The sequence below is a fragment of the Plodia interpunctella genome, chromosome 1 (genome assembly GCF_027563975.2).
Source record: "Plodia interpunctella isolate USDA-ARS_2022_Savannah chromosome 1, ilPloInte3.2, whole genome shotgun sequence".
Taxonomy (NCBI): Eukaryota; Metazoa; Arthropoda; class Insecta; order Lepidoptera; family Pyralidae; genus Plodia; species Plodia interpunctella.
Window position 1 is genome coordinate 11,728,471 of NC_071294.1, and position 866,530 is coordinate 12,595,000.

At 36.1% G+C, this 866,530-nt stretch overlaps 19 protein-coding genes, 4 long non-coding RNA genes and 5 other non-coding genes across 54 annotated transcripts in view; 17 read left to right on the forward strand and 11 right to left on the reverse strand.

Moving 5' to 3' along the window:
- Window positions 1-11,026: 11,026 nt before the first annotated feature.
- LOC128674846 (uncharacterized) lies at window positions 11,027-104,338 on the reverse strand. Its single transcript, XR_008405208.2, has 3 exons — window positions 104,283-104,338; window positions 12,899-13,006; window positions 11,027-11,282 (listed from the first exon to the last, which is right to left on the reverse strand). It is a non-coding gene; the product is annotated as an uncharacterized LOC128674846 (long non-coding RNA).
- Window positions 12,962-149,090, forward strand: Ca-beta (Ca2+-channel-protein-beta-subunit). Of its 17 annotated transcripts, XR_008405188.2 has the most exons (16): window positions 12,963-13,130; window positions 14,795-14,908; window positions 43,142-43,276; window positions 98,064-98,099; window positions 136,190-136,306; window positions 136,769-136,888; window positions 137,296-137,497; window positions 141,372-141,392; window positions 142,845-143,067; window positions 143,405-143,528; window positions 144,666-144,806; window positions 145,313-145,480; window positions 146,063-146,163; window positions 146,649-146,716; window positions 147,434-147,529; window positions 148,161-148,296. XR_008405188.2 is itself a non-coding variant. In XM_053752257.2 (15 exons), the coding sequence occupies exons 2-15, from the start codon at window positions 14,840-14,842 to the stop codon at window positions 148,505-148,507; spliced, it is 1,872 nt and encodes a 623-aa protein (XP_053608232.1). In that variant the 5' UTR covers window positions 12,962-13,130; window positions 14,795-14,839; the 3' UTR covers window positions 148,508-149,090. The 17 variants fall into 17 exon arrangements, 15 of the variants coding, with proteins under 15 accessions (XP_053608232.1, XP_053609375.1, XP_053608749.1 ...); XM_053752257.2 differs by lacking the exon at window positions 147,434-147,529 and having other exon boundaries at window positions 12,962-13,130; window positions 148,161-149,090; XM_053753400.2 differs by lacking the exons at window positions 146,649-146,716; window positions 147,434-147,529 and adding an exon at window positions 147,795-147,911 and having other exon boundaries at window positions 12,962-13,130; window positions 146,063-146,165; window positions 148,161-148,299.
- Window positions 149,091-149,201: 111 nt separating this feature from the next.
- rau lies at window positions 149,202-205,964 on the reverse strand. Of its 2 annotated transcripts, XM_053753625.2 has the most exons (5): window positions 205,755-205,964; window positions 188,923-189,065; window positions 153,930-154,186; window positions 151,374-151,551; window positions 149,202-150,753 (listed from the first exon to the last, which is right to left on the reverse strand). In XM_053753625.2, the coding sequence occupies exons 2-5, from the start codon at window positions 189,055-189,057 to the stop codon at window positions 150,451-150,453; spliced, it is 873 nt and encodes a 290-aa protein (XP_053609600.1). In that variant the 5' UTR covers window positions 189,058-189,065; window positions 205,755-205,964; the 3' UTR covers window positions 149,202-150,450. The 2 variants fall into 2 exon arrangements, with proteins under 2 accessions (XP_053609600.1, XP_053609679.1); XM_053753704.1 differs by lacking the exons at window positions 188,923-189,065; window positions 205,755-205,964 and adding an exon at window positions 155,909-156,037.
- A 22,166-nt stretch (window positions 205,965-228,130) lies between these two features.
- On the reverse strand, window positions 228,131-230,575 carry LOC128683621 (dTTP/UTP pyrophosphatase). Its single transcript, XM_053769431.2, has 4 exons — window positions 230,347-230,575; window positions 230,032-230,273; window positions 229,390-229,536; window positions 228,131-229,117 (listed from the first exon to the last, which is right to left on the reverse strand). Exons 1-4 carry the CDS (start codon window positions 230,434-230,436, stop codon window positions 228,937-228,939), a joined length of 660 nt encoding a protein of 219 aa, XP_053625406.1. The 5' UTR covers window positions 230,437-230,575; the 3' UTR covers window positions 228,131-228,936.
- Window positions 230,576-230,839: 264 nt separating this feature from the next.
- Window positions 230,840-239,102, forward strand: LOC128683613 (sentrin-specific protease 1-like). 2 transcript variants are annotated; one of them, XM_053769408.2, is made up of 9 exons: window positions 230,840-231,081; window positions 231,288-231,379; window positions 232,179-232,441; window positions 232,941-233,810; window positions 234,005-234,207; window positions 234,949-235,135; window positions 235,658-235,882; window positions 236,515-236,681; window positions 236,781-239,102. In XM_053769408.2, exons 1-8 carry the CDS (start codon window positions 230,993-230,995, stop codon window positions 236,674-236,676), a joined length of 2,091 nt encoding a protein of 696 aa, XP_053625383.1. In that variant the 5' UTR covers window positions 230,840-230,992; the 3' UTR covers window positions 236,677-236,681; window positions 236,781-239,102. The 2 variants fall into 2 exon arrangements, with proteins under 2 accessions (XP_053625383.1, XP_053625390.1); XM_053769415.1 differs by lacking the exon at window positions 230,840-231,081 and adding an exon at window positions 231,094-231,216.
- Window positions 237,750-252,429, reverse strand: LOC128683592 (uncharacterized). 2 transcript variants are annotated; one of them, XM_053769387.2, is made up of 19 exons: window positions 251,816-252,053; window positions 251,261-251,404; window positions 250,277-250,405; window positions 249,551-249,692; window positions 249,014-249,140; window positions 248,630-248,755; window positions 246,089-246,220; window positions 245,406-245,540; window positions 245,058-245,128; window positions 244,649-244,801; window positions 244,155-244,297; window positions 243,702-243,861; window positions 243,105-243,243; window positions 242,490-242,588; window positions 242,189-242,291; window positions 241,719-241,858; window positions 241,083-241,260; window positions 240,514-240,655; window positions 237,750-239,638 (listed from the first exon to the last, which is right to left on the reverse strand). In XM_053769387.2, the coding sequence occupies exons 1-18, from the start codon at window positions 251,981-251,983 to the stop codon at window positions 240,530-240,532; spliced, it is 2,415 nt and encodes an 804-aa protein (XP_053625362.1). In that variant the 5' UTR covers window positions 251,984-252,053; the 3' UTR covers window positions 237,750-239,638; window positions 240,514-240,529. The 2 variants fall into 2 exon arrangements, with proteins under 2 accessions (XP_053625362.1, XP_053625370.1); XM_053769395.2 differs by lacking the exon at window positions 237,750-239,638 and adding an exon at window positions 252,175-252,429 and having other exon boundaries at window positions 239,697-240,655; window positions 251,816-251,974.
- Window positions 252,430-253,558: 1,129 nt separating this feature from the next.
- Window positions 253,559-297,181, forward strand: Acsl (Acyl-CoA synthetase long-chain). 3 transcript variants are annotated; one of them, XM_053764452.1, is made up of 15 exons: window positions 253,559-253,678; window positions 273,320-273,359; window positions 285,117-285,252; window positions 285,755-285,970; window positions 286,593-286,770; window positions 287,052-287,303; window positions 287,956-288,174; window positions 288,357-288,472; window positions 288,687-288,830; window positions 289,442-289,620; window positions 289,830-289,929; window positions 290,632-290,785; window positions 292,436-292,566; window positions 293,533-293,683; window positions 294,428-297,181. In XM_053764452.1, the coding sequence occupies exons 2-15, from the start codon at window positions 273,337-273,339 to the stop codon at window positions 294,580-294,582; spliced, it is 2,154 nt and encodes a 717-aa protein (XP_053620427.1). In that variant the 5' UTR covers window positions 253,559-253,678; window positions 273,320-273,336; the 3' UTR covers window positions 294,583-297,181. The 3 variants fall into 3 exon arrangements, with proteins under 3 accessions (XP_053620427.1, XP_053620346.1, XP_053620499.1); XM_053764371.2 differs by lacking the exon at window positions 253,559-253,678 and adding an exon at window positions 262,326-262,517; XM_053764524.1 differs by lacking the exons at window positions 253,559-253,678; window positions 273,320-273,359 and adding an exon at window positions 274,387-274,506.
- Window positions 297,182-297,627: 446 nt separating this feature from the next.
- On the reverse strand, window positions 297,628-304,768 carry Spt5. Its single transcript, XM_053764249.2, has 4 exons — window positions 304,409-304,768; window positions 304,246-304,324; window positions 303,764-303,895; window positions 297,628-300,799 (listed from the first exon to the last, which is right to left on the reverse strand). The coding sequence occupies exons 1-4, from the start codon at window positions 304,636-304,638 to the stop codon at window positions 297,956-297,958; spliced, it is 3,285 nt and encodes a 1,094-aa protein (XP_053620224.1). The 5' UTR covers window positions 304,639-304,768; the 3' UTR covers window positions 297,628-297,955.
- Window positions 304,769-305,040: 272 nt separating this feature from the next.
- dock (dreadlocks) lies at window positions 305,041-312,627 on the forward strand. Of its 2 annotated transcripts, XM_053764850.2 has the most exons (9): window positions 305,041-305,585; window positions 307,541-307,734; window positions 308,136-308,399; window positions 309,098-309,185; window positions 309,664-309,854; window positions 309,942-310,122; window positions 310,928-311,086; window positions 311,408-311,464; window positions 311,495-312,627. In XM_053764850.2, exons 1-8 carry the CDS (start codon window positions 305,481-305,483, stop codon window positions 311,459-311,461), a joined length of 1,236 nt encoding a protein of 411 aa, XP_053620825.1. In that variant the 5' UTR covers window positions 305,041-305,480; the 3' UTR covers window positions 311,462-311,464; window positions 311,495-312,627. The 2 variants fall into 2 exon arrangements, with proteins under 2 accessions (XP_053620825.1, XP_053620738.1); XM_053764763.2 differs by having other exon boundaries at window positions 305,043-305,585; window positions 311,408-312,627.
- Window positions 312,628-318,098: 5,471 nt separating this feature from the next.
- On the forward strand, window positions 318,099-320,586 carry LOC128681265 (uncharacterized protein). Its single transcript, XM_053765092.2, has 4 exons — window positions 318,099-318,440; window positions 318,762-318,958; window positions 319,382-319,511; window positions 319,806-320,586. The coding sequence occupies exons 1-4, from the start codon at window positions 318,369-318,371 to the stop codon at window positions 319,875-319,877; spliced, it is 471 nt and encodes a 156-aa protein (XP_053621067.1). The 5' UTR covers window positions 318,099-318,368; the 3' UTR covers window positions 319,878-320,586.
- Kap-alpha3 (karyopherin alpha3) lies at window positions 319,896-326,604 on the reverse strand. Its single transcript, XM_053764632.1, has 8 exons — window positions 326,312-326,604; window positions 325,856-326,216; window positions 325,357-325,694; window positions 324,084-324,326; window positions 323,554-323,748; window positions 323,011-323,088; window positions 322,024-322,200; window positions 319,896-321,390 (listed from the first exon to the last, which is right to left on the reverse strand). Exons 1-8 carry the CDS (start codon window positions 326,372-326,374, stop codon window positions 321,301-321,303), a joined length of 1,545 nt encoding a protein of 514 aa, XP_053620607.1. The 5' UTR covers window positions 326,375-326,604; the 3' UTR covers window positions 319,896-321,300.
- Window positions 326,605-326,768: 164 nt separating this feature from the next.
- On the forward strand, window positions 326,769-337,219 carry LOC128681208 (integral membrane protein 2A-like). Its single transcript, XM_053764978.2, has 7 exons — window positions 326,769-326,989; window positions 328,548-328,745; window positions 330,626-330,720; window positions 331,897-331,988; window positions 332,475-332,714; window positions 333,530-333,645; window positions 334,821-337,219. The coding sequence occupies exons 1-7, from the start codon at window positions 326,903-326,905 to the stop codon at window positions 334,872-334,874; spliced, it is 882 nt and encodes a 293-aa protein (XP_053620953.1). The 5' UTR covers window positions 326,769-326,902; the 3' UTR covers window positions 334,875-337,219.
- A 6,187-nt stretch (window positions 337,220-343,406) lies between these two features.
- Window positions 343,407-802,373, forward strand: side-II (sidestep II). Of its 4 annotated transcripts, XM_053747702.1 has the most exons (20): window positions 343,407-343,557; window positions 425,571-425,776; window positions 455,806-455,851; window positions 530,809-530,846; window positions 560,276-560,416; window positions 616,447-616,582; window positions 704,259-704,467; window positions 714,551-714,664; window positions 720,392-720,595; window positions 722,929-723,089; window positions 757,933-758,077; window positions 758,486-758,616; window positions 771,473-771,632; window positions 779,755-779,944; window positions 780,592-780,695; window positions 780,950-781,088; window positions 782,180-782,334; window positions 790,954-791,166; window positions 796,569-796,639; window positions 800,074-802,373. In XM_053747702.1, the coding sequence occupies exons 5-20, from the start codon at window positions 560,338-560,340 to the stop codon at window positions 800,239-800,241; spliced, it is 2,379 nt and encodes a 792-aa protein (XP_053603677.1). In that variant the 5' UTR covers window positions 343,407-343,557; window positions 425,571-425,776; window positions 455,806-455,851; window positions 530,809-530,846; window positions 560,276-560,337; the 3' UTR covers window positions 800,242-802,373. The 4 variants fall into 4 exon arrangements, with proteins under 4 accessions (XP_053603677.1, XP_053603594.1, XP_053603831.1 ...); XM_053747619.1 differs by lacking the exons at window positions 343,407-343,557; window positions 425,571-425,776; window positions 455,806-455,851; window positions 530,809-530,846 and adding an exon at window positions 495,615-495,770; XM_053747784.2 differs by lacking the exons at window positions 343,407-343,557; window positions 425,571-425,776; window positions 455,806-455,851; window positions 530,809-530,846 and adding an exon at window positions 537,884-537,969.
- TRNAS-AGA (transfer RNA serine (anticodon AGA)) lies at window positions 442,334-442,415 on the reverse strand. Its single transcript has one exon. It is a non-coding gene; the product is annotated as a tRNA-Ser (tRNA).
- TRNAS-AGA (transfer RNA serine (anticodon AGA)) lies at window positions 446,496-446,577 on the forward strand. The gene has a single exon. It is a non-coding gene; the product is annotated as a tRNA-Ser (tRNA).
- TRNAS-AGA (transfer RNA serine (anticodon AGA)) lies at window positions 454,918-454,999 on the reverse strand. Its single transcript has one exon. It is a non-coding gene; the product is annotated as a tRNA-Ser (tRNA).
- Window positions 455,452-455,533, forward strand: TRNAS-AGA (transfer RNA serine (anticodon AGA)). The gene has a single exon. It is a non-coding gene; the product is annotated as a tRNA-Ser (tRNA).
- TRNAS-AGA (transfer RNA serine (anticodon AGA)) lies at window positions 456,125-456,206 on the forward strand. Its single transcript has one exon. It is a non-coding gene; the product is annotated as a tRNA-Ser (tRNA).
- LOC135309794 (uncharacterized) lies at window positions 472,200-473,258 on the forward strand. The gene is made up of 2 exons (XR_010370008.1): window positions 472,200-472,750; window positions 473,077-473,258. It is a non-coding gene; the product is annotated as an uncharacterized LOC135309794 (long non-coding RNA).
- On the forward strand, window positions 682,133-683,788 carry LOC128671574 (uncharacterized). The gene is made up of 2 exons (XM_053748226.2): window positions 682,133-682,226; window positions 682,321-683,788. Exon 2 carries the CDS (start codon window positions 682,321-682,323, stop codon window positions 683,182-683,184), a length of 864 nt encoding a protein of 287 aa, XP_053604201.1. The 5' UTR covers window positions 682,133-682,226; the 3' UTR covers window positions 683,185-683,788.
- LOC128671692 (uncharacterized) lies at window positions 782,201-786,534 on the reverse strand. Its single transcript, XR_008404873.1, has 3 exons — window positions 786,267-786,534; window positions 784,632-784,836; window positions 782,201-782,338 (listed from the first exon to the last, which is right to left on the reverse strand). It is a non-coding gene; the product is annotated as an uncharacterized LOC128671692 (long non-coding RNA).
- A 493-nt stretch (window positions 802,374-802,866) lies between the features above and the next one.
- On the forward strand, window positions 802,867-810,673 carry LOC128671644 (uncharacterized). The gene is made up of 2 exons (XR_008404869.1): window positions 802,867-803,123; window positions 810,563-810,673. It is a non-coding gene; the product is annotated as an uncharacterized LOC128671644 (long non-coding RNA).
- On the forward strand, window positions 803,130-810,515 carry LOC128671463 (uncharacterized). Its single transcript, XM_053747960.1, has 2 exons — window positions 803,130-803,571; window positions 808,540-810,515. Exons 1-2 carry the CDS (start codon window positions 803,564-803,566, stop codon window positions 810,302-810,304), a joined length of 1,773 nt encoding a protein of 590 aa, XP_053603935.1. The 5' UTR covers window positions 803,130-803,563; the 3' UTR covers window positions 810,305-810,515.
- Window positions 810,674-810,749: 76 nt separating the features above from the next.
- Window positions 810,750-821,907, reverse strand: Arr1 (Arrestin 1). Its single transcript, XM_053748091.2, has 8 exons — window positions 821,747-821,907; window positions 820,555-820,745; window positions 820,001-820,179; window positions 819,442-819,577; window positions 817,157-817,314; window positions 816,482-816,625; window positions 812,970-813,099; window positions 810,750-811,169 (listed from the first exon to the last, which is right to left on the reverse strand). Exons 1-8 carry the CDS (start codon window positions 821,853-821,855, stop codon window positions 811,071-811,073), a joined length of 1,146 nt encoding a protein of 381 aa, XP_053604066.1. The 5' UTR covers window positions 821,856-821,907; the 3' UTR covers window positions 810,750-811,070.
- A 2,279-nt stretch (window positions 821,908-824,186) lies between these two features.
- Window positions 824,187-832,840, forward strand: LOC128673540 (glutathione hydrolase 6-like). 2 transcript variants are annotated; one of them, XM_053751463.2, is made up of 10 exons: window positions 824,187-824,352; window positions 824,878-824,949; window positions 825,316-825,479; window positions 825,900-826,051; window positions 828,172-828,360; window positions 828,779-828,960; window positions 829,384-829,564; window positions 830,762-830,866; window positions 830,994-831,109; window positions 831,220-832,840. In XM_053751463.2, the coding sequence occupies exons 2-10, from the start codon at window positions 824,910-824,912 to the stop codon at window positions 831,516-831,518; spliced, it is 1,428 nt and encodes a 475-aa protein (XP_053607438.1). In that variant the 5' UTR covers window positions 824,187-824,352; window positions 824,878-824,909; the 3' UTR covers window positions 831,519-832,840. The 2 variants fall into 2 exon arrangements, with proteins under 2 accessions (XP_053607438.1, XP_053607446.1); XM_053751471.2 differs by having other exon boundaries at window positions 824,188-824,352; window positions 828,824-828,960.
- Window positions 832,841-843,807: 10,967 nt separating this feature from the next.
- On the reverse strand, window positions 843,808-846,058 carry LOC128683424 (uncharacterized; the record flags this gene model as incomplete). The annotated part of the gene is made up of 1 exon (XM_053769062.1): window positions 843,808-846,058. A coding segment is annotated over exon 1 (1,692 nt), but the record flags the coding sequence as incomplete, so codon positions are not given.
- Window positions 846,059-850,017: 3,959 nt separating this feature from the next.
- Window positions 850,018-858,791, forward strand: LOC128673532 (uncharacterized). The gene is made up of 9 exons (XM_053751452.2): window positions 850,018-850,389; window positions 851,579-851,643; window positions 852,107-852,539; window positions 852,928-854,008; window positions 854,223-854,501; window positions 854,813-855,045; window positions 855,152-856,339; window positions 856,437-856,611; window positions 857,448-858,791. The coding sequence occupies exons 1-9, from the start codon at window positions 850,382-850,384 to the stop codon at window positions 857,550-857,552; spliced, it is 3,567 nt and encodes a 1,188-aa protein (XP_053607427.1). The 5' UTR covers window positions 850,018-850,381; the 3' UTR covers window positions 857,553-858,791.
- Window positions 858,792-860,811: 2,020 nt separating this feature from the next.
- The window catches only part of Stam (Signal transducing adaptor molecule), a 6,208-nt gene continuing 489 nt past the window's right edge, over window positions 860,812-866,530 (forward strand). Inside the window, exons 1-4 of the mRNA XM_053751485.2 lie at window positions 860,812-861,042; window positions 862,591-863,253; window positions 863,627-863,903; window positions 864,443-866,530. The exon at window positions 864,443-866,530 is cut by the window's right edge and continues 489 nt beyond it. Coding sequence (XP_053607460.1) covers window positions 861,000-861,042; window positions 862,591-863,253; window positions 863,627-863,903; window positions 864,443-864,680 — 1,221 coding nt within the window. The 5' untranslated portion in view covers window positions 860,812-860,999 and the 3' untranslated portion in view covers window positions 864,681-866,530. The remainder of the gene's footprint in view (window positions 861,043-862,590; window positions 863,254-863,626; window positions 863,904-864,442) is intronic.

The following is an 866,530-nucleotide window of genomic DNA, read 5'->3' on the forward strand; positions in this document are numbered from 1 at the left end:
ACAGACATAGCCTATTTACTACCTTTATCAGATTCAATCAAGATTATATATCAATTGTGTGGAGTATTATATAGTTTTGTTTACGATAACGATACCGAATAGCCTTGTTTACGCGGTCACCGGCGGAGCCTACTGTAAACAAAAATAACGTCACCTTATTTATTGAAAACTTGATATTTTTATTGTTACGTTTTGTAATTTACTTTCTTGTCTTTGGGTATTTACTTTTAATGGACAATGTATTGACTAGCTGCAATACCCTGCTTGTGTAGAACTGTAATAAATTATACAATGAAAAATCTTCATCGGGAATCATACTATAAAAAAAATATATATAAAGACAAATCACACAGATTGAGCTAGCCCCAATGTAAGTCCGAGACTTGTGTTATGGGATATAAACTCAACGACACTACATTTTATGACCAATACATATATAGATAAACATCCAAGACCCGGGCCAATCAGAAAAAGATAATTTTCCATCATGACAGGTTCAGAGGCCAGCACTTTGCCACTGCGCCACCGAGGTCGTCAAAGACTATCTAGAATTAAAGATCTTTATTTAATCATAAAGAATTAAATTCACTTACAATGAGTCTTAACTAATAAAAATCATAGTAATTAAATAAATACACGTAATAAAACAGTGTTCAAAATAATTTCAAACTTGGTTGTAAACATGTTTCTTCAATATTGAAAAGAATGTAAATATCTGACATGAATCTCTCTGTCTTACAGAAGTAAACAAAGTAAGAGATTTACATTATTTCAATTGATTTGGTAGTTTGTTGTACATTTGCGCCCCTTCATACAATATACCTATCCCTCTTACCATAGTTAGTTCTATCTATAAGCGAAAAAAATCCTTCTAGTTTTTACTATATTAAATGCATGTTATATACACAGAAACCTTTTTCTGAAATCACTCTATTATTAAAAAAACCTGAATAAAATTCGTTGCCTAATTTTATAAATCTAAGCATACATAGAGACAGACAGACGGAAAATAGTGCTGCCTTGATCTCTTCAAAGACCAATAGGATGCATGCCTAATGTGCGTATGATCTGACTGCTTAAGTAACTATGCCGTTTGGGTGAAAAGAAAAAAAACATAAAATTAATGATAATTTGCAAATTATTTAATGAACCGAGCATTTCTGAGAAAATAATATCGACAATAGATCGGTATACGTGTAATGATTGTAATTAAATTATCGGGAAGAAAAGTTACCGCGAGTCAAGTCAAGTTAATTTCCACTAACTAAGTGCTATTTATCTTTTAAAAGTTTTAGTAAATACAAATAAATAAATACAGGATCTCGTTAACGAGTGGCAGTTCGTTAGCCGCCGAACATTAGGCCGGCGTTCGGGCTTCAATGTACTTTTTCAAGTGTACAATTTCGGCAAATAGCTAATCACAGTTTTAGCCTAACACATTGAACTCGGTATTGAAAATTTTCTGATATTTTACCATTCAGATAGATTGTGATTCCGACATTCTGCATGTGTCATTTTGTATAATTTCTTTGTAGAATAAGATATTTTCTTTCTTTCTTACTTTATGTGACATTATGGGAAACTGACAATATCAGTTTCTGGCTGGCATTTATCGATCCTAATCACGAATAGTTAATGCTAACATTAATCGACAATCAACTAAATCTCTGTTACAAATCAAATTCCTAACTCTAGTTAGCGTCTATTAAAGGTTACAGCGATTTCAATATTCAGGGAAATTCATCGATGTAATCAGCAAGATCTAAGCTTAAAAGCTAGACAATTTTTGTCAATAATAAATGAATTAGGTATATAAAATGACAAATCACACAAATTGAGTTAGCTCCAAAGTAAGTTTGAGACTTGTGTTATGGGATACTAACTCAATGATACTATGTTTTATAAGAAATACATATATAGATATGGCTAAAAGATCCATCAAGGTTAGCTTGTCATGTGGTCGACTGTACTATGAATGAAACTGTACTTTTCGAACAAATCCGATATTGGTCGAAACCATATAATTCCGTTCTAAACAGAGTACATTTGGTAGTGTAATTGCAAGCGTCACGCAGTAATCCCCGCGTGGAATGGAATGGCGTGTGTACTCGCTGGTACTGAGGGTAGTTGTGGGGGTCCGCATGTTCACGTAAAACCTTTTATCAAAAGGCTTTTGATAAAAGGTTTTCCGTGTGGCGTAAACAATAAAGTACATGGTCAAAAGGTATACTGAAACATATTATGATTGTGATCAAGTGCTTATGAAAGAAATATAATTAACCAAACAATTGACTGTGATTATCCAAACTTTTAATAAAAGATCGAGCTGACCAGTTCCCCCCCGGCAGCACCCGTTCACGTCAGCCATCGCGAAGCTCAACCTCAATAGAGGGAACCTCACGACCCGATCCACGACGCCTTGTTTGGTAGCATACACAAAGCGATGACATTCATATCCGATAAATAAATTTTATTGAGTTTATAAAGGTTTGGATTTAAATAATTGTTAATGATGCACATATGTAATCCATATGTGCATCATTAACAAATTGCAGTGTTAGTACATCTTGTTTAAACTTTTTTTAGCACTTTTAATATGTGAAGATCATCGTTCATTTATCTATACATTTAATTTGTTATAACAGTACTTTGTAGTTTTTATGTTAGCATTTTTATATCTCGACATTTGTATACAATTTGAGATTATTATAATTCGTCATATTTCATATGAGACTATATTATTTTAACTCATTGCGGACCTCTTAGCGCCATATGCAATACCAAGACTATACATTTTCAAAATATGCTATAACAATATGTAAAAGATTTAGAAATTTTTCTTTTAATATTGATTATATCTTACGGAACCCAATGCACGGCGGATAGGCCAAGTTCGCGTGCGTCGGTTACACGCGTTTCCTCGCCCGCCAGTTGCCCATAACATGACTTCTATTTACTTCCTCGAGTAAATTACCGCACGAACTTACTTTCCCGCGCAATTTGGATCGTGCCCTTACAAAACTAATTAGCGATTAGGAAACTTGTTTTGGGCTGTTGTGGTTTGGGAATTATGTTTTTCTACTTAAATATCGATTGGTAAATTGCTAAGGGATCGATTGGAATTCTTTATTTTTATTTAGAAATAAATATCTATTATTCATTTGTTGCCTAAGTAAACTAGCATGCAGCCCACCTGATGGTAAGTGGTCACCTCTGCCTGTAAACGCCCGTAACACTCGGGTGTCACACGCGCGACCGACCACAGAACCGACCCAGAATGAGAGCGTTACTTGTTGTTTTGACTTTTATTTTGTAATCTTTAGATGTATCTGTAACAATAGAAATCATCAACTTTGAATATAAGAAGGAAATATTATAATTATTTTCTAAACAAGTTTAGACAAATTAAAAAAACCCCCGACTTTCAATATTCATTTAGTTACAACTTTTGAATGGCTGCATCGATTTTCATGAAACATGGCTAAGAACACTCGGATAAAATTATTTATAACACAAAAAAAAAAACTTCATTCGTTTGGTCGTTTACGAAAAAGGTTCATTCGTTTGGGACCTACGATGCCACAGACAGATACACAGACAGACATGTTAAACTTATAACACCCCTCTTTTTGCGTCGGGGGTTAAAAATATGAGAACATCATTAAACCATGGATTGAGAGATAGCATATTCTAATTGAAAATATGACATATTATGATGATATAAGTAATTAATATCTGCGATTTTATTTGCATAAATCTGCACATTTATTGTACAGTCAATATCACATCGATCTAATGAAAGTAATGGCAAATTCACCTCTATTACTATCGCATAAAGATCAGTGTCAAACTTGGCATACCAGTTTACAGTGCAAGTGTGTCAAATCTTTCCGAAAGATCTTACGCGGAATTAGCTAGTTATATCCGGTATGGAGCGGTTATTATCAAAATTTAATTAATCAATATTAACGAATGATAATTAAGTATAATTATTTGTTGATTGGTGTGTGAACAGCAACGTAATTGATAATTGAATTTATGTTTACAATGTAAATGCTATTCAGACTGACAGCTTTTATGGCAGTTTCAGAATTTTACTTAAACTTTAGTTTCCATTTAAAAAAGTGATAAGAAAAATTAATATACACTAATTTCCCTCAAACACAATTGTATTGAGTTTTGTTTTATCTTTTTGTGGTATGGAAACCTAAACACGGAAACTAAACTAATTTTGTTCGCATTAATTTGTTAATTTTGAAATTTTAAAATACATATAATCTTACCTTCTATACTATTTAGCAGCCCATTTGGAGCTGTGTCTTCAATGTGAAGAACGCCAAAACGAAATCTTAAAAAAAAATTATTGTCGTTATGACTAAATAATAAATATTTACCGACTTGAAACATTCTTCATCTTCGTATTTATTCCTCCAAGAAACTCTAAAAAACTAAATTCTCCCTCTAACCACACTATAATCCTCATCCAACATTAAAGCAGTCCAAACGGCAACGCAAATGTTTACGTTACATTAAATTATCCTGATTGTATCTGTGTGCGTCACTCACACACTCAAACGCGCGAAATAAAGTGCGTACAATTACTCTAGGTGTCCGGATGAGCCCTGATTAGTGACGGTCAGGTGGGCGAAACGGTCGATAACTCACCCCCCGCCCCCTAACTAACCACCCTTTATTGCAGGGGGCGATCGCCTGAACTTAAGTATTGATTCGCGCGAAACGTGATTTGTACGCATTCATCTAGAGGTTGGCTTGCGGCTTCACTGAAACTTCATTGGCTGTTTTTCGTGTTTCCTCGCAATCCGTTGCGTGTTTTCTATTGCTGTTGTAAATTTTCTCGACATACATACAGAGCAATGTATGTTGAACGTTTTGGTTTGTTAGATTTAGTAGTTAGTTTATTGCATCCGGGTTAGGGGATGGTGTTTACGCGCGAACCGCGGTCAATAGGGCCGCACCTACCCCCGTTGTCTTCGGTAATGCTCGTCCGACACGACATCTGCCGACTTATTGCCGAAACTGCGATGTTTTATTTGCTAAGTGGTTGGGTATAGTTGGGTGTATCCTAATTGACGGGCCGGTATTAAAATGGCGTTGCGCTGCTTGATTTCACGATTTGCCGTATTTAGGTCGGCAATAAAGCGCGTATGAAAGTATTTTTTTGTTACTGATGTCGTGCGCCTGCTCAATCGTGGATTAAACTACTCTTATTTATCACCTTCCTATCCTTGGCCCCATTTTTATGAAGTCGATGCTTGTTTTATGGGGCAACTGGCATCCTTACAAATTATAAAACAAAGTCCTCTAAGCGATAAACTCAATAACTACTAAACGGATTTTCATGCGGTTTTCACTAATAGATAGTGTGATTCCTGAGGAAGGTTTATGTGTATAATTTACACCACAGCAGCATATAATATTCTCACCAATTAAAACATTTCTCAAAACAACAATGAGAAAACTATTCATTTCAAAATGGCAGTGTCATAGGAGATCGCATTACAAAAAAACATGTTACAAATAAGTAAATTCGTTGACCTCGCCGTTCACGAAATGATAATAAACTGTGAAATTAACTATTACCATAATTAGAACATCCCACGCGACGATTCTCTGAATAAATAAGCGATTTGCGCATTTTTTTTTCATTTCGTAAAATTAACAGGTTGTTCCACAAAACCAGTAAGTGTTATAAAACAAAGTGATTCGTTGTTTCTGTCTTTCTAAATATAACGTGATGAAATCGTACTGCAAGACAGATTGCTCAGGTATAGACCATCCCCTTTCTGATATATTATTCTCTATGTGTATTGATTTATTGGTATAAAAAAGCTGTTGCAGAAGGGGTAAACCCAAGAAATTCTGGCTTGATGTCATCAAGGATGATAAGCGCGCCAATGGTCGACAACAAAGGGACGCCGATGACCGTGCGAAGTGTAGAAAAAGTATGAAAGCGGTCCCTGGGCTGGGGAAGACGCTCAGATGAGAGAGAGAGAGAAAGAGAGAGAGATCATTGGTTATCAAACTTTTTCGAAGATGGATTCTTTTAACGGACCCCTAATTAAAACTTGTTACTGTACAGTCAACAGCACATCAAGTTACCCCACATGAATCGAGTTTGCAATAATAATAGCAATGAATTTGGGTAGGTTGATGTGCTGTTGACTGTACTTAAGTAACAGTTGATATTATTGTTAGACTTTCGATATATATTTTTTTGAATTTTTTTTTGAACATTTATGTAAATCATATTATAATAATAATAATAAATAAATAAATATTTTAGGACAGATCACACAGATTGAGCTAGCCCTAAAGTAAGTTCGAGACTTAGACGAGATACTAACTCAACGATACTATATTTTATAACAAATACATATATAGATAAACATCCAAGACTCGGGCCAATCAGAAAAAGATCATTTTCCATTATGACCCGACCGGGGATCGAACCCAAGACCTCTCGGTTCAGTGGCAAGAACTTTACCACTGCGCCACCGAGGTCGTCAAAGTATTATTAATAGTAATATAAAATAGCCTTATTGTTTACAATGCTATCTCGTTGGTACCATTTTTAACATTACCAATATTTTAACGAAGCTCTAACCGATGCTGTGCGGGCCTCCAGGGCTACGCGAACAAAATCTAGACAATAATAGCCTAGCTGATTATGGCTTAAAAATTTCGAAACAAACTGGCGTTTCCTGAGCATCGATATCAACTTTTGATACATGTCATTTACGTTTACGACAGCGAAGGTGAGTGCACGCATATATTACAGACGGTCACGGCTTAACCCAACAAAACTGTACTTCTGAACACTACTGGCCAAACTGGTCGCCAATTAAACTAGTATATATATATAAAAGAAGAGATATGTTTCCGGTGCGGTATGACGGTGGTCGGGTGAAATCTTCGTAATCACCGGCTAATTAGATTCGAGAGTAGGCCGTTTCATCGTCTGGCCATTGATTTATTGTTTGTCTAGAAAGTGGTGGCTTTATGATTTCGTGACTGTCTGTCTGTCCTGTAAATGATAGTGAATGAAAGAAAGAGGGAAAAGAGTATTTGAGTATATGAGTTTATTCAAAGAAAAAGCTAAACTTATTATTTTATCTATTACAGTAATTAATAAGTTTATTTGTTAGACAAATTAAAAAAAAAAAACTTGACTTCCAATATTCATTTCGCTAAAACTTTTGAACGGCTGAACCGATTTTCATGGCTAAGAACACTCTGGATAAAATTATCTATGACACAAAAAAAAAACTAAACGAAAATATTATAATTCATTTGGGAGCTGCGATGACACAGACAGACACGATAAACTTATAACACCCCTCTTTTTGCGTCGGGGATTAAAAAAACTGTCAAACTCTTTAAATTACAACAATGATTGATTTTATCGAAGTCTTTTAGAATTTTTAATAAATCATTTAAAGTATATCATGGCTTAATCTCTAATGAACCGATAGTGATGAAATTTGGAAGAACCGCGGTTAAGGTGGATTTACTTATTTAGTATATATACTATGTTTATGTCACAATGAGGGAATCAGCAAAGTTTTCATTCACTCATACCATGGGCGAAGCTGCGGGCTAAAGCTAGTATGACATTACGATGATGACGATGTGTTTATGAACCTAGAGTATAGCAAAGAATGATTTGATTTTACATAAAATAGTGGAATATGATTCATTTTGTATTTCTATATGCAACGAGTCGATTTTTAAAGACATATATATATATATATATATATATATATATATATATATATATATATATATATATCCATACGGATATATATATATATATATATATATATATATACATATATATATATATATATATATATATATATATATATATATATATATATATATATATATATATATGTATATATATATATATATATATATATATATATCCGTATGGATATATATATATATATATATATATATATATATATATATCCGTCTTTATTTGCCCACTTTTACATAACTAATTACGTCTGAATGCATTCTCAAAGTTTAGATTGCACGCAATATAAATACTATTTTAAAAACACATTTATTTACCCCGTTCTACACGCTAACATATTTGGCGTGTGTTATCTGTGCCATGCTTAATTTTAATCCAAATTGTCACAGATAACGGTGATTCCGGCAGATGCGTTTCTTTGTAGAAATTAGAGGAGCTATCGTGTTTATAGAGCGAGTAATCTATAACGTCACCAATCATTACTGCTGAATTAACAGAGATAGGAAAGCATTACACAGACCAAACTACAGTGAGTAAGATGAGATCGGCAAATAGTTGTGTTTTTTAATATTTGTGAAATTGTTTATTGATTTTTTTTATACACATGCCATCACATTCAAATTCAACTTTTTTTATTCAACTTAGAATGATATTGACGCCAAAAACTTACTCGAAATTAAGCTTTAGCTGTTTGTCCTTGTCTCTCTTTACGATATTTGCCACCACGAGAGCTCTACTACAGATTGATAAGGCACTCTACTGAAATCTTAATGTTGAATGTTAATCAGCGACTTGTTTTGACGAAATCCAAGTTATTACCATATCCGAGCATACGACAGTCTTCTAATGTGACAGGGAAATAAAGAGAGACGGACAAAAATTAGCATTTCTGTCTGCGTGAATTTTAAAATTACAAAGAAATTTCAATTTAGATTTGTCTGGTAATGTCTTGTTGCCTAACATACTGCTATTGACCAGGTTATATAACACATATATATTCATCTTCATAGTCGTATTCCTCATGGCTGAGGGTCGTGGTCATTACGTGGAATGAAACACATATAACGACTTTCCCGGCATTATTAATGGAGTGGTTTGCCATTGCCTTCTCCATTTCACACGCAAGTTAATAATCAACCAGTGTGCAGATTTCCTCACGATGTTTTCCTTCGCCGGAAGCAAGTGGTGGTCGATGAAAACTAATGGTATATAAACTCATGTGGGACGAGTAGGATTCAAACCTGGGACCTTTCGGTTAACAGGCGGACATCTTAACCATTACACCACCAACCGCACACCACACCCCACCTACATATCAAAGGGTGCTTTTATGGATAAAAGAAAAAAAAGGTAAAAGTATTAATGATATAATTAATTTCAATTTTTTCCGAAGGTTGACTGACGGTGAATGCTTTTAGCATCAAGTCCGCTTTTTACACCTTATTGTTGGTAGATAAAGTTTGAATATATAAATAACAGCTGTGTTGTACAAGCAGGGCAGAATGACTGAAGAGAGAGAGAGAGAAAGAGAGAAATGATACATCCTCTAAACCTTTTTTACATGTCTTGCAAATACAAATCTACTTTCTAATATTGAACAAATGGAAGTATTTTTATGACGATAAAAGTATGTACTTTTCAATAATTTTATATGGTCATCCTGCTATCATTCTCTTAATATTAATGAGTAATTATAAAAATATCTTAATTATGTCCAAATGTTCGGTTATTAATTTTAATATGTTCTCAGCCAAAATCTTAACTTGTAATGGTATTTTAATGAATCGTTACGAAATATTGTTTCAATAAACGTAAGATTAACATCAGTTCTACGGTTCTTCAGTTTACGATGTTGTCCAATTTGTTCCTTTTTGATTTGGAGAGATAGTAGACACGTGGAAATTTCACATCAGGTCAAGGACTTTTGAAATTTAACCACAAGATACCCCGTGTCCTCATTGCGACGTGATGCATTGTGATATGATAATAATTGTTAAAGACATTGTACAAAATACGGTATCCGTACTTCCATATTCTTCCGTTCGCTTTCACGGTTAAACGTTTTGACCGATTTTTATGAAATTTGGTGTGCATGTTTTAACCCTCGTCCAAACATAGGCTACGTTTTTTTCAAAAATTGACCTCCTAATAACTAAAATGGAGAGTGTACGTTTGAAATACATGTTAAAGAGATAACCAAAGACGACTTAATTGACTATCACACAAAAATATTAGTCTTAGAAATTAATCTGGCATCGGTAAACACATTAATCGCAAAAAATATTATTATGCTCTCAGAAGTTGCGGGAAACTATTTTACGCTGACGAAGTCGCGGATAAACAGCTAGTCACAAGAATTTATATCGTTTCGTAAAAGTTGATGGTAGGATGCTGGCTGCCAGTCAGTTGAGGCGGATGACATGGTGATCGTGGCGTAGACAATATCACCTAGTCTCTACGACCGTGCACTTTCCGTCCCCTCGTGCGTCAGTAATTAATGGTGTTTCTTCGTCGGTGGCATGATTAATTGATTAATTATATAGTTTGTAATTAATTTGCGTCTGGAAGTCTACCGTCGCACACTGATTGCTTTGGTTCGAACTCACATTCATGTTCAGTTACACACTGACGTTTAGGAGTCACTTTCATCTTAACGTAACCCGTCTGTGCATATAACGCTGGAACTCGGGGCCCGCTACGCTCCTTTTTCATCAATAATTGAACAGAGAGAGAAATTTCTATATACAAAATGCCTACGCTATTACGCTCAAATATATAAGGACAAATCACACAGATTGAGCTAGCCCCAAAGTAAGTTCGAGACTTGTGTTATGGGATACTAACTCAACGATACTATATTTTATAATAAATACATATATAGATAAAGGTCTAAGACCCGGGCCAATCAGTAAAAGATCATTTTCCATCATGACCCGATCAGGGATCGAACCCGGATCTCTCGTTTCAGAGGCAAGCACTTTACCACTGCGCCACCGAGATCGGTCGCTTGCTTCACTGAACTCAATTTTTGTAACTCATATTTCTGATTAATATCTATCAAATATATAGATGTAGTGAATTACCATAATTTAATTAATCAATGATTATTTTGAATCAAATTATGGCCAATTAAAAATATTAAGATGTCATGAGAAAAAGTTAGAAGGTGGATTAAAATCTTAATTTAAAACGACATTTTATTAGTTAATGATTTATTTAAAAAATTATTAAAAAAATTGTGTACAGATAGATACGGATAAAGCCAATAGGAGCCTATTTTTTACACAAAATTGTGACAGTAGTGACTATTTCATGCCAAAATGCAACGGTAAAGCCAACAGGAGCCTATTTTTTACATAAAATTGTGACAATAGTGACTATTTCACGCCAAAATATAACGGATTTCGATGAGGAGAATACTCTGGGTGCAGTACTTTCATACCAAAATCTCTAAATTCTGTTCATATTCATATCATAACCGTTGGGCCAATTTAAGTGAAACCTGGAATAGAAATAGATAATTATTTGAAATCATACATAGGCTACCGCGAGCGAAGCTGCGAGCACCAGCTAATCTTATAAAAATATTTTTTTTACCCAAAGAACCTCTGCTTTATACTATAATTTATTCCGTCTAAGACTGGCCAGAGGGGGTGCGGGGCGCCCGGGGCCGGCGATGAAAAATGTTGCAATTAGCTTCGCAGACAGTGAAAAACAAGTGCGCTCCATCTAGCGACGCCAGTCGATACTGATGGAAGGGGCCCTACCACTGGTTCATATAATTTATATTATTTTTTTTTTTTTAAAAATACCAACAGCTTGTGGAAAAGTCTCTTTTCTGAGCGTTTTCTCGGTATCTTCATTAGCATTTGAACGTCGAAGCCGTTCGTCAGAGACTGCTTGCGTGGAAAAGTAATTTTGTTAATACAACTACTTTATCACCTAAGTAATTTTGCCATTTTGCTATCAATTATTGAAATGGAGAAGTCCATTTCAGTAATTTATACATCATTGTGCAGGTTTCCTCACGATGTATCATGCAGCGGGAGCGGGTTGTTATGCCCGACCGCCATAATCGGAAGATCTTCTCGACAAACCAAGTATGTGCGTGGGGACGCCACATTTTACTTCAAGGGAAGCAAACGGTCTAACAACTGCAATAAATGAGTCAGATGAATATACAATCTCATGTCACACGAGTAGTATTTTTCGATCAGAGTCGTGCGTTTGACCACTGGCCATCACCGCATCATTATTTAGAAAACAATTTGTGAATTGGATTACTTACAGCGGACCCTGAGCACCGACGCTTAACATCTGAAAACTAACTAACCGGGAAAACGGTCAGATAAGAGAGTGCGGGTTAGATTATTTATAGACTAACTTTCTTTAAGTTGTTATTTAAACGCATTGTCAATTTAGTCCCCATCTCCCCTCAGTAAAAGCTTCTTAATACAGTAAGTACATTCACCTTACCCTAGTAATGACATGCTAATTTACCCCTCAACAATGTGGTGGTGCAATGTCCTGGCAGTCGAGCTAAGGGGCGCGGATTTGGTGTCCATATGTAAATTACGTGGACAAATTAAAAATATAGGGCATTTAGAAGATAGGATTTATTTCACTTCTTGTGAAATAAAGTCAGAGTTAGATAAACAATTTTGAGGATTTTTTTATTTGTTATTTATTTCTTTTTGATGACATCTTGATTGATCTTCGTGGGTTTCATTGGACAGTAGTCAGGAGTTGATAAAAAATGATTTTATGTCAGGAATCATAAAATCATTTTTTAAAAGACCCTACGAATGAGTTTGATTTTATATTTAAAGTAGAGTCTACCTTAAATATCAGTAAGAACATACATTTTATTTACAAGAAAAAGTAATAAACGTGATTGCTTCTTACATCTCCCTAACACAGGACACACAACTATCAGATAACGGTGGACCACTCCAATCAATCTTTAATTTCGCTAGTAATAAATCAATAAATTCGCCATTAATTTCGCGTACCGCTCCATCTTGGAGGTTGTTAAATAATGGACAGCCATCAGGTTTCATTAACGTGAGGGCGCCACAGGCGGCCGGCGGCCGGGCGCCTGCAAAAATCAATACTTACGACAACACCCGAACCGATCCGAAACGCTCCGGACTTAGCCGATCATTCCCGAACGCGCGCCGCACATGTCAAATGTCACCGTGATAGTCCCACAGCCTTCAGGCCTCCCTGAAAACCGTGAAAAATAAGATAAAAGTGCATTTCGATTCGGTAAAGTGATAAACTTTGCTGTAGTGTGCTTGTGTAGAGTGATTTTTGCCCGTGATAACTGTAAATTGGACTTGTGTGTTGTGTAAGTATTGCGCTTTGTGACAGAGATATTGATAGTTTTTTAACATTACATGAAACTTCTAAATTCTGTACTTGTAGATAACAATAAAATGACGTTATTTCTTCATGAAAATAGTTGGATAAAACGTTGATTCAGAACAAAATATTCGATTCAGTGGTCCATTGACAGCATCCAAGTGCTATCACTTTGCTTTGAAATTTTCTTTTTTGTGATAAAAATTTGACATTATTGATAAAGCTTTGTTTTATTGTGTATTTAATGTAGCTTATTTATAAAAAGGGAGAACTGTGAAAGATTTTAATAGAATTACAGGATAGCCTTCAGTGCGCATGTCCTGATAACGACCTGCTCTGCGTCATGTCATGTTTTCGTCTGTAATTTTCTATTTTGGGCATGTTTTTATCAATAAGTTCATTATGAAGAGATTTTACATGCTTGAGATGGCACTCTTTACTTATAATTCGGTATTATTTATTTTATTAGGTATTTACTATATTATTCGATTTGCATTTTTTTTACACTGAAAGGTATAATGGTGGTTTAATTTTAAACAGTTCTTTGAATTTTCCTCGTTAGATAAAGGTATGCATCAAATTCCAGAAATATATATGAGATCTGAAAAAGTGCATAAGATGTGACCTTGGCCTATCTGTGCATGTAACTACTGCAGTTGCGGCAACCATTTTCACTTGAACCCTACCTAATAGTAACTTACCTGTTAACACTTCATTTAGTAGTGAAAAGAGGGGGGCGGAGTAGGTCTCTGTTGGTTGGTCGGTCTAATGTCAAAGTGACAGATGAAGCGTGATGATTTGAAAATAGAATCTTGGGGATTCTTTATATAGAGTTTTCAATGACGTTGGTATTTTGCTTACGTGAGTGCTCTGAGCATGTAAGTACTTACCCTAGTGTATATGTAAAACCTACGTTTTATTATAAGTATCTTATCTTGTTAGATTACTTTTAGTATGTTTGAATATGATGAGTACTTGAGTGATTGCTTTTCTCAAGCTACAAATAACTATGGATAATTTTTGTTATTATTAAAATATTCAAGCCGGACCACTGTGCTTCCAAGTATTCCTTCACCGCTCCTCAAATTGTTAAACAAAACTTTCACGTTACTAGAAGTGAATGTTAAATTGATATTTATTATATTTAACAAATGGCTGACGACACTTACTGGTCATCGGACCGCGACCCCGAGGTTAACGGCGCGTTTGAAAGTTGTTTACTTGATCGTGTGTAGGTATGTTTGTGCGATATGATCTCAAAAAGCTCTTATTACAAATAGACATGTGAATTTATTGGACAAATAGCTGATTTATTATTTTTGTGACTAAATTTGTGTAGGTAATTTTGAGTTTAACTTAACAATAATTTCCATATTCCACCTTTTCATTTAATTTCAAATAACTAAATAAAATATTAGGTTTATCGTATCATATTTATTTATCTCTTTTTATTATCCAGCTAATGCTTCTTTTTTCCATTTTCTTTCGCGGGTCTACTAGAAGACATTTCTTAAGAAATAAATAACACCCTTGTACTTCGTTTTCTATATGTAAGTGTTATAATCACACTGTTATGTTGTGTGCACAAATTAATAAATAAAAATTGCTCAATAAAGATTTACCCCCAAAAATATAATGAAATTGTTCCAGCGCGGCGCGTGAGCCGTGCCTGGCATGCGCCGGCGGCGCTAAGTGATGAGCGCGGCGCGCGCGCCTGAGCCCCGCGACCCACCGCGCCAGCCGCGCCGCTCCCAACCGCACCAGGTAAGTAGGGGCGTAGTTAGGGAGGGGTAGACAGGGAAAACCCTCGATTATATTGTATTTGTCTACCCTGAACTTAGAACCTAAATATTAGTTTCTTCGACGCGTCTTAGAAGCTTGTGCTGTGGCGCTTTTTATATTAAAAGCGCCACAAGCTATGAAACTTATCAGAAATAGTTTAAGAGTAAACGACCGCTTTTCTAGGGGGGCAGATACCTCTTACCGCTACTAGCTTGATACGCGACAAGAGACAATCGGAGGTTACACGTGTTGTACTAATTTGTTAATTTGTTTGGAAATTAATATGGATTGTCAAGATATGATAGACAAGGTTGTGTCAGTTTAGGAACTGGCTCTATGCTAAGGCCGATGTTCAACTGATGGCGCCGGTTGTAGCACATGTGTGCCTGTCTGGGTAATAAACGAGCGCTGATACGTGTGCGGCGCCCCTATATATCTAGTGCATGGATGCCCTTAACGCCGGCATTGTATAAAATTTTAGTTTACACTGTCAGGAATGTCTTTCATGATAGAGCATAGATTTTATTGTATGAGTGATCTACCAGCCTAAACAACAGCAACAACAACAACCTAAACAAATTCGACTGTGAGAGGAAAATAAATTACCACAATGCAATCCTGTGTATCCTACTTATTCCCAGTGGAACCAGTAAAATTTTCTAACGTAACGTTAACGTTAGTATGTCTAGATACTTTTTCCCACGAACGAAAGGAAATACTTATACCTTTTGTGAGACAATACCAACATGGTAATTGATCATCTACCTAATAGCGACTATCTGCTACGAAAAGTCGTAGTAAATTCGTAGCAGATAAACGTGTCGTAGCAAAATCTCGTAGGTCGGTGAGAATGACATCACAAATTCGCTATTCGTATCATTTTTGTAGCTAAGTACATTAAGTGTTGCAATAACTATACATAGTTTTATGTAAAGTGGTAACTCATTTTAATAAATTTATATGAAAAAACCAAAACGTATCCAATTTAGTTATAATTACCCAGTTACATGAACTTGTTCTCATTTGTGTCAAGTGCAGTACCACAAAAATGTCAAAAAATAATTTGGTACTACGAAGTACCTGCTAATTCCATGGTCAAAACTTTATCCTTGTTGTCATTGATTATGAGACGTACCGATATTGTAATCAATTCTAATAAAATATATATAACTTAGCCACATATGACGTGGCTGGAAAAACCGTGATGTCTGTCTTTATATTAACCAGATCAATGTTGGTACATTGCGTTACTAATTCCACTTAGGTGTGAATATTATTTATCTTAATGATAGCACGGAGATTTCTGTGTCATCATAAAATCTACTTTATTAATAGATTAATTTATTTTTATAATTTTGCTTCATTTACTTATGCTTTTTTGGTAAACGTACAACAGGCGGACTTAATGCTAAAGGCATCAACGGTCAAGCTTATTTATCTTTAAGATAATCGTTATTTTTATAATAGTACTTGATTTTTTTAAATAATTGTTTTAAAATTTAAAAAAACTTAAAAACGGTTTATTAGATAATAATTTAGGGATTGTACTTCATACACAGAACAGACAGAAATCGAACATTGATCTCTATATTATATTATCAAAGCAAAATTTTGATATTCATAGCGCAAATAGTAAAAACTGGATGGACTTAAACTCTTTTTACGTCAAAATAAATTCACTATTAATTAACGTATTTGTTAAATCACAAAGAAAGTAACTATTTGAGTTGAAAACGTAGGGTTTTTTATATGTAATTTGTGACTCAGCAAGCGTTAATAATGAAATCGTCCGGCAATTATTCGATAATTCTCTATGATTTTGGACAGTACCGTGGTTGTTCAGTGAATGTACCTACATCGCCATTATCTTTTCGCGGTATTTATTTAATTGTTTGACATTCGCAAATTGCGGGCAAGCCTTCAAAGCAATTAATTTCCACCATTTGACAACAAAAACATATTATTACTTGATTTGATTTTATATAGAAAAAAGAAAAATAACAAAATTTTATAATTTTATTCAAATAAATATCGGAAAACGTAAATACCTCTAAATTAACATATGTTATAACATAATATTATATTTAATTTACGGAAATTTTAAGATTGGTGATTTTTGTACTGTATTACTTGTATTTTGTATAATTTATTTTTAGTTAATACATTTTTATATTTAAAAAAAACATGGGTAAAAGCTGAATTATCTTATTGTTATATTCTAAAACAAAAATACAAACATATGTTCATATATATGACTATTGTTAATCAAATTCCACTAATTAAAGAACACAGAGACTGGTGTCGCGTGCTTTTCTCAATTCTATTCGAGTGAGGTCATTCGATTCTTAGAAAGTCTATGGACATTAATTCCGCAAATGTAAAGAGGCTATTTTATTTATATCTCTATAACTGAGAATGTGGGTGTATAATAACAAGTAATAAACGTTTATCAAAGGTTGACATAAAAACCTTTCTACAGCGTGCCTACTACGAGGAGATAAGGTACTGCGCGACGAAACGAGTTCGTATCGTGTTTCGTGGGATATAAAAATGTGTTAAATTAAGTATTGATAAAAATGTTTGCGTATAAAGATTAGACTCCGCTCGTATTACTGTTTTCATTGCGCAAATGATGTGAGAGGGGATTTTCCCATATGGTTTGATTGAGGAGATTTACATAACTATTATGAGTGTGTGATTTGATCAAATATGTATGACTTTGGACATTATTTCAACTAAAAAAATATATTTACGAATTGAAATTATTTTCAAGAACTAGATTTGAATGCTTCCCTCGGGAAAAATATATTTGTTGCGAATACCGATTTTCTTGTAAGTTGTTATATTTTCAAATTGGATCTCTGAATCATTTTATGCCATTTTGATTGCTCTTCAAGAAGAAGAAAAACGGACGGCATAAACGTTATAAACGTGACGTCGCTCGACGTTTTCGTTTCGGAGTAATGCCCTGATATTAACATATTCGCGCCTTCTTATCAACGAAAGGTTGCCTCGCGTCGGATTAAGATTTGTGGTTCCATTTTTTATCACGTCTCATTCAGATGGCCCTATAATCAGTCTTGCTATAATTTCACTTTTTCTAATTAATTGGTTTATTTTTGTTGGGGAAAAGCTAAGTGTGATTTACGATAGAATTTCGCGAGATATTATCAAGACGTCCGCCGTCTTGAGGATATGCGAGTGATTTTAATTTATTTATCTAACAAGTTGTATGTTTTATGGAATTTTGTTGTGTTTCATTTCATGTTCTTATGATTTTGTTACTCTAGTGTGAATTGTAGTATTTTATTTTATACATTGAGGTAACAAACTGTAGAGCTCACAGACAATTGAGTTAAGGTGGGAGCATATCGATATTCGAATAGTGGATTCATGTGGTACAACTAAATGAACTCACTCTCTCATTACCGCGTGTTCCCGGTTTCATTCGGAGCTGTGAAGCCCCAAAGCCCAGAGTTAGCGTAAAAAAAATGCCATTGTAAATCCATATAAATGTGGAAGATTTGGCTATGATTTTACTGGCCGCTCGTGTGACGTGAACACTCTTAGGGAATTCTTTCGTTGCCTATCAGCTGTTAAGGCTTAGTCGCTTCGTACGACACCCACGGGAGGAGTCCTATTCCAGGGCGGAACCACACGCCACACACCAATTATGAACTATTGATTTTTTTTTACCACGGTTTCGTTTGCGTGTAAGTATTTCACACGGGAATATTGCTTTGATGTTGGATGGAAGATAGCTACATGCTACCTTCTCCGTACTTCTTACTATATGTATGCAAGATATCCAAAAAAAATTGTTCAGTAAATAGATATATTAGCGTGAAGAGGTAAAAAACCAACTTACTTTAATATTCATAATATTAATTAGGTGTGCTTAGGATAATCCAATTTAAAGAAAAAACAATACAGAAAAATGTAAGAAACAAGTATAAAAGTTTCACATGCTTTATGCGTAAGAGCAACGTGCTATACGAATAATTATGAGCTTATGTTTTATCCAAAAACGTAAAAAGTCCTGTTATAATTTACATACTAAAATTTCCATTCGGTTTTGCATATTCAAACGTTACAGTTCCAAAGAACAGTTCATTCATTATAATCCGATTTGTGGTTCGAACGTGATGATGAATGAATGATAAGTGGGTCCCCCCCCCCCTCCTTCGTGACGAATGATCATTTGGGGGCGTGGCCTGCGCCTGAGCATTGTTGAGCGCTAATATGAGTAGCTGTTATATTATGTGGCGATATATTTATGTACGAATGTGTGAAGCTGAATTCAACATAGTGTATATGTCAATATATTCAAGTCAATTAAGTATGTATAGTATAAATAAATATATAAAAATAATTATTGCAATAAAATGATGGCACATTTAGAAAAGTCGTACTCCGTTGCTTCGACGCCAGTCGATAGACAACGCAGAAATTGTATGAAGTTTCGACGTAGAACGTAACGGATCTTCAACGTGTTGTGTCATCTCAACGGCGCACCACTGAGCAATGGGGCATGGCTCTGAGTCTTAACGTATGAAAACATCCAACTGCGAACTGTGCTTACTAACCCCTACTTAATAAATAATTTCAAAGTTTACTTCTATTTAAAAATACGTATTACGTAGATATTTAGTTAGATATCAAGCAACAGCAGACAAAGCATAATAATCTGACAATTCTCGAGTTAGATTCCTGGAGTTATCGCGAAATCGTCGGCTTTTTGCGTGTGTTACGTAAGAATAGCGAACATAACTGTGCCGGGAACCGAACCTGCATACCGCGCCGCCGCATAATTCAGTAGCTTCGCAGAACCAAACATTGATCTTTGAAAATGTAGATTCACACGTGTGCCACGTGTGAATTCAAATTCAAATCATTTATTCAGAAATTAGTGGCACTTTTTCACGTCAATTTAAATAGTTATATTAAATAGTTTAATAGTCTCACAAGCTACAAACTACTGGAATTGAATATACCTAATATATAAGTGAAGTATCCTTTACGCGTATACGCGGCTGCATTCTTATACGTGACATAACATATACATACAGCCCTCGTCTTATGTAAACCAGCAAATTATGTAGGGAACAAATGTCTGTGGTGATTTTCTCGCTGCGGCCGCGATATCATTATAATTTTCCAAATCTTAACAAAGTTAAGAATTAAATTTTCTATCTGACTTTAAGATAATTATACTATACTGTGGTAAGTGTATTTTTATGAATGACTGGAAATGATTCCTTCCTTAAGAAAATTGACGGATCGTAATGACACCGCGGCCGCAGCGGTCGCAACGCTCTGCAAACCATCCTATGCCACTTCTATTTAGTCTGGTCTTAGTTTGATGTCGTCAAAGATGATATGCGTGCCAATGATCCGATAACTAGGGATGCCGAAGATCGTGCGAAGCGAAGGAGAAAAAGTAGAAAAGCGGCTCCAATGCTCAGGTGAGAGAGTGAGAGTGTAAAATAATTTGGAGAAAAATTTGCGATTGGGCGCGGCTCCGTCCGCGGCAATAAATAACCTATGTCACTGTCCACCCTTCCAACTATCTCCACAAAAAAAGTATGGATTTATATATGTTAATAAAATTGTATCTATATGGGCGACAGAAAAACCTCAGAGTGGGGTGTAATTTATATTTATTTTATTGGAATGTTATTTATTTATCATATAGTACCTAATAGTAATTTTATCCGTTTGCGCCAGATGAAACATGGCACATCGTAGAAAAGTCTGCGAATCTATAGACTGCGTAGAACACGGTCATAGACGATAGTAGTAGATCTATAGACGGTCTATTCCGTTGTCTGTGGTCTATTCATATAAGATCAGTGCCACCAAAACAGCCGCAATAAATTCGGGCGCTCATTATGCGGTACTGTCTACATTCTTGTACGGCTCTGACAAAAAGTTCTCTATTGTCTGAGATGAAGGGTGAATGTGGACGGTTACCTTTATTATAGTGTGGGTTGCACCAATCAACTTCGACGTTAACTTTAATCTGTGCAAAATAATGCAAAGTTCGCACATTTTCTCTGTTCGGCGACGGCGGCGTGCAGGTTAAATTTAAAATTTAATCAAATTCGTTTGCCGCAACCGACTCTTATCATTTTTCCGACTAGAGTTACGGCTGTTTTGTACAGTTCTGATGTTTGTGGTCTTTTCCTGTATCTAATTCTGGCGTTTGTAGCATAACATTTTGATGCGTAGTTTGAAACTCAGGCCACAGCAAAGCGCGTGGGCATTCATGATGTTACAGGCCTACGGACAAAGGCGGCGGTGACGAATTCCCATTATACAGCATCCCCCAAATATTATCCCAAACATTGTCAGCGATGAACTATAAATTGGAAACAGATACAGAATCACGCCTACATCATACGCGCGTTACCTAGGATCTTTTACCAAAGTACCCTGTAATGACACTGCCTCTCCCTTCAAACCGGAAAACAACAAGGCGAGCACTGCTTTTTGGTGGCTGAAATATGAGAGTATTTGGGTACCACATTCAGATGACCTTTGAATCAGTTAAGACATCCTTGTCAAGAGAGAAGACTGTTATTGTGTACCGTTAAATCTTCATTCTTTTTTGAACGTATTATTTTCCCATTATTTCAACACATATTATATTCTCAATACATCAATATCAATCACGTGTGGTCACCCGAAGACAATTAAATTCAACCGAAGATTGTGTTTTGACTCACCGGCATTTTTTTGGAGACCATTTAAATGTTTGGACGCTATTAGCAATGCTAGAAGGAAAATTACATTCGTTTCTTACCTCCACCTCGAGTTTTAATTCATTTGCCCATGTATAATTATTGGGTTTTTGTGTGACTAACGGTTACCGAATACTTTTTTGGGTATTGCGAAAACGTGATGTAAACTTCGACTTATTCACGGTTTGTTTAATTCGTGGTCTACATAACATACGTGTATGACTTCAGCTTGGAGAAGCGGCGGTGGTGTAATGGTCAAGACGCCTGCATGTGGACCGAAAGATCCCAGGTTCGAATCCTACTCGTGCCACATGAGTTTGTATACTAATCACATGAGTTTGTTTTCATAGCACCATTCACCACCACTTGCTTCCGGTGAAGGAAAACTTCGTGAGGAAACCTGCACACTGGTTGATTATTATTAACTTGTGTGTGAAATGGGGAAGGCAATGGCAAACCACTCCATTAATAATGCCAAGAAAGTTGTTGTGTGTGTTTCATTCCAAGCACAAAACACTTCACTTTGATCCAAGAATATACAGATCCAGAAGAAGATTATGCAATACCTTGACACATAACACTGCCTTCTTTAGACGTCATTACTGTTTCCTTGCTTCTTACATATAAAATAATATTAACGCCAATTGGATATTTTTCCAAAGTCCACTATTCAAACTTATTTACTTACATTGGACTACTGTGAGACGGAATCTTTGATTACTGTTTTAAACTAAGCAAGTATAGCTTTCATTCCACGTTAATTAAACTTAATTCTACATATAATATACCTACATAGAACATAAGTTTAGTTAAGAACATATCTAATGCAACAAAAGACTGTACTTCTCTTACTGCGGGTGGGTGTCCTGGAGGCCTGAAATACAGGTTTAACCTAGTTTAGGCTCCAGTCTAACTCCCAATACATACTTATGTATTGTGTTGTTGTGGAAAATAAATATTTTTTCATTTCATTTCATTCCACGTAATGACCACGACCCGCAGCCATGAGGAATACGACTATGAAGAAGAAGATGACTTCGGCATATTTTGTATTCGCTATGCTCTTTTTTCACAATACGATAACTTTGTCTCTATATTCTCTGTATGCATTTCTCGTCCGCGCGTGAAGGTTGCATTCTCGACGCCGAAGCCCAAAATTAGTCTATAAAACAAATTTTAAATCTTAAAGGGGCGGCTCGGCTCTGATTTTTGATTTTTGACTGCTGTCTTTGCTTATCGCTGTCAAGACTTTATTTATTTTATTTTATTTATGTATATCCCTTAATCGCCGGGCACGACAAGATAACGATTTCAGTGCATAGGTGAGATGATAATCGTTAGGCAGTATAGGGTTGATTCTATATAGTAATTACTATTACTTTAAAAATCATACTAGACTAGACTTTCCTAGAAGAAGTGTCCACACAAAGACCTTTTGTCTGCTATGACCCTATCAATATCAACAGACACCATTGATCTTTTCAAAGATGGCGGCGCAAGAACCTTTTAAGTTGCGACCATAAAGGTGCCCACACACTGGCTAATGAGCTGTGGAGATTTACGGGCTATAAATAATGTTAGTCGGTAATGACCTTATGCGTATGGTACACGACTTGTGAGTGGAATTGTTGTCATGTGGAGAATAGGAATGGGAGTTAATAGTTGTATGGGTGGAGGTACAGTCAACAGCAAATCTATTACTCGCCATAAAGGTTCATGCAGGGTAATTTAATGTACTGTTCACTGTACAATGCGCGATACCAAAGAGACATGATGACGTATCCATTTTCTTGCCCAGCGCTGTAGAATTATTTTGAATTGAATTTATTTACGTCAGGTCGACACTTTAGAGGTACAAGCATGGAACTTTTTTTAATGTGATGTAGATAACACTGATAATATTCATTCCTAGCGCCCAAACACTTTTATTCGGGCTGAATTCATGAAGCCATTCAGTTTTGGCAAAAAGGTATTTAGTATAGTCAGCCGTGTGGCGTTCGGTTCGTATTTGCCATTGACACAAAAAAGAAAAACACTTTTTTTATTTTAGTAAAATGTTAGTGAACATACCGGAAGCAGGTGGCGGTCGATGAAAATCATTGTACACAAACATACGTCAAAAATACGGAGGAAAATCTAGCACCTATTTATGTCCTGTTGTAACTTTCAGCTTTGATCACAAGTTGCCTAATTTAGAGCCATCGTTCTGTCTCTGAGCATTGTCCCAGCTACTTCCTCAGCTGTTAAACATCGCAGCCCAAAGTCTGCCTTACTGTTTTTTCTTCTCCTATGACATAGTAAGTAACCACCCCTTCATTTTTCAATTATATAAGATATTTGTTAAATGAACATTCGTGCAGCAGCTAGCTGACATACCTACCAACTGGATCTTGATACAATTTCACTAATTGTCCAACTATAAACATCATAGGGAGGTAGTTATAGGTCTCACCTGATTTACCGACCGTCAAGCTCTGATTTACAATTGTCGTAAAACTTATTTTTCTACGATACTCCCCGCAATTGGGTGTCGTAAACGCCTTGCTCGTCTCGTTAATGTGTTTGTTGATGCGATGTAAAAAATTTGATTACTTTCAGCCAATACACTTAATTAAAATTGAGGTTAAATTATTCTACGGCTTGATTTATTGGGATATTCCAAGAAAGACAAAACCTAACAGTGTGTAGACATACAAATTTCTTTCCAAAATGGTAGATATGATGAATGAAGCGGACCTCGAAATATAACCGAAGAATGCACTTAGGTGCTTTGTCTCATCCACACTTTACCTTTTGCAGACAATTGCCACACATCCTCGACAACATCAAGCCAGTGCATGGGTTTATCGATTAGATCGTTTAGAAAGTACTCTTCATAGTCTTATTTCTTCATGGCTGAGGGTCGTGGTAATTACGTGGAATGAAACACAACAAGTTTCTTGGCACTATTAATGGCGTGGTTTGCCATTGCCTTCTCCATTTCATACACAAGTTAATAATGATGTTTTCCTTCACCGGAAGCAAGTGGTGGTTGATGTAAGCTACTATACACGGGTCAGATTGGTATATTGGTACTCATGTGGCACGAGTAGGATTCGAACCTGGGACCATTCGATTCAGAGGCGTTCGTCTTAATCATTACACCACAATTGCTTCGAAAAGTTCATTAACTGGTAAACCAAACCAATGGTCTACATTGTTTGGACAAGTATACTGATCGAGAAAATTGATCGATCGTTCCGGACGGACCATTAACCATCTAGCAGCGGAGGTTTGTACTTTTTAAAAGCTATGGAGCATCACAGATTGTATACTTTTTCTGTCATCCTCTTTCAGCTAAAGGTTGACTGTAAGAGATTGCCATTGTTCCATTAAATATTTGTACTTTTGTTACATTTTATGGGCATAATTAAAATATTTTGTGTGGTACCATAGCGCGGGTTACACTCAGGTGTTCAAACATTTTTAGCAATTAAAGTATGTTTTATAGTGACCTTGAAAGGTGAATAAAATATAATCGAAATACAATTAACTGCACGGGCCGAGACGGTCGTCGAACCCGAGTACCTACAACTTTATGGCCGTATGTCCAAATTGATCGCCGAACCGAGTGCGAAAACACTGAGTCACTACATATCTCATACGAGTAATTTTCGTGATATATTTCCTCAATTCTAAATATTATCTTTAAGGTAAGTACGGTTAGGATTTTCTGAGAAGGTAATGAAAAACCCAGATGTGTGATATCTCGTCCAGCATGGTGACGCTTTGAGATTTAGGCTGAAATAACAGCCGTGCGACCGAGGTCCATATGCCACTAATATTATAAATGCAAAAGTTTTTATTTGAGTTATTTAATCACGTAAAATCTACCGGACGGTTTGCGATGAAATTTATTACACGGGTAGGTTTAGTTACTTTAGATTTTTATGCCGAATTTTAGTTTCCAGACTATAAACCAAATAGCTCATTTGTCTAATTGGGGTCCATTTGTGAACTATATACTAATATTTCTATTCTATGAAATAGATTACAAATGCAACATTATTTTGCAATGTTTGAATGAATTAATGAACATTTATTGCCAAAAATTGAACACCACAACACAAAATAATGATAACAAACATATAAGTAAAAAAAAAATCATACACAAGTAAAAACAAGTGTGTAAGCAGAGTTGTCACGTTGTGCTGTAGGTTCATTTCTGCAATACATACAGCATATGTTGCTGTCACGGGTCACGGGCGAGTGTGGCACATAAAATACATAAATATTATCAGGTCAGTCATGTGGTATATGTATATACATATAATAAACATGAATATGTAATTGACCGAGTGAGCGAAGCGAGCGAGATCCACAATTCCACACTTGGGGCAAAAATACATTTTTTATATGTTTGTCATTTAATAAAGACCTTTTAAGGAATTCAACAAAACTTAATTTAGGTGTTCAATTAAATAAATAAACCCGCGTAAAATGAAACATTACATGCCTATTTCGGGCAGATGCGTAAAAATAAAACCAAAATCAAGTCCACATAGGATTTTTTTGTTTCGCACTGCGGCGGTCAGCACTCCAATCATCTATTAACTTATAAATAACTATATCTCATTAAAATGGTCGGGACCGGTTTAATTAACTTCAAAGGGCCACGTTAAATGTGTCGTGGAGTAATTGCCGACAAATGTAATGCACAAGAGCTTAAAATAAAGTAGAAAAAACGACCAAAATCAACGTAGGTATACGACGGCGCGTCCTAATGTTTAAATTTTTGGGTTTTTGGTAATTTAGGTTGTATAAAATGAATCGTTTTTGCAATATTTAATGTTTTATCACTAAGTAGTGCTTAGGCATATAGCTTTATTTTAGGCACTTTTGACCAAATCGGTCGACAGTCATTAAATTAATATCATAAAATCGAGTAGCAACAAGTCCAAAGTATAAAAACGATGTAATAATAAAAAGGCAATTTCGAATTTTAAAACAAGAACGTCGTCAAGAAAAAACAGAAAAAACGTTGTGACGGGAGCTGACGGGATGCGTAGAATCCGGGAGCGGCGCGTGCGCAACGGGATTGTGCGTAAACGCAGGACTGGGCGAGGTTTTGAATGGGATATATCAGACAAATTGTTTTTTTTTTTTGTAGTGAAAACCTTGCTCGCGGCAATCTTTAGACGTTTGTGGATAGGTTAGTAATTCAAATACAATTTTTCTAATTCAAAGTTCTTTTTTCAACTTAGGATGATATAATACATCCCTAGCCTTGAGCTTAGTTCGCCATTTTCATTTTTTATAATAAAATTAAATACTTAAATAAAAATCACTTAATGACTTTTTTTACTTAAATAAAACAAATTTACTAAAAACAAAGTCTACTGCTACTTAGAAAAACAACATTCCTATATAAATAGCTATTGAATACAGCAATGGAATTAGCAATTTAATTTGAATATTTTTATGTACTTATTGTTGCAATAAACAAAATGGCGGCAGGTGTGGCGAATTTTTAGGATGTATAAATCTCTGTGAATATAATAATAAAAATAAATAAGAGGGCACACAACTGTTCAGTTTATAACTATGAATTATTCATAAGTATTGAAGCCACAGGTCGATATTGGTAACAAATGTTTGGCGATGTTCGAACCAACATCGTAATGTTTGATCTGATATTAATTTTAAGTAGGTAAGGTAAGGAAATCAACGTTTAAACTCTCATTATTGTAGCACGTTCTGCACGTGTGTGCTGAATTGTAATAGTATTTGTTTGAATATTTTCAGATTTTATTACATAAGCTTAGGACGTTAATAAGTTTTAAATAACAAAATCCTTACATTCTAAAGCAAAGTTCTCTACCGCCTATGTCTGTCTGTCTGTTGGCGACAAACTCAAGAGTTACTGCACGGATTTTCATGCCGTTTTCACCAATACATAGTGTGGTTCCCTAGGAAGGTTTAGGGGTATTATTTATTCTGTTTTTACTCGAGCGAAGACGCGACTTGCCGCTAGATATTATATAATATTTGTTATTTGCAGCTTTAGATTTTAGCCATTAAGATACATTGATTTCAACGTTAATTGCGTCTAGAAAGTAAATTTTAAATTATTTTCATGTTGGTTACCAATATTTGCGGCTTCTTACACCATGACAACAAAAGAAATTCCATACTCGACGCGACGATAGCCTATAAATATAAATGCAAAATACTTTTATCTAAACGTACTGTATTTTTATTCAAATGTTTAAAACTGTTTGGCTTTTATTGGCATCACCGTTACAAGATACTTGTCGTCAACAACCACCTTACTTTGGTACTAGCCAAATCACGTTTTCGAGTACCAAGATTGAATGGCAGATACGCTCATTACCATAAACGTGGACAATTTTCGAAGTTCATCTAAAATGTTGTTATTTGATAGAAATTTCTCTGTTGCCTAACGGTTTCTTTCTCAGAATAGACGCCCCGCTGGTTATTTTAATGTGTGTTACAATTCAGTGTCATGGAATATAAAAATAAGGAGAATGTTGTTCAAATGGCTATTGTCAATCCATGTCAAAAATTCATAATAGATAGTAACACAATTTTTAATTTTATTATCGGCAATCAGTTAAGAAAATTCTGTTCTCACTATTAAATCAGTATATTTTAATAACATTTTCGTTATGTCTGTGAGATTGTTCTTCTATTAAACAGGTTTTCCTCATGGATCAAGTTATAACACGGGATTTTTCGAATAAATAAATATTTTAGGACAAATCACACAGATTGAGCTAGCCCAAAAGTAAGTTCGAGACTTGTGTTATGGGATACTAACTCAACGATACTATATTTTATAATAAATACATATATAGATAAACATCCAAGACCCGGGCCAATCAGAAAAATATCATTTTCCATCATGACCCGACCGGGGATCGAATCCGGGACCTCTCGGTTCAGTGGAAAGAACCTTACCACTGCGCCACTGAGGTCATCAAGCCTTCGTTTAAGGTCGTCGAAGGGTCAAGCCTTGAATTCATAGATATTTTTTGAACATACGTAGATAACTAGCCATCGATATCAATTTGAATAATAAAGTCTTCTTAAAAAATATACGCGAAACTCCGCCAAAATAAAATCCCACCACATGCTCTGGACACGTGCTTATTCGCCAAAAACTGTTCTGGAAGTGGGTCAGATTGCCCTTGACTTTCAGGTTTTGTGTCCACGGGCAAACACATGATTGCAAGTGGACCTTTTTCAAAATGACCAGTTATTATAGCCTTTATTTTAGCCCTTTTTAAAAATGCCCATGTTGAGCTGTTGTTCTTGCTACTTCTACTTCGTACTAATATAAAAAATGCGAAAGTTTGTGAGGATGTATCGTGTGAACAGAGACAAACTTATATTACTATAACCTCTACGATATACTATTCCCTCTCTCACCCGCATACCCGGCTTAAATAGCATTTGAAGGTTCGGCTGTGATTTTACTACCGGTCACCGTCAATGGGAATGCTATTGTCGCCTATCAAGTACCTAAACTGTGTCCATTAATCGTACGATATACAAGAGATGATGTGAACTGGTGCTATTTTAGGGTAGAACCACACGCCAATCAATTTACTTATTTTAATGGGCTGAAACCGGGTGTGTAGTAAAAGTCCAGCTTTAGCTGTGCGCTTGCGCATGCCTGCAGGAGCAAAAAGAGTGCCCGCCGTCGCCGTGGCCTTGGGCAGTAACAAATGCAGTGTCTGGGTTGCCAGTGTTGTGAAATTTAAATAAGGAACATTTTTCAAGCTCTGAACATTTTGGCCAGATAACCGAATTTAATTTCAATAATTCTTTTTTTAGAGTTTATGTAGTGTGTTATGTTATACTCTTTTGTCGACTATTTCGTGACGTTTTGTCAGTGAAGACAGTATCTGTACACAAATTGCTTACAGCACATGGTCTTGCCATTATATATGATGGCATGTGCTCTTCATTTGAATGAATTTGATAGTCCGCCATGTTTTTATTACCTGAAAATTTTTCAAATTAAATATAGTTCATCCGGATCCTGGGCAAACCTTCGTCCTGGCCACACCGACACACAGAGGTCACCCTGGGCGGCACACGATAATTGTTATTATTACCGGCCTCATGCGCAGGCGCCGCCGGCAGGTGCGAGAGATTGCGCACGAGCCTTGAATACATACTTTTTTGTTGCCAATTTTTCCTGTGATTTACTAAATCTTGGGTTACGTACAGGATTTTGTAGTAGGTACTCAGAATACATACAGGTTTTAGATTCAGTTTCAGCACAGTATCACGTCTATGTCTCTTACGGGGTAGACAGAGCCGGGCGACTGATCGAGCTTCTTGATGGAATTGATATTAAATAGTGATAGGCTTAACGCATATGAGAGGATCTTCAGTTAATAGCCCTTTCTCGTACAATCTGCGCGGGAGTAGAAGCAGCTAGTGCGTTATATGTTTTTCTTTCGCTCTCTGACCAGCATGGAGCTCTGGAAGATTCACATTTTTATAATAACCTTGAAATACGATCTCATGGATGTTTCTATTAATATTGATTTTTTTGGTAAGTCAATGGAACTAGTAGCAGCTCTCTTGGCAGACCGAATGTGCAATCAGTACGTCAGTGCAGCGGTATTTGCGCGCGCTGGGAATCGAACTCAGGACCTCCAGATAGCGGACCGACGTGGGGACCATTACGCCACGGAGGTTATGATGATGCAATGATAATCTTCGTGTAATATGATTAACGTGGAAAATCGCAACTCTTTTGGACATGAGGAAGTAGGTGTTTAAGTTGCAAGATTTGATTACAGACAGACATACATCAGGACAGGTGAGACTAGAGATAAAAGCTTGTAAACTTATCCCTGTATACTTTAAAGACACTCGTATCTCATGTATAGTCAACAGCACATCAACCTACCCAAATTCATACGGGGTAACTTGATGTGCTGTTGACTGTACCACTCCCATTATAAAAAAAAGCTAGTGTCATATAGCGTTTCTATAGCAATAAAAGTTTTAACACGCTATAAGCTAAATACTGTAATGGTGCACTAAACATAATTCCTTTCATATGGTATTAGACGCGTCGTAAAATATACGTCTCATAGAAACGGTACACCGAACGGTAGCCATTCGGTTTTATAATTCGATATGTATTGTGAAATTATGGTTGGGTCATTAGAATTGCTTGAATAAATGAGTTGGTTTTGAGAACGTTTTTTTTATCATTGTCCAATCCTAATCGTAACTAATATTATAAATGCGAATGTAAGTTTGTTTGTTACATCTTGACGCTCTATCTACTCAACCAATCTTCTTTGATTTTGCATACAGTTTGAAGTATGGAGAAGGACATAGGGTACCTTTCATCCCGTAAAAATAACTGCTCGCGTGGGAAATCACGCGAGCGAAGGCGCGGACAAGCTAGTTTTTGTATAACGCGCTCTTGGACTAAAGTTATGTGATAAGTATATTTAGTAAAATATTTATGACGCCGACCACACATTGTCGCCGAACTCAAGTCAGATGTCGACGCGAATGCGTGATCATTGCGTAGTTTTTGTGAGACGTTTTTATGTACCGCGATGTAAAACCAGCGATGTATGCTGAATCAGCTATAATGTATAGTCGACATAAGATTCACAAATGCAAAATTAAGCTTAACTTTGGAATAATATGCGTTACGTTTTTTCCTTCTGTACTTAATAGTAAGGTCCGTTTTGCTACAGACGGATATTTAATTCATTTGGTGTTTGGAAAGTAAACAATCCCAAAGATGGGTCGATACGGAGTACCTGCAAGTGAGTGCATGCGTGGATGTCAGGTAGTAGAGTCTGTATTAAAATATAAAATGAACTGTTGTGTAAAAGTAGAATTGATTAAAATCAAAATCACAGCAGAGTATTCAAATTTAATTCGCTGACCTCGGGCTTCGCGGCTAAACAGCCCCGAAAACTGGTAACACGCGAAGGTGGAAGAGAGAGAGAGAAGGAGACAGTCGGCTTGTCCCTAAAACATTGTAGTTGACTGTCGTAATTTTTCATTGTTTTGTATCCTCTTTACGATCCACTCACTGGGCTATATCCACCCGTCTTATCCTTATGTGGTCGTCCAAATCAAAAGGGACCTTATGTCGCCCGGCACTTATGCCATTATTGCCATTGTTTTGTATTCGAACAACGGCAATAAAGACCGAAGTGCCTGCCGCCATAGGGTCCCTTTTGATTTGGACGGCTACATATGTTCTCTTCAGTATTAAAACATCGACACTTAAAAATCGTTTGTAGTTACACACCAAAAATTATGATTTCTGTGTGTTAAGTACTACTATGTATTGGGTTTCATAGGTTATGAGCGAGCACTGTCCCGGTAAGGCGTAGGTTCGATTATAGAATTGTTTCATCTCAATAAAAACTCTTAATGAAAAAGCGCACGCATGCACGCGTCTCCGTTTCGCCCGCCTCGGACCCACGCTGATATCCTTCCTTGATAAAAATGTTATTAAATTGTTTTATTCCTACTTCCTAATGTTGATTGAATTTTTTTTCAATTGTCATATTAAACGAAATTCAAATTTAAAACAAATTATTTCCTTACTATTAATAATTTCTAATTTACACAATATATAATGACATTGTGTAAGCGGGAGGCATTATAATTAACTCACGGAAGTATCAAAAATTTACTTAGGTAATTTACTAAATATGCCTAAGATATGTTTTTAAAGCTTCAAATATGAGTTGGGCTATATTGGACATGTAAAAATATTTCATCCCATAATCAACTAACATAACAAACTACCCAAAAAGTGACAAAACGTTATGAATCGTGAAAGAGTCACATTATGATCGCAAAGCGAAATTCTCACGTCCCAGCGACACCTCGATAAATTACCGATATGGCTATATTCCGCAGTTTGCAGTACAATGGAATCCACCTGACTGCGCCCCCCGCCCCGCTCACCGCCCCGCACGGTACGGTTCACAAAAAAATCATATCATATCTCGTTACGATCTACTTTTGTTGCAGTAAATTTCGAGGAGTTTCGAAGATTTGATACGGCATTTTGTGTGATTACTCTTCTTTGTCGAAATTATTTTTTATTATAAGTTTGTTTACGGCCAGTGCATTAATTGTACCCTTTATTGGACAAGAAGATCTCAAATTGAATAAATATTGGGCGCGGGTAAAATTTTCCCTTTTAAAATCTAGGAGTAAAGTTGTAGCCCGCAAGAACATAAAACTGAACGTTTCATTTTCGTATTCCGTATGTTTTATAAATTCATCTTCTAAACCTATAGTTTCCCAAATCTAATTAATAATATAATATGGATTTTAAAAGCGTTTGAAAATAACCTCTACATATTACTTTATGCCGGGCCATAAGACACTGTGTGTGTAATATAAATAAATAAATATAAATATATTAGGACAAATCACACAGATTGAGCTAGCCCCAAAGCAAGTTCGAGACTTGTGTTATGGGATACTAACTCAACGATACTATATTTTATAACAAATACATATATAGATAAACATCCAAGACCCGGGTCAATCAGAAAAAGATAATTTTCCATCATGACCCGACCGGGGGTCGAACCTAAGACCTCTCGGTTCAGTGGCAAGAACTTCACCACTGCGCCACTCGGTGGCGCAGTGGTGAAGTTCGTCATCAAATATGAACAGCTAATGTAGCTAATACATGTAATATTCCCAATTCCGGCCGTAGCATAGCCACGGCACGCAACACCACGTCCACGGTGTAATATAGACACCAAAATATGCCGCATCCATTTCGTATCACTGTTCATAGATCTAACAAGTAATACAGCTTTGGATGCACTTTCGTTTTTATGCAGTCCCCGCATCCACTTAAATCTGACATCACAGCCTACGACCATTTTTTTCTAACGCCATATTCCATTTATCTCTAAAGTCATGATTCCATGCATTGTGCTCGTCGTAAATGCGAAAAAAAAAAGATCACGATCGAGTCGGATCGGAATTAGTGGGTTCCGTATTTGAAACTAATTCATATTATATTTTTCAAACAAATTCTTCGTTGTTGTAAACATTTAGTTTCAATTTTACGAATAGATGGAAAAATGATGGTTTTTTTTTTTAAAAAAACTTGACTTCCGTGACCAAACCTCACCATTCTTGTACTTCTACATTTTACGATCATCCCTTTATTTACATAAAATTTTGTGAGGCGAATATGGTGAGTCAAAGCGACGGGAAACAAAACAATTCTGTTTTTACTAGTTACCACAAGAACCCTAAAACAACTTTGCTTCAAATGATATTGAACGAAAACGCTGGAAGTCATATGCTCAAAAAAGTGTAGATTTGAAAAAAAAAACTTTTTTACTCTTTATAATAGGATTTTGGGATCGGTCGCCCATTGTGCTGCGGTCCTGGTCATTATTGAAGGTTTTTGTTTCGAAATTTAAACTGCTTCTATTTTTCTAAAATATGCATGTGATAGAATATTTTATTTAAAATAAAAATGTTCTTTATTCTGCCAAATATTCAACTATACAAACCAAATATTCAAATATTAACATATGTATTATTTATATATTTTACACTACTAATTTTAATTTCTGCAGGTCGCCTCAGCGGCCAGCTTTCGTCATCCAATGTGCATCGCACCTTTTCGTAAATATATCAACCCATCGTGTCTTTGGTCCTCCTTCCTTTCTCTGGATGATAAATGAATGATGGACGAAGATATTTACAGAATAAATATTTACAGATGGTAAGAGAAAGCAAGGAAGACCAAAGACCATGGAATCTAACCCTCAAATGAAGATACTAAATAATGTTGTCTTTGTTTAAAAAATATGCTTTGTATATTTGCTAATATTTAACGCCCATTTACTGATTTTACGTATTCGTGGAAAATTATTAAGTACAATAGAAAATGTTTAGTATTTAAATTTTTTAACCTGACATTATTTAAAATAAAGCAAAATCCGGCAGCACTGTTGTTGTATCTGTAAATTAAATTGTCTGCAATTAAAATATTGATTTGAAAATCTAAATATAAATCTCAATTAAGATTATTCAAGATATTGCACATTTATTAATTTCTTCTCAAGCCCTGCTTTATCTAAACGCCTTATCTAAAATATACATAATGTATATTAATTTAGCTATTAAACTTAATTAAGTTTTTTTCGGAAACTTTTTATCTAACGCCGTTTTTTATGTGGTGACTTTCTTAGACGATTGATGAATTAACTTATATTCGTTAATTAAATGATTTACATTAAATGATTTTAAGATGTTCTCAATTATTTCAATTACATATAGACAAAAAGGAATTACAATAAGGTTTGACTGACATCGATGTTACAACAGAGCGTAAATGTAAATTAGTAGAAGAAAAATACTTGCTAGACATGTGAACTAGAATATTTCACATTGAGACGAATGTTTCAGGTTTGAAAATGTTTTCGTAATGTCGCGCCCAGAATAAATTTTTTTCGTTGCCTCAAAAATGATTACTTATGTCGCGTCCAGAACCCAGTAAATCGAATTCGTTCATATTTCATTATATCATATAGTGTCATATAAAATTCATATAGCAAATGTTGACTGATGGGGACAATATTGTTGAACGCGTTTCTTCTCAGAAGCAGTGATCGTTCCGAAACGCTAGTAGTTCGTTCGTTCTCACAAAAAAAATTAATACTTAATCTGAAGTAATATAAAATTGCCTATGCTAACGGTTAAGAAGATTTTAATGTCAACGGTCGTGCAGTAAAATGCTTAAAAAATGTCTGCTTTCTTTAAATTTATCGCCCTCATTGACCCCCCGATCTCCACCATCAAAACAGCAGATTAATAAGTCAATTATAATCGTGGAAACTTACCAGTACGTGAATTCAATAAAGAATAAAGCACACATCGGTGACACGGCCAAACCGGTATCAAATACATAAATTTGTCTAAAAAAACATGCCATGCCCACACAAGCGAATTGGTTATTATCTCATTCTATACGTACTCAGGCTATACTCGAAAGATTCATTACGCACTTATTGGCTAGAGAGGGAATGACCATTTTTGTTTAGACGACAGTGAGGTGCGCGTATCGATATAATATTATGTCGATACATCAGACATTCTTTCTTCCAGGCAATTATGTCCCACTAGTAGACGAAAGCTGTAATTTCATTCACTATTATTAAATAATTGTATAACCAAGATCTAATCATCAAACTATTCTAAAAGATCTAAAGCTAAGCTGACACGTGTCTTGATTATTATAATACTAAGCTACTGTTATCTTAGAAACACGACAGGAAAAAGAGCAGTTGAAAAACTCTATTATCTTAGCGCTTTCCGTGTGTCCCGCAGCCGTAAAACATTAGAGCCATCCACTAGTGAGCAGTTGATAAACATCAAATCTGATTTCGATTTCCGAAATCTGCAGAGATGGATATTTTACGTTTGCTATCGAATTTTCATACGACTTTCTCTGAGTTCCGATTATCCTAAAGTAGTGTACGATTGAAACTGTGCCAACTTTGTTTTGTTAGATAAGATTTTATTATCGATACCAACAGCCTATCACTAGCCACAAACCAGTTCGCGTGTTAATTGCGGTACCAAATTCGTATCGAAATAATTTGAATATCCGTAATTTATGGCAACTGCGGGCAAACTAAGTATCATCTTTACTTGAGCCAAGAAGGACTGACTCAAAGTTTAGGTATGATAGTCGATGGACCCCACACGGGGTCTTACACATGCAATTTCTGCATGTGTAAGACATCAACAAAATTGACTACCACACTGCGACTGCCATTGTAATGTAATCGTTTTGAAGCTAAAGAAAATTATAGAATTCGCCAGCTGCATCTCTCTCCGCGAAAATTGATAGTCGATCAAGGGAAATTACTATAAACTTACTATACAATTAAATGTGAAATTCTTATACAGCTAAATGTGGCTTTCGAGTTTTGCAATTCTTTGGCATTGTCTACTCCGTAATACGATATATGCTGCGACTTCGTATGACTGAAATTATCTTATGAGTAGGTTGCTCCAGTCAACACATAAACTTTAGCGTGCGTATAAAACAAATGCATGCCATTTTGTCTAAATACGGCGGCGCGCAGGTTAAAGTCAACTTCATAGTCATAGTGACGCGCGGCATCAATTTATTATGAATGCTCGTACCACGATATAAGTTTCAATATCGTATGAATTTGGTTCGAGAGTGAACCTTCTGTAGCTATTATTTTTATTCTATGACATATACAAGTATCGTCTTTACTCGAGTCAACAATCTGTGTTAACGCATACATTATAACAGCTGACATCCAAAATGGAAACACATTTTATTTTATATTTTTATTTTAATGTTAAACTTCAAACGGCCTGAATTAGATAATGCTACTGGCATTTCTGATTACCAGTCGGTAACTTTAGGTTATTTCTGGGAATAGAATTATTTTAATTAGGCGAAAATACAAGATATATATCTCGTAAATTCTTAACAACTTTATGTTGGAATATTAAGATTGTAAACGACGATAAAATTGTAAATATTTGTTTGAGTTAGTGGTACTTAAACCACCAACAGCGAATTAATATACAAATACATCTCATAGTTTGAAACAAACGTTGAACTATTACAACAAAACGCAGAAACGTAAATAGTGTGAAATTGAGAAGAAACAGTAGAGATATAAAAAGGAACGTGCGCCTTTAATACTTGCATATATTTAGTAGGCCAGTCGTCTAGGAAACTTCCTGGCTGAGGATGCAGTCGAGAAAGCGCTTATAAGACAGAGAGAGACAGAATGGTATTTAACAAGCACTCTTGCGTCTTGCATAATTATCTGCGATTTGCCATAGTAAGTTCATTATAGACTGTAATGATATAATTTATGCATATGTTAATGAGTTACGGTCGAATATTGTCCACGAGGCAGTCGTTATACGTAATTTGGTGTCACACAGAACGTTTCGCCAGACATTAGAACCGCACCTAGTGTAATAAAACCCATCATTTCGATATAAATCCGATTAGAAAACTCCAATATAGCCTAAATGATAATGATCTCAATACATACGTAAAAAGATTTCGTTTGATCATATAGCAACTAGCGTGTGAAATTTTGTAGCGTAAGTATGACACAGTAAGGTGTCTGATAATCAAATTTCAATTGCAATATTATATGTTAACTAGCTGCGCCCCGAGGATCCGCTCCCGTGGGAATTTCGGGATAAAAAGTATTCTATGTGCTATTCCAGGATATATTCTACTCGTGTACCAAGTTTTATCGAAATCCGTCGAGTACATTAAGCGTGATTGTGTAACAAACAACTTCACACGAATCTATACATTCGCATTTACAATATTAGTGGGTTACTAATGTTTATTATATATTTTTTGACATGTTTATTGCATATATTTTGACATTTACTTGTAAAACATATACGTGATTTGTGATCTTCAAGTGTCTGAAAGTAACATAGGTAACATATATATGTTAGATTATGGAAATCGAGTATGTCATGCACACTCAAATGGTCGGGAGGTTCCCTCTATTGTGGTTGAGCTTCGCGATGACTGACTCACGCATTTAGAACATGACTTGAAAATGTGCCTGTGAAGGCCTAATTTCTGAATAAAGATTTCATTTTGATTTTGATTTTGTGCAAAGCTTTGTATGCACGTAATACCACTGTCCATTACACTAGATCATAAATTATCGACTATGCACACGCCACGTAAGACGTTATCTGTAATATTTGTGAAAGTTAGTTGGTCTTCTTTAAATTTTGAATACATATAGTTTGAAGTATGGAGATGGAGATAAGATACTGTTCCCGTGGGAATATCACGCGGGCGAAGCCACGGGCAAAATCTAGTAGGTATATAAAACACAGATGACGCAATATCAGTACAATTACTTAACAAGCAGATGCCATAGTCGTATTACAGATTCATCACAAGAATTCGATTTGCATAAAGATCTCTATCGGATCACAAAAAGATGGTCTGTCTGTACGTAGGCGAGCTGCGTTTAATATTCGTGACATTTATGAACATTCCCTAACTGTACATACATACATATTTTTAATACAACATACAAAGCAGTTATTTCTGTGTATTCTGCTAAACGATCAAATTTATAGCTTCTTTTATGGAATGAGTGGGAATCTATTGTGGCTATTGTCTGTTTCTGTGACCTATTTGTTGGCAGATCAGTTTGAATACTTTATACCAATATGTTGAAATACGTCTGATTTAAAATTATATAATTACTAGCTGCGCCCTGGGGCTTTGATCCCGTGAGAATTTCGGGATAAAAATTACCCTATGTGTTATTCTAGTTTACATTCTACCCGAGTACTAAATTTTCGTAATAATCCGTCCATTACATTTTGCCTGAAAGAGTAACAAAGCTACACGCATACATTCTCACAAAATTTCGTATTTATAATACTAGATAAAAGATACCCTACGTGTTAATCCAGGTATAACCCGTATACCAAATTACATAAAATTCAATCCAGTAGATTTCGCGTGAACGAGTAACAAACTAACACACATACATCCTCACAAACATTCGTGTTTATGATATTAGTAGGATTATCATCCATTTCGTGAGGATTAATAGGGGGATGCCATAATATAATGATTTTTAGCAATATGATGACATTTATTAAGTGTGTTTGAATATGTCTAGTAGATTGGCAAATCATTTAATTCTTAAATGGTGTACTTACATTGTTATATTACTGATAAAAAATTATACGTAAATTTATATAAAAAAAAATGGTAAGCCCTTCTGGCACAATAGGGACCAACACTATTTGAATTAGTTTCTTTCGGCATTTCTTCTCAGCAATGGTCGTCCCGAAATGCTAGTAGTTTGTAGCTTTGGTAAACATCATTTAATTTAGAATATGACGTGAAAAAGTGCCTGTGAAGGCCTAATTTCTGAATAAATGATTTGATTTAAAAATCAATGCTAAAAAAGACTAAAACGGAATATCGGACGCCATCGGCGGTCACAATAAGTAGAGTGCGTATATCGGAACACATTTTATAGCCACTAAACAGAAGGGTAGAGTATTTAGAGATTTACAGCGCCGTTACCGATGAGAAACAAACGCTTAAGGGAATCTATGCCGGATAGAATTTACATTTACTAATAGATAGGTATTTTGTTCCTTACCTGTGGTTAAGGAGTATATAAAGTACCTATCTGTATAAATACTAGTTGTTCACTACTAACTTATAACCCCCCGAACACAATAAATCTTTACAAATTTGTGAACATTTCAAAAACTACTTAACCTATTTTATTGCCCCACGAACTTAAAAATCCTACTTAGCTTTTTAATATCATCAAATGAGAAAACAGACAAACATACTTACGTACAAAATTAAATGATATATTTTTGTCCCAACTTGGTGTTACGCGTTCAATCGCTCATTTAGGACGGTGGTGCGTGTATGAGTGACAGCAACTTCTTTTTATACCACTGGGCAAGCAAACAGGCGTGCGGTCCATCTGATGGGAAGTGGTCACCGCGGCCTATGGACGTCTGCAACACCAGGGGTATAACACGCGCGTTGGCTCAGAATAAATTTTTTCACGCCCTTTTTGTAAAACTTTACGTTATGTGGCCTCGTCTCGTTCAGCTTTAGATAAACAATGTTCACATTGATACACAAATTTATAGATACTGAAACGTTGTAATTTGTTGTTGTCTCTCTCTATATTTGCATCTTTGTTATCTGAAAATAAACGATTTTAATTTTTTTTTAGACGAATGCGATTATGCTATACTTCGTAGTATAAAAAAATCATCTTCAAAAAGTTTTAAGGTTGATACTTCGATTCCTGTTTTTTGTAGGTATCTACATAAAAATTATGGTTTTATAAATTATATTTGTTTGTTGATGAGTCGCTATGCTATGTCAACAGTAATTATGATAAAAAAATCTGACTATAAATTCGTATTTTAATTATAACTTCATCAATAGTATTTTTTTATTGTAATTCATTTATAAAGTTTAATCAAATTTAAAATGTCCTCATAATTTTAATATTTTTGTGTCTAATAAAGATATTATTCAACATTATTAATATTAAGGTGAATCTTGTATGCATTGAACATGTTTTTTTTTTCTAATGTAACTGTTAATGATTTTTAGCAGTCATGAATATTCATGACTGCTAAAATGTTAAATCTAGTTTTAGCTGCTTTTAGACGCTACACGATCACACGTTTCGTCTCTTCATTCTGGACAAACTTGATGGGTCATTTCATTTCTTCTATGCATGTTCTATATCTAAGACATTTCTTGAAATCTGCAAGGAGCTTATGGCCAAGTAGAGTTAGTAGTATGGTAACAGTGGTGACTATTAGATAAACTGTGATTGTTTAAGTCACTTCTGTTATATTTGTGACTTTGTTGCTTATTTTTTCCTTTCCCATTTGAAACTGAAGATTATCAAAGCATGATATGTAAATATTTAAAGATATATTCCCCACAATATAGTATCTATCTGGTTCTGAACTCCTTGAAACCCTATCTCAGCTTGTAGCATTGCAAACATAGCACGACACCGCGAGTTTGGTCAATATAATATCGATAAAAACGCCATTTCGTCCAATCATGATGTACATTTAAGTATCATAAGCAGAATTAACCCAGTTAAAGCCCTTAAAATAAGTACGGTTATATTGACACAAACTTGGTCCTTTGACGCCGCCATTCGATTGCAAAGAATATGAAATATCGAAATTCCGATTAAGTTTCGACAGTATCGATATTAAGCGGTAAAATTCAATTCGAAGTGCATTCGGATGGTGAATTGGAAATGTAATCCTATTGATTTTAGTTTAAGATCCGTCGAGCTTCCAAAGTCATCTTTCAATAGATAGGTATCGTATAAAAAATGCAATTATTTCATTCATCAAATAGCTGTCCTGTAGGGCTCCGATCTTTAGGAATTTTAGAAGAAAGCCTATTTCACTTTACATTCTACTCGTGTACGAAATTTCATGGAAATCCGTCCAGTACATTTTGCGTTATTGAGTATCAAACATACCACATGCACACCCAAACATTTGGCTTTTTAATGTTTCTAGGATATGGAAATAATTAGTTTATGGAATGTATTTTGTGAAAAAGAAAATATGATTAAATACAGATTATGTAAGTTTGAATATTCAACTTTAATATAGGTAGTGTCCATTACACATTTGACAAAACAAATGTAAACCTTTACATCCTATCAATTCCCAAAATAAACTTGTATTAGTGAAAAAATATACCTATGAATTGATTCGATGATCTCATAAATTAGGATAGGCGATGTTTTAGTCCACACCGCTGCATCTTATGAATGAATTAGTCATTTATTCATATTTATTCATATTTTTGACTCAAATAAAATTATAGATGATAATTCGACAGAAATGTGTACTGCTCGATATACAAAACTCAAAACAAAGGTAGACTTTTAAGTTTCCTGCACATAAAATGCGTATGCAGCACAAACGCACCTAGGCAGTGTGGTCCATATGATTTCAATCCACATGGAGCACAGACTTTGAGTGTGTTCGCGTCGCTTAGTCGCGCTGCGTCGTCCCCCGTCGACGGATTACCGCAGAAGAACGTAGAAATTGTATATATGCATCTATACATAACAACGGAGCATGTTTGAGTTGCAATGTACTCCGTCGGTAAGTCGCAACGGACATAAGCAATGGGAACATGCGCATATTCGTGCAATGTCGTGCTGCATATGCATTAGGTGTGCACAGGCCTTAAATTTATGTGAGGATTTTTGGGAACATTCTAGCAAATCTTTTGATACCAGCTGTAGAGGTAGTTCTTAGTTTCTAGATTAAAACATTTTATTAGTTAGTAATTAGCTATCAATTACATTTGTTTCCACATAGAATTAGATTAAAACATGATTCAGTAAGTGTGAGTTGTACCGTAAATTTGACGTCGATTTAAACTGGCGCTTCGCTGACGTTTAGACAAAATGAGCCTACTTTGAGTATTTCTGCGCACGTTAAAGTTAACATCAAAGTTGTCGGTGCAATCCACCCTGAGCACCTATTCATTTTTTATATACTATATTCTACTTACGTATACCTAGTATATTAAGTCTTCATGCTAGATTTAGAAAACCTTACCTTATGATTAAATTAACCATATGCTATACTAATAGTATCCCTATAAATAGACACGACACAACCTACCCAAATTGTGATGAACTCGCCATTACACCTAGTAGTCCGTGGTATCCTTGCAAAATTGATCTTTATTTCATAAGTTTTAATGCACAAAATAGCTTGTCGTCGTTAGTTCCTCTGTATTCTAAGGTTATAAGCTCGAAGTGTAGTCGTCTAGAGTTGTCAAAACGTGTGATCGTGGCGCGGTGTGACGTCACGTGGTGCGCAGGGCGCGGGCGGCGAGCGGCGCGGGCGCAGCAAGCGGCCGTCCGGGAGCTCCACCGCGTCCGGGCCCCTGGGCCGCGGGGCTCTGTCCGACCCTGACATCCAGGGCCGGCTCCAGCCTAACCTCGACGCGTTCTGGGTTCGTATCTGTGTGTGGTTGTCGATGTTGTTGGTGATTGGTGTTATTGCATGCTGTTTTGATCTTCTATGAGTGTTTACTTCTACTATGGTTATATTATGTATGGATTCACAGGTCGTTTTTAGGTAAGCATTAAATGAAATTAATAAACTAGTTGTTCGCTACGAACATAATAAATTTTTAGAAAATTGTGAATATTTCAAAAACGGCTTGACCGATTTTATTGCCCCACAAACTTAAAAATTTTATTGGTAGATCGGACCAACGGTTCCAAAGTTATCGCGTTACAAATATACATACATACAAAAAATGTATTTTTGCCTCAAGTTTTGCCCCAAGTAGAATGGTAGACTGGCTCGCTTTGCTCGCTCGGTCACAAAATTTCAATATTTCGACCTTTTTAGAATTTTTTTTCTCTGCGAAATGTGAAATTGTGAGTAGTTTTGAAATAAGCCGGCCCGAAAGTAATGGGTTTCTGGTTATTTTATTGTAAATTACAACGAAGAAACTAAATAGCTACATCTAAAACAGTATTCATCATATTTTTTTACAAGTTAAAGTTATTAAACTAAAATCTCGTACTCAATTCACAATATCTATCGGTTAATGCCACATTTAAAAACATTAAACGTTATAAGAATTTTAACTGTGACCGGTTTACAGACCTCCACACTGGCAAAAGACTCATTACCTCGAAACAACAAATAAACTTTCTCTATAAGCAAATCTAGCTCTTATTCTTGTAGTAATAAGTGCGTCGTATGGCCGTCGATTCGTATAATTTATTGCACATTGCGCGGATGGCCGTTCCCAGACGTTTTTTTAAAATTTAATTCCTATATCGGAATACCGAACGATTTTAATAGAAACCGTTGATATTGTTTATGTCCGAGTACCGACTTTAATGTGGCGCTCAAACTTTATGGAGATTTAAAAAAGAAATATAAAAAATAAAAACATTGAATTTTTTTTTATCTAGTGTTTTTTCTGTGGAAACTGAATTTTATGCTATGTTTTCTTACTTTCATTAAATTACAATTACAAAAGTCGATATCTAATTTTACAGTTATCATTTTCATACACAACGATTAGTTCGTTGTCGATATTCGATTCTGTCTCGACGAAACCTATCAATCAAAGTTCGTAGCATTGCTACGAGCATCTACGCGAGTGCTACGAGTCTCGTAGCACTCACAGTTTGGGAAGCTACGTTTATCGACGCTCGTGTTTTATGGCACATTATGTCATAATAATATTTTTTACTTAGCACATTTGTTTACGTTGTCCGTGTGGGTGCTACACACACATATAGATTTATGTTAGGCGAAACAGAACACATATTTGTGTGTGCATGATGGTCAGCTGTGGGCGTAGTTTTTTTTACATTATTTTCCGTGATTTCTAATAAAATATACCTGAAGATTTGTGTTTCGTTAGTTAACAAATAAATATACATATTATTATCAAAATCTTCGGGTGTTGATTAGTCAATTATTAAGCAGGGATATATATAAAGCCTGGCGCCATTGCTCCGTCGTGTTCCATCTGATCGACGCAGAGCGTTGGCGCTCGGCATCGATTCCCGACGTTGTTTCAACGACAGATGTCAACGCAACGGAGGATGAGCCACGGAGCAACGGGACAGGCATTTAGGCGCAATTAGAATATGTTTCTTATCACTTCAAATGATTTATAAAAGCCCCACTAGACTGTACGTCATGGCAGCTGCAATATTACCTCACGGTCTAAGGTCAAGTAAAACGTGAAACGCTTTATAATTCTTATGTCCTCGGGTCTACCAGATTATCAGTTTATGTGTTTTCACGGTACGATATTGTGTTACACGGTGGGCCAATTTTGGGGTTCGGTCCAGTTTTGGGGAAACCATAATTTATTTTTTCCTAGCTGTATATAGCCCACTATTTATTATTTTTTGCTCAGGCAAGGGACATGATCTATATACGAATGGTAAAATATATGGTATTGGTAGATAGTTGGTTATAATATGACTACATAGTATAGTATAAAACAATGTCGCTTTATCTGTCCCTATATCCCTATGTATGCTTAGTGGTAAGGTTCTTGCCACTGAACCGAGAGGTCCCGGGTTCGATCCCCGGTCGGGTCATGATGGAAAATGATCTTTTCCTGATTGGCCCGGGTCTTGGATGTTTATCTATATATGTATTTGTTATAAAATATAGTATCGTTGAGTTAGTATCCCATAACACAAGTCTCGAACTTACTTTGGGGCTAGCTCAATCTGTGTGATTTGTCCTAATATATTTATTTATATTTATTTATTTATCTTTAAAACTACGCAACGAATTTTGATGCGGGTTTTATTTATATATATAGTTTGATTCCTGAGGAAGGTTTAGGTGTATAATTTATTAAGGTTTTACCCGAGCGAAGCAGGGACGGGCCGCTAGTTATACATAAAAAATAAAATTATTGAATTGTTCAATATCAAAAATGTATAAGTTATGATATTTATATAAGTATATAACCTAAAAAGCTTGCCCGATTCACTCTTGACTAGTATTAAATTTTTTTAAAGTCTGTTCCTTTCGGTTATGGAGACGCCCAATTAGCGTTAGGTTCGCGTTCGGCTTTTGTTACGAGTGATTTATGACTGAATGTACTTGTTTATTTGTACCGCATAATTGTGAACTAAAATTAAACGACCAAGGGCCAACTAAAATTGGATTCGGTCTGATGAAACTAGTTGAGTTTTAGCGATGCGACTGTTTGTTTTCGAGAATCGATTTGAAACGTCTGTTTTGTGGTTTTAGGATTTAATTTATGTATGATGCAAACATATGACCGTGTTGGTTACTCGGTTGTCGTATTTTAGTTGGAATAAAACTAACACATAGAGCAACTAGCCTTAACACATAGTGTAAACTTGTATCATACACGATACAACTGTAGGTATCATGTATGTTGTATTCAAATTCAAAATTCTTTATTCAATTTAGTATGATATATAAAAATTTAGTATGAAAAAAAAATTCTTAAACTAAGTCTACTGCCGGCTTCCAAAGCGCAGGTGAAGAAGAAGCGGCGCAACAAACTTCACCGCAGCCTTTTCTCCAAGGACGTCAATTAACAAGTCTTATACATATATTAAAAATTAGGAGGACGAATTTACATCATTATTAAAAATGTCAAAATTTGAATGAATAAACCTTTGGTTATCCCGTATCCGAGACCATGACGCCGCGAAGCGTTAAAACATATATATTTTTTTAAAACAATGTGATTTTACACCGACCGCCTGCCTGAGCAAACGCTTCGAACGGCACCCTGGGAAGATATAGATTAATCCCATTCTAGGGCGGAACCACACGTCAATATTTACGAGAAACATTGTGCACGAATAAGAAATTTTCCAACTAAATGCATTTGTGTTCGTGATAATAAATACCAAGGAGAAAAACATTTGAGCAATCCCATATTACAGCAACTAGAAGTATTTTCTTTTAATTACAAATAAGCAATAAACTAATACATAACAGATTAATTACCAGATAAAAACGGGAGAGCTACACATAAATTAGAGGAGTATTTTAATTGGAGGACCACACGTGAGACGGATACATAGCATAAATAGTTTGGACCGTGAATGTAAAGTGAGGTTATAAAAATTGCGTTCGATACATACCACTATAGTAATAGTGACATACCGATTTTAATGTTTAATGTGGGATTAGAAAGTTGGATTCAAATTGTTCTAAAGATAATAGTATTAAAATGAAGAACAAACGCAGATAGTTTTGTAGTTTGTGGCCGTTGGTACAGATTTTGTATGATTTTGCCAATTGATACAATACGCAATACCCTAAACTGCTCTAGAATATATTCATCTGCTATGATGTCTTGTGAGGTGACTACGGCATACAAATAGACTGCTAGATATCAACAGCATTCCCAGACAGGGTCAAAAAAAGGCAGCTACACAGCCGAATCTTCAAGAAATTTTAAAGATTTTTTTTACCGATAAATTTTCTTTGTGGAGTCCCTGGTGGCTCATTGCCTAAACTCCTTATCCATCCGTAAGGAAGCCAGCGCCCCAGCAGTGGGGACGTTTAATTGGCTGTTAATGATTGATGATATTTTACGCGAATCCTGGACTTCGGGGCGACTAAGCATAAAACATTCGATGATAAAGGGAGAAACATTTTTTACAGTGCAAAGTTTTTATTCGCCGTGGATACAAACATGTTTTCCCCATTCAAATGTGTTAAGTTTTTACAGTCGATAAAAATGTAGACTATCGAAGTTTCGATATTAATAGCGATTTATGTGGAATTTACTGTTACACTCTTACATTTTATTGTACTGTTTAACAAGGCATTATAGATGCGTACGCGCCGGCCTAATAATGGGCTATAACTAGACGCCCAATAGTTTCGAATGGGGCTTAAACTCAGCGGTTTGAAAATGCCCAGGCTGTTTGCCCATCGAGGAGTTTTATTATAGAACTTTATACTATTCAGTTAATTAGCTGGACGATTAAACATCGATCTGTGTACGATATGAGGAATCTAAGGTGAACGCTGTTTTTAATAGAGTTTAAGATGCGAACTATTTCATGTTGTTGATGGTTCTGTACTTTTTATCTTTATAGTTTTATCGGTATCAAGTATTCCTGCTGGAGCGTATTCTATTTCGTTTTATATATCTCTCTGTGTCTCTTTGTTTCCCTGTATCATTTCCCCGAGTCCTAGGTTCGCTTTTGTACTCAACTCCTGGGTGAACCCAGGACTTTGCCCGTCCAAAGTGGACTTTGCACGACATCCTTAGGGACTACTGGCTCGCTTATCCTACCAGACGGCATCAAGACAGCACTTTTTCGCTTTGCCTCTCCTCATCACTTTCCAGGATCTTATATTCTTTTGCTTCTTATTTCTCTTTACATTCTTTTCTGTCTACTGCTAAATTTTGCTTAATCCTTTGTCATTTTTTAATGTAGTTTTATTTATTTATCACAATATATAATTTTATTACACATAATGACTACTTACACAACTGTTCTGACTTTGACATGATACAGAAATTGGGTTAGCAAGCCCTTAATTGCGCTTCCCAAAATTAGAGCGGTCACGGCACAGATAACGAAATTAGCCTGTCTGACCGAACCATTTCTACTCAACCCTAAAATACGGCACTTATTCAGTGGCCAGATATAAAAATTGTTTACCGAATTTTTATTAGAATGCTATTATCAGTGATTGTCTTGATCGTAAACGTCCAGATGTTTATTACAGTATAATAACCGATATAAAGTACTGTTTTATTCGGGTTTGATACGTGTTTATCTTTTGATCGGAATAGTTGGGTTTATGTTGGAGTGGCCTGGTGTTTGGTGTTTTGACGTCACTGTAATTGTTGTTCCGATTTCGTTTACTATTATGGTTTATACGAAGGTTCGACATGTCCTTTGTGGTTTTCATATAAAGGATAGTACTTATATGGAATGAAAGGAAGAATTGTGCTGTCAAATGAGATTCTTTCGGCAATTTTTCTCAGCAATGGTCGTTTATAAATATTGCAGCCTTGAGAATTATATTAAGGAAATAAAAAAATCACACCCGAAAGTTCATGTGAATTACAATTATAGATAAAATAAATATAGTGCAATGCATATATGCAATGTCTCCAACAGAGTGTTAACTCTAGTCGTCTCCGCCCACTAGCTACCAGTAACTTACCGTTTAATTGGTGTCCAATACTTAATTGCGGGTCAGTGACCCCGACTGGCACGAGAATGGGCGTGGATCTAGACGATGTGTTTGTCAAAACCGGTGTCTCGCAGGAAGTCTTCTGTCTTAATTTTCACTTTTAAGACGCAATAAATATAAATTACACTTAAGTCGCCGAATTCTGGTGGTCGTTGCCTGTGAGTGTAGTGATCGACAAGTCGGCTGGAGGTCTCGTGTTCGATTACGAGCCTCTCGTTTAAGTCGGAAAATGTCAACATCGGGAAATGTTGAGATATTTTTCAAAGAACAGATAATTGATATTATCAGAAGTTCTATCTCTGTTCAAGCTTGTTGTTATGTAGTGACTCGATGAGCAAGGAAAATATTCGATTAGAGATGGGTAAATTGACAAAATATATCTATCGAAAGGTAAAAAAAATCACTGTTCACGCATCATACAGATCTACTTCTACAAAGTTTACTTATTCGTACCTCGTGTTAAAATAGGCATTAAATAAAAGAAAATAATTTTCGATCCTATAACACAGGCAGAGTCAAAAAGGCTATCTTATATAGCGATGAATATTAAGCAATTAAAATATATATTTTTTCAAATTGAAGAATCCATATCGTCCACTACAGAACATGTTTGTCTATTTATGTCCGTGAACCACAGTCTCAGTGTCCGCTTTATTGTATGAATACGTAAATGATGTTGCGACACTGATTATTGCTAACACTGTGCTACGGTACAATTGTCAAAGATTAAATATCTACCCGTTTAGCAGACACGACACTTGTCCGGGAAAATCTATTCGTTGGAGAGCGTCTTAGAGCGTCGATACGCAAATAAGATTTATGAAGATTAGACACTAAAAAAAGGAAAAGTTTATTTGGCAAAAAACAAGTTATTACACAATACAATTTAGAACTAACTGGCGTCCCGTCCCGACTGCGCTCGTGTAAAAATATAATAAATTACATCTAAACATTCCTCAGGAATCACACTGGTGAAACCCGCATGAAAATCCGTGCAGTAGTTTTTTAGTTTATCGCGAATAGACAGACAGACAGACAGACAGACGCGGCAAAGGACTTTGTGTTAAATTATATAAAGATACTGCTGATGTACCTACATTAGTCCTTTGCCGCGTCTGTCTGTCTGTCTATGCGTTTAGGTTGTCAGCTCAGCTTTAGCATGCATGATGTGGAATGAGCCGTGGCGCTGATTTTCAGCTGGGCCATTAAATTTGAAATAAAATAAAACAAAAAAAAAAATCTACGTAGCCAGACGTATTACACATTCGGTGTACCGTGCACGATAAAATTATTTTATGTCTCGTCGAGTCCCGATAAAGTATTAGGTAGAGTATAAACTGTTTCTATCATCTTTGTATTTTCTTAATCTTTATCGCCATTAGAATTGAATTTGATAAGTATATGTGGCATATGCTAGTTTATGGCCATCCATATCTTTATTATTCAAATTTCTTGTCCCGACCGGTCCAAGTTAAACTTTATTGCGTACATACTTTTTCGAGTTAATGTACTTTTCTAATTAATTATTTTAGTTGGCTGGCGGCGACGACATATAATATAATAGACTTGACAAATTGAAACTATTATATACTTTCGATGCGACTGTGTGAAATGGAATGTAATCCCAATTCATATTACCAATGCGAAAGTATGTTTGTTTGTTACTTTTCACGGGTTATCTACTCGAACAATCTGCTTGATTTTCTTATACATATAGCTAAGAGTACAAAGAAGGACATGTACAGATAATTCACTCCGGGAGGAAGTACTGTTCCCGTGGGAAACTAATGCAATATTTTTTTCCTTTCAACATCACTTGATCACAATCATAATATGTTTCAGCACCTTTTGACCATGTACTTTATTGTGTACTTACATTGTTATATTACTGATAAGCCCTTCTGGCATAATAGGGACCAACACTGTTTGAATGAGTTTCTTTCGGCATTTCTTCTCAGCAGTGGTCGTTCCGAAATGCTAGTATTTTGTAGCTTTGGTAAATATCATTTAATTTAAGAATATGACGTGAAAAAGTGCCTGTGAAGGCCTAATTTCTGAATAAATGATTTGATTTTGATTTTGCAAATGAATGAATTTATATTAGAGTTTATATGTTGTGGCTATATAGTGGAATTTGCATTTCATGAAAAATGGCAATTTTTAGATATTGTATTGTTGTGATTAAATTATGTAAGTTCTACTGGACGTATTTCGATAAAATTTGATACACAGGTAGATTATAACCTGGAATAGCACATAAAATACATTTTATCCCGAATTTTCCACATGAGTGAATCCGTGACGCAGCTAGTATGCTAAAATTATATTTACGAAAGATTAGATGAGTGTGAGTATTTTTGATAATCACGAATTTTATTCATTCAATTAATAGTCTTTCCGTTTTTCCCGAAGGATGACTGGAAGAGAATGCTTTTAGCGTTAAGTCCTTCCATTATACCAATCTTGGAAAATAAAGTTTGAATAAATCAATAAATAAATAATATTGACGTCTACACAATCAAATGATGTTCAGTCCAGTATAAATCCGTAAATTCAAAGTCAACGGTTGGTGTACGTACGCCGTCGTATTGCGTAACCACCTTATGACATTTAATACTAATTTATAGTAATTGTTTGATTATCAGTTCCCACGGAGACTACACGCACTGGTTGGAGATGTTATAAATCTTATGGCGAATTTTATATTGCGTCAGTCATCCAACAGGCTGAGACTATAACATATAATCTAACGCGATTAGATATTATAGTATCTGTCTGTTGGATGTTAGCGTTAGATTGTTTAAAAATTTGATAAGCAAACAGGTATATATGAGTAAGCGAATTTTAAAATATGATTTATTAAAAGTAAATTCAGAAATAAGAGCTCCACAGGCTTTTTTCGCGTCTAAATTTGTATTATATAGTAATATGTCAGAAAACTACAAATTACAGGTGTTTCGCAACGATCACTGCTGAGAAAAAATAGCGAAAGAAACTCATTTAAACAGTATCGGTCCCTACCATGTCATTTATATTAGTCATTATGTTTTGAGGGCTTAGTGCGGGTTAGCAAGTGAGATGCAGCGAACCAATGACATTACACTGTGGTTGTCGTTACGTCATAATGGCGCAATGTGATTAGTTCGCTGTGTCTCACCATCGAATCGATGTGCGGGTCACGAAGTGTAACGAAAAAGTAGAAAGCAGACTCTGGACTCTGGCGCTCAGCGTCTGAAGAAGAGAAAATTGAAACGCTCACATGACAAAAGCGAGAGAGAAAGAGAAGGAGAGAGGTCTGAATACGAATCTAATTTGCAATTATATAAATAAATCTGCAATTTATAAAATCGGTCATTTGCGGAGTCTGACATCGAGATTTTGTGGAATCAGAATCAATTCCACAATTTGTCGCAGAAATTATAAACAAAAATCTATATAGATTACAGACAGACAGCCGGGACGTGTAAAACTTTATAAAAACTAGTTAAACACACATATATTTCAGGCATTAATGGGAAGATACCTCATTATTTATTTGTTTTTCTGGGCTTATTTACTGCAGAGTGATCTGTCTCACTAAGTGCGCATTCGTCAAGATAAGCTCCCTGATAGTGTACACGATCAACCATACACAATTAAATATGTAGGCTTTTTATGTTAGTATTTTGCTTGGACACATTGACAGACTGTTTTTTTTTAATGGATAGATGATTTCTTTCGCATTATCTATATTATCTGTACACATAATAAATCTGTACATTGGAGGTATTAAAGAAAAAAAATATATTGAAAAATTTTTTTTTAGAATTTTTGATTGTTTGTATGTTTGTTCGCGCATCACGCAAAAGAAAATATTTAATAAAAAAATCAAGTACATACGACTTCACATCATAAGGGTAGTTGCCAATGTCAGAAAATTGTAAAAAATATGTATGATCTAGATAAAATACACATATATATATAGGATCATTAAGATAACTCATAGACTGTAACAATGGAGCTGGATCTAAATACGAAGATTTAAAGTTGGTTGGAAAGTCCATTTTGAAAAATTGTATGAAATTATAAAAATAAATTTAACCATCACAAATAACAAAAAAATTGTAACAACTTTTATTAAGAAATCATCACCATAAACGCAATATTTAATGTAGCTGTCGAACAAACATATATTTCGTCGCGAACATTTTCGCACGTTGTGACGTCACTTGTTCGTGTCATTTAGTATGGAGCGTTTGGACGAGTCGAAAAATGGAAAAATGTGCGATTTTATTTTTGTCATATCTTTGAAGGTATTGTCATTATTACTGTATTTTTTTCACTGGTGTTTCTAATGATGTAAGAGCCTTCGAATAGTCATCAAAACAAAAATTGTTCAACTAGCCTATTGTTCATGTGATTTTATATTCACTCATAAACGATTTTAAATTCAGTAAAAAAATCACAGAATTATATAGTAAAAAAATACTTACTTATTATATATATAATATTTATAATATTTATTTCTGTATAATGCAATAATACGTGAATTTTAAATATGAATTATTAATAAAGTTACAAGTAAAGTACTATTACTAGTACTAGATATATTCTGCGTTCAGAAAAGAGTACTTGTAACTTAATTAATAATTCATGTTTAAAATTCACGTATTATTGCATTATACAGAAATAAATATTTATGTACAAAATTGAATACAAGTAATTTGAAACTGCTTCAAAATATTTTAAATTCATTTGATGAATCTAAGTTATTTTACAATGCATTTAGCGTTTAAATTATTGCTGAATAAAATGTACCGGAAATTCTAAAAGAAATCTAATATTATTCTGGCTCAAAACACGAACACAATTGGTTCGTCCGTGGGCACATTTATTGCTGGAATAATAATATTACGGAGGAGATGATGTAGAGTCCAAGCTTTGTACTGAAGTAGAGAGCGAAGAAAGCTTTTTAGATATCGGACTCTTAGAATTACTTAAACGTCAAACGTAACATCGGAGTAGCTCTGAAAAGGTCTCGGGATTCAGGATCATTTACTGTCATTTTCATCGACTACCACCTAGCTTGGACGAAACAAAAACATATCTTACCGTATAGATTTGCGTACTATCTGAATTTTCAATTTACTGGTGTGTATTTGACTGCAGTCGCTAGATGACAGTAGGCTTATAGGTACAGGCGTATAGGCGTATAGGACAGTTGTGTTGTGTGTTAAACAATAGGTAAAAAAGAATTGAATAAATTGGATTTATCTCAGTGGCGGTAGGTGATGAGAACACTCCCCAAATATTTGATATGTTAGTTTTTTTAACTTACTTATCTGTGTGATATACCTCATGAATTTAAGAAGTACAAACAATTACCAGTTTCAATAAGTCTTAAACTTCGAACTAAACACAAGATTCTTAACCATATTTAGACACAATATGAAAGAGTAGTCTCTGCATTCGCTTCCTCTGTGTTAACGCTCTCTTATTGCCGGTTTGTATAAATAACTTCATGTGTCATACACGGCTTTTAAAATCTTTATTGCGTCTGCGCATGATTTATATAGAACCGCATTTATTAGCTTATTGTCTAACAACGATATCCGACTACATTTTTCAAGATCTTATTACTTCATTTATATATTATTTTTTAATTTATTAGTTTATGTACACAGCACAAAAGTGGGAATGTAAAAGATACATAAGGGAAACTAAGTACAAAAGTTCTAAACATTTTATAGAAATTTCTTCCAAGTATAGAACTTACTTTGGGGCTAGCTCAATCTGATTTGTCCTAATATATTTATTTATTCTTCCAGTAACTCGCAAAAGAAAATTTGTTACCAAAAATATATAATAAAATAAAATAAAACAAAAATATATATTACGTAATGCATAAAAATATATGTCTGCTTGGAGTAAGAGAGTTTTTTTTTGTTGCGTCATTTTTATTATACTACCTTTTACCCGGGTCATTTCTGCATTTCCTATAGTTTAGCTGGGCCATCGTAGTTCTCCATCAGGTGTTCCAGTTGTCAAGATCGTTTACACCCTATATTTTAAAAGATATATAACAAAAAATGTTTCATTCGAATCCGTCCAATAGTTCCACGGATTAGGGTGTACAAACAGACATACAGACAAACAGACATAATATTATTTTCAAATTGTTACTTTATTATTATATTATATCACTCTATCGCCTAATTTTGTTTTTATGTAAATATATTTAATGTAAAGATTTTTTCTACTGTTTTAGTATATGTATGTCACAATAAGTTACCTTGTGGCTATAACATGAAATTATCGAAGTTGTTAACTAAATATTAGTGTATACCATTTTAACAAGAAATGGATTAGCGAGCCGTCATTTCACTCAGCATTATCATACTATTTTGGTTTACCCTGGTTTTGACGTCACTTGGTGATAACACGAGCATCGCCCTCCAACGCAAATGTATTGTGTTTATGTCCGGATAACACAGTTTGCGTCCTAGCTCATCTACAAAATTATGGCAGGCAGCGCGAACGCGAAGCCACTATATCAAATGAATCAATATAACTACAATTTTCGGTCGTTCCTGTAATCGCAATACTAACATTACCTATTTGCTCAATTACAAGATGTCACTTAATGTAAAAAATTATAGTGTAAGAGACATGTTTAGCTAAAAGTTGGCACACAAATATCTCTAAACAGACAAAATAATCGCTAAGACTATAAAAGATTTTGTCAATAAGGTATTTATTTTTTCCTTGTAAAAGCCCAATATTCTTTATTTTAGATTCTTCTTACAATTTGTTATTTACTTTATATCTACTATTATATATCCAGTGTTGTATATGTCATGTTTTTTATTATGCTAAATAAACGTTTTATCTTTCTTTCTTTCTTACTTTAAGGCGCATATATAAAAACTATATCTGTTTTTTGCTTTAGGAATATCGTTTAAAACTAGTCTAAATTCCTCGTGTTACTTGGTGGTGCATCTGATAGACCAGCTCTATGTAATTTTAACAAGTACCTAAGCATAGATTATGTGAGCTGCTGTGTCCATGCGATTACACAGATCACAGACGCATAGCGTCGCATCGCGTGGGATAGCGTTCCGCGGCTTAGTGAGGACGCAGTTTACATCTCGCACGTTTAGTGAATTTATTCACGTCCATTCACAAAACAATTTATTTTTCAGTGTGGGCTATGTTGAATGGACTGCGATACTTTTCCGTTCCATTCACAAAATACATTCACAAAATTAAAATTTTCCAGAATTGAAATCACATTATTTCAGATACAATCTGGAACACAATGTACTGTTATATATTTTATTCCACTAATTCAAAACTGTCCATATAATCTGTGCTATAGGTTTTTCATGAATTTAACTCTTTATATAGCTTTGTCTACATGATTTCCATTTTGTATAGTTTATACAAAATTAAGTTAATTATTGAAATTAAAGTTTAATAGATTCAAATTCAAAATTTGACTTGAATTTACCGACAAAGTCCAATGTTAGACAATTTCACAAGCTCAACTTTATTCAAGTATCAAATATTTTTAAAATCTAAATAAAATTAACGTTTAGGCACAGAGTAGATACAGATAAAATTGTAACTATAGCGCACAAGTTGATTGACCTCTATAACGAGAAGGTACTTGATTAGGTTCTAAAAAAACTAATGAGAATAAACGTGTGTGGTGTGTGTCGCTTTTTGTTACGTTTAATTTTAAACTTTTTAAAGAACAAACTCGATAACGTATCTAAGAATGCGTACTTTTTCACACATGACAGTTCGAAAAGCCGTACACACGCGGGTACAATATTGTACTATTGCTTCACTCAATCCGTGTAATTCACCCAAGGTAATTTATTGGTTTTTATCGGTTAAAACTACCTCAAACTAGTTTGGACTGGTTCTATTACAATTAATACGAGCTTGTCGTGTCTTCGTTGGTGTAATAAATTATATAAAGAACGGAAAATTAAATCAATTAAAGCTGTTTATTTATTTATTTATTTATTTATTCACATATCATTGAAATGTAACCTTAAAAATCAGGAAAATTAAGTCGAAAGGTAACTTTTCCTATGTGTTTTGTAAAACCATATTGCGATTACTTTTATATGCCTAATTATTGACAATACATTTCAAAATGTTTCTTGTATTTTCAATTTAAATTCAATATTTTAAAACAAAAATGTAGTAAAAATTCTCCAGAACATCTTAATAGAAATTCAAAGTCATAGGAAATCGTTTCTTTTCAAATATTCTAGTTGAAATTCTGTATTTTTTAAATTGCATTCTTGTTTTGTAAAAAGTGTCACATTTGTTCTATCGTTATTTTGTCTTACTGTTTCTCAATGTTTTATTTATTGTTATGTGTAATGAGATTTTATTATATTGCTTATGGTATTTATAAGTATATATATATATTGTCTGGTTTACATAATCAGTCAAATTATTTAGATAATATTTTGAAACTTATTTATCTATAACTAGCTGTTGCCGGCAACTCAATAATAATATCTACCTCTTTTACAAATTTCATCAAAATCAGTCCAATTTTTTAGCCCTGAAAGTGCATGTAGCAGAAAGGCAGAAAGAGAGTTACGCATTTATAATATTCATCATCATCATCATATCGAGTGTGTTATTGCTAACACTGGCGTCAAGTTTTATTCAAATCGCCTAAAGGCATCTGACATGACTTTTAGAACTTATTACCGCCAGTATTAGTCTGAAAGTATCGTTTAATAATTGAATGAACATTTAGAAATGTGTTACTTGGTTTAAATAATGTATGTCTTAAATACTAGAATTCAGTTGTTTTGTATACTCGATAAATTTTGTATAACTAAACAAGCTCCTTTCTATTTTAACATTCACAAGTACATAATTATTATAATCACACCAACAATATGTTAACAGCATCCGAAAAGAAAGATGGCCGATTAATATCATTTAGCTCTTGGCAATGTGGACCACGTCGATGTGTCAAAGACACGTCACGTTTTCCGAGGCCAATTTATTATTTAAATAAAACAATATATCTCAGAACCTTTCACTGACTTTCCTATTTTATTGTCGTGTACGGAACCCGTAACATGTCCATAAACCAACTTATAAAATATCGTAGCACCATCCTAAATTGACCCATAGAAATACACTAGCTACACGATAACGGACCTTATACCGTTGATTTAAAGGTTGAAGTGATTTTTTTAAATTATTTTTGGTCGACCTGTAAATTAATCATAGTGGTGTTAGTGATTTATCGGGTTTAACACTTCAATGGTCGCCGGTGACCGGTCACTCACATTAGTTAAGTGATGACATGAAAAACCTTCGTTTTGTTTTCGCATAACTCTTATTCCAAGTGAGCAAAGATCAAAATATAGTAGGATATTAGTAATGATCGATATTAATCTGTGTTGGAATGATTTCTTGTCCTTATCTAACTGACGTGCGTTTTTCACTGAATATTCAGATCGGATGTGAAATTGGACTGAGCGGGATATTTACGCATAAAAAATTTGCATTTATTAGTTAAATTCGATCATCGTTTTGATTTTAAAATCGCTCATGTTCTTAATTCTTAATTACAACATTTGTCAATCGTTACGAACACGTATTACTAAATATGCGCGACGAGAATGTATCGATGGATCGAGCATTTCATATCGATTACATAAGTCAACAATGAAATTAACTCTAAAACCCACGCATGGATAAATAAATATAATTTATTGGCCATTATAATATGTAAAATAGATTTAAATTATGTCTCATTTGCAATAAAAAAAATTTCCAACATGTCATTTAGCAAGCTCTCATTAATCGTTGCAGTATCATATTTTTAATGGCTTTCTAATGATTATATATAAGTATTTCTATTTATTATATACTAGTGGCCTGTTCCGGCTTCGCTCGGGTAAAAACATAATCATGTGCCTCCAGAAAGAGAGAGAGCGATATCAAGCATAGACAAAATGAGCCATAGACAATAAAGTAAACTAAAATGTTGCTATTTCCGACAACAATTTTAGGACGATTTCTGCGTAACTACATTGTAAACTAAGAAATAACAACAAAATACTAATTACACATTTTCACAAGTTGAAGTTTGATGTTTTATTGATCACAGTAGGTATCGTTATTTTCTATTTCTGCATTGCTTGAACAGTGTCACGTCTTTGGACTTAAATCAATTATATTCATGTAATACAGATAACTTGCTCGGTAGTTCATTCAGTTTTTGTGACAGACAGATGGACAGTTCACTAGGATGCAGTACCAAATGTGCGACACATGCTCTCGCAAGTGCGGGGTTTGCTATACGCATTCTCAGTTTTGGGGTTCCATGGTGATACGTTAAAATTATTTTATGGTTACAGATCTTGTGCTGTTTCTGCACTTCCCATAGGCGATTGGCTAGCCACCTATTAAACCCGCTGTACGGTACATAAAGTGAAGTCAAGCTGACGTCCTATTATTTATTAACAAGTAACAATTAATAGTTACTCAGTTCAGTACTTATTCTATTCTAAAAGTGGTGGTATATTTTAACATGCCATTTGAATTTAAGGCCAGGTCAAACCAAGGGCCTTCTTGTGGTAGTAAAGTACATACACAGCAGTATGACACGAAGGGTCAAGTGAATGAGAACCAGCACACGCCAAAGCTAAAAGTTATTTACGTGGGTTTTCAGCTGTTACTAAAGGCGTTTGAGGTTAATTAATTTATATTATTAATTTTAAAAACAATACTTCTAAAATCTTTTTAGTCTATATGAATCGTTGTACAATTTATATTAGATATTAGACGAAATACCTATCTGGAGAAAAATGGCGTTGTTGAATTTTATTGAAAGTTTTAATTTATTCAAAAATTGTACAATATCAAGTGCGGCGCACATATAGAAAAGTTTTACTGAAGAATATTTTGTAAATATTTGTTTCAAACAAAATTTTTAAAACAGACAATGTACGGAACTCCACGTGTGAAGAGACGCCATGCTTGTAAAGCGGTTCGGTACTATACGACCATTTTTTATTAATTTTCGGAAGTGCAGAACGTGCCATCTGTTGGATCATATTACTGGGATCGGTAAGCACTTGGTTGTTTTAAACAGTTTACAGACATTTGTTTATTTATTTAACTTTATTACATAAATGTAAAAGGCAGACTTGAAGTTAGTCTAGTTATTGTGTTAAATATCGAGCTCGATAGTCCAGTTGTGCGCGCTAATGACCTGCGGAATAGTGGCGGGTAAGCATAGCCGAAATATTCGGTCGCGAGATAGGTAACCAAATTTGTTTTTATTTTGAGTTCCTTCAGTATTGCTTAACGCTGTTTCACCGAGCAACACGTGGTTCCTGGGTGTTAAAATCCACCAATCCCTATTAGCCCGCGCTGTGGGTTACGACCCATTCTCCTTATTTATATATAAGCAAAGCAAGTACCCCAACAGTGGGGATATTAAAAATGGCTGTGATGATGAATCAATCAAACATGCGTTATCCTTTATTTTAGTCCATATGCCATTTTCATATTCGTTTCTTAGAATACATAAGAACACATTGAAAAAAACTTCTTCCTTAAAATAGCGTCAGAGATTTTTACATACACCAACATTTAATATAATCGACTTACATTGCTTGTTTTCGTTTCGTGTCAGCGCACAGGTCACATTAAAACTGAGCAATGTATTGCGTGTATAGTATAAATATCGTAAGATCAGATGACGTCATATATAAACGGTATTACTATAAACGGTATTCTAGCAATCAACGCTAGAACAATTACAACAATCAGATTTATTGAAATGAATCGTGTACAGTCTTTGACATTGGAGTTAGGAATTTAGGAATGCTATTTTACCGAAATATTGAGATATCCGGGAAGATATAGATTCACACGATTACACACACATTAGTAATTTTTTTCTTATTTTTACCTTTTGTCCATGGACTTTTTTTTAAGTATGACAATATTAAAAGTAAGGCAATATTGTGACCAATCTGCACTGACTCATTGTGTAAGTAACTAGATGTTGCCCGGGGCTTCGCTCCCGTAGCAATTTTGAGATGAAATATAGCAACCAGGATAATGTACCTTTCTAATGGTGAAAGAATTTTTTTAATCGCTCAGGTATTTCCGGAGATTACCCGCCTCAAACATACAAACTCACAGAAACTCACAAACGCTTACCTCTTTATAATAATTAGTAAAGATTAAAATCGTCACTTGTGATAATCTGTAATTAGAATATTCTTGATATTTCTTGATCAAAACATACAATTCTGCTGTAAAATACACGTATGAAGCTTATAATTATTTTTTGTCAAGGTAAGATTGGCGGATAGTATTTTTAACATTTTGTATAGCATACTGTGCAAACGAGCATGCTTTGTTTTTAGATTTTACAACACAAGTAAGTATTTTACGCTGACTATACTAACTAGGTATTGCAAATTTGGCATGGCCCGGACGGCACTAGAAAAAACGTTGGCATTTACGTTCAAAACTCACGACAATAAATAAAACTGTCAAGTGCAAGTCGGACTCGCGCGGGTTCCGTACCATCACTATATAGTATAAAACAAAATCGCCCTCTCATTCTGTCTGCTTCCAAGCTTTCTTCTTTTACCACGCAACGGATTTTGATGCAGTTTTCGCTGTTATTTAGATATTCTATACCCAAAGGTTTATACATACATAAAATTAGTTAGTTATCTATAAAATTACTTCTAAAGCACGTTTGTTGTATAAATATAAATATATTAGGACAAATCACACAGATTGAGCTAGCCCCAAAGTAAGTTCGAGACTTGTGTCATGGGATACTAACTTAATGATACTATATTTTATAACAAATACATATATACATAAACATCCAAGACCTGGGCCAATCAGAAAAAGATCATTTTCCATCATGACCCGACCGGGGATCGAACCCGGGACCTCTCGGTTCAGTGGCAAGAACCTTACCACTGCCCCACCGAGGTCGTCAAATGTATGTATGGGAGCCATGTCAAATATTTAATTTAGACCGATTTAGTATTAGTTGAGAGAGAACAGAAATACGTACGTCAGCTGTGAAAATTTCAACTATCTATTACAATTCATGAGCCTGATGATGTAGCCTGGTGACAGACGAACAGACAGAGGGACAACGAAGTCTTAGAGTGGGTTGTGCCGCTGGCAATTAAAAGAATGGCGTAGTCTGGAATTTACTGCGCAGGCTCAAGTTGACGTCAAAGTTAACTGGTGCAAGTTTAGCCTATGGGCAATGGGTACGGAACCCTAAAAAGCAATAAAACTCCGATGTACGTTTGTAACGAATACATGTTAATTACCGGTGTATACCAATAAGTTCGGATATACAATAAAATTTTACAATTGCCGTCTATCCACGCTTTGATTGTAAAATTTTACAATACCGGCAATGTAGACCGATTTTGAGATGTCCGTGTAGTTGCTGTCTCATTTTTTTTGTTCCGTATCTGAACGAGAGAGAGGACAAATGTATGAGTGTACAGCATATTTATTTATATTCTTGTATTATAGGCTTTTATTTGATATACGTTGAGTCTGGAGTCATTGGCAGTGATGCCAATGACTCCAGACAACAATATATCTTTTCACTAGTTCAATAAATCTTTGAACTAGTTATCTAGTAAAATGATACTTAACCAACTGGTTGTGCGAACTTAGACCTCGCGAACACAATAAATTTTTGATGAGTTTTTACAAAATTGTAAATATTTCAAACGCGACTTCACCGATTTTGTTGCCCCACGAACTACCACACGAATTAAATTGCATCCAATTCGGACCAACGGTTCGATAATTATCGCGTTACAAACATATATAAATACATTATATACTAAAAGTAGTTATAACATACACACACACACACACACACACACACACACACACACACACACACACACACACACACACACACACACACACACACACACACACACACACACACACATACAAAGTTTTAAAGTAGTTATAACTTATATAGATATAAAAAACAACATTTTTGCTCCTAGTTGATTTCTAAATTTGTAAATTAATCTAGATTTGTATAATATTTATAGAACTGGTGGTATAACAGGAAATATTATCTGTGTAATTATTCCCATTTCTGTGATATCTGAAGATAATAATTACCCATTAATAATTATATTATTAAAATACCTATGTATCTTAATAATACACTTATCATTGGATAGATTTTTTACAACACTCCTTTTGTATCTATAAGTTTGTAACTAAAATGTCCACTTCAAAAATATAAGTATGGATTTCAGATTAGATTCGTATTGTTTTATTCTCAAAATCATATATATTCTAAAGTTACCCGAATCATAAGTATATCAGACGCGACGTGTGTCTGGGTAACCCGATATTGTGCGCACGACCATCGACAAAAACCATAGACAATAAGATTCTTTTTTTTTATTAAAATCCTTACTGGTGGCCATAACTGTTTTAAAACATTATCTTATATATATTTTTTCAAGTCAGATACGTTAGAAAAAGGTTACAAGCAAACGCAATACGGTTGGGTACCTGACTTTCGTACAAAAAATATGATTAATGGAAGGTTGGAATTAAATAATATTAGCCAGGTACAGGTAAAATGGCGATTTTTTAACTATTGTCCCGGTGACGCGTATTGTGCACCACTGTGCAATTTCTGCCCATTAACATTCTGATAATTATACGTTCAATCTGTGTTTTTTTTTTGGTCTGCTAAAAATGTGTAGATTAATCTCGTTGAAAATTCAAGGCAGTTTATATAATATTTCAAATGTTTAATTATACGTATACAAACAACTATACTTACATCAGGATACAAAGTAACATTTAAAAATTTAGTTTGAATTTGCAACGATTATTATTTTATAAACACACTTTTATTTTTGTTTGTAATTGACATAATTTAACACGATTTGGACATTCCGAATATTCACATGACACCTCCAACTGTCGCACTTAAATTCCAAAATTACACCATTATTATTAAGTTACTTACTAAAACACATAGACATAAAAAAATATATGTAGTTCTGGGAAATAAAATTTTTAACATATCATGAATCCATACCCTGCCTACTCAAATAACGTGATGCTCGATTTTTTTTTTACATCTCAAGAGTTAAAGTCCCACAGGTACCTGTTTTTTTACGTTTGCGTATACAATACGCGGCCGTTATGACACTTCTATTATTGCCCTATTTTATACGCCACCACCTCGATTTGAATTCAAAAATGTTACGTAATTTTTGTGGGATCTAATATTTTTGTAGATTTTTTTCGGTTATTATGAATTCGATAACGTTTGCTTCTGTTTAATTTATACCTAGGCTGCTATTTATGTATCCGGAACTGGCCAATAATTCTAGAATATTTAAAAAGTAATTACAACATTTGAAAATAGAACTCTTCGGCTAGAGAATAAATATTTTTCATGTCCCTGTCATTTGTTTTTTTCAATTGGCGCCAATTTTGAAAATAGCTTGTCTTCATTGCCATGGATTTAACTCGTGAACATTTTCGCGCGATGATTTATTATGATTTTCGGCGTGGATTAACTCAAAAACAGTGCATCGAACAACTGATTTTAACTTTTGGAGATGAAGCACCATCGAAAACCACTGTGTATTATTGGTTTAAGGAATTTCAACGTGGACGGTCTATGCTCACGGATGAAATTAAGGAGGGTCGTCCTAAATCGGTAGTGGTACAACAAAATATTGATGCTGTGCGACAATTAGTAATGCAAGATCGTCATGTTACATACCGCGAGATAGAGGCGTCTCTGGGAATTAGTATGACGAGTATACACGCGATATTACACGAACATTTAATTGTTAAAAAAATTTGTTCGCGTTGGATTCCGCATAACTTGAGCGTAGATCAAAAACAGGCTCGTGTCGACTGGTGTAAGAAAATGATAAAAAAATTCAACCGTGGCACGTCAAAAGCTGTTTATAATATCTACACAGGTGACGAAACCTGGATCTATGCTTATGACCCTGAAACTAAACAGCAGTCAACGGTGTGGGTCTTTCAAGATGAACCGAATCCAACAAAAGTTGTTCGTGCGAAAAGCACTTTAAAGCAAATGGTCGCTTGTTTTTTTGGTATCAACGGACATGTAGCTACAGTGCCACTAGAGAATAGTAGGACGGTTAATTCTGAATGGTACACCACCATTTGTTTGCCAGAAGTCTTTGAAAAAATACGAAAGAACAACCCACAACGCAGAATCATACTTCATCACGACAATGCTAGCTGCCACAAGTCGGCTGAAACAAATAATTTTTTGGAGGGTCAAAAGATTGAATTGACGGGTCATCCGCCGTACAGCCCCGACCTGGCACCCAATGATTTTTATTTATTTCCAAACATTAAAAATAAATTACGTGGTCAACGTTTTTCGAGCCGCGAAGAGGCCGTTGATGCGTTCAAAACACACGTTTTGGACATACCTCAATCAGAATGGAAAAAGTGCTTTGAAAATTGGTTTCATCGTATGCAGAAGTGCATAGATCATCGCGGAGAATACTTCGAGAAACAATAAAACCATATGTAATAATATATGTTTGTTTAATTTTGTTATTCCGGATACATAAATAGCAGCCCTCGTAGGTACCTATTTATATTATAGGTTGGCACTTTTTAACTTTTAAAATTGTCTTATAAACTAGCGTCCCGTCTCTGTTTCGCTCGGGTAAGACCATTAGATAAACACCTAAACCTTCCTAAGGATTCACACTATCTATTAGTGAAAACATTAGGTACAAACATTAGGTCCAATGGTTTTTGAGTTTATCGCGAAATTATTATTATCATAGAGACAGACGCGACAAGGATCCTTTTTTTTAATGATATACATTATACAGGGTCACTGGTATCTAACGCATAACCTTCCAAAGACGCATAAGGTACATAGTAAGGTACTATACGCATAAGGTACTAACATCTTATGTTCTACGACTTTTGTCTAAACGTAATAAATACAAAAACTCCGCTACATGACGCTACTGTACTGTCTCGTGTTGCTTGGCTGTTACATAGAGTTAAGATGTGTAGAATCACAAATTAGATAGTTTTTTTTTTATATGAAAAATAAAAACTACGAATCACGAAAAGTAGTACAATAAACGTGGCTTGTTTTGATGTACCCAAGTAGACTTTAGAAGGTTTTGCGTTTGATACCAGTAACCCTGTGTAAGAATAATAATTCTACTCGAATATGGTTAAAGTTAACAACACAATGGCATTATTATACTATACATAATTTAAAAATAAATTTGTTTTTATATACATTTTCCCACGATATTCTAGAATAGTAAATAATTAAAAATATATCTCGCTTGAGGCAATACGCGAATGCATAGAAAGCTATGCAAATTTTACCTCAGTATAAATCTGTACATTCATAATTTATTATAAATAAATATATTAGGACAAATCACAAATCACACAGATTGAGCTAGCCCCAAAGTAAGTTCGAGACGACTTGTGTTATGCGATACAAGCTCAACGAAACTATATTTTACAAATACATATTATATAGATAAACATCCAAAACCCGGGCCAATCAGAAAAAGATCATTTTCCATCATGACTCGACCGGGGATCGAACCCAGGACCTCTCGGTTCAGGGGCAAGCACTTTACCACTGCGAGGTCGTCTTATGTATTTAGTATTTAAATTGCCATCTTACACGTTTAAAGCCACCATATAATCGTCTATTTGGGTTGTACACTTAAAATATGTACCTACCTACTTTTTATTGTGTGAAAAACGTAGCTCATCACAGAAATAGAATGAGATGTGAAGAACTAAATTGATTAAGTTATAAAGGTATGTTATTTATTCTAATTTGTCGTAAAGATTGCGAATCTCGTATAATTATTTTAGAGTAGGTATTAATTATCATATTATTAAGAAATTTTATCAGACAGCTTGAGTCTTTAGCCCTTTTTACATTAAAAAAGTATAAACAGAATGTAAATAAATTATTAGAATAATAGCTAATAGTAATTCATTCAATTCGTCCAGTAGATTTCGCGTGAATGTGTAACAAACATACACACAACAAACACACATGCATCCTCAAAGATTTTCGCATTTATAATATTAGAAGTATACTATAACTATATAACAGTGAAAAAGACAAAACTACTACTCATTTTATTTTTCAACATTTATGAAGTGTTAATTTTTTTGTCCAAAAAAACCTAAAGTTAAATATACGCGATGTGCGGGGGTGCAAATTCGCGACGGTGATAAATCATTGCATTTCGACCCTGCTTTTTTTTTTCTTTCAAATCTGTGCACGTGAGAATATACTGCGTACTAGTATCGCATGTATTGCACATGTGGACACGGTTTTTGTTATGGTTTTTTTTAAAAGGAAATACTCAATGTTGTCCAGTAGTTCAAATGGTTTGCAGATGCAAGATCGCCGTAGATCATTAAAAGTTTTAAGTTTATTTTTGGTATGGTTATAATTTTGTAAATGCTGGAACGACCGCGCCATTTAATACCATTTGTTTATAATAACGCTTTGTATTGTCATTGTCATTTGATTTTATTAATAGGTATTATATTAAAATAATAAAGTAAATTCTTTTTATTGAATTTTTTTAATTTAAGAAAATTGTTGCTCCGACTTTTTGTTTGGCGACAAACTTGTTGTAGATCGTATTTGGTCTCTTTTGGCAAAATTTTATGTCGTTCTTAGAAAATGACATATACGCAGTAATGTTGCGTGAAAATGACGGTTTTGCGAAAGCGACAATATGTTAAACAGATCAAATATTTCACGAAGTCATTTGCAAAAGTTACATAACGGCGGCGTCGTGCGTCATGATCGAAGATTACGTTACAGAAATATTTAGTAAATAATCACTTACGAAATTGAATATTTAAGGTTCTTAATTTAAAATAACTTATTATTTTTCATCCATACTAATATTATATAGATAAAAGATTTGTATTTTTGTTTGTAATGGATAAACTCAAAAACTAATGGGCGATTTTAATGAAATTTGGCACACAGACAGACGCAACCTTCAGGAGTTACATATGCTACTTCTTTTATATGGTTTTACCCGAGCAAAGCCGGGATGGGCCGCTAGTTAGTAGTCGTATTCCTCATGGCTGAGGGTCGTGGTCATTATGCAGAATGAAACACACACAACAACTTTCTTGGCATTATCAATGGCAGTGATTTGCCATTGCATTCTCCATTTCATACACAAGTTAATAATAATCAGCAATAGTGCAAGTTTCCTCACGATGTATTCCTTCACCGGAAGCAAGAGGTGGTCGATGAAAACTACTGTATAAGTAAATGAGTCAGATTGGTATACAAACTCATGTGGCACGAGTAGGATTCGAATCTGGGACCTTCCGATCCACAGGGCGTCTTAACCATTACACCACCATTTCATTTTAAGTTGTCAACTAGCTTGTTCTACTCAGATATAGTCTAGGAGCTCGGTGCCCCTTTTGTGGGAACTAGGTCGGAGCGTCCTCGAGCGCAGCTTGAGCACCATTGTATTGTTCAGCGTTCAGTTTAGCTTTAATTGGGTTATGCTCGAGTAGCTTTGATTGTAGGTTACAACTGCCGATAGGAGACGGAACAGAATTCATAGTTCTGCTAGAATAGGTATGCAAAGCGTGCTAGAAATAGTGTCAGTTTTGGGTCGTTGGGTGACTGGGACCGCACGAAATTAGGACCGCGGTCCCAGTCGCATTTATTAACAGTTTTCCTGAAATAAATTCATAATCACAAATTCATCTACAATTCGAGAAAACATTGCTATATTTAGTGATCAAAATAAACTTCAAACTGAGCTATTTTCGAAAATAGAATATGTAAGTGTCACCCGCGACTCGCGACTGTTTGCTTAGGACCATGCATTGCCGGTGCATAAGTATTATACCCCAATTATATCCCCTTGTGTTGCCAGCCCTAAAAAATAATGTACGCACAAAAAAAAATGTTTTTCCAGCCAGTAACGAAATAGCGACTCGGTGTTACATTGTATGGCAGGTAACTCTCGTATTTACATAATTTTATTGAGATTTAGAGGTAAATATCGAAGCGATAAGGGAACGCCGTCGGCGGATTTTTTGATTTGACAATGATTTTTGTATATTTAACAGGATACTGTTAAAACTCAGACCACGTATTCCAGTTTGCGTATGTTAAAATAAGAACGTGCGTGTTTAAACAGTGCGAGTTAAACACTGACGGAGAAAAAAAGATAAAAAAAGTTCATGCGAGTTTGAACTATCTCCCAGCTTCAAATAATTCTGTCATCCTGCAAGACCACGTGTTAGCATCCAAGGATTTGTTATACTTTTCCATATATTTTTTGTGACTGTTGAATGTCAATACTACATTATGAAATCAAACATCGTCATTTAACCCTTCATGCTTCAAAATTTCATGCACATTATTATCATTGGTCTGAATTTGATGCATTCATACTTTGACTGCGAATGAAAATATGGAAAATATATTTCCATAATCTGGCCATTTAACTTTGTAGTGAGGAATAATATGGCATATAATAACAACAACATCAAAAAAATCTGAAATACATGGTACTTTAAAAAAGTTCTGCAAACATTCGAATGAAAGAAATTTTACAGATGCAAGTTAAAATCAGGACCACATTTATCATCGCGAAAACTGAACGCGAAAAACAAGAATTTAAAATTCAAAATGGTCTCAAAAACTTTGTCCGTACATATTATTATTTTTGTACCAGAAGTTTCTGTAGCAAACACATAAATTCGCCGTTCGCATGTCTACGACCTCCGCTGCCCTCATACATGTCAAGTTCAACTCCCATCGGTGGCAAAATTGCGCATTTACTAGTATAATAACCCATACATATTCTCCGTTTCATAGAAATGCACATTTCATAAATACATTAGCTTTCTTATTCATGTATTCGTTCAATGACAGTATCACTTGATTTGAAAATAATTTCCTTTTCCTGTGCCTTTACATTAATTCTTTCTTGGTGTTTCATTTCTTCTGTTTATATAAATTTTCTTTCATCAATAAAATCAAATTTAAAATTCAGCAGATTTTTTTTAATATTTCATATTTTATTATTATTATTCAATATTAATATTTATAGTACAAGAGGATATATGAAAAACGTTGAACAAAATTATATCAGTAACTATATGTTTCGCCCAAAAAGTCCAATATACAATTTACGTCCAATTTACGTGGACATAGGAATTATATTTTGATACAGTCATTATTTTCCTATAGCTTTTGTTCCATCTCTAACATTTCAATTACTGCTTCGTTTCTTAGCTTCTTTAAATCCGTCATTACAAAATCAATCATATCATTGGTCTTCAACTGAACTGAATCTTCAACCTTTCTTTCTTTCATTCAGATCTGACGCTGACTTGATTCACATAAAGATCTGACAGTATTTTCGTCTTCAATTGTTGGTTTTTAATATACATTTAGTTCCTCATGATTGTTAGCTCCCAGATCAGTTCAGTAGTGTCCGTTGACCTCTGGCGCAGGCTAGGTCGTCATCCACGGGTTTCTTTGACTCGCAAATAAGATTGCCGGTTATCGCTCCCGTTTACAATAACAAAATTGTCCATTATGGGCCGTGCTGTATATTTTGCCAGCTGATCGCAATAAGCATTTCAAATTGCCGGACCCTGGGTTTGCGAAGGAATGTATGCTCCGTGAATTTAAAAAGAGCATCTAAATTTTTAAGGATTTGGGGGTTCATTGACCCTAAATTTTATAGATCATAATTTAAAAAGAAATCTTTTATTTATTTTGTAACACTTCGATCCTGGCTATAATAAAAATAATTGAAAAACAATAGTATTCAATCCGATCGAGCCGCGCGAGATACGAAAGGCTATTACCTATATAATATTACAATCACATTTAGAAATGGCTTTAAAGTACCTCCTTTTGATACTCCATTAATGAATAACATATTTTTAAACTACCATAAATATATTATTTATTTAGAAAACATATTTACAAAATGAATTCTTGATCTAATTAATAGTAATACATGAACTATCTGTACTGATAATTCAAGAGAATGGATCCTCAGGCGCAGACTAGTAAACAAATGTATCCGGATAACAACAAACTTCAAAGTCTATTCATGTAGAATGCAGCTAAAATTTAACAACAACAGTGCAGACTGCAAGTAAATGATAAAACGCACAAGTTGAGTAGATTAAGTAACAAGAGAGAGCAACTTTAGTGTCCTTACGGGAGACTGGATAGTAATTGCACTGACTTACTCCGATGTTAGTAGACGAGATAGGAGTAAACTAATTTGTATGTTTAAATTAGATTTCCTTATCTTACATGTGCAATTTGAAGATTTAGATACCGTTGCTGTTATTCTAATTTCTGTTTGTGAATTTGAAGATAAAGTACCAGCAGACGTAATTTATCATTAAGGAGGTCCATTTAATGACAAACATATCTGCGTAATACCTAATAAAATTGTTTATATCAATGAATAAAATGAAATGTTTATTCATGTGAAACAATTATTAATGTAGAAGGAAATTACAAGAATGATTATAGTAAGTAAAACTAATTTTTAAAACATTACATTCGTTGACAACCAAGATGGTTGAATACGAATGTGTAAAACACACTGACGTTGAATTTGGACTTACTGGTGTCCATTCCACCTAATGTAATAGAACCTAAAGAAATGTCGCTGGAAGACGCTGAATGTAATTTACTTTAGATATCTTCAAGTATAGAAAATATCGTGGTTGATATGTTGACGTCAATTCTGATGACCCGTGGTCAGCGAGCGACTGACCGCTCGGTGACCATGGGTCGTTGTAACATGACCCGAAATGTCCGAAGTGTAAAAAGCATTCAATACCCGTATTAATATTGAAACGCGAAAGTTTACAGTAAATCATAATTAAAGAAAATCCAAAATTTTAAGTAATTTCTTCTTCGTAAATTTAATATCTTATTTTTCCTTATCGAATGTGTTCTCGCTCTTTCTGGTTTCATAAGACGAAGTACGGGTTTGCATCTCACTTCTCACTATCGAGTCGATTCGAAATGAGACGCAGCGAACCGTTCACAATGCGGGGTGGTTGTCGTTGCGTCACAATGGCGCACTGTGATTGGTTAGCTGTGTCTCACTGCGAATCGACCCGGATGTAAAAAGCACAGATTTGATTCAATTAATTTACTATTTTATAATGCAAAAGATTTGTAATGCATAATGTCGTTTTGTTCGTTTCCGTCATTAGCATTATTAACATAAAACAAACAAGTTGTGGCAGCAACAGATGTTGCTGTAGTTTATGCTAATCATCTTATTAAGATTCTGTAATTATACGAATTGGTTTTGTGTTTTCTTTGTTCTTATTAAATTTTTAATGAATTGTTCTTATTAAATCATTAAGTATGTCATGGTAAAATACATTTCTTTCCAAAAACCAAAAAAGAAGTGAGTTTCGCGTAAAAAAATTAAAAAAAAAAAAAATTATCTAAAAAATGTAACCTGAAAGTGAATAAAGTTCACACAAATTATGAAATTATTTTCTTTACGTTTTCAAAAAAATGCTACAATAAGAATTATAAATGGTAGCTTGCAGACAAAAAGCTTAACAATTTCACATAATAACATTACGTGTATTGAATAAATCTAATCTATCGTAAGGGCAAAATGCACCTTAGAAGTAATGTATTTTTTTATACCATAATCGTGTTATAGACTGGCGTTTAACCGACTGTGAAGTTAAATGGTTAGGTAATGTGATTCGTGTTTTTATGTAAGTGATGTGGTTAGGTTAATCAATTGTATTATATTGCTTTTTTCATTTTACGGCGTAAATTCTTGCGCAAAGACGTTTTTTTTTTGCTACTATATAACTATCCAACGAATACGTCTTATATCTTCGAACATTTGGTTGTTTGAAGATATTTGTTATAAAATCACGCAAATTTTATCAAGCTTCAAACCTCAACACAAAAATGCAAGCACCGCTGTTTGGCGGCAGAAATAGACTATAGGCAGTACATTCTCAAAGTATGAAAAACTCATAGATTATCACGAAAATGTCTTCTAGTTCGAAGGTCTTAAGGAATGATAAAATCATATTGATGAAGGCAAAGCCGAGTGAAAAAGCATCCAACATTGCATCTCTAGATACAGCCAAAGAAACAACGATATGCACCGAGTACAATCACAAACACAGATGCACGATAGTGCACATTTGTGCATTCGTTCAAAGCGGTTCTACTCCACTGGATGACATGAAAGATGCTTTGATCGGGACTCTAGCGCTGCGGAAAATCTAGAAGCACTTTGTAGGCAAATCAATATAGTTCCAAAGCAAATATTACAGCTTATCTTGAGTATACATTGAAAATCGGTCTTGGTGAGGTTACCCCTTCTAGTAATTATGTTATGGGCCCCGAGGCTTCGCTCCTGTGAGAATTTCGGGATAAAAAGTACCCTATGTGTTATTCCAAGTTATATTCTACCCGTGTACCAAATTTCATCAAAATCCGTCCAGTAGATTTAGCGTGAAAGAGTAACAAATGTACACACATATACACACATCCTCACAAACTTTAGTAGGACATAATTATTTAGAGTGACTTGCATCAGTCAAATATTGCGCGCCGCGCTGTTTACGTTTAGCCAAAATGGCATACTTTAATTTTCGCTGTCCAAGTTAAAGTTAACGTCAAAGTTGACTGGCGCAATACACTCTTAACGTTACCAGTTGATAATCCAATCGATTAACATCAGACAATGAGAAGTGAAGGACACTAACCGGACCACACATAAAGTGAGATAAGGATAGGCGGTGGCGGTGTGGTTCCGCCCTAGTATAACACCACTGCATATCGCCCCGTTAATGTCGTACGTAGCGACTGAATTATAAAAGCCTTGCCAACTGACATGGAATATTATTTTTGATTTTGATTTAGCATTCTCAAAATGGGTTGACGTGAGGCAGGTCACCGTCAGCGAAACTTTGTCCAAATCAATAATGGATTGACTTGAATTTGTATTAAAGTAGTAAAGTTGACCCGGGCTCCTACGCTCTCCGGCTGAGGAATGAACCGGAAAAACGCTCAGATGACAAAAACACAGTAAAGGTTAAATAATACCAAAAACTGCACTACTTTATAAATCCTTTCGTTTTTACTTTCATCTTACTCATTCGACTGCATTTCCTGCGAATTACATGCATGTTAATTCATAAAGACACAATAACTATAAACAATTGTACAATAATCTACCTTATGTTATATTCTTAAAGTCCATTTTTTATTTACAAGGATACACATTTAGAATGTTCTCTATAAATTTAAATCAGGAGGAAAACCGTGTAAGAAACTTTTACGTCTTAAGATTTGTCTTAACTAAACGAGCAAGAGGCTAAACGTGACACATCTTTTCTCATGCCCAAACTGCATTCTTTTGCAACATAAAAAAGCAATGACAAGGAAAGTTGTAGTCATATACTTGTAATTAATATACATTGCCTTTAGATATAATTAACTTAACATTCTATCGGTGAGTAAACTACCAATAAAGTTTTATTCAGTCCGTGACAATTTAAGTAAATATTTTTTTATTTATATAGTATTAATATAATTCGTATTTATGTATAAGGTATTAGTACTATAATACTATAATAATTATGTTAAGGCAAGCCGAAAACGAGATGACCGACCGACGATGATGGTCTGCCTTCTATAAAATATGGTAAAAACTAGAGTAAAACAGAAGTGGTTGGAAATAGAAACTTGAGACTTTTGCCCGGCAATGGGACCTATTAGCTACTCGTATATAAAAGAATATAATGATAATTATGAATATATTAGTATATATATATATATATAATATATTAATATAATATATATTAATATATAATATATTAGGACAAATCACACAGATTGAGCTAGCCCCAAAGTAAGTTCGAGACTTGTGTTATGGGATACTAACTCAACGATACTATATTTTATAACAAATACATATATAGATAAACATCCAAGACCCGGGCCAATCAGAAAAAGATCATTTTCCATCATGACCCGACCGGGGATCGAACCCGGGACCTCTCGGTTCAGTGGCAAGAACTTTACCACTGTGCCACCGAGGTCATCAAATTCTCAACTAATTTAATATTGGCCTTATAAGACGCAATGTCTTACGATGTAACATCCAAATGTGATTGTTGAATGGCCAGCCCTGCAACTCCTTGGGGTAGGTGCAACCAGTTTTGCAGGAATGCACTACCGCGCGCGACCCACTGCCCGAGTGAGTCATGTGGGATGTTTGTCTGTTTATTTTTTAGATCACTCTCTTTAAATCAAATCATTTATCCAGAAATTAGACCTTCCCGGGCACTTTTTTACATTATTTAATATTATGTAGTAATTTCTCAGAAGCTACAAACTACTGGCATTCCGGAACGTCCTCTGCTAAGAAGAAATGCCAAAAGACACTAATTTAAATAGTGTTGGTATAAACAAATCAATTATAACCATATTTTATCTGAGCGTTTTATCGAATTGAATAAAATAGAGTATGAATATAGAATACTTGAAATAAAAATTATTCATTCATTCATAGAGTAATCCGGCTCCTAGAGAATCTTCAGCATGGTGGACTCTCTGAGCAAGACTACGTGTTTCTGCTGTCAGACGAGGTCCATAGATCAAAATCCCGGTTTTTGCAAGCGTGTCCAGAGTTTCTTCAGGTTTCCTTCTCCACTTCGCACGGTCGTCGGCATCCCTAGTTGTCAGACCATTCGCCTGCATCATCCTTGTCGACAGCACTTCTTGCCAATCTGCCAAGGAACGTCATAGCCAGATATTTGTTTCGTAATTTCCCGTTCTGTTAGAGTTTTAGATATATTTATCGGTGGCGCAGTGGCAAGGTTCTTGCCACTGAACCGAGAGGTCCCGGGTTCGATCCCCGGTCGGGTCATGATGGACAATGATCTTTTTCTGATTGGCCCGGGTCTTGGATGTTTATCTATATATGTATTTGTTATAAAATATAGTATCGTTGAGTTAGCATCCCATAACACAAGTCTCGAACTTACTTTGGGGCTAGCTCAATCTGTGTGATTTGTCCTAATATAAAAAAAAAAAATATTTAAGAAAATGGTACAGTCAAACTGTGGAAGAGTGAAGACATGTGATGTCTAGAGATGATCCTCGTCAATAGTAGTTGTACTATACTTGGTGGTAAGGTAAAAGTCCCACCGTACCCCTAATAAGCAGGGGTACGGGCTAGTGAGAAATCGCGTTTTATTTTCTCAACTAATATTATAAGTATAACTTTTTGTTTCATATCTCTTCATGGTTTATTTACTCAACCAATCTTCTTGATTTTTTACATACATGTAGTTCAAAGAATTGAAAAGGACGTAGGGTACTATTCGTCCCAGAAAAATTAACTATTCCCGTGGGAAGTTCACTTGGGCAGAGCCGCGGGCAAAACCTAACTAATGTCACGCACGTAGTAAAATAAAATACAGCGCACTTCCGCAATTTCCGGTTTCCTCTCTTCACGAATCCACTTCAACACACAATAAGCTACAGGTAAGACGTTACAAATACAAAAGTACAGAAATTCCAACCAACATAACAGCTTAATATCGGTGTCTTAAAACAAAGTCGGCATTTGGTCCACACTTACTTTAATCAAAGGGGATACCACCCGCGGCGTACCGTTAAGTTTCACTAGACCTTATATAGCTGGTATAAAGGCGAGTTTGCAATGATCCAACGCAGCTCTCAACTGTACTATTCGCCTTGCAATTACCGCGTCCTAACATGAATTTATGCGAACACTACGAGCAAATAATAGGGCGCCATCTTTGATTTACTGGCGCCCTGTTATTCTAAGAACACCAAAATAAAGGTTTAGAAACCATTGGGACTTTAAAGTTCGACCCAACAGCAATATCTTCCCAATGGACCTCATTTACACACATTCGTCCTATGAGAAAATATTACATGTACATAATACCCCCTTTTAACCCCTTTTTAACCCCCGACGCAAAAATAGGGGTGTTATAAGTTTGACTGCTAAGTGTGTCTGTCTGTGTGTCGGTTGAACCGATTTTAATGCGGTTTTCTTTGTTATAGCTAATTTTTTTTGCGGTGGTTCTGTTTGATTAAAATCGATGCAGACGTTCAAAAGTTGTACCGGAATAAATATTGAAAGTTAGGAGTTTTTTTATTTGTCTAACAAATAAACTTGTACTCTGGTAACTAGACGTTTAGATTAGGTCTAAAATGATAGGATAATTTTTGGTGGTCCTGTTTAAATTTATGATAGGTCGAAATATAATGGTCCAGAGGGCACTAGACCGAAATAAACGGATCAGGTAAAAAACATACTTGTTTTAATATCGCGTGCAGCCGACTTATTGCTTTGTGAGTCATTTATAGTGTAATCGACGTGATTCAGTGACTAGACACGAAAAAAAAACCTCAGTATCGAAGGCCGTATGTGCGCTTGCGGCAATTAAAAATAATTAGAGAACAAAGATGGCCGCTTCTCGGAAGGTCCTTACATTTACATATGGCTGTCTAAGTATAAACCAAATCGGCTACGATTAGGGGCAATAGTGATTGAAAAGGGTACAGTTTTTTTTTTTATAATCCTGAACACTTTTTGGTTCTGTGATTGCGGACTGCATGCAATAAATGTAACGTTTTTATCGATTGTATATATTCGGAAAATATTGTGGGAAAATATGTCGGTAGGGTAGTGGTAACAGTCATGTCAGATGCCTTAAGCGACTTGAATAAATTCTGACACCTAGCAACAGCACTCGATAAGAAATAAAATTTATCTAAGAAAATATTATTTATATTATTTAAGAAAATTCATCAACTTATAATACCGGTGATTATAAGTTGATGAATTTTCTTAACATTTATCTGTTACTCTGACCTGGGCTTCGGATCATCACAACCTATAAATAAAGAATAAAGCCGCGAAAACACACTAATATTAGATATTCGTAGAGTGAGATTATAAACCTGTTTTTATCTAGTATTTTTGAAAGATGACTTCGATCGTGTTTAGCCATGATTTGAAGCCGTAGGATTTTTTATATAATCAATTTTACCATGTTCCTTAAATAAATAGGATGTTTGCAATAAAAAATTTAATAGCTAACAGCTAATTCCATATTCGTGTCATGACTTACAGTGCAAGCGCAATAAAAAAATTGTCGGACCCAAACATAAATTCCGAATTCCATTAAACCACAGCGATTTATCTCGGACCCCTAAACCTGTACAGTCGACTGCATTATTAGGTATCCATGTCGCAAATCGGCTATATTATATCGACCGAGTGAGGCTACTAAGGCAGCTAGACTGAAGTGGGACTGGGCAAGTGACGTCTGCCGCATGCATCCGGAGCGATGGACATATATGTCCATCTCTCTTAAGGATACACTCTGTACAATCTGTAGATTGACCACATGGATTCCAACTGACGGATACAGGAAAAGGGGAAGGCCTAGGACGAGATGGAAGGACGACATCAAAAAGTTCCACAAAAAATGGCAAGAAAACACAAAGGATAGGAATGCGTGAAAGAAGTTAGGGGAGGCTTTTGCCCAGCGGTGGGACTCAAAACGCTAATAAAAAAAGGTAAAACTATAATAATATAAAACACCTAAAACTTCCTCAGGAATCACACATCTATTGATTAAAACCTTACAAACGTTCGGCGGAGTTTGGTTATAGACTTTATGGCGTTCGTACAGACAGAGACACACGCGACAGGGGGAATTCTTTTTATACTGTGAATGCGAAAATATGTATTTGGTAAAGCCATTCTCTACTCAGTGCCGTTAAATCTAGGACGGATTGCGTTGCTATATTCGCGTTCATGTGGGAAAAGGCTGGACAGAGGCATAAATTTTGTTTAGTTCAGACACCAGTCTCTCAGAACATAATTGATCCTGCATCATAAGTGTTCCATACGTCGTCATATAGATTTTGATTTTTATGTGTTTTTTTAAATGTTCAATTGAAATTATAATTCTTGATAAAGAATATAGTATACCTACTATATAAACCGAAATTCCAAAGCCCAGGGCGTTTATTTTTTTTTAAAGGAGTCTTAAATTTATTAAAATCTGTATAATAATACTGTGTCGCTGAATTAACATTGTACTTCCAAATTAATTTACACTTATATTAATAGGAAATTTCATTCATCCACCTAATTGTGTTGTCGACTGTACATAAAATCTTACACCCCCGGTTTGCGCAAGTGTTGCACGCACACAGTCGCGTATATGCGCGTACGCGCCACACATGCGCACGCGCAGGTACAGAAAGTTAATTGGCTTCGTATGTTCAATGTTCATAAAGTTTCTACCTGTGAGTTCAGAGTTAGGTCGGCGTGGAGAAGCGAATTTATTGTTACAAGTTCGCTTTGTTTTTCGGGTATTATTTTGGAGCATTTAATTCAATTCAAGGCCGCACGGAACACTTGATCGCTGCACCATTCTAGTAGGTAATAATTTTTAAGTCTTCGACCGTCCGAACGTTTTAAAACTATTAAAACAAAGCTTTACTTTAAAAACTTGACATTGTATAGGTTTAATTGCGATACATTGCTTAGAACCCGATAAGTATATTAACAATAATAAGTAATTTTGTGCGTCCACAAAATTAACGCGGGCGAAGCCGCGGGCAAAAGCTGGTTAAGCAATAAATATAGATAACAGTCTGCTTAAATTTCTATTGATTTTTATACCGCATCCAAATCTTCCAGTCAAATACTTAATTCCCAATCACAAAATCCTTACACGGATCTAATGAACGAGATTGAAATACTTGAACTCTCCTTTTCTAACAATAAAGAAGCGAACGAGACGGCGATATTGTCTTGTACGGTCAGCATTAAAGAGTACCTGCTCAGTCCCTTCGGTAATTTTTTAATTGACAAAAAAAGCCGGTCGATTTACATGTGGAATTTATTTTATTACACCTATAAGTCTCGTCCTATGTGTGCGTGGGATGAGTATTACTCTTTAAAATATTTGGGTAATAGATTTGTCTGACATGTTTTGTTCGATACGTTCCTGTAGTGTTGCAGAACTGATATTTTAAGATCGTAATCTGATTACTGTCATTTATAATAATAAGCCTTTGAGGCCTTTTGTTGTTTCATAGTCAAATCAGATACTTTTTTCAAATGTGAAAACAACACATTTTGTGTATTTTCCTTTATGTTCTACAAATTTTAGTAAACATATATTATACATAGTCTACTTATTTAAAGTTTCAATTCGTTCATTTGTGGTCTTTTAGTGTCGTTGCGCCAACTTCAACCTGGGGTCTGGCAGAATCATCAGCGTCACAGAACGACTAGCTCGTCTGTGATTTCTTGCTAAGTCTGGGCCTTTTTTCCATGTTTTGTACTTGTACTTTTGTTCCTGTTGAATAATCTATGATATTACTACAGCGCATCGTCTTGTATTTTTTTTGTCAACCATACTGTGTTTGCTTACATGTACAAAATGGTGGTAAATAAAGTTTATTATCTATCTATCATAAAACTAGTGATGTACAAGCTCAATTTAAACACAATTTAACCCCCGACGACAACAGGAGAGAGTCTGTGTGTATGTCTGTCCGTGGCATCGTAGCAGCCAAACGGCTAAACTGATTATGATCTAGTTTTTTACTTGAAATAAATTTTTAATCGAGAGTTTTCTTAGCTGTGTTTGGAAAATGTGCGTTCAGTCGTTTGGAAACCGTCAGCTCTGTTCTAGTTGATGTGATGATGCCAGCAACTTCGGAGTCCAGTTTCTTAAATATTGAATTTAGTTTTTATTTGTTTAAATATTGATATATCACGCTTTTATCGCATACGGGATAGACAGAATCAAGAGTTGCGATACTCGAAAGCCTGATTTAGTTTTATGGTAAGCTTTTATGTTTGGCATATATAAAATAATACATTCCAATGTTGGGTATAATTTTTTATTTTCACCAAATCAGTATATTATTATCATTCCTAAAAGAAAACATTTTCCTTTTCTTTGTAATACTATAAATAAAAAAGCTAGTTTTCTAATTAAAATTCACAGACAAGATCTAATTTTGAAAAATATTACTCTCGAGTCCTATTTCAATAATAAGACAACATCATCAAGCAGGTAGCAAACTCCATAAATTAAAACTTCAAAGCTCACACAAACACGACACGTCGGTCAAATACTTACGCTAATATTTTGCAATTCACCACCTCTATTTAAACCTAATCTAATGTAAATTTCGAACACAACAAAGTCCAAATTCATTTAAATGGGGCGCCTAAATGCTCATGCCATACATACTTTACAATGGATGAACAAAAAATGGCCAAGAGAAATGGCAAAAGAAATGGTAATGACAGAATGCTATAAAAACGGAAGCTGACCCTCGCCGCATGACAGCGTTGTCTGGCATGTGCATCGAAAACAATTGTCTCAACTATACATATTTCTGTTTTTTCTTTACTTCAAAGTTTGGGTAGATTTTGTGGTTCCTCTGATAGTCATTATATTGGTAACACTATGGTGTTTGATACAAATCATTTATGCTCGTATCAGAAATCGGAAGAGGCTGTTACTGAATTTCAAGGAAAAATCTATCACATCTATAACAATGTTATTATTAATCGTGTTTTGTATGTTTATTTTGATGAAATTTGGAATAGATACAGTAAATCAAGGTTGCTGGCGGCGGAGTTTGAGTGAATATTATTCATTTGACTATCCATCATGTTGTTGTCTATTATAACATCAAATATTATGTCATTCAATGTTGATGTGAGAATGAAACTCTCAGGTTTTGAATCAGTTTTGTCACCGTTCTTTCTGACAGAAGAATTTATATTTGTATTAGCACCAGCCATTGCTTATTGTAATTTTTCACGCTTGTTTTATCACGGAACCCTAACAACGAAGTTTCGATAGGTGCAGGTAGACAATACTTCAGCCAGTTCAAACCAGAAAAAGCCGGTAATGAGCGCACTGTCTCGGTAATGACCGCCATTGTCTATGCGCGCTTCTGGCGAGAAAATAACCCTATGGTTTTGTTTTTTTTTTCTCCAAGCTAGAGGTAATTCAAAATTGTTGATTATATACGCACGTGCAAAATAATTTGGGTTTAATATGTTACGTAATTATATATTTTTCGACATAATAGAATAGAATATATATCTAATAATTCCATTTTAATAATTAAATATACTTAGGGTGTTTTCAACTTCAACTTTGACGTTAACTTTAACATGGGCAGAAAAACGCAAAGTACGCCATTTTGTCTAAAAAAAAGTCAGCAGTGCGCCGGTAAAATCAACGTCAAATTTGACGGTGCAACTCACCCTTTACTCTGAGCTAATTCTGTCAAGATTGGTCTTCTGGTGATCTTTGTCACCCTATCTGAAAATTCTAGAAGCTTTCAGTTTTCATTAACATGACATTTCATTTTCTCCCAATATGCGCTCGCAATGTGCGATCATATTGGGAGCAATGGGGAGCCACGTTCTTGACATACAATACAATTAGACAATAGACAATATTACGCGAATGCTTAGTAAAGTTTTTCTCAAAAAGTGTCCAGGATTAATGTTTTACTGGCCACCGATAAAAAAAGTCAATATAATTTCATTTAACTTACCACTACATAGTTTTATTTATTGCTGACCAAAGGTTTTGGCCAAAAAGACTTTGGAATATTCGAGCGACAGCTTAATAGTATTTTTACTGTCTAAGTATTTATCTATATGTTTATATTATTAATGCTTGACCTCATAAAAATACAGCCTTAACTTTTACCAAAACGTAAAAACTAGAAGTATCGTCGCACACGAGAGAGTTCGTTGACCTTAATGCTATAAAATCCATATTTTTTTTAGGTGTAAGCATTACTATATCTCTATACATAGAGGTACCTCAATAATCCGTCCGAATTTAGAACTAGTCGACACCGTTTTTAATTTAAAGTAAATGTTTCGATAAATTTGTTTTTTGGAATTGCCACATTATGGTAATTGAGGTGTAATATCTGAGAATAAGAATGTTAATGAGGCAAGCGATACTGCGCCTCGAATCTAGGATGAGACAATAAAACACTGAACTGGTCCGTCTAGGAAGTCCCCTACCATCGGTCTTCATTTCGATGACGATTCATTTTGAAACTCATTTCATTTTCATTTAAGAAATTTGCTCCGGACCGGTACTCACTAAAAACGTTACACTTGTTTCTTAAATGGTGGAAAAGGTTGAGAGTTGACCATGTCCGTCTGTATGTCCGTCAGTCCGTGGTCTAGCTCAAACACTATTGGTACTAGAGTAGTGTAACTTGGTATGGATATTAACATTAATCACGCCTACAAAGTAGTCAAATAAAATCATTATTAAATATTTTTTTTAGGATGACACACATCTTCCCTCAAGTGCGGGTTGGTTTTGGACAGGTCTTTCAAAAATAGCATCGGTGTGGGAAGATTTCTTTTTGGATTTCGTAAACTGTTCGCAAGTTATTAAGCCTTCAAATGCCAATTTTCGTTAGACTCTAATGTCTCCCCTATATCGACGAAACGGTTGTTGTCAGGAAGTCAAACGTTACGGCATTAGTGCTTATTTAGATCAAAGTTATAAGGAAAACTATCACATCTAAATTGACTTTATAAGTTTTCGAGTAATAATCCACCAAAACTTGGAACAACTAGTAACATAGTACGAAATTCTCGTTTAGTGAATCCGACTCACTTTTGTATGGTTGTTGTGGTAAACTACGGAACTAGGGTTCCGTGCGTGCTGTGCGTGTCTCGACACGCACTTGACCGGTTATTGAATGAAAATATAACTTACTTTATGAATTATTTGAGAAGAAAACATGTAGTTGTTTGCGGAGCCGTTGACAGCGGGCTTTAAATAAATAAATAAAATTTATAGGACCAATAGTAGGGCCTCTGGCAGCTTACGTAAATGCACTCGATATTGTACTGACGGGTATGCTAATCATCACGAAGAAGACAGATTTAATTAGTAACAAATTCAATGAAGCTCCGGAAGTGAGACTTTTATGAAACACAAAATGGCGGGTGAAACGGTACCATTTGACACTTGACACGGGCGCAAATAAATTTTCTCTATCTCTATGTAATGATAAAATTATAGTTTATGTCTGTACGCTAGCTTTTACCCATGATTTCTTGCCACAATAGAATGACGTACTTTCCGCTGTTAATTATAAACTTCCAAAAACTAATGTTTTATTTATTGACTACTAGCTATTACCCGCGGCTTCGCTCGCGTGTATTTTCCACGGGAACAGTTATTTTTACGGGATGAAAGGTACCCAATGTCCTTTTCCGACGACCTCGGTGGCGAAGTGGTAAAGTGCTTGCCTCTGAACCGAGAGGTCCCGGGTTCGATCCCCGGTCGGGTCATGATGGAAAATGGTCTTTTCCTGATTGGCCCGGGCCAATTCTTGGATATTTATCTATATATGTATTTGTTATAAAATATAGTATCGTTGAATTAGTATCCCATAACACAAGTCTCGAACTTACTTTGGGGCTAGCTTAATCTGTGTGATTCGTTGTAATATATTTATTTATTTTTATTTATTTATTTATTTTCCGTATTTCAAACTATACGTATGTCAATTTTCTAGAAAATTGAGAACAAACAAACTGACTTTCGCATTGATAATATAGTAATATTCGAATACTTAGGATTAGAATTTTTTAAAGATATTGTGACTTAGTACCTAGATGCAATACAAGGTAAAATATATTTTTACAATTATTGCCTTTCTATACGGGGCACAAATTCACAGTTTTAATTTTAAATGCCTATTGAAAAATCTGCGGCAGGATTCATATACGCTTATAACTTTAGTCTTTACTGACAATATTAATTCTGTACAGACGAAGTCGCAGGCGAATACTAACATAACACAGATAATATAGACGTTGGTCCTCATTAAGATCGATATCGTGTGTGTGTGACTGATGGGCTAGGCTTTTTAAATTTAACGTTAGTTTCTTAACGGCATAATTAATAATATTCTTCCTCTTAGTCTACTTCAACAACTTGTCATCTTTCAGGAAGCAAGTAAAGTCTCATTATATTATTTATTTATTTATTTATTTATTTATTAACATTTCTTACATCTAACATTACAGGTTATTACCTAATGCGTCTATTAGTCTTCTTTAATCTTTTATATATTTATTCATTGTTCTATAACAACACTTGTCTGTATGTTTATATATTTCTTCTATATCTTTTTATTTTAATATTTTATTTTTTTGTCTAATTATTTAATTCTGAAGTTTACTGCACCCTCTTAGTTCACTTGTGTCTCTTTCCATCCAAAGGTTGGCCGGAAGAAATTGCATTAGCAATAAGTCCGCCTTTGCACTCATTATGTTTGAATATCTTGTTGTAACTTATAACTCCTTTGTAAATGGTGCAATAAAGAGTTTATCTATCTATCTATCTATCATGATGAAACATACTATCATATGAAATAAAAAAAATATAATGACTTGGTTGATTTTGATGAGATCTTATTTGAATGAGAAGTTGCATTAATGGATCACAATATTGTTCCAAATTTTATAGTGATGATGTATGAAAATGTGCGAAATCTGGGCTTTAAAATAACATAACTTTGCTAATATAATTCTAACTAGATCATTTGAATTTTTATCTAAATCGATATACCTACTTTAGATCAGACTAGATAACATGGGTACGGGTTGTGTTAATGCTAAATATTTCTTTAAATATGGAAATTGGTTAATAGCTAATCGGTAATTGTATCGGTAATCGGTAACTGTAAAAACTCAAAGCAAAATTTCTGCCTTTTAGAAAATTTAAAAAGAAAACTTTATGTTTTGCACGGAATAATTATTAAATAACCCATAGTGTTTCCTATTGCGAAGCTTTAGGACGAAATGGTTAGATTTGACTTCGGATAGAACGGATTGATGGGAGTTGGGCGGCTTTTACAGCAAATATACTTATATTACCAAATCGATGTTATTGTGAATATTCAAAATGTATTTCTCAAAACTTTTTCGCTTTCTATTTCTGAGCTTTTTTCATCAGTAATTACAATTAACAAACCAGTTTTTATAAATATAATTCTATGTAATTTAAATGCAGCAATTGGTAGTTCAGATGCAGTTTTAAATACTGGTTAGATGCTGGTACCACTAAAGATCTTAGAGAGAAAATAATTAATTAGCTACTTGGAACGATGCAAATGTATGTGTATGTTTCTCGCTTGTGTTTGAAATTTGTCTATAGCTTTGGTGGTTGCGAGTATTTGACTAATTAGTTGTTTGTCGCGGCTTCGCTCCCAGGAGCTAGTTCCCAGTACTAGTTCACTAGTTAGTGTTATAGTGTTAGTCTTCAGAACCATAGTCGCTGAAAATATACTTAGTATGTTCATTTTAAAGAGTTTCAAACAAGTAAAATATAAGTGAACGTTTTTGAAGTGAAAAGTTATTCGGCGGCGTTGTGCACTTTTTGTGATGGGTAAAAAAATGTTAAACTCTCATCAGGACACGTGACCTGATCGAAAATTCGTAGTTTTCACTTCTGCCGGCATTCCCGGAGGGCAACCAGTTTTTTTTTTTTTTACTATTTCTTTGAATTGTACTGTGAGTATTGTCGAAAAATAGCTATGCAATATGTTAGGAAAAAACACATAATATTTTCCACTGTATACGGCGTGGAAAATATTATGGGGGATTTCGCGTGATTCACGCCCATTGCGTCTAAACTTTATCGAGCTCTGTTCGAAAACCTTTGAATACGATACACCTGTGTTATCGTCGTAATGTATAGTATGTGTTAGATACATACAAATTCAGTTATAATATTTTTATTTATTTAAAATTTACTTACCAATACAAATAGTGGATATCCTAAAAGTATTCTCCATCAGTTTGACGACCTCGGTGGCGCAGTGGTAAAGTTCTTGCCACTGAAGCGAGAGGTCCCGGGTTCGATTCCCGGTCGGGTCATGATGGAAAATGATCTTTTTCTGATTGGCCCGGGTCTTGGATATTTATCATCATAGTATCGTTGTGTTAGTGTCCCATAACACAAGTCTCGAACTTACTTTGGGGCCAGCTCAATCTGTGTGATTTGTCCTAATATATTTATTATTTATTTATTTATAGTTACCTTCGCGATAAACTAAAACTATTATTCATAGCGACATATTATATTCATTGATCTAATATCATGTCGTTTGGATTTGTAAGGGGAAATCAAAGATAGTATTTTTATCTTAGTGTTTTATTATGCAATAAAGTTATATCAAACAATATTAAAGTTAGGTGCCCGTGACTCTGAACGTAGCAAGAATTATAAAAACTAAACTACTCAGGAATTAATAGTTTTTTTTTTCGATATTATACTTTAAATATATTAATTTAATAAATCTCCGAAGATTTAGCACATTTTAAGAAAACAAAATGTCGCTTGATGTCAATGAACGTTGGCGTGCTGTCTGCTCGTTAGTTACTGACATAAAAACTTGCATGTCGCAGACTCCAAAACTAGTAATGTTTAATATAGTACGTCTTATTATCTTTCTAATGGTCGCTGGCTGGATGTGGACAGTTCTAAGCATTACAGAGGAGATAATAAATAGAGACTACGCACTGATGTCCCACTGTAAAATGTTTAGTTGTGTGAGTTTCATTATTGTATCTTTAACGCTGTTTTAATTTTGCCATATCTGTATGTCTGTCTGTGACATAGTAGCTGCGAAAGAAGAATCTAGTTTTTTTTTTGTGAACTAATAGAGCGTTTTTTTGGCAAAAGCTAAAGAATATGTATTTAAAATCTAGGTAAACTACTACTATTGGTAGAACTATTGTTATTTTCTTTTTATTTTATAAGCTAGTAGTTTGTAGCTTTGGTAAATATTAATTAGTTTAGAATATGACTTGTAAAAGTGCCTGTGAAGGTCTAAATGATTTGATTTAATTTTTCAATAAAAATTTTGTGGAAATTCAACTTTATGTGAATATTAATTATATACTTTTTATCGTCATTTTCAATTTTCATATAATTATTTTCCAGTGTGACTAGAGTGATACTTCGATAAAATTGTAAATAAGTATGTATTGGATTTGTTTGATAAATTCTATAAGGGCTAATAAGCTTAGTATTTGCATTCATTTCTACTCTGTGTCATTTCTAAGCAACCATTTGATTGCGCTGTCGCCAGCAATTGCGACGTTATAGTTATTTTATGTAAATTCATACATTTCGGGCCATCAGGTGTAAATGATAGAGAGGAGATGCGCGGGCGCGGGTGATTTTTTTATATCTAAATGGTAACGGTAAAGATCTTACTCATAATTATTTCTAAGAAAATTCCAGTTTTTTATTAATCGGCATGTAATGTGACGCCTCAAAAACTGCGTTACAATAAACCTAAAAATTTTGAAGATACGGCTATAATTTTAAGACCAACCGCTTGCCTGGAGTCAACCCCTTGTGGGGATACTGTATTTGCCTATCAGCTGTCAAGGCTTCTTACCTTGTTACTTGCCTCGTACGACATCTAAGGAATGATAAGGAGTGATCATATTCTGGGGCACATTACCATTAATAAGCCGATATTTGTCAATTATCCAAAAGAAAGATGCTCGCACACACACATAACATACTTAATCGAAATCACTCGATTACAGTCGACGCAAATTTTCATCTGTCGAGAGTCGAAAAGTCTGTCGCGTCTTTCCCACCGTTTCTGATGTTCCGATTCATCCTACTAATCGTAGTTAATGCCATCATAAATATTTTAAATGTTTTGTTAATACTAAACTTGTTTTATTAAACGGCTTATCTGTTCATTAAATATTAGCCCAGACGTCTTATTGGTATAAAAAATATGTATATTGAATTGTTTGCTAAAATCTGTGAGCAAAAATAGATGGTCAGTTAATACGTACTTATTAAAAACAACGGAGAATCTTTTATGATGTTCCACGAAACATCATTTTAAATTATTCGACTACCATCATAATACGTCAATATAATTACGTACTAAATGCAGCCGAATATAATTTCCTAGAATGGAACAGCTCGGCTCATAAACACTAAACTTTAATTCCGTAAAACGGAGCGGAGTCAAAGACAACGAACCGCAGCATCATCTGTCAAAATCGTTCAATGTTTTTAAAAGGTCTTTTAACATCGACCGGGGCCCGACTTGTTATTGTTATTTATATTAAGACTGGCCGAATTGCCGGGCCCTTCGCACTTGGTGTTAGAAAAAAAAATAAAAACGCATTAGGACTGGCAACCGTATTCTTATTTTTAATTCGCGTAGGTTGATTTTCGAACGTGAGAGCAAGTTAATTTATTTTAGGTTATGGAATGTGGAGGATTGCGCGTCTTGTGTTAGGTACTTATTTTTTGTGGGTGTGCAAGTGAGAGACACGATTTGAGTAAGGGTCTTTTGCGATGTACACTAATGGGGATTATGTGGGATACGGTGACTTATATTTCTTGAGATCTGACGGCCGATATAAGGAGTATGGGTTGTGTGACCCCGACGAATCGTTTCATCTGTGTTTTTGTTGCGATTTGCGATTGAACGGTTGGAGGCGATATGGAATGTAATGATTTTAAATTATTTATGATCACGCACTGGCTTTATGGTTTTGTTTAGGGTATAAAATAATATTGCAAATGTTTTTTTGTACTCATACAAATGGGCATTGCGTCACTTTTTTTTAAATACTGAATGAAAGAAAAACGATAAATTTATTTATAAATTACGTTGAACAATGCTAGAGCCGTTGTTTAAATCAAGCAATAGTTCACCTTGCTGTCTCAAAAGAGATTTACAAGCAAATAAAACTACAATATATCTCTAATTACAATTCCTCAAAAGTCCGCAGACGCTGGTTTACAGCTAAAGGAGAAACAAAACGTAAAATCGTAGTAGGAGCAACAAAACGCAACATTCGAAAGGGAAATAAGGCACGGGACGCGGTACGTGGATGTGGCACATTGGGTCACATTGAGAACCCGCCGTCCTTGGCAACCAGGCTTTGGCCGGAGGCACACTGGGAGCTAATTCTCATTCAATTCCAATTCAAAATTCTTTATTATCTCCGCAATCTTTATGACAAGTTATGAAATAGTTTTTTTTAGCTAAATTGTGCTTTTTAGTATTATGTTTGTGCAATAATGATTAAACATACAAATAAATCTAAACCAAGTTAAGTTTTTATATAATAATATTGTTTTTATATAACATAATTGAAAACAAGAAGCTTTCCTCAAGAACTTTATCTTGTTGTTTTCTATTGGCATCTGCCAAAAGATTCGCACATAACAATTTCATTTAGAAATTAATAATGAAACGGAGGTAATGGACAGGACTCTAGCATAAATAACTCTTGCTATTTAAATACTGGAGGCTGGTTCGTCAACCTCAAAGATATTGAACACTTACAATATAACATGTAAAAGCAAATTTAATCCTGAGCCTTTTCCACAACCAAGAAGTGACGCAGCGAGATAATATTTGCGGTTTGAGTGCAAATGACAGATGGAAGAGGAAAAAAAAACGAACTAATTAATATTATGTCCTCAGTGTGCCCCGGCCTGAAGGTAGCCGTTAGTCGGCGCACTCCCGCGGGCGACTGTTATTGTTATAATGTTTCTTTGTTATAAATATTTTTACTTACTGCCTCTGTGGATTAGGCCTAGGTACTGACACCGGGGTGCACGGGTCGATTGGCTTAGTAGTGATTGCTTTTTGTCTATACGTAGCGGCTCGTCCCCGCTTCGCTTGGATATAACCATAATAAATTATACACCTGAAACTATATCTTGAAACACCTAATCTATTTAGAAAACACCGCGTCAAAAAACCATTAGGTAGTTTCAAAGATTTAAGCATACACAAGGACAGACAAACAGGAAAGCAACTTTGTTTTATACTATGCAGTGATAGCCAATGATTTATGGCTAAACGATATTGTTTGTTTTTTTTTCAAAATACGTCAGAAACTTTTATATACATACTTACAATTACTGATATAATTTCCATTAAATACATTTTTAAATGTCGTAATTTATCACTATAATAAGTAAATATATGTTTAAATATTATTTATTTTATTTACTAAAACATATTTAATATAACATTTAAGTACATAGTTTTTAAGTTACAAATGTTTACTAACACGATGGATGCAAATCTGAAATAAAAACATTTTATTTTTTTATTACTTTTATATATCGATTTTGTCGGTACTCTAGTCGGTTCGTAATTTATTACTCCACCAAAAACATATTTTTAATAATTAGCTTCTTCGCAAACCACACTTTTCACATAAGATCACTCTATAATTTTCCAATAAGAGTGTTAGATTGATTTAAACAAACACTTGAGAAATTCCAATCAGACAAACCATATAATTAAGGAGTCACAGTTATGATGTATATCTGTATATCATCGCGTCTATAACTCATAAACTGCATACAGTTAACGATAAATGCTCACACATAAATAACATTGTAATAAGTACTTGCATGTAGTAACAGTTTATAGAAATGTTAGTAGGAGGAGAATTTATTCCGTGTACAATATTTTTTGCGAATTGACCATGGATCTTGAGAATTGATTATCTTCGATTAAATCTAAGAAAAAGTAACCTTATCTGATTTCTATATGATTATATGTTAACATATCTCCACGACTTACCAATAAGCTATTATAGAACTAATTAAAAATATCTTATAAGGTTTTAGGTTATTAATTAGCTTCAATTAATATTTAAGTTACTTCAAGAGTGTAATAATAGACATTTCATTGCATTTCTTCTTTAATTTTTATGTATTTAAATGAATACTGCTTTCTCTCTCTCACCTAAGTGTTTTCCCGGTTCTTTCCTCACTCCTCAGCCGTTGAGTGCCGGAGCCCAGGGTCCGTTTTCCTTAATTTTAATCTTCACTTCGCACGGTAGTCGTCGACATGCCATCATTAGCACGCATCATCCTTTGTGATAAATTAACATTGCTTTATTTTCAAAGACAAGGATATTCTCGTATAAAATGCATGCATTCTTTATTTTTCTCGAAATATATAATAATTAGAAAGACGATGTAATTTCATAAATAATCAAAGTTACAGTCGACTTTTCGCGCATGAATAACGTTATTTCCAAAGTGTGGCAACACTAATTAGCCAATAAAAACAAGGGCTGGCAGTTGATAAATAAGTCGAATGTAGTTGGAAACACGTCGCATGTCTAAATGTCTGGAACTGAACGCGACCGCAACACGACTCGCTGGGAACTTTACAAAACGGCTGTTATTAACAACGACACGAACTAAGGTGTATTGTTTTTAGACGATGTGATTCGTATAAACATTTTACATTACGTATATTTTAATGGACACAAATCGACGATCTAAAAGGAATATTAGCCTTTCAGATCGATTCTTATAGCGTCGAATCCAACAGCAGTACTCTCATTTTCGTATAATCAAAAATGATCGTGAACAATTTCAAAAATATATTCGCATCGGTATCCTGAAATGATTATAACAACAGACAGGTTCAATAGAACATAAGTTAGGTTTTAGTTAGCTCGTTTTGTTTTTGTACTAATAGCGAAACAAATGAACACAGAGTTACTTGTAAATATGGAAGCAAGTGGTCTCTACTTATAGGGCAAAGACAATAATACAAATATATTTCGTATATTATTTTACGTTGTTTACCCCATTCGTACTATTTCGCCCCGTGTTTTATAAAGCAGTTTTATCGGCACTTCGACTTACGGCGTAAAGTTTTAGAACATTGTAAACATTTAATGGGGTAAGTTTTACGAGTGCCGGCGATGGGGTGAAATGGTAAAAATATTTGGTAGTTTATACCTTCGCGAGGCATTAAAATGCTCTATTGTTTGTTTGTATCGGCCAAATGGTGTTCTTGAAAAAAATATTTGTCAAGCTCCAAATAGACTCGGTCCACGTTCCGCGTGAACTCAACTCACATTAATATTTTAAGATTTTCATGCATTGAGAGTGCTTTAGATAATTGGTACCATGGGACTATGTGCCTCTCGATTCCAACCTCTTTCCTATTGCAAACTGCTGAGGTGTAGAATTTTCTCCCAGCTTCGATACATCCCGAATCCTACAATATAGGGATTTTCAAGGCAATAGTGAATGTACATTTTTCGCAAAAAAATCTTTTTTCCCCATCAGACTAGATTGAGGTCATAAGCATACATTACGTGAAGTAATTGCAAAAAACGAATTAACCTCACAAATTTTCCTATTTTTGCGACAATTTCATAACACACACTAAAATAACTCACATCACTCGCTAATCGCAAAGTACAGCAACGTAGCACAGGCAACCTGCAATCTGATGGGTGCGCAAAAAGTGAAATTTATTCCAGTGCACCTGTGCCCTTGGCATGTGCTGAATTAATAGTGCTATTTCGATGATAAAAAATGAACCAGCTGCCTTTATTCGGCTTTGTTTACGTTATGATAAACACATGTAGATAATCTCATATCCAGCTTTGTAGCGATCCACCCATGCGCCTTTGAGTAAACTTTAAATTGCAGTATTTATTCGAAATATAAACTTTGTAACTTTCTTAATTATTTAGTTTTATTGTTCACGTTAAAACTGCAATTGTATTAAAATTTATAGAAAGCTACCTTCCTACGGAAACAGTTATTTTTTTTCGTGATAAATTAGACCCTCTTTTCTGTACTTCAAGTTGCATACATGAAACATTCGAGGAGATTTATTTAAATTTATTATATAGCGTGAAGATGTAACAAACAGAAAAACATACTTTCGCATTTATAATCTTAGATAGGAAGCGAACATTTGAATGTCAGCGTGTTAGGATGTTTGTTACTAATACGCTAGACTGACTCAACGGATTTCGATGAAATTTGGTACATGCAGGTAGAAATGTAACCTGGAATTAGGACATAGAGTAATAATTTTATCTGGAAATTCACATAGAGCGAGGAGCTGGAGCCCAGCTATACGAGTATATAGGAACAAGAAATAGTCCTTATTCTTTAGACAAACTAAACTCTTAACTAACAAATACATTATCGAGTTCACACAAACTATACCAACTAAAATTGCAAAAGGATATAAATTAAATCCGAACCAATGAGTTCAGTTCAGAACAAGAAAACTATGCATTTTCAAAGGAGCCGATATAGAAACGGCTCGGAAAACTGAACTGGGTCACTGGCTGCCGACTCACCCCCCTTTCACCTCCCATTTCACACCCATTTCGACACTAGCATCTCCTGACACTCCCCGCTCGCCCCGGCATAGTTTTAATTTAAGCTGTTGAGGGTTCCAAAAAGAAACAAGTTGAGGAATAGAGTTTAGTAGCCAATTTTAGTTATATATTCAGTATTGGTTGCCTTTAAATGCAATATATTACGATGCGGAAGAGCGAGCGAAGTGAATTCCTGAGTTCAAATTAAATACCACAACAGAATGACGTACTTTCCGCTGTTAATTATAAACTTCAAAAAACGAATGTTTTATTTATTGACTACTAGCTATTACCCGCGGCTTCGCCCGCGTGTTTTTCCCACGGGAGCATTTCTTTTTCTGGGATGAAAGGTACCGTATGTCCTTTCCCGTACTTCAAACTATGCATATGCTAAATTTCAAGAAGATTGGTTGAGTAGATAAAGCGTGAAGAGGTAACAAACAATTTATTTTCGCATTTATGTCGGGACTGTATGTACTTACGTACATAACGCTTGTAATTAAGGCTAAAACTATTATGATCATTATTTTGGTACAGTCTGCATGTCAAGCTACATCGCACGGCGGTGTATGGTGAAGTAATAGCGCCGAAATCGCAAAATTAGGCTGGTTTGTGTGTTGTTGACTGTACTGCCCGTATTACCCGTTTTTGCTACAAATAATTACAGTTTTTAAGTTATGGCTCATGTTATTATAGATTCGACACGTTGCCGAAAAGGAATGGGTCATAAGTCACGTCACAGTCTTACGTCGTCACTATCTACGGGTAATGTACGAAAGCTTTAAGATTATGACGTCCATTTAATCCACTTCTGCATCTCTCTGGAATGATCGGTCAACTACACTTACATATTATAAAAATGATACCCCGTGTCGCGTCTGTCTGTCCGCGATAAACTCAAAACTACCGGACAGATTTTAGTTGACCTGTAGATAGTGTAATTTCGATTTGAAGCTGTGCCTGTGGATCAAAAGGTCCCAGGTTCGAATCCTACTCGTGCCACATGATTTTGTATACCAATCAGACTCATATATAGTAGTTTTCATCGGCCGCCACTTACTTCCGATGAAGGAATACATCGTGAGGAATCCTGAACACTGGTTGATTATTATTAACTTGTGTATGAAATGGAGAAGACAATGGCAAACCAATCCATTTCTAATGCCAAGAAAGTTGTTGTGTGTGTTTAACTACCACGCAATGACCACGACACTCAGACATGAGGAATACGACTATGAAGAGAGTGTGATTTCTGACAAAGGATTATAAGTACAATTTATTATGGTTTTACCCGAACGAAGCCGGGACGGGCCGCTAATTAATAAATAAATATCTAGTCTTTTTAACCTCGTATAATTAACTATTTACGGTTAAGTTTAAACGGTTAAGTATATAACGTTATATAAATATTCTATAAACTTTTGGTTGTATTTCTGTTAAGAATCAATTAGTTAGGTACCTACTCCAAAACCGAGCCGCACCTGTCGCTCGAAGCAGACGATTTCGCGATGTCTAACGAGTAGGCGCGAAAGTGTCGATAAATCTTATCGATAATTACGTAAAAGTGATCTCTGTGGCCGTAATCATTCGTTTCCGTGTTTAGTCTGATCGATATTTCGTTCAAATTTTATGCGATATTACATGTTCATTTTGAATTGATAAAAACTTGTTGTTCTTCATCATAAGATACTACTGAGGAAATCAGTTTTAGGGTGTTTCTCCGAGCGTTTCGACCGCTCTAACCGCGCAGTCATTACTATCTGTCAATTTTCTTAAGGAAGGAAACATTTTCCACAATCAATCATTCATTAAATTGACATTACCACAGCACATAATAATGATTTTAAAGTCAGAGAGTAAAACTAATTGTTGTCTTTGTTAAAATTTTAAAAATGGTAATGACAGCGCAGACGCAGCTGTCGAAACGCACGGAGAAACACCCTTTAATACTTTTTTAATTAAGTGTTCATGCATTATTTTCTCCATTTAGTGAAACTATAAAACAAGTCATAGATTTTGCGATTTATCCGGTTAATCCAATATTTATTTATATTAATTATTAAGCAACATAATCGATTATGCTTCATCGATATGACCGCGACTATAAATAAATTCGCAATTCTGTGATGGTCATTTCGGTAATGGCGTGTCGGACAATGCGATGTGAGACCCCGCGGGAGCATGCGCGGGGGACGGGGCTGCGGGGGGAGATAGGGTGCGCAAGGGCAGCCTCGTGCCCTTCACGATCGGGTCACCTTGCGCAGGTACATGCGCGTGCGCCTATTGTCCGCGCAACCTGACACCGAAACACATCTACTCCAAATAAAGCCTTCATATTTACACTCTAACTTATGGCATTACGAGCACAATTCGTTTGCCCCAAAACGCGCCATTGGATTCGTTGCTGTGGATATCTAACTTCCAATTTTGAATTTTCAAAACCAATTGCATTTTATAGGTGAGCGTGACAGGATAATTTAAGGAAGGAACATTTGGTTTGTTATATTTTTTGCAGGCGCGTCTTGCGTTCGCGCATGCTATAGTCTGACAAGTATCTTTTGGCATTTTAGTGGGGGCGCCACCTACGTTTGAAGTAAGAAATGTTTAATAGCTTAGACATGAGCTCGCTATTCTACCACTGTATTTCGGATTTACTGTTTTTGCGAGCTTTGTGATTTTTTTGCTTCACTTTGTTCATATAATAATTATTTTAATACGTCTAATAGTTATTGAGTGGAGTAATAACAGAAGTATTTAAGACAAGTTTTGTGCGCGGGCGTCATGTTTTGATCATGCGTTTTTATTTGTCGGTGTGAATAATTCGTGTCTGAGTCGGCCATTGCGCATTTTTCTCACGAACTTATTATGATTGGATCGCAAAAAGATAGAAATTGTTCTTGAGAAGCGATGACGTGTCTGGAAGGTAGACTGGATCTGTTTTCCTGCTACCCTTGTGCTGAGCTTTCTTCTGAGAAATTGGAATTTCTAAAGTATATTTCATTTCATATTGCATGTACTACAAAGTTTTCTTAGCAAGCTACAATACATTGTATAAAAATAGGTAGATACAATATAAAAACCCTATCGGGCGTTATGCAATATTGAAGAGAGGAACGGTGAGCGAATTTAAAAACAAATAAAAAAAACAATAATCATTATTTCAAGGTGTTTCAAGAAACGGTGTATTAGAAACATTGTATTAAAATAATCTGACTATTAATAGGTTTTTTTTTATTTCATTTTATTATTATCGTGTCAAGTGTTATTTAAAGTGTATTATAATTAAATCATTTCATTTTTTTTTTCACTTGACCAAGAGAATGCAAAAAAATAACATGTCACTTTTTTCATACTTAAGACAAAAATTAAAAACATATAGTTACGTCTTTATTAGTATGTCTGGAAGACTGTATCTTGATTATTTAGAATAAATCAGGGTCATTCAGGGCCCCGGTGCAGTAATTATTTTTTACCAAATATTTCATTGTCATTCCTTTGAATGGACTTTACTCAGATAACAATAAAAAAAATAAAAATTGGACACATTGGCATTAAAATATATTTAATTTATTTTGTAAAAAATGACAATTAAAGCAGGATATTTTTATGTTTGTCCCACAGGAGTCCTCCCCTACACTGACGCTTATATCCTCCAAGGTATGTAATAACGAGGCCTATCATTGCATCAGCCGTTGCTTGAAGCCCGCTCTATGATGTGCATTGCTTAGGTTTGCCTTTGTCACCGCATGGCTCTCAAAGAAACTCAGCAATGTACGTCGCGACGCTGGCGTAATATAATCTCCAATGTGTAAAGCAATCTGTATTGGAACAATTGATAAATATCCTGCGCTAATTGTATTTTTATCATTTTGTTCAATTAGTTCAATGTATTTGTATTGTGCATGGGTTTGAAAGAAACTAGATGAATAATTAACATAATATTTGCGGCCAGTCCTATGATTTCTTCCACCAATAAAAATGAAGTAATTAAGTCATTTTGTAAGTGCCTCTGTTTTGGGACGAAAGGATTAATAGTCTGTGGTGTAGCGATTTCAATTTTGACATTGACATCTGTCAAATATAGATAATAAAATGATTGTTTTAAGTGGAATGGGATGAATATAGTAGGTAGGTAGCGCCTTAGATGCCTTTATCATGCAACATAGCTGTGTTGTCTGTATGTTTGTGAGTGCGTAATTAGTTTATGTAAAGTAGAATGTATGTTTGGCTATATTTAAATTTGGCTAAAAAAAGAATGTTTCGATCGGATTTAGTTTTTTTAGAAACACGGGATTTTATGTTAACCTTTTCATCAATATACTGTGTAAGTGAAAATACGAATTTGGATATAAGTTTGATATTAGGTGCATTTATAATTATATCGATATTATAGCAAAATTTAGATCAATAACACTAATAGCTAAAATTAACGATTTTGACGACCTCGGTGGCGCAGTGGTAAAGTTCTTGCCACTGAACCGAGAGGTCCCGGGTTCGATCCCCGGTCGGGTCATGATGGAAAATTATGTTTTTCTGATTGGCCCGGGTCTTGGATGTTTGTCTATATATGTATTTGTTATAAAATATAGTATCGTTGAGTTAGTATCCCATAACACAAGTCTCGAACTTACTTTGGGGTTGCTCAACCTGTGTGATTTGTCCTAATATATTAAGAGAAAATAAATAAATAATCGTCGTTAGTCGACTGTATGTCAAGTTACCCTGCACTGCTATCCTTTATGCGGCGGTAATAGAGTAGAAATTGCAATGAATTTGGGCACGTTGATGTGCTGTTGACTGTACGATCGTGGCTCAACACTTCTATTTCGTGCTCGTATATATATAGATACACTAGCTTTTGCCCGCGACTTCGCCCACGTGAATTTCTCTGCGAAAGCGATTTTCATTCAAACTTTCAACCCCATTATAGTAATGTAGGGTTTTTTTGAAGAAAAAAAAATGTAGCCTATGTTTGAACATGGGTCTTTACTATCAGATTGTTTATGATAGCCATTAATATACTTATTTACATAAGATAAAGATAAATATACCTAAGTAATATCGAGAAAATATTATTGCCAAAAATGGAAACCTTTGACTCATGTGCAGTGTCGCATGACATCAATCGTTGTATTTAACGAAGACTTACTTTCCCGTCTCCTAAACTTTCATTCACTACCAGCTCATTAGAATTCCATGAGATAAATTTACATATTTAAACCATAATAACTGATGGTCCGATACGAATCTGTCTCATTATGTATCAAAAGTGGACGACATTTTCAGTTTTCGAAAGCAGTTTATTGAAAATAGTTGTTTTATCGGATTCTGTACATCTGTTCAAAAGCCCAGTTGGGTTGCTACTTAGTGGGATTCTCTCTCAACTTCTATATTAACAAATGTAAGATATTATAATAAAATTTAATTGATTAGCTGTTGATCTGTGTTGTCCCGCCCTGTGGCGTGTGGTCCGCTTTGTGTCGGCTCCACCATGTCATCGAACAGTTCGACAAACTTATATTAACATTACCGGTGTTTCGTTACGGTAAATGAAAGCACTCATACTAACTGCGCAATGTTCACGAATAATGTTACTGTACCTATATACTGTATATAATATATCGATAGTCACTTGCTATTATGATAGTATCTGCCTATATATGCTAGGGAAAAAGTTACGATACGATAGTTCGGCGGACGAATTATAGATCGCCATGCTGTCTGTTAAGAGAGAAGTTTAGAATATATTAATATGTATAGGATGATAGAATTCGTTTTATTTTATTTCCTATGACTATTATTGGTCGGGTGAGTCGAAAAAGTTAAGAAAACCATTTTTGTAGCAACCTAATTATAAATATATAGAGATACCCGTAATTCCCGATAATTCCCGTTAAATAAATAGATTGTTGATTTGATACTAACTCAGTGAAACAATATTTGATAACTAAAACACACGTAGATTTATACCCAAGACCCAAATCAATCTGAAAACGATCACCTACCATATAAACCTGACCGGGGATCGAACCAAAGACCACCGGTAACCAACCGGCAGAATGACCAGGACCACGTGGCTACAGTCTTATTTCAATTTTTATTTTATTTAATGAGGTACAGTAACAAACTCGTCTAATTACTGTTAGAATCTCTGAATTATCAACAAATCTAAGTGGCACGTGGTTTATAGCCAGTGAATACATTACGGCGAAATGTCCGGTCGCCCACAATCCCTCCGATCGCCATAAAGCATCGCCGGGGCACGCAACCAGTTCTATAAATTTGGAGCGATACTTGTGGATCCGTGATCTACGCGACATAACAGTACTGGTTGGTGTGGTTTACATATTCAGATTTTGTTTATTTTTTTTTTATTATCTTGTTTCTTCTACCTTTATCCATAAATTTCTGTCGGGGACAGCTTGTTTCTAAAAGACCCACATATTTATAAATATATTATCGATCTATTGTCTGACCCAAATCAATGTACTTATTCGTAATAAATAGGATTAACGATGACGGTCTAAATAATACACACAGCCTTCTCTCGGAGCTTACTTTGCTTCCATTATCGGCTGCTGGAAGCATGGCAGTGATATTACTATAGACCTGACGTCACGCCTCTTTGAGAACTCTGCTGTTCCCTATTAGAGAACTAAGGGATAAAGGCCTTGATGGAATAAGGTGCCTCGTAACATCCATATATGGAGTGGTCCTATTCTAGAACGGATACCAAACCACGGGAAAAGTATTTGTTTTTTTTTTATTTAACTTTGACTGGTAATATTCGGTCAATAATATACCTTTTTTGGCCGTGTGTTACATCGTGATGTCATGTCTAGATCTTTCACAGATAAACATATAGAGACAAGAAGGAAAGGCATTTTGCACTGACCCTATTTAAAGTGACAAATGTTCAAAGAAAAACAATACAGGTGAAAAAAAAAAAATATAAGTAAAAAAATATCGATTATTAAACCGGATCGAAATCGGTAAATGTAAAGCGCATGTTAGTAAATAAACTATACATTCTATCGGCCTGCGGTAAATAAAAATAAACCGGTTACTTGGATCTGTTGCCAGCCGATTGTAGAAATTCGTTTACGTATTAGGATGTTGGACTCATGAATTAATAGTAACAGTATGAGACGAGGAAAATATAAGGTTTACGTTTTTATCGACAAAAATATTAAGTTTAAGTTAGGTACTACATTTTCCTTTTAAAATCAATAATGATATTTGGTTAGTACATTTTAATAATGCATTTCATTGCATGCAACGTGTTTAGCCTTGTAAATGTTGTGGGTATGCCAAAATGGCGCGGCATAGAGTGCTTTTTCTACAATATTAAACACCATTATATTACCTTTATCTAATGAAACAAATTAATCATTGATCGATATATCAGAACTTTAAATTGTTTTCAAGGAAAACACATGTACCTAACTATTTCATAAACGAGCAATGACGTCACCAGAGAAAAATCCCAATCGCAATTAGTCACAGGCGGCCCGAGTCTCGATTTCACATCGAGTAAGTAAATGTTGATTCGACAATGTATCCGGATTAGTCATATCATTGCACGAGACTCACGGGTCGATAAATTGAGCGTGTCAGTGACGTTTTAAGTTTTATTTTTATTAGTGGTTTAAAGTTCCTTATTATTTGCGTAATCAATTACTTATTTTCTTGGCCACAGACAAAATATGGCAAAAGTAAATTATTAAGTTCTCTATGTCCTACCATTAGAGTTTACAAGGAACTTATTATAATCGAAATCAAATGTATTAAGAATTTTTGTACGTAAATTTTAAATTACATAATCTTGTTAAAATAAGCTACAAACTAACATCATTACGGTACGAGCATTGCTGAAAGAAACGCCGAAAAAACAACTTTAAAATTTATTCATAGACCGCATTTCCTGTTTGAATAGCCAAGGATATCCTTTGAACCAGGTACCAATCTTGCAATTGGTTTAGTTGAACAGAATACATCATGATTTGAAGCTCAAATGCCGTCAATTTATATTTTGTTTGAAAATATAGTATTGGGATACTATTTAGAGGAGAATGAGTTATCGGAAATAGACGCTAACTCCTATCGTTCAAAACGCACACGGACACAATATTTACCTGTATGTTTTCGTCGTAAGTAACCGGTAAGTAAGGTCTTACACGTCATCTTAGTAATTGCTTGCGGCAATCCGGAGAATTTATCTCAGTTTCATAAAGATACTGGAAATACCCTAATAATATTAATGGAAGCTGAGGGTTTCTCCAGCTCATTTGTATAGTGATAGACCTATGAAATACTATAAAAACTTTTTAAAAATATCACGTAACTATAAACAAATAGCTGTGTTAAATCAGAAGGTTAGGTTGAAATCGATTGTCGTGATAAAAACTTTAATGTAATGCCGAAATGTATACGAAGAACTGAGGCCGAAGTGCGGATTTGCATTTCACTTCTCACTATCGAATCGATTCGAAGTGAGACGCAGCGAACCAATCACATCGCGGTGTGATTGTCGTTGCGTCACAATTGTGCACTCGTCTCATCCTCGCGTGCTCCATTACAGCTGTGTCTGACGTCTCAAAGCCTAAGGACACAAAATATAAAAAAATAAAGACATAATGCAAGAATTAAGGACGCTTTGGTCGTGTCGCAAAATTCGCAGATCCCTAGATTCAGGTACGGGAGGAATGAAACTAACTGAGATCATTTAACAGTAGTCTGCTGCATGTATATTTGGACTAAAAAATATATATATATATATATAGCTGAATGACTAAGTAATAAAGCACACATGCAATACTTCCTTCTGAATTTGTCGAAATTAAATTCTTACGAATCAATGAGTCACTGCATCCACACGAGACGCGGCCCGTGTGACATTTTAGTTATATTAGTTAGTCTCAGACGGTTAAATAATTAATTTTTACAAAGAAATTTCCGCACGCCTGGTCGATGTCTCCGGGGGCCCAAGGGCTGGTGACTATTTTGGCCAACGTTTGAGTTTGGCCATACAATGAGGAAATCTCGCCAGCCTTCTGGGAACTTTACCGCACGACGACGGCGATTTAGTGTCAATTTTTTATTTAAATTATATTTATTATTTTAGTTTTAATTTTTAATATTAACAAATAGTAGTTAATTTTATATTCGATATTGGCATAATATATTTCGTTGTGTGTTATTATATATATAACATATAATATATTTAATGCACTCTATGGTAAATGTGAATGTAAATGACTAACTTTAAGTTTAATTTATTACATACCTGTGATTTCGATTTAAATAGAGAAAAAATAGTAATTTTATTATTATTTGCGAATGATATTTTTCCCATACAACACAAAATAGGATTAAAAATCGAGAGGCAAGCCATCAATCCATTTTTGGACAACATTGTCGGCTTCGTGGATCCTAAGTAATTTTATTATATACTGAATACATAAACGACAACTCGAAAAGAACGAACGTATTCAATCTGTTATGAAACGGTGCAAAAGTTAAAAGTTTTCTTCTTTATGTGAGTAATATCGGAATTTAGAAAAATCTTTATTAAGAATGTGACCATCTCTCTGATCTAGAATACAAAACGAATCGCTGTTTCTTAAGATTAAAACGGCTAAAGAAACAGTAAACGTGCCTAAAAGTAGTTTTTATCAAAACGCCGCCTTTGTCTGGATCTTTTTTTTACAGATTTTGTTGTATGAGTTTTCTTTATGCAATAAAAAGTTTACAAACAATATAAAGTTTATATATCTTTGCAAATCATATACGGTTGTCTCTATATGTGATATAAAAAAATAAATATAAAAGAGCACGTACCGCGTGGTTTGTCGCGTGCGATGCGCCCGCGACTCCGGATGCGCGCGCCGACACTCGCGCAAGCCAGATAGACTCGATCAGGTACTAGACACGGCCGTTTCTTTTATTAATTTTATTTTCTGCCTTCAATTTTTAAATATATCATTTTACATTTGCGAGGAACTAAGCAAATGGAATCCAAAATATTTTTGAATGATTGAATAACAAAGAGAACGTTTCTTCTCGATTTGTGGCGTCTGGTTCCGCCCTAGAATAGGACCACTCGTTATCCTCCCGCTGATGTTGTACGAAGCGTTGGACAAATAGCCTAGGCAGCTGATAGGTTATAACATCATTCCCAAGGAGGCTTGACGTAAGGCTGTCGGTTGTTTAATCGCAGCCGAAACTACTCAGAAGGCAACCAGGAACATGTAGAGATAAAATAATTGTGCTAATTGCCGTTATTTTAAATCCAATTTGAGATGAGATCGACAACACAGCATTTTAGTGAAGTCACACACGTAATGTCACATTTGTAAACTCATTTTGTCGTCTCCACATCTTTGCAAACTCTGTGGTACGGACAGTCATATCAAAACATCAGTAAAGTACAAGTGAAGTGTCACTGCTGTTGCTACTAGAAATAGCTGGTAGTAGAGCGGGGCGAGGGCGGGGGGGGGGGGGGTGTCGAGGGCGGTGGTGGAGGGGGGAGGATGCCATTATACGCTTCCGTCGGGATACACGTGGCATTGCGGTTTTTTTTGTTTCTCTTCGGTAATCTTCGCTGCGTTTTGAAATTGTAACAAGAAATAGGGATTGGATTTGCATCTCACTGGTTCCGACATTATTTTAACCTTTTATAACAGTTCGTTATTGTGTGCAATACGACCTGTTATGAAAGATATGTTGTAAAAGACACGAGATATTCATTATATCTCTTTAAAAATTTTGGTGCGTTGGGTAAATTGACGATTGGCGCAGTGGTAAAGTGCTTGCCTCTGAACCAAGAGGTCCCGGGTTCGATCCTCGGTCGGGTCATGATGGAAAATGATCTTTTTCTAAAATATAGTATCGTAGAGTTGGTATCCCATAACATAAGTCTCGAACTTACTTTGGGGCTAGCTCAATCTGTGTGATTTGTCCTAATATATTTATTTTTTATTTATTTAATTGGTTATTTGATGAAACATAAGGAAAAAACGAAGGAAATTAGAATGAAATTATATATTTTTTTCTGTCACAATAGAGCTCCTAGTTAGGAGAAATAAATTGTGGGTCTGTACGCCATTATTTCTTATAAATTTCTTTTCTCAGCTCAGTTCGAAGACCTTTCTGTAACATATGTAAATACCTATACAAAATGATATTCAACTTTGTATTTAGATATTTATCACAGTAACTAGAAAACGACAAACAAAATACAGTAACTACAATACTCACCACTACAATACAATATATATTATTAGAAAAAAAAAAACATTGTAAGAAACAATAATGGTAAGCCGATCTGGCATGATAGGGACCAACACTGTTCAAATGAGTTTCTTTCGGCATTTTTTCTCAGCAGTGGTCGTTCCGAAATGTCAGTAGTTTGTGAGAAATAACCATAAATATAAACATTGACGAGAAAAAGTGCATGTGAAGGTCTAATTTCTGAATAAATGATTTGAATTCAATAAATCTCAATTCACACCAACACCCACACAATACATAGCCACGTTGCGACACCAAGAAGTAAAAAAAAATAACAAGATACTATGTTGTAACAGTAATATATCCGTAATCTTAAATTCTTAGAGTAAGAGACGGCATATTTCACAGTGAGGCATCGAGTCAACGAAATAATATTAAATGTTCGTAGGTGGCATGCACTCGGGGTTCGGAGATGCGAATCATGGAGGAGGCATTGTAACTAGCGGAACTCAACGCGTTCCTGAACCAGGAACCTGAGTGTGATGTGTTCGCGGATGGATGGAGGACGCTTGTCAGGAATTGTTTGCAGTTTTGTGAGATTGACGAGTGCGAGTCAACGTGTTTAGGCTGATAATATTGTGTTTCTCTAAGAAATTTTTGTAAGTGCCTATTTTTTCTTACTAAATACTTTAAAAGGATACATATTGTGTAACGTTGTATTTAGCTAAATAAATAAATAAATCTTCCTTACATCTAACATGTCAATCTATATGCACATCTAATGGGGAGAAGAAAGCGGTGGTGGTGTAATGGTTAAGACGCCCGCCTGTGGATCGGATCAAGGGACTCAAAGGTCCCAGGTTCGAATCCTACTCGTGCCATATACAAATCTCATGTATAGCTTCATGCTTCCGGTGAAGGAAAACATCGTGAGGAAACCAGCACACTGGTTGATTATTATTAACTTGTGTATGAAATGGAGAAGGCAATGCCAAACCACTCCATTAATAATGCCACGTAATGACAACGACCCTCAGCCATGAGGAATACGACTATGAAGAAGAATGAGGAGAGAACATTAACATAAAGGTTAATGGTGAAAATAGCGGAAGACCAAAAAATATGGACTGTGTGGGTGGATATGAAAGAGTTGGAGCAGATAGAAAATAGAGACTTATGGATAGCAAAGGGGTATGTGGCCGTCCAAATCAAAAGGGACCTTATGGCGGCTGGCACTTAGATCTTTATTAACGTTGTTCGAATACAAAAGAATGGCAATAATAGGGTAAGCGCCGGGCGTCATAAGGTCCCTTTTGATTTGCACGACCACATATTGTAATGAATGCTGTATGTATGAATGTAAATTGGTAAGGAAGATGATGACACTTGCTGAAATAGCTCGCTGTGTGTTGTTATTCTTAGGCATTGACATGCGCCGCGAAGACTGTAATCAAATTATTTTTTTAAATGTATAAATCATATGCTTTTGATACATTTAGAAACAAATGCACAGCGATGGATTTTTTATAAACATTCTTGAGAGAAAAATAATTGCAAAAAGACAAGGGAGACCGAAAATGAGTAGTGATGTAAACTAACTGAAACAGTGCCTGTGTAGATATAATTTCTGAATAAATGTTTTTAACTATGATTTAAAAACTTACTAGCATTTGCCCGCGGCTTCGCCCGCGTGAATATGTCACGGGAAAATTTATTTTTCCGAGATGAAAAATACTCAATGTTTTTTCTCTGTACAACGTCAACATTTATGCAAAATTTCAAGAAGATTCGTTAAGCAGGTAAAACGTGAAGAAGTAAGAAACAAAAGAAACTGACGTTCGTATTTATAATATAGTTTAGATTAGGATGGCGCATCCACACCAGCCCTATTACATCGCATATCAATGTAAATTTCATATATCCACGTAGAACTTTTATCTCAGATTATTCACAGGACCGATGAACGATATATACAGAGTCTCTTTTCATTCCGATGGCTGCCTTCTATTACTCTGATTTATTTGCTCAAACGCCATCGCTATTTGTTCTTTCACTTTGTGAGGCGAGAGAGGTGTTGTTGTGGATTTGTTCAGACGTTAGCGGATCATTCAAATTCAAAATTCTTTATTCAATTTAGGATGATATACATCACTTATTGACGTCAAAAAAATTACTTAAACTAAATCTACTGCCGGCTTCCAAAGCGCAGGTGAAGAAGAAACGGCGCAACAAACTTCACCGCAGCCTTTTCTCCAAGGACGTCAATTAACAAATATAGGTCTCATTATTTTATTAGTTTGTTTAAATATTTTTATTATTCAAGATATTTTGTTCTTTTTGATAGTAAACATTTATCTTTCATAAACAAGAACTAAGACAAAGTACCTAAGTAAGATTAAAACTAGTGTAATTCTGTTCAAGTATCTTTCTCATCTGAGCGATTTTCCATTTTTTCCTGAACGTCAGAGTTGAACCCTGGCTTTCACATAATAAAACACTAGCTTTTGCACGCGGAAATTTGCCTTCCAAAAAAACAATCGAAGTTAAATCTCGAAGTACAACATGCAACCCAATTTCGCCCTATTAGGGGCTGGAATTTCCAAAAGTCTTTTCTAAGCGGACGTCTCCTAGTAACGATATACTTCCCTGCCAAATTTCATCTTTATTGGCTTAATAGTTTCCGAGATGAGTGAGTGAATGTTTTACGCTTTTTTCTGTATAGATAACATATAAAAAGTTGTGAGATCCATGTAATACCAAGTCGGTTAATTTATTTAGTCCCTACTTAAAGGACCTTCTGTCTTAAGTTATTACGCAAGTTATTATCACATCAATATTAAAAATCTTTTAGGTTTTAAATAAATAGATCGACTTGGCCATCGCATGAGAACACAATGTATCTTACAAGTAATACATATTATATTAGATTGTTTAGTTTACGGCGACCCACGGGATTGAAACTATCGTCTCCAAAACGAGTTTTTTGCTCGACTTGCGGGGTATGCATTTACTTCTTGACCCAGATATGTATTTACTTCATAAAGTTTACAAGACTCATTTACAGAATTTCTCGGCGGTTAGAAATAATCTAATAATTGTACAATTCCCTCACGACTGAGATAAAAAAACTAAATTGCCGTACATCAGATACTTACGTTTGCGTCAGCGCTGTTTATTTTTATTGCACAATTGCGTATGTCGCGGTGTTTGTAATAAACTCGGGGCTATTTCTGAATCGTAATCTATACGCCCCCTCGCCGATCACGTCCGAACATACCAGATTGCTATTTGTGAACGAGATGGAATAGAATGATCATAAAACCAGTCTTTGTCATCTTCATCTGTCTTAGACCTCGCGAACACAATACATTTTTACAAAATTGTGGATATTTCAAAAAACGACTGAACGACGATTTTGATTCCCCACGAACTTAAAAATTCCATTGGCATATCCTACATATCTTTTAAATTTCATCAAAATCGGACCCACGGTTCGATAATTATCGTGTTACATACATACATACATCCATACATACATACATACATACATTCATACATATATACTTACATACATCCAAAAAATGTATTTTTGCCACAAGTAGAATGTTAGGAGGTTTAGGTGTAAAAAATATTTATTTCAAGTTATCAGAAAACTCATACATTTACTTAGTATTTTTTTTTAAATCTATGTTGTGTACGTGCTGTCCAGTATGCTCGCGAACATGCTCAGGATGCTGTTGGGCACCCCCGCAACCTGCGTACCTGCGTATGTAAATACCCATTGTCCTTGTCAACGTAATAAGATTTTTTATGTCCTATTTTTACTCCTTACCAAACATTGTTCTGCCACGCGAAACAAGTCGCGGGCATCAGCTAGTTATTATACACTTAAACGTATTTACTAGAATTTAGGAGATGATATGGAGCGTGGAATAAAACACGCGCATCGTGATGGGGAGGGGGCGTCATAAAGATGTAGGAAAAATCCCCTTATATATTCCCTTATTAATTTTTTTAATGCTGTGTTCAATAGTCAAAGGTAAAGAAAAACACCACGTGGAAACCCTGGAAGAAAAGTGATGTTAGCGATATTCCAGCTAAAAGAAAAAGTTTTCGCGCTAACAGCATCACAAAATGTTACACTGCACGGTTCAATTCGCTAATTCAATATGTTCGCAACAATCGATATTTTTATCGATTGATGTGTCGTTATATTCGACATGTTATTGATATTTATTATATCCCGACTATTAGAACACTGCACAAGAACCGGCGAGGCAAATCAGAATTCATGTAACCAGTTTTGATAAAACAATCGGTAATTGTACCAATAAAAAGATATACTAGACTTGACCTCGGCTAAATGTTAAAATGTTTTTAAAGTTTACTTGTTGATTGTCCTCCAAACTGTAGACGTACAATTAAAGTATCAATTAAAATTTTGGATGAAAGCGGAAAAATATACCTACATTACAATTACTTTCATAATACTAGTTGTGTATAATAATGATAGATCTTTCTTATTCAAAAGGATTTATCCAAGATATTATCTCTCGCTCTCAACGCACGATCTTCGGCACACTTAGTTATCAGACCACCAGGGGCTCGATTCTCATGCAATCGAAATCCATTTCACCAAATTTCTCCAATTTTTTTAGAAGTTTTAACACGATTTGTTGACTTACGAAAAATCACAATTAAAAGAGTTTAATTCAATGCATCAGCCGATCGAAATTGATGATAGAACATCGATTGCGCGAGATTCGGGCCCTTGGAACACACATACCTACTCTTTGATGACATCAAGTCAAGATATGTCATTGCCAGGCATTTAGCCCCACATAAGACAAGGTTGCACCAGCGCTGAGCAGCTGGCTTGAGTGTATCTGCTATATCACGGACATTAGCTTTGGTAAATATAAATATTTAATTTAGAATATGACGTGAAAAAGTGTCTGTGAAGACTTAATTTCAGAATAAATTATGTGTTTCATCATCATCATCATCGACAGCCTTCATTTTCCCACCATTGGGAACAGTACCTATTGACATTGGTCAATATTAAATTCTCGGTCTTAAGTCTTACGAAACCAATTTCGACCCAAATTCAAATTCAAATCATTCAGAAATTAGACCTTCACAGGCACTTTTTCTCGTCATTTTTTATATTTATAGTTATTTCTCACAAGCTACAAACTAACCGCAACTTTTGTTATGCACATTTTTTTCATATTCATTTACATGAGGTTTATCCAAGAGTATTCATCTACCACATATGTACAAATATAATTGGATAAAGACAATAAGTGCATACCGTAAATAAATGTAATTGGCTGAACTTTTTGATCAATCTTACGGCCATGCTCAATCACCTACTATTACCACTCGGAAGGCAATGATAACTCGAAAACTGGCATTAAAATATCAATAAGTAATTTGGACACCTGAAGGGGGAGGCAGCGATGTCGGCGCCTCGCGTGCGAACTTAATTGTTCCGCTGCTACAATGTTTTACGCATAAGGAGCGTTTACACTACAAACAAGTCACTGTCACTTAACGACTAAGCATCTGCACTAATTTAGTTTGAACTTCTAAAAAGTTTTGTCGTATCGTATCATATATGTGGAAACGTACTATGGAAAGAAAGAAATTGTCTATCACAATAGAGAAATCTAATCATCACTGAATTCCCATAGCTACACGGCACAGTACTCTGTGTGTCATACACAGAGTACTGTGCCGTGTAGCTATGGGCCTAGATATATACCTGAATATTAGTACTAATTAAAGTTTTCCTTACTACTTCCCTTATCGACCAAAAATCCTGTATACAACCTAAGTTTACTTTATATAACTATTAGTTATATAAAGTAATATTATTAATTATTAACTAATACCTTTTTATCAGTTATTAATAAATATATTTATATAGCCCAAGTTTACATTACAAATAGGTTAATTTATTTTTGTTATAACCACCTGATTTTCGAATCGCCAGTCAGTCATCACACAATTTTACTTTTAGGAATCATGTCATTGAAAAATCACTTTCCCTTTAAGTTAATAACCTAGACTAATAAATACTCCTCACCTGCAACACACACACACACAACAGCGCTTGCAACATGTAAGACACCAGTTCAAACGAAGCACAGAAGTCAGTGCGTGCGCCTAATACTTAGCGACTTATTTGTATGAAGTCGGGGCCTCGCCGTGTGAAACAGGTAGCGTAGCACCTAATCTAGACACTTCGCTGATATATCCACAATAGACATCTAAGTTTATTACGAACGGTACTTCATACTTTCATTAACATTTCATAAATTAATGACACTAAGATTGACTGTTAGATGGTGCTTTTAGACCATCCCATTTGCTCAGTCGCGCTCCGTACTAGCATACCAGCTTCGACGGGCTGCATAGTAACGCACATCATCGCGCGTCAAAACTTAATACAATGTCTACGTTTTTCTCCGTTGATTCGACGACTGATGTCAACGTGACAGAGTGTGATTGAGCAATAGGGACGGGCTCTTAGCAGGCAAGTCTGCTGGCGAACGCCTATATATAGTACTTAAAAAAAAAAAATATTTTGTGCAAGAAAGTTTAAATAAATAAATAATGCGACTGACCCAAATTCACAAGTAGATCGTTAGGATAGTTATCGGTCCTTCATCTATGCTTTTGAATCGTACTGAAGATCATATTTTAGAGCAACGCTGACCACCACGTGCACGGGAGTGCCCCCGCCAAGACGAGCCAAGCGAAACGCAAGGGCACTACCTACCTTTTCTCGAAACGTTTCGTCGTATTTTTGAACCCTCGTAACTTTGGTTTGGATGATGCCAGATAGTTAAAATTTTCAAGATATAATACCATGAGTACATTAATTAAATATACAAAGTTTGAATATCGTAGCTAGTATACTTTAGATTTTATAGATGTCCAAAAACCCGTAATTTCGTCACTGATTCACTGATCATCAAAATTGTGGGAGTTCTTCCTGAGTCTTAGAAAGCTAACAAATAAGGTAACGAATGCGATATCTTATTTCTAGAGTAATGAAACGGTCCAGCTACACGTTTTAACTAGAATGTAGAGTATGTGAAGTTAGGTCTGGTAAAGTTAGGCCGCATATATCAAGAATCTTGGCTCTACATGAGATCTGACCACTTTTTCATACATTTTTTCATAGAGTTTGTGAAGCAAACTAGACTCGTCTTGGTAACATTTTTACATGAAAATGTTTTTAGTGGGATTTGTTGCTTCTCTAAGGAATGCCGTGGTGTCGTGATAAAATGTAGTATGGGCGGAATTTATCAAAATTATATTTATATATATTTGTTCATTTATTTAAAACTTTAATTTGCATAAAATAACAAATATAATATTCATAAAATAATAAATAAATAAAAATTTTCAGTAGAAACGGTGCACTGAATGCCATTTTGCATTCTCTACACTGATAGAGATCTAATCTCGTTTGGAGATAGAGTTTAGTCTAATCGATGACTAAATCAAATAACACCAAATAGAGGCAGTGCGATCAAGTGCAAATAAATAGTATATATTATATAATCAAACATAAGCATATAATCAAAAAATTTATATATTATATAATCTTTATCCCTAATTTCCCACGTGAGCATAGCCCTGGGTCGCTACTAGTATATATTTAAGTAATCGCCGCCATTAAAATGTTTGAAAGAAAACTATGAAGAACAATTTCAGGCGGCTTATCGCGGCCGAGCTGACGAGGCAATTATTCACAGGAACTAACTCGTGGAAACTTACAATTGCGTGCCAGTACCACGGAGTTGGTGAGGAATATACGTTTGCCGTACAGTGTACACTGCTGGGCAAGGACAGGGGTAAACTACTTTTGTTTGTAGCTGATTTTAGTAGGTATTTCAAGAGTGATTTTGGATTGAGTATCTACATAGTAGGTATTCAAAGACATACCTAATTTTTAACTTCCAACGCAAAAAGAGGGGTGTCATAAGTTTGACCGCTAAGAGTGTCTGTCTGTTTGTCTGTGTACGTGGCACCGTAGCTCATCAATGGGTAGACCGAGTTGGATGTAATTTTTTTTTATTTGATAGCTAATTTTTATGCGGTGGTTCTTAGATATGGTTGATCGAAACTTGTACCGAAATTAATATTGAAAGTCGAGGGTTTACACCTACGCTTGACAACTTTAGTTGCTACTTCTATCATCGTAAGTGATCGCAAACTACTAAGATTGTCTCTTTTACGTGTAATCTAATGATTTAACGGTTCATATATGGTATTCTTATAAATAAATATATAAGGACAAATTACACAGGTTGAGCTAGCCCCAAAGTAAATTCTAGACTTGTGTTATGGGATACTAACTCAACGATACTATATTTTATAATATATACATATATAGATAAACATCCAAGACCCGGGCCAGAAAAAGATAATTTAAGAACGTGGATCGAACCCGGGACCTCTCGGTGCAGAGGCAAGCACTTTACCACTGCGCCACCGAGGTCGTCAATTCTTATGTAATAGACAGCCCGAAAACCGATGGAAAAACTCTTATAGACAATAATGACAATATTTTTCAATACCTTATATTGTTTCTTTAATTTTATTATTGCTTTTAGTCACGTTTGACACTTTCAAGAAAAGAAAGAAACAATGTTTATTTGATTTTACCATTTTATATAGAATACAAGTACATAAATTAACAGTTACTAAAATGGTAAAGGCTGCGGTGAAGTTTGTTGCGCCGCCTCTTCTTCTCCACCTGCTCTTAGTCGGCAGTCTTGACGTGATGAATATTATCCTATTTTGAATCAAGAATTAAGAATTTTGAATTGGAAAACTTCCAGCAAGCAATGTACACTAAATAAAAAGTTGCCCCCGCGATTCCCAGCCAGTCCGGATAACTTTTGACACTACGACAGGTGTAAAATTTATATCATTCGGGGCGAAATAGTGCGTGTTTATATTTCACGCGATGGTATCTAAGCAGAGCTAAAGACTTACGACGCTCATAAATGTTAATTTTACGAAAACTCCCGTCCTGCTCACTTAATGCGTCCGGATCTTCGTGAAACAACGTGTTTATTATCTATGGAAAAGTTTACATGAAGTATGAGTCATTAGGGCTGTTTTTAAGGGTGGCCTAGGGCTGTAATGTTTGGGTGGGGGGTTAGCTAAATTTAATTTTAACTGCTTAGTTAGATAGTCAGATTGCTTGTTTCAAGTTTTTCTTTTATTTTCCTTCATTGTTTTTAGAAAGTTGTTTTTGCATAAAGGAAACTTTTACACTGTTTACTTTACGGTTACATTTATATTTAATTTGTGTAGTGAAAATGTTCAAAGCCTACACAAGAAAATCTACATTAATTCTTTCGTTTCTAATACAAACGTGTGCGGTAGACGGATAATCCTGAGACACTTACGGAAGCTGTGACACGTTCCGTCTAAGATATACCACCAGAGTTGAACGAACTCTCATTAAAGTGACGCCGATTTTAACCGAAACCCCTATACACTGCTCTTTAACTTCGAAAGCGTATTGTAAAATGTCAAATGTAGCGCGCAATGGTAAGTAGTTTTACATTTACGGGGTGTCGCGTTACGCGCGCGGCCCTTATTTTTATTTTGTCAAATTGTAACTGAAATAAAACGGGACTGCAATAAAAATACCGATGGTATTGCTATTGCGAGCGGCACGGAAATAGACGCGAGCGGCGCCGCGGAGACGGTTATGGGTGACACTATGAGGTGAGGGGGACCTGTACAGGTATGGTGTATTCATTGATTAATTTATGTATGAAATTGAGCAGGAAAACAAGTGGCAGATCGAAGAAGAGGTCGATGAATTCGGCAGGATAAGTCAAAGAATGTAACCGATCGGTTAACATCAGACAGGTCTCCCTGTCTGTTTTCCCGTCGCCCGGCTTAACGGCCCCCGGGTAGAAAGGCGCGCCCATGCCAAGCGCGCCTTTACCCAAGCGGGTAGAAGGCTGACGAGCCGTCCCGCTGGCCGCTCCGAGGAGAGCGGCCGAGCCGAGGCCGCCGTGGTAGCGGCCGCCGCGCCGGGGCTGTGGAGCGAGAGTAGCACATGGTCCCGGCACAAATGCGGTTGGCGTTGGCATCGTGTGGTTTTAGTGGGTTCAAGTCCCACACACCTGTCCGGCTTCCCGTGGCCGGATGGACGGGACGAGGGTCTTTCCACACGTTAAAAAAAAAAAAAAAAGGTCTCCCTGTCTGTTGTGTGAAGGTTGAGATGCTATACCGACCGCATATAAAGTGAGATAGATAGTCGTATGGTGAGTAATGAATAATTAGCCCTTAGGTTGTTTAGGCTGGAGCCCAGGCCGCGTGGATTAGAAAAGATCTGGTTAGCTATACAAATCGTACTTATATTTTCTCTTATTAATACTATTATTTGCTCATATTTTGATATAATATGATTTCGATAGCTTTACCTTTGACCAAGATAGACTATATTTCTTGCCAGATTTGGGAATCTAATATCTGTGTGTAACTTATAATAATTAAGTTTTTAAATTACACACAAAAGAAAGTTTCTCGTAACATTGTTGTGATACAAATACCGAATATTTGATAACCTGACATCGCATTAGAAGTGGGCCGAGGAATCCCTGGCTGTCGTCGTTGTGGAGGTTGGAATTCAGATCAACGGTGGTGTTGCAACCTCGTAGAGTTCGGGGACATACCACAAGTTACAAATGTTACATTAAAACATGTTATGATTAATAGGTAAGTACGTAGCTTTTAGGATCGTGATGAAAATAAAAGTTTTTTTTTTTAAGATATGTCTGTGATGTTAATTTAACGTTGCCTATCGCTTGCCGTTATTCTGAAAACGGTGTACTCAAACGATCGAACATTCCCACTCCCATTATTGCATTCCAAAATAAAATTTCCACGTCGTGACAGTTAAACTCGGCATCGTACGTATATGTGTCCACCGTAAGTGTCTTCGGGTTAAAGTTAGACGTTAACCAAATATGTCGCCGGGTCAACGAACCGTCTATTTCAGTGCTAATAATTACTGGTGCGTTCGTCCGGTGGATGCAACTGTCTTATGTGGCTTATTTGGACATACACATTATAAAGATTAGTCTCTAGTCTTTGAATCTTAGGGACTATAGCTCTGATACGGCTTGCCGATGAGGTGCCTTTTTGATTAATCCTTAGGCTAATTAGGGTGCAGACTAAGGCGCGAGGATCAGATGCTCTGAAACCGTACATTCAAATGAACAATTGATATTGTACATATGAACCTTAAATATTGTAAGTAGACAGACAAATAATATGTTTGGAAACCCCTCATTTAAAGGCGTATCATCTTATTTAACCTAGGGGCGGTCAGAACTCTTTTTCAGTCGCTGATGGAACACTTATTGTCTCGCCGTATGTGTCCTATCAAATGCACAGATAAATATAAATATAAAATATATTAGGACAAATAACACAGATTGAGCTAGCCCCACATAAGTTCGAGACTTGTGTTATGGGATACTAACTCAACGATACTATATTTTATAACAAATACAGATATAGATAAACATCCAAGACCTAGGCCAATCAGAAAAAGATCATTTTCTATCATCACCCAACCGGGGATCGAACCCGGCACCTCTCGGTTCAGAGGCAAGCTCTTTACCACTGCGCCACCGAGGCGCCTCGTCGTCGAGATAAGGCTGTTTAGGTGACGTTGGTAAAAGTCCTTAAAAATTTTGTCGAGTCGGCACTTTGTTTGAGGATAATAATTCTTTTCCTTCTATTTTATGACACTGACCGCGCCTTCAATAGTCTTAGTAGGTGCTCTTAAAATGTTTGTTTTAATCTGTTTTCCAAGCAGTCTGCGTAAACAGATTGGCCAATGTGGAAATATGCGTCCGCGCACATATTTACGTGGCAATCACGCTGTTCAGTCCCGTCCCGTATCCCATATGAATGGAGCATGTTACGAAATATTTCCGATACTTACCGAATTATTGGCTGCACTCCAATCAAACAATGCCGCAAGCCTGTTTAACCATTGCCACTGAATAATAAGAATTATTATATTAAATTACACATTACGTTGCTGTCACTAGTACATTTTAATGATATCTGACATGAATCTAACTGGCTATGCTATAAATTGGCAACGTTCGACGGTCCACGCTATTTACTGTTTGCTCTTAAAGTTTAACTGGCAAAAATCGCCTTAATTGCCATATATTGTTTTTTCAGGTATGCATTAAAGGTCAAATAAATAAACAAGAAATGCTTTTGAAGAAACTCGTTTATTCAACATTTTATGAATTAATAATTAATTAATAATCATTTATTTTTGTACAGTACATTTATTGATAAAGTACAGTTGTACTAAGTACAGTCATAATAACAAAGAGCTAACTGAGTACTGAGATTTCTGTGAGATTATTTGATATCGTCAATATTTATACATAGTATAAAACAAAGTTGCTACGCGCTGTCTGTGCTTATGTTTGTTTAGATCTTTAAAACTGCGCAACGGCGCTATTGCAATTTTAATGCAGGTTTTTTAAAATCAAATCATTTATTCAGAAATTAGACCTTCACAGGCACTTTTTCTCGTCAATTTTTATATTTATAGTTATTTTTCACAAGCTACAAACTACTGGCATTTCGGAACAACCACTGCTGAGAAGAAATGCCGAAAGAAACTAATTTGAACAGTGTTGGTCCCTATCATGCCAGATCGGCTTACCATTATTGTTTCTTACAATGTTTTTTTTTCTAATAATATATAAAAGTACATAATGTACATAGTCTAAAGGTACATCAAAACAGGTTATGATTGTGATCCGAGTGCTGATTATATTAGAGGGAACCTCACGACCCGGCCCGCGATACTTTATATAGGTAGTTTCTGTGGAAGCAATTTATTATGATTCGTCGTCGTCCGAGCGAAACCGGGGCGGGCTGCTAGTTTTAAATAAAATGTAAATAAAAAATCTGGGAGCCGACTTTAGGCCAATTGTTTATTAGAGTCAGAACCCAGAACCAGCGTGTCACTTGCTTGTTTTTTTACGTTGGTTTTACGCAATATAGATACACTCAGCGGTGTTTTAATAAACTGATGGCGCCTCGAAAATATGAATCTTGGACAATAATTGGCATGTTGCCCAGTGTTGCTTACCTACGATGTTGACAATTGATTTGTAATGCTGCCTATTCTTACTCCCTTTTATCTCTCATTGTCGTATATTACAAATTCCAATCTTGGTTGTGATATGACAGAGTGTACGTAAAAAAATGAAAACCGAGCGAACGGCCGCCTACCTGAAGTCAACCTCTTCTAGAAACTCTATTATTGCTTATCGACTGTCAGGGCCTCACCCCTTAATCGCCTCGTACGACTATCACGTGAGGATTTGGAGTGACACGCCATTTTTTTCTACTATGCATTTTTATATAATAAGTAGATAAATCCTTAATACCTCTCAAATCGTACAAATATTGATTTGAGATTTTCCTTTTTTTAATATTCTGTATTAAATTTTTCTTTTTTTCCGATGCCAGGCGCCATCTACATTGTAATGTTAAGACTACTCTTGACAGCGCCATCTGTTGGAATTTATTATGTTCCAAAATATGTGAAATATAAGCACTTTCCAATACCGAATCCGCCACCAGGCCGCCGTTCTTAATTTTATAAGAATGCGATAGATGGCGTTAGCTGCAAGCTATTTTGTGTGAAAATTGATAAATTCAAATAGTGCTTTTTCAGAAGGCTTCGCGAACCTTGACTCCGCAATCGGCCATCGAACTGATTCCAAAGCTATTTTTAATTAAATTACAAAGCATGTTGACTCATTTGAATATAAATTTGATGGATTTCTTCGAATACGAGTTTGAAAATGTGAATGAACATTTCGCCCACACCGCTGCAGCAGTCGGATAAATATATGTATGAAATACTTATTACGCCCTTAGTTTTTACAGGACCATACAAAATAGGAATATCATGTTTTCAGGCTACGTTTATATATGTGTGAGTTACTTAATTTCACTATCGATGTAGGTACTCGTTTTATGGCGTCATTTTATAATATCAATATGGCGGATTATATACTCTGTTGTTAATTGGCAAGCTAAAAAAGAAAATTTTTACCATTATAATCGAGCGGGATATCAAAATTAAGAGTTTTAAAAGGTGATCTCAAAAGTGTGTAAAATTTGTTTGTTTCCATATATCTCTATGAAAAATCCTTAAACGAATAAACAATTGTATAATAATTTTGTGTGACAATTTTCAATAATTTTATTGAAAAACTTTTATTTTATTTTATATATTCATTCAAATTTTTTCATTTTTAATAATGATGTAAATTCGTCCTTTTAATTTTTAATATATGTATAAGACCTATATTTGTTAATTGACGTCCTTGGAGAAAAGGCTGCGGTGAAGTTTGTTGTGCCGCTGCTTCTTCACCTGCGCTTTGGAAGCCGGCAGTAGACTTAGTTTAAGTAATATTTTACGTCAATAAGTGATGTATATCATCCAAAATTAAATAAAGAATTTTGAATTTGAATATCACAGTGTAATAATGATAGGATGTGCACAATTAGTATTAATAACAATAATTTGTAATGATTTAATAATCTTATAAAACAATCACACGCCAGACACATCAATGTCGCTCATGCGGAAATCTTTTTACAAAGTTATTTATTTGCAAAATATTCAAATATATCCCTAATTAGCCTGTAATAAGGTCAACATTGAGTGCACATTTATTTGGTCGGGAGGTGTTGTAATGGAGTGTGGTATGAGAATATCGCGATATAAATATTCATTGCTTGTCTAAAAAGATGTATATAATTTAATGCATATACCTAATTATACACCGAAATTATATAATAATGTGATAAGTTAAGAATTAGTTGACGATAAAATCTGACATAATACTTATAAAACATAAACGTAATTTAATTTAATTTTACATCTTTGTATTTAATTTAATTTGACAAATTTTACTGTCTGTTGTATGTCAGAAATGACTAATGTGTAAAAGCTAAATGTTATACAATACACATATTGCACCAGGTTTAAAGCAATAAAGTCATTCATTCATTCATAAAAAAAAAAAAATCGGGTCCATCCCTGCCTAAAGGAAAATATATGGATCAGCTGATTTCTTTCTTCGCGATTTCAGGGTCCCATACGAAAAGTAGTTCAGTATCATGGACTGAGCGAGCATGTAGACAAATGGATACCAATGTATAAAATTTTTCATAAAATATATGCAGTTGTTACAACGTGAATTTTAGGCGTTTTTGTAGTTTATGTAAAGGGCTTTAATTTTGAAAATATGTTAGTATATTAGCATCCATACGCACAAATCCATTCTGATATTAGCATAGGGAATATTTTTCAAATTCAGCGCAGATGGTAGCGGGGGCATATTATAACCTATTGCCATGGTGTCAAAGTGAAAAACTAAAGCTTATTCAGAAATTAGATCTTAACAAGCACTTTTTCGCGTTATAAGTATTCTAAATTAGATAATATTATATATATATTAGGACAAATCACACAGATTGAGCTAGCCCCAAATTAAGTTCGAGACTTGTGTTATGGGATACTAACTCAACGATACTATATTTTAAAACAAATACATATATAAATAAGACCCGGACCAATCAGAAAAAGATCATTTTCCATCATGACCCGACCGGGGATCGAACCCAGCACCAGGTTCAAAGGCTAGCACTTTACCACTGCGCCACCGAGATCGTCGTATTATTTATCAAAGTTAAAAACTGCAAATACTTTGAACGATCACTGCTGATAAGAAATACCGTTATTATTTTATAATTCAGTAACTTTCGCCCACAACTTCGTATGTGAGTAAAAATCCGTTTCCCGTGTGAATTTCAGGAAATCCCTTCTTAGTGCACCTAGTACACTGTCCTAGGAACCTACACACCAAATTTCAGCTTTCTACGCCCAGTAGTTTCGGCTGTGCGTTGTCTGTCAGTCAGTCACTCAGTAACGCAAGAGTTTTATATATAGTATATATATAGATTCCCAGTACCTAACTTAACAACACTATAAATTGAGTGCCGTCATAGTGCGTAGTATAGCATTCGCTCATTATATAATTGTAGCTATAAATATACGTATTGTAATTGTGGTTACATAAAAAAATTGTGTTTTTCCAACAACGACAGCTATAGCGTATATGACAAATTTTTATTTGCGGGTAGATTATTAAAATCGATCAGTCGAGCCGAATCGTTTCCACACACATTGCTTGATTTAATTTATTTGAAAGACAAAAGTAATTCAGTTTTAGGCTTAAAGGCTGAATGTAGAATTTATATTATGATCGATAAGAACATCGATGCCGTCCAAAACGATTCGTTCATCACTCGCATCCAACAGCATCTTGGTACAAACGTTATATTTTTAGCGCCGAGCATTCGCCCGCGAGACTCGCCCCCCGCTACAACGCTATACTACCAATGTACTAATAGTGAAGTTAATTTAGTGTTTAGTGTAAAATTAAGTGAAAAAGTGACATGAGTGTTTTATGACGAAGGCTTTAAACATGGATCGGTTCCGGCGCCCGAAGTTTAAGCCGCGCAGGAGGGTATGTAGGTTAACATGACAGATCATATGTTGTTTTGGTTAGGTTAACTAAAGTCTGTCAGATTTTCGTTTGTCTTGTCAACTGTTTTTATTTAGACCGTTGTTTCAAGGATGTTTCGTGCTGTAATGTATAGAATGGATTGGAGAATATTGATAGGGTTTAGTAATGGGTCTGAATCAAGAAATTGCTGTCAAGAACTGACGGAGCAGTTCTTTTGAATATAACCTTTAAATTTTGACACTTAAGATTTTAGTCCAATAAAAGCAAGTTTTGTGAACTATTTGGAAAACACGGATGATTTGCACTGGAAAATTATGGAATAGAATAGTATTTATTGTGAAACACACACACGCGAATATTCACATAAAGAAACCCTATAACCTCAAACGTTTAATTCTAGAATTGTACTTGATAAATGCCAAAGAACAGCTGTTATCCGAAATGCTAGCAACACAATACTAGTTTTTAACTTTAAGAGTCATAATCGTGTATGAATTAAGAAATTTGACGTGAGTTTTACATTTAATGTTATATTGCTTTTTACTACACCAACTGATAATGTGTTAGCTCTTTTTCGCTTCTTTTAAGGAGTTTATATTTTAAGCACATTTCACTGTGCATTTTCTGTTTTCTTTTTATTTAAAAAAAATCATACTATGGACCCCCGCCTGTGGATCTAAACGTCCCAGGTTCGAATCCTACTCGTGCCACATGAGTTTGTATACCAATCTGACTCATGTATAGTACGAGTAGCTTTCATCGTCCACAACTTGCTTCCGGTGAAGGAAAAACATCGTGAGGAAACCTGCACACCGGTTGGTTATACAACTTGTATGTAAAATAGAGAAGACAATGGCAAACCACTCCATTAATAATGCCAAGAAAGTTGTTACGTGTGTTTCATTCCATGTAATGACCTCAGTCATGAGGAATACGACTATGATACGAGATGCCCTATTAGTCTACGTGACCTACGATCTCGGTGTCAAGTAGTCGTGCTCATTTTGGTCTCAATCATGACCTAATTTAGGTCCCCCATAGCACAGGAAATAGGCAGTGATTTTCCTTGATGTATATCAAGGGGATCATTGAACAACTCATTTTTCAATGTCAAGAGCAATGTAGTTCTCTCGGTTTTCTTATTATTAAACTAGTTTAGGCCAGCGGCTTCGCCCGCACAATATCCCACGGGAGCAGTTATTTTTCCGGGATGAAAGGTGTCCTTTTCCGTACTTCAAACTATATGCATATATGTAAATTTTCTCTAGTTGAGTAGATAGAGCGTGAAGAGGTAACAAACAAACTTACTTTCGCATATATAATATTAGTTACGATTCTTCAGGTTCAAATATTACTTTGATTTTCGAAAATCTTTGTTATTTGTTTGTGTCTTCCCTGAAGTTCGCAGCTAGTGCATAACATTTTGTCCCTGTCTAAATATAGTATACCTGTATCACGTATACATACATGTTATACCTGCTATGTTTACCTGGCGAGTGCGTCAATGTATCTTGTACGTTGTGTTTTGACCTCACATCATCGCTCCATTTCAAACGGTTCTATGTGTGATCCAGCTTGATTTTTCTGTCTGTAGTCTTCAATCGACATTGTGGAAATGTGGTCTCTAATATTTGAGCGTTAGATGCGTTTCTTGCTCAACTGTTGAGCGTCGGAGTCCAGGGCCTGCTTTCCTACATTTTGGCCTTCACTGTCACACGCACGGTCGCTAGTATCCCTACTGTCAGACCATAGACCACGCATATAATCCTTGCAAGCTTGATTTAGCCCCTTCTTTGAAAATATATTCTTCAGTACGAAGAATAGATTTTCTTCTTCTTTTCGAGTCGTTATGGCTATTTATATCTTATGAGACCAGTAATGTGGCCACTATTTTATTGTTCTATCGTTAGCCTTGTAGAAGTCATCTAAGGGACAAGAAGTGAGACAGTAAGTATATATTTTCAAATTGCTAAAATGGATTAAATATAATATCGTGAGAATACATTATTATATCCTCTCATCAAGAATGTGTAAAAATTAATATTTAAATTAAATTTTTAACTTTTTGAGGGTGAACGCACTTGATTGATTGTACACACGTTAAATGGTTATGGGTTTAAAGATCTTTATTTCTCATAAAAGAATTACATGATTCACTTGGTATGAGAACTATAACTAAACTATATCTACAATTACATACAACACGCCCATACGGTAAATCCTTCATTCATAATTGCACTCGAACAAAAATTACTAAAGAATAGAGGAAACACGCTTTTAAATATAAATCATAGGTAGTTAAGCCGGTTCAGTAGGGTTTACATATTTGGGTACGGAATCCTAACAATATGGATAATACAGTGACAAATCCTTGTTTCGAAGCTCCAGGACTTATCGATATCTCAACAGGTAATGGAGTGAGGCTCGGGAGCTTTCTGAAGCTTCTCTGAAAGCTCTTGTGTATTAGCAGTTCCAGGCCTTGTGCAGTTAGCAGGTTCTTATATTATTGTCTTTATTTTTGTCAGAGATTTGTTAAATATTTAATTAGAATATGTTTTCTGGTAATTTTATGAATAACTTTAATAGTTATATAGGTACCTTAGATATAACGAATATATTTTATAACCCAAATAAGTTAAGTATATGTGTAACACAAGTCTCGGCAACACGGAAATACACATACATATTTTTATTTATTTTAAAACGTAAATGTTAGTGTTTTCTTTTTTTTTCTTTTAAATTGCCAATAACAATTTAGAATACCTAATGTAGTGAACGTTCCTTAAATAAATCATCTTAGATTGACTCAAAGAGAATTTGTACTTTAGAAATTCTAAGACTTGTGTTAATACACAAGTCCAGTTGGCGTTAAAAACTACACACACAGGTAAAACAGAGACGCAAAAATATGGATTCGTTAAAATTTGGTGCACAATTAGAAAATAAGCTGAAATAGAACGTATAAAGTTTATCCTGAAATTCCTACGGGTGAGCCTTACCTTAGTGAAAAATTATTAATAAATTATATATTTAAAGATGCAATAATTAATAGAAAACAATATCAGACATATCTGAATTTCGAACTCATTCACAAACAGTCTGACGTTAGCTTCAGATTCGAAGCTCTTGCAACTCTATCGCATGATATATATCCAATGCGTACAGTCTGAGAGTAGTACCAGTTGAGATTCTTACGGAGCGTGTAATGGATTGCGAACACGGCTGAAAGATGTCTGCTACTGGAAGGCTCGTACAACACACGCGACAGCGTTGGGTGCACTCTTTTGAAAAATGTTCGAAGGAAATATAGGAAAGATTCAGTATGTATCACATTTTTATCCATTGCAGGAATGAGAGCCACTGATTACAAAAAAAATTAATAAATAAACGTGTATTTACTGAAATTTATAATTCGATTTATGAATAGAGTCAGTGAAATAACATAAGCAACATTGGCGAAAAATATATATACCTTACCTACAGTCCCTAAATGTCACGTATATTTACATCCAATTTCCATAATTAAATATATTAAAATCCCTGCATTTTTAATGTGGGACACACGTTACATTACTTTATTAAATTGTGTAGATAAGTTCATAGATAAATAAATTGTTTATTCAACACAAAATAACAGAATAGCCAATTGATTTCTTATTATTAACTCAAAAGTTATTCAATAAGCCTTAACTTGAGACTTTGTTTTTTTAAAATGCTTTAAAAAAAGAATGAATCAAGTTGGGAAACACGCGGTGACACCACTGGTGTCGCAGGGTATGTCGACTTCAATGGTGCGCCATTTTTTAGAAATTCAAACGTAATTGCAAGACCGAATGATTAACAAAAATCTGAAAAATGAATACGGAAAAGCTTGCATCCTAGTTAGTCGAGCGTCGAACCCACTGCTGGTGGGTAAGTGGGTCACCGCCGTCGCCGGCGCGGCGACAATCGATCCAATCACACACGCATGCGCCTACCAACACAAACAACAAGAACCTTACCCGAGCACGCAATAAAACTCATTTCACATTGCTATCACAAACACGTCTGACGCGAAACCCAAACGAAAATTAACCTTCTTATCCGCGCAATAAAGTTTATAATGCCGTGGAATTTTATCAACTCTGCGTATACCGCATGGCTATTAGCTACTCGTTTGTTTTTTCATCATTTCGGATTTCAACCTTAACGATACACGATTAAAGTTGATAATTGGATTTCCGCGTCGAGTGATGTATTGAAATTTGCGCGTTTAGAATTTTAAAGCTTTCAAGAATGTATCAAAGCTTCATCTGGTATGTTGGAGATTTGAATGTTTCTCCATCTATTTGTGGACTTAAAATAAAACCATATGTAATGTAATAAACCACAATATGTTTTATTCGTACTGCAAGCAGTCGTTTATGATAACTAGGATTTTTACAAGATAAATCGTAGCTCTCTGATCGGCGCGTGTTCCCGGTTGCATTCGGGGCTGTGATTCCCCAAAACCCAGGGGTGGCTTAAAAAAATGTCATTAAATTTGAGAGATTTGGCTATGATTTTGCTACTGACCGATCGAGTGACATCAACCCTGTTCGGGAATACTATCGTTGCCTATCAGCTGTTAAGGCTTTGTGTCCCTTAGTCGCCTTGCACGACATCCACGGGAGGATATGGAATGGTCCTATTCTAGGGCGGAACCACACGCCACACAAGACAGCTATTATATATTCTATTGTACCCTGTAACAACTTCAATAGCAAGCAGTACGACACGTCATGTACAGACTAAAAAAAAATGGACTAAAATTATTTTTACATTAAAATTTACCTACAAAAATAACACGCCTTACCCACTTCACCAAATAAGGTGAAAATGATTACAGGAGCAAGAAAGACGAATTCGCTGTATAGTTGTTCCATTTCAGTTGTGGGTCGTAGTCGTGGCCTCGTAGAGGTCTACGCTCTACGAAATTTTGTAGCAGCGTAGCACTGCCACAGCGTAGCACTACTATCATATTATTTTTATAAATTTCATATTTTAGTTGAGTTTGCTCGAGGCTTCGTCCGCGTGAATTAAATTTTGATTTTGGCGAATTATAAGTGTATTAAATGTAAACGAAATCAGGTTTTTAAATTTTGTGGTACTTGTCCTGGAATATAAGCACTCCATAGCCTCCCGTGGAGGTCTTACTAGGTACCTTCCTACCTAGGTATAAACAGCGTCATCCGCAACAATGAACAACAGAACAGGCAACAACAGAATCTCCAAAGAGGGTTGACGTCAGGTAGACAGCCGGTCGTAAACCTTTATTTTATATGTAGACCCTTGTCTTCAGGGCGTTACGATTAAGAATGACACACGCTCAAATGATCTAAGACACCGGCAAAAAGATTTTTCCGTTTAAAAAATTCACATTAAAACATCAACCATATATCAATCTGTGTCTAAGAAAATTTTACATCACATTCTAACGTAGTGAGTCAGCGCCTCGCTAGCGTATAAACCCCGACCTTGCTCGACAAACTACCGGCCGCCGTATGTCAGCGACACAAGCGGCAATGCGATCAAATTGTTTGTTTGATAATTTAAATACATTAAAAAAAAACAAAAGTTACAATAACACTGACTTTAATTTACCAATTTAGATTTTTGCTTTTGTATAAAAATTATTATGTGGGAGCGAGAAATAAAATTAGCGAAATATAGTAATAACCGATGTTTATTTCGTTAAATATAACAAAAGCATGTGTAGGTACTTGCAACAAAAAATATGTAGGTACTTGCCTATTTCACACAAAAACTCATGTTAAAATAAATTAAAGTAAAGTTGTGATACACATATTTTACACAATTTAATCATAGATTTATTTATAAACAATAAATATAAGAATTATTATTTACCTGACACGGTGCGCAGACGAAATCAAAGTGTGTCTCGTCGGGCAGTGTACAGGCGACCATACAAACGACCGTAGTGGGGGGGGGGGGGGGGGGGCGTCATAACAATCAACATAAAGAAACCGTTTCAATTCAAAAAACAACAATATTAACGATTTAAAATATTTTTCTCCCACATATATGTGTAAAACCGTACAAAAATCTGTTAGGTAGTTTTTGAGTTTATCCCATCCATACAGAGAGGGACAACATAGGGACTTTTTATGTAGATATTGTTTCTTCCTTTGTGTCAATATAACTAATTATAACTTCATAACTGAATTATACATTCATTATTCATTATCATTATGAACTAAAGAAACAACATACCTACTAGAATATTTTATGTATAAATTGTTGTGTGGTTTCTTTAAGGTTCCGTATCAAAAGGTTAAAAAGGAACCCTGTTATTATGATTAAATTTTCATCAAAAAATAATTAATTACATTTTAGACCATTTTGTATTAAAATTTTCCCACGGGAGATAAATATAGTTAATTTAATAATCCTTAATCCACACTATATCATATCAAACCACGGGTACACTGACATCCCAGTTATATCGAATCCAATCATCGAATATATATGATAGCGTTCGTTGAATCGATTTATTTTTACGAGGGGAACGTTTGAGTCATTCGGCATAAAGATGTTTTGATTCATGAATATTCTCAGGGTAATCTACTTTACATGCGTACAAATTGCAGTAAATTTTATGGGAACTGGGGCTGACTCCGAAGGCACAAAGGGAATTGATATCATTCAAGGATTTTTACCATTTTTCAGTGTTTAATAACAGTTTTTTTCGGCGTTTAAAGGTTATGATTTTGGTCATTAAATATCACACACACATCCGTTTTGGTTTGGTGCTAATAAATGCATGTTCGTGCAACGGGAGGGAACTCCTCAACGGTTTACCGTTGAGGAGTTCCCTCGTTGGGAGACGATCTTGGTTCATCAGATCTTGCATATCATAGTAATGCATTATAATCCAAACAATCCTCGGCTCAATCGGACACTGAGAAGTGGGACTAAATTTGACACACACTAACAGGGTAAGTTAACTAAAAGCTTGTAAAAACCATATTTTAACTAAAATAAGTTTAAACTTGAGAAAATTTAAGTGATCAACACGTTTCCCGCTTTGATAGCATCTGATCAATCGGCACATCACAACAAACAAATTTCACGTGAGTCCTGAAACGCCCAAGCTGACCTAGTTGTAGTCCAACCTGCGCGCGCAACTCATTCACCCACCACGAGCGGGGCGGGGGGACCTGAACATCGAGGAACCTAGGGTTATTCGCCCGAGGAGTGTCGGTCGAGGTGCACGTGTCATGAGTGATCACCACGGCAGACCACGACAGCATACCACTGGTGGTCCGGAGCGGCCACTTACCACCATGTCGTAATATGATGGGATACAACAATGGAACAGGATATAACAAATTGTTTACACAGGTGCGAAGTGTTGTGCTTTCTTTGTCTAATCGGCGTGAGACTGCAGTTTTTGGTTCAGATTATTGTGATAAAGCTTACAAATACTTATCCCTCGTTTTTGGCTTCGCCGCAGTCCGACAAAATATATATGTACTTATATAATGTGCTATGTGTAAATTTCTGTTGTGAAACTGAGGAACACAAACGCTTTATCGAAACTTTGATTTCCCTGTAGAATATGTTGTCTATTTGACATATAATGTCGGTGTAACCGATAAAATCGTACAGTTTATCTTTATATATTGTTCAGTGGTAAAGTGCTTGCCTCTGAACCTAGAGGTCCCGGGTTTGATCCCCGGTCGGGTCATGATGGAAAATGATCTTTTTCTAATTGGCCCGGGTCTTGGATGTTTATCTATACTATATGTATTGGTTATAAAATATAGTATCGTTGAGTTAGTATCCCAAAACACAAGTCTCAAACTTACTTATTTTTTAGTTATTTATATTTTAATCGTGTTTTATTGTCAATGATGAGGAATATCATCATAATACGTTTGTTGTGCCCAGATACCTACCACCTTGGAGGTTGTAACAATTATTTTCGATATTAAGTTTTTAGTACCAGCCTTTGTCCCAAATTGAACACAAATTAGATTGAATGTTACTTACAATTTATAAAGTTTGTGGGACAGGACCTAGTGTGGTCATACCAGGTAACCATTAACTAAAGACTTGGTTCTTATTTTATGACCGGCCGCCTTGATTTCAACCCTCGTTGCGAATGTTCATATCAGCTATTAAGGTTTTATATCCCTTAGCCTCCTACGACATCCGGAGGTTATGTAGTGATCGCCTAGGGCGGAAACAGAAGCGGTGGTGGTGTCATGGTTAAGACGCCCTTCGCCTGTGGATCAAAAGGTCCCAGGTTCGAATCCTACTCGTGCTACATGAGTTTGTATACCAATCTGACTCATGTATAGTAGTTTTCATCGACCACCATTTGCTTTCGGTGAAGGAAAACATCGTGAGGAAACCTGCACACTGGTTGATTATTAACTTTTGTGTGAAATGGAGAAGGCAATGGCAAACCACTCCATTTTCTAATGCCAAGAAAGTTGTTGCGTGTGTTTCCTTCCACGTAATGACCACGACCCTCAGCCATGAGGAATACGAGTATGATTAGGCAGGACACTATACGCCTCGTATATAAATCTGTAAACTGGGAAATCAAACTCTTGCTTATTGCGTAGAAATTGAAAGTTTTATCCAAGCTATAAACGGAAAATTTTCCGCAACAAGCGAGGCTTGGTAAACAATTGCTGATGTGTGCTAAATTGCCACGTTTTGCACACAATATTTTTAATTTGAATTATGTCTATATTTTGAATACACATCTTTAAATAATAACCGGTCAAGTGCGTGTCTGGCCACGAACAGTTTAGCGATGCTACCAGTTTTATAGTAGTGATAACCTATCACACCTAATTTGACTTTATAAGTTTACAAGTTACTGTACTCTAATTTCGTTATATATGAGCACTAATGTTGTAACGTCTCAATTCCTATCAACAATAATTTCGTTGGTAGAGAGGGATTCACTTTAATCTAACGAAAATTGGCTCTTTGAAACTGAATAATTTATGAACGGTTAATATTTCAAAAAGACCTATCCAACAACACTCCTTACAGAGACAGTGAAGGTGAAGACCTTCACATGCACTTTTTCACGTCAAATTTTATCTTTCGTAGTCGTATTCCTCATGAGTGAGGGTCGTGGTCATTACGTGGAATGAAACACACACAACAACTTTATTTTCTTTGGCAATAATGATGTGGTTTGCCATTGCCTTCTCCATTTCACACACAAATTAATAATCAACAAGTGTGCAGGTTTTCTCACGATGTTTTCCTTTACCGGAAGCAGATGGTAGTCTATTAAAACATTTACATTAGTCAGACTGGTATACAAACTCATGTGGCACGAGTAAGATTCGAACCTAGGACCTTACGATCCACAAGCGGGCGTCTTAACCATTACACCAACATACTTAACTTCAATGTGAAGGTCTTAATTTCTGAATCTCATTTTCACCAACAAGACCATCGTATAGCCAAATACATGGCTCTGTCTACTCGTAAAGGATAAACACGTGTAACTGAATATACTTATTGTATATTGGTTCCTTTTCTCTTGAAGAAACTAACGTGATAAAATCCTTATAGAGGAAATACAGAGAACTATTACAGTTTTTTTTATGGTAACGTAATAAATACTAGATATACACAACCAGATGTGAGATAAGGACAGAAATAGTATGTTTGGTTTGTAGAAATCAATCGTTCTGAAATAGCAACGAGTTGTGCGCCATTGCTCAAACATTTGTACAATGTTTAAGAGCAGTTTGTAACGATGAATGAATATACATATGATTTAATTGTTATTGCTTAAACTTCCACATGTTGCACACTAAAATTAATTTAACACATTGGTCCGTCAGTTTTGTCGTAGAAGCATAACTAACAAAATTACGTTCGCTGTACATACCTTCATATACATGTTCAGACTGTTGAAGGCTGTCTACCATCACAGAATTTTTAATATTGAGCCAAATAATAAATAATTTGTCTTTTGTATGTGAAAATGTCTATTCTGTTGCTTTTTACTAGTTATGAACTATTATAGTATACGTATATTTATTTCTTTGTATAAACATGTGTGGTTTATGACTCCCTTAGAATACCTACTACCATTATTTTCATAACGTGGTTGACGTACAAGGCGTCTAACGGATATGAAGCGTTGGCAATTGACAGCCAATAATCAGACGAATCTTAAAAATTTAACATTTTATTTTTACGCGGTCCCTGGGTATTAGGGCGTCACAACCGGGAGCACCTTATGTTGTCAAGGATGTGCGTGCCAATGGTCTGACAACTAGGTATTTCGACGACCGTGCGAAGTGGAGACGAGAAAGTAGGAAAGCGGACCCTGGGCTCCGACGGTTAATGACTGGGAAAGCCACCGGGAAAATGCTCAGATGAGAAAGAGCGGAACCGGTAGCATCTTAGAGTGAGAGAGAAAGACAATCAATTTGTATTTTCTAAGGAGCAACCCTAAGACCGTAACCTTGAGCGAATTACAACTTCCACAAACTTTATTTAAAGTGTTTATATAACATTATTGGGTAGTACCCTGGTGACGTTTTGCCTGTAAAAAGTCGTAAAAATTAATTAAATTATTAATGTAAATAAAAAGCAACCAAACAGCTGAACGTTGAAACTTAAAGGTTAATGCTAGATTGCAAAACAGAAGCTAGATACATATTTCTATATACCTGTGCACATCAATTTTTATAGCCATTTGACCTTCCGTGTGACTATTTGAATTTACTAAATATCAATTTATCAAAAAAACGTGGCCGAGTTTTCATCTCTTGGCTTGGTCTACCCATTAAGGAGTAATGACGTGAAGTATCACAAATGTTGGATCTCTGCCCCTAAAATAAGGGCGTAAATTATGCAGCGGAGTGATATCGAGCGGGGTGGCAATGACGTCACTCCTTCGACCCGACAGCCCGCCAGGCTGCCGCCGAAACTTTGAAAGCCTCCAGACCTATTCAGACTTGATCAATCGCGCCTTGGAACCCGCCACGGAATCATCTTTGCCTCGGAAAAATTAAAAAGTTTTAACAATCCGTTCTACGTTCGAAATAGATAGATTTTCTGTGATAATGGTTGCCAGTGTTTATATAGTTTTGTTTTTTATTTTTTATAACTGCGGCTAAGGTGAGATGTGCTTGAAAGTTTTTAGTGATTGCTTTTTTAGATGAAGTTAGCTGATTTACATGGAAATAGCATAAATTGTTCTATATGAATTTATGAAGTTTATTTTTTGTATTATAATTCTTATTAATCCAGTTTTAAATATGATCTTGGGTAATCATAAAATGTATTTAAATAATCAAACACAACAGATTATCGTCTAAGTAATTGTTAAATTGTATTACTTGATTTTTATTTCTCATCAAATTACGATTATTCGAAGTCGTACTTTTTGATTCCGAAATAGTTTTTAAACTAAATAGTTGCAAACAATGAAGTTGCAATAAATTATGATTTTTGACATTAAAGAATTATGTGATTAGGGTTTTTGTAAAAAAAAAATCGATTATGAAAAATACAAAACAACATTTTATTTTATTTTCGGATCGATCTTTTATCAGCTTAGTTTTTTTTTTTTCAGTATACTTGTGTCTTGTATTTAGTGTATGAAAACTACTCATTTATTTAATGTATCCTTGTAAGAATTGCATGACATACTTGAATTGTAGAGCGTACCTGGACTATTAAAAAACCCATCCTAATTTAAAACTGTATTTCTGAAAAAAGTTAACAATTAGCATCGGTAAAGTGACTTTATAAGCTTCATAGATTTTTTCCAATTTTTTTATCAAATTTTTCAAAACTATTACATTTACTTGGAAATCAATAGCAACATTTTTCCCATCAAATCCATTAAGATTTGACTTTTAAAGCCGTTGACCATTTCGTAATGATCGTTCGTGATGAAATAGATTCCTTGATAGTCCATGTACGAGAACTAGCCACTAGCTGTTGCCCGCGGCTTCGCCCGCGTTTTTTTTTTCCACGGGAACAGTTATTTTTCCGGGATGAAACGTACCCTATGTCCATCTCCGGACTTCAAACTATATGTATGCAAAATTTCACCAGGATTGGTTGTGTAGATTGAGCGTGAAGAGGTAACAAACAAAACATACTTAATTTCGCATTTATAATATTAGTTAGGATCAAAATCGGCATGTCTGTCTGATTGCGTGTGTGTTGTGTATTGCATGCAGTCACGCCGCCAATGACCAGTTACAAGCCCTTGGTAAGCGCACTATTTTAATTCATTTTCTTTTTTTATTAGGCCCAAGATAGACCCACGCTGTATTGTTTCAGTGTCGTAGATTAATACCTTGAGATTACACTTAGCGAACTATCAATACTCGGGTTTGTGGTATTCGAGGACGTGCGCAGCGTGAATCTATCTATTAATTATTTTTTTTATTGTTTTGTTTGATTTCTTTTTACTAATTTAATTCTTTTTCTTATAATCATAACTGATGATATTTAGAAAGCTTGATTCGAGATCAGTTCGTTTTAAAATGACAACATACGCAGCAAATATATAAAAATGATACATTATGATATATAAATATATGGTTTTGGATTCCATAGCAGTTTCACTATATGGAACCTAATGTTAAGTACTTACGCACAAACAAAAAATAAATTACCATATATATTTGCGTTTTATGTGGCGATTCACCTAACGTTTTAAGCTAAGCGTAAGCGTAAGTTTTCGAGCTAAGCTTCGTAATTATATATCAACGAGAATTACTTGTAGTTATATACAAAACCACAGTATAAAATATAGTGGGCTGCATTATTGGTGCACTGCGGAAGTGCGCGCGCAGAGTGACTATACGTGCCAACATTGTGGCCATAAAAAACTTTGACTATAATTATTAGTTTAGTGCGTAATTTTCCAATTTTCAGTTTTGTAATCATATCAAATTATCCAAAGTTGTAAAAACTGCTTTAGGTTTTGCTGGCTTTTATTATTGCGATTCTATTTAATTGGGGATTCTACGTAAAATTTGAAAACAAACACATATGTGACTTACACACATACATAAGTTACAAAAATTTTTCTTCCTTTACCATTACCTGTTTGTAAAAATGCTGCTTCTATCACTACAAAATATCTGGTAACCTAAAGTAAAATAAAGGTCTAGACGTATCTGCAACGAAACTCTCTCTCCTCAGATGAGAGAGACTTTCGTACTTCCCAGTTACTTCTCCACTCCAATTCCTCTTTCTTATGTAAGTGTGTTCCCGGTTTCTTCTTCAGCTGCAAAGTGCATGAGCTCAGGGTACACCTGTTCTACTCCACTTCGCACAGTGTCCTTAGCTGTTAGACTATTAGCACGTATTCCTTGTCGACATCACGGCAGCACTTTTTGCCCCCTCTTGCTAATTCGAGGCAACGAAGTGGCCAGACGATTGATCTCTTCGTAATTTGCTAGATATCCCGGAAAGTAACAATCCTGCACAGATGATCCTGGCGCCTGGATAGCCCTAGGAGGGCAGACTCCAATTGAAATGGGAAAAGAAGAAGGTGGCTGGTGTTTATGTAGCCAGCCTGGACATTCTGTCATTCCAATTTCTATGTCATTGACTTAATCCCTAATTTCGACGACCTCGGTGGCGCAGTGGTAAAGTGCTTGCCTCTGAACCGAGAGGTCCCGGGTTCCATCCCCGATCCCCGGTCGCGTCATGATGGAAAAAGATCTTTTTCTGATTGGCCCGGGTCTTGGATGGATATGTACCTATATATTATGAAATACAGTATCGTTGAGTTAGTATCCCATAGCATAAGTACTTTGGTACAATCTGTGTGATTTGTCTTAATATATTTATTTATTAATCCTTGTCTCTTTCCAGGGCTCAGCAGATTCAAACTATTCCCAGCCATCCTCGGAGCTGTCGCTGGACGAGGACAAGGAGGCGCTGCGCCGCGAGAAAGAAGCGCAGGCACTCTTACAGCTCGACAAGGCTCGGGTAACATATCTTCTTCTTCTTCTCTTACATTCATTTGTGATTTTGTTACGATGGCAATCATAACAAAATCACAAATAGTTTTTTTAAACTTTTTGACCATGTACTATTAGAAAAAAAAAATAAAAAAAACAAAAACAATGATGAAGCTCTTCTGATAGATAGGAGTATAGGATATAATATATATATATATATATATATATATATATATATATATATATATATATATATATATATATATATATATATATATATATATATATATAGAGTATAGTAATAATAGAGAAGGAACATGAGTTATTCTTTCTTTCGGTATTTTCTCACACCGTTCACCGAAATGCCAGTAGTTTGTACCTTTTTGACGAATACAAAATAATTTGATATTTGACGCGAAAAAGTTTCTGTGAAGATATAATTTCAGAATAAATAAATTCCTCTAATTTAGAAATTTAATGTAATTTCCAGTCGAAGCCGGTGGCGTTCGCTGTGCGCACGAACGTAGCGTACGATGCCAATGTCGACGATGACTCGCCTGTACACGGCAGCGCGATATCCTTCGAGGCCAGGGAGTTCCTCCACATCAAGGTATACAATACAATATTCTTTATTACACCAAATAAAGATACAGAAAAAAAAATCAAACCTAATGCAACATAAACAAAAGGCATAAAGTACACTGACGGGTAACGATATCTTCCAGTTAACCGTAGGGTGGGAAGAAACAAAAATGGCGAGAGGCGTATTTGGTATATCACCAAATTTCTTTTTTCTCCTGTTTATGTGTCCTACTGCTGAGCAAGTCTATTTATGTGCTATGTATCCCCAAATCGCATTATACGCAAAACATTTCTAAGAGCAAATAATAATGTAAACCTTGCCTAAATATCTTGCTCATTAAAACCAAATTTATCGTGATATTATTGCTACTAATCAACTCGACAAGGCTTCTGATGTTCAGGTAATTAATTGTCAATCTTCCCAATGGATTGCAGGAGAAGTACGACAACAACTGGTGGATCGGGCGTCTCGTGAAAGAGGACGGGGACATCGGCTTCATCCCGTCCCCGGTGAAGCTGGAGACGGTACGCGCGGGACAGGCGTCCCGCGGCCGCTACCCGCGCCCCGCGTCCGCCGCCAACCTCACCGCCGGCCCGCAGCCGCTCCCCAGCCGAGGTAGCACCCCTCCCACGCCCGGTACGTCATCCACGTCACGCCACGTCATTTGAGGCTTGAGTATTGTCTTGAGAAGTTGTAGGAATGATCTCATGACGTTCTACGAGGAAAGATTATAGAGGGTGGTCGGTTGCTTCCCTTGCTAGTTTTTATTATAGATGCGCATAACACGTCGGCTGAGGATAGAGAAAGATGGAAGGAACCGACACCGACAAGAACGACGTTCTTAAATAATGAATGAATAACACGTCGGAATCGACTGCCCTCCATAAGGTCCTTGGAACGTCACACGTTTGAATTGGAACTCAGTAGTAATATGGTTCTTCAAGCTAGAGATTTCAATTTAATTGTGGTTAATAATGATGTTGCCAATTGGCTTTTTTATGGTCTTAAGTATGTGTTCAGATACCGCTTTCTGAGACATGCAGGCATTAATAATGCTGCTGATGTTCTGTTAAATTGGACCTTGCATTCTGCTCTCCAGAATTATGTTTAATCACACTACTAATATTTGAATAAACCTTGTCCAGGCTTGTTGTACGCCGACAAATCATATTTTATAATCTACTTAGGTATGTCTCTTTGCAGAAATAAAGAAATCACGAATCGTTCTTTCTTCTTTATAGTTCACGTTCTTAGAATAATAATTTCAGTTATATTTTCTTCTTCAATATTTGCTATTAATTGCTTAACCCATTTTTGTCAAATACCTAACATTCTTATAACTTCTTAACACAGTCCTCTCTATTAGACCTCGAATCAAAAACTATTTTTGCTTGGCGGTCGAATCGACTTACATCGCACTCCGAACACTAACATTCGCTCAATTTACATTGTCTGTAAGACTATAATTTTTCCTTTATTTTCTTAGATGGTTCATACATTTTGTACAAGTAAAATCTCAACTGATAGTTACAAATAGATTTACATTAACCGCACACGAAAGATATATTCACACGAATGTTGTGTAGCAATGTTGATACCAGTTATATAATTATATCCTGAAATACCTTATTAATTATTATATTTGTTAAAACATATTGACCTCTAGAACTTGAAGTCGTTCAAAGTTTTATAGTAGGAATACAGTTGTTTGACTATGACACGTAACTTATAAAAGTAAGTTACTTATAAAGCAAACCAAGGTATGATAGTTATTTTTTTCTAATTTCGTTAAGTATTGATATGAATATTAATACCGTTACGTTTGAATTCCTATCAACCGTGTCGTTGATAAAGGGGGAACATTTGACTCTCAAACAAAATTGGCACTTTAAAGATATAACTAAATTTTAAGCTAATTCACGAACAGTATACAAAATCCAAAAATGGTCTTCCACACCTTTGATACTTTTGAAATACCTATCCAACAACACGTGCCCTAAAAATTTGGTTTATTCAAGATTTTATTTGATCACTTTGTCGGCGTGATTAATGTGTATACCCATACCAAATTACTAGTAGTTTCTGAGCTAGATCGTGAACGGACGGACAGACAAACGGGCTGTAGGACTACGGAACCCTAAAAAATCAATTTAACAAAAAATAAGTAATTTTATTGTAAGATCCAGCGGCAGTTTAAGCTATATGCTTATAGTGTTTTCTAATAAGACTAAATACCCTGCGTCACCGCAAGTTTTTTTCATCTTATTAAGCATTTTAATGATACGCTAAAGCTATATTATTAACCGACTTCTAAAAAGGCAGATTCTCAATACGCTAATACTTTTATAACTCTCAGTTGAGATATTCCATTTCGATTCGACCGCCTATAAAAGCAATTAAATTCTAATCAAACGACTCGTTTTATAATCCGAAAGTATATTTTATCATATTTTATTAATGTAATATACTTATTTAGTACAAGAATAATATATATCTGGGGGCCCGGCACAGTCTCCGCAAGTCGAGCAATCTTTAATTATATAACAAGTCGTTTGACACTAAACGTACAACGCAGTTTCAGTTATGTTATGAGCGTCTTTCCCTCTCCTGCATCGTAAAACTAATAAAACTTACTTGTCCACATTTTTCTGGAATTAAATTATCCGTGATCTATTTAATGTGCCGACTAAATTATAATATAGGCACTTATCGCCTTTGAAGAGAAGATTGCGGTGAAAATTGTTGCGCCGCTTCTTCCTCTGCGCTTGGAAGTCCACAGCAGACTTAATTTTAAATATTTTTTGACGTCATTAAGTGATGTAAGTACATATTATCGACCTCGGTGGCGCAGTGGTAAAGTGCTTGCCTCTGAACCGAGAGGCCCGGGTTCGATCCCCGGTCGGGTCATGATGGAAAACGATCTTTTTTAATTGGCCCGGGTCTTGGATGTTTATCTATTATCTGTATTTGTCATAAAATATAGTATTGTTGAGTTAGTATCCCATAACACAAGTCTCGAACTTACTTTGGGGCTAGCTCAATCTGTGTGATTTGTCCTAATATATTTATTTATATCCGGATATTATCAGAAGATTAAAAATCTTTCATCAAGAGAAATTTGAATTTGAAAGTCTTGAAAGAAACTAAAGTATTGCTTTAGTATCTTGTAATGATAGCATAAGGTACACACAACGTACATATAGATGATCCAAATTATATTAACAATAATTAGGTACCTGTATCTCAACTTTTATTATAAAGTGTATCAATTTAAACAATGTTTAATGGTGTTAGAGAGGGATAGACGGTTTGTTTTTATTTATAACATTGAAAATTATTTGAGAAATATGGAATTTGTACAAGCTTTTATGAATGTAGCCTTTTCATTCGGTTCTAACACTTACTTGTACTACTATATTATATTCTATCAAATTTCGGCAAAATCTTTCGGTCTATTGTCAATATTTTCAGAACGCATAACTGCTTTGTGCTGACTGACACAACTCCGCATCGCGTAGCGATTGGTGAAACTTGCTACGATTTCCTGGATTGTTCGTTTTAAGCCTCACATCCACTGGGCAATGTTTACCCGCAACATATTACAGCCCGTGTATAGTTTTGACATTGACGTGCATTTAATAATATATTTTTTATTAATTTTGCTCCGTCGACGGACCTCAACGCAACGGAGGACGTCGGAGCGCATCGTAGCTATGGTGGTTTTATACCAAAAGAATGAATACTCTATCTCTGGTTGGTTCCCCAATACCTGACCATAGCCGATAGGCAGACATTGCAAGACAGCCAGACTAGAACATTGCCTGACTCTGAATGAGCAAAAGAACGAGCAATATGTTGCGTGTCAATTAAATGCTTGTTGGATATAGAGGCCTTAGTGCGAGGTTTTGTTAGTTAACGTTAACTTTACGGACGGCAGACGCTAACTCTCGTTTAGTTTAGTTTAAAAAGTAGATACTTGAAAATAGGGCTGTGAAAATGATTGGTGTGTCCAATATCCAACTTACTGTATTTTTTTAATTGTGTAAATTTGGTTCTGTTTTCAATTTGTTTCGAATGTCTGGAAAGATTTGCTTCTATAGTTTTTAAAATGTGTATCACAATAACAATTTAATGTAATAGTACATATTAATTAAAGAAAGATGTAACGAAAGAAAGTTGGTTTAACGCAGATGCCTATGTAATGGAAATAACGCTGCCTGGTGTCAAATAGGCGGAGTTACTTCGATACCACTAAAATATGCTTTAACTATAAATTAACGTTAACGTTTAACTAAACCTCGCACTACGGCCTCAATAGGTTCAAGGCATCTTTGTGCCCGGTTATGTGTGCGTTGCCTGTATGTAGACTGTGTAATACAGTCACGGCACAGCACACAAACACACAATCAATGTACACGTGTGTGTACGCACACGCACATTGAGCCGAGCTCAATGGTGACTTGGAATATAGGCTTTAATTCAACCAGCACTCATTTTTGGAAATTTACAGATGCCCCCTCCTTCGACCGAGGTAAGCCCTTCAGATCACCCATTTACCAGGAAATGTTGCCAACTTTCACCGAAACTTTTTGGCCTTTTTGTTTACGAATTTATATTTAAAAAAAATGTTTTGTCATGCCCGCTGCTCGGCTTCCCATTTCCATTGCATCTTTAGACATATCTGTGCATTTATTTCTTTAATTTTTTTTTTTAATTACATTGATATCTACTTTATTAATGATATCAATGTAAATTGGATGTTTATTTAATATTATTTTTATTTCAAGCAAGATTTTGACAACTTTAGTCATAATGAAACGCTTCTTTTTAATATGAATATCTAGAGAATCAAAATCTTGCGAATATTCTGTTTACTAATGTATTACTATTTTTATTCGAACAATGTGAATCTTTATGTCTTGTATCTTTTATCTGTAAAATGTAATTTCAATTTATCAACATTTCTTAGGCCAATTTTTAATTTTAATAAATCGTTTCTTCGAGATGTCTATCAAAACCATTGCTATAACCTATAACCCAAGATATTATAATGCTCTGATTGGTCTAAGGAACTTTCAGTGTTGTCATTTCAAATTTCTCCCCAAAATTATGCTGTCTTATTTATGCATGGCGATGTCAATGACGTAAAAATTTTACCAGACCTGCTTGCATTGTCGTCTTGTGAAAGAAGTAGGTACATATGCTTACGGTGTTGGTCTTCTATTGAGTATTCACCTATTTCTGGAAGGCAGATTAACCATAAGAAATCTAAAATCCAAAAATCAAAATCAAATCAGTTATTCAGAAATTAGGCCTTCACAGGCACTTTTTCACGTCATATTCTAAATTAAATGATGTTTACCAAAGCTACAAACTACTAGCATTTCGGAACGACCACTGCTGGGAAGAAATGCCGAAAGAAACTCATTCAAACAGTGTTGGTCCCTATTATGCCAGAAGGGCTTACCATTTTCTAAATATAAATTTATGTATAATTTTTTATCAGTAATATAACATGTAAGTACACAATAAAGTACATGGTCAAAAGGTATACTAAAACATATTATGATTGTGATCAAGTGCTGATGAAAGGAAAATATATATATACTTATATATATATATATATATACTTATATATATATATATATATATATATATATATATATATATATATATATATATATATATATATATATATATATATATATATATATAAATAACCATCTATGTGGTTATTAATAGTAAATTCAATTTTTAAAATACGTTGTATTATAATGGGCATGGCCACTTTCAGAATAGAGCTTAACCTGATGGGTGAATGGTAAACGCCAAAGAATTTTCACGGGTACTCTACGAAGAGAAATTGTAATAAAACATTGAAGTTACAGTAAACAATTTATCGAACAACAATGGCGAAAAAAACAAGCCGAAGAGTATCCGTGAAAGTAGAAAAGTAACTGTATAAGCTTGTATAACCCGTCAGGTGAGGACTCAGATTCGGGGCGAGGTCGGGGGGCGGGGGCGCTGCCGGCCAGCAAAGAGAAGCGCAAGCCCTTCTTCAAGAAGCAGGAAGCGTGCACCCCCTACGACGTGGTGCCGTCCATGAGGCCCGTGGTGCTGGTGGGGCCCTCGCTCAAGGGCTACGAGGTCACGGATATGATGCAGAAGGCGCTGTTCGACTTCTTGAAGAGGCGCTTTGAGGGCAGGTTTGTGACTTGGCTGTTGAGATTTATCGCAAGTAATTTGATTCGACAATGTCAACATTTGTCAAAATTGTTATTGATAGTCCACAGGTAGAAGAAGAGCCAGTAATGTGATGGGCTGATGATGTAATGTTATTTGTATAGAAAATAACACAATGTTATGAATGGCGTGTATTGGGAGACAGCTCAATTTTAAACTATGTGGGAAAAACTAACATGAAGATTTTCAACATTAAATTCTTAAATGACACAACACTTCCCACTAACTGTTATAACACCAAGACACACCTAACACTCCTTACTAACGAAACCTAACCAAAATTGACCAATCCCGTTCCAGGATAATAATAACCCGCGTGATGTCGGACATATCTCTAGCCAAGCGGTCTCTCCTCAACAACCCTTCGAAGAGGGCCATAATGGAACGTTCCAACTCGCGCTCGACCTGCTTACAAGAAGTCCAGGTAATGATTATTCTTAATTTTCCAGGATCATCATCACAAGGGTGTCCGCAGACATTTCGTTGGCCAAGCGATCCTTGCTCAATAACCCTAAGAAACCGATTATGGACAGGGCAAATTCGAGGTCGAATTGTATAGCAGAAGTGCAGGTCGGTCAAGTGTAGATAGTGCTTCGGTTGAGATGGTTGTGCTAACCTTTGATTGAGTGTATCTAAGTGAATGTTTTGTCTTCGCAACATGTGGGTGGAACTAAAATCACGGTAAACTTTTTCATAATGTAAAATAAAACTATCAAGGAATACAAAGAAATAAAAACCTCACATACTTTTAATATATGTGTATACATGTAATAATGTTCCGTGTAACTCTTTGTAATCTAGTCATATAAAACAGTTTGTTATTATTGTTTGATTGCATCGGTTCGCGCAATGACATATTACGTTACTGTCCCCCTCTAGTAGGTTAACTAGCTCAAAACGTTCGCGCTAGAACGGATTCATATGTTTTGTATTGTTATTATGCTTATGGCCACACACAGCGGCCACGGGGCAACCATAATAACTCATTTTTCACTTTGATACACTTGAATATCTGGGATTGCCATTGCCTGTTCACACGACTTAATTGCTTGACTCCGTAGATCTTTGGCATTAATACATTCCGCAGAACCATTTGTTTTTGTGAGTATCTACTTAATGTTACTGCAATGAATAAATTGTTTGATGTGACTCGAATGAAGTAGGTAACACGAATGTTTGTTTCGAATGAGAAAATATGTTCTGTTTAACGCATGATTTTGGATGTTTATGTATTTGGTACCTATTTAAAGTAAACTAGTTACGATGTGGGAATAGCTAACTATTTATTTTGCAATGTTGTACCAAATTATTTCACGATATTCCTTCTCGGAGGCCCGGAGAGCACATTCCTGTGTTCTACTACTATTGTCAAGTGCATTATTTTTCTTTTTGTATGTTCGAATCAATTGATTTGAAAACCATTGGAGTGAAAAGGAATTAAATATTTACAATAATCCTTTACTCTTTACAAAAATATTTTGTTTTGGGTCCACTAAGTCCTGTCACGAACTAAATCAAAGTTAATATAATGTGTTCCAACCTCAATGATTTGTTTCCACAGGCGGAAATAGAACGGATATTCGACCTGGCCCGCACGCTGCAGCTCGTGGTGCTGGACTGCGACACGATAAACCACCCCTCGCAGCTCGCCAAGACTTCACTAGCACCCACCATTGTATACCTCAAGATTTCTAGCCCTAAAGTAAGTTAAGCAAGAGGCACGAGGAAGCAAATCGTGTCTACATAATTCGAATTATTTACCCTTTTCAAAAGCAATAGTACTTAATTTGAATTCACAGTTATAAAAATAGACAGATTTGTCTTAACCACTTACCTTGGAAATTGATGCAAACGGATGCATTAAAACCTCATTGTCTAAACACAGCATGTGTTCAAGATCATAGATTACGGCATCTGGTCTTTCTAACATTATACCTTTGTTGCAATATACCGTCTGTCTTTCAAAATGAAGATTTTTCTTTCGCGGGTCTACTGGAAATAATTTCTATAAAAATAAGGAAATAATTTCTATAAAAATAAGGAAATAATTTCTATAAAAATAAGTAATATCCTAATTAATAATATTAATAATACAAAAAATAAAGATGCAATGTCATGTCACATCCTTATCCATCACGGGGTAGACAAATCGAAGCCTAAAGGCCACGTTACGCTAGATAAGCTTTCAAAATACTTGTATCGTTCCAGGTTCTCCAACGGCTAATAAAGTCCCGTGGCAAGGGGCAGAGCAAGAACCTCTCGGTGCAGATGGTGGCCGCGGAGAAGTTGTCCCAGTGTCCGCCGGAGATGTTCGACGTGACGCTGGACGAGAACCAGCTAGAGGACGCCTGCGAACACATCGCCGAGTACCTTGAGGTTAGGGGACTTATTTTTGTTTTTGCTTGTGTTATTTCACCTCACAGCGCAGAACTTTCATAAATATATTGGATATTCTTAATGTTTCTGGTGTATTACCCTTGATGCGAGGGATTTCGCAGATAGCTCTCAGGTTTCGCGAGACTGTTAGCAGAAAATGTCTCATCTTTTCGACTACCCGTCTTGTCAAAACTCATGAACTGATGTAGGTCGCACATATGCTTTGGCCGTGGCCAACTAAATTTTGTTATGTGCTCTTAAAAAACTTCCTATGCATGCGCCACGTTCAATTATGCATTTTACATATATTTTATGAACAAGTACAAAACTAAATATGTCAAAATTGTAGTTCAAGTAGCAGAGTCAATACGAAGAGGTTCAATCCTAACCTAATATTATAAATGCGAAAGTAAGTTTGTTTAGCTCTTCACGCTTTATCTACTCAACCAATCTTCTTGAAATTTTGCATACATGTAGTTTGAAGTGTGGAGAAGGATATCTACCTACCTTTCATCCGGGAAAAATAACTGTTCCCGTGGGAAATTTTGCTAGTAAATTATAGTAACGCGTCGCTGGTTGTAGGCGTACTGGCGCGCGACGCACCCGCCGGAGGCGGCGCCGCTGTCGCGGCCGCTGCCGCACCCCGCGCTCAACGCGCCGCCCAGCGCCCATCACACGCAGCCTGGTGAGTTTGCCACGCCTGCTGGTCTGGCCAGACTTATAATGCAGTTTTTTGTTCTAGACAATGAGGTTGTGAATTGAATTCAATTTTATGCAGAGTTTCTTCTAAAGTTGTAGAAAGTGTTTTCAACGAAGTCAAAAAGTGTGATAAAATCTTTTAGTGACTGATTGAAGTAAAACGTTCTTTTACTATCAGATTAGGTACTTGATTACTAAACTCCGAAGGCTTCCCACAAGAAAGCAGGTTGATCAGAACAAGCTAAAACTTATGACGCATTATGTTGTATCGTTACAGCACACTTATTAAATCTCATATCATACTATACGAATTCTTAACAAGGAACTAATAGGTACATACCTATTTCATCCATCCTAATGACCACTTCCATTGTAACTGCATGTCTTCGAGTCAAGTATTTTTGGTCCCCTAAAGGGAAATTTTATTTGTAATGTATGTATGTTTATATAATCGTGTATTTCAATCTGTTGATCCGCCCGCACTCCCCGGAGGGCACCGCGAGAGGTCCGACTCGTATAACTACGAGCGGGAACGAGGTAACTGACATTTTTTCGTTACGACATTGTACAAGTCCCGGTACGTTACCACTTTTGTAAATAGTCACGAAATATTTTTCAAACTGAGATTTTTTTTATTTTTTTTTTTACAATTTCTGTTTATATTCTTATAACACATACGAAGGTTACTGAAGTTTTCTTTGAAGTATTTAGTTATTTTTATGGAAAGTCCGTAGTTGAATGATTGTATGTTTTGATAATAAAGAGTAAAGTGACTTTTCTAGCAGTAAGTAGATTTTTTTTTTCATATTATAACTGATTGCGTCACAGAATTTCAACGTGCCTATGTTATGACACAAGGTGGTCATTTCACAATCACAATGCTTTTCTGTCTACATCGAGCAATATTCATATACCTTACCTACCATTTTCATTCTAACGTCTCATATAGCATTGTTGTTGTACTAATATCTTGACCCATCCATATTAATATTATACACAATGAAAGTATGTTTGTTTGTTGTGTTTCACGTCTAATTGTCGAAGTGAAGGTAGGTAGAGAGCTGAAGAGTAGCATAGGCTACTTTATTCCCCGGGCAACAGCTATGTAAAAATATCATAACACATCTTCAACACTATAGTAACTTAAATTGTTGTAGTAACATTGATGTTGTGTGTCCCTCCCTATGCGCTGAAGATTCGCGACCTCAAGGGACGTTTACCCAGAACGCACTGATCCCCGCCTGTTCATTTCAGTACCAGCCTCAGGACAAGCCTACTAACCGCCGAGTCGAAGACATTATTCCAGATTAGACATTCATAGCAGACACTCCGCCGAGGGCCCCCACCCAGGTTTCAACCAAGTTCTTGCGGCTCTCGTCCCTAACCGCTTCACTAGCTGAATGAGGGTGTCGCTTACTAACTGTTCTTTAATTTAGCCTAACCCAACGGTTCAAACACATTCAATCGCTTAACAATTATCCTGATCCATGGGTCACGAACACAACCCTTTCGATCGTTTCACGGCAATTCGCTTCACCATCATACAAACGCGCCAGCAGACACAGTTTCCACAGAAGGCGTGGCATTCTCTCGCTTCACTATATGCTTCTTCCAGCGACCCCCTCCCCGCCCCCCGCGGCGGAGGTCGTGCTGCCTTGCCCTGGCCGCGTGCGCAAGTCTGGCGAGGCTCTTATGCAGATGTCTCTCAGTCTAGTCTCGTAGCGACGTCGCCGTAAGTGAGGGTGGCCCCTGTCCCGACAGCGAACTGAGACTACCCTGTGTGCCGTTTGTCGTGTGCTGAGTTGGGCTATAGCTTTTTCCCCGTCAAAGTGGTGCTTTCTGGGAAAAGGCTAACTTTTGCCCCTGATTGAAACCTGGTTTGGAATTTCGTCCCCGGCTTTCCTTTGTTTATTTTTTCAAACCTATGAGACGAAAGAAATTCATGTAGTATAAAATGTTTAAGTCGTTAAAATATACCCAGGCGGCGGCAGATCGCGGGCAGCGCGGCCGGAGCGATTGGAGGAAGAGTACTACCCGCGCGAACGCTACCAGCAGCGCTACCCGCGCGACCATTACCCCCGGGACCACTACCACGAGGGCTACTCCCACGACTACCCGCCGCACGGGCAGGCGGAGCAGTACGAGCGGGAGGCGTACGGCCACGACTACACGAGAGACTCGTACGCCAGGGAGGAATACGGGCGGGAGTATGGGAGGGACTATAGCAGGGACGCGGGCTACGGGCGCTCTGAGCGGGCGGCGCGCGGGCGCGAGCGTGAGCCGGCGGACGACTACGGCCCGTCGCGGCGCGCGCTCAACGCCGTGTAGCGCTGCCGGCGCCGGCGCGGCGCGCGCTCGACGCCGTGTAGCGCTGCCGGCGCCGGCGCGGCGCGCGCTCGACGCCGTGTAGCGCTGCCGGCGCCGGCGCGGCGCGCGCTCGACGCCGTGTAGCGCTGCCGGCGCCGGCGCGGCGCGCGCTCGACGCCGTGTAGCGCTGCCGGCGCCGGCGCGGCGCGCGCTCGACGCCGTGTAGCGCTGCCGGCGCCGGCGCCGGAGCCCCCCTGCGCCGCGCCGCTCCCCGCCCCGCCGCTATCGCCGTGGTGCTTTTTTGAGACCGATTGTGTTGCGGTTTCGTGTATCCTTAATGTTTTGTACCGCACTCCTCGAGTGCCGGTTTTCGGATGCTGAGCTTTGTGTCGCTTGCCGGGCCCTTGCGAGCGCGGACGCGGGACTGGACCGCTCACGCTTGACGGTACGGAGCTCGCGTCGATTGTAAAAATTTTACATAAAATATAATTTTAGTACCGTTAGATATTATCCGTTTCCCATTTTTTGAACATACTCTGTAATTATATTGCATCGTCTGTACTTCATTGTTGCAATCATTTGTAAATAAAATACTTTATATCGACATGTTATCCTTTCTCAACACTACTTTCTCATCGTTCTTATGTTTGCGTATAATTCATAGCAAATTCGCTGCTATTACTGAACTGGTAACAGGGAAATTAAAATAGCCAAGTGTTATGAAAACGTATCGCACTTTATTACAGGCATAGTCTGAAGTAAATTCGATGAAATAACATTCCAAGCGATGGGGTCCACGCCCCACATATAAATAAGTTAAACATTACAATACATAACAGATAAATAAATCTAATTTATATAATTTCGCTCGCTTGCCTCTTTGGTGTCTACTAGCTAAATAACTAAATTTATATACAATTCGTTATAGGCGAGTTAGATTTGCAAAGGTAACAAGTATATATCTGATAAGAATAAGAAGTGAGGTGAAACACTGAGCAGACTAGAAAACTGAATACTCTACATTACTGGGTAGCTAAAATACATGAGAGATTTGAAATTCTAAAAACAGAAATTGAATTCTGCGGTGCAAAAATGTTACAATTGATACAATTTTTATATTCATTATTTATATAATAACATAAACCATCTTACTAGTACGATTGAGAATATCTGATGCATCTATTGGACAATTAATTACACGCTCTGATTGGTCAAGTCTGTCTGTATCGGATTGAACCAACCAGATGCCTCCACATAGTTGATTTTCTGTATGTAAAAGATCCACACCTAGTGAGATATCTTAGGTAAGTCTTAATGTAAATTCAGACAAATAGGTACTTAATGATAATACTTCAAAAATATTAACGTATTCCTAACATATCGTCTGAATAGGAACATAAACAATGTAGAATTAATACAATCACATCGATACTGAAACCAAATGTTTAAATGAAAAAAAATATGAATTCAGTGCTAATAATACTTAATTTTCTAATAAATTAAACAGGCAGCTTTACTGTCACTCTATAAGTCATAATCGTTATACATTTATCTGAGACAAAAGCACGCATTTTACCTACTTATGTATATAGTTACGACAATTTACAAAATTCAACAAAATTGCATACATCGGAAATTATTTACAAAATCAAACTGGGAGTTACCATGTTTTACACCTGACTTCCAACTGACCTCGAGTATTCCATTCAAAAATGAACCTTTGTCAATTACAATAAGTGTTAATTTCCATGTTACTGACGTACATTGCATTATCTCTTTGGTTTCGCACTTCGTAAGAGATTACCACTCAGTCTCGATTAGTCTTTGTTTTATTTACACTTTATACAACACTAAACTTTAGTTACAGCACAAGTAAGTCGCTTTTTCATTGTCCGGGCACTGCGTGACTTACAGCCTTTGAGGATTCTCATAATTTGCGCGCATCTGACTATATTGTCGGTTAGTCAAATATAGAGGTAATCATTCTTGGTTTCCCGGCAGTAAGTGAGGCTGGGAAACTTGTAGACTGGGCTGTATCGTTTCTTCTCGATGTCTTCGAGGGAGAGAGCTGAGAGGGCCCTGGAGGGTTCGTCGTCTTCGCTGGAAGGGGTTTCAGGTGGGGGTAGGGGGCGAGGGGGTAGAGGCGGCGCTCGTGGGTTCCTCCTTACTCGGAAGTGGCAGTTGGAGTCCGGGGGCCATGCTTGTTGAACCAGAAGCGGTAAGTCGTCAGGGTGCAGTTTTCTCTCGCTTTCTTGAGATGGACACACCTGGAAATGGGAAAAATATTTCTTTTATTTTTATGCTTTCAATAAAACATTGTGTAAAAAACTTTCGATATAGCTGTTTTTTTAATATAAAAAGTACCTTAAGAAATCTCTAGGTAACGCCAATCTAATTTACTGCGATTTCTTTATTGTGACTAACCTTTAAATATTATTTAAGCATAATTACATATTGGTATCTGCCAATAAGTAAACGACGAAGATCAACGACCACAGTCATATAAAATCTAACTACACATATCCATTAATATCCCTTCAGTCGCCTAAAATCCACAGTCTATAAGAAATCAATAAGAAGACATAAAAATTATGTTTCCCGTACCACAATTTTTTTTTGTTTCGTTCGGAAAGGCAAAGGTATCTAAGCCCATACAGCCGTTGTCTGTAGTTTCTTATTTACTTCATAATGTTGAATTATAAGACGTAAGCCAAGTCTTTTATATCTTTTAGTCTTATTCCGAATAGGTATCTTAATTTCTCTTTTTCATTTTCATTTTTGTCCATCGAAAGTCATTTTTCCTCATGTCAGAGAAGTAGATTTTCTTCGATGCAAATCAATGTCAATAGAAAACGACGTGAGGTGAACTATCACATGAATTACCAACCTCATAGAGTGAGAACCTCTCGACACCCTCAGCAGAATCATAGCAGTGCAGCAGGATAGCCAGCAGCTCGTCCACAGTGGTCCGTTCGCTGGTGAGCAAGCACTTGTATTGTGAAGAGGACATTAACGCTGAATCGTAGATCTTCACCAAACCGCCTGGTCGCATCCGTAGGGAGAACCTGGAACAAGAATTGTATTGTTAGCAAGGATGGAAAAGATTCCTGACTTACCTATATACACAGCAGACCGATGTGTATTGGTTACAATTGCTGTTTAGCCTGTGCATTATTTGCACGTGTACTGTCACAATGCTAGCGTATATCTACATACATTAATTGATAGGATATGAAGCAGGTACTAATATATAACCTATATTAGTTTTTCAAGTTAGTAACTTATTAAATAACTAGCGATCCGGCCCGGATCTATAATCCTTCAGTAATAAATTGTCTAAATGAAAATTGCATCAAAATCCGTTGCGTGGATCAAAAGTGGAAAGCTTAGGAACAGACGCGGTTGGCGACTGTGTTTTATACTAGATACATAGTCATAGGTAATAAATCAAACAACGTTATTACAAGTTTTTAACTTATTAAATGGGTAATAAATGGAAAATAGGTTAATACAAACAAGGCGTCGGAAAGTCCAATGTTTTAAACAATAATTTAGTAGGACACACGCAAATGTTTACATAATTAATCAAACAAATCAATTCTTGGAACGCGATAGCTGCCTCACAATTAGTTTTGATAAGGCGTCGTTAATCAAACAATAAACCGATAGGCCGCCTGGCCAAGTGTCGCTAACTATGACATAGTTACAAGTAAAATACTACTATGTATTTGATAACAATATACATTTATTTATTTTAGTAACTGCGCCTGTCTATTTAGGGCGTAGAAACCAGTCTTACATAAACATTATAACATTTGAAATTCCCCAAGCGTGCGAAGCCATTTGAATATAAATAATTATTTCGTTTCACAATAGGAAAGGAAAGCTGATAGATTATTAACAACAAATATCGCATTAATGATCATTGCTAATAAACTAGCCTAGGCGATTAACCCAATGGAGAATATACCGAAGAGCTAGCTAGACTGGACAGTGCCGTAAACCGTTGAGTATGGACCTCAAACCTTTTTTATTCTTCACATACACACTTCCATACTATTATTAAATTACAATACAAATGTGAAAGTGTGTGCCCTTCTGTTAAAACGGATTACCAATCGGATTGAGTTGATTTTTGATTTAGAAATATATTCTATGCTGCTTGGGCAATGGAACTTAAAAATAATCTAAATATACGGATATGTATGAACAATGATAACAAGCACATTTGCGTATCTTTTTGAAGATGATTCATTTTTATAACGGTAGTGTAGGGGAAATTATGTATTGCGCCTGGGTATTACTCTGAAATAGAAACCGCTTAGTGTCACGGTATGTTGCTGGACCCTCTATAATTAATTGTAAACTAAATTTAACTTCATGTCGTAAACATACACGTAATTTAACACAAGTCTAGAACTTACTTTGGGGCTAGCTCAATCTGTGTAATTTGTCCTAATATATTTATATTTTAAATTACTTACGAATGAATTTGAAACATATTTAACAAGGTAGATAACTCAAGTAGATACATGTACCAGATTCTAATCAATTAATTTAAATTAATTATACGGATAATAGAGCAAATCATACTAAAATTATAAATGGAAAAGTTCGTGTGATGTGTGTATGTATGTTACTCTTTCACGCAAAATCTACTGGACGGATTGTTATGAAATCTGGTACACGGGTAGAATATAACCTGGAATAACACATAGGGTATTTTTATCCCGAAATTCACACGGGAACGAAGCCCTGGGGCGCAACTAGTTATACATAAACAGAATAGTCTGTGGAAACCTATATAACTGGTTAAAGAAATTACACAACAGCACTAAATTCCAAGACATTTTTGCTAAAAACCCCGTCTTGAATTTTCAGCGTTTCCCAGTCTCGTAATCACCTCCAAAATGTGAAGGACCACCGGGCCTCGCTCTAAAAAAGACTTTGTACTTTTTTTTTGTCTTTTTCTGTCCCCTTCCGGCCTAATCTATTTCCATCACGTAAACACGCGCCGTAGACGTTACAACAACATTTATTGACCATATGGGACGTGTTACGGCTTAGTTTGTTATGGGTTATGGTGCTTGAGTGCGCATGATGGGCGTAAGTGCTTCGGTAACGACAATTTATATTGTTCTACATATTTTATGGTTTATTGTGTCTTCATAAATAATTATAAACTAAATACATTCTAGAAACAACTGTAACTTAAAATAACTTTAATTGGGTAAGTATGCGTGTAGTAACTAATATAAAAAATCCATGTGTCATTGGCTACTGCTTGGTTGCGGTGAAAGCATAATATTATCATGTATTGATGGTCAATCGTGTCAGAAATCTTAAGTCTAACCATTGTCAAAATAGAATCGAATAACATTATCTGCGAATTTATATCCCCTAACAGGCATTGTTAATAAAGTTACAAAAAAGGTAAACTTACTTGGAGTATCCCTTCGGATGGCAGGCCTGCAGCGCGGCTGGCCTCGCGTCGTCATCCAACACGAGCTCCGTCCTCAGCCCCGCGGCCCTCACCCTCACTTCCATGCTCAGGTAGAACAGTCTGGGGTCCCGGTGCTTCATCCGGAACTTGCCGAGCAAAGTGCCGACGACTTCGCGAGCGCTCGTGCCCCAAGTGACAGATAGCGTCTTGTATTCGATGTCCGGACGTAAGCAACGCGCGTACACTTTTATCGTCGTCTGGAAACATAAAAAAATAATTTTAACAACCAATCCGATCATTATTACAATTTAAGTTAGGTTCCTGTCAGTGGAGTTCCTACGATTTATTTATTTCCATTGTCAGTTTCCCTTCTTGATACTACACAACGAGTGATATATAACTTTTTCGAAAACCACTTTTCGATACAGTCAACTGCAAAGCTACTCTCATCTGAGCATATAGAGCACGCGAATAAATAAACAGTGCGTAGTTTGTATGATAGTTTATATTTGCCGTAATGACATACCAGCAATGTATGCCGACTCCACCAAAGTTAGGCGAACTATCAGTCAATTCATTGACAAGTCTATTATTCAAAGATTAACAAACAACTTTCAACAACATTATGGTTTCTAGTGACTGATCTTGAGCCCACACCACTATGTGGTCTTTCAAGTTTTACTTCACACACATAGGAGTTATAAGATTTAGCACTGAACCTGTACAGACTGCATTCTGCAGTGCAACAGGTAATGTCACAATAATCTAACGTAACAGAATACAAGGACTGCAGAAATTCTGGCTGCCGCAAACCACTACAGTTATACTCACAAATAAGTATTGTTTCTTATCGTGTTTTGTGTCATTAACTAGAAGAAAGTGGTTCATAAGTCTGATTGGTAAACAACTTCATGTGGCACGAGTAGGATCGAACCTGGGAGTTTACGACCACAGGTGTGCTTCTTAACTAGGCTTGTCACTGGTGTCAAGTTATATTGGATAATTGTACTCAAATACTTTATAAGAAAAATAAAGTACGCAACTATACTTCTTATTGCAGAATTAATCTTATTAAGAATATAGGCATATATTCTTTCTTTCTTATTCTATTACGTCGTCAGCGCCACTTAATTTATTGTTTTCTCGACAAAATTAATCGAAATATAGACTGTTTAAAAACTATGTGCAAAATTTACAACGTGCGAAAAGCAATAAAATATGTTCTTAACAATAATACACAATACTTACTATAGAATAATAATTGTCCTCATCATGAGACTATCTATTTTTTTCATGACTTATATGTATAGATAAACAATACTTTATTTGCAAAAAATAAGTTTCTTTCCCTTTGTTGACTTTTACTTTTTAGTATTTCGCGAACAAAATATTAAAAAAAAACAATTAAGTCATCATACCCAAAAGCTTATTGCCAATATGCATAATTATTTCACACGGGAACAATGAAAAAGATTTTAGAGAATTCTAACTGTACCGTGTTATTTGCGAACACTTTCGTAAAAGGTAAGGCTTGCAAACCACATATTTCTCACGAGACTAATATTCATTTCAACATTCGACGTTCTACGAATCAAAGTTAGTTTCTACAATAATTAAAACAATATATATAATAGAAAATTATACGATTCTTCACCGCAAGCTAGGTCCGTGCTTTCATATCCACTATGCTTCCACCGAAAAGTTCTATATTTCCGTGTGTTTATGTGCTTTACAGTTCAAAGGTTATTCAGCTCAGAAGAAAATAACTTTATATGTTTAAAATAAAAAGTAAAACATCTCACATTCCCAGAAACCAATTAAAAGAAATCGAATTACCGAAATATCCGGCGTCACACGGTACAGTTCCACGTTAAAAAAATGCTAAAGTTACAAATTCTTAAAAATCACACTGGTCACAAATAAAAAAATATATACAAAAAAAAAAAGAAAAAAAGACTGGTCGAAAATAGAGAACTCACGTGAATATTATGAGGATGAAGCGCTAAGCGCAACCGCGGCAAAGGAATAGGCACATTCATGACACTGTGTTCTCGTCGAAAGCACAGACACTACTGAGGCGTAGGGCGCCGGAAATCGCTACGAGAGCCCTACAAAGGGTAAGCCGATACGAACCCACCTGTCGCCTGCCAGGAAGTCCATGTGCATTGTATGGGATTGACTCCCGGCGCAATTAAAAAAAAATGTTTTCTGCGAGCAGGAAATTCGATTTTTGAATCACATTGTGAGAATTTTGTCAAGGACGTTGATCCGAGATTTGTAACAGGTTTGAAAAAATACAAGCTCTCAGATTGATGGGAACGATAGAATATTCATTGGGCTTAAACATGAATACCATGAATATGTAATTAATTTTGATTAATAGAGTCGAGGCTTTTATAGACAAGGCTTGATACTGATGTATTTTTCAACTGCGGCTCTACTTGATACAATAATATTGCAAATGCCATAAATCTTCAGTAAATGAAAGTAGATGTATTGCCCATGGAATTAGTAGGTATTCTGACGAAGTACTTTTATCCATGGTATTACCAGTGAGCACCTTTTATAATTTTTAGAGGTTATAGTTTGACTATCAGGATTTTCAATAGCCAATATAGGTCGGGCTCTATAGGTATATACTTTCAAGATATTTCAGACGAAGATTTCCCAATATACAATTTTTACAAGTAAAATTTACTAGCAACAATAAATTGTGATAGTCTGAAACTAACATAAAACAGAGATGGAAGATATAAAAGACGAGTTAGCAACGTCTAAGGAGACCAATCAGAAAGTGCCGGTAAAAGTAGGCTCTCAGTAGTAGCTGTGAACTTGAACAGACAGACAGCAAAAACAGGTGCCGGAAGATTTCGGAATGTGGTCCCGCGTGAGACGGTGATGCAATCGCACAATGGTGGAAAGAATTGAAGATAAACTGATGATAAAGAATGAAATGTCACACATAAATCTTTGGAACTGTAAATTTTATATCTAGAACGTCCATTGACCTATAAAAATGATGATGGCAATTTAATAGGGCAGTTTAGTTTTAGACCTAAATTTATTTTATAAAATTCGTTAGGATAATCTTTTTACTTCGACCCCGGGCTTCCCGGCTACACAGCTCCGAATGAAACCACGACACGAACATATACAATCTTTATAAAATTAATTTTATTTTACTTATTATTATTTCACAAAACCAAAAACTGGATTTACTTTATCCAAGGGACATAGTTACGGAACGTCAAGGAAGACATAAGTTTATAACGTGAACAAGAACTTTCTTCGTATCATAGCAACATTCGCGGCCCGGGAAAAATCTCGGCTAATATATTTTCCAATGTTTCATTTAGCTCACATCAAATTAACTCACTTTAAAACACAATTAGGTTCTTTCCCGCGATACCTATATAAATGTATTCCACTCCTAGATATCTCACAAGATGACATATTGTCCATTACCCTCCTGACCTGTATAGTCTGTGGTCTGTGATACATGTTTGCGTGTCTGTGGTCACATTATCGCAATATTTCTAACACCGCAGATTACCAAGCCAATCTTAACACATGACTCACTAAATATCTCATTAGTATTAAATCAACAACAATTAATTAAAAAAACCGTGAGTCACTGTGCGAACCCCTACTTAACAAATTGATTTAATAACCATATAATTAGGACTGGTAATCTGAGAGAGAAAGACAAATATAAAAGCGTCAACTGCCAGCACCTCTCACACAGATTGCAAGGAAAAGGACCTTACAATTATCTATCTTTTTGTGACATTTGATTCCACCCTAGTATAAGACACTCCATATCATCCCGTGGATGTCGTACGAGGCGACTATGCGACATTCTCGAGGAGGTTTGGCATAAGGCCCGTTATAAAATCACAGCCGAATCTTCAAAAAATTCAAGGTTTATTTTTAAGCTGACCCCGAGCACTACCTCGAATGCGGCAACTAGAAATTATAATAGCTACAAACTTATCACTATTTCAGATGATCGATTCCACGAATAAACTAGATTTCCAACTAAATCCTCGAGATACGCAACTTTTGGCGTTACTCGAAGGGTTATCCCTCCAATGAGTCGCGATATATTATCTGTACTTGTGGTACCCGGGGTAATAGGGAAATGAAGAACCGATTGTGCTCACCAGGTAGACGTACTCGTGCCTTAGTTTTTGTTGTAAACCCCTCAATTTGTACTGCTTCCTGCGTGCAATGGACCAGTGCAACTCCATCGAACCGCATCCAACGAGCGAGATTCGATTCGATGCATCCGACTAAATCGATTGATTTTTATCCAGTTTCTTTGAATGATAATTTACTAAATTAAAGTATCTATTATTCTTTATGCTTGGTGTCCATTGTTAATTATATTTTGGAACTGGAAGATTTTTCAAAGTCGGAAAGGCTACTTAGCACACACCACAGTATCAACCATACTACATCTTCTCCTTCCGTTCCATAAATTTATAACTAGCGATCATGAAATCATATAACAATATTAAATTAGCTCCTAGGGCTAACATATGGAGCAGATCGAATTGTTTACGTGAGGTCACGATGTAACAAAGTCGCCTGCGCAACACAATTTTGTGATCAAGATAAATCATGTTTTATTTCAAGGAGTTATAGCATGAAATTCCATAGCAGATCATCTCGTAAGAAGTTATGATGACGCAGTTATGGGGTTAAATGTCGGGTGATGGCATTGCAGCGTGTAATTTTAGAAAATCCAGTTATTAACGGTGATTACTGGTAGCTTCACGCATATGTAACTTTAGTAAGGTACTGAGAAAAATACACTGTAGAAGAAAATGTCAAAAGTGAAAAAGAAAACGCTTTAATAATCGACTTAGTTAAAAACCTCAAGTAACGTATAGAGATGACTAACTATCTATGACAGATTATAATAGGAAAATGATATAATTGACACTACACAAATAAACTAGACAAAACTACTAACTCAGAACTAGTTAATAGTTGCATTATGATGATGACCCTCACATAAATCCAACGCATATCAGCACGTCAACAAATTAAAATTAAAATATTACAGTAATTACTTCCTCTAATAGGAAGCATCCATTAAGGCGCTCAACATGTCCGGTGTTCAGCCGACGATGCTATGGTTTGCGAATTGTTACATTTTCACTTCCGTTCCACCAATATTCTGATTCAGTTCCGTTCCGGGAAGAAGAAAGTGGAACACGAAAATATATTGATATTCTTTACGGAACTGCCGTCACGCATCAAACAAAAGGAATGTAGGCAACTGGATCTTATAAGGAAATAAGTATACATTTATATTTTTATAAATGAACAAATGTATGACAAGTACAGCATATAAAAAAACAATTTATGTAGCAAATAATTACCGACATCTATACAGATATGGATTCAATACACGTAGAAAACAAATAAATATATTATTTCCACAGATCACCAAAGGACCAGATAACAACTCTATATTCGTAAGAGCAATTATAGCTTAAAACTTTCTTGCCACCAATTATAACTTTTGGTTTCAAGACCTTGTTTAACCCCATCCACTAATTTCTCTCAGCTGTTGATCTCCTAAATCTTTGATCCCCATCACCCCTCTCGCCACAAATTAGAACATTTTCACGGTACAAATGTACAGTGATACGTCGGCGGATGCTTAAATTAATTCGGCGCCCGGTCTATAGTTAGCGGCGACAAAAACTGCTTCCATTTCCTAATTTCCTGAACTCCCGTCACACCTCATTCACCCAATTTAGACGCGTCCTGTCCACGGGTTCGACCAGAAAGGGCTATGGTCCTAATGAAAAAGTCCAGAAACAAATACATTTAAAATGTTGGCTTACCTTGAAAGAGAAAATATCCTTGTATGTTGGTTTGAAGGACACACACATGTGTATCCTTCAAACCAACATACTAAAGAAAATTTGCCACAAAGCATAATATATACATCTACCTAAATCTAACTACTACTCGAAGTAAGACGTTACATACTAAAAGGCAGTCATAACATTCGAACGAATGTTCAGACTATCCCTAAATGGGGCTATATTAGGCCAAGTCACTAGGGATACGGATAAAAGGAAGAAAAGTTTAGAACCAAAAAGTGGACTGAAATCAGGTTTTGGACGATCCGATCTCCCATTCCAGTATTCAAACCAAAAGTCATTTGTGCATTAGTGTGCTTTACACCACAGTTCATTATGATTGATCACGGAATTCTTGTCTGGTGGTCTCATGGTTTTATGGATTTTGTACGGTTGGCTTTTGCAATGAGCTGTAACTTGGTACGTTGTAGACCTACCACAGATTACGACATTGATCTTAGCTTGCACTGTCTTCCAATGATTTTGAGTAGACTTTATTTTTGTGATTTGAGAGGAAAACTCTTAGCTAGCAAAGTAAATTGTGGGAATTATTTCATAACCTCCATTTAAAAGCCCAATTTTTTCCTTGCAAATTTTTGCCTTCGAGTATCTTATTTATATACATAGTCATCAAATCTAGATCTAATATCTATATTATAATTTAAATGGATGGGACCTATAAGATACCCCAAAGAAATTAATAAATAGACAATTTATTGCCAATTCTTTAAATGTGCATAATATATAATGATGTAAAGAAATAATAAAAAAAACACTTCGACTCTAATATTATACTAATTGTAATATTAGTACAGTATCTGCCATTCTGCGCGTGCTAAGTCAACCAAAATATCCAAACGGTACAAAACAACACAACAATATAACACATAAATTACCGGACATCACAAGTAATGGGCACTTGGCTCCACCATGACCCTCCATAACAGTAGCCCTACGATGGGAAAGAGTCCAGCTTATTTCAAAACGACCAGTTATAATAGCCCAATGAATTCAAATTCAAAATTCTTTATTCAATTTAGGATGATATACATCACTTATTGACGTCAAAAAATTACTTAAACTAAGTCTACTGCCGACTTCCAAAGCGCAGGTGAAAAAGAAGCGGCACAAAAACTTCACCGCTGCCTTTTCTCCAAGGACCACAATTAACAAATATAGGTCTTATACATATATTAAAAATTAGGAGAAGAATAGGTATTTTAAGTTATACACTATATAAACTTTTTCAAGTACACCAGTTTTCTGAGGGGTCTATTTCTAGTAGCATTGTAAATACATTCGACAAACAGTAAACATCCGTTTACGGAGAATCAACTGCATGACCCTGGATAGATGCTTATGCTGTGGTAATAAAGGCGAATTTGCAATAAATCTCGATCGATTTGCTTACACAGCCCTTATTGTCACTCAATTGGAACGTCGATAATTGAATGTTTGTTCAGAATGTCACCGAATTTCTGGGTTTATAAAAAAACAGGGTAAGGGTCAATTTGTTGAAGAATATCTCACGAAATTTGCCAAAATCGTAAAACCAATTTGTAGTGTTTATCTAGAACTACGATGTGGAAAGAACGATATTATATCCTCAGCAAAAGGAGAATGAGTATTGATATTTCTGCCGTTCAAATTCGACCTTATCACGTCGAGTAGTCTTATCACTTCGGTTTGCTCAAATTTATAACTTCGACTATCACAAAAATTAATCAGTCGTATCTATCATCAAAATAATCTCTGATGATCATATTTTGTGACGAAGATTTTTAATGTATGTAGGAGACTGACATACGTACCGACGCCACATAAAGTGGGTAGACGGACAGAGTAAGGGTAGACGGGGGGTTAGATAAAGTAACAACAAAAACCATAGCATCTCAATCCAAAACATCAGGGTTATCCAATCGATCTTTAATTACTGTTCCCGTTGCTGGTAATCTTGACCCTATCATTTAAGTATCCATTTGACAGACCCGTACCATTAACAGTAGTGTAAACTTCCGGCTGCGCCCGCGCGTGTCCCCTATTGTCGGGGGTCCAAGCTTCAAAAGCTTTTTTTACAGCTTCGTAAGTTGAAAGCACAGGAAGACTACTTTCTCTAATAATATACTGAGGCTTACATTTCCGATAACAATGCGTAAATGATCGACTTAAAATATTGTCGGAAATCAACAAAATTTGATTTGCTGTGAAAAGATAGCAAATTAACATCTTTTGATCGTTTTTTCAGTATCCTTATTAGTTATCAGATTCTTTGAGCTAGTGTTTGTTTGATGGTAGGTCAAGAAGATCATGATGATACAATTCGTGAAATATTTTGCATAGTATATTATTTGAGTCGCTAAGAAATCGAAGTCATGTTAAGTTAACGTTCGATATCGATAAACAAAATACATAATGCCAAAGAAAATGTCCCAATACGCACTCATTACTAGTACAATAATGATGGAATCAGGTGATCTCTTCAACAAAGCAAATTAATAAAGCTATTTAATAATGTTCCACATTGTCGATCTACAATCGAGTCGTCATCATCGTAATGGTCAGAAAAAAGATTAAATAGTTCCAGACAATATATTGGACCTCCCAGTAGCAACTAAGGACCAAATAACTCCGATTAATCAGCATGTCCACAATAATTAAGACTTAGGAATTAACGACTATTCCTCGGAATATCAACAAAACCAAACAACAGGCACACCATTAACGCCTCAATGTTGACGCAGTTGTGGATCGCCTATAAAATCACTAAGAATAGTTCTGTCTGTCTGTTGTATATTAGGTCAGGACTCAAGTGGGCGTTTGCTCCATTTCACTTTGTAGGTTGTTGAGATTTCTAAGTACGTAGGGCTGGCTATTTTGAGCCTTCATTAATACGTGTATGTTTAATAAGATAAACACGCAAGTCGAAAATAATTTATGCAAATATATTGATAATTGGCCGGCTGGGTGTCTGGTGAATTCAGGATAAAAAAATTTGCGATTCAGCAAAAATGGAACAGACGCAGACAGACTTTTGCATTTATAATATTAATAGTATGAGTAGCTGTAACTGGGATGGATATAATATCTAGTGAAATATAAAATTTCAAAGGTAAGTAATATAACTGAAATAAAACAAAGACGGATATCACCTGCGGATCGCCCGAGCGGCCATATGCTGGCAAAGAGTAAAAATAAAGCTGCCACTATAGGGTTAAGCAAAAACCGACAGCACGTGCTGCTCCAGGTGCACAGGAAACGGGGATGAGATTGGGGGTTTTTTGTACAATATCTGGAAGTCTGCTCTTTGAGAAGGCGTAAGACGACGCTTGAGATTTTTTTGGGTTCTTTCTGTCGTTTTGAGGAATATGTTGGATTTAAATTTTGATGTATTATTAGAAAAATAATAATTGCAAGAGACAATAATGGTAAGCCGTTCTGGCATGATAGGGACCAACACAGTTCAAATGAGTTTCTTTCGGCATTTCTTCTCAGCAGTGGTCGTTCCAAAATTTGCCAGTACTTTGTAGCTGAGAAATTACTATTTAATATCAAAATTGACGTGAAAAAGTGCACTGTGAAGGTCTAATTTCTGAATAAATGATTGGATTTTGAAAAAAGATTGTTCTTGATTGGTGAAGGAATAGATTATTGTTTTACACAGATGTATGTTGTTTGTTGATTTATGTGACTAATGTCCTAAACTGAATAATGGCTTTGTATATTGACTGTGACAAGGTCTGCTTTTAAACTGAATATGATAAAGCTTTCTTAGCAAACTGTCTTAGCAAATTTTGCAATATACATAACAATATGGAAACACATTAAGATTAATCTAGGTATTACATCAAAATCCTTCGTATTCGACAAATTTGAGGAAACACAAAGTACCTATAGTTAAATGCAAACAACAGAAAAACGTCACGGTTATCTGTGTGAGAATGTAACAATATATTTTGAGAACAACCACTAGTAATCGATTGGATGCAGCACCAAATATATTTCTGTTCATACTCATCGTAAATCAGGGCGAAGTGTGTGAAGCGAATCTCTTACGACCACATTCGTTACTCATTTGTAGCCGCAATCCATTAGTGTCTATTCAAATTACTTTGCGCTTTTAGCCCCCTTAAACTAAAATTGCAAGTTCGGCCTAAATAAGTCAATTTTTTGCCGACACCCATCGGCTTCGGCATAACGGCTACGAATACACACCACACACCACCTTCAGCTACAAATTTTCGGCTTGGGCCAGGAAAATAATTATAAATGTGAAAATGTGTGTGTGTGGTTGATCATCTTTCACGTCAAAATGGAGCAATGAGATGGTTGGACGGGTGGAGAGTAACAGATATTTTTGTCAGGGGCCACAATGCTGTTGTTATCATAATATATACTACTCAAATTAACGATTTATTAGATAATGTTACTGATAGTATTGTATTATCTGTGCTAATAATATCTAAATCGCCCCATTAAAATTTCCAAGGAATACAGTGGCATTTCAAATTTCAGGCAATCTGCTCTTTAGATAAATATATTTTATTTTAGGTACAGTCAACAGCACATCAAGTTACCCTGTATGAAACTATGGCGCGGAAATAGCGGCGAGACTGCAATGAATTTGGGTAGATTATTTGCGTAGGTATATTATGAGTAGGTACATTTGAAACACTGTGTAGTAATGAATTATATGTAATGCATGGCTTTTTTTGTCAGGGCTGGCATGGATCCAACAAGAGGCGGCGCGGAAATCCAATTGCAACAGCTAGTCTTATATTATTCATAAGAAATGTTCGATTACAAATTTATAACAAATAAACTTATGAAACTAGTACCCATTACTAATAGTTTTAACCACACGTCCAGTTCAAACCAGTTTAATTCAACAAGATCCAGTAACCAAGTCACGAACCCTATGGGTCCAAACACTACAATTACGTGTACATTGCCCGTTGGGACCACATGTACCAATTAACGACATCTGTCAAATTATACGACAAACACTGCAGCTGCATTGTGCCGCTTGATGGTACAAAGTTACAACTGCAGGTGACGAAAATCGGAACTAAAAAAAACATGTCAATTTTCAGCCAGTGTCTAAACCATGGAATTAGTAGACATACTTTGACGAAGCACTTATTAAATGGACCATGGTCTAAACACTGGGTGAAAATGTTTTTTTTTCTTTTTTCGAAATGAAATTAAGAATATTAAGGGCGTGTTTCATCGCTTGCTGATAAGATATCTGTATATGTATCATATAAAACAGGTAGCGTTAAAGTTGTATCACAAGCAATGGATGTTAACTGACAAATCACTTCGAAAGCAGAATTTTCTAACAGATATGATATTTCACCAGAAAGTGATGAAACAGGCCCTTGAACTTAAAAAAATAGAAGTAAGAAAACCTGGGGTCCGATCTAACTAACCTACAGAAGTGGTTAAATTGAAATTGACATCCATGTGAGTCGGAATTCATCAAAATTTGTGAAAAATTAGAAATTAACTTAACAACCGTTGCTTAGGAAACTTACTTGGTATTACTAATTATAGTTTCATTAATTCCCACACATTCATCACAGACTCAAAATTACATCATAACATTTTACATCACAGCGAAACTAGCGCCACCACAGCGAGCCGCATTGCTACAAGTTTGGGCGGAGATTGACGTGGGATCAATGACCATAATCGGACGCTATGGCCTGGTTCGAGTATATACAATTCGAAATCAAACAATGTAGTTATTTTGAAAGGTCACGATGCATCACTGCCGATATGCAATTATAATTTTAACTTAGGTACATACGTGTCCGTGGCTCAAGATATATGAAATTGAAAATTACCTGAAAAAGAGAATATAACATGTATTAATACGACGAATAATATAGTTTTATGATCGTGTTATATCTATCTAAATATGTAAGTGTTATTTTTAAAGAAATTATCCGGAAAATAGAAAAAAAACTTTATAATTATACACTACTAATTTATTTTGTTGCCCTTAATTATAAAAAAATCAGACATAGCCGTTGGCAGAAACCAGATTTTGAAAAAAGAATGTGTAACAGTACTTATACATATATTTTGTTTGTTTTTTTCGATAGTGGCGAATCTACTCTGCCCACAGATATAACAACATTAAATGTTGCTATATCTGTGACTTTGCCTCGCTTTCTACGGTCACGGTTAAACTTAACTATTATAGATTTATCAGTTAACCACCTATCGTCGATCGAGACGGAAAATCAATGTTTCCGTAACACTAAAGCATACAATTTTTACTTTACCTTTTGGACATGACAGTATAAACTTTTTGGTATGGTAATAAACAGCATTTAGTTTTATTGACGCAATTTAAAAAATAAAATTTAAAAAACGTGTTTTATTATTTATCATTATATTGTAGGCTGTAAGGATCGCCTTTTGCGTGTAGGTCAAAATTTAATATTGAATTATATGAAACGTAGGGAAGCGGTGATGGTGTCGGTTAAGACGCCCGTCTGTGGATCGAAAGTCCCGGGTTCGAATCCTACTCGTGCCACATGAGTTTGTATACCAATCTGACTCATGTATAGTAGTTTTCATAGACCACCACTTGCTTCCGGTGAAGGAAAACATCGCGAGGAAACCTGCACACTTGTTGATTATTAACTTGAGTGTGAAATGGAGAAGGCAATGGCAAACCACGCCATTAATAATGCCAAGAAAGTTGTTGTGTTTCATTCCACTTAACGACCACGACCCTCAGCCATGGGGAATACGACTATGAAGAGGGTACCACCACGCTAGACTATGAAAACTTCATATCCTCCGAGGATGTCGTACGAGGCGAGTAAGGGCGTTGGTAGCTGATAGACAACAGTAGTATTCCCAAGGAGAGTTCACATCAGGCCGGTCGTAAACTGACAAGCAAACCTTTATTTTCATTTTGTGTGAAATAATATTAGTTACATAAGATGATTGTCGTTGAAAATATAAACGCACCGCCGAACTCGGACAGATGCGACGCGAATGCACAAACATTGCGCAGTTTGTATGAGTACTTTTATTTATCGCAGTGAAAAACCAGCAATATATGACAAATCAAATAACCCCACACAACATTTACTACTAATACCGCAAAACATAGGTCGACAAAACACCTATTTAAATTGTACTAATACAAATTGATTTAGTATAGTTTTATTATCACCAAACTCCTCACAGGTCTATTGAGCAGATCTGGCGGCAGTCGTTTCAAATCAAAGTGCCATTCAATATCTATTTCAAACACAAACTCATCAAGTAATAGCCTCTTCCATCAACACATTCCATCTGCGAAGACCACAGTCTATAAAACCCGACTACAAAGGGCCGTGCCCCAACCCGTGCCATTTGCCCCAACCTTGTTTACCCAGAATTCTGTGTTGCTCCATTGCCTCTTATTTATCGGCCGTTTGATCTCCCGACTATTTTTGAGTTGATAAACTTCAAAAATGTCGTGTGTGTCAAGTTGCACGAGGTGGCGTTTTTTATAATATTCGAGTCATGTGAATATTTGAACCATAATTGTGTCCAATTTCTAATTATTCTTCTTTGTAATGAGCAAGTCAAACCTTTCATTTAATTTATTACAAATCAGAAACGAAATCAAGGTATTTTTTTTTTAGTAAGGGATTTTTGCTAAATCTTCAGTTATCAACGACAACTAACATGAAGATTCTCAAAGATTCCGGCACATACCAAATTAGCGTTGCGTTTGCACTGAACTTTATTATGTTTAACTTTATTACATAACTTGAAAGTTAACTATAGGTGGATTTAAGTCCAACTATGCCATAAGACTGACTGTCTGTCAAACCTTAGGACCAAACAGAAAAAGTTAAGACTTTAAGGTCTTTTTGAAAACATGAATATAAAATGTTATAGATAGACCGGCTACACACGCTTTGATTTAAGGGACTACCTACAGAAAGGGATGCAGGTATTTAAAAGAGAGAGATGTAGAACGACCTTCCTTTTCTATTAAAACGTGCATTTCCTTCTTTAGACCCTAGATTGCCCTAGCGGCATGTGTGTGAGTAGCCTGCCATACATAAATCAAAGTCGCTCCCGTCCGAGACTTACACCCCAGCTAATCCGGCGGAAGTTCGCACTATCATCGCGCTATCGTCCAGCAATACTGTAGTTCCATTGACGAGCAGTATATAGCACATTATATAGTACATAATCTGCGGCAGAACTCGGAACTACATTAAATAAATAAATATATTAGGACAAATCACACAGATTGAGCTAGCCCCAAAGTAAGTTCGAGACTTGTGTTATGGGATACTAACTCAACGATACTATATTTTATAACAAATACATATATAGATAAACATCCAAGACCCGGGCCAATCAGAAAAAGATCATTTTCCATCATGACCCGACCGGGGATCGAACCCGGGACCTCTCGGTTCAGTGGCAAGAACTTTACCACTGCGCCACCGAGGTCGTCAAACATTGCCTACATTTGGAGTTAAAACCATCGTTGTTGGACCGGACGCGGCGTGATAAACTTGGCGTATGTCAAGGTCTTTGTTAGTGAAATAATATTACATGTATCTATAATACTACTTATTATTATAAAGAGATAAGCGTTTGAGAGTTTGTGAGTTCGTTTGGCGGGTAATCTCCGAAACTACCGAACCGATTTCAACCATTCTTTCACCATTGCAAAGTTTCGTTATGTGCAAGATTGCTATAGGCTGTGTTTGATCTCAAAATTCCTACGGGAGCGAAGCCCCGGGCAACGTCTAGTGGTTAATATTTTAAAAGATGATTTGCATATAAATTGAATCACGATGGAGTGTTAAGGAAGACACCGACGATGTGATAATGAAGGCTGTGGAATCTCTGTAACGACCTTTGCTTTAATTTTGTGTGGTCTTTAGAAATTCGTTCACTATTATTAAAGTTACACTTACAATCCGTACTAATATTATAAATGCGAAAGACTGCCGGTCTGTCTTTTCCGCTTTCACGGCTTTTTTGTTAAAAAAATATTATAATGGCGGTCACGCCCCATTAATTAAGTAACAATTTGGGTAGTTTAAGTAATTTGGGAAGTGTGTCTGAAAATAATGTCTGTTCTGCTTTCGCAGAGGAATTCACGCGGGCGAAGCCGCGGGCGAAGGCTATATATGTTTTTGGTAACCTTGATGCAAGTAAAATCAGTGCGAAATCCTTGATTTTTTGCTAGAACCGTAAATCACAGCAAATTATTACTGCCCAAGTTTATGTTCTGAAGTTTAATACGTGACAAATAAAAAATTACATTAAAATCCATCATAAAATAAGTTTCGACGTCTAAAATTAATTCCCTGTTGCGTAAAGTTCCCATAAAATTTTTATTTACTGCATATTATTTTCGCGCGGCCTTCGTCTTCTTATTAATTTGCGAAATCATAAAATCATATAAGGTAGGATCAACAAAACAAAAAAGGCCCGGGAGGTCGTGCACAATAAGTAGCGTCAACAGAATCAAGGCACGAGAGCGAAAGGACGCCTGCTGGGTGCTAAAATGTTAATTTTAAATTGTTTATACTTTTTCACACTTATACCACAGATTAAATAATACCCCAGCTTATACGGAATACGAGTTGGCGGATAAATTATGCCGTCGATGACATTAATGCAAATATCTAATTACTTATTATGTATGATACGATATATTTACATAAATTGAAGCAGCATTGAAAATATAGTTATGCAAGTAAATAAATAAATACTTTTGTAATAAATATATTGACTTACGAAACACAATTGCCTAAATTTAGTTCAAAACGGACAATATGTCTACCTAAAAAAATAAACAACATTTTTTTCTGGAATTATAAATCACGAAGGTCTTCGAATGATGAATAACAGAGACTTTAAAAACACCCTCTAATAATATTAGCATAATGAACAATAGGGGATAAGTGAATACCGAGCAAATCAGGATCCAATATCACAACAAGGGTCTTTATGACCGCGAAATCTGAGAACCGTTGTGTCTAACATCGCATCCAAATGGAAATAGGGTTGATCATGAGTATAATTTTAAGCGGAATTTAAACTAAATAATAAAAAATAAAACTAAATTATTAATTTAAATTTATTTAGTATATATGTTTGGTAATGTTAGGTGATTATAATATTTTTATTTAAATAAATAAATAAAAAATTAACAGCAATAAATGAAATAAAATCCTACTTATATTATAAGTGCGAAAGTTTGTAATGACGTATATGTGTATGTTTGTTACTCTTTCACGCAAAATCTGCTGGACGGATTGTTTTGAAATTTGGTACACGTGTAGAATATAACCTGGAATAACACATAGGACACTTTTTATCCCAGTTTTTTGGATGGATGACATTTACCTCGGATGGATGACTTACGCATTGCGCATGCGCTGCAGCAACCAAAATGGTCAAAACTCAGCGCCACTTCTTGCAATAACGCTAATTTTCAGTATCACCATTACCTTAATCCATTTATTATCTAATTATATATTGGACACCCACGTCCAAACCCTAGACGCCTCTATCATCATCCATCATTTCTAACAAAGCAGAACACACAGCCGACAGCCCTGCCTCACAATGTAAACATTAGCGATGCAAACCATGCGAGCCTTCATTAGTAGGCCCTTCGCCTTTCAGAGAACCATCGGCTGGATGCGTTTAGTTACTACATTCTTCACATTTTTTAAGATTGTCGTTGTCTAGAGTACCTTGGCTACTACTCTTTATTACTATCTATGCAAGAGACGTTCAATTGACATATTGTATTGGTCGACATGGGGCGCATTGCCGCCGCGCATCTGGCTGCTGGATCTTCATTCTTGGATGTGACACTCGAAGCCCAAATTCAGAGAGCTGCTAGAATTTGGAGCTATTTATATATACACAAATTTTGTAATATGACTCATAATTGGAAAATACAAATTTTTGAATTATTCATGCTATACGATAAACTGATTTACTGAAAAAAAGACGATAAGCTACATTTTAAGCACTCGCTCGTCCGCAAACTGGAAAGTTAAGATCTCGATCTTAACAAGCTGCGCCTGCGTCGGCGTCAGCGCTGACTGTGGGCGGCAGTGTTCACTTAATGACCCAAATCGGGATGCGAAACATATGGCACACGTGGTCCACCATCTACTGTCTCGGATTGGCGTTTGTATAGGGAATTAATGGGATATTTAACTCTGTAAAAGACACACAATAAGTGCATTATTATTCCATTACATTTATCTTTACACGAACAGCGTCACGGAGTTTTGCTTTCATGGGAATACCGGCTTAAAAAGTACCCTATCCTTCGTGGTAGCTTTGACTATAATTCTTACTACCATTCTACTTAGGGCAAAAATACATTTTTTGTATGTTTGTAACGCGATAATTGTCTAAACGTTGGTCTGAATTTGATGAAATTTAAAAGATATGTAGGATGTGTCAATAGATTTTTTAAGTTCGTGGGGCATCAAAATTGGTTCAGTCGTATTTGAAATATTTACAATTTTGTAAAAAAATATTGTGTTCGCAAGGTCTAAGTTCGCGGCGAACAACTACTAATTTTAATTCTACATTTTTGCATATTATCAAACACAATATATAAAAGATAACAAACGTTGAAACCTTGCGACTGTATGTAGGCGGGTCGTGGGTTCAGTTTCACAGTTATACCATCGTCATACGATTCCGACACTAGCCTCTGCTCTCAGTTTTGTAATGTACCAGCTTTTGACCATGGATGTGCCGTGGATTTCATACGGGAGCAGCTATTCAGCTAATTTTCCGGGTTTGAAGGTCTTTCTCCGCACTTCAAACTATATGTATGCAAAATTTCAAGAAGATTGGTTGAATAGAGCGTGAAGAGGTAACAAACATACTATACTTTCATATTTATTCCATGATAAGAAGTAGATATATTACGAATCATGATGACATGGTTTTTCCCGTCAGCCATTTTGTATCAAGATGTTTTCCCCTAACCTTTCCTTTAATTTGTGTATCGCGAATAACCTTGTAATATGTATTTGCACACTGAAAACTATAGAAACCGCAAATTTTAATCTCTAGCACTTATTACACCATTAGGTACAGTCAACGGCACATCAAGTTACCCAGCGTGAACCTATATGGCGCGGTAATAGCGGCGAGTTTGCAATGAATTTGGGTAGGTTGATGTGCTATCGACTGCACTTACTTTGCTACCTATACACAATTTCACCAAAGTTATAATATAGACGCTACTCTCAAAAACCTAGCCAAAGTGGGAAAATGGACTTTGGGTACCAACATTTTGTCACTGGGAAGCCACAAAACTGCTCAGATGAGAGAGAAATATCTAAAACATGGACACTTGTTTAAATGTCCTCAGTAAATCACATTTCGAAAAACAAAAGACGCACGGCTCCATGGCACTACTCTATGTATTCACTTACACAATCTCATTAGATAGCCGTGCGCTCTCACGGTCCAGCGCGTTCCCATCCAGACAGGTGGAGTCGGGTGACATTCCTAGCGAGAGCCGGACCGTGACAGGACAACATCGGACAGAAACAAGAGAAAAAATTTTTAGTTGCGTTTGATTGCGACAATTGTCGGTCAAGTTGTTTTGGAACGAGATTCAAACTCGGGACTTCCCGATGGAATTTCGAAATTTGTACTACCCTATGCAAAATTTTATCGAAATCCGTCTAGTCGATTTTGCGTATTGCTTATTTTACAAAAATGTTTTATCAAGCGTCGATAGAAATGTTTAAGGTTTTGTTTTGGCTTAACTTTTTGATCATTACACGGTTGTCACAATTCTGAAGTTTATATTTATGTTGGACCTCACGTGCATTTTTGACAATCAGCTGATTGTTCAATCATCTATCCATTTAATAAAAAGCAAGCAAATTATAAAGAAACCAATACTGACGTTTATTATTAACTGCAACAGATCCGTTAACGACGAACTTAAGCAATAATCACGGCAAACAGACAATAGCTATATAAAATACAATAGAAATAGTATCGTGACTCAAATTAAATTAAAAAACAGTACTCCCAATATTGATTCTATAAATCTTAAAGACAAATAGAATTCCCGACGTCCCACATAGCGCAACCGGTTTTGAAGGTTGCACATTACGCTTTCAATAATTACTACACTAGTGGCGCCACCGGTATTCCGCTGTCACATATCGGAGAGTTCTCTTTATGGTCATGATCAGGACATAATTAGAGGCGGTATTATTGAAGATTTAATTTGGTATGGAAATCTAACTGTAGGGCTTTCTTTATGGACAGTGATGAATTTTTAACAAAATCTGCTCTTGTTTATTGGTTAGTTATATGTAAGGGATTTACTGAGCAATGATTCCGCTTTTGCGACTAATTTATTTTTATCCATCCATCACTAATATTTTGCTATTAATATTAATATGGATAATAACTTAAGACAGAAGATCCCTTAAATAGGGACTAAATAAATTAACCGACTTGGTATTACATGGATCTCACAACATTAAACGGTAGAAAAACTGAGCTGCGAGACTTAGTTTTTGAAGTGAAAACTTCTTTAGCGGCGTTGTACAGTTTTTGTGATGGGTAAAAAATGTAACTCGCGTCAGGTCACGTGACCCTGATCGAAAATTCGTAAGACGTCACAAATGCACAACGTTAATATTCAAGTTTTCACCTCTACCGGCACTCCCGGATTGCAACCCGTTTTTTTTTGTACAGCATGTTTTTGATAGCATTATTACTATCAAAAAGCAGTAGACGTCTCAGGGAGCTGGTGATCTCGCACGGGTAACTTCGGTGCACAACGAATTTCCACTGCGATTAAGCACTGGAATGCTGCCTGCGTGATGGGCACCTTATCCAGTGGGCCATCTTTAGATATTTTTAATTTAATAGATTATTTAAATTGTTAACGTCAGGAACTCAGGATGCGAAACCTTTATTACCTGTAAGAAATTCGGTACATAATCAAATTTCCTTTATTAACCATGTTAAGAATACGTATTATGATGACAGATCTTTCCCGTCAGCCATTTTGTTTTCGCATAATTTAATTTGTGTATCGTGAATAACCTTGGTAATATATTATTTAGAATTGTTAACGTCAAGAACTCAGGATGCAAAATATTTATTACCTATAAGAAATTCGGTTCATAATCAAATTTCATCAAATTGTGCTTGATAACTTTAGCTCAGAAATTATAAAGTTTCACGATCTTTCATGTAAGAAAAAATATATATGTACTATTATTATTTTGCTATACATTATGATTATATTGTAAATCTATCTTCTTCATTGCATTAAACCAGTATTAAATCGCGCAGAAAAGTCTAGAACTTTAACTAAAATATAGCCTTCACGCTGCTATAATTGATATTATCCCAGAACTGATCGGATTAACAAGAACATTGAGGAAACGTTCAACCTAAACTGTTATTTTTTCCGGATGGATTTCTCAAAACAAACGAGTTTTCCGTAATGTCATTAAAAACTGGTAAAATCAAGGTTGCTCTCGATCAGTATTTTATTTGAGCGTTAGATTAAGTAAAAAGTTCGTCGACGCCTTGGCATAGAAGCTCTCCTATCTGTGGATGTCGTACGAGGCGAGTAAGGGACACATAGCTAATAGGCTACGTTCCCAAGGACGATTGATTCCAAAACAGGCCAGTGGTCAGATGTGAAATCACAGCCGATTCGTCAAAATTATATGTTTTATTTTACGCTGACTCCGATCTTTGAGGCGTCTCAGCCCTAGATGCAACCAGATACACTAAAAGATGAGAGACATTAAGTAAAAACTTAGTTGTCGTAGGTCACTTTCGCGCCGTACCCTTATGTGGGTCTATTTTAGAAACTTTAACAACACCACACTCGACTTTCTTTAGTGCAATTAGTTCTTATTTTCCGGTGTGAAAACTCTCTAATGTCTTCATTATAGCGAGCTTGCTTAAGCATAATTATTTAAGAGCTTGTTTCGTAGTGAATCGTCAATGAAGATACATCTCATTTTTAAATTTTGATATCGTCCTAACTTCCAAGTGTTAAACTAAAAAAAAAATATATTAACAAAAAAACTGTTGTGTTTATAAGATTCATTAAAAATGACCATATAAGAATGTGAATTAGAGACATGAACCAAAGAGAACTAGACTTTACCCATAAATAAATATACCAAAAGAATTAGAGATTTATGTTTCAAATGTAATGCAGAAGAAATTATTTGTTTACAATTTGTATTAATAGATTTTGTTTTAATAGCAGTAGGAAGGAAGGGTGTATACAAATACAAGTGTGCAATTTTAAATTTTGCCTATTAAACAAGTTCTTATTTATTGTGAAACAGTTAAACATTGGTGAAACAACTATACTGCAATATCCGTTATCAATAGCCGTCGAAAAGATGTCATTTCGATGCAAATTTATTGCGTTATGATCTCGTTTAGGATTAATTTTAGCTGTTTGCACTTTTTTATTTAGTATTAGTGTGTGGCGACATCTACCACGCCACATGCACAGCAGCGCAGATGAAAAAAGCCTAATTTATTTTTGGTATTAATATTTGTGAATTATAACTGTTAATAAACTCAATTCTTCAGTTGGTGAAAGAGTGATAGGCAGACCACGCGCAGCCGAGATTAAAAATCACTCAGCGGACTGTCCCGACAGTCCAAAGTTAATAATTTCAGATTTGTAATCTTGGCCCAAGGTCCGCTGACCCTGGGATCCGATGCACAATCAGAACGTTCAGCTGAGAGAGTGTGTCGGAAATTAGTAGAAGATAGAGTTTCCCTAAGAAAGAATATTACATACATAACAAACTAGCACAAAATTTATTTCTGCAAAGCAATTATTTCAAAACGACCATATGTTATACGACCATACTTTTTTGAGTCCTTTGTGAGCCTCATCCATCACTTTCCCGTGACGTAAACAATGTCATCTGACCACCGGGACCGTTTTATAAAAATATCTAATGATTTATTTATAAAAATCTATTAAAGTATTCTTTTCGGTACTTATCCAACAAATCGTATTAGATTTAAAACTGTGATTTGTTCAAATCTAACATTAACAAATAATATCACCGGTAAGTATTTGTTTTTGATATCAATTTTTATATATATTTCAATTTTGTTGAAAAATGTTTTATTTTATTTTTTCAATACTGACGGCTGGGTCAAGTACCTACTTTGATAAATACGTCATCAATTTTGACAATACATAAGACAGTATGTCATCGATTGGTCACACCGCTCACCGTCTACTTGAAAGTAAAGGTGACCATAACTTCTCAGAACATAATGACTCACTATTAAGTTTCCTTATACGTCAAGTTATTTAACGTCACAAACATAATCTTACTGTTTATGGAATTTAACTAGGATACTGTTCTACATTGACTATATTTGGATTGCGTGACTGTACTTTGTTTGTTTTGTCTCGAATGACGATTAAACATGGCATTATTCATATATAGGACGGGACACATTGCAAAAACCATGATGGCACAATATGTAGGAAATGGTACGGGATATCTACTTTACATTACATAGCAGGAAGCGGGATTGGACAAGTTTGCGGGACGAGACACGCAGCGGGAAACAGGAAATTGAACTAATGATGAGAAAAAATGCGAATTTGAATCGTATATGTTTACCAGTATTACAGAGTACGCGATAAAAAAATTACTAAGATTTTGCTATGAAATTCACGCGGGCGAAGCCACGGGCAAAAGCTAGTTCATTACATAGGTATTGTATGATATTATATTATAGGACATAAGTTAGTTAAAATTCTCTTAGATATATTTAATACAGGATAAATGCAAATATTATGCATTTATTATATACTGAGTGGTGGTGTAATGGTTAAGACGCCCGTCTGTGGATCGAAAGGTCCCAGGTTCGATCCTAGCCGTGCCACAAGAGTTTGTATACCAATCTGACTCATGTATAGTAGTTTTCATCGACCACCACTTGCTTCCGGTGAAGGAAACCTGCACACTGGTTGATTCTTATTAACTTGTGTGTGAAATGGAGAAGGCAATGGCAAACCACTCCATTAATAATGCCAAGAAAGTTGTTGTGTGTGTTTCATTCCACGTAATAATCACGACCCTCAGCCATAAGGAATACGACTATGAAGAAAATTATATACCAGCGACCTGGCCAGGCGGCCATTTATGTGTATATAAACCTTTTTGAATAACCTACCTCAATAACCAACAAGAAATATAAATAAATAGACTTAAATCTCATAAAGATAGGATATCAGTCGTGTTTTCTTAAAGTATTTGCGTAGAATATGCGTCATCTTCTGTTCTTGTTTCTTTTCTGGTCCCCGGAACATGATGTTACACCATAGCCGAGTCATAATATCACGAGTTCTGAACAAAAGCACCGCAATTTGCATGTCATACGGACACAGAGGCGGACAGAAGCAAGGTCGCGGTTTAACGCTAGTCACTGCGTGCGCGCACGTGCCTCTCTACTGTCAACAGAATATAAACCTACACGAAATCATTGGAATTTCGCAGCTATTGGCGACGCCGTGTGCGCCGGACCCGGTCATATAATTGATTGCGTATATTCAAATTCAAATCATTATTCCATTTAGGACGGTATACATCACCTTTTAGTCGTCAAAAAAATTACTTACACTAAGTCTACTGGCGTCTTGCAAGTTGTTCTTTCAAGTTTTAGTAGCCGATGTTGCTCAATGTTGGTATTCCGACTTTCCATATTGCTGATGCAGATTCGAATTCCGAGAATTCCTGCGGCCTTAGTGCAGTTTGCAATTCGATTTACACTGTCGAAATATTTCGCATTGCGACGCATCCAACGAACAGCAAGCTACTCGCCTCGTACGACATCCATGGGAGGACATGGAGTGGTCCTATTCTAAGGCGGATCCACACGCCACAAGGATATATGTTATAGCTCATTTGGTTAAAATTTTGTATACTTGCCAAGTATAACCCAGCTATTCTGTTGAACCTCTAAAAAACTGATACCAAAGTTGATTTAAAACAAATCACCGAAATACACAATTGGCCATACATTTAACTCAATTCAAGCCCAGAATAAACTAATTGAAGCACCATTCGTCACCAATAACGAACATTAGCCATCAACCACAGACAATGTCGAGGTACTATTATAGTTCAATGAGCATAAAGTAATGACGGATAGTCACGGTGTTGCACTTCCGGCGCAGCTTCCGATGATTGGGATCAATTGGCGGGATAGTTCCTGTGGGCCCTTCGTCCGGGACAGGGCTGGGAGTATGACGATACGGATGCTAGGGACCTTTTCGACTACGGCACAGCAAAAAGGAAGGTGTTTGTGATTTTTAACCTTCATCACTATCACTATCCGTACCGTACATATTTTAAAACAAACCACTGACGCGTCGGTCTGTCTGTTGCTATAAACGCAAAACTTATGATTTTCGTGCGGTTTTCACCAATTGATAGTGTGATTCCAGAGGAAGGTTTAGATGTTTATTTTATTGTTACACATGCGAAGCCGGGACTGGCCGCTAGTAAAGTATAAAACGTTGCGTCCCGCTTTCTGTTTGCTGAATGTTCAAAATGTGCGCCGGGATTAGTGGCGTGATAGCCCCAAATGAAACCAAGAACTCGCGAAGAGAAAGAGAGAATGATATCATCCACTCAATTACTGCATTAATGACTCGAGTTAGTCACTCATTGAGCTCGTTGCAATGACCTGAATGAACATGCAACAAAATGCACAAACGACCCGCGGTCAGAGGCTATCAAAATAAACTACTATATAGATTATGGTTTTAAATTCAAATTCAAATTCAAATCATTTATTCTGAAATTAGACCTTCACAGGCACTTTTTCTCGTAAATTTTTATATTTATAGTTATTTCTCACAAGCTACAAACTACTGGCATTTCGGAACGACCACTGCTGAGAAGAAATGCCGAAAGAAACTCATTTGAACAGTGTTGGTCCCTATCATGCCAGATCGGCTTACCATTATTGTTTCTTACAATGTTTTTTTTTTCTAATAATATATAAAAGTACATAATGTACATAGTCAAAAGGTATATCAAAACAGGTTATGATTATGTTTTAGGGGAAATACATAGCTTACAGTATATAGACAATGTCCTTATATAAATAGATAAATTGATGATTAATGTTGTGTTGGGAGGGTGTGTCAGTAGTAGGTACCACAAATTCTACCTGTGTGGTAGGTAGGTATTCTATATCCGTTAGTCATTTTATTTAATACTGGATGTTGCCCGGGGCTTCGCTCCCGTGGGAATTTTGAGATAAAATATATTCTATAGCAATCTTGTATAATGCAATCTAATGGTAAAATATATTATTTTTAATCCGCAAACATACAAACTCTTACCTCTTTATAATAATATTAAATGCCGATTGTTGGCGCAACACGCTTGATCAAATGAAATTGACATTTTGTCCGAACATGTATTTTTACCGTGTTGGCCTGCAAATAAATGTATTTAATTTCATGTATGTATTGTGTGTATTTTTATAAGTACAAGAGTGCCCGAGTGTACAAGAGTACAAGTAGAGAGTACAAGACTTGGCCGTGGCTTCGCCCGCGTGATTCTCACTGGCAACAGTACTTTTTTCCAGTCCTATGTCCTTTTCCGTACTAGGTATTTATTTGTATGCGAAATTTCAAGGCGTTTGGTTGAATACGTAACACTAATCTTAACCAAAGAAATAAAGAAATCTACTTTCACTTTTATATTAAGTAGGATAGGATAAACTCTGATTCTTGAAGGTAAAATCCCTAGCAAAAGACCTCCAGGCCGCCCTCGACGAAAGTGGTTTGATGACATAAAGGATTGGACCGGACTTAGATACAACCAACTGAAAATAGCGGCCCAAAGCCGACCTCTAAACTTCAGTTCGAAGATGGCACCCCATGATGATGAGGGTAGGATAGAGAAAGGTAAAGTAAAAATATTTAAAACAATCCATACAATCACATAAAAAACAATACATACAAAACAATCCATAGACAAGTGATTGTTTTGTTTTATTGTTGCAACACCAATTAGTAATTTGCCTTTGTAAAGAGACCGGTAGAGGTTATCTCGGTTCAAAACATTTGATTTCGCATTTGTCGGCCATCATGCATCACTTATTTGTAATTACTGTTAAATTTAATTGGGTAGTTTTATTAAGGAAGTGTGTAGTCAAATTATTTATAGTTACACGAAATTTATTTAGTCAACTCGTCGCGGCAAAAGCATTTTTTAAAATAACTTCAGGTAAGTTTGTTTATTTATAACTATTTATTGCACGAAGAAAACACATACAGAAAAAGCAGTAAAATAAAGAAAGAGACGCGTACAAAGGCGGACTTATCCCACAAAAGGATTTCTTCCAGTGAATCAAGTTAAAAGGAAATTTAACGCACATAGTAACTAAGTTATATAGAAACTAAATGAAATACATTTTTTTAAGTAGCTTGATATATTTTTAAGCCCCGATGCAAAAAGAGAGGTGTTATAAGTTTGACCGCTAAGTTTGTCTGTCTGTGTACGTGTCACTGTAGCTCATCAACGGGTGAACCGATTTGGATGCGTTTTTTTTTATTTGATAGCTAATTTTTATTTAAATATGTTTGATCAAAATCTGTTCAGCCGTTCAAAAGATGTAGCGAAATGAATATTGAAAGTCGGGGGTTTTTTAATTTGTCTAATAAACTTGTTAATTATGTAATATTGGTATTATTATTATTGTGTTCGAATCTGCTAGAAGAGCACATTTTTCAAACATAGCTAAGAACACTCTCGATTAAATTCTCAAAGTAAAAAAAAAACTAGATCAAAATCTGTTCAGCCTGCTACCATACCACGGACAGACATACAGATACACAGACACGTTAAACTTATAATCTTAACTACTATCATCGGGAATTAAAATAAGATTAAGAAGTTAATTTGACAATTTTAAAAAGAATATAAAAATTGTAGCTACGTGCGTATAGTCGATACCCAATTTTAAATTCGCCGCTATTACTGTGGCATAAGCATGCGTGCAGAGTAAGGTAACATGCGGTTGACTGTACATAAATCACAATCGATAAAACGAAAAAAAAAAACAATTAAAAGAAAGTAACAAACAAGATAAATCACTATCTATCTACAGAAATGGTGTCAGGAAAAATTTCGTAACACTGATAACCATTATCAACGCTACAAGTTACTCTTGTACCGTTGACTTGTCCATTAACATCGATCAGTCATTTCAAGCTTATGCCCGCGGGTTCGCCCGCGTGAATTTCCCACATTTATTTTACATTTATATTTTGTATTGTGGTTGCTGGGGGTGGATTCAAATATAGCAAAAGCTAGAGAATTGTGGAGGGAACAGACTATTTGCGCCGACCCCAGATGATGGGACAAGGTAAAGTTAAGTGTTTCGTCTTTTACAAAATGAAGACAAGACAAAAATGTGACTACAGACATACAATATGACTTTTTTTCCATTTAAGTAATTATCTTTCGCGGTCTAACTGAAAACAGTTTTCCTGTTTTTTAAGGATTATATTATACTGATTGTGTGTTATTAATAAATAAATAGGAATACAATTTGTCATGTGTTTTATAGTTGATACATATACTCGGTAGTTCAAAAAATGTCTGTTATCGAATAAAATCAAGTTCCAATCCTAATAAGGATTCGAATCTGGGACTTCAGTGACCAGTGGAATATATATTTAAACTAACACAGCACAACTTGTTTCATGTCTAGAAAAGTGAACTATAGGTAATTGATGATTATATTATAATTTATTAGATTAATTATAAAATAACATTCTGGAAAAAGATTATTTTCCACATCATTTATTTAGAAAAATAGTTAATTATATAGCTTCAGTAATTACCTTTATCATTAAATCGAGTTATCTATTGTATGTTATATGAGAATAATATTATTAATTATTCTGTACGTAAAATCTGAAATAAATGTTCACAATTGCGATAAATAAGAGCACTTATATTTTTTCTTGTGCTGTGTCCAACAGCTGGGCCTTTGCCCAGCAGTGGGAGCTTTGAGTTTGCCTACTTATACTGAATATAATTTATAGATATTATTAATAAAACTGCTTAACAGAATTACCTGTTATGCATACTATATAATATTATAAAGATTTGTATTTTAGTTCTTTTGTTTGTAATGAATAAACTCAAAGGGTAAATTTTGATGAAATTTGACACATAGACAGGCGAAACCTTTAAGAGTGACGTAGGCGACTCTTTATTATGGTTTTACAAGAACGAAGCCGGGAAGAGACGCTAGTTCATAATAAAAAAAAAACACTTTAAGCTAAAATATATTTAGTCTCTTTCTATCAATGACTAATATTTTATAGTGTGATAGTAATAAAACTTATATTATAAAATGAAGTATTTAGAGCATACATATATTTCGCAGAGTTTGTCTGCGATTTTTCATTTTAAAGTGCGGACCTCAATAGCTCATTTTATGTATTTACCTTTTTCTCAAACGTCCTGTAATCAACATCATCACAATTAAGATTCCCCCTTGATTGCCGCCGCCATTGTCGCATTACGGAAGTGACGTCACGTCCGACCATCACCGGCTTTCTACACTTGCGCGTATCATAGCGCATGTTGTGACATTATACGAATTAGTTTCTCTGTGGCTAGGGTTGCCATGCGTCATATTATATTGCCAAGCGAGACTGTCATCATATTTTATCATCACGTTCCATTAGAAAAAAACGCTTCTAATAATTGTCCGACCTTCTGTATTAATATTAAATCCATACTTCCATACTAATATTAATGCGAAAATTTGTCTGTCCTCTGGACCGTTTTTGATGAAATTTGGTTCCGTTCAAACTCTTTTTGCGTCGAGGATTAAAAAAGGACAACTCTTTTATGCTAGTTATGTTTAGTATAGACTAAATTAAAGTTTATGCACTGAGGTTAATGTGCTGTAGACTGTACTATATGTCCAGTAAGGTCAAATTTCTCTGGTCATCATTACATGTAATAACAATAATTGTAACTTACGTAAGGTAACCCGATCGATTTTGTTCACTTTCTGTTGTTTATCGCCGTAGTTTCCGAGATGTCACGCTGCTCGCTACCATTCGCTCTAAAAATAGCTCCAATTGTGTAATTCGATAGCTAGGTACTGTTATTAGTAGATAAGTAATAGAAATAAATCATTAGATGTTCGTGTAATTTTGTTGAAACGAAATATCTCAACATAAATGCGAGGTTGGAAATTTTATTTGTAAATAAGTCACATTATGCTAATTGTCCAACTAAAACATAAAAAAAAAGACAACTGTCACTACGAATCACAATTTTTTTTATTTATCATGAGTACATTACCCATACCGACATTAAAGGAGACACAAATAAACTTTATGTCCAGATGAAAAGATCAGTTCAAAAGAGCGTAAGATTTATTTATTCACTAGATGTTGCCCGGAGCTTCGCTCCCGTGGGAATTTTGAGATAAAATATAGCCTATAACAATCTTGGATAATGTACCTTTTTAATAGTGAAAGAATTTTTGAAATCGGTTCGGTAGTTTTGGAGATTACCTCAAACATACAAACTCACAAACGCTTACCTCTTTATAATAATAGTATAGATTATAGTATTTTTTAAAGTCATAGATTCTTTCACATATATTCTCTCAATGTATTTTATATGACTTTTATAAAATACATTGATTTCATTGAAAATATAAAAGAATAAATAAACAATTTCATGTACAATATATATAGCGAGAATGAACTCTACGCCTCAATACAAAAGGATTTGCAATATAAATGCACTAGCGTTATATCCTGAATGTGTGTCGTCGCACATATAAAAGTTAACCTTAGGAATGTCACGGCTTTGATGCTTGGATACGTTCGATCTTTTATAATAAAATTAATTTTGTTTGTTTTTAACAAAATGTGCAGCATTGGCCATTCATTGTATGAGAATTAATTGAGACTAAAACAAAATCAAATATTATCAAGTAATTAAAATAAATCAGATTTGTCAAGTTTGTCAATAAGTCAATAAAAATCGAGACAATTGTATATAGTTGTAATTATTTTTTATTATTATATTTTAGCATGATACCTACTACATTTTATATAATTATACAATTTAAGTTCCAAGTTTTCAAATGAAAAATGTATCTCATTTAAATACTATATAATCGTGTCTACTTAAGGCGCTTCCCCTGAAAACAATAATTTATTTCGCCCAAAATATATTACCAACAATATAACAACCATCTTCAACCAATATAATATTTGGCGAGTATGTAGACTTGCCCTTAACAGTAACCACATCCGTAACCATTCATTATTCTGAACGTGTATTACCGAATGCCAAAACCACCTCTCACTAACACCTCTATTTCTATATCAATAAGGGCTAAATCTTTAATATTTTCTATAAATTTTTTATGAAGACTCCAATCTTTTCTTAATGAAGTACAAAAGGTATAAATCTTAATGAGGAGGTGATCAGTGATGTAAGTGGTCAATTGGTGTCCAGTGTCATTAGGTCATGGGATCTGAATGATTACGCAGTACTCGTATAAAGTGTACTGTCAAGTACATATCAACCTAAACAAATTAATGGCTAGTTCGCCTTTATCATAAGGTGTACTAAGCATGTCTTGATATGTTACATTGTAAGCATTAATGTTTGTAAAACAAAGCTAACAATTTTAATGATGTTTTAATGAGATCAAGATAGCACTGTGAATTAATTGTTGTTTTCACAATAAGTGAACATTGTAAGCAATTTATCATGTTTATGTAAAACAATAGGTAAGTCATTAGAATGTAGGTACCGAATCCACAAATGTTGCTGCAACCTCAGTAGTTGTTCTGAGGCTGCAACAGTTTTTGTATAAGATGTATGTAGTTTTGAGGTTCTTAACAACAGTTAATCGATTAAAAGATGTTAATAATAAATTAAAGTTTAACACTGAATTCATAAAAATGTTAAAGAATTTTTCAAGCTAAATTATGTTTTGTCAATATCGTACTTTACAATATTTGACTTACAATATTTATTTTTTAAGAATTTAGGATAATAAGGGTTTATTTTCACTAGTATCTCTCTCTCTCTCTCTCTCTCTGTCTCATCCTCGTGTGTTCCTGATTAAATTCAGGGCTGTGAAGTCTCGAAGCATGGGGTCAGCGTAAAAAATGTACTGTACAATATTGATCGTTTTGGCTTTGATATTACGACCGGCTGCGTCATTGACGTCAACCCTATTTGGAAAATTTATTGTTGCCTATGATCAAAATAATCGCTAAAAGTACTCGTATGTACTATTCAAAGTACCCAAAAAGGTGGCAAATTACATTAAAATTACCAGTAAATTTTGAAAGAAATACATCAAAACTAGTTTAATAGGAAAAAGGATAACAAACAATACGTTGCTACAAAATTTCGCATTTTTAATATGCTTTAATCCCATGGAATTATAATCGAGAACGACCTTAAAATAAATACCCACGTTAATCACATATTATCGATTTTACAACGTGACTGCACGCTAATTACCGCTAGATGGAGCTTTCTTCATGACAGAAACAATGGCGCCCACGCCCCCAATTCTTACTCTCATATTGTTTGAGATAAATAATGCTTTAGTTATAACGGCAATCATACTTTTTAATCATGTGACTGTTTGAAGTCTTCCTGTAATTATTATTTTCTTTGGCTCTACCATTTGAATTGTGAATGAAATCTCGCCTTCTAGAGACAGTTTCATAAAATGTAATTATTAGTAGGTATATAGTAATGTTCAAATGGACATTTTATCAGATAAAATTTAAATATTCTAAGTATCTCCGAATGTTAAATAAACATTAAAATAATTTTAAATAGCTTTCATTCATCAATTTAATTCTAAATGAAAATTTAACAACTATATTTTAATAAGTATGGATTACCTTATAAAGATAATAAACTATTAAAATTCAGAAATTGTTAAAGAAACACAGAAATTTAACAACGAATACAACAAAAATCAACTTCTTCACCAAGATACCAACTGAATGTAAATAACCAACTATTCGAGTCTCTCAAGACATTTCATATTTACCATCATTCCAGAATATTTAGACATTAATTGCTCGCATTCGTCTATTCGATCGTTAGGTTCAATTTCGCGAAGCTGTCATAACTTGTTATTCTTCAAGTGCATGTACAATTCTTATGCTTCGGTGTTGAAGTTTATTATTGCTTGCATTTGTTTTGTATTTGGCCCGACAATATGTGTGATCTGGTGCTTTCCCACGATCAACATGTGCTGCAGTTGCATCGACGCATTGTTCCTCGGAGAAGTTTTTACAAGTCTTTAGCGTTCATTCTCTCGTGTCCGTTATCCGGATTTCATTGGGAATCAATTACGAGCTATTGGGAACGAGGTTTGTTCGTTTATCGATTTAGATCATCTTCGTTTTTGTTTAAACAGGTAATGAGGTGAAGGATGCTTATTCTAATTTATGCTGCTTTATCTGGTGAGTTTTCATAGATCTTCAATCTAGATCTAGGTTCAATTTGTAAAATATTATAACACGCCTTATACAAAATGTGTAGGGCTTCATATACTAAAAACTAGAAGTTTTCTTTTTTTGTATTTTATTTGTTAACCTTTTCTTTGTTTATCTATTCAGATTTATATTATGATATTACGCAGTAAAAATCTATATGACCGCAATTGACGAAGCAATTACTGCATGTGCTTAAAAGGATTTAGTTGCACATGTTATAAATAAATTATGTATGTCGACAGTATCACGTAAACATGTGCTCGACCTGATATATTATAAATAAAACAGTAATTCTTTTAAACGAGCACAAATTAAAGTCGCTCATGAACTACATTTGTTAACAAAGAAAGGTAAATCTGAGAGAGTACCCTATGTACAAAACAATCAAACAAAAGTACTTATTTTTGAAATAATTTTGGAGTGCAAATATTTAGTTTCATCGTATGAAACAATGGAAATCGTCTTTATATTGCAAATTGCCCTGCATCAAGACTTTTGGACGAACAAAGGTGAGGTCAGCAGAAGGATCCTATATACCAGACAAAAAAATTGTCATCCAAGATATTGTCCAAGTGGAGTTTTTATCGAAATTGAAAGTTTGTACAATAAATGCCTAATCATAACGCATTTGCTCCGCAACACTCTCCCAGTGCTCACTTTCCATTGCTTCCACACAATACAGTCTTATCTAAGCAGTACAGTAGTTCACATCTTTGTGCTGAACAATCGAGAAATCTTCGGGTATCTCTCGCGGTCATCTAATGTCAGTGTCGTTTAATTAATATGCCACTGAAGGTAATGGCCCAAACAATACGGTTTCGAAACTGTCGCATTGTCGCTTGCTATTTCTCATACGCCTGAATATTTCATTAAGAGTTGCATGCTACTGCTATTGTGGTGTTTGTTAAAATTCTTGAGTCACTGCAATAATGTCATTAAAATTATTAAGTTTTTTCACAGAACATAAATCAGATTATTCAATTTGTTATCATTAGTCTCATTGAATTTGTAGTTTTTTAATGCAGACGAATTAATTTACAAATTTTAAACCGGTAAAAGTTATATATGTTCATTATCTTGCCAGGCAAATAGTAACTGTCCTAAATTTTCGTTTCGTCTGTTATCAATTTTTTTTTCGTTTGCCAAAACTTAAACTAATAAAGTGAGCAAATTCATATTATCCCAACGCTACCTTATTACACCAATCAGATAACGAAATTATATTACAATTTCTCAAACATATACCGTTAAACAAACACGTGATAAGATATCTGGCAGTTAAATCAGTCGTTTCCTGTCCATTCGTCAGGTAAGGTTTGTGGTTAGCTATGAGCAAAGGGCCCAAACTAGACTTTTTCAATACGACCAGATTTTATCCAATGGTATTTTTTTCTTTGTGTATTTGTCGTTCTAGAGTTATTATTTGATTTCTTCTGATAAAGATACAAAATAATCCCATTTTGTGTTTTGAATGTTTTCCATCAACTGAATGAAGCCTTTGGCGGTTATAATAGTCTGAACATTCAAAGATCGCATAAAATAAAATGTAGTCCTAAAGCTTCTAACGCAAAGAAACTTCACAGGCACTTAGTATCTAGCGCTTTGCTGTCACATTCGAACTTGTGTGTTTCAGACGCAAGTCCACCTGAAGCCTTCGAAGCCACAATAGCTGGTTAAATAAGACTGAATATATTAAAAAAGTCCACTTTATGTTGGCCGCTAAATGCATCTCAGCTTGTGGTCAATGTGTTGGTTCCCAGAGGTGATTTGATGAGACGAGGAAATTCCGCTATTAGCACGTAGAAAGTGAAATCTATGCGCGTTGGATTTTCTCACTGCATTGGAGTGAAAAACTGCAGCACTGTTCCGTTTTATATATTTATGTGAGCAGGATATATAAACGTAAAGACCATCGACAACGAGATATATGGTTATAAAAAAATATATCTAGTAGTAATAGGGCTAGAAAACAATCATTTTATAGATAACAATAAAGATGCGCATGTGTGTAATAATGCTATGATAATATTCGTATAAGTAGAAAATATACTTCAGTTTTTAATGTTTCTCAGAAAGACGTAAAACTGTTTTCTACCAACTATAAAATGATGAATGCTGGGAGAAAAGATTATAAAAAATTTATGGGTGATAAAACACATTATTATGATTTACATTAGCGCATTTATATTTTGCAACGGTCTCAAGGTCGGTACACGGTAACTAATACAAATTATTTTATATTTCTGGTTGATATAACATTAAAGGATGTGTAAATAATTTTTACATGAAGGATTCACCATTGAAGTTGAATGATCATGAGGGCTTTTGAAAACGAAATTTTGCTGTGATCTTAAACTACGAAGGCTGCAAAAGGCAAAAAACATGATCTTCAGGAACACAATTAACATGAGCTGTGATATAACATACACAGCTCCCCTGGAGGAGTCTCTATAATTGGCCCTAATTGACCAGTGAAGAAGACCTGCGCAGTGACACTTACCGTTCGCTGAGAAAGGTCTCCAACAGAGTCGTGGCGGTGGTCCAAACTACCAAGGCTGCAGCATGAGGCAGAGGACGCGAGACTCACGGAGTCGGCGCGCGCGCGATGAGGGGACACCGCGACGTGTTTCAACATGCCGACACCTGGGAGCAAAGGAAATAGAAAATTAATACATCTCTTTATTGTTAATCAAGACCTCTAGCTATGGTTTAGGGTAAAGGAAGAATAAAATAAGATCATCCTAGCGCTAGAAACACCTCTCGTGCTGATCTATTGGCAGCTTCAAAAGAAGTCATTAAGGTAGTTCATTTTTGGACAGACATAATATTCGTAAACCTGGTGCTGTTTGAAGAGAGTATGAAAAATACCCTAAAGGCTATATTTATTGTCTGAAATGAGCGAGTTGTGTCCAGATTGATCTCTAATGAAATGCCACTTCGGAATTTGAAGTAGTCCAAGGGGTAGTAAGACAAAAATGATTCCCCATTCTTCATTTTACCCATGTATTCTGTTTCAATGAGAGAAGATACAAAAGTAAACAAACAATTAAAAGCGTACGTGATCATTTTAATCGAATTATTATAATTATTATAGCTGAATCACGGCTGTTTTATTTTCCTTATAATGTCTGTAACTACAAGATTTTTGTTCTATGACACAGAGTTGTGTAATTGAACATACTTAATACCTACAATAAAATTCCTACTCACAGCTTTGTCAATCAATATCAGTACTCAACTTCTAACAACAGCAAAGCGATAAGTGCAATAATAGCTTTACATGTACGTAATATAATATGTGCAGGATATTTATATTGCCTTGAACTATCACGCACAGATTACCTAGAATAGAACATGATATTACCATACAGATATTTTTAGAATTAATTGCGCAAGCACATGAATACTACCTTCCACATTCGCAAGTGAAAAGCAATCTATGAAACTATTCCTGACATTGATTTAAACTGTTCAATATTTATTTTAGACCTAATATACACTTTTTCGAAGTAATATTATCTTACATGAAAATAATTAAAACCCATTCTTACTTACGGCATTTGCTTTTCTGGCCTTACTGGGACTAACTCAATCTGTGTGATTTGTCCATGTACTAACTCAATCTGTGTGATTTGTCCATGTATTATTTTATTATTATTATGAATTTAATGTTAACACAAACAATCAACCGGCTAAACAGTACCTATTCAGAAACTTGCCTATTTATCTGTAATTATTATGTAAATATAGTAAATACTTTAACTAGCTACTAGGTACTAACTAGCTACTAGGTACATGCAATATATATTTTCCCAATCAAAACAATTGTGTATAATATTATAAACAATATTCCCACGGAGGAAAAACAAAAATATAAAATTTTGTCGCTGGATTTTATGAATAAGTATTTGACAGTTCGGAATTTTATTGGCCATTATTAGGAAATTGCTCAAAAAGCTCCCTGATCTCACGGTCTTATGAAATTTCGTGAACAAAAAAATTACTTAGTACCTATTCAGAAAGCTGTACATGAAATCATGTTCACAGAACTTCTTGTAGCTGATCAAGATAACATTCCACTTTCTAAAGTAAGTAAGATGATTGAATTTAAAGAAATACAGTGCCATCATTAAATTCAATCAAAAACGCAACGTTTACAAGTACCTACCTAAGGATGATCATAAATTGATTTTTGATCATAAACTTTTTTTTATGTTCAAGTGATTGATAAATAACATAGTATATGTAAAAAAACCTACACAGATATTGAATACTAAAAAGTAATCTTACTTCAACTAATTTAGCACTCAAACAATTATGATCATTATTAAACTACTATTGTACCTATAACCAAGATCATCTGAAGATAAACAAAGACAATTTTGCAGCACAAAACCAAAACTAAACCGAGTAATGTCCGTATTGTCCGTATGTCCGTGCCATGTGACGTCTCGTGTTTGTGCGACATCCCTTCCGAGAAAGCCGTACCTGCGGAGATGAGACAACGGAAGGATATGAATAGATGCAACCAAATCAGGTTTCAAAGTCAACTTGCTGATATAGCTAAATATGGCAATGTTTTCGGTACTGTCGCTTGCAATAGTCCAATCTTACTTTTGAACCTTATTCCTAGGGAATAAAGTTCAAAAGTATTAAGTACTTACCGTAGTTATAAACAGAATACTAATGATCGAAATAATAAAAATCAGCAATGTTCGCGTATTAGTAGAGTCTTTTGTCTATTCTCACTTAAGTTGTAATCAAATCACTTTTTTAATACCTATAAAATAATAGGCAAACTAATCTGCAGCCGTAGCTTAAAGACCAAACATCACCAGAAGTGGCACAAGAGTTGAAGTTGACGATGCTGAATATTTTTTTTTTTAATTGGAACTCAGTCATTTCAAAACGATTCTCATTATACTCAAAGAAGACATACATTTGACCTTAGATGAACAAACAGCGCCTTGTGTTTTATATTTGCGAATGGTTTTTTCTCATACAACACAAACTAGGACTAAAAGTCGAGAGGCAAGCTATCAATCCATTTTTTGACAACATTGTCGGCTTCGTGGATCCTGACAATGCCGCCTTCCATAGAGTATAATGGGCAGAGGTCAGTGACGTGCCGCATACTTCGGACCTCCCCGCAGGAACACAGAGGACTGTCCGAGAAGTTCCATCTGCACAGCAATTCGGCGCAACTTCCTTGCAAAGTTCGGCATTGTTATTTGCGTGCGTCGTGTGTAATGATAAATCCAACCAGTTTTCTACTTAGATGACAAGGCTTGACAAGGATTTGGCTCCATTAAATTTAAGACTAATTCAGACATACCACAGATATTTTCATCTCACGGGGACAATACAAAGCAAAGTAATCAAGTGGTAGCGGAGATAATAGCCAACATGTGCGGTGCGCCAGCGCAAAGGGGCGGGCGCATCCGTCCGTCGCATCTGCTGCAATATTGTTCTAGCTTACTGTGTTTTTTTAACAATACAAAAGAATGTAGGATGTTGTTTAGCGTGTAGGAGTTTTTGTAGTGGATGGTGGAAATGGGCAGGTCATATCATCTAAAATCTATTTCACGAGTATTTTTTAAGTTGTATTCTTGGTAAAAATTTTATTTGATAGACTTAGCCTCAGTATCCTCACATTATTTGGGTATGGATAGGTATATAAATTTAAGTAGGTAGGTAAGCAAAATTTGAAAATTAGCAATCTCTTCCCCTTTGTCGGGAGTCGAATCAGAAACATCAAAGTGAACTTTTTCTAGAAATAAATTTTACAGCAAAAATTACAAAACCTATTTTAGCAATTAAACGTAATGAACTCTGATGTAGGCCGTATAAAGATCACGGTCGGTGGCTAATTGTTTTGACAACAATAATTATGAATAATCAATCAACATTAGGCGCATACGCGTAACATCCGTTGGCTCTAGATAGTACGGATATAGAATGAATGAACGCATCAATATTTCTCCAAATGATAAAAAAACTTATTCGAGTATTTTTAATTGATTTTTAGAAATTGAACTTTTGCCGTTTTTTGCTTGGTTCTAAGGTTTAGCTGGCAGATAATACTATATGACACGTAAGGACAACCTAAATTGAACAAAACATTTTGAACAAAATATACATGAAAGATCGAACAGAAAATAAATATAAGTAACTGTTGAGAAGGCATTCTAATGACAAAAATATAACTTATTAAACCAAACACGTTAGACTATCTAATAGTTAAATTTCTAATTAAACACAAAGGAAGTCATAACCACAGCAAGTAAATAAAATAAAAGTCAAGGTCCGAACTGGATGCACTTTCGATATAGAGATAGAATGGTGTAGTGGGTAGATGTATGCAACGTGTTGCTCATTGTCGACCTGGTTTTTGTTGTTGTGAAACAGATTAATTCCAATGATGATAATAATACAGTTGAAGGTGACCTATGTCGAATTTTAGTCAATTATAAATAAGGGCAAAGAATGACTATGGTTATGAGCTGTTGGTTCTTGTTGAGACGAAATGTTTGAGACAGAGAATGAGCGGTTTTGCGAAAGTGACGTGTGTAAAGGATTGAAATTTTTCACGATGAAAAACAACAAAAATGCACCAGATGAAAGTAAACAAAAACTTGTAAAAAAAATGCGGTTTTAATGGGAATTCCCTGCGGTGTGAAGTTCGGAAACGGATGCACCAATACTATTAATACATTCCAATCTGAAGAAATTGACCATCTTCAAGATACACAGTGGGAAACGGCGCAACCAGCAATAAAGATTTAGAATGTGGTTTAATTACAAGAGGCTTATTAATCTTAGCCCAGTCTAAACAAAATTATCACATCGTGTTAACTACTTTCGTCTAATTAGATACCTAAATGTTATACCTATCCATCCGTAGCATAAACAATTTTGATGTGAAATGATAATTAATCAAATAATATGAGTTATTGAAGATTTATAACTACTGTTTCAACATTTTTTTGCAGTTGTATTGCTTTCTACTAGGAATGGTATTTGTTGTGTGTTCACATCAAGCGTGAAAAGCACACCATTTTTCTTTTCTTTGCATTCCTCAAAACGTTGTCTTTCAAACATTCTCTGTTTGTTTGTTTTCGTGCATTAGCATTCCGTATATCGCACTAATGGTATAAAATGGGAATTCCTCTGGTGTTTGAACACGTCAAATTTCGAATCCCATTAGCTTACAGCAGCAGCTCCCGAATCATTAGAAATCTATTATGATTATTTGATTGGCTGCTTCAGATGTTAAAGATATTTCTTACAAAGGAACAGAATATACAATCAAAGTGAAGATTCTTGTGCTCTACCTTTTCGTTATTTTATAAACTTGACTTTGACACGGAAACATTAGTGAACAACATGTTTTCAAAATTTCACATTCACGAACTAAATTTTATCATCTTTAATTTTTTTTGCAAGTTATACATGTATCGATTTACATAATAACATAGTACTATTATTAATATTTAACTTGTCCATGTACCAAAATAATAATCAATTTCCTGAATGGCTCTTGCAATCAATGGCAGGTGTCATTCTGTCGTAATGTTTATCAGAGGATTAGACACAAATCCCTACTTACGAGTGTTTTCCGATCTGTCATAATCATTACTGTAACTTATTATTTAACATCCCGTATTTCGACCGAGTAATCTTGAAGTTAACATCTACTTACGGTCAATCTTTTTGTACCTTTATGTTGATATCAGATTGGTCCATGTTGAGCATCGTCTACTTTACAAGCTTCCATTTTGTTTTTCGGTGTCTGTATGTAATCTTCTTCCATATTAATTTGACCTAATTCCTTGGTTTCAAAGTTTACTTAAATCAGATTATAATGCAATATTATTATGCCATGATTAAGGTGATAAATATTATTTTGTTGATAACAAAAAAGATGTGGTTTCTATAAAAGTACAATTTCGATATATAATATTGAATTTAATATTAAACTTGATCAATCGCCAAAAGACACACTTGCAAATGATCTCCATATGAGAAACTTTAGTAACCTTTACTTATTTGGCCGCTAAGTGTATACTTTAATGGACCTTTAATTTAAAGTAACATTTGGCAGATCAATACCCGAAGTGGGCCAATGTTTGGTCTGCCATTGTTGAGTTACGTCGTTACTGTCGACGCGTGAGTGCCGTGGGCTGAGTGTGCCAAAACTAACGGGTTTGTAGTTATGTTACAGAATACCATGTAATATATCTACAGACATCAAGTTTATTAACTATTTTAGTGGCGGTATATATGGTGTATCATTAAATAGCTAAAATAGGTAATTATACTAACTTTGGAGGTCTAATAGAGGAGGTAGAACATCCGCCTATTATCCGCCGATATAACCTTGTCCTTTTTAGAATTGCATAAGTTATTGTTATTAACATCAAAGCTTGCGATACACATTGTAGAATAAAAAAAGCCATATAAACTATTTGATAAGTATCGCAAAAGTGGCCATCATGAACACGAAATATATCTGCATTTTTATGGAGTGCTTGCAATATTAATTGATGATGACAATTCGTGGTCCGGCGACCACGACTGATAAAAAGATAGCTTTGATCGATCGCCTGTTATGTGTACGGCATCAGTTAGGAATTGAAATCGGGAATTGGAAAATAATTGTACCTTTTATTGATTCGATATAATATGAAAACTGATAGCTATATATCAGTTTATAGGTTTTATAGATTACCTACATATGTAGAGGTATCTATAAAGTCGGAAACACTCAAAAGTTGTTAATTTTTTGACTCAACTGACGCTGCAGCAAACTCTCACGCAGCAGGAACATCACAGTTTTATCGATATTTATACGGAACGTCAATATTTTAAACTGTTATAATTTGTAATCAAGCTAAAAATATGAAAACCTCAGATTTTATTAAGTAACCAGCCACATCCTGAACACGCGCTTCAAAAGTGCACGCACGCCTGTGCGGAGCAAACCATAAATGGTGTTCGCCAGAGATGGGCAAACTGGCTGGTCAAAACTAAACTTATAAGTTTAGTTTTGACCGGCCAGTTTGCAACCGGCTAGTTTAAAACTATAGTTTTAGCCTATATGAGGCGAATACAAAAATTCCGTACCGCTTTAAATCCCCGTAGAGGATTTTATGATGAAGTTTCATCACCTAGTCTCGTTTTACGGTTCAACGTGCAGTATGTGGAATAATTTATATAATTGCATTAATAGTTCATTAAGATTTGAAGTTCGATTCAGAGGCCGACCGATTTTGGAGTGTTATCTGTAGTATTCTGTGCATTTAAAAATTGTGTATAAATGATGAAATTCAACCGATATCCGATTTTGGATTTAATCTCTCGTGAGCAATAGTTGAATTTTATTAGAAAGTTGTTTTATCATCTCTGTCCTGTGCATTCTTAGGTATTACCACTGATGATCTAGTTAGAATTAAGACCAAGGTCGCGTCACACAACGACAGAATGTTTATTCTCAGTGATGACAGCTGTAAAATTATGATATATATTTTGTAAAGTTGGAGAAAATATAATAAAAACACCATCGTACTTCACACACACGTGCTACTGGTTTTGCATCTAAAGTGCTTACTGACTTGTTCAAGTATATGAGAGTTTATTTATACAATCTAAATACATACAAATATGGCCAAGCTTGGTTAGAAACGTACTCTAAGTCCAGACCATTGCCCAACTGTGCTCCTAACAGCCTTGAGGCAGGGGTCGACAGCACCGACTCGTTGCGTATGCGCCGGTCGCGTACGTTCGCTGATAGCTGATAACTCGGTTTCCGCTTTGAATCCCGGGTTATAAAATCTTTAGGACGGAAATGTTTACTTTCAGATTATTGTAATAAAGTGGACTGAAACGGTAAGTTTTGATACACATATCATACAAATTTTAAGATTTATGTAAGAATTTACATTATTAAGTAGGCAAGCGTGCATGTTGTCGACAGCAATGTTAAAATTTAAAAGAAATGGAATGATAGCTAATAAAAACCGACTCCGATAATGCATTAAATACAAAATGCATTTAATGCTAAATTGCAAGCTAATGAAATACCGAAGGAACTACTTATAGCTCATGGTATTTATAATAAAACTAAAGACTAATTCCAACCATATTTAAAGTCTAACATAGCCGCTGGTTATAACCCTTTTTTGCAGAGGTCATTGTTCGCGTAATCCGATCTGCAAAGCCTTATACACACTATAGATTATACAGTTTATATAGACATGTGTTGGGACGGCGTTGTTACGCATTTGTTAGGAGATTTGCTGAAACCCTTGAAGTTGTTTGTAGGACGATGAAAAAACGGGAAAGGTATGTCGTGTAAAGAAAGTTTTGATTTCGACGACGTTTTAGTTATTTACATAACTAAAACTAGACAAATAGATCACATAGAATAGTGGAAAATCACATATACAAGTTGATTTGTCCTGTACTTTTAAGTAAATGCTTTACTGCACTTGATATTATTCAAATTACATACATAGATTTGATATAAGTCAAATGTCAATACGGAAATAAAAAATAAAAGACAAATATATAAAACAATGGTGAAATTCAAATTTAAATTGCATTTCAAATATCAACAAGCCAGGTAGAAGAATTGATTTCTATCGTTGATATGTGCTAAGCTTGAAGATCATTTTACTATAACAACGTGCTTAACGTACCAAATTAGCTATGGCAATGGTTTAAATTCGAATGAGTATGATAATTCGGGCCAAACGGAAGTCGTCTGCAAAAAAAAAGCTTGATCGTACAAATCCCGCCGAACGGGACCCGCATACCTGATTACCTGATTATTGTCTATGTTTTTTACTACCATTGCATGATCGCGTCATCTCTGACTCAAATAGAATCGTTTTGCATATTTCGTATACGATGTGTAACTATGAATATCTAGTACAATAAACATGTTTCCTTTGCTTTTATTTTACTTATAACTTTGATTCAATATAATTTATAATTTGGGATAATTCCGATGTTTCGTTTGGTCTGGTTGGCTGATTGGTTATTAACATAAAATACTTAGAGTTTATTTTACAGCAACGACCATGTTATAATTTTCTAATTTCTACGTAAAAGAAAACAAGTTTTGAAACAGAAATAAAAATATGAATAAGAAAGCGGACCTAATGTAGTCCCCTGAGAAACTCCTATGGATCCTATTGTTTATAAATGCGTGATGCGTTTCATCCACCATCCTACAATTATACCGATGGTGTCTTCACGATGTGAATTGGTTGCTAATGCCTTTCCAATATAGACAGCATTGCTAGTTCTTTCATCTACTCGTGGCTCATAATATCAAACGCATCTTAAGAATCAAAGCAGACACGCATTGTATTGTAAATAAAAAAATAATTTATTTATCACGTGCAACATCTTCAATCCGTTTATACGTTCTCTGATGCTTTCATCAAAATTCTTCACGGCTAAATTCTACCTTGTATCATTGAATTATTTGTACAGTTCTAAGGTGGTAACGGAAACTTGAAATGTAATAAATAATTGGTACATAATTTATTATCATGCCAATTTAATTTACTTAAATAACTTTGTAGATCACTGGCGTTACATAAATGAGTGCCCGTATGATTTCTACTCGAAAATTAAAACGACGATTTATAATGTCATATGACTTGCAGATTCATAGAAAGACCATATTCTGTGTACCAAATTGAATCCTCAATTATATTTCTATTATAAAACAACGCTCTTAAAACAAAAGAACAACGTTGTATAATTTACAATGTCATGTAAGACAAATATTGTCATTATCTAGACTTGTAAATCGTAATCTTGACGTGTTGGACCCACGGCTATGGTTTCCAAAACGGGACAATTTGGACGATTAACTTTCTATGAGCATGGTCTGCTGTGGCAACCTGTAATTGTACTCATCTCGGACATTTTTCAAATTTATCACGCGACGCTGTGAACTCGCAATACAAACGTTTTCTTAGAAAAAAAAAACAATGAAGAATTTTTAATTACACGATTCTTTTCTAAATTGCAATTTTCTATTCTTCTATGTAAAATATTTGCGTCTTATGAATTTTCATAAATTTTTCATATAGCCAATAAACCAACAGATACATTTCAGTGACGACAAAAAATTGTTATCACGTTCTCTGTCGAAATTAATTAACGTCGTGTCCAAGTTAACAACACAATTGATCTTTATAATTTATAAAGATCCAAGAACCATCCACAATACTGTATTTATTCAGTCGAGATGAGCTCCGATCAGCGACCGGAATCCAGTCAGTTAATTTCGTTCAATTAACTAACAATTAAACAACTAGCCTTGCTAGTATACCGTTTGGTTTTGGTCGTTGGTAGTGATGGAATGAGGTCGTACCAAAACATAATTGAAAATTCCAATGTTAAACCAACCACACCAAAATCCATAACTGCAACTAAATCTAAAAATCTAAAAATATTGCAAATCGAAGATAAAAAGTGACTATACATTTCGATATGATCATATATGCATCATAGTGGACTTTTTGTGGTTAATTATGAGGATAATACTTGAAACGCTTTGAAAAAGACCAGTTTTATTAACAATACCTCTGGCCACCATCAATGCAGTGAGCATTTACTGTTTGTTCAAAACGATAAAATGTCCATCCCGGCTCATTCTTTATTGCTCTTGACTTCCCGGGGCGTCAATTATAATCTTTCAAATTAGTTCTGAACACGAACCCAATGACAAACGGTTAACAATAGATAAATTTTCAGTTGTAGTAGTTAGTGAATGTACATAGTAAATGAGTATACTTTTAATAGCATAAGAAACGAAGACTGTAAACCTATGACATAGTAGAACGGGCGTGACTAAGAAGTACACTCTACTTTTTAAGTTCATTCACCTAACGTAACAAGAAACCAATATAAACGAATTGAAAATAAAACAAACTCATAATATTTAAGTATTCCAAACCACACTCGGAAAATTCGCATTCCAAAAGAACAATGGTTCATATCTCACTTACCTTCTAACATACAGGATGAAAGGTACAAGCAGTAATAGTCATGATGTAGACTAATAAGAGTAGAGAAGGATATATCATAATATTATCTCTTAACGTTAAACATCAAATTTAACACAACAATAAAGCATGTAGTTTTTATTTTTAACTAGGCTGTGATGACCCTTAATGCTTTGCAAAATAATGCGATTACACCGCAGCAGCTTTATTATTTACTAAGTGCTTTCATATCACTATTACTACAATACACACTATCAATACATAAAATTAAAACTCTTGGGGGTATAACTTATCTGGGACAGGTATTATTTTCAAAAGTCTCTTCTGTATGATCTCTATTCTGCCTCGCAGAAGTAGGAAACAATCGTTCAGAGTGTATTAGATGAGTAATAAATCCAGGGCGATGGTGCCAGCTGCCGCCAATTGAAACAAATGAAGACGGCGCCACGATCCTGTCCTGACTCTTAACTCGATGACTGATATGACGAAGGGAATCCTAATATGATGGGGAAAATTACTGCGATCCTACAAATCGGAGTTACTTTGAATGGTAATGCTGATGGACTAGCTATGGATGAATTACATAAATTTATATGACGATCCATTCATTATCGCCCTAAATATTCTATGGCATTGTTATGAAATTTGTTGAGGACTGTTCTTGTATTTCACTCAAACTTGGCATATGTACGACATCTAGAACACTCTTGATAAACAAAACGAAAGACCACACTTTAATTATCTACTGTTGGTAAATAAAACGAAAGACCATACTTTAATTATCGATTACTCTGTACTCATGTCTACATTATACATCTTACTATAAAATAAACTCATAGTTTAAAAAAAGAAACACGTGACCTTGCATGTTATTAACCACAAGAAACAAGATTTCGATCATTAAATAAATCACTAGAAAGGAGATTAATACAAAAGGTTAACGTTGATATTGATGACCTACAGTAGACCTATTTTTAAAATCTATGGACCTTCTAAATTCATTGTAGTTGCGGTCTTATGATTAACGGAAGCCAAAACCACAAGTTAAGATCTACACTGAACTAGCAAACGAGTGAAGATATAGTCGACACTTCATTTTTAACCAAAATTTGATTCCGATATATGATTATACACCACATTCCACTTACTAAACTTCCATTCCACTTACTAAACTTAGTAAAATATCCTCTACTAAATGTTATTAATCCTGTAGCTTATTATGTTGTTATTCAAAGTTAATACTTTTTGTTTATAGGTTAGTCAATACTAACCTTTTCATTTCTAAAACAGTAACACTAATCTGCTGTACAATTAAAGTTCCCGTTACCTGGCCAAAGCAAATAGGAACCGCTATAAAATCAAATACCTGTTATCAAATATTGCCATAACACAACCAAAGGGTTTAACCTCATTCGATGATGTTTGTCTAACAAGGCTTATTTATCTATGCAATAAGTAAACTTATAACAAAACCACTCTTATCTACCCGGCTGGTTCAACCTTGACTGTAAACGGATGCTGGTTGAACGATAATTTAAATATATTTTTATCAAGGACAAACTTGGCTGGCCCTTAGCGATATGGATTGTGTAAATCCAAAATTCTAAGAAAACGTTGAGCTGAATAATTGGTAGTAAAAATATTCACAAGGTTTTAACCTTTGTTGGTTCAGTTTTATCTTTGACTATCTCATAAAACCTTAATTAGTATCACAGTGTTGAATTATTCTTGAGAATTATAATTACATTTTAACTCAACCGATCACAGTAAAGTGGCTTTAATGCTCTTAAACTTGAACATAGTATACGCACAAACACTTAATCACTGACCAAATGTTAAATAAAACGAGCGCAAATATTTACTGGAAACAAACTTAGACCTCCTAAGCAGCAAATCGTCATTTTCAACCATGGCAACCATTTAATCTGGATTTCGAAAGCCAGACATAACTTTTTTCCTCCATTCGTGAAGGGCAACGTCCACTATCGGAATGCCAGCGGGAAGCCTCGCTCCAGTGGCGCCACATTCGTGAAATAAGTACCAAAAATATACAAGTCACTGTTACTGTCGATATATTATTGAATGACAATACTACATTATGCTCCCGAGTCGGAATGTTACGCACAGCCGCACAGGAATGCTGCTTTCTTTACAAATAAAATCCCCGATCGTCATCTGAAATTTAATAAGAAAAATTGAAAAATCTAGAGCATTGAATTTGATACAATAAAAAGATTCAAAACCAACAATTGAATAAATTTCAGCGCATTCCTGAATAAAATTTTCTATTCAACGTCACGCTACATTGCGTGGAGCGTGAAGCCGTGAACTATGCGAATAAGGATTAGTTACCAACACACTTTCCCTTGTCAGCCAGATGTTTTCGTGTCTGTAAGTAGATAATTGGTGTATTGTGCTAAATGAAAGTAGGTCTGCGACAGACGGTAACTCCGGTGGCTAAAATGCGAAAATTGACAAAGAAATCACTGAAGTCAATTTCTGAATCATTCATGATGCTTAATCATCTTTGACTGATTGTGATCTATTAAATGATCGGTCGTTTCCTAGAACTTTGACCTCTGTCAATAAAATGTTTGTGTACATTGTGAATCTACTGTAACTACTGTTAGCATAGTTAGTCATGCCGTTATGGAATAATTTGTCAACTGAATGTCGTAAGCCATTGTTGGCTTGTTGCAATTTTCAGACAAAAGATGCTGACAAATGAACCACGTGTTTGATTACAATGTGCATATTATGGACTATTGTACAGTAGTAACAATTGACTTAAATTACATAATTACAAACAATTTGGTTCTGATTGAGTTACGAATGCTTTTACAAAATGTTGAACATTGTTAGCAAATAGAAATGTTGTCTTACTAGAAAAAGTTCGTATTTTTTCATTTCCATCGTTTATCCTTCATGAGTATCCGTTTCAAACCATTGATTGAATTGTACAGTAAATTCAAAGCCGTTAATATCGGCTTCCTACCATTGACAAGCTCAAGACAAACCAAATGTCGCAAGAAACCCACAGAGAGCGTGGGACAGCATTGTGTTGTGTGCCAACTTGTTCTCACACAAAAATGTATGCAAGACCCATCTGTAATAGTGGAGCAAAATGCAGAAATCTCTAGAATTGTTCACTTTTGCGCAACCACGGGTAATTGATGGAAAATGAGCTAGCATCTGAGAAAAAGAATCTGATTGACATCTAAAAAATGACTGTTGTTCTTTAGCGTATCATCACGCAACTGCTATACGTAAGACCGTATCGCCTATTTCATTATATAAACATTTATATGAGGGTCTAAGATGTCAGCTTAGAAATGCGATAAGCAAACACACCCGAAGGCGCTCAGATTAAAAAAATCACTAGATGCTATTTTAAATGTAAACCAGTCCTATGCTAACACTGATATTATGAGAGAGGTGAAAATTGGATCTGTAAACAAAATTATTTGTTGAAGATTTAATTTTATCAATTCCATCCTAGGTAGTCTGTGTCGTTACTGCAATGACTAGGTAGACAAAGAACTTGTTATGAATCACCTTCAGTTCCAAGTAAATGTAATAAATAATACCTACCTACGTCATTACACCTATTACAAGCATCTAAGGATGCAATTAACTAAATAAATTTGAAACATTTTATGGTAAAGAAATTAAACATCTCGAAAAATTAGATACGTTAACGATTGACACAAAGAAAATTGTTCTAAATCATACAAATTAAAAACCAATAAAGACATTCTTTGACGCATACTCACAAACTCGAAAGAGGCTACAATCATTCTGCCTTAAGTGCTACAGAAACCGCTGCCTACTTAATAGGAGCTAAGAATAGCTACTGGTTTATGCACACTTAAGAGCAAAACAACATGACAACGTTAATAACCCAATTAGTCAAAGCTTTGCAATGTTGCTATAGATTGCCAATAAGACATTTTCAATGTGAAGTGCGGTAATATCTTCAAGCTCTAATTTAATGGTTTTAACCACTGTTGTTAGAGTTGCTATCTAGAAATTTTCCAATTTACCTAGATCTATGGTCGAAGTAACTGCCTTAAGATCTGTAGTAGCTTAAACTCCCATTGGAATAAAATTTATTTAAGTCAAGAATTCGTCACATAAAATCATAAGTTGACAACATTTTGATCCAAAATATACCATGCACGTAGCAAAATGACAATTTTTATAAGTTTTAATATTGTATTTGCTAATTTTTATCAACGAATGCTAGAAAGTCCCCCCCCCCCCAACTACTATCGGAAATATGTTTTGTTGTTTCTTCATCTTATCAGTTCCATATCGTAAGGGTTGTACCTTCATAAACTACACTTAAAATCATTGATTTCTACTCCCAGGCTAACTATTCTGCGTCTATATTAGTTTCTACAACGAACTTGTTAATAACATTATCGACACCTGTGTTTCAACACCTTAATCGCATCTTGTGATCGGATTTATTGGTACTTCGGACGTGATGAGACGCGAAATAGATAGACTTAATTCATGATCATTACGTATCACTAGAATTACTTCTAATTATCTAACAATGTAGCAAATGGTATACAAGCAATATGTACCCCTTACACTAATGGTCCAACAATATTATTTAATGTGGTCTACTATGATGTTCGCCGACATACCGAGTGAACTAAAAAGCGATACACATAAATAAATCACAAATAAAATCGTTTTTTTTTCTCATGCAATGCACAAATAGTCCAATCCAATTAAAAACAATACCCAAATGACTATTTCGAATAAGGCAAAGAAAAATAGAAAATTTTATTTGCAAAAAAGTATTTGCAAGAATTTTTTTTATTGAAGTCTTATTAAAGAATTTTCACATTGTGTCCCTAAGCTTATCTTTAGCAAACATAATAGTGATGCACTCAAAATATAAAACCGTCTCTCACAGTTTTAATCTACTTTAACACTTTTTTATTTATTTATTTTGTTCTAAAAGGACACCCAAACGTGCTGTGATAAATTATGCATTCTGCTACCTCCAATTCTGGATATTCACACCTCCCGCCCCCAACATTATCTGAACTGATTGTGATTCTGGCTTCTATGTCTGTAAACACGTTTGTGGGTCCCAGGCCCCGGTCCCAACGTCGGAAAACTTTAGCTCTCACTTGCGGACGTCGGAAAACATTTTTGATGACCTCGGTGGCGAAGTGCTAAAGTGCCTTTGAACCGAGAGGTCCCGGGTTCGATCCCCAGTCGGGTCATGATGGAAAATTATCTTTTTCTGAAATTAAATTATAATTTTCCATCATGACCCGACCGAGGTTTGATAATGAGGAACAAAACCTGGGCTAAAACGGGACTGGATCCTGGATTTATACACAAATAATATGGATGCTTGGCATTCATCTAGTTAACTTGGTTGAACAGTGCCAAGTTAGTCGATAACACGTTTGCACGCCCAAGCCAATTAGACGTAAAATATACTTCCATTGTTATGGTGCCTGTACAATGGAACAGTAAACATTTTGAAATCAAGTTGTTATTGTTATTTGAAACCGCTATTGCGTCCGCCGATGGAGTAACGTTATTTTGATCTTGAAAAAAAAAATGTATTTAAAACGAATCAGATGAAGACATGAGTCATGCGAAAAACTATTTTGCAGGCAGTTTTCTTGACATGACTCATTTTATCGTTTGGCATTAGCTTCAAAAGAAAACCTTGTCTTAGGAAAAAAAAATTGAAAAATAAACTTCAAGGATTTCATAAAAGCACGAATAAATTATACGGTCAATGAGACTGGATATAATTTATTGAGAGATTGTGATTGATTTATTTGAGACTAACTTTTGTCAACGGCTTCGCCCGCGTGCATTTCTCTGCAAAAGCGGAAACGATATTTTCATACAAACTTTTAACCTCCATGTTCAAACTGGGTTCTTATCATACATGCCAAATTTCATCAAAATCGGTTCAGCGGTTTAACTATGAAGGCGGAGTAGAGTAACAGACAGACTCACATTTTTAATGTCAGTATGGATTAAGGGATTGAAATATTGATATTTACAAAGAGTTTCATGAAAATCGTGTATCTGATAAACACAACACATGCTATAACTATGACACAGATTGTTGATAAATAATCAAATCAACTAAATTGATGAACATGTAATTTTAAAAAATATCATAATGCAACTGATAATATCAACAAGGCTGACTACATCAAACTCTGAAAAGAGACATGTCAACTCGTAAACGTAAACATTCCAATGCTTGTGCCCAATCAAAGCGGTAGATATACAATGGATAATAAAGTCTTACCTGATGAAAACTTCCTTAAACAGAAACTCACTCAACCCTGGTCATGGGCAATCACAACAGACCAAGCTCCATAGCACATCGCACAATGTTTGGGGGTAGTTAATTAAACTTGTAATGAAATAATCACAAACACAATCGATCGCGCGGGTACTGCGAGCGACGCGACACGACAGTCGCGAGCGGAGGTTTGGCGCGGAATGTCAAACGAATTAAACCTCGGTAGCGTCTGCGTCGACGCGCGCTGCGCTTACGCATGTATGGGGATTTTCATGGTGTTGTGAAGTTAGGACACTTGGTAATTTTGTTTTTCTTAAACATTTCAGTCCATATTTATTAAATTCAAATGAGTAAATTTATTGAATTGAGATAATAAAATTTATTAAATTCAAATAATATAATTTAATCAATTCATATAATAAATTTTATTAAATTCAAATAATTAAATTTATTCAATTCAAATAAAACAAATTATTAATTTCAAATACCTAATTAAATAATTAAATTGAAACAACTGAATCTTCTATTTTCAATGAACGGGACGGGACAGGACGACAGCATCAAGCAAGACAGTAATAAATACACATTTCTTTTGATATTTCAGTTGGAAATCCGTCTCAATAACTAATGACAAAAATCCCGGTTCCTTACAGCATGAACTAAGTAGGAAGTTATACAAAATACGCGGTAACAGTCTATGCAAATACACGCATTGTCGATGGTTACCCAACGATCACGTGCGGCGATAGCGGACACGAGACCTCAGCTATTGTTGAGGATGGAAGCGTTTCAAGGGTGGAAAGTATAGGAAACATAATATTGATTTCAAGGCTGATCGCACAAAAGTAATAAAAATTACCAGACTTACAAATAGTTATGACAATTTGAAATAGAATAGCGTGCGCACCGATCAATATAATAACCAACAAAAAAAAAAAGAAATACGCCTTAGATAATCATGGCATCAAGCATTTCGGATATTGTCCTGGTTCCCAGCAAGTGTGGTAGATGATATTTTGATTTTTTTTTCAAATCTTCTACTCTGAGTACCTGCGCAATACTATAATTAGTTTATTCGTTCATATATGAAGAACTCCCACTTGGTTTTGGCAGAAGAAGCAAACCCAAGATGTTAATGTTTCCAAGGTACTTTTGCATATATTTTACATGCCAATTTTCTGAGAATAAAAAGTTTGCAAAGATCACGCGATATGGAACGAAGCTATGTTTGAGAGGAAGCTATCTGGGATACAAGATGGTTAGAATGAGAGAAAAATCTAACATAAAAACCGCGAGGCAGTGAGTTAAAGTTGTCAGCCGCTCTAGCCTAGTAGGTTGGTAAGGTAATCGCCTTAATCAAGTCTGAATCACACAATTGCTTTGCAATCAAGGATGTAACAGTTTAGCACAAAGGGTCTCATGAACCGCACTCATTACTGAGATACACACTGCGTCATATGTTACTTTGTGGTATGTCCGACTATGAATGTATTCTTGATATGGATTATTTAATCTAAGTAATTAGAAAAAGATACTATATAGTTTTATTTGTTTTGTTTCACTCTGCTTAATTTTTACACAATTGACTTTACTTACGTTAAGTACGTACTTATTTTGGGTGGGTATATTGGGGTACGTATTTGGTCTTTTCAATGATAAATTTTAAGAGAATCATCATTTAATATATGATTAAAATGTGTAAGGAGGTATCTGTTAATGTAATTTCGAATGAGAAAACGTGGATTCACATGTTTATCCAGCAATATATTTTTGAAGTTGAAAACTTCTTTAGCGGCGTTGTACACTTTTTGCAATGGGTAAAAAGTGTTAAACTCGCGTCAGGACACGTGACCCTGATCGAAAATTCGTAAGACGTCGAAAATGTACAACATTAATACTCAAGTTTTCACTTCTGCCGGCGGCACTCGCGGAGTGCAACCCGTTTTACTCCATATTTTAATGACTATCTTATACAATACTGTATTGTTTACACAATAATACAAAAATTTAACTCCGAAGCCTTATACTGCGTAATAAATAGCTACACAAAATCACAACCGTAACCGAATACTCAAGGATGCGTGTCGAACACAAAAAATAGAAACTTCGTACGTAATATTTCACAATAAAACGTATGCATAACATTCAAATCTGACACTGAAAATATGTATGTCTATGTCAAAGACATGTATGAAATTATGAGGTAACTTTACATAACAAATGTTCGGCATCTTTTTCTGTGCATACTTTGAAATTGCGCTTTTTACTAAAGTGATAGTTATATTAGTTTAAAGGAAAATAAATAGCATGTACGTTACTTTTCCCAAAATTTTCCACTATCTATTTAAAAAAAAAATGTTTCGATAACACAAACTAATCTAACTAAATCAATGGTTTCAAACTAAGTACAGTTTTAGCAATTGACGAAGCTATTGCGTCAAATTAAGACCTCCTAAAAGTGAGATAACTACTATTTATTGGAATTACCTTCAAGGAGACTTGAGTTTTGAGGATCGTAAGACAAACGATGCGGAATCGTAAAGCGTGACCGCTGACTCACACCGGTAATGTCAGCGCTCCAAATATGATCTCAAAGAGCATAATTTGATGACCTCGATGGCGCAGTGGTAAGGTTCTTGCCACTGAACCGAGAGGTCCTGGGTTCGATCCCCGGTCGGGTCATGATGGAAAATGATCTTTTTCTGATTGGCCCGAGTCTTGGATGTTTATCTATATATGTATTTGTTATAAAATATTGTATCGTTGAGTTAGTATCCCATAACACAAGTCTCGAACTTACTTTGGGGCTAGCTCAATTTGCATGATTTGTCCTGATATATTTATTTATTTATTTATAATCCTCTTTATAAATGTCATAATTTGAAAACCGTATTCTTGTCTCATTAGGTATGAATAACTTAAATTTATATAAAAAATCTTTATTTCATCATTTATCGACGTCAAAGTTTTACTTAAAACTTCCGAAGCTCAGGTGAAGAAGGAGCGGCGCGCGACGCATCTAATGTCACCGCAATCATGTCTACAAAGGTGTTATGATATTATAATCACTTGATTATGTACATTATTTGTAACACCACTATTTATTTTTTATCTGCACTGTCTATGATTCACACCATGCTGGAAATAAACAGAATTCGTCTTCCTTTTCGTGTCCACGGCAACCATCAAGATTCCTGAATGTACAGCCGACAAGCAACAGGTCAGCTAATCTTCTAATTTGTATGGGAATGCTAAAATTAAAGTCTGCTTTGAAAATTCCGCTGGCGTTGTTTTCACGACGTGAGGAAAGCCGCGGGCAAGACTTAGGTCCCAGGAGAGCACGGCGCGTGCGCAGTCACCGCGTCTCTTGACGCGTGACTCTGCGTCACGCTCGATGGCGCAGCAGAGCATTGTTCTTCCTGCAGCACGGCCCAACCTAATCAGATGTAGTAGGTACCAAATTAAATTTAGCCAGTAAATAACAGCAATTACTAACATCGGGTCTCTCTATCTATAAGCATAAAAATTTGAGCCATAATGTAATGTAGCATCTGTATGTACGTATGACATAATGATTTTTAAGCATAACGTTTATTTCGCATAACTAACCTAAGCTAAAAGTTAATTATGCCACATTTACCCGTATGCTAAAAGTTAATTATGCCTTATATCTATTAAACCAAAAGGTTTTATGTCAAAATCGGTATATGTCAAATTACAATAGGACAAAATAAACTATGCGAAAGAAAGGAACCCACTAACAAAAATCTATACTAGCAAAGACAATCTGACACTAGTGTCAGCAACAACCTCGATACGAGAAAAAGAAAGATAATCAAAGACGTTAGGAATCCAAAAAATGTGTTTTGGCATATGTGTGGTCTTATATCTCAATAGAATACAGCCACTCACGTTACAAACTTCCTGAGACACGATAAAATAACATAAATCATTAAATAACTTAGTTTTTGCTTGATACTCAAGTTCAAATTTCATTCATGATGGATTTTTTTTAAATATAAACTATGAGAGACTAGTGCCTGAACTAAGCAGCCTGTATCTCAGTAGGTATCAGACTTTCCACTTCCAGGTGCTACAAAATAACTAACAAGATTTAACAGTTAGATATTACAAATTTGGAGAAAGAGGTAAGTAAAAATTAAAAGCGTTCGTGCCAGTATATGTTAGGTTTAAATAGATGAGCATCAACGTTTTGACAAAGTACGACAAACGAAAGATTGGAGCATTGAATGAGGCTATGAGAAGCCGACGTAATGCAGACTCACAGAGTGGTTTCATTAAAATAATGCCATTCTGAATTTTATAAAATCTGGCATGATAGGGACCAACACTGTTCAAATGAGTTTCTTTCGGCATTTCTTCTCAGCAGTGGTCGTTCCGAAATGCCAGTAGTTTGTAGCTTGTGAGAAATAACTATAAATATAAAGATTGACGAGAAAAAGTGCCTGTGAAGGTCTAATTTCTAAATAAATGATTTGAATTTGAATTTGAAAAAAATTTTTGAAAGGAGTCAAATGAATTTTCACTTAAATAAAATCTATATAAATATATTAGGACAAATTACACAGATAGAGCTAGCCCCAAAGTAAGTTCTGGACTTGTGCTATGGGATACTAATTCAACGATACTATATTTTATAACATATAACATTATAGATAAACATCCAAGACCCGGACCTATCAGAAATTCATTTTCCATCATGGCCCGACCGGGGATCGAACACTTTACCACTGCGCCACCGAGGTCGACAATATAATTCTATACGATTTAATTGTATTTGCGTCACACAACGTTTTCCTTTCTACGTAAGCTTAATAAAAAAGGCTCGTGTTGTGTATACTATTTATGTAAGTTAAGTTACCTTCGGTAAGTAATGCTTACATCAATGAAATTCGTCATTCGTTGTCGTTACAGCCATTACATTTAAGTGCTGTAAAGAACTGTTTTATTGCTCGTTAAAATCTAGCGAAAATAATGGCTAGATCCAATTACCTACAATACACAACACAATAATAGCTGGCATGAGTCATTTGGTAAATGTTTCGCGAAGAATTGCTCCACTTTACACCACTACAGTCATACCTGTTGACTCAATAAATTCGCAGGTGTTACTGTGTATGTATAAATATTTGTAATCTTTGCCAAAAATAGTTGCCTAACTAAATACCGACCAATTTACGCTGTTGTTGTGTACCATTGATCTGAACCAGCAATGGTGCAGGGGAGAAAATCCGGTTTACTTAGTTGTTAAGTTATTAACAGCGTCACCTATATAGAGCATTGTTCTTCCTCCAGCACGGCCCAACCTAATCAGATGTAGTAGGTACCAAATTAAATTTAGCCAGTAAATAACAGCAATTACTAACATCGGGTCTCTCTATCAATAAGCATAAAAATTTGAGCCATAATGTAATGTAGCATCTGTATGTACGTACGACATAGCCTCTATAGATCATAACCGCGTAAGGCGATATCCATAGTCTTATCGATATAGTAACTGGTACACCACTCTGCCAGAAATTAACTTGGTGGAGGTAGTTTAGTAGCAGTGAGAAGCTATAACTTCAGTCACGTGTAATTAAGAAATACTCGCGTTCATAGTCGCTGAGTGCCGTAAAAGAGAAGCTACTTATCTCTCTTGATGGCCTTCCAGGCAACGTGCTGATGGTTTTATCGTCCAGCTAGACGGTATTCTTGCGTGACTTCCACGCCCTGGGATAAAACCCGGGTCCTGAGTTCCTGCTTGACTGAGCGAGCCTCGCGATGCATCCATCCATAGCAAACCCTCGGTCGATCAGGAGGTGCGTCGCTCGAATTTGAATCGCAAATTCGAAATTCTTTATTCAAAGTATGTCTTACTTACATCACAAAAAAATTACTCAAATCTAAGTCTACCGCCGAATTCCAAATCGCAGGTGGAAAATAATTGCTTGAGCATGCCTCATGCGTGAACCTCTACCTATAAGTTGGACGTGTGGTCAAGGATATTTTAATACACAATAAGGTCATTCCCGTCCAATTTGTGAACAAAAAATGGTCTTTAAAGATGTCCATGTGATATGAATTAGAATTGGCCGCGTACAGTCGACATCCCGTGTCGTCGTCCGGAGTTTACGAAAATATCCATAGTGTATTAGTGTTCACATTGAGCGATGTTTGCTAGGAGATCCGCTCTCGTGAGAAATTCAGTGGCATCATGTTGATTTATCTCTACACGGTAACGTGTAACGTCGTTTTCTGTATCCGTCTGTTTGTATTCACTAACTCCTAAACTTGTAACAGATTTTCACTTTTAATTCCGGGTGACTATGGACTAATATCTATGGCTATTCAGACTAAAGAACACAGACATATTAGTACATATTTTTGACATTTTCACGTCGTGTCGCACCCGCCGCATTTTATCATTGACGGCAACCGTGTCGATGTCGAAGCCATTTCAAATTTTAAAATATTTTATCTAAGTATAACTTTTTTATTAGCCGTTTGATGTGTCCCACTGCTGGGAAAGGACTCTCCTTCCTTTTTCCCCAAATCTCTGTCGAGGGCAGCCTATTGCCACTCCGCAGGAAACCTATATCGTCCCGCCGTCCCGCCATCTTTCGAGTTCTCCCTCTGTGCTTACGCTTCTGCGTCCATAGGGTCAGGGTCTTCTAGTACCCACAGGGTAGCCAGTATCGGAAACATATCCTAATAAAACATTATGTGGCAACTGGCAACTAACAAATTATAGAATTAGAATAAATCAAGGACTCGTCCAGTGTAAACAATGTGGATACGCGACTTGCTTCGAAACGACGCGATACAGGAGTTTGTATGATCGTCAAAGTCTTTTATCCTTTTCCGTATTTCCGATAGGACGGCACGTAGCATTGAATCTATTTATACTATATATATTACTATTTGATATATTAACTAATAATGTTAAAATCAATGGATATAGATATAGTTCTTAATCTTAATTAAGGTATTCCTTAAGGAAATCCTTTTTTCGTTGATCATCCAATTTTTGATCCAATAATACCTTTCAATTTATGCAACATTATGGAATATACATAGCAATAAATAATATTACATGAATCATTTAATAAATTGATTACCTATATTTTGATGTGGAAAATGCTTCAGTATTTCCAGATTGTACGAAACTTCTGAAATATTCGCGCCAACTCCTTGAGCTAGCTCAGTGCTGCCGCATGCTTTATTCCCCTGGCAACAGCGTCTGGCAAAGACAAAAATATTTTCTACGTATCTAAGCCGCCAAACCAATGGTGGCATATACCATTACTTGTGTCATTAGCGTATGCGGTGCCGTGACAGGAGCGGTGATCGCTGGTCCGCGACGCGCGACGTGCCTTATTAGATCACTGTTTGGAAAACTAAAACAAACTATCAATTGGACCTACGAAATAGGATTCGCAGAAGGAGAAGAGTGGGTATTTTTGAAATATTATTGACTTTTCTCGAAGAACATAATAGGGGGGGTAGAAATTTTACGACCAAGGGCCTGTTACGCCACTTTCTCATAAAATATGATATTGTTATCTGACAAACATAACTTGCTGGCTAAATCTGACTGATGTGATTGACCAGTTAGCTGTATATAAATATTTATGAAATATGTTTCATAAATAACAGACAGCGTTAAAACTATATTTATGAAACATATTTCATAAATATAGTTTTAACGCTGTCTGTTCGATATGTTACATGATAGACTATGTGTCAAATATACTTTGCGATCAATAAAATAGGTCCTTAAAATAAATTAAAAAAAAAACGTTGGCTTTCTGTATGAGTTGTACTTTACGAACAACATTGGAAATCGCATCAATCTCATTATTTTAATTCTAATTTAGACACTTTAGGGTGGGTTGCACCGTCAACTTGGACATTTAACGTGCGCAGAAAAACGCAAATTAGTAGGTACGCCATTTTGTTTAAACATCAGCGGCGCGCCTGGTAAAGTCAACGCCGGTTAAAATCATCGCCAACTGTTGCACCAAAGCATCGATATCCTAATCTTATATAATCCTATTATAACTAGTAGTTACATATTATTATTATCTCAATAGTAATAACCACAATGATGCCGGAAGCGTAGTTGCAATTAATTTAGGTAAATTATAATAATTTACTTCATCATTTGATCATTTGATAGAGATGTAACCTTGACTGGCATAAAAATAATGTTTGGCCACACCAACGTGCGAAATCTATTGTTTTCAAATAATAATTTATTGAATAAAACTGTATAAAAAAAGTTATTTCAAATAGGAAGATTTTTTGTATGTTAGATCTAAAGCAATGTTAGCACGAGCGCTTTTTCAACGAAGGTCGAAAAACCATTGGATAGTATTTGGATGGAAGAGACTTTTAAGCACTTTTGTAACGCGTCATTTTTATCGCCAATTGATCTCTGTTCCTTGCTGTGTAAACGAGGTGTAAGAAGGACATTTTAAAAGCATATTTGCATAGTATATAGGCAAACTGTAAAGGGTTTTATTATAACCGTCCTAGGTAATGAACTCTTTTATTTACTTTGTTTTTTAATTTATGTTCAAAGACTTTGAATACATCATCGTAATGACCGGTAGCTTCGCGATCGAGGGATTCTTCTTCATAGTCGTATTCCTCATGGCTGAGGGTCATTACGTGGAATTAAACACACACAACTTTCTTGGCATTAGTGATGAAGTGGTTTGCCATTGCCTTCTCCATTTCACACACAAGTTAATAATCAACCAGTGTGCAGGTTTCCTCACGATGTTTTCCTTCACCGGAAACAAGTGGTGGTCGGTAAAAACAACTATACATGAGTCAAATTGGTATAACTCATGTGGCACGAATAGGATTCGAACCTGGGACCTTTCGCTCCACAGGCTGGTGTCCACCGCACGCGAGGGATTATACAATAGCTAAATTATATGATAGTATACTGAAAAATGATATGATATTATATGATAGTAATACTGCTTGTAAACTTTTTAGCATTGTATTGTAAAGGCATCACCCACACGTTGGAAGAACGTTTAAGTAACTTAAAAAATCGTATATTCTTTTATAATATTTATTATATTATTATAATATATATTATAAATCTATTACAAAAAGGGCCCAGCCGCCAACAGCCAGATTGATTTAATATCGTGGTCATATAGTCATATAGTCATGGGAATCGAGTGTGTCATGCTCACTCAAATGGTCAATCTGGTGGTGGCGTCGTGGGCCGGGTCGTGAGGTTCCCTCTATTATGGTTGAGCTACGCGATGGCTGTCCCATGCGTCAACTCGTGAACGGGTGCTGCCAGAGGGAACTGGTCATCTCGTTTCTCATATATTTTCATGTAAGTTAATTGTGTTTCACATCGATATATATATATATATATATATATTATAATCAGCACTCGGATCACAATCATAACCTGTTTTGATATACCTTTTGACTATGTACATTATGTACTTTTATATATTATTAGAAAGAAAAGAAAAAAAAATTTTTTTTGTAAGAAACAATAATGGTAAGCCGATCTGGCATGATAGGGACCAACACTGTTCAAATGAGTTTCTTTCGGCATTTCTTCTCAGCAGTGGTCGTTCCGAAATGCCAGTAGTTTCTAGCTTGTGAGAAATAACTATAAATTTAAAGATTGACGAGAAAAAGTGCCTGTGAAGGTCTAATTTCTGAATAAATGATTTGAATTTTGAATTTGAATTTTATACAACGGCGCTTAAACATCGAAACTGTTTTAGAATGGCTCTAAAACTAACAATGTATAGAAAAAAGATTAAGGGCACCCACGCACGGTGCATCGGTTGAAATCGGCGATTCGCCTACGTCGGCTAAGTTAGGTAATGTTTTTAACATACCTATAAAGGAAGTTGTCACTCATGGGCGGCTTTTAAATGTTAATTTGTATTTAATTGAAAAGGCCGTTTTTCGTCATAATTACGGTTAATCAATTAAACTGAATCGCTTTATTGGTGTAGTTTGCGTCTGACTGACCTCCAATTTACTTCTAGATAATGAGAACATACAATAATTGCTCATAGTAAGAAAATAATCCGATTTTTTTGTAATTTTTACGATATTTCCTGAAAGATATACAAAGCCATCGACCAGCGTAATAACTTCAGATGAATCGTAGCTGAACCTCGATCGTTTAGCAATTTATACACTGTTTCATTATCAAAACTAATTCGCAAAACCACGTTGCTCTTCAAAATTTAAGTGAAAGGGTTAAAAATGCTGGAGCGTTCGATTTTCATTCAGCTTTATTTAGAAGTATTTTCAGAAATCCGGTGTAAACATAATAATATAATTAAATACAATAAAATGACAATTCATCTTTCTACAAAAAATTCGAAATTCAAATCATTTATTCGGAAATTAGAACATCACAGGCACTTTATCACGTCAATTTTTATATTAAATAGTTATGACTCACAACCTAAAAACTACTGGCATTTCGGAACGACCACTGCTGAGAAGAAATGCCGAAAGAAACTCATTTGAACAGTGTTGGTCCCTATCATGCCAGATCTGTTGTTTCTACAAACTACTGACTATTCGATATAAATATATATTTATTTGCTTAAGACGACCAAAATAAATCACATTAGTAAATGACTATGTTTAAGCGCTATTTAACATTAAAACAACAGTCGAATGATGGTCGCACCTGTAGCCAAAGCGGCGGAAATTTCAAAATAACATAGGAAGTATTGCCCCAATAAACTGTTGGGCAGCGCAGCACGTTCCACTCTTCCTGTTGTGGCACCTCTCCCGATAATGTTGCCGATTTATGGGAACGGCGGTGATGTATACACGAAATTACTCGAAATGGCTGGAATAAATCGGGAAAACGGAACCATATTTTAGGAAGTTACGGTTCCATTTTGCCGATATTCTGTGTTTGATTTGAAAAGCTATGGGTTTTGGACGTTGTGGTACCAACTCAGTTACTGATCACGATCAATGTTAAATCTGAAGCGATTTTGATATTATTCTTGACTAGCTTTTTAAAATTTCATTTCTTAAAAGAATCGAAATAAAATTTTAGTCATCCTTTTATCGCGTAGGTACTTTATAAGACTGGTAACATTTGATTCGATAAGTGATAATAATTTTTTCATCAGAAAACTGTCTAAGGAAATAAATTACTTCGAACAGCAAAATCGTCTTGTAGACTGAAGAATTAATTGTCCTTCGAACCCGATTTACATAATATTAAACACACACTGCAAATAATTACCGCTTAATTTTAGGACAGTCATGTAATATCTTAGTCTTATGTTGTCAAGAATGATGTGCGTGCCAATGGTCTGACAACTAGGGATGTCGACGACCGTGCCAAGTGGAGACGAGAAAGTAGCAAAGCGGTCCTTGGACTCAGACGCTCAATGACTGAGAAGCTACCAGGAAACCCCTCAGATGAGACAAAGATAGAGCTGTAATAAAACTTTGGTTTATCGTTACTGTACCAATAAATTCTGCAAGTTTTGATGTTGTTTACAACACGCCTATTTCGCACAGTCCAGGTGTGAAGTGAGAATGTCCAGACGTTACAGACACGAGCACGTTTGAAGGCCTACTTTCAGCTTTGTTTTCGCAAACGATAATGTTGATCAGGTGCGGTGTATTGTAGTAAAGCAATATAACACTTATATAAGCTGCAATAGTGGTGTAAACGTGATACACAACTGCACATCAGCGCCACCATCACATTTTTACCAATTTCTTTTATTTATTAGCAAAACAAAAAAAAATCTCTTTACAAATTATTCTACACTAGCTGATGCCCGGGGCTTGGGTGAGTTTGTATGTTTGAGGCGGGTAATCTACGAAGCTGTCGAAGCGATTTCAAAAATTCTTTCACCATTAAAAAGGTACATTATCCAAGATTGTTATAGGCTATATTTTATCTCAAAATTCCTACGGGAGCGAAGCCCCGGGCAACATCTAGTGCAGTATACTATACCCCAGCAGTGGGGAAATAAAATGACTGATTATGACGCGTAAGTACCTAATTCGTTAAATAACTATTTATCCTCCGTAACTTAGGGGGCTCCCGTGTCAAGATTAAGTTGAAGTAATTCCAAAGCAATTAAAGTTAAATACGAGCAGCGTGTCTCGAAATAGGCGAGCAAGGGCGTTGGTGCGTATACAGCATTATTCGGTGTTCGAAAGTGAAATATTGACAGTTGTTCTTACGTTAGTTTCCGCTGGACTATGGTGTCCATTGTCGAACGAAACAGCAGGACACATTTTCTAAAATATAGCACTATTAGCCAAAGTGTTGACAGTAAGATATATCTTTCTCTCATCTAAGCCCGGTCACCTTCAATCAGGCGTTGAGCGTCGGAGCCCAGGGTCCGCCTTTCGCTACGCGCTAGTGCTGACAATATAATATAACTAGATGTTGCCTGGGGCTTCGCTCCTGTGGGAATTTTGAGATAAAATATAGTCTATAACAATATTGGATAACGTACCTTTGTAATGGTGAAAGAATTTTTGAAACAGGTTCGGTACTTTCGGTGATTATCCGCCTCAAACATACAAGCTCTTAAACGCTTACCTCTTTATAATAATAGTATAGATTATATCTATGGCAAAATTTATATAGCATTTTTGAAACAAGTGTGTAGTTTACATTGTGGCTATCAGCGGTTAATGTCAGTCTAGATATTTGTGTTTAATAAGTATAACTTAAATATTTATGACACACTTTAGTACGTTGTGTACACACGTAACTCGTCCCATGTGGCATCTTGATAGGGATTGAATAAAAGAAGTGTGTTTAAGACAGTTATGCAGGAAGTCTTAGGATCACACATAACATATGTACGTAACGCACGTAACCGTATCCATTGTCTACCTTCCTTATGATATAACAATATCTATTTTATCAGTTTGACAATAAATTAAATCTGATTTATTAGTATCTTATTTTATTTCACAGCCTAGCTTTTCACACAATCTGCAGTAGTTTTATACTTACGTTTATTACATGTTTTCAATTTCAGTAATTAATTATTTATCTTAAGCTGGGCTAGCTCCTTGTGACTATTATATACTTGTGACTTGTGATATTATATTATTTTCAAAGTGATATTTACAAGATACAAAAAAAAGAAGAAATAAGAAGATAAAAATTAATACTAGTTTGGAAAAAAAAATATTGCTATATTATTTTCATCTATGCAATCGCAGTGACTGAATAACTTCGCTCAAAATTTAATATTTCTAGGAATCCCAACATTTAAAAGTACATATGTAACTAATTAATTTTTTTTAGAATTCCCAGGAGCGCATAACAGCGTGGAGTTCCCAATCCAGGTGGCGGAATGCTGGGCACAAACTAGTTATTTTCAGCACAATTAGGAAAGCGCAGATTCCCGCGTATTAGGTTTCAAAGGGCTCGTGTGTACCAGCTCAGCAACCAATAAAATACGTTTTTAAACGCCTTCAGACGCATCAATCTCGTTGTTCTAATTTCGATATTTCAATGTAATTTTTTTTGTTTGTTTGTTTCGTAAACCTAACTTGACCTAGCGATCTTTTCTCAGAATACTTTAGCCATCATATTTCCCATAGGTAAACTATGTAATTTTAAGTAACCTAACGTTGTTTACTGTCTATCGTAGACACTGTCTATCCTAAACAATTTCTAGGATCAAAGTTGTAAAGGGTGTAATCAAACTAATTATGTACGATGTCAGTTTTCTAGACGTGTAAAATTGTTCATGTCACACAAGCGGGTCTAGAAAATTTCCAACCTTTATGTGATATTCTCAAACAAATATTTATTTTTCCGGGATGCACTGCACCTATCTCCGTATCCACGCTTCAAACTACATGCATACAACACTTCAAGAAGATTGGTTATAAGCACGTAAACCGCGAATAGGGAACAAAAAACAACTTACATTCGTTTTTATTATATTAGTTATGGGATTATGATAAGATTCACCGTGAAAATAACCAAAATTACTCCAGTGATTACGTTACAGTATGGCACAGAAGAATGAATGAATGAATGAATGAACGTTTATTTCCAAAAATTGCCCATAATTAAAAAAAAATTAGAATCACTATTACTTCATGTACACCGGTATTTTAAGAAATATATTGTGGTGCACTATCATCTCATAAATATAATAAATTCATCTATTTTGTATTGTGTGCATATAGCGGCATGAATCTAAAATGATTTACAGCGTAGTAAAACCATTAGCTTTCTGTTTTACCACTGTTTGAATGAGTTTCTTTGGCATTTCTCCTGAGCAGTGGTCGTTCCGAAATGCTAGTAATTTGTAGCTTTGGCGAATATCACTTAATTTAGAATATGACGTGAAATAAGTGCCTGTGAAGACCTAATTTCTGAATAAATGGTTTGATTTTGATTTTGACGCGCTGTTTTACCGTTTTTATTGAAGTCAAAGTCAACATTTATTCGGAACCTTCTTCTTGTCAAATTGTAAATTATGTAACACTATCTGCGCTCCGGGGCTTCGTTCCCATGGGAATTTCGGGATAAAAAGTACCCTATGTGTACCCAGGTTATATTCTACCCGTGTACCAAATTTCATAACAATCTGTCCACTAGATTTTGCGTGAAAAAGTAACATAGATACATACATACATCCTCACAAACTTTCGCACTTTACTGCTGAAAAGATATTACTAGGATTTCTCAAAAACCCAAATTATTCGCATTTCGGAACGAGTATTCGTTGCTACTGCTGAAAAGATTACTGAAAGGTTGAAAGAAACTCAATGAAACATTCTTGGTCCCTATTATGCCAGATAGGCTCAGTTTTTGAAAATAATAATGAGGTGAAAAAATTCTGGAATCGAGCGGGAATTAAACCCGCGCCTCTGTCTATCCGGGACAGTGCTCTTGACCACTGAGCTATCGAGACCACGCCAGTTCGGCTGAATTAATTCATGTCTTTATGTCTTACGCCGATGTACAGTATTTTCATTAGAGATTAATATGTACTCTTAAGTAACCAACATATTACAAGCGAGAAATTATGTTTTTTGAAAATACTCATGCATCTATTTAAATGGATTTGTTACACATGTCACACATGCTTTTTAACTTATTTTTGATAATAATAATGAGATGAAAAAATAGGCTTTATTAAAATAGGCTAAAAATAGGCGTTTGTTACAGTGAAGCGGAACCATGTTATCAGAGAGGTTCTGACATAATATATTCTGGCTCACTGGCCTAATTATACGGAATTTGGATCAAAACCTTCTCTCTATAAAGCAAACGTTATTTTAACTTGTGGTTGCCATTTTAATAGCATAGATCAAATTACTTTGGGAACTGTCTCAATCAATTAATCTTGCAACGTGAAAGTGATCATAATGAGAAGGTACTTATTACCAAACTTAAAAAGTTCTAAGTTCGAACCTTAGCCCTGTGGGCGGCGCCCACGACTGACCCTGTTTTAAGCGATGGAAATCCGCCCATTATGGGTGTAAATCGATACTTAATAAACTGATAAGTATATTCGGAGGTTATATTTGTTTTTTGACACCTACTCCTTATGTATAATTAAGTGTATAGATGTTTCATAAATTATCTTGTGATAGAGACTCTTGCTTTGGTTTCACTCACTACTAAGTGCAAAAAAAAAAAACAATATAAAATAATGGCACTACTTGATATAACTATATTAAAGATGCGACCGTGGGAAGTGGAAAAGAAAAAGCATGGAAGCGGCCCAGAGTTGAGAGTTTGATATTTGTTTTGAAAGGATTAATTAACTCAGACATGAATCCTGGAGGGCCATAGCAAAGCAAAATTTCGTACTCCAAAAAGAGTTCTCTTCATGGCGAGCGAAAAACAAGTCTTCCCATACAAGCCCAACATGGCTTGTTGTCTTAAACCCCCTAAAATTAAACATAACGCTCCTAATTTAATCCAGGGTCAAAACAATCAGGTAGGTGGCACCATTAAACTCATTACCTGAAACAGTGACACCAGTAATTTGCCGGCGCGGGAATCGAACCGGACACCGCTCCCACGATCTTCTCGCGATGTAACCCAACACTCACTACCTCATTCACTACTAACTCCGAAGGTGTCACGCTGCAGTCATTACATGAATCGTCCGGTAGCCAGAGTTTACTGCGTTTATGATAGCTAGATGTTCGATTAAAAGTGGTTCCTGGGCTACGACGCCTAACGGCTGAGAAAGAACCCGGGAAAACGCTCAGATAAAAGAGAGCTAGAGATTCTACTAAAAGCTACTTGCTACTTTTAAAAAAATTTGTTGATTTTTAGGTTAATGTGTTTTTTATTCCACCAAAATTCCCAAAAATGACGGCTTAGTATTAGAGTAAAGAGTTTTAATCTCTAGAACATGACAACTAAATAGAGAAAAATGTTGTCATGACAGTTGGTTGTTATTTCTGAGATGGTACAATTGTTGTAATAGAAATAAACAAGTGATGTTTTATCTCCATACCCTGTGCATATTTTATGATCTACGGTCCTCAACACATAGCGGACCCCAGACCGTAAGAAACGAAAATCTTGCCTTCATGTACGTATATCATAGAAAAACTAGATTCCTAACTCTTATCTCGTACTTTTAACAAAAGACTGTTAGCTATTTGTTATTATTGTATTTAGTATGGCGTTTCCCACAGCTCCCGTCGCGAACTAGCACGGTTTGCCCACGACAACCGTGTCGACCACTGAACATGGAATATGACGTAGAAGTGTCAAAGATGCGTTATTTTGTCACTGCCTGAAGTGCTATGTGGAATAGTAATATTCGCTCGTGACCTCGTTTACGTAACAAAACGATTTTTGCACTACCTTCGACAATCTTTTAATTTTTTTTTCCTTTTCCCGTAGAAATTTCGGAAAATCCTCGTTTAGTGCCCCCCTACACTCCCCTGGAGACCTACATACTACATGAGTACTAAATTTTAACTTTCACAGCAGTTTCGCCTGATCTTTATCTGTCAGTGTGTAATGATAAATGATTGATGAATCCTCCCGAGCGCACTGACAAACAGGCAACCACATCCCATTCAAATTTGAATTTTTAATTACATTGTAGTGTATTTTTAATGCGCATCAAAGCGACTGATATTTTCATATACAATATAACAAAATACACTTCTATCAGCCTTATAATTTCAAATACTATGTTGTCAACCAATTTTATAAGTATTTTTAGCATTCCGTGCCAAAGCGGCCTAAAAAAGTAAAAACTTCATTGTTCTAATGAGGTGGCTCTTTTTGTTACACGTTTTTGCGTGAAGCAGAGAAACCGCTGGAACTATGGCTTTTAAGGTTGAGTTTTTATTTCAACAATATATTTTTTTGTATATCTTAGTTGTTGCATTTGAAATCTTCGAAGTGACTGTACCTGAAAAAAAAACATCGAAAGAACCTAAGTTAATTTCCTTCCTTTTATTACTTTAACAGCTTTTTAACTTACTTAGTTAATTGAAAAACATAGAGGTTTGTACTTACATAATATAAACTTTTCTTGCAAATCATGTTTTTGTAAAAAAGATACTGAACATAACATTGAACGCAAAAAGATAGAATTCATTTAATCTAGTCTAACTTAAACGTACAAATATTATTACGTTACTTAAATAAGGTCAAAATAAATACAGAATACAATTTACTACACAACATCTACCAACAAATATTTATAACATTACATTTAGCGTCTTGTTATTGTCTTAAAATGGATATGTAATGGCTTCACGGGTCTTACAGATTATCCCCAATCGTTTGGGCAACGGTCCGACCGATACTAGGCCTGTTTCAGAATCTCTTACTTTTAGATGAAAAATACATTTTGAATAGGTACGCATAAAACAAACACAAAACTTCCATTTTATCACCATCTAAATCAAATGCTTTGTAATGAAACTAAGGTAGTGTGTAAAGTTAGGCATTTGAAGATACCAAACCGTTTTAAACTTGATTCTCTGGACTGAGAGGTACATTAACACAACATTTTGGATAAAAAAGAGATACGCTTTTTTTGCATAGACGCAGTTACCTCCTTTTCAGCTCTCTCTTACATCTGAGCGTATAGGTATTCCCGGCTCCATCCGCCGCCATTGAGCGTAGGAGCCCAAGGTCCTCTTTCCTACTTTATCTCCTCCACTTCGCGTGGTCTTCGGAATCCTCAGTTATCATGCCAGCTCCACACTGTCGCCGAAGTCATGGGACACATGCCGACGCGAATACGTGACGTTAACATTGAACATTGTATAGTTAGTGTTAGTTAGTAGTTAATGCATTTATTTACCGCGTTGAAACACCGGCAATGTATACCGAATCTTCCAAAGTTTGGCAAACGAGAGTGTCAAGCCGGGATTAGAGATCAAGCAAACTCTCTTTTTATATTTCATAGTTAAAAGTCCAGTTTCGATCGGACCGTTACGGTATTTGTCTCCTATTCTTTGGGGCGACCTTGTTGCGGCCGTCTATTGTTACCTGTGGGATGGGAACATCGGCACAGATAACGTAGACTGAATTCGTTTGGCTATATTCAATTAGCGACGCGATGACATGTCTAGTTGTTTTGGAGGTCAGTCAGCCCCAGGTGACCTTTGCTCTGTATTTTTAGATTTTATTTTTATTTCGCCTGTCCCGTTGTCTTAATTTTGCAAGCTATTGTTCAATCTTTTTTTTTTGTTTCATTTAAACACGTATTTCTTTTAATGTGATGGTAAAACTATGGATTGAGTTGGCGTATGACGTAAAATGATGGCTACCTAATTAGTACTAAAATAGGTAACAAAATATTAATAAAAGAATCAATGGCAAAATTAAAAGTTTAGGAAATAACCGAATTTTAATTGTGGCTAAGAACACGCTGGATATGTCAATATCAATATTATGTAACACACCACTGTTTGCGTCAGGGGTTAAAAGCATGGGCGTTTCATTAACAGCCTGATCAAATTGTCCACCTGGGATTCCGTGGAGCGGTGAAATTGATGCGACCACCTGTCTCTGAGCCCAACAATGTGGGTGTGGGAATATCTGACTGGCTTCCCGACCGCAGGGACTGTTCCCACGCCCCACAACACACTTCATTTTTGTGAATTCATCCCAAATTCAAGTTTATCACAAATTTCGCTGTTTGTACTTCAAAATACTTTGTACTTACGTTATTACGTTTGATATGGCTATATATTCGTTTGAATTAAAGCGTAATAGATGAATTTATATTAATGTTTGTGAATTTAAAAAGTAAATAGTGAATCGTGTTAACTTAAAGGCTCAACCATGAATTTGATTAGGTAATGATTTTTTACTTTAGCATAAAGCGCGTTTCATATTGCAGTTAAGTTACTAAAAAGTTAGTTCTTTCATTTTGCCTTTTAGTTGCTTTGCTGTTTAGGTAAGAACATATATTTTTTTAGAGCCAATGTGCCAATGTGTGCCCAGACATGTACGGAATTTTATTAAATGACGTAGACTTTCTGATAGCGTAATTTGGGAGCGCTGATCTGTCCAGGAAATGTAGTAAACTATGCTTAAAAAAAGTATTAATTTCCGATTGTGCTTAGGCTGCAAAGAGCTGTAAGAATAGAACACAAATTACAACAACGGTAACAGGATCACAGTGAGTCGTCACGGACTAAGTTTTGCGGTTAGTCTTCACTCCCACGGGATCATGGGAAGATGTCAAGGGCTATGTGGCACTACAATATTGCAACAGCCCTGAACAAAACATTTCATTGAGAGCTACTCGTATGTTCCCGCTTCCACATCATGTAGGCCACGTGTGGGAAAGGGCTGTTTATAGATTTTAGCCGACGAAACGCAATTAACCAGGAGAATGAAAAGATGGTAGGTAGGTACATATACATATAAACTTAACCTATATTCTTGTTCGTCTAGTCTACCATTCCAACATAAACATAAAATGAATTGAACGAAGTATTATAGAATAAAACATTTTTTTGCTATGCTACCCAATGTGTAGTAGTATAATCTATGTGTTGTATGTTTGTCAAGATGTAATAGTATGTCTGTCTGTTTGTGTCTATAAATAAATAAATATATTAGGACAAATCACACAAATTGAGCTAGCCCCAAAGTAAGTTCGAGACTTGTGTTATGGGATACTAATTCAACGATACTATATTTTATAACAAATACATATATAGATAAACATCCAAGACCCGGGCCAATCAGAAAAAGATCATTTTCCATCTTGACCCGACCGGGGATCGAACCCGGGACCTCTCGGTTCAGTGGCAAGAACTTTAACACTGCGCCACTGAGGTCTATCAGTCAAGATATCCTATCCTTGTCCTTATACATATTATAAAACAAAGTCCACTGCAGCGTCTGTCTTTTGTGATGATAGATAAACTCAATAACTACATGAGATTTTACTAGCTACTGCTCATGAGGTTTTCAGTTTACACAAATAGACCCTAGGTAGAAAAGTCAAAAGACTTTTCTATTAATAAATGTTTAAATATTGCTCGAATGATATTTTCGATAGGCTGTTTAGGTGCGAAAAATGTATCTCAAGAATAGTTCTACTGCATCTACCAAGCCTATGATAAAATTACGAAATATGAACTCAATAAAACAAAAAACTAATCAAAATCAATTGCTACATAATTAACCTTGGATTAACACCGTGGGCATACAAGTCAGCATTGACCATAGACAGACAGCCCTTCAAGAGACATATGGTCATTTTTGCCCATAATCACCGTGTTGTCCCATATTTGGACTTTCGCATCGCCCACGGGATGTAGGCGGCACTAGCATTTAATTGTACGAGAGAGGCGCTGTACAAAAAGCACGTAAAAAATGTTCAATATACTTATTTAACATTTTGAAACATATTTTTGTATTAAAAAATTATTGTACATAATGTAAGTACGATTTTACAGGGAATAACTTGTGTTTTTGTAAATCAGTTGAATACAAAAATTAAAACGTGTCTTTTTTATTAATTAAAATTTATCGTTTCAAGTAAAAACATTTATCTACTTAGTATAAACAAGGCGAACTTAATGCTAAAATAATTCTCTTCCTAACCATTGAAATTATTAGCTAATCATGACATGTATTCAAGTTTTGTTTTCTTAGGAAAATATTATTTTATATTTAAAATATTTTGTATCTATGTGTGTAGGTAGCTATTAGTAGCTACCTACACACATAGATACAAAACATCAAAATAACATATTTCCTCAATGTTGCAAGATAATAACTAGGTACATGTTGTTTTATTCATTTATTTTATAGGTTCAGTTTCCCCTTCTCGAAACGGCGGTGGAATCGACTGCAAGAAAATTTTGTCAACTGTACTTATACAAGGATTGATTCATTCTGGAACTTTTTGATGTAGGCAGGTACTCACAGTCTGTCTGTGCGCGTGCAAACTTGACATTGTGTGATCTATTTCAGCGCCGGAAGCGGCGCAGGCGCAGCCCTTCCCAACAACAATGTTTCCGAGAACAACATGTTGATCACTGCCACAGATTTAGGAAGGGTAGATAGTGCATCTATACTTCTTGTGCCGTGTGGCTCCCGCCCTAGAAATGACTGCTAAATACAATTGTATTTAGATGTCGTACGAAGCGACTAATGGATAAAAAGCCTTAATAGCTGAGAGATTAATTTTATAAGCGAACCTAGGGTTTTCATCGGGACATCAATGCCACCGGGACCGAGAACACATTAGGTGGCGACGAATCCAAATACCAGAACACAATTTTCGTGCCCGCATGTTCGCACAGCATGCGGTGTCTAGCAATTATAAACCTGTGATCACAGCTAACAGTAAGGCGTTAGGTGAAACACTGTTTACAATGTAACAATCCTATTTGCATTGACACTGCCCCCGGAAATGCGATTGTTTTACTCGGACTCCAAACAAGAATTCAACTTTTATAGCGCTTTATATCCCAGTAACAGTATAGTCGTAACTCCAAAACCTCTCGCACATAGAGGCCTCGTACGACATCCAGCCCGTGCATAGAGGGTTGGATGTCAGGCAGGTGGTCGGTCGTAAAATCACAGCCCTATATTAAATATGTCCTAATGACAAATCACACAGATTGTGCTAGCCCCAAAGTAAGTTCCGAGACTTGTGTTATGGGATACTAACTCAACGATACTATATTTTATAACAAATATGTGTATAGATAAACATCCAAGACCCAGGCCAATCAGAAAAAGATCACTTTCCATCATGACCCGACCGGGGATCGAACCCGGGACCTCTCGGTCCAGTGGCAAGAACTTTACCACTGCGCCACCGAGGTCGTCAAAAAAAGTATGTAATTTGGGAGGACATTTTCAAAAATGAATAAATGCGATATAAACTAGGTATTTATTTATTTTGTATTGGCATTACATGATTCCATAAACGTATAAAAGAACTACTAATAAAAAGCACATGTCATTACGTCGCCGGAAGAACACATCTGACACGTTGCCCATAACCCTGGCGTCGCGCCATTTTGTATCTGGGCATTCTTACATCACTATTAAAAAAAAAGTATGTAATTTCACCAACTTTGAAACAACAGTTTATCGCCTATACATCTGATTAAGGCACAAATTACGTAGGGAGGAAATGCAGCTCCTGCCTGGCCCTGACAAATGAGGCAAACCCAAGAAATGCTGGCTTGATGTCGTCAAGTACGATATGCGTGCCAGTGGTTTGACAACTAGAGATGCCAGCGACCGGCAGCTCAGACTGTTCAACGGTTGAGATAGCAACCAGAACACGCTCAGATTAATGATGAAGAAAAATTATCCACGACATTGAATCATGGCTACAATACTCGTAAATTATCGTATAATATACTTTAAATCACCTTTCAAACGAAAAAGTCGATTTTCCTTCACTGTTTAGGAGTACCAAAGTGGGGGTTAAAATGTTTTTTTTTTCTTCTAAATTTTTGACAAGGCTTGAGTGCACTTTGTGTGACTATGTCAGCCTCATGGGGGATCCCTAATATAAACTTATCTAGCTTTCATAATGTAAAATGTTTTAAACAGTTATTTAAGTGATAAACAGATGTTACAAATAATGTGAACTCCAACTCTCCAGATTCAGATAACTGAATATCTATACCGATTTTACTTATATGTCTTAATGAACAATGTACAATATAATAATCAAAATGGTACCACAGTCAGAGTAGTACAAGTAGGCATGTTAAGGAAATTTTTGAACATTTTGTACAACACAGAAGTGGTCCTGTAGAGTGGAAAGCCGACAACCGTGAAATAGTCACCCTCGACCCTTTCCACAAAGGTGCCCCCCACTCCCTGGATGCCGTAGCCTCCCGCTTTGTCCCTGTAATAAATAAAAATATAATTAATGGGATTTTAACGAACAGCCCTGCTAAAGAATCCCCAAAAAGTGCTGGACCCATGGGAAATAGTAAATATTCAATAAAATCTATGAGCAATTATTAGGAGATAGAACTTTTTTTTTACTTTCTGTCTGTTTGTCATTCTTTCATTATATATATACATATATATATATTTCTTTATTTTTCTTTGAAATAATGAATTAAGTTTTCACTCCTAAACAACCTATGTAATGTGACATGAAATCTTACTTACATAGGTTCTCCAGTCTCAATGTAGGCATTTATCTGATCTTCATCAATTGATCCAAAAAACACCTTAGTGTTTTCTGTGAATTTTACCACTTCTTTGTTAACTTTGATCACAACTCCTGTGTACACTGTATGCTCTTTGCCGGAAAGTCTGTAACAAATTAATATATACTTTTTATTTTTTTTTTCTTAAAGCTATAACATATCCATTTATTATTCTTTCGAAAAAAAATCTTAATATATTACAATAGATTAAGATGAATTGTATAGTAATAATTGAAAAAAAAAACAAAGTAGTAGGTATTAAGTTTAATTCAAATTCTTGAACCATATTTGAAATAATTTTGAATGCAACAAATTCAAGTAACATATTGAATGGAAATGAATTTAAAAATATGTATAGTTTTGGAGATGGCATCAACATACAGAGATGAATGTGACCTGTGAGGATGGATTAAAAAGGTGAATGCATAATAATTCTTTAAACTTAAAAAAGGATAAATACAAAAAGACTATGTAAGTAGGCTGAAATATGAATATCAGTTCATGTTGAACATGTAGAAATATAAATGTGTTAATGTGGAAAAAAATATGGTGAAATGAGGACTATTACACAAATCAACCCCGAGGAAGTGGTGCAAGTAACCTCGACAACATATCGAAGGCCTCCTGTTTGTCCTTTGGTTTCCCGAACATCTTCCCGTCAAGCGTCACCATTGTATCTGCCGCTATGACCATGTCTGGCGGTCGACCCTCTCGAGTCAACCTGGTCTCAACCTCCAAAGCTTTCTGCAGCGCTGTTTCCTCAACAAACTCGGGGAAACTACCGAAATCCGATGGGTTTAAGTTCTCTTCGAATTCAGAAGGACAAAGTGTCACTTTTAATCCCTAAAATGTAGGAAATCATGTAAATATACATTGAAATTTTAAAATAAAAACAGAGATTTGAGGTTATGCGTACAATGTTTTCAATGAGCTCCTTTCGCCTCGGTGAGCCACTAGCTAAAATAATATTTTTGTGTTTCAAAATGTGCATGACTGGTTGCAACATTTTTATTCAATTGAAAGTAAATGACCCCAATTTGAATACACAATTTATTTTTTGGAAAACTGGCAAAGAAAGACAAGAAAAATAGTAGGTAGGTTAGGTACATATATTATACCTACGCTCTAGGCTAGTTAAGTATGTTCTATTTACTTCTAAACAGAAATGATTTTAACTTATGACATTGACATTGAGGACAACAAAATTGACGTCCTGCTCCCTGCCCAGCTTTTGCAGGTCCTGCACCTGTTGCAGTTGTTAGCCCGCGGCCCGCCGGCCCCAACCCCAACCTTTTCTTTCTGAACTGACAGCAGGCACTAAATGTCAATGGTATGACTTCACTGTCAACTTACAATGCCCCAAAATGCAATGCAATGACTGCATGACCAATGACAGTGATCCTTCCTTTGCCTATTTATTTTATGAAAAAGTAAAAAGCTAATGGCGAAACGAACGAATGGCGTGTCGTGCTCGTGCAAAATCGGTGAAAACGTGAAAATATTTGCATTTTGAAGTGCATTTATTTAATTTGATCGTTGGTATGGAAAGATAATCATCTAAAATGAAGTCCGTTGTGGCTTATGTTCGAAATCTTTTAGGCTGGAGTGACGAAAATCCAACAATCAGCAGACCAAGCTTCAAACGCGACAGGTATGACATGTTTACAACTACATTTTAGTTATGGCGGCAAAGTCACTGTAAAATTGTCGTTATTAAAGTAATTGCAACGCATAATCTCGGGAAAATGTATAAAATCCCGCTTAGATTGGCTTCCAAATTCTGGGAGTAAGTTTGATTGCAAATTTGGTGTTAACTGCCAGTGAATGACGATATAACGTTTGTATGTCGGTTTCCAGGGCAGATGATGGTTTTTCATCGGATGAGGATTCACCGGCACTCAAAAAGCTTAAACACCTGAAGAGGACTAGCTTCCCAGATATTATGGATGGTACGTCTTCGTATATTTTTGTATTAGTCATGAAAAATAAACATAAACTGCATGGTAACCTATCAGGCTAATTTTCACCAGAAATTTATTTGGTACCTACAAACGATATGTACAGGAAATGTGTGCCTGCCTATAGTATTATGAAAACAATCCAAACCATTTCTATTGTAATACCAGAATAATGTGCTTGATAGCATAGTAAAAGATTGGGATAATAAGCCTTATTCTTTTAGTTACATTATTAATGGGGTTAATTCCTTCAAATTAATAACATGAAAATTTCACACTTAGTATTAAATAAGAATATATATTCTCTCTCTCTCTTCGTATATTCCTGCTTCCATTTAAAGTCATGCGTGGCGTGCTGATATCTGGGGTCCATATTTCTTTTACATCCATATTATTTTAAAGATTTCTTTGTAGTAATTTCTGGCTTCCACCAGCCTAGTATCAGCCCTGATTCGGAATACTGTTGCTGCCTCATACAACATCCACTGGGGGGTTGAGTGGTCCCTGCTGGGAAATTTATAGTTTGGAAACCACCACATTCTATTCTATCAAAATCAATCAGGATTTTGATGGAAGAATGGATACTAAAAATACCAAAAGTTATGTCTACCTTACAAACTGGTCTTGATTCTGTGTGATTGACTGGTTACTAAAATAACGCAACATGAATAAAATTATTATATGTATACAATACTACTATATAATATAGCCTGAAATGACATAAAATGCCAGACTTTAGCCAGTTGTGGAACACAACAGGTTATTAAAGGAGATGTATGATAATTTTTAGATTTATGGGACAAAGAAGAGAAACCAAGTAAAAATGTGAGATATGTGCCAATTCACATTGAGGCAGGTCATCCAAGCACATCCACACCAAATCACATAGTGATTGGGAGACCAGCTACAAGGGAGAGGACTGTACCAATCAAAGTCCTGGGTATGTCAGAGAATGGACCCTCAGTGCTCCAGACCAGGAGCCCGAGGATGCACACTCCAGTCAGGCCCATCATACATGCAGTGGTTGATGATGAAGACGATGATGACCAAGAGGTATGTAATTGTTTGTTAGGCACCTTATCCATTTACACATTCTGGAGAGAAAACTCAACAATGCCCACCGCACTAAGTTTACATCACGGGTCTGATGGACAGAAATGGGCACAACACATTTAGAACTGCAGACAAAACTAAATAAAAGTGGAATTTTCCTATGAGGTTGACACAGTTGCTTCACAGGACCGTAGCCTCATCGGAAACAGGTTATGAAAAAATGTTTTTTATAGTTTGTCAAGCTACATTGTTAGTTTTTCGGTAGTTAAGTGATTGTCTGTCAAACATGCACAATGTCAACTAAATTTTAGCACACATTCTTGTTAAAATAAAATGTTTACACTCTGTTTAATTTTTCTGGGAATCTCAACATAGAAATCTGTTCTATTTCACAATGCTATATTTTAATAAATGCCAAAATTTTATCTGACTGAGTAGCTGTATAAATTAGTCTAGTAATAATAGAGTTGTTGTAGACATTTGTTCCTTTTAATTTCAGGTGACATACGTCGAAAGGAAACCACAGAAACCAACCAAGTACATCAACTTGGATGAGGAAGACTTTGACGAGCCGGACCACAGCACGCAGGATGACGACGTCATATTCGTGCCCACGTCTGCCACTGGAAAACCTTACAAATACTTCTACAATCACACTCGAAACCCTGAAGACGACCCTCTACAATATCACAGACGGAATCGAAAACTCAATGATAGGAATACAAACAATGTATCACCAAGAACATACATTAAATTTAAGGCACCACCCGGCATAACAAAAACATATAAAAAGGCACCAACACCCATTCCAAAGTGGATGCAAGCTTCCAAACCTTCGAATCTCTCAAGTAGTAGGAATAGGTTCTTTAATCTTAATGGAAATGCTAGGTCTACGTTATCAGAAGTATTTAATTTAGATGAAAAGAGAAATTATCAAGAATTAATTAAACGCGTGACGCAATCTATAAAGACGCCGACGATCGGGAAGCCCGGTGATGTCATCAATCTGGCTGACGAGGCAGCGTCCTTCAGGTTGACACAGAGATCACAGAAAAAGGCTTTAGATGAAATCAAGTTAGTTGAGAAAGGTCTGAGTGCAGAAAAGGAAAACGAGACTACGAAAGAATATGATCCAATCACAGTAGCTTCAATAAATTCGTCTGACTCCGAAGTGGAAGTAGTTCCTTCGGAGTCATCTAGTTCGTCGGTTAGAATAGATCCAATAAATACCCTCCGGGATTCGTTTAAAGATAGAGCGATCATATCCAGTGATTGGCTGTCCAAGTTAGACACTAAGTATAAGAAAAAGAAGAATGATACTCAAGTTAAGTTGGCGGACGCGAGGCGGGAGTCTGATATTATATCTAAGGTAAGCAATTTCTACATTAATAATATCTGTATGCATTACAAGCAAACAGTTTCTATGCCTATTCTTAAGGCAATTTTGGCAGACTAAGTTTAGCTTGAGATTTTTTGAGAACATAATCTTACAGAAAATGTCAATATTTATATTAAAATTCTCACAAAAACGACATACCAAAACCCACTGTGTAACTCTTGCAGGTAAACTGTGAACAGAAGATCGCTCACTTGGAACAGAAGTTGAAATATGAGCTCAGTATCCCCGAGAGTCTGTTTGAGGAGCCCCAGCCCACCGCGGAGCTCCCGCCCCTCACTCCCGAGCAGGAGAAACTTGTAAATAGGGCTTTGGGACCCGGACCTCCAGGGCAGTTGCTTGTTGAGAAGTTTAATTTGCGGATACACAGGTAAATATATAGATTGGTTTCCTTAAGTAATGTTTGTACGAATTGTCTGACGTTTACTGTGTGATATGTAGGAAAGCTCTCCAACTGGCATAGGACAATCTTAGCCATTAGTTGCGCTACGAGAGATGATTACGCGACAGTCACTTTTATATAACTTTCAATTTGATATTTTACGTTTTCATAAGACAACAACTAATCGATGTTGTTTTTTTATTTTTGAGATACCTACGGACTTTTATTTTTTGCAAGTGTTTTGTAGCTTCTTGAGAAATTACTATTCATATTAATATTATACAGAGAAAAGATTTGTATTTTTGTTCATAATGAATAAACTCAAAAACTATGGGACCGATTTTGATGAATAGAGATAGATGAAACATTCAGTAGTAACATAGGCTGCTCTCTTATGTTTTACCCCAAGCGAAGATGGAATGGGCCGCTTGTATAATATAAAATTAGACATTAATAAGTTTACTAGACAAATTAAAAAAACCCCGACTTTCAATATTCATTTCGCTACAACTTTGAATGGATGAACCGATTTTGATTAAATATACGTACGTAAGAACCACCACATAAAAATTAGCTATCAAATAAAAAAACTGCATCCAAATTGGTTCACGTACACAGGCAGACAGACACACTTAGCGGTCAAACTCATAACACCCCTCTTTTTGCGTCCGGGGTTAAAAAGTGCCTGTGAAGGTCTGAGGATCAGTATAAATCCCGTGGATGTCGCAGACGAGACCTGCAGACGCTGTCGGGCCTGAACTGGCTGAACGACGAGGTGATCAACTTCTACATGAACCTGCTGATGCAGCGCGCGCTGGAGCGGCCGGCGCTGCCGCGGGTGTACGCCGCCAACACCTTCTTCTATCCCAAGCTGCTGCAGGCCGGCCAGCCGGGGCTCAGGCGGTGGACGCGCAAGGTGAGCGCAACCGTCCGTCCGTCCGTCCGCGGTCTACCTCAAAAACTACTATTACTACTAAAATTGTGTAATTAGGTTATTAATCACGCCGAAAAAATGGTCAAATGAAATCTTGAAACAAAAAAGCTAATTTTTAGGGGTATCCCTACTCGTGACTAGAATAGGTTTACCTATTCTCAAGTAAAACATTAACGACGAAAGTAATTTCCTGAAAAGTCAATTTTAATTTATGTTGCTGTGTAATCATAAAATAATGCACATATTAACAGATAGCGTTAAAAGTTGTGTTTCACAAGTGTTGGATAAGACTAACTGGCAAATAACTCCAGGCAGTTTCATCTACCAATTAGTTTATCCGTCAAATAACAATGTGAAATGCCATCAGAGAATGTATAAATAGGCCCTAATGCTTCAAATATCTTATATATGAGGACCTTTAAATGGCCGAATGTTTCTTAAATGTACCTATTTTGTATGTATGGCTGTTGGTCTTCCTAATAAATAAAAATAAATAAAACACAGGTGGACATATTCGCCAACGACCTGATGGTAGTGCCAGTCCACCTTGGCGTGCACTGGTGCATGTCCATCATAGACTTCCGCAAGAAGCAGGTCTCGTACCTCGACAGCATGGGCGGCAGGAACCAGGCCTGTCTCGATGCGTTGCTCAAATATCTCAAGGACGAACATCAGGACAAGAAGGGGCAGCCGTTTGATGCTAGCGGGTGGAAGGGGGAGTGTCTCAAGGTATGGATAAACTTTTAAATATATTTGTTTAATTTCTGTTCTCTGTTCTCTTTATGTGTTTTCACTTGTCCTTGGCACTGAATCTTTTTCTTGTCTTTTACTTCTAGATTTTAGATTTTTTAGGTTATTGGTTGAATGGGGTTTTAAGATCTAGTCAGCCTGTGCCAGAGTTCCTCGTTCCTGCTTAATTATAATAATATTTATTTAGAACTGTCAAGTGTTCCACTGCTGGGCAAAGGTTTCCTCCATACTTTTCATTCAGGTCCTTTGTCAAAGTTTTCCAATTTTAAATCATCTCGTCACCTGGTTCTTGGCACACTACGCACAAGAAACTGACTTCTTGGGACCCATAAGAATTGTCCAGGAGTGTTTAGGCTTTCAGTGCTCATGGTCAGCTCAGTCTCATGCGATTCGTGTATGTTATAAATGCGAAAGTATGTTTGTTTGTTACCTTTTCACGTTCTATCTACTCAATCAATCTTCTTCATACATGTAGTTTGAAGTATGGAGAAGGACCTAGGGTACCTTTCATCCCGGAAAAATAACTAGTTTGCAGTGGGCGACGCCGCGGGAGAAAGCTATTTAAAAATAATTAAATATGGAATTGTAGAAGAGCAAGTTTTGTCTCGCAGGACATTCCCCAGCAGATGAACGGCAGCGACTGCGGCATGTTCTCGTGCACGTTCGCGGAGTTCTCGTGTCGCGACGCGCCCTACGCCTTCACGCAGGCGCACATGCCCTATCTGCGCAGGAAGGCTGCGCTCGAGATACTCACGGGGAGGCTGCTGCTATAGGCGCGGTGAGTAGGCCTAATATCCTCACATCTCAGGTCATTTTTGAAGTCAAGGAAGAGGAATTTATCCTACAGGAAATGTACATACTTTTTCTCTAATTACAGCGGCGTCGTCACAAGGGATTTTAAATCTTGCACGAGATGTGCACAGAGAAAACAAACTCCAAAAGAGACAATAGTGCCGAGATGATGGACACTTACGGACAAAACAGTGATTTTGACAGCCAGTGATTGTGGAACGAATGTGCTTAGACTGAAAGCTTAAACTTAAACTATATATAGTCTTCAAAGTGTTAATATTTTAGGGTGCCGATTCTGATTACGTTAACATAATCACGTCTGAATGGTTTTCAATTTTTTTTTAAACACTATTGAGTGACTATTGTGAAACCATTGTGACACGATTAGTATTTAACATTGGCAGGTCGACGCCTCGTTACGTATTACGACATATGTAATAAAAGTTAGTCAAAAATGCATTATATTTCTCTGTTTTTGGTTTATTATAAAGTCAAAGAAATAGGTACGAAATACACATTTTTTTTTACGAACAAACGGAATATTGTATAGACTGTTTCAAAGCAGAAGGAAAAATGGATGCCTCGATTGAGTGATGCAATTATTTATATCATTGTATACATTAAATATCTCATGAGTTTTTTGATTTATATATTACTTTATGTATAAAAGGCAATTATCTATTTTGACTTCGTTAGAAACACAGTTCTCCTACCCGATGCCGAATGAAAGTATTTGTATGCTTCGTATGCTATGTATACAGCATACGAAGTAATGAGGGTTACGCCAAAACACAAAAGTTGTTCCTAGACTAATTTAGGCAATAAAAATAGATAGAATAAAGATCATTATTAGTCCTTTTGCTGAAAGAAAATCGAAATAACGTCATGCTTAATGTGTACAAGGAGCAAGCGTTGACTGATTTTGTTGTAAACATAAGTAAAAACAAATTAGCTATGCTCTATTTCCTATGCTATGAGAGAGCCTATGAGAAAATGACAAACGACGCCTGATGTCTACATAATATATGTCCATTGTGCGATATTTAAACTGTAGGAATGGGATTTAAAACCTTATCGTCATAGAAAAACCAATCAGGACCGTTTTCTGAACTACTCAGAAACAGAGTATAGCAAATATGTCTTTATAGTTCAAACACTTCACTAATGCCTACGAAAGCCTTTTAAAGTTTAGGTCTCGACGACCGAACAGTTATAGCTTGTAATAGAAATATTATAATTTTCTGTTTTGTGACAGTAACAAAAGATGTTATTACTATATACTTACCAATTTCAAAGTATGTGAATAAACCATAATAAACATGTCATTCCTATATATTTGTTTTGTATTATAAAAACCATATGTATGGAGGAATCAGTGTTAATTAAAAGAATTTAGTTTATAAAATGAAATCTTTTCACGGATTTGTAGAAGTTCCGACAACAAAGAATTGTTTTTTAAACGATCGATCCACTCTGGCACTGTGCCTCCAAGCCTCCATAGCAAAATCATTGTATTTTCAATTTCTAAAGTCACGTATTTAGTTTTCCATTATCAGGGGTTCGATTCTGCTAACATTAAGTCAAAATAGCGTTTTAATAATAGTTCTTATTGCATGTAAATAGGAACTACTTTTGAGACGCGATGTTGCTAACTATTGCATCGTTATAGCACTAGTCCAAATAACACTAAATAATAATCACTTTAAGAACGGCTGGACCGACTTCACTTAAAAATTTTGTTCAGAGATAAAAATTAAGGCTGATTTCTCCATATAAAATTCTCATAGCCTGGAAAAAAAGAGTTCGTTATTAGTGACAAGTCTAGCGAAATATTATCAAGCTCTTGTCGAGTTTCAACACAATATTTTGTAGATAATATTATATTTTTAGTAAAAAATATATGACACATATTTTTTACGAAAAATATAATTAAAAAGAACGATTCTGCTAACGTTGATGTAGAAATTTTAAAACCGTGCTGCCTCAATGGTTTATCAATAGCAGTAGGTACTTATTGCATGTAAAGCGAACTATTGAAAAACCATTGCGACACGTTTACATCAGAATCGACTCCCTAGTGTTTTGAAAAAGAATCCCTAATGCTGCACACTTTTTTGCCAAGCCATAGATAAATTAACTTATTGTAAGGGCACTGTCCCACTTATCAAATTCTTTGCCCACAATTTTTGCGGTCTCTATCATCTTAAATAACGCTAAAGTGACAGCAATAGTATTGGACGGTTTGTTAAGTGGAATGACGCCCGAAAGGACAGTACGAAGATTCTGTAATTATATTAGTTAAGATAATATCAGTAAGTTAAACTAACTTATAGTTCGCATTATGTTTCGAGTTGTAAAGGTATCCTGGACAATTTTCTAAGTGATGGAATAAATTAATACAATCCATTGTGCCTGTTTTTTTTGTTATATGTATAAGACCTATATTTGTTAATTGACGTCCTTGGAGAAAAGGCTGCGGTGAAGTTTGTTGCGCCGCTTCTTCTTCACCTGCGCTTTGGAAGCCGGCAGTAGTCTTAGTTTAAGTAATTTTTTTGACGTCAATAATTGATGTATATCATCCTAAATTGAATAAAGAATTTTGAATTTGAAGTGAACCAATCACACATCGCGGTGTGGTTGTCGTTGCATCACAATGGCGCACTGTGATTGGTTAGCTGCGTCTCACTGCGAGTCAACTCGATGTTGAGATGTAAATAGCGAAGTTGCACTACGCTTCACTAATTTACAATTTGGTGAAAACACGGATCGATTGATAAAAATTAATTGACCAGCAGTAAGACATAAATAATACTGTCATACGGAAAAAAACGCATTTGATTTTTTTCCTCAAACAAACGCGTCTTTTTTTCTCATTATGATGACACAATAAGTCTGTAATAAAATATTTCCATAAAAATGCGAAGTCTGCTCTGTGCAATGTACCTATTTAGAAGAAAGACAATAAATATGAACACAAATATTTTAATAAATAACAAACATGGTTTAAATAATAATTATATATATATAAAAAGTATAGGTAACATATTACATATCACAGTACACAACACACCGATATGATAAACTTGTTCGCTGTTTTTAATATTGACAATTGCCATATATTTTTGAATTTGGGCGGTTAATCTAAAAGTCAATCTATACAGGGTTACTTGCAAGATACCAGAAACCTAGTAAGACAAGATAGTAACATATTAACAGTGTTTGTTCAACGACTCTAATTTCTTAGATATTACCCTCATAAACAAAACCTCTGTTGACATAACCAAGGTACTTATATGTTTACTGAAATTGTGTACAAAATTTTGTAGCCATCCCTTTCTTGCAAACTGTTAGCGTTATGTGCAAAGTTACAACCAAGTTAAGGAATGGCTTTGCTCATTCGTAAGCACTATAAATTCTTTGCCTATAACTCTACGCCCGCCGCGTGCGAATCCCGGACCGTTTTGGGAGGGGGCGAAGCGTATATAATACGATAGTAATAGCAAATTGTATGTAACGTATTGAGTTCGCGACGTGGTTTCTGATGTTGGCTATCTAGTCCTGTAAAGTACAATCAACCCTGTACAGATAAACTGGGCCTGTTTCACCGCTTGCTGATAAATTATCTAACAGCCAATGTAACATCGAACAAGTAGCGGAAAAATTGTGTTTCATAAGTGTTGGATAGAGCTAACTAGTAAATAACTCCAGGCGTATGTACAGCAGCAGCGTAGCAGCTTATCTGTCAGTTAACAACATCAAGATTTATCAGAAAATGGTGAAACAGGTGCTAAACCTTGTAGTTTATTGTCGATACTAACATCTACCAACACCACTTCAATCGTCAGTGATCCTCATCAGCCGTAGTTTGCCGCCCTCGACCAAGGCCACGCCCGCGTCGTTGTTACCGCCGCAGTAGTGCGACGATGAGAACACGGAGATCAGGCGGCCTCGGAGTTGGCACTGGAATAAAACATAAGCACTTCATTGTCCAGGCGGTTGTTTTAGCAGCAGTGTGACGCGATTGAAGCTGGCATGGAATGGGCATTTAGCATGCAAGGATTAGCATGTATGCAAGGCAGCAAATTACCGCACATGTGTTTTTCTGCTGCTGTTAACATTTAAAATATAGTTGCATACATCGCATCGGATTGGCATTTTATTGAAACGTCAATACCTATGGCAACGAGATGGATAGACGATGTAAAGGAAATTGCTGGCAACAACTGTAAAGAATGGCCCAGGGCAGAGATGGTTGGCGTGTACAGGAGGCTTATGCCCAGCAGTGGGTTACGGAAGGCTGCAGATGATGATGATCGGCTACCGAACCCCCATTCCGCGCGAAAATTAGAGCTTCATGTCTGAGGATTGAGAACGAGATGTAAATTACCATAAACCCGTTGGGGTGCAGCTGATGCGCCCTGAGCACGTGGGAGAGCTGGTTGGCCAACAGGAACCTGTCCAGCGCAGTCTGGTCGAACACGTGGCCGGTGCCGCGCTTGGAGTTGGCCGCGAAACCCTCGTTGGCGGCTAGTTCTAGTTGCAGAGTCGCTGTGACCTTGGTGGGACTGGGGATGAGAAATATTCTGCCGTCACACGGAAGAAAGACGCATCTACTTAACATTCTTTTATACAGATGGCGACGACAGTATTTGTTTCCTGGTCATCATCATAGAACACCAATCAGAAAGACCACACTGACATTCTGCTTTTATTTAAATTAGACACGTTGTATCAAATATACTAAGCATATTTGTGAATCTATCTCAGCTGGTGATTCCGATAATCCAGGCTCTGTGAAACTTTGATGTGCACGGCTAAGAAAGTGTTAGGTACAGATTATATAATTGCTAATCCATGAACATTGTGCAGTTCGTATGAGTGCTTTTATTTACCATCAATGTATGTCGAATCCGTTAAAGTTCGGCAAACTTTTCCGCTATAGTGTGTAGCCTTTGCACAAAGCACGGCTATTAGGGCATATATCTCTCACATGTTCGGACCACAGGAGTATAACATGCCTTACTTGATCGGATCATTCCACAACAGTTCCCAAGCGATGGAACTCTGTTCCGCTGGCCTCGGCAGCGGTACGGGCACCTTGTCGATGGCTGTGATCAGCGGACACACCCATGGAGGCGGGATACCGCCGTGGCAGCAAAATACCTGGATAAAAGTTAAGTAGAACAAGTATTGAGTCGTTTCTTAGATACGTTCCCGGACGCTTTTCTAGTTTACGCATGGCTATGGCAGTTTAAGATCAGAGTTAATAAGATATGTTCTAGATAAAATTTAGATTTTTAAGATTATATAAAACTAATCTATGAAAACTCCTGCCAAGAGTATCATTCCGGTTCTTATTAGCGTGACTCGGCGAATCACTAGACTAACGTAGACCAATAAAAAGCCATCGGTACAGCATTACCTGTGGCATTTAGTGTCATCCTTGAGCGTGCAGGTAATTCGGATTTTTCTGTAGACACCTTCAGAATTTACCTTGTCGTCGACCACCGCAGCCAGGGGAAGCGCATCAAAGACCATATTGATGGCATTCCATATCTTGGGGCCCTCATTCTCTCCGTACTTCCCAACACACTCGCTGAAACAAAAAGGCAGGAGTTAGGTGAAGAGTTCACAGGGAATTTCTCATATACCACTTTCTAACAAGTCTCAGATAGATTTTTACAGGTGGTCTAGTCACAAATATCACGTGGTGAATGGTGGATGTACATACATCCTTAAAAAGCTGAAGACCTGACACATGCAAACGACCTAGGTGACAAATGCTTAATATTACTTGTAGAAAGTGAACATCTTCTGTATGTCCCGGGTCTCGTGGTTCCCTCGTATGAGCAGCACGCCCGCTGGCCGCTGCAACTTCGCCGCTAGCAGATATCTGTCACCAGAAAACTAGTAAGCCAACCAAAATTCACTTCATACATACATTCTTTATACCTCCAGCCATTTCAACGTTTTTAAAATCCCAATTTTGTATAGGATCAGGAGAGCGAGTTGATTGTTCTACAGGATGGCAATAAATAATGTAAGGAAAGAAAGGGCTGGCTTTGCAAGACATTTGGAAACAATAAATAAATATATAAGGACAAATCACACAGATTATGCTAACCCCAAAGTAAGTTCGATACTTGTGTTATGGGATACTAACTCAACGATACTATATTGTATAACATATACATATATAGATAAACATCCAAGACCCGGGCCAATCAGAAAAAGATCATTTTCCATCATGACCCGACCGGGGATCGAACCCGGGACCTCTCGGTTCAGAGGCAAGCACTTTACCACTAATCGCCACCGAGGTCGTCAAAAACAATATTGCATTACAGAGTAAATGCACATTCAAAGTGTATCGTCGTCGTCTGAAAATATATAAAAAAATATATAATACGCCATGAGCTCCGCGCCATGGGGCCCGCGGTCCACGAAGTCCCCGAGGAACATGATGCGGGCCGGGGCTAGCGCGGGCCCCGCCGGCCACAGCGCCGCCTCCATCGACAGCAGGGCGCCCAGGTTGCCGTGGAGATCGCCTGAGCAAAGGACAAAAACAATATGTCGTTTCGGTCTGGGTGCATACTGTTTTACTGGTCATCCTGATGAGAGAAGCAAGGATTGAGAAAGATTCAACTATAAGTGAAACACATCGAGCGGGAGCGGAACGGGTGTGGCGCGATATGACTCCCGCTGTGCGTAGTAAGTACCTTGTCAGTGGAACATATTGATGAAAATGGGCGACGAAGAGGAGGAGAATTGCATACGAAACAGTAAATAAAGTTATGTGTATGGCAGTGGGAAGAAACAGGCGGAGCTGAAAATCTTTTCGAGTGTGTTATTGCTAACACTGGTATCAGATTTTAATTCGCCTAAAGCTGGAGCTAATGTCGATGAACTGGAAACCCTGACAAGAAACGTCTGTAAATTGAGTGCATATTGGCTGTGTTTGAATTGAGAACCCCACGCTACTCGTATAAGTGGTAATATTTCTAACCAATAGCGTAGACAGGCGAAGCGAGTCTCAAAAGCCTAGGTTCGTTAGTACAGATGGGTCGCACCGCCTCAGCCAGTTTGAGCAGTAGACTGCCCATGGTGGACTCCTCTGTGGGGTTCGCCCAGCTCCACGCAGCTTTGCTGACTATCGAGTCCCGCTTCTGAGAAAGTTGTGTATATGTTAAAATTATAATTCTCTGTTAATGACTGAATGTGATGCCATTGCTTCATACACCAGCTAAATCAACAACTTAGCCGTAGATTTTGTTCCTCATCTTAATGTAAATATAGCGGTCAATAAATGACATTACTTATTAAGTAATCGTTAGACTAAGGACCATAAAACTTTCATGTGGCATTATTTAAAAATACACGAACTGGGAAAGCCGCGTGCTGTAGAAGAGACGCACGCCACAACACAAGTGAGAAAAGTGGGATCCAAGTCAACACTCACATGTTGTTTCTCGATGCTGGTAGCGAAGTGGTGGACAGCAGCAATAGCCTCCGCCGGCGTTGACTTCTGCGCGAGGACTTCATTGGAAGGCACTGTCCCAACAGTCGCCACGAGACGGGCTGTGGACGCGCTCACCGCGTCATCTGTTACGTTACGAATTAGCTTTAGTAATTGTTTCAGATTTTTGTTCATATAGCTAAATGGATGGAGATTCTTCATCACATTACTACGATATTACTAGAATGACTGTAAGTTACTGAATATAAATAGATTTCGCATATAGCTCTGAACATCCATGAATTAAAAGGCGGAAAGCTATAATGTACATCCAGTACCGTAAAAACTTAGCTTTATATCACTTCGACTCTAACGAAAATTGGCACTTTAAAACTTATTACGAACGGTTTAACAAGTCAAATTAGGTCAGCCACAAATGGCTTAATTTGTGGCTGGCAACAATACTGAGACCTGAACCTTGCTTATGATGGTCTCACCGTCGAAGTTAGCAAGCTCGCACATCTCGACAGGCGCCCGTTTCCGCAGCTTCACCGTGTAGGCAGCCACGCTGTAGTCTACACCCCTCGAGACCCCGCTCACCGGCCTGGAGGTGGCCCCGGCCCCCTTCGAAGCAGCCGCCGTAACTGTTGCTGGAGAATGACGTTGAACGTGTATACTTCTTTTCTGAATTCATAATTCTCTTCATGGCCCCTCAATATTATGAAGGTTAGTCTAATTCATTATTTAACTTATGATAGGTAATTTACTTAACATTAAATCTACTGCCGACTTCCAATGATAACGTGAAGATGAAGGCGCAACAAAGTTCACCGCAGCCTATATATAGTTGGTGTAAATGAACTGAAAATTGTAATAATGAATATCAGAAATACAGAAGGTACTAACCTACCCCTACCTTGGAAGTAGAAGCTGCAGCACCACTCTGACTCTGCTGTGCCAACTCATTGTCTCTTCCTCTGTGAAATCGTGTCGATTATATTATTTCTTTGTGTCTATGTTCAGAATCCGCCCACATACCCAGGATTTAGGGTAACATTAATCAGAGATATAGTATCATGATTATTAAAGGATTCGCGATCAATAAAGTTTATTTATTCAATCAACTTGGATCATTATTTGTTAGTCCCAAACTATAACGTGACTAAAGACTTAAATTATAATCCCGAGACATCCGCGCACACGTTACAGACACTCGCGGACATAGAAATAAAGAAAAACAAGAAATTCAATAACTGTAGGTCTATGAGATATCCAGCGATGCTCCTGGGCGCCCGCAGCAAGGAGCTGGTGCCGCGCAGACGAAGTTCACCGACGCCCCGAAGAAACTCTGTCAGAGGCAATGGCGAATTGGGCTGGAGGCCCAGTGCTCTGTGGGAAAGAGATACGCTGTTCTATTCGACTTAGGGTCGCCTTCAATTTGATCCCATGTTAGGGAAAACGATATATTTCTCTTCGTCGACAAATTTTGTCTTCTCTATCGATAAATTTATCGACTTGTCGCATGCTAGCCCTGCTGATTGCTGTAACTAAATTATCGTTGTTGATTAAATAGCTACGGTCTACGCTTTCTCTCACTCTCTCTTATCTCTCCACATCAAGTATTCCCAGCTGTGTGCGGGTAAAATAAACCTTAAAATCCTGAAGATTTGGCTGAGGTTTAACCCGCTACCTACCTGCCAGGCTAAATCAACCCACTTTGGTAATTGGTTTTTAATGTTGATACTATTACCTTGACAATACATAGCCTTTATGCTTAGTCGCTTCGTACGACATTCATAAGAGAATATGAGTACGTGTATTCTCAGAACAACATGCATGCGGTCGACGCATAACCGTCCTCTGACCTTTCCGCGCTATTTATGGGAGTCCAAAGGCCATGTTAGGAAGTTACTTCAGAACCGAGTCATAACACTCACCGGAGGCAGACGTCAGCATCTCTGGCCACGCTCAGAGCGTCAACAGGCAGCTGCCTCGCGGCCCGCGCCGCTCCCACCAGCTCTTTGAACTCCACGTACTCCAGCTGCATGTCGCGATTGCTGTCAAAGTATCTGTGGATAGGTGGTAACCTATCAAATACCATCGATAAAAAGCTTTTAAAATGTTCATATTGTTCTTCCAAAGCGATACTGGTTACCAAAATTCTTAAGAAAACGGTATTTTGCACGAGTGAGCAATAAGAGTCCATTAATGGAAATGAAGAATACTATTGGCAATGGAATATTTTCGAAGTCAGAGAATGTTATATATTATATATATCTACAAACACCAAAATTGAAGAATTTTATTTATTTATTTATTTATTCATAAGGCAACACAACAGACACTAAGTGATAAGATACAAAGTTTCTTACTAACTAAAAATGTTCCAACTTAGCATCCTAAGCGTGTATGCTCAGTTGCATAAGCTTATTAATTAATATAAAAATAAAACTTGTTATGAGCAAGTATTTACAATATTGATGTACTAAAATTACAAACATTTACAATTACATACAGTTAATTACAAACAGTTACAGAAATAATTATGCCAGACTATGTATTAGATGTGGTACCGAGAATTCTGGACGTATCATTTTTAAATTTACGCAATCTGCAATTAAATATATCAATGTCTATGTCCACATTACAAGAGATCTCATTGTATTTCCGGCACATCCTAGCCAATGGGTTCGAGAACGACGTATTATTTTTATAAACGGGCAGTACAAAGATGGGTAGGGTGCGACGGGGATTATATCTTATATTGATATTCAATTGAGAGAGCAATGTCGGGGATTCAATGACAGAATGTAGTAATTTAAATAAAGTTATGAGACCTTGTTGGTGACGGCGGGTACTAAGATCCGAAACGTGAAAAGTTTTAAGTTTTTCCTGGTATGAAGAACGATTACGGCCGGGTTTAAGTCTAAAGCTAAGCAAACGAAGGAATTTTTTCTGGACACTCTCAATATGCTCGGTATGGTTTGCGTAAAAGGGCGACCAAATAACTGATCCATACTCCAAATTGCTCCTCACTAGAGAATTAAAAAGAAGAAAGAGGCTTTTGATATTTTTAAAATCTTTAGTTATCCTACCAAGGAAGCCTAAGGCCTTCATAGATTTTTTGACCATATAGTCGTAATGTCCTCTAAAGGTTAGTTTGTCATCAAAAAAGACTCCGAGGTCCTTAACCATATTCTTGCGGCAAAGCGTTTGTCCCTCCAGTTGGTAGCAGAAATCAATTTTATTGTGTTTGTTGGTGAAAGAGATTACACAACATTTTTCGATGTTCAAGAACATTTTGTTGACTCTGCACCAACTTACAATTTCATCAAGATCCCGTTGAAGCAGCTCACAATCTTGGATGTTGTTAACGTTACGGAAAACTTTAAGATCATCCGCATACAATAAGCAATTACAAGAGAGCCTATCAACCAGATCGTTGATGAAGATTAGGAAGAACAGTGGGCCCAAGTGGGAGCCTTGAGGGACACCTGAAGTAATATCAATGGGACTTGAGACATAACCTCTGAGAGCCACGAGTTGGCTCCTGTTGGCAAGATAAGATTTAACCCATCTTAGCACTGAGCCATGGATACCAAACTTTGCAATTTTTTGGCATAGCAAACTATGGTCAACCTTGTCAAAAGCCTTGCTATAATCCGTATATATACTATCCACTTGCCCCCCCCTATCAAAAACTTCACAAAGATATTGTTTATATTCTAACAAATTACTGATAGTAGATTTGTGTTTAATAAATCCATGCTGCTTATCTGAAAGCAAAGGTCTTACTTGATGGTAAATATGATCATACACAACGGATTCAAATATTTTAGCCGGTTGGGATAGGATACTAATCTGCCTGTAATTCTTGCAATCAGAAACGTCCCCAGATTTATGAACTGGAATCACATGCGCATTTTTCCAATATGAGGGAAACACGCCAAGCCGCAATGAGATGTTAAACAATAAAGAAAGTGGCAGACTCAACTCTTCAGCACATTGTTTTAAGAATTTGGCCGGGATACCATCGGGACCAGCTCCCTTGTTAACATCAAGTTGCCTAAGTTTGCGAAGAACTACATCCCTGTCTATAGCGATTTCAGACAACGTATTGCAATGCTGAGAAACCTCTTCGTCTAAGCCAGAGGATTGGGAACTTGCACCCTCGAACACAGAGCCGAAGTACTGGGAGAAGAGTTCGCAAATGCCCAATCCATCCGAACAGGATACTCCGTCTAGCGTCATGGTAGAGGGTATAGAGGAGCTACCTCTCTTACTATTGACATATGTCCAGAACTGTTTAACGTTAGATCCCAGAGACTCTTCCGTAGAGGATACAAAATTAGCATAGCATCCCTCCATTAACCGCTTAGCTCGTCTAATTATCGCAATTTCATGAAGTATCCAAGATGAGAGATAAAAAGGGGTACCTAGAGGAAGAAAAATCTATGTAAAAATATGGTAAATTATACCTGAATATGTATCTGCAGCGGATCTCAGCAGGTATGCCGCTGTGTGGCGTGCTGGGCTCCAACGCTGCGACCCACAGCATCGTCTCCACGAACGACAAGCCACCACGGCCCGTCACATCAGCAGCCCTGGTATATACCTACCATTTTTAGCAATGACAATCTACCCTCTCTTTGTCTAGTATTATTTCTTTTTGGGTCTGTTCTGCTTTACATATTTCGCAAAACATTTCGATTTTTGTTGTCTTCATGTCTTGGCATCAGTAACAAGAATTCCCGAAAATTAATGTAGCATTAACAAGATCGCTTCTGACTGGGACCAGCTATGGTCATCACCACGAAGATTTCAAAATTTTTTTACATCTTACCCTGAAGAATAATATCTACCTGAAGAGACTGGTGCACTGCGCGCGCTGCCAGCCCAGCTCCACCATGAACTGAGCAAACACGAACGGACTCATGTACAGCGCGGGGAACACCATCACGAAGAATTCTTTGTACAGCCGGATCTGGTCTGAAATTCGTATCTGTTTCGTGAAACTGGTATCATGTAGATGTTGAAAATGCTGAACGTGATGTGTCAGAATTGCAATAGAGACTCAAGCTTACACATTCGAATCAATGTAAAGATAACTTTGACGTTTTTTGCTCGTTTTTTTGAATCCTGATTAGAAAGTCTAAGTACCAAAACGTCCAACAAAGCGAAACGTCTAATGAGCAATCTGCCTAGTTACCTAATCGCCTATGTAGCACAACGTCTAACTATGAAAAGGTCTATATAACAATTCGTCTATTTAGTTTTGCAGAGGAACTATCGGAGGTGAATAACGATACAATAAGATTTATTACTTTAAAGACAAAAAACATACATACGATTACGCCCCAGACAGATAATGCGATAAGGATCATTGATCAAAATGTTACCTTCTTTGTTATAGTTGGCTGCTGTGAGTAAAGCACAGTTGGGGGACGCCACAGCCACCGCACCACCCCCGGATTCGTTTCCCAATATCACATTCTCTTCACAGACTTCTATCAGCGTACCCATGTCCATCTCTTGAAACTCCTGCAGTAAATAGAGAAACTCGTTTTCTTTCATGTAAGTTTGTCATCACCATTTCAGCTGCAGACATCAAGGTAACCACTGCTTGTTTTAGGCCCACTTACGCGGTTGCAGGAAGATTAAAAAATGAGATACCACATCACTCTATAAAGTATACTTTATTACCAAATCCACTCTTTCGCCCTAGTTCAAAACCATAGGACACACACAGGCCATGTACGAACCCGTGGAGTAATTACGTTGCGTTAAAATTCCGCATCGATGAATTTCAACTTTGTAACTACATACCATATTCATAACGCTCAATGGCAAAGGCATTAACTCTTCAGCTTTACGAGTGGCCGAGTGCCTGAATAAAATAAAGAGCAACCTGATTGCGTATCTCAAAATTGCTGCGTAGTAATTATCATCAGACCTATATTTCGTCGGTAGTGTTTAAAAAAATCACTTTTTCTATATTTCTTCTATTGTGAACATCTACGTTTGAAATTATACTTATTTTTGAAGGATTTAAGTTTCATTGAAGAAATTCCATTTCCGCTCGTCCGTAGCCTATAGCTAACAACGTCTGTGCAATAGTTACATACATTATCTTTAGGAGTCTCTCCCATAACGAGTTGTGAGAAGATTGACACCTCAGGGCTCCGGAGCGAGCTGTGTGCCCGCTGCCGTTCCAGCTCTACACTGTTGAACCAGTGCAACCGATTACGAGGACCCTGGAAACCATGTTCTATACTTATACTGTCGACCTGGGCCTGGGTGGCGCAGTGGTAAAGTGCTTGCCTCTGAACCGAGAGGTCCTGGGTTCGATCCCCGGTCGGGTCATGATGGAAAATTATCTTTTTCTAATTGGCCCGGGTCTTGTATGTATTGGTTATAAAATATAGTAGAGTTAGTACTTAGGTATCCCGTAAAACAAGTCTCGAACTTACTTTGGTGCTAGCTCAATGTGTATGATTTGTCCTAATATATTTATTTATTTACGTATCTACTGATTTCCATCATTAAGAAGGTGCAAATGACGGAAGTATCGAATGCTGCACAACCATGACCTGAAGATGCCCACTGCTGAGTATAGGCCCCCTACTATTAAGTCAGCTTTCTCTATCCTGTGCCGGTCCAATAAGGTCCACGTAAGATCTACGACTTTGATGATGTCATATCGCGCTATAACCAGTTAGCCTCTCCTTTCGTGTATTCATGAAAAGACTATTTAAATTTCTTCACTGTTTTCGTAAAATGTACTCATTTTTCATTGTAATGTCCAGCTTCATCAAATGCCTTCTGTTTCTTGTCTGGCGCTGGGCAAAAAGTATGCCTAACCTATTCATAAAAAAGGTAAAACGTACTCTAAGCTATGTTTTGGCACTATTTTAACTTTTTTTATGAATAACAGAGCTAGTAATGACCGGGTGTAAATCCAACTCTCTAGCTTACCTATATTATGGAACTATGTCTTAGCTAATGATACTCATCCCGTTACCTATCCATTGTCTATCTTTACGTACCAACACGAATTCTTCCATTTCATTCCCTTTTCCTAGAAGACGAATCTTAGAAATATTGAAAACCTTCATTTTGGTCCTCTTCTTAACGTCAGCCTTGACAGCCACCTTGTAGACCGCGTGGTAGACACACGAAAGAGGGTGATTCGGCAACCACACCTTGTAAACCCTGAGTGGTTGACACTGGAAGCCGGCGTCCATGCCGAAGAGCTGAGGATATTTTTAATTATATTGCTATGTTGGTATTACATGTAAAATGGCGTCTTCATCGTAATGGCACAAATGGCGTAGCGATAGCGAAAAATTATATTGAAATAGGTAAAATTTAATTCATTAGAGAAGGCAAGTCAGGGGCGTGGCAAGTGAAAATCCCTAGTCTCTGCCTACCCTGCTGAATGTCCTGTATGTAGAGATGAGTTACAGATTACGCGGACCGCTAAAGTTGAGTTGAAAAGTTTTGGTGTTTTGATTCGCGTCCACTTCGACCGAATTCGAGTTACCTTGTTTGTATGTGAGTTTTTATTAACGCAAGGGAAATTGCCATTACGTCGAATCTCATAATATCATACAACAGTATATTTCTAGCGTAAGGAAAGTCCTGACTCCTCGTCTGCCCTTTACCTCGAAATTAATTCTATGAGCGGTCATCTTCCAGCAGTTTTTCTCAGCTTTGCAAGATGGTACCCAATACTCCCCGCTGCTCTCTTTGGTCAGTAAGAATGACCTTTCCGTGGGGCAGTACACCAATAGCGACACCACATCGCTAATGTCTCTGTAGTGCTTGAACATAACAGCCAAAAATTTATATAACTAAATACAAAAGTAAATAAAATAGCTACAAAAGCTGAGAGTAAAAGCGTTGTCATTTTATGACTGACAATGTCAATTTTGAAGGTCAAGCAGGAGTAGTAGAAATCTAAATAGAAAAATTACATACTCTTTCCTTCCTTCAACATACCTAGGTACTAGGTACTACATACCTATGCTAAGTGGAGATGTTCTTCAAATCGTAGCTGTTATAAATACGATATCACTTTCATTCAAGATCAAATATTGAACTTCTTTGTTCGACTTTCTGAAATTTCAAAATAAAAAATACTACGGTCGTCCTAATACATACAATTAGTAGGTCTGTACTTTTTAATGTTACTGTTATCGCCATCTATTATTGAGTATGTGAAATGAGCACTGTGTATGTAGATCTTGTAGAAAACAAAAAACAATGGTTTTGATTTCGTATTCTAATCATATCTAAAACTATATTTTTTCATTGTTAAAAAGATTTCAACTAAAAACTATTTGTTTCCTTTCTACTTCTCAGGCAAAAGTAAGCTGATTTATACAATGATTGGATAGATGTCACTACTATTTCAAAAAATGCTGATAAAACTTGTAATTGTGACGACTCAGCGGTAATTAAAACATACATACAACCATTTGTGATTATATTACAGATATCATGATATAAATAGTTCATCTCATGATAGTTTCATTCATAATCTCTGAAGTATTGATCAACTAGTTCTAATACTAAGTATGTGTATAGTATAGCTATGTGTGACGTAGAGATCACGCCACCTTTTTCAGACCGATTGGTGCTTTCCTATTGGTCGAGACAGGCAGTCTCCCCTCTATTTAGAGAAAATATGACACATTCAACACGTTTAGTGTTGTGCAATACATCGACATATCATTTGATAAAAAATCGACTTACAAAAACATATTGACAATAAAATTTTATAATTCACTTCACATAAAGTCTGTTTTTATATATAAACCTCGCGGAGTTATTTTTGACTATTATCTTTGTACAAGTTCAGGTTATGATTTTTTTCCATTTCTCTCCTTAACTTCTTTGTCTCAACATGAATAAGCAATATTCTAGTTTTGGTATAGAGGCATATAATTTCAACGTTACCCTTATTTAAACATAAATTAAACAAAATTAAGAAAATAAGAAAAATAAATTAAGAAAAATTTTGTGTGAAAAATTGCATTATTCCTCAACCTGGACAATGGAGGTTGGAAAATAATATGATTATTGATTTCTCTAAAAATAATTCATACGCCTGATTTTATGCTTCGCCTTGCCGTCTACCTCATACTGGTATATAACTGTCCACTTTGGGAATGCTGATGTTATCCCTAGTGGCCTTGTATGGGGTGGTCATGAATTAAGACGCCATATTACAGAAAGAAATGTCTTTAAACATAATTAACCGGATAATAAAGAAGACAAGAATGGTGATTAGATGTTTCTTGATCTTGCGTAAGATGTTTGATGATGATCTTGTATGAATTATCGATAAAATTAAAATCGATAACTTTTATTTGACAAGACAAAGAGTACAGAAGGTACAACACTATGGTCGGTTTTGTGAACTTTTGTGTGACGTTACGGCTTTAGTGTTTACCTCGAGTTATTTGAAAATTTTGTGATAATTTACAAGTGTGATATAAGCAGCGCACGCGGAATTAATCAAGGTAAGTTTCTATGACTCTAAAATCTTATTTGGGTTTGTTATGCTAGCGTACTTTTTATTTAGTTATTTACAGTTTGGTAACCTAAAATATTTCAGCTGGTTACTCGAATTTGCGTGTTAGGCACAATTTTATGTGGAATAACAGTTGAATTTTAAGTATTTTTCATATTATAAGGCTTATGGGTTCCTTAAATAAAATTGAAGCCCTGTTTCGAGGTTTTTCGAAGACATTTTCTCATAATCATATTGTACCTCCTCTTTCTCGTCACTATTTTCCCCACATGTGTTGTTTAGGGTACAATTATGCGGTCAATAAATAAATACAATATGTATTTTTTCCATTTTTATTACCTAGAGATCACTTTATGCACAACACATAACATCTCCTGTATCAAATTGGATTAGGTACCTATTATATATTAAATTTTACATGTGAGAATCTTTGGTGTCTTAAAATCAATATTTGGAACCATTATAACACATCTTAATTTATTTATTATTCATTTAGTTAACCCCAACATTGCACTGTGATGAGGGCACATGAGGCAGAAATGCATTGAGTATTTAAATGAAAAAATGGTTGCGCTAATAAAAAGAAATTAGGATGTAAATAAAAAAATAGGAGAAATCTATCATTAGAATGGAAAAGTCAAAATCAAAAGCAATTATTCAGAAATTAGGCCTTTATTTACTACACATTTTCATAACAAATTTGAATAAATCATAAAATAACAAATTAAAATAAAATCTCTCAAAAAATGACTAGTAGCATAAAAAAATTTTGGAATCTAGCATGAATTGAACCCACGCCCCTGTCTATCCAGGACAGTGCTCTTAGTACTTACTAGTTGCATTTCGGAACAACCAAGTAGTAAAAAAATATGTACACATATTATTGTTATAATATAGTATTACAACTGTCAACCTCAATTTTGTATTGTTGAGGGTATGTCGAGTTAAGTTTATTTTTTGTGATAAAACAATGTGTTCATTAAATAAACGTCATGTCAATACATTTTAATTATTATTCTTATTTATGCTAAATAGTTTTAGGAAAAACACAGAATTTACCAAATTTGTCATGTAAAACATATTTATGGTTCCATACCCAAGAAACAAAACGAGGCCCTGTATTCCTGATGCTTTTGTAATACCAAATGCCTAAAACCAGAATTTAAAATAAATACTTAAGGGGGCTACCATTCAATAAACATATTTTTATTGCAGTTTTTATATATTATAGATAATGGTACGGAACCTTTCATTTGCGAGTCCAACTCACACTTGGCTGGTTATAATTATTAACAAAACAGCCACATCTAATCTCTGTGCATGATAGCTACATGCATGAGAAATACTGTAAGAAACTATGTTGAACCCAAAACTCTATGGAATGGGAAACATATGAAAATTGTTTCTAACAATTTTTATGATGTATAATATATTTCATGCCATTTGAACAAGGATAAATTTTTACATAATGACACTGGCCATAAATAATATATATAAATAAACTGGCTTTAGCTGTAAATAATATATAAAATAATGCATCAATCGTAAACCAGTTGATACTATAAACCTTTGATCCTCGTGACCTACAATTGGCGATAATTTGATGCTTTATTTATACCTGATTGGCTGCGGACAGGAGGGGAGCCTGATTGAAGGAAGTGCAGAGTCCACACCACATGTTCATCAGGTGACCTTGTAGCTTGTGTGATTATCCTTATAGGTAGACGAAACTAGACTGAGTTTTTGTTTCCTCTCTCTTTCTCATTTTAGCGTTTTCCCGGTTGTTTACGCTGTTCTTTTTGAAAATTCAAATTATTAATATAAAATACCAGAAGCCTCTGTTATTTTCCGGGAATTATAAATAGGAAAATTCAAATGATGATGACGGATATAAGAAAAAAAAAAGTAGTTCATAAAACATTGCAATTAAAATTCATCATATTGATATTACAAATAGCGAAGTTTTTATATTTTTAAGTCATTTTGTTATTTCCTAGTTGATGGACGCCAGTGCAAGGCACATGACCTCACATACCGGGATCATTTGAAATAGCTAAATTACCTGTGTACCAAGTGTCATTTCACCCATGTTTTTTAGTTGATTCTAATATGGTACACAGGTACCTATTTAGCTAAAATAAATTAAACATAAATAATAAATAAAATTAGTTCAATTAGACTAGTTGTTCGCCACAAACTTAGACCATGCGAATAAAATATTTTTTTTTACAAAATTGTGAATTTTTCGAGCGAACTTAAAAATTATATTGCCAGATCTTTGAAACCTTTTAAATTTCATCAAAATCAGACTAACGGTTCGAAAATTATCGCGTTACAAGCATACAAAAAAAATATTTTTGTCCCAAGTTGATTTGTAGACTTCGCTCGCTTTGCTCGCTCGGTCAATAAAATTGAAAATATTTGCCTCATAAATATATTTTTAGCATCCCAAATCTACGTAACATAGAAAAGTCGTACAATCTCAGACTCAGGTCAATTTATCTGTTTTATATCGACGACTTAAATTGGATTCAACTAATTGGCATTGGAACAAAGAAACATTTATCTTATTGTACCAGAGATGAGGTTGAAAGTCCTATGGCTAGAAGTGGCGTGATCCAATATGCACTGCAGGTTGTTACTGATAACTTGTCAATACAAACAGACACACATAAATACTTTATCGTCAGCACATAAGGTACAGACAATGCTTTACGAGGTATGTTTGTTGTCGAGTGACTTTGATAACCTCCCTGTATTGTTCAAGGGTTAAATCGAATTTTCTTCTTAGTTACAAACATCTACGTCACGACATCCTAACATATTTACATATTTAAGTCTATCCGTCTGTATGAACGCGCTAAAAAATACCAGGCTTTCATTAATGGGTAGCGTGATTCCTTAGGAACGTTTGGGTTTATAATTTATTATGTTTTTTAATATTCTAATCTGTAGGAGAAAGAAATTAAGTCGTCCATCCAAAAAAAAATTAGACAATAATAATAATGTAATAAAACGAACAAAGAAAGCAATAAACATATGATTCTATCATACTAAGAAACAAGTCACAAAGAACTATCATTCTTTAATTTTTTTTTCTATATCAAATTTTATTATAGGGTCATTGAACTGATTAATAACCCTTTATCAGATACAATTTATGTTTGCAATGTCAACACTGTACAGAATAGTCGCAGTTTGTAGGCCAATCGTGTCGAATTTTTTTTTTCAGGATTTAATTTTAACTTCGATAAATCAAAATTGTTAAAATCTGTTTTAAGTATTTGAAACGGAACAAAAAGAAATTAATGGCGAGCGAATGACAATAAATCTCGGCTTAACAAACTTGTCCCGACGAATCACGTGTGCAAGACAATCGTTTTGAGGTTCAAGTTAATATTAGCACTAATTTTAGTTATAATAAAAAAGAAATTTCTGAAATTTTGTTGCAACTGGCCCTAATTTAAACGTTAACTTTGATCTAAATAATCTAGCTGGTTTAGGTCGCCCATCGACCAATCGTAGTGTTTTTCAGGAAATACATACTCAAAATACATATATACAAGCTTACAATACAATACTCTTTATTGCACCAAAAGCGAAATTAACAAAAAAAAAAAAGAACCATACAAAAATAAAATAAATGGCACAAAGGCGGACTTATCGCTAAAGCGATCCCTTCCAATCAACCTTGCTTACTACTATAAAACAATATTTTTCCAACATAAGTTATTTACATATATATAAGAACATTGTGATCATATATCTATGGTTATTTATAACATTCGTTATGAATTGACATTGCGGAAATAATTATAATGATTGTTTTGACTAGAATTTATCTATCAAGGGGTCCGGGTCATTATGTACGATAACAATACTTAGAAGTATAGTTCCTATGTCTTCAATGTGGCCGTATTCCTCATCATTCCTGAAGCCGCAACCATGTTGCCGGTGTGACACAAGACGGCGAACGTCGATTGGTTACGACTTTGGACTATAACGTGTAATATTAAAAGAAAGTTAGTCTACTCCCCAAGCCTAGTCACTAAAAGCCTAGTCACTAATATACATCATTCTATACTATTATTATAAACAGGTAAGCGTTTGTGAGTTCGTATGTTTGAGGCGGGTAATCTCCGAAACTACCGAACCGATTTAAAAAATTCTTTTACCATTAGAAAGGTACATTATCCAAGATTGCTAGGCTATATTTTATCTCAAAATGTCCACGGGAGCGAAGCCGCGGGCAACATCTAGTCTACAATATAATGTAAAGAAGATTGTTTTCCCGGAATGAAGAGTACCCAATGTCCTTCTCCGTTCCTGCTTAAAGTTCTTAACTATTTGTATAAGAAATTTCAAGAAGATTGGTTAAGTACATAGAGCGTGAAGAGGTAACAAACAAACTTACTTTCGCATTTACAATATTAGTTATTCTGTGGTACCTCTTAAAGAATAGATACGTAATGTTATATGCATGTTTCCTCATGGGATTAGGTAAGAGACATGAGATTTCCACTTATTTTTTTTTTAAATTAACATAACCACCCTCGTGTGCAAACACATCAATTTCAATCTGCGAGTGAATTGCCGTAAATAACAACATCACAATCTGCCCGTATGCCTATTTCAGGCTGACTAGGGTTGTCAGATAACAAGATTAAGCGTCACAAAGTAGGGATTATAGTTTGGACAGTTTTGGTCGAACCTTTGTCCAATGTTCATCTCTTATAGGACCAATAAACGTTACGAACGAATGAAATATAATATAATTAAATAGAATATTCGATTTTTCCACGTACTTTCCTATGGAATGGTTCATTGGGTTCATATTGTAACGCCACGCATTATGACCTCTTTAGTCATATCGCGTGCGCGCTGGCATGATTTTTATTTCTTTCATTCTAAATTCAAAATTTTAAATGATTGTTCCACTTGATATTTTGAAATCACATTTTGATTCATTCATTACCATAGCGATATCGGCACGTACCACACGTACGCTGTAATAATAAAATATATATATTATAAAATATCTTAAATTATTTATAGACCCTGGAAGGGTAAGTGTTTTAATATGTTTCGGAAAAGTGTTCTAAATTTTACAGTGATTTAGTTGTAGTACTATAGTTTATTTTTTTTTTATTTACAGGTCTGTATTTTATTTATTAATTATATTATTATATAAATGTCTGCCTTTGCCTATTCCTACCCCAACCCTACCTGAGATTACCCTACCACCTAACAATATGATAGACAGAGATCATTTTTTGTCTGTTTTTGATCACATCTGTATGATTACAACATCTATATATCATTCAATGGTCAACCACCTATTTTCTGATTGGTCTATCGGACATTTTTATATTTTCTAGTATTTTTTTAATAACCCGCATAGTTTTATATTTTGCGAATTCTGTGCAGAAGGCCTACCAAGAAATGTACAAATACGTAGTACGTAACTTCCAAAAGCTATCTCTTTTTCCCATATCGTGTCAACAAAGAGAGAACGTGTGGACGCAATTACGTGCTACGTGTTCTGTTTCATGGCAGACCCTCAGATCCAACCGCGTGGCAACCCTATAAGGACTTGTGGTCGGACTTCGGACCCTGTACAAGTATTATCCCATTGGCGTCTGCCCAGTGGTCTGTTTCCGCTCAGCGTACTGTGACCACGCTTGTTTGTAAACCCTCGCATATTTTGGACATTTATCTTGTGAGATCTTTGAATAACGATCTGTTTATTGTAGTGTTTAATGCGTTCTGCATTGATGTAGATAATTTCGAAACACTTGGGTCACGAGTTCAGGGTATTTGATTAAAATTGACTGCCCAAGTAATTTTAATATAACCATTTAAACTACAAAAGGGACGGCATTTATAGAAATAACGTACATACTATCAAAGCTCGGGTCAAATTAAAATCAGCCAATCAGAATTACTAATCAAAATTTAAATAACCCAGATCCTGTTAAAAATATAATTTAAAATCGGAATTTTAAATTAGAACGATGGTCACCCTACAACAACATTGTGGTCATTTTGCAGCACGTTCCGCGCAATGCCTCACGTGTAGGAGTAGATCCGACAGGACTATCCCTGCTCGTCCATCTCACATTTTAAACCTTATTCAATTTCGTATAAGGTTCGTTCTTCAGTAACAATTCTGCAGGATGCAATAGTTATGCTGTAAAAATTGAATTTAAATTGTTTTTATTGAAGCATTATCTTTAAGACAATTTAGGGGTATCATGGCATGTCTCAGTCCTCGAAGTTAGACAAAAATCGAGAGATAGGATTTAGAGGAATAGGTATACCCCTACGAAATTTGTTGTGACTGACTGGTTGGATATGCAATGCAGCTAACATTGCAGTTCTTCAAATACATTTTTCTCGCCTAGATTTAACTTTATCATTGCATGATTTTCTGTGGTGGAGTAAGTTAATTTTTATCTTAGTTTGATTTGAAGGCATGTGTCGTTTGTGGAATGCATTGCCGGCTGAAATTCGCAACGCCCAAACCTTGTCCTCTTTCAGGAGGCAAGTAAAGTCTCATTATATTAGTCTCCTATAATCTATTATATATTTATTCATTGTTCTATAACAACAACATTTACGCTTGTCTGTATGTTTATATATTTCTTCAATATCTTTTTATTTTAATATTTTATGTTAAGTTTACTGCACCCTCTCAGTTTACTTGTGTCTCTTTCCATCCAAAGGTTGGCCGGAAGAAATTGCATTAGCGATAAGTCCGCCTTTGCACTCATTATGTTTGAATATCTTGTTGTAACTTATAACTCTTTGAGAATGGTGCAATAAAGAGTTTATCTATATATCTATCTCTTTTAATAGATGAGTATGATTTTCAGTATCAATCTTGTGAATACCTTTTTATTAAATCAAGAATATTTCATTTATTAGTTTCATGAATAATGCGCAGAAACCGAATGGGTTTGATAAAAGCCAATATTAATTTATCACATTGCTTACTCATATGAATTTATATTAAAATTCTTGTTGTAATATGCACGCACACGTCGTCAATTCATCAGAATTGAAACGCATCATCACATAGCTGACTCAACAGTTTTACCAGCTTTTAGTCACCTGTTTCGTTGTCTGTCTGTAATCAAATCACAGTGGTTATATACGACCTGGTTCCCGATCGAACTGAATTCATGCTTATTTAAATCGTATGGCTGTGCAACATAATTATTCCATAAAGCTGATCTGAATTTGTTTCTGGATATCTTGACGCTAATGAGGGAACCTGAATGAGAATCGACATGACTTGGAGTCACGCCATTTCTGAATCAATTTTTCATTTGGAGTAACTAATGAGATTATACTATTAAAAACTAAAATATTTACAGATAATATAGACTTGTAAGTGGCAGAATTTCTCACTATTTAGTTCTCTTCTGTTTCTCGTAAGTTTTTTAGGACTTCATCAGGACCTCGGTACTTTGCGTCTGTTTTTGTTCTTTAGTTCTTACTCTTTCAAAACATTTACATGTGCTTGTTTACATTATATTTCTTCTTATAAATGACTGACACAGCTAGGTATCCCCGATGCCCAGATTTTTATTTCAACTGGTTAAATTAACATGATAACAGCATCAAACAGTAATTAACCTGTTTTCTTGTCCGTTGGGGTTATTTATATTACCGAGTTCCACGCGGAACCTGTTCTCGACATTTTATGTACTGTACATGCCATCGAAAGTAAAAAGGGCTCTAAGTAGGGACGTGGGAGCCTCCGTATCTAGGGCTACCCTGACTTGAAAAAAAATCCTGGTATTTTGGGGAACTATCTTACACAGTTTGATATTATAGCCCTGTTACTTCCATTGTCAATGACACAAAAAGTAATCACAATGTGACGGCCCAAATTTGCTGACAGACAAATATTTTCTGTAATTAATTATTTGAAATATGGCCAAAATTCTTGCCGGTAACCCTATACATAACCTACCATATGCATTAGGGCGTTGAGTTGCCATAATGATTAGTGTTGTACCTTTCTTCTGTCTGAATAATTACTGGGTAAAACGTAACTCGAAACCAGTTGGTTAGTTACAGAATAAATTATAGTACAACGTTAGGTATTGCCTTAGTTTTCACGTTTTAATACTTCGCTGATTTCTTGATGATATTTTGCTACGCTTTTAGTTTTAATTTCTGTGCATCCATCCCGTACCGAATTAATTATTCTCGTAATCTCTGTAATTATTTCTGAAAACTTTAGCTCATTCTTAGATTATGAGGGCTCATTCTGCCATGTTTAAAAGCCATACGCTTTTATACCGTATTTTCCTACGGCAATTGACTCAATGAAATAGGAAAATGCACCGATACTTGTAAACATGAGTACCCTGTTTGTATGACAAATTTCCTTTCTTATTAATTAATCAGTGAAAAGTCCAAAGTTAATAATCTGTTTCAACACGATAAAGATTGAACTCGAGTCCACAAAGCAACGGTATCGTTTTATTTTTGTTTTGCGAATGACAAGAGCGTGAGACGCGGCCGTGACGCGGCGCACTCTGGACAACATCGGTACAACGTCCAACAGAATATACCAGCTAGCTCGAGACGTCACATCACTAGCTGGAATAACTCGGAGATACAAATTTCGACTCAGTTTCCAAACGCGCGCCGCGTGGACTACACCGTTACATCGCGTGCGTTCAAAAACCGTAACAAAAACATAAAACGTACAGAAATTTTAATTTTTTGATAATTTGTACCAGTGGCTGTGATAGTCTTAGTGATATTTTCATTAGTTTCGCCTTTGTATTTGCTGATTGTCGCCGCATTTGGTCAGTATTGCCTTTATTATTTTGAACCACGTGCATAACACTAATTGGTTTTCTGTGAAGGTAGAAAAAGAATCGTAGAATATTTGGAGCGGATCTGATAGAATTGTCAGAAATACGCGCTGGTATCTTTGTAATATTTTATTCATCGTTGATTTATTTAGGTCTTGGCTTTTTTATTTAGATGACTTCATCTCGCTGTCTAGATTACAATCATGAACATGTATAGTTCGATCGTTAAAACTAATCGAAAAAATGTTCGTATTTTATATGTTTCGTGACTTATATTCTTATTATACAATATTCAACACCTATATAATGCCCCACTATAACCCCCCACAATAACATGTGGTTATATAAACTAGGAATTAACTTGGAGATAATTGCTGACATCAATTAGTTTGTAGCTTTGCTAATTTTTATCAAATGTTGACGATTGAAAGGAATTCAAACATAGCTTATTTGTGTGTTTCGCTGGTTCTTTTAGTGTTATGCACCATTTATTTAGTTATTATTAATTTTATTTAAAGTAATTACTTTCTTTGATAATAATTTATTTAATAGGTACTTGAACTTTCCCTTATTTCGTAATGACGACTGGTAAGATTATGGGTTCATCTTAAACCTTAATTTAGAGAAATTGATCGAGTGCTTCCTCCAAATGTTAGGATAATTAACTATGAATAAAATTGAAAAATATAATGAATAATCGTTAAGCTTTTAAATTTTAATAGACTTGGAATGACCTATTTTAAAGGAATCTCCGACACCTGCCATGTTCGCAAATTATAAGCAGGTGGTAACTTTACTATAGGTACACTAAATGGCACTCGAATGACATTTACCCGCTAAAGGGCGAAACCGATAATATATTTTATGAGTCTAACTCAATAAGGGTGTGGAGTAAACTAGATGACGGTAGACAATCGCAAAAGTCATGTCAAAAGCTTTTAGGCGTCTTAAATAAAATCTGACACTAGTGTTATAGGAATGACACACTCGAATGAAAGTCATCTCTGGAGAGCCCCGCTGTCGACTGCCACGTAAATAAATAATAATACCCTGAACCTGACGTATATTACACTTACTATTGGACATAAAAGGACTGGAAATTGCTAAAACGCCTCTGGTTTACGATTCTATGACGCTTGAGGCATATCCTTGTAATGTTTTCGCGGCCTAAACAAATATTGATCAGGTTAAAGTGCGAATGAATACCTTCAGGGAAACTATTAACACAAATTAACAGTTAACAGAAAAGTAAATACATTTATTGATTCTCGTGAACAAAAAAATCCACTCTAAGTGGATCCTCGTCATCGCAGAAGAAAGAGGGGCCAACACCGCACAATGATTTAACGTTTTTCCCCAAATTAGTGAAACATAAATATCCATTAGGTGATTGCGTCAAGTCGTGTCAGATGTCTTTAAGCTACTTGAATAAAATCTGACACCATTAGACACTCACACATCAGACACATCATCTGACACACTCGAAAAAAAAACGTAATATAGTAAAAAATTAGACCACGAAATTAGCGCCATGTTTCTTACATTAATCTACTGTGTGTTTATGTGCTTAAATCCTCATGATATAACCACTGGACCGACAGCCGGCCCGTGCACGTGATTGACACACTTGCTCAACTGTCCGACCACGTTGAACAGTGATTGTACGTTGCGATTCCCTCTATGGTTGTCTACCGTCCGAAATTAAATTAAAAAAAATTAAGGAGCTGACGACCAACATTAAGTAATGAATAGGCACATAAAGAAGAAAAAGACCGTCCGAAAATTACATGAAGGAACGGTGTTCACAAAAGTAAAAGCACACGCTGTGCCTAACCAAGTTGGTTATATTGTACGTTGCGATTCCATCTAGCGCTGTCAAACGTCCAAAAAATGGAAGGGACCTTAAAAGAATTTAAACTTGAGACATTCGGACTTTGCCCTGACAAAGTCCGCAACGTCGGAGTGGCCGCCGACAGGGGAAGGAACAGTGTTATCATTATCAAAAGATGGCCTGGATCTAAATGTGCAACATCAATTTGAAATCACTCAACTTTGTTTTTGAAGACAAAATAAAACTGTTTTGTTAGGCAAAATGTAATCATGATTGTCATCAATCATGATTACATTTTGCCTTACTATGTTATCGGTGACAAACACAGGTCATGATAAACCATATCAAAAGCTATGTAAGAAATACTAGCACTGACATATGTACGAGTCGACTAAACTTGTATTTTGACAAGAAAGAAGCACTAATCGCACAGAATAAAGACTGAAAACTCATTAAAATGTCTTATCTCCGAGTACGTGTGACCTTAGCTTAATCTATTCATTGTGATAGATACACTGAACTTATGTGACCCTTACAATACCGTTGGTTACAAAACAATGACATGGAAATCACATATGGCTTTGAACTGATTTCTCGGTGATAGTGTATTTTAGAATAGAAGGTTCCATATATCGAATCTATATACATATATGAAAAGGTGTCTCTCATCCATTTAGTTATTCCCATAAAAAATTGTTCAGTAGGGATATGTGAAATATTGGATCATCGTTCTATGCAATTTAGCTCGATGGCAGGATTTGTTTAATTTAATTAAATTTTATATAGACACAATTTATCTAATATAACTGATTCATGCATTTTTAATGCACGAGTTAGTTTTATTTGAAAAATATCGTCTTTCATTCTGACCTTGTGATTCCACCATTGCGACACAATGGTCAGTAAGATTCAAATTTATTTATGGTACAAGAAAACGAACATAATTAAGTAAGTACATCTACAATTATATGACATTGTTTGTTAGCATTATCATTCAAACTATTCTTGTGTTAGATCCGTCTGGCCCAAGTTTGGAGTTATCGGAACCTTGATGTCATGATAAAATCTCATAAATCATCGTAGAAGAAGGCAAAAGTCCAAATATTTATACCACGAACAGATAAACATAAATTTTATACAACCCTAGGGGTTGTTATTTCCGGTTTAAAACGCCAATGACATCTTGACATTTTTGAGACACAGCGACAATGTCAATGCTATTGCTTACATGAATACACTCACTGGACCTAGAGCACTATGCAGTGACGGTCTCTCTTTAGGTTTCATCCAGTCCACGTGGTCAACCATTCTGACGTTGAAATAACTGGAAAATTGGGGCGGACAGCAGTTAATACTAATAAGCATAGCACATTAGCCTATACGTTTCGAGTTTCGCCTAACACGTGTATTCATTATCAGTTTTGTACGTTTCTAGCAGTCAACGTGTTACGAGTATTTTATTATACTGTGGTATTACTTCCATATCCTTAATGTTCTATTACCAGATAACCCAAAGATAATCTTTTGAGATAGCTCATTCAACAGGGCAAGGGCCTAAACTCAAAGAATACCTTATTAACCCCCAAGTATTTATGGACACCGTTGATAGCTATCAAACGAATAAGTGTCGGATAAACAGCGACCGCAGATAAACAAAGGTTATCAGAGCAGAGTTGGGTGTCCCTGATAGCCTTCGACCTCAGTGACAGCGGATGTTACCAATTAAAATGTTTTTACTGAAAGACTGCTTCGAATTTACTAGAAACTCGGCTGAAGACAAGTTTAGGTTTTTATCTAGTCAACAGAGCTTCAACCTACTCAAATTTTTTACCATGTCATGAAGATTAATGCAAACCGTGAATGCACTCAGACGAGAGGTAGATTGTGATATTTTGCAGTGACTGAAGTATAACCGCTAAAGTAAGTGTGTACGATATAAGCTGGGTTGTCACAAGTTTCGTGTCAGAATAATGAAAAGTAATAACAGCCCTGAACCAACCTAATAGTTTGAAGAAACTCCTCTCTGGTTATTTGCTAATGGATCGAAACTTTGGACAAAACATATTTTACTACTTCCATTAATATTAAATTTCCTTCGCCTTCCCGTTACCTCCCTTTTGAATAACTAAGTATATGTATAGTCTTCTAGAGTGTATTATTGTTGTTTTGTGTTCTTCCAAATGTGTAATTTTTGCAAATCGTTATATCTATCTTTATCTTGACAATGGATTTCTTGTGCTATTGTCATTGGAGGCCACGTCATTTTTTCACATCAGGTGATCGTCTCGCCACATACCGGTAGTACAGTCAACACCACGTCGACAACACAAATTTATCACTATTATCATAGCGTGCGTAGACGTGTGTGCAGGGCCACTGGACGTGTTCACTACAGGTTCATGTGACGTAACGCCATAGACTTGTTGCTGTATAGACACGTCAATTATATTTTAAGGCTATGTATAGGCTTCCTTTCAAACGGCCGAAGAGTCATTGTCTGATGCTAACAACGTCATCGATGAACTAAAAAATCACTAGAAATATTCATATGACGTAGACGTATCCCGTAACAGTAGTAGAGGTTAATTACAATACAGACAATGTACTCATAAATATTTTTTTTTTCGGTCATTTTAGATTGATGATCTATTTTTATTTACTTGATAAATAGCATCCACACGCAGATATATGGGTTTACGCCCGATATGGGTTTTGCGGCTGACTCTTTGAGAAGAAATTGGGAAAATTCTAGGCGTTAACCCAAACTATGTTGACATGCAAAGATTTGTTATCTGTGAATTATTATAGTCAGTGTCCAATTAATTAATGACACAATACTCAATCAGCGTCGAAGACCTTGACTTGCTGGAAGGTCGTCTGCGAAACTCGATCCACGTGTCTATCCTGCCTATAACTTAATTTATTCGTCTTGTGTAGGAGTATCCTTAACCATGGACAAGGTCTAACAGGGCAGGATCAATTAGAATAAATACCTTTACCTCTACAGGAGCTACGGCTACAGGAGCACGGAAATATTGTATTTAGAACACCTACAGGACTACATTAGACTTATAAGTTAGGATTATAAATTTCTGCTCAATAAGTAATAGTTTTTTCACTGATCGCAACATTTTGCGAGCAGGGACTGAAAGTTTAATAAACATTTTAGCACTGAAAAAAGAACTCTGTATATTTAAGAATTAGACAAATTTAAAACTTCTTTATTTGAATTTAAACTTTGCAACAAAAGAAAAACTGAGAAAAAAATTTTGGTGTCCGACCGACAAAGCGGTCAGCTTATTTGATACAAATACACGTGATGTCTGTGACTAATAAAGTTGTATTTTGTGGATTTTATTTTTATCACATTTTAATGGTTTCTTTAATTATTATTTTTTGTTCAATATCATATGGGTCACACAAAAACAAAGTTTCATGTATTTTTTTTCTAAGTATACATTCAATTAGGGAATCACACACGAATAAAGTTTGTTTGTGCTTAAAATGTCACAGGCAAAGGTCTTCTTTACGTTATGAGTGCTCAGTGGTATTTATTAAAACTAGTTGGAATGTATAGCTTGTGTGTTTGCTAACACTCTAACCACGAAGAACATGATTCACACAACGCGCGGGTTTATTGACCTAACCTAACGTGGTTAAGCCAGCGCCGGATATAATAATGTAAATTATTTTGTCACAGTCGTAAGTCTTTCTTACCTGTGATACGAGTTAATAATTTATAATTTGCCAAAAAATCTATGCGATATTGTTATCGAAAAAAAACTTAAGACTGCGCTATTAATCTCATGCTCTTTATTTTGCATGAAATTCATGCTATTGTAAGCATGATAATACATCGTTTTAGTATTTTCCTCTTTGGCAAAACAATTTATGCCCAGTTTGTGCTGAATCGTAAACCCATCTGTATTATACTTAAGGTATGGTATAATGATCTTGACCTTGTATATTGAGGTGTTGTTAAACACGGGTTCCCTTACAGATCTGGTAACATTGGACTTTTATCGGAGGCCAAGGCTCACTTTGGACATTTGTGTAACAAGTTTTACCACTGTGGGTCCGAACGAAGTGAGTCGCTGCGGCATAATAGTTATTTTTTATTCCATGTATCCTAGGATTTTATATTGGATTTTGTTGTATAACTTAAAATGGTAACAACAGGAGGTCTTCATGCCATAAGACGCTCTCTGCCAGTCATTATTTTGAACCAAACGCAATTTTATCTCCATAATAGAATTTAACCCAATTTTCGATCTGTGTTTACTGAACGACCATACCTACCCAATGCACTTATTGGAAACCTAACCAAACAGTTTTCAGTCCAAAGTCGAAGTGCATTGTTTGGCATCATCCTCCCGAGCTGCCATTGTGTTACTGCTTCAAGGAATGCGTTACATCGCAACCTGCCCGATCACATTCAGTGCAAAGTCCATTTTGATTCACGATTAGCCCTTTGTGTCGTCCAGTGTAACCTTAGATTGCAGCTAGCAGCTGGACAGCGTGATTAGTCTAGATTAGTTTTAACATTTGTACTATTATTTGTATTTGTTGTGTGTATTTGTTTTGTGTTTTAACAGTTGTAGGGATTTTTTTAAATAATCTTATAAAAATAATAACAGATGTGAATTACATGAAATTATGACAGATGTGTCCATTGTGTCAATTACATAAATATATTCTATTTTGCTTCGATTTTTTACTCTAGCTTCATTTGTAACAATATAATTAATTGCTATATTGTAATTGATGTAACTATTTTTGCCCGTAGGCAATAGGACTACAGGTGAAAATAGTTATAGTAGCACAGTGGCATTTGTGATAACGTTTTGGCTACTGAGTGTGAGTGAGCTATTTAAACTACATCATAATTAAAGTTTTACCAAAACAGAGCACTATTGGATCAACTATTCGATTTTAATAATCTCATCAAATGATAATACTCTCATAGAAAGAAAGACTAAATTTGCAAAACTATCACTGCTGCAGAAAGCAGTCATAAGAAACTCATTACAGGTGTCGATGACATTAAGTTTTTCTCGAAGTTTCTTGCCTATATTGTTGGTGTTTTGTCATATGCCACTGCGCAGGCGCAGCTGCCTCGTTCGAATGTTACTATTCGTTGCATGATATCGCGTGATGCGTCGTTCCGGTCACGCGATGTATTCATAAAGCGACATAGACATAAGCCCTATATTTGTTTGTTTTACTTTCTCGTATAAGATATATGCTATATTTTATCATAGGTCTTTAAAGAAAATAAAAACAGCATTTATCGATGAATGAGTCAACAAATCGGTATCTCCATTCCGATCAAAATGTTATGTCATAATATTTAGGTACATTTAGGTACATGTTTCAAGCGTCTCTTTCTTTACAGATAGTTTTAGCACTTATTCTATTTGTTTTTTATAGACTTCGTTAAATTCATGCAGTCTCCGATATCATAATAAAATTCGGTCTTGACCCTACTGGTATTGGTTTTCGAGGTTTCAGGTCTCCACAAATATAGGTGTAAATTAATTGTAATTTTGTTTTTATTCACAAATTATTATTTATTCCAAATAATTACATTAACACGAACATATGAGTGTTCTACAAATACCTGAATAACTTTGATATGCAAGTACGAAATTTATGTATCCGCTATGACTCGACCAACGAGGCAATTAGGCTCAAAACTATATATATACTTTACTTTTTTAAGGACAATTGAGTTAGTTTTGTTTCCAACCTTTGATTGACTTCACCGTGGTACCCGCGTTGCGTGCCAGGCGAGTGATCGACGTATGTATGTACTACGACCGTGACTATCATGTTCAAGCTGTATAATCTAGTCCAATTAAGTTGATATAGAACTTTAAAGTCATGTTAATACACGACTGCGAAGGTTGACGGCAGATCAAAGTCTTCTAAAAATAATTCACATTGAATTAGGGTTAGTACTGTTTAATACATTTTCATTTGGGCAAATACAGTACATATGCAAACTACAGTAAATGTACATTAATTGACAATAAAATTGTGTTGAATTTTTGGTCCAGCCAGTGGATTAATGTGTAATCAATATTTTGCTAAAGTTTCTAGAATGTGTACGACGTCCTTTTTTGTGCCACCACAACAACTATATTTACAAATTGGTCACTTAGATATAATGTTGACATCATTAGTGCCAAACTTTATTTCAAACCTAAAAAATAAAATACTTTGGTTTCTCGGTTCGTCTCTCACGTTAATTTCCGTTGGTGTGCAGCAACGCAGTAAGGTGATATCAGTGAGCCCAGTGCGCCATTCAACACGACACACGTGTCCGCGCACCGTCTCCGCTCGAGAACTAAGCACTTGACCTTTGCACTTTCCGTGTCGGCGCAAACCTCTAACCAAATACAAATTTGCCACTTCCTTGTTTATTTTAAACGGCGCGTGTTCTCCAAGTTTCGCCTTTTCGAAACCTTTAAAAAAAGGGAATTGTTCTAAATGTGGAATGAATCACGCAACTGACCTCAGTTAACAAAACGTGACGTTTATCATTGTTTAGCTTTCAAAATTAACATTAACCTGTATGACGCCGTTTCTTTTCAAGGAACGAACTTCACTACAATAATTTTGCTAGGAAAAGCCCTGATGACGGCCAAGCTGATGTCTGCAAAACGCTGAGATGACGTAATGGTCGTCTAGCGTTATAGACAGAACAGTCAAAAGGGTCTAATTTGCGAATTATTCAACACTTCAACCCACCTAGTGCCCGCTATTACAATAGAGGGTAATTTAATTACATGCGGATTGTGCGCCGCGCCTGGTGTGTTTATCAGCATATAGGTATATTGCATTCATTGCAAAATCAACCTTATTCTTGTGGCATAGTGGATCTTGCAGGACTTTACATGTTGTTGACTGTACGTGTAGTTAGATAAATGCTTGTTTGTCCCTTAGGACAATGGAAGATTTAAAAATTACAGACTTCCTAAAGTGCGAATAATTCTTTAAAATTATTGAACATGCTCACTTCATTTTGAGACTCATTTCTGAGGGATTCAATTATTTCTGAGGGATTCAGTTAATTTTCAATATAACATCTATTTTTTTCTTTTTAGCCTGTCACTACAAGCACTGTGTGATTTATAATATACAAGGAAATTGCAATTTATCGCATTGCATTTTTTTTTATGGCAAGTATAATAGAGAGCGAGTTCGGAGTAATTTAATTCTACTATGATGTCACAAACTGTTTTTTTATTAATGTTTAGAATATCTTAGTGGTTTATTATATCCGCGCCAATTTGCAAAAGCGTAGTAGTATTTAGTTTCGCCTACTCAAGGCCTACTTTCTGCCGTCTTATAATAATGCACAAGTGTGCTAAAAATAATTCGAGGGGGCTCGCCTCAGGCGTGGCGCTACTGGCGCTTCGTACGCGTGCTTCTTGAAACTTGAAACGAGTTCGAATAACTCGCGTCAAAAAAATGGGGGTTTAGGTACATCGCGCAAAAACGATTATGCCCAGTTTGCGTGCGGGCTCTCTGCATATAAATATTCCTTCGCACATAATAATGGAAGGATTCTGTAGGTATTCTTACAGTGAAACAACGTTGTCAATAAACTCCTCCTACTGTATTGTAACAAACGGGAAAAAAAGGAAAGCGACGACGCTCTACGTCTGACAAAGTAATAAACGCTCAGATCAAAAAACCACTCGTATGTTCCGAGCGCACATTGGGGAAAAATTATCATTTTTCTATAAACAGATATTCCATTATGATTTTTCCATAAAGACTGCAATCTGCATATATTTAAATAAGATACAGTCTATTGCAGTGCATAACAAGTTTTATACGACGATAACAGAATGGTAATAGCGATGCAATTATCTTATACAGATGATGTGCCGCTGACCGTACACGACAACATTAAAACTTTTGCACTTATCAATTATACCTAACTGAGATGTGATTTGTGCGTATTTCTTGAAATTTTCAAAATGTTTATAGGTATTTTGTTTCGACTCTTTTATAATTTAATTTAATATGTTTACTAAATAAAAGCATACGAATAAAAAATCTCAGTTCAGTTATCTCAACGTCCACACATCCGTTTTACGATTAAACACGAAAATATCATTCACTCTTATCATCATACAATTCTAGAAATATACTTTTTTATCACGAATTAACGAATGTTTAGATATTACTTACTGATTGTTTGATTTACATGATTTTCACACGGATTCGATCGTTGAGGATGTTGACATTTAAAGTGATCAAATCAATCTGTAAAAATCTTGTTAGTTATTTTCACGTGAGAGGTGCTTTGTAGATTATTGATATTTGATAGCTTTTACTGTATACAGAAGCGATGGTGATCCAATGGTTGGGACGCCCGCCTGTAAACCGAAAGATCTCATCCCAGGTTCGAATCTTGCTCGTGCCACATGAGTTTGTATAAAATCTGATCTCATTGTAGTTAGACCACAGAACAACAACAAACACCGTGAATAAACCTGCACTCTAGTTGATGATTTATCAACTAATGAAATGGCGAAGGCAATGGCGGATCACTCCAAAAATATTTCTCAGGATGTCTTCATTTTACGTCATGGCCACGACCCTCGGCCATGAGCAATACGATTATTATAAGAAGAATGCATTAAACAATACCAAGAATAATGATATGACAATTTTTCAGCACATAATATCAGATAAAGATTTATTACATTATAATCATTTATCCATTCTGGGCGTTTGCTAGCATTGTAGCAATTTTGCTTCGTAGCTTGTCAACTTGGTGAATCATATTCGTGAAGACCAATACGCCACCAATACAGCATTATCTGTGGCGTCATACAGATCCTTCAGCATACAGGTGGTAGGATACGCGAGACAGCACGACAGTGTGTGCAATGCAAGTTTGCTCTCGTGACTTAAAATTGACCAAACTTATTTTTTGTTCCAGGTTAAAAGGACACAGAAATGTTTATAGACGAAAATGAGACGTGAGTACAAATTATTAATATTTATTAATAATTTATATATTTCAATAACACCCAAACGCCGAAACAGTTTGAACCCTATCCGAAGTAAAATTTGATTTATGTTTTTATTTTCGATTGAAGTTAATTAACTTTGAAGAGAAACTGAGTTGGAGGAAACGGTCATTGATTTTCCTGTATACGACCTTTAGCTTATAATTTTGCACATAACGGCAAAGGACAGAGTTATTTCAATGCCATTGTGTCATATACATAATATACTCAATTTATGATATATTTAAAGATTATAACTTTCAAAGTCTCATGTATTAATCGCGCAGAATATTCTTGTTTTACAGGCTCGTAGCATTAGTTTTAGTTTTACATTGAATTGCACTTATCATATATTTAATGATATTGATAAACCTTAAGCCTAAAATAAATCTACTCTACCTACTTGTGACTTATATGTATATTTTAATTGATAATAAAAAATAATATAATTGGACGTATATGTAAACATGGCGAGAGGTCAATCTTGCGAATTAAAAAAAAACTTGTTCCTATTTCAAATTGCGGAAAAGAAATCTGTGAATGTGTAAATATGCTAACGTCAATGTCGTGGTCGATGGCCATCTCTTGTTTTGTAATTCGTTATTTAAATTTTCCGTTCGGAAAATAAATCATAATTAAAACATGCAAAGACAGTGTGCGTTGTGCGACTTTGCTATTTACATCGCACCATCGAGTCGATTCGCAGTGAGATGCAGCTAACCAATCACAGTCGTTGCGTCACAATGGCATACTGTGATTGGTCAGCTGCGTCACACTGCGTACATATACAATAGCAAATTCGCACAACGCACATTGGTCAAAAGTAAGAGTTACATAACATTAGTAAAAACTACTATATGTTTACATTATGTAATTGAAACTTCATATCCGCACGGCTACTATACTTGACTCATGTTTGTATTAATCGATGTATCCTTATGTATATCTTATCTGAGTTGTGTAAAGCAAATCCCTTTAATAGATATATCTGATAACAGTAATCAGTTGGTACCAATGATATATTTATTAATTGTTCAAATACGAACCATTCAGTTGACCGATACCGTCAAGGAGTGTCGTGTGTGTTAGTTGAAAGTTCAATTATGGGTGGAAACAAGTAAGTGGAATTTGTAGGATCTTAACTAATATTATAAATGCGAAAGTAAGTTTGTTTGTTAACTCTTCACGATCCAACCACTCAACCAATCTTCTTGAATATTTTTATACATATAGTTAAAGAGTACAGAGAAGGATATATTTTTAATTACGAGAAAAGTACATTTCATTTACAGGAAATTCACACGGCCGAAGCCGTGGGTAAAAGCTGGTTTATTAATAAGAGATCCGACGATATCCTCAAATTCGCAAGAATACTTGAAATGTAATGTATAACAGATCTTATAATAGGTCTAATGGACCGATATTCAGCAGCGGAGATCCTAGTCACCATACTTGTATATCAGAAAATCTTTTTTCTCAAATGATGTAAACTTGTGGTTAGTCAGTCTAGCCACAATTTTTTCTTAGTGGTAGTTCGTATTGCTAAAACCATTTCTTGGCAACTTAAATTTCCATTTAATTTTTTTTTTCCTTATTCTTACTAATGGTTCGTTCAACTTTACTGAAATTCTATGAATCAATAAAAGAATTCAACAGAATTATGCGATCTAGGAAAAATAACTAAAAATTAAATGATATCCAAATTTAATCGGGTTATCATAATATGAGTGATTAGTGCGATTAACCTGTGGCCGGATTGTGGTATAACGATGATGTGACTATTGTCTGATAATGTAGTAAATGTGGAATGGAAAATAATGTGCGCCAATTATTTCGAATTCACGAGAAGCGCGCGCGCTCCATTATAATGTAGTAACATTGACACTGACACAATTATGCGTCTGGCCATAGATAGCGTGCAACGGAACGTCCGGTATTCTAGGACGAGATTTATAAAAATAGATATTCCACAAACGCAGGTCTATGGTAGTGAAAATGAAAGCTGTAGTATACTAATTTAGACCATTTCAAAACGTATTAATAAAAATCCATGTCACATGTTATTTTATGCCTTTATGAATCGAAGGTCTTCATGAATCGTATATTTATTTGAAAAGCAATTTGTTACTTTTATTTTAATAGATCTGTTAGTACGAATCGAGTCTGACCTTATAATGTAGTCAAGGATGATTAATGTGTGCCAGCCAATGATCTGACCAAGGATACTGACGACCTTGTGAGGTGGAGACGAAAAAGTAGGAATCCGGACCCTGGGCTCCGACGCTCAACATTTGAGGAAAAACCGGGAAAACGCTCAAATGAGAGAAAGAGAAAGATAATGACATTACACGGTGTTTTCAATCCCTGTTTCCCATTAGTTATCAATGTCGATGGTGCAGTATCAATATCCAATATGCAGACACATCACAAATTCATTTCAGTATTCATCAAAGGTAATGAAGTTCCGTACACGTTTAGTTGAAACCAGATTAATTCTATTTCGGTCGAGCTGTGTATGCAGACGACAAATGAGACCTATTTTTATAAGTGCCACGTCTCAAGTCCTGTGTGAAATCTATTTTGTTTAGTACTGTCCTGATTCACGTATTTTCATGTATTTTGAACTATTTCGCTTTGTAATTTTATGCATTTTCTGGTTCTAAAAAAGGTTTCTAAATCTTAATAATACTTATTTCAACATGTGATGTTGTTTGACGCCCAATTCTTATCCCAAAACTTACACAGGATTGGATCAGTATCCTCATCATTAACAAATACTCGTAATGTTGCGTTTGGAGAATACGAACGTATTTAAAAGTTCATAATTTTTGTTTATTTTGATTTTTAAACCGTTGCACTTGAACAAGTCGGCGCCGGCGCATCCTGACCGAGTGGGTACTAACAGTGCTGCATTACCAGCCGCTTTCACTACTAGTCCCAATTCGCAATGCATCTAAGAATGCAACCAATGCAGTCTTCCCACTCGAATGCGTTCGAACGATTGTATAATACGTCCATAGTAAAGAGTACTACTATTACTACTCTAGATGGCAGCACTCGTAAAAGTCATGTCAAATTTCTTTGATAAAATCTGACACCAGCTTATACTACACGCATTGGGCCCACCATATGGGAAGTGGTTACTGCAGACGTGGAATATGAACGTGTTCTTACTATTAAATAAGGATACAAGAGTTCGCATTCCATTAGTATGTTGATGTGTAGCGTATTTTACACCAAAAGTTATGAATAGGATAGTCTAAAGACAGACGTGGAAAGAGTTCGTTGTTAGAGAAAGCATTGTAATATTTTATTAGCAGATTTTTGGAAGCCATTGTATGATAATTTCGGGTGAACGTTCAGAGTTGGGAATGGAATTATGTAACCGTGTCATGAATCATTGGTGTCGTCAACCCAACGTTGACATTGATTTAAAAAGAACATTGTCATCGGAGATCTATCATTCTATGAACTTTAAGAATCACGGCCATTTTAATTTAAAAAAAGAGTTTTACACTTAGAACAGACTTTATATGCTCTCCTATTTATTCGCCATTCAACTGTAACCCCTGCGAAAATTCTAGAAAAGAATTCACTCAAGAAACCACAACCTTGGTGTTGATGATGAATAGATTAAACAAAGGCTTTTTGAATGCTGTTTTCACGCTTCTCCGACAGGATATACTTATGCGCTATTAACAAAATTAACGACACATTCAAAAGCAACTAATCAAGTATCAAGAGTATTGTTTCGATGTCTTTTTATCTTTTATTATTTAATGTGTAACGCTACAGAAATATGAAGAGCAAAGTCCACTATCCAAGGCGATCGCTCAAGGCCCGCCGCAGTACAAAAACAGTACGTTATCAATTATGTAGGAAGTCCAAACTGTGTCAGTGTGTTTTTCTGGTATCGCACCACATACTGCACGCATGCAAATTTGAAAAGAGAATTTTATTGCCTAGACTAGGCTATTATAAATAGATACCTAGCGCTAACAACGATGTTACAAGGAACGAGTTACAACGTTTCAACGAATTTTTTTCGAGATAAGCGACACCGCCTTTAGCTCACTTCTAACGTTGGTAAAATATTCTTTATTAACCAAACATATAGGTCCGATCTCTGTGTTCAGTCATTCAAGATATTTGTCGATGGAATGTCAACATCATCATCAATATTTTGTAAATAAATATTCATTACTCAGTTTGAATTAAAAACTATTGACAAACTGTCCATCTTTATACTGTGTGCCGGCCGTTATATGACAATACCGTTGGGTATTGTCATATAACGGCCGACACACAGTATAAAGAAGGACTGATTTTGTCTACTACAGTAGCATGTAATCTTTCGATCGTTAAGTTGTAAACTATCTTGTGACAACAACTAACTTGTAATTTACGATGATTGGTCAGGTTGTATTGTCCAGTAAAATATGTAGCTTTACATCCATTTTCAATATCAAATTGCACTCGATATCAATTTAAAAATATATTGCATCAAATATTTTCACACGTTATAACAACGCCTAGATCTGGAACATTTTGATTCATGACTTGATATAAGTTAGAATACTTCCAATGCGTAATTGATACGAAAGCTTTTATTTACCGCGATGAAAAACCAGCAATGTGTGCTGAATCCGCCAAAATTTGACAAACTTTGCCGATAGTATAGCCGGCATGCAACACTTGATTTGGTAAACCTTGGGCAATATTATGTGTAGTTTATATCGAGGATTTATTGATACGGTTTTGACGTATCATGGTCAAGTGCACGCGTATGAAGATGTAAGTAGTGAATCGTAGACAAATATTTAAAGCTTTTGCTGCAAAACTAGAAACAAAGTCGGAAGCTGAATTATAAAGTAAAAACTGTATCAATAGTTAATCAATTTTAGTTATTATATCACAATATCTTTTGTATTCAGTAAGCAAAACCTTACTCATACTTCTTTCGTATGAGTGAACTTACAAATGCTCTTTGTATGAAAAACAATGACAGCTGAATGAAGTGTCGGGCGACCCGCAATGACTTGAATGGACGATATAACGAAAGTCGCAGGTCGTACATGGAGAACAGCTCAGGACAGTGGAGGATGCCGCACGCGAAGGTTTAGAATCAGCTGCGTGCAGAATGGCTAAAACAAAGACTTGCATTTATAATACACATTATAATGGCCATGTCCATATTTTCCATTGATCACATATTTACGCGGCACATAGTTACGTTCAGCTAATTTTAAACGAATGATATTGCAATACAAAATCAATATTTACCTTAGCATAATGTCACGCTTTCTACAAATGGAGATAGTTCAATTTGGGTGACCCGTTGTGTGGCCTGGACAAAACCTTGGACTCACGCCAGATCTACTGCTACGGTTGCTTCTGAAAAGTATCTGTATTTTTTAGTAATTTCATACTTACTATTGTATATCCTATTTGTCTACTTCTCTGTCGTCTATTATCTGGGGATCTTCTTGTTCTATCTTACTATTGAAAAGCCAGCCGCAATTATAATGATATGGATGAGACCATTTATCTTTTCCATTTCATACATTAGTGTATAATCAAATTCGGTACAAGTTTCCTTAGGATAAAGAAAATTACTTCACCGGTAGAAAGTGGTGTTTCTGACATAACAATTTTAAAGTCTCCGATAATTGACCTTCAATACAATTTTGCTAAAATCTATTTACAGTTGTATCAACCTAAAAACGTAAGACATCATTTACATACAAATATGAATGTAAATGAGGCAGAAACACATGTAATCAAACCTTTCGAAACAATATTGTACGAGTACATTATGTAACCACACCACTGACTACTGCGTGTTAAAACCAGGACTGATTTGGCATTAACTTAGGTACCTATAGAAGTGGAGACTGTCGAAAACTGAGTGAAATGAGAAAAAGAAAATCGGGCTCTGGGCTCCGATGAAGCCCCACTCAGGAATACGCTCAGATTCGTTATGAATAAACGTGCTAGTGCTTTTCTAGGTTATATGCTACTCGTCTACTAAATTTGACCGAAATCAGTCCAGTACAGAGATCAGATCATTGAGTAACAAACATCCACACTATACTTTCGCATTTATAAGTAGTATTAATAAGCGAATTTGTAACCAAACAACACGATACTTTTATTGCATCATGTACACAAATATAATTGTTATCACATGTTCTATATCATTTAATATTATCGAAATCAGCGATACTTGTGGCCTACAATCTTTTAAGCGTCTAGACTTAATATATACCAAGTTATCACGAATTCGCATTCTTCGGATCATACGACAAATTATGGGTTCAATGTAAATTTCCAAAAATTAGAAAAATCCGGATAAAGTACGGACTGAATAAAGTCGTGAAAATTTTTGAAATGAGTCACCGCTGGATATCTATTCTCCCGAATTTAGACTTGGGCGAAAAGAGGTTGTTTGCACACGCTTACAAAATGACGAATAGTGGATTTGCGTTTTGAATTGTCTATGGTCTCTCTCTCTCTCTCTCATTTCTGCTTCTATAACCGTGGAGCGTCATAGCCAATGTTCAGCTTTCCAACTTTTTAGTTTCCACTTCGCACATTAAAATTTTCCATGGTCACTGATAGAAACCTATCATCCTGTCTATTGACAAGTGACCAAACTGGACTAAGCCCCGGCCGACTTTAACAAATCAACATGTAACCGTCGTAAATTCAGGTCACTAATATCATAATTACTTATTTAAGTGATAAGTAAATGTAAGTTATCTGTGAACTTTGTACGGTGGCATTAGCCACGTGCGTGATTGCTTTTTACTGCTCGTTGCTTAACTTTTTATTTCCCATTATTTCAGTAGAATCTTTGTGTTTAGGAGAAAGGACTATCATAATATTTAACCATGCTCTTGTCCACTGTTCCTAAAATAAGAGAGTATTTTTTAACAATTTGGCTGATATGAACTGATCATTATCTACTAATTTATATACAAGTGGCACTAAAATAGTTTTGAGACTCGGAAACTTTTTATTTGTAATCGATAGCGTATTTTTCTGCACGAGTTGCGTCTTCGCTGTCCAAAGCGTTACGTCCTTTGTTGTCATTGGGTTTTACTTTATATTGTCATGTTTTAAATTTATCGGTGTTAGTTCTATTCTGTACTAGTATGATCTGATACTATTTATGATGGTTGATTATATACTATACATATCACACATGGTTTTGATTTGATTGAATCCTATTAGTTACTGTTAGTTGTACTAATGAACTGCTGGCAGTGTTGTTCTAGATTCGTTGTTTTTAATCACAAATTCAATAAATATTTCAACTGCATTAGGTCCAATCAGTGCCCATCCAATTTATTGTACAAAGTTCAATGAAGCGCGAAGTTTAACCCGTAGACTTGGTTGTTCGACTTGTTTTTATTTTCGACCCGGTGCCGGGGTTGGCTGGCCACGCGGAACCGACGGATGCAACTAGGTTTACGCGGTTGCTTTGCTCGTAGATGCTCTCGTTTTGTTTGTGAACATTGTACGTTTTTGTTTTCATCCGTTTTGACTTGACGTGGCTTCACATGTTGATATTTTAATACAATAAAGTCTCGCTCCGTATAAATAGGTATTTTATATCTCTGAACTATCCGGAATATATGCTTGGAGCTTGCACCCTCTGGCTCCAAAATCGAAATAGTTGTGGTGTGTTCATGTGCAAGTCCACAGAAAGATATTTGAGAAGCGATTTAGTTTTAGTTACTGTTTTAATTGATAAATTTTATAAGTATTTGTTTATCCCGCGAAAATAAGTTAACAATATTAACGTGTGTGTGTGCTAGCGTGTCTTGATGCCGATCGTTATGGATACCAATCTTGACGTTTTTCAAGAAAACCTTAGATAACTATTGGTACTAGACTAGGTATAAAAAGTTAGTTCCTTTTATGCGGGCACGGCTAACGAGTGGTTATTATGGAACTATTATGTATTCCAAGAACGTGCATACACAATAAGGATTACGTACGTTGATACAGTAATATTCTTGTAGCAAAAATCATGAAAAGGTTAAATTTATAGTGCCTCATTAAGGTTGCTGTTTAGGAATTAAATTATTCTAAACATTTTTTGACAGAACAGGCAGCAGACAAACACGATTGATTTTATTTGGTCGTATAGAAAAGATTTTTTAACATTTAAATACCACCATCCAATACCAAATAGGTAGGTAACATTCTAATCAAATGCGACATCTTCTGACACGTGAATACTTAGCAAGTCTGTGTAGGTAGACCCAGAACTAGCGTTCTTTTCGGACATAATTACTAATATATTTTTTGCATTAGACTCTCGTTTATCAAGAACCTCTGCCATAACCACCCTGACTTAAAGGCTGGAGTGCACCGCGCATGCGCTTGCTGGGTCACGGCCACTTCCTATCGTCCGACACTGACCTATCTTGTGCAGCAAGGCTGAATGAAAGGACGACGTTTATTTATCTGTCGTACATATAGCGGACATCGACGTAGCTCATGCAGGTCATTCATAGGGATTTTTATCGAAATCGTAATGACTTTGGCCGATTTTCTTTGTCGTACGATACGAAATTATATTGGTAAATGCTTCGTTATATGAAGTACCTATTGGCCAGACCAATGTTATACAGAATTGAAGATCAGGCATTTAAAATTACATTAAAAAATATTAATGTGCAGATTGGGTAATTTCGTTTTAGAGTTGTAGGATGATCTATCTACCTAAAATATAGTGTGACGAGATAAGGGTTACTATTCGCGTTTCATGGCCTTATCCCAAATTCTTCATTTCTATGGTTCAGGTAATTTCTAGCCTTGCCTTTGCAAAACTTTGTGTATTTATGACTATGATAAAATTGATGTGGTTGCTGCGCAGAATGTTCAAGATTCCGTGGAGCAGTTTTACATCCAATGTCAAAGTACTGCAACGAGCTAAGTGTCAATGCGTACTGATGACCACCATTCGGAGGAGGAAAGCTGGTTTCTTTGGCCACATACAAAGGGGACCCCAGTTTGAATTTCTAAGACTAATTCTTGAAGACAAAATCCCTGGCAAAAGACCTCCTGACCGCCCTCGACGAAAGTGGTTTGATGACATAAAGGATTGGACCGGACTTAGATACAACCAACTGAAAATAGCGGCCCAAAGCCGCGAGGGTTTCCGTATGCTGACCTCCAAACTTCAATTCGAAGATGGCACCCCATGATGATGATGATAATAAAAATGATAGTCTTGCTAGCGGTGCGTCTTCACCACTTTGTTGAGTTGCTCGGTGAAGAAAAAAATCGCGAAGAAATCTGCACACTGGTCTACTATTTAGTTCACTAGTGAGTGTGTGCAACTCCTTGCCATTGGATGGCGGTAGTCGTAATAGGCATGTCAGATTTGTGTAGATTTGAATAAAATCTGACATTTGATAGGAAGTTCATTAATAATTTCGCAATCGAGGAATTTTTTATTACGTAGATGTGGCCACAGTTGAATGACAGGTTATCTTATTTTATTACAATGATGTACATAATATACAGAAGGTCACGATATCGGATGTATTGCTCTGTGAATTTCCCAATAACATATCCATTGTCTTGTCACATTAATTACAATTGAGACTAGGTACTTAAATACTTAGATACTATGCCTAATTGGAATGTCTGACATTTTGCATGTCAAATTCATAGAATCTGCTCTAGGTATTGCCTGCTGCACACATCTATGCAGAAAGTGAGTTTGTTTGAACGTGCCAATGTACTAGCAAACCGTTTTGCTTAATTTTAGAAATGTATATATTTTTTTGAATTTTCTCTACATAGATACAATAACATGTAAACGGAGGCACCTTTATTATTATTTATACACACACTATTTTTCTAAAATAATCTAGTGATAACCTGAAAACAATGTAAATAACTTATCAGTCTGTTTTTGTTTACATTCGCCTGAAGGTTGAATAGAAAAAAGACATCGGTAGGACGGGGTCGCTATGGTTGTTTGCAATCAATTTGGTTTGTTACACGTGTGAGCTGTTGTCTTGTCATTCTGTTAAATTAGTAAACGCTGAGACAAGGAAACAAGGATGATTACGTCGTGTATTGTGTTATTTCAGAGACAAGGCTATAAAATATTCACTTATAATATTGACTAATATAATAAAGACACAGATTTATTTGTTTAAATTGAATTCTTAACATTTTGAATAAATATGTTTATGATTTATGGATGGAATAGAAATCATACATATCGGATAGTAAACTGCAGGGTAATAAAAATAAAACAGTTGAGTTTTTTTTTGCAGTCCAGAACGCGTATAGTAAAAACTGAAATCGAATAATTGATGAGCAACACATCAAGCTAAGAAGGCCTTTATGATATACAGTAATAAATTTGCAGATTTTCTTAAATCTACGCACATTGCGCCTTCAATTGCATCTAAATTTTCAAATTTGAATATTAAATCCAGTGAGTGGAGTTTAATTTTGAATTTTCCTTTCAAGCGGCTCGTCCTTGACAAGTAATAGGACTGACCGGTCAAGCCGGCTTTTCATTAAAACCTAACTTACCTGGTAGCAGGTCGACTAACTTGTAATTATCGTATACTAGCTTTTGCTCCCGGTTTTGCCCGGTTTGCCCGCGTCAATTTTTCCGCCATGAAACCCTATGTCCGTATGCAAAATTTCGAGAACATTGTTTGAGCAAATAATCCGTATAATATACTAATACATAATCATTTAAATAGGTCACCATATATTTCTGTAACAATCACAACAAAATTATATTTTAAACATGTACTGTTAATTAAGTTTTTTTCTCGCTCAAAGTACTCCTTATATGTCGTCGTCGACTGACATGGGTCACATTAGACCACACACACGAGTATGGATAAACGAGATTCAGGAATTCATCCGACTAAACTAAGACTAAACCTTATTAGGAAAATGATCTGTTGCAAGTATGTACGTGCATGACGTGAACTGTGCCAAGGCGAGCCTTAAAGGAAAATAAGCTCTTATCTAAACTACGCGTCTAAAACAAATTGTTTTTGAAAATGTACACAATTTTAAAATGACGATAAGGTTTACCGAAATAGTCGTGTGGTCCCGCCCAAAAAAAGAGCACTATTTTTCCTCCCGTGTATGTCGTACAAGGAAACTAATGGACACATTCTCGCCTTGGCGTCAGGCAGGCGGTCAGTTGTAAAATCAGAGCTCAGAGATTTCTTCCGAAATGCCAGTGGTTTGTAGCTTTTTAAGAAATTACTTTATAAAATTTGGCGTGAAAAACGTGCCTGTGAAAATCCAATTTGTCATTAAAAGATTAGACTTGAGCTGAATTTTCAAAATTGTATAGTTTATTTTATATGCTGACACCGGATTCGCGGCAATCACACAACCGAATGTAACGTACCTACTTAGAAAGAGAGTTATGCTTGTACGAATCCAGGCTCATCACAAAGTAACATGTATACAAATATATTTTAGAAATATTTTTCTATGAAAACTTAAAAAAATATTAAGGAAACAATTAAAAAATGTATTTATTTTCTCCAACAAACACAAGGAGTACAATGTCAATTAACATAAGGATGCCGATAAGATCGCAGTATGTTGGAGACCACCAGGGCTCTCGCATCTGGATACCGGGAAAAAATACTTTCAATATATTATATTATCATGTACATATAGCCAACTGTTGAATGTGACATTGTTTGATTGCAGGCCGGAGTCATGGTGGGTGTCGGCGGTGCTCAAGACGATCCGCGCGGTGGCGCTAGTGTGCGACATTATCACCTTCCCTATCCATCTGCTGCTGCAGCGGCCCTGGAGGAAGCGCGCCCTCTCGCGCCGGATCAAAGTAAACCTCTAATTTTATCCATTTTTTGTGTATCTGTAACTCAGGACATAAGGTCTTGGCGCCTAAGGACGAAGAGAGTTAACCCCAAATAATGGGACCAGACAAAGAAAAATATTGTGCAAAAAAATGCCCACCTGAGCTCCGAAGCCCTGAGGTTCGTATCCCACTCTTGTCACATGAGTTTGTGTAGCAATCTGACTCAAGTAGTTTTCATAGACCGACATCACGGCATCGAATTTGAAAAATAGTAATTTCGGCGAAAGCCCGACTTGATGCCTCAGTCCGCTACCTGCTGGAAAGTATCGTGGGGAAACCTGCACACTTGGTGGACAATTTAAGTTCACTTGTGTGTATGCAACTAATTACCACTAGATGTTATGTCAGATGCATTTAGGCGACTTGAAAAAACTGTCAGCAGTGTTAGCAATGTTACACGAAATGAAAGAAAGAACATGTTTTTACGTTTATCGCTTCAGATTTGAATGTAATCTGTATCCCCCAGGCCCGCATAATCCAGACCAGCGAGAACAGCGTGACGGTCCGGTCCGTGTCGTCGCCGTGCGAGCTGCACGCGCGCCTGGTCCGCGACGGCGTCACCACCATGGAGGCCATGCTGCGCGCCGCGGCTGCGCGCTGGAACACGCGCCCGTGTCTGGGCACCAGGACTGTGTTGGGGGAGGAAGATGAGCCACAGCCTAACGGACGTGTCTTTAAAAAGGTAAAACGCTCGCATATTAACTCCGCATAGGTGTCTGACGCCTCAAACGGTCCCGGCACAAATGCGGTAGGCGTTGACAGCGTGCGGGTTTAGTGGGTTAAAGTGTCCCACACCCGGCGTTTGGGACTTTGACTTCCCGTGGCCGGATGGACGGTACGAGCGTCTTTCCACACGTTAAAAAAAGGTGTCTAACGTGATGGCGTCACCATTTGGAAGCTATGCTAAGCGCCGTGTCTGACTGTGAGAATTCTGGTTTCTGTGTCTTCCTTAATCATCTTATCTCAACACAGTCGATAGGACCGTGTTGAGAGATTATGAATTTTTGAAACACTAATGAAATGAAAGTATAATAGACTTTGTGAGAGTATTCATAGTTTCTTTCCGAAGCATTTTTTCTGCGTTCCCTGTTTTCGATATTATATAATTGCCAGTTATATAAATCGCCTGTAGTCCATGCATTTTTACCTAATACTACTCTGTATACCTGAATAGTGGCAGTTAAGTCGTAATCAGCAGGACATTCAAGTGGCAGATGATAACGGCCACTCTACGAGAACACACTGTAAAATTATCAGTGACAATCGTGATCCATTAGTCGTATAACAAAATGTGGGTGTTGCAGTTCAACATGGGCGATTACGTGTGGCGGTCGTACGCGGAGGTGGAGCGCACGGCGCGGCAGTTCGCGGGCGGAGTGCGTGAGCTGGGCTGCGCGCCGCGGCGCAATGTGGTCGTGTTCGCGGAGACGCGCGCCGAGTGGATGCTGGTTGCGCACGGGCTCTTCAAGCAGAGCATTCCGGGTCAGTCGCTGCTACCTATATATATCTCTCTCTGCATCACCTATTGGTTGACTGGTGGAAAAAGTAACTCATGGGTCGTGACCCTGTCCTTTGAATAAGTGCAAGACATGTAGGTCTTCTGAGTGATGACATTTGCGTATGTGGTACGATAGAAAGCATGGAATATATTATTATATTATTGATGGCTGATATCGGTAACAACCACGGATAAATAAAGGGATAGAAAACGTTTTACCCTATATATACACGGAACCCTATTAACGTAATCACTTTTGTTCCAGTGGTAACAATCTACGCGACGCTGGGCGACGACGCGATCGCGCACGGCATCAACGAGACGGAAGTGTCCACCGTCATCACCACGCACGACCTGCTGCCCAAGTTTAAGAAGATCCTCTCGAAGACGCCCAAGGTGGACACCATCATCTTCATGGAGGACCAGCTCAAGAAGACCGACAGGGAGGGCTACAAGCCCGGCATCAGGATCGTCGCGTACAAGGAAGTTTTGGAGCTTGGAAAGCATTCAAAGATTGGTAAGTATTTTTCCTGTTAATTATCGATTTTATTGCCCCGAAGACCACGATCCATGTAAAATATTTAAGTTTTTTTTTTTTCATTTATTTTTCTTCAAACTTACAACGGTAATTACAGGTGATCTTAATGCGATGGATACAAAAATCAATCTTCCAAAATGATATCTGTATAAGTTTTACATATTCGGCTGTGATTTTACGACCTGACTGCCTGACGTCAACCCTCTTTGGGAATGCTGTTGTTGTTAATAAGGTGTCAATGCTGTTTTTATCCCTAAGTCGCTATGATATCCGTGTAATATTTTAAGAATATTATCGACTGTAATAAATATAATAAGTACCTTACTAAAATAACCGTGGTTTTTCCATGCGGTAAAGCAAAATAAACTGCATCATTACTATATTGTTTTAGTTATTATCAATTTTCCCTGTTCAAAAAATTGACTAAGTACAATTCTAAAAACATAAATATACTTCATTGCATTGACGTGGCATAGGGCTACAATTATTCTCTACTACTGTATATATATATATATATAATACTGTGCGTGGCCCAACACGCACTTGACCGGGTTTTTGAATTGTGTGTGTCTTTTGTGATGCAAATAAATGATTCCATCTACAGTATCTATCATTCCCTGTTGTCCTCCAGAGTGTGTCCCCCCTCGGCCCGAAGACACAGCCATCATCATGTACACGTCGGGCTCCACCGGCGTCCCCAAGGGCGTCATCCTGTCTCACCGCAACATGGTGTCCACCCTCAAGTCCTTCGCCGACGCGGCGCCTATCTACGAGGAAGATACGCTGATGGGTTTCCTACCGCTGGCCCATGTGTTTGAACTGTTAGCTGAAAGTCTCTGCATTATTGGAGGTCAGTAAACTTTTTGCTTAACTCATAAAATAGCTGAAAATTTGAGACGACGAATGGTACCACTACTCGATTAATGCTGTCTAGAGATGTCCGTATTTTCTATGAAACTTATTATCCCCTTCAGTCGCAAGTTTATATCTAATGCTATCTGTAAGTGGTAATGTAATCATGGTTTGTTACAGGAGTGCCGATCGGCTACTCCACTCCACTCACGATGCTGGACTCGTCCAGTAAGATCATGAAGGGCACCAAGGGCGACGCGACTATCTTGAGACCCACCTGCATCACAACTGTGCCCGTGAGTAGTACATTCTTATCAATTCTACTTGACAAACTTCGATAAAACTATTATTTTTTACAAGCTTTTGTTTTACTTGTGATATTATGATGTAACTATGTTTTTTTTCGGGTGGAATCTTGCAACTCAATTTTAAAGTAGACATCTTTATCCTAACGAAAAGTTGTTTTTTTTTTGTATGAATGTATATTAAATTGTACCATTTTTTATGTAGTTGATCATGGACCGTATCAGCAAAGGCATAACAGACAAAGTGTCTCGTAGCGGAGAATTCGCCAGCGCCTTCTTCAAGTGGGCCTACACGTACAAGCAGAGCTGGATGAGGCGCGGGTACGACACGCCTGTGCTGAATATCATTGTAAGTGTTCAAATTTTCTATAATAATTAGTGGTTCGAGATGTGACCCCTGGGGAACCCCAAGAATACTAAGTACGTACTACTAATAAGTACTATACGTACTAACAGGGCTAGATGAAGCATGGGGACGATACGCCTGTGCTGAATATCATCGTATGTTTGCTAAGTTTCTATAATAAGTATTGTGGTTCGAAGTGTAAACGTGTTTTAGTGTGCCTTCACGTAGTGGATGAGATGTGGATACGACACAATCAATAGTAATATTAGTTCAATAGTGTTTAATTTAGTCATTTTCTTTTTTATTGAACTTGGGATTATGTATATAACTTTATTGACGACGATATTGTGCCACAGAGTAATAAAACAAAAAAGTTCAGAAGTCGAAGTGCGGGTTCACTTCTCACTATCGAATCATCGCGCTGCAGTTGTCGTCGCGTCACAACGTCATAGATCTCCTCGAAGCTGTAAATCTGCTGTTATTCGCCCGAGTAACACTATAAACTGTGTGCGTAGTGCGTCATTGCTCTTTACATCTCACCGTCGAGTCGACCCCCAGTGAAACGCATTTGACCAATCACAGTGCGACGAATCGAGTGGCCGTGTTGGTTGCAGGTGTTCAACAAGATCCGCGGGCTGCTGGGCGGGCGGCTGCGGCTGATGCTGTCGGGCGGCGCGCCGCTGTCTCCGGACACGCACGCGCAGGTGCGCATCTGTCTGTGCTGCGACGTCGTCACCGGCTACGGGCTCACGGAGACCACCTCCTGCGCCACTGTCATGGACGCGCACGACAGGTTATATATATTCTGTCTATATTCAATAATATAAGTTATAGTATATACGAAAAAATCAGAAGTTATTCAATTTAAAGTTTGCCTTGAAAATGTAGATCCAGTTTTTGAATGTCCTGAATTTTAAAATCACGTAAAAATATCTCTTATAGTTTATACTTGTGAATATATTGGAAGACTTAAATAATAAACAATTTATCGCCTGTACACAGATCGACAGGGCGTGTGGGCGCCCCAACCACCGGCACCGACATCAGGCTGGTGAACTGGGAGGAGGGCAACTACCGCGTCACAAACAAGCCCTTCCCGCAGGTAATCTTTATATACGTATAAAGGAGAAAGTTTTGTACGTTTATAACAAACCTAATCCTAACTACTATTAGTTGTTCGCCGCGAAATTAGACTTCGCGAACACAATAATTAAAATTCTATTGATAGATTGCTACATACCTTTTATATTTGATCAAAATCAGACCAACGGTTCGAAAGTTATCGCGTTACAAACATACATACATACAAAAAAAATTTTCCCCAAGTCGACTCTGTCAATTATAAATGAGAAAGTTTGTTTGTTTGTTACCTCTTCACGATCTATCTACTCAATATATCTTCTTGAAATTTTACATACATGTAGTTCCGAAGTATGGAGAAGGACATAGGGGTCCTTCTCCATACTTATACATACATACTGATACCTACTACTACCATATACTTATATACTGATACCTCATCATTCATCTCGGAAAATAACGCGGGCGAAGCCGCTGGCAAAAGCTAGTACTTAATACATTTTATATCAAAATTCTAAATCCCAAAATCAAAATCAAATCATTTATTCAGAAATTAGGCCTTCACAGGCACTTTTTCACGTCATATTCTAAATTAAATGATGTTTACCAAAGCTACAAACTACTAGCCCACGAGAGTGAAGCCTTGAGGCACAGTCAGTAATTGAAATAAACGAATGAAAATGTCGGGCGAATGTAAACAAAAGCGTTGTTCGTAACTCCCCAGGGCGAGATCGTGATCGGCGGCGACTCGGTGGCGGAGGGCTACTACCGCAACCCGGAGAAGACGCGCGAGGAGTTCGTGGACGAGGACGGCCGCCGCTGGTTCCGCTCCGGGGACATCGGGGAGCTGCACCACGACGGCTGCATCAAGATCATTGGTAGGCTGTTCGCTGTTACTTTATTTATTTCGTTAAAAAAAAGTATTAGCAATAACACACTCGATATGGACTTTATTTAATAGTTCTATGTTAAAAATGTCTGTTTGTAAAATGTTTCTTGGGTGTTGTGTATGTAATAAATTATATTCTATTCTACTAGCTTTTGCCCGCGGCTTCGCCCGCGTGATGCCCCACGGTAATTTTTCCGTAATGAAAGGTATCCTATGTCCTTCTCCGTACTTCGAACTATATGTATACAGAATTTCAACAAAATTGGTTGAGTGGATAGTGCGTGAAGAAGTAACAAATTTACTTTCGCATTAATAATGTTAGGATTTCTATTTCTAGCGATAAGGGTTCAGGTAAAACCATAAATAAAATATTATGATCATGCGGCTTTGGAAGGAGGCTTATGCCCAGCTATGGGTCACACAGCTCTGCTAATGATGATGATGGGGAATCCGGGGGATCCAGCTGGTCATTATCATTACATAGTATAAAACAAACTCGCTCCCGCTGTCTATCTGTCCCTATGTCTTTAAAACTACGCAACGGATTTTGATCAACGGAACGAGGACCTCAGTGGCGCAGTGTTAAAGTGTCTGTCTCTGAACCGAGAGGTCCCGGGTTCGATCCCCGGTCGGGTCAAGATGGAAAATTATCTTTTTCTGATTGGCCCGGGTCTTGTATGTTTATCTATATACGTATATTAAAAAATTAAAAAGTCTTTATTTATCCTTAATAAAGAGTCACAATTAAAAATAATAAATAATATTACTATTAAAAATTACATTAAAAATAATTATTTAATGGTTAGAATATGAATTATTAACTTAAATTCACGTAATATTACACATTAAGGGCCTCTCTAAAGAGAGCCTCCTCCAATTTTCTCCACATATCTCTATCGATAGTTTTTTCATCCAATCTGTTCCCGCTATTTTTATAATTTCATCGAGCCATCTCCACTGGTTTACCTCTCCTTCCTGTTGGATCTTTCCATAACATTATCGTTTTTGGCCATCTCTCGTTGATTCCATAACCCAAGTTTCGCACTTACTTTGGAGCCAACTCAATCTTGTGTGATTTGTCCGTATGTGTTAATTTATGTGGGTGTTTTTAATAATGTGATTACTGAGAAAGGTTAGGTGTATAATTTGTTATGGCTTTTTCGGAGCGAAGCCGGTACGAGCCGCTAGTTAATTTATAAAAAGGAAGCCCGCCGCCGGACACGATCCAAGCTAACTAAAGTGTTGAAAAGATCTAAAGTTTTAAACACTCAAAGGTATCTTATGGAGGGAAGTCGTTTAAAACATTTGACTTACTTATTGTTCATAAGTAACTGGCCTACATAATGTACTTTTACTTGTGGAACGTCACAAATGTCTCATGCCATTTGCAATATATTTAATCGTTATTGACGTGACAACGTCTTAAATTAGGTTGCGGCTGGGAGTCACTTATGAAAAAGTGTAACGCCCGGTAACGTTACGATGAGTCACCGAACGAGAGAGAGGCCCGCCGAATGCCTTGCGTCTCTCTCCCACTCAACTATGATCGGTCTGCCGCGCGCGTAAAAAGACGTTGTCACGTGAAATCTTCGCCCGTAAAACCGACTTTACAGGCAACCATTTTTTTTTTATATCCCAGACCGCAAGAAGGACTTGGTGAAGCTTCAGGCGGGCGAGTACGTGTCCCTGGGCAAAGTGGAGGCGGAGCTGAAGACCTGCCCCATCGTGGAGAACATATGCGTCTACGGCGACAGCTTAAAGACATACACGGTAATTTATGTTCTCATTACTTACTGGTTTAGTGACTTCATAGTGGATTTTGGCCTCAGAAATAGGCGAGCGCCAGTCTTTTGTTCTGCAAATCAAAATCAAATCATTTATTCAGAAATTAGGCACAGACAGGCACTTTTTCACGTCATATTCTAAATTAAATGATCTACTAGCATTTCGGAACGACCACTGCTGAGAAGAAATGTCGAAAGAAACTCATTCAAACAGTGTAATATAACAATGTAAGTACACAATAAAGTACATGGTCAAAAGGTATACTGAAACATATTATGATTGTGATCAAGTGAAAAAGCTCAAAATTCATACAGGGAAAGCTTTCATTAGTTAAAATGTTATCATATAATTAATTTGTGTATTAAGTAATATTAAAATGAATATGCATTTGACTGCATCCATTGAGTGATCTAGTTATAATTTAGTTTCACGTTTGTAATGTTCGTATGTGTAATGTACGCGGTATTTTTTGCTTTTATTAGTTAGCCAATGATTTGTGGTTTTTTGATATATACTATACAAGTTTAATTCTTGTGAAGGTCTTAATTTTTGAATACATGTTTTAAGAGTTTGGTTTAGGTAGGTACATGTAAACAGTGAGCGGACCGAAAGTAACCAGGATCACCCGATGATGAGCAACTTTTACAATGTTTTCTTTATAAACGAACTAGGCCTCCGCTCAAAATTTGCCATATTAAATCCGTTCTTAAAAATCCGGATTTTGAAACAGATTCGCATTCCCTAACTCGGAAGAGTTATAATAATGACTCTTAAAGTGAAGTTAATAATATAATAATAATATTATTATCTTTACGCAACCCTATGGGCTTTATGGCGTCACTGCTCTGAAAGTTTCAAGAGTGACTCGTCCGTCCGAGTGGTCTTATTCTCCGTGTGAGGAATGAACGCTGTATATGGTAGTGAAGCTGAGCACTGGGCGTGGTGGCACAGGTGGCGCTGGTGGTGCCGCACCCGCAGCACCTGGCGGAGCTGGCGGCGCGGCTGGGGCTGGGGTTGGAGTCCGCGGACTTCGAGTCGCTGTGCGCGGACCCGCAGCTGGAGAAGGCCGTCGTCAAGGAGCTGGCGGACCACGCCAAGAAATGTCAGTATTTACACCATCGCTATCCTTACATATTATAAAACCAAGTCCTCTGGCGCGTCTGTCTGTTTGTTCGCGATAAACTCAAAAACTACTGCACGGATTTTCATGCGGTTTTCACCAATGGATAGTGTGATTTATGAGGGAGATTTAGGTGTATACTTTATTATGTTTTACCCGAGCGAAGTCGGGACGGGCCGCTAGTTATAGTATAAAACAAAGTCATCCGCCTCTGTCCGTTTTTAAGCTATCTTTTTTATAATCTGTTAATAATTAATGCATATAGTCTGTTCAAGAAAATGAGGATATGAAAGATGATACCGTCTCCTGTTTGGGGGCAACACTGGTTTGTCAACCAAGCTTGACAATTTTGTACAAAGTCAAGAAAGTGAAGAAATATACAAAAAAATTTTCTTAATTTTCTTGACACAGTTATATTGAGATAATGCCAGTCACACATGCTCTAAAACAGACTTCCAAAAAAAGGAGAAAGTTCTCAATTCGTCACATTATTTTATTTATTGTTTTAATTTTCTGCTTTCGATAGATTCGTATCTAAAGTCTTTCTGATAAAACAACGTAGAATTATTACCGTTATATCATACTAAATTTACACTGATGATTTACACATAATGCATTCAGTGTAAATTTATCTAACTTTGATAATATAATTAGAATGATAGAGATGCCACATCGGCTGCAGACGCTGGCTGTCTGTTATTGAACAAATAAGAAAATAATTGGCAGGCGGGCTGGAGCGGTTCGAAGTGCCGGCGGCGGTGAAGCTGTGCACGGAGGTGTGGTCGCCGGACATGGGGCTGGTGACGGCCGCCTTCAAGATCAAGCGGAAAGACATCCAGGAGCGCTACAAGGAGGACATCAAGCGCATGTACGCCTCGTGAGCGCCTGTCCCCGCCTCGGCCTCGGTCTCGGTACATACACAACGAGCCTCATTTTCATTACCATACTAGCGACTGGCGACGATGACAACAATTATGAAGTTTAATCGTAAAATTCGTGTTTCCGATGAAATTTTGACGTCGTGAGATTTCCACGGCGCTGGTCTTGTAATGAATAGGCTTAAATCGCGATGTTACGTCATAGACGAAGTCTTACTATATGTTAAAAAAACGCATTAAATATAGTAAATAATAATTTTATATGCAAAAAAAAGTAATCTTTCCACGGCGATATTTAAAAATCATTTAAATATCTAATATTTAATTTATATTGCGAGTATGGTATGTCTTCGTCTTTACTGTCCTAATTGTATAGTAAGGAACGTAACGCACATAAAATTCCATGTACAGTCGACGTCAAATATGCAATTAGAACCCAACATTTTGATTATCGAGCGTCTTACAGCAAAATATAAATATTTATCATACTAAATCTATGCTAACAAGACTTCGCCTATAAAAATCGATTTCAAAATATGAATTTTAACAAAAACTATTAAAAGATCACAAATACGTCTTAAGATAATAATTTTGTCATTGACTGTACATTACCTGCTGGTCAGGTTTACCGATATCTACATTTTCGGCCGAGAAATGTACGCGATCCGCGTGCGTGTTGCGTTAAATCCTTAGTATGATTGTAACCAGGCCTGGATTCTAATATGGTCATTGAATTTTAATTGCAGTCTAATTTTATAGCAGGCAAAATAGATTTTGCACGATTTTTCTTGTATTCCCGAAAATACGGTGACCATGATAGATGCGGGGTGCGACTTGTACTTGTAGATTTATTATGCCAAATTGAAAATTATTACTTACTACCCGCGATGGCGTCCTCGTGTCGTAAGTTTGTAAATATTTATTTCTTTTTAAATATAATTAATTTTCCTGTGAAATTATGTGTGCAAATGGGCGACGGATGCGTGTTGTAAAAAGTACAGCGGGTTATATAATTTTGTCGATTAAATCGTTAGATTTCATTATATGTATGTATAATGTATGTAGAATTCATTAATTTATAGATCTGAAGAATGGTTTCGATTGATAAATGTAGGGTGACTGGGTCGTGCGCGCGCGCATTGTAGATATGTTGGCCTAGTGACTAGTCCTCATTGTAGCTATACTCTTCTTATATATTTATATGTTTTTAACTATACTAACTGCCAAATAGCAACAAAAGTAATATTGAACTATATAAACTTGTATCTTTAAATTTTGATGAAGGCATTACCTACCAACATGGTAGAAAAAATGTGAGCGACAAGGATAGTAGATCAGTTGACGTCATATTTGGCAGTTGTTATATGTTATTTACATAATTTGAAAGCTTTGTAAGAAAAGTTACGTTTTGTAAGAAAAATATATTTTTCTGACCTTCCAAACGTACTTATGGAAATGGATGCGCTGTAAACATATAAATACATAGGAAGAGTTAGATGTCTATCCCACGGAACAAGAAATTCTCGGTTCATGCGCAGATTGTCATTTTATTTTATATTATGTCATGTAAAGAGATTACATTATACACGCCCGTTTAATCAATATATATTATCTTCACGTTATGAGAATATTATTAACTGTGAAGCGGGTATGTAAAAAAGTATTTTGAGTTTGGGATTCCGAATGACAATCGGCGCGTGATCACATTTCTATGTACAATTTATGTAAATTAAAAGACAGTTCCTTGTTGTGGGCAAATTAATGCAAGCTATTTAGACTAAGTTAATTGTTTTAGTACTTAGGGGATGGGGGTCACAATAATAATTCGCAATAATGTTACGTTGTCATCGATTTTCTTAGTGTCGCAGAGACCTGTGTTGCATAATCGTTAGCTAAATTTATTTATTAACGTAAATCCGGGCTTTATAAGGCTGTAGTATATTTGCACAAAATAGGAACCTTATGCCTAATTTATTAAGGTTTAAAATGAATTGAATATTCCTACCGCCTTGTAAAGAAATGAAATAAATGAAGAGCAATCGAAGCTCCCAAGTGGCGCGTTGCTCGAATGCGAATAAATTGTTGATTAGTTTTATTTTTAAATCGCGATTATGTTGATAGGATATCAAACCGTGCGACTAGTCAGAAATACTTCGAATTTTCTCAGCATTTGATTGTTACTTCGTGCATTTACTCCTGTACCAACTCCCGTATGTGCTATATGACGGCACATTCGTGCGATACACCTCGGGCGGGTAATAATGGTTTAAAAAATAAATTCTAATATGGCTGACTGACAGCTGAATCTTCAAATTTTTATTTTTATTCTGTATCGCACACGATATTGGTAACCATTTACCAGGACGGGATCCCTATTGTATTTAATATATTATGCATGTTACTGTATGTAGCAACATACATATTTTTCGATGTAACCATTTTGAAATTAATCGAAGTAAATGTATGTAATAATGTTGTTAGTAGGAGTTATTTGCTCATTTCATTACGTCAACGTACTTTGAAAATGAAATTCTTCATTATTAAACCGAAAACCATTTTTGTATTATTTATTCAATAAATGTTAATAAAATCATTACTTCAAGTTTTATTTTTTATTTTGTTCCAATTTTTTTTTCACGATAATTTAATAAAAAGTAATGGCTGGAAATTTAGGGTCTGCGTTATATGCAAGCTTCTAGTGTTTCTATAAAATATCTTTATTGCATCACAATATAGATAATGGAGCCGTAGTGCTAAGAACTTTTCGTAGCAAGGCTAAGTATAAGAACACATTAACCCTATCCACATATGTACATAATAGCTGCGCCTCGGGGCTTCGCTCCCGTAGGAATTTCGGGATAAAGAGTACCCTTTGTGTTATTCCAGGTTATATTCTACCCGTGTATCAAACAACAACCCGTCCAGTGGATTTTGCGTGAAAGAGTAACAAACATAGACACATACATACAAACTTCGCATTATTAATACTATCTATATTTAAAATGCGTATTAGAAGAAGTCTGTCTAAACTATGAATGAAATAATACATTATTACGTCATATTTATTTGAAACAAGATCAAACATTAATTAGAATAAGTATAGATACATCGCTTATCCTATATTCACTACACAATTCTTTATATTACTCTAAAATAGAGGTGCTCGTCTGTGTATTCAAATATACATATTTCCACTTTGCCTGCAAGTGGAACATGCATTACATTTATTTCTTCATTTTCCTTGATAATAACAGGACATGTCAAAGTGGGTGTACTAAACCCCAAAGTATTGATTCCACAAGAGATAGCCGAACTATCCTTCACGAATGAAAGCTTTGAAACTAATGTATTTTGAAATCGAACATCGACGTTTTCATTAAGCGGCACTAGTCTTGCACAGATGTCTGAGTTGCATGATTTTGATATCATCAGTTCCGAACTTGACGACGCCCTCCTGGTTCTCGATGGAAATGAGCTGTCCCACAGCCTCCCTGTCCTCCCCGGCGATGACCTTGACGCGGTCGCCGCTGGCGGGCACCACGGGCTCCAGCAGCTCCGCCACGACGTTGACCACGCGGTCCTCCAGCGGCAGGAACACGGAACACATGCCGCCGGAGATGCCGCGGACGGCGCCCGTCTGCCCCGCCAGCGCCGCGTCCTCGTGCGAGGCGCGGATGCGGACCTCCACCTCCGTGGTGTGCCAGTCGGCCGCCGGCGCCGCGTCCGGCGCCGGCGTGCCCGGGTTGTAGGGGCTGCGGGGGGAGTAGCCCACCGGGCTCGGCGTGCCCAGGTAGCCCGACTGGTAGCCGGACGGCGACGGCGACTGCTGGTACGGGCTATACGTGTGGTCGGAGCCGTACATGGTGCCCGGCGTCTGCGGGGTGAAGGGCCCCGCCTGGCCGTAGGGCTGCGGCGGCTCGTAGCCGGGCGCGGCGTCGTCGAGTCCGTACTCGAAGTCGGGCGCCCGCGCCGGCGTGGCGGCGGCCGCGGGGTCCCAGGCGCCGTGCGCCGGCGTGCGGCTGCCGTCGTGCGACGGCGTCGCCGACCCGTAGTGCGGCGTGCGGTTGCCGACGTCGTATATGGGCGTCTGCGAGCCGTGCATCGGCGTCTTGATGCCGGTGTCGCGGTAGGTGGGCGTGTGCGCGCCCAGCGCGGGCGCGCGCGCGGGCGTGCGCGTGTAGAAGGAGGCGGAGCCGTCGCGCGGCGCGCCGGAGCCCGCGCCCGCGATGTGGCTGCGGTCCACGGAGATGGTCTGGCACGTCGAGTGCAGCTCCACGCGCGCGGTGCTGCCGGTCGCGTCTTTGACGATACCGACGTTGCCCTTGTACGGGCCGCCCGTGATCTTGATCGTGAGTCCGATAAATTCGCGATCTCTACTCGCGCCGCCCCTGTCCCCGCCGCGGCCCCTGCCCCCGGGAGTCCCGCCGCCGCGTCCCGAAGGATGCATCGGAGAATGAATCCGCGGGGACATAAAACCGAGCGACAGATTGTTATTAGTCGCGTTGTTCTTATTTCCGCCCGCGAGCTGAAGGTGTCTAGTCTTACACACGAAAATACCGCCGTTATCCAAGTACATACGCGACTGTAAAAACGCGAAATTTCTGTACAAATGCTTAATTTCTCCATTGCGACCTGCGTGCGGCCCGTCTATCACTTTAACGATGTCTCTTTTCTGGATCGTATTCGCTTCGGAATCCAATGCCATTGTGAAACGATTCTCGCGGCGTTTTTGCAACGCCTGAGGCTTGCACTCGATAACTTTTCCTTGCATGCCGAGGACGTGGAAGTTTTCCTTCTCGAGTCTCACAATGACCCCAACAGTTTGAGGGTCGAGTTGGACCATATCGCCCCATTGGAACTGGCCGAGTGAATCCACCCCGGTGGCCATGTCGGAGCACAGCTGCAAATCGCGAGGAAGCACCTCCAATTCGTGCATAGTTAAATCGGAAACTAACACGACACGGTGCGGCTCGACTCGAACAATCAGTCCCGTATCGCCTTCATATCGTCCGGCTAAAACCTTCACGTGATCACCCTGCTTGAAGTACTTCCTCAGTTCATTAGGTTTGAATATCAACGGGTCTTTTAAAGCGTCATGTTTCGGCATCACAGTGATCATGGAGCCATCGATCGCGATGATCCTCGCTTGCAGGTTGGCCAGATCTCCAGAGCACACCTCCACATTGTCTCCCATTGAGAACGAGTGCAGACTAGTCGGGTCGTCTTTGGCGGGCGCTGCTAACTCTATGTCAATGCCTTCAGGTTGTTCTTCGAATCTTTCCAATTCCGTCAGCGTTGGTTTAACTCCTTCAGCCAAAATAGCTGACATTGTGAAGTTTTTATACAAGAAACCTTTGCGAGAGTACCTGTTACCCTCGAAGATCAAGAAATCACCGTCGGAAGTCACTTCGCCTCCGATAGCTCGAATCGCTTCAGGGTCAAAAGGCTTCGCCAACGGGCGCCTCTTTTTCTTTCTTTTCGCCGCTTCGCTCTCACTCTGCACCGTCCTCAATGCGCCTCTGAGGCGTGTGTAATCAATTCTAGGAAGCAATTTCAAATGGACCTGGTTCTGTGCCAGATCTACATAATCCACTTGAGCGATATCATCTTTGTAAAGACCTCGTTTTAATCGAACCCATTGTTTTGGCTTGAGCCCAGATTGTTCTTTGACGACCCTCAAAACATCGGTCATCTCTTTTATAGGAACCATGTCTTGCTTCCAAATACCCATTCTTAAAGTACCCACATTGTTAATAATGTTTTTCACATGAGTTTGTTTGTAAGCTTCTATGTAAATATAACCTTTGACACCTTCTGGTGCTACGACCGATTTTATCTGAAACGGTTCATCGGAATATTGGTATGCGATGAACTTCCTCATGAGGAGTAGGACTGTGGCCTTTTCTTCACCAATGCGGCATTTGACCATCCACAAATTAGGGTCTTTAATCCCTGGCAGAAGCGTCTGCTGCGTGATTTCATCCGACATTTCCTCCCCGCCCTCGCCGAAGTGTCTCGAGGCGGCAGTTTCGTCCGCGTACTTGTTCCTCAAGTACTCCTCAATCTCCTCCTCCTTCTGAGAGTCCCAGAGGTTGGTCCCCCGCCGCCGCCCCTCGATCTCCCGCGCCGTGGGCCCCACCTCGTCGACCTCGTTGCCCACGATGCCCATCTCCTGCGCCCCCTCTTCCCATTCGTCATCTTCATCGACTTCATCATCTACCTATAAAATTTAAAACACACATTTCAAATGCCAGGTAAAGAATTATGGTTTACAAAATAAAAATCTCCTTTGGGACACCCCCAAATGAAACACATACAATCTTACTGTTATACCAATTTGTTTATTCAAAACATTTAACAGTGTTTCAAAGCTTTGTATAATTAGTATAAAAATCAAATATAACAAAATATCTGAAATATGAGCTAAAATCAGCTTAGGCTTAACATTAAATTCACTTTATATCGACTAAATACTTAAAATATATAAAAAATCACAACAAAACAAAATACATCAGGTTTCTGAAACTTTTTCCAATATTTCTGGTTCAACTTTAACTGGAGCAGAAACATTTATCGTAGTTCCACTTTCTGATGATACTTATTCATTTTTTATTGGTGTTGAATCATTCTTTGTTGTGGAATTATTATTCCATTCTGGCTCTTTTTTTATAGGTTTTGGACCATTTTCTGGGTTATTTTCAGGCATTGTTCCATTGTTTGTTGTACTGTTGTACACTGGGCTTTCCTGTGTGTTTGGCTCAACCTTAACTACCACATTAACATCAAATGCTTCTGGTCCATTTCGTAAAGGAGTCTGCTCAATTTCAGGCTCAATTTTTACAGACGAAGTGTTATATATTGGTACTGAGTCGTCTTTACATGATACATCATTATTTACAGTCGGATTATGCCTTGTTGCGGAGTCGTTTTGTATTGGTTCCATATCATCATCATCACTTATTACTATTTCTTCACACGTACCATTCTGCCTTGGACAAGAGTGTGGCTTCTCCCGTTTTATTCCAGACAGACCAGGACCAGGCAGATTCACGTTACTTGAAGCACGTTGCTGTGAAGTCCCTGCAGGATATGTTGGCAAATTCCATGGATTATCTGGTCTATTCTGGTGTCTTCTAAGGAACAACCTATCTATTTCCGCCATCAGATCTATACGGTCGTCTCTATCATATCTTCTCAGTTTAAGAGCCAACAATTTGCCAAAAAGATCGCACTCATCTTCTTCTATATGCTTCCGACTATCCATGTTGCTTTTAAAATTTCCAAATATTTCGTCAATTTCGTGCGTGAACTTGGAATCACGTTTGCGTTTCCTTGATTGAGTACGAGCTGGTAAGTAAGAGTCTAGTTCTTCAGACGTCGGGAACAGCTTATCTTCAGAATCATGTGGTAATTCTGGCGAGCTTGAATTTGACGTTTCAGAGTCTTCAGTCTGAAGCAAAAAGAATAACAAATATTTTAGTCGTGTAGACGTGCTAAGAACAAAAGAAGCTTTACAATACAATATACTTAAACTGTGAACTCCGCGCAACGCGTATCTTACCGGGTACTATCTTTAGGGTTTCTATAAAAAAAAAATAAGGACAAAATAAGATAATTTTACTCATAATAAGACAAGCGGTGCGCAGTGTAATTGCTTAATAAACATACGAAAAATGTACTTACATATCACGTCTTGACCCGTCTTCACTGTTTTGTAACACACAATAACTTAAAGAAAATCTTTCATTATACCATTTTTTGACCCTACAAAAGAATGCATATTTCTTCAAAATAAATTTGCGCTGAATACCACAACATGAGTGTAAATGCGTCGTTCTGCCCTAGAATAGGACCACTCCATATCCTCCCGTGGATATCGTACGAGGCGACTAAGGGGCACACGGCCATGGCATTAGATAGGCAATAATAGCACCAAAGAAGAGTTGAGGTTGACGTCAGACAGGTAGTTGATTGTAAAATTATAGCGGTTTCCTCAGTTTAAGGTTTATCTTTTACGCTCACCCCGAGCTTCGCGAACTCATAGCACTGAATGCCAGATGGTGACACATGTGCAGATAAGAGAACAAACGAAAATATCAATCTGCCTCACTCTTCAAGTTCCTACTTTAATGATGATGAAACGCATCAAAGCGAATCGCACAATGTTTAAATTAATATTAGTATGATATTATAATTAAAATTTATTCTTTTATGTTTTTTTTTTATTTTGGATATTCCCTATAACTGTTGAGCTCCACAAGATAAAGGATCCGAATCAACTCTGCTGGAATGTGACCTCTTAGGCGTGAGGTGCACAGTTAATTCGTGCAGTTGTACATTCAATATCTCACTCAAGAATTTATTAACTAAACAATACTGGGAATCATTTCCTTTTCGTGTTTCAATGTTACAATTAAATTGCAATATTGTCAAATTGCCTTTATTTTGATTACAAAGGACTTTTTTTGTACAAATGAGGACTGATCACCTATGATCAGATGCTTGCATACTTGTGTCCCTAACTAGGAAATTAATAAAATAATGACAGCAACATTTACAGACATCAGTTCTGACATCAATGAATTTTACAGAGCGCTGCAGCGAAGTTCACAGGTAGCTAAATAAAAATAGTAATTTCTTAACTGAATCATCATAATACTATTCAGTACAAAACCATAATAAATTAGTTATATCCTCCTGGATGAAAACTAGTTGAGTACAATCAGTTCAGTCTTTGGTTTTCTAAATTTCAATTTCAACTCTCAATTTTGTAAACACCTATAAAAATACTGTGTGATTCTATCTGCCATCTAAAAAAGACTTTCATATCTCCTTAGTTTCAGAAATAAAGATATTTCAACAAATACATCTGTTGATTAAAATAAACATTTTAAAAATAATAATTAGGTGGAAATTTCTAGTGATATTCTAGTGAGAATTGAACCCATGCCTTAACTTAACTACTGAACTGTCAAAACCATGCCAGTTTGGCAGTATTAATAGTAGACTAGACATGTTACTATTCATACAGACTGTGCTGTCAAGGAGTCAGTCCTAATTAGCACTAAAGACAGTTCCCAAAGCTGAATCGAAAATGTTATCATACATGATTTAATAAAAAGTGAATATTCCCATATGAATAGTAACAAATAACTCTCCAAAGGCACACAAATTAAAATCTCACCTCAGCTTCATCAATAATGAATCCTCCAAATCGATTGTCTTTCTTGCGCTTCTTGCGTCGTCTTTCTTCTTCTTCATCCTCATCATACTCCTCCGAGTCTACAAGGTCATCCCCCTCGGGCTCTTGTTCATCCTAGAAGTAAAATGTACACACATTTCAATTAGGTTTTCTATATTTCTTATGAAAAAAATAATTGTATATTTGTATGTATATATGCAAATATTTCTAGTATATTTATTTATATCATCCAAAATAAGGTTGAAGTATTTTATTTATTTATTTTAACATGTTCAAGGGAAACCAACAGCTTGCATCCTTAAAAACTAGATATATTCATATCTATATATATCACTAGGTTACAAGAAGCCATTTATAGGTTCCCGCTGGTAATTACAGAAATACTTAGATAACTAATTTAGAGTATCATGCAACACAGTACTTATACATAATACACATAATCAAGATAATGTATCAGCACTAACCTCCACTTCCTCATCAGCTGAAGCTTCTTTAGCCTCATCATCCCTATTGCGGCTGCCATCGGAGCCAGCTGAGCGGCTCCTAAAACAATTTATAACAGTTTAAAAATTTGCTAATGGTTGCCACATAAACAAAATATACACACGAATTTCTAAATATATATACCTGCTTCTTGAGCGCGATCGTGAACGAGATCTGGATCGCGACCTGGAGGGACTCCGTGAGGGACTCCGGCTGCCCGAACGGGATCGTGAACGAGACATACGGGAACCACGGGAGCTCGAACGAGACTTAGCGGAGCGATTCGACGCTGCACTTCTACGCGACCGATTGGAGGCTACGCTGCCCGCATCCGACGCGTTGCCGGAAAAATTACTCCCTTCCGAGTCAGACATTGTCACTCGCGTTTGTTTAAAGACGATTATCCATCTAGAAAATACGTATTTTACTAAATAATTTCACAAAAACGCAGAAATCTCCAAGCAGCCACAACTACAGAGAATCACAGAACAAAAATCTATGGAAGGAAATGCAAATGTCAAAGTAGTGCCACAGATTACAGAACATGGCGCGTTCACAATTGCGATTACATTTTTATAGAATCAATCCATGAATGCGAATACTTCCAAGTGTAACATAATACTTTAGCAAGAATTTATGTACGCATTTACGAATAGTTTACTATTCTTAAATGCGAGAGAGCAATTTTATTGAAATGTTTTGTTTTATGAGGTTTTGTTTCGATTTATTTGTGCACTACATAGATTTTGGCACTTCCTAGTTTTTTCTTTCTTCGCTATCGCGAGCGATTAGCGAACGAAAAAAAGAAATTGTCTATTGATTCATCGTTGCCCCACCGATTTTGTGTGAATTTTTTACTGGAAATTCATCAAATAAATTAATTGAATGGTGAAATTTATAATTCGTCATAATCTAGTGCTTAAGTTTGATAAATATATATTTATCAAATTGTTTGATATTCTTATATATCCAATGTATCAAGATTTCATCGCTCCGATGCATCTTTCCTTTCGCTGCTGTCCTTTGATTTAGCTTTCGATTGGATTTTCGCAAGTTCTATTTGTAAATACTCGCGGGATTTGTGATAACGAGTCACTTCTGTGTTTGTGCGATCGATCGTGTATGGTGGTGTAGTGGTGCAGTGCAGTGATTGTGTGTGCCGCAATGTATCAGTGAGGGGGCGGCACTGATCTCGTGGGTGCCTCCTCAGGGTGTCATGTTGGAGACGCGGTCGGTGCGCGCCGCAGAATCGGTGTGGGCCAGCAAACCGCTGCCGGCGCCGCACGCCATGGCAAACGCCAGGCATGGAAAGAATGCTCAGGTAAACATGAACCTTTTTTATCATCATTCAGAAACCAGAGTGTTTGATGTGTATCACTTACGTAGCTATTTCTTAGTTCTTCACACACTTTTATTAATGAATAGATATAGCATTAGATAGACCTCCACAGATGATCAGAATTCCACACAATCCTTGTGATTTTGTTAGGACTGACATTTAACAAAAGTGTTAACAAAAGTGTTAACAAAAGTTTGTTAAGGGTACAACCTATTCATCATGGTTTCTATGCCATAAAAGTATTGTTCTTCTGAGAAAATGAGTGAGAAAATGAGGGCAAACCCATTAGCAAAAGTTAGTCTAAAATGTGAGACAAAGTTCTAAATTTGATTGTTTTGCTAACTTCTTAAAATTATAACTTCACAAATGAAGTACCATAAATATTCCCATAATGTTCATGTTATTTTATAGAATTATGTATTTGGAGCGAACTCCAAATACAAAAACTCACTCAAAAACATACTCTAAAGTCAGTGTTTTAGATCATGTGTTTACACTTTGTTTTTATTTGACTAATTCTTAGGCGATATTCAAGTACATATTGTGAAATAAATGTTAAGTAACTGTAAATTTAATATTGCAATCAAAATTAAGGTCACATTCACAGCCTTCACATTCATAAAAACTACATTTTCTCTTAATAAAAATATGTTTATTGATCATAATCATATCATATGCTGTGCCTTGAATTCAGTCAACTCTCGATGTACTTGATGTGCTATCAAAAGAGCTCATTTTGAAAGTTGAATGTGTAATAGATGTGTAAGACTTCTGTACACAATTCACAAACAAATGAAGTATTAGTTTCCATTTGTAACTAACCACTAGTAGTTATTTTCATATAACTATACATGGCAATTTATTATTAGGAAAATTCCAGGCTATCTTGTGACAGTTGCAAAACCCGAGGGATTAGTTATGTACTGACTTGTATTTGATTGATGAACATGACTAAATATTCTATTTTATCAGCACAATGTCCCAGTTTTTGAATTTAGTACACTGCCATTTTATCACCACTATGACTAACTATGAATCTATTTTAAAAACTTATGACATAATAAACAAATTTTACATCACCTGTGTTAACCCAATTTTAAGTAATAAAAATTGACTACAAATACAAAATAGACTACTTCAGTTTAGCTAGGTACTACACTATTCCACTAACCATCTATACATTTTGTACATAGCACTAACATTTACACACAATAAAAATGATGTTATTTTTTACTCAACCTCTTGTTAAACCCACTGGGGGGGCTATAGCTATTATAAATATTTTAGGATAGCTTTCAAGGTAATCAAGTCTACTAATTCCTATGTGAATTATCATAGAGACAAATTTTGTATGATAGATATAATAAGTATTGAAGTGCACAATCTAGTCCATTATTATTGTGTTTTGTACATGGTATTTGTACATAATACATAGATGATTTGAAAAAAAGCTTAAACTATCTTAACTAAGCATTCATTCACTCATTACTCTTCATTATAATTAATTGAGTGGGTACTTTAATTATAGACTCAACACATTCATCTGTTGTATAAAGGAATGCTAGAAATATTTGGGTTGAAAATATTGCATTTAATTGTTAGTTATTATTTCTTTAACAAATGATAATTTCTCTTATTAGCAGACCAAAAAGAGAATCTAATTAGACTGTCACATGATAGAGAACCTCTATAAAAAATATATATATACACAATTTTATTCTTTGCTATTAAGCCTGGGGTCTGCTTAAAAATAACATTTTGAAAATTTGGCTCTGTTTTTACACTGGTCATGTGCTTGATGTCAACTCTTTTTAGGAATGCCTCAGTTGCCTCGAGCTGTTAAGGCTTTTTCAGACATGAACTGGAATCTTCTAGACCTTTAGTCATATCTTTCTTTATCAGAAATAAATAAATACTCATTCAATCTTTGGTTCCAGGACGATGTCTGCTATGTAGTTGCCAAGTATGACTATGCAGCTCAGGGCACGCAAGAGCTGGACCTCCGTAAAAATGAGAGGTACCTTCTCCTGGACGACTCGAAGCACTGGTGGCGAGTACAGAATGCCCGCAGCCAGTCTGGATACGTGCCCAGCAACTATGTCAAGAAGGAGAAACCTTCATTGTTTGACAGGTTCATACAACAATATGTATCTTCTTTATTTTTTCAATATTATTAAATGTATTGTATTCAATACTTTATTGATTTACTATAAGTACCTATTTTTTCCTGATAAATAAAAATAAGTCTATAAATCATTGAAAATAATATTCATAAATTGATTATTTTCTAGGGATTTTAAGTAATATTTATTATTTTTACTCATAAATAAACCATATTATTTATTAATGTAAATTATCATTTAGCACTTTATGATGTATTCTTGTATCTTATTATGGTTAAATATTCACATGAGGAAACAGGAAATATTTGCACCCATGAATATTGCAAGTGCATTTTGCAAGATCCTGATTTCAAACAGAGTCATTATCATTCAGATTTTCATAACGACTGACTTGAAAATGTCTTTCCAGTATCAAGAAGAAGGTGAAAAAAGGCTCTGGATCGAAAACCCTGCCGTCGAGCAACTCCCCGGTGCGCGGAGGGGCGGAGTCCCCGGGGCGCGCGGCCGCCCGCGGCCCGGAGCCCGCCGACGCGCTGGGCACGGCGGTCGTCAAGTACAACTACCAGGCGCAACAGCCGGATGAGCTGTCTCTCACGAAGGGAACGAGGATTCTGATATTGGAGAAGAGCAATGATGGGTGGTGGCGAGGGCAGTACCAGGGGCACACGGGGTGGTGAGTCATTGTCATCAATATACTTATTCTTCACGTTAATATCCTATTTGACAACCTCGGTGGCGCAGTGGTAAGATTCTTGCCACTGAACCGAGAGGTCCCGGGTTCGATCCCCGGTCGGGTCATGATGGAAAACGGTCTTTTTCTGATTGGCCCGGGTCTTGGATGTTTATTTATATATGTATTTATTATAAAATATAGTATCGTTGAGTTAGTATCCCATAACACAAGTCTCGAACTTACTTTGGGACTAGCTCAATCTGTGTGATTTGTCCCAATATATTTATATTTATTTATTTATTTATTTTAATGGATTTGTTACACATGGCACACATGCTTTTTAACTTATTTTTGATAATAATAATGACATGAAAAAAAACTGGAATCAAGCAGGAATTGAATCCTATGTATTATTATGAATGTGAAAGTTTGGTTGTGAGTGTGTGAGGATGTTTGTTATTAATCACTCTAAATTTACTGCACAGATTTTTAGAAATTTGGTGTATCCATAGAATGCAACGATTCTTGCCTGTCTTACTACCGGACATACCTGCCAGTAGTGAGATGAGCAAATAATTTTCCCGTGTTGCTAGACCTGTAAATGTATATTTGGTACGGGAAATTCCCACAACACACACGTGTGCGAAAGTTTGTGAGGTAAAGAAGGGATATATGGGTTAAAATAATATATTTTGCAGGTTCCCATCGAACTACACGAGCGAAGAGGGCGACGCGGAAGACCCCGTGCACACTTATGCGATGGCTGAGAATGTGCTCGATATTGTTGTAAGTATTGTGGGGGCTATACTCCTCTGCTTACTATTGCTTTTTATTAAAAAATATATTGTCTTGTTTAGAAATATATTTGTCTTATTCTGACTCCTGAAGAATAAATGTTCTTTCGTTAACGTTATTTTTGTTGGATTTTTTAAAGTTTATGTCCCTTAACCCTTTTTACGGCAGAAAACTAAAGAACGCGGCATGACAGCTGCTACTTATTTGCGCGGTGGACTTGGTCTAGTTAGGAAGTCGAGTCCATCTAGTTTTATTATCCTTGCAGGCGGGAAGATCTGAATTTCGCTTTTATTTTAGCGGAGGGGTAAGCTTATCTATGGCCTCAATTGCAGCTGATGGGTACTGATGGGTTTGACATAATATTTATTTTCTACAAAATTCAGTGAGTAATGTCGAGATTGTTTACATTGTTAGGATTCGGACAGTCTTTTCGTAAAGCAAATTTCGTAAAGTGTTTGTGTTTCCCCAGGTGGCGCTATACTCGTTCACGTCGAACAACGAGCAGGAGCTGTCGTTCGAGAAGGGCGATCGGCTGGAGATCGTGGAGCGCCCGCCCTCCGACCCCGAGTGGTTCCGTGCGCGGGACTCGCGTGGGAACACCGGCCTCGTGCCCAGGAACTATCTGCAGCAGCTGCACGACTACCTCCAGCAGCCTTACAGGTGAGTTCCCAACGACCGATGTATAACATCATGTTCTTTGTTACTCACGTTGAATGCAAAATATTTTTTCAAATTCAACCCGTGCAGCGAGGCGGTGGAGCCCGCGGGCGGAGCAGGCGGGACAGGCGGGGCGGGCGGGGCAGGCGGGGCGGGCGGGGCCGCAGGGCGCGCGTGGTACTACGGCGCGATCTCGCGCACGCACTGCGACGCGCTGCTCAACCAGCACGGGCACGACGGGGACTTCCTCATCCGGGACTCCGAGACCAACGTGAGTGGAGTGCACTACACACACTTAGATTCTCTAGCGAACTACTTCTTTTCGAGTGTAGACCGGAACGTAACCTCGGCAATCTATACTTCCATACTTTGTTCTTTCATCTCTGCATGTTCTTGGTTGCGTTTCGAAGTGAAGCCGTGAAGCCCGAAGTCAGCGTAAAACCTCCAAAACTTCTTGTGTTTTGGAGACCTTCACAAAAACATAGGCTACTTTTTATTATAGAGTTACCTGAATGAATCTAAGACGGGCTGTTAATTTATCTATACTATTATTGTAAAGAGATAAACGTTTATGAGTTTATACGTTTGAGGCGGGTAATCTCCGAAACTACCGAACCGATTTCAAAAATTCTTTCACCATTAGAAAGGTAAATTATCTCAAAATTCCCACGAGAGCAAAGCCCCGGGCAACATCTAGTAATTTACATATTAAAGGTAGGCCTTGGTACAAAAGCCGTCTGTATGGAAACCTACCTCACTTTTTTCAACCTCAAGTCTTCCATGGAGCAGGACAAGACAGTTCGGGCAATACAACAGATAAGCCATGGATTGAACCGCTCCACAGTCCACAGATTATTAGTCAAGAAACTCCATTTAACGAACAAAATATTGACGCAAGTAAACATGTATGTAGTAAATCAATATTCGATTTGTGTACACGATTTTATTGTTTGTTGTCAATCGTGTAGGGTAAAATCCGCGCTATAGTTCCCGCTTAACAATAACTTCAATCCTGGTTTTATGTAATCCACTACCAAATCAACGTTTTGTTATAAGACGAGACATGTCGATTCCAGGTGGGCGACTTCTCAGTATCGCTGAAGGCTCCGGGGCGCAACAAACACTTCCGGGTGCACGTGGAAGGCAACCTCTACTGCATCGGACAGCGCAAGTTCCAAACCCTGGACCAGCTGGTGCAGCACTACCAGCGGGCGCCCATCTACACCAACAAGCAGGTGAGTATCGTCTGCAGGCGACATTGAAAAAAATCACATGAATCAACCTTCGACTGAGAGTGTGACTTTTGTGGGTGACAACGAATAACTCAATATATCACTTGTATATTTACTGAAATCTTGTAATTTTTGATTTTTTTATCGATTAACTATGATTTATTAACTATACTAGCTGCGCCCCGGGGCTTCGCTCCCATGGGAATTTCGCGATGAAAAGTACCCTATGTGTTATTCCAGGTTATTTTCTACCCGTGTACTTAATTTCATAATAATCGGTCCAGTAGATAATGCCTGAAGAGATTCGTTGGGATATTGTTTTAGGGTGAAAAACTTTACCTCGTGCGTCCCTTGCCGCGCGCCACCATGGCGTGCTGAGCCGCGACCGCGCGCCAGCCCGTCGCGGCCGATACGACCGCCGCTCCATTCAGGTTACCCCACCACTGGGCTTCCTTACGTGACCCACCACGCGGGCCCGATGCGAATTAGTGGGTGAGTTTTGTTTTGGGCGTTTTGGACTTTAGGCCTACATTGGGGACTTTTTAGATTTACATTCGAAATATCAAAAGTGATTGTAATGGTAAATTTAATTATTTTTTTTATTTGCAACAATGATTAACACCTTTCGTGCTGTTTGGAACGAGTTTTTTAAAAACAAAATCAAATGCAGTTAAATAAAAGTACTAGGACAGCATAAAGTTAAACAATATGGTTGATGCCTCGCGAAAAGGATAGCGAGTTTATATTTCAATTTAAAAATAAAATCTATATTTGACAGTATTATTTGTGAAATAACGATGATTTTATTAAAGAAAAAAATTATACCGATATAATTTAGAGTATATAGACACAAAATAGTTTGAATGTTCGTGGGTCATATTGGTTAATAGGAAGAAGGGGTCGTATCAGGTCTAGAACACGCTCGGCTAGTCAAACCTCGACGAGTTAACTTAATAAAGTCATTAAACTAGATGGACGTGGCAGCCCTCAGTAGTTAGACACCAAAATAATAATTTGCTGCCCGTAATTTATTTATTTATCAGTGGATCTAAGCAATATTGCATGGAAATAGTCGGAAAATTTTTTTACGCATCTTCAGAGCGTCGAGACGTGAAGATGTGTATGAGATTTTAAAAGCACTGATTTTTTTTTCCAAAATCATGGACATCGTTAAGAATTAAAAATATTTGCGTTAAATTTAATAGCGTTTGCAGATAATATAGGTTCTGACTATGTACTAGTAAATAATGTAAAGTCAAATAGTAATGCACATTTATCTTCATTCCAAACAGTACATGCACAGGAGCGAAGAGATTTTAGACGATTTTCACATTTCTATACTTTTTGTATTTAGTAAATTGGAAATGTGGAATGACAGTCGGTAGTAAATGATACAGATATAACGCCTTTGTCCCTTACGGGGCAGACAGAGGCTGGAATCACGAAACTCCTGGTAGGATCCACAAATAAATTGGGTTTGTGAATGAAAAAAGTTTGTGTCATTTTGATATTTGGTTGGTCGACCTCCAATCGTGCCTCTACGATTATACGAGGGTAAATCAAAAAGTTCTTAGAATGACATATTGATATATTTTTTTTGTGGGTAGTTTATTATTATTTTTAAAGAGTGATTATCGTATAATGTTTATGCTCAGTTACAATCGATTCGGTCGTATCGTTTACAAGCAATAAATTATTAAGTGCCAAGGGTATTCCAACGTATTGAAATATGGAAAAAAACGAATTACGTGCGGTGATAAAGTATCTGTGCCTAAAAAAAATGTCCACTAAGGAAATTTTTTTGGATATTCAGGAGACATTAGGGGATAATGCTTTACCCTATTCTACAGTAGCTTACTGGGTTTCGGAATTTAAAAGGGGTAGATCAACTTGTGAAGATGATCTGCGTTCCGGGCGGCCGTCAACCTCCATCACAGAAGAAAATATCAAAAAGGTCGAGAAGTTAGTTCTGGAAGACAGAAGAATAACTATAAAACATTTAGCCGAGGTCCTAAAGATTTCATTTGGAAGCATCCAATCCATTTTAACAGATTCCTTGGGGTTCAGAAAAGTGTCGGCAAGATGGGTACCACGAATGTTAACAGAAGAAAACAAAAAACGTCGTTTGGAAATTTCAAAGCGCAATCTTGAAATATTACAGTCCGATCCGGATGAATTTTGCCGTCGTGTTGTTACCATGGATGAAACATGGGTCCACCATTTTGATCCCGAAACTAAAAGACAAAGCATGTCTTGGAAACGGCCATCATCGCCACCAATGAAGAAATTTCGCGTTGCTCCTACCGCCGGCAAAGTTATGGCCTCTGTGTTCTGGGATAGTGAAGGAATCCTTTTTATCGATTACATGCCGAAAGGACAGACCATTACTGGATCCTACTATGCTAATTTATTTCCAAAAGTGCGTGAAAATATAAAGGAAAAACGGCGAGGAAAACTGTCATTGGGCGTGTTGTTTCTTCACGATAACGCTCCTGCGCATCGGTCCGAAGTTGCGCTCACGGCAATCCGCAGTGCTGGCTTCGATCTTCTTGATCACCCACCATATTCTCCGAACTTAGCCCCTAGTGACTTTCACCTATTTCCAAAATTAAAGGAGCACATCCGTGGAACTAAATATAGTGATGACGACGCAGTTATGGCTGCCGTAGACGACTTTTTTGAGAGTCAAGAAAATGATTTTTTTTTGGAAGGAATTAGAAAGTTAGAGAAGCGGTATACTAAATGTATTGAATTAGAAGGAGATTACGTTGAAAAATAAAATATTTTTGTACACATCTCCTGGTTTTTTTATAGTGATTCTAAGAACTTTTTGATTTACCCTCGTACTTTTTCAATTCGGATATCTTTATCACCGGGACTACATCAGATTTCTTCGGTCGTCTCACACTGAATTGGATAACATTCACAAAACCTGTAGCGAATGTTCTAAATTGCGTGTTTACACGCTTCTTTTCTCTCATTTTCGGACTCGGAAGTTCCCAAAATGGTAGAAAAATAGGTTAGTGGAAGATAAAAAGGATAGAACAGATTCCTATACTTTTAGTGTGGCATAGAATGAATCTGTACTCCTAAACCATATTATATATACCCTCTAGTGTTAAATGCGTTGATACAACGCCGAGTCTATATAGTAGATTTTGAAGAATTACTACCAATATTTATTCTTATAATTGTTGGTAGTAATTCTCATTTCGTAAATATACAATAAACCAAATAATGGCTTCTTACCCCGTCTCTATCGATAATGTTAAGGGCGTTTATATATCATATTGTTTAGATAAGTTCTCGTAAGAATGATAGTGTAATTCTAAATGATTTTATAATATAGTAAGCTGCGTTTATAGTAAATATTCTACAAGGAGCTAGGGATAAAAATAGAGTTTACACTAGGCTAACTCACAATAAAATTCATTTATAATTGAAATAATAGCAGTATATGCCTGTATCACATAAATATTGTGTTTCCTCCATTATTATTCCAAGTTCCTTGTTGTTAGGAGTGAATGGCGCTCGGCCATAGAAAATGCTTTCAGGTAAATACTTGTGTGATCAATACGATTGTATACACGCATATGATATGTTGTGATGTTTGGCTACGTAAGTTAATGTAAGTCAGTCAGGGAATCGCGGAGTGTCTGGGAGATGGGAATTTTGTACTTTTTTAGATAGGCCTGGCGAGTTACTGGCAGGTTGCACGTGTACATGTCAAGTGTAGAAAATATGAACAAACGATAGCGCCACTGAAGCGATTAAAGGTTAATTTTCAAAAGAAATTGCTATGTACGATAAGCTAATATAACCTCAATTTATTAGATAATTGAATGTATAATATTTACAAGATAGATTCGTTCGAAGAATACTGCAACTGCCATCTCAAAGCTCAAATTAGTTTGATGGCAGTAACTCGACTAGTTTTAGGCTTTTTTATATGTGAGATATCGCGTGCAACTTGGTATTAAGTCTCCAAGATGGCCGACATGTACCAACTTAACGTTTTAAAGTCTGACTAGTGAGATCATAGTCTCTAATTAAACTCCTTTAGTCTTCGACAACGAATTAGGTGTCCCATTTTATGAGTGTGATGCGGGAGAGTTTTAACTGACATTTGCTGGCAATATTCCGACGAATATGTGAACACTTTTTCTGGCGGAGATTAAAAGCATAACAGTCAGGAATCAGGATGAACAAAGGAAAACAACTGTGCCTAGAAATATGTACTTTATTGCGAGAAAATAGCAATAAATTACATAAATCCAAATTTATTCATTCTGTGCGCAAATCGCCATTATCGTTCGGTCTATTTTGATCTTTATTGAGTAAATGTCACGGTTGAAACTCCCTCGCCGGGCAGAGAATCATTGGCCGGTTTCGCTGAAGTGACTGTCGCTAGTCAATCGCCGACATCACAGACCGCTATACACAGCTTCACCCGTATTTGTTTGCCCAGTATGAGTATATTTAAACTAGCTTTACATTTCGTTGTGAATAATAACAACGGCAGCTGATTTGTTGTTTTTTTTTATTTCTATAACTTTATTGTAGATAAATATCGATTAATATAATGATACTTAGATTATTATTTCGATTCTTTTATATGAATCTCCACGTGGCTATAAGGTTGTTAACAAGCTAGGTTTGTATTCCGTAACGCTTTTTTCCCGTAAAATGCTACATTTCCACTGCTATATTATATTTCGAGAACACATTTTTTTATATCCATACTAATAATATAAATATGAAAGTGTGTTTTTTGTCTATTGACGTCAAACCGGAGCAATGAACTAATGTGTTTTGTTGTGTAGATATGGTTGGAAAGGTGGACAGTGACATTAAAAAATCTAATCATATTTTAAGCATTCTTGAAATGATAAAATAAGTGCCTACTAATTTAGCTAAAATAAACCTTGACACACAGAAATAAAGTGCAATTTTACTTTTTAAACGGCCACTCCAGTTGATGATAATATAGCAGTGGAAATTCAGTGAATTCCAAATCAATGTCGTCCAACAGTAAAATTAACACTCCATAATGAAAGTATTAAATTAGCATCTAAATGGGATTATTTATTTTTGTACGACTTTTTGTTTACACTCAATGTAAAGATACATTTTTGTAACGCACCAAGCCGGCTATTCCCAGTGCTATTAGCAGTTATTGTCAACATAAACTTGTCGAAAAACTTCATAAATAAAATATATATATTTTTTTCGTCTACCAACAAAACGAGAACTGAGATAACAATTTACATGTTTTATTTATTATTGTAGAAAAAGTTTCCTTTTTAATTTGGAAATTTATTCTACAATGCGATAATATGAAAATAAATGTTAATAATTTTGGGTAATAGCCATTACACGTTTTGTACGCGAGTAGTTTATAAGAATACAGTACAATATAAGAGTGGGGGTTATTTGCAGATTTCTTTGCGCGATTAGCATTTTTGTGTCGACCAAACACTAGGGAGATATTTTTGGTGTTGTCTTACATAGTGGCGTATTGTGATACAATTTGAGATATGACTTGTGTTTACCGCCATTTTGTATCACAAATAAACAAATCGATCGAGTTGAAAGTTAAGAGTAACTTCGAAATAATAATACCTAATCGAATGAACGTTATTTTGTTGGTTAATACGTAGCTTGTGAAAATAGCGCTTTCATCTAAATAAGACTCGACTGGTTTGTTTATGAACAGCAAGTAGGGGGAGCTAGTATCGCCGCTTAGTATGTAAATCCATAGTCATATCTTAAAGCGCAAAGATCATAACTTACTAGATCTTTTTGAGGTATTTAATACGTTTTATACTCAATATTGTAATTAGAGTAATGCGAGGCAGACTCCTTGTAGATTTATTAGGACGGAGATTAGAACCAAATGGGAGGCGACAATTCATTTCTTAAATACTTTACTTCAAAAACTGCATCTAATTCTTCATTTCACGCTTCCATTTGGTTCTCATCTGAATAGAAATTACTAACACAAGAAACCGGGTTCTCCGCAAATTACCTGTATTATTCGTCAATTGTGAACTGCGGTCTTGAGTATTATTTTTAAAGTCTTCCGTCGAAACTGGAAGCATTCGCTGGCATTCGGTCAGTGGGGCACTTGACTTTTCCAAGACAAGGCAATTTTGTGATATTTTTATTCCTCTCAAAGTTTTGTTGTCTACGACTCTGAATTAATCAACATCATACAATTCAAGTACCCACTAAAAGGTTGCGTGCACAAAATGTAATCAGATAAAAAAAAAGTTAATCTATAAGTTTTGTATAAAATGCCAGCGAGAGTGCACTAATCATTTAAATTAACGAAGCTTTACAAGTAAACATTGCCAAAATATGGACTAAACCAACTTACATTCCTAAGCTTTTATTAAAAACACTCGCTGATAAAAATAAAATCGAAGATTTTGTCGAATTATTGCCAGTCCTCAAAATCACGAATATGTAAGTTTTGAAATGGTCTAAATTACATAATAAACCAAAATATTATACATTCTAAAACTACCTATTCAATATGTAAGAAAAAAAAAATTGTATAATTTAAAAGTATTGCTCTAAAATTTTATTAAAATTAAAGTACATGTTTCAAATATTACACATTTGTAGTCTTTGAGAATTGGTTTATAGCGCATTTAAATTGTTTCTGAAATACCGGCCAGTTCTTGGACGAAAACTAACTATTTCATATGTTTAATAATGAATTAGGTTTAGAATAGGAGTGATTTGGTTTTTTATTTTTATATTGCTCAAATATATTTTGTTTTATTTGTACTGTAACCACGTGTTTGTATGTTTTTGTGTATAATATATCTGATGTAACGAGCATGATATGGATACCATTGTAAGTGCAGTGTATAATATTTAACATTATAATTTATTTATTAATTTGCACATTGTATTTTATTTCACTGAACAGAACACTTTTACCAAGTGATAACCTTTTTTCTACCATATTTCAAAGTTTAGTACATTCATTTATAAAAAAATTGACAAGCGTCCCAAAATCAGCCGAAATTGGGACACGTTTTCCTAACATCGTCATATTATTAGGACAAAGGGCAAGGACCCTTTTTATTATGTAAATAAATTAGTGTCATGGCAACCCGATATTGACTAAACTACGCACGCTGATTGAAAGTTTATATCACTACATAGTATAAAAAACAGTCGCCCGTCTCGTCCGGAATACATACAAAACATCCTATAAGACTGTGCGAAGCCGGCCCGAGTCGCATTTGTGATAAATTAATATTAGTCTGTGATGTTGTCACGACGAGACAAACTATTGCTGCGCCCGTGGGAGGACAGGAGGTTCAACGACCATCGCCTGAAAGTAAGTTATCAGTTTTATGAACAAATGTTGATTATGAATCGGACACAAACTAATAGACGGATCTTGATGAAAAACTGACAGAATGAAACCAAAGGCCTTTGTCCAGCAGTGGGACACTAATACAGGCTGGAATAATAAAAGATCTATCCTGAAGTGTCACTCTAGTAGCAGTATCGTATAAATGATTGTCGCGGAAAATGTTCGTGCATTCGCGTCGGCGTTCGACGATAGGAAGAATATAGTTTCTAAATGGAACTCTTTAGCGTGTCAAACTATGTCGTTGACTGTACAAAAATAAGTTATGTTATTAAAACTTCTGAGGTAAAATCCGCGCTCCCCACCATCGACACCCGCGCGCCGGCCGCGCGGCCGCACGTGAAGCTGAAGCTGAAGCTGTGCCAGCGGGAGCTCGACCGCAGCTACAAGATCCAGAGCGACAACTTCAGCTTGCTGCAGCGGCTCCACGCCATCATGAAGGTCAATAGACTGGACAACCACTGGGCCAAACCGCTGCCGAAGTAAGTTTCTGTCTACTAAAATTATTTATTCAACTCCGGGATGATATACCTACATCACATTATACACGGCGAAAATTATAATGAAAACAACTTTCAGACTTAGACAAAGCAGACTTTCAAAGCGCAGGTGAAGATCTTTCTGTGGCCACCATTCAGCGGGGTCATCTTTCTGCGGATGATAAACATGCAAGCATTGTAGCTTGATATTAGATTCGATTTGATATTTGATTTGATCTATCGAGTGACAGTGGATAATCGACAACTAATGTGCAGTCTGTGTATAAAGAAAAATACCTTTTTTTCCAATACTTATACCAAATGGATTCAATTTGGTTGATAAACATCTAGTGTTGCCAGCCAAGAGGTCGCAACATTTATTTTGTTCACTTTGTAGATTAGACTGTATTGTGAGTGATGTCCTAGCTTCCAGAACAAGGTGGGCCTGTTCTACGACGCGGCGCGGTTGAGCGCTCGGCTGACCGCCCGATCGGAGTCCCAGTCCGAGGCGGAGTCCTACCACAACGTCAAGTGCTATGCCTGCGAACTCAATAAGGTACATCATTATCCAATTTTTTTTTGTATTTAATAAACTCAAAATTACTGAACCGATTTTGATGCAATTTGACACAGACAAAACGTCAGTACGTTTTGTTTGAGCTACTTTATAGTAGTAAAACAGACACCCTCCCCATACTCAGATTCTAAAATTCTCATTTTAGAGAGTAATTTTTTGCTCCACTGTATCGAAATAGGATATATCGCCCTTGATTAGTTGCAAGATTATTTTTACAATATGTATGTTTGTATCAAGACAATGTAAAAAAATACTTATTTCTTGACATTACAGAAAAAGTACGGCGTCAAGACAGACGAACCGAAGCCGGAGAGGGAGTTTCTTCCATCGCTCAACATAAACTAACAGAAATAAAACACTTGCTTATATTGGACAGAATTTATTGGCATATACATACAAATGGGATCATGTCATAACAAAATTCATAGCCATCCGACGTGGCCCCTATAGTCCCTTGTGTAAATCCTGAGTTAAAATGGAAACATAAATACTATGTTATATCCAAGCATGGTCATAAGCCGATTACACTAGTCGCTTATCAGCGGCACTTATAACTATTTCGCGTCCCGTTTTAATACGAAAAACAAGATGAAAAACTTTTGAAACATCACAATAGCTGTATCACAACGAAACCGTAGCACCGGTTCTTTTATAGACTTCAAATTCAATCATTTTCGGTCCGTAATCCATGGAGGCAAAGAGATATATCTCGACCTAGTGTTGCTGTATTACGATAGTTTTACTATCGATGGTATCGAAGAGTAAACAATCGACACCATCGATAATCTTAGATCCATTGATAATTATCGATCGCAATTGATATTCTTCGACACTACCGTTAGTGCTCGTAACTATTGATTGGTCATTCGATAGTGATCCATCGTTTGGCAACACTATTTCGATCTTATTTGGAACTTGTCACAGCAACACTAACTTTGAATCAAAGTTCAAATATTTAAAAGTATTTTAAACAAAAAACATCCTTTACTTTGTGTCCCTGTCTAACCAATGTAGTGGAACAGTATGGTTTAAACTACTTTTGAATATTCAGTAAGTGAACAATCATCATAATCATAATAGGCTATGATTTTGTAATATATTTATAACAATGTCTTATAATCCAATTGTATAAAGGCATCAACATTCCGCACAAAACTTAGCTTAAGTTTTTTATTTACAACAAAAAAATATATATACTAAAAGTTCATCGAATCTGCTCGATGGATTACGGGCTTTATAAACTATCCAGGAAGGGGTCGCTTCGTACCGTTTCCGAAGCGATATTTCTCGGATAGAAGTCCTTATTACTTAAGCCTTCTTTGGGCAATATTCAGTGCTAAGGCCTTTTTGCTTAGAGTCCGGCGACCGCAGCGCACGTAATTTTAAAATCGATGACATAATTGAATTAATTATTTTTCGCGATTATTTAAAATCACAAAGAGATGATTCACAGTCCGTGGAACAAACTTCATCATGGACTTGACTAATGATCGATAACTTTTCGTTGCATATTACAGATTTAACCGAATAACAATCTTTTAAATGCGAATCAAGGTAAACATGGTATCAGTTTATTTTTTTAATTTATATATTTTAAACAAATCAAACATCACGTATCGATTAAATATAACGGCGAATGTCGATTTTGACAAGACAAACGTTCGCCTTAAGGCGAAGGTTAGTTATGTAACAATTCTATTTTCCCTTTTTAGTGGTGAGTGAGATACAGTTCAGTTCAGTACCGTCGTAATAAGCACACGAAGCGGCGCTAGAAGCGGAAGGCGTCGTGCGCGGGCGCAGTCGCGGGCTCGAACTGGAAGCTGTCGGCCGCCGCCGGCGCCAGCGACGCGTCCTCCTCCTGCGCACAAGGCTAAGGTTAACGCCGGCTTTCTCATTTTATCTTTATGCTCGAACATAAAATCTATGACTTAAGAGCCTAAAATGAAATCTCACACAAAAGTAAAGTGCTCTAAAACAAATGAATACTTGCTACGTGTCCCACTCCCGCTTCTTTATTCATTCGGTCGCCAATATAAAAAAACCCGAAGGTCACCCTGGGGACTGCTACCTCAACAGAAAATGCTCATCAGGCTGAACAACTTTTGTTAAGGCGTCATTTCTATATTTCCTATAGTTTAGCTGTACCATGATTGTTTGATTGTTCTCCATCGGGTGTTCCAGTTTTCAAAATCATTTATACCCTATATATGTTGCCCAGGCTTAATAGCTATCTAACAAAGAAAGAACATTTTTGCCAGTAACTTGCTTGCATACTAAAAAAAAAGGCACATCCACAAATGTTAAAATACCTATTAATAATATTGTTGTAGATCTTGTTCGAAAATGCTTTACTAAAACATTAAATAATGTACAATTATTTAAAAAGTTCAGATCATTACATGTTATAAAAACAAGTCGCGTTTGTTTATATTTACGAACACTATAAAGGTGTTCACCAATAGTGTGTATCAGGTGTCGGCGCAGCACTCACCTCTCCAGCGAAGTACTGCTCGATGATGTCGTACGCCATCTTGTAGATCTCCACCTTCTCGTGGCTCTGCAGCGCCTCGATCTTGTCGATGCCGCCGCACTCCTCGATCATGTTGGCGACTTGCTCCGCGTTCTCGCCCGCCATCTTCAGCATGTTGCTGATGCCGTCCAACACCACCTAACATACAAAATAAATAGAAGGTATAATAATGCTTACATACATACTCACAAGTATACAAATATGGGCGTTATTTCAAAATTAAAATAAACGTATAATTAACAAATATGCAGGAGTGTTGCAACAACTTAAAAAGTTAATGAGCTCAATGAAAAATCTTTACTGACTGGATAGATCTTTTAAACAGCCGAATTTTCACAATATGTGCAATAAACTTATGGCCGTACGAAGTGGAGACGAAAAGTAGGAAAACGAACCCGAGATCGCTTGACGGCTGAGGAAGCAGCCGAGAAAACGCTCAGATGAGAATGACAAATACAATAAGTAAACATTACTACGAATAATTTAACCTTTCTACAAATAATACATATTATGTCACTTATATGTAAACGAAATGAGAAACTACTACTGCTTTCCATTAGGTACATTAAATAAATTGTCAAATAAGTATGACTCATCTAGTTTGCATTGTGAAAGTCTGTTGAGTCATATCTACATATTTATAATGTGTAAAAGTTTAAAACGGTCACCTTTATAAGATAACTTGCTAAATATCAGATAATAATTGTTAAACAAAAAACTATGAATACAAGTTAACACTTTGTTAACTAAGATAATCCTTATATTATATACTATACACATATTATAAAACAAAGTCCTCTGTCGCTTCTGTGCGATAAACTCAAAAAATACTTTTTTCATGCGGTTTTCAACAATAGATTGAGATTCCTGAATATGGTTTGAAAGGATGAATTTATTATGGTTTTACCCGAGCGATGGCGGGACGGGGCGCTAGTATATGATACTCACATTAATAACTTGCGTATCCTTAGAGCTTAATAAATTACAGAAGGGCGGTATAACTCCGCAAGAGATGAGGGTCGCCACCTGAAAAAAGTTATAAAATGTTTTAACCCTGAATCTCTAAATAATTATTTCAAAACAAACGACAGAAAATTAATTGCCGTCATTTCAGTAAAATCAATTTATTAGTTCTTCAAACTGTCAATCTGGATACCTGTCATTGTCACAGCAGGGTTTGTATGATAGAAATGAATGTATGTCTACTATTAAAACATGTAGAATAGAGCAATAATATTGGACGACGAAATAAGGACGACATTTAGTGGCAAGTAGTCACATACACACTAGTATATAGTCAAACAGTGAGCAAGTTTCTTCATGACATTGTCCTTTACCGGAAGCAAGTGGTGACCTATAAAAACTACTATACAGGAGTCAAATTGGTATACAAACTTATATGACACAAGTAGGATTCGAATTAAGGATCTATCGATTCAGAGACTTGCGTCTTAACCACTGGACCATCACTTCTACAAAATAGGAACTGACCTGTTCCTTGGTGCCGCTGATGCTGAGGTTGGAGACAGCCCAGGCGGCCTCCTTCTGCGTCTGGAACTCCCCCTTGCTGAGGTTCTCCACGATCTTGGGTAGCAGCCCAGCGTCGATCACCGCCTGCACCTGCTGCTTGTTGCCCGCTGTGATGTTGGATAGGAACCACACTGCCTCTTTGCAGATCTTTTCTTTCTGTTGGACAAGTTTAAAAAAAATTGTTAGTTCCGAATGGACATTTGCTAAATAGGCAACACTTTAAAAATTCAATGATGGTCCTGATTGCAATTGTAGCTATTGGCACCATTTTAAAATTAATGGTCTGCTCAATATGAAACCTTTTGTTCAATGCTGTGTTTTTAACTATTAGTCGACAAAGCTTTAATATCGTCGCCTCTAGGATATCCACAGAAGGATATGTATTGGTTTTATTATAGTAGTCACATTATAGTTGATAGTTCAGGATAAGCCACAAGTGCCTAAGGGTTTTATTCCACAAAATTCTTATTATCATCATTCAAAATAATTACCTGATGTGACAATAAGGCAGGGAAGTGTGATAAAGCGTCGCAGTTGAGCACCACTTGAGTTTGTTCGTCTGTTCCCGTGACAATGTTCCCGACCGCACGGAGTGCTGCCGTCTGCACTTTCACCTCCTTGTGAGACAGCAGTGGGATCAACTTAGGCACGATTCCAGCTTCGATAACCATCTGTATCTGCTCATTGCCACCATCTGTTAAATAGCTGATGGCCCAGACTGTGTCTACGAGAACCTGAAAAGATTATAAATATGAAAGCTTTTGATTCACTTCCTATCTATCCCAGTAAGGGTACTATGGGATATGCTTCCAGTTGGTGAGGATGGTCTGTGCAGTTTTCCAAATAATTATCACAGTTATATGAAATTTGTTTAAAATACAAGTAGTAAACATATCTTTTGAAAAACACACATAAATTATTGCACATTATATGTTAATTGTTTTATAAATAAAAAATCACATCATTTGCAATATGCAAAAATATTGGTTGTTTACCATTTTTCAAGTACCTGAACAGGCATTATATAACCTAGCAAAAGGCAATGTCCTGGTAAAGTGGTTAAGAAAATATACTGACACTTTGAAGAATAAAAGAATTAACATCCAGAGGAAAGGTACTTTAATAGTATTGCAATGTAAAATTAACAAAAGCACTGCTGTTGTGTTCTCAAATGCAATAGTCATTCAAGAGATCAAGACTTTAGACATTGTTATTATTACAAGTCATTGACCCTCAATTAGCTAGGTAAATGTTTATCAATTAGGTTAGATACAAGTGACATCATTATGATCTGCTGAAACTCGTTAAAATTTTTATTAATGGTCATAGGTTTTGAAATTTAAACAAATGGTGATTGATTTTAATGATTTCATTATTTAATAAATAGCTAATTATAATAATTTATTACGCTTTGCACTCTCTGTCATTAACAATGTGAAAGATCTTCTACCCTATTGAAATTTCCAACAAATTTTTCTACACAACAAATTTTTTTTAGATTTTCAAACAGTGCTTTTATGCTGAGAATAGAGCTCAAAACAGCTCTATTCTCAGCATAAAAGCACTGTTCGAAAATCAGTTAATTTGTTCTGTCTGAAAATCTGTTACATTGTTAATGACATGGGTTTCAACAAACTAATAGGTACTCTACTATCTCATTTGTGGTTACATCTCATGTGTGGTTACAACCATACTCTTTGTTCTTAACAAATTTTTGTAGATGATGTAACAAATGCAATTATTAATGCAATAGAAAGTACTTACATTTATATCATTGTGCATGATCAGAACATTTAGGGCTGGCACAATTTCGTGGATAGTCTTAACTGGTGGCGGAGGATCCTTACTTCTGCACAGGTTGACAATAACCCATGAGACATTTCTCAAAAACTGTATTGACACATCTGGTTTGATAAAGCTCAATAAAGGCTTCACAACTCCCAACTCTATGACATAGTCTCGCAGGATTGGACCGTCACCTATAATGTTGCCGAGCGCCCACACAGCTTGCTCACAAACATTTTCGTGTGGAGACATGAGTAGTTGTAAAAATAGAGGGGCTGCACCCGCATGAACTACTTTATTTGTTTGCACAGATGTACCTGAAAATTATTATTTTTTAATATAACAGCAAATTTGTTAAAAACTGTGCTCTCATACTCAGCATTTGTTTTACCTAAACAGTTATTTATTAATAACAGTTATTTATTAATAAATTACCTGTCTATTTATTAATAAAAGACCTTCATAAATCAATACACACCTGAAGCTATATTCGTAAGCGCCCATGCCGCTTCGAACTGTAGAGTAGGATTGTCGGTCCTAGACAGGCAGCCCACTAGGATAGGAAGAATGCCGGTAGCAATAAGCTCATCAATAGGCGGGTTCTTTTCCGAAGACAATAACTTCCGACACTGTTGTACGGCCGATAACTGAACCTCGGGATTTTCAACATTCGCGGCGTTCATCACCAGCTCCTTCAAATTAGTCGAAGCCAAGGTCCTTTCGATTTCATCCTCGTCCGTTGAGTCACTGATCGGCACATTACGACGCTTTTGTAATGTCTCTTCTCGTTTGTTCTTCCTAAGTTCGACTGTGACTTCATTCCTACGTCTGCGCATTTCCTGAAACACATGGTATATACCTTAGTTGGTCACACTAAAGGTTCTATAACATCATATGAATGTTCAAGATGATCATAAAGATTTCAATTCCTTACGTCGACATCTTTTCCTGTGTTCTTGAATACATGCATGCGGTTCTTCGTCTGCTCAGTCGCCATCTTATATTTTGTGCTCGCAGTCTTCTAATATAACGTGGATATTTTACAATTAAATAAAGAACCAACACAAAATAATAATGAGAAAGACTAATCGAACATATTTTATCGTCACTGTAAATGCTGTGATTCAATAACCTCTTTTTAAGCACAGAATATTCTACAACACGAAAAATCGTCCGTTCCTTAAGCCAATTTCTAATTTTTTTTATTTCATTAGCATAGACAAAAAAGAAACGATTACTCAGTCAGTAGAATTTCTTGTCTTTGTTGCTATATAAAACAGCCTACAGACACAAGACGCAGCAAACTACGCAAATACCATAGACCAACGGACTTTGCTTCGATATTATTTTAAACTGGCAATTTATATGTTGTATTGACGTTTCCCCCCTCCTGTTTCCTTCCGCAACAAGACGATTTGGCGCAGAAAAAAATAAACAAGTTGAAGTTTGCCGGATTGTGCGAGTGCATATCGTATTTTATTGATTATTTTGTTCTTGTCCTATATAAGAATAAAGCTCAATCGTAATGACTGTTCTTACGAAGCAGAGTCGTTTAATTAAAAAGGAGGAGGTGTCGGAGGCTCCTCTTGTTCACGAAAAGGTTTGCGATGAAGTAAGTACAAATTATTATAATCCCTAAAGAAAATCTTTTTATTCTGTTCTGCGTCATCTTTTCAGCAGAATTATCTATTTGAAACATAATAACATAACTTTAATCTACTAGGATGTTATGAGTTAAGATTTCAGAATATTTAAAGCTAAAGATACGTCTTGATGCACTCTGGACTCTGGGTGGATCCCTATTTTTACAGTAAAACCTTACCTTACTGTATTAATTTTCATACAATACTAAGGTTTCATTGCTGGTAGAATTCCAGAATAATATATCTAGGTACTTAGTAAAATAAATAGTGAATAAAAAGTAAAATTAATGAAAAGGTTTTTGTTTTTGCAAAGGTATTGGGTATATCAATGTTTTATTTAAATTTTACCCTTTCGCAGCAATATTTATTTACCCGCGACTTCGTCAGCGTAGAATAGTTACTTTTGACAGCGTAGGTGATTATGTTTTTTTGCATGGAATTAGTAAGTATGGAGTACCTAGTACCTACTAATTCCATGGTTTTTGTGATTAATGTGTTGTGTTTACCCACAACACATTAACCACAAAAAACCTTGTCAGATTAAAAATTTCTAGGACTTAATATTTTTGTATGAGAGCCAATTAAGTCTTTTGGTCATCTTTTAGTATGATTTTAATACAAACTTTCATCCCCCATAATAGTCATTTTGGGGTTAATTTTGAACCTATTTTTGAACAGGATCTTTAAATACAAGCATACCAAATTTTATTAAAATCAATCCAGCAGTTTAGCTGTGAAAGCGGAGCAGATGGACAGACTTTCATATCTATTAATTAGGTTTATTTTTTAATTCATATTGCAGTGGAAAATGACAGTGATAGTAAAATCAAATAAATTTTAGGAAGTTCAGATTGCTCTAAGTAAATTTTACATGTCCGGTATTGCATTGCAAATGAAGAAGTCCACATCTACTATCATTATTACTAGCGTCACTACCGTTGATTTTTTGTGATTTATGACAAGAAAACAACTTTTTATCTCTAACTTTGATCCTTGTGTCCTGGCCATTCTGTAGTCTCATCAATACGAGGCTCCGTTCAAGGTGTCTAATATGTAGCTTGTTAGAGAATACTATGTTTAATGTATGGTAAATTGGCTGTGGATTGCATACGTACTAATAGTTATACCTAGTTGGCAATTTAACAAGCATATAATTTTGATAAGTTTTTGTGGAAGGGTGTTATTTATCTAGTACTTGCCATAATGAAACCTCAGATCAAAAGGATGTAATAGGGATTTAAAATTGAAAACCTCTGACATTGTAGTATGTTTGCTGTATGGTTAAGATTGGAATTTTGATCAAGGCACCTTTCAAACAAAAATATGTAGAAGCTAGATTAGACATTTGCCACAGACATACATACACAGATACATCATATGATACTCAAAAACACCATTCTGGTTGGTCTGGTTAAAAACATATAAAATCTTTGTCGAATCGAATGACAAGACATCTGGAATGACTATTTCGACTACCGCCTCCAGACAATAGATAGTTGAGAATAAAATGTGAAAACTTGTGAACAGGAGAAGATCGACATCCACCCAGGTGTGCCGGTGGCGTGGGTGGGCCGCCGCGCCTCCGCGGGGCTGATGTGCCTGACCCTGATGGCCCTTTTCATGGCTTCCGTGGGCATCGTCACCGGGCTGGTGCTCTACAGGCAGTACCTGCGCACCGCGCACCGCTATCAGGGCATCTGCAGCATCCCTATCAACGAAGACCCGGTAAGCCGTACCTTTCACACGATGGAGCCACCTTGGACAATGGAGGTCCCGGGTTCGATCCCCAGTCAGGTCTTGATGAATGATCTTTTACAGATAGATGATGATGACGATTGATCTAAGTCTAGTATGTTTATTTATTTGTGTGTAACATTTTAATACATCTTTGGAGCTAACTCAATTATGTGTTTTTCGAAATCAATTCATCTCTTTTTCTTTTGACGAACATTATTCTCATTAGAAAAATACGTAAGTATTAGTGTATGTGTAACAAGCGTGCGTGACACTCTGGTGTTGCATAGGCTACGGTGACCACTTGCCATCTGGTGGACCGCATGCCTGGTTGCGTGCTTAGTAGTGTAAAAACAATACGAGTGGGTAGAATGTCGATGATTAAAGGGAATCCCGTATTTCCCGACAATCAACAAATTGATTCCATTGACCTTCTTGGCCCCGACCTCCGCCGCTCCTACGCGAGGCTAATTAGCTAAGTAGTAGAGGCACGTGATGTGTGGCTGCGGTGATCCCTGGTACTGTCTACAGCACATCAACTTGCCCAAATGAATTGTAATTTCGCCGTTATTACCGCCACATGTGTATATACCATACCGCCATACCAGACGTGCGCGACTCACTAGCGCAACCATCAATTTTTTATGGATTTATTCGAAAACTAAATATTACGGGAAATTTCCTATGCTATTTTTAATTTAGCATAAACATACACTTACACACGCTACACTTGATAAAGAATTTTGTTAGAGAGTAGGTATTATAGCTTTCCATTATGCAAAATTTTGTTTGTTATTTAATTTCTTAATTTGAAGACCTCGGTGGCGCAGTGGTCAAGTTCATGCCACTGAACCGAGAGGTCCCGGGTTCAATCCCCGGTCGGGTCATGATTGAAAATAATCTTTTTCTGATTGACTCGGGTCTTGGATGTTTATCCATTTATGTATTTGATAGTATCGTTGAGTTAGTATCCCATAACACAAGTCTCGAACTTACTTTGGGGTTTTTGTGATTGACAATTTGTGTGATTTGTCCATATATATATATTTATTTCTAATAGAATGTATGTAGTACCATTTTTTATTGATTTCTGTGGTATTCGCTGATAAATAAATAAATAAATATATAAATCACACAGTAAATAAATAAATACGTATATAAGAACAAATCACACAGATTGAGCTAACCCCAAAGTAAGTTCGAGACTTGTGTTATGGGATACTAACTCAACGATACTATATTTTATAACATATACATATATAGATAAATATCCAAGACCCGGCCAATCAGAAAAAGATCATTTTCCATCATGACCCGACCGGATTTCGAACCCGGACCTCTCGGTTCAGAAGCAAACACTTTACCACTGCTATCGGTGTCGTGATAAATAAAAGAAATATAATAAAAAATTGTGATGGTTGCAAATCCAATGCCACTTATGTAGGTATATTGTATTGTAGTTTTAATAGAGCATCACTTGTTTCTAATGAAGAAAATCTTTCTGAGGAAACTGCACTCGAGTCGATGATTTATCAACTCTTGTGTGAAATGGAGAAGCAATGTCAACCACTCCATTAATATAGCCGATGATTTTATAAGATTTCTTCGTCGCTTCCCGCTCTCTGTCCCTATTAATGCTTATATCTTTAAAACTTTTAAAAGTACTCAACGGATTTTGATGCGGGTGTTTTAATAGATAGTGTGATTCCTTAGGAATGTTTAGGTGTATTATAATGTAATAGATGTTGCCCGGGGCTTTGCTTACCTTTTTATAATGATAATATTAATTATGATTTTACCTGAGCGAAATCGGGACAGGCCTCTAGTACTTTTAAAGAACTTCTATATTGAATTTGTTATAATTTTTTCAGATAACCCATGTCCGTTGGAGGGGGGACCCTGACGTGCCGATGTTGTTGAGCCCCGACGAGGACAACAACGAAACTGAGGACACGCTGGTTGAGAGGTGCCTATCATTATGACCTGTTTTAGTCATCATGGGTTACAAGTTTTACAAGTACATCTCAATAAGACGAGGTAGACAAATATACTATGATCGCGCGATTGGACTAGATCTCTATTAGACTAAATCTTAACTAGAATCGCAAATTGACTGAATCGGAAATGGACGAGATCTCAGCTGGTCTAGCCATCATTATGACTCAGGTAGATATTAGGTGGATATTCTCGTTACATTCAGGTAGATATTCTCAGGTACATATTCTCAAGTAGATATTCTCTTTTGAAAAACAACCTTGATGTGTTCTTCTAGTTTATCATCAGAATTTTAATGTCCCTACTGCTGGGGCACTGGTCTTTCCTATGATATGATGGGTCACTATAGATACTTCACGCGAACCCAATGCGGATTGGTTGTTATAAAACTATATGTATTCCGAATTTCATCAAAATCGGCCCAGCTCTATAGAACGTGACTGGCAGACTATCGCATTTATAATATTGTATGGATACGAACCCTTCGGCCATATTGTAAACTGATTTCCTAACCAGATATATGTCGGGAAATTAACTATCAGAGGCGTTATTTTGACTCGGAACTAACTAAAACACAGATCGGCAATCAAGATGTTTAGTTTAATTTCGTTAACACAATTCTGAATTTAAATTAATAAAAATCAATAACGAGACAAACGATCCGTCGCGATAAAGGCGTGTTCACTTCGCGCCGGCCGAACTCTGAGTGCGAGCTCGAACGACGCGTCGCCCCCGACGTTCCGTTAGCACGTGACGTTTGCGACACTAGCGCCATCCGCTGCCGGTGCGGCAAAGTCACGTACTGTGTCTCGATGTGGTCAATTGAGCCTCTTAATATTCGCGCCGACATATATTTTTCTTTTATAGAAACCGGGTTTCCAATCAAGATACATAATTCTCTTTTGGAAACGGGTTTCGAATGAAGACAAATAAATCTTCTTTGGAAACATCAATCAAAACTATGTACTTATAGATATGGATTAGTGGAAAAAAACATCTCCCAATATTTTTATTTTGAATTTTGATCATGCGTTCCTTTTGCTTATGACAGCTGTATTATTTACTGCAGGCGACATCGTTGGCAGCTGCTAGTAAAACATATTGGAAAGTGATTATCATTCCAAAAAAAACAATAACTTTTTTAAAGATTCGACATCGGAGACAATTACGAGAAGGTGCTAGTGCTGGACAGCGGGCGCAACTTCGAGTTCATCCACGACTTCACTGTCAACCTCACTGGTAACTCTCTCATTTTAACGTGTTATATTCTTGGCTGTGACGATTTGAAGCCTAGGGTCCAAATTCAAAGCGTTTGTTCAGAAATTAGTTTTTTAGAGCGATGCTCCAGTGTCACTCTTTCGTTTAGAAGTTCATCGACAGACGACGCAGTACAGCGCAGATATTGTATGAAGTTTCTGCGCATGTCAACGCACGTCAGTGCTGTAGTATTTTACAGTAAATGAACCATCTTGTTACGGGGTTTGCACAGAAGAGAGAGATAATTTTTTAGTGGTTGCCATATACAAAAATATGTTGCAATATATGCAAATGTTATTTAAAACAATTTCTGTTGTTCAATACGTACTTTCTGAAAATTTGGAGATTATGGTTTGGAAATTTGAAAAAAAAACGATCAGGAAAGCCTACATTTGCTGCGGACTCGCCTAAAAATTCGCCACACGATTACAATCTTTATGTTTGTCGAATGTATATCCTGTGGTCCAGCGATAGTGGACGACACGCGCTGCTTCATGATGTCGCTGGACCCAAGCATCCTGCTGCCGCCGGAGCAGCTGATGCTGGGGCTGCGCTCCGGCGCGCGCTTCGACGTGTCGCGCGTGCGCAGCGCGCTGCGCGCCGACCTGCGCGCGCGTCCACCCCCCCCCACCGCGTCCGCCTTCCTCTTGCTCGACGCCTGCCTCGACAAGCCCACTTACATGCTCAAGATGGATGACACTGCTCTCGGTAACTCATTTTCAGGAGAACAGGAGTTATGCGACTATGGGTGATTAATGAAAAGAAAGAAAATGCAAGCGAGCGCTGTGTCCCTGTTGATTTACGCGTACATGGACAAGCCTACTTTCATGCTCAAATTGAATGCGAGATTATGGGACCGTGGCTCGGTAGTTTGTATGTGGTCGTCCAAATCAAAAGAGACCTTATAGCGGCTAGCACTTAGGTCTTTATTGCCGTTGTTCCAATACAAAACAATGGCAAAAAGACCTAAGTGCTAGCCGCCATAAAGTCCCTTTTGATTTGGACGACCACATATAATACCACTTGTATACTAAAGTGGGATGAATGAAGATAAAGTGAGCAACTGATGTAGCGAATGCTGTGTCCCTGTTGATTTATGGACAAGCCAAGCCTACTTTCATGCTAAAGATGTTTGAGAGTGCTCTCGGTAAGGTTTTTTTAATACAACGTTGCAAGCAAACAATTTTTTTTATTTTTATTCAAAACTCTTTATTCAAATCAAACATTAGTAATGTTTTTACGATTGTTTTTCTACGATTTTTTTAAACATACATTTTATTTTTTTTACAAATTATTTTTTTGGAACTTTCATAACTGGGGACGACATCAACACGGGTTGATGTTCCCAGTTATGAAAGTTCCCCGTTTGACCTTGGGTCATTAACTATATCTATTCCAAATTTCATCAAACTCGAGAGTGTGGAAGCGTGACAGAAAGAGCATTATTAGTATGCAAGTATGGATTAATTAATATAAAAATCGATAGTATGTATATGAATAGTGAATGATTTGTATGTTTCCAGTGCGCAAGCGCTCGGCTTCGGAGCCGCCGCGTGAGTTCATCCAGTTCTCGGGCAAGCACGTGCAGGAGATCGAGATCGGCAACATGGCCGAGCTGCTGCAGTACGAGAAGAATTTGGTGCGTCTATATTTATTTATATAGCAAAGTTCAAGCATTCATTCAGAAATCTGTGTGCGTAATGCGTTGCTATTTACATCTCACCGTCAAGTCGAATCGCAGTGAGACGCAGTTGACCAATCACAGTGCGTCATTGTGACGCGACGACAACCACACCGCGATGTGATTGGTTCCCTGCGTCTCGCTTCGAATCGACTCGATAGTGAGAAGTGAGATGCAAACCCAAACTTCGCCTTCACAGGCACGACTTTATATTGCGTAATATTAGTTAATAAAATTACAAACTACTGACATTTCGGAACGACCATTGCTGTGAAGAAATGCCGAAATTCATTTAAACACTGTTGTTCTCTATCATGCCACATGGGCTTACTATTATTACATAATTCTTACATATTTTTTTATTCTAATAATATTACAAAGTACATAAAGTATTTGGTTATAAAAAGTATTAAAAAAAATTGTCATTGGAGTGCTAATAACAAAAATATGGATACTAAACACGATTAACCCACCAAAATATATGATAATCGAGCTCGAATCGATAGATCGAGCGTTCAAGCTGGCAAACAGGCACGGGGCCCACCTCATGGTAAGTGGTCACCACAGCCTATGGAGGTTTCACACGCCGATTTTATTACCTAGGTTCTTATGCCACAGTAATCTGTAATTACTGCCTACGTCACACTTTACACAGAAACATATTGCAAGCACAGCTGTTTATTATATTATTTATCTGTAATATTATGGAATGCAATAAAATGTTTTTAATTTGGTTTTGGTGGCAGGCGATCTTCGCCCTATGCTCCACCTCTGTTTTTTTTAGTGTGGGGATTCTTTGAACAAATTGTTAATTATTATTTTTGAAGATTGATATGTCCATATTTCTGGACGTTATTTTTTACTGACAAAACTACTGGACCGATTTTGATGAAATTTGGCACAAATAGCTAGTAATTTAGAAAGCTAGTAATAGAATAAATACTCAACAACTGAATTTGATCATATCAGACGTTGATAAAAGGTTTCGTCAGTTGGAACGTATAATATCAATAATATTTTAGCGAAACTATATACATATGTAACTTTGACATTATATTTTTTAGTTTGTATTTCAGAAATTTTAAGAGCTTTTTTTTATTATAGGAATTAAAAACATCCTTTATAATTTCCAGGGCCGCCCCGGAGCCCCCGCGGCCGCGGAGCCGGCTCCGGCCCGCGGGATCTAGGATAGACCTCTTAGTGAATGAATTTTAATGTTAAACCCCCCCAAGTAGGTCCCGATATGAAGGTTTGGTGACCGGAAAAGTAAAAATTGTGATTTCGCCAAGAAAGTACTAAATATGTTGCCATTTCATTACGAGCATAAATATAATGGCAACACCATTTTTTATTTTTCTGGTCGGTATATTTATAAAGTACTAAGAAAAATGGCATTTAATTAAGGTTTCCATATTTATTATGGGAAGCTTCTAAAATATATTTTATTCAAATAATGAAATATGAACGCACATGACATACTTTTGAGGCTTGTAAATTTTTAATAGGGAATATTACGCAAAGCTCGGCGCAGATGGCTCTACTGTTAGAACTAGGGTTAACAAACATTACCTATGGAAACTTTGCAGCGTTTGACCGGTTTCCCATAGATTTCGAATTTTTTATCTTTTGGAAAACGATTTTCCCAATATTTCGGCACCCGAATACGCAACACTGTTGTAAATTTTCACAAACGAATGCTTACATAATGAAACAATAAAATACTCTAAAATAAACGTTTTGATCGACTTAGTAAAAAGGTTTTGTTTACCGTTTGGTGCTGCACTCTGGCGGGATAAAATCGCAGTAATACTAGGGAGTATTACTGCGATTTTATTATTAAATTATTATATATTGATCTCAAATATTGAAACTGATTTTACAAGACTTGATTTGCACAAATTTTATGCTGAATTTGTTCAAGTATAATGAATTGAATGTATTTGGATTATTAAATTGTGTCTTCTATTTTTTATCTATTTACGTATTATAAGATTATTTTTGTAGCGTAGATCATAATCGATTATTTTTATTATTCATCTAAAATCCATGTGATTTTGTGAAATGCAATTTCTTACATCGTAATATTTACTACTCAATAAAACTCTGCTTTTATTTGACATTTTAAATTGAATCTTTAAAAAAAATAATTATACATACAGTTTATATGGATGCATAAATAAATAATGTGTCAAAAATGAGGAAATTTAGAAAAGAGTACAGGTGTTTGGGATTCCTACGGCAGAATGGGGATGTATATGTTAGATTTAGTCCAAACTTATAGATGTTAAGAAAATCACTTAGTCATTCTGGTTGCATGTTTAGTTTAGCATGTCGTAAAACAAAAGACACCAACAAATATATAAGCATTTCATTCTTTTGGAATTTGAATTGTAGACAATTCTATAGATCTCAATGTGTGTGCTAATTCATGTACTCAATGTCTTTAAAACTTTATTAGAAGAACTCATACTTTACATTAAATGAATATTTAATGAATATTCACCAAAAATACTAAAATAATTTCTTGAAAAACACAAGTGCAGATCTTGAGGGCTTTAACAAAAGTCTGATTATGGATACATCACTCATCTCTCAAGGAGTTTTGGTGTTATCGTCGAATAAAGTAATACACATACATGAATTCGGAAACATAAGCTCCTTTTTTGGGCAGTCGGGTAGGTAAACATGCAAATTGAAAAGTCGAATTGAAATTAACTTAAAATGTATTTGAGTATTTCCGCCTTCGTTTATGTTTTTGCATGAATGTCTTCGTTATATTGTTGTCGCAAAGTATTATCAACTCCGAATACTTAGCACCCAAGTGCCATCTCATGATTTTAATTATTAAGTAAACTGACGTTTTAGTTTTCTCTCGGTTATTTAAAATATACAAACATTTCCATTTTTACTATGTGTCAAAAGTGAAGAAAATTTAATTTTGACGAATTAATTATTTTTGCTATTGCAATACCTAATTGAATGGTCAAGATTGGTTGATAAACACTGTGATAAACACCCAGTGTAGCCAGCCTACAAGAGACAGTGACATTTAATTTCTTCACCTTCCTGACAGGTTGTATTAGACAAATAATGAAACTACGTCACTAACAGATAAAGTTCATTATCATCTGTCAAGAAAATGTTTGAAATGAATTATTGGTAACGGAATTTATCAGTTGCAATAAGATCTGAGGCTATTGATTTTTTCTAGATTAAGAATGATTTTATCTCCACAACTAAATTGTGAAATATTGTTGCACGATGTAAGGGCCACGCCCCATTGCTCCGTCGACCTCAGTCACGTTGACATACGTCGACAGACAACACAGAAGTTGTATGGAGATTTGACGTACGTCAACACACGTTGTGTCAAAGGTCCTATGGTAAACAACGGAGTTGCAACGTGCTGCGTCGTGCGAGCAATGGAGCGCGACTCTAACTAAACTATTTTTTGTTATCACATTACTGTTACTTGATGTTAGTGCTGTATTCACATTAAAGTTATCAGTAAATAAAGTATCTATGGATTAAATGACTTTTCTTTCATATTGCACTAGTGCGAGAGCCGTTTTTAGAGATTTTTTTTATTCTTAGACGTAAATTTGGAGCCCCGACAACGTGACGTACAGCGCAATAGTGGCGACTATTTTTACGTTTCAGAGTGATGTTCGATCGAATAGGTTAACGGGGGTACGCCTCGATATTATAGTGTTTTCAGAAACTATCAAAATCAATTTTTTGCACAGATATAGAAACATTCTATTTGATAGGAATTCAATATATTCAATACATAATGTAATAAGGATTTAGGACTATCAATCTTGTACTTTTTAGACGTAAAAAAACGGAGAGGTCTATAAAATGTATACTAATTTTATGGTTAGGTGCAATAAGAAAAAATAAGCTCAAGTATGAATATTTTAGACCCAATACTACAAACTAGAGAACAAGACAATAGAATGCGTCTGAGCGAGTTTTCGTGAATATCAGGCAGTGGCGTACCTATCTGTGAGACTGCTCGGGGCATTTTGTTCCCCTTGAGTCATATATCAACAAGTAATACTTTATATTATTAACTGCTACACAGTATAGGGTGTTAAGGACAGGAGGGGAAAATGCATTTTGCGAAAAATAAATTTTTCATTGTGTCTATTGAAACTGTTATAACTCCTGTTGTACCCGCCGCCCTGGGCCATTTTCCTTTAGCTACGCCACTGCATCAAAGGACAGCATTCACATCGCCAACAATACGACGATGCACGCTCGTACGGCAAATTCAAAAACGACAGAAAACCTGTGCATTCGAGCAACCCTATTCTATGGCGCACAATGGTTTCCGTGAAATAATGCTTGCGCCGTTTTATTACCTGCGAGTGGATCGTAAAATAGGTTTTGACAATGTTTTGTGTAAGAAACAAGGAGGGGAATTGATTTTGCAACCTGTATTTAATCTAGAAAATATGTAAACGGCACTTTGTACCTACTTACACGAATCTATTGAGACTGGAGCCAGAACTCTCAACAACTCATTTCGTTTTGTTTCCTTTGTCTATTTATATATTTATTATTTCGTTTGTCTGTAGCCCACCCTCTCCTTGGGTACATGCTATGTATGAAGCTAATGTGCAAACATACGTGCGTACCCACGGTACGTATCACAGCTATACGTTTAAGCTATGTCAATTCTTTACTTGTTTTTTTACTTGCTATATATATGTATACCTAAACCTTCCTCTAATATATATATATAAAGGTGTAATTTCTGAATAAATTCAAATAATTTATTCAGAAATTACACCTTCACAGGCACTTTTCCTCGTCAATTTTTATATTTATAGTTATTTCTCATATTTGATTTATACACCAATTTCGTCCTAATTTGCGTTAACGATATTTCAGATTATTTATTGTACAGCTGATTTTTTGACATCCCATCTCTCGGACTTTATAATTAAAAACGGATTTTGTTGTGTTTTTTTTTTTAAATTATTTATAATTAAAAACTCACAACAAAATCCGTTGCGTAGTTTTAAAGATCTAAGAATATTAGGTGCATAGGTACAGACAGCGGGAAGCGACTTTGTATTCGGTATACTAGGTACCTATGTTGTGAGTAGTAAAGTCGCTTTAAAACTAGATGAAAATTCGATTTCAACGTGTACGTCAACCATAACAGAATGAAACATTCCCTACATAAGCACAAGCAAAATTAATGCGATATATCCGTTTAATTTCCCTGTAACACCGCGTAACAACTATCAATCGCGCGCGGGCCTCATCGCCGCCATTTGCATATTCCAACAATTAGGTACATCACAACAACGCAGCCGTGATATTAATCCACAATTACGATTCCTTGGCATCGCCTCTTTGTTTGTTCGCCTTGTATATTGAACGCCGTGAGCGAATATCGGCGACACGGGGCTTGGAGTATATTGGAGTTTTCACGCGGTCATTATTACGTAAATGACGGCTTTATTTGGAAATTGGAAACAAAGATAGGTAATAAAACCTTTTTATGGGCTTTTTACGAGAAATGTATGCGAGAAACTACCTACTAACATTTCTTATAAAGGGTAATCTGCCATATTTAGATGAGTGACATCTACTTAAAAAAACAAAGAAAACTTTAAATACAGAAATCACGATTTTATTTCTGTCGAGTTAGATAACTACAAAATCGATATTGGTAGATATGCCCTTAGGTACTTTCTTAATTTCACACAGTTAGGTACCTACTCTTTCAATTAAATGTGAACAATATTAAAAAAAGGAAAAAGCCACAGTTTGGATAGGTAGTTAGTTACTTAGGTACTTTTTTCTAAAATAGTTACCACAATCCTCGACCTATCGGAACTAAAATTGTGATAATCTTTGTGCTAAAAGATTTAAGACGAGATCTCTAGAAATTCCATGCTCTTGTAACGCGGAACAGTTTCTGTGTATTGGTTTGTACCACTTTGCCGCCGGCACTCGCATTAAGATATGCAAATGTTATTAGGAGTGTACGCGCGCATTATCTTATATCTGCTGCGATTAGGGTTGCCATCTTTTGAAATAAAAAGTCGCTAAGTATAATAATATGTTTTACCTATATGTTTTTCGAAAACATTTCCTTTCTACAGTATAATTATCAAAGTAATTAAAAAGTTTTTTTTAATGATTAAAATGGAAATCTTCAGCACACATTTTCGTCACATAAATAGAAATGATATATTCATAAAACAAATTCGCTTCACGCCGTCTGTCTGTCCCCATGTGTACAAGTACTTAGACGTTTAAAACTACGCAACGGATTTTGATCTGAGTTTTTAATAGGTAGATAGAGTAATTCAAGAGAAAAGTTTAGACTAAAATAGCTAGTATATATACTAAAAACTGTAATAGCTTAAAGCATTTTTTATCTTAACAAAACAAGAGCGAAGGCGGCGAAAGGAGGAAGAAGTATATAGGTAACCCTAGATCCGATACGCTGTTTTCAAGTTTACAACCGATGCGATGCGATCAGAGTAATGAAGATCAGATCCGAGTATTATTGCCAACTTCCGGTGTTATGGGTGGATCATTCCTGCTTCGAGCTGATAATACTTGAACTTTTGTGTGTCTTTGAATATTCTCTTAAACTTCCATAATTTGCCTATTAAGTTGTATAATAAGCTAAGTTTCGCTTCCACGACGTCTAGATGGCTAGACAGGGCAGGTAGTGTAATATTATTTTATATCCCAGTTGTGGCCCCACTGTTGGGTAAAGGCCCCGCCTCATTTCTTCTTATTTCCTGTCTTGTGTGCAGTCAGATTAGGTACTTAAAATCATTCGACAATATCAACTTTGGCTTCTTAAAATTCACAATTCATATAAGCATGTAAGTACGGGGACTAATATTATATGTTCGTATGAATTGTGAAAACTAAATGCCGGAAAAATACATTATCGCGATACAGTTCGCCATACTTCGGCAGATTTAGCATGCGCAATGTTCGTGCATTCGTTTCGGCATCTGTCTGAGTTCGGCGATAGTGTGTTGCCGACGTAAAACTTCGTTTTTCTCTTTATCCAGTGACCACCGCGTTGCGTTCTTGTTGGAATAGTATAATAAGTAAGATTGCATTAGCAGTCTCGAAAGTAGCGAACGAGTTCATTCATTTTGTGTTAGAAATATTAACATCGGTTAAAATTCGCCGAACGTGGCGAATTCCGAATACATTGTTGGTTTTATTTGCGATAAAAAAAGCTCACATATTACGAGTAGCTACGAAAACCTTCGTTCATTCGTATCCGTGAGGTCATAGTGTATTTATAGCACTATGCTCTAACTATATTATCGGCAAAAAGTTCTCAAACCATAGCTTTAGACATTATTATACTTTGCTGGTTTTTCTTACGTACATAATGTTTTAAACATTTGGTATCTGTATGGATAGCGTCTCGATACATATCTCTCCGTTCGCGAATATGTAAATAAAAAAAAGTTTGTTTCCATATGAGATGTGAGGATACCGTTAAAGAAGAATTAGTTTATGTAGATCCGCGCCCGAGGCCGAGGCACGGCGTAAGTTGGTTACCGCCAAATTTTGATTGCGAGACCTATGTGGAATTTATGCGATGTGTGTCTCACAGCTCGCGTTTCAACAGTCAATGCGGGATGAGATTTACCATAACGTGGGTGATCATATCGAAAACTTCAAAATGTATACGGAATATTAATAGTTAGGCGCTTTCACGAAATGTATATGGCACATTGATAGTCACTTTTAGGTTACGTTTTGATTACCAATACCAAAACCAATCAAATCTCTTGTTAACCGCACTGGGTCAGTTTACCTAAAACATTAATCGGGATCGGAAAAGTGATGTCTATGATAGCGCCTAATGAATCTGTTTGTTATTTTTATTTAACTAGATACTTATGCACTTACTATTAATTTTTTACCTAAAATAATAATAACCCTAAAATCATAAGAAATAATATTTTTGCTTGCAAATTCTAAAATCATGTCAAATAATTTCAATTTAGGATGATATAGAGGAGCTCAATGGCGCAGTGGTTAGCATGTCTATATATATATATATATATATGTCTATCGTAAGACCTCATATAACCTCAATCTACTAAACAAACGCCTATATAGGTAATCCACATATACAATACACAGCCATACTACTATCCCTATTTACCCAGGCGCGCCGGTGTTGTGACGTCACGGTACAACCACAACAACGGCCCAATCTACGCAACGGCGCGTTGAAACAAGGTAGGTCATTTGCATATCTTAATCTGAAGCGAGACGACGAGCTCCCACAAGTGTGCTCCCTATGCTACTTTCTGATTTGGCCTTACTACTCACTTAATTGCAAACCAAATGTTAAATAGACAAACAGTTTATTAGTAAAGACAACTACACAAAACATAATACTTACATCCGAATACAGCTAGACAATTATTACGTGCTCAATTGTAACTTATCGCCTTTTCCACGCATAGCAAAAAGGCAGGTATCTGACTGACAGGCAACGTACAACCGAAACTGTGCGTAGAAAGTTGAAATACGTACCTATATAGGTTTGGTGGGCAATGCGGGGGTGCACTAAGAGATGATAGATTCCTGAAATTCCCACTGACAACCGAATTTTTACGTGCGTAAGAAGTCGCGGGCAAAAGGAAATGTTTTGTGATTTTGGTTGATCAAGAAGTATTGTGATTTTTGACTTCTAGGTATAGCACCAATACAAATCTAATGGCTGATACAAACTAAATACGCAATTCAATTCACATACATTTGACGCGCATTTCTTTGCATGATGAAATAGGTCTGGTCTGGTTGTTAAAAATTGGCGGAACAAATCAAAGTTCAATGAAGAGCCCACTTCCCGAGGCGCTCGTCTTATAATACACACCTTCAGAATTAAAATGCCTCGGCGAAAGTGATTTTCCGTATTTTAACCGACTTCCTAGTCGGTACACTCAACATTTTTTCATGTTTTGAATCTAAATTGTGCGCAATCGAATAAATAAATGCTTATTAAAAAAAATTGTTATCATTAGAATAAAAGGAATTGTGTTGATCTAAACGTAAGATAGGACAATCAACTTTTTCTCCTAATCGATGAAAGGCACACTTTCGAACTAGTCAAATCAGATACTGTTTTTATGTCAAAACAAAATTTTAAATATGGAACTTGTATGAGTACGACAGCGATGTACTATGACCTCGTGATTTCGGAGACCAAACGCATTCCTAATAATGAGAACAAAAAATACATAAACACGATAAGTAATAAAACTGATCTATTAAAATGTACGTTTATTTATTGTACCTATTTGGTTATATACATATACGCATTTTATTTTTTATATACATTTTATTTTTTTCCCAATCAAATAGCCAATAGACTGAACCTTCTCTTTTTGAATGCCGTCTCTTCCGCGGCCATCTTTGAATGCAATGGAGCCAGTCAATTCAAAACGGTGGAGTGGACATCGCGTGTTAACTCCTGTCTATCATTTACGCGACTTTCGTGGTCTGATCACGCGCATCAACGTTTATTTCAATTCGTCTGTGTTTGCCGGACAATCAATATTGTGTACACCAATCCGCCGTTGGGTTGCCATTGCGATTTTGTAACACGATGATTACCATCGTCCTTCTTTCTCTCATCGTCTGTTGTACTGGTCTTCGTTTGACCACGCCGCCGGTTGTTCTGTCCATGTTTGAACTGCTGCAGCATCGGCGCTGCTAGTGGTTACATCGTACTGCCAAGAAACATTGGTGCGAAGTGATCGGTTTGGAATCCGCTGTGAAACAACTTTTTATACCCGCATCTAAGTGATAAGATGTGACCAGCGCCGAGAACCCTGCGTGGCTAAACAGGTCAGTGACAGATTTCAATAGACTTTTATTTTCTACCACCATATATATGGTCGTGTCTAGGATTAATTGTGTTATGGTGTGCACACATATTTGTTAATGTATACGGGAATAGATTCGCGAAGCGATTCGCTTATACTACGAATTGTCGCGTACCCTTTCGTTTCCATAGCAAGCGAAAGAGACACCAATCATTCACTTCAAGAATACACGGATATCTAGTCACCTCATTTATGCTCGATTATGTCGATGCAAATCCGCAACAACAGCCAACTCTCGCCGCAGTATAGAGAGTATGTGCACTATTCTCGTACTATCCAAAGATGCAATAAGTTAAATTAGCATTTTGTGTCTAATATTTGTTTGTAAACTGGTTCCGTGATCGGTGATAGGTATCCAATATCATATAATTAATACCACATTATAGATAGATAATTCATTATATCTACATATTAACTTTTGTGCATTATTGTTCGAATACAAAACAACGGTAATAAAGACCTAAGTGCTAGACGCCATAAGGTCCTTTTTGATTTGGATGACCACAATTTATTACTATTCGCAAATTAAATACTTTGCTTTTATCTTAATTTTCCCGGTCATCACCGTATTTATTCTTAAAAATCGATCGTTAAATTCCCGGGAAACTCTGATTCTACAAGAAACTCGATTTCTTGCAATCAAAACCGTTTCATCTTAGACATAAATAGATATAACAAACGAACTCGGCTCAAGCAAATCTTATCCGTAATTCAAGTGAATAAAGCCGACGTCATCGGCAATAAGGTTGTTGGTTAATAAGAAACGTCAAACAAGTTTCGCATTTTACAAAGGGTGGAAGTTAGATTAAAATAGTTTGAACAAGTTTGGGCGAGTTGACACTGGATTGGGATGTTCGGGGCTACGTTTAGCGTCTTTATTACGATCTTAGTAACACGAATTTGTACACAACACTTACTGTGCAGTCGCAGTGTCGCTCCTGTAAGAATTAGGAAGTAAATTTTCTATACTTATGTATAAAGTATAAACCGTCAATGAATTGAATATTAGCTAATGAAAGGTTTGTCGAAGATCATGGTCGTAGTGCTAAAATACATTCGTAGTAGAGTGAGTGAATTTCACGAGCATTCTGAACGCCGCCGTGGGCTATCATTAGTGTTTATGAAATTGTACAGTACACAGTAATCAATTTAATTATTCCATTTTATAAATAAGTAAAGTAATGGTACAATGTTAATTTTATAAATGTTTAATTTAAAAAAATAAATTCTTTATTCAAAAAAAATATGCGACACTAATCAAACGCTACACGCCGCGTTCAAACAGTCTTGAAATTCACCCAGTATCACAATTTAAAGATTTATAGGTATAAAGTTTTAAAAGAATCCTGGCTGGCTCGTTACAGTCGAGCACAGGCCAGGAAGAGTGAGAGAGAGAATGAAGATATAGGACTATATTAGACAAAGATCTGTGTTTATCTACTATATTTCACAATAAAGATTTTTTATATTTGATATTGGACGCGGTTCACTTTCAACCGGTCCACATGATAGTAGGGACTAATACTATAACACTCACTATTTTGGGCATAGGTGTAAAAATGAGGCAAGTCACGAGAAGCACATCAAACAGATCCAGGTTGGGGTTGAATTGTGTGCAATAAAGATGGTTAAAAAGGCTTATTACGGCGCTCCGCCGGGAATAAATAATAGCGCTGTAAACGACCGCGGAACACGACAGCGCACTCCCGCCAATATGTATAGGATAGAAGTTTCACCTCTGATGACCCTAGATGGCGTATGGTTCCCGCCCTAGAATATTACCAGTCCATATTCTCCCGTGGTCTGAGGCGAGCTGGTAATATAAAACCTTGGTAGATCTGTATTATAATACTATTTTACCTGACTATATCAAATCCAAACCTTAATTCCTTCTAATCAGAACTGAGTCACTTCAATGGCTTCATCAGAAGCTGTTAAGTCAGGCAGAGTACAGGTGTTTGGGCACTCGAGACAGGTGAGGATATGAGCCATTGCGGGGTGAAGCATAGTCCCATTGTGCTGTAACTCTAGGTTGAATTCCGTTTTGTGGCTGGCTTGCTTTGGTCCAAGCGGTTAAGGCCCATCTGTGAACCGAAAGGTCCCTGTCTGGAATCCTACTTGTGCCGCATGAGTTTGTCCAATCTAACTTATGTATAGTATAGTAGTTTTCTTCGACCACCTTTTTCTTCGCGTGAACGAAAAACATCGCGAAGAAACCTGCACACTCGTTGGCAATGGGTACTTTGCATAGATTTGACGACCTCACCACCACGGGCGCAGTGGTAAAATGCTTGCCTCTGAACCAAGAGGCCCCGGGTTCGATCTGGGTCATGATGGAAAATGATCTTTTTCTGATTGGCCCGGGTCTTGATGTTTATTTATATATGTATTTGTTATAATATATAGTATCGTTGAGTTAGTATCCCATAACACAAGTCTCGAACTTACTTTGGGGCTAACTCAATCTGTGTAATTTGTCCTAACATATTTATTTATAGATCAAATAAATATTTTTCTTGTATCTATGGTACTTTGATTTAGTGGCTACTTGTCACCAAATCAAAGTAGTCGTAAAAGTAATGTCAGTTGCCTTTAGGCGACGAAAAGAACTGACATGGTTAACAATAACATACTCGTTAAGAAAAATAGATTCCGTATCGCCAGCCTAACATGTCACACTTCTGTAACGTCACTATTCCAGCACGCGGCTGTTTCGGGGAGCCCTGGATTACATTCCAGAGTGATAGCGTTGCTATTCACAGCGTTACCAAATACTAAACTAGCTTTTGCCCGCGGTTTCTCTCGCGTGATTTGCCTCTTTTTTCTCTGTTTTATTTTTCTCTTAACTGCAGGCAACAACTAGTATTATTATATTCCAAAACAAATAAAATGATAGTTTAAAATGTATGTTTTTCATCTTGCCTTGAATGGACAACAGTGCTACGGGTATTCGTAATGACTACGGATATTGTTGTAGTGGCCTCTACGAACATTCGTAGACGCTACGATTTGTAGTTAAGCGCGTAGCATGGCTACGAAATGTTCGTAGCGATATTTTTGTTATGACTTCAATGATCTCTCTCATCTTCTTAGTTAATGTTTATCTATATCCTTAAATATTATAAAACAAAGTCAAATGAAGAATGTTTCTAGTTTCTTTCGTGGCTGAGACGCTGCGACGACCGGGATTAATTAAAATTTTACCGTTAATTTTAGAATTCGACTGTGATTTCACAAGAAGCCACTTACGTCAACTCTCTGCGAACTTAGTCGCCTTGTACGACATCTGTGGTAGGGTGTGGATGAAGTGGTCTTACTCTAGGGCGGAACCACACGCCATTATACTAGTTGCAAATTCTATTCCTCCTTCCTACTTTTTCGTTGCTATTAATTGAATGAATGCCAAAGTATAAATTAATGTGAGTGAGGATGTTTGTCACTCAATGCGACGTAATATATTCTATAAATTAATAATAAAATAAATAAATATATTAGGACAAATCACACAGATTGAGCTAGCCCTAAAGTAAGTTCGAAACTTGTGTTATGGGATACTAACTCAACGATACTATATTTTATAACAAATACATATATAGATAAACATCCAAGTCCCGGACCAATCAGAAAATGATCATTTTCCATCATGTCCCGACCGGGGATCGAACTCAGGACCTCTCGGTTCAGAGGCTGGTTGTATAAATATTATGTAACTTCAGTTTGTAAAACCTATGACAAAAATTTCGTATGCTTTATGGCGGGACATAGAGAAGCTCATTCCAATGTATTATACCTATTATGTAACCTGTGTTCACGAAATAAACGAATTGAATTGAATTGAATTGAGGCAAGCACTTTACCACTGTGCCATCGAGATCGTCAAATATACTTCATTCGTCGTCAAATAACGTCATTTTATAACAATATATATATATATATATATATATATATATATATATATATATATATATATATATTCTGCAGCTACTATTGTATAATATGTCTGTGGTGTCCCTAGGCGAGGATAGAGACGTGGATTATTAAAATGTCGGAATATGTAAAAATATTTCGACCCAACCTCAAATGTGTCATTTTGAGTTTAATATCGTGAGGGTCGTGGGAAAGGTGACGTTAGATGAAATTTGTACGGGTTCCACCTGTCAACTTTGACGTTAACTTCGACCTGCGCAAAAAAACGTATAGTACCTACGCCACTTTGTCTAAACGACGGCGATGCGGAAGTTAAAGTTAACGTCAAAGTTGACTAGTGCAATCATGGAATGATGTAGGTACCCCGTGTGCTCGAAAACAAGATAAGTTACTTGTTTTCGCGTGATTTCGACCACGTGGAACTAAACTAGGTTTTTTTAACCGACTTGATTTTGCACTTTGATACTGTGACTAGGACAGTGTTAAGTTTAAAGAAATAAATATACGTATTTGAAACCTGAAAATTGAATGCCAAGATTCCAATAAAGAATTTCCTGAATAATCATAATTACATCATATATATTATATAAACGCTTGAAACGTTTTTGTCAGAGGGTTATGATAACTTTACCATTGATAAATATTATACAATCAAAATCTTCTATTTCTAATTAAAGAGGTTCCCATTAATTAGCGTTTTATTTAATTTGCATTCCGGGCTATCACGCCGCAAAGCCTAGGGTCAGCGTAAAAATAAACCTTAAAATTTTGAAGATTTTACTATGATTTTAGAACCGGCCGCCTATATGGCGTTAACCCTCCTTGGGAATTATATTGTTGCCTATCAGTTGCGAAGGCTTTGCGTCCCTTCGTCGCCTCGTACGTTGCGGAGTGGTTCTATTCTAGGACGGAAACACACGCCCGCCACAGAGAGGTATCTGTATTTATTATTTATGTAGATTAATATTTATTAAATTAAAAATTATTTATTTCTCAAAACATTATTTTGTTATATATAATATAGCGTACAATTTTCTTTTAAGCAAAAATACCTGTGCTAAACCCTCGCTATTAGAAAACCTCAACTTATGATATCTAATATTGAATGAATAGAAGACAATACTAAATCAACAACAAATACAGATACAAAATTTATTAAAATTAACATGTAAAGATTTTAAGTTATATACAACATTGCATTTTGTGAAGCCCGTAGTGTGGAAATTCCGCCGCCGTTATGGAGCGATGCCAATGCGAGATTGTTCAAAAATGGGTTAAGGTATCATACAACGTCGCTGTGAATAGACGAGACAAAGAGCGAGGTACAGTCTGCTCCACGTCAGGTCACCCTGCACCTATATTATGCGGTGGCAATAGGGGCGAACTTCAACTGAATTTGGGTTACACTTGGTGTCGATTGTACTTGTTTTCAACGAACAAAATAAATGTTTTTCCATCGCTGCGCACCGTTGCTTTCTTTTATGGTTTTAAAAACGTACAAAGAATGTCCGATGTGTATGAGGCAATACTACAAAGAGTGTATAGACAACAGCACATCACGTTACCCTGCATGGACCTCTATAGCGCGGTAATAGCGGCGAGTTTGCAATGAAATTGTGTAGGTTGAAGTGCTGTTGACTGTACACTATCTACTAGTGTATTAGTTGACGTGATATACTGAATTTTAAATGTATGTAGGTTTCATTGAATGGATCTCTGTGCTGTGTTAATTGGTGAATTATGATGTGAAATGCTATGAATGTATTTACACGGAAAAGTTAAATATTAATAAAATCATATTTAACTTTGTTAATTTACTACCCGCAAGGTGAGGTGATTTTATGATATACCAACCGACCCGTCCCGCATACGCTCGGGTACGACTAGAATCAATTATACATATAAAACTTCCTCAATCACACTTAGGTATATAAAAAAATAATCGTATAAAAAAAGTAAGTACATTGTCTAGTTTTTAAAATCTAAGCTTAAATAGGGACAGACACACAGCAGGAACTAAATTTGTTTTATATTATACTGGTAACAATATAATGAATCATACACTCAAAAATTACCGCATGAAAATTCGTGCAGTACTTAATTTTTGAGTTTATCGCGAACAGACAGACAGACGCTGCGGAGGACCTTGTTTTATAATATGTAAGGATTTAATATACGATGCGATGACAGAAGAAAAACAATATATAAAAGAAGAAAACTTACAATTAGGTATTTAAAAGCACCGAAACATTGATACAAAGTTTCAAGCATATTGTAAAAATTTGCCCCACTGTAAATTAAACAAAGGATATATCTTAAATAATTTAAGATATTTTACAATGATAATAAGATAATCAAGCGAAATTTAACTACAATTAATTCAAAACAATACATAATTCAATAGATTAAACCGCAAAGCAGAATGCGAAACGCTTCAAAGCAGTCGGAGAGCATTATAAAAATCCGCCGGCGAAATACAAAACACACGCATAAAACAAGGATACGGGGAAAAATAACGATGCAAATATTTATGAATAGTATTAAAATGAGTAATGGCCATCCCGCGCAGCAGAGTTGTAGCAGAAGGGCGACTGCTTGACCATCAAATTACCGAACCGAGCGTATACTGACTGAATAAAAATAGTATGTTCGTTTTAAAAGTCAAGTATTTGCTTACTATGTAATAGGCAAAGCAAGGTGCAGTAACATGTAACTGAACAAGGAACCGAAGACTATGTGCCATAGTTCTTCATAATCGGTTTTTAGGTTTATTCTTCAAACTGCAAATATTTTCTGCGTATAATAACAATACGGTTGAAGAGGAATTGATTGGAAGAGATCCCTTTATGCATGCATACATATATATATATATATCTCTTCCAATCCTTCCAATATATATATATATGTATTCATGTATGTTTCTAATGCGATAACTTTCGAACCGTTGGTCTGATTTTGATGAAATTTAAAAGGTATGTAGGATTTGTCAATAGAATTTTTAAGTTCCTAAGTTCCTGGGGCATTAAAATCGGTTAACTCGTTTTTGAAATATTCGCAATTTTGTAAAAAATCATTGTGTTCGCGAGATCTAAGCTCGCGGCGAACAACTAGTTGATTATATAATTGTATCAAATATAATTATAGATTCATCATTATCAGCTCAGCCGATTGCCCCAGCCTACTGCTGTGCAAGTCATAAACCTCATTACTTGTAACCATCCTTCTCTGTCCTAAGTTGATGCAATGTTGTAACTGCAGCAGATCAATATGACTTCCTGTCCTACATATACTGCAAAGCAATGCGGCGGGACCGTGTGTGCATTCACACGCCATTTTTAATTTCATAACGAAGACACAACCCCGCGACGCATCGCGGAGGAAGCATAAAAGTAATTTATATGTCACTGTTATGCTATTATAGCGCCTCGCGTGTTGTGTGCCGTGGGCGAGGCTCGCAGACAACTTATCGCCTTTAGACTTATGTTAAACATATCCTATATTTAGCCAAATGAATACAATCCTCACTAATATTGTTATTATTTATTTATTTAGATACATCAGTTAGTTTGTTACCTCTTCACACCTTACCTGCGTAACCAATCTTCTTGTAATTTTGCATACACGAGTTTAAAGTAAGCATAGGGCACTTCAATAAATAAATTCTTTTATAGGCATTAATGTGTTTATATGGTATGTTATTTTTATGTCACGTCTTTTAAACTTGTGATTTGCAATGATGAATCTGAATCTGTATGTTGAAATATATAATTGTCTCTTTTTTTCACAGTTCTATGGAACTGTAGCGATTGGGATAGCGCTATTAATTAAAATATATTATTATCAGATAACTTTTGTTATTTATAGGTAATCATATTCAGCTCTGGGGGCTGACTGCGTCAAAACATAAATCAAATAAAATCTTGTTGGTTTTTTTTTGTTCGAAATGCAATAAAGAGGTTTTTAACATGTAATGAAGGAATAACATTACAATACCGTGAAGGCAATCGGAATCCATTCTATTATGTGAAATAAAATGTACGCGCAACACGTAAATGAGAACTCGATTCTTATATCGATACTACGAATATTTCATGATGTCGCGTGGCTACGCTGCATTACGTGGAAGCGCTACGATAATGCAAAATTATATTCAAGAGTTACATAGCACCGCTGTTATTAATTACTAATCTAACTAACTAATCTAATTAACTTAATTTTGCGATATAGGTACATTTTTTAATAGTCGAATATAAACAAACATAACTTGAAGTCTATTTTATATGAAGTCAGTGGTTTTAGCACTATTGTCCGGCCGGCCACCGCAGCATGAATCGCCGCTTTATGGTAGTTATTTTTTATTTGCTCCAAAGATATTTCCATTTTTATGGCGTGTGACGTCTACCGAGTCGGTGGTCGGCGACGCCGTCCAGTTGGCTGTACTTTTGTTAAATGAAAGTATTGCTGTTACGTGAGAATTGCAGCTTGTTTGTTGCCACACGGTCTAGGTTTCTTCTTATTTTTTTTTTCAAAAGTGGAACTTTTGTAAAATATTCCTTTTTTAAATATGCTGCTTTATGTTTAAAGTATTCTGCATCTTTAAATATTTTAAAAGAAAAGTTAAGTTTCTTAGTAAACTTCTATCTTTGTGGCTTGCGCATTACGTCACTGGACACGTCACTGGACATTGTACAAAAATGAAAACAGATGTACTACAGTGTCATGTATATTATTAGTTTATTCATTTGTATTTAATTAATTGCACAAAAATAAAATCTGTAAAAGTACAACGGGCTTAATGCTAAAAGTATTCTAACAGTTTACGTTTGTTTTATTTAAACCACGAAATTTTCTTGACAAATCCACAATAGTTAAATATATAAATAAATATATTAGAACAAATCACACAGATTGAGCTAACCCCAAAGTAAGTTCGAGACTTGTGTTATGGGATACTAACTCAACGATACTATATTTTATAACAAATACATATTAGATAAACATCCAAAACCCGGGCCAATTAGAAAAAGATCATTTTCCATCATGATCCGACCGGGGATCGAACCTCTCGGTTCAGAGGCAAGAACTTTACCACTGCGCCACCGAGGTTGTCACAGTCGAGTAAAGTACTTTTCACAATTTTTCAACTGTATTAATAGCGATAAGTGTGTATTTCGTTGGAGTTTGAGAACTTAATTCCTCCTTCTGATACTATGACACTTGTCCCTAATATGAAACACAAACAGTAGTATGTTCAAGATTATCGCCATTCATCAGATTCGGGATGGGAGAGGGGGCAGGGGAGGGGGTACGCCTGTAAACACTGATCCTAATCCCAGATTATATTGCTAATTAATTTGATTCAAACAGCCGATCGGAATACAGGCATGTGACAAAGGGGTGTCTAATTGGGTTGGTTATTTTTTGCATCGCCTGCAGAGAGAAAAGATTTACGCGTTGACGGCGTTGTAGTGTTGGTAGACCTGTTCGCTCAAAGACAAATAACTAAAAACAACGAGCTAGCGTAGCCAAATGAGACAAAACATTTCCATATAACTTCGCGGCCCTTCTCACGCAAAGCGGTAGATTGAGCGTTGTAAAATCGGACACATGAAAAGGACAAAAGAGAGCTCTGTCCCGTTTACGCATTTCTCTTTCTTGTATGAGCGTAACGAAAGATATGACGAAATTTATAGTTTCCTGTTTACGTGGTAGACTGTAGTTAGCCCATGGGATTAGTAGGTACTCCGGTACGAAGTACTTACTAAATCCATGAGTTAGCCAGCTCGTGACGTGCATGACATGAATGTTGCTGTACATATTATTATTTTCCATTTAAAAATAAGTAGATTTATTTGATTTTTAATTTCCCGCCATTATAGATATCGATGTTTTGATTAAATTTCCTATGAGTTGTATTATAAAATTTTTTCGATCATGATTGGAAATCAGCACCTTCCACTAGCTATTTGATAAAAGTTGTAATAAAGTTATATATTTTTATATCATAAATGTCACATGTATTTTTCAGCTTTTTTTTTAAACGCAGCAATCCAAAAAAAAGAAATAATCCATTCCACGGAAAACTCGAAAGCTACGCACAAAACGGAGGAAATTTTAAAATAAATCGTGTTGTTTTATGACATTATGAATAGGTGACGATTCCTCAGCAATTATCCTCGGGTCGCGGTAATGGGCCAAATTTAGCCCCATTAAAAGTCTTGCTGCCCTATCAATTAATTATTTACCAAGGGCATAGATAAATGTTATCATAGACTAACATCTGTGTACATTTTCTGAAAAACGAATTTCAATTTCGAATTTGAAAAATATTTATGGGACCAATAGAAGCTAAAATATTATATGTTAAAAATTTTGTCTGCCTGTCTGTATGTATGTTTGCGCATCGCGGTTTAATTTAAAATCTGGTATAGTTTTCATCGCGATACGTTGCTTAGAACCCGAGATATCGATGATAATAGTTATGAGCGAACACGAAGTTACCGCGGTTGAAGATGTGTTTAAAAGTTAGTATGAAATAAAATAGTGACAATTTGGCAACGGTATGCGGTAAGTAGTACTACCAAACTTGAATATAAGTTATTTACGAACGTAAATAAGCCCCATATTCATAACCATCTATTGTTTAAATCATTAACAATTTAATTTAATTTCGTAGAACCGGGGTTAAATGACGCTGTCGCATGATTAGCCGGGCATTTTGTATCGAAACTATCTATATTCCGGTTTATTCCAGTTTAATCCAACGTTGACCGGTATAATCTCGTTTGAATTCTCTTTGTGTCGCCATTTTGCTCGTATGTGTCCAACGAAATTAAATCCGAACGTTCTAATACGTTCCTTTATTTCTAATTGGCTCTCTATTTTTATTTTTAACGCCTAAAAATAGATGGCGATTACAAATTACCATGATAAAGCCATGCCTCATTGCTCAGTCGCGTCCTGTTGCGTTGCTGATGTGCGTTGACGTACATCGAAACATACAATTTCTGTGTTGCTCTGCGTTGTCTGTCGGCGGGCGAAAGGACTGAACAATGAGACATGGCCCTTATTACACAGATAAAAAATAAATAATGTCTAGCAAAGGTATAAAAATGAAAAGGATACGATTTAGTCTTGGCTAATATCCCGTATTTATACAATTCACCCTGTCTCAATGTGCATCTGTTTGGAACACAACAATTATCGGCGAGCGCGGGCCATTGTCGACGAAATCTAATTTATTTCTATGAATGCCCCTGTGATATGCTCATTATGGCGGACAGGGCTGCTACATACTCCTTTTGTGGTGTAACATATACATTACTATTGTAAGAGGTTGCGGCTCGCTGATGAGAAAAACTCTCGATAATATTGAGAACAGTTGTTCTGTTGGAGCTATGGTGTACAAGCTACACCCTGAGATCTTTCGAGGTAATAAATACGATAATGAATTTATAAATGAGATCTATGCTATGTCGATAATGAGAAAATGAACAATATTAAGTAGCTGGTAACGAGAAAAATTCATCACATCATTCACTTTACATGTCAAATTTTAAATTACATGATATTTTTCAACGCTATACAAACTAGGTATAACTATTTCGGAACGACCTCTATTGAGAAGAAAGAAACCCAGGAAGAGTTTCTTTCATGTCAGAAATTAATAGAAATTATACTAAGCGCATAGTAAAAAAATATTCACATTCATGAGGAAGAAGTCCAGAATCCCAAAATTCCCACATATGCTAAGCCGCGGGGCGCAGCTAGTGCACAAATAAACAGAAACAAACAATAAACCCCGTGACATTTCGCCCGCATCCGTATCAAACATTCAGCGGCGGCCTGTGGGTTTCAGCAAGAACGAATTGCGGCCGAAGCGATGTGAATTTCGCTGCTCTTTCGAGTATTCCGTCGACTGGCCCCGTGGGACCAGTGGCCGTAGTGTGCGTTAGCATTTCACTTCTCACCATCGAATCGATTCGAAATGAGACACAGCGAACCAATCACATCGCGCCATTGTGACGCAACGACAACCCGTTGGTTCGCTGCGTCTAACTTCGAATTTATTCGACGGTGAGTAGTGAAAATGTGAACACGCGCTTCGCCCTCTGTTGAAGGACCGCAGCATCTCATGTGATCGTTTTCTCGGTTAGGTACTTAAGCCATAGAGCGACGAAACCCAGAGTTCTTTGGAGGAAGCAATAAAAAAAAACTCCATGCGCTAGACCAGTGGGTCCAATCGATGGATCGCAGGGATAGATAGATAGATAAAATATTTATTTGTAAAACGACAACACAATACACAACCAGACTAAAAACACAAAATAAAACACAGCGTTTTCAATAATGTTCTTCCGTCATTTGATACCTTTCTCAATAGTAATATTGTCCGAGTCAAATCTGCGCGCTTTCCTTTTTATCACATGTGTTATTGATAACACTGAAGTATAACGGTTAACTAGTGTATTATTATTTTTGTATATATATATATATATTGTCTATTTGGGCTGTGTACTGACCATAGTAAAGTAAAATATGAAGATTAAAGCCAATTTTCAGCTGGTCCCATGGGTTCAGATTTCGGGTCAAGTTGACGGAATACTCCTGTCTCTATTAACTCCTGTCTCTATTGAAATTGACAATGCCAAAGCTATTTTTAATCATCATTGTTTGTTTTTGAAAACATTTGAGTTGATTATAAAACTGATATATTTTTCCCAATTTTAGAGGTGAAAATAGTTTCTGTGAAATTTTATATACAAAATATATGAATCTACTTGTAACTTATCAAAACCAGTATAATGGTACAGTTTAGTCGAGTAGTTTGATTTCTGATTGTAGTTTTATCTTGATTTTCTCAGTTTTCGTTCGGCATAAGTAATGTAACTTTCTTAAAACGTTATTTTCGCAAACTTCTTCATAATTATTATTCCGCTGCTGTAGTGTTGGTAAGTATTAGTTGTACAGAAAAAAGAAAACATTTTGAGAACATTACGATTTGCGAAAGTGATATTACGAGTAAGTAACGTTCTGCGTCAAACAGTGATAAAAATATAGATTGGCGGCTATAACTTAAAATTAAATCAATTATTGAAAACACAGACAAATTTATCGGAAATCCTTAATATGGCCTAATTTCCTATAATTAAAGTAGTTATATTATGACGACACGACCTCCGTGGCGTAGTGGTTACCATACCCGTATACTTTATGGAGGTCCTGGGTTCGATTCCCAGGGCCGGCAAATATTTGTGTATCACAAATATTTGTCTGCGGTTCTGTATTATGCTCGTTTCTGTATTTGTGTTCATCGGACCCGCGATACAAGCCTAGTGCTTATTGTGGACCATTGAGCGTTGTCCATTTATTTATTTATTTTAATTTTTAAGTAGACCTCGCTAGCCCTGCACCAGACAGTCCACACACAACAAAGAGACGCATTACTCCAGGATTATTCTCCTAATGTGGTCTTTGTTTAATAACGACTCTGCAAATTGTTGCTCTTCCTACCTTTGTGTTCCGAATGTACCATCGACAGCTAAACTTTTAGAGAAATTGGGACGGGTTAGTAAAAACTGAGAGGTGTATTGTTCACTGCTGAAATATTGCATACCATCGAGTACTAAACTGTTTAGATATAGTGCAAAAATGGGACAGGTCATAAACAGTCATTAGTCAGTATTGTTCGTCGATGATAGGATGAAATAGATAGCCTGCCCTGTGTTTGGTCGATTTGAGTCGACATTTGCGTTTACTACTAATATCTAAGGGACAAAAAGGGATATTTGGAAGTTTAATGGGCCAGTGTTATTATTGCACTTAGTTTGAAGTATATTTTTGTTTATTTTACTTATATGATTTTTACATTTGATGGTAAGTTAAATAAGTTATTACAAGTAGAAGAAAAATAATATTTCATTTTGTTAATAATCTCATTCAATACAATTTATTTTATAATGTTACATATACCATTTCTTTTGGGTCAAAATTTAATGTGAAAAAGTGCCTGTGAAAGAATAATTTCTGAATAAATTGTTTGGATTAGGGATATTGAGTTATTATCTGTATCTACGGGACTTGTCGGTATGTCATTAACAGCAATAGAAACCAAAAACATCAAGTTCTTTGTAACTATGTTGTAACTGATTGTACAAGAGTATATGTGAACATATTTTGTGAATATTACAGAGTCCGGCCGCTCATCAGAAATGCCCTTGTTTTATAAATTACAACTCACGCAATCGTCGTCACCCGTGTATGTTAATAATAACATAACGGTTACTATGTTTTGTACCGCCTCGGGAATATTAATTATGCTGTACAAAAATATCACATATTAAATATGACTATTAATATTCTCGACATACTTTTAGAAGAATCATGTTCCTATTTAATATTTTACTATTAATTTTTGACATATTGCCATCATTATTAAGTTACTATATATTTATTTATTTATAATATTTGATGGTGTACTGGTGGCTATCAAGATTTTCCCATCTGAAAAATATAAGCTATGAAATCATATGAAATTTTATATCGTAAAAGATCACGGTTATTATTAATGTGTTACTCAGACACATTAAGTTGTCACCCGTAACACTTTAGTTGAAAAAACATGAGGGTAGGTATACCATATTTAGTCGATAAATGTAACACATTTACAAGAATTAAACAGGAAATGAAAATGGACAATTAACGCACATTTTTTTCCCATTAACCAATCCTGATAAGACTCTTCAGAAGTGTGTGTGGTACCGCGGGAAAGCACGCTCTTTGGCGGTACCACGACCACCAATTTTTTTCTAATAAATACATGAGGAACAATTTTTAATTATTCACGTATAACTACTTACATTATATGTACATTTATATCGTATATTGATGGAATCAGTTTAGCACTGTACCGCGTCGGAGCATCACACATTATGTCGTCACATGAATGTAGGTGATTATAATATACTACATGTTGCCCGGGGCTTGTAAATATATTTTTGGGGAAAATAGATCCAAAGTCCAAAAAGAGTGCGATATTTTTTATGAATAACATCACAAATTCTCTGCTATCATTTCAAATTTGCTATCAAGTCGGCGTAAAAATATTTTATTTTCACCGTATCGGAGCGGCCGCCAGGTTCCGGGCGTCATAAAGCGGACACCGCAACTTGGAAAATTGTTATTGGCAATAAGTGGGTCACGGTGTAAAAGGTGTCATTTTCTTTTAAGAATAAAATAACAATAAAATTATGTTTATTTGAAATATTATAACTTAAATCAGACAATATTCAAGTTGATTCATTTGAAAAATAATTTGTATATATTTGTCGTTTGTATTTATTTTATCGATGAATTTGTATACAAAATTAACTATGATTTCGTAATAATTTGAATGGTAATGGAATGATAATTTGATTGTTATCACGGCGCAAATAAAAAAAAGGATTTATTTTGCGCAGTAAGTATGTATATAGCCGAGAGTTTGTAATTCATTCTTTCTGATGAAATCAGTCAAGTTACCATTAAAAATATTTTCACAGTATAACAATAATCATGTAAATAAAATAAGTTTTCATTTAATAAAATGTAAATATTGAAATAACGTTGGTTTTCCGATCATGGATGGAACAAAAATGAGTACCAAATATGTCGAGCGCCAAAATAATAAATCAATTATAAATTAATCTGTATTGGTGGCGATGGGATAATAATTGATGAGTAATTACAACGTGGCCCGAAAATAATAAAGTTTTGATAATACATACTCGATGCTAATATTATAAAGGTGAAAGTCTGTCCGCTTTCACGGCTAATCCGCTGGACTGATATAGGTATTAAATTGACAAAAAATTTTGGTCCTAGAAATTAGTAATCTGGCATGGCTGATGACATTAATCATAAAAAATATAAATATGCTGTTGGAAGAAACTAATCTACGCTATCGAAGTCGCGCGTAGACTGTTAATTTTCTATATATTAGTAATGTTTAATCTTCAAAAAAAGAATGTAGAGGGAATATGAAATACTTGAGAAAATGATGGTAACTAAGGTTTTAGTTTCTATTAACTTTTATTTTAAATCTGTATATATGTGATCATTTTAATGTTTCCATTGATATCGAAGCATATTATTTGAGAATTAAGGAAGAAATTTTCAAGGTAAATATCGAGCTTTGTTCTTTTCATTATTTTTAACATGCACCAAAGAAATACAATTAAAACAGGACGGGATATTCGGTAACGGGACACGTTGTACATGAAATAAATAGAAATATTCCATTAAATTTAATTATTTACACAAATGCCATATTATCCAAGCGTCCAAACTTTACCAGGACTTTTAAAACCGCCCATATCAAAACCATTGGACATTTTGAAAGTCTTATTTCTGGTTCCACGTGCTCGCAGAGGCGGGAGTAATATGCGTAATGATAGGTTTAGATTATAATGACATGATTTCGGTTAAATGAAAATATTATGCGGCTATAGATAAAGCTTAAAAATCGTTTATATGATTATAGTATTGCTGTCTTTAATGTCAAACAATTTCAAGCATGTACTATTATTAAAATTCATACTTATATAACTATACTAGCGACCCGTCCCGGCATCATGAAAATCCGTCCAGTAATTTTTGAGTTTATCGCGAATAGACAGAGAGATAGTAGCGGCAGAGAATTTTATTTTTTAATACTAATGAAGGATAAGGATTCTCCAAGTTTTGCTAAAATAACAAAATAGATACCTACCCTACCATGATTCAGCCGTGGACGCGATGTAGTGAATGAGCTGCCGCTCGAATACTATTAATACGGTACAAATGTTATTATTTGCATACTAGGTTAGGAGCCTTCACTCCAGGAAATTGTTAGTCCCAATTCCAATGGAAAAAAAAATGGAGTTTGGATTGACAATCACTATAATTATGGTTCTTGTGTCTATTGTCCTGATACGCAGCCATGAAGACGATTTTCAGTTATATCTGTATGTGAGCATAAAATATAGTCTTTCTAATCGTATGTGTTGTCACCAGAAGGCATCAGACAGGCCTCTTACTAATACCGCCATCTAGTCGCAGTAGCCGCAAACAAAAACAGTTTAACGAATTAATGCACAGGCACAGGACTTAAACCTTTCGATTATAGGCTTCAGCATACCACAACCGTTTCATAAAACAAAGAGCAAAGAAAAATTGAATTTTTTTAAAATAGTCTGTTTAAATTATCGTTTGCTAGCAGAGAAGTTTCGATGCGCGGCGAGCCTTATGCTGAGTTCCAATGCAAATGACCTTTTGAATCTTTCAGAGCCGGCTATTGTATTTAATAATGCAATCTAGATCCGCCGCCGAGATACCACTTCTATTCGTTTCTAATATCTACCTATCTCCCTGAAACTCCTGATCTTGTCGACAGGATTCATTGAAAAGGAAACTGCTAATGATTAAAAAATATTTAGTATAAAACTTGCCCGTGAATAGAGAGATATTTTATTAGATTTTAATGGTTGTTTCAACCAAAAGTTTAATTATGTAGTGGGTTGACTTTAACTTTTACCTGCGCACCGATTAAGATAAAATGGAGGACTGTGCGTTTTGCGCAGGTTAAATTGAACGTTAAAGTGGATTGGTGCAACACACCCTTATTTTTCACTATACATAGAAAGTACTATGTGGGTAGACTTTTCTTTTTGACATTTAATATAATAAATCATGTAGTCAAAAATCAATTACAGTTACTAATAACAAATATGTGTCACTCCTTGTAAGACGGTCTATATTTTAATAGCCAGACGTGAAACTAATTTCCTACAATTAACCAAAATTTCCTACCTGTCCTACAGCTTGTCCGCAAATTGTCATCTCTCGTTAATCTCCTTCCATCATCAAGCCCGACTGCTTCCAATTTATTTAACTTTTCACTTCGTTTTATCAGAATTATGATTGATGCGCCGTGTCTAGTGAATTTTATGGTCTGTGGTTTTAGTGCTAACTGAATTTGCTTAGTAGTTCTTTTTATAGGTGGGTTTACTTAAGTTTTACAAACTGACATGTTGGTGGCGTGTGGTTCCGTCATGTAATAGGACCACTCCATATCGGAGGCGTTTAAGGGACATACAGCCTATCTGATAGGCAACAAAACCATTCCCAAGGAGGATCGTTCGTTCGTTCATTCGTATTCGTTCGTTTTCGTATAAAGGTCGGTGCGTGTTTATTGGATAAAAATTCGGTTTGCAGCAAGATGAAATGTTCTTCACAATATCTTCCGAATCACCATTTAATATCCATACTGAAATTCTGTCTGTTCCGCTTTCACAGCTAAATCGCTGGACCGATTTTTATGGAATTTGGTATGCATGTAATATTTAGAGATACCCGTTCAAACCAAACTGATCGCAAACTGATGAATCAATTCTGAGTTACACCAGTCAACTATGACGTTGATTAACCTGCGAGACGTTGATTTCAAAATGGCGTACTTTGCGTTTTTCTGCTCATGTTAAAGTTCACTCTTAGATATTTTTCTGTGGCACGAATTTTACATTTTTAATTTTACACCCTGAACATCATAACTTATCACAAGCTTGATTCTAGTTGTAAGTACCGGGGTTTTGATAATTCCAGATTAACCTGTACGTAATAATATTTAAAACAACTAAAATAATAAATCGCAATCATCATTACATGAATATAATATCGTCTGTTAACATTAAACCAGCCATTTGAATGCTAATGCAGTATCGCAAGCACTCTCATACATTTTAATTAACTCGTGCGCCGCAGATATTTTCACTACTTGCAACATTTTAATGCGACTGTTCAGAACTCTTCGCAATTCTGCTGAGTGCTGGCAATCTTTTCTGGAGTGGTGGCAACACTGGGCTAAGAAGCAACTTGTCTTCAACTTGTTTATCAAGTATATTAATTGCCTCGCTTCCATGTACCTTTTGTGTTTATTAATACACCAATTTACAAGACTGTTGAAACGTCAGCAATATTATATAAAAAAGGTTCCTGCTAAGTCCCGTAAATATCCTATATGTAGTTACATGTTCAAAGCGCGAAAGTTTATAAAACACTATCATAGATCAAGTAAATAAATTTACCTGTTCCATTATCTGTTCAAATGTATTCAAACTAACGCGCACTGAAAAAGTACTCGTACGAACGAAGGGTTAAAATTATGAAATTTATTTACCAAAATATATTCTATTTTCAACTTCTGACAACAAACAATCTGTGTGATGAACCAGCAAATGCCATGCGTTCTTAGATCCGGGTATTTCCCTTCAGGTCGAGATTGAGCCGTCTGTCCTAAGTAAGCAGAGCAAAGACAACAACCTGCCAGTAACGCCATCTATGGAAATGATAAGACAACAGTCTTGCCTGTACGCATTTACATAAAATTAATTTTTGGAAGTTATGGCAGCTCCACTCCACGCTATGAGCAATTCAATTTTTAAACTAGATGTTTCAACATATATTGCAGGTTTCTTCACGGTATAAAAACTCATACAAACTAAGCAGTGTATGTAAGCATTCTGAGTTCACCGATAGTGGATAGCCGGCAGGAGATCATGCTGGCTGTACACTATGGGTAAACAGTTCGCCAAACTTCTCGGTTTTGACGAACATAGCGTTTTATACATAGTTTAACCTTGCTGTAAAATTATACATGCAGTATAAATATACATGAAGTGAGGAATCACGCCAATAAAATATTTTTGGCAATAAATGTTTAATTCATTCATTTAGTAATTTTGTCAACCGTAACTTGGAAGCCTTTTTAGCCAGCTAGAGCCTAAGTGAACTTTATACTTATATCCCTATGCGTAATCCAGTAAACAACAAATTAAAAAAGTATTATATCAGCAACAGCGAAGGGATAGACAATAGATGGCGTTGGAGCGCCATAACTCCGAGTTGACTAGTGTTGTGAAATAAACCCCAGTCGAGGACTCGAGCTCTTAACTTCTGCCATTTTAACGCCTTGGGAGTTCTAAAAGTAATTTAATTTTACCAATACTTTATCTTTATTTGTTTTATTTTAAAATAATAAGCATTAAAACAAAGCTATCCAAAAAATTAATACAAATAATGTAAAGATAAGAAATAGTAAATTAGGCTGCCAACTGTTTTTCAGTTTACACATAACAAAACTTGAGTCTCCAAACATATTGCACTATTGATAAAGTGGCTTTCGCTCGGATGTCATCCCATCACTAGTGCCAACGCAAAAAATCACAATCGAGTTCAGCCGCCAAACTCGAATCTCCAAACACATGCCTTGAGTCAATATTGTCCCATCATTAGTGGCAATGCAAATCGTCATAAGCAAGGCTCTGCTCCCAACAGTTTCTGGCGGCACGGCATAGCGCCCGTAAGTCGAGCAAAAAAAGGCACGGCCGTACCATCCTTTTCTCGAAGCAATTCAGGCAATTCAATTTCGAACCCCAATAACTTCGTTGTGGACAAAACAGGAAGCCTGCATTTTTAGTAATTATAGTTTTTCACACACAGCATAGCACACTCAAAACTCGAGTCTCCTAAAACACGACTCGAGCGAATTCTGTCTCACCTCTAAAGCCAACGCAAATCATCGTAAACCCGGCCCTGCCGCCAACAGTTTTATAGTTTGCCGAACCATAAACAGTGGTGTCGAGACGAGTGGTTCCCGACCCGGTTCGGCGGTAATCGAATAGTGGCACTATATTTCAAGGGTTCCGTACGACAAAAGGAAGAACCGAACCCTTGCAGATGTCTAGGAGATACAAAGTTTTTTTTTCGAGGGTTTATAGAAAGAAGTAGTGCCTTTGGTGTACTTAGTTCGTTATTTATAAGTTTTATTTTTACACTGACATGTGTAGATAAATTAATAAAGTTGGATTCATCGAATTTTCTTTGGAGATGGGCAAGAACTAGTGAAAGAAATCAAAACATACACAGTTGCAAATTTTTTAGTAAGCATAAAGGATTCAGAATTCAAAACCTAATATTTTTCATTGACCTAGGATTTAGTTTGACTAAATAAAATAAAAATCACACATATTGACACGACGAAAGTGAAAGTGTATGGAACCCTCAATATCCGAGTCCAACTCGCTCTATGGCCATTTTTTTATTTCCGAAAATGGCAACACACACGGAAGTGTTAGTTGATATACGGCGGTGTCTATTTCCCGCTCTATATTATTCAAGTCTATGTTTTCTCGGGTTTAGGAAGTCTCCACGCAAGTCGCTTGATAAAGCGGCTGGGTTTATAGCTTATTTAAAATGTATGGGGCTGCTTGCTACAGTGTTGTGTGTGTGGTCGTGTGAGTGTTTAATCAAGTAAATAATTTTAATAATTCATACGTGCAATTGCAGAAGAACAATTCGTAAATTGATATGTACAATTCTGACGTTGACTTTAACCTGCGCGCCGCCGTTTAGATAAAATGGAAAAGTTGACTGATGCAATTCACCTTTATACTCGTCATCAAAATAACACAGACGGAGTCCTTTTAACTGTTAATTTACAACATGGATATTTTTCAAAAAGGCGTGAAAAGATTTATTTAGGGCCGGCAACGTGCGTGTGACTCCCCTGAAATTGCAGTCGTTTAAGGCTGCGCTGAAAACTTCCCATCGGGTAAATATACGAAGATTTGATTGCGATTTTGACTTTAATCAGCTACAAGAATGCTGCTTATCAATTGTCGAGCCTTTTTATTCCTTATTCTACGATATACGGAACGGACATACCGAAAATCGGACAAAAGAGACATTGATCTGAAAAAATTACCTGTGCTATTTTTTGTTTGAGAGATAAACACCAGTAATTTCGCTTTTCGACTGCTGATTCGACGTGTGTTCACACACTTTATTATCACGGCCATAAAGCTGATTTCAGCTCTGCCATTGTGGAGCCATTTCGTCGAATAAATAATTCATAGCTGTATTAACTGGCCAGAGCTCATCTTTGGGTGTTTAGCGGGATAGATTACCGTAAATAGTTTGGATAAAATGTATAAATTTACTATAGATTTATATGTTTTGTCAACTAAGTATTGTCTGTAGTAGTTTGAATTGGAACGCATTTAGGTTAATGCAACGATTACTTTATTTTCATTTTGTATAAAATTAATATACACATATATAAAAGTAGCTGTTGTTGGTCCACTTGTAAATGGGACCGCGGGCCTAATGAATAAAAAGCCTTGACTGCAAAGGCGAGATAATAGTATTCCTAAAGAGGTGGCAAACATAAAATCTTAGCCGAACCTTCCTAAGGTAATTAAAAGCTTCACAAACAAACACGATCTGAGACGCGAGAGAAATTAAATCTTGGCATTTCTAGTGTCATTATTCCAATTTCCGCGGTAACCCTGCTCGCGCGGCGTCGATGTCGAATAAGTGAATATTCAGCGGGGCTCACCGCGCCAATTATGAATTATGCAACGCGCCCGTGTCACCGGCACTTTTGAATTTTTTGCCTCACTCCCGGATTCACACCGTTATTGCCAGGGTGAGACTTTCCAGGTTTTAAATCGTCTTGTTACGTTTAATTTGCATTTTGGTGTATTCAGCACATCACAAGCACCACAACTTATTTGATTTTAGTATAAAAATAACGATTCAGCGTACAACTTTTATTAAAACATAAGATCATTATGAAGAATCTACGAATACCTCCAATATTCAGTAAGATCTGTGTCAAAACTTTTGAAGAGTCATTTTATTCTATTAATAATTTCAATTCAAGTTTATTTATTAACCTTATTCCTTTTGGACTCTGTTTATCCCGTAAAATGCAGAGACGTACTGCATATCAAAGCTTACACTCAATAAATAATTTCCAAAATATATCAATCTAGTTATAGATTTGTTATGTAAAGTAATGTAATGTCATTCATTATTTAGTTACACATTGATTTCTGCCTCGTCCCATTCAGAAGTCTCGCACCCATTCAACAACAAAATACAGATTATTTGTTGCTTAATAATTGTTTTTGTTTCATAGTAAGTGATCAATATACCTAACAAGGTCAATAAATATACGAAATATACGAAATATACGAAATATACGAAATATACGAAATATACGAAATATACGAAAAACATAGAAAACGTAAAATATTTTAACTACTAAACAAAAAAATAACTGACAATATCATGAAATAACAAAGGTTTAATAACAAAATATGCTACTTCTTGAATGGATGTCTGTGACAAGTCGGTCGGTGAGTAAGGACTACTAGTATTATAAAGATAAAGTTTGTTTGTAGGGGGTAATCTTCGGAACTAGAAACTAAACCACGCTGATGCGCTGATTTTGTAGAAGGATAAGGGAACAACAAAAACGTCACGTTTTCCTCTTGGGCCAACCCGGTATGGGTGCGGTACCCTATCTACTGCGGTCATCAAGAGCCATGAATAATGCAAACAGTAAAAGGGCGCCCACTTGCCCCCAGCCCGGCTCTCACAACCTTTACCTTGTATAAAGCCTTTTTAATTGTTTCCACGCGGGGTAACACTTTCAGTGTAGTAGGTTTAATGTAGTTCGCACTCCAGTTAGTATTCTAGAATGTTGCCTAGGTTTGAGGACCTTTAGGATGCGTTGCATCAATCAATTTTAACGTTAACTTTAACCCGCGTCGCAGTGTACGCTATTGTTATCTATACGTTTGAGGCACGCAGGTCGAATTTAATGTTAAAGTTGATTGGTGCAACCCACTCTTGGGTTCGGTTGCATTGGTCAATTTTGATGTTAACTTTAACCTGCGAAAAACGCAAAGTACGTCATTTTAACTCAACAACTGCGGCGCGCAGTTTAAAGTTAACGTCAAACAATCTGGAAGAACTAACAAGGTGTAAGGTCGGGCTCTGCAGTCTCACAGTTCAGAATGCAACCGGGAATACGAGGATGAGAGATAGAAAATGTGTTCCACACTTGGGCATAGGTCGCCCCCATATATGTAAGTATAAGTAACGCAATATAGTCACGTGTCAATTTAGTCCGTTTTTCGGATTTTTCCTTCCATATTGAGAGAGATTTGTTGCTTGTGTGTCTGTTTGTTTGTCACGCCAAATATATATTTTTAAATGATGCTCCTGTCTTACCCATATATACGTATTTCGAATTTAGTCCACAAATTATTTTATTATAACTACATAATAATGTTCCGTGTTATCTGGATGACCTGAATAATATACAACGGACAGGAACAAAGGTTGAGAGCCTCAGATGTGTAGGTACCATAGCCGCCTGACCCCACAAGGGGTTACATAATATACTCTTATCCGACCGTGCCGATAGCAAATCAAATCATTTATTCAGAAATTAGACCTTCACAGGCACTTTTCACGTCAATTTTTATATTAAATAGTTGTTTCTCACAAGCTACAAACTACTGGCATTTCGAACGACCACTGCTGAGAAGACATGCCGAAAGAAACAGTGTTAGTCCTTATCATGCCAGAAGGGCTTACCATTATTGTTTCTTACAATGTTTTTTTTTCCAATAATATATAAGAGTACATAATATACATAATCAATGAAGCGTCAATGAAGCGGTGGTAATCTAGTGGCTAAAACGTCACGCCCAAAGAAAGATGCCAGATTCGAATCATACACATATCATCTGACTCGTGTAAGTGACTATTTGAGATGGAATACTCTTTATTGTCTTTTACATGAGAGAAACCATAAAACGCTCCGATGATGCCGGTTTCTGCCTCAGTCATTTATCTTTATCTTCTCCCATTTTGCATGGTATTCAGCATCTTTAGTTGATCGACCACTGGCACGCATCCTCGATAACATCAATTATACATTTTCAGGTTTTCCCTTTCTGCCAAGACCGAGCGGAAGCGGATGGTTAGGCAGCGAACCATCTGTGCCATTTGTTATCACTTATTCTGTGACGGAGGCAGCGTTCCTTCCGACGCAAACCTTTTAACAATGCATGCTTTAATCTCGCCCCGACTTTACATGCCTTTGTTGTTTTTGACGGTTCTGATCGCTGTTCAATGGGGTTCAATGGTTTTTGAACGAAACAAATACGAACTGGACAAGAGTGAGTCTTGATTTGCAACTCGAAGTGGTCCGTTTTAGAGTATTGTTTTCATTTTTAGATTCGCAACATACTCATTCTGAAAACAATTTAGATTATTGGTGAAATCGTTTCATATTATTTATTCTTAAGTGTTATGCGTAATTATGAATGTGCAGGAAATGGGTGAAGTTGGAATTCATTGTTTTTTTTTCTTAGAAAATGGTTTCCAAGATGAGGACTGAACGAAATAAACTAATCCCTTTATCTCTTCTACAATGTGCAAAATACATGTTTAAAAAAAATATGGATTGAAATATTTATTCGTATTAATATTTAACCTACCACTTAATAACCGAGCTTTAACATTGAGACTAGTATTAAATGTATGCCAAAGTTATGACCAAGCTATGACTTACATAAGTTTAAGTATCACGCAACTGTTTCAAATGATATGACAACAAAGTAGTTCAGCAAACGAAAGCCAACCTTACGTGGCGGTGATAGAGGCGAATTTGCATTGGACATAGATAGATTGATGTGTTGTTGACCGTACAAGTAAATCAAATCAAATTATTTAGTGCAAATGTAGGTAACACAGTGATTTTATATAGATGGAAATAGTGCCGCTACATTTTAACTTTCGGCGTGCAATACTGAGATACAATTTTAATAAAAAATTAAATTCAAATTTTAAGTGTAAGATAATAAGTCAAGTAATGTGCACATTCCATTTCAATTCAGTTATACAATTTGACGACCTCGGTGGCGCAGTGGTAAAGTTCTTGCCACTGGACCGAGAGGTCCCGGGTTCGATCCCCGGTCGGGTCATGATGGAAAATGATCTTTTTCTGATTGGCCCGGGTCTTGGATGTTTATCTATATATGTATTTGTTATAAAATATAGTATCGTTGAGTTAGTATCCCATAGCACAAGTCTCGAACTTACTTTGGGGCTGGCTCAATCTGTGTGATTTGTCCTAATATATTTATTTATTTATTTATTCAATATAATAATTTTATATCAATTTCAAATATATACAAATAATAATAATTAAAATACCAATTTATAAAATGTCAGAGAGATATTCGTCAATACTATATTATGCTTATTTTTTAGCAAATTTAGGACACAACGTTTGAACTGTACACAATTTAACGACAGTATGTCATTTGGTAGATGGTTATATAATCTTGGTGCCTGAAAAACGCAGTTGTTATGGAAATATCCAGATTTCCTTATTGGACAACATACTTGTCAGGATATCTACTACTATTACGTTTTGTGTACAAATGAATATTCCTTTTTACAAATGTTACACATTCAAATATGTGTAAACATGGGACTGTAAGTATTCCTAAATCCTTGAAATAGGATTTACAACTGTCAACTGGCTTCTGCAGTTTACAAATTGCTAAATACTACTTTTAGAGCACAAAAGCAGCACGTTTTACACATAGATTCGAAATTGTACATATAGATTCGAAATTTCCAACAGTTTTATTAAATTGCTTTGCAAAAAATATCCTGGTATGTCCCTTTTAGACGTATTAATCACTCACGATCAGGAAGACAGTTCTTCTATATTAGTTTATTTGCACTTGTCTTTTGACTTATATTCCTATAAGTGATATGAAAACTGTTACGTACGTAGGTCAAGAATAACACTACCACTTATTTATTATCGCAGTTCACGAATTATCCACTGTTATTTATCGGTTTTTATATGTATTAACAATAATATTGACTTAAATATACGGAGGACAATTACTTCGTTTTTGACAGCTGTCAAAGCTGCAAATGGAACAAGCCCCACGGGGTGCAAAGACTAGTTAGCGTTTATCTAATACAGAACACAATTCCAACACAGGGGACAAATAAAACTTATCCGAACTTACCCGGACTTGCCCCGACTTACCCCGCCGACGCCGGACAAACGCCACACTTGTCTATGTTAAGAAGTTAACAAATTGACGTCATAAATAGCTGGTAAACTTGCCCGTAATACTTGATTTGTTTATTGGTCAGTTTTGAGCTTGTATAGAGGCACAAGTGGTGGTGGTGTAATGGTTAAGACGCCCGCCTATGAACCGAAAGGTCCCAGGTTCGAATCCTACTCGTACCACATGAGTTTGTATACCAATCTGACTCATGTGTAGTAGTTTTCATCGACCACCAATTGCTTCTGAAAAAGGAAAACATCGTGAGGAAACCTGCATTCTGGTTGATTATCAACTTGTGTGTGAAATGGAAAAAAAGGCAATGGCAAACGACTCTATTAATAGTGCCAAGAAAGTCGTTATGTGTGTTAAGGCAATGGCAAACCACTCTATTAATAGTGCTAAGAAAGTATGTGTGTTTCATTCCATGTAATGACCACGACCCTCAGGAATGAGGAATACGACTATGAAAGAGGCACAAACAGGAGTGAGGATCGGAACAGAGGCTAAGTTTCATAGAAGTACATTTTCGTAGGTACACTAATACCTACCTATATGTAGCGCATGAGTGCGTGTCCACTAACCGCTTGACGCGTACGAGAATTTAAATAGTACATATTTCGCCAACTTCCTATCTATTTTAACTTGTGACGTAATGAATGATCTCGTGTTTGGCGCAGTGATGGCGTCACTATTGTTAAATTTTAAAATGAAGAACTTCTTTTTAAACTTCTCATTGAAATTCTGTAAATAAAACGCTTAGTTTCAAATGTCAATGGAAATATGAAAATTATATAGTAGGCGCGCATAAACAGGTTATGTGGCTGCCTAACACGAAATGTTTCATGACGCGAGTTTAGCTTGTGCACGTGTATAGATTGCGGCTACACCATAGACCACAAGTAACACAACGCTTCTGGTCATCAATAATTTTACTGCCAAAGTCGACACAAAGACAACAAGACATTACATCAATTATAAAACCTCCCTCTCTCATTTGAGCGTTTCCCGGTTCCCATCAGCGTAGAGCGTTGGAGCCCAGCGTCCGCTTTGATACTACAATTGGCACGCATATCATCTTTGACGACATCAAGCCAGTATTTCTTGGGTTTAACAAATCTATACTTTTATACTATTATTATAAAGAGGTAAGCATTAGTGAGTTTGTATGTTTGAGGCTTCTTTCACCATTAGAAAGGTACATTGTCCAAGATTGCTATAGGCTATATTTTATCTCAAAATTCCCACGGGAATGAAGCCACGGGCAATATCTAGTTACATATAAACTAATGGACGTTAAATTATATTAGCCAAAATGTAATTATTATATTACCTAATACCTAAAGCGGCAATAAAAACGAGAAAGAATACAAACAAAAAAAGGTTCATAACATCAACAAGTTATCACACTAGTACAAAAACTTGACGCAAGGACACGTCAGATAAATGCCTTGCTTTTATCACGTCCCAATTATATGACGTGCAGGGGCAGACGTCGGTGTAAGCAGGCCGTGGACTTCTTGACTACATTGGCTAGACTGGTTCTATGCCATTATTAAAGAAGTTTAACAGAACATCTTTGATCTGCATAGTGCGAGCCAATCGTAAGTCAGCCATGGTAATGTTTGCGGGTCGACTAGATTCCACGTCTAAGTGGAATGATACATGTGGAAAGAACAAAGACGCGCTCAAGATTTTGAAATGGTATTAAGAGATTTAGTTTTTTTTTTTTGTATTGTTACCAACACTGAAAAAAGTCTATTGTTCTCCGATGGGAGTCTTGGTTTTAAATATGCTGTAGTCTTGTTACCGGTGAAAAAAAACGTGATGAAAGCTTAGCTTATCACCTTCTAAGTAGGATTCTATATTACTCTAACTTATTGATGTGCTGTTGTCAGGAACGTGTTTCACGTGTTGAACGTGTGTTTTCGTGTGTGCATTTATGAAAAAATCTCCAGTTGCCTGTTATCGTTTGCGGAAACGAGAACGAGCAACTAATCGGTGTTGGGGATTGTGAAGGGCACATCACTAATTCCAATAATCTTGTCAAGAAAGTCGTAATGAGTGTTATATACGAATATAACTGAGATTTCTGTGATTTTACCATACACAAATGTCTTGATGTATTATTTCATTGTTTCGCTCCCTTCCTGAATATTATACCTATTTGTATTTTGCATCTAGTAATTATAATAAGTTCGTTATGTAAACTATAAACCGTCTAACATGTCATGAGGATAGAAGTCTACGTATAAAGCGGATCATTTGCGACGCGCGAATCAAATTAAAGCCTGTGTAATTTGCCGGCAGTTCGAAGATTTGTTCCTTGTTCTGCGGTTTGTTTGTTTGCTGGGACGATTGTACCGCCTAAAGTAATGTGTATAAAGCAGTCACGGTTCCAGGAAGAATTATTATCACGGGTAAGAGATTACCGTGATACTAATTGCTCTTCGGGACGCGCTTCTCTGGGATATCGGATCAGAAGTCCTTGCTGTATTCCTTAATATTGAATCTAGGTTACAGTTTATCAGTTAATGTATATATTTATTAATTAAATTTTGATCACAACAGTGTAAATATAGAAATTATAAATTAGGAAACTATGTACAGATTTAACTTATTTAGTACAGTAGTAGTAGAGAATATAATTAAATAATAAATATAAACAAGTACATCTTATCCTTGAGGGTTGATAAAATAGGACATTTCATCATCAAAACAGAGCCAAATCGTTAAAATTTTAGCTTAAATTTTTAGGCGAGTAGGTATATAACTTATATTCAAGTGGCAATATTACAGGCATTCCATCAAGTAAAAGTATACAGTTCGTGCACTGAAATGTCTCGAGAGGTTACACTTGAGACGCGAACAAGTTACACCAACTCACAAGTTACAGTGCGCCTACCGCAGCCCTTTTGAAAACGAATCTCGCGAGTGAATTCAAAATCTTCAAATTTGCAGATCTGCAAACAGTTTCCTTGCTACCTCCTTACTATTAAGCATTATAATTCTGAAAGTCTGATTGTGTGTGAAAGTGTTCGTAATCATGAACATTTACTGTCCAGAATTAATTGAAATTTTTCACACGGGTAGGTCCTAGAACATCGTATCGTATAGAAAATCGCAGCTAGCTTTATTTTATTTGGATTGCTATATATATTTCCATTCAGAATTGCGGCAATACATATTTGAGAATATTTAATCCTAGATGTAAACATTAATAAGTAACCTACAGCTTGTCCATAGAATTTGGGATAATATACACTTGCTTATGGTTGCCAAGGAATGTGTGTACCAATGGTCTGACAATTATGGTCGCTCAAGATCGTGCAAATTGAGAAGAAATGTATGAAAGCGGGTCCTGGGCGCTTGTAGGCCGAGAAGAAACGTTCAGACTACGATTATTATTTTATATATTATTTTGATTGTTAGTAATTACTAGCGGCCCGTCCCGGCTTCGATCGGGTAAAAACATAATAAATTATACCCCCAAACCTTCCGCAGATATCACTCTTTCCATTAGTGAAAAACTCATAAAAATCCGTGCACTAGTTTTTGAGTTTATCGCGAACAGACAGACAGACACGGTAGAGGACTTTGTTTTATAATATCTAAGGATAACAAAAAAGCCATTCTTGCAGCACTAAAGAAAAGCAATGAAAGTATTATATAGGTACGATCATCGAGGAAACAGTTATTGTTGTCATTTTTTCGTAAAAATAATTTGCAAAAGCGGGATTTTTGGTCGAACACCAGCACCTTTGTGTGTGAATTTATTACCGCGGCCATAATAAGTAAAAACTAACAATGGCATGGAAATATGAGAGACAACGAGCGCTTCTATTTTGCTGTTACATTCACAAATGGATGCAGAGACTAAGCTGCTTGGTTTGGCAAAGTGGGTCCACCGAACTAACCTAATTAAATTTAGTCACTGAGAAAGGAAATAGACTTACGAAATGTTTTCACAAACTAGAGCAGAATCTGTTATAGTTATTACAAGTAACAATTAGTTATAACCCGACGATGTGTAAAAAATAGATGATGAGGATAGAAAACAAAAAAAAACTACTTGTGAAATTATTCACAAATTAGACCTTCCCAGGCATTAAATAAATAAATTAGAATCATTTATTTCAGGCTTAGAATCTATGTGTTAATAACATAAGAAACTTATAACAATGTTAGTACATCGATATTAAAATGTCTTTTACTAAATATTTTATCACGTCAAAATTTAAATTATATGATTTCGAACCAACTCTCTGCCAGCAGACTCAATTTATGCATAGTCATTGTATAATACGCAGGAATTCTCGATTTTAACCAGAGTTTTTATATCTGTGATTTTAAGACTAGCTTGAAATAAGATTGAAAATAAAACGCCGTCGTCTCTGTTAATGCCTCCTCTGCAATGCCGTTGTACACCGCTTTATGTGGCGAGACCTAGTGGCAGCCGAAAAAAGATTTTTAGATGCAAGTCGCGAGAGTGTGTATGCAAATCGTCAGAGCATGCAGTTCTGCAGTTTTTATCCCGTTGGACGTTGACCAGCGCTTAGCTGCTTTGATCATTACACACTGAACACTAAAGCTGAAAAAGAAAAGGCGAAATAGCAAATAAGATTTAGTGTCACATAATAATGAATGGCGAGGAGAGGAGATCTCTGTATCCTTCCGTGGACGTCCTACGAAGTGACTGAAAAATATTTTCACAGTGACTTCGTCGACATCCTTAGTCAAAAATTACCATAAGGTTACAAAAACGCAGCAAATTTTAATTGTTTAATTTTTATGCCGGCTTGAGCTTCGAGGCGACACAGCTCGTAATGTAATCAGGAACACGCGATTACCAGAAATAATCTTTGAGACTTATGTTAATATCTTACTTTGAAAATCTCCCAAATTACTAAGAAAAAAGTTAATATTCAAAAAAGGAAAAAACTAGCTACAAAATATCACTAAAATACGCTAAATATAGGTTTCTATTGTTTTAATTGTAATAAAAACAAAACTAATTGTGATATACTACACTAATAAATAATTGCACTAATATACAATTCCAACCACAAAAACAACTCATTTAGATACAATCAAGACAATACAAATTCTATAAATGTCTATAAAAATGTGCGACATTTTCTTTTCCAGCGTTCGTCTCAATTTTTATCCATTTTGATACAAAAGTTTATAGCAAAAACAAAACAAGTAACATATGTGTTTGTAGCTTTCAGTCGAACCGGACGTATTTTCCTTAAAATTCCAAAGTTTCCTCCATAGATCAGGGTTTTATATCATGTGAAAATGGAATTTAGTGTGGAAACTTCCAGCCGTTAATACAGTAAGCCAAAGAATCCAGGCACTGTTTTAAGCAAACTTGGCGAGTGAATTTCAGGTGTGCATAATTGAATTCTTTCGGGCGCGGCCCACTTTATGACCTCCGTTTATGGCTTTATGAGTTTATTACTGTAAGAACACACATTCGGCGTTCTCACGGGTTCCGTACTATGTGTTACAACGTTGATGTTTTTCGCTGCTTTTAGAAGATTACAATTTTTTTTCTACAGAGTTATTACACACTACGGTGAAGGAAAATATCGTGAGGAAACTTGCAACTTGGTTGATTATTAACTTGTGTGTGAAATGGAGAAGGCAATGGCAAACCACTCCATTACTAATGCCAAGAAAGTTGTTGTGTGTGTTTAATTCCACGTAATGACCACGACCTTCAGCCATGAGGAATACGACTATGAAGAATGAAGAAGATTACACACTGGAAGAAGTAAAATATATAAGGGACAATTATATATTGTAACACTTTTTATGTACACACATGTGTCGGAGATAAACCTGATCCCCTGTGGTAGTAAGTTAGGCGGGTCAGGTTTATCTACCTCTAGATGTTACCCGGGGCTTCGCTCCCGTGAGAATTTTAATATAAAATATAGCCTATAGTAATCTTGGATAAAGTATCTTTCTAATGGTGAAAGAATTTTTGAAATCGGTTCGGTAGCTTCGGAGATTACCCGCCTCAAAAATACGAACTCACAAAGACACAAACGCTTACCTCGTTATAATATTTGTATACATTGGCTGTATATATTTTTTGTGCAAATAGATTGAATTGAATTGATTGATTGATACCACATATAGTTGAATTTCTCCCTATAAGTATAATAGCTATGAATAAAACTATCTGTAAATATTTCGACAGAGCACAATTTATTTTCATCTCGAGTCATATACTTAAGAATACAATTTAGGAACGCGAAACCTATTTCTAAGATATTCTTAGTTCCGTAAGAACGCAATTATTTCGAGAAAGCGGCAAAATGTCAAGGAACAGAAGCTCGGAAGCTCAGACGCCACTTTTCTTCTCGCCTGTACTGAATTGTAGCTTTTATAATACTAGTTCTAATTCTACGACGTATGTAACATTTTTTAAGACGCATACATGTAACACGACCTTTTATCACATAAGATGTCTGAATTTCTTTTGGACTCTCCTCTCATAATTCAAATTCAAATTCAAATCATTTATTCAGAAATTAGACCTTCACAGGCATTTTTTCTCGTCAATCTTTATATTTATAGTTATTTCTCACAAGCTACAAACTATTGGCATTTCGGAACGACCACTGCTGAGAAGAAATGCCGAAAGAAATTAATTTGAACAGTGTTGGTCCCTATCATGCCACATCGGCTTACCATTATTATTTCTTACAATATATAATAATAAGTCTGTTGAAAGAAATTTCATATGAAATAATAAGCACCTTTTTACTACTTTCTATTTACTGTACTTGTACAACAGATCGTCTTATTGATATATATATATAAAACTTCTGAATACTATTATTTATCCATATTCATATTATATATTTATATTACATAAAACTTAGATACAACCAACTGAAAATAGCGGCCCAAAGCCGCGCGGGTTTCCGTATGCTAACCTCCAAACTTCAATTCGAAGATGGCACCACATGGTGATGGATATTATTGATACTGACGGTGTCTTCGATTTTAAAGTGTATTTTAGTTTCATCGACACTTGTGCAACACGATTGATATCACCAATTATAATTTGATAGTTTTCAATAAAACTTGTAGCAGTGATTCCGTTTTTAATTTCGAGCAAAGTTAAACAAAACATACTATTCATACGATCGTTTTAAAGCATGTATCGATGTATATTGCTGTATAAACCAAGATGTAAGACATAAAACACAGCTATAGAGTGGAATTTTATGACGAGCTAATAACGGTGGAAATAAATTACGTCCAAAAATGTACAAAAGGAAACCTGTATTTGGAAGGTTCCGCTTGTGACCAGACGCAGAATATTCAATATTTTATTGAAGCTTATTCATTATGATTATCTAATTTAAGAGCGAGTCTCTTGTTGATAGAATAGGGTGGATGACAAGGTCAGACATTGTACAAAATATGATGAAAATACAAGATCGTTGTAATAATTCATCTCAAATACAAATATTTTTACCGCGCTAGGAATCAAACCCGAAATTTCCAGATAGCGGGTGGACGTGGTGACCTCTACCCTCTACGCATCTTCTTCAACACTACAGTCCTAAAAGTATTTAAATTATTTTCATCTTAGCATGTTGCAAAAAATTACTTGCAATAGTTGTAACCCTTTCACGAATACGAAACAATACACATAAGTTTAAAAACGTTATAACGCCTGGTGTCCTGTAAAGAGTTACAATCTACTTTCGTTTCAAGAACAGGAATACGCGAGCGAAGGGGATCACATTGCTGCGGCGTCGAAGCAGGCTCAATAAAATTTATCGCGAGTCTCACTGCGCGCTTTACGGTCTAATGAGAGATAAGCCGTTATCTAACACTAAGTGCATCTTGCTAGGTGTTGAAGGAATGGTGTGGCTTCTTCCATATCCTATAAAAAGGTACGATATGATAAATTTCATTTTGTTTTACTCATAATATAAAGATGAAAAGAAAAAGATGTCCCTCTGTCGTCTGTCTGTCTGTGTGAACGCAATAAGCTCAAACACTAGCGATTTTTTGTACGGTACAACATTGTACGTGAATATTTAATTTGTAAGTTTTTAATGTAAGTTTAAATTAGTTTACATTTTATTTATTCAGTTTTATTTCTAGAATAAGTAACTATATGTAAAAGTCTGTGTAATTTTTTCGACATAAAAATACGCTTAAGCAAATTTATATTTTATTTATTAAATTTATAGCGCAATTTAAAGCCTCACCAGCTGTGTAGATTATTAACGAATTTATCAGGAGAAATTCAAAAATACCTCAATTAGTGAGAACGGCAATTGCTGCTCTGTGATGACTACGGATGACGAGACAGTTCGCCAAAGAATACTTAAATTATATTACATTTTTAAGTAGTACCTAAAAGATTAAAAACAATATTTTAAATAAGTAGTCGCATTAAAAAAATGTGTATTTTTATGTGTAAAATCCCAAGGTCTGGGCCAACTAATTGGTCCACCTGCGGATGGAACAAACGGTTAGACTGTTCTTTCGACCATCTGTCCCATTCTTTCTTCTTTCTTTTCGAGTGTGTTAATTGCTATCTTTCCTATTTGTGAAAAGGACGCTCCAGCTCTTTAACAATTGCCTCACCAAAATTCTCGAATGATCCGTTGTGACGTCAAAGGAGAACAAACAAACATCATTTCTTATGTAGAATATTAGTCTTGATTTGAATAATTTAATAACATTTAGATTAAAACATAGATGTTCCGAAATTGTATATGATCATTTTATGAAGTCGTTTCGATGTCGATTCGATTTTATTATAATATGTTATTTGAGGTAAACAGAACAAAAAGTAATATTTTAATTCGTCTGTTCGTCCGTATTACCGACGGAAGGTCGCAGCAAATGTGGCGGAAAGATAAAAAGAAAAGAAAGTCTGAGCACAAATCATCCTGTATCAGACTCATCTGCGGAGGAATTATTATACAGAGACCAAGGCTTATATTGAATACTGACAATAACTGTGTGTCCTTAAAAATATTATTAAAATGATAAATATTTTTTTGTCAGATAAAAAAATGTAGTAAAAATTATTTATCTATGTTAATATTATAAAGCATGTAGATTATTTGAAAATAACACTATTTGCGTTAAAATATTTATCTTCAAGGAGACAAAAAAATTCTAAGAAACATTGAGTAGGTACAAAGAGGATTGCCTGGAAATCGTTGTTAATTTTTTATATATAGTGTGATGAACAGATAAGCATGCGAGTTGCTTGTTAATAAGCAAATACTGCAGTTTATAGACACCAGAAATCTTATAAAAATTAATTATGAAATTAAAACTAAAGTGGTTGACTTTTTTCATTCCTTATTTGAGAACATTATCAATCAATTCATTTATGGTGTCAAACGAGTGTGTTTTTGTATGAAATGTAATTCTATCATTATTTGGTAAACGTCACTGTCTATACAATAATACATCTCTCCATATCACACGGCTTGGTCTCGGCAGTTGTCTACTCTATTTCCTTAAACGGCCGATTCGAAAGCTGCAACTTAATGAAAACTTCCACGGACATTCCGACGGACGGATTACTTGATATATTGCTGTTAGCTTTCGGATTTTGGACTTTGATTCCGAAAAGAATTACAGCTTTATTTGTGCTTAATAGAAGCCGAAACAGCTTTATTAGTTTAATATATATCGGCGGTACTGTTTCCCTTTATGACTGAGCTATTAATTTATTAACTTTACTGTAGAGGCAATAAAAAAGTCTATTATTAAAATACAATTCAGTAATGGCTACTATTGAATTGATTTTAATACTTCGAAGCATCTCGTAGCATCTCGTAGCATCTCATAGCGCCTCGTAGCGCCTCATAGCGCCTCATAGCGCCTCATAGTGCCTCGTAGCGCCTCATAGCGCCTCATAGTGCCTCGTAGCGCCTCATAGCGCCTCGTAGCATCTCGTAGCATCTCATAGCACCTCGTAGCGCTTCATAGCGCCTCGTAGCATCTCATAGCGCCTCGTAGCATCTCATAGCATCTCGTAGCACCTCGTAGCATCTCGTAGCCTCCCGTAGCCTCTCGTAGCATCTCATAGCGCCCTCGTAGCATCTCGTAGCCTCTCGTAGCATCTCGTAGCCAACCGACAGAAACACTTCGTAGCAGTCTGTAGCACTTCGTAGCTTATTGTTGGATTTTAATTATTACTTTTAATAGGTATATTGTTATAATAATAGGACTAATCATTATATTACGTATGTATTCATTGGACACAATTTTCTTATATTAACAATATGGAGATGATTTTGCGGTGAATTTCGATGAGACGTTTATTCCCAGTATGTTTCGAGGAAGCTGTAAGTTGAAAATATTGATTAACTAGCTTTTTCCCGCAGCTTTGTTCGTGTTAATTTGCTTTACAAAAAAGAATCAAAGGAAAAATTCAAAATAAAATTTGCAACCCCTATTTTACCACTTTAGGACTGAACTTTTCAAAAGTCCTTTCTTAGCGGACGTCACCCAGGCGTAATCTTCTTTGCTTGCTAATTTCATCTTTATAGACTTAGTAATTTTCTACATTTCGTGCTGCAATTATGTTTTTATTTTTTATATAGGTAAAAGAAATAAAAATTGTTTATTTGGCAACATTAATGTAATAATTAAATTACATAAAATTTACACAATTATGGACATTGCGTGGTATGGGAGAAAAATACAGTTAAAACAAAATACAGGTATACAGTTTAAATGAAATACAGTACAAAAATTAAGAAATTACAATTAAATACTAGATGCATAGACGAATCCAATGCGCAAATCATAAGTTAGGGTTATTCTATAAAGTATACAAACATGACGCGAGCCATATCAGCGGATTTATACGGTACAAAACTGCGATAATAAAATGGTTTCAATACGAATCGAGATATAAATCACTTTATTAGAGAGAGATTTATTTCGATGCAGCATGCACGCGCTGCAGCGGCAGGGCTGCCGACTCATGGCATTTTAGGAATTTTAAAAAAAGCTAGATTCTGAACACGTATAATCTGAAATATTCGACTATGGTCTAACAAACTAATAGGTAGTATATTCGACTATAGTCGAATAATCAAGTTTATATGATAACATTAGAAGGAAATCGGACCCTGGGCCCCTAACCTGCTTGTTTCATTGACGCGGCACGAAACACTCCGGGAAATATGATTTTGTATACAGAAATTTTAGAAAATTTTGATGGTGAAATGTATTTTAGTTTTCATAGCGGTGGTCTATGTAAACTGCAATACATTATCATCGCAATTGCTTACAGTGTTTTTTTTTTTAAATGTATTTTTTTTTGTATTTAACAATTTCAACACGCGCGTGGTGAATTTTTCACTTGGGGTTAGATTAGCCTCCTGCTTGCGACAAGAAACTGTGCTCCTTATTATTTACTAATTTTTTGTATGCCAGTGATGGTTTAATATCAAATTTATTGTATATTTAAATATAATGTCAAGAATTCACTATTTACTGTATATTTCTATTGGAAGCACCTATTTATTTTAAATAACCCGAATATTATATGTTTTTTTTTCTTTTTGTGTTTTCGGTAACATATATGCTTGTTTGTCTTACTTTATAATCTATCTGCTAGAAGAAATTTCATATGAAATAAGCAGTACCTCGGTATGTAGGTACATTCCCTGTTTCCTTCTTGTATCTGTGCAAAATCAACATTAATTAACTGTTAAAATTAAGTAAAATAGAAGACTGTATTAGGCGAAATACAAATTCCGGTTTGCCAGCCCCAGCCCTGCGTAAGTCCATTTTAGCTAATCCGCTCAGTTATGACATCTGTTGATAAAATATTCCATACAAATAAATCGGAAAGATAGCGGTGTAACAAACTCGTTTGGATTAACAGCCCTGATTAACCCAGTTAGCTGAGCTGGCCGGCTAACTGGGATTGAACATTGATGATCCCTTATATATTTTATAATCAAAAAGATATTATGTAATAAACAAAAAGCAGGAAAAAATTAATAAAAGTAATGGTGAATATATAACTGTAATAAGTTTATTAGCAGTGGGCCTCGGAGGACTGCGGAAGATGAAATGAATGATGAATGATGATGAACAGACCGTTATAATAGCTATAATTAATCGAAATAAAGTTAATTAAAAATATTGCAAATAAAACAGTTTAATTTACATTTTCTAATACAAATTGCTATAAAAAAAATAAAAAGTCATTTATGATTTAACATCATAAACAATAATGTACCAAGAGTGCTGGCTGGATGTCGCCATGGAGTAATGCTTGCCAGTAGTCTGACAACTATGGCTAGACCGCTGAAAGGTAACACTAGAGCCAAGGAGGGATGATATCGGGCGGGGGCTGGTTGTGAAATTACAGCCGAATCTTTATTTCAAAAATTATTTTGCGTCCCAAATGCAATGGCGAACATGCGAAATTGAGACTTATTTGTAATATTATCTTGATATCAGTAAGTTATTATTAATATGAAAACTGCAAGCCTCATAGACAATAACTTGACAGTGACGAAGTCCTCACAATTTGAATGCTAGAGTCGACTAAGAAGAAAATTTCCACATTGTTCGTTAGTTGGAGAAACAATGTATAAAAAGGCTGCGGTGAAGTTTGCTGCGCCGCTGCTTCTTCACCTGCGCTTTAGAAGTCGGCTGTAGTCTTAACCGTCAGATTTGACGACATGATGGCGTACTTTACGTTTTTCTGACATCAATGTAAAATCCTAAGTTGAATTTAGAATTCCTAATTTGAAGATGATTAAAATAAAATGACAAGTTGCCAGCCCTTGTTTAATCCACGCAGCACGAGTTCTATCTGAGAGTCTTCCCGCTCATAATACAGTCTTGGTAGTACTATTGTGCTCGCCTATTGGTCCCGCTTTGTTTGGCACATCGATGTAAGCCTATTGTGTATGGAGAAATAATATTCCTACGAATGAAAATTGTATTTTTATTTGTGTTAGTTGCGCCCCGGGGTTTCGCTCCCGTGAGAATTTTGGCATAAGACGCTTTTTTTGCTATTTGAGGTTATATTCTACCGGTATACCAAATTTAATCGAAATCCGCCTTGTAGATTTTAGGTAATTTTGTAATAGATATCCTTACACCAATTCAAACTCATGTAATCGCATAAGACAGTTACACAGTACAGTTTCACCACCATTAATAGGTTTCTTTCGGCGATACTTCTCAGCAATTGTCGTTCTGAAATTAGTGGTGAGGGTTTGGAGAAATAATATTTAAAATATTGAGCCAATCTGCACACTAGCGCCAACTTTTTATCAGTTTCTTTTATTTATTAAATACAACTAAAAATTTGCCTACAAATTATGCACTACACTATATAATTTATTTCAACTTAAATTAATAAATGAAAAAAAAATTGTGGCTACCAAAATCTTGTTGTAAATTGTGACTACATTTTGTAGAATTGAAATACTTTATCTAGTGTAACATAACCTAGTGTGGTTTTTAGTTCTAGTTAAAAATCGATAAAACTGTGATTTTGTATGCCGGAAGTGACATCTTAACTTAGAATTAGATGTGAAAATATACCCGAGAAGGTTTAATTTCTAAATAACGCTACGATCTTTGACCAATCACCGGTCGCTGTCATTAAAATTTTTCAAATTTTAACAAAGACAAGAATTCATTTTACTATCTGACTATCAAATAATTAATCTGTACTGTTATAATTTAATTTTTATGAATGATTGATTTTGATGAAATGATTCCTACCACAAGAATATTGACGGATCGTAATGACAGCGCGGCCGAAGCCGTCGAAACGCTCTGAGGAACTCCCTTGTACAAGTCTGTCCTTTGTAAAAATCACAACATATATTAAAAGCAGCGGGTTCCGACTATAAATTCTGAATAAGGGTTGCTCGCTGAACAGAAACATATTGCTGATACTGTGTCTCTGTGTGTGGCGGTGATGAAACTGCAGAGATCCTTTGTAAAAAGGTATTGTTGATGTCGACAAAGTTGACTCTTCGTTTTAAATAATAATTACGTACGATCTCAATGACTGTTTATTTGAAACTAAAATACCATCGACTCTCAAGCGGACTGTATAACATAAGTATAGCTAGGTACATCTTAATAGATTGACCATTCTAACTTGGATGATCTTTTTCTGATTGGCCCGGGTCTTGGATGTTTATCTATATATGTATTTGTTATAAAATATAGTATCGTTGAGTTAGTATCCCATAACACAAGTCTCGAACTTACTTTGGGGCTAGTTCAATCTGTGTATATATATATATATATATATATATATATTTATTTATTTATTTATCATTAAACACTAACTGTTGCCCGAAGATTTGCTTGCGGTAGTTTATATCTGACTTTGATATATTATCTACTCGTATATCTATTCCATATTTATTTGTTTAAATAAAGTGATCATTTCCTTCAAACATTTCCTTTAAAGTCGGAATCGAACGTCGGCTATTTATATTTTATTATAATAAGGCACACAAATTATGAAATAAAATATGAGCACAGCTTACAGTCTTTGGTATAAAGTCGATAATTGCAAAAGATAATTTAAGAATATTCTATCGACACCGATGCAAAACGATAGAATTTCCAAAATTAATTTGTTATGCTATGATATGATAATAGTTGATGAGAATATGACATAACATGCGCGTAGTGACGGAAATAACAGGTATTTGAACAGTGGTATTCTAATACCTGTTACGTGATAAAGTGACGCTGTCTGCCGCGCGAACATAAATCACGGTCGGTGGAACAGGTATTGCGATGCACTAGTTTACTCCTCTTTGATCACCCGGATGATACCTAGGTTATCAAATTAAAAGATAATATATTTTATACAGTGACTTTACATAGAAACACATTTGCCTTGACATCGAAATTTTGAAAAATCAAGATGAACTCTCTCATAAAGAAACTATGAAAACACCACATCCCTTTAGACAGCTAAAAAGCCGTATGATTTAATAAATCCAAGCGACAACAAAAGAAAACTGTTACTATAAAACCCTAAGCTGTAACAACCAGCGACAGGCGACTGAGCTTACTCAAAACTATTACATCTTTCAACTCAATAAACTGCGAACTACTTTTCATTTACATTCGGACCTCGCCCCACATCCTATGAGCTATAAATCGACCCTGAAACTCCACCCTCAATGCTTCCATCCACATAACAACGACATATTTTTCTAATTCGCTATACATCACCGCGTCGTATTGATTCAGTTTGCCTTCTCACTTGACAAAGCGAGCAATGGATGGTGAATGTATAGAGTTGAGTGTTGCAATCGTTAGATTGCTAAGTTAGAAGTCATAAATTGGACCCTTCGCGTTTATCGCTGATCGGAAAGAAACAATATGAACAGAAAGAATCCGACTTATGGCAGCGCTCCTACAGATTTGTTCGGTCACAGTAACCTCTGCACGACGTCGCGATGTTACGTTACGATAACGTTGTAGGGGGGTTTAATTGACAATAGTTTTGTAGGGTCGCGTCTTGATTTGAATTACATTGATTTTGTTAGTAAAAAAGGGATAAAGGTCGAACAACGAGCGCCAATTTTCTCACATCTTCGCTTGTCTCGGTTGCATCTGGGGCTGCGTGGACGCGAAGCCTGCTAAAACTTACTATTGAAAAATAAACCTTAAATATATGAATATTCGGCTGTGATTTTAAAATTGCTCGCCTGCCTGTATATATATATATATATATATATATAATAGTGCTCTAAATTCGTGCCATAACTTATGATTTATATATAATTTAATTAGACTAATTTTAATTATTCAGATTGGTACCGCGTATATAAAAGCATGCAATTTAGCCATCCTTCATCCATCCATTTAAACATAAAGCCATTTCACTACAAGTATCATTGGGTCCCAATCTAGTATTGTACTGACTCCAGGCGCCATCATACTCAATGGGGCAGTAAAAATCAAATACATAGTAATAACGTTAAGCCATTAGCCATTGCCGCCATAACGGTAACCTAAATTACTGATAAGTCAGATTAAGCCCCCCATAAAGGAGTTTCTCCCCGATAACTTATCTCGCAGATATGTAAATCAGAGTTAAGATTATGGAAAGCTAGATTTGTGGAGTTTAATTATTTCTCGGTGATCAATGACTTATTAAATTTTGGTCTTAGAATAGAATTATCTTAGCGTGTCGACTCTGGCAGTTTCTTTTTGTCGCACCCAATACTCGGCTAATGCAAGCTCCACACTATTGCCGAACTCAGACACATGCCGATGCGAATGTGTGAACAATTATTTACCGCAATTAAAAACCAGCAATGTATATCGAATCCGCTATAGTTTGGCAAACTATTCGATGACAGTATGGAACCGGTATAATCACTGAGCATTTTCTGGGATTCTTTCTTAGCCGTCAATAGTCGGAGACCAGAATCAGCTTTCTTAATTATTTTTTTTCACTTCGCGGTCTTCTAGATCGTTAGTAATTAAAAAAGACGTCAACTATTCAGTCGCCACCTGTTAAGGCATTCCGTCACAAGACATTTTTAATAGCTAACAGGATAGATTTTTCTTTTCCTTATTGATGTTACAATAACGATAGATGTAACTAGCGGTCCTTCCGTTTTGCCCGAGTAAAACCATAATAAATTATCACACTTAAAACCTTCCATAGGAATCACACTGTCTTTTGGGGAACCGTATGAAAATCCGTCCGGTAGTTTTTGTGTTTCGCGTTCATATAGACAGACAGACCCGACAAGTCCCCCTGTCTTTTTATAATATGAATACTTAATAGCATGACGCACATAAAAATAGTAATCGCTACCAATCACAAGTTGAAGAGGCACAGTTAGAAGAACAACACAATAATATTGGAAAATCTATGAAATGTACTAATTACAATTTAATTTACGAAGTGTACCAGTCACAATTTAATTTTGCCCGTGAAGGCCTAATTTCTGAATAAATGATTTGATTTTGATTAATTTAGTAATTAAACCTATAAATATGTGAGCAAATAATTGTTCACGATATAAATTCAACCCAAGACACTAGATACTCGTAAGATATTATATCCGTCTTGTCCAGCAAAGCGCACAATAGAAGTCATCGGCCCAACAGAGCTGCATAAAATATTTTAATTTCTTTCCGCGTTGCATTAAGGCTCTTGAAAGTTAATTGATTCAGCAGACGTATGGTTTATTCATTGAGTTTTTAGTTTTTAAGATCATATAGGTTGGATTTAGCGATGAGGTTCTATTTATATATATATTTAAATCAAAAGGTATCTACTATTTTTGAATAAAATTTTGAAATACATCATAAATCTTTCTATTTGTAGTATTTTTGTACTTGGTTTACTATTTGTAAGTTTTTTATTTGCTATGTTATCTTGTGTACATAAATAAATAAATAAAATTCCGTGGAGAGGTAACAAACAATGCAAATAGACAAACACACTTTCACATACATAATATTATTAGTTGGGATGGGATAGTCTAGCTAAGTGTACGGCTTTCGAAGCTTTTTGGCTCAAAAGTAAATAAATTGATGATATGGGAAACATTTGAATGACGATTTATTTTTTAAATCAAGTTTAAAGAGAAACAGATAGATAGTAAGATAATATAGACTAAATTTCTTTCTTTTATACAATTTCCATAACGAAAGAACTAAAATGAACGATTAAACGCACAATAATATCAGAACCAATAAAAAAGTTATCTATTTCAAAGTATAATTAAGTTTTTACATTTAAAAACGTATTCGCTATGAGTTTAGCTTTAAATATTTCTCGATGCATCGCACGCTGCAACCGCTCCCGCCCGCCGCGCCGCCGCACGCCTCGCTCCTCGCCCCGCTCACCGCGCCGCGCCCACCCTGTTTTAATTAAAGTTATCACGCCCAAAGAGAACAACGCGCTTATTTTTAACATACCGACGTATATTTGGAAATCAAAGCGATCGTTTAATTATGAAGATAAATAAATATTTGAATGAAGCGAATTCTCAAACGAATGGAGTTTTTTTTGCTTATTTACTATGTTAAAATTGGAAATACGATTGATCGAACCCAGAATCTCCACATAGCGGACAATTCTATTCAAATAATTTATTGCTTTTTACAATGTACAGTAAGGTAATTCAGTAACTCAGTCACCTCAGTCATTATAATCTAGGCACAATGTAATTTAAAATACAAATTAGATTAAAATTAAGAATATCAAAATAAAATATCAGGAACGGCAAACGGCCTTGATAACCACTACGCCACGAAGGCCGTCAAGTTGAAACCAATACTAGTAACAAAATTCGGTATAGAAAACAGTGATTTTTAACGTCTTCAATACATGCCTATACAAGCGAGGCGCGCCGCCGCAACACCCGCCAAGCGCATCGTTTAACATTTTAATTAATTAACAAATATTGAAATTTCAGCTTTTTCAAGGTGGTATTGTTACGCTAATGAGAAGTGGCAGTTTATTTTATCCTATATAATAATAATAATAATAAATAAATATTAGGACAAATCACACAGATTGAGTTAGCCCCAAAGTAAGTTCGAGACTTGTGTTATGGGATAATAACTCAACGATACTATATTTTATAACAAATACATATATAGAAAAACATCCAAGACTGGGACCAATCTGAAAAATATCATTTTCCATCATGACCCGACCGGGGATCGAACCCGGGACCTCTCGGTTCAGGGGCAAGCACTTTACCACTGCGCCACCGAGGTCGTCATCAATAAAAACTCATTGACAACTATTAAGTATAAAAAATCTATGTGACTCGTTTAAGTTAAGTGATATTATGTATATTGAAGCGATAATACTTACGAGTACATTAGAGGTAAACTATGATCTAGAAATATATTATATTTTCTCCACAATAATCCCCCAGTATTGTGAAGTTAGCAATAAGTGTGACAGCTCGCGGCTCACTTCCGTGACATAATCACTTCCGCGGTATGGCGCTTAAGAGACGCTCATTTCAATGTGCTTTTAGTTCATTACTGACAGAATATTTTTCTTTCGGATACTTATCTCAAATTGGATAAATTCTTTCCTAATTTCAAAATTCAGCTTGGGTGTCCTTACGTTAAAACTTACTTATGAAAAAATAGGGACAAATAGGTTATAAAATTGCAATCATTGAAATGGAAAGGCACTGGAAAATCGATCTTTACCTACAACAATGGAAAACTAATGTGATCATATGCGTACATAATCATATTTTTTTCTTTTTTGTTGATAGATCTATGAAATCCGCGAAACATTTTCTTTAATAATCTATGGTCATCTCAGTGAATTCAAGCTGCAATAAGCTGGTGTACCTGGCGTCTTTATACCTCAATTTAGTGAGCAATCCAGCTGTAGGTGCGCCGACGAACTCCGATATTTTATACATGTATCACCGGCACCACAAGCCTATATATTTGCCTAAAATCTGTATTAAGCACACCTGCGCACAATTTGTGACGCGCGTCCCTTATAGATGCGAATTTGTCTAGAACAAGCGAACTTTGCATATTTATGACTCCAGACTCCGGAATGATGCCAATCATTATTTGAAAATATGTCTTCATTTATGTAATAGTACTTAACCTATGTATGATATTGTTATATATGATATTTTCGTTAAATTTTTCAATGAAAATATGGAAAAAACAAATATTCCAGACATGGACAATGGACGTGAGTCCTACCTAGCTGGATTTTTAACCCAATACAACTACCTACATTTCAAATTTCAACAAAATTATTTTCGAAAACGTGAGTAATACAAACAAATTACAGAAATTGTTTATTTCCTAATATATGAGTATATGTCATGATAAAAAAGTAGAATGAGAGAAAAACGGTAATCTGGATCTAAATCCTGATGCTCTGTGTTGTCTAAATTAATCCAGTTTATTTTGAGTTTTCGTTACATAAATACAAAAATCTTTATTCTTCTTAATATTACTACAGAGATATATTATCTTAACTAGCGTAAATAACTAATGTTTACAATGATGTCCTTAACCACGGAACTCGTTCATAAAGTAAACATTTTATACAAATTACTACCTTGTTTTGGTACACAGTGAAGCCTGCGTCCAATTCAAGTATGGATAATGTATATAACCACGTGACCCACTCCAGTCCACCAGTCCACACTCGGTTTCAATACGCCGGTTATCTTTCCAGTACATTTGGTGGCGCTGAGCCGACAAAAATGGACCCTGTACTCCCCGTCCATACAACATGCTGTCAAATGGTTACTCGGGTTTAATAAGGTTCAGATATTGTAAATTGTTCATTTCATTTTGTCACGTTGTTGATCACTAGCTGCGGCCCGGTGCCGCTACCGTGGGAATTGCGGGATAAAAAGTACCCTGTTTCAGGTTATATTTCACCCGTGTACCAAATTTCATAACAATTTTAAGCACCTTAACAAGATATAAGCTGTTTTATATAAATCCTACCGAATATTATAAAGTAAGTTTATTTGTTTGACTTATAAGGATATAAAGGTGAAGGAAAAAGTTATTTAAAAAAATCGAAATTTATTATTCAACATTATTTATTGACGTTAAAATTTAACTTAAAACTAAGTCAACAAACTTCACCGCAGCCTTTTCTCCGAGAACATCAATTAACAATATATGTAGAAGCATTGGGTAGAATAGCAATCTAACTCCAGAGATAGAAGTAATACCAGAGCTAAAAGAACTTAGTCCTCGTGGCCTGATTAATTTCCACTATTGAACATTCCAGGAATGATGTTTCGTTGACTGATATGCCTGGTTCCCTTCACACAAGCGTTCGTAAGGAGCTATCGCTTTGAGTATCGTATGGCAAATCTACAAACGCACCGCTGTTGGAAACTAAACATTTTCCTGTCATAAGCGAGCATTCCATTGACTCACGCTGCAAAACTATTTTAATAAGTTTGAGTGCTATAAGGAGGAATATATACTCGATCTGATCTGTGTAATAAAATGTCATCTGAATTAATGAAATCCATTATGATATTTTGGCATATCCATTACTGAAAATTACGATAGATGAGTTAATTTTAAAAATGGTATTTGAATGTGTGCTACTGAAAAGATTTCTACGTGGTACATGGATGCAATAAGTCTTAATATATATATGATCTGTGACCACTTATTGAAAATACACTTATTTGGAAGTTCAATCACCTAAGCATGATAAAAAAAAGAACAACAATTTAAAGCATTTTGTATTTTCCTAAAAACTTAAATTATATTTTAATTTAGAAAAACGACGATCCGTAATTATCATATTTTACAGATTTTAGTGACCATGATTTGATGATACACATATATACTTCAACAACATAATACAGGTATTCAATATTGGTCTCAGTCACCAGACCACGCTATTATTACCAATTATTATAGAATGCAATGAACAAATTTCTCATTTCTCCAGAATTAAATCTCAAAAGTGTATACGCAAAGTAAAATGCTATCGGGCAGATTAATCTTCTTTCTTTATGATTCCTCATATCTATCATAGATTAGCTGTTTATTGTACGAAAAATATCTCAGAATATAGAAGATAAATATTCGAAAATTTGAAAACGACGAGCATTGTTTTAGGAATAACTATGACAATAATAGGTGTAATAAAAACGGATAGTTTCAGCGTATGAAGATTCCGATTAAGAGTTATGGCGGAATAAATTTTATTCGCACAAAGCCGAGAGAACAATCGCCGAAATTCTCACTGTTGAATAAGGACGTTTTTTGTGGCCAAAAATGTGTGGGCCGAGCGGAATTAACGCGTATCTAACAAATATTTTGAAAAGAAAATAATAGAAATAGTTTGTTTCATCTGTCTTTTTCTCCAGCGTCAAATCGGTTTTACATTATCCCCATTAAGTTAGCTTTCTTTGGCATAGTTATAATATAAGACATATATAAATTGACTTCACTTCGTAAATTCACACGTTTAAATTCATTCATTCGTTCATCGAAATATACTTTTTTATGATTATTTTACAAACTGATATATTATTTGAACACTGTAAAGTAAATATAAACCAAAAGATACATATTAATTTATCTATCGTTTCTAGCCTAGACCTATTTTAAATAGTTTGACATGGTTTTCTAATTAGCAGTATATAGACAATAAATCTATTAGTATAATTAAATATTTAGTCTTATTAATTGTTAGTTATTTGTTGAAACAATCGTCGATCGTCTTTGTACAAAAGGCTGCGGTGAATTGTCTTGCGCCGCTTCTTGTTCACTTGCCCTTTGGAAGTCGGCAGTAGACTTAGGACGTAGGATGAATAACTGATTGACGTCAAAAAAAAATCCTGCTTTTCATGCTCGACGTTTTCAAATTTTCGAATATTTATCTTCCTAATATTCACATATTCTGAGAACTAAGTCTACTGCCGACATCCAAAGGGCAAGTGAAGAAGAAGCGGCGCAACTTTGGACGATGTACATCACTGATTGACGTCAAAAAAAATCCTAAAACTTAGTTGAATAAAGAATTTTGAATTGAATTAAATATAGTCTGAAATATCGAGTGCATGAAAAGATCCCCATAACACATTACTTCTAGACTGTATACAGCACATGCAATTCAAAAGTTTTAATAAAACCGGACCATTTCAGAAGCAGCTATCATAAAACCCACTATTTATTTCCCGGTTAATAATAATTTCATTCCACATCTGAGCATAATGCCGTTTTTATAGCAAAGACAAGCGAAGCATATTGGAGTAATATTCTTCATAAATATATACCGTCCTATTTACTCGCGGCTCCCGATACGGCCATTGCCGGAGCATGCATTGATGATAAATACAAAATGCAGTTGCACCACTACTGAATATTGCAGACGTCTTGCGTCCACGGAAGCAACAGAATTCGGAATTAAATTGAATTATCTTTATTGAATTTCATGAAAATACTAGTGGATCGGCTGCTCTCGGGTAAAAACAGTATATATTGCGCACCTTAATAAACCTTCCTCAGGAATCACACTATCTATTGGTGAAAACCGCATGGAAATCCGTGCAGTAGTTTTCGTTTTTATCGCGAAAAGACAGGCAGACGTGGCAGAGGATTTTGTTTTATAATATGTATTGTATAAAGAATTATGTGACTGTGTATCACTCACTTAAAACAAAATTAAAATAATAGTGACGCAGAACATCACGAACGCAAAATGTCAAACAGAAAATTCTATCTAAGCGTATTGCTGGTTCCTTCCTCACACATAAGGCGTTGAAATGTAGGGTCCGCTTCTTGCTTTTTTCATCTATACTCCGCACGGTATTCAGCATTCGTCGCATATTGCGAGATCATTGCCTGGATTGCGCCTCTAACACTTCTACTGTCATATTATTCAAATTTCTAGGACGAAAGCCAAATGCGCAATGAAAATTTAATTTTGGATTATACATGTCCAGTGTAGAATAGTCCTAATAAAGAAAAAAGTACAGTAACAAATGTGTGGAGCGGGTCGCGACTCGTGGATATATGGATTCAGGTTTACGAGTGTTTTTGAATTTGTTAAATAGGTGCGCAAATAATAGACGGGAATCGGTATGACAAAGTGTATTATCGGGTAGCGGTTAGATGCGAACAGAGGGAGCGCAGGGTGTCCGGCGCACATTTACGAGTATATTGATCCTTAACACTAGTAACATCTATAATTTACATTACGAACTATATTCGATATAATTCAAGGATCTATGGGAAACAAGACGTCTAGTTTCTGACATTGTTGCTAGATGGCGCTGTGCTTAACAGAATTGAAATCATAGTGATAGTATTGTAATATTATAACATACAAAGAATGATATATCGTTTAACGTTTCATGATCACTTTGTATGTAGACTTATTGAAGCAAAAAAATTTAGATAAATATAATAAAAGTAATATTGTTGACTTTCCTCATTTTAACCCTATTAACATAAATTAAATCCCCAAGTACTAAAAAACCAATTATTTTACATTTTGCTCCAGACTTTTGTCAACCTGATACATGAATAAACAATAAAAAGAAAATTTAGTCATATATCTTATGGATCACAACTCAGTGCGACGGCTCAACTACGAATTGTTTCTGAGAAAACAATTTTTGTAGTAAAAATGTATGCCTATTTTATTACGACGTCATATCAAATATTTATATCTGATGAGCCTTCAAGAATATACTTAAACTAACAGAGATTCACGAGTTTTCTATATGTCTCTAATTTTCTTTGTCATAGTAGCTCAATGAATTCATAAGAAATTATGAAATTCATAATAAATAATAATAATAATAAATAACCTGAATTAATTTTTTAACTTATTGAAGAAACCAAATTCGTTAATTCGACCGCGCGAAATTCTGTGGAAACGGTATCAAAATTGTTTTTGTTTACTAATGTTCTAAGCGGTTCTGTTTCTTTTTTAAGTACTTTTTTAAATCTGTTTCTTTTAGAGCCAAGTCGAAGGCCTTAGACAGCCTAGCCACCGCTATTTTATTTCCACATTAACACGCAAAAAATAAAAAGCTATTTAACACGCTGTGACTTTTAAAATGTCGGCATCGCGCTCGAGCTGGGGTCGTGAAATAAACGCCATAACTCCGGGAGGTGGCGACCGTCGCAGTTTTTAGGCTCATAACCGGTAAAAGGATAATATCCACAAAAAGTCCGCCTTCCGACTAGTCGCACCGTTATAACCGTATAACAGAGCTAGGAAAAAGTGTAAAATTAACGCTGGGGACATATGAAGAGATCCGTGTTTTTCTATATTATTCATTCAACCATTATGCGGGGAACAACTTCATCGTTATCATAGAATTTCTATAATATTTAAACATAAAATGGATTAACTAATAAAATCACATCGCAAACATCGCATACACCAAATGTATCATTTTATACAAACTTCTTTGACAAAATTCATCAAACGCTAAGTTGCCATTTTATAACGCGTCCGAACGTATTTTATATTGTACTAGCTGCGCCCCGGGGCTTCGCTCCCGTTCGAATTTCGGGATAAAAAGTACCCTATGTATTATTCCAGGTTATTTTTTACTCGTATACCAAATTTCATAACAATCGGTCCAGTAGATAATGCGTGATGAGGTAACGAACGATGGAACGAACGATTAACTACTAGCATTTCAGAACGACCGCTGGCTGATAAGTGGCCAAAGAAACTCGTTTTAGCTGTGTTCGCGACAGAAGTATAAGCCAGAAAGGTTCTTCTAAAATGCACTGTTATTTTCTCCATCTCCTCTTAGTGTGTCTCCATCCTGCCGCGAAGCTGTGTAGCTCTAATTACCGGCCATTTATAACGCGGCCGGTCCGAGCGATTTTTATATTTTTTATGTTCCCAGGATATTACCGGGGAAATTCGCTGTTGAATTCTGTAATCTCTTGTATGCGCGCTCTTGAAATATTACGCTTTGAACCACATCTCATAAGCACATGATACTGAAACAAGATTCTGAAAAAAATTAAGTTTTTTTTTTTTACAAAAATGTCGTTTTCGACACAAGATTATATTGTTATTAAAGAGGTCATTATGCATTCAATACGTAACAAAAGCATGTCCAAGCAGTAAACCGTTGAGGAGTTCCCTCGTCGGGAGCCGTTATTGGGTGCACCTTCAAGTCATGCTTGTCACAATAATGCATTGTCATCCAAGCTAAATGTGTGTGTGCAAGAAGGTCACGTTATGGTAGGTGATAATCGTTGCTTAGACAGAAATGCAATTTCAGGGGCATTGCAGGAGAATAAAGAAGTAGATTTGTTTCTTAATTTTTGTATACTATTCTGAAAATTTTATTTTAAACTATACAGAATAGTAACTTGTCTTTGTTTGTTAAAGCCGTATCATCATTATCATCTCTACGCAGTTTAAAACAAAGTCTGTCTGTTCCTATGTATGGTTAGATCTTGAAAACTACGCAAAAATTTCGATGCATGTTTTTTAAAAGATGTGTGATTGTTAAGGAATATAAATAAATAAATATATAAGGACACATCACACAGATTGAGTTAACCCCAAAGTAAGTTCGAGACTTGTGTTATGGGATACTAACTCAACGAAACGATAGGAAGGATTTGGTATTATACTTTTACTTGAGCGAAGCCGGGACGGGTCGCTAGTAGATTACAAACTAAGCATAAGCCGACTGCAGCCCGCGCAGTGTGCTGTCAGAAAATTCCCAGAATTAGAATAAACTACAACAATTTCAGCTGCACTTGAAATAACGACGATGCAAATAAAAGTGCTGCGTCAGCTCTAACAACGTCGGCGGATTGTGTGTGGCCACGAATCCAGAGGTCAATTTAATAAATTTATGTCGCATCCTATACTACATCCTCCTCTGTCTTATAAAATCCTTTGACGCTTATGAGTTCCCGTCCCCGTCCCCGTTCCCGAACTAATAATTGCGCATTGTACCTTCAATAAGTCAGTGATATTCTTGTAACAGAATAACCGTTACATTATTAATGTGCAGAAAAAACCTATGATCGAACAGACCTGTGAAATGATTTAGAAAATTTACCCTGATGATGTTTTACTAAAAAATCCTTTTTGGGAAATCTATCCAGATTCCGTGGCCGTATTGTCGGTATCTCTTGAAATCCTTCAATAGAGGAGGCATCGGCGGATACCGAGGCGCGCGGAGTGCACAATCTTAAGGCCCCTCCAAATTTCGACTGCAGCTCAGCTCATTTTTATGTTCTCTTGCGTAAATCGTGGGCTACACGACTTCGTTCTAATAGATTCTTATTTTTTTTTTGCTTTTATATAATTTAGTATTCTTTATTTCAATTCCTCGGGGATGAAAAAGTACTTCTTATTCTACTACGAATAGAAGGGGATTGATATTTCGGTTGAGGGATATAATGCTAGGAATAGCAAATAGGATACATTATATTTGGAAATTGACTTGATGGGAACGGAGAGCTAGAGCGCAATATCGATTCTTTTGTATTTTGACCAAATAGTAACAAGAGCCATCTACAATAATTAAAAGAAAAATTCTAATTAATTAATTAGTAATAGATTCCTTGTATCATTATTACCTATGCTTTGTCTATTGTCAATAGATTTCTTGTATAATTAACTTTGCTTTGTCTAGTGTACCGAATATGACAACACTAAATAAATCGCTCTCTTCCGTTCCGTAGTCGAATTGTACACATTTGTTATATCTATCCTTTTTAATAGAATCATATGAATCATATGTCATAAGTATCATTAACATACTGCTACGAAGTAATTCATCAAAAGCATCCAAAAACTTGTGCCATCCGAGTCTGCGTTTCCAAGGGAATGGCAAATTAATTAGGAACAGACGTAATTCAGCCCAGCTTGTAAAACTTGTAGCGACGTAACTCATATTGATACGAGCCAGGATTAGAAGAAACCCGCGCTAAAATCGACCTATGGTGCAAGTCTTAAGCGAAATATATAGATGAACTCTTTAATGCATCATTTAAAGAAAAAACTTAATTTATAACTAGGTATTTAAACATAAATGAGTTCAAATATGGACTTATCACAAAAGCAATAAGATATAAGTAGGTAGATAGGGACTATATTAAAAAAATAATGTCATACTTGTGAAGTTGAGAATCATTATTAAACCATTGACTCAAGTCATAAGGGATAATACAATATTACTAGATACTTCTCTGTGTCGTATGTTCTGGCTGGTTACTACAGTAAGAACATGAAGAGTGTGATGCGTAAGCCTTTTAGATTCCGAGCCTTTTCCTATGAAAAACACTTAATCCACCCGAAAACAACAATTTTATTAATCAATGCTTTAAAATAAAATTTATTATCATTATAAGAGAAAAGGTTCTTACTTTTATATCGTTATGTCGTGAGGTTGTTACTGGTCTGAAGATACATACTTAGATAACTGTATCTAAAAGTAAGTACTGACTTATGCCCAGTATTTTCCCAGTTTATTCCCAAAAAGCCGGCGCAATCCCCAATCCAATCTAATAGTTTGGCATCAGATGTTTGGGTTGAAAAAATAAGTTGAATATTCAAATTCAATTTTCTTTATTTGCAAGGTGTTGGCAATAACATTAAGTCCTTCACATTTTACCCTGGTTATGCAAACATTATAATGAAGATTAAAAGGTAGTTTAACTGTGAAGAAACCCGCCTATATTTTAGACCAGCGCCTACAAGATGTCTCACCATTATATATTTTACACCAAAAATAAAATCTTTATCCAGGGATTAGGGCTGCGCCGAGTCGGCAATAATTTACCCCACTAATGGTTTCAAAGCTGACATCTGCCCCGAGAAAGTCGAGGCTTACAGCGCACGATCCATGCATCCATTGTTTTAGGCGGCGGTGGTGTAATGGTTGACACCCGCCTGCGAACCGAAAGGTCCCAGGTTCGAATCCTACTCGTGCCAATCTGACTCATGTATAGTAGTAGCATCATCGACCACCACTTGCTTCCATTGAAGGAAAACATCGTTATCAACATCTGTGTGTAATGGAGAAGAATCAATAGTGCCAAAAAGTTTGAAAGGTTTTGCGCGGCGTCACAGATCCGAATGCAACCAGAAACATGCAATGATAAGAGAGAGAGTATACCCGCTGTCTGTTGCTATGTCGGGAGGTCATCGTGCGAATCCTAAATGAGAGTTTACTTCGGTGAAAAATGTTCGGCCTCATTGTGCGATGATAGATGGCGCCTCGGAGGATTGCGGCTGTGATTGTGTGGGATATTTTACATCCTTTTTGTTACATTACACCTAAGAGATTTATAATGATCTTATCAGCCTTAGATTCGGTCGGTTATCCTTATCATGGAAACACAAATTCAATTTTTAATTGCAAATAAACTATCATGCTGTCATTTATTTTACAATTACATAAATATTTTAAGGATATTTGATGCTAAATAATTAATGAACAAGCGTAAATGAGTTTATATGAGACTTGATTTAAAAAATTACTAAATATTTTTTTTCGACTTATTTTTATTTGAGAAACTGTGTAGTGTAAGTACTGAATACCGGAAAGCAAGAGCGGGATTAAGATAATAATAATAAAACAATAAACCGTCGTCCGTCGGCGGCTGATAAGCCGCTCCGTGAAACCGCTGCATTATCTGTCGTTTATTTTTACTGCCAGCTTGCCAGATTATACAGCTTGGCGAGAGCTTGTCTTCATCACCTCAAATATATTAGGACAAATCACACAAATTAAGCTAGCCCCAAAGTAAGTTCGAGACTTGTACGTGTAGATAAACATCCAAGACCCGGGCCAATCAGAAAAAGATCATTTTCCATCTTGACCCGACCGGGGATCGAACCCAGGACCTCTCGGTTCAGAGGCAAGCACTTTACCACTGCGCTACCGAGGTCGTCACAATAGGTTAACAGTATTTCTCTCATTTGAGTGATTCCCCGTGATCGTCCGCTTTACACGATCTTCGGTACACATCCGCGTATTTTTGCATTCGAGGCTGTGACCTCTCGAAGCCCGGGGTCAGCGTGATTTTTTAGCAAGCCGACTGCCTGTTATCAAATCTCTTTGAGATTGCTATTGTTACCTATGAAATTCCAAGGGTTCGCTGGGGTGGGCCTGTTCTTGAGTGGACAACACGCCTCACGCACGCATGTCATGTCCTCATCCCCAGTCAATTAGTATGCACATTTGCATACTAATTGACTGATATATTCAATATTTATTGTATATACGTCTACTACCACTAGATTAGTATTAGTAAGTCATGTCAGATGCCTTAAAGAACTTTCTTAGAGGGTACGCAGAGTCGAAGAAGACTATGCTGCTTCTACCTTCGCGCAAAACGTTAAAAGTAATCAAGGGCGATGCTGAGGCAAATCAAATCAATCAAATCAAATCATTTTTATTTACTTAAATAGGGTAATACTTTAATATATTTTATTTATTTACAATATCCACATAATGGTTTAGAACAAGCCTATTCAGCCGTTGTCAACACCATGCAAATGTTAATAATGGCATATTTAAAAAAGCTATAAAATGACATCAGATTAAATTAAGACAAAATGTCACTTACAATCTACATGTATGTTAATTAATGTTTGATTGTGTAAAAACCTTTATCAAGAAGCCATTTATTTAATTGTCTTTTAAAATGATTCAATGGCAATTCGCGTATGAATTTTGGAATCTTGTTGAATATTTTTATAACCATAAAATAACAATTATTTTGATATAATGTTGAGTGGGTAATTGCATAATACAGTTTAATTGGATCTCTAGATAAATACCTTCTGTTCTCATTAGCTTTCCTAAACAGTATTGGGTGTCTTTTTGCGAATATTCCTGCTTCTAATATGTATAAAGATGTAAGCGTTAGTATATTTAATTTTTTAAACAAGGGTCTACATGAGTCCCATGGATACGCCTTACTTATAGCACGAACGGCATATAATTAAAGTTTTGGATTATACTGGGTTGATCGATAAGTTTATGGAAACGCAATAAATCTCCAGCATAAGTCTATGCAAATTGTATTTATTTTTCGACGTAAAATAAATTGATTAACGTTATATTGTTGTCACTAGCTGAAACTAATTCGAAAATAATTCATTGATACATCATAGCAAGCAACAAGCATCTGATATTCTCGTATAGAGATTTTATTAGATGACTTCACTGGAAATTCCCCTTCACTTTAAACACGGCAGTAGCCGACATACTAAACAGGGAAGAGATATTAAATTCTTTACTTAAAATACGTGTACGGTAACTGGTTCCGAGTCTCGAGGCAGGGAGTAGGCACACTTAGATACTAATATTTTAGTTCGTCTTCTTTTCAAGTTGCTTAAAGGCATGACTTTTACGACTTTCAGATTATTATCTAACATTAAATTTTTTTTAGGCATCTTATACTTAATTGGTTTTAAGTCCAAGTTTTGATAGATTCACTTAAATATGACAAAAGCGGAACCAGAGCTCCGATGGTTGTATGAGAGAGAGACTTTAAATTATAACCCATATCATCATGATATCAGTGAAAACACGGTGACACTCGCTTGTATAGTAGGTTAAAACTCATAGCATTATATTGCATCGTTGAGCCTGGATAGTAAGCAACACGCGTTCTAAGACTATAGCAACCCATCTAGTCGCTTAGTCTCTCTTGTAACTCTACTCTGTGCTCCAGGCGTACAATTTCACTGGAAAGGATTCCAGCAGCCGGCGATTTCTTTAAATTCCATGGCATCCAATTGGATTCCAATACAAATTTAATTACAATTGAAATCTGCCCCTTTATGTACTAGCCAGGTAAGCCTAGCCGTGAGTTCCGATTGGCTATTCGAATGCCTAGGGATGACTTTTTGTTCTCATTAAAGTATATTAGAAACTTTTTGACTACAAAATTGCGATGTAACTTAATATAAATTATGTCTTTTGACATTACAAAATGTATCTGATTTTACTTATTGGAAAATGTAAGGTATTTTCGATCCGACACGAGATTGGATCTTCCAAGAGACGAGAACTTTTTGAAATGCCAGCTCCTGTGAGAACAGATAATATGTATCTATTTTTTCCATCAAATCGAATGCTTTTGGGTGAGCAAATACAGTATTGCCACCAGCAATGATTTCTGATGGTAATAGTAAATTATTTCTAAGTCTGTCCCATAGAAGTACAATCTCTCGAAACACATAAGATCTAAAAAATAAAACGGTAAAGTATGTATCTCCAGCCAGTAATATTTAAAACAAAACAGCGTCGACACTAAATCAAGGGTGTTTCGCGAAATTAACGTCTTAAAGAAAACGCGCCGGTTTTAAACGGCAGCCCTTGATTCCGGAGATCCAAAAAGGGCGTGGTTACGGTTGGGGCCATTACTAAGATAAATTACGACTGCTGTTTCCCCCCTTAACCTCCCCACTTTTACCCTAGTAATCCTCTTAAGGTAAGCCCCGTGGAAAAATACAAAACAGTCGAGCGATTTGTCGGACGCTGTACCTACCTAATCGCTCGGCCTTTCATTGAAGAATAACATCTTCGCGTGAATGGGACCATATACGTAGTTATACTCCATTTCTTGGGTCCTAACAAAGAAAAAAATACAGAAAAATAGTTTAATTGGTACATAATGACAATTAAAACTAAGTTGACAATAAAATGCGGAATTAAAACATGCACCAAAGTGGCCCTCACTCAGTATGTGTCGTGGCTGGGCCGTGACGCTGGTTTTCTGCGGGTGCACACATACTTAAATTAAAAACTAAATCTAAAACTTATAACTACGTAACTAGATTGTGGCACTACGCAACACTTGTGTTAAACTAAATTAAATTAGAATCGAATCGTAAATATAAAAATATTAATAAACACATGAGAAAAACACAACATTCCAATGCTGCAAAAGTTCTGTGAACTACTTAAATATATATTTTTTTATAATACATAAACAAACTTCACTATACTTATTGTTAATTGAAAATAAATCTATATGAAAGAGAAACTAAATTATTGTATTAAGAAATTGTGCTATATTTTTAATTAAAAGTCCACCTGCTTAATATCAAATTATAAAAATTCTTAGCAAATTCAAACCTAATAAACCGAAAAAAAATCAACTTTATCTCATTTAAATAGCATCTAAGATTATATTATTTAAATACATAAATTTAAAAACAACAATTTTATATCCCAAATGGCGTACGGACTTCATACTTTAATAGCAAGCAATCGATAATAAACTCGACATTGAACTCAATCTGGCAATACATGGACATGAAACAGCCTGAGAACGGCAAATTACTTTTTTTTTTGTTTCGACTTCTGTTAAAAATACATACATCATATTTAAAATGCGGCCTGAATGTATAATGATATGATTTCTAAGAATTTCCTAACAGAATCCACTAGCGAAAGCTTTCAGCGTATTTAGTACTTAGCTAGATAAATATTCATGCGAGCTTTATGGATGAGAGTTGGGGTCTAAGTTATTAATAATAATAACATATTTTGAAAATGTTATATAAAAGTAAATAGGATATTTCTGTAAAACTGGACTGAAAATGTAAATCGAGAGGCTAAAACATTTTATTTACATCGCTATGTATGTATGGGGCTATGTCACCGTGAATCCATTTTGTAGGCCTAAAAATGAACTTACGGCGGTTACTTTCCAACCAGCCGTCTATTATCTTAACAAGTTGCCAAGAACATGTCACGTGGTCTATTCGTGCGACATTCACGGGAAGATAAGGCTATTAGACTGAACTACAAAATGGATATTATTATACAAAATGGATCTTTTCATCATTAGACTTTAATTTAAATCCCCAAAAAATTAATCTCGGATTGTAATCCTTCAATAGCCATCTTATTGTGGATTACTGAGACCCATAAATCTAGTCTGTTTGCGGGGTCCGAGTGCACTGTCCCGACGCCCAGCTGCGCCCTTCAGCTATAAATGATTGCCGATAGTTCGGGATTAGGACAGTCCTCAACTAATTACAAACTGCTTGAGGTACTGACCGACTAACTTCATAGATCGCTTTACTGTTTTTCTGATGGAAGGATGACAGGAGAAAGGAAGAAAGTCAACATGAAAGAAAGAATAGGCATTAACATCCAAAGGTCACAAACGACATATAGTGAAAAAAATATATGTTTAAGATTATGAAAAAAGTCGTGAAATAATGAAATAATCGGTAAAAGGCTTTTGAATGGATCTGCTTTTGGGTTAAATGGTCCCAATAATGAGGCTTGATTATCACTGGCCTCGCACTGGCGTCCTCAACTAGGTCTGCTTTTACACTGTCTCTATTTCTATATTAGTCTGTAGTTCTTGACCAGATGTCCGATCGAACTGTCCCATGGATTGTCCCGATTTAAGGCAGTTAATAATATATATCATCCTGGTCAAATTATAGTGCAACTCAAGTCAACCTGATTTCTAGTCAAATTATTTACATTTTTTCACATGTCAAAAACAAAACATGTATGGGTCTGTTGGTGGACTTTAACGAGAACAAAAAGTACTAAAATGTTACTATAAATAAAATTGATCAATTAAAGTGACATTTAATTATCGTGTTTCAATAGGGATCCCTTTCATTGGCATAATTTATTTAGCATAATATTAATTAGACCGAATTTGGTTTTAGCATAATATGTGTAGGTTTAGGTGCGGCGGGGGTGGCCCTTGGGCCACCCGTAAGCCGCTTTATAATGACCTTACATGAATATGCTTGTTGCATTTATGCTAAAGATTGTATGCTAAAAACTGTTGTGCTTATTAGTATTATGCGAAATTGTAATTAGTAGTAATTACAATATGCTAACTTATTTTATGCTTCTTGACAGTGAACCGTTTCAATATGTGAATGCGTTTATACATTTTACTTTATACACAAGGATGTACCTCATTTAGATTATTTTTTTAAAGAATCAGGGTTATACGTGTAATAATTAATTCAATCTTCACAATTGTATGCTGAAATTTGAATACTTCCAGCATTAGTTTTAAGATGACCTAGCTGAACATAACCCTCTTTATCGCCGGCGTCGGGTAGCAGATGTAGATCTCAGCCCGAGTGATGACTCATAAAGTGCAAATGAGCCGAGCTAAGCTGATTTGCGTACAAACTGAGACTTTTGGAAGCCTTGACTCAAATTATCTAAAAGTAGATTATCTTTGAGGTTTTGGTGTATCCAATTTCATCGAAATTTTTGCGTTAGAATAATTTTATTTGAAAGAGTCTATCTCCTATCTAAGTCTATTCCCGGTTGTTTCTCCAGCTGTTGAGCGTGGGAGCCCAGAGTCTGCTTTTGTACTTTTTCGTCTCCACTTCACGCAGTCGTCGGCTTGCCTAGTTTTAGACCAATGGCACGCATATTGTCCTTGACGACTCAATTTTATGTGAAAAAGTAACAGGTATACTGAAATCGCTCTATATATCGTTGAGGTAAATTTTATGAATTTTATTATCCAGTCCATACCCATCAAATTAATATTAATCTATACTATTATTATAAAGAGGCAAGAGTTTGTGCATTTGTATGTTTGAGGCGGGTAATCTCCGAAACTACCGTACCGATTTCAAAAATTCTTTCACCATTAGAATTTGCTATATATATTTATTATCTATATTTTATGCTATATTTTATCTCAAAATTCTCACGGGAGCGAAGCCCTGGGCAACATCTAGTATTATTAGATATTCAAAATGTCAATTATATATTTTTATTTTGAAAGCTTGTTGTGTCTGTCATCTGTTTTCTATTTTAATTTGCATCCTCATTTAAACTAAAATCCTAAATTTTCATTACGTTTAAGCCTCCGCTTGGAAGGAGCGCTAGGTTATAAACCTAGTTATGTTAACTGTGTATAGCTAATTCATACAAAATATATTCTAACTCAAATAAATTAAAACTAGGTGACAAGTTCATTATAGTTAATGAAGCATTATAAAGTTCATAAACTGCGAAATAAATCCCACCATAACATTTTAACTTAAACTAGACCTATTTGAATCCTAATTGTTTAACAGCTCTCCGTCACACGCGTCACGTGATCGCGCGTATCCGCGAAAATCGCGCGATTTGTAATCAACGCGCGATTGTAGCCAACGCGTTATCGCGTCGCGCAGAGTTGTAAGCCGATAAATTCGCCGTTATAATTTTGGAGTAACGGCCGCAGATACAGAGAATAAGCATATTAATGGGATCTTAACACGGGCTCTATTTAAATTGGACGTTTATTAAAATGTAGTACATAATTTTGAAGCGAACGTAAACAACAAAGATCTGCAGTAGGCTATTCTGGAAAATTCTTCTAAAGTTAATTTTTTTATGGTATGAAATAAAAATAAAGAAGAACCATATTTTTCAATTGACGTCTTTGGAAAAATGATTGCGTTGAAGTTTGTTGCGCCGCTTCTTCTTCTGCGCTTTGGAAGTAGAGGTGAAAATTACCGAAAGTTTCCGTAACTTTGAAAGTTTCCAGGAATGTTTCGAGAAATATTGGCGAAAACTTCCAAAGTTACGGTAATTTTTGAAGATTTCATAATCGTTTTTATTCTGTTTACAATAACATCAGGTTTTAAATGATATCAAGCGAATGCATTTCAAATATAAGAGTACATAATTGTTGAAAACATAGGTATTATTTGTAAATTTCAGCAATTTTTCAATGTAATAAAATATAGTTATATTATTAATACCATAAAACTACAGATAATATAATTAAAATCTAAAAAAGTAATAATGCCGTGTTCGGTAATGCCTATGCATAATATAGATATTGTTATTGTCAGTAAAAAATATTATTTGAAACCTGCCAAAGTTGCCGGCAGTTTTCAGGAAACTTTCCTTGGATTCGGAAATATTCCTGGCAATTTTCATCTCTATTTGGAAGTCGGAGGTAGACTTAGTTTTGACGTCAAAAATTTATGCAATCCTATGTTGAATAAAGAATTTTGAATTCGAATTTGAAAACAAATAGCAACTATCACTGGTTACATGAAGTAATACAATTTAATTAATTTATTCCTCGACTCTAGTGACTATTGCACTAAAAAGCCTACTCTAAACGGAATATCATGCTTAGAACATCGGTATAATAAAGTTGATAGAAAAAATATTCGTTTAAATCTACACTATTATTATAAAGAGGTAAGCGTTTGTGAGTTTGTATGTTTGAGGCGAGTTATCTCCGAAACTACTGAAACGATTTAAAAAATTATTTCTTCACTAGAAAGGTACATTATCCAAGATTGCTATAGGCTATATTTTATCTCAAAATTCCCACGGGAGCGAAGCCCCGGGCAACATCTAGTTATTAATATTTAATCTCTTGCTCGAATAGCAGTACGATAAACGCCCGAATACACTTTCACAAAGCAGTTTCTTCGGAACTCGGAAACAAATAGATGAACCATTAATTGTTCCACTTCTTGTATTTGAATTATCTCAATTGAAATCTGTTTTAATCCAACGCTTTGTTCTTTCATTCCCTCAACTGTTAACTGTTACTAACGATCTTTTTAACTTTTGTTAAAAATATGTTAATATGTTAAAGTAATTATAGGTAAATAATAAAAATAAACTTGGATTTTAACAATAGGTTACATAATTTAAAAAATTTAATGTAAAAATTCACATCATCAATAATTGTTACATTAATTAATAAATAAATAAATATATTAGGACAAATTACAGAGATTGAGCTAGCCCCAAAGTAAGTTCTAGAGTTGTGTTAAGAGATACTAACTCAACGATACTATATTTTATAACATATACATATATAGATAAACATCCAAGACCTGGGCCAATCAGAAAAAGATCATTTTCCATCATGACCCGACCGGGGATCGAACCCGGGACCTCTCGGTTCAGAGGCAAGCACTTACCACTGCGCCACCGAGGTCGACAATTATTAATAAAATATATATAATTAATAATTAGCTACATTCGTTTTCATTAATAATTTATAACGCTTATTTCAGACTTTTTTGACACCAAGATATGTGGCAAGATATGTTTTCACTGCGATATAAAAACCGACTTTCGTATAGTTTTTTTTATATTAGATAATTGTATCCAGAGTATTCTAAGCTATGTTTAGCTATGTATGAAAATCGCCATGCAGCCGTTCAAAAGTTGTAGCGAAGTGAACATTGAAAGTCGGGAGTTTCATATTTTTTTATATCTCACATCCTCAATGCGGCTATAGGCTGTAAGTAAGGTCATTCCTACTTCTTAAAACACAACGTTCCATTCTTCGCACCTGGCTCAGTTACTGTCGTTCCGTTTCACGTATTAGTTGGTAAACGTTCCGTTACCGTTCCCTGAGCGACAATTGACAGTCGCATATTGAATGCCGCAAACATTTGCGGAAGACAATAAGCCAAGTTGGAACGTACCTACAGTAATACTGGAAGTCTGTAAGTTTTGGCGCAATTCAGCTATCTATAGTTATATGGGAGGTAATATAAAAATAAATTCATACTGGCAGGTTTAGATTATTTTTAAATTTTTAACGTAAGTATATACCCTTTGTTCTTAATACCCTCTATAGGTAATGCAAGCATTTGGGTTTATACTTAAATAAGTAAGAATTTAAAAAGAATCTAAACCTGCCAGTATGTATTTAGATGAAAAAAAAAGTTACGTAAGTTTAAGTCAGTTATTTTACAAATAAAGTAGAAAAAGATCTTCTAGTTAAATAAGATCTTTGGAAGCTATACTTTAAAGTACAGTGTACTTCAGTTTTACTGCGACGACGCAATAAGTAGGCGCACCACACGTGTCCTTTACCGACTCGTTTTATGATCTAGTTGGAATATCTAGTATTTTGTAGTTTATTCTGAAAATTATTTTAACGTTTTGTTGGAATGTAAACATTGCAATGAAAATTGTGGCAAACGTTATTTATTGAAATAATTTTGTTTTTTAATGATCAAAAGGATAAATTCTAAGGGAAATAAGTGTTGTAAGGTGAGTAGCGTAATGGACAGACGATATGATATTATTAAATTCGCTGATCGAAGATTTGTGAAAAAGAAGAGACCTTATGTTCAGCAGAAAAAGGCTGAGATAAATAATGATAAATAATTTAAAACAATTTAGTGAAATACATTTGAAAATTATCCATTTTCTTTTGTTAATTATAAATCACATGAAGAATAATTATCAATTTAACAAAAAAGTGTTCCGTTGAAAATATCTGCCGAGGGCCATTGTTGCCACACTCAAAATAATCGGGAAGAGCGAACATCGAAAGCCGTTCGAGAAATAATTATCCGATTTCCACATTTAAAAAGAAAACCAATTAATGAAAAAAAATAAAAATCAACGGAGACCGCGGCCAGATTAATTGCATTCCATTTTCAAAAGAAAATATGACAAAAGGTGCCTCGTTAAACTTAATGGCTGAATTTCGAACGCCTTTTCTAGTCCATTTGATTAAAAAAACGCTTTTTTGCGCGCCAATTGATTTTCTTTTACAATTCAATCACGTCGCATCTGCGTATCTTTTCAGCTTTATCGAGTTAGTAATAAAGGTGATTTTGTAGATTTTGAAGTGTATTAACATTTGTTAGAGGAACCTCTTCATTTGGAACGGCATTACGATAAAAGAAAAGGCTTCAGTGGCGGTTAAGGCACGCATTCTTTGGTACGAGGTTATAAATCTGATTAACTCGTCAGATAAACAATAGAAGTGAACATTTGGATATACGCTAAATTGTTAGCAGCTGCAATTATAACATACGATGCCCGTGTGCATAATCATAACGTTATGTTAAAAAGTAATGTTAAAAATCTCAAGTGATGAATATATAAATCATAAAGTCGTAATTTCATTAAAAGTGCCAAGTAACGCGTCGATATAAATTTGTAATATTTTCTACAGTTTTATAAGTACCTACGTAACTATCTTATAAGTTGTGTCAAGAGTTGTGTGAAACAAAATACAAAGTATTTATACCGGTCTGTCCTCGCCAAAGGATCTGGACATTAAAGATCTTAAAATTTCCCCTTATTGACCTTCGATCTTAATGAGTTGGGTGTAGCCCATTCAGCTGTAATGGAGTCTAAGTCCAATTATTGTCTGGATGTTACAAGAATCAGTATTTGGACACTGTCTAGTATAATTCTTGTGTGATTCTTAGAATCTGTCTTTTATTGTTAGAAGATTTCTTTCCACGTGCACCTATGTTTTTTGAGATTTTTACCACAAAACCTACTACTATTGAGCTTAATTGACAATGCAGGATAGTTAGATAGTAGTCACAATGTACGATGTCAAGCTCGATGCGAACTTCTATGTTCCTTGACCTGGCTGCGGAATCAAATGCCGGATGACAATGTCACTTCAAATATAACGTTAAAATGCAAATTAGAATGCTAAAAATCCTAGCGCGAACAGGAATAGGACATGTATAAGAATATTTCCAATAATATATGAAGTTATTATATTTTTAATTATATTCTATATATACTAAACAAGTGACTAAATGCTATGTTTTTTTGAAAGGAGTTTTATTAATTCTATACAAAAAATCACAAGCTAGTTAAATTCAAAATTAGGCCCAAGTAATATAACTGTGATAATAACCTATATGTTGCGAAAATTCTGGTATACCTTATATTTCCTTTTTCATGCTTTCTTATATATTTACACTTTAAAAGCTATTTCCTACCCAGAAGTTCCTCATGTACGTACAACGTACTTAATTGTGGCTACAAATAGCCCTTTTGTGCGGTTAATTCAATATGGCACGCGGGCAAATAGCTGGCTACAGATTCAATCTGGATCTAGAACTAATCCACACCCAGCTCGCGTCTAGTAATGACTGTACCGGAACCTGGCAACACTCACACGTAATATGAGCTTATATTTTTGTATCCTTCTATAAAATCCTTAAAAGACGTTCCGATTTCAGTCGGAGGTCTTAAACTATTGGACTACTACCGTTCTAATAAACTGTAATTTAACATTTTAAAACCTACCTACTCTTAATTACAATGTAATAAGGTACACATTGCTCATGAAATATTATGTGTCTATCAAGTATAATAAAAATAACGTAACAAAATATTTAAGACGGGTAACATTATAATGACATTAAAGGAAATAGAACATATAAACGTGTACTTGATTTGATTACAATCTATTGGACATAGGGGAGTTGAAAATATGACCCCATGAAACCGGAAACATTTTGGAGAACACGAGGTCTAAGAAGGGACAAATGACATAGGCATGACCTTGACCACCTTAATCGAATGGAATATCGGCTCCCGTTTCTAGAAAATGTATTTAGACAGGTATGAATATAATGCGGAGCTGTTTGTGAACGAAACAAGATATCTGAGATACATGAGCTTCCAATATGGGAGTAATAAGGCTCTTATTGGCTCGTAATAACCCTGCGCCACTCTATTCTCCTTCCCACTCCATATTGAATCTTATCACAAGAGCGTAGCGTCTTATTTCAAATAAAGTTATCAGAGACATGTAAGAGGAAATAATTTGCGTTTTTATTTCTCCGATATTGTTCGGAATATGTTTTATTGTTATTTGTGATATTATATTTAATGAATACGTGTGTTTTTCATGACAGTTGACAACGAATACGAAATTGAATATTTGTTTAAAAGTAAGAATCTACATTTCATTTATTTTTTTTTAACTATGTGACTGGCTGGCTGTATATAAACAAAGAAATGTATTTTTCTTTTTACAAAAATGTTTTACAAAAATGTCATTTTTGCCATTATGATTATTGTCGACAGAGAGTCCATTATGCAACTAAGTTCGTGTTGTAAATCGATGATGAGTTTTTTTTTTGGAGGAACAAGTTGAAATTTAACTTGCAGGATTTGATGACAGACAGATAAACGGGACATTATGCAAATCATATGGGTGTTCTGAATCAAATGCAAAACTCCCAGAACATAGACGTTTATTATTGATGCATCTTTGGACATTGATATGTAGCCGGTACTGATGTACGAAGTACTTACTAATTCAAATCATTTATTCAGAAATTAATTTATATATTTATAGCTATTTCTCACAAGCTACAAACTACTAGCATTTCGGAACGACTACTGCTGAGAAGAAATGCCGAAAGAAACTCATTTGAACAGTGTTGGTTCCACTATCATGTCACTACATCCATGGGTATAACATAGAGCAAAAACGAAACCATGTCGAGTTCTAATTTCGAACAGCGCCATCTAGATTGAACAAACTAAATTAAAATGTTACATAACTATACGGTTAAGATTAAACATGATTCAAGAATACAAAATAAACAGTGAAATAGGGGCAAAAAAATAGTTACAAGAAAACATATCACAGGAGCCACAAGCTGAAAATATTGAAATGAATTCATACAATCTTCCACCTGTGTCACTCACACATACATAATGTATGGTATTTTCGCGGAGAGCATCAAATCGGAACATTTCTCGCTGCATTCGTTCTGACAAACCGACGTCACTGTTGTTGTAAGGCGGTGTACACATATTCACTTTTTCACGACGACGAGAATAATCATAATAATTTCTTCATTTAGAACTTAATTCATAGTAAATGTTAGTAACAATGTTCGACTATGTTTGTAACTTATTTAAATTAATCTGTGTTTAGTATTTGAGTATATTGGCCCGTCCACCCTGCCAGCAATGACAGAGAGAAGGCTGCTGGGGCTAGCAAACACTCTCCGCATCAGATAGACTACCCTCTTCCGCACAATATAAGTATACTAGCTTTTGCCCACAACTTCGTATGTGAGTAAAAATCCGTTTCCCGTGGGAATTTCAGGAAATCCCTTCTTAGTGCTCACCTACACTCCCCAGGGAACCTACACACCAAATTTCAACTTTCTACGCCGAGTAGTTTCGGCTGTGCGTTGTCTGTCAGTCAGTCAGTCACTCAGTAACGCAAGAGTTTTATAGACAGTAGGAAAATCTATATATTATATAGATTTTTGAATTCAAATTCAAATCTTTTATTCAGAAATTAGACCTTCACAGGCACTTTTTCTCGTCAATTTTTATATTTATAGTTATTTCTCACAAGCTACAAACTGCTGGCATTTCGGAACGACCACTGCTGAGAAGAAATGCCGAAAGAAACTCATTTGAACAGTGTTGGTCCCAATCATGCCAGATCGGCTTACCATTATTGTTTCTTACAATGTTTTTTTTTTCTAATAATATATAAAAGTACATAATATACATAGTCAAAAGGTATATAAAACAGGTTATGAAACACAATTAACTTACATGAAAATATATGAGAAACGAGATGACCAGTTCCCTCTGGCAGCACCCGTTCACGAGTTGACGCATGGGACAGCCATCGCGTAGATCAACTATAATAGAGGGAACCTCACGACCCGGCCCACGACGCCACCACCAGATTGACCATTTGAGTGAGCATGACACACTCGATTCCCATGACTTCATAATTACAATTCTTATTCGTCGAAATAGAAGTATAATTCAGACACTTGAAGATCACAAATCACGTACATGTTTTACAAATAAAATTTAAATGTCACAATATATGAATTATTACAACAAAAATAAAAATTATGAATAAAATAATAAAAAACAGTAAAATAAAAATTAGGAGATCATGTGTGGAGTGGCAAAGTTGTCACATCCATGCGTTTTTATCAGTCAAATAGGCGTTAATTGTGTAATTCGCTTTATCCATTAATTTTTTCTTAACGTAAGATTTAAAATTTTTCATTGGCAGATTAATAGCCTCTGCAGGGAGTTTATTGAATAATTTACCACTTTGACCCACGAAAGACCGCCGAACCTTTTTAAGCCTGAATCTGTTCATACAAAGTTTGTGCTTATTTCTAGTGTTTACACTATTTACTTCGTTTAATTTTTTGTATAAATGTAAATTTGATTTGACAAAAATAAGCACATCAAAGATATACTGAGATACAACAGTGAGGATGTTAATTGATTTGAGTTCTTGAAGAGAATCTCGAGATTTTAATCCATAAATAAAACGAATAGCTCTTTTCTGTAATACAAAATTTTTTCCTATCTCAGCTGCATTACCCCAAACTATTAGTCTGTAGGACTGTGCTATGAAAGTAGCTGAAATACACAAGTCTAGCTGTATCTATGTTCGTACACTGTCTGATCCTTCTCACTGCATAAGCTGCCGTACTAAGTTTTTTTTGCCGTGATTTCAATATGTTTATCCCACTTTAATTTGTCGTCCACAGTGATGCCCAGGAATTTAGTACTATGTACCCATTCTAGAGCTTTACCATTTACTGTTAAAGGTATAACATTGTGCGAGTTATTTAAGAGAGAGAATTTAATACATTTTGTCTTCTTTGTATTTAGAGCTAAGTTGTTGGTTGTAAACCAGTTAAGCACTACCGACATGCTATTACTTATAAAGTTATAGTTTTCACTTTTTCTATCGACTCTGCAAACAGAACTACATCGCATAAATGTTGGGCAAGGCATGGGAGGTCGTTAATATAAACCAAAAACAAAAAAGGACCGATAATGGAGCCTTGAGGTACGCCTATGTGAACAGGTGCACTATCGTAGCTTGTTTTGTTAATTTCTACTCTCTGTGTTCCATTATCTAGGTAAGACGAAAGAGCACTAAGAGCCGCGCCAGTGACACCATAATGTTGAAATTTATTTTTGAGTATATTATGATCTACACAGTCAAAAGCTTTCGATAAGTCACAGCAAATACCTACGACATCATCAAGCTTCATTAATTATTTCGACTTAAGTGGCTGCTGCATCAGTAGTTGAACGACCTTTGGTTAAACCGTATTGACGATTATGTAAAATTTTATTCATATGAAAATACCACACAAGTTGACTCAAAATATAGTTTCATTTGGTGTAATATGTCTGAATGTAAAAGTGGACTTAGGGTCCGGAGCATTTCTTTTTAATAGGTCATCTGCCGCATTGGAGCAAGAGGAAACGGATCTTGTGATATTCTTAGAAATGTTGGAAAAGAAATTATTAAATTAGTTGGCAACTTCGTCATCTGCACTTATGGTTTTACCGCCAAGTTTTAATACAAAATTTACGTCGCGCGTGTTAGTTTTACCAGTCTCTTTATTTATGATGGACCAAGCCGTCTTTATTTTATCACTCGAATTTTTTATTTTATTAGTTAAATACAAAGATTTCGCGACAGAACATACTTTTTTAAAAGTTTTAGAATACCGTTTAACATATGATATGAATTCCGCATTAAAATTCTACTGTTCATAAAGTCTATTTCTAATAATATATATACCGTTTGAGGCCCAATCACAAAAGTTAAGTTTATCTTTCTTGATAAAAGTTTTGAACGGAAAAGATTTTTTGAGTTCTTTTTCTACTATATTGAACACCTCATTGTATTGGTCATTCGGGTTTTTTGTGAGGTCTGCATCTGGCAATTTGTTATAAACGTATTCGCGAAAAACTGTACTGTATATCCATAACTCAAGACAGAAATAAGTTAAGGGAGGAGAGGGAGGGAGGCCTTAGCCCAGCAGTGGGGTCTTAATGGCTAATTAATGGGCGGGTTATATCATAATCTGAATTAGTATTTTTTTAGAAATATTAATAGCACTGTTGGCACAAGTTTTTATTTTCCTTAATTAGATTGTTGCATTCAACGCGTGACAAAAATCATGTTGTGTGCGGTAGTACCATTGAGGACTTCCCTCATTAGGAGCTTCTTCCGGTCTATCATCAGGCCTTGCTTACCAGAATGATGTATTGCCATTAAAAATAAAGCAATGTTGAAAGTTTAATTTCACGACCGTTCTCCAGTCGGGAAGCACCCGCAGTGCAAAGTCCTGGGTGCTGCAAACGGCGGCAGTTTTTAATTAATCAGGCCAATTAAATAAAAGACTTCGTTGTGCACATGCCCTAAGTCCGCGGGATGAAATGCGGCGCGGCCGTGTCACACGCACACGGATTTCGGCACGAATACGTATTCCCGTTTATGACCTATGCTTCTGTCATATGCCAGCCATTTTGTAGGTTCGCGGCTTCGATCGCTACGATTTATGGTATTTTAAATTTATTCATGTCTTTTTTTATGAACTAGAAACGAGTTTTAAGTTTTTTTTTGTGATTATGATTTATCCAAACTAATATTATGAATGCAAAAGTAAGTTCGTTTATTTGTTTGTTATCTCAGACGCATCTAAAGAATTCAAGTGAGTAGTTGCGTAACTACACCATTGAGTCAATTACTGACGAAGAAAACAGCTCAACTTCCAACGGCTTCCAATTTGATGTACACTAGAGAGTGTACATCAAATTGGAAGCCCAATGGTTGAGCTGATCAGAGGATCAGGCGTACCTTCTAACTAGAGCCTTCCTTTCAGTGCCTGTGTTAAATAAAGTATCACATCTCCATTGTTTACGGGGTAGATAAACAAAAAAGGTAGGTTGGTTGCACGAGTGTTGTTTTCGGTTAGTGGCCCAAGCCCTTGATAATTTGTCGAGTTGCCACTCTATAGTTAAGCCACTGCAAGCGAGCAACCAGCGCACATTAAATCTTAATAGCCTAACAAATCATGTCTTAATTCACAAATAAAGCCTCTTAGATAAATTGCCACAAATTTCTCTGGTTCTGCCTAAAACTGACGATAGTTCGTAACTTTCTGTAAATATATGCCTACATCACAATTGAAATGTATTTAGACCATAGACTTTTGAAAAACATAGAAATGACCCATCAATTTGAATACACCAAAGTAAAGAGGATACATTCCCGCATTTTGAATGTAAACAAAAAATGTTTAACAATTTGTCGATAAATGAGACAGGTAACAGGCTAAGTTTCGAACGAACAATAGGATGTCGTAATTTATGACTAACGAATTTTTAGTAGTTGTACAAAACGCTTCAGTTTGCATATCACAGCACAGATTCTGTAGAGTCTCAGTAGTTCAACTTTTTCTTCGTGTTGGGTAGTGTTGATTTTTGTCTTAAGTCTATGGCAAGAACTAAAATATTTTGTCCAACGAGCGAATGATTATTTACTTAAGGGAGTTAGAAATTGTTGGTTTGTACTTGAAATTTACGATTTAAGGGCACTTGGTGTCTGTTGCGCGTTCGCCAAGCTGTTTGTTTTGACATTGTTTATAGACAAATAGGGGGTTGTGGTGGCTAATTATGTCAACAAGTGTCATGGTTTATCTCATTTGGTAGGAACAGATCTTGTTCAACTAATAAGTTGAATTTGTTTTAATTATTTATAAATAATCTGGCTGCCCATTCCGGCTTCGTTCGCGCAAAAAAAATAGCATGTATATCATTGTATACGCCGCAATTCCTTGACTTGGCGTTTGTCACGTTTTCCCGTTGGCCAGTAAGTTCCACTATCCACAATTTGGTTCCATCGTCAGCTCCTGGTTATGACCTTTCAGTTCAATAAACCCAAGAGTCTAGATATTGGTTGTTCGGTAACCGTTACCGCGCAGTTAACGTTCGCAGTCAATGCCGCGGCAACGCAACGCACATTTGGACAGGGTTGCCAGCTAATAGATTTATTTTTGTCGGACTGTTTGAATTTCATGAGGAATCTTAATCTTAAGATTTGATAATTTCCTGATGTACATTTAAATATAGTTAAATAAACAGTTTAAAAAATTCTTTAATGAAAGTGACACTATAAATTTCGATTGTTATTTATTACGTATATTTATGAGTGGTTAAAATAATTAATATAAAGTTATTAATGAGGTTAATTTTGTTATATTGAAAATGCACTTGGCTGCCTAAAGGTTAGGTCATAGGCGCAAGAAATAAGTTCATTAGGGATGTGTAAAATGCGAAAATGAGCTTCTGAGAACTAATCGTACGTGACAATATTCGCTTATTGGTTTACAAATAAGCATTTTTTATATCCATACCACATTATTCATATCCATACTGTTTGTTTTTTGTTTTGATTGAGGGCCGACCCTTAGTAATAGGCAGGTAAGGAAGAAGAAGAATATTATCAATGTAACGATGATAAGAATTTTAGGAGGAAGGAAATATCGAAACCGCCGGCAGCCCTGCCCAACCGAAGTCGTAAAATTATACAGCGACAGGGAATATCTTTATTATATTATTTAAATGTTACATATAATAACTTTTATACGTTTGTTTGCCGATATGGGGTGGAAGGTATGAGCAAGGAAAAGCGTTAAATTTTATGAAGTCTGTTTTCTTGGAGAGTGTCTGCTTTTATTAAATTCCATGTGAGATGTTTGGTTATTTGTAATCTCAAATAATTTCCTATTTGTATAGATGAGGAAGGATTAATTGAAACAAGATGCGTCCTGGCTTTGTTACATATAAAAAGTCGCCAATGTTATTGGAATAATGTGGCTTTTTACTAGTGAAATAACTTTGTAAATCAGTTCAGTAGTTCAGAATCAGTTCAGTGGTTCAGAAGATTATCCACACGTTATACACACAATCTTATGAACACTTTCTCTTTACAATTTACTACTGTACAGAGATAATTGGAAAGCCAAAGAAATTGAAGAGGTTCTTCTTGTTCATAGTCGTATTCCTCATGGCTGAGGGTCCTGGGCATTACATGGAATGAAACACACGTAACAACTTTCTTGGCATTATTAATGGAGTGGTTTGCCATTGCCTTCTCCATTTCATACACAAGTTAATAATCAACAAGTGTGCAGGTTTCCTCACGATGTTTTTTCCTTCACCGGAAGCAAGTGGTGAATTTTTCTAATGATATCGATAACGTATTTTGATTTATTTTAGACACATAAGCCCCTTATTACTATATTTTCCGTTGAATATTATCTCTCAAAACAACAAAGCATCGTTGTCAAAACCATTAGCATAACATTAAGCAACATTTTGCATCTCGATCATTGTATCACACCGGTTGTAACCGGAAAAATCCAGGGAGAACCGCCCTGCGCCGGCTCCCCAACGGCCGGCAACCGGTTAGCATTTGTATGGGAAAGGATATAAAATAAAGAGAGGATATAAGTTTCCAAAACTATTCACAAAAGAACATATTTAGAAAGATACCTACCTGATTTTGGCGTAGAAATTTTGAAAAATGGATAAGAGGCAGAGAAATCATTATGATGATATACTACATAAATTAGTTACCTACGCCAAAGAAGGTCATGATTCGTACACTTAATTTTTTGAAATTTTAAACTTATATACAAAAAAAAGAACAACGCTCGAGATGGACTACAGAACAACATTTTTTTCAATTTAACTTGTTTTTATATTTAATTTTTATATAAAAAATAAAAATATATGATTATATCATTAATGAAACGAAAAGTAGTTGGCATTTTCAAAATCTTGCCTTATTAACATCTTCGACTCAAGAGTCAATAACGAAGATTATTGACGAGTGTGAATTCTGTCCCGTGGTTACTGTACACCCCCGCTAACAGAGGACATTAGAAATCCGCTACAAGTATGTGCACCTTGGCAGAAATCCTATCCCGCTGTGTTAGATATTCTAAGGCCAGCTGTTTGTCGGGATTCCAGGCGATTTGCGAATTATGTAAAGGTACTTTGGACTGTGATGCCTTTGTGTATGACGGCGATATTTTAATAGTATATTTTTCTTTGTATGCTTAATATATTTCTCTATTTCAACTGTGTGCGTAGTGCGACGTTGCTATTGACGTCTCATCACCGAGTCGCTTCACAGTGAGGCGCAGCTAACCAATCACAGTGCGCCATTGTGACGCGACGACAACCCTTGAAGCCCGACGAGCACGCCTTGAAGCCCGGTGTCAGCGTAAAAACTAAAATCGGACTTTTTTAAAATTCGACTGTGAATTGCAACTCGCCTCCTGCTTAACGTCAAAACTTTTTGGGAATACTTTAATGTTCCCTGATTAAAGTTTGTATTTACATTTGAATCCGAATGTATGGATGAGAAGTTAAGTATTGTAATATATCATATCGCAGCCGAGTTGGGCGAGCGCAGTGCACACTGCATAAAGCTGCAGCTGCATTAAGAGCGGTGACGAGCTATTGTGATTGTGATCGGTGTTTGCAGCCCCTGAACTGTGTCTGAAAGCCGGTCAACACAAATTTACATGATTTCTAATGTCAACGTTTGAACATTTAAGAAATTGTTATCCATTGAAGCGCACTTTAACTATAGGTAACTATGCTCAAAGCGTACATTTTAGTTGTGAAAAGGTGCGATTCGAGAAATAGTGAAGGCGCGTCCCGTGCATCACGTAGAGACGTAAACCTTAGGCGGTACCCTGTAAAATTGTTAAATTGCAGTCGAATCCTCAAAATCGTTGGGTTATATTTATTGAATCAGGGCTTTGCGACGTCGCAGCCCCGATTGAAACCGGGAACACGCGAAGATGAGAGAAAATATTTTATGGAATTAACTTCCAACATTAAACTAAAAGACCCCTGTTCAAGGACGATACTTTATTTTAAATGACTTCGACACAGACGTCGGGAAGTTACCTGAAGAATGCTACACTTCAAAAGATTCTTGACAACTTCTGTATCAAGATTATATCAAATCCAGCAATAATTAATTAGCTTTATGCCTGCCGACGTTATGGTTCCTATGGCAACGCGTTTTAATTATATTCGTCTTGGAGACTAAATTGGGCTCGTCTACACTGCGACCGAATATACTTCATTAAGCGGTTTTATACCAAGTCTAAGTACTAGTGTTATCTTTTAGAATTAATGCAATGTTATGCTTTATTTTTATTCATAGGTTAATACGTATTATTATAAATTCTCATTTGTTTAAAAGTTGTGTATTAGTCATGATTTAAATTAATTTTAAAGGTTCATAATCTTATAGAATTGTATTACTATTATAGAAATTATTATCTTTACATACTTATTGTGGAGGATTTTCAAAAGACATAGGTTCGATGAAGCGAATCTACTATCAAATTGTTTAGCGCCACGCCACGGCACGACTCCACAGAAGCTGTAGGTACTGCGCTCTGCTAACTGAAGTTAAGAACAACCAATGAAATTTCTTTTGTCAAAAGTTATGCAATTCTATTGGATTTGATTGCTGTGGCCCGCCTGGCAGGGGTGACCTAAACCGATAGAATTTCATAATTCTTGACAAATAAAAATTTGTGGTTTGTTAGAAATTGCTTCAGTTAGCAGAGCACAGCACAGCTTCTATCAAGTCCGGCCCTAAATCGTAATATTTAATGGCACGTGCACAAGAAGACGTTCAACGGTATCAGTGTGAATATGCCTTTGGGCGCTATTTACAAATTGGAGACAAATCCGAGGCATTATGATTTGAGACAGCAAATTACGGACAAAAAAATTGTGTTTAAATTGAAATACTCCTCGACTTCCGACGCAAATTGAGGATAAAGAATAAGATATGTCTATTTTTATACACTTTACTGACTTATGCCCGCGGGTTCGTCCGCTTTTATTAAATGCGTCCGCTCATAAATATTTTTTTCTAAATCTCGGGTTCTAAGCAACGTATCGCGAAGTGAATACCGCAAGTAATTTCATTTAGTAGTTTTTGCGTGATACGCGAAGAAACATACAGAAAGACAGACAGACAAAAATAATAAAAAAGTTTTGGCTTCTATTAGTCCCATAAATATCTACTTATTATTTTTAAATACCTTATATGTACAGACATATTAGCCCACTTATAGTTTTATTAAACGTATAAAATATATAGCTATAGTTTAGTCTCCGTTCCGATTCCCTACTCCTGTGATATTTCGGTCTTATCATGTTCATTTTTGTTCAAAACTCAAAAGTGTAATACAAAAAATGACTACAACATTCACAACACGATATTTAACCCTATCTAGTATCAGAATCAACCGAGACACAAAGTTCCCGTGAACGACCCTCTAAATCAACAGCCGATTGGCGGGCAGATGAGCTGATACGGACGCGATGCGCACGCGATGGCACCGACCAAATTAATGGACTGTTCACACCTGACGTATCTATTGTATTTGTGTATTGACACGGTGTGAATCAAACTTTATCCCAGATCTATATTGTTTTCAATTTTAAGTGAAAATTAGTTTTATTATCCCAATAATAAATCGAGTGTGGCGCAAAAGTCAGTTAGTGTTAGTCTTCATCCTTTTTAGCAGGCGGCCGTTACTTGGTTAAGGATGAGATGCACCAGTCAACTATGACGTTAAATCGCACACGTTGCCTCGCAGTTTAACGTCAAAGTTGACTCTTGCAACCCATTCCAAGACTGCAACCAATATACTACAAGTATATGCCATAGTTATAATTATTAATATAGCAAACTTAGTGATAATGGTTTCCGAACACGGATTTATGTTCCAAACACACAGGCCAAAGCTGCTAAGATAAACAGACTGTGGGTGCCAAGTGCTGAGCTCAGCTACCTGGGTTTATGACGTACTTAGAGTTTAGGGGAACGAGGAAATTAGATTCAGGAATTAATTCCTACCATTGAAAATATGCACGTGACATATTTATATAAATCGATAGCAATCACAACAATAATCGGAATTTAAAATCCCTCTGTCTCTTATTCTATTATAGAGAAATTTCCAGGTTTCTTTTGCAGTCGTAGAGCGTTGGAGCCAAGAGTCCCCTTTTGCCTGTTTTTTCTTATCCACTCCACGTCATCCTTGATCATATCAAGCTGCACTTGCTGATTTTCACTTTTGCCAGAACCAAGTAAAACGTTTTGTTTCTGAAATTTCTAATTTAAATTTCAAATTCTTTATTCAAGTTAGGATAATACCAAAAGTGAGTCAACCGCCGACTTTCAAAGCGCAGGTGAAGAAGAAGCGGCGCAACAAAATTCGCGGCCTTTTCTCCAATGACGTCAATTGACAAATATGGATTCAATTAATATATTTATAGCACAACTTTCACAGATTAGGTACGGGTATAGTCGACAAGTAGTTAATGGACTAGTAAATATTTCAAGTAATAGTTACCAGAAAGTTATTTTAAACTCAAACAGTATCAAATGCCTTTCTAATTTAATATTATAATTCTAATTTTTCACACTTACTCCATAAGTGTACGAAATATTATTTTTCCTAAATTCTATAGTATAAAATGCCAACATTATGCGGTAACATGTGACTAAAAGCCAGCCGAATTTGCACATCCACACCTCGGAATACCTAGAAGCCATTACGCAGTCTCCATCCATGAATACCACTGGTTGCTGCCATGTTTGTATGTATGAGAGACAAGCGCCATTACCATACAAAACGCAGCTGGCTACTGCTTGCGAAATTGAGCACTCGGAATTTTAAAGTAGTATCTATTTGAAACTCTAATACCTTGGAAATAAGGGCTTTAAAAGAAATATTTGTTGTGCAGATGATACATGTGTTTACTTTTCTTGTGCAAGATAGTGCTGAAATATTATAATGAATGAAATCACCGACTCACTAAAATCCGTACTTGTTGTTTAATTTGTTTAATGATTTAATGAATTATGACATTTAATAAAATGCTAATAGTTTGTAGGTTTTTGAGAAATTATATTATATAATATGAAATATTAGGTACCTGATTGATTTTTAGATTTATTTGTTTGTATGATATAATTTTATTGCATAAGAAAACACAAAGACACGAAAAAAGCACTAGCAACGGCGGACTTATCCCACGGAGGGAACTATTTGCAAGTGAAAAAAGCAAAATTTTCTTTTTCGAAGTTAAAAATCATTAGGTATTCTTGTCACGTCCGCCTACAAATAGCGGTGTTCCGTCAACTGTCGCCGTTTACTGTACGGCGGCCATTTCTCACGAACTCAATATTTTTGAGAGCAATCATTTCCCAATACGCTTCCTATAAACTTTTTAGTGCCTTTACTGTCACGGGATGCTAAAGCTGGTGTTCTATCAACTGTTCCTATTTGTTTAGTAAAAATAAAGATTTTTTTGTAATTTGTTATCTTATTATTATTTTTATAGTATAGTAGGCAAACGAGCATGTAGGTTGCCTGATGGTAAGCAAACACCACAGCTCATGGACACCGGCAACCCGATACCCACTGTTAACCAGTGGAAAGCGTTAGACACTTTTCTTGAAAGCGCCAATGTCGAAACTATTAGGATTTTATATTTTGAGAGAACAGAATAAGCTTTATTACATACATATATTCACTAACACAAAAAAAGCTTTTAATATACATATGTATATTATAGTGATTGCATCTTAGGGGCTTCGTTTTCTTGGGAATATCGGAATAAAAATAGCCTAAATTACTCAGGAAGCGGTGGTGGTGTAATGGTTAAGACGCTCGCCTGTGGATCGAAAGGTTCCAGGTTCGAATCCTACTCGTGCCACATGAGTTTGTATACCAATCTGCCTCATGTGTAGTAGTTTTCATCGACAACCACTTGCTTCCGATGAAGGAAAACATCGTGAGCAAATCTGCACACTGGTTGATACTTATTAATTTGTGTGTGAAATAGAGAAGGCAATGGCAAACCAAGTTGTTGTGTGTGTTTCATTCCACGTAATAACCACGACCCTCAGCCATGAGGAAACGACTATGAAGAAGACTCAGGAATTATGTAGCTTCTTACTGGTAAAATAAGGAATCGTTTGAGTAAACAAGGATTTTAAAGACGTTGATTACATTTTATCTTACTTAAGCGGTTTACATCCAGTCATAAAATCAAATCATAAAAAAATATACATAAATTTATATTTAAAAAATGGTAAGCCCTTGTGGCATAATAGGGACCAACACTGTTTGAATGAGTTTCTTTCGGCATTTCTTCTCAGTAGTCAGTAGTTTGTAGCTTTGGCAAACATCATTTAATTTAGAATATGACGTGAAAAAGTGCCTGTGAAGGCCTAATTTCTAAATAAATGATTTGATTTTGATTTTGAATGAAATTTTACGAGCATTAGAAGTGAAAAATAAAATTACCTCGTTATTTTTATCACAATAGAAACAAACAAATTGTAAAAGTCAATTAGCAAAAAAAAAATACCTGGAGAACATTTTGAATATAAAGCAATCCTTTGCGTGTATAAAAGAACATAGCCGTCGGCTAATTAAAAGGTAACATAGCCTCCTGGCTGTGTTACATTTTACTCCTCACAAACAAATGTTTTAACATAAAAAATCTTGAACCGCACCGTTATCTCTGCGATACTATTTCACAATGATTAATCAACACGATGTTTACCTTTTGCTTTCCGCTTCAACTTTCACCTCCGAACACCACAATTGCCTGTAATTCCTCCAACTAGATACATTTCTTGTAGCTCAACAAAATCAGTTTCTAAAATCGAACAAACCGCGCATTGGATGTGGTGTAAAGCGGTGCGGCCGTGTAGTTTTAGAGTTCTGGATACAGGACTAGAGGCTCGAGCCCCGCCTTTTGTTATCAAGTTGAAATCAAGCGGCCTTTTTACGTTAGCACCCCTTTTGTGTCTTCAGTGGGCTTACCTTTAGGGTTTGTGTTCGGGGAATTCAGTTTTAAAGGGTTATGGTTAAGTTTTTAAATCTCTCTCTTTTCTTTTTCAGTTCTTGACTGTGACTGTATGGGCCGAAGCCTTGGGACCTGCTTGACGTCGACTCTCTTTGGGAATGCTGTTCGGCTATCAAGACCGTTTTGTTTCTTAGTCGCATCGTGTGATGTTCATGAGAGGATTCGGAGTGATATAATTTATAATGTATTCACCCGAACGGAACCAGGACAGACTGCTAGTCTCTACTTATATTATAAAGAGGTAAGATTTGTATGTTTTTGTTGTTTGTAATGAATAAACTCAAAAACTACTGAACTGATTTTATTGAAATTTGGCACAGCGATTGTCGAAACCTTCAGGAGTGATATAGGCTACTTTTTGTTCTGATTTTACGCGAGCGAAGCCGCAGCAGGCAGCTAGTAATTTATAAAATGTAAATTTTATACTTAACACAATTATTTTAGACAACTCATTTGCTCTAAACCACTGATAAGCTTGGCAGTGTCAAGCAAGTTTTATTAAATGAAACCATAAAGTGTGCAGTAACTTTAAGTCAAGTTATACGTTAGTGTTAAGGTAGCCCCATCACGGTTAACCCCTCCAGACGGCAATAAAAGCCCTCCGGAATCACCCCTTAGAGCTCACATTTCAGGTTTTAGGGCCCGACATTTAAAATATTATTACTTTCTCTAAGATATCTGTATTAATTTTAATTTGCGCTATTATTTTTAAATATCAAATAAGACAACATTGAAACGTAATGACCGTCTGTTCCCGCAGATTTGCCGCCCAAGTGAATTTCCCATGGGATAGGTACCATTTTCCCGGATAAAATATATGTCCTTTTCCATACTTAATTTTGAAAAAAATAATTGCTCAGGCAAGATCAAATATTTAGTCTAACTAAAATAGTACTTAATGAGATGGAGATCATGATTTCGACGTTAAATTATAATAAAAAGTAAGTAACTTCAGCTGATGTTCAATTTGACAAAATGACAAAAACAAATTACGGTACAAAGATCTTTTATAATCTTTAGCAGGCAGATACCCGTTTTAATAATCTTCTTAAGAGACTCTGCTACACAGAATTTGGAATAATATAATAGACTATAGAAGTGGCGTAGACAAATTTTTAACGCGTGGAAGGGATATACTCAAAAATAATCTAGCTCCTACTTAGCTGTACTTGACTGTATTTCTAGTGACATATTATTTCTGTGACTCAAGCGAATACAATCTAATTTAAAAGTATACGTGCTATATTATCTCTATTATCGTGCTATATTATTGCCTGTGGCACCTGTTTTTATTTTCGCACGAACATTATATTATTTTTTTTTATTAATAAGAATGAGAAATATATTATTCTTTTAACTGAGCTTCAGTCCTATGCTCATTCCCATATAAAATACAGAAGTTGTGTCGGTTTTATTTTATTTCAATTTCTGTGCCCTGGTATTTATTAATCAGCTGACTGTAATATGATAATATAATATTGTACTGGCTTTCCGTCCGTTTTAATTATTTAAATGCTTATCATTTGAATTGTACATTTAAAGGGATTCCGAAGGTGCACTTTTTAACAAGCGAATAGTGTAGTGTGATATAGTATTCCAGGACTCCCAGCGCTTGGATAACTGTAAAAAAAATTGAGTTTCAGATCCCAGATTTTTATTTTATTTAGTGGTGAACATAACAGTTTACATGTTAAACATTATTAAAGTATAAAACTACGTGCTTTATGGCCTTTACAAGCATGATGAGCAACTGGTCTGACAAGAAAACAAGTTACAATGAAGACTAACAAAATACATATAAACTCAGTTTTTTTCTTACACGTCTTTTTAGGTAAACAATTTTTATATAACAACATCTTATAGCAATATAAATTAAAAAGACTTTAGGAAGTCATTTGCATTGTTGGACAATACGGTAAAGGACTATAGATTAATCATAGATCCTTCAATAATATGTTCACTATTGTTTTATTATTTTGTTTTGACTATTTATTCTGAACTGAGAGGTCCCGGGTTCGATCCCCGGTCGGGTCATGATGGAAAATGATCTTTTTCTGGTTGGCCTGGGTCTTAGATCTTTATCTATATATGTATTTGTTATAAAATATAGTATTGTTGAGTTAGTATCCCATAACACAAGTCTCGAACTTACTTTGGGGCTAGCTCAATCTGTGTGATTTGTCCTAATATATTTATTTATTTACGGCTAAATAAATTAAAGATCTCCAAATTGTATTACTAACACCATATTGTACCCTATTTAATGCAAATAAAGAATTATATTATCTATACACAATATAATGGTATGTTCACACGCCCGCAATGCATGAATGAATGTTCACAAATAAAGATTGAACACACCACACGCGAGTGCGCCAGCGAGTTCAAAATCGTTAAAGTTGTCGAAATCTTTCGGACTTCATCATCATCATCATTTAAAAAGTACGTGAGAGCCTAATTCGAAGGTGGAAGAATGGAAGCGGAATAATAGCAAAAAATGTGTAGCTAAGAACTGTAACTGCACAGAGTTTTAAGTGCTCATAAAATGAATGGAAGGTGTTACTTGTGTGAAATTAATTATATTTAAAGAAAACTGCCAAGTGCGACTGAGGTGTTGACTTCATAATATGAGCTTACTAGCTTTAAGCTAGCCGCAGCTTCGCCCGTATAAGTTTCCCACGGGAACGAGTTGTTTTTCCGGGATGAAATATACTCTATGTCCTTCTCCATACTTCATAACTTCATGTATGCAAAATTTCAAGAAGATTGCTTGTATAGATGGAGCTTGAAGAGGTAACAAACAGATAAACTTACTTTCGCATATATATTGTTAGGATTCAAAAATTTCGTAATGGATTTTTTCCCGAATTATACAAACGCATTTAATACAATTAGTTTCTTTGAGGGGACAAGGTTCCCGGAACCTCAAATAGGACCTGTCGTACAAAGCGGCACTATCAGCTAAAACTTCGCCGAACATTTTTCAGCGAATTCAACTACATTGTTGGTTTTTTCTCGCGGTAACAAAAAGCTCTCATTTCTATGTGAAGTTAATAAAATTAAAATTAAAGTTAAAAGTTAAAAGAAGTAAAATTGAAGTTAATAAACGATTCTTCGTTTATTCGCATACATTATGGTACAAATGGTTGCATACAAACTACGCTTCGTACTTTTTAACGTGTAACTTTAAAAAAATATATAGATTCAAAAAGGATCTTCGCCAAAGTCTCTGATATTAGAAATCTTACACGCATCTTCTTTGTCGGGGGTTAAAAACGTTCCAAGGCCTAAAATATTTACTCAGACATAATTAATACTTGGGAATATTAAAACTCCGCTCACTAATTTACAATCTGTCATCAGTTTAACCCTTTATTAAGGAGGACTTTCACTTTGCGATGTCGCCGTGGAAATACAATTTTATTTCCGCCTTTCCTGGAAAGGTAATGTTATGATATTATTTTCAAAATTTATAAGAAAAACTATAGAATAGAACTCTCAAAGAAGGTACCATAGTTGTTTTTGTAAAAATGAAACAGATAAAAATTGTTGCACCGAGAGTATTCACAAGACAATACAAAATCCTTTATCGTGCATTAATTTATGTTTACATACAAAAATTTAATTTTACAACTTAAAACTGGTGAACAAAGAAAATGGGACAAACTAAATAATTCAACCACCAACAAACAAACAAACAAACAAACAAACAAACAAACAAACAAACAAACAAACAAACAAACAAACACCGTGCCACATTAAATTTCCGTTTCTCTGTTTTATCTAAAACAGTTGCTATAACTTGGTCTTAATATAAACCTACTGCTGCGAAATGGTGGTATCAATAAAAAATCCTAATCCACATTAAATTTCCGCAAGACAAGCCCCGATCGTCCGACTTTTGTTAACAAATTACTGAAAGGCTTTGGAGAGTCGATCGGAGTTTGTCCGCCTTTAAGCCCAACTTGCCTAAACTCAACCAAGTCCAGCAAAGTTAGCTTTCAACACGGAATAATGTTGTCTGGATGTATCGACGTGATGACGAACGAACTTAAGGAAGGTGGGACAACGTTGTATATATTTTAAATATAATTGTCATCATTACACTAGATGTTGTCACCAACTTCACTGATAGTAGTTTTAGTTTTTATATTTATTAAATTTCATTGTTCGAAGAAAATGCGAACTTAATGCTTTTAGCATGCTGCATGCAGCTATGTTTGATCTCGGGTCATTATAACTATTCCAAATTGTGACATTAGTGACATTATACAGATTATTAGACAGATATTATGAAAAAGCAAAATATTTGTAAGTGAAAAAAGATTTTCAGTTATTTTTAATCTATGCTTGTTTGACGACCTTGGACGACCTTGGTGGCGAAGTGGTAAAGTGCTTGCCTCTGAACCGAGAGGTCCTGGGTTCGATCCCTGGTCGAGTCATGAAGGAAAATGATCTTGTTCTGATTGGCCCGGGTCTCGGATGTTTATATATATATATATATATATATATATATATATATATATATATATATATATATATATATATATATATATATATATATATATATATATATATATATATATATATATATATCCTTGAGTTAGTATCCCAGCTCAATCTGTGTGATTTGTCCTAATATATAATAATAATATATTTATATTTATTTATATTTATTACTACGGAATCTAACTCGCACTTTGCCACGTTTTTATTAATTGTACCTGCACCTTTTTGTGTGATGAGTTTATATTAGGAAACTCATCCATAGTGTGTACATCCCCGGGGCACTTCTGTTGACTGTGTCCCTCGAAACTTTAATTGCCCAGCAGCCGGTCAATAGATACAATTTGATGGGATTTACCCCAACTCCTAAGTGGTGTGGGGTTACAAGGTGACTTGATTGCGTTCGTTAGCTCTCTTCGTATTTCGGCTGGCGTATGCTGATCTTACGATGTTGCTTGTAATCTTATTATAAAAATTATACTAGAGTTTTGTATTCTAACATCAGGTTGTAAGGTGGCACTTAATAAATCATTTCTTTATTGCTTTTTATTCGCACCTTCGCATACATTAGAATTAGCGCGAAGTAATCCGACGAGTCAACATAAGACCAAAAATTATTGACGTGTGAGTTAACGCGATTGAATTCTTAGGGCACCAACCGTATTGATGGCACCAGTGAAGAGAAAAATCCATGTCCAAGGCGAATTTGGATGTTTATAATGTGCGAATATGGGAGCCATTTTATTTCAGTCATAATAATTAACAAGACCGCAATATGTACCGCTCGAGCCAACTAGTTTTACAAGGTGAATTGATCTTTATCGAGGGATAAAGATCTTCTTAATTTGACTACTAATTGTGTGCAGATCTTTTGCCAGCTCGACATTGTCGTCGTACAGTTCGCCAAACTTTGCCGGATTCGGTATACGTTGCTGGTTTTTCATTGCGGTAAATAAAAGCACTCATACTAATTATTCACGCATTCGCGTCGGCATGTGTCCGGTATCGGCGACAGTGTGGAGCATTATGAGACTGTCTCTGATATAATTACCATCAAAGATACTGATAAATGGTACTTCTGACATATAAGATACAGCTTGCATTAACAATGATTCCAGATATTTTAAATTGTATGAGTTATATCGTCACTGATACTGATCGATACTTATGATACTAAATGACAAAAGCCATGCCGGAGATGGTTTGAAGCTCTGACATGAGGTAGTAGCGTGGCACTATCTCAACTACACAGATTTTTGCTTTCCTCGCAGCTTCGCATAAATCGGACCTTGGCGCTAAGTTTTTACTTAGCAAACATAAAAACAGGGAAGATGAAGTTGGTCGCGGCGAGCATGCTAATGTAGTGCATTAAAAACTTGCAGTTACTACTTGTTACTGCAGCGTGAATATTCTTACACGTATCAGGACAGGATTCAACTATCGTCCACGTTGAATCGTCATCATCAGAAAAATGGGACACTGAATCTGTGACTTCATATATGTAGACGAAATAAACAGGCTAATATTCAGTTTTATTTTTATTTTTCATCAAACTGAAGATTTTTATGCAATGTATTAAATATCGAAAGTAAACTTCTTAAATATCCTTATTACAAGCCATTACCGGTCCAGATTATTGCCTGTTTACAAAGTTTTGAAAGTGTTCAGTTTCACCTAATTCTTGTCCCACATAAAAGGCTATATATTTCTCAGGGTCGTACACAGACTAAAAAGAATAATAGGAGGATACTACAGACTAATAAAATAATTGCCTATCTTTTCAATTAATTCATACAAATAAAACTTCCGCAGTCGACTGATATATAACGAACTAAGACAGGATTTCGAGAAATTTCCACGGCAACGGACACAAAGACTCGTTTATTTTAAACATATATAAATATTATTGTACTATTAATTCGCAAATAATAACTCTGCGATATAGGTTTAAAAAAAAACCAGGTCAGTATAGTGGGACAGTGAATTGAAAAGTTCTCGATATAACAACAGCCGCAAGTTTGAGCTGCGACGTGCATCCCTATTCTATTTGAATTTCAAAATATTTTCACTTCAACTTCACTACTTGTAAATATTAATAATGGGGAAAATAGACTCTGAAACCCTGACTGGCAAGCAGACAGGACAAATGTCGTGAAAAAATACGCGCTACAGAAAACGGAGCGAAGAAATTATGTTAAAGTGGGGCTACGTCTGCTTGACACTGCCTGCCAATCTAATGCCTTCGCTAAACCATGGTATACCTGCGACCTGACTGAAAATATGTGTGATCTTGAGGATCTTGAGGGAATTTCTAAAGATTTAACGAAAAGGATCTTGGTTTCGTCGTCTCCGTGTAATGACCATTTCAACTATTAATTTTATCACTTTGACAATTAAAAAGGCGGCATTTTGTTGACATTGACACTGACAGCTCTGTCGTCAGACACTGCCTTATACCTATTGTTTACCCGCTAAAAGACTAGTATGCATGGATTTAATACTAATTCCTTGCATGGATTGAGGCTAGCCGCGTTGAGACTATAAGAAGAAAAATAAAATATCAAAATTACTGGAATGAGCCGCAATGGTAACATTAAAAATGGCTGATGATGTCTGCGAAAACACATAAGATTTTAATCCTGTTTCAAAAGACTACCAACAGCACCCACTCGAATAAGCAAACAATCTCATGCAGTTTTAATTGAGCGCCATGTAGCAGCTGAAAGTATAACAACAGGCGCTGCTTATATCAAAACTTGGAGTTTCAAAGCATTAATACACTAATTAATCCCTTATTAAGTTTGTAACAAGCTGAATACTGCATGTGCAGAGCAACGTGTTCTAGAGCTAGAGGTTGTTCATTTTTTTATATGCAACGAGCGTTGTAGCGAGGACACAGGTCAGAAGATTTGGCGGTATAGGCTGTTTGATGAAACAGTTGGTGTTGTAGTCTACAGTCAAAAGATTTATTCAGAAATGAGACCTTTGCTCACGTCATTATCGACTTTTTAAAATAAAACAAATACGTAATTTCTTATTCAAATTCAATGATATTGCAGAAAATTACATTCTACTGCATCTGATACACTTTGGTTTTTCAAAAATCTTTTAAAGAATTTCAATAGTATGACAGAAGTTGTATCAACAACTTACTGTTGCAGTCGCTCATGACTTGACACGACCAGTACTGAAGATTTTATTTGCACCGGGACAGCTGTAGTGCACTTTGTTTAGTTTAAACCTGCAATTAATACCTCCGGCGGTCGGTGAGTTGTGAGCTCGCCGGGCACGCTACGATTTATACGTATTGAAGGAATTTATGTGTATTGAAACATTTGTGCTTCTGTTGGGTGCGAATTAACTTTTTTAGGAAAGTAATCTTAAAATAGCTTTTGCTCGCTCCACCCGGCTGAATTTCCCACGGGAACATAAAAACATCATATTTTTTCGAGATAAAAGATACCCTATGTTCATCTCCATACATCAAACTACATTTATACTAAATTAGAAGGAGATTAGTTAAGCAGATAAAGCGTTAAGAGGCAAACAAACCTACTTTCGCATTTATAATATTAGAAAGGACACTTTTCCTACCAGTTCGTATGTCACCGTCAAATTCTGCATATTGGTATCTATTATTTATTTTTATCCCATATTATGTCCTATCTGAAGACACTAGAAACGAAGATTGTTTGCATGAGGAGCTGGAGAGAGATCTTATTTTGTTTGAGACAGTGTATTAGATCACACTATAAGGACTCATTTGGCATCGTAAGTCGCTCATTTGGCATTCACAAAATCTAATTCCAACTTACACAATTCTTTTAGGGGTTCATTAATTTCCAAGCATATTTTTATAGACCCTCAGAGCACACAATGCTTTAACCACACACAGATTAATTGCAGGGTAATGTGATAAAAGATAATAGATCACAAAGATAGCAGCGCGCTCCTGATATTGTAATCCATCAGCTAAATGTAGGCCGTATTCCTATTTGTCTGCTTGGTGAATTAAAAAGTAATATAACGCAACATTCATTAAAGAAACTATTTTTGGAAATAATTAAATTGAAGCAGTCTGTCCGAGTAACGAATCGAACGGAGAACCGTCGAAACTTGGAACTATAAAAATAAACAAACAGAGACAATACAGCGCGGCATTGACTGTTAATTCTTTCTATTTACGAAATGAAACGGCTACCGTGACTGAATTCGATTCATTTTACGCCCTAAATCAACTTCTAAATAAATCTAGTACCTATGTGTGTGAGATTATTTTTCTTAAAAAACCCGACTAAAGTGTTCTTTTCAAAATCTAACATTGCATTATTTGTATTTCGAACTACTCGTATCTATCTACTATTATTTTATTAGACACACTTTATTAGGTCATTGTTGTGAGGTACTTATAAAGAAATATTCAATCATCATAAACTTTTTTCATAAATTATAATTATTACAATAGTATACTGGATTGTGACCGCCGCCTCGCCCGCAATCTATGATTCTAAGTAACATTTACCAGATTTTAAGTTAGACCATTCGCTATTCAACTATGACCGCATCATATTCCACGCAGTATTTTTTTACATAAAAAAATAGGTTAAGTATTCACATCATTGGCACCCATATCATCCTTGAAGACAGTTTATTATAGTAAGAGATAACAGGATATAACCGCACGTGAGATTAATATTAGTCCGGAATGCTCACAAAATTTGTCGCCTTTGATCCTTTCATTAAAATTTCACTTTGATAAATTGCAAAATTAATTCGGACATTTTTGTCCCAAAACCGTGTCCGATTGGAATACCTTCTCCTGCATTCCAACTAATCGAATTTACTAGAAATTTCTCCAACAAATCACAATTTTCCCGCCAAATCATTCTACAGAATGTTAACTTTTTAATTGAATCTGTATTAATATTAAAAAAAAATCCCTTCAGACATTCTTTCTGGCCAGTATTTCATTTGCACTGAGATTCTTTCGCCTCATTTTGCATTTTAAATTTTATATTTACTTAATTGAATCTCGGTGTCAGATTGAAAAACTGCGAAGTTTTAACTAACGCCGCTTGACAATGAAGAATGAACAAAATATTTTTTTTTTCGTAGAGATAATTAAAATGATCGTAATTGAATATTTATGTCGACGACTTTCTCTTTTTGAGCCTTAAAATTTGTAAAGCAAAGATTAAATTTTGTGCTAGAATTATTTTATGTTCTGGATTTAAGTGTTCTAGTTGAAAACGGGGAAGCGAGAATGAAAATATGTACCGAGCGACACAAGATCGAAATTAAAGGATCATACTTATACATCAATAAGTAAAGTAAAAGTAGTAAATTTCAAAATATTTTGATGATATGGATGATTGTATTGAAAATCTTCACATAGCACCTGACTTTTAAGAAGTAAAACAAAACAATAACACATGCCAGGGTCCAAAATTGGGCCTTAATGACCAAGTGAGCCGATAAACCACGGGTTCATCTTCGTTTCCACTCCATTATTTTTGCACCAACCTTTTGGCTCGACAAAAAAGAGCTTACTAGAATTATCTCTGAGAAGGAATAAAAACGTCCGGGGTATTTTTTAGTCACTCGAATTGATTTTACTCTTAATCATATCATATTCTCATGTTCTCCTATCTGAGCAGACTCCAGGTGGCATTATCGGCTGTGACAGTTCCACTGCCGGTTCGTTATAAAAGAAACCTCTAAGTTATTTGAACCTCCACATTCGGCAGCGATGGTAAACATAAATTTATTAATGTTAATGCACACTGTGTGACGCCACAAATAATGCCGTATCAGTAGCGTTGTACTGCACTTTACAAAAACCTTCACAAATTTATCTTTAAATGTTTATTTAGTCGACGCGTTAAGAATAAGGAAAGATTAATGTTACATAGTAAGTTATTAATTTAACGAATTTAAAATGCTATGAATATTGCTCTATGAAATAGGTACAAATATGTTATAAATATGTATCATACATCATACATCATAGCTTCTCGACATAACTCAGGTGCTAGCCTAAAAATATACGTTTCCTTTTATTACAACTGAATTCTGGTTGGAATTCTCACGGAGTTTGCTTAAAATTCAGCTTAGAAAGTGTCCATTCGTCAGGGCCAATATTTCATTGTTAATTTTAACGAGCTCGGGGAGGGATGAGCAGTTTTTTGTGCGAAATTAAAAAAGTTTCCGTCAGATTGAATGCTGTCTTCGAGCTGTCATGTCGGGACGTGTGGAACAGATGTTAAACTCGTATTAATGTATTTTCCACGTATCTTGACAACGCAATGAATGGAAGTTTTAAACATTACGATTTTTATAACGTTATTTATTTTCTACTAAATCTAATTCTACTGAAGATTAAAGCCACGAGAAAAATATATATGTTTAGAAGTTAAATTTTCAGAATTTTTTCTTGATTGATGAAAACTATATACGTATTATATTTAAAGTAAGCAGCAGATATTATATTTTGAAACGTTATATGAATTTATTGTAAACCGTTGCTATTGACTGAAATAAACAAACTAATTGATGTATTGTTTTTCCATAATTAATGAACCAAAGGAATCAAATTATTAGAGAGTTTTGGCTCAAATGCACGTTTTATGAAATCATCATTATCATCTGCCTTACCTTTTTCTATTATCCAAGGTCCAAAAGTCCACTTTCTTCATCTTAATCTTCTCTTATCTCTTCTTTAGATTCGTTATCAATATCACATGTCACCAAGATTCGTCGTAAAGTAAATACAGCATTGTAACACGCAACATAGGCATCAACATTTTATATTTTAATAAAAATTTAACATCACGAAACTATTTTCACACTAGTGTCGTAATGAAATTGAGGCTTTGAGGTATCTGTGAAATGAAAAATCAGTCCTAAGACTCGCCAAGACAGACCATAAATACTAGATCTGCCAGCCTCGTTGGAAGTCCAATAATTTCCCAAGGTAGCCATCGGCAAATTGACTTAAGGAATCGCCTTGAATTTTAACAATTCATCATTCCGCATTTTTATTATCAACTTTTTAACGATAACCGGGCTGAACCGGTTTCCGCCGCCACGAACCGATTTCCTCGATAATGGAATTTTTTCAGCGCCCTCTAATGGCGAGATAAGGTTTTGACGCGATCGTGGAATTTGAATTCATTGATTGGATTTTTTTTCCTTTTTTTTTCGTCACATCGAGCTGAGAACTGTTCAGGTTTTTAAGAAAACAGAAATTGAAATAAAGTGCTTCTTGCATGACTATTGATATTTATAGAATTATTTTCGAAGGTTAGTGAGGGTTTTTTTATATCTAGCGATTGAATTTGATAAATGTTTTACTTATTCTGTAGTAATTTCTCGTGTTACAATCTCTAAGGGTGAGTCGCACATACACGTTAAATTTACAAAGTTTATCATGTTTGTGTATTAATTAATAATTTGATTTAGTTTTTATAACATTTAAAAGAGAATTTAGCCGAGTGTGTTTTATGCTGTGTTTGAAAAATGTGTGTTCAGCCGTTTTGAAACTGTCAGCTCTTTTCTAGCGGGTGAGAGGATGCCAGCAACTCCGGAGTCTGGAGTTTCTTAAATGTTTAATTTTATTTTATTCAAATCAAAATAAGATTCATGCTATCTGGCCGCAGAAACCGAGCTACAATTCGCAAGAAATAATTGGATTTCATTGATTGAAATGTACAATCGGAACTTTGGAGGTGCTCGGCAAGGTAAATTGGGGCTAATTGATTACAACCCTAGCAATGAATGGTAAAGACTAATCAGATAAGGGTGTACAGTCAACAACATATAAACTCAAACAAACACATTGCAAAACCGCTGCTATGTCCGCGTCACCAGATGTGGTTGTTCCAAATGCTAGTAGTTTGTGGTATGAGTAGTTTGTATTATTATATTACTGAAAATTGTTAAGGATGATGTAGTGTAGTCGCTGCGTGAACTCATTTAATTTGGAAATATTAAAAATTAAAAGTAAATTTGATACAAGGACGAACTTAAATTCACACTCATCTATCCATATTCTCCATGAGTGTGAATTTAATTTTGTCCTCATAATATACATATCTATAATATTTATATTTAAGTAGAAGTAAGATTTCTCATTGTTCATACAGTGTGGGATGTAGTATTGACCAGCCAATTCCTTTAAACTTAATAGTTTTAGTTAGTTATAATTTATTTTTATTCGTTTAGTTATTAACTCTGTTTAATTCATTTCATAAATTACTATCTGTTGCCCGCGGCTCCGCCCGCGGCAAAAAGCCTATAACACTCCAGCTATCCAACTATCTCCACACCAAAGACCACTTGAATCCGTTTTTCCGTTTTGACGTGAAAGATGGATAGACAAACACACTCACATTTATAATATACCAGTGTGGATTTTACCTTCTTAAATAGGTCTTCGTAAAACGCTCAATATCGCTATCCCGCTCACATCTCGTCATCCGTTACCTTCCCAGCATTGAAACAAACAAATGACGGTTCCGATCTTCGGGAATCCAATACGGGCCCTAATTGAGCCCTGCGATTGATAAATAATGACAAACGGACCGACACCACTCCACTTGTTACCCCTAATGGCCATTCTGCCCCCGTAGTGTTTTATTTAAGCAATAAATGTCCCTTTAATTGTTTAGGCACAGGTTGGGTTTATTAAATTCGTTTCGAAGAATTGTTCGATGTGGAATATTTATAGGATTTTTTTGTTGGGGGCTTAAATTGAAGATGAAATATGCTCGCTCATAGGTGGACAGGTTTGAAGTAGGAAAGCGGACTCTAGGCTATGACGCTCAATTGATGAGGAAGGAACAGGGAATCGCTCAGATGATAGAGGAGTTTGGCGTGTGATTAACTTAACTTTCTTCAGACTTAATGTACCTTCTCTAGAGTAGCGTACTCCCAAGGATGTTTTATCTATACGCTATATAATTAAGCGTGGGCCTCTGTTTATCCCGTATGCGATAAAGAAGTGATGCTATATTGTATTAATAACAACCAAGTCTTCTGCCGCGTCTAACTGTTCCTGATGAAACTCAAAAATTACGATTACTAAAGATTCCTGAGGAAGGCCAAAGTGTATTATTCATTATGTATTTACCTGAGCGAAGTTTATATTAAATACAAAGAAAACTGCAAACAACTCATAAAAATAGGATAAAGCATCGATAGTGCAATATTAAAAAGAATTGAAAGAAATCAGCGAACATTATCGAAAGCGATGAAGCACTGATTGCTAACTGTATAGACTAACTAATGGAAATATTTTCATTCTTATCTTAAGTTACTAATATTATTATTTCAAAAATTTGGGTGTGAATCCTTATTCACACCCAAATTGTGTGACTAACCAAACAAAATCTATCCAACTCATCCCGTCGGAAGCATCCGTTCAAGAATGAACGGATGGATCAGCTATTGCGAAGCTCAACCATACGGGGAACCTCAGGTGATTGGTTCCGCTCTAGAAAGACCACTCATTGTCCGGGGAGTGAGGTGTTGCTGGATGTTGATGTTGAGAGTAAAGACCGGTGTAAAGCACTTCACTTTATTTACACGAAACAATTTTATTTACTTCGTGGAGTTGCAAATGTGTACTAAAAGTAAGCAAAATTGAATTTTACTTACTTTTAGTGCACATAATACATACAAATTACTGTATTCCCAGGGGTTGACATCAGGCATGCAGATCATTGAATCTAAGCCAAATCCCCAAAATTTAAAAATATTTTTTAGCTATCCGTTATCAATCACCACATCCGCTAATGCGAAGGTTTAACGGTAAGATGAAGAGAAAGAGAGAGAGAAAAGGGAAACTGGTGTATGATCTATGACACAAGAGGTCGCTGAACAATATAGGCGATCGTAACACCAATCACGGGATCTCAGGAGCGGCCCGTTGGTAATAGAAGGGAAATATGGATCCGACCTGATTTTGCTAACAGATGGCTGCGTTATCTAGGAAGGCGCAATGGATTTACTTTATGATATTTTGTTTTGTTGACGATCTATTCTTAATAAGTAGTTTGCTTGGTTGATTTTATCTGTTTATCTTCTCCGAGGTCTATGTTCTAAATTGTCCACAGTAGAATAACTCGAGGATGCCGTATTTTTTTGTTTTGCATATAGGTATATATTTTACGGTTACGATTTTTTTTCTTTATCTGTATTTTAAGCTCTTTCACGTTATTGTCAAATTTCAAGGGCTCTCGAACAATGGGATTGAACCTATAGTAATAGGTTTTGATTCCCCTGTGAAATAACACAATTTACAATTTAAATGATCTTATATTTTAGATACCGTTGATTTACAAGTTTGATTTTTTCAGAGTTAAAAAAGACTGTAGTCTCAGTACTACAGTCTTTTTGTCTTTTTGACTGTAGTCTCAGGACTACAGATATTCAGATATCTGATATAAATTTCGACTTGATATTACTAGGTATATGAAAGGCGGACACAATAGTCACCCAAATAGAAACCTTAAAAAGTTCTTAAACGGGGCACTTGTGGCTTTAACGGGGCCCGTGGCAATTTGGCTAGATTCAATACTTATAAGACCCAGATTTGTTAATTGACGTCCTCGGAGAAAAGGCTGCGTTAAAGTGTGTTGCGCCGGTTGCGCCGCTTCTTCTTAATCTACGCTTTGTAAGTCGGCAGTATACTATGGTTCAGTTACACCGCAACATTGGCATTGCGTTTATTCTCGCCGCGGATGTTTAAACAAAATAGCGTACTTTGCGTTTTTCTGGGCATGTTAAAGTTAACGTCAAAATTGACTAGAGCAATCCACCTATATTTTTATGTAAGGTTTTGACGTCAATAACTGATATAATGTTTACGTTGAATAAAGAATTTAAAATTTTGATAGTTACGGCAAATTTTTGTCACAGTTGAAATGTAAGCTCCGTTCATACGATTATTGTTTGTTTAAAGTCGAAAATTTATATGGCTATTTGCCTATTATTTTTTCAGGTTAAAAAGTCCGCGTAGGTTGGAAAGTATTCACAGGAATTTGTCAAAATGGCGCGAAATGAGAACGAATGTCGTTCCTCATTGTTTGCGGCGTTTATTTGATTTCGAATTCGATGCGAGAGATTTTTGAGAGAAAAACTAAATATGAACTTAGACACGTGTTGTTTTGCAATGACATTTAGGAAAAAGAATCTCATTGGACTGGTTGAAAATTTGGCTATTCAGGTAAGAAACAGTTTCTGTTAAAGAAATATTTATAATTATTACATTCCTTATTGACTTGACGACCTCGGTGGTGCAGTGGTAAAGTTCTTGCCACGGAACCGAGAGGTTCCGGATTCGATCCCCGGTCGGGTCATGGTGGAAAATGATCTTTTTCTGATTGGCCCGAGTATTGGATGTTTATCTATATATGTATATGTTATAAAATATAGTACCGTGGAATTAATATCCCATAACACAAGTCTCGAACTTACTTTGGGGCTAGCTCAATCTGTGTGATTTGTCCTAATATATCCTTTTGTTAAATTTTATCGTTATTAGTCCGGTATATTTACTGTTTATATTATACGTTTTGCAGAACAATTTTTTTGTAGCGGTGTAGGATTCGAACTTGGGCCTTTCGCACAGACATCACAATCAGTAGACCACCGCAGATTTTGTTATATAATAGTCAGTCAAATAATGGTTGCCACAAACATCATAACAATTCAGTAAAACAATCTAAGACTCAAAGGCATCATTTGGCTAAAGTACAAAGAAACCGATATTATTAAAAATGCCGACATGTTTTCCTTTATGAGAGGCACGTACGATATCATATGTTCTTTGTAATGGAAATTCAGGAAGAATTTCCAGTTAGGCCGATGTGAGTTTTACGAAATTTGGGTTCGTGAAACGTAATCACGTAAAATTTGTCGTCAAAAGGTGTCTGTGAAGATCTAAAATTCATCTAATAATTTCATCTAATAAGTTACCTGTAATGCCGATATTTATGTATTTACTATTACTAAAACCATCTAATATGTTTTGAACTGTAAGCAACAAAAAAAAATTACAATATATCTTTATTATAAGCATTCCGAACTTCAAACCGTGAAAACAGAATTTTTGTGTACAAACTGTACATAAATATAGGCTCTTATTCAGAAAAACTTAAGTTAAAAAACGTTAACTCAAGCAATTTACTTTAGGTGATATTTCTTACATAATAAATTAATTTCAGTATTGAAAAGCGACTGAAGGGTTATTTGGTAGTTAATAATTCCAATTAATAGCAAAATAACACTTCGCAGTCGGTAGGATTCGAACCTACGCTCCCAGAGGGAATCTGATTTCTAGTCAGACGCCTTAACCGCTCGGCCACGACTGCTTATAAAGAGCTCTACAAAACCACCAGTATTATAAAGACACCATATGTGTCGATAATTACCAATACATAATGAAAATATAAACAAAAATGAACTTTAGCTATACAGTTTAAAGTTGAAATTGCATATGATATTTTCATCAAGTGAAAGGTATTTTGATAGTATGAAGGTCAATGATTTCTCTCAAGTTTGAAAGCAGACATTTTAATGAACTTTACAATTCCACAAGTTGTTAAATTCAGATTAATTTAAGTTTCGTGAAATATTCTGAAACTTGAATTATTTGACACGCGTCGCTAATTTAACGGTTCGATTTTGCATTTGTTTTGAAGCATTGATGGTAGAATGGTCGAGAGTTTCAAGACGCCAACATATTATCGATAGATCCCTGATTCGAATCCTACCAAATGAGTATTTGGACGTGTATATAATGTGTGTTTGTTCTTGTTTGCATCTGGTGGGTCCCATAGAAATCTTTAACGTTTACTAACAAAAATCAAATACATTCTATTCGACAGTGTATGTTAATCATTCCTATAATTATTTTCTTGTCGGACCAGCAATGCTAAACATACTTTACACACTTTTGCTGTTATAACAGCAAAGAACATTTATTTCACCAAACTTAACCTACCATTACAGAAAACATATTCTAATACGACAGGTTAACCTTGTTGTTAACCTAAACATTTGTTGACAAGGTCAGAGAATTGTAAAAAATACATACAAACTAGATGAAATATATATATTCAGGATCATTATGAAAACTCATAGACTGTAACAATGCAGCTGGATCTAAATATGAAGATTTAAACTTGGTTGGAAAGTCCATTTTCCAAAAATGTGTAATTATAAAAATAAATTTAACCTTCTTAAAATATAAAAAAATGTTGTAACAACTTTTATTAAGAAGTCATTACCATAAACGTAATATTTAATGTAGCTGTCGAACCAACATAGCTTTCTTGGTGAAAATTTTGACGTTGCACGTTGTGACGTCACTCCTACATGTCATATTTAGTATGGAGCGTTTGGACGAGTCAAAAAATGCTTGATTTTATTTTTGTCATATCTTTGAAAGTATTGATTCATTATTACAGTATTTTTTCACTGGTGTTTCTAACTTATATAAGGACCTTCGAATAGTAATCAAAGCAAAAAAACAAATCGACTAGCCTATGCTTGTATACAATGTAATTCCATATTATTATTATGATTAAGTTGTAAACTGTGGTGTGCACCGATAAATAAATAAATTAGAAGTGTGATCGATGCGGAGCCGAGTGAAAAAGCCAATAGTTTATGAATATGCTAATTACAAACTGTATTCAATAATTACCGAGCATGGCGCCGTGAAGCGCGCAGCTGTGTCAATATTGAAAACAACAGATTAATTAACTAAATCAATATTTACCCACAGACTTGCGTTCGAGTTGTGCTAGTGGGCTCTTTATTAAATTGGAATCCTTAATTGCTAATAAACTCGTTTACGGCAAAGATTTATACTTTTTAAAATCTAAGTCAAAGTATTTATTCAAAAATTGATCTTCATAATCACGTTTTTAGAAAAAAAAACTTTAAATTATAGAGTATTTCTTGAAAGCTACAAACTACTAGTATTCGGAATGACCTCTGCTGAGACGAAATTCCTAAAGAAATTGACATAAATAGTCATTTAGACTATATTGTATTATCTAGTGGCAGCAGATGCATACTAATGGTTATAATATTCACTGTGTATTTCTCATGATATTTTATTTCCTATGCCGCACCACCGGTAACAAGTTATATGAGCCAGACTGATAGTAGTAGTGAGTAGGTCACGTGGCAGGTCGTACGACGATTTAGGAATAAAAATTAATGACAGGCAACAGCAACATTCCGGATTTGCGTAATGTGCTAATATCAAAAGTAGAATATTCAAAAAATTAAAGTTTTTTTGAAGTGGACTTCAAAAAAGCTTCCAGACTTCAATCGGAACACACGAGGTTGAAAGACGTCGAAAGAGGTTAAAAGGGGTTTAAAGATTGCTTGCTGTTTTGCCCATTAGTTTACCTGTGTTGGCTGTAATCCTAACTCATATTATGAACGCGAAATTGTTACCCCTTCACGCATTATCTATTGGACCGATTGTTATGAAATTTGGTACATGGGTAGAAAATAACCTGGAATAATACATAGGGTACTTTTTATCCTGAAGTTCCTACAGGCGCGAAGCCCCGGGGCGCAGCTAGTACTGTATAATACATAACATATAATGAAATAACTCAATCTGGTAACGTGTGATTTCAGCTAATGGTTTCTGATTAATTGTTTGTACGAATCCGATATTACTTAAATTGTTTAATTTCAGTCCAATATAGGTATGACTTGACGTAACAGAGTTCTCAATAATTATATAGTTCCCTAACTATTAATGAATTTAATAGATACTCAATTATAACATTACCAAATTATTACATTCATATTAACTAAATAAATTATGCATGTTTATCTCTTTTGTAACGTTTGACCAAACCAACTAGCAATTCCATGTGACCCGTCCATAAACTGACCAAAAAGTTCTTCCCCCACGATCTTTCACCCCCCACCCCCACCCCCCTGACTCGTCCAATCAGCAACTCGTTACGTTAATTTGATCACGCGCTAATCACCGCGCCGAATCTCCATCAATTTCCATACATTTGTTTTGCGAATTTAACTCGATTTCTGACCGGTCGCGGTTTAGATGCCAACAGTGGTGATTTTATAATCAACCTTGATTTTATTGTGGTGACACAGCAGATAGGTACGTTAATGATTTTACAATATAACAAATAAATATTATATATATATTTTTTGCGAAACTATTATTATTGGCTTAAATCATCCTCCATCATTCGCGGCGTATAGTTCCCTGTTTAAAATAGAATCACTGCCTTCTTCTATGATTATCGTAGGATTAAACTAAGGAATAAAAAAAGGTAACAACAGCATACATACATATCAAAGAGGTTCTATCAATTCACAGCCAAATTAAAAAAAAAAAGGTTTAGTTTTCAAGCCAACTCACGGCTATGAAGTGAATGTAACCTAGAAGATGCTCAGTCGAGAGAAAGATTATAATAATCTGTATGTATGGACAGCCAGTGATATCCAGTTAGTTCACACACAGTTAAGTTTAATGCGCAGATCGCCATAAGTTCTAAAACGTTTACTTGCAAACCCTTCCAGGTCACTTGGCATCTCATTCTGCTATAGTATAATATTTTCCATCTAAAGACGAAATTTTTCTCTTCATTGATTTTTACCTTATATTAATTAAGCAATTGAACAGTTAGGTATGTAATGCTTTAAGTTCAGCTGCAATGTAGATTTACACGTCTGTTTTATGCAATAAGTTTTGTAATTTGAAGCCAACCTCCGCGAGTCGGAGAGGCACCAGAAAATGAAGAATTAGTAAATATATAATGAATCCAAAAATTAGATAGAAACCTAAACAACTGTTTTAGTTAGATAGTTGGTAATGTGTCTATTATTAAATTTTACCTTTAAACGTGTGCATTTATTTATGCTTGAGAATTTTAATATTTAGGTCGACATATAAGAATAAAAAAGATTATAATAATTTTATTTTTTATTGTAATTATATTTATACTTTAATAATAACAAAGGTTCTGCCGAGAATAGCCTGAATCTTAGACCTTAAAATATAGGTAAACTCTGACGAAAAAAATGTGGATTGGATATTTTCCAACGACCCAGATTAGATACTTAAAAAACGTCAAGAAAAATAAAATGGAAAAGCATTTTCAATACAAGTACATTATACAAATAAATGAAAAAATTGAGCCACGTAATTAATAAAAGTGGTCAATTTAAATGACATTAAGCGATCACTTCTGTTTGTTTGTTTGTTTAGGTATCTTTCTGCATTTTATTTTTTATCCAATCGAATAACCATTTTGAAACACTTGTATTGGATACGCGTAGCCATGAATTTGTTGTTTCAATTGTGTTGAAATATTTATTTTGTGATAGAACATGTGTTATTATAAATTCTTGTTTCTTTCTCAACGATTATTATATATTGAAAAATATAAGCAGTCGTGGCCGAGCGGTTAAGGCGTCTGACTAGAAAACAGATTCCCTCTGGGAGCGTAGGTTCGAATCCTACCGACTGCGATTTTTTATAAAAATTCTATTCAGGAGTGCTTTACTGATAAGATAAACAGATAAAGGGAAAATAATAAAATTTTATTTTTTTTTATTGTTTACAGAAAGTTGAATAAAGTATATTTAGTTATTTTTTTAAACATCTTCCGATCAATTACCAAAACGTTTCTTTAATAGCCGAAACCAAAATGGCGGCGATTGTTGTGAAATCAAAATGGCTGCCGACTGGGCTCAACTTTGTGGCCAGGCTTGGCGCTTCGTCCACAAACATGGGACAATCAACGGGAACAAATATTACCTCAGGATGGAAGCAATTCCTGTGTCGAAGTTTGACTATTGGAAAATCATAAATTTTCGGTTTTCCGATGATGGAAACCGAAAATTTATGATTTGGATCCCTTTAAAAATCTGCTGTGTTTTGGTGTAAACTACCTATACGATTCATATATAGGCAGATTAGCGGAGCAGATTATTATGAGCAGATAGAAGATTTTCCAATATTATTAATTTTAGCCCCAATTTATTTTTACTCCAGATGATTTATTTGGAAGCCTGGGTGCATTATCAGGTCACGCATATCAAAACAATGGATTGTCAGCAAAATTTCAACTCTTGCTTATTTGGAACCAACAATGAAAACTGATAAGAACATGATAAGAAGAAAGAAATAAGAAGTTTTCAATTCTAATTAACTAATAAAATGAACGTATCATTTGATTAGTTAATTAGAATTGAAAACTTCTTCATACAGTTAAGTTTACTTGCACTTTACGTGTGCGACAATGAGTAAACAAGATTCAAACGAAGACAACTTGCAAGAATTAATTCAGAACAACAAAACAAAGTGGTGTACAATTGCCAGTATTTTACATCCATTGTTGAGGATTCTATTAGGAAGTACCACAATGGCCCGAATCTTCATACGTGAACATAGTACTCTATAAATCATCAACTTAGCCCAAGAACTAAGGTACGAATCCTTTGCGCTGCACTCACTTCTTTCTCTTATCTCTCGATTTCCTTCTCAGCCGTTAAGTGTCGGAGCTTGGAGTCCGCTTTCTTAAATATTTACTCAACGATAATAAATTTTCCGCATCTTTAGTTATTTAAACATTGGAACCATATTGGCTCGCATGAACATTCTTCTTGACAGCGTCAGGCCCTCTTCGAGTTAACCCTATTTGCCAGATCGACTCATTGCAGTCAGCAGTGGTTACAGAGAAACAGTCCATTTACTAATATATGACATATTTAATTCGCTAATAAATAGAAGTTTTGTTACGTTGTAACACGACTCGAAACGTCCGAGATTTAAAAAGATGATGTATATGAAAAGATGTGCGAGTTTTAAATGGTTTTGTTATACAAGTTACACATGTTTTTTTACTAATTTTAAAAATAACAATATGGAGTTCCCGCGCGTTTCCTGAATTTTTTCATCTCATTATTGTTTTCAAACTACCTGTACATAACTAATATTTCAATAATGAAACGCGAAAGTTTAAACTTAGTTATTTCACAACTGGCCACGGAACAGCACGTTAAATCATGAAGTTGGCCAGAATTAGAGCAAAGAAAGTTGTAGCTGGCTGCGCGCGATTCCTTTGCTGAATTATATTCTGGAAACTTCGAAACAATAACGAGAAATATTGTTAGTTCGTACACCCCTTTCCACGAATGTCTAACAATTAAATAATTTACAGGATAATAATATTCACTGCGAGTTTAAGAAATGATTTTAGAATAGATTTATACCTAATAATTGTTAAACTAAGTACAAAAATGAAAATGTTACTCAGCGCACTAGCGTGAGTGTTATATTGGATTTTTAATACAGACATTTTAGAGTAAAAATGTTTTTTATGACAAAAAGATTCTTCCCAAAAAAGGTAAAAAAAATTAAACAACGAATTAATGTTCGTGTTCACAAAAGCCTTAAAATATTACTAGAATAACAAATTTTAAGAGTAAGAATAACCAACAATGTATGGAAAATATGTAATAAACCGGCGCCACTTGGAGTATGATGACGTAGTTTACTGCTCTATACAATGTATAGAAGTATATAATCTACACCCGCGAGAGGAATACGTGGATATGTGAATGTTTCAGTGCGCAATATATGGATTTAAAATATTGGACTTATTATTAATATTGTTCTATTTTAAAATAATTATTTCTATTTGATCTAGGGCTAAGATCAATTAATATATTTATTTGTGGAACATAGGTAACAAAAAAATGTAATTAAAAATCATAAATCCCTCTTTTCCTTCCTATGACTTGCCTTAGCTTATAAATACCTATTCTTATAATTCAAAGTTTGAAATTAGAAAAAAACTTTCTTCTATTTTTCCATTAAATACCTCGTCTAGTTTTGTGACTTATTAAATTATTATTTTTATACGGGAAATTATTTTATAAGTATAAAAATAAATTATTTTTAAAATGTAACAGATAGATGCTATGTAACAAGAAAATAAAGGAGGAGTTTGTGAGTGAGATCCCGAACTAGCGAGATTAACCAATTATCGGAACTAGTCGGCCGACGATGGCTGCTAGGGTTGTAACATCAACATATTAATATCGATAATCTACAATTTTTTTGTGTTTTGTCGAGTAACAAACAAATTACTTTAAATCGGTAACAGATAGAGGTACAGTATTATATTTCTTTCCTTACAGTGTAGACAGAGCCAAAAGTTCAATAGTAGTTCGGAGAGTAAGAATATCCCTTTTTGTTAATTGACTTTTACTTCTTTGCGGGGAGAAACCACGTTACGGCTTTTTCCCCATAAAAGGACAAAGAGCATCTTGAAAGACTTCTAAAAAATATAAATTAATTGTCATGTCATGTTCACTGGATAAGACACAAAAGAAGTTAAGTTATTAAGTGCAAATAGTTAAAAACTACGCAATATTCCATACGCGGCATAATCACCTTAAACAAATGATACTGTGGCGACATCTACCACGCCACATGCACAACGGCGCAGATGTAAAAAGATGACCAAATGCAATGAATAACAAGCCACACAAGTGATCGAGAATACTACGGACAGATGGCACGACGGTCGACTCACTATGGACAGCTAACAAGCCTAGACCGCGCAGACAGTGCGTTTTCGATTGGAAGCATAAATACAATATGACACCGTCGGAGCCGTGCGGTTCCCCAGGCGCAACACCTAGCCTGGCGGGAAGATTAAGAGCATAATCACCTATCTCCCGCTACAATACGGATTACCTAACTTATCACCTAAGTGTATATAATACATGCAGCTATCAAAATGGCCAAGAAAGGAAAAAGAGATATAAATATTTAGTGGTATTTTAGATGAATTTCCCGTAAAAATAATTGCAAGAAATTCTCTGGTTTCCATTAAAATACTTGCAAAATCAAAAATCTAAATCAAAATCAAATATTTTATTCAGATATTAGGCGTTCACAGGCACTTTTTCACGTCATGTCAAGTTTCTTGCTCTGAAAATACCTTTTGCTCTGATAATAATAAAGGTTTTAAAATAATGGTATTATCTCAAAATAGTTTTGTGTTAACTCACGTAATGGTCGCATAAAACATTTTATTAAAACTGTTCTTTCATAATCATTTGACAATAACATAGACAGTTTTATACTGATCATGTTATTTGGCGTTTCTTATTCGAGAAAATATATCGATATCGATACTTATCGATATCGATATATTTTCTCGAACCCTCCTCAATAACCCCGGTTTCGGTTTCAGTTATGCTGACTCTGGCCTCGACTGGATCTTGAGTTCGTTTACTTAGACTTTCACACAATCTCCGAATGCACACCCTAAATTCTCCTAAAACTCCGAATGTAATAGAATCCACTATATTTTGGTGGCAAGTGGGCAACGAATACAAGAATTTTTTAAATTAAACGGCTTTACATTTCACTAACAAACGAAAAACATACCATAGGCTTCGGGTTCGACGCTGAGAGATTAAATAAAACTGACTTTAATTACGTTTAATTTTTTTTTAAATAGCTGCTTGAGTACCACGTATATACAATTCACAATCATTCATTCATGACCGTCGCAAGTGGTTTGCTAATAACGATTTCTTATTTGTCTATATAAAAATTGTTATTAAAATACTTTTACAAATAGCCTAAATAAAGTTCCCAATTAGCTGTACAAAAACCTAATTAAAATTTTCAATAAGATGCAAATTAATTCTCTTATGGTCATTACGAAAATGGGCACAAACACATTTTTCCTGTGTCCCTTCCGGCGAACGGTTATGGTTCGTGAAGTCATCATATTCGGCCATTGTTACAATTATTCGTAACGTACGTACGTGTTGTTAGCCCTTTGTATTATTAACATAAATCGTGATTATATAATCAACTTGGCAGACATTATAATTAATGTTTAAATAATAATATAATAAAGTAATAACAATAATATAGAGAAAATGATGTATGATTATCATAATAATACCATGGTACGATAGATATAAGAACATTACATTTATTCTTATTGTATAAGTTTTCAGTTTAATTATTAAAATACATTGGCCGCAAATAAATTAAAAAAATAAGAATATAGTCTAAAAAATAAAAATGACATGTAAAAAAAAGAAGTATATTTTCCCGCTAATTTTAGTTCTATGTGATCAATTGAATTGTTACATTTTCGCTGTGATTTTGGAAATATATCGTAGTTCTGTTAACTTTTGTACTTTTGGAGTTTTATTTAATATTTGAAGTTCAGTTCACTGGAAAAAATACCAGAGGGAATAACATCCCAAGTTATTCGATTATCCGCTTATGTCTGTGCATGTTACAGACTAAGTTTTCATTGCTACAACACTAAGTAAGTAAGAAGCATGGCAAAAAGGCACAATCAATTGTTAAATGTGGATGACGTTTTGCGTACCGAACCGTTACGTATGGCGACGCCGACCAACTCCTCTGTTCGCAATACCACGAGGACGAATGAATATGCTCAAACATACACCTCCGACTAGAGCGCTGGGGGTTCTAAATGAAGTTGCAATACAAATCGACTTATTTGGTTGTCCTTTGACAGAGTTTACAAGAGCTATATTGTATGTATTGTGCTATGGTAGAAATCATGTGTAATTTTAGATCTTAACTATTGCATTGGGAGCATCTGTAATGGTAGTGTAAGACATAATGTATTAACAAAATAAATAAAATTAGACCACTGACGTGTCACGGTTCTTCATGAATAGACACTATCTGGTAGCTGAAGACACATTAATTATATCAATTGTTAAATTGAAATCTTGTCAAAGGAAGTTTCGCTTCAACAGTTGCCGAAAAATCTGTAAAACTCTTGTGTGTTAAGTTTCTTACTTTTAGAGTAAAAACAATATCCAAGCTTTAATTACTTGTGCCAATGAATGTCGGTCCAACCTAACAGAACTAACCCGGCGTCCTAATTGAGCGGTGGTACGCTGTAGAACGCAATGCAATGCAACGCTATGTAAGCGAGATTAGGCTATGCATTGACTCGTAATATACACACACACACACACACGTTTTGTAGCGTGTTTTGTACATAGTTTTAAAAAAATAATTTTTGTTTTTAACTATCGTAAATATTTAGAATCGAAGGACGGAGAAAGATACATAGACAGAGTTTTGTTTATATTTATATTAAAATTGATTTTCTAACTCTGTCTTGTATTCTAAAAAAATTCTTACATATATGTGTATGTGAGAATTTTTTTAGAATATGTATTCTACGGATTTTATTTTCTCATATTTCTCATTATATTTTAGGATAATTGTATAAAGATTTTATGTTCCAAGACAAGGCCAACGAAAGAGCAATAAAATTGGCACATATTCGTCTCAAATTACTTAAATACCCATAACGACTTAAAAAGAAGAAGAATCCATGAAGATACCAATCCCTAGTCCTAGTCATTCCGTGTCGCGCTGCCTTGTCGGATTTATAGCTCCGCTAGGACGACGAGCGACCCGGTTTAACGCTTGTGTTATATTATTATTGTTCTAGTTAGCTGCTCAAACGGCTTCAGTTCTTCGAAAGCCAATGAGAATGTAAATTAAGGAATTTAACTCTAATGTTCATTGATTTTGAGACATTATTCCTGTTACACTTAGCGAAAATAGATATATATGAAAAAATAAAAAAATTATTATTGTAAAACACGCAAATTTTGATGCAGACTTTGATGCAGTTTTCACCATTATTTATTCTATATCCCGTGTGAATCTGAGCCATGATGTTAGTGTTCCATAAAATGCCAAACTGAAAAATATTATGTTGACTAAAAATACCTAATCGAATCGGATATCCAAATGTAAGTTTTAGAAAGATGATCACAAAATTATATACTATGTACTTGTATATTTAACCGTATATTTAAATGAAAATTAATTGAGTTTATATACACTACAGTGAAGACGGCGGTTGTTTTTTATTTTTATTTTTGGAAAATCTGTTTATTAATGGCTAGTACCACTTGTCTTAAAAAAGGTCTACTGAAAACTATAGTTGACTTTTCTGTCGATAATCACACGTAAGTGACCCGTTTTGCTTATTAATAATGTCTGTTTCTCACGTCTTGAGTTAATTTCTATTTTCCCTAATAATCGTGGAACAAAGTGAGATTTGGCATTGAGCCGGATCACATTACATTCCGGTATAAATAGATAAAACAGATTACAGAAAGATTAAATTACATCGGAGCACCGATATTGTCAGATAATCCATTTATATTGTGGCTTTTATTACTGTTACTATGGGATTTAATCAAAATTGAATTAACTATCAGGTAAGGACGTAATCCCTTTGTGGTGATTGATTGGTTGTGATTGATATGATCGACATTATTTAGATTTATTAGTATCATTATCGACATAATAACGCATTCAGGGGTACTGATGGATTTGACAAGCTTCTTCACAGATATTTGCGGAGAAGATTTCTTTTATAATTGATATCAGTGATGTGACTTTATTAACACTGCCTGATGACACATCAACTGCAGAAGCTGCATGTCTATGATACAATAATAAAAAAAAATCGAACTCGCCCGAACAGCATTCTAAGTATGACGGCAGCAGGCTGGGCTGTGTGTATTTATTGTGTTCTTTTAATTATGTATTGTATGCACCTATGTAATTACATATATATTTTGAAAAAGAAGATTCTTTAATCAGTCATTTTGAAAATCTTAGGATGCGTCAGTTAACTTTGACGTTAATTTTAAACTGCGCGCCGGTGTCGTGTAGACAAAATGACTTATCATGGAATTAGTAGGTACTCCGTGTACCTACTAATTCCATGTGACTTATTGTCTTTTTCTGAGCAAGTTAAGTTCAGTCACCTTCGATATTCAATCAAAGATTACTGAACAACGCATCTGATGCAACGCATTATGAGTATTTCAAAATGGCATTCAGACTGATTATATAATCTTTTTTTTAAAGAAAACTTAAGTATATAAAATATTTTAAAAAGACTAACCTAGCTTCCATACGGCTTACTGATGTCTTATAACAAGTTCACAGGTCTAGGGTAGCTGTAACAGGAACTGTAGGACCGATATAACAGACAAGGCGAGACAATAGCCTTAGCTGCCGTGTAAATTTATAATAGTACTATTAGCAGACTTGGCGCTCCGCCGCCGTGCATGTTATTTATAGTTTAAGACGCTTGTTGACAAAAAACTGAAAGAAAAGCTGAGTAGTCGTACTCAGCTTTTCGTTCAGCTTACATTTTAATAGAAATTATGATGTATAAACATTTTTGAAGTATTCGTTAAGAGCACTCATATTAATAGTAATATTTTGATGAAATTTAGAACAATTGAAGCTAATGAGCCGAGGTCAAACTTAAGCTAAAAGCGGAGGTGCTGGTAACAAATAGAATTATTGTAATTTGGCTGTATAGACAATTATATTTGCTTTTTATCACACTTGATTGTCATTTTACCCACATAGTTTCCATAGAGTTTATAAAAAGTGCTCCTATTCAATTTATTCTACACACCTTGATTTGAGAACTCTTTTTAAATATCTCTTATACTTATAATTAGTAAAAAAAAAACAGATGTATTAGTAATTTTACACAATTGATTAATGCACTTCAATAATCATAATCATTTTATTATGGTACAGTTCATTATTTAAGAAAAAGAGATTGAGAAATGAATTTATGTTACCTAGCGAACCTTGTTCGATTGTGTTGTAGTCTAATGAAAAGTAACAAACACTGGGCTGTAATAATCGAGGTCTGTTGAAAAGGTTTTCTACTTGAAATTTTGTCACAAAAATGGAAACAAATTCTATTCCAGTTTAAGTGTGTAAAATAATTTCGCAGTCGGTAGGATTCGAACCTACGCTCCCAGAGGGAATCTGATTTCTAGTCAGACGCCTTAACCGCTCGGCCACGACTGCTCATATCGATATCATACAAAATACCTGTTATCCATGAAAATACCGGCAGTGAAACAGAATGTTTATCTGCAACAAATACAATATTTTAAAATAATCACGATTTTTATATAGAAAAATAATTTTGAGAATAAGTATTTACGGGTGAGTAGACTATTTTGAAAGACAATGTGAATTGGAGAAGGAAAACGAGACGAGAGGGAGAGAATGGACATTCTCAACTTGCGTGTTACTGACTCCATTCGGGGCTGTGACGCCGAGAAGCCCGGGAACAGCGTAAATTGGTACACTCTCTTAGAATGATATCATGAAGTTGACGATCTATTACCCGCCCGAGACATCGCTGGAGTCAAGCTTCATTGTGGCATCATTAAACCACTTGTGTAAATATGTGTTTTATACGAAAATGTTTAATTAGTTATGGGTCTTTCATAATTAGTGTAATATTACAATAAGCAGTCGTGGCCGAGCGGTTAAGGCGTCTGACTAGAAATCAGATTCCCTCTGGGAGCGTAGGTTCGAATCCTACCGACTGCGAATATTTTGATTAAAACACGAGTTTTATTTTTTACGTCTTGTTTCAAATACTTACTGCTCATGATCCTAGAATCTCTAGGTTCCTATTCTTATAGATTCTACATATTTACTTCTTAACTTACCTTTTCTCTCTCTCCACACTCTCGCTTATTCTTGCTATTGACAAGGATATCGCACTTGGCATCCTTTTTACATTTTTTGTTATAATACTTTTGCAGTGAGCACAAGCTCTTTATATATTCGTATAGCTGACCTGTCGTGTAATTTCACAGATGCGGTGACCGCAGCCGGACTGAAGTATTACCGTGTCAATTTGTGGTAAGTCCCTTACAGTTTACCAATTATTTAAAAAAAATGTTACATTATAGACACACTATAAGTCGTTTTATCTAAAATTCAAGCGCACCGCAACACGAAAGCCGCAAAACATAAGTAATACTTAGTATCAAATTGTGAATGTAGAACGTTGTATATGGCGAAGTTTATTGCTCAATATAATGTCTAAAGTTTACAACCTGCTCACAAAATGTGAAAGTATCAAGATGGCTAGTCGAATGCAAAGTACCTATAGAAATTGCTGTGCGTCGTGGGGCAGCCGTGGCCGAGCGGTTAAGGCGTCTGACTAGAAATCAGATTCCCTCTGGGAGCGTAGGTTCGAATCCTACCGACTGCGAATCATTTTTATTTTAATAATAGCCATTTTGACTAAACAACTGTAAAATTTTCTAGATTTTAGTAGCTTTATTCTTTGAAAATTTTGGTTTTCTAAGTTAGTATATTTAAAAGTTATCACAGATTTACATTCAAGATCTTTAGGACCAGTTTAGATAACAATTTCAATAAAACTAAAGTGACGTATTAATTAAAATAACGACCGGTATTTTAACTCCGTCATTGTGAAATGACGATTATTGTTTCGACGGAGAAACGTCTTATAGGTGTACAGTCGACATCTCTGTCAATAACAACACACATGAGAGACCAATATTTAATTAAACTAAATATAATAGTTTGATGTATACGTCGTGTCATTGTGTTGTGTGAAATGTGTTAATTTACAACAACAACTGAATGACGTACGCCAGAAAAACAATTTAAATGAGTGTTACATTTGACACAGTAACTGTTAAATATTACCATTTTACTTGCAACAAAAGAAGCAGTAACTTTTTTTGTTTCTAAATTAGTTAATTATTTTACTAATCGCATTTTAAAATGTTTCATAAAGGGAGCAAAAAATCTTATATTGTCTCGAACCAACTGTGACTTTCATCAAATTGTCGTTGAATTCCTTTGTAAATAAAAGTTAAATTAATAACTGAATAATTGATTCAACAGAGAAGTTAAGTGACCTTAATATAGATACTCCTACGCTTTCTGAGTTGAAGCAAGAATCATTAAATTATAGGAATAGGGTAGTTGACAAGGTCAGAGAATTGTAAAAAATATATATAATTCAGGTAAAATACATATATTAAGTATCATTATGATAATACATAGACTGCAACAATGCAGTTGGATCATTATACGAAGATGTAAAGTTAAAGCCCTTCTTAAAAATACGGATAAGTTAAACATCTCAAAGCGGCTGGGACACAAGTACTAGAAAGATAGGCTTTCCACTAATTAAATACAGCCGAATCTGCCTTTTCCAAGTCTGTGGTTGACACAGAAACAGAATCAAAAGGTAATAGAAGTGTCAAAGACCCATCAAGTTTTAAAGGAGCTCTCTCACTCTGTTCAAATTGAATATTTAATTTCCATAAAACTGTTCATAGAGTACTTACTTAATTTTGCTTAATTTATTCGGATTTTCCGAAGAAATAATAATAGAATATTGATTGTAATTTACCCCTAACAGTAACGACAAAATTAATCCTTATATTTATTTAAGTTACTTGTCTATGTGTTTGTCAAAATTCAACTCAATCGGTATAGTAGTTTCTGTGTAAATTTTGGCGCAGACTTTATGTGATTATTCTGGTATCGATTTAAAACACAGCAAGTGACGTGGATTTATAATTACGTCATTATTTCGATTTCCTGGTAACCCTAATCCGAAGGTAAGCTCGAGGCATCACTGGATATCGATCAACGCAAAACAGCACAATTAAAACTAAATCCAGTTGAGAAACTCGGCACTAAGCTCAAGATAATTGGTCCAGATTGTCCCGGCAGCTATTGGCAAAGTTTAAAGAATTGACTATTACGAATGACTAACATATATATAGATAGCGAAATAGACAATCGAAGTGACGGAGTTGAAAATTTGCTACTTTTATTAAAAAATCTTGGTCGTTTCTGTCGCTGTTATTATTTTTACAAGTGAGGGACTTTTATGGTCCTGACATTTACGACTTGAACTGTTCTAAACTTTATTGAAACGATCATACGATAATATCTTCTTTGAGGGAGTAAATTTTTAGAGCCTTTGGATCTTCTTGGTATTAGCACTGGGTTGGGTATATCTTGGCGAGTGTTTCCACATTAAAATGGAACCAAAAGTAAGATTTATCGCTACTTTGGCCATGTGACACATCGCGACAATGTCACATCAACCTTTCAGATGCAAATTTTAAAAATATGTGACATTGTCATGGAATTAGTAGGTACTCCGTACAACGAAGTACTTACTAAATCCATGGACATTGTATAACAAACAATATAAGTTTAATCTATCATATTATGACATCTCTTTTGTCTATTTGTGGGTTGTCTATGCCTATCTCCGTTCGAATTGGCAAGGGTTAATGTGGGTAGGCGGTAATTAAACTTGCTGATCCTCGGCTTGCGATGATCCGGCCATTCCGAGGGCTTCTGTTTTTACTGCTTCCACTGGTGGTGGATTGGAAACGATGTTATGCAGATCATCATCATCTCCATCCACGGCTTGTGACAATTAGAATACTCTGAGAGCTTCTTCTTTTACTGTTTTCACTGGTAAATTAGAAATATAGTTATTTAAATCAATATCTTCATCAGGTTTGTCCCGGTCGGAACACTCTGAGAACTAATATTTTTGCTGCTTCCACTGGTAAATACCATATATTATTTACGTGGATCATAATTTTAGTCAAAGGCTTGATAATCCGAATATCAGGAGGAGAAAGAACACTACTATACGCAGACTTCGACGGATGATGTATCGAAAAAATTAATTTCGATCATGTGAAGATTCTCAGCATATTAAAATCATTCAACATCATTATCATCAATAGTAAAATGATTTTATCACTCCTCCGCTTTCACTGCTTCGAATGGTCATGGACAGGAAATATTTATATAGATCACTCATAATATCAGTCAGCCGATATGTACACTTGTTGATCGTCAGCCATTCTGAAGGTTTTTGCTTTTACTTTCACTGTCTTTATAGGAAATATAGTTAATATGGTTATGCAGATCAAGAAGCTTGAACGAAAACAAAGAATCGCTTAAGCAGGCAATTATATAATAATTAATCTATCTGATTAAATACTGTTTCCTATTTTCAATCGATCGATACTTATCAGTGGCGGATAGTACGAAACTAACATTTAGCTTACAATTTTATTACTACGTCAATGGCACTACTCAAGGCACCATCCACTTTTCATCCACCATCCAATTGAAAATTGCCATTTTATCGGTTAAAACCAATTGATATGCCGACTAACCTAGTTACTCATACGGTAAAAGCAATTAAGAAGTTTTCTACATACATTCAAAATAATTATATCATTCTTTTACGAACTGAAGAACAAAACACTAGCATTCTTGAGGCTTCTGGCTACTTTCAGGGCTTACTCGTCTCCAAGCGACGCATCTGTAACGTTGTTTTTTAACGCTAAATAAATATCGTGTTGCAATATTAATATTAAAAATGGGCGCGTCAAAGGGCGGGCGGGCGAGGAATCAGTCAGGGCGGGCGGACATCAATATAGCCTTATCTGTCCGCCGCAGACGGACTGAAACCTTCACCCTCCCTTATTTCAAGTCGGTGAAAAACTGTATGTGTACACCGCCAACACGTTTTGGGGATTTTTTTCCGGAAAATATGTTGAAAGCATGATTCATCAAGAGTTTATTAAGCGTTTTAATTTTATCTCTTTTGGCACGGATCGGGTGAGTTTCGTTTAAAAATAAAGTACAAATTGGTAATATATTCTATCCCACTTTACTATTCTCTGATTATTCTGTTGACTAGTAGAGAATGCTACATGGCGTTAAGTCTACCTTTTGTACATATTTTTTGTAATTTTGTGCAATAAAGTTTTTAATAAATAAATATTCTCTCAAAATGGCGGTCAAATTATACGATTTTCACCAGATAATTTGAATTCATTGAGATCCTCTACTATGCACATAGTTCGAATATGACAAGAGTAGAATGTAAACTGGAGCATATAAGGTACTTCCCACGGGAGCGAAGCTGTGCCTATTATAAATGTGAAAAGTTTTGAAAATAGATGCACGGATATTAATCTGATTTTTTAAACCTGAATCAATCGAGAAAATATTATAAAAATGATCACAGAAGGTGACGTCGCCTACAATTTCTAGAATATTTGCGCGATAGCAGCATAAAACGTTAGTGACAGTAATACCAGATAAAGTACGCAATAAGATTTGCGCCGGGCACCGGTGGCCAGATATCTTGGTAAACTGATGCGACTGTGAATGCATTGAGCAAACGTGGTTTGATATTTATTGTACTTTGGCACTCTTTGTCAGGATAAAAGGTGGACAGAATCGATTTGCGGTAAAATTATTTTTATCTGTTGATTTGAATATTTTCTAAATACAAAATGATGAAGGCAAAATTTTTGTTTGGCAAAAGTTTGATTTTCGCAAAGAGCTCGACGAAGGGTGTTTAGACATAGGGTGTGTTGCACTGTCTAATTTGATTTTACTCAATCAAATGTGTTTTGACGCTTCAAAGCCTGGAGTCTACTTATCAAATAAATAAATAAAATAAATATGTATGGACAAATCACACAGATTGAGTAGGCCCCAAACTAAGTTCGAGACTTGTGTTATGGGTTACTAACTCACCTACTATATTGATACTATATTCTATAACATATTCGTGTATAGACAAACATCCAAGACCCAAGTCAATCTGAAAAAGTTCATTTTCCATGTTGACCTGACCGGAGATCGAACCCGGGACCCCCAGTGTAGCGGTCTGGCGTGATGACCATTAGGCCACGGAGGTTGTCAAATAAATCTTTAAATTTTCAAGATTCGGCGAGACTTGTACGACCGCTGTTGCTGCATTTTATATATCAAGGTTTTTTTATCTAATGGTCGCATTGTTTGCAGTGTTACTATTCTATGGGCATACCAAAATGCAATAAAGTATTTGTCTAGAAAAGAGATAATGGTCCAACCACGTAGCAAAAGTCCGTAAAGGAAGCACAAAAGCAAAGTTCACGCTAGTTGGGTTAGTAGAAGTGAATAAACTTTAACACCTCGACGTTTTAAATCCATCAAATGGTAGAATGGTCTGCGTCCATCAGCACACAGATGATGCAGCAGTTACTACCTCTATAACTGACCGCGTGAGAGTGAACGATTATCTTAATCGGCGAGCGACGGCGATAAACTTAGAAGCGTTGTCGTGTCGCGCCGGAGACGTACATTGTGTGCCCATGACGTATACTTGCGTTTTTTTCGTAATAGAAATACTGATAATTAAATTTTTATCACATTTTCTTGTCCACTTCGCACGGATTTGGCATTCTTAGTTTACAAGTAATTGGACGTTACCTATCAAGTCAGTATTTTTGGGTTTGCATCTTCTGCCGGGGACAGACGGAAGTGGTATCCCCAGACATTTGTTTCCATAAGCAAGAATTAGCCAGACAGGCGCATCGCCTCCTGTGTAAATTATTTAAATTTAACTATTCATATTTTTTATATATCTTTGAAATACAAAATCGTGAGTGTACACCCATCACTTCAGCTTGCCGTGGACTCAGAAATCTGGTTTTATTGTCCGTCATGATCGTAACGTCGGGTGATCTAACTTTAACAAACTTCAAACTTACCCGGTTAAGGCTAAATATATCAAATCGTCATATTCCTGAGCTGTTACTCTTACACTTGGAGTATTTAGTTTGATATTCGGTTCGGTATTTGATTAAAATTGCGTTTCAATTAGGTTAGACATAGAAATTGTAATTGTCCGTAATTCTGTAGGGTTTCGAGCAAGTGGGCCCTCAGACCACACACACATTTTGTTCTGTCCTTGGGTTGCATCTTTGTAAAAACTTGCTAAAAGAATATAACGAATACAAAATTTCTATTTGCATGCTATGTTAGTAGTAAAGATAAAATATATTACATTTAAAACATTTGGTTACTTTTCTGTTCTTCCGCTCACTAACTCAGCTACGTTTTTGCACGTCTAAAAAATCGATGGAAGAAAGTGAAATCTAATTATTTCCGAGTAGATATCGTGTTATAGAGATATTTAAAATGTTTTGACTTTAGTAAGATAATTTATTTTCCTATTTTTAATTATCAGCATCGTAAGCCGCGATCGTGTAGCAACATTATATTATAAGCGGTACATATTCATAATTCCTTACTCGTAAACCAAATTAGTTAACGTCGATCTAAAATTAATTTTCCTCGAAACACCGTGGCTCAATATTTACGCTACGGTGATTCGAGGAAAATGAAAAACTACTGACATTTAATATTAGTAGCTCTGAGTCTAATAGATACTCGTATATGCGACTATAGATAGGAGCCATCACTCCAAGTTAATATTATTTCGGGGTTAAGTCAACATACAGCACTGCTATTGAACGTAATAACACTTCATAACTTGGCAGTTATTGATCAGGCTGTAGTCTGTTAATAATTAGCATTTTATTTTGTTTTACCTGTGTCTGGTCGTTTGTCTATAACTTTACCTTTACTCACTCTTTACGTGACTATTGGATGAGTATTTTATTTTGTTATAGCGTTTTTTGGGTTATTTTTATTTTGTTCTAATCGATCGTCTATTTAGTAAAGAAATATTTCAATGGGTTTATCACTACCTTGAAATTCTTCTTTCAACAAGTAATTTGATGTCAAAAATATATAGCTAAGTTTTCCATTGTCTTCGAAAGTCCAAGTGAAGGAGCGGCGCAACAAACTTTACTGCAGCAGATTTTATTTATATGAATTTATTATGTCTATGTGTAAATATGTTATATCTAGCCAATGACGTCTTGTGAAATATAATTAGAGTGTATGTCTCTTCACAAAGAAATAACTTTAAATTATACTGTTCTGTACTTCCGAGAATTTATTGAAAATTTTGTTTCAAACCAAAGTAAATGGACAAAAATAATTTCACTGTGGAAGTAAATAGTGGAGAGGATGCAGATCGCACAGCTGGCCGCCGTAGTCGCAAATCCAAACTTTGTTCTTAGGTGCACAGGTGAGAGGCACACTCGGCGCGGATTGCAATAGGCATGCATATTCAATTATTCATGAAACTAACATTAGACATTCACATATTTTTTATTAATTACGTCATAAAATGCTAAATTGCTTAAAAAAAGAGACGAGTGAGATTATCAAGTCTCACGGCTCTTTTTGTACATACTTTTTTGTTGTGCTCTTTATTGTATCTGCAATAGAGACCACAACAAAAAAAAAGCAAAAAAAGTATGTACGACACTGGACATATTGCGAGACAACACAGAATAATGGACGTAAGCAATCAGAAAAAGCCCTAGGAGTGAAAAAATAGTCAGTGTGGACAAAAAACAAACGTTGGGAAGATGATTGTACAGCCGGTGAGGAATGGGTGAGGATAGCGAAGGATTGAGAAAAGTGGAAGCGCCTAGACGAGGCCTATATCGAAGGACATGCTGCGAAAAGAAAACATGAATAAAATAAATGTATTTGAATAAAGTGTAAACGTACTAGAAACAATAAAAAAAGCTTATTGTATTTTATAATTTTTATTTAATTTGCGAAATCCTTCGCCTTTGTAGTTGAGTTTTAACTATATAAACAGTATTCCATATCTTGTAAGTGACTCGTAGCGAAGCTCATAGAACAAACGTTGATATTTGTCATGCTAGCCGTCCTACAAACCAGCTCGTGTTTTACAAGTAACTCTGTAAATTAATATTAATTTTTTTGCCAACTAAATGTACAATGAATTACAATTAATAATTCCATGTCTTTTATGAAAATAATGAGCTCAGTGTGTCCCAGGCCTTCAAAACTCGGGACAGACTCATAGCCAGCGGAAAATGGAGCGATTCTTAGCATCGTGCCGGCGAGATGAAAGTCCTAATTCAATCCACTAGCTTACTTCCATAGACTGCCATAGACTGTGCCAACGCGCGCAGATATACTGAAGGCCGAGAATACCTTCACTGTTATTTTAACACGATCTCGCTTTTCGATAAAAGCTGCGATAAATTGGAATGCAAATTTTAGGAAATATAAAAATAAATTTAACGATAGAAGGAAAAGAGATGATATCAATTTATTATTATCAAATTTAAAGTATTATTATATCAATTATGAAGTGTTATTTGATAATTGTATAACTAATTTATTACTATATAATTTTCATTAAGATCAATCTGACATGACTTACCGCCGTTTAGTGGCAGGTGCCTTTAGGCGACTTGAATAAAATCTGACACCAGTGTTCGATCAAGATTAGACGATTAAGATCAATAAGGGTGAGTTTCATCTGTCATCTTTTATGTTGCCTTTAACGTGGAGGTTACAATTAACGTCAAATTTGAGTGGTGCAACACGCTCTAAGTCTCAAACATTTAGACCGCATTCTAAATCATTATTTTTATCAAAATATTGTTAGAGTATATTTTTCTATGATATAGGCACTATTCTATGATCAAGTCTATTCCTATTTGTCGACTGCACACGGTTACTTTCATACCTCTGTCACAAAGTTCCGGATGGGTCTCCGGAAGTACTATTTATGTACTTGGGGACAGAAAGTTCCGACGGGATTTTGCTATTAGTAATTGAAAGGAGTCTAGACTTTTTTCCGATACTTTCAGCAGTTGGTTTCTGAGAAATAGTGCGATTTTCATCTACTTTTGCTTTAGAGTTTCTTTTGAAATTTATATATAAATCAATTGGTGCTAGATTTTTTAAGTCATTGGTCTGCTGTATTTTCAAATCAAAGGTTTTCATAGGTTAGCTATTTACTAAATTTAATATTTTATTATTGAACACTTTAGCAGAGAGAAGTGGAGGAGACTGACATACTGTACCGACCCCACATAGAGTGGGATAAGGGTAGGCTGATGATTAGTAGACGAATGATGGCAGATGCACAAATGCTAATAGAAATCATAACAATACAATTTATTTTGTGTTTCGTCATGTATCGTTACTTTTGCAAAATGATATCATTTATAAATCATTATAAATAAATAATAAATAAATATCAGGACAAATCACACAGATTGAGCTAGCCCCAAAGTAAGTTCGTGACTTGTGTTATGGGATAATAACTCAACGATACTATATTTTATAACAAATACATATATAGATAAACATCCAAGGCCCGGGCCAATCAGAAAAATATTATTTTCCATCATGGCCCGACCGGGGATCGAACCCGGGACCTCTCGACTCAGTGGCAAGAACTTTACCACTGCGCCACCGAGGTCGTCATTATATTGTAATTTAAAAGCGAGGCTCTTGTGCATTTCCTTCCATTGTTCTCTCACTGTAGCTAATTCCTTCACATGCGCGTTAAAATTCTGTTTTGTTCTCATTCCTGAAGGAATTCCAGTAAATCCTTTCAAGAATCTTTTACTTCTTCCACAACTTCTTTGACCTAAACACCAAATTTTAGTTTTCTAAGCCCTAATGTTTCAAAAGTGCGTTTTATGTTATTCACTCAGCCATGGTAGTATTTTTTTTGTTGATTTTGCTCAATCGTAGCAACTTAACTCAGAAATACGACAATGTTGCGTTTACTTTTTAGTCCACGTAAAGCAATTCAACTTTAAAAGTAACCCTAACCCACAATTTGAATATTCAATAAACTATAAAAATGTGATAGCCACGCCGGATAGATCACTAGCTATGATATGAGCGATGGCCTGACCGTAAAAGGACATTTTTAAAGGTGTTTTAACCTATTATGGGAAGTATAGTTTTATCCTTTGGAGGAACCTGCAGGAACTACTGCGCACAAGAGAGAGAGATATATATAGTCGTCAGGCTTAAGGCTTTGTCAAGCAACGAGGTTATGGCCTGACTACTAGGGGTGGGTTGCACCGTCAACTTGGACATTAATTTTAGCAGAAAACGCAAAGCACGCCATTTTATGTAAACGTCAGCGACGCGCCCCCTTTCATCCCCTCCATTATAGTCGTTCGGGGGTTGATTTTTGAAAAATTACGTAGCCTTTATTTAATGGGTCTTTAGTTACATGCATACCAAATTTCATCAAAATCGGTCCAGCGGTTTAGCAGCTATTCGGTCCAAATGGACGGAAACTGGGCATTTTTAACTACATGAATACTTTGTTTATGACCCGGAGTGTACCCGTTTTGCAGCAACTGCACACGGGACGGTTGTTATTGTAAAACTACTTGAATAAATGATACGGCAGTGTGGGTCGAACCAGAACCACCCCATGTCGTTAAGTAATTACATTCTACTTTATAGCATTATATAAAAGCATTTAGATAGACTAAATAAATATATTAAATAAAATATAAATATATTAGGAAAAATCACACAGATTGAGCTGGCCCCAAAGTAAGTTCGAGACATGTGTTATGGGATACTAACTCAACAATACTATATTTTATAATAAATACACATATAGATAAACATCCAAGACCCGGGCTAATCAGAAAAAGATCATTTTCCATTATGACTCGACCGGGGTCGAACCCGGGACCTCTCGGTTCAGAGGCAAGCACTTTACCACTGCGCCACCGAGGTCGGCAAACTGGAACAGGAGAAACAAAGAAAATATAACAGAAAATAAAAATAATAATAAAAAAAAGAAAATAAAAAGAATATTTTATGAAACGTAAAGTAATAAGTAGAAGCGGTGGTGGGTAGTGGTTAAAAGCCCGCCTGTGGATCGAAAGGTTCCAGGTTCGACTCCCTATTCGTGCCACTTGAGTTTGTATACCAATCTCTCATATTGTATTTTTTTTTTCGTGGACCATCACTTGCTTCCGGTGAAGGAAAACATCGTGAGGAAACCTGCACATTGGTTGATTATTAACTTTTGTGTGAAATTGAGAAAGCAATGGCAAACCACTCCATTAATAGTACCAAGAAAGTTGTGTGTGTTTCATTCCACGTAATGACCACGACCCTCCGCCATTAGGAATACTTATACAGTAATAATAATTATCAATATGAATACATTAATAAGTTGCACAAAGCTGGTTCAAGTAGTACCGTCGGCGTTTTTGTGGAATCACATCTCCGCAACTCGGGTCGCACACTACCGAGCGTGAATACTTCGCGCAATATCAGCCAAGTATTTTAGTTTCCTTCAATTATAATAATAGTAATTTCGTTCAATTATAATTAGATTTTTATAAATTTCAAAACTATTTTAACGATTCTTTAGTTCTATCTAACGTAAGTTATTTTAGAAATAGAACACATGGAATTAGAAAAAATTAGACGTTGATTTTAACTGGGGCGCCGCTGAATTTTGGACAAAATGTTCCCTGTTTTTGTTTTATTTTTTTGTTTTATACATATGTAAGATGATGTATATATATAAGAAAGGATATTCTTGTTAAGTATGTAGAGATGCACTGTTAAGTCGGCGCCAATTTGAGAAAACTTTAAACTGTTAAATTTTTGTTAGGCACATAAAATAACGTTTCACGGTGTTATAAAGATGTTGAAAGAAACTCGTAAACTTAGCGGCATTAAGAAACATCCACTCAAAATTCAAAGAGTCATCCGCAAATAAAATTAAATCCAGTTTATATCTTATTAGGCGAGGAACGCTAAGCCGGGGCGAGCCGAACTAAAATTGGGGTGATTTTCGTTGAACATCGTTACTTTTGGGATAGTGGGAACGCGCGGAACGATCGTTAAATGTGTAGACAAATCTGGGGATTTTTGAATTATATTTTTTTTTTGCTGTATTTAATATACTTACTAATATTTGGGATAATATATTTTCCTTGTGTCAGCTAAGTTGTCTCTTTCAGACTCTTCTTGTGTTTCCTGTTTCATTATAAAAATTCAACTTACATTTTTGAAGATTTCGCTGTGATTTTACAAAAGGCCGCATGCCTGAAATCGACCATCCTTGGCAATACTTTTGTAGCTTTTATCCCTTAGTCGTCTCGTTCGATATCAATGGAATGATATTAAGTGGTACTATTCTAGGTCGGAACCTCACACCAGCACCACGAAAATAAATATAAACATATGTATTTATCTGTAGTAAAAACCATGTGTTTCTAACCTAAAAGTTGACATATCGATAACGCCGACTTGCTTTGTGTCGCCCATGATGGATTGCCCGCCAAGACACAAAGACGTGTAAAAAATAATAGATGCCATTATTGATGGCAAACAGACGCGCAGCGAGACGTCTGTCCAGCCATGATGTATGATGAAAATGTTGCTTCGTGTCATGCTTTCGAAATAAAAAAAAAAATCATTCTTAAATAAAAACAAGGTCTATGAACATCTAAGTATAGTTATAGTCTGGCAACATCTGGCCCGGTGGTCAGGAGCGAAAACTTTCAAATGTAATTATGAAATAAAATTTTCTTGTCAAATTCAAAAGTAGCGACTCATTGACCGGGAAAGATATCCTTGTCAATTCTTTCCTCAAAGAACGGTGATGTATTTAATTTCAACTATATATTGTCGATTGCTATATTTTATTTTTATTAGTATTATTTTGTGTCCCACTGCTGGGCAATGATCTCCATCCAGTAATTGCTTCCGCGGTATGTTAGTATCAAACCAAAACCACCCTATATCGCTATGTAATTACATCCTACTTAATCTTCTTAGGGTGTCCACTCGGCGATTCAAACAACAAGATAATAAGTCATACATATTCTTCGGCAGCAGGTCACGCAGGGCAAGATTCTACTTGATGACATCGATGAGAGAATTTAAACAGACTAAAATACCACTTCCAACTTTAACGTCAATCATACATTTTTTTTCATCTATACCGCAAGTGGTAAATCAAAATCAAAATCAAATCATTTATTCAGAAATTAGGCCTTCACAGGCACTTTTTCACGTCATAATCTAAATTAAATGATGTTTACCAAAGCTACAAACTACTAGCATTTCGGAACGACCACTGCTGAGAAGAAATGCCGAAAGAAACTCATTCAAACAGTGTTGGTCCCTATTATGCCAGAAGGGCTTAGCATTTTTTAAATATAAATTTATGTATAATTTTTTATCAGTAATATAACATGTAAGTACACAATAAAGTAAACAGACATGATACGGTGTCTTTACAATTATTATGCCGGCTTTATATTATCGCGATATAGTTCGCCGAACTTTGGCGAATACGGTATAGATTGCTGGTTTTTCAATGCGACAAATAAAAGCTCTCATACAAACTACACAATGTTTGTGCATTCCCGTCGCTATAGTTGTCGATACACCCGACCACCAGGGTTCGATTCTTAGTGCGGGCAAATATTTGTACCTGTTTTCAGATATCTGCCTGTTTTTCTTGATATGATGCGCTTATTTATTTAATTTGTGTCCATCAGACCCGCGATACATGTTTGATACTGAGCTTGAGGCGTTAGACAGATCATTTGTTTATTCATTTATAAGTACACACATGGTATACACAACCTCTAGCAAATATACAAACAAGTTTACTTCCAAAATATTTATTTTATTGCTTGCAATAAAATCAATGAGATCTATTTTATCGACATCAGTATACGGGCCCGAGAATATCGTCCTAACCCAATCACATTATAATGAACCAAAACGGGCCCCGCGCGTCTTAGGGGCCGTTTAGGGGGTTCCCAGAACACTACTTTTTGGTGTAAAATAAAGAAAGGAACATATATGGCACTATATACATTTGCAACTTTAGTCTGTTTCCAAAATTTTTCAATAAATTCATTTTGATTATATATAATATATGCAAAATACTGAACTGAACGAAGTTTGATAATATTCGGAATCTGAATGCACATGGGTTAGATCAGATTAAAATTGAATTAAAATTTTAGGAACATAATACAGGTTGCACATAAAGTTTAAAATGTGATCGGTTAGTTTTAAATTTTAATATATTATTGTATAAAATATTTTAATTTTTACCGATTTTTGACAATCCAAATATTTTTGGGCGGTTTACACTTGTAATATTTTTTGTTTAATATTTTATCTATTTTCAAAAGTCTGATAAATGTGAATGCCATCTTTAAACAAGATTCTTGTATTAAAAACCTTTCCAAAAATTTGAATGTTTTTATTGTCCTTTTTAACGAGTATATCGTTGCTAACACTGGTATTTGAATATTGTTCTCAGGCAGTTTAGTGGACCTACTACCTTTCTGCATTTTATGTAATTTATGTTTCCGATCATCAGGAAAATGCATTTCAGAGAAAAATGGTACCGCGTCAACTACCGTGGTTCCGGAAATTTCTGGCTTTTCTAAAAGTCATCAAAAGTAATTATTTGTAAGATAAATGAATATATTAGTAGCAGTAGGTGAATATAATAAAAAAAAGTGTTTAATTATTAAAGAACTAAGGAATATATATATTCATCACTCGGATCACAATCATAACCTGTTTTGATATACCTTTTGACTATGTACATTATGTACTTAATGGTAAGCCGATCTGGCATGATAGGGACCAACACTGTTCAAATGAGTTTCTTTCGGCATTTCTTCTCAGCAGTGGTCGTTCCGAAATGCCAGTAGTTTGTAGCTTGTGAGAAATAACTATAAATATAAATATTGACGAGAAAAAGTGCCTGTGAAGGTCTAATTTCTGAATAAATGGTTTGAATTTGAATTTAAATTCAATTCCTCTTTGTTCTCTGTCTCAATAAATCAGGATGCGTGATACTTCTTAACGTATATAATTCTGTGCTACCCGTAAAGATCGCCTTTTATCGCCATTTTTTTTTACTACTCAGCCAGTAAACGGGCATGCGGCAAGTAAACAGATTTCTAAAAACTTAAGAAAAACTAAACAAAGTACTCGATTACATTAAATCAGGGACCTCATATATCAAAATACTTATCTAAAGAGCTCGTATCAAATGTACCGCGTATTCCGCAGTTCAAACTACAAAGCAGAAATAAATTCAATAGAACGCACTCGAGTTTCAGTTGTAAACTTTATTTCGCGATTCCTCCATTGTAGCGATACTTCTAGTTTGCCTAGCTGTACTGTGTTAAACTTTTTGTGTAAAACATAGGTCCGTATCTAACTGGATACCGCATCGGATTTCCTTATGGGCACGAAGCGCGCGAGATATCTACAAATCCCAAAGAAATACCTAACATTCTTTCCAATTAGCAAACAAATAATCAAGACCTTTTGAAAAAAATATCATGTTCGTGGACAGAGAATACAATACGGAGATAAACATCCTGATATGTTCAACATAATGACATGTTCACTCATTATAATTACATAACAATAACAACAATACGAATCAGTGTCATGTAAATGTCGACCCACGCTATGATTAAATCGAAAAAGTCCATTACTTTGGCGATAATTACACATTTTAATGACCCATATTTTTAATGAAATATTATGTTTGTAAATGTAATGTAAAAATATTTTTCGTATTTTTATATACCCGTATTTTTATTAAATATTATGATAAAGTTACCAATATATTACTGAAAGAATGCCACATCAAAACCAATGCAATCTTAAATTATATTTAGGGTTGGAGGAAAATTTACGATGTAGTACACGTTGCGGTATCTAGCCGTATTAAATCCACGGTGTAAACGGTAAGATTCCTCGGACGAGTGGAAATTCTTTTGTGGTTCAAACAAGATTCTTTCTCCGTTCCGTTAGTTTGGTTTAGCTGGCTTAATGACCCTTCTGTCGAAATGGAACTGAACTTCGTAAAAGGTTACGTACAAACGCTAAATGTACTTTTAGATTTATGATATAATTTTACTAGCTTTTGCCAGCGGCTTCCCCCGCGTGATTTCCCACGGGAACAGTTATTTTACAACAGGATGAAAGGGACACTATGTCCTTCGTACTTCGAACTATATGTATGCAAAATTTCAAGAAGTTTGTTGTTTGGTCCAGTAGATAGAGCGTGAAATGGTAACAAGCAAACTTGCTTTCACATTTATATTATTAGTTAGGAAGGATTAGACTTATTTAGTTATTATGTCCTTATTTATTATATTGCAGCTTCGCTCGCGTGGGAATATCGGGATTTAAATAGTCCAGTACGTTATTCAGAAATAATGTAGCTTTTTAATGGTGAAAGAAATTTGGAAATCGGTTAAAAGATCGGTTAGTTCCGAAGTTACACACAAATTTACAAATACTTCCTCTTTATAATATCAATGAACATAATTTGTTTCCATATAGATTTATTTTATGACTGAAATAAATACTTAGTACTAAGAAATACAGGTTGAAATAAAATATTATTAACACGACAAATTAATACACAACGGAGTGTTATTCTGCCGTCATACGGAAAAAGAACGCATCTGACGTTTTTATCGAAAATGAGTTTCATACTGATTCGGAATCAGGAGAATAAGACGCATCTGCTAGTATTTTTAAAGTTTGCTAAAACAAACGCAACCTATAAAATCTGACTGCAAAATAGGACGTATCTGCAATATTTCACTAATGATACTAATTTGGATGGACCTTTCTGTTCTATAATAAATTGAAAAGACATATTTAAATAGAAATGTCTTTTTTTAACACAGTTTTTGTAATGTGTCATATAATGAAAAGGCATTTCTATATTGTAATAAAAAGAAAAGTCGGATTGGCGAAGATGTGCCTCTTTATGTTAGCATTGTTCACTTATGTATACCAGGCGTAAAACTACCTAGACGCAAGTGGCACTAGCGTCCTTTTTTCGTAGTATCCTTTGATGTGCGGGGACTGCGGGGTAAAGAGGAGTTCGTGGCACGTTGTCCGCACAATCAGTTGCGCCTAGGCAGCCGAGGCAAAAGACGACGTCTATGCGACGCTCGTCTCCGTGTTTTTTACGGAAATATGGTAAGTATATGCACGATATTTTCATGTGTAATATTCAATTTATAAAATTTATGACATTGCAAACGTTACTGCCTATCCAACATTAACCTAAAAATGTAATAATTGCTAATAAAACAAATCGCCTCAGCACGCCACGGGTTTAGATGGGTGGTATGTCTGAATGTGGTGGTGGTGATGGTGATATGTATGAATATTTACGCATAAGTAATCCCACTATAGGTTATATTTTACTTTATATTTATTTTATTATTATGCATAAGTATACGCATCCTGGCTTTGGCCTGGTTCCCAGTTAAAAATTTAGGTTTTGGTTATAATTGTTACAGTCTAATCAAGCGAGATCTTCGAGGTGCTCAAAAATAATTTCGTTAGTACAACCAACTAGTTCCAGTGAAACTAATTACTTGAATAACGAAATTTTGAATAACGATGCTATGGATAACCAAATGTTGAATAATGATACTTTTGAGATTTTGAATAGCCTGATTTTGAATAACGAGATTTTGAATGACGAGATTTTAAAATAAAAATTGATTTAATTGGATTTTGATTCAGACGATTCAATTTTTGATAAAGATTTTATACCTTCAAGTTTAGAACTGCAAAAAAGTTCCGAAGATTCAGACTGCTCAATGGACATCATTCCTAACTCTCAGCCGATTAATATTATCATTCCGGAGTCACCCGAAGAGTCTGATCAAGATAGTTTGGAAAATCTAATGAAGAAGGGCAAGTTAGGAAACGTAAAAAGTATGACAAGACACCAGCACAGAGGAAACAAATGGAAAAAATTGCAAATATGGAAAATAAGTATCAGTTAAAACCTGGATGTAATATGATTACTAAGTCAAGATTAATAGGGATTAAGCAGCCATGAAAACATTTATTTAATTAGAAAGAAGAAGTAATAGAATAAGTTTTTTATGTAGTTGATTTGATTTCAATTGGAGTGATCTCAAACAATTCTTTTGGAATGTTCACTAAATCCCAAGCATAATTTCATAGAATTTCAAGAAGTGGGCTCTCAGGAACATATGTATACTAATACTCTGAATTTATTGAGCTACCAAAGCTGTGATTGTCGTTTTAGTACTGCAAATTTTTAAAATTTGCAAACTTTCAGTATAAGTATAATTTCTTATTAGACTTTTGTGATGTTTAATTATTATGTCAATATAAAAGAAATTATTTCGTAACGTGTTTTTTTTCATTTTGTTTTAAACTCCAATTCAAAGATGAAAAACGAAAAATTTTAATATAATACATTTCTTTAATAATAGTAATAATAACTTGAACAGCAGCTAATGGCTAAAAATGTGTTTGTTAAATAGTAAATTACAACCAATTTTTACATTCTTACTAAGTAGTAAAGACGGCTCTTAAAGTTTCTGAGTTGAAAAGACACATATAGCCATATACGTCTTTTCAATACAGTATTCAAGATTTTTCTATATTTTTTTTACTAAGAAGAAAAATAAAATTTTAATTATTAACGATATTAAATAAAAAATAAATATAATAAATACGTATACCCATAGATCTCACTTATTTACACATTTTACAACCGTAAAAGTATATAATATCTTAACCTCTTTCGCGCAGCAAACTTTTTAAATTGAAAATCACAAACTATTTTTTTTCTCCGTTTTCAAGTTAGTGCAGAAACGTCATTTCTCCGTATGACGGCAGTATTGACGTTTCATTAGGAGTACAGAGTAATTGAAACACAGAGACTAAGCTTATATTTACACTTAACGGCTTATATCTGCAGCTATGTCACATTTTCACGTCTATGTATGTAAAGAAAGTACCGCTTTCAAACAAAATTTAGGTTTATTTCAAATTAAAAAAAAAAATCAATTATTGCTACTATAAAATCAAGTCACATTCTCTGCTAGTTTACAAAAAAAAATAATTTTAACCTTCCAGCCAAATTCTTAACATTTTTTGACTAACGTAGGTTGTGTTTATACACAATTGACCGATGCTATTGAATCTCTCATCTGAGCGTTTTTCCAGTTTCTACTCAGCCTTCTCCTATTTTTTGTCCACTTCACACGGTCGTCGGCATCCCTAATTATCAGACCATTGGCCTGCATCATCCTTAAAATCAAGGCTGCACTTCTTGAGTCTTCCCCTTCTAGCCTATAACTGTTCTAGACTTCATTTTATTCTAATCTGTACCATTACGTTGAGACATTACGTCACATGTGTCTTAGATTAGACTTATCAACTTCATATACAGCCCAGTCTAGGCTGTAGCTAATGGATGAAATTGTGAATGTTAATTTTCCCACCTCGATTTGAAGCCGAAGGTTGGTAATGTACGGTACGATGCGTGTGGCATATTGCCATGTAGATTACTTAACAAGAATACTTCGCCCGGCGATTATTAGATGTTGACCGCAACTAAAACCACGGTATAAAGCCTATGTCACTCTTCAGCTCTCATTATCTCCAGACCAAAAAAATGTTAAAAAATCACATCAAATAAACAGTTTCACATTTATAATTATTAGTATAGGTGGAGATACGCAAGGACAGGGATGGCGTAGTTGAGGCGAGGCCTTTTGCTCAAACTTTTGACCTCAGATTTTCGATAAAACTGAAGGCATAGAAGAGTGACCGTTCATGCGGTCGGTGTGTACTCACTCAGCATTCTAGGCACGTAATGAAACGCCTGCAGCGACTGACGCGTCGACGTTTACCTTCGCCCTGTATCAATATTTGTATCGACTTCTGTTCACAGCGCGGAAAGAGATTGTGATAAGACAAGTCAGATCAAGCGTATCTTCCTCATTCTTGCGTGTTGCTATTTTCTTAAGTCGAGAAACTCAGGGTTTGTGTGAAAAATAATCCATAAAATTTTGAAGAAGATCACAATCAGGCAGTTTGAGATGACTTGTTTTTACTTCTTACTTCCCTCGAGAACTAATTATCGGCAGTTAGGACTCTTGATTGGGCCCTTTCTTGCGGAGTAAGGAAGGCTGTTTATTTGAGCTTGACAGCTTCTTCAGTTAGCGGAACATCGCCTATGGTATATAGCAGGTCACGCATATTGACCCTGGGTATCCCATGAACTCGTCTCTAGTTGAAGCAACGCCATGACACTTCAAAAAACGCTGGCTTGCACTTTATTCAGCTTTCACGCTACTGTGAAAAGCACTGTTAAATGTTACATTAACCGCCACATACTAATGCATTGGCTAATTATACGTTATTGATATTTGCAGAATGCATTATATGCAACTAACTGGCGTCCAGTGGTGGACGCGTTTCAGAAATGCTCAATTGGGGAGAATATTGTTTAATTAAATTATATTGTTCGTGTTGCGGCCGGCAGTGTGGCAACCCCGGATGGGGAGGAGTGGCGCTTTGATGGAAACACATATACTTCGCCATTCTTTCTTTTTTGTTTACCCAGGGGAATGCTTCTTACGCACTGAGTGTGGGACTCCTGGGCCGTTAGTCAGCCCAGCCTAACCACTAAACCCCTGGGGCGTTTCCACGCTGCCGTTATGGGGGACGTCACGGGGTCGCTAGGCCTTTCACCGCGACGCCCCCCCGGCCGGCCTAACCACCCGCCCCTTACGCCACGCGAGCGTGGCGCGGACACACAAAAAATCTTGGGTGCCACAGGGCACCCAAGTCTGCCCCTGCACAGGCGCAAGAGGTGATAGGCAGGTGACACCCCATTACACCCGATACAGAGGCAGCCACCCTTCGGCCGCAGAGGACAGGGGATCATTGAGAGACATACCGACGCTCCCCTTCCCCTGCGGCTCCACCGCACCGTGTTCAGAGCCACGGCCGCGCTGTGGTCACGGAGGACAAATCCCCGCAACCCCACCTCTGGTCCCCTCTGGTTTCCACATCCAATGGCAGTACTACCGAGGGGACCGTCCACCAGGCCCAGAGCACCCACCAAAGTCTCTGGCCTTGGGTTCCTCTTGGTTCACCGGGGTGACTGGTTGTGTCAGACCAGCCCCCCCGGTTACTAAGCCCCACCATCGCGACAAGATGGGAACTCGTCGGGGGGATACTTCGCCATCCTACCTTTTCCCTTGCTCGCCTCATTCGCACTCTGTCACTCATTCATCTAAGCGTCTTCCTGGTATCTAACTTCCTCAACCGCAACGCATCGGAATTAGAAGTGCCACTACAACAAGAGCCTATTTAAAATGAAATAAAAAATATAATAAGACAACAATTTGAATAATTGTAACTTAAAATAGTTGTAGTGTTAACCTTGTAGTTAGATGCCTTTATTACATTGAGGCACTTTAGGAGTTAATTAATATAAAACAATATCTGTAAAGTTTTAGAGGAATATGAAACAGAACTCCTAATGAATGGCCCGAAACTTTTGATTGGCGGACAAAACCTTAATTTTCTGGTGTGTTCTCTTTGGGTCTTATGAATCCAACAGGAACTGTGAAACTGAACAGAAAAGAGATCATTAGCAACTCCTTTTTTAGTGTCTCGAAGCACTGTTAGAAATGAGAGGATACTTTTAAATATTGGTTTCTAGACAACATAAATGTGCTAAATATTCTTTGTTGATAAATGCAAAATAACTTTAATAAGGTGGTATCAAATAGAATAATGCTAGATAATTCTAATGAGAAAAAAAAGTACTTTTTTCGATTGTAATCCACTAGCGACCTGCTCCAGCTTCGTACGATTGCAATATTATGTATGTAAACCTTCCTATGGAATCACTCTATCTGTCAAAAGAACCCGCATCAAAATCCGTTGTGTAGTTTTAAAGATCTAATACGTATAGAAAGATAGCGGGAAGAAACTTTGTTTTATACTATGCAGTAATCAATTCAACGAATTTATGTCTTAATGTCATGTATTTCGTTTATTTTTTAGACTTCCTTGTAGTCAATGGCTGCCCAAAATAACTCAATTCTTTCTTCCTTTTGTGGGGCATACACGCCACCCACGCGTCGCGCTGACTGCTGAAGGCGTGGGTGGGGTATGTTTCCTCCCTGGTGAAGATATCAGGAGACATGAGGAACACGCCTTAATTTTCTTTGTTAAGACTGTCGCTCGAATAAACTTTACATATATACATTCATTTGCATACGCAAGTGATTTCAACCGTGATGTGTTCGTAATTGACTTTCTCGACAAACTCAAGATTCCAGTTTTATAAAGAAACACGAAGGAGGAAAAACATACTTGAATTTTAAGGAACAGTAATTTTAGGTAAAGATTTAGTAAACAAATATATACGTAAAAACGAGGCTTATGTCCAGGAGGATCGGGGCTGCATTGGTTGAGTGTATTCGGGTTCGAGTTTGTAGACGTTTGTTATGACGACCTCGGTGGCGCAGTGGTAAGATTCTTGCCACTGAACCGAGAGGTCCCGGGTTCGATCCCCGGTCGGGCCATGATGGAAAATGATCTTTTTCTGATTGGCCCGGGTCTTGGATGTTCATCTATATATGTATTTATTATAAAATATAGTATCGTTGAGTTAGTATCCCATAACACAAGTATCGAACTTACTTTGGGGCTAGCTCAATTTGTGTAATTTGTCCTAGTATATTTATTATTATTATTATTATTATTATTTATTGTAGAATGCACATTGGTATCGCGTCTTTATTCCTTACGAGGTAGAAAAAAAAGATCAAAAGCCACAAATTCCTTTCATTTCCCATGATCGAATTTTACAATCTGCGCCCGTGGAGAAGCTTAAGTTGGTAAATTTTGCTTTTATTTCAGTCCCAAGCATATTAGACTTGTAGAATTCGGTTGCACTTATCATTCATGCAGTTTAGCATAAACTTTGCGGACAGTAACAAGCATTAACAATTTTAGTTTGAGCAGTTTCGGGTTAAGATAACCTACCTTGAATAGTATCAATTATATATTATATTAACAATACTGAACTATACTAACAATTATATAACTATACGAGTATAGTTGGTCATTTCAAAACGTAGATTGATAATAATATTTTATTTCTTTATTTTATTGGAAATTTTGAACTCAAAGAGATTGTAATTAATTTTGTAATTAATATTTTTTTTGTAATTAATTAGCTATGCCGAAATTCCTTCGTGGTGAATCAAAGACATGAATTTTGTGAAACATCTTTCCTTTATGTAGAAGATTTTAATCATAGATTATTATATTTTATGAAATAATACACTTTACTTTTTGACGCTGTATATGAACATATTTGAGATAAAAATTACTGCGCCCCGTTTTACACAACACTAAAATATTAACATTTATGAATCTTTATGTTATAACGAGTGAAGTATTGAACACTTTTTATGAAGTCGTAAGTTTGATTATATGTATTTCGGTAGCTTGTTATTTTTTTTTAGTTATATATATTGACTAGCTGCGCTTCAGGGCTTTGCTCCCGATGGAATTTCGTATCGGCAATATTCGATGGCGCCGACCAGCGATGTCGATAAAACCGAATGAAAACATCAGTCATATATTTGCATTGCTACTAACACACTATTTAAAGTAAAAAAAAATGACATGACCTATGCTATTTCTTTCGTAATATTTGTAATCTAAAAGTCAAACAATAGTGGACGGCTTAGGCGTGTTGCGATTGCTAAAATATACTCACGATATTTTTGGTACTGCGCAGGTTTGGTACTCTTTTGACTATGTACATTATGTACTTATATATACTATTAGAAAGAAAAAAAAAACATTGTAAGAAACAATAATGGTAAGCCGATCTGGCATGATAGGGACCAACACTGTTCAACTGTTCTTTCGGCATTTCTTCTCAGCAGTGGTCGTTCCGAAATGCCAGTAGTTTCTAGCTTGTGAGAAATAACTATAAATTTAAAGATTGACGAGAAAAAGTGCCTGTGAAGGTCTAATTTCTGAATAAATGATTTGAATTTGAATTTGAATTTGGTACATTGTGGTGATTGATAAAAGTAGTACATCGTTTACTATATAACACAAAAGCTGACAAATAATAATAATAAAAAAAATCCATACGCGCCTTCTCGACTTATACGGCTCGAGGCGACAATAAAGCTTATATCTGGGTATGATCGCGGATATAGTCTGCCGCCGCCTTAATAACTCATATTTCTATCACAGTAAATCGCGACAATGACACTAAGCGCAGCCACGCACTGTACGCGGTGAACGCTCGAAAATTGTAACGATATGTCTCGATATTAAAATTATCATTATTAAGAACTATAAGCTATGACTGAGATGGGAACAAGTATTTTTTATCTAGTAGTGTTTTTTAAACTTTTGCGCTTTGAACATTAAACAAAGAAATAGTCGTGCTAAATCCCAATAATATAATTTACCTATGTAGTTACTATTTAGTAGTATACAAGTGCGCGCGGTTCACCTGAAGGGAAGTAATGTGGTCACCGGTGTATGGATGCCTGCAAAACTCACGCAAGTGCGTTGCCTACCCTTAAATTTGACGTTCAATTCAATTTTGACGTTCACTTTCACAACCAAACAAAAATTCCAATCAAAGTTGACTGGTTCAACGGGGGTTAAATATACCAACAATAAAGTTCCGAGTACTAAGATCGCCAACCAAAATTGGAGCGTTTTTCTTAGCTAGTGCATAGTCACTTTCCTGCATGCCCTCTGTGCATGGCTCCCTTGGGATCTGTTCTCTTACGACCGGATTTTAACTACGCTACTCACTTACCCGCCGTCCTTGATGAGCGATGGAACGATGGACGACGCGATGTGACGCTATACGATGTTACGGGGATAACAGGGGGCGAGGTGAGGGTTTGCATTTCACTTCACACTATCGAATCGATTCGAAGTGCGACGCAGCGATCTGTGATTGGTAAGCTGCTTCCCACTCACGCACACAATCGATTCAGTCGTGATATGTAAATAATAAAGTTGCACTACGCACACAGTGGCCACTATTCAATGAATACATTCATTATTAGCGCAACATGCGACACTACACGACACATCGCCCTGTCTTAGTGTGTTTATCGCTGAACTAGGACCGGCTCAGTTATCCAGATTTCTAAGAAGATTGGCATATTAAACAAATATCTCGTATGTTTCCAAGAAAACATTATATGGACGGGTGAATGTAAATTACAATGACAAAATATTTTTGTCAAGGCGCATTTACACCAAGCGAATCACTCGCTTGGTGTTCTCTTGGTGTTCACTCGCTCATTCTATCCCGACTCTGGCTGTCCAACCAATGGCTGGCCATAGCCCGTGGCCAGCCATTGGTGAGCCGCCTGAGTGGGGACAAAATGACAATTTACTCATTTGGTGTAAAGGAGCTTTTACATATTAAATATGTATAGTATAGTGTGTATTTTGTTAAGCGTATAAACTATTTCCTTTGCAATTTCACGATAAAAATGTTGAGTCTAACATTTGATTAGTAGAGAATACCACATGGCGTTAAGTCCACCATTTGTACATAAATCAATAAAATTTCATCCCTCCTCGTGTTTCGAAGGATAAACCTTTGAATGCAATTTCGAATTTTACTAGTTTTAACTGGTTTTTACGATTGTTTTAATAGGCTATCCATAGTATTCATTACCTTTATTCGATTGACTTCCAGTAGAGGGAAACAACATGAGGTTTAGAAACCTGCGCGCGTTCTTCCATTTCATTCACAATCAATTTATTGTTAGCGATAATGGAGTCGAATATCCGCAGAAGAATCAACTTTATTATAATTATTGCATATAAACGTATCGTGTGCGCTGAAATAAAAAGCTTTTTGTTTGTAGGTATAACAAAGTTTAGACGTGTATAAAATACATTTTTCTCTTTCAAACCAAATTGCAAAAGCAACACACGAGTATGTTCCTTGTGTTCGAGCCGCTGAGTAACTGATCCTGTTTTTGTTTCCCAAAAACATTTGCTTTAAAAGAAACGAAAACTTGATCCCATTTCCCCTCGTTACTCATTTCGTCACCGCGTTTCCAAAGAAAATAACTTGATAAACTACCAAAAGTTCTTATAAAGATCTCTTAAAGCCATTGGGAAGGAAACATTCTGTAGAGCTTTAGCCGAAATCTTCTGTTCGTAGTTTGAACAACATGTGGCGTTAAAACTGAGTTGCGAAAAACAGCAAAGTGTGGTGGAAAAAAATATGATTTTGATATGTTGAGTTGTGCGGAAGTTTCAGCTTTTTTGGGAGAAATTACTTAGTATTGTGATAAGAAGTATACTGTAAAATTGTCTTGTTAATTTTTGCTCAAGTCCTCAATTCTTGCACGCATTGATTTAGAAATGTAGAATATGTAGATTAGATATATATATTTAGAAATGTATATAATCGCTACGAAAAGTTAGCAAATATTTTTTCAAGTACAATGAAAGTCTATTAAAAAAACTAAAGAGGAAGATCAAACCAATCGTAATACAGACAGGAAAGTAAAAAAGTGTTGAACCGGACTGAAAGTAAAAAACAATAGTTAGCGAAGTCCGGGCGGGAAAAGTAGCACACGCCAACTCTAAAACAAGCTGCCAAAGTTGGTTACGGTCACAGACGGTCTAGTTCGTTGACGATGTAGGCTAGATATTTTATATCTTAGGCCGGCCCGGGTGAAGCTAGCTTCAGCTACACACCAGTGGTACTAGTGTCATCTAAGTATGATGATATTAGTACCACAAAACACATCTATTTACTAGTTTAAACTATACTATAACTGCAGTTCGGACTTTTTAATCATTGGACTTTTGTCTACATGCTCCTCAGTCCATGATACTGAACAACTGTTGATGCTCCCGTCAAAATTTAAACCCGAAATTGCGATAAAAATTTAGCTAATCCATATATTTTCTTCAAATGAGAATATAGATAATTAAAACTACGTAACGAACGAATTTTTTTAATAGAGTAAGTATGATTACCTGATTTTAAACTTTCGCGTTTCATTATTAATTGTTTAATACGGCTATTTAACGCGCACGTACCTTTTACGTGTGTCGTGTGAGAATGTGGTACCTGAGGTAGTTTTAGGTGTATAAATTAATATGGTTTTAACCGAACGAAGTCGGGACGAGCCGCTAGTCCTATCCTACCTATTTATACTAAATACGACAATAAGTAAAGTCACCTCTTCAAGTTTTATCGACTCAGCGCTCTTCCTGAAATTTCGAATATGGATGATACGCGAAACAATGGTCCACCAACCAGAGATGCCGACGACCGTGCGAAGTGGAGACGAAAAAGTAGGAAGCGGACCCGCTCCGACGCCCTACGGCTAAGGAAGGAACCGTATCGTAAACATATAACTATATAATTTTATAACAGTAGTTCAACAGTACATTATATAACCGTAATGGACTGAGCATGTAGACAATAGGATGCCAATTAAAAATCAATTAAATGTCAGATCTGTTCTCTAGCATGTCTGTGGCGATGGCGACGTCTTCCTAACTCTGAACTTGCCTCTCATTGCGAAAGAAATAGATTCGAGCCTGGCTTGTTGATTAAAATAACATTTTGTGTGAGTCGGCACAAACTTGACTTCTACACTTAAGAGGATCAACTCATAGAGTGTTCCAATTAGATATTTATGTTGATGATCGTAACCTATGGAAACACATGAAACATTATAATTTTTTTGCTGTTTGAGTTTTTTATTATAAAACAATTGTTATTTAGATCTACGTCAACTGCATGGTTCTAAACATTCGGTCTTCGCTGTGATAATTATATTACCTATAGGTACTGAAGCGTCATGTATGTGATTGGAGCTACCAGTGAAGTATTAGACGCACCCTGCTTTGGTGTACTCATTGCGGGTCCATTTCCGTAAACAAAAATACAAATATTTATTTAGCAATTTTTATGTTTGGGCATCGATATTGGAATTCACAAAATTTGAGAAGTAGGAAGTAGGTGATCTAGATAAAGCGCAACGTCGAAATTATGTGCGAAGAATTTCGCTAACGTATGTTTTGAGTGTTGTTGGGAGAATAATTACAATTTAGCGAGAAGCGGTCCATATTTGGTACAACCTCTGCTTCTTAGTGAATTCTTGGAAATATGATAATGTAAATACAATCACGCATTAGTCCCCTTCTATTATTTGAATTTACGTCCATTTCTATTTATATACCTCAAGTTAGCTAATAAGAAAGATAAAAATACGTCACAATATGTATGAAACATACCTGTAACAGCAACTAAATTCACGACAAATACCTATTAGGCCAGCAATTTGTATCAAAGAGTAAAAACAAAGTCCAAAATTAAATTCCCGCCATATCCCGGCATTCCGGAGCTCTGGGACAAAGTTCCCGGAAGCCGGGAACGGGAATAAACACGCATAATTTTAGGCAGAGATATCAAAGTTAATATTCATATCATCTCCTTTTACTTGGATAGATGAAATCACGGTGGAATTAGTAATTTCAATTCAGTAGATGTGTCGAAGTTATAAAATTCAGTGGTTATATTCTAAGTCGGGAAGTGATACAGAGCGAAAGAGTGACTCAATCAAATCAAGCAAAGAACTATATATTATCTAGGCTATTATTGATGTATACAATTAGGAACAATAGTATAACACATTTAGAGTGAATCTAGATGTTGACTCATAGCATTTATATATTTTACAAGCTTTTATTTAACTTGCAATGTATGTTAGTATATGTACGATCTGGTGGAATCTTGTAGCTCAATTTTGAATCAGATATCATCAACCGATCGAGCTGAAATGTTGTAAACACGTTTAGTTTGATTGAAAGTGTGTTATTATAATAATCATGACCTGGTTGAACTCCCAGGAACAGTTTATTATACGGACGTGTTTTTTTTACACGCATCTTTATGACAAAATATAAAAGCTTGTGTTAAAATATTTTTTACACACAGTACAGGGTCGTTGACTTTTTCGCATGATCCACAAACACAATTTCGACTTTCGACTGATCAAAATACATCGTCACGATGACTCGGGCATTGATAGAAATTAACGGAGGTGTTAGGTTAGGTAAAAGATTGCATTTCGCGCCATTTTTACACAAATATCCGGCGAGGAGTACGATGACTAGTAGACTAGGGATGGGAGGTCAATTTCATTATATCGATAAAGACTAATGTTTGCTTTGTAAATAACCAACGCCAACGAATAAAAAATTAATTTAAACTTGCTACAGTGACGAAAATAATGATTCAAGCGCACTTTCGTTAAGTAAACACATATGTATATGCAAATAAGTACTAATATCTCTCTTATCTGAGCGTGTTCCCGGTTCCTTCCTTAGCCGTAGGGCGTCGGAGCCCAGGGTCCGCTTCCTACTTTTTCGTCTCCACTTCGCACGGTCGTCGGCATCTCTGGTTGGTGGACCATTGTTTCGTGTATCATCCATATTCAAAATTTCAGGAAGAGCGCTTGATATTAATTTATACACCTAAAACTACCTCAGGTACCACATTCTCACACGACACACGTAAAAGGTACGTGCGCGTTAAATAGCCGTATTAAGCAATTAATAATGAAACGCGAAAGTTTAAAATCAGTTAATCATACTTACTCTATTAAAAAAATTCGTTACGTAGTTAATTATCTATATTACACATAGGGACAGACAGCGGGAAGCGCGTTTGTTTTATAATAATATATAGTATTATACAGGACTATACCAACAAAAATGTTAGTGTGACAACGTCACTATAACTCCTCATATTATGCCTTCTCGCATTTCCTGTAACATGATAAATCACCTTTAGTTCTGTCTGACAAACAGACAGGTACACTCTGCTGCACATTAGACATGGCAAATTCAACGCACAATAAAATATTTTATGATAATGCCGTGAATCTCATACCAGTGTTTGTAACTAGCACACGGGAATAGAAGTTTCAACTAGCTGCGAGAAAGAGTACGCACATTATATATTCTCGTGAACTTCCGCATTTATACATTTGTTGGATATAGTATCGTTGACAAAAGTCTTAAATTTACTTTTGGGCGTAATTAATCAGCGTGATTATTTATATCAAGCAATCATTAATTCTACTGGCGAAACGGACAATATTTTATAATGGAATTTGCACTTAGCACAGAGCATAAAACATGTGCTGGAAGATTATGGATTTTTTCAAACTCGAGCTTATTAATTTTGCGAATGAATCATGGAAATCTTGTTTCTATAGAATTGGACTAATATTTTATTTCAGACTATTTTTGAAAGTAAATAAAAAATAAATAAAATATGTTTATTGGGTATCTATGAATTACAATGGTTGTGCATGTTGCTGGAGCCTCCTTTTAAGCAAAAATATGCTTGTGCCAGGAGACTCCGCTCCTTCCTTCCTATGTTATTTAATGAAAGTAGACAGATAACATTTCCTATCATACACTTCTGACTAACCTTATTAAGAAGGTAATTTAGAAAAATATGATATCCAGGTCGTAATTTGGCCAGTTTTATTTAGAACTTTTTGAACAGTTCATGAGTTTTGGACAACAGTTCTATAATACGAGTACAGGCATTTGGTATTGTGCGCAAAGTTCATAAGGCGATTATGCTTTGTTATTTTTGCATTTGAATGACTATTTAAATATAATAAAACGCTGTTAAAATAATTGAAAAACGATGGCTACAACACGACTGGTTACAAAATTAAACATTCACAATTCTGTTTCATTCTCTTCAATAAAACGGTTGGCTGGCGTTTAAAAAACCTACCACAATTAACCGAATTCTGTAAAATGAGTGACGTTACATTAATATTTTTCGGAAAACCGCATCCTTTCACAATAAAATCGAAGGCCATTTCTGAACGAAAACAAAATTGAATATTATCTTAGTATCATACTGTTGGTTCATTAAAGCAATTTGTTCGCATAAATTGATGTATTCCACATTTATCGAACACACTAAGATTTTATAATACGACGTGTATGTTAGTGGTGCGTTCGAAAATTTTATATTTATAGCGTGGTTCCGACGGGTAATACCCGAACTGATTTATTGAGAGATTTTATTTAATTTGCAATGTAAGTCCTTATGTCTAGTCCCTGAGTTGGTATGTCTCTATGTCATTCGGGTGGAATCTTGCAATTCATTTTCAACCATTTGAGCTGAAATTTTATAGACACTTTTAGTTTGGATGACAATGCTAATGCCATCTGACCTGATGGTGCACCTAGGATCGGCTCCAGACGTGGTCAACGGTTTACTGCAAGTTCATAATTTTTTTCTCATACATAGAATGCAATATGATTTCTCTGACAACAATAAAGACTTATACCAAAAATGTAATTTTTGTTAAAAACTTATTTACAAACGCTAATATATGCATAAGTCTGTGTTTACAAATAATATTCTAAGCAAAAGTTACCATTAATAGAAAGTTTAATCATTAAAATAACATCCATTCCACCATAAAATTACCATCGGACTGTATAACTAATATTTAATAAAACAAAGTCCAAGAACCCGTCTCGCACATGTTAAAATATATCCCAAAAGTTGGCAGATAAATTTGAATACGCAAGACCCGCGAATTTCCCGCATTTTTCGCGACACCCCCCCATGTATATTAACGAAATCCTAAGATGCCTTACTGCAAATACGTTTCGATTTTAAGTTTAAGTCTTATAGGTGTATAAATAGTTTATTTTCAAATGCTTCTCAACCGTTTTGCATTAGAAAAAAAACTTTTAAAAACAATACACAAGTTGTGCTGGTTTTGATCTTCCGCGACAATACTGGACGCAAATAAATAGGTGCCGAACTTCGCAAGGAAGATGCGCCGAATTGCTGTGCAGATGGAACTTCTCGGACAGTCCTCTGAGTCCCTGCAGGGAGGTCCGAAGTATGCGGCACGTCACTGACCTCTGCCCATTATACTCTATTGAAGGCGGCATTGTCAGGATCCACGAAGCCGACAATGTTCTCCAAAAATTGATTGATAGCTTGCCTCTCGATTTTTAGTCCTAGTTTGTGTTGTATGGGAAAAAAAGAACATTCGCAAATAATAATATTAATAATCTGTGCGATGGTGCAGTTCCGGAAGAAATTTTCATATTTTTCAAAAATTGAACTGAAAAAGGTTTTTTTAAATATTTGTTTAAAATATATATTACGTACCTATATGGGCGTTTTCCCGGATTCTTCTTGGCTTTCTTTTTAGCTCTTTTGTCCTAGGAGTGAAGCCATTAGCACACGTAACCTCGACGACTTCTTGGTTTAGCTCCTTTTGCTATCATCAGGCGGAGTCGGAATGGTCAGGTATTTCTTCCTTAGGTAATTTGTCGGTTTACGCAAGTTGAGGCTAAATAAAATTATGTGGTAATCTGAGTTAACCATCACATTTTTATAACTATACTAACCTATCTTTCATTATACATGGAATAAAAAATATGTGACCTGTAATCATTTCTTGTAAACCAATTGGGAGCGAGAAAAGAAGAACTGTTTTTCTATAAGCCGGGCTCCACTGAAATTTTAAGCGCAGCTTTACATAATGACAGCGGTTTTGATGTTTTTTTTTTCTCCCGGGGATTATCGCCTGAGCCGGGATATTCAAAATTGAAAAATTGTAAGCCCTGAAAATAATACTCGATGAGACGAATACGGCCGTGACAGAGCCGTCTTTTGGAAGTCTCTGACATTTTCCGGTATTTAAAAAATGCGAAATAATGTCTTCCTTTTTTAGTTAAATTCTTCATGGCTGACGGTCGTGGCTATTAAGTGGAATGAAACAGTTGTCGTGTTTGTGACTTGCTTGGAAATATTCATTGACATAGTAGCGGATAAAACATCAATAAGAGTGCGGTTTCTTCATCACGTTTTCCTTCATTGGAAGCAACATAGATAGTCAATTAAAATTACCATAGATGTCTGATTGGTACAAGATCAGGATTTTACATACCTATGGACAAATTACAGATTGAGTCAGCTCCTAACAAATACGAAATTTGTATTGCGGGGTAACTCAATGATACTATACTAAAAAAATATGCGAAGAAATAGACATCCAAGCCCCAGGTTAATCTGAAAAAGAACGTACAAAATATTTTTTCAACAGTATTAATCTTACATTACTATTTTTTGTCGAGAGCAGCATGATGCCACCACTCACTCACACATTCACTCACTCACTCACTCACTCACTCACTCACTAACTCACTCACTAACTCATTCACTCACTCACTCACTCACTCACTCACTCACTCACTCACTCACTCACTCACTCACTCACTCACTCACTCACTCACTCACTCACTCACTCACTCACTCACTCACTCACTCACTCACTCACTCACTCACTCACTCACTCACTCACTCACTCACTCACTCACTCACTCACTCACTCACTCACGCACTCACTCACTCACTCACTCACTCACGTATCACGAAATCTCGAAAACTACTGAGCCCAAGATGAAATTTGTCAGGAAGGTAGATTGCGACTAGGAGACGTCCGCTGAGAAAGGATATTTCGAAATTCCATCCCTAAGGGATAATTAAAAAAATTGTGTCTAAGCAAACGAACTGGTATCAATAGGTTAATAGTGTGGTAAGTTCGAGAAGAAATTCAGAAGCGATAAAAAAGTTTTAATGTGTTGTTGTGGCCCTTTGCGAATGAGTTCAAGGTAATGAAAACTGAGTGGAAAAAGTTTGTCAGTTAGTATAAACATTTCTTTGCGTGTAACTTTTCACTTATGAAAGAGCCTATGTTTCAAGTGTGATTCAAGTTTACTTTTTAATACAGAGTGACCAATCAATATTATAAATTAGAGCAAAAGCTCGCTCGGTCTGGTTTATTAAAATTATTTGTGGAAATGAACAGATCTATGACATTCTATGAATATGACTGTAATACCCACAAATAAAATTTTCAAATCAAACAGCCAGTTCTAGAAATGCGCGTTTTAACAAACACTTTATCTTTATTACGAGTTTTTTAGCAAACTTAAGACAGCTATTCTACAAGATTGTATCAGAAATAACTCTTATTGGAACACAAGCTACAATATTAACAGCTATACGAAATAAAGCATCCTATCTTCAGTGAGCGAGTTGTGACCGGCTCCTGTGATATATATATGGCTAACCAAATTCAGGGTAGCGGGTTCGATCCCGGCCCGGCCCAGTCTGAATTAAATATGGCCCCCAAGTAGACTTCTGCTGTCGGAGATACAGATTTCGCAAACATATTTGTTGAGTAATTTAAGAAAACAAATAACCTATACATATCAATTTACAGAATTTAAAACAGATATAAAAAAAACTGATATCCTGTTGATATCAGTTTTTGTAACTTGTAACTTCAAAAACTTAGTATCATATTTTTTGTATAAAATTTATATATATTTTTTTTTATAAAATATACTATCGAAATAATTAAAATGTTAAGCTCAGATATAGTATATGTACGGAACCTGTGGAATAAGTGAGGCGAAAGAGGAACTGGTATGGTGTTATCAAATGAAATTCAAATTCAAATTCAAATTCAAATTCAAATTCAAATCATTTATTCAGAAATTAGACCTTCACAGGCACTTTTTCTCGTCAATCTTTAAATTTATAGTTATTTCTCACAAGCTAGAAACTACTGGCATTTCGGAACGACCACTGCTGAGAAGAAATGCCGAAAGAAACTCATTTGAACAGTGTTGGTCCCTATCATGCCAGATCGGCTTACCATTATTGTTTCTTACAAAAAATTTTTTTTTTCTTTTCTTTCTAATAATATATAAAAGTACATAATGTACATAGTCAAAAGGTATATCAAAACAGGTTATGATTGTGATCCGAGTGCTGATTATAATATATATATATATATATATCGATGTGAAACACAATTAACTTACATGAAAATATATGAGAAACGAGATGACCAGTTCCCTCTGGCAGCACCCGTTCACGAGTTGACGCATGGGACAGCCATCGCGTAGCTCAACCATAATAGAGGGAACCTCACGACCCGGCCCACGACGCCACCACCAGATTGACCATTTGAGTGAGCATGACACACTCGATTCCCATGACTTCATAATTACAATTCTTATTCGTCGAAATAGAAGTATAATTCAGACACTTGAAGATCACAAATCACGTACATGTTTTACAAATAAAATTTAAATGCCATACGAATTATTATAACAAAATTCAAAATTGTGAATAAAATAATAAAAAACAGTAAAATAAAAATTAGGAGATCATGTGTGGAGTGGCAAAGTTGTCGGGAGGATCCAAGCGTTTTTATCAGTCAAATAGGCGTTAATTGTGTAATACGCTTTATCCATTAAATTTTTCTTAACATAAATTTTAAAATTTTTCATTGGCAGATTAATAGCCTCTGCAGGGAGTTTATTGAATAATTTTACACTTTGACCCACGAAAGACCGCCGAACCTTTTTAAGCCTGAATCTATTCATACAAAGTTTGTGCTTATTTCTAGTGTTTACACTATTTACTTCGTTTAATTTTTTATATAAATGTAAATTTGATTTGACAAAAATAAGCACATCAAAGATATACTGACATACCACAGTGAGGATGTTAATTGATTTGAAGAGTTCTTGAAGAGAATCTCGAGGTTTTAACCCATAAATAAAACGGATAGCTCTTTTCTGTAATACAAAAATTTTTCCTATGTCAGCTGCATTACCCCAAACTAATAGTCCGTAGGACATAATGCTATGAAAGTAGCTGAAATACACAAGTCAAAATAGCGTTTAGGAGAGTTTCATGTGTATTTGTAAGATAAATATGACTGTTCTCGTGTTCATGTATGTTAAAGCTGAAAACATATATCTAATGTGAAAAGAAATATAAATAAAGTGACCTAACATTCCATCCAATAATGGCAGTTTTTTTTTTCTTTTTTTAAAAATTGTTTGTTACTGACCATTAAGCATTTCGGATAGAACTTAACCTTCATAGTCGTATTCCTCATGGCTGAGGGTCGTGGTCATTACATGGAATGAAACACACGTAACAACTTTCTTGGCATCATTAATTGAGTGGTTTGCCATTGCCTTCTCCATTTCACACACAAGTTAATAATCAACAAGTGTGCAGGTTTCCTCAAGAAGTTTTTCCTTCACTGGAAGCAAGTGACGATCTATGAAAACACTATACATGAGTCAGATTGGTATACAAACTCATGTGGCACGAGTAGGTTTCGAACCTGGGATCTTTCGATCCTCAGGCGGGCGTCTTAACCATTACACCACCACCGCTTCTTAACTTAACCAAGGTAAAGCTTATTAAAAATTCGAAAAATCGACGGTGTTCTTCGTGATCTATCACTGAATTCACTTAGTCTGTGTCCCACTGAAGGCAGTGTCGCGAGAAAAGAAAATTAGTTTTGCAGCCAGTGTTCTTTCAGTGTACATTAATATTGGGTTTTACAAGGTCTTAGTGCCGGCACAATTTGCTTCCTTATGCATTTCTCCCTCTGCAGAGGAAACTGGTTTTTAAGTGACTCATTTCTATACCTTTAAATGTAGTTGGAACGGTAATTATTAAAATGAATATTTAATTCTCAATTTCTGTTTCATTAATTTACTGGTTATAGACTTGGGTAATGCTCGAGGTTTCAAAATAAAATCTATTTTACCGATGAGTTATAATGAGTCTCGTTTCGGAGGCCAAGACCCACTTTGGGATCACTGAGCAAAAGGGTTAAGTACCGATGGATCCGCTATCCGAGTTGATCAATCCTTTATCAAACCTGTGTTTGATTTTATTTTAATTAAGGTAAAATCTTACAACTTTGTATGTGTCTCGCTTTCGTTTACCGTGCGTAAAAATAAGTTTTGTTTAAATTCATCTAAGTCGTTGAACGACGGGGCCCGGGATCCACTTTTTTGAATAAAAATATGTTTATTTAAAACGTTGCTTTCGTTTCCACTCCGCATTTTTTTTAACCCCACAATTTAAAATTTAAATTCAAAACCAGCCAGTACATATATTTAATAAGCTACACTAAGCTAAGTTTCTGAAGACTGACAGTAACATATCACGTCGCGAGCCTACACGCAAATGCCGCGTCATCACTAGTTCAGTGATGGCCGTCTAATATTTATTATCATTTGTAAACCGTATAGGCAAATATTTTTACCTGCGAGCACGAATGTTTGTCTGCGGCTTTGGGTGTGTTGTGGTCGTTTCTGTGTTTGTGACCCGCGTTACAAGGTTAGTGCACATGCACAAATAAAAAATCTAATAAAAAAAAAGTACTTACTATTCAATCTCAAAATGAGGCTTCGGTAATGTTTTTGCTCCGCTTTTTCTTCACCTGCGTTTTGAAAGTCCGCAGTAGACTTGTTCGTGTTAAGTAATTTTTTGATGACAATAAGCGATGGTAAAAAAATTCAACCGAATCGTCGAAATATTAATATTGTTTTTTATACGCTGACCCTGGGCTTCCCGGCGTCACAGCCTCGAATGCAATGACGAACACGCAAAGATGAGAGAGAGAGAAAGAGACAAGTGATATTGTCACAGCACTGAGTTTCGGCATCGGCAGTGACTTTGAGGATTGCGTGTGGTACAGAAAATATTGTGAATGTGTAAAATATTCACAACATTTTCACCAATCCAGTCATCTCGATGCGACAATATTGCACAAATGTGAATCACCGAAACCTGAAGCCCGCTCTAAAGACGTGTTCACACAGTACTGTTTATTATACTTCTTTGAGAGGATGAAGTAAAATACGGTTAATTTATAATTGACAGGAAATACTTTTCGATTGGTATTTTTTCTTGGATACTGCTCAATTAGCTTTATATACAAGTAAGAATTAACTCTTGTCTGTGACGTTTTGAAATCACTAGTGTACCGTTTTTCGTGAAAAGTAAAAGTTTATCATCTCACCTTTAAAAAAGTGCTCTCTCTCATATTCGCGCGTCCCGACTTGTATTCCGATTCCGCGCTGTGTCGCCGCGTAGCCCAGGGTCAGCGTAAAAAATAAACTTCAAAATTTTGAACATTTGGCTACGAATATACAACTAGTCGCTTGCCTGACGTCAAGCCATGCCATGTGTCACATGATCGCCCCGTACGACGGACAACCGTGGTAGGATATGGAGTGGTCCGATTCTAAGGCGGGACCACTCGCGACTAAATGACAGGAAAACAAAAAATAAAATAAAAGTGGCCTGTCTCCTCGCGCCCTAACCTTTCATTCATCGCGGGCCCTCGCTTTATCTGTGTTTGCATCCTATTTAGTCTCCCTCGGACTCCCGACATTTAGAAAGGAATCAAAGAAAAGCCTATCTCCAGTTTACACATTTGCTCAGCTAACTCTGAAACGACTGTCCTTTGTGTGTGTCCGTGTAAGTGTGTTGGCGATGTGTGCGTGGGCCTCCGCGATGCTGATTGGCTGACGTGTTGACGCGTAGAAGTAGTAACGTGTGATGTTGTGAGTTAATACTTTATCGAGAGCATCGGGAAACTTTTCTAAAATTAACAATAACAATATCACTATCACAAATCAGTCGGCGAGGTTGTAAGATACAACTGTACCGTTTAAAAAGATATTTGTTAAGTAGAATATAATATGATCTATCTTTTTTATCTTTTTTATGGTGGCCAGTGAAACATCAATCCTGGAAAAGTAGTATAAATTGAGAAGCTTATATCGTTCCTTTTCTTGTTCTTCGATTGTTAGCTGTTGTTTTTAAGAATGAACGTTATTCTGGCAAGCTCAAAAATGAGATTACTATTTATGTACATAAGATGAAAGCTGGTAAAAAGGTGTTCTCCCTAATGTCATAAGTTAACATTACATTCTATAGCTACTCTGTAGCTATTGGGATATAAGGTACGACTTCTCTCTCCATATCTCTACTCAAGGGGCTGCTTTATGTGCACTGCTCGCCCGCGTCATTAGTACAGTAGTTCTCATAAACATTTCAACTGTCAATCTGTCTGTACGGTCACTTCACTTGGCGTCAAGTAAGAAAGAAGTGTTGTAGTGTCCTGTACTCGTACAGTTAACAACACAACAACCGCGGTTATTGGATTGCTTTGTCGCTACTCGTATTATCACGGTATAACAATCCATGCAGGGTTTGACTTGCGGTTGATTGTATACAATACCATACAAACCACGGTTTTACATGAAATACTAATAATAACTAACAACACATTGTTGTACGTTATTGCTTCTGGCTAGCCTGCTACTGTATACACGTCCTCTCAATCTATCGCCGGTTCACTGTAAGAGATCCCTCCCTACATGGGATAAGTCCGCCGTTGTACAATGTATCTTTCTTGTATTAATTTTGATTAATGTACTTATTTTCGTGCAATAAAGTTATTACAAACAAACAAACATTTTTACTTTCACTATATTACATTTTTCTTGTGACAGTCATGTCAAACCTTCATAATTCGAGTATAAACTTTGAATTCTATTGGTCCCAGGCACTCGAGATGTGCGAGCGAATTTAAATACGATGGAAATTTTCGATTCTGAATATCATGAGAATAAGGACGAAATGAAGTAAGTTACCTTAGAAAAAAGATCGAGTTTTGAGTATTTTCACGAATGTAAAGTTAAATGAAAAAGTTCTAATTTTCCCAATTATCATAGAACACATGTTTATCACACATATGTTGACCGCCTTCATCCATAAATCTTCACGTTAATAATTTACATAGATTTACTGCTTACTGCATTTGATATCAAAATCCCTAAAACATTACTTCAAACGCAAAAACGAAGCAAATAATTGAAATATAACGAGAGCAACATTATAATAATTTCAAATTCAGAATTGTTACGTCATTGTTTCCCCTAATTATATTGGGAAATGTAATAATCAGTTCGGAATTTAAATAGGCGCTCCTCTGCCATATTCCTTGACAAGTCGCGGAGGCTTGCGCGTCGCAGCCTGTCCGTCAGTTGTGGCCGTGGCGCTGCGCGGTTCGCACGCATCGCTCGCCCGCGTTCGGTCCTCTCGAACAGTGCTCGATATCCCCAATACTGTGAAGTGTATGTGTCAGTGGATTCAAATGTTATGTGTTTGACGTGTGATAGCGTGCGAGACGAGAATCACGCACAGGTAAATCCTCTTTAATTTTATTGGTAACCGTAGTTATATTTTTGAGGGTAGGAGAAAACAGGTCGGAAATAACACACGTATTCTAAGTGAAACGTATTGAAATAATAGTGTTGGCATGATTATGTTGTAAGAAACGTATTCAAAGGAACTACATAAATAGCAATCAAAGGCGGTCCCACGTTGGGCGCCAAGTAAAAAACCTATTACGGCCGAACACATGAAACGCTTTGCGTTTTCGGTTAAAGCTTGAAAAATTTGTACAGCGGCCTTGAGACGGCTGAAAAATAACATTATTTGCTTCTAATGTCGAAGCGAAGGTTCGAATAAGTGATTACTTGAATTGAATTCGTAAATCGTGGCTTTTTCTTGGTAACAAAAGGTCGGTATTTGCAAAAGTGGTTTGGTATTTGGAGAATCCGCTGAGGTTTCAAGACAGCTCTTTGGAAATTTACACTGGTATGCTTTATAGGGAAGAATTTAGCGCTAAAACACAAGGGTACAACCCTTTGTAAAGATTTGTAGCAGATTCTTAAGGTTGATTTCTTCAACTGCACGTAATTTTTTATGTGATTTTTTTTACTCTAGGTTCAAAATCTAGGCTATTTAATTTTTACAATATCTTTTAAATATGTAGGTATAAAATATGGTAGGTCCTCCTTATCCTTTCAAACGAAAAGCCTCTGCCCCAGCAGTGGAGGCGTTTAAATAGATGACAATATGTACAAATTTAAAAATATCGACAACACACTAGTCGAGATATAAGTACATTTTTAATTAAATCAGTTCATTACGACTTTTATCAGGTTGACCTAGCAAGAGCTACATTTGTTTATGTTATTCGGAATGCCTCAAAGACATTTTGTTACAATTTAGTGAGTTAATTTCTGCGTGTGGGGTTTTTATTTTTACATACCTGAATCAATGTTTAAATTTATGTTTGTAAGTGAAGTAATTTATATCTATATATGATATTTTAATATGAGTACTATGTAAATAGTATTTCAAAATCTAGCGACTTGTAAAAAAAATCGAAAGTAATGACAGAACGAGACGAAATACGTTTTAATCAAAGTTGGTTCTAATGCGTTTACTCTTTAAAAGGGTCTGTTAGGAAGGCAGCCGGCTGTAATAGCATAGCCAAATTTTCAAAATTTGATAGTTGATTTTTTACACCCACCTTGGACTTCGGGCCGTCACGCCACCGAATCTAACCGGGAATACGCGAGGATGAGAGAGAGGATCTAATATTATTTATGATTCAGACGGTAGATAATTAGATTTCTTTGACGACCTTGTTGGCGCAGTGATAAAGTTCTTGCCACTGAACCGTGATGCCCCCCGGTCGGGTCATGATGAAAAATGATGGCCCGGGTCTTGGATGTTTATCTATATATGTATTTGTTATAAAATATAGTATCGTTGAGTTAGTATCCCATAACACAAGTTTCGAACTTACTTTGGGGCTAGCTCAATCTGTGTGATTTGTCCTAATATATATTTATCTATATTTCTTACTTCAATGGGTCAGAAGTTACAAATGAAACAACTCGGTATTGTATGCGTCATCATAATAAAATTGAAACGTTTCCATAGAGATACGACATTGTCCCGCAACATTCATAAACAGATTACCGCGCCATCAGGGAAATAAGAAAATAAACGCGCAATAAGGAATTCCAAGCCGTAATAAGAAGGCGATAAATCAAAAGTCACAACTTTTGGAGTTAATCCCATCGTAAAACAATGAGCGAGAGCAAGTAATTACATACTTCGCACTTAATTTATACTCATTCATAAAAAGTTAACGAACATTTTAAACGTATTTTAGTTGAAATAAATTTTGTCTCGTTCCATGAACGTGGGATGAAATTAAAACTAAAAGACGATTAAAGTGTTTGTTGATTTTTTGTCAATAAAACGCTATTGACAGAATATGTGGCGTCAAAAACCAATGGTTGCTTTGGTAAAATAATAGTACACAACAGATTAGAGCTTAGCCGCGGCATCGACCTGAGCAAAATAATCTTTCTAATTCTTATCTCGAATTTCAAACTTTTGAAAGTTGATCAAAGTAGCCTACTAGCATTAAAATTTGTCCCCGGTTCTACTTACTATACCCATGACAATATTTCGTCAAATATGATTCAGTGGTGGGGACATCCTTTTGCAGTGAACTGCGCTAGGGATGCGTTCTTGAAATTTATTCCAGTAATTGAATAGTTCACATTCACCTGTTTCACGATGCCTCTCTCTCTCATCCTGACTGGTTGCGTAGACGGAGGTCCGCCTTTTGTACGTCGCTTATTTTAAGACCGGCCGCCTGCCTGTCGTAAACTCTCTTTGGCTATACTGTCACAGCTTGTTCCCTTCATATCCATTTCCAAAGCGGAAATCACACGCCTAAATAACATAAAATATCAACAAACTGTCACTTATCTATGTAATATACGAGTAGGTAGCTACGAATCGCAACTTACAAATCGTGTTTGTTTCAAAGTACCTTCTCAAACTTTGTTGCTTGAATCGAAAATCTGAGACCGCAAGGCCTCTGGTTCAATATCCGATATTAAACTGCTGAAGGACTTAGATTATCCTTACATCCTTATATGTTACTAGATGTTGCCCGGAGCTTCGCTCCCGTGGGAATTTTGAGATAAAATATAGCCTATAGCAATCATGGATAATGTACCTCCCTAATGGTGAAAGAATTTTTGAAATCGGCTCGGTAATTTCGAAGATTACCCGTCTCAAACATACAAACTCACAAACGCTTACCTTTATAATGGTAGTATAGATAAAATGTTCTCTGCCGCGTCTACTACATGGATTTTCACCAATATATAGTATGGTTTCTGCCGATTTTTACCCAAGCGAAGCCGTTAGTTTACTATAGTTATTTATATATCTTTAGATTTAACGAAACGAGAGACGAAATATATCCAAAATTATTTTAATACGAGTTCCAGGTTGTGCTCCGCGTTTTGAAAGTCTCCCACTCCGACGAATTCGACTCGACTGTTTTGAATTTTTATTATATTATATATTTTTAATATTTTTATTTTGAATTGATGAATTTCACTAACACTGGTTGACTATTTACTTGTATGTTAGTATGTGCATGCACACGCCGACAAATTTAGTCTAAAAATCTATCTATTTCTATCACTCTTTCGCAGTTAAACTGCTGAACTGATTTTGATGATATTTGTATGCATATATTTTAAAAATAATTAAAAAATAAATTTAATCAAAAGACCGGAAAATGGAGATTGAAAATTTGTATGACAACCGCACCCGATACATTTCGTCACGGGTGTAACTGCGGGCAATAGCTAGTAAATAATTTTAGGTATCGTGTCTCACTGGCAAAATAAATACTGAAGATCAAAGAACTTATTTCGTTCATTAGTGGTCTCATTCATTTTGTTCACTGTTGGAATTTGGCCGCTGTTTTAATAAACTCGATAGCTTTGTTTTAGGCACTGAGAGTAAAGTGAAATTATTTTTTTATATAATTGGGATTTATACTACTCTATTAATAAAAATGTACTCTATTAGTAAATGTATTAATAAAAATAAAAATGTTATCGTAAAAAGTGCTTATTGTTTAAAATGTAAAATATATGTTATTTGTACGTTAATGCACATTAATTAAGTGGTGTTTTTAATTAGTGTTTTCAATTGTATAAACAGGTCGGTAGCTAATATTAATTGGTAAGAAAAAAGTAGACTCGTACGTGGTTTCAATTAGTATCGAAATATAAAATGAATTCTTAAAATTTGCTCACAGGAGGACCAGTTGATTATATTATTTCACTAATTCATTTAATTTTCATTCCTAATGCATAAAACTAGTCTAGGACTTATCTTGGTTGACGGCAAATAGAACTCATTACAGTTTTGTAAATTGTCGTATAATAATTAACTTTTCAGTGTCGGAAAATGGCGCAGGACACAAATCAAATGGCGGATAAACAAAAAAGAAATACATTTCCTCTAAGAGGTGCTCGCCTTAATAGCAATGCGTTTAAAATGTCAAAAAACGACTCCCGAATTTAGCGGAACACATTTTCTTTCCCCACCGAAGTTGGATTCTTTCTGTGTAAATATGAAAGTTGCTGGGTCGCCTGGGGTGACCCTCGTCTTAGTTGAGAGACGGTATGCTACACAATGCGACGCGGTACTGTATTTGTGATTACTGAGGCAGTATTGTCTCGGTAAACTAATAAAATTAGGGAAGAGAGGAAAAGTGGGAACAACCCGAAAAAATAAATTTCACTGTCCTATTTCATAAAATTCGACGGTCAAATTACCTTGCATGAATATCTATGCAGATGTAATTGTAGTCAAGTTATAATGAATTTGAGCAGGATAATGCGCTGTTGATCGTACGTAGAATATAACCTAGAATACCCATAGCATACATTTTATTCACCGAAGTAAAGCCCCGGAGACGCAGTTAGTCCATGCCGTACATTTTATATTGACGTTTCGCGCTATGTCGGCATTATTTTACCGCATTTGTCGCTCACCTAGGATGTTAATGGTGTCAATGACGACCTACGATTTTGAATTTAATAGAGTGAGGTGTGAACTTGTTTTTCAAAGCTGTTAGGGAGAATGTAGCTCAAGCTTGAAGTTTGGGTTAGTGGGTAGATTAATTATTCAAAAATACTTTACCCAATATTGAATATTATGCCGCTTCATATATAATGATCTTTTGACATATCTTACCACAACAATAATTTTGGATTAAAATTAACTTAATCTTTGTAATCGACAAAAATATTTTACCGTATTCCTAACATTATGTGTAACACAATTTATTTTCGTTTATAAAAACTATTCTACTTAACCAGGTGTAGAATAATATTATTTATTATAAAAATTATATAAAATAATTTACTTACTGAAGAAAATTCGACATCAATTGTTAATATTTACAGGTCGTTCTACCTGTAAACCAAATCACATCAAAACTCGCGTTCGGGTTAGTAACATACATAATATACATACAAGCTACACACTTTCGTAAATTTGAAATGTTTATTTTTATCGTGACATTTGTCCAAAACTAAAACCGAAAATTAATAATAATCTCAATTTTGTTATAAGGAAATAACCATAGATAAAATATATAATATTTAATTTTATCTATAGAAATAACGATTTCGTCCACAAAGACCTATTGATGCCAAAATAAAAGACGCTACTTTCGACGATTTTTTCACTCTGATAAAGATCCTGATTTTTTCCAAATAATTTAATTTCCCGAGCCTCCCTTGTCGCCAAACCCCCGCACCCTTTATTAGAATTTCCCGCACGGAATCGAACCTAAGCCCAGTAATTTGAGCCGACCCGGATACGCGACGCGCCCGTAATCAAAATCCTACGAATTTCGAACGTGTACGTACATGACGTATACATAGTAAATGAAGAGACAATTTTCATTTTAATTTTTTCTTTTGTGCCAGTATTTTTCGACATTTTAAAAGTTTTCTGTTTAGTTCGTGTTCTTACCTAACTGAAAATAATTTTTATAAAAATGAAGTTTTTTTACTGTTAGAGAATTCTCATTGTAGTAAACTGTTGACGAGTTCCCACGTCTGGGGCCATTCCTGGATGATTATTTTGTATTTCAAAATAATCAATCTCAGTTTAGATTAAAATGTCAAAGTTTCTTTATCTTATTATCGACTTAGTAGAATCGACATTAACGTAATTTTTTGGGGTTAGCTAACAAGTATGTTATCTTGTTTTATAAATTAGGTATGATTATAGTCACTAACTCCTAGCTTCACTTGCTTTTTTAAAGAAGTATAAAAATATTATTGACTTAAATGAATAGATTTTTATTAAGTATTATTATAGATATAACTTATACTAGTCTCACTTATCATAAAATTTTATACTGGTCTCACTTATCATAAAATAATAATAATGTCCAATTTTGAAAATTTCTTAGAATTTTAGAAACTTCTATATGAAGGAAAACGTATCCCTTCAATCTAGTTTATTCTTAAAGTTGATTCGAAATGCGAGGGAGCCGGCGTGCATAATGTGTACGTCATTAGGAACTTTCCTAATTGATTCTCAATTTTGTGCTTAAATTAGTGAAGTTTATGCTCCATGCCTAACGGGAAGCCCTGTTAGGGCGGCGCTGCATGGCGATATTAAAGTATATTTCCAAATCTATATAAATAAATAAATAAATAAATATATTAGGACAAATCACACAGATTGAGCTAGCCCCAAAGTAAGTTCGAGACTTGTGTTATGGGATACTAACTCAACGATACTATATTTTATATCAAATACATATATAGATAAACATCCAAGACCCGGATCAATCAGAAAAAGATCATTTTCTATCATGACCCGACCGGGGATCGAACCCGGAACCTTTCAGTTCAGTGGCAAGAACTTTACCACTGCGCCACCGAGGTCGTCAGTGATAAATGTAATGTAACTTATTTAGGAAATTACTAGTATCCCTTACGGAGTAGATAAAGCCTTGAGTTGCGGAACTCGAATGGTACTCATTAAATTTAAATAGTAGTTAAAATATAATAGGCTCAAAATACGTCAACAATTCAGAAATGTTTAAAAAGAAAAACAGTTTTTACACTATCGCCACAGAGTCCGCCAAATTATGACAGTTTCAACGTACGAGTTTTTTGTTTAGTTACTCGTATATTGCTGGTATTTTTTCTGGTTAGTAAAAACTCTTAATACGAACCACGCAATGTTCGTTCATTGGCGTCCGAGTTCGGCGATAGTGTGTACCCGGATTCATACAACACAGAACTCTAATGAGACAAACAAAAAAGTGGGTTCTCAAACTGTGCCAGCTCCTCGGAGACTGCGAATCAATACGGCAGTGAGGCGGACGGCCGTACACACCGCTACTTCACGTAGCCTGTACACACAGATTGGTTTTTGCATAGACACCACATATAAAGCAACAGAATAGACAGTCTACTCAGTTTTTGATATCCAAATCAGTACAGTCGTGGGCAGATAAATCTAACCCCTCACCTAATATAAGTAACACTATCACAGGAGGGGTGAAAAGCATATGTCTTCGACTGTACATACATGATAAAAAAAATACAAAATCAAAATTGTTCTGAAGACAATGTTGTGGAAAAAGCATAATATCGCATCGCAACAAAATATTACTATGAATTATTTAACTGAAATTACGAATTAAACCTCCTTTGAGATGGTTTACAAATGTAAAAGCGGCATATACCAAAGCGGCAATAACAAAATTCTGGTTCAGTAGAACTTTTCTTACATTAGCATTTGCTAAATAATATACACAGGGACAAATGTAAATAAGCCTGAAATAAATTTAATATATTATTTATCATAATCCAAACTAATATAATAAAAGCGGAAGTATGTTTGATATTTTTTAATTTGCACTTTTTCTTCACTCATTATCTGCTCAACCAATCGTCAATTTTTCTTTATTTATCTTCGAAATTTCGCGGACATAGAGTTTGAAGAAAAATAACAGAACATACCGTTTATTCCGGAAAACGACTATTCCCCTGGGAAATTCACGAAATCTATGAAGTTAATATAGGGCACTCGGCCGCACGACACGAGGTATCTAATGTGATCTACATCTACGTCTGTACCGGTATTTTACGTCGCGCCGCTTGCCCGCGCCGGGGGAATACCGGCTTATTAGATACCCGCTGTTCGTGGATATAAAGTTCATGTTATATCTCAGACTAGATTTAGCCTGCAGCTTCCATCGTTTTCCCGTGAGATATATGCCTATATTTGTGATTACACATACATACATACATACATACATATACATATGAAGTTGTTATATTGTAACGCCACGCATTATGACCTCTTTAGTCATATCGCGTGCGCGCTGGCATGATTTTTATTTCTTTCATTCTAAATTCAAAATTTTAAATTATTGTTCCACTTGATATTTTGAAATCACATTTTGATTCATTCATTACCATAACGATATCAGCACGTACACGTACGCTGTAATAAATAAATAAATATAATAAAATATCTTAAATTATTTATAGACCTAAATTCGGAAAAGTGTTCTAAATTTACAGTGATTTAGTTGTAGTACTATAGTTTATATTTTTTTAATTTACAGGTCTGTATTTTATTTATTAATTATATTATTATATAACTGTCTGCCTTTGCCTATTCCTACCCCAACCCTACCTGAGATTACCCTACCACCTAACAATATGATATAATCTTATGTCAATATTAAATCTTTAACTTTCACCTTCTTTCGGCGGATGTGATTTCACAACCGGCCGTGCATAACGTCAATAATCCTTGGTAATGCTATTGTTACTGCTAAGGCCTCATCCCTTGGTCGTCTCGTACGGCATCCTTGGAGGCTGCGAAGTGGTCTTTTTCGAGGGCGAAAACCAAGCGAAACCACACACGTTACATATTCTCAAAATGAAATAATTGCATTCTGTTCACAATTTAGGACTGCCCTACGTAGGAGTACCCTTTATAATACTGTGACAAAAATAGGAGTGGGTTGCACCAGTCAACTTTGATATTAACTTTGACCTGTGCAGGAAAATGCGAAGTTCGCCATTTAACTTTACGTCAGCGGCGTTCAGGTTAAAGTCAACGTCAAAGCTGACTGGTGCAACTCGTCTTAAGCATGTACTACAGTACACAGTTCGTTCACATAATAATATGGGTTAATAACCACGGCCCGTACTTGGCTCCCGTGGGAATTTCCGGATGAATTTAGCCATGTTTTCCAGGTTTCATTATCATCCTCGCACGAATTATTGCAAATTCGCCTCTATTCCATGTGTATAAGGTTTCACGCAATGTTGCAATTTGACTGTAGTTGATTACATCGGAGTCTATATTGGCTAAAATGACACAAAAATATTATCACTGCATTGAATTAAACAAACTCGCCTCGCGCTGTCTGTCTGACCTTATGTATGCTTAGATCTTTAAAACTCTGCAACAGATTTTGATGTGGGTTTTTTCTATATATAATCTGAATCCTGAGGAAGGTTTTGGTGTATAATGTATTATGGTTTTATGCGAGCGAAGCCGGGACGGGCCGTTAGTTACTTCATAAACAATCAAAATGTTTCATTTTTAATATCAGATTAATAATAAACTACATTTTCGAGCGATACTCTGTTTTCAAGCTATTAATAGAGTACACCGTTAATTGATTATAATTATGTGTAATTACATGTGATATTAATTGAGTGTACCATTCCACACCAACTTCTATAAGAAAATACCAAAGTTTCAAACCTTTGAAACAACAAACCTACTATTACACGAGCTTATAGTGACAGAACATAATTAGGTATTGAGGTGAATGAAGTACTTTATCGAATGAAATCATTACAGACAATTAATAACGAATTTGTTGTATGTTGCGCTGTAAACATTAATTTATTGATTGCCCGAGATGTGTTGTAGAACTGTATTTGAGTCTTACATTCAAGCCTTTGAGTGTAGATAAATCTCTAAAGCTAGAAAAAACTCGTTTAAAACTTATTGAAACAGATGTTTTTGGCAAGTGTAACAACAAGTGTGGGCAACAACTACTTATTTATTTTATCATGAGTTTGATTCATACATAAAGTGTTATATTTTGATACGTTATCAATTTATTTTCATAAACACAAAACAAACAAATAATTTTGTCATAAGCTCTTCATAACCAAGGGTTGGGAACTTAAAATAATTTATCTTGACGTATGTAGTTTTCTCATTTAAATTGTCTACGATCAAATGTCAATGATTGCAAGGATTTTGATGACATTCAATAAGTATTTTACTAATCGTATAGAACGTAAAAATCATTTCAATTCAATATTACATCATTTTCATCCGGAACTTTCTAAGCAAGCAACACCCCGGGCCGAAAATAGTATAACAAAAAGACGAATTTGTGAAGCTCATCAAAAATGATCTCCACTTTCTGTCAGACGAGACAAAGGACATGATTAAACACGTCGCTAATTACCGCTAAAGAGCGGCCGCTACGCCGTCATATAGCGGCGCTCAAAGGGTAAACTTGTTCTTGTTTGCCCACATTCTAATGCAAAAAGTTTCGTCATCACGCTTTTTCTCTGGTTTTCGCACGAAAATGTTTTAGAATGTTCCGTTTTTGGAATATTAATTATTAGTGCACTGAAATTACCAGAGGAGACTAGTATATCTTTGCAAATAATAAAAAAAACAGAACTTCTTTAAACAAATAAAACCTTTATACGTTTGAGTGCTACCTGCGCTGGTGCGGCCACGTCTTACGTAGACCGGCAAATGTCTGACTATGGTTTTCCTATTTGGCCGTGGCAAAAGGGGCAAGATCAAGAAGTGCTGGCTTGATGTCGTCAAGGATGATGTGGGTGCCAATGGTCTGACTACTAGGGATACCAACGACCGTGCGGAGAGCGAAGTGGAGATGAAAATCTAGGAAGCGGACCCTAAGCTCTGACGCTCAACGGCTGTGAAAGAAACTGGCAAAACGCTCTCTAAATGAGAGAGAAGTTTTCCGCTTGAATCTCATTGAAATCCTGTATATCTTAATAACATTAGAAGTTTTCACTTGTAATGACATCGTCAGCATTCTCCAGAATACTCATCAAAAATGAATGGCGCTCTGTTTTGCCTTAAGCGATGATATGCGGCAGATGTCATGTCGGAGTTTCTTCTCTCACATTTTTATGATTCGCAAAATAAGATAAGCTTTTTATTTAATAAGCGATTTATTTTATGTTGTCTCTTAGTTTACATTGAAAAAAAAAAAAACAAAATTAGAGTAGGTAGATATTTGTTTCATCGCATCTTCATCTGCACTTTAGAAGTTTGAAAAAGACTATATGTGAATTTTGACGGCAATAAGTGATGTAATAAATTTGTCCAATATTGTTTAGTCATTTTCATTATGCTATTGGCGTATTTATTCTTTATAGTATTAGACATTCGCGGTATCAGTGTTCGGAGCTCGGACTGATAGGCTATCACTAAAACTAATTCATTAGAAAGGTCGTGTCCATAAAATAGTCGGGAATCATGCAATAAAATGACAATAAACCTATTTCGCTAAAACCTACATCAAGGCTAAAATCTTCAAGTCTCTATCTCAGGTTATGTTTGTTTTAATGCAAAAGTTACTAGCTGTTGCACACTGGTCCGCTGCAAAATATATTACGGGTTCCTTCACAATCATCGTACAAAAAATACATCACTCTGTATTAAGTAATTGCGACGAAATACATACATTTAATACTCGTAATAGATATATATGGCTAAGGTATTTACATTATTGTACATGAATTAATCTAATCTTAGTCCACATCTAACAATCTGCGACCAGCTGCGCCTGGGTCTAGCCGGTACGATAAAGGCTAAACTTAGGTCTAGTCTAAAATAAGCACGACACACTCAGATAACCATCGAAGATCGGCTGCACATAAGTCTAGCCGACATAATCTGTATGTGACCGCAGTTCGGAGTTTAAACGTATTGTCCGCAATATAAAATGTACTAGACAAAATTTAATTATCTACAATATGTCATATCAATAAGATTTTTATATAAAAAAATAATAATCAGAATTTTCCCCTAAATTAGATGTAGCAAAAACTCAGATAATTTAAATAATATTACACTGACATAACATGTGTAACTTATTTGATGAAATATATAAAACAAAATTTCGTAGACATTAAAGCGTCTGTGTTATGAATAAAGTAACTCGATTTTTCTCAATGCAATATATCATACCTATTAACTTACTTTTTTCATGTCGAAGTAGTCTTTTATTTTCGTTATTATATTATAAGAAAGTATTAGGTATAAGAAATGCTTTTGACATTAATAAGATGAAAAATAATGTTACAGATCTATTGAAAACTTTGATACAAATCGTAATTCATATTCTTTTTCTTCTTCTCGAGTGTGTTACTATTGCTAACACTGATGTCAGACTTTAATTAAGTTGCCTAGAGTGTTGAATTGTGGAATCGCAAAATATGCGACATAAACGGTCATATTTTTTGATCGCGTTAACGTATAAGTATAAATTTTTCCAGCTGAAAGCGTACCTGGTTATTTGGTATAAAATTCAACTTGATACCTTTACGCGTTCCTTAGAAAAAGATTCTTGACAGGTGAACAGACAGACAGACAGACGGACATCGAAGTGATCCTATAAGGGTTCCGTTTTTACCTTTTGAGCTACGGAACCCTAAAAACTGAATAAAATTTAAGGGCCCCAAAACAAAAAACATGAGTCTTTTGCAGTTTTTAAAAGAGTTGTCTTTTGAAAACTGCAAAAGACACGTGTTAATCTGCAAAGACTCAGGTACGGAAATCTTTGTGCGTGTTCCAACTCACACTTGGCCGGTTTTTTGAGTAACTAGGTTGTTGGTAACACCAGTACCCCTCGTCTATTGACCACACCCCAAATCTCCGCGGGGTATTTTTTGGGAAATTTATGAGTGGCATTAAAAAAGACCTTTCGTACAGATGAAAAAGTAATAGAACTCTATGATTTAAGATTATGACCTTTCTAGAGATATTGGAAGGTGCAGTCACAAATTTCTCGAAATAAAAACAAATAAGTAATTTAAAAGTAGTATTATTATTATTTGCGAATGGTATTTTCTCATACAACACAAACTAGGACTAAAAATCGAGAGGCAAGCTATCAATCAATTTTTGGACAACATTGTCGGCTTCGTGGATCCTGACAATGCCGCCTTCAATAGAGTATAATGGGCAGAGGTCAGTGACGTGCCGCATACTTCGGACCTCCCCGCAGGGACTCAGAGGACTGTTCGAGAAGTTCCATCTGCACAGAAAAGTGTTATTTGCTGGCTTTTTAATGTCAAATCGTGAAAGCCAAAATAAGCCATTTTGGCTAATAATCTGTGGATAACTATATACACATTGTTACAGGAAGCTTTGGAAAGTTGCGTTTGATAAAAAAGCGGCCAAATGCTAGTCTGACTTGCCCATGAAGGGTTCCGTATTGCGGTTTTGATTTATGACGTATAAAAAAAAACTATTTACTAGATCTCATTCAAACAAATTTTCGGTGGAAGTTCACATAGTAATGTACGTCATATATTTTTTTGAGTTTTATCATTCTTTTACTTTAGAAGTTACAGGGGGAGGGGGATTTTACCACTTTGGCAGTGTCTCTCGCGCAATCTATTCAGTTTAGAAAAAAATATATTAGAAACCTCAATATAATTTTTGAAGACCTATCTATAGATACCCCACAGTAAGTATGATGACCCCGAAAAATTATTGTCTTTTTTTCTATTTTTGTGTAAAATCTTAATGCAGTTCACAGAATACATCTACTTACCCAGTTTCAACTGTATAGTTCTTATAGTTTCGGAAAAAAAGTGAACCTGACGAATCTATAAGGGTTCCGTTTTTATCATTTGGCTACGGAACCCTAAAAAGGTCGTTTAGCATTACCCTTTAGTCTTTCAGCATTACTTTGGCGTTTGCCAAAGCTATATAAATATTTATAAGCAAATATAGGGGTTGACGTCAGACAGGCGGCCGGACGTAAAATAGCAGCTGAAGCTTCGAAATTGTAAGGTTTAATTTTGACTACCCGTTCTGGCTTCGTACGGTACGATATTTCCAAAAATATCAGGTCAAACATAAGTGAACACAAAATTATATCGATGTATGTCACACAATGTATTGAAAATAATTTCACAAAATTTATTAACAGTTCTAAAGCCGTAACAGGTAAATACAAGCTAGTTAAAACAATACCCCCAATCCGTATTTATGACAGGTCATGCATCCATGAAAAAGTTGTCAAAAACTCTTTAGTTATCCCTGAATTAAAATTTTCCCTCGCTCGGGGAAATGCGCGTTATTTCTCCCAATTAAAACTCGCCAACTTTTACATGTGCCATGCCCATAGTAATTTAGCTATAGCGCGACGTAAACACACAATAGTAATCATATTTCATGACAAAGAAAATTAGGAATCACTCAATCATCGTTCCATTCCATAATGCAAAATTATTTTTTTTTAAAATTCAATTGGAATAAATTATTTCTGTATTTTCACATTATTTCTGTATATTCAATGAAAGTAAGAATAATCCGTAACTAATATTATAAATGCGAAAGTCTGTCTGTCTGTTCCGCTTTCACGGCTACAGCCCTGGACCGATTATGATGAAATTTGGTACGCATATTGCCTGGTCATTGCATGTTAAAGACCACTGTTACAACATAGTCTACATTTTTTAAATAATGGGGGTGAAAATCCTGTCTGTTCCGCTTTCGCAGAGAAATTCACGCGGGCAAAGTCGCGGGTAAAAGCTAGAGCAACACAATTGTAGTAATTGTTGTTGTTAACATTCCACCTGCTGACATCCCGATGTGAATGATTTGCTCCACTAATTATACTATAATGATGACAATGACACGATGATATAAAGTTTAAACGAAACATATTCATACTTGGTATTGAAAAATGGGCAACAGTTAAAAATTCGTCGACTTTTTCAGTCGACGAATTTTTAACACACCAAAGATAACTTTCACGGTCACACAAAGGTTTTTTCGGAAATCGGATAAAATACAAAATAATTTTTTTTCGACTCTTTCTTGGTATATAATATAATCTTATTTTAAGTAACTTAAATACAAAAGCTTATCTGATATACAAGTAAAAGTGAAAAAGTGGTGATTTCAAAGGGATAAAAGTACATTAAAATAGAAAAGGAATAGTTTATTAGGATCGAACGTTCAGTCTATAGGCTGTGGGGATGTGGGCGTGGGATTATGTACTTTTATGGAGTGTTAGAAAATTTGGTACTATACTGTGACTACGGAAACCGAGACTTTATTATAATTAGAGAAGGTATTTTAACACTATAAGATGCAACCCACTCTTAAGTTGTGCAAGCTTAACTAAATGATTAAATATAAACATGATTTATAAAAATGAATGTGTCAACACAGGCACGCAGCAGCGTGTTAAGCTAAGTCAAGAAAATATCTGGTGAAGCTTCTCCTTATATATTATAAAAAGATCCCTCTATCTCGCCTGTCTGTCTGTATTGACGCGATAAACTCATAAATCATCAGTTTATGCACTATTTTCATCATTAGACGGTGTGATTTCTAAGGTTCAAGTGGATAATTTATTATGGTTTTAAACGGGCAAAGCCAGGTCGGCCGTTAGTATTTAATAATTCTTATATTATACCTACTTTTGATCTCACATTAAGTTTAATCGGTCAAGCCATGCTGTCGTCCCACACAAGGATTGTAAATAATTCAGACATTTTAATTTTCCTTAGTAATTTGAATTAGCATATTACAAACATAGCATTTGTAATATATATTAAAAGTTAGTTATATACTAAATCTACGGAACATGAAGTTTTGTAAGTAAGTAAAGTATTTGTATAGCAAAACTATTTTAAAAAATCAACATAAAAAAAATTGTTAATAAAAAAAAATCAGAAACAAACATAAATTTAAAATATCGACACCACTTAGTTCAAAAGAAGCATGTTAACGTAAAACGGGTAACCATAACCTCTAAAGAAATATTTTGATGTGGCAAGGACCCCTTGTACTCTCTCGGGAAATTTACGTATAAGGGAGTTCCCATCAAAGCGTGTTTTACTGAAAATTAATGTACTTAATTGATGCTGCTCAGTTTAATCTCGTAACAGTTGAGACGAGATTGTTTATCGCAAATAAAGCTTGGCTCAAAATGCTGACTCGGCTCGTTACGAGCGGTGTTAACTGATAAGAAATTTATTATAGCGAAAATGATGAGAAAAATATTTTTGAAAATTATTATGAGTAGATTTTGAGTTGTGTTTGTTTGTTATACATTATAAAGATTATATATTATCTAATTAAGTAATCTAACAATAATTCACAGCTTGTAGTTTGTAACTTTGAGAAGATTAGTATAATTTAAATTCGATACGAAAAAGTGCCTGTATGTCTTTAAATAAATTCATAAATAGTTGATTGATCATACGAGTAGACCGCGAAAATTTCAAGCCATTTGTTTTAGCAATAAACAGGTCCAATTCTAAGTATGTATCCCCAAATAAAAGTGTGAGGAAATTTAAAAAATTATTACAAAACTCAATCTATAAAATAAACTCGAACGATTAAGATGGATTTCTGGTCATGGATGACACAAACAAATCACCAAACGTGAATTATATCACCACACAATCCACATCGGGTCTGCGGATGGTCATAACTCACACGCGACGAGAGAGAGAGAGAGAGAGAGAGCGACTATTAATTTTGTCGCACTAGCACTTGGCTCCGGTTTCACTTGTATTCATAAGACAATTGAAATATTTGTGAAAATTGTCGTCTTACTTGTTGCATCATCATATACGAGTATTACCATTTTAGCCGGAGTACTGAGTGTACTTAAGGATGGTTAAAGCAGATGGATTAAACCAATCATGTGGATCTATTGATTCCGTCTGCATTTTTTTCACAATAAAAAGTAAAATAATACAACAAAAATGCAAATATTTTCTCATTATTGTATTGGTATAGAGTTCGTGATAAATATCGTAGGAATTGAAGAGATGGAATCAGTTATTGAAGAATAATTTTGCTATCCAGACTTTTGTAACTCTTTTTAGCAATCCGAACAGTGATCTTTTGCTTGCTTTTAAGCCCACACAGTGGTAAAAGGTCAAGTTCTAGTAAGGGCTTACCGCATATTTCGAGATTGTTGATATTTTTAATAAATCGTTATCACTCCTTTTCACTCGTTAATCACAATACAAAATCGCTGTTTTGTATGAGACAGCACATTCAGTACAAAAAGCGGTAAACACCGCTAAGGGTAGGCACGGACGGTGTGCGCCAAGTCACAACTATCCGAAAACACTTTAGCGTAATTAATGTACGGCTTAAATGGAATTATGACGCGACCCTTCGCGAGATGATGACGCGTCAGCCAAATGACGTAACTGATATGTGTTGGAAATAATAATGTTATGTAAGCTGTTACTCATTAATGTCGTTTGCGGAGTTTCCAGTTTAATTTCTCAATAGCAATATATCCGTTTAATAGCTTTTTTTGGAGAAAATTATATGAAATTAATTTTTAAATTTTTGACGTCGGCTAAATTCATGGTCAAAAAATATGTTTTTTAGTCTTATATTACATCTTTAGCCTTTTTTTTTCAAAAAGATTTATATTATATGCTTCTAAAGTCAGCTAATAGCACCACCAACTGATTATATAGGTTATATTAAATTGTTGAACAATTTTCTTTGCAAAAGCAATTCTGACAAAACTAAATGAAATATAAACACAACAGACCGACAAAGCAAAAACATCATTATCATACAATGTCGTTGAGTTTATGCAACACAAACTACGGAAGGAAACACATAACAGCGCTTTATGAATACAAGATATGAGTGGAACAGTCCCGGTTATGGCGGAGATCCCGAATGCTCTGATAGGGGTCAAGGGTACAATAAACACATAATAAAAACCTTCCTTGCCAGTGTTGCCAGAAATAGTAATGTTAATAAAATATCGGAGATTACGGAGCGAGTCGTAAAAGTGATATGTTGCTGGCTAAAATATGATTTTTATTTTCTGAAACACTAATGAGTGTTGCTATATTAAAGAACGCTTTTTTATTGAGGCTTTTAGAAATGATTTACGTTTTACTCGCCTGCTATTAATCTTTTGGTCTAGTTAAAAATGTAGCAATTAAAATCAAATTTAAGGGCTCATGTAATTAAGCCGATTGAGCGTAAACTTAATTAAAATTAAATATTTGTAATTAAAAACATTAATCGCAAGGATCGTATGTTATAATTGAGTCCACATTGATTTTCTTACCGTAAATAATTTTTTGTCTAATCTGCTTATTGAGGGGAAAATAATGTTTTAGCTTTAGAAAACTTTGATAGGAAGCTGACGGTAAAAAAATATGACTAATAAAAAAATAAGCTCATATTACAAATTTGTATAGAATTTGTTCCCTAAAAGATTTCTTTAACTTCGAACTTTCGCATTTCTTGTGGCTTCGCTCGCGAGAAAATTACAATCCCGTGCAGGCGACGGTGATTTAAAAGGAAATTGAATAAACTGAAATAAAATTTTGGCTATTGCATCTGGCAACACTGCTGTAGCAAATCTTCGTTTGCAACGTGAGCGGAATGGCGTCCGCTCTATAGCCTTGCGAGATTTGTCCACATAAATACTATAAAGAGCATTTTTTTGTACACACAAAAAATGCTCTTTAATTATTTTTAATAAACTTATTAATTAATGTACTTTTATACACATAAAACTACATCAATGTATAAATTTATTTAAGTACCTAGTTACAATTATCAAGATCTGTAATAAAGCCTTTGAATATAGACAACTAGCTACGCCCCGAGGTTTCCTTCTCGTGGGAATTTCGTGATAAAAAGTACCCTGTTGTATTATTATTGCAGGTTATTTTCTACCCGTGTACTAAATTTCATAACAATCGGTCCAGAAGATAACGCGTGAAGAGGTAACAAACAAAGTTACTTTCATATTTATAATATTAGTTGGGATATATTTTAGTACTAACATAAACGAGTACATGTAATTTTTGTTTCATATTGATAAGAATTCTTATAAAAGTATTTACTTTTTATTCAGATCTAGTCCAATTTATATCTATGGTTCCTATTCAAACTCAATCAAAAAATCTCTAAAAGCCATATTTTTTTAAATAGTAGAAGCCGTTTGCATGTCTAATTTGTTAGTCAGTTTTCAAATTTTATTTACTTTTCCAAATAATCTAATATTAGTTCCCGTTCTGCGTCAATGTTGCCATGTACAAGCCTAACAGTCCACATCATCTGTATTCAACAATCGCCACATATTCAAACTAAATAGAGGCAAATATTAACTCTCCATAACATGCCGCTATAAATCCAGCAGCCTATCAGTTGTGGAGTGACGTGGGGGTCCGGAATTCGTGCCTTGGCCGTCTCCACTACCAATGAAGAAGTTACAGAAGATTAACTGGAAAGCCAAAAACCCGAAGTGCTTGGCGTCTTTCATATATAGATGCCGGTGACTTTTTATTTGAAATTTCTGTGCTTTGTTTTTAAAATGCCATTATTTCCATGTCATCGATGGGCCAAATTGTTTGATACGATCAAATTTCGCAATTTTTTGTTTTCGCTCTGTTTTGAAGAATTGGGTGTGATTTTACCGATCGCCTGCCGTATGTGAAAATGTTTTTGTGACCATATATGCCAAAGTTATGTGTTCCTCAGTCACCTCGTACGTCTACGGGAGGATATGCAGTAGTCTTGCACAATTAGCTCCAGATTTTTTAAATTCACAATGACTATTCAATATTTGAAATCCACGTTTGATTTCGCTCTTCTACTCTCCCTTTATTGTATTCCTTCTCCACAGGCCCGTAAATCATACTCTCAGGCCACAGAGCCACTTGGCCCATGCCCCATAAACATCTTAGGCCCTTCGTGTTTGATGTTATTGTGCCGTTTTCAGACGGCCGTTGATTTACGCCACTCGCATAATTGTGCTTTATTCCATTTTATGGGCCATTTTTATAACTTTAATAGTTACATCATGGCCCACAAAATGTACGTGTAGCGGTATTACTAGGTTACCTGTAAAACTTACAAATTTAACGTTTGTATAACGCGTATGTGTTGCAATCAACTTGAGATAATTTGAATTGCAAAGTCTCTAACTGTTACTGAGAAGACATTCTTCTTCTTAGCGTTTCGATGGTAAACACTAAATTGTGGGGCCCAGATATTAGCCACCCTAATCGCGTTGTCGGTGGCAGCCATTAGGTAGTCCTCCTGCGTGCATTTGTTTGGTCACACAGGGCATGTAGTCAAATGGGCCATTGGTTGCAACGCACCACACAAACATCTGTATTCAATTTATTAAATTATTTTTTTATATGACATTCATTTACTAACATAGATTATAATTTTTTTAGGATTCATTAATCCTGATTCTCTAACTGTTAGTCATTGATATCGAAATAATATAGAAATATTTTTAGTTGTATACACACTAGCGCCACTAGGTAAAAATGTACATCAGGCACGAAGATAATAAAACTATAACATGCTAGTGTCTATGATGTAACTTCTATTGTTTTCGGTGATCTTGTCTATACTCTCTCTAAATAAAAAGGGTTACGTTTACATAAAAACATTCGTTTTAATTATTAATTATACTAACAAGTGCGACAAACTCAATTCCGACTGAAATTGCGAGCTCGAGTCAATATCGTATCATCAAAGGATTTACTTTTGGCATTTTGAAGTTGCAAATTTCAAATATGTACAAGACTAGGTTTTACCCGCAGCTTCGCTCGTGTTTATTTCGTGCGTCCGCTCATAAATTATTATTATCTCTGGATCATTGTAACATATCGCGATAAAACCTATATCAGATTTCGACCTTCCGCTATACAACTGTAAAATACCATAAAATTCTATCCAGTAGTTTTTACGTGATACGCCAACAAATATACAGACAGACAGAAATTTTAAAAATGTTCTGGCGTCTATTAGTCCCATAAAGAGCCCCATAATTATTTTTCTGTAATATCCCACCAATAACTGAAGACTTATAGCTGAGTATACGTATAATAAAACAGTTTGGTTATGCGTATGGATTTTCTCTAATAATTCAAGAAATAATTAATGGTGTGTTTAATTATGTAATGTGTAATTATTTAGGCTTGATAGTTGCTAGTTCCCGTTGGGAATAACACGCCACAGAGAGGGAGAGTGGTCTAAGGCGAGCAGACTTACCTATCCCACTTTACGCGAGATCAGTACAGTCTGTCTACTTTCTCCGCTTTGTGACAGTCGATTAAACACAATTATTTTCAGACTTATGTCGTCACTCATTGAGATAAGAATTATCCGTGAAAACTATGAAGATTTTACCTTCACGGGAATTTTTTCACGTATTAATCTCCACTATAACTCAAGAAGAACCACTACTAAAGAAGAAACTTGACGTGATAGCTTCTAACTTAAATATTAAACAAGATTCCGATAGCTAACCATTAAGCTCTTAATCAAGAGCCATCAGCGTATCAATAGCGTAACCCTAAATCCAATTAGGGGCCATTCGGGGCAGTGACCTTGGGGGATAACATCTGGAAGTAAATCACGCGGCACGCAACTGCGGTCATGTTCATGTACAGTCTACTGCTTGTCATGTCAGTCTTGATAGACGTACATAATCGTGGCAATAGCTGCGAATTTGTTATGTACCTGGACAATTTGAGGCGCTGTTTACTGTACTGTGAGTCAGAAATAGAAGGAAATGACTCGATTGTTTAAATTTTCATTATTTTTATGTGTGAATTTAAATTACATATGGTAGGCAGAAGACAGGTATTATGGGAAATATTGCCTAGGGAAGTCACTCGCAATATTGAAGAGAATAATTCCGATGGCCGATTCCAAGGCGTCATATAATTTCTGATGTGTAAATAATTGCAAACAATTGTTTCCTACACATCAAATGTTAAGAATTTTGGAATATATGTTTTATTAACATTTCATAATTAATTAAAATTCCTTTTTTAACAACAATTCCTAACTACTATTAATGCGATAGTTAGTTTTTCTTTATAAGCCTTATCTGCTCGACCAATCTTCTTAAATTTTGCATATATAGTTTAGAGTACGGGGAAGGACGTAAGATCACGCCGTAAAAACTAATTCCCAACCATCACTATTGAAAATAAAATATGAAAACTGAATTCGGTTTAACAATTTTCTATTGTTTCATTGTTAATTCACAGACTATAGAGGTATATTTGCATCTAAAGTCTACGACAGCCAAAAATATCCGACCTGTAGGCTTTGTCTGCTTGGAATAGAAATTGAATGGAACGGATCGTCCACATTTAGATTGGACCAACCCTTGCCTCCTCTGCCAGTGTGATCTTACGATATATTTTATTCAAGACAGAGCTGGTAGGACCTTTCACCTATTTCTGTAGTGCAGACGTGTAGCTTGTGTTCTGAGCAGGTAAGAGAGCCTAAACTGCTATAAGCAAGATGTATAAAAGGTAAAGAAACGTTAAAAATTGAGATTGATACATCAAGTGATGTGCAGGCAGAACATGGCACGCTAAAATTCCATGATGCCTGGTGAAAATACGTCACACTTAATTGATTTTGTTTAAAATTTTTATTTGCCAAATGTCACAATCACGCGTGAACCTGGGATTTGTCTTTATTTTATAATAAATTTACAACTGCGCCATGTCTAACTAAAACTTATAATCCCTCTATCTATATAATTTCATAAATTTTACATTTGAATCTTAACTTTACCATTAACGAACGAGATAAAGTTTGTTTTTCCCTTTTTTATTTAGATTCAGTTTAGAAAATAATAAAAAAGAAAATTAAAAAAAAAAATCATTATTTATTATCCTCAATTTTACTTTATTTTCAATTCAATCAGTTAGACATTAATATAAATTAATTGTAATGTATGGCATAATAGAATTTGTTAATGCATGTGTCACATTCACCTACTCGTATATGTTATTTTCATTAATTTTGTATGCATTGGACATAGTTATATATATTGGGCGGGCCTAGTGTACAATTTCACAATACATCAATCATCTCATGTCAATCTGTGTTACCTATATATTCACAAAATAAATGAATTTGAATTTGAAAAGATAACATGAGCAAGTGATATTTCTACAAACTGATTCTTAAGTCATATAATTATATGATAAAATGTTGAGTTGCATCAGTCCACTTTGACGCTGACTTTAACCTACGTGCCCTCGACGTTTAAAAAAAATTGCACACTTTGCGTTGTTCTGCGCACGTTAAAGTTAACGGTGCAACCCACCCTAAGTATTATAGTAACCGAAAGATATTTTATGAAAAGAGCAACGAGCTTCAACTACCTTGTTAGAAATTGACATAACTGAACTTAAACCTGCCTCTCTAGTTCGGAAATCTAAAATTTAAAGCCGGTATTTCTGCCGGAGCATTTCTTTTGGTTCGTCAGAAATGGAATTCTTTGGCTTTTTAGAAACTCCGGCCTTTGGCACCCACATTCGAAATGCACTTTTGCTAACTGGAATGAACTATTCTTGCTATGTAACTATACTCTTTTGCTTGGCTGACATGTAACATAGCTCGTGCTATGTTGCGCGAACATCATGTTAATAATAAACATGTGTATACTAAAATCATATTTCAAATACCAGTGTCGTTTATTTAGAGTCCACGACGGTCATAATAGTGTCTTCCACACGATTTCCACTTATAATCCCAAAATATAAACTTGGTATTTGAGTTTCGCCTCTCTTAGTCATGTATACTATTAAAAATATTTATAATAAATTATATGATAAAATTATATTATACAAATGTAAGCCTTCATTTATTTAATGCGCATTTACAAAAAAGTTTATTGCATATTTTATAAGCAATAACGTTAAAATAACGACATAATTAAATTGTATTTTATTTAAGCTTTTTCTAAACTGGCAACACTACAAAAAAATAAACAGAGAGAGTCTTGACGGTTGTTTTCACTTGGCAAGTGGGGGCATTCGGTAACAATCGGGCGAAACGTGAACACGTTGAGTGTTTCATTTGGAGTGAGTATACACAAAATATTTATAATAAAACATTTTAAAATATTTCTGGGAAATATAAAACGTATGTGCGTGTTTAATACCTATTGTATAGTATATAATTATGCAACGCAAAAGTTTAAATCTAGTTATACTAAGGTATAAAAGCATATTTCAAATATTTTTAATATATGCTTTTATACCTTAGTATAACTAGATTTAAACTTTTGCGTTGCATAATTATAAATTTTCTCAGATTAATAATATATTTTCTCAGATTTAGATGGAATTCAGATATGTTAGTTTTATTTCAAATATTTTTAATATAAAAATAACATATCTGAATTCCATCTAAATCTGAGAAAATAATTTCGGCAAACCAATGAAACAATATTGGAAATTTCATTAGGAATCTGAAATGACTCTCAAATTCACAGCGCACAGACAGACACAGTGACAGATCTCGCCGCAGTATGACAGTCTAATGACCAGCGCGCTCGACATGAATCTGCCGTACTGTCTCTTTGGTTTGAAGCCTATTTATCACTACAATACATATCACAACTAAGCAATAATACTTTAGCATTTCTGCTAACAATAAGTCTATGTCATCATCATAAATTCTACAAACCTTATTGAGATATGAACATAAAAAACCGTGTACTAACACAGCGACTAACAAGCTAATTCCAACTACTCTATTTGAAATGCAAATCAAAAATAATATCCAAATTACTCTCAAACATAAGAATACGGTGAGTTATGTGTTATGACAATACCCCAATAAACAAAAAATCGGGTAAGATAGAATAAAGATATTAAAACACGCACTAAAATCTAACCTTTTCTGAGAACTAGTAAACATATGAATTCTTATATTGAATTTAGACGTCTATTTGTTAGTAACTCTATGTGTTCACGCCCGGAACGTACCCAAGGACCTTCGTGCGCCGAAAGTGTTTTAACAGGCCTAAATTTTTGAGAAAGTTTCGTCGAAATACATTCTTTATCAAAGAACTAGCTCTGAGTTTATTTATCCTCGGCTCCAGAAGGCTGGTCCCGTGGGAACCCTGGACTCACAGCCGGAATAATATATGATGACACGCGTCTATTTCTTGCGAATGTGCGGGACGTGTGGACGTTCGCGGAATCGGAATTTTTTTCAGCGCATTTTGATGCTTTGTTCTATTAATACTGGACGAACTGTCTGCGCTTTTTTATCTCTATTTTTATTATACTTGCTAACATACCTATTTAAATATTGTTTATAAATTCGAAGTGTCCTCCTTTAATTGAATGTATAAATTATTAAATCATATCATAGAAAATTTCAGTTATGTTCTCCTATCTCCAAAACATTCCAAAAAATCTTTTATCAAGGCATAGTATTTGTTACGCAGTTAGACTTCCAAGAGTAAAAAATAACTAACAAATTTTCCAGATAAGTCCACGATCAACTCAACGAGAAGAAATTCCAATCTGTGATATTCAATCGAGCGCACATTATCTTCGCTAGTCATTTGGTGAACGACCACGAAATTTGTTCGATGATAAAATTACGGGAACTCCTAGTTTCGCCTTCAGATCGATGCTAACAGAAAATGGCTCATTTTTACTTCTTTTTCACAGTCGTATTCCTCACGGCTGAATCATTATATGGAATGAAATACACACAACGACTTTCTTGGCACTATATGGAGTGGTTTGTCCTGTCCCTGCCGTATCTATTTTATTTATACACTCAAGTCGTGTGAAATAGAGAAGACAACAGCACAATCAGCCAATGTGCAAGTTTACTCACGAGGTTTTTCTTAACCAGAAACAAAGGACACCGGACCCGCGAAAGAAAAACGAAAAAGATATGCTTTGGCGTGTACAAGAAAAAGTGATAAATATCATACGATAAATCTGAATTTATTTATTAATTATACTTCAAAAAACTTTCTACTGCCTACTATCGATAGTGGCCTTTCAAATATCACTAGATTTTGCATAGTTTTTTCGGAAGACAACAGCTTAGAATGACGTCAGGTAAAGCCGACGTGAAAAATGCGATTTTTCACGATAAAATAATTCTAGACACGCTGTTTGCATACGAGTGGACCAATCTGTTTGCGAGGGACGTTTTTTAGAAGTTATATTCAGTTTTGCTTATACCGGTGTTTGTTTAACGGTTTTTTCTTTTTGTGACGTAAAATCCTAAAAGTAGTGTTCTTGTTAGTAGTTATGATAAAATTAATTCAGATTAATAAATATTTTTTATGTTATGTAATATTTAAGTAGCTTAGAAACTGAATATTGAAGTAGCTTAGCAACTATTGTTGTCATCACTTGGATAACTATATTGTTACTGGAATTAAGTGTCTGTTTGTAGCCTAAACCAAGAAGAATATGATTATAACACAAAAAGAACATTATTTTGATTGATACTGGCACACAAGACTGCCGACCGAACTATTGGCAAAATAGTTTCCCAACTCAAGTTCGGTGATTTTTAACACTGCTATTCAAAAATAGCTCAGTATAATTCAGTTAACCAAACTGCTAACAGAGCCACTGCTACTAGATGACACAAAACAATGGAAACAAACGATTTTAACTGGCTATTTCAAAAATAACACCTCATATTTTATTAATGCTTTCATTGAAACTTTTGTTTTGGTACAACCGGAGAAGTATCATAAACTTTTAGAAGCAGGTCGAATGACTAGTAGAACTAAAATAGTGTCTCCTGACAGTAGAACTAAAATAGTGTCTCCTGACATCAAAATAAACTTGTATATATTTTGGAACAATATGCGAAAATAAAAACTGATTTTACTTAAATTATATAACACAATACTTAGTTACTAATTAATAAGTTTTAACTTTAAATAAATTTAACACGTGGCGGTGACAGTTAAATTTTTTTATCATTAACGTTTTAGTTAAACATCTGAGCTTCGAATGCTTAGCAGTTGAGGAAGTAACCGGAAAAATGCTCATACATAAGAGATTTTAGCAAATGGAGGTTATAAATAAATAAAATAACGCACTTCGTCCTCACTCTCATGACAATCTAAAAAAGAATATCGACATTTTAGGGTTTTCTTTTACAAGCTTTGTTTTACAGACTTCGCTGCCGAAACTTCCCTGTTCACTGCGCCAATACCATTCTCCCTGCGACAGAACTGGCCACTTTATGAATACTTGACGAGAGAAAAATTAATAGTCCATTTCGCACCGCGCGGAGGAAATTTTAACTACCGAATTCTGTGAAAAATCTCAAAGGCTGGTTGGAAACTTAACCGCGTTTTTCACGAGTTAATGAGCATTTAATATTTTACATGTTATAGTATCAGGTGACCCTAAAAAAAATAAGACTTTAAGCGAAAAACTTTTGTTTCTTTATACATATTATTTATGGTCGTGGCCCGGTTCTTAGACGTTTGCATGATGGTGATAAAAGTTCCAGCATGTATGTGAGACGTTTATTCTAAAATGTTTATTGTTATTAAGTTACCCACTATGTACAATTACATACGTAACGATTAAACAGACACTAATATTAACAAAAATTAGATCGTTTATCGTTTATTATTCTCTCCACTTAATACTAATTTACAGAGTTTCATTTCATACTTAATCGATGGGGTACAAGTAATGCGAGTAGTAATATCAATAAGTGTGGAGAGAACTGGTGCCTGAGATAGGTAGGTAAGACCTCCTGTAACAAAAATTAGATAACGTATTATCAATCCCCTCTTGTCGCCTTAACTCCCAAACAATACCAAGGCGTGTGTTTTCGAAGCGGTTTTGGGTCCTCTTCAAATTTCATAGCAGTTATTCATTCATTCATGTTTCCATTGTGAGACTTTCAAACAGACGGATCTCTATATACTATTATTATAAAGCGTTTGTGAGTTTGTGACTTTGTGAGTTTGTATGTTTGAGGCGGGTAATCTCCGAAACTACCGAACCGATTTCAAAAATTCTTTCACCATTAGAAAGGTACATTATCCAAGATTGCTATAGGCTATACTTATCTCAAAATTCCCATGGGAGCGAAGTCTCGGGCAATATCTAGTATAAAATAAATTAACGTGTCTCTTTCTTTGATTTGAGGGAGTTGCTTCTCAGTTATTAAGGCTTCATATCCCTTAGTTGCCTCTTATGGCATCCAAGAAAGGATAGGCAACAATACGTGCAAAATTAATGAACTCATTATAAGCTATATTCTTATTATGCTACTTGACTGGGTATGAAATAAACTGAATATAGGTATTTAAATGTCACATTAATAGACCAGTTTTATTAATTAACGAGATTTACAAAATTTTGGACTGCAATTTGAAATGAGATTGAGCGGGGCGTGTCACCAGAATGCCTCCAGAGCATTGGTCTAGAAATATACTTTAATGAGACTGAAATATTTTTTCAATCTCATTAAAGTATATTTCTAGACCAAAATTTTTGTCCGTGATTGCAATATGGTGTTTCGTATATAGCAATCTTAAAGTTCAACTCCATTAAATAAATAATAAATAGATAACCAAATAAGAAATACTTTTTGACTAAATCCGTGACGTCATAACACATCACTGTCATACAAGCTCCATATAATTTTTTGTTTTGACACAGTAACAAGTTATAAGCCCACTTTTACAGAATAGGTATATAGGGTTTCTAAAAACCATCAGATTGTCATCGATTATGAAAATACGAACTACGACAGAAACAGGTATCGCCCTCGCCGGCATCTTGTTTTAGATCTTATCAGAAGAATAATTTATGAGTATTAAAATTTGTATCTGGGTTACAAAGCGAAATGGCGCGAAACATCGCCGGCCGTGATTGGGCATAATTTTTGAGTTTAGATTATTTTCAAAATGGCCGCTTATTTTGCATTTTAATTTGAATAAGCGAAGTCAATCATGAAACTATGTTAAAAAAAGAATTCTTAAAATATGTTTTATTGAAAACTAGCTAATAATTTTTCTTCCATTTTCTTTTAAAAATAATAAAAACAAAAATAAAATCGGTTTCAGAGGCCGTCGAATTGATCCGTTAATGGGGTTCGAATTTTGAACGCGGCAAGCAAAACGACGTGGCTTTGTGTCGAATAAATTTGTTCGCGGGCGTTCTTTTTTAATAATGTTGAATGTTCGACAATTACAGGTGCGTTTGACTTCCCGCCAAATTGATGGCGGGAAATGTTAGGGTGACACGGGAAAGCCACTTTATTTCATTTGCCAGTATTTAAACGAATTATTTTTAACCTATAAAAATATGTAAAATAGTGGAAACAAAAAAGTTATGATTTTTATTCGTCGTTTCGTAGTCTGAATTTTTATATAGGTTGAAATTTTCCGTCAATGAGTTATCAATATCTGTAAATTTTGGCGTTTCTGTCGATATCGTATCGATTGTCTATTAAAACGAACGTAAAGTTAATTGTCAATGTTATCATCAAAGGTTCTTCTCATTGTTCTGATTATATTTAAATCAGAGTATGTTCTCTGAGTTAAATTTGTTTTCATCAATGAAAAGATTTGCTACATTTTTTACACCATTATCGACGTATTTATCACTACAATATGATTCTGAATACATTTTCACTTAGTAAAAATTTTAGACATTTCACGTTATATAAAAAAAATATTTATCAAAATAGCTTGAACATTTTATACCACCACAACGGAGTGAAAAACAGAGGTGATGACATCACAACAGGCTTTTCGCTAACTTTTCGGTGTACAATAAAACATTATTTTTCTTTGGATTCAGCATAACAAAGGAAACCATTCGACCGCATTTTAACTTCACAACAGCCTGCGCCAGAAGTTTAAAGCCCCCTGTACACTGCGCCATTAAAAAGCCAATTCATTCGCGCGATAAAAAAAATGTCAAACATATACTGAGTAATCTAACTGGCGACGGCATTGTCATCCCTTTCATTGGGGCAGAGTAGAAAATAATGCAAGACCAAGCTTGATTTTCTTCTATTTTTTGAGTCGAAATGGCAGACTCAATATTTGGTCAAGTGATTAGTTACCGCAATTGTCTTGTTATTGGTCTTATCCAAGTCTTATATGATGCAGGAAGAAGTTTGATCATGAAATAAGATGAGCCATGAACTCTAAAACTTGGTTATTTTATGAGTCCGGTTTAACTAATCTATTAAACAAACGATATATACAAAAATAATAAAATCAATTTCATAATGTGTTTAAATTCAAAAAATTCAAATTCAAATTCAAATCATTTATTCAGAAATTAGTCCTTCACAGGCACTTTCTCTCGTCGATTTTTATATTCATAGTTATTTCTCACAAGCTACAAACTACTGGCATTTCGGAACGACCACTGCTGAGAAGAAAGTTTAGAAATGTTAGTCACTATTTTAATCGAAGTTTCTATGCAATGCTTTTAAAAGCTGAAGTAAAAGAATATGTACATGTTTACGCCTATGTATTTAATATTAACTTCAACAAATTCCAATTGTGATTAAAACGTAGTCTCTGTATCGATGTATACTCTGTATAGTCACTGTCATCACCTTTTTATTGGCGCTGTCTATGCCCTTTCGAATAATTAAATGGCCCTTGTCAACTTGTCATTGACCAACGGTTTTTTTTTTGACTACGCGTTCATAACATTTCGTATTAAACTCTATTATGATTTATTTTGATTATAAAAACCATAGAAGTTGCAGCAGTCAACTTTGACTTTAACCTGCGCGCCGCCGAGATTACACGCACTTTGCGTTGTTCTGAATTGGTTAAAGTTAACTTCAAAGTTTATTCAAAAAATATTAAATTCTTGCATAGCTTCGCATAGTCGAAACAACTGGGCGTAGAAGCTTGAAATCAGGAGTATCGTAGGAGAGAGTATCAAGAAAAGAGTTTATCGCTTTCTAAAGTCCCGTATCCGTATCGGGTTGCTGAAGTCCGGTGGTTAGCGACCTTTGCTTTATCATCAACTCACTGTGTGTGCTCACTACGCAATAAAAATGTGAGAATCTTAAACTAACCCACAATTCTAACCCACAATTTCTTTAATTAAACTGTTCTCAGAACAGTACCACCTTTTCTTAAACTTCTTTATTCATAACTTCTTTAATTTCTCGCCGGTCGTGACTGCCTGAATATTCCGTTCCAATTTTATGCAAGTAAAAAGTTTTGCGTTTTTAGAATTCTTATATCGAATCGACAGGTATATTTTTTTCTTTTAGTTGAAGTCTGTCAAGAACTAGGTCGACTGAAAGCGTTCTAATTTATTAAATCTGACGAATTTAGTTCAGTTTAGCCATGTTATGTTTTTGCAGCATAAATCAAATTCAAATCATTTATTCCGAAATTAGACCTTCACAGGCACTTTTTCTCGTCAATTTTTATAATTATAGTTATTTCTCACAAGCTACAAACTACTGGCATTTCGGAACGACCACTGCTGAGACCTAGAATAGTATCTCTCTATATCTTCCTGTGATTGTTGTACGAGGCGAACAAGCTATAAGATACTTACGCAGCTGATAAGCAACATGTAATTCCCAAGTGGTTTGAGACATCAAACTGACATCATTTGAGACATCTAGTTGACAAGCTATAGAAGGTAACTAAGGTAACTTTATTTTTTACCTTAATCCAAGGTTTTGAGGCGTCAAATGTTCCAGCAAAATACTACCATAAATATTGGCAGCAAGGTTGCCGTCACATTCACTATGAGACCACACGCAGTTGACCACACATGTGATCAATGTGCTTAAAATAATAGAAACAAACCATCTTGCGACTAAATCGAAAATATTCATATTCTTATTGTGAAATATATGAGACAATTTTTTATTCAAAATGACCTATACCTTAGAGAGCCCTTGTAAGTCCAGACAATTTATGCCATGGCTATCCTGCGAGGCTTCAGCAAAGCCTTACTTATCCAGTAATTTAGCGAACAACCTGGCCTAATTGGGCCGCCTACGTCATGCCATGTCCACAGACTTCAATGTGACTAGATGCCGCAAACTAATTTAGTTGCGATTTCAACAACCTGCACTGTGGAATACTATTAATAATGTACAGATACTCGCGCGTGTACCTTTTTATATCTCAGATATTACAGATTTGCTAATGAAACGTAAATGTTTAGAATTACTATACTTATGTATTTACTATATTGCATTACTACACTATTGGCCACGCTTGTTATTTTTATCGTTTCCCATTTCATAAAAGATCACCGCATAATGTATTTTATTAAAAACGTAAAAGTAAATGAACGTTTATTTCGTGTCGTCATTTCGTACTACCTTTGTGTACTTACAATTTCATCAGAGAAAACCTTCATGATTTGCTTGATGATTTTATAAGATATGTTGTTTTTTATCTGGTTTTGTAAGAAGGCTTACCTTTTTCTATTTTCTAGTTTAAAGAATACGACATCTAATAGTACGAGGACTTAATCAATTTTTTAATAATCTGTTTTATTGATTCATAATTAATAACAAAATATGTACTTTAAACAAAGCCTACATAATAATACACTTCTGGATAATTTGCGGTATCTAGTTCGATGCAGTATCTATGTGTCTAACAAATAATTTAATTAAATGACCCGTGTATTGAGCCTGCCTCTGGATTCGGAGCCGATACCGTTTGCTTTATTGGGATTTTGTTGACATTCATTTTGTTGCCTTTTTAATTAACCATCTTAGTCATTCGTTCGTTCAGTCATTGATCATTGATTTGATCCGAGCGGAATCTATTCGTTGTTTATTTTAAAATTAAGCCGAAGTCCTTCATAGAGAAGTTTCTGAAGTCGAGAAATAGGGAAGACGTTTGGACGCAATGAAGTGTTATGTGTTTTATGTATCATGGTAGTCCCCCTGCTAAGGTAGGCTGCATGAGGTATTCCGACGCACTAGACCAGATACACACAGACAGAACAGATTTTGAAAATTCAATCATAGTTTGTAAAAACCGTAATTCTTTATGCCTATTCTTTTATTTATCTTGAAACCTTAATTTTAACAACTTACTAATAAAAACAATGACAAATAACAAATCTCAAAATGATATCATCAATTTCCAAAAAACTTATTTCCTATTAAAAACGTTATAAAAACAGCAAATAGAGCGAGAAAATATAAGGATCGTGATTGCGTTGCGTGGCCCTAGGAGGGTCCTGCACGATGTGTCCTCGGAGGGCACAAATCGAATCTGCCCTGGGCCCGGGGGCGCGCGATTGACGACATAATTCCTTATTTGCCTGCCCAGGGGATGCTGGACTTGGGACGACAGTTTTCCCTTATAATATTAAGAAAAGATCAAATCATTTTTGCGTGATTTTTCGAGGCGATTTTATCTTTTTTTTTTTATTGAAATCCTCACGCGAGGAATGTCCGAAAATTGTATTTGTTTCTGTTTCTTGTCTCATCTCAGTGAGCCGATATTTATGGCAATCAAGCGGAATAATAGTAGATATAGAGAGTCTCCGGGTCGAATATAGACTAAGACTTTAATTATATTGAACCGGTGTCTACTAGCATTTTAACATCTCCTAAATAACGCTAAGGACGCATGGATGTTTTAAAGGCAGATGTATAATTACTTTTGGAACTTGAAAACCTAAATATTAGAATAAAATAAAAATGTTGTTTTGCGAAATAGGGCTAACGATCAAGCTGTTCATCTGATAGTAAGTGGTCATCGCTGCATAAAACAACTGCAATACCAGATTTCAGTAGGGCGCAGTAGGATTGCTGAATAATATTCCATTATCTCTAATACCATCTCAGATCTCATTGGATAATATCTCATCTTTGTTTCATACTTGTACTTCCGAAATTGGTTTTATCATATCGGGCTCGACTTCGTTTTGAGTTGGCGAGGACTTGAAGTGCCCTTGCACATAATAAGGTCTGTCCAAACCAGTGAGTTGGGGATGTAATTCTGTATTTTGAGTAGCTCACTCGAAACAACTGTCTTTGTGAGTGATGTTTATTCGGGATTTGATTTTGTCTGATGCTTTAACTAGACACTGAGGATTTATACATTATGCTTTTTAGTAGAAAAGAAAAAAACAAAATATGCATGACGTTAATATGCTTCATAATGCCTTTGTTACATTCTTGCTATAATGCCTCTGATACATTCTTGCTATAACAAAAACGAAAAAAAAAGCCAGAAAACGGGTTGTTTCAATTAATTTTATTACACATGGATAAAGGTTCGTATGTGTGTAGGTACATGTGTATAAAAATATTTCTAGGAAAAGCGTTGTAGAATATATTAAAATTATTTACGAGGCCCTATAATGTAACTATTATATTAGGAACGTTTTTGAGTAGAGAATAATGCCATGTCGTCAATTATGATTTGCGTGACAACTAGTAATGCCGACAACCATACGAAGTGGAGACGAAAAAGTAGGAAAGCGGACTCTGGGCTCCGACACTCAAAGGCTGCGAAGGGACCAGGAAATCATCTCAAATGAGAGAGACCTATCAAAATTGATTGCTAGAAATCTGTTCTTTTATAAAAAGCTATTTTTAAATTCTAAGACATAGCTAGCTACGTCTTAGAAATTAATATATTTGCATGTATTTTTCATAAAATACCTGGCATTATTCGAGGCGGGTCGGCCTGATCTGATATTGTACGGAGATAAATTATGAGATTTAAAGACCTTTCTCCCGCCCCCCTCCGGATGTGTAGAGACATATTTTGCCCTATTTCTTGGACGAATCTCGGATGTTTTCTGAACAGGAAGTTATTTATATGTTAGTGGCATTTAATTAAACCATAAGTACTTATAATAGTACATAAAGTCATTAATTTAGAAAATATGACTATTTTCTAAATTAATGACTTTGTGTAAGTAACTGTAGTGCGAATTCAAAGAGTCATAAATTATTCTTGCCATTTTCAATATTTTATTGAAATATAATTTTATGAGATCTAACTTATTAATATTATTTTAAGTCAAATTGTCTTTTTAGCTATAACATACTGATAAGATGTGAAATTTGTTTTGCTGCGCTTTGGAAGTGGCCATTTTTTACGTCTGTAAGTAGAAACACGAAGTTTCTATAGGGTAGGTAGGAATTTCGCGCGGACGAAGCCGCGGGCAAAATTTTTATATTTTTTTGTTGTTAAATTTTCAGCATTTCGATTGTTTTCTTGAATCATGTTCTCAGGATAAAAGGGGGTCCCCAAAAACAATAACTGGAGCTAGGAGCTGGGAGCGCTTCATCTTTCATAGATCATAAATATCAGTAAAGTTTGGGAAACAGACTACAAGTAAAAATTTAGTAAAAGTTAAGTTTTTTTGTATTTCTGTAGAGGAATGCTAATTCAATTATTTTTCATTTCTTTGTTTTTCAGGTAATTGATGAAGTCGAATCGCAAGGAAGCTTAATTTGGTAATATAAACAATAAATATAGGTATATATTTATCTAATATTTCGACGTCCTCGGTGGCGCAGTGGTAAAGTGTTTGCCTCTGCACCAAGAGGTCCCGGGTTCGATCCCCGGTCGGGTCATGATGGAAAATGATCTTTTTCTGATTGGCTCGGATATATGTATATGTTATAAAATATAGTATCGTTGAATTAGTATCCCAAACACAAATCTCGGAACTTATTTGGGGGCTAGCTCAATCTGTGTGATTTGTCCTAATATATTTACTTAATATTTTATAGGCATATTTTAAATAGCTATAGGCTGAAACCCCGTCCTTGTGGGTTTAAAACAAACTGTAGAAACAAATGACATACTTGTATAGTTTGAATTGAATCTCTTCTCCGCCCGGCACAGCTTTGGTATGGCTGTGCGTTGGCGACGTCACATATCCAACAATGGCGAATTTACTTATGCCTGTGAACGGCCAGCCTTTGAAATTCAAGTTACACGGTTTGAATTATACAAGGCTGTGGAAGAAATAGGGATAACTCGGATCATAATTAAAAATATTAGGTATTTCGGGTGAATTTCACGCGCGTTTTGAACTCCTCCGCGGGGCTGTCATTAGAGTTTATTAAATTGTACCATACACAGTAATCAATTTAATTATCCTATTTTATAAATAAGTAAAGTACTGGTACAATGTCAATTTTGTAAATGTTTAATTTAAAAATAAAAAAATCTCTATTATATAAAAAGGTCGGACTAGTGTCCAACATTTTTTTAAAAAAAGAATCTTTTTTTTCTCGTCAAACGTCTCGTACTAATGAGACGCTGCACGCCGCGTCAAATGCTCTTGAAATTCTCGAAGCGCACCCGTTTAGAAGCGCTTCTTATAAAGCCCAGCTAAACTATTCCCCGAAGTGGACCTTTTAGTCACATCAGTAACACGCTTAGATCATAGTAAATAATTTTATTGCATTTTAATAATATCGAGTATCATTTTTATGAGCAATAAATATAAGTAACAAGTAAATATAAGTTCTCTGTGTCCATAAAGTATCTCGTTTCAAGTTCCCGTAATGGAATATTTGGTTACACATGGATCAAAGGAGAAGGAACCAATAAAGGTCGCTGATTTCTTGTTATGTCAAGTATGGATCGGGTACATAATAATGAGAACTATTTACAAGTGGGTTGTGCACAAAATTTGTACACATCACAGGAAACTTTGTGGGCGAGATCAAAGAATGTAGGATGTGATTCACAAGAAGAAAAATGTGACAAAAAATACATTATATTTTGTACTCTAATAAGCAAACGATAGACCTTATTGGAGGAAAATGCAAGAAACATTTTACGCCGACATGACATTATTAATAAGGAAAGGTTAGGATAATAATATTGATGAATATAAATATGTAATAACGTATGCTGCCTATGCAAAATGCCTATATACAATATGTATGCTGTATAGTCTAAAGTAAACTCATGTGTTTGTTTTTTGCTTTAAATATAAACTATTATTATAGAGAGGTAAGCGTTCGTGAGTTTGTATGTTTGAGGCGGGTAATCTCCGAAACTCCAAATCCCCAACCGATTTCAAAAATTCTTTCACAATTAGAAAGGCATGTTATCCAAGACTGTAATAGGCTAACTCCAGCGGGAATTTTGATATAACATAGGTGGGTATAACATAGGCTCCGGAAAACATCTAGATTACAATAATTTTTGTCAGGCCGAGAAGCGCTTTCTTGTACTGTTGTACAAGCTTTTACAGAAAGCGCTTAATTTTAGCGCAATACGATTTATATTTTGAAATACTTCGTAATAAATTTTTACAAATTAACGATTTCATATAATCGTGTGGTTCCACCCTTGAATATCACCACTCCATACCCATCCGAGGATATCGTACGTGGCGACAAAAGGACAAACACGAAAAGAGCAGGAGAGAAACGACGTTAGGCAATCAGCCGGTTATAAAATAACAGCCGAATCTTCGAAAATTTCCCTTCTGACTCCGGACATAATTTTTCACAGCAAAATAAAACACGGGGACACGTGAGGATTAAAGTGGAGATCTGTTTTATTTCAATGGTAGCTCGATCTCTTTGCTATGATGATGCTATTCATCGGCTTTTATCGCATATGTTATTACTGGTAAGTATGTAGTAATAGGTACTTTAAAAAGAAACTTCCTCTCGTAGACTGAGGTTGTAGAATGAGCTCGCACTGCCATGGTTATCAACATGGAGTTATTCAAAAAGGGTGTGAAAAGATTTTTTCAGTGCCGGCAACGCGCGTGAGACCCCTGGTGTTACAGGAGTCTTTGCTTGCAGTATAAAAAAGTAGGTTCCCTAGTACTAGTGTTATGTTTCATCAAATTGTCTGAATGCATCTGAGACTGTGTCGGCAGTAGCTCTGCGCTGTGATATATAAGTATAAATCTTAAACGTGAAGTACGATCCTAAGATAGCGGTGAAATAAAGTGAAATATTTCAAGCACATCGCCCGAGCAAACAAAAAAGCCGCGGCCACTGCTTCCTTATAAGTAGCTCCTAGCATTAGGCCGCGACGCACAGACAGCCATGCTATATTTATTCGATTATTTAAATTTTAAAATAATTTCTTGGTTCAATTTAATTTAAGATTTGCCATAATTATATGTGGCAAGTTCAGCAACTCACGGCGTTATAGATTACAGTTTGAGTATTTGCGATCTGAATTTCAAACTAGCCCGAACCCCAAGTTGAATTATTTTTTAAGAAATAACTATATATAGCAGCTGAACATAAACACAATACATTTGCATTTACATATTAAAATTATAACCTAGTAACGTGTATACATTCACGACAGATATGCACAATATTTAACACGTATTACTGCATTAAATTAGGAATATTAAATTAAAATTGTTATGATTATTAAAGTGTATAGTATAACAGTCGTATACATAAATTATTGGTGAAGTATATATATATCCCGCTGTGCCCGACACTAAACTCTCCCTTTTTATTCCATAATGCCTGTTTATCTTGTTACGTTTGTCGTGATTCCAGACACGAGATAAAACAACGGAGGTTCGCGAGCCGCGCCTGACAAGATTTTTAATATATAGCCTTTTGTAGTGGAGCATAAAGTCAAAGCGCATAAGGAACAGTAATCGATAAAACGATTATTGTAACTGTTATGTTGACATTTGGCGATTACGTACATTTGAATTACGTAGGATCTTAAAAGTGGACATTCCAAAAAGCACAAAATGCTTATAAATAAATATATTAGGGACAAATCACACAGATTGAGCTAGCCCCAAAGTAAGTTCGAGACTTGTGTTATGGCATACTATATTTCAAGCAAATATTTAACACAACGATACTATATTTTATAACAAATACATATTAGGTAAACATCCAAGACCGGGCCAATTAGAAAAAGATCATTTTCCATCATGACCCGACCGGGGATCGAACCCGGGACCTCTCGGTTCAGAGGCAAGCACTTTACCACTGTGCCACCGAGGTCGTTATGCCATCGTAGTAATCGTACGTAATGTAGGTTTTAATCAGCCATTAAGAAATCCATTGTATAAATCCATAATCTGTCTAAAATGTCAAACTATAAAAAAATACAATATTTTGCGCTCTAGACGTTAAGCTTTATTGACATTCTGAATCTGTAACATTATGCGCTATTGACAATTTATCATATTGCGCATTCGACTTTTTGCTCCTAAACGCTAGCCCATCTAAATCGATAGATGCTTTTTCTGTGCGAATAAATTTGTTTGTATGGCAAAAACGGGATAAGTGGGCGATTTGCATACTAAACGCGCGCGGATGGCGCTTGAGTCGAGGAGGAAGTGTGACGTACGTTATAGTTATATCGTAGATTTAAACATACAGTAGACCTGGCGATATCTCTTTGTGAACTTTGAGATCATTTGTATTGAAAGGACCAATGTTCCTTTTGTTAGTGGACTGTATTTGTGGTACTTAGGTTCGTCGTTGAGTACAATTATATACCTAATTAAATTGCAGGCTTTAGACGATGCTTTTATTTTGGCACACACAGGAAGAGAGAGCAAATGATACATACAATGTTGTCAGTATTAAAATTAAATTTAATGTTGCTAGTCGCAACTGCATTTCTTATTCTTTCAAACCTCTTTATTTTGTTAGGATATAGACTATTGGTGGTAATTAGTGATAAGGATATAGGTATTTGTATTTTTTAATAAAGTTCTACTAAAACTATTTTTTTAAAAAGATATCACATCTACTAATAAGTTTAATAAGTTTACGAGCAACAGTCGATCAACTGTATTCTACTATACAACTTACGAAAATCTTGTGACATGGAACGAAACACACGGTCAGTGAATCCAACTCGCACTTGTTTAATTGTTGTAGTAAAAAACTACGGAACCCTACACTACGTGCGTAGCCTGACACACACTTGGCCGATTATTCTATACTACCCGGCAGGAAACATACATGTGGTCCACCTGATGGTAAGTGGTCACCGCGGCCTATAAACTATGGGTGTCACACGCCCGTTGCCTACTTTGTGACCTAGGATATTTTGATACAGAACCCTGTAATTAACTGGATCTATCGCCCTTCAAATTGGAACACAACAATACAAGCACTGCTGTTTGGTGGCTGACATAGGTGAGCGTGAGGTACCTATACAAACGACCTTTATACCAAGGTCTACATCTGGTAGATCCATAAATAAATTATGCAAATTTCATGAGAATGGAACTCAAATAGTTGAACTTAAGCAAGCAATCTTTCCCGATGTCATTGATGCTTACACTAAGAATATTTCTAGTCATAACAATCTTCAAGCATCTCTGTTCTATGTTAAAACGTAATCTCCAAACTTAGGAGAAACAACTCCATTTAAGTTCTGGCATTATCTTATAAGAGTGATACTGCAAAAGTCACTTTTTATCGTTTAGTTTACAATGGGCGAGCAGACTGTACGAGTTGAGTTGATTTAATTAGGGGGAAGATATATGTGATAGTGGCTTGTGGAAGTGATCTTTATCATTCTTACCTTTTTTGTGAGGGTTAGTCTGCTTTTTGTTGGATCGGTACAGCATGGCCTCCTCCACTTTCCCAGTCTGATGTTAACCAATGAGATGAGGCGACAGACGATAAAGGTTTTTTATATCATATAGAGGTTAACATTTTGTTGTGTTTTTCTGTCCATAAAATATTTTTTATCTATAAATAAAAAAGTAATAATATTTTTTTGTGTTTAAAAACACTTGAAATAGGTACTTAAACCGGGCGTAGATAGTGAAAATAGGAATATTTCAAATTAATAATAAGGTTTACGTTGTTTTAGATATTTGACGTGGAATAAACGAAAGAAAAGTATATGCAGTGTTTTCGTAAATAAAAATGATCTCTAAAGTTAAACACGTTTAAAAATTATAAGACGCGAGTAAAATATGCATATATTAAACTGGCACAATGTGAATGTTTCGCCGTCACACCGAACTACGCGATATTAAAAGTCTTCGCTCGAAGAAAAGAAAAAAGGACAGAGAAAATGTTGAAGTTCCCTCGAAGCGGAATATCCACCTGAACTTGGAATGTATTACGACCTCGGCGCGAAATTAAACAAGATATTATGAATAAATTCGAAGGCTCCGTATTTTCTAGCGTGTTTTGCTATGGTATTAGATTTCAAGCAACAACAAAAGTACATAAAAAGCTGAGAAAATAATATTCGTCGGACCTTGCCAGAAAATCTGATCTAAGAATTTAATCGAGAGTGTTCTTAGCTATGTTTGCAAAATGTATATCCAGTCGTTTGGAATCCATCAGCTTTTTTCTAGCAAATGAGGATGATGCCAGCAACTTTGGACTCTGGTATATTTAAAATTATTAATTTAATTTGTTATGTTGTTATTTTGTATGTATGTTCGTTCATCACGCATCTTAAATTCTAACATAAGCAAATACAAGGGACGCCCCCTTCGCAGTTAATTATACGAAATCTGTCGTTCTAATCAATGTGTATATAATTGGTTATAATTTTTCATCTTACGAGAAGTTTATCGTTAATCGTGATATCGTCTAAAATAGGCGTTTTAGAAGTCGAAGGCGAAGTTTCCGACTTTAATGTTCAAATATAATCAAATATACAGTTCTTCGAGTATTCAAACAATGTCTAAGTGAGTTAAGATTACTATTTCAACGAAATTTCTGAATCTAAAGTCTTCTAAACAAAGTGGGATTCGCCAAAAACTCAATAAGTATTTCCATCGAAAATGTCTTTTAATATTTTGACAAATTTTGCATATTTTGATCAAAGTAAAGGTATCAAATAGAAGTGAGGTTTTTGAACTTGTAGACATCAAGTTGATTCGTAAATAAATCAACAAAATATACCTAAATTTAAATAAATAAAATATGTGTTACTAATGGTTGGATATGCAAAAAAACTTGTTATGGTTGAGTTTCTAAATTGACCCAATTGACGATTCACGTATCAAAAAAGATGGCAAAAATAAAGTCATTGTTCAGAATTTCAAAATAAAAATCTAGTGAAACTTTGCTTAGGGACTAAAAGGAGTTACAAAAAAAGAGATTCTTTTGGCATCTATTCTTATAGGTATATTTAGAAAATATACTTAATTTTTCAGTGTTTATTAATAAATAATTAGGGCAAGTTAAGGAAAATTTTAACAAAATTCTTCACGGACTTAAAACAGAGCAAAGTAATCCAATTATGCGCCAAAACATGACTCTGTTTAATCCTCTTAACAATCTGTAAGAATATATTTACTTTGAAACTATAAATTTTTCGCTCATATTTTAGTTTGAACATTAGACTAGGCTTGTGTTGTCACATGCCGTGATATCTGGCTTATTAATAGAAGTATTATAAAATATAATATTATGAAGAATATGCTTTGAATATTGCTTTACTATAAGCAATATGTTTTAAGTTTATTGATGTGCAAATGCCTGTATGCCTGTCATTGTTTGCCCTATAGACTGCACAATTCTCAAAAAGGGCGTGAAAGGGCCTCATTCAGGGCCGGGCCGGCAACGCGCGTTTGTCACCCATGGGGTAGCAGGCGTCCATAAGTTACGGTGACCACTTTCCCTACAGGTGGGTTTTATGCCTATTTTCCTACTTAGTTACGCATACAAAAGGACTAATAAAATGGTGATCAAAAACAGGAACAACTTTTAAAATCGTAGTTTTCTTGACAATGTTGCAACAGCAGCGACACCATAATTACGTGAGAGGAATATTACATTGATTGTAATTTGTAACTGCGTAATTAGTTTATTGATATACATACATATCATATATCTATCTATAGGTAGATCGATTGATTGATGAAATCTTTATACCAATAGCATTTACAAAGGAGACATCAGTTACAAAAAGTAAAGTACATCAATTTAAAACTAATATTAATATTATAGTTCGACTGCAGGCAGATGGATAAGAGTAATAACGAATCTTAAACAGCCCTTCACACCTATCAAAACAAATACGATTTAGACTCGCAGATTTCAAAATGGATCAAGTTTTTTGACTGAAGACTAAAAAATGCTGAGATTTTAAGATCAACAAATTAGATCAAAGTAACTGAAATAAGTTATGATTTCGAGTTTGCCGTTTTCGTAAATATAGGCTTTTTAAAATTAGTTAATTAATTTTGATTGAGACGAAGTTTCAATTTTGTAACTGACGTCGTCCTTGACGTTGTTCATAAAAATCTTTTTTAAATTCAAATTTAGACTTTAGCTTTTACAAAGAAGGGTTTAAGCTGTAACATCACTTTTATTTTTCTAATTCTATACTAATAATGAGTACCTTTGTACTGAGTTTCCTATTTCAATGAATAAATAAATAAATCTAAAAAAACTCATACATATATATATGTCCATTGTTGACGTTGTTCATATTAAATATTTTTATGAACAACGACAAGGACGACGTCTGACGTATATATATATATATATATATATATATATATATATATATATATATATAGGAACAAAACACACAGATTAAGTTAGAGTAAGTTCGAAACTTGTGTTATGGGATACTACGAGTAACTCAACGATACAATCAAATTTGTAAGTATTATTTACAGTTCTGTGTACATAATAAGGTGTTAACCCGAACTATTATCTGCGGTTAACACATACCACGGTTCGGTATTCGGGACGGTCGAGTCCTGCCTTCCGGCAGCACATATTTGTGTTCTAAATAACTGACATATTTTGTATCGATGAATGTTGTGGTAACTCTTTGCGTAATGGGACCTTTTGGGTCAAGATCAGTGATAGTATCTTATGGAAGTGTATTCTGGAATCTTTATCATTCTAACCTTTTTTGTGAGGGTTTAGCCTGGTTTTTGTGGGTTCGGTACAGCATGGCCTCCTCCACTTCTCCCTGTCTGATGTTAACCGATCCGTTACTTTCTTTTTAGCTATATCCTGCCAAATACACTCCTTCTTCTTTTCCATTCAGTCTCAAATCAATTCTGAAATATTGTCAATGTAAATTATTTCGCAATAAGTCTTTGCTTCGATTACTTTCGTCATATATGGATATACTTTTCTAAATATAATATTGATAGATGACGGAGACATCAGGAGTAGATAATAACTTAACTGAAATTTCGTTAAAATCCAGTACCTACTATACAAAATAAATTATATAATTTTATCAAAATTATCATATAAATGATCATGATAATATTTAAATTACATTTTGATTTTGTGAATAAACAAGTAAATTACTTATATTTTTATTCACGATCCCAACACGTTTGTGTTTTCGGTAAATTTCTGAAGATAGCGCGTCGCTGCGTAATTGATGAGATGCTGTGAAGCTATCCCGTAGAGATTCCCTCCATTACTTAATGCTCCCCAAATTACGGTAATCGGAAAAACACTGAGTTCCACGACATTATCAAATTGAATATTTATTAAGCTAAAAAGGGTAAAAGTTTATTATCAAGATCGTAGGAAATTATTTCTTTTTTCGATACTTACTTAGTCTTTTTTGTTTATTAGAATTGGGTCGTTAAATAAAACTCAAATAATGTAAATATATTCTAATTTTACTTCCAATTTCTAAATAAACATGAGAAGGTTACTGTGTTGTGGCGATTTTAGATTTTTGTTTTTAGGATAACTAAATTTCCATATTTTTTACCATTGTCAGAGCATCGAAGTGTTTTAGGGGTTTTAATTTTTTCTTTTACTTTAGGAGGGACGCGAAGTGAAAGTATTTTTTTATACAAAAAGATTATAACACCAAAAAAGTCGTCCCCTTTGATGTCTTTATAAAGTAACACACAAGTCTCTTAAAGTCACTTCAAATATTTCGCTCTCCAATAACAAAAGAGACATTCTATTTAAAAGCTTTATGAATAAAATATCTCGCGATCTAACATCACGAAAAAAAAATTACAAAAAAAAAAAAGCTTAATTCGAAAGATTTCTCAAAGTATTTTGTTATTAGAAAAATTGCGTTCACGGTACAAATATTACGTTTAAACTTTCAACGTTACCTACATTAAAAGTCAGTTTAGAATAAAGAGATCCGAACGCAAAGTATTTGAGGAGCCGAGTTTCCTTCTCCATCGTCCAGTGGCGTAGCGACATAAAGACAAGCCGGTGCCGCGCACTGGGATCCCAAAATTTAGGAGCCCTCGGATCCTAACCTGATTTTTGTTATAACAGTTATTCCGTGTAAGCACAGATCTGACCGAATACGCAGCGAGGTGCTCGTACCATTGACATTGATTTCATGAAATTGTAGACTAAGTGAAAGGATGCTAGCCGCCGTCTCATACAATTCATAAAATTCATACAAGTCACTTGCAATCGCATATATAACCACGGTCATGCATTTCTGCTCCGATCTACTTAAAATAGCTAAGTTGGTATGAGATCCCAGATCTTTGAGCACCAGTGCCTATGAATATCTCTACCACTTCATATACTTAATTATAATAATAAAATGCTCAGTTCTCCCTCTTCTCCTCAGATGGGTTCCTGAGATGTTTTTTCAAAAAGGCTATGGTTACCTAGCTACGCTCTACTCCCCCCCTCTCCTCGCTACCCCCCCCCTCACCGCTCATCCGGCAAGTCCGAAACTTTGATGGTCCAATACAGATTTTTCATCTTCCAACTTATTTGAAATTATAATTCGCGGTGAAGAAATCAAATCAAAATTCCATTTAAAGTTTGATTTCGACATTTGTTTGTCTCGCGAGTTTACTCGTGGCTCGAAGTTGTAGAATCAGAGAGCAAGTAAGTTTTGAAGTTAGTAAAAGTCTTGTCTGATAAAATTTAATCCATCGACCATTTTGTATATAGGTATTTACTGAGATACATGCCATAAGAACACTGGATGCTGCCCGCGGCAAGAGCAGGGCGTGTGAAGCCCCCTGGTTAAGCGTTGACTACCGTGACCACTTTCCATCTGGTGGGTCACACCTGTGTGCTTGCTCAGTAGTATAAAGGAAAATAGGACAATGTCACTCTCCTCCCTTCCAATTATCTCCACACCAAAATTAATTCCACATTAATTCATCGCGCCATTTCCAAGTGAAAGACAAACAATCACATTTATATTCAAGTACCGCATTACTCGTATGGATTTAATACGACGTATTATAATAAAAAATAACCACAAAATATCCTCAGCACACATTAATTTAATTTGTATATCACACCTTGACGTCAATGCAAAACTATACTGAAAAATAAATAACTAAATAATTGTTAGATATTTAAGTTATTTTCCCAAAGACAACTCGACAAAGGATTGGAAACTGGGCCGCATGTACCGGCACAGTTTGTGCTAGCACACAGTAGATTCATTGTGGAGATTACGCCTTTTATAATGGTAATTTCATATTACCTTTACCATAGAATAATTGAATACCATAGAATAATTCGAAATTCTTTAATATCTTAGGATGATATAGGTACATACCTTATTAATGTCAAAAGTTAACTTAAAACTAAGACTTAGTTTGACTTACTGACTTAATCTACGGCCGAAGTTGACTGCGCAGGTAAAGAAGCGGCGCAATAAAATTCACCGCAGCCTTTTATCCATATATTTTTTTGTACGTCAAAAATGTTGTTCATAATGCCCTTTTGATTGTTAAATCGACTTTATAATGGCACATTTACGATGCTAACTTAAAGCAAGACAGTTTCTCTCATCCAAACGCCCAGGGCCCGCTTTTTGGCTTTTAGTTCTCCATTTTTGGCACGCATATTACTTGTCTACGCGCATGCGCTGTGACGACGAGCTCACGCGATGATTTTTTTCTAAAAAACAAATTCTGTCATCCACCATTTTTGCAGTTGTTACCTTTAAATATATTTGCTAAACAATCTTTGTCGAATACCTAGTATAATTATTTATATGATTATAAATCAGGTGATTATAAATCAGGTATACAATAAAATGTAGAACGTAGACTTCATTGTATCTCCTCTGTGATTGTAAGCCGAGTCCCGGGGGTCGAACCCGCGACCATCCCGGCAAATTCAGGTCAATTACCTTTATTATATTGCGTAATTTATGCGTTGGAAAATAAAGGCTTAGAAGCTATCATCGAACCATTGTATAGAATAATATCAGTCGCATAGTTTGTTGTACAACACATTTTACATTAAGGCGCTATGTACCCGCACACTAGCGCCATCAACACATTTGTATCTTTTTTAAAATCTTTTCCGCCCCACTGCTGGGCAAGATCTTCCCCAAGTCTTTACATTAACATTTTTATAAATTTATATTATTTCTTCTCGAAAAAAAAATAATTTAACAGATGCCACACTGAAAAAATGCATCAATAGTACAATGAAATCTTATTAACCTTCAGTTGAGAAATATACAGAGATTTCTCTAAACAAGTTTCGGCGGCAGATAAATTACTCATTTAAGGGATAATTACATTGACATAAAACATTTAGTAATCAAAATGATCACTCATTCTACTGTTTTTCTTCAAGCACTTTTATTTTATTTTGCTTTAAATGTTGTACGTGATATTTGTTGTACTTGTTAGAACTCGCTTTGTTATTCTGTGGTCTAATATTAATCTAAATTTAAATAAATAAATAATAAATTTCGCCATTTGGATTTCAATTTAGATCTACACCTTATATACCTACATTCTTTGTCAGTTTTTATTGTTATCTGTTTTGTGTGCTATTACATAAATAAATAAAATAAACGAATGTCTTGCCGTATCAAACACAAAGTCTTTTACAATTACTAACAACTTTGACATTAGAGAAGGTGGATCTCCTGACCATGATAAAAAAATATTATGTGTTCATTTCCGTTTTATTTTCAGGAAAAAGTGTATAAATAGCAACGCTTTTTTAGAAAAATAAAAGCTATTAATTTTAACCACAAGATCTAAAAGGCAGCGAGTAATGTCGCCACAGTTCGCCTGTAATTATCTTAATTATGCTCTTCCAACCGTTTCTTTATTTCAATCGCTGAATGCGTCTGCGAAGCGCTGAAAGAAATCGCTTTAGTTGATTAACGCCCGCTTTACGCGGAACTGCACCGGTTTAACTTCATGGATATTTGCTAGATGATGGGGCATTCATTTTATTTTTTTTACTTTCAAATTCAAAATGTTTATTGCCATACATATCGAAAAGCCATTAAACGTTCCCACTGCTGGGGCACGGGTCTTCCTTATGGATGGATAAGAATTCTGTTAATGTCGATAGATTTTATTCAAGTCGCCTAAAGGGGTGTGATATGACAAAGAAGGCTTCGGCGAAGGGGAGGAATGATTGATTGCCCTTGATATACAGTAATACGTAATGAGATGAGTCATGATTTGAGAAGGTTCAGGTAGCATATATGCATTACTAACTTGCAATTATAATGTAGGGTTTTATTGTTGCTATTTTAGTAAAAAAAAATCTTTATTTTATTTCATAATGAGATAAGATAGTTAAAGATATAGAAAAAACAATGCAAATCTTATACATAAGAAGGATATAATAATAAGGTGGCGCAGTGGTAAGGTTCTAGCCACTGAACCGAGAGGTCCCGGGTTCGATCCCCGGTCGGGTCATGATGGAAAATGATCTTTTTCTGATTGGCCCGGGTCTTGGATGTTTATCTATATATGTATTTGTTATAAAATATAGTATCGTTGAGTTAGTATCCCATAACACAAGTCTCGAACTTACTTTGGGGCTAGCTCAATCTGTGTGATTTGTCCTAATATATATTTATATTTATTTATTTATTTATTATATAATAAGATAATCAGAATATTTTAGATATTTCGCCTTTATAACAAACGAAATTAAATTAAAAATACTTAACTTTTACTTACAAATTTAAGAATATGATTATTTATTGTTGCATATGTTTCTTTTGCACCCTCGCCTGCCCAGAGCGCCCAGCTCCTCACATATATCATTCAAATAAAAAATAACATATAAATTAAATACCAAATTGAATTAGAATGTTTTTCTTTTAGAAAATAACACAAAAGATCTGAACAGAGCGAGCGCACGGAAACGTCGTGCGCCGGAAATTAGATCGCTTTATAAGGTACCGCCAGTGGCTGTTGCACGCGACTTTGCCTAAGAAACTTCATTTTGGTATTGTGCTTTTGATTTTTAATACTACTATAATATAAAACTTGTTTGTGGGCATATGTTTAATAATGTTTATAAGGTTGTGTATTGTACAGTATATATATATATATATATATATATATATTTTATACCGTCTTACAGTTTACATGTTGTATTACGATGCAGGCTTAATAGCTATACAATAAAAAATAATTAATTAATTAATACTTTTGACAGAGACAGATTAGTGATTGATTGTTTTTGTTCCAGAGATTTGTGTGTACAAACAGATATAGATACATTTTTGTTTTATTACTATTTCTACATCGCCCTATTTTTTACATATTATAATGTACAGACACATTTGTTGCTGTTTTGTTAATTGATTGATGATATTGATAATTGTGCGGTTGTTAAGTCCACCATTTGTACATGTTTTGTAATATTGCGTAATAAAGTTTATAATAAATAATTATTAGTACGGAAGTATGGATATGATTTGTATACTAACTTTTGGACTAACTGAAGAAAGGGTGATCTTTCTTATATCATATATGTATATCATACATACATACATATTAGCATATATATCATCAAATTCCAGTAAGTTTTAAAACAACATTCACACTCTTTCCCGTAGCACCAAACTTCAATACATCCCAGGAATGAACCTCAAATAAAAACCTTTTGTTTTTTTTTCATTCTTTTTTCGCTCGCTCGTACAAACTCGGGGCAAGGAAACAAAACTTATAATGCCGGAGTGCGACAGTAAGTTGCGAATCTTTCAGTTGTTTTTACTGGGAATATGTTGGTAAAAGTGCTTGTGACATTTGTAACAGAAACAGCCAAGTGTCAGTCGGATTTTTGCAGTCAGATTTTGAAGTGGTGGTGGAAGCTGGTAGACAAACACGTGCCGACAGGACTGTAAGCAAATGTACTTTTATTAAGTACATCATCATGTTAACTGTGTGGATACGATAAAATATTGAGTTTATTGAAAATTCTATAAACTTTTGAAAAGTTTCTAGAAATATTTGAAAAGAAGAATCGTGTGAATATTTCAGCTCTCTTGAAAATGTTGATAGATCCCGCTAATCCTACTAATATTGTAAATACGAAACTATGTGAGAATGTGTGTATGTATGTATGTATGTTTGTTATTCTTTCACGCAAAATCTATTGGACCGATTGTTATGAAATTTGGTACACGGGTAGAATACAACTGGAATAACACAAAGGGCACTTTTTATCCCGAAATTGCCACGGGAGAGAAGCCCCGGGGCGCAGCTAGTATAAAATAAATGTACATAAGGCAGACAGATATAGAACTGACATTAGACATTTAAAATCTTTAGAAATAATAGATACCTCTGCCGATCTACGATAGTACACTAAAATTATTAAAAACAGGATATATTCTGTATAATATATCCTATTTTTAATAATTTTAGTGCTACAGATAATATAATATTTTATTTATCGGAACTTCAAATAACAAACATAATCATCATATTAATACACAAAGTGGTAAAAGTAACGGGTGCTGACTGAACAACTTAACTGAAATAAGGAAAAATAAAGCAATAATATTATTTCTCAAAAATAAAACAACTAAAACTTGCTCACTTAAAAGCAAAATCGCTAACGAACTACATAGGCAAAATTGCTTTCTTAAAAATAAATCCTTTTGGTCGTAAGTTGTACCGTCAACTTTAACAGAAAAACGCAAAGTAGGTACGCCATTGTGTCTAAAACGCCGGTTAAAGTCAACGTCAAAAACGCCGGTTAAAGTAATTTGACGATGCAACCACCCTCATAAAATAGCGAGGCGTGATTTAACATCGTAATTAAATTAAAACAAATAAGTATTTTTTCCAACCTTTATTGGTTTAATAAAAATGGGAAGTTCGTAAAACAATTAAGTTTCGAAGTTTTTGACTTTCAACCGGGGTGCTCGGGGCTGGGGTGAACCGGTCGCGCAATGACGTCAATTGCAATTTGAACGCTGGACTAGCTATGTTTTTGTGGACATAAAATTGTGCAATTTTAGTAATTTGCATGAATAACTTTTTATCAAATGTTTAGTGACAAGTTACACAAATAGTAAAGTCTCTCTTCGCGTCTATCTGTTTCAGGTCTTTCTCCTTCTAAACCATGCAATGGTTTTTGATGCAGTTTATTCCCGATGGTTTCTACATACCAACGTAAATGACCCGCGCGGACCTAGGCCAGGTTAAAAAGTTAAACGCTAGTAAGAAGAAAATAATTGATAATTATTTGTCCTAATTATGTTTTCCAAACGTGTCAAATTTTCCGCAGTTAGGCCTCTTGTGTGGGCCCTTTCTGCGTGCGGAGTCTGAGCCGCTGATCATTCCAGCCAGCCCAGCTCCTTCAGGAAGCGGAGCACCGCCGATGGTGAACGGCAGGCTTCGCTCATGCCCTGGATTTCCCAGGAACTCTTCTCTTGTTGATGCAACGCCATGACACTCAAATAGGAGGTGGTTTGCCGTTTCATCAGCCTCCATGCTCTGCACAGTCGGCTGTCTGTAAGACCTAGGCTGAAAAGGTGTTTGTTTAATACACAGTGACCAATAATGATTCCGACCATGATACGTAAATACCTTCTTGTTTGTGAGATCAGACGTCTTGAGTAGCGACTGTCCCAGTCAGCTAGTGAAGTCAGGTATCAAAAATAGAAAAAATAGAAAGTCTAGTACAAATCAAGTCAAACGGCCGACTTACTCTTGGCTAATCAATTAACTTTTGGACTCTTGTTGTAAACCTTCCCTCACCCGCATCCGATATTATCGATAAATATTACATTAATATCGATTGAAAATTGTTTTCATTTCAGTGGCATTAGTATATTGAAATATTATATTACTCACAGTACAGTTTTATGTGGATTTTTTTTACCACGTACTTGTATTTTGTTATACTATTAGAAAAAAAAAACAATCTATACGGAACGACATACACTATTTAAATATATATCTTTCGGCATTTTTCTCAACAGTGGTCATTCCGAAATGCCAGTAGTTTGTAGCTTTATGAGAGATATTTTGTTACTATATTATTTGATATATGACTTAAACTTTACAGTCACTTTGCCTGTAAAGTTGTGAGGAACTAGAGGTGGTTATCTTTGCCCAAGATTCATAAAATCTAGAATCAATTCATCTATTCTTCTTATTATATGTAAAATACGGTCTTTATAGTAGGTAGGTATTATATTCCAACAGACTGATTTCTTAAGCTTTCACTTCACGCCCCAACCCCGGTACACAGTCCCGGGAGCGTTTAGTATTCCGAGCCCACTTCGAATTCTTTCAGTCATAACGGATCATTTTACATGGATTTAAAAAGATGGAATAGACATACTGAATTGGGGCGAGTGTTCTTGCCCTAAAAACAGGACCACTTTATATCCTCCGTGTCATACGAAGAATCTGAAGGACATCCTTGGCAGCGAAGCAACAATAGCACTCTCATAGAGGGATGACGATAGGCAGGCGGCCGATTGTAACAATAACTCACAATTTAATCTTCAAAATTGTATGGTTTATTAGTTATACTTACAGCGGGCTTCATAACGTCATAGCCACAGATAAAACGTGGATCAAGCGCAAATGAAGAGAATGAATGAGAGTTGAATTGGGAGATATTTTATATTCCTATTGCTTGCTAATCTTGCAAGATGTTTAGCTTTGGAATAAGTAGAAGAAGGAAAAAGTCAACACGGGTATTTATAGATCAAATAAAATGAGAAGGTCGTGTCGCAAAAGGAGGTAAATCTATGAGAAACAGTCGTGTTAAATTTCAGTTAGATGTCAAGCAATTAGTCTCCGTAAAGTACCTAAGTACTTTACAAATAAAACTCCTGTAATTTCATGGAGCCGATAGTCTAATTCGGTTTTCCTTCGGAACGAAGTTTTCCTCGTGTTTTCTTTTCCATTTTAACGTTAGTATAATCGATACACGGTTTACTGATAATAGAACGATATTTCAACTGAACCGTGTCTTTGATTGGCGAAACATCACAACTAAACTGTAAAGAAAACAAAACTCAACCCAGTTACAGAAAGCAATAAAACAGAGAAGCAACTCAAAACTGCAAGTATACAAGCGAAGACATGGCGCGTGCATCGCGATCGAGTTGATTCAAGTCGACTCGGTCACGTATCGATATCGATTCCAATCCGATCAGCTACTTGCCGTGTTACGCTTTGAAATACGATAATGTTAAAAGATTTGGGGTCAATGACACACTCAACAATTTGCTAAAAATATATTCCATTAATAACTGTTGTTATAAGTGACGCTTCTGGAATCTACTACAATGGCTATGATTTATTTAGTAAGACCATTGTAGAAATTGTAGCATCCTATATCTATCATTAAAAATGTACCTATATGTGGTTGTATATATAGTTTTAAAAGATCTTAATTTGCCAATCAAGATCCAAGGCAAGATTATTTTCTTCGGTTTAATCTATTTTTCTCCTCTTTTTGCAGTTCTTCAGTCTGTCAATTTATAGTCCTTTTTGTAATGTGACAAGTTTTTCTTCAAAACATTACCTAACAATAGAAGGTCCACAAAACCCCGTCCCGCGACGTCACCAAAAGCTACAAATATAGCCGACAGGCGAAGGTATCCATTTTTGTAACGTAAATCAGATGATCTAAATTGGCTTCGAGACGAGACTCGATTTTGACGCGTATTCTGCTTTATCGCCAGTTGATAAATTGCCTCAGATATGAGACTTCACGCGAAATTCAGGTAATACACGTTTCCATCTATTTAGGGCTGTTTACAAGATTTGTAATAAATACAAATTGAGTGAATTAATATTTAATAATTTTGAACTGATATTATTCTTCATTCTTAGCCATTTTCAGCGTGATTGGCAATAAACTGAGAGAGTAATCTATGTAAGACGAAAGGTGAAGCCTTTGCCCAGGAGTAGGACACTTAAACAGGTTATATAAAAATAGCCATTGTGTTGTCCTCACAGCTAGAGGGGTAAGAAAGACGGGTCTAATGAGTGTTGGTAGGTTTTAGCGAGTGCAAATACCGCTGGACTAACGGCTCAACATGCCTTCCGATGTATGGAGTAGATTAAGATAAGTTTATTTACCATTGTCACCGAATTCCTCAACTATAATCATGAAGTTCCAAGACATAATAAAAAAATTAGGCAGGTGGCAACAGGGTGCTCTTAATAGAGATATGTAGAAAAAGGAAGGGGTGGCCTTAAACCCAGCAGTGGGACATATTAATAGGCTAATAAAAACAAAATTCTATATAAATATTATTACGGTACTGAATGGCCCTGAGGGCGAGTGCGGGCTTCCATTTTCACTTCTCACCATCGAATCGATTCGAAATGAGACGCAGCGAACCAATGACATTGCAGTGTGGTCGTCGTTGCGTCACAATGGCGCTATGTGATTGGTTCGCTGTGTCTCATTTCGAATAGATTCGACATTGAGAAGTGAAATGCCAACCTGCACTTCGCCCACTGAACTATTGTAACGTGCGTACATTCTACAAGCAAGTAACCAAAACCAGGTTACCTGCCTCTGATTAATTATTACGACCTGAAAATGTTACTATTTATAAAGCTCTTTGGCCGTCCCTAATTCAGTTAGCTCTAATGACCTTTGAAAAGAGTTTACTCGTTGGTAATCAAATTTTTCAAATAGGCACAGTTCAAATTTACTCTCGAAAAATCTAGCGCCAGAGCTTTTATTTGTTGCTCCAATAGAAAATCATGTTTTAACTTTTAAAATGCAAATGGATTAAGTTGTATTTCAGAAGTAAGTTGGTTATTCATTCAGCCCACGTACAGTGAACAGCACGTCAATTATTACATTTCCTGTGCCGACTTAGTGCATGCAATTATTTATTTTACGAGACGATTATAGCTTCGATAACCAAAATTGTGGTTATTTGTCGTTTTCTGATTGGCATGTTCAAACCTCGCTTTCAATTCTTTGAATTTTAAAGAATTTTTTTTTTGCTTGGTAATTTGTTGGCACATTTTTTTGGCTCCTAAAGAACAACTTGTTGATTCACGGAACTGTTTCTGAACGAGAAGGTTTATGTGTAAACTCACTCTCTCTCACACATCTTCGTATGTTTGTTTCCGTTCGGTACGACGTAATGCCAGCATCAGTCAAAAATAGCATTAATATTTTGTCTGTGATTTTACAACCGGCCGCCTACCTGATGTCAATCCTCCTTAGGAATGCTGTTGTTGCCTATCAGCTGCATAAACTACGTGTCCCTTGACGGAACCATACGCTAGAAATATGAATGTTTCTGTATTTTTCTTGTAATCTGGATAGTTGTTGAAGAGTAATTGTCATTCAATTACACTTCAACAACTATCCAGATTTGAATAAAATCTGCATAGAAATGAATGATAAATCTAAAGTAATGACATGAAATAATAAATCTAAAGTAATACAAGTACATCAGATTTATTACTATCTTGTGAGCACTTTATTTCAATTTTCTCTATGTGTGCTGTTCGTCATAGTTAATTAGTTTTCTGTAAAAGCTTGACTTAGCATAGCGCAGTTCTTGGAGTTCCTCAAGTCCCTCGTTACTACATAGAAATTATTTCTGTGAAACATAGCTTTTTTACAAATTAGGTGATTATATTAGGTAGATACACAGCATATTTCAAAACAATGTTATGAAATTTGTTTTTTCTTTAAGATATTGTTACAAAAATGTGACAGAGACAACAAATGTTACAAACAATTTATAACATGTTCGTAAATCAAGTTCTCGTGAGAAATCCAATGTATGAAAGGGTTAAAAATTACGCTGTATTACTTCTATCTCCACTAGGATGTGATAGGACACAATGGAAACGCAAATTGGAAAGGAAAGGTATTGTGGTGTTTGGGCATTATCAGTAATTGATGTCGAAAGACTCATAATCAAATCAATTGTTTGAGACTGAATAGAAAACTCGATTTATTGGAGCGAAAAGGAGGTGTACAATCGATTAGATCGTTATTTATTTTGTACGAAACAATGACATTTTCGGAGAATTTTGGCGGGTAGCCGATGCTGACTTTGAAAATATTTTTTAACGCTTTTGAAAATGTCCTTCGATTTTATTTATTAAAGAGTTATTTTTACTGAAATATTTAAAAGATGTATGTTTATTTGGGACCTAGTTGTTTTTTACAAAAAGGCCATTTTGCCAAGATTTTAATGTTGTCAAAGAGATCTTATTACATTCAATGCGTAAAAAAAAACCAAATCCTTATGGTAAGCCGTTGAGGAGTTCCCCCGTTGACAATTGTGGTGCACCATCCGGTCACGCATCATAATAATGCATTGTTATGGAGACTATAGTGACGTGGGGAATTTCAGCTCTGTAGGACCAGCGGAAGTAGGTGAAATTGAACTTGCATGATTTGATTACAAACAGACGAACATCGGGACAGGTGAATAAAAGTTTGTAAAATACTTTATAATACCGTAAAATAACTCAGGTTATATTACCATAGAACTGTTTGTTTGTTTGAAGTAACTTTATTGCAAAATAAATAAATGTACAAAAATTAAAGAGTAAAACTTAATGGTAAGGGCGAACTTATCCCATGAAAAGATCTCTTGAACATAAGGGACATTCTGAATGTACTATTTCACAAATCATTCTGGCGTGAACACTCAAACGACTATGAATGCTAGGCATTTATTCTGCCGCATTTAAATATAAGTTTCATAATTAACCACTTCAATAATTGTTTCAAGCTACAGCACTTAGTTCGCTAAGCGGTTTACGTTAGGTAGGAGCAATTTCAGTCGCGTGCTTGTAAGCTGGAAGTTCTCGTAATACGAGTTCTTATACTTCAAGTACCCGGGTGGTAGACCGGATTCGTATCTAATATCTTAAGAATACAACATTTTCCCATTTAACATGACTTTTGAATTTGTGGTCTACTAGGAGGCTAACTGAGGCTGATGAGTTATTATTATTGTGATTCTGTAGCACGATGCCTACTATTGCCCTTCCACTTTCCAATAGTTTCAAGCAGTCGGTAGCACCATGCCAACTTTATGGAAACTTCAAATATTATTACAAGCCGTTAACGTGTCACTACTGGGCAAAGGCCTCCCTCCATTCTTTCCATTTGGTCTGGTCTTGTGTTAACTCTTTTCAATTCGTAAGGTAGGTACTTATCCAAATCGTCTCGCCGTCTGGTTTTTGGTTTTCCAGGTTTCCGCTCGTATTTCCGGGATAACTTTACCCAAGACTCGTTGGATCTTCGGTGGAAGTGACCAGCCCAGTCCCACTTCAACATTGCAACCATCAGCAACATCTGCAATGGAAAATACTACCACGTATACCCACTGCCACACAGTCTTTTTATACAGTAATAAATAACAATACCATATAGTCTACACTATTTATATAGTCCAGGCAGTCATTTGTTCACCCTAAACCATCCATTTATAATAAACAAATGTAAATAGAAGTGTTGAAGACTTTAAATCTTTAATGAAATTTCTTGCAAATGCAACGCGCAAAATACCATAACATGATGTGTGTTAAACATTTTCGAATCAAGTTTTAATTCTGAAACACACTTAAAACATTACTTTGCACCTTTCATATAAACTAAACCCACATTCGTATTTCATACGACGCGTTACATTCAGTTAGGCTAGTAATAAATCATAATTAGTGTTACCGGTAGTATAGATCGATATCGACGTAACGAGATACATCGCGCGGTCAGTACGATCGGCGGCGAGCCTCGCCCATCCGTGAGTTATGGGCCAGCAATGGTCAGCGCAAAGGCTTCCAGGTCGTTTAGCTATAACGATAATGCTGATCTGAGTTAGATTTAGTACAATGGCGTATTGGGAATGGTTTCAATTTGGAGTTACATCGAATTGGAGCTGAAATCGCGTCGGATAGCTTCATAAAATGTTACTTAACATTTTTATAAAGCGAGAGGTTGATTTTGTTTCAAATCAATTGAGAACAGAAGATCAATTAGACATCTTTTTTCTTGATTTCTGCCGCTCCCACAGCACCTCGGAGCCTAGGGTTGTACTCTCTCCTCCTCTTCGCACGGTCCTTCTATATTATATTCTCATTCATATATATTCATTAGTTTGGACCTTTAGCGAACCATGACTTCGTAACGTAACGTGATGATAATATAATTTACATATATTTAACTTCTTATCTTTTAACTTCATGAAATTGGAAGAAGAAGAAAAAGCATATTTTCATCATTATAAGTTTATAAATAGGATTTTTTTATCTTAACCTGGATCATTGTTCTGTTAGCTGTAGACCTCGCGTGCATAAATAAATTGCAGATCGAAGGAACTTTTCACACCACTATTATCCCTAACTTTATTGCAATAAATTTTGGATCGTTACCTGGATAAAATAGAATTTATAATAAACTAAGTAAAAATTACATAAGAAGTAAAACCAATCGCTGATATCTGCACGAACCATCTTCAAATTATACAGGAAGCTGCGATGTTTACTTGTAGTTACGACGATACAGCCGACAGACAGACGAACATGCAATTAACGGTGATATAGCACACCGCCCCGCCCCGCCCCGCCCCCTGTTGACTAGAAATACCTTCAAACACTAGGGTTATAATATAATATATTACATAGGTTCATTTATTTTAGTCCATACTATATATAGCAACAGATTTTGATGAGGTATTTTTTTAATAGATAGTGATTAAGGTTTACGTGTATTTATTTATTTTGATTTTCCGAGCGCAGTCGCACCGCTCGGCTAGTCCATACTATCCATATACATACTAATTAAAGATAATTGTATAGAATAAAGTCCTAAACTACTAATAAGGCGCAGATGGAGACTAAATGTTCAGGAGTAAAATAGGCTACTTTTTTTCTAGTTTATCCGAGCGAAGTCGGGACGAGCCGTTAGTACAGTAGAAATGCATTTTTTTTTTCATTTGAAATAATTCCGAAAAAACGTTTCGCCGAAATTACTGTATTAAAAATTTTAACCTATTGAAACACTTGAGTTAAATCTGCAAAGCAAAATGAAACTAACTTACGTTTTGTGCAGAATGTGTCTCATGGGATCTTACCCACAGCTTATGGCACAAGTTTATTGCGTCCATGGGATTCGAGCTCTCTGGGTATGGGCTGTATAGTGTATATGCACGTGACATAAACTCTGCTAAAATGATTTAAATAATAGTACATAGGCTATCGAGCTCCGATCAGTAAAGCGAATTTTCTCAGATGATCTAGATTGATTAATGTGCTCGTAAGCGTGATACCTTTCATTGGCATAATGTGTTTTGTCCTAAAATGGATTGGCATAATGAAATTGGCATAATTTATTTAGCATAATTTTCTCAGATGATCTAGTGCAGTGTCAATGTGCTCTGTAAGCACCTATATTTCAGATTTCGACGAAATTACAAGAGTCGTTTTCGACAACGGAAGTACAAATATGCAAATATTGCTCTTTTTATAGTACAGAATAGGGTGATAACACATAGATTACGCCCAGCAGTGGGTCACGGAGGCTACAGATGATGATGAGGATAACACGCGCTAATAATCTACAGAGAAATTGATTATAATACAGTAATTCATACTACAGTCCAATATACAACCAGATATCAAAGTCATAAACACCGCTCTATGCGTTATCAGTTTCCCAATATCATTACGCTGGGAATCTTACCTAGCATCCTCTAGTGAAGGTCAGGCGTGGTGAACACGATCCCGTCCTACCATCTATACACTGTCACTGAACAGTTCGCCAATCATTCAATCATCAGCTAGTTTTTTTCTTGCGGAAAATTTTTATTTAAGTCTCATGAAAACTACACATGTTCATTTTGGTATCCGTCTGAATTTGGCTATAGGGTGTAGGCAATAGAGTTAGTCGAATGCGGGGCAAATAATGAAAACCTGCAATTAGAAGACGTACAGCCGATCTAGGGCTATCTAAATTAGTAATCTCAGTTTTTGGTAGTACGTTTAGCTGGCGGGGCAGAGTCATATCTAAATTAACCATCGCGAGTGGAGTATTCCGTAAACTGATCCCGCGGAATCTGGACACGTGGGATCAGTTGGCTAATTCCTCTCGTTGCCTGATCTTGCTTGCTGTAAATAACCCCGGGTTGCCGTATTAGGTTTTTAACATGTAATGGTATATGTAATAAATGTATTCAATTTTCGTCAAACATTGGACATACTATACTGACAACACAAATATGATATTACCTATATCAAATTTTTATTTAACTACGCTTACTTTGGCAGTGAGGTCGGTCAACGGATGAAGTTTATAAGAATCTATGAAGTGGTCCCGTGGGATCAGATTTATCGGGATTAGTCGACAGAATACTAGCGTGTGGAATATAGTCCCCCCACCCCTCCTGCCGTGGATATTGTGGTAAATAATGAAGCGTGGTCCAACGTGGCTCAATTAATAGATATGTGCATTTTTTATTAATCTTTTATTTCAGAATGCGGGCGAATTAAAATAGAATAGTATTTATTGGATGACATCAAAATACACGAACAACCTGTTGCATTGCAACTGTTGGAAAAGGTCATGTTTTCATTCAGTTATTACTAATACACTCAAAGATCTGAGCACTGATATTCTGCCACAACAAGACAGACGATCGACGAATACCTAATAATGCTATCGTAAAAATAGTTTTTAAGTAAATGAACGCAAATTGAACGATTTTCGCAAACCAAAGTGTAAGCTTAAAATTTAGAATCTCACTGTCCAAAATTAACGGACCAACATACTGCTATCACTACTTTATTATCGTAGTTTGGGCCTATTTCGGCCATAACGATGCTTTTACGAGTTTCCCGCGCAAATGCTCGCAAATTATCTCATGTGAACAAATACGGGCTAAAGGATGTTCGTTCATCTCATTTTGACAGTTGCCTGTGATTTGTGTTAAAAGTGTATTATGACTTATGTAACTAGCGAACCGCCCAGGCTTCGCACAGATGCAAAATTAGCATTTCTAAGTTTCTTAGTTCGAGAATACAAGATTATATATACTATATTTATTAAAAACTCCCATCTGTTATGTACTTTAAAAAATCTAAGCATACATATCGGGAAGCCACTTTGTTTTATATTATATGTAATAATAACGATTAATGATATTTTATAAAACATTAAAGTTTTCCCGTAATGTGCCGATCTCACTTAAAAATTGGTTATTAAAAAGCGTACAAGTTAAAATTAAATATCCGACATTTTCTTAAAAAATAAGGCATTTTTTTACACTTTTAAAATTATCTGTTTTAATCAAAATATTTTGATGACCAGGTATTATGCTATTCTCAAACAACTCTGTACTTGCTATTTCTAACCCAAATAGTGCAGTATAATAACCAAGAATATACCTTTTACGAGTATAAGGCACAAGTTTTAGTTGAAATGATGTTAGAAAGTTTTACAGTCCGTACGTGGCTTTGTTTTAAAGTTCTGAGTGCTGATTATAATACTCCGTAGTTTTGACTCCGTAGATTTCATGTCAGTTAGCAGACATATTTGAGATTCTAATTTTTGTAGTCAACAAAGTCTTCCAAGGTGGTCTGTAGAACAGGATGTGCTAGCTGCAGATTTGCGCGGGTGGTGATGCGCAGGATATAAAAGTGTATGTATGTACCAAGTGGTATCCTTAAGGGAATATTGAAAGAGAAGAAGGCTACAGACGATCTGAGGTCATTTGAGAAGAAGTGATCGTAGGTTGCTGGATAGGGAGGATTGGAAGCGATCGGAGAGACTTTAGCCAAGCAGCGGGATTTAGTTAAATAACAAACATATCCATCTACAATAATATGTTTCAGCTTGATAACTTTTTGGTAGTATGCAACGTAACCACGAAAAACAATGAAGCTAAATAGAATTTACATGTAAAAAGTTTATAAAAATCTTCCGACAACAATCTTACAGCATAAAACGATTATGAAATTCTCAACTCTCTCCGGGTTTAGCTTGTGGTAACACAAGCTAAACCCGGCGACATTTTGCATTCCATCGCCTCTCTCCCTCAAGACAGCCGCGTCGTATCCCGCGGGACTCCAGCATTGGACACCAAGATAAATCCGCTAAAAGCATCCAGGAACCCATGAATAAACTATCAAGAGAGTATAAATTTTTTGCCGCACTGCGCTGCCAAGTCGCGCGAATTTCAAAAGGAATTAACTCGACAGGACGGATTTTATTACAGCCATGAATATGTTCTCTTGGCTTGGTAAATAATGCGCTGAAGTCACTGGGATTTAGGACAACATGATACATTAATATTGCGGTTTAGAATTTGTACTGATTACTGGTGCTATTGGCAAATGCTTTCGGTATTTTATGGTCTATGTTTGCGTGCAAAACATGGTTATAAAGGTTAAAGTTTGAGACCTATGTCGAAGCACACCTCAAGATTTGCTGTTTGGTTAGATTGTCTTTACAATATATTGTAAGATATAAAAAAGAGGTGAGTATCTGGCAAAAGGAAGCAAATCTAAGTGTTCAATGTCATTAATACTGATATGAATGCCAATAGTCTGTAAATTAGGATATCATAGACCCTGCAAATTCAAAGCGAAATCTGACGTTTTATGTAGATAGTCCTGTATCAGATGATAGTCAGAAACGTGTACGTCCAATCTGCAAGACTTTCATTATTTGCCAAGATCAACGGGAGGGACAACATTATTATCTAGTATTCTAAAGTAACTCGTATCTTCCAAAAATCATAAAGATTTACTCAAACAAAACTCGTAGGTATTTCGGATATAATCAGTAAAGTAAACTAGCCAACCAAAACAGCCACGTTAGCCGCTCCGAAGACGCCCCCGAGACCTATTTGCAAAATGAATATTTGCGCGCAGCTGAAATAGTACGCATGTTATTTGATACGAATCCTTTATTGGGTAATTGAATTGTATTATTAACCAGTTTCTGCGTCTTTCATGATTTAAACCTAATTAATGAGTATTATAATTTCTCCAAAATTTGGCTTAGATATAGATAGAGAATTTTAAATACCTATTTGAGGAAATCAAATTGAGAATACCTTTTAAAAACTTAAATCTATTTTTTCATGGTGCAGAAACAGAAAATGCAATGTATTGCGAGTTCTTTGTGATTTATGAAATACAAAGTAAGAATAAATATTTGTTCTAAATAGTGAATTGTAGCTTGGACGATGAATAATGGAACAGTGACACGGCAAAATATGCCGGGACCAGGACACTGGCCACAAAATAAAGATATCTTGGAAAATTTACATTAATCTTCTTTCCGTTGTTTTTGACATTGTTTTTTTTCGAGTTTAGCTATAATTTACTTAAATATATATACCTATTGTTTTCTTTTTACATCAGTGAACGTATTCGAAATTATAAGCATGTTGAAGCGAGAAACAAATAGTTTTTCAATTCCTATGCATTTATTAAATATTTTAAACACAATTTTTAAACGCCCGTCAAACTACGGGCTGCTTTCTGACTTGAATGATTTTATAGAGGCTGCCCTCAGCCGTTAGCTCAGACGTTCTAAAATTCCGTTCACTAAATATTTTGAACAAGAGCGTAACAGAGGGTGTATATTTGCGACTCGGGACTGTGGTTATAAATATCTGTCGGGCACCGTTTAGAGCATTCTGGACGGTTTGCTCAAGGACGATGGCCGAATTAAGTTAACGCCTAACGTTTATTTCTTCTACCTGTTTTTTAGGCCTAATGGATTCTTATCAAGCAAACTTGAAATATTTGACACTTTTATTGATTTATAAGTTTTGGATGTTATGTGATGTGGAGCAATGGTGCACACCAATCATGACATGACACATTCGAGGTATTCAATTGTATTTTATTTGGATTACCTAATTATTTTAAAGATATACCGATAGGTTATTATGAACAAAAAGAAAATAATGAAAATGCAAAAGGAAAAATCAACGATGGTCTAATAATTAATTTTAACGAAATTGTTAGAAGCATTATTAAAATCAAATTATGTACAGTTTTCGATACTCTTCAAGTTTTCAGCCACTTTGAATTGTAAAATGCAACAGAGGCAATGCAATAAACATAAAGAACCTCCACTCCAGTAAGTCCCAGCTCCTTGAAGGCCGTTTGCAACCAGCGGACGTTTTTACTCTAGAGGCTCCAAATTAATTGAATTCCAGTCCACTCTGACTGGAATTGCCATTTAAAGGACTATTAAACGTTAAGTTCTAAAGACTATACTAAATTTTTGAGTATACGTTCAGGTATACAATCTTGTGTAGTTCCGCCTGTGAGCTTCGTCAATTCCTTCCGTATTCCGCCTTATTTGAAATCATTCTTATTACCAAAATACTGCCTACTTACCAAAACACTATTGGTATTCGGTTAATTGGTTTTATGCTTTTCTAGATACTAGCAGCTGCTTTACTATACTATTCGAAATCCGAGAATACCTTTAAAAGCAATTACTTAAATAAGACGAATTATTTTATTGGGCTTAGTCTGTGACAAGACAATAAAAGTCATTAGTGATCAATAAGGGTGTATCCCTTAGCTGCTGCTTAGTAGCTAGCAACAAATAGCATTCCCAAGGAGAGTTGACGTCAGGCAGGTGGCCGCAGGTGGTGGTAATGCAGCGATAAGAGAAAAAGTGTTTTTCTTTATCATACATACTAATATATATTGCAGGAGGATGTCGTATGAGGCCACAATCACAATAATCAATGACTCTAGTGTATATTGACGATATAATCGTATCTTCCGCAGATACCGTGAGGCATGCGCGACGCCTCGCCTCGCGGCCTCGCGCCTCGCACGTGAACCTCAGCATGGCGCCGCTGGTCGCGCTACTGCTCGTGCTATGCCTCGTCCGATGCGACACCAAGACTGTGCTGCAAGATAAACTTGGTAAGTCTATCAATTGAATATAAATTGCACTTTGTGTTTCGTGAGGTACACTTATCACTCCAACAATCTCAATTGGATTGGTATCAATGCCTTTAGAGCTACTGGTATAGATGTCCTCATCTATTGTCTCAAATGGACTTGATTTTATTGCGTTACCTTATGTAAAAAAGTAACTGAAGCACTTGCTGATACAAAAACAAGATAGTCTTAACGAATTTAGATCACATTAGAACTTCACATCAAAATCTATAAATGCCCAAAACTTATTCGAGTGAGTTCGTGTTCTTTTTTTATTTCATTCGTTATACATGACTGCAAAAGAAAAAGAAATGTAATGATTTCAAGATTCATGTTCGTATCTAGAATGTTTGTTTGTGATTCCACCATAATTCTTTAACGAACTATAAAGATGCATTACATGGCTTACATTACTTGTCACCGTAGATGATATATGCCATGTGACATGATCATAAAATTTATAAAGTGGATTTAAACGTTAAAACTGCTAAATTTAGACAAATAATCGAGGTATCAATGATTTTGATTTTGAAAGTGATCAAAACTATATACAATGCTTCATGCTTTCGTGTTTTATATTTTTTATAAAATTTTTAATTTACGAGCAACCATTATCACATAAAATAAATAAATATTCGTCAGTCGTCTTTGAATAGAGAAAACAATTCGAAGAATTTATTACTGTACTCCTAGGCATTCGTTTATTACTGAACTCCATCTGAATTTTCACTAAGCGCGTTACTAAAATTAACATTAAACTTGAGATTGTCGACAACGACTCTCCATCTGAGAATGACGTAAACTGACTGAATGCAATTTACAAACAGTCAACCTCTGCAACTAGAATAACGTTGCAATTCCACTTAACCATGTTATGAAAAGTAGGTATTCCGTTCCCCTAAACCCAATAAATGTACCATCAAGAGCTACAAATGGCTGCATTCAGGCAATCTAAAGAACACTTCTGGCGTTCAAATTAAAGAACTCAATCGCTGTTTTAAAAGGTCTATTTGCGCTTTGGTGTGCAGTTCTATTACGGCGCATTCCCGTTTCGTCACATTCTGAATTTATTTCGGATATTTATCTTTTTTATCAACCGAATGGCTATTTCGGTTTGTTCAGTCGGGCTAAGTCTAATTTAAATTATTTATTCAATTTAGGATGATACACATCGCTTATTGACGTCAAAAAAAACTTAAACTAAGACTTAGTTTAAGTTTTTCTGCCGACTTTCAAAGTGTAGGTGAAGCACCTTAATTACCGCTACATTATGCACCAATGAACTTTGACTCTACCTTTCCTTTCGCATTTTTATTCTTTCTATTTTTTCTGTCTTTTAAATAATCGCTATCTTTTGATTCAACGCATTCTTTACTTTGGCGCCGATATTTTGGTGAATTGGGAACGTAATGTATCTGGAAAAAGATCTGTGATGGACCAAGCATGGCCATTAGGCCCGTCCCGGCGCCGGACAGGTCCAGGCCCGACAAATTTGCCTGTCCCCCGTAATGAGAGCTGAGAGACTACGGACATCAAACAACGAGGCAACAGAAGAGCCACATGGCATCTTGCAAAATTCCAAAACTTTCAAGATTCACAAAAAAATTGCTACTGGTATTTGGCCGTTGTGATGATTTCGATCGCCAAATTACTTCGTAAACATTAGGTATCATGACATAACAGGTGCAGTACATTTGTGTAATCACTATATTTACAACTAAATATAAAATTTTAGGGCATTCACTTGAATAATACACTTATTTTCATTTCAATGAAATTTTAAAAACTTCAATTGAAATGTTCAATCTGGAAAAATATAAATGACAGAATAATAACAGTGAGTCATATCTATGCATTGGTTAGCTTGATCTGCGTCACTTCTCGATGCATTTACGTAACAGGCACCAGGCGAGTTGGGGTTGGTCCGAACTCGTGGAGCAGATGTTCAGCGTCCACCAAACAAAAGTTTGGATTTCCTCCGAAGACATAATCTTATTAATTTGGTGGTCCTTTACGAGCACAGCAACTTTTTGTGGCGTTACCCTGAAATCATTTTGCTCTGGTAACTTTGTATCTTTCGCAGAAGTGCTAAATTTATGTCGTATTTTTCTTTTTACTTTTGTACAAATATACAGCGGCAACGTATTGTGTAAAATAATTTTTAATTTTGATATACCTTCTTACATTTCATGAAGTTTTGACGACCTCACTGGTGCAGTGGTTAAGTGCTTGCCTCTGAACCTAGAGGTTCCGGGTTCGAACCCCGGTCGGGTCATGATGGAAAATGATCTTTTTCTGACTGGCCCGGGTCTTGGATGTTTGTTTATATATCTAATATAGTATCGTTGAGTTAGTATCCCTTAACACAAGTCTCGAACTTACTATGGGGCTAGCACAATCTGTGTGATTTGTCCTAATACATTTATTTATTTATGAAGTCAGAGTCATAAAGGAAGATATAATATGACCATTTATTAATAGATACTTTCTAGTTGATCCTCAAGACATTAGAAAATAAAATGAACAAAGTCTAATACGGAGCTTTGTATAATGTAGCATGTTGCAAGATTCAAAATATTTGGGTCTGCTAAATTCTCGTGGATGCTATGATCACTTTCCATTGTTTTGTATGTAAACTCTAGATTTGTTTTTGAGAAAAACGACACAGCTGCATTCAGCGAACCATTTCTTCGACTCATTGAGCGGGAACCGTCAGCTGTTTCGACTACATTTTGTTTCTCGCGATCCTCCATTTTGTTTATGCAAAGTTTCAAATCGAATGCTGGCTGGCACTGAATGATCTCTTTTGAATGTTCCATTTTTAAAGTTTAAAAATTTACTCATCTGAAAAAAGAATCAGCACTTTCTATCTCTGCTATTTTAGTGTTGAATTTCCAAAAGGCTTATATTTTTAAATGCAGATTTGCCTGACTGTCTTTCCCAATTAATTTCAATTGGTAAATATTTTTTTTATTTAAAATTCGGACTGATCTGTAAAAAGTCGCATGTTACAATTTTCAAATATATATTCTCAAAAAATTGTTACTAAAGCTATAAGCCTATAGCTAAGTTCTATAAGCCTATAGAAGTATATTCTACAATAATCAACAACATCATTCCTTTGAAGATGTTAAACAATAGGTAACGAAAAAAATGCCCCAGAGATATCACAAAATGAGGATAAATGAATCGTGCAAAAATTAACTGCCGAATAAAGAAGACGCATTAGAGTAAGGACAGTAAATTCAAACATAGAACTCGTAAAACCATCAAGTTATGGCCGCGGACGCATTTGGCCGTAAAGCCGATGTCACAATCGTAATTTAACTTTTTTTATAAGACTAAAAGACTTCTAAAACGACTGGAGTACATTTGAAGATGTTTCTTTTTTCAAATGTCGTTTTAACTCGCTGTATTGTATGCCTGAGAACTGTGAGCGAGATTCTGATAAAGAGACAAAGTATCTGTTCTCATAAGCGGTTTTGTTTCCGTTTCATTGTTTTCGATCAAGAGTGTTTTTAAGTATTGTAGAGAATTTAATTTCTATAATATATTTTTCTGTAGAACTGGAATTCTATCATCACGTTTTGTTTTAGTCTAGCACTTATAAAAGTCTATGGTCAATAATAAATTATCTTTTTGAGAAGTGTAAACCAAAGCGACTGGCATTAATTTATGTTTATATGATAAATGTTGTAAAACAGTAATTTGCATCGTATAAAAATATATCAAGCCTGCCTATAAATAGATTAATCTTTTAGATCTTAGCCTCCAACACTGAATGGCCATTTCATCCGTTTCATAAATATTTTCCCAATATCTTCTAATCACATCGACAGAGAAGTTAGTTAACACGAGCTACACTCATGTTAATTTGTCTCATTCTGTGCGAGTCCATTAAGCACGGACTCTAAATCAACTGCGCTTACAAAATAAATTGGATTCGGATCGCGTCGCCGTCGCCGCTTCGGTGATGTCGCGGGCGATGGGTACGTCGGTTTATACATGAGTTTTTACAGCTATTTCATGAAGCTTATTTGAATACTTTGGTGGAGATTCATAAAACCGGTGTTAATGTCACATACAATTAAAGTAATTTTTAGATACATTATGCAAGTATACACTTAATTAAATTTATAGTTAACAAGAAAACTTACCCTGTAATCATTGAAATTGAAATTCAAAATTCGTTTTCAAATGTAATTTTTTTGATAAGTTTGTTTAACATCAGCGACGCCATCACCGAGTCAGGTATGTTTGATAACCTGTACACTAAACAATATATATATTGAATAAAAATATGGTTGTATTATGTAGTTAATTGTATTATATAATCATTTCAATCTCGACTGTTATATTTCAATTATATCTCAATATTTGTAGATAGCGTTGAATTTGTAACTCATAAGTAAGTCTTTTTTAATATTCGCTGTAAACGCCGAATAAAAATCTTATTCAACAAAATGACTGCGACGTTGATAAAATCCCTTCTCACCCTTATCATCCCTTCTTCGGCAGTTCATGTAAAAATAGCTTTGATGAGTGGCTCTTAGAATTTGATTTATTTACGCAACATTTTGACAAATCATTTATGTTAGAAATCAGTTGAGATGCGCGTTATTCTTTCAATTGTCCATATTTCATTTTGATCCTTGAACAAACATAGTTTTATACCTAGATAGTATGTCATAAGGAAAGTAATTGTAACCAATCAAAGCTAATGTTTCATTCCACATAGTTCAGACTTTACGATGAAAAGAGTCATTGAAATAAAAGCTAATGAGAAAACTAGTGATTCTTTTACCGCAGTAAATAAAGTACGGGCGGGTATCCACCGTCCGCATTACAGAGCATGCCATTATATCAACCGCAGTAAAATAAAGGTACGTGCCCACCTCGCGCATTCCATCGCATTCCATCATAACGAGCTCGATAAACGTATTTGAAGCATTTTACGGTGCACTTAAAATAGTATAATAAGAATTTCAGTCAACTTTTACGGGCGGCTATTAAAAGGTGATTCTGTCTTGTTTAATAATAAAAAGTTTGGAGCGGTCGTGAAAACGGTATTGCGCCCACTTGTTTATTTTATGCCTCATAGTTTGAAAACAAATTAATTTTTTTCGGGACTGGCGCTGCGAAAATAATCTAAAACTTATAACGTGTTAATTATATCTGTTTCATCTCATGCAATTCTAATCATTTGTTAGCGGTAATACTAACTATTTTAAAGCTTTCTGTTCAATATGAACGAGTTTCTATTTATTGACTTGTATCTATATCTAATTACACTACAATGGCAGTTAAGGTCAAACTTTCATGAAGATTGGTTCAGTAGCAAAAAGTGAAGGGTTAGCAGTCATACAAACTTACTTTTTAATTTATAATATTATTGGCAACCCGTCCCGCCTTCGCTCGTGTGAAACCATAATACATTATACACCTGAATCTTCCTATCTATTGGTGAAAATCGAACAAAACTCTGTCCAGTAGTTTTTTTCAGACAGACAGACAAATGCGACAGCAGGACTTCTTTTTATATGGAAGGAAATCTAAACTGGAATTTTGATATAGTGTACTCATGTTGGTTACTCTATTGCACTATGATTGATGACTCAAACAGCGGGAATTCAGTGTGCAGTGAAATGCCAGTAATCAAAGAGATATCGGATTGAACGAGTCGGCCGGTCAACATGATGAACCAATTCAATTTTATCGTTTAATAAAAATGCAAATCGAATTTTAAAAAATACACCTTTTACGCTATATTCTTTTGTGAATGTCGTTTGAGAAAGGAAATACCCTTCACCGTTTAATAAACATTCCAGACTTTAGAAAAAGTTTTAATAAAAAAATAAACAAATTTAAATAATTATATCAGAAAATATTTTGAAGATTCACTTTTGTCTTGTGAATTGTGGTTTATGCGACGCAGGGTTTCGCGGCCTCAGAGTCCCGGATGCAACCGGGAACCACGCTAGGACGAGAGATTGTTTGATTTTTATGTATATGTTTATTTATTTCACTAGACACAAAATAAAGGTCGGGTATAAAAATTAAGTTAAAATATTAACCCGAATTAATTCCCATAGGATAATCGGTTACACGCAAATTAAGTTACGATAAAACATTAACGTTTAGCCAATTAACTCTAATTTGGAATCGGTCTCCTGTGCACACTAATTTTGTCGCTATTTAAATGTTCGTGTATCCATTTAGACCTGCTCGCTTTTGATGGAATTAAAAAATCTTTATTCAAGTTAGGATGATATGCATCAGCTATTGACGTCAAAGTTGCTACCGTTGATATAGCTGGTCTAATATCAGTTGTCAAAACTTTTTTCACCATTCACGAGAGTATACGCTATTGTTATATTCCAGGGCGGGAACCTTACGAGCCACTCTTCATTTCCTTTTCAATGTTATAATATATTTAGCCTGATATTTTATTACAAATTACAAAAATGTAGCTTTTATCAATAATAAATATCATTCGCTCGTTCATTCATTCATTCAATTCAAGAAGGAGTTCAAAATAAATAAACTATTATGTAAGTAATTGTATCAATTAAATTTGAGCTATGTTTAACTTTAAACTTCAAAGCCAATGAATTTAATTGCTAATACTGTATTTATTTTATATTGCCAGGAAAGGGTTTATTTGCGTTGGCTCTACGAAGCTAAATAGTGGAATGAAACACCAACTAAATTAATGTGAAACAAGTTTGTTTGCTCCATTTTGCGCTTTAAAATAATCTGTTTTCATTCGCTGTGTTTTGTGATTAAAAGTTTGAAGTTCGTTTATTTTTTATAATCTGATCTCCTTAAGTCTTTAATTTCGTTTTCTATCGTCTGTTTATTAAACGGTGAATGACATTTCTTTTTCACGTCTCACGTTGACTTTATGATTGATGTGAACCGCCTAAAATTAGATTTAAAGTACAAGAGCATGAAGTATCTTCATTTAATCTGCATTAGTGGCCAGTCGAATATTAGAACGGTTGTTTATAATATTGTAATATATAAAGAATTGCGTGTTTCCCCGAAGTGATAAGCAGAGTATCACCTCGACAGTAAAGTGACATACTAACTTGGTATATAATCTACTGTTTCTGTTAGAAGAAGAACCGCGATAATAATAGACCAATTATATCCACATATCCGCCACTACACCTAACACTTTTATTCGTGGCTGTGGTGCTTACAAGCCTGTGTAGTTCTATAATAGTTTAATTTTTCAATAAAGTATCACAAACACCGAAATAAAAATACAACAAAAAATTAGTCCAATTTAAAAGTAATCCTTACTCCAATAAGAATAAGGACAAATCAGATTTAATCCAACATACAATCAAACACTCAACGTGGTCTCGAGGTCCGTAATCGCGATACCTTCGGGGCCGTATGCTCAGTGGTTAAAAATGACGGTTGGGCACGCGACGGTCGCATTAGTGCAGTGTGCAGTCCCGTGCATGCCAACTTAGGACTCAGTTAGCATAACTTGATAAGTTTAAACTTCCTAATGGATTTCAATTCTGAAAAATGGTTTCAATTTTTCATGTGAAAAATATCAGTCTAAAATATAGTATATAGTGGTTGTCCTTTTAGTTTTTGATAATTTTTTATTCAAAAATATAAAATGAGTGTACAAATTATTAAATACAATAAAACGAAATAAATTTAAAATGTTATATTGTTATATACTCTAGTGGGAATCGAATACGTCTTTGCAAATAATTTCGAAAAGTCGAAAAGCATATTATATAAAATGTATATTGTATAAGCAAACGTTTAAATGTGAACATCTAAATATTGTTGTAAAATAAATTCGAAGGTAAATTACAGTAAAATAAATCGCTCGAATAAATGTTGTAAGAATTACTTACGGTCGATTGTATGTATTTCTTTTTATTAGAAATTTGAGTGCGTTGAACACTTTCTAGCCTGATGGGAAGCAGAGATGAGGTCTAAGATATTACATGCAAGCTCAAATAATGCCTATTCACTCTTGCCTTGAAAATCCCTAATTCCGGAAATATTGGAGCGGGGAGAGAATCCCAGACCTCATCAGTTTGCAGTAGGAAAGAGGGGTCAAATCGGAAACCAATTATCAATGCAGTTCAAATAATTACACATGATTTTGTGACCACATTTATTTAACTAAACCATAGCAAACCCAGTGCCGGACTAAGTCTTTTTGTTACAGAAATTAATTAGCAAGTCCAACAACTCGCTCTTCGGACCTGTCCTAAACTCCAGGGCCGGACTCGGAGCCGAATATTCAATGAAATTATGAATGTTCCAGAACTTGTTCTCGCTTCTAATATCCCGTTACACTTTTGCTTACTGAGTTGAGTTGAAGTGTATCACTACATAATATAAAACAAAATAGCTTTCCGCTGTCTGTCTGTCCATAGATATTTATAAATTAGATATCAAACGGAGATCTCATCATATCATACTTTCGAACTATATTCGTTGTCTGATAATGTAAGTATATGTAACATTAAAGCATACGATATTCTAACTTGCCATATCAATTTATTACATTTGCACTCTCCCATTATAAAGACAAATAAATTAAAATCCGAGCTTTAATTAAAAGAAAATGTTTCCATGAAAAATATGAGTCATTTCTGCGCGGAAAGAGGGCACACGAGAAAAATACAAAATGGCGACATTAAAGGACAATCACCAACAAAATATTATTTGTCGTCGCCAATTTAATGTTTGAACAGGGCCGGACCGGGCCATTGTGCGACACGTGAGTCCCGCGGATCCCTCAAATTGGAATTTAAATGAGTTTGCAAGGATGTCGCGTGTAATCAACGTCAATAATAAATAGCTATGTTGACGGTTTTCTACTCGATAGTACATTATGAAGGGGTCAAATGTGTTCGGATACATGTCGTTCTATTCCGCTATCTTTTGTTTATTTTTCCTGACACACATTGACAGCGTAACTCGTTTCCAAATAAGCAGTCAGTATCCGTATGAGTACAACATATCCTCCCCTCATCTTTGGGTCCAAAGCAATTAAAATACTTCCAAGTCGACTAGAGTTAGTCGTCCAGAAGGGCTGCCCTTTGCCTAGGGAATGGGGGAAACTGCAGGGCATCTCTCCATCTAGAAACTTAATTTGTCAACTTCGCTCACTGATGATAATCCCCTTAAGTATATAGTATTATATATTCATTTGGTCTCATTAATAAAAATCCGAAATGAAATTTTAAATTTTATTTTTACTCCTTTATATATAAATGATCATAAATCTTTTGCATCTCACTGTACAGTCAAAAGCTCACCAAGCTCATTGCTATTACAGCGGCATATAATATACATTCAGTGCAACTTGATATGCAGTTGACTGTACATGTTGATGTATCATAAAGATTAAAATGCAACTTCAAAAGTGGTACCTAGGTGTGGAGTTGTCTGGAAACATATTAAAATATTGAAAAATTATTGAAAATATGTGTGGGGTACTCAGGGAATATGGTTGGCCAGTAATAGTTTATTTTCTGCTCCTGCATACCACTTTGTTTAATACGATTACTAACACATAACCGATTAGATTAAAATACAACTCGAACAAATCTGACTTTGTCTGTATTATCGACAATACAATGACGAAGGAACCACGAACGAAGTTGTTGCGGCATTTTCTTGTGTTTCTAAAACTATAATTTGTTGGAATATTTTCATGTCGTACTGACAAACAAGTACTTCTTCACAGACACATGTGTAACTCTTTTCTCATAAATAAATAATAATGAACAAATACGAAACGATAAACAGAAAACCTCAAGTATTTAAATTTTCGCTTTCATTTCAAAAAACATTTGTGCAGTCACGTTTTTCATACATTAAAATTTTACCTAGAAATAGTAGAGTATGTTACTCTACTATTTCTAGGTAAAATTTTAATACTTAAAAAAAATCATCAAAGCGCCATTTCTATAAATTTCGCAGAGGCGAGATTTCGAAATATTATTTATCACTTTTGTAATAAGATGTACCTAATAATTGTATCCAACGACGTGTTAAGTCAGCGAACACAATCAAAATGCAATTTCGTCAGGAGCGAGTCGCCGAGGCAGAGGCGGCCTCGGCGACCGGCGAGGCCGCTCAAGCGAACCGTCTCGCAATATGCATTGTCCGGGACAAATTTGTGCCTTGCCTTTTTATTTTTCAATTTTCATAATATGACATGATTTTGAATAAAAGCCAGCCGTTTTATTTTCAATTTAATGTCGGATTTCACTCAGACAAATGACAATTTTTGTTCGTTTTAACTTGACAACGAATAAGTACGAATACGGCTCATGGGACGCGGTTCCGTATAAACTTAATTACAGTGAATGAATTGGTTAACGGGTACTTGATTAAATAGGTCATTAGTGGTACCACTTCACTGAATGACGTAGTCGCTGTTAAAATGGTTTGATTAAAACTATTCTGTAAAATTAAAATACAGGTCATTCACATGTGATTTGTGGGAGATGTCAATTGTCAATGGCGATTCTTACGGCCATTCTCAAAATGGATACGACTCGGCGCATGTCGTAACAATACAGAAGAAATATCTCGAACTCCTCCGTGCTTCGGAAGGCACGTCATGACTATATAATATACTAGATGTTGCCCGGGGCTTCGCTCCCGTGGGAATTTTAATAAAATATAGCCTATAGCAATCTTGGATAATGTACCTTTCTAATGGTGAAATAATTTTTGAAATCGTATCGGTAGTTATGGAGATTACACGCCTCAAACATCAAACATACGAAGTCACAAACTCACAAACGCTTACTCTTTATAATAATATGTAATATATATAGTATAGATGTAGTTTATAAAACTACATCCCCCAATCCGCTTTGGGCCTTTGTAGTGGTTCATGACCCGTATTTCTTACTATCTATCGAATCGATAAGCAAGACCACTGATGAGGATTTTTAATTGGCTGATGATAATGATCATATTATGTTTTTAGATAATAAAGAATAATATACATAGCAGACCCGGATCAGTAGCAAAGTTTAAATTGTTGTTTCGTATTTCAACTCCGGGACATTAGTGTATCGTGCGAAAGGCTAACAGATTAAACGGATTAAAAGCCTCATGTAATGGCGGTCCTAGGGGGAGGGGGTGCTGTCGAGAGCGGAGGGGGGGTAATTACGACTTTATTGTAGAACTGTTGGTAATCAACCATTGTGAAGTTACGAATGGCACTCCACAACAGCGAACAGTGATTTTGGGCCAGTTATTAATGCGATTGAGGCCTGGGTGATGTCGGCTGTTTCGACTTTGCGATGTTTGAACGACATTTCTGTGTGATAATCTACAATGGAATTGCTTTTTGCGGCATCTCAAGACATAATCGTTTGGTACGTAAAACTTTTTATTGCACAGAAATATAAGAGACAAGATACAATTTTGAACAAGACAACAAAGAACACGTACAATAGGCGGCTCCTATAGAATACCTACCGCCAACCTAGTTGCATACACACTAGTGAACTAAACTGTCCAGCAATGTGATCCTACACATCCTCACGATGGTTTCCCTATCAAACCGTACCAAATTTCATAACAATCGGTCAGTCGATAATGCGTGAAGAGGTAACAAATGAACGAACGAACAAACTTACTTTCGCATTTAATATTAGTTGGGATAACTGTCAAATGTGAACATAAAACATGAAGATGAACCTTTTAAATCACGTGACATAAAGCTCACCACAAAGCCTAGGATTTTCATACAGATGTGATCGTCATAACACACTTCGACGCGTGTCAATAAAACTAATGAATTCCAACCTGCCGGGGCACTAGGGTTGTAGTTTTCTTTTTTTCATATTTTCACTGACACTAATAAGTGCTAATATTATATATTAAATTTTCCATTTTATTGTAATAGTATTGATGATCCTAAGTCTATCCATCTGTAATGATTTGAGGTTTAAACAACTTAGTTGATTTTAATGATTTAGTTCAAATTTAGGGATGTCATTTTCTTTCACGCTTTATCGACTCAACCGATCTTGTTAAAAGCATAGTATGACAGTTACATATACTATGTTCTAGTTATGTTTATTGACATAATTAGACAATTATAACTCCAGATCGCGAAATTATAAATTTTAAAAACGATATCGCCTAAACATTATTTATCTAACTACCAGCACTACAGCATCAGAATTATTATACTTGTTTTGAGAATTTTATATGAATGATACAGAAAAGTTGTTTTAGACTGTTTGAGGAATATCATCCCGAGTGGACTCTGTTTCAACTTACGTGAGTGGTGCCACAACGTGTACATTGCATTTTGTAAATCATGAAACAATCGAATAATGCACGTTAGCTGTGTGCAGCGCGAGTTGTGACATTGGAGCTCGTGTTTGGAGGGACACAAATCTGAACTAGGACGGTTTTAAAAATATTGCAGGTAAAGCCGTACTATATTATGAATAGATTACTTGTACTGTGCATAATTAAATGACAATGTCATAAAATTTTGTGCTACGGAAGGCACGTAGCCGTTGATTCCGCTAAACCGCGATGGGCCCGCGCAACATTTATAAATTTTAAATGCTGATCCGATGTTAATTAATCGTATATATCTTGCTTCTTCTGGCGTCAATCTAACAAAAGCGCAATCAAATCGGTGTATTTTTAGGATTATGACGTTGCAGAAAAAGAAAACACTATGTATGACCCCCTCGGCTATATGTAACGGGTAACATTCTATTCCATTTCATAAGCATAGAATCCGTGTCGTAGCCGAGTAACTACGACGTAGCACTTTGCTACGGCGCTCGTAGCCGATTAGTATGCCCGTAGCACAAAGCTTAGTATGCGCCGAGCGTCGTCAACTTGCAGGACGGGCGTACTTCGCGCGATATTTTGTTTCAAACTATGCTTTGGACTTGACTTCTACGTTTTATACATGTGTGTTTTAATAATAAATGGCTAAAGTTAATTTTGTCCATTCAGCAAAATTTTAATTTAAGAAAATAGTTTCTGTATTTTTTTAAGTTTGGCTGCGTCCTGCGACTCGGCAGCTCCAGGAGTTTAAGGACGAAAATTATACCCCATCTATACAATCCGATTCATAACCTACCAATATATGAAGATATTGTGATTTTACAAAAAAAAAACTTTTTTTGGTACAAGAGTTGAGTCGCAAGAGTTGTAGCAGGTAAAAGCTTTTCATAAGAGAAAAGAGATTCGAGAGAGAAAAGAGAGATGAAACATAACAAAAATTGTATTTATAGTATTAAATAAATATATATGTACAGTACATATAAGCAGTATATTATAGAACAAAAAATCTATAAGACTATTAAACCACAAATATTAAACAAGAAGCCGTCTAATTTATTTCTTCGATTCAGTGTTAATGTTGAAATTATACTTATTTCGCGTGCAAAAACTTAAAAGAAATTCATTTTGTATTGGACTTTGCAGTAATTATTTTTCTGTGATTTCCATAATTCAACAAGTCAGTACATTCATAAGACAGTAACAGAGCAAGGCACTCGAAGCCCGAGAGTCGTCGTATGCTTAATTATTCCAGAGAGGATTGACGTCCGCACAGGATGGCGACCGCACGATGACGGCGTAAGGCACAAACTGGCGCTGCATGCATTTTCGTATTATTTAAAAATTTATTTATAATTAAATCTTGCTTTCTGATCTGGAAACGAAAAAAAAAACATGTGCCAGCCACTCCTCCCATCGCAGGTTATAAAAGTCAATCAAGGGATGTTGTTATGAGCTGGACACATCTCACAGGTGATAGGATAGTTAGATAGATAATTAGTTTGGGTGACAATGTATTATTATGATAAGCATGACCTGACGGTGCATCCAGAAACGGCTCCAGAGGTGGGAACCCTTCAACGGTTATACTGCACGGATATGATTTTTTGTCATACATTGCAAGCAAATGAAAACTTGGGTCAAAAATGACGTTTTTATAAAAAAAAACCACTTATTGAAATTAGATCCCAACTTATGATAAAAGAGGTCATAGCCCACTAAACAGCTCACAACCAACACGGCATCTTGTAGGAATCGTATAACAAACCAGATCCGCTATCTCCCGGACGAGAACTAATACTTGAGCTGTACTGCGGTTACGAACAATGGGCTACGTAACCGGATGTACCTGGGTTACGAACACTAAGATCTCGGACCGAAGTGCCCGTGTTTAGGTAATGTAAATACGGTCATGTATAGTATGAAATTGTCGGTTTGAAATATGCTGCAATCGAGTTTGTGGCATTATGTCTTGCTTGGTTTGGTATATTAGTAAACAGCTGCGTCCCGTTAAATAGCGACACTCAGGGGTAAAAGGCACCCTTTTTGCTATCCGTAATACATCTTAATCTATTCAGGAAAATATAATTTTAATTTAGTTACAAATTCACTGTTTACTGATTTGGAATACTGAAAATATATGGGCAAAAAGTAATTTGATCCACGATAAAAAATTGCGATAAAATTTTGTTCTTCCAATAGGATTACAAATTACTCAAAATAATCTTATCATCAACACTAGAAAAGACACTTGGGACAGGTAAAATAACTAAATTCTGATCATGTTGGAAATTATTTGCAAGTGGTGTTAATACTCGTACATGCAAAGGAATCCTGACGACCGAAGTGGAGATGAAAAAGTACAAAATTGAACTTTGGGCTCCGAAGCTCAACGGCCGGGATGTTATCGAGATAATGCTCAGATGAGAGATACTCTGCACGCTCCGGGTGCTACAAACAAATTGTCCTCTGGCCCGGACAAGTTTCGTTCCACACAACAGCCGGTTTTGGACATAGTACATTGTGTTTAGAAAATCAACTTATTAGTTTTTACTTCTTGCATTAAGTTCAGTTATTTTCATAAATAGATTTTTTAGTTTTTCACTGATAAAAAGTTATAAATGATTGTATGTGATGTGACTTTATCGCCGCATGTTTCAAAACAAGGATTATATGTTTAACATGTGAACTTGAATTTAAATATGAGTGGAATTTATGTTATTTATAAGTAGGTATAATTCATTCATCAATATAATTCTCGTTTCTTGAATATTAATCTTTTGAATAATTTATTGAAAGACACAATTTCAAATCTCAGCCATAGCCTGACGTCTCGTATCTCTGAGGTTATAGATTAAACTTACTCATGTGTCTTACGTATGGTCATTTTCATTGACGATTACTTGCTTCCGGCGAAGGTAAACATCATGAATAAACGTTCATGATAGTTATTTAAGTAACTCACATTTATGTAAACGACTGCAGCAGCTGGAAGTAGTCAAAAACACTTGTCAGATGCATATCATTTGACAACTGGGATGTAATTTAACACGCGATTTCACAGACACTTGACCTTCTGTTATCCTATTTTCTACTATATCGAACCCGGGCCCGGCCGGCCCGTGTATTGTCTGCTCACGCATATTAAGCTCAATATTGTTATGCCATATGTTTATTCGCATTCATAGACGCCGCTCTTTGATTCGCAAACCTGCGCAATACGTTTCGTTTTGCTTCGTATCACAGGCTTTGCTGTTTACAAGCGTTCATTTTCTATCACCAGTGTCTGGCTATCAACAAAATAATGGAAGCACAATCCCAATAAAATCTTATTGGGCTATAATTTTGGAAATAACTTTTGTTTCTTTCTTTGAATTATTAATATAATTTTTTTGAATTATTAGTATTAATAATTAACTCATTCCAATGTATTATACCTATTATGTAACCTGTGTTCACGAAATAAACGAATTGAATTGATTAAGGCTTACGTCCAGCAACTAATTTTGGTAGTTGAAAGTCAATGAAAGATACCATTTCGTTCTGCTCTTTATCTACAATTTCAAATGTAAGCACTTAGCTCTGTCTACCCCGTGAGGATTTAAAACGTGATACTGTATCATTACATAGTATAAAACAAAAGTTGCTTCCCGCTGTCTGTCTATTCGACGCAGTGGTAAAGTTCTTGCCACTGAACCGAGAGGTCCTGGATTCGATCCCCGGTCGGGTCATGACGGAAAATTATCATTTTCTGATTGATCCGGGTCTTGGATGTTTATCTATATATTTATTTGTTATAAAATATAGTATCGTTGAGTTAGTATCCCATAACACAAGTCTCGAACTTACTTTGGGGCTAGCTCAATCTGATTGATTGAGATAGAGTGATTTGTCCTAATATATTTATATTTATTTGTTTATATTTATATGTATACTTAAGATCTTTAAAACTACGCGACGGATCCAAGAGAGAATGTATAAAACGTGTGTAATATTGCACCCGTGCAAAATCGGAGCGGGACGCTAGTTACCTATATATATAAATAGCTATAATATTTTTAAATAGCTTTAATATTTTTAAATAGCTTTTTAAAATTCTCGATACTTGGTAATGTCAATCGTTGTTAACATTTTAAGTTAAATTTTATTTTAACGCAGCTAATTACAGCCACAAAATTGTACATCGGTTAACAACGTAATATTAAATCTGTATCGGTTTAAATTCCACCATAATAAGTGCGCGGTCACGGCTTTTATTTCAACCATTTCCCAAAACTAGCCTACACTGGTAATTACCCTAAAAGCAACCTTTTGCTGAGCTTCATAAGAGCGATTTAGACTGCAAAATCACAGTTCTTACTTTAACTATCCGTGCTAAATTTCATGCAAGTAGAACAAGGTATAATAGAGTTTAGTGCGTTGCGATAAGAATGGCGTTGGATGCAGCAGAGAGGTGTATTGGTAGCTGCAGTGCCGCAGTGGGTATAAATGACATTGGCTTTCGATACAATGCAATAATCACAGTTCGCCATAATGAATGGGGTTGTATTAATGAAATGTGAATGGCACAAGGGTAAAGAGTGTCTGTGTATTGAGCCGTGCGTTTCCCTATATTTACGAAGCTCATTCATGTGTGAAGTTGCAGCGAAGAGAACGTAGAAGCTAACAGATGTCCAGGAAAACCAGTAAAAGCATATGTTGACCAAACATATGTATTTTTTATCTGTACTTACTCTGTTTTTGAAAAGATAGCGAGTAAAAAAATTAGAGATTTACAATGCTTAATAAAAATTAATTGTTGAAAGTTAACCATTTTTTTAGCTTTTTTTTATTAACAAATCTTTATCCTAACTTATGTTATAAAATCGAAAGAAGTTTGTTTGTTACCTCTTCACGCTCTATATACTCGACCAATCTTCTTGAATTTTTCATATAATATAGTTTGAGATATGGGATATATATACATACCTTTGTTGCCGTGGGAAATTTACGCGAGCGAAGCCGTGAGCAAAAGCGTATAAAATATAGAAAAAAAAAACAATGATTCCGTTCGAGGACGTCAAGCAAATAGAAAAATCTATTTAAAGGTTAGCTTATATATGGGTTAGGTTATGGCAAAATAACATGGAGGTTGAAAAAAAAGTTATGAATCATTTGAACATTTGAAATCATATTTGACATACCTTTATCTTGACTCCGCTTCACGCTTGGCCTGTTCTTAATTTGAATCTTTAGAAAAAAGTAATAGCCCGCTCCCGCATTGATTATCTCCCTGGCGATGGAATAAATTTGCATTACCCGACCACTTGTAAGGGTTACTCGAACGACTATTACGCGGTTAACGATGAAGAATGGATAATTTTACGCTTGTCCATTCAGCCAGTACCTTTTTTAATTAATAATCTTTTTTATCTGTTACAAGATCTTTGTTTGAATTAGCTTTTTCATTGAACGTTTAAGCGAAAATTTGAATATTTATTTCGGTTTATTGATTTTATCGTCACATAGGCTTCGCTATTAAAATATAGCTGTAACTATTTAATCAAATATATCCTTTGCATAATTTAGTGGTATAACAATTCTTACAATAGAACCGATACAAAAAAGATATTATTTCGTTCTTGAAAATAAAACTTTATGAAAAGTTTTTAAACGTTTCTTCGTGACATTATACATTTATAATATTCATATCAGTAAAAACTTATAAGGCTAAATAATCATAATATCACGTTTATATTTTTTCTTGTCCAACCGACAGCGCCATCTCTCGACTGCACCAGTTTTCTCTCGCATTTTATTACTGAGTAATGAGAAGCGGTTAACGTTTAATACAACGATTACTGTTTTGTCCAGAGCCGTTATTAAAAGGTTTCTCCTTTACTTTTATTACAACGCTTCCCCTTTGTATAAAATAAATCCCGTGGGTCGACGGCGAAGCACGTTTTGTTAATCAAAATTGCGGATTCTAGAAGGATCTAAAAATATGTGTTAATGATATATCTTGCATCTTCTTATTTATTATTCTTAACATTAATAATCTATTTATATTGCTAAAAGAAAAGTAACACAGAAATGTGACCTTCAACCTTTTCTTGTTTAAGTGCAACCAAAAACTAAAATTATGTACCAAGAAAAGTTACTAAAGTTTAAAAGTTTCGTTTAAAACTATGTAGATCATCATTATGGCATTTTTATTATTTACCTACCAATATTTTTTTCTCGCAACTAAGCTTTCTAATTGACCTGAGAAGGTATCCCAGGCCCAGGGTAGGCCCAGAATCTGCAACCCTATTTTGTCGTGTACAGTAGGTAGTGCACGGTCGTCGGCGACCTACACATTTCTTAGTATATAATCACTATGTAGACAGGGAATTTCTCGGTTCTTTAATTAATGATTTTTTTGTAAATGCGGTGGGACCGTTACTGGGATTTTTTTGTGAGTGAAATTAAAAAAGTTTCCGCTTTGGCCGGCGCTTTGACAATTCATCTCGCGCGGGCCTCTGACATGTGGCCTAATTACTTTTATAATTATAAAAGTCGGGAAAAGTGATAAAGTACGAATTTATTAGATTCTATTATCTTATAAGTAATTTCAATCGTAAGAAAATATTTTCTTCGCATTTAAGAATGTTTCGGTAAAAATATTAATATAAATCGTTAAATATTTTTACCAGGTATAAAACGTCAAACACAGATTTTAATAATAGAGAAAATATATACAACAAGCGAAGTGTTCAGTCAGCACGCAATTTTTGTTTATTTTGAGCTTTATAAGTAAGTGAAATTTGTTAAATTTAAACCAACCTGTTTTGTTATTAAAAAGCGAAACAAATGAAACAAACTTCACCGATTTCCATTTGAAATTGGAACTGGAAACTTCCAGAGTTCGGAACGGTTTCCGTGGCAATCGAATTTGCCTCATTTACATTTGTCCGAAATAACCGTTTTGTCCAAAATAACCGTTAACCGTTTAGTCGTACGTTTGTGCCGTTCCAAATCTGTTAGTGCATCGACTTCGCATCGACGATTGTCATTATCAATTCCGCGTGTTATTTTGGTTGTTTCTTTTTGTTTTAATATTTAAATTCCTACTAAAATGCTAAATATCTATTAATAATTATTTAACGGAAATCAGAAAATATGTAATTTTAGACAATTCAATTTTACATGCTACATGTATTTAAGAGTGACCATTATTGGGAAGATGCCAATTTTTTTTTTTAACATCATCCGTCGCTGTGATGCCTGCCATAACTCTGTCGTAAAACAAAAATAAGCGATTTCTTCTAAAATGACGTACCTATACATGTTTGTCAGAGTGTTGAGAGGCAAACTCGCTCAATCACGCCTCTCGCGGTAAACATGGGGATGAGACACGCAGTGAGACGCTGTTATGGAAATATCTGTTTTATGGTGTTGGAATATGATATCGTTAAGATTCGGGGGCGGGATAAAGTGTGTTAGCGCCTTTTAGAAATTGAATTCTAGATTAGTTGGTATAAGAACTTTTGATTATCATTTTCACTATTACGTACCTCTAAAAGTGAAAACGGAACCCTTTAAAATAACTACGACGGCCGTCTGTCAAAAAACTTTTCTTCTCAAAAATGATAAGAGGTATCATGATGAAATTTATTTCAAATAATCCAGATGCGAAGATACGAACTTGTGAGGCAACATTATCAAGAAACATGGATTTATTCTTTTGATCATGTTTACTCATGACACCAAGCGCTGACCCTGCGATTAATATTGGCTTGATTTATTTATTTTATATCGAGTTTTGTGCTTTTATTAGGATTATCAAAACCTTTCAAAAACTTTCCGTGGGCGATATAAGATTTGACAAAAAGTAAAGCGCTACATTACCGATAAAAAAACTGCAAATAAGTAAGTACATAAATAAGCTAACTTTACGGAACACTCCGTGCCCGAGTCCGACTCGCTCCAATTGTTTATTTCCAACGATTTTAATGATATTCCTATTCCCAGTACAAAGGTTATATTGTAAGCAGCTCAGAACAAGAGCTTGCAACAAAACTCCAAGTAAACCAACCATTTGTCTCAATCTGCGCGACACATGTCTCCAGCACTATGAAACGGTCCTAGGAGACAATAGCACACTAGCGCCACACAGAAAGTATGTAATTTATTTATTTTTCACAATTTTTTTTCTATTCTTACAGATTCATATCCAATGAAATAAATAAATATTAAATAAATATATTAGGACAAATCACACAGATTGAGCTAGCCCCAAAGTAAGTTCTAGACTTGTGTTATGGGATACTAACTCAACGATACTATATTTTATGACATATAAATATATATATAGATAAACATCCAAGACCCGGGCCAATCAGAAAAAAGATCATTTTCCATCATGACCCGACCGGGGATCGAACCCGGAACCTCGCGGTTCAGAGGCAAGGACTTTACCACTGCGCCACCGAGGTCGTCGTAGAAATGACATCTATCCATTAATAAAATATATTAGGACAAATCACACAGATTGAGCTAGCCCCTAAGTAAGTTCGAGACTTGTGTTACGCGATACTAACTCAACGATACTATATTTTATAACAAATACATAATATAGATAAACATCTAAGACCCGAGTCAATCAGAAAAAGATCATTTTCCATCGTGACCCGACCGGTAACTTAACTTTCTTTCTTATCGAGTGTGTTGTAGCTAATATTGGTGTTAGATTTTATTCAAGTAGCCTAAGTAACATACGTCAGTAAGGTAAATTAGTCAACCTGTGTGCAGATTTCCTCACGATGTTTACCTTCATCAGATGCAAGGTCAATGAAAATCATCAATACAAACTGTCTGGTCAAATTAAGAGTCCGCATGTCTCGTAACGGCACAGGAATAAGGGGTCCAAACAGAGGCTAAGTTTTCTAAGGAGCGTCCGAAATTATTAACTATTTAAAAGGGTTGGCAAAGGAAATTTAAATACAATAAATAAAACATTAGATTTAATGTCTCAATCTAAATATTTACACTTAATGACTATCTATTTACACTTTATTCCATTTAAATCTATTTAAAATTCCAGGATTCCAGATAGCTTACTATCCAGGATTCCAGATAAATTATTCCAGATAAATAAATTTCCAGGATTCCAGATAGCACAATAACAATTCTAAATAGCTTTGGCCAAAGCTTCTTTAATATGATCATCATTCTCAGGAATATCTTTTTAACATGACTAAATTTTTTTAAATAAAAAAAAATCTTGAGAATTATCATAGCGATTTCATATTTCCTAATCACATTTCAGTGACCTTCTTTAGAAGCTTGTTTAAAGCTTTTACGACCGTGATAAAGCCTGCTGAAATATGAGCTGGATTTGCAAGTCGAGCTTTCATAAATGTGGAAATGTGACAGGTGAAAGCACGCGGTCAATGGCAGGATCAGGAGCTTCGAGTCAATGCATTTGCATTTTAAATATCCGAGCTTTTGTTTGTTTAGATAATGAAATTTAGAAGCCACTTTTGAGCGGGAAAATAGCGGCTTTAATCAGTAATTGTTTAGCAGTATTTCAATACGGAAAATTTACACACTCGTGAGTTCAACATTCACAGAATTTTGTTATGAAATAAGTAACATTATAAATAATACAATTTATAATACCACTATTTTTCCACAACACATCACTTAGATCCATGTAATTAAATTGAGGAAAAAATGTAATAATTGTTAAAAACAAAATATTTTCTTAATTTCCAGCACACCAAATACAAGCTTTTATTTCTAAAAGGTTTTTTTAGAGTTTCGTTATTTCCAAAAGTCTATTGTATTTCTGTGCTAAAATTTCAGTAGTTTTCGAGTTTATAACAAAAAATACACAAAAATGGAGACTTTTCTCTTCGTAAGTTAGTATGTATATAGAAAAAAGTATCTAACCAATAACCTTCAATGTTCCGAATATAGCGTCTTATATAATTTGCATAGTAAGTTGCAATGTGGTAGATTTTACAATATATAAGTATTCTTGAGTATCGGTCCCTGGGCTCCGACGCTCAACGGCTACGGAAGTAACCGAGAAATCGCTGATATGAGAGAGAGAGAGAGTTAGGTTATAGTTGAAATAGTTAAGGCGTCGTTAACAGCCGCATGACTGGCGACGACTTCGAGTTCAGACGAGGGTCACCCGACCACACAATAAATTTGAAGAGTTATTTTCTTATTTAATTTAATTATTTATTACTCTTACTCAAATAAAAAAAATCTAATTTATACGATAGCATATACGATTTTTATTATTAAACAGTTCCTCTATAGTTGTTATATGCTTCGTAATTAATAAAGTATTGAAAAATATTCGAAACCTAGAATATCTGTTATTCCATGTGTAAAATGTATAAATGGAATATAATTTTATTTGTTAATACAAATATAGTTTCACGCTCTTTATCCTTACAGTTGCCTTACAGGGAATGCGTTTGTGGCCTATGACATCCATAGGCTGATATAGAGTGGTCCTATTTTAGGGCGGAAATCACACTAATCGTCATCGCCATGATTCACATGATGTCACGTGCTTGGTAATCAAGAATTTTACTAATATACATTAGTCATTATCAGAAAGTAAGATATCAAGTATACAACTACTTAGCAGACAAACACGACTCGCACTTGGCCGGATCTTCTGTCGACAAACTAATTGAAACAGTCCTCGTCTCAAATTTATATTTTTCGCTGGCAACACTCGGAGTTGAACAAGTTATAACGACTTTGAAATGTGGTTCGCGGCACTAACCGAAATTGGGAGGCCGATATACAGGAGTTTATAAGCATGCTATTTAAATTCAAATATTTTATTGTTACCATTAAATGATTTACTGAATGCAGATGATGTCCGGTTGATTCCGTCACGGCGATGGTGTGGCTCGCTGGTGTGCTATGTATTTTCATTGAATATGTCTCATGACGAAAGTGGTTTGATGACTGTACTTAGATACAACCAACTGAAAATAGCGGCCCAAAGCCGCGAGGGTTTCCGTATGCTGACCTCCAAACTTCAATTCGAAGATGGCACCCAATGATGATGTCTCATGTTGACTAAAAAAATAATATATTTGAAACTTCCAGCGCATGTGAAGAAAAAATGGCGCAACAAACTGCACCGCAGCCTTTTCATTAAAGACGTAAACTAAACAAACTTTGTGTCTTATAAATAGTGCTAAGAATATTGCTAGTACACTATTATTGCTAGTATTTCGTTTTCGCACTATCCGCACTTGTTCTACTTTCCTACTACTGTTCAGTAGACCAAACCATTTTACTTATGCTCGTGTACAGGTAAGTAGTAAAAATGCGGGTTCATCTTTAGGAATGCATACGGCAATTGTGACCCGCACTGTTCCATTTTAACTTAGCCACTGTTTTATGCTAGATTAACTAAACTAGACCCTGATTAATACGGAATTCTGCGACAAGTCTCATTTTTCGACATTTCAGAAGAGTAACATGCATACATGCATTAGAGAATTTATCTAGAATCTCTTCATGTACAAAAATTAAAACGTTTAATAAGAAAACACAACAAACAATGACTTACATTACAACTTGAGCAACCGTTTTAGACTCCGAGCTAGACTAAAACTCGTCACAAGTGTCACCATTACCATTTATAGTCCAGCGGCATGTAAACACCGAAATTGGTTTATGCAGATGCTGCAGCTCGCTCGCAGTCAACTACACGACGTTATGACGTCACAGAGCATTATGTTGATAAATGATACCACTTCACGGGAATGACGCGCCATTTTATGCTCAATATTGCTGATATTGAGCAGGGTCAATTTTGACTTTATCAAATAGATTGCGGCCGAATCAATTTTTATTTTTATGTTTGCAATATATTAGAAAATAATATTAATTATTAACAATAATTTTATTTATCTATTTATTAAACTTTATAGTTGCAAGTAAAAACATTATTCTAAATAAATGCTAAAACCATTCTCTCACAGCTAACCGTTAGAACAAACAGAAAAATAACACACTCGATAGGACTTTTTGAGTTAAAAATAAAAGGATTGTGTACAAGTTTTTAAAATTTAAATTAGGTTTTAATTTGTTTTCTATTTTATGTAAATACAAACTGCATTCTTATCTCCAGCGTTGAATCAATATTACTTAATGATACAACAACGTTTTCTTTCTGAAAAAATATTGATAGTACACTCATTTACTAAAACTATAGTACCGTCGTTAACCTTAAATATTACCTAATACATCTTATCAAAACTTTAAGTGAACCTTTAAGTTAAATGGAGAAGGCAATGGCAAACCACTTTATTAATAATGCTAAGAAAGTTGTTGTGTGTGTTTCATTCCACGTAATGACCACGACCCTCAGCCATGAGGAATACGACTATGAAGAAGAAGTGAACCTGCTATACAGATTTCCATTTCAACCCCAACATTACGTCACTAAACTTAATCGCGCAATTCTTCAAATCGTTAAAATATCAACTTTACGAAACCCATCGCAGAATCGATTAACTCTTTCCGTGACGAAAAAATATAACTTTGACATAACGGAACGTTTTTTTTTATTCGATTCAATATTCCGTCTAGAAATCGCTATCGGTTTAAAAACGAAGGCTAAAACGGATCGCATAAATTTGCATGACAAACGGGCCCGCGCTGGGGGACATTACTTTTTTTAAGAAAAATATGACGACCTTCCTCCGATGGAGTTTCCAGGTCTATTTCCATAAATAATAAATAACGATCGAGAACGGGGCAAAAAGTATTCGGAGATATTTATTTTGTTCGCGAGTTTTATCCACTTATCGCCGCTGATGCAATGACAGTGTTAACATCCATCTGTGATGTTTGCTCTTGTTCGTATTTAAATTTCTTTTCTGTTAGTAGTTCGTACCTTTTCGCTTTTTTTTAATACGTTAAAAATGTAAGATTATAAGATTTTTGCAAAATATCATATTTGTACGACACCTTTTTGAATATGCTAGTGATGAAGTTTACACTTATAGTTTCATTTCTCGTTCTGCTCACTCTGGCTCGTTCTACTCCTCAACCAGCTCCTAGAGGATCATAAACATCATTCTCAGTAATGTGTAGACGACAATCAAGCGATGTGCAATCCTAAAACATATTCGAATCAACTGAGTGGTCCACAACGGCAACAATAATCACCTCGATCCTTCTTCTAACCGATAAACCGCTTCAGAAAAATGGAGGACCATTTGCGAGCTCCGATCGAGAAATATTTACCTACCAGTAATTTATTTGTGAAACAGCAAACTGTTATTTTCATTGAATTTTTAATTCACCGACGACAGAGAAGTTGTTTTATTATTGTTGGGTTGAAGAATTAACAAACAGTTATTGAATAAGAGGAACAAAGGGCTGGTCTTGACTGGACGAATATAAATTGATCCGCGGTCGCAGTGGACGGTGAAGTAAAAACAACCTCCGTAGCCATTATACCGTAATGTGTTTCTTGCTGTATTTTAGACACTAGTAAGCTAAATTTGCTTTTTATCACCTGGCTTAGCTTTTTGACAGTCAAGAACAGGGTTAAGATTTCAATATATGATGTCCTTATCAGAGAGCTCGCCAAATTAACATGAATCGAAACATCTGGGTCACATGAATATTTTTGGCACTCAAGAATATACACCGCTCGTGCATTGATTTGATGATTTATTGATTTTGAATTAAAAAAAAAATTATAAATATAAATAAATGTATGTCGAAACCAAATTCCCGAATATTCTTAACTTGCGACATGTCAAGTTTAGACCGAGACGTGGGAGTTGAAAACGAATATTAGTGTAGGAGCAACCCTGTCTGTACAAATTCGTAACACTCCGCAATATTACTGGCGGTGTGGAGTCGATCAATCTTAATTGGCGGGAAAGCGATATTTTTCTTCGTTTCTGGTGTCAATCATGCTGATAGGCGCTACGATGTTTTGCTTTTAGCTAATGTCCGCATTTCCATGTCTTGTCAACTTTGCACACAGAAATACAATAGAACGTAAATCGACTGTGTTATTCTCGGTATTCCCATTGGAAAGAAGAAATTTTCCATTTACTTACAACTCTGCCTAGTGTTAAATAAAGTGTTTTATAAAGAATTAATCTATACAACGATTATATTATTTTTATTATATAACAAATGAAACTGGGAATGAAATTTAGGGCAAAAAGATACACACAAATAGTGATTTTTCTGAGTGCTAATTTAGGTGTTACGTTTGTGCGTTGTGTAACTTCTAAATAATCACATATAGATTTCCTATTTTCAATAATACTGCTTAGTAAATTTACAATCATAATGTAATTTGATAGCTTTATTATACCAAGTCTCCGATAAATTACTCAGTGATCTAGCAATCCAATAACTCCCTGAGAATATTCCCGAAGAAGGATGTTAACGAAGACAGATTCTCGCGAAACGAGATAACTTTAAAGGTAGTTTGTGTATTTTATGTAATCTAATTGGATTATCCTTACATAAACAAGTTATTGAAGATAAATAACACAAGTTCATTGTGTTGTAGTCATACATGTTTATATGTACACAAAATATGATCCAATGGAGTATTTGTATATCTATACAAATCACCACCTGGTGATTTCTGAAGAAATCTCTTCCAGCAGACCCAACCCGAGACCATAGGAAAGAAGACGAGACGACGACAAGAGACAAATAAGAAATAGGAATCATTTTATTATTGATTTTCAAAAAGTGACCTTAGAAATTGTTTACCAAAGCAGAGATATAGTAAAATCTTCTATTCTGTGCTGCTGGGCTGACTCCCCGCTCGTAATCAGGATTACGCCGGGGTCATAAAATTTGAACTTGGCGGCAGATTTACCGGCCCACTCGGGATTTCGGGAATAATTTTACTGTGGCAAATTATGTCCGGGAGATAACCCTTTGGGTCGTTGATGGTTCAAGTTTGATCCTGTCGGACAGACCGGACAATGTTGTGTGAAACAAGTTTGAAGTCAAAACTCACTGCCACAAGACTTTGCTCTCATTGCCAATTTTGGAATAAGAATATATCTTTCTCTCAAATCTGATTGTTTCCTTTATTTTCTATTTATACTACGGACCAAGAAAACAAGCAATAAAGGCATCCGGCGTATTCGATGAGAAGTGGTCACCGTAGCCAATGAACGCCTGCAACAAGTTTTCATTTTAATTGTTCTCTATTTTATGCGGTTTTCAGCATCGTTAGTTGTCATATTATTGGCACGAATAGCTTTTTAATGACATAAAACCCATAGATTTAGATAGGGCGGCGCGCCGGTCCATATCTCTGATAAAACCAGCAATTTGGAATAGAATATAGGTGCGCGCGGGTCCCTTTCTAAATCTTTGGTATATAACATCAAATATAACAAGATGAGGTCGTCAAGAACGTCCAATTGTATTGCAAATTTTATTTTTAAGATCCAGTATAAAAAGCCACTATAATCATGTCAGATGATTTTCTGTAGGGAGTGATGAAACCTGATTTATCGAAAGTATCGTATACATTAATCTCAATTACGAAAAAACAATTAACACATATTTTGTTAATTGTTTTTGCTAAACAATAAATCTGCAATAATAGTTACTCCTCTTGAGCCGGATCCTAGTTTTATAGCCACAAATAAACTTGAAGCTTGAATGTTAAGACTGAAGCTAGTCTGCAGAGACATGAAAATAAAGTTAAATCACCAATGTTTTGTTCAGAAAAACGTGTTCACGTCAATGGATCAGGCCCGCGTTAACAACAAAAAGTTTAACAACTCGATTGTTATCAACCTGTGAAAAAAACGGTTACGCGAGCAAGTATCTAGTAAAATCGCGGGGCGGAACAAAAAACAAGAATGAAAGAGCAATTTGGAAGCGGAACAATTGGAAACAAAGCTATTTGTGAACCGCAAACATTTGCATGAGGAAACGGATAAATGTCAAGTTAAGTGCAGTTTCGGAGCGCACCTGAGCGCGAGCGACAGGCGAGAGCGGGTCGGGAGCGGGAGCGGAAGCGGGAGGCGACCAGCTACTGATGGTTATGATCTGGCTTGTTCTCGTTGTCAAATAAGGATGAATCTGACAGTCATCTATAACGTTATTTTTATGACATACCTATTTAACTTTTTTTTTAACCGGCGCCGTCGGCGTCACCGTTAGGGTGGGTTGCACCGTCAACTTTTATATTAACTTAACGTGCGCAGAAAAATGCAGACGAGAAGAAGTAGTCAGTCAGTACTTCTTTAAAGAAACTTATTTAACCATTTCTATTCCTATCATGCGGTCTATTTGTGTATTGGTTAAAGGCTTTGCATTGATGACTTCGGGACCGAACAGACATGTAAAAAGTTCTTCTCTTAAACCATTGACGTTATAGATCGGTGGTATCCGCGAATGGTAATGAAGCGGCGTTACTGTCGCCACCTACCGGTGATGTAATGAGCTTTTTCTGAGCTTTTCCTCGAGCACTTCCAGTGGAGTGGGGGGAAACAGCTAGTGCAGATAACGAGGTAGTTACGGGAACGTTATGTGGATGTGTGTTATTATTGCACTAAAATGTCGATAGAAGGGAATTTTTAGTTTTACGCGTAGTTCTTACAAAAGTCCATTTATTTTTGGCGGTGAGTTCTTTGATAAAATATTCTTTTGTGCGTACAAAAAATTGCAATATCATGACCATTTGCTTGTATTTTATGTATTTCGATGTTTGGTAGAAAATACACAAGAAAAGTAAACACTGGAATTATTTAAGTAAATGTACATATATATCTATATTTTATTCAGAAATTCAAGTGAGTATATTATGGATCAACCTAGGTATAAAAATAGCTAAAATGGAGAACACAACGAAGGAAAACAAATCATCAATGATTCCACACGTTTACACTCAAATTTCCAATCTTTATTAACAATTTAAAGAGTAATTATCGGAATTAAATTAGCTCCATCACTCACGAACATTCTTAATTCTCATAAAGTCTTAAATGAATTTATTTTGTCCCGAGGTTTGTCTGAAACCTAGCTTAGATCACTTTGTCTACGGCGTTCGTCGTTCACGTCACCTTGGGTTTAATTACCCAAAGCGGGATATCGTAAACTCGCAGACACACATTGCACGAACAAATCGAGTAAAGATAGATGTGTTATCCACAACATTTTAACAAGTTTTTAAGGTAAGTACCTACCTTATATTAAGTCAAAATTTATAGATAAAAGCCTTTGAAGAGTTCTGGGAAGGTTAAAAACTGTTGGTATTCTTTGTGCCCAAAATGTTCATTGATAACATGTAAAATCGTTCTTCATTCCACTGAAGTGAAGTATTAAGGGTATTAAAAATTCGTATTGTTTTGTTTCAGGTAAGCTTCACCATTTTCATCCATCAACAAATTAGCTGAGATAGTTTTGATACATCATAATGTAATGCAGAGATTTTTGTATTAAAATGTAGATGATTGGTTCCAAACCAATTGTAAGTAACTGTAAGACACACACACAACATATCCTCATCATAACGCATCCTCATCATTACACATTCTAGGTTGAGCAGTGATGGGATTAATTAATTACTGTGCAACCATAGTATATTTATATCCATGTAAGTAATTACATTTTCCACCAATGTATTTAATTTTTCCCTCCCACATTTTATTTATGTAAATAAGGAAAATTTATCATTAGGAGAACTCAGATTACAATTTACAAAGATCGTGTGTAGATAATTTCTGAAATTTAACCACCTTCAAATTATCTTTATACCCAATTCGAATACTTGAGATATAATTACAATTGTGTGGAGGAGGGATGGTGTTACTCTAAAAATAGAAACAAAGTAACAAGTACTGAAAATCATTGTGTAAATGAATAAAAATGGTCTATTGAAATTGTTGTTAGATTTTTTATGTTTACACAAAACGTAATTTATCATATTTTGTCAACATTACGACATTCAATGAACATATTTTTAGAATACTTGTTGAATATAATTATCCAACAAAATACTGTACTAAGCTTCGAACCTCGTATAATTAAGCTCATCTTAGCGTCGCGCGTTATCCAGTATCTTTTAAATGCAAATTTAGACGTCAAGTTACATGAAACCGCACGTCCTTGCAGCGAAATTGCCAGATTTTGGCTGGAACCTCTCTTATGTTTCAGGTTTCAATGATATGTGCTATTATTTTTAGCACGCTTTTAATTCCAAGCACTAACGGTTATATTTATATGACAAATGTAAGAACAAAGCTTGTTTTGGGTAGCATTAGTGTTGGGTTCTTAAAGAATATTGTTGCTATTATCAGTTTTAGTTTCTTGGTCTCTTTTCTATCATTAATAATTAGCACTTCTTACTTACTTTACTATCATGTAGTGCGTGATCAAATCTCATTTTAAGCTTGCGATCCCACTTAATGAAAAGTTTGAAAAAAAAAAAAAAATTAGAACGATTCGGGACAGATTGCAAAATAGCTCGACCGAAGTATATTGGCGTGACAGTTTGAATCGAATGTTACATCAAAGTGATTTTCAGTGTTACGTCAATGAATTACGATTCTGAAGGTTTTATTGGCAAGGTAGTGAAGGAAATTCTAGTGAATATCAACCTAGGTAGGAACATAGCCAAAATGGAGATAAACAAATCATCAATGATTCCACAAGTTTACACTCAAATTTCCAACCTTTATTAGCAATTCAGCGAATCGCAATCAAATCACATTGTTTATACAACGACTGCGCACACATTACTCCTAATTAAATTCGCCGTGACGCTGGAATCAGTTCTGTTTCGGAGGAAATCGCGTAAATTAATCAAGAACAGTCAATCCCTTCACGTCAGTGGTGCCAGTCAGCTCTGATTCAATCCGAAATAGAAATAACACACGTCAGAACGTGACAATATACAAACGCAATATCGTTGTTGTTGCTATTAATATTACTGTGGCATATAACAACGCCTCAGTTATATACATTATATGCTTATATCAGTCGTGTTTAGAATTTCAAGCGCAAGCAATCTAGAGTAAGCAAGGCTGTGATTACTCTAGATTGTAAATTACCAGACTCCATTATATATTTAGCAAAATTTGTGACTGATATTGAAGATTAGGATCGTCATAATGCATGTCTCAAAGACTTCAATAGTAACAGTAAATCAATTTTAGATCTAATAATTAAACGAACATGGTTACGGTGAAATTCCGATTAAAAAGTTACATAATATACTTGCTTGCTAACATATCGTCTAGGAGAAGAATCTCCTGTTATACTCCGTGATAGACTTTTACAAACTGCTCTCCTAGAGAATTCATGCTGGTAGATTCTAGCAATTTTGCTCTCAAACAAGCACGGAAAATCAAATCCGCAAAAACAACGTAATACAAGAGATTCTTTAAAAATACATTCGTATAGTCCTCAAACTATTATAGTTTGCAATTTTCGAAACCTTCTCATGAAATCCAAGCTATATTTTCGAGCATCATAACGAAGCGTGGATAATGGGCCGCGCTTCAAGCCATTGCAAGCTAGTGCAAGCTATTGCAAGCCGCTGCATTGCACGCACCGAACCGGGCGTGCACTTGTGTGCGGAAGCAAATATTGGACTCTCAGCAAATCGTTGGAAATAGACCTCGTTGATTTTATGGTTTCCTAGTTGTTTGGAATAGAATTGGGGGATATTTATGAACGCCCGCAATACTAATTTTGACAAATTCACAAAGAAAAATTTGATTTTAATTCATTTAAAATTTGAAATGGCCTTCTTCACACTTGTGTGTTTTTTTACATTAAGTTTTTTATTTGCTCTTATGGTCGGGCTGGTAGAGAATGCTACATGGCGTTAAGTACATTTATAAATATTTTTGTAGTTTTGTGAAATATAATTTTAAATATCACAACGGGACATACATTGCTGGCTTTTTCTTGCGTAAAATAACACAAAATAGATACAAAATTCACAAGGCACGTTGAATCACACCGGCATATATTGTCTGAGTTCACCAACATCGTGTAGGGGCCATAAGACTATTAACCAAAACTAAGAGGCAAATTACACTCGTCGCCTAAACCACGGCAGTCTAAAGCCCCGTCCACACGGACGTCTGAGAGCTGCAATTTGCCTGGTAATTGCTCGCTTTGAGCCAAATCGCTCGCTCTTGACACTTTCAGAGCTGCACTCTGATTGGTTAAAATATACTGCTATTTAGTCGAGTGTTGCATACGTGGGCTTTGATCTGTGCGGTTTTATGCTACCGTGAATAGAGTGGCACCGTCATTGTATATACATTGTACAACAACAAAAAAATTATATTATAATATTGTTGAAACTGTTTAAAATGTAGGTAAATAAAGAATACATAGATATAAGGTTATCGCTCGAGACCTAGTACCTGCACTATTAAGTTTCTTGCTTTATGTATTTTCGGAGTTTAGCCGTAAAGTTAACGGCTAAATTCCGAAATGCGGAAGCCGGTCTCAGATCGTTGCATTACATCTGTCCCACTTTTTCTTTTCTTATTTTTGCCAACGTCAAGGTTCAGAATAGCACGGTATCTTCAGTTAGGAATACATCATAGCCTTTCTTGTTCCCGCTTTGTGTCAATTCATAGCCTTTTTATTAGTTTATACTAGGTAAATATTGATATTTTCTGGCTCTATATCGAGCTCATTTTCTATGAGTCAGACTCTGCAAAATGTTAGGTACTCGTATTTCCATGTTTGAATAAAAACGCTTAACCGATATATTGTATGTGTACTAAATTCAGTCAAATGCATATGTCAAGACAAGTCACAGCATCCATGCGGTAGTAATAAGAGCGATTTTGGGTTGGTTGACGTTCTGTTGATTACGTGCTAAGTTTAAACCTCAAGGAACCGTGCAGACGCATAATATTGTTCGAAACTGATACAAGAAGGTTTGCTAGTCGACAAAAGACTTTAAGTATTTTTTTGGCGTCGATAAGTGATACATATCAATGCTAAGTTGAATAAACAATTTTATTGTCTGTCATCAGAGAGATCTTTTGGCATTTAACGCCTGATAAAAACCCATGTCCGTGCTGAAAACCGTTGAGGAGTTTCCTCATTGGAAACTGAACCTGGATGCACCATCAGATGTTGCTTATCATAATAATGCATTGTCATGGAAACTGAAGCGGCGTAGGAAATTTCAACTCTGTAGGACCACTAGAAGTAGGAGAACTCTAACTTGCAAGACTTGATTACAGACTTATTATGTAGTTGGAAGATTGTTTTTATTTATAGTTTTTTTTCAACTATTTATTTATTTATTCATTCATAAGTACACAAAACAGTAAGTTAGGTGGGTACATGCACATAAAATGTATGAAAACTTCATAGTTTCTACGAATTAACCAAACTGACCAAAAATATGTGTACATAACATGTTAAATTAGATTTTTGTATAAAATAATAATAAATTCGTGAGCACAAATGACTCATTGATAAGGTTATGTTAACACCAGACAATAGCGAGTAATTAAAAATACGTCAGGTACACATTCAATATATATTACAAACGAAATTCAATACATGTCAAAGAAAGAAATACAGAGCATTTACAGATAGACACCGGGGCAGGTGAAACTAAATAAAAGCTTGTGAGAATAATGTATTTTTATTACAATTTTTGACCTCACTGGATCACTTGTAAACGACCCTATTTACTTGTTATTTGATACCCTTTCAAACAATTTTGACTCATTGGAAACTCTCTGCCGGATACCTTTATAAATTCTCCAATTAGTCGCGTCGTTTCACCTAACAGTATAATTACACGAAGCGCTATGACATTCAGAAACAATTTAGCGAATTTCAGTTGATAAGCAACAAAGGAATAAAAGACAATGACACAAAAGCCTTTCAGTGGCTAGAGTGGCCGCCTTGGAAAGTTCCCACTGCTACTATTTTATTGTGTTAGAAATTCCGAAATTTATAACTAACGAGGCGGGATTTATTTATCTTGTTAACTATTTTTGGTCTGATGAAACTTTTTGCTGCCGTCTATTTCCTTTATGATTGATCTATAATACGATCTTCGTTGTGAGTATGGCTCATAGATAAAGGAAAAATGTATGGCTGGATAATGGAATAAGTAGGTACTCTGTAAGTACTTACTAAATCCATAGGCTGGATATGAGAATGAGCTGAGAGTTCAGTTGAAGCTACACAGGCGTGTTGGAAGAGTGAACTATATGGTACCAAACAGGTAAGTACGTATGGAGACGACGGCAGCCGGGCTGATGGCCGCGCCGCGCGGCAGGACTATCCTCCTCAACGAGGAACGCGCTATAGGCTGGATATTTTTACTGTATTCTGAGTTATTGATTAATGTTGTGTAATGATAGTTGTAAGTGAAGTGAAATAAATCGGAAGTTTCGTCAAACCGTTGATCGCGGCTGTATTAGCCCTAATTATATCTCACTAATCTGCGATTGGGCCCAGATAGTTGTTATGACTTATACTTTTTGAGCCATGCTCAGTAGTTTCGTTGTGATGATGCAGTACTCTAGTAGCACTATTGTGCTTAGTTGTTTTCCATAGGTTTTGACACTGACGTCGAATCTCCATACAGCTTCTGCGTGGTATGTCGACGGACAACTAAGAGATGGAGCGCGACTGAGCATTACGGCATCAGAATCCATCCGTAAAGAAGGCCAGTACTCCAATAAAGACATTAGACTTTATCTTTCGGGACCAAGCGGAACACAACCAAAGACGAATAATGACCGACTTTGATTGTCCTTTGAGGCAACCTTGGTATCAGTGGTCGAGTGATCGACGGTTAGGAAAATATGGCTTTCAAACCTTTATTAAGATTGATAGCGGCTAAGCGAGCCACTCCTTGTATCGGCTTTGCATTTCGCAAATGGCCGTGCTTTGGGGAAGTGCCGCGCTAATCGCTTTCGAATGGATTTCGTAAAGGCCGAACAAATTGTACGGGACCGTGGTTTGATGTGTGACCGTAATTTGAATAGTTAAAGGTAAGGAAGCAATGTCGGTTTTCCGTAGCTTTTTAATCTTAAGAATCTCTGATTGGATTTGTGTGCAGAGTGTGATATAAAGCACGTAATACACCCATACATCTCTATGTTTTTTATGAGCCTCATCAACCATGCGATAGCTAACTAATAGTCAAATGTGATTGATATTGGAACCTACAGAATTTTGGTTTTTAAAACATAAGTTTTAAGTAACAATTAAACATAAATTTTATTATCTTTGAAAACACATATGGTTCTTGAATATCAATCATGCCAGATAATTGCTTGTATAGATCACGTTACATTGTCCTGGCTACAGAATTTCTCTAGTTATTGAAATCCACTGCAAAACAAACTTAAACTACTCTCAAAAGTTCATGAAAAAAATCAAAATTCATTGCAACTTGGCTTCTATTACCGCAGCAGAAGATCTAAGCTCACAGCAAATCAAATTTGAGCAAGGACAAGTTGAACATTGTCGCTGATACGCTACATTTTAATAAAATTCTAGTCTAGTTGACAGATTCAGACCAATCAATGATTTGTTTTGTTAGTTTATTTATTGTGGTTTTATATTACACGGAGGCGGGTTGTTTAAAAAAGATGGTTTGGTTATGTAATGAGAAGGGGGAAGGTAATTCTGTCAAAAAGGAAGTCCCGGGTTTGATCTCCGGTATGGTCAAGATGGAAAATTACATTTTTCGTATTGACCTGAGTCTTGGACGTTATCTATATTTGTATTGTATTTATATTTGTTCACTAGCTTATGCCCGCAACTTCGTCCATATGCATTTCCCTGCTAAATAGTGTAAAGTTTATCCATATCTTATTTTATAGCACAATAATGATATTGTTATACTAAATAAAAAAAACTAAGGTCTCCATTCTTATTGGTGTAAGTATATTCTCATAACATTTCCTTCTAAGTTAAATCCGCCAGTTATTTCAAAATCTAGGAACAACAAATTCATAATAAACAGACGGAAACTGGAATTTATTCTTGCATAATGGGACTCGGCCGGATTCTGTTTTATTATGCGAGATATCTTTAGCTTTGTCTTTTGTTCTGTTGGTCTTTTTTGTGATTCCTCCGTTCAGAGTACGCATTCCAATAACTCCGAATTCATGCTTGCTATCATCAATTGCAATACCATAAAAAAATTCATTTGATCATTATAGAAAGTGCTTAGACTATTGTATTAGCAGGCTATCTAATGATTCCATTCCGGCCTGATGCTTCCTCAAAAGAATCAACAAATTTGAAAATTCTAATAGTTTTATATGAGGGCTTCTCTAAATATTTGTGAATATTGAGGCATTGATTCCTCTTTTGTAAATTGTCTAATTGAATAGGTAGTCTTTCTAGTACATACACATCACATCGCAAACCGCGACTGTTAACTTTAAATTGCTAAGGCTATATGACTTAAGAGTCATGTGTATCTCTCTCAAGAGAAACGTAGATGAGACAGAGAAATAGATATCTGTCTCATCTGCGCCACAGTATACTACTGTCATTTTGAAATATGACCGGAAAGTAGAGAACAAAGCTCTAATAATGCTGTTATATCAGTATAGACGCTGACTGCTGCTTGGTCAATATCGTATGTATTTTTTACTGTGTCTATGTTTGGCTAAGTGGTATTATAATCGGATCGGATTCTATGTATGTTTGTGTTGTTTGATATCGTTTATACTGGTGCCAGATTCAATTGTAATCAAGTCACAAAAGATAGCTATTGAAATCTGTGCTCTGAGAGAAATATCGTCTTTTAGATCTGTTCCTTCTATAATGATTACGGGCTCGTTAAAATAATACCAGCGTTCAAAAAACGCTTTCTTTTTGCTCGCCATCCCCTTTGCTTTGGGGTCGGTTCTTGTAATTATTTTTTGCCGGGCACTGCCCATGCACTACTCCTGTTCGGAGTCGCCGATACGTTTTAATTGGCCTTTTTTATCACTTGATTGTGTCACAAGCATTAATCTAAAAATAATAATAATCAAGGATTAATTTAATGTAAAGTATGATTTTTACTGTATTCTTCAACATACGTATACTTTACTTCAAATTAATACTTGATTTTTAGATCAAAGCTTGCATAATATGGAAAGCAATTTGCTATTAAATGTGAAGTGTATTTTCTATTGAATTTCTTACACAATCCGAGTCTTGACGCGAAACTAGTATATAATCATATAGTGGATATCGCGATAGATATCCACTATAAAATTACTTAGGAAACAAATGTCTAGCTATGTCGCTCTTACCTGACCCTTGTAGTACTGGCTTGATGTCGTCAAGGATGATATGCCTGCTGATATGGCAGACAACTAGGAATGTCGACGACCGTACGAAGTGAAGACGGAAAATTAAAAAATTAAAAAACCAAACCTAAGTAAGTTTTGACTTTCAATGGCTGAGTAGGAAACCAAGAAAACCGTCAGATGAACGCCACAAAATTCTATCAAACTATGTAGGGTATGTATGAATGTTCGTTCAAACATTTTACTTTACAAAGCCAATATCGACAAAAAGCCATTCAGTGGAGTACGCATTTAAAATGCAGCATGTGTAACACTGAACCAGGGGGCGATTCCTGAATCCCGTTGAGTTATTTTCCAAATTCGCCTACGATACCTTTAGGTACTGTTCGTATATTTTCGTGATTTAGCGTGAAATGTGATAAAATGTTCATGGTTTATAGAATGTATAAAATATGTTTTGTATCGCATCTTATTGCGATCGCTTCGATTTTATTATTGAATTCCACTATACTAATCTTAAAAACTTTACCTAATTTCAAGTGAACTCACAACGATTTGATCACGTGTGAATTGTTTCCGCAAGTTCGAGAATTGTCCCGCCGCGCGCTGGCCTCGGAAGCGGGTTTCGAGGCTAAGGGGCTCGATGTTGCGCCCCGAGGGCCCTCGATGGACAATGTTACCCCCTCCCCTCCCCCCCTCCTCCCCCTCTATCCACCAATATTCCTAATGCTTATTCCAGCTTTTGACTGCCACTCACGTCGGTCGATCAAAGCTTTTTACTGCATATTTTTAGTTACAAAAGGTCAGTAACATGACTTGCGGTCGAATGTTGTATGAGTTGAGTTATGCAGGAGGAAAATATAGTTGTATTTTTGTATTTGGCGGTTTAAAAAAATATTTTAACATTACTGATGTTTAATTGAGACATGTTACTAATAAAAAAAGAGAAGAATTTCCACAATTATTATGCCCGATTTTCCAACAACAGTTTTCACAAAGAACCTTAGCATTATCCGGACAAAGACGAATGCGTACGACCTAATTATGGCTCTCAATAGTCCACCTTTGTCAGGGTTAAAGAAACGTGCTTTAAGGGCAAAAGTGGGAGGGGGGAAGGCAAAAGGACGTGCTTTATCGCCGTGCGTGCCTGAATGCCCTTCAATAAATAAATTGACCAATATAATGAGCACTCTCAACACAATTCGCTTTCGGAGTGTCGTTTTAAGTTCACAGAATTGCAATGTAAAACCAGAAGCCATCGCCACAGGAAGTGACTTTACGAAAGTGTGATAAGTGTGTATGTAAAACATAGATTTTATGAATAAATAAATGAAAATGATAATTATACAAATAGGTAGTAAATAGTGCGGTCTTGGCTCAGTGGTACTGGTATGATAGTTATTTGTTAGTTTACGTTCATTACGGCGTTGACTCTGTGGTGGTTGACTGCAAGAAATTACACAAATTTACAAGAAAATTTAAGTATTTAGTGATGAAATAACCGTAATCACACATAATAAGTACAAACCAAACGCACAAATGCTTCTTGAGAATTTAAACGTGCGAATCAAGAACATAAAAGTTTGTAGTCGGACTTATCTCGAGCAGTACAGTAGGTACCTATTTATTTAACCTGGAAGGATTCCTCGATTTGAGACAGCAAAATTTATTGGTGTATCGATAAGATTTGTGTCCGACAGCCGAAATGTGAGGAAAGTGTTTCTGGTACGCGTTGAATTATTCTAAATTGTTTCATTCCAGATTTGAATTTAGGCAGGATGTCGTCTAGATAGCTATTAAAATATGAGCACATTTATTTGTTCCATTTATGGTTTATTTTCGCGCATTCAATTTCATAATTCCACTTTTACTTTATCAATTTTTAAGTCAAGATGTTTTTAGTTGTAACTTGAATTGAGAGACCGACCGAAGAAATATATGGAAGAAAAACTTAAACATGATAATCAACATCAATTAATTGTACGTTACACTTCTAAAGATTTCCCTAAAGATTTTTGTTTTGATTCAAAACATATCGTCTCCGACGCCACATCGTTCCACGCATATAAAAACGACCATCGTTTCTAAATGTTTATGATGTCATTAGGGTATCGCAAAGTGGTTAGCGCTGATAATACCCCTAATGAAGCGGCTTGAGACTCCCCCCTACACCCCGCTCCCGACCATCTCGCCTTCGTAATTACTCCGTATTAAGTTCCTCGTGTGATGTTAAGGGCTAATGTTACGGAATATTATTATTGCCTTTTGTTTTTGTATCTCTCCACAATTTAAAGATCATTTCAAATTCGTCAATGAATATTACATTTCGAATCGTGTTCGAATTTTCGTTAATTTGTTGATGATTATATTATATCGGTCTTATAGGGAAAGAAAGACAGCAGCTTCATTTCCAACGCAGATTGTCAAAGTTAATCAAAAAACTTAGTTTACACGCAGAAAAAACAACTCAATGTCCCACTGCTGGGCAAAAGCCTCCCCTCTTTGTTTCCAACCACTTTTATTCCTCGCCAGTTGTTGCCAATCCTTATCGAAGGCCGACTTTTTATTATATTAAAACTAAATACTTTCTGAATGAACGTATTTTTTTTTACCTTGAAACGACTCCAGCATCAATTCTTCGACCCTACTCGCCACATAGCCTCCAACAGTTGGAACTATGAGTGGTATTGACACATCGTTAGGTGCCTGCTTGCTGCCCCGGTCACGTTCAGCCAACCTCGTTACTCTATTAACGTTCATTATCAGCTAGCTTATCTTTACAGTTCTAGTGTAGTTTCCAATAATTCAAATTTCGAATTGTCTCCGTATCGAATTGGTTGCCAGTATGCCAGTATTACTTTTCCTCGAAGTCTCTGTGTACTAAGCTGCAAACTGTTACCACAGCGATCCATACTTTAAATATTCCATGTAACTGTCTTCCAGTGGGATTCAAAAATAGAACAAGCCTGTAGGTAATGTAGATGCCAGGTACAGTGAACCTTGAAGGTAATGAACGATGAACAGCTTTGAAACATCGCGAGAGCAATCACTACACGCTCGCTACTCTCATCACGTATAGTTGAGATAATAGTCAGTCTATTAATACCCACTATCAGACGGTAGATAGTGAAACACGCTGTTTCACCATAATTTCTGAGTATAATTCAGTCAAGCGATCATGGCGACTGCAAGTTGTTAAAACACACTATTCATAAATGTATCCGTTTTTATATAAGATAGTTTTAAAATGATAACAAAGGAAATACGTGTAATGATGCAACCGTAACAATTTTGGATTATGTAGTTTTATTTGCTCGATAATATTTCTTCCGGTCAACTTTGAAATCCGACCCAGGGAGCCCTTAAAAATTATACTTACAGCTACTTTACAAATCTCATTAAAAATATTTTAATTTGAGAATATTCTAATCAAATTAATCATAATTGCGTCTCTTGTAATAAATTAATTAGTTTAAAAGCTCAAATGCCTGAGAGAAATTAAGCTATTTTAATTCGAAATTATGCGCGGTATTGGCACATCTTGTTCCTGATTGGGATTCCCCTCACGTAGTGAGCTCGCTCCTCGCTGATGCTCATTATCAACTCCATATTGTGTGGGCGGTAATACTGTTGAAGACGACAGCATTAGATCATTTCGGAAATTCACTCAATTAGAAGATTATTTAAGTTTAAGGTGGAATTTTTATGTTTCCTTCATTAAACATCGCAATCGCTAACATAGGCCAAATATACACATATTACACATGCAAGTAAAACGGGCAAGTTGCTGGCTGCCAGTAGACTTGTGCAACATTCTGTGCCTATGTTGTGTATATACAGATACACCGTAGCTGGCATGCAGTGTGTGCAAGCTACTTGCATGTGCATTTCCACCCTTATTTTGCATATAATAGCATCTTTAATCCAAAAGCCAAAATCTTATCGTCTGTGTAGGCCTGTCTCTTTGTCTGCCATTTGCTAAATTCATGCAATTGCATGTAATAATAATCCGGCAATACTTCTTTCTATTTTTATTTTAATAAAAAAAAAGGTATTTCAACATTAAAATAAAAATCCTGTTTATATCACATTTAACTAATACACATAAGAATTTATGTGTACGGTTTAAACATAAAACTTAATTTTTATAATAAACTTCTCGAAGATCTGTTACGAGTTATCAATTTACTCAAAAAAGACAAGTTTAGTCGATCGTAACAAGTTGCAGAAAGGATGCTACTCCATACACTCTCTGCTATTGTAACAAATAAGTATCAAATGAAAGCTTTTTACTCTTCTTTAAAAATATATCGTATCTAAGTATGATTTATAAAATCCATGTGTTAGTTTGGTTCATGACACAACATACAGGATAGATAAAATATGTTTTAGTATATAAAGATAGACAAAAATTGTGCTTAAAAAAACCTATAACATAAAAAAATCACAAGCACTAAACTACTTTTGCCCGTGGCTTTGGTCGCGTGAAGTTTCCACCTATATATTCTGTATGCGAAATTTCAAAAAAAAAATTGGATTTGTGGTTAAAGCGTGAAGAGATAACAAACAAACCAAAAAAACTTTCGTTTTAATAACATTAGTTAGTATTAGAATATTTTATAATTATAATAAGTTAATAAAAAATAAAGAAACAACTTCAATATTTTAAAACTAAGAAGTGTGTAAAGTGTTCTTGATAATATTATATTTGTCGGCCACTGGAGCCAAGTTTATGAGCCGCGGCGCACTAACTCTTCCTTAATGACATAAGCGCCTTTTAAAGTTTTAATAGCATCGTCTTTTTGATAAATTATGTTTTGTTTCATCTGCGTTTGCTTGAAACTGAAATGGAAGATGTTGTAATGTGGTTAACATTTTGAAACTATAATAAACGGGCAATAGTGTCGGTTAATTGTGTGGTAGTCGAATTGCGTACATAGATGTAGCATTACGGATAGCTGTCGTAGCGATGTCGTAGCATTATCGCAGCAAATCTATTTAAAAAGCACCTCAAGTCTTTATTAACTGATAAATGTTATTATACTTTAAATGATTTCTTTAATGATAGACTCGGATAGAATTTAGGGCTAGTATAAGTACATTATAATTCTTTTTTTGTTTTGGATTTGTAGTGGATAGCACGCTCCTCTTTATTTATTTATATTTGCATACCTATATTCGGTAAAACGTGTAGGTCTAATTCATTTTGACTATTTGTACTCATGTTTTTGGCAAATAAATGTTTTCTTTCTTTTCTTTCTTTCTTTCAAAATTTTAGCGCGAAGTTGTAGGCATATAGCATTAACATGTACTATGACATTGACGTGCTACGACGATTGAATATATTCTAATACTGTTTCTTTTTAAACTAATAATAAAATCACGGTAAGATGTTTTGTAATGTGCAACATGAAGACGCGATCGGCAAGACACTGAGTGAAATGAAGAAAAATAACATTAAGACTGGCTGAGAAAACAGAAAGAAATAATTCTGCTTTGAATATTTTATTATTTAGTATTTTCTTGATAGTAGAAAAAATGTGGTTCCATTTGCCAAATTTATTTATTTATTTCACAGGAAATCATAACATTGTTACAGTATTACCTTAAATTAACTCAAGAGAAATACGGATAAATTATCATATTTGTAGTCATATTATCTTAAAGTAGACTTAAGATAAACAAGTTCTTAGACATTAAATTACACGAAAGGGTTACCAAACCCATCTGGGTTTGGTAACCCCGTTTGCATCTGCAAAGCTTCTAAGTCAACTCCTGAACAAACTGAAGGGCCTGGAATAATAACAAAAGCTCTACGAACGGATAAGCGGCCTAAGGGAGCGCTGCTTGCGGTTCCAGTTCGTCGATACTAATTTCGGTGCAAGTTTTCGTTCGAGGTCGCACTCGAGTTCGCTAGTTTGTTTACCCGATGTCTTAGGTAAGCGACAAATGTATCCACAAATCGCTTCGTGGCGCGACGTCTATATTATTTTTTCTCTCTCGCACTTTAGCACTTTCCTGATTTCTTCAACAGCCGTCGGAGCCCAGGTTCCGCATTCCTCGTTTTTCTATACATGGTCTTCGGCATCTTGAGTCATACGTCAATATTGAATATATGTATTAATGGATGTATTTATATTTTACTTGTGGTTAATGTTGTCTTTATTATTCTTACCTTCTTTTTTTCCGAGATCCATTTATCTCTATCGAATGGTCTTTTATTGATAAAATTTCATCTTTTGATTCTGAATTTAACGATCATAAAAAACTCTATACATCCATGTTTGGATCAAAATCATTCATTGGACTGACAATTTAAAACGTTCAAACAACCACAAAACAAAATATATGTAGATATATATTTTGTTATGAGTACTAATGTTAATGAGTTTCTATTACCTATGTTTATCACCAAACGTGTTGTAATTTTTTACAAAAAAATATTAATTTAATTACTTCTTGTAATTTTGTGGTAGTTAACGTGGTTCTCATACATTAATTGTAGCAGTATGTCAACATCTTGGGAATGTTCTCCATGAGTTTAAAAAAAATTGTCCCTTAATCGCTTTACGACATCTACTGAAAAACATAGAGCGATTATATTTTAATCTCTTGTTTTTCACCTTTCTAATCTTAGCTCTATTCTTTTACTTTATTTTCTAAAATACTAATTGAAAAATGTTTTCGACAATACACAGACATACACACACAAACATATCTATTGTATTTATTTGTCACAATAATTAAATGTCACTTTAATTGACCAGTTTTATTTATACGTAATTTTTTATTCTCGTTAAAGGATAATAGGAAAGCAACTTGCCTTTAAATATCGTGACGTCATAATACATTACTGTCATACAAGCTTCATAATTATTTTTTTTAACATTAGAAAAAGTATCTGATTTGACTAGTTGGAAAGTAGCCTCTTTCTGTATTCTCGCTATTTTATACCAGCCATAGGAGTGCGTGAGAGAGCAATTTCCCCTCTTTGGAAATTGACGTGCATCGAATTTATTGACTTTTAATATTTCAGCGGCTTGTTTCATCCGGCGATCGCGTTGATCGCGTTTGGCTCCGTTCCAACAATATTCTATAATATTTCAATTTTTTTAGGATAGCGCATGGAATTAGTAGGTACTCCGCAAGCACTTACTAAATCCATGGCATAACGTGAATTGTGATGTCATGTGTATGTCATACAAGAAACATTCACTGTGCTACTTAAATTCTTCCACTTACAATATTCGTCCAGATTTTTTCAGAAAGCAAACAAAAGGTAGCTAATAACTGTCCTATAAATATATAATATTTAGTATAACGAGTTATTTGAGTCAATTTTGTAAAGAATTTGTAAGTATTTTTAAGTTAAATTGCTATTACAAAACGATAAAGCGCAAAAGCGGGCACGTGATTTCTTGAAACGAGTTTTCGTGAATTGTTCGTAAATTTTGCTTAAGTATTTCCGAATTTGTTATTGTGATAAAAATATGTTGATTCGAAATTTGCCGTTGGGCAACAAAATATGATGAAAATAAAACTCGACGGAAAAAAAAATTTTAACATAATAATTTACAAGTCATCGAGTGGAAATATGTTGTTTTCGCCGAAATTTCCGGAGGATTCCCACGGTATCCTGTGACAGTATCCTGTAGTTTGTCACAGCTATAATTAATGAGGTACCTATCACGACGTGCCGGCAATCAATCAAACCATTTGCCGATTGTTTAAGAGTGAAATATGGGAATATTAGCGGGGCTCTCGCGGGGCGTGCGGCGGCGCGGCCAGCGGCGCAGGCGTGTTTGCGGATGATCACAGCCCGACATCTATCTTCATTACAAAGGGTGCCTTTACAACTTACGGAAAGGTACAAATCTTGCGAAAGAAGCTGCCTTCATTATGTGAACAATTGAATGAGTAAATGGAATGAGAAAACAAAGTATATTTTAACAACTTCCTGATATTATCACATGACAATAATATATCATTATATATTTGATACAAAAGGACATCCTTGACCAAATAAAATCAAAAATAACTTTATAGTAAAGAGTTTTATATAAAATAAACACTGTTTTAATATTGACGGTGAATAGTTCAACGTACTCATGTAAATTTAAATCTGGTATACAGAGTACATTTTTAGTAACCAGTAATACACAGACTACTAAAGACAATTTTATAATTTTACAAACCATTACAAATGTAATCTATTTGTAAACCTGATTTCATTATCATGAGTTACATTTATCTCTCATCTTCGCGTGTTCCCGGTTGCATCGAAGCTGTGATGCCCTAAAGCCCAGGGTTAGCGATAAAAAACAATTAAATATGGAAATTTTGGCTATGATATTACAACAGGCCGCTCTAGTGTCAACTCTCTTTGGTTTTTAGTCGCCTCGTACGACATCCACGGACGCATATGGATTGGTCCTATTCTAGGGCGGAACCACACGCCGCATTGTAATGTGACGAGAATATATATCTTACTTAATACTTACCTAAAATAGCAAACCAACAAAGGTTCTACCAAGCGGGCGTACTTAACCATAATACATGCCATTACCGCAGACGGTCGAAACAAACGCAGCTTGTGAAGGGCATCGCAGCCGTTCTCCCGCGGCACTTAGACAATTGGGCCATCTGCTTTTGTTTACCACGAGTCCAGGGCAAGTATGAAACAAACACCATAGCACAAGTAGGCACAGAAGGACATCTATTTGTTTACCGCGATCAGTAGCGGTTAATGGTTAAATGTAGTGCAACGTCCAGAAAGTATGGATATAAATAATAGTGTATGCTAATCTATGTTATGTGAAGTGGCCGTTCGTTATTGTTATTACATAGGAAGTATGTAATTTATTTGAAAATTCGTATACATATAACAAAATACATAGGATTAGATAGATGTGCATAGTACATTTACGTTTTAGCGTTAAGTAAATTTTCATAACGTTTCAATGAAAAAAGTTCACGATAAATAGTTACAGATAACATTTAAAACTTTGTACGTAAATAATAGTGAGATGGGATACCGGATAGCACTAATAGACTTAAAGTTAAATTACTATTGAATGAAAAGATAACTTTCTATTCCCACGAACGTACTATTCTGAGTAGCCACAGTGAAAAAAGTAATTAATATTCATAATAGCGTTAAAGAAAGCACAGTTTATCCGACTTCAGTGTTTTATGATATCGCAATTTCTATAATTAATGGCGGTTGTGCTTCGCAGATGGAAATTAAGTAACCATCGCGAAGGCTTTGTCTTGCTTGGGCTTTTTACTTGACAAATGTGTTCATTAAAATCTGACGCAGTCGTTACCTCGATTTTCGGTAAAATAGGCTCTGTTGGCATATATAAATAGCGTGTAGCTAATTAATAGCATGCAATTGCTTTCTTTCCATAGGGATTTACGCTCCGGCACCGGATTCCCCTTCAACCTACGGCCGCACTTTGAGGCTATTCCATTTCCCTAAGTTTTCTTGATGTCTGGCTGATTTGGAGGATTAAAGGAAGTGGTGTTTTTGTTTAAAAACCTTTTTGTCAATCGGCATGTGTTAATATTTTGTTACCCACCGATTTAATGGTACTCTTCTATTTCCTTTTTGTTACATTTTCTAAAATTAAAGTCTGTCATTTTTGTAACGCAGTCATTTTTGTTATCCTTTCCTTACCAGTTTAGAATAAATGTTACATTATAATTAGTAGATGTGATGAACGCGATGTTGGTGATACGTGATGGTTGCGCTAATGAAGCGCTCTCTTAACAGTGTCATATTGAATGGATAAAGAATAGATAAATAGATATTATCTTTTAAAATATTTTGTATTGTGTTCTGTAAAATCGTATCCTAAATTGCGCTGTTCACTTACATTAATCTATTTGACCGTATAACAATGATACAGATCTGTACAACTATCACTACTCGTAAATAGCATTGCATATCATCGGAGCTATTCGCTTATATAGCTAGAGGAATGGTTTCTGCGTAATGTCCTCTGAATCAGAAGTCAAACAAACAACTTTATGCCATCAAATATTACTCGTGATGTTATCGTGTCAGATGTTATACACTTTTGGCCTTAATTAAAAGCAGTGGCGTCCTCTCGACCAGAGTAGGTATACAAACAAAAATAGAGTGCGTACAACAACAAAAATAGAAAATTAAAACGTGTATTTCGAATAAGTTTCAAAAATATATGGAAAGCCATATTTTTTTTTACAATCCATTTAAATTATATGAACCACTTTGATGGATGTCTTCAAATTGTCTAAATCGTAATTCAAAGAATAAGACAATTTTTAGAAATATGCTCTTCAAAGTATTGCCTTTCAAGATTTTTTAATGAAGTTATTCTGTGTCGTCTGTGTCTATTTAATATGTTGGTTGGGAATGAATAAAGAATATGACATTTTCTTTCAAAATAATAACAAATGGTCCTTTTATTGCCATTTATTAGCTTTTATCTTGTTTTGTGATGGTAAATAATTTAATTATATCTATCTTGTTTGGACTCTGTACCTCCTCTGTGCCGCTCCCGGAGCGCCCCATTTGTTAATTGAAACTGGCTGACACATATCAGAAGGTATGTGTGATTGTGGTTTAGATTACATTCGGAACTAATGCATCTGTGGAAATACGCTTTATCTTTTATTGCTCAACTAGATTTATTGCGAGTTCCACTGCTTAGGACATTAGGGAACTAGTCATGTAATTATTACACGACTAGCTGCGCCTCGGCGTTTCGTCCAAGTGGGAATTATGGCAAAAACGTTCCCTATGTGTTATTCCAGGTTATATTCTACCCGTGCACCAAATTTTATAACAATTGCCCCAGTAGATTTTGCGTGACAGAGTAAACATACATACATATATAAACACTCACCGTCACAAACTATTTTTATTTTTAGTAAGATAACTTATTCTTACAAGCATTTATTTACTTTCACCTGGTCCGATGTTTGTCTGTAATCAAATCTTGCTAGTGATTCATATCGAGTGTGTTATTATTAACATTGGTGTCAGATTTAATACAAATCTCCTAAAGGCATCTGACTTGACTTTTACGACTACCTACCGCTAGTTATAGTCGCATATTCACTAGTGAACTGTCCACCAATATTTAGGTTTTCTCAAGATGTTTTCCTTTACCAGCAAGTGGTGATCTATGAAAACTATTGTACATGAGTCAGATTGGTATACAATACAAACTCATGTGGCACGAGTAGGATTCGAACCTGGGACCTGTCGATCGCCGGCTCGTTTATCATCTAAAAATCATCTTGCAAGTTAAACTTCACCTACTTCCGCTTGTCCTACAGAGTTGAAATTTCCCATGTCACTTCAGTTTCTGTGGCATATTATCTGATAATGCGCCCAGGTTCCTGATGTGGGCTCCTCGATGGTTCACTGCACGGACATCATTTATTGTCACGCATTGAATGCAACAAGATTACTCTGATGATAAATAAAAATACTTGTTGCAAGTAACCCCGCCGGACTAGAAAGGTATATGTTTGTTTGTAATAATTTTGTTTTATTATATTTGTCAAAATCTTTATCTCTCAATTCGCTCAAGAGCAAGTCCCAGAAGTGCAGCTATTACAGTACAGATAACAACTAAAACAGAAGCGTTAACGTTTATCTTGTCTGTACAGTCAACACGCGAGAATTCCGCACCTAGACCTCTGTGGAGTGGCAATAAAGTCGAGTTTGCAATGAATCTGTTTTAGATGATGTGGCATTGACTGTACGTAGTGATCCAGGCGTTGTTGGACGGTCCTTTGTGTCTAGATATTAATTATTATTACTCGCTATGGTCTGAGACTGGCTTTGTCTTTTGTCTTCGTCTGTCTTTAAGAGTCACCTTCCTATAAATGTATATTCGTAATTAAAATCTACAAGCGTACTAGTTAAGTTAAATTGTAGGTAATTGTAGGTAATTGTATTGTTAAAAATCTAATTTTTATAATTGTTGTTGACACTCAAAGATCTTAACAAAGAAGAAAGACTCAAAGAAGTATCTCATACATCATCAACATTTGATTGAAAACAATTTTAAACAAATGAATTAATTAAAAAGATGTGTTTGCGTGGAAAGTATGCTCTATTAAGCCATATCAATGTTGCAGTTAAAGGAAATGAAATATTCAAGGCAATAGAATTTTATGTCTAGAAATCAGTAAGAAGTTTCTTACTGATTTCTAGACATAAAATTATATATACATCTATATTCTCATATTCACCGCTACACACACTAATACGTGTACACCACAAAAAGCTTTAAAAAGTAAATTATAAATTCCAATCAAGCCGTTCCATAAAAAAGTTATGAAAAAATAAGGGTACATAAAATTAATTGCAAATACAAGTCATTCGCATAATAGAGTTGGCAAGTTGGCCCAACTCGACGGACGGCCAATCGACGTATATTGCGAAGTATTGATTTGAGCAATGTGTAGACACAAAACAAAAGTAAGCAGTGTACGTATATTGGCGGCAATGTTTGGCCAACATATAGGTGCCGGCATAAAGTGTGCAAAAAAATAAATATAATGTGAGTCATGGCGGTTTATCGTCTACGTTTCTACTTCCATTTCCGCAAAAATTTACCAAATGGCGGGAAAATTATGACTTTAAATTTGCTAAAATAAAAACATGAGTTTTAAATTGCTTTATATGAAACACAATCTTAATAAATTTGCTTAATATTTACCAATTCATTTAGGCCCAATCGATAATAAAAGTGATATTATAAATGTATGTGTTTTAATCATCATCCGCCTTCCCATATCTCAATTTATTTTATTATGTGTTATTTGTCTAAAAATTTGAACACTCTAGCCAGGTTGTTGCTCCATCATCTATAATCTAATGCACCGATTTCGATCTTATTAGGTACGTGGATAGAATATAACATAGAAAAATACACGGTTTCTAAAATTTCTACATAAACAAAGCTAGCGTTTGTAAAAGGGTCTGGTATGATGATGGCAGTAATGTATTGCCGCTTTATTTCATCTTTTCGAGTGTGCTATTGCTAAAACTGGTGTTAAATTTTATTGTGACTTAAATAAAAGACATTTGACATGACTTTTCAGACTACCTACCGACGCAAACGTGGTAAGTAATCGCGTACACACTAGTGAACTTAAACTGAAATCAGAGCATCCGTTAAAATGAGCAATATATTTATTACTCCAAGTGAATTACCAAATTGTCTAAACTTCAAGACAAACTTTGTATTCATTACGTCAAAATTTTCATAACGACTCATAATAACCCAAGTTGGAACAACACAACAACAGCTGCGGACCAACTAAATATGTTACGAGGCCGGTGGTAGCGGTGGGATGTTGATATCAAATTATACAAAACCGGGGACTCCCCAAGGAATCTAATACAATATAAGGCGCCCGAGTCCATTAGTATGATAACGAGAACTTCGGCTAGGTGCGGATACAGTTAAAATCACGTCAGGTTACTTAGTGTGGACTTAGTAGTAGCGATAACGACGAATTTTCGATAATTTTGCATTGTATAATCAAAATGAAATCAATAATTTTATTTAACCTCATTTTTTTCAAGCAGACATGTAGAGATTCTAAATTCATCATAATTGATCAAGTAGATTCATTTCGCATCAATATTTTAGGCAATGTAAAATATTGATGCGAAATGCTGCTCAAAGGATCTTTTCAGACGTCAAGTCAAATAAAAAAATATACATAAATTTATATTTAAAAAATGGTTAGCCCTTTTGGCATAATAGGGCCCAACACTGTTTGAATGAGTTTCTTTCGACATTTCTTCTCAGCAGTGGTCGTTCCTAAATGCTAGTAGTTTATAGCTTTGGTAAACATCATTTAATTTAGAATATGACGTGAAAAAGTGCCTGTGAAGGCCTAATTTCTGAATAAATGATTTGATTTTGATTTTGATCAAGTTTAAGGCTTGCCTATAACGATAAAGTGAAAATAAACGAATGTTAAATTAACCAAATCAATTATGTTCAACTTCGTATTCACTTTGAATTTTGTTTGTTATCTCTATCATCACCTGACTTTGTTAAGTTTAATTAGAAAATGCCCTTAACTTTAATTAATTTTGTAACATCACGAGCTACGGTGGACCTGTTATATTTATGTTGGAATTTGTCAGTCGTTTTATTTTAGCTTGTCCAGCGATTTTATATTTAATGCCATATTTATATATTCGTATCGTAAGATATTCATATCGTCTTTCACATGTGATTTCGGTTATTAGTCTTTTTTTCTTATTTTGACATATACAAATAATTTAATGAGGCAAATGGGAATAATAAATTTATGAACAGACCCTTATGTCCTATGCATACGTATATGGCAGCCTACAGTTTTGGATATTAAAATATTTCCATTTCCAAGCAAATAAGTTTAAACTTAATAATTAATTCAAATAAAATTAATAACTTTAAATTATTTGTAACCATTTTTTTAAATACACTTTTTTTTAAGTCGGATAAATCGACTCTGAGCCCCCATATGGACGGTGTCAGCAGGACTCCAAGCCGCCCGTCACGCCCGGATGAGATAAATACGCCACTAAATAAACTTGAGTCCGTTTATTTAGCGGAACTTATTTATTGTTGCTCTGGGACACACCGAGATCAGGGAATTTGAGAGATGAGTGATCGGTAAATTAACTTTCTACAGTGCTGTATGTAATTCAAAAGTATTTATAATATACTGTCATACTTGCTTTAAATTACTCACGTTGAATATAGTACTTAATCCTTACACGCGTTTTTATTTTTCAATTATCTTTTCGCGATTAACTCAAAAACTGATGCATGAATTTTCACCCGTTTTCACCAATAGATAATGTGATTCCTTAGGTGTACCTATATAATCTATTATTGTGTTTTTATTCAAGCAAAGCCGGCACGGACCGCTGGTTTTAAATATACAGAATATTTTATCTATACCTTATCTATACTCATGACTTACATCATAATACAATTATAATTAACCTGTAATTAAAAACCTGTTGGTAAGAAAACGCCGCAGCGACCCGATAAGAGTTCAAAATGACCTTATCATATCTCCTTGTCCCTATTATCTTATCCTATCAGATCCGTAAAAGTTCGCATCGGCCGCCGCAGGCGCGTACTATGTACCTAAGATTCTTCAACCCTGAAGACAACATTCCTTAGCAAACACGACAAAGTCACCAGTACTTTCTGAATAGACAGTTGTTGCTCTAGGGAAATACAGAATACCAGAAATGAGAAACACATACTTATTTTTATTAACTAATAGGAAATTTACTCAACTAAGTCCACATCACGTGCCCTAACAAACATAACTACCTATGGAATAAGTCATCAATACGTCTTAATAGGATGTTTATTCTTCTTTGATACTGCTCTAGGGAAATATAAATAGAAGAAATAATATTTATTCTCGTATCTTCAATAGACATGTTAACATTAATCAACTGGCTTTGGCGAATAGACATATACAGTTACAAATATTTTGTTGCAAAAACACTTCATTTCCTCTGGTGAGTCATGTCATAAAAAAAAACTTTCAAACACACGGGGTATACTACTTTGCTCCCCAGGCGCGAATTTATTTTAGCGATTGAAAACTTTTTAGAATGTAATTGTGTATGAAAATCAATCTAAACTTTAATATAATATAATATAAAAATACGCTATTTAGTTTGCAGACTAAATAGGTTGATGTTGGTGCAGGTTGGTCTAGATTATGTGCATGAATGAAGATGACAACAATGTACTGGTTGCATCGAAAGTGTGGAGAGAGTCGTTACACAAATTATAGCAATGTTTCGACTCGTAGCTCGTAGATCTACGACATCGACTTGTGCCATTTCTAAATACAATATGAAAGTTGCCTGTTAACAAAAAATAAATGTATTTACGTAATGCCTTTTTGCCTTGCTGCAGCATATAGATTTGTTTAATTTGTGTCTGTGGCAAATGAAATAAATGAATTGTTGACCTGTATAGATATATCTCTATCTAATGAAACACTATAAAATGTAACTTTAATTGATCAATTTTATTTATAGAGATTTAACGTTTTTTTTTGTTCTCGTTAAATTATAATTAAAACGCTTTTTGACTCCAAAATTTGTGACGTCACTTTTCACACAAGCCTCATATATTTTTCGACATATGATAAAAAGTATCTGAATTGACTGGATCGTGGCTTTTAGACTCGATATATAAGTTCGATATTAACGTCACGCTTCCTCTTCTGCCTCAAACCGGTCCGTGACAAAGTGTATGTTCATTACCGGAACGAGTGGCTCTCTCCTCACATTACGGCTACGCACGCCCTCTTCATACTTGGTTAATATTTTAACGCCCTCCTAGCCAGTCCTCGAGGGAAAAAATATAGGGCTCAAATTAGCCCTTATAGGGAAAATAAGTGTGTAAGGAATATTATTGAATTTACTTGAACGATGCTGCTAGCAACCACTAAAAAATGTTTCATTTTACCTCTCATCAATGATTAGAAAAGGTCCTAGAATAAAATTACTAAGGTTCGGTTGCTTTGGTCAATTTTAACTTTATCTTTAACCTGCGCAGAAAAACATAAAGTATATATGCCATTTTACTTATACGACGGCGGTGGCGCGTTGAGGTTGAGGTTAAAGTTAACGTCAAAGTTGACTGTTGCTACCCATTTTAAATTGCTAATGTTACATATTTTGGTATAATTATCGTAATACACCAATCAACTTTGACGTTGACTTTAACCAGCGCGACACCGTCCATCGTCAAAATGACTATAAATTAACGTTGACGTTGACTGGTGCAACCCACTCTTACAGCAATATATTTTTATGAATCGAAGTCACGATCAGTCACATATGACAAACTGTCTCTCATAAAGAATACCATTCTCTCTCCACCTATCTCGTGAAAATTACATGAGTCAAGATGGCGAGAAATATATTCGTTTTTGTAAGCTTTTATTTAGTTTCACCTGTCCGATATTTGCATGCCTATTTTGTAATCCAATCTTGCTTAAAGTTTGACTTCTCCTACTTCCAGTTGTTTTACAGAGTCGCTTCAGTTTCCACGACAATGCATTATTATGATAAACATGGCTTGATGGTGCATCCATGATCGAGTTGAGGGAACTCCTCAACGGTTTACAGTATGGTCATGGCGTTAATACGATCTCTCTGACGATAATATAAGTTTGTGGCAGAAATAACATTACAAAAAACTTGTTACAGTACTCGTAAAAGAGACTACACGATTTTTTGAAAATAATTGCACAAAAACACAAAATAGTTGCACATATAATTTCTGTATGTACATTTTGTGCAATTTAAAAAAAATGTCTTATTTGTTTATAAAATGTTTCTTTCCGCCCCCTCTCCTGCCTCGCGCCGGTACGGGCGTGACAAACTGTCGGCTCATTAATGGAACGAGACTCTCTGCCGCGTTATGAGCACTTACTATCGCCTGTTATTGTCATCGCACTTTCATGGCCATCCGAATGAGCGATCCTGATTATACACTGAGATATCGTGGGAACCAATTTGTAGTTAATAGAATTTAAAACTTAAAAATAATTCTTTATCAGTAATCTTTGATGTGAACTTTATCTGAGAAGAAAAATGCACGTAGACGTACGTAGGGGTACGTACTCGTAGATTAAAGTCAACGACCAAGTTGAGTGGTGCAACCCATTCTTAAAAGATGACGCAAATAGAAAGAAAGTGTCTGCCACAAGTATGTATTTTAAATCACAATTTAGTGTATTACAATATGTCATCTTGATTCCTTATTAGCAGACGTTTTAGAAAATTGTAACGTAGCAAAGTAGAACAGTTTTCCAGTTATTAAGTATGCTGGGAAGGCGATGCCTGAACTGAAATATTATACCGCGTTGCTTGACAACGCGTAATTAACGTCAAATATGAAACTAAGCAACTAAAGTATACTTCAATAGCCAAGAAAAGACAAAGAATAAAACGAATGAACCATTCGATTCATTTTCACGTAAATTGTAAATATATTACCACCGATCTGGTCCAACTTAACACGTTCTAATAGGCTGTTCTGTATGTAAAAACTTTCGATACTAAATTGTCTAGCTAGAAAAGCTTAAAAACAGACAGACAGACGCAGCGGACGAATTTGTTTTTTACGTCCCTACAACGGAGGCACAGGCCTTCCTGATGAATGGATAAGGACGGGCCATGACCCTCCACGCGGCCCAATGCGGATTTTAACAACTGTAAATACAACAGGGACCAACGGCTTACATGCCTTCCGAAGCACGGAGGACCTTACATACCATGTATTCATAATCAATTAATTTCAAAACAAATGACTAGCATCACTATATATAATAATAAAGTACAATCGCTTGTTCCAGCGGGCGTGCGCACAGTGGACGTGCAGGCGGTGGAGGGGATGGTCGCGCAGTTCCCGTGCGACCTGGGCACGGCCGCCAACGACAAGGTCTACATGGTCTTCTGGTTCAGGGACGACGCCGGCATCCCGCTGTACAGGTCAGTGTTGGAATCATATACTGGAATAAATCCATCGTTCTGATCCTTACGCAGTCGAAGCTCATTTACCGAATTAGATAGATAAATGTTTATTTGCAAATACAAATTAAGGTACAAAACAACAACAACAGACATATAAAAAAACACAACATTTATTTGATATGTCTCCAACAATATTCCGTTATATTAAAAACTTCTCTCTAAATTCTTTAAGTAAGTATAAATTGATAGGAATATGTATGAATAACTGTACAAATATTATGAGAAAATAATAACGTAGAACAAGTTCAAAGCAATTTTTTCTATATTTATTACTTACACCGGGTTTTTGCCACATCCTCCGTAAACATCGCGGATGCTCCAAATTATCGTAAACAACCGATACATCTACGTGCCTCCGTCGCATTCGATCGCGGTCAAATGATATTTAACCTTGCTACGTTGTCATAAGGTTTAGTTTTACAGTCGTGTTTAGCAGTTATTTGGTGATTTTATTGAGTGGTGCGCGTTATTTATGTGATCTGTGTACGTAGTCGGTTCGAGCCTACTGTCGGACACCACGGGTCAACATGCGATAGTTCACACGAACGTTTGTCAGAATATTATGAATGTAGTCACGTTCAGATTATAATCAAGTTTGAAATCTTTCTTATTGAGTGTGTTCTTTGTAATACTGGTGTCCAATGGTGGTCTAATTTCTCTTCGTTTCTATGACTTTTGCAAAAACCACCAAATGTAAGCTAGAAAATATTTACAATATAGATGTTAGCAACAACATACCTTAAATGAAATAATTTAAAGTGACCTGAATGTGGTAGTTTTAATACAAAGTCGTTCTAGAATAAGAGTTAAAAGAAAATCCTAAAACACCCTTATTCATAAAATAAATTACAAAAATTTGTTCTTAATAGCGCCAATGAGTTACACGTTTCCCAAAGACTTTCAAAATCTGCAAAGACCCTTCGTGCCAGTTACCCAGCAAACCACGTTTCCCGCAAGCGAGCCTGGCGCCGACCCTATGAAATACAAGAATTCCCCACGAAATGAACCAACGAACGGTGAAATTACGAGCGTCCCGCGAACGAGTTCGCCCGAAGAAAAAACCCTAAAACGGCCGAAGCAATTTGTCTTAAGTGGCTAAAACAGTGAAATATTCCCCAACTTTTAAACCGTATTAAAGTTCTGTCGGACCTTTGTAGATGTGAGATAGGCAGGTTAGTTAGCGACACAGAAATGTGGAATAATATGGCCAATAGAAGTGTTCTTTCGCCGTCCTAATGATAATATAATCATACCAAAAAGCTCTCTCTCATTTTCGCGTAATCACAGTACATTCGGAGCTGTGACGCCCCAAAGCCCATGGTCCGTATAAAACATTAATCATATATTTTTGAAAATTTGGCTATGATTTTATGACTGTAGATTGGTCGCCTGTCTGACGTCAACGACTTTGGGAATGCTATGGTTGCCTATCAGCTGTTAAGGCTATTTGTCCCTTAGTCGCCTCGTACGACATCCACGAGAGGAATATTACACCCAAAAACGACTCACTGAATATAAACACGTACCTTCTTAGTGATAAAATTGAAATCGGCATTACATATGATTATGTGGTCGTCAGAGTGCAAATGATGCTTCTATTGTCACTTTTCCAAATTCTGTGACTGGTGACGATTTTCCAGAGGTGATGACGCGACGGAGTCTTTTTAATTAATTCGAAAAGTTGCTCGGCCACCAGCCTTATTGTTCACCTTAATTATACTCAAACTTTGCTAAATTATCTTATATTCTATTAATTTAGCACAGCGCTAACTAAAAGAGAAATGTTATTTCAAATTGTAATTTTGTATTCGTCGAAAATATGAGGTTTAAGTTTCCGACTTGTGTGCCATTAGGGGTCGTATGGGCGCTAATTTTGCGCAGGCGACAGCGGGGTAGGGACGCGAGGGGAGGGGGTGGGTCGTCGTCACCGCAACGACTATGAATTAATTATTGTGCTACAAATGCTCTTGTTTCTTCAGATATGGAGTTTTGCGCGGCAAGGCTGCGCGCACACTGATGTTACATAATTAAAAGAAGGTTTCGTTCAAAATTGTTCATTATTTAATTAAGTGTTAAGTGGATGTGAAGAAATGTTCATGAATAGTAGAGCGGGCGCTGGCGGCTAAGTGCTCTTTTATAGAGGACGAGTTAATTAATTTCATAAACAGAATAAAGAAACACGTTTATAACACTCATAGAAGATATTGTGACGGATTTTAAAGTGTCTTTATTCATTTATGAAAGGGTTGTTGTTTTGTCTATTCCATACAAGCGATTTTTTATACGTAATACCTACTACTGGCGCGAGTTTAATATGTTTAGTTCTTCTGTTTTTTTGACATCACTCAAATACAAGTTGATTATGCTAGCAGATATATTTTAAAAAACTGCGCAGTCTGGATTAACCATATGAACTTAATTCCACATAATAATATTCAAAGCGTGAATATTTCCACATATGTATCCTCTGCACAGGAATAGGAGATTTTAATCCAGATATCAAGATACGCTGAAATGTTCATCTTTTAAATATTATTGGTATTACGTTAATAATGCTCCGTAGACGTCTTAAATAGAGTGCACGCTTCTAATTCTTCTGACATTCAGCAACAAAACCGCTCTCCGCTCCGCTCCGATCACAGTCCTCACCACACAACCTGAACTGGAAACTTGCCGAGCCAACCCCGCCCCTCCCCTTAATGCAACCGCGACACTAAGCCTCAGAAACTTGCATACAGCGAAAACTTAGGCCGTGCCAATTATCACCACGATCCATAAAATGGACTGGACTGTTTCAAGCGGACGAGTTTCAGCCCGAATCAGTCTTCAAAAGGGGACCGGATATTGTACATGAATTGCCGAAAATGTATACTTATAAGAAAACTGTAACTGGACTATGTCTGTACATATTTACTAAAAAAGTTGGAGAGGAATATTTAGGGTCACTAGAAGCCAAAACAATTTTTGTAGTATACAATAAATTATAGAATATGTATCATTAAATACAATTTGGTATTTTTCACATTGAGTTTGTACCCGAGTTAATTTATAACCTATTACACTTTATGAGAGAGTCAATTTTATTATTAGCAGTTTGTACCTGCTGAGGTGCATCAAAGAGCATCACATGAAAATGTGGTCTGGTTGGTATTGGAGAAATATTGTTGAAATCTTCAGAACTGTTTATTTTATTTTTTTATACAAGTAGTAAACACACAATGGGTAGATTCAATGCAGACAGGAACAAGAGGGGAAAAAGTATTTTTCTCCGCTTTCAGACCAGGACAGGTACAATAACGGATATAAAAGTCCTTTCGGGCCGGTGCTAGCTATTTCGGGCACTTCTCAGCATTCAACGATCGCTAAACGGTTAACTATGTGCCAGATATTCGGCGGAAGCAATTGGAAAGTTTCACTTGAATTCGACTATCGCGAGCTGCAGTAAGTAATGCATTTGCGGTTGAGCGGGATTTTTCAATTTGCAGTTTTCTAGCTCAAATTGCTTTTTTGCGAGTTAATGTTATTTTGAATGGAAACATGCGGAATATTAAATGATTTTGTTTGAAACAATGTGTAGAATTTAATAAGAGTTGAAGCGGCGGTGGTCGGCGGACGGCCGTGTGATCGCTAGATTTCAGATTTGAATCCAACTTGTGCCACATTAATGTGTTTGTAAATGTGCAAAATCTTTAAAAATGTTTATAAGCCACCTTTTACGTATCAAGTCAGGTACAAGTAACTGAAGAAACTGTCGTAGCAAATATAAATCCTTGGGTTCCTACTGCCAGACGAATTAGTGATTAAATGTATTTCACACTAAAATTATGTAAGTAGCTCACGACTAAACACAAACAAAATTAAGTATAATACTATTATTATTATAAATGCTAAACTTAGTTTATTCATATGTGTAACGTTGCCTCTTATGTTTTATCGACTGCAATTTATAGCGTACCATTCTTCCAGTAGTAAATTCACGCGGGCGTAACTGCGGGCACAGCTCATAACATAATACGTCAGACCGCACCACGTGCCTAGCGGGAATCGAGCCACTTTGTCACGTGATCACATTAGGTTTAATGGCGAGTGTAGATGCATCCTAATAATATGGTTATATCGGTTATTCTGCCATTCCGGTTATATGGGTTATATTCTATACTCGGGTTATCGCGTCACGTTTGATACGTGCGTGCGGGAGAGGCGGGTAATCCTGATTTATTTGAGAGACAAGTTATGATTCGGCATTGCTAAACTATTAGTTGCCGATCATTTCAGAAGTTGTCTATCATTTTCGATTGTTGGATGGGTAAATAATTATCACTACTGGTTAGGCAGGTCGAAATATTTTTATTTTTTTCGACTTATCTTACACTCTGGTAATGTTTGATTTAAATAACTGGCGGGAGATTCAGATTCTTACTCACGGTCGAGAAAATCTAGTAATTGATTCCCATTTAAGGTGTAAGGGGTAAAAAAGTAGACCTTTTTCAAGACGAATGCAACTCCGTCGCGGATACGCGGAGCTTAGCTAGTTAAAATAAATATGAGTATTGATCAATGATTTTATAATGTAATGTATATGGTCATATTCTGCTCCCACCATATTTTGCACCGGAAGCTGCCTAAGCGCGTCCGGTCCCGCCGGAACTGGCACAATGACCATCTCGTCTGTGTGTATGTATGTGTGCACATATAACAAATATAATTCAACACCCTTCCTAACCCTCTCGTTACTACGAAATGGAACTTCTTAACAAGTCCTAAGGATTATTAACGCAATATTTGTAACGACATATGAGTTTTATTTTTTGTCTTTTAAGATTTGTCATAATCATCAATTAAGAACGTCGTTATTGTTGTTGAAGCTGCCCGCATTTACATCTATCCTTTGCCATCGATTCGACCTCCCTATACAACACGATCCCTGCCTTCTCCTTCAACTAATCCACGAATGATCTTCTTGATTTTCCTTTCCCTCTCCAACCTTCGATTTTTCAATAAAGAATTTCATAAAGTTGTCGCGTTGTATAAGGTGGCCAAACATCTTTCCTCATCATTCATTAGACAAGATTGTCTCGCCCATAATTTGTAATTATAATAAGTAAAATTTCACTTCGAAGCGAATTGTTTGTGATAACATTTTGGCTAGCATACTCATGCTTCTTTGTGAGCTTATTCATAGCTTCATTGACAATCCTTACGTATAAAATGAATAGTTCCTTCCGCGTACATTAATATAGTGATACCTATCGCAAATATCCATGATAGCTTCAAGATTGACTCGATTCCGAATTTACGTTTCAAATTTAATCGCTAACTTCTGCAATCTAAAATGCTTTCTAATTTTAATGCTCTTTAAAACATTACAATAGATAATTAAGTAGTTTTAACTGGCATATGGCATCAGAAATAACCCTCCCTTATTCCACACCCGTCCATATCTCAGTCGCAACAAAACTTCTGAAACTTTGTTCAGAATTTGTTCGGATTATTCACTTTCTTCCTTTTTTCATTCCGTCGACACGGGAACTGTAACTCGCTCCAAATAGAGCAACGCGGCGCGCCTCAAAGTTAAAAATCTTGGCTCTTTTATATTGAACAACGCTTCGATCAAAAGTCTGCCAGCTTTTCATTTCGCTAAGAGTAGTTCAAATGCTGTAAGCAACTTTTTTATATGTAAGTAAATAATATTCTCAATTAAAGTTAACAATTGTACCCACCTATATAATTTATAATAATAATGTGGCCTAAAAATTAATATATCCACGAATGACTATCTTTAAATTAGTAAATCATCGTTTATTTTAGGATGTATATTGTGATAATATAAATATTTCTTTGTTTCGAACAGAATCCATAGTAAACGTTACTAACAATGTTGTTATGAGTTGAAGATTCCACAAAGTATTCATCTCATTATTGTTTTCAAAAATTAGTTCAAAATCATTAGTTAAAACGCAAACCATTTTAAGGAATTGAAGTTTTTAATAGATATAAGTAGTTTATTGTTATAAAAATTACAATTCATACATTATTATCACGTTTATCATACAAAATATATGTTATTATTATTATTCCAGTTTTACTACCCTCCCTACCTACGGAATATATTAAGCAATCGTTCACATCCTTAAACATACTTTATTTTACTTAGTTTATTATGTATACAACCCATCAGTTAACAGTGCACTCAACAAAGACACATTTAGTGCTCATCGTCCTCTCATGCATCGCGCTGTCCCGACTCAAATGGAGAGAAACACTTAGTTATTATAAGCTTATTCCAAAGTGGCTAATTAGAAAAGTTGCACTGTTTCGTACAGAGCTCGCGGAATGGGCATTATCATTAGTAGTTTTAGATTTGTTGTATGAAACTGTGTTTAATGCGTTAAGTTTGCCCGCAACAAGATAAACTGGTATCCGAAGCCGAGAATGAATGTTTGATTCAAGCAGTTTTTGGAAGAATATTCAACATTATTTAATGTTAATTTTGACATATCAATTTCAGAATTCATTTGGAAAATAAATATTAAGAGTGAGTTGTACCAGTCAGACGGCTGACGGTTTTTCTGTGCAAAGTTAACGTCAAAGTTGACTGGTGCAACCAACCTTTAGAAGCTAAATCCATACATCCATATCCAGGGTAAACTTCGAAATGACTCAGATGTGTAATAATAATAAATTGTTAATTAAAAAATGTAGGTTCATATTGTTTTTGTGTAGCTATTTTGAAAAATCTAAATGCTTTAGGCCCTGTTTCACTACTTTCTGATAAAATATAGTATTGAAAAAATTACTGCTAGATACATCAAATTAGTGTGATTAGCCAGTACGCTTTATCTAAAACTTGTGAAACATATTTTCAACGCTAGCTGTTCGTATATTACATATAGGTTATCAGAAACTTTATCAGCAAGCTGTGTAACAGGCTCTTAAATTCCTGTTATTAGCGCAAAGTCAGTTTAACAGAGATTCCGGTGAGCAAGTTGTAGTTCCGATTGAGTAGTGTGTTAAAGCCGGGCTCAGCGCGATGTATAAAATCCTCACTAATGAGTGCACTCGGCTGGCCGCGCAAATTGGGCCCGCTCAGCCGCGTCGTCGCCATGGTAACCGAGGGCGACTTATAATACAATTTGATAATGATTTTTGCACAACATCTCATAATTTGGCGTTTAAAAAATATATATATTTTTAATTTATAACCCGAAATTTATTGCGAATCCCGACATTGCGAAATTTATTGCGAATCTCAATATGTCCACCCGTGAGGGATACAAGTAAACACGTGTGCCCAATGCGTTGGGTGGGTTTACAATGCGATCAAATTAAATAAATTTCAAAAATTTAACCGCCTGCAATATATCCATACTAATAATAGCTTCGTGTTCCAGTTCAAAAACCTCTTAATAATAATTTTTGAATGTACAACAAAAATTGATACATTTTAAACATACTCGTAACTTCATTCAGCCAAACTTTGTTGACAAGATACTTTACCAATGCCATCGCAGGCTGAGGTCTCATTCCTCTAACATTACACCTTCTCCTCACTAATACTGCTCCTCTCACACTGACCTCAAAGTGAATCTTGGCAGGATCTTTTGTTCCATGCTGTACACCAAGTTGCCTGTTCCGCTTTCACGGCTAAACCGCTGGTTGAAATTTGGTATGCATGTAGTAAAACATGCATGCAGGTGAAGCCCCCAGTTTAAACATAGGCTTCAAAAACCCAAATGATAAAAATTGGGGGTGAAAACTTATACGAAAATCATGCCTGTTCCGCTGTCGCAGATAAATTCACGCGGGCATAGCCGCGGGCAAAAGCTAGTACGAAATATATTTAATAAAAAACTAGAAGCAGTCTAAAAGGTAATTCTAATCAGAATAACGAACAGCCAAAAGGAACACCTAACACCGTAACAAGTTTTCTGTTTGCGCGGATCTGCTCCGATTGCGAGCGTTCCAATTAAACTTGCGGCATGGCCTGAACATTTAAATTAGCTGTGTCTTCCCCATTTCTAAGTTTCTTATAACTCCAACTACTGCTGTAGCTAACTAACTAGTGCTATTACAGTTAGTGAACGAGTTAGCCGAATTTTGGAGGAATACCTACGTAACTTTTCATATGTAAGCTCGTGAAGATATTCAAAGTCAGGAAAAATGTTAAACTTGCAGCTAGTTAAGATCACAATGTAAAAAATATTAAAGACAAAATTTGTGTTGCAATGGTCCAATCTTTGAGTATGAAAAAAGTAAAAATTTAACGTCCGAAATGTTAATATTATCACGAAAAAACAAAGTAGGGTAAATGTTATTAAGTAGTTGGTGGAGGTCGAGATCAAAGATGAGGCGGATGATGCTCCCTGTTTGATCATCTGAGCAGCATTAATGTATTATTCCGTTATCTATAAATAGGTATATTGAGGGAAGATGTTTGCTCCCTCGGGTATATTTTATGACATTTTTAAAAACTATAAATGTCAATTTTTCATAGTAGAATTATGGAAATCGCCTGTAATCTAAAATATCTCATTTTTAAGCATGTAACTTATCCATTCACCGGTTCCATACATTTTCTTGTTGAAAAAAGACGGTTATAGCAAAGAGACCAACGCATTTTCATTCAACATAATAAAATAACGAACGGACATAATATGCAGTCGGTCTTGTTCAGTCATGAAGTAAATTTTAGCGAATCTTCATCCAGTACAAACCCGATAGCTAATCAGTTCCAGCCAAAGATAATGTTACTACATTGTTATCAAATCAAAAATTAATGAATTATATATTATTTAATTCGTTTTAGTTTAAAGTACTGTTACATGAGTTAATAAATTAGAGCCGAATTTTTTTACATTTTATTTTCTACATTTAACTGCATGACATGTTTACGTTGTTGCTTATACTAACTTAACTTACTTATTAATATTACCAGAAAGCTTACAATGAAAATGTTTATTGAGCGTTATATTTTCTTCCTGATCCAGTGGTTGATATAAAACTGCATGGTGTGTCAAACACCAACAACATAAATGTTAAACGGGAACGAAGTCCAATGGATATGCATCTATTTCGGCTGCCGTCAAATGAATTGGGATCTATATTTGTTTGCTAGAATGCTTCAACTGATTTTTTCAGTTTTGTCATAGGTTTATTTAACACTTGCTGCACTACCCTTGGGTAAAAAGTAGGTTTGAAAAAACAATAATATTGTCATCCCAAAATGTATTGATGAATACATTATATTCATCCGGTCGATTTTATGTGATTGATCATCACAAATATCCAAATTTTTACTTTTATAATATTAGTAGATTTACGAGCATACTAAAAGTAATTCCTCAGGAATCACACTATCTATTGGTAATAATCGCATGAAAATTCGTGCAGTTTTTACGTTTATCGCGAATAGACAATAGAAAATATGATTCTGTGTCAGGTTACCCGTTTACACAACCTTATTATACATTACCCAGCATTTACCGTCACATTCAATGATTGTGCGCTCGGATCAGATTGCAGGGCTGCCATTAGACCGGAGTTGTGTATCCAGCGGTAATGGAGTGTTGACGGAGTACAAATAAACTTTAATAGGGTGAAGCTCACTTGGGATATTTTGGGAAATGGCTCCTCGTGTCAAGCACTTACATTGTAGTGACAAGAAATAGAAGGGGGGGGGGTCATCTTTGATGGCATATCAGAAAACTTATCGAAAGATTTCACCTGCAATTAAGTAACACAATACATTATATAATAATGATTATTCTTAGACGTAAATTAGATTTATTGTTTAAAGGCAAAATTCTGTTGAGTATGTTAGTTACTTCTTCACGCTCAAACGGTTGGGTCCATTTTATGAATTGGATAGCTGATTAACACATAGGGTTTTTATCTCGTCGCTTTGTATCACGGAAGTACTCGGTTCCCGTAGGATTTGGTCAAAAAGTCTGATTGTCAATAGCGCTTTATATAAAGTAAATAAAAAGTAACTGTACTTAAAAAATAACATTACGCGGGTAACGTCGCGAGTAACATAGTTAATATTAATTAAAAATAGCGTTTCAATTGCTGTTTTAGATTGTAGCTTTAGCTGAATAGTGTAACTGTAATGTAAAAATCTGTCATTTCATTCTAGCACGAAGCACGGAGCGTTTTTAAGATGAACAACGAGAAAGAGAAACAACAAGATCTATATTAATATGAATGAAAAAAACAAACGGCCTAGCTAAATAAAACCGTTTAAAAAAACACAATTATCGCCCACATATTACTATGCTTAATAACATTTCGCATAAATCAAATAGCGAAGCACGGCACCTACCCGCTAAGTGTAATTTCGTTACCCAATAAAAGCGTTCAACAATATCTCAAGTTCTATTACGTATTCGCTATTATTTCTGGAAATTTTCAATTTAAGTCCGAACGGTTTAATACCTGAGCGAGGCATTGTGCCCCAGAACAATAGCTCCTTCGGATTATTGTTAAAGGCGTGTGTAGAGAGGTGTTCACATTGAGCGCTCGCGCGGTGAGTTCTAATGTAGAACAAATTGACAAATAGCTTTGGTTAATTTGAAAAGTATGTTCGAATAATCCTGACACAGTTTGAAAATATATTTATATGGATTTTCGACAATGTAGGCATTTAGTTATTAATGTAATTGAAATGTTAATTACTAGTCCCATAATTCTTTCATTTCTGTAATAGCATGCAGCTTTAAAATTAAAACATTGTTTAAATTCAAAAAGTAATTATGAATAAGAATAGGAAAGAATATAACCAGTGAATGAAAACTGAATGTAATCCTACATAGCGTCCGCACACGAGAGCAAAACCAACACGACCCAGGATATTATGCTTGTCAAAATAAATAGTAAGAACAAAAGGCACTTGGAGTCCGCCGAGTCATCTTGGACCAACTGTTTTTGGTCTTTGATGATATTTGTTTTAGGGTTCTGTAAATATTTGTTAGTGTTTAAACGGTCTAGATCACATGTAGGTCACATGGGTCATGTGTCACCTGAGTTCTCCACTTGGGCGAAACAGAGAGAACTAAATAAGGAATGAATGTTTTAATCTTAATTATATTTCTGACAATACATTTTTGCTTTATTTTTAAGTATTTTGTCGATTATATGTTGAAAATAAAGGAGCAAAGCCGTGCCCCATTGCTTCGTCGTTGTGTTACGTTGATTTAGTTAAATAAAAAGGCATATTATTACTAGTGCAAAAGGGTAAAAAACAGAACTGTTTGAACATATAGAAGTGAGATAGCACTGCTGTGTAGATCTAAAAGCAGATTATTATTGCTTTTAGATCTATTTTATTTATAGCTGCAAATCCAACCACTCTTAATTAGTCAATGCCTGATTGCAAATGTATCCATCGTTGCGTGGTGACGGCTCTTCGAATTAGAGTTTACCCGGCTAAATTATAGAGGCGTATACACGCCGTGTCCATTATTCAGAGCTCATTATTCACGGTCGTGTATTCATTACGGAACGGAATGGAAGGGGGTGACGAACGGGTTTACCTGAATGTTTGCCCAAAATAATGAGAATTTTCGATTGCCAGTACTTAATGTTCGATGTTTAAATTTATATGTAATTTTTTAATTCCTTTTAATAGCCAGTTGTATTTAATTGTCTTTTTTTCGTTCACAATGATGTCTGTACTGCGAGTCTTTTGGAACCAAAGTTTCAATTATTTTTATCAACGAAAAACTAAAACTCTACATACATTTATTTTACAATCTATTTTCAGTCAGTCTTATATTTTTGACATACTGTTAATTAGTTTCACTAAAATCGTTCTGAAAAATAGCAGACCTACATGTAGGTACATAATATTATGTATCGTGTTCATCTGATGATATTATGTGTTCGCAATATTATAAAAGTGGTCAGAAACTTGAAACGAGTCGACCAATTTATATTAGTATGACAATGACAGTGAGAATGTAGATGAACAATTCGACAGCTTCGCTCCATCATTTGTAAAGTAAAAATAAACACTTCGTTTCGAAGTTAATTACGTAACGTTAATACAAATATTATTGTTCGCCGGAACTGTTCAATCTGAGTTTACTTTAGATTCCAATTGAAATTAACTTAATGACAAAATACCGGAGGATAATTTGAAAATGTGAAAACATTTTCCAGTCACAGATTCTGATAAATCTGTTGATTGTAGCAAACACTGTATCGTATTCGTTCGGGTATAATGAAAGAGATAATTCAGTTGATTTCATTTGTCCGCTCTGGCATTCAACATTAGAAAATTCTTTATTTCAAGTTTGAGCAATTATCTTAATGACGAATCTTAATGACGTCTTGAAATAACTGGATAATTGCTTCTAATTCTTAACCTTTTCCTATCAAGTAATAGCAAAGTCTAGTACCGAAATGTTTCATGCAATTAGAAGACTATATCCAAAGGGTCCTTCCTATCTTCCTAAGTGACCAAATTGTCTTAATCTCCGGATGGAAGCCAGCTGTAAGCTATCAACACTGTTCCAGCTGGACAGCTTATCACTGTGTAACAGCCGAGGTAAGACGCCGGGCGGTGACAGCTCTAAGCTTAACAAAAGAACCGGATCCAGCTGGTTTAATCTGGACCTTTGTCTGAAAGGTAGACAACTGGTGATAACAGGCACATTACGCGTTGAATAAATAAAGGTAAATTTATAACCGCTATTTAACCTATTTTGAATGTGTTACACAGAAATACTGAAGTTATAAACGATGTGTTGTTTAGATTAATCGTATCATCGTGTAACTACATTTTTTGGTTTTTAACTGCTTTTCTATACTTCTGATTCTGTATCATCATGATTGAAAAAAGCATTTCTATATATCTGTAATAATAACATTAATTTTTGCACACGCGGGAAGATTTCATAGAAAATGTATTTTAAGGTTTCACTATAGACGTAGGAGCTCTTTCTACATTTAATTTTCTCAAAAATATGTAGTACGATGTTAATATAAATCAGTATATTTTCCAACCCAAGATTACAGCATTGAATCTAACCCGCAAAATTGCTAAATTTACTAAACACAAGAGCCCAACTTGCCGTGTTAAATTGCGCAATTTCTGGTCCTCGCATATTATTGTATGAAGTTGGGACATTACCATAACATCAGCCTCGGGAGTAAGACCAAGGAGGCGCGTGAAATATGACGGGGATTGCCCTGGGTCTGGATCTTCACTCTCAGGCCTTAGCAGATAGGGTTATGTAGGGAACATGTTGATATCCCTGTTTATCAATTGAACTAAGCTAAGCTAAGTCCACATGTTTGTGATCTTTTTCTTAGAGTGTCGACTCGATAAAGTTTGTGAGGACCAATCAAGTGCGTGTCGGACACGCGCGATGTTAGGGACCCCAAATTCTCAACAAATTTTATATATTTTTATGGTAACTATATTACACTTAATTATAGTCTCTAGTTATGTAAATTTAGAAGAAAATATAATATAATATACTTGCGTCATATTATCTACAACATTCTTGAAGAATTACTGGTCTAATAAATGTAATAACTCACTCAATGTTAGTAGGTATTTGTTAAAAACGTGCCAGATTTAGGTGACTTTATATACATATATATATAACAACTAGCTTTTGTCCGCGGCTTCGCCCGCGTGAATTTCATAGCAAAATCTCAGTATTTTTTTTATCGCGTACTCTGTAAAACTGGTAAAAATATATGATTCAAATTCGCATATTTTCTCATCTTTAGTTCAATTTCCCGTTTCCCGCTGTGTGTCTCGTCCCGCAAACTTGTCCAATCCCGCTTCCTGTTATATAATGTAGATATCCCGTACCGTTTCCTACATATTATGTGCCATCATGTTTTTCGCAATGTGTCCTGTCTCGTTTCCCACTACGTGCCTCCTTCCCATTTCCCGCTCCGACTCCCAATGCCGCTTTCTGCAACGCGTGCCGTCCTATTTTCCATAACGTTTTACGTCCCGGTTTTTTGTTAACCATAAACATATATAATTTTTTTGTATTTACTATTACTGTTATTTACTACAAAAAGTAAGTATGCCAATTTTCAGCTTTTTTCTTTCTTTTCTTTCTTCTTGAAAATTGTATTAAGTCCCATACAATCTTTTACCCCCCTTTTGATCTGAAACACGTGTGCATTATTTTGTCGTAAACAACCGAAATCCACATTTTCAAGTCAAAACTTCAACGGTCACGAACTTTCATATTTACAGTTTTTCACCCCTTTCACCCCCTTCTGAGTAGAAATTCCAAAAATCATCTCTTAGTGCTCACTTACATGCCAAATTTCAGCTTCCCGCCCAGCAGTTTTGGGTGTACGTTGTCTGTCAGTCTGTCAGTCAGTCAGTCACTCAGGGACTGAAGAGTTTTATATATTTATATATGATACATACTGCGCCCACAATGCGCCCACCCTCTTCTGTTATCCTCTCTCACTACCCAAAGGCTGGAAGAGATGCTTAGCAAGAGGCCCACCATTGGTCCATATGTATGCACAATTGTATTATTTTGTACTAATATTGTTTTTATGGACAATATATTGTATTATATTGTAAATTTAGTTTTAATAAAGAATTAAACAAAGTAGACAGAGAAAGTTGTTCTGACACAATTTTTGTATGAATACAACGAAAATAAATAAAATTATCTTGTGCACGACATAAGTATCAAGTAAAAATCTTAGGATTTCATTGCGGGCTTGACCGCGCTCTGCGTTACACCGCGAGCCGCCGTCGCGTCGCCGCGTGCCGTGTTCAACAATATAAAAGTATCTAGGTCCTACTACCTACCTACTTCAAATAACTCGGCGTGCGGATTTTTTAATTTCACGATATTTCAGAATCTATTAATCCAATTTATGTGCTGTAAAGGACAAAATTTATCTTCGTGTAATTCTCTTGATGATTAAATAATCTCAATACTTACTCAATACTTTTAATTATAAGGATTAATATGCTTGTGCAATAATAATTGTAAAAATGCACCTTTTAATTTACAATATCTTCGATATTTAATTATAAAAGATAGATAGAATTGTCTCGCGGACATTTTTATGTATCTACTAAAAACCTATATTTTTGTAGTACACTGTGTGCACGTATGTATAATCAATGGTGGGGCGCACGCACGTAAAGATTGTCGTTAGCGCTTTTTTTTGGGGTTTCTTTATAAATGTTGATTGATCTGGCTGAGTACAAATTTATTTCAAAACGAAAATGCCTATAGCAATCTCGGTAATGTAGCTTTATAATGAAATCGGTTTGGTAGCTTCGGAGATTACCCGCCCCAAACATACAAACTCACAAACACTTACCTCTTCTCATCAGACTTTCATCGATAAAAAATAATTGTTTATATTCTGTTTACACCTTTCTACAAAATTTTAAAGAAAATCCGTGGATATTAACCCGGGATTCCGAGGAATTTTTGATTCATATCCTAATTCATTTTTCAATTATACTACGGGAACCTGACCATTTACCGGGATGAAATGTATCTAAGATGTTAACCCGGTATATAAGGTACCTACATACCAAATTTTTTTCCAAAGCAAATCGGTCCAGTAGATTTCGAGTGATGCGCTTCAGACAGACAGACAGACAGACAGACAGACAAAAATTTCCAAAACTATATTTTCGTCATCTATATGAGTAACTAAGTATATTCCACGCAGAATTAAAAAATATATCCAATGTACAAATTTGGCCTTTCTTCAATTTTATTATATGTATGTATGTATGTATTGATACTTTATATATATCAACAACATATTTGATGATAAATTAATTAATTGTTTTAGTATACAATAATATGATTTTATTCAATTGATAAAACGGTCAGAGTTGAAATTCTGATTCAGTATAACATAGTAATACGCCTATCTATTAACATCTCAGACAATTTCCGTCCACGGGCTGTCCGTCCACCCACTGTTATTGTAATGCGGCTGTCACTGCGTACAATGCTCTTAACATATTGGGGTTCTAAACATGCTCCCTCGCCATAAGACGAAGACGTTCGTTCTGACCAGTGTTGTTCAACTATCGATAGTTTCTACATAATATTACTTGGCATAACTACTTATTTTAAGTTAGCTAACTAACTTAGCTTTTCACTAGGCCTTGCCAACTGTTCTTCCTGTAGTGGACAAGTGGATTTATTTTTTTCATTTTTCCCTACAACACCGTCACATGCTTGGGATAAGAGAGACACATGTTTGAAAGATCAAACATGATAAGTTTTATGACAGAATTAGATATTTTTGTATCATTCACTTTCTAGGTCTAGATCGTTTACGTCATGATCTTCTTAAATCGTCTGTCGATAAAACCTATTTACACATTACCAACCTAGTTACAACTGGACCAGCTCCATTTACTCAGCATGAAATATTACCCCCATTGATCCGAGGTCCGACGCGAATACCTTACGCTGTGGAAGTGATTTCACTAATTGTCCTTCCGATGTCCCTTATAATTTGGCACGTAAGGCTAGCGCAAAGGGATAGGTGTGGAACCGATTAAAACTAGGGTGACCACACATCCACCAACACATATATAATGGTTCAGATTTAGTTGGCAATGAAGAAATTAGATAACAACGAAATTACCTTCAAAAATTGCATTGCCACGTTTAACCTTATTGTCTTGCCTTTCTTGTGTGTCTTATTTATTTATTTATTTCTTTATTTTCTACGTTACATATTAAATTTAATATCGATGGCAACAATATTACAGAATAAAAAACACTTAAAAAACTCCACTGGTTTGGTCAGTGTGATCTCATTTTTATTATCTCTATATGGTTATCAATAACTTGTTAAAACTCTTTTCTCTCTAAAATCAAAATGTATTTTTGTAGTAAAATTTGTGTCAAAATAGATAATTATTAATATTTTTCATCAAAATATTAATCAATGTAAGCGGTGGTGGCGCTGTGGTTAACACCGTCCGCCTGTGATCGAAAGGTCCCAGGTTGGAATCCTACTTGTGCCAAATAAGTTTGTATACTAATCTAACTCATGTAGGTATATTAGTTTTCGTAGATATAAGGAAACCTGCACACTGGTTGATAGTTAGTAAGTTCAGTGTGTGTACGACGACCACTTGTTGTTTGTTAAATGTAACGATTTGTTCTCGATGCCCGCGACGCGGGCTGGCCTAGTGTGGCCTCATTTGTTATTTTATATGCATGTAATTCTTTTCGAGAGATAAATAATTCTTATTCTATTCTTATTCTTGCCACGTTTGTCGTCGTTGTTAGGCGGTCGTAAGTCATGTCAGAACATTTAGGCTACTTGAATGAAATCTGACATCAGTGTTAGCAATAATACATTCGAAAAGATGTGATCAAAATATGTACATTCCCAAAATTTCCCGTCTACATAGCCACCTACAGTTACGAATTAATCCGAAAGCCTATTAATTAAGCTTCAAGAGCTTTCACGCGATCCGGGTTTTCAGTCACATTCGATAAGTTTGCTGGGCCAGCTTCGGATCGCATTTGATAGCGTTTCAGATCGCTGTAATGTTATAGGCGTGTGTGATTTGAGATCTGGAATAAAGTTATATTATTACTTTTTCTCAAGGTCTATATCACACACATGCGATCAAATCAGATGCTGAAACAGAATATCACAACGAACAGAAACAACCAAATATAAAGCATCTCATTGAGTAATAAGAATAATAATTTTATTTAAACATAATTTTGCGTTAAGAACGCAAAATTATGTTTAAATAAAATTAAGAGATATTTTCATACATGTTTCAAATAACACTTGTATCACTTTTATAGACGTTTACAATTTATTGTCACTAACAAAACTTCTATATAACCTCACCGTAATAATTTTGGCATGGAAAATTATCAAAAGCTATATTGTAATTTGAATAAATCCTGTAATAAAATAGCACAAACTTTTCCATATATACTAATAGTACATAGTAAGATATAGATATCGATAGATATAGAGCCAAATTACATGAATTCCAACTGTAGACCGACAAGTATTATTGATTAGACTAGAAGTATTATTAATTCAGGCACTCGTTCCACTAGGAAATATCCAAAAATAAAGACAAGAGTTTACCAAAGATGTTAAAAGGCTACAAAAGAAAAATATACTATTACTACACGAAAAATATTACTACATTCAAGAACTGAAACAGTTCTCCCATGTTGCGGCGTTACGATCCTGTTTTTCTTGAAACACGTCAATCGTGACCCAAATGTCTGGCAAAATTACAGCGCCAAAATGATCGACTTGTGTTAAAGAAGAGTTGAAATTGTATTATTGAAATTTCGCACAGTTTATATGAAATGAAGTTCGCATGTTATGTTTACTTCGACATAAAGTTACCTGAATATCATTAAATATCTATCGGAATGTTTTTATAAACGTCTTTTCTACTATATTATTATTGACAGACGTGTACATCAAATATTAAAGAAAATAAAAGAAATTTTATGAATCCAATATACGAAAACCGCGCAGCGCAAAAAAAAAGAAAAATATAGGGTCGTCATTTTGCAAGAATGACTTTCTGCGCCACAATCCTTGAACATCGTGACAAAAGCCGTAAAAATAGTTGCGGAATAACAAATTCGGACGAGGAAATAGGGCCCGCTGAATCATAGCCCAAATTGAAAGTATAACGCGCGCCCTCGCGCCGCCGCGCCGGCCAGGGATGTGACGAGCCGACTTATTTTTATTAGTGAATGATTGCTTTTTCCACTACGCTAGTATCTTTATAGATTTCGCCAAGGTTCTCGATCATTTTTGCCAATTGACAGAGGTTATTGTTTATTGTGTTACATGAAACTTTTATGAAAATACAAGTAAATTGTCATATTGTTTAAACTTTGATAGTTATTTTGTGCTCGTATTGAAGAGCCATCCTATTAGACTTGGAGTTGCAGTGATATGATTATTTCACTTTTAGAGTGACACTTATTTATTACTATAGAATCTGTCAAGAATGTTGCCAAACACAGAACACACAGTTTAACTGTTTATTAATCTGAAATGTCCCGTATCCGCTCTCGTCGCTTTCTAGCTCCTAGTCCCGTAATAAAGGCGACTCGCACGCGCACAGAGGGGCGTGTGAATTTCCTCCCGGAGAAAATAAATTCGGCAGGCCGCGTTTTCTTCACATGCAAATTATTATTATTGTGAGGGTTCGCGTATTAGCGGCTTTTTATCGCAGCCTCTCCCTTTAAGGCTTATTTCCAATTGAACGTTTGCCGCAATCGTCGGCTTTTGTGAATTTCTGTTACTGAAATTGTGGGTTTTTAAATGACGACATATTTTTTTGGATGTACTTAGCTTCGCGTTTAGGTAAACTCTTACGCGAAACCAGAAATGTAATGTACATTATAAATGTAAACAAATTATGCCTTGTTGTCCTTATGTTTTGGAACAGGAGTAAATGTTCTGATAAAAAAATAAGTATCAATATGCTTAGTTTCAAATAAATATAAACGTCGTTAATTCAGTAAAAAGAGCAACCACAAATTTATGCGGCGTATCAAATTATGCACGCCCGCAGCGTGGCCGCAGTAATAAAGTATTCTAATCAATTGATATGGGTATTTTAGATTAATATATTGTATTGACTATTTTAGATTAAATTACGATATTTATTTTAACGTCTAACCTGGGCGGGAAAACATAGAGTACGCCATTTTGTCTAGATGTCGGCGTCTCACGGGTTAAAGTCAACGTCAAAGTTCTGTTGACTAGTGCAACTCACCTTTAACGACAAGTTATAAATAAATATATTTCTCATATTACAATGTAATTATTGACATAAAATAAACTTTCAAATCAAAATAGAGCTATGAAAAACAGAAACAAATACCTAATTTAAATCCGTTGCATTGTGGTTCTATACACGGAAAAGTTCAAAGTTCCATGGAATTACAAAGTTTTTTAAATGCAATTAAATGCAATTCCTAATATACATAACAAGGACAAGTTCTCTCTGTAAACAATCCGTTCCAATAGGTACTTCATAATCATCTTCTTCTTCTTATCCAGGGCATTATTAATTAACACTAGGGTCAGAAAATATTTAAGTCGCCTGACGACTTCTGAAATGTCTGAAATGACTTTTACGTCTACACCCATGTATCTGCATGTATTATGTACACTGGTGAGCTACATACAAGTACCCTTACGATCTTTATTTTTCACAGTAAGCATGGTGTGATCTATGAAGAAATGAGTCAAATTAATATAACGAAAGCTAAAACCAATATCAAGAACGAGCAGGATTCGAAACTTAGAATATCACAACAGTCGTTTTATAACTAATAAGGCTTCATATCGACATGAGTGTGACCGTAAATCGCTCGCGATTCAGCCTGAAATCGACTACCAAAATGTTTATTTGCAGCAGCGAACAACGTGGCTAATTGATGACTCGCTTTCATATCGATTCGAACTTTGATGAGCAATCACGAGATGTTTCGCAAAATTTTAGAATTAGTAAAATTATATAGAGATGACAGATGAATGTTTTTTGCATTGCATCCAATATGATTGAGTTGTAAGTTTATAATTGTACACAATGTTATTTGTCCAAAAAGCACAATAGTATTTGAAACTAACTTGACAAGAATAGCAAATAACGAATCACAAGGCGTGCTTATAGCTTTTGTAGTCCAAATTATTTGGGCGTATCGTTGCTGCGGAGAACCATAGATATCTAAAAAGAAAAAAGATAACTTGGTGTGAAGTCTACAAAAAGAGTTTGCTTTGAAACTGCAAACTGGATTTTTGATCCAGTACAAAGATTAAATTCATGCGAAAAATGTAATGTGTGCATGTTTGTTACTCAGTCACGAAAACAGAACTGGACACAGCTCATTAATTATTTTATTTATTTTTTACTATTTAGGAAGACTTACAGCTAATAAGAAACAAAAATAAAATTATTTAATTTTATGGCGAAATCGAGCATTATAAAATGCAGTTAGTTATATTTCTGTTCACATTTAAATAAATACTTGGTTCAGTTTCAATTTATATTATCAAACGACGCTTAAACATTTTAATTAACGCACCATGACACTCGCGACACGTGTCTAGCCTACCACGTGACACGCGCTCGTTGTGTCCCATAATGTTCAATCACCAAAATGTCTAACTATATCAAATTGTGTAAATATCTAATTTTATTACTATTCGTATATATTTGATTCAGATAAGAATAAACAAGAATAAAAATCACACTTATATTTTATAGTTAACAGCATGTGACGTTAGGCTGTACGGACGATGCGGTTGTGGTAATATTATAATACTATAATCATGAACAATTGTAATTGTCAACGCAGAACAACTGAAACATTTTATGGCGTTTCGATGTAAATTGACGCACGTACATGTAAGGAGCGGACGTAGCGGTTGTACCGCGGACTTAAGACTTTTTGGTGACTGTACATTATGAATCCGTATAGAATGTCCATTTGTTCTGTCCGTGTGTCCGGCAATCTGTTGCAGCAAAACGTTTCCCGTTGGCATTATGAATTTAGCCATTCATTACATTCGTGACGCGGTGTTACACCAGATTGGCTTGCATATTCATTACGGGTGAATGGGAATATTTTCTGTTTAATTACTGCTAATTTTGATGCGCGTTAAAATGCTAATTCTATTTGCATAAACATATGTTTAACTACAATACTTAACAATGTTAAATTCACGATAATTTGATTAGACATTTAAATTAATGCAGTGATCAAATTTGTACATAAAATATGTCAGGGATATTATTTATGAATAATAAACGGACTGAATTCTATGTTGCACATATGAATAAAATCTTATAATAAGTGATGATTCCTTGTCAATCCTCTTGCATTATGAGCGACTTTAAGTTCACAATGAAAATATCAAGAAGGGCTGCGTCACACCTGCTAGGGCGCAATTTAAATTGGAGTCATGAACTGGTCAAAAGGTGCTTTATAAAACAACATTAACTTGATATTTTTGTCAGAAATTAAGTTTTATGTCAAAATTCATAACAATGAATAAAAATGTTATCAAAGAAAGAGATGACTTCTCGAATCTCCTTCTATTTCCAGAATTCTCAGGCGCTTACAACTGAAGGAATCTGAAATTCTCAATGGCGTGTTTCACACGGCGTCGTGTCATATTTCGCGAGACAATGCAATGGCTTGACTACGTGGAGACGGAGATATACTCCTAAAATATAGAGTGCAAAAAATTGGTGACTTTTTCTTTAACCACATAACACCCTAAAAACTATAATGTAATGGACGCAGATAGTCTTTTAAATATTTTTTATTTGTAATTTATGAGATGTTTCTATTTTGTATTAGGTTATCATAACTGCTTTTTATCACAATGTATTCTTGTATAAATTTAAGGCGAACTATTTATGGTCTAGTCGATCTATTTATTTAAAACCAAAAATATTTTTTTAATATTGATATGATAATAACTTGCGTAATAACTTAAGACAGAAGGTCCCTTAAGTTACTACTTTTTACGGTAGAAAAACTGAGCTGCGTGACTTGGGTTTTTTACAGCATGTTTTTGATGGCATTTCTTTTACATCTAGCGTAATGCAAATACCCAGCTTGAAACCGAAATGAATATTGGTTAAACTGCGTCTTTTCTATAATCTTCTATAGTGCAATCGACTCGAGACGCCGCCGCCGCATTAGTCACGCGTCCGAAACACGTGGTTACCCACTCCTGCGTTTGATGTATACTCGTCCCGTTTCCCCATCTCTTTATGTATATATTCCGTCTCGTTCTAGCCGTGAAATATGTGTGGCCAGTGCAGACGCACCTGATTTGTTACCCTGGAGTATGCGACTAGCGCCACTTGTGTTCCAACTTGAAGAATGCTCCGTTTTGTTCTAAAACAGATGTTTGCGGAGGTTTTGTGTTCTTCAAGAAGTTATGAAAGCTGACAGCAAAAGCGCGCGAAAATACAGAGACTGCATTCTTTATTTGCTATTTCTAAAATCTTTTTCTGTATGTTTCAAAAGTAGATCCATTTTGATTAAAAACGAAGTAGCGATTTTTTATAGGTCGATTTAAAATAAAAACATTTTTTTTCCGTATAGATTTGCTTTGCCCAGCAGCAGGACACAACACCTACAGCTAGATAAAAAAAATAGATTTGACATAAATCTACCTACCTAAATGAAAGGACAAAATAAGGTAATAAATATTTTCGTTGTACTTTCATGGATCAATAAACTTTTCTCGCTCTAAGTAGTTCATAGCGCTGCTAAAATTGCTTAAGCACGATGTTCATTTTGTATAAACGTAAAAACATAACAATTTCCTGTACAATAGAAGGCTTAAGTTTTACGTAACGAAAAATAATTATGTATGAAGAACTCCCTCGCTGCACAAAATATCAATCATTCAGAACATTCTCATCTTCTTTTTGTTTTCTATTATTTACTTGTGAATTATTTCCTGTCTCGACAAATACACATATTTATTTATGTTTACTGAAATAGAAAATTTTCAATTACACCTACTTAACCATTTTTATATTGGAGTTGATGACGTCACTGCTTGCTACTATTTCTAAATTATAAATGGCTACTTTTTTATTGCAATTTTTATAAAGTTTTTCGGAAATATAGGACATACCTAAGGTGTTAATTCGAGAGAGTTTATTATAGTACGTACCACCAAACTCTGTGAAAAAAATAAGTACTTTTTTATGCTCATGTTATTTTCTTATTCGACGAAAAATATTTACAATTTAAAGTGTCAATTAATTCTGTAACTCATTATAATTTGCGATTTCTATTAAACATTAAATTTAAACTTACTCTAACTTTATTCATACGGAATAATACTTAACTGAGTGTACCTTTATTATACAGCGCTTATGTGTTAAAACATAAAAGCTAGGGCTTCTGAATGAGCACCCTCACGAAAGCATTTACCTCAACGGGAGACAACCCTTACATCCACACTCACACGAAATTTCTACCTTGACAATACATCGCTTAACACGATATACATTGCAGCTTTGATTCCGAGTTATTAAACATTTTACGCGCAGAATCAGTAATGGAACAGACGTGTTGAGATACGATCGATGTGTATCATTCACATGCGCATCCTTTTGAGTGTCATGAAGACACCAGCTACTTACACCTCCAGAGCCTTGTAAGCTATTGTTTTAAACAAACTACATTTCTCGCGCACTGAGCAGCTCTTGGGATGTCTCCGCTTGTCGCCAGACAATGTATATTGTGTGAAGTCGAGTGGGTATTCTGCGTCATTTGCGCAATTTAGAGAGGGTTTTCCCTTTAATAACGATAGCACGAAAGTAAAACTTGTTCTTTTTTTATACTATCAAGCAGGCAAACAGGCATGAGGCCCACCTGATGATAGCGATCACCGCTGCCTATCAACTAGTAGTATCGTTGCCTACTTTTTGGCCCAGAATCTTTTACCAGACTATCTTGTAATCACACCGCCTCTCTCACCTTTCCAACTGGAACACAAGAACGCAAGCACTGCTGTTTGACGTCAGATATAGCGTGCCACACCGACGACATATCTATCAAGGTCTGTCTCTGATTCTTTGCTTAATTTAATATTATCGTGTGCCGTAAGCGGCGACGGCATATGTCTGAAGACATTTAATGACAACCGAACAATGGTGGGAAATCTATGGATGATAGGAAGTGAACAAATGTATAAAGTTTCACATGATTGGCATACGAAGGATATGAAACTGCAAACTTGTTGGTATGACAAGCGAACACGGATCGTGCTAATGGCGGCATTCCGTGCTCACGGGGTTTGGCACGAATCAAACAGTTCGCTCCGCTTGGAGCCTACGAAGATGGCACATTATTTAAATATAAAATATGTTACCATAAATTCTACGCGCGTACATTTTTATTTACGCGATTAATTCATCAGTCACCATAGCCGAAAACGGGAATGATATTAACATATTAATGTGAATATTCATTTTATCATCATACAGTTTAATACAAGACTCAACTATACGACTGAATAAATTAACACCGACCTGAATATGTTCGACAAAAACCAAAGGCGTTTGCTGTTTACGGATTTGATACATTCGAAAATATCTTCATAATCATAAAGAACCTTGAATTTGCAGTTATAAAGAGAATCCAACACCCACGAAATAATTTTAAACAGGCGCGTAATTATGCAGGGTACAATTAAATGGGCTAATTGGATAGCACGCGTTCCATCGACGAGCTGACGCGCTCCGCCATTTTGTGAAACAAATATAAACTTCCCAGTGAGGTCACTACAATGGATGTTTACTTTGTTAGTTAAACCTTTGAAGAGGTCAAGTGATCAAAAAGTTGCAGGTTCGAATCCTGCACTTGCGTCCGATGAAGGAAAACACCGTGAGCAAACCGCACACTGGTTGCCAGTCTAAGTACATTCGTGTGTACGCGATTATTTGCCACCAGACGCGGCATATAGTCGTTAAAATCATGTCAGATTTCTTTAAGTAACTTGAATAAAATCTGACACCAGTGTTAGCAATCACGACACTCAAAAATAAATAAAATGTTTTTATCGTATTATTAGTATATATATATATATATATATATATATATATATATATATATATATATATATATATATATATATATATATATATATATATATATATACTAATAAGGTAATATATAATAATCAATTTTATTCCCTTTACACGACTAATATCTAATAACAGTATAATATATAAAGTAATAAAAATCACATAAAAATATACAGACAGAAAAAGGTCCAGCATTTGAGAATGCTGGACCTTTTTCTGGGAGCCGGGAGTGAGCTCCCGGCTCCCGTGGAAGCCAATATTTTATTATTGGTTAAAACAAATTGCCTCTGATTAGCCTCGCCGCTAATCAAGCCAATCACATTCGATAGTAGCTATGTTTATCACAATTAAGTGAATTAACTAAATTGTAGCGCCACGGATTTACTTTAACGGCTGGTTATACCTTTATGTTATTTTGGTAAATAATTACAATATCGTTTCATTTATTGTTAATTACGAGGGGGTATATAAAACTGCTTGCCCGCGGCAAACAGTACACAATGTTACACTCCACCCTTTCAAATATTTCCGCAGTTCCGCACCAAAAATCACATTAATTAATTACTCCATGCGGACGTATAAAAGGACAACAGATTTTCACATACACAATTATTATAGATTTCTATGATTTCACATGTTACTGGACGGAAAATCCATGTATTCTGGCCATTATGACTTTTAAAAAAAAATTTCATTATTAACTGCTGGATACAGCCGTTGTTCAATCAAAGACAATCGATGATTCGAGCAATAATTTGAGCCGTCCTTATCCAGTATTGTCATCAATGCCAACAATATCTTTCACGGCAACGACCTGAATAATGTTTAATAATTCTTCAAATTATGTCGAGTCAAATGTAAATAAAATCTCGAGAAAAAAACCTGGTTACGTAATGTGAACACAAAAAAAAAAAACAAAATTTAAAACTATAAACAGAAAAGCGAATTTAAATCAAACATCAATTCGCAAACATAGAAATTTGAGGTATAAATAAAAAATCGCTTCGTTATAGTTTTTCGATTGGGCATTTTTGAACAAAGAGCAATATCAATATTAATAGCAATGGAAGCAAATATTTGGCAGTGTTATAGATTAACTATTGTTTGGGCAACAAAGGCGGGCAGCGATTGGCTGGGCGGCGGCGCGCGGCGGGAATTTGTCACGTAGGCGTTGGGAATAAAATAAAAAGGTTCGCCCTGATTGCGAGCGCAGAGGTCGGCTATGATGATTTGATGCGACCCTCCGACTTTCTCGTGTTACTTAACTGTGACTGTGACTATGCCTGAATGGATTTTATCTTAAACAGGTCTAATAATAGTTTTATATTGAAGTAAACTTCGAAAGTAATTCTAGAAATTGATCGAATATGTAAAAATTGTATTACATAAATATGGCTCGTGATTACGTTTTAATTATTCATCAATCAATTTTAACCAATCGGCTCAGAATAATAAATAGATACTTTATTATGTTCATTGTAAAGTGTAAGAGGTCTCTAGAGAGCATTTTCCAAAAGTTTAGCAGGAACGGAAACAAAATGAATTGTTTTCGCGCGTACAAAGTCTGGAACAAAATCTAGTCTGTTTTGTGTATTTTCTCAAGCAGCTATTCATCTCACGCTGGATATTAAAAACGATATATAAATCTTACACATTTGTTTGCCGGTCTGTCCGTGATCCATCAAAATGGGCGGGATGACGTCACGCTACATGATACATTACGTATAACGAGATTATTTAGGAAGCACCACTTGTTGTGACGTGTGCATCATTCATCTTCATTTGCATCAAATACATCGCGGGTTCATGGAAAAATATTAGTATAGCGTTTGGAGTACAAAATGCGACTTTAAAAATTATCTAAAGTGCATACTTCATAGAGATACACTTCATACTTTCAGATATAAAAAAAAGTATTTCTTTTATAGTGGCACAATGAATGCAATGCCACGATTTAGGATTGATTAAAGATTGAATAACACTAGAAGGAAAAAAATAGTTACATTTGATCGATTACACGATTGTTTATACGTAATTTTAGTTAAAAATGTTATATACTTATGTAACATAGAATGTATGTTACATACAAGGTTTAAATTCTTCGAACGATAAGTAATTTTGTATGTCTTTTAGCTTTTATTACCTGTTAATAACACTGACAATGAAAAGAAGATTTCGGCTTAAAGTTATCAGGCAGGTCGCTGGGAGTATTTGGCTTTGACTATCTCATGTGAAAGTTTTCCCAGTTTCCTCCCAGACTTCGAGCGTCGGAGTCCAGGGTCCATGTTATTTTATTCTTGTTATTATGTTTTTCGTCTTCACTTCGCATGGTCGCCAACATCCGAGCGTATTCGGCTTTGACTAAAAATAACTAAACAAATCACAAAATAAACCGTCCACGATCGCCGAGGCTTTCTAGAGCATTGTTTCCTTGAATTCAAAATTATTCGTGATATTAATCCGTTGAAATAAATTACAACGTCGAAGTTACACAACCATCACCAAAATAGAATGATTGTAGAAGTTAAGCTCGTTATTATTATGGAATTATTGGCATAATACAATTCAAAAGAGGATAATATCAATCAACTTCAAACAGAACATTACAAATTGGAAAACTTCCGAATAAATGGATACAAATTGTTATTTTCATACAGCGACATCATCAGAATACCATCGTGCTAATCAAATTATATTCGAATAGCGAAATTTAAACATATTCAAAGTTAATGTAAATATAAAGCATGGCTAATTAAATTAAAGTACATTAATAATTAAAGTACTGAAACCAACTGAATAATAAAAGTACTTCACTCAATTTCAAAGTCAAAAATAGCACGGCTTAGTTAGAATATTATAAAGAAATAAATTATAGAAAGTTAATAAAAACACGAAATTCTTTATTAAACTTAGGATGAAATGCCTCGAACTGATTTAAAAAATAAAAATATTGTTTGTTTTTGGGATGAAATAAATATTAAAAGATTTCATTTTAAATAAGCGTACTAATTTTTGTCATGTAATGTATAAAATAAACAATTCATCTATACAAAAATGTAAGCCTTAGCGTAAACATACCTTTCACATAAAATTATTTCTGCAGCCGAATGTTCTACTTGCGTCCCAAGAGAGGAACAAATCATATTATAGCGAAGTTTATTTGCAAGCAATTTGTGATGTACTGCGCGAGGGTTCGCAATTATTAGTGTTATTAATTTGGAGCAGTCGGGAATATACCGTTTCATCTTGTTAGTTGTTTTCAAGTGTAATTGCGTTTGTCATTAAGTCATTTGAAATATTTTTCGTGAATTTATAGATTTTTTTCTGTTTAAAAGTGAATTATATACCATTATAGTAGAACAGCTTTCCATGCGCGTAACTCAGCTATGCTTTAGCAAAAATCGTAGCAATTACTCGGCACATGCGCAGTATTGTTATGTCTCGTAAGTCTGGCCGATTGTTATTGGACAATTGCGAGTCAGATTCGCGTGTTAAATATTTATTATTTTGTTTTAATATTTGTTGTAATGGCGGCAACAGAAATATAATCTGTGAATTATAATGAGATACCATCTGGTGACTGACGGACAGCGGAATATTAATAATTGGATCACATTTTACCCTTTGGATACAGCACCCTAGAAAGTAATAGAAGTATTCTTAAAAGTGCTTTTCTATCATAATTACAGCTCCCGTGGGAGTTTCCGGATGTAAAGTTCAAAAGCGGGACATTCCAATTCTAATTAAGATATTCATAGGAACAAATTCCCAGAAATCGTGCCCTTCCTTTAAGGTCGTGTTTCTCAGAAATGTTTTTACAACAAAATTGTACGATGACATCAAAGTATCCGCCTTTGGACAGATTTGAATAAAAATCGTAGGTAGATGTATGATCGCGACAGAAGTGGCAATAACTTAGTTTGCAATATTCAAAGGGTAGATTCGCTTCGAAGCCTCGCTCCTGTGGGAATCTATAAATGTACAGTGAATTTCACAACGTAATACAAATCGGTAAAAGAATCATTTGTAAATAAACACAATTTTAATAACCGTTTCTACACCATTTCTATGATTTATTTGAATTCGTATGTGAGTGATTTATTAAAACTGTTGGGTGATCCCAAGTATGTGAACAGTTTTTTAATGGTTACTAAAATATTCCTACTTACTACTTTTCGTCAGTTGATAAATGAAGCCGTCGACTGTACAGGAGGTAGGAGAGAGGGGTGAGGTTGTCTCGAGATCCTGCTAATTAAACGCTCTCAAAGAGATGCAGCGAAGGGCCTCCAAATGGAATCGAAATATTTGTGATTTTGATACTGATATTAAACGTATAATAATACGTTCCGGTTGTTTATATTGGACAAATATTTTGGAAATATATATATATATTTAAATTTAATTAAATTAAGTTAATAATAATAATCCGATTTTAATTGTGTCGATATGATATATACGCGCAAAGACGTTAAAAAATTTTAAATTCAAAGAATCAATTCAAACAATGATACATTGTTTGATGACTCTGTCCCATTGCCTGCATTCATAAAAGAGGCAGAGATTGTAACTAACCTATCTTACTGATACTTTTGATAAATTTCAAGTTACCTTTCCATTAAACAGTTCACATAATTGTTAAGAAAAAAACAATTCAATTCAAACGATTACACTCGACGTTTTCCAGCTAAGAACCTTTGAATGTCACAAATAATGTTCTATTTTTCAAAAACCTTTCCTTTCTTTGTAAACCACTTCATAACTCGTGGCTTTTGTCTCGATTCTAATTAATACTTGAGAATCCGGATTGAGCCGGTTCGAAGCGGATTGCGACAAAGATGGCGACGCGTCTTTTCAATTAATTTGTAAAATCACGCGTATTAGCTACTTCCGTATTATATCATTCGCTAATTAAATTTGTATTAACTGTAACTTCATTACGTTTACTTAATATATTTTTTACTCAGGTATTTATGAAATATAAGTCTGCAATAATAACATTTGAAATTTGTAAATTAATTTCATTTATGTGTTGAAAATTTAAAGAATATTCTAAATGAAAATCTGTTATAATTTACATTTAATCCAATCGGATTCATATTTTTGTTTGGCGAAGCAGCAATGTATCAACTCTGCTGATATTTTAACGCTAATTTGCATTTCGCGCGTGTTATTTACTGCTATCGTGATCCATTGACGCATTAACGCCGAATCGAATTCGCTGACATGCAATTATATAAATGTATTGGACAAATATAGACATTTTTTTTTATTTGTACATGATGCATGTTTATATTGGTTATGCCCAAGTCAAATTCACTGACTACGCAACGGGGGATTTTATTAATATGTATTCAAGCACTCTATTTACTAAAACAAAGTACACTTTTAAAAATTAAAAGCTTCCCGAATAGAATTCCCAACGCTCATACCAACAACTTTATTATACCTATGCTGGTAGATAAAGGTACGCATCCGTTGTAGGAAATATTTTTAACATCAACAAGCGAAAAACAAAAACAAAGTTACAAACAAACATATGCAAAATATTGAAAATTATCCTCGGCCATAAACGGGTTTTATGGCTGCCGCGTAAAAAGTGGCTTTAGAAATGGCTGTAAATCAGAGAGTAGCATCGGCAGCTCCGCGACGTGCCCGGTCCTAGCTGAGCTGCAAATGAGACGGGGCAGCGCGACGCGGAGAGATGTTTATGATATTCATTTAATTCTAAAGTCGATACATTCAAAAATCTTATATTGCAGGCGTGGTTTGATAGAACTCTTGCTAGAAAACGGTTTATATATTTTTTTTCTTTAGAATATATTTTCTTTTATGAGATAGATATAAATATCTCGCCTTTCGTTATGTTTACGATTTATTTCTCATTAAAACAAAGAAGCATTTTTCAGTTACTTGATTTTTAAGAAGCCTTCAAGTTAGATATTAACCACAATGTCAAACGTTTGTTGTTATCGCAGTAATGTCATACTTACGCATCGCGTCGCGTAGTGCAGCCGCGGCGTGGCTAGAATGATAGAGCACAATATACCTATAGCCCCTCAGGTATGGCGCACACAAAATAAGCACAATTTCGAGAGGTCAAAAGGGTCGAACTCCGACCCTTTTCTTGTGATTTTCTTGTGATTCTATTGACTACTATCGTTAACCATCACAAATACGATATGATTTTGTAAATTGAAATAAGAATTCTAAAAAGTGACTGATTTCATTAGTTAGAGCATGATATCAAAATTTCAGAGCATATTGAACTAAATAAATACCTATTAATTTTCTCTGTATACACGTCTTTACCTATAATTACGAATAAATATTCTTATTGATGTATAATACTACGCATTACTAAAGGAATCGTTTTTCATGTTTTTTTTTTGTAATATTTATAAACTTTGATGTAAACACGGCCTAAACTAAATTACGTGCGGAAAAACAACTTTTAGTATAGCGATCGTGGAGTAGCCGAAACGGATAGAACCGGTTTGAAGCGGTTTGAAGTGGCTCGGGCGGGTAAAGACTAGAATTTTCGAAATGAGCGTTGTAAAGTACGTCGCATGTTCAGAAGGAGTTAAGCGCTGCCGCTTTTCAAATTGATATTTCTAGTGTAATAAAAATGTTTAATAATTGAACCTAATTATACATGTATCGACTGGGCTTTTATGGAAGTAAAAAATGGTTTTCCTTTGTTATAATTGTTTTTTTTTTTCAAAATAACTAAGCCTTACATTATTGCGGTTTACGTTTTATAGTTGCAGAGTTATTTGAAACAAAACTGGTAATAATCACAATAAAAATACGATTTTACAAAATATTTGTGTTTGAAAAATCGATTATAATACGAAGCAACCGCGGACGGAGCGAGTATTTTTATTACAAGCTTTAATTTAACATGTAACTATATTATGCATGTCGCTATGTCCATAAGTCCATGTATCTAATGGAATCTGAAAAATCTTCAATGGATTAAGTTGAAATTTTGTAAACACGATTTGGATGACAATGCATTATTATTATACACCCAGGAACTGCTCAAGATGTGGGAACTCCTCAATGGTTTACTACAAGTACATGATTTGTTTGTCATACAGCAATAAGATCACTCTAAAAACAATGAAAGCTTATCAAAAATGTCATTTTGTGAAAAACTTAATATAATTTTGAAATATTATGTAATTTCAATACATTTTTAATCCATGCTGTAAAGTAATAGGCGTGACTGATTTCGGGTGATCCTTCTAACGACACAGCAATCAAAACTACACCCTACCCAACATCGATACGACTCAATTTGTATTGTCTACTGGCCATGTTCAGCCTTACCGATTTGAATGCAGTATTGTGCGGTGTCTCTAGTCATACTAAACATGCGCTGGTCCGGCGCAAACCGGTCTGATCCAATTTCAGCCTGCTAGCTTAATATGGGCCTGAAGCTGGGTGTTTTGAACTGGGCCAGTTTTAGTCTGGGAGTCAGCTGTCACTGTCTGCGGTACAAATTGGGTACAATGTGTGGTGTGGCCGGCTGTGCAACACGGGAATAGGGGACAAAGAGTGTTTGCTTGATTGCCAGTTCCGAGGTGACTAGCCTGTCACTGTTTAAGTAATTTATGTGTATAGTATGTTATGTATACTTAATGTATAATACATTACGCTGACGTAACATTGTCCTATTTATTTTCACATTTTATTTCTCGCTCGATACACTTCATACAATCTTCGTAATATTTTATGTCTCTTAAATTTTAACTGATCTCATTATTTAGGTTCAACACAGCAACGAATATGTTGTTGTCTTACTTTAGTGCGAGAACCACACAACTTTGGTGTATATTTGTAATCTCATTTTAAAATTTTCCTTAATTCTACCATCATCATCATCTTTGCCATCTATTGAAGCAAAACAAAACTCCAACACATTTTTGGTGTGTTGGACCCAAAATGATCCAACCTAGTGTATAATGTACATTTGAGATGATTTGTTCATGGCTTTAAAAGAATTACTGCGCCAGCATAAAAGGCATGTTTCGTTTACCATGACCCCTATTTTCGACCGGTGCATATAATTTGGGAGCATAACTCACAACAACCTGTGTTTAGCCAGTTGTTACGGCTGCAAGCAACGTCGGGCGGTGGAGCTAACATCCAATTATAGTACACTGCGTCACTTTGTTGCTGTAACATAAATATCATAATGGCCGGCAAGTAAAATGAGCCGTGGTATTTTTATATTTTAATGCAGTTGTGAATAGGAATATTGCTTTTGATGAAATTTTATTGTTTATGGAAGAAATTATGTAAATTTAGGCCTTTGTGATCTCCGCAAGGCGGTTACATTCATTGCTATAACTGTAATTTTTTCATTATTTTATAGTTCTCTTAATAAAGTCCTCACTCACAAGTTATGTGGCATTTTGAGTCAGCATAAAATATATTTTTTGAAATCAATCTTTAAAAAAATACTTTATAAGGATAATGTACTATCTATCCTACAGTATGCAATAAATAAAAGGAATGTCTGTTAAGAATAATATTTCAATAAGTAAAAAGCAATTGCTGTCAATATACTATTATTGTTGAGAGAATAAAGTCTCACGTCTCACGAAAAGGCATTTTACTTTGAATTTTGTGTCTGCTTTGTCACAAAGGGAAGTAAGGTCTTAGATAATGATGTTCAGGTATAGTTTTAAACATTTTAACTTGGATTATCCCATGGCTGGGCAAATCTTAATAGTTTTCAAATTAAATACTTACTCGGTTTCCGAATCACAATTTTATAACAAAAATATGCCATATCGCAATTTATTTCAATTTGTCAATGATTGAAGATCTTCGAATCTATCAATGTTCTTGACAGAGTTCATAAAACAAATTACTTAATATACAATAGGAATTCTAGGAAAGGAAACGTAGGTACAAGAATTTGTCCTCTTGAATCAACCAATTTCTTCAAATGCAATGTTGCCGTTATTGCACGTGACAATGTACGAAAGGTTCCGTTCTTTCTTCTACTGCAATGTTGAAAAACTAACAAGTGTCCAACTCGAGTTAAGCCAAGTTTCCGCACAGGATATCCAACAAACAAGAATTTATTATATGCCAAAAACATTTGAGGTACGGTCACATTTTAACAAAGATATTTCTTTAGTATTTGCGCCCGGGGCTTCGCTCCCGTGGGAATTTCGGGATTTTTTTTGTTTCAGGTTATGTTCTACCCGTGTACCAAATTTCTTAACAAGCGGTCCAGTATCCTTGTGTTATGGGATACTAACTAACTCTACATATATAGATAAAAATCTAAGACCCGGGCCAATCAGAAAAAGATCATTTTCCATCATGACCCGACCGGGACCTCTCGGTTCCGTGGCAAGAACTGTCACTGCGCCACCGATATCGTCGAATATATTTGTTGGACGTCGACGTATTTCACAATACAATTTATTTTATAATAATAATAAGTAAATGTAATATTATATACAGTAATAATTAGAATAAACATTTTAATTATAAAAATAGTCGATTATTCACACTGATATCCTGAGATATGTGTATCAGATATTTAAAGAACTTATCAGAAATATCTAATGTATGTGTCAGATGCGGAAACCTAAAAAATAAAATCGGATCACGAAACGAAATGCACATACACTTGTAGATAAAACCTTGTAAAGCAAAACAAACGCACGCCACAAAATGCACGCGAATGAAACCAGAAACAAGAAACACTGTTCGTACCCGCATTAGCATATTCCAAAAATCCTGCTGCAAAGTAACCTATGCGCAGTCGGCATAATTTATAAGTGCTCTGCGAAACTTCTAGAATTCAATTTTCGTGGTTTCGCCATTCTTGTACACAAATAGACGTAAAGGCTTATTAGGTCTAGCTGTTAGCACCGCGTTTGCGAATAGTGTTGATGGAATTTTATCAGTAGTATGTTATTTTCGGGAATTGTTTTTGCTTTTTCGGTTTCTATATCTATTTCAGAACCAATCATGTTGTTTAGAAACAGGAAATTCTAATGACCCTGATTTTTTATATCATTGTGACGTACATGCGTTTGTGTTAAGCTCTTCGTTTGAGCATTGTGACACGTCAAAACTTGCTTACACGTTTCGCGCTGTTTTGATGTTATCAAAATCATAATCCCTCAGTAATTCAATTCACTTAACATGAAATTGCCGCCAATGCACGCGTCCGCGACTCCTAACAATTGTACTGTTATCTTGATCGAGGCTATTATGAGTAACCACTGCCTTACATTCCGGTATTACCATGAGCCTAGTATAAACTTTTATGGCTGTGTATAAACTTATTAGTGGAGTCGAGTCTGATTGCCTCCTAGCTACTTTCTCACCAAGTGCTGCAATATTACGTAAAATGTAAAATAAATGGTAATTTACTAGGTATAATTACATTGATTTGCCAAATTAGGTCAAATTGCTCATTTTCAAACATCGTTATGTAACATGTTATTTTTAATCATAAATTATATCAGTAATGTTTAAACTACGTAAGTTTATTAAGACATTACGAAAAGTAGCATAGGAACCATAATTATTAGGCTCGTCTGTGTAAATTACAGTTATTAAAGACGCGTAACTTTAGGAGGCCTGTTAAATAATTAGCGAATAACTGAGCATTTATATTTGCTGAGCTGTAGGTAAAGCATTTTGGGGTTGGCAAATATTTAGTGGCGATGCGAAGGTATGCAAACGAAACTAGGTTCATTTTAATATTTATTCAGTTAAAGTTTGAGCAGACGAAAGGATTAATTCATTTGGTTTATTAGCATCCAAGTTTTAATTGTGTTCTTCAGGCAAATACGAGTTTGGTTTGAGTTTGTTCGTTTTCGTTTTATTGGTTTTAATTTTTAGGTATACATATTTTTACACTATTTCGACACATTTTGAACTGTATCCTATAACTTTTAACTTTTAACTATTGTTAACTATGATTCGTCTTATGCGACATAGCGCAATCACAAAACCTTGAGAATATTCCCTTAATAGATAGTACTTTATACTAATAGATTCTCAGAAAAAATATTGACCTTTTGCTTAACACTGAAGTGAACTTTTCCATGTAAAGAAATTAAAAGTCAGTGTAAATAAACCGAAGAATTCTTCAAAATAAAAGTTTTAAACCTAATGAGCACTTATAAAACGGTACATTTATCTCGCTCGTTCCGACGCAAATTCGTTTTACATAAAAATGAAAGTAGAAAAAATAATACGCGACGAATGTCAAGAGTGAACATGAACGAAATTAAGTGTCAGGAGCAGTACATAAATCTTATCAGAGCGCACACGCTCTCTGATTTTAAACAATCATGTTGCGAGAAAAAGTACACCCGCCACAATAGGTTCCGTCGACTGGAAACATGAGTTATGAGCGCGCGGCGGCGCTGCGGTCGCGGGGTACCACCAAGTTGAGGTAAGAACCCACCATGTGATTTTCGTGTCGCCTTTTGTTACTACAGGTTTGAAAGTTTACTAGTGAAGCTATTTGGTTTGAAAAATGGGTATATCAAATATTTTTTGCCTGCTTTAACGTGATATATTATTTCAAATCCAAACTGTAGACTTACCATATTTCTTATATTTATAATCGAGTTTGATACTAAACTGGGAATATATTTAAATCAATAGGACGTAGTAAACACGAAGTAAAAATTCCTACGTTCGTGTTATATTTCTACAACATTTACCTCGACGATGTTTCGCTGGAGTGCGGGCTCTTTAGTGCAACATTATTACATGAAATATTTCTCTTTCGCAATTTTCGCCGCAACTGTGTCGATGCGGCGCGTTGTGCAGTAATCGAATGTCGATATATAATAGAACGAGCTCGTTCGTTGCTGTGAAATACCTCTGCCGGTAACGCCTAGCTACCTCCATTTTAAATGTGAAATTGTATCCTGTATTTATCCTTTATTTACATTTTTATATACTAATACTACATATCTGTCGCATTTTGATAATGTTTGCTTACTCAACATTATATTTAATAACGAAAATAAATAATTTAACCTTGGATCGAATAAACGACATTGTTGAATATTTGGATCGACCGCACATTTTTGCGATTCTATAAGATTTTGATTACAATGACACTATGACCAAAAATGCGTCCAGAAATGGTGCCCATTTTTTTCCTTATTTTCCTTTTATGATAAATATTCATTTAAATTTTAAATAGACTTTACCAGTTGGCCTACTGCTAAAAACAACAGTCTCAAGAATTTCCGATTACTATCAGATAACAAGTGTATCAATAACGAGGCGACGCTGAAAAATGACGTCATCAGGTTTCATTTGTTAGCGGGAGTTGCAAGATTGTAAGCACCGCAGAATTTGGAAGACACGTAGTAATGCCACAGACGCGCTGTTTTGTAGCGAGTGTGATAGTGTCACCATTAAATTTATTCTATTTTCAGTACAAGTTCATAATGGAGCCGCCTGTCAAAGAAAAATATTAATATATATACATAATTCCATACTGGTTCAAATTTGTTTGTAATATTTGAATGCAACAGAGCGAAGTAAATGGAAGGATTTACCGAGCTGCCCATATAAGTGAGAAAATGTTGAAAGAGAAGAACAATTTTGTCTATCACACTTCTATTTTATTATTAGTACACGACTACATTTAATTAACGGACGGGATGTAACTCAGTACGATTTTTTTTTTATTTACTGTATCTGATGATTCAACGACCTTGCAGTCGCCATGGTCGCAGCAAGACAGTGCACTTTGTAAAACATAACTTGATCCTTATGACAGATATCAAATAATATGAAAATAATAAATCTGTCTTTGTCGCTCTCATTTGGAAAGTACCGGTTTATTCTGAAATATATTTTTTAAGTATTCACCTTCACTTCTGTTTGTCTACTATCCCAAATTCTGCGGTAAGAGCCGAGTAAAGTGTCCAATTTGGACATGCTCTGTGTAACGGAGAAGGTCGCCGGTGTCAACGGATTGAGTGACCCTTTGTTTTATTGTACACCAGGATCAGGTGTCGTTTAGTTTCAACCCCACAATCAAAAAGTTACACATTTGTTTTGTTATTTTGAGCAGGTATTTGTTTTTAACACAGTAAAAATACCGGTCCACCACGAGTCAAATTGTGTAGCAAGAATTCCGTGAAATTTGTTTTTTATTACTTATAATATTTACGGTATTCAAGACTTCTCTCCTTATCAGTGCTATAGGGCTTGACCTGTTATTATCTAATTTCTAAACACATACTTAGAAGTTTCCAAACAGATACTTTCAATTTGAATTTGGAGTTATATCGTTTCCTTATTTTTTTTCAAGTTTAACAATCGTCACACAACTTGCCAGTATTCAATAAGGAATGTGTTACGTACACGTAAGCACTCGTTTCCGTCCCGATTACCGTTTCCGGTCCGGTGGGCCGGCAATCGCCGGAGCCGGATGTCTAATCACGGATTAATGCAGATTATATTAATACCCAGGTTGGGACTCCACCTGGGCTACTGTATCTAGTTTGTACTTGTAGTAATTACGTTCTCAATTGTTTTGTCTTCTTGTTGCAGGTAAACCTCTTCATCAAACACGTGACTGATATCTACTCCACAGTATACAAGTATAGGGGAAACCGCTATGATAATAATTAATATGAATGTTCCACTTCTTTTATTATTTAGGGTATCACTAAAGTTGAAAAATAATACTAATCAAGTATAATGTATGTAAGTATATATACTAAAGTCTAAAATATATATCATTATTTGTACGACCCAATGGTTGACTGTTAGATAATGCTTTTAAACATTGTATTTCGTGTGATATAGTTTGTTAGTTAAAATTATGTATTGATGTTAGTTGAAATAAAAACATACATTAAATATGCATTACCGAATTAATATATTGGCCCCATGACTTCGATTATAAAAAACATAGGCTAGGATATATTATTAACATTCACATTCGTATAAATACTGCTAGTAAGAACTGTTACCCTCCTAAAGAGTATCACTTTAACGCTACACCTCCAAGACCTTTTGTTTTAGGCTCCCGATATACATTTCCAATTATGAAAAAGTGACGGAACACTGGTTTGTTTAACGTTGTGGAACGCCCACTCCACACACATGACCTTTACGGCGTCACAATCGATAGCAATCGCTGCCGGTGAACAATCAATAACACGTCGCGACGTAATAAAAATCAAATCCATCATAATAAAATGTTAGTCCGCAATTAGGCCAGGTGATAATGATCCTAACACGCACGAATCGGTGTGTACTATCACAGAGTTAGTAATTACTGACAATAGAAGCGTCAAAGATGCGAGTTTTATTTCTGTACGCCACATTGGCAGAATACAGAGTACTTTTATTTGTATTATTATAATATTTACTAATAAATATTTTTTGTCTATAAATAATTTGATTGTCACGCCCGCCAGCACTACTATCAAATCGCTATTCTTTGGAATTATAATTACTCAATATTTTATTACATCCACTAAGTTAACATGATGACATACAAAACAAAAGTACATTTTGTTGGCCCTGACGGGCATTTCTGTGAGAGGATAGAGGTCGCGCTCAAATAAAAAACAATGCTAGTTTCTTTTTAATTAATTCACAATATATCTCTAAATATAATTACGTCACTACATGCTTATATTTAAAGCAAAAGTCGCTTCCTGCTTTCTGTCTGTCCCTTATATCTTTAAAACTAGGCAACGGATTTTGATGCGGGTATTTTAAATAGATAGTGATTCAAGAGGAAGGTTTTAAATGTTTAATTTATTATGCTTTAAGTTTGTTCCAGTGCGAAGCCAGGACGGACCCCTAGTTTATTATAATAAAATTTATAAGCTAACATTTCTCTTTGCATTATTTTTTATTTCTGTGGTATATACAATGTGTTTGTTAATGCTTCTATTTATCTTTCCATCGAGCCTGATTCGAAGCTTATTACAAAAAATGTATAGCAACCTGTGACTTCTCACGCAAATTGTAAAGGATAATAAGGGTATGAATAGAGCACATCGCTATTTTTTTTATGATTATTTTTTTATAATTTTTATTTATTTTATGATTAAATATTATATAGGTATTGAACGATCTAACAGATTCGTGGAGTTTCTTTTTAAAAGCAGCTGATTATGTATTCTTTCAGATAACGAATATTTTCACTTTATTTTCGAAGACAAAACTGGGCATATATTAAACATCAACTCAGAAAGAACGCGGCTCTTAGTTTCTTGCAAAATATTTTAAGAATACAATCTGAATGATAACACTAAAATTTGTAACAATGTTTTTATTAACTCATCAAAATCAATCTCAAACCATTTATTAGGAAATTTCGGAACGACCACTGCTGAGTCGAAATGCCGTTTAAACAGTGTTAGTCCATATCATACCAAACACCAGACCTTATGAATAACACCAGACGCTGACAAAACATGGCATAGTTAAAAGTTTTTTTAAAGGTCATCATTGTCGAAGTTGCAACTGGGGACAAGCGAGAAAGAACACAGATATGTTTTAAACGCTTTTCTTTTCATACAGTCCAAAAATGTAGCACTAAGTAGAATGCCTGTATTTCCTCTGGACCGGTCCTCGGTCCACGGCGATCGCTCACCCGTCTGGCGGTGATTAACGAACGGACGACGCAATCGCAAAAATAATAATAAATTACACACTTCTCCTGCTCATACGGTATTGTTCCTTTGTCGAGTAATGTTCGTGTTTGGGTGGTCGAATCGAATAAATGTAGGCACATTCTTTCTTTACAACTGGGATGCCGACGACCATGCGAAGTGGAGACAAAAATCTTCATAAATTTCTCTGTTCACTCCACTCCACTTTTTGTTTTGTTTTTCTCCGCTTTCCTAAGCGGAACCTGTTCACTGACGCTCATGAATAAACCGGAAAATGCTCAGATGAGAGAGAATCGATATATTATTTCTAATAATCTTCGTTGCAATTAGATAGCTACAATGACGTTAACAAGTTTATCTACCTAATCTAAAATCTAATTACCTATCTAAATTTGATACCCATTATACATAAATATACGCACATTACAAGATATATTGTTATTATATCTAACCAATGGGTACACCAAAAAATTATATAGTCCTAACATTCCAGCAGTCTCCTGCACGAGCCGCGTGCGCTGTCTTACTTATAGTTATTTAAAGAAAAAGTAAACAGCATGACATGTAAAGATGCCATGAAATAAATTTGGTAGTCAGTATCCGAAGCTTAACTCAGATTTTTTACCGGCTAAATTGAGTCTAACTACTTTCGACTGTGAGTTAAATCTGTCCTGACGTTTAAATTGATTCGTACGAAAGCTCTATTTCTATAATAAAATTTAAAATAACTGTTCTGATTGAATGCCATAATACCTTTGTAAATAAATTGAATGATTCAATCAGAATGACAATAGTTTTCGGAGGTGATTCCAGCTATTTTCCCGAGTTATCACGAGCCGAGTCGCTAAAAACATAACAATAGACTGACAGACAAGACATTCTTCTCCATTGTCCGCGTTGTCCGAGGACTGAGTGTTTGTCTGTGCCCGCTGGGGCGGAAGAACAGATAAAATATTGATTTTGTTTGTGTCGCGCACAGACACACTCAGAACGTTTGGCAAAATTGTAACTCTTAATCTTACTATCTCTATTTGGCTCATAGCCTGATGGACGATGGATTCTTCTCAGCAGTGGTCGTTCCGAAATGCTAGTAGTTTGTAGCTTTGGTAAACATCATTTAATTTAGAATATGACGTGAAAAAGTGCCTGTGAAGGCCTAATTTCTGAATAAATGATTTGATTTTGATTTTGATTTTGGACATATACTCGTATAACTAGATATATTATTCTGCGGTTCTAGATGTGTTGTGCCCGTTTCTGTATTTGTGTCCATGGAGCCACGATATAAGCTCAGTGCTCAGTGAGGGCCGCTGAGTGTTGTTCATTTGTTTATTTATAACAGTCCCGTATACTTTTGTAGTTGTTTCCACTGTGAATTAAAAATGTCGTGTTAATCCACTTGTCCTCACGCGTGGCGAGTTGTGAGCCTGTCGGGTACACCTATATCTGATTATGTTCTACAGGCCCATGGTCATTTGTCTACTTTTGTAATTAATCAATGTTTTATTTTATTTCTGCAAATGTGCTCGAATATTAATGTATTACCTGTGTGGTTATACTAATAATATTTCATATCGAAGTTGACTGCTTTTTATGCGCGAAAACTCGAGTGGCGCCCCAGCCCCCAGCGCATCAGCATATAGAAATAACTGTTACTCCATCCAATATAATCGTATGTGCTGAGCCGTTACAATTTATGAGCAGAATAAAGAGCAAACAAGCCTGTCGCCCCGCGCCCGAAAATTTCAACTCCGGAGAAAAATAAATAAAATACAGAAGAGGAACTTTATGTTTCCTTCCTCCTCTTTTTAAAATCTATTTTGTCAATATTATTAATAAATATTAGACCACATGTATGTATGGAATTGTAACGAATATAGCGTTACAGCTTCGATACGCTGTCAGCCACAATTTTATATAAAAGAAACGCACGCGCACGCAAACTTAACATAAATTGTGATCCTGCTTATTGTGATATCACACTAGTTTTTGAACATTATATTGCGAATTGGAAAACTTCCAAAGCCACATCACGATATTCAATTTCTTTATTTAATGATACTGAGTCTTTTTAGCTTTTGTTGTAATCATTATGTAACGAAGACAATGTAATGGTAATAGAATGTTCCAAAACGTCATCAAACTTTAATAATTATCATTTATTTGGCATGACATCTATTCGATTCTCTTATTTACGTCACGTGTCATTTATCACAGCGAGTTTGAACAGCACGACCCGACACGATACCGACAGGCGCGACTATTGACAAGTTCATTCATTTGTTACGAATTTTCGTATTTCAATGTACAATGACAGCTGTTTGTTGGTGAGATGGCGACAGTTTGCGTACTAATAATGTTCATATTCAGTCGGATAAATTAGCAATGACATAATCGCGAAGAGCTGTATTTGTCTGGTTCACCAAGTGTCTAAGCTTTAGACTCTTTTCTCGATTAAATAATGCGCTATGGAATCGGTCATTAAACATTTTTGTAGTGTTTGTTAAACCTTAGTTCTAGTACAATTGCATCCACACCTGTCGCTACACTATCTCAGTCCACTTACTCTTCAATATCAGATTCATTTGTCACGTAGTAAATATTTATTTGTGTCAAAAATTACAACAGCCTTAAAAAACGTCTCATTAAAACATATGTTTGGAGTATTGCGTTGTATGGCAGTGAGGCGTGGACTTTGCTAAAGAATGATCGAATGCGTTTACAAGCTTTTGAAATGTGGAGCATGGAGAGAATTAATTGGACAGATAATAAAACTAATGAAGAAGTACTAGAAAAGATCAAAGAAAGAAAACTTTATTGAAAGCAATAGAGACAAGAATGGGAAAGATCTTTGGCCACCTTATACGACACGACAACTTTATGAAATATCTGATTGAAGGAAAATTCGAAGGAAGAAGAGGAAAAGGAAAGCTAAGAAGTACGACACGACCTCTGCTTTTCATCAAGGCATTCCTAGATGATATAAAAGAGAAGGCAGAGGTCGTGTCGTATAGGGAGCTGAAATCAATGGCTGAGGACAGAATTAGATGGAAAATGCTGCACCGACAAGAACAAGGTTCTAATTGATTGTCACTCAGTAGTACTGACAAACATGAAGTCTATGCGATCAAAAGCTTACCAAAAGCCACTCCTGGGTACTCTAATTACCGCTAATCGGACGGTACCTCCACCAGAATTCTAAAATTGCTTAATAAACACTTACTTTCGTATGTATTTGCATACTACGTAATTTGTGTATCGCTGAATGCCGTCACATAATAGACAACTAGGTACTATACCACACTATATTAACACCACACACTTATGTGATTCGTTTTGCTTATTATTAATAACCATTACGTGAAAATAGGTATCATAAAATAGGTTCATTACAAAAACATTTTTCATTTGTCAAAGCTTTTTCACAACTTATGAAAAAAGTAATAAAGCCAAGAAGAATGGCGCGTAGAGATTTTAAATCGAAAATAAAAATATGAAATTATATTCGCACGAAGACAAATGCGTGAAATTTCAATACGCCAAATCATCTCGCGTTAAAGAAATGGCGTACTTAAACTCAGCCACGAATTTAAATCGGAGAAAACGAAAAACAAAATACGGGTAATAATATTTTGATGAAAGTAATAAAGGTACGCATAAGCCTGCGTGAAGCTGGTGTTGTTACTAACCGTAATAAGATGTCGTTGGGTGGATTAGTGCGCTGCGAGTCTCGGGGCGAGCCCTTCCGAGACTTATATTATCTTTTGATAAATAAACTAAGAGTCTGCAGCTGTAGTCAATTATTATTTCATTAGGAATCGGAGCGTCGTTATTACATTGAGCCGCCGCGGGCAAGAGGAAACGAATTGTAACCGAGGAGTTCCGAGCGACGACGAATGGACACGAACGATGAAACCCAAGTGAAAGCGAACGATGTTTCAGTTCGCTTGTTTTAATTTTATTATGTTTCCACGAGAAGAATAATAATGTGTACGTTTTACTCTACTTGTGTAAAGTAGAAAATTAATAGTCTTGATATTTACAGTTGCGGAAATAACCCACCACTTAACTAACATGGTGACTTGTCGAGTTTATTTACCTTCAACTGTATCGTTACCTACGCCCCTGTAAACCTGTCAGTGGTTAAGTGCATCTATATTCTATACCCAATGGTAACCAATGTAACCAGTCAACCATGGCAAGACGTGTTATTGTCCCTATTTATGTAAATTACTATGAACACCTTCACGTACCACTACTTAAACAAATATTTCCAAAAGATTTTGCTACATTTGTTCACAAAACAGACACATCTTTGTGTCTGTTTTGAGAACACCTTTTGTTATCGAAAATCAAAACGCGTAAATTGAATCCTTGTGCTGTCACGAATGTGCCTCATTTGAATGTCAATCGATAATTATGCATCGATTCACATCGACATTATCAATTACGATAATTCTACCTTTTCCCCGCGATATGACATGAATTATCGACCTATGAACATACATAGATTTTATATTTTCATATTTCTATGAAACAATATTATTTTTATTTGCCTCTACATAGTTGCTTCCACTATTATTATGAGCCTATTACATAAATAACATGTCACCTATAATTACGTGCCAAAGACATGTTTCATGTCGTCAAGCCACAAAAGTAAACTTAGACTACAAATCTACTCAGGAAATATATTTAGAAAATGCATTTATTAAATGGCAAAAAAAAAATTGATTGCAGACTGATTTCCGTCGATTCAAACGCTAAAGTAAAAAACAAGTATCTCAGGATGTTGAACTAGTCATATATAAAAATGTAATAATTATTTTCTTAGGTATCATATTATAATTCAAAGGATATAAAGAAATTTATAAATTCGTTAAAAATAATATATTCTGACTGAGTTGCGAGCAATAGTTAGCAAACTGATTTTTCTATAATCCCACAAGCTTAACACAAGGCGTAATAATGAAAATTTTCTAAACAACTACTAAAATGTAGGTCATAAGAACCCATGGGCTTAAATGGTATATCATCAAGTTAATCCAGTTCTCAAAGCAGCCCGATTGCTTTAATATTTCAGTGGGAGGTCGCGGCCGCTCCATAAATTAATTCTCATCCGGATTATGGAGCTCCGAATTTATCCATAACTCCTAAACTTATAACGGGAAGATCTCGACCGCTTCAGAAGCCTTCGGATCGCACTTCGGTACTTTTGTGGATTAGAACAGTCATTAATTTAGAGCGGGTAAGCTTCGATATTCGGTTATGCATCGGTCGGATTGTTTGGTTTCGCTGCTGTTAGCAGCCATTAATGTTTTTTTTTTTTTGGTAAAAATGTTTCCGCTGACAAGGAGTAGTGAATAATATCTATGAGAATCTGTCAATCTCACGTGCTGTTTTGCGTGTATCACTTGTTTATATAGGTACTAAGTATATAATTAGAATCTTCTTGCTTTCTCCAACAGTTGTTTCTCCATTGAGCTGATAGCTTGACCAATAGGAGGATTCGATTTTGAGTAATTCGCCCACAGAATTTTCTTTGAGAGATTTCTGTACACTTGATGTTTAAAGGGATGTGTGAATGTAATGTATCTTATATTACAATAGCTTTTGTGAATTAAACATATATAGTTTCCCTTCAGTGTTCTAGATGCACGCGGTGAACAATTAAATACAAAATTTAATGTTAATCCAACAATGCAAATGAGGCCCTTAGGAATAAAGCTATCTAGAATTGAAAATCTCGCTGAAGTTCTAAACTGCAAGCGTTGTTTTTAGATCATCTGTTTAATTCTGACGCAGATATACATATCAATAGATACTGTATTTGTATTCTTCATTTACCTGCAATGTGTTTTAAAATAAAAATATTTGATATCACAGTGAACTTCTATGAAATTTCATACGTACGTTAAAATCTTACTCTTGTTTTTATTTTGTTCGCTTGCGGAGACCATCGTCAGCCTACTCTTATCCCACCACTCTATGTGGCGTCAGTACAGCATGTCAGTCTCCTCCACTTCTCCCTGTCTGATGTTAACCGATCTGTTACTTCCTTTTTAGCAATATTCTGCCTGACGCGCTCAATCCACCTCTTCTTCGGTCTGCCCCTACTTCTTTTCCTATTCCATTTTAAATCCATAACCACATAACGTGACCACACCTTGGAAGATTTTGTTCACTCTACGTGTATTTATGTCTATGTCACCAACATTGTTTCCAGATCAGCTGTTTACTTTTGCAAAGAAAATGGAAGACAGTAATCCGTTGCAAGCATTCCTACGCCTTCGTAGCTTAGTCTCGTAGCTCGTAGCGCTCTGCGTAGCTCGTAGACTTTCGTAGCACTTTGCTCGTTTAAACAAACACGACGCTCTTGAGGACGCGGATTACTGTTGAAGTTGTATAACTATTATATTATATTTTTATTAGAATAAAAATATCATCTCAATACATATAATAAAATTGAAGAAAGGTCAAATTTGTACATTGGATATTTTCTTAAAATTCTTCATGGAATATATTTAGTTACTGATATAGATGACGAAAATATAGTTTTGGAAATTTTTGTCTGTCTGTCTGTCTGAACGCGCATCACTCGAAATCTACTGGACCGATTTGCTTGAAATTTGGTATATAGGTACCTTATATACCGGGTTAACATCTTAGATACATTTCATCCCGGTAAATGGTCAGGTTCCCGTAGGATAATTGAAAAACTAATTATGAATCAAAAATTCCTCGGAATCCCGGGTTAACATCTTATAGACATTTCATCCCGGAAAATGAGGAGGGTCCTGTAGGAAAATTAAAATAACAATCCACGGAGCCGATTTACTTTAAAATTTTGTAGAAAGGTGTCAACAGAATATAAACAAATTGTTTTTATCGATTAAAGTCTGATATAGATATAATGAGAGCAGTACGTATCAATATATCAGTATAAAACTCTTTCGTTACTGAGTGACTGACTGGCTGACTGACTGACTGATTGACTGACTGACTGACAGACAACATACACCCGAAACTGCTGGGCGGGAAGCTGAAATTTGGCGTGCAGGTGAGCACCTTAGTGCTCACCTGCACGCCAAATTTCCATTTCTACTCCGTATCAAAATATTAATATAAATTTCAAATTCTACTCCGAAGGGGGTGAAATCTGTAAATATGAAAGTTCTACACCGTTGAAGTTAGTAACTTGAAATTTTGTATTTAGGTTGTTTACAACAAAGTAATGAATCCGTGTTTCAGATTTTTCTGAAAATGAACCCTCAACCCCTTCATAAGGGGGGTGAAAGATTGTATGGGACTTAATAGAATTTTCAAGATAAAAAGCTGAAAATTGGCACACTTACTTTTTGTAGCAAATAACAGTAATAGTAAATACAAAAATATTTAATTTACGTTTGTGGTTAATACAAAACCGGGACGTAAAACGTCATGGAAAATGGGACGGCGCGCGTTGCAGAAAGCGGAAGTGGGAGTAGGAACGAGAAATGGGAAGGAGACACATAGTGGGAAACAGGACGGGACACATTGTAAAGAACATAATGGCACAATATGTAGGAAACGGTACGGGATATCTACTTTACATTACATAGCAGGAAGCGGGATTGGACAAGTTTACGGGACGAGACACGCAGCGGGAAACAGGAAATTGAACTAAAGATGAGAAAAAATGCGAATTTGAATCATATAATAATATGTTTACCAGTCTTGTAAGACTGGTACAGAGTACGCGATGAAATTACTGATATTTTGCTATGAAATTCACGCGGGCGAAGCCACGAGCAAAAGCTAGTATTACATAAAATTTATGCAATATATACCTTACCTAGTAGTTTGTAGCTTCTTGAGAAATGATTATCCTAACTAATATTATAAATGCGAAAGTAAGTTTTTTTATTACCTTTATCTACATAACCAATCTTCTTAAAAGGACATAGGGTACTCTTCATTGCGGAAATAACGCGGACGAAGCCGCGGAAAAAAGCTAGTATATATGAAATTTGACGTGAAAAAGTGCCTGTGAAAGTTTCATTTCAATGACCTTAACACTAACCTCTCTATATCGGGTTCATATTCGTGGCTTCCTAAAATGTCAATTTGCTAACGATCTGCTACGAGACGTCCACAACCGGCGCCTGCGCAGACCGCCGACATAGATTGTGAGTTCTTTACGACTTGTCCTACTTTGACGATGTTTTGTTCAGTTTGCATCGCAAACTTTTTTCTGAGCCTATGGGTAATTTAAATATTTGGCTATGTATCAGTGACTTTAATAGTATTGTCTGTTATGGTGTCCATGGAGCCGGTGGCGCGTATCCCCATATACATATATTCATATTCATTTATTTCAAAAACAGTACAACATATTGTGGAAATATTAAAACAACAGAAAAAAACAGGCATTATTACACATTAAAACAAATAAAATCAAAAATTTAAAATAATAATTATTGTAATATACAATAATCTACCGTGGAAGTCGTACGGTGCGACTACGTGCGACTACTAACGACATACAGCCTTCGCAGCAACATAAGCATTTTCAAAGAGAATTGACGTCAGGTGGGCAGCTGGTCGATAAACCGAAGCCAAAATATGATTATGAAGAGTTCAGAAGCATAGCGGACTCTGGGTTCTGACACACAACGGCGGCGGAAGGAACCGGGAAAAAAGTCCATGGACTGTATTTTCCTACCATCTGGGGACTCGCATGGATATAAGGTACTTTTTATCCCAAAATACGGGAGCCCCCGGGCACCGCTAGTTATAACTTTAAACAGTCAAAATAAAGAGATTCAAAAACGTTATCGATAAATGCGCGTCTCCAGCCGTTCGGAATAATTGGGCCTTATTTACTTAATTGGCACTTGACGCCGGCTCGATAATGTTTGGAAATACGCCACTCGGATTGTGTCGCGTCAAGAGATTTATGGAAATTAAAATTAAAATGTCGGAAAAGTTGATGGAAATTTGAATTACATTAGCTAGAACTGTTCTTAGTGTAGCGTTGCGGACGCCTCCGGTTGTCCTTATTGAGAAAAACGCGATGCGACGCAGAAATATCTAATGTATGATTATAAATGTTACCGTTAAAACTCTTATCTGGTCAAAACCACTTTTAACAAATTTTAACTGAAGAGGTTGGTCAAAAGTAGTTTTGACTGCAACATATATAGTTACAGTGCGCTATTAAACCTCAATGGCTGCACTCGTATCTATACAAGATATAGCCGTTCATACGTTTGTTTTCTTTTTGCGTCACGTCGCATCGCGCTGCGTTGTCTCAATGAGGACGCGGGGTTAACTGCCAGGCGTGTGTGAATAAGAAGTTTTGACAGCTCGTTAACCAATAACAGCTTTCCCAAAGGGGTAGACAGATCTTCTGAATTTTAAGGTTCCTTTTTACGCAGACGTAAAGAGGTAAGGATAAAACTAAGTGTGAGAGAGTTTAGTTTAGTTGATTAACTCGTAAACAAAGTTTAAGAATCATTACCAAAATGGCTTCCTTCTCGATACTCTGTTGCTGAAAAGTGGTTAGGGCAGGAACGAAACTAAAATATACTTTCAAACTCACAATATTTCAATTTTAATATTGTGTAATGGTGTACAGTTTCTGCTTTGCTGCGTACAGACGTGCAGAAAACTTCGAGGCAATTTCAGCTACCGTTTATTAAATTTTATACCGTATGTCCTACTTTTGTGATATTACACATCAAATTATATTAATATATATTATTATAGAACAATATATTCATAGAACAATTTACTTCACTACATAGTATAAAACAAAGCCGCTTCCCGCCGTCTGTCTCTATGTATTATGTATATGCATTATGCTTAGATCTTATAATCTGCACAGGCTTGTTCAGGTATGGTTTTGGCTGAGTGAAGTCGGGACAATTTCCTGTTAATTTAATTTCAAATTTTCAGAAAATGAGCAGTCCAACAGAAAATAAGCTGACATTAACACTGGACATATTATTACGTTAATAAATAAATATTGAATATTTGTGTGGAGTTGCATTGGACGATAATGGCCATTATTGCCTAATTAATAATACGATTTCGATAAAGCTGCGCTGGCGTGTACGGTAATGTGCATTCTGGACTTTGTTCAGCATATTCATGTTAAATGAACGAGTATATTTTAATATATATGTATATATATAGGAGTACATTGATCTTAATGTAACTTTTTTAAATAAAGTAAAATCGATTTTTAAATAAAGTATAGTGCGGCATGTGGAATCCCATTTTATTTAAAATGCTTTTTTATATACAAAATGTAACCTTATGCTGTCGTTGTTATAACGGGCTGAACAGAGCCTATTATTTAGCCCTATCGATGTAATTTATAAAGTGTAATGTAAATCAAGATTAAACAAAACCGATAACCGTTAGGCAGTTGTGCTTGATACAGAAAAGTCTATAGTTCGAAGTAATTTACTGTAATAAAATTTGCTTAGTGAACGTTGTTCCTAAAACAGCATTCTATAAAAATCGCGATAGCACGGACGAGTTAAAAAGAATTACCTACAACTTAATTATCGCAAGGCCCTTATCTTTTAATTATTTTAATTATGATTTACGCTAAAAAAACAAAGGCTTTCGGTAGCACGCGAGCGATATTTGTTAAAAATTCTGACGTAGAATGCAAAGAAAGGGTTTTTTTGCGTGGGGTTTATTTCAGAAGCCATTTTGAAGATCGGCGATTCCGAGCTATGCGAGCAGAAATACAAATATTATGAAAAAATGTGTAAGTATCGATTCCATTATTAAGAACGGTTCTCTCACTCATAATGCATTTGTGCTTCCATGACAATGTGGAGCAGAGTTCTTTGGCGTCTACGAGGAGACTCGACTCCAAGTGAAATGGGATGAGAGATGAAGAAGAAGAAGAAGTACCTAAGTTATTTTTTAATTGGCATAAAACGTGAAACACCGCTGGGCATAAGTTTTGCATTTATGGTTATTATTCAAACTGAAAAATAAACAACGTTAAGCGAATTGAATAAAATGGAACTAAAACTGGTGTGAGCAAATAAAACACTCTCTATATTGTGTGTACTCTCATAATCATTTGCATTATAGAAAAAGATACGATTTAACAGACATTTATGTATTTATGTTTACGAAAATGCAAGAGATTTAGTCATTGACACCATTTGTGCCAAATTTTTATGAATAAATGATTCGATTCTATTCTGTCCCGGCACCGCGGCAGCAGTACAGTGTACCTTCATTTCTACGTCGGAACATCACGAACTATCAACATTTGTACACTGGTTATTACGTCACAGATGTAAAGTTAGCGGCTGAAATCAAAACTCAGAGACAAGTGTCGCGGCGCTCACAATATTTCGTGTCGGCTGTCATCGCAAACTTGCTGCAATTTATCGCTTACAAACTTCTCCGGCCCCCTCTACACCTCACCCCCTGCCTTCCAGCGGGGGGTGGCCCCTCGCCCCCCGGCCTAACCATCCGGAAAACTATTGCGAGTTGGAAACTGATGTCTCAGTTGATAGCAGGCGTCAACAAGTTCCCTTTGAAGTAGTCCGTAGCGAATTTTACAATCACTTGATTAATTTGCACGTTCAAGTGACAGAATTGCGCATAGTCGAAATATATTGGGAAGTATTTAATTCATGCACATACCTCCTCTGGCGGACCCGTCGATCGACAAGGTCTGAATGTCATTTTCCGCGAAATATCCAATATGTAACAATAACTATTGATATGTATAACTGGGAATGATATTGAAAAACGAAACTTAACTATAAAACACTATCTAATTGAGGCGCAATTGATTAAGCTAGTAATAAGTCTGTGTCTGGTCTTGTAACTTATTTTTTGTTTTCATAAAATCCTCTGTCGACAACTCTTCAATGGTTATATTTAATCAGCATTCCAAACTAAAATTAATACCTTTATCACCGCCGCATTATTCTCAAGAAGATGAATGTCAGATAAGGTTTTAAAAATCACAGTCATACCTCCAAAATGTTTAGGTTCATTTTTTTACGCTAACCTCAGGCTTCACGGCACCGACTGCAACTGGGAACATGCGAAGATGACACACAATGCAGTAAGCGAAAGGATAAGACAAAGAATTTAAAAAGGAAAGAAAAATGGGCGACTCCCCAAGGGGCTATAAATACAGCTGTACGGAGTTAAGCAATTAGCGCAATATCTAGCCCACACCCAATTTAGATTTAACGCCACCATTCTTGCAATATATTATTCAGGAAACTTTCCCTGTTTTAAATTTATTTCAACATAAATTCAATAACAAGTAACTATGATTTAAAGATAAATAAAATACAAGACACAAGACATGCTGAACCATTACTGTTTTCTACTTCCTTGTTATGCATTGTGTATTGTTTTGCCTATTTTCTTTGAACACCCACCTCAATTGATTTAATATTTGTACAATTCCGCATTCGATTCTCGTTTTAATATTTTTTGAGGAAGCGACGTGCTCCGTTATTATAATGATCCAATTTCCTTTTGTATTATTGTCAGGATATAGTTACCAGAGTTGCTGTAATAAAGTTTGGTTTGAATAATAATTCCAAATTTATGAAGTGTTTATAAATTGGTACCAGCTCTTCTTGGCTCCGCCCGTAGCAAAAAGTATCCTCTAGTTAATTTCTATCTCCACATCAAAAATCACGTTGTGACTTTGTCTCCCCCGCAAGTGGTAAATGAATCTATATCATTAGTACATACGTATTTTTCTCAGTACAAGATACCACTTCTGAACATAAACAGTGAACTTATCACTAAGTTTACCCCCCCCCCTCCCCCCTCGAGGTCGCAGGTGCAGAAGAAGCGGCACCACTAACTATAGTATATAGACAATTACCTGAGTCGACACTCACGCCTAACTGTCACTATAAACCGCCAGGTGGCGCTACGTACGGGCAATGGTTGGTCCAAAAGTGGACTGTTTAAAAATGAAAACTATTTCTATATATTGCTAGCCGCCCGTCCCGACTTCGCTGGTGTAAAACATAATAAATTACACACCTAAACCTTCCTCAGGAATAATTGGTTAGAACCGCATAAAAATCCGCGCAGTACTTTTTGAAATGCCAGTAGTTTGTAGCTTGTGAGAAATAACTATTTAATATAAAAAAATATGTAAAAAAGTGCCTGGAAAGATCTAATTTCTGTATAAATGATTTGAATTTGAATCGTTGAGTTATCGCGAACAGACAGACCGACAGACGCGGCAAATTACTTTATTTTATAATATGTAAGTATTGTTATTATTTATTTTATTTTGTAGTATCTTTATATTTAGTCTGTTGTAAATGTCTAGTCTCTGTCTACCCCCGTGGGAAAGAGACGTGATAATATATATCTAGATATATTTGGAAATACAACAAATAATATTGTTTCTTTTGTGAGAAGCCTAAGATCTAAGAAGACGAACTACATGAGTACGTGTAATTAGTAAAAATTTTGGACGGAAATCAATTTATTTTGACCGTGTGTAGGTGACAAAGGTGCTTCCTATATTCACTTTGCGTCATTTATGTTCAGTCATTGTGAAGTCTTAAGCCAAATAAAGCATTTGAAAGCCCTGTCAGTCCAGTCACTATTTCAGTCCAGGCACTAGGTTTGTGGTGGACACCTGAGCGGGAGCAGCTGAATAAGCGCTGAATAAGCAAAATTAAACTGACGGTGAGATCGTAAATCGAAGCCGTGATGTGTGACGTGAATGGACGATCGCTCTAGTAAATGGTCGAATTAAATGAAAACTATTTAGTTTTATATATACGCTATTTGAATAGGATAGTTAAGGCGAAAAGCGCAAATGATTTCCTCGAAGAGATAGACATCTCTTTGAGGACAGATAAGATGATAACTGTTGGAATTGAAAATGCTACTTAATCATCTAACATATAATATGAATAGCAATGAACATTTAAAACAATTGAATTTGAACATAGCTGTGCGTCGCGGCTTTGCTCCCGTGGGAATATTCTTATTCTTGATAGCTTTCCACATGAGTGAGGTTTTCATTTCTTGCATGTACTCGATTGGATAATTTAATACGATGGCGAACCGAGACCGAGATAACAACTCATACAAATCACAGATTTCATAAACATCGTAAGTCCGAGCGTTAGTCACAAACTTGTCTCGTCTTCGGATGTAATGCGGTTCTCGCTGCATATTGATCAGCCACCTGTGTCGGGAACTGCGTCTTTACCTTTTCACCTCCGGATATGCGGCGCGATTGCACGAATATCTTAAATGTACCTACTTTCTAGATTTAAACCCTTACATATAATAAAATGCAGTACCCCTGTCGCGACTGCCTGTATCACCTTAAAAAACTAATACCAAAATATACTAGTAATAATCCTATTAACAGTTTGACCAGTTTATACGAGACAACAAAAAAATATTTTCTGTTAATTTCCTAACACTCTTTGGGAATCCATAATGAGATATATCTGATCCAAATCTTCTGCAAAAATATGACTAGTATTCTGGATAAATCAACTATCAAAATTTTAAAATCTTAAAAAAGTTATTGCATAACTCCTAAAGCCGCAATTCCCTTGCCGTATCTGTTGTATATTATAAAGATTTTTCAATATCAAAACTGTTCTGGTTACGTAAATATCCGAAGCGGCCCAGATACTTGCGGATATTTCCAGATAAGAGCAAAACAGAGACAAAGTATTGCATCGTTGGTATGCAGCGCCGATGCGTACTAAACTTAAGTAGCGATCTTCAACGGGCCGGGCCAAAACGCCAGTTTTCGCCCGTTAACATTACACCTACAATTAACACATAGCACACACAATTCTTTTAGAATAAACATAATGTAGAATCTAGCTAATAAATCCATCATAAGGAATTAGGTACAATCTGTTTACTTTTATGATTTGTTTATTAGCTAATCAAATAGTAACGGACAAGTAACCAAGTGTAATATTTCGTGACTATCCCGACAAGAGAATACGAATTAAGTGAAGAAATCCGGTGTCCGGCATTTTCTAAAAATCCATACCAAATCCCATCACTGGCATACTTAAGATCGCCGGTAAGATACAAAGTTGGACGACGAACTGCGTCTTTTCTCTCATCTTTTATTGCGAGAGGGAAAGAGATGAGAAGGATAATAAAAGAGTTCCACTGAAATTAGCATTATCTTGACGAGAGCCGTGTTTGAGCTGCACATTGTGATTTTAAGGCTTGCTTGTCGTTAACTGCGAAAATGACAAAGAGTGGGGCTTCTTGCAAGGTTGTCTTTAGTTTATAACAAGATACTTTGTCTCTTTATGTGTGTTCTATCGTTTTAAACAGGTAAAACTTGGAGGGATTTAAATTATTTATTTTTCTTTCAATTTACTTTTTAAACTTATTTATGTGTGTGAGTGAGTGACGAAGAATTTTTGAATCTTTTTTAGAATCATTTTCGTTTTTTAAAGGTAATAACTATTTAGCTGTTTATAGTTCTACTTTTAGAAGAAAGCCGAAAAGTTGATGGTATAACAATATTTAAGTATTTGTAATTAAATGACAACAAACTGCTTTTGAAGAAATTAGATTTTGAAGAATTTTGAAGAAATAGAATTTCTTCATCTTCCAAAAATCATTATGCAACTTTACAAATTGCATGAAAATTCTAAAGGAAAAAGCAAAAAGAAAGTCTAGTAACTTATAATATAGTATCGAGTGGCAACATTCCGTATGCAGGCAGGCAGAGGGTGCGATAAATCAGAAAGTTTCGCTATCGCCAATAAAGCGCTTTACGACGCCGCTAATAGACCCGCTGTAATGAGCCGCGCATGCCACAGTATACTGTAAACGGTAACACAAATGGCAAGACGCAATAGCAAAACCAAATGTACTTATTAAGAAATTACAAGCGCTAATTTTGACACACGGAAGAACATGAACAGGCTATTAGAGGCTTTGAGTGAGTCGGGAGAGATCATTGCATTCAATCAATGTGTTACAAAAAATCATGTACGTGTAGTAAACCTTTGAGGAGTTCCCACATCTGGAGCTATTCCTGTATGCACTACCAGGTCATGCTTATCATAATAATGCATTGTCATCTAAACTAAACGTATGTACAAAAATGCAGCTCAAACTGTTTAAAATATGTGCATCAAAATTGAGTTGCAAGATTCCACCCGAGACAGGCACGTAGTTATACATTGCAATTTAAATAACAGCTTGTAAAATTCTTAAAAGAGTCATCTTATTATCAATTTTACTATGGCACGAAACTCTTCTAACGCTTTATGATTAGTTCTTTAGTTTTAGTACAGATTAATGTGGGAACATAGCGGGCAACATCTTGCTCTGTACCAAAACTGGGCTTCAAATGTTTTAGCCCAAAGGATTTATATAGCTATGAGTCCAGTTTGAAACAGTCCTGTTTTTGCCCTGGCGTTTTCTCATCTCGCCTCTTTCCTACATTGTCACTTTATTGCTGGCTTAATGAGTGATTTAGAGTAATGACCCGAGTAATGGCAAGTTAAGAATTAGGGAGTGGAGAGAAAATGTTGTTTTAGTTTGTGGCCGCAGGTTTTTATTTCGGGGTATAATATTAAAGGTCGAATATAACTTGAAGTGTATATTCGACCTTTAATATTACCTATAATCTGACCTTTTAATGACTTTTTGAAAGTGTTTCATACGAACTTTTATTTAGTTTGACCAGTACCAGAAATCATATTTTGGAATGTTGTAAAACAAAATTGAAAGAAATAACGAATAGTGCCGACCTTGCGCACTCGTAAGTGTCGGGAAAAGGGGAAAAGAAGAATATAATTGTGTGAATTTCTTACGTTGTTGATGTAATCCGATGATTCGATGTAGAACATTACTTCCTGTTTTTTATTACCTATATTTAGTTTCCTATATTTGCTAATTGGCTGAACAACATATTTTTTACCACATCAATTTATCAACCAAGTTGTCAGCTTTCTTAGATAACTATATAATATTATAATAACTATATCAGTACGTATTTAAATATAACTTAATAGAGTCTTGCGACGTGTCAGCACGAACACCCGTGAACTTTGGCAATAACGCATATCGGCCATTGCTGATTTATGTACCAATTCGCTGCTGAGCGGGCCCTCGCCAATATCAACTAGTTTTCATACAGTTTATGGCACCATTACCAGAAGAAACCGTTATTTTTTCTTTATTACATAGTAAGGAAATTGATAGGGTGCAGACAGAAGATTGTAAGTAAGAATGGTACAGGAAAATGATGATAAAACAAAAAACATATCATTAGTCTAGTCCATTTGATTTCTTAATAAAGCAGATGATTTCTGCTTTATTAAGAAATCAAATTCAAATTCAAAAAATACCAATACCTATTGAAAATGCTTGACATTATTACGAGTATCGAACCTAGATCGAAACTAAAACAGTTACGGCCACGTAAGGTACTTATCTAATTAACAATCGCGTGACACATGCCACACGCCTGGAGTAATTCTGTGCTTGTAAAAATAAAGCTGTTGTGCGCTGACACTATCTGCCAGTTAGCATAATGACTAGGTTGTGGACCGGTGACGTATTTATTTGTTTGTTGTTTGTCTTTCGGTTTTTAACCCCAGCTTGAGTCGTAATTATTACTGTGACGCATATTCCGGTTTGCAATGTTCGTACATGCGAGCGGAATTTATTTTAAAATGCGTTTTTGTGTGGTATATAAGTTCTTTATCAGTTGTTTTCTCGCATAGTATATACAATAAAATCTACGCTGGTAAGTTCATTGAGACTATTTATATTATTAAGTTTTTTTAGACTACTAATATAACTTGACTGGTCAAGGTCCTCTTTGAGATAGAGGTCGACGACTGGCCCACGCGCCGATTAGAACTAGATCGAATACAAGAAAGATACATGTGCGAGTCTTACAAATATATCGCTTTTATTAAAATTTAAAGATGTAATTTATAATGTAACTCTGTTGAACGCAATATTGATGGATTCGCTAGTCAAACTTCGAAACTCATTAATGTTTTACGTAGCCCTTCAGGTGCCCTTCCATCGGGCGTGGGGTTCGCAAACTATTATTATAATGGCTCATAATGCGGGCTGCAAGTTTGACAGTTTGCCCTGGGCCAACACACACACTGTTTAATTTGCGGCTGCGTTTACTTGGTTTGTTATGTAACCAGTGATCGGCTGTAAAGTGAACATACATAAATCACACCCTATTAACCACTTCTCTGTATCTAAATAAAAAATAAGTTTTTTTTTTAAAGAAGATGCTATAGAAAAATGCATGTAGCGTAGTTTTTGCTGCGAATGCTGATTGTGAAAAACATCAGCTGTTTGTTCACAAGTATCTATGTCTTTGAGCCTGAGAAACAGTATTTTATTTTCAATGTAAAGGAATAATTGTCTGCCGTGTGTCTATTCTAATTAACGCATCATGTTTCAGTAGGCGAAATTCCGCGTATTCAACTTATAGTGCTCTGTTAAGTAAAGGCTACATATGGCCGTATATGTATTACACATACGACCACATAAATTGGAATTTCGATCGAGGAAGGAGAAATTAATGACGTGTGCATGTTAAATCAATGAGGTTTTGTAAACTCCTGCCTATCGAAGTTTCGTCAAAGGCACAACCCGCTGTAGTACGACTGCCGCGGTCAGAACTACTAATTATATGAGAGCACTACCCCGGCGCCATCTATTATGGAGGACTGTATCTGCGTTGAATAAAATATGACCTTCTGACTACGTACATGTGTTCGGATCGGGACAAAACTGGAGCAGCGGTTGTTGGGTAACTATTTATTAAAAGAATAACATCTAAAGGACACAAGTCTGGTTATATACAGATTTTTTAAAAACATATTGTCGATTTTTTATGGATAGGAAATTAAGAATGCATTTTAAAAAAATAGTTGAACGACCGGAAACCTTTGTCTAACGCAATTTCGACATCCTTCATCATGGTTTAAATTGTTATTGTCTAGTTACATAATTAATAATTTTAAACTCAACGACACATTATAGATTTATCAGCCTCTCTCCGAATATAGTCCGAGTTACAAGCACGTTGCCTGATACAAAAATGTACGTAAGAAATCTATTTACCTCATAAACACTCGAACGCTAGCGCGGGCCTCCGACTCCTCCCCTCAACGAGAGCTATATTTCTTCGCAGCAGTAAAACAGAATTGCCTCTTCTCACTGTCAGTTAATACACTCCGCCACTACGCTGTTAACACGTGGAACGCTATTTTAAATGAACTGTAACAACAAATTGTTGTAACCTTAAATGAAACTTTGAAATTATATTTCGTGAAATCTACTTTTGAAATTTAAAGTTTTGGTCTCAGTACCTCAATATTCTGTCTCCCACAATAGATTAATAATCCAACTATTGTTAACTTTTATGTTGTGGGATAAAGTTTAAATAAAATAAATAAAACAAGTGACAAACGTCATAATTTGAGTAAAATATAGGTACTCATTATGACATCTGCTATAATGGTAGAAGAACGATTGGAATGCATTTCTATCAATAACTATTACGTAGGATTTCTCTCTCTTAAGCGATTTCCCGTTGCTTCCTAAGCTGTTGAACGTCGAAGCCCAGTATGCCAGTGCCAAACTTTCCTATTTTTACGTCTCTACTTCGCAAAGTCGTCGTATTTATTACGTAGAATATTCACCATTGAGCGGCGGACAACGAAAGGAAAAACATATTAAAAGGCTCAGCCTATCGTGACCACGGATAGTTCTGACCAAACCTGTAATTTTGGGCAGTTTCGCCTGGGATAATGGTCTGCGAAAGATAAACCAGAATTAACAACATCATCGAAACACCTACTATGTCTAAATATTGGTAAACCAGCTAAGAATATTATAATAAGAATATAAATCCAAAAGGTATTGTTACTACTCTCATTAAAATTCCTTTTTTTTATTTTCTAATATACTCTTACTGAGAATTGACACACTAGGAAACAGCGGACTACTTAAGCAGTAAGATTTGTAGCGCTGAGATTCATCGAATTACAACAACACCCCGTTGACAAAACATAGTTTGATCAAAACATAGTACTACGCAAACATCGGGGCAAGATGTTCGCTATAACAAAAGTTTTTACTCGGTATTAACTCAAATTATTTCATATACAGTTTTTTTTTCGGGCATAGCAGGACTACTGCAGCGGTAGGTATATAAATAAATCTCTTCGACGAAAACAGGATAATTAAGATCGAACTTCACTTGAGGTAAGTTCGATTGATCATTAAATTCTAGACGTAATTATTTTGTCAAATATTTTTGTGGAATGTTCAGATCAAAATTTTCAAACAGATTATTAGTAAATGTCAGGTATTTATCTGTAAATAATATAATAATCCTATTAAAGCGATGAAATTTCTGTACATTTTGTGTCATAAAGTGTAGAATATTCGAATGAACGTGTGCGGCAATGTTACTACCTCCAACATTCGTACATGATATTTGTATTCACACATATTATGAAATGGAATCGATTTATTAATAATTTCATATAAATTAACTTCCATTTTGGTTCACAAAGGTTTCATTGCAGAACATATTATTATGTTATGTGTCTAAATAGTGCATGCACTGGGCCTATTCTATCTCATTGGATGTAAATCTGTAATGATAAGTTATGAGTTGGGTAATATATAAATAAAAAATAAAAACAAAATTAATGCCTGGACTTCTGAAAATTATTAAAAGACATTTTCAGTAACTTTTTTCATTAAATTTGTAAATAATAATGATAGAATAGTCTTTATTTGATTCAAAATATATTTACTTAAAATTAGAATGATAAAAAGAAAAAAAAGCCAAGACTATAAATATATACTTTGTTTCCACGTGAAAATAATTACGGTAAAACCGCGTGCGAGAACTAGTCACATGTTAATCTAGTATATTTACCGTGGGCTTCAACACAAATAGAACAAGTATGGCGGGGCAACTTTCTATTTCATACACCGGAGCTTTGAGGCGAGCACTTTAATTTAACTGTTGAAAGCCCGGGCGGAGGTGACTTGCGACTTTAAAGCGTATTTATTTTACTGTGGAATTGTGCAGCTTTAGAGAGCCAGTGCTTGCCTATAATTCTTGTAGCGACTTCATCTGGTATTTTTAAAGATTTGTTTTTTAAATAACATTCTACCTTAATTTAACCATTAAAATTTGGCTTGGTCTGAGCGCAGCATATTGTTTTACAGGTATCTTTTACCAATATCTTTGTTGATTACAAAATACAGATAATATCATATTCTGTTGTGTTACAAACAAAACGTGTTGCTGGGTAGGTTTCAAGTATTTCTGACTCATGTATCAAACCACCACCACTTGTTTCTGATGAAGTTAAACATCGTGAGGAATCCTGTACTCTAGTGTGTGACATGCAGAAAGCAATGGTAAACCGCTCCATTAATCTTGTCAATAAACGTTGTGTGTTCTTCTACCTCAGCCATGAGAAATATGTGTTCACCTGTAAAATTAAGTTTAATTTGAAGTCATCTAATAATGTATGGCATATGAATATGCACAGTGCACACAAGCAGATTATTTAATATTTTATAATCCAATAAACAATATTCCTTGTCGTGTCTATCGAGGCGGCTCCGCTCGGAGCGGCGCAGGCACACTATAGTTTCCTATTTCGACATTAAACTTAAATACCAGCAGGAAATGACAAAGCTACGGCTAAAATAGCAGATAGTATGTTTAATTTAATATGAAATGTTACAGTTTTCATTGCACCATTATTTTGAAAGATACATCTGCTCTCTCTCTCAAACATACTTTTCACAGAAATACAATTGAAATTAACTTATTAATCACAAATCTTACAAAATGTTCATTTAATTTATAATTTTTTACATTGTTTCAGGTAAAATATTGCCAATGTGACCTAAGGGAGGGTAGGGTTGAGATAAATAATGAAGACAACAGCGAACTCCTATCCATACTTCTAAACTAATTTGTTTTTGGTATGTTTGTACGTTAATACGTAATGTAATGTAATGTAATGTATATAATGATTAATATGTATATAATAGTGTATTATATACTGAGAATTAATGAAAGTCACAGTACTGGACGTATTATATAATATACACAGCTTCAAACGAATGTGTGCAATGAGAGTGTATTTCAATTAAAATACAATTTCTAATACATAATTACAACAACGTCCATCAAATAAATTCACAAATGCAGTATTTCATATTTGTAAAAATAGATTCAAGTCTTTGGCCAGTCTGCAATATAAATACTTCCTTCAGAAAATAATAAATAAAAGAATACTCATCGCTGTCATTAAATATTTACGGATTTGTTTTTAGAACTGTCAAAATGGCGTTTGTATGCAACAAGGTATGCATTTACAATTATTTCTATCGAGTTATTATTTATATTATTTTCAATGGAATAATGAATTTTCATAACACAATTTTTTTCGGTCACTTTTTTGTTCGACTACAATTATAAACGAACTGCACGCTCGTTTACCCACAATACTAAAAAAAACGTACTTTTACATATAAGTTCAAACGTAATGATTCTTTCCGAGCGTCACATAAATGGGTTTTCATTTTTTCAATTTAACTACAGTTATCACAAGGTCGACGTAATCAACACCATTCAATTGCTACAAAAAGAAAGTTATGTGGTTCATATTACTGAATTACAATTAAATTCATAATAAAAACTCGAGTAATATGAGTGTAGCCAATCCGAGTGTAATGCTGGATTTACGTCGCTTCCCGCGAATGATACTCGCTTCGAGCGGCTTTTCAACACCTACATAGTTAATACGCCGCTACTAGGGTTGTCTCGTCGACTTTCACAAAATGTACTCTTATACTAAACCCAATAGTGTTCATAACGGGTTAAGTAAGTCCAGTCTAAATGATGTAATTATAATATCATAGTTTTATAAAGTGTAATAATAACAAAACTAGAGCAGACAACATTAAGCGTACAATTTAAAAATCATTATTGTACACTTATGTGTAAATTGACTATCGCAGCGTTGACAAACAAATCCAAGTGATTGAACCAACAATCGAAAATTAAAAAATATATATTCTACAAATTCCCACATCGAAATTAATTCAGATTGATGATTGAAATATTGAATAAAGATTTCAACAAAACTACATACATTAACGCGAAATTAACATCAGCAACATTCAATACAAAAGACTCGTGCTAAGTTACATTAATATAATATATAATTATGTAGTTCTGTGTTCCACCTGCGAAGTTGAAAAACACAATAGTGTTTTTCAACTTTCGCGTGCAACAATGAAGATTAATTTTGGTTATAATAATAACCAAAATTAATCTTCAACCAGCCCTAGTTAATCGGATATTAACTTTCCGTGAATATTTCAAATTCGACACAACACTCGCTCAGTTCGTGAAGTTGCCACAATCGCGTGGAGCCACTCGCGCGGGAATTAACTCCGCATTAAAACATACCCGATGTGAAACTGTTGAATGAACTGTTACCGTAAATAATATTTTATAGAAAAACAGAATTGCAGGTCGATTCTGTTTTTCTATAAAATATATATCATAGAATATACATGCCTCTTGAATCGAAAACCGGAGAAAATAATATGCTAACTAGTCAGGCTGACCACTGAGAGCAGAGGCACTCCAATACTCGACATAAGCGGTTTTAATGTTCATCGATATTCTAGGTCCTGTAAACATTACAGACTTTTCGGCATCTGACCATTTTGGAATACATTTGTTTTATAGATAGATTAAAACCAAAACGGATAATAATAACTGCTAAAACCTTTACAAAGTAAGTTTAAGTTTTTCGACAAACCTAACATAGTTGGGACTATTAAATGAATAATTTGCAAGCTACAATACACGAGGTGAATTCCAAAGTCAAACTTAACACTTTACAGGACAGTACGGTTATAGCAGTGCTCTAAAAACTCTGTAGTTTGACAGTACTGGCATCGCAGTCGCTACAAAAGATATTATAAAGAGCGCTACGGTGATCACCGTGCTGGATTTATACTATCATTGTAACGAACATGATTAACTGTTTATCTACAAGTTATTCAAAGGTTTGTACTGTCAAATCTAAGAGCTATAATATATACATTACCTACATCGTATAGAAACACAAAAAGTAGTTGATATAGTAACACTACGGGTATAACCGTATAGTCCGCCTAGAGAATTCATAGAAACACCAAGTCAGTGTCGCGCTGCCTGGCACCGGTGTTGGTTGTGTCCACGTGGGTTCGCGCGCAAAAATTTGTGGCAGAAAACGTAAGTATTAAATTACTATTATTAATATAGTCTTTACTTTTATAGAAAAATATACTTTTTATAACGTTCCGCTCACGTTCACTTTTTGCCACAGATGAATAAAGACGAGGAGCGCATCAAAAAGTTATTGGAGGATGTGTCGACTCCAGAAAGTTCTGACGATGGCAGTTTTTCTGATACATCAGAAAAAACGGAAACAGACCCTTTTGAGGATAACGACGGGGAATATGGCACGGATGCAGACTATGTACCAAATAGTGATTCGGATGACTCAGAAGCCTTGGATGTAGATGAGGCTAAATCAGAGAAAGATCCTAAAGATTCTAAGGTTCAGCCCAGATATGTAAGGGCCAGTGATAATAATCGCATAGATACAGTACCATCTACTTCTAGATACAGAGCTACCTTATTTGTTCCACCCTCTCCTTCGATTTCTGACCAAAACAGTCCAATACTACCTTTACGCCCTACCGCGAGCACACACATATCCATAGAAAGTGCATCTGGAAGTCCTGTAATACCTCTTGGTAGTCCCATTGCATTTCATAAACCTCAAGATATCGTCGAACCGTCAGGTACAATGAGTGTGAGAACGGAAAATAGTTTTTCTATGGGATGTCTAAGCCTATTAGAATCAGCATTTCCATCAACTTCAGCACAAAGTTCCAGAGCTGCGTCCCCTGTAATTCCTCTTCACGAAATATCGGGCCTTGCAAGTCCGGAAGATCCTGTAGATCAAAATTTGGAAGAACAGGAATCTGAAGGAAATCCTGATCTTCAGTTATCTCAAAATGTAGAAGCAGAGACACCCGAAGAAGAATGGACTTGTACTACTGAACTAATTCCAGAGTTTGGATTTGATAATAACACTCAAGGATTGAGAATAGATATTAATGAAAATGCTACCCCATTAGATATATTTAGACGGGTATTTTCTTTTAATTACTCGAATATTTAGTAGCCAGGACAAATGCATATGGCGATTTTTAGTCTAATTCTAATAAACCCCATACCAGAAATAGCCGAAACCAAGCTTTTAGAGTTGTAACAGTAAATGAGATGGAGATGTTCTTGGCTTTGTGTGTGTTGCAAGGTCAAGTAAAAGGACCTAGTAGGAGATCATTGTTCTCATTCTCCGATCCCTTATATTTTCACCCATTTTTTACATACATAATGTCAGGACGTCGGTTCGAACAAATATTACGATGTCTTAGTTTGTCTGAAGCTAATGCTAAAGGAGAAAAGAAAGTTTCTGATTTCATGAAGGCCATATGTGAGAATTTTCGGCAAATCTACAGTCCCGGTGTGAATCTATCAATTGATGAATCGCTAATTTTGTTTAATTTTGTTTCGTGGCCGATTACATTTTCGACAATATATTAAGTCAAAAAAAGCTCGTTACGGAATTAAATTTTTTGTATTTACTACTTCTGATGGATATGTTTTAAATATATTAATGTACAAAGGTAAAAATGAAGAAATAGAATCAGACCCGGCAATCAAGAAGACAGAAAAAATTGTAATGGAATTGGTACAGCCATATCTCCTTGACTAGAGACAAGATATCGATAAAAAAAAACCACCTCTTTGTCCATCCTGCTTCGAGGAATGGCACAAGCACAAAACTGATTAAGTTTAAGTTATTATCTTAAAAATACTTAACTAGTAGACTGATAGAAGAGAAATAACTAATTATTATAAACTAGAATTAGCCTAAAGTTAAAATGACGGACTGTGATTAGGTTAACATTTTTTATACTAAAGCAATACATAGGAATAGTGATATTAGATTGATTTTTGATGCTATAAAGACTTTACTCATGTGTTGTGTACAATAATTGAAGACTGATTGATAAGTTAATTATTTTCGTAAACTTTTTGATTAGAGGGATATAGATGTTTTAGAAGAATTAGAAATTATAAAACTTTCATAGTATTGTCGACCAAAGTGGCTAGCTATGAAACGCGATGTTGAAGAATAATACTTATTTTATGTTTTTGAATTAGAATATTTGATGTTTTTGTTTGAATTTGTATTTTTTGAGTGCGTAGGCATTCGTTTTCTATCAATAAAATTGATTTATTTTTGTTCAATGGAGTTTTTTTAATATCTTTACGGTACGGTAGAACCCGTACTGACTATCACGACGTCTTGAGTTTGCTATTCTTCATAACAGTACGGCGTTGCCCGATGTACGGTGAGCGCCGCACTGACTATCTTGGCGGTTTCACTCTGTTATTCTTCATGACAGTACGGGGTAGCCCGATGTACGGTAAATCCCGTACTGACTGCCTAAACAACTTAATTATATTAGTCGTTATGACAGTACGGCGTTGCCCGATGTACGGTAAAGCCCGTACTGACTGTCTTGACGGCTTAACTTTGCTATTTATAAAAACAGTCCGGTTGTATCCGTACAGCGGTTATACCCGTAGCTACTGACGTACATTAGTATTTTAGTATTTATTTTAACAAGTACTGCTATAGACGTAGTGATTTTTTGTATGGAAAACCGGAGTGTCATCCTATGTAATTTGAGATCAGTTTTCTGTCCTGTAAAGTGTTAATTAGCAGTTTGCATACAATTTAAAAAAAATAACCCAGTCCAAGTCGTCAAAGTGCACCAAGGGTTTCGTACAAAAATGTCATTAAATCAATTAAGGACATTATTGTATTCTGTTTTTTGTGAGTAAAGTATTTTTAGGAGGTTAATTCTCTCACAGCACCAAAGGTACGTTTATTTTTTAATATTCCGTTTTGTCCGATTCGAATGATCGAGCAATTCTGAGAAATCGTTGTTATTTAAGAGATAGGTAAACGAATCACAGACCCATACGTGTGTTGTGTAATGCTATATCCACAAAGAACCAACGAGACTGAAAAGAGACATCAACACACTTTCTTGATAGTTGACACGGCGTATTTTCGGGATAACGTTTTTAATTTTGATATGCGGATCTCTGAAATATAATAGTGATTACGAGTCATAATCGGGCGCTCGTATTTCATGAACTCACTAACGAGAATTCAAAATAATTTTAGCACGTCGCATGTCGCCGAGTTGCTGCATTTAAAAGTCCACATTTTGCGTGCATTTTTTACAAAGTAGGTGTTTTGCAATGGTTTATTAATATATTTATGTTTAGTTGTAACACAACGAATGGCTTTATTATTTAGATAAAGAGATAGGAAACAACACCCAACTCAATCGGTAGGTGAATACGCCAAACATTAATTTTTGTATCTTGGATTAAACCTGCTTACTGTTTTATAATGTGCAAGATATTAATAATAGGAATATGTTTATACGAAAATGATATTTTTGTTTGGTTTGCCATCTTAATCTTAGAGTAATCTGTGAGTTTATACATGATAATACTTTTAGAATAATATAAACATAGTTACGTGGTATCGAGAGCGCACGAACAGTTTGGACGATACCATTTAGTACATCGTTTCTTTAGGATTACACAAATCGAGTTTTTTTGAAACTAGGAAAATATTTGATCTTGTTTCTTGAAATTGAGCAAAATTGTAATCAAACGGCTATTATTTTTAAATATAAATAATAAGCAAAACGTATTATCACAACGGTTTTAAGGTAAATTAGGGCTCATATTCATTATCTAGTTCAAACATCCCTCGTGTTCCACGTCAGCCGAACGAAAAACGATAAAATCTTCCGTTCAACGCTACCCAATTTAATTTCACGATCAACTTCCCATGTCACAGCCATTTTATCTAAAATACAATGTACAGACTGCTTTATAAATCAAGCATAATTCATTTTATGTATTATATCGTCTAAAATTGTTTCAAGTTTGCGTAAAAAACAAATTTTAGTGGTATTTTTCCTATCAACATATGTTCATATCAGTTTTAGAACACAATTCATACAAAATATTAATACAGATGGTATTTTTAATATCTAATTACATTGTTGACACCACAACAATGCTGTAAAGCCTTAAAATAAAATATGGCACCCCCGAGTACAAAAGTTAAATTGAGTACAGTATAATAAGGTAAACTATGGCGTTATTAAAATTAGCATATCACTGGATTATCGCCGTATTGGATGGACATTGTTAGGAAGGCTAAATTAACACGGTTTAATTAGCTACTGCAAAGTACACTGTTAGTGCTTAATGCACAGAATTTAGAATAAAAATAAGATTGAAAACCCAACTGCTCACATATTTGACGTAATTTTTAAAGCTCGAAGGTTTGACTGACAGAGAATGCCATATGACATTAAGGTTTAATTCGTTTTCCGTTTGGAATGGTACAGAGCCATGGCGGATCCGCTTCTCCGCTCCATCTAACTGCGCCCCGCATACTTTTGTTAGAGAAACGGGAATATTAAGACGTCTCCTATTATATGCGGTGAATGCCAAGGTGTGACACAATAACGCGCCTATACCACTTCTATGTCATTTATACAATTTAAAATTCTGCAATCGTTAGTATATCATATTATATAAGCTGCTTAGTTACGCGTGTAATGCCGCTTGCATTCAGCCAACATTTGGTGACTCACGTAACTAGTGTTATTTAATGCATGTGTACAGTCAGAGATAGATAAACCTAACCCCCATGTGATTATTATCTAGTTAGATGAGGGGTTAGTTTTATCTGCTCCTTGCAACTCTATGCAACAGCAACAACGGCTAATTTGGACTGATTTTGAACAGCTTGATGTGCTGTTGACTGTGCATATGAAAAGGTTACATGTGACATTTGAGGTTTAGATCGAAATATTATATTCGAGCTCTATGTTCAAATTTTTGTTAAAAATGATGGTGATACTTCATGACTGCCACTCTGGTGTATACTTATATTTTGGTCAAAATAGTACTTTTAACCATAGATATAAAGTCCAACATTTTTTAATTAAACGTGTAATCATTTATTGTCAAATTCTTGAAATATATAATTCTCGCTTAAATTATATCATAGACCACAAATGTGAATTGTGTTCCTAAATTCCTATAAATGTAATGGAACTCAATCGCACATTATATTACATACAAATATATCTTACCTATATCTCAGTAAATACCGATTTACTTACCGCACTTAGAGTGCGGGTTTCGTCACGATGTTTTCTTTCACCGGAAGCAAGTGGTGGTCGATAAAAACTTCGAAAACAAAAAGTTTATAGTGATACACAGAATTAGATTAGTATTGAAACTCAAGGATTCTTACCATTAGACCACCACCACGGCTTCAAAGTAACGCAGTAACTTATACTAAACTAAGCAATATGGTTACAATATCTTGCAGTATATCTCATGGCGAACAAGTCAGTATGGAGCAGGTAATTGCCGCTATACAAATAGACCCGTGTAGACCTGTAAGTCTAGACACGCGTGACAAACGTGGCCGAGTCACGCAGGGCTGACTCGCTAATTATTTGTTGACTGTTTGCTCTATGCTGATGAATTCTCAAGCTGAAGTTTAGCGGGGTATTACCATGGTAGAGATTAAAATTAAAAATGCTTTTTAGAAATTACGTTTCTCGTTTTAGAGAGAATACTGAATGACATTAAGGTCACCGTTTGTACATAATTGTTTATAGTTTTGTGCAATACATTTTTAAAGGCAAGAGAGGTTAGTGCAAAAAAATGTCTCGAAAGTGAAAATGTTGACCTGAAAGGAATTGTAATAAAAAGCAATAAAGCAGGAAGAACCTCTTAAAAAGTAATTATTTAGATGATTTATGAATTCTATTATAATTCCAAACTATAAGCGTTTCGTAAGTTTGGTATGTTTCGAAATATACTTTTGAATTCAAGGCATCCAATAATGTAAGGACAAACGCTCTCGCAATAGCCGGCTTGGCGGCCGTCCGCCTGCCGGCCGGCCGTCCGGGCGCCCGGCGGCTATCCGGCCCGGGTGATTTATCGCGATCACCTGCCGATACCGTAAGTCAGCTCTTCACCAATTAACGGTAATCGCCCTTAATAGATTAAGCTGATTTATATTCGCGTAAGCTAACTGCAGTTTAAAAGTAACCTAGAATCAGGATATACAAGTACTTGTTTTCGTATTTTAGTTTTCAAATCTCCTCGACGACGACCTCGGTGGCGCAGTGGTAAAGTGTTTGCCTCTGAACTAAAAGGAATCGAACCCGGGAGGTTCGATCCCCGGTCGGATCAAGATGGAAAATGATCTTTTTCTGATTGGCCCGGGTCTTGGATGTTTATGTATTACTGTATTTGTTATAAAATATAGTATCGTTGAGTTAGTATCCCATAACATAAGTCTCGAACTTACTTTGGGGCTAGCTCAATCTGTGTCATTTGTCCTAAAATATTTATTCATTTATTTAAATCTATTCTAGATTTTTATTTAAGTTCTTGTAATAATAGGAAAGTGTCACTATTCTATTACAAATGTGTAATAGCAAGTACTTAGTCAAACATAAACTACTTCATAAAAATAGAGAGAATCCGATATACTAGCGAATGGAGCACTAACCCGAGAGGTAAACAATTCGAACCTTCTTAAGCTATCAACAAAACCAATGTATCAAATCGGTGCATTAGTCCAGTCTATATAGAAATATATTACTTCCTTATGTGGGTATTTTAGTGATAATTTGAGACGTTATCTAACAATTTTTATTAAACGTATAATTGAAGCAAGAAGGGCAGCACTTCTGGCCCACTAAGTACATATTAATAAATAATTTAAATTAAAGATATAGGTTTGAAGCGATGTTGGTCTAATGTTTACGACGCCCGGAGATTCCAGTTTCGAAACCTACTTGTACCACATGAATTTGTATACCGATCTGAATCATGTACCTATGTATAATAGTTTTCATCGACCACCAACTGCTTCTGATGGAGGAAAACATCGTGAGGAAACCTGCACACTGGTTGAGATTATTAACTTGTGTGTGAAATAGAGAAGGCAATGACAAACCATTCCATTAATCCAAGAAAGTCATTGTGTGTGTTTCATTCCACATAACGACCATGACCCTCAGTCATAAGGAAATACGATTATGAAAAAAAACGACATTGGTATATTTTACAAAACAAATCACAATATCAATACAGTGCTTGTACAATATCATTCAAACCATCGTTCCATCAATGCTTGGTTGCAGTCAGGACAGGACTGACACATGTGGACAGCGCGGCTACGGGTCGGACCGACTGACAGGCTGACTCTGTTTATTGTTAAACTTCCTAGAATTCTGCATTCAGTTTTTTATGAACAACGTAGAATCCGGAATGATATTTTTAATTTACCAGTTTTCGTTGTGATAGATATAAAGTTTTATCAGAGATTAACCTTGAGACACTCGTCTGCATGAGTGCCTCACTCTCATCTGTTTCGACCCCGAGTAAGAAGCAAAAGATCATAATGTCACAAAGTCGGCAACGTGCATGTGACGCCCCTGGTACCTGTCAGATATTTCATGCTATACTCGTAGTAACAACCTTTTGCTCCTATTTCGTATACGCATAGTAATCGCGTTTTTTCAGTTCCCATTGAACGTTTCGGGCTGTTACGGGGATCCATTCATCGAACGCGTGAATGTTTTCTTCTTTTTAATTTTTAGCCAAACATATTTTCTTTCTTACAAACTCATTCAAAAATAAATTTTCTTTCGCAGAACACAAGGTGAAGTATAGAGAGTAGAATAGGCGGTGGATTTGCTAAATCCTAGCTTAGAGCACAAAAGTTCGCTCGACTGATTCGCTCGAAATGATCAGATTGGAGAGGGGAGGGCGAGACGGGGGGGACGATGTTGCCGCTTCCATTCATCGCAGGTTTTGTATGATATTCGGAAAACTTAATCTATTTTGGCATGACCTAAGTCGTAATATCCTATTACAGAGCGGCCTTCGCCGATTTTTATTTGTAGGCGTACATTCTGGAATAAATTATATTTCTAGAATTTAAATAATTAAAAAGCTAAATCGGATTACAGTCATAGTAATTATGCTAAAAGTGATTAATTTGAGCAACGACCATTTATCAGGTCGTTGCTCAAATTAATTATTTATTTATTTTATTTACCTTTATTACCTAATCTAAGAAAAACTGGAATGGATAAACTCTGAATAATACCTAATAACACTGGCTAAATACATTTCAGTTCTCTTTGACACTTACATACTCGAAAAGGAGTTCCCGTTTTTATTCAACCTTGTTATACCTAATACCACCAATAAAAGTATTAAAAAGTGTTGTAACACCAACTGCATTTGAAATCCGCGTTCACATGTAACCGCACGGAGAGTCTGTTTTGCTCAGAATATGAAAAAGCGCGGTTTTGTGCAGTTTTGCGGAGTTGCCTGGAAGTGGCACGTCCTGGTGTCGATCAAAACGACGGCGATGTTTTGTCAGCCGCTCGGAAACCGGGACACCGTTTTTGAAATGCACCACTCGAACGAACGAATAATTTTTATTCGATTTCGTTCGATGTCACCGGTTGGAAGTAAAGTCATTATTATGACACCAGACATTTACACGAGGTATTTTAATAACACCTATGAAGCGAAATCATCTTTGAACTAATTGGGTACTTTTAGATTTTAAGAAAAAACAAAAGACACGCAATTTTTTTTTTAAGTTTATCCTTGAACAAAAACGTCTAACAATCCAATGAACAGATAAATGTAATCTACGCGATAAACACAAATCAATTTGATCGGTTCAATTTTGTTCTTTTTAGTTTCTGATATCAATGAATTCGTTGCGTCAAAATGTATTTTTATCAGTCAAAAGAACCAATGTGATTTGTGTACTTGTCAGCTGTTTCTGCGAAACTGCAGGAAATTCGCGCTTCGGTTAACCCTCCCTCAATCCGTTTGTATGTGATTTGTCAGTCAATCGCTGATAGAACAACTTTTTGGAAGAATTTATTTTTTACTCATGTGTCCACTTTCGTTTCATCAATTGTAAAATGAAATGGAATTCTTTTTTGGTAATTAGTTGATGATTGCAATTGATGATGGCCCACTCTGTTTGATGCATATTATTTTCTTTAGCGGTGTACATAATGTGATACAATCTTCACCTATGTGTACAGATGGGATCTGGAACAACTCATGTACGAGGTACTCTGTATTCGCTACATTTTTTTTTAAACCCCGACGCAAAAAGACGCACAAAGGTGTTATAAGTTTTACCGTTAAATGTATCTGTATGTGTACGTGGCACCGTAGCTCATCAACGGGTGAACATTGATTGCATTTTTTTATTTGATAGCTAATTTTTATGCAAAATTCAGTCGTTCAAAAGTTGTAGCGAAATGAATATTGAAAGTCAACAAATAAACTTGTCTAGACTGCTGAAGCGAACATCAAAAATCACTGTTAAGTATTTAAGAGGAATGGAAGTAATCATAATATTGTGAGCCAGCAATCACCATCGCCACCAGCAATATGATGACCACTGTATGCATAATCCGGCGAGCTACAAGCCTTGAATACATGTAGTAAGTACGCTCTCAACCTTAGTACACAATCAATCGCGTCGTCGATTATATTCCGGCTAAATTAAGTAGGCCGGCCATCGATCGCAGTGCCCTACACGCAGCGGCAGTTTAACACGGCCGATAATATACGACATGGCCTTTGTATTTATCGACGTACGGTTATCTGCACGTCAAGTATGCATGGACCTCTAGAAAGCAACAATAGTGGTGAATTGAAAATGATATTGACTAGGTTGATGTGCTGTTGATTGTACTACTCTTTGAATATTTGCTGGGTTTATATTATCAGGTTTATTTATGACCGGGTCAGTCTACTTAGTGTAAGAGTTGTTAGACAATGACTGACGTGACTCTTTTACCTAATATCAATAAGAATTTAAAATTATTAGGAATTCCTAAAATATTTATTCCAAAAAAGCTTTTGTATGAAAAATAATAAATATTAATAACAATAATAGCAACCCAAATACAAAAACACCAGAACTGCATATAACATTTCAAATAATGATTTTCTAAGTGACAATCTAAAAAATTACTAAAATCCCAAAACGACTAGAACTGCAAAATAGAAACCACACAATTCAAAAACACACAAATGTGTGTGCGGCCAGTATGTGTAAATAAAAGAAATGCAGGGTAACAAATATCCGGGCAAAGTTGTCGTTGTCACCCTGAGGGATTTCGACGTGAGTTTGTTATATTTGATACCTTTTATGCTATGCAATGAAGATCTCATTGAATTTCGCATACATAAGATAAACTCTAAGTCAACGACACTCAAAAAAAGTCCAGAATGAATTTTCTCGCATGAAACGTTTAGTGTTACGCATCACTACCATAGCTTATGACTTTCTTTCTCCTTCATAGTAGATACACCATTAATTTTCCTGGATGTGTGGGAGATGAAAAGTGCATATTATTTGTTACCAATAAATAAAAATATATTCAACAATGTTGAACTAAGTACGTGTATCAGCCTACTTTTTGTGAAATTCTAGTAGGTATTTCATTCATAATCGAGGACCACGGCTGGTAGCAGCAAATATGAGTTCGAATTGAACAAAACGTGACGAGATCACCTCCAAATATAACATTGAAACTATCCGTTCGAGCCGGTATCAGAAGTGAGATTGTAACTTAAACATTTAGGATGCAATTTCGTTGCTGCGCTTCAGATATTTCAAATGTTTCCTTTGTGTTTGAGCAGAAATATAGTCCATTCTCATTTTTCTCGGAGCAGCGTCGCGAAAAGACAATAGTTATTTATTTGGTGTACAAACGCGCATCGGGCGTCGTGCTACGAGTGCTGTGGTGCAGACACTTGTCAGAAAAATAAAATATTTATAACTAATATAAATACCTTTAATGAAATCATTGAAATGGAGTTGCAGCTCTTGATAGGATCTGAAGCTAAAGACTTATAATTTTTAAGACACTTGTAAATATACTAAATTAATCAATCTAAGACTACCGGAAACTACTTATGATTTGTTTGTTAAATTTTAAGTTTCATTATCGCTATCTCGCTTTTTCTCGAATCTCTTCCTCTTGAAATTTGAAACAATTTTGAAAATTTCTGTGGATGACTGTGCGTCTTTATCTTGAAATACAATTTTCATTTTTTTTGTTGATGACTGTCCGAAAATTCATTGCATCGAGCGGGGAGTGCGGCGTCGCGTCGGGCGGCGGAATTCGACTGCAGCTCGGGTGATAAACGTCGCAAATAGCTCTATTTGTATGTCGCGAGCTGTGTATTGCTTCGCTATATCTCTGGTGACACTCCTTATCTGTTTCTGCGCCAAACGGAGCAGCTGTGTTCAATGTCCATTGTTGATATAGTTTCTTTTTTATTTATTAATATGGACAATATTCTGTTTAGTATATATTTTTAAAATCGAATTAATATTGGATCCTCTTTTAGATTGATTGAATGTAAGATATTACATAATCATTGGTTTACAAAAAAAAATGTAGCATTATCCGCTCATATATGTGTGTCATTCTTCGCTGTATTTCATATAAAAGAATCCATTGTTGAATGAAACCCTTCGTTATCAGATCAAAACCCGGCCTCTCGTTCAAAAATACAGGTGAAACTGTACGTGTTGTATGCAACTAGCAATATTTTAGAGCTGCGTTGCACCCGAGCGCTGCAGTAGCTGCGTGACCCGTTCACGCGTGCATAGTCTCTGTTGCAAAATGTGCAGTACAGAAACAAACACTAATATGTATTTCAATTGTCAATTTAAATTAATTTTTAATGTAATTTGTCTACCAGGCTGCGGTGAATTTTGTTGCGCCGTTTCTTCTTCGCCTTCACATGGAAGTCATCAGTAAACTGACGTAAATATGTTATGTATAAATGGACTAAATAAATGTATCTCAGTTCTGTAGAAATGTTTAATGGCAACAAAATGAGGTACATTAAAATCTTACAAATATGATTATATTTATTATGACACGAAACAAATCGTGTAATTTAAAAAGATCATATTTTTTTGTACAAAATGTCAGGATATTATGTTTATTGAACTAATATAACAATAAAGACCAAAATAAGTCATGGTTGGCTAAAAAGTATAGTCTGCGTTCTCGCGCACTGGAACTCGCTAAATGTTCATCAAGGAATACCTAGATAAGGACAATAAGAAACCAAATCAAACGATAGAACAAAACCGACGGTTAATAGCAGAATTTGACTGCCAAGTGTAGAATGCCCATACTCTCGATATTTTGCTCCTATTGCCTGTGACAAAGGGTAACAAAGAGACAGGGGTAAGCGCGTGTCGACTGTGACGTGATGCGTGCGGCTCCAATGCGTCTCGTCAGTATATCGGGTAACTGTGCCAGTCTTTATGTCATAATTATTTTTAATTAGTTTATTCACCTGTGTTTATTCACCGTGTTCTAATTGACCTATTGTACTTAAAATATTGAACCGTCATATAAACCTATGCTCTAAAACATTTTTCGTATTACTGTGATATCAAAAGGAGAATACGTTATTTTGTATTTATTATAAGCGTAATGACAAAATGTTGTACTTTTTTATAAGTTGTGGCCGAATCTTCCCAGTCCAGATTATATAAAAACCAGACACTGCCGTCGACTAGTGACGCTATTAACTTTAACTTACACCTGCGCGCCGCCGTCGTTTAAATAAAATAGTGTACTTTGCGTTTTTCTGCGCAGTTTAAAGTTAACGTCAATGTGGACTGGTGCAACGCACCCCGATTCATCAATCGTACCTGGCCAGTACTGGCCTCGCATATTGCAGCTCCGACTGCGCAGTGACACGGCAGAACTACTCACAACAAACGCGGTTATTGGGGAACTAATATCCGCCCGCCGTTTCCGAGCTATGAACCGACAGACAGACAAATATCCGACGCTCGGAACGGGGCGGCTGACAAACATCGCCTCCGCTTTTTGTATAGAAATATTTTTTTCACAACTGCTCAGTTGTGTGTAATGTAGTTCCAAAACCCGAGCCCTTATGTAAAGCCTTAACTTTTAAATTATAAAAATTCAGCTCAATGGAATTATCTATTGGTGAAAAAGATAATCCATCCAATCCATTTTTTGAGTTTATCGCGAACGGACAGACAGACGCGGTAGGGGACTTTGTTTTATAATATGTAAGAATTCAAATTCATTTATTTCATTGTGAATCATAGATTAACAAAACGGTGAGGATAAATTCGTAGCTGTAATCATATATTCTACGAATTAATGTAAAAATTTTGATCAAATATGTTTCAGAATCTCTTTAACCCATAAGGGTTAAAGATTAAGGTTTTATTATTATGGATATAAATCCGTAATACAAACATTACTTTTATGATATTGTAGTGTTCTAGAGCTATACGATCTACACTCATACAAGCGTTTTAATCGAGAAAAATATTGTATCATCAGCTAAAAACATTTTCATAAGTAAATGCCGAGTAAAAATACAGGGAAAATGTCTTTCGTAACTAGATACGAAAATAGATATGATGTTACCAAACTCCGGTAATATTCAGTTAGCGGGAAGTTTAGATTGCCGTCTCGGATATTTCCCATGATATCGATGGCTTCTGAAAAAAAGAGTAAATGTCCGCACAAACCGCTTTAGATTGAATATCTTCGCCTGCTGTTTCCCTTTTGTATTACTTAACACTCATCCATTCTTTTCGATTTTTTTTTATGCTAGTGTTGAAATCGCTTTGTAACCGTTGGATTGATTCGATTAGGTCATTATACGTAACACCGATTGGGTAAATACAAAATGAACAGTTTCATAAGTGCAGAAATAAAAGTACAAGAACTCAGTATAAGCGTTTCGAGCAAATTTATTGACTAGGCAATAATAAGACATTTTTGTTATACTTTTTTGGTAACTATGTATATTCAATTACGAAGAAATTTAAAATGAATCATGAATATATATGCATATTACATATTATTATTTTTCTTCGTATTTAGATAAATGTATACGCCCTTATTAAATCAAAGTTGTATAAAAATAGGACCCACGCATGAATATGATATCAACAAATTTGGAATTCAATACACCGTGCTATATACCAGCATCAATATTGTATTGTTTTAGTTAACATTTTAGTATATAATAATTTTAACCCAAGTCATTGAAACCAGCTGTTAACAAGATAACTGCAGATTAAAAGCCGATATACTCAATTCAGAATGTGACGAGCATTGATTGAACACCGAACTAAAGACATCAAAAGGATTCCGAATCCTTTTGAATTTAGAACTCCGGATCCAACAATATCCGCAGTTTGTACTCGCAGAGCGAGGCCCGCGACTGGATGCAATCCTCTTAAAAAATTCGATACGTCGCTTTTTGCTGAATCTCTGTCTGCCAACAACGCATGAACTAGTTAGCCGACTGGATGAAAATACTAAAAGAACACAGTAATTTTATAGTCAAACTTTTGTTCTCAGTAATAATACCTAATGCGAAATTTCGCAATGTGAGTTTGAGTTCATGTGCGGAGAAAGCTTGAACAGGTAACAAATAAAATTTAAATATCACTTCATCATTTTATAAGTCATATAAATACCTATGTTGTGTGCTATGTTTACACGAATAAGATTTGTAATTGTGAGGTCATGGGAATCGAGTGTGTCATGCTCACTCAAATGGTCAATCTGGTGGTGGCGTCGTGAAAACATTGTAAGAAACAATAACGGTAAGCCAATCTGGCATGATAGGGACCAACACTGTTCAAATGAGTTTCTTTCGGCATTTCTTCTCAGCAGTGGTCGTTCCGAAATGCCAGTAGTTTGTAGCTTGTGAGAAATAACTATAAATATAAAAATTGACGAGAAAAAGTGCCTGTGAAGGTCTAATTTCTGAATAAATGATTTGAATTTGAATTTGAACCTATATGAATATATATGCGTGCTTTATTTATTAGCTCGAATTATTTCCTTGGTCTCGAAATCGGTCTGGTATCCCAAAAACTTGATATACGATTTCAAAAGAAAAAAGTTAAAAAAATTTAAACCTAAAATAATTTAATTCCTGATAGCGACCAAAATATTTTGATCCAGTTGTTGATGAATAGAGCTGCTAGTTAGAAAGGTTAAACAAAGTCACGAACGAAACAAACTAGGGTCAGACAAGGGTCAGAATCACACCTTACATTTATTGGAGTGGATTACGACACGTGGGTTTCAAAAGAATAACAAGTTGAGTCACTGATACTGCTAAATCAATTTTCCGCTCTCAAGGAAAACAAACATGACTTGACCAAACGGTGTTCCTTTTGTCCATCAAAGTATTATATCATCCAATTTAGTCTTCGAATGCTGTGATAGTTATTTTTCTACATAGACACTGCGAAACGTAAAGGTCACTTATGTAAGATCATAGTCATAATAGTGACATTAAAAATACCTTTGAGTATGGTGATTGTCCTTCATAAATTAACGATTTAGAAGTAACGAAACAGAAGTCGATCTGTACCTTTTTATTCCATTTAAAGTAGCAATAAATCGACCGACAGCAAGTGCTCTGGAAACGCCAACGAGATTCGTCGGCGTCGGAGTGAGACATAAACAAATCGGCAATATCCATCGGAGTGTATCTTCTCTCGCGAAATATCTAATTCCGGGCACACAGTCAATATCGTTAGAGGGCGCGTGACCCGCGTCCCAACGCGCGGCTGCCGCGCGCTAACTACCCGCGTATGAATCAGAGACGCCACGTCATCTGTCAACAACTTTAACATGATTTTCAACATTGTAACGAAGTCCCTGTCACTGATAAATTCTTAAAGCAAACTGACACAAAAAAATTTACTATTTTAAAACTTCTAATTTGTACGCATAATTTGTTGTTTAATTAAAGTTGTGTAATCTTTTCAAAGTCAAAGTCTAAATCCTTTTAATGAAATAAAATCATTTATTCAGAAATAAAACCTTTAGAGATAATATAATACTCTTAAGACATGCACTTTTTCTCGTCATATTTTACATTATATAGTCATTTTTCAAACCATTTTATCAACTTATATATTTTGCCAATATTTATAGCTCTTTTAAATCCTTATAAATTAAGAGCTTGCAAGCTATTTGACCGTCTCCAAAGCACAAGTAGAGGGAATCGGCGCCACGAAACTCGACTGCAACATTTTCTCCTTTCTTGTTTAGTTTAGTTACTAAGGGCACTGATATAAGAAATGGCGTTGATTCCAATGGCAGCAGCTTCCATTGCATCGCGCCAATTTTATATAAAAGATTTTTCAAATATTTTTTTGTCATATTTTTGTGGCACTCAGTCTTAAATGTTTTAAAGGGCCTCGTCCTAAAGCATCGCGATATATTGCAATGGTATCGACACGGCGTTTACAACTGGCGCACATGTGGAATTTAATGGCGCTTCATTTTTATTGGACAAGACAATGAAATTGGACTGCTACAAAAAACGTATTGAAACTTCATACACGTAAGAAAGACGTATTTGTAGTAGAAATATATATCCGGCCTCTTTGCTGGTCCTACAGAGGTCTCCTTGTAGAAGACATGCACCTCAATGTGTTGGTCTTGTATACCCCTATACAAACCTGAAATCTGTGAATAACAATAAATTTACTTTTCCGTAACTGCAGAATATATTCAGCTAGTTCATCGCGGGGTTATTTAAACATTGTCTCAGCGTTACTCTATCAGCACATTAGCATATTATTATGTAGATGTTATATGCTGACTCGCATTGTCTCCGATCGCTGGGAGTCGAGTCTCGAGTGTCGGGCAGCGGTGATTGAGTCGCCTTTACCTCTTTGTTATTGAAAAATAACCCGATCGTTTGCCGCGAGTCTTTAGACTTAGAAACTTGGTTCATAGGTTTAACCTAAACATAATTGGTAAAAAGGCATTTTTACGAAAAAGGTTTCACCGAATGATAAAACATCAACATGGCAACATCTGCTGCTGCTTCAGTAATATGTTAACTGGCATATTTGGATTAGACAAATTATTGATTAACAAATACAATGTCTACTCGGTTTGTTTGGTTTCTATCACCGGCTGCTTCATACGTAAAGTTAACAGACATTAATAACATAATTCTTAATAAATCTCACGAGAAACCGTTTTCTACTCTCATAATCCACGTTTGAACTGTTTCAAAGTGAAATAAAAGCAACTTTAACTAAAAGCTTTAGCGATTAATAATAACACAACATGACAAAAACACAACTATGCATTTAGCAAATCTGTGTATTATATTCGTGACTTGTAGTTCTGAGTGGCAAGTCATCGCTCGCTTAGTGCTGTTTGTAATTAGATAGCCTTAGGGTGAGTTGCACCAGTCACTTTGACGTTGACTGTAACCTGCGCGCCACCGACGAGGTTTAGACAAAATGGCGTACCTTGCCTTTTTCTGCGCAGGTTAAAGTTAACGTCAACGCTGACTGGTGCAATCAACTCCTAGTTGATGGCTGCGAATGATTAATATCATTATGTCGTACTTATATTGTTTTGCGCATACATGACACTAATGTAGGTTACAGGGTTTGGCGAGAACGAAACTATTCGTCGACTTTTATTGGAACTAAAAACATACATCTCTATGTTCGTTTTCGTTTATTTGATTTGCCACAGACACCAAAAAAATAACAGACTTGTCTTATAATACAAAAATTTAAAATTAAACAAATCGCTGTGCTGCAGCAAAGCAAAAAGGCCATAACTCAGCGAAACTTTCTGCACCTTACTACAGAAACACTGATTTTCAGTTATTGCCAGCATTGTAGGCGCGTGTGTTTATCGTAATTAAACTCAATAAGAAGAATTTATAGTGAGTTTGTAAAAAGTAACTATGTCTTAAACTAATAACTTATATAATTAACATAGCAAAAGTTCACATATATAATACGTAGCTCTCTCAATTTCAAATGTATTTATTGTTTAATTTTATTTTATTTTCCTTTGCCTAAACTAACCAACTCGAAAAGTCAGGCTGCAATATGTTGCCATTCAAGCAATCAACTTTGAATCTTACTGCTTGGACTTATAGACAGATGATTGAAAACTTTAATCGATAAACTTAATGAATTCACAGACAAACGATGCCGCGGTAGGAAGTTAGTTCAAGCACTTAGTGTTCAGTCACGTTAAGGCCATCTGCGGCCGCGCATTAAGTTCTGAAAAAAGCTCCAAGCACCTAATGTGCTTAAAATTTGTTTAAGTAAAAAGCTAATGGTTCTGCACTCGACCGGTGTACATTACTGCTACATGAAGCGCAGTCTTTAATGCTACTTTTTACTCGGTATAGAGTGAAATGTTGCGGTCGGGTATGAAAATGAATTTCGCATTATTTACTTTGTAAAGTTTTTCAGAAAAACTACAGTGTGTCAGGTCTTGGAGGTATGAGACACTGAACTCCGGGGTAGACAGAGACAGCACGAGAAAAAAAGAGGCCGTGTATTGGTACTTCGGACACAATTCGACCAATACTTGCAGACCACGTCTAAATAGAATTGACGCGCTCCATTCACACATTTTACAAGTTTGCGTTTGGGTTCGCGGCCTCACAGCCCGGATTACAACCGAGAACAGCGAGGATGCGACAGATGTCATCTCAAACTCTAGAGAACACAAGCGTCAGAATTACAGTAAAACCGAAAGCAATGCGACCCGGAGGGAACACCGCCATGTTTAAATTTGCAAGTCAACTAGACTACCTTGCCCTAACCGCATTTCCTCCATATTTGGTAAACAAATATGAAAATGCGAGACCCGTCACAGAGGAGACGGAATAATGTAACTGTATTTGTGACTACGACGTATGCATTAATACATATGTTTCATTATATCTATGTGTGTAGGAAATCACTTTATTGAGGTGGGAACAGAAAAAATTACGTCTATTTAATATACTTTTCAAGCCATTTATAACCACATCGCATAACTATAAGAACCATTCATTCTTATCGCCTTTAAGGTAAGAAAAAGCAACAAGATTCGCTATGCCAACGAGCCAGAAAACTGCCCCTTCTCAAACCAGATCGAGCATCAACAAAGTCGGAACCGTCCTTCGCGATGCTGATCAGAATGATTTGCATGAAATTAAAAGTGATAATAAAACTGTACGCGCCGCCCGCCGTCGCGGCTCCTTCGGAAATCTCTTTTATGATTATGCGATTTATTGTAAGGGTTGCTCGCTACCTTGTTAGGTATGTTTATGACTCAAGTCTGGAATATTGCTCACACTTTCATCTAGAACGAATATTCAACAGTGAAAACTTTATCTATCTGCTGCTTCTATTCCTGGTTATAAAAGAATATCGTTTAAATAAGAAAGAAACCTAAATTCAAGAGACGAGCTCGTACCTTCCTTTTTTTTTCTAGAAAGCTCTGAATTTTCCACACAACCGATTACATTAAAATCACGGGGTTTGCGAGCTGGGATGATGAATGGTGGTCCCTAATGCTCCCTTGTTTATTGTAATGTTCACAATGAGGGCCCCGGGCCGGGCCCTGCATCCTTCACGGGAATTAACTCCGTCTGACAGGACCGTTGCCAAAAACTGGCGTTTTTCTAGCGATCCTTCTTGAGCCGGATGTTGTTTAATAGTGTAATTTGATTTTCTGCGTAGTTAAAAAGTTAGATCCGAAAAGTTCTATCTAGGTAACATTTTAAGGAATTCTAAATACTTTATTTGATCTAATTATTATTTGCTCTTCTCTCTAGACTTATTGATTAGTATCAAATTTTTAGAAAAGTTCAATAAAGTCAGGTTTAATATTTTTTACATAATTTATTTGCCGACAGGAAGATCTTATTGCATTCAATAAAAATTCATAGGTGCGTACAGTGGATAGTTGAGAAGTTGCGAGCAGCTCGCTTCGAGTCGATTCTAGAAGCATCAATGTTTTGTCAGAGAAACTAAAGTGACGTGAAATAAAAAGTATGTAAAATTTGACTTGTAAGATTTGATTATAGATAGATGGGACAAGGAAAACTAAATAAAAAAAGCTTGAACAAAATAATACAATACTAAAAATAGTCAACAACTTGAAACGCATCTTTCCACACGAGATCACTTGACGTTTCACATGACAACAACATGAGTGAGGATAACAGACAAAACAAATAGATCATGCTTCATGGTCGGCGGCGCGCGCAGTCGAATGCGAACAGCGGGAAAACGCTTACGTTACGCGACTGTGTTTACACCACAGATCTATGGAGTATATAATAAACATGAGTTCTCAATATGTAAAATTATTTTGTGAAGAGAAGTATTAATAGGTACTAAGATTTTTCTTCGCCACCGTCCTCTGGTACAAAAAGTAGCATTTATTCCGTGCAAGAAAAAAAGTTCTTGACACATTTCTACAAGAATATAAAATCACTATCTGCATTCGGATCTAAAATTATCTAAGATCTAACCCAATCACCCATTGAAATATTGGGATAAAAAGTACCCTATTTCACTCAGGAATTATGTCTCTTCCAAATAAATACAGTTAATTAAACAATTATTGAAATCGATAGAGTAATTCCGATTATTACCCCAAAACTCAAAATATTTACAAATTATTATGTTTAGAGATGAAAATAAAATATTTTTTATATTTCAGTCTTAAGTTTAGAGAGACAGGTGATTATATAGGTCATAAACATTACAATTACATTCAGCCTAGTCACAAGTTCTGACTGGTCAATGTGGAAAAACTCATGCAGTGGACTTCATTCCACGTCACATCACATGTCACGACAACACACGAAATACGAGTAAATAAGGCATAGCGTACACAATGACAGCCTTTGAGGAGTTCGCACAACACGTTCACAGGTGATGTTGGACGTGATATCGCGCTGTCAGGCGAGTGACACGCCAGTGCGGCCCGGAAGTATATTGATGGCTGCCGATACTGCGCTAGCGGGGTATTGGAAACTGTAGCCTTCTCATACACTGATATTTTCTATTTACAATTGATTTTTAACCATACTAGTACTAAAACTCTTGCACTGCCATGCCCGCTATACACTAATGACAAACTTTGTCGGTTTCGATGAACGTGATAGTTTTTCCTTGCGGTAAATAAAAACAAATTACGATGAAACGTCCGTGTTGGCGTCTGTCTGGTTTTAGCGATTGTATGTAGCCGGCATTAGGTTTTAGGCACAAGGCACAATTTACACAATTTACATTCACCATCATACAGAAGCATCATAATGACAATATACAATGACAAGGATTTTTGATGCAGATGATCAACATTAAGTCTCAAAAATAATTATATATATAATATATTCTCGTCGATCTGAATGTTTTTTTTTCATTACAACGTCTCAAGTTATTGGACTATAACTTCTAAATGGCAAATTTGGGTAACTACTATGTACATTCCTTAGATATTTTATAAAATTACACTGATATACCTATAGGCATATCATTGTAGTAACTATGAAACTGTAGCTTAAATTCATCGCGCTCTGTGCCTGACACGTGATAGTTGACGTGATAGTTCGGTGATAGTTATCATATAGATATCAATATGTTTTTCCCGTCTAGACGGTATTCCATCTCGGCTGACAGCCAGTATTTATAACGTTGAAAACCGTCGAGATAAAATGAAATAATATTTCTTAACTGACTAGACCTAGTGAAGATAGTTTGTGAAGGAACACAAAAACTTTCCATACGGCGTCGGTCGGAGCAGATTCCAAAGTTTTAAAGTAGGTAGATGAACTAACATGTACTATAATAATGTATTCTTATTTAATTTTTCTACGAATATTATAATTTTACCAACGCATGAGTACTATATTAAGTAGGTTGTAACGATATTGGTCTTCATGGCTTCATTGTGATCATCTTGAAATTTTTTACCCAAATGAATAAGATTTCCCTAAATTTCGGCAGATTGGACCTTGTAAAATCAGGCACACGGTGAGCGACATAAGATATAACCTAGCACTCTGTTCGTTTCTTATGTATTTCTCATAGGCATTTCTTTTTCATAAAAAAGCCAAACGAAAGAACTTCGTCATAACGAAGTCTATATTGTTCTCAGTCTACAAGAATTGAATATTTGGTTGCAGCTTCGACGTCCGCGGCAAGCCGCTGTCGGAGGCGCGGCACTGGTCGGCGCCGGAAGTGTTCGGGCCGCGTGCGCACTTCGCGACCTCCCCCCCTCCCGCCGCGCTGCTCGTGCGCGACGTGAAACGCCGCGACGAGGGCGTCTACCGCTGCCGCGTCGACTTCCGCAACACGCAGACCACCAGCTTCAGATACAACCTCACTGTCGTTGGTAAGCTTACTATTAGGTGCACCCAGCACGATGTCAAGTTAATACCTTATTGTTCATATATATTGAAGCCTTGCTTGTGGCCGAAAGGTCGCAGGTTCGAATCCTACTCGTACTATCTGTTTCATGTATAGTACTTTTTACCACCACTTGCTTCCGGTGAAGGAAAACATCGTGAAGAAACGCTGGTTGACAGTTTAAGTTTACTAGTGTGTATGCGATTACTTGAACTTGACGAATTTATTTGACACGGAAGGTAGTCGTAAAAGTCATATCAGATGCCTTTAGGCGACTTGAATAAATTCTGACACCAGCGTTAGCAATTAACACACTTGGAAAGAAAGAATAGCTATTTTTTTAATAGATCACTAATTGACTATATTAATTATGCCTAGAGAGTCGTTGGGTGTGTTACATTTCACATAATGCCACGAACCTCAGCCATGAGGAATACGATTATAAGAAGAAGAAAATATCAAGTATCAGCTTCTTCAATATTATTCACTTACTAAATAATTTCCTGCACTGAGTATTGAAGAATTGCGAATGAAATTAAAATTGCAGAATGTCTGTTCTTCTGACACTAAAATCTTAACACGATTAATGGTATGACACGAAAATAATATTTTTTACTGAAGTTATATACTATTTTAGTTTTTTATGCCATTAAGAGTCTAAACCAAACGCAACCAGATTTGGAAAATAAATCCCCGAAGCAGGAACTGGCACAAAGGTTTGTTCCAAGCGAGTGAAGAATTTCCAAAACTGTTGCTCCACAAAGAGACTCCAGCTGAGTAATTGTACGTTTATTCACGTATGTTTCCACGCCATTAGCAAACTGGACTCGAATTTAAACGCGTCTGGATATCCTATCCAGTCATCCAGCTTGATTGCTAAAATCTCAACGAGAAGTTATTAAACTTTGAGACTTCAGCTTCAGATCTATAACCAGCATATTATGATAGAAAAACCCCAATTCGCATTTTGTTAGTCCAGGTTAAGTAGAACTCACTAATCAAAATGCGCACCGGGATTTAGTGTGACGAAAACCCAGAGGAATATCTAGTTATTATAAAGTAGAGATTTACATATATAGCCTCCATATATATCTGATATATGTAGGTATAAGATAACGACCTGCGAAATAATTATGGTTACTGAAAGGCGCAAGTTCAAGTCTAACTGTACTTTTGTCCAACATTGATGATTTTGATTGTATAAGTGACCTTTGATGCACAAGATTATTGTAATTTTATTGATTTTGAAAAAGATCAGTAGTTGATTGAACATCTACTCGTACTAAACATATTCCAATGAGGCATATTGAGAACTGTTTCATCTTACACGGGGTATGAGCGAAGTTTATGAATACGTATGAGCGCGAACTACGCCAACATTTGTATAATTGATAAGGGTGCTTGCTTGATGCCGTGTTTTGTCATAATACCGGTGTAATGTAGGGATAGCAATCCCCCGATGGAATCCAACGGATATATAAGGAATGTGAAAATAAGTTTAAAAACTAGTCAGTAATGTTGGAATTAAAAATCTTTTAACTAAACAGACGGACGATTAAAAAAATATATAATATATGTGATTTTTAGAAATCCCGCGGGGATTCAGTTTCGGGATTGCAATCCCCTGAAATGGGTGCGAAATGGTATGCGGAATTTCTTTTTCAATTATTATTATTATTTCAAACTTTCTAATTTCAAACATAGAATCAAGGATCTCAAAAGTTTAAACGATTTTATAATTATTATCTTGTAGAATGGTCGATTTTACATAACAAAAGTTAGAAGAAATAGTGACCGACTTTGAATTTAAATTATATTCAATGAACAAAGGGTAACTAAATATATATTTTTTTAATCTTAAGTGTGTGAGATTTCTCCGAATCCCGTGCGGGATTAAGTGGCGAGATCGCGATCCCTAAACGCTGTGTAAACGCAGCACGAATATTCAGGACAACATGTGTGTGGATTTCAATAAGCCTTTATTATGAAGGTCGTATTAGATTAATTGTAATATTTCATCTTCAAATATTTGTTTATAATCTGAACGTTATGTTAAGGGCGTGTTGTTTGATTATGCTAATGTTTATTTAGATCGCGATCCTTTGATATAATATTTTGACCTAATCTAAGGTTTTTATTAAAGCTTTTACGATCGTCTATTTACTCTATTATTTCAAGGGAATTCATGAAATTGCTATGGTCGGAGTATGTATTTAATCAACATCACAAATAAATATTATTTGATGGAATCCGGAAGAATGTTCAAAAGAAAACTATAAAATAACAAGGAATTGTTGAAAAGCAAAGAAAATTTATTATAATATCAGATAGCATTAAGTTTCCGCGATAGCATAATACACGAATACGTATAATGTGTAGCGGCATCTCCTCCTGTCCAAAACTCAACCAAGGTAAAATAAATCAAAATTCAAATAATTTCTTCAGGATCAGGCGATTTTTCACACTATAGGAGCTATAGTAAATATTATTACTCGGAACTTCGGAACAACCATTGCTGAGAAAAAATACCGAAGGAACTTATTTAAACAGCGTTAAACAAATCTCTAATATCTAGGTTACTTTTAATATTGTTAATATTACTAAATTATATGTTGTACCTTTATCTCCCTTTTCTCCTTGTGATAGTTTCGTTATAAAACTTAAAGTTGTAAACATCGAAGCCTGTGGAAGTTAGAAGCTAGTCGTGCGGATCGATCTCTGGTTTAATTAGGGCATTCCGCGTCGCTGAGTTTACTTTCCTTGGCCTCTGAAGTTATTACGTGTACAGTCGAGAGCATAGAAACCTGAGACAACTGTATTACTAGTTAGGTAAGTTGCTTGTTTTTTGTAATAACTTTACGAAACGAAAACAAGGACATAAATTGAAATATAGAGCGGCAAGTCTGCCGTTGTATCTCATGAGGAGTAACAGACTAGTTAGAAGAACAATCATAACCTGTTTTGATATACCTTTTGACTATGTACACTATGTACTTTTATAATTATATTATTAGAAAAAAAAACATTGTAAGAAACAATAATGGTAAGCCGATCTGGCATGATAGGGACCAACACTGTTCAAATGAGTTTCTTTCGGCATTTCTTCTCAGCAGTGGTCGTTCCGAAATGCTAGTAGTTTGTAGCTTGTGAGAAATAAGTATAAATATAAACATTGACGAGAAAAATTGCCTGTTAAGGTCTAATTTCTGAATAAATGATTTGAATTTGAATTTGAGAATATAATATTTATAAAACGAACAGAGAAGACGTGCCAAAAAATCTAAACAAGTGTTTGAAGATCTTCTTATTCTCAGGACTCATTTCAAACCACAATCCATAACCCCCCCATTCATGTGTTCCACCCAAACTTGAGTATTTCGTAAACAAATGCGTGCACCTACACGCCAGCTCCGCCTCGGCAATTGACCCGGCGCCCACCTGCGCCGCTCCCGCTGATTGGCAGAATGGCGCCGCCGCCATGAAACAAGATTTCCGAGTCGTTTCGTCTGCGTCGGCGCGCCACTTAGCGGGTGTTGCAATGGAACAAATTTGGATAGACGTGTGTAAAAACATACGGTTTGGACGTTGTAACTTTTGAGCAAAAATATCTAAATTAACTAACCTAATCTAACGGCATTTATAAGATGATAGAGCTAGTAAGGAGTAACTCCCTCCAATAATAGAATAACTCCGGTAGGAACTTACGCAATTGAAGCGGTGAGCTTTGAACCACGTCTGATTATTCGGTTTCAAAAATAATTATGAGGTTCCAGATAGACATACAAAATGCGAAACCATCGGATCAACCGTACTCCGTTTAACCGGCCGTGCCCTGAATGACGATAAAGTTAGCGAAACTTAATCTTTGGCCACTGTTTTGTACCTATCTGGAAAATAAAGTTTTGAAAATATAGTTAGATCAGATTTTTATCTACGGCTGTTACAGAAACAGATTTTGGTCGTTTTTTTAAATATTAAAATAGATTAATAAATTCCGTTTTTCAGTATAGTGAATAGAAAAAGTGGTATGGTAAACGTGGCTGTTTCTGTCTATGCACCAGTTACTTGTGCCCTTCACAAATGCCAGACAAATGCTAATCGTCTAACACCACGCCTCGCTGGAGGATGCTATATTAATTGAGCCGATGTAAATGCCATAGCTAATAAAGACGTCACTAACGGCCCTTTTATCACAACCTCCCTCTCTTAACCGTATCGCTCCAAATCAACAGTAACCCAGAGTCCTAGGTAAGTGACAAAAATGGAAACGCGACGTAATATCAAACCTAGTCTGTTATCGTATGCATCGCGTTACTGGCTAGAACAAAAAGGTGTAGGTGTCTACTAGATAATTATCAAAATATAATATTATACTCACAATAATCAAAAAGAAAAAGCTTAATGTTACCGATGCTAGTATTATTTGAATTTAAGGTCTTCACAAGACTTTCCCTAGATGTAGCTCTCGAAACTTTTTTAATTTTATAATGCACTCAACGCCACAAACCTCTTTACGTACTTGCCACGTGCGTGTTTATGTCACATAAAATCTTTAAGTGTTCTTTTAAACTTATTCGGTCCGGTATAATTTATGTTCAGAATAAATTCGCTGTGACAGGGTAAGCGCATACCGGTTACGTTTTTATAATCGGTATTAATTAATCCTAAAATAAGCACAACATTGTAGTTGAATACCTCTGATATATCTGACTACTAACACAACACCGAACTTCATGTGAAATAAAGCAATAACATTTTTTGAAAAAGTTTTATAAAAATGTTTCAAAATTTACTAAAACTAGAAAATAACCAAAAATTATGGCTAAGAAAATACAGTTGAGCCAATTCAAAGCTCCTGAATTCAAAATGGCGCTCTGCACGGTTATTCCCGAGATTATACATTAGCAGTCACTCGGCGGTGCAAATATGAAAGTCTGACAACGCCCGGCTGAACTAATCACTTCGAAGCGTCACGTGACTCGTGACGTCACGCGCTGGGCTGCTGCTCTGTGGCTTTATAAAGCTCGGTAAAGTACAAGAATTTCATTATTAATTTAATTGGCTTTGTGGATTGGCTTCATATTTTTACATTTTGTTAAAGACAACGCTGCTGGGCTAAAGGTGTATAATTTATTATATTCTTACCCTAGCGAAGCCGGTACGGCTAACTAGTTAATTATAATTTTCTCTTACAAACAGTCTCCAATCGTAACGACTATTATATTGAAATCCCAGCATCAGAAGCTGATCAGACCCCCACAAATACCCCTAAGAGCCCGTAAGACCCTCTAAGCAGCGTCTGGCTAATGACTGAGCGGGCCGCGGACCGAGATCCGATTACACGATATCTTGTTAGGCCGCGTTTGAGTTTCGAAGCGGATTTGCGTACAGACATGTTGCTAACAGTCACGTCTTTTGATTATTCTTAAGCCTTTTGAATACTATTTCTTTGATACTGGCAAACAAATACTTTCAAATTTGTCGATATGTTGGTTTGGTTTATTATTATATCAAGTTTTACTCATTAGCTAATGTTATAATTAAAATAAATGATTAATATCTTACAAACTGTCCCTAGAATTAACTATTAATATTCGTAAAACTACTCTAACCTGAAGAGACGAGTGACAAAGAGTTCACTAAAAATATCATCAGTTGGTTAAGCCCTCTCCGTGGTAGTTTGGAAGTCTCTAAACGAACGAAAACTGTGCCAATTATGTGGGGCTTCTCCACTGACTGTGTAACTGCGGTGCCATGCAGTCTATAGCTCGCCTGATGTTGTGTCCCAACTGACCCCGGCTTACACTATGAAGGACCTAAACGAGGCCATCGATAGAGAAGCGTGGCCATATTCTGGTCAAAAATCGACTCGACTCGACAAAAAAGAACACGGAACCCTAAAAACAATGTTATTTGTTTAGCGCTTCAATTCTCTGATGGCCGCCGCGCCAGGCGCCAGTTCGCGGGCTCGAGGAGGAAGTAATATTAAACACTCGATCATATGCGAAGTGTTTGCTTAATGTTATTTCGCGATGGTGTGTGAGGAAACACTCCATTTTCTTTCATATTATGTATTTTCAAAACAAATATGTATAAAGCTGAACGGAATTTTCTAACATATTTATTGATTTATGTTTCGTCATAGCTATAAACTTTGAAGACTATTCATAAATCATAATATGATTAGCATAACTTTATATCAGTAATGCCTATTTAATAGTAGATTCGCAGTTAATCCATGCTGATATTATAAATATTTTTTGTTTGTTCTTCTTTCACGTCAAAAAGTTGGAGAGTTGGAAAGTGATGTAGGCTACTTTTTGCCGCGGGCGGAGCCGAGCGCGGGCTGCAGCTATTAGGATGTAATTACAAGGTTTCTCCTTTCCTGTAAGCCCATCCCATACGTTGTATGGCGTCAATCAAGATGATACATGACATAACAATCTTAATAAATTAACAACCAAAAAGTAAGACGTACGATCCTCTAACGATAAGAGGATTTTTATCCGGAGCTAAGAAGGATAAAAAATATTATCTATCTATATTTTTTTTTTCAATCAAACCTATTTTATGTGCTACGATATTCAATTACACGATGACACAACATACATTCTTATGATAAACTAAACCCTTCATTTTTCATCAGAGGCTAGGAAAAGCGACAAAGTACAAACGATGGTAGGACGGTAGTAAAACATATGCGGACGCGAAGACAGCAAGTCACGGCAGCATACTAGTATTAATCATAAAGATATGTATGTGCATATGATTTATGTCTGTCCGTCTGTATGCGGCATTTACAAGCGTCCGCTGCGGCGCAAGCCAGAATACTGCAGTCGTTGTTTTTTTTTGTTTTATTTTACAACTATAGCACGTGAAAATTAAAGTCTGGCTTATTATAAACACGGCTTATTTTTGATAAATGATATTGCCCTGTCATAATTATATTCTTCTGTCGACAATTTAAAAAATCATGTAAGCACGAGTATGAATAGGTCAATAAGGGCATGTGAATGAAAATATTTTTTATCTATTAAGATGGGCAGCAACACAACATATAATCGCAAAAATTTCATTGAATGTGAGAAGTAATAAAATGCTATTGAAGTGGACTTAAGATAAGTTGAAGTATCTGCCACAAAAGAAAAGTTTATATAGTAGTTGGGCGTTTTAATAGCTTTTCAATGTTCTCAGTTTTCGACGATAAAATCAACCTAAAGTTTTAGCTGTTAAGAGAATATTACTCTGGCGAGATCTATTTTTACCTATAGATCGTGTATACTTGATCATAGAAATATCATAAAAAAGCTTTCTTTAAACACATACATCTTTCGAACACATATTATTTTATCCCGTCTCCCTTTCTTTAATCCACATAACACCGAAAACATATCCAAAACTGTCCAGTACCTCACTCCCAGAAAAAGCTCCCGGACCAAAGCAATTAATCAGACCACTACGACCGACGCAGGTGATTGCCTAACAGCTACGTTCGATTAGAACCAACCCATCCGGCCAGAGCCGCATACACGGTGTATTCCTATACAATCCTCTATTCATATCGATGAAGATGATCGTTCTCTGACGCAACCATTTCCATAGTACGATGTCGATATTATTTGTATCGATATATCGTCTGCCATGTGGCTCCTGTCCCAGAATAGGACCTCTCTGTATCCTCTCATGAATGACCAAGGCATACATATCTCGACGACCTCGGCGGCGCAGTGGTAAAGTGCTTGCCTATGAACTGAAAGGTCCCGGGTTCGATAGCAGTAACATAATTTATTTGTTATAAAATATGGTATCGTTGAGTTAATAATATCCCATAACACAAGTCTTGAACTTACTTTGGGGCTAGCTCAATCTGTTTGATTTGTCCTAATATATTTATATTTATTTATACTTATCTTATACAGTAACAATAGCATACCAAGAGAATATTGACGTTATGCAGGCGGCCGATGATAAAACCACTGCCGAATATTTCAAAGTTAAATACTTATTTATTAAAACGGACCTGAGCCTCTCTGCGTCACAGCTGAGAATGAAAGAGGTCTTTCCTCAAATAAGAGAGATTTTTGAGATTCTTTCTACGTAATTATAATTTAAAAGACGATTGACGTGCAAGTACTCTTTAAATCAAAAGTCTTTATCTCAACTTCGAATTTTCGGCAAAAATTAACGAAAACAATATAAATAAACCATCGACAGAATTTTGTGTCCAGTATATCGATATTTTGGGTGATGTTTTCGATATTCGCGCAGCTGTATGAGCCGCTTTTAGGTCGACTCCGTTTAAAGCATCAAAGCCCAATTGGGTTTTACATTCGACACAGCTCGTCCAATCTAACTTTAGCTCCTAACACTAGACTCGCCGAGCCCACACCAGGCACCAAAAATATTGCCAATTCCGAAGAGTTGCAACACATGAAAATGGAATTTTGTGGTTATAATAAACTAGGTACGTACTGGGTCTGTCAGTAATGAATAAAACTGAACACATCCACTTACCACTATCAGATAATTCCAAATTAAAAAATTATAAAAACAGGGTTAAATGGTGTACTTAAGCGTATAGATAGTCACATAGCCACCGTTAATATAATCAGAAGTGAATTTGATGATAATTAGTTAAAAATTTAACCAAATTTGTTACTATAGGTAGGTATCTCATTTTTGTTCATACTTAATTTCATAAGATACTTCAATTTTGCGAACTTAAATAAGGATCAAATTTCAATCACCGGATCATAACATCAACGGAAGTTAAATTGATCAGACCTGTTTGTTATAATTATCCAGAGCTGACGGTAATGAAAAGTAACAAGATTTGCATCGGCAATCGGCTCGCTGATACAAAGACAACAGAATAATCAGATCCGGCCGCCATCTTTGATGGTCTCGCAAAGAGATTAAAGTTTAAAACTCGATTGAGCTGGATGATCGAGCAATATCGCTGAAATTCCTCCGCCCGTCTAAAGTTACACCACGTGCTGCTTTCCGCTAATGCCCAGTTGCACAAACCTAGTTTGAAGTTGACGTGACATTAGCTTCCAAGCTTAGCAGACAATAATAAAATAAATAATAAATATATTAGGACAAACCACACAGATTGAGCTAGCCCCAAAGTAAGTTCGAAACTTCTTCGAAACTCAACGGTACTATATTTTATAACAAATACATATATAGATAAACATCCAAGACCCGGGCCAATGAGAAAAAGATCGTTTTCCATCATGACCCGACCGGGTATCGAACCCGGGACCTCTCGGTTCAGTGGCAAGAACTTTACCACTGCGCCACCAAGGTCGTCAAACAATGTACCAACATAGAATTTTTAGCCTCAAAAATGTACTTTGCGGTCCAGGATTCGATAGGATTCGAACTTGGCATCTTTCATCTTTATCACAGATCAAGGTCTTAAACACCACCGCAGCATTATGAAAGTGTGCAATCCAGTTAATGACCATACTGAAATCGTAATTACAGTATTGCCCGGGAGACTGCGCCGGATGGACAAACCAAACAGCGGCGGAAATGTGATTGGTTTGTCTTATTGAATTGTATCGGTACGCGGACAATATCGTAAATTGGATGTTTCAACTATTTTGTGGATTCATGCTTTCATTTTTTTTTTGTTACTATAACACATTTTCAGTGTTAGAAAATTATATTAATGATATTAAGTTTGATAAACTTTTCATATAGCTTTATACAAAGATATGTAGAAGGAAATTACATGGGAACCTTTGCCCAGAGCACTGGGACAACATAAATTTAAACATTAGTTTAAAAATATATATTTCAAATTTCCATTTTTTCTTGTCATTTGTAAGTTATTAATAATTTCTTGTTCTCTTCTTCACGCACTGGCTGATTAACTACTTGAGTACAGTCATTCGCAATATGTTTTCCTTTATCTGTGAGCTAAGGTCTAAATGTCTCAAATTGATCCAGAAACACATGAGACAAGAGCATCACACGACCATAAGAATACCATAAGAATATGAGCGAGGCTCTTGTCGGTGGAGTACGCAATAAGTGAACTATATTTCTTTGTCCACAGTTCCCCCAGAGAAGCCGGTGGTGGTGGACCGGTGGGGGCGCGTCATCAACACCACCACGCTGGGGCCGCACGAGGAGGGCCAGGACGTGCTTCTCACTTGCAGGGTCCTCGGAGGTAAGCTGATTTATTGATCAATATTGAGTATTTAGATCTTCATTCATAAAATGATCAAAGATATATTATATATAGGTCCGATATATTGGTTCAATATGGGTCCGTGCCTGAAATAAGTTATTTTTATTTTATTTATATATCCATTCAGAACCCAGATATTCAGAACATGTAAGGAGCTCACAGTGAACTGATTCGTGGGTATTTCTTCTAGACAAGGTTGCTCAAAAATGTATAAAACGCTATGAAAGGTTAATAGAATCAGTATTCTATTCCGCTTTCATAGTGAAGCAAGTTCTGTTTGTATGACTGTAAGGCCGGCTATGCATTATCGCAAAACATTTTACCGAACTTTGACGGGTTCGGAATGAGTTGCTGCTTTTTCATTGCGGCAAATAAAAGCTCACATACAAACTACACAATATTATTATAGTATAGCCGGCATAATAATTATTCAAGTCATTGAAAATAATATAAATCTAAGAAAAAAAGTAATCGGTTGTGCTTGTTTGGAATTCGATATAGTTGGATAAACTAAATGCATTTCACATTCGAAAGGATTGTATTTCAATAGTAAATGATGGCCTACTTCCAGCCCAGTCATCGAACGCTGGCCTCAAACATAATCACCACGTGTATTTCTCGCGGGTTTAGGCGGGGTCAATTTACGCAGTATACTGCGTAAATTGACCCCGCCTAAATTTTTCCATAACATTTTATGTTGTGGAGAAATTATTCTGTAAGTATTAAAAAAAGATAATAGAGAAATTATAAACGCAGTTATATTCATCCACAGATATTTCCCCGCGGCATTCTGTATTAACCATTGAAATGGAAATTCAAAGTAACTACACTATTTACTCTCAAGAGTGTACAAACACAGTTCAGTCGGGACCATCAGTTCCACCTGAACAAGAAACAAAATCGTCAAAGTACAGAGCGGACGTTTCGTTAAACAAATATAAAACTAAATGTAGTCGGAACGATCACACAGACGTACAAAATTACAGAGCTGTCGTACAAATACTGTCCAATCAATAATATGATGTATAATCGACGTTTGATAATTGACGACGAAAAACAATAAAATAAATGGCCATTTAATAGCCATCATTTATAAAAAGTGAACATTAAAACACTTTCACAAACTATTCAACAAAAAACAATTAGTCAAAACACAAAATTGACATAAATATTCTTCATACATAAACCGAAAATCATTCTAATTATTTTATTATTATTATTGGTTTGGGGATGTCAAAAATGTTTTACTGTATAGTTAAACTGTATAGTACTTTTCTAAGAAATTTTTGACGGTTAAGATTTGTTTGTATGTTTGTTATTAGTCCAAGCAAAGCCCACCGGCCAATATGTAACCAAAATGTACATACACTAAGTTGTATGAAATAATTATTTTCCAAGATCCCGTTTGGGTTTTGAAAACACGTTATCAGAATCGACACTGACATGTCTACATCATTGATAACAGATCTACACAGGATCGCATCAGATCCGACCTCGATCCGCGTCGTCGGTACGTAAATAAATTCGACGAGGGCATTCTCTATGGCGCCCTTTGTTGGCTTGATTATTTGTCCTTTTATCCGTCTGTCCGGCCGAACTGCCGGAGCCGGCCGCCGTCCGAGCCCACTCCGCACAAATTGATTTAGTTCAGGTCTAAAGTGGAAGCAGATCTAATTCGGAATGTCAATGGATTTAATTTGGATTTGTGTTGACACAAACAAGTATGCGGTCTCAGATATTGCTAACTCTGTAATGGGTTTGTGGCGGTGCCGGTTGAGATTACGGGACGAGAAGAAAATGTAGATTATTATGGCATTAATTTAATTTAATAATAATCAAAGATTTTAAAATTGTTACATAATTATCCTCAGATTAATCTGTCTCGTGTGAATAAAACAAACCAACGAAATTTTGTTTAAAAAGTTGGTAACTACGAGCCACATAAACATTGCAGGTCAAATAACAGCTTGTTAAAAATTCACGTAACGTTTACATAAAACCGCCATCGAAAAATCATCCGAGTTAAAACACCAGTCCAATCAAAATGGATTTTATCCGATTATAGTGTAGCCCTCGACGAAATTTGAATTGACGGGGCCGAGAATTTGCATAATCGAGAAATTGATTGAAGCGTATTTCCTGAGAGCGGCCGAAATCAATTGTTGTGAGGGCAGATGCTTTTCTAATGAGAGGGGCTCCCGTGGAGCCGGCGCGGGTCCGCCAGCCTGTTGATTTACCTTTTTTGCGTCTGAAAATGTCAGGCATTTGAAAGTCTATAGAATTGTAAGGAAGCTAGCTATCTTACTATGATTTTAAAACCGTTACTCCTTCATGGGAATGCTATTATTGCCTACCAGCTGCTAAATCTATGTATCTCGTAGAACATCCACAAGAGGATATTGATTGGTCATATTCTGGGTCATATATTATGACTAAACCACACGCTAGCAATTTTAGTAATTTTTACTTGTCTATTTCATTGCTAAATATGTATAATTATCAAATAGTACAGACGAAAGTAAGCTGGTAACCAGTTTCATTATCTCATGGTCAAACTCTAAATGAAAAGTCAACGTCTGTTTGCTATTTTCACATCAAATGGTTTGGAAGAGCAGAAAATATTCTTATCATCTTTATTATCCCTCCATCGCGGAGAAAATATGAGTGACAACTGCCACTCCAGATTACTCCTCAATTCAATTTCACCTGTTTCGATATCAATATCTTCTAATGTTGTATCATTATTCATGTTCATTTTATATCTAGTACATATAATATTTATTTGAACCGTTTCGTATTTTTACGATGTGGACTTTAGCTTAACCAAATAAACAATATATTAACCAGCAAATAAACAAATCCGCACGCAATAGACACAACTTATTGTTAAAGATTAAAAGAACATGATTCCCCAAGCAACATCATCCAACGTTCATTAAAATCAACAATAGCAATCGATACGAGCAACTAATTCGCGAACAATGAAACAAAACGACACCTACAGAACCCGAACAATCACGGCTTCCCCTCTTAAATCAAGTTTCATTTCCGTCTCATGTTTATTCTCCAAATACCAAAATCCAATACAAAGAAAACGAAGTTGTTTATCAAAGAGAGAGCGGGCGAAACAATAAGGCGGAAGCGCGACTTTTGATTTAGAAAACGATTTTTGGTGTCGCATCAAGCTGCAGATTAATGACGCCAGTGATGTCAATTGAAAATGTTAACACATATTTTCAGTTTTTGATTTACAGTTTTTTTATTACCTACTAGATCAACATCGGATTTCTCGTGTTAAACACAAGTATATCCAAAAAATATTATCATTTTTGACTTCTCGACGAATTGCACAAACATATCTGTGGCAACAAATGACTGTTTTGTTTCATAAGAACTAGAAGTCTTCCATCTGTGACCTAATTTGTGTCAATGCCATTGATGCTGTCAGGAGTGTTTTGAAGCCCTTACTCTCCAGTTGCAAACTTTTCTAATATAATTAAGCTCTATATTTGTATAATCGAGAGTCCAATACAGCTTATCGCCATAATGCCTGTAACCTCAGTCTTAGGCCCTTGGATTCTCCCCGCAACCGCGCCCCTAGCGGAAGTATTTTGTCACTGAATAATTGATAACGACCCGGTGACTGCGAGGGACGGTGATTCCAATTCCTTATAATTTTGTCGCACTGAAAAATGAAGTTTCTATTTGGAGCGACGGCATATTCCGAATTACTAATCGTTAAATCGTAATCTTTATTTTTTGACAAATATTTTTAAATGTTCATTTTTCGATAATTGTAGAAATTGAATTAATTGTTATATTTTTCATAAGCGACAGCAATTATTGACATCAATACGTGTTCTTAAATATCGCAAGTATATCGTAAATATTTAGCAGACACTGCTAGTATACTGATATTTATTTTACATACGCGTTAGTATATTCTATAGAGTCAAATATTGCAATATGAATACATCCAAAGCTAATTTTTGAGTTATTGAGTTGAGTTATTTATATTTGAATTCACTGCCATCGAGGAGTCGCTCTTCAAAAAAGTACCTAGGTTATTTAAAAAAATGTATTTTGTGAAGGTATTATCGTCAAACATTATAAATGTTTATTTTGTGGAGCTGTTATTAAGCTTGTTTATGTGTGTATTTATTTCGCTTATGTAACACACAGACACGAATCTTTTGATCCGGAATGCATGTAATGACGTGGACTCGGAATAACGATGAAGCGAGTTCGGATTGCGCTCCTTGGATAAAAGGGTTTCTGTGTCTGGAGGCCGAAGTGCGGCGAGGGCGAATACCCTCTGTTGTGCTTGTACGTGTGGTTCCGTATAATATTCGTGTGTTTTGAATCTCCGAGTCTTATTGTTATTCCTCTTTACAATTTAAGACATGGAACTCATTAGGGATATGAGTTTTTTATATGAAAGTAGAGTAGAGTGGAAAGTAGAGTGGAGTTTAATTAAATTTGCAATGGTTACTTGTGGTGTCCAATGTTATTCATATTGAGATCATAATTTTATTTGATTTATCTTTGTAATATGTCCAAGATCTCATGCGTCTGGACTAATTCCACCGCATTTGTTATTCAAACTTTTTTAATAAAAAGAAGTAATAACTGTAAAAAGGCCTGGAATATGATTGGTTATGAAATTATTTTAATAATTAACCATATTAATTTGTTCAATGATGATAATAATATATAAAAAAATATCTTTTAAAGATATTTAGAAACAAACAAAGAATCAACTTCCTTGTTGGTAAATCCACTAGAATATTTTACAACATTTAATTACAAGTAACAATAGGTAGGGTATGTAATATCGTAAACTAGCTTTGTGGAGCATCGCGGCTATTTAGTTCCGAGCTTATCGCCGCATACCTCGACGCGAGTAAAGAGTTGTGGGATTGCAATACAAGTTGCGGTGTCGCAAATAGTTGCAAAGATATACAACTTTATTAACATTGCCTTAGTTGCTGGTCGGTATAGTGTTATTTTCGATACTATTTTGGCCTGATCTAGCTGTTCGAATGATGTTTTGCAGGCGTCGGTAGGCGTCCATCACGTGGGCCGTATGCCTGTTTGCTTGTTCAGTAGTGTAATAAACTAGGGCGATTGGCACATGATGAGATACCCAATGATATTAAACAACTCCTCGATCTAAGCAATAAAATGCTATTGCCATACAGAATTTTCTCTCAATTTTCCTTTATTCCTGTTCACCGTTCCCTTTTAAAATCCCTTTTTTTTTGTAAGAAATCCCTCTACATGGAATAAGTTCGTATTTGTACCTGTATCTGTCTTATAATAATTTTAATGTATCTGATTTATTTTTTGCACATATCGCGTGTCTGTTTTCTTGCTTGGTTGTATAAAAATAAAGCAGCAGGTACAAATCTGTAGAGATGTTATTTTCTCTCATCAAATTTACTTTAGTGCCGCTGTGTTCACGTAGACGACCACTATAACCAAAATATGATTATCATTATTTTTTTACTGTGAAAGAAAGCAGAAAGAAAGACAATAAGTTTATTAGATAAACACAAATAGTGTAAGCACAAGGTAGATTGTGGATGATATGGATGTCGGAGTGGTTGCCTTCTCGGCACTCAGCAGAAAACTATAGCGCGATGCACTGCAGCGCTAATATTCTTCAAAGTCTTTCTAATATCGTTTTGTAACTTTCCCCACCAGGCCGCCCGGAGCCGTCAGTGCGGTGGCTGGTGAACGGGGTGCTGGTGGACGAGGAGTACGAGCACAACACGGGCGACGTGATCGAGAACCGGTTGCTGTGGCCGGCGATACGGCGCGCGGACTACGCCGCGGTGTTCACCTGCCAGGCCGCCAACTCTCTTCTCGTGCCGCCCAAGGAGCTGTCCTTGGTTTTGGACATGTTTCGTAAGTTGTTGCCCTTATTTTATATGCTAATAATGTTTTTATTCTTCTAGAGATAAAATCCCATTGTTTAAATTTCAGGAGATATTTAGTTTAATCATAGGATTTCCGTTACACTCTCCCTCTTTCATCTACGCGTTTGCAGGCACAGAGTAAAAAATAAACTTTAAAATTCGGCTGTGATTTTACAAGCGGTCGACCAATCATCAACACTTTTTGGGAAGGCTATTGTTGCCTATCATCTGCCAAGGCCTTTAGGACCTTTAGTCGCCTCGTATACCACGAAAATGTAGCGATCTTCAAGCGCCAAACCTCGCGCCGCATAAATTTCATTACTGTTCATTTATTTCATGAACTGCAATGTTTCTCACTGATCAAAACAAAGATAATGCAACATTAATAAATTTTAATGAGTCCCACCTGGAAAGGTACAGCGTCGCTTCAGAAAAGCGAAAAAGAAATTTTAAAATAAACTCCAGTAGCTAAATCCTTTGCTTCATTATTGCGAAAAAGGCCAGAGAGAGGATGTTTGCGTTAGAGAAAGGCTCGAATATTAATTCGAGTCGGTTTTATAGTTAATTAAGATAAAGTTGAGCGCCGGTACCGTGGTCTACAATTAGGAACATCCATCTATATTACGGACTTCTTTGCGCCTCTTCGCTAATTGTTTTCGGGGAGTGACGGCTACAAATTTTTATATTATAAGGGAGTTTCGCACCTCCTGCGCCGAGAACTGAAACACTTAATCAAGTTAATCCCTAATTAATTTTTCGCGTCAGTGACTGACTCATTTTCTTGAATTTGAAGACTAATTTATTCTGATTTGAACAGCTGTAATTCTTTGTTAACAAGTTTTCTATAAGATAATGATTATACCATATCGTAACTATTTATTACGAACCCGACCGAAACTATCGGACACAAATCGTTATTATTAGTCGAAACTGAACTTTTCGGTTAGTAGTATTTTCACCAATAGTGATCTAAAAATGATGTACAATAAAAACAAAAGAAGTGTCGACGAGTTTGATCTTATGAGTAATTTATTAGCGGAATTTTCAGTCAAACGTATTTAATCATCATATACACAAAAATCTATAGGTACACGATATAGGATACAAGCGTAATATTCATGATGATTCTCACATTTGTTAACTAGTTTGCTAATTAAATTCGTGAAATAATATGACATTATTTGCAATCACGTAATGAGAGTAGCATTTCCAGTCGACAGGTCAACCAGCGACGCGCGCCGTGCGTTGGTCTGTGTTCTTTGGCTCGGAAAATTTGACCCAAACGTGAATATATAAAGTACTCAAAAGGACATATTTTTACGTTTTATTACATCTTTGTTAAAATGTGTAAACCACCCTACAATATGCCGATTGTTTTTAGTCCATATTGCCTTTTAGTCCATATTTTAATCTCTCTTTATCTTTGCGTGAGAATCGGGTCCCTGATACGACGGACAATAACTAATCATAGGACTAAGCGACATAGAATAATGTAAAGTTGATGTAGATAGGTAGAATGACTTTATTGAATTCGTACAGGGTCCAATATCGAGGGTCTAATGAGTTCGGCGCCGAATCATTGCGTCGTGATGGCACTGTCCGCGCCATTGTGAACGGAAACATGCAGTTACTGCGCGGGACTCATTATTAACTAAATTAACGGGAAATATTTGCTCGTAATTAAATTTGTTCCATTGCATTTTACCACTCGTTAATTAAATTTAATTGTGGGATTGCACAATTTTCATGTCTCGTTATTTTATTTTGGAGTATAATTTTCATTGTGGAGATTTTTGCTTCAAACTAATTATGATTTGAAAATATTCTTTATTTTAATGTTATTATACCTACTTACAAATAAAATTGTCCACGATGACCATTAAACTAAATCATATTTTAATGTTAGTTTCAAGACTAGAAATACAAGTGCATGTACTAGAAATTGTCCTTTTCCTGATTACCGCCAAGTGGATACCAAACCCAAAGTCAATATTACTATTACTATTCTACTTTCCATAGCACGGGAAATACCTCACTTCTCTATTTCCTCTTCACTCGCACTTTAACCAAACTATACATATTAATTATTCTCTTCGACCAAATTAATACGACGACGGACCACTCTAACTTCTCTGGGGTTTTCATCAATGAGCGGCCTCACTGATGAGCCATTCCATTGTTTTACATTGGTTTGACATTAACGTCAGTACGTTACTCAGGTTTGCATTGATCCATTGACAGGGCGCACGTAACAGAGCAGTCATCCTCGCTCTAAGTGTCTAGATTTTGGACAGCTTTTATTAAAATGTATAATACCCACAGTGAGGCCTCTGACGGTGGACATAAAGAAGCCTTCCGAGCTGGGCGAGGGCGGAGTGCTGACGGCGGAGCGGCGATACGAGGTTGTGTGCGAGTCCGCGGGCAGCCGGCCCCCCGCGCTCGTCTCGTGGTACAAGGGCAAGCGCCAGCTCAAGAGGATCGAGGTTAGTTCTGATTCAGTTATCTTTTACGAAGCAAACAAAGGAAGAGTCACGATACTAGAAGCTTGATTATATTATAGATCTGTGGATGTCCTCATTGGCATTTCTGATTATGCGCTTTGGCCCGTTTATAGCCAGATTTTTATATAGATAGCCTAATGACGAACCGAATTTAGTTCCGCAGATGTGAGCGGATATCGCTTTCAAATCTGAATTTTGTTTTGAAGTTCTCCTCAAACTCCGAATTACCGTTCAAAGTAATTGATAATGTAAAATAGAGGTTAGCTTACATCTGAAATTAAAGCAGAGGCCATTTCTATATTTCGTTTTATATGCAGTTATCTATTGCACTTTATTATTATTATTCCTGTAATAAATATAATCCAGCTGTTTGTCGCTCTACAACATGTCGTGTATTTATATCGTATAAGTTCACACCTAAATAGAACAAAGAGTCGGTGAACAAAAAGCTGGTGGTGTACCGTATCCGGACCGGACACCGGCCGTCCGGCTGTTAGAACGCTAATCAGAAGCGGACCACACGTCACTGATATTAACCCGTCAGTAAATTTCGGTAATTATAAATGGAATAGCTTATGACAGACTGGACAGATTGCCGATTGAAATTAATAGTGGCTCAATTGCATTCTATATTTCAATACAGAAAGACTAACTTGTTTCGGGTTAATTTTGTAAATAACCTTCTAATCATATCAATTTCTTTTTTCAAATCGCCTTAATGGATTTGAAATGACTTCACACTTGCAATCTAGCACAACAGTTTTGTGAAACTAAACTAACGCAATCTCAGATATTGTTTCTACAGTGGATAGTTTTAGCAACATTATTGTGACGTCAATGCCATGAAAGTAAACAAAACCCTTCCGGTTCAGATATTCAATAATATTATTCATAAGAATCGAACCCCTCAGTCTATAAAAAAAGAAATATTCCTCTCTGTTACTTACGGGACACTAGCGCACGTGGCACATATCTCGTTCAAATGTTATTGCAAAGTTAATTCCTAAAGTTATTTCGTTATTCCGGGAGCCGACCGCTTCATTACACATTCAAGGAACAGGCCTGGTTAGTGACGTCAATACATTTTAATTTGAGCTCGTAATTATCGCCCTATTTATTCCACAGACTGGTAGATAGGGTTGCTGTCTATAGAGTTATAGCAGTGTTTGATTTTTTTAAGTCGTATGTATATTCAAATTTACGATACGGGTTTTGGAAGGGCTACTTTAGAATTATATGCACAATTTACATGAAAGTTATATTTTAATTACGTCAAGCATAAGCTTTAGAAGTTCATTGGATAAAGAAAATCTTTTGGGGCAAAATCTTGTATAGCATACCTAATACAGCGCAGGACCATTTAGAGGTAGGCAGCCCTGCGATTGGCTCTCTTTTTCAGCTAATTGTCAGAGCATAACGAGAGACCCATTATAAGTGAGGACGATTTGTGGACTAACGTATACATGCACTATCGACGCTATATACTATGCAGCTTATAATATATCAATAGTGTCAAGTCACTGACATTTTCCCTAGCTAATTGTATCCCAGTGCTGGAAAGTTCATAATTTATTCCGCGTATCACGCAGTACTGCATGAATGAACATATGTATTTCTCAATTATTTTAAGTTTATAAATATTTATATTTTATTTTTTCAATTATGTTTTTTAATTTAATTTTTTAATTACTTTTTAATTTAATTATTATCAACAAACCATAAAATTATTAAACTTTCATACCCACCACTATCGAGGCGCAGCAAACCGTTACAAATTTCATAATAGCTCCGTCTCCCCGCTAATTACATGCACCATTGCCCACCGAACTCAGTCATAATGAAAATGTGTTATACATTTCAATATTCCAACTCTTCCATATACGGGGCATATTTGCAAAGTAAGTCTACTATTATTTTTGAAAATATCTATAGGATAGGAAGGGGAGGACTGCGAAAATAAATATTTGTCAGTGTATTATCATCTAAATTGGTCTAATGTATAGTGGAGGCGACGGGACTGAGCAGTTGTGCAAACAGCCCCTAGGGTTGGCGGCGTCTGTTTACTTGTTATATTGGACTCGTTACAATTATGTTTAATATGTATTATGTATGGCTTAGTAGCTTGATGAGAGCAATCAACTTGACAAACATACACTTGTTTTGACTCTTGGAGATATTATTGTGACAAAAGATGCGTGTTTATTTCTCGTCTTCAAATGTTTACCTTAGTTTCGAAACGTTGTATTTGTAATTTTTTTTTACAAAATCTGAGATTTTTTTTAAAATATCACAAAATAATTTATTGTACTTCAAGTAGTCAACTTTACACCATTCCTTTCTGTAAAATAATTAAACCTGTCTGAATCGGTGGTCTCGTCAAAATCGTTATCCTTCCCGCAGCCGTGTGAAAATACTTATACTGTGAATGTCAGTAGTACAATCTAGTGGGCCCTTGTCAAGGTGGACATGCGTCCCAACGCGAAGTGGCGGAGAAAGAAAGGAATAGGAACCTAGACGTTTATGCCTACGTTATATGCCTGAGGAAGTAACCGGGAAACCCTCAGATACGAAAGAGAAGACAATACGGTATCTTCATTACAAAGAAAGAGTCTATCAGACTTCTATCAGATGACAAAAAGCCTCGGATGTCTTGATGAACAATGCGATAGTGAAGCTGCAAAGTGGCGTCCCGAGTGAGTCGCTATCGGTTTTTAACCCGAGTCCGGTAGATTCAGAGGAGATTAATAGTGGATAATTATCTGAGTCTGGCCCGCCGCCAGCCCGACCGCTGCGCGGCGCCAGGGCCGGCTGGGGAAACGATTTTCAATGGGAAGGTTAGTTTTCGCCCTCCTTTTTATTAAAAACTAGATGTTGCCCGTGGTTTCGCTCCCGTGGGAATTTTAAAATGCCTAATGGCGAAAGAATTTTTAAAATCAGTTCGGTAGTTTCGGAGATTACCCACCTCAAACATACAAATTCATAAACTCACCAACGCTTACCTCTTTATAATAATAGTTTATATATACAGATGTATTTAGCGTTTAAAATTAATATACATATTTTAGACGAACATCAAGAGACATTTTCTTATTTTTTTTCGGGTAAAGGGATATGAGACATTTTCTTATTTTTTTCGGGTAAAGGGATATGAACAGCCGGATTTTTACGCCCAATAAATCAATCAAACCAAAATTAGCTTTATGTTCCCCAGACTCACCAGGAAGAATCACTTTGTGATGTAGTTTGTGCAAGTAGTCTCTTTATATTTAAAATTTTCTCTAGGTTTTGTTCAGTTCGGCGCCCTTATTCACATCCCGCCTCTGTTGCCTTACTGGCATCTAGGGCCGCCCCGACATGTCCGGCGCAAGCAGCGCCGTCCCGGCTATCGCCGTCGTGAGAGCCAGCTTACGTTTTCATTCGCGGCCGCCTCGAGGCCCCGCTCTATAGACTAGACAATTCCGTTTTGTCAACTCTAATCTCGATAAAACTGCACAAGTATACTTGCGCGCTGTTTCTATGCGACGTTTCAAAGTATAAGCTTCCGACTAAGATATAACTTCAATATTGAACCTAGATAACGCGCTTATTACACTATGTGTTCTCAAACTTTGATATTAAACCTCGATAATCTTCACGGCACCTTGAGATAAAATAGTTCGGATTTATACATATCTGCTCAATATTTAACACGATTCCCATTACCATTAAACGGCTTCCGAACAATTACAACGGCCCGCAGCGTTCAATAATCGGTAGCAATAATCGGGAACAGCCTTCGATTATAATAGGTATCGATTATAACAATGAAAGCCTGAAAGAAGGCTGGCGGCGCGCCAGCACTGCACGTAAGTGCGCGATCACGCGATACGGGGATATGCGGAAATCGAAAATCGATGCGATAAAACTTTTATTTGATCCGATTTGAATAGTCGAGATGGTGGTATTCGAGTGCTCTCGGGAATCTCCGCGGTAAGTGATACGGACCGTATCGCCGGACGGTCGGACGGTCCGTAGCAAATATTCTAGTTTCAAACGTCGATCTGCAGACACGGCCGGCATGATATATCGCCGCCCTCCGCGGAATGCCAATAATTCAGCGCGATGCATGCAGACCTGCACTCGCCGAGATGAAAATATTTATTTTTAAACCGCGTTTTATTTACTCTGCCAGCTACGATAGGCAATCGAACTCTAACTTCCTCCATATAAGATACGAATGAAACTTCCACATGTACAATTATTTATTAAAGGAGTGAAATAAAAATGGTCAGAAACATTTTTTTAAAGACTGCAACACAGCTGGAGCGGCAGTTTTCTATAGGCAAATTCACGATTTTAACTCCCTGATTCACTTGTTAAAAATGGTCGATCAATAGTATTTTACAACAATTACTCATGATGACTAAAGATTATGACGAACTTACATTACAATTAACCTTTCAGTTTTATTTTGTTGCAATATTAATTTAACTAAACATACCAGCTAACACAACTGATACACGAAAATGATGGCAATGCCAACTTCTGATAAAACAGCTGTCAGCTACCTGCTACCACGATTGATATTCCGTGACAGGATTCGAACCAAAGCTCCCGGCTTAGCAAACTGGAGTACTGACCACTGCACCACTCAGTTGGCGAGGCTCCAAAGACGCGAATCGATACGGCCTGGTGTTAGGTAACTTTGTGGAGATAGCGATAATCTCTCAGTTAGACAAACTTTTCTTAATTGGAACCTACTTCAGGAGTAAAGCTGGAAAATGTTTAGTGCTGTTAAAGCGAGCCGCTTAACTTTACATTGAGTTTGTTATTTAAACGAGTCCAGTCATTTAATTTTAAATTGTGTGTGTTTAAAAAAAGCTGTGAACAAAAGTTCTTATTATCGCCATAGTGTACACATTATACATATGTATAAACAAACAAGCGACGGCCTGGAATCATACAAGGTTTACTATGTTATTTCATTGGCCCCTGGCGGGGCAAGTACCACCTCGTTGTTGTAGGCACGGTTGTCGGTGTCATTAATACTTTATCTACGGAAAAAAACTGTCTTCACATAGTGTAACGCATCGTACGGTTTTTAAAACGCGCACGTTTGACCTCACCAACAGAGTTCATTCAGCTATTATATCTGCAAGATATCCGAAGTTGTTTGGGTGCTGGCCACAAATTGGCAGCTAGACGTTAATCCGGCGATTATCGGCAGCCGAAAGCGAAATGAACCGAACTAGAATCGGTTAGCCCTTGGCTTCCTGACTCCCGAGTGCTTTATTTTAAATGCTTTCATTTAACTTGTAACGTGGAGCTTAGATTACAAGCAAAAATATCACTTTCTCGTGACATATTCAGTTATGAATCAGTTTCGATTACAACACATTTCATGATAAACTTTAACCCTGCGTTGCTACGTGTGCGTAGGAATTTCGGGATAACATTTATTATATTTTGTTCCTACTTTGAGGGTTGATAGGGGGATGTCACCTACTTTGTCGACGAATAAAGGTGGAAACCTTAGTTCTTTAAGTTTATATGTAAAAAGCTTATTTTGTTTATTTAGTTCTGAGATTTTAGTTTCTATAAGATAGGTAAGTAGATCTGTCGAACTTTTATGGAAATTTGCTCACTAAATCTGGCATGAAATGAAATTAATTTTTAGTTGAATGAATAAAATTTATTTTTAGTTGATACAACTTTACTAATGAGTTCATCTCCGGCAAAACAAAATCACTTTTTTCGAATAAATATTATAGGCTTGTGAATAAATTATAAGGAAGATTCGGGGACCGAAATAAAATAACACGAAAAACGTTTTCGTCAATGGAAATGATCGACATGGCGTCGAAATGAAAACAGAAAGCTTTCTGCAATACAAACAATATAGGTAGGTGTTTATGTTTTTAGCCGAAAAAAACCTTACATACTAAATGATAAAGTGAGTTTATTTTTACGCTTTCATGAATTTTGCAAAAATATTTTTTAGAATAGGGCTATGAACGTTGTATAACAATTGACAACTACTTACTTTTTTAGTTTTTGATATCTAACATATCTATTATCATCATTTAGCAGTATAATAAGTAAAAAGAACAAACTTTTATTGTCCGTTAGGTGTCTACTGATAATTTAACATTATGAAGCCCGGGACGCAGTTAAGCTCACTGTGATGTCCTAGAATATATTACCCCGTGATATAATTTATATTTAAAATATTTTTTTCGGATTGCTTTTTTACTGTCATGCAGTGAAATAACGCGAAAAAGGGTAGACAAAAGGAATTATATGAAATGAAAATACCATCAATTTTGTTTGCTAAAGTGAAAAAACAAAACTTCTAACGCAGCCCCGACGGTGGCTCGATTCACTTAATTTTGTTTTTCTAAAGAGTCAGGAAATTAAGTAGTATTTCTCTAAAAGCCGATGGGGCGGGAATCTGTTTTCCGTAAGCAGTATAAAGAGCTTCTTTTTGCAAGCGTTTACGTAGTTTCACTAAACCAGATACTTAACAGTTTATTATTAAAATAAAAGTTATTTTGTCGCCACGATTTCCAAATGTTAACTTTCGTACATATATTTTAAAAAATACGAAAAAATACACAGTACTCAGTTTTCATTGTAAATTCTACTAGATTCGTTTGAACAAGAACTACCTATTAACTTTTATAAAAACCTAGATTTATAGTTATATAACGAAAGGAGCAGGTCGAAAATGGAAGATTTTCGAGCTGCTCCTTTTGTAGGGAGGCGTACGTGAATAGAGACCTATGCACAGCAGTGGGCAGAAAAAAACTAAACTGATATTATTTCTCACGCGTAGATTACTTGTTAATAAAAGATAAATACGATAAAAATAAATCGATGGAAATCTGTCGCGGCATATTTTTATTCGCGTCCAAGACGTGCACAACACTCAATGTTATCGCGGACAATATCGTTATTGCACAACAACCGGTCCGGTATTACGTATGCATGCGTCCGACCCGTATCCGGCCGCCCGGTAGCCCGGCCCGGCCGCCGCACGGTAAATATTTTAAATCGTATTACAGACAAGTCTAGGGCGCACAGAGTTTACGAAACTGTAGACTTGTCCAAGAAAATATTCAATCTGAATCAAATCATATTCTGCTGAAACTCAACATTTCTGATAACGACCTTATGGGTTACGATTTAGCGAAGCCTCTAAAAAAATAAGGGCTCATTAGGTATCTGACAAATCGGGTATTTTTATGACTGTGTAAAAGTATAAAGTCAGAAAATATTCTGGGCACTGTTGTTTACTGCATGAAACCCCAAAACACGATACTTTTCCTTATTTTTTTTATAATATGTATATTGCAATAAAATTTTTTGATACGTATAACAGGCTACGCGAACAATGATCAAGATTACAACAATAATTATTGAATTGAATGGATGAGATTTCTCACTGCTTAATTATTTATTTGTCTTTATATATTTATTTAGCTCTTCAATGTTATTCTGCCGGGTCTATCCCTTACTCCGTCTGGTCTCGGCTCAGCGGGACAGCCATTCTGCCGGAATACTTTGATTGTTGTGCAAATCGTCTGTCCGATTGGATCCCGATAAATGGCTGTGCGACAGGTTTAAAGTAAAAGCTTTTCCAGATAAGTATATTTTTGTAAATGGTCAGTGGTTTTAGAAAAGATGTTCTATAATTCCTTGTTCATCCCTGTTTTTAACGGGGTGTTATAAGTTGGACCGCTAAGTGTGTCTGTCTGTCCGTCCGTAACAAATTTTTATGCGGTGGTTCTTAGATATGTTTGATCATAATCGGTTCAGTCGTTCAAAAGTAGTTGAGAAATGAATATAGAAAGTCGGGGTTTTTTTTAATTTGTCTAAGAAATAAACTAGTGTTTTCCCGGATGCTTCCAGCAAATTTTTGTCAAGTCAACTTTGACGTTAACTTCAACCAACCCACAACAACGCTAAGTTAGCCGTTTTATCTAATCGGGCGGTAGACGGCGGGCAGGTTACTGTTAACATCAACGTGGATTACTGCCAACACACGGCTGTCTGTATTACACTATGCTGCTGACACAATAAATGGAACAGTGGCGCTGATCCTAATGGAAACCAAGCAATTCACATTGATTCAACATCGATAGCTCGTGTGGATAATCCGGCATAATTCAATTAATACAGTCTAATTGTAGGCGAGATGATTGCATGACTGCCTTATAATTGAATGCTCTTAGGCTATGGGAATACTGCACAATACATCACTGAGAAGGCTGAACATATAACGAAAGGTGAAGTAAATCTGTATGTAATCGAGAGATTCAGACACACTGCCATCTTCATCTATGGAGTAAAGACACCAAAGAGTTGCAAATCTCTGTTTCGTGTAGCATTTGGCGAGCTTATTGGTGAAATTCATATTAAATTGTAACAGTCTAGGTTGCCAGCCGATCGCCTAAAAATCTCTTATTTATAGCCCGTTCCTTTGATTGGCTTTTACAATCTATGCGGGTGTGGAAGCAGTCAGCACATTCTAAAACGTACCGTAGGACATCCGTTAATTACATTGCCGGATAATATACCTCAAGATTAAATTCAATAGCAAAATGTACCTATTGGATCTGTTTTATATTTCCCATTAAAAAAAAATGATATCTTCCAGACGGTTGACTGATGGAAGAAGTCTCATTGTAGGAATGAGTGGCAACAGTAACAACTGATGTTAACACGATAATGGCAACGGTAGGGGACATCTTAATGGAAGCAAGCCAAGCGAGCTCACATCGATTCCACCGATAACTTGTGTGGATAATCCTGTACAAATCGATACAATACAATTAATACTCAGCTCGGACACGCTGATTGTAGCCGACGTGATTGCTTGACTGCCTTATAATCGAATGCTGTTAGATTATGGGAATATACTGCGCGGTACATCGATCAGTTAGTTTGAGAACAAGGCTTTACACTTCTTTTAATATCAATGAGATTTTATTATTCACAGCCAGTATTCACAGCTCTATTTAGAGAGTTTCAGTAATTTTATCAGTAACAACATTTGTTTTGTCACAAAAGTTGTTAAACGAAACGAAAAAATACTAAATGAAACAATTCAATTTTAATCCCTTGATATTGAATCCTGTCCTTAAACAACTGGCATATTTTTTATTTATTACAAACTTATATAATTCACTACAAGGTCTCTACTGCTATAATACCAACGACTGGATTGGCCAGCAGCGCAGTTACCCCACATTATCTAGTTCGCAGCACGCAACTTGCACAGTATCACAGCTCAAACGTCGGCTGCTACATACGAGTTCTGATCGGTGCCAAATCCAATTTCTGGCAAATAAGGCATACAATACGACCTATTTACATGTAAACAATTTGAAACCTTTTGAAATCCTTGTCGCAAATTAAGGTTTATGTTATTTATTTCCTCGAAAAGAATACATACAAATATTCAATTACTTAGAAAACAGAAAGGTATTTAAGTTGATAATAGTAATCTCGATGATTGCTTGTTATTATTATTTTATTATTTAAAGACGCCTCTATTTATAATACGAGTATATAATAGTTTTTCGTTATTATTTTACAGACATTAGTTTATTAGACCGCACCATAATATTAAAAACTTAAAAGTCTATGAGAATGAATGCGTAAGAAAAATGGCAATCATGTTTACGTTTACATAAGAATTAAGTAAATAAGCAATATTTTTTATTATACTATGTACATTTTCAACTTATATTTGATCAACGTTTGTTGATGTCATACTACTCTCAATAAATACACATATATAGTTGAACAATAACATTATCAAGTTCAAATTAACACAACTCGTAAACACCATATCCGAATAATTCCATAAGGTACATGGACTAACATTAATATAAAGGCTTTTCCGCAGGAATCTAGCCCTAATGAGCAGTTATTAAAGTTAACTAAAGAGATGGGAAGTGATAATGATATAAATTATCCAATAAAGTGGCAGAAGCGGCGCGTCGCCGGCGGTCGCTTCGATACGCCTTATTACAGGACATTATCTCGTGCCTTGCTTCTGGCGGAGTTTGCCGATCTTCCAGGGATTATACTAGTTAAAAAGCATGTGTGATAAATATAACAAAACCATTTAAATAGATGCTTGAGTATTTTCCAAATACATAATTTCTTCCTTGATGATTAACAGTGAGGTATTTTTATAAGTTAATAGTCCCATACTACTGTACGTCGTCGTAAGACGTAATGAATTCATCTCTTTACATTCATCATCTCGATAGTTTAGTGGTTAAGAGCATTGTCTCACTAAACCAAAACTATAATATTTTCAAAAATTATATTACTCATACTCCAGGTATTACAGTATCTTAATTAAATATGTAAAAAAACTTTATGACAATATCGATTATTACCCTATAGTATTTTAAGTGCCGCATCTTCCAACACGGAAAACATCGCCGCGCTCCATTGTTACGCATCGTTATGCTCGGTTATATCATTAGTTAGTTCTGGTGTCGGACAGTACATAGCATTGTCTGTACATGCTAATAGGTATAATAATATATTGGCACACAGGTTTTAAAAGTGGAACGAGTTTACTGTCAAATTTTTACTCTGAGAGTCTTTAGGTTAATTTTACGCAGAAAACCTATAGTGCCCAGCTCATCTAACGCAGCAACGAATTCAGGACATAATACGCAAAATAGACAATTCAATAAATGCTTTTGTGCGTTTCGGCAAAACTTACTTTAATACTGAACTCAAATCCGATCTTGTGAATGAAAATGTACATAACCAAACATTACTTCTTACAATAAAAAACTTTGATTTCAAAATATCAAATATTTAGAGTTTGCAATGCAATTTCAACTTACTTTTTTGACAAAAGTGACTTGCTGCGGGGCAGGGGTCACCCGAAATTGATTTTTTAATGCGAATAAAAAGTAAAGGGTAAACAGACACATAAATAATTTACTGAAATGCAAAATTTCGAAGACATCGGCTGGACCGTAGTAGTATAAAGTATAGATGGCAACGGAAAAGTTGTTTTTAAAACTTTATATTTACCTTTATGCCTATTACCTTTATACATACATGGATTTATTTTTTATCTAAATTATGTAATGTTCAATTTAGCAATAGTAATACCTATGTGTAATTACCATAATAGTTTAAAAGTTATACCGCGAATGCGCTACGACATTGTGCTACGCCGTAGCGGTCGTAGCGGCGCATGTAGCCCGTAGACATTCGTAGCCCAGGGCTCGAGGCGTCGACGAATTATGCAAAGGTTGCCAAATGTTTTATGAGGACCAGGAAAAGTTATTCTTCCAGGGACCCGAATGGCAGCAAGAGGCATGGATTTTTAAACAATATCTTTTACTAAAAGACCCCCTATTGTGACTCCTTTTTTCATAATTCTCTTTGTAAAAGAAAAATTACCACGAATGTGAAAGTTTGTATTTGATATATAAATGTACCTTGACTGTGAATGAACCGCCCAGCGGCTATGACAACACTTGCCACTCATTTAACCTAGTTTAAAAAATTTAAATTCCTATCACAAGTACTTATGCGTAAGTAGGTACTACGTAGTGGGTGTGAATTAGTAGTACGGTCGTTCCGAATGCTATTATTTTTTCCTTTATTTCTCTGTTTAATGTGTTGGAAGTCGAGTCAATATATGTGGGAAAAAATAATTAGAAATTGTATTGATGTAAAGAAACATTAGTTATTTTACATTTATTGCACCAATAACACGAATCGCCAGGAACAATTAACGAGCTAAGCTAGTGTCCACGTCCATTTGGCACATTTAACGACTACATCACTCATTATACAAGCAGAAGTAACAATTATTTTAGTCTATTTTGCTTGTTTGATAAAATATTAAAATAGCCTTGCGCCGCCCGAGCCCGGCCAGAGCATTGCTATCGGAAATGCCACTAAACGCAAGTTGAGTAACTTTGCGCAAACTCGGGAGATTCAATATAGTGCGGACGATAATCCAGGAACGACGATGGTCAGCTTACACTAGAGTAAGTTTTGAACTTGAATGACTTGCCTTAAATTATAGATTGAAATAGAAAATATTCCTTTTATCTTCGCGGGTTTTCATTCGCATTCGGGGCTACGACGCTGCGAAGCCAAGCCTGCGAGGTCTGGTAAACATAAAAATTAAATTTAACATAAAAATTAAATTAAAAACCCGAGAGTTAACTGTGATTATACAATTGGTGGCTACCGCCTGCCCGACGTGAACCCCTTCAGCTGCAAAGCACATGTGTCTCTCCCCTCATACGATATCCACGGGAGTATATGGTTTGTTACTATTCTATGGTGGAAGCACACGCCACTGAAAAAATGTTTATGATAAATAATGAAAAGAAAACACCAACGACAGGTATGCATGACGTGCTAGGTCAAAAATGGGAAGAAAAAAAAATAAAGTCTTATACATATTATTACACATATTTTTTATGGCGTGGTTAAAACAAAGCTAAGATGGGCTTAGAGAGAAAAAAGTATTTATTTTTAATAAAAATGAACAGTACATATAAAATCGGCACTGTAAATATGAAAATGAAATAAAAATGAACAGCAAAATAAAAATGAACAGTACATATAAAACGTCTGTAGTGTAGTGTCAGTCAGTAAACATTCCGGCTTCACTCGGCACACATGTGGCCGCTTACTGGACCCACTTAATTATTAAGTCCTGTTTAGTGGACCTTTATGAGTTCGCCCGGCAAATGTTTTAACTCTGGAAATATTTATAAGACACTACCATTTGCATCCGTCTTCCCTTTACCATACAACATCGAGTTTTGTTTCTCAATCGAGCGGCGAATGACGGGAGTCACTGCGTTATGTAAATTATCTCCGAACCTCTCCGGCCTTCGCGTGTTTTATTTTGTGACGTCATATCGTTATCTTTTGCGACTACTCGTAACGCGCTGTGGGGATTGGCTCTGTTTTCAGTATTCATTTCTATATCTTACATACTTTTTCTTTACAATTTATAACCACTCCTTCCTTATGATCATCTGTATTTAAAAGAAACAAATTCGTAACAACCTCAAGTGGCAACAACTCCATGCATTTTTATCAACATTATGGGTTACATAAACCGACAAGGTTAAAGTCGATTAAATACTCGTCTATATAATGGACAAAATGGAACAACTCGCTATCTATCACAATTTCCGACTCAAGAACTTTGAACACAATTTTCTACAAGCTCATGCATTAACGCTGACAGCCTAATGATTGGTCCTTCGTTGTTACCGATGACGTTAACATGTAACTCATTCCACTTAAAATAACACTATATTTCTATCTTCAATAAGCCTGTAAGTCTGTCTTCAATACACCAGTAAGCCTGCCTCCACCTCAAATTTAAAATAATTATAATACCTCTAATAATGTACTAATTATAAGTCAATATCTTGATAAAAGTGGTGGTTCACTCCATCCTCTCAAGAACGGAACCCTAAAATATTTCAACATTCCGCTGTTTGTTTTCCTCCGAAGCCCAACAGTCTGTCGAGTGACGATTTTGACATAATGAAGATTATTCTAATTGGCTGAAGTCGTTCGTAATTGGCTCAGCATGATTTGTTACTGGTGTTTTTATTGTGAGATATTATCATCGGAAACAAAGTGGACGGCTAATGGAAACAATCATGTTTGAGTGAGTTCTAAGTGGTTCGAATCGGAAATGAAATTGGAGTTTTTAATATCATTTCTACAGGTTAAGTTTGTATTTATTACCTCCACGATTGAAAATGGAAGACTTTCATCGACTTTTTGAACAGTAGTTGCTGTACTGACTATTTAGACTGAGAAGTTTTAAAGAAAAATATGTTGGCGATCGTCAACCCTACTTTCAGTAGCGAATAAAATCGCAATTCTATCAGCGAGAATTAGAAAGCTAGACAATAAACCTGTGAGGTAGCGGTAATTGTAGGGCTGTCACCAGGTGTGACGGCGCGAGTGCGAGGCGTGGAGAGCTGTTGATGGAAGCGCACCTTAATTATGCGGGTGGTACGTGTCACTCTATTTCCTAGCTAATGATGTCTAGTTTATACATAGCTTTATAAAGAACTTGTGAGTTTACACGGACTAGACTAATATTTAATTCAATAATACTGGCCAATAATTATAGTGTTTTATTTTTTCGATCAGTTAAGATTTAAAACAGAAAAGTGCTTGCCCCGTTTTTTACTTCTTAAATAAATCCACAGTCAGCCACTCATACTCAGCAAAATTCTGATTCAACTAAATAGAACGACTGATTTTCGTCTAGACTGTGGCTCAAGTCAATGCGATCATTCTATTAGGAGTTTAACGGTCCCCGCGACTCTGCAAATCGTTTATTGACCCTCATTCAGTGGCAACGAGCCAGGCCAAACATGGGCCGAATCAATAAGCCCAGTTTCTTAGCTATTTAAATCGCGTAGACCCTATGAATAGTCCAGCGATTTCTCAAGTTTGTCCCGCTTTATGATGCTAAGCTCGGCCAAAAAACATTTTTACACTAGAATTGTATACTTTCCTCACATCAAACGCCTCGAGCCAGCAAATTCTGAGCTGAATATTATCCCATCTATTTGTTGAGTAAGTTATTTGTGCCACTTTTATTCGAATTATTTGCTGTTTTTATTTAGAGTTGAGTGTAAAATGTGGTTGATTGTACTATTTGAATAGCACAATAATAGAAAGCAATGACTGGGAGTGAAAAGTAAAATTAGTTATTTCGTAGTTATTTGAAATGACATATTGAAACTCGGACAAAAGTCCTGTCCAGTCCTGTAATGGTACTTACTGATGAGTTGAAATCGAAAGTAGAACCACAAGCAAGTGTCTTTACCCAATCACTATTGATAGTAGTGACTTTTGTGCTAGATCAGAACAAAATAAATTAGAAATTGTAAAATCCTGACCAAAAATAGAATGAAGTCTCTAACTTCATGTAACAATAGTGTATTATCCCAGCGTGTTGACCGCGTGGCGTGAGAAGGCCGAAGGTGTCGACGGGAACTAATGTAAGTGCTGATAAAACTGCGATTTATCGTCTCACAACTCAAGGCGTATTTCCTACATTTTGAAGCACTGAACTTTCACTTTTTCGACTTGCTTTCTTTGGACTTATTATAACATTCCCAAGTGTCCTGAATTTGTGACCTTGAAACTCTGCTCTTTTGAAATATCCAAACTAGTCTCATTGTTTGTACGTAGCTGAGGTTCTATTTTGAAATATATGCTTATAACATGTGAAACAATTTCTTTCCCTCACTGGAATATCTAAAATCATACTCATTTTGAAAATAGCATCCCTAACATCGCACGCGTGGCAGCTTCTCATATTGGCTTGCAGCTGTTTGCAAACTGAATGCTAATGAGAATGTACTCTGTGCTCAAAGGAATAGAGTTTACTTTGCAAATGCATACGACGACATTTTAATTTTGGAGCTTGTTTACAAGTTTTATCTTGCCTCTTTGAGTGATTAGAAAATAACCGAAACGCTGGCTTTGGGAGGATCCATTTCGGAATCAGATACCGTCGAGATCAGGTACGTAAAAGTAAGAAGGCTAATTCGTTTGACGCTGGAAAGCAAACATTCGCTCCTTGGCTCGTGTTTGCTGATCCAATCCCAGCGAGATGTGTGTGTGACGTCGCGGATGTGACTACTACGTGCTCCGTGAGAATGAGCTTACTAAGCACTTCGAGTATTGATGTAGCTAAGGATTGGTGATGCAAACTGTCTACGCTTTATATCCGATAAATTTATGTGGAACGTGGGTACAGTTCAATATAATACTATTCACATATACTGAACGAAATATACCTACAAACTCCGAACAAATCGGCGATATTAGTGTTTTTTTTATTATTATGACGAATTTATTTCACTACTGAATACTGTGTTTCAGTGTTAATTTTAGTAACTGTTTTTACTGTAGCATATTACGTTCAAATCTTAGATAACTCAATACATACTAACGACAATTCAGCCTCTACGACAAGAACCTTATTTCCCTAATGTATTTATATTTTATCCCAGCTATCACAAGCGCGCACATTAGCTGGGGCTAAGCGATGAGTACTACGGCTTAATTACTACTGAGGTCAAATATTTTGATGAAACTAGTTCGGAGTTCCGAGCGCGGGTATTTGGCGAACTTGGACGCTCGCAACTTGGACTCTTCGAGTGTATTCTGCACTTAATCGGATTTGGAAGTTCGGGATATCTGCAAATCTGTACCTACTTCGATAGATAAAGCCAAATTAGTTTTCTTTGTGTTCAAATTACGTGGGTCGTAATAGAATAACAAAGTGTGGTATTTATGTAATCTGGATTGAACTAAACTTACGGTTTTATTTTATATCATTTACTGAGAAGAGATAAATAAAAGTTAAAACAGCACACAAAAGCAATCGGTAAAGTTTTCCAACGTTGAAAAATAAATTACGCACTATTTTTGCAATGTAAATATACAACCCACTTGAGGTGCCATTAAGCCTGGATTCTGTTACGTGATTCCGTAGGTTTGTAGCTTGTTGAGCGTGGTCCGTCGGGTTGGATTCACATGGGTGGTTGATAAATAACAGTAAGAAAACTGACGTCATTTCCCGAAACTAACCTCACAAATCTCCCTGGAGTAGCAGCTATAAAGCCTGAATAATTCAAATAAGTACAAATTTGGCCGGCACCGCTAAACAACCGCAGCTCCAGCTTTATCGCCGCCGTAACTCGGGATAGTTCTAATTGCGAAATTCAAATCGCGTTTTAACCTCGGCTTGATTACGGTCTGTGCCGTAGACATGCATAGCCATGAACGATGGATGACTAAAGTTTTCTGTTTATAAGATGCAATTTATATCACCACAATGGTATCTCTGTTTGGTCTTACGGTTGATTGGTAGAGAATGCCATATGGCGTTAATCGTCCGCCATTGTCAGATATTTTTTGTAGTTGTATGCAATAAAGTTTTAAATAAATAAATATTCCTATTTTCCTTCCTTCCTTCTAGAGGCACTTTAGTCTTTTCCATATCTTTACTGATATTATGGAAAATATATTCAATTTTTTTTTGCCATCCCATCAACTTACAAATGTTTCTCTTCTTTATCTTGTTTCCTCTACTTCAGATTTGTCAAATACCTTTAGGCCACTTTTATATACTTTTTTTCTTTGATAGTAAAAACACATGCAATAAGAAAGATTTATTCATTTGGACTTCGTTGTTGTCCGCTCTCATCATAGGATCACATTGACGAGCCTCCACTATTATGCATTTTATCGATCTTTGTGCTTCAAATCAGTTAGCTCAAACCTTAGAGGCTCAAATCATCAAACTGTAGTGGATTTTAGTAATCTAGGTAAATACTGGTCCCTGCCCCACTCTGTGACGTCGCTCGGCAACACTCGGCATTCCCCGGCAGCTGCGCTTGGCCCCTCGCCAGCGGAGTGCATCAGGGTGGCCATAATCGACGCGTCGCTATCAACTGCCGAAAAGATTTCACTGCTTTTGTGCTCGCGTGAATAGAGATTGCCTTTTATTTTCCTATTGAATTTTAAACATTACATCTCATTATATATTAGTACTGGTATATGTCATATTTTTGTGAAAAAATATATATTAAATACTCGTGCTGTCACTCTATATGTCTAATCTCAGAGACTCTTCTTTTCACCGTTTGACCACTATTTTTAAAATCAGATACTGTTAGGATTACTCTGGTTCTCGAGCAACGATTTTCGTCGAAATTATAATCGAAAAGATAATTTTGGATTTACACTATGATAGGTTTTATCATAGAGAAGTGGTCAGCAATATTTCAAATTTGAATAGTATGAACCAAAAACTGTTGTAACATTGCAGCATTTACTATAGGAAATAAAGATGATACTGTCTTTTCCTTAAATTAATATTCGTCTATCATAGTAACATAGCGAAAGTTTCCCATACAGAAATTAGTTGGGATCCGCCAACGAGCCAGAACAATCAACTAATCTTGAACTTCCTCATCAGAAGTATAACTATATTCTAAGAGCGCCGCATCGCGAGGAAGGCCAAGTTTCAATCTATCCCAAATTAGATTCTATCCCAAATACACGCTGTTCTAAGTTTTATGCATGGAAGCGGCAGAATTTCTATATATGTGGATATGTTTTTAACAAGAGAAAAAAAATGACAATCCAAGTAACTTATAAAAAAGCAATACGTAATTAGGTTCAGTCAAAAATAGTGTAAATTTGCACATGTTTAAAATAATATTTCTTATTCAAGCCTGAGCATGACTCTAGATTTTTTTTGTATCTCTTGTTATATACATGTGTCTGTCTATATTCTCTAAGATCCTACTAGTTATATAATACACTATACGTGGGCCCACTGTATCGCAGTAGTACGCGCCCTGGCTGTGAAGCACAGCAAAGTACACCAACTAAAACGACACAAAGAGCCACCACGGGCCACTCCAGTGGCACCATCTACGGTACAATAAACTTAATTTCCCGGACTAAACACTCCACCCGGCTCCGCACGTTCCTCTGCCCCCTCAGCCCCTCCTCTTAGATAAACTGACTCAGTACACATTGTTAAAACTATCTGAAGAGCCGTCGACGATTCAGACTTGTTATTTCTGCGTTAAAACTTCCCAAGTTTGGAGAGTTGGGATTCAGCGCGGCGACAATATTTTTGAATAATAAATAAGTTTTGAATGGCTTAATTTAAGTTCAGGTATTTTAAAGCTGTTCTAACTTTAGTTTTAATTACGGTGGCGTGACACTTTTTAATTTTTGCTCCGGATCGAGGATGGGTTTAAGAAAGTTGGATAATGAGTTGGAAAAAGTGTAGTTATATTACTTGGGTGTGTTCCCTTTTAGTCTTTAGGACCGCACTTGACGGCGCTAGCTATGTTCAAGAACTCTTGATGGACGGATGACGGAGCTGTCGCTGACTATGGAAAATATTAATTTTTAATAGCATGGAGCGTCTACTAAGAATGGTCTGACTACTAAGAAACCGAAGACCGTGCGAAGTGGTGGAGACAAAGTTGGAATGCGGGCCCTGGACTCCGTCGCTATTTATATTTAGGTTAGAGAGAGATGGGAATATTATAATATATGTAAAATCGCATCAATGTCCATTACCCCGGCCGGACACCAAGTGACACCACTTCTCTTGCAGAGTTATTTTCAAAGACTCTTGGAAGCAATACTTCTGTACTGCACTAACTCACATTGTCTATTCTGCCAGTAGTTTGTGCTGATACATAATGTGCTAAATTTTAACACAATTAGAATATAAAGTATGTTTGACTTCTAAATTACTATTATTTATAATTTCAATCAGATTCGTGAGAACGTATTTTAACGTCATAATAAACAAATCAGACATTTTTTTCTGAATGCCAAGATCAATTTCATATGGAATTAGTATGAAATTATTTGGGCAAGTACCAAGTTCTTGGTTCAAGACATTTTCGCATAAAAGTTTTTTAAGTCATAACAGACAGTTGTTAGCTAGATATTGGGTATCGTATGAGTACCTACCTATGTAGTTTCTTACAAAGATTGAAGCATAAACTCTCTGTTTACTTATAATAAATATGACATGTTTTTTCTATTCGTACCGAGGTCGAACAACATCCAATTCCAATAACACGAATCTCTGGTGAGCCTCCCCCCCCCCCCCCTCCCTCCACTGCAAATATCTTCGACGTTACGATATTGACTTGTGAACTCCAAACCTTTATTGTATTCTTTTGAGACATTCCACTTATTAATGAACAACTACTACACAAATATAAGATATCAACTTTCCGTAATTTTACCACCCAATAATCTCCGACATAATCTATCTAAAATTATTCACATTTTGCTCGGTAGCGTTGTTCTCATTTTAGTAGTATTTTATTTCATGAACATAATATTACATTAAATTGTACGTAACACAGTTAAAAAAATACGTCATTTTTGTAATGTATTTTTATTTGTAGCTAATTTCATTTTAATGTAATTTAAAAAATACTTTTTTTTTCGTTGCTAACCCTTATTGTCCCACTGCTGGGCAAAGGTCTCCTCTATCCCAAAAAATACTTGACCCCAACGATGTGACGATTTATTATTGAGGGTTTGTTTATCACAATAAATAATCCTCGAAATTTAATTCTCATAACATTAACTAATGTATTTTGGAAAGCGCTGATAACATCGAATTGATGAGAAAAGTAACATTGTCGTTACTAACATTCTGTATTGAAACTTTACGACATCTAATACAATTTATTTGACCACGATATCAGACAGTCAGGTTACAAAGTATACAGAAGCAAGCAAGCACATTCATGGAGGCGCATCTGGCGTCCCACTCCGCGCATTAGATCGCTGCAGACACAGTGGTGCACCTGCTTTAGATATACGACTCCGTTACTCTGTTAATACATACACTCCACTGCAAAATACTCAGTGCGCAGAGATTACCTCCGTTTCGAACAGCTACTTAAAAATAAAATTAAAGACTTTTCTTCGCAAATTAAATGTAAAACAAGGAAGATATAGAAAATTACTTTTCGTAAAACAAGGAACTACTGCACTTAAAAAACTATAGGTGAGTTAAGTGTAATAACAAACAACATTTATGAAATGTAAATGAATGGAGATAATCTAGATACTAAAAGATTAATGAGTCCGGTGACGTAAAACTGTGAAATTTGCTATCAGAGCCAATGCATTTAATACATACATACAACAAATCTAGCTGTTGCTTGCGGCTTCGCCCGTGTAAATCTTCCAAGGGAAAAATATTTTTCCTTCTCCATACTTCAACCTACATTATATGCAAAATTTCAAGGTGGAGTAGAAAGAAACAAACTTACTTTGGCAGTTATACTATTAGTTAGGATTAGACCCATTTAGAGTCATTTTTATCATCAATTTTTAAATTACATAGTATTTCTTAAAAAACTACAAGCTACCCTTCTGTAACCACTTCATTTTGCATCTGCACTCCACTCTGCGTCAGGCTTGATGCACTGTCTTTCTTACATTGTATGCGATCTTACTGGTAGTGTATATGTTACGCTATGATTTTATAATTTTGAAATCGGGTATTTTGTGTACGTAGGTATTTGTAGTCATACCAGTTTGATTAGATATTTAAATTATACTCAATCTTGACACGACTATTCATTGAAATATCTTTATTTGAACATCAAGTGTTTGCATATCCACTCACTTGTATTATAGTATTTTTATGAACACATCGCCGAGTATTTTCTATTTCAGGCTGTCTTAGGCCATACATTCTCGTCACATATATTCTATACATCGACATTCAAATCTTATATACAAAATGTCTTGCAAATATATTTATTCCTTTTTCTTTTTACATACACTAGACCTGTGGCATACGTGAATAGTCTATCAATGTTCCTCCCTGTAAACTCTGTTGTAAGCTCTCGTGTTCTAGGTCCCTAATTACAAGTTTTCCAATGGTAACGAAGGGCGGGGGTGAGCCGGCGCGGAGGGGGGCAGGTCACGTTCCGACGATAAATCCTCACAAACAATTCTACTCTTTGTTCAAAGGCGCGGCGCGTCGCTCACTGAGAGAACAACTTGTGGATCAATTCATATCCAGTAAAATTGTCTATAAACCACGGTTATAGCGTCGAGCTACATTGAAGTAGAAAGGTGGCTCGCCATCTCACTCTAACGTTATAGCTAATAGTAGGCTATCAGCAAACTGAAGCGACGTTGGTCCATGTGAACCAAAAGGTCTCAGGTACAAATACTACATGTGCCACATGAGCTTGTTTACCAACGTGGCTCATTGTACTTATGTATAGTATATTTTAAACGAAGGGCGATAGTAAACATCGTGCTACAAAATCGTAGATAAAGCAGCAGTGAGCGTCGAGCCCGGCAGCTTCATTTCTTTCGTTTTAAATAAGCGGGACGTCACGTCGCGCGCGAATGAGTTTCATACGTTTGTATGCGACCCGCCACACGCCTTCCACAAAAGTCGAAAAGGAACAAAATATAAAAATTTGGCCGCATATTTATACCAATATGATGTACTTATTTAAGCTGAAACCTCTGTGACTTGTATTGTATTGCAAGTTCAATATCAATATTTGCTTGTCCAAATTTTCTAAAGGCATTTGTGGCATAGCTAAAAAACTTTAATTCCGGATGCAAAAACAACCCAACTAAGCTGTTGTTTTATTGAATTACTGTAGCCTAAATCACTATCCAGCTCATCTCCACCAATCTCGTCAATAGAATGCAACGCTATGACGTGAAACAAAGATTAACAAACAAACACATTTTCACATTTAAAATATTCATATATGGATAATGTCTCGCCCGCCGAGACCGGCCTCGTCCATCAACGCTAGTTCGTCTCGATACAAATTGATCGATGGTCTCCTATTCCCCGCGTGAAAATTCCATATCATAGGAGACATGAGGACTCGTGCTACACGCAGCGATGATATACATGCTAACATAATACAATTAAAATTAACTAATAGGCATTTTAAATGATTCTCAAAAGTAATGAATATAAAATACCTATGTAGTAAGAAAATTGTGGAAAGTTTTTGCAATATAAAAATTCTATTAAATACAATTAAAAATTCCCCTATCGAAGCCATAATTTTAGTTCGTGACTTGACTGATAACATATCTCCATATAATCATAATTCGCACCCGATATATAGAAGCAATCTTTCAATTTAGCTAATATACGTTAGTTGTTATCAAAACGGTAACTAACTCAGAAGGGGATCGAACATCGACCTAACCAGCCACGGAATATCTTAGCCATTAGTCCGGGAGCTCCCGCCACAAATACAGCGAGCAGCTGCCACCGATATCACTGAGACGGCTGTCCGGGCCGGGCCGGGCCGGACCGGGCCGGGCCGGCCGGATCCTCTTAGGTTTTAGGCTTCGACTCCACCAAAGGAGATATGATGAGTGAGATAATCAGATATGTGTCTAGTATAGTCCACTGACACTGAATAGACTGTAATCATTCTTTTTAATTTCTTTATAGGCCTATATAATAATTATATACCTGACATATATACTTAATAGGTATGCATAGCATAGCAATATATATAATGTACTGGGTAGACGGCATCTATATGGCTATTTTAATGTACTGCTGTTTTGCTCGATTATTGTCGCCATTGATATCTCTTCTTTTTCCTCTCCCTTGTAAATACATCATCACATCATTATTTAAACCGTGATATTTCAGGCATTTGCTCTTCTGTACTGAACCTTTTTACCACTATCAAAGGTAATCAGAGACATGCAAACAGCAAAATACTTATATAAATACCATTTGTCCATTTTTATCAGAGATAAAAATTGGTGGAAAATACCTTTATAAAGCCGATCGGCCATAACCTGTGACCATTGTCTTAGCGATAGACCGACGGCGGCCGCTGCTGACCCCCCGCTGATTAACATCACAACGAGGCTCCACTCGGCGAATATGTCGTGAGGAAACTAGAGAGGAAGTGTTGGGGCGTGGGCGAAATTCCGGAATTATATTATATAGTAGATTTGTGAATCAATTCATAACGTACCTAATATTTATTACTATTGTGATGTGAATGAAAATTAAAAGTAATGTTGTTGAGTACGTTTTTATATGTAAAAATATAAATTCATCCGCCAAATGAGCGTTTGTTCTCGAGAGATAATGACTAACGCTATTGTGGTCTAATGACAGCTGACGACTGTACGCTTTATGCGCTTAACAACTTTATTTCAACTCTATTTACATTAGTAAAGCTTTTCACTATACGTATTTGATGTAAGTATACAAATTGCCATGTACCTATATCCTCAGAAGACACTATATGCGGCAGTCAATTGTCATTACTTCACAATGGCAGTCATATCTCGCGAGAAAACCCGCGGCATGTGACTCTCCGTAATTCGTAGCTGCTTACAGACATACTTTACTATATATAGATCCACATTGTGATCGTGGTGCTGGTGAAAATACTGTGTATGATTTTTCAATTGTCGGTTTACTCACTTTTATTAATATTGAAAATAGGAAAAAAGGTTCTACATTTAGAGATGTACGAGCGCAGAATTTTGCGCGTTTATTATTAAAAGAAAGTGCGATTAAATTCAACGTAATAGCGAAATGGCGGCGCCTGATATTCTTCATCGTATCACACGCATTTATTAAATCAAGATAATGAAATTCGAGCGAAGTCCCGTCGTAACGACGTAAAGCGGTAATGGAATCAGTGTGAACTAGTTTGTGGCACCGGATAGTCTCGTGATTATCACTACACAGAATTAACAAATTTCCTTTGAGAGCTTCGGCTTGACGCGCTTCGGTTGACGCAAGATAATATTGTTTGCAAAATACGTATCAAATTATACAAAATTATTATAAATTCTTTATCATTTATACTTTGACAAAAAAAACGGAAAAGACTCGAACCTCCGAGATGTAGTGTTGATGGAGATTGAAAAGGATTCGTTGGAAAGAAAGAATTAGAAGTATTATTTCTTATACCGAATTGGAGAAAAAAGAAATATTCTGAAACATATTAAAAATAGAAGAGGAAAAATGTTAGGACACTTGATACGACACGACACCTTCTTTAAATAAATTATATATTATTATATTTAATATATAATATAAATTATATATTTTATATTGTTGCCCGGGTCTTCGTTCCCATGGGAATTTTTAGATTAAATATAGTCTATAGCAATCTTGTATAATATTCTTTTCTAATGGTGTAAAGGTGGAAGGAAGAAGGAGCCCAGGAAAACCAGAGATAGTTACACCAGGCGAATAAAAGAAAAAGTGGGTGTCGTGTCGTATCAAGTATTGACGGAGTTGGCTTTGGAGAGAGAACAGTGGAAGGAACTCCACCGACAAGAGCCTCGCTCTTAAATTACATGATGATGATGATCGTGATTATAGTATAACTACTGTACTTTTATCAGATAAAAAAGACAAACAGAAGACAAATTATGAATAGACTTTTTTTCGACTTGTGTTGTTCCCTGCTAAAACAGTGCATCGTTATCGTTGCACACGTAGTAGGTAACACGTAGCTCAGATGCTACAGCTTGTCTGTTGTAGATGATCGTAGCTTTTGAGTGCTACGAAACTTCATTCGAACTTGCTGTAGCTTACAATTTGTTTATATCAAATATTACTATTTTGTGCACTTTTTTAAACAGATTGATTTTCAATAATAATATTTTTTTTTTCAGACACATTCATATTACATAGGCCAGAGTTGTTAGTAAAGTCTTATGGACTACTGTTAGTAATAATTGGACAGATTATTATTAAAACTAGAATGGAGCTGTGTCCAGTGACATAAAAGAGCTCATCCCCTGCCAGCAATGACATTGAGAAGGCGGTTGGGGGTGCAGTTCAACCTGCGCATCTAGGAGCCTACCCTCTTTCGGGCTATAGCTTGAAGAGTGTCAATTTGTGCGAACATACCTGATGCAGAGCAGTGTCTCGGCAACCCCAAGATCGCCCTCAAGCCATTGCGGTATACGTAACACGTAGGGCATTGTTTAAGACTTAATTAAATTATTTTGAATTAAAATTACTCCATATTTATTAGTATTCTCTTCAGTTTTGTGTATTCATACAACTCCCAGTACAAAAGGAAATTATTATTTTAATAATTGTCTTGTGCATTTATTTGACAATTCTTCAGAGCTGCAGCGGGTGCAGCGGCGACTTCACAGAAACCTTTGCAAAAGGAACATAATTATTCTGCAGCGCTGTTTGTAATAACAATAGTTGATATTGCTAAATTTATTAAAATAACTAAAGTTACTTATAATTTCGGTCTCATATAGTTCGTGGAAAATTATGAATCAGGAGCAGTCAAATACAGAAAAATATTAAGTATTATCATGGTCATTTCACTCGAGTTCCACGCAGTCTTGAAGTTTCCTATTATTAGTATTGTATAGAGGATTAATACTATATCGAACGCCATGCGAGGATACGTAAAAACATGTGATGTGAACCGTTTGCACATATACTCACACGAACTCTAGTTATCATGTCTACAGTACAATACAAAAAGTATTTATTTAGCTCCACACGTGTATATTCGTTGTCAGCCGTTGTATCATAAATGTCCGCTCGCGTCTTGTCGCCGCGGGCCGACCTCTGTAACACGACTACACCGGACTCAATTAATGTTGTCGGCTTGTCGCAATAATAATATTATTATCTTCCTTACTAGCAACGATATATAGATTGACATTGTAATATAAACTGATACATGGATAAATAATATTATTAAATTGAAATCACTAATAACAGAGAGATATTTAATTATTATTTTATTGTAGATGAAAGAAAAATGGAAATAAAGCCTTCGTCTACTTTAAAGAGATATTGGCGTAAACGAAAAATATATTCTGCATGTGTTCATAACAACAAAATCAATTAAATAAAACACTTCTAATAATCCCTATTTCTTGTAGATATATTCCGCGTTGAATACGTAATTTTGATCTAGACATATAGTAGTCTCGTGGAATACATACAAAGCTTGAAATGACCTCAGAAATAACCGGTGTATTGTTTCGCGCGGAGCTAAATAAGCCAGTATAATTTAGTGCGGCGGGCGCTGTCGGCGCAATCTCGCCGCGGCATCGGACGCGGCTTAAATTCAAATCGCCTAAATGCAGAGGTGAAGTGGTAATTCTGTGACAATCGCGCCGGGAATAATGAGAGGCCGCCAATCCGAGCTCCGAATCCTTCCACGGAATTTTATTGTCTAATTACCCGTGTTTCAGAGCGATTTATTGCGTTTTAAATTATGCACGAAGGTGCTTCGCTTCCTCTCACAATTGTGGGAGTTTTCATTAGCAAGAGATGCTCCAAAATAAATATAATTTAATTACGACTGGGCCGAGGCAGGTGGGGCCTTTTTTAAATGAGCATACTTTTAGTGGATGTTTCGCTAAAGAGTTATAAATGTGCTTGGCTTTGTTTACTTACGCAACGCCGGCCATGCTTGTGGAATTATTTCACTGAAATGCTCTTTATTGCTGGGATGGCGATGGCGATGAAGAACTATATCTTTTCAATGCACAGACCGTTTTAAACTTACTAATCTTAATCGTATCTGGGTTAATCTTGACATACCTATACATATCTTCAATAATTTATTAGCAAAACTTATTATCCTACATTAGAGATCTTGCGGTGCCGTAGACCACATAAGACCACATAACTTTCTTCATAGAACAAAGCCTTTAGGCTCTGTTATAGCTGTATAGTAATAATGGATGATTAAGCTGTTTAGGGTGAGACAACACCCCGAGTGGCGTCGATCCGGCTGAGTGCTGTGCCAACATTAAAAGCATAACTCCTGGAGAGTAATTAACAGACACGCTGACCTACAGTGTAGACCTACACTGATCAGAGATTGGACAAACAGTCATAAGGGTGAGCGTACGCTAATGTTTTCAACTAACTCAGATTGACTTTTGTTTTGTACATACGACTTGGCTAACATTTTTTATTTGTTGAAGATTTGTGTTTATTTTCTTCAATTGTATGTTCTTACGATACCCACACCGCGGTGTCATCTATTACGTTCACACAAATATTCGTACTCGCATCCTAACAACAGGTATCCTATACATAATACTTTCACATTCTGTTACTGAAAATTAAACAATGATACTTCCCAATCGTGTATTTTGTCCAGCTAATTTTATATTATAGGAATCCTATTTTTTTCCAAGATGCCAAAAATAGATCGTTTTAATTAAAAATCTTCTTTATTATGATATAAATATGAGTGCGTACTAAACCTTAGTGTCCAATGTTATGATTTTGTTGTCCATATATTGTGTGATTACGCGGCCGGTGGCAAACAATTAGCGCTCAAACAGACAAACACGCAGGTGTTTGCCGAGGCGGCCCACGGCAAACACCACGCCTTGCGGTGCAGGCTGGCCTAGCGTACTCATTGCTAGGGTTTTGTACAGTATTGAGGCTTGTTTTCTTTTATACAGACCCCAGGCTTCGGAGCGCAAAGTCAATAATGAAACCACATGAAGATGAGAAAGAGAGAATTTTGAACAATAGTGTTTCAGTTTATGGTGTTTCATTTTTCACGCAAATATAACGGATACGTTTGTTGAAATTCGGTGCAAAAGTGAGTGAAATCTAGAACCGTATATATTATCATCAAAGTACAAAAAGTTTACGTCGTATTTTCAAGAAAGCCGCCTTGAATAGTTTCTCGTTCTCCAATACATTATTGTATTGAGCATCATCAATTTTTTGTACTTTGATAATAATATATACGGTTCTAGATACGATAATATCATAATATTATCGTTAGAAATATTGCTTCTGCTGATAAAATATAAATGTAATGATAGCTCCAATAATATCTTACGTTTATTTGATCATAGCATTCATTGGATTGAAAGTGATTCATCTCCGAATTATTGTAGGTACAACTACTTCTTGTATTGAAAACGTAATAATTTTGGCGTAACACTTGGAATCGCTTTCCAATTTTATTATTGAAAAATATTTTTCATTAGATACTTAAATCAATTCGATAGTTTCCTAAAAGAATATTCAAGAAAACATTTAAGAAATATAAAAAAAAACACAAAATGTAATCATTGGACTCTTGGCAAAATAAATATTGTAAAGACATGATTTAGCATTGGGTTTGCTAAAAGCCTAGGATTTAGTAATATCATGAGATCCTGAAACTTATAAAAGGAGAAAGGCTTTTCATAATGGTGTTGACATTGTTCACTTGTTTAACAGGAAAATGCACGTCAAGTAAAGTAAGAGCTAGCGCGAAGTAAACGTGGAGTATTTCCACATTTCTATATGCATAGCTAAGTTTACTCCCTTTTTGTGACCTCTCCGTTAAATATGAGACAAGGGACAGATGCCCGCCGGAACAAAATATCGCCTGCAGCGGCTACATCGTAAAACAGTGGCTTTAATTAGACAGCGCGGGAATGCTTTAATTTATGCGCACTCGCTATATAAAAATAATTAAAGCTCTTCAGCGCTGTGTTTTACATGACTGTATCGTACTTTCCGCTCGACCTGCGATTTGTATGACGACTGTTGTATGTACCGAGATTAGGTTTTCCTCAAAACTGTCGCAAAAAATGACTGGTGGAATTTTATGCTGGGAAATCACGTAGGCTATATGCAGTAGTAACTATTCGTGAAGCATTATATGCGTGGCATTGCGTGGCATTTTTTGATACCTAATAAGGGATCGTGTGAAGTGGAGACAAAAAAGTTGGAAAGTGGACCTGGGGCTGAGAAAGAGGGCTGAGAAATGAGAAAGAGAGATTTTATAGTAAGTCATATCACTAAGGCGAGCAGTAAGATGTGCAGTCGACAAGACGAAATAAATCTATGTATAATAAATCTATGTATAATAAATATATGTATAATAAATCTATGTATAATATCGACCACACGCCAGTGCCTAGACTGGTATCGCCTTATATGACCATCCGCGTTTCAATGTAATATCAAATTGAAGTCGAGGACGACCACAATATTCATGTTCCATAACAGACTCCATCAATGAGCTGTGATTTTACATTCATTGGTAGTGAGCGGATGTTGTGACAGCTGTAAATTGCCATTACTCTGCAATACAATAATGCAACAAATCAAACTTTTTATGAACCTATTTCAAATGTTTTGATAATAATTGACGATGATGAATCTGACGACGGTGGCGCAGTGGTAAAGTGCTTGCCCCTGAACCGAGAGGTTCGATCCCCACTAAGTTACCCACTACTGAGTTAGTATCCCATAACACAAGTTTCGAACTTATTTTGGGGCTAGCTCAATCTGTGTGATTTGTCCTAATATATTTATTTATTTTATTTTACAACTGCTGGCATACAATAAAGGGTTATTCATTCATTCATCAAGACGGCATTCGGCGTGGGAGGAGAGGAGACGGGGACACGACCGGCGATTTAAAAAGTAATTAACGTCGGAACCCCGCCAATTAAACGGGGATATTCGACGATGGCCGCCCATCCCCGCGCGTCGCCCGGGGCGCGGGCCCCTGACGTCAATCGTTAATGTTGCTTATAATAATCACGAACACAAATAATTAAAACAAAGGATATTTTTATTTGCAAATCAATTGCCGTCCGTGAAATTAACATTTCGTATGAAAGTACATTAGGAAAAAGCGTAATTTATTTTGCACGTTTACTTATTTTTAAGTTTATATTATGAGGTTTGAGTTATGTACCAAATACTGCCAATCAATATCTACTCGTGCCACAATTATTCGTGTCTATTTGTTTTTTCAACCTATAAATTGAAACTATATTTAAATTCTGTTCTATTCTAACCCCATATATACATTACTTAAAATGATCGCTTAATGCCTAAAAACTTTAAATGTAAGTTTCTCTGCTACCATCTATCGCATTTCTACAAAACCGCAAAATTTGGACAGAATGAGTTTGGATGCAAAAACTATTGCGGTATCGGGTAAATGGGACGGTGCCTTCACAAGCTATTTCTTACAAGACTTTTTTAAGCTGGATGGAGCGAAGTGAAAATACTTCTTTATATTTCTCGTAAGTGTAGTTACCAAAGTAAAAGTCTACGAATTTTCGCGTTGTATGGATGTTGGCGCGGAGTGTAAAAAAAAAATTTAAAATTTTGAGGTTCTGGAGTATGCATAGAGCTTACTACAAGACGATAATTTCAATGTTCGAAATCTATTCAGAGGTTCTCAAACTGGGACAAGAAAATACGCCGAAACGGACCGAAAAAAGAAAATACGGCAGTGTTAGAATAAGCGGGGGCACTGACGTGCCCATATATAATTGAATATTTGTTGCTTCGCCTCTAATTTAAGCCACAGTCACCAACCTCCAGTTTTTGCCAATCAGCTGTCAAAGCTTTACCTGGTAGTGGCGTGAACTACAAACCTCTAGTACTCCAAATTCAGACACCACGAATCAATAGATGAACCTTTTCCGTTGTTTGCCGTCAATCGGCGCAATTATCGGTGGCTGTGACGTCACAGCACAGCTTCATAAGCCGCAGCTTGCGCTTGGCGCGCCGCCAGCGCCGCCTGTCGGGAATTATGAAATTGCCGCGCGTGCCTCGTGATTAAGATTTTTACTGCGCTTCAAATTTATGGCCGTACACTGTATGATCGACTTGCTTTGTGTCATTGAATGCCGCTCTGTAATTTTTATCAAAATCTTCAAAACATTCACAAAATGCCTTGGGAACTTAGAAAATTCAACCTCTCAAAGAAAAGAAATAACTTTTCCTTACTGCTTTCGTCTTACGTCTTTCGTATGATATATGAAAAAAATCTTGAAACATTTTTATTTTTATTTTTTATTTTAACATGTTCAAGGAGAACCAACAGCATGCATTCTTAAAAACTAGATATATATCAATGGGTTACAAGAAGCCAATTATAGGTTCCCGCTGATAATTACAGAAATACTTAGATAAAAACGAATTTAGAGCAACATGCAACACAGTAGACCATACAGGCCATACACATAATCAAGATATAAATACCACAAAGTTACAACTTAATCTTGAAAGAACTGCCGCGTTAAATAGCATCTTATCGATGACAAACTACAGTTAAACATTTGTTATGTATCAGATTTACTAACCAGTTCATTTACACTATTACTCGCATGCAGGAGAAAAGTATTACTTCGATAATTTGTTGAGGCATATGGAATCTGAATAAACACAGAAGATCTAAAATTTTTATAAGGCACTTTAAAGGAAATAAGGGACAGAAGTTCAGGGCAATCGACTGACCCTGCAATGATTTTACGCAGATATACAATGTCAGCCATATCTCGCCTGTTCTCGAGGGGCAATAAATGATGCCTGATACAGTGATCGTTATATTCACTACTATCATATTTGTTTGAAGGAACTCTGCTATTCTATTAACTGAACCCAAAACTGCTTTTAATCTTTCATTTGTCGACAGTCGGAATTATTTATTTCGGACAAACCATCGACCTAAAACAATCACAGAGTTTCCGTTCGCCATAAGTTTCACGGCCTACTTGCCATCCGCAATAGCGCGCCCTAATTTCTTTCCGCAAGATCAAGTATTCATTCGGCGATATGAAAAGGAACGGCGCATAAAGGAATACAGAATAATTCCGAGCATTATAACATCCATTGAAGCTTGTACGTGACAATCGCGCGGCGGTACAATGCGCAACGCGACTTACACTCGTACTTGGGATTTATTGCCCACACGTGATCGTTGTTGCGATGAAAAAGGCAGAATTAAGCCACATACATAGAGGAACATCGGAGAAAAATCTCCATAGAACAAAAACTATATTATTTGAAGAGTGCGGTATATTGGCGAAATATATCCACACGGGGCATAGGTACAACGGGGATGAACTGAACCAGCGATACATCTAGACCGAATTAAAAATCTAATATCAAAAAATCAAAATCAAATCATTTATTCAGAAATTAGGCCTTCACAGGCACTTTTTCACGTCATATTCTAAATTAAATGATGTTTACGAAAGCTACAAACTACTAGCATTTCGGAACGACCACTGCTGAGAAGAAATGCCGAAAAAAACTCATTCAAACAGTGTTGGTCCCTATTATGCCAGAAGGGCTTACCATTTTTTAAATATAAATATAGGTAGGTATACTGAAACATATTGATTGTGATCAAGTGCTGATGAAAGGAATATATATATATATATATATATATATATATATATATATATATATATATATATATATTTCCTCTATTAACCAATTATGTGTATAATTAACCAAACAAAAAAAACTTTTAATAAAAGATCGAGCTGACCAGTTCCCCTGGCAGCACCCGTTCACGAGTTGACGCGTGAGTCAACCATCGCGAAGCTCAACCACAATAGAGGGAACCTCCCGACCCGATCCACGACGCCACTACCGGTTTGACCATTTGAGTGTCCATGACGTACTCGATCTCCATAATCTAACATAATAGCTACCTATGTTACTTTCAGACACTTGAAGATCACAAATCACGTATATGTTTTACAAGTAAATGTCAAAATATATGTAATAAACATGTCAAGAAAATATATAATATAGTTATTGACTATATAATCCGAAAGAGCAAAAAACCGTGGTGTGAAAATAATAATTTTTATAATATAGCTTTGTGTTAATATCCTAAGTTTCATAAGACTACAAATAAAACGTTTTATTTATTAGCACAAGCTAAGCATTAGCAAGGCTGAAAAGCTTTATTTTTATAAGAATTTTTATCTCATCTGCAAATGTGAGTGGTAGCGAGGCGCGGGGTGCGGGGTGCGGGGGCAGGTGAGATGTAATCGTTGCATTATGATAATAGCGCTGACAAATCGGCGTTTGCAATTCTTAGGAATACGTCCTCCAATCGGATTGAAGTCTTTTCATAATCCCAGTTAATCTCCGAGCGTTTTACGCCTTTGGGAGATTTGATATTGCAAAAAGAAGCGAAGTTTGAAAGTCTCGAGTAACCTTTTTATTTGTCGAGAGTTGGCAACTCGAGACTGGAATGAGGTTGAAAAGTTCGCCTGATTTCTGCGCTTAGTTCTTGATCTGCTTTTATTGCGGATTGAATGCCGTAGTGCGTATACACGCGGTTAGTGCAACGAATTATTGTTGATAGAGTATACACGAGTAGTGTTACTCCTTACAAATTATTGACTACATTCTACTTGGGGCAAAACTACATTTTTTTGTATGTATGTATGTATGCTTGTAACGCGATAACTTTCCAACCGTTGGTCTGATTTTGATGATATTTAAAAGGTATGTAGGATCTGCCAATGGAATTTTGAAGTTTGTGGGGCAACAAAATCGGCTATGTCGTTTTCGAAATATTCACAATTTTGTAAAATCAATCAAAATTTATTGTGTTCGCGAGGTCTACGTTCGCGGCGAACAACTAGTTAAATTACATTTTACTATCAACTAACATTTTATCAAGCAGTGGTATAAAAAGGATACTGTCAAAATCTTTTTCTTCTTGCGTACCTTATTATACGAGGTACGGGGACGGGGCTAGGACGATACAAAAGTATAATTAAGTACATGATAATTTTTAAAAGAATAGAATCACAATAAACATAAAAAACAAGCAACAATCTTCAATATGTCAAGTACCGATAGCCTCGACATTGCAACTCCTCCACCAACCGTGGGTCCAGCCCGCGGCCGGTCGGCGGCCGGTCGGCGGCCGGTCGGCGGCCGATCGGCAGCCGGACGATAGCCGGACAAACAGGCTTGTTTGCGTCCCGAGCACCTGCGGGCGGCCGCCCTCGATTGCCGCCGCCTCTCTGACTAGGTATTTGTACAGCTTGCTCGTTACGAACATTGGATATAGGATAACTGCCGGAGCACAGTCGTACTTTGTAAATGAGCGGACTCATTTACGTTTTTATCTTTCCTCTGGCGATTCTACATATTGTCCAAAATTTCTATATTGGACTTTTCTTACCTTTAAAATAGGTACTTATAGATTTATTGACATTCCAGATTTACAAAAAATATTTTCTTTTAACTCTTAGCCTCCTATCAGTTATAACCAATTCTATAATGAACTATATAGCCTAACGTAACTTATCACTTACCTCCAAACATCCCATTGAGATGGTACCTATATCATCAAATATCAGGTCATGTGGTGGGTACAACAATATTCTTAGTATACGTATGTGAAGATGTACAAGATGGTAGCATTATCTGACGCAAACAAATGCTTCCCAGCTGGAAAACCGCGAGAACCTGACGGTGAGCAAGATGAGCTTCGTGCCGTCGCTGGATGACGACGGCCGCCAGATCACGTGCCGCGCGGAGAACCCCAACCGCACCGCGCTCTTTCTGGAAACCTCGTGGACCATCAGTGTTGTATGTCAGTATTACTACTCAATATTAATTACTCTTAATAAATCCTCCATTAAATATTCATTAAAATAAATTAGGTTAATATTGTTTTCGAATTTTCCGGAAATTTGAATCAGTTTTATTCATTCAGCAACTTCAAACTTGTGATTTGCAATAAATAAATCGATATTTAGTGTAATAATTTAGTTATATGTTTAAAAACAAAATATACATATATCTCTTTTTATATTCAATGTCAATCTTACCTTCATAACCATTAAAATTTTTAGAAGTCATATTCTGATTCATCTTATTAAATAATTTCCTTTGAAAAGCTTTTTTTACTGATTTCTTTGTGCAATGATGTCAAACAAACTTTATTTCAATTATTGCATATCAGCATTAATATCATAAAGATAAACATTTGTCATGTCAGACCCGCCCGTGGTGCACCTGCGGCTGGGCAGCTCGCTGTCGTCCTCGGACATCAAGGAGGGCGACGATGTCTACTTCGAGTGCCACGTCAAGGCCAACCCGCTCGCTAGAAAACTCAACTGGTTGCATGACGTGAGTATTTTCATCTTCTTCCATTCGTGTGGTTTCCACCCTAGAATAGGAGCACTCGTCCATGGACAAACGAGATGACTAAGAGATATAAAACATTGAGAGCTGAAGGCTGCAGCATTCTCGAGGTGGACTGGAGGTGGACATTATGCAAGCGGCCAGTAATAGAATCATAGATGAATCTTGATTTATCTAAAGGTTTACTTTTTATGCAAACGGTTTCGTGTAATACAGTCGCGTATGCAACCGATAGCACCCGGCGGAGCTCGCAAGAGAGGGCAAGTCAATTAGGCCAAATGGAAAAGCATATTTTAGGATCAAACTTATTTTGAATAATTGCGTGACAACAGAATCAGTTCACTGCTCTGGAAATAGGCCAGACTGACTTTTTAGACAATTGGCTACCCAGTATTAAATTATCATCGATCCCTATTCGAAATTTTTTGATTCAAATTTAAATGTATGACGTCACTAATTCTTGTTCTTATCTGCACTACCGTGCAAAGTACAACAAGAACAAGTACCGATCGAAACGAATTATATAATAATACAATATTATATTAAGAAATATCTTTTGGTAAAAGGGAGTAAAATTGTAAATAAAATGAAATATTCCGTTAAATATGAATTCGTTTCAATTTCGTTGAAACATTTCAACACTAATCACTCATCCGTTAATCTGCGAAAGTAACGCTCTGAAACCGACAATATTAATTCAATATTGAAATGCGGAGCTCAAAAAAAGATTGACTGTAACAAATTAATCCGACAACAACAGCGGCATAAAGTAATAGACGTTGTACGGTCCGATAATCGCTTTGTACCGGCGCTTTTTAATCAGCAATGTAGAGAACACTTTTTTATTTTTCGTTCAGTTCACCCTTTCAGGGGCGATCAGCGCTGCGCGATCGCGTCGCGCGTCACCGGCCTCGTTCCTGCATGTTGTGTTTGCTGTATCGTTTTGTTTTTGTTCGTCGCAGGTCGACCCACTTCCTGCCGCTCATTCCCAATGCGATTGTTTCTGACGTCCCGTTTTGTTGAACGACGTTGATGCGTGAGCCGCATTTCGTCTCGCATGTATATTACTCGCTATGAAGTACCCTCGCTCCGCCGTCATCCGATTTCCATGTTTCCATTCTTCTTGTTCATAAACGCATTAAGCTGAGTGAGTCAATCCACTAAGTGACACTGTTTTGAAACATTAACATAATACTTTATATGGCATCGCGTCTTTATCTTCCGTTATTCACCGACGGAGATTACATGCTTTTAAGGCAGATAATCTATATTAATCATTTACGTTATGTTAGCAGACTTAATAATAAATATAATTTTATCGTTATCAAGCTATCTCTTGTAATAAATTGATACAAGGACAGCGGCATTTACTGGCGTCTATAGGACATAAAAGTTGAAATTTTTAGCGACGTTGTATTTTGCTTGGAATTGCACCGTCAGTGGTCTGGATTCGCCTGCGACAGTATAATCCCTTTATTCGGCTAGAAACGAATGCGGCGCGATATTGCGGGCGCTGCGTGTGACGCAGGGCTGGCTGCGACGAGCGGACGGCTTGCTCATCTCAAACTCACTACAAAGCGCCTGCCAATGGTTATGGATGTATGATATGTATGTTTGGATGTTACATGTGCTATATTTTATGATACATAAAAACCTTTGTGGGGCTAATATCGTTACGCGTATTAAATAATAGGTATCCAAATTCTGACTATTTAATTATATGCCCTTTATCTACATCTTTGATTTCCCAATCTATATCGTAAAGACGATCCATTTCAATAACCATACATTGGTTATTGAAATGGATTGGTTATTGACGACCTCGGTGGCGCAGTGGTAAAGTTCTTGCCACTGAACCGAGAGGTCCCGGGTTCGATCCCCGGTCGGGTCATGATGGAAAATGATCTTTTTCTGATTGGCCCGGGTCTTGGATGTTTATCTATATATGTATTTGTTATAAAATATAGTATCGTTGAGTTAGTATCCCATAACACAAGTTTCGAACTTACTTTGGGGCTAGCTCAATCTATGTGATTTGTCGTAATATATTTATTTATTTATTTTATTTATTGGTTCATATTGTTAATGATTATGATTGGCTCATAGAGTTAAGAATGTACTGTCAACATTCTATTTTAACTGAACAATGATTCAGATAGATGTGAATGCAGACAGCCCTAACAGGAACTGGACAAATATTTACGTGAGTTTTGTAAGCCCGCGCCGCGCCGCGCCGATGTGAGCAGCGGCCGTTTGTTGGGCTCGCGACGACACGCGTCATTGTTTTGTACGCGATTGTTTTTGAAAAATGGCCGCCGCCGATACGCGCGAATTAAAGCGAATTTACTGCGCCGCCCGATCGATCAGCGATTAAAATTCAAAAGCTGTATTTATCTGGATATTGTATACCTATATCATTGATTCAGAGGAACTCGGCACAAACATCGTGAACTCGGCATCAAGACTCGCCTGTCTAAAATAGATCCTTCGCTACTTTGGCCAGGTGACACGCCTTGAAGCGTCTGGTGATACAGAGCAGAGCGGAGTCTGGTCTCGGGGGAAGTCCCGACGAAATTGCACTGAATCCTTATATATTATATAACACAAGTATATAAGTCCTCTGCCGCGTCTGTCTGTGTGTCTGTCTGTTTGCGATAAACTCAAAAATTACTGCACGGATTTTCATGTATAATTATTTATATATGTAATGTATAATTTATATAATTATGTATAATTTATTATATTTTACCCGAGCGAAGCCGGGACGGGCTTGTTTTATTGAGAAGTCTTCCGGCTAACTACTAATTGATATTACAAAAGATGTCAAATACGTCCGAATTTATATATATTTAGGTAATATTATTACGAAAAAGATAATGAAAAGGTTGACGGAAATTAAATCGAGATATAAAAATAACTTGCAAGGAATGTTTCTACCTTTCACCGTGCACGGACGAGTTTTCCACGAGTCACGCCCTCCGTCCTCCGCCCTCCGTCCAGCGGAGAGAGCGCAAACACAGTCTAGGCGAGCAAATATACATTTTAATTGTGAATGTTTACGCAATTTTTGTTTTACGGCGGTCCAAATGACAGCCGTAATGGCGGAGGCGGTCATCTCACGAGAGGGTCACTTCCATGGAATTTGGAATAAGAATGCAATAGAAAGGTCATTAATACATTAATTTGTCACCTGCTCACAGAATATAACGCGATCGAAGGTTATGACTCACACACCTATATCTAATCAAATCTAATTTCCTATATCGTATATTATTTGTCTATAAAGACTATACAAACATTTTCAGACAAAACCTACAGATGTAACTTCTATTTCGTCTTGTTATACTAAAGTCTGTGGTCACTTGAAAGCTTTCTGCGACAATGTCTCTTGTAAATTATTCAGCTTCCATGTTAACATTAGCCGACATATTAAATGCGGATTGGAGGTACGGGGGCTCTCGCTTTGTTGCGTTTTTTTTTATTCAATTTAACACGTTTTCGGAGATCACGAGCATCTGAATTACTTATGTTGTGTAGAAATCTGTCAATTTTAGTCAAGTAAGTAAATAGTTATCAAACATACTAAACATACTTAAGTACTGACTGAGCCCCGAGTTGATCCCGAAAAAACACATCAAAAGTCTCTATTACTGCTAAAACGCTATTTTAAGAACTCATAATATTGTGAGATGTGCTCAAGAAATTTCAGCAATAATATATTTCGGAAATTGTCGCAGGCCAGTAATGCGAAATCTGTTGAAAATAAATCATTTCATTACCTTGTTATTTTAAAGCTTAGTTCTCAGTGGAGAACTCAGTTCTCAGGCGTGAGGTATCGTTTGAAAGTGTCTCCTGCCGTAGTTAGCAATCGGGAGCCTTGGGAAATCTCGGTAACTGTGTAGTGCGGTGCGGTGCCGCGGCGTTGCGTGGCGTGGCGTGATGTCGGCGACAAACGAGGCGACCCTATACATTCGAAACAATATGTAGTTTTTAATATAGTATAGTCAATATATATTTGAATATTGAAGGAAATCATATGAAAAACCGACGACATTGTAGATTTAAGGATTCAGGTGAAAAAATATAGATAGGTTTTTTTTAATGATAATAATTATTTTTTTATTTACGTACCTATAATATTAAATCATCATAACTAAGCACAACTTAAATAAATCTTTTGTTTATCAAAAATTGTATATTCATTTGTTACTACGCTACTCCCTACGTGACTGCGATACATGCTGATAAACTGCAAATTCAATGAAACAAAATCCAATTGGTTCGCGCTCGGCTCGCGCGATCGAGTTACCATCAAACGTTACAGATATTTATCAGACTTCAAAGCTCTAATAGACTTAATGGTACATCCTGAAATTGACGTTACTTTTAACACATCATAGTGTACATTGCTTAGTCACTTTACGCTGTTTGTCCGCTTTCTTGCGCTTTGACAGTATTGATGTGATTTGTTACATCCAATGTTGTAGATCAGAATAAACAAGAGTAAAAATGTTGAATATCTATTATATATATATTTCTATTAACTAAATATCAAAAAATTGTTGTAGGAAATGGAGATATCTAACAATAATATCGATATATCTACTGTATAGTCATAATTTGTACTCCATTTATAAATTAGCTCGGCGGAAGAATCTGTACAGTGTTTTCCAAAACGCCGAAGAAAACGTATAGTGCCCGGCATAAACTGGACATAATCGTTTGCAAACAAATTTGTCAACAAAAGAGCATAGAAAGTTAATAACCACTTCTTCATAAGTTGGTTAAAATATCGAAGCACTTTAAATATTCCGAGCATGTATGCGTAACGCCGAGCCGCTGATGCGAGCGGCAATAATCTTTGTTCAGAGGCTTTATCTCGCTTTCGCCGCGCTCGCAAAAAGAGCTATTATGTTTATAATGAATTTATTTTCACCCCTTTTACTGGCGCTTGTAGTTGCCCCGGGACTATACGAGGTTGATACACGATTTTATAACGGAGTGTAAAATTAACGTAACTGTGAAGCTACGAAATAAGAATTTAGATTGAAGAATGAAAGGCGTTTTTATCATATTGAGAATTTCGTTTTTGCATTTTGTTATGTTTTTGATTGATGCTACCTGCAATTACTTTAATACTCATCTAGATTTTACTAGTCGAACGACTTTAATAAATGGGGTATCGTTCTCACAACAATTTTCCCTACCAACTTGTATCATAAACGAAGAACTTCGACCAGTAAGCGCAATATAATACACTGTAATATTTCCAAGAGCACTTATTTAACCGTCCCAGTGTCCCAACAAAAAGTAATAAACGTATATCAGTGGACGTGATGAACTGCGCCGCCCACACTATTACCGCTTCAAACGTTTTCCTCAAAAAAGTAATAAGTAAAATAGAGGTGAGACAGGGGGTGAGAGGGGCAGGGGAGGGGGTAGGTCCCGCCGGCCCTTATCACTGTGTTATTACGAGATAAGAGCGCAATAAAGCGGGAATAAAACACTACATCTCGTAACTTAGTTTTATTTTTATTCGCTGCGGAGCGACCGCGGACATGGTAATTTCGAATTTGCTGATGGAAACGTTCTGTCAGGTGAAAATTCCGATGATAGCAATTGAAGAATATTTTGTGGATACGAATCACTTATTTCTATTGTTTATTACCGTAAAAGACTCTTTGAAGCGATTGTGGAAGTTTATTGTAAAAGATTTCTTAACAAAAAAGATTTACCTCTGTGAGCCGATACAAGTCGATTAATTTGTTCCGAGCTAGGGTTTTGTTGGAGCTGAGAGGTCTCGCCGACGACAATGAACGCAGAGTTAACAAACTCTTTGTATCGGCACACTGATTTATAGTGCGCCGGGCTTGATCATTTTTGTGGAAGAGGGACTTTTGTCCGCGGAGGGTAAATACGCTGCTCAAATACATCTTAATAATATTTGTGTGTAAAGGATTATCAGTCAGTGAATATGGGACAAAGTTGATGTCATTACAACAACATTATGATAATATGTTCTAACTATGGATTTTTCTCTATAAACTTTAAATAAGAAGCAAAACGTTTTTTTTCTTCTTCAAGTTCAAAGATAATTATTATCAACTAGAGAAAACGAGATTTAAGTGTACGATATACGCGTCGTCATCATATCGGAATAATTATATGGGATCGGTTGAAAGGTTGTCGATGGAAAAGCAATTGTTGATTTTGCGTTAGCAGGGTCGAAGGGTCCGGATGTGTCAGGCAGGAAGACAGGACACGAAATTAAATTTACTACTAATGAAGTCGCCGGGAACAACGATGTTTACCCGATGACTCTGTTGTTTCACAAGAGGAAAATTAAAAAAGACGTTTTAAAAGCGTGGGCTGAGGGCTTTTGTAAGATTGTTTGGCTGACGCCGTCTCGTAAACAAAGCGTCACCCGTCTGCACAACAGGTGAACTGGACATTTTATTATCGCTCTTCAGACTGAAGTCTGAGTTCACCTATGTATGATGGAGCTAACATTTTGCAATTGTGCAATCCATGGACAAATAGCTTTTGTTATCTTCGACAAAAACGTTCAGATACTTTGTTCCAGGATATGGGTATTTATTTGCTGAACATTGATTAGATATTTGGTGAAATTGTATCGCTAAAATGTATTAACAGATTACATGCATTAACTATACATCATTACTAGGAAATGGGCTATAGCCATAGCCCATTTCGTATGGGAATGCATTTAATTTATATCATATATTATTAATCATGACTTCAATATTTTCACGACCACGAAATGGCGATCGAACATTAAATTCAATTACAGATAAATGTAACATAAAACGTTAATATTGCATGTATGTTGGGTACGACTGGAAGAAGTGGGTACAGTCTCTCCGCAATGTCTGGAGTATTGTAATGTGCTTGTTATCTCAATGACAGTTAGCTACGTGTTGTATACGACGAATGTTCCGATGGCTACTACTAAAGTATAACTATAGTAATATTGATTGACACAGGTTGTACAGATAGGTATCTATTTTAGATATTTTTTGTGCTTAATAATTCGGTCCATAAAAATTTTATTAACTTTGTGAAGATATATTTATCTATATTATCTAGTAACAGTATCACAAACGCATGAATAATATTATGCCCGTTTATGCATTTAAGTAATAAATGAATATTCAAAAATTCGAAATTAAAGTCCCCTCTCGAAATAAAACACACGACACTAAAAGACGACTGGAGTAGAATAACGATATCTTTCGCGAGCTCAACAGCCATATTGTTTCAGCTTCTATCTCGACACAAAGAAATAGGTAGATACCCCCATATTGAATCCAATAACAGAAGCGAAGCGGATACCTCTCTCGCAGAGAACGTAAGCAAACAGTGTTATCAGGTGGAAAATTCTCTCTTTATTCGTTAATGGCAGCTATTTCCCGGACGGGGGTGAGGTGAGGTGCGGCCATGGGAGGAGCGGGGGGGCGGAGGAGTCCCTCGCGACCTGCCGTGATCATCCGCGAGATTGTGCCTCAATGAAACTCGTCCTCTCATAATGGACAGCCCTGATTGAATCACTTGCACTCCTTTCATACGGGATTGATTCGCGATCAAGATTTTCGGGACATTTCCGACGGTGACGGAGTAAATCGCCGATAGTACCTACACTAAACGCCACTTCAGGGATCATGGGAAAAGTTTCCCTATTATTTAATTGAGACACCTCTGAATCTGTCTGAGTCTGTATTAATAACTACCATTTACATAATTTTTGTATTGAATACCTAATAATATTTATTGTCTCAGTGTAATCTCAACACACTATGCGACACTAGAGCATACCGTACTATACATATTAATTTGATTTACCCTCGTACCTGTTCCTGGTACTTACATTCACAAACACATGCGATTAACATTTCAAGAGACCGAAGGTGGGTCCTCATTAAAAGGGGCGCGGAGTGGAGGCTGGTACAGACAACTGCAAACCAAACTACCCAGTATGGACCCCTGTGATAACGGTAATACTGACGAATTTGCAGTGAGTAGGTAGATAGGCTGTCGTGTGTACGTTCACAACAATTAGCGCCCTACGCCAGCCCTTTTTTAACGAGACTCGTTCCGAGTAAAGCATTTACGCGAATCGGGACTCCTTTATTGTGCCCTGTTTATGGCAGCCGCAGCGAAACAATATGCATGGCTCCTGTTGGAAACTTGACGACACTCCCTAATTCACCGACCGTTTTATGTCTATGCTAATATCGGATAAATTATATGGTGTGTAATTATTCCTTTTTTTTTTTTCAAGAAAATGGAAAGGTTAACAATATTTAATATTATATTTAAAATTATTTTTAAATATTATTAATAAGCATGGAAGGCGCACAATTTTACAAGAATCTTCCGTTGGACTTAAAATATTGTAAACTCATTACATTCAAACTGCAACTCAATTTTGAAGCAGACATCTTCAATGCTGAAATTGTAAACACGTTTAGTTTGAATGATAATGCGTTATTATGATAAGCATGACCAGATGTACACCCAGAAACGGCTCCAAACGTGGGAACTCCTCAAAGAACGGACTTGTTTTTTTGTACACACACACACACATATAATGCAATGAGGTCTCTATGACAACAATGAAAGCTTGTATCAACAATTTTTGTAAAAAAATGTGTTTTCATGTAAGTGATCCTTTGTATGTTTTGAGAGTAAACGAACCTTTAAACCTAATCTAACACAGCTCACTATTTCAAACGAATCATAGATTATTTTAAATAGGTACGTGATGTTGGCATTGCTCATTCAATCATGAGTCTAGGTATATTTTCTACTAGTTTTTCCCCGCGGCTTCGCCCGCGTGAATTTCATAGCAAAATCTCAGTATTTTTTTTATCGCGTACTCTGTAAGACTGGTACATATATGATTCAAACATATATGATTCAAATTCGCATTTTTTCTTATCTTTAGTTCAATTTTCTGTTTCCCGCTGCGTGTCTCGTCCCGCAAACTTGTCCAATCCCGCTTCCTGCTATGTAATGTAAAGTAGATATCCCGTACCGTTTCCTACATATTGTGCCATCATGTTTTTTGCAATGTGTCCCGTCCTGTTTCCCACTACGTATCTCCTGCTCATGCAACGCGCGCCGTCTCATTTTCTATGACGTTTTACGTCCTGGTTTTTTATTAACCACAAACATAAATTAAACATTTTTTGTATTTACTACTACTGTTATTTTCTATAAAAGTAAGTGTGCCAATTTTCAGCTTTTTATCTTGAAAATTGTATTAAGTCCCATACAATCTTTCACCCCCCTTTTGAAGGGGTTGAGGGTTAATTTACAGAAAAATCTGAAACACGTATTCATTACTTTGTTGTAAACAACAAAAATCCAAATTTTCAAGTCAACTATTTTTTTCAAGTCAAATTTTCACTTCTACGTTGTAGAACTTTCATATTTACAATTTTTTCACCCCTTGCACCCCCTTCGGAGTTGAACTTCCAAAAATCCTCTCTTAGTGCTCACCTACACGCCAAATTTCAGCTTCCCGTCCAGCAGTTTCGGGTGTACGTTGTCTGTCAGTCTGTCACTCAGTCAGTCAGTAACGGAAGAGTTTTATACTGATATCCTATTGATATATACTGCGCCCACCCTTTTCTGATATCCTCTCTCACTTCCCAAATGCTGGCTGGAAGAGATTGCTTAGCAAGAGGCCCACCATTGTTCCATATGTATGCACATTTGTATTATTTTGTACTAATATTGTTTATATGGCAATCAATATATTTTGTATTGTAAATTTAGTTTTAGTAAAGAAAGAGAGTAGACAAAAACAGTAGTTCTGACAACTGATATATATGAATACAACGAAAATAAATAAAATTACCTTGTGCACATAAGTATTCAAGTAAAAATCTTACGATTTCGTTGCGGGCTATGCTTGTGTGATAATAATTGTAAAAATGCACCTTTTAATTTACAATACCTTTTTACATATAAAATGCCTTATAGATACTTAATTATAAAAGATAGTATTGTCTCGCAGACTTTTTTATGTATCTACTAAAAGCCTATATTTTTGTAGTACACTGTGTGCACGTATGTATAATCAGTGGTGGGCGCACGCACGTAAAGATTTTCGTTAGCGCTTTTTTTTCGGATTTCTTTATAAATGATTGATCTGGCTGAGTACAAATTTATTTCAAAACGAAAATGCCTATAGCAATCTCGGTAATGTAGCTTTATAATGGTGAAATAATTTTTGAAATTGGTTTGGTAGTTTCGGAGATTACCCGCCTCAAACATACAAACTCACAAACGCCTACCTCTTTATAATATTAGAATGGATTTGTGAGAGAGACACCATAGCGTGATTTAGAGATTTAAAAGTTTTAGTGGCGCCATCTAGTGTTTTATTTCGGAAGTACAAATATATCATTTTTGTCTGAGCGAAACCATAGCGCATTTTAAAAGTCTTGGTGGCGCCATCAATCATATTTATGTCCGAAACTAAAATAAGTATAACAAAATTAAATTGTAAATTGATACCTCCCAATCATATCTATATCAGACTTTCAGCAATAAAAAAAATTGTTTATATTCTGTTTACACCTTTCTACAAAAATTTTAAAGTAAATCGGCTCCGTGGATTGTTATTTTAATTTTCCTACAGGACCCCCTCATTTTCCGGGATGAAATGTCTATAAGATGCTAACCCGGGATTCCGAGGAATTTTTGATTCATAATTAGTTTTTCAATTATCCTACGAGAACCTGGCCATTTACCGGGATGAAATGTATCTAAGATATTAACCCGGTATATAAGGTACCTAAATACCAAATTTCAAGCAAATCGGTCTAGTAGATTTCGAGTGATGCGCGTTCAGACAGACAGACAGACAAAAATTTCAAAAACTATATTTTCGTCATCTATATCAGTAACTAAGTATATTCCATGAAGAATTAAAAAAATATATCCAATGAACAAATTTGGCCTTTCTTCAATTTTATTATATGTATGGATTGTCCAATAGACTACAAACTAAAATATCAGTATAGTCGAAATTGACTTATTGTGTTCAGAGGTTGCGAAGCCCTCTGGCTTCCACTGAATAATTCCTGATCTAACAGTGAAATTTTAAACGAGATCGGAGGCGTCTCCCTTCGTACCGCAGGGCATACATCCGGCGCCTTTGAGATCCTGATATTAATTTAATAACCGGTGGTCCGTCGATCTGGCGAGTAAAATATTATTTGCATTACCACGACGGCGCAGCTGCGACTTTCTGAGTAATCGTTGAGATTATAATGTGTATAAATTTAGCAAATTTATGAGGGTGGCGCGGGATTTATGTGCTGTCTTATTATTGTGACGGCTCGTTCGCGGCGGTTAATTACGGTGCCTGCACAGAAGATATATGTGCGGAGTCCTAGTTTCATGCAGACATTCTTAACTACAACATTTTACAAAGGTCCTATTTTTTAAAGAATTTAAACCATTACTTTTAGTAAGTTAACTCAATTTTTGTGATTTGTTTCTATTTATTTATAAGACCTATTTGCTTATCTAAAATTAAAACTAACGCAAATTTTAAATTTTTGTTGAACAAGGAGAATTTTCGCACTTGGACTCTGCTTTTGGCATCCTCCAGGAGCCTGCGGTGGGTGCTAATTGATGATCGTTGCAGCCTCCGGCGTGTGAGGTTGCTCTGCGGATTGATGTCCCGCTTGAGCGACGCGCGACGGCGCAACACTTTGCTTAAATGTTTCTATATTTTTTAATGTTATGTAGTAATATTTAAATATTTAAATAAAACATGGAAATGCAAGTAATAATCCTTTTATCAATTATTGTAAAATTATCAACATGTATAAGATCAATAATTTTATTGTAGCAACAATTTCCAACTTATATTTATCTAATGTTTAACCCACAGCTTCTGTACAACTTAGATATAGGCAGATGATGCCATATCCTCCGGCTGCATCCTGTCCAGTGGTACTAACAAGCCTTCCCAAGCGAATTCTCGAATACGCAAAATATTCCACGAGCTAGCTTCACATAATTTTAAATATTTATGCTGTATGATATCAAATTATGATGGCAAAGCAAATTTTATATTCCACTAGACATAATAACTAGATCTTATACCAAACGAGTTCAAAATAACTTGTTATGAGCATTATCATCGTCATGATTTATATAATATAAAGTTAAAGACAAATGAAATCACTTGATTGTAAAACAGGCTTATATTTCAGTTCGAAACTGCGTACGTGTAGAACACTGTGATGATGGATTTTACTGAAATTCGACATTTAAGAGCTGAAATTCACGCGAGCATAGCTGCGGGCAAAACCTAATATATACATATAGACCATATTGTTTCCTCAAACGGTTTTTAACAAGACTACGTACACACTTACCTTCTTGACTAATATGCTTTCCATTGGATAGACAGTCCTCGCTTGCGAGTGACCGTGCGTGTAACTCTAAAGGTCCCGTTGGAAGACCAGCATTGCGTACCGCTCACGAGCTTAACAACATCCGCTTAGAAGGGTACTTTTCAAAATTCGAGCACAATTATTTAAATACTAGCATCGCCACCGGGCTTCGCTCTCGTTTGAATTTCGGGATAAAAGGTACCCTATGTGCTATTACAGGTTATATTCTATTATATGTCTTATTTATGTCTGATTATATTCTATTATCTTTTGAATAAATATTCATTCATTCAGCATATCAGCCTTATCCACTTCACCCTGTCTGATGTTAACCAATCTGTTACGTATTTTTGCCTGCCGACCGCACTTGTTGTTGACTGCAATGTTTGGTGTACCTCCAGGACCGGCCGCTGGCGCACAACGCGACGGCGCGGGTGTTCCACAGCAACCAAAGCCTGGTGCTGCAGAAGGTGACGCGCCACAGCTCGGGCAGGTACGCCTGCTCCGCGATCAACTCCGAGGGCGAGACCGTCTCCAACGAGCTCCACTTCAGAGTAAAGTGTGAGTTTACGTTTATCGTATATATTTATATACATATACTCAATTATATCTTGAGGACCCGCAATCGACTTAGCCAAAGGAATTAAATCATTTTAGCTGGAATGAACACTAAGAGTTTCTCGTAACCGGCGCGATAAAGGAGGCAAGTTAGCGGACAATAAGGCTTCGATCGGTATCGGGAAGTTTCCGAGTTTCCGACGTCCCTGAGCACACATTACTCACGATTCCGAGCCACTTCGCGACCTAAGCCGCGCTTTACCTCATAATATCGGACAGACATACTACAGTTAGTTTGTCACGAGGAAATGTCGTGTAGTGAATTCTACTAATGGGCCGATTTTGGTTTTATTAACTTTTAGTTCATTTCGTCCGTTAGATCTCCAACGGATAAAGATGCTGAAAGATATGAAATTACCAAGGTTTTATGCTCATTCATTATCTTGCTATATTTTTTAAATTTATAAATATGTATAACAAAATAGTCAAATCTTACAACATATTTTGGTTCAAATTCTTTGGTCTGAGATAACTAATTAGTAAAGCGTTAGCTTGACCGACCCAATTGTATCACAGTCGTGAAGATTTCAACCTCCGAGTTTATCGAACGCTATAAATTTAGGACAAAAACAGACTTAATGAGTTGAGGGTTTTAAAGTCTTCGGGAGAGGGGTGCGCCTGTTAAATAGAAAAGTCGTCAACAAGCCGGCTTCATTACGGGGGCCAAGGACTTCCGAACTCGGGGGGACAATCGGCACAATGCGGCGTGAACAGCTCCTCCAGTTGCGGCAATTAATTAATTGCGGAGACTGTGCATCGCATTGTGCCGGGCCCGACCTGGCTGCGGGTCGCCGGCGAGCTGACGCACTCTGATGCAATTAACACAGATATACTTAGGACCATTTATTAGGATATGTTATTCATTACCAAGTGTAAATCAGACGATAATAACAACTAAATTGTTATTATTACATATTATCGTACCCCATACCATTTTAGGACCAACGTCTCATAAGGCCTCTACATGTTGGACCGTTGTCCCTAAGCCACAGAAGACCGGGCCGGCCGGAACCGTGAAGGAATTCCTAGAGACTTAATATAAAGAGAGCTTACTAACAGCGGTAAAAATCTAGTATTATGATTTCAGTTATCATCGGGCATATAAGTCACTGTTTTAGCATGCCATCTCTTGTTAATGAACTGAAAGTACTAGAAGGTTTAGTTAATTTTCTAAAAGGTAACGATAAAGCAATGGGAATAAATATTTATAGATAACAAGACCCAAAATGGGTTGTGGCATCTGAGACATTACGAAGCCGTGTTGACAATAGGTCACAATCACAAACGACATCAATAAAACTAAGGAGGATAAAAAATTGTGGTGTAAAATTACTCGCAAAGCAGCACTGGAATAGCAACAGTGTCAATTTTGTCAGGGCAAAGATTGGGAGAGGCATCATACGTGCGTGTAGGATAGCGGGGTAGGGTCGTCATGTTGCCGCGTGCGGTCGGCGACGGCGACGCGCGACAGCGGCGTCATGACGCGACCTAATTGGCCGGAAAATAGCGCCGGGAAGTCTGGCTGATGCGGCTGCCTCATTATCCTAGGGAATACTTGCATCTGTATATATATTTTCGTACGTAGGTTATTAGAATACATATTTAGGTTTATATGTGTCTAGGTTTGCGACTTCCTAGTGTGTAGATATGAAGACTGTTTTATTTTAATCTCATTATTGAAATTTAGTTTAAAAGGCATGTGTCACATGCCCAATATAAAATGTTTTATTTAACAACTGTATTATCTATCTAGTAGTTCCGCACTACAATAGGACCAACTGAAAGGACTGTGTCCCTTAGTCGTCCCGTACGACATATGCGGGAAGATATCTCCATATCTTCCCGCGTGTGTCGTACGGGACGACTAAGGGACACAGCCAGCTCCCGAAGAGGATTGACGTCAGGCAGCCGGTTGTAAAATCACAAACGAATCTTCTGGGCTTCGCGGCTTCATAACCGAGACCGAGAACTTGCAGAAATTAGAGAGAAATAGTATATCTAGATGAACATCCCGAGTGTGTAGTCTGTAGGGCATATATGTCAAAGTCACAGGCTACAAATCCGATTACATTTTCATAGGATTTCGGCTACTAGCAGCAATAATATAATTCAGTTCTTCTACTTAAGCTTGTACAAGAGCATAGTAGTCACCTCATTTAGGAATTGTACATGCTGTGCAATCTGTACACCACATTAGCGAGTTATTTTGCATGGAAGAAAAGCATTGATCCTCAAATGTCTTCCACCCACAACCTCGCGCCACCTGCTCGTCCGATTGATATCCATTATTTATCTCGGCTTAATCACCGCAATCCAATCCTCAAGCCTAATTGACTATTGTTTAGAAATCCTTTCAGCGTCAGATAAATCTCAACTAATTCTTTTTGTTGCCTTTCACTCTGTTGTTTCATTATATCGCTTCCATTCGGTTCCTTCGGACGCGAATCCATCAAATATTTATCATGCGCGGAACTTACTTTAAATATGTAAGAAATTGTATCAATATTATCGATATTACAATACGTGGAAAGTAGATTATTTTTATTTTTGTAATAGCATTTCGCTTGCTATATTTATCAATATTTTATTAATCAATTCTTTTAAGAAATATTTTCCTGAAAGTTGATTATCAATACATATAATAAAATTGAAGAAAGGCTTCTTCATGGAATATACTTAATTACTAATAGATGACGAAAATATAGTTTTGGAAATTTTTGTCTGTGTGTCTGTCTGTCTGAACGCGCATCACTCGAAATCTACTGGACCGATTTGCTTGAAATTTGGTATGTAGGTACCTTATATACCGGGTTAACATCATAGATACATTTCATCCGGGTAAATGGTCAGGTTCCCGTAGGATAATTGAAACACTAATTATAATATGAATCAAAAATTCCTCGGAATCCGGGTTAACATCTTATAGACATTTCATCCCGGAAAATGAGGGTAGTCCCGTGGGAAAATTAGATACATTTCATCCCGGTAAATTGTCAGGTTCCCTTAGGATAATTTAAAACTAATTTTAATATAAATCAAAAATTCTTCGGAATCCCGGGTTAACATCTTATAGACATTTCATCCCGGAAAATGAGGAGGGTCCTGTAGGAAAATTAAAAATCCACGGAGCAGATTTACTTTAAAATTTTGTAGAAAGGTGTAAACAGAATATAAATAATTTTTTTAGCGATAAATGTCTGATATAGATAGAAGAAGGTATCAATTTTCAATTTAATTTTGTTATATTTTAGTTTTGAACATAAAGATAATAGATGGCGCCACCAAGACTTTTAAAACGCGCTATGGTTTCGCTCAGAGTATATATATTATACTTCCGAAACATTGTTTTGAAATAAATTAGTATTCAGCCAGAACATTCAGCCAGATCAATCAACATATGCATACTAATATTATAAAGAGGTAAGCGTTTGAGAGCTACCAAACCGATTTCAAAAATTATTTCACCATTAGAAAGCTACATTATCCGAGATTGCTATAGTCATTTTTTCTTTGAATGAAATAAATTTGTACTCAGCCAGATCAGTCAACATTTATAAAGTAATCCGAAAAAAAAGCGCTTACGAAAATCTTTACGTTCGTGCGCCCCACCACTGATTATACATACGTGCACACAGTGTACTACAAAAATATAGGCTTTTAGTAGATCCATAAAAATGTCCGCGACACAATATTATTTATAGGCATTTTATATGTAAAAATATATTGTAAATGAAAAGGTGCATTTTTACAATTATTATTACTCAAGCATAATAATCCTTATGATTAAACGTATTGAGTAAGTATTGAGATTATTTCATCGTCAAGAGAATTTCACGAAGATATTTTTTTTTCCTTTACAGCACATAAATTGGATTAATAGATTCTGAAATATCGTGAAATTAAAAAATCCGCACGCCGAGTTATTTGAAGTAGGTACTTTTATATTGTTGAACACGGCACGCGGCGACGGCGGCTCGCGGTGTAACGCAGAGCGCGGTCAAGCCCGCAATGAAATCCTAAGATTTTTAGATACTTATGTCGTGCACAAGATAATTTTATTTATTTTCGTTGTATTCATACAAAAATTGTTCAGTCATCAGAACATCAGTTGTCAGAACAACTTTCTCTATCTACTTTATTTAATTCTTTATTAAAACTAAATTTACAATATAATACAATATATTGCCCATAAAAACAATATTAGTACAAAATAATACAATTGTGCATACATATGGACCAATGGTGGGCCTCTTGCTAAGCATCTCTTCCAGCCTTTGGGTAGTGAGAGAGGATAACAGAAGAGGGTGGGCGCATTGTGGGCGCAGTATGTATCAATATACTCTTCCGTTACTGAGAGACTGACTGACTGACAGACAGCGTACACCCAAAACTGCTGGGCGGGAAGCTGAAATTTGGCATGTAGGTGAGTGTAGGAGATGGTTTTTGGAAATTCTACTCCGAAGGAGGTGAAAGGGGTGAAAAACTGTAAATATGAAAGTTCGTGACCGTTGCATCGTTGAAGTTAGTGACTTGAAAATTTGGATTTTTGGTTGTTTACAACAAAGTTGTAAACAACCAAAAATCCAAATTTTCCACCAAAGATGTAAATCCAAAGCACCGTTGAGTTAGCATCCCATAACACAAGTTTCGAACTTACTTTGGGGCTAGCTCAATCTGTGTGGTTTGTCCTAATATATTTATTTATTTAAAGTAATGCACACGTCTTTCAGATTTTTCTGAAAATTAACCCTCAACCCCTTCAAAAGGGGGGTGAAAGATTGTATGGGACTTAATACAATTTTCAAGATAAAAAGCTGAAAATTGCCACACTTACTTTTTGTAGTAAATAACAGTAATATTAATACAAAAAATGTTTATGTTTGTGTTTAATAAAAAACCGGGAAATAAAACGTCATGGAAAATGGGATGGCACTTGTTGCAGAAAGCGGGAGTGGGAAGGAGACACGTAGTGGGTAACGGGACAGAACACATTGCGAAAAACATGATGGGACATAATAGTAGGAAACGATACGGTATATCTACTTTACATAGCAGGAAGTGGGATTGGACAAGTTTGCGGGACGAAACACGTAGCGGGAAACAGGAAATTGAACTAAAGATGAGAAAAAATGCGAATTTGAATCATACATGTTTACCAGTCTTACAGAGTACGTGATAAAATTACTGAGATTTTGCTATGAAATTCACGCGGGCGAAGCCGCGAGCAAAAGCTAGTTAGAGCAACGTTGGTACGAACCTTCATAGACTCAACCAAACAGCCATAAAATCGTAAGAACTCTTTCAATCGATACATTATACAACTTAAAATTTCGGAGAACAATTTCTTACCTAACAATTTTCTATGTAAATGAGGCTCAAATTGTTTGCTGAAATTGGTTATATCTACACATAAACAATTTTATGTACCCTTAAATAATACTCCATCAGAGCCTACTTTTTTACTTAGAAAAAAGCTTTACCGAAAAATACAGGACACGGATTAAATGAAGAGCTAGTATAGAGTAATAAATAAAATTAGAACAAATAAAAGGAGGAACTAACTTTATTAAGTCTTGGAGCTAAACAAGGAAGTTTGGCCATCCGGCGTTTCCTTTCGGGAGACACCGAGGCTGCGGGAAAAACAATTAGGGAGAAGTTAGACTCCGGGTCGCGGAACACTAGACGCGGGACACGAGACGTTGGACACGCGACGCGGGACACGTTCCAGTGGACGGGGATGCAGGCGCGAGACGGAAATTAAGGGTAGCCTGATTCTTCTTTCATTTATTATTCAAAAATTTATTCATTCAACTTGTTTGTGAAAAATTGTATATTTTACTAAATAACTAAATAAATATTATATGCCAGTCTTTGTTATCTCATGCAGAATTACACGCATTCTCTTCTTTTTCCTGTAGTCAAAATTTTATCAATTGTTAGATTTCCGGTGCTCTCACTAAACCTTTTCAGAATATGCTTTTATTGTAAAGTTCCTACAGTGAATCGTCTCTTATGGTACGAATGTATGATCATCATAATCTCAACCCTCTCAGAAAAGGGTTCTGAAGTCGGACAGGCAGACGGCTGCAACCTTCTTATAAGGTTCGCAAGCAGAAAACTGAAGTCTACATCTAAATATATTTCATTATATATTCACACCGACTTTTAAATGCTTCAAAAACTTTTCTAGGAATTGACGGGGCATTCAAATATTCAGCTTTAGATTTATCGAATGATAACCTAATCTCACTGCACTTTGCGACCGTATAAAAAGTATGCAGTTTCACAAAATACGAATCTGGTTATTTTACTCCGCTATGATGCAACATTCGACCGTCATTTTTATCAAACTTTTAACAATATAACTTTTAATTGAAATGACCGCGTAATTTTGTTTCGCGTTAAAAATAACAGATTTGGTTATCGCTTTAACTTGCTAGTTTAATTGAGTTATCAGTCTCGAATACGCAATGAGGTGTCGGCGGAGGATCGCCCGGGGCTGCTGGGGCGATGTTTCGGTTTGGACGAGTGAGGCACGGGGTACTCTTTAGTGAGATTAGACAGAAAATGTGTAGATTGTTTAGGGCTGTACAAAGTCTAAGCGATTATATTCCTTTATTTTAGGTGAGAATTGTGCTTGTACTGAGTATGTACCTGACGCAACAATAACCATTTACGATTAGTAAAATCACGTTGGTGTATCACTGTAACCCCTAAGCAACGAAAAGTATCCTGCTGTGAAATAACGGCAACTTCTTCATCCTTTGACCTAAGGAAGATTGAAGCGATGCACATTTTCGATTACGTAAGAGGAAATAATTAAACATAGGTCGTTCAGTAACTTCCTTGTCTATGTAGCAGCCCTGCCTGTGGCGTATTCTAAAGAAGGCTCTCGTAGCGGACGTCACGTAGCGGCCTCCATGTGACGGGGTCCGCACGGACATTTAATGTGCTTGTGCGATATTCCTCGCGCGTCACCGGCCGGAGCCCGGCCTCCACTTACGTGAGGGCTGCCTGCAATCAATGTGCCGACGATTTCTAATCAACGTTGCGAATTAGCAGGCCGCGATGGTTGAAAAATTCAATATTCTTATATAGCTCATTTAATGTTGCCAGATTTACTTCACTTGTTATCATATTTCTACTTCTCAGACTTTTTCTACCAAACGAATGTAAACTTATAGAGTTTACATTCGTTTGGCTAGGAATGTAGGTCGACCTTGGACATTTTCAATCCACTGCTATATTCTTAATGTCATCAGACCAGCGCATTTGCCGTCATCGCTGTGGGCGTGATGCCACCGTCCCCACTCCGCCAGAAATTTTCAACATGAATTTTCTTTTCGGGCGACATGACGAGCCCATTGCCATTTACGCATAAATACATATTTAACAACAACTGACAAGACAACGACGATTTTCAATCGTGTATGAATCAATAATTTAATTAGTAATATTTTTCCCAACAGTAGAACCGAGCCCTATTAACTAGTGCTGTTGGTTTTAATCAAGCCAGCAGTATCTCCATACGGCAGATCCTCGAGCAATAAATCAGGAACACTTAGTGACTCCACTCGCAGCCAGGATTAACTAAAGCCACATTCAGCCAGCCTTGTTGCTGAACTAAAATCAACTTCGGAAATTTTCGGGAGAATTGTTTGGTATAGTGAATTTTACACAGTTTAATGCGTCATCTGAAGCGTCGAAATTATATCATCATTTAGGAATCTAAGAACATCTAAAAAAATTAAAAAACAATAAATGCTTTACAACAATAAACCAATTATCTATAGCTACTGTGATTGGAACTGTAGCGCTTTTATTCTTAACCCGTTGTAACATTATTACGTCCTGTATCATAATTATTTATATAATAGTCACATTTAATTCGTAGTAATAGTCACATTTAATTCCTGAGGTTGTTAGACATGGTAATACTACACAGAAATGATCAGCCTTGAACGTACATACATATCTATTTCTACTGACATAACGGTCTCTGGTCTGCAGTTCTTTAAATCTTCTAGGTTTCTACTGCTTTAAGAATAAAGGTCTATATTTCCAGACGCGCCATCTTGCCGCAGCGGCGGGGTCTCAGTGGTGGGGGCGGCGCGGGGGGAGAGCGTGGTGATCGTGTGCGAGGTGGACGCGGACCCGCCGGCCGCCGTCTTCAAGTGGAAGTTCAACAACTCCGGCGAGACCATCGACGTCGCCGCCGACCGCTACACCTCCAACGGCAGCGCCTCCAGTCTCAAGTATGCACTTTTTAATGCCATTGTTGTTGTATGCACTTTTTAATGGTTTGTTTGTTTGTTGTTGTATGCACTTTTTAATGGTTTATTGTTGTAAAGCATTTATTGTTTTTTAATTTTTTTAGATGTTCTTAGATTCCTAAATGTTGATATAATTTCGACGCTTTAGATGACGCATTAAACTGTGTAAAATTCACTATACCAAACAATTCTCCCGAAAATTTCCGAAGTTGATTTTAGTTCAGCAACAAGGCTGGCTGAATGTGGCTTTAGTCATCTGCAAAATTAGCCTGGAGATTATGAAAACAATTTCGTTTTAAGTTATTTTACAAACATACCTAACTATGTTTGTCGTCTATGTAGACGTGGGAACTCCTCAACGATTTACTGCCCTGACATTATATTTTGTCACACATTAAATGCAATAAGATTTCTCTGGCAACATGCAATTTCATGTTGCCAGAGAAATCTTATAAAAAACTTATTTGAATCCACCATTGAATTAGTAGGTAGGTACTACGTCGGAGTACTAATTCCATGGAATTCACCTCTTCACTATTCTAAAATTCATGTGACATCTTAAAGTTTATTACTGCGACGTCTTTCAAATATTTTACATACTTTGTTGACTGATCTTACTTTCTATTCAGGTACACGCCTGTGGCAGACTTGGACTACGGCACCTTGTCGTGCTCGGCTTCTAATGAAGTCGGCGCCCAGGTCGCGCCCTGCGTCTTCCAGATGGTAGCGGCTGGTATGTCATGATTAATAATCTTAATAATATTCTTCTACAATATTGTTTTTTAATCTTTCACTTTTTTGCGATGTCTTAATTTAATTATTTGCCCAAAAGTATCTCAAGTATACACACAAAAAAAAATAGTTATCAATTTAGCATTTCAAAGTCTTAAAAAAGTTCTCGTACGAAATAATGGATGTACAAAAAGAATAAAAACTTAACTCTACTATCCACCTGTGTCCTCAGCTTTAACTGTTTGATTCCACCAGGCAAGCCGCACGCACCGCGGAACTGCACGCTGTGGAACCAGACCGCGGAGTCGGTGGAGGTGTCGTGTGTGGCGGGCTTCGACGGCGGCCTGCCGCAGCGGTTCCTGCTAGAGGTGTTCACCGAGCGCGGAGACCCCAGGTGACAATAATAATAGACTTTTCCTCTTGTTGCTTAATTTCCCGGACTGCCTTGTCGTCTTACTGACGTGTCATAGCATAGCCTACTTTCTCAACTATATATTTGCGCCTAACATATATTAGTACTACTTATGTTTCAAATGAATAAATATTGAAGACAACTAATGCAAGCCACTGGCCCGGAGTTCCTGGGCATAGCTCACCGACAAGTTGTTTACACCTAAACTATGAATTAAATTGCAATATAACGTGTGAAAAACTTATACGAAACACTACGATCCCTTATAAATTAAACAAAAATAATGACAAAAAGGAGTGAAATAAATATGGCCAACGTCCAAGACTTGAACAACAAATAAAATGTTAGAATCCAATTTGCGCGTGACTCGTTACAAGCTGAGATTTCTTTGCCATCTAAGTACACATTGTGACGAGCGACATCGGAGTGGGAACCCGTGTCAACATGCGGGCCTCATTAGAGTTGCTAAACAGCTTTAATTATGAATTAACTTGGAGCGTGACGCGAAGCCAGGACGCGGGGAGCTCCCTTCAAATGATACATACGTCGCGTTTCATGTTTGTTACATGTTGTTCTATCGTAAATAACAACATTCAAATTAATATGTTAATAATTAAAGCCGAAGTTGTTTATTTAATTTTTAATAAATGATACAGAAATTGAATAAAAGTACAACATAATATGTATTTGCAACAATAACTATTATAATTTATAATTACAAAAAAAGTTTTGTAAAAGTACTGCGGCAGAAGTTTCCGCGAAGTACGCAAATGGTTTCTTATTTTATTCGATCATGCAAATGAAAAAAAAATAATCGGAAGGCTATTTTATTTCAATCGAGTGCCGAAAAGAGTAGGGTCGCTATATTTAAAAACAAAAAATAAGTAGATATGAATAAATATATAGACATATGAAAAAATCACACAAATTGAGTTAGCCCCAAAGTTGAGGACTTGTAGTACAGGATACTAACTCAACGATATTATATTTTTATAAAATATACATATGGATACATATTCAAATTCAGTTTGAAAAGGTGACCATTAGACTACCAAGGTCGTCGTTGCTTGCAGAGCGAACCTGACGTCGGAGGAGCCGTCGTGGACGGTGCGCGGGCTGGAGTGGGACGTGCGCTACCGGCTGGCGGCCGTGGCCGTCAACAGCAAGGGCCGCTCGCCGCCCGCCAGGATCGACGACGTGCTCTTCAGCGACGTCGAGAAGAGAACAGGTACCTTCCATAATTAACACTATTCAGCATCGTGACAAGGGGAAATTCCTAGTCTCCGCCGACCACCATGGGAAACAGGCGTGATAATAAGTACGTATGTATGACCTAATCATATAATTGGATGACCATAAGGGAGGTGCTCATGTGATAAACATGCAAGAAAAATGCATTTGAGAAGACGAAAGAAATGCAGAGGACATCATAAATCAAAGCAAAAGCAGACGCTTTCGCATCTCGACAGAAAAAAACATAGAATTTAGATTAATTTGCAACTTTTATGTTAATGTACATAACTAATGATTATTTCTCACGCGTTACTCTTATCGTATATAGTAACTTTACTTTCCCGTTATATTCATTTCTCAAACTATAAGTAATAAATAATAATAAATATATTAGAACAAATCACACAGTAGATGAGAAGTGTTGTACTACCATTCTTGAAATATATACTTACCATAGCAGCAAACTCAATATCAAAGCACTAAGGACCCCGATAACATTTAGCGGGGGAGGCATTTACCATCATTAGAGGCTATTGAGACATACGAGCGGCGCCATAACTAGTTTTTGTTCTAAATCACTCAGCGAAACTCAATTTGAAGGGTGAGAGCGCGTCCCCGGGGACAGCGGTGAGTGGACTGCTGGACGAGCGATGGTAAACTTTATGTTACAGTACAGAACTGAGATTCTGAAAAATAAAACGTAAACCTATGTAATCTATAGTGTTTTATGACAAATAACCGATTTAAATCCTGGTTAGCTTGAAAGGACATTTGTAAGATAGCTCCTATAGAACTCAGAGGCAAAAAAGAGAATATTGTAACTATGAATAAGATCCAGGATATGCTCTATATATGCACCAAATTTTACCAATTCCCGCGAATCGTATTGTATATCAGAAAATTTGCTCGTTTATTGAAACCGGTTGAAAACATAAACTCCGCGCCTTACATCGCCCGATCGGAAAATATTCGCTTAACATTTAGATTGAAATCGAGCGCAATAATTTTGAAATATGTAGTAAGTAGAATCATGAATAGTATCTGTTATATTTTTACTTGGCTGAACCAATAAACGTATATTTTGGAACTGAACAACTTTGTACTATACTAGTGTCCCAGTTTTTATGAAAGGCGAAGTTGTGTTGTGTCAATTACCAAATTATTGAAGTTTTAAAAAGTTTTATTAACGAATAACTAATTATGGCTCTATTAGTAAATGTATGTGGGTATATTGTTGGTGTAGTTTGAATAGAGATTGGTGGTTGTTTGTTCATCATCATCAGTAGTTTGACGACCTCGGTGGCGTAGTGGTAAAGTGCTTGCCTATGAACCGAGAGGTCCCGGGTTCGATCCCCGGTCGGGTCATGATGGAAAATGATCTTTTTCTGATTGGCCCTGGTCTTGGATGTTTATCTATATATGTATATATTATTAAATATAGTATCGTTGAGTTAGTATCCCATAACACAAGTCTAGAACTTACTTTCGGGCTAGCTCAATCTGTGTAATTTGTCCTAATATATTTATATTTATTTATATCATCGGCTTTCCCACTTTATGTGGCGTCTGTACAGCATGTCAGTCTCCTCCACTTCTCCCTGTCTGATGTTAACCGATCTGTTTCTTCCTTTTTAGCAATATTCTGCCTAACGTGCTCAATCCACCTCTTCTTCGGCCTGCCTCTACTTCTTTACCCATTCTATTTAAAATCCACAACGTTATAGACTTCCTCTCACATATTCGTTCCTTATCTTATCCATCCTTGTCACTCCACACATGCATCGAAGCCTCCTCATCTCCGCAACATGCAATCGCCTTTCATCCGTCACCTTGATGGCCCAACATTCCGAACCATACAAAACAACAGGTCTGATCACCGTCTTGTAGATCTTGCCCTTGAGTTTGAGTGGTATTCGAAAGTCGAGGAGGATTAATTGACATCAAGCAGGCGGCCGGTCGTAGAATATAAGCCAAAACTTTTACAAGTATGTTCATATATTTTTTTTGTACATACTGTAAAAAAAGAATTTTTAAATTTGTTTGTCATAATTGTACGAAAAATAAATACATGAACTTTAAAGATGGTTTATGTGAAATATTTTGAATACAGAATGGAGCATGCAAGCTGCTCTGCGATCGAAACTAAAACAGAGAATGTGCCAGCTGATTCTCCTCACTCGCAGATTGTAAATGTCAATCAAGGAAAGGGCTGTCACTCGTTACCACAAATAAGTCAAGCGACGCAACTATTGGCTCTGTCTAGCCCGTAAGGGACAAAAATGTGATACCTACTGTATTTGTACGGAATAAAGTGTTCCCGTCGTATTGCACGGCGATAGGCGCGTCGCCTGCGGCCCTCAGATAATCCCATTTTAATTAAAGCGGATTCGCCGAGATTGATCAAGAGGCTCTCAGAATGCGGGGCTCAAGCCCAGCTCGCCCGCGACTGCGACGAGACGCCCCTGATTGGCGGGCGTCTTGCAGGAATTAGCTGCCGCTGAAACGTGACGAGGTCAATAATAAGTGGCCCTAATACAATACACGTGCAATTTGACTATCATTATGTACCATTTATATTAACGCACATTGCAAATACTTGAATTGATACCTTTTAGCAGTTGTGGAAATTAGGTACGGCCTACGGCCACGGTTTACGTATTCTTACTAAAATTTAAAAAAAATTATACATTAATTTATATTTAAAAAATGGTAAGCCCTTCTGGCATAATAGGGACCAACACTGTTTGAATGAGTTTCTTTCGGCATTTCTTCTCAGCAGTGGTCGTTCCGAAATGCTAGTAGTTTGTAGCTTTGGTAAACATCATTTAATTTAGAATATGACGTGAAAAAGTGCCTGTGAAAGCCTAATTTCTAAATAAATTATTTGATTTTGATTTGATTTTGATTTTACTTCACTGAAACGAATAAATAGCTTTTTTTTTCATTATATCAAGTGATTTTTATTTTTAACCCGCGATGATAGAAGGAGGGGAGTTACATTAAGTGTAACTCGTATCTGTACGAGATTGTGCGTCGGCATCGTAGCAGCCAATAGCTTAGTCGATTAGGATTTAGTTTTTTCATTTGAAAAAGAACTTAATGGCGAGCATTTTCTTATGTTTTGAAAATATGCGTTCGAAAATCGTCATCTCTTTTCTAGCAGATGAGACATGCTGGCGACTTCGGAGGGGGTTTCTTAAATTTAGTTTCTATTCTCGCATACTTTTAGTGATATCTACTTTTGAACTTTCGCGTGGCATAATCATATATTAAACGCCAGGATTAAACCTGAGAAATTGGGATCAAAACGAGGCGATATAACAGCCAATTCCATTACTAACACCTTCAATACAGTACTTCATGTGTAAGATGTATAAACCCAAGTTTCCAGTGCCCTTTGGAAATTGTGTGGGAAATCTTGTACAAATTGACGCGTTCACACGCAGGACTTCAGAGTGGGAGGATCGCGGGGGTGGCCAACTGTCCTTTAATTTTTCGCCTGGCAGCGCGCCGCCCCCGTGCAGTCCTACTATTGAATCACGTCTCTTTGATTTCATTTACTCACCTGTCCTGATCCCAATTTTATGAGAAATCGACATATAGTGTAATCTTCACTTGATGACCTTAAATTAGACTTGGTTTAAGAAAATTCAAAATATATTTTTAATTTTTCTTGGATCACAATTTAACTGCCAGTCTCTAACGTAACGATTATGTAGGCATAGCTATAGTAGTCGCCTATGTACTTCACAACTTAAGCATTCTATAAATAAGTAGAGATAATCAAACAATCATAAATCTAACTAAGACCGGGAACCAATATTTTGTGTTTGTCATATATAACTTCAGAACATTCGCAAAGAGATAGTGAAGATCTAGATAGATGTGAAACTAAACCCGAACACAATATCAGAAAAAAGTATTTACTTTTAATAAGAAACGAATGAAAATAAAACGTCGTTAGCTGTGGACGCGGTAAAGTGTGACCGCAGTTGATTCATAGTTTATTTATTGAAGCCAAGAGAACGTGTCACACTGAGAGCGGTTCTCCTCGGTGCCGGCCACAAACCCCGCCGCGGAAATTGAAAGCAAACAGATATTTGTCGCGAAATCACCAATCGAATCTAGGTACTTTGATCGCTTTGTTTGTGCGCGAATGAAAAGTTTATATTAAAAGTAAACACAAATTGCGTTACTTGCAATGAAATGTGGCATTGCAGTTGGTTACACAAACAGCACACTAAGTTATCTGACTATTCCGAATGTTTATTCAAAAACAGTTCAGACTTATCTTGTATACTGTAGTCATTTCATAAAATTAACAATATCAATGTTCTTATCTACTAGAAAGTTAAATTTTGTTTCGACATGCTCATCTGGGAGTCCCAGATGATAAATATTTAGAGTATATGTATAAAGTGTTATAAATATAAAGTCCAAAAATAATTACTAACTTTTTTAAGGATTTATATTAGGGATGAGAATCTGAAATATATATATTGAATTGAATTGAATTGAATTGAATTGAATTGAATTGAATTGAATTGAATTGAATTGAAAAAGTAGGACTCTATGCATATATTGTGTCTTACTTATTCCATGAAATGAAGTCATCTTTCAATTCGAATACGCATCAGCTGTCCATGGCTCGACTAAACTCATTTATTGTCGGCTCCTCGCTGTCGTCCAAATGTTTAAATTTAAACACATTGCTGGTTTTACATTGCGGTAAATAAAAGCAGTCATTCAAATTACTCAATGTTCACGTACTCGCGTCGGCATGTGTCTGAGTTCGGCGAGAATGTGGAGCTGGCATAAAACAAAAGGCGGCTCAGCGACGCGCAATCCGCGCTCATACATCAGCTGAAGCGGCGATTATCTCGCCGCCCGCGCTCCCTTGCATCCCGCCCTGACGGATGGACCGACCCACCCAAACAAAAATGATATGTTTGCCAGAGTCGTTGCTGTCCGAAACTCGCATAGATCCTAGATCTCCGCTTTGTGTTGATCGAGCGAGAGCACAACGGATTTATGAGCGAAGAGACAGTCGATTGCATAGTGATGCATAATGATGCAAATAAATGAAGCGTTTTCACGGATAGAATAAGCTAGGCATTTTTATCGAAAAATATTTCATGGAAGCCAAGATCTATTAGGTAATTTGTATAGATAAATCACATTTTGCATTAAATATTGCAACTGAAACAAAATATGCTGAAAGATCTATTGCGAAAATTGTTATTTTCGCCTTTTTAAACGTTTTTTTCCAGTTCACTCTGACCACGTTCCCTGCACCTGCACCGCACGTCGAGTGCAGCGGACACGCGATTGAGCTACCTACGCGGTACACTCTTGTATTGGAGCACCTAACAGTGTCATTACCATATTATTATAATTTTACTAACTGCTAGTTTCCGCTTGAAGTATGACTTGATTTAAAGCCCGATAGAATTTTCTCATTTTAAAAAATTCTCTATAAATATATTATTAAAGAATGTCTAACAAATAATAATTTGCAAAAACAAAATTTTTGTTATAAGCTTTTATCGTCGTCACAGAGACATTCATTCACATAAGAGCATTTAACGTGACAATAAATACATCCTATATTGTTGTTTAAACGTCGTCCTATTAAACGTAAGTATACTAAATTTCAGCTCAAATTTTGATGAGATAGAAAGCTCCATTTCAATGAAATAGGAACAAAAGAGTATGGGACAAGTTTGCGGGACGAGACACGCAGCGGGAAACAGGAAATTGAATTATAGATGAGAAAATGCGAATTTAAATCATATATTTTTACCAGTCTTACAGAGTACGCGATAAAAAAAATACTGAGATTTTGCTATGAAATTCACGCGGGCGAAGCCGCGGGCAAAAGCTAGTTTTAAATATGAACAAATGCTACACGATTCGAGTCGATGGGCCCGCACTGTGGTCTCGCAGATATATGGAGACATGAATTTTGTTTTTAAAGCACACAAAGTGTCGGCACCGTATATCGCCGCGATCGTGCGAGGTGCCGTAAAACACGCAGGCGCTGTGGCTCCGGGATCGTCTCGGGGCAGCGAATTGATGCTCTTGTGTGATCTTAAGATCTGCCAGGAATTGATTGAGCTATTTATAGTTTTCTCAATAAAATCAATACTTGTTTGCCAGCTTATTCATAGTGTTGAAGTGGATATTAATATTGCAAAAGTTTCAGAAAGTTTTATGTTAATGGTAAGTATATATGATTGGTACCTACAAAAACTCTAAATCACCGACACTACATCGATCATGCACAAATAACTGATACCTATTCATCACCAAAGTGTGATCAATGACAGTAATTGTTAAATGAAACGGCATTACTATTAATAGTCGTTGTTATCGGCAGGAATCGGAATGCAGCGCAATATTCACAATATTTTCTATTAATTGGGGGAGGAAAAATACAAAACGTGCGATAAATCAACGCGTGAGTGAGGGCTACGATTTGTGATTCGCGGCGGCGCGTTTCTGTATTCTGACTGGGTAGGATTGAAAACACATAGATATTGTGCATTTCAAACTATGTTATGTAGTTCCGAAGTGATCACATTCTTAAAATATTATTTGAAAAGTATTTATTAAAGTTAGGACGATATACATCTCTTATTGACGTCAAAAATATACTTCTAAATCTACCTCCGACTTCCAAAGCGTGGGTGAAGAAGCATCCCAAAAAACTTCACAGCTTTTCTCCAAGGACGTCAACTCGATCATTTTTTTCGTTTACACTAATAAATAGAGCGATCACTCCTCGAAGGTGGAAGAAAATAATCGAAATATCTCACGGCATATTCATCACGAATACACAAAAGCTAGAGTGACGTCACGAGCCGGACGACGCGAGCACGGATGGGACGAGATAGATGATCCTGTGAACAAAGCGTCAATGCGTCATTGTTTCCGCACTAGGCACACAGTTGTCCCGCAAATCTGTCGCGATTCCCGCAGTAATTAGCAGTTTGCGGCGCGGCGCTCGCGTCGACTTCACTCAATTTTGTTAGACTAATATTATAGACCTATATATAAATATATATATATATATACACACATACATAATTTATTTCCAACGATATAAGATATATTATAATTAATATGTACATTCAAATTCATACGAATGATGACCTTGAACTTGAACCTGAATTTGAATACCATTTGCGTAGAAATTCTATTATTATTTTAATATAGATGTAAGTCTATATAACATTAATAAATACGCATCAAATGTAACACACGCATTTGTATTTTAACTACAATATCCATTGGTCCTTCAAGGACATTGAACGTAAACTCGAAGTGGCTATGGTGGTTACGTTGGTCCTGACGGAATCTTCCCCAGACCCTCTCCACTGGCGCTCCCGGGGCGGCGCAGCACAACGGCACCTTTCGCTCATAAATAACGTTAAATTAGCGTCAAACCAGCAATTTGCATGGAATTCATGTAAATATTAATCATAAGGGCGGTATTAATGATTAAAGTTACGGACCCCCTCCCCCGCGCCCCGCTCCGCACCACTAATGTATTCATTTGTGGAGAACCCCTCCGAGTGCCCTTTCAATATAGAACAGGACGTTTACGTTCTGCTTTTCAAGAACACAAAATATCCTATCGCTATTTACAAAAAATATGTATGCCATGACATGAGCATCATGACAGTACCTACTCTTAAGAGATTTCTTCAACTGCATTCAAAATGGAAGGAGGCACCCAAGCATACCGCTTGCAAGGAAGTGAAGCCCACTGTAAGTATTATTCCAGTCATGTCTCCTGCGTTTTTATCTTTGGAATTAAGTTATGAGCGTAACGAGTCGCCACCTCCGCTAACTCTAGGCTCAGACTAGCTACTAACAGAGTCCAACACCCATACCCATTAAATAAATGTTAATACAAAAAATCTGAATTTTTCGAAATTAACTTTCATGCAAATCTACTATGATTACGCGTACCAAATTATTTTTTAATATCTTTAATAAATCCTTGAAGTGTTCGCGTAGTTATCTAATCGGTGTATTACTGTAAAAGACACCAATTAGATAGACAACATTGCATTTCTCACGAAAATAGCAACTTTGAAGAATACTCTAAAATCATCCAAGTAAACTCGAAAATTAATATAAAAAATTGACTTATCAAGTAAATTTTTTATATGTATTGTTGGCCATGTAGAAAATGTATTTAAAGACAATGATGATAAATTGTGTACAATCTCCATATCTAACTATTCTACTCACTGCAGCTCTATCGTCGCTAGCTTAGAATTAGCGACGGGAAATGTCATCTTTTTTGCTATTTCTGCGGACTTAAAATGCTATGTAATTCAATAACGTTTATCTAGTCTGCATCTCGATCGCAAATAAATATAAATTAATTGATAGAACAGTGTTATCAATTCTAATCTCCAGTTCGTTCCAACGCGCACCGCCGCCTGATCCTAATGTAATTTACTTCATTTGGACAACTGAAACAAGTTACTTTTTTTATAAAAATGTACTTGTATGCTATTGGTTTGAGTTTATCATGTAATTTGTTATCATGTAATTTGTTGTGTTGGAACGATTATATTAACGAGAGTGTATCTTCCAGCATCGGAAGCCCCGCTGGGCATGGGCGGCATGCTGGGCGCGGCGGGCGCCGGCGCCGGCGCGGTGTGCACGCTGGTGGCGGGCGCGTGCGTCATGTCGCTGCGCCGGCGCCGGCGACCGCCCGCCGCTAAGACGCCGCCTGCGCCGTCAACACGCGAGGAGAAGCTCCCCGACCATGACGATGCTGAGCCAGATCTCATTCCTAATAATTATTGTAAGTATCGCTTCTTCTCACATACTAGTAATTTATTAGACCATACACTCGAATAACCAGTGGTCTTAGACCATTTCCACCAGTACTTTGGAAACGTGAGTACCGAAGTCGCCACCAGTAAATGTATATTCTAGTTAGAATTGATGACTTTCAAACGTGGCAAACACTCTGCCTGTCATTTAAAATACTAGTTGTTCGCCGCGAACGTAGACCTCGCGAATACAATCAATTGTGATGAGATTTTACAAAACTGTAAAAATAAAACTAAATACCTATAGTGAACTAAAAAGATGTCGCCTTCCAGCGTGGTTTTAATGCCAGTACGAGATTTATCCTATTAAATATATACCTATATTTAATAGGATTTTCCATATTTGTGTCAATCAGTCATTATCTCTTTGTAAACGAACTGGACTATTCATCTTTTGACAACGCTGATGAAAATATCCGTCTGTTATGTCTGTGTGTATGTCAAAATAGTCGTAAGATGCACTTAGGCCATTTGTGCCAACGCCACCATTTTCAAAAATTTCCAAAAATGGCTCGACAATCGATTTTCATATGTTTTTCGAACCTGCTCCCAAAATTTCACGGGAATAGGTTGAGAAATGCGACCTCTAGAGGAGAACACACTAGAGGACATACGTAAGCACTTTTGGCTGAAATAAGATTTTTTTTTCAATTCACACTGGCTGTTTGGACAAGTAACAAAACCGCAATACCTACTTATTCCTTTTTTTATTAATAATGTAAATTGGTCAAAGCTTTCGCCTAATCAATGAATTTTATTTTATTTACCGCTCTAGATCGGAAATTAAAAACTATTATTTTTTCCGAATGCGAGTGGAATTTATCATTTCCCATCCGATATTCGGATTAAACATACTCTCAGTACTTTACAAAATGGAAAATTAAAAAATATACTTAATTATATAAGTATATACTTAATAGGATAAATCTCGTGCTGGCATCAAAACCACGATACTACTGGCGAAGGAATTCATGCTCGCTATTAGCGATCGGCGACGAATTATCAACAAACTCGTAATGGCGTCCGCGGCTAATGATAGCTGAGCATTAGGCACGTCTCGCACGCAACCTCGCTCGGTGGGACCGCATTTGTTCACTTTCAGCCTGAAATTTTTGTTTTACAATACAAATTGACTTAAAATGGTATATTGGTTCTTAAATCAGATTTGTTTTATCTCACTATAGCCCAAATCAGGGCCTTAAAGATCCTGGTAGTCAGACTCAGTCTGTCATACTAGGTATTTTATTTAATCGTACTAAAATACGTAAAACTAAATAACGGTCATTGAAAGATAACCCTCTCAGCGTGTGTAACCCATGTACGGAGTACCACCTACCTACTAATTCCATGGTGTAAACTAATATCATTGACTTAACTATCCATTAAATTAGAAAATGGCATAATATAAAATGAAAAGCCCAATAAATCCAAAACAGAAATTAATGTTGATGAATATCGGCATATCGGAAAATAGCCCATTGACCGGCGACCGCCGGTGCGTATGTGTCGGCAATTAAAAAGGCGTGTAAATCAGTTTAATGACTAACGTGTTGGAACGAGCCGGTATTATTATAATGCCGTCGGAGTTATTGCTGTCATAATTCCGCCGCGTCACGCCCACGGCCGGGATACCGCAACAGTAGGTTGCACAGCCCAAGCTTTATTGCAATCCATACAAAATCTACATATCGATGATGGAGTAACTCGTAACTAAAAGTTACCAAAAAATATGCAAATAAATCTAAATTTAAAACATTAATGAGTTAACATGATTTTCTGAAATAACCAGTTCTAAGTGTGAATATCCCTTGATATATTGAATTCCAGCCGTGATCGGAAGCTAGGATTCTCTATTTTGTCGAAATCGAAAGAAATAGATATAAATTGCAGCGATTTTTAAATTGCAAATTACAAATTTATGTCATAAAATTTCCATTGTAAAACTACTAATTTACTTTCAACTACTCCAACCAGTCTAACAAAAAATATGTTTACGCGCCTTGCCCTATTTTTTGTCATCATGCTTTGAACACTCTCTTAAAACCTGCTCTGCTCGCCGCCCGCCGCAAACAAAGCCGAAACGAACGATAAAAATATTTTAGCGGGCAGTTTCCGCGCACCGCGGTAATTGGTCCGCGATCGCTGTGGCCGCAGTCAATTTCATATACCTACCAACGTTACTTGCAATTACATATTATATTCTGGAAATGCAGGATATAATTAATGTCTCTCATCTGAGCTACCGGCTGTGGAAGAATCCATAGCCATTGAGCGTCGGAGCCCAGGGTCCGCTTACTGCAATGTAATTTACCAAAAATATTGGATTAATTCCGTCGTAAATATGATTACCAGGTAAGTCAGAATATCCTTGGCCCAAAATTCGAGTTTTGCTCTCGTATATAGAATCTACTTTAGGCACAATGAACACTGTATTTAAATGGCAAGATTTTTTTGTAAAATTTCAAGACGAAATGGTGCGACGATTAGATAAAATTCCCCCGGAAATCGGTATGACACTTACTCCAGCCAGCGCAGCGTGCGCGAGGTGGAGATATTACAACATCCGCGACGCCGCTAATGCTTTCATTCGCAGGCAGCTCCGCGGCCGTCGCCAATTTAAATAGATTTCTGTCTGAACCGCGATGCCTTGTACGTCCTACGTTACTTCTAGGATTCAGGAGATTTAGTTACTTATTATTTCCACCAGCCAAGCCGCAGCACACGTCGGGTGAGCGATCCTGCCATTCTGGGACCATTTCACCCATTTCCCCGGAGCCCCCTTTTTGGAGTGGTTTGCAGAACCTAAGTAACTGCCCCAGTGTTATGTCTTTGAGATCATCCTCAGATAAAACATCTAAGCGTGCTCCTTTCTGGCTGCAACATATTCACGGCACTCGGCTAAGAGGCGAAAGCGGGTTTCTTCTTCCTGGCAGCTTGGACAAATGGGATCCTCCCTTGGCCTCATCACTGTCAGGTGCCTATTCATCTAACAGTCTCCTGTAATAATGCTTATATTGGCCTTGGTGACGATTTTTGATTGTTTTAAACCTGCGTTTACTCTCCATCTTCTATTGGATTCTACTTTCATCCTATGCTTGATTACACCTTAGGACTCCCTACAAACTTTTTATTATATGGGTCTAACATTTTTGACGCAACTCCCATGCGTCAGCCCGAAAACAATTAAAGGTTCAGCTAAGTAACGAAAGATAAAAACCAATTCTAAAGATTGATTAACCCATATTTATAGACAGCGTGTGACTAAGAGCAGCGCCATGAAAACTATTTACCGTCGGTTTCCGCTCGAAGCGCGACGCTGCGGCGAGCGCGGCGGCGGCGTCATGAATATTGGATTGATGTCTGTGAATATTCAGTACCCGGCATTGAAAACAAACGCGAAGCGCCACCGGCTACCGTTGCAGAGGTACTTCATGTATCAGAAATGCATTTGTGTATTTTTAATTCCTACGGACCAGCCATGGGTTCAGTCAGAGCCTGCCCTGCAGCCTTGAACCATATATGTATGGTTAGAACATTTTTGGGGGTGTGTCAATATTTGGGTCTTCGTATGTTTGTTTTTTACAGAATTGATCTCAATGGTGAAACTGAAACCTAAAATAATTCAGGTGCTTTTCATCCTTATATTTTCAAGATGCTCCAAAGCAGCTTTTTTACCGTTTTCTCTAATTAATTTCCTAAATATTTCATCTTACTTATAGCTTTTAATCTGAATAGCACGAATAGTGGTGTTCTAAAATGAGACATTTACTTGCGAAAATCCGGACGCAAACGACGTTTATAGCATGACGGAAACATAAGTTTGATGGTGTGGTCTGCGAGCAGAGCTATTAGCGCAGGCTATTTGAATAAACTGGCCACTGTACACCGGGGGCGAGGGGCGGCGGCGGCGAGCCAATTAATTATTTCTTGTGTCCTGACTTACGCTCGCCTCCGTCTTTGAATGTAGTGATTAATCAGGTTTTTTCCCGGCGCGGATAAATCTCGGCCGATCTCCGGGGCTCCGTGCGGGCCGGATCCGGTTATTTATGTGCCGGCCGCCGGCCGCTGGGTCGGTGCGGTCTCTACCCGCACACGACATGTATAAATGAAAATAAGAAAATAATTAACGTAATTATATTTTCATATTATATAAATATTATAAATAATCATCGTCGATTTATTCTGAATGTTATGACGTACATTGATGTAATTTTTTCATTAAATACAAATATATGCCTGAAATTGCTTTAGCTTTGAGAAATGACCTCCATTTCGAGCAGTGGTATAAAAAATCAAATCAAATCTCAGATGGGTAAATCTACGATGAGTCATCCCGTCAGGAAATGCGGCTTACAAGCTAAAGAAATAAAATCTGCAGAGGTGCGGCGTCAGCCACAGCAACCACAACAGAACAGAAGGTTAACTTGCAAAAAAAAAATTTTCTGAAATGAGCAGAAATATGATCCAAAAAATTAATAAATAGAAAAATCAAATAACCATCAACTCAATCAACTTTCCATTGCTCAATGCATTCCGAGGCTTACATTCTTTAAAAATTCAAGATAAAAAGCACTTTATATCATATTTATTAATCGGTGAGCGAGATTGAAAGAAGAGTTCATAAGTTGCGATGTGGATCTGTAAGAACCGTAGCCAGTCAAGAGTCAGTCTTTGCGCAACACCACGGAAAACAATTGTGATTTATAAGTAGTACTACTGGTGATTGTTCTTTTAAGAAGATCCTCTACTACATTTTTTTTTATTATTAGTCGTAGTTTTTTTTATATTATTATAAGTCGTCAAACTGATGTCAGCATGCTAGGCCGCTGCGGCAACCGGACCGTCCAATCACGGGCGGCCCGTCACGGCGATCAATCACGCGTCCTCGCTTATCACGTCGCGTCACGTCCGATTCCGCAAGAAATCGCAACACTTCCGCGTGCCGCCGCCAAATTGGGCGTGGGCTTGGATTAACTAATAGATCGTAAAACATTCATTAATTTTGTGATATAATTTCTGAACTTTATTATATTTGGTCTTTGCATATTATATTCTTAATAACTGCAATATCTTAAGACTATCAAGATATCTGTGGATGTGGGTCTCGGAAACGGAAGGAGGCCTATGTCCAGCAGTGGGTCACGGAGGGCTGCAGATGATGACGATGATGATGACGATGGTCTCAATGAGGCAACACTACTGTATCTCAGACATTTTTCATGTAAAGTAGTCCTAAATGAATTAATTACAAACGATTTCTGCTTTATTACACTTCCATGGTGTTAGCCAGTAAAATCAGGAAAACATGTGATTCGAAAAGTTTTTTGAACTTGTTTTATAACGTTTTCACTCAAATTGTATCTGGTTCCAGGTGAAGCAGCGAGCGCGCCCAACATCGCGGCGTCGTCGCCCGCGAGAGCGACTCCCGCGCCGCTCGCGCAGGTAACCGACCGACACCATTTCATAACACTGAAAACTTTTATTATTTTATAATGATTCGAATCTCTAAATTTCGTTCTGATCAGAATATCACTTGAATATATCTGTTATCCACCTTTCGTAACAACGTTGATACAGCGATCAATCCAATCGACAGCTGTTACCAAAGGCCGGTAGAACGAACCTAATACATCAAGTGTCTCAACAACTTCGCTATTCATTACATAGTCCGTCCAATTAGTTAGAATACCTAATTAGACTCTGACATAATCCGCGTGTTGTGTCCGCTATCGCCGCATCTCAAATTAGCGGCGCCGCTGTCCCGCGCGATAACGTCAAATTAAAACTAATTCAAACGAGAGCATCGCTGGAGGTGACGACAAAAGAGCCTGATATAACTATCGCGGGACTTAATTAAACCCTCCCTTATTACAACCCCGAAGACAATAGCCGATGTTTTATATAGCTAGTGAAAAATCGAGCATGAAAGGTGAATTTATCGCCGGGAGACAATTTCGCTTGTGCCAGCACTTCCGGCCTTTTTTGTCCATTGAAAGTAATTTCCTGTCGAACGATAACATTATAAGCATCGATTCGTTTCGCATATACATCTCGAGTCCAAAGCGAGGTTAACGACGAGGCGAGAGACGCGCGACGTGTCGAACACTGACACTGCTTCGCATCGGATTTTCTAAAGAAAATTTCTGAAAGCGTCTTTGATGTCTGATTCATATGACTATAAAATACTGTATTTAATATAAAGAAATAGGTAATAAGAATACCAAACTATACATAATCTCACAAAAACGATTACAGAAAAAAAACCACAAATATAGACCCGAAGTTTCTAGAATATGAAACCCACATAAAGTAATAACAAGAATTAAAGATATTAGGCGTATCTCGAAATTGCTACATGAAAATGGAAACTCAAAATGTAAAGAAAACCTGAGCGAAAACAAATCACGATGTTTTTAGAATTACAATTTCTTTAAATCGGAGAAAAATGACAAATTTTTCAATAGCAGATTGGAGTCTAAATCACTGCGACGAAGATTGAGAAAATCGAATACGATAGAAGAATTATTAGGGACGCAGCTGCTATTTAGTGCCAGAATGTGTGATCTAGTGAACAATAAGCGTCGTGCGTGAATTATCCTTGGCCATGATAGTTTGCTTAAAATTGAACGCACAAATCATAAGTTACGTGGATCCACGAAGTGTTAAATGTTAACGAAGATGTAAGCTAAGCTACATTGCTACGGATACGTAGCAACGTAGCTTAGCTTACATCTGGTAGGTTTTGAAACATTTATTGATTCACTTAGCCCAGCACCGGTGGAAACGGGTTCTGTTAAGCTCTCTTTTTTCGATTCTGTCTTCTATTCTGATTTCTTTCCATCTTTCATTTGCAATGTATATGTGCTAAGGATGAGTGAAAAGGAGTTGTGCTACAGCTGTGGGCAATGGATGCGAGCTCATACACAAAATAAATACACTCCCCAAATTTCGCTTTATGGTAAAGAACGAAACACTGTGCAGCAGCGGCGCATCTTCGTAGCTTAGCATTATAGCAACACAGCTTATCAAAGTAGCCCAGCTATAAAGCTATAGCTATTACGTATTATTATATACGTATTTTAACATCATGCCGAGGAAACGGTAACGAAGTACCTATCGTAGTTGTTCACATCCAGTACCTATAGCAAATGCAATATACGACACAACCACCAGCGGGTGGGAGATCCCACACCTAGCATCTTAAAAACTTTCGCATTTATAATTAACGATAATTACCATTGACTTCACCTCCATCTCAAGAACGCTTTAAAGTTATAATTGATAAAGCAAATCTTGGCAGCACGGGGCCGCGCATTATTTCGCCGCACTCCGCTCCTCTTCCCGCTCTCCGCACCGCTCCGCTCCTCTTCCCGCTCTCCGCACCGCTCCGCTCCGCATCCTTTAATTCGCGAAGTTTCGATTGCGGCCGCTAGTTCACACACTAAGTTCGGTATCGCCTCAATTGAAATATTTACCAACATAAAACCGCACCGAACTGCCAAGTTTAAAATATTTCGAGATCTTCTGACATCAAACTTTATCTTATTTGCATGAAACTTCGCTCCGAATTTGCTTTGAGAAGTCCTCATCAAATAGAAACATGGAAGTTCATTTAACTCGGTTACGAACCGATAAAGTAACGAACGAGTTGAATTTTAATTCTGCCTTGTCGGCGGATCTAAAGAAATCCTGTTAATCACTTTGCACGTGGGTTCCTTTACCTGAAGCTAATTTATTACGTGTCTTTGTAACAATCTTCTTCACAAAATCGACATACTTCAACGAATTTTGGTAAATGGAGAACCATTTACCTACGATAACAACGAAGATGTGTGAGCAGAATTGGAGATTTTAATTTAATTTATTGAGTTGGTTTAGCGTGAATCAAACAAAGGTATTAATTTTAATAATTCTTTCCAAGTACCCAAATTAATCTAGACTTTAACTGGAACGTCCTATGCTACTTAGTTCAACATAAAATAGCAGTAGTATAAAGAAGACATCTGCGGAGCAGTGTGCGAGATTGACGACGTGCGCCGCGTTATCACGTCGTCTGAGCCGTCAGCCGCGATAGTGCGGACTGCGCTCCCGCGGGACCCACTACACCACAAATATCATGCTGTGTGCCAGATGACATAAAGACGGTTATTGAGATCGCGTCGTAAAGATATCGCCCATTCTCCCTCCACGACTCTCCGCATTGACTCGATCGCCACATAAAATAAACGACGAAGTTTAAGTAGATAAAATCGTGCTAACTCGTAGTTCGTTTGGACACGACTTGCGGACTTTATGTGGCTCGAGGCGGCTTTTACGGGCGGCTCGTCTTCTGAGACCGAATGAGTATAAAAGGGATGTCCGCCTATGAAATATTTTATAGAGACCGGCGTCGACCCGATCGCGCGTCGCCGTAAAGTATCCATTAAAAAGGTATTTCTAGCGGGGAATCGGTGAGCTTGCACGTTTTGAATTACACTGTACGTGCAGCCCTAGTTAGAAGAAAAGGATTATCAGTAGGTAACTTCAATGCAGTTGTTTGAAAAAAAAAGTATCGCAAAATATGAGTCACTGATGAAAGTTTATTGCGGATGTTGAAATCGTTCCTTTCCACTTTCATTCGTCATTGAAGTTTGATAATGCACACACCATGCTAGTTGTTCTTGTATTTGTACGCGTGTTTGTGTATTTATTACGCCCAAGATTGTCTTCCATCGCAAGTAACTACCAATACGACTGGCTCGTGGAATACCCACTTCATATACTTACTATATATACTAGTTATTCCTTATGTTTCGGGGCACAATTTGAAGACCATAAATCACAAATTCGGTATAATTACGATATGGAGTGTTGTATACTCGTATTTGTGTGTGCAGGCGTGCAACGGTCCGGGCGCGTCGTGGACGTGGGGCGCGCGCGCGCGCGAGGCGGGCGGCGCGGCGCTGGGCCGCAGCGCCAGCGCGTCGCTGCGCGCCGCCGACCTCAACGTCGACGCCATCAAGGAGAAGCTGCTCGACCACCGGATCCCCGAGTCCTGCGTCTAGTCGCTACGTAATGAGCACCACGCCTCCTGCGCGCCCCGCCATCGTGACATCTACGAAATACTGATCGACGCAGTTTGAATTATTTTTGTTGACGACGCCATATTTTATATAATCGATAAAATCGTTATCTCTTTTCATTAAAACAAACATAAGATATTTATTACCGATTGACGGATAAAAACTATGGAATTAAAAACTAATTTTTATATGTCAATGTTCGAGGTCTGTAGAAACATTTTCACATATCAGAATGACTATAACATTTCTACATATCAATTATAATAGCTTCAACGACATCGTCGTGAACACTTTCGGGCAAGTGAGCAGACAAACTGGATCTAATACCCACTCTAGTTTACACATCCCTCGGCGCTATGTTCCATATATTTGTTTGACAATATTACACTAGCGTAACTGGTGTTTGTGCATAGTTCCTTTTCAAACTGATTTTCAAAAGATAACTCGTCAAAAACTTTTTCTCACCGCATCGTAATGTTGGTTACAAATCATTGTTCACATATTTTGGTGAGTCTAGCGCTCCCGAGCAGCGAGGCGAGCAGCAGAGCGATTGTGCCGTTGTACATTTGTGGAGATGTCCGTGTAAATGTGTAGGTAGGTAGCGTCGGCGCCGCTCGGCGTGCGCATGCGTGGTGACCCCCGACTCCGAAGCGCCGAATTATTTATTACTTAAAAAAATAAGGGAATAATACTGTTAACACGATTAGGCATTTACTAACATAAGCTTCAACTGAACTAAATCAAGTAAGACGAAGAGAAACTAATAATTATACAATTTGGTTCTTTAAAATCTTCGAGGCTTTCTTGTAAAAATACATACCTACTTATTTATTAGTAAATTCTATAAAGAAATATTACAATTCAAACTAATCGTATTCTTACAAAATAAACTAGGTAGTAGTACCACGACACTTCGTAGCGCTTGCCACGAGGCTACGACGCTACGACGTCGGGGGTCCCGATGCGTCTCCCAAGTGGGAGACAACATCTGTAATTTTATTTTAATGAACTCTGTGATGTAAATAGTAGTTTAAGAACTGAGTCTTTGCCACTTTTTTACATGTCTACCAGTCTCTAGTCGAATCTACTATAGATAAGCAATAGGTAAACGGATTCATCGTTACTTGTACAAATCGGATAAATCTATGTAAATAATGTTTGTACTTGACTCTTAAGGTTTTAATCGGCTTAGTGGCTATGAGGGGGCAGGCGACTGCGGCGCGCGTATAGTCTATTGAATTCATAACTACTGTTAATTTTGAATATCTATATATACTTACACATAGTAAAGAAAATATATAGTATAGAAAACATAACGGGGGTGGTACCTTTTCCGGTTACCTTTTAACTCCCACCACACCACCAAGGGTTACGACGGGATAATTTTAAAGTCACAACCAAATCAAAACCACAGATGGAATCTGGAGCATTTAATCATTTTATAATATGTGAAATAAAAAGTTTGATTTGAAGTGAGTCGCAGTCGGCCGCACCCAGCCTACCGTCACCGCGTCGCCTCACTCACAGTCAATCATACCATACACTAATCGCACAAATGTGTCCAATCCCGGATAATGACCAATATGTCAGCACATATTTGACGATGTTTGTATCTCTCCACGTCGTTTATGATAATATCGCAACAGCCACTAATTATCTTCAAGTAGCTTTGATACCTTGAATTTATGAATTGTTTTATTATACAGCATTTAAATAATTTGGCTAATTCTGTATAGAAAATCCGATTGTAAATGGTAACTAAAAAGCACAAGATAAAAAGATTAAAAAAGTACTGTAATAACTCTTGGGCATCCCTTCATTACGTCAAAGGACTTCCGTTCCAAGAGCTTGTGAGACATGAGGCCCTCGCGGTGGTGTGGCGAGCCGAGGCGAGGCGACGCGAGGCGCGAGGCGAACGAGGCGTATCAACTCCTATATCAATTATTTCTCAGCGTTTAGTTCAACAGACTGACATATTTATGAACTTGTAGATAAATATTATTAGGTAATTACTTTGTAAGAGAGGTGATTTGTTATTATAAAGTTTAAATCAACTCAAAGAGTTCGCCCTACTGTTGACGTTTATTTTGGATGAGATTAAAGGTTGTCTTGGAAGTACTGGTTTTGTTTTGTTGTTTGTCCGACACAAAAGACAATTTGTTCGTACTTATCGCAATGGGAAGTAAAATCAATGGCAGAGGAAAGATGTAAATGAAGGCTACTCTACCCACAAGAACGACGTTATTAAATGCTAAATCGAGCAATTAAGAACGTTCGAGAAATTAAGAAATTCTCAATTTAAGGAAAGTTGTTAATTGTTCATTCCTCAAAATAATTACAAGTAGAATGTTTGCCACGTTGTTGAAGGTCATCAGTCAGTCAATATGAATTGATTCCTTGCGAACTATTTAACTGCTCGAGCTAGTGAATTTCATTGCCTCAGAATAATTGCAACGGTTATTTGCTACTTCGTGTTAGTTTTCCCGGAATGCTTCCGAGGGTAAGCAAACACCACCACGTTAACGGAATAAAATTGAAATCGGCAAATAAATTCCTATGATCAATAAAAATAAACCCAATATTCTATTTCAACAATTTATTAGATACTGACACTACAGATGTTAACGATATGAGCATTGGTTCTATAATATTAAATTATGGAAATAGTAGAAAATAATCTATTATACTTAAAACTAATTATATAATTATAAAATACTGTACTTAGTATATATGACATACATTTAAAAATTCGTAACGTAATTTAAAACTTAATAAATCAACAAGAAACTATAATTTATCAAAATGAAAACTACATTGATTAAATTTCTAAAATAACTTACATTGAGATCAATATTTATACACACGTTACGCGCAGCTAATACATGTAAAGTGCAGCGCAAGCGCCGGCCTGGATGCACCGCGTGACGACAGTCGCCTACACGTGCCGCCGAGTCAGCGCAACGTGCCTTCAAATCCGGGAATTGCGCGACACATCGCGCAATACTCACTTTTGGTTCTAACATCGACCATTAGACTTCATTTTAGTTTTATGTTGTAATTTTATTTCATTTAATAAATTAGTTAAATAAATTTTGGTTTTTTTTAAAGTCTTCGGCTGCAGTAAACTTAACTGGCGCAGTCGGTAGGATCTCGAGTCAGTTCGTGCGCGACAAGATTTCCGCTATATCCCGGTTCGAGTCCCGCGTGACTGACTGGCATTCCAGCCCTCATCGAGATCGTCGAATCTACGGAATCTGCAGCCCGGAGGTGTATCCGAACATTGATACAGCAGAAAAACCAAGATATGTATATGTGAGTACTTTAGAATCATTCTAGAGTTGCTTTCCTTTATTTTCCTGTATAATTTAATTTATCCAAGATTTTCCATCCGAGGCAATCGAGGACCCTTAGTAATAGTAGGAGTAGAGATATTGACCTCCATAGAAATTTAAATTTAAACGAAAGTAGTGATAGTTTTAATTCGTTAATTAACATGGCACAACTAGATGATATTTGGAAGGCCCTTCGACTGGTGCCTGAATTTGATGGTAACCCAAATGTTTTAACGAGATTCATTGGCTTATGTGATCAGTTAGTAGAACAATTTATTTCATCAGATAATGCCCTTATAAATGCGGCCTTAATTAACGGGATCTTAAATAAAGTGACTGGGTCTGCCGCTCGCCTTATAAATTCTAATGGTGTACCAGATAACTGGCAAGGTATCCGCAACGCTCTGATCAATAATTTTGCTGACCAGAGAGATGAAACCTCACTTTATAATGATCTTGCACTCCTGACTCAGGGCTCATGCACCCCGCAAGAATTTTTTGAAAAATGTCAAAATCTTTATAGCACTATTATGACTTACGTTAGCTTACATGAAACTATTCAGACTACCGTACAATCTAAACGCGAATTGTATAAGAAACTTACTTTACAGTCATATTTGCGCGGTCTAAGAGATCCGTTAGGATCGCGTATAAGATGCATGAGGCCTGAAACCATAGAGAAGGCGCTTGAATTTGTTCACGAGGAAATGAACACCTTGTATCTGCAACAGCGAAATGAAGGCAAAACTCACCATATGCTTCTTAGTAAAAATAATTCAGGTTATACACCACCGCAACAAATTTCGCATAATAAGCCGTTTACTTTTAATATGCCTGGGCCCTCTCGCCCACAGCCACAACCTATGCAATTTGCACCCCGTGCACCTATAATGTGGAAACCTAATTTTAGTGCTCCTAGTAATCAAAATATTCAATATCGCGGACCTTCACGCACTCAGCAGATATTTGGTGCTCCACCTCCTAATTATAATCCTCGCAGCAATGTCTTCGCTCTACCCCAACGACCCCAAAATGCGAATAACGCACCGCGACCTATGAGTGGTGTTAGCCACTTTGCGCCTAAACCACTACCCCCATCTGGACATGACTGGAGGAGGTTTGGTAATCCACCACCCTCCAACTATTTCAAAACTCGTGAAATGAATGTTAACGAGTGCTACGACTATCAGTACGATCCCTATAATGACTCATACGATAACCAACCCTATTTCGTGACCAACCCTGACTTAGACTATTACGAGCAAACAGACAACCCTTATGATAATAATGAAGAAACCTACCCCTCTTACTATGAACCCCGTGAGATCGCTGAAAATTCGTGTGGCAATGACCAGCAGGATTTTCACAAAGGCAGTCCTTCAGACAAACAAAAATAGAAGTTAATCTACTGACTCAGCGACAGCTCCCGTACATAAGTATATCTGACCCACCATTAAAATTTCTTATAGACACAGGAGCTAATCAATCTTTTATTAGTCCTGAGAGTGTAGAGAAATATTACCCTAACATACCCTTGACATATGACCCTTTAGAAATTTCTAACGTACATGCAACCACTCGCAGTGACTATTCAGTTACATTACCATGCTTCCCTGAAATTAAAGACAGTGGCGAAATTACCTTATTTCTTTACAGATTTCACGATTATTTTGACGGTTTGATAGGATTGGATCTACTCGATAAATGGGAATCTAATATCGATCTAAAAACGAAAACACTTAATACAAAGAATTCAATTACTCCCATACATATGTATAATTCGCGAAACTGTAACTGGTACGAAGATATTATCCCAGCTAACTCGTCAAAATTAGTTAAAGTCCCAATTAACACATGTGACGGCGAAGTAATAATTCCTGAACAAACTATATCAAATTGCTTAGTACATGAATGCGTTACTATTGTAAAAAAAAATCGCGGTATAATAGAGATCAGTAATCCAACTAATAATGATCTAATATTTTCAATGCATATGCCGATTAACGCAGAGGCTTTCAATATAAATAGCATAGGCAATGGACAATTAAACTCTTCACGAGTGGAACAAGTCCTTTCTCGTTTACGTACCGACCATCTTAATGATGAGGAACGTATTAATTTACAGAATCTTTGTTCTCGTTATGCGGATGTCTTTTATATAGAGGGTGAGCCTCTCACATTTACGAATAAGATAAAACATCACATCCGTACTACTGACGAAGTGCCTATTTACACGAAAACCTATAGGTACCCTTTTATCCATAGGCAAGAGGTACAACAGCAAATCGGAAAGATGTTAGAACAGGGTATAATCCGTCCATCAGAATCCGCATGGAGCTCTCCGATTTGGGTAGTGCCCAAAAAAACGGATGCCTCCGGCAAAACCAAGTGGCGTATAGTAGTGGATTTTAGAAAACTAAATGAAAAAACTATTGATGATAAGTACCCCATCCCAAACATCACGGATGTGTTGGATAAGCTTGGTAACTGCCACTACTTCACAACCTTGGATTTAGCAAGCGGATTCTATCAGGTAGAAATGAGCCCTGAAGATGTCCCTAAAACAGCGTTCAACGTAGAGCATGGGCATTTTGAATTTTTGCGTATGCCCATGGGGTTGAAAAATTCACCCTCTACGTTCCAACGTGTCATGGACAATGTGCTCAGAGACCTGCAAAACACCATTTGCTTGGTTTATTTGGATGACATAATCGTCTTTAGCACATCACTTCAGGAGCACATGGTGAACCTGGAAAAAGTATTTGCCAGATTAAGGGAATCCAACTTTAAAATTCAGATGGATAAGTCTGAATTTTTAAAATTGGAAACATCTTACCTTGGTCATATCATTGGCAAAGACGGTATCAAGCCTAATCCCGACAAAATCGAGGCTATCCAGAAATTCCCAATACCCAAGACAGCAACAGAAATCAAACGTTTTCTTGGTCTGCTTGGCTATTATAGAAAATTTATCCCCGATTTTGCCCGGATTACTAAGCCCATGACACAGTGTCTTAAGAAAGGTTCCAAAATTGCTCTTAACAACCCTGACTACATAAATTGCTTTGAACGTTGTAAGATTCTTCTTACCAACGATCCAATACTACAATATCCCGATTTCAACAGGGAGTTTGTTCTCACTACAGACGCATCCAATCTGGCTATAGGTGCAGTCTTATCTCAAGGCCCTATAGGTTCAGATAAGCCTATTGCCTACGCTTCAAGAACACTGAACGATAGTGAGACAAACTATAGTACTATTGAAAAGGAGTTGTTAGCGATTGTTTGGGCTACCAAATATTTCCGCCCATACTTATTTGGTAGAAAGTTTAAAATCGTGACTGACCACAAGCCCCTCCAATGGGTAATGAGTCTAAAGGAACCTAATGCTAGATTGACTAGGTGGCGGTTAAAGTTAAGCGAATATAACTTTACCGTTATCTATAAGCAGGGTAAAACTAATCTTAATGCAGATGCTCTGTCCCGTGTGGAAATCCACAATGAGGAGATTAGTTCAATAGCCGTGCAACCGTCAGAAAGATGTCCATCCTTATCTCGATCCACCACAGTTACAGCACATACGAGTGCAGAGCACCCTATTTTAGAAATTCCGATCACAGATGACCCTCTCAACAAATTTCACAGACAAATATGTTTAATGGTAGTCGGCGACATAAAAAGACGCCCCGCTATTAGCAAACCATTTGAATCTCATATTAAAACAACTATACAGTTATCAGAGTCCAATCTTGAAATAGACACTATCAATGCAATTAAAGAATACGTCAACCCCAAAGTACGTACAGGCATTATTATTATTCCCCCCTTAGCTATGTACAAAATTATCCCAATTATACAAGAAAATTTTAAAAGCTCAGCTATGGACCTTGTCTTAACCAAGGTAGAAGTAGAGAACATTAAGGAATACTTGCAACAACAAAATATAATTAGAAATTATCATGAAGGAAAAACTAACCATCGTGGCACCAACGAGTGCTATCTAGCACTGTCACGAAAGTATTTTTGGCCCAAAATGAAGGAACACATATCAAAATACATAAATGAATGCAATATCTGCGGAATGGCAAAATATGACCGCAACCCCATAAAGCAACGGTTTGCTATAGTACCACCCCCGTCTAAACCTTTTGAAACACTACATATTGATCTGTTCACTACTGAAAACGAAAAATATTTAACTTTGGTTGACGCATTCTCTAAATACGCACAAGCATACCATCTCCGAGACGGAACGGCCCTAAGTGTAGTACAAGCCCTCATCAAATTCTTTACACACCATGGCGTCCCTATAACTATAATTTCTGACCAAGGTCCTGAATTTACGAACCAGATGTTCTCGGAATTTACTAAACTTCACAAAATTGAACACCATAAAGCCTTGGCTCACAATCCTAATAGTAATGCAATAGTTGAACGGTTTCATTCTACCATCCTTGAGCATCTCCGAATTCTCAAATTAGAGCAACGCAATGAACCCGCTATAAATCTTATGCCATATGCTGTGCTAGCATACAACAGTTCCATACACAGTTTCACGAAATGTAGGCCCCTCGACGTTATTACAGGTCATTTCGACCCACGTGACCCGGTTAGCATAGATATGAATGAACATCTTCTCCAACAGTATATCTTAGATCACAAACATCGTATGAACAAAGTATATAACATGCTGAACGATACTTCACTTCATAATCGCACCCAACTTACTGAGGCTAGGAACAAAGACAGACAACCTGAAAAAGAATACACCCCTGACCAGCAAGTATTCGTTCGTAACCCCGTAGCTAGTAGGCAAAAATTAGCACCCCGGTTCACACAAGATGTAGTTTTGGCAGACTTGCCTATACATATTTACACAAAAAGGAAAAAGGGACCCATTGCTAAAGCACGTCTCAAGCGAACACCTAAAATAAACCCGTTGTTACAGGATCCTCCTGACCATCACCCTTCATCTGACCATGGCACAAGACGTGACGCTTAATACCCTCGACAATGGACCAGGTATCCTACCTTTCAAACTTGGACCCACTAAAATGATCACTCACTACCACTCCTTCCTGTACTACATTGACTTAGACATGATTTCTCTAACAATAAACTCAGTTAAATCCCAAATTGATTCATTTAGATCCGATCTTAATAATAAAACGGCTTCTTTATACGAACCCCACATCTCGCATCTTTATAATAAAATAGAAATGTTACTCGAACAAATTCATAGCTTCCAACACACCCGTAGCAGGAGAGGTTTAGTAGATGGTCTCGGTTCAATTATTAAGAGTGTCTCGGGTAACCTCGACTACACAGACGCTATAAAGTATGATAATGCAATTAAAGTACTACAAAATAATGAAAAACAATTAGAAACTGAACTAAATGAACACATAAGTCTAGGGAAGGAATGGATAGCTAAACACTCAATAGTACTAGACAGTATAGTCAAAAATCAGAATAGGTTAGCTAATTCCATTGATCATATTTTAAATTCAGATGCAAGTAGAGATTATGATATGATTAAGTATGCCCATCTAGCTCAATATCTTATTATTATATCAGACAATACGGATAATTTATATGAAGAGATCCATAATCTCGAAAATATGGTAGCCTTCATTCAAAGTAAAACTACAGCTCACTATATGATTAATATTAGCACGTTAAATAGTACTATAAGTAGATTAAGACAGCTCTATTCTGAAGAGCAGATAATTAACATTGATTTAAGGGAATATTATGAGATAATTAAGACGGGATCATATTATGTAGGTAATAAATTAGCTATAGTTTTCATGGTACCGATTGCTTCCCCTCTCACCTATACACTTTACAAGTTATCCATCGCTCCTAATAAACAAAATCAAATACTTGTCCCTATCCAGCCCTATGTAGCAATTCAGGAAACTGATTCTATGTACATAGCGACAGAATGTCCGAAGGTCAACACTTGGTACATATGCAAAGAAGAGCTGCAACAAAAGATTCGAGACAATGAAGATTGTATCCAGCATCTCATCATGGACCAGTCAATCAGTTCATCTTGTCAATTCATTCATGCAAACCTTACCAGCTCAGCCCTCGAGAAGCTAGACGATCAACACTATACTATCAGCCTGCCAACCACAACCAGACTACATATATCCTGTAGACAAGAGTATTACAAGAATCTCCAAGGAACCTATCTAGTGTCCGTCCCGCCTAGTTGTATGTTGAAAACGTTGGACTTTGTTATCTCAAACGTTCAGAATCGTATTAAAGGACACGCTGTACAAATAGCGGAACTACCAACTGAGGAGCTCGCCACATCAAAGCTTCAGCCAACTGTAAGACTAAACTCCATCAATTTAGAACATCTACATGAGACGAACGCTAAGATATCGCTACAGCATCCTGCGACATTACAGAAAAACGATCTGAGCAGCCTCTACCATACCACTATACCTTCATATACGTTATTATTTGGAACATTCATATTCGCCCTCATCCTGACATTATACTGGAAACTCCGTCGCAGAAGTTCAAAATCAAAGGATGAAGATATCCCGAAGGCTGATTATCCCGATGGACATTATTCCCGTATCCAAGACATCAAGCCTAAAGATGTGAAAATCGACATCAGCAACATTCCGGCAATATCCACAGTAAGACCTACGGATAGTTGCCGATCTGCGGGGGGAGGCGTTACGCGCAGCTAATACATGTAAAGTGCAGCGCAAGCGCCGGCCTGGATGCACCGCGTGACGACAGTCGCCTACACGTGCCGCCGAGTCAGCGCAACGTGCCTTCAAATCCGGGAATTGCGCGACACATCGCGCAATACTCACTTTTGGTTCTAACATCGACCATTAGACTTCATTTTAGTTTTATGTTGTAATTTTATTTCATTTAATAAATTAGTTAAATAAATTTTGGTTTTTTTTAAAGTCTTCGGCTGCAGTAAACTTAACTCACAGTGGAGTAGCGATACATGAATAACAATAATACCCATAATAGCATCGATCAAATACAGAACGAGATCCACAAAATCAAAAAATGTCCTCGCGACAACACTATTTCAAAATAACTCTGAACAGTCGATCTATTTAATATAATTTCAACAATAACTCACGGAAATAAGAGCTAAAATAAAACACCTTGTGGTTGAAGTAATAATATATTATCACACGCACAGTTGACAATAAAAATTAAATTCATATATCCAATAAAGTGTTTAAAAAAATATCCTAACAAAAAAGCACATTCCTTTTATAAACTCAGTCCTCGTACAACCAGAAACAATGATTTTGCAATACGACATTTTTTGGCGTGGAATGTGTTTCTTTCTATATTTGATCAATGCAATACCGATTCGGAATCAAATTACATAATAAACACTATAAGACATGCTATTTATTAACCCCACCACTGGCGGCTAGATCAAATAGAGATACATGTATACTACCTGCTCGATGTGTCAGGAGGCTAGTAGACCTCGACGCTCTCCTGGTGCAGCACGGTGTCCTGCCGGAACAGCTCCACGTCGGCCTGGCTGTCCGCCGTCACCAGCTTGCCGCGGCCCTCCTGACAATGGTAACAGAACGGTAACGATACAAAGAGAAAACATGAAGGGCCGAACAGTCAACAGTCAGCTAACAGCTAGATCTTAATTGGAACCACAAAAGTCGTGCTTGGAACTAATAACATCTGGACGTGTACGTGTAAAATTCAAGACGACGTTTTTAGGGTTCCGTCCGTGCGTCCGTCCGTATGTCACAGCCTCTTTTTTCCGACTTGGTGTAGATGTATTCTGTGAACCGCATTAAGATTTTACACAAAAATAATAAAAAAGCAATAAATTTTGGGGGCCCCTACTTCCCTACGTCTCATACTTAGAACTGAAACTAAAAAAATTAAAAACTCAAAAAGGTTTCTAATATCATTTTTTTTCTAAACTGAATAGTTTGCGCGAGAGACACTTCCAAAGTTAAATGTGGGACACATTTTACAACTTTGACCCCCCCTGAAACTTCTAAAATGAGATAATGATAAAACTCAAAATAATATATGATGTACATTACTATGTGAACTTCCACCGAAAATTGGTTTGAACGAGATCTAGTAAGTAGTTTTTTCTTATACGTCATAAATCGTAAACCGCAATTTACCTTTCATTCATGAAAGGTAAATTGCGGTTTACGATTATGAAAGGTAAATTGCGGTTTACGATTCATCAACGCAAATAACAAAAATCGATCAACAAGAACTTGTATGTTATGTTACTTGCTGCTACGGAACCCTTCATTGGCGAGTCCGACTCGCACTTGGCAGCTTTTTTTACGCTGGCTGCTTTTTTTTATTCATTAAAAATACCATTGACCACAGCTAACCAGACTTCACTTGATCAATTAGTCCTCCAACCACAGCAAAATCAATTGACCAAACTAATCGCACTCTACCATTGAGTAAAGAAATTACCAATTTTTCGAAAATGTTATACATTTTCGCTTGTTTATTTTTTGGAAAAAAACATATATCCCAAAACATTTCTTATGAAAAAATGTAGCAAGCATTGGAAGTAACGATGATATTTTAAAAAAAGTTATTTTTTCAGACCTTTTAAAACGCAAATCTCAAGACTTGGCTACGATAGATTTTGTGATTTCTAAGAAATGCTCCCCTCACACTGACGACTCGAACACACATCGGGGGTTCCCCTAAGAAACAATTATAAGTACATTTTATGACTACCCTATTACCGCAGCAAAGTTGAATGTGTTATGTAACGAAAAACCAGACTTTTAGCCAAATCGGTTACATTTTGTCAAGTATAATAAACAAGGATACAACAGGGTTTTTTATATGTTTTGGCTAAAAACTGAAGTAGCTTCGCTGCATAGACCTATGTGCATCCAGTCGTTGGTTACCCTAGGGTGTAGCCTACTCCGGAGCCGTGTCTGTATTCCATATTTTAATTATAATTTAGAAAAAATATTCGGGATTTAAATAGGTTGACTCACTGCGAAGTTAATAAACTAATATTGTATTTAGATGAAAATATAGAACAACTCCATAATCCTCTCGTGGTTGTCGTACGAGGCGAATAAGGGACACATAGCCTCTCTAGGTACTTGATAGACAATAAATAGCATTCTCAAAGAAGGTTGTCAGGCAGGCGACCAGTTGTAAAACCACAGCAGAATCTTTAAAATTTTAAGGATTTTTTACAATGACCCCGGGATTCACGGCTTCACAACCCCGAACTCAACAAAGAACAAAAGATGAGAGAGATAAGTCTATCTTTGTCTAAATACTTCGTACGTGGGGATTCCTTTCGAACTTTGGCTAACAATCTACTGTTAAAACATTAGTCTAGAATATTACCTTGGGGTGCATGAGGATGAAGGGCAGCTCAGCGACCAGCTCGCCGCTGAGCGCGCCGAGGTACAGCTTGACCTTGGCGCTGTAGCTCACCACGATGCCGAACGCGTCGCGCTGCTCGGGATCCAGCAATCTGGACATACGCATCAATCGGAAACTTACAACACAACTCACTAAATAACTATAATAGTAGCACTCATGTTAACGTAGTATCTATGCTTATCAACATTTTACAAATAAAGAAGTAATTGTTCAAGTATATTACGTATAGTTAACTATGATAATATAAAATTGTTATTCACACGATTAGATTATTAGGATGATCCAAATTCCAAGCGCAGTTGAATAAGATGCAGCGCAACAAACTTACCGAAGCCTTTTCTAAAAAGACATTCAATGACAAATATCTTATAATGTATTCTAGCTTTTACCCGCAGCTTCGCACGTCTAAATTTCATTTCTTAAAAGGAATCAAAGTAAAACAGTTATTCTTTTATCGCGTTCTCTAAGACTGGTAAAATTTATTTATCACTATGATTCAAATTCGTATTTCTTTTTTGTCATCTTAGTTCAATTCCCCGTTTCCCGCTACGATTAGCGCTTCAAAAATGACGAGTTTCACACAAACTTGCAATTGCAACCCCTATAGGAATATAATTTTCAAAATCTAATTTATGCATTATTTTTTACCAATTAGGAATTTAAATTAAAAATGTCATGTGTCCTACTTCAAAAATGACGAAGTTTCATACAAACTGGCAACCCCTATTTCACCCCCTTAGCGATGGAATTTCGAAATGCTCAGTAGTTTTCGATATTTCGTGATACGTGAGTGGTTGAGTGAGTGATATATATATATATATATATAGATTAATAATTAATTAAAACTAAGTGAACAAATTAACAATTCAATAAATCATTGAAAATAGTCAAAAATTAGTACTCCTTTTATGTATAGTTGGAACTTCTTTTGTTGGGACCCAAAGTGATAAATGTTGGATCAGTAAGCCAGCTGAATTAATAAAAAAATCAGAATGTATTTCTGATTTTTTTATTAATTCAGTTGGATTACTCTTGAAACTCAATTTTAATGGATTTACAATTCTAATCCAATACTTATCACTTTGGGTCCCAACAAAAGAAGTTCTAACTTGAACCAACTGATTGATGGAGAAAAATAATAAGTCTTTATTACATAAGGCTGTATCAGTGTAATCACTTAGTTTTAAAGAGTTGAACTGTTTCCAGCATTTACAGCACAAGGTTTTTTAAACATTGACAGGAACTAAGAAGAGATAGGGTCATATATTAGTGTGTACAGTCTCTAGTCCCTTTGTATCGTAGTACATTCATTGTATGTTAATCATAGTGCCATTCGATAAATTATTGTTCATGACATTGCACTATCACTGAGTGATCAACTCAATCTTCAATGTAAAAACAAATTAGAAAGTAAGTCAATTTATTAATAAATTAAATTGGTATTCTATATTAGTTAGACAGGTAAAATGACAAAATAAGCTATTACTGAATTACAAAATAAGAAAAGTATTTTAACTTGTCTTATTTTGTGACAAGCTACTCGCTGTATGTATCACTCATAGTATATTTTGAATTTAGTAATGTTGCATGAATAGGTACATGATCCTAGTAATTTTTGAAATTAATAAAAAAAAATATCTAAATACCTCTCACTAGATTGGCAGAAATATCCAAACTGTAAATCATGGTGGTCAAATTTAAATAACCACTATACAATAGGGTAGTATAGTAACCAACTAGAATGGCAGAAATATCCAACCACTAGGTCTTTTACTATCTGACTTTTAACTGAGTATTTATATTTATTAATATAGTGACAAAATGCTGTTCATTCCTCTCCTTTTCCAAAAGAAGGAACTAGTAAGCAGTGCAAGGAGAAAAAAAACAGTTTGTTTTAAATTTCGAACCAGCAATACCTACCGACCTAACCTTATAGACGAACTACCTACCTACCTAAAAAATATTATAATCAACTTTTATCGAAAGTTGTGAAAGTAAGTGTGCAACAAAACGAGATAAGTGTTCAAGGCTTAATAATGTAATAAAAAAATATTATTACCTTTGTAAAAGTTGGGTTAGGGTATACGAAAGGGTGCGCACTTTCTTGAGTTGTAAAAACATTAGGTAGGTAGGTACCTAGTAAAAACAAATGCACCTAACCAACAAACGTCAACTTTCATCACTATTTCTCGAAAACATACACTTAATAAATATTGCTCACTTAAGTAAACACCTAAAAACACCTTCACTGAATTCATTATGTTATTTTAACTTGTTTTTCAGAGATTTATGCACTTTTATTATTTATTTACATTAGGTACAAATGATGTACGTAACAATAACAAATTAAACTGACAAGTAAGGTGAAGTGTTGCCACTTGCCAGCCGCCAATCTTACTACCGAAATTCGAAATCTGAATGCGAAAGTTTATGAGTATTTGAAATGGATTTAGTTGTACAATACCTACTAATACCATGGTATTTGATGATGTCTCCATGGATTTAGGATCAACTTAGAGTACCTACCTATTAATTCCATGGATGTTAGACATCCTGACAAACTGTTCTTTGTTTGTTACTCTGTCACGCAAAATCTACTGGATGGATTGTTATGAAATTTGATAAGTTCACGGGATAACCTGGAATAACACATAGGGTACTTTTTATCCCAAAATTTTGCGCAGCTAGTATAATATAATATAGGTACTCTGTAGACAAAATTGTGTGAAATATAGGAATGTTAAGTTAATATTTGTAATTTGTTAACAACTGCTCGACGATTAAAAAATCGCCTCGCCTCGACAATTACTACGCGCATACTCTGCTTTTTGACCACTTTTAAGTACTTGCTTTTTGTAATGGTGTGTAATTTCTTTTCAATTTTAGTATATTTTGTTGAGAATGTAAGGTAATGTAATGTACATTATCCATTTCATCAATCATATCAATCGTAACAAATTTTAAAACCTAGTGGTTTTAAAATTTGTTACAGTGCTAGTGCACCATCAGTACCAACACATCACCACTATATCCAATTTATCTTCAATTAATAAGTACATAAGTAATGGACAATTTTCACCTTTTTTCATGAATAACTTCGAAAGAGTTTATTTTACAATAATAACAAATCTATATCTGAGCTCCTCATAATGATCCCTTTTTGAATTTGATATACCTAAATAACACAATAGGGTTTGCAAAATTTTGGTGTAGTAGATCCGGAGCAAATTGCGTGTGACTGACGGACGGACATACAGACGAGAGCGAGTGATCCTAAAGGGATCCGTGTTTTGATTTATTTGTAGGCTATCAGCTATCTAGCTGATAAACAACTTTCACATCTTCAACATTCATATCTACAACATTCATTCAATAATCTTTAATATTTCAAAATTATTTTTTTCGCTGACCTTGAGTTTTGCGGAAATGCAACAAGAAACATGCTGATAGGAGAGAAATAGAGATTTACTCACAGCGTGGTGGAGGCGAGCGTAGTATCGGTACGCTTGAGCTGTCCGTCGAGGGCGATGCCGCGCTTGTCGCGGTTGGCGGAGAGCGAGGGCGTCAGGTGCAGCACCTTCTGCAGACTCGAGCCGGGCTGCAGCGGGCAGCCGTCCCTGCAGCACACACACTTTTATATCATCTCAATCAGACACCAGTTTAGATCCCGGCTCCATTGCTCTACGCGTCGGACGACGCAGCAATCGAGCCGCGTTCCAAGGCAGACATATATCATAAGCACCTTGTTCCGATGAATCGAGTCCAACAGTGGCCAGATATACGGATCGTCTACGAATTCAAAAGGAATTACATTTATAATTCTCTTAGATCTACGCCTCCCGAGTTCGATGCATATTATGAACTCTATCATTCGATTTTCAAAATCTGATCTGACAACTTTATAAACCACTCGATAAATAAATTAGTTACACAGGAACACGTTACGTACCTTCGCCGACATGAAAATTTGGTGCTATGGCTCTGACAGCCTGCCAATGTTGTGTTTCTCCTCAAAACAAAGACACACTTATTGTCCTGCCCTACCTGCATATGCTATGCACCTGATGTTCTGTCGATGGTGTCATATTGATCCTCACAAATTTAGCCAAGTCGACACACGAAGAAGAAGATTAAGGGCAAAAACATACTGTGTCTCGATACACGCGACGACGTTCCGGTACTGGCCGCTCTGGAACAGCACGACGTCCACGCCCTGGCAGATGCTGGCCTTGATCTTCTTCACCACCTTGTTGCTGTTGTTGCGGATGCACATGTTAACCGCCACTGTCTCTCCGTGCATGTACAGCTGGGGACAGACACCAAAATGATGCTGTCGTCATTGAATACGATATCGGCTAAATGTAGTATTCAGACATTGTTATAGACAAGCGGCTTAAGCTTTTTAACACCATAAATAGAGTAACTCTTGAGAAGATACCAGCAAGCAAATACCAGCAAGTGAAACAAACCAATAAAGCGAATTAGATAATCAAATCAAATCAAATCAAATCATTTATTGCGTCCTTAATGTAATACAGGTGTTTTCATAGAATTAGAATCAATTAAGGGCCCTGACGGGCGCTGCAATGAGAGAAGGGCCATTATGTTATAAAAACTAATCATATATATGCGTGCTTTATTAATTTTATTGATAGATTTCTGTTTTTTTATTATAGGGGTATTAGTTTTATGTCAAATATTTAAATTATAATTATTAAGATATTGAATATATTTTGATATATTAAATTATATTATTAATAATTAACTAATTAATTTATTATGCATAATAGATTTTTTTTTTAAATGTGTGTGTGTTCAATTAAGTAATAGGTCTTATTTTTTAAAATATTTATCATTGTCATCTAAGTATTCCTTTATAGAATAGTAGCACTTGTTGTTCAAAAATTCTTTAACATGTTTTAAAAAAACTGCATAGCTTTCTATGTCTCTTATGGTTTCTGGAAGTTTATTATATAATTTTATAGACATTACTAGAGGGCTCGTCGAATGAAGTCGAAGGCGTGATATGGGAAGTTGTAATCTGTTTTGATGTCGAGATGTGTATTTTGTGGGTATATCTTTTCTTTTTACAAAAAAGTATGGATGTTTTCGGACGAATTTACATATTTCTAAAATGTATATACACGGTAAGGTTAGGATTTTTAGTTTTTGGAAGTGAGGTTTACAACTATCCTTTTGTTTAATATTAGCTATATTTCGAACCAGTCTTTTTTGTAGCGTAAAAGCACTAGCCCAGTCGGTACTGTTTCCCCATAGAATCGTGCCATAGCTAAGCCATGAGTAGGCGTAAGCATAGTAGGTGGTAAGTGCTGTTTCTATGTCTGTAGTTTTTTTTATCTCTCTGAGAGCATATGCAAACTTGGATAATTTCGCACACAGTTTTTGAATGTGTTGTTTCCAGTTTACGTGCCTGTCTATCTCCATTCCCAACAGAGTGAATGTGTTTACTACTTCCAAGTCTATCCCATTGAACTTAAATTCTAAGTTTAATGGTGTTTTTTGGTGTGGGTGGAAGACCATTAATTTGGTTTTGGAGTAGTTAACTTCCAGATTGTGATCACTCAACCAGTCTGTCGTCTTTGTAAGGATTTCTGTTAGGTGTTTATGAAGGTTCCCATTATTTCTAGTTGTTGATGTTAGGATTGAGATGTCGTCGGCGAACAAGACACAATGCTCTTTTATTATTTTTGGGAGGTCGTTGATGTATAAAAGAAATAGAAGACATCCGAGCACGCTTCCTTGGGGGATCGAGGAGTTCATCGGCACACAGTCAGAACGGACGTTTTCGATTATGTTTGTGTTGTAATTATAATGTTCAATTTCAACAAATTGTTTCCTGTTTGTTAGATATGAAGTAAACCACTTGTGCGCCGTTCCTCTAATACCAACTCCGTACAATTTATCCAGTAATATGTTGTACAGAACCCGGTCATATGCTTTTGTCATATCTAAAAGATAAAAGCTACCTTGAGCTATTCGCATCGGAAGACCGACGAGGTATTAACTCTTACGTGTTGTAACGGTGGTTGTTGACCCGCGCCCGTGTATAGGCATAGGCAGGCATGTAATTCTACCCTAGAATCACTCCACCCTACCCTAGGGTCACTCCACATACTTTCGCTGATTCGCACGAAGCGACTAAGGAAGCCTTAGCAGCTGATAGGCAATAATAGCATTCCCAATCCCATTTCCCAAAAAATCACAGCCACACAGTATCTTCAAAATTTTTAGGTTTATTTTTTAGCAACGGCATTTGCGGCGTCTCTGCCCCGAAAGCAACCGGGAACACGCAAGGATCGCAGGAAGGTAATTGCCCAATATATACAACACCGAATCTTTATTTTCTCGAGCCACTAGGCTGCCGCAGCACTGAGAGTAAGAGAACGTCCCACCCTACGAATAATAGTCCTACCTGTTTATCCAGCGTGAGCTCCAGCTCCAGCTGCCCGGGCGAGAGCACGAAGTCCTTGCGCACGGTGGTGCACGGCTGCGGGCCCGCCTTGGCCGGCGCGTACTGCACCTTGCGGATGCCCAGCGCCACCGTACTCCTGAACACATTTTGGTCAATTATCTGCCTGCGCGATTTTATGGTCTAGACTAGATCTAAAATAGAATATAAAACAAGCATTCGTCAAACATAGGCCAGTTTGCAGAACCAGGGCAATTTCTGTTACCTCTTACACCTCTAAAATATTTAAAACGCCCCGCCAACGTGGGAATTGCGGGATAAAATAACCGTGTTATTCCAGGTTATATTCTACCCGTGTACCAAATTTCATAAAAATCTGTCCATTAGATTTCACAAACTTTCTCATTTATAATATAAGTAGGATGACTCCCATTTTCAAAAAGATCTCGACTTTTCATTTTCGAAGATATGTTTGTTTCACGTAGTGGACAGACGAATGAAAGGAAATTTTCTTTCGGTGGTGAAAAAAATAGTAGTTTATTTAGACGTGACAACGTGGTACCTGCGGTGCGAGCGGTCAATCTCGGAGTCTCCCACGAATAGCTTGACGTAGTAATGCACGCCGCACGGCTCGCCCTCGTCCTCCAGCGCCGGCTGCAGCGTCACCGACCCCGGCGCGCCCGCCGGCACCGTCAGCCGGAACGGGAACGCCGACGAGCCCAACTTCTTCATTAGCCTCTCCTGACGCATCAACCATCAAATTAATAAATGCGGACGCTGTCCGGACCACAGCAGTGGGGAAATTACTCCCATAATATACACAGATTAATTAGAAAGTATTATAGTTTTCCTTAATGTATTCACAATACAACGGTGTCGAATCGAAGCCGATTATCACGAGATTGACTTGAATGGAGCGCAGACATAAAATCCACATTTTTTACTAGTACTGTATTCTAGTAAATAAATATTTGTGACGAATAATGTGACACGAAAGTTTAAACTCAATTATTTTTTACTTTCTACTGCTTCTGCTACTAGCTTTGTCCATAATTAGCCCAGTAAAACAATATTTCACATATAACTTATACAATAGTAATTACGGTGAAGTCAGACCTGCGTCCTGGACAGATCGTACTTCCTCTTCTCTGGCGCGGGGTAGATCTGCTCGGAAGCCAGGAACAGCTCCTTGTAGAAGTTTAGTCCCATCACCTCGTCCTCCTCGCGCCCATAGCGGAACGTGCACACCACCTGCCCGAACACCTTGCGCCCGCGCACGTACTCCTCGTCCAATAGTATTACGCCATCTATTTGATTTTAATTTTTCAATCAAAATTTAATTCCACAACATGACATAAGATGGAGGAAAGGCAAATTAACTTATTAGATACCATACGTACCCGCTGAAACAGACAGACACAGATTGTGATATGCGCAATGCAGAGATAGGTAATCTTAAGTACCTATATGGAAAAGCAATACATTCTGAGCCTAATTAACTATTCACAAAAATAAGTGAACTAAGTGAAGTAACTATCTCCCGCACGTTCGTAACGAAAATTATATTCGTTCGTTTTGATTTTAAAAGCTTTTATTTAACTTGCAATCTCGGCAATTGAAGCAGCTTTTGATTGAATCTTCAACCGATTGAGCTGAAATTTTGTAGTTTCGAGGACAGTGCATTATTATGATAAGCATGACCAGAGACGTGGGAACTCCTCAACGGTTTACTGCACAGATTTGATTTTTTTGTTACACGTTGAATGCAATAAGATCTCTCTTGTACCTAATGTGTGCTTGTGTCAAAAATGACATTTAGTTTTATTTCATTTAAATCAACAAATACTTAAGTAGCTCAGATTCAGTTAAGAAGAGTTATCAAAATGGGATCGGCCATGTCTGCAGTCTACAGGTAACAATAAGAAGCCCCATCGGTCACCGCTGCCGGCGGCGGCTTGTCGGCGCGGAGTAATGAAGCGCCGCCGTGATGGATGATGCGAGCTGGCCAGTATTGGTAGGTGCGCGGACGTTGACACATTGGTTTTGCTCGGAATTTCAAAAAAATATAATTCTTTGCCATAGTACTTATCATCCCAATAATATCATCGAATCAACAGCGATGAAAACGAATTGCAAGTAACCTGTCTTGTCTCGATGAACTTAGTGGGAGGGAACGTGAACAATATCTCAAACTCTTGGTTTTCTCAACTTCTACAAATAGTAATAGGTAGGTAGCAAAATGATGTTGTGGGAGGAAATGATTACAAAATAGATCACCACTCCACAGATCACAAACAAATTAACCAACCTATGGGTTCGACGTATGAGATGTGGTCGACAAAGTCCCGCTTCCCCATGTACAGGGTCAGCTTGCCATTGGGGGCGCACTTTTTGAACACTTTGAAGTTGTACACCATCTTGAAGTTAGTTCCTATTGACTAGCCAATGACACAGACTTGGTTCCGCCGAGTGCCCGTGTTTATATACTGGATTACTTTGCGAGGCTTCCCGCTAATCTTGTTTGGCTCGTTAGAACTCACGTGAGCCCCCGACCCACGAGCACTACGGGGTGACTCATTACCCTCGCTATAATCACTTCCTCGTCCTTGGAGGGTAGTAGATCCTGTCTGGAGTCTTTGTAATGGTAATGCGCCTGATTGATTAGTCTTCGCAAATCTTCAATTAGGAAGGATTAAGTAAGTTGGTATGTAATATTTAGGGTACGTAGCACTTTGTGTTATAGGTATGCGAATATACAAAAAATGTATTAGTTAATTTGTTGTAAATTATAAATTACTAAGTACCTAGCTATTAGTGATTTGAATCCACCTCTGCTGCTAAGAAGACAATGTCAAAAATGAAACTGAACCCGCGCTGTCCGCGCTATAGATACGTACTCGTATGTGTGATCTTCCAGCAGTAGCAGCACCTAGTTACCTACACCGGCTACAACAGAATGGTGGTAGGTAGGTACCTTATTCAGTTTTTGCTCTCGCTCTCTGCCTCTAGTGAGCAATAATAAGCACCTATAATACCTAATACTCATATTTTTATTGCCAATTTAAACATGTTTATTTCCCTTTATGCAAATTGTTAAAAATATCTGTACATATTCATAACAAGGTGTAAGATGGCCGTATCTTAGCATTACTTACTAACTTCGCATAAAAAATCTACCCAAGGTACCTACCTACCGTATCCCATCTTACTACTTCGTACACGGTAGGTAGGTACCTATTAGATAATATTTTATGCGAAGCTAGTACCGTAAGTACCGTACCGTAGTAATGGTAAGATACGGTCGTCTTACTCCATAATATACCTAGTTATACAATACTTTCACTATACTGCAATAGCGTTATTGTTTGTGAAAAGTTACAAAATAGGTAGGTACCTACCTACCTACCTATTTTGTAAAGTCAAGTAAAACTTTTGACAAAAAATAACGCTATTGCAGTATTGTGAAAGTATTGTATATGTATATTAATCACTAGGTTTGTATTTGTGTTATAACAAATACTATAACATAGAACAACTCTATAACTATAACCAATAGGTAGCGCGATGTAATGCGACGGAGAGTCGTAAACTGACGAGATATTGAATAAAAGCCGACGCGGCGGAGTCGGGCCTAGGACGAGCCGCACTCGTAAACCTAAGGGTCACACGCGGATCATTTGCCCGGTGACTTCGGAAAATAACAGTAACAATAATACCTAGCTAACTACAACACTTGGAAGGACACACCATTTTTTAAATCGCGCCACACAATAAAAACAATTGACAGTCGGATGAAACAAACTGAAAACAACAATTTAAAATGCAATACATAAATTGTCATAGGCAGGTACTTAGAAATAGATCGGCGTACTTGCAACGCCTGGAAATGCTTCTGGTACATGAATACCAACTAAAGGGCACCTTACCACACTCTCAAAAGAAAGCTCCTCGATAGATGCATACTGCTTGTACTCACCTACCTATGGTGCACAGACTTGGTATTTCACGGAGTTTCAAAAGTCCAGACTCAGGTCTGCCAAAGAGCGTACGTCTAATAGACAAAGTAAGGAACACCAAACTGCGCTCCCTTACTAAAGTGGCGAATGTAGGTAGGTGCAAGAAGTGGGACTGGGCGGGACACGATTGTCACGTTGTAAACTGGCTACCTTCTGGATACCAGATGGCCGCAGAGGAAGAGGCAGGCCCAGAATGAGATGGCGGAACGACATTGATAAATGTCTATCAGAATAGCCAGAACTTGCTATGGAGAGAGATGAGAGGAAAAATAAGGGGGAGGCCTTTGCCCAGCGGTGGGACACAACATCTACAGGCTAGATTTAAATAAAATGTCACACATTTTGAAAGCGTTGACTTACAAGTTTAGTTTTTTCACAGCTTCAATGGACCGTCGTCGACCCGAATATTTAATGTACTTGATACGTGTAGGTACGCGTTCCTGAGAAAAGGGCCTTGACAAACTGTCGGTTGACAACGGTCGACGGGTGTGTAGTAGGTACATAAAGGCTCTAAATTTTAAAATTACACTATCTACATAGGTTACACAGGTACATCCACGATTAGGTTCCTTTTTTTTTAATAACCAGTTTGATCCCAGCCATAGACCCAGGGCCTGCTCGACTCATATGGAACGCCTGCCTAATTTCATCAGCAACAAACAAACAAATGCGCTCGCGCCGTGTCTCGGAGTCAGCGAACTAAGACGATGACGTCACCGCGCGTGCCCCGCGCCTCCGCCGACATGTTACAGTTACCCGGCGACGCTCGGCCGGCAGCCCGCTGGCTTGAGGTCCATTCGACACGTAAACAAACAGACAATACGGAACAAGCTCCATCTGACATCGAGACAGACGACCCCATGGTACTCCCCGCGCCGTCGTACTACGGAATCCGCAGGTAAACCGGCCTTATTTCCCTTATAATATGAATGAACATTCTCCAAACGGTAGTACGTAAGTATCTAAACGCAACCGTATTACTATTTGCAGGATTTTCATTATTTAACAGTAACAACCAAGGAGAATACTAATGTAAATGTTGTTTGTATCATAAAGAATGTACACACCTACCTGAGCAAGTTGTATACAAATGTGTTCATCACATCACACCTTCACACGCCGTAGTCATCACTTTCTAAACATGGCAACTATGGGCTGTGTCTGTGTGGGATATTTTGTAATAGATGGCGTTCCATTGTAGTTGGCTACTTTTCGGGCACTCGTGAAATTCAAACTTTTTTCAAATTAATGTAAATGCTGAATGTATTTACATTAATTACATTTTAGAAATCACTGTCACTCTATTATTGATGTCCTCGAAACAAGTTAAGATCAAATAAAAGCCGAAACCACTATTATTAATATTTTAATATAACGTGAAGATATACAGTTATCTGAAAAAAGCTGGTGATATAAATTTCAGGTTGGTAGCGCTTGACTGAGTCCCGCAGCGGCATGGCGGACCAGCGCGACGGCCCCGACGGCGCGCCCTCAGGTAAACAAACCTCATCATTACTATTATACCTTTCTTTTATTAGATTTAGATTAGATGAACCCAGGTCTCCCAAAACTTGGCGGCTAAGGGGACGTGAAATTTCTAGATTGTATGATGAATGCAAAGTTGTTAAAAATACAAAACGCCCAAATGCTAATTGAACGAATTGCCTGAAGGTAAATTGAACGAAGGAATAAAAAAAAATATCTGATGAATGATCTGAAGTTTCTGGGGAATTTCTATGAATATTTTCCAATTAAAATATTACACGTGAATATTTACAATGGGAAAGTAGAAATGCTGGACAGAGTGTACAAATGTATGCTGTGTGCATGCTTGTGTGATTACTTGAAGCTTTATTTTTAGGGGTTGTGGAACTCCGCGAAGACGTGCCCCTGAAGCCGGGCGCGGGGGCCGGCGGGGGTTCGTGCTGCGCGGGGGGACCGCGGCTCATCATCGCAAGTTTCACCGTTTTATCCGTTGCGATCACACTGGCGCTACTAGCCCAAATATATTCAGGAGATTACGAGGTACCAATCAGACTGATTTTGAGTATTTTTAGCGCATATTTCGCGCCACCTTGAAATACACAGAGCGCCATCTAGTGTTTTTATATTGGCGCCACCTAATAATAGAATAAGATTTTTAGCAAATGCCACGGGAACAATAGTTTTTTCCGAGTTAAAAGGTACCCTATGTTTATTTCCATACTCATAATATCCATACTCACCTTATCCGAAATTTCAGGAAGATTGCTTGTACTGGTTGTACTCAACAAATCTTCTTGAAACATTGCATAACTTCATGTCATTCATTACTTATGCAAAATTTCAAGAAGATTGGTTGAGTAGATAGATACTAGATAGGTCGTGAAGAGGTAACAAACAAAATTACTTTCGCATTTATAATATATTAGTTAGGATTGATTGATTGTATGATGTGATGGTAAGGTGGTGCCTCACGGCGTGGTATCGTCGTCGGCGGCGGAGTGCTCGCGCGCGGGCACGGACGCGCTGAAGCGCGGCGGACGCGCGCTGGACGCCGCCGCCGCCGCTGCGCTCTGCCTCGCCGTCGTCGCGCCGCACCGCACCTCACTGGACGCGTATGTTCTGTTCATCTCACTATCGGCTAACTCACTTCTATGCCACCAACCAACATGGTGACCATTAACTATCAGGTGAGCCCCATGCTTGTTTGCCTGCTTGGTAGGTAGTATATGCATATACCTAATGACGACCTGGGTGGCGCAATGGTAAAGTTCTTACCACTGAACCGAGAGGTCCCGGGTTCGATCCCCGGTCGGGTCATGATGGAAAACGATCTTTTTCTGATTGGCCCGGGTCTTGGATGTTTATCTATATATGTATTTGTTATAAAATATAGTATCGTTGAGTTAGTATCCCATAACACAAGTCTCGAACTTACTTTGGGGCTAGCTCAATCTGTGTGGTTGGTCCTAATATATTTATTTATTCTATTATATAAAAACAGATCAAGTGCGAGTTGAACTCGCGTGAAGAGGAATTCTTATCTACAAGCAATGAACTACGTTTTATATTAATAAATTACGCCATCTAATAATCTTTCTCTAATCTCGAAGCAGAAAAACAGAAGCGCGCCAATTCAAAAACACCTAGCGCCGTCAACCAATTTTTCTAGAATTATTTAAAAACTAATTATCAATTTACGTCTTTTTTCGCATTTTACGTCATTTCGCAATGAAAAACCAGCACTGTATACAGTTTAGTAATGAGTAGAGGCGGCGGAAGATATTTTTGGCCAACGCCATCTAGATACCCTCTTGATCATTAATGCTGTCGACGACTCAATGTCGCCTGACTACAGCTGTTTTCTGTCAGTTGCTTTAGAGGGCAGCACTAGAATGTTGCCGACACGATGCGTGAACATTGCGTAAATTGTATGGTAGCTTTTATTTACCGCAATGGAAAACAACAACGAATATCGAATCTGCCAAAGATTGGCAAACTGTTCGATGACAGTGTGAAGCTGGCATGATACCTAGAAATAATTTATATAGTTACCATGGGTGTAGGTACCTACCTAAGTAAATAAACAAGTTCATTAATAATAAACAAGCAATAACGACATGCAGTGCTAGCTTCGTAACTTGGTAATTGATTTAAATTGACATATTTCTGTTTTTATGTAAAGAAAGGGGACGAAGGAAACCGGAATTTCCGACTTTTTAGTTATAAGGTACCTACTTATCATGTAAATAACTACCTATACGAAAATACATGCGCAGCAAATCAATGCTATTTAGATACTAACTGTCTGCAGATTTATGATATAAATCTGTAAATAATATAATAAATAAATTACACATTACTATATAAATTACACAGAAAATGAAATTACATACACAAGGATAACTACATAATATATCTATTTACTTCAAGACTTCAGAAAAAATCAACAATTTCATACCGGGTCGTCGATGCTACTTCTTGAACTTAGAATATAATATGCTGGCTACGAGTACACATTATTTGCCGAACTTGAACAGATGCCGACTAATTTGCCGACGCGAATGCACGAACATTAGGTACGTAGTTTAAATGAGTGCTTTTATTTACCGAAATGAAAACAAACCATGTAGGTAAGTGCCTATATGACGAAAAGTGTGTTTTCCCACTTTTGGGCCATAGATTTTATAATTCTATAATCTAAGTTTTGGGCAATGGTATCCCCCACTTGCTTTACCTAACAAGTTACCTAAATCATATGCGGAAAAACGTATGTTACTTACCTTCGGATGTCTACCCTGTCATCTGTAAATGTTTTACATTATAAAATGATTGACACAACCTATCGCTCCTAAACTAGTGTCCAAAGATTGCATGTACCCCAACCTTCGGTGAGCGAGAGTATGCATGAGAATCATAATAAGTATGTATCCAAATGTAAAATCAAGATATTCAGCCTGATAAATCGTAGTCGTAGACCTGAAAAAAGTTACTGTCAATCTCAAGACATATTGACAGACAGAACGTCCTTGGTCATGGTCATGTTTCCCTGGTCACCAAGGACGTTCTGTTGTTAGGATTAATAAATCCATCCATGACAGTGATAGTTACGGTAGTCAATCAATACTGTCATGCACACATGTACGAGTAGATTTCCTCTAAAGTATCTATGTAGGTAGTTGTGGCGCCATTCTGAAAATGTTTTGGAAAACTTTGAAAGGTATATTGTGTCAAGGGGCGGTTCGATGCTGTACTGGGAGTACCGCAAGGCGCGTTGGACGCTGCCGTCGCTGGCGGAGTGGGGCGGGGCAGAGGCGGCAGGGGAGCGCCCCCCGCGGCTGCTGGTTGCGCTCGCTACGCTGCACGCGCAGGCCGGCGTGCTGCCTTGGCATGACATCGTGCAACCTGCCCTGCAGCTGGCCAGGTACTGGGGCATGTCATGAACTTTTTAAATTGCTGTCACAGTCCTATATTGTTAACTATGAGTTACAAAATTGTTAACTATTTATTAGACTCCATAAAATGTCAATGTAATTTACCATTATGATCTAGTGCCTAATGTAGTTTGAATAAATTCATAGTTACACACCTATGTAGAATGTATAATTAGTCTGGAAAACCCGCATGCTCAATACTATTTTGCTATTGAGGTCGAGCAGTCAAGATCATTTCATTATCTAGAGAAGGTTGAACTTATCAGTAAATTCTCTCTATTTATCCGTATAATAGTATTGAAGAAATGTTAATAAAAAGTCATGTATCTTGTAAATAATAATCTTGTAATCAATTTAGATTTTCCTCAAATTAAGATTAACAAAAGGAATTGTTGTCTCGCCTAATAGATATCGTGTCAAGCAAAGGTTTAAGCCTCCTCCCTGTGTTCTTAGAAAAGGGTTTATGGTGTCGGCGAGTTTGGCAGCGGCGGAACGCGCGGCGGGTCTGCCGGACGCGGCGGCCGGCGGCCGGTACAACGCGCCCGCGCTGGCCGACTATCTGCAGTCCATACAGAACTTCACCAGCAAGGGTAACGCCGGGATATTGTGGATCTATTGACGAGGGTTATATTTTCAGTACTTCCTGGATTTTCTTGACAAGACATTTTATTCCACATTTAGGGTATCGTACCTAGTGTAAAACGGGTCTCTATTACTAAGGCTCCAACAACGTCGTCCATCTTTCTGTCCGTATGTTGACATTTTCTATCATCTAACAATCATTTCACTTAACAACGCAACAGTGCGACTTATGTGCTTGATTGTTACCATAATGTATGTAAATTAAATTATTTTCTAATCAATATTATTCATTTTTAGTTTCTAATAGAAACATGAAATTACGTAACTAGATATGGAAAGTTTCCATATCTAGTACGTAATTTAATGTTTTCAAAGAATTGATAGACAGAAGCCTTCATTATTCAAAAGTATTGAGGTAACTGTGTTTCCAGAGCTAAGTGAGTCGTGGCACACCTGGAACGCGAACATGTCTCTGAAGGCGGGCGGCGCGCGCTGGGCGGCGGCGGGCAGGCGGCGCGTGTGGGCGGGAGGCGCGCGCGCGGCTGTCGTGCTGGGCGCGCTCGCCGCCGCGCTGCAGCCGCCGCCGGCCGCTGTCGATGACGCGGTGCACAGGTCAGTAGAAACAAGCGACGCCCTCCAAACTGATTTATAAGTTTTTCAACGTGATAATAACTCAATTTCAATATCAACTGGTTTTGAATGTTAAATAAATATATTGAGATGGGTTTAATTTTTTTTAAGTACTTGTAATATCAATTGCGGAGCGTTAATTTAGATCGAGTTTTATTTAATTTCGAATTTTATTTATTAATTAAAAAAATGTCTATTTTTGAACGGGAGTCTAAAATATGCATACTAAATTTCAACAAAATTCAGTCATTCAAGTCCAGCATTTTAGCCGTGAAAGCGAATAGACTGACTTTAGCACGTAATATTAGTATGGTTGAAGGTAACTTACCATACTAAGTCATGAGTAGTCGTTGTGGGACATACTTCGGAACTCTTAGGTACACAGGGCGTGGTCGTGGTCCGACACCACAGCAACGCACTCGTGACTCGTGACTCAGTTATCGACGGTCAGTAACTGCTGGTATAATCTATCGTAGTTTGAGAATTGTAAACGCTGCAACACACGCATAGCTCGTGCCTAATTATTGTGACAAACTAGAATTGTCATTGCGTTGCAACTATTTCCAATTTAATATTTAGAGAAAAATGACGACTAGCATTCACTTTACGAGGATTGGACAAGGTAAACAAAGAAACATTAACATTCCTCTGTTACTGTTTCTTCTGACAACAAAACAATCAGTCAAGAGTCGAAACGCAAACAAATAAATTCTCTTCATTAGTTTAGAACGCTCGCCTGAATATAGAATTACTAAGATTATTATCATCATGATGTCATGTAGATGCAGATACAAGAATGTTACTCAATGAGACAGGAGTTGCATCGCTTGCTGCCAGTGAAATTTGTATAATAATGCGAGATTTCTTGTCAGCCTGCCAACTCGCGAGTATTTTAGCTGCAACTCCATTGTGTATTCATAACAAGGGCTTCCAAAACCGGCGAACACCTTCGCGTGTGATATAAACGTACCCGGTGTAATTTAACCCAATGGAATTTACTCATGTATTTTGTTTCAAGCTGTCTTCTCCAAGTTCGCTTCACCTTTCATCGTTCCTTCTATCCAGATACCCATGATCTTATTATCGCAGACTTTATTCACGGAAATGGAAATTATTAAAATTGTATATTCAATCTCTTAACACTTTGATTTTGATATCGAATAATACATATTCTATCAGGGCCGTGAGTGCTCTCCGATCTTCGTGGGGAGCGGGGCAGGCTGGCGGAGTCGCGAGCGGGCTCGCTGTCGTCGATAGCTTCGACACCTACATCGCCCTCGTCACGTGAGTCTTTCTTAAAAAATATATATAAACATTCGTTTAATTTTCTCCCGGATCTGTAAAGGTAGTGTAGTATCTTTCGTTGTGTTATTACCTTGGCATACCAAATAAAAATTATGTTCTGTTCTAGCGGAACCTCGGTAGCGTTTGGCTCGGGCGCTCTGACGGCAGCAGGCTGGCGGCTGGATCATCCAACGCAGCCGCTGGACCTCGCGCCCGCCATCATCGCCGACCAGCGCCTCTGCGGTAAGAAGCCTCTATTTAGTGCTGGTTAATCTACGTTAAGATCTGGTATCACAGCGAGTGGTTTTTAGTGTCTACTTTTTCCCTAATAATGTATGTATTGTTATCGTCAGGTACTCGATACGTGATCGGCGGAGAATCGTCAGCAGCAGTAGTCCAAGCGGCGGCGGCGCTGGCAGCGACGGAGGGGGTGGCGCGCGGCGTGCAGCAGGGCGTGGAGCGCGCGCGGCTGGCGCTGGCTGCCGACGGCGCGCTGCTGCTCGAGCCCGGGCACCCGCCGCCCGCGCCGCCGCCCGCTCTGCTCTTCAACGCCACTCCACCATTCCCTTCAGTTAATGTAGTCCAACAACGCGGCGACGCGCTCCTCTCCTGGGCGGACAGCCGGGGCGGCGGAGTTTCCTCTAGATTTTAAGACAAACATAACTCAACTCAGCATAATTCTGTTATTTTATTAATGGCACTAAAGAACATTGTAAAAATGTAGGTACTAATTAAGTGAAATTAATTATTATCTATTTTTGATTCGGTGTAACTAAATTGTACGTAAACTACGAGGTAGGTAAAGGAAGCGGTGGTAGGACAAGCAAAACGTGCCCCATAGACTAGCTCGTGAAAGCAAACAGACTGGAGACACAGCCGGCATTTATGTTTATTGCATCCAGCTACGGTCGGACATTAACGCATTAGTTAGTACGTGAATACTTCCTAGACATCTGCCGACTCCTAAATGACATTTCTCCGACTAACATTTTATAATAAATTAATAGGTTAAAAAACACTAGAAAAACACGCTTTTGGAAGTGCACGTAACTTCATTATAACATCTTTCTAACAAGTCCAAACACAGCCACTATACGATGTTCCATCATGAAGTTCCATATTATCTTTCTGCACCATCAATAAATCAGTTCGATATTGTATTGTCATCAAAACGCCCATAGGTACAGCGGCCAATAGTCATGTCACTGCGATCCTTGGAAGTTGTTTAAATTAGTTACCTTACATTCAATTTCATAGCGCGATCATTAGTGCGAGTTGGACTCGCCCATGAAGGGTTCCATAGCAGCAAGTAACACACCTAACATAAAAGTTCTTGTTGATCGATTTTTGTATCCTTTTTTTAATTTTGCGTTGATTAAATGAAAGGTAAATTGCGGTTTACGATTTATGACGTATAAAAAAAACTACTTACTAGATTTCATTCAAACCAATTTTCGGTGGAAGTTCACATAGTAACGTACATCATATATTTTTTTAGTTTTATCATTATTTTACTTTAGAAGTTACAGGGGGAGGGGGATTTTACCACTTTGGCAGTGTCTCTCGCGCAATCTATTCAGTTTAGAAAAAAATATATAAGAAACCTCAGTATAATTTTTGTAGATGCCACATGTATGGATTTGATAAATTTTTATTTATTATTTTCAGTTCTAAGTATTTATTGTTTTTTTTGTGTAAAACGTGATATTAATGCGGTTCATAGACGGACAGACAGGCAGATAACGTTGGCTACGGAACCCTAAATATTGGCGCATACCTATTAGGTACTATGACCAAACAAATACTATCTAATATAATAAGATTTCTAAAATAACTTCTAAAAGTTCGCGGAAGTTTAAATTATGGTTTATTTTTATTTTATTATTAGTTTTTTGGTGGATAAACTTATAGTATTATAGAGTGTAAATATCACTATAGTATCACTGAAGAAATACATTTAAGAATTCAAACTGTTATTTTAGTTTTAATCATCTTTTCCTGTGATCTCGCAAATGATGTAGACGTACTTACTTAAAGCACTATCCGCGAAATGGAATACTCACGTATTCTATTAAAATTAGAACATAAAACCCGAGTGTATAAATAAAATCCGAAAATATTGATACAATATCCTATTTTGACTACCAGAAGAGTCTTGGTCTTCTTGATAGGACATTGTTATATAATTTTATATTTAAATGCCCTCGCGCGCAATGTCGGGGCTAATTTACGAGAACATTTGGGCAAGGGTTCTTTTTAGCCGCTCAAATATTTTGCTTATTATGCCGTGAAATTTTGACAACCAATCTGTGTTGACAAGTCATCATGGGAATAATTTGTTTTTGCAAAATGTTCGTGAATCCATGGGTCAATCAATGAAATTCGTCAACCATTGCCTTGTAAATTTTTGAGGAATTGACGAATTGACACTGCTTGACTAATTAAATTATTGAAGACGTATAACGTTCAGACACAAGAGAAGGCTTGACCAAAAGTTACAAATGGTTCACATGTCGTGCTGCATTAATTTCACGGTTTGACGAATAATAATAAAATGAGCGGTTAAGAAAATCTTGACTAATGCCAATCGAAGAATCGGTTCTTAGGCACCTAAGTACTAAGTACGGACCGGCGGCGGCGGCGGGCAATGACACCCAATGACAGCATCGTTCGTTAGTTTTCGACATCGATATCGACATCGTAAACAGCCGAGTCCACAGAGCGAGCCACGTGCCGAGTACGGCTCCAGCATTTTTAGCGCCTGCTCAGAGGTTATTCACTCAACTGAAGACATTCGTTATTAATGAACCACTTTGTTCTTGACTAAATATAAATACCTTCTAAATAATCTTTAGAACATATCTGCTCCTAATTTAACTAGGTACCCTATCATTTTCAGACCAGAATTACACAACAAATCTGTAGGTACCTACCTAATTGTAAATGATTGTCGGACAAATAGGGATGCCGACGACCGTGATACCTACCCAATTTAAATTAGATTTGGAGAATCATTTTCATTAGTAATCAGTATTAATAACATAATCATCAATCTATTACAATACTGATTTCGTAGTAGAACAGGAGCATTAAATAAAAAATCCAACAAGTGTTAATAGTTACATTTTATTATGCATATTTACATACTGTTGCACTTGCTGCAATCACAGATAAGTGCAAGATATTGGTGTAAAATACTCGGTCTATTCAAAACAAATCGAACGGATTACCTACCAAGCTAGATTAATATAATTACATACAAACACCGGTGGAAAGGCACCATTCTGGAGTCCAGAATCTGGGCTCAAGGTACGCCTGAATGCTACCGCTGCTGGGGGCGATACAAACCTAGGACCTTTCGATCATAGGCGGGAATAACCACTGGCCACCATTGCTTAAGTGTTAGTATTAGGTATCTTTAGTATAAGGTACTATAAAAAACTCGTTTAAATACAATACTCTTTGTAATAATTTTTTAATGTTTACGAATACCAATTCGTCTGACTGAGTGACATCAGAAAATATACGCCGTAAATTCACAAAACTGATACATTGTGCAAAGTCATGGCCGAAATGATCGCAGAAATTTAAAGAATTTGTTATTTGACACTTATTTTAGTATTTAGGTAAGTAACGTATTTAGTGACTCATACCTTTATACAAGATCCTTTAAAATTGATGCTGCGGTAGGTAGGTACCTAGTAGTTTGCCCTGCAAAGTCACTCTTTTTCTACTTAGTTACCTACGCGTAGGTGTTATTGCTGACAGGACTGTCATCATCGTCAGTCATGTGCGAGTGTGCCGTAGACGATGATGACAGAACAAGATACATATCCATCATTTTATCTGTTGGGTGCATTTACATTTGGTATACCTATAAATTTAACATTCTAGAATGTTCAATTTTTTTATTTTATCGTGATACATTGAGCACCCAATCTACACGGCTCGGAACTCTCGAAATGTAGTCTTCATCATTATCTCTGTCTCTGTCGTAAACAAACAGAGTGTCTCTATGAATAATGCATTTTAATGAAAATTACCAGATGTTTGAAACCAGGTATAAACAGCAATGTCAGTGGAAATAGAATCGTGGTGCATGTGGTTCCGCCCTAGAATAGGACCACTCCTAACGTGGATATCGAATACCAATAGCATTCGCAAGGCAGGCAGCCGATTTAAAAATGTTGAAAATTCTAAGTTTTATACTCTTTACGTCCACCCGGGCTTCGCAGCTTCACAGGCCCGAATACGCCGGGAACAAGCGATCGAGAGAGAGAGGGAATCATTGGGAACCGAACCAAACAAACAAAATTTACATCATCCGTTAAGAATAATGTAGGTACAACGTATTTACAGACAATAGTATTTGAATATAAGTATTTACCTTGAATATGAATTTCACATTCGCAAAAAATTAATTTTATCTATTTGGTTTCTGAACAATGAAAAATGAAAAAACGAGAGGGTCATAGAGTCACGGAGATCAACATGACGCTAACTCACACTCGCAAAAACAATGAGGATTTCGAATATTTTCTCGAAGCTCCGATTCTTTGCATATTCATGAGTTCAGTGAAGTGAGCACGTATTGCGGCTCTCGCCGCTGAGTTGAAGGATTGCAGGCTGTGGCTCCAGCAAGCGCATGCCTTGCCTGTAATGAAGATTATGAATTTATTCATCCAAATAAAATGGTAATCAATTATTATTATGTTTCACAAACACGGGCAATAAAGCCCTTAGTTTAATGTTTTTAGGAAAAGTGTAGACCACACACAAGTAGACATCATTTGTTATATTACAGAGAATGGTCTGTGGTACACGTGTAAGTAACACAGAGGATGTGATCTGTTTTGGCTGGATATGGTATATACGGATAGCGCACTCGGTGACGTCAAGACCTTTGTTCGACATGAAACAATGATTACTAGATGCTTAAGTAGTTACAGATAGATAACGATAGAAATAACTTCACCTAAGTAAGAATTATGATCCGTTTGTACATACGGAAACGAGTCTAAAGTCGCAGTTATGTTACAGTTAACTTTCAATTCCAACATGAGATCAACTCCGTGTCATCAAATAGTGCAGACTCGTTCATCATCGTACACACGTCGTACACATGTATACTCAGCTGAAGCCGCCTATGTCAACTCTTGTGCGATGATGCTTACTCATTTTATAAGTTACGGTTCCTAAATGAACGAAACAGATGAAGTTGCAAATAAATTGTTGTAGGTACCTGGTTACCTTTACACCTACTTGTGGCCTCTTTCCTGAGTCACCGTTATTCGCGTTATCTTAATACCTGCTGAAAAGAATTTAGACGGAAGAAATAGGTAAACCAAGTTAATTTTTCACAAAAAAAAACAAACAATGAAAATTGGTAATCAGTAAAATATTTTGGATACTGACACTCAGTACCTACTTAATACATATTAGTTTGTTTGTTTGTACGCAGTTAGAATGACTGCGGACATTTTAATTGCATCATGGATTGTAATAGAGATGCGTACTACAAACAGACCGATATGCATTTTATGCACTGGAAGTATCCAGAAATGAGAACTGAATTTATTTAAAACTATATGCACACTAAATGAATTACGCACACTATTTTGTTCACAAAAACTGATACCTATACAGCGAAATTGCCGTTGTCGAAGAACAAAGCGCTGATTTTGCGGAGCTCCCTTAATGACATAATGTTATCAACGCAAACGTTAACAGGACAAGGTCAAGATTATGGACGAAGGAAACGTGGCCACATACCAGGCTTAGATTAGGGGCTAGGTTGACGAGCAAGAAGAAAAGTCTTCAATGTCTTGTTTGATTCACAAATGCTAACATTGTAATACAAGTTCATTCAGCGACTCTGTAAACATGTCTTTCTAGTTGATTTTGTGTAACGTGAGTAGTCCGCCCGTGCGTCAGACTGTTTACTTGCATACTGCAGCTCAGCGGGGGTGGGCCGGCCGAGGCGGGGAGGGATTCGATCGCTATCGGTGTGAAAGCGCAATTGATAACGCGACAGATATTAGGTATATGGAATTAATGTATAGGTTATTAATACTGACGTAAGTAACTAATAAACAAAATTAATTAGTAAACGTACCTATAGGAAAAAAGACTAGTACAAATCGTATTTAGGTGGTTTGTATGTAAAGTACGTTAATTTGTAATAGTTGACCCAAAAATGTTTATCTTGTACGTTCTATAAAGGGTGTTACAAAATCACAGTATTACAGTATTGTTCAATTATTTTAAATAGTTATAAATATTCACTTTCACTGCTACTAGACAGTGCCTATATGTATCATACGAAGTGGTAACAGAGTCCAGCGATTAGATTTTTATGAAATAAGTATTTAGAAACCACATGCTAGTTGGCAAACCCGGTGGTGCGGTACAGAGCGAGAGAATAAGGTGGGTCGGTATATACCTACGATAGATATTTTTTTACACAATTTGTGTTTCGAGAGGAAAAGATTTTTCTCCAAAAAAAAATTACGAATCTAGGCACCTATTTGATTTTGGTGTCAATCGTTTCAGCATACTTTATTTTGGGTTTGTAGGTTTTTTAAATATATAGTTTTTATGACACTAACGGCTTACCTACTTCGAACCAATAAATTTTGTAATAAAAATCACCAGGTCGGCTGTGGAGAGAGTCCCTCAGTGTATCTGAATGGTACATGATCCACAGATGCAGGCGTCTTATATGTATATGTATACATTAGTAGGCTGCTCCATGTTACTTTTGACCCTAAGAATGCCTCTATAGTGAATATAGGAAATTAGCTTTTGCCCACGACTTCGCCAGCGTTAATTTTCCGGAATGAAAGGTACCCTATGTAAGGATAGGGTTGAAGAAGGCTCAATCCTTCAAACTACATGTATGCAAAATTTCAAGAAGATTGACTGAGTAATTGATTGTAAGAAATAACAAACAAACATAAATATGTTAGGTACTTTTATACTCATTCTATGTCTTACACGTGTAATGTAACCTCATTTTAATTGTATTTAATCTTATTAATCGTCAATAAATGACCAATCTTTACTCAGTTTTCGATCGTTGTCCTTATTATTTTATCTATTGTTGTCCTAATAGGTACCTACCACCTACTTCCCGTACACCTCACCCTGCGCCCGCGGCTACAAGAGGGCCCGAGCTAATCTATATTTTTCATAAAATAAATTACTGAATAGCAGTTTTATCCTATCATGTGAAATGATGAACCTTGTGCTATTTTTGTTTTGAGTAAAATGTTTTACAAAACGAAACATGACACCTACTGATTTACTGAATATATCTGCATAGATATTATTTTTTCCTTGTAAATAGTCATTAAAATATTATTCTATTTTTCAGCAAAACTTGTATAATTACTGTCCATACCTAGTCAGTTTCTACTGAATTTATTTAGTGTTCCAACGCTAATAATAACAAAATCGGAACCCATAAAGAAAATTGCAGATCACACGGCAAACACACAGGTAGGTAGGTTACCTGTATTTCTTTTTTATTTCATTGCTTTTTCGAGCAGTCTGCCGCCGCGAGAGGCAGTCCCGACTCCCGAGACAGCCCTACCGGATATTACCGACTCCTCCCAGGCCTCTGGAAACTTCATGGTTGGAATGGCATCAGTTCTGACTATCCGGTTTCATTCTTTGTCATACTTAACGTTGTTAATACTGTATCACACTTATAAATGCGACTGTTTGTGACGGCAACATCTACAGAATATTGCATCTGTGTATTTATCGGCATGTAAAATAAAATCGGTATAGGTACCTATCGGTATATCGATGTATAATGTCTGGAGAATCCCGATATGCCCCAGAGCGCAGTTGTACTCTACAAGAAACTGACACTTGCATACAGTAGCACTCACGCACTGTATCACAATCACAAATGATATACCTACCCTACCTACGGAATTCTTTGCACACTAGATAAACTTGCGCCCGTCCTGTTATTCATCCTGACATATAAATATCTGTCTGGTAAATATGTATGCAAGTATCTGTCTGGGATCACAAAACAAACCAAAAAACCTTAAAATATTAAAGAAGTGGAAGTTTTCGAATGTTACGTAAAGCATACAAGTAGGTACATTGTGATTATGTGCCACTCAGACAATATGTTGAGGCCAATGCCAAAACGCCACTCACAACCGCCTGTAGTTTCTTTTAATAGAATTATTTGTCGAGCCATTTTAGTTTTTTTTTTTACTTTAGTTATTTTCATAGCTTAATGTCTTAGAGGATACTACTTTGCTAGTACCATTAACACTAATTTCATTTTACAAAAAAGACCAATCCGTGCTATATAATGGTTTGAGGAGAAGGGATTCCCTTAGAGATTTTTTTAAAGATATTAATATTTTACTTTACCGTCTCAATACAAATTTGACAACATTATGCATGTCCGTAAAAATTTAAACTTATTTAAAAAATTAGGTGATTACACTGATAGAGCCTTACGAAATAAAGATGAATTGTCTGTCCTCGCCCGGGCATCGGTTGGCCGAAGTTAGAACGTCTTTTGTTGGGCACTGTATCCGTTTTTATAATAAATTGCCTAAACGGATTCTTGATTTGCCGGACAAAAAATTTAGAATTTATATAAAATAAGTACTTTGTATAAAGGCATATTACAAGTCTGATGATTATGTGAACGACAATAATGTTTGGCCCGAGCATGGTGCAGTAGGTATCCTCATAACACATGTAATTGATGTATGACATTATTACGTACGTTTTGTATATTTAGCTTTATATATATATATAAAAAATATTTAAAATAAAAATATTTTATATAAATATTTTATATATATATTTTTTTTTTTGTGTGACAATTTTCAATAATTTTATTGGAAATACAACTTTTATTTTATTTATTCATTTAAACTTTGAAATTTTTAATAATGATGTAAATTCGTCCTCCTAATTTTTAATATATGTACCTATAAGACCTATATTTGTTAATTGACGTCCTTGGAGAAAAGGCTGCGGTGAAGTTTGTTGCGCCGCTTCTTCTTCACCTGCGCTTTGGAAGCCGGCAGTAGACTTAGTTTTAGTAATTTTTTTGACGTCAATAAGTGATGTATATCATCCTAAATTGAATAAATAATTTTGAATTTGAATTTAAAACAATAATTTCAATCCCGAACTGATGCTTTAACTAAAATAATTAGTTATTACAAAACATGAATCGATTCAATAAACATACCTACCTACAATCCTTCACTAGGTACCTCTACTTCACATCTAGCTGGAATTGCAAAATAACTGTATTTTTTCCATTATCCATATCTATAACCAATTTCAAAAATTCTTTCATCATTAGAATGGTACATTATCCTAGATTGCTAATAGCTATATTTTATCTCAAAATTACCGCGGGAACGAAGGTTTGGGAGAAAACTTTGCCCATAAGTGGGACGGAACAGGTTATAAAAAATATATAGTACATGTTCAAACTTAAAAAAAAAAACTAAATAAAATGGCCTCATTTACCTCATCTACGTGTCTAAGTCGTCTGGCCCTCGTGTATTATCAGGTTTACGGCGCGCGGCTTGCGCCTCGGCGTACAGGGTGCCGTTCGATCGAATAGGTTCCCTTCGGGTCCCTCTAGTTTGTACATACCAAATTGAAAAAATGTAACCATAAAGCCAACTGTGTCTGCGGGGATCGTGTTTTCTCAACCGAATGTGCGGTGAATTGTTGCACATTCGTGGCAACACCGATTTTTTATTCAACCGAAAGTTATACATATCGATAATCGTACATGGGCTAGTTTTGACTCTTTGAGATCTAAATAAATTATTTATATGAATTAAGATCGTGATCTCGGTGACAGTCCCATAATACAGAACATCGTAAAGTTGTAAAACGAATGTAGTACGGCACCTTGCCAAGGAGCGAGCCATTCAATTGGACACAATCGAGCCGAGGTCTCTGAATCAGTGCAGCGGCGGCGCGTCACGCGAGCGCGCAAACAATCTGTCGCAAGCGCGAGACCGTGCTCCACGTTCCACGTGCTGATGACGTTGGCTCTGCCTGCATACTTTCACGTAACAACTTATTTTTTAGTTCCACATTGATGACGCCTGTCAAAATACCGAAACATGATACGTGACGTGGTGAATCCATTCAATCCATTACAACCTTACAGTCTATCCAGTAAGTGAAGAAATAAAATATGTGCTCTGTCTCCTGTTCGCTGGCAACACTGGGTATTTATCAACCAATCCATTAGGTTACTAGATGTTGCCCGGGGCTTCGCTCTCGTGGGAATTTTGAGATAAAATATAGCCTATAGCAATTTTGGATAATGTTAGGTACCTTTGTAATGGTGAAAGAATTTTTGAAAAATTTTTGAAATCGATACGGTAGTTTCGGAGATCCCGCCTCAAACATACAAACACACAAAGTCACCAACTGAACAATCGGCTGATTGTCAAAAATACACGTGAGGTCCAACAGAAATATAAACTTCAGAATTGTGACAACCGTGTAATGATCAAAAAGTTAAGCCAAAAAAACTTTACATATTTTGAAGCACTATATAATTTCATGAGCGACACACGATAGCGCGTTCTAAAACTGGATATCGCCATCTAGTGACACACATATTCAGCTTAAATATTGGCGTTTAAACATTCCGCCCACCATGGACAGAATGTCCATAATTAAAATAACTCAAAATTATGATACCACCCACCATGAAATGAGTATGGATAAACAAAGTGGACTGTAATCTGATCACAATCACATGGTGAGTGAAAATTATTACAACTTACTTAAAAAAGATAACAACATCAAATGCTATAACTAAATAATGACTTTTTAATAAGTCATTTTACTCACTGAAACATAAACAAAACATAACAATGAACACTAATTCACAACTAAATAATAAAAAAAACCTCTTATTCTGTGACAGGAAGAACACAAAGCTTACTAACTGCCCTTTTTATAACAGAATCCTTACATTTAATATTTACTACACGTGTAATACCGTCCATTCCCGGAAATTTCTGCACAATCAAGCCAAATAACCATTTTCCCGGTGGCAAACCGTCTTCTTTGACAAGAACTATATCACCTATATTAGGTTCTGGCTTTTGATAAGCCCAACGATACCTATTCAGAAATTGTATTAAATATTCCTGGGACCATCTTCTCCAAAAGTCTTGCACCATACGTTGTGTGAATTGCCATCTTTTAAGACTACTAATATTCGATTGTTCATAATTCACATCAGGCACAAGTAACAACGGTTCTCCAACCAAGAAATGACCAGGAGTAAGAGGAAACGGATCATGAGGATTGGTACTTAATTGCGAAATTGGTCTTGAATTGAGACACGCTTCAATCTGAGTGAGGACTGTGCTCAACTCTTCATAAGTAAGAGTAGACTGTCCGATCACTCTTTTTAAATGATATTTAGTAGATTTTATCCCTGCTTCCCACAACCCTCCAAAATTAGGAGCCCGTGGGGGAATCAGATGAAATTTTGTATTATCATTTGCTAAAGCCTCACCTACTTCATTTATAAAATTAGACTTCTCGCTTAAAAACAACACCTGTAATTCTTTAGCAGCACCTATGAAATTCGTGCCATTATCGCTATATAAATCAGCACAATAGCCACGTCTAGCAACAAAACGTCTGAAAGCTGCTAAAAATCCGCTACTTGTCATATCACTTACTGCTTCTAGGTGCACTGCGCGTGTAGCCATACATACAAACAAACACACGTAACCCTTATACGACTTATTTCCTCTTCCCTTGGACACACGAATATTTATAGGACCAGCATAATCTACACCAGTTCTATAAAAAGGTCTACACATCTCCACTCTTGCATTTGGCAACTGCCCCATAAGTTGATCTCGTGTGCTCGCTGCATAACGTATACACGTGACACATTTTCTAATAAATGCCTTGACATTATTTTTTGCATTTAACATCCAATATCGAGACCTTAGATAATTAAGAGTGAGCTGCGGTCCACCATGCATCGTTTTTTCATGAGCATCCGCAATAATCAAAGAAGAGAAATGGGATTTATCAGGTAAAATAATTGGATGCTTAGCAGATACATTTAATTGAGCTCTTTCTAAGCGTCCACCAACTCTTAAAATTCCAGTGTCATCTAGAAACGGGTTCAAAGCAGTAAGTTTACTTTTTTTATTTACAAATCCTATTTTTCTCAAATCCTTTATTTCTGTCTTGAAACCTTCACCTTGCACTATTTTTATGCATATATTTAATGACTCTCTCAATTCGTCACTTGTTAACCATTTTTCAGTAACACTTCTTATTTTACGAAATCGTCTACAGTAACTTATTACTCTGACTAACCTTCTTAAAGACGAAAACTTGTTAATAATCTTACTTTCAACTTCATTAATTTCTTCTCCTATATTAACTTCAACATGACAGACCTTTTTTTCTATATCTGTATCAAATGTTTCATCTACATTTTTACTAATAACACGCTTTTCTTTCAGCCAACATGGACCAGTAAACCACATCGTAGCATTCTTCATTTCTGAAGGTTTAACGCCGCGTGATGCAATATCAGCGGGATTCTCAAGAGATTTTACATGAATCCATTGCTTTCTATCCATAGTTGATAAAATTTCAGAAACACGGTTTGCAATAAATGTTTTCCATTTACCGGGATAAGAACCTAACCATGCTAGAACCACAGTAGAATCCGTGTATGCATAAATATTTTCCTTGCGTATATCCAAAACTGTCGAAACTTCTTGCAATAGTCTAGACAGCAGAACAGCTCCACATAATTCTAACCGAGGAATACAAACCTGTTTGATTGGAGCAACCTTGGTTTTGGATGTTATTAAATGAACTGCTACATTGCCTTCTTTATCGACTGCACGCATATAAACTACAGCTACATAAGCTTCATTTGAAGCATCACAAAACCCATGAAGCTCTCGTTGTTTATCACTACGATAAGTATTCATCCATCTGGGTATTGTAACATCTTGCAGCAATAAAAGTTCGTTACGATATGAAATCCATTCTTTTAATAGATTTTCAGGCAATAAATCATCCCAACCAATCCCTGATATCCATAATTTTTGTATGAATATTTTAGTAACAATAATTGCAGGTGCCAACCAACCCAATGGATCAAATAGCTTAGCAATCTCTGATATAACCTTGCGTTTAGTGATAGATACGTCAGAAAATGGAATCTTTACAGAATATTCGAAATTATCAGATTCTTGATTCCATCTGAGACCTAATATTTTGATAACAGCATCAACTTTTAAATTGATCTTTTCATTTAATTGCTTTTCATTTATAGTTTCCATCAATTTTTTACTGTTACTCGTCCATTTTTGGAGCTCAAACCCAGCCCTGCATAACAATTCTTTAATTTCTTTATATAACTTTTCTCCTTCTTCTATATTTTCGCAACCAGACAACAAGTCATCCATATAAAAATCATCCAACACCTTTTGATAAGTGTTCGGAAAATGTTCTGCTTCATCCTTAGCAGCTTGTTGTAAAGCTCGCACAGCTAAATAAGGAGCTGATGCAGTTCCAAACGTAACCCTTAAATTGCGTAAATGTTTCACATTATCTTCCGGATTTTCACGCCAAACAATGCACTGAAAATTTGCATCTTTTTCAGTAACTTTGATCTGTCTGTACATTTTTACAATATCAGAGCAAAGACAAATTGGATGCATACGCCAACGCATAATAATATGACGTAAGTCCGGTTGTAATTTTGGACCTATCATCAACTCACTATTCAGAGACACTCCATTTTTTCCAGGGCACGAAGCATCAAAAACAACTCTTACTTTTGTTGTTGTCTTATCTTCTCTCACCACCGCATGATGAGGCAAATATACAAATGTTGGTTTTATATCAATATCAGGAATTATCTCCATGTGACCTAACTCAACATATTCATTAATTACATTTGTATATTGTTTTTTCAATTCAAGATTTCTTGATAATCTTTTTTCAAGATATTCAAATCTTTTTAAAGCAATAGCCAATGTATTACCATATTGACATTGCGGATCTTCACTCCGAAAAGGGAGCTTGACGACATATCTTCCTTCAGAATCTCTTGTTGTCGTGCTTATGAATATCTTTTCACACTTCTGTTCTTCATCTGACCATTTTCTTTCTTCACTCAATTTTGGTTCTTCTTCCAGTTCCCAAAATTTTTGCAATAGACTATTTTCTCCTACTGCATGCATGCATCGAACAGTAGTATGAAAACTTTTAGTATTTCCATAACCCGTTGTTGACACCTTTCCAGATAAAATCCATCCCAATTTAGTATTTTGGGCTACTGGCATCTCTGGGCCACTCCTAATAAAGCCTTCTTCTATAATTTGACAGTATACTTCTGCTCCTAAAAGTATATCAACTTTATTAGGTGTGTTGAAAGTTGGGTCTGCCAATTTTAACACTGGCATGTTTGACCACCCCTGCACTGCAATTTTCTTGTCAGGCAGCAATGTGGTGATACTTTTCAGTACATGGGCCTTAACTTGCATCACAAAACTAGGGTTTATCAGTGATTGAATTTTAAAATAGACGACATATTTTGACGTCACCATAGAATCTTGGTCACCTCCTAAACCCGACACGTAACTCTTGCATTGCTTCTTCGACAAACCAAGTAGCTGTACAGCTGCCTCAGTTATGAACGAAGATTGAGAACCTTGGTCTAAAAGAGACCGTAAAGTTACGCATATGCCTGATTGTGATATAACTCTTACCAAAGCCGTCGCTAGTAAAACGTGACTTTGGGCACTAATATGACAAGAAATAATATTTTTACACGGTTCATCTGGTTTTTCTTTTTCTTTATTTAATTCTGAAGAATTTCCTTCAGTTGGTACCTGACATACATTACTCGCTGTTGACGGTGTATTCCTAATGTGAAGCAACGAGTGATGTTTTCGATGGCAAATTCTACACTTAGATGGTGCGCGACATGTATACACAGTGTGATTATGCCCAAAACAGTTGAAACATAATTTCTGAGATTGAACGAAATTACGGCGTGCATCTGTATCTTCCTTGCTAAATTTCTTACAATTCAACAACTTATGATTCTCGGTGCAGAACGGGCACTCAACCGATTCAGTTACATGTAAAACCCTAGCCTTTACAAAGTTTTTGGAAGATTTATTATCTAAAAACTCCAACGATCTAAATCTTTGTTGCAAAAAATCTGCAAACTGTTTGTAGGTTGGTAAATCATCCTGAGACTCACTGACTTTAGTCTCCCACATTTTACGCGACTCATTATCCAGCTTCAAACTTAAAATATATATTACGATCAAGTCCCACGCATCAGTTGATAGCCCTAAATTTTTAAGAGCGTTAATACACTCGTTGCTGGTATCCAATAACTCTTTTAATGCAGTTGCAGATTCAGTGAATATAGTTCTTTGACTCATAAACCTCTTTAAAACTGTATTAGCAATGTATCTTTTATTATTGTATCTATTATTCAATAGATTCCAGCAAACCTCGTAATTGTCGCTAGTGATTGAAACATGTCGCAATAGTTGGTCGGCTTCACCAGACAAATAAGTTTTTAAGTAATGTAATTTTTGTACATTATCTAATGATTTGTTAGTATGCACGAGTGACATAAATAAATCTCTAAAACTTGTCCACTCGGCGTAACTACCAGAAAATGTGGGAATTGTAATTCTAGGTAATTTCACATTACAATTAAACTGTTGCTTGGAGTTAGCATTGGAGTTACTGTAGTTAGCATCAGAAATGGTAGGCGCAAGAAGTTGTATTTGGTTCAATTTATCTTTGAGTTCAGCTTTATAATCGAAATACAACTCTTCGGTTATTTCATACACATTGCATTCATCATATTTTTCTAACTCCTTGCTATTATAATCACTGATAAGTTTACTGTGATTTTCCGAAAATATACACCACTGCGACTCCAACGCTTCGAGTCTAGCTTCTAAATAACCCGCGGTTAAACGCTCCTTTGGCGACTTTTTAAAGTTAACAAAAGCCTTATTGATAGCTTTATTTGCGTTAATTTGAAGTTTAATTAAAGACTCCATGGTGTATAGGTTCAGTTACAACACAACAGAAAAATAAAAAAAATACAAGTTGAAAATAAATTGAGAGAAAAATTTTCTAAGTCGAAGAACAAATCGTAAAATTTTGCAAGTGTGTAGAACCTTGTCGTACTAAAACCTGAAGGGAATTGGGCATGGATTCCTCGTAGGTTCACTTTTCTTACAATTACTCTAAGTCTATAACTACAGTAAATTTTCAAAGTCCAAATCTTCTTGTATTTAAGGTTCAATTTTGCTACCACTGAATCGGAAGGTATGAAAGTACTCACAGATGCACATGCCACTCACTCACACGTTGTATCTTCGGTCTCCCTCGTTCGTTGTCACAGCTTGTAGTTGTGGAGCGCGCGTATAGTTGTCACTGGTCTCAGCAGGTATCTACTATATTTTAGGCGCGATCTATGAACTTTTGAAACCGTAACTTGAAGTTTGGTATGATACAAGTAGTTACAGCCAGAACAAGTGGACGCACAGTGTTCGCCCTTGACAGCAAACTACTGCCCATGGGTGCGAACGAGAAAGCCTTACTGCAGCACAAACCATCAAGCCATCCGGCTCGAAGGATCATGAACAATCGGCTGATTGTCAAAAATACACGTGAGGTCCAACAGAAATATAAACTTCAGAATTGTGACAACCGTGTAATGATCAAAAAGTTAAGCCAAAAAAACTTTACATATTTTGAAGCACTATATAATTTCATGAGCGACACACGATAGCGCGTTCTAAAACTGGATATCGCCATCTAGTGACACACATATTCAGCTTAAATATTGGCGTTTAAACACCAACTCTTGAGTTTGTGACGAGGTAAGGGGTAACTCTTTTATAATAATAGTATAAATTGCAATGGCAAAAAATGTAGTTCGTCAAAAATCCGTTTTCTTCGTTTTCTGGATAGACTGACGTTAGGTGGATTTTATATAGGTACCTATAGTTTCACTAAGTGCAATTTGTATGGTATCAAATAAATTGAAATTAAAGTTCTTCTCACACGTCAAACAAATATCAAATCCAGCAATCCTTATCGTCATATCTCGGTCGCTGCATAGCACCGAGACTCCTCCCTTTCTATGTATGAAATACAATGAGTAGGTATGTAGGACGCACGTACGCGGTGGTAAAATTATAGTAATAATTTAGTGCATACATGTGTATGTTGTTTTGCCGCTCGCAAGGCCGCTGGGGAAACACCCGCGCCGGCCGCGCCCGATATCGAGCGCAAGCGTGTGTGCAGCGTGTGCAGCGTGCAACGGTAGCTTAGCTCTGCGCTGCACACAGGAATTTTCTTGAAAAAGCAATTTAACTAATATTTATATTAAACTATTTACACTGCAACAACTTTTCCATAAGTACTATAACTAAAACTTTGAATAGTTTGATATAAATAAGTAACCTCTAAGATACAAGTGAAAGAGTTACCTTTTTCACTTGACTTACTTGGTAAGGTAGGAGTATCTGGCAAAAAAATAACCGGCGATCTTTTGTACTGGGACTGTATAAAAAGGTAGTCGGAATTATTTTTAATGACGATCAGCATAGTAGATACTTAGAATCAAATTTGGCCAAGATTCAAAAGATCGCCATCAACATCGGTCGCCTGAAATGTTACTCACATTTGGTCATATCATAAGTTATTAAATTATTAAATTATAAATACAAGAAAGTTATACCTAGCTAACATATTGGTACTTCAGTGCTGCTGTCGGTTGATTCCCACATTATCCGAGCAAGCCCATTGGGTTTGCTTGGAGTTTCGGACTTAACTATTACTTATAAATTTATTGAAAACATACCTATAACTCATTTTTTGGTTCCCCGCACTAAGCGTACCGTTCCTTCGAGACGCAAAAGTAATTAATAGTTTTATGTTCCAATCTGAGTAACTAGGGAATGATATTGAGAGATAATTCTGTTTACATTAACAGCACCAGCCTCTCTTGATGGAATCAGTTATAATAGATAATTCATTCGTGTGACATCACATTCAGACAAATGCCGACGCGTATGCACGAAAATTATATAGTTTGTATATGAGTGCTTTTATTGACTGCAGTAAAAAACCAGCAATATATGCCAAATCCGTCAAATTTCATCGAACCGTCCCGCGATAGTGTGGAGCCGGCATAACGCACGGTAAGTTCCTCTGTACGACAGATTCTGGATTGGACAGATTCATTATTCGACGGATTCTTGATGCTGGCGACTGTACATGATCCGGTTGATGATGAACTATTATCGTTTATATCTGAGTAATAAACATTATAGACGTTCACATTGATGGATGACATTGAATACTACACAAACAAATCTGACGCACAGCTTCCAAGCTATTGTTTTTACGAGTACTAGGTATAATGTATACTTTGTACAATTCCGCTAGCTATGAGATGTTGTAGAGAATATAGTCTCTACAGAGTGACCCTTTTCACGCGATCAAGCCTATTGAGATACTAGTATAAAATCAGCAATCACTCGTATCCTATTAGTGCTAGTGTCGTTTTGTTTTGCATTTTGCTTCATCCATGTCCGTCCATATAATTACTTATTATAAAGAGAAAGAACTTATATTTTTGTTTGTAATGAATAAACTCAAAAACTACTACGCCGATTTTGATGAAATTTGGCACAGAGATAGACGAAACCTGATGTCGAAGCCGAGCGAGCCAGCTAGTATTTAATAATAGGAAAATAGCTTACGGTACTTTCGTTAAGTTATTTATTTTATGAAGTTGGGTTATCAAGTAATGTCGCAGGAATACTATAAAGTGAATAATAAAAAAGGAATTTGGGTCTTCATCGTAAAAAAAATAATGGTATACTTAGTCGCATGATGTGATCTGATTCAGTAATACGTATAACGTGTATGAGCAAGTTTTATAATGCGGTGTTGTAATGTCCACGATCACTTATTTATATATTACAATTAGCTACGACGTCGCTTTACCATGAAAGGGTGAGAATAGAGACAATTTATTTGCTAAAATTGTACAGTAGAGTGAGATGTGCAACAGCGGCGGCGGCTGCTGCGCCTGTCACTGCAGGCCGGCCCCGCCCCGCGCTGCGTGGGGCGCTCCGTCGTCGCGACCACAGTCGCTGCGCGTGCGCACTTGCCTCCGCAGTTTATTTGCGCACTAACCGCGCACTTATCCGATTGTTTTGATGTGCGCGGTAATTACTCGGAAGGACCTCCTCCGTGCAGTGCGTTCTCTCGACCTTGGTGATCCTCTATCAATATATCAGTGCGTGCCTAATATCTGGATCTGGTGCAATTGCGCGGGAAATATCGGCCTTTGTAGGTCGACTGGAAATGCATCCATTGAAAAGCAGCTGACAATTATTTACGACTTGACCTGAAAATAAGGTCTTTCCCTTTCTAATGATTTTGTAAGTGTATTTATTTATTTACTATTTACAATCACCAAAGTAGGCATGAAAATGGTACGAATTCACCTTAATTTGCAACCCTCTATGTAAGAGACCTTGCTTTACATTCACAAATAATTAAAACCAGTTGTCCTGTCCTTACACGATATTAAAAGACCAACACTGTTTGAATGTGTTTCTTTCGGCATTTCTTCTCAGCAGTGGTTGTTCCGAAATGCTAGTAGTTTGTAAGTTTGTAGCTTTGGCATCATTTAATTTAGAATATGAATATGACGTGAAAAAGTGCCTGTGAAGGCCTAAATTCTGAATAAATGATTTGATTTTGATTTAGATTTTAAACTTTACTACATACTGAGTACTGACAGTTGCAACTTGAATTTTTTATTCAAAAAAATGTAAGTCTAAACGGGCGGCGCTATTTACATACTATACAGTGCCAGAACGTATAGGTATAAAATTAGTACGCGTATAGATCGGAAGTAGCTTTTTCATTCGGTTTTCCAATTATACAAGAGTAATAGGTACACGAAATCTCGTGTACTACGTTCCGTAACATAGGTACTACGAAAATTCGGAGGGGCTTACACCCATCGAAAATTGATTTTGTATAAATCGTACATAGACAGGTTTTCGGCTAGTCTTTTTCCCTTTTTATTTACCCAGCTTCTTCGCAAAAAGTCGAGCGCGAATACTGCGCGTAAACCCATCTATGGCCATGTATAGTTTGGAAACACGCAACAGCGGCGGCGCGGCGTCGTGTGATGTTACTAGGCAGGACTCGTAGAGGTACCTACAAGTACCTATCTATTGCTTCTAGTTACTTTTCATGAGCGCAGATAATTTATACGAGTTGAACTAGACTCACTACAATTAACTGCGTGATAACAATCAATCAAGATATTACAGATACTAAGTTAGTAAGGTTTATCTTTATACCTATCTAGCGTATCCACTTACTCATTAACTCACACATCACGAAATCCTCGGACGGACGGACTTAGCTGTTAAACTACACTTTTATTGTGGTTTTACCCGAGCGAAGCCGGGACGGACCCAGTTACAATATAAGTACGGATATGGAACCAACCTAGATTACATGAAATACATATATTATATATACCGATGGAATCTGCGGTACTAGGTACTGCATATCACTTGCGTTATTTTTACAAAATTATATTGTCGTCAGACGGGCGTACGCGGCCGCGTTGCTGCTGCTGGGCGCCGCCGTCCGCGCCGCCGCCGACCCTGCTGGTACGTTGTTCATAATACATATACACTTCTAGCTACAAGAGCAAGTCTTACCGCGCACCGAGGGTTCCCTGAAGGAGACCACAGACCTGAGTCTGTCTCTGAATCGATATCTCTATGCATTCTTAAGAAAAAGTGTATTTACAAACAAGTTGAGTTGAGTTCCGTTATATATCGATAATACTACATAACATAATGAGAGTAGTGTTGTATAAGTTATGGAATATTTACTTAAACAGTAGGTAAATTATTTTTGAAGCAATACTTTAAGAACTACCGTTTGTTTATTAAATCAGTGCAGTAGTTCCGCAGATTAACCCTACATAAAAACTTACAAACACTTCCCGAATAATATTGTATGAATATGGAAATATGGATAAATGACTCCTATGTAATTGAAGGTGATTCGTGATATGATTGATTAAGTTAAGAGATGTTATGAAATTGTGCCTGATTTTCCGTATAGCAAGTATCAACGGGAATGAGGAAGAGTGGCGCGTGACGGTGACCGTAGTGTCGCCGGACGCGAGCGACACGGGCGGCGCGGCGCTGGCCAAGTTGGCGGCGCTTGCGCTGGAGAAGCGAGGCGTGCCGGCGCAGATAGCGGCGCCGCCTGCCGCCTGCGCCGCGCCCGACGCGCCGACGTGTCTGGAAGCGGTGCTGCGCGCGCTGGCGGACGGCGCGGTAGACGCAGCTATGCTGCCGACGCCGGCTGCGCGCGCGCCCTCCGCGCCCTCCCTGCGCGACGCTGGCCTGGAAGAGCTGGGCGACGCTGCGCCGGCCGCGCGCCGCGCCTGTCTCGCCTCGCGCGGCGCGCTGCGCTCGCTGCTCGATCTTACCAACCCAGACAGCGCCCGCTCCTATCAACTTTCTATTAACGACCTTGAGCTCGTCTTAAGGTAACTACCACTTTTTAATTAATCACGACACGACGAATTATGTCATGTCTTCAATTTATAAATACTAAGTACCTACGTAAATAAATAATATAAATATGAAAAGAAAATATTTACAAAGCTTTTCCCGGGACTAAATTGCGGCGAAAAGCAAAATAAGATAGAAACATGCTAATTTGATCAATACATGTAATAAAACTGCAGTAAAATATCTGTACATTGCATATATTTACATAAAAACAAAATTAGGCGATAAAGTCATAGTAATAGAGTAAGAATTTGAAGAAAACAACTGCCTGGAACACCTTGAAGAAGAGTCATAATAGTCCACGCGAACGAAGTCGCGGGCATCAGCTAGTATGTAATAAAATTAGACTGTGTTTTTCCACAGACTTCCCTGTAAGGAAAACGATTGCCTGAATGAAACATTCACTCCCATTCAATGTCAAGATGGCAACGTAACGTGTGCTACTGTGCTCACTGGAGACACAGTTGAGTTAGACGTGATGTCACAAGTTGTTCGTGAATACGGTCTGTATGCGCGGGTGATGTCGCTGGGTGGGCGCTTGGCGGCGGCTGCCGCGGCGCTGAACGCGAGAGAAGTGATAGTATGCGACCGCGCGCCCGATCTCACGCAGCTGGCGCGCCTGTCCGCGCACTCGCTGGGCCCGCCGCCCTGCCGCGCCGCCTGCGATCCTGCACGCTGCCGCCTTTACCCCGACCCGTGCCCCTTCGAACCGAGGCGATTTCTCAAACTGGCGAACGCTCGCTCTCTGACTCGATCGACGACGGCAGTCCGCGTGCTCACTCAGTTATGGCTCGATACTGACGAGTTGCGCAATCTTATCGTGCATGCGCATCTCTATGGTCCTGTCCCAGCGGCACACGCCTACCTCAAAGACCACCCGCAGATCACTCCCCTGGGAGAGGTCCGGACAGCCGTGTTGATCCCGGCGAATACATCACGGGAAGCGTTTGACGCACCGGCTCTAATCGCTGCCGCTGCGCTCGCCGAGGAGGATCTCTTAGAGGCGGGAGTTCCTCGCACGGCACATTTCAAGGCCGAACTAAGCGATGACGGGTGTGCGGCACCGCACGCCTACAAGTACCTGACCGACGCATTGGGCACGGGCGAGTATGGCGCGCTGTCAGCGGTAGCAGGGCCTGCGTGCGGCGCGGCTTGGGCGGATGCGGCGCGGCTGAGTCCGGCGCACATGCTGCCGGTGCTGGCCTACACGCAGCAGAGTGCGCCGCCACCCGCAGCGTGGCTGGCGCTGCTGGCGGCGGGCGACGCGCGCGACCGCTCCGCCGCGTGGGGCGCCGCACTCGCGCACTTTGGCTGGCGGCGGCTGGCCGTGCTCAGCGAACCTGCCACGCGCGCCTCCTTTGACCAAGCCACGTTGCAGGTGGACGTCATCGTCCACGTAGAGCTCTCCGAAAATGCAGACAATCAGAGCGACCTCATCACAAGGGTATGACTCCTAAGACTAAAAATGTGAAACTACATTTGTGTTTGTTATTTTTTCACACTTTATATACGCAACCAATCTTCATGATATTTCGCATATAATCATATGTATTTCTGAAAAAACTATTGTTCCCGTGGGATTTATGAACAACCTGTATTCTATCATAGGTGGCGCTAATTATTATATTAAAAGAAAAGATTGTATTTTTTATTCACAGTGGATAGACCGAGTGAAATCAGTAAATGCGCGGGTCTTATACTTGAACCTGGAAGATGCCCGCTTAGTGCGCGCGGCATTGTGCGCAGGGCGAGCGGCGGGGCTCGCGGGGGATGGGGCGGTGTGGCTGCTGCCGGGGGCGCCGCGTGCCGGCTGGCTGCGGCCGGCGCGCGGCGATACGCCCGCCTGCTCGGCCGCGCAGCTTACAGAAGTCGCTGAGGGACATCTGAGCTTCGCGCCAGAATGGCTGGTGGATTGGCGGGACGTTCAACATAAGCAAGTAAGAAATAAAATAATTTTTGACACAAACATTTCTTGCATTATCATCCAGACCACAGATTTATATATTGACCTTGATATAAGTCTGTGATCCAGAGTAAACGCTTACACAATTTTATAAAGATGATTTAAAAGCACGTTTTGTCGTACGTTACGTTGTACGTTAAGTTTTGTCATTGGTTTTGTCAGTCGAACTTGTTTGTTTTTTCCATCCGTGGGAATCCATTTGGCTTCTATTAAATAGTTACTGTCCTTAGTAGGATTGTAAGCTGTTGATTCTCCTGATAAATAAAAAATATAAAAATGTGTCAGACGGAAATCGCTACGAGCGATATGGAGTCGTCGCGAGCGCGATGGCGTCGTCGCTGGCGCGTGCGCTGCGCGTCTAGATTGCCGCGCGGGGCGGCGCGCGCGGCTTGCGGCACGGCCGACCCGCACGCCGCGCTGCTCTACGACGTGCTGCGGCTATGGGCCTCCGCCCTCGACGCTCTATTGCTGGAGCAGCCCGCCGCCCTCGATGACTTGCATCAACCTGAACTCGTCAGGTCATTTGTTTTTAAATTATTTTATTTCCCAACTCGTTCTACTCGTTCTGACTACTACAATTAATGAATTAAAAAGTATATAGAATTATTTTATCTCTATTTCCAGATTCCTTATTGAAAATGCCACTACTAGGGAATATGTAGGACTGACAGGACGCTTCGAGTGGAACAGTGAAAACGGCGCGTATGCGCGAGTGTCGCCCCTCGTACTGCAGCAATGGAACAACGGTACGCGGCGGCGGGTGGCGCGGTGGACGCGCGGCCGGTTGGCGGTAGAGGGCGTAGTGCACTGGAGAACGAAAGATGGCAGTGCGCCCGATGACGGCGCCGAACACTGCACGCTGCAGCCGCTGGCCGACGTACTGCACGCGGACTGCCGGACGGCGCTGGTGGCGTTGGCGGCGCTGCTGCTGGCGGGCGCCGTGGGCGCGCTGGCCGGGCTGGCCGTGCACTGCCGCCGCCGCGCCGAGCAGGAGTATCGCGCCCGCCTCGCGGCCCTCGACATGCGGACTATCTCCCTGAAGCCTGGCGGTCTGGACCGCTGGGAGGTGCCGCGTGAACGTGTCGTCATCAACCGTAAGCTCGGCACCGGCGCTTTTGGCACGGTGTACGGCGGACACGCCTTATTGTCTGAAGAACGAGGCTGGACAGCCGTAGCTGTCAAGACCCTCAAGGCGGGAGCCACAACCGAAGAAAAGCTCGACTTTCTTTCCGAGGCGGAGGCGATGAAACGCTTCGATCATAAAAACATAGTGCGTTTACTAGGAGTCGTCACGAAGACTGAGCCCGTTTGTACGGTGATGGAGTTTATGCTGTACGGTGATCTAAAGAACTACTTGCTGGCTCGCCGGCACCTGGCGGGTGCGGACTGCGGGGAAGGCGCGGAGGAGGTGTCGGCGCGGCGGTTAACCTCCATGGCGCTGGACGCGGCGCGCGCGCTGTCGTACCTCGCGCAACTGCGGTACGTGCACCGCGACGTAGCCGCGCGGAACTGCCTCGTCAGCGCGCACCGGCAGGTCAAGCTGGCCGACTTCGGTATGACGCGAATCGTGTTCGAAAATGACTATTACCGCTTCAGCCGAAAGGGGATGCTGCCGGTACGCTGGATGGCGCCCGAGAGCCTCACGCTCGGCGTGTTCTCGCCCGCCTCCGACGTGTGGTCGTTTGGAGTATTGCTCTACGAGATCGTCACGTTTGGCTCGCTGCCGTTTCAGGGCTTGAGCAATAGCGAGGTATTGACGCGCGTCAAAGCGGGGCATACGCTGGAATTGCCCCCCGGACTGAAGCCCCAGTTGTAAGTAATCGTTTTAAGTATTTCGTTTTTTGAGTGTTTCATCATAACGTACACAATTTCTTGATGTACTCAACAATGAATGTGTTATTGCGGGCAGGGAGGGGCTGATCAAGTCGTGCTGGCAGCAGGAGCACAAGGCGCGGCCGAGCGCTGCGGAGGTGGCCGCGTTCCTGGCGGACTGGCCGCGGCTGCTGGCGCCCTGCCTTGCGTTGCCGCTGGACGCGATGCCGCTCGACGCCGACCCCTGGCGTCTACCCCCAGACATTACAGAGGTACTCTCTCTTCAATTTGATTCCTGATTATTCCGAAAGTTCCTCTCAATGAGTCAGTTATCCGACCTAAATAAAGCAAGTGGCATGGGAACAATCAATCAAAGCATTATTCATAAATCAGACCTACACAGGCACCTTTTCACGTCATGTTCTAAGTTAAATAATGTTTACCTACACTACGTATTTAAGAACAATCACTACTTAATGAGAATGATATGCCGAAAGAAACTCATTTAAATATTGTTGATCCTTATCATGCCAGAATTACTTACCAATTTTTAATATATTGTACATTCTTAATTAGCAGCCCGTCCCGGCTTCGCTCGGGTAAAATTATAATAAATTATACCCGTAAAAACCATACAAAAATCCGTCCGGTAGTTTTTAAGTTTATCTAGTTTATACAGACAGACGCGTGATTTATTTTTATAATACCTACCTACCTAATATGAAAGGACACGGATTTTTGCCCAGTAAACCTGGTATTATTATAGATACACACAAACTTTCGCATGAAAGAGTAACAAACAAACATACATACATATGTATGTTTGTTACTCTTTCACGCGACTTATCTACTTGACCGATTGTTATGAAATTTGGTAAACGAGTAGAATATAAATGTATTTTATATCCCGAAATTCCCACGGGAGCGAGCCCCAGGGCGCAGCTAGTACAATATAATGTCAGTTCACCATAGACAAAATGTTGAAAAAACCTTTTGTCTATGGTGTACTATACGGAAACATAATGTTAAGATTGTGATCAAGTACTGGTGAAATATTTGTAAGTATGGATACCTACTTAGTCAATAATGTGTGTCATATTGTTTGAAGGCACGATGGGTGTCGTGGACGGCGCCCGCGTCGGCCGGCACGGATACCACGTACCTGAGTTCGGACGAGCGCCCGCCGTCCGACTGCGACGCGCTGATGCGCTGATCAACTTGCCGCATGGATCTGCAACAGACTTTATCTACCAATAAACATCATTCCATAATATTCTAGTCATTAGGTACCTACTTATAGTAAAACGTGTAAAACTCCATACAGCAGAATATAAAGCTGTTGGCCTGCTTGTTTTAGTTAATTATTTATTAAAATTGTACAAACCTTAGTACTAGTAATATGATGGGGATAATGGTTATATCAATAGGAGTACGAGATTAATTACGTACCTAATTAGGTCCTTTTATGCGGACGGTCAAAGGTTACATACCTAGGTACTTAAGTTTGCAAACCATTTTTTTTCTAGAATCTCTGAATTGTTTTCATCATCATGTCATAAGAACAGGACTTATAAATTAAGTAAGTACCTAACCATTTGGGTACAAGAAACGAAATAAACTTATTTTGTTGTTCATTTCTAAGAGACGAACAAATGCTAAGTTTCGTAGTCACTAGGAATTAGAATTTAGATATAATAATAAACGAAAGGATTCACTGTCTCTACCTATAAATATAAACATATATATGAGTATATATAAAAAATGACATTATTTAAAAATATATATTAAATTGTCCTTATTTAAAAATATATTTTAATAAGGACATTTTTTTATATTTATAGTAAACTATATACGTTTTTATTAGCGGGAACCTTTGGCTTTCCGATTTGTGTTTTAAGTGACTATTCTGTATATTATGGCTGTTGGTTCTCCTAAGAATGAATAAATAAATAGTTCGATATTAGGTTTATCTCCGTTAACAGAGTACCTACTGAAAAATATTATTATTGTACCTACCTACCTATCTATACCAACCTACATAAAACCCACGAATGACAACTCATTAGTAATGTGTGAAAACTTTATTTTATAAGTACCTAGCAAGTTTGTACGTAAACATTAAATAAGCAATTTGAACTAATAAGACTGTCCTTATTTACAAATATTATGATGTTGTAAATATATATAAGTAAATATAAATAAGTAAGTAACTAGATAGGTTCATATTTAGTCCTATAGGTCTCATCAAAGTACATTTCTTGAAGATTTCACAGGTTAATAACAAGTGAGTAGTCACTTACTTGACCACCAGCTATCTATCTAGGTACCTACTTATGTCAATAAAATTTAATTTGCCATATTTTTTTCTTTGAATTAATGCTTTAAGCCGTATTCAGATGAGAGCAATTTTTTTTCAGATGCTGTGTTAGAATTTCGAAAACAACTTTTAAGGATTGATATTTGAAATATACTTGGGTGCAAATGAGGCCAAAAATGAAAGCTAGGTCCCATGTGTAAGGAAATTCGTTAACAAAAATACGTCCATACTAATAAAATACGCTCATCCGAACACAACCTTACTTGTTGTACCTATTTACAGTGGGAACAAGGGACTTCCACACTGAGCAATCCTACCGAACGACAACGAAGGTGTTTCAAATCTTTTTTAGCACTCAGTTCGGTTAACTCGACCACCTAAAGACAAAAAAAAACTAAAGACCTCGGACAGTGTAATCAAATTAGAGAGAATATTTCCATAGGTACCTACAACTTTTCGGCCCATAATACCGGCTAATCTCATACAAAGATGCAGATTGAGCCGGGCACGTGATGATGGATGGACAAAAGATTATCAGCATACGTCCGTGATCAGCGCTGTATTTCTATTCATTCTTGTATGAGTGAAATTGAGTGAAATGGAAGATTCATATCGGGTGTAGTTTGCTCTGCTACATCTACTTAGTTATTTTGGAATATCCATGGAATTAGTAGGTACTCCAGTACTTACTAAATCCATGGGAATATCATGATCATGACAGTTTTATATTTGTGACATTATCATGGAATTTGTAGGTACTTACTACACTTATTCCATGGACGTTATATATTTATGTATTATGACCTTTGCCTAGTAGTGAGATTTATGTCATCAAATATGTTTCAAACAAGGAATTAGTAGGTAGGTACTCCGTGTACATTGTACACCACTTACTGATTCCATGGTTTCAAATATTTATCTTCTTCTAACTAAAGAGTAGTAGGTAAACTTAGACAAAGTTTAGACACCCAGTAGTTACACCACCAACGGTTTTTCATTAAGACACGTGATCAGGTAGTAGTAACTAATTAAGACTACGAGAAGATTTAAAAAGGAAGGACCGAAGGACTTCCTCCCAAAACAAGAACTGTCTGTCAATGTCAAGACAACCACAACCACGTTCTGTGGTCATTGACAATTTGACAATACATTGACCACGTACCCTTGCCATGCACGTCATTGTTGCCACGTACATAAATAAATGTCACTTCTTTGACAGATGCACGACATTGACAGTTGTGATGACGTATTGATAGTTGATATTTTTATGTAGAAATCCCGAAGCGAAGAAACTGCCTCTGTATTATACCTGACTGCACTTACGCCCTTTTAGAATAATTTGTTTTTAATTAATACTTTTTGGTACTTACTTAATTTTTAAAATTACAATTACAAATACGTGTCTAGTATTTCTGCATCTACTTTCATTCTATCTACCTATTCATTTGTGGGGGTTATGTAAATGAAATGTTGTGAATTCCATGAGTACGTATTCCTTAAAACTCGATGGTGTGAGTACTTTTTTGACATATCTCATAAACCACGTAGTTATTCCTAAAAAAGACATGTTTTAGTGATGTTGCAAAATCGATTTAAGCACTTAATTAATAATCACAATAATTTCATTACGGAGAATATTTTTTTAAGAAAAGGAGGTTGAAAAATGAACCGTTGCATAATCTTGTTACAACTTTTTATTTTATTAAAACTAATAATATTGATACTATATGAACTAATAATAAAATTCAATAACGTTTGCCATATTATGGAAGAAAAATTCAGAGAAAAATAAAAATACAAACATGTTCAAAATATGTAGTTAATATTATTCATAATTATACAAATTTCATGGTAGATATGATTGATTATATATTGACTAAGTTTACATTGCTACATCACTAGCTAAGACGACTGGCAAAACGATCACCACCGTCAAAATTTATGCACCAACGTGTGACGTGGCCGGTGTCACACTTTTCAGCCAATATCAGCGGTCTAGTAGTAGAAGTAATTCTTTATTCTATCGAGCAAGATTGTCATATTTGTCATGTCACGCATTCACAGTCAGCCAAAAAAAAAATAAACGAAAGACTTGGCTGTATGGTCTAGAACCCTTTGCCTCCTCAATGAAACGAGGGAATAAACAAAAAAAAAAGTCACAGTCAGGCAGTCATTCTTATTCATTGCTTGTTTTACTGGTGTACTATTAAAGTATTGACAAAATTTGTTTTGTGTGTATTTGTATTGTAAAAATAGAAAGCAGTAGAACATAACCTTCCGAGTATAAATTTCATCCATAATCGTTTAGCAGCATTGCCTAATTAATGCTCAACTAAATAAAGAATGGGAATCTTTAGCAACACATCGCCTTTTGATCAAGATGTCGGTGAGTGCAGCTTAGTTGTTTACAATAGAACTTTTTCAGAGTTTGAATTAAACAGAAAGTTTCAATAATGTCCAGTCTTTGTCACGGTGGAATGACAATGACCCATTATCAAAGTGTTTTGTTTATTGTTATGAGTCACGTAGGACCTAGGTAGGTATATTGTAATTAAGTACCAACATGGCTATCTAATCTGTGGTAATATCTCGCCTCGGGTGTACTTAAAGCAATGAAAATGACATTTGAAATTCCTACTAATTTCCCATAATACAAATTAAATATCTTGATAATATGATGCTGCTATGGGTTAAAAATACCTATTTCCATTTAAACTTAATGTTTATACACTACTTACAATCACACAAAATTATTTAAATGAATGAGGGCAGGATTTGTCAGTCTGAGAAATTGCCAAGAAAGTCAGTGCACAGACATTAAACGATAAAATATACAAAAGATGTGACCTTTGTGGTATTTTTACTGAGTAATAGTAACCAAATTACTCTATTTATCTGGTAATGAATCTGGTCATTCATTCATATCAAGTGTGTTATTGCTAACACTGATGTCAGATTCAATTCGCCTAAAGACATCTGACATGACTTTGTACGACTACCTACCGCCATCTAGTGGCAAGCAGTCACATACACATCAGTAAACTAAATTATCCACCAATGTGCAAGTTTCCTCACGATATTTTCCTTCACCGGAATCAAGTGGTGGTTGATGAAAACTACTACAAATGAGTCAGATCGTTATACAAACTCATGTGCACAAGTAGGATTCAAACCTGGGATCTTTCGATCAATAGGTGGGCGTCTTAACCGTTACACCACCACTGCATCAAGTTAAATAAAAGCTTGTAAAATATGTAGATCCAAAATACCTACAATCTTCGAAACATATATTTGTAATTTGTTTTACATTTAGATCACAGGCGGAGAGTCTTAACCACTGGGCCACTACTGCTTCAAAATCTGCAAATCCGGAGATCCACCATTTTCGTCTTTATTAGTATGGCACTATGACAAAATCCGATTGACTCATAGCTGAAAATGAAACTGTTTTTATAATTGTTTTATTTTGTTACCCGATATTTAGTACATTTTTCTTTACATAATTCCAAAATATGGCTAGACAGATTGCAAAGGGTTTTTTAATGTGAATTAAGAAATTTCGCGATTGATTGACGCCATTTTTTCGCAAATACCACTGCATTAATAATGACATTTTGACATTTCACTTCCTCGATTGATGGTTGTTACGTTGATTGTTATAAATTGAAGGTCAATTAATTTAGAAACTCAACAAAAATATTTCTATTGTTTAAAACGATAAAAATTAAACATACAACTAGGACTTGTAATTGGGTCCAGAATTTAGAGTTTACTCTGTGGTTTTGATATGACTATTGCAGCCGGCTGTTAGGTATCTGCCTACTGTTATATGCCGGCTGCTACATGCTATCTGCTTTTTAATACAACTTTATATTTTGTGATTACTGAAACTACTACATTGTGCAATACTTATTTGATTTATGTTGATGTACAGAAAGAGCTACAAGTGAAAACAATACTCACGAGGAGTGGGGTCTGATCTTGGAAATCTGCGACCGCGCGGGCGCTTCGGCCGCCGCCGCCAAGGAGTGCCTGCGCGCGGTGCTGCGGCGGCTGGCGCACCCCGACCCGCACGTGCAGGTGCACGCGGCCACGCTGCTGGACGCCTGCGTCAATAACTGCGGCCGCACCTTCCACCTCGAGGTCGCCTCGCGCGACTTCGAGACCGAGTTCCGGCGCCTGCTGGCCCGCGCGCAGCCTGCTGTGGCGCAGCGCCTGCGCGCGCTGCTGCGCAAGTGGGCCGAGGGCGAGTTCCGCTCCGACCCCGCGCTGGACCTCATCCCGTCGCTGCACAGCAAGCTGCGCGCGGAGGCGGGCGAGTCTGCGGGCGGAGCTAGTGGTGGGGCGGGGGCTGGTGCGGGGTCCGGTGCGGGGGCGGGGGCGGGGGCGGGTGCGGCGCAGCGCGAGCAGGAGGAGCTGGCGCGCGCCATCGCGCTGTCGCTGCGCGAGTCGGCGCCGGCGGTGGCGCCGTCGCTGTACCCGCGCGTGGATGCGGTCAGTGACCCCGCGCCGCAGCCCGCGCCGCGCAAGGTCCGCGCGCTCTACGACTTCGAGGCCGCCGAGGACAACGAGCTGACCTTTCTTGCGGGAGAGATAGGTACGACATAGCCTATGTAATTTGTCGGTCAGCGCAAGACGTACTTGTACCAGCGTAGATGTCATTCTCTTCGATTGCGAGGAAATGAATAATATGTTTTCAATAAGCATTCTAATATTGGTGGTGGTTGTTGGCCTTATTTTACTTTTCTGTTTTTGTATTATTATTGCACATTCTTGAGTAAACATGAAATACATAGACCGAAATTTTACTTTATGCTCTAGAACTTGAAATCTCATTTACATCCAATCGTAATCTTAAAATTTACGAGCATGAGAGAAATAAAACTGTTTATACAGAATGAATAAATCGACTTATGAGAATATACAGAATGAATAGACTCTCGAAAATTGACAATGTATCCCCCTGGCAGTACACGTGACGGACTCGAGCGACCCGAACTGGTGGAAGGGCTACAACGAGCGCGGCGAGGGCTTGTTCCCGGCCAACTTCGTGACGTCAGACCTGACGGAGCCGCGGGCGGAGGAGGCGGCGGCGGCGGGTGGGGGTACGCGGGGCGCACGCAGCGTGCAGTTCGCGGCGCCGCCTGAGGAGGCGCACGTCGACGAGGCGGCCATGGACGCGGCGCTGGCGCTGCTGCACGAGGCCGACCCCGAGGCCGCCGCAGACGACAGCGCTGAGCTGGCGAGGTCAGCCTCATCATAGCTACTCTACTCGTTCACCCTGCTATGAGTCACCTTCCTTCATATAGAAATAATATGTTACTGTAAAAGCCCGTTTGTGTCTTAGGTTTTAATAGTAAATCCTATAGTTTCCCGTCGTAACTTGGCAAATGTAAGGATTTATAAAGGAGAAACGATTTTTTCGGACTTGTACCGTTACAATTTGTTGTACTTGTTTGGCTTTACCAGTAATGATTGGTAAATGTTGATTTCGGGAAGGCCTTAAATATTTTCCGTACCATGCCTTTGAGGTATAATATCCTAAGATTTACCAAGTAAATGATGGTAAAAGTTCGAAATTGACGATGATAACAGGACTGTTCGGATTTTTACTATTAATAGTTGGTAAATCTTATGATTTATCATAGTTCGGACTTTTGCAGTAACATATATCAATTCCCGCTCGATTCATCTCATTATTATTTAAAATAATAAGTTAACACTTCGTTCATCTAGTGACAAGTATAGGCAGTCCTAAAAGGAAACTAACCCAATAAACCGTGCAGACTGGAGGCGCGCGTGCACCAGATGGGCCCGCTGGTGGACGCGGCGCTGGAGCGCGCGGACCGGCGTCACGCGCGCCTCACGCAGCTGTCGGCCGAGCTCGTGGACGCGCTCAACCTCTACCACGAGCTCATGCGCGACGCGCTCAAGCCGCCCGCGCTCCCCACCCAGCCGCCGCAGCCCCCAGCCGCGCCCTACGCGCCGCTCGTCGCCGCCTTCCCGCCGCCGGCGCCGCGGTGAACCCGCACCTCTCCGAGATCCACATTCGGTTGCTTCGATTATCCATTGTTTCAATTTTCAATTATTTAAACAATTTAGGATGTATATTATATAATGGCGCCACCGAATTCGGCCTTAACCTGCTACTCAAAATAAAGTTACGACCTATTTTAGTTAATAAGTTTGTTTGATTATAATAACTCTAATGCACGAAATTAAGTACAAACATTAAAATTAATACAAGAAAAATACATGTGCAACGTTGGATTTATGCCATGTAGCGATCTCTTACAACCGCAAAGCTTTACAAAAATATCAGAGTGTTTCAGCACCACAAATAAGTTTGTCTGTGCAATAACCATCGAGAAGTTCTCTCGTCGGGTTCCGATCCTGAGTGCACCATCTTATGATGATGCATCGTCATCCAAACTAAATGCGTATTTAGATTTCACCCCTTTTATTTACTTCAAAATTAAATTGCATTATTCCACCTCGAATACGTAACATACATTGTAAGTTAAATAAAAGCGTGTAAAATATGTTTTACTCTAACCTCACTATACAATATTTAACGAAGAAATAACGAAACAAAACATTATTTAACTAAAATAGGTTGGGAGTTGATTTTTTTTTTGGGTATGTATTTTTACAGGTAATCCTGTATATTATGAAATTTAATAGGTTAGGTAAATTATGAACATCCTAGCTATATTGAATATGTCCAGAATGTAACAGTCTCTGATGACTTCTGGGGTCTGCGCCCGCAACTTATCTGTTTTGTTAGTCCCATGACTGCGCTCTTTATGACTAGAAACAAGAATAGTAACGAAACTGAATATAGCCTGAATGTAGCTGGGAAGTCTCAACCAGTGTAACCCATGTTTCGCTATTTATCTACAATCAGATAAGTAGTGCATTTCGCGTGTATTTGCTTATAGAGGTCTAGAGCACAGAGTATAATATAATACCTTATAGTTATCAATTTTATTTTCAACTTTGGACGCAATATATTTTTATTGACGTCATAAAATGTATAGCCAAGACAAAGGAATAAAGCCGTGTTTGTAGATATTTTTTATTTTAAAATATACAGTAAAGTTACCACGAGTGCTGTTCCATGGATCGGCGTTATTCCTGCGGTCTGTGTTCCGCAGAACTTGCGGTGTGACAGGTTATTTGTGAACGTCAACATGAAGGAACCACCTCTCAACACACAAAACTCAAAAAACAGGTAGTTACCCAGGTACTAAGGATCGTTATAATTTAATAAAAAACAGATGGTTCCTCCATTTTTACGTCAAGATGGAGGAAATCCCTATTTCACTTGATATTTTCGAATTCTTTGTTATTTAGGTACGTTAGTACATACCGACGTTTTCGATATCGGTAGCAAGGGGCGATGGAGTGAAGGTATTGACGGCTGGTTCGATAATATTTGTGTTTTGCGATGTGCTTCCTCCATCTTGACGTTCACGGTTATTTTCATATGAACTCTTTAACCTTACTCCAAGGTTCTTGCCGAACCTATTCCAAGATAGTTCTTCTCGTGCTACAAACGAGCTTTATTTTCTCTTTAATTTGTTAAAAATCACGGCATGTCGTGCTACCTGTAAAAAGTGTGTTAAATGTAAAACCTTGTTATGTTCCTAAATTTTATGCAAATAAACTTGTTGATTAATTAGGTAATACCTTTTATTGCGACTATGCATATTTTTAATGGGTTGTTTATGTAGGTAAGTATGTTTTGACATGAGAGTGTGACAAATTGATTATTTTTTGCATCTTCATAATAGGAATCGCTTTATTGTATTCACCAAATTGAGAATTATGACTGTTTGTGGTTTTGATTTTCATCAAAAGTAAAATCCAAA

Bases quoted from the DNA above. Each gene is read 5' to 3' on its own strand.
- Ca-beta (XM_053752257.2), top strand. From the start codon at position 14,840: ATGAGCGCGGCGCGCGCGCCTGAGCCCCGCGACCCACCGCGCCAGCCG. The intron at 14,909-43,141 runs GTAAGTAGGGGC...CGTGGTGCGCAG, and splicing joins GCCGCTCCCAACCGCACCAG to GGCGCGGGCGGCGAGCGGCG. The intron at 146,717-148,160 runs GTAACTGACATT...AAATATACCCAG, and splicing joins TAACTACGAGCGGGAACGAG to GCGGCGGCAGATCGCGGGCA.
- rau (XM_053753625.2), bottom strand. From the start codon at position 189,057: ATGTTGAAACACGTCGCGGTGTCCCCTCATCGCGCGCGCGCCGACTCC. The intron at 151,552-153,929 runs GTAAGTTTACCT...TTCTTGTTCCAG, and splicing joins CATCCGAAGGGATACTCCAA to GTTCTCCCTACGGATGCGAC. The intron at 150,754-151,373 runs GTTGGTAATTCA...TCCCATTTCCAG, and splicing joins AGAGGTTCTCACTCTATGAG to GTGTGTCCATCTCAAGAAAG.
- LOC128683621 (XM_053769431.2), bottom strand. From the start codon at position 230,436: ATGTTGCAACCAGTCATGCACATTTTGAAACACAAAAATATTATTTTA. The intron at 230,274-230,346 runs GTACGCATAACC...CCTACATTTTAG, and splicing joins AGGAGCTCATTGAAAACATT to GGATTAAAAGTGACACTTTG. The intron at 229,118-229,389 runs GTAAGTAAGATT...TATTTATTACAG, and splicing joins ATTGAGACTGGAGAACCTAT to GGACAAAGCGGGAGGCTACG.
- LOC128683613 (XM_053769408.2), top strand. From the start codon at position 230,993: ATGAAGTCCGTTGTGGCTTATGTTCGAAATCTTTTAGGCTGGAGTGAC. The intron at 231,082-231,287 runs GTATGACATGTT...GTCGGTTTCCAG, and splicing joins CCAAGCTTCAAACGCGACAG to GGCAGATGATGGTTTTTCAT. The intron at 231,380-232,178 runs GTACGTCTTCGT...GATAATTTTTAG, and splicing joins CTTCCCAGATATTATGGATG to ATTTATGGGACAAAGAAGAG.
- LOC128683592 (XM_053769387.2), bottom strand. From the start codon at position 251,983: ATGTTCAAGCACTACAGAGACATTAGCGATGTGGTGTCGCTATTGGTG. The intron at 242,589-243,104 runs GTATTATATATT...TTCTGGTGACAG, and splicing joins CATGGCGCGGAGCTCATGGC to ATATCTGCTAGCGGCGAAGT. The intron at 240,656-241,082 runs GTAATTTACATC...GTTTTATTCCAG, and splicing joins TGCACCCCAACGGGTTTATG to TGCCAACTCCGAGGCCGCCT.
- Acsl (XM_053764452.1), top strand. From the start codon at position 273,337: ATGTTTATAGACGAAAATGAGAC. The intron at 288,473-288,686 runs GTGAGTAGTACA...TTTTTTATGTAG, and splicing joins CCTGCATCACAACTGTGCCC to TTGATCATGGACCGTATCAG. The intron at 293,684-294,427 runs GTCAGTATTTAC...AATAATTGGCAG, and splicing joins GGCGGACCACGCCAAGAAAT to GCGGGCTGGAGCGGTTCGAA.
- Spt5 (XM_053764249.2), bottom strand. From the start codon at position 304,638: ATGTCTGACTCGGAAGGGAGTAATTTTTCCGGCAACGCGTCGGATGCG. The intron at 304,325-304,408 runs GTATATATATTT...AAATTGTTTTAG, and splicing joins CGATCGCGCTCAAGAAGCAG to GAGCCGCTCAGCTGGCTCCG. The intron at 303,896-304,245 runs GTTAGTGCTGAT...TTTTACTTCTAG, and splicing joins CAGCTGATGAGGAAGTGGAG to GATGAACAAGAGCCCGAGGG.
- dock (XM_053764850.2), top strand. From the start codon at position 305,481: ATGTTGGAGACGCGGTCGGTGCGCGCCGCAGAATCGGTGTGGGCCAGC. The intron at 305,586-307,540 runs GTAAACATGAAC...CTTTGGTTCCAG, and splicing joins GGCATGGAAAGAATGCTCAG to GACGATGTCTGCTATGTAGT. The intron at 309,186-309,663 runs GTAAGTATTGTG...GTGTTTCCCCAG, and splicing joins AGAATGTGCTCGATATTGTT to GTGGCGCTATACTCGTTCAC.
- LOC128681265 (XM_053765092.2), top strand. From the start codon at position 318,369: ATGTTGTCACGACGAGACAAACTATTGCTGCGCCCGTGGGAGGACAGG. The intron at 318,959-319,381 runs GTAAGTTTCTGT...GTGATGTCCTAG, and splicing joins TGGGCCAAACCGCTGCCGAA to CTTCCAGAACAAGGTGGGCC. The intron at 319,512-319,805 runs GTACATCATTAT...TTGACATTACAG, and splicing joins ATGCCTGCGAACTCAATAAG to AAAAAGTACGGCGTCAAGAC.
- Kap-alpha3 (XM_053764632.1), bottom strand. From the start codon at position 326,374: ATGGCGACTGAGCAGACGAAGAACCGCATGCATGTATTCAAGAACACA. The intron at 326,217-326,311 runs GTAAGGAATTGA...CATGTGTTTCAG, and splicing joins ACACAGGAAAAGATGTCGAC to GAAATGCGCAGACGTAGGAA. The intron at 321,391-322,023 runs GTGAGTGCTGCG...CCTTGTGCGCAG, and splicing joins AGCAGTACTTCGCTGGAGAG to GAGGAGGACGCGTCGCTGGC.
- LOC128681208 (XM_053764978.2), top strand. From the start codon at position 326,903: ATGACTGTTCTTACGAAGCAGAGTCGTTTAATTAAAAAGGAGGAGGTG. The intron at 330,721-331,896 runs GTGCCTATCATT...ACTTTTTTAAAG, and splicing joins GAGGACACGCTGGTTGAGAG to ATTCGACATCGGAGACAATT. The intron at 331,989-332,474 runs GTAACTCTCTCA...CCTGTGGTCCAG, and splicing joins CTTCACTGTCAACCTCACTG to CGATAGTGGACGACACGCGC.
- side-II (XM_053747702.1), top strand. From the start codon at position 560,338: ATGGCGCCGCTGGTCGCGCTACTGCTCGTGCTATGCCTCGTCCGATGC. The intron at 720,596-722,928 runs GTAAGTTGTTGC...TAATACCCACAG, and splicing joins CTTGGTTTTGGACATGTTTC to TGAGGCCTCTGACGGTGGAC. The intron at 758,078-758,485 runs GTCAGTATTACT...TTGTCATGTCAG, and splicing joins GTGGACCATCAGTGTTGTAT to ACCCGCCCGTGGTGCACCTG.
- LOC128671574 (XM_053748226.2), top strand. From the start codon at position 682,321: ATGAATAAAGACGAGGAGCGCATCAAAAAGTTATTGGAGGATGTGTCG.
- Arr1 (XM_053748091.2), bottom strand. From the start codon at position 821,855: ATGGTGTACAACTTCAAAGTGTTCAAAAAGTGCGCCCCCAATGGCAAG. The intron at 817,315-819,441 runs GTAGGACTATTA...GTCTGTCCCCAG, and splicing joins AGCTCACGCTGGATAAACAG to CTGTACATGCACGGAGAGAC. The intron at 813,100-816,481 runs GTGAGTAAATCT...GCGTATGTCCAG, and splicing joins ACGCTCGCCTCCACCACGCT to ATTGCTGGATCCCGAGCAGC.
- LOC128673540 (XM_053751463.2), top strand. From the start codon at position 824,910: ATGGCGGACCAGCGCGACGGCCCCGACGGCGCGCCCTCAG. The intron at 824,950-825,315 runs GTAAACAAACCT...CTTTATTTTTAG, and splicing joins CCCCGACGGCGCGCCCTCAG to GGGTTGTGGAACTCCGCGAA. The intron at 829,565-830,761 runs GTCAGTAGAAAC...ATATTCTATCAG, and splicing joins GTCGATGACGCGGTGCACAG to GGCCGTGAGTGCTCTCCGAT.
- LOC128673532 (XM_053751452.2), top strand. The intron at 855,046-855,151 runs GTCATTTGTTTT...CTCTATTTCCAG, and splicing joins CATCAACCTGAACTCGTCAG to ATTCCTTATTGAAAATGCCA. The intron at 856,340-856,436 runs GTAAGTAATCGT...TATTGCGGGCAG, and splicing joins CCCGGACTGAAGCCCCAGTT to GGAGGGGCTGATCAAGTCGT.